Source organism: Oryctolagus cuniculus, chromosome 2 (assembly GCF_051225735.1).
Source record: "Oryctolagus cuniculus isolate XC-2025 breed Fujian yellow rabbit chromosome 2, ASM5122573v1, whole genome shotgun sequence".
NCBI classification, from domain to species: domain Eukaryota; kingdom Metazoa; phylum Chordata; class Mammalia; order Lagomorpha; family Leporidae; genus Oryctolagus; species Oryctolagus cuniculus.
In genome coordinates, this window is record NC_142868.1 from 3,630,001 (window position 1) to 4,677,500 (window position 1,047,500).

Here is a 1,047,500-nt window from a genome sequence, read left to right on the forward strand (position 1 = left end):
GTGTGGAAGCCGCCGGAAGCAGCCGGCCCTGGGCCAGGGAGGCTGACTTGGAGTGGGCCCCAGCAGCACTGCCCTTGGGGGTCCAGGGCCCCAGGGCTGAGTCCCAGCACCCTGCTGGGAGGGAAAAGGTGCCACTGGGAGGGCAGGACCCCTCGGGGCCACAGCCACACCCTGAACCCAAGTCACCCAGGGGGGGCTTGTGTGCAAATCTGGGGGCAGGGTGCAGGGACCACCTCTGTTCCCAGAAGCAGCACTGCCCCCCCCCCCCCCGCTCCTCCTTTCTCTTGGTTCCCCTGCTCCCTGAGGCATAGGATGCCAGAGGCTCCCCCTCCCCTGGGGTCTGAAGCTGTTGGGACGCATGGGGGGGGGCGCTGCGCACAGACGTGCAAACACACGTCAGCAGCCACGCGGGTGCCTGGGGCCAAGTGCACTTCCTGACCCAGAACCCCAGGCCTGGTGTGGACAGATGGGGCAGAGGGAGGCCGGGGGTGCTCCCAGGGACACAGGTTGGGGATGCAGCAGGAGTCTGGAAGAAACTAACACCCCTCCCCCACCTCCACCATTACTGGTCCTCGTGGTGGGAGCCAGTCTTCTGAGGCACAGGGGTCCGCGCTGGGCCAGGCACTGCCCCTGCACCCGCACAGCCCTGGGCTGGAGGAGTGCTCCACCCATCTCTCCATGGGTGCAGAGGGCCAGGTCCCAGCCCTCTGGGGAGACTGGGTGCTGTTGGCCAGCGCCAGGTCAGCGGCGGTGCCTGCGGCTCTCTGACCCTCCCAAGCCGGTGCTTTGTGTTCTCTCTCAGGCAGAGTACAAAGCTGCACCTGAACCCAGACCCGGAGCTGCGGGAGGCTGGGCCGCGCATGGTGGGAGCTGGGTCGGGCCCCCGGCTGGCCGGCTGCTCTCACCCCAGAGCTGCTGCGAATGCAAGTCTTGTGTGCGTTTCCAGTGCGATTCTCTCCGTGCCGTGAGCAGAGCGTTCCTGGGCTCGGGCCTTTTCCCGGGGGCGCAGAGGAAGGCAGGGAGAGCCCGCCTCCCACTGAGTGACAGGCACGTGCCGGGAGGAGGGGGCCTGCAGGCAGCGCCGTGTTTCTGTGAATACACGCTCTTCTTCCCAGGTGTGCGCGCGCGCACACACACACACGTTGATCTGATTGTGGCCACGGACAAGCAGTGTGGCCTCGGGCACCGCCTGGTGACTGTCCCGGTTCTGACTGTGGAGCAGGGGCTCTGGGCGATGGTGGTGGGTGTGGAAGCCCACCCATCAGGGAGCTGGCCGCCCCGGCAGCTGTGTGGGCTCTGCCCAGCCCCCCCATCCCACCAGGGCCACAGCAGCTCCCACCTGCCAACCGAGGGGTTGTTGGGAGTGCAGCCCACCCCTGGCCTGCCGTGTGCGTGTGACCTGGCTTTTGCTGTGATGATGAGCAGAGCACGGCGGTTTTCCTGCGTGGGGGCGGGAGATGGCTGGACCTCCCCCGTGGGGCCGGTACTTGCTCTGATGACCGCGCTGGGGCAACCATCTGGCCTCCAGACCTGCGCTGGGGTTTCCAGCTGTGCTTTCTGGGGGTGGGGTGGGGGTAAAGCCGGATTACAGCCTCTGGAGTCCATGGCTTAGCCCCAGGGTCGCTGCCACCTGTGTGTGAGCGTGTGCATGTGTGCGTGGGTGCGTGCGTGTGTCATACGCAGGCGTGAGACTGTGTGTGTGTGTGTGCGTGGGTGCGTGGGTGTGTCATACGCAGGCATGAGACTGTGTATGTATGTGTGCATCTGTGCGTGGGTGTGTCACATGCAGGCGTGAGACTGTGTGTGTGCATGTGTGCGTGGGTGTGTCATACGCAGGCGTGAGACTGTGTGTGTATGGGTGTGTGGGTGTGTGGGTGTGTCATATGCAGGCATGAGACTGTGTATGTGTGCATCTGTGTGTGGGTGTGTCACATGCAGGCGTGAGACTGTGTGTGTGTGCATGGGTGCGTGGGTGTGTCATAGGCAGGTGTGAGACTGTGTGTGTGCATGCGTGGGTGTGTGGGTGTGTCATGCAGGCGTGAGACTGTGTGTGTATGTGTGCATCTGTGTGTGGGTGTGTCACATGCAGGCGTGAGACTGTGTGTGTGTGCATGTGTGCGTGGGTGTGTCACATGCAGGCGTGAGACTGTGTGTGTGTGTGCATGGGTGTGTGGGTGTGTCATATGCAGGCGTGAGACTGTGTGTGTGTGCATGTGTGCGTGGGTGTGTCATATGCAGGCGTGAGACTGTGTGCATGTGTGCATGGGTGTGTGGGTGTGTCACATGCAGGCTTGAGACTGTGTGTATGGGTGTGTGGGTGTGTCATATGCAGGCGTGAGACTGTGTGTGTGCATGTGTGCGTGGGTGTGTCATATGCAGGCGTGAGACTGTGTGCATGTGTGCATGGGTGTGTGGGTGTGTCACATGCAGGCTTGAGACTGTGTGTATGGGTGTGTGGGTGTGTCATATGCAGGCGTGAGACTGTGTGTGTGTGCATGTGTGCGTGGGTGTGTCATATGCAGGCGTGAGACTGTGTGCATGTGTGCATGGGTGTGTGGGTGTGTCACATGCAGGCTTGAGACTGTGTGTATGGGTGTGTGGGTGTGTCATATGCAGGCGTGAGACTGTGTGTGTGTGCATGTGTGCGTGGGTGTGTCATATGCAGGCGTGAGACTGTGTGTGTGTGTGCATCTGTGCGTGGGTGTGTCATGCAGGCGTGAGACTGTGTGTGTATGTGTGTGTGGGTGTGTGGGTGTGTGGGTGTGTCATAGGCAGGCGTGAGACTGTGTGTGTGTGTGCATGGGTGTGTGGGTGTGTCACATGCAGGCATGAGACTGTGTGTGTGTTCTCTGTTCTCCGGGGAAGTAGCAGGTCTGGCGGGCAGGGGACCGTGTTGCTGGTAGAAGCACCTCCACTACGTGTCTCAGTGCAGCTGGGCGCTCCCTCCAAGACAAATACCAAGGACTGGGTGGTTTCTGGGCGACAGACGTTGCTTCTCCAGGTTCTGGCTGAGGTCTGGGGCCAAGGTGCCTGCAGGCCGCGTGTCTGCTGAGGACCGCTCTGGGGTGCAGAGGGCAGCTTCCCCCCGACCCAGACGCCTCCGGAGGCCCCCCCACACTGTCCGTGGAGTCGGGGGCACACTCGTCCTGCAGCAGGAGACCCTCTGTAGACTCCAGCTCTGGCTCTCTGGGGTGGGGTGCGCACCCCAACACGCCCTTCAGCCGCGGTGCAGCCTGGGCCTGTCAAACACACAGCCGGCATCTGGGGCGCACCTCCTGTGTGCTGCGACAGGGGGGTGATGCCCCTACCCGAGTGGCCACGCAGCCCTCCACGCAGGCCCTGCTGGGTTCTGAGTGTGGACACGTGTGGCTCCGCCCCCTTGCCCCCTCGGTTGGGGTGTCGCCTTCCAAAGCCACCAGGAGAACGGACATCTGTGCTGATGTCACCCAGAGAGGGGTCACCAGGACCCTGTGGGCTGGGGGCGGGGAGGTCCTGGAACCTGTGCTGAGTGGGGCTTGGCTCCCAGAACCTCAGGGCCAGGACAGAGCCGGTGCCTGACAGACTGCCCATTTCCTGCCAGGGCACCTACACCTTTGCACACCTCCCGTGACGGGGGGCTCACTACCTCTCCACGCTGTGCCTTTGGCTTGCATACCTGGTTTGTCCACAAACTGAGCTGTGCCCATCACTCTGAGCCCCCCCCCCCCCCGCTCTGGCGTGGCCGTGGGTGGGGGGCACACAGACCACATCCGCTGCTCCTGACCGCATCAGCCCCCTGCAGGCCTCAGACAGCTGGCTGCACCTTCCCGGGGCCTTGTCTGCTAACTGAACACCACACATTTGCTCAAGGGCACTTTAGGGAGTGGGCTTTGGGGACCCAAGTGCCCACTCAGTGCCTCGTGTCCTCCCAAATGTCACACAGCAGGAACCGACCCAGCTCCGGGCACAGAGCAGCCCAGGCCACTGTTGCGTGGTCCCAGTGGCACAGTCTCCCACGTTCTCCCCGCCGAAGCGTTGGGCTCTGCCTCGGTTTCCTCATCTGTAAGGTGGGGTGTAAAGGACACTGCCTTCACAGGGCACTGTGGGGACCGAAGGCGGCGCAGCGGCTGGTGGCTGCCCCGATCACTGCCCAGGGAGCTCCGGCCGGAGCCAGACTGACATATGCAGCCCACGTCCAGCAGAGCCCCTCGCCAAGTCCTCCGTCCCGCTCCTCTGGGGGTCAGGGAGACGGAGGGAGTCGGGTTCAGCATCTAGGGTGCTTCCTGTCTGTGGGGCGTGGGTCTAAGCAGTTGCTGCCAGCCGCCTCATTCAGTCCTCGGACAGTCCCTGGAAGCATTATCTTCCCCATCTCCCAGGTGGAGAAACTGAGGCAAGGCCCAAGAGGGAGGCTGGTGTAGGGGGCGGAGCAGAGCAGGAAGGGAGGCGGGCTGGGCTGGGCTGGGCGGGAGGAGGCGTGGCCCCAGGCTCCTCCTTGCTGCCCACTGCACACCTGCACCCTGGGTGGCCTCTCCCTCCTCCTCGTGCCCGAGCCCGGCCCCTGCTCTGCTTCCCCGCAGCACGACTGCAGGCCCGTGCTCTCCCTCTCTGGCCCTCAGCCTCCTCGTCATTAACAAGGCCGTGAGGGCCAAGTGCCATCAGGTGGGGACACTGCACGGACGCTTCCAAGGAAGGGCAGCTGGGATGGGTGTGTGGCCTGGTGGTCAGGTGCCCGCACCCCACGGCAAAGCACGGGGGTCAAGCTCCAGCTGCAACTCCTGGCTCCAGCTTCCTGCTAGTGCAGACCCCGGGGGGCAGCAGGGGCCGCTCAAGTGCTACAGGTCACCTGGACGGAGCTCCTGGCTCCAGGCTTGGCCCGGCCCAGCCCTGGACGGAGCTCCTGGCTCAGCCCGGCCCAGCCCTGGCCACTGCAGACACTTGGGCAGTGAAGCAGTGAATCGCTCAGATCTCTGTTTCTCTCTCTGTCTCCCTCCCTCTCTGCCTTTTGAATAGTTTTTTAAAAGATTTATTTATTTATTTGAAAGAGTTACACAGAGAGAGGAGAGGCAGAGAGAGAGAGAGGTCTTCCATCCAATGGTTCACTCCCCAATTGGCCACAATGGCCGGAGCTGTGCCGATCCAAAGCCAGGAACCAGGAGCTTCTTCTGGGTCTCCCACGTGGGTGCAGGGGCTCCAGGACTTGGGCCATCTTCCACTGCTCTTCCAGGCCACAGCAGAGAGCTGGATCAGAATTGGAGCAGCTGGGACTCGAACCGGCATCCACATGGGATGCTGGCACTGCAGGCGGCGGCTTCACCCGCTATGCCACAGCGCAGGCCCCGTGCCTCTTGAATAATTTAAAGAAATAAATGGGCCGCGCAGCTTGCTGGAGCTCCCTGCAGAGCGGGTTTCCGCGGGGCCACCCTGCCCGCTGCTGGCAGGCGCCCCTATGGCACCCGTGCATGCGCCAGGACAGCCTGTTCGCAGCCCCAGAGTCCCTCCTGCCGCCCCCACCCCCAGCCGGGCCACTCTGCCCCTCTCCCAGCCCTCTCAGGTTTTACCTCCCGTCTGAATCCGGACTCAGACCCCCGGCGCCCTCGCTGTCCGGCGCGAAGCCCCAGGTCTGGCAACGCGCACCTGCGCTCCCACAACCACTCATGCACAGCGCGAGATCTGGGTGTCTCCTCCACAGACGCTGGGCGCCCGAGGGGTGGGGCAGGGGGAGGGCGTACCTGGAGCCCGGGGCTGAGCGGATCCCACGCGGGCTCCGTAGAACACGCGACGCCTCATTAGCCCGGGAGTGAGCTCTCTCAGCCGCCCGCGCCTGCTCCCCAGCGGCCCCCACTGCTGTAATTACAGCGCGCGGCCTCATTAGCTCGGCGAGGCGCCGGGAGGGCTCTGCCTGCGGGCGCCAGGGCCTGCTGCTGGGTGGGCTCCTGTTTGGTTCGAGGGTTCCGGGGCCCCATGGAGGAGATGGTAGCGCCAGCATCCCATATCGGCACCTGTTCAAGTCCCAGCTGCTCCACTTCCGATCCAGCTCTCTGCCGTGATCTGGGGAAAGCAGTGGAAGACGGCCCAAGTCCTGGAGCCCCTGCACCCACGTGGGAGACCCGGAAGAAGCTCCTGGCTTCTGATTCTTGGTTTCTGGCTTCATATTAGCCCAGCTCCAGCGGTTGTGGCCATCTGGGGAGTGAACCAGCAGATGGAAGACTCTCTGTAACTCTACCTTTCAAATAAATTTTAAAAATCAATTTATATATCCAAAATATTTTCAACAAATCAATATAAAAACCTTTCTTTAAAAAAAAGATTTATTTAGTTGAAAGGCAGAGTGGCACAAGAGACAGGAGAGAGAGATGTTTCAACTTCTGGTTCATCCCCTAAATGAATGCAACAGCCAGGGCTGGGCCAGGCTGAAGGCAGAAGCCAGGAGCTCCCAGCAGGTCTCCCATAAGGGTGGTGAAAACCCAAGCGCTTGGGCCCTCGTCTGTTGTCCCCTGGGTGCAGTAGTTGGAAGCGTGGAGTAGCCGGGCCGCACGCCAGCACTCTGATATGGAGGTGCCAGGTGGGGGCTTGCCCCGCGGTGCCACGCTGCCCCCCAGCGAAAGCGCCACTGACTGTGTTACGTCTCTGAAAGCTGCCGTGTGTTTTACGCTTAGAGTGCGCCCCAGCTGGGACTAGCCGCGTCTCAAGGACTCCACCGTCCTGGACAGCTCAGCTCCAAATGATGACCCGTTTGACAGCCCTGGGGCAGGTCTGAGTCTCTCACCCACTTTAGGTAGAGAAGTGGGAGTCCCCTTGTCACAGGGTATGGGAGGCAGAGTGCCGGGTGTCCCGCGGTGATCGCCAGCAAACCTGCTGGGGCCATGAGGATGAGGCGCACACCCTGGCTGCCTGGGTCCTGCTTTAGAGGTCGCTGTTGGCCCCGCCCCACGTCCCCTCCAGGCAGGTGCCCGCATCCACGTTGAGCTCTGATTGGTGAAGGCGTTGGTTTCCTGGGGCGGCCGTGACACCTGCACTTGCTGAGTTAAAACAGCCTGACTTTATTTTCAAGGTGATGGGGGCCCTGCTCCCTCCACGCCCCCGGAGCAGACGCCTCCCCTGCCCGAGGCCCCCACCTTCCTGCCGTTTCTTTTTTAAAGATTTGTTTATTTATTTGAAAGGCAGAGTGACAGAGGGAGGGCGTGACGGAGACCTATCTTCCACCTGCGGCTTCACTGGCCACAGCAGCCAGTTCTGGGCCAGGCCTGAAGCCGGGAGCCAGGAGCCAGGAGCCAGGAACTCCATCCGGGTCTCCCACGTGGGAGGCAGGGGCCCAAGCTTGTGGGTCACCATCTGCTGGTTTCGCAGGCCACAGCAGAGAGCTGGGTGGGAAGAGGAGCAGCCGGGACAGGAGCTGGCGCCCACTGCAGGTGGAGGCTTAGCCCACTGTACCAGAGCGCTGCCCCCCTCAGGATCCTTAATTGCATCTGCAAAGAGCCTTTGCCCACCCAGGCGCACACAGGTCCCAAGGTAGGAGCAGGGCCACGTGGCGTGTGCAGCCCCCTGCAGTGACTTGGCTGTGCCTGGACAGCAGAAGCAGGCAGGGTGGGCGTCTCACTTCCCAGGCTGTGACACGCATGGAATGGCCGTGTGCACCCAGACGCCGGCTTCCCTGCGGGACGCGCTGGGCCACCCTGGCTGGGCCCGCACCTGTTTGCTGGGGACAGCTGGGTGGGAGTCAGGCTGGTGGCAAGAGTGTCTCCGATTGTTAGAAATAAATCCGTTCGCACTTCTGACGTGCGCAGAGTACAGCCGCCCTTAGCGCGGTGGCGTCGGTCACGGGCGTGGTGACGGCCTTGGTGCTCGTGTCCATTTCAGGTGCCCCTATTACCGATGGAGTGACAGTGGATAAGCTGAGGGGAACAGAGGCCCTGGCCAGGACACAGATCACAGAGCTGAGCCGGCAGTGGGTTTCTGGGGACCAGCGCCTTCCTGAGCCTTCCCGGCTCCCTGGCAGTGCCGGCCCCTCCCTCCCCTGCCCCCACCCTGCATGCCCCTCCTCCTTTTATATGAGCACTCAATTGGGTTTGCAAATGAGGTTTTTGTGATATTGTCAGCATCTGGATTCAAGACTGACTCCTTCCCAGATGCCTCCCCCCTTCGGGAGTGGAGCTGGCCCCGCCTCGCCCCTGATCCCGTCACTCCCAGGAGCCTGGGGGAGGGGGGCAGAGGGCAGTGGTCCTGTCACTGTGCTGGGGCTGCCTGGGGTCCTTCCCCAGCTTGGACGGGAGGTTGAACGTCCCTGCGGCCTCCCATCCCCCCCTCTGTTTTCCGTCCGTGCGTTTGGTTACCCAGCCACGGGTGTTGTCTCAGGGCCAGGCTCGAGCCTGCCCAGCGGGCAGAGTCGGGAGGCGCCGGCTCTACGGGGGGGGGGAGCAGGCAAGGGCTGTGGGGCTGCCCCCTCTGTGACCTTGAGAAACGCCCCCAGCGCCTCTCCCATCATCTCATCTGTGGGGCGGGAAGACTTCTCACGCGGGGCCGCAGGAGTGCGAGGGGGTGACGCGCCAGTGCTGGCGGAAGCCGGTCCGCATCTGGACCTGGAGAAGGCTTGGCACCCCCGGGATGCCTGGCTCACCAGGGGGAGGCCGGAACCCCTGCACCCCCTGCACCCCCTGCACCTGCTGGCATGGCGCAGGCACTGCAGGGACTTCTGCCAGGGAAGGGGTGGTGAGGGCGGCCGGGCCTGCCGGTGCCTCCTGCTGGCCAGGACAGAGCAGTCTGCTCGGGTGGGGCCTTTCTTTGCGAGGCTTGGGGGACAGGTGCCCCTCGGAGAGGGGCAGGGAGGGTGCTGGAGCCCTACGCTGCCTCCCCTCCAGCTCTGCCCACACTAGGGCAGCTGTGGGAAGCGAGGCCACTGCAGGACCTGGGCCGCCTGGGCCCCTCACCCTGCCCCGTGGCTGGCAGACCCACAGGGCACTGAGAACAGCACTGGGAGGGGGCATTGTTAGCCACGTGTGCCTCTGGCCTGGCCGGTTCACAGCCGAGAAGGGGGGGGAGGGGAGAGAGGAGCTGAGCCCCCCGGGGGCCTGGCATCGCTGCAGGGTTGCCCAGGGTTGGGGGTCCTGCCAACCATGGCGTGGTTTCCCCAGAGCCATCCTGCGCCTGGGTGGGGCGCTGGTGCCCCTATGGGCAGAGTTGGGCCTTAGAGGTTGAACATGGGGATTTAGGGCCAGACCTGGGGCCTCTGCAGGTGGATGTGGGGGGCTCCCTTTGTTGGAGGCTCCAGCGCTGCTCGTGCCAGCCGAGGGAGCCGGCAATGAGGTTTGGGGGACCTTTCTGTGTAGCTGCCGGTGGCTTGGAATCAGTCTAGGGGAGGGGTTGCCTTGCAGAGCCCGCAGCATGGAAAATCCAGGCCCTGTTCCCGCCGCCTCCCATCCACAGCCCACCGCTGCCTCTGGCACCGCTTTCCCTGTGGGTTGGGGCAGGCAATGCCTGTCCCTACGGCTGCTGCCACACTGCTTAATGTTACAGGTGAGAAACGCCTGTGAGTGCTTTGAGCACGAGACTGCGTATGAGGGCAGCCGTGGTGCCGGCCATCACCACTGTCATCCACAGAGTCGGGGAGGGGAGCCTGGAACCCCGGCGGTGACTGGGACGGGAAGGGCCAGCCTCCCCACCCGCCAGTCCCCTCCAGCACTGTCTGAGTGCATCTTTCTTTTAAAAGGCTTATTTATTTGAAAGTCAGAGTTACACAGGGAGAGAAGGACAGGCGGGGGTGGGGGTCTTCCATCTGTTGGTTCACTCCCCAGTTGGCCTCAGTGGCTGGAGCTGGGCCGATCCAAAGCCAGCAGCCAGGAGCTTCCTCCAGGTCTCCCACGCGGGTGCAGGGGCCCAAGCACTTGGGCCGTCTTCCACTGCTTTCCCAGACCACAGCAGAGAGCTGGACAGGAAGAGGAGCAGCCGGGACTCAAACCGGTCGGTGCCCGTATGGGCGGCTTTACCCGCTGCCCACAGCACCGGCCCCCTGAGTGCACTTTGCTTTGCCCACTTTGCAATGGGTGCAGTGACCCCTGGGTGGGTTGGTGTGGCCAGAGGGGTGTGCCTGGAAGTACCAGGAGCCCACAGCCCCGTGGTGGGAGGACCTGGGCTGTCTTGGCACGCGTCGCAGTGTCAAGAGCACAGACCCTGCAGTGCCCAGGGTGGAGGTGCTGCCTGCTCCCCCCTCCAGGGCAGCTTCAACCTCGGGAGCCGGGCTTCCTCCACCCTGGAAAATGGCAGCGTACCGCGCCGGCTGCTAGTGAGGGCTCTCACACACTGACCCGTGTTCCGCTTGCTGTCCAGGAGCCCAAGTGGGCATCGGAGTGTTTGTGCCCAAGCAAGGGCAGCTCCAGGAGAGGCGGGCTTGTTGCCGCCAGGGAGCGAGGCAGGGGGCCTGGGTGCCACCACCATGCTCCATGTGTGTCACAGACAGGGTCTGGGGAGACCAGGGCCTCCACAGCAAGGGGCCCTGCCCAGACACAGATGGGAGACCGAGCCCCTGGAGGCCGAGCTGCCAGCGGTCACAGCGCCGGGACGGAGCCAGAGTGGAGCCCTCCCGTGCGGCGGCCACGCCCACACCCTCACCCCTCGGTACATGGCAGGTGCCCCACTGCCCACCATAGCAGGAGTGACATGTGTTGGACACTGGGACGCAGGAGAGGGGACAGAGACCACGAGCCGTTCTGTGCTTAGCTCTGCGCTGGTCAGACGGCCTGGGAGGGCCTGGCCAGAGCCAGGGTTCCCGGGTATGTGTGCCCGCCTGGCAGATGGGACGTTGTTGGAAGGGCAGTGGGGGGCACAGAAGGTTCTGGACACCCGGTGACAATGGCTGGGCCAGGCAGAGGCAGGAGAGGGGCCCGGAGCAGGTGGGCGGCCCTGCAGCCAGCACCCAGCTCCGAGATGTCTGGCCAGAGGCCCAGCAGCCCCGAGCCTGGCCACCCGCCCTGGAGTAGACAGGCCTGGGCTGGCGGTTGGCGGACACGCTGATGTGATGGGACCCCCTCCCCCACCTGCGAATTGGGGTCTGGAAAGCTGGCTGCGGCCAGAGCAGGGCAGCAGGGCCTGGGGGAGCCCAGGTGGCGGCCCATGGCAGCTGGCCGGCCCCGACCGGAGCCGTCACTGTGAGTCAGTGTCACGCGTCCACGGCTGGGGGACCGCACGTTACGGCCTGCGGGGGCTCCCAGAATGCGCGGCTCTTGGGTCACTGTTTCTCGACCTGGGAGAACAGAGACTCGGGGGTGACTAGATTTGCCTAATCACAGAAGTGGGAGCACAACCCCCAGCAAATCGGCCGTACCTCAAACTCTGTCTCCATTGGCCATTTGTCCATCTTTCCTCCAGCGTCCGGATGGTTCAGCGACTTGGTTTGTGCAGCCAATGTCTTTTGGAAGTTTCTTGGTGCCGGGCACTGCTGTCTTTTGTTAGCTCCTTTGATCTCCCAAGCCAAGCCGAGTGGGCACCCATTTTAGAGACCGGGAGACTGAGGCTCAGGTTGTATGTAACATGGCCCGCTGAGGCGTGGCTCGCGCTCCCACGCCCAGCACACGACCTGCGTATTCCAGCCCCACGATTCTGGTTAGGGCTCGGGGAGTCTCCATCTTTCCCAGAGAACCCGGGTGCGTGGGGGCAGGGGGCTTCCTGGAGCCTGGGCTGCAAGAAAGCAGGCGGGGGCAGGTGGGCTTCCCGGCTCCCCTCGAGCAGGCTGCCGGCCATCTTGAAGGCCCCCAGGGCTCTGACCGAAAGGCAGCATCCAGAGTGGGTCTGGGCCTCGCGTCTGCTCGGAGCCCTGTCCAGCTCGGCCTAGACTCAAAGCCACGGCTGGGCACGGTCCCGCTGACTGCAGAGGGACCCACGGCTGCCCCCCCAAACCCCCTGCTCCTGGCCCACCCGGCCTGGCCGGGAGGAGCTGGCAGCCCCAGCACCCTGGAAGGTGGGTGTTGTTCCAGGGCCAGGCACCCAGGGGCCCACGCGTCCCTCGGGCTGTCTGCTGGGCTGCCTTGGTGCCCAGCGGACTAGGACTGCAGAGGGAAACACGCTAGGCCCCCGCCCTCGGCCCTGGGCACCTGTGGGGCCAATGCCTCCGAGGATGGTGTTAGCACTGCACACGCGCAGACTTCGGCTCGGTCCTGCCCGGACGACGGCAGTGAGGGCTGATTGTGTGGCGTTGACGTGATAACCAGAGGTGCTCGGAAGCCCCTGGGACAGCTGCCCGGATCTCTGCAGACCCCGCGTCATCGTATGCAAGGGGTTGGAGCAGCCTCGGCCCCCAGTCAGCGGAGGGCCTGGACCCCAAGACTGGCGGCAGCAGTATCGATAGGCGGGGCCTTTGGAAATGTGTGTTCTGCAAACCATGAAGTAGAATCTTCCCATTCATTGTGAAGGGCCAGCCAGGCGCCCCAGGCTGCCGGCCCGGCAGGATTCTGCTGGCTGAGGTCCAGAGGAGGCGGGGGGGGGTACGGGGGGGGCGTCCCAGAGAGGGGTCCAGTCAGTGACCCCGAAGCAGTGAGCTCTGCCCGCAGTGTGGACGCCGGTCCCAGACGACAGGGGCCGCGGGGCACACGTCTCTGCGTGGGGATGTGCAGCCGAGCTCTCCCCACTTCCCCCCTGCTCTGCCGACAGCCCCCCGGGCTCCCCCCAGCCTGCGGCTCACCTGGGTCCCAGCAAGCTCGCGCTCGCGGGGGCCAGCAGCCAAGGACCTCGGGGCTGGCTTTTCGGGGGACATGGCTCACCTCACAGCACTGCCTTTGGCTGCTCGTCTCTGGCTGTGGCAGGCAGGGACCCGTCCCCTGGCCGGCCACTCGCGACACCACCTCTGTCTTCTCCCGGCACCCCTGCTGCCGCGTTGGATGAGGCCTCCTGGCCACGGTCCCTTACGGCTCCAGGCTGCCTCTTCCGGCTCTGCCCTGCGGCTCCCGAGGCAGAGGACGGCCTGGTTTTCCTTGGGCTTTTTCCACAGCAGAAACGCCAAGCACCTGCCAGTCCTGGGTGGGCATGGCAGAGCGCCCCCTGGTGGGGCTGGGACCCTGAGCCCGGGACTTCAGCCAGGGGCTGCCTGGGGCCACAGGGCCTCCTCTGTGGCTTCGGGCAGGCGGGGCCTCTGTCGCCTGATGTCCCAGCTCTGGGACTAGAACCCAGGACGCGGCCCAGGGCCGGGCAGAGCCGCAGGGGGCACCTTTGTTTGCCCGTTCTCGAGGAGTGCTTCCGCGGGGTCGGAATTTGGAGTGCACACACTTGGAGAGCATGTGCTGGCGCCGGCTCTCTGCTGAGCCCTCACGCCTGTGCGGCCGCGGCTGCACGCTGGGCCTTCTCTCCATCTCAGTTTTCAGCGGCGCGACCGCTGCTCGAGTTAGGAAAGTTTCCTGAGTTTGTAAGTCGGTGCTGCTGGCGATCTGGACGATGGTGTCGCCGCGTCTCTGTTCTGTCCTCCGTGTCTGCACCTGCGCGTGTCGCCCACGGCCCCAGGGCCTGTCTTCCTCTCGTTTTCCCTCCGTCTGTCATTCAGATGGGGCAGTGCTATTGATCCTGATGAGCGCTAATGCTCTGTCTTCGCAGTTTCTCCAAGCAGCCGCCGATTCCTCTGCTTCGGACATTGTTGTTTGCGGGTGTGGGATTTCCGCTTCCTTCTGATCACGCGCTTACAAAGTGGCTTTAAGATCCGCTGCTTGCGAGAGTCCGAGTCGCGAGGGCGCTCCCAGGGCCCACATCCATTGGCACTGAGTTCGCTGTCTCTGGGGTGTCTTCGTATGATTTGGGGTCGTGTCTTGGGTGCTGGGACACTGTGCCTGGGACTCGCGACTTGACTTGTGCTGCTTTGTCCCCGGGAGCAGCCCCCAGCCCGTGGCCAGCACCGTTCTGCTCCGCGCTTCTGCAGGTTCAGTGGATTTCGGAGTCCACATGGGTGAGATCAGACACTCTTTGTCTCTCTCCCTCTGGCTTATTCAGCTTAACATAGCGGCTCCAGGTTCACCTGTGTTGTAGTGACAGGACTCCCTTTATTGACACGTTTTGGAAAGATTTATTTATTTATTTGAAAGGCAAAGTTACAGAGAGAGAGAGAGAGAGAGAGGTCTTCTGTCTGCTGGCTCACTCCCCAGATTGTCAGAATAGCCAGCAATGGGCCAGGCTGAATCCAGGAGCCAGGAGCTTCCTCTGGGTCTCCCATATGGGTGCAGGGACCCAAGCACTTGGGCCATCCTCTACTGCTTTCCCAGGTGCATTAGCAGGGAGCTGGATCGGAAGTGGAGCAGCCAGGATTTGAACCAGCGCCCATATGGGGTGTTGGCATTGCAGGCAGTGGCTTTACCTGCTATGCCACATACAACACTGGCCCTGTAACTCTGACTTTCAAAATAAATGGGGGGCAGTGGCGCTGCTCCACTCCCAATCCAGCTCCCTGCTGTGGCCTGGGAAAGCAGTGGAAGATGACCCAAGTCCTTGGGCCCCTGCACCCACGTGGGAGACCTGGAGGAAGCTCCTAGTTCTTGCCTTTGGATTGGCTCAGCTTCGACCATTGAGGCCATTTGGGGAGTGAACCAGTGGATGGAAGACCTCTCTCTCTCTCTCTCTCTCTGCCTCTGCCTTTCAAATAAATAAATTTTTTACATAAATAAAGTTTATAAAAGAAAGAGAAAGGGGCCCCTGTGGTCTGGGAGCTGCCCCCATCAGCTATGCAGCAGGGACAGTAGGGGCTGGCGGCTGGGACCGTGGCCTGAGCCGGGCCCCCGTCAGCTGTGCAGCAGGGACAGTGGGGCTGGCAGCCGGGACTGTGGCCTGAGCCGGGCCCCCGTCAGCTGTGCAGCAGGGACAGTGGGGCTGGCGGCCGGGACCGTGGCCTGAGCCGGGCCCCCGTCAGCTGTGCAGCAGGGACAGTGGGGCTGGCGGCCGGGACCGTGGCCTGAGCCGGGCCCCAGGTCCATCTCGCACACTGCTGAGCCACTCACTGCATTCCCCAGAGGCCAGCAGCAAAGCGGGCAGCGCTCAGCTTCTGCCCCGGTAAGTTTCCATGACTCGTTCCCCGGAGTCCTGTCCCTCCCTCCGCAGCCCTCGCCTCCACGGTCTCCCTGCAGCCTCTCCCCCCAGGAAGGCCACAGGTGACGGCCCAGGCTCAGAGAAGCCGTGGGATTGCCCAGGGCCGCACAGCAGACGCTGGAGCCGAGACTCGGGCTTGGCTGGGTTGTCGCCCATGGAGGGAGCCTGCACCTGCTCAGCTCCCAGAGGGCCATATTAGTGATGTCCCCGACAGGGGCCGGCGTGAGGGCCGAAGGGTGGCTGATGAGTTACGCTGCACGTCGCCCGCAGACGCCGGCATCTGTTACTATGGTAACCGCGGCCTCCTGGACCACTTTCCCTCTAGATGGCAGCCGTCACGCCGGCATTTTAATTTAATGGCGTTGTTATTTTCCCGTCATAAAAGCAGCGTTATGCATATGCCCAGGCTTGTGGAGAGGTGGTATACATTGAGTCGTGCAGTTTTTGCATATCGATCGTACTCCAGTAAAGCTACCAGAAATAGTTTACCTTGTTACAGAAAACACAGAAAAATAGGAGAAATCATTTTATCTCCCCGGCCTCCAGCTTCCTCCGCTGACATCTCGGAAAAGCTTCTCCCGGCTTCGTCTTCCCCCTCTGCGTGGTTGATTTGCTGTTTAACAGGGCTGTGATCGCTGGGCTATATAATTTAAAACATTTTATGTCCACTTTTATTTGCTGTCCTTTTCCTCTGAGGAGGTCGTAATATGAACTAGCTGGAGCCAGTGCCACGTCGGGGAGCCCGGCACAGCTGGGTGTGGCTGCGGCTTCACTGCGGAGCCCCCGAGGGAGCTGAACGCGAGTTCCAGGTCCGCGTCCCGTGGCGCGTGCGTGTTCCCACGGAGCTGCCTGCCTCGTCTTTTATTGCTTTTTAAGCTTATTAACTTACTTGTATTTATCTGAAAGACAGAATAACAGAGTCTTCCATCTGCTGGCTCTCTCCCCAAATGTCCACAACAGTTGGAGCCCAGAGCTCCATCCGGGCCTCCCAGTGGGTGGCGGGGGCCGTCACTCTGCCTCCCAGGGTGCGCGTTAGCAGGGAGCCGGGACTCCCTGAGGGATGTGGGCACCCGAGCTCAGCCCCTGCGCCCAGCACCTGCTCCCTGCCTGCCATGTCCTTCTACGTCTGATGCAATCTGCCTGTGTCTTCCCCGGCGAGTGAGGCCTGCCCGCCAGCGCTGTTGGGACTGAGGGGGGTCTCTGGAATTAAGGGGCTTACTCGGCGGGTCCAGACGCCAGCCAGGAAGGACGCAGGTCCTGGGACGAGGCAGCGGCTGGGAAGGTGTCTGCTGGCCCTGCAGTGAGAGCACCTGTAGAGAAAGGCTGGTGTGCGGGCTGAGCCGGGGGCGTGGTCAGGCCAGGGACTGCCCACTGGACACGCCCCATGTGCCTGAGGGGCGTGGTCAGGCAGGGGCTGCCCACTAGATGCGCCCCATATGCCTGAGGGGTGTGGTCAGGTGAGGGCTGCCCACTGGACATGCCCCATGTGCCTGAGGGGCGTGGTCAGGCAGGGGCTGCCCACTAGACGCGCCCCATATGCCTGAGGGGTGTGGTCAGGCCAAGGGCCGCCCACTAGACGCTCCGTGCTCTGGCTTGGCGGGGCTGCAGGGGTTGGTGATGGCACTGAACCCCAGCAGGGCTCTGGGCTGTTTGCCCTCGCGTTTCTCCGCCCCTCCATCCCGGGACTTCTCTTTAAGTTCAGGACATCTCGGGATTTTTCTCAGCACCACTGCCCTCTCTGTTCCGACACTGACCGTGGCTCAGGCCGGTGCAGGCCAGGAGCTGCCAAGGAGACGTTCGGTGAGCAGACATCTACAGCCCTTGCTCGGGGAGAGCAAGGCCCTAGCGGATGAATCCGAGGAGACCCGGGAGGTCAGCAGGGCCGGGCCGTGGACAGCGGACAGGGCCCCTTGAGGAGGCCGCAGCTCAGGGGCGTTGCAAGGGCGGGGAGCGAGCTGTGCCGTGAGCCGGGCGACAGCCCGAGAGTGCGTGCTGGTGCTCTGCAGGGAGGTCGAGAGCCCCAGCCTGGAGTGGGCGTGAGCCGGGCAGGGACGAGGCTGCGGAGCGCGCGGGGACGCTTGCCGTGTACTGAGATGACAGCGTGGAACCCCGGGAGACAGCCATCGGGTGTGTGTCTCGCGTCTGCAGAGCCTGTGATGAGCTGGGCTGGGCCTGCTGGACAGCTCCCTCTTGGGCAGAGGTTCAGGGTTCAGGGGGCTCATCGTGTGTCTGCTGAGGTCCCCCAGGCGCAACAAATTCCAAGGACCAGCCCAGAGGCAGGGGGCAGGCAGATTTCCCAGCCCGGCGTGGGAGGCCCTGCCCAGTCCCACAGAGACGGCTGCAGGGCAGGGTGAAGGCGTGGCCCCTGCACCTGAGGTTCTGGTTTTGCCCCGAGTAGGAAGTGGGGAGCGCTGGAGGGCTGTGAGCAGGAGGGTGACGAGGGCGGCACAGGTGTGCACGGGCTGTCGCGGGGAGGGAGGCAGTGGGGAGACCCTTGGCAGGTGTGCAGCCTCCAGGCGGGGGCAGGGAAGTGGCTGGGCTGGGTGAGAGAGGGCGGAGCCAGCCAGCAGGGAGCAGGAGGCTGGGCGGCTCCGAGTTCCGCTGTGGGGGCCTTGGGGGGTTCTAAGCAGAGAACCCCGTGACCCTAGGGCATAGCTGCTGCCCCGCTGGCTGTCGGGAACGGAGTGTGGGGCCGGCGGCCAGCAGGGCTGTCCGGCTCCAGGCTCATTTGGAAGTGGATGGTTCTGCAAAAGCTGGGGTCAGCGGCTTGGATGCTGGCTTTGTCCAGGCTGGGCATGGGAAGGACCACAGAGGCTAGTCGCGGGCGTGGGTCCTGCCTGCTCCCGTCAACCACTGCGGCATGTGGGGGTGGTATTCTAGAATGTTCTGTGGTTCAAGACACCCTGAGTCTGTACAGGAAATCTCCCACTTTTCAAATACTGGGGATGAATTCAAAGTATTCATGTCGGGGCCCAGCACAGCTTGGGGCTGGCGAGCTGTGGTCTAGGGCCGTCTCAGTGCCCAGAAGGGTGGGTGTCCTGCCGGGCCGGTGCTGTCCCCTGGAGTGTTGGGGGCCTGCCGTCTCTGTGACCTGTAGAACCCTGGAATGTTGGTGCGGGGGGGGGGACCCTGGCTCCCGCATGGCGAGGTGCGGTTCCACATGGGGCTGTCAGTCTTCTCTAGACACAAGCAGATCAAGCCCTGGGAGGCAAAGGGTCCCGGTATGAGGGCGACCCCACGGGGAGGGCTCTTGTCAGAGGAAGTGTGCGGAGGGGCAGGTGCGGGGAGCTGGCACCGCTGAGGCAGCCTCTGAAGGCCCGGACTGGGGAGACCCCGGAGGCCTGCCTGGAGGTGGGGGCCCTTAGCTGCACTCCGAAGGAGCATGGGGCGTTCACCTCCAGCCTTAGGTGGGCAGGGCCCTCTGTTGGCAGGACGCTGGTCTGTCCACAGAGGTGCTGGCAGGGGCTTCAAGACAGGCAGGTGAGGCCATGTCCAGGCAGCCTCAGATGCTACCCTCAGTCTCCAAGGAGCGTCCCCGGCCACTGGGCTTCCCCGGGCCTGCCTCCTCCTCTCCCGGTGATGGCCTGAGGGTGGGGCTTGGGTCCAGGCCCTGGAGACTCTGCACAGGGAACCCTGCTCTGGCGGCGGGCTGTGAGCTGTGGGCAGGAGGGGTCGGGGGAGGCAGGTTTGCATGGAGGCAGCTGCCAGCAGGGGTGGGGGCCCGGGCGCGGGGTTCAGGGGCGCGCCGAGCTCCGTCCGCCTCTGGTGAACCCGGTGCTAACAAGCACCCCCTCCCTTCTCTCTTCCTCCCAGCCGATATCATCTCCACGGTCGAGTTCAACCACACCGGGGAGCTGCTGGCCACGGGCGACAAGGGCGGCCGGGTCGTCATCTTCCAGCGGGAGCCAGAGGTGCGAGGCGGGGGAAGCGGGGCCTGGAAGGGAGGGGCTGGTGGGCGGGGCCACGTGGGAGCAGGTGCGGTGGGGACTGCACGGCCAGGCAGGTCTCTAACCCAGCAGGACTTCATCCTGAACCCCGGCCTGGCTCCCTGGCGGAGGAAGAGGGGTGCAGGAGGAGATGGGCAGGCCAGCGCTGGGAGTTCAGGGGTCCACTCTTGAGGCCATGCCCTGACTCCCCCACTCGGGAGATGTTGCTGACCGCTCACTGGCGCCGCTCTGTCCAGCCCCAGAGAAACCTGCTGCCCAATGCAAGCCTCCAGTTAAGCCTTGTCCTGCCCGGGTGACCGGGCATTGTCCTGGCTAGAGGGGACAGGGAGGGGGCGGTCCAGGTGTCTGTGGCCACACTGGGCTTGACAGCCCCTGACCCCCACCCTGCACCGTCAGTCCCCAGGGGACTTCAGAGCAGTGCCCAGGGGAGCGATTCTGAAACAAAGACCCTCCTGATAAACATCTCCGTGCAGACACCGTGCCAAGTGCAGGAGGCAGGGGTGAGGCCAGGGAGGAGGAGGGAGGAGCTGGGGTGGAAGCCCTGCCCCCTTCCGCCTCTCCCAAGCAAGGCAGCTCCCAAGGCTGCTCCTTGCTTGCCCTTGGCCTTGGCTGGGCACGCCCAGGTGCTGTCGCTAGCCTGGCTCCGCGGCTGAGGAGTACAGAGCACAGAGGTACCGGTCGCTTGCCAAGGACACACACGCACACAGTCAGGGGCCAGTTTGGCACAGGCAACACTGTGGCTGGCACATGCGCTCCACCAGGATCGTCACGGCAGGGAGCCTACCGGGTGGGGCCTGCGCAGGAAGGCCGGCCGCAGCTTTTGTCTCCCAGCCCTAACTTCCACCCCAGGTCAAATCCGCTCCAAACCGTGGTCCCTGCCTCAGGGCAGGGCAGGTGGACGCGAGGAGGAAGGCAGGGCCCGAGCCCGAGGGTGGTCAGTGCCTCACTGCCGTGAGACGGACCTCGGGGAGCGAGTGCTGGTACTCGGCGGACACACAGCCCGGGAGACCACTCCCGGCCAAGCTCTACCTGCCGTGTGGAAAGCAGGGGCAGCCCTGGTCCTCCGTCCCCGCAGCAAAGGAGGCCGCGCCGGGAGGAGACGCGATGTGTGGCACACGGCAGGTGCTCTGAGGCTCTGGGGGCGTGAGCCGGCCCTGGTGGGGTTAAGTGGATAAGGCTTGGCTATGGTAGAGAATGTGTGTGTGGGGGGGCGTTTGGCCTGGGGGTTAAGACACCAGTTCAGATGGCCTGGCCCATATGGGGGTGCCTGGGTCACACTCCCAGCTCTGGGCCCTGGTTTCGGCTTCCTGGGAGGCAGAGGAGCTGGGTCCCTGCCAGCTGCGTGGGGGACGCGGGTTTGGCTCCTGGCTCCTGGCTTCATCGCGCCCCGCGCTGGCTGCTGTGGGGAGTGGCCCGGCAGATGGAAGCCCTGTCCGTCTGTCCGTCTGTCCGTCTCTCTGCCTCTTCTAATCAGGGCAGAGTCCCCTCTGTCGTGTGGCGGGCTCAGGGGCACTCGCCGGCTCCCGGGTGCCGTGGCTGTGTCGGGTCTCAGGTGTTCATGGTCCCAGCCGCTTCCCGCATGCACCCCCGCCAGGAGCCCGCCCCGGAGCTCAGCCCTTGTCCCGGGTTTCCTTGCAGAGTAAGAATGCGCCCCACAGCCAGGGCGAGTACGACGTCTACAGCACCTTCCAGAGCCACGAGCCCGAGTTCGACTATCTCAAGAGCCTGGAGATAGAGGAGAAGATCAACAAGATCAAGTGGCTGCCGCAGCAGAACGCTGCCCACTCGCTCCTGTCCACCAACGGTGAGCGCCGCGCCGGCTGTGCGCATCGCCTGCGTTTCCCGTCCGTTTCCTAAAAGATGATATTATGAGCAGCTGGTGACGGTGCCGGAGCTTCCCCCTGGGAGCCATTCCCACTATGGTGGAATGTTCTGGAACACCCCTAAGGGGTGTGGAGAGGCCGGGTCAGCAAGCCCAGTGACCACTGTTCATCGCAGCCCTGAGCCGCCCCGTGGGGGCTGTCACCTGGTGTAGGCTGAGCTGGGGGCCCTGCGCTGTTCTAGGACCATGGTGCCCAGGGCGAGGACACGCCCACTGGGCCACGCCTGCTGCCCACATCTGCTCCCCCTGCTCAGCCCCTTCACCTCCAGCCCTGCGGGTCAGAGGTGTGGCCCTGTGGCCCTGGGGGGCATGGCCTGGAACAGGCCGCCAGGCTCTCCCGAGTAGGATCTGTGTTCTGTAAGAGCTGCCCGGCACGGCGGCCACGCCCAGCAAACCTCGGCCAGGAGCAGAGGCGGCCGGGGGTCCCCCCAGCGACAGCCCCCACAGTGGCAGGAGCGTCTGGCGATGCCCGGGCACCTCGCGCGAGGCTCCTCCTGTTCCTCTCTAGTTTGGGGGGGACACGCCCCTCCTGCCCCCTCCTGGGTGGAAGGTCATCCTGGGGCTCCCCTCCCCACTCCCCGGTAGGACCCCAGCTCCGCCCCTTCTCGCGAACGGCCTTGGGTGCCTGTTAATGGCTGCGTTGCGATCCATTTTCTTCCCAGTCCCATTCATTGAGGTGCAGGTGAGAGAGAGAGAGAGAGAGAGAGAGACTTGGAGAGGCCCAGGCTCACGGGACAGGCAGAGGCCCGTGCAGTGCCGGCCGCCGCAGGGCTCAGCGAGGGCAGTGTCTGGGCCTCGCTGCTTGGTGAGGCCCGCGCGCGGGAGGCCCGCCCGCCCCACCGATGCACGTTTTAGTGCCATCTGGGAGTCCTTGACGGCAACACCCTGGACGTGTTTGCCCAAAGGAAGCATCTGGGGGCCGTGGGGACGCCAGCGTGATGCCAGCACCCCCCCCCCCGCTGCGGCTCCCCTGAGTCCTCACGGGCCTGCAGGGCGGGGGGCCCGCAGAGCCCGGGTCTGGGGAGGGGCTCTGCGTCTTCTGTCTGTCCCCGAGGGGCTTAGGGAAGTAGGCGGCTCACGGGGGTGGCGTCCCTGGACCAGCGTCTCAGCCGTGGCCTAGCAGCCTCCCCTCGGGGTCAGGGGTCAGGGAAGACAAGCGCCGAAAGGTGTCAGCCCGGGAGGAGACACAAACTTCACGGCACATGAGGCTGAGTGTATTTTGGTGCAAATCCACAGGTTTTTTCCATAATGCACATCTCCTTGCACTTGGTGAAGGCCCCTTGTGCATCACAGGCGAAATAAGAGAGCAGCGGGGTGTCCAGTCCGGGACTGGGGTGGGGCGGGGGCGGGGGCGGGGTCGCTGGTGCGTGCGCAGTGAGTGGCTGAGTGGACGCTCTGTCCCCTGCTTGTGTGCCCGGTTCTGTTCCCAAAGACAAAACCATCAAGCTATGGAAGATCACCGAGCGAGACAAGAGGCCCGAGGGCTACAACCTGAAGGACGAAGAAGGGAAGCTCAAGGACCTGTCCACGGTGACGTCACTGCAGGTGAGCGGCCGGCCGGCAGGGGGCGCGCTTGTGTGCTTTGTGGGACCTTTGGAGCCAGGGTCAGGCTGGCCTGCTGGCTGGCCGGGGGCAGCTCCCTGCTCCGTGCCTCAGTCTCCTCACCAGCAGAATGGACACGGTTACCTGTGCCCGGGGCATCTGTGAGCACCAGGTGCTTTGCACCTGCTGCCGGGGGTGGACAGCACGTCGGGTGGTCCCTGGTTCTGTGAAGGGGCTGCGCCTCGCTCAGAGCGGCTCAGCTGAGCCTCAGGCCGGAGACGCTGCCAGCTGAGCTGCGAGTGGAGCCGGGGGAGCGTGGCGCCCGCAGCATCAGCAGAGGGCCCGTTTGCAAAATCGCGCTGAGCTGCAGAATGGGGGCAGAGTGAGCGCCCATTCCTTCGCACAACTGAAGGGCAGAAGGATCCATTTCTCCCGACACAGAGTCTGTGAGATGGGGACGAGAGAGGGGAGACACAGGACCCGGCCTCAAATCCTGACGGTGTGACCGCGGCCAAGGCCCTGAGCTCGGGAGCCTGGGGCCCCTGCTGGGACAGGCACAGCTCTTCAGCCGTGGGCAGGCGTCTTCCGCACGGTCTCACCACGGCCGTTCCTTTAAGCCTTGCCAGATCCCCTAGTTGCCACCTCCGTGTCACAGAACAGGGAACAGAGCCTGGACCAAGTCCACGAGTCGCTCCGAGGCCGGCGTCCCCGTCTCGCCCATGAAGTGGGAGCCGGGTCCTCCTCGCGGGTGGTTCGTGGCATCTCGCGACGTGACCTGTGTGACAGCCAGAGGCTCCTTGTCCAGCGGAGCAGGCGCCGCCTTGGCCCCCGCCGGCTGCCGGGCCTGTGCCCGGCGCTCAGTGGGCGCCTTCCGCAAACACACGCCAGGCAATGCCGGCGCCCGGCTGGTCCCGGCTGCACACTCAGCTGAAGCTTCCCGGGCCCCTGCTGTGTTGCCCGCTCTGCTGCAGGCCTGGGGGGAGGGGGTGCACTGTGAGCACAGGTGTCCGGTTAGCCGGCTCCCCAGTGCTGGAACCACAGCCCCCAGGCGGGCGGCCCACGGTTCTGGCTGCCGAGAGTCCACACGGCACAGCGCGGGCCCTACGAGGACCCCAGCGTGGGTGGCGAGCACCTGCAGAGGGCAAGGTCGCATCCCGACACAGGAAGCTGGAGAGAGGCAGGGCGGGGTCCTGTCCTGTCCACGCTCTTAGGAGAAACCACACACGTCCCCCCGAGGAGGGCCTCCAACACTTTCCAGGCCACTTCTGTCGCTCACCTAAGCCCCACCTCTTAAAGGCCCAGCACCCCATCACCTCCCTGGGGACCAAGCACCCATCACATGAGGCTTTAGGGGGACAACCCACAGCCAAGCCACAGCAGTGTCCCCAGCACCCGGGCTGAGTCGGTGCAGAGGAGGTGACCCCAGAGGGCTGGAGAGGAGCGAGGGCGAGCACTGGCCGGTGACCCAGCCCCACGAGTGCCAGGCGCACATCACGTGAGCTCCCCGCCACCCTGGGCCCTTCTCTTAGCCACCGGGGTGCTGCCCCCACCCAGGAGTGCTGGGCACCCACACCTCTGCGGCAAATCCAGGCACGGCCGCTCCGTGGCCACAGGCGTTTCTCTGCTCTATGCCACGCCCCGGAGGGATTTAGCAGGTGTGCACTGGCTAAGCTTCCAGCGAGCTGTCACAGGCATCAGGCGGTAACCAGGGTGTTCCTGGGAAGGAGAAACACATGTTTAAAGAGCAGCTGCGACGTGACTGGTGAATGGCTCGTAGCAGCCCTGGGGAAGCCGGGAGGCCGCTTAGCCTCGATGCCGAGTAATGGGGGTGAGGGCGCCCCCACCCCACCTCCAGCTCCAAGAGTTTACGAGGGTCTCGTCCAGTGGGAGGGGTGCGGCTTTCACGTCCTGGTGGCCTGCACGGGAGGCCACAGCCCAGGGGAAGCCCCGAGTTGATTTCTCTCCCAGATCTGGAGGGAAATGACAGGAAGACGTGTGCGTGCGCCGCAAGTACCCCAAGACACAGCCGCGAGCGAGGCACGGGGGGAGCTGGGGGGGCACCTGGTGTCCCAGCCTTTCCTTGTGACACCCTCCCTCCTCCCCCTCTCACCGAGGCCCCTCCTCTCTCACCAGGGCCCCTACCCCCTCACCAGGGCCCCCTCCCCCCCTCTCACCAGGGCCCCCTCTCCCCTCTCACCGGCCCCCTCCCCCTCTCACTGGGGCCCCTCCCCCCTCTCACAGGCCCCCTCCCCCTCTCACTGGCCCCCTCCCCCTCTCACCAGGGCCCCCTCTCCCATCTCACCGGGCCCCCTTCCCCTACTCACCGGGGCCCCCTCCCCCTCTCACCAGGGCCCCTTCCCCCTCTCACCGGGGCCCCCTCCCCCTTTCACCGGTCCCCCCCAGCCCATGCAGCTCTGAGCACGGTCAGGGCAGCTCATGCTGGAGGCAGCCGTTGTTCACTGCAAGGCTGCTCGGCGCTGGGCTGGGTGCCGGGCCCCTGGGGTCCCTGACGTGAGCGAGACCAGGCCGTCCCAGCCCCCCGAGGAAGCAGACCTGGAACCATCGCTCGGTGCCCAGTGCTGTGACGGGAGCCCTGCGTTACCTGCTTGGTGAACTCCTGTTTGTCCATCACTGGTTCACTCCCCAAGTGGCTGCAACAGCCAGGGGTGAGCCAGGCTGAAGCCAGGAGCCGGGGGCTTCTTCCAGGTCTCCCACGCGGGTGCAGGGGCCCAGGCCCTGTGCCCCGCCCCCAGCCCTAACCACGCCCTCCCTGCAGGTGCCCGTGCTGAAGCCCATGGACCTGATGGTGGAGGTGAGCCCACGGAGGATCTTTGCCAACGGCCACACCTACCACATCAACTCCATCTCCGTGAACAGCGACTGCGAGACGTACATGTCGGCCGATGACCTGCGCATCAACCTCTGGCACCTGGCCGTCACCGACAGGAGCTTCAGTATCCTTGGCCGTGGGCCGGTGCCTGGGCGGCGTGGGTGGCGTTGGCTGCGATCGGGCCCCTGGGCTTCACTTCTGAAATGAGGAAGCCGCTGGTGCACACAGGAACTGAGGCCTGGGAGGGCGTCAGCCCCAAGTCTGCTTCAGAAAACTTGAAAATGACAGTGCCCAGGGCTGCCTGGGCCTCTTCCCGGCATCCTGGGGCCTCAGCAGGAACCGGGATGTAGGACAGGGCCCAGGGCCATCTGCCCTGAGGAGGGTGAGTGACAACCTGGGTGTCAGAAGCCAGCTGCACTGGGCTCCCGGGGCCCCTGCTCAGTGGTCCCTGTGTCTGTAACCAAGGGGTCCAGGGGCAGTAGCATTGCCGCCCCTAGGCAACCGGTGAGGACCTGTGGGCATCCCCGGGGCAGGGCACGGCGCAGCCACCAAGGCCTGTGCTGGACGGTAGCGACCGGGGCTCAGTGTCCGGGACCAGCAGTAATGGTCATAGTAATTAATAGAAGGCTCCACTTACATCAGTGTGTTCATGCACAGCTCACTTTCTCCTGTAAGCTAGGGCCTTCGCAGAGGGGAAACTGAGGCATGGAGTGCCCAAGTTAGCCTGCTCATGGCGGCCAGTGTCAAGGCCACGATTCAGACCCAGGCCCTGTGACCCCAGCCTCAAGGGGGAGGAGCCCTGTGGCAGCAGGTGTTCAGCTCAGCCCCTGAGCTGGGCCAGCTCCCAGCAGCTTGGGACACAGGTGATGTCTCATGGATGGGTCCCTGGTCAGCAGAGGCCATGTCCTTCTGAGCAGAAGTCAGGACTGGCCGGGAGGCAGTGGGGAAGCAGGCGGGGGCAGGCTGGGAGTTTGAAGGCTTTGGGGTGGGGAGCGAGAGCCTGGCAGGAGGGTGGTCCCACGGTCTGTGATGCCGGGCCTTGGCGTCTGGCTCCCTCCCTCCTGGGACGTGGTGAGCCCTGTGCTTCGCTGCACCGCTCTGAGCGGGTGATGGGCGCAGCAGCCTCTGCCTCCTTCTCTCTGCCCTCCCAAGTGGGTGCCTGGAGCCCGCGGGTGGACGTGGACTGGCTCCAGGAGGAACGGAGACGGGGCTGCTCTGAGGCCGAGAGCTCGGGTTTGGCTGGATGGAGGAGGCCAGGCCGGGCCTCTCGATGGGCGTCTGCCGTCAGGCTGGCCGCCTGGTGGCCCCCCAGCCCCAGTGCGCAGAGCGTCTGCTGAGCCGCCTGAGGCAGCTGCAGGCACAGGTGGATCCGGGCTTCCCCTGCCTGTCCCTCGGTCTCTGCTCCGGCGTCCGGTTCCTGCTCCAAGTCGTGCCAGGAGCTGGTTGGTGCCCAGGAGCTGGTGGTCATGCAGACCTGAGCCGGGGGGGATGGGCACGGGGAGGGGTGTCAGAGGCTTGGGGGTCCCCACGGGCCTGGAGATCCCGCCAGGTAGGGCTGGCTCAGACCTGTGGGTGGCCTCCATTTTTGTGAAAATGAGCTGTTGATGAAAACATAACATGTCCTGGCTGTTAGCAGCAGAGGAGTGTGTGTGTGTGTGTGTGTGTGTGTGTGTGAGTGCATGAACAGGTGAGGGTGTGATGTGTGTGTGTGACCTGTGTGTGTGTGCATGAGCAGGTGAGGGTGAGTGTGTGTGTGAGTGTAAGTCTGAGTGTGTGAGTGTGTGTAAGTGTGTGAGGGTGTGCACTTGAGAGTGTGTGGTTGTGTGAGCATGTGTGTGTGAGCACGAGTGTGTATGCACGTGTGAGAGAATTGTGAGTGCATGTGTGTATATGTGAGTGACCGTGTATGTCCATGTGTGTGTGCGCGTGCGTGTGTGTGCATGTGAGTGTGTGACCATGTATGTCTGTGTGTGTGCGCATGTGTGTGTGTGTCCATCTGTGCGCAGTGCAGAAGATCAGGGGCACGGAGGGGTCCCTGGCATGCAGAACCGAGGCATTTGCAAGGAGCGGCGTGGTGGCCCCAGGGTGTGTGGAGGTCATGGACACCTTGCTCCCTGCCCTCTGCATGGCCACAGGGGCGATGCGACACGCGGACCCAGAGCAGAGAGGCAGGCGTGCCACCCTTGGTCAGGACTGTGAGCGGCAGGTGCAGTGCCGGGTCTGCAGGCAGCGGGGCCGGGAGAAGCGTGCGGGAGGCGGAGGCAGCTGTGACTCCTTGCTGGGCCGGGAACCACGCTGGATTTCTGCGACACCCAGGTCCCACTGGGGCCTCTGGAGGCAAGGCCGGGGCCTGCAGGCCTGCGTCCAGGCAGAGTGGCGGACGTGGGGTGTGCGTCCTCGTGACTCCTGCCCTCCGGCGTCTTGGGCTCCTCTGACCACTCCCTCCCCGGCCCTTGGCCACTATCTGTCTGCACAGGTCTTCTGTCAGTATAACCTCTGCCCCATTTCTGGTGGAAGCCTTGAGGTTGGGAAGCCAGGGCAGGGCCCCTCCGTATCCCTGCACCCCACACACAGCAGGTGCCTCGCGGTGGGTACAGACGGAGCGAGCCGGTGACCCCTAAGGAGGAAGTCCTCTGCTTGCACATGGGCTTAGGAGGCAGGCACTTCTCGCCCACCTGGGCTCCGGGTGGCCCAGACATCCCAGGCCTGGAAGATCCAGAGAAAGTGCCTGGACACTGGCTGTGGCTGCTGGGGACAGACCTGGCTCACCCACCCTCCTGGGCTGTCGCCGTCCACGACTGGAAGGGCAGGGCATCCTCGTAGGGAATCCAGGAGCCATGGAGCCGCGTGGGGCCGGCAACTGTGCTGTTTTCTGTCCTAAGCGACAGTTGCTACAGTGTCACAGGTCGGCTCCCGTAAGATCGCCGCCTCTCTGGTCGTTCCAGCGCCCTCTCCCCCAGACCTGCCTCAGCGTCTGTGTAACCTCTCTCCTCTCTCATCCTCTGCTACCACGCCTCGTGGCCCCGTGCAGCATTGGGCGAGCTGTCTTCTGCGTTCGATGCATCTTAGAAGTGACAGATTGTACGGGAGGCTGGGCTGACAGACCCCCGATTCCCTTTTGGCGCCCAGAGAATGTTAAAGATGGTTCGATTGATTTTCCTGCCCCCTGAGCGATTTCTCATGCTGGAAGCTGGCATCGCACCAAGCCTCAGTCTGCAACAAATTTCCAGCTCCCATATATGGAGTGGGCCCTGCAGCCAGGCGGGCTGGAGGCTGGGCTGGCTCTGAGCAGCTGCAGAGGGGGCTGGGACCTCAGTCAGTGCCCGCCTGCTGCAGAACTCGGCTTGTTCTCTGTGCCTGGAACAACGGAGGAACCGGCCAGGTGTCGCTCCCCCTCTTCGTGGAGGAACGACACAGGACCCTGCGCTGTTCTTTTGTCTGCTCGGCCCTCCCCGGGTTTGCTGCTGGTTCTTCCCGGGTTGGCTACCGACCCTTCCACCTCCGTGGAAGGGCGGTTCCCCCTGCCACTTTCCCCACTTCCGCGGGGGAGCGGCACACCGCCGGCCGGCTGTCTCAGGGGCGGCTCAGGTGTTCCTCAGGTGTTCCTGGTGCATGTTGTCTCTCTCCTCCTTTATAGTCCTCTTCCACCAATCCCAACTCTGCTACCCACACGCCGAGTACGCTGCTCTCCTCCAATCAGCAGGATCAGCTCCTGCAGGTCATCACTCAAGTTGGCGAGAGGCAGCTGTGTAGAAGTTGTTACTCCCTTCTCAGCGCCATATTGTGGGAGAGCAGATGCATAGAATAAGTCTTAATTCCAGTAACAGTCTAGTCTGAGTTGCTCCCTACAGCCAGGCCCCCTCCACCTGCCAGGCTCTGCGCCAAGTCCATGGTCCCAGAGCCTGGAGCCCAGCCCTGTCTCTCCACCCAGGCCCCAAGCAAGCCCGGGCAGCCGTGCAGCCTGTCTGAGCCTCAGGGGGCCAGGCTGTAAGCACAGGGCCTGATGTGATGTGGACTCGCCTCCCTCACCCACCCAGGACCGCTGCCGAAGGCCCAGGGGCAGTCATGCAGGTTGTTTACTGCACACAGGGGATGGTGAGCAGGGAGAGGCACTGGGAAGGAGGACTTCTTCCTCCGTGCTTCCCAGAGGACGTAACCTTCCGTAACTTGGACCAAGGCATCTCCTGAGTGAGTGGGGCTCCCGAGTCCTGCCCCTGTGGGGTTCACCATGGGCAGGGAGAGACCCTCCCCAAACCGAGCCCATTGAGCCTGGCCCCAGCTGCCTCTGCCGCCCACACATGTCCAGGCCCTCGCCCTGACCATGGCAGTGACCTCAACAGCGTCTGCTTTGAGATCTAGGAACCCAGACTGCTGGGGTTCAAACGTGGACCCCACGGCGTGGTGACAGGGGCCTTTGCTTGGACTTTGTGCCCGTATTCTGCACCTGTGAAGTGAGAAGAAGCCCCTCCTTGTGCCCTAGGCCACCCTGAGGGCCAGGTGCTGGAGACCCCTGCGCAGCCCATCTCAGCCTGCTGTCCCCTCAACATCAGTGAGCCAGGTTGCATTGCCCCCCCCCCCCCGCCCCCCGCGTAGAACCCTCCAGAAACTCCTGCCAGCGTGGAGTAGATCCCTGCCCCTTTCCTGGGCTTCTGAGGCCCTGCAGGTGCTGTTCCCGTGGGCTCAGCCTGCCAGCTGCCTGCTACTGCAGGGCCATTTTTGGACGCCTGTCCCCTCTGCCTGGGCAGTTTCTCCAGCCTCTGCCCAGGGGACGCCACCCTGGGGAACCCTCCCCTGCCACCTGTCCCTGAAGGAGTCCCTCCCTCCTGACCCCCTTGAGCCCTCTCTCCTGTTTACAAGTAAGTGTCCGTACCTTGCCTCCTGTTTGCCTCCAGCCTCTCCCCCTGGACTGGCAGCTTCATGAGAGCAGGGACCTGTGTGTCCCAGCTGGCCCCACACACAACAAACCCAGCTCCTCCCTGTCCTGGGTTTGGACCTCAGAGGCTACAGTGAGGGCCAGGAAGCAGTGCTGTACCAGCAGAGATGGACAGACCACCGAGGGACGCAGGGCGTGGAGGGGCCTTGGACAAGGGGGTGCCCCTCTGAGAGCCCAGCTCTACATCTCCAATGGGGGGGCACCAGTTGTCTGGAGAGCTCATCACCACCCAGGGCCTGCAACTGCAGGTGGGCAGGCAGCAGTGCTGTCTTGGGGCTGCTGTTTCGTGATGAGAGATGCAGTGTGACAGGTATGTGCACAGGTTCTGCATCCAAATGGCCCCTGTTGAAACCCCTGCCCTGCCATGTCCCAGCTGTGCGTAGTGTCCTAACGTTCCTGTGGCTCTGTTTCCTCACTGTCACAGGAGGGTGTGACAGTGCCTACTGGGTAGTGGTATTGAAAGCCAACAGGTGCAGTGTGGGGCGGTGCCCAACAGGGTCAGCACCTTGGACAGCGGCGTCGGCTGCTGGAAGCCCAGGGCCATTGAAGACGGCTGACCGCCTGACTGCCCTGGCCAAGGCCCCAAGGCAGTGGTGCACAGGAGTCTGAACAATGGCCTCCCTGGGCGGGGGATGGCCCCGTGGTGTTTGTAGACTCTGTGGTAGAAATAACAGCGCGTGGCCAGGTTCAAGGCTCCAGAGCTGTGTCCATGAACAGGGAGCTGGGAAGAGGTGTGTACGTTGGCTCTTGTCCACTCTTACCAGCTGCTGGTGTGACGTGTGGTCGCAGGGGCCAGGCCATGGAGGCCTGGTGAGGCCAGCGCACCCACATGGGCTGGGAGACAGCTGCAGGCACCTGTCCAGCCACAGCCTGCCTGTGGTAAGGGGGAAACGGGGCGCCCTGCCCGGGAAGGAAGCTGCCAGGGCTCCAGGTGGCAGAGCCGGGACAGGACCCCCAGCAGCAAGGCTTCAGGGCAGGGAGCTCTCTCAGGAGGCTGGGGTTGTCCCTGCTGCTGCCCGACACCCCCACCCTGTCACAGCTGTCCTCACTGAAGGATGTGGTCAGTGCCTGCACTTGGGCAGCTGTCTGATGTTCTAGTACTTTCTCTAGATGGCGGGATGAGAGCATGTGACTCTGTCCCTTCCCAACAGGCCCCCGTGGCGTTCCTGTGACACACACCAGATTTAACCCCTGGCCCAAGGCTGGGCCCCCACTCTTCCTCTGCTCTCCCCTCCTCCATTGGTCCTGTTAGCCCCACCCCCATACCCCACACCTCACCACCCTTGCCCAGCCTCCACCTCACCTGGCCACCTTCTCTTAACCCTCCACTTCTCTGCTTCCAGAGAGAGAGAGAGAGAGAGAGAGAGAGAGAGAGACACGCCCTCCTCAGAGCCTTCCCACAGCTGCCAGTCCCCACCCCCACTTGGCTGCACCTGACTCTGCCTGGATAAGCCCTGCCCACCTTGGGCCTCTATGTCAGAGACCTGCCCAGGCTCTCGGCCAGCTCAGCCTCAGTGTGAATCACCCCCAGCCCCCGTGTCCCCCTGGAGCAGTGGTGGCCGTGCTGTGTCGGACTTCCCGACTGGGCTGGGGCCCCAGAGTTCTGCTGGGGGTGCAACCCAGCTCTGCCAGCCCTGGGGTTCCCCTCCCAGCCCTTGGACGCCAGGACAGGCCAGGGGCCTCCTGGGGCTGTTGACTCAGCACCCTCAGCAGCCTGCTTGGTTTCACGCTTTTCTTCGGAGGGGGAGACAGACTGATTCCTCGTCCTGATTTGACTCACGTCCATCTTGTTGTCCTTGAACCGTGTGTCATCTCCCAAGGTCTTCGCCCAGGCCACGGAGCAGGAGGGCAGGGGCAGGTGCAGGAGGGCTGATGATGCGTCCCACGTCGGTCTGCTTGGCTCCTTTCCAAGTGTTTTGGGAGCTGTACGCTAGCCCGTGGCAGAGCTAAAGAGATCACTGTCCACGCAGACTTCTGGGACTTGAGCTGTGAGGGTGTGTGCAGCTGGCCCCCGACCAGTGGCCCTGACTCTGGCTTCCGCTTCCCCGTGTGGTCAGGAGGAGCCTTGCTACAGCTGTGAGCCCAGGACCTTGGAATGCGATGTAGCCGACACGGAGCCTGTAGAGGTGACCAGGTTAAAACAAGGCCCCCTAATCCAGTGTGGCTGAATTGGTCCCCCAGAGGGGACCAGGACACGGGGTGAGGGGGGACGTGGGAGCCCACGAGGTGTCGGCAGCCACCGGCAAGGCAAGAGGGCAGGCCGTGCTCACCTCGAACCTCTGACCTGCAGAGCTGTGCGTGGGACGTGTCTGTGGGTGAAGCCGTCTGGTCTGTGGCGTTTCGCTCGGCCTCCTGCACAGAGCTGTGAGTGTCATCGCTCTTGTCCGTAGCCAGGTTGTGAGTGTACTGGAAAAGCAGTTCCTCTAAACAGCTCCGTGTGCAGGGTCCCACGTCCCTGGTGAGCCCTCGTGGGACTCCTTTCCCAGCGTGGCTGCTCCGGGGTTGCCATGGTAACGGCCTCCCATCCCGACAGCGCTCTCCTGCTGCTGCGTCCCGATGACCCACGCTGCTCAGTTCAATCAGCGGTGACCAAGGCTGCCGGTGCCCCTGTCTCTGCCTGATCCCCTGTGTGCACTCAGCATCTGCCTTTCTGGGGTCAGGGGCCGCCCAGCGAGCCCCAGCCCAGCGCCCTTGGGGGCTGCCCCGCAGGGGGAGCTGTGGGTTGTGTGGAATGCGTTTGTTCCTCAACCGTTGGCGGCACCCGGGCTGGGAGTCTGAGAGCTGGGGTTCCAGGTCTCGCTCTGGCTCCACGTGCGGTCCCGGCCTGGTCCCTTCCTGCCCCCGGCCCCCCTCTCCGCCTGCACTGGAGCGTGGTTGTCCTTTCCCGTGTGCCCGGCCTGTGCTGGGCGCAGCTCTGTGCTTACTGCCCGGTCTCCAAGCTTGCTTGGTTGCTGTGTCTTTTTTTTTTTTTTTTTTAAATTTTTGACAGGCAGAGTGAACAGGGAGAGAGAGAGACAGAGAGAAAGATCTTCCTTTGCCGTTGGTACACACTCCAATGGCCGCTGTGGCCAGCGCGCTGCGGCCGGCACACCGCGCTGATCCGAAGGCAGGAGCCAGGTGCTTCTCCTGGTCTCCCATGGGGTGCAGGGCCCAAGCACTTGGGCCATCCTCCACTGCACTCCCTGGCCACAGCAGAGAGCTGGCCTGGAAGAGGGGCAACCGGGACAGAATCCGGCGCCCCGACCGGGACTAGAACCTGGTGTGCCGGCGCCGCAAGGTGGAGGATTAGCCTAGTGAGCCACAGCGCCGGCTGGTTGCTGTGTCTTTAGAGAGGAGCTCACACAGGTCTCCACTTGAGTCCTCGGGGTGTGAGTCAGAACCCTGCACTGTTTCGGCTCTCAGGGAGCACTTGGTCTCACTTGAGCTCCTTGCTGGGATGTGCGCGCCTGATTCTGTTAGCAGCCTGCAGAGACTCGCCCTGGAGGGGAGCGTGGCCCTTGGTTCTGCGCCCGCTGTGCCGGTGCGGAGGTCCTGATGCTGAGCTCGGAGGATCTCGGGGAGGGGGCAGAATAGGGAGCAGGCCCAGCCAGGAGCAGCAGCAGAGCGGGGCTGTTGTGGGGAGGCAGGGTTGCAGGCCTCCTGGTTGGATTGCTCGTGGTCTGTGGCTGCTTGGACTCCACACGAGCCGTGCGAGGCAGTGGCAGCCGCGCTGGAGCCCTTACGGCCGGCGAGGCCTGTGGCACGGACTCTACAGAGAGCAGTGGCCACCTGGGGGCTGGAGGGTTGCACCTGGGAAAGCTCATGCTGGCCCCTGCAGGGAAGAGCGTTGGTTGTGAGGCCGGGGGAGCAGAGGCCGCGTGGCTCTGGCCACTCCAGTGGGGATTACTGCAGAGTCTGTGTCACACCTCCGTGCTCAGCGCCATGCCTTCTCGTTCGGCTCTAGGAGGGGGTCCTTGGTCCTCTGTCCTGGCCCCGGTGGCCATCGGCTCGGGCGTGTTTGCCTCCAGGGGCTGTGGCTGTCATAGAACCACACATGTGACCTAAGTCCTGAGCCCCAGCCAGGGGAAGGCCGGGAAGGCGGGGCCGTGTGCAGTGACAGCGACCATCCGAGGCTTGGGACAGCCCGAATGTCCCCTCAGGGGCTGCAGGTGTGTCCACTGCAGAGCTGCGATTCCAACCCCAGCCTTGCGTGCCGGTGAAGAGGTGGCCATGTGTGTCAGGGGAGACTGGAGGCCTAGGATGCTGCTGTCAGAGGGGGCAGAGCCGCCGGAGTGAGGCCAGGGTGTGCCGGGCCTGGAAGGCTATACCATGGGGTTCCGACGCCCTGCTGGGGCCACCGGGACTGGGCAGGTCGAGGGCAGGCCTTGGAGCCAGGGAGGGGTGAGGCTGCTCGGCCCTGAAGGTGCCAGGCTCCCAGGCGGGGCTACCTCCTTGGGCAGCAGCAGGTGGAAGCCCCCCATCTACACCGCTCAGCCCATCCTGGCATTCCCAGGACTCTGTACGAGTAGGGGGTTGGCGGTGGCAGGGGAGGGGGGCTGCAATGGGGGGGACGTTCACCCTGGGAGGTGCCGGGGCACCCTGCACGGCTGCTTCCTTGACCTCGCTGCCCACAGACATCGTGGACATCAAGCCGGCCAACATGGAGGACCTCACCGAGGTGATCACGGCGTCCGAGTTCCACCCACACCACTGCAACCTGTTTGTGTACAGCAGCAGCAAGGGCTCCCTGCGGCTCTGCGACATGCGGGCGGCCGCCCTGTGCGACAAGCACTCCAAGCGTAAGTGCCCACGCGAGGCGGGGAGCTGGCGCGCAGGGGTCAGTGGGCGGGCCCTGTGCTGCTTCACTGCTGGGCTGTCACCCACTGCCCCTCTGCGTCTCAGACACTGCCCTGCCCCCGGGGCCAGGCAGCTGGGATGAGGGCCAGGGCATCTGGAGGCTAAGGGGGCACCAAGTTCATGTGTGCCCTCCTCCAGGGAGCTCTCCCTGCCCCCCAAAGCATCCCACTGATCCCACTGTCACAGCACTGGCCACACCCTGGGAGCTCTGAGTCTGTCCCTTGTCACTAACCCTAGAGCCACCATGGGGCTGTGCATGAGGTCTGGGGCTGAGCCACCCCCGCCACCACAGCCCCGGCCACACCAAGCTCCCTGTGCTCGGTCTCCCCAAGCTCACCGAGCTCCGAGGGGCCCACTGCACAGAAGACGAAATCGAGCCCTGGGTGAAGAGCGCCAGGCCTGGGCTGCTTGCTTCTGGGTTGTGGTGCTGGCCACGCAGGCGGTCCCCACGTGGTGCCCCTTCCAGATGACCCAGCGGGGAGAGCGGGGTCCGTGTGGTGCCCCTCCCAGATGACCCAGCGGGGAGAGCGGGGTCCGTGTGGTGCCCCTCCCAGATGACCCAGCGGGGAGAGCGGGGTCCGTGTGGTGCCCCTCCCTGATGACCCAGCGGGGAGAGCGGGGTCCGTGTGGTGCCCCTCCCAGATGACCCAGCGGGGAGAGCGTGGTCCGTGTGGTGCCCCTCCCTGATGACCCAGCGGGGAGAGCGGGGCCCGTGTGGTGCCCCTTCCAGATGACCCAGCGGGGAGAACGGGGTCCGTGTGGTTTGTCTCTCCCTGGTGCCCACCCCCTTGCCTGGGAATAAGGCCATGGTGAGTGAGTGAGTGACGCCAGCCAGGCCTGCAGGAAGCAGGCGGCAGAGGGCCAGATGGACGTGACAGGGTCACTCTCTGCCCCTTGGGAGTCTGATTTCGTGGGCATTCGGGGCTGGAGGTTCCACGCCAGCCCCAGGGTCTCAGGCTTGGGGTCCTCAAAGCCTCCCGTCCCCTCCTCCTTTCTTGCCAAGTTCTGTCCTCATGTCCCTGCCCACTGCTCACCTAGGGTTTGCTCATTCCCTGAACATTCAACAGACACCTATTCCTGGCATGGGGTGCAGCAGAGGCCCCATGGGCAGACCCCCCCCCGGCGCTGGTGTCCAGTTCAACGTGCACCTGACTGGGACATGGTGTCGGGGTGTGGCCAGTGGTGTCAGCGACACCCAGGGAGGCTGGGGGCGGGACTTAGGGTTCAGACAGCTGGGGGTGTGTATGCAGCTCTCCTGGGGAAGGTGGGGGTCGTGTGACTGGTTGTAGTGACCACGGGGGGGGTGGGGGTGGAGCTGGAGTGGGGAGGGCCACCCGGGCCACAGCCGTGGGTCACGGGGAGGAGCCGCCTCTCATCCCGAGACTGGCACGTGGTGGAGGGAGAGGGTGAGGACGGAGGCAGGTCTCGGCAAGGAGGGGACGCAGCCGGCAACAGCGGGACTGTGCAGGCTCCCACAGAGGAGAGACACCCGGGCCGGGCTGGGGCTGGGGGAGGGCCGCCTCTGCTGCCCACTCCCGCTGCTCCCCGAGGGCAGGAGAAGCCGGGGACGCTCCCTGGGACAGCGGGGCGTAGTGGGGAGGGGCCGGCAGGTGCAGGCCAGCAGCCTGACACTGGGGTCCAGAGCCCAGGGAGGAGTCCCAGGTGGAGACACAGGTGAGGGAGTTGCGGGCGTCTGGATGGGGTGGGAGGGGCCCTGAGACCCTGGAGGGGCCCTGAGATGCCCCGGGTGCTCCCGGTGAGTGGACAGCGCCGGCCCCAAGCCACAGCCCAGCGGCCGCGTCCATTTCCCATGACCGCCACAACATGACGCAGAGTGGCTACAGTGTAAATCTGTCCTCCCCCAGGCTGAGGTCAGGGGTCCACCTGGGCCTTGTTGGCCACAGTCCAGGCGGTGACAGGGCTCTGGGGAGAAGCCCCCTCCCCTGCTCAGGGCCCCTCCTTCCCTCTTCCACGTGCAAGGACCCTGGGCCAGCGCCCTCTCCCCATGGTAACACACCATAACCAATGGGCTGTGGACTGTCCCACGGACATGGGGCCATTATTCTGCCCACCACAGGGCCTTGGCCCAGCCACCTCATGTCCGTGGCCTGATGATGTGGGCCACATGTCCACCAAGCTTAGCCCGCTTTCAGCTCAGAGTCAAGTGGCGCAGAAGAGAGACCTGCCCCTGGGCCCAGCCCTGACCCCGTCGGAACCTCATGGGAAGAGAATTGAGGCTCCATGGCAAATCCAACTGTATAGGAGCGATCAGAACAGTGCACGTGCTGAGTCAGCAGAGCATGTGATGAGTCAGCATTCTACATGATGAGTCGGCAGAGCACTTGATGAGTCAGCATTCTGTGTGATGAGTCAGCAATGCATGTGATGAGTCAGCAGTGCATGTGATGGTAAGTCGGCAGCAGTGGCACCCAGAGAGTGAAACGCTGTCCAGCCTCTTCATGTGTTGGTTTAGAAGGTGATTTAATGACACGAGAAAATGATTGTGTTCAAACCAGCCAATGACTACCCCAGAAAGCAGCCGCAGGGGAAACGCTGGAGAAGAATCTATTGAGACACTGCCCCCTAGTGGCGGGCTGTGGGAACGCGATTCACCTTGTCTTGATGGCACTCTGTGTGTTTGTGCTTTAAGGACGGATTGAGACTGAATCAGAACACGCGTGTGTGCGGAGGGCAGCAGTATCCGGGGATCACGGAGACCCTAGTGCAGGAGACACAGTCCCGTGTCCCCCACACTGAGCGAGGGTCCCTCGTGTGCTGCAGCCACTTGTCAGGGCCCCCTCCCCAGGTGTGACAGAGCCGCCCCCAGGGCAGCCGGCGCCAGCGCCTTGCACACTTCCTGGGCAAGGCACCTCGGGTCACGTGACTGCCTCATGACTGTCATGTGAGCCCATGGAAGGCAGCCCCCAGACCCTGGCGTGGGAGAGAACAGCCTAGTTCTCAACAGCTCAGCTCCTTCCTGGCCCCCAGCCCCCAGCTGCAGTGAGCGGTAACCACAGGGCACTGGTGGACTCGGCCTCTCCTGGATGGCACTGCGGTTCTGGAAGGTTCCTTGCAGGGCACAGTGTCCAGGGAGGAGCCTTGGGTCTGCGGGGCCACCGCGGGGTGGATGGTGTCTGGGCGACTGTGCGCCGGCTCCGTTGCACAGTAGACTCCGTTCCAGGGGCCTGCTGGCCACTGCCCAGTGGCTCACCTGGGGACAGTCCGTTGTTTCTAGAATTTTCTTTCCCTCTCGAATTCCGGGTCCTGCAGACACTTCCTCTCACGCCAGGCTTCCCGTAGGCTGACGACTTCCGTCTCCCACACCTTGTGTCGTTGAGTTTGCCATGGAGAGGCCATGAGTGGGTGCGCTGTGCGCCCTGTGTCCCCGCTGTGCTGGGTCTGAGTCAGGCTGGGAGCTGGGGGGAGACCCAGAGATGGCGCGGGGAGTGGCGGGGAGCGACACCCGGGCACCAGGGCTGCCTGCGTGGTTTCCCCACAAGGGAAAACTGTGCTTTTCCGTCCCCTGAATGCAGAGCTCCTGCCGCCCCCAGGAAATGGGGAGGGGGCTGGGGGCTGGGAGGCACGTGCGCGGGCAGGGCAGGGGGTCACGGGCCACGCTGTCCCTGTCCGCAGTCTTTCTCCAGAGTACCAGACATCCGGTCTTTTGTCTGCTCGGCAGTGTGATGGTAACCATGGAAACACAGCGCAGCCCTCCTCAGAACCCGGAGTTATTTCTGCTCTTGACAGCACAGAACATGCCGGAAGGAAGGGCTGTCGGGCTCGGAGCACAAGGTTTCTTAGAGAGGGGGTGATGGCAGCCGAGACCCTTCGCGGGGTCCCGAGTGTGTGCCTGGGCCAGTCCTGGGGAACGCAGTGAGCGCAGCCGGCACTGGCCGGGCACGTGGCCCCCCTGTCGTGGGACCCCCCAGAGCCGCGCTGTGGGGGGAGCCGTGGGCCCCACCTCACAGATTGCTCCGTCTGCAGCCACAGACGGCCGCGAGCCCCTGGTTCAAAGCCGGAGGTGTAACATCGGGGGTCGCAGGGTGGTGCTTGTCTAACCTTCCAGGGCACCTGTTTCCTGCCTTCGCCAGCTCCTGGAGGGGCCCGCGGTGGGGCAGGGATTCCTAGGGAGGCGTAGACTTGGGGCAAGGTCTGTTGTACCGGTCAGCTCGTGGAAACGTGGAAGAAAGACGTCCAGGTACTTTCTTATGCAGCCCGGTCTTTGCCCTTCAAACCCGTCAGAAATGCCCGGGACAGCTGGGCTCGCCGCTGGACCGGCGAGCGCACGTGGCGTCCCGTGGAGCGCGTGGTGTCCCGTGGAGCACGTGGCGTCCCGTGGAGCGCGTGGTGTCCCGTGGAGCACGTGGGCCTCTCGCCCGCCCTTGGCCTCTGCGTTCTCTCCTCCTGCCCGCTGGGGCGGGGGCGGGGAGGACAGACCCCGCCCACCGCCCTGTGCCGTGGAGCTTGGAGGCGGAGCCCCCTAAGATGCAGGTCTCCACCCACCCAGCCTTGCTGGGAACCTGGAGCCAGCCGCGTGGTTTAGGAGGGCACCGAGCAGACCAGGGCACACAGTCGGGGAGGTAGCCCCGGCCGCATCCCCAGAACCCAGCGCCTGGTCTGACCTGAGCGGCAGCCCCACCACTCACCCGGCCGAGCACCTGGCTGGGGCACGGGGCGGGGGTGGGGTCCGGGGGCGGGGGAGGGTCCTCTGGCCTCCCTCTCCTCTTGAACCCTCTGCCCCGTTCCTCCTATTAGGTCTATACCCCTGCTCATTTGAAAAAAAATATTTTTTTTAGATTTATTTGGTTTATTTGAAAGGTGTGGGCACAGAGAGGCGGAGATCTGCCCGCAGAGACAGGTGGGACAGAGGTCTTGTCTCCGTGTGACACGGAGCAGTGGGCGGCAGGGTGGCGAGGCGCGTGGGGCGGGGCGTGCGTCAGCGCGTGAGGCCTCTCCGGGGAGGAGGTGAGAGCGCCCAGCCTTCCCGATGGGGAAAGCAAGGTTAGGGAGCTCAGCGGGGAATACCGCCCTTCAGGCCAGGCGGCCGGCTCAGGAAAGGACTGGGAGGCGGTCTCTAGGCTAACAAGGGAATGGGAACCAGGTCTGGGGTTTGCTGGGTGTGACGCAGGTGCCACCCCCCCCACCCCCGCCGGGGTTTCGGTACCCAGTGTTAGCCTGGGCAGAGGAGTCCCTGGGGGCCTTCCTGGGGGGGCGGGGCTGGGGCCACCTGCAGGGGGCCCAAGTGATTGAGCCAGCACCTGCCGCCCCCCAGGGTGCGCATGAGCAGGGGGCTGGAACCCGGGGGGCGCGCGTTGTGCCAGACGCCGCCCCCTCACAGTGTGGGCGCCGCTGCTTTCAAGCTGAGCCTCGGCCCCCCGCGTTCTTTCCGTCTTTACTCCTGGCGTTTGAGAGGAGAGGAGATGCCACGGAGCCTTCTCTGCCCGAACCACGAAAAGTGCCCGAAGCTGCCGGTCTCATCTTCGTGGTCGGCGCAGAAGGGCGTCCCGTGCGACACCAACCCCCCTGCAGAGGCCTCCAGGCCCCATGCTGGCTGCTGGCCAGCCACCCGCGGGAGGGCAGCCCTGGAGAAGCCCACGTCTGGCCCCACCCCCGCCTGCGCCCAGTCCCCAGAGGACAGGGCCTGGTCCTGGCCCGGCAGAGTAGCGGTGCAGAGAGGGAATCAGGAAGGGAACACACAGGCGCCGACAGGGGTCTGTGCGCCTCCACAGCAGGTGCCCGCCGGCCCGCAGCCCCGCCTCTCCCCCAGGCTGCTCAGGGAGCGAGAGGCTTTGGGGGCCGGGGTCCCCCAGCTGGGGCTTGCAGCATCCGGGGCCTACAGCCTCCCCCGCCCCCAGCTCCCTGCCTTCCTGCTCTGAGTTGTGGGCACACAGAGGCCCGAAGTCAGTCGATGTGGGAGCCGCCTCCAGCGCTGCCCCTCCTTCCTCCCATCCGCCCACCCGGCGGGGTGGGGCCGCCTCCCGGAGCCGGAACCCTCCTTCCCGGAGGGAGAGGGGACCCCAGGCTCCTACCCCGCTCCGGACCCCTGGTCTAGGTCGCAGCCTTGCTCTCCCGACCCTCAGGGCTCCCAGCTCTTGACGGCGGCTGTCCCGGGCCTCCTGCCAGCACTGGCCCTCAGCTCGCCCTGCCCAGGGCCTTTCGTGAGCTGGCCTCGCCGGCCTCGCCCTCCCAGGTGTCTCCACGGCCCCCTGCCTCGGGTCTGTGCTCGGACGTCCCCTCCCGCAGAGGCCCTGTCCGTCCCAATGACCAGGCCCCCGCTCTGTCTCCCTGCACTTTCTTCCAGCATTCGCGGCTGCCTGCTGGCCTAGTGTGGCGTTCACTTAAAAAAAAAAAGTATTTATTTATTTGAAAGTCAGAGTTACAGAGATGCGGGTGTGTGTGTGTGTGTGTGTCTTCCATCCGCTGGTTCACTCCCCAGATGCCCACAACGGCCACAGCTGATCCGAAGCCAGGAGCCAGGAGCTTCTTCCGGGTCTCCCACACGGGTACAGGGGCCCAAGGACTTGGGCCGTCCTCCACTGCACTCCCGGGCCACAGCAGGAGCTGGATCGGAAGTGGAGCAGCCGGGACTCAAACCAGTGCCCATATGGGGTGCCGGCGCTGCAGGCGGTGGCTTTACCTACCGTGTGCAATGCCGGCCCCCACCCCAGGGTCTTGGATGGGCCTGGCACACAGTAGGTTCACAGTGCGGCCTGGCTGACTGCGTGTGAGTGTGTGAGAGCGTCCGCGATGCAGGAGCCAGACAACAGACGCATTTCTGGGAAAAGCAGAGGCAGTGACCGCCCCACCCAGGCTGGGAGGGAGAAGGGCTCCTCTACACCGAGGAGGGGCCAGCGGCTGGGGCGGACCCGGGGACCCGGGGAGCCGCACGCACAGGACACTGCAGCCGGGAGCCGCACGCACAGGACACTGCAGCCCGGAGTGGCCGGCAGGCGGGGCTGGTGCTCAGCCGGTTTCCATGGGGACGGCAAGGCAGGCAGCCCCTCCCATCCTGCCACGAAGAGCCCGAGGACCCCAGGCCTGGGCCCCAGCTGCCCCAGCCCCACGGCCCCACAGGCTCTGGTCGGCCACCAGTGCCTGAGGTTCCACGAAGGGAATATGGCAGGGTCGCAGGGCCACCGGCATTGCCCAGCCTGGCGAGGACACGGCCCAGTGCGTGCGAGAAGGCAGGACGGCCGTGCGAGCTGGCGTCCCCCCTACGGGTCGGAGGCAGGCAGTGCAGCACAGCGAGTCTGGAGTTGGGGGCGAATTCACTGCACGTTTATGGGGAGGTTGGCTGAGGTCCTGGGCACGGAATCGGACTCAGATGCTCAGCAAGGGGCCGGCCCCTCCCTCTCTGCACGTCACCCTGGGCCTGCACCTGCAGGTGTCTAGTGGCAGGGTTGATGAGTGACTGAGTGACTGCAGGCAGCGACCTCATGAGCCAGGGTAGAAGCAGGGAGGTCGGTCCTGCCGGGAGCAGCTCAGTGACTCCCTCTCTCTCTCTCTCTCTCTTCCTCCCTCTCTCTCTCCCTCCCTCCTCCCCCCCCCCCCAGTCTTTGAGGAGCCCGAGGACCCCAGCAACCGCTCCTTCTTCTCAGAAATCATCTCGTCTGTGTCGGACGTGAAGTTCAGCCACAGTGGCCGGTACATGCTCACGCGGGACTACCTCACGGTCAAGGTGTGGGACCTGAACATGGAGGCGAGGCCCATTGAGACCTACCAGGTGGGCCCCTCTTCCGGGTGGGGCGCCGCCAGGCCTCCCTGCCCTGCGCTCGGGCAGCCAGGGAGCTGGCCGGGGGCGGGAGTGCCTGCGGGTTCCTGAGCGGGACCTTGGTTTCTGGACGAGGGACGCAGGAGGAAAGAGGCGCCCCGGGCTGAGCCCGAATCTGGGGTGCAGAGGCAGCACCGCCCCCCCTGGGCCGGGAGCCAGCATCCGCAGCATCCCCGAGGGGGTGGGCACCGGCCCTCTCCCCGGGAGCGCGGGCCCCCCGCTAAGTCAGGTGTGCCGGCAAGGACGCTGTGCCCCCCGCTAAGTCAGGTGTGCCGGCAAGGACGCTGTGCCCCCCGCTAAGTCAGGTGTGTGCCGGCAAGGACGCTGTGCCTGCCTGCAAGGGAGACTGGAAGTGGAATTAAAATACGTGTTTATTTTGGTGCAAAAAGGAAAAAAAGTTGAAATCCAAGCATTTGGAGGGTCTACAACATGCATATTATGAAAACTCTGTGTGGCTTTCAGCTCTTTCCTGGGATCCAGCCAGATGTGGGAAGGGGCACAAACTGAAATTCGCGAGGCGTTAAACAGGGTTGAGAGAAGGGGCTGTTTCGCAGCTGATTCCAGCCGCGTCTCTGGTTGGGGTGATGCGGGAGGCTTCTTGGAGGAGGTGGCGCTTGGGCTGGCCCTTGAAGGATGGGCAGGATTTGTGCGTGCAGATGCGGGTGTTACATCCCGGTGTCCCCGGGTGTAAGAGGGAGGCACAGGCTGACAGCCGTCACCACTCACCCCTGCCTGTCTCCTCCAGGTCCACGATTACCTGCGGAGCAAGCTGTGCTCCCTGTATGAGAACGACTGCATTTTCGACAAGTTTGAGTGTGCCTGGAATGGGAGTGACAGGTAACCCTCACACACACACACACACACACACACACACACCCGGCGCAGCGGGCCTGGGCTGGCGACTGGGTGAGATGCATCCCGGGGACTGGTGGTTAATCGGATCTGATGGCTCCGGTGTGGGAACGGGCCCGCCCTCTCTGAGCAGGTACAGTCGCCAACATCCGCCTGGATCCTTGGGTGTGAGAACCGGGTGTGAATTTCCACCAGCCGCCACCTGCTGCATGTGCTTTCGCGCATTGCCACCAGGGGGCGCCCGTGCGCAGGCGCCAGTGCCAAGCCCTGGCTTCCCCTGCCCCTCCGCGCTGCCCCCTGGAGACCTGCCCTAGAGCTCACCCGCCTGCCCCCAGGAGATCTGGGCAATGGCTGCCGAGCCTTCTAGAAGGCGTGGGCTGTGCCACCTCCTCCTCCCGAGCACGACGTGAGGCTCCCGTTGCTGTCTCTGCCTCTCTGTGCCCCTCCCCCAACTCCAGCAGCCCCCTGTTCACCCTGTCCCCATCCCCCACCCACCCCGTTCACCCTGTCCCCATCCCCCACCTGCCGCCCTCCCGCTGTGAGTCTCTCCAGCCTTCCTGGCGTTGGGAGGGTGGGCCTCGTGGATGCCAGGGGGCAAGGTCGTGGGTCTGTGCTGGCCGCGGGGGCTCCGCCGAGCCTGTCTGCCGTCTCCCCCGCCTCTGTGACGCGCTCGCTGGCCCGTGGTGTGGGAGCAGGTCATTCGTGGTGTGTTTGCAGCCCCCTCCTCCTGGACGACCACCCCAGGTGGGCCCCCTGCCAGGGTCCAGTCGAAGCCTCATGGAAGGATCCGACTGGCCTTCTGTGAGTCACACGCCCACCGTTGGAGGCAGCGTGGACGCAGCTTGCATGCCCAGGCCAGGGGCAGGAGAGTGCTCCATGGGCCGGGGGGCCCGGAGGGGACAGGAGGCTGGGGACAGAGCAGCCAGCATCCTGCTGTTCACCTGCAGAGGCGGAGTGGGGGCTGGGAGAGGGCTGCCCTGTGTCCCGCTGAGAGAGGGGCAGACAGCAGTGCTGGGTGGGGTCTGGTCTCCCCCAGAGCTCGGGGCTGGGGGCTGCTGCTGGGCCAGGGAGACGTGGGGGCGCAGCTGTGCGGGCTGCCCGTGACTGTGCCGACTTGCACTCGGCGTTCCAGAGCACAGCCGGCATGGCGCGGGCTCCAGCAGCTCCCCGGAGAGCAAGGGAGGGGCTGCCTGCCCCTGCTGGCGGGGGAGAGGGGTGGTCTCCTCCAGCCCCGTGCCCCGGGCGCCCTTCCTCCTTCTGCTGTCCCCTTCCGCTTCCCTTGGCTAAGCGGGCGCTGCCCTGTGGCACCGAGACCAGAAGCAGGAGTGGCCGTTGGCATTCCCAGATGCCGGCAGGGCGGTGACCTGAGCCCGGCCCTGCTCTGAGCGCTCAGCGTGCGGGATCTGATTCACACACCCCCGGGGGCCGGCTCCCTCCCAGTCCCGTGTCAGGGGTGGGACACCCCCCCCCCCCCCCCGGGGCCGGAGCAGGGCGGAGGGTGGCCGGCAGAGCATGCAGCCGGAGTGCCTGACCGCGCCACCTGAGGGCAGCAGAGAGCAAGCCGCTGCCCAGCATTCGGGAAATTCTAGCCCCGCGGCGCCCTGCGCTCAGCAGAGGTGGGAGTGGCCACCCGTGCACCGCGTCCTGCGGGAGCCTGGCCGCTGCCCCCCGCTGGCCCCAGACCAGCATGGGCAAGGAGCGGGGCGTCCAGGGGCCCCGGGCAGCTCCTCTGCCTCGGCGCCTGCTGGCCAGGCAGGCACGCTGGGGTCGGGCCCTGAGCCGGGGTCAGCCGGCGCTCCCTCCCAGGGCGTGGCCGCCAGCCGGCACGCGTGGGCCTTGGTTTGCAGGCAGCAGGCATGCGAGGCGGGGGGGCGGGGCTGAGTCAGCGGGATGCCCTGGGCAGGGGGCTTGGAGGGGCTGGGGGGCTGGGGGGCCTGGACGCCCTCTGACGAGGCAGCGTTTGGATCTGGACATGGATTTGGACGCGGCGGGTGGGAGGGCATTTGGGCAGCGGGGGCAGCGTGTTCCAGGGGAGAAAGTGGGTGTTGAGGGCGGAGCTGAGGGTCAGGGCGCCCGGGAGCCCAGGCAGGGGTCGTGAGAGAGCCGGGCAGGGATGCCCTTGGCCCGGGGCTGCCAGAGGGGGGAGGCCTCCAGGGGTGGCAGGGAGGGCAGGAGGAAGGTCTGCGCTCCGTCCCCGCCCGCCCTGACCTTTAACCTCAGAGGAAGCAAGAAACACACTTGTTGCTGCAAGTGAGATGGATGCCGCGTAGACGTCCCCTACACGCTCCAGGCTGTGTAGACGGATGCTGTGTAGACATCCCCTGACACACTCCAGGCTGTGTAGACGGATGCTGTGTAGACGTCCCCTGACACGCTTCAGACTGTGTAGATGAATGCCGTGTAGACGTCCCCTTCACACTCCAGGCTGTGTGGACAGATGCTGTGTAGACATCCCCTACACGCTCCAGGCTGTGTAGATGGATACTGTGTAGACGTCCCCTGACACGCTCCAGGCTGTGTAGGTGGATGCCGTGTAGACGTCCCCTGACACACTCCAGGCTGTGTAGACGGATGCTGTGTAGACGTCCCCTGACACACTCCAGGCTGTGTAGACGTCCCCTGACACACTCCAGGCTGTGTAGACGGATGCTGTGTAGACATTCCCTACACGCTCCAGGCTGTGTAGATGGATGCCGTGTAGACGTCCCCTACATGCTCCAGGCTGTGTGGACAGATGCTGTGTAGACGTCCCCTACATGCTCCAGGCTGTGTAGATGGATGCTGTGTAGACGTCCCCTACACGCTCCAGGCTGTGTGGACAGATGCTGTGTTGATGGTCCCCTATACGCTCCAGGCTGTGTAGACGGATGCTGTGTAGACAGCCCCCCACCATGGCTCAGGACGGCCCTCTGCTGCCCCGTGGGCCGGCGGGCGCTGAGCTGGGCGTGGCGAGTGCGCGAAGGCCCCACCCCCGGCCATCCTGGCACGCACCGGTGTCCCTGCGCCCAGAGCAGCCTCCCGCGGCCGTGGGCTCTGCTACTGGGGTCCTCACAGGGTCCTGGGCCCCCCACACCGAGGCCCAGCCAGGCAGGACAGGCCCTGCCCACCCCGCGGCAGCTCCCTCGGGCCCCCCACCCGGGGCTGCACCCGCAGCCCTCTGCCCTCGGGGAGGGGTCAGCCAGTGGAGGAAGCAGAGGACGCCCGAGGGCGGGCGGCGCAGAGGCCACGTGTGTGTCCCCTCAGTCCGTTGTCCCCATGCCCCCCCCACGCAGAGTTCCCACCAGCTCCCTCCTTCTCTCTCCCCCTCCGTCTCTCCCATCTGCCCCCACCAACTCTCCTTCTCCCTCCTCCTTCTCTCTCCCCCTCCGTCTCTCCCCCATCTGCCCCCACCAACTCTCCTTCTCCCTCCTCCTCCTCTGGCCCCTCCCTCCCCCCCTCAGGCTTGGCTGGTGCCTTAGAACCTTCCAGAACCTTTCTGAGTTGCCCCTAATGTGGAGCTCTTCCCCAGTGGCCCAGCCGGCCCCCGGGTGCTTCTGCCCCTGCGGGGGCCCTGGCTGGATGTCCAGGAGCAGAGCCACTGTGTGTGTGTTGGGGGGGGGGGGCGTTCTCATTCCCTCCACCAGACGAAGCCGGTTCATGGCAAGGGGAGGTGACAGCCAAGGCAGCGCTGCACGCCGTGGGCTCCACCAAGGCTCATGGCACGGGCGGGCAGCTCGCGGGCTGACATGGAGCCTCACGTCCCCCAGCGGGCATCCTCGGCCAAAACTTCCCCAGCCCCTTCTGTGAGGGGGCAGGGCCGGACCTTGGGGGTCCCCTCCCATCCGGCGTAGGAGGGCGGGGCCCGGCCCGGTCAATAGCCACCGTGAGCCCGGCTGGCCCAGGGCCCGCCTCCCCTGGTGCCCACTAGGAGCTGGGGCCTCGGGTACCGCACTTGCCTGATGGTGTCTCTGTTCCCACCACCGTCAGCCCGGGACACAGGGCTGCCTGGGGCCTCTGAGCCTCACGGGAGCCCCGTCCCTGGCTGGCCTGGCCTGCACGGGGCCTGCACACTCCTGCCTCTTCTGCACCATGCTGCTCCAGGGTCACCTGTGGTCACTCTTGTCTGGGGGCAGCCCCTGTGAGCCCACATGGTCCCATGCCATCCAGGGCCGCCCTCAGGGGCACCGTCCAGCATCTGGACAGGAAGGGGGCATCCTGGTTGGCTCGCGCCTCCATGGAGAACTGAGCCAGGGCCCCCTGCCCCGTTCCCCAGGGACCCCTTCCTCCTCTCCCCACTACAAGGCCCCCTGCAGCTGCAGAGCGCCAGGCCCTGTCTCCAGCAGGGAGAGAACCGAGAGCTCTGCCTGGGGAAGTGGGCACGCTGCAGCCAGGCAGCCCACCGGGGTTGCCTCCCCTGCAGGCGGGGGTGCGGGGCTGGGGAGGGATCTGGTGACCCAGGGGACCAGCCAGTGTCTGTGCTGCTGTCTCTGGGCTGGCACAGTCGTTGAAGTCCAGGGGTTAAGGGGAGTATTTTGGTTGTGCTTGGGGCGGAGCTCCTGGCCCCACGGTGTGTGCAGTGAGGTCACCTGACGGGCGGGGCAGGGCGCTCTGGCCGTCCTCCCCCGCCCTGACGCCTGCCCATCCCCCCCCCCACCCCGCAGCGTCATCATGACCGGGGCTTACAACAACTTCTTCCGCATGTTCGACCGCAACACCAAGCGAGACGTGACCCTGGAGGCCTCGCGGGAGAGCAGCAAGCCCAGGGCCGTGCTGAAGCCCCGGCGCGTGTGCGTGGGCGGCAAGCGGCGGCGGGACGACATCAGCGTGGACAGCCTGGACTTCACCAAGAAGATCCTGCACACGGCCTGGCACCCGGCCGAGAACATCATCGCCATCGCCGCCACCAACAACCTGTACATCTTCCAGGACAAAGTCAACTCCGACGTGCACTAGGGCCCCGGGACGGCCCGGGGGTCGCCCCGCCGCGGTCGGTCGGCGGTCGCTGTCTGGATTTCGTTTTCTAAGGAAGGATTCATAGCCACAGATCTTAAATGGACGGGAGTCAGGGGCAGGGCGCCCCCGTCGCGGTCAGCGGTCTTTCCCACATCGTTAGTTCATTCCTCACTCCCACAGGGTCCCCCGGCCAGGGAAGCTGGGGCTGGGCCCAGCTCGGGCTCTGGGGACGCCAGTGAAGCGCAGACGAGCCAGCCAGGTCCCTCACGTTGTCCATGGTGCGGCTGGCCCCGGCTCCCGGCTCCCGGCTCCCGGCTCCCGGCTGGCCGTCCCACATCTGGTTTGGGATGGTGAATTCACGCAGAGAACTTGGAGGTGCAGGCTCATTTTTTTTTTTTTTTTGGTTTTTAGCGACCTTTGAGGAACCTAGGACCCAGGGGCAGCGCTGTGTCCTGGAGGGGGGTCTCACCCCACTGAGCGAACAGCCCAGGCCTGGTGCTCCGCCCCCTCTAGCCCCGCCCCCCCACCGCTGCCAGGCTGCTTTGCCCCCCCAGCCGCTCGCTCTGCAGCGTTCCTGTCCCCACCAGCATTCACTGGGCACCTCCTGGAAACAGACGCCGCCCCCACCTCCCACACACCCGCCCCCTGCCAGCCCCTCCCCCCTCTGCTCCGGCCAGCCATGAAAGGTGACCGAGGCTCCGCGCTGCCCGAGGTGGAATCCCGTTCAGGCCCTGGCGTGGGCTCAGCGTCCCACGAAAGTTCTGGAAGGCACACGGCCCACCGTCTCGGGAGCTGGGCCGGGGCCGGTGTGACGGTGGCCGGGGCCAGCCAAGAGGCAGGATGGGAGGTGGGGAGGTCCTCGCTCTGTCTGGTGGCGTCCGGAGTTGGCCCCCAGCTCGGGCCGCGTTGCTCTGCCACAGATGCACCTGCAGCTCCTCTCCAAGTGCCATGGATGGCTTCCCAGAGGACCTGGTGCCGGGACCACTCAAGGACACTTCCGGAAGGCCCGCGTGCAGTCCTGGGGGCCGCTGCCACAGAGAACGTGGGGAGAGGGTCCCCCCCCAGGCAGACGCCAGCCCACGCCCTGCTGCCTTTGCTCTGGGGCCCAGCAGAACCCTCGGCGAGCAGAGCACAGCCGGGCCGCCTCCGTCTGTTCCGTTTGTGTCTTTCCGTAACCATGTGCAACACGGCCCCAAGGCCGGCCGGGCCCCACTGAGCCCCTGCCTGCCGGGCGGCGGCGTACTTCCCCGTGTGTAGGAGCACAGATCGCGTGTGCGCTGGCTGCCGGCCGGGGCGTCCCCGCGCAGCAATGGCTCCATTGGTGTTTTTTTCTTTTGCAATCAACATGAATGAAGAATGTTTGTTTCTCTCTCACTGGACGGCCCAGGTGGCCTGGGCAGTGTTCCGTGCACACACCTGCTCTGATTCAACGTCACAATCCAAGCTTCTTTGACGGCTTGTCCCCCTTGTAAGAGGTTCCCCGGGGTGGGGTCTGCTGTGTCGAAAGCTGGGGAAGCCAAATCCAGCTGTGAGGGCCCCACGTGACTGCCTGGCTGTGTGGTGCGGCCGTCTCGAGTGCTGTCAAACAGACCGACCAAACCCAGGTCTTACAGCTCTGCAAAGGAGGGCTTTTCCGTCTGCAAACTTGGGTAGCAAGCCGAAAAAAAAAAAAAAAGAAACACAGTACAGAGCTCTTCCCCGGAGAAACGTGTATCTCTGGGTCTCTGGAAAGATCCAGATATGCAAAGCAGATGGTGCATCCTACAACATGGATCGGAGGGGGAGGGGCGACCCCGGAAGCCGGGGGAGGTGGCGCGCGCTCGTGGTCGTGCGCGCTGGTGCCGTGCAGGGTTCACTCGGTCCCCACGAAGCCGGCGGGGCCTCTGGCGGTGGAGATCGACCGTTCTGGACTCTCCTAGGTGCAGTCTGTCTTTGGTGTCTCACAAATTATCCAACTGTTGAATAAGATTATAAATATGTGAATACCAGCTTTTTCCAATAAAATAACAAATGTTCCATGGACAGCGGGGCTCCCGGGGCTGTCTGTGTTTTCAAGGCCTGCCCCGGGCACGGGGAGGCTGGTGGCATGTACCAGGCACGCACCGGGCTCTCCTGGCTGCCTGGCTCCGCGCGGCTCGGCTGCTCCAGCACCTGCGGTGACTCTAACCTCTCCTTCTTCATTGGAAAAAAAAAGTCTGTTTGAAAGGCAGAGTACCTGGGGGACACAGAGCTGCCACCCGCTGGTTCTCGCACCAAAAAGCTGCAACAGCCGGGGCTGGGCCAGGCCAAATCCAGGAGCCTGGAACTCCATCCGGTCTCCCACGTGGATGCCGGGGCCCAAGCCCTTGGGCCGTCTTCTGCTGCTTTCCCAGGCGCATTAGCAGGGAGCTGGATGGGAAGCGGAGCAGCCGGGGCTGGGACCAGGCAGCTGGAGCAGCTGGGCCTCGACGCCAGCCCCAGCTTGTGAGCTCTGAGCAGTGGCGCTGCTGAGAGGGCAGACGAGTTCCCAGGGGCCCGAGAGGGGCTTGCATGGCCCCCGTGAAGCCTGTGCCTGGCCGGTGAGCGCTCAGTAAGGGACAGGTGCCCTGTTCTGATCCGTGCTGACGCAGGCGTGCCTGGCTCACTGGGATTTCCAAACAGCCACTCCCCGAGGAGGGACCGAGGGCCGGAGAGGCTGAACACTCAGCCGGAGGCCTCATGGCTGGCACGTGTTGGCACCGCGTTTCCATGGCTGCCCAGGCAGCCCCACTGTGCCTGTGCCTCCCAGATTCACACAGAAACCAGAGAGGCCCGGCCCCGGGCTGCCGTGGCTGAGGTGTGCGCGGGTGCTGGTTCACCTGTGGGTTTCCCTGCACCCTTTGCTCCCCCGAGCCTCCCGAGCGGGAGCCGGCGCCTCACCTGGCCCTGCCCCCCGCTCCCTGCTGCCCCCAGCTCTGCTTACTCAGCCGATGTGACTGACGTCAGGGGGCCTTTGGCTCCCTGCTGTGTCCCCAGAATGCAGCATGGGCCTGGGGCCGCTGGCTGAGCAGGGCCTTGTGGGTAAGTGTTGGCACCTGGGCAGGGGCCGGCGACCTGTGCATGGCACCGACTTAGTACCCTCGCTTGCAAGGAGAGCGAGGGGTCCAACATGGGAACCCAGCAAGGCGCAGCGGACATGGGTGAAGGCCCCGAGGCTTTTGGGAGCCAGGAAGCTCACGGTGAGTGGGAAACGGGTCAGAGGCTGCAAAGCTGGAGCCTTAGCCGGCAGCGGGGGCGTCCGGAGGAAGCTGGCTGGCACAGAACCCCACAAAGGCACCGGGGCGGATGGGGAGCAGGCCCAGCCCCTCCCTGTGCTCTTGGAAGTAGGGTGGGGTCACACCAGATTCCGGGGGTGTGGGAAGAGCTGGAGGGGGCCGCCAACTGAGAGCCAGGACCACCCGCCCCACCCTGCCGGGCCTCCTCCCCGAGGAGCCATGTTCTTGGTGGTTAGTCGCGGCCCTTGCTCAGCCAAAGCATCCCGCCAGGCCGCTGGCTGGGCGCCCCTCCCCTGTATGGGCACACGGAGCTCCTGGCAGCTTCAGATTTGCACGAGATACAAGCCACAGCCAAGGTGCAGGTGCAGTCCCCTGGGGGCAGCCAGCAGCCGCAAGGCCCAGCGAAACTCCCCGGGGACTCCCTGGGCCTGAGTGGACAGGCACTGTGTGCACTGCACAGGAACCCAGGGGCCTCTGGGCTGCCTGCAGGAAGGTGACGGATCTGGCAGCTGGAGGGGCGGAGGGCAGTGCGTGTGGGCACTTGATGCTGTCACTCCCGGGAAGGAGGAAGAGGGCCCGAGCCTTCCTCCCTGCCTTGGTTTCTCCGAACTGCTCCTTGGAGGTGCGAGGCGGGAGTCCCGCCACTAAGGGGCGACCCCAGCCCCCAAGGGGAGGTTTCCTGGTCACCGTGAAGCTCCCAGAACTCCCAGAAATAAGGGAGTCACTGCAAACCTTCGCAGAAGCAAAGTGCCAGCGTCTGCACCTGCTGCTGCTAGAATTGTGCCCAGAGGCCACGTGGGGGGCAGGACCGGAGGTGGCCGCAGGAGGGAGCAGTGGGGGAGGGTGTGGGAGCGGTGACCATGTCCACCTAACACGTCGGCAGGGGAGCAGGTGGACGGGGCCGGGGTCGCAGCTGAGGTGTGCAGATCTGGCCAGCTGTGCATTGAGCGGCCGTGAGACTGCGTTGGGACCGGCTTCGAACCGCCCCCACCATGCTGTGATGCTCTGGGGCTGTCCCCTCCCCCTTGGGGCCTCGCTTCCTCCTGCTTGATGTGAACAGCAGGGCTGGCCCCCCGGGCAGCCACTCCACACCCCCTCCCCACATTGCCGCCAAGCCTGAGCGCGAGTGTGCTTACCACTGTGGCCGCTGGGCCCGGCCAGCCCTAGGAGCGCCGCGGGAATGCAGCAGCCAAGGGTGGGCCGGGGTCTACGCACTTCCCCCCGCCCCGCCACTGCCGGGGGAGGGGCCCTGCCAGCCTCCCTGCTGTTCCTGAGGCAGTAGCCACGCTCCCCCCCCCGGGGGGGGCTCCCTGGTGCCTGGAGGAGGACCCTGGGCTGGCCCCGCCTGTGGACACCCAAACACCAGAAAACGCCCGGCAGGTGCGGTGCTGCCCCCGGCCAGGCCAGGCCGCCTTGCCCAGGCCTTTCTGACTCATTGCTCCTGGTCCCTGGGGTTTGTCACTGTCCTGGCAGCCACGGAAGAGGGTCCTTGTGGGGCGTGGCCTGGAAGTGCCCGTCTCCCTCCCAGCTGCCTCATGGGTCGGGACTTGGTCCCTGGCCGCAGGGGGCTGCAGGGGAGGCTGGGCCACGGGGCGGCTAGAAACCAGGGCTGCTGCTCCCGGGGAAGGAGGGGCTGAGGGCCCCGCTGTGACTGTGTACACGGCGTGCCCTGCGCCCGCACTCCTGGTGCAGCCTGCGCTTGTCCCTCCCAGCGGGCAGTCCCCACGCCTCCCACAGGACTCTGCTCTCCCAGCCGGGCAGGGGCGGCTTCTGTGGTCTGCGCCCAGCAGTCCAGCGGGACAGAGAGGGCTGTGCCCACTCTGTCGACTGCCGTGGCCCAGGGCTGCGCCTGGCATGGTGCCAGCAAGCAACTGATGATCAGTGGGACAGGTGCGCTTGGACACCGGGCAGTGGGCAGGAGCAGGCCACCAGCTCCAGCTCTGGGGGTGCCTGGGGACCTGCGGCACCCACCCCCACTTCCTGGCGGGGCTCCTCAGAGGCGGGCCCTTCCCTGGAGGTGGGGAGTGGCCAGCTGGGGTAGAACCCTCTTCCAAGGACAACCAGCAGAGTCACACAAGGCGGGGCTGGGCTGTGGGGGCCCTGTCACTCTGGCCTGGAGGGAGGGTCCCCACCAGGGCCTGTGTTCCTCAGAGCAACAGGCAGAGGAGGGAATCCCCTGGGATGCGCGGGGCATGGAGAGGGAGAGCAGAGACTGCCCGGGCGCCGGGTCAGGGAGAAGCCGCGAGCAGGACCTGGTCCTAGGCCTGAGAGCTGAGTCACGTTCCCCAGGCTCCCCTCCCTGCGGTCTGACTGCACTGGTGCTGGGCGGTGACCAGGCCGGGCTGGGGCACTGCTGTGGGGTGTGGGGAGGCTGGGTGGGAGAGCAGGCGGATGATAGCGGGCTCCGGAGTCTGCAGCCGGCTGACGGGAGCCTTCCCGACCCTGAAGCGCCGAGGCCGATGAGTGAGGGCAGGTGGACCCCTGGTCTCCAGGTGTGCAGGCGGGACAATGCACCTGTCCGTGTGCGATGCCCGGGGCCAGGTGGGGAGGAGGGCAGGGCAGGTGCCTCTCGCCACAGGAACCCCCAGGGAGGGAGTGCAGCCTTGGGGAGCGGGAACGCCCCCTTCCTGTGCAGCACCTGTGTTACTCCTGGCTGCACACCCTACCCAGTCCCCGTGTGTCCCAGGGAACCCAGGGCAAGCTTTGGTCCAGTCTGGAGGCAGAGCACTAGCAGGGAGAGAAGTTCACTGACCACGACTGGCCAAGGAGGACAGTGGGAGTGGACACGGGCACGGAGCCACCTGGAGAGCCCACCCGCGGAGTCTTAGCCTGGGTCTTCCTTGAGGGAAGGCGGCTTTTTAAGCTTTGGGTGTTGGTATACCAAGAGGTAAAGGTGGCTGGGTGCTTCTCTTCCCTGCTTGTTTCCATGACAAATGTGATTCGCAGTCGACGGGGCCGGCATTGGGGTGCAGCGGGCTAAGCTGCTGCTTTTGATGCGGGCATCCCATACTGGGGCTCAGGCTGGAGTCCCGGCTGCTCCGCCTCCCATCCAGCTCCCCGCTAATGCACCTGGGAAGGCGGCGGAGGACGGCCCAAGTGCTTGGGGCCCTGCACCCATGTGGGAGACCTGGACAGAGTTCTAGGCTCCTGGCTTTGGCCTGGCTCAGTCGTGGCTGTTGATGAAGGTACCTCCTCCCTCCCTCTCTCTGCTGCTTTCAAATAAATCTATTTTTAAAGTCTGTGTCGTCTACAACACCCACATCCTCACGTGTTCTTTCAGTCCCTTCCTGGGTTTCCCGTGGTTTCCCACCGAGCTCACACTGACATCTCCCGCCTCCCTGATGGTGTTGGCCCTTTAAGACATGGTTAAGCTGGGGGCGGGGCAGCCCCAGTCCCGGACCTGCCAGATCCGTGAGCCCCAGTAAACCATCCGGGCGCGGATCTGTGTTGTAGCGACAGGGCCCCCTCGCCCCCATCGGCACTGCTGTGGGTCTGTGAGTGTGCACTCCTGCTCCATTGGCCCTGTACCTGGGGCCGGGGGCCACTGCGGGGCCCGGTGGGCAGGGAGGGCTGAGTCCCGACTCCGCCGAGGTGGAGGTGTGAGCCGGGGGCCGACACCTCACGCTGGCTCCCCTCGTCCCGGTTTGCTGTGGCGGCGGCCACCTCCCGCAAACACAGCAGCTGCAAACAGCGCACTTTGTCCTGGAGGCCAGGCGTCCACTGTGGCTCTCGCTGGGCGAGGGTCAAGGCGCCGGGCAGGCCTGGTCCTCCGGGAAGCCCCGTTTCCCGGCCTCTCGCAGCCCCTAGATGTCGCCCGCGTCCTCAGAGCTGGCAGCGTAGCCTCTTCCCAGCTCCGCCTCCCTCCTACAGGGGCACCTGAGCCGGCCCTGAGCCCAGCTGGACTGGACAGCCCACAGTGGTCCCCCCACGTGAAGATCCTTGGCTTGAGCCCCTCTGCCCCATACTCACAGGCTTAGGGGACCAGAACGTGGGCATCTGTGGGGGCTTGATTCTGGGGACCACAGTCTTTGATGTGGAACCGGCTGCCGTGGTGTCCAGCTGCGAAGGTGCACGCTTGGCGCCCGGCATGCAGGGGGCGCTGCGCTGATGTTGGCAAACCTGGCTCGTTCCCCACCTGCCGGGGTTACGATCCGTGCGTGGGTGGACGGGCGCACTCTTCCCCAGGAAACATCACCCCCACCCGACAGGAGCTCTGCTCCACCTACTGCTGCATCAGGGGCCTCGGTCCTCACCGGGGGCCGGAGAGAGGCGGCTGTGGAACTGGAACTGGACAGGTGAGCCTCGGGGAATTGAGAAAAGGATCCGAGCGTGGGAGGCAGCTGGCGTTTCCGCAGTGGTTTAACCAATGCCCCAGAACAGAGGGCGCAGGTGCCACCAGATGCCCCCTGGGGAGCCGGGGCAAGGGCGCCCTCCTGGGGTCTGGACACTGAGCCCCAGGCCCCTCCCAGAGCTCATGGCAGACCCTCCTGTGCTGCTCAGAGGCCGCTGCTAGTTCTTGGAAGCCTTGTGAGACCCCCACCTGCCAGACCCTCCCTGGGGGTCCCAAAGCCCTGAGGGGGAAAGGCCCAGCCCACAGCAGGCAGCCTCATGTTGTACTTTCAAAAAAGTATTTATTTATTTATTTATTTAAAGCCAGAGTTAGAGAGGGGAGATGATGCCAGGCCATCGCTCACCTCAGGAGCCCCCCAACCTCGCGGTCTAAGATGTGGGGGGGCAGTTGTGTAACCCGGATGCCAGCCCCTGCCCTCCCAGCAAGCCTGAGTCCACAAAGCCCACCAGGCCCGGCGATCGGTCCAGCGAGGCCAGTGGCACCCGATCCTGGCTCTGCACGGCTGCACCGAGCAGTCCCCAGGGGCCGCCCAGAACCAACAGCCACGGCAGCACCAGCCAGGCTTCTCGGGAGGGAGGTCCTCTCCCCGGTGCCCCTCCCGGGCCTCACTCCGGCTGTCCGCAGCCACCTCCCACCCTCCCCTGGGCTGCCTCCTCCCAGTCTCTCCTGGACCCCTCCCAGGCCAGCCCCGCCCCCTCCTGGGAGTCCTCCTGGCCTTCTCTCTCCCAGGGGCTGGAAGGAAGCCCCTCCCTTTCTCCTCCAGGCTCTCCCCGTCCTGACCAGGGGCCACTGGCCCACTCCCAAGGTTGTGCCGGTCTGAAGCTGTGCCCTGGTCTGATGCACGGGACAGGGACAAGCGACTGCTCCGCATCACAAGGCAGCAAATATCTGTTCAAGGGAAGCGTGAGGCATGCGGGGATCAGCAGGGTGAGCAAGGCAGGCTTGGGAGCCTCACAGCAGGGGCCTGTGTGTGTGGGGGGCCCTGGGGCTGAGAACAGAGGTCTCTGCTTGGATTCGGCTCCAGCCCCGCCCCTGCTGGCTCTGCTCACGGGCCTGTTTCTCTCCCGGGGGCGGGGCCTCTCAGCGCCTCCTCCAGGTGTGGGGAGGCCCACAGGCGGTCACTTTTGCTAGCTCAGAAAGCGCCAGGCGGCTCCCCCTGCTGGACAATCGGTGGTGAGTCTGGGGCAGCGTGGGCCGGGGCCTGCACTTGTGGCCTCGGGGGAACAGGGAGAGGGGACTGGGTGACCGGGAACCCCACCTCACTGCCCACGAGAGCGCGTTCCTCCCAGCTCTCCTGCACGTGCGCCCCAAGGCAGGAGACGGGATGAGTGACCGTGCAGGGATGCCCTCGCCAGCCAGGTGGCCAGGCCACGGAAGAATCCGTGGCCGGGGGCCGGGGTCGTGGCACAGCAGGTTGAGCTGCCTTGTGATGCTGGGACCACACATCAGAGCTTCCGCTCCAGCTCCCTGCTAATGCCCCCGGGAAGGCAGAGGGGACGACCCAGGCCGGGACCCCACCACCCGCGTGGGAGACCAGGATGGACGTCCCGGCTCCTGGCTCTGGCCCGGCCCAGGCCCGTGGCCACCTGTGGAGGGGACCAGTGCATGGAAGATTCTGTTCACTCACCTTCGAATAAATAACCCGAGGGGGGGGGCTTCTCACCGCACGTGAAGGCGCACAGGACGGGGTCCCACAGGCACCCGTCCTGACTCGTATCTTTCCCACCTCCACAGCAACTTGAATTTCTTTTCTTTTTTTTTCTTTTTTGACAGGCAGAGTGGACAGTGAGAGAGAGAGACAGAGAGAAAGGTCTTCCTTTGCCGTTGGTTCACCCTCCAATGGCCGCCGCAGCTGGTGCGCTGTGGCCGGCGCACTGCGCTGATCCGATGGCAGGAGCCAGGAGCCAGGTTCTTCTCCTGGTCTCCCATGGGGTGCAGGGCCCAAGCACTTGGGCCATCCTCCACTGCACTCCCTGGCCACAGCAGAGAGCTGGCCTGGAAGAGGGGCAACCGGGACAGAATCCGGCGCCCCGACCAGGACTAGAACCCGGTGTGCCGGCGCCGCAAGGCGGAGGATTAGCCTAGTGAGCCACGGCGCCGGCCCAGCAACTTGAATTTCTAAGACGGCGTGACTATCGGCTTCCAAAACAATACCCAAGGCAGAGAAGAGGAAGGGACAGCCATGCGGGCAGCGCCCACCGCCGGGCCACGCCCCAGACACCCCCCAGCCAGGGCCCCCCCCCCAGCCAGTGCCACCCACCCCAGCCAGGGCCATGCCCCAGACACCCCCCCAGCCAGGGCCACCCACCCCAGCCAGGGCCACGCCCCAGACCCCCACCCCAGCCAGGGCCACGCCCCAGACCCCCACCCCAGCCATGGCCATGCCCCAGACACCCCCCCAGCCAGGGCCACGCCCAAGACTCCCACCCCAGCCAGGGCCACGCCCCAGACACCCCCCCAGCCAGGGCCACGCCCCAGACCTCCACCCCAGCCAGGGCCACGCCCCAAACCCCCACCCCATCCAGGGCCACACCCCAGACCCCCACCCCAGCCAGGGCCATGCCCCAGACACCCCCCCAGCCAGGGTCATGCCCCAGACCCCCACCCCAGCCAGGGCCATGCCCCAGACACCCCCCAGCCAGGGCCACGCCCCAGATACCCCCCAGCCAGGGTGTGGCTGGGCTGGGCACAAGCAGAGCCAGGGACCTGCTGAGGTCCAGGATGCACTCTGTGAGTGCAGGCAGCAGGCAGCCCTGGCAGCTGGCCGCCAGAGGTTTCCCAGGAGCCCTCGGCGCCCCTCACGCCCGCGCTGGGCTGGTGAGGGGCTCTGCCCGCCGGCAGGGGCGTCGGTTCTGGAGCTCAGCCGAGCCGAGGGCAGAGCCCTGCACCTGCGGGAAAGGGGAGGGCTGCAGGCTTCACCACAGGATTTTATTCTGCCCGTTTCAGGACCCTGCCTTTCTGCTCCAGGGCAGAGCCCGGGGGGCTCAGGCCAGGCCCCCAGGCCCACCCCCCACCCACGGGACAGCAGGGCCGCGGCAGGCCTTGGTCAGGTGACCGGGCTCAGGCAGCGGGCACAGCCCAGGACGGGCTCACGGCCTCGCACGGGCGTGGACGCGGTTCTTTAAGAAACACACTCCCCACGGAGGCTGAGGCGCAGGAGGGGCCCCGCAGACCGCGCCCGCAACGCCCCGGGGGGGGGGGGCCGCAGCGCACGCGCACGGGGGCGCCCTCAGGCCGCCGACAGGAAGGGGTAGAAGAAGAAGTCGAAGGCGAACTTGAGGGCGCCGTGCACGACGCTGCGCCAGTCGCGCTCGACCTTCACGTGGCGCTGGGCCGGCGTCAGCTGCGCCATGCAGTTGAGGCAGCTGATGGCCTTGAGCTCGAACACGGGCCACTTGCTGCCCAGGCGGCCCTCGAGAATGGTGCTGAACTCCACCAGGCTGCCCTGGCGCAGGCCGAGCAGCACGGCGCGGAACTCGCTGCTGGCGCGCAGCACGATGTCCTTGGTGACGTCGTCCTCCTCGTGGCCGCCCAGCGGCATGCCCACGGTGATCTCGAACTTGTAGCGGTCGAACCGCTTGATGTGGCAGGGGTGCTTGGCCAGCTGCTTGAGGCGGCACAGCTCCTCCTCGGCCGTGGCCGTGGCGCCGGGGCTGCAGGCCGGGTAGGCCTCGCCGTACAGGCAGCGCAGCCAGTCGCCCACGACGAAGGGCAGCATGTTGATGGCCGACTCGGCGCTGTTGTCGATCTCCGTCACCCGCACGTACTTGAAGCGGCCGGTCCACGTGACGCGGTGGCCCTCCAGGTGGCTGCACAGGATCTGCGTGCGGGCCATGTTGGTCTCCTTCCAGGCCCGCGGGCCACACAGGGCGCTGTACTGCGGCCAGGTCAGCGTGGAGTTGTACACCTTCATGCCCTCCGAGCGGTACACGTAGAACCAGCAGAAGAGGACGATGGCCGTGAGCCACACCAGGATGAGCTTGACCACGGAGCTGCGCGTCAGCGACTTGACCACGCCCACCACGGAGAAGCTGGCCCGGGTCCACCAGCGCAGGAGCAGGGGGACGCTGCACAGCGCCAGGGTCACGGCCACCTTGGTGAGCTCCAGCGACACGAACCAGCGGGCGAACTGCACCAGGCCCATGAGGGCGAGGCCGGCCGCCAGCACGGGCAGCGCGAACAAGAAGAGCAGGTAGCCGAGGGAGGCGCGCACCAGCCCCAGGCCCGTGGACTGCAGCAGGAGGACCACGCAGAGCTCGCACCACATGAAGCACACCAGGTAGGGCACCAGGTAGCAGTAGGTGCCTTTGAAGTCCCGCAGCTGGGCCATGCGGAAGAACAGGTAGAAGAGGTACAGGTAGAGCAGGCAGGGGAGGCTCACGTTGAGGACCACCAGGTGGCCCAGGGGCACGGTGCAGAAGGCCTGGCCCAGCGCCCTCAGGCAGCGGCTGTCCCCGGGCAGCGCGGGCAGCAGGGACAGCAGCCCGGCGGCCAGCTCGGTGAGCAGCGCCCGCCGCGTGTAGGGCTCGGCCGAGCTGCTCAGGCTCATGTAGCTGGTGGCGGTGAAGAAGGCGGCCACCACGGCCAGCTCGGAGCAGGGGATCCAGTCCTTGCTGGCCACGGGGAAGGAGAAGATGACGAAGACGACGGAGAGCAGGAAGTGGGCGTAGGGCTCCAGGTGGTTCCAGCCGAAGTTCACCTCGGCCTGCTCCACGTCCAGGTTGGGCTCGAAGCGCAGCAGCAGGTCGGTGAGCGTGCGGAAGTTCTCCCAGGCCTTGCTGTCCTGGAAGACCTTGAGGGTGCAGATGACCATGGACACGAAGGACAGGTAGAAGACCACCAGCGGGATGGCGAAGGCGAAGAAGTCCACGGTGAGGTTGCTGATGATGAAGAAGAAGAGCAGGGCGTTGACGTGGTGCGTGGGGACGATGGTGGACAGCCAGTGCATGCCCGCCTTGGAGGCCACGTCGATCAGATACTCCTTCACCTCCATGATGGCGTGCAGTGGGTACTTCACCACCTGGGGGAGGGGAGGGCGCGTGGGGGACCGGGCTGGCGTGAGCGCCCCTCGCCTCCCCACTCCGCAGTCTGCACCCGACTCCAGGCCCCGAGGGGAGGGAGCGTGGGGGGCCGGGCTGGCATGAGCGCCCCTCGCCTCCCCACTCCGCAGTCTGCACCCCCCTCCAGGCCCCGAGGGGAGGGCGCGTGGGGGACCGGGCTGGCGTGAGCGCCCCTCGCCTCCCCACTCCGCAGTCTGCACCCCCCTCCAGGCCCCGAGGGGAGGGCGTGTGGGGGGCCGGGCTGGCGTGAGCGCCCCTCGCCTCCCCACTCCGCAGTCTGCACCCCCCTCCAGGCCCCGAGGGGAGGGCGTGTGGGGGGCCGGGCTGGCGTGAGCGCCCCTCGCCTCCCCACTCTGCAGTCTGCACCCCCCTCCAGGCCCCGAGGGGAGGGCGCGTGGGGGGCCAGGCTGGCACGAGAGCCCCTCGCCTCCCCACTCCGCAGTCTGCACCCCCCTCCAGGCCCCGAGGGGAGGGCGCGTGGGGGGCCAGGCTGGCGTGAGCGCCCCTCGCCTCCCCACTCCGCAGTCTGCACCCCCCTCCAGGCCCCGAGGGGAGGGCGCGTGGGGGGCCGGGCTGGCGCGAGAGCCCCTCGCCTCCCCACTCCGCAGTCTGCACCCCCCTCCAGGACCCGAGGGGAGGGCGCGTGGGGGGCCGGGCTGGCGTGAGCGCCCCTCGCCTCCCCACTCCGCAGTCTGCACCCCCCCTCCAGGCCCCGGGTGCAGCCCCCACCTCCTGCAGGGGGAGGGGCGGGCCTCACGCGCTCCGATCTCCCCTGAGACCTGGAGCACCTCGGGGAGACCACCCGGCTCCCACTTCCCTCCCCAGGAAGCTCCCCGCTGGGCTGCCCAGAGCTCATGTCGCTGGGTCTCTCTCTGCACTGAGTGGGGACCTCACCCCCGGCCCCCAGCTCCACTTCCTCATCTGTTGTTGGGGGGGTGGCTGGGCTCTAAGGAGGGAGGCCGTGAGCACTCCCAGCGTGGAGAAGGAGTCCAGGGCCACCACACACCGTAAGGGTGCAGCCCGTCTCTCCTGCTCTCACATGCACACGCATGTGCACATCCACCCCAGACTCAGTGCACGCCCACGCTACACCACTATATACACGCACACGTGTGCACCCATCACTACACACGCACACACATACTCCATACTGCTCACGTGACACGAACCCCACACAGGCACGTGCCAGGGCAGCCCTCGCTCCCCGCCCCGCGTCCACTCCCAGGGCAAAGGTCAGAAGCAACTCCTGGCGCCACCACAAGCGAAGACGGACACAGGACAGAGGGTGGTGGGCCGGAAGGAGGGAGGCGGGGGCGATCCTGCGGTCCGGGGGACCCCACACCCTGGCTGTCTGTGCAGGGGTGGAGACAGTGGGCACACTGCCTGTCCTGCAGGGACCAAGGCCGAGGCCACCACCAGGGAGAAGCCTGGCTGTGCGCCCAGAGCACGCAGCGGACAGGAAGTAGTGGCCGGACACCCAACAGCGCCAGGCCAGGTGGGCAGTGCCAGCCTGTTCCACACCCTTGGGCAGCCTGTCCCCGGGTGGCCCCCTGGGGGGCCACGGAGGAACTGGCGCAAGCGCCCGGGTGACAGTGCTGGGATGCGCCCTGTCCTTGGAGGCGCAGGCTGTCGCTCGGGATGGTCAGAACCCCTGGAAGCCGCTGGCACAGCAGGTGCAAGACGTGGTGTCTGTGCACACACAGATGCACGCGTGAACAGCTTCACTTCCTGTCTGTGACAGTCTACTGGGTTTTTAAATATTTTTTTCTTGCTCTTTTTAAAAGTGTTCATTTTTATTTTATTTTCATGTACTTGAAAGACAAAGCAACACAGAGACACCAGGGGCCGGTGCTATGGCGTAGCATGTAAAGCCGCCGCCTGCAGTGCCGGCATCCCATAAGGGTACTGGTTTGAGACCTGGCTGCTCCACTTCCGATCCAGCTCTCTGCTATGAACTGGGAAAGCAGCAGAAGATGGCCCAGGTGCTTGGGCCCCTGCACCTGCATGGGAGACCCAGAGGAAGCTCCCGGCTTTGTATTAGTACAGCTGTGGCTGTTGTGGCCATTTGAGGAGTGAACTAGCCTCTCTCTGCCTCTGCCTCTCTGTAACTCTGCCTTTCAAATAAATAAATAAATCTGAGAGAGCGAGCAAGAGAGAGCGTGCGAGAGAGAGAGAGACCTTCCATGTGTTGGGTCACTTCCCAAATCCCTACAACAGCCAGGACTGGGCCAGGCTGAAATCAGGAGCCCAAACTCGCTCTGGGTCTCCCCTGTGGTCTTGAGCCGTCAGCAGGTGCACTGGCGGGGAGCTGGACCAGAGGCAGAGGAGCCGGGACCCAGGCTGGCACCGCAGTAAGGGATGTGGGGTCCCAACCACAGCTTGGTCCTCCGGGCTCCGACGCCCAGTCCTGCCTCTGCTTTAGCCCAAGTACATAAGCGAGGAAACTACTCAGCAAGCTGGCGGCCCCCCAGCCCCCTCTGTGCCACCCACGCCACGAGCTGCACACCACACAAGGCCTTGTGTGCCCCTGACACCTGCCAGGGAGCAGCCGGCCCTTGTGGGGAGGGGCCCCCGCCTGGGAGCCGGGCAGGAGAGCTCGGTCCACCCCTGGGCGAGCCCTTGCCGCCGGCAGCACAGCCCCAGGTGCTACAGGTGCTCCCAGGCTGGGCCCTGAGACGTGTGGCCGGGCACGGCTGGGCCCTGAGAAGCCACCGCACGCCCGCACAGCCTCATCTCCCCTTTTGCCCCTGGGGTGGGGTCTCCTTTCCCAGGCCCCAGCACTATCCCCATCCATACGCTGTTTGTTTCTTGGGGCCCTGGAAACGGGAGACTAAAAATCTTTCAGTTTACGAAATGTCAAGACCAGCGAAAACAAACTCTGCTTCGAGCAGAGACTCCTGCGGTGGGCACCCAGGGGCTCCCTCTCACCCACCCCCGCCCCCGCAGGCCTGGATCTGGAACATTCTCGGTGGGAGCAGCGGGAGCCCGGGGCATCTGTCGTCTTCCTCCTCTCTCCGTTCTCTCCAAGGCCATTCAGAGTGGGAGCGGCTCCCGTGGGCAGAGAGGCCAATGACTCATTTTTCCCTTTTGCAAGACTGCGTGAGACGGACTGGAGCGGAGTCCCGGCGTCAGCACACAGCCCTGCTCGCCTCTCCCCAGACGCCTCAAATCTCTCCCCCAAGAGGACCTGCAGGCCTGGCACAGCACCGAACCCATCACCTGTAAGCCGGTGACAAGTGCACCAGGCTGGGGCCGGCACTGTGGCGTAGCAGGTAAAGCCATGGCCTGCAGTGTAGACACTGGTACCTGTCCCGGCTGCCCCACTTCCGACCCAGCTCTCTGCTGTGGTCTGGGAAAGCAGTGGAAGATGGCCCAAGGGCTTGGGCCCTGCACCCATGTGGGAGACCTGGAGGAAGCTCCTGGCTCCTGGCTTCGGCCTGGCCAGCTGTGGCCATTGCGGTCATTCAGGGAGTGGACCAGCAGATGAAAGATACCCCTCTCCCTCTCCCTCTCCCTCTGCCTCTTTGTAACTCTTTCAAATAAATAAAGAATTCTTTAAAAAAGAAACGACCCTGGTGTGGACGGAGGCACTATTAGGGTTTTGGCCAGGACACTGGGGAGGTGTAAACGGGGAGGCCCGGCTTCCCGGCCCCAGGGCTTCTCCACTTCACCCTCGCACCCCTGCCCAGCCCCACGCCCAGCGGCCCAGCTGCCAGCTGCCTGCTGCCCGGGCCCGCGCTCCTTCCCTTCCGGTTCTTGGCCAGCCTGGCCCCGCGTCTCAGGACGGCACAGGGTGCTCTCCCTGTCCTCGGCACAGCCGGCAGAAGACCGAGCTCCTACGCTGTGCCCCGGGGGCCTCGCACTGGGACAGGGTCCGGCCCCCAGGCCCTGCAGCGTGGCCATCCACTGCTGTGCTCTCCCGCGCAAGGCCCCGCTGGCCCCCCTCCCGCTCTGACCCTCTCCACGCTCCACGCTTTCGGCTGAGCCGCCTCCCGGCCCCCAGGCCTGACCCGCTCGCCCGCTGCTACCCACTGGCGGGAGCCCATCTCCCATGATTAGCCATGAAGACAGACACAAGGCAGCCTCAGAGAACCGCTGGCCATGGCTATGTGACAGTGCCCCTGCTTGGAGGCCCAGTCCTGCCGCCCACGGCTGCCCCTGCTCAGAGGCCCCCCCCCCAGCCACAGCTGCCCCTGTGGGTTCCTTCAGCCGCCTAGGGAGGATCTCTGCAGACAGAGGTACAGGCCCGAGTGACCCCGAGTGCCCAGCTGGGGGTGATCCTGGGAGGGCTGTGTGGCCACACCCTCTGTCCCCCAAGTCCCAACCACACAGCCAAGGAAGCAGAAGCCGTGCAGTCAGCAGGGCTGCGTTCCTGGGCCTTCTGCTGCTGGCCACTCCTGCTGCCCGCACCGCTCACGCCCCCCGTGTGCCTGTCCCCCTGCCAGGTGCCAGCGCGGCCTCCCTGAGCCAGGGTCAGCAGGCATCCCGGTCCCTGGCCTGATAGAGGTCAGCACTCCACGGTGAAGGCACGCTCCCCTCTGTGACAAAGTCTACATGACAGCTCGCTCCCACCCTGCACCTGCTGTCCACACAGCGCCCGCGGACAAAGACGAGACTGTGGGTGCTCGTCACCCCCTTCCCGAGGTCCCCGCGCAGGGACAGGCGCCCCGGGCCCTCTCCGGGACAGCGGCGGGGCCGGGCCGGGCTCACCCTGAGGCGCAGGGGCAGGTCCTCGGGGCTCTTGCCCGCCAGCTCATCGTCCTCGTCGTCATCCTGCAGGAAGAGGTTGGTGGGGATGATGCCCTTGGCGTACTTCTTGGTGATTTCCACGAAGTCGTCCAGCGCGATGTAGCTCTTGGCTGAAGCAGGAGAGAAGACGGCATGGCGCGCGCCCAACCGCCAGCCGCCGTGACCCTGCGGGGACGGCGGCCCGGGGCCCGGCTGCGACGGGCGCTGGGTGGGGAGTGGCAGGTCTGCCCGGCCTGGGTGACATGCAGAAGTGTCCCTGCTGCCGGCTCCTGACGCCTGCAGGAGCCCGTGCCTTTCTGCCGGCTCCACGGTGAGGCCTGCGACCCCCGAGTCTCCCGCACCCTCGACACCCCATCCCTGGAGCCTCGGCAGGGCTTCTCACAGTGCTGGGAATACCTGCCCTAAAGTCCAACCACTCGCTACCAACTGAGGGCCTACTATGCACCCACTAATCCCCCACGACCCACCAAGGGCCCACTATGCGCCCACCAACCCCTCCACCCACCATGACCCACTGAGGACCTACTGTGCAGAACTATTAGCCCCCCATCCAGTGTGACCCACACAGGCCTACTACGTGCCTAAAAACCCCTCTACGCAGCACGTTTGCAAAGGCCGGCAATGTGCTGGGTGCTGGCTAACACCGGGAAATACTGAGAGCCGGCGAACGCGAGGCAGCGGGTTCCCAATGCCAGGCTCCCCGGCTGGCAGGGGCACGGGCGCAGGACAAGGTGGGGAGTCCCCAGAGCTGCACCCACACGGACAGGATGTGCTCCTCAGGGGGCCCGGAAACAGCACACGCCACGGCTGGGACCCGTGGAGCCGGCCTCACCCAGCTCTCCCGCCACCCCGCCTGTCTGTGCCATGGAGCCCTGGGTCCCCAGACCACAGTGCACCTGCGTGGATGGGGCGATAGGCTGGACAGCCGGATGTGGAGGACGGGGAAGCCCAACTCCTTGACCCCAGGTGTCTGAAGGGCACTCCCCCAGTCTCCATCACCTCCCCCAACTCCACAGGCCCGCGCTGGGAGAGCCCCCACCCCCCCATAGGGGCCCCTGGGCCCACAGTGCTCTCTCCCTGCCAAGTCTGGACCTCGCTCAGGCCCGACACCATCCCTGCCTGTCTCAGCCCAGCCCTGCTGCTGGCCTGTCCGCCTGTGGGCACACTCGTGCCCTGCAGTGGGCGGGGTCCAGGTCCCAGTGGCCACAGCCCTGACACCAACACAGCCTCGCTCGGGGCGTCCATTCAGGCCAAGATCCCGGCGGGGGGGGGGGGTGTCCAGGCCCGGGGGACCTGCAGGGAGGAGTGGGCCCTGTGCCTGGGTGGTGGCTGGGAGAAGGCCCGAAGGCTCTGGCAGGTGCCGGGCCGGCTGGTGCCGGACAGACGGCCATACTCACACTCGCTGCTGACCAAGCGCTCCAGCATCCGCCGCTGCTTCTGCCGAGACTTGGGGACGGGGCCTGGCTGCGCCCCTCCATCTGCAGGGCGAGCAGCGCTGCGTCAGGGCCGGCTGACTGTCCCCTGCGCAGCGCCGTGCCCTCGGCCCGGCCCCGTCCAACCCAGGGCTGTGCACCCCCCCGCCCCCCCGGGGCCCGCTCTGCACCGTGCCCTCGGCCCAGCCCCGTCCACCCCAGGGCCGTGCACCCCCCCGCCCCCCGGGGCCCACTCTGCACCGTGCCCTCGGCCCGGCCCCGTCCACCCCAGGGCCGTGCACCCCCCCGCACCCCAGGGCTCGCTCCGCACCGTGCCCTCGGCCCGGCCCCGTCCACCCCAGGGCTGTGCACCGTCCCCGCCCCCTGGGGCCTGCTCCGCACCGTGCCCGTCCACCCCGCCTCCGTCCACCCCAGGGCCGTGCACCATCCCTGCCCCCCGGGGCCCGCTCCGCACCGTGCCCGTCCACCCCGCCTCCGTCCACCCCAGGGCCGTGCACCATCCCTGCCCCCCGGGGCCCGCTCCGCACCGTGCTCGTCCACCCCGCCTCCGTCCACCCCAGGGCACCACCCCCCCGCCCCCGGGGCCCGCTCTGCACCGTGCCCGCCCACCCCGCCTCCGTCCACCCCAGGGCCGTGCACCGTCCCCGCCCCCCGGGGCCTGCTCCGCACCGTGCCCTCGGCCCGGCCCCGTCCACCCCAGGGCCATGCACTGTCCCCACACCCCAGGGCCCGCTCCACACCACGCCCGTCCACCCCAGGGCACCGCTCCCCCACCCCCGGGGCCTGCTCCACACCGCGCCCGTCCACCCCGCCTCCATCCACCCCAGGGCACCACCACCCCGCCCCCGGGGCCTGCTCCGCACCGTACCCGTCTACCCCGCCTCTGTCCACCCCAGGGCTGTGCACCGTCCCCACCCCCCGGGGCCCGCTCCGCACCGTGCTCGTCCACCCCGCCTCCGTCCACCCCAGGGCACCCCCACCCCGCCCCCGGGGCCTGCTCCGCACCGTACCCGTCCACCCCGCCTCCGTCCACCCCAGGGCTGTGCACCGTCCCCACCCCCCGGGGCCTGCTCCACACTGTGCCCGCCCACCCCGCCTCCGTCCACCCCAGGGCCGTGCACCACCCTGCCCCCGCGGCCCGCTCCGCACTGTGCCCGTCCACCCCGCCTCCGTCCACCCCAGGGCCGTGCACCACCCTGCCCCCGCGGCCCGCTCCACACTGTGCCCGCCCACCCCGCCTCCGTCCACCCCAGGGCCGTGCACCACCCCGTCCCCCGGGGCCCGCTCCGCACCGTGCCCGTCCACCCCGCCTCTGTCCACCCCAGGGCCGTGCACCGTCCCCGCCCCCAGGGCCCGCTCCGCACCGTGCTCGTCCACCTGGCCGACGTTCTCCAGCAGCTCGGCCACGGCCACCTGCTTCTTCTTCTTGGGGTTGAGCCTCCAGTACATGACCAGCGCGGCCTTGCGCACGGCCCTCTCCAGCTCCGTCTCGGAGGCCAGCTGCTTCACCGCCTGCTCGTTCTCGGACGTGATGCCTGCGACACGGGGGCGGCTGAGGCCTCCCCCCACCCCCGCAGCCGTCGGGGCGCTGAGCGGGCTGGGGCAGGCGACGCAGGGCACGGGTGCGGGCGCCCTTGCTCACTGGGCAGCACGGACTCGGGGCCGAAAGGGCATCTGGGCACAGCTCCCTTGGGCGGCCACGGCTGACAGGGGCGGGGTGGGGGGTGCAGCTGATGGCTGCACCGGGCTGGCCTTTCCTGCCTCACTCCCTCCCCACAATGCCCGCCAGACTCTCTGGAGCAGAAACGGAGGCCCAGAGCTGGGAATGGCCTTGTCCAAGGCCAGGGGCAGGGAGCCGGTGCTGTCTCCCCTGGGCCGGTGTCACTGCAGGGTCACCAGCCTGGGCGCAAGGGCAGGGTGCCCCCACCCCCGACGCTGCACTGTTTCCTGGGCGCAGCCCCTCCATGGTCTCCCACAGACCTGGCCTTCCCCCCCCCCAAAAAAAGAGCCTCGGCCCTCGTAGAGCAGCGAGTAGGACCCCAGGCCCCTTCCCGCCCTCATCCCCGGCTGCCTAGAACATCGGCAGGCCTCTCGCAACAGGGCGGTGAGACGCAGGCCGGACGCCTGGACGACCCTCTCCTTTGAAAGCCTTCCCAAACTGCTCTCCTGAGCACAGGGATTTCTGGTCGGGAAGCACTTGTCTGACAACGGGGGCTGCGTGGGGCTGCGTGGGGCTGCGTGGGGCTGGGGGCCTGGCCCTGCCTCCCCCTCCCCCCTGTTGCCGCCAGTGCGGTCTCCATGTTGCTCCCTCGCAGCTGGGCACAGGGGCCACGCTGCCCGCCCCAGCCAGCCCCGGGGCTCCGCACCTGCTGCGCGATGGGGAGGCTGGGCGGCTGAGAAACCCGGGCCGCTGGGCCCGGCACTGGGGTGCAGCAGGCCAAGCCTCCGTCTGCCGCAATTCTTAAAATATCATGATACAAAACCAGAAGGAAATGCGCCAAATACGGAGAGCTGCGCCAAGCCTCGGCGCTTGCGGGTAATTCGTATCACCAGGTATTCTGCACATTCCAAGTTTTTTGGCGATACACATAAATATTTTTATAATCTAAAAACATGCATGTACCATTGACAATTCTGTGTTTGAAAGGTAGAGAGACAGACAGCTCCCTCCTGCAGGTTCACTCCCCAAAGCCCTGCCACAGCCAGGGCTGGGGAAGCCAAGGCGAAGCCAGGAGCCGGTCTCTCGAGCCCGGTCTGGCGAGTGGCCGGGCGCCTACACGGCTGCCTCCCCGGGCAGCGACAGCAGGAAGCTGCAGGCAGGAGCTGAGCCGGACTCAAGCCCGGCGCTCTGCCATGGGCCGTGGGCACCCAAGCAGCACCTGAGCTGCCGTGCCGACGCCTGCCCCATGCTTCTCTGGAACACAGCTTTGCGGGGCTGGTGCTGTGGCACAGCGGGCCAAGCCGCAGCCTGTGAGACCAGCATCCCACATGGGGGCTGGTTCCTGTCCTGGCTGCCCCTCTTCCGATCCAGCTCCCTGCTAATGGCCTGGGAAAGCAGCTGAGGACGGCCCGAGTGTCTGGGGCCCTGCACCCATGTGGGAGACCCGGATGGAGCTCCTGGCTCCGGCCCGGCCCGGCCCTGGCTACTGTGACCATCTGGGGAGTGAACCAGCGGATGGAAGATCTCTCTCTCCCTCTCCTTCCACCTCTCTCTGTACCTCTGCCTTTCAAATAAATGAGTCTTTAAAAATAAATTAATTAATTAATTAAATTTTTTTTTGAAAAAAAAAAAAAAAAAGTTCTGTGACATACACGTTGCTCTTCCCCTGAGCCCTGGAGCTTCCAGGAGCACAGGCCCCAGACCCCGGGGTGAGCCAGGCCTTGTGGGCGGGCCGGTGTCACAACTGGGCGCACGTGGCTGGGGCCGCCTGCCCCTCGTCCCACGCCCTGTCCTGAGGGCAGTGGCCTCCGCCCGCGGTGGGCAGAGCTGTGCAGGGCTTCGTGAGCCTGTAGCCCCAGCTGCTGCCCAGGTGGATGGACAGACTGCCAGCTCAGGGGAGGCCCCCCACAACCTGCTCACCCCAGCCCCGCGCACCCCCCACAACCTGCTCGCCCAGCCCTGCACACCCCTACAACCTGTTCGTCCAGCCCCTGTGCACCCCTACAACCTGCTCGCCCAGCCCCTGTGCACCCCTACAACCTGCTCACCCAGCCCCTGTGCACCCCCCCACAACCCACTCGCCCAGCCCCTGTGCACCCCTACAACTTGCTCGCCCAGCCCCGTGTACCCCCCACAACCTGCTCGCCCAGCCCCACGCACCTCCACAACCTGATCGCCCAGCCCCTGCGCACCCCCACAACCCGCTCACCTAACCCCTGTGCACCCCCACAACCTGCTCACCCAGCCCCGTGCACCCCTACAACCTGCTCACCCAGTCCCATGCACCCCTACAACCCACTCGCCCAGCCCCTGTGCACCCCCACAACCCGCTCGCCCAGCCCCTGTGCACCCCTACAACCCGCTCACCCAGCCCCGCGCACCCCTACCTCTCCTGTCGGCCAGGCAGCGGCGGAGCAGCTTCACGGCCTCGCGCCGGCCCTGCTTGGCGGCCAGGATGAGCCAGTCCACGGCCGTGCAGTTGTTCAGCTCCTCGTCCTCGGCCTGGGCCAGGCGCAGGTAGTGCCTGCCCACCTGCAACCGACAGCCTCAGCCCCAGCCAAGAGCCAGGGCGCAGGGCGGGGCCCCGGGACCCCGGGCATGTGCGGCCGCCCCTCTGGGAGCAGGAAACCCTATGCTTGGCCTCCCTGCCACCCAAGGCTCCCGAGCGACTCGGGACCACGGCGGGCGGCTTCCCGCTTGTCAGTCAGTGGGGGCCGGGACAGCGCAGTGCTGACCAATCACCGCCCAGGCCTCCAGGAGGAGGGGCGGGCATCTCCCCCAGGGCTGGCCAGGCTGGCACAGCAGGCGGCTGTCGGGGGCCCCTGTCTTTCCTCCTGCTGGGGTCTTGGGCTCCCCATGACAAGGAGCCGTGCAGCCAGCAGCACAGGGGGACAGGCTGTAACTGCAGCTCCACCCCCCAGGGCCGCGGGTGCCCGGCCAAGGCGTCCCCCGCCGCGGGACCTCCGCACCGAGCCCTCTGCCCCGCGCCGCCCCAGCTGTGCAGTTCAGCCCGGCCCTGGCAGCCGCTGGAGTGGGCAGTGGGGGTGCCGAGGCCGAGGGTGCCCCCCACTGAACCAGGCCCACAGGGCCAGGGGACTGCGCGCTCAGGAGACGACAGGAACAGGGCACCGGGAAGCTGTGAGGGAGAGCGGGCAGGAGGCAGGGAGGGAGCCCTGGGGCAGGTGTGCAGCCCCGGGAAAACCTCACAGCGAATACGAAAACCAACACGGAGCCGGGCACGGGGCCAGGTGCAGTCCCGCCGGCCTGGCCCCTGCTCCGCAGCGGGCGGCAGAGGCACAGCCAGGTCTGAACTCACCTCGGCCTGCGCCTTCGCGTCCCCAGCCTTGGCCTTCTCCAGGACTTCCTCAAAGGGAATCTCTGCGTCTCCGGTCGCAGGCCCTGTACCGGGGAAGGGAGAGGGCGGGACGGGGGTCACAAAGCGGGCCCGCGGCTCCTGGCAGAGTGGACAGATGCGGCCAGAGCTGGACCTGTGCAGCGCCCTGTGTCCCCAGGCCCGTGCCCAGCCCCCGGGATGAGACACACACAGAGCTTCTGAAAAAACTGCCACTGAAGGGCCAGCCCCCATCCACCCCGGCCCTGTTCCCCCCCACCCCCCTGGCAGGCATCGAGGCGCGGGGCCGCCCCATACTCTGCAGGTCCTCGTCAGGGGCTTGCCCTCTCCTGCTGTTTCCAGAAAGGGGGTGGGGTGCAGGGACTCGGAGCCTGGTCCCGCCAGGGGCAGCCCACGGGGCCCAGCCTCCCCGATCTGACCGGGGGCAGGCCCGTGGTCAGGGAGGGAGGAACCGGAAGGCTCAGCCCCCAGACAGGAGGGCACCGCCGCCTGCCCCTGTCAGCCCTGGGGACTCCGCTCCAAGGCGGCTGCAGGGCCCCATGCTTCCTGCGACCCTCGCTCCCGCCCTAGCCCAGCCCTGCCACAGGGCGCTTGCACAGGGGCACGCGGCACCCGCACGCTCCCGGCCCAGGCCCTCCTGGCGGGGCACAGCAGCGACCTGTGCACAGCTGGACAAACTCTGACCCTGTGTCACTGGGTGACCACGCGCGAGCCACGTCACCTCGGAGGCAGTTTCAGTTCCACGGCTGATGTCAGTCCCATGGGACGGCTGATACGCAAATCCACTGCTTCCATCCAGCTCCGGTGCGGGGCTGGCACCCACGCACGTGGCCCTCTTCCCTCCTCCCAGGTCCCCATCGCCCCTGCTGACCCCAGGGCCTTTGCTCCTCACTGACTCTACTCCCAGACACAATGGCAGGCCTCCACTCCCTCCAGCTCAAAACCCTTTTCTTGACTGAAGTCCCAGGTCCTCACTCCCCCTCCCCTTCAATCAGCACACGGGAGATGCGGGCGTGTATATCGGCCACGAGCCGCGTCTGTGCCATGATGAATTTTCACAGGTGCCATCCATGGCCTGACACTTCCCGGCGTGTCCCCGACACGCAGGACGGCTTTGAAGCAAGCCCAGCACCTTCTCCGTGGTCCCGGCCTCGGAGCAGCCCTGGGAGAAGCGTCCACACAGCCCCTGGGCGCTGGGCTCCGGCGGCACGGCAGGCGAGGGACCCGCTGTCTCCACGCCGGGAGCCTTCGCACAGCGGACGGCAGAACTCAGGGCGCCTACTGCTCAGTGCCAAGCACCCCTCCTGAAGCCGGCGGAGCTGCTGTGCCCGCCACGGGCCATGCGCGTGCATGCCCCCACCCCGACGCCCCTCCTCGGGAAGCCCCCAGCCCTGCCCCAGGCACAGCAGTGGGAAGTGGCCAAGCTGGCCCCGGCCCGGCCCCAGGCAGGCTCAGCGCTGGAGCCACGCTCTGCACATGCCGGCCACAGGGGCCCCAGCCTCGTTTCCCACGCACCCCTGCACCAGGCCGGCTACCCTGTGCAGCCCCAGGCCCTGCAGGGGCCCTCGGTGGGGCGGAGCCAGCTCCCCCACCCCCACCATCAGCTGCCAGCGCCCTGGGGGCCAGGAGTCTGACCCAGCCCTTCAGTCCCGGCACTGCACAGACAGGTTCTGGGCTGGGGACGAGGACCGCGGGCTGGCGACGGGCTGAGTGTGGTGGCACAGGCAGACCTGTGAGTGTGTGTGTGAGTGTGTGAGTGTGTGTGTGTGTGTGTTGGAAGAGCCACAGCATTCTCCTGCTGGGTGGAACAGGACCCCCCCAGAGCCAAAGACAGCACCGCGGTCGACACTCATGGGGACATCCCGCACCCGTGAGGAAGGGCCCCCGCGCCTGTGGCCCTGGCTGGGCAGGGGCAGGCCCTGGCCACTGACACGGGGCTCTGGAAGGGCGGCCTGCACAGCAGTGAGAATCGAGCCCCCAGCAGGAGGCGCCACACTCCAGCCCAGAGCCCCACGACTCCTTGGGTTCTTGGAATCTATTGGCGTCCCCACTTTCTCTCCCTGTCTGGCCCCTGGGGACCCCAGCCTCCCAGGGCTGACCCAGCGTTTCCCACGTGGCGGGCGACCTGCCCGGGCCACAGAGCAGCAGCAGCAACACCTCAGGGTTCTCACTCAGAGACAGCCAGAGGAAGGGAACCCCAGGCAGCTCTGGTCTCAGAGGGCGCCTCCTCCAGGCAGCCCTCCAGGCAACCCTGCTGCTGCTCCCGTGAGTGACTAGGCCCTTCCGTCGCATCCCAGGAAACAGACACTTCTTTACCACGTTCCTCTTCCTAGAAGACCCTGGGGGACAGCCCTGCGCCTTTGCCCCTCAGTCACTAGGGCCTGGGGGACCCCACGAGGCCAGGCCCCTCGCCTGCAGCACCAGGCTCCCTGGGTCACCGAGTGCATCTCCGTTCTTATCTGAAGAACAGGGCAGCAGCGGTGCCCGACGCCAGCACTGTCGGGCCACGTGGGCTGCTCCGGTAGGAGGCCTGCAAGGCTCCGGCAGGGGTGGGCAGGGAGGGAGCAGGGAGGGGACAGGGAGGGGGGCCAGCGCCCCTGCAATATTCACGCTTGCCCTGCCCCCCACCGGCGCTGCACTGACATCCACCGCGCCTTCGGTGGCCAGGAGAGTCCATTCAGGAACCCACCCAGCCGGCTGCTCCCGGCGGATGCTCTGGGCGCCCCTGGCACCTGCAGGTGGGGCCTGCTTGTCCCCCAGTCGGGCACCGGTGCCCAGCAACCAGGAGCCACGACACACAGAGCCCCGGCTGCACGGCCAACAGGCCCGGCTCGCTCTCCACCCGCTCTGCTCGGGCAGAAGCCAAACCGAGACCACATCTGCTTCCTGCCCCCGCTTATCGCAGTGTGGTCCTCCGCGGGCCGGTTTGCTTGACGCAGATTGAAGCTGGGCCCTGCGAGCCCTGGTCCTGGGTCCCACGGTCGCTGTGGCCAGGCCCGTGTCCCGGGGGCCGGGCCCTTGCTGGCCCAGAGGCCCTGGAGGCCAAGCAAAGGAACAAGGTGGTCTTTCAAGACGCCAAGCCCAGTGCGAGGGTAAATCGGGCTCAGGCAGCACGCACTGACCGTGGGTGGGGGTGCGGTAGGGGCAGGGATGTAGGGATGGGGGGGCTCGACGCCCCTTGCCCAGAGCTCAGAAGCCCCGCTCTGCAGTGCCTGGCTCCCCAGACAAATCCTGGGGCTCTGTGCCTTGGGGTCCGTGCACCCCAGGCTCGCACGGGCAGGAGGGCCACGCTGCGCTGGGCTGGCCGCCTTAGGCAGCCGCGGTGGGAGGGTGGGCACCGGAGATGCCAGCTGGAGCGAGCTGGACAGAGGTGGCTCAGGCTGGCTTTCCCGCTTCGCCCATCCCCCAACACCTGGGCACAAAGGAAGCCACGCGTCACACCGTGAGCAATTGAGGGGGGAGGGGCCTGCACCCCGTGAGCAATGGGGGCGGGACAGGGGGAGGAAGCCCCAGGCCACACAAAGCTCCTTCGCGGAGAAAAGGAACGCAAACCACGCTTCAGTCCTGCAACACGGCCTTCTTGGTGCCCAGCCACGCGGTCGGGCACAGGGAGCCGACGCCCACCCGCCACGTGAGCGGAGCCCGGGCTCCAGCAGAGCCTGCACACCCAGGGCCGGGAAACACCGCACCAACCCGAGGAGGGAAGGGGCTCCCAGTCCAGCCCACTCGGGCCGCACAACGCCTCTTCCTCTTCCCAGGGCCCAAGGGGACGAGCCAGGGCCCACACCCGCAATCAACGTCCCCACTAACAGGCTCCTCGCCCACCCACCACGCACCTGCTCTCAGCCCCCAGCCTTTGCCAAGGCTGCTCCAGCACCAGACCCCCTCAGCCTCCCCCGTGCTGCGTGCTCACTGCCCCCTGCCTGTGTCTGGTACACAGACAGCGTGGCGGCTACACGGCAGCGGGATCCCCCGTGGAAACTGCCACAGCCCTACAGCGGTCGCAGGGGGGCAGGGTACCAGCAGCTGGTGAGCCTGGGTCTGGCCACTGCCCACCACCGCCCCGGCTCAGATCAGGGACTAGAGATGCACCAAGTGAGTGTGTGCACACGTGTGTGCAAGCAAGCGCACGCGTATACACGTGTGTGCTAGCGTGTGCACAGTGCATGTGTGAACAAGTGTGTGCATCACATGTGTGTGACTGCATGTGTATATGTGTGTGCATGTGTGAACATGTGTGTTAGCATGTGCCAGCCCGCAACGAACACGTCTCCCTGGTGTGGGTCGAGGTTGGAAAGCGTAGGAGGCAGGAGGGCCTTATGGGTGGCAGGGTTCCAGCAGGCGGAGATGGGGAGGTGGGGGATGGGCACTGCATGGTTTGGGAAGAAGCTGCCAGGTGGGCCAAGAGCAGGGGAGGCGCGGCAGAGCCGGAGGAGGCGGGAAGGCTGGGACGGGGCACTCGACAGACGCCCCCAGGGCTCCCCCGCAGCCTCTCCTGGCCGTGCCACCCCACCTGCGAGGGCCGGGACGTGGAGCCGAGTGCAGTGACATCCGGGCTCAGAGCGGGGGCGGCAGGCCCTGCGGTGCCCAGCAGGAGGCTCCTCCCGGGGCCCGGGGCCAGGCGCCCCCCCTGCTTTCACAACACAGCCCTGGCCTGGCTGAGGCCAGGGGGCTTCCGGGCCCCGCCCCCTTACCTGTCCCCGCCGTTCCTTCTCTGCTCCTGGTGCCTGAGTCCCGGGGCTCGGCCGGGGCAGCTGCATCTCCAACACCTGGTCCAGGGCCAACCTGGGTGCCAGGGGCTGGGGGCACCTCGCTCCTCTCCTGCTCCACGGAGGCAGCGGCGTTGAGCTGAGAGCGGGCCGGGGGCTCTGGGAGGGAGGGGCTCAGAGGAGAGGCGCCGGAGTCCATCCTGCCTGCAAGAAAAGTCGTGGTCAGATGCGTAGCAGGCTCCGAAGCCGGTCGGCTCCGGTTCCCAGCCGGGGAAGTCTGGGGGCAGCAGAGGGTACAGGTGGGTGCTGCCTGCTCTCCGGTGTGGCCTCACCCCTCCCACGGCCCCCAAGGCCTGTCTGCCGCACAGATGGTCACTCAAGGTCAAGTGGCCACGACAGCTGCGAGCCCGGCCTCAAGTGCTCGCCGCGCCGGGGGAGCCAAGGGACAGGCCCCAGAGATGGCACCCAGACGTCAGCAGGGCCGGACGACGGGCTCCTGAGCGCCGCCTCCCCAGAGTCCGTGAAAGGCGCCGGGTGTGGAGGCCGGCAGCTTCACAGGTGCAATGCAGTTCAAGATCTTGAATGCGAGGTCCACCTGGAGTGGCCCTCACGCCAGTGCCCAGTGTCCTTATGAGAAGAGAGACAGAGAGGAGGCAGCTGTGTGGCCATGGGGGCGGGGACAGGGCTGACGCGGCTTTGAGCTCAGGGATGCCGGGGCTGGGCGGCGACCCCAGGCTGGAGGGGCAGGAGAAGCCCCCAGAAGGGACCGGCCCCGCCTGCACCCCGACCTCAGACTCGTCTCCGGGGCTGACAGAGCACATCTGAGGTTGCAATGACGCATCTGGCGATTCTGCCCAGGTCCACGCCAGGCCTGCACACAGGACAAAATCACACGATCCGAACCCCTGGACACGAACACCTTAAAGAGCAAGCAGATGTGTGCAGCAGGTGGCGCGAGGCCGGGCTGCTGGGACAAACTGCACAGAGATCCAGGGACGCGCGTCGCGACAAGGAAAGGGCCCCGGGCTCAGCAAAGCGGCCTCCCTCGCTACCTGGAAACCAGACAAACACTGAGCAGGACGGGCAGCCAGAGCCACAGACGGCGGAGCCCAGAGCTCGTGAGGGTCCTGGCCCCGCGGGGGCTTCCAGGGATCCCAGACCTGAGACTTGGGGCCTCCTGCACCCCGCATGGGGTCTGGGGAGGTTCCCACAAGGCCACGCATGCAGGCCCACATGAGTGCATGGCCAGCTGCAGTGGGCGCAACAGGTCCCGCGCGGCCTCCACACGGCCAGGGGCCAGCAGGCCCAGCTCCCCCGGCCACGCCACGCCTCACCGCTGCCGCCCTGCCAGCCAAGTGCCACCTGCCGCCCGGGGCACCTGTCCTGAGTGAAGCCGTCCTGCTGGCGGCACCTCCCCGGCTCCGAGTGTCCGCTCACCTTCACAGGCCGGGAAACGCACGCCCGGCGGCTCAGCCAGACTCCGCTCACACCTGCCCAGCTCCAAACCTCCCCAAGCACCTTCCAGAAAATTCGGCCTTTCACACTGTGCCCCTCCCCCATCCCGCTCCCCCCAAACCACGGAGCCGCTCCCAGCACCAACCCTGGACTGCTCTGGGCCACACTCCTGCTCTGGTGGCGCCCTCTCCCCCGCTCCAAATCCGGACCCCTCCCGGTCACAGCAGGCGCCTCCCTCACCTCGCTTAGGTAGACCCCCAGCAGAGGCGTGGCAGGGACAGGACGGTCCCAGCCGCCAGAGCACGGTTTCACAGCCGAGAGCCGCAGGGAGTGGACGGCCCCTACCTGCGGCTGCCTGGCCCCGCGGTGACGTGCGGGTGACGCCTGTCCCACGGGGGCTGCAGGGATCGAGGGCCTGAGGGAGGAGAAAGCATCTTAGGGACGGGCCCTAAGCTGCCCCCAGGCGCTACACAAAGGCTCAGGTGGAAAACACCCTACGAAACTGCAGGAACACGCAGGCCACGGCTGGCACGCCAAGCACCGCGCACGTCACGTCACATCACGTCACAACAGGGCTGTCTGCGGTACAAGCCATGGCCCGGAAGGCCGCACCAACACATGAGGACCCGTGGTCCCCGCTGTGGTGGAATTCAGGGACCACGCAGATCAGGAAAGATCCCGGGTGGCTGACCGTGTGGGGGAGGGGCAGCCTGGCTGGGGAGGGTCCCTCTGTTGCTCTGAGACCCGACCCAGCCCTCAGCACCTTCATCATCCCCACGCTGCTCCTGGCCCCAAGACCCTGGACCCCGGGCCCATCCACACGGGCGGGAGGGGGGGCAGCACACCCGCCGGCCGGAGCCCAAAGTTGGAGCCCTCACTGGGTGAGAGCCAGGAGAACGGGCGCGCATTCTTCCCCCGTGAGCACAAGGCTTATTTTTATCCCCTTAAGAGACAAACACAAACGCCAGCACCCGGAGCTCAGCCGTGGGGCCGCCACCCCGGGAAGGACCCAGTGGCCTTCTGCCCAGAGCGCTCTGGCCCTGGCTGGCACGCGTCCTGCTCTGCCCAAGGGCAGGAAGCTCCCTGACCTGCACCTGCACCTCCAGGGGCCCGGCTGGGGCGGCGTCACCGGGGTATCCGCCACGGCGGCACTCCTGGGCACCGTCCAGAGGGGGACCAGCGGGAAAATGCACAGCCCTCCCGTGACCTCCCGCATAAATATTTAAAGACAACAGAATGCGCAGCACGATGACGCAGTGTCCACTGCTCTCGCGCGTCTGTTTAGGGTGGGGAAACCCTCGGCAGGACAGACGCCGCAGGCGGTTTCGTATTGTTGTTAAAAAATGTTTTCCTGGTTTCCTATAGCAAGTGTGTAATATCTTTGGAATTAAGGCAAAAGGTTATTTTAAATTCCATCTGCGACCGAGCCCTAAGCAAGCAGGCCCAGTAGGTCCCAGGCCTGGGGCGTCCACTCTTGGTCTGACCTGACCGTGGCCCAAGGCTGAGCCTCAAGACAAGGGCACGGAGCCCTTGGGGCCTCCCAGGTACCTATTTTTGCCCAGAGCATTAAGGGCCAAACCAAGGAACATTCCAGCTCCACCCACTGTGGCAAGTCCACAGAGATGGGCGGGGAGGACTCAGAAGGGCCCAGGCTGCGAGCAACAGCCAAGACCCCTACCCACCTGACACCTGCCCTGGGCCAGGCCCCGCGGGTCAGCGGGTCTGCACTGGGCTGTCTATCCCCCACACAGGGTGCACCCGGGCCAGGCTTCCCGCAGCTCAGCCTGGCTGATGCTAAAGACACAGCAGCACTGGATCTGCAGAGCAGAGGGGGCCCCACCCACCCTGGACAGGGAGCTGCAGGGGGGCTCCAGGGTAGGGCACGATGGGGTCTGGGCATCCCAGCAGAGGGTCGGCCGGCTGTGATGTGGGGGGATGTGACCCCGGGGAGAGAAGAGAGAGGAAGGGGGCAGTTTAGGATCCTCTGGGAGGGAGGGGGGGCGCTGCGGTGCCGTGGGCTGGGCCATGGCCTGAGACACCCGTGTGCCATGGAAGAATGCCAGTCCCGTCCCAGCTACTCTGGTCCAGCTTCCTGCTGGTGCATCCTGGGAGGATGTGCCCCAGTACCGGCACAGATGGGCTGTCCTGTGACCAGCCCTAAGGGACCGTGCAGCCCTGGCCTGAGTCGGGAGCCCCTCCGTGCTCTTCCTCCTGGGGAGAAGGCGGGAGGGGGTCTCCGGGCCTGGCCTGGGTCGGGAGCCCCTCTGTGCTCCTCCTCCTGGGGGAGAAGGCGGGAGGGGGGTCTCCTGGCCTCGCCTGAGGCGGGAGCCCCTCTGTGCTCCTCCTCCTGGGGAGAAGGCGGGAGGGGTCTCCGGGCCTGGCCTTGGTCGGGAGCCCCTCCACGCCATTCCTCTTGGGGGAAAAGGGGAGACCAGGACCCACTCTTCTTGCTTTGGGGGAGGGCGAGGAAGAAAGACCTGGAACATAAATCCGGGGAGGGTCACAAAACGGCTCCCAAGAGCATCAGGCGCCTCGGACAGGTGCACACAGGTGGGCGGGGGCAGCCGGCACGCGGGTACCCAGGGCACAGCTCCGTGAGTCTGAGGATGGATCCCCGCACAGGGAGAGCCCTTTGCAAACTGTAAATGCCTGGGCCAAATGCCAGGGGTCATTGTCCAAGGAGACGGGAGGCAGGGCCGCACTGGCTGGGACGGAGGTCTCACCCCAGGCGCTGCCCGCAGCTGCCCGCGGTGGGCACCTCCCACCCCAGGCCCTCGGGGGAGTGGCAGGGCTGTTCCAAAGAACGGCAGCGCCGGTGCCCTGCAGCTTCCCAGCGGCTACAAGACGCGCTGAGGACGAGCCCCCTCACGCCCAAGCGCTGCCACCCGTCAATCAGACGGGGGGTGTCCCGCCGGCGGGGTCCCCGTCCCGGAGGAGGGTCCCGGGGCCAGGGCGCTGCCGCTCGGCTCCTTAGCAGGCTAGGGGCAGGGTCGGCCTGAGCCCAGGCACTGCACCCCGACCCCCACCGCCGCCGGGGGCCCCTCGGGCCAGGGGGCGCCGCGTGTCCGTCCGCATCCAACTTTTGCGGAGAGGCTCGCGCAGGCGCGGAGGCGCCCAGCGGCGCGATGCGTGGGACCCCCGGGCCAGAGCGGGCCAAGCCCCCGGGACCCTGCGTTTTCCAACTTCCGGGGCACCAGCGGGGGCCTTTGCGCCCAGGCATCCATCAGCTCCGAGAGGGGGACGGAGGCTCTCGGCGGGCGGCCCCCCGCGCGCTGCCCACGGCCACCGTGCCCGGGTCCACCTACTCACCGCCCGAAAGTGGGCCGCGCGCGGCGTCCCGGGCCTCCGAGCCACCGCAGAACTGCCCGGGAGCAGGGAGAGCGCCGCGGCCGGCGAAGGAGCAGCCGGAGCGGAGCGGGCGGCGCAGGCTGCGGCGGGAGCCGGGGCGCGCGGCCGCCGGGGCCGGGGGGGCGGGGCGGTGGGCGGGGCGGTGGGCGGGCTCCCATCCGCTCTCCACTCCCGGCGCGGCCTCCAGAAGGCGGCCCTCGGAGCGGTCGGAGTGCCCGCCAATCACTGCAGGCCTCCGCCAATCACGGCGCGCCTCGCCGGGCTACGCTCGACTTGCCCCCTGCGCGGCCGAGGGCGCCTCGGGGGCGGGTCCGACCGACTGGAGGCGAAAGTTTCCGAGCGGACTCGGCCGCGCCCCGCCCCGCCCCAGCGCGCCCGGGGACTGAACCCGGCCACTTCCCAGCCGGCCGGCGGGAGACCCGCGGCGATTCCGGCCACGTCCCAGCCGGCTGGGCGCCGCACGCCTTCACCCTGGCCCAGCTGCGGCTGCAGCGACGGAGAAAGCCCGTTTAAGTGAGTGAGTGCGAGAGAGCGCGGCTTCGGATGCACGGAACCCGCGCGCACCGCAGCTCTCCCGCAGGAGAGCGCGGGATTCCTTTGCGGTGTGTCCAAGGGAGTTTGCGAGGCGGCCCGGTCCCGTCCAGGGGTCCGAGAGGCGTGGCTGGCAGGTTAGGGCTGGTTCAGGCCCTGCTGTAGCTGTGGACCCCACGGCCAACGTGGGGCACCTGCGCTGGCTTCTCCAGCGGCCCCGGGACTGCCAGACACAGCTCCGCCCAGTGCCGGCGGCAGGTCGCTGGATGTGGAGGGGCTCTGTCCATGCCCGCGCTACCTGGGGGACTTTGGTCCCAGCCGCGCAGTTCATCGGCTGCCTGGTTCCCCTCTCCGGCTGCCTCCACGGCTCTCGCCTTTCCAGCTGCCCCACAGAGAGGCCCATTCCTGCCGTCCGCAGCCACCCGCGGACCAGCTCTCTGTCGTCCCTTCTAACAAACACGTGCAAAAAATCGGAGGAAATACAGAAAGTAGAAAAGAATAAGATCACCCAAAAGCCCTGTTTGCCTTCTGCAGTGTGCACACTGTTCAGAAAGGGCTTCACAAAGCATGGTGGAGGCAGTGCTGCGGCTTAGTGGGCAAAGCTGCCATCCCATACGGGTGCCGGTTCGAGTCCCGGCTGCTCCACTTCCCATCCACCTACCCGCTCATGTCCTGGGAAAGCAGCAGAGGATACCCAGGTGCTTGGGCCCCGCCTCCACGTGGGAGCAGCTCCTGGCTCCTGGCTTCTGATTGGCGAGCTCCAGCCTTTGTGGCTATTTGGGGGAGTGAACCAGCAGATGGAAGACCTCTCTCTCTCTCTCTCACTGTAACTCTGCCTTTCAAATAAATCTTAAAAAAAAAAAAAAACGCATCATGGACACACGGTATATGAAGATGAAGAATGGAGGTATTTTAAAAGCTCGTGGGAAATGCATATGGAAACAAATGCCTGGGGCTGGCGCTGGCATAATGGGCTAAGCCTCCAACTGCAGCACCAGCATCCCAGGTGGGCACCGGTTCTAGTCCCAGTTGCTCCTCTTCTGATTCAGCTCTCTGCTCTGGCCTGGGAAAGCAGTGGAGGATGGCCCAAGTGCTTGGGCCCTGCACCCACGTGGGAGACCAGGAAGAAGCTCCTGGCTCCTGGCTTCAGATCAGCGCAGCTCCAGCCGTTGCAACCATTTGGGGAGTGAACCAGCGGATGGAAGACCTCTCTCTCTGTCTCTCCCTCTCTCTGTAACTTTACCTCTCAAATAAATAAATAAAAAAAATTTAAAAAGATTTATTTTATTTATTTGAAAGAGTTACAGAGAGAGGTAGAGACAGAGAGAGAGGTCTTCCATCCACTGGCTCACTCCCCAATTGGCTGTAACGGCCAGAGCTGCATGGATCTGAAGCCAGGAGCTTCTTCCAGGTCTCCCACGTGGGTGCAGGGGCCCAAGCACTTAGGCCATCTTCTACTGCTTTCCATGGATTTCACCGTTTTTGGTGCAAATTCATCTTTTAATTCCATTTCCCCACGCACTTCCGGAGGCGCCCTTCTGGTGCACGGCTGTTTCCCTAGACAGGGTCTGGGAAGCGGGAGCTCCAGGTACTGACTGCTCTTCCAGCTCCACGGATACATTTTATCCAAATGAGTTCCTGAAAGTTGCTGCCAGGGGCCAGCATCAGAGCGGAGGGTGAAGCAGCTGCCTGCCATGCCCAGCGTCCTTACGGGCACTGATCCGAGTCCCAGCCGCCCACTTCTGATCCAGCTCCCTGCTGACGCACCGGGGAGAACAGCAGAAGTGGCCCAAGTGTGTGGGATCCTGGCACCCACGTGGGAGACCCAGATGAAGCTCCTGACCAGGCGCTGGCCATGGCAGCTGTCTGGGAAGTGAACCAGTGGATGGAAGATTTATTTATTTATTTATTTGAAAGTCAGAGTTACAGAGAGAGGGAGATCTTCATGGCTGGTTTACTCCCTAGATGGCTACCACAGCCAGCCTGGGCCCAGGTCGAAGCCGGGTGCCAGGAATTCCGTCTGGGTGTCCCACGTGGGTGCAGGGGCCCAAGCACTTGGGCCATCTTCCACTGTTTCTCCCAGACCATGAACAGGGAGCTGGCTCACAAGTGGAACAGCGGACACACAAAATGCCACCCGTGTGGGGGTGCCAGTGTTACAGGTGTCGCTTTACCTGCTTTGCCACAGTGTGGGCCCCAAATAAACCTTAAAACAAAGTTGTTTCCACTTTATCTCTGAGAAAGGAATTACCTCTTTTTTTTTTTTTTTAAGATTGATTGATTTATTAGAAAGGCAGAGTTAGAGAGAGAGAGAGAGAGAGAGGAGAGAGAGATCTTGCATCTGCTGGTTCACTCCCCAGATGGCTGCTACAGCTGGAGCTGCGCTGATCCGAAGCCAGGAGCTTCTTCCAGGTCTCCCACGTGGGTGCAGGGACCCAAGCACTTGGGCCATCCTCTACTACTTTCCCAGGCCACAGCAGGGAGCAGGATCGGAAGTGCAGCAGCTGGTCTCCAACCATGGGATGCCGGCACTGCAGGCAGCAGCCTTACCCGCCACGCCACAGCGCGGGCCCCAAGGAATTACCTTTTTAAAAACATTTTCCCAGGATGGAAAATGAAATGGCCTCGCGATTGTCACTTGCATTCCGGTGCTCACTGCGGTTCTGCGTGTCGTGTGTCTGAACCCCAGAGGCCTCTGCTGCTCATTCCCCTCTGGGCTCTGGGGGGCTCTTTATGTTCAGCCCACCCATCTCCCCCGCCCCATCCTGCCCTCACCCGTGAGGCCACACACACGCTGTTGTGTGCAGGAGCGCAGGTGCCCGGTCAGCCGCCTCCGCCCAGAAGACCGCCGCGGCCTGGCCCTGCGGGCACTGAAGCCTCACACCCTGGCCAACCCTCCGGGGGGCTCAGCCAGCAGGAGGAAGAGGCAGACAGTGCAGTTCCTCTGGAGTTCTAAAGAGAGAGCGGACTTTGAATAAAACCGCCCAAAGCCGCATGACAGAGCACAGGGCCATCTCAGGGCTCCCGCAGCCGAAAAAGCAACAAGGTAACAGGCAGCTTCCAACAGCCCAGCAAGGGCACATTGGCAGACGATCAGTAAATATCCCATAAACGTGCCTGGAAAGGGTGGACGTCGTCAGGAGCCTCGAACGGCAGTTCCAGGGCGGGTCTCATCCAGGCAGAGGGAGCTGGGGGGACACGATGGTTGCAGGAGTGCTGACCGTGTCCCTGCGGCTGAGACCACTGAGACCCCAGGATAAAGAGAAAGCCCCGCAGGACGCCAGAGAGGACAGAGGCGCATCCAGAGGAAGGACGGTCGGAGCGGAACCGAGACGCCTGGAGGGAGGGTCGATGCCAAGGATACCCATAAGGTCCTCTCCCCGGCCATCGGCCATCGGCCATCGGCCATCGGGGGATTCTCCCACTAGGGCAGAGAGGCCCCGGGCTGTGTCCCTTCTCGGTGGAAAATGCCCATGACAGCTCCGTCTCCATGGAGATAGGACATGGCAGACGTGCAGAACAGGAAGTGGTGGGCAGCAGTGACCCTTGTGTGTAGACGGTTTCATCCAGGTGTGCCCTGTAATTGCCAAGTTTGGGTCCTGGAAACAAACCCGGCGCCGTGAGGGAAAACTGAATTAGGCTGGAACTGAAGCCCTGGAATCTGACTCAGCAAAGTGTGACTGGAACTGAAGCCCTGGAATCTGACTCAGCAAAGTGTGACTGGAACTGAAGCCCTGGAATCTGACTCAGCAAAGTGCAGGTGTTGAGAAGCCAGGGCGCGGCAGCGGCGGCAGAGCCGGAACATTCTGGCATCACACCTGGTGGGAGGGAGGGAGAGGCCGTGAAAGGGTCTGATATGGTGGGCAGTGGGCAGGGAGAGAGCGGGGAGGGAGTTTGCTTTGAGTGCGTTAGCAGGGAGCCCGTGGCCTGATGCCAACCATTAGGAATTGGAAACACGCAGCCAGTGGAAAGGCAGAACAGAATTTCTGAGTTAATGGGATGGAGCTGGGGGAGGGGAGAAGTCGGGAAGCAAAATCAAGGCAGGCGGGGAGGGGCAGGGCGGGGTGGGCTGTCGGGTTGAAACGGCAGTAGCAGCACCGCTTATCAAAAGCACAGACAATGTGCAGTCAGGCAGTGGAGGACACCAGGGCCTGAGCTTTCAGATGGGGCGGACTTCCCCATCCCGAGCCTGCAGGTGGGGGCCGGGCCCTGGGGGCAAAGCCCGAAGCCTTGTTAGCACTGCCTCTAAGACAAGCACCGGAACTGTGGGCGGGCGGGGTTCAAAGTGGACCTGTGCAAACTGACACGCCAAATCACCACCGGAGCAGCAGATGATGGTTGGATTGGAAGGGATGCCCGGCCGGGAGCATTTGCGGGAACAGAAAGCATCCCGGAACAGGGCGAGGTGCAGTCCACAAAGATCGTTCGTCGCAAACTTGGACGTGCCAGGAAACCTAGCAGCAAAGCCAGCGCCACCCGGAGGGCTCCTGCAGCTTCCCTGGTCGCATTGCTGGGCGTCTCTTCTGGAGCCATGCCGGCCCTTGGCAGCAGCAGCCCCACCTTGGGCTGGGAGCCTGCAGCCTCCGGCTCCAGCCCGCCCCAGATCCCAGGGCGCTGGTTGCCGTGCACAAGCCGACTGGGGAGGCGGACGGCTCCAGGGCCTCTAACGTGCCCGCCGGGCGCCCGACAGCCCAGTGCAGCTACTGCGCTGTGAACTGCTCAACCAGCCTTGCCCTGGCAGGGCTCAGACGTCCGGTGTAGCAGAGGATCCCCACCCAGCCCCTCTCACAGTGCAGATTCCTGGGCCTGCCCCCACCCTGGGAGGATTGCAGAGAACGTGGGGGTAGGGCAGGGGCACTTTTGATGTTTGTGGGGGCAATCTGAGCAGTTTGGCCACAGAGACGCTGTTTTCTGACAACCTGGAGAGATGCAAACCACCCAGGGAGCTCACAGAGGCCGTTTCAGGACGATGGAAGCGGCAGAGGCTGGGTGCTGCCCACTCTGCAGAAAGAGAGAGGAGTAGCCCTGGCCCTGCCTCGGGGGTGCCGCTGGGGGGCACGAAACACCCGCTTGAACTGGCTGACGGAAGTGCACAGCGCGCTGCCCAAACATCAGGGAAAATGTGTAGCAGGTAGCACCTGTGTGGATTCCGCCCCCAGTTTTTTACACCAGATAAACTTAATTAGTTACACTGTCCACAAGCGTAAAAGTTCCTTTTTCTGGCAGTGCTGTGGGGTAGTGGGCTAAGCCTTCCGGGCAGTGCCCGCATCCCATGTGGGTACCAGTTCACGTCCCGGCTGCTCCCCTTCCGATCCAGCTCTCTGCTGTGGCCTGGGAAAGCAGTAGAAGATGGCCCAAGTGCTTGGGCCCCTGCACCCGCGTGGGAGACCCGGAAGAAGCTCCTGGCTCCTGGCTTCAGCCTGGCCCAGCTCTGGCTGTTGTGGCCATTTGGGGCGTGAACCAGTGGATGGAAGACTTCTCTCTCTTCCCCACCCCCTGTCTTTCCTCCTCTCTCTCTAAGTGCCTTTGAAATAGATTTTTAAAAAATCTTAAAAAATTCTTTCATTTTATTTGAAAGCAGAGAGAGAGAGAGAGAGAAAGACAGGGAGGGAGAGAGCCCTCCTGTCTACTGGTTCACTCCCGAAATGTTCAGGAGCCTGGGACTCCATCCGGGTCTCCCACGCGGGTGGCAGGGACCCAAGCACTCGAGTCAGTCACCTGCTGCCCCCCGGCGGTGGCCTTGAGCAGGGCGCTGGGATGGGAAGTGGAGCTGGGGCTGGAATCCAGACGCCCCGATGTGGGACGTGGGCATCTCGAGTGACATCCAACACTCGTGCCCCAGAGTGCTGGCCACTGCTGGCCACCTGCTTGCCTCTGTCCGCCCGATACAGCGACCACCCGCTGCCATCCCCAGAGGACCTCCAGGAGCAAGAGGGGACCTGTGGCCTGGCCTCAGCGTGGAGAGCCGGGGGGCAGCTGCATGGTTATTTTCAGAATGGGATGCGGGGGTGACGAGCAGGTGGCAGCTACACCAGGGACTGTGGCGTCCAGCGGTGGCCTGGGGAAGGGGTCGCCATGAGCCAGGTGGGAGGGGACAGTGACGGAGTGGGTGCTGGGGGTGGCCTCATTCTGTGGCAGGGAGGACAGAGCTGTGGACAGAGCTGTCCAAAGCCATACGGGTGGAAGGAGGTGCAGGCAAGAGTCGGACCACCGGGCCCGACGCGGCTGAGCCTCAGAAAGGTGAGGACGCTTGCTGAGGTCAGTCAGGGGTCAGATCCGGTCCCCCCCACTGGGGGAGGGGCTGTGCGCTCTCCCCTGGCGGCTCAGGCCCCACCTCCCGCCCCCACCCCTGTCCCCCTGGTGGCTGCGCTGCAGGGATGGGGTGGGGTGGGGTGGGGGAATGTTTCTTGGCTGTGCACCTGGGCCCCTCCCGGGGAGCCTGGGAGGGGTCATCTTACACGACTGGCTGACCGGGTGGAATTGGACCTCCCTGGGCGAGACAGGATCCAGCTGCACATCCGGGGCTGGTGGACAGCAGAAGGCTTTGCCAAGTCCAGGAAGCTGCTGGGGGTGGGGCACAGTGAGGTGGGCGGGGCTGGGGCCAGCTGAGCCTGGAAGGTCATTATCAGGAATGGATCACGGAGGGAAGAAGCCGCTGCGGGGTGGGGCAGGACTGCAGGATCCTGGCGTCCAGCCTGGAGGAGAGCCGCCCCCCCCGCCCCCTCATGCCCACTGGGGGGCCATCCTGGGGTGAGGTCCCTGAGCCCGGCTGTCCCAGGCCGTGAGCTCACTGCCGGTTCTTTCCACGCCAGTGCGCGCTGGTTGGCCTCATTAGGTGATGCATGGATGCCTCCGAGCCTGGGGAGCCGACGGAGCCCAGGCCAGTGGCGCGCTCTCGCCTGGGAATTCTGCAAAGACACCGACTCCTGCCCCGGCCCCTCGTCTACTGCTGGTTACACACAGCACAGACAGGGGGCGCTGCTGAGAAAGGGGCTTCTCTTGGTCCAGGGCCAGGGACTGCCTCTGTGGACACCTTCTTGCTGGCAGAGGCCTGGGGCACGTGGGGCGCGACCAGACAGCGGGCAGGCCAGAGAGGTAGCCCAGCCGGCCACAGAGCAGACCCCCTAATGACAGGAACGGATTAATCCACTCAGGAGGGCCCTTGTCCCGCCTCTCAGTGTCTCCTGGTGGGGATTCAATGTCCACAAGAGTGTTGGGGACCCGACCCAGCCCACAGCCCGCCACCCCTCGCTGTGCCCTCGCGGTGGTCCTGCCCTGCTCGGAGCTCTAAGTTTCTTTCCTTCTGTTTGCTTGCTCTCTGCAGGTGAGTCTTTTTCCTGATTAACCTGCAAACAGCCAGAGAGGAGCAGCCAGGCAGCTCGCTCGTCCCTGAGCCGCTGTCCAGGGCCCCAGCGCCACAGACAGGGACCTGTTCTCTCGGGCCACTGGGGAACACGTGCCAGCAGGGCGGCCCCGACCCGGCTCTGGTGGCTCCTGGTCATCCTCCGTGCTCCTCGGCTGTGGCCGTGGCCCTCCAGCCCCTGTCCCGCCGTCCCCGGGGGGCCCCCTGTGCCTCTCCGTCTTCGCGGCCCTCTTCTGCTAGGGACACCAGGCCGACAGGGTCTGGCTGCACCCGACGACCTCAGCCTCACTTACTGATGTCACCGGAGACTCAGCTTCCAAATGGAGACCGGGCCTGCAGGGCCCAGCTGTCCACGGATGGAGCCCAGCCTCGCCTTGCGCGGGCGGGGGTACGGGCGCTCTGGGCGGCTCCCCAGGGCGGGACACCGAGCAGGCCGCGGCGGCCCAGAGGGGCGGCACCCGACAGGGCCTCGTTTCACAAACCAGGGCCTTCCCCATCAGCCTGCACCCAGACCCCGGGCAGCTGCCTTGGCGTGGGGCGACCCCGGGCCCCAGGCACGCTGGGCCTCGAGTCCAGCACGGGCTGGACACCCACTCCACCAGGGGTTCTCAGGCCCCAGGCAGAGGGGTGGAGCCAAGAGCCCCTCCCACTCAGGGCCGAGCTGTTCTCCCGACGCAGCCGAGCCCCAGGCTGGTGTGCGCATGCCCGTCCCAGGCCTGGGAGTCTGGCGGCTGGGGTGGGGGCAGCACCGGCTTCGGCTCCTGCAGTGGACTGCGCAGGCGCAGGCACCAAGGGGACGCGTGAAAAGTAAGGCGTACACAGCGCTGGGGGCTGAGGCTTTGGAGGCTTGGGGCCTCCCCCAGTCCCAGCCACTGCAGCAGCGGCAGGAGGGGCTCTGGGGACGGGGACACCACAGGCCGGCGAAGCCCAGGTCCCTGGGTGTCCATGGGGAAGGGGCTGCCCACCAACCCCAGCCGCAGGGACCACAGAGAGCGGAGTCCAGCTTCCGCTGCTGCGGCTACAGAAGCTGGGGTTGGTGCCAGGGCTGGCCTTGTCCTAACCAACACACGCGCACACACCGGCACACATGCGCACACACGTGCACACACTCACATGCGTGCACACACATGCACACGCGCACACACGCACACACGTCCTGCGTGCAGCCCAGCCTTTCCCGTTGCCAGGCCTACAGCCCTGAGCCAGCACCCGCCCTCCTCCCAGCCTCAGGCTCCCCGGCCGCCCGCCAGGGTTGCTGGGAGGGGCATAGGCGGTCACGTGCACAGGAGCTAGCACCTGGCGAGATGCACTGCGCCTCGGAGACAGACCAACCGGAAGGCTCCGGTGGTTCCGGCAGGGGCGTGGCACCCAGAGTTCTGGAGGAGGGGTCTCCCCTCTTCCCGCCAGGGCAGCCGCAGCCATCGCTCCCGGAGAAAACCCTCCGCGGCTCCCCTCCCGCTCGCTGTGAAAGCCCAGGGCCTGCCGGTGGCCCCGCCGTCCTGCGTGGCCTGGCTGTGGGGCCCTTGGCCTGTCCCCTTGTCCCTTGGGTTTGCTCCCTGGCCTCTCCTGCCGCAGGGCCCTTGCATCTGCTGTTCCTTGGCCTGCACGCTGTTCCAAAGCCGCTCCATCCTTCGTGTCACCGACTCACGTGCCACCTCCTCAATGAGGCCCTCCCTGACCACCCTCTGCCTGGCCCCCACTGGGTGGGTTTTCCCTGGGTGCTCGCTGCTGCCCCCCAGTGCCTGGAGCAGGTGAGACGCCCAGCTCGTGGGGGAGCAGGCCTGACTCAAGTCTGCAGGACATGGGACACTGGGCAGCGGAGGTGTCGCCTGCTCCCCAACTGGGCAGCAGGCAGGTGGGGCTGGCTCCTCAGAGCCATGCTCTGGGATGACCGAGCCCATCGCTGGCCCAGCAGGCCACCGGGTCTCCAGTTAGCGTCTGGAGTCAGGCGGAGGCTGGGTGAAGGCCCAGCTGTGTGTCGGGGGGCCCTGCCTTCACACTCCTGGCAGAAACCTCTAGAACATGAGGGCCAGGCCTCGTCCTGCTCTGCTGGCCAAGGCCCAGCTCTGCTCTGGGCATCAGGCCCTGTGGACATCAGCAGATGCCAACTCCCCCACGCACCCTGGGCAGTGAGAACCATCGACCTCCAGGGCCGCAGAGCCCTTGGAAGGAGTCAGCACTCAGCACCCGACACTTGGCACTCAGTACTCAGCACTCGGCACTCAGCACTCAGCACTCGGTACTCAGCAGTCATCACTCAGTACTCAGCACTCAGTACTCGGCACTCGGTACTCAGTGCTCAGTACTCAGCAGTCATCACTCAGTACTCGGCACTCAGTACTCAGCCCTCAGCATTCAGGATGCTGCCCACGGCTCTCGGATGCCTGAGTCCCGGCCCCGGCTCCATCAATGACTCTGGGCTGTGGGGCCTTGGGGTACAGACACATCCCTCCTGGACCTGGTCAGCACCCCAGCCCCACCCCTGCCCTCTCACACTGGAACACGGGCGCCGCACACAGACAGCCAGAGGCGTCTCTGGGATGCTGGGCACCTGAGACCTCCACGCCCGCTGACTGCCCCGCCCCCTCCCCCAGATCCTGGTCCCTCGCAGCCTTGAAGGAAGGAGTGGGGGCCGTCCTATGAGTGCGGAGCAGCCTGGAGCCGGCTTCCGTTCCCTTGGCCTGTTCTGGGGCTCAGGACGAGGCTGGGACAGGCAGCCCCAGCCCCGGCCCTGGCCCCGGCCCCGAGCGCAGGCTCTGGGTGGAGAGGGCCTGGTTGTCTCGCCGTCCTCCGGCCCGCACTTTATGGGTGGGGGCGCTCGGGTGGAGCCGAGTGACCTTCCGGACACCACCCAGCGGCACTGGTCCTGGGCCCCACCTCCCAGCAGGCTGTCAGTGTGCACGTCGGCGAGCGGCCCTTGGCAAATGCGGATTCGCCGTGACAGTGCCTCTGGTGGGGCGGCAGGAGGCTCCTGTGCTGGGGGTCGGGGGTGGGGTGGGTGCCTGGTTTCTGATTCTGTTTTCTCAATCTCCTCTTGGCAAATCGAGTAACTAATCCCTTGTCTCTGGTGCCCCCACGTGGCCATGTTTGGAATAGCACCCTTTCGGACGGTATGTACCTGGCTAGGACGGACCTGCAGACGTGGCGGGTTTGCGCTAAAAAGCGGGCGCTGTGTCGGGCGTCTGGGGCGAGCTCGGGGTCCTGCTTCTGGAACAAGCTCCAGGTGCTGCTGCTGCCGCTGACTGCGCTGAGGGAGCAGGTGTCACGCGGGTGCGTTGTGACGATAGCACGTTACCGTCTGTGATTCCCACCTGCATGGTCGCCGCCAGCTTTGCAGTTGGAGGGGCCCAGTGCAAAGTGAAAACACAGGCTCCTTGCTCAGAGAGCCGGGGAAAGCGCAGGCCGAGGGTGACAGTGAAGCTGTCCCGGTGCCCGTCCTCCGCACATCCAGTGTAGCAAGGACCATTGTGCCCTATGCACACGGCGCTACGGGGACTCACCGCTGCCCACGGAGGCTGCGGCAAAGCATGCTGATGTACCAAGGCGGCAGCTGGGCCCCGCGCGCCTCCTGTATCACGCGTGTGTGGAGTCATTCATTAGGTCACCAAAGCCTACACTTTAGTAATTCACTTTTTTAAAAGATTTTTATTTATTTATTTGAAAGGGCACAGTTAGCGAGAGAGGAAGAGGCAGCTCCCATCCGTTGGTTCACGCACTCCCCAGTGGCTGCAACAGCCAGGGGCCGGCCCAGGCTGCAGCCAGGAGCCAGGAGCTTCCTCCTGGTCTCCGTGTACAGACACAGGATCTCGGGATCGCCCCAGCAAGGCTGAATGCCCACCCACCCTGAGGCTTTTAAACTGTGGCCCACAATGACCAGTGCAGAAGTCCTGAAATCAATCAATGCACAGTCAGCTGTGCCGGTCACTTTAAAACCTGACCCGGGGGAGGTGACGATGTGCCAGGTGCAGCCCTGCACGAGGTGGCTTCTCCTGAGCTGAGCGTCACGTACAGGCCGCAGCTCCCCGTGCTGGGGGGCACGCACCCAGCCCACGCAGAGCGCAGCCGCCAGGGGAGCCACCCTTTGTCCACGGGCACCCTGGCTCCGTTCTGTGCCCGTCACTCAAGTTCTGGGCTACTTGCAATGCGCCTGAGAAGCAGTTCCGCGGCTCGGGCCCGGCTGGGACCCCGATTTCACACTGAAGGCACCCAGCCTCGCCCACCAGGGTCCTGGCTCGGCTGCTGCCTCCTCCTCGCCCCCTTTCCCCCAGGACGGCGGGCCAGGGTCCTGTGAAGATGGGAAACCCAAGGCCCACTGTCAGCAGCACGGTCCAGCCCAGGAGGCCACACGGGACAGCCAGCCCCTGCGCGGCCCGGCAGGCAGCCCGGGGTGGTGTCATGGTCACCATTGTCGCTGCACATCCCAGGACTGTCCTGGTAGGGCGGCTGTCAATCACAACATGCGTAGCCACGCCCAGAGGCCCCGCAGCGTGCAGGCACTGCACAGGCGCTTTGCAGACGCTTCGGCTCCGCCCGTGCCGTGGTCCCGTGGGTTCCCAGATCAGAAAGCTGGGCTCAGTGCCCCTCCTGAGCCAAGTGGGGACAGCGTTGGGTCTGGGGCTAGGTGCGTCTTTTATTTTTATTTTTTAGAATTATTCACAAGGCAGACAGAGATTTCTCATCAGCTGGGTCACTCCCCAAATGCCCACCACAGCCGGGGCTGGGCCAGGCTGAACCAGGAGCCTGGGATTCCATCCAGGTCTCCCACGTGGGTGGGTGGTGGGAACCCCACTGCTCCGGCCATGCCTGCTGCCTCCCGGGGTGCACATTATCAGGAAGCTGGAATCGGCAGGGGAGCTTGGGCTCAGACCCAGGCTGTCTGCCGGGGGCTCAGTGTCTGAACAGCCTGCAGGCCACATTGGGCATTCGGCAGGAAGCAGCAGAGCCCAGGCAGCTGACTCCCTTGTACAGTGGGGGAGTGAAGGCGAGGGGGTGGCCTGGAGGTCCCCCAGGCTCTGAGGCCAGAATCAACACCGGCCGCCAGCCCCAGGTACATCTTAACACCTGCTGCCCGAGGCACCCGTCCCCCCATCCCACCCCCACTGCCCGGAACCTGCTCGTCCTCACTTCCTCTGCTCCTTTAACTCTCCGTGTTGTTTGCAGCAAAGTCCCAGGTGCCTCGGAGGCACTGCTGCCGATTTGCTGTGTGTCCTGGAAAAATCCTTCCCCTCTCTGGGCTGCGCTGGATGAGCCACAGCGCCTCGGGGACACCGAGGAAACACGGACACAGAGGAGCCTGTGGCTCAGGCACACATGGGGTCTGCTGTTCTTGGCGCCCCTCTGCCAGGCCCCACGGCCTCCGTCCCTGCTCCACCGAGAGACGCCTCCGTGGAAGCCAACCTCAGGGTGCCGGGGCGGTGTGGGAGGACCGGGCAGTACTAGAGAGAGCGAGTTCACCGCCACCACCCAGCGGACGGACCAAGGCTTGTTCTGACCGGGCGCACACAAGCCACACGTGCACACGCGTTACCCGTGCTCATCCCAAACACCCCTGCCAACGGCTATGCACTGGCCTCGGACGAGCAGTCAGGCTGGGGGGGGGGAGGGAGGCCCCGCCGGGTGCCCCCACCGCACGCCCGGCCGGCTCGACGCGTCATGTGGCACCCCCACCAGGACACGCGCTCTGCGAGGTTGCAACAAGGCTGCTGCAGGCTCTGACTTTGCAGCACCTGGCCCGGCTTGGCGCCCAGTGGGCACCCAGGAGAGGCCTTTCTGATGGAGTGATGGAACGGGCTGGAGAGGGCCCTGCAGGGAGCAGGCAGGGCTGGAGCCGAGCAGCTGAGCCGGCCACACTGCCCTCTGCACCGCCCCCGGCTCCGGGCACCATTATAACCTGGGGCCGACTACGGTGAGTGATTCCTGAAAGCCACAATGCTTTCCCGGCGCTTGGCCAGGTGCGAGCCCGATACCAGACAACTGGTCTCCCAGGGAAGGACGCCCACCGACCCCCCTTGGCGTCCTCCACCTGCGGCCCACGCCATCGGAGGCTCACAGAGAGAGAACGGGCGGCCGGGTCCGAGGACCCTCGCGAGCGCTCCCACCTGCCCAGCACTGGAAGCTCCGGGGTCTGCCCATCCTCGCCTTCCTCAATCTGGCTTACTCTGCGTCTGAAAAGGAAGGCGGAGGGCAGGGCGGGGAGGCAGCACCCCCCACACACCTCTCACAGCCTGAGCCTTGGCCTTGAACCTGGCTGCCGGGGTGAGGAGTGCTCCCGGCTCGGCCCAGACACCAGGTGCTCCGGGGGTCATCGTGGGACGGTGTTGTCCCCGTCCTGTGTCCCTCACCTGGGGACGGTGCTGGGCCTGCGGTCAAAGTGTGGGGCACAGGAGGACAGACAGGGAAGGGGTCCACGTCCTGCACGGGACAGCGCCAGGAAGGGCGCGCACAGAGCTGCCTGCGAGACAGCAGCCGCCAGCCGCCGGGGCCCGGCTGTTCCTCCTCTCCGCGGCGCTGAGGGCTGGGCAGCCACCATAAGGTCGGAAAGCAGTGAGTTCTACCAGACAGCTTGGGACACATCCACGGCCTGGCCCAGCAGTGGCCAGGCCTGAGAAGTGCCCCGAGGACAAGGCCAGCCGGCGGCAGGCTGAGAAGTTCCTGTTTCTGAAGTTCTGTGGGCTGGTGCCGCGGCTCACTAGGCTAATCCTCTGCCTTGCGGCGCCGGCACACCGGGTTCTAGTCTCGGTCGGGGCGCCGGATTCTGTCCCGGTTGCCCCTCTTCCAGGCCAGCTCTCTGCTGTGGCCCGGGAGTGCAGTGGAGGATGGCCCAAGTGCTTGGGCCCTGCACCCCAAGGGAGACCAGGAGAAGCACCTGGCTCCTGGCTTCGGATCAGCGCGGTGCGCCGGCAGTGGCGGCCATTGGAGGGTGAACCAACAGCAAAAAGGAAGACCTTTCTCTCCGTCTCTCTCACTGTCCACTCTGCTTGTCAAAAAAAAAAAAAAAAAACAAACCCACAGATCTGTGATGCGATGGCCTCCATCGGTGAGTGCCCCTCCCCCTGCCCCGGGAGGAAGGAGGTGCGGGGACCGGTCACATCTCTGAGTCCCGGGAATCGTGCTGAGTCGCAGGGATGTGTTGCAGCGGAATGGGGTTCCAGACTTTCCTGCGAAGACAAGGCATCCCGCCAGCCTGCGTGAGGACGCGCCGTGCACCTGCCGTGTGCCCGTCACCCTGCGCCTCCTTTGCAGCCCTGGGCTGCGGCCCTGTGCTGCTTACACGGCAGTTCCGGAGCGTTCTCCCAGCCTCCGCTCGGCCCTCCCACGAGCCTGCCCCTCCCCCACCAGGCCCTGCCTGCCCACAGCACCTCGTCCACCCTGGCGCATGGTGCCCCGGGGAAATCTCTCCCCGACTCTGACGGGGGCTCTTGCACCCCTGTGTCCCCCAGCCTGGTGCTCAGCTCGGCGCCTGGCACTGCCCACGTCCATCTCCACACCGCAGCTCCCAGCATGAGCCAGGGTGCGCTGCCCACGCAGGAATGGGAGCTGAGGGGGGAAAGAGTGAAGTCACACATGGACAGGTGCAGGGACAGACAGGAGTCTCCCAGGGCCTTGGTCTCAGGGGCCAGTGAGGACCGGGAGGGGTGTGTGTGTGTGTGTGTGTGCGCGCGTGTTAGCGTGTTATATGTGGCAGCAGAGAGGAGCAGGGGGCGGGGCGGCTGCCCTGGCTGTCCGGCCACCCTGTGGGTCTTGGGGCCAAGTCTGATTCTGAGAGGGACACCAGGTGCTGGCCCCAGCTGGGCACAAGACACACGACATAAACAACAGGTCAGCAAAAACCCAAATAGGGACAAGTCAGTGGGAAAGCAAAATAAATAAGTGAATAAGTAAGTAAATGAATACTATGTCAGGAAATGGAAAGTGAATGAGGGGCGGGCGCTGTGGCGTAGTGGGTAAAGCCACCACTTGCAGTGCCGGCATCCCATATGGGTGCCAGTTCGAGTCCTGGCTGCTCCACTTCCGATCCAGCTCTCTGCTGTGGCCTGGGAAAGCAGTGGGCCCCTGCACCCTTGAGGGAGACCCGGAAGAGGCTCCTGGCTCCTGGCTTCAGATTGGCACAGCTCTGGCCGTTGCTGCCAACTGGGGAGTGAACCAGCGGATGGAAGACCTCTCTCTCTCTCTCTCTCTCTCTCTCTCCCTCTCTCCCTCTCTCCCTCTCTCTGTGTAACTCTGACTTTCAAATAAATAAATCTTTTTTTTTTAAGAAAATAAATGATTAGGGGTCGGCCTTGCGGCACAACGGGTTAAGCTGCCACCTGTGATACCAGCACCCCAGTCGAAGCACCAGCTCAGGTCCCAGCTGCTCTGCTTCCAATCGAACTGCCTGCTAACGTGCCTGGGAAAGCAGAGGGAGGTGGCCCATGGCTTCCAGAGGGCCGGCGCCTCCCGATGGTGACCCAGGGCCCTGTGGAACCCAGGGGGACGAGGACCAGGCCGCTCTGCTCAGATCAGCACGCCACCTCTTCCCTCCTGCTCAGATCCTCTGCTGTGCGGCACGCAGACGTGTCTAATTGGAGGGAACATTTGAATACGTTTTATTCTTGCTCAACACATTCTGCTAATGCATGTAAAAAAAAAAAAAACCAGAACAAATGGGCTTGTTATTTTCTGGCCACCCTCGGCCCTTGGCTCCCATTTCTTTATGAAAAGAAAACCCCCCTGCATGTTTTCTCAGTTTGCAAAGAAACCATAGTGACAGACAAAAGGGCTTGGGAAGGCGGCAGTGACATTTTCTCTGCAGGTTTTTGCTCTTGTCAAATTTCTCATGCAGGATTTATACCAAATTGCCTGTGCCTGCATTAGAGGCACGCAGACAGCGAGCTCACCATGGGCACAGCGCCGTCCCATGTGGAGAGCGTGGCCCACACACTGGAGACCGAGCAGAGCTGCGGGGCACGGCGGAGCGAGGCAAGAACGAGGGTTTAAAAAGTGAGGCCGCAACCCAGCAGAAAAGTCAACTGCTTGGAAAAATTCCAGGCGAAACACTGTTCTGCCTGTAGTCTCAACCAGTGCAAGCCTTTTATACTCCAAGCGCAACAGACGGAGAATTCTCCATATTCAGCTTCATAAATAGAATTTTGTTGCACAAAGAAAGCTTCCCTCGGGAGCCAGCAGGGTGCAGCAGAGAGCACCAGGCTTGAGTGACAGCGCTGGGCTGCCACGTGACGCCGCGCGCCCTTTACCTCCGTGGCTCCCGACTGCAGATCGACAAAAGGCAGCCCGGGCTGCAGGAGCTGCGGTTTGTCCAGGGCCCAAGCGGCAGCTCGAAGCTCGCCTTTCCCCTGTCTCCACCGGGAAGGAAAAGCTTCCAGTGCCGATCAGTGCACAGGGCTGAGGTCGCTGGGCAAAGCCCAGAGAGAGGGAGCGTCGTTTGTGCGACTCATCACGGCAGGGAGACAGCGCGCGGCTCTGTGGGTCTCAGCAGCACCTTTCCCGGCAAGCTCTGGGTACTGGCTATTTCCACGACACGGCCAAGGGCACACAGCGCTCCCGCTATGGGAACAGGGAGGCTTTTTAACAAGCCTGCCGTCCATCACCGTGAGAAGTGGCAGCTGACAAAAGCTGGGTCTCTGCCTTCGGGTGTCACGGCCTGGACTTAAATTAGGATTCCAGCTCCTTGATTTCCGAAGGTGCTCAGGACCCGACCGAGTCCTGCCAGCTTCCCCGGGCAGAGCCTCACGCCCAGCACGACCGCGTCTGCAGGCGGCGCCTTAGGAACCAGAGGTTCAGGGTCAGGGCTTTCTGAGACGGGAGGAGAGGGCGCAGCCTCCGCTGTGGGAGGGCAGAGCAGGAAGGCGGCCCCTGCCAGCACCCTCAGGGTGGGCTTCCAGACCCCAGAGCCGCGAGAGTGTCAGCCCTGGCCCCTGGCATTTTGTCGTGGGAGCCCCGGCCACAACATGGCAAGAGAAGTGCTTAGTGGTCTTGTGGCGGTGGGAGTCTATTAGACACCCGCGGACCCCTCTGCTTGGTTTCTCGGCTCAGCTATAGTGGGCAGAATTTCCAGGCGGAGTGGCGGTGGAGGGTGGTGGTCAGTGCGTGGGTCCTGGAGGCACACGGTCTGGATTCAAGTCCACCGTCTCAGGTGCGGGCTGTGACGCCCTGAGCACATACCCCGATGGGCGCCAGGACTGGGGCTGGGGTACAGAGCGCCCTCTGGTGGCTCTTGCTGTTACTGCATGCAGCCCCACATTCGGATCCTGCACAGGAACCCGCCCATTCCCCTGGCCTGGCCTTGGTCTGTATCCCTCGGGCCAAGCTTCGTCGTCCAGATCTCATAGCCCCTTGCACAGCCATGGAATTTTTGTTTTGCATCATACTCATGACTTGGAGCTCCAGGGGTACCCAGGGGTGACAGTAGAAGGAAGAGCTGGCAGACGGCATTGTGGTGTAGCAAGTAAAGCCACCGCCTGCGGCACCAGCATCCCATGTGGGCACCGGTTTGTGTCCTGGCTGCTCCACTTCTGATCCACCTCCCTGCTAACGGCCTGGGAAAAGCAGCAGCAGATGCCCCAAGTGTTTGGGTCCCTGCTACCCACGTGGGAGACCCAGAGGAAGCTCCTGGCTCCTGGCTTCAGCCTGGGCCAGCACTGGCTGCTGTGGACCCCTGGGGAGTGAACCAGAGGATGGAGGAGCCCTTTCTCTGTCTCTCCTTCTCTCTCTGCAACTCTGACTCTCACAATAAATACACAAGTCTTAAAAAGTAAAGGCAAAGCTGGCCCCGTCGTGTTCCTGGGAGGCGACCACTCTTGGGAGTTCAGCCAGGTGTTTCCAAGCACCCATGTTCTTCCACGCTGGCGCCCGAGCCACGCTGCACCTTGCTTGCGCCCTTGGCTGTGGCCTCTCTCAGAGCCCTCTCTGCACCCGCGCACTGGGATGCAGCGCACTTGGCGTAGAAGGCTGCACCACATCCCACGGGGTGGGAGGACCAAGTATGCACCCAGCCCCCACGCTGGCTGCAGGGTGACTCCACGCACCTGGGGGCTGCCTGGGAGTAGGGCTGCTGGACTCACACAGACCCTGCTGGCACGCCGCCTCCCCCTCAGCCAACATCCAAGATGGGGTCTCCAAGGACCCCCCTGGTTACCAGGGTGTCGGCGGTAACTAGGAGCTGCTGTCACTCCAACCCCAGGGTCTGCACAGGAACCCGAGACAGCTCTGGGGGTTGAACTTGGTGGCCACTTGCCGGCCGATGACAGCAACGCCTTAGCCGGGAGTAAATCACACGGTTTTCACTTCATTATCCTACAAGGTCAGAAAGCAGGGCTTCCGGCAACACGGGAAGTTCTGGGCAGAAAACGTCCATTTCAACGTCTGCAGGGCGAAGCTCCGACGCCGCCCACTGGGGCCAGGCTTACTCACGCCACCAGCAACCCCAGGGGACGCCTGGCGCTTCTCGCTGGCGATGGGACAGGTGAGTGCAGGGCCGCCCGGGAGGCGGCCGCGCCCGCAACCGCGCTGAGCTCCGTTCAGCACCGGCGGCCGTGGACAGCGCCCGAGCCGCGCTCACCGCGGGGCGGGCGGAGGAGGAGGACTCGGGGCGGGCGCGGCGCGGCCGTGGCACCTGCTCCCAGGACGCGTGGCGAGCCCACGCGGCCGGGGCCTGGGAACTGTCTCCGCGCACGCCCCGCCCCTGCCGGGAGACCACCCCCCAACCCTGGGGCGCGGGGCAAGTGCAGCAAGCAACCCACCCGCCAGACCTGACCGCTGGCCGCTGTCCTGCTGCGTGGCGCCAGCCCGCCTGCGCGAGCTACTGCCCAGCTTCCCGTGGGCGGGGCCCCAGAGGGGCCGGACGGACCTCTGCGCGGCTGTGGGCTCGGGCTACGGCTCTCGCTGCTCGGGACCGGGTCGCGGGCGCGGGGTGAGGTCCGTGTCACGAGATGCGAGATGCGCTCCGGGGTTCCGGGCTGTAAGAGCAGCCAGGGCTGGGCGGGCCCGGAGGCGGGTCCGAGCCGAGTAGCTCTGCCCGGTCCCCACCAGCCCCTCAGTAAGAGCTCGCACCTCCCCCCTCCCCAAGCCGCATGTGGACTTTTAAAGGGCCTGTGCGTGTTTTAATGCCTTCTGCTTGCACAACAATGCATGACAGAAGTCACCATGGGGAAGAGAGAAGGTCTGGAGTGGGCCTGCACTTGTCAGCCATCAGGGCCCGTCCTCTCCAAGGAGCAAATTCAAAATGGAACTTGAGACCCGTGTGTGCCTTTGCGGACAGCGCGACGCCTCGTTCCAGGCGCAACGCTTCCCTGTTTGCCTGCTGCCAGGTGACCCGGAGGCAAGCTGGCCGCGCCCCTTTTCGTGGGGGAAGTTCTGAGGGTCTCCGTGCCACAGTCGGGACCCTGGGGCCTGACGGCGGGCGTTCCTCTCTGCCAGGGGAGGGGGTTGTGCGGCCGTGAGTGGGTTCCCCTAGGACATGGGGGCACGTGGAGTAAGGTCTGCGCTGCGCGGCTTCCAGGCAGCAGGCTCCGATCCCGTCATCGGGGACTTGGCCGGCTCATGCCCCCGACGGCCCTGCTCCATTCGCTCCTCACCCCGTTTTCAAACCAACCAGAGCCTTCAGCACATAGGTCACTGGTGCTCGCTGCCCTTGGCCTCTTTCTCACTGGGAAGGAGACCCCACTACCACGATGGCCTCTTCCGGGGATGCTGTGGGGAGTGAGGGTGGGGAGGGGCCCAGGAGCGGCCCCGCCGTGGGGACTCGGCTGCTGCCCTCACCAGGTGCCGAGCCCTGAGGCCTGGCCACCAAGCCCTCTGACAGGGGGAGATGATTCGGGGGGGGGGGTGCGTTTTGCAGGTGTCACTGCCTCTACCATGCAGCCCAGTGGAGAGCGGCAAATGCGTGCTGGGATCCACCTCCTTGCAAAAATGAGTCAAAAACACTGCTCTGAAAATGCACCCTTGAGAGAGGCTCAGAAAATTACAAACTGTGAAACACACAAGGGAGACGCCTGTCCCAGCCGTCCGCAGCGCCCTGGGAACCCAGTCAGTGTGGCACTGACACGGAAACGGACAAACATGAGTGGGACAGAAAATGGAACCAGAATTAAATCCACAACCTCCCTTGATTATGGCAACTGCATTAGTTCAAGTCAGAATGACTTGATACTCACTCATTCAGAATTATTAATAAAAACACTGCTGACCACTGGCTAGCCATCCGAGAAGGGGAACATGGACTCCGATTTTATTCCAAATACAAAAGCAAGTTCTAGATTAAAATCTAAATGGATTAAAGTAGAGAATGATAACCTTGTGAGAAGGCTTTGGGGTTCCAACAGCTCAGCTGATAAACCTCCCGGGTCACAGCGGGGGCCGGGGGGCGTGTGTGGCCCGGTGGTGCAGGCTCTGGTTAGGGTGCCACATCCCACACTGGAGGGCCTGGGTTTGATTCCCGGCTCTGGCTCCTGACTCCAGCTGCCTGTCCATGGCAGCTGTGGTGGCTCAAGTCACCGGGCCCTGGTCACCCACCTGGGAGACCCAGACAGAGCTCCTGGCTCCTGGTTTCAGAATGGCCCAGCCCCAGGTGGTGTAGGCATTTGGGGGGTGAACCACTAGATGGGATCTCTCTCTCTCTCTCTCTCTGCTTCCCAAATGAATAAAAATTTTGAAAGCCCCAGGGCTGAGGAATTTTGTGAGCTGTATATCAGACAAAGCAGACGTTATGTAACAGGGAACATCGCTGGCCAGGAGAACAGGGAAAACCACAACACTGGTGAGTGGATGTGACTTGCTGAGTTGCAGGCTTCACGTCGCCCTTCCTGTAATTGACACGGTAGGTGAGCGATCACTGGGTCTGTAAGGACAGCTGGACGGCGCTTTCCAGCTAACTGACCCCCCAGCACTCACAGAGCCTCCCACCCAATAGCAAAGCCACATCTCCCCAGGTGTGTGTGGAACGTTCACCAAGATGGGGCAGGTGCCGGGCCGTGAACACGTCTCTACAGAAAAGACCAAAGTCATACCAAATATGTTCTCTGGTGGCAGTGGTATTAACTCAGGGCTGAGTGACAATAGACGTCCACAAAAGCCCCCAAATATGCAAGTAAAACAACATACTTTTCATTTTTTTTTTGACAGGCAGAGTGGACAGTGAGAGAGAGAGACAGAAAGGTCTTCCTTTGCCGTTGGTTCACCCTCCAGTGGCTGCCGCGGCCGGCGCACCGCGCTGATCCGAAGGCAGGAGCCAGGTGCTTCTCCTGGTCTCCCATGGGGTGCAGGGCCCAAGCACTTGGGCCATCCTCCACTGCACTCCCTGGCCACAGCAGAGAGCTGGCCTGGAAGGGGGCAGCCGGGACAGAATCCGGCGCCCCAACCGGGACTAGAACCTGGTGTGCTGGCGCCGCAAGGCGGAGGATTAGCCTAGTGAGCCGCGGCGGCGGCCATAAAACAACATGCTTTTAAATAATTCATGGGTAAAAGAAATCAAAGGAATGTCTGAAAACAGGAAATATTTAAAACTGAAAGATCATGCATACTGTGCAAAGTTAGTGTCCTGGGGGAGGGCGCTCGGCTGTGGTTAAGTTGCCCGTGGCCTAGGGAGGGCGCTCGGCTGTGGTTAAGTTGCCCATGGCCTAGGGGAGGGTGCTCGGCTGTGGTTAAGTTGCCCATGGCCTAGGGGAGGGCGCTCGGCTGTGGTTAAGTTGCCCGTGGCCTAGGGGAGGGCGCTCGGCTGTGGTTAAGTTGCCCGTGGCCTAGGGGAGGGCGCTCGGCTGTGGTTAAGTTGCTCGTGGCCTGGGGAGGGTGCTTGGCTGTGGTTAAGTTGCCCATGGCCTAGGGGAGGGCGCTCGGCTGTGGTTAAGTTGCCCGTGGCCTAGGGGAGGGCGCTCGGCTGTGGTTAAGTTGCCCGTGGCCTAGGGAGGGTGCTCGGCTGTGGTTAAGTTGCTCGTGGCCTAGGGAGGGTGCTCGGCTGTGGTTAAGTTGCCCGTGGCCTAGGGGAGGGCGCTCGGCTGTGGTTAAGTTGCTCGTGGCCTGGGGAGGGTGCTTGGCTGTGGTTAAGTTGCCCATGGCCTAGGGGAGGGCGCTTGGCCGTAGTTAAGTTGCCTGTGTCCTACATTGGAGAACCTGGGTTTAGTTCCTGGCTCTGACTCCTGAATCCAGCTTTTTCTGGTGCAGACGCTGGGCTGCGGCAGTGACGGCTCGGATGGCTGGGTCCCTGCCACTCACGGGGGAGACCTGGGCTGAGTTTCTGGCTCTTGGCTTTGGCTCTGTGGGCATTTGCAGCATGAAGCAGCAGACAAGAGCCTCTCTGTTTCTCCCTCTCAAATAGAAATAACTAAATAAAATCAGCAATCTGCTTTGTAGAGTAAAACTATGGAAACTAGAACTAAAATACCAATAGCAATCATGCAGTGGGGCCGGCGTTGTGGGGTAGCGGGTTAAGCCGCCACCTGGGATGCCGGCATCCCATGTGGACGCTGGCTCAAGTCCCAGCTGCCCCACTTCTGATCCAGCTCCCTGCTGATGGCCTGGGAAAGCAGTAGAAGGTGGCCCAAGTAGTTGGGCCCCTGCACCCATGTGGGAGACCTGGATGGAGTTCCAGGCTTCTGGCTTTGGCCTGGCCCAGCCCTGGCCATTGTGACCATCTTGGGGGTGAACCATTCGGTGGAAGACCTCTCTATGACTGTCCCCATCTCTCTTTGTATCTCTCTTTCTTTCTTTCTTTCTTTCTTTCTTTCTTTCTTTCTTTCACAGGCAGAGTTAGTGAGAGAGAGAGAGAGAGAGAGAGAGACAGACAGACAGAAAGGTCTTCCTTCCGTTGGTTCATCCCCCAAATGGCTGCTACGGCTGGTGCTGTGCCGATCCGAAGCCAGGAGCCGGGTGCTTCCTCCTGGTCTCCCATGTGGGTGCAGGGCCCAAGGACTTGGGCCATCCTACACTGCACTCCCAGGCCACAGCAGAGAGATGGCCTGGAAGAGGAGCAACCGGGACAGAATCCAGTGCCGCGACCAGGAATAGAACCCAGGGTGCCAGCACCACAGGCGGAGGATTAGCTTAGTGAGCCGCAGCGCCGGCCTGTATCTCTGACTTTCAAACTTGTAAAATAAATCTTTTTAAAAAAATCATGTAACCTTGGTGAGAAATGATTGAGGTCAAAGCATTTGTTGTTTGAGATGATGACTGAGATTTTAAAATTGTTTATTTTTATTTAAGAGGGAGAGAGAGAGAGAGAGAGAGAGAACGCCCTTCCATCTGTTGGTTTACTCTCCAAATGCTTATAGCAGACAGGACTGGGCTGGGCCGAAGCTGGGATCCAGGAGCTCAACCCATGTCTCTCCACATGGGTGGCAGGATCCAAGACTTTAGCTGTCACCTGCTCCCTCCCAGCATGCTCATTACCGGCTGACGTCGGAACTGGTGCTGGCTTTCCCACCGGCTGACGTCGGAACTGGTGCTGGCTTTCCCACCGGCTGACGTCGGAACTGGTGCTGGCTTTCTGACCAGACATCCCAGTAGGGATGCGGACGTCCGGCGCTTGTCAGGCACTAGGACAGCCAGCAGCCAGGGACCCGTGAGTGAGACTGTGATTACACTAGGCTCGGCCGAAGAGAGCTGGCAAAGCCAGTGCCTCCATCGCTGAAAAGATGCGGATGAACCATTTCACTTCGAGACAACAGAGGACACGCGGTAAGAACGAAACCTCAAGTGGGGAGGAGGGGAGAACCACGTGGAGAGAGAGGTGGGACGTTAGAAAGTCCAACACTAGAAGGGTAGAAGTAGCCCAGGGCGTCCACGGTCGCGGTCTGGGATCCAGATGGCTGGGTACGTCGGACAGCGCCAGCCTGGCTGGAAGCCAGCACCCAGGTGTGGGCTCTCAGGGGCTGCGCCTGGGGCGTGCGGAGCACACAGGGAGCGTGGAGCCAGAGGCCGGGGCAGGGCGGGCCGTAAGACAAAGCTGCAGTGGCTTTTGGTGTGGGAGGAGAGGAATGTCAGGGTCAGTCACCGTCAGCACGCAGAGCCTCACGCCCAAATGACAAACGTGCCAGCAGCAGGTGCCTCCTCCTCAGAGCTGCGAGTCCGGACACTACAGACAGAGAGGAGTCGGCAGAAGTGACAAAGCTGCCACCTCACCGCGGAGTTGTAACGCGTTTCTATCTTTCTTTCTTTCTTTTTCTTTTTCTTTTTTTTTTTTTGACAGGCAGAGTGGATAGTGAGAGAGAGAGACAGAGAGAAAGGTCTTCCTTTGCTGTTGGTTCACCCTCCAATGGCCGCCGCGGCTGGTGCGCTGTGGCTGGCGCACCGCGCTGATCTGAAGGCAGGAGCCAGGTGCTTCTCCTGGTCTCCCATGGGGTGCAGGGCCCAAGCACTTGGGCCACCTACACTGCACTCCTGGACCACAGCAGAGAGCTGGCCTGGAAGAGGGGCAACCGGGACAGAATCCGGCGCCCCAACCGGGACTAGAACCCCCAGAACCCGGTGTGCCGGCGCCGCAAGGCGGAGGATTAGCCTAGTGAGCCTTGGCGCCAGCCTGTAACACGTTTCTAAAACCTCCTATTGCAGTGTAAAATCCACACGACACAAAAGCCATCTTTTCCCCATTTTGAGTGAACAGCCCAGTGGCATTCAGCCTGTTCCCACTGAGCAGCCATCACCGCCATCCCTCTCCAGGGACTGCCATCCTCTGAAACCCCACCCCCGCAGCCCCCGCAGCCCCCATAGCCCCCACAGGCCCTGCAGCCCCCGCAGCCGCCTCTGCAGTCTCTCTCCATGAAGCTGAGTACTCGGGGGACCTCACACAGTGGGACTAGGAGATGCATGTCCTTGGATGGGTTTATCTCACGTAGCACAAGGTCGTCGGTGCTGGAGCAGGTGTAGACGTCCTTGCTCGTCCAGGGTGGGGAGTGTTCGGGACGTGCAGACCTCAGGTGTTCCTCCATCTTTGTGCCGATGGCCACTCGGGTTGCTGCCGCCTCGCGGCCGCTGTGGCTGGTACAGCTGTGTGCAGGCTCGTGTGGATCTGAGTCCCTGTTTTCACAGGGAGAGAAATGGCTGGGTCCGATGTTAATTCCGAGTTTGATTTTTGTAAGGACTTTGCATACCGCTTTCCACAGTGGCTGTACCATTTTATATCTCTACCAATGGGGCACAAAACTTCCAATTTCCCCATGTCCTCACCAACACTTGCTATTTTCTGCTTTGGCTTTTTTTTAAGGTTTATTTTTATTTGTCTGAAAGATAGAATGATGCAGAGATAGTTAGCTAGCTAGAGGTGTCCATCTTCCACGCACCAGTTCACCCCCAGATGTCTGCAGTAGCAGGGGCTTGGTGTCAAGCTGAAGCCCAGAGCCAGGAACTCCACTGGGGTCTCCCGCGTTGTGGCAGGGACCCCAGTGTGTGAGCCACCGCCTGTGGCCCCTGGGTGTGCATCATCAGGAGGCTGGAGTGGAAGCAGAGGAGGGACTGGTGCCAGGCACTCAGGTTCAAGATGCAGGTGTCCCGCGCGGCAGCTTCACCCCCGCACCACCCCTGGCCTGTGTTCTGCTTTTTGATGACAACTGCTGTCATAGTCCGTCTGGGTTTCTGTAACAGAAATGCCATAGGCTGAGTTTATAAATCATAGAAATGTTTCGTTCCTAGTTCTGAACGCTGAGAATTCTGGGAGCAAGGTGCCAGCAGGCTGAGTGTCAGGCGAGGAGGGCTCTTGGCGTCTGAGATGGCCCCTTCTTGCTGTCCCCCCACATGTCCTGTGGGGCAGACATGTTCCCTTGGGTCTCCTATAAGGGAACTGATGTCCTAGTGAGGGCTCCGTGAGCCCCGTTCTGCTCTCAGTCACTCCAGGACTCGGTTCCGACACGTGAATTTTGGGAGGGCACAAGCATGCCGGCCATGGCAGCCACCCTCATGGGCGTGCACCCCAGCGGGCAGCCGAGCAGATGTGTGCCACAACAGAGTGCCCCGGCTTCATTTCACGAGCACGGGCAGAAGCCTCCTCCGACATCACCAACACGGTTACCCGACTTACAGCAGCCAAACCGTTTACCGGAAAATAGACCGATTGCCAGACACAAGACCTTCTCACAGCAAGGACTCCCCCACTGAATGACCCTGAAGGAGGCTGAATAAACAGACTCACAAAGAGGGAGAGCGGGCTCGTGTGGTAGGCTTGAGGTGATTCTGGTCTACACACAACAGGGGTCTTTGCAACAGTGGTTAGCCTAATACTAATTATTATTATTATTATTTTTTGGACAGGCAGAGTGGACAGTGAGAGAGAGAGACAGAGAGAAAGGTCTTCCTTTGCCATTGGTTCACCCTCCAATGGCCGCCACGGCCGGCGCACCGCGCTGATCCAATGGCAGGAGCCAGGTGCTTCTCCTGGTCTCCCATGGGGTGCAGGGCCCAAGTACTTGGGCCATCCTCCACTGCACTCCCTGGCCACAGCAGAGAGCTGGCCTGGAAGAGGGGCAACCGGGACAGAATCCAGCGCCCCGACCGGGACTAGAACCTGGTGTGCCGGCGCCGCTAGGCTGAGGATTAGCCTAGTGAGCCACGGCGCTGGCTTTAATTTTTTTTTAAAGATGTATTTTTTTATTTGAAAGTCAAAGTTATACAGAGGGAGAAGCAGAGGCAGAGAGAGAGAGAGAGAAAGAGACAGAGAGGTCTTCCATTCACTGGGTCACTCCCTAACTGGCCACAATGGCCAGAGCTGGGCCAATCCGAAGCCAGGAGCTTCTTCCAGGTCTCCCCATGTGGGTGCAGGGGTCCAAGTCCTTGGACCATCCTCCACTGCTTTCCCAGGCCACAGCAGAGAGCTGGATCGGAAGAGGAGCAGCCGGGACTCGAACCAGCACCCATATGGGATGCCAGCGCTGCAGGCAGCGGCTTTACCCACTGTGCCACAGCGGCAGCTCCTAATTCTAAATTTTTTTCTGGAAGGGAAAAGAGCTAAGAATAGCTTAGGTGCTCTGAAGAAGATGAACCAGTCGGGGGACCCTGCTGTGACAGACGTCAAGGCTTCCTGGAAAGCTCAGGTAGGGCGGTGTGCTGTTGGTGCAGAGACAAATAGAAGAGTGGAACCAGGGGCCGGTGCTGTGGTGTAGCGGGTAAAGCTGCTGCCTGCAGTGCCAGAATCCCATATGGGCACCAGTTCAAGTCACGGCTGCTCCACTTCTGATCCAGCTCTTTGCTGTGGCCTGGGAAAGCAGTGGAGGATGCCCCAAGCAAGTCCTTGGGCCCCTGCACCCACATGGGAGACCCGGAGGAAGCTCCTGGCTTTGGATTGGCCCAGCTCCGGCCATTGCGACCAATTGGGGAGTGAATCAGTGGATGGAAGACCTCTCTCTCTCTCTCTCTCTCTCTCTCTCTCTCTCTCTGCCTCTCCTTCTCTCTCTGTGTGTAACTCTGACTTTCAAAATAAATAAATAAATCTTAAAAAAAAAAAGAAAAGGAAAGGGAAGCGGAACGAGATACGCAGCCCAGGCACGCGCAGCCCAGGCACGCGGACGCTTGCTCCATGTCACCAGCTGGTCTGCAGCTCCTGGGGAGGAAGGATGGTGTTTCCATGAGTGATGCAGACAGCACGAGCGAAAGAAACGAAGCAGAGTCTCTTGTCCCCATGGCACCCAAAGGGCCATGAACTCTCAAAATCAAAAAGTAAAACTGTAAGCCATTAAAATGGGAATATGCGATGATAGCTTTTCTTCCTCAAGTTAGGAATTAGTTTCTTCAACCAATCTCTAAGAACACAAATGACAAAGGGAAGTTGAGAATATTGACTAGATTAAAATGGACATTTCTCTTCACCCGAGGAAACCAGAGCAAGAAGTGACTAGTCCTTCACTGAAAGAAGATATGCCCAAGACACGTGTCCACCAGGACTTAACATTCAGGGGGCCGGGGCCGTGGCGTGGCGGGTAAAACCTCCGCCTGCAGTGCCAGCATCCCATATGGGCACTGGTTCGAGTCCTGGCTGCTCCTCTTCCAATCCAGCTCCCTGCTGATGGCCTGGGAAAGCAGCCCAAGATGGCCCAAGTGCTTGGGCCCCTGCACTTGGGTGGGAGGCCTGGAGGAAGCTCCGGGTTCCTGGCTTTGGCCTGAGGCAGCTGTGGCCATTTGGGAAGTGAACCAGCAGATGGAAGTGAACCAGCAGATGAAAGATCTCTCTCCCTCTGTCTCTTCATCTGTCTCTTTCTCTGTAACTCTACCTCTCAAATAAAAAATTCAGGCCGGCGCCGTGGCTCACTTGGCTAATCCTCTGCCTGCGGCGCCAGCACCCCAGGTTCTAGTCCCGGTTGGGGCGCTGGATTCTGTCCCGGTTGCCCCGCTTCCAGGCCAGCTCTCTGCTGTGGCCCAGGAGGGCAGTGGAGGATGGCCCAAGTGCTTGGGCCCTGCACCCCATGGGAGACCAGGAGAAGCACCTGGCTCCTGGCTTCAGGTCGGTGCTGCGCGCCGGCCATAGCGGCCATTTGGGGGGTGAACCAACAGAAGGAAGAGCTTTCTCCCTGTCTCTCTCTCTCACTGTCTATAACTCTCTCTCTCTTTCATTGTCTGCCTGGCAAACAAAAAAAATATAAAGGATTCCTTAAAATCAGTATGAAAAAGGCAGCGCAAGGGGCAAAACAGCAAGACAGGTGGCAAAGCACGCTCATGGGAGAGACAGTGTGGACAGCCAAGGGCACGCAGAGAGCCCTCGGCTCGGCCACAGTGGGGGAAATTCACGCACGATGGAGTGGCCCTGAGATTCCACTGTGCTCTCTGCGGAGTGTAACCTTCAGCCGGAACTGCACATGCTGGCAAAGATGGGAGAACCTGGGCTACTTGTGGATGGTCGGTTGGCTTCATGGCTCAGGCTGCTATAAGAAATAACCCGGACCTGGCGGGCTGAACAACAGCAGTTTGTTCCTCACAATTCCGGAGGCTGGGAGCTCGAGATCCTGTCGCTTTGGGGGTGAGGGCTTCCACGTGGGACACACACATACACTCCAGAGACACTGGGTCACATGCCACCACACTCGGCTTCCACGTGGGACACACGCACACTCCGGAGACGCTGGGTCACACGCCGCCACACTCGGCTTCCACGTGGGACACACACACACTCCGGAGACGCTGGGTCACACGCCGCCACACTCGGCTTCCACGTGGGACACACACACACTCCGGAGACGCTGGGTCACACGCCGCCACACTCGGCTTCCACGTGGGACACACACATACAATCCGGAGATGCTGGGTCACACGCCGCCACACTCATCTTGGGAAACAGTTTGCTGGCATCCTGCAAAGCTGCAGATGCCCGTGGCCCAGCAGTTCCACGTCTGTGGTACAGACTGCACAGCACTGGTCCTCGGCCAGGGCCCGCCCGGGGACATCTGGTACCGTCCAGAGGCATTCTGGGTGTTGTATCTCAGAGGCGTGTGCTGCCGGCACCTGCTGCATGGAGGCCGGGGAAGCTGCAATGCACTGTGAACGGGAAGACCACTGCCCCTGACCCAGAAGCGTCCTGCCGGAACCGCCAGGCTCTGCTGTGGAGTCGCCCTGCTCTGGACATCTCCGTGTGGGCCCAGAAGACACGTGCAGGGGCCGGTGTTGTGGCACAGCGGGTTAAGCAGCCCCTGGAGATGCCAGCATCTCCTATCAGGTGCCTGGTTCAAGTCCTGGCTCTGTTCTCCATCCCAGCTTCTGGCTCATGGGCGCCCTGGGAGGTACTGATGGTGACTCAAGTTCTTGGGTCTTTGCTACCGGCGTGGGAGACCCGGGTTCAGTTCTAGGCTCCTGGTTTCAGCCTGGCCCAGCCCTGGCTGTTGCAGGCATTTGGGGAGTGAGCCAGCAGAGAGATCTTTGTCTCTCTCTCTAATCTTCACATAAACAAATTTAAAATAAAAAAAGAAGATACAAAAGTAGATGACTATTGTAGCACTGGTTAAACAGAAAAATGAGAAGGTGCGCTCACAGCTCAGCCCCAGATACTGAAATGGACAAACTTTTAAAAAAACTGATATTAAATAAAAAGGAACAGGTGGAGGAAGACGTCTAGGTGTGATGCTATGCATATGAACTTAGGGAAAGGATACAGACACACCCGAGAGTCACAGCTACGTCAGGGACAGGCCCGTGCGACTCGGCTCGCGCTGCAGTTCTTAGCTGGAATGCTAGTCTGTTATCATCATCAGAGTTCTGAGTTATTCCTCGGGTACAGCAACCTCTGGAAGTGATGTGCCCTGGGGACACCCAGTCCCTGCTCACTAAGTAGAGGGCGGAGCCTGTGCCTCACCAGCCCCTGCTCTCAGGAAGGGTGACCAACGATTCCTGTCCAGGGGGCTTCCCGGTCGGGGCAGGGCCTCTGACACAATGTAATCTCGCTGTCTTTGGTGTCTGGCACAACGTAATCTCGCTGTCTTTGGTGGGACGCCTTTTCTTTTTTAAGGCAGTACAGGAGTAGCTGATGTTCTGAGAAGCCCTCTCATTGAGCTTTCAAAAAGGTACACGCTACAAATAAAACCTACACTATCTCCTACAAAAAGTATTGGCAGGCGACGGAAGACTGCTACCTACAGGCATTCTGTGGCCTCACGTGTGTGATCAGATCATCTGAAACAGCTTTACACCATCAATAAGGACTGCATAAAAAGCGGTCAAATAAAACCAAGCTTTCTTATACCACCCAGAAAGTCTAGAGGGTGCACGGGCAATCTCCCTGTCTGGGAGACCAAGGGAAGAGGTGTGAGTGTGTGGCCCAGAGAACTGGTGCTTGTGTGGGAGAAGGTGCTACAAAGTATAGAGATGAAGCTCCACCTGGAACAAGTGCGTGGAGGTGGAGCTCAGACACAGCTCTGAAAATGGGCAAAGCAAAAATCCGCAACTAGAAATGGGCAGAGGCTAGGGAGAGACAAGGACCAAAAGCGCACTGGAAGGCATATTCAAGATACAATCTACAGGTGTGTACCCGGATACGAGACTGTAGGACCCCAAAAGCGGTGTCCTCTTGTGACGACCCCAGAAACACAGACTCCAGACCAGACGATGCAATAGAGCAGGAGGTAATTTTATTTCATTTGCGCAAATGGGCCCCCTGCTGCTGCAAGCAGCAAGCAAGCGAGAGGAGCCCCGAGCAGCTATCTCACACAGCTTTTAAAGGGCAAAACCACAAAATTAACATATTATAGGCTGGCGTAAGTTCATTGGATAATTTTCAGTAGCGGGCCTTGTATGGCAGTCTAAAAGTGGTAATGTCGGTGGAAAAGTACTAGGTCAAAGGGATACATTAGGGGAGGGGGTTTCTAGGAGAGAGGAATAGGTTGCTACGTGCCTTGCAGCTTTCTTTGTTAACCTTGAGCAAGCGTAGGGAAGGGGCTTATCTACAAGGCAGGTGTTCTGTGTATCTCTGGTTAGTAGCTGACTGCTTTCTCTGTGAACCGGTTTACTCCCCATTTCCCAAGGCCGTCTCTGGAACGGTTTGTCTCAGGAGCCCCATTTTTTTTTATGGTGGCTCTTGGCTCCTTTCAGAGACGGGACAGGTATACGCCTGGATATGGGAGGGACAATCTGTTATTAAGGAAATGCAGACTGGAACAGCAAGGGTGCAGCCCCTTCCAGCAGTCAGCGAGACAGCATTCACACCTTCCGCAGCGTGGGTTCACGGTGGGAAGGTGGGAGACACGCAGCGAGGCAGAGGGTGCCGTGGCCAGAGTCCGGGGCAGGCAGTCTGTGCACAAACCCAGGAGCTGGTCCTCAAACGTTGAAGTTCAAGCCAGCAGTTGCCGTCCAGGGACCCCTGTCCTCGGAGACAGGCCTGCGTCCCTGAGCACCTGTTCTAGGCTGGCGCCGACAGCCTGGACGTCTGGTGAGCTGTGCCTGCCGCAGAGTGGCCTCCTCGCAGGAGGGATGAGACCCCGGCCGGCATGGGGGGGTGTTTTCGGGGGGTGTTGGTGAGTGTGGACAGCGAGGAGCAGCACAGTGCACTGAGGGTGGGTTCATTCTGTAAATCAGTGACTCTGAAGCCCCCATGTGTATTTGCCTGTTACACACTCCCGTTTAGGGAGAAATCAACCCAAATGAGCTCGGCTCTGAGGATGAGGATGGTGGGCGACGTGACGCTGGAGTCAGAAGGGGTAGCGTCGGGATAAAGGTGTCACTCAGAAAATGAGCTCTTTGGGGCTGGCGCTGTGGCGTAGCAGGTGAAGCCGCTGTCTGCAATGCCGGCACTCCCTATGGGTATGGGCTCGAGACCCGGCTGCTCCACTTCCGATCCAGCCCCCTGCTAATGGCCTGGGAAAGCAGCAGAGGATGGCCCAAGTGCTTGGGCCTCTTCACCCGCATGGGAGACTCAGAAGAGGTTCTTGGCTCCTGGCTTTGGGCTGGCCCAGCCCCGGCTATTTTGGCCATTTGGGGAGTGGGCCAGTGGATGGATGGCCAGAGATTCTCTCTTTCTCTCTCTCTGTAGATCTGCCTTTCAAATACATAAACAAAAATCTTGAAAAAGTGCTCCTTCTTGGAGTCCTGGGGGCCTTGCTTTGTCCCTTTCTACCTCCCGCTGGCGGGGTGGAGCAGCCGAGACTTGAACTGGCACCTGATACGGATGCTGGTGCTGCAGGTGGCAGCTTCACCCCTGCGCCACGACGCCAGTCCCTCCGTGCGGATTCTTACAGCACGTGGTTCTAAGAAATCCCCACATACCCTTCCCTTGGCACCCTCCAACAGTGACATTTTGCAAAACTACCGTGCAGTAGTCCTGTGGATATAATCCAGCCACCTGACTCGGATTTCCCCTGCGTGACATGAACCAGGTCTGTGTTCTATGCCCTTCGTCCCATGTGCAGGTTTTGGTCCCCTGTGCTAAGATCCAGAACAGCCCAACCAAGGGTGCCCTGGCCTTCTTCCTCCTGTCTGCCCCAGCTCCTGGCGACCCCGGATCTGTTCTCCATCCCTCTAATTTGCCGCTCACTAGAGCTGTATAAACAGAATCGTACAGTCTTCTCCACTGCACAGAAGCCCCGCCTTGTTGGATTTGAAGATGAGTGGATGGAGAACAAACGGGGGTCGTTTCTGGATCCTGTGAGTCTGGGTGAACGTGGCCCAGTGGCCCACCGTGGCCAAGCCTCCATCGTCTCTTCCAGAAAATGGGAGTGACACTGTGTCTGCCGCAGGGGGTGAAGAAGGCAGCGTCCCTATCTTGGAGCCTGGCAGCGTTCAACCAAGTCTGTGCTCAGCCGAGCCCTTCTGTGGCCCAGGCAGCCCGTGGTGTCCTGACCTTCCCACTGTTCAGAGGAAGATGCGGAAGCTGCAGACACCGGGAGCAGGTGCTTGAAACAGAATCCCAGCCCCAGACTGGCAGGGACAGGGCATGGCCGAGTGGCGAGGGGGTCTGTCCCAGGGACACGTGCCACTCAATCGCAGCTGAGCCAGTGACAGAGCCGGCGCTCCCCGGTCCTGGCCCAGCACTGGCGTTTCTGGGTCCCTCTGCCCCTGGGCGCCTGTGGCTTCCCCTTTGCTCCTTCCCAAGGGCACGGAAGCGGGTTCCGGCCGCACAGGAGGCGCCAAGGCGGCAGAGCGCAGTGCCCTGGCGACCTCGGGCCGGTTCCCGAGCCTTGTGCTTGTCAGTTTCGAGGATAAGGTGGGGTTGCAGTGAGTTACTGTACCGGAAGCTCTGCCCAGCCTTGGCACACACAGGCGCTCAACAAACGCCCTCGTTGTTCAGGACGTGCTGGTCCACCCTGGAGCCGGGCAGTGGCCCTGGGCAGGGTTTACCTGGCCGTGGTGAGGGTCCGTTCAGCCACTTCTTGTGGGTGCCCCTCTGGGCGCCTGCTGGCAGTTACTGTACTGCTCCTGCCCCAGGCACAGCCCGCTGCCCCGCCCCCTCTTCTGCGGCCGCGCCTCCAACTGCCCAGTTCCTGCCTTCAGCTTCCTCGTCTCCTCCATTTCTGTCTGTCTGTGTCAATTTGTGTATTTGAAAAGCAGAATGACCGAGAGAGATCTTCCATCTGCTGTTCCAGTCCCCAAATGGCCAGGCTGAAGCCAGGAGCTGGGAACTCCATCCCGGTCTCCCATGTGGGAGCAGGGGCCCAGCACTCGGGCCATCTTCCTCCGCCTTCCCAGGTGCATTAGCGGGAGCTGGATGTGAAGTGAAGTAGAGATTCAAACTGGCGCTCTGATACGCGATGTTCGGTGTCGCAAGCGGTAGCTTCGCCCCTGGCACCACCACGCCGGCCCCGTCTTGTCGGGTTCCACAGCCCCCCATCTCCAGGTTGCCACCCAGCCTCTGTGCGATGCCAGTGTGGTGCCTTGCACTGTCCAAGCTCCACTCCCTGCAGTGTGACTGGGCCCCGCCCGGCTCCTCAGCCTGCCCTGACCGCAAGGGGCCGCAGGTAGAAACCCCCAGACCTGCCAGGCTGCCCGCGATGCCTGCTTCCTCCTTCCTTAGCCCATCTGGCTCAAGTGCGTCCTCCTCCAGGAAGCCTGTCTGGACTCCCCCAGCTGTCTCGGGACCTCCTTCCTCCGCACTTCCAGGACTCCTTCCTATGCTCTCGTCTCTCTCCTGCTGGCCTCTGAGCCCTGGTGGGCAGAAGCAGCTGTATCCATGTGGGTTCCGGTGCTGAGACAGCCGCGGCACACAGTGCATGCCTGCCGTGTTGGCATAATCACACGTACTCACGGGATCTCTAATCCCACGGCTCACGCCCTTCCTCCAGCTCCCTCGCAGTGGGAAGGCCAATCTAAGCTCAGGGTGTGCACGCCACTGTTCTCTCTCCCTGGGACTTTCTCGCTCTTTCCCTTTCTCACACCTTCTCCTCTTAGCTACGAAAGGCTAGCTGCCCCGAGGGAGACCCCTTGTGCCCAGAGCTGGCCCCGTTCCATGCTCCGTGGTGACTAAGGTACCCCACGTGGGAGCCTGCGCCGTGGGGGGGGGGTCTTTGCAAAAACAGCCTCCGAGGATGCCAGAGTCCACGCTCTTGGGAGGGGCTCATCCGGGACTCTGGGGAACTCCCAGCCCTGTGTCAAGTGTCTCTGCCAAGGATGGCGGGGGCAGAGGAGGCCCTGGGAGGGCAGCGATGTGGCTCCCAGCCAAGGAGAGATTGGGGCCGGCAAGGGTCCATCCCCCAGACCCTCCGGAGCGGCTGCCTGATTTCAGACTCCCCCCTGCAGAACTGTGTGGTTTTAATCTGCTGCATTGTGCCAGTTTATTCCAGCAGCCTGGAAAACACATGCAAGATTGCTAGCTCTGGAAACCAAATCTGCATATTGACCAGCTCGATGACCGCCCCAGCCCAGGGGGTTTCTCCGTTGTAAGCTCCCTTTTACAGGAGAGGAAATTACAGCTCAGTAATGTCAAGGGCCACGCCCGAGCCAGGCAGAGCCCGCCTCGATCAGGCGGCCTGGCCCACCCTCCACTGTGTCCCGTTCACCGCAGGAACCGGACTCTGATGAGCGTGCCCTCGCAGCTACCTGGCAGGGGCACCTGCTCTGTGTTGAGTGGGAGCACAGCTCCCTGGGGCTTGCAGGCCTGGGAACACAGGTCAGGCACGCGGGGTCAGGGGGAGCAGCTTGGGACACAGACGGACCCTGGCTCCCTCACAAGCCCATACCTTACTCCCGGGGCCCCAGCTCTAAGGGTCCGGCGGCACCTGCCTCGCAGGGCAGTTCCCTACCGAGGGCGCTGTCATAGGCTTAGAGGCAGCAGAGATGGAGCCGTGGGAAGCGGAAGCTGCAGTCCCTTCTGAGGCCTGAGGGCGCGGACTTGGAGCCCCGGTGGCTGTGCATCTGGGAGCACTTTGCTAAAGCCAGCTCTTTCCTCTGCGGGTGGCTGGACCAGCCATGGGGGCCGCCAGCACACGGTCGGGGCAGTGGTGGTGCTGTCTCGCCACCCGGAGGGCTGGGGATCCGAGGTCAAGGTGTGGGCAGGGCTGGCTCCTCCCGAGGCCTCTCTCTCCGGCTTGTGACAACGCCTTCTCCCTGGGACACACACCCACCCGTGACCTCTTTAACCCGCATTAGCCCACTGAAAGCCCCGCCTCCAAGCACAGTCACATCTGGGGGGCTGGGGTCAGGACTTCAGCACGTGGGTGGGGGGGCACAGTGATGTCACTGGGGGAGCCGAGGCCTGGCCAAGGGCACTTGGGGAAGTCGACTGGGGCGGTCTCGGTTTGGGATCGGGGGGTATGGCAGCCTGGCTCTGAGCCAGCCCGTGAAGGTCGACACTGCTCGCCGAGCAGGCGCCGTGGCCTCCAGGACAGCCGGCCCCTCCAATGTGCCCCGCCCTGGGCAGCAGGCCGGGAAAGTGTGTCCGGGTGTCTGGTACGTGTGGGCAGAGGAAGAGACGTGGGGGCTAACACGTGATTCTCCCCACTTGCAGACCTGCCGAGCAATTCAGCACCCTGGAGCTGTCCAACCCGGCACGTCCCTGGACTTGGACAGGCGTCGGGATCACAGGAGGCACTCGGTAAAATGCCGATTCCTGGGCCTTAATCCCGGGGAGGCAGAAGAGGAGGCCCTGTCGTCGGCAGCTTTCTCCAAAAATTTTTTTAATAATTTATTTGAAAGACAGAAAGGCAGAGAGAGAGAGAGAGAGAGAGAGAGAGAGAAGTGCCTATTTGTTGGTTCACACCCCAGTGCCTACAGCAGACAGGGCTGGGGCAGGTGGAAGCCAGGAGACAGGAAGTGAACTCAGGTCTCCCACGTGGGTGTCCAGGACCCAAGTCCTTGAGCCCTCAGCTGCTGCCTCCTCCCAGGGTGCTTGTTAGCAGGGGCTGGAGTGGACAGGCGAGCTGGGACTGGAACCCAGGCGCTCTGATACAGGTCGGCAGCACCCTGAGCGGTCACTTCACCCGATGCCACCCCATCTGCGTTTCTCGTGTGCTTCCCCGGGGCCGGGATGGCACCGAGGTCTAGGAAGCGCTGGTCCAGTCACCTCCGCTGGAAACAGTCCAGTCTCCGTTCACCACGACAACGAGCAAAATCACAGGAGAACACTGCATCTTCCTGGACTTGGCAATGCTTGTGAGGTTTGTCAGCCCGAACCATCGCAAATGCGTCCTGTCTCGGTGATCGTACGCGTTCCCTCTTGCAGCAGATTTTGTATTCGCCATTTTTTATTCTGAAGGAGGTCCCTCCACTGTGGAAGCTTCAGGTCCTACGAGCCCTGGGCCATGGTCGCCGTCTGTCCCCGGTCCCCTCTTCCTCTTTTCTGCATGAATGGACCTCGTTTTATTTCAGGCACCAATGTGTACTCTCTGAGTGGCTTTTTTTTTTTTTTTTCTTTTAAATTTGCTGCCTCCTCCTAAGCCAGGGCTGGCCTGTGACACTGTTCTGGCCAATGAGACAAGGGCGGCTGGAGACTTTCCAGGTAGCAGTCAGAGGACGCTCACTCAGCCGGGGAGTGTCTTTTGCCCTTTCCCCTCCTTGACTGGAACAGTGATGGGATACAGGGGCAGAGGCAGCTGTACTGTTACCATGAGGACAGCAGGAAGAAGTTAATCACAGGCTGAGGAGGATGGATAAAGTGAGGGGCGGCCTGCGAGTGGGTTTCTGGTTAGGTGAGAAAAAAAATTTAAAGCATTTAAGCTGCTGTATAGCGATCAGGATTACTGTAGTCAAACACAATCCTTCAACGATACACCTGTATGGAAACACACAGGCGGAGTGCTTTAAGCAACAGCCAGCCGCTGTTTCGGCTCTGTCAGCTAGAGGCCAGGGACACCAGCAGGTGCTGGGATGGACGAGCCCCAGCGCTGGCTGCTGCTGGCCATCCCAGGCCCCTCCCAGGTTAGCCGCCGCCCTCAGGGCTGCAGGTGTCTGTGTCCAGCTTCCCCCGGGGACAAGGACGCCCGTCAGAGACTGGCCTGGGGCCCGACCCACTGCACCAGGGCTCATCTGATGAATGACATCTGCGGGCACTGAGAACCCTTGCGGGGGGGGGGCTCTCACACACACCGGTGCTCGGGAGGTCGCAACTCAGCCCCTGCCACCTGGCTGCGTCCCCGATGCCGCCTTCTCGCCCAAGCCCGAGCCATGAGCAAGGCCCCCCAGCTGCACCCCCTGGGCCTCCCGGTCCCCCTCTTCCCCTCTCACCAGAGTGGGCCCTCCGCTCCCCCAGCTCCCTCAGCCCATCCCCCACGGCAGCCGGGGCATCCTTACCCAGCGTCTCGGTCAGCGCGCGCGCGCGCGGGGGGGGGGCTGCCTGTCCCCTCCCGTCTGACGAGCTGCAGCCGAGGACAGGGGCCGGGCTCTCAGGGTGGACGCTTTAGACGCCACGGGGGCAGGCGTTTGGTCTGGCAACGGGACCCCCACATCCCATCCCAGGGTGCCGATTCCAGCTTCCTGCTCATGCGCACCCTGGCGGGGGGGGGGGGCAGGTGACGTCCAAGTCCTTGGGTCCCTGCCACCCACACGGGAGACCTGGATGGGGTTCCTGGCAGTTGGGGGTATCTGGGGAGTGACCCAGTGAACAGGAGGTCTCTCTCTCTTTTAAATGGAATGAATGAATGGATGAATGGATACACGCACCCTCCACACTGCTGGCCGGACCGTGGGCGCTCAGCCCGCAGCCCCGGTTCCTGACGGACAGCTCTGCGCGTGCGGGGAGGCCCGGGTGTGACTGTCACCGCCCCCGCACACACCGCGAATCCCAGCTGGCACCCTGAGCCCGCGCCGGGCCCTGGACCACCGCCCAGGCCGTGCGTCCCTCGTGTCAACGCCAGCCTCGGGATTCCCACGGCCCAGGGGGCCTGCCCGCCCCCGCCCCGCTCTTTCTCAAGGTCTCAAACGCGCCCCCTCCCCGCATTCAAACTGCGTCCTGCACGCCGTTCCCTCCCGCTTCCTCGCCAGAGGGCAAGAGCCGCGCGGGCCGCGGCCGGGCCGGAGCCCTGGGGCGCTGCAGGTGCTCACGGGGACCTGCCGGCCGCCCCGGCCACACGCACGCGCGCCCGGCCAGGCCCACCTCCTCCCGCAGCCTCCGCGGTTCTCGGCCCGTGGCCAGCCCCGGGATGCAGACGCCCGGCGCAGGCGTGGACTCCGCCACCCGCCTCACCTCCGCCACCTTTAACCTCTGACCTTCAGACTGCTCCTCGGCACAGAGGGGGAACCGGCACCGCGGTCGCCGGCCTCCCCGCTCCCCCGGCACACGCGCGGGCGCCCTGCGGGCAGGGACAGCTCCCGACACGGCCAGCCCAGACCCCAGCCTGCAAGGCCCTCCCCTCCCCATCACCGGGGGCTGCTCGCCGGCGGACGCGGGCGGACTGGGGGCCGCGGGCGCAGTGCGCACGCTCGGGCCGCCCGCGCCCCCTTCTCGCAGGCAGAGCCGCTCCCGGCGCCGGCCTCGGGCGGGGCGGGGCGGCCCTCCCTGACTGGCGGGAGGCCGGGCCAATCGGAGGGGCGCCCCGGGGGTGGGGCGGGGCCTGCCTGGAGCCGGGCGCCGGGGCCGCGGGAGCTGCAGCCGCGAGCGTGCGGCACGCGCCGGGCGCCCGCGCCGAGCTCGGTCCCGGGGCCGCGGCGCTCGACCCCCGTCCCGCCGAGCCCGGCCCCCTCCGTTGCTTTCCCACGGTTTTCCGCATCCATTCATTCATTTCTGCTCCGTCTCGTCCCTCCTAAGGGGGCGGCGGCGTGAGCTCGGGGCGGGGAGGGGGCGGCCGGAGGATGCGGCGCGGGACTGCGCCCGCCACGCCCGCTGCTGCCGCCCGGCTCGGGCCCGAGCGCCGAGCAGGTGGGTACAGGTGCGCCGGGGGGCGGGGGGCGCGCCCGGGCCGGAGAGGACCGCAGAGCGGGGGTGGCGAGGGGGCCGCGGCGACCCCGGCCGCCCCCGCCCCCTTCGTGTCTGACAGCCGTCGCGTCCCCTCTGATCCACCCATCCCGGTGTCCGCCTCCCCTTCCCATCCCCCACCCCCGCGCGTCGTCGACGCCCCCTCCCTTCCCGCCCCCAGCCCCCTCCTCACCCCGCCCAGCCTCCACTCTGCTCCCCGTTGCCCCCCCCCCCCGGGCCCCGCGGCGGCAGGGGACCCCGCCCGTGGCTCCCGGGAGTGGCGCGGGGGTGTGGCCGGCCGGCCGGGCGCGCCGAGTCCCGGGACCCCGCCGCGGTGGCCCCCAGGGCGGAGGCCAGCGCTGCGCGGTGCCGGCGGGGGTCGGCAGGGCGAGGCTGCGGGCGGTCCCCCGCACCTCCCCGCGCTGCTCCGCCCACGTGCGCGCCGGGGCGGAGGCCGGCGCGGCGCGAAGAAAGGCGGGTGCCCACCTCCCTGCGGCGCCTTGCCGTGCGCCCCGCGTTCGGGCCCGCGGCCTCCCCGCCAGCCATCACCGCTTCCTCCCTGCTGTGTCACCCAGGTAGACGCCCCTCGCCAGGCTGGGGCCTTCCGCGCTGGGAGGACCCCCTTCCCGGTGCGCCGCGGAGCGCCGGGCCGGCCTCGGCCCTGGGCCAGCCTGCGCACTCTCGGCGCGCTGTCCTTGGCCTTTGGTTGCGCCGTTCCCTCTCAGGAACAACCTTTATCTGGGCAGCTCCTCTAGCCCAAGGTCAAGGGGAGCCCTGGCCCTGAGCTTCCCTGTCCGGCAGAGCTGGGTGCGCTGCGTGCTTACCTTGGCAAGGCCTTTGCCTCCGGACCAGAAGAGCAAGCGCGGGGGGTCCTAGCCCTGCATCAGAGGGACCCGCGGAGGTGGGGTGCGGCTGGCCCTGCTCCCTGGGCTGTGGGTTTGCTGAGATGGGCTGAAGGAGGGGTGGTCGGGAGCCCCCCCGTCCCGGCAGGGTCCTGGCCTGGCAGGGTGCAGGGCTCTGGGAAGCCCCATGGTGCACCTCGCACTCCCACTCCCATGCTTTGTCGCGCAGGCTCTTGCACCTGCTTGGCTCAGGGCTGCGGTGACAGTCACCGGGAGAGGGTGACACGGTCCTCCCTCTCACCCCACGGTGGCGCCTACTGCCCCCACACCTCGATGCTGGCTTCCTGCCCCTCCCCCGCCCGCCCCGGCCCGCACCTGTCTCAGCCACAGGTGGTGCCTGTGTCCCCTAGGCCGCATCTACACCCCCCCCCCCCCCCGTGTGAACTCCTGTTCTCCCGTGGGGCCCGTTCTCCATGTCTTCTCTGCTGGCCGGCTGTCTCTCTGCACCCTCAGAACCTTGCACATAAACACAGCACACTGCGCGCTGTTCCCTTAAGCAGGTCTTGCCCACCCAGACAGGGCCACCTTAAGCAGGTCTTGCCCACCCAGACAGGGCCACCGTGAGGTCTGAGAAACGGCCCCACGTGGCTGGGGCTCTGTCTTCCTGGGGAAGTGGTCACGCCGGCCCCACCACTGCCGGAGGCTCCCCTCGGCCTGCCCAGGGGAGGTGGCGGGCTCGAGCCCTGCTCTCTGGGTGTGCAGGGGCGTTGTGGCGCTGGGGGCGCGTGGTGGAGACACCATTTCCAAGGCTAACTGGCCAGCAGCCCCTGGCTGCTCTGCAGGCTCTGAGCCACCCTACCTGGGCTCCTGTGTGGACCCTGACCCTCCACCCTCACTGGGCAGGTGCCGCCACCTGGGCTTTCCCACTAATGTGGGCGCCCCGTGGGAGAGATTGGGGGTCACTGGGCACACCCCAGTTCTCCGGGGACCCAGCCCGCTGGGCTTCTGAAGCCGTACTCCCTGGGTCCTGTCCCTTCCGTCTGTGTTGTCGTGGTTAGGAGGGTTGGCCTCTCAGCCTCCACTTCCTGTGGGCGTGGGGGCCGTGGTGTCTCTGGCCGGGCCGCCTGCGTGGCGGTCACAGGTGAGGTCCCTGAGCTGTGAGAAGCTGAGCTTTAGCCTTGTCTTAGATGGATGCCCGGGTCGGAGGCCTTTTTTGTCCTTTCTGGTTCACAGTGGGGCAGTCACCATCGTTGATGTCACAGGCAGGGTGACTGAGCAGTGTGGGGCCGGGTGGGCTGGAGGCGCTGGCTCTGTGACCCTGGGCGAGTCCCTTGGCCTCTCTGCTCAGCTCCTGCTGTCTGCACACTGGGGATGGGTCACAGGAGAGTGGCTGTTGTTGCTGGCCTCCCACGCCTGCTGTGGATGGCACCTGGCAAGGGGGGGTGCTGTCGGAGTGGGGGGTGGCACACCCTGCACGTGCTGCCCCCTGAGGCTCGCCGACCCTTGCCGTGGAGCAGTGAGCTTCCTGCAGGACCCCTGTGAGGAAGTCCCCAGGGGCCCCCGGTGCTCTCCGCGGAAGCCCGGGACGGGCACAGCTGTCATCGAGGCTCAGAGCAGGGCCCCGGCGCTGGCCAGCGGTGGGGCCTTGGGGCCCGGGCTCTTACCCTGCGAGCCTTCAGAAAGTGTTTCTTTTGTTGTGCTTTTCCAAGGCCAAGTGCACAAGTGCAGGGACTGGGATAGCAGGGTGGGGCTGCCGTGGGAGGAGATGCGAAGGGGCAGATTCCAGGGACCCAGTCAGTAGGAGAGGGCAGGTGGTAACCCGCTCCCCGCGGCTGGGAGGAGGAGCCGGGCAGGGTAGGGTGGGGGTCCGGCAAGGTGGGGTGGGGCCTCTGCTCTTGCCTCAGCCTTGGTGTTTGCTTCACTGTCTTATATGTCTGTAGAAGGAAAGCGACGTAAGTGCACTCTCTTGGTTGTAACGGTTGGCGTTTTGTGAAGCACTTACCAAGTGCCAGGGGGTTTTATAAATAAAGTTTTATTGGAACACAGCCGTGCCTGTTTGGGTGCTGTGGTCTGTGGCAGGATCAGGCGTCGTGGCAGACACCTGCCGAGCCAAACCCTCTGTCCCCTCTGTCCCCTCTGTCATGAGCTCATTGAGTCCCGGAGGAGGTGCACCTGCACTTCCTGTTTATGGGTGGGCACAGGGAGGCTGTGAAGCCTGCCTGGGGCCACACAGCCTGGAATTTCCAGAGCGGGAATCGAAGCCAAGAAGTTCACTTTTATTTCCCTGGGAGGTTTATATTTTTATTAGCATCTGATTGAATTTTACTGTGTTCATAGGATGTGGTGTGTATATCTGTTGTCAAAAATTGTTGACAAGTCCTTCACCACCTAGCACTGGCAATGAGATGTTTTATTTAAGATGTATACAGTGGATTTTTAACGGTGGCTCAGATATCGACTCTAAGTGTCCCGTTCAAGGGCATTAGTATCTTCATATTGTCGGGCAAGCGGCCCCAGCCCTGCCTCTGGAACTTCTCCACCGTCCCAAACCAGAGGCCGTGTCCTCAGCTCAGCACCCCATGCCGTCTGGTGGGCGTTTCCTAGAGCAGACGCCAGCGACCGTGCGGTTTGGCGGGGCAGCTTGGACGTCAGCCTTGGCTCTGAATGTCGTCTCTGCTGGTCGCCACCTGATCTCGTCCCAGAACCCTGCGTGCCTCAGTTTCCTTGTTTGTGGTGTGAGGTTGACCCCGAGCCCCGTCCCTGGAACTCACTTGGCTGTGAGGATGTGGGAGCACAGGGGGCAGCGGCTACCATCGTGCAGTGGGCAGTCCCTCGGGCAGCCACACGCAGTCTGCTGCCGGTCAGCTGGCTCCGCTCCGTGTGGCCCAAGGAAGCGTCCTTGGGACCCTTGGCGCCCTGCAGCTGCTGGCCTGGCTGTGGAGGCTCTGGACACTGTGCCGGTGTGGGCAGCCTGCTCTTCTCGCTCCTGGGGCCTGATGTGGCTCGAGGGCCACTTCCGGGCATGAAAGGGTCCTGTGTGCCCCTCATGGGTACGGCCGGGGGAGCTCGCTGTGGCAGTAATGCTCAGGCCTGTGCCAGGCCGGGGGGACGCCTGGCCAGGCTCGCTGGTCTCAGGGATACTCTCTGCATTTTGGATGTGAAGGTTGGGCCTGGCCCCAGTCCCTTCCTCAGGGCTGGAGGGGGTGTCCCACTTCCTGTGAGGACTACGAGTCCTGACGTGGAGGTGAGGAGTGGCAGGGCATAGCTTTCCACTTCTTGGAGCCTGAAACCTCTCTTCCCGTTCTGTCACTTTTTTTATAAGATTTATTTATTTATTTGAAAGGCAGAATTACACACAGAGAGAAGGAGAGGCAGAAAGAAAGAGAGAGAGAGAGAGAGAGGTCTTCCATCCGCTTGTTCACTCCCCAAGTGGCTGCAACAGCCGGAGCTGTGCTGATCTGAGGCTAGGAGCCAGGAGCTTCTTCTGGGTCTCCCACGGGGGTGCAGGGCCCCGAGGACTTGGACCATCTTCCACTGCTTTCCCAGGCGCATTATCAGGAAGCAGGATTGGAAGTGGAGCAGCCAGGACTGGAGCTGGTACCCATGTGGGATGCTGGCGCTGCAGGTGGTGGCTTTACCTGCTGTGCCACAAAGCCAGCCCTATACCTGCCTTTCAAATGAATGAAATAAAATAAGTTTTTTTTTTTTTTTTTAAACAGGACAGTATTCACATAGCATAAACTTAGCGATTGTGAAGTACCAGTGCAGTAGCATTCAGTCCGTTCTGTGTTAGGTGACCCTTCTCTCTGTCTTGTTCTGAAACGTCTTCATTACTCCCAGAGGAGACCATGTGGCTGTGAGCCCCTCCTCGCCCCTCCTCGCCCCTCCTCGCCCCTCCTCGCCCCTCCTCAGCCCCAGCCCGCTCACCTGTGCCGCCTGTGGGTGCCTGCTCTGGCTGCCTCGTCTGAGCAGGGCCATACAGTACGTGGCTCTTTGTGGCTGGCGCCCTGCCCTTGGCCTCGCGTCCCAGGGTTCGTCATGTGTGAGGACTGCATTGCTTTTCATGGCTGGAGAGTGTCCCACGGCCTGTGTGTGCCTATTCCCGTGCTGACTGGGATCTGGTCACTCACACCTTTTCGCGGGGTGACTGGTGTTTGAAACAACATGGAGAGGACTGACCTTCCCTTCTGCCCCGCCCCCTGCGTACCCGTGCATCCGTGCACCGGCCTGTCAGACAGCAGTGAGCGCGTCCTGGTTGGCCCCGCACTGGGCGCTTCCAGCCTTGACTTGCTCTTGGAAACCAGCAGACTGGTTTTGTGGCTCCTCGTTCTCCCCGCAAGAGCACGGGGGTGCGCCCAGGCGGGAGAGGTGGCGCGGGGGCCGAGCCCACAGCCGAGGGAGGCGTTGGCACCGTGCAGGGGGCCCTGGCTGCCCTTTGCCCCTTCCTGGAGCGCGCGGGACTCTCCCCTCCTCGGAGCGTTGTGTTTGCCGTCCTGAGTGTTCCTCCCCACCCCCGTCTGGCTGGCTTTTCTCCATCCTTCGGGCCTCTGCTTAAATGTCCCCTTCTGGGGAGATCCCTGACCAGCCCAGGGAGCTCAGAAGAGAATCAGCAGATCGGAAGTGACTTTGATCCTGTGTGATGAGGGCACGAGGCGTCACCTTCTGGGCTTCCGGCCGTTGCTCTGCCCTTCTGTGACAGAGCACATCCCTGCCTTGGGACTGGTGTCTGTGACGTAAGACGCGTGCACACAGCCCAGTGCGCTGACGGAGCGCGGCAGGTGTCTGTCGCCCGGGGCTGCTGCTGGTGTTGGTTGTAGGAATCACGGTCATCGTGCCTGTGTGTGACTTCCCTACTGTTGGGCGACTCTCACGCTGCCCCGAGGTAGCCGGGCACCGCCTGGAGCTCAGGTGTTCAGTTGTGGGGGCCACCGCCAGGGGGGCTTTGAGCACTGAAACGTGGCTGACTGCTGAGACGGGCTGAGGAGAAAATGCACCCTGCAGTGCTGGTGTCCTGTTTGGGTGCCGGTTCGAGTCCTGGCTGCTCCACTTCCCATCCAGCTCCCTGCTAATGCGCCTGGGAAAGCAGCAGAGGATGGCCCCTTCAGTGCTTGGGCCCTGGCACCCACGTGGGAGACCCGGATGAAACTCCTGGCTCCTGGCTTCAGCCTGGCCCAGCCCTGGCCATTGTGGCCATCTGGGGAGTGAACCAGTAGATGGAAGGTCTCTCCTCCCTTTCTCTCTCTCTTTCTGTAACTTTCAAAATAAATAAATGTTTTAGAAAAAAGAAAGTGCACCCTGGATTTCAAAGACTTTCTATGAAGAATGTATGTAAATGATCTCAGTAATCATTTTTTTAAAGATTTATTTATTTTATTCGAAACACAGTGAGAGAGAGACATCGAGAGGTTGATCTTCATTTGCTGGTTCACTCCCCAAGTGGCTGGGCCAGGCTGAAGCCCGGAGCCAGAAACTCCACCTGCGTCTCTCTTGTGAATGCCAGGGACCCCAGGATCTGAGCCATCACTGCTGCCTCCCAGGTGTGCGTTAGCAGAGCAGAGGCGGGACTTGGCTGCAGGCGGCTAACACGGGATGCCGTTGTCCCTAGTGGCCGCCTAACCTGCCACTCCACAGTGCCCGCCCCTGCTCTCAGCAGTAGTTTTAACGGTGATTACATGTTGGCTACGTACACGTCGGCCTAAATGAAGAAAACTCACTTGTTCTTTCTGCTTTTGCTTTTTTTTTTTTTTTGACAGGCAGAGTGGACAGTGAGAGAGAGAGACAGAGAGAAAGGTCTTCCTTTGCCGTTGGTTCACCCTCCAATGGCTGCTGCGGCTGGCGTGGTGCAGCTGGCGCACCGCGCTGATCCGGTGGCAGGAGCCAGGTGCTTCTCCTGGTCTCCGATGGGGTGCAGGGCCCAAGCACTTGGGCCATCCTCCACTGCACTCCCTGGCCACAGCAGAGAGCTGGCCTGGAAGAGGGGCAACCGGGACAGAATCTGGCACCCCGACCAGGACTAGAACCCGGTGTGCCGGCGCCGCAAGGCGGAGGATTAGCCTAGTGAGCTGCGGCGCTGGCCCTCTGCTTTTGCTTTTGATATGGCTCCTGGAAAATTCGGACGACACAGGGGTCCAGATTGCGTTCCTGTGGCCAGTGCTGCCGTGGGCTGGGGGCTCAGACTGTGGGGGCACCTGGGGCTCCCCCGCCCCCAGCTCTGCTGCTGGGACACCTGTGACCCCTGGCAAGGCAGCCAGGTTGTCCATGCTTCAGTTTCTCCTCTGTAAACAGTTGACAGACCCCCAAGTTCATGGGTGCATCTTGTGGGGGGCTAGGAAAAGAAGTGGCAGGGTCTCCGTCCACGGCAGCTTACGATCCACGCGCACAGTCTAAGGTCCAAGAGCAAGCCAGGCTCCAAAGCCTGGTTCTCTGTGTCCCCAGGGGGCTGCTGCGCAGGCACACCAGGGACCTCCCAGAGCCCACCTGTTCAACTGTGGAGCACCAGTGGCGGGCACAGCTGGCCACCATGCGGTCACTTGGCTCGGCCTGGGAGTCTTGAGACTGCACTTGGACTTGCTTCCACTCAGTGGCTCCAGCCTTCCGTTCTCTCCCCAGGATTTGAGAGTTTGACCTGGAGGGTCATTCTCCCTGGCTCTGCGTCCAGGAGGTCCCTCCCAGCACCAGGTCTGGCTGCTGTTGGTCCCTGGCTGCTGGTTCTCGGCGTGGCCAGGAGAGCCCCTTACCCCTGTGCTCCGCCCTGTGCTTGGGACCCCCCACCGGCCCCGGCCCCGGCCCCGGCCCCGGCCCCAGGCCACTGCTTTCCCCTTGGCCCAGGAGGGGCCTGTGCTGGAGTTTGTAGTCCAGCCGTGATGGAGAGAGACCACTTTTACTCCGGGAGCTCTGGTGTCCTGGGGTTACCCCTGGCTGCCACGGGGTGCGAGCGTGCCGTGCGTGCAGGTGCACCAGAAGGGCTTTGTCCCGGGTTTTGCGGGGGTCAGTGAGCCCTGCCGTCCCGTGGTGCTGCCTGCAGGGCTGTGGGCCAGGAGGCGGGCTCTGCTCACAGGTGGAAGCCAGGGTGGCGGGACTTCCTCTCCAGTCTATGGCCCTGGACCGCCCGCCCCCTGCATGGCTGTGAGAGGTCACACGGGTGGCAGTGGCAGTGGTGGGGCTCATTGCAGCTCTGGCTGTCCGGGGGGGGGGTGGGATGTCGAGGTCAGAGGTCGCCTGTGCAACAGAACTGGAGGATTGCGGTTCATGGACGTGTAGCACAGGACGGGTTTTTGTTCAGTGAGTACATGTTTGCTGCTCTTGTCACGAAAAGTGACATGATCCGTTCATTTGCTTCCCTCTGGTGACCGGTTCACTCTGTGCGTCTGTTTCCACCCCATGGATTGTACCCTGTGCCCCTCGCCGGAGCACTGTCCCCTCGGCCTGGCCCTTGCCTGCCATCTCCCCCACCGCAGTCCAGGCCTGCCTTGATGCCACGTCTGCCGCGTACCCTGGGCCCGAGGACAGACCCTTGCTTACTCTACAATTGCGGGTGGTGTGGATGAAGTCACTGGGGCGTGGCACGTGCCCCTCCTGCCTGCCGCCCGTCTGGCCATTGCCTGCCGCGGGGCCTGTGTCCAGCGCCACCCTCCCCCGGCTCTTCGTGACCCGGCCAGGCCGTGTGAGCGTGGCTGCCTCTGACGGATCTGTCTGTTGCCTTTCCTTGGCCCATGCACCTGGCAAACGTCCTCCATCACGAACCTTGTCCAGAAAACCATCCCCGACGGCACCCCTCCCTCCCCAGGCTGGGCCAGGGGTGTCCCCAGGGTGCCCACTGCCCCATGCATCCGTGACGCTGTGGATGCGTGTACTGAGCTGCCAGTGGCTTGTCTAACTGCCCCCGGACAGAGTGTTGTATGCAGGCCAGGATGCCCAGGGCCGGGCTTGGCAGGTGGTCAGCAGAGTTGCCATTAGCCTCGCGTCTCCATGGTGCTGGCCAGTGCCGAGGGGAGCCTCTCCAGGGCACGGGTGTTCTCTGTTGCTAGCATTGGCTCCACCCGGCCCTCCATCAGCGTCGCCCTTCTGTGCAGCAGCCACGGCCAGTGACGGGCGGCTGTCTGAGCCTCAGACCCCAGTGCCGCGGTCGGACGCCCCCGGCTCTGCTGGGCACGACGTTTCTGAAGCCCGTGGAGCAGGCTCCCTGTCTTTCCGCACACGGGGATGCCCCTCCTTAGAACACAGCCGCAGAGAGGGCCTTCAGAACGCAGGCCGTATTCCACCCACGGAAGGGCTTTTTCTTTTTCCTGCCCCGTGTTCGATCGTCCTGGCTTCTCTCTCTCTCCCAGCTGCACCCTGGGAATGTGCTTTGGACGACAGACCTTCTCCTGGGGAGTTGGCAGGGCTGTGTTGCTGGGCCGGGGCAGCTGGCTGTGCGAGCTCATTAGGCCCGGTGGTAATTGGGTTTCTGTGGCACGTCCCGGGGCCTTCCTGGCTCCCTGGCCCGGGGCTCCACTAGCTTCTTTTTGCCAAGCAGACAAAGGGCTTGGCTGCCCCCACGTTGTGCCTAATCTGCTGAAAGCATTGGGCCACTAGCACTGTACTGGCATGAAGTCCCTCCCTCCCTCTCCTCTCCTCTCCGTCTCTCTCTCCTCCTTTCTGTCCTTGGAAACATCACGGTTGCCTAGGACACGCCAAGCCTGGGAGGGCGCGGGTGATCTGGAGCCCTGAGTTCTCTACAGCGGTGGCTAAACACCAGCGTGCTTCAGACTGAAGGCAGAAGGTGGGGGAGGGGCGTCTCAAGCCTCAGGGGCCCTAAACTCACAGCATCACTCGTAAATTTGGGATTTTAGTCTCGACAGGCTGCTGGGTTGTAGCGTCCCTTTTTGGGATCAAGTGGCAAGGAGCCTTGGCCAGGGCAGGGGTGGGGTGGTGTTGACTTGCTCTCAGGCAGGGACGTGGGCTGAACCCCTGGGGACGGCGTCTGCTCTGTTCCTGACGGCAGGTGCATGGAGGACGCGTGCTGGTCACAGCTTCCTCAGCACCCGTGCCAGGTGTCTGGAGAGCAGTGCCCTGGCGTTTTGCTGTGGTACCCGCCCATCCTTCTCCAGATTGGTCCAAAGCACCAAGCTGTCACCACGTGTCATGAGAGGGAGCCCCCAGCTATCCTGGCCCTGTCCCGCCTCCCTGTGGGGAGGGCAAGTTGTGGACCTCAGCTCCTCCAGCCTAGGAAGCTGGCCATGGGCATTTTCGAAGATGATGTCTTGTGACTACTGAATGAATAATTGATTTGCTACTGCTTATTGGAACCAGAGAGAAAAGGAAATCAGGATTGATCTGAGAATGAGCCGTTTAAGGAAGTCAAAATGATCCGAGAGGTCATTTTGCTGTCTAAATAAAAAAGTGGCCTTCTGAAGTCACCATGCCAAAGTGTGCCCGATCCGCTCAGTGCACAGCAACAGAGGAGGAAGAGGGCACGGAAGAGATAGACGCGTGGAAAGTCACGTGTGACGTGCAGATGTCAGCCCAACTTTGTCAGCAGCAACGCTCAGCGTGAACGGATTACGTCATCCGGACGAAAGGCAGATACCGACAGGTGGATAAGATCGATGGGCTGACAGTGTTGTCTTAGCGTGAGCTGCTGTGAAAAATACCTCAGCCGCCAGCTTCCAGACCACAGCAGTTCCCTGCTCACAGTTCTGGGGGGCTGGGGAGCCCAGGAGCAAGGCCCCAGCTGACGCAGCCCGCCTCCTCACAGAGGGCACCTGCTGTGTCCTCACGCAGCCGCGGGGGGCAGGGTGGCCCTCCAGGGGCTCTTACAAAGGGTATCTATCAGGCCCCTTCCTCAGGGCTCTGCCCTCGTGACCTAATCACCCCAAAGGCCCCAGCTCTGAATGCCATGGCTTTGGTGACTTGGTTTTGGCACATGAACTTGGGAGGAGGGCACGTTAACATTCAGACCAGAGGACTGTCTTTGGGAGACACTTTAGATTCAAAGAGGGAAATCGATGGACTGTAAAAGGGGGGGACAAGACATAGCATGCAAACAGCAACCATTAGAAAGCCGGAGTATACTGGTACTAAAGATGGACTTTCCAACAAATGTTATTAAGAGAAGCAGCAACATGGTGGTAAAAGGGTCAACCCTCAGTAATATATCACAGTCACAGAATACGTGCACCTGATGACACGGCGCCAACAGTGACAGAGTGAAGGGAGCGGGGCTGGCGTTGTGGGTTAAGCAGGTTAGGCCGCCGCCTGCGGTGCCAGCATCCCGTGTCAGAGCACTGGTTCAAGTCCCGGCTGCTCCATAGCCGATGCAGTTCCCTGCTAAGGCTCCTGGGAAAGCAGTGGAAGATGACCCCGGAACCTGCGTCCCTGCCAGCAATGTGGGAGGCCTGCCTGGAGCTCTAGGCTCTGCCTTCCACTTGGCCCAGCCCAGGCCATTGCCACTGTTTGGGGAGTGAACCAGCAGATGGAAGATGTGCGCTCTCTCTCTCTCTCTCTCTCTCTCTCTCTCTCAAAGAAATCAAATCTTTAAAAAAGTGGGAGCGGTAGATAATTCAAAGACGTGTGTCCACATGGGTAGGATAACTAGAGGAGTTGAACAGGAAGTAGGACACTTGGCCAGCACCGTGCACCAGGCAGACCTCGCAGGCTTCTGTGGGACACTCCACCACCACCGTCAGGGTTCACGTTCATCTCGGGTGCACCTGAGTCTCCGGGACAGACCACGTGTGGTCAGTCAAATGCAAAGCAGGGGCCAGAGACAGCGCGCACTCTCTGATCACAGGGCAGTGAAATTAGGGGTCAGCAGGGGCAGCCTGATGCCTGCCGTGGAGCCACCCAGCTGCCTTCTCGCCCAGCACGTCTGCGGCCCACGCCTTCTCCTTCCCTCTCACCCTGCGTCTCTCCTCACCCCTCGGACTCCTCCTCACCGCGGTGGTGTTGGCGGCTCCCAAGCGTCTGCCCGTGCTGCCCGTCCTCTGCCTCGCCCTGCCTCGCCCTCTCTCTCTGCATCCTGCCCGTCTGGGCTGTCTTTGCCCCGAGAGCTCCAGGGGTCTGCCCAGCTGCCCCTCCCCTCCCCTCCCCTCAGCCCGACGACCTTCACGACCTTGGGACCTGGGCAGTCCTGACCATAGCTTCTGCCTTCTGCTTCCCGTAGCCCTAACCAGGGCGGTGGTCTTGTCCACCGCACCTTCACCGTGGCCAGGACAGCTCTGAAGGCGGGGTCTGGGCCTCATTCCTCCTCTCCTCTCTCTTTATTGGGTAGCAGTTTAACTCGGCCGCCCCTCGAGGCAAAGGGGAGGCTGCCCCGTGTACTGTGGAGTTGTTGTCTGTAGCTATTTGTCAATATAGTGTTGATCAGTAGGGGACTTAGGGACGCTGTGTGTGGGCCACCGGGGAGTGTCTAGAACATGGGCGTGTCATGGACAGGTCACAGACGGTGGCCTCGGAGCACCACCCAGAGTCACTTTGGAACTGCCACCTGGTCTGGATCAGAGACCCCATACCCCATGCCCCAGGGCAGGCTGGGAGGCCGTATTGACCTTACAGCCTTAGTGTGATCTTTCTAGAACCTGGTCGGCTCCCTTCCACAGGCAGGAGTCACCTCTGCTGTTTTGCTGAGTTTACAGGTGCACGTGGGGGCGGGGGGCACCTGACTGCTCAGGGGAGGGGTGTGCATGGCTTCCCTATTGTCTTGTGGAAGGAGGAGGGCACCGCTGTCTCCCCACGTTCTCTGCTTTCCGGCTTGTGATGGGGGAGGGGCTGCCTTGCTTCTGGAAAGCAGGAAGGGGGGCACCCGCTGTTAACAGCTGTGCTGCCTCATGGGGTCCTGCCCACCCAGGGCATTTGGGGGGTGCCTGCTGTGTGACAGGTGCCTGGCTGCTGCCCACTGGGCGGGGACGGGACCCACAGAACAGTTTTGGGTCTGTTCCCCCCTCTGCAAAGTGAAGTGTTTTCAAAATCAACAAACCATTTTTTTACCCATGAAGCCACCCTGCGGGCGGCCGTATGGAGACCAAGACGGCGACGGATGTGACAGTCAGCCAGTGAGAGCCCAGCGCTGCTTCACGACATTAACTTAGAAAACCTGGGGGTTCCCCGCAGGCTGCACAGCCGCCGCCTCCTGCGCTGGCCGCCTTGTTGTGGGGGCGTTGTTAGGCGGCGCGAGCCCCGTGTGCACCTGTGGCATGTCCATGAGCCGCTTGCCTGGTGGTCTCAGGACCCCTTCCGCTGGGGAGGACGGGAGAGGCTGTGTCTGCTCTCTGTTGCGAGAGCCAAACCCCGAGACTGTGGCTGGCAGAGAACAGAGGTGTTCTTGTATCCGAGCGCCGGGGCCTAGGACTTCGAAGAGTGCGGGGCTGGCATCGGTGAGGGCCGCGTGCTGCATGGGACGCCGCGGGAGGGCGGGCGGCGGGCCAGCACCGCGCTCTCCTCTCTGCGTAGAGCCGGGGTGCCGTGCTGGGGCCTCGCCCTCATGACCTCTGGGCACCATCAACACATGGATTGGGGCATTCAGTTTCTAATACCTGAGTTTTTGGGGTCGCATTCACACTGACGTTGGCTGTACCCCAGGGCCTGCACGAAGCCCAGCGTTCCCCTGGCAGCCCGGGTCCCTGCGGAGGCAACCCGGAGAGGTATCGTGGTGTGCAGCTTGCCTGAGTTGGTTCAGTGTCTGCAGTTCAAAACTACTATGTCTGGGACAACAAGATAAACATTTGTGGCTCCAGAGCCTGGACCGCCACCCCACGTGTCTTCAAGGGGTACCAGGGCTCCACGGGTGCGGTCTGAAAGCCAGGCCCCAGCCCCCGAGTGCCACATCTGGCTCCCTGTTCTGTCTCATCCCCCAGGTGTCCTCTCGCTGAGACGTTGGAGCCTCCAGGGCCGTCGCCGGCTGAGCCGAGGGCTGCGGTCGAGCTGCGGTTGCAGCCGGGGCACGTCTTGCTCTGATTCTGGGGAGCAGACTTTGCAGTCTTGGGGCCCGTGCAGGAGCGCCCGGAGGCCCCGTCTGCTCTCTCGGGCTGTTCTGAGGAGGGCACAGTCATACCAGGGCAGGTGCAGCTTTCTAGAGCTCACGGCTGGCCGTGTCACTCCACTCTGGGCTCTGTGCGCAGGATGAAGCACAAGCCCTTTGTCCTCCACTGTCCGCGCCAGCTTTGGCTGCTACAACAGGCCCAGAGCCCAGGGGCGTGGACAACAGGACTTCACTCCCTGTGCCTCTGAGGCGGGCGTTTGAGGTCGGGGCTCCTGATGAGGGCTCCCTTCCGGGTTACAGGTGGCCGCCTTCTTGCTGCGTCCCTGTGCGGTGGCGGGAGAGTGGGAGGGGGCTCTGGCGTGTGTCTTCCTCTTGGGTCACGAATCCTATTGGGAGGCTGTCACTCCTCGGCCTGGTTCTCCACGGCCTTCATGCTGTGGGGTAGGGTCCTCCCTGTGAGTGGGGGAAACAGACACTCAGCTGGAGACAAGGACTATGTCCCAGCGCTTGCCAGGCCCTTCCTCACCGCCTCCAGCCGTGGCTCAGGCTCACCTCCCACCTCCCACCCTGCCCCCACCCCCAGGCAGGGCAGGTGCCTCCTGCATCTGCCCGTCACTCTCTGGTGTGGCTCCTTCCTCCCTGCTGGCTGGGGCTCTGCGTGAGACCGAGATCTGAGGCCCCTGTGCCCAGCACGGGGCAGGCACCAGGGTGCTGCTGGGCCCTGAGTGAGTGAGTGCAGCCTCTCTGCTCAAGGCCACTCTGCCTTGGCCCTGTTCCTCTGTCTGTGTGTCCTGACTTCACCATTGCCAGGGCTCCCTTGAGACGTCCCCTCCCTCACCACGCTGGCCTCCGCAGCTCCTGGCCTCCCAGTTGTCACCTGGGCTTGTGGCAGCGTTTTTCTGATTCCACTGGGAGCCCCTTGAGGGTGTGGGGAGCCATCAGCACACCCAGCCCTGGGCAGTCCGCATCTGCTACGTCCATCCTTGACCTTCTCCCTACCCTACCGAGCCCACGGGAACCCGACAGGCACCTGGGGTGAGCAGCCAGGTAGTGACCGGGCAGTAGGCGCACCCACCCCTGAGCGCCCGTCTGTAATGTTCCCCTTGGGGCCCCTGGTCTCCCCCTGCCCCCTTTCTGGGGCTGCCTTCCTGAGAGAAGGTGCGGCACGCGTGGACTCTGCATCCCCTCCACCCACCACTCTGTTCGCACAGAGCTCCGTGGGCAAGGGAGCTGCCTGGGAGCCGCCAGCCTAGGGAGGCTGCCACAGGCCAGATGTGGCGAGCACAGGAAGTCGCCGGCTGCTTGTTTTTGGCAGTGTGGTTTCGTGGCACCCTGGTGACACGTCTCGGCAGAGGCACAAAGGGGTTGCGTTCCAATGGGGACACTTCAGCGAGTCCTTTCCCACTTGACGCTGAGCTGTCTTCCTGTACAATAACTCACTTCTCCAGGAACTTGTGAGCACCGGGGTCTTTCACCACGGGGAAGGAGCGGTCATCTCCCCGACCCCTCCAAACGTGGCGTGGCCAGGGCTTAGCTCCTTACCTGACGCGCCGGCCACCCTCAGGCAGGGCTGGCGCCTAGAGCAGGCAAGGACACGGACACTAAGGCTGGACTCGCCGGCTAACTGGGTTCTCACGCCCAAGCTGCTTCACTGCTTCCCGCCTTGGGCGCTAAATGGGGCGACCAGAACGCACGCATCACAGGGCTCCAGAAAATCCGCGAATTTGGAGGGCTTAGGGCGGTCCCTGGCCGACAGCGAGACAGACGAGCCGTGACTGTCGCTGGGATTTGGTGTGCAGTGGTGGACTTGTACTGCATTCTGAGGTGTGCACGCTGTCACGGTGCGTCATCCCCACAGCACAGGGACCGGCCCCTGTCGCCAGAGCTTCCGTCTGCTCAGCGCCTGTGCACACGCACGGTGTCCCAGGGCAGCGTCGGCGCGTCCTCCTGGACCTGGTAACTCCCGCCTCCCTTGGGTGAGGATGGTGTGTGGGTTCCGCCTGTGTTGCAGTAGCAGCTGTGTCAGGAGTTGTTGGTGTTTGCAGGGGAACCAGTTTTACGGGAGCGTTGGGGCTGATCCCGTGGCATTTGCCTTCCTATCCGTGTGCTTTGTTCTCACAGGCGTGGTGTGCTGGAAGGAGCCCCTGTCCAGCCCGAGAGTGTTCTCCGGTGCCTTCTAAGAACGTGCTGGGCGTGGCGTGGTCCTGGGGGTGGAACACAGAGCAGGCGTGGCTCTCTGAGCGGCTAGCAATTGGCCTTAGCATCAGACAGACCTGGGTTCAAGTCCTGGCTCACCCACTTAGCTGCCGCAGCTCCTGGGCAAGCGACCTCACCATTGGGAACCTGTTGGCTTGTACGTCAACCGGAAGTAATACTGCTGACCTCTTCTCCCAGGGAAGCCTTGAGGCGGGGCTGAGATGAGCTGAGCCCCGCCTGCTGCTGGGCGTAGCGGAGGCCCGGAGAAGGGGCAGCTCATCCTTCAGGCTGCTTTGGGGCCTGGGGGCCCGAGTGACGCCCCAAGAGACCCTCCCCCACCCCACTGGGCTACTGTGGCTTTCCCCTGTTCTCTGGCCGGCACAAGGGCAGGGTCCCCCCTTGCAGCAGAGCTGGGTGTGTGTGTAGGGGCGAGCGGCCTGGGTTCGTGCGGCCTTGCTGGTAGCACCCGTGCAGGTTGCAGGCTGTCGGTGCCTTCCTGCCCTGGCCGTGCGGTCGGCCTCAGCGGTTTGCCCAGCCCCCGGGGCGCCTCCTCTCCAAGCCCCTGCAGGCGAGAAGGAAGAAGGAAGCCAAGAGCAGGCTTCAGCCGTCCTCGGAGAGTGTCTCGGGCGCTGGGTGAGGGAAAGTGGCACCGGGAGCGAGGCCCGGGCAGGGTCCAGCCTGCTGGGCGCTGCAGCACGAGACTTCCCTAGACGGCGGAGGAAGCGCTGGACAAGCACCGTGGGGCCCCGAACGCAGCCGGGAAGGCGTCGTGGACTCCGCAGTCTCCGACTGCCGGCCCTGAGCATGGCCCCGGTGCGGGGCGGCCATGGGTCACGAAGCCGCGAGCCGGTGCGCCCTGGGCCGAGGGGTGCAAGCTCTGTGGGCCGCAGATGGGGGTGCGGCCAGCATGGGCCTCTCTGGGGAAGCGACCAGACACGAGGCTGGGATAACGGCCAGGGGAAGCTGCAGAGGGGCGGGAGTGAATGCCCACGGGGCTTCTGCCTGTGCGCGCGCCATCTCCCCACCTCACCGTCGAGGCCCTGGATGGCTGTGGGGGCGTGGCTAGGCAGCACAGGAAGCGGAAGGGGAGGAGTCAGGCTGGCTACCAGGCGGCAGCCGGAAGTGGGGCCGGCGCTCCCGGAAGTGGGGGGTGGGATTAGGAGCGTTGGCTTTGGTGCTGAGGAGACTTGTCAGGGGTGGGGCCGGGCCCAGGTCTGGTGTCGGGGCTGCTGTGCCTGGCGCCCACGGGGTGCCCGCGCTCAGCACAGCCTCGGGCGCACGCGGGTCGGGACTCGGTGAGGGTCTCGCGGAGGTGGCGCTGGGATTGGGGCGGGGGTCTGGCTCGGCGGTGAGGGGCGGGCCGGTGGGGATGGTTCTCCGAGGCCCACCCAGGACGAGGGGAGAGCGGGGTGGGGACTGGGCCGGGCTCTGCCCCCACGTCCCGTGTGTCCCTCTCGGGCCTCTGCACTGTCTGCAGATGCCTTCCCCTTTGGGCAGACTGCCCGCCGGGCCCTCTGCCCCACCCTGAGCTGCCCTAGTGGGGGGGCCCAGGCGGGGGTCACCGTCCGGACAGCCAGGCCGCCAGCGCTGCGGGGCGGGGGTGCCATGAAGGGAGCCCTGCTGCCCCACAGCTCCGAGGTCAGCGGCGCCTGGGACGCATCGCCCGGCGCCGCCTGCCTCAGTTTCCCCGCTTGTGTCTCTGAGTGACGGGGGTAGCGCTGCCTCCTGTGCCCCGTGGTGGGAACAGTAAGCTCGTGGTGAAGAGGTGGACCTCAGGGCTGAACCTGAGCCTTGGGAACGCTGCCTCGTCCCCTCTGGTCGGCCGTGGCTCAACTCAGTTCTCGCATCCCCTGCCGGACAGGACACGGCCCGCGCCGTCTCTGTGGCTCCAGGACGCCCCCTCCAGGCAGCCCTCCATGATGGCCCTGGAGCAGCAGGTCCGCGCCGGTCTCTGTCCTCTTCCTTGTCAGCGAAGCCTGTCCACGCTCCCTCCTGTGCCCAGAGCCGAGGTCAGGGCTTCCCCCGTCGCACCCCGCGCTGTCTTGTCCATCTCTGAGCCGTCAGTGCGGAGTCGCACCGGAAGTGTAGCAGGTTCTCAGTGGTCGTGGTGCTGGTGACCGTCACCCGGCAGCCTCAGCGAGCGGTGCCCTCTGAAGGGAGGGTGTACGGGGGAGTGTGCAGGGGCTGGCGTCTGGCATCCGGTGCTGTGCCGACCGTAGGTGCTGGGGAGCCGAGGCAAGGGGAGAGGTACCTGCGGACTGATCTAGAATAGGTGCTCTGGCACAGGGCTTGGCGCGGGCCAGGTTCTTCCTAGGAACGACCCTGAGCGCCAAGGGCCGGCTGTTGCTGGAACCTCAGGCAGCCGTGGCCTTCACCGGGAAAACACGATGGAGGCCTGAAGCCCCAGTCCCGCCCAGGTGCAGAGAGCCCGGGGTCGGCAGGCCTGCTGTGGCTGCGGGCGGGCCGGTGCAGCTCTGGAACCGGGAGCCGGCCTCGCTGGGCGGAGTCCTTGGCTGGGGTCGGGTCCCGGCTTCGTCACCGTGCAGAGTGTGTTAGGGAGAATGGCAGGCTCGAGGCTTGGGGGACTCGTGGCCACTTAGGAACTGCTGACTCGACGCGATTGCCACTGTGGACATTTAAACTTGCACTTGTTTGAAAGGGAGAGAGAGAGAGAGAGAGAGAGAGGGAGGGAGGGAGAGGGAGAGGGAGAGGGAGAGGGAGAGGGAGAGGGAGAGGAGGGAGAGGAGGGAGAGGGAGAGGAGGGAGAGGGAGAGGAGGGAGAGGGAGAGGGGGGAGAGGGAGAGGGAGAGCTCATTCACTCCCTTAATGTCCTCAACAGCTGGAGCTGGCCAGGCCGGAGCCAGGAGCCGGGGGCTCCGTCTGGTCTCCTCCCCGGGTGGCAGGGACCCAGGGACCTGACCGTCACCTGCTGCCCCCAGGATGTGCACCAGCAGGAGGCTGGCATCGGAGCAGAGCTGGGACTCGAACCCAGTGGCGTTGATGTGGGCTGTGGGCATTGCCAGCGGCAGCCTAGCCGCTGTGCTGAACTCCAGCCCGGCGGCTGGGGACACCTGGAGCTCTTCACCAAAGTGAGGGAAGTGTGCAGGAAGCAAAAGGGGACGTCCGGCCCCAGGCTTTGTGCCACCGCTGTGGCGCCCGCCCTCTCAGGCTGTGTCCAGGAGCAGCGCTTGGGTGGAGACGGTCGGTGTTGACTACACATTTGACTTGTTCACGCCAGAGGAAGGCGCGTTTGGGCTCACTTAGCTGTGTCGTGGAGCTGTCACACATGAATGTGTGACTTTGGGCAGGTTCTGCTCAGCGGTCCCCCAGAGAGAGCCCCCCACTCCCCGCCCCGTCACTGTTGCTGTTCCCTAACGTTGGTCACTCTGGCAGGGGAGGGGACCTTGGACTGGAAGGTGGGGCCGGCTGAGGAGGGGCCAGGAGTTTGGGTTTTACCCTTGAGGCGGTAGGAGAGCCGGCGTGGTCTGTGCATAGGTTTTACTGTCTTGATTCTCAGAAGGGCAGTGGGCACGGCCATGATGTAGGGACACAGGCTCAGAGCTCTGCGTGGATCCGGGTGGCGCGGTGGAAGGGGAGGTGGGGCTGCGTGGATAGGGCAGAGGCTGAGGAAGTGGGTGGTGGCAGAACAGAGTAGGGGGACAGAGGAAGCTGGGTGCTGCTGGTCCTGTTCCGGGGGTGGAGCTTCCTGCTCCTGGGAGTACTTGCAGGGGTGGGGGGTAACCCGGGAGCAGGCTTTGCTGCTCCGGAACATTCGGGGCAGAGCTGGGGCCCTGGCCAGGAGAAGGCCCATCAGCAGTGGCCCAGTAGCTTGACAGGTGCACGGCCGGGTCCCCTGCTCTCTGCACCTTGGGCAGCTCCCGAGGGCAGAGGGGCCGTCAGGCCCAGGGCGTGTGGCTTCCCATTTCCTACACACGGAACCCAAACCAGCCTTGCCTTCAGCCGGGGGGTTTAACCCCATCCCTGCGCCCAGGCTCCCGCCTCGCTACTCGTCACGGGTTGTTCTTTGCCGGACACCTTTTACTCTTCCACGTCACGGTGTCCGGGAAGTTCGGGGTTCAGAGCATCTCCGGGAGGCCTCCATGACGCCTGTGGAAAGTGTGTCCTAAAAATCCACGCGTGGCTTTCCAGCTTCTTGTGCCCAAACAAACTCATCGTGGCCTTTTCCATGAACTTTCTGAAGTCCCCGTGTGCACACTCGCACTCTAAGAAGTGCTCTGAGGCCCGCGTCAAGAAGAGTGAGGTTTTGGTATTTTTAGGCCCTCATCGTGACAGTCGGTGACATTTGAATGATGAGCCACAGCAGCGGTCAGATTTCTGGTTCCGATCGTCGACAGGATTTTGCGGTGCCGTTGGTCTAGGAGATAAAAGCCACAGTGTGTAGGGTCAGGTGTAGTGATGCCTGCAAGTTACCTTCAAACGTTCGTGAAAATAGACGGCTATTTATAGGAACACGGCTCTGTAGAGAGAGGACAGCGCCAGCCGCTGGTGGAGCCAGGTGGAGGTGGCCCGGAGTTCACTGTACTCACTGGTCTTGCAAGTTCTCTGTGGGTTTTGAGCCCCTGCAAAATGAGAAGTTTTTGAAGACGGGCTCCTGGTGGCGGCGGCGTCTCGGGGCGTTGCTGCCGTGTGCCCCTCTCCCTCCCTCTGGTGCCGTCGCCTTGAGGTGGAGACAGTTGCTCACCCCCTGGTTCCATTCTGGGCGGCCTCTGGGGAGCCAGTTTGGAAACAAAGGCATTCGGCAGAGGTACTCCTCCCTCCATGCAGGGGTGGGACGCTTTCTTCTGCCGAGGGCCGTTTGGAGGTTTCTGGCATCGTTCGCGGGCCACGCAGGAGCGTCAGCTTGAAGTGTAGCCTCCTGTGGATTTGTTGAGTGCCGCTGCATCTTCAGGGTCTGTGGCCTCGCCCAGTTTTCCTCCGGAAGTCATTGTTCCCCTCCTACATTTTTCCTAAAGTTTGATCGCCTTTGAAGTCACTGGAGTTGTATTTGTTATTGTGACTGTTCGAACACAGAAGAGAATAAAGAAATTGGTAGATGTCACCCCCTCTCCCAGGCTCCACCCTCCTCCCCGGGGTATAGCCAGAGACGGGTGGATATCCCAGAGGGCTGGCTTTTTCTTCATTTCATTGTTTAGCCTCCTGGAGGGCTCAGCTGGGGGATCACCTCCTCCAGGAAGCCCCCAGGGTCTGAGTGCTGACCTTACCTGGTGCCATCTTGTTAGCCCCCTCCGCTGCAGCTCTTGAGTGACAGGGTGGCGGCTGTTCCCGCGTCCCCGTCTGCACTCCTGAGGCACCCAGGAGATGCACAGCCCGCGTGGGCGCGTCCTGGGTGAGGAGGCCACAGGAGCAGATTCCGGCAGGTAAGAGAAACCTTCTTGTTCTTGTAATGAGTCTTCCAGTCCCTGGGAGCGGAGTCCTAGGGCCCTGTGCGTCTGGGGACTGAGGGTCACCGAGGCAGACGTGGTCACTGCTGCCCCCGGGTCCTGTGGCCTGGCTGGTTGTACCCTGGCATGTGTGCCGTGCTGGCTGGGCTGACGGGCCGCTGTATGGATGGAGTCGGAGCTGGCTTCTCCTTCCCACCCAGGGCCCAGAAGATGCCAGCCTGGCGGGGGGTCTTGGAGGCACAAAGGCCGGGGCTGCAGACGAGAGCCTGGCTCAGGTCGCTCGTCAGTAGGGCGCTTGTTTCCTGCAGCTCAGATTGGCTAGTGTCGTGTGCGGGTTGTCTGGTCAGTCCGTGGGGCAGGTCACCGTTCAGCAGATGGACAGCTGTGGGGCTGGCTCTTGGCCAGAGCTCGCAGGTAGTGGGAGGAGCAGGCTTCACTCGGAGCCGCGTCCCCGAGCTCTCCTGCCCTGTCGGAGGGGCCCGGTCGGTGTGATGGCCGCGTGCTGGCCGTGGGAAGTGTGACACTGATGTTTTGGAGGTGTGACCTGCGGGACGAGAGTGGGGCTGGGCGTTCCTGCGAGGCGTGAAGAGCCATCGGCGTCTTCCGGGGAGCCTGGGGAGGGAAGTGGGGGACCGTTTTTCTGTCTGTTGTTGCTTGTTAACGGTAAGTATCGGTAGTGCTTGGCTGCTGCGTGTCTGTGTGGCTTCGTGAGAATGCGCACATGGCCAGATAGGGAGCAAGCCTCATCCCCACTCAGCACAGCCGCGAGCTCGGTGTGGAAGTGACCCAGCTGGCCACCTAGCTGGCTCCGGGCGAGGCCCTGGCCGCACAGGTAGAGCTCTGTGCGCAGTCCTGCCCTCAGGGCCTCCTGGTCCAGGTCGGCCTTTTTTTTTTTTTTTTTTCTGACAGGCAGAGTGGACAGTGACAGAGAGAGACAGAGAGAAAGGTCTTCCTTTTTGCCATTGGTTCAGCCTCCAATGGCCGCCGCGGCCGGCGCATTGCGCTGATCCGAAGGCAGGAGCCAGGTGCTTCTCCTGGTCTCCCATGGGGTGCAGGGCCCAAGCACTTGGGCCATCCTCCACTGCACTCCCTGGCCACAGCAGAGAGCTGGCCTGGAAGAGGGGCAACCGGGACAGAATCTGGTGCCCTGACTGGGACTAGAACCCGGTGTGCTGGTGCCACTAGGTGGAGGATTAGCCTAGTGAGCCGCGGCGCTGGCTCCAGGTTGTCTTTGAGGTTGAGTCGGCAGTATCCGTGACAAAGGGAGTCTGTCTCCACTGCGCAGGGCCGTGTTCCAGCGGCTCCGGAGCGTCTTCCGTTTCTCCTTGCCTTTCTTTATCCAGGCTGATGTGGTGTGATGGTGGTGGTGGGAAGGAGGGTGGCGGTCAGGTGAGGAGGGTGATGCGGTTGGTGGTGGTGATGGTGAGGGTGGTGAGAATGGGAGGAAGGGGTGCTGGTGGTGGTGGAGGGTGGGGGAGGGGATGGTGATGGTGGTGATGGTGGCAGCAGTGAGACTTAGAATTAAAACGCTCCAGGGTGTGTCTGTGCACCTGTTGTGCCAGCCCTGTAATCCGGGTGAGGCTCGAGCGGCAGGGGCCACACTGTGCCTGCTGGGGTTGTGGTTCAGCCCTGACGCCCATGTTGCGTCTGCAAGCTTGCCAGGTGGTCCGAGAATCACACCCTGTACCACCTCACGTCCTATTCCCCATTCCCCTTGGGCCCTGCGGGACTCTCGGAGCCAGGCACATGTGGCCCCGGCCTTGCCCTTGGAGTGGCTGTGAGCAGCGCGCATCGTCTTTAGTAGGACTCTGGTCTTGTCCCTGCTGTGATTGGCGGTGACTCAGGGGGTCCGGGTGAGCCTGAGCCCTGCTTCGTCCCGGGTGCCGGGGCGCTGGGCTGCTGGGCTGCACGCCCACTTTGAGTGGCCGGCCTGCAGACGCGCCGTTCTCACAGTGAACCTGTGTCCGGTCACCACCGACCGCTGGGCCGCCCTGGGTTCAGGTTCAGTGAGTCTGGGTTGGGCTGGAAGTCCTGTATTTCTTTTTTTTTTTTTTTTTTTTTTTTTTTTTTTTTGACAGGCAGAGTGGACAGTGAGAGAGAGAGACAGAGAGAAAGGTCTTCCTTTGCCGTTGGTTCACCCTCCAATGGCCGCTGCGGCCGGCGCGCTGCGGCCGGCGCACCGCGCTGATCCGATGGCAGGAGCCAGGAGCCAGGTGCTTTTCCTGGTCTCCCATGGGGTGCAGGGCCCAAGCACCTGGGCCATCCTCCACTGCACTCCCTGGCCACAGCAGAGGGCTGGCCTGGAAGAGGGGCAACCGGGACAGAATCCGGCGCCCCGACCGGGACTAGAACCTGGTGTGCCGGCGCCGCTAGGCGGAGGATTAGCCTACTGAGCCGCGGCGCCGGCTGGAAGTCCTGTATTTCTGACCAGCTTCCACGTGATGCCACACCTGGAATGGAGGTGCCCAGAATGGAGGGCCACAGCGTTGGCGGTCCGTTGGGGTCAGCTGTGGGGCTTAAACAATGCCAGGCCTGCCTCCCACCTGAGCCCCAGTTACTGGGATGGGTGGAGCCTGCAGGGAGAATTTTCGGTTTCTAGATGATTCTCATTGCAGCCGCTCTGGAGCGGTTCTTCCCGCCCCTCACTCCTAGCCTCCCTTTGTAGTCAGGGAGACTGGAAGGCCACCCACCCGTGCTTCCTGCAGGGCCGCGGGGCCGCTGGTCCCTGGGGCAGCTTCTCCGGGCTCCTTCTTCCTCTGTGAAGCGGGGCAGGGAAGCCATAGCCCTGCCTTGCTGGACGCGCTGATGGGTGATTTTGTTACGGGGCCCCCATCGGAGAGCACACAGAGCTTACATGAGCTGCCCCGCCCCCAAGGCTGCGCTCTGAGGCCGTGGCTGAATGTCTGTGTCCCTGAATGGCCACGCTGCCCATGGCGGGCTCGGGCGAGGACTTGGCTCCTGTCAGCCTCGAGGCTTTGTGTGTGGCTGATTCTCCTGACAGGTGAGAGTCGGTGTGAAAGCGAGTCATAGACATGTGTGCACACACGCGCACACGCACACGTTGGGTGTGCTGAGGCCGCTGAGACCACGTGCTGCAGGCCAGGTGGCTGCCGGCAGCAGCGTGCTTCTCCAGCCCCGGAGCCCCGCAGTCAGGCCTGGGTGCTGGCTGGGCCGTGCGCCCTCCGAGGGCTCGGGGCAGTCCTCTTCCCCTCTCTTCCAGCGGCTGGTGGTGGTTGGTGGTCCAGGGTTCCTCGGCCTGTGGGGTGTCACGCCAACCTCTGCCTCCGTGGGCACGTGGCCCGCCGCCCTCTGTGTGTCTCTGTCCCCTCTTAGAAGGACACAGGTCTGCCCTGTCCCAGCGTGGCCTCATCTGCAGAAACTGTTTCCAAGTAATGGCGCGGTTGGAGCAGCCGGGAAGGGCGTGGTTTTGGGGAGCGCTGTCCACCCTAGTACATATGTGTCTGTCTGTAGAAACAGCTTCAGTAAGCAGTTCACCGTGAGACCAGCCGTGGGCCCGCCCTCCACCCGTGCCGGTGCACCTGTGTGCATTCTCTGCGTGCCCCCACTGCTGTCTAATCCCAACCCTCACCGACTAGCAGCCACCCCCTCTTCCTTCTCCTGAAAACCTCACTCACTTTCTGTCCCCCTGGCTTTCCCTACCCCAGACGGTTAACACAAATGGATCATTTCACGCGTCAGCTTTGGTAACTGGCTTTCTTCATGTGGCTAAATGCGATCAGAGTTCACCCACATTGTAGTGTAGATCAGGACTTTGTTCTTTTTGATGGCTGTATGATATTCCACAAAATACACATTCATCATCCCACGCCTTGCTTCTTTGCTGTGGCCGATGAACACTTGGGTGGTTTCCGTTTTTCGGCTGCCGTGAGCACCCGTGTTCCTGTGTCAGTGTGACAGTCCTCGCGTCCCGGGCTCAGCAGAGGAGTGACAGGATCACAGGCCGCTCCGGGAAGTGGCTGTGGAATTTCTCGTCCCCACCGGCCGTGCGTGAGGGGCCCAGCTTCTGGGCGTCGTCTCCGACACTCGCGATGGCAGGGGCCCTTCTGTCCAGCCCTCCTGCCGGGGGGCAGGGGGAGGTCCTACCCCAGCGGGCTGTGGCTTGCACGTCCCTCTTGACTGCAGGTCTCATCTGCTGGCTGTGTGTCTGTGGAGGCTGCCAGGGCTGATGTGGACGGTCGGCTTCTTTTCACGGGCGCAGCGCCACCCTCTCTGGGAGACGAAGGCGCTGGGTGCCAGGGGCCCAGCTGGGTCTGAGCTCTCGCCGCTGCAGGCTCCGAGCCAGGACAGTCACTCGTCTCCTGGTTCTCAGGGGAGGCGCTCGCAAGGACATGTGAGACACCCCCAGAGGTGTGGGTAGCCCCGCGCCCTGGGGCAGGCCACACATGTGCAATGAGGCTGGCGACACCCTCCCGGCGAGGCGCGAGTGAGAGGGCGCGGGCGCCGCCGCAGCGCAGGGCCTGCCCCACGAGCCCGTGGAGGCCTGTGGCGCTCAGGACCGACGGCACGGTTTTTAAGGCTCCCTGTTCCGAGCAGGGTACGCGTTTCCAGACGGTGACAGAAGAGCGCTCAGCGGCGTGGCCCCTCCAAGCTCAGGGCTGTGGTGACTGCGCAGGTCGTGTGCCCGTGGCGTCAGCCCCGGCTGCTGTCCCTCACCCGCTCCAGGGTCCTGTTGCCGTGTAAGAAGGTGCGTGTCGCAGGGTGGGCGAGGAGACATTGGGGGCCCAGCGGCGAGTAGGGAGGTGGCTGGAGATTCTGGGCTTGGGGCTGGCTGGCTGCAGGATGGAAGGGATTGTGTGGGGGAAGCACAGCATTGGGCCTGGGTGCCTGGATGGAAGACAGGGCCTGCCGAGGAGCAGCCTGTGTGTGTGTGTGTGTGTGCGTGTGTGTAAGAGACAGGGCCCCAAGGATTCTGAGGACAGCAGCCAATGTGCCCCTCCCCCCCGCACGCCAGCTGTGGCTCCAAGGGCTTGACCCGGGATATGGAATACCGTGTGCAATGCTTGCCGAGCCCTGGGGTGGGGACTGTTGTTACAGACGAAGAAGCTGAGGCACAGAGAGAGTCAGGCGCTCGCCCAAGCCCACACAGCTCACCTGGAGGGCCTGCAGCCATCGGATGGGAGTGTGCAGCGCCCCCTGCAGGTGCTGTGTGCGGACCCTGCCTGTTGGTTGATTTCCAGTGGGTGGTCCTCCAAAAGACAGGTCCACACTCTGGTTGTGGAGCGTGTGGATGTTCCTTTATGTGATGGGAGTGTGCCGGGGAGTTTTGAGGGTTGGCGCTTGCTCCGGCTGTCCAGAGTGAGGCCGAGGGCAATCCAGCGGGCACCCAGGACGAGGTGGCATGGAAACAGAGGGGAGAGCGGTGCGCCCACAGCCCAGGGATGCCAGCAGCCACCTGCAGCTGGGTGTGGTGAGGGAGGAGTCTCCCCTGGGGCCGCCCGCAGGGGCAAGGGCCCAGAAGCACCTTGACTTTGGCAGACGTGTGAGCGTTCTGACTTCTGGCCTGAGAACCATGAGAGAAGCCCTGTGTGCTGTTTGTAGCCCCGTGTCTGTGGTCGTTTGTTCCTGCAGCCCCAGGAGGCTGGCGCTGTGCTCCTCCTGGGAGCCCAGTGGTCTGAGCACTGCAGAACCCCGGCCAAGGGCTCCGGGGGCACGGCTGCTTCTTCCTGTCGAAAGTCATGCCAGGCCGGGAGCTGGATTTGAGGAGACAGCAGAGCCAAGAGTCCCCGGCATCTTGTGTGTGGGAGGCTGTGGTGAGGCATTGCCTGGCTGCTGGGCTGGCCCGGGGTGGGAGGGCGCAGTGGCGATGGCTTTGTAGGCAGGAAGCTGCCAGGTCGCTTTTACGTGCGCTCCCAGCCGCCCCGGCCCCCTGCAGCCCTGGATGCCCTCACTGGGCTCTGTCTGCACTGGGTGTGGCCAGCCTGCTCCCGGCCTGTCAGGCCGTGATGAGTGGCAGGTGGCTCTTGCTGGTCAGGGTCTTTGGGGACCTCCTCATCCAGGTGACTTGGCCCTCCCCCACCCTGGGCCAGGCCCCGTCCTTTCAGAGCCCGCTCCTGGGGTCTGCTCAGTGGAGGGCTGTCTGCTACGTCTGGCCCTCCCACCCTTTGGGCGTAGCTCGGGGCCCTGGCTTCCTGGCACTGCAGGCCTGGCGTGCAGGAAGCAGCTGGTAAGCATCCCAGCTGGACGCCTGGAAAGACACGCATTTCCTCTGCGTGCTCGGAACCGGTCTCCGACGAGAGCTGGCTCTCCCCCAGGCCCGTGCCCCCGCCGGCTGGCTCCTGTGGTTCACGCACAGCCCTGGGCCGCCTTCCCCAGGAGCCCCTCCTGGGGCCCCAGCCCTGGTGACCCCGTGGGCACTCTCAGAGCTCCAGGGTCCTGTCTCCCTCTGGGCTCTTCCCCGTTGGATGGATGCCTTCACCAAGACAGGGCCCCTGCCTGGAGTTCGCCTGCAGGGCCTGCTCTGAGCAGACGCTCTGGCTGTGCAGGACCCCCCTGGCACCGGGCGCTTCCTGTGTGCTGGGCCCAGGGCTGGCTCTGGGTGTCAGCCTGGCTGGCTGACGGAGAAGCTGGCGAGCCAGGAGGGCGTTAGTCTGGGGTGTTTGTGAGGGGGAGTCGCTGGGCTGAGTGGGGACGATGTGCCTGGGTGTGCAGGCAGCACCCCACCAGCTGCGCCCAAACAGCCGAAAAAGGGCAGCAAAGTGTCCCTCCCCCCTCCTCCTGCCCTTGGACATCAGGGCTCCCGGCTCTCTGACCTTGGACCAGGATGCACACCGCTGCCCTGTCCCCCACCACGCCCTCCATACCCTCGGGCCTTTGGCCTGGGACGGGAGTTACACCATTGGCTTCCCTGCTTCCGAGGCCTTGGGTCTTGACTGAGCCACGTTCTTGGCATCCTGGGGTCTCCAAGCTGCAGGTAGCCTCCTGCATGACCCAGCTCTCCTGGTAAGTGCCCCTCATGCATCTCCATCTCTGTGTCTCCTGTTGGTCCTGGAGGACCTGGCCCCTGCCCTCGGGGAGCTCCAGGGGCGTACACGTCCAGCCAGCGTGTGGTGCCGAGTTCCAGAGGAAGTGTCACTCTGGCTGGGTTTGACTGGAAGCCTGAAGGAAGTGGGGGGGGGGGGCAAGTTCCAGGAGGTGCTAGTGGCTTGTGCAGAGGCCCTGTGGCAGGAGTGTTGGTTGGCTTGAGGGGTCGCAGGAGTGTGGCTGGGAGGAGCGGTCAAGAGCAGGACGACATGTGGTCTGAGGCAGAGGGGTGTAGATCTCAGAGGACCTTGCAGGTGTTTGCTGGCAATGACGCTGTCTCACCAGACCCCTCCCCTGTGCCCCTCAGCCTGCCCACTGGGGGTGGCATCCTCTGGCCTGGGCAGCGCGACAGCCCTTCCTGCTTCCACCTTTCCCCCCTGGTGACCAGCCCACCTGGTGGCCAGGGGGAACCTTTATTTATTTATTTATTTTTTAAAAGATTTTTGTTGTTGTTGTTGTTTATTTGAGAGGTAGAGTTACAGACAGAGACAGAGACAGAGAGAAAGGTCTTCTATCTGCCAGTTCACTCCCTAGATGGCTGCAACAGTTGGAGCTGGGTCGATCCGAAGCCAGGAGCCAGGAGCTTCTTCCAGGTCTCCCATGTAGGTGCAGGGACCCAAGGAGCTGGGCCGTCTTCCACTGCTTTCCCAGGCTGTAGCAGAGAGCTGGATTGGAAGAGGAGCAGCCAGGACACAAACTGGGGTGCTGGTGCTGGAGGCAGAAGCCCAGTATGTTGTGGCCTACTACGCCACCACGCTGGCCCCCAGAGGGAGCTTTTTAAAAAACGATTTGAGGGGCAGAGAGAGAGAGAGACAGACAGATTCCCATACGCTAGTTCCCTCCACAGATGCCTGCTGCAGCCAGGGCTGGCCTGGGGCTGAAGTGGGAGTCAGGAATGCAGCCCAGGTCTCCCAAGTGATTGGCGGGGACACAGTCACTGGGCCGGCGCTCCTGCCTCTCAGGGGCTGTGTTAGCAGGACGCTGGGCTCCTGGGCCAGGGCCGAGGATTGGAGCCGGGCTCTCCGTGGGTGTCTTATGTCAGACGCCTGCCCCCAGGGGAGTCCTTCTGAATGGAGGCTGACAGCGCCATTGCACCGCGGAGCCTCCCCGCCTTGCACCCAGCAGTCGTGGAGCTGATACTGGGCCCTGTGAGGGCGCGATGCTCGGTCAGGTGGGTCCCCGCTTGCCAAGGCCGCGTCTGCCTCTGCTGGGGACTCTGATGGTCCCTGGGTACTTCCGTTGGCAGACACCCCGCCCGCCGCACGCAGGGCCACTGCACTGGGAAGAGCGTGGGTGCTGGGTTAGCCATGCCTAGGTGGTGTACGTGCCTTGATCCCTTAGTTTCTTGGGCATCTGTTTGTACAAAGAATGAGGGCAAAGTCGCTGTCTCCCCAGTCAGTGGCTGAATGAGATGTTGGGGCTGGCGTGCTCCAGCACGGGGCCTGCACGTGGGGAGGCCTGTGGATTCGGTGTGGCGGTAGCCAGCAGGGGTGCAAAGAGGCAGCCCCAACTCTCCCACGGCAGGAGGAGGCAGCCTGGAAGCACTGGGCGGGGGGCTGAGGGCCGCAGGGTGGGGGCAGAGGGAAGTCTTCTGGTTGTAGTGACTGAGGGATGTTGACAGGGGGCGCTGCAGGGGCCGGGATGCAGGAGGGAGGTGTGGGGAGAGTGGGAACGAGGTCCCAGGGCTGGGGGGTGGGGCACAGGTGCAGAGAGAAGGGGGGCCTGGGCTCGGGGCAGCGCCGTGTGGCTGTCGCTTCAGTTTCTTCTGTTTCCTTCACAAAGAAGTTCCATTGTCTTCTCTCTCCTGAACATTCCGTGCAGTTTGTTCCTGGCTCCTTTTGACCTGCCTGTAAGTGGGATCACCTTTCAGAGTTCCCCGCTAATTGGAGGTTGCTAGCGTACAGGAAAGCAAGCCATTGCTTTTGGCAGTGCCCCTATCCAGCGGCTCCAGGGGACTCTAGAACCCCGTTGCTTGTAGCTCATCATGGCTTTGACCTCCCGGGGCCGTTGCTCCCTCTGACCCAGTTTCTCGGTGCTCTTGGCCGGCCCCCGCCCTCCCCCACTCCGCTCCCGTTGCTCTTTCTTCCCTGCTCTCTGATGAGTGTCTGCCTCCCTTCTGAGGACCCTCAAGCCGTCCCCTTTCTCTGCCGCCACACGGGTGTCACTCTCTTTGTTTCCTACTGATAGGGCTGCGCTGTCGCTGGGTGTCTCGTGTGGATCTTTCCCCCTGAGAAAGGGGGTGCCCCTGTCTGCCGTCCACTTTTCAAACAGCAGGTGTGATGAGTGGCGTCCTTGGCCTCCACACTTCCCATTCACCATTTACGTACCCAGTCCCTCGCCGCCCGCCTTTGTGCGTCCTCTTTGGATGGATCCTAGGAGGGAACCTACCGAGAAAACCCAGTCCGACCTCACGGCTTTCAGAGACTGCCAAGCAGCTCCCCAGGAAGCCTGTGCCGTCTGCATCCACCCCGGACACGGGGCCAGCTCTTCCCAGGACGTCGCCGACCATGCGTATTTAACTCTGCCCGCGGAGCACCCTCAGCCCAGGCCTCAGGTTTCTGGTCCCCATGAGACTGGGACATGCTGCTGTCTGCACAGGGCCGTCTGCAGTTCTTTGGAAAACTTCCTTCCTTACTGTTACTCATTTTTCTGCTGGCGTGGTGCTTGCACTGGATCCATGAGGGCGGCTGGCCCGGGCCACGCTGGGGTGACGTGCGTGTGGCCTGGCGTTCTCTCTCCCACGCTTCTGCTGGGCAGAGGTCCATGCTTTCTGTGTCACGCGCGTGCTCGGACCTGTCTCCTCCCTGCGGGTTTCCGGTGTTTGATTTTAGTTGATTTGTGGTTTTCTGGTCTTATTTACGTCTGTGATGCACCTGTTTTGCTGTGGGGATCTGGGTGGGTGTCTGGCTTGATCTGTCTGTGGGTCAGCTGTTGCCTGTCCAGCTTGTGCCTCTGACGTAGCTGTGGACGTCCTCGCATCCGCCCGTGGACTTCCTCTTCTGACTCCTGGCCCTGGAGCAGCCCTGGCTTCCACCTCCACAGAGAGAGGGACAGACGTCCAGTTTGAAGTTTTTAAACCATATTTTCTTTTCCAAGCCCAAAAGATGGACTTCCTGCCGGGGGGTGATGGCCGCTGTCTGAAGGGTCCCAGATGGCTTAACGGGGGTGACCAGTCCACCCGCTTCAACCCCTCATCCTTTCTGTCTGCCTCAGCATGGCCGCACTGTGGCTCCAATCCCAATCCCACACCCTCTGCTTGGGTTCCAACGTTGGCTCACCACTGTGTCTGGCCACGCCCTGCACTGGGCACCAGCTGAGTGGCAGGTCGTCTGCCTCTCCAAACCCTCGACCCCCAAAGGCCTTTGTGCATCCACCAGAAAGCCTCCTGGGCCTGTGTTCACCCAGCTGAAGCAGGCAGACACCCCCACCCCGCTCCTGTCCCTGCGAATGGAAGGTTCTTGGCCTTCAGGTGCTTATGACCATTGGTAGGAGTCGGGCATGTCCACAGGGCGGAGCCAGGATGTGTGCGTGCAGTTTGTGTGATGTTGCTGACCTGTCCTCCACTCTGGGAGGGTTCACCTCACCCTCCTCACTGTCCAGGTAGGGGAGGGAGGCGGAGAGAAGCGGGGTCACGTGACCAGGGCCGCCCACATGGACGGGGTGACACCTGCCGTGTCTCACAGCTCGCTTCTGTAGCTGCAGCCCTGGAGGCGTGGCCCAGATAGTTCTGAGCTGCAGAGGCGTTGCTGGCTTGCCGCTCGGGGGAATAGAATGAGCGTAGAAAGCTCACGCAGTGGCGGGGGCCTGGCGCCCCTTGCTCGGACCCTGCTGGTGTGGTGCTCTGGGCTGGTGCCTCCGGAAAGGCGGGTGGCACCCACAGGGAATGTGAACCCGCACAGGGAATGTGAACCCGCACTTGGCCCCGGCTCACACGCAGGCGGCCGAGGCTGCTGGGGGAGGCGGCCGAGCTGGAATTCTGGCCTCCATACCCCGGCTCCTAATCGCTGCGGTGGTCTACACCACTGGCTCATGAAAAGATTGGGAAAATGTTCGACTTCAGTCAAAAAAGGTAAATTCTGAAAAGTGCGTGCAGAGGTTTTGCTTGAAACCTTGAGCATTCCTACGTGGGTGCCTTTGTGGCTTCCTGCATATCAGGAGTTGCCTGGATTTGTGCAGCCACTGCCACGTTTCCGAGCATTTTGAGGTTCCTCTTGGTGCCTTGAACAGCCACACGTGGTGGGCCAGAGGGATCCAGCCCGGGTGGGGCCTGCGCTGACCCTTCCTGTCCGCCCGCTGCGGCCCAGGCGCAGACAGGTGCACGCCTTCCGTTTGCATCTCGGCAGCTGAGCCCGAGGCTGAAGGCTCACCACTAATGGCCCTGGCTTTCCCCCCCTTGCGGATCCTAAGAACAAGAGTACCCGACAATATGTTAGCTGCGGCGACGTCTGATTTAGGTCTTTAAATCAGAAATGTGGACTCTGGTAGGTGCTGTGTTTTGTGACATCCAAGACGCCACCTCTTGGGAGATGCAGCGAAAGGTGGAGGACGCTGCCAGTTAGACGAGGGCAGGACACTGGGTGTGAGATGCGTCCTGGTCGCAGAGCGCACATCCCAGGACCCGTGCGGCGCAGCGATTCTTTCATTCTTCGGTTGGTGGGCGGCTGCCGAGGGCGGGCTCTGTGCTGCCGCGTGGCCCTGTGCCGGGCGCAGCAGGGGGAGGGGGTGCCCCGGTGTTCCCAAGCACACTGGGACGAGTCGGCTGCTTACAGACACCCGCCGGTCACTGCGGAGTGCTTCCTGGACTGGTCTGTTCAGTCAGCAGACGTTTCGTGTCGAGGGTGGGCGCGGGGACCCCTTCGTGGGGCAAAGTGCTCAGGAGCCGACTCGTTCTGTGGCAGTGGGTATCCATCCCCACCGCGCTTCCCAGCGTGAGTGTGTGGGGGCATTCCGTGCCGGGCTCCGCCCCCAGGTGTTGCCAGGCCTTAGGTCGAAGGCGGGGCCTGGGAAGTGCATTTTACCAAGCCCAGTCGGCGCAGGGATGCCTGTCGCTCCCCGTCTTCGTGGGGGAACGACACAGGACCCTGCGCTGTTCTTTTGTCTGCTTGGCCCTCCCCGGGTTTGCTGCTGGTTTTTCCCGGGTTGGCTACCGTCCCTTCCACCTCCGTGGAAGGGCGGTTCCCCCTGCCACATTCCCCACTTCCGCAGGGGAGCGGCACACCGCCGGCCGGCTCTCTCGGGGGCTGCACAGGTGTTCCTTCAGATAGATGTTCCTGGTGCATGCCGTCTCTCTCCTCCTTTATAGTCCTCCTCCGCCAATCCTAACTCGGCTGCCCACACGCCGAGTACGCTGCTCTCCTCCAATCAGGAGCAGGTCCTGCAGCTTGTCAAGTTGGTGAGAGGCAGCTGGGTAGAAGCTGTTGCCTCCTCTCCCAGCGCCATATTGTGGGAGAGCAGATGCATAGAATAAGTCTTAATTCCAGTAACTCAGTCCAGTCCGGGTTGCTCCCCACAGATGCCGACTTGGACCAGGATGGGAGCTGGCCGAGCTCCAGCTGGAGTGGCGTGATGACCCGTTGCACGAGTGTTCCGTGGTACTTTGGGTTGCTGGCTGTTTAGCAGAATTTTGTTGGTTTCTTCCCCCCCCCCCCCCCCCGCCCCGGGGGCCAGCACGTGGGTGAGCTCCCTGTCACCGAGTGCTCCCTGGTCTGCAGGGTGAATTGGGTGGTTTTCAGTGTGAGGTGGGGGGTGCTGTAGTTCCTGCAGCCCCCACAGCTGGCCCCGGTGCCAGGCCGCCTGGATTTGAACACCACTGAGGGTTGTGAGCTTTGGAGCAAGCTCCTTGACCTTCCCTTAATTTTTTTTTCATCTCTGAAATGGGATGGTAGTGGTTGGAGCCAACTTCCCAGGGCTGGCATGAGGGTGTAGTGTAAGGTGCTTCCAACAGAGCTGCCGTGGGCAGGGCCCGGCCCTGGGAGCTGCGGTGGTTGGTTGCAGGCCTCCTGGGTCCCTGGAGGGGAATCGTGGGTGTAATCTGCAAGCGGTCATTGGCCTTTGATGCCACAGAATTGGCTTTGTTGTCCCAGATCCAGGTTCACTGCGCGCTGCACAGTGTCCCCACACATCCCTTCCTGCTGCCCTGGTCTGGGGGTCTGTCTCTGCTCCCACCACCTGCGAGGGGCTGGGCTGCCAGTTCCTTTCCACACAGATCAGGAGGGAGGCCCCTTAGAACCTGGTTGCACCCCGGCTCGGCCCAGTCCCTGTGTGCTCTGTGCTGGGAGACTTCCCCGGGAGGGGATGGGCCTTTGAGGAGTGAGCAGGAGTTTTCCAGGGGGAAGGCAGGAAGGGCTGTCTGGCTGACATGTGGGCAGAGGCGACGGGCGTGGCTAGGTGTGGTCGGCAGGGGCAGAGGTTTGTATGGCTGGGAGGGTTGTCTGGAGGGGCTAGATGATAGCTGTTGGTAACGGGGTGTCCTGGGATGGGGTGCAGTGGCCCCTGCATGCAGTGCAGGGACTGGAAGTTGTCCCAGAAGTCTGCGTCGGCCTCTTCAGCGGTGTCTCCTTCTAGCATCATCCCACAGATGCCGTGGCTGACTGGGGCCCAGGAGGTTCTGTGCTTTCACTGCTTGGAAGGGACTGGGCTCTTCTCACTGTTTGGGGCAAGTCCTTTGTGGGCGTGCAGAGTCGACATCCGAGAGCGCTTTTTTTTTTTTTTTTTTTTTTTTTGCAGTGGTTTTGATGTGAAAATGACGGATTTATTAAAACAACATAATAGACCACGTGTGGACAGCAGACTGAGGACTGGGGGCAGCTTTCCCAGATGCCACTCTTGGGACTTCTGTGGATTTCTGTCTCTGCTGCCTGCCCTGCTCCCTCCCATGTGGGCTCTGCTGCAGACCCGAGTCTCCCACCTGCCTGTCAACTCTGCACAAACTCTCACTGCGGCTGGCAGCACTTGGCCAGGCAGAGACGGCCTAGGGGGCTACAGAGATGGGCTTTGAGCTCTCCCGCTGGCTGGCAGCCAGTGTTGGAGAAGCACCGGCTGTGTGCAAGGCTTTGTCATCCAGAAGGTGGTGACCCGGGCTGTTGGGGCTGTACGGGGCTTCACACGGCGCTCAGCTCCTCTGCTGTGTGTGTGAGGCCCCTCCCAGCACAGCACAGGGAAGGAGGAATAGGACACCATGTGGGTTCCAGCTTTTAGAAGAGACTTATGGGCCAGCGCCGCGGCTCAATAGGCTAATCCTCCACCTTGCGGTGCCGGCACCCCAAGTTCTAGTCCCGGTCGGGGCGCCGAATTCTGTCCCAGTTGCTCCTCTTCCAGGCCAGCTCTGCTGTGGCCCGGGAGTGCAGTGGAGGATGGCCCAAGTGCTTGGGCCCTGCACCCGCATGGGAGACCAGGGGAAGCACCTGGCTCCTGGCTTCGGATCAGTGCGGTGCGCTGGCTGCAGCGGCCATTGTGCGGTGAACCAACAGAAAAGGAAGACCTTTCTCTCTGTCTCTTTCACTGTCCACTCTGCCTGTCAAAAAAATAAATAAATAAAAATAAAAAGAAGAGACTTATTTATTGGAAAGGCAGAGTGACGGGGAGGTGGGGTGGGGGAGAGGTGTTCTGCTGGTCCACTCCCCAGAGCCCCCAACAGCTGGGGTTGGCCTAGGCCATAATCAGGAGCCAGGAGCTCCATCGGGCTCTTCCACATGGGTGGCAAGAGCCCAAGTACCTGAGCATAGCCTGCTGCTTCCCAGGGCCATTGGCAGAGGTGGGGCAGCAGTGCAGGGCGACTGGGACTTGCAGCAGCTCTCTGATGTGCGATGGGGGCACTGCGCCCAGGTGGCAGCCTGCTCACCACAGTGCTCACCTGCAAAATTGCTTTTACACCAAAATATACAGATTTATTTATTTGAAAGTCAGAGTTACAGAGAGAGAGGGAGAGACACAAAGGGAGAGATTGTTGATTCGCTGTTCACTTCCCAGATGGCCACAACAGCCAGGGCTGGGCCAGTCCAGGGTCAGGAGCCAGGAGCCAGGAGCGTCTTCCTGGTCTCCCGCGTGGATACCAGGGCCCAAGCACTTGAGCCATCTTCTGCTTTTCCCAGGCCAGTAGCAGGGAGCTGGATCAGAAGTGGAGCAGCCGGGACTGGAACTGGTGCCTGTCCGGGATGCCAGCATTGCAGGCAGCGGCTTTCCCTGCTTGGCCACAGCGCTGGCCCCAGTAAAGTTATATTCTAATTCAGGCTTCCTACCCACTCGAGACAAGAATGCGTGTCTCTCGATACAGAGGATTTTAGATGGTGTGCGTACAAGTATGCTTTCTTTTAGTAATGTGTTAGCATGTGTTGGGGAAACTGTGGCTAGCAATTAGGGTTTTGTGGATACCTTTGTTTAGAGTAAGGCTGAAGTGGTATGTGCTTTTTTAGAAGCAATTTTAAAGACAAATATCAGACAAATAAAGGAAGTTGCAAAGGGGCCTACAGGAACTTTGCGGTGTTCTCAGAAACACTCCGTGTCTACTGCTGAAACTGCAATCCGCACACTCCCGTGGGCCTGCGCCCCAGTAAAGCTGATGTTGGAAGCAGCTGCATGTTGTACGCGTTTTGCACAGAAATCTCAGCAGTGACTGGGGGCCTGTGGCTTGGGAACACCGTCCTGGGCAAATCCCTGTCTTTCAGAGACTGAGACTGAGCCTAGGGAGGGCCAGGGCCTCTCAGGGAGCTGAGAGAACGGGCTTCCCGCAAGCCCAGACTCCAGCCTGCCCTCGGTCTGCCCTGGGACCAAGCCCGGGTCATCGGGAGACCTCTGCAGCCGAGGCCGGCTGGGCGGGGATGGCGGGCTCTCTGGGCAGGAATCGGGGTGCTTTGGAGTGGGGAGCAGGTGCCAGGAGACTCTAGGAGGAGCTGGGTTTGCAGGCGGTGGCCTGTGCAGTGGACAGGCAGGTGGGGCTTGTTACAGGAAAGACTGGCCTCAGGTCAGTAGGTGGGCGGTTAGGCGTGGGTCTGTGTGAACTTGCTAGGGATGCTCACTTCTATCAAAACACTTTGAAGACCTCCTGGTGCAGGAGTGAAGTTGTGTACAGATCCAGATCCACGAAGCAGAGTTGAAATGCCAAGGTTCAAAGGTCACGGCAGCCTTCCTAGGCTCAGGGTCAGGGGCGCTTCTCATGTCCTGCCCCGGGCCCTCCCATGCCCGGCCCCATCTTCCTGCTCCCAGTGTACAGAGCTGCAAGGCCGTTCTTCTGCAGGGCAGGGCTGAGGCTGGGCACTGGGAGCCGGGGCCCCAGGCGTAGAGAACGCGGCTTCCCCCGGAGAGGAAGAGAGTAGGTGTGAGCGACTTAGGGCGGGTTGTACGTGCCCATTTCCTGGACGCACTGCTGAGTGTGCTTGAACTCTGCAGACAGTGCTGAGGACTTGACTGAGGGCTGTCAGCGTGGGGCCGGCACAGGGAAGGCCAAGGTGGGATGAGAGGGTTGGGCTTTCAGCTCCTCCCCCGCACCTTTTACGCCTGGGAAGGGGAGGGGGCCGAAGGTGGTTGGTCAGCAGTGCCTACCTGATGAGGCCTCTATGAAACCCAAGAAGACAGTTTCGGGAGCCGCCGGGGAGCTGAACCTGGGGGAGGCCCCTGGACGGTGGTACCTGGACAGGCACGGAGGCTCCGTGCCTTCGCCTGCTGCACGTCTTGGGCTGAGTCTCTGTGGGATCCTTCAACATCAGCGAGGCTCTCCTGCCTTCTCTGTGCTGAGCTGGTCGTGCCTGAGGGTCGTAGCGGAGCTGTGAGAAGCACACACAGGTCTCGGGAACCGAGCTCTCAACCTGTGGGAGCTGGTGTTGTCTCCAGGTGGGCAGCGTCAGGACCGAATTCAATTTGAGGACGCCAAGCTGGGGTCCGCCGTGCGCTTCTTGCTTGGGGTGTGGGGGAAACCCGCCCACGCCTGGTGTCAGAGCAGGCAGTGGGAGAAACCGTTCATTCCGGTGTTCCAGACCGCCTCGCTCACCTGTTCCAGGCGTCCTGGAGAGTCCTGCCAGGGTTGTCAAGTCACAGCAATCATGGTGACGGCGGCAGGGGTGTCACGCCCAGCGCTGTGTTGCTTTGCCGTCCACTCTCCCACTTAGCTCTTTTTTTTTTTTTTTGACAGGCAGAGTGGACAGTGAGAGAGAGACAGAGAGAAAGGTCTTCCTTTGCCGTTGGTTCACCCTCCAATGGCCGCCGCGGCCAGCGCACTGCGGCCGGTGCACCGCGCTGATCTGATGGCAGGAGCCAGGTGCTTCTCCTGGTCCCCCATGGGGTGCAGGGCCCAAGCACTTGGGCCATCCTCCACTGCACTCCCTGGCCACAGCAGAGAGCTGGCCTGGAAGAGGGGCAACCGGGACAGAATCCGGCGCCCTGACCGGGACTAGAACCCGGTGTGCCGGCGCCGCAAGGTGGAGGATTAGCCTAGTGAGCCGCGGCGCCGGCCCCACTTAGCTCTTGACAGCACCGTGAGCTGGATGTGGTTATTCAGTGAGGCACCTTTAAGGCGGAGGCGCCGAGGTCTGGCCTCCAGAGGACTCAGGATGGGACGGGATGGGATGGCAGACAGGACAGATGACTGTACCCAGAAGCACTGAGGGCCAGGCACAGATGTGACAGGCACGGCACTGCGAGGATGACTCAGCCAGATGGGAGGTCCTGGTGACACTGAGGGGTGGTGGGGTGCCGGGCACTGGGGCTCTGCAGGCGGTATTCCGAGTCAGAACTCGCTGGGCGTCGGGTCGCTGGTCTCAGCTCTGCTCCTGCGAGGCTAAAGGTCTTGAGAAAGGTCCACAAACTCTGAGCTTCAGTCTTCCCGCACGTGGAATGGGAAGAATAGCAGCACTTGCTTCCTAGGTTGTTCTGGAGGTTAAATGAGATACTGCATGGGCTGTGTACATGTGGCCATTGCTTTCACTTTTGGTGTGACCATGTCACAGTTGGACATAGGGCAGAGGACAAGGTCGGGGCCAAATGGTGGAAGGCCTTGTGTGCCAGGCCAAAGTACTCAGGCCAAGGTCTGGAGACAGTGGATGGGACTGGATGAGGTCAAATAAAGTCAGTGCTCAGAGTGGCTGTCCCCAAACAGGCTCCCCCAGCTCGTCACCCCTGGTGGATGGGAGACACCACAGGGCTGTGAGTGTGTCACCTGAGCACAGGGAAGGGCAGCCTGCTTCAGGGTGGAGCCAGGAGTCTTCCCACTGGAGAGGTTGTTGGTGTGTTGCTCAGGGAAGGAGCGGGGGCCTGGGGTGTGGCCGAATTGCGTCTGTTGTCTTCTTTCTGCCATGGTCAAGGCCTGCACTTTTAAAAGTGCTTTTTAAAGACCTTGCTTCCCATGCGTACGCGGCGTCAGGACGGTTTTCTGCAGCCCAGGGTGGGGGCGTCTGTGTTGCAGGGAGGAAGGCAGATGCTGACGCAGGCACTGGCGGTGCGGGGTCCGTGTGTCAGCCTGAGTCGGCAGAGCGGGGATCGAAGCAGGTGTCTATTCCTGGATGCAGAAACCGCTGTGTTCAGCACACGGGGCTGGGCCCTGGGGACCTGGAGGCTGACGGCCTCAGCTGCTGCCCTTGAGAAGTTCAGTGCCCCCGCAGACGCTGGGGCGCACGACAACTCGCAGCCTTGACCTTGGGGGCTTGCTTGGTTTTCCCAGGGACAGTTTTTCTTTCTCTCTAGTGGGGGTGGGGCGGGGAGCATGAGGGCTCTGTTTCCAGGAATCTTGGAGCCGACGAGCTGCCGCACAGAGAGCAGGCAGCCCAGGGCCTGCCCTTGGCAGCTGCCTGCCCCACAGCCACTCTGGACAGCCGCTTGGTGTTTCTTTGTGACTTACCGATGGTGGCTTAGAAGAAAGAAGCCTAGGTGGGCTATTCAGGGATGGATTTTTTGTCTTTTTTAAAACATTTGCGCCGTTGCTTTAATGAGGTGGGGAAGTGTCTGGTGTCTCGTGTGGGAAGGATGAAGACTGGCACCCTCAACCCAGGTTCAAATCCTGCTCCGCTACTTACTTGCTCTGTGACCTGGCGAGAGCCTGCTTCACCTCTCTGAGGGTCACTGCTGTCACCTGTTAGAGTCCGGAGGCCAAGTTTCCCTGCTCGCCGAACATGACGGCGCCGCCCCATGGCACCAAGGCCAGAGTTCTCCACCTTCGTGATGCCTTCCTGGCTGAGGGCAGCCCGGGGCAAGACGACCCAGTAAGCGCTCCTGTGTTCGATTCCCAGTTCTGCTGTGTATGGGCTGTGTGACTTCTGATAAGTTTCTTAACTTCTCTGCGTCTCACATCCAAGTGTCAGCTTGTTAGCCCGTGAGCTGGGGAGAGCAGTAATTCCATCGCGCTGTGAGGAGGCCGCGGCCAAGGACTGAACTGCGGTGCTGCGAGTCCTGGTCTCGCGACCTCAGCCTGGCCTGCAAGGAGCTGCGTGTATGTGTGTGTGTATGTGTGTGTGTGTGTGTGTGTGTGAGAGAGAGAGAGAGAGAGAGGGAGGGAGAGAGAGAGAGGAAGGGAGATTTGTTGATTTGTTTATTTGAAAGGCAGAGGGATAGAGAAAAGGCGGGGGAGGGAGAGAGAGAGATATCTTTCACCCACTGGTAGGGGCCCCAGCACTTGGGCCGTCCTCCACTGCGTTCCCAGGCCACAGCAGGACCTTGTCCTCTGCCCTGCATCCAACTGTGACATGGTCACGCCAAAAGTGAAAGCAATGGCCACATGTACACAGCCCATGCAGTGTCTCATTTAACCTCCAGAACAACCTAGGAAGCAGGTGCTATTATTCTTCCCATTCCACGTGCGGGAAGACTGAAGCTCAGAGAGTTTGTGGACCTTCTCAAGACCTTTAGCCTCGCAGGAGCAGAGCTGATATGTGACAAGACACCCAGCGTTTTCTGACTCGGAATACCGCCCACAGAGCCCCAGTGCACGGCACCCCACCACCCCTCAGTGTCAGCCCAGCAGGGAGCTGGCTGGAAGCGGAGCAGCCGGGCCTCGAGCCGCTCGTGCCGGCCTCACCGGTGGTGCTTCGCCTTGGCACAGTCCCTAGTACTTGGCTCTGAGGCCGCCTGTTTAACAGAGTGGAGTGACCTGAGGTTCAACTCTGCTGCAGCGTTTGTCAGAATTTTCATCCTTTTAAAACCTGAGTAATAGTCCATTGAATATATGAGAATACTTTGCAAATTCATGGAAAATAGAATTAAAGGAGAAGTATATTTTGCTGCAAAAATGTTTGAAATCCATGCATATGAAGAATCTTCAAAAAGGTCATGGGAAACTTGTATTTTGAAAAACTTGTAAAAATATTTATTTATTCAGAAGGCAGAGAGATGACAGATCTCCCATGCGCTGGCTCACTCCCTAGACGTCTGCAGCAGTCAGGACTGGGCCTGGAACCCAGTCTGGGTCTCCCACGTGGGTGCCAGGGGCCCAGATACCTGAGCCGTCGCCTGCTGCCTCCCAGGGATGCATTAGCAGGGAGCTGGAGTTGGGAGCAGAGCCGAGATGCAGGCCAGACACTGTGATATGGGACGTGGGTGTCCCAGGTGGTGGAGAACCGCAGTGCCAAACGCCGGCTCCACCGTTGAATGGTCCTGCGGTCGAGTGCCGAGTGAGCAGTGTCTGCGAGCAGACATCCTTGTCGCCCTGGCCTTCGGGGGAAAGTGTTCGGGCTCTCACCACTGGGCGCGATGTTGGCTGTGGGTGTCTCGTAGAAGCCCCTCATGAGGTTGGGAGCGGTTTCTTCCTCTCTCTCCTAGTTGGTTGAGTGTTTTCACCATGGAGTGCTGTTGGATCCCGTCACGTCTTCTCCGTCTCTGGCGATGTCTCTTTATTAATATGGCGCAGTAATGTGGATTGATTTTTTGGATCCAGAATCAACTTTTTTTTTTTTTATTTGAAAGGTAGAATTACAGGGGGAGAGAGAGGGAGAGACAGAGAGAGGTCTTCCATCTGCTGGCTCACTCCCCAATTGGCTGCAATGGCCAGAGCTAGGCCAAACCAAAGCCAGGAGCGAGGTGCTTCCTCCAGGTCACCCATGTGGGTGCAGATGCCCAAGTACTTGGCCGTCTTTCAGTGCCTTCTCAGGCACATTAGCAGGGAGCTGGATTGGAAGTGGCACAGCCAGGACTCAGACTGGTGCCCATATGGGATGCTGGTGCTGCTGGTGGCGGCTTAACCCACTCTGCCACAACACAGGCCCCAGAACCAACTTTGCACTCCTTGGATAAGCCCTCCTTGCCCATGGAATGCAGCTGTCTGTCTGCTGTGGGTTTGGTGTTCTGGCATTTTGTTGGGGGTTTGGCGTCTGTATCTGTGCAGTCTCTCGTGATGCCGTTGCCTGGCTCTGGCTCCAGGGTGCTGTGAGTTGGGAAGTGTTCTTTCACGGCTACTCTTCGGGAGGGTTTGGTGTTGATTCCTCTTTCAATGTTTGGTGCATTCACCTTGAAGCCACTGTGGCTTCCTGGGCAGGTGTCAAGTGTGTGTCACTGGCATGCAGTGCAGTTCGCCTGCATTGGAAAGGGGCCAGCTGACAGAGCCAAGGATTTTAAGGGACTCGTTTGTGTCAGATTTGCAACTCACAATACCCAGGATGTGTGGGCCAGGAAGGGCCAGCGTTTTGTCTAGAGCAGACCTGTGCCTGTATGGTGCTGTGGCCCCTCCCCCGCTGGGCTGGGAGCTGTGCCCGGGCAGCCTCTCCCTTGACTGTCGAGGTGCACCTGTGAGGTGGTGCTGTGGCCCCCGCTGCAGATGAGGCGGCTGCGGAGGGAGGGCGCTGGCCAGAGCCATTGGCCCCGAGTCCCGCCTCAGCAGGCCCTGTTGGTTCCTGCAAGCCCCTGGTCCGCTCTGAGGACCACACCCTGAGAGCTGCTGTGCTGGGGGAGGTGCCCCAGTTCGCCCTAACACTGAAGAATTCGCCAGGCTTGTGGCTAAAACCACAAGAGGCTCCCTGGGCCTAGGCTGCATTGGGCAGCCCTGCCTCTTGCCCCACCTTGGAATGGGAGGTGGCACTTAGGGCTCTGGAGGGGGCCCCCGAGAGGAGGTTGAGGCCTCCTTTGCTGTCTCACTTCCAGGTCTCAGGCTTGGTTGAGGTTCAGACAGGAAGCCGTGGAGCGCCCGAGTTTGTTCATAGAGCCTTGGGATGGGCGTGTCCATGGGAAAATCAAAGCAGAAGCCTTAGGATACGTGTTCTGCAAACTGCCAGGCATCAGCGCCGTGCAGAGGGCTTGCGTGGCCCCCCTTCTCTGTGCTCACACGCGAGAACTCTGACTGGTTCTCCTTTGCAGGTGGGCAGTGGGCACACAGAGGGCACGTAGCTGGCTGAAAGCCACACAGCCGGGCTGAGCGCAGTGTGTCTTAGCTTTCCAGACTCCGGAGGGAGTTTTTCTTAGTGTAATCAGAGAAGAGAGGAGACACACCCACACACCCAGCTGGACCAGCTCTGCCGTTATTAGCTTTGTCACTTAACCTTTCCACCTTCGGATTCCTCATCTGTATTGGAAAATGATCTCTGAGGTCATGGAAAAATCCGTTGACATCATTTATGTGCCTGGGTGAATCAATCAAAAAATAAGCTCCGGCCCTGTGGCCTGAGGGCTGGCTGTGGCCAGGCCCCGCGCCGAGAACGCGCCCATCGCCATCTTCTGGAATCCTGCGTCAGCTGCAGCGAGGGGCACGCACACGCGTGGCCCCGTGCTTGACCCCAGGCTCAGATCCTCGGAGTCTCAGAACAGTGACTGCAGATAGATCTGAAGGGTTCGGGATTGGAATTTGGAGAGCAGGAGTGTGATATGTTATCCTAAAAGTACTTGTGCCGTGAAACCAGAGTGAAACGCGTAGCTTTGCTGTGTCGCTGGGTCTCCTCACCGCACAGCTGTGGCTGAAGGTGCAAAGTGAGTCACTTGAGAGGCACTGGACGGTGGGAAAGGCGGAATGTGAGGACCTGCCGTCATTACAACACGGAACTCTCAGGTTGGCTCCCCGAGACCCGCACGTGCAGGTGCACACGGACAGGAACCCCTGTGACACCGTGGTGCTTGACCAGCTCCCGGAAGGGAATCTCCTTGGGGAGAAATTGTGAATGTGTGTAAATCATCAGAAGTCGCCAGAGTAGCCCCAAATCAGGGAGTGAGTGAGTTAGGTGGCACTCAGCGCTCTTGAGAGCGTCTCGCGAAATGCTTACTTTATGATGTAAAGTAGAAAAGACACAGTAGAAAACCACCGGTGGATAAGGAAATAATGAAAATGCTAACAGTGCTGGGGCGGGGGGGGGGGGTGAGGGACACTCTCTGTGTTCTCTCAAGTTTCTTTCATGGCCTACACTTAATTTTCAAGAATTGTTTGTTTACTTGAAAGAGTGAGAGAAAGAGACAGAGCGATCGTCCGTGTGCTGGTTCACTCCCTGCAGCAGCGGGGGCTGGGCCAGGCTGGAGCCTGGAGCTGCATCGGGGTTGCCTGCAGGCGTGGCGGGGGCCCAACACTTGGGCCATCTTCCACGCTTTTCCCAGGCCACCAGCAGGGAGCTGGATTGGAAGTGGACCAGCTGGGACACAAACTGGTGCCCACGTGGGGTTCTGGCATTGCAGGCTGTGGCTTTACCTGCTGCGCACAACAGCGGCCCCTGCACTTGACTTTTTAAATGGCCAACACTTTTTAAATGGCCAACACTCTGATGAAGCATAAACCCCTCTCTGTGCTCTTGGGCCCTGGATGTTCCCTCTGGGAGCCCCAGTGGCTTCCTCGAGTACACTTGCTCGCTCCCCTGCTTGGTGGCCAGTAAGGTGGCAGCAGGGGCCCATGGTCACTAGGGCCATTCTTTAGCATCACTGTCCTGGGGGGGTTTCCCTTTGGAGCGGAAGTAGCCCTTGGATGTCTCCACTGAGTTCTGTGTCCGTGCCCTGGAAACTGCCCGCAGGATCAGTGCATGCAGGGGTGGGTGAGAAGGGGCATCCGTGGCCAGGTCCCCTGGGAGGCGGGTGCTGCCACCCTCATCCTACTGGAGGACTTGGGGAGCGTGGCCGGTGTTGGTTTTGTTCAGCAGTGACCCAGGGGAGGCTTAGGACAGCGCACGCGATGTTGGTAGCTGCTTCTCACTGTAGGTGATGGGGTCAGGATGGAGGTGACTGGGACAGGTGTGCAGTGTGTGCTGAACCTGCGGGCCCCACACACCTGGCTGTGCCGCCGCTTAGCTCTGGGGTCCTGGGCAAGAGCTTTGCTGTCTGTGGTGCTCAGTTTCTGATTCTGTGAAGGGCAGGGAAGGGAGGTAGTGTGTCTGCCCAGAGCCAGGTGCTGCACCAAGGACCCACTTTGCAGTGTTAGTTACCTATATCGCAATTGTTTTTTTGGCTGTTTCCTAAAGATTTATTTACTTGAAAGGCAGAGTTACAGAGGTTGTCTTTCTGCTCATTCACTCCCCAAATGGTCACATGGGCCGGGCTGGAGCCAGGAGTCTGGAACTCCATCCAGGTCTCCCATGTGGGTGCAGGGGCCCAAGCACTTGAGCCATCCTCCACTGCTTTCCCAGGCCGTAGGGAGCAGGATTGGGTGTGGAGCAGCCTGGCCTCAAGTGGCACTCGTGTGGGATGCTGGTACTGCAGGCAGTGGCTTAACCTGCTGCATCACAGCACTGGCTACAGTTACATCTTTTTTTTTTTTTTTTTTTTTTAAAGAATTATTTTATTTACTTGAAAGACAGAGTTACAGAGAAAGGTACAGCAGAGAGAGAGAAGACTTCTAGTCCACTGGCCCACTCCCGAAATGACTGCCAACAGCCAGAGCTAAGCCGATCTGAAGCCAGGAGCTTCCTCCAGGCCCCCAACGCGGGCACAGGAGCCCACGGACTTGGGCCATCCTCCACTGTTCTCCCAGGCCACAGCAGAGAGCTAGACCAGAAGAAGAGCAGCTGGGACTAGAACTGGGGATACTAGCGCTGCAAGCTGGGCCCTTAACCTGCTGTGCCACAGTGCTGGCCCCCGTTATGTCTTTCTTGCTCCTCAAAGAGGAGAGGATCCTTCTTCTACCAAGTTGTCTGTTTTTTTTTTTTTTTTTTTTTTTTTTTTTTTTTGACAGGCAGAATTAGAGACAGAGAGAAAGGTCTTCCTTCCGTTGGTTCACCCCCCCAAGTGGCTGCTACGGCTGGCATGCTGCGCCGATCCGAAGCCAGGAGCCAGGTGCTTCTCCTGGTCTCCCATGTGGGTGCAGGGCCCAAGCACTTGGGCCATCCTCCACTGCACTCCCTGGCCACAGCAGAGAGCTGGCCTGGAAGAGGAGCAACCGGGACAGAATCCAGCGCCCCGACCGGGACTAGAACCCGGTGTGCTGGTGCCACTGGCAGAAGATTAGCCTAGTGAGCCACGGCACCGGCCCGTGTCTGGGCGTTTTCATTGTGGAGACCTCTGCGAGAGGACAGATAATATGGAGATTAGAAATCATTTCTCTCCGCCTGTCCAGCAGTCACAGCCCCGCAGAGGGGTCCTCACGTCGGGTTCCACAGTTTCCCCAGCCGGTGGGCTCATCTCTGTTCCTCAGAAAGACTCACCTACACCCTGGGGCGGAGACACCAGTGGACCGCGGAGGTGAGAGGAGGAATCTGCTCCCTGGAGTCGACAGTAGAGCCCTCGGTGCGTGCCCCAGCCCTCAGGGTGCCTTGGCCACTTGTCCCTTAGCCTCACCAGCAGGATGGCCTGGCACCGGCTGCTCCACTCGGGGACATTTGTGGTGAGGAAGCCATCAGGCACGCACCACGATGTGTGGTGATGTGTCTCATGCCAGTGGTGGTCTCTCCCCTCAAAGAAAGAAAGAAAGGGAGAAGACTGGGGCTGGCGCTGTGGTAGTAGGTAAAAGCGCCGCCTGCAATGCCGGCATCCCATATGGGCACCGGTTCAAGTCCCAGCTGTTCCACTTCTGATCTGGCTTTCTGCTATGGCCTGGGAAAGCAGTGGAGGATGGCCCAAGTCCTTGGGCCCCTGCACCCACATGGGAGACCCGGAAGAAGCTCCTGGCTCCTGGCTCCTGGCTCCTGGCTTCGGATTGGCACAGCCCCAACCATTGCGGCCAATTGGGGAGTGAACCAGCGGATGGAAGACCTCGCTCTCTCTGCCTCTCCTCCTCTCTCTGTGAACTCTTTCATGGCAAAATAAATAAATCTTAAAAAAAAAAAAAAAAAAAAAAGGAAAGGAAAGAAAGGGAGAGGAACAGGCGGCCCTGATGTCCCATTGCTGAGTCAGTATAACGCCTGTGTCTTCCTGCCTGTTAATGTCTGTGCCACTTCATCCAGCCTTTTATCTCCGAGTCTGTCTGCCTCTCTGCCTTCCAAATAATTACATAAATAAAACCTTGTAGTGGGCCTTCCAACCACCAGGCAGGATTTTGTAGCTGTTCTTATTACTCGGTGAGCGGATGAGCTTCTGGGCCTGGGGGGCCTTGCTGTGTCACAGGGCTTCTGTGGGCAGGAACTCAGGCTGTTCTTGCAGCCGCCTTCTGAGGCCAGTATTACTGTTTTCCTCAGTTTTCCAGGTGGGGGGAAGCTGAAGCCCACAGGGCTGGTCACCTGCCTTGTGACACATGGTGGGATGGCAGGCAGTGCAGTCACCGTGGGTGGCTCTGAGCCGAGCCAGCCCTCGAGGGCGCTCCCGGCATGGTCAGGCTGCGGTTCTGGGATGGGAAGTTGTGCCGGTGGAGTGTAGGTGTGCGTGGGATCTATTTGTAGTGAGCATGAGCAAAATATGTGATTTTCTACTGCTTTGTTTGAAATTGTTTTGTGTGTCCCTTGTTAATTTTAGCTCAGTTTCTGGGGCACCCTAGTTTCCATCTGTGTTCAGGTGCAGATGATGGAAGCCGCTGTTTTGAGCCGCTTTACATTTTTATTTATTTGCGAGCCAGGCAGACACGCACACACACACACACACCCCTCCCATCCACTGCCTCCAGTGCCTGCCATGGCTGGGGCCAAGTCCAGGTCTCCTGTGTGGGTGCAGGAACCCAATGACGTGAGCTGTCACTGCTGCCTCCCAGGGTCTGCATTAGTAGGAAGCTGGAGTCAGGAGCTGGAGCTGGGAGTTGAACTTGATCTTGATAGATCTCTCTCTCTCTCTATCTCTGAATTTATTTACTTGAGAGGTAGAGTTACAGAGAGAGAGAGAGGGAGAGACAGAGAGAAAGGTCTTTCATCTGTGGGCTCCCCAAATTGAGCTGAGCCAATCCAAGGTCAGGAGCCAGGAGCATCTTCGGGTCTCCCACGTGGGTGCAGGGTCCCAAGTGCTTGGGCCATCTTTCACTGCTTTCCAAGGCCTTGAGTAGAGTGCTAGATCAGAAGAGGAGCAGCCAGGACATGAACCAGCACCCATATGGGATGCCAGTGCTGCCGGCGGAGGCTTAGCCCACTACGCCACCGCACCAGCCCAACATGATCTCTTAACTGCTAGGCTAAAGTCTACCCCAAGTTGAACTGCTTAAAACAGGGCTGTACCCCAGGGCAGCAGGTGCTGACAGTGTGGTTGGAAGGTAGGGCCTTCGGTTGGTCCAACCCCCGAGCTGCCACTTTTACCACCCAGGGGTCATGAGGCCCACACCTCAAATGGGACCCTTGTCCCACTGCCTAGCTCCTATTGTCTTGGATCAAGCCTTGTATCAATGAGTGAATGAATGATGTGCGGACCCCGAGCCCCAGGGGAGCCTGGGAAGTATAGTTTCTAGCCTTTAGCTACTGAGGTTCTGGGCCATGCGTCTGGCTCCTGTTCTGGCTGTCTGCTGAGGGGATGAGAGAGTGGTGGAGAGGGGCTGTCTTTCCGGTGCTGTCACCCTGCAGGGGTGAGCGGGTCACAGCTCCCGATCCCTCGGAGCACTGTTCAGGACCTGTGTCAGGTACCCAGGCCACAGCCTTCCCGAAGCCCAGGGAAGACACAAGGAGCAGTGCTGATCTGGCCGCAGTCTGCATGGAGGGGAGCCCAGCCGCGTGCATGGCGCAGGACGGGCTCTGAGGGACGGGCCCTGTAGGTGGAGGCCGCACTCCAGGCTCTGAGTGGAGAGGGCCACAGCAAGGGGACAGGCAGCTCCTTTGCATGAAAGCAGGCAAGGGGCTCGTCCCACCATGGGGCTGGGGTGTGTGTGTGAGATCACAGAGCAGAGGAGAACTGGACGGGCAGGCTGCAGAGCCCAGGGGCTGCTCCACCTCCTCGAGCCTTGGTTTCCTCATCTGTGAAATGGGACAGTCATTTGCATTTCACGGGCTTGCTGTTGAGAGCGAGGTGACGAGCAGCTCCGCCTGTGTGCGATGGCTGCTGTTTTGGCTTCTGCAGGGCGTCTGAGGTCACCGACTGGACGGGCGTGGAGAGGCTGGCTCATATTTGCTGATGTTTTCTGAGTAGGCCATTTCCCGGCAATCCAGATTGTTTACCGTGGCGTAGCTCTTGGCTACCGCACATTCCCATCAAGCCATCAAAAATCAGACAGGCAAGCAAGACAGGACGACCGAGCGAGGGGACGGCTGGGTGAGGGAGCCGCTCCGTATTCCAGCGTCCCACGTGCAAACCATGGATGGCTTGTGCTCAGTGACAAGCCGTTGCCGACTCAGACCCCAGCTCTGGCTTCCCCGCCTCCTTCCTGCTCCCTGGGGGACACATAAACCTGGTCGTGGTTACCGGGGTTTGAGCAGGCTGGAATCTGCATTCCTAGGGGGCTTCAGCTTGTCCGGGGGCTGCTGGGGGTGTGTGTGCAGGAGCTGGCCACCCACTCCTCATCCCAGCGCCCCCACTTCTCATTCCCAAGCTGCCGGTCTCTGCCAGGTGTTAGGTGACACTTGTGGGTGTGAGCAGGAGCTTCCTGAGAGCTGTGGCCCCTGGGGCGGTGGCGCTGGGGAGCAGCTGGTGGGATGGGCTTTGGGGGCTTGGGTTTGCATCCAGGTCAGCTGCGGCTCTTAGAACCTCTGCTTTCCCACCCATAAAATGGGCTGGTGAGCAAGGGAGGGTTGTGATGGTTGATGCAGTGGCAGGCGGGGGACTAGGGGATCTTAGTCTGCAAGGTGCTGTGTCCGTGAGGGCTTTTGCATTTTAGTTTTAGTTTTTTGAAGATTTGTTTATTTGAAGGGCAGAGTTGGAGAGGGAGGGAGGGAGGGAGGGAGGGGAAGAGAGAGAGAGTGAGTGAGACTCTACCCGCTGGTTCACTTTCCAAATGGCTGCAAAGGCCAGGGCTGGGTCAAGCTGAAGCCAGGAGCCTAGAATTCTGTCCGAGTCTCCTGTGTGGGTGCAGGGGCCCAAAGATGTGGGCCATCCTCCACTGCCTTCCCAGGCACATCAGCAGGGAGCTGGATTGGAAGTGGAGCAGCCGGGACACGAACTGGCGTCATGTGGGATACAGGCGTTGCAGGCGGCTGCTTAACCCTCTGCACCACAGTGCCGGGTTCCGTACACATGGGCCCTCCCTCTGCCAGCTCCAGCAGCCTGGCGCCTGTGCTGCAGCACGGTCTTCTTCCCCGCCCGCAGCTGGAAGGTTGTTCTCTGCTCCTGGCTTCATCCCCTTCCCGTGCGCGGCTGTGGCTGTGTCAGTTCACTGAGCTGGACTTGAGGCTGTGCTGACAGATGGGCGGGGCCTCATCTGAGCTGACTCATCTCGGTCCCTGGGCCTGGTGTGGTGTTTGTGGGCGTGGAGAGAGACATTGTGGACAGGTGTGGACAGGTGTAAATCCATTTCCTAGGAGGTTCCCAGCTGCCTGGACTCTGGGGCAGGCACCAAGGCAGGCTCGGGAGGTTGAGGCCAGCATAGGCCTGGCTGCCATGGTGTGCCCAGTTCTGGAGAGGGATGCAGGTGAGTCCAGCACCGTGATCAGGGCTGAGAGGAGGGGGAGCTTAGGGGGCTGTGGTGTGTGGAGCCTGGACAGCGTCCCGGCCAGGGCGATGCCCGTGCTGCGTTGTGAGGATAGACTGGTGGGAAAGGGGGCACGCTGCAGAAGATAAGACCAGCTGGTTGGCCGGCGCCGTGGCTCACTAGGCTAATCCTCCGCCTTGCGGCACTGGCACACCGGGTTCTAGTCCCGGTCAGGGCGCTGGATTCTGTCCCTGTTGCCCCTCTTCCAGGCCAGCTCTCTGCTATGGCCCGGGAGTGCAGTGGAGGATGGCCCAAGTGCTTGGGCCCTGCACCCCATGGGAGACCAGGAGAAACACCTGGCTCCTGGCTTTGGATCAGCGTGATGTGCCGGCCACAGCGGCCATTGGAGGGTGAACCAACGGCAAAGGAAGACCTTTCTCTCTGTCTCTCTCACTATCCACTCTGCCTGTCAAAAACAAAACAAAACAAAACAAAACAACCAGCCCGCATGGCAGGGCCGAGCTGCGGTGCCATGCGAGCAGGTCCCCTGGGGCTGTCCTCCTGCTGGGCCCGGGGACCCAGCCTTCTCCATCGGGCCATGCCGCCATCTCAGTGTGTGGCTTCTAAGGTCTCTGAAGCTCGGAAGGAGAGGAGAGGAGTCCCATGGTCTTCTATTCTGATTAATTTTAGTTTATTAATTTATTGCCAAGTCAGAGGTATTCCATTGCTGGTTTGTTGCTGTGGATTCATTTCTGAGAGGAGGAGCGTGGTGGGGGCAAGAGGTGCAGAGTCACCACACAGACCCCAGGAGTTGGGTGAAAGCGGGCTAGAGGCGAGCAGCCTGCAGACTCATTTATTTCAGTTGGTACAGCAGCTTATATAGTCAAGACAGCCAATCTGGTCAAGGGGCGGTCTGTGCCCTAACCAATCACAGCCTGTTGCCAGGAAGAATCTGAAGCCATCCAATCACAGCTGTTGCCAGGCGGGCTCCATTGCCATGTGGTTTCCAAAGCCATCCAATCACAGCCTGTTGCCAGGTAGGCTCCGTTGCCAGGTGGGTTTTGAAGCCATTCCTGAGAAACTGACGCTCGCTTGCCAGCAGCCATCTTGGCATGGCCTTCTCATTCCACCGCACTGGTTTACTCCCCAGATGCTTGCAACAGCCAGGCTGGGTCAGGCTGGAGCCAGGAGCCAGGACTTCAGTCAGGGTTTCCCACATGGGTGGTAGGGACCAGATCCTTGTGCCAGGGAGTGTTAGCAGGAAGCTGGGTTGGAAGCAGAGCTGGGACTTGAACCCCAGGAGTCAGATACAGAATGTGGGCCTGCCAGGCCAAGTCTTAACCACTGCACGCCACATCTGCCCCTACATGGGCACAGGTCACTGCTGCTCACATTTCATTGGCCAGCTCTGGTCACATGACCCCCACCTGCAAGGGCCTCTGGGAAACATAGGGAGCCATGTGGAGGAATTGCTGAGCACATCGTAGAAACCACCTGCAGAGGCGTGGGGGCTGAGGACACAGTGCTGGTGGGCAGTCGGGACCGCTCTGAGAGAGCTGATACAGCAGTGCCCCCACCCCCGCCCTGCCCCCACCGCTATTGGGCCTTAAACATCATGGCTGGACCTCGGTCCCCGGGGAGGAGAGAGCTTCAGAGGAGAGCGAATCCACTTGTGTGGTGCTGGGAAGGACTGTTCGTCTGCTTCTAAGGGAGTGAGTGGAACATTGGCTCCGCCTTGCTCGCTCTCCCGGCTGTCAGAGTATGAATAATGGAGTAGGTGGTACGGGATTCTTCCTGTGGAAGTGAGGTGTCTGTGTGAGCTCCGCGGAGTCCTGACCGCATCGCGGGGAGCTGCTGGGGGCCGAGAGGAGCTCCCGCCAGGCCGGCTTCCCAGTCCCCACCTACGCCTGCGCGGCGCGGCCCGGCTGCATTGCTGTGGCTGCTCTGTTCTGTCGGCCTGCACACAGCTCATCGTGTGCTGGTTGAGTGTCATTTTATGATGCGGTTTTCCATGCTTGGCTACGGCAGGGGAGTTTTCAAGATTTAATTCAAAAGGGGTAGATTTGGACTTTTCTGTTGTCGACCTAGAGAGCTGCAGAGGCCGGGGACTAATGTGGCCGCTCACTTTCGTCATGGACCCTGAACGCGCAGAATCTGCTGCCTTTGTGAGTCCGTGTCTTGCGGTTCAGGGCTTCCTTGTAGATGACAAAATGGTCACCTTGTAACCCAGTTCTCTGTATTTCCCAAAGTTCCCTGCGGCAGACGGGGGTCACGTGACCAGACCTGGCCAATGATGTGCGTGTGAGCAGCAGTGACCCACTCTGCGCATTTGCTCTGTTGATGTCTTTAGTCCGTTGACGGTTAAAGTGCTTGCTGGTACTGTTGGATTCACAGCTCTGACTTGTTATCACTTCCTGTTTGTTGCTGTTGTTGCTGGTTTCAGTTTTTGTCTTCCTTTTTTTTTTAAATTTATTTATTCGAAAGTCAGAGAGGGGAGAGAGAGGAGGGTGGAGATATCGAGATCTTCCATTTGTTGGTCACTCCTCAGATGGCTGCAATGGCCAGGGCTGGACCAGGCCGGAGCCAGGAGCTTCATCTTAGTCTCCCATGTGGGTGCAGGGGCCCAAGCACTCGGGCCATCTTCCACTGCTCTTCCCAGGCCACTGTCAGGGAGCTGGATCAGAAGTGGAGTAGTCGGGACTAGAACCAGCACCCATAATGGGATGCCAGCGCTGCCGGCGGAGGCCTTGCCGCTAAGCCACAACCACCCCCTTCCCCTTGTCTTCCATTCTTTTCCTTCTGCGGTTTTAATGTTTCCATTTTCTTTTCTTTCAGGATGTAGCACTTGCACTCCTTTTTTTTTTTTTTTTTTTTTTTTTTTTTTAAGACTTATTTACTTAATTGAAAGAGTTGCACAGAGAGAGGAAAGGCAGAGAGAGAGAGAGAGAGAGAGATTGACAGGTCTTCCATCCAATGGTTCACTCCCCAGTTGGCCGCAATGGCCAGAGCTGTGCCGATCTGAAGCCAGGAGCCAGAAGCTTCTTCGAGGTCTCCCACGTAGGTGCAGGGGTCCAAGGGCTTGGGCCATCTTCTACTATTTTCCCAGGCCATAGCAAAAAGCTGGATCAGAAGTGGAACAGCTTGGTCTCGAACCGGTGCACATACGGGATGCTGATGCTTCAGGCCAGGGCTTTAACCCACTGTGCCACAGCACCGGCCCCGACTTTAAATTTTTTTTTTTTTGTCTGAGTTGTTACATGTCTTTCTTTCTCACTTTTGGAGGCTAATTTCAATACAGGATTCTAGGATGGAAGGTATAATTTTTTTTCTCTAAAACCCTCAAATATTTTTCCCTTTCTTGCGTATTTTCTAAGAGAAGCCAAATATAATTCTTCTCTTGCTTTTCTGTAGGGAAGGAGTTTGTCTGCCTCGAACTTATTTCTGGATTTTCTCTATCTCTGGTTTTCTAAGATTTGAATATGATTTGCCTACGTGCAGCTTGGTGGTTTTTTTTTTTTTTTTTTTTTTTTTTTGCATATGTCCTGCCTGACACTTTCTGAGCTATGTGCATGTGTGCCTGACTCCCCCGAGCTTTTCCCTGTGGACGGTTTCATTGACATCTTCAAGCTCGCCGACCCTGCCCAGCTGTGACCACTCAGTCAACAAGCCCAGCAAAGACTGTCCCGTCTCTTAGTCTTTTTGATTTCTAGCATTTCTTTTTTTTTTCTTTTTCCTTTCCTAGAATTTCTATTTCTGCCGTACCCATCTGTCCCTGCGTGTTGTCTGCTTTTTCCATCGGAGCCCTCAGCATATTAATCATAGTTATTTTAAAGCTGCAGTGTGGCAGTTCCAACATCTCCGCCGTATCTGAGTCTGGCTTTGATGTTTAGATTCTGTCTCTTCAGGCCAGGTTTCCTGCCCGTTAGGGTGCTGCCGGGTAACTTTGTCGGTGGCGGTGATAACAGCCAAACGTGATGTACTTGGTCAGAGGAACCTGCCTTGGTTGCCAGGGAGGTTTCTTCCCTGGTGAGTTGGCATTCTCTCTTCCTGCCTGCCTCCCTCTCTAAATCTGGGGGCATTGATTTTTCCTAGGATCTCAGTTCTCTGATGGAGCTAAGAAAAATGGTCCATTTTTGTTCTGTTGAACTTAACTTTGTGTGATGGGGAGACGCGACTTCATGTTCCTCACACTGGGCCAGAAACAGTAAGTTGGATTCCGTCGCCTGCGTCCCCACCTCCTTCCCTCTCTCCCTCCCTCCTCTGCAGGGTCCCCTCCTCCCTGGTGGGCAGGGCTTTGGGGCAGGTGGCTACACAGTGCTGCCCTGACGGGAAGTTCCCCCGGTGTCTTGATTGGGAGTGGGTGGGGGTGTGGACCGGGCTGGGGGCCCCTGGTGGTGAGGCTGGTGTTGCGGAGTCTGCCAGCTCCAGAGAGGCCTCTGCTCCTGGGGTTGGATGTGCTTTTCTTCTTCGGGACCCTGAGAGGAAGGTTGTTTTAGGACTCCAGGGCCCTCTCCTTGCTGGGTCTGACTGCTGCTGTGTCACCTGTAGCCCTGCACGTGGTTCTGAGCTTCTGAGATAAGCCTGCTGTCCTGTGGCTGGAGGTGGTGACAGGTGATGCTGGCAGCCAAGGGAGGCATTTGACCTCATGCTGCTTTTCTAGGGACGGAAGTGGCGGCCCATGGGGAAGCCTCATTATAACCTGGGGGGTTGGGTTCGTGACACGGACACGTTTCCTCCCCTCGGGTGTCTGGAGACGCTGAGCGGAGGCTGGGCTGTAGGAACCTTGGGCAAGAGAGAGGCCTGCCTCATGAGGGCAGGCGTGCTAGGTCTCGCTCAGCCCCAGCAAAGCGCCTGGCCTGGTGCAGAGTGGGGGTCATTTTGCCCGGGGCTCCGGGCCCGTGTGTCCCTCCGTCCCCTGTGTGCTGCTGCCTGAACTCTGTGCGTGTGAGACGTGACCTGGGGCTCCGGGGGACGTGGAGCTGGGTGGTCCTACGGCTCAGCTGACGCCTCGGAGAGCTGATGGGACTGAGCCTCTGCTGCAGGTCTGGTGCGTTGCTTGGCCCCTGAGCTGCGAGTCGCCAAGGAGGGACAGAAGGAGCTGGGTGCAGGTGGACCAGGCGGGGGGGGGGGGGCGCGTTTCCTGGGGTCTTTTCTGATGCACTAGGACGCTGGCTGCTTGTTCGTTATTGTTGTTTTCAATGATTATTATGTTCTTTCTTTAAAGAACTGTTTATTTTCATTTATTTCAAAGGCAGAGGGAGAGAGACTGAGAGGGGGCTTCCATCTGCTGGGTCACTCCCCAAATGCCCACACAGCCAGGCTGGGCCAGGCTGGAGTCGGGAGCCCAGAACTCAGTCCGGGTCTCACATGTGGGTGGCGGGAACCCAAATACTGCTGCCTCCCAGGGTGCAGATTAGCAGGCAGCTGGATTGGAAGCTGAGGAGCCGGGTCTCAAACTCAGGTCCTCGGATATGGGATGTGGGTGCTACAGGGGCGACTTGCCCTCTGCCCCCAGTGCCCACCCCCTGTGAGTGACGTTTCCTTTACATGCTGGGGTATGACGGCAGACTTGGATCGAGAGGTGCCTTCTGTGGCCATGGGCGGGTGGCTGGGAGGAGGAGGGGCAGAGAGGCTGGGCGGGGCTGCAGGCGGCAAGGCTGGGGGTGGCAGGGCCGTGAGGGCATCCATCAGGCAGCTTCCAGGTGGGGCCTGGGGAGGAGCGAGTGCTGGCGTGAACCGAGGGGGCCGCTGGCCCCTGTCTGCCCACCCGCGGCAGGCTTTCATCCAGGAGACGGTAAGTACATCCTTCGCTTTCCTCTCCACTTGGAGGACAGCTGGTGTCCTGTATGGGGACCGATTCCCAGGCCACGAGATTGGGCCCGATGTCCGTGAAGACGCCGGAGGCGGCTGCTTGACATTCACACCCTGGGGAAAACTCCCACAGGCCACTTAGTGGGGAGGGGTAGGTTCTCCTCTCTCTGCTGCGCCACCACCTCCGCTGTGACCCCAGGCAGGTGCCTGACCTGCGTGGGCCTCCATTTGCCCATCCCCTGTGGCCATCCTGAATGCTGGCCTCGCCCACCCGGAGATGGTCAGGCAGTGGCGGCTCCAGATCCTTCCCTGGGAGCCTGGGCCTCGGGAGAGGACTCCTGGGGGAGGCGTGGCCTCGCCTGAGTGTGGAGACCGTAGGGAGGTGGCCCTGCGAGACCAGGGGAGGCACAGGCAGACATGGCCTCTGAGAGACGTGTCCCCTCCAGGGCCACCGAGTGCAGAGTGCGTCCTCCGCGTGTGTTTTTCCTGCGAGCTGGGTCCATTCATTTTCCGGGGCTCCCATGAAGAGCGACCAGACCTGTGTGCTAACCAGGAGCGGACCCTTCTGGAGACCAGAAATCCCCCCTGAGTGGCTGTGGGGGGATCCTCCTGGCCTCCCCCAGCCTCTGGTGGCCGTCGCAGTCCTTGGTTTCCATGGTTTGTGGCTGCACCCCTCCCTGTCTTCTCTGTCTACGTGGCCCATATCTTTTTTTTTTTTTAAGATTTTTTTTTTCTTCTTGAAAGAGTTACAGAGAGGCAGAGGCGAAGAGAGAGAGAGAAGTCTTCTATCCACTGGTTCACTCCCCAGGTGGCTGCAACAGCCGGGCTGGGCCAATCTGAAACCAAGAGCCAGGAGCTTCCTCCGGGTCTCCCCCGTGGGTGCAGGGGCCCAAGCACTTGGGCCATCCTCCACTGCCCTCCCGGACCACAGCAGAGAGCTGGACTGGAAGTGGAGCAGCTGGGACTTGAACTGGCACTCATATGGGATGCCAGCACTGCAGGCAGCGGCTTTACCCGCTGTGCCACAGCACCGGCCCCTCTCCCCATGTCTTTTGTAGGGCCGCTCCTCTTTGGATTTAGGCACGCCCTAATGCAAGACTGTCTCACTTCAAGATTCTTCTTATATCTGCAAGGATTGCTTTCCCAGTAAGGGCGTGCTCACGGGTCTGGGGGGTGGGCATGAACGTGGAGTTTGGGTGCTACTGTTAAACTCACTGCAGTCACCATCACCAAGAGCCAACACGCGTGTTTCTGGACATGCCACCCCACCCGAACTCTGGCTCTGCACTCCCTGGGCCTGGATCCGGCGTCCCGATCCTTCTGTTGCTTCCAGAACCTGTCACTGAGAAGCCTTTGGCAGTGAGCCTGAGACGGCCAGGTGAGGCCCTGGCACCCAGTGGGCCCCTGTGGAAGGTTCTGGAATCAGGTAGGAGTGGACTGGGTCAAGTGAAGGGCCTGGCACATACCTGAAGCTTGGCTGATAGCACCTCCTGGGTACAGCTTCTCTCAAAACCCCCGTCTCTAGATGTCACCCCGCCACACCCTGGTCCGGCCACGCTCCCCTGCGTGGTCTGTGCGCCAGCAGGCCACCTGCTCTGTGAACAGCGCGGTGAGAGGAGCAAGGCTGGGCCGTGCCGCCTGTGTGCCAGGCAGGGACGGTTTCTGCATCACCGTGCACCCTTGGCGTCTGGCCGTCAGCACTCGAGTTTCAGAGCTGTGTGCATCCACATCTGGGCCTGCAAGGCATCCCCGAGCGAGCGGCACGTAAGCTGCGCCCAGGACTGATGGTGGGTGCACAGCCTGTGTGGTAGCACTGGGCCTCCACTCAGAGGGCCTTTCTCTTGCTGCAGTGCTGTGCCGTCGCCTGCACTCGTGTTCCATCAGGGAGCTGCACCGAGCGGCAGGTTGTGTGGCCGGCGTCGGCTCAGTGCACAGTCTGCATTCCCTAGGAGGTCTGGCCCATTGCTCGTCTTCCCCCGGCCCACCCTGCCCCCACCAACCTGCGACTTTGGTGACAGAGGCTGAGTAGCCCTTATCTAAAATGCTGGTGCCAGCAGGATTTTGGATTTTGAAATGTTGGCATAGACCCAAATGTTGGCATAGACCTAATGAGGTATGTTGGGGATGGAACCTAAGTCTACACATGAAATTCACTTATGTTTCCTCTGCCTGAGAGTAACGTGAAACAGTATCTTCAGTGTACCTGTGCTTGGACTAGCCCTTGCCTCGTGAGGTCAGACGTGGCACTGTCCATCTGTGGCGCCATCTCGGTGCTCAGAAAGCTTTGGATTTGGAGCATTTTGGATTTCGGGTTTTCAGGTGGGGCGCTCAGCTTGTGTGTGGTAGAGGAGCCTTCAGGCCCTGCCTCCTCTGTCCTTGAACGTCGCCAAGCCACAGTTCATGTCCACGGTCGTGTCTCTGCCTGGGAGGTTCTGTGACACCTGGAGCCTTGTGGGGTCCTCCACTGCATCCCGGAGCTGCTGGCGACCGGGTGTCCTTCGTGACTTCCCGAGTGACCGTTCTCTACTCTGATCGCTCTCTCGCGTGGCGTGGAACTGTCTCATCTGCCAGGAAAGCTCCAGCAGACTGACCACCAGCTCACCTCAGGCAGGAGGGTGGTCTGCTGGTGCTCTCGTGGCTGTGGGGGCTGATTCCGGGGATGCAGGGGCCCCGTGAGCCTCGGGCCGGGATGGCCATGGTTTGTCTGTGGCCGAGCCCACTGCGAGCCCCGAGGTGGACTTGGCTGGAAACAGTGGGCCCAGTCCCCTCCAGTGTCCTGTTCATCCCAGTCCTGACGGAGGTCTCATGCTGCCAGGTGCTGAGGCTGGGTGTTGAGAGCTGGGGCGTTAGGATTGTATTTGGATTTTAGCCACAGTTCCTCGTCACAGAAATTCTTGTGTGCCCCCCCTTTGCTGGCCACCGGGACATCCTCTGACCAGCCTCGGAGGATGGCCAGAGGACCCTCCTCATTCCAGAGGAGCCCCGTCCCATGCTCCGTGGGCGGGGATGCCACACAGGGACGCCAGGAGGATGCGGGACACAGGCCTGCAGGGTCCCCAGTGTGTTAGCAATGCGAAGATGTCGCCGTAAAAACCCCAAGAGGACAGGGTTCAGGGAGCTTCTGGAGTGCAAATAGTGGGGTTCTTGGAGGGGGCAGGGCTTGTCCTACGTGGGCAGCTCTGCCTGTCTCCTCTGTAGCATCCTGGACAAGGAGCCGCAAACACAAGCAGTTTCCTCTAGTTCCATGAGCAGCTTGAGTGTGTCAGATCTGAGGGAGGGATTGTGGGGGCGCTGATGTGCGGCTCGGAGCTCGGGGGCACAGCCTGGGGTTGCCGTCGGAAGCTGGGGGCCGTCTGGGGCCTGAGTCCTCACTGCGGGGTATGATGCTGTCTCCAAGTAGGGAGGTCAGACTGGAATCGGGGGACGCCTGGTGGGGGTCCGCTGCTGAGCCCAGTGCTTGCTGGTGGGCAGCAGCCCCCCTCCCGCCTGGGGGGGTCACTAAGTCTTGCATGTGGGCTGTGGGGCAGGAGCAGAGGAAGAGATGGTTTCTCAGAGCGCGAGGCCTTGCGTCGGCTCGGTGGGAGGCACTCATCCTGGACACACTGAGCTTGGGCCCTGGGCTGGGCTCAGGGGAGGGCACAGAGTCGTGCCAGGGCTGATGGAGGAGCCAACGCCCCCGGCAGTCCTGGGCCCGCAGCTGTGTGAGCTGCAGGAGGCAGCCCTGGGAGCCCGGTGGCCTGAGGCTGCCCCGGCCCCTGCAGGCCATCAGCTGGGCCATTCGGAGCCCAGGCCTATTCGCTGTTTCTGTAGCTTTTTGCTTGGATCCTTCCCAGCCAAATGCAGGCATTCTCCCGCAGCTTGCCTGGCTGCCTCTAACTTGCAGCATTTTCCCTCAAAACCAGCCCTGGAAATAGAAAGCCGGATTGATCTGCGAGGGTGTAAAGAAGCAAACGAATGCCACTTGTGGTTGGGATGCCCAGATCATCACGGTCCCCGCTGGGAGGTGTGGCTGCCTGCACCGCCAGGGGACGGCCTGGCGCCCCGCAGGGCCTCAGCAGACGCTTGTGACGAGTGAGGAGCAGGGGTCTTGAAAAACTCCATGGAAAATGCTCATGACAAAGCTCGGCATGGGTTTCTATGTTTTCTGCACAAGCATAAGCTTTTTTTTTTTTTTTTTTTTTTTTTTTTTTTTTTTGACAGGCAGAGTTAGAGAGAGAGAGAGACAAAGACAAAGGTCTTCCTTCTGTTGGTTCACCCCCCAAATGGCCTCTGTGGCCGGCGCGCTGTGCCAGTCTGAAGCCAGGAGCCAGGTGCTTCCTCCTGGTCTCCCATGCAGGTGCAGGCGTCCAAGCACTTGGGCCATCCTCCACTACACTCCCTGGCCACAGCAGAGAGCTGGCCTGGAAGAGGGGCAACCGGGACAGAATCTGGTGCCCCGACCGGGACTAGAACCTGGTGTGCTGGCACCGCAAGGTGGAGGATTAGCCTAGTGAGCTGCGGTGCCGGCCCAGCATAAGCTTTTAATTCCATTTTCCACAGCCTTTTGGAAACATGCTTGTATCTGTGTCTCCGTCTCTGTCTCTGTCTCTGTCTCTGTCTCTCTCTCTCTCACACACACACACATTACAGTCACAGTGGTATTTGCCTTTTTATTCTGCTTTTTAGCCTTCCCCACGTGATGTTTGCAGGCAGGGCTTTGATGTAGTTTACCTAATCCGTCCCTTCCGATGGGCACGGACATGGCTGGAACACAGGTCCTCGTCCTCCCATTGGGAAAGAATTCCGACGTGAACAGAGAGGTGGTAAGCAGTGGCAGGGTGGAGCGGGGCAGCGCATCAGTCAGGGTGGGTGGGCACTCCGTAGATGGACTCTCAGGGAGGGTGCCCAGTCCACATTCAGACTGGGCACTCCGTAGATGGACTCTCAGGGAGGGTGCCCGGTCCACATTCAGACTGGGCACTCCGTAGATGGACTCTCAAGGAGGGTGCCCGGTCCACATTCAGACTGGGCACTCCGTAGATGGACTCTCAGGGAGGGTGCCCGGTCCACATTCAGACTGGGCACTCTGTAGATGGACTCTCAGGGAGGGTGCCCGGTCCACATTCAGACTGGGGCTTCGAAGGGTGCGGGGTCTGGTCTTCCTGCCACCCTCTTCTCCCAAAGGTTTGCTGGGTGTGAAACATGCTGCTCCCAAGGGTGCATTACCCAGCGTGGTCGGACTGGGTAGCCTCCCGATGCTTGGCAGAGAGAATTCTGGGGTGCTTTCCTTGAGGGGAAGACGGGGACCACCTGTGAAGCTGTTGGGGCACGGGCAGGACTCTCCTGTGCCATCCTGGGCTGCTTCCAAGGCGAGCTCGGAGGCTGCGCACCCCTCTCTGCAGGGGCTTTGTGTTCCTTAGGCCCCTCCCCCGACGCGGGCTGAGCCCTGTCCCCCTGCCTAATACTGGGATGGATGTGCCGGTGTCCCTGAGAGGCTGTGTCTCTTGCTGGCTTCCGGAAGTGGCCCGGGGTGGAATCCGGAGGAGCACGCTCCCTGTGCACGTGGGGTTGGGAGAGCTCCTGGCCCGCAGGGCCAGGCCAGGATGCACCTTAGCCCTGCAGGCCGATTTCTGAGAGCGCTGTGGTTGTAAAGACAGACAGGAGGGAGCTGGGGGATGAAGTATGGATGGAGTCCTGATAAGTCAGATCTAAACCAGTGCCGCTCCTGCTCAGCTGGGACGGAGCGGACCTTTGTGGAACGCCGAGCGCCCCGGCACGGTCCTTCCTGGATCGCTGAGCAGCGCCGATGTCTCCAGCCTCCCTCCGCGCTGCCGTCCAGGCTGGGAGTGTGGAAGGGCATCCACGGAGCGTCTGCAGCTGCTGGTGGTAGCGAGACCCTTCTTGGTCCTTCTCTGGGTCACCGTCTCCTCTCCTGCCTGAGGCCGCCCCACCCCACCACAGCTGGGGTTTCGCCCACTCCATGGCTGCATCCAACGTCCAGTGTCCAGTCCTCATCTTGACCTCTTAGGCACCGCCCTCTCTTTGACCCTTCCTTCCGGAAGCACCTTTTTCTCTTAGCCGCTGGCTCCGAAACTTCCTCCTCTGTCTGCAGGCTTCTTGGTGCTGGTCTCCTGCCCCGGGCCACACTCTTCCTGCTGGGGTGCTGCCTGTTTCACTCTGCCCTCTTCCTCTGGGCGAGGTAATCCGGCACCACCACTCACCGGCTGTGTGGCCTTCACTCACTCACTTAGCCTCTCTGTGCCTCCACCTCCCGCCTCCTCACCTCCGAGGACGATGCGGGGGTGGGACTCCTGGCTCCTGTCCCAGGACGTGGCACATTGAGGTGCCTCGGATGATTTTCTATTCTTTTTTTTTTTTTTAAAGACTTATTGATTTATTTGAAAGGCAGAGTTACAGAGAGGCAGAGAGAGAGAGAGAGAGAGAGAGAGGCAGAGAGGCAGAGAGAGAGGTCTTCTGTCCACTGGTTCACTCCCAAGGTGGCCAAAACAGCCAGTGCAGGGCCGATCCGAAGCCAGGAGCCAGGAGCTTCTTCCAGGTCTCCCACGCAGGTGCAGGGGCCCAAGCACTTGGCAATCTTCCACTGCTTTCCCAGGCCATAGCAGGGAGCTGGATGGGAAGTGGAGCAGCCGAGACTTGAACTGGCATCCACATGGGATGCTGGCACTGCAGGCGGGAGCTTAACCTGCTTCATGCTTTGGGGAGAGCCCAGGGACTCGGTTTTCTTTCTCTCTTTTTTTTTTTCCAAAAAACTATTTATTTATTTATTTGATGGAGGCGGGGGTAAGAACCAAGGTGAGCCCTCATCTGCTGGCTCACTGCCCAAATGCTCACGATGGCAGGGGCTGAGCCAGGCCAAAGCCAGGAAGCAGGAACTCCATCCGGGTCTCCCACAGGGGTATCAGGGACCCAAGCACTTGAGGCGTCACCTGCTGCCTCCCAGGGTGCACATGGGCAGGAATCCGGAGTGGAGCTGGGACTTGAACCCAGGCACTCTGATCAGGTGCAGGATCATCATCACTCCCGCCCTGGCTATTGAGGGTATCTGGGGGGTGGGCCACTGGATGGAGACCTCTCGCGCTCTCTCCTTTTCAAGTAGATGAAAGTAAGTAAACATCCAGGAAGGGGAATCGACCCCAGGTGACTTAGGCCGTGGGGGTTTGCAGACCGGGGTCTGTCGGTGCTGAGGGTCGTCTCCTGACGAAGGCGGGACTGGACTGAAGCCGCCCAAGTTGCTTGCTGTAACTTCCAAGGGAGTCTGGTGCTGCCCACCGTGGGAAGCTAGCCAGTCAGTCCTGTGATTGGCAGGTGCTGGGCCCAGAGGTGCCCCTGGTCAGGGGAATGCCAGGCCCACCTTCCTGCTCTGCTAACCTGGTTTCCCTCCTGCCCCCAGGATCCCAAGTGATGGTGGTTTACGTGGAGGACCAAGCGAGCCCTGCGCGCCTGGTTAGCACAGAGACGCGGGTGGCCACGCCTTCTGGTGGGCGGGCGTGAACCTCAGGCTCTCTCCGTTGGGACCCCCCGGAGGAAGCATGTCCAAGAAAGGACGGAACAAGGGCGAGAAGCCCGAGATGGAGACAGACGCCGTGCAGATGGCCAACGAGGAGCTGCGGGCCAAGCTGACCAGCATCCAGATCGAGTTCCAGCAGGAGAAAAGCAAGGTGGGCGGTGCAGGGCTCTGATGTGAAGAGGGTGGGCTGGGGGTGGTCCAGACGGCATCGCCCAGGAGAGGGCGGCGTGCCACCTGCCGGCCGCAGCTTGCCCTTCTTTCAAATGGGTACAGTATCAGAGGTAGTGCAGAGACTGCTGGCTGTGAATCTGCCCCCACATGCTGGCTGTGGCTTTGGTCAAGCTGCTCACTCCCCATGTACTAATCCCCCTAACGTTCAGGGTGGGGGGTCCTAGCAGTCCTTCCTGATGGGGCTGGGGTCAGGATGTTGTACAGGGTGCCTGGGACAGGTCTGGCACATGTCCTGAGTTTGATTCTCAGAGCTGTTCAGGAGAGTGCCCTGTTGGGTGCCAGCTTGCTGTTGGGAGTGCATTTAAAGCCAGCCCCCTGCACAGCCTGGCACAGGGAGGCGTCCAGGCCTTGGACTCGCAGGGCCCTGGCTTCAGCACTCAGCTCGGCCCCAGCTGGCCTCACGGTCTTGGGCGAATGACTTAAAGCCGCCGAGCCTCCGTGTTCTCCTTCTGCACTGGGCGCCCTCACAGCTGTCAGAGACCCCAGGTGATGGGCGCAGGGAAGGCCTCGCTCGAGTCTAGTGCCCTGGCACTGCCACAGGCCTTGCTGCAGGCCGGCTCTGGCTTGGGTGGCTTTGAGGGCAGGGCCGGCCGGGGCTGCGTGAGCCCCGAGAGGAGCCTCCCTCCGTGCTGAGCACAGAAATGGAGGGGGGGTTGGGGCTTTCGTGGGGGCATCTGAGCAGGCAGGGGTCTGGCCTGGTCCAGGAGGCCCCGGCTGCTGCACCAGGAGCATGGGAGGAGACTGTGAGGCGTTGCACAAGTGCCCCTGTCGTGAGAGCCGGGGCACAGGGTGGGCAGTGGGCTGGGCCCTGGGTAGGACCCTGACTCAGGATGGCCGCACCCTGACCTGGGAGCAAGGCAGTGAAGCCTGGGAATCTGCAGGTGCCCCCCTCCCCAGCATCCCGAACTTCAGGCCTGGTACAAGGCCCCTGTTACAGCCCCGGCTTCTGGTGTGCACACTCGCCCACGCCCTGCCCTGCTCGGGCGGGGGGGGGTCCCCTTGCTGGGGGTCCTTTGGGAGGGGCTGACGGCTGGGAGACGGGGGTGCAGGGGCTGGCAGGGCCCATCTGCAAGTAGCAGCGGCGGCTCAGTTGCAGAGGAAGCTGCACACCCAAGCCAGACGGCAGGCGCCATTCCACCGCCACCACCTAACAAGCCAGGGAGCCACCTGCTGGGCTGTCCATCTGGTAAACCGGGGACTCCTGCTGCCCCTGCCTCCTGGGGCTGTTTGAGGAGTGAGAGTCACAGCCACGGCATGGCTGCTGCCTGTCCCGTGCACTCCCTCTGGGCAGGGTGACATTTCTGTGTCTGTGGTGCAGTCACCACCAGGGGGTGGTGTTGGAGGGGGTCCTGACCTTGCATGACCGCTTTCCAGGTGAGCAGACGGAGCGTGGGTGAGGACAGGTGCCCCATGCGGGAGTCTGAGTGAGCTGTTGGCTGTGCTGATGCAGCACCCCAGGTGGGGGCATGATTTCCAGAACTCTCCTCTGTCAGTCCTGCAGGCTGGCGCTCAGAGTCGAGGTGGCAGCAGGGCTGGTTCTGCCGAGGCCTCGGTCCTTGACTTGTCTCCTCCCTGTGTCGTCCGTGGTCTCCCCGCTGTGCAAGGCTGTGTCCCCGTCTCCTCCTCTTATAGGGACACAGGTGGGGAGCATTGGGGCCCCCCATGGCCTCATTTGACCGTAATCACAGCTCCACGCAGTCACATCCTGAGGCCCTGGAGGCTGGGATGCCTGCACGTGAACTTCAGGCCAGCACAACTGTGGCCTGTGGGACCCCTCCTGTCCCCCAGCCTGCCCCTTCCTCGGGACACAAGGACATTGCCACGTGGACGTGCCCTAGCCGCCCGTTCTCTCAGTGCTGCCACCTTCGCGACCTCCTGCCGTCGCGAGGATTTCTGTTCCCAGGGGATTCTGCAGCGTGTTGATGGGCTGGTGCGAGATTGTCTGCGGCAGCACTTGTGCCACTTGTACGGGGTCTTACAATAACCACGAATGCCCCACGGACGGAGTTACTGCAGCACGGGATCCCTGGAGGTCGTCCGTGTGTGTGCTCGTTCATTCATTCACACGTTCGTCCAGTGAGTGCCCTGCATGCCTGGGTGACAGGGGCTTGGAGGTGACTGGAAACTGCCCCTTTCCTTGTGCAGGCTGGGGCAGAGGTGTGTGTGGGGAGCAACCCGGACTGGACTGAGTTACTGGAATTAAGACTTATTCTATGCATCTGCTTTCCCACAATATGGCGCTGAGAAGGGAAACAGCTTCTACACAGCTGCCTCCAGTTCAACCAATAAACTGTGGGACCTGCTCCTGATTGGAGGAGAGCAGCGTACTCGGCGTGTGGGTAGCAGAGTTGGGATTGGTGGAAGAGGACTATAAAGGAGGAGAGAGACGGCATGCACCAGGAACATCTAAGAGGAACATCTGAAGGAACACCTGTGCAGCCCCCGAGAGAGCCGGCCGGCGGTGTGCCGCTCCCCCGCGGAAGTGGGGAATGTGGCAGGGGGAACCGCCCTTCCACGGAGGTGGAAGGGTCGGTAGCCAACCCGGGAAGAACCAGCAGTAAACCCGGGGAGGGCCGAGCAGACAAAAGAACAGCGCAGGGTCCTGTGTCGTTCCTCCATGAAGAGGGGGAGCGACATAATGGTGCCGTGACTCGGATATGAAGCCTAGGCAGGACTTAGTGTCGTTCCTCCGCGAAGACGGGGAGTGACATAATGGTGCCGTGACTCGGATAGGAAACCTAGGAGGGAAGAAGTGGAAAATACCGGAGAGAGAGACTAGAAGAGCCTAGGGGAAAGCCGGACGGAAAAGGTGTTGGAAGAAGCTATTGAAAGCCTAGGCATAGACTCGGATACGGACTGTGGGAAAGAAGTTAGGATTTAAAGTGAAAGCAAGAAGAAACTTAGATACGGACTGCAGGTTGAAAGTGAAAGTGAAACCTATAAGAAACTTAGACTTGGATACGGACTGTGGGGAGAGGCCAGGAGAAATGAGGGAGGAATATTGTTGGAAGAAAACTTAGGGAAACATACCGGGTAGAGAAAAATGTTAGGGAGGATGAAGCCGCGAGTGCAGGCCAAGGCGGAAACGGAAGCCATCTTGGAATCCTTCAAGTCAGCCCAGGGAGCAAGAGGCGAAGATCTGGAACCAGAGGCAGAGATGTGGGCCCCCAGGTTGGAATTCGCCAGGTTAGTCCGGGGAACTTGGACTGAATGCCGGTGGTGGTGGAAACGTGAGCTGGGGCTGTGTGACTCGTGGAAGCCGCCGTGTGCAGAGAGAGCACAGGGCGTGAATAGATAGGGAATGTGGGGCTGGCGCGAGGCAGTGGTACGGATGCGAAGGGCGTGGAGACCGCGGAGCGCGCGAAGCCAAGCCGCGCAGAGCTGGGAAGCCGCGCAGGTGAGAGAGGCGCGGGCTGAAGCGGCTCAGAGCCGGGAAGCCGCCGAGAAGCAGCCTCGGGGCGGGCGCCGGGAAGCCGCAGGGATAAGAGAAACAGAAGTTTAGAAGTAAAATGAGAGAAATAGGAATGCTGGAAGATAGAAGCAAAATGGGAGAAATAGGAATGCCCAGAGATAGAGAAATAGAGAAATAGAAAGGCCTCCCCACAACATGGCAATGAGAGAGCTTGGATTCGGTCTGCCTGATTAGTGAGGCGATGAGCACCTGCGGGCGGCTAGCAGCTTATGCGCCGCAGGTCACCGAAGACAGGCACGTTATCAACACCAATAAGTCACCCCACAACATGGCAATGAGAGAGCTTGGATTCGGTCTGCCTGATTAGGGCGATAAGCACCAGCAGGCAGCTCGACCAGAGTATGAGCTGCAGGTCACCGAAGATAGGCACGAATCAACACCAATAAGCCTCCCCACAATATGGCAATGAGAAGGCTTGGATTCGGTTTGCCTGATAGGGCTTGTAAGCACCTGCAGGCAGAGCAGAGCATGCGCTGCAGGGCACCGAACACAGGCACGCATCAGCGCCTAAAAACCTCCTCACAACATGGCGAAGAGAGGACCCGGATTCGGTTTGCCTGATTGATAGGACTTGTAAGCACCTGTGGGCAACTCTAGCAAGCAGAGCAGAGTGTGTGCCGCGGGACACCGAAGACAGGCGCGTATCAACGCCAAAAAAATAAAAAGAAAGGGGGATCTGTGGGGAGCAACCCGGACTGGACTGAGTTACTGGAATTAAGACTTATTCTATGCATCTGCTTTCCCACAATATGGCGCTGAGAAGGGAAACAGCTTCTACACAGCTGCCTCCAGTTCAACCAATAAACTGTGGGACCTGCTCCTGATTGGAGGAGAGCAGCGTACTCGGCGTGTGGGTAGCAGAGTTGGGATTGGTGGAAGAGGACTATAAAGGAGGAGAGAGACGGCATGCACCAGGAACATCTAAGAGGAACATCTGAAGGAACACCTGTGCAGCCCCCGAGAGAGCCGGCCGGCGGTGTGCCGCTCCCCCGCGGAAGTGGGGAATGTGGCAGGGGGAACCGCCCTTCCACGGAGGTGGAAGGGTCGGTAGCCAACCCGGGAAGAACCAGCAGTAAACCCGGGGAGGGCCGAGCAGACAAAAGAACAGCGCAGGGTCCTGTGTCGTTCCTCCATGAAGAGGGGGAGCGACATAATGGTGCCGTGACTCGGATATGAAGCCTAGGCAGGACTTAGTGCCGCTCCTCCGCGAAGAGGGGGAGCGACAGTGTGCAGGGAGCTGGTGGTGCGGTGGCACGTTGCATCGTGGTGCGAGGCCGCAGGGACCCCGAAGGCTGCGCAGAGGCCGTCTGGGAGCTGCCTGCTGAGCGTCCTGCTAGTGGGACAGGAAGTGCTCGAGGCGGGCAGGTCGCAGGCCTGGCCAGGGAGACCCAGCGTGATGGAGGGAGAGCGGCCGAGCCCGGCGTCCCTCCCCGAGTGGCCGTGCGGTGGTGCTGCTCCAAGTCCCTGCCCCACGCCAGCTCCTCCCGCCTCAGGCAGGCCCCCAGCAGACTCCTCACTTGGGAGTCGCTTGGAGGCTGGGGTGACTTGGGCAGAGCTGCTCAGCCTCCCGGAGGGTGCGGGCGCTCTCTGCACGCCGCTGTAATAGCTGCACAGGGGTCAGGACCCTGGTGGAACCCGGCCTGTCCTGTCAGGGTCTGCCATTCACACCTGTGCCACCTGGGCCATCTCAGCTGCCCCCTCTGCCCCTCCCAGGGAGCAGTCCCCAGACCTCTCCCAGACCAGCCCACCCCCCAGCTCTACTCGCCTTCCCCTCATCCCCTTTCCTCCTGTGCTTCACGCTGGGGTCTGCGCACCTGAGATGAGGGCCCTGGACCACAGCAGCAGACTCCCCGTCCATGTCCCACAGCCGTCCATGTCCGTGGTTCACAGCACAGGGAATTGAGGCTCTGGGGAGTTGTAATCAGGGTTCTCCCGAGAAATGGAACACACCCACTGTGCACACCCACACTCACACATGCACACCCACTGTGCACACACACGCGCACATGCACACCCACTGTACACACACACTCACATGTACACCCACTGTGCACACACATGCACACCCACTGTGCACACACACACGTGCACACATATACTCACGTGTGTGCACACCCACATGTGCACACATATACTCACACATGCACACACTCACATGTGCACACCCATACTCACACATGCACACCCACTGTGCACACACTCACATGCACACCCACTGTACACACACACATGCACACCCACACTCACACATGCACACCCACTGTGCACACCCACGCACACATGCACACCCACTGTGCACACTCACATGCACACCCACTGTACACACACATGCACACCCACTGTACACCCACACTCACATGCACACCCACTGTGCACACACACACGTGCACACATATACTCACGTGTGCGCACACCCACATGTGCACACATATACTCACACATGCACACCCACTGTACACCCGCACTCACACATGCACACCCACTGTGCACACCCACACGTGCACACATATACCCACATGTGTACACATACACCCCCACATGTACACACCCACATGAGGCCGCATACACCCCCATGTGCACACACACCCACACGTGTGCACACACCCACACTTGTACGCACCCACACATGAACATACCTACACGTGCACATACACGTGTACTCATATACCAACACATGCACACACCCACATGTGCCCACATAAACGTGTACACACACAGGTTCTATTACAGATAATGCATAAGTGCAGATATTAGACAGTAAGTACATGTCTATAAATACATGTGTATGTATATAGAGAGTAGGTTTATTCTTTATTTAAAATTTTTTTAAAGATTTGTATTTATTTGAAATGCAGACTTACTCAGAGGCAGAGAGAGAGAGAGAGAGGTCTTTTATATGTTCTTTCACTCCCCAAATTGCTGCGACGGCCAGAGCTGGGCCAATCTGAAGCCAGGAGCCAGGAGTTTCCTCTGGGTCTCCCATGTGGTTGCAGGGGCCCAAGGACTTGGGCCATCCTCCACTGCTTTCCAAGCCATAGCAGAGAGCTGGATCGGAAGTGGGGCGGCCGGGACTTGAACTGGCGCCCATAAGGGAGCTGGCACTGCAGCAGCAGCTGTACCCACTGTGCCACAGCGCCTGCCCCAGAGAGGTTTTTTTCCTTCGATAAAGGAACTGTCTTTTGCGGCTGTGGGAGCTGGTGAATGCCAGGTGTGCAGGTCCCCGTCAGCATCGGCCACACGGGTTAGGGCAGCCTCCGAAGCCTGTGTCCCTGGCCAGGGCTGACTTGTTCGGTAGTTACACTGAAGCCGTGAGGGAGCGTCTCCAGTCCCAGCCCTCGGGGGAGGCTGCCTCCTCTGGCTCCGTGGCCGGGCTAGATGTGAGGAGACGTTGATCCTGTGTTTAGTTAGCTTCTTCCCCATTGTGAGGAGGGTGTATCAGTACCCAGGTGCCCCGCTTTGTCCTGTCCGTGTGTCACAAAGAGCGTGGCCTGGGGAAAGCCGCCCGGCGCTCCGGAGCCTGGTGCCCCTGGGAGGGGTCTGGTGCAGCCAGTGGGTGTTGGGAAGGCTGAGGAAAGCCTTCGGCGCTCCCCTGGTGCGTTTGACGAGGTTGTTTGATAATTAAATGGATGGACTCAGGCGGGGCTGGCGGCCGGGCACCTGCAGAGCAAGGCTCTGGGGTCAGGCGTCTCTGGGTGAGGCGTGGCCCCCTTGGGAGCCCTGGTCTCAGGCAGGTCCCTAGAACCATCTCAGAGTTTCTGCCATAAAACGGAGAGGAGATCCTTCCCAGGACCTGGCGACGTTCGTGTGGGTAGCGTCGCCCAGCAAGATGGCGCCTCCTCCCTCCAACTCCATGGACATGTGTTGCTGGTTTAAAGGGTTCAGCCCTCGTGGGAGATGGTTTTGCCCGGTGGGTTGCACAGCTGTTAGGGTGGCCTTGCCCACGCATCTCCACGTTGAAGGAACAGCAAGGCTCGGCCCTCCAACCTGTCCAGGGGAAACTCAGGGCCGTTCCACAGTGGGGAGGGTCCAAGGGGGGCCGTGGAGGAGGGTCAGGATGGTCGGAGTGGACGGTGGGAGTGGCCCGGCCCTGCCCCTGACCCCGCCGCCTCTCCCGCTCTGGCTGCAGGTGGGCTGGCCCTGGGAAGGGCCCCCAGCCCGGCCCTGCCCCTGACCCCGCCGCCTCTCCCGCTCTGGCTGCAGGTGGGCAAGCTGCGCGAGCGGCTGCAGGAGGCCAGGCTGGAGCGGGAGCAGGAGCAGCGGCGGCACACGGCCTACGTCTCGGAGCTCAAGGCCAAGCTGCACGAGGAGAAGACCAAGGAGCTGCAGGCGCTGCGCGAGGTGCTCATCCGGCAGCACGAGCAGGAGGCGGCGCGCACCGCCAAGATCAAGGAGGGCGAGCTGCAGCGGCTGCAGGCCACGCTGAACGTGCTGCGCGACGGCGCGGCCGACAAGGTCAAGACCGCGCTGCTGGCCGAGGCGCGCGACGAGGCGCGCAGGGCCTTCGACGGCGAGCGCCTGCGGCTGCAGCAGGAAATCCTGGAGCTCAAGGCGGCGCGCAAGCAGGCCGAGGAGGCGCTGAGCAACTGCGTGCAGGCCGACAAGGCCAAGGCGGCCGACCTGCGCGCCGCCTACCAGGCGCACCAGGACGAGGTGCACCGCATCAAGCGCGAGTGCGAGCGCGACATCCGCCGGCTGGTACGTGCCCCGCGCCTCGTCCGCCCCGCGCGCGGTGCCCCTCCTTCCCGCCGCGCGGCAGGTAGTACCGCGGCGTCCCGCCAGGGCCCCGCCGGGCCGGCGCGGGGCGCTGGTGCTGCTCTGTGCGCTGGGCTGCGGGGAAAGCTGCCGGTAGGTACGAGGGTTGCTGCGGGAAAGGACTGTGGGCAGCAAAACGCCAGGCGCTCATTGGTTGGCTTATGTAACTACTGTGGGCGGAGCTCCGCCTCCAGGTAAGCGGTGGGCGCTGTGCCTCCACCACTAGGGCGAAGCTGTGGACGCTGTGAGCGCCACGCGCCCCACATCCCGAAGGGAGGGGAGGGAGGCCTCGCGGCCGACCTGTGGCTGCCCGCTCCCGCTCCGCCCTGGGGGCCCCCCGCTGCTTCCGGGCGGAGCTGGCCTACAGGAGTGGAAGCCAGAGGAGTCCCTGACGGGGACGGTGCTCCACAGGCCGTCCACGGAGCGCTGGGGTGATGTCAGAGCAGGCAGCCCCGTGCAAGGGCAGAGGGAATCCTCCCACTGCCTCGCGAGCCCCGGCAGCCTGCGGCACAGGCTCAGCCAGTCGGTTCTCCGGCCCCTGTCGGAAGACCCAGATGGAGCTCTTCGCTCCTGGCATTGGCCTGGCCCAGTCCTGGTCATTGCTTCTGTTTGGAGGGTGAACCACCAGATGGTGGTTCTCATTCTTCTCTTCAAATAAATAAATAAATTAATCTGAAAAACCCTACAAGGATCAATGGAGACAGTTACAATTGTGATTGAGGATGAACTCACCTCCATCTGCACGTGATGGAAACATGCAGACAAAAAAACTGAATAGGGGCTGTGCTGTGGCATAGAAGGTAAAGCCGTTGCCTGCAGCGCCGGCATCCCATATGGACCCCGGTTTAATTCCTGGCTGCTCCACTTCTGACCCAGCTCCCTGCTAATGTGCCTGGGAGAAGCAGCGGAGAATTGCCCAAGTGCACCATGTAGGGGACCCGGAGGAAGCTCCTGGCTCCTGCTTCCGTCTGGCCCAGCTCCAGCCGTCGTAGCCATTTGGGGAGTTACCCGGCGGATGGAAGATCTCTCTGTCCCTCTCTCTCTCTGTAACTCTGCCATTCAAATAAAAATATCTTAAAAATGATGAACAACAGTAGAGCAGGTTCCAACAGGGCAGTCCAGCAGCCTGAGCGGAGTGATGGAGGCCACCTCCTGGCGGCCGGAGTGCTGCTCTGTTCAGGGGCTCGTCTGCTTTTATCCGGTGGACGCTATTTCAGATCTGTGGTTTTCCTTCAGCCAGTCCTCAGAGCAAAACCTATCTTAGACAAAAAGAAGAAATGCTGAAAATCAAACATAACAGCACCCATCTTAAGCAGAAATAAAAAAAAAAAACCCAAAATATCAAACTCTAAGCAGTTAGAATGAAGGACATCACAAACAGTAAGAATCACTGGAATTAAAAATCAACAAATTCAAAAGTTAGTCAACGTCGGTAGGTTGACTGATAACCGGCAGCGCTGACAAAGGGGAAAAGAGGCCGCGGGTCAGCAACACCAGACACGAGAGCGGGGCGGGGCCCTGCTCCTGCAGGCCTTGGCAGGTCGGGCCTGGCGAGAACCTGGGACGGAGGCGGCACAGCCCTGGTGCCTGGCGAGAACCTGGGGCGGAGGCGGCACAGCCCTGGTGCCTGGCGAGAACCTGGGACGGAGGCGGCACAGCCCTGGTGCCTGGCGAGAACCTGGGGCGGAGGCGGCACAGCCCTGGTGCCTGGCGAGAACCTGGGGCGGAGGCGGCACAGCCCTGGTGCCTGACGAGAACCTGGGACGGAGGCGGCACAGCCCTGGTGCCTGACGAGAACCTGGGACGGAGGCGGCACAGCCCTGGTGCCTGGCGAGAACCTGGGGCGGAGGCGGCACAGCCCTGGTGCCTGATGAGAACCTGGGACGGAGGCGGCAAAGCCCTGGTGCCAGCACAGCTCGCCAAGCTCGCTCAGGTGGGCATCTGAGCGAGCCCCGGCTGTTACACAAACGGCCTGTAATTCATTATCCCACAAAGGACGGCCAGAGCCACAGGGCTTCACAGGTGCAGTCTCCCACGTGCTTAAGGGAGAAATGAGACCGAGCCTCGCCAAACTCTCCCAGGGAGCACAGAAGTAGGGCGTGTTCCGGCTCGTGGACGAAGCCAGTGTAGCCCTCCAACCCTGGTTCCAGAATCCACCTATTGTAAGAGGACACTCGAGGGTGTCGCTCACGGATGTGGACACGAGAGCACTGATAGGATACTAGCAAGTCAAGTCCAGCACTGTCTGGGAAGCCTGATAAGTCATGACCAAGTGGGTTCATTCTAGGAATGACAACATTGGCATAGTCTATGCTCAGTGAGTCAGACTCAACATGGTAATACAATACAGGAAGAAGGCGCCAATGTGGGCATCTTACGGTGCGGAAACAGCGTCAGCTGAACTCCATGATGTAAACTCAGCAAACCAGGAACAGAAGGGAGTTTCTCGAGCTGCTAAACTGTCCCTTCAGGAACCTGCTGCTGGGGTGGGCCTTGGGGGCAGGGCGAGGATGCCCTCTGGTCCACCTGCATCCTGGGTTCAAGTCCTGGGAGGCAGCAGCTGAAGACCCGGGCACCTGGGCTGAATTCCTGCGTCCTGACTTCGGCCTTTCTCGGCTCCCGCTGTTGTGTGCATCTGGGGAATGAACCAGCAAGTGGCTGATTTCTGTCCATCTGTCTGCCTGTCAAATAAATGTGTGTGTTTTTTTTTTAAAGTCTACTTGGGTGAGCATTTGGTTCAGCAGTTAAAGACATTGCTTGGGATAACCACATCTCATATCAGGGCACCTGGTTCAAGTCCTGGCTGCTGCACTTCTGATCCAGCTTCCTGCCAGTGTGCACCCTGGGAGGCAGCAGCAGGTGACTCAAGTTCTTGGGCCCCTGCCACCCACATAGGAGACTGAGATTGAATTGCAGGCTCCTGGCTTCAGCCTGGCCCAGCTCTGGCTGTTGTGGGCATCTGGGGCGTGAACCAGTGGATGGAAGATCTCGAGCTTTCAAATAAACTAACAGTGTTCATAGTGATGAAATACTGACTATATCCACGTAAGTTCAAGGACAAAACAAAATGACTGCTGTCGCCACTTCTGCTCAGCACTGCACTAGCTGGGATGTCAGATACAAAAGGCAATCAAAGAGATAAAAATCGTACAGCCTGGAAGGAAAGGTAAGCTCACTGCTTTGAGCTGTATGCTTGTGGTGTAGAAAACCCAAGAGACCCGTCTCAGTCCATTCCTGATAACAAGATGTCAGAGCCTGGCCATTGCTAAACAACAGAAATTTATTTCAGTTGTGGATGCTAAGATGTCTGAGATGAAGGTACCAGTGGGCTCAGTGTCTCCTGAGGGCCTCGTCTCTGCTTCCAGGATGGAGGATGGTGCCCTGAGTGCTGAATCCTTATGAGGGGAAGGGAGGGATGGCAAGAGGGGCGGCAGCTCCCCTCGTAGGGCCACTGACTGTTCACGAGGGCTCACCTCTCGATGAAGGAGCCTGCCAAGGACCCACCTCGTAACACTGTCGCGTTGGCTGCTGGGTGGGGGGAGGCACACTCAGACCATGACAAGATACTACAGATTATTAAAATTATGAATTTTAATGCAGTTATTATTTGTATATACAAATTATTTGTATAATGCAAAATACATGAATTTTTCAGAGTCTCTAGGTATGCAGTAGATACACAGACATAGTGTTTCTGTATATTAGCAATGAGCAACTGGAAAATTAAAATTTTATGAATGCTGTTTACAGTAGAGTACCAGAAAATTCAAATGCCTAGAAGTAAACCCAATGAAAGTTATGCAAGACTTCTACCCTGAACACCACAAAGCTCTGCTAGGATAATTAAAAGAGGGGGCAGGTGTTTGGCATGGTGGTTAAGACGCTGGTTGGGATGCCTGCACCCTGTGTTGATGTGCCTGGCTTGCAGTCCTGCTCCTCTCCCAATTTAGCTTCCTCCCAGTGTGTCCCCGGGGACACAGGTGCTTGGGTCCCTGCCACCCATGTGGGAGACCTGGATTAGTTTCCTGGCTCCCAGATCTGGCTTGGCTCAGCCTTAGCCATGGCGGGTGTTTGGGGAGTAGGCCAGAATATCAGATATTCTCATTCATATTCTCTCTCTCTCTCTCTCTCTGCCTTTCAAATAAATAAAAATGAAGAGACCTGAATAAATGGAGAGAGGTTATTTTCATAGATGAGGAGACTTAGTTTAAGTATCAGTTCCTCCATAATTGAGCTATAGCTAGGACCAGTGCAGTCCCTACCAGAATCCCAGCAGACTTCTTGTGGTGGACCTTGGTGAGCAGATCCCATATTTGATACAAAATTGAAAGAATCTGGAGTTACAGTCTTGTTTTAGAAGATTTATTTATTTATTTGAAAGAGTTACACAGGAGAGGAGGGGGAGGGGGAGGGGGGTCTTCCATCCGTTGGTTCCCTCCCCAGTTGACCTCAATGGCTGGAGCTGCGCCGATCCGAAGCCAGGATCCAGGAGCTTCTTCTGGGTCTTCCACGAGGATGCAGGGGCCCAAGCACTTGGGCCATCTTCTGCTGCTTTCCCAGGCCATAGCAGAGAGCTGAATCGGAAGTGGAGCGGTTGGGTCTCGAACCGGCGCCCGTATGGGATGCTGGCGCTTCAGGCCAGGGCGTTAACCCGCTGTGCCAGAGCACCGGCCCCTGGAGTCACAATCTTGAAGAAAAGAATTGGCGATCTCATAGAACCTGTCCCAGTGTTACTCCAGAGCTACAGTGAGGCTGAGGGCAGGTGGTCAGGGGTCGGGGGGCGCAGACGCAGACGGGGGTGCATGCGGCCACTTGGCTCAGGAGGGGCCTTTGTAAGGAAAAACAGGGCAAAGTAGGACTCTTGGCTCCTCTGTCAGAACAGCCACTGAGTGTAATCCAAAGTGGGTGGTAGACCTGCATGTCAGAAGCAAGATGAGGGGCCGGCGCCGCAGCTCACTAGGCTAATCCTCCACCTTGCGGCGCCAGCACACTGGGTTCTAGTCCCGGTCGGGGCGCCAGGTTCTGTCCCGGTTGCCCCTCTTCCAGGCCAGCTCTCTGCTGTGGACAGGGAGTGCAGTGGAGGATGGCCCAAGTGCTTGGGCCCTGCACCCCATGGGAGACCAGGAGAAGCACCTGGCTCCTGCCATTGGATCAGCACGGTGCGCCGGCCGCAGTGCGCCAGCCGCGGCGGCCATTGGAGGGTGAACCAACGGCAAAGGAAGACCTTTCTCTCTGTCTCTCTCTCTCTCACTGTGCCTGTCAAAAAAAAAAAAAAAAAAAAAAAAAAAAAAAAAAAAAAAAAACCAAAAACAAGACGAGAAAGCTGCTAGCAGAAAGCTGTGGATACGACCCTGATCTGAAGGTCACAACGGCACCGTTTGCGTAAATGCACTGTTCAGACGAGGTGTGGGGCGGGCATCGTGTTGGGAGGGTTAAGCCACGGCTGGCGGTGCCTGGACTCCTGCCTTCACCTCTGCTGCTGGCGCCTGGGGGGACTCGATACTTGGTTCCCTGCCACCCATGTCTCTGACACACGTGGAATTCCTGGCTCCTGGCTTTGGCATGGCCCGGCCCCAGCTGTGGCTGGCATTTGGAGAGTGAACCACCAGGTGAAAGATCCTTGTCTGTCACCCTCTGCTTCTCTGTCTTCTAAATAAATGACAACAAACAAACACTTAAAGAAGCCTTTGTACATTGGACGTTAAAGAACTTCTGTTCACTGAGAGATACCAACAGGAGTGCAGAGGGCCAGCGGCAGAGTGAGAAGACGTTTTCGTGGATGGACCGCACGCAGGCGGCTGTAGCAGTGAGGAGAGTGACTCAGGCAGGAAGCAGCTGACGGGTGTGAAAGGTGCCCGACCCCCTTCATCACCACCACCCCCCCGGGGAGCACAGATCGAAGTCACAACCTGGCGGCATCTCGGGTTCTCCAATGTGACTGTGGTTTTTGAAAAACCAGACAGTTGCAAGTGTTGGCTAGGATGCAGAGCACTGGGAACCCTTATCCATTGCTGCTGGGACTGTCGGATGGTGTGGCCACTCTGGACAAACGGTTCGGCAGTATCTTACAAAGGTAAACGTGAATTTACGTCCCGACTCAGCAGTCCCACTCCAGCTGTCTCTAGGAGAAGTGCGGATGCGTGTCTGTGTGCAGACCTATGCACGAGTGAGCGTGGCAGCGGGAGTCACGCAGGTGTCCATCAGCCGGTGCGTGGGTGCAACGCGGTGTTGTCCACAGGAGGGAATGTGGCCGCGTGGAAGAGCTTTAAAACCGTCACGCTGAAGGACAGAAGCCGGGCACACACAGCCTGCACGGGGAGTCCACTTGCGTGGCAGCAGTCCAGTCTGTGGACACAGGTTAGGAAGATCAGTGTCTTTCCTGGTGTTGAACGGGGATCAGCTACAGATGGGACTGATTGCATCACCCGGCAGAGAATTGGTAGACTTCATGATAGAGCAAGTATACCTAAAAGCGCTGAAAGTAATGGAAATTGGAAGTTTACGAAATGTTGATAGAAGCATTGATAGAAGCTTAATTGTGGATCTTTATTTACGTTAAAAAGTAACCTGTATACTGGTACAAAAACGGATGGATAGACCAGTGGAACAGAATAGAAACACAAGAAATCAATCCAAACCTCTACAACCAACGTGTATTTGATCAAGGAGCTAAAACCAATCCCTGGAGCAAGGACAGGCTTTTCAACAAATGGTGCTGGGAAACTGGATCTCCACGTGCAGAAGTGTGAAACAAGACCCCTGCCTTACACCTGACACAAAAATCCACTCAACATGGAGTAAAGATCTAAATCTACGACCTGACACCATCAAATTATTAGAGATCATCAGAGAAACCCTGCAAGATACAGGCACGGGCGAAGACTTCTTGAAAAAGACCCCAGAGGCACAGGCGGCCAAAGCCAAAATTAACAATTGGGATCATATCAAGCTGAGAAGCTTCTATATGGCAAAAGAAACAGGAAAGTGAAGAGGCAACCAACAGAATGGGAGAAAATATTTGCATATTATGCAATGGATAAAGGATTAATAACCAGAATCTACAAAGAGATCAAGAAACTCCACAACAACAAAACAACCCACTTAAGAGATGGGCCAAGGACTTAAAGAGACATTTTTCAAAAGAGGGAATCCAAATGGCCAACAGACACATGAAAAAATGCTAAAGATCACTAGCAATCAGGGAAATGCAAATCAAAACCACAACGAGGTTTCACCTCACCCAAGTTAGAAGGGCTCACATACAGAAATCAACAATAGATGATGGTGAGGATGTGGGGAAAAAAGTACCCTAATCTACTGTTGGGGGGGAATGCAAACTGGTAAAGCCACTATGGAAGATGGTTTGGAGATTTCTCAGAAATCTAAATATAGTCCTAACATACGACCCAGCCATCCCACTCTTCAGAATTTACCCAAGGAAAATGAAATTGACAAATAAAAGAGCTGTCTGCATCTTCATGTTTATTGTAGCTCAATTCACAATAGCTAAGATATGGAATCAACCTAAATGCCCATCAAAGGAAGACTAGATAAAAAAATTATGGGATATGTACTCTATGGAATACTACACAGCAGTAAAAAGAAAACACTGAAATCCAGTCATTTGCAACAAAATGGATAAATCTGGAAAACATCATGTGAGTGAAATAAGCCAGTTCCAAAGGGACAAATATCATATGTTCTCCCTGATCAGTGCCAACTGAGCACTTAAAGGAAACCTGTTGAAGTGAAACTGACACTATGAGAAACAGTGACTTAATGAGCCCTTGTCCTGACTGTCGAGGAACAACTTACTGTTTTATTCTTCTTAGCATTTTCTTTTTTCTACTTAATACCATTGGTTCAACTCTTTACTTAACACAGAATTATTCATAGGTGTTTAAATCCAATTGAAAATTGGTCCCTGTAAAAAAAATAAGAGTGGGAATAAGAGAGGGAGGAGATGTACAGTTCGGCACAAATTCCCACAGACTTACACCTAAGAGTAAAGCTAAAAACTTGCCATGGGACTCCAAATCCCATTAAGTTAGCAGGTACCAATGCCATGTTACATGTTAAGTGTGTAACTGATCATATAGATAAGATTTGTGTCAAAAGGATCAAATAAAGAAGATCAAGGGTCTGCTAATACTGATAGAATTAAAAAGGAGAGAAAGACCCAACATGGGAAGCGGGATACACAGCAGACTCATAGAATGACAGATGCCCTAAACAGCACTCTGGCCTCAGAATCAGCCCTTAAGGCATTTGGATCTGGCTGAAAAGCCGATGAAAGCGTCTCAGGCATGGAAAGCCAAGACACTGTGGCAAAAAATGTCCTACATGAAAGATCTCTGCGAGTGAGATCCCAGCGGAAAGAAGGGGCCATCAAGGAAGGAGGTACCTTTCTCTGAAGGGAGGAGAGAATTTCCACTTTGAGCTTGTCTAAATAAGGTCAGAGTTTGTGAACTCAGGAGGCTTCCATAGCCTTGGCAGCTCATGACAAGAGCCTAGGGTGATTACTGACATCATAAATAAGAGTGTCAATTGTTAAATCAACAACAGGAGTCACTGTGCAGTTGCTCCCCATGTAGGACCTCTGTCCTGAGTGAGTTGTGCAATGAGAATTAACTGTAAAACTAGTATTCAAACAGTACTTTATACTTTGGGTGCAAACTGTTAAAATATTTGCACAGTATAGAGTTGGTCTTCTGTATATAAAGATAATCAAAAATGAATCTTAAGGAAGAATGGGATGGGAGAGGGAGTAGGAGGTGGGACAGAAGTGGCGGTGGGAGGGCGGGTATGGGGGAAAGAACTGCTATATTCCTAAAGCTGTACCTATGAAATTTATATTTATTAAATACAATCTTTCTTTAAAATAGTAGCTTATGCAGACATAAGAGGAAAACTGGCACACGACAATATACTTTCCCACTGCCACCAGTGTCCCACGAAGAAGGCTAGCGTGGTAAGGAACGACAAGGGCGTGACGCCCCTGGGACTCTCCTCTGTTATCCCATTCATAAAGCGCCACAAAACAAAACAGAAGACCCTGTCAACTCAGAGTCCCACATCCGGCCAGAGAACTCTCTGAAAAATAAGGGTGAAATAAAAAGATTTTCAGAAAAACTGAAGCTAAGCCAGTTTGTCGTGAGAGCCCGTGGTTTCAGAAATTCCAGAGGAAGCTCCTGAGATGAAGGACCAGGCAGACAAAAAACGGGCTGGACAACACGAGAGATGGTGAACAGATGGGGCTGCCCTGTTATTTATCTAAAACACAAGTGACAGGGCCGGCGCTGGGGCGGAGCGGGTAAGACCACCACCTGCAGTGCTGGCATCCCATATGGGTGCCGGTTCTAGCCCCAGCTGCTCCACTTCCGATCCAGCTCTCTGCTATGGCCTGGGAAAGCAGTAGAAGCTGGTCCAAGCCCTGGGGCCCCTGAACCCATGTGAGTAACCTGGAAGAAGCGCCTGGCTCCTGGCTTCTGATCAGCACAATTCCAGCCATTGTGGCCAGTTGGGGAGTGAACCATCGGATGGAAGACCTCTCTCTCTCTGCCTCTCCATCTCTCCCTATGTAACTCTGACTTTCAAATAAATAAATTAATCTTTAAAAAAAAACACAAGTGACTATTAAAAATAATAACACTATTATTGGATTTATATCATCTGCAGAAGTAAAATGTAAAACAAAAAACAGCACCAAGGACAGAGCTGAGGGTGTGTCTGTAGGTGGAACTATGGGACTCCTCACCTTGGAGCTGGTGTGGTGCCTTGAGGCTAATTCCAGGAGACTGTGAGAAATCAAAGATGGAAAAATAGCCAAGAAGCACAGCCTAAAAGCTTGTGGAGGAAATAAAATTTCATGCCAAAAATCACATGTGCATGCAGAGAAGGTAGGCAAGCAGTCAGAGGGAGGAGACCAGAGGAGACGCATAGAAAAAGGTGGCTGGAACAGCCGAACGCGACGCAGCCTTGCGGTAGCTGCGTTAAACGTAAATGGGCTAAGCGATGAAAAGACGTGTCGTCAGCGGATTCAGGTGTGAGGACAGGCGGGTGTGGCCAGGGAGCATGAGCCTGGGATGGATGCTGTGTGTCCAGTGGACTCTCAGAGCCGTGAGAACAGCTGGATTTGTGCTGCACATGAGAACACAGGTCATCCCAGGGACTGGACGCCGGAGCGAGGCCCGGGGAGGTGGGCAGAGCACCCACCTGCAGTATGGCTCCATTGCCACGGCTCTAAGACGGGCAGAGCTCATCCGTGGTGCTGGGAGTAAGGAGACAGATGGCCTCTTGGGAGCAGGCGCCGGGAGCCCTCTTAGCACTGGGGACGGGTCACGAGTGGACCCTGGCGGTGGCTGTGTCCGGTGTGCACGCGACAGGCGGACCCTGAGATACAGCCAGGCAAGCTGTGTCTGCTGAGCTTGTTCCCATGGCAACCGAGGTCACATCACGCCAGACCCCTGCGGCGAGGGAGCGTGGCTGTGACGCAGTGGTCCCTGCAGAGTGGACGGCCCGGATACGCCAGAATTCACCGCGTTCTCCGCTGGAGCCATGCGTGCCCCTGTCTCTACGTCGGCAGAAACGTCCAAAGTGAAAAGGAAAATAACCTCCTGGCAGTACGGGGATTTCCAAGGGGCCCTTGGAAGCACCTGTTGTCTCGCACGTTGGTTCAGGAGCGGGCAGGGCAGGAGGAAGAGTCAGGAGAGGAAGAGGCGCACGGCCGCCTTTGGAAGCCCTGAAGGCTAGGTTAGGAAGCAGCACGTTTCGTAGGAGCCAGAGGACGTTCTGACTTCTTGTGCTCCGCCTACACTCGGCGGCAGTGCCTGGGAGGGGACGCCTGACCCTCGAGCAGGTGCTCGCACTGTCCCAGGCGGAGGAGGAGGAGAGGAGGCCGAGTCCTCCGCCCTCGCCATGTGGGTGGCTCAGCTCCAGGAACGGGAGCTGCTGGAGAGGCTGGGTGGGACAGGCCAGGCGCGGGCAGGGGCCTCCTCGGGGGACCCTGGCGGGGCACGGGCAGACCCTCTTCTGCAGCCCTTTGGGTTGCAATGGACAGACACCCAGTGCAATGAAGTTAAACAAGGACTGAAAACCACGGGGCTCTGGTCTGGCGGCTCCAGGAGGTCTGGGGCCTGAGTGTCCCCTTCTCCCTGTCTCAGCCTGCCCCCCTCTGAGCTGCATTACTGCCGGGCCAGCAAGTAAGCAAGCTGGCTGCAATGAGTGTCACTTTGTCACTTTCTGCAGCCCTGGGAGATGGTGAGGGTGGCAGAGGCCCCCTCACGGGAGGTTTCCATCTCCATTTCTGCCCTTAGTTTTGTTGTTCATTTCCCCCTGACTGTGTATCCTTTTTGTAACAAGGAGTAAAGCTAGTTTTTATTTTTTATTTATTTTTATTTATTTATTTTTTGACAGAGTGGACAGAGAGAGAGAGAGAGAAAGGTCTTCCTTTGCTGTTGGTTCACCCTCCAGTGGCCACTGTGGCCGGTGTGCTGTGGCCGGCGCACCGTGCTGATCTGATGGCAGGAGCCGGGTGCTTCTCCTGGTCTCCCATGGGGTGCAGGGCCCAAGCACTTGGGCCATCCTCCACTGCACTCCCTGGCCACAGCAGAGAGCTGGCCTGGAAGAGGGGCAACCGGGACAGAATCCGGTGCCCCGACCGGAACTAGAACCTGGTGTGCCGGCGCCGCAAAGCGGAGGATTAGCCTAGTGAGCCACGGCGCCGGCCGTAAAGCTAGTTTTTAAACAGCACAGCTGTGGGAGACAAAGAGGAAGAAATCACGGTGCAGGAGACATCAGGCCCTGGGAGCTCAAGGACCTGGTGGAAGAGGGGCCAGGGGTTGTCACCCGCTAGGCCCAGCGTCAGGGCTCCTCGCCCAGGGCCTCCCGCTGTCTGTCTCTGCACTCGCTACACTGGCTGCTGAGTCCTCCCGGTGGGGTTGAGCTATTTTCTCAGCCTGGTTCCTGCTGTCAGTAGTAACTGTTCATTTTTTATACTTAAAATTTTCATTTGCTTATTTAAGTATTTATTTATTTGAAAGGCTGAGTGACAGCAGGGAGAGAGCTTTCATCTGCTGGTTGACTCACAGGGTCAAGGCTGGGCTCCATTCTCATCTCCACGTGGGTGGAAGAGTCCCAGTGACTCAGCCCATCGTTTGCTGATTTCCTTGGCATGTTACCTGGAAGCTGGATCAGAAGTGCAGTAGCTGGGACTGGAACCAGCAGCCCAATATGGCATGCTGGTGTCATGCCACAACACTGGCCCTGAAGTTTCTTTTTATTTCTTTTAAAGATTTATTTATTTATTTGAAAGTCAGAGTTACACAGAGAGAGGAGAGGCAGAGAGAGAGGGAGAGAGACAGGTCTTCCATCCGCTGGTTCACTCCCCAATTGGCTGCAATGGCCAGAGCTGTGCTGATCCGAAGCCGGGAGCCAGGAGCTTCTTCTGGGTCTCCCACATGGGTGCAGGGGCCCAAGCACTTGGGCCAACTTCTACTGCTTTCCCAGGCCATAGCAGAGAGCTGGATCTGAAGTGGAGCAGCCAGGACTTGAACCGGTGCCCATATGGGATGCCAGTGCTCCAGTGCAGAGCGCTAACCCACTGCGCCACAGCGCCGGCCCCCTGAAGTTTATTTTACTTGAAAGAGACAGAGATCTCCTATCTGCTGGTTCATTCCCTAGATGCCTGCAAATACCAGGGCTGGGCTAGTCCGGGACCAGGAGTTGGAAACCTTCCAGGTCTCTCACAGGGTGACAGAGACCCAAGCACTTGCGCCGCACCTGCTGCCCCCAGGATGCACCTCAGCAGAAGCTGGGATAGGAGTGGAACCAGAACTGGAGCCCAGGCAGTAGGATGTAGCTGTCCCAGTGGTGCCGTCACCTCTGTGCTGAACACCCACCCGCAGTGTCCTTTAGGAGTCCCTGTCCGGGGGTCTAGCTCTGGACCGGATCACCCTGTCAGTGGCAGACACAGCACAGAGAAGCCAGACCAAGGATGGCAGGAGAGACGCGTTGCATGGAGGGTTTTCATTTCTAGCCGGTCTGGATGTTCACCAACATGGAGTTCTGGGAAGTGTTCTCCACCTGCCCTGTTCTTAGCGTGGGAGCATGGGTCTGTCTGTGTATGTATGTGCACATGCGTGTGGGTGCGCCTGTGTTCGGGGGACGTTATCACATAATGGATTTTTTTAAAAAGATTTATTTCATTTATTTGAAAGAGTTACAGAGAGAGGTAGAGGCAGAGAGAGAGAGGTCTTCCATCCACTGGTTCACTCCCCAATTGGCCGCAACAGCCGGAGCTTTGCCAATCTGAAGCCAGGAGCCAGGAGCTTCTTCCGGGTCTCCCACGTGGGTGCAGGGGCCCAAGCACTTGGGCCGTCTTCTGCTTTCCCAGGCCACAGCATAGAGCTGGATCAGAAGTGGAGCAGCTGGGACTAGAACCGGCACCCATATGGGATGCTGGCGCTTCAGGCCAGGGTGGTAACCTGCTGTGCCACAGAGTCGGCCCCCACATAATGGATTTGATTCTGGACTCCCTGCCTGTGTGCTCTGTGGCTCTGGACAAGTTGTTCACTGTCTCTGAGCCTCTGAGTAGCCACGCCCCCAACAGCAGTGTGCAGTTTCTGTGATGGGACACTTGTAGAATGTGTTCCTCTCTAGCAGGAAAAATTTCAGAGAGATACAACGGGGGAAGCCGCCTCCCACCCCCACCCTGTGCCTCTATGCAGGAGAGTGCTTGGGCTTAATTGAAAATGTAGCCAGGTGGCGGGGAGGGGGCGAGCAGATGTTGAGCCGGGTGATTAAAGATGCCAGTTAAGATACCCGCATCCCACATGAGAGTACACAGGTCTGAGTCCCAGCTCTGGCTGCTCATTCTGCTTCCTGCTGGTGTAGAACTGGGGGGCAGTGGGTGGTGCCTCCCACAGGGGAGGCCTGGATGGAGTTCCCAGCTCCTGGCTTCGGCGTGGTCCAGCCCTGGCCATTGCAAGCACGGGGAGAGGGGGGTGAATAAGCCAGCACACAGAAGCTGTTTCTGTCTGTCTGCCCTTCTCTTTCTCTGCCTCGCTGCCTGTCAAAGAAATAAGTAAAATGTGCCAAGCATCCGGCATCGCGGTGACTGTGCCCATCCACTGCCCGCAGTCTCGGGTGTGCTGTGTCCTCAGGCGGCCCACTCGGGGGAAGGGCTGGGAGGAACAAAGGCCCGTTTCCCCATCGTCACCTGTTTGGCCTGAGTCATTCCTAGGGCAGAGCTGGGAGGTGGCCACCTGTTTCCTGTCCTGGCTGCTGGCTTGCATTAAAAAGCAAGCAGACGGTGAGGCTTCTGCAGCTGCGGCATGCGCCTCGCGGGCTGGTCAGAGAGCACAGGCGGTTACGGCCGGCACGGGGCAGCGGGACCCACGTTTCTGGGCTCATTCCTTAGCTGGGTGAGGATTTGGCCTGAAGATACCCCAAATCCACAGGCGCCAGGGGGCAGCCGGGGCCCAGGAGGGTGTCCTGGGAGGCAGGCACAGAGCACCCGTGTCTTCCAGAGGCTGGCGACCCCAGGAGCTTGTCTGAAGCGTCGCGCTGGGGCTGCCGGTCCCCGTGCCGAGCCTCAGCTGTGCGCTCTCCGTGTTCAGTGCTCTGCCTTTTACACGCGCAGGCGAGTGTTTGCCAGGAGCCGAGCGAGATGAATCGGCAGCTGGCACAAACGCACTGCTTGCGTGGCAGCAGGCACCGTGCTGCGCCCTTTCCAGGTGCGGCTGACGCGCCCCAGCACCCCGATGAGGAGGCTCTGAGGCCTTGTCGGCGTCCCCACTTGACAGGGATGGCGGCCGAGTGTGGGAGGTGGCCAGCCAGGCCACCGTCACTCAGCAGCTGGGGGCGTCTGCCCAGCCCACCGTCACTCAGCAGCTGGGGGCGTCTGCCCGCCCCCAGAGCAGGGCTCCTCGCTGGCCTGCTGTGCTGTGGCGGAACATCTGGATGCAGGCTCGGGGACGTAGGGCTAAGAGCAGCAGGCGGTGGGGGACTGGGGCCCACAGTGTGAACGGCAGCCGTGTCCTGTGGCTGCCTCAGCAAGGAACCAGTTTATTCCCTTGTGGTTGTGGAGGCCAACAGTCCTGTCAAGGTGGCAGCCCGACTGCAGGTGGGGGCCCCTGCAGCCCGGTTCCGCCTGCTCCTGACTGCAGGTGGGGGCCCCTGCAGCCCGGTTCCGCCTGCTCCTGACTGCAGGTGGGGGCCCCTGCAGCCCGGTTCCGCCTGCTCCTGACTGCAGGTGGGGGCCCCTGCAGCCCGGTTCCGCCTGCTCCTGACTGCAGGTGGGGGCCCCTGCAGCCCGGTTCCACCTGCTCCCGAGGCTGTGGGTGGGGGTCCCTGCAGCCCGGTTCCGCCTGCTCCCGAGGCTGTGGGTGGGGGTCCCTGCAGCCCGGTTCCGCCTGCTCCCGAGGCTGTGGGTGGGGGTCCCTGCAGCCCGGTTCCACCTGCTCCCGAGGCTGTGGGTGGGGGTCCCTGCAGCCCGGTTCTGCTGCTCCTGAGGCTCGGTGGGGGGGGGGTCCCTGCAGCCTCTCCCAGCTCCTGGGGTCTCCACGCATTCCTTGGCTTGTGGCTGCATCGCTGGAGTCTCTATCTTCACACGGCCGCCTCCCCGTGTGTCTTCATGTGTCTGTCCTTTGCTGTCTCTATAAAGACGTTTGTCACTAGGTTTAGGGCCCGACTGGTTAACCCAAAGATGATCTCATCTCAAAATCCTCAACTTGCTTATGTCAGCGAGGGTTCTTCCCAGATGAGGATCAACGGCACTGTGGTTAGAAAGTGCACAGTGGGGCCAGCGCCATGGTGTAGTGGGTAAAGCCGCTGCCTGCAGTGCCGGCATCCCATATGGGCGCTGGCTCTAGTCCCGGCTGCTCCACTTCCGATCCAGTTCTTTGCTATGGCCTGGGAAAGCAGTGGAAGATGGCCCAAATGCTTGGGTCCCTGCACCCCCGTGGGAGACCCGGAAGAAGCTCCTGGCTCCTGGCTCTGGATTGGCACAGCTCCGGCCGTTGCAGCCATGTGGGGAGTGAACCAGTGGATGGAAGACTTCTCTCTCTGTCTCTGTCTCTCTCTCCCTCCCTCCCTGTCTCTCCTTCTGTCTCTGTGTAGCTCTGACTTTCAAATAAATAAATAAAATATTAAAAAAAAAATAAAGCGCACAACGTTCTGTGGGCCGTGGCTGGGACCAGCACACCGTTCATCTCATTGACTCAGCATCTGATACCTCACTCCGACGCAAGTCCAGGGGGAATAGGAACTATTTAATGAGACCTACTGTGTGTCACACGGCAAATATTGGTGTCTTTACTGAATACCTACTGTGTGCCAGGCAGTGCATTTAATCCGCACAGCAGTTCTGTGCGTTATGTGCTTGTCCCCAATTCACAGCTGGGAAAACTGAGGCCTGGGAAGAACTAAGATTGCATGACCAGAGTTCTGGAGCCAGTCAGTGGCAGAGTCAAGGGCAGAAGCCAGGCAGGCAGGGCTCAGTGGCTGCACCCCTGGCCAGTGTGTGTGTCCTCTCCCCGTCAGTCCCACAGCCCACTTTGGGTGGACGTTCCTTTCTGACACACGAGGAGAAGCAACCTGACCTGGGGGCTCGGTCTTGAGCCCCCACCCAGGCCTGGCGCTCCTCCCTCTGCAACGCCCTGGTGTGCGTCACGTGGCTGTCACTCTCACCAAGTGGGTGAGACCATGCCTGTTTTACTGCCATCCCCGCTGGCACGCTGGTGACGTCCCCTCACAGAGCTGCCTGGGGAACAGGCCCCGGACTGTGCCCACCGGGCGTTTGGCCGACACCTGCTTCCTGAGGCCTGAGCGCTGTGCGTCGAACTTCTCTGTGCCCCTCACCCCAAGCAGAACCTGCCCCTAAATCCTGCAGTGGCAGAGCTGTGACTGTGGCTGAGGGTGCTGTGAGCCGTGCCAGTCAATGAAACTCTAGGTCCGGGAGGATTTCCCCTTTCGATGCCTCGCTTGTCTGTCGGTGTCTTACTCGGCCACTGCCACCCAGGTGGCCTCAAGACAGCGGAGCGTGTGCACTCCAGTTCTGTGGGTGGGGCCTGGACATCGAGGACTTGGCTGGCACGGTCCAGTGCCTCTGTCGGCCTGGGGCTTCCCTTCTTGGAAGGATGCCAGTCATCAGGCCCACCCTTCCCCCGCCCGGCCTTCCCTTAGCTAATTGTATCTGTGATGGCCCAGTTTCCCATTAGCTGTGGACTAGTGGGGGCATCGCTCAGCCTAGAGCAGCCCCCTAACCATTGCCTTTGTGTCCAGAAGTTGGAGGGGTGGCTTAGGGCTGTAGCCTGCCCTCTCAGCCTCTCAGCTGGTTTCCCTGCTGTGTGTCACCTGGTTCTCTTGGTTCTGTCTGGCACACTCTTCAGGGAACTCTGGGTAAGAAGAGGGCGGGCAGGTGGAGGCAGATCCACCCACAGGTCTTGGAGATCTGGCCAGAGAGGTCGAGCTTCCCATTGGTTCTGTGATTTTGGAGCTCTGGGAGAAGTGAGGCCTGGGAGCAAGTCAGCTGCGTGTGGGGGTGCCCGTGCTGTGGGGCCGTGGCCACCAGGGGGAGGGACACAGGGCGAAGAGGCCCAGGCCTTGGGAGCTCCAGGTTTCATCAGTAGCCAGAGCAAGACATGTGTGCAACGGTGTCTCAGTGCCACTGTGTGGGGTTGGGAGAAGTTCACGACACGAGGAGTGGAAGACGGTGTCACACCAGGGACAGGTCAGGGCGGGAGGACAGCCGGTCGTCCGGCCGGTGTGGGCTCAGGAGGTGGGCGACCCGAGCCAGGGCTGTGTGGTGGTGAGCAAGAGGAGGGCGGGGCCTGGCGGCGCGGGAGCAGCCAGCACTGCAGAGAAGGCTGGCTGCGAGGGCACAGGGCCGGGCCGGGGGGGGGGGGCCGGCATCCTGGACTTCACTGGGGGAGAGGGGCGCAGGCGTGCTGCGAGGGCACAGGGCAGGGCTGGGGCCGGGGGCCAGCATCCTAGACATCACTGGGGGAGTCCCAGTGGTACGAGTCGGGTTGGCTCCGCCGGTCTTGTGTCCTCTGGGAGCAGGGAGCAGCACTTCCTCCCGGGCTGCGCGCCCAACTGCCCTGCGTCCCAGTGCCGGGACTGCCTTTCCCGTTCCCGGGCCCACGGCCCCAGGTGCGGGAGCCCCCCGCTGCCTGCTGTCTCTGTCTCCTGCAGATGGACGAGATCAAGGGGAAGGACCGCGTGATCCTGGCCCTGGAGAAGGAGCTCGGCGTGCAGGCCGGCCAGACCCAGAGGCTGCTGCTGCAGAAGGAGGCCCTGGACGAGCAGCTGGTGCAGGTCAAGGAGGCCGAGCGGCACCACAGCAGCCCCAAGAGGGAGCTCCCACCCGGCATCGGGGACATGGCGGAGCTCATGGGCGGCCAGGTGAGCGCGGCTGACTGCCACCGCCCTTCTCCACCCCCTGGTTGCGCTGGTCCAGTCTGCCTGCCTTTCCCCTCCCCCTTCCACCCGTCAGTCTGTCCTGTCCCCCTCCTGTATCCTCTCCCTCCCCAGCTGACGGGCACTCCCTGTGAGCCAGGCCTGTGCTGGGCTTGGGCAGGCAGGGGTGAGGTGCTGGCCACCTCTGCCTCCTGTGGCCTTGGCGCTCGACAAAGAAGGGCACGGCGGGACCGGGAGTGAGTTCCAATCAGAGCCTGGCCAGGGGCAAAAGCAAGGGCAAGGCCAAGGGGCCGCAGCTGGCCACTGACGGGCACGGCGAGGCCGAAGCAGCCCTCGTTCACGCACGCACTCATTGCCAATGCCGTGTGCCGGCCCTGTACGGGGCAGCAGTGTTTCCGTGTCAGTGTGAGCCTGGCAGGGGCGGAGGAGTGGGGGGTGGGGTGGGGGGTGGGGGTGGGAGGAGCCTCTGGAGGAGGTGCCTGGGCGAGCAGGGCTGGGTCCTGAGGTCCCGGGAGTTTGAAGTCTCGGGCACCTGGAGACGACACCTTCCAGCAGCGTCCTGCGGGAAGGGGTGGCGGCCCCGGGGTTTATCCGTCTTTGAATAAGGACCTCGCCTGCTGTGTCGTGCTGCGAATTTCCCAGGGCGGCTCCGTGGAGTGCTTGGAGTCACTGAAGCTTCTTGAAAGCATTTTGTGTCTTGAATTTCTTTTAGGACCAACACATGGATGAGCGAGATGTGAGGCGGTTTCAGCTAAAAATTGCTGAACTGAACTCAGTGATTCGGAAGCTGGAAGACAGAAATACCCTCCTCGCAGACGAGAGGAATGAGCTGGTAAGCAGCCCGTGAGAGACCGATGGCATGGGGTGGGGCCAGATACAGGGGGCTGGGCACAGGGGGCCGGGCACAGAGAGCCGGGCGCAGGGGGCCGGGCGCAGGGGGCCGGGCTCAGGGGGCCGGGCACAGGGAGCCAGGCACAGAGAGCTGGGCGCAGGGGCCTGGACGCAGGGGGCTGGGCACAAGGAGCCGGTGCACAGGGGGCCGGGCACAGGGAGCTGGGCACAGGGGGCCGGGCGCACGGGGCCAGGCACAGGGAGCCGGTGCACAGGGAGCCGGGCACAAGGAGCCGGTGCACAAGGAGCCGGGTGCAGGGGGCTGGGCACAAGGGGCCGGGCGCAGGGAGCCGGGCACAGGGAGCCGGGCGCAGGGGCCCGGGCGCAGGGGGCCGGGCACAGGGAGCCGGTGCACAGGGAGCCGGGCACAGGGGGCCGGGCACAAGGGGCCGGGCACAAGGAGCTGGGCACAGGGAGCTGGGAGCAGGGGGCTGGGCACAAGGGGCCGGGCACAGGGAGCCAGTGCACAGGGAGCCGGGCACAGGGGGCCGGGCACAAGGGGCCGGGCACAAGGAGCCGGGCACAGGGAGCTGGGTGCAGGGGGCTGGGCACAGGGAGCCGGTGCACAGGGGGCCGGGTGCAGGGGGCTGGGCACAAGGGGCCGGGCACAAGGAGCCGGGCACAGAGAGCTGGGCGCAGGGGGCCGGGCACAAGGGGCCGGGCACAGGGAGCCGGTGCACAGGGGGCCGGGCACAAGGGGCCGGGCACAGGGAGCCAGGCACAGGGAGCCGGGCACAGGGAGCCGGGCGCAGGGAGCCGGGCGCAGGGGGCCGGTGCACAGGGGGCCGGGTGCAGGGGGCTGGGCACAGGGAGCCGGGCACAGGGGCCCGGGCGCAGGGGGCCGGGCACAGGGAGCCGGTGCACAGGGAGCCGGGCACAGGGGGCCGGGCACAAGGGGCCGGGCACAAGGAGCTGGGCACAGGGAGCTGGGAGCAGGGGGCTGGGCACAAGGGGCCGGGCACAGGGAGCCAGTGCACAGGGAGCCGGGCACAGGGGGCCGGGCACAAGGGGCCGGGCACAAGGAGCCGGGCACAGGGAGCTGGGTGCAGGGGGCTGGGCACAGGGAGCCGGTGCACAGGGGGCCGGGTGCAGGGGGCTGGGCACAAGGGGCCGGGCACAAGGAGCCGGGCACAGAGAGCTGGGCGCAGGGGGCCGGGCACAAGGGGCCGGGCACAGGGAGCCGGGCACAGGGAGCCGGGCGCAGGGGGCCGGGCGCAGGGAGGCGGGCGCAGGGAGCTGGGTGCAGGGGGCCGGGCACAAGGGGCCGGGCACAGGGAGCCAGGCACAGGGAGCCGGGCACAGGGAGCCGGGCGCAGGGGGCCGGGCGCAGGGGGCCGGGCACAGGGAGCCGGGCACAGAGGGCCGGACGCAGGGGGCCGGGCGCAGGGGGCCAGGCGCAGGGAGCCGGGCACAGAGAGCCGGGCGCAGGGGGCCGGGCGCAGGGATCCGGGCACAGGGAGCTGGGCACAGGGAGCCGGGCACAGGGGGCCGGGCGCAGGGGGCTGGGCACAAGGGGCCGGGCGCAGGGGCCCGGGCGCAGGGGCTGGGCACAAGGGGCCGGGCGCAGGGGCCCGGGCGCAGGGGGCTGGGCACAAGGAGCCGGTGCACAAGGAGCCGGGTGCAGGGGGCTGGGCACAAGGGGCCAGGCGCAGGGAGCCGGGCACAGGGAGCCGGGCGCAGGGAGCCGGGCACAGGGGGCCGGTGCACAGGGGGTCGGGTGCAGGGGGCTGGGCACAAGGGGCCGGGCGCAGGGAGCCGGGCACAGGGAGCCGGGCGCAGGGAGCCGGGCACAGGGGGCCGGTGCACAGGGGGCCGGGTGCAGGGGGCTGGGCACAAGGGGCCGGGCACAAGGAGCCGGGCACAGAGAGCTGGGCGCAGGGGGCCGGGCACAAGGGGCCGGGCACAGGGAGCCGGGCACAGGGAGCCAGGCGCAGGGGGCCAGGCGCAGGGAGCCGGGCGCAGGGAGCTGGGTGCAGGGGGCTGGGCACAAGGGGCCGGGCACAGGGAGCCGGGCACAGGGAGCCGGGCACAGAGAGCCGGGCGCAGGGGGCCGGGCGCAGGGAGCCGGGCACAGGGAGCTGGGCACAGGGAGCTGGGCACAAGGGGGCTGGGCGCAGGGGGCCGGGCACAGGGAGCCGGGCACAGAGAGCCGGGCGCAGGGGGCCGGGCGCAGGGAGCCGGGCACAGGGAGCTGGGCACAGGGAGCTGGGCACAGGGGGCCGGGCGCAAGGGGCTGGGAACAGGCCTCTGCCGGCCCCTCCTCTCTCGTGTCCCTTTCATTAAAACTCTCATGCACACCCATTGAGGAAGTCTGTCCCTGCCCTCTGTTCCTGAGGGAGTTTATCCTTAGCAGACGTCGGAGAAGCTGAGTGAGAAGTGTGGAGGCGTCCACACTTGTTTATTACAGACACCAAAACCAAAGCCCCCAGTTGTTAGACACCACGGCGTCGGCTGTGGAGCACTGATACGACGGAGTCTATGCAGTCCTCGGAATTGGTGATGCAGAACATGTTCAAGTGCCATGGAAATGTGTTCACAGGAAATTAAGAGAGAAACGCAGTTTATAGAACAGAAGCACATTGTTGTCATTCTGCATAGTGAAGGCTGTTATTTTAGGTGGTAAAGGTTATGAATAACTTTTATTTGTTGATTTGCTTAATTGGAAAGGCAGAGAGAGAGAGGGGGTGGGGGAGGGAGAGGTCTTCCATCTGCTGGTTCACTCCCCAGATGGCCGCAATGGCTGGGCTGAGGCCAGGAGCCAGGATTCATCCAGGTCTCCCACGTGGGTGCAGGGCCCTGAGCACGTGGGCCGCCTTCTGCTGCTTCCCCAGGCCGTTAGCAGGGAGCTAGGGTGGGAAGTGGAGCAGCTGGGACACAAACCGGTGCCCACATACGATGCCAGCGCCGCAGGTGGCGGCTTTACGCACTCCGCCACAACTCCGGTCCCCAGTCTGTCTGCCCTTTGAGCGCTGCAGCCCGCTGTGCTCTGGTCTGCCCACGGCCGTGTGGAGGCGCCGGGGCCTGGGCTGGTGCAGCCGCTCCCCAGTGGTGGCGGTTGAGGCCTCTCCTAGCTGGACATTCACTTCTGTGGGTACTAGACCTCTGGAACGCCGGTCACGTGGTGTGTTCTGTGCTTCAATGGACACCATGGGGGTATTTTACTGTTGCTGCCACAGCCTGGCCGCTGAGGGTGGGGCCTGTGACCCGAGCACCTCACCTCTGTGTGCTCAGGTTGTTGTCAAGTCGGGGTGGGGTGGCACCCCAGGGTTGTGCGTGGGGCGGGGTTACCGCTGTTTCAGGGTCACGGTGACTGCCCGGTCCCGTGGCTGTCACAGCAGGATGCGTGCTGAAGTTGTTTTACGTTTTTGTCCATCACAAGAACCCTGGAAAGACTGCACTGTACACACTTCTCACCACCAGCCTGTGAGGGCGGCGGGGCTGCCATGGTCATCTGATAGATGCCCGTGACCTTGCAGCTGGAAGTCAGCGAGGCCCAGGGACCCTGTGCTCAGAGGAAACCAGCAGCCCCCGCCCCCGGCCTGCTCTCCCTGTCCCTGGTGCTGGCCTTTCCTCCCCAGGACTCTCCCGTGGCTCCCGCACTTGCCCGGTGCTGTGGCCTCTGCTGTGTGCCCACCCTTCCTGTCTGTCTGGATGGGCGGCCCCCACACGAATCCCCTCTGACCCAGCGCGGGCCTGGGCCCAGCAGGGGTGTGTCACCCGAGGGTGTCGAGGGGCCCGCTGGGTTTCCCTGGGGAGGAACGGCAGCCAGGAGGATGTAGGTGGCCGTGTGTGAGCCCCCGCCTCTGGGGGTCAAGTCCAGGGGGACGGTGGACACGCTGGCTGCCCACCCGGCAGGCAGCGGGGGCTGCTGCAGCCTCCCGGGCCCCCGAGGCTCTGTGTGGGGCCTGCAGCACCCAGGAAGTGTCCCAACAGGGAAGCCGGGGCTGAGGCGCCCCAGGGCAGGCCTCTGCGGGCCTCCGCCCACGCCGCTGCCCTGTGCGCCCCGCAGCTGAAGCGCTCGCGGGAGACGGAGGTGCAGCTGAAGCCGCTGGTGGAGAAGAACAAGCGCATGAACAAGAAGAACGAGGACCTGCTGCAGAGCATCCAGAGGATGGAGCAGAAGATCAAGGCGCTGAGCCGGGAGAACGCGGAGGTGGTGAGTGCCTGGAGGTGGTGAGTGCGCGTGCGAGTGCGCGCGCCGCCCCGGGACACGGCTCCCTCCCGCGGCCTCTCCACCCGCCCCGCCCCGCCCTGGGACCCTGCTCCCTCCCGCCCAGGGACACAGCTCCCTCCCCGGCCTCTCCACCCGCCACAGCAGCCGTGGGGAGGCTGGGCCGCGGCCTCCTGCCAGGTTGGCTGGTCCTCGGCTGCAGTGGGCGTCTGGTAGCTGATGGTTTATGGAGTGCTCTCCAGTCCGCTGTTGGCGGGAGTCACCCCCATTTTACAGCCGAGAAGACGAGGCCCCGAGGGCGCGCGCCCTCCTTTCTGTCCAGAGCAGGTGCAGGTGTGAGCTGTGTGGGCTCCTGCCTGCCTCCCCGGCCAGGTGTCCAGTGTCCACCCACCCAGCCTTCGGAGGCCTTGCAGTAGGCGCCGCAGGACACACCTCGGGCTGGTTGCGGGCGGGGGCCGGCGCCATCGGGGTGACCCGCCGCTCTCCGCCCCCCTCTGCAGAAGGAGAAGCTGTCCGCGCAGGTGTCGCTGAAGCGGCACACGTCCCTGACGGACCTGAGCCTGACGAGGGACGAGCAGGAGATGGAGTTCCTGAGGATGCAGGTGCTGGAGCAGCAGCAGGTCATCGAGGACCTCTCCCTGGTACGGCCGGCCGAGCTCCCCCGCGCCTGCGCGGTCCCCGGGCTTCCTGGGCGCAGGGAGCGCTGTCGGTGGCCACCTGGCTCTCAGGCCTCCCCGCGCAGTGTCAGTTCCAGGAGGGAGTGTCCAGCCTTCGCGGAGGGACGTGGCCTGTCCCAGAAAGGCCTGTGTGGCGGGGGCGTGGTCCCAGAGAGGCCTGTGTGGCGGGGGCGTGGTCCCAGAAAGGCCTGTGCGGTGGGGCGTGGTCCCAGAGAGGCCTGTGTGGCGGGGGCGTGGTCTGTACAGAGAGGCCTGTGCGGCGGGGGCGTGGTCTGTACAGAGAGGCCCTTGCAGAGGGGGAGTCTGTCCCAGAGCCAGTCCAGCCTGCCCTGGAGAGAACTTTGCAGAAAGAGGGGGCGCGGGCTGTGGCCCGAGCTTTGTGAACAGACCGGAGTTTGGAGAGCTTGCTGAGGACGAGGCCCTGTGGTTCCCGCGTCCCTGTAGCTCTGTGGGAGGCGGCCGCGCTGCAGTGGTCAGCGGGCCTGAGGAAGGCCGAGTGCGGTGCCGGGGACGTCCCGGCTGCGGCAGGGAAGGCGGCTGCAAAGAGCCTGTGGGCAGTGTGCGTGAGTGTCCTGGGGCAGTGTGTGTGAGTGTCCTGGGGCAGTGTCCTGGGGCAGTGTGTGTGAGTGTCCTGGGGCAGTGTGCATGAGTGTCCTGGGCAGTGTGTGTGAGTGCCCTGGGGCAGTGTGTGTGAGTGTCCTGGGGCAGTGTCCTGGGGCAGTGTGTGAGTGTCCTGGGGCAGTGTGTGTGAGTGTCCTGGGGCAGTGTGTGTGAGTGTCCTGGGGCAGTGTGTGTGATTGTCCTGGGGCAGTGTGTGTGAGTGTCCTGGGGCAGTGTCCTGGGGCAGTGTGTGTGAGTGTCCTGGGGCAGTGTGTGTGATTGTCCTGGGGCAGTGTGTGTGAGTGTCCTGGGGCAGTGTGTGTGAGTGTCCTGGGGCAGTGTCCTGGGGCAGTGTGTGTGAGTGTCCTGGGGCAGTGTCCTGGGGCAGTGTGTGAGTGTCCTGGGGCAGTGTGTGTGAGTGTCCTGGGGCAGTGTGTGTGAGTGTCCTGGGGCAGTGTGTGTGATTGTCCTGGGGCAGTGTGTGTGAGTGTCCTGGGGCAGTGTGTGAGTGTCCTGGGGCAGTGTGTGTGAGTGTCCTGGGGCAGTGTGTGTGAGTGTCCTGGGGCAGTGTGTGTGATTGTCCTGGGGCAGTGTGTGTGAGTGTCCTGGGGCAGTGTGTGAGTGTCCTGGGGCAGTGTGTGTGAGTGTCCTGGGCAGTGTGTGTGAGTGTCCTGGGGCTGTGTGTGAGTGTCCTGGGGCAGTGTGTGTGAGTGTCCTGGGGCAGTGTGTGTGAGTGTCCTGGGGCAGTGTCCTGGGGCAGTGTGTGAGTGTCCTGGGGCAGTGTGTGTGAGTGTCCTGGGGCAGTGTGTGTGAGTGTCCTGGGCAGTGTGTGTGATTGTCCTGGGGCAGTGTGTGTGAGTGTCCTGGGGCAGTGTGTGAGTGTCCTGGGGCAGTGTGTGTGAGTGTCCTGGGGCAGTGTGTGTGAGTGTCCTGGGGCAGTGTGTGTGATTGTCCTGGGGCAGTGTGTGTGAGTGTCCTGGGGCAGTGTGTGAGTGTCCTGGGGCAGTGTGTGTGAGTGTCCTGGGCAGTGTGTGTGAGTGTCCTGGGGCTGTGTGTGAGTGTCCTGGGGCAGTGTGTGTGAGTGTCCTGGGGCAGTGTGTGTGAGTGTCCTGGGGCAGTGTGTGTGATTGTCCTGGGGCAGTGTGTGTGAGTGTCCTGGGGCAGTGTCCTGGGGCAGTGTGTGTGAGTGTCCTGGGGCAGTGTCCTGGGCAGTGTGTGTGAGTGTCCTGGGGCAGTGTCCTGGGGCAGTGTGTGTGAGTGTCCTGGGCAGTGTGTGTGAGTGTCCTGGGGCAGTGTGTGTGAGTGTCCTGGGCAGTGTGTGTGAGTGTCCTAGGGCAGTGTGTGTGAGTGTCCTGGGGCAGTGTCCTGGGCAGTGTGTGTGAGTGTCCTGGGGCAGTGTCCTGGGGCAGTGTGTGTGAGTGTCCTGGGGCAGTGTGTGTGAGTGTCCTGGAAGTGTGTGTGAGTGTCCTGGGGCAGTGTGTGAGTGTCCTGGGGCAGTGTGTGTGAGTGTCCTGGGCAGTGTGTGTGAGTGTCCTGGGGCAGTGTGTGTGAGTGTCCTGGGCAGTGTGTGTGAGTGTCCTGGGGCAGTGTGTGTGAGTGTCCTGGGGCAGTGTCCTGGGGCAGTGTGTGTGAGTGTCCTGGGGCAGTGTCCTGGGGCAGTGTGTGTGAGTGTCCTGGGGCAGTGTGTGTGAGTGTCCTGGGCAGTGTGTGTGAGTGTCCTGGGGCAGTGTGTGTGAGTGTCCTGGGCAGTGTGTGTGAGTGTCCTGGGGCAGTGTGTGTGAGTGTCCTGGGGCAGTGTCCTGGGGCAGTGTGTGTGAGTGTCCTGGAAGTGTGTGTGAGTGTCCTGGGGCAGTGTGTGAGTGTCCTGGGGCAGTGTGTGTGAGTGTCCTGGAAGTGTGTGTGAGTGTCCTGGGGCAGTGTGTGAGTGTCCTGGGGCAGTGTGTGTGAGTGTCCTGGGGCAGTGTGTGTGAGTGTCCTGGGCAGTGTGTGTGAGTGTCCTGGGGCAGTGTCCTGGGCAGTGTGTGTGAGTGTCCTGGGGCAGTGTGTGAGTGTCCTGGGGCAGTGTGTGTGAGTGTCCTGGGGCAGTGTGTGTGAGTGCCCTGGGGCAGTGTGTGTGAGTGTCCTGGGGCAGTGTGTGTGAGTGTCCTGGGGCAGTGTCCTGGGGCAGTGTGTGTGAGTGTCCTGGGCAGTGTGTGTGAGTGTCCTGGGGCTCTGTGTGAGTGTCCTGGGGCAGTGTGTGTGATTGTCCTGGGGCAGTGTGTGTGAGTGTCCTGGGGCAGTGTGTGAGTGTCCTGGGGCAGTGTGTGTGAGTGTCCTGGGCAGTGTGTGTGAGTGTCCTGGGGCTGTGTGTGAGTGTCCTGGGGCAGTGTGTGTGAGTGTCCTGGGGCAGTGTGTGTGAGTGTCCTGGGGCAGTGTGTGTGATTGTCCTGGGGCAGTGTGTGTGAGTGTCCTGGGGCAGTGTCCTGGGGCAGTGTGTGTGAGTGTCCTGGGGCAGTGTCCTGGGCAGTGTGTGTGAGTGTCCTGGGGCAGTGTCCTGGGGCAGTGTGTGTGAGTGTCCTGGGCAGTGTGTGTGAGTGTCCTGGGGCAGTGTGTGTGAGTGTCCTGGGCAGTGTGTGTGAGTGTCCTAGGGCAGTGTGTGTGAGTGTCCTGGGGCAGTGTCCTGGGCAGTGTGTGTGAGTGTCCTGGGGCAGTGTCCTGGGGCAGTGTGTGTGAGTGTCCTGGGGCAGTGTGTGTGAGTGTCCTGGAAGTGTGTGTGAGTGTCCTGGGGCAGTGTGTGAGTGTCCTGGGGCAGTGTGTGTGAGTGTCCTGGGCAGTGTGTGTGAGTGTCCTGGGGCAGTGTGTGTGAGTGTCCTGGGCAGTGTGTGTGAGTGTCCTGGGGCAGTGTGTGTGAGTGTCCTGGGGCAGTGTCCTGGGGCAGTGTGTGTGAGTGTCCTGGGGCAGTGTCCTGGGGCAGTGTGTGTGAGTGTCCTGGGGCAGTGTGTGTGAGTGTCCTGGGCAGTGTGTGTGAGTGTCCTGGGGCAGTGTGTGTGAGTGTCCTGGGCAGTGTGTGTGAGTGTCCTGGGGCAGTGTGTGTGAGTGTCCTGGGGCAGTGTCCTGGGGCAGTGTGTGTGAGTGTCCTGGGGCAGTGTGTGTGAGTGTCCTGGAAGTGTGTGTGAGTGTCCTGGGGCAGTGTGTGAGTGTCCTGGGGCAGTGTGTGTGAGTGTCCTGGAAGTGTGTGTGAGTGTCCTGGGGCAGTGTGTGAGTGTCCTGGGGCAGTGTGTATGAGTGTCCTGGGGCAGTGTGTGTGAGTGTCCTGGGCAGTGTGTGTGAGTGTCCTGGGGCAGTGTGTGTGAGTGTCCTGGGCAGTGTGTGTGAGTGTCCTGGGGCAGTGTGTGTGAGTGTCCTGGGGCAGTGTCCTGGGGCAGTGTGTGTGAGTGTCCTGGGGCAGTGTCCTGGGGCAGTGTGTGTGAGTGTCCTGGGGCAGTGTGTGTGAGTGTCCTGGGCAGTGTGTGTGAGTGTCCTGGGGCAGTGTGTGTGAGTGTCCTGGGCAGTGTGTGTGAGTGTCCTGGGGCAGTGTGTGTGAGTGTCCTGGGGCAGTGTCCTGGGGCAGTGTGTGTGAGTGTCCTGGGGCAGTGTGTGTGAGTGTCCTGGGGCAGTGTCCTGGGGCAGTGTGTGTGAGTGTCCTGGGGCAGTGTCCTGGGGCAGTGTGTGTGAGTGTCCTGGGGCAGTGTGTGTGAGTGTCCTGGGCAGTGTGTGTGAGTGTCCTGGGGCAGTGTGTGTGAGTGTCCTGGGCAGTGTGTGTGAGTGTCCTGGGGCAGTGTGTGTGAGTGTCCTGGGGCAGTGTCCTGGGGCAGTGTGTGTGAGTGTCCTGGGGCAGTGTCCTGGGGCAGTGTGTGTGAGTGTCCTGGGGCAGTGTGTGAGTGTCCTGGGGCAGTGTGTGTGAGTGTCCTGGGGCAGTGTGTGTGAGTGTCCTGGGCAGTGTGTGTGAGTGTCCTGGGGCAGTGTCCTGGGCAGTGTGTGTGAGTGTCCTGGGGCAGTGTGTGAGTGTCCTGGGGCAGTGTGTGTGAGTGTCCTGGGGCAGTGTGTGTGAGTGCCCTGGGGCAGTGTGTGTGAGTGTCCTGGGGCAGTGTGTGTGAGTGTCCTGGGGCAGTGTCCTGGGGCAGTGTGTGTGAGTGTCCTGGGCAGTGTGTGTGAGTGTCCTGGGGCTCTGTGTGTGTGTCCTGGGGCAGTGTGTGTGAGTGTCCTGGGGCAGTGTCCTGGGGCCATGTGTGTGAGTGTCCTGGGCAGTGTGTGTGAGTGTCCTGGGGCAGTGTGTGTGAGTGTCCTGGGGCAGTGTGTGTGAGTGTCCTGGGCAGTGTGTGTGAGTGTCCTGGGCAGTGTGTGTGAGTGTCCTGGGGCAGTGTGTGTGAGTGTCCTGGGGCAGTGTCCTGGGGCAGTGTGTGTGAGTGTCCTGGGCAGTGTGTGTGAGTGTCCTGGGGCAGTGTGTGTGAGTGTCCTGGGCAGTGTGTGTGAGTGTCCTGGGGCAGTGTGTGTGAGTGTCCTGGGGCAGTGTCCTGGGGCAGTGTGTGTGAGTGTCCTGGGGCAGTGTGTGTGAGTGTCCTGGAAGTGTGTGTGAGTGTCCTGGGGCAGTGTGTGTGTGTGTCCTGGGGCAGTGTGTGTGAGTGTCCTGGGGCAGTGTGTGTGAGTGTCCTGGGCAGTGTGTGTGAGTGTCCTGGGGCAGTGTCCTGGGCAGTGTGTGTGAGTGTCCTGGGGCAGTGTGTGAGTGTCCTGGGGCAGTGTGTGTGAGTGTCCTGGGCAGTGTGTGTGAGTGCCCTGGGGCAGTGTGTGTGAGTGTCCTGGGGCAGTGTGTGTGAGTGTCCTGGGGCAGTGTCCTGGGGCAGTGTGTGTGAGTGTCCTGGGCAGTGTGTGTGAGTGTCCTGGGGCTGTGTGTGTGTGTCCTGGGGCAGTGTGTGTGAGTGTCCTGGGGCAGTGTCCTGGGGCCATGTGTGTGAGTGTCCTGGGCAGTGTGTGTGAGTGTCCTGGGGCAGTGTCCTGGGGCAGTGTGTGTGAGTGTCCTGGGGCAGTGTGTGTGAGTGTCCTGGGGCAGTGTCCTGGGGCAGTGTGTGTGAGTGTCCTGGGGCAGTGTGTGTGAGTGTCCTGGGGCAGTGTCCTGGGCAGTGTGTGTGAGTGTCCTGGGCAGTGTGTGTGAGTGTCCTGGGGCTGTGTGTGTGAGTGTCCTGGGGCAGTGTCCTGGGCAGTGTGTGTGAGTGTCCTGGGGCAGTGTGTGTGAGTGTCCTGGGGCAGTGTCCTGGGCAGTGTGTGTGAGTGTCCTGGGGCAGTGTCCTGGGCAGTGTGTGTGAGTGTCCTGGGGCTGTGTGTGTGAGTGTCCTGGGGCAGTGTGTGAGTGTCCTGGGCAGTGTGTGAGTGTCCTGGGGCAGTGTGTGTGAGTGTCCTGGGGCTGTGTGTGTGAGTGTCCTGGGGCTGTGTGTGTGAGTGTCCTGGGGCAGTGTGTGAGTGTCCTGGGCAGTGTGTGTGAGTGTCCTGGGGCAGTGTGTGTGAGTGTCCTGGGGCAGTGTCCTGGGGCAGTGTGTGTGAGTGTCCTGGGGCAGTGTCCTGGGGCAGTGTGTGTGTGTGTCCTGGGGCAGTGTGTGTGAGTGTCCTGGGGCAGTGTGTGTGTGTGTCCTGGGGCAGTGTGTGTGAGTGTCCTGGGGCAGTGTGTGTGTCCTGGGCAGTGTGTGAGTGTCCTGGGGCAGTGTCCTGGGGCAGTGTGTATGAGTGTCCTGGGGCAGTGTCCTGGGGCCATGTGTGTGAGTGTCCTGGGGCAGTGTGTGTGAGTGTCCTGGGACAGTGTCGTGGGGCAGTGTCGTGGGGCAGTGTGTGTGATGAGGCACTCACTCTGCCTTTCTGTGTCTCTAATTTCTTTCCCTCCCTCCCTCCCTTTCGTCCGTCTTTGCCTCATCACAGAGAGCACTCAGTGTAGCTTGGGATGAAAAACAAACATTCAGTAAAGATGATCAGAAAGTCGGAAGAGCACTGTCGGTAGAGCCAGTGGAGAGCAGGCGCGTCCGGCGCGGAGTGAGGCGGGGCAGGGTGGACCTCGGGGCTGTGGCTGAGCCCTGGCGTGGCCTCTGTGGTCGAGGAGAGGAAGACGTGGTTGGGAGAGAGGCAGCACCCTGGTTCCCTGTGCCCGCTGCTGTTCCCGCAGGGCATCTGTGCCGACAGGAGCCACATGGCGTGCGTTTGCTCAGGGCCACCGTGCAGGGCATGTTGTAGCCTGGTAGCAGAGGAAGGAACTGGGAACCTGAGAAATTACGCCGGTTGCCGGGAGGAGCTGCAGCTGGGACTCGGCCCGGCTGTGTCTGCGTTGAACATCGCAGGTGTTCCGGAGCCTCCGGGGCTGGCAGAGCCGTGTGCGGGCAGCCCTGGCCAGGGTGTATGACGCCTTCCGGCCCCGAGACAGACCGGCTGAAGTCTTGTGGGACCCGCAGATCTTGGCGTTTGTTCTGGGAAGGTCCGAGTCCAGTGCAGGGTCTGATAACGGTGCGGCTCTGTTAGTGCCGGGTCTGAGAAGCCGCACCCCTGGGACACTTGGAGCTGGGCCAGCGCGTGCTGGTTTGGACAAGTGGCGTGGCGGAGCACTGGGTGTGCGCGAGGCTGTCAGGAAATGCCGACGGTTGTGCTTCCTTCCAGGAGAGAGAACGGCTGTTGCGCTCCAAGAGGCATCGAGGGAAGAGCCTGAAGCCGCCCAAGGTGAGCCCGGGCGGGGCGGAGGGGGGACCTGTGGGGCAGTGGGGCGCGTGGTGGGGGAGGGCAGGCTGTGGGCAGACACGCCCCTCTGCGCGGCTGCTGGTGGAAAAGCTGTTGCCACCGTCTTGCAAGGCAGCGAAAGTGACAGCCGCACAGCTGACCCAGTTCTGTAATGTATTCATGGAGGCCTCGCTGCCGGCTTCTGTGTCTCAGCCTCAGGGCTTACTCATCCCAAATGAAAAACCCAAAACACAAATCCTTAGGTTGGTTTTGGAAGGATTTAAAGGGCACTGCTGTGCAGAGCGGGGAGCTGTGTGCTTTCAGAACCGCGTTCTTTGGGGGAAGTCGTCTCGGGTGTCTGGGAGGCGGGCAGAGAGCCTGGCATCGGAACCTGGCTGCCTCCCGGGCCACGCTGGGAGAGAGGAGAGGACCTGGGGTGGGCGCCCGCAGCGGAGGGGGTTTCTGTAAACCCGGGAACCTGCTGTCCACTCCCGGGACACGAGCCTCCTCCTGCCCTGCCAGGGGTTCCCCTCTAACCAGCGAAAGCAGCCGTTCAGCTGTGATGGCCCATGGCCAAGGACCTTGGGGTCAGGGGCTGTGGCAGGCCGGGCCCCACGTACTGGGCTGTAAGGTGTCCGGTCCTCCACGAGAAGCTCGGCTGTTAGGCCTGAGTGTCTCCAGACTGACGGCTGGCCACGCGCAGTGGGCGTTCCCGGAGGTCAGAGGTCAGAGGTCAGAGGTCCGAGATCCAAGTGTCAGCAGGGTGCGCTCTCACTCCGAGACCTGTTGGGGGAGCCACCTGCCTCACTCTGGCTTCTCGTGGCTTCCCGGCCGTCCTTGGTCATGACCTTTATCATCTGCCTGCCTCTCTGGTCCTCCTGGCCATCCTCTGATAAGGATGTCGCTGCTCCGCTGTGACCTCGTGTCCGTGTGACCGGTTACGTCTGCACTGAGCCTGTCCCTGGCCTGGGTCCCGTTCTGAGGACTTCCCTGCGGCACACAATTCACTCCCTGACACCAGACATTGCAGAAATGCTAAGCACTGAAAAAGTAAATTTGTTTACTTATTTGAAAGGCAGAGAGGAAGAGGGAGATTCCCTCCATCTGCTGGCTCACTCCCCAGACACCCGCCACAGCCAGGGTTGCCATCCAGATCTCCCGGGAGGGTGGCAGGGACCCGCGTCCTGAGCCGACACTGCTGCCTCCCAGGGCGCACGCTGGCAGACGCGGGACTTGGAGCGCAGAGCCGGCCCGGCACCCAGCACTCCGATGTGGCCGGGGCTGTGTGCTCCTGATGTGTCAGGGTGTCCAACGCTGGTGCACCCGCGGGCGGGACGTGCGCCTCAGGCAGCCTGCTGGTCCTGGCTGGCATCTGCATTGGTGGCATCCGTGGACAGGCCCCTCGTGGTCCTCACAGCCGCGCCGCGAGGTGGGGGCGTTCTCCCTGTTCCTCAGTTCCAGAGAGCTTATGGACTAGATATAAACTGCAGAAACAGCTCAGAGACACAGGCTGAGGCTGACTGACCTCTGGGGCCCCTGGGCGCAGCCACTGCCCGGGCAGTCGGGCTCGGCGAGGGGCACTTGACAGAAGTGGTGTGGGCGGAGCCTGTGTGCGCCTGAACACGTGTCTCTGCTGTGGAAGTCCTGCGGCCACGCCTGGAACACCTGGGCGTGGGCCGTGCTATGTCACCAGCAGCATCTCCCACTGCCCCGCTTCCTGCGTTTCCCTTAACACCGTAGTCTATGCACTTGTGCCGGTGTGTGCTGTCGGCCACATAACCCTCCGAGGAGACGCGCTGTAAATTTGCTCACCGTTTTGCCACTGCCGGGCGCGTTTGCTTGCAGCTTGTCACGGTGATGGACGATGCTGCGGTAAACGCGTTTCTGCCCGCGCGGGCGGCTCTCGCCGGGCCGCTTGTGTTTGATTACGGTTGCCGAGCATTGCAGAAAGTGCTTGTGCCGTCTCTCAGTTGCACCTTATAAACGTCGCTCTGTTTCTGCAGAAAGCCGCCCCCCCACCCCCCCTTTGGACTGATCAGAGGCCAGGAGGCGTTGGCCGGGCGCGTGCGCCCCCTGCTGGTCGGCAGGAGAGGTGCAGTGGTTAGGACACAGGCCTGTCCTGCGTGTGTGGGTGGGGGGGGTTGCCATCTTCACATGGATGGGCTTTTAGAAGGTGCACATCCGGAGGGCGCGGAGTTGACCCATTGACTGGACGTCCCATTGCTGTGGCGGTGGACACCCCATGGAGCTTCCAGGAGGAGAGCAGGCGAACCCCATTGGTGAACCTGGTTTCTTCCAGCCTCTCGCAGAAGTCCTGGGACCAAAAAGGTTTTTTTCTTCTCTCCTGATTTATGAATGTGTCCATGGGAAGAGACCTCTGCAGAGGGCCGGGTGTGCATCACGACTGGGCGCTCTTGCCTGTCAGTGGCCATGGGGGCAGGGGACACCCAGACAGTTGTGGGCCGAGGCTGTGCCCTGCCCCGCTGCACCCTGAACGTCCCAGAACAGGGCGACGCCGTCTCCTGCAGCAAAAGGCTCTGTGCTGTTCACAGGCCAAGCCAGGAGAGCGCCCAGACGTCCCCGAGCAGGGGCTGGTCTCTGCACCCCTGACAAGCACTTCTCTCTTCCCAAGGCTCGGGGCAGGCGCCCCCCCCCCCCCACCGTCGGGCAGGTGCGCGGGCTGAGCAGGTTGCCGTCCCGGCCTGAGCGCTGAGCGGCTTCCCCTCCCTCTCCCACGGGCATTCGGCAGCTTCCTCCCCATTCAGTGCCCCCACCACCGTGCGTCCCTCACGCCTCCAGTGCTTTGACATCCAGCAAGTGGCGAGTGGCTCATAGGTTCCAGAGTTTTCTAGAAGTCTGGCAGCTGTGCCCGCCCTCTGACCCTGGTGAACCTCCCCAGACTCCTCACCGTGCATGCCCCAGGCCGGCTTGTGGCAGATGGGGTGGGGGCCGCGCCGGGCGCCGGCCCTGGTTGGGGACTCTCCTGTCACAGAGGTTGAGGGCCCCGACCCCTTGGGCCTGCCCTGGTGGCCCCTGGATTTCCCCTCCCCTGGGAAGTAGCTGGCTGAGCCAGGGTTCACGTCACCTGTGGAGAGGACTGAGGCGGGGTCCTGAGTGATTCCTTGGCCAGCCGCACAGTTGGGGGTCTTGCTTGGCAGGAGGTCTGGCTGGAGCCCCTTTCTCAGGCCGGCAGAACACGCACAGGCCAGCCGAGCCTGCCTACACGTGTAGCAGGTGCGGAGGCTGTGTCTGAGCGGAGTCCCGCGCGCGCGGGCAGCGTGGCTGCAACGCAGGAAAGTGGCTCCCACACCCGGCCTGAGCAGCGCGGGGGGTCACACGCAGCTGCAGCCAGGGTGGCATCAGCGAGGCCCAGGAGCCTCGGGGGCTCCGCCTCCTGCATCTCCCAACTTGCGCCACATACGTGAGGTCAAAGGGCGTCGCCCTCCTCCACCTGGCGCACAGGAGGCGGTCAGCGGATGCTGGGGGACCGCTCCTCAGATCTGCAGCCCCCCCCCCCCCCATTCACACCATGCTTCCTGAGAGCTGGTCTCAGGTGACAGTGTGGCAGACTGGGACCTTTGGCGGTCATGTCCCGTGAGGGGAGGCTGGGAGACCTACTGGGAAGGGTAGGAACAGACGTGGGCCCCACACACTCGGTCCCCCCCCCCGTCTCCTGTGGAAACGCAGGTTGCTAGGCAACAAGAGGACCCTGGACTGGCCCTGGGGCAGCAGACCTGGCCGCACCTCGTCCGGAGGAGGCGGGCCCAGGGGCACATCCAGACCCCCTCTGAAGACTTTGGATAGACAGGAAGGTCCAGAGAGTCGGGATCGTTCCTCCAAGCAGGACAGGAAGCCGCGGCTGCAGGGGGAGCGTGGCAGTGAGCCTTGGCCGGGTCCTGTGGAGGAGGCGCTGTGGGCGGCATCCGGGGGCTCCTGCTGCCCGCTTCCAGGGTCTTCACTCAGACCCTCTCCTCTCTCGGTGCCATCATTGCCGTAGCTCCCTGGCCGCTCTCCCTGCTTCTGGCACCTCCTCTCCCCTGCAAAGCTCGTTGAGGCACTGCTCTGAGCCTGACTCCTCCCTGCAGGCTCCCAGTTTCCGTGGCGAGGACCCCCAGGGCTTGTCGAGCTGGCCCCGCCCACTTTGTGCCCTCCTGCACATCTGGGCTGCAGGTCCCAGGCCTCACCTCGCTGTCTCCCGCTCCTTCAAGGAGGCCTGCGTGGCTCAGCCCGCGGGCACAGCCCCGCCTCTGGGCTTCCTCGGCCCCTGCCTCCTTCTGTCCTGGCACGGGGCGCTGCGTCTGTCCCTCCCCATTTCCGTGTCTGCTTCCTCGGGGGTGTGCTCAGAGACGCTCGTGGTCAAAAGCAGGAGTGAGGGGCTGGGGCAGAATGGCCCCGGGGGCCCACACCGTGTGTCCGGGAGCCCCACACTGGTAGTGACGCCTGGGCGCTCCAGTCTGGCTCCTGGGCCGCGTGCAAGGAAAGAAGCAGAGCTCATGGGCCCCAGACACCTGGCTCGTCCACGCTGGCTGGGCCTGAGGCTGCCCCTGCCCTCAGCCTGTCCTGTCCCCAGCCCTGTGGCCCTTGTCTCAGCACTGTCTGCCTTGGGCATGGCAGAATGCTGGTGAGGGGAGCAGGCTTGCGGCAGAGGTGGAAACGGAGCAGAACCCGGAGCCGGCCTGCTTGGATGTGTCTCACGGTTTCTGCAGAGCCAGGGCACGCCGAGGCCCAGGCGGCTGCTGCTGGGGGCACTTGCCTAGTGGTTTCTCCCGAGAGTCCCCAGGCTTGTCCCAGGACTCAACAGTTTGCAGCTGGCTTGGTTTCCAGGCTCTGCCCCTCCCCCTCCCCCATTAACCAGGTTTTCTTTTTTTCTTCTTCTTTTTCTTTTCTTTTCTTTTTTTTTTTTTAAGATTTATTTATTTGAGAGGCAGAGTTACAGGGAGAAGGAGAGACACACAGAGAGAGAGGTCTTCCATCCTCTGATTCACTCCCCAGATGGCCACAATGGGCCGATCTGAAGCCAGGAGCCAGGAGCTCCATCCGGGTCTCCCACGTGGGTGCAGGGGCCCCAGCACTTGGACCATCTTCCGCTGCTCTCCCAGGCCATTAGCAGAGAGCTGGGTTGCAAGATGAGCAGCCGGGACTTGTACTGGCGCCTGTAGGGAATGCCAGTGCCATAGGCAGAGGATTAACCCACTACGCCACAGCGCCGGCCGCCGTATTTTCTGTTCCTCATGTTGGGAGCACAGGTCCAGGGAAGGCATTTATGTAACTGAGACATCAGTGGTTGCTGGCTCCAGGCACAGCTGGATCTCGGTGTTCACCTGTTGTCGGCTGGGCCTGTGTCCTCCTGTCTCGGTGCTGCCTTCCCATGGGCTGGCTCCCTCTCCAGCGGGCTCCATCCCTGCAGTGACCCAGCTGGCTGTGGCAGCTTCAGGCCGGTGTCACTCGGCTGGTCACAGGCCGGGTGGCGCCTCATCAAGAGGAGTGACTTAAAGTGCCCGTGAGCACCAAGTGACAAGCGTGGTCAGGCTCCATGCTTGCCGGAGTGGGGCCTGAGGAGGAGCGGACAGCGGCGGTCTGCCTTGTTGGAGGTGAAGGAGCTGCGGGGACACAGCTGTCGCTCTCTCTCCTTTCGTGAATGGCCCAGTTTTTGTTTTTCTGTTTCTTTAGTATGAAAGACAGAGTGACATAGAGAGGGCGAGACCGGGAGAGATCTCCAACCCTCTGGTTCGCAACAGTCAGTGGTGGGCCAGGCTGAAGCCAGGATCCCAGAATCCCATCCAGGTCTCCCTCGTGGGGGACAGGATCCCGAGTACTTAGACCATCACCTGCTGCCTCCCAGGCACATGGCAGGGAAGCCGGGTCAGAGCAGAGGAGCCGGGATGTGGACCAGGCGCAGCGACACGGGTGCAGGCATCGCACGCAGGGTCTTAGCTGGCTGCTCTGTAACGCCCACCCCATCCAGCGTCTTGTAACATGGTTTACAGTCTGTGAAAAGCAGAAGTTTACTTTTCTATGGCAAACTCTGTCCATTTTTCCAAATGGGAGCTTTTGCTTTTTTTTTTTTTTAAAGATTTATTTATTTGAAAAGCAGAGTTAGATCTTCCATCCGCCTTGGTTCACTCCTCAAATGGTTGTAACAGCCAGGGCTGGGCCAGGCCAAAGCCGGGAGCCAGGAGCTTCTTCCAGGTCTTCCATGTGGGTGCAAGGGCCCCAGCACTTGGGCCGCCTTCCACTGCTTTCCCAGGCCACAGCAGGGAGCAGGATCGGAAGTGGAGCAGCCGGGACTTGAACCTGTGTGCATGTTGGGTGCTGGTGTGGCGGGCGCAGGCCCCGGGCCTTTGCTTTCGGCGTTCTGCTTAGTGAGAGTGCCTGGAGAAATGGACGACTCTCAGACACGGCTCTGTGTGGGATCCGGCTATTTTATTTATTTATATTTTTTTGACAGCAGAGTTAGACAGTGAGAGAGAGAGACAAAGAGGAAGGTCTTCCTTCCGTTGGTTCACTCCCCAAATGGCCGCCACGGCCGGCACTGCGCCGATCCGAAGCCAGGAGCCAGGTGCTTCTCCTGGTCTCCCATGGGGTGCAGGGCCCAAGCACCTGGGCCATCCTCCACTGCACTCCCGGGCCACAGCAGAGAGCTGGCCTGGAAGAGGGGCAACCGGGACAGAATCCGGCGCCCCGACCGGGACTAGAACCCGGTGTGCCAGCACTGCAGGCGGAGGATTAGCCTAGTGAGCCGCAGTGCCGACCGGGATCCAGTTAGAAAACCACAGCCTTCTGTCTGACAGCAGGTAACGGCGAAACAAACGCTGGCGAGAGGACCGCGGGGAAAACATGGAGCTCACCTGGTCCGGAGCACACGTCGGAGGGAAACCTCCTGGGTGCCGAGGCGGGGCCTGCTGGTCCTGAGCTGTGGCCCCAGGGCAGCCAGTGCTGTTCCTGGGGCCTGCGGTTGTCCGGGGAGCCGGCACCGTGCACCTGGCTCTCAGCTCAGGGACAATGGCTCCTGGGAGGAAAGTCCCCAGAGAACTACAGGGCTTGGAGCCCCCCCCCCCCCCCCCCCGCCCTGTGACGCACGCTGCACCGGTCCAGGCCCGGAGCCACTCCCCTCAGCCCGCATGGCACAGCCCTGGGGCCGGCTGGCGTCCCCGTTCTCTGGTTGCCTTGGAGGGAGCGGGCCTGCTGTGTGTGGCGAGGACGGGTGCTTTCCCGTAGGGCTGTAGAGGGCGCGGCGGGGCGCAGCCGCACAGGCAGGCAGGGGCCCTGCGCCCTGCTCTCGCCGCCATGGAGTACGTCCTCTTTGTCCTCTACTTCTCCTTCTTCCTCTGCCTCTGTGCTCTGGTCTGCCTCTACTTCTCTGGCTGCCAGGAGATGACCTACAGACATGAAGGTAGGTGGCGTCCAGAGGTGGGGGCGTCCCCTCTCCACCTCCTGGCCCGTCTGACCTCTAACTTGCAGAGAGCGAACAGCTCCGCGTGCTGACCCCGCACCCGGAAGAAACACTGGCTTGCCGGTCGTTTCTGCCCAAACTCCAGGGAAAAGCCAGCAAAGAGTTTGTAAAACAGGCGGCCAGGCCTGGCTTCGGCTGGAATGGAAGCAGACGCCTGGAGAAGTGAGCTGCTTCCTGTAGCAGATGGGCCCTGGGCAAGCAGGTGACGGACAGGCGTGCCCCCAGTGTGTCCTTGCTTTGGAAGCGTCTGGGGAATTTCGGAATAATTGAGACATCGCAGCCTGGTCTTGTTTAAAGCCCAGCCGGTGCCACGCCTTCGAGGAGGAAGGGGGTCTACCCGGCACTTCTCTGCCCCCCCCCCCCCCAGGGCGGCCTGTGCTGGGCCATTTCCTGTGCGTCTGGAGCATGTAGTGGGGAACAAATGGCCCCGTCTTCAAGGCAGCCTCAGAGTTGTCACTGTAGACTGTATTCTTTCCTGTTTTACTTTGTATCGATAAAGGCCCAGGTAGGGAATACGTGTGGGCGCCCCAGGTAACAATGCTATTTAAAGCTAACCTTTCCAGGCCGGCACAGCCATGGGCCTGGTGCTGTAACTGCTGGGGCTTGGATCCCAGCCAGCTCGCTGGTGCTGAGTGTGTCGTGTGGGCGGGGCCGACGTCCACTGTCGGGGTTGCTGCCTGCCCCTCCGAGCTGGGTCTCTGCCCTCCACGCTGCTTCCTCTTTCTCTGAACCCAGGGTTCTCGGGAGCCTCCAGGCTGCCTTACGCCTCAGGTTGTTGACAAAGCCAGCTGCACCTTCAACTCATGGGCACCTGCCAGTCCCTGCCTGCTCCCAGCGAGCTTCCAACAGGTGGCCGTCCTGGGTCATTCTGCATGCCTCAGGAGCCCAGCCCAGCATCAGGGCCCAGCGGTGTGTTGACCTGGGATACCATCCGTGGGCGTTGCTGCCGCAGGTTGCACCCGCCCCCAGAGGCCTCACAGTTAGCCGTGTTTACAGGAAAGGAGCCGGCCCGGCAGCCCCCTGGGGAACGTGGGAGCTGGGAGGGGAGGTGCGTGTGCAGGGGAGCTGCCGCCGCTGCTGCGCGTCTCCCTCGGGTGTCCCGGCCTCTGCTCTGGGGAGCCTGGGAGAGTGACTGACAGCAGGCCTCTCCCGGAGGGGAGATTTGAGGATGGGGCCGTCGCCGACCCCTCCCAGGAGAGAGATGCCGGCCGAGGTTTGTGGAGCCCGCTTGGGCACCGCATCCGCCTCCACATGCTCCCCTGGGGTTCGTGAGCAGGCACGAGGGGGCAGGGCGCTGTGTGCAAAGCCAGAGCCGCTTGTGGATAAGCGTTCGAGGCTGGGTTGAGTTCATGGAGAGAGACGTGTCTCTGACTTCTTACATAGCAGCCAGTGTGTCTTAGGTGGGGGGTGGACCACCGTGCGGAGCCTCGGGGCCCTGGGTGGGGGTGGACCACTGTGAGGAGCCTCGGGGCCCTGGGTGGGGGTGGACCACGGTGAGGAGCCTCGGGGCCCTGGGTGGGGGTGGACCACAGTGCGGAGCTTTGGGGCCCTGGGTGGGGGGTGGACCACCGTGCGGAGCCTCGGGGCCCTGGGTGGGGGGTGGACCACCGTGCGGAGCCTCGGGGCCCTGGGTGGGGTGGACCACCGTGCGGAGCCTCGGGGCCCTGGGTGGGGGTGGACCACAGTGAGGAGCCTCGGGGCCCTGGGTGGGGTGGACCACCGTGCGGAGCCTCGGGGCCCTGGGTGGGGGTGGACCACAGTGAGGAGCTTTGGGGCCAGGTTCCTGCCTTTATGGAGCTTCCGTCTAGAGGCCTCACAGGAAATAAACGTCTAAGTGAAGTGACCTTGTGGCTTGGCCTGGCGGTGGTCAGAAATGAAAGACGGGGCGGGGGTGGGCTGGTCATGGAAGCCTCTCTGTACAGTTGCATTTGTGCAGAGACCGGAGGGCAGGGAGAGAGAGAGAGAGCCGTGTGAATGCTAGGGACAGGTGGCCCAGCAGTGCAAAGGCCCTGTGGCAGGTGTGTGTAAGGCTCATGCTTGGCACTGGGCCTGCAGCAGGGTGATGAAGGAGAGGAAGTGTGTGTGGCGTTGGCAGGGTGTTAGTGCAGGTGTGATGGGGCAGCCAGCAGGGCTCCTGAGCCCAGGACCGGCGCCGCACAACTCTTGTTTTCAGATGGTCACAGTGGACGCCATGGGGAGGGGTGGAGCAGGAGCCGGGAGCCCAGCGGGGTCTGGCTTTCAGGATTTCGGAGGGGTGGTGGTGTGGACCAGACGGAGGTGCCGGCTGCGGGAGGGCAGGAAACAGGCTTTCTCTGAGAGGGGACGGGCATGAGGGGCCGACAAGGATCAGGGAGGCCCTGGGTTTGGGGCTGAGCCCCTTAGAGGCTGGTGCTGCTGCTGTGCGTGGCAGGTGTAGGGGCTAGGGCTGCTGTCCAGGAGGCCCCGAGAGCTGCTGGGGACCCAGCTGGCATGCGTCTGGGGCTGGGAGAGGGGCCTGCCCCTCGGATGCGCTGGGGACAGACAGACCCCAGACGCAAAGGCACTCTGGGCGTGGATGCCTCCTGCAAAGCCCCTGAGTTCTGTGTGGGGACAAGGAAGTCACCTGTCTCCCTGCCTGCCCCGAGGCTGAGCTCCTCCCCAATCCCGTCGGGAACCGCGGTGCGGTCCTTCCTTCCCAGGCTTGCACACTGGCTGGGGGCGGGAGGGGCCCGGAGCAGCTGCCTTCTCAGGAGCCCGCGAGGGTCTGGGGCTCGGCTCTGGGACTTAGTGGCGGCTTCTTCTCCGTGGTGCGGAGCATCCCTCGATTGCAAGGCGAGCAGAGTCCTAGTTCCTGAAACGAGGGCCTTGATCTCTCTGTGGCTGTTTGCGGGCCGAAGGCTGTGGCACGGAGCGGCCCGGAGCCCCCAAGGGCAGCGCCCCCGCTGCCGCCTCCCCTCAGTCCTGTGTCTGGCCCTGGAAGGAGGCCGGTGTTTGTTGAATGAGTGAATGAATGAACCAGCGGAGCTCCCGCTCCTATCTCAGCAGCGACAGAAGGCACTGAGTAACTCAGGGGCCGGTGGGCGGAGCTTGAAAAATGCCCCTGCGTCTGAGTGACAGGTGCGCCAGGGGCCTTGTGCTGTCCCTGACTTCGTAAGTGTTGCAGGTTTCTGTGACAGTTACGGTCTGGTGGGGACATGGGCTGGTCAGAGTGTGCAGGGTCAGTGTTTGGACTTCACCTCTCGAAGCCTTGCCCCATCCCTGGCGTATTCTTCCCGACGCTTCTCCCTGGGGCTCCATACGCAGCCAGCCCGGCCTCCTGCTGCGCTGCCTGGGCATAGCGACCCCCATGGTGCTCAGGACCAGGCAGGCTTCTGTGCCCTCGCTGGGCTCTGGGAGGGGCTCAGGGACTCAGCCTGGCCGGCTCGCTCTGGCCGCAGCCCCCGCTCCTGCCCGCGCGGCCAGTCCCCCAGCCCACCGGCTACGCCTCGGGATGCACCAGCGTCACGGACCGTGTGCGTCTGCACGGTGGCGACAGCGACGGGCTGGGGGTGTGGGCGGTGCCCGTCCGTTTCTGCGTGTGCGTCTGCACGCTGGCGACAGCGACGGGCCGGGGGTGCGGGCGGCGCCCGTCCGTTCCTGCGTGTGCGTCTGCACGGTGGCGACAGCGACGGGCCGGGGGTGCGGGCGGTGCCCGTCCGTTCCTGACGCCGACCGCCTTCTGCAGAAGCATGTTGTGGAGACATTTTTTGGATTTGACGAGGAGTCCGTGGACTCAGAAACGTTGTCAGAGACATCCTACAACACAGACCGCACGGACAGGACGCCGGCCACACCCGAGGAGGACCTGGACGATGTAAGCCAGCCTGCGGGGGCGCACGGCCCCTTTTGGGTGCTTCCCACCTTTGACCCTTGCAAGTGCTGCCTCACCTGGCGGCGTGGGCCCCAGACCGCCCATCCCTCCCAGTGCATCTAGCGGTCCTGGGGAGGGGGCAGGCACGTGTGTGGCGCCACGGTCGAGCTAAGCCATTGGCACGGGCCGTCTTGGTGTGCCTGCCTTTTGCACTTACACTTGCTGCATGATGGTCTGTCCGGCACCCCCACGCACACGTGCACGCCTGCGCACACACATGCATGATGCACGCACACCCCCACCTGGCGCCCGTGAACGTGAAGTTTTACTGTCAGAGCCCTGGCCCGGCAGTCCAGAAATGCATGGAGGGAAGCGGGAGCCCCGGACGTCCCCTCACCCCAGGTCTCCCGCTGACCTTGCCTGACCACTGCACGCACCCAGGGGCACAGCCGTGCCGTGGAGCGCACTACGTTCTTGAGAGTACGCCTGCGGCTTCTTGGCTGAGCCCCTGCCCCGAGGCTCAGGTGGTCCCTGTGGGGCCTGGGCTCCCCAGGCTGACCCAGACTGCAGGGCAAGTTCCTCCCTCCTCCCCGTGGGACCTGGGGCCGGCCCAGTGCCCCCCCTCGCAGCTGTTTCTCTGGGCCCCGTGGGAGCCCCGCAAGCCCGCCCAGCCCTGGACAGGAAGGCTGAGCTGGGATGTGCTGGGGCAGGGAGGTGCCGCTGCCCCCACCCCCACCCCCAGCCCCGGCTTTCACAAGCTCCCACTCCGGGCCTGCTCCCTGCAGCCTCCTGCGGGACCGTGGGCAGCGCGTCCCCTGGGAGCCCGACTCCCAGGACTTGGCCATCCACCTCCCACAGATTCCCACGTGGGCCCTTTCCCCCGTCCTGGTGGTCTTTTCTGTGGAGTCCCTTCTAGAGTGACTCCCACGCTGGCCTCCCCTGGGGCCGTGTGGCTGTGGACCCTGGCACTCCGTACCCCAGACAGCCCTCCCCTTTGCTGCCTAGCGCCCGAACTCCAGGGGGCGCACTCCCCCTCTCTACGTGGCTGGTGGTCCCTTGGCAGCCCCTCCTGTGGCGGGGGGGAACGCCAGCAGCCCAGGCCTCGCGCAAGCTGGAGACTCCTGGGTCCTCCGCAGCCCTGCACCGGGCCCTGTGGCCTTTCGGGCACCTCTGCCCGCCACGGCCTCTGCCCCGATGCTGAGTGGCTCCCGTGACTCCCGGGTTACCCACATTGCTATGTGGCCACTTCCTAGGAAGCCCCAGAGGACGACGCTCTGCACTGAGGCTGGCCGCCTGGGGCCCCTCCTCTCTCTCCCTAAGCAGCGACTGCCGGGCCCGGGCCTCCTAGAAAGGGCACGGACTCGGCTCCCCGGCCCGGCGCTCCCCGATGGGGGCCTGCTTGTCCGGCTGAGGCCGGCAGCGGTTGTGCCGTGTCCGCTGTGGCATGCACCGCCGCGTGTGTCACTGTGCATCTTTTCTCCCTTCTGTTAAGACCACGACCCGCGAGGAGGCCGACCTGAGGTTCTGCCAGCTGACCAGGGAGTACCAGGCCCTGCAGCGAGCCTACGCCCTGCTCCAGGAGCAGGTGGGCGGGACGCTGGATGCGGAGCGGGAGGCCCGGGTAAGTGCGCTGGCTCTGTCACCACCCCTGCCCGGGGCACGCGGAGGGGATTCTGAGAGGTGCGGGGCGCTCCCGGCAAAGTCTCCACCGTGGTGATGTTGTGGAAGGCGCTCTGCGTGCCCACTATGCTGGCCGGAGCTGTGGCGCGCTGGGTTGACAGCGAGAGGCTGCTCCCGTGTGATGTGCTGTCCGGTGGTCTGCAGGCCGTGTAGACCAGGGGGTTCATCTCCCTCCAGGGCGTAGGGCCCCGGGACACCCCTGTGGATCCTTGGAAGGCAGCCTGGGGTGCTCTCCAGCCCACAAGACACTGAGGACTGTGCTGGGCTGAGCTCTGCCTTCCAGAAACTTCTGACTTCAGGAGCTGCATAGACCAGGGTCTGTGGGTGGCTCCCAGGAGCACCGCTAGTGCCAGCGCTTTCTCGTGCCCCTGTTTCGTTCCCACACTGGCCCCTTGGGGAATCAGCCCCAGGTTCCGAAAAAGGAAAGCGAGGCTTAAAAAAAAAAACGCCTGGGAGGAGCAGACAGAGCTGGGGTGGCAGCCGGTCCCTCTGACACCGCCCGTGCTCCCCCGGGCAGCTCGCGTGGTCTCCAGGGCTGGGCTGGAGTGCCGGTTGCCAGGAGGGCCTTGCTCGGGTGGTACAGGCGGAGTGGCCCCGCCACGCCACGGTGTGGGAGGGGCTGGAGCAGAGCCTGGGTCAGAGCCGGAGAGTGGCGAGGCGTTGTCTGAGCGGCACTGTTTGTGTTCTTAATGTCAGTGACTAGCGATGTTCAAACGTCAAGAGCTGACAGAGGGAAGTCCACATTTCTGACTTGAGGGGTCAAAGGTCAGAGTGTCCAGCAGCACCAGGCCTCTGCTCCCACCTGGCCGTGTTTCCCTGGGGCGGGTGTGGGGGAGCACCTGGGCCTGGCATTAGCCGTAGCCCCCACCACTCCCTCCCAGCCCGTGCTCATTGGCATCCCCTCGTTACATTTCCTGCCTGCACCCAGAGACACTCGATACCTTGCTGTAGGTGACAGAGGGCCCAAGCAGGAGCCTGAGCGAGTGGGAAAGCGCTCAGTAGCCTGGCGACTGCCGAGGGAGCACACGCTGACCGTGGTCGGGAAGCCGGGGCTGTGCCCTGGCCACGTCTGGCTTCTGCCTCACTGCCGCTCTGAAGACAGGGGTCCCTTCCCCGGGCTCCTGTCCCGTGCCCACTACCTGCCCCCAAGAGCAGGCCCCCGGGAGGGTCCCCAGGGCCCATGAGGTCGGCTCCGCGGCTGTGCCCGTCACTCACCTGCGTGCGTGACCCGCTCACTCGCTCCATTCCTTCCAGACCCGGGAGCAGCTGCAGGCTGACCTGCTGCGCTGTCAGGCCAAGATCGAGGACCTGGAGAAACTGCTGGCGGAGAAGGGGCAGGTGAGGAGCGCTGGCCGCGGGCCTGCCCGTCGGCGCCTTCCCGTGTGCCTGCTGTGTGCCTGGGCTCGCCTGGGTGCGGTGAGCCGAGCCAAGAGCGAGGAGCGGCTCCCCAGCGCGCCGTGCGCCATGTTGGGAACAGCTGGAGCCCGGCCTGAGCGTCTCGCGCAGCCTTCTCTGTGTGCCACGTGCAGGAAAATAGGAGGAAATCCCAAGAGTAAGGCGGCCAGAGCGTCTCTGACGTGAAGCCGAGGGGCTCGGCTGTGGAAGCGGACAGGAGTCTGTGACGGTCCGAGCTGTCGCTCAGGTCTCACCGCGGGGCCCCACGCCGGGATTGTGAGCGAGAGAGCCTGGGCGCCTGCACGTCTCAGTCACCTCTGGGTGTCCATCTCTGAATTTTTGTAGGCCAGGCCAGGTGGGCAGCGGGACACAGGGAAAGGCAGAGCCAGGGCGCCGACCTGTTCCTGAGGATGGGGTCCCTGAGGGGCTCAGGGTGGAGGCCTGGCCGTTCCAGTGGCGTCCGAGGGCAATAGCAGTAGGCCCAAGGGTCCATGCAGTGCAGGAGAGCGCGGGCCTCTCCACCCCCAGGTGCAGCTCCTCCTGCCCTCTGGTCCCTCTCGTGGGCTGCACGCGGTTCCCCAGGGGCCCAGTAGGGAGCCACCGCATCTGGCAGCTGCTGAATCCGGAACACACCACTGCTCGGCTGGGGAGGGAGAGGCTCTCCTGCCTCGGCATCAGTTGTGGGCCGGCACCGGCCACGTGGCCGCACCTCATCACGGGAGTGCTGGAACGTGTGTGTGGGCAGACATGGCTGACGGCTCCCCTGCCTCCACCCCCAGTGCAGGCCACAGCCTGCTGCCCGGGGCTGGGCAGGGCTGGCCAGGTGCCCGCGGGGCCTGATAGGACCCTGGGAGTGGCGCAGTGTGTTGGGGGGTGGCCGTGAGCTGTCCAGGCGGGTAGCAGGAAGGGAGGGCCCCACCAGCTGAGAACCAGCTCCTGCGATGGCCAGTTAGTGGGAGCGGGGCTCAGGGCTGTGGCCGAGATCGGAATTCAGGCGAAGGGCCTGTAACGAGGCCGCCACTGGAAGGGAAAGACGGGGAAGTGGAGTGGCCGTGGGCGTTGTGGCCCCGCCTTCTCGTGGGGTGGGGGAGGGGTGTGGAGCACACACCGGAGCAGCCGGACACCTGCTTACGTCTGACCTTGGACGGTTGTGTGATTTCTTTGTGTCTCCATGTCCTCCTCTTTAGAATGGGGCTACCACTGCTGGGGGCAGAGGCAGGGGCTCGGAAGTGGCCAGGGCAGATGCCCAGGTGGGAGGTGTTGAGGCTCTGTCCAGCTCCTGTCCTACCCTGCCGCTGGCCTCGGTTTCCCCTCCCAGGCTGAGCTCGCGTGCCTCAAAACTTGCCTGGCCGCGCACTCCAATGCTGCCTCCTGGCTGGGGGTGCTGAGGCCAGGGCTCGGCCTCACTGCCTGTTTGAGGGACCGGCCGTCAGGCAGCAGGCATTCCCGGGGCGCTGGCCTGGGCACGGGTAGCGCTGCAGGCAGTGGTCGCCAGGCAGCCCACCGCCCCGGAACTAGCAGTGGCGTCTGCTCACCGCTCTGCGGGTTGGCGGCCCGGGCCGGCCCGGCACTGGCTTTCTGCTCTCCGCTCAGTTCACTTGGCCTGGGGCCAGTCAGCTGGATCGCAGGGGCTCCCTGCCCCGCCTGGGCCCTGGTGCCAGCTGTGGCTTCTCCTCTGCACGGGGACTGGTCTGGCCTCTCTCCTCGGGTGGTCTGAGGGCAGGAGAAAAGAGCGGGCTCCAGGCTTCCGAGAGCCTTGGCTCGAGGCGCATCTGCGATGTCTCAGTAGCTGACCCGGCATAGCCAAGCCCTGCCCGCCTCCTGCTGGGAGAGCCACGAGCCCCATGGCACTTGGTCCTCCAGGACAGAGGGTGAGTGGGGCCTCCCAGCCTCGGGGGTCCCACTCGGGGTCAGCACAGCCACGGGGCAGGGTGGGGAATGCTAGGCAGAAGGAAGCCCAGAGGTGGCCAGGGCCTTTCCCGGCCCCGACGCGGCGCCCTGGCTCTGCAGCATGATGGAGGCCAGGGCTGGACCTGCCTGGCCTTGCCACCTGGGGAGGGGCTCGGCCCAGCCCTGGCTCTGCCCTTGGCTGGTGGCAGGAGGGAAGCGGGGAGGGAGGAGACCTGCATTCCGCCTAGCCGCCTCCTGCTCCCGTGTCTGCTGGGCGCGGGCTGTGTGCAGGCTACATGAACTCACATAAGAGAGTGGGGAGGGGGTCACAGGCAGAGGGCACGGAATGACAGGTGGGTGTCAGGGTGGCCGTGATGGGTACCTGGGGTGCAGGTGTGAGCCCGGCCACCTTAGCACCGTGCCGTAAGGGGGAGAGTGAGAACAGTGCGGGCACAAGGAGGCAGAGGAGCGGTGCTGCGCATGCGCGGCTGTAGAGGGTCCGAGAGCCGCTGTCCTGGCTATGACCTGCCTCACGCTGTCTGCCGGCCCTGGGCCCACGGCGTCCGGAGCGTGAACACACCCAGTGCTTTCCCGCAGGACTCCAAGTGGGTGGAGGAGAAGCAACTTCTCATCAGGACGAACCAGGACCTGCTGGAAAAGGTATGGACGCCCAGGCCGGCCAGGCCCGCCCAGCCCGCTCCCACTGCCTGGGGCCCACCCGGCCCGCTCCCACCACCTGGGGCCAGCCCGGCCTGCCCGGCCCGCTCCCAGTGCCTGGGGCCTGTCCGGCCCGCCCGGCCTGCTCCCACCGCCTGGGGCCAGCCCGGCCTGCCCGGCCCACTCCCAGTGCCTGGGTCTCACCTCACCCGCATCGGGACTCGCATCTTGGCTCTGTCCTCTGGAGGGGCCCGCGGGTGTAGACCACTGTCCTGGGTGCCCTGTGGGGCTGGCCGGGGCTGGCCTGTCCTTCCGAAACGGGCCTTCCTGCTGCCCTGCCGTGCTTTGCATTTCCAGAACCTTCTCTGCCCTTGGCCCTCAGGCCCCCTCAGCCCAGTGGCCTTCCCCGTGTGCGCGTGGGGCTTCCCGGAGTGCGCCGAGGGCTTGTGAGGTCTGAGCGTGTGGTGCTGCGACCACAGCGTCACTCCTCCTCCATTTACCGCCACTCAGCGCCACTCGGCCTGACTCCTGCACAGAGCCGTGCAGCCAGCACCACGATGCAGTTCCACCTGCGAAAAGACCCCGCCCATGGGCAGCACTGCCTGCGCCCACCCCTCTGTCCCCCGGCAGCCTCCAGGCTGCTTCCTGTCTCCACGGACCTGCCCGTGCGTGGGGCTGACCTAGGCTAGGCTTCGCTTCTAAGCACCCAGGACTGCACAGGCTGGCCTCCCTGCTGTGGAGGAGGCCTCGGCCGGTCCTGCTTTGCTGCTGGCCAGCTGCGGCCATGGCTGGTTCTCAGTGGCATCTGGGACACTGTGGCGGGGGGTCCCAGCCTCTGTGGTGCGAGGGGCCCTGTGGGTGGGAGTGGTGGCCCCCTCGGCCTTGTCGCAGAGAACTCTTGCACCCTCATACATTCCCACAAGTCCCTGGGGTGGGAGCACCCCGGCAGCGAGCCCCACTCCGGTCGTGCCTCTGGCAGGGGGAGGCAGTGGGGAGGACATGGTGACCAGGAGAGTGCCCCGAGGACGTAGCCGAGGTCTTCCCTTCTGCGTCGTCTCTGCCACCGTCCCTGCCACCGGCTGCGTTGCTGTGGCCTCGTGGTGGCCAGGCAGGCTAGGCTCCCTCCCCGGACTGCTCTGTGCCCTGGGGAAGCTGCTGCCCTCTGGCTTCCTGGAGAAGTGCTGTGGGGACTTAGGGGGAGCCAGCACCCCTGCATTTCCCGGCTGGGGCTCTGTCCCCTGGCTGATGGGGACTTAGGGGGAGCCAGCACCCCCGCACTGCCCGGCTGGGACTCTGTCCCCTGGCTGGTGGGGACTTAGGAGGACCTGGCGCACCTGCGCTGCCCAGCTGGGGCTCTGTCCCGGGCTGATCGGGCAGTCGGGTGGAACAGTCCCGGGCAGGCCTGGGATCAGAAGCGGCAGTGCTGCACTCCTGCTCTGTGCACTTTGGCCCTGGGGGAGGGACTTCCTAGCCGCAGGCTCCGTTCCCCCCTCACTCGTTCTTGTAGCAAATACGGAAGGAGCTTCCGTCCCCTGGACTGGGCCTGGGGCTCCGGGCATGAACCTGGCCCTGCCTGCGCCCTCCTCATTGCCACCCTCCACCCTCCTCAGCCAGGTGGCCTGTAGTGCCTGCCCCGCACTCTGGCCCCCAATCGGCCCCTTGCCTGCCCGCCCCGCCGCCGGCGGCCTCCTGGCGAGAGACGGGCCCTCCTGCCCGCTGCTAATGCGCAGGTGTCTCCGCCCTAGATCTACCGACTGGAACTGGAAGAGAACCAGCTGAAGAATGAAATGCAGGACGCCAAGGATCAGAACGAGCTGTTAGAGTTCAGAGTGCTAGAGCTGGAAGTAAGAGATTCTATCTGTTGTAAACTCTCCCACGGAGCAGACTTCCTATTTGAGCCCAAACTGAAATTCGTGTGAAGCCCCGCTGTCCTCGCGCATGTGGAGAGGGGCGTGTTCTAGCTGCTTCCTTTCTCTTTTCTTTTTTTCAATCTGTATGTTCAGAATGATTTCACTGCCTTAATGTGTTCTGGAGGGAGCGCTCACCGGTCTGTGGACATGTACCAGAGCTGCCGGAGTGATTGCCCACGGCTTGTTTTGCACTTAATAAAATAATTTGTTTTTGCAATATTTTGCCTTTTTTATTTGTGTCCCACTTCCATAACTACTCTCCTGCATGCATGGCCCCCGGTGTGCGTCCCGCAGCCCGGGCGGAGGCACTGGTGCAGGCAGTCACACACCTTTTTAAGTGATCTTGCATGCGGCAGCTCTCACCTTTTGAAGTAGCAAGGTCTCACCTGGCCAGCGAGGGCCTGTGCTCTGTTTCGTGGCGCTCTGGGCCCGTTTTCCCACATCCAGGTAAGTGGAGTCAGGGTGGAGGATGCATTTGCGTAGGCATTTGAGGCAGCTCCCGGCCTCGCGCAGCCGCTCTGACCCAGGCATCCCAGCGGTGCCGAGCTACGGAAGTGTTGTGCTTGTCACTCACCTGCACCTGGAACTCCTGCAGGGCGATGGGGAGCTGTCCCCGTCCCAGGCGTGTCCCCCAGGGCGCTGAGTGGGATGCGTGAGCGAGGCCCACGGCCCCCTTGCTTCTGGCTGGGACCTCGCCCCTGTGTGTGGCCGCATTGCCTTGCTCTCACGGGCCCTCAGGACCCTTTTTTTGTTTCTGGTTCAAAGCCGTCGGCCTCTCCGACAACACTCGCGTCCGTGATGTGTCCGTAACGGCTCACCCGCACCCCGCCCCAGCTGAGCTGTGGCATGTGTGGCACCCCGGTCAAAGCCAGCACCTGCGCTGTGTCTGTGGCTTCTCTGGTTTCCGTTGCTCCTCCTGGCTTGAGCTGGTTGTGTCGGCAGGGCCCGGGCCCGAGTCTTTCCGCCAGCAGGTGCTCCTGTGTCACTCAATGCTTGCTTGCCTGTGACCTAAGCATTGCATCCGTGCCACAGAGACGGACGTCTGTGAGGTCGCTGTCGGGCTTCAGCCGCCGCTAGGAGCCCGTCCCCAGGCCTCTGTCTCTGGAGAACCCACGGGTGCCACTCGCTTCACTAGAGTTTCCGTTGCGTCTGCACTGTCCCTCGGAGCCCTGGGAAGCCAGTGTTCTGCCTCCATCCCTTTCCTGTGCACGTGTTCCCGCTAGGAAAGCGTCTCTGGACGGAACTGTGGCACACTCCGTTCTCGCTGGAGAAGGGAAATGAGGTTTTTCTCCCTGGGCCGTTTCCAGCTGACGTTCGCCGGTCGGGGCTCCGTGGGAATTAATGAAACCCGCAGCTCCCCCCGCCCCGCCCCGCTCTTTTCTCAGATTTTCCCAGGAGCAGCTTAAGACCTGCCCGCCTGCCTGCCACACTCCTCTGGGTTGCATTTCTCCTTTAAAGATTTCTTTCTTTAGTTTTGAAGGCAGAGTTGAGAGAGAGAGAGAGAGAGAGAGACCCTCCATCCACTGGTTCACTCCCAAAATGGCCTCAATGGCTGGGGCTGGTCAGGCTGGAGCCAGGAGCTTGGCACTCCATCTGGGTCTCCCCTGTGGGTGGCAGGGCCGCCAGGTGGACGGGCCACCTCCAGGGAGCTCCCTCCATTAGCAGGGAGCTGGATCGGAAGTAGGGCAACCAGGTCTCAAACCAGCGCTCATGTAGGTTGACAGTGTCTCGGGGTGGCCTCACCCACGGTGCCATGGCACCGGCCCCTCGGTGGGGTTTCCTAGTTGTGTTGTGAAAGAAGCCCCTGGGTTCTGAAGCTAGATTCTGCTGGGGTGGCTGGCCCAGTGCACGTGGTTTTTATCGTACTGGAATTCCAACAAGAGGTTTTATCAAAAGGCATGGTTTGGAAAAGCCTGCTCTGCTCACGCGCCCCGACTCATGTGGGCGGAGCTAGCGGGTTCCAGTCGGCTCTGGGAAGCAAACACGTTTGAGACCCACCAGGGCACTGCTCTGCCGCCGTGCTGTCCCCGGCCTGTCTACAACTCGCCATTTAAGCCTCGTTACCAGGCGCCCCTTCTGTAACTACTCCTGCTTGGTCCTCCCTCGCCGTTGAGATCTGACTGTGGGGTCTGCTAGGGAGAGGGTCCTGTTAGCGTGGTTCCCAAAAGTGCTGGTGGAGTCCCGGCAGGCAGATTATTCCAGAAAGGGGAGGGGCCAGGGCTGGGGTCTTGGCCCCGCCTTGCCCCTCTGCGTACAGAACCGAGCCAATGGGAGGGTGGCGTTGGGGCAGGGACGTGCCTGGCACCGAATAACGTGCCACGGTCAGCGGCCTCCATCCCTGTTGAAATTCAGTGCGATTGTTTTTATTGTGGTCTTGGTCTTGCCCCAGGTAACCTCGCGACACCTGTTAACCGTTTCTCCCTAGCCTAGCAGGTGGCCAGTGGACTCGGAGGAGAGCTGCTGCCACGGAGCGGCGTGGAAGCCTCCTACTCCCCCCCCCCCCAAGGATCTTGTGTGCGCTCGCTAGTCACGGCCTGGCCGGCGCTGGCTGGCGCCGAGTGACGTGGGAGATGGCGAGTGGTAGAGAACCCGGTCAAGTCCCGTTCTTAAGCTGCATCTTTTCCCCAGGAGCGAGAGCGGAGGTCGCCAGCCTTTAACCTCCAAATCGCCACCTTCCCCGAGAACAGCAGCAGCGCCCTCCAGCTCTTCTGTCACCAGGAAGGAGTGAAGGTAGCGTGCGGGGCGGGGGCGGGGGGGGGCTCCCATGAAGAGGGGGATTGGCGTCCCGGTGACCGGGATGCAGTTGACGGGATTGCTCATTTTCACGGAACCCCTGTCACCAAAGATCCCCTCTGTTCATAGCCACGTTCAAAGGGCAGACCACTGAGTGCAAACCCCAGCCCCTCCTCCCCCCGCCCCCACCCAGCTACCCAAGCCCTGGCTATGAGAGCGCAGTGGCCCCACCCACACCACGAAGCCAGTGCGACAGTGGAATTAGACAGTGAACGGACTTACGGTGCTTGTTGCCATGCCTGGCTAGAGCTAGTTCTGTGCAGTGGCCACTGTGGGGGTGATGGCGGCCGGCGGGGCCCCTGCCCTCCTGATGCACCTGCTTCCACGGGCCTGTGTAGAAAGCAGAGTCTGTGCTGTGGTGACGCCCTCTGTCCCTGGGGGCGGGGCTGGGGGGCGGAGGAGCGGCTGGGGGAAGCCGGCCCCATCCTAGGCCCCATCCTAGGCACCCCTGGGAGAGCATGGGGCGTGGCGCTCGGAACAGGTGCGGTGGGTCTTTGTGGCTCGCCCAGAATGAACGTTGGAATCTTTTGCAGGATGTGAATATTTCTGAACTTATGAAGAAATTAGATCTCCTTGGTGATAATGGGGTAACTATGGCGGCCGGTTTCTGGTTTCCTGTCCTTGTTTGGATCCCGGTGTACCTGTGTGACTTTTGTTCTGTTTTGAGTTTCTCTCTAATTTCAGAGACCCGATAAGTACAATGTAAGGCTTTTGTATGGCCGTGTTCCTGGCGGGTGGGGGCGGGGTCTGCATTGTCAGGAGGGGGTTCCTTGGAGCTGTGAGTGACAGGGCAGGAGACGCCCCAGAACAGGTGGAGTCAGGCAAGACTGGGCCACTGTGCCTTCCCATAAGATTGGCTCGAGGGGGGCTCCCAGGGGCCGTGTCCCTGTTAGCCGGGGGGACGCCCTCTGAGAGGAGCCACTAGAATTGCCTGGAGCCGCGTGGTTTGGGACCCGTGTCAAATGCACTTGCCCGTTTTTGTGTTTTAGAATTTGAGGAATGAAGAACAGGTTGCAATAATCCAAGCGGGAACGGTGCTTGCCCTGTGTGAAAAGGTAGAGCTCAGTGGCACTGCTGGCCCCTCGTCCCGGCGCCCAGCACCATACAAGAAACTGTACATTGTGTCTCGCCCGCTGGGGAGCATGCGTCCGCACGTGCACCTGCATGCGATCGCGTCCCGAGGGGAAGCCACGCGTGTGCGCCGTGCAGGGGGTCACAGGTCGCAGCAGGAGTTGAAGCCCGCTACAGACTCCACCTGCCGCAGGGCTGTTTCCTTCCGGGGTTCCCCCACACCCATTTTTAAAAGTTTAGCTGAAATCATAATTGCCATTCATTTTAAATTTTTTTTACCCTGTTTGCTAAGCATCCCAAAGCCCTTTAAGATGGCTGACGGACACCTGCTGCCCCGCCCACAGCCTTCTGTCTGGTGCCACACGGCAGGACATGGAACCCCGACAGGCCGCAGGGGCACTGCACGATCACTCACTGGGAGCGTCCTTCTGCCTGGCTTCTGTCCCCAGGCCAGGTTCTAGAGCTGGGGAGAGCGGTCTCGGGGCCTCCCCAGGAGGGGCACACCTGTCACCCTCTGCACTGGTAGCGTGGCGATGCCTGCAGCCTCCACGGGCGCTTTGCCGGCCTGGTGGGGGACGAAGCGATGTGGTTGTTTCATGGTCATTAGTTTGGGTGTTGGCAACCCTGGGGACTTTTGTGTGTGCTGTGTTCTTCCTCCTGGTGGACTGCATTGCTTTTCCATTGAGTGTCTATTCCTTCCTTCATCCAACAGACACATCTTGTGGCTTCTGTGTTTCCCACGGCTTCCCTGGGCACTTTGCATGGTGCAGATCTGGCTTTCCGGCCCTCTCGTGAGGCACACGTTCCTGATCGGCCTTGGGCGCTGGTCTGGGATGCGGTCCTAAGTACAGCTGTGCTCCTTTCACGGCGCCCGAGTCAGGCTCTCAGATGCTGTTTTCCTAGTGGCCCTCATCAGGTCCCTTCCAGCCTGGCACCACCTGTCCCCCCAGGCAGGCAGAGGCACTGAAGGTTGTAACAGACTGATGGCTGGTCCTGCTTGGAGTCACACAGCAGTGGAGCTCAGCTGTCTGCTGCCCCCGTCCATCTGGCCGGGCTTACTTCCACAGGTGCACAGTGGGGTGAGGGGCTCAATCCTGGCTGGGGGCCGTCAGGAGCAGTGCACAGCGAGGTGAGGGGCTCACAGCTGGCTGGGGGCCGTCAGGAGCAGTGCACAGTGGGGTGAGGGGCTCACAGCTGGCTGGGGGCCGTCAGGAGCAGTGCACAGCGAGGTGAGGGGCTCACAGCTGGCTGGGGGCTGTCAGGAGCAGTGCACAGTGGGGTGAGGGGCTCACAGCTGGCTGGGGGCCGTCAGATACAGGTACAGGTACACAGTGAGGTGAGGGGCTCACAGCTGGCTGGGGGCCGTCAGGCGTGGGTACCTCGTGTGATGTTGGGCACGTGCACACATTTAGTACGTGTTACTTTCATTGTAAAACCAACATGGTTGCCCATGTAGTGTGATGGGAAGAGTGTTTTTTCAATGTGCACCCCGACATTCACTGAGAAACAGCCCTGGTGTGGAGCACTGAGCCTGGCCCCACAGGCCGTGGAGGTGCAGAGCGGCCAGGGCTCCGGCCCCAGCATCAGGGAGGCCACTCCTGGCTTGGCTTTCGGCCCCACCCCTCGCTAACTGCAGGGCATCAGCGAGTTGGTCCCCAGGTCTGCGGGAGCCACACCGCAGAGAGCCTGGTGCCTGGGCCCGGTCACGGCCTGCTTAGATGGAGCACAATGGCTACCTGGTGCGGTCAGGCTCCTGGGGCCACTGGGCGCTGTTTGTGGAGCAGGCAGAGTGCCTGCGACCCCACCCCTGGAATTCCCTGGGGGCCAGGGCCACGGCTGGCAGCAGGTTCAGGGCCTTGCAGGGTGCAGCCCCTGCACGCTGCTGGGGTCTCTGTGCTAAGCCCTTCTGCACGGGCTCCCCCTGCCCACAACGAGCAGGCGTCCCAGCTCCGCCCCCCAGCTCTCTCCTCTCCTGTTCTCAGCAGCTCCCTGTGTGGTCAGCTGTGTCTGGAGTGAGGCCCCCACTTGCCTTTTTTATTTTTATTTTTTTTGACAGAGTGGACAGTGAGAGAGAGAGAGACAGAGAGAAAGGTCTTCCTTTTGCCGTTGGTTCACCCTCCAATGGTTACTGCGGCCGGCGCACTGCGGCCAGTGCACCGTGCTGATCCAATGGCAGGAGCCAGGTGCTTCTCCTGGTCTCCCATGGGGTGCAGAGCCCAAGCACTTGGGCCATCCTCCACTGCACTCCCTGGCCACAGCAGAGAGCTGGCCTGGAAGAGGGGTAACCGGGACAGAATCCGGCGCCCCAACCGGGACTAGAACACGGTGTGCCGGCGCCACAAGGCGGAGGATTAGCCTAGTGAGCCGCAGCGCTGGCCCCCACTTGCTTTTGACCCTTGCCACCCCCACCTCCTGCCGGCTGGCCCCTCCTCCCTTCTCCCACCTCCTGCCGGCTGCTGCCCACCAGAACCTCCACAGGTGGCACCAGAGGAGTGCTGGCTGTCCAGGGGCGGGGCCTGGGGCTGAGTGCAGTGCAGGTGCCCGGCTCCCCCATTCAGGACAGTCCTTAGGGACTGGCTTGGGCTCCCTGCCCTCTGCCCAGGACTCGAGGTCTGGCCAGTTGGGGAGTTACTGTGGACATTGCAGCTGCTTGGGGGAGGGGGGAGTGTTGGTGCTGGGAGTGCCTCAGAAAGTGGGGGCTGCTGGGCTGGGGGACAGAGCTGGGGTCCCCAGAATTCTGGCGGGACAGCTGGGGGGACCAGCGGTCACTCTGCCCGGGCCCAAGGGAGCTCCTGGGATGTGGTGCAGGGGCCTGAGCACTCGGGCCGTGTTCCGCTGCTCTGCCAGATGCATCAGCGCGGGGAGACGCCAGGTGGCCAGCTGCCCCGTGGAGCCCTGGGAGCGAGGGTGTGGAGAGCTGGCGTCTGGGCTGTGACTGGCCCCGAGGCCCCTGCCTGGCAGCTGCCGCTCAGAGAGGGCGCTCAGCGTCCCCTCCCCCATCCCAGGACCGCTCCCTCCTGGGCGGGGAGCAGAACCGGGAACATCGGGTTTCTCCCGGGCTCGGGTGCCTGCTGGACTCTGCGGGTGGACGCAGGACTTGGCTCTGGCACGCAGACCATGGCGTGTTCGGCCCTCGCGTCCCTCTCCTGGCTGCTGGGGAGGAGCCGGCTAGCTTTCCCTCCCTGTGTGTGGCACGCACACCTCCCTGCCTCCACGGCCAAAGCTCTCGGCTCTCCTGATTGGCCAAGTTCCCTCCCACTTGAATCGTGGTCATTGCGCCGACCGCATCAGCGTCTTCAACATGGAAAGCGTTTGCCCTCCCATCAGAGAGAAGCAGGCTTAGCTGCTCCAAGGAGCCGCACACTCTCTCGGCTACGCGGAAGGAGGTGCCGCTGGCGCCTGCAGCCGCTGGCTCAGGGGCCGCTCTGGGGCGAGCCTGGGGGCCACAGCTCTACCAGTTCTTGTTCTCTGCGGAGAGCTCCCCACGCCCATGCCACACCCCTGTGCTCTCACACCCCCTTCATGCCACAGATGTGTGCCAGCCCCTGTGCTGGGCTAGAGGCGGCAGGTGCACGGGGGTGGGGTGGAAGTGGGGATCAGGGCCAGAGAGCAGGGAAGGGAGGGACCTCCCTGGGAGACAGAACAAGAGGGACAGGCCCAGGCTGTGGGCCAGGCAGGGGCCAGGAGCTGGGGGAATGGGGTCGGAGCCCAGGCCCAGACAGTGGGGCCATCAGCAGGGTCCAGGAGCTGGGGGATGGGTGGTCGGAGCCCAGAGCCAGGCTGTGGGGCCATCGGCAGGGGCCAGGAGCTGGGGGGATGGGGTCGGAGCCCAGGCCCAGGCAGTGGGGCCATCAGCAGGGTCCAGGAGCTGGGGGGATGGGGTCGGAGCCCAGGGCCAGGCTGTGGGGCTGTCAGCAGGGTCCAGGAGCTGGGGGATGGGTGGTCAGAGCCCAGGCCCAGGCAGTGGGGCCATCGGCAGGGGCCAGGGAGCTGGGGGGATGGGATCAGAGCCCAGGGCTAGGCTGTGGGGCCTTTGCCAGGGGCCAGGGAGCTGGGGGGATGGGTCGGAGCCCAGGGCCCAGCTGTGGGGCCTTTGGCAGGGGCCAGGGAGCTGGGGGGATGGGTTGGAGCCCAGGCCCAGGCTGTGGGGCCATCGGCAGGGTCCAGGAGCTGGGGGGATGGGATCAGAACCCAGGGCTAGGCTGTGGGGCCTTTGGCAGGGGCCAGGAAGCTGGGGGGATGGGGTCGGAGCCCAGGGCCAGGCAGTGGGGCCATCGGCAGGGGCCAGGAGCTGGGGGGATGGGGTCGGAGCCCAGGGCCAGGCAGTGGGGCCATCGGCAGGGGCCAGGAGCTGGGGGGATGGGGTCAGAGCCCAGGGCCAGGCTGTGGGGCCTTCAGCAGGGGCCAGGGAGCTGGGGGAATGGGTGGTCAGAGCCCAGGCCCAGGCAGTGGGGCCATTGGCAGGGGCCAGGAATTGGGGGGATGGGATCAGAGCCCAGGGCCAGGCTGTGCTGTTTACAGTTAGGTGAGGGCAGCCCCTCTTTGTGCCATCACCACACGGCCCCGCTGGGGGCCCCTCCCACAGCCGGGGTCTGAGACGTAGATCTCCTCCCCCGTCTGGCAGAAGTGCTGCTCATAGACAGCCAGTGCCTGCACCAGCCTCAGCACCTGCCCAGAAGGAGGCGACCACTCCCGGCCCTCACCTGCCAGCCAGGTGCCCAGCCCCACCACGGGCCTGAGCCTCACCTGCTTCCACGCCCATGCACAGCCCCGCCCCTTGCGTGCTACACCCTCTGGCCTCTCATTGGCCTGCACACCTCGCTCGCCTGGGCCACTCACGTGCACCTGTGCTGGCTGGGTGCAGGTTGCGCCTGTGCAGTCCTACGGGCTGGGTTTCCCGCCCTCGTGACCTTGGACAGGGAACTCGGCTCAGCCTCCATGGGCTTACCTGCAGCCTGCTCCATGGGGGGTCCGAGAAGGAGGCGTGGGTGACACCTTCAACACCAGGAGGTCCCCGATGCTGTCAGCTCCTAACACGCACACTCACAGCCTCCCACGCTCCCAGGCCACGTGTGTGCGTGCCCTGGGCACACAGGCCTGACCCGCACACACACAACCACAGCCACCTGCGTGTGTCTATCTGTGACTCCATGCCTTGCTGAGCCAGCGCCTGCCGTTGACGAAGCTGCGACGTGTGTTCGGCTGTGAAGTCCCGGTGCCCCACGGGGACCGCCGCTCACTCTGCCCTGGCCCCGCCCCCTGTTTTCTAGTGGCTGAAGCAAATCGAGGGAACCGAGGCGGCCCTGACCCAGAAGATGCTGGACCTGGAGAAGGAAAAGGTAACAGGTGCAGGCTCCTGGGGGCGGGCGGGAAGAGCTGGGCGAGGCTCTCAGGGGAGGCCTGCCTTTTCCTGCTTCTTCTCCGTGTTTGTCTCCGTTCACTATTCACTTGACGCGATCTGCTGGGTTCCAGGCTCACAGCGCACGCCAGCGCAGGCCGAGCAGGTCTGGACAGCCGGCCGGCCGCAGGGCAGCTTGGTCACAGGGCATGGGGCCCAGTGGCTAAGGAGGCAGCAGGCAGGAGGGCTGGATTCTGCAGGCCCAGGAGCCTGATTTTGTCCTCAGTGCCCTGGGCCTGGTTGGGCTGCAGGGAGAGGTGCCAGGTCCATGGCCGCGGTCTCCCTAACCAGCAACAGAGCGGTGGCCAGGAGGAAGGGCCGGGAGCGCATGGCCGCAGGCAGGAAGTGTGGGCCAATCTAAGCAGGTGGAGGCAGGAAGAAGTGTTTCAAGGTGGGGGAGAAGGATGCTCGGCTGATCGATTTGGGAGTAGTGTTTCTGGGCTGCCCGGGGCGATGACAAGGGTGGCGCCAGCCCTGGCTCGAGCAGGAGGCTGCCAGGCAGGTGTCCTGGCTGCACCTGTGTGTGATGCTGTGGTGGCCTCTGTGGGCATCTCTTGCTGTCGGGTGCGCCTGCCTGAGATCCCTCCCACATAACATCCCTGCTTTATCCATCTGGTTTTGGTTAAGACTTCAAAAAGTGACTCCACGTTGATGCCAGCCACTTCCACCCTGGTTTCTCCCAGGCTTGGCACCTCGGGTGCCTGGTGGTGGTTATTCCCCAGGGGGCTCCGGGCATGGAGGGGTTTTGTGGGACCCAGCAGGAGCGGGGTGAGGTAGGTTGGCAGGAGGAACACATTGGGAGCCACTGAGACAGCGTCAGGGCCACCGGGGGGGCCTGGCAACCTGGGAAGACCCCTGAAGTTTAGGCTTAAGACCCAGGTCTCGCTTTGGCGTGGTCGGGCACCCCACAGCACCAGAGAGCCGTGACCAAGGTGACCAAGGTGGGGCACGCTGGGAGGACCATGGCCACGGCCCGCGAGCATCTCTGATTCTGCGAGAGGGATGAGTGGGGGCGGCCTCGGGGGCTCCCCCACCTGACCCCGCCCCGGTCCTGCCCCGCCTCTTTCAGGACCTCTTCAGCAGGCAGAAGGGCTACCTGGAGGAGGAACTCGACTACAGGAAGCAAGCCCTTGACCAGGCTTACCTGGTAGGACCAGAAGTGGGTTTGATTGACACTTTGGCTCTTTAGGGTCCACATTAGCAACTGGTTTTCCCGTGGGGGCTGGGACCGCGTGTCGAGGGCCCACCTACCGGCCTGGGAGCAGCCCACATGTGTGCATGGCCCTGTTGCCTCTGGAACGGCCATGCGTGTGGCCACTTGGTCCACGTCAACCGTGGTTTTCCAAATTGGTCAGAGCCACCATGATGGCCTCTTTGAACTTGCTCATTAAATCAGCTGTCACTGGGGGTGAACAAGAAGAATCTCACGCGTCTCCGGATGCGGATTTATTGGTCCTTTAAAACCCCAAGGTGGGATTCCCTCCATAGGATAAAGAGCTGACACAAGCAAAGGGAAGGTTGGAGTCACCAGCTGGGCTCTGGGCTTCCTGGTGGGGCCAAATGGGATGACATTCAGGGCCAATGGGCCTCACCCTCAATGCCCAGTGCTCCAGGCACCCAGGGGCGGGGGGCAGAGTTGGGTGGAGAGGATTGAGTGCCACGCCACTCCCTGGAGGCAGAGCTGGGCAGGCCTCTGCCCTGGGCACCGGTAGTTAAGAACCATTGCCCGAGAGCAGGCGTTTGGGGGCGTGGTTCGGTTGCCCGCTGGGACGCCGGCGCCTCGTCTTGGAGTTGCCCGGTTTGTACCCCAGCTTCCTGCTCGTGTGCACCCTGGAACGCAGCAGGTGACGGCTCCAGCACCTGGGCCCTTGCCACCCCCACAAGAGAGCTGGATTGAGTTCCGGGCTCGTGGCTTCAGCCTGGCCCAGCCCCCAGGTGTTGTGAGCAGCTGGGGAGTGAACCGGCAGATGGAAGATCTCTGTCTCTCTGCCTTTCAAATGAGATGTGGGTAAATCTTAAAAAAGAAAGAAAGAAAACACATTGGCTTTGCACCTAAAAAGAGGCTCTTAGGCGCATTGTCTCTCAGCCTGGGTTACAGCTGCAGTCAGAAACGAGGTGTTGGAGAATGACCTGGAAGGCAAAGGTCAAGCAAGCTGCCCACCTCTGACCTCTCTGAGCCGCTCTTGCAGGGAAGGTGACGCCTCCTTGCCTGTTGTGGTCGAAGGAAGCAAAGCAGGTTCTCAGTGGTGTGTGCTGGGTCCCCGCCCACTTCCTGTGGTGCTGGGCGCCCCGCCCGGCCCCCCCCCCCCCCGCGCACACCCCACTCCCCGCCGCAGCCTCGCCTCCTCACGACCCCGGGCCCCCGGGGTGACCTCAGCTGTCTGTGTCATTTGGGCCGCGCAGAAAATCCAGGACCTGGAGGCCACGCTGTACACGGCGCTGCAGCAGGAGCCGGGGCGCAGGGCCAGCGAGGCGCTGAGCCCGGGCCAGCGGGAGGACCTGCAGGCGGCCGTGGAGAAGGTGCGCCGGCAGATCCTGCGGCAGAGCCGCGAGTTCGACAGCCAGATCCTGCGGGAGCGCATGGAGCTGCTGCAGCAGGCCCAGCAGGTGAGGCGGGCGCGCACGGTGCCCCCTCGGAGCGGCGTCTCGGCGTGCTGGGCGTGCTGGGCGCGCGCGCGCGGGACAGCTGGCCGGCCTGGCGGGGATGCCATCGCAACCCGGCAGGGGCGATGGGCGTGGTGCGTGGCCGGCCTCGGCTCTGCACTGCGCTCCCTGGCCCGCTCTCTAGCGCCCCCTCCTGTTGCATGGCCGGGAGGCGCTGGGGGAGCCCTTGATCTGCGCATGGGGCCTGGATGCTGGGCCCGGCGTGCCTCCGAAAGCCCCCGTGAACTCCACGATCCGAGGGCTCCCGTGGGTTTCATGTGCCGCCGGGCGCAGAGGGAGCCGGATCCAAGGCTCTGGACCACAGAGGAGAAGGCGGACAGCGGCTGCTTTATCTCATGCGGCCTGTGTGGGGTGGGCAATAGGGTGGCCGTTTTCTGGATGAGAAGACTGAGGCTCGGAGCGTTCACTCAACATCGTAGGGCAGGGGTGGGGGATGTGGGCCTGCAGGGCACACAAGGCCCACAGACTTGTCTTCCGGCCCTGCAGGCAGGACTCGGAAGTCTTCGGTCTGTAGCAGGCCGATGTTTAGCTTCTGATTAACGCCTCGGGGTGATGTCTCCCGGCGTGATGAGTTACAGCTCATGGGTGATGTTAGAAACACCCAGGTGGGCTTCGTGGCCCCTGCACGCCCCATTCCCTCTGCCTGGAACACCCTTCCCATCCTGTGCGTCTGGCAAACTACAACAGGCCCTGGCGCGGGTCGGTGCCTCCCCGGGGAGGAGTGGCCGCTGAGCCCGCTGAGCAGGGCCGACGTGCCGAGGGCAGTGACCGGCTGTCCCCAGCAGGCGGGCTGGAGGCCATCCTGGTGCCTGGTGCTAAGTGGGACTGTGGCACAGGGGTGGGGGTGGCGTGGGTGCTGGAGGCGTGGCTGTCACCCCGCCCTCCCCTCCCGCCTGCAGCGCTCAGGCTCCAGGTAGTTAACGGGATAAAGCGTGCGACCGGACTCACGTGGCACCGGGTCTTTAACCAGACTGCGCGGTGTGCCTGGTGTTTCGTCAGTCTGCACGATAGCGTTTCCTAAGGTTTCCTCTTCAGAGTGAGCATTTCGTGACTCTAGTTCCAAGAACGTCAGGGACAGGCAAGGCCCGCCTTGGTGAGGGAAGCGGAACAGGAGCCTCTGGGGGAGTGGTGACCTGGGGCAGGGCCTCGACGGGCCGGGCCCTCAGGATGGGGGCCCGGCGGCGTCCCCGCCTTGGCTGAAGTGCGACTCGCTGTGTTTCAGAGAATCCGAGAGCTGGAGGACAAACTCGAGCTGCAGAAGCGGCACCTGAAGGAACTGGAGGAAAAGGTAGCTGGGTGCTGGTGTTGGGTGCTAGTGCTGGGTGCTGGTGCTGGGTGCTGGTGCTGGGTGCTGGTGCTGGTGCTAGTGCTGGGTGCTGGTGCTGGGTGCTGAGTACTGGGTGCTGGATGCTGGTGCTGGGTGCTGGTGCTGGGTGCTGAGTACTGGTTCTGGGTTCCGGGTGCCAGGTGCTGGTGCTGGGTGCTGGTGCTGGGTGCTGGGTGCTGGCCAGGTGCTAGGTGCCGGGTGCTGGTTCTGGGTGCTGAGTACTGGGTGCCGGGTGCTGATTAAAGCTGGGGCTGTCTGGGTTCTGTCCATGAGACGTTAGTGTGGGTCTCTCCCTGCCCGTTCCATGATGTCCAGAAAAGAGACCCCGTCGCCAGCCCTCCCTCCACTCCCCCTCCCCAGACACAAAACCTCCCTCAATACCTCTGATATGGATGCTGCTTCTCCATGGCTCTGCACTGCAGGCGTGAGTGTGTGCGTGTGCGTGAGACGGCACCTGACAGCATGTGTGACGTGTGTGAAATATGTGTGCACATGTGAGCCTTGTGGGAGACGCGTGTTCATGTGTGTGTGACATGCATGTGCAAGCATGCGTGTGAGGGTGGGTGCACGCGAGATGCATGTGCACATGTGAGCATGTGTGTTCCTGTGAGAGTGTGTGTGAGATGCGTGTGGACATGTGTGCACACGTGTGTGTATGAGACTTGCCCCTATGAGCATCTGTGCATATGTGTGCTGAGAGACTGCACATGTGAGTGCGGAGACGTGTGCACATGTGTTCATGTGAGATGTGTGTGAGTATGAGGTGTGTGCACACCTGTGCGTGTGTCTTTCCACAAAAGCCCCCTGACCCCAGCACTCCACCTCACTAGGAAGCACGAGGCACCCTTTCTGAAGACAGATGAGGTACAGGAGGCCCCCCCAAGCAGGGCACCCCGGCCCCGGCGCTCGGGGGTTCCTCCTGGGCCGCCTGCGGGCTTGTATGTGCTCCTTCCCGGCCCACGGAGCTCTCAGGGCCACGGGAGGCGAGGAGGCCCCGGCTGAGGCGGGGCAGGACGTGTGTCCCTGTCCCACGGCTGGGAAGGGACAGCCGGGACTCCATGGGTGTGCTCAGGGCCTGCCATGCAGAGCGCTTTGCCGTGGTGCTGGTGCGTCCTGTGCCACGGCTGACCGTGAGTCCCCGAGCACGGGACCGAGTTGTGTTCCTGTCCTCATCCAAGATGGAGCAGGGCTGCGTGGGCCGTCTGCGCAGGACACAATCGGAGAGAGGGCAGGGCAGCGCCGTGATGGTGTCCCTGGGCAGAGGGAGGTGGTGATGGCGTGTCCCTGGGCAGAGGGAGGTGGTGATGGCGTGTCCCAGGGCAGAGGAAGGCGGTGATGGCGTGTCCATGGGCAGAGGGAGGTGGTGATGGTGTGTCCCGGGGCAGAGGGAGGCGGTGATGGCGTGTCCCCAGGCAGAGGGAGGTGGTGATGGCGTGTCCCCAGGCAGAGGGAGGTGGTGATGGTGTGTCCCTGGGCAGAGGGAGGTGGTGATGGTGTGTCCCTGGGCAGAGGAAGGCGGTGATGGTGTGTCCCGGGGCAGAGGGAGGTGGTGATGGTGTGTCCCTGGGCAGAGGGAGGCGGTGATGGCGTGTCCCTGGGCAGAGGGAGGTGGTGATGGTGTGTCCCGGGGCAGAGGAAGGCGGTGATGGCGTGTCCCTGGGCAGAGGGAGGTGGTGATGGTGTGTCCCGGGGCAGAGGAAGGCGGTGATGGCGTGTCCCTGGGCAGAGGGAGGTGGTGATGGTGTGTCCCGGGGCAGAGGAAGGCGGTGATGGCGTGTCCCTGGGCAGAGGGAGGTGGTGATGGTGTGTCCCAGGGCAGAGGAAGGCGGTGATGGCGTGTCCCGGGGCAGAGGGAGGTGGTGATGGTGTGTCCCTGGGCAGAGGGAGGCGGTGATGGCGTGTCCCTGGGCAGAGGGAGGTGGTGATGGTGTGTCCCGGGGCAGAGGAAGGCGGTGATGGCGTGTCCCTGGGCAGAGGGAGGTGGTGATGGTGTGTCCCGGGGCAGAGGAAGGCGGTGATGGCGTGTCCCTGGGCAGAGGGAGGTGGTGATGGTGTGTCCCGGGGCAGAGGAAGGCGGTGATGGCGTGTCCCTGGGCAGAGGGAGGTGGTGATGGTGTGTCCCAGGGCAGAGGAAGGCGGTGATGGCGTGTCCCTGGGCAGAGGGAGGTGGTGATGGTGTGTCCCGGGGCAGAGGAAGGCGGTGATGGCGTGTCCCTGGGCAGAGGGAGGTGGTGATGGTGTGTCCCAGGGCAGAGGAAGGCGGTGATGGCGTGTCCCTGGGCAGAGGGAGGTGGTGATGGCGTGTCCCTGGGCAGAGGGAGGTGGTGATGGTGTGTCCCGGGGCAGAGGAAGGCGGTGATGGCGTGTCCCTGGGCAGAGGGAGGTGGTGATGGTGTGTCCCAGGGCAGAGGAAGGCGGTGATGGCGTGTCCCAGGGCAGAGGAAGGCGGTGATGGCGTGTCCCAGGGCAGAGGAAGGCGGTGATGGCGTGTCCCAGGGCAGAGGGAGGCGGTGATGGCGTGTCCCCGGTGCAGAGGGAGGCAATGATGGTGTGTCCCTGGGCAGAGGGAGGCCCGTGTGGGCTCAGGGGTGGCCTCTCTGCCCCATCTGGGGTGTGACCAGCACAGCAAGGAGTTGGCCCCACTGAGATCTCAGGGAACAACGTGGAGTCAGCCCCTGGGGCGTCGGGACACTGCTGGGTTCTGAGCCCGGGCTGCTCTTGTGGGACAGGAGGCTGCCTGGGCTGAGCCACTGGAAGTCACATCCCAGGGCTGTGCAGAAATGGGTGACGGCCCTTGCTGTCCTGGAGGGGGTCAACACAGGAGAGAGAGAGAGAGAGAGAGAGAGAGAGAGAGAGAGAGAGAGACAGAGAGAACAGACAGGGAGAGGTCGGGGGGACAGAGCCACAGGCGGCCCCCAGGGCTGCCCCAGGGCTGGTGGTGGATCCTCTGCTCCGAGTTGGCCACACCCTCCACTCACTGCTGCCTGCAGCTTCAGGGCCTCCCTGCCCCAGACAACATGGGTGCCCTTGGGGGCAGCTGGGGGCACGGCTGGGGGCCAGGGGTCAGGGCTGGGTCTCTCACCCTCCCTGGGTGCACCTGTAGAGTCTCCGTCTGCCGGAGGCCCCTCCCCACAGCCTCCCAGGGCTACAGGGACCACAAGGCTGATTGGCTTTGCAAACTGCTCTGCAGGCCGACCCACTGTGGCCTGGCCACGGGGTTGGGGTGAACCCTGGGGTTCAGGTCTTGGCTTCCCACCAGGGGCTGGGCTGCTACCGCCTACTTCCTGGGGTGGTTGTAAGGATGGCGTTAGGTGGAGGCTGCCTTGGGAGTTCTCGGCCCAGGCACAGAGAGGGTGTGCGGCCCCGGGGTTCTGCCCAGGATGGCTCCCAAGGTAGTGTTGTGAGCAGACGTGAGACGGGCTCACCCACGGCCACCGCTGTTCTTGTGGACCGAAAGGTTAAATATCAGTGGGGTAGGCACACGCAGAAGCCAACACAAGCTGCGTCCTGGTGGGGTGTGGACCCCTGCTGACCCTTGGTGCCTCTCCTGGCTCCATGAACTCTTCCCACAGCAAGTGTCTGTCTCTTCCCGCTGTCCTCCAAGGGGGCTCCGGAGGCAGGAGCATTGGCCAGGGTGTAGGACCGGGAGCCTCCCACGACACTGCCTGTCACCTGCATGGTCTCGTGGGTGCCGCGGGCCTGCGATGGAGGGGCGGGGTTGCAGCCGCCACGGTCAGTGGCCCGCTGGTCTCTTGCTTGGTGGCCACTCTGCCCTGCCACAGCCCCCTGGGCGGCCCTGGCAAGTCCTCTCCGCAAGCCTCAGTTTCCCCCTGTGGGCCCCTTCAGCCATTATTCCCAGTGCACCTGCAGCTGTGGTTTGTTGGTCAGTGACACAGGGAGCTGTTGCCCTGTCTGGGTGAGCATCATCCCCAAAGCCCAGGCCGTGTTCAGACATCTGTCAGCAAACGTCGCACGCGCCGGCGTGAGCAGGGCCAGTCGTGGTCAAGCCCCCTGTCTGGGTGACCTGTACGATTTGCCCCTTCCTTACGGTCAACCTTTCCTGCTTTCTTTCATTTTAAGTAGACGAATGAAGTGGTGCAGGAGATTTTAAAGATTTAGTTTTTTTCATCTTATCTGAAAGGAAGAGTTAGAGAGAGAGAGAGGGAGAGATTGATTGATTGATCTTCCATCTGCTGGTTCACTCCCCAAATGGCCACAACAGCCAGGGCAGGGCCGGGCCGAAGCCAGGAGCCTGGGACTCCCTCCGGGTCTCCCACGCAGGTGCAGGGGTCCGGGCACTTGGGCCACCTTCTGCTGCTTTCCCAGGTGCATTAGCAGGGAGCTGGGTCAGAAGTAGCGCAGCCGGGACTTGAACCGGTGCCCATATGGGATGCTGGCTCTGCAGGCGGTGGCTTTACCTCTGCCACAGTGGCAGCCCCAGCACAGCAGGTTTTCAGCACGTGCGGCCCCTGTCCCTTTAGGGGTTCTGCCAAGTGCAGGTGGAGCATCCTGGGAGACCCCCGGGTCTGAGGGCGTCCAGCCTCGCTCCTTCCTGTCCTGCGCGCTGAACCCCAGGGCAGCAGCCGTGCACGTAGCAGGCCTGTCCTGGGTTGGGTGAGGACACAGTGCCATCTGATGGAAGGGACTTGGATGTTTGGATTTTGGTGTCGGAGGGGCTCCTAGGGGCACCAGTTCCCCGTGGGCACCAAGGAAGCAAAGCCCTGCAGGGAGTGGGGAGGAGGCTCCTTGAGTGGCAGCTGCCCCAATCCTTGCTGGTGGGAGCCGCTGGCCGTGACCATGGCCGCCCTCCTGCTGTGTCCGCGTCTCACCCAGAGAGTCCTGGCCCAGGATGTCCATCTCGCAGAGGGCCTGGCGAGGGCCTCCTGGGGGAACCTGCGCCTGAAGCCCCGCCCCGCCCCGCCCCGCCCCCGCCCGGCCCCGCAGTCGCGTAGCTGAGTTCCATGCTCCACGCCTTACACGTGTCTTCTTTTTTCTCTTTCTTCTCCTCGTTTTCTTTTGGTCTTATTTTATAGTTTCTGTTCCTGTTTCTGTTTTTCTCGCTAGCATTCATTCTGTGGCCTTGACGACGCCAGCGAGCTGGGGATGCAGGTTGGTATCCGTTCCTTGTCCGGGAGAGAGAGGAGGGGCAGAGGGTCTGTTCCCGCCCGCTCCGGCCCCGGCCACTCCCTGAGGGTTGTGAGGCTCCCGGGGCGGCAGCTTCCTGGCGAACATCAGGCAGGGTCCTGGCCGCCCACCCGCTTCCCCCCACCAGGGGCCTGGCCGCCCACCCGCTTCCCCCCCCACGGGCTTCCGGGGTGCCCCGCAGGTTCCCTCCAGATTGGTGTCAGCTGCTGGTGCCCTCTGTGGCCTGTGCCCAGGGCGCCCTTTGCAGGATCCTGAGCAGCGGGCTCCCCGGGGGCCAGGGTCTGCAGAGCCTGGAGGGGGCTGGGCGAGGGGCTCACGAGGCCAGACGTGACGTGGGTGCAGAACGCACAGGGAGCCCGTGTGCAAAGCCGCCCGGCCCTGGCCCTGTCCTTGGCCCGCAGGCCTGCTTTCAGTGACCATGCTCAGAAGCTTCCAGTTTGAAGGCATCCAGAGAGCTGATCCCGCCGTGACTGTGGGGCCCTTGTGTCCCCGGCACCCACTGTCACCTGAGTCCCTGCTCGGAGCCCCAGACTCGAGGCTTCCGCTCCCCGAATCCAGCCAGCTGCCTGGATGCCCGGGGCTGAGTGCCGAGGCCGGGCCCCTGCCCGGTGTCCTCCTGGGCATCCCTGAGGCTGGTGACATGAGGGCTTTGTTCTAGAACCTTCTGTACTGCAGTGTTGGGATGGGGGGTGTTTGTGGAATGGGTTCTGGGATGCCTCGGGTCTCAGAGCACAAGCTACACCAGGTCCCCTGTGCTCAGAGGTGGGGGCCCCTGGGGCCCGGGCGACAGGTGACAGGATCGCCTGGGAGGGTCCCTCAGGAGTCAGCTGTGGGATCAGGACAGTCCCCGGCGTGGGCGGGGACGGGTGAGCCGGGGCTGCTCCAGCCACTGGAACCCTTGTCTTGTGTGGCATCTCAAGTTAGCTTTTTCATCTTACAGGACAGAAAAAGAATTTATGGAATGCACTGAGCCCTTTTGGCCACCCCAACCCCCCTGAAACCAAAATCCAACAGCAACTCGAGCTCCTCAATCAAGGTCCAGAAATTGCAAAGAGAATTCACGCATATTTGATGACAGCCTTAGGGGGAAGCCCGCCGGGTGCTCGGCTGGGTTCAGCTGGCCCAAGCCGTGAGCGCGTGGCAGGGACCCGCGGGGGGGTTGTGTCCCAGCAGTGGTCCCTTCCGGAGCCTGAGCGGGGCCAGAGAACCGAGCGCCAGGAAACTTAAGTGCAATTACCAGAAACCAAGGATCACAGAGCCGCCACCGTGACCGGGGCCGGGCCCGTGTCCCTGTCCCTGTCCCCCGCACCGCGTGCCTCGCCGGCCGTGGTGCGTGTCCCGCTGAGCACAGACGCACTCTGCCCTGTGTACATAAATCCCCACGAGCCGTGCCCTGTCCACCCAGGAACGGCTGCAGAGCGACTCGCACATGTCCCTGTGATCCGAACCCTGGTCCCAGCCCCATCAGCCCGGCCAGGGAGCCCGTGTGCAGCTGGGCTCGGCAGCAGCTGGTGGCCAGAGCGAGAGCTGGAGCCCTCCCACCCCAGGGACTCGGGAGACGCGAGGGCTCCATCAGTCTTGTGGTAGGACCCAGCGAGAGGCCCAGAGCATGGCTGTCCCTGGGGCCAGGTGGACCGAGGATTCAGACAGCAACGCAGCCACCGTCCAGGCCCCGCGTGCGTCTTGGTTGTCACCTCCAAGAGACGCTGAAGGTGACGTGGGCCCATGCTGTCCCGGGAGCCGGCCCTGAGTGAGTTGGGAGCCGTGTTGGGCACCGGGTGCAGCATGGAGGGCCGGACTCAGCTGGCCGAATTCCAGTCCAGGAGGAGACCCGGAGGAGACGAGCTGCCGTGGGTGGAAGGCTGTCACTGTGGCAGGCGGCTCCTGCTGTCACCGTGACAGTCCAGGAACCCGAGCAGACAGAGAATCAGAGACTGACCCCGAGCAGGAGGAAGACAGCGGCGTCCACGCGGCAGGGCCGCCGCGGGCAGCGGGCAGCGCCTTGCTCTGTGTTTCCGGCGTGGAAGGAGCAATCCGGCGCTTTCCGATGAGTAGAACCTTGGGAGACGACCAAGGTGACAGAAATCCAAGCCACCGAGGGAAGCTGTGGGGCAGGCAGGGGCCCCACAAGAGGCCAGATCCCAGCGGGAGAAGGGACCGCCGCCCGGTGGGAGGCCCAGAGGCCAGCGCACAGCAGAGCCACCGCGAGGAAGCTCTCGTTCTTGTTGGAATCCAAGCCCCACGCCCCGCCACCCCGGCCCCCGGGACCCGCCAACACCTGGCGATGACCAAGTATCAATGAACTGAAGTCTTTGGCTAAAAAACCACACAAGACACTGGTGGGGAGTGAGGACCACGCGGCCGGCGAGGGCTGCGGAGGCCCGGCTGTGCTGACTCCCGCCAGCAGGACCCCTACCCCCACCCCATCTCCTCCTGCAGTGGCGGGTGCCCTGTGGGGGCCTGCAGCACTATGGGCCTCCTGCCCCCCTCCACAGGAGAAGGGCGGAGTCTGCCCGCTCCGCTCCCACTCGGACGGCAGGGGTGGGAGTGGCCTTGGCCCTGAAGCCCTGTGCGGCCACTCCTGCTGTGACATCGGGATGTGCCGGCAGCTGTGGGGGAGCAGGAGTGACAGTTCCTGGGCCACACCTCATGAGAAGTCGTCCGTGGGCGCCGTGGCAGGACCCCTACAAGCCTTGGTGCCCAAGGCTGCCGGGGGAGACGCAGCACTGACTTCCTGTGGGTGGGAGCCGTCTTTGGGGCCAGGGTCATTCTCCTTGGTCCCCCCCAGTGGACAGCACAGGTGTGGGGGGATGAAGCCCCCCGGACAAGCCCAGACAAGCACAGGAGTGACCCTGCTGGTGTCCCTGGCAGGACCAGCACTTCCTGCAACAGCCCCGGGCTGCCAGCGCCCTGCCAGGAGCCAGCCTGGTTGCAACCGCTGTCCCCAGGGAGCCCCAGTGCCGTGGCGGCCACAGCACTCCTGCACCGCCACGCTGCATCCGCAGCCCTCTGTGCCCAGGTGAGCAGCGACCCCCAGAGCTTTGGTGGTTGCCTCCCAGCGACGCGCCTGTGGCTACCCGGGGAGCAGGTCACATAGTGGAAGTGGCCCATGGTCACCTGCGGTCACGTCCTCACCAGCGGTCACTTCCTCACTCGGAAAGAAGGGCGGGGAGGCCTCACCGCTCCCCACCCACTGTCTCCCAGGAGACCCTGGAAAGTCGCTGGCCCCGCCAGCCCTCAGTGCAGCCGGCAGACGTGGGGTACACTCTCCCCCTTGCACCTCTGTCCCCTGTGGGTCGGGGGCACCAGTGCTGTGACTGTGCCGTTCTGTGCCGGGCGAGGGGGCCAGGGGCCAGGTGACTGCGTGCAGGGGTGGGGGCGCTCTGCCCAGGCCTTTGAGGCTTTCAGGTTCAAGACTGGGAAAGTCTCGGGCACAACGGGACGAGTCAGTCCTCCTGTGGCTGCCAGGGCTGCCCCACGGGGGCCCCCCACGCCGGGCCTCCCACTGGCCGTGGGTGTGTTTGCTGTGGTGCCCGTGTGACGCTGGAGCCTGGGAAAGGCAGGGGCTGGGGCTGCGCTGGGGCTGCCGCCTTCAGGGCAGGGGCGGGGGAACTGCTGCCCTGGCCCCGCCCAGACCTGAAATTGGGTCACTCCCAGCAGGCTGCAGTTCCAGCTCATCCTTTTGTGTGGCCCACGAATGCCATCGACAGCCAACGGCCCCTGGCAGAAAAAAAGTCCCCAGCTCTGCTTTGGAGTCAGCCTACGCTGGGCTCCTGGTCCTGCTGAGTGTGCCCCCGCCCTGGCCGGGCCTGGGGGAGGGCTGGGGGGCCCTGGGTGGGGCAGCTGCCTGCTCCGGTGGGAGCTGGATGGGAAGTGGAGCCGCTGGGACGTGAACCAGCGGCCATAGGGTAAGGCAGTGCCGCAGGGGGTAGCTTAACCTGACATTCCACAATGCCCCCTCCATTTCCTTGGTTACCTGTCCTAGGAGAGCCTGATGACACTTGGCCAGGCTTGGGGCCTATAGCCTGGGCTGCCTGCTTACCTGACAGGGGAGGGGCAGGACGCACCTCCCCTCGGGGCTGCTCCCCCAGAAACGGCTCCTGGGCAGCCCCGCTGACCTCTTAGCAATGCTGTTCAGCCGTCAGTCTTCCTGCTGTAGGGCGGCCCTTGCAGACCGTGTTCCAGGGGCTCGAGGTCCCCGGGGACCCCATACACAGCCTGGGGTGGGGTGGAGGCGGGCTGCTACCCATCTCTGCTGATCAGTGAGTCACTTGCCCAGGGTCACGGGGCAAGCACGTGGCGAAAGGCGCCAGCCCCAGCAGCCAAAGGCACCGTCTTCACCACCCCCCACCCCATCCCCAAATCGGTGTGTGTGTGGCTTTGCATAGGTCGGCTTGTTGATTGCTCCCCACCCCCCTTCCATGAGAAGTTGAAGAATGTGTGCCCCTGAGAGGCGACGGAGACTGGATTCTAACCCAGGCAGCCTGGGACAGAGGGGCTCGCTCCTCTATCCTGGTGTCCCCACTGTTTAGCTCCTAAAGAAGTCATGCATGGTGAGCCCTCCACACCCCCAGGCTCCCCCACTGCCCCCTCCATGTGGAGTCAGCCCGCTGCAGATAGGGAATATGTGGTGGTGGGGTGTGGGTCTGAGTTGAGCAGGCACAGACTTTAAACAAGTTTATTTTCATTTGTTTGAAAGGCAGAGAGATGCCGGTGCCATGGCTCACTAGGCTAATCCTCCGCCTTGCGGCGCCGGCACACCGGGTTCTAGTCCCGGTCGGGGCGCTGGATTCTGTCCCGGTTGCCCCTCTTCCAGGCCAGCTCTCTGCTGTGGCCAGGGAGTGCAGTGGAGGATGGCCCAAGTACTTGGGCCCTGCACCCCTTGGGAGACCAGGATAAGTACCTGGCTCCTGCCATCGGATCAGCGCGGTGCGCTGGCCACGGTGGCCATTGGAGGGTGAACCAACGGCAAAAGAAGACCTTTCTCTCTGTCTGTCTCTCTCACTGTCCACTCTGCCTGTCAAAAAAAAAAAAAAAAAAAAAAGGCAGAGAGCTTTCATGCACTGGTTCACTCCCCAAGTGTGCCAGGCTGAAGGAGCCCAGAGCTCCCTCCATCCGGGCTTCCCAGGTGGGTGGTAGAGACCCAAGTACATGAGCTGTCTCCTGCTGTCTCCCAGGGCGTGTATTTGCAGGGAGGTGGCGGGGAGCGGAGGCGGGACTGGAAACCAGGCGTGCTGAGATGGGAAGCCGGCGTTGCAACAGCGGCTTAACCGCTGCCCGTGCGCCACCCCCCCCCCCCCCCGCTTGTTTCTTGATGTGGTTTCCTGAGCCGCACAGTACGTGCGTGTGCGTAGCCTGTGCCTGCTGCCAGGCATCAGGCACCACCTGGAGAGGATCTGGCGTCTGCGGGAGGGTCTGTGGGGGCTGCGTGCAAACTCCCCACTTTACAGAGAAGAGAGCCCCCAGGCTGCCTGCCCAGGGTGTCCTGGATGCTGGGGGCGGAGTGTGGTTCAGGGATGAAGAAAGAACTGCAACTTCCCCACAGCTAATGCTCCAGGGGAGAGGCGGGGCCGTCTCCTCTTGAGCAGGGGCAGTGGAGCTGCTTATTTCCGGTTTGTGCCCTGGCCTGCTCCTGCACCGGCCGCCCTGCAGCGGCTCACTGTCCCGGCTCAGAGTGACGTGTCACCAGGCACCTCCCGGCTCTGACTACCCCGGGGACTCCCCAGTGTCCGTGGACGGACACCAAAGCCCTTGAGAGCCTGCGTGGACGTGGCCCACACCGTCTTGTGTCCTGGGCCCCACGTTCCCTTCCGTGTGCCCATGGGGCCAGCCGACCTGGCCCCTCCGTCCCTCTCACCTGTCCTGCCTCTGACAAGGGCCTGTGGCCTGGGGGTCCCGCCCCTGGTGGGTCTCTGCCCACCGCTGCTGCGACTCCTCGTTTCTCCTGGGGTCTCAGCCTTGAGCTCCCCCCACACACCCTGCTCTGGGCCCCTGACAGCTCTCCCCTGCCCTGCGGTCTTTATGTCCCACACCTGTGCTGGGACACACGCTCTCTGGTGTTGGAGTCACACCTGGATACGAATCTGGACTGTGCCACTTACCGCCTCGTCTGTGGGGACTGGCCAGGCTCTGCGCCTTCCAGAATGCCCACTTTGCCACCTGTACAATGGTCACGTGAACACTCACTGTCAGGGTCATGGGGAGAATTGGACCAGACAAGGCGTGGGAGGACCCCCGAGGCAGAGTTCACTTCCCAATTCCTTTGTCTAACCCTAGTGAACTCTGGGTCCTCCATACATATGTGCTGGGCTCGGGGTGCGGGGTGCTGGGCTTGGGGTTGGGGTGGGACTTGGAGTGAGGGTGCTGGGCTCGGGGTGGGGAGTGGGACTCGATGTGCTGGGTACTGGGCTCGGGGTGGGGGGTGCTGGGCTCGGGGTAGGGGTTGGGATTCAGGGTGTAGGGTGCTGGTCTCGGGGTAGGGGGTGGGACTCAGTATGCTGGGTGCTGGGCTCAGGGTGGGGGGTGCTGGGCTCAGGGTTGAGGGTGCTGGGCTGGGGGTGGGGGGTGCTGGGCTCAGGGTGGGGGTGGGACTCAGTATGCTGGGTGCTGGGCTCGGGGTGGGGGGTGCTGGGCTCAGGGTGGGGAGGTGGGACCCAGGGTGGGGAGTGCTGGGCTTGGGGTAGGGGATGGGACTCGGTACGCTGGGTACTGGGCTTGGGTGGGGGAAGTGGGACTCGGCTCCCTGTGGGGTGGACCCGAGCGCCATTTGCCACTGAGAATCAGAAGGTTCTGGGTGCCCAACCCAGAAGTCTTGGTGTTCCTCCTCATCTGCCTTATTGAGCATTGAATCCCAAGTGCTTTCTCTGAGGCTGCTTCCTGCCCCGGGGCGGGGGCGGGGGGTGGGCTGTAAACCGAGAGGCCCTTGGCCACATTGCACGGGGCTGGTGCGAGGGAACCCGAGTCGCTGCTCATGAATAATCCACCGGTGCCGCTCTCCTCCAAGGCCACCTCCACGTCCCCGGTCCGCCTGCGAATCCACCGCCACCTCCACGTCCCCGGTCTGTCTGCGAATCCACCGCATCAGCCCGCGGGATGGAGCCCGTGGCTGACGGGGGAGGTGAGAAGAGCTTCAGCTACGTGCTCAGAGCGCCCAGCGGCGATGGGTTTGATGCGGTCAGCGTGCAGATCCACACGTGTTGGGTGTTCCAAGACGAGGAGGACAGCGGCCAGGAGCGGGGCCGCCTGCCGGAAGGAGCCCTGCCGGGGAAGCAGCCGCAGCCCTCGGAGCAGAAGCCCCGGGCAGCCGCGGGCGGGGACGTGGAGTGCCGGCTGAGGAGCAGGTACGGGCTGAGCTCTTCCGTGCACCTGACCTTCCTGGGGCGCCGCGGGACACAGGCCGGGCGGAGGTCCCTGTGCCTGCCGCTTCCACCTGGGTCCAGCCCACGGGAGCCCCCACAGGGAGGGAGGAAGGGGGAAGCAGGACACTGGGCACCTGCTGGTGGCCTGGCCCTGCTCTCGTCAGCTCCTCTGGGTGCGTCGCCCCAGGCCCCTGGGGCAGAAGTGGCCGCTGCTGTGACCGCTGTCTGGCCTTGCAGCTCTGCCGTCACCGCTGGGGCGGGTCCCACGTTCGCTCCTGTCCGCGGAGCTCCCTGGTGCCGGGGCTGGCGTGGTCCCGGGGTTGGGTGTGGAATCCGGATCGTTCTGCAGAACCTGCTCCCTTCCCTCGTGACTTCTCAGTGCCCCGGCTGGCGGGATGGGGCGAGACCTCGCGTGGACGGAGGGGGCTCAGGAAGGTCAAGGAGAAATGGGGGGAAATGCACAGTTATTTCAGTGTGAACGCGCCCTGAAGTCTGTGCACGGTTTTTGATACTAGGGGTATCTTGTGGATTATTTTTTTTTTTGTATGGCTTGGATGTCAAGATCCTGGTGGCTCACTAGTGTCCCAGCAGCCAAGAGCCTTGCATCTCCCGAGACTTCTCATTTCCCGTCCCTGCTGTTGCTTTAATCGCGGCGTTCAGCCTGCGTCTACAGGGGTTTCCCTTCTGCCCTCCTGATAAAACTTCTCATGGGGAGAAATGCACACATCTGAGCAGTCCTCTTGTTGCCCTGTGTGCCGCCCACCTGCTCCTCCCTCCCGTCTGAACCCTGCACCTGCCCCCCACCCCGGGAGTCGTGTCACTCACCAGGGCCACCGTGGCCCCTCAAGGCCCAGAGCCCAGGAGCCGCAGCCCGGGGGTGAGCAGGGCTGGTTTCCGCTGAGCGCCCCCTCTCTGGTTCATAGCCGCCGGGTGCTGTCTGTGTCTCCACGTAGACACAGCCCCTTCTCATAAGGATGCGGTGCAACTCCTGTCTCCTCCCAGGACAGCCACAGCCTGAGGTCCTGTTTGGGGGATGACGAAGGCTCAGAGCTGGGAGAACTCAGCTCTTCCTCTGGAGACTGGCGATGACAGCCAGCTCAGCTGGCCCCTGGGAGCAGGCTGGGACACTGCCCCCTGCTGGGGACCCAGCGCAGTGGAGGATGGGTCTCCGCTGGGCCTGGGAGAGGCCATCCCACCCCCTACCCGCCGAGGGCACCCCAACTGTCTTGTGCAGGAATGTGAATGGCGTGTGTTCTCTGTGTTTGCTGATGGGAGCCCCAGCCTGCAGGAGAGGGGTGTGGGGGAGGGTGCTGGATGGGTGGCAGGGTTGAAGGAGAACGGGAGCTGGCACGGTGCAGGGCCCTCCCATGCCGGCCCCATCCCGTGAGCTCTCTGCTGCATGGGCTCGCATCAGCTCCACTCACTGATGGGGGAAACTGAGGCTGAGACAATGGAGCTGTGATCCAGGGCCACGTGGAACCAAAGCCAGGCTCTGCTCGCACAGTTCTGACTTCCCAGTGGGTCTGGGCAAGCCAGGGGAGGGTAAGAGGGTGCGGTGGGCTCCGTCCTGTCAACGTGGCACCTGCGTTGTCAGAGACTTAGGAGAGAAGAGCCCACCCGCATCTTCACCGCAGGGTGGTGTTGCCATGGTCATTTGCAGCACGAATCCAGTGGAATTAGGGAGCATGTGCTTGGCAGGGTCCCGCCCCCCGCCCCGCTCCACGGGGCGGCCATCACGGGCAGGTGCACCTGCTGCCCTGCGGGAGCCTGCTCAATGCCGGGCACTCATCACACCCCCGCAGGCGGCGTCCTTGGAACCTGTCGCCAGTCGGGGAAGCGTGGGCCTGCACGGCCCATTTAGTGTTTGTGTGTGTGCATTTCCTGTGGCTGCAGCAATAGACTGGCACCAACCCGATGCTCGGGACCACGTGAGTGGATGGTCTTACGGCTCTGGAAGCTGGAGTCAGAGGGAATGTGTCACTGGGATGTGTCACTGGGATGTGTCACTGGGCTGATGTCACCCACGGAGTGTGTCACAGTGTGGCTGGGCCCCGGCTCTGTCCAGAGGCTGCTGGGAAATCCGCATCCTTGGGCCCCGGCCCGCCCTGCGTCTCGGGAGCCAGCGGCACAGGTCCTCCCTGTCTCACGGGGACACCAGGGGACGGGCCCCATCTCCAGACCCTACACTTCCTCTCCTCTGCATTTGAGGGCTGCAGCCACAGGGCCCAGGGCTTGGGGCCTGGGAATCTTGGGGGGCCGTGATGAGCCCTTCTCGGCTTCGTGTAGGTCTGGCCAGGCGGGCAGAATCAGATGCGGCCTCCCACTTCCTGTTGCGGGTTCGTCTCAGAAATGAAGAAGCGAGGTTCTCTCTGCTTCCGGACAGGGAAGGCTTCTAGAACACGTTAGTAACCTCCGGCTGTGGGGCCACAGCCCGCCCACCGACGGCTCCCGGGGCTGCCCTCTGGTCCTCTGGAGACTGGCGATGACAGACAGCGGGACAGCCACTCCCGAGACCCCGCCCCAGGCCCGAGGACCGACACAGCAGAGGGGACCCTGGGCGTTTCGGTCAGCCAGAGTGCGTTTATTTCATCGTTCCAGCCGCCCTCTGAGCCAGGGCCCTGGGGGGGGGGGGCGAACAGCAGGGTCTGGGGCGGAGTCCTGGCTTCAGTGCGGGAGCACGGCGTGTCCGGGACGGGCGGGTCTAGAAAAACCTTCTAGAAGTGTGTCTCAGGGTTTCAGGCATTTCCTTAGACTGGCAAGGATGTAGCTGTGATGGGAGGCAGTGGAGCCTGGCTTAGACGTGTGAGTGTGCATGATGCTGTGTGACCTTCGGCAAGTGGCCTGACCTCTCTGGCCCTCCGTGTGATTGGGGTAGCAGTCACCTGCAGGCTGGTAGCGTGGCGAGGATGAGTTGGGACAGTGCAGGTCGAGGCTTCACTCGGTGGCCAGGCTGAGTCGCTCTGAGCTGCCGTTAGCAGAAGTGGGGATCGCTGGTTTGGGGGTGGGAACATCGGTGCAAATCTGACTTCTGATACTGCTTGATTCAGCGGTGGCTTGGAGGCCGAGTGGTTTGCAGAACGTCACGTTGTCACACTCCAGGGTTGTCCCCTCCCGGCCGCCTGCGTCTGTGGCCCCGGGGCTGTGTCCCTGCCCTGAGCCGCCGCCTCCCTGCTTCCCACGCTGCAGGATCCGGGAGCTGGAGCTGTCGGAGAGGAGGCTCCGCGGGGAGCTGGAGCGGCTCGGCGGCCGCGTGGCCCGGGAGAGAAGCGCCGCGCTGCGCGCCCAGGAGGAGCTGGCAGCCCGGGTACGGAGTCCTCTCTTCTCCCAGGGCCGGGGGTGCGGGGGTGGGGGACGCGGTGCTGGCGGGTGAGTGCGGGGCGGGCCTGGGGCGCGAGCAGTGGCCTCGGCTTCCCCGTCTGTAGCACGGTGCCCTGTCGGGGTGAGTCCCGGGGGCGGGGCGCCTGTGGGGGGCTCTCTACTCAGTGGTCTTTGTGCCTGCAGCCCCCTGGCCTCTGGGAGCTCTCCTGCAGGTGCAGGAGGCAGACGGGGCAGGCAGCTGTGACGCTGCATGCCGTGCGGGGGCCGGGGGCCGGGGGCTGGGCCTGCTGTGGGGGCACTGGCCGGGGGCTGAGGGGAGGGAGCTGCTGAGGATGGGTGCAGGGGTCTTGAGGCCCGGGCAGCAGCGTGGGGAAAAGCACAGCGCATGGGTGAACCTCCCGGCAGTGCGGGGAGAGGGGTCGGCAGGACGGAAGGAGGGGCCGGCCGGCCAGGGCCTCATGGAACCCCCTCTGAAGGCGGCAGGCAGTGGCAGGAAGATGGAGGGGGTAGGGACGGGTCAGATGGAGGGGGCAGGGAGGAGTCAGATGGAGGAGGCAGGGCTGGGTCAGATGTAAGAGGCAGGGCTGGGTCAGATGGAGGAGGCAGGGACAAGTCGGATAGAGGCAAAGGCAAGTCAGATGGAGGAGGCAGGAATGGGTCAGATGGAGGAGGAAGAGACGAGTCAGATGGAGGAGGAAGAGACGAGTCAGATGGAGGGGGCAAGGAGGAGTCAGGTGGAGGAGGCAGGGCTGGCTCAGAGGGCTCCCCAGTGTGGTTGAGGGGTGGGAGCCAAACCCCAGCTCTGACACTCACTGGCTGGGTGACCTCGGGTGTCCGTTGAGTCATCTGCCGGTAGGAGCGGCACAGGGCCAACCCCCTGGGCCCGCTGCACGGCTTGATCCTGTGAAACACACAGCCATGGGCGTGCACCTGCATTTGTTGGCTGTTACCGAGAGAGCCGCCACGGAGGCCGCCGCCAGGCTCCAGGACGGCTGCCTGCCGAGCCCAGAGATCGCCCGTGGCTCCTGCTGCAGCCAAGGGTTGTGCAGAGCAGGGCCCGGGGTGTCAAGCTGCAGGCTGCACCCGTCGGTCAGCGGGGTGGGAACAACGTGGTGGGGGGGAGGGCACGCAGCTCGGAATAGACCAGGAGGGCGGAGGTGTGGGTGCTGTGGGTGCTGTGACGCGGGGGCGCATGGACGAGCCCGGGTGTCTCTCCCCTGGAAAAGCTGGACGGGCCCTGGGAGAGCCCTGAGCTGAGAGAAGTGGAGGGGAGGGGAAGCGGCCCAGGTAAAGGGAAGGTAGTCTCGGGGGCACCAGCTGGACTCCCCCTCCCCAGGGGCAGGAACCCCCGCTGGTTGGGAGCAGCCCGTTGGGCGGTGCCGAGGGCCGCTTCTCGTGCGAGGTGGCGCAGTGCGGCGTGGGTATCCCCGGGCAATGGCGGGCAGTCCCTGGGGAAAGTGCTGGAAGTCTGTGGGCCGCGCCCTGCACCCGAAGGACACCAAGTTCATGGACCTGGAATCAAAAATCAACTCTGTTTTGGTGTAAGAAACCCTGAAATCCATGCACGGCGGGGTGCCTGCGGAGTTCAGATTTTTTGGGCACCGAAGTCATCTTACTTTGTCACTCCATTTTCCGGGCACTGCCTGGAGCGCCCCATGCCTGCACCATGTCCAGGGTGGCTGAGACACGGCTCTGCCATCGAGTGACACCAGGGCCAGCAAGCCACGAGAGCCAGGTGCACGCGGGAGAGGAGGCGCGGGGACTGGCGGTGCCTGCAGGACCAGGAGCCCTGGGCCCCGTGCCGTCCCGTTTGTTGCCGTCCCCTGTGGCGTGTGTGCTGGCACAGGCCTGTCGCAAAGCCCCGTTGCCAGAGTAGGGGCAGAGCTCAGAGTGGCACGGGGGCTTCCCAGGGCCCCCACCTGCCACTTGGCCCAGCTCTGACCCTAAGTCCTCACCGGGGACATTCGTGTTTTTAAAGAAGTTTCTTTGGCCGGCGCCGCGGCTCACTAGGCTAATCCTCCACCTTGCGGCGCCGGCACACCGGGTTCTAGTCCCGGTCGGGGCGCCGGATTCTGTCCCGGTTGCCCCTCTTCCAGGCCAGCTCTCTGCTGTGGCCCAGGAAGGCAGTGGAGGATGGCCCAAGTGCTTGGGCCCTGCACCCCATGGGAGACCAGGAGAAGCACCTGGCTCCTGGCTTCGGATCAGCGCAGTGCGCCGGCCGCGGCAGCCATTGGAGGGTCAACCAACGGCAAAGGAAGACCTTTCTCTCTGTCTCTCTCACTGTCCACTCTGCCTGTCAAAAAATAAAAAAAAGTTTCTTGTGCTCTCTGGGCCTGGCCAACGCCGCTCGACAGTGGTGCCGCTGTCCAGGGTCCCAGGAGGCGTTTGCATATGACGCCGTCTCCTTGCAGCTGGCCGCGCTCGGGGCCTGGGGAGCCAGGAGGGTTTTGCTCCGGGGAGCTGGACCCCAGGGTTCAACCTGCTTGCCCAGCCCCCAGGACAGGCCTGCCTGAGCTCTCCCTAGATCTCCCCTCCCTCCCGTGTGCTTTGCGTGTTCCCTTGGGTGTCTTCCTGCTTCCGGTACAGCAGCGACCGCAGGTGCCTATGCGGCTGAACCTGCTGGTGCGCATTAATCCTGACAGTGAGAAGCTGTGCCGTGGGGGCGCACCCCGGTGGGGAGGAGGTGTGAGACCAGGGACAGGCCAGGATTGGGGTCAGAAGCCAGGGGCTGCCGTCCTGGCTGCTGGGACACTCTGAGTCACTGCTGAGGGTCCCTGCAGGGGAAGAGCCACAGCTGCTGTGGCCCCCGGGGAGTCCTGACTCAGCAGCCAGGCCAGGCATTGACCCTTGGTGCCGGGACGTGGCGAGCATGGGTGTGTCCGGGTGGACGTGGGGACGCCTGGGGCTCTGGCAGTGGCTGTTGGCACTGGAAAGCCGGCGCCCTCTCGCTGGTGCCTGTCCTGAGACTGCACTTCCCTTCTGGGGGCTTGTGGGTGTGCAGGGCCAGGAGGAGGGTGCGATATGGACCCTCAGACCTGCAGGATCAAAGGGGACGCCCCACAACCCTTCAGTAATCCAGATAAGTAATATATTGTGGTGCAAAAAAGTTCCAGTAAAAATGCACCATGCAAAACATGGAGGTGTTAGGCCAGGGTGAGAGCGAGCCGCGGTGCCCCCCCCCCGCCCCGCTTCCTGACCCCTCCTCACCGCAACCTGCAGGTCCAGGAGCGGGAGCGCGCGGCCAGGCGGCTGCGGGAGCGGCTGCGGCGCAAGGAGGAGCTGCTGGGGCAGCAGGCGGCGGCCCTGGAGCGCTGCCGGTGGACGCAGCGGCGCCAGCTGGGCCTGGTGCGCCAGCAGGAGCGCGTCCTGCGGGCGCAGGTGCAGCAGCTGGAGCGCGACGTGCGGCGCCTGTGCCGCGCTGCGGGCCTGCTGCTGGCCCAGCTGGACAGCGCGGCCCCGGCGCCCTCCCTTGGCAGCCCCCAGGCCCTGGTGCCGGTGCACCCCACGGAAACCCCGGCGGCGGCGGCGGCGGCTGCGGCGGAGGTGCGCCCCCTGCGGGCAAGGGCCGAGCGCGGCGAGCGAGAGCGGGAGGAGGCGGTGCGCCGGCTGCGGGAACAGCGCGCCATGGAGCGCCGGCTCCGTGCGCAGCTGGAGGAGCTGCGCTGTTGCGTGTTCGGGCTGCAGCTGTCAGAGATTGACCTGCAGGGCCGCGTGGAGGACCTCGCCCAGCAAAACCGGACCCTGCGCCAGCAGCTCAGCGCCCGGGCGCCCACTGCCCATCGCGGTAGCCTGGTGAGTGGCCAGAGCCCGGGGCAGGGGTGATGCTGGCTTTTATCAGGAGCTCTCGCCCAGCCAGGTTGTCACCTCCTCACAGGCTCCGCCCCCACCTCCACTCCTCCACCCACACAGCCTCACCCACCCACCAGGGTTTACCTTCACCTCCCTACCCATCCCTGCACCCACCTGCGCGCCTGCCCAGTCTCCCTCCACTTCCCATCCCTGCACCTCTGCACCTGCACACCCATCCGCCCACCTGCCCACCACGTCCCCAGCAAACCACTTGTGTGCCTGTCACCCTAGTGCGTCCAGGCTGCCCCAGCAGAGCACCAGGCACCGGGCACAGAGGTCTCCTGCTCTCTGGGTCCCTTCTGTGGACACCAGTTCTGTCTGTCCAAAGGCTCCACCCACATGGCCCATTTGCACCCCTGTTCACAGCATCTCAGTGGGGATTCCACTGCAGCCCCTGCATCTTGGGAGCGGGGGGCACTCACCCGTCTGCACTGTGGCCTGTCCCTTGTCCTCTCGCTTGCCCCGCCCTCTGCCAGCCCATCTGCCCCTCCTCCAGCCAGGCAGCCCCCCTGCCATTCCCCCACTGCTGGTCCCTCTGCCCATCCGACGAAAGAGGCCCCGCGTGCAGGCCCTGACACAGGCGGCACTCCCGTAGGCTGTGAGCTCCGCCTGGCAGGGTCTGTACTGTCCCCCCCGACAGCCCCTGGAGGCACCTGCCATCGGGCCCCCGCCTGGCTCTTGGCGTGGCGGCTGGTGACCTGGCAGGCGCCTTCACTTGTGTTTCATATCGTCCTCCCACGCGCTGGCCACCTTCCTGGGTGTCTTTACATACGTCGTCTTGTTTCACACACGTGACGGCCGTGAGCCAGGCACAGCAGCGCCCCCTGTGTGTGCACGAGGTAGCGGCTTTCCCGGCTGCTCAGGGACAGGACTGGAATTTGGCTGAAATGAGAAGTGGGTCTGAGTGCGCCCCCTTGTGGAGGGAGCCTCAGCGCAGCCCCTCGGGGCCATCCAGGCCCACCCCTCTCTCCCTTGTGGGGCAGTAGGCACTGCAGGAAGTGTTGCTCCTTGCAGGAAAGGGGGTCAAACATCCCCAGGCCGGGGTCGTCCGCTTCAGAGTCACTGGACGCCTCGATGCCGTGCGTTTTCTCAGGGGGAGGGTGGGTGTCTGTCCGGGTCCCTTTGCGCGCGGCTTTGGCGTCGCTGTTCTGCGCTCGCGGCGCCACGCTATGCATTTCCTGTCTACTCCTCTTGTTAGGCTCATGGGATAAAAGGAAAGCGTGCGTTTGGTATCAGCACCTCGTAATTGTTTCGAGTTGAGAGAGAGTGGGGGAGGGAGAGAAATACAGAGAGCTTCCGTCTGCTGGCTCGCTCCCCCAATGCCAGGAGCAGCCAGGGCTGCGCCAGGCCAAGCCAGGAGCCTGGGACGCAGAGCGGGTCTGCGGGGTGGGGGTGGGGGTCCGTGCCTGAGACCCTACCTGGTGCCTCCAGGGATGCACCTCAGCGGGATGCTGGATCCGGATTGAATGCAGGCCCTCGGCCGTGGGCGCCGGGCGTCCGGTGCAGAGGCCTCACCACCGTGCCGCAACGGCCACACTGGCCCCTTGGCATTTTGATCAATAAACTGCGTAGCTACAGCTGTCTTTCAGAAGCCTGTCTGTGATTTTCCGGAACATCAGGCCCTAGGCTCTGGGCTTCTCCCGAGCTCTCCCTCCATACGCTGCTACGCGTGCTTCTGTGAGGTTACCCTTCCATGGCATCCCCCCTCCCCAACTACTGGACACTTTGCAGCTGGGTGCCCGACAGTGTTGCAGAGCGCCCCCTGGTGGCAGGGACGGGAATCGCTGCATCGCTCCGCTTGCTTCTGCGCAAGCGGCGCTCCAAGGCGGTGTAAAAAGCCACGGGCAAACCCACGAGCGTGCGAATCACGGGAAAGGAAGTGCGGCGGCCAGGGGTCTCCTGGGAAAGTCAGGTCCACTAGGTATAAAATGTGCATTGGTATTGGTGTATTGGTCTGATACAGGAAGATCCTGCTGGCGGGGAAGGCGTGAGCCCCTGGGAGTGTGGCGGCTCCCAGGCAGGGGGTGGGGGGAGGGGAGCAGCTTAACCACGGCTGCCCCTGCCTCGGCCCCTGACTTCCATGAGCGCGTGCCGAGGGCTGGGATGAGCTCAGGGACGTGCCGCTGGCACTGTTGACAGTTGGTGCTGCTGGGGAGGGCCCGAGTGTCCGCTGGGGGGCCCAGCCTGGAGACTGAAGTCCAGGCGTCCGCGGGACGCGGCCGGGCAGAAGCCCTGTGCAGGAACGATCCTTCCGTTACGTGCACTGCAGCGTGCACAGAGCAGAAACGCAACCTCGTGCAGACAGACGCAGGCTGCGTTCCAACACATGAGCGACTGTGTCTGCGCTTCCCTGTTACATTTTGAAAAAAAGAGATTTTATGTATTTATTTGAGAGGTAAAGTTACAGACAGTGAGAGGGAAAGAGAGAAAGGTCTTCCATCTGCTGGTTCACTCGGCTGCAATGGCCAGAGCTGCGCCGATCCGAAGCCAGGAGCCAGGAGCTTCTTCCGGGTCTCCCATGTGCGTGCAGGGGCCCAAGCACTTGGGCCATCCTCCACTGCCTTCCCGGGCCACAGCAGAGAGCTGGATCGGAAGTGGGGCAGCCGCGACTAGAACCAGCGCCCATGCGGGATGCCGGCACCACAGGCAGAGGCTTAACTTGCTTTGCCACAGCACCAGCCCCTCAAAATCTCCCATTAACGCCGAAGCAGGCCGTGTTACAGACAGGCGTTCCCTTGAGAGTTGAGAAGCAGGGAGAATCGACAGTCAGAGTGCGTTGTGGGAAAGGACGGAGAGCTCTCCCACTGGCTTGCTGTGTGGCCTTGGGCAAGTGACTGTCCCTCTCTGAACACATCTGAAGTGAAGGGGTGGACGGAGGGGTGGGGTGGATGGAGACCTCAGAGGCCACCCCGCCCCGTGTCACCTCTGCGAGACCGGGACCCAGCCCTGTCCACACCAGCGTCCCCAGCCCCAGGCCTGGCCATGGAGTCCACGCTCAGCCAGCCTGCCTTGAATCGCCCCGTGGCTGGCCTGCGTGCTGTCACAACTCCAAGTAGGATCCGCTGTGAAGGGAGTTTGCCCGTGTGGGCGTGGACGTGGGCGTGGCCCCGATGCTGCCCCCGCCCACTCCTGCGCCTCCCATTGGTGGTTTCTTCCCTTCGGTCTCCCCAGCGTTGTCCTTTGAACTTGCATCTCTGCCTCCCTCCACCCCCGCCTCCCCCCCCCCCATCTTTCCCTCTTCTGTCTTTGGCTTCCTGTTCTCCGCCTTGCTCCCACGGTGCCTTTAAGCTGCTGACAAGCGTGCTTAGCTCTGGCCACGTGGGAACCGGGTGGGTGGAAGCAAGGGGCCGTGGGCTCGGGACAGCTGCGGGCGGGCGCCCGTCAGGACCGGGTGCTGGTGCCCAGGCCCTTTGGCTTTGCTTGGTTTAGGTCCCAGCTGGTGCTGTTGGAAGCCCCTTGACGACCATGGTGTGGACAGGACTGAGGGTCCTGGTCTGTGAGCAGAAATAGCTGTGGCGCAACCATCGCCCAGGTTAATAGGAGGCCGCACACTGAGGAGGAGCTGCCTTGGGGGTTCACCTGGGGGAGTGTTCAGCAAGGCCAACGATGGCCTTGTTCAGACTGTGGCCTTTCAACTGAGCCCGGGGTCGGGGGGTTAGCAGGGCTCGGAGTGGGGGTGGGGGTGGGAAGAGAGGTCCAGGCAGCAGGTGCTGTGTGTGCAAAGGCCCTGAGGCAGGTGGGAGGTTTGTTCCAGGAGCCCACACAGGGACGTGGGAGGCCCAGCAAGGTTTCAGCTTGCAGGGCAGAGGGACGCTCCAGGGCTGGGTGCAGACAGGTGGCCTGCTGCATGGACGTTAGAGAAAGCAGGCAAGGGAGGGGCCCAGAGCTGGGTGCTGGCAGCAGGTGATGGACGATGGACAGCACCCTTGTACCCAGAGTGTGCCAGCCAGGCCCAAAGAGCATGCATTGTAGGGGCACAGGGGCAGGGGAGGGGGCAGCCAAGCCAGGGCCGCTGACAGCGGCAGCCAGGGTGACAGCTTCAGGGGTGTGAACCACCAAGGTGCCCGGCCGGGCCAGCCCATGGGTGGCCTCTGGGCCCTCGTGTCTGCATCCGGGCTGCTCCCGGCATCTGAGGGCCCCGAGAGAGGCCTGGCAGGTGGGAGGGTGCATGGCAGGGGGTCTCGCTGGCAGCCGAGAGAACGCCAGGGAAGCAGGAGGACCAGCCAGGAGCCCGGTGCGGGTGTGTGCCGGGGGCAGGTGGGGGCCTGTGGAGAGGTGAGGGGGGGACAGGCCATGCACCTGCTCAGGGGCCGAATCACTCCCCGAGCACGCCTCAAAGCTCTGCGCTCCATCCCCATCCCCTGCCGGACGCTGTGTGCCCAGCTGGGTGGGGGCGCCCCATCTGCCCAGGGAGGGAGGGCGGGCGCTGTCCAAAGTACCCGGCCACAGCCGTCAGCCACCTCCCTAGGGGCCACAGAGGAAATTCCGCATGGGAAGGAGAGGGGCGTCCCCCGGGGGAGCCGGGGTGCAGCATGGTGGACAGACAGACTCCCCCGAGGTCAGAATGTGGCTCCTGTCGTGTGCTGCCCGGGGCGGGGAGCCGAGAGCTCAGCACCAGGCTGCGTGGCCAGGCCCGGTGCCCTCTGTGGCCTGAGCCTTGGTTTTCTCGCCCGTGAGGGCGTCTGGCCCCTGCTGGGAAGGCATAGTGAGGACGGCGGGAGTCTCCACCTCCCCGGGTGCTCACGGCTCTCCTGACATCCCGGGCTTCGTCCAGGACACTTTGCTGCCCCTGCCCAGGGAGGAGGTGCCGGGCCCTGCAGCAGCCAAGGCCAGCGCCACGGCTTGCCTGGACAACGGGCCTCAGCAGGTGCAGGAGTGCAGTGGTGTGTGCGGTGTGGGGACGCCACCTGCTGGCCACAGGTGGGCCTGCATGATCCTCCCGGTGTCCTGGTGATGGAGGGGAGGGCTGGTCTCCCCCTCAGTGAGGGAGGGTCACTTGCTGGGTGTCACACAGCTGGTCAAGGCCCAGGAGGGGTCTGGCCTAGGCCTAGCCAGACACGGAGACTGCCACCCCCGACCTCGGGACAGGGCACGGGGGCAGGGCGGCAGCAGGGGTCCTGTCTTCTTGGGAGCCCCTGTGCTGACCGGGAGCTGCTCTGCACCGCCCCCACACACCCTGGCTGACAGCGTGTCCTCAAAGGGCAGGGGCCACTGGAGCTGGAGTGCTGTGTCCCCGGCTTGTTCAGATGTGAGCCTTATCTCTCAGGGCTCGGGCCTCCGGGCCAGGCTTCCGGCGGGGCGTCTGTGGCTGGCCAAGGGCCCTCCCTGCCGGGGGTGCCGTGCCTTTCCGGAGGAGCAGGGTGGCTGAGTTGAGGCCCCCTCCCCTCTAGCCCACTGCTGGGGCGGGCAGCTGCCAGGTCAGCCGGTCCAGTTGGCCCCAGCTGGAACAGTGTGTCATTTGGATCATCATCCCACCTGTGCGGGGCTGGGCGCGTGGGGAGAGTATACCCCGTCCGCTGGGTGGGGGCCCGCTGCCTCTGCTCCCCGCGTCATGGTCGTGCCGCGTCTCTGAGCCTTGGCCTCAGCAGCTTTTCATGACCCTGAGTACTGTGCCCGAGAGCGGCTCCTTAGGACGGAAGGAGGGTGCTGTCGGTGCACAGGGTGGAGGCGCACGGGCCAGGGTGGGGGGCCTCAGCCTGCCGTCTGATGAGCAGGTGGGTGCGGAACCTGGTGGAGGAACGCCGCACGGTGCACCAGGGCGCAGAGAGGAAGTAGAGACAGGAGGCAGACAGGAAGCAGGAGACAGACAGGAAGCAGACAGGAAACAGACAAGAAGCAGACAGGAAGTAGAGATAGGAAGTAAAGACAGGAACAGACAGGAAGCAGGCAGGAAACAGACAGGAAGCAGACAGGAAGCAGACAGGAAGTAGAGACAGGAAGCAGACAGGAAGTAGAGATAGGAAGTAAAGACAGGAAGCAGACAGGAAGCAGGCAGGAAACAGGAAGAAGACAGGAAGCAGACAGGAAGTAGAGACAGGAAGCAGATAGGAAGCCGACAGGAAGAAGACAGGAAGCAGAAACAGGAAATAGACAGGAAACAGGAAGCAGACAGGAAGTAGACAGGAAGTAGATAGGAAACAGAAGGAAGTAGAGACAGGAAGCAGACAGGAAGCAGACAGGAAGTAGAGACAGGAAACAGGAAGCAGACAGGAAGTAGAGACAGGAAGTAGACAGGAAGCAGACAGGAAGTAGACCAGAAGTACAGGACAGAAAGTAGAGACAGGAAGCAGACAGGAAGTAGAAGAAGCAGACAGGAAACAGAAGGAAGTAGAGACAGGAAGTAGACAGGAAGCAGACAGGAAGTAGACAAGAAGTACAGGACAGAAAGTAGAGACAGGAAGTAGAGACAGGAAGTAGACAGGAAACAGGAAGTAGACAGGAAGCAGACAGGAAACAGGAAGTAGACAGGAAACAGACAGGAAGCAGACAGGAAACAGAAGGAAGTAGAGACAGGAAGCAGACAGGAAGCAGAGAGGAAGCAGACAGGAAGCAGAGACAGGAAGCAGAGAGACAGGAAGTAGACAGGAAGTGTGCTTTTCCTTCACGCCCATGTCCGTCCTGGCAAAGCCACCCCTGTTCGATCGTGGGGATTTGCCCCAGCAAATCCCTTCCCAAAGGCCTTGTCTTCAGACGCCCAGACAGGACCGAGGCTCCGCCCTCATCCCGCGAGCGCTGAGACGCAGTTCTAGCGTTCAGCGTGTGCGGGAGACGTGGGATGGAGAGCCCGCCTGAGCCGTGACCGCGCAGCAGCCCCCTTCAGCAAGCGAGGGTCTCGGCCCCCGGGGCCATGCTGCTTCCCAGGCCAGCCCTCGGGGGGGGGGGGCCCGCGCTGGGGGCTGCGTCGGGCTGCCGAGACCCCTCTGTTAGCACGCCAGGCCCGGTGACTGGGCGAGCCCCTGGGAGCCCCTGTGGGGTCTGTGAGCAGGAGAGGCCAGAGGCCTCTGCACGGGCAGGGTCCAGCCGGGGCCGTCGGCCCTACTGTGTGCACTCACGGGGTGGGAGAGGGGCCGCGAAGCGGCAGAGTCCAGGCTGAGGCTGAGGGAGGCCTGAGGGCGTGGGGCGCAACGACCGAGACCTGGCTGGGAGGGGAGGAGGGGCCCCGCCTGTGGCCGGGCTTCCAAGAAGCAGACGGAATCTCTAGACCCCTGACCACGCAGGCGGGGCTCGGTCCCAGACAGGAGGACGGGACTCCCCATGGGCCCCGAGCTCCAGCCTGAAGCCCACCCTGCCCCGTGCAGGCCCAGGAGCACCGCCCCACCTCCCTGCCGTGGCTGGCTGAGGCCCTGGCGAGGCCTAGCCCCTCTCAGCTTCCACTTTCCTGTCGCCGCGGAGGCCGGAGCCTGCCGGGACCGGAGCCGAAGCCTTGAGCCCGGCCTGGGTCTGCGGTTCTAAGCCGAGAGGGGCCTCCCCCTCTCTTCGCTCATTCATTCGGGCTCTGGGCTCACTCTGGGTTCATTCATTCGGGCTCTGGGCTCAGTCTGGTTTCATTCATTCGGGCTCTGGGCCCCATGGGGTGAGTCACAGGGAGGAGCACCCTGGGCGGGGTGGGGGGCGGGGAGGGGCAGTTGCTGAGAGCTGGCCAGGCTGCTGGGCCCTGGACGAGCTGAGCCCCACAGGTGGAGACAGACAGACAGATGGACGGACTCCTACACCACTCTGCAGGTGTGCGCCTGAGACCCAGGGCAGCTATGGGGCTCGCCGCAGCCACAGAGCCCACAAGAGGGGGCGCCAGGGAGCTCTCCCTCAGCTTCGACCTCTGCGGGCCCTGTGCCTGCCCAACCACCTGTCCAGGCCCGGCTCCCTGAGGTCCTGCTGGGAAACCGGCCACCGTGACCTGGCCACTAGGGGGCACTCTTTCTCCCCTGCCTGCCTTTCCGGGGGCTCAGCCCTGCTGTGACTTAGGACTTGTCTCGGTTCCTGTTGTGCGGCCTCGGCTGCCTGGGCCCTCACCGCCCCCTTCTCCCGAGCCCAGGCACCTGTCCGAGGACTTCGAGGGGCCCCGTGTTACGGATGGGGCTCCGAAGGGAGCCCTCCCTCTCTCCCTCCCGGGTCTTGCACCTGCCCAGCCTCTCCCTGCTGGGGCTCCACCAGGAACCTGCCTGCAGGCGCAGGGAACCTGAAACAGCCGTGAGAGCTCGCAGTGGGCCGGGCTCCCGTGCCCTCTCCCCACTCCCTCTCGCCGGGGGGTCCAGGCCCCAGCCCACTCTGCTGGAGTGCCTGGGAAACACCTGCTGTGTGCCTGGCGCTTCGGCCGACCCCGTCCCTGCCGCTGTCCCTGCCCCAGGCAGTGGCGTGTCCAGCAGACCCTCCTCGGCTCTGCATTGGGCACGAGAGAGCGGCCACCAGCCCCAGCGGCCACTGAGCCCTTGCACTGTAGCCGGCACCCCCCCCCCCCGGCCTGGGTGCCACCCTCTGCTGCATCGCACGAAGTATAAATCTGCCCCTGTGCCGGGGCGTCTGCACGGGGCGGCAGAGAACCCGACGTGGCCACGCGAGGGTGCTGAGGGGTCAGGCGGTGCCGCAGGAGCAGGGAGAGAGCCTGCACGGTAGGGAGCCGAGGAGGTGCCCGGGGAGGCCTGTGTGAGGAAGTGACGCTGGGGTTGAGATGTGAGTGAAGCCAGGGAGTGGGCCAGGAGGGTTCTCCGGGAGGCAGCTTCTGGGCAGAGGGAGGAGCCCGTGCAAAGGCCCTGGGGCGGCAGGAGACTTGTCCTGAGGTCAGCAAGCAGAAGGGCAGCAGGTGATGAGGTCCCAGGGTGGGAGGGGCCGTTTCGCACCTGACCGTGTCCTTCCGCCCACAGCCTCCTGCGGCCGAGCCCGGCTTGGACGAACAGATCCTTGTCCTCGTGTGCGGCTGCCCCTCAGCGCAGGGCCTGGATGGGTCCCTCCACCCTATGGACTTGACCTGGATTTCAGAGCATCTCCCAGCCGCCCCAGCCCCGCAACCCTCGGTCCTGGTGCCGACGGCCACGCTGCCTCCCTGGGGGTCAGCCGAGGACCCTGCCCCCCTGCCGCCACCGCTGCTCCTGAGACCTCCCAGAGAAGAGGTGCTGGCCGCCGGGCTCCCACCTGCTGCCGAAGCCGCCAGACAGCCCGGCCGGGACTGCCCCCGGGCGAGGAGCCGTGACAGCCCCCTGTGCCAGGAGTCCCCACACGCCTCCGATCACCCGCTCCCCACGAAAGCGCCCAGAGACCCCAGAGATGCTTGGCACGAAGAAGACGGGGCCAGGAAGACCGTGGGCAGGGAGGAGGCAGCCCTGGGCAGCAAGTGCTGGCCGGGTCAGGAGAGCCGAGAGACCGTGACCTTGGGCAGCGGGCTTTGGGCCCCGGAGGGCATGCAGGGCAAGAGCGAGGCTGCCGTGTCCCAGCCTCAGCCGGAGTGTCCACTGCCTCTTCTGCAGGGAGAGGTCCCTGTGTCCCTGGAGGGTCCCGAATCCCTGGGTGGGAAGGGAGGGGAGGATGGAGGTGGTGGGGGTCTCCAAGGTGGGCTGTCGCTGGAGGAAGCAGCGCCCCTGCCCACCTGCACCGGGGCTCACAGGCCAGCGGGGAGGGACAGAGTGGCCAGGAGCAGTGGTCAGCACGAGGAGCCGCTGACGCTTGGGGACGCTCTGCTTCGGCAGGAAGAACGCCCTGGGCGGGAGGAAGAAGAGAAGGAGCAGACGGTATCGCATCAGGAAGTGTGGGGTTCGGCTGACAGGGGTGTCCCCCAGCAGGCTGACTCAGAGGGCTATGAGGGCACGGTGACGCCGGCTGTGGGAGAACCGGGGTCGCCGCTGTGTCCCGGGTCGGCTGTGTCCACTGATGGGGGCCACGCGTGGGCTCCCAGTCGGGGCGACAGGTTCTCTGTTGACATAGATGAGCTTGAACAGGCGATGGAGGAGTGTCTCCAGCAGCTGTTCCTCCTGAGGCCTGATGGGGGCGCTCGGGGACGGGGAACGCCCCCGTCTTCCAGGGGGAACCGCAGGGTGGCTGGGCAGGGTGCTGATTTGCCGCAGGTTTTCGGGAACCAACGTTGGGAAGTTTGTTCTGCAGAGGCAACAGAGCCCCAGGCAGGCGGTGAAGATGTTCAACAGGGACAGGCCAAGGTCCCGGGTCCCCGGCCGGTGCCTGGCTGGGAGGAAGCAAGCCCTGGCCCCCCAGAAGGGCCCTCAGGGTTGGGGGAGCTCCGGCCGTCCCCGCCCTGGAGAGCCCTGGAGAGGCTGAGGCTTCGGCTGCACCAGCTCCTCTGTGGACTGGAGAGAGACGGGAGCCAGGTTGTCCGTGGCAACGCCAAGCTTCAGGGGGAGCAAGACAGGTGCCACGAAAAAGTGCGCGCCCTGGAAAGAGCGCGAGCGAGAGAGGCGGCGGAGGCGGCCAGGCTCGCACGGGCTAACCGCGCCCTGCTGGGAGACGCCGAGCGCTGGAAGCGGGAGCTGGACCAGTGCCTGCAGGTCATCTCCGAGCTGGAAGACGGCAACGAGAGGAGCTACGGCAAGATCTTGGAGCTCGAAGAGGAAAACGCGCAGCTCAAGGGGAGTCTGGGCGTGATGCAGCGAGCCGCCCTGGAGAACCGGGAGCTCAAGGCGCTGGTGGCGGAGCTCGGGGCCGGCTACAAGGAGCTGACAGAGGAGCTGGCGCTGGGATTCGAGCGCGTGACCCAGGCCTTGCGGAGCGAGCACGCGCACCTTCTACGCAGGGTCTGCGTCCTGGAGACGGACGTGGCCTCGCAGAGGAACCCAGATCGGCGGCGTTCGATGGGAGGAGGGGAGCCCCTCCCGGGGGAACCCCAGATGGCGGAGGGCTGGGTGTGTGCTGTGGACAAGGAGGTTCAGGCGACTCCACCCTCGGGACAGCCGGTGATGGGCGTCCTCGGGCCACCCGCGGAGGAGGAAGTGGACCCAGTTGCAGGGCCGGCGGGGTCGTCCTCAGACGTGGAGAATTCCAGAAGCGCCGTTGGTTGCACCGCTGGGATTCCGTCCTGTGGCCCACAAGGCAGCCCCGATGCAGCCGGGGACGAAGGCGTCCAAGAGGAGACGAGGGCAGTGTGTTCTGTAGACCCGGGACAAGCTCCGCGGTGGCCGAGCCATGGCCTTCAGGTAGGTGGACTGCACTGCTGTGCCATCCCGCTTGCCTCCCTCCCCGGGGCTGGCTGTGCTCCGGCGTCCACCTGCTAACTCAGGTGGTCAGAGGAAGGAAGTGACTCTCCTGGGGTCACAGGGTCCGCAAGGGGCATAGGTGGGCCTCGCTCCTTGACATCTGGGCTCCAGAAAGTTCAAGGTTACCCCTAAGCAGGTGCTTCAGGTTGGTATCCAGTGCTATGACTTTGAAACCAGATTTTGTATTTGGGGGTCAGGAGTTTCTCCGCAGGCGTGGACCCGTGACTGTGAGTACAGCTGTGGGCTCCTCTGAGTCCCTCCCCTCCTCCGTGGACAGCACTGGGCTCTCAGAGGCCCCAGGAAGAAATGCTCAGGTGTCTGTCAGTGACTTAATGTCCACAAGGTGGCGTTGTTAAGCCCTTTGTATTCAGTCCCAGCCATTCTCTTTTTAAAGGTTTAAAAATATATTTGAAAGGCAGAGAAAGAGAGGGAGTGAGCTTCCACCTGCTGGTTCACTCCCCAAACGGACACAAGAGCCAAGGCTGGGCCCAGCCAAAGCCGGGAGCTGGGAATTCCACCGAGTTCTCATACGTGGGTGCAGGGGCCCAAGTACCTGGGTCACTTTCTACTGCTTTCCCAGTGCACTAGCAGGGAGCTGGATCAGAAGTGGAGCAGCCAGGATGTGAAACAGTGCCCACAGGGGATGCCATTGCCACAGGCGGCGGCTTAACCCACTACACCACAACACCAGCCCGACCCTAGAAACTTCAGGATGTAGTTGTTAATTATTTTAGTATATTTAAACCAGCATTTTAGCACGTTCCAAATAGTGCCCAGATGGAATGCTGGACGCCATCTGCTCCCTTTCCTTTCACTGTGTTTGCCACGTGTGTGATTTCTGGTACCGTAAGCCTCCCGGGTCGATGTGCCGTTGCTTGAAGCAGCCACTTAATGTGTTCTTGCGCTGTTCACTCTTCCTCCCACCCCCGTGGATCTGCTGCCTCCTGCCTTCAGGAAGCGTTTGGCGTTCCCTGTCACAGCGAGGGTGTGCTGGGGCTGATTCTCGCCTGCTTCCATTTGTCTCACCCTCACTGAAGTTTTTCTCCGTCGAATGCAGGAGCTGAGGTGGGCGGGTCTCCCCGCTAAGCATTTCTCCCAGGTCGGTGCCATCGCCTCCTGCCTCCCATGGCCTCACACAGAAGTCAGCTGTCGGTGCCATTTCTCTTCTGCTTTACGATTTCCTTTCGTCCGCTGGGTCCTGGTGGTTCGGCTGTGGTGGGCCTGGGAGCAGTTCCTTGGCTTTTATCCCGCTTGCTTCTCCGAGCTTCTTGAAATGGTGCATTCGTGACGTCTGTCGGACTCAGCAGCGCCTGGTCATTGTGTGCTCAGACGTTTCCTCCTGTCTCGTTTTCTCACTCTGTTTCTATTTTTAAAAAGGTTTATTTAATAGCAGAGCATGAAAACGGAAGACGGATAGACAGGGAGAGCAGGCGCGATCCTCCTTCTGCTGGCTCACTCCCCAAATGGCCACAACAGCCAGGACTGGGCCAGGCTGACCGCTGGAGCCTGGAGCTCTGTCTGGGTCTCCCGTGTGGGTGGTGGGGCACAAGCATTGGGGCCACCTTTCCAGGGATGCTAGCAGGGAGCTGGACTGGAGGACAGCAGCTGGGACTGGGCCTGGCCCCGTGACACGGGTGCTGGTGCTGTAGGTGGTGGCTTTGCTTGCTGGACACAGCACCTCCCCCTCCTCTCCTTCAGGGACACAGGGTTTTTTTTCCCTCTGTTCTCCCGTTTGGAAAGCTCTGTCCTGTTTTCCCCTTGTGCTTAGGTTTGGGTTTTCTGTGGACCCCATTCAGTTTGCTGGCACACGTTCTGCTGTGTCCGTCTTCTGCTAAATCCATCTGGTGAGTTCCTAATTGCACGTCTCTTTGTATTTCTCAGTTCTAAAATTTCCATTTTCTTATTCTTAAAGGAGATTCTGATTCTCTATTGAAAAACTTCATCAGTTCATCCATTCTGTTTATATCTTCCTATGTTTTTATTTTTATTAAAATTGTGAGAGAGAGAGAGGGAGAGAGAGAGCGAGCGCGCTTCTATTCACTAGTTTGCTCCCCAAATACTCACAATGGCTGGGGTTGGGCAAGGCTGAAGCCAGGAGCTGGGAATGTAGTCGATGTCCCCACATGGAAATCAGGGACCTGAATGCTTGGGCATCACCTGCTGCTTCCCCAGGGAGCCGGGATCTGAGCCGAGGGCTCTGACACGGCCGTGGGGATCCCAAGCGGCACTTTGCGCTTTAACTGCTGCCAGCTCTTTCCCACGCTTTTCAAAGCACACCCGCCAGAGGTATTGGAGACCTTGTCTGCACTCCACGCACCTCTGAGCCCATTTTATTTCCCGGTGAGCACTCACACTCCTGCTTCTTGCACGCCAGGGACGTACGGTGGACAGGACCTCTCTCACCATCATCTTCCTCCAGGGAAAGGCGAGTGAGTTTTGTTGCCGTGCAGGTCTGTTTTGGTTTGGGCCGGAGTCCCAGAGCCGTGACTCCTCAGTGTGGTCCCCGCTGTGCCGTGTGGCTTCTCTGGGGTGTCGGCTGTGTCCCCGGGGCTGTCCAGCCTTGGAGTTCCTTCTGTGCCGGACAGCCTTTGCCTCGGCCAGGAGCACCAGGGGCAGCTGCGGGACGGCGCTCGGGTTTCTCCTCTGTCCCTCGAGCTCCTGCTGTCCTGGGTCCCCTGAGCCCCTCCCTCATTCCCTGACCTGGCAGGACCCCTGCTCTTCCTGAAAGGATGCAGAGCGCAGTCCCGGGAAAGCCCGCCTTCGCCTCGCCAGGTTTCCCTTTGCTCACGTCCCACCCAGTGCCCCCGGGAATCAGTCTCATGCATTCCTTTTTTTTTTTTAAGAAAGCTCTTATTTGGCTGGCGCCGTGGCTCAATAGGCTAATCCTCCACCTGCGGTGCCAGCATCCCAGGTTCTAGTCCCGTTTGGGGCGCCAGTTCTGTCCCGGTTGCCCCTCTTCCAGTCCAGCTCTCTGCTGTGGCCCGGGAGTGCAGTGGAGGATGGCCCAAGTGCTTGGGCCCTGCACCCCATGGGAGACCAGGAGGAAGCTCCTGGCTCCTGGCTTCGGAATGGCACAGCACCCGCCATAGCAGCCATTTGGGGGGGTGAACCAATGGAAAAGGAAGACCTTGATCTCTGTCTCTCTCTCTCTCTCTGTCTAACTCTGCCTGTCAAAAAAAAAAAAAAACCTCTTATTTAATGAATACAAACTTCATAGGTACAGCTTTAGGAATACAGCGGTTCTTCCCCCGATACCCTCCCTCCCACCCCCACCCCGTCCCCTCTCCTGTTCCCTCTCTCATCCCGTTCTTCACTAAGATGCATTTTTAATTCTTCTGTACAGAAGATCAAAGCTATGCTAAGTAAAGACTTCAACAGTTTGCACTCACCCAGACACACAAAGTACAAAGTACTGTTTGAGTGCTAGTTTTCCTGTTAATTCTCATAGTACAACTCATTAAGAATAGAGATCCTACATGAGGAGTAAGTGCACAGTGACTCCTGTTGTTGATTTAACAATTGACACTCTTGTTAATGGCGTCAGTAATCTCCCTAGGCTCTTGTCATGAGTTGCCAAGGCTATGGAAGCCTCTTGAGTTTGCCAACTCTGATCTTATTTAGACAAGGCCATGGTCAAAGTGGAGGTTCTCTCCTCCCTTCAGAGAAAGGTACCTCCTTCTTTGATGGCTCGTTCTTTCCACTGGGATCTCACTCGCAGAGATCCTTCATGGAGGTCATTTACTGCCACAGAGTCTTGGCTTTCCAAGTCTCATATATTCTTTCCAGGTTGCGTGCTTGTCCAGTGCCAGCCACTCTGACCTGGATGGAACTGGCAGTCCCGAGAGGTGCAGGTCCAGCTGATGCCGCCAGGTTGGACAGGAGCAGTGGGGACAGCACTGTAGGCAGGGGGAGAGTGAGCGGCCGGGCTCTGGGGCAGGAGGGGCCCTGCCTGTGCTCAGAGCGGCTGGACAGTGGGCAGGGCAGGCTGTGGTAGGGGTGGAGCTGGAGAAGTGGCCACGAGACAGGTGCAGCAGGCTCAGCAGCCCTGGGGGGGGGTTTGAGTAGGGGACGCCATGGTGCCATGTGCGCTGCAGGGGTCCCTGTCTGAGGTGGACGTGGGAGGACAGGCGGCCGCCCCTGTCCGATGCCGGAATCCATGGAATCTAGGGACAGCCAGGAACACGGGGTGAACGGTGCCTCCCTTCCCAGTCATCCCAGCCACGCACCAGACCCTGTCACTCACTGGTCTAAACCCGCCTCCCCCTCCATGGCTTCCTGTGACGGCGGGCGTGACAGCCAGATTCCCTGTGGTGAACAGTGACACCACCCTCCTCACTCTGAGTCTCCACAGGCCCCGCCCGCCCCTGCCTGCACCCCACTTCCGCCTCGGAGCCGCGATGCCTCCCCTACCCTCACACTGGGCAGCAGCGTGGCAGGCAGGGCTCAGTACAGAGAGGCCCTGGGGCTGACCGCCCCCAGCCCTGTGCCCAGTGACGTTACCATGACGGTTTGCTGTTGACGGGGTGGGGCGCGGGCTGCAGGGGGCCTTGGGGTACAGGTGCAGGCCCAGCATGGACGGTGCCTCTGGACGGGCGGCTCCCTCGGCCATGCTGTGCTGTCCCCCCGCTTCTGTGTCCTCCTCCCCACACAGAGCCCCTGGGGGCAGGGTCAGTGCTGTGCCCCAGCCCAAGTGCAGAGAGTGGTCCCCAGGGAGCAGGTGGCCCTCGGGGCAGCCCCACCCCCGCTGTCCGTCTCTCTGGAACATGCTGTGGACTGTGTCTTAGGGCCCAGGGATAAAGGCCTTGTCCACGTCCCTGGCGACAGTGGCGCCAAACTCCCCGAAAGGCCAAGTTGTTTTGAAGACTGGGAGCTGCATCTCGTGGCACCGCTCGGAGCCCATCTGTTCCCGCCGGGGCCCAGCCTGTGCATCGCGGCCCACGCGGTGGGAATTTGTATTAATCAGGAAAAAAATATCGTATTCTGCTTGGTTTCCCATGGTTTTTTTTTTAAGATTTATTTATTTATTTATTTGAAAAGCAGAGTTACAGAGAAGCAGAGGCAGAGAGAGAGAGAGAGAGGGAGAGGTCTTTCATATGCTGGTTCACTCCCCAAACGGCTGTAATTGCTGGAGCTGTGCTGATCCGAAGCCAGGAGCCAGGAGCTTTTCCCAGGTCTCCCATGCGGGTGCAGGGGCCCAAGGACTTGGGCATCTTCCACTGCTTTCTCAGGTCATTAGCAGAGAGCTGGATGGGAAGTGGAACAGCCAGGACTTGAACCAGCGCGCATATGGGGGCTCTGTCCCCTGCCAGTTCCCTCTGGCATCCACGTGACACCTGCTTGCCTGGCATTAGGTCCAGGGAGAGTGAGGGGCAGCTTTGCAGAGACCTGAGCCGAGAGCCCGGGAGCACACGGGATCTGCCGTGTTCCATACAAGCGGGCGGCTGCGCTGTCGTGTGCGTCTCCTCGTTTGGCTTGGCCGTCCCGTTTCCTCGTCCTGCCGCATGTCGGGGGGACGGTGGTTGACATCCCTGCCGAGCCCCTGGGACGCCGTTCCGCTGTGCGTGTTTCTAAGAGAGGATCCTAGGGCGCTGGGCCAGGGCGCCAAGCCTGAGCCCCACACGCTCACGCCTGCACACGCGTGGGGGCGCAGGGGCTTTGCAGGAAGTGCACAGGGCTCGTGCCGGAAAAGGAGACGACGGCGATTCCTCCTTTCTGCGTTTTGTTTTTGCTGTGGGAAACACATCACAGACTCAACAAGCAGGAGCCTGACTCGAGTCTGTGCCTTCCACAGCCCCAGCACTCGGAGGCCCAGGCGTCCCGGGAAGACCCCAGGCTGTGCGTCCGTCGACTCCGGCACCAGGTGCTGACCCTGCAGTGCCAGCTCAGAGACCAGGCGTCCGCAGGCCGCGAGCTGCAGCTGGCACGGGACGAGGCCGTCCGGCTCCAGGAGCAGCTCCGGAGCCAGGTAGGCTCAGCCGGCGCCCCCTCTCCTGCCCGCATCAGATGTGCCCGTCTCGGCAAGGTCTCCGCACCAGCCCCAGCAGCTGGTTGTATCTGTTAGGTTTTTAACGTATGAACAGTGTAAGGGAGAGAAGCAAAGGGCCTGTGGTCTCTCCACGAGTCAGCCTTGGCTAAGTACGTGTGTGTCCGTGAAAGGGCTTCAAAAAGCTCTGGGAAAAGTCGCTTTATGTTTATGTATTGGAAAGGCAGAGTGACAGAGAAAGAAGGAGGGAGGGAGGGAGTGGGGGAGGGTGGGAGGGAGAGAGAGAGAGAGAGAGAATGAGAGAGAGATCCTCTATCTGCTGGTTGACACCTCCAAATGGCTCCAGCAACCAGGGCTGGGCCAGACTGGAGCCAGGAACTCCAACCAGGTCTCCCACACGTGTGCAGGTGCCCAAGCACTTGGGCCATCTTCCGTTGCTTCCCCAGGCCATTAGCAGGGAGCTGGATTGGAAGTGGAGCAGCCGGGACTGGAACTGGTGGCACCCAGATGGGATGCTGGCATCGCAGGCAGTGGCTTAACCACACTACACTACAAAATGGCCCCTCATTCTTTTATTTTTTGATTTATTGAGTTGAAAGAGAGGCAGCTTCATCCAGTGGTCCATTCACCATGTGTGGGGCCGGGCGAGGCCGAAGCTGATAGCCAGGAACCCATCCAGGGCTCCCACGTGGTTGGCAGGGACCCAAGTCCTTGAGCCGTCACCGCTGCCTCCCAGGGCCAGCACTAGCAGGAAGCCGGAGAAGGAAGCAAAGCAGGGACTCGAACCCAGGCCCTCCAAAATTGGGTGCCGGCATCCCCAGCGGTGTCTCAGCCACTGCGACCGGATGTCTGTCCCGCCTCATTCTTTAAAGGCCTTGTGTGTTCTTCCATCACGAGGCCAAGCCATCACCCACTGACCGATTCTCTGTGGACGCTCACACGGTTCTGTTTGGCTTCTGTGGGCATTCCCGTCTCTGTCGTGCTGTGTTCCCACTGCCCACGTCCAGGGCAAATCCTAGCGGAAGAATCAGAGGATCAGAGGGTGCAAAACCATGAACCGAGACAGCTGACAGCCAGGATGCCCGCGTGGCCTGTGCTCGCGCCCACAGCTGCTCGCCCTGAAGGCCGCCAGTCTCAACCCTTTCACAAGCTGACAGGTGCAGAGTGCATCAGCGCTTGGGGGTGTGGCTGGCTGTTGGTGTCGGCCTTGTACGGTTGCCCACACCGTGCACAGAGCCCGCGTGCCCTGTGCCTGCTGCGTCCCAGCCTTTGTGTGCTTGTGTTTTGATGTGCAGGGAGCTGTTGGGTGGGCGGCGTTCTGTCTCTGTGCCCCTGCTGTGGGGTCGGTCATAACTGCCATTCATTCATAAGTACCTGTTTGTAATGATGGCACAGAGAACTGGGGTCGTGGGTCCCCAGGGTGGGAGTGCCGCTGTCCAGGGGGTGGCCCCTGTCCAAAGCCTCCAGCATCCACGAGGGGCCCTCTTGCCTGGGTCCTCAGCCAGCGTGGGACGTGGTGTCCCTGTTCTGCCTCGTCCATCACTGGTGGGCGAGACATGACCTCCGGCATCTCACAGGGCTGACAGCTTCGACCGTACCCCCGGGTCTTAGGTCTGCCTCATTTCCACCCTCTTCTCTCCCTACACCTTAGGTGTCTCTCTGTCTGTCTGCCAGTTAAATCTCTCTTCAGAGGAGCGGCTCTGCTGTCGGGCTCATCACTGTCGTTTCTCTGTGCTGGGATTCCCACTCGAGTCTTCCTTCGTAGCTCCCGCTGCCCGATGGAATCTTGTGATGCGGTTCTTGGGCGCCGGCATCACAGGCCCCCGGGCTCCCCGGCCTTGCGACCTCGGCTGTGTGTCTCTGGGCCACAGCGTCCCCTGCATGCGGGGGCTGTGGCTCCGGACGGTCTCCTCCCGAGCACTGGTCACGCCGAGCACTCTCACACGCTCACTGCCGTCGGTGTCCTCTCCCTCCCCTTCTCCTGCTCTGTGGTCGTTGGCTTCGCAGGGTTTCTCACGTGACCCCCACGCCAACCCCGCGGTAGATCTGTCACCCCCAAATCTTGTCTCTGATCCTGCTGTTAACCTCCTACTTCCTTCTCACTCACTTAAAAAAAAAGATTTATTTATTCATATATTTGAAAGGCAGGGTTACAGAGAGACAGAGGCAGAGAGAGAGAGGGAGGGAGGGAGGGAGGGAGGGAGGGAGAGAGGGAGGGAGGGAGGGAGGGGTCTTCCATCAGAACGAGAAGGAGCTCAGGTGGAAGCAGCTTCCTCCAGGCCTGGGATGATGCCAGTGTCGCTGTGCCGTCTTCTGGGGCATCGGGGGGCCAGCCCAGGCTCGGGGGGAGGGGCCATTGCCACACCTCCTGGGGCATCAGGGGCCAGCCCAGGCTCGGGGGGAGGGGCCATTGCCACACCTCCTGGGGCATCAGGGACCAGCCCAGGCTCTGGGGGGGCATTGCCACACCTCCTGGGGCATCAGGGACCAGCCCAGGCTGGGGGGGGGGGGCATTGCCATACCTCCTGGGGCATTGAGGGGCCAGCCCAGACTCTGGGGAGAGGGGCCATTGCCACACCTCCTGGGGCATCAGGAACCAGCCCACGCTCGGGGGGAGGGGACATTGCCACACCTCCATGACAAGTATCCAGCTTTCATCTGCCCCCAAGTCGTAGCGACAGCGTGCATGTATTGAGCACTGGCTGGATGCCAGGCTGGTTCTCAGCACGGTGCATGAATCGGTGCGCTGGTTCCTCCCCGTGGTCCTCATCCCTGGGTGGACGCTGGGCGTCACCCACTCCACGGACAAGGAAAGGGGGGCAGAGAGGGCGGGTGACGTGCACGGGGTCACAGTTCTTGGCGGTGGCTGCTGGGAGTCAGCCCCAGGGGCTCAGGACCCCGTGTGCATTTGAGCATCACTGGGAAGCCGCTTCCCGGTGGGGGGTCGGGGACGGCGTACTTCCCGACAGAGGAGGCACCGCCTCTGTCCCCCGGACCCGCTGGGCGGTGACGGGAAAGGCCCTGCCCCCAGCACCAGGTCCCCTGCTGTTCAGAGCCGACCCATGTGAGCCGGCACCGGCCGAGACCGCAGGGCAGTGCCGGGGGGCAGCCGTGTCAGCGCCTGGCTTTCATTTCAGCTCGTGGAGCTTCAGAGAGAGCGACGCGAGGTGGACCTGGCCGTGCCCCCTCTGAAGGTAACGTGCGCGTCAAGTCCACGGCAGTGTCGCCTGCAGCGAGGGGCAGGGACGCCGGTTCCCGCCCTGAACCCGTCTGCGGTCCAGTGCCCGGGACTCGGCTCCCGAGCGCCCGTGTGCACGGGCTTTGCTTCCAGCACATTCCCCCGCATTGCATCTGAGGTCCTGTGGTCCCCACGTGCTGTGCCCTGCGTCCGCCCTCGGTGGCCCTGCCCTCTGAGGCTGTCCCTCACGCTGGAGCCACCCACGGGATGCCCCAGCCAGGTCCCCAGCTCGTCCCTGCTGCAGTGCCCGCGGTGGTCACCGCACAGCCGCCCCCTCCTGCACGGTGGTGCTGGGTGTGATGAGCCCGTGGTCACCGCACAGCCGCCCCCTCCTGCACGGTGGTGCTGGGTGTGATGAGCCCGGGGTCAGCTAAGGACATCACTTATCAGAGCGGCCTCGGGTGCACCTGACCTGCTGCAAACAGTGCAGGGGCCCCGGAGCCCCTGCCCGTGCCCACGGCGCTGCCTCACCACGCAGCGCTGGCCCGGCGGGAAGTGGCAGGGTCACAGGCTGGGGGCCATCTGTGTGGATGTGGGGGTGCCCTTTTGTCTCAGCAGAGCTTCCCCCATGTACAGAAGCATTGGAGTCTGGGACGGCGTCCTGGATGTGGCCCTAAGTGGCCATGGGGTGTGGCGTGTTCTTGGCCAGTGGGACTTGGGATTCGCTGAGGGTGGCACTCTCAGTCCACATTCAGGGTGGGCCCGGGTCGGGATCAGGTGGGCGGGTCCGCCCTTGCTCTCCATTCTCCGGGCAGGGTGGACAGGGAGGGCCCTGGACAGGACAGCAGCAGAACCTGGGGACCCTGGGACCCCCAGCTCCGTGCCGAGCCCCCTCCCCCCGGGGGCGTGTGCTCACCGCTGCCTCCCTTTCAGGCCAAGCTGGCGTCCCTGGTGCGCAAGTGCCGGGAGAGGAACCGGGTGATCGCGCACCTGCTGCGGGAGCTGCACGCACGCGGGCCCGAGGACCGAGCTCTGTCCCAGCTGGCACAGAGCGTGCAGGATGACGCAGCGCTGGCCCAGTACTCGGCCGCCTTCCTGGCCCCGGGCTCCCCCGAGGTGGGTTCCCACGCACGCCCCCGGCCCTGTTTCCCTCGGTGCTGTGGGCGGGTCCAGCCCCGTCCACCTGCCTGGCCTGAGCTGCCCTCTCTTTGCTGGGAGCGGAGCTGCTCTGCGGCCATCTGTGGCTCCCCAGTGCCGGGCGGGGGGTGGGGGTGGGGGGAGGTTGCTCACGGGTGTTTGTTGAGTGAATGCAGCAATAATTAAACGAATCCTGGCTTCTCTCCTAATGACTAGTAGAAAAGGAAGCCGAGGCCACAGTGTCAGGAGACTCACTCGAGGTGGTACTGGGGGGAGCAGCAGGACCCTGGGCACCCACGTGCACTCAGCCACGCCTCCCCGCCCCCCTCCCCGCCCCCCGTTCCAGGGCTGCACCAGCAACGCCCCTGCCCGCCGTGCTCAGCTTCTCACTGTGCGAGGGTGAGATGCAGCTCCTGGGGTCAACACAGCCAGGGCTGTTCGCCCAGCGCTGCACTCAGGGCGCCCAAACACCGTGTGAAGCAGCAGCCGTGAGCACGGGGCAGAGGCGGGCTGGTCACGGAATATGCTTCCTGGAGGAGGAAGCGCTCAAACAAGGAGGGCTTCAGTGGCTGGGAGGACGGAGGGTGGGGCTCGGGGCCGAGCCAGGTGCGTGTGCAAAGGCTGGGCCGTGTGCAAAGGCTGGGCCATGTGTGTGCAAGTCCGTGCTGCTCAGAGACCTAGCGGTGCTCCTGGCGGGTGTGAGTGAATTACAGCACCCCCTGGCCTTCGACGGGGTCACACATCATCAGTTAAGAATACCCCAGGTTGGGGCCAGCACTGTGCACAGTGGGCTAAGCCGCCGCCTGCCGCTGCATCCCGTGTGAGCGCAGAGTCGAGTCCCGGCTGCTCCACTTCCTATCCAGCTCCCTGCTAATGCACCCGGGAGGGCAGTGGAAGATGGCCCGAGTGCTTGGGCCCCTGCGCCCACGTGGGAGACCCAGAGGAAGCTCCTGGCTCCTGGCTTCAGCCGGGCCCAGCCCCTACCACTGCAGCCATTTAGAGAGAAAACCAGCAGATGGATGATCTCTCTCTCTCTCTCTCTCTCTCTCTCTCTCTCTAACTTCTGTCTCTGTCACTGTGCCTTTCAAATAAATAAAATACATCTTCAAGATATTGTGAGTCGAAACTGCCCGTGGTACTCTGGGCCTCCTGAGCCGTGCAGCTAGGGGCTGGCCCGCTGCAGGTGTCGGCCGGTTGCACCCACGGCCTCGGGGCTCCTGGGAGCTGCGATTGTGTTCAGGTCCCGAGCTTGGCCTCTGCCGAATGCGGCCGCATTGAGAAGTCCCAGAATCCCTCGTCAGACCGCTGCAGGCTGGGGACTGCCTGGACTCGGAGCACAGAGTGGGAGCAGGCAGTGCGCCTCCCTGGCAGGTGCCCGCAGGAGTGTGTGCCTGGGTGGAGCCGTCCTTCGTGTCCCCGGGGACGAGTCTGTGCACTGGCATCTGAGGGGCCTGCCACAGAGCCCCGTTGCCACGCGGCTGGGGCTACGTAAGATGCAGGTGGCTGGACTCTGCCCGCTGTAGTCAGGGACGACTTCCCGGGGGAGGGGGCATTTGGATTAGGCTCAAGTTCTTTTTTTAATTTTTTTTTTTGACAGAGTGGACAGTGAGAGAGAGAGAGACAGAAAGAAAGGTCTTCCTTTTGCTGTTGGTTCACCCTCTAAAGGCCGCTGCGGCCGGCGCACCGCGCTGATCTGAAGCCAGGAGCCAGGTGCTTCTCCTGGTCTCCCATGCGGGTGCAGGGCCCAAGCACTTGGGCCATCCTCCACTGCACTCCCAGGCCACAGCAGAGAGCTGGCCTGGAAGAGGGGCAACCGGGACAGAACCCGGCGCCCTGACTGGGACTAGAACCCAGTGTGCTGGCGCCGCAAGGTGGAGGATTAGCCTAGTGAGCTACGGCGCCAGCCAGGCTCAAGTTCTACACAGCCATTCACCAGGCAATGTGGGAGAGTGAAGGCCTTCAGGCACGGGAGAGGCCTGTGCAAATACCCAGGGGGTGCAAGGGCCAGGGTGCTGGGGTGCAGGTGGGAACGGGGTACCGCAGCCCCACCAGCCGTGCCACGAGGAAGTGGGCTCTGGGCTGCTCTGGCATCAGCCTGCTTTGAACACGGCCAGCTAAGGACCGGCAGGTGCCGCCCCCCTGGGCTCTGTGGGGTGGACTTGTCTGTGTGGGGGTGCGGGGGGGCATTCAGCACCTCCTGGCTGCATCCGGGGCCCCAGCAGAGACGTCCTCACTTTTGCCCAAAAGTCTTCCTAGCAGCTTCTGAAACGCAATGTCCCGTCCACGTTCGGAGACTTGATCCGAGTAAAGGGAACAGAGTCGCCTCGTGTGGCCTGGGAGGAGGGAGTCCCCAGAGTGGGTGGGCTGGAGGCCGGCTTCCCGTGCAGGGGGCGGGGCCTGCCGAGACCCCGGGTCACGATCTCGTGTCTTCTCTTCCAGACCAGCCACCGCCTGGACGTCCCGTCTGCAGAGACGGCTGCCGGGAGAGGTCAGTGCCATTCTCAGGGAGGAAGGGGCTGTGTGGGCCGGCGAGGGAGATGCCCGTTCTGCTTGCAGTGCCCAGGGCAGCGCCACCCCCGCCCCCTGCCCTCCCCCTGCCGGCTCCACCCGCTCATGTCACAGAAGGTAGAAAACCGCAAGGAGGGGCCGGCACCTCGGCTCACTAGGCTAATCCTCCACCTGCGGTGCCGGCACCCAGGTTCTGGTCCCGGTTGGGGCACTGGATTCTGTCCCGGTTGCTCCTCTTCCAGTCCAGCTCTCTGCTGTGGCCCGGGAGTACAGTGGAGGATGGCCCAAGTGCTTGGGCCCTGCACCCACATGGGAGACCAGGAGGAAGCGCCTGGCTCCTGGCTTTGGATCGGCACAGTGCGCCAGCCTTGGCGGCCATTTGAGGGGTGAACCAACGGAAGGAAGACCTTTCTCTCTCTCTCTCTCTCTCTCTCTCTCTCTCTCTCTCTTTCTCTCTCTCTCTCACTGCCTAACTCTGCCTGTCAAAGAACAAAAAAAACAAAACAAAACAAAACAAAACGCATGGAGGTTCGGACTCCTGGGCCCTGAGCTTCGGTCCTGGGCTTCGCCCTAAGTGAGGGTGTGGGTGTGGGGAAGCCCGGGGCAGGGGATCTTGTCGTGAACAGTTGCCTGGGGACGTCGGCGTCATGAAGCAGCCTGCGTACTCAGTGAACTGTCACAGGCACCAACGGGGCCGCCCGCCCAAGATGCACCTCAGAGGGGCGCGGGAATCGCGATGTTCTACTAAATGAGGGGAAGCTATGGACGCCGGGTCTCCCAGGGCTGAGTCACAGCCAGCCAGGCTGGACTTCCAACAGGGCTTACTTACAGTGACGGTGACATCACCCGGTGACGTGGCCTGGGGACGCGGCCTGGCCGGATGGAATTCCCCAGGCCTTGTTCCCGTCCTCTCAGCACGGGGAGGGTGGGGCTCCTCAGTGTTTAGGGCTGAGCTCTTATCAGGCGCCCAAAACACGCAGAGGAAATGTACCCAGCGTTGCTGTGAGGCTGAGAATCTCATAGATTAGATGGTTTTTAAAAAAATATTCATTTATTTAATTGAGAGGCAGAGTTACAGAGAGAGAGAGGTCCTCCATCACTGGTTCACTCCCCAAGTGGCCACAACAGCTGCAGCTGGGCGGATCTGAGGCCAAGAGATAGGAGCTTCTTCCAGGACTCCCATGTGGGTAGCAGGGGCCCAAGGACCTGGGCCATCTTCTACTGCTTTCCCAGGCCACAGCAGGGAGCTGGATGGGAAGAGGAGCAGCCGGGTCTCGAACCAGCACCCGTATGGGATGTTGGCCCTGCAGGCAGTGGCTTTACCCGCTATGCCACAGCGCCAGCCCCTCGATGATTCTTATCACTAGATACACTTCCTGTTGTGTGGTCTCAGGAGAGCTAATTCACCCCTCTGAGCCACACACTCTTTGTTTTAAGATTTGCGTATTTGAAAGAGAAAGAAGAGAGAGACAGAGAGAGGGAGAGAGAGAGAGAGAGGTAGGTCTTCCATCCACTGGTTCACTCCCCAAATGGCCACAACAGCTGGGGCTGGGCCGGGCTGAACCAGGAGCCGGCAGCTCCGTCTTGGTACCTCCTGGGTGGCAGGGACTCGAGTCCTTGGACCACTGTCAGCTGCTTCCCAGGTGCATCAGCAGGGGCTGCATCAGAAGCAGAGCAGCAGGGCTGCAGCTGGTGCCCCAGCCTGGAAGCAGGTGTCTGAGCGGCGGCTGAACCTGCTGCCCCACAGCCCTGCCCAGCCCAGCCCAGCCCCGCCCAGCCCAGCCCAGCCCAGCCCCAGCCCCGCCCAGCCCAGCCCAGCCCAGCCCCAGCCCAGCCCCAGCCCAGCCCAGCCCAGCCCCAGCCCAGCCCCAGCCCAGCCCCAGCCCCGCCCAGCCCAGCCCAGCCCAGCCCCAGCCCCGCCCAGCCCAGCCCCAGCCCAGCCCCAGCCCAGGACAGCCCAGCCCAGCCCAGCCCAGCCCCAGCCCCACCCAGCCCAGCCCCAGCCCAGCCCAGCCCAGCCCAGCCCAGCCCAGCCCCAGCCCCAGCCCAGCCCCAGCCCAGGACAGCCCAGCCCAGCCCCAGCCCAGGACAGCCCAGCCCAGCCCAGCCCAGCCCAGCCCCAGCCCAGCCCCAGCACAGCCCAGCCCCCGCCCCAGCCCAGCTGGGGGTTCTCCAAGATCTGACGGCACCATGGGAGGGCTGGGGCCCTTGGAGAGACCAGGGCACCGAGAGGGCCTCTCTCGTGCTGCCTGGGGGCCTGGGGGTGGCCCAGGGAACCAGAGAATGCACAGGATGACTGCAAGGCTCGGGGCTTGGTGACTTTTTCCCGAGGGATCCCTGGGTTGAGGTTGGACTGTTTCCTCTTCCAGCTCAGAAAGCCCTCTGGACTCCTGACGTGGACGGCGCCCTCCCGAGTCCGTCGTGTTCCGGGGCCTGGCCTGTTCCTGAGGCTCAGGGGCCAGCACCCGCGGCCCCACCGGATTCCCCGCAGGTGAGGGGGCCCTGCTCACGCGGCGGCTTGCGCACGTTTTCACTGAGCGCCTGGGACACCTGCGCACTGGGGACATCACCCCGGAGCCACCGCCAGCTCGGGAGACAGAGTGCGGTGGCCGGGGGCAGGGTGGGGGCAGGTCCCCGCCCCCTTCAAGCTCCGCCCTGGGGCTCAGTGTGGAAAAAGGGGCTCCTGGCGCCCGAATGGGCAGGAGCAGCGCTGGACCTGTAGCAGAGCTTCGCGGGGGTGGGGGGGCAGGAACCAGGTGACAGGAGAGCCGGCAGGTGCATCCCGGTTCCCCGGGGGGCTCCACGGGCCTCGGATGTTCTAGAACTTTCTGTAGGGTTCTCTGCACAAGCGCGGGAAACCTCGCCTTCCGGTCTGCAGGGGACTTGGCCATTGTGGTGTCACCATGGCAGCTGGTGAAGGAGATGCTGCCGCCCCCTCCCCCTGCCCAGGGCCTGACCCACAGGGGACCTCCAGCCGTATCCGCAGGGGCCCTCCTTGGGGCTGGCTCTTGGTGGTGGCGCCCCTCGTCCCAGGTCCCAGGGCTGCGTTTTCGCCGCAGTCCCGGGCTCTGTTTGGCCGACACAGGCATCTGGGGCCGGCGCTCCCCGCCCTGGGCGAAAGCAGATTCGGGCTGAGTGTCTGGGCTGGCCCTGGGCTGAGGGCTTCCCGTGGGGCAGGGAGCTTGCCATGTCACAATGCCGGGGAGGGCGGGGGACACGTGGCCAGTGAGGTCACGGGGTTTGAAGGGCGGCAGGACGCTTGTCTCGGGCCACAATGACGTCGTTTTGCGGTTGAGCTGAGTTGGGGAAAGGAAGGAAGAGGAGCCCAAGAATTCATAAAAATAAACCAAAAACGCTGGAGAGGCTTCCATGCCGAGGGCACTGTGCTGCCCTGCGCAGCACGAGCCCGGCCCTGTCCCTCCGTCACTGAGGGCCACGCGGCCTGGCTGTGAGTCGGGACTCAGCTCCCTTAGCCACCTGGCCTCGGGGAAGCCCCTTCACTTCTCCGGGCATCTTTTTCCTTCCCTCCTGGACTTTCTGGTGAGGATTCGGCAAGGCAGCAGGTGTCACGTCCAATGTCCGGGCTATGGTGCTGGCTCTGCGTGTCCAGTGCCACCCGCTGGGCCGCGGGGCATGGCCAGCCTCGGGCCCCTCCTTCCCCTACAGAAACAGGACTGGTATGCGGGTGGCCCTCAGTCTGTGGCATGCAGCAGAGCCCCACTGGGGCGAGTCAGCCTGTCCTTGTCTGACACAGTCCCCAGGGCAGCCCGAGCATATAAAGAGCTTCATACAGCTCTGCAGGCTCAGGGCCGTGGTGCTGTGATGGGTGCGCCCCGGACACCGCCCCCCGGCTGCTGCCTCTCAGGGTCCGAAGCCTGTGTAGGAGCAAGGGTGACGTCACCAGCAGCCGCCCTCCCTGAGCTCAGACCCTCCCACCAGACCCCTCTCTTAAAGGGGCCATCAGCTCCAGGGCACCACACGGGAACAAGCTCCCAGCACGGGCCTCTGGGACTCTGCTCCTCCCCATGGTCAGTGGTCAGTGCAGATGCTGCCTTCTCCTGGAGGCCTTCCCGGCTTCCCTCCTGGCTGTTGCTCCAGCACCTGTGGTTCTCTCTCAGCTCAACCCTGGCGTGTCGCTCCCCCTCTTCGTGGAGGAGCGACACAGGACCCTGCGCTGTTCTTTCGTCTGCTCGGCCCTCCCCGGGTTTGCTGCTGGTTCTTCCCGGGTTGGCTACTATCCCTTCCACCTCCGTGGAAGGGCAGTTCCCCCTGGCCACATTCCCCACTTCCGCAGGGGAGCGGCACACCGCCGGCCGGTTCTCTCGGGGGCTGCACGGGTTCCCTTAGATGTTCCCCATAGATGTTCCTGGTGCATGCCGTCTCTCTCCTCCTTTATAGTCCTCCTCCGCCAATCCTAACTCGGCTGCCCACACGCCAAGTATGCTGCTCTCCAATCAGGAGCAAGTCCTACAGTTTATTGGCTGAACTGGAGGCAGCTGCGTAGAAGCTGTTTTCTCCTCTCCCAGCGCCATATTGTGGGAGAGCAGATGCATAGAATAAGTCTTAATTCCAGTAACTTAGTCTAGTCCGAATTGCTCCCCACACTGGCGTAGCTGTGTGTGTGCACCCGCTGTCCTATTAGGGGCAATGGAGGCACTGGAGAGCAGGGCCAGGGCCGGCGTGGCCCACAGGGCATTCTCAGGGATTGATTCCTGCCCGCTGCTGCCGGTCCCTGTGGCTGCCGCGCCTGGCTCCTGCTCGCCTCCTGCAGATGGCGCGGGCTCGGGCTGAACCCTGAGCCAGCCCTCTGGAGCCACAGACAGAACTTGGGGTCTTCCAGCTGTGAGCTGTTTGTCTGTCTGGCCAGTGGGCCTTAGGCTAGCTTGCCGGGGGAATCTCCCGGCACACCTGGGAGAGCACCCGGAGACACCCGCCGGCACGAGGTTGGCAGCCAGGAGACGGTGACTGCCCCTCGATGGGGTGAGCTCGTCACTGGGAGGGAGAACATTGCTGGGGTCTTCTACACACTTGCATGGGGGGCACTCAGCAAAGGGGGTGCCGTCATGGCCCCATGCGCTTCCCCAGGGACCACGCATGCGCCTCGGGCGGCCGGCATGGAAGGAGGGAGCCGCGGCACACAGGGTGTTTGGTGCCGGCAGTGATGTCCGATGCCCCTGTCACCCCTCCCTCGGGCCAGTGTGCTCTGCGGCGCTTGGATGAGCAGGGAAGTGAAAGCCCTTTCACTGTGCTCTCGCCTCCAGCCCCCCGTGCCCACGAGACCCCCGCCCGATCCCAGAATGAGCCTGGCGGCCGTGGCTGTGGACCCGACGTTCCCTGCACAGCATCTGCAAGAGAGGGGCGGGCTGCCGGGTCCTGGCCTCCCCCCGGCCTCGGAGCTCCTGAGCCCCGCCAGGATCCTGGCTTTCCACCGAGCGCTGGGACAAAGCATATGCCGCCGAGCCTGGGTCGACTCGTCGCCGCTGGAGGTATAAATTTCACAGCTCACTCTCGGGCGGCGCATGGACTCCTTCGTGCTTAAGGCAGAGCCTCCGCAGAGCGCTTTGAGAGACTGGCAGCAGGGACTCGAGTTCGGGACAAAGGCTGGGCTGCACCTGGCCTGGCCTGAGGGGCGTGGCTGTGGCAGGTGTGCCGGCAGCAAAGGGCTGGTTTTCTGAACCTGCGCCTAGGGAGGGAGTCGGGGGGGCTCCCAGCCGGGCACCATTTCAACCCCACGGCAAGATTTGCTACGGTGCAGACATTTTTGGTTGTTATGTCCCAACTAGGCTGCCGCTGGCCTCGCGTGGGCAGAGCGATCTCGTTTGGATCCGTGTGACGTATGGCTTCCCGCGTGCGCTCTCCCAGCTGGCCCTGCGGTTAACCGCTCAGCCGGCCGACCGGGGTCCAGCCGGAAGCCAGTGGGCTTTTCCTTGAGGAGCCCGGGGCAGCCACAGCTGATCCCTCTAAGTTAGCCGTGGGGTCTCATGACAGGAATCGGATCCACTCACTCGGAAGCATCTATGGTGACGGCTCTGAGCGCTGGGGAGGGGAGTGGTCCAGGCCTGCACGGAAGCTTCTGGAAACATTGGGCCCCGTTCCCACCCCTCGTGGGGTCCCCAGAGTGGAAGCCACTGCGGCGACGGCGTCTTCATCGCGGGCACCTCAGAGTCCCCTCATCTCCCGAGCGTCCCAGGGACCTGACGCAGCGCCCCCCCCGCCGGCTCCTCCCCCCGCCCCTCTGAAACGGGACGGAGACCCAAGCTTGGAGCCCGGGAGCCCGCCAAGGGGGACAGAGGCGCAGGCAGCGGGTGCGCGTGGCCCTCGTTGGTCTCCAGGACGCTGCCATGGGACGTGGCAGGTGGGCGTCCCGTGGCTTCCTGGGACGGAGACGCAGCCTGAGAAAGCCCAGCTTGGAAGCCCAGTGGCTTCACCTGAGGCCTCCCCAAAAGACGCATTCCCGATGGAAACCACAGCTGACCCCGCAGGCTCTGCTCTGTGCTCGGCTTGCCAGCCTGGGCTGTGGACCCCAGCCCCCCGGGAGGACGTGTGCTGCCCCCCGCACCCGCCCATCACCCCCTCGGCGGGCTGCATGTGTGAGGTACCGCGTGGCCAGTGACAGACCCTGCTGGGGTAGCCGAGCGTGGTCAGCAGAAAGTGGCCGCGGGAGCTGCCGTTGGCGCCCCCGTGCCGGGACACTCATGAATGACCCGAGGCCTCTGGACGCCGGCCAGGTGCGCCCGCCTGCTGGCCGCAGTGGAACACAATTTATCAGAGCGGCTGTCAGCTCCGGAGCCCGCCACGGCAGCCAGCGAGGTGAGTGCGCCCCTCCCCCACTGCCCCAGGAGGCCCCCCCCGGGGGCTTTTAAGCAAATCAGAGGATTGCTGCCTTGGCCCAGGGCCAAGCAGTAGCCGTCTGGGGGTGGGGGGGTGGGGCTTTCCTCTACCGTACGGCTGGCGCAGGGCTGGGGATGGGGTCGCTGTGGGGGTCTCACTGCAGGTCCCTGGGCTCCCAGCTCCTGGACGCGTGGATGTGTGGACAGGGAGGACAGAGTGTGACTGGCGGCCGGGGCCGGGAGAGCATAGGGCTGCAGGGCCACAGAGCCAGCAAACGGGGTCAATGAGGGCTCGGGAGGGCTTCCTGGAGGAGGTGCCGACTGACCTGGGGGTCAGCCAGGGAGGGGCAGCCTTGAAGGTCGGGACAAGTGCACGGCAAAAACCTAGGGGTGAGGGTCGGGGTAGGAGGTGGGGGTGGGTGCGTGTCGTGTGATCCTGCATGGAAGGTGCCAGCAGGGGGTGCTCTTTTGCAGTTGCATTGTGACCGTCTTGCTGCATGTGAAATGAGAGTGTACTTTCCCAGTTCTGAAGGTGGGGAAGCCTGTGTCCAGGCAGATCCAGGGGCTGGAAGTTGTTCATGGAAAGTGGGTGTCATGGGAAAGCATTCTTGGCACCAAACTGAACATTTTTTTTTTTGTTTTAAGATGTATTTATTTATTTACTTGAACGGTGACAGAGATCTTCCATCCGCTTGTTCACTTCCCACATGGCCGCAGTGCAGGCCAAAGCTAGGAGCTTGGATCTCTGTCTGGGACCACCCCCCCCCCCCCATGGGTGCAGGGGACGTGGGCTCGGGCCGTCACCTGCTGCCTTCCCAGGAGCGTTAGCAGCCGCTGGATCAGAAGCAGAGCAGCCGGGACTCGAACCGGCGCTCGGATGTGCGGGATGCTGGCGTCTGTTGGCTTAGCCAGCTGCACCACCACGCCAGCCCTCCAGATAAACGGCTCTCAGTTCCACGTCTCCGTGAATGTTTGGAAGTCCCTCGTGTGCGTCTCTGTGTCTGGCCCAGTGGTAGCCCCTGGCGCCCTGCGTGTCGCCCTTTGCTGCTGTCACTGCACCTGTCTCGTGACCCCTCCGCATCGGCGCGTGGCTCTTGTCAGTTTTAGGGCGGTTGCGTTGTTTCCCACTGGTGGACCTACGCCGTCCCCTCGTAGTGGATGTCAGAGTTGCTTCTTGTCTTCTGTGATGGAACCGGAACTGTCCGGAAAATTCCTGTGTCCATGGCTCGTCACACACGTGACCTCATCTGCAGAAATGCTGGCCTCTGTGGCTGTGCTGGCCGTGGCCGACCCCCTGGCCCCCACCTTGAAGATGTGGCTGCTTTTGCTGCCACGTGCAGAGCCTGGGGGTGCCCCGGGCCCCCCAGCTCCCACCGGTGCTGTTGCATCCACGCAGGTCACGTGGCCCCATCCTCCTCGCTAGATGCGCCCCCCGAGCCCAACCTGGGGCTGTCCCGCCTGGGCCTGGGAGGCCGGGGGGCGGGGCAGGTGTGGCCTCATCTGGGACAGCTGAGAAATCCGAGCGGGCAGAGAGGGCGGCCTTGAGTCCGAGGCGCCTGTCGCAGGAGCGCAGGCTATGCACGGAGGTGAGGTCGGGAGGGGCGCTGTGCTGGGTGGGAGACGCCCCAGCTCCTGTATCGCTGGCCTTGGCTGTGGCTGAGGCCTGGGCAGCCTGGATGTGGTGTGGACTCTGGGGACAGAGTTCCACCTGCACATCCCAGTCCACCATCCACCGGCTGGGCCAAGGCCAAGGCCTCCTAAGGGTGGCTTCTGCCTGGAAAGGTGGAAGTTACCCCGGCACCTCCCCTGCACACAGCAGAGCCCCTCCCCCACAGATCTCAGCCATGGGCTCACTACCAGGCGGCAGCTTTGCTAGTGGCTGAGTCTCGGGGCATCAGGGACAGGTGGGAGGCCGAGGGTCAGGGGGACCGGTTGGGGGACCGTGGGGCTTCCCCAGCCCCAGCACTGGGGTGCCCCCTGCCCCAGAGACTCCGCGCCCTCCCTGCCTGGCCTCTGCCGAGCGCCGCTCTGCTCTGCCGCTCTGCCGCCGGCTTTGTCAGATGCCCACCTGGCGGCGTCACCCAGCACCTGCGCCTGCCATGCCTGGTGAGTTCTTGTGTGCTGTTGGGAAGGCTGCCTGCAGGTCCCCCTCCCTCTCGTCTCGAATTTCTGGTGACATTGCATTGAAGAAGCCGGGTGCCATCTCCTGGCTGTCCGTGCCGGGTCTCGCGGCTTGGCGTGTTTTATGATCAGACCCTGGCGTTGGCCGCTGGCTGTAGATGTTCGGGGCAGGCCAAGTTCAGTGGTGACCCTCAAGGCTCTACGGAGGGGGATTGCGTCGCTGTCTCTGTGTGACGTTGGCACCTGCTGATGGTTCCCCACCTGCACTCTAGGGTGCTGCTTCCGCCCCCAGTTCCCGCTTCACCCAGCGGCTGGAGATGTCCACAGAGAGCCACACCCCCTCGCTTTCTCCGTAGTGACTCGGCTCATGTAATCTCGTGTACCACAGAAGCTCGGGGGGGGGCAGCCCTGGGGTCAGGCGTGCCCAGCGACTGCGGCTGTCCAGATGGTGACAAGATCCCGTCACACGCAGAGGAGCTGCGCCTGAGGCAAACGCAAGAAAGTGCCTGGAACTGGTGCTTAAACAGGACATCGGGGTGCACGAGTGCCCGTGGCGGTGCCCACGTGTTGAGGGCCGGTGGCTGGCAGCCGCCCTCTCAGAGCCGCCGTCCTGACCTTCCTGGAGTCGGCTCCCTCATGGGGACTCGGACCGGTTAGAGCCAGGATCGGGCCGCCTGCACGGCTTTGGCAGGGGAGGGAGGTGCTGTGGACGGGGGCTGCCCTGGGGGGCTCTGTGTCCCGTCTGTCACTTGGGCACAAGACCATCCTGTCCCCGGCTCAGCCCCTGGCTTCTTCCACCGGGCGTCAGTTTCCATGGTTACTTCTGGTCACCTTCTGTCACCCCGGGCCCGCCACATCATGGTGACTGGGCGCCAGCCTCACAGTGGCCGGGGTCGTTCTCTCCAGGGAGCCACTCCTCGGACCCCAAACCTGGACCTCTGCAGGAGCTGGGCAGGCAGACGCGGGGCTGGGATCCGCAGGGAAGGGGTCGCTGGGGAGGGGGGGTCGCTGGTGAAGGCTCTCTGACTCCTCTTCCTCATCTTACGAATCAGATCCTGGCAGGAAAGAGGCGACGCCCTGGGCGGGGGGTGACTGGTGAGGGGCCCTTGCTGGTGCAGAACAGGACACAGGCGAGCCCGGGAGACAGGAGCAGGAAGCCGCGGCTGCCCCAGGATTGGAGGCCAAGGAGGGGGCACTGCCTCCGAGAGACTTGGCCACTGCCAGACCTCCTCCTGCAGGGACAGAGACTCAGCCAGGGAACCTTCTCCCCCCACCACGACCTCGGCTCCTGCTTGTGCCTCCTGCTGGCTCAAATGGGAAGCCAGAGGCCAAGGGAGCCCTGGTAATGCCGACATCAGGGCCAGACCGTGGGGTCAACCTTCTGGGGCCATTTAGGGGTTGTCCACCTGGGCCCAAAGAGCATAGAACCACAGACGGGAGACGCAGCTGGCACGGGGCCAGCAGACAGTGAGCTACGAGTCCCTTCCGGGCTTAACCTAAGCAGCAGAGATGGCGAGAGAAAGGCCGCGTGTGTGGGGAGGCAAGGTGGCCGGCAAGTCCGAGCTGAGTTTTTCTGGACCCCTCCCCGCCCGGGATTCCTGGGGTCCCTGGCCGCTGTCTCTGTGAGTCTCAGGACGTGCACGCTCACGTTCCCAGAGCGTGCTCGGCGTTCCCTCCCTGGGAGATTGATGGTGATGAGGATGATGGTGGTGGTGGTGTCACCCACTGCCTGCCGGGCTCCTGCACAGGCTGCTTATGCAGGGAAGGCCACGCTCGTGGCGTCAGCCCGTGGCGTCAGCTCGTGGTGTCAGCTCATGGCGTCGGCCTGTGGCGTCAGCCCGTGGCGTCGGCCTGTGGCGTCGGCTCGTGGCGTCAGCCCGTGGCGTCAGCTCGTGGTGTGCCGTGGGCCCGGGGGCTCTGGGGACCCAGGCGTCCACTCCTGCTTCCCAGAGCGCTTGCCAGTGTACACTCAGCGTTGGGGTAGTGGGTCTCCCTTCCAGACTCGTCTTAGAAACCCAGGCAGGCCAGACTCACAGGCGATGGCGGGGGCGGGGTGTGGGGCAGGGGGCTTCCAGACACACCACACCACTGATCGGCTAGGGGGTCTTGAGCGTGGGTCTCAGTTTCCCTCCCTGTACATCAGACCTTTGTAAGGAGCGGGCTCGGGCAGCGTGCCTGGCCCGGATCCCCTCCCCTCTGAGCCTGGGCCCCTCGGCCTCCCCCTGCTCCACGAGGACTCCCCCACTTCTGTCTCCCAGGCACCCACGGGCCCTTGTCCCAGCAGCCTTGCTGTCGGTGCCCCTGCCGCCCACCTACAGCCCCTGCAGGCCGTGTGCGCCTCCTGTGTGAGCGTCCCTTCTGAGTTGGGCTGGAAGTGCTCCAGGCTGTGCCTGGAAAACCAGGATAATCCCTGCCCGTTCCGGTGCACCAGGGCCTCCACAGGCCTGGCCCAGCCCGACGGTAAGAAGCATTCTAAGTAACTTTTTTTTTCTGCTGACTAAAATTAATATGTATGTATGTATGTGTACATATCGATTTGAGTAAATTTTGGAAAATGTAAAAGGCGAAGCAGCCAAGCTGAGAAACGCTGACATTCAGCATTTGGCCGTTTATCCTGGCGTAGCCAGACGGGAGCACGGGGGCCGGTGCTGTGGGGAACCGCGTCCGACAGGCTTTGCGAGCCTCCGTGCCCCCTGCAGGTGGCGTGGGGTGGAGGTAACGGACCCTGCAGCCGCTTCCCAGCCACGGGCGCGTTTCTTAGTCCCTCTGTGCCCCCGTTTCGCCCCGCATACACGGGGGGTGACAGCAACGCCACCCGCAGAGCTTGGGTGAGTGAACCCGGGGGTGTGAGCTCTTAGCGCAAGGGCTGGCATCGAGCAAGTGTTCGCTGAATACTGGCTGCTTGTTTGGCAAACACGGTTTCAGCGCCGCCAGCTCCCTGCGTCGGGCTTGGCCTTCTCCATGACCTTCTCACACGTGCTGCTGCCTTTCGTGTCTAAAGGACCCCAGGAAGGCAGTGCCGACCCCCGTTTCACAGCCGAGGACCCCGAGACCCACAGCAGAGAAGTCACTGGCCGAGTCGCGTCGTCATTAGCCCAGCCGTGATTCTGGCCCTGTTGGGTCCAGTCTGATCCCCCTCGCCCCTGGCCGCTCCGCCCGAGACCGCCGGGCTCATACCCCGGTTCTTAGCAAGCCATAGAGGCTGCAGTTGATTTGTCTGGCATTGATTGTGGCTGCTTCCTGGGGCCGTGTGTGCGGAGGAGGTGGCCCTCTCCGTGAACCGGCGACTCACCCCGTGCCCTCAATTAGCTCACAGCAGCTGCCACCTCTCGCCGAAGCTCCCATCGGCCGCGGGACCGAGATCCCCACCGGGAGCCGGCCCCTCCCCCGGTGCCTGGCATTCCATACATGTGCATGCAATTAGCCGAAAGCCACTCGGGGGTTCTTGGGACAGAGACCCACAGCCGCAAAGCACAAAGAAAGAAAAGGCGGGGAGGGGTCTGTAGTTTGGAGGAGACCTGAGGCCCTCACCCCAGGGAGTGGAGGTGGGAGTGGGGTGGGAGCCCCACAGTGAACTGGGGAAAGCCCAGGTCTGGGCTCAGAGCAGCCTTGGTGCCAGCGCCAGTGTGACCTGGAGACCCCGGCCTCACCTGTGAAGTGGGGTGTGCTGCCTCCCAGCACGGCTGCGGTGAGGCCAGCAGGGACCGCGCCCCTAGCACCTCTTAGTACACGCCGCACACATGTTTACACCCTAAACACAGAGGCCTCGTCCGCTGTGTCCTTAATTTCTAGTATTGGGCAGGCAGCCGGCGTGCAGGAACGCGGCTGAGTGAGTGCCCCTCTCCCTGCTTTCTCCTCCATGGCCCAGAGGGAGTTATGGGGACGTGGCGTGAGGGTGTGGCACAGAGCAGGTCTCGGAACAAGGGGAGCCGTGCCACGCTGGCAGTGCGCGGGAGCCCGAGCCGTCGGCGAGCTCTGCACTCTTGGCCGATCACTGTGTCTGTTGGGGAATCTTGATTTCTTCACTAGCAAATGGGGACAGTAATGGCACTGGACGCACAGGACCTCTGTGACGATGACAAGAGCCTGAAACTTGCGCGGCGCTCAGCCCAGAGCCTGGCACAGAGGGGGCTCCTGGTTAACATGAATCGCCGTCCTCACCGCCGCCCACAGAGCGTCTTCTCGTTGGAAGGAGGCGTCAGTCAGGTCTTGTTGGGTAGTGAACCCCCGCTGAAGCCAGCACAGTTTCACTTATCTACACAGGCTGGCCACGTGGCTTGGCTCTGCAGAGTGGTTTTCTGCTAGTCTCACTTGGGTCGTTCATCAGACGACTCACCTGGTGCTGGGTGGTCTAGAAGGCCTCGTGTCTGGTGGTTGGGGCTGACCACCCATTGACCAGTGAGCTAGGAGACTTGTCTCTGCTCCCTGGGGCCTCTCAGCCTCCAGGAGGGGCGCTCAGTCCAGAGGTAGCCTTCCAAGACAGAGCTTCAAGACCTCCTGAGATGCAGGCTCAGGAATCACCCCCTTGTCACTTCTGCCCCGGCTGTTGCCTGCGGCAAGGCCAGCCCAAGGCATGGGGGACCAAGCTCCACCTCTTGCCAGGAGCTGCAGGGGAGTCGCACACCAAGGTGGGAGGGGCTCTGCAGGAGGGGACGAACGCTGCTGGGGCTGTCGGACTTGCACAGACCTTCCTCACCCAGTGAAAGGAGAAACCAGGGCAGCGAGGACTTTGCCGTGTCTCTAAGAGAACTTAAGCCACGTCTGCAAAGCCCCAGTAACAGCTGCAGTCCTGGGATTCGGGCTGCAGACCAGGGGCTGTGGGAGGGGCGCTGGGTTCTTTTTGTCATCCAGGATCTTGGGCCCTAGCAAAACCCCCAATGGTAGACTGGACTATGGATCAACACTGGGGTCTCCATGGAGCAGTGGGATTGCAAGCGATGTCCGTGGATGAGAACCTGCCCGTCGGCTGCATGATTTATGGGGGATGGGGCTTCCATGACGGGGGAAGACAGAAGGATCTCGAGACAGCCTGTGTCTGGGGAGGGGCTTGGGGAGGTCACTTGTCTGCTCTATCTGCACGCTCGTTCTGCCGCTGAACTGTTGAAGCCTGCAGGGACTTGGTTTAAAACAGAGCCGCTGCTCCAGGTCAGCTGGGGCCATTAAGAGCAGCAAACCGTGCAGCCAGGAACAGGGAAAGAGAGGCCGTGGCACACAGAGAGCAGAAGCGTCCACTTCACTCCTCGTGTGGTGGCAGAAGCCGTGAGGACCAAAGGAGCCAAACTCGGCTGTGGGGCACCCGTTGCCGCTGGCCTGGGGCCTCTGGCAGTCTGGGGACAGGGGCCCAAGCTGAGTCCATGTGGGTGTCGCAGGTCCTGGGCTCGTGGTCCCCACGCAGCCCAAGGCGCTGATCGCGTGCGATGATTTGGGAAGAGGTTCCAGCATGGAGGAGGGGCTGAGTGGTGATGGATTTGTTCCGTTTCTCTCGTAAATCCGAGGGGCAGAGCCACGCGAGGAGACGGAGGACAGCGCGGCTGATAAAGAAGCCATCTGTCTCCGCAGCCGACGCCGGGGTGAGGGTGACGCAGACGCAGGGAGGAGGCATCATCTGTCTTAGATGATAAAAAAAAAAAAGGAAAACTGACATTATATTATGAAAGGGGTTTGACAGGTTTTCGCAACGAGAGAATTTGTCTTGATCACTGTGATATTAAGCGGAATTGAAACTCGGGATGGATTCAAATTAAGTGAAAAAAAAAAAAAAAAGAAATCCGACAGTAATCTGCGACGTGGGGTGAGGCCGGCTGGCAGCCTCTCTGGAGGGAATGGCTCCTTCTAGCCGATAGGCATAGGCGGTAGCTAGGTTAGGGCCCCAGCGGAAGCCACACCCTCAGCCCCGCCCCACCTCATCACCCGCCTACTTGTCCATCAAACCGCCCCCTTCCCAGGCAGTGTCTCCCTTCCCCTGGGACCTGGGAGGCGGGGTACCACATAACCATCCCCGTTCTGGGCACATGGCAGGAGCGCTTGTCTCCGCAGAGACCAGCTCTGGAGAAGGGACTGGGCGTGGTGTGTGTCCACTTCCCTTCCCCCAGCCCTGTTCCCCTGGGGGCCCACTGCACGCCTCAGCCACGCCCACCCGTGTGTGTGTGTGTGTGTGAGTGTGTGTGATTGCATGTGAGTGTGTGTGAGTGTGAGTGTGTCTGTGTGTGTGAGTGTGTGTGTATGTGCTTTCTCACCTTATAAATCAACTTCACCGCTTTGTGCCCCCTCTCTGTGCCTTACTGAAGCATGTTGCTCTTAGAACACAGAGACCTGGCATAGAAATTAGACTCCCCCTCGCCCCCGTCAAAGGGACCCCATAAGCCGGTTACAAAGCCGCCCTAACAGGCTTTGCTGTTAGTGCTGGGAAGCCCTGTCCTCCCCGACCCCGGCCGCCTGTGGCGCTCCCAGGCATCGTCACCTGTCGTCACGCAGGGGCACACAGCACATTGGTCACCTGCTGGCAGGGTCACTGGACAGAGCTCCCAGGTGGCGAAGACTGGGCTCCCTGGTCCCCATCACGCTCTCTCTGATCATGACGTAAGCCGGTTTTTCAGATGCTTAATGAGTGGGTCTCTCTGTAGTGTGTTCTTATTACTTATGTTTTTAAAAAGGATTTGCTGATTGACTTGAAAGGCGGCGTGACGCACAGACAAGGAGAGACAAAGACCTTCCATCCGCTCCTTCACTCCCTGAATGTCCGCCATGGCCAGGGCTGGGCCAGGCTGAAGCCAGGAGCCTGGATCGCCATCTGGGTCTCCCATGTGGATGCAGGGTCTCAAGCACTCGGGCCATCTTCCGCTGCTTTCCCAGATGCATTAGCAGGGAGCTGGATGGGAAGTCGGGCAGCCGGGACAGGAACCGGCTGGCCTTAGCAGGTAGTGGCTTTACCCGCTTTGCCAAGGCACCGGCCTCTACAACATTTCAATTGCAAAACGGTTAGAGAAGGTGGTCTGTAGGACTGCAGTCTGTTACTTGCAGCACTTCCTCTGTTTCCCAGATTCTGAGTGCTTTCTGTGAATGCCCACGTGTTGGAAACAGCAGCTACTTGGTTACCATTGTCGCCAGCCCGTGTGCACGTCGGCTCCGCCCTCAGGCGCCCCCAGTCTTCCCTGGGGACTGTTGTGTATGTGGCTGGCCAGGTTCTGAGCATGATCCAGACCTCCACGCCTGTGATGACGCATGATCCAGACCTCCACGCCTGTGATGACGGGTTGAGTGATTCCTCTAATTTTTCAACTTCTCTCCTCTTACAAATGTTGCTTTGCGTATTTTGAGATTGTAGCAGTCAGCGTGTGCCAGTATTTGTTGGTGTCGTGGTGTAGCGGGTGAAGCCGCCGCCTCCTTTTTTTCCCTTAGCGTTTCGTGACCTCTCTTTGCATTTTCTCAAACTCCATGTCCCTAGGCTGTATTTCACGTAACCTTCACCTTGATCTTCAAGGTCACTGTTTTTGCGGCATGGAAGCGCAGTAGCCAGGTTGTTGGGGTTCGAATGCAAGTCCTGTGATCTTTCTGTGCCTTGATTTCATCCTCTTTAAAGTGGACATTGCAGTAACACCCCCCACCTAAAATGACCTGGAGGTGAAGTGAGACGGCTCAGAGGGCTGTGTGCAGAGTTCCTGGTCCCCTGCGACACTTGTGGGAGTTGCACGAGGCTCCAACCACCCTAAGCGTCTGCTCCGTGGTCTCCATCCAGCAGTTCCGCTACTGTACGTTCTTGGGGAGCCCACCCCTGCCGATGGGCTTGTCTGGTGGCTCCCCGCGTGAAGGGTTGTTCTGGGTCCCGGGTCATCTCGGCTCATGGGGCTTTACCTACGGGATCCTGCGTGTCCCAGCTTCAGCCTGAGGACATCAGGGGTGCTGTTGGACCAGGGGTACAGGCAGTGCCACTGGCCCTGTCTTGTCAGGAGCACCGGGGTCCCTGCGTGTTCAGACATCGCCTGGCGGGTTCTGGGCCATTTGGTGGTGGTGTGAGTTCAACCCCAAACGGCCTGCGGCTCGGTATTCTTGAGGGCAGCTTTGAACTTGAGCAAACCTTGCTTTCTGGTTATCTCCTTCCGCACCCTGCACTGAGGGCCCTGGCTCGGCACAGCCCACGACTCGCTCTGCAGCGGTAAATCCCATTCCCTGATGTGCAGAGACCAGCGCAGCCTCCTGGCGGCAGAAAGGGCCCTGGGGGCTCCACCCGCCCATGGGAGAGCCCCGCCTTCCTCAGTCTGGGCACGGAGACCTCGTGCTGCAGGAATGTGTGTCAAATGCACAGGCCGGCCGGCCGGCTGGAGGCTGCTGAGCCCAGCTGGGAGCCTGGCCCAGCCCTGGGGCCCCATGTGCTTGGAAGTCTTGCTCACAGGATGCCGGCAGGAATTGGGGGTGCCATATCCCCAACAGTCAGTGGGCGCCCCGCCCCTGCAGGGCACAGCCGTGAATGAGGCAGCCGTGGCCCTGCCCCTGGAGCTCACCGGGCAGTGCGTACCTGCCCCGGGCAGTGCTGCTCAGAGGTGACGCTGCCTACGCGTCCCCGGGGACCTCTCAAAGGACAGTGGGCGTGCCCTGCGGTCCCGCAGTTCCACGACTCCCAGGGACCACGCACTGATGCAGGGGCAGCGCCAGGGCAGTGCCGCAGGCGGGCTTCGGGCTGAGCAGCCCGGCCCTGACCCTGGGGCGCCTGTCCCCGTGGAGCCCTGGGCGAGTCTCACCCTCCGAGCCTTGGCCGCTTCGTCTGGAACATGCTTTCCTCGTGGAGCCCACGTGAGAGAAAGCTGCACAAGCTCAGGCACAGCCGCCCCTCATCCTGGGCGTCCCGTGTGCAGAAGGCACCAGCGTCTCCAGCTGGGGAAGCCAAGGCCCAGGGCAGTTCAGAACTCGCCAGACGGCGGGGTGGGGGCTGCAGTGTGAACACGGACAGGGGAGGCCCCAGCTGCACTCCGGGGCACACACTGTGCTGCTCTGAGGCTGTGGAGGACGCGGCGTGGTGTCGGGCTCATCAGTGCCAGGACCCAGCAGTAGCCGACAGTTACTGTTATCAGTGCCATTGCTGTTGATTACAGGTACACCCTGGTCCTGGGCTTCAGGCACCCAGGACCCAGGATGCAAGGTGCCAGGGGAGGGAGGCGTGGAGCCCCCGGCTGGGGGAGGGAGGCGTGGAGCCCCCGGCTGGGGGAGGGAGGCGTGGAGCCCCCGGCTGGGGGAGGGAGACGTGGAGCCCCCGGCTGGGGGAGGGAGGCGTGGAGCCCCCGGCTGGGGGAGGGGGGAGGCTGCAGCTCCCAGCTCGGGGAGGGAGGCGTGGAGCCCCTGGCTGGGGGAGGGAGGCGTGGAGCCCCTGGCTGGGGGAGGGAGGCGTGGAGCCCCCGGCTGGGGGAGGGAGGCGTGGAGCCCCTGGCTGGGGGAGGGGGAGGGGGAGGAGGACAGAGGAGGACAGAGCCGCTCACCAGGGCCAGGTGTTTGTAGTTGAGGAAATGCTGGGGCAGAGGCTGTGCCAGGGACAGCGTGGCAGCGGGCAGAGTTCACGGAGGAGCAGGCGGACGGATGGGGCTGCTACCAGAGGCCACTGCGGCGAGCCTGGGCGTCCTGGCGCGTGGTGTGGGCTCTGAGCTCTTCGGTAGAGGGGTGGACATTGTTTTCTGATATGGCTAAACGCAGCCGGATTCTCCCATAAAAGGATGCCCGCGGGGAGATTGGTTGCTGCCAGTGACTGTGCAGTGTAGACCATGGCGCTCCGCGAGGGGCTGAGGGTCGCTGGTGTCACGGCTGACACTGCGTGTGGCCAGCGCTACCCATGCTCCCTCTGCGTGATGCAGTCACGCAGTCATCACAGCTGGCGGCATATGGGGAAACTGAGGCAGGGGTGGCAGGGGAAGCCGCCCAGGGGCTCGGGAAGTGGCACATGCTCAACCTGCCTTCGTGGGCACTCCAGCCGTGGAGGCCAGGGCAGGAGGTGGCTCTCTCCCCCCGCTTCCTCCTCTCTGCCCCTCTCCTGACCCCTCCCCACCCACTCCCCCTGCCTCCAGGCTCCTGGCCAGGACCTGAGTGTTTGGAGGCTGGGTCAGTCCTGAAGGGGCTTTCGCCTACCCCAGGCTCACTGCCATGTGCCGCCCTCCACCCCGAGCAGGCTGCATGGATGGCAGACTTGAGAATGGCGTCCTCCCTGTGTGTCCAGGCCAGAGGGGACGTGGCTGCTGCCTGGCCAGTTCCCATGGGAGCCTCAGCCCTGCTGGGGGAGGCACCATCTGCCCAGCCTGGCTCAGCTCACCCCCGTACCAGATACTATAGAGGCAGGGCTTCTGCGGGGCCCTGGGACAGCCGCCCTCAGTGGCTGCAGCTGTACAGGCAGTGCCCGGGGCGGGGGGGTCGTGCCGGTGGGGGTGCCCAGGGCAGGGCTCGGGGGACGGCAGTGTGTGGGCGTGTTGGGGGGGCAGGCAGACGGCGTCAGGAGAGTTCATACCACAGTCCTCGCTCTGAGGTAGGCTCGGGGCCTTGGCACTTCTCCAAGGCTCCGCAGGGAGTCACCCTCCCCCCCCCCCCCCAGCCCCGGGAGGGGAGCGACAAGCATGCCTGTGTCCAGGCTGGTGCTGAGCAGCGCGTTTTCCCAGCATGCACCCCGTTCTCCACCCTCAGCGCCGGTGAGAGCCCCACTGTGCAATGGGAAAACCGGGTGTAGGGAGGTGGGGTACTGGCCAGGGGGCTGGGAGCCCAGGGCTGCTCACGCCTGGCCCTGGGGGTCATGTAGGAAAACAACAGAGCAGAGATCGGAAAGATGACACTCAAATAGTGATGAGACTCTGACACTGTTTTCAAGGTTTATTTATTTATTTATTCGAAAGGTACAGTTACAGAGACAGAGAGGCAGAGGGGCAGGGGGGCGGGGGGAGGTCTTCCATCTGCTAGTTCACTCCCCGATTGGCTGCAACGGCTGGAGCTGCGCTGATCCGAAGCCAGGAGCCAGGAGCTTCTTCCAGGTCTGCCATGCGGGTGCAGGGGCCCAAGCACTTGGGCCATCTTCTACTGCTTTCCCAGGGCATAGCAGAGAGCGGGATCGGAAGTGGAGTAGCTGGGACCTGAACCAGTGCCCACATGGGATGCCAGCACTGCAGGCAGTGGCTTTACCTGCTATGCCACAGCGCCAGCCTCCTGCCACTTACTAAGTACCTGCCGTATGCCAGCGGCTGTGCTACAAGTCGTAAAAGCATCATCTCATTAAACTCTAAGAACTTGAGACTGGTAGGGGCTGGCATTGTGGTGCAGTGGGTTAAGCCACCACTTGCAATCCCGGCACCCTGTACTGGAGGGCAGGTCTGAGTGTCAACTGCTCTGCCTTCGATCCAGCTCCCCGCTGATGCTCCTGGGGAGGCGGCGGAGGACGGCCCACGTGCCTGGGGCCCTACACCCACATGAGCGACCAGCATGGAGCTCCGCACTCCTGGCTTTGACCTGGCCCAGCCCTGGCTGTTGTGGCCATTTGGGGAGTGAGCCAGCAGACGGGAGATGTATCTCTGTCTCTCCCTCTCTCTGTTGCTCTGCCTTGCATACATACACAAAGCCTGTAGTGCTCTCCTGTGTGGAGAAACAGGCTTGCTACAGAGCTGGGACTGAAGTCCAGCTCTCTGGACTTCAAACATTGGGCCCCCTCCCCACAGCAGTCTGGTGCCCACCTTCAGGCAGGTCACCTGGGGCCCCTCGGGTCTGGTGGTTGGGAGCCCTGGGCAGCTTCTGGGAGCTGTCCCTTCACCCCCCCCCCATCCCAGCCGCCTCCCTCTCCCTGCCCTGCCTCCCCCCTTGCTGTCTGGATCCGATAAGGGAACCCAGCCTGGCAGAATGAGCTGGAGTGGAAAGGCCGCCCTCTTCTGCTGTCTGGGGCATTCAGCCATGAACTGAAGACACAGTTCATCTGTCTGTGAAGACGGGTGGCCACGTGTGAATCCCTGGAGGGCCAGCACGTTGCACCTGCTGTGCTGGGCTCAGAGGACAGGCATGGGAGGCAGCATGGGGGAGGGGTGTTGGAATGAGCTGTGCCCTTGGAGTCGTGGGCAATTCTCTCCAAGTAGGCAGCAGGTGCATCTCTGCCCGGCGTCTCACCTGGTTCTGTGTGGGCGAGCACAGTTCCCTCGCCTCCCCCTTCTGTAGGTGTTCCTGAGTGAGTGAAGAGAGGGCGGAGGTGCCACGGCAGGAGGCAGTGACAGTGCGGGCAGGCGGTTCCTTGTGACACTCGACCACTCTGGATCCACGGAGAGGGAAGCATCTGAGAAGGCTTCCTGGAAGAGGCAGGGCCAGACAAGAGGGAGCCCCTGTCCAGAGTGGGCAGACGTCCTGGTGCCCCCCCCGTCGAGGGCGGGCAGACGTCCTGGTGCTCCCCCCACCCCGTCGAGAGTGGGCAGACGTCCTGGTGCCCCCCCCCGTTGAGAGCGGGCAGACGTCCTGGTGCTCCCCCCGCCACGTCGAGAGCGGGCAGACATCCTGGTGCCCCCCCCCATCGAGAGCAGGCAGATGTCCTGGTGCTCCCCCCCCCCCCCGTTGAGAGCGGGCAGACATCCTGGTGCTCCCCCCCCTGTCGAGAGTGGGCAGACGTCCTGGTGCTCCCCCCCCTGTCGAGAGTGGGCAGACGTCCTGGTGCTCCCCCCCCATCGAGAGCGGGCAGACGTCCTGGTGCTCCCCCCCCCCGTCGAGGGCGGGCAGATGTCCTGGTGCCCCCCCGTCGAGGGCGGGCAGACGTCCTGGTGCTCCCCCCACCGTTGAGAGCGGGCAGACGTCCTGGTGCCCCCCCCCCCGTCGAGAGTGGGCAGACGTCCTGGTGCCCCCCCCCGTCGAGAGCAGGCAGAAATCCTGGTGCTCCCCCACCGTCAAGGGCGGGCAGACGTCCTGGTGCTCCCCCCACCCCATCAAGAGCGGGCAGACGTCCTGGTGCTCCCCCCGCCCCATCAAGAGCGGGCAGACGTCCTGGTGCTCCCCCCTCCATCGAGAGCGGGCAGACGTCCTGGTGCTCCCCCCACCCCATCAAGAGCGGGCAGACGTCCTGGTGCTCCCCCCGCCCCATCAAGAGCGGGCAGACGTCCTGGTGCTCCCCCCCATCAAGAGCGGGCAGACGTCCTGGTGCTTCCCCCCCCCCCCCCGTCGAGGGCGGGCAGACGTCCTGGTGCTCCCCCGCCCCATCAAGAGCGGGCAGACGTCCTGGTGCTCCCCCCCCATCGAGAGCGGGCAGACGTCCTGGTGCTCCCCCCACCCCGTCGAGAGTGGGCAGATGTCCTGGTGCTCCCCCCCGCCACGTCAAGAGTGGGCAGACGTCCTGGTGCTCGTGAGAGGACGGCCAGGCACGGCGTTTGCAGAGTGGAAACCTGGGCTTCAGACGCGGAGGGCAGCTCTTCGGGTCCGTGCAGCCTCTTGGAGCTGCCCGATGTCGGGGAAAAGCGCTCCTGCTTCCAGGCCCCCGCTCCTCTTCCGAGAAATGAGAACACTGACGCCGCTCGACCCACGCCGCGTCTCCGTGACGCGAGATGAGCCGAGAGGCTGTCGGGTTCTCACCCCCTTGCCCTGGACACAAACCTCCAGCTTGTGGGAACACACCAGCCATGCAGCCTGCACTGAGAGTCCGGCGGCCCGTGCCGGGGGCGTTTCCAGCCCAGGCACAGCCGTGGGACTTCCTTTCTGGCTGGGCCTGACACGCGTGGCTCGGGACCTGCAGGAGCTGGGGCGTGGCGCTGCCACTCTGTGACCAGAGCCAGGCCCCCCACTCCCACTGTGGCTCTGCCAGTCGGGCCCGAATGGTTCGCATCCTGACGCATAAGACACTGACGTGTGCCTGGCCAGGGCTGTCCCTCCCGTCTTTTAAAATTGTTTAAATTTATTTATGGCATTTATTTGGAAGACGGAGAAACAGACAGGGGGCTTCCATCTGCCGGTCACTCTCCAGATACCCACCACAGCCGGGGCTGGGTCAGGCCAAAGCCGGGAGCTGGAACTCCATCTGGTCTCCCACATGAGTGGCAGGGGCCCCAGGACTTGAACCCTCACTGCTGCCTCCCAGGGTGGGAGAAGCTGGAACTGAGAATGGAGCCGGGGCTTACCCCGGGCTCTGTCGTGTGAGATGCAGGCATTCCAAGCAGTGTCTTAACCGCCAGGCGCAATGCCCACCCCTTCCCTGCCGGCTTTGTCCCCTTCTCTCTCCTCTCCCTCCCACTCTCTTCTCCCACTGATGTTTTCCTGGGGCACTTCCCAGGCCCATGCCAGGCATCCCGGATCGCAGCGATGAGACCGCACTTGGTTCCTGACCTAAAGGGGCTCACGCGGTCGCGCGGGGAGACAGATGCTGGAACAGCTGCGAATCCACAACGTAGACACTTGTGCCATATGCTAGCAGGGAGCAGCCCAGGTCTGGAGGGAGCCCAAGGGCGCCAACGGGACCGGTGCCTGGTGGGTCCAGATGTCCCTGGCCTCGTGTCCCCCATGTGCAACGCTGTGACTCCGCAGGGGAGCTGCTCAGACACACGTTGACTGAGGCAAGCACTGTCCAGTGCTTCAAGGTGCACAGAGCACAGAGCCTGGACCTGAGACTGCACCAGCTCTGGGAGAGGTCAGCTGAAGAGAAAGGGTGCAGGGGACGTAGTGACTGACACAGCACGCGGCACAGAGAAGCCCCCTGCGGTGCCGGCTCCTGCTGTTGGCCTCTGACAAAGGTATGGGAGGTGCCCAGACACCTTGAGATCAGACGTCCTGCCGAGTCGGGGAGGACTCTGGGGCCCAGAGAGAGCCGGTGCCTTGAGCCAGGTCCGTGGCACAGCGGTCACGGGACCCCCAGCCCTGGCCCCCTCTGTTGGGGGCCCGGCACTTCCCTATCAACCCATGTCATCGTGCCTTGAAGTACCACCTGGGTGTGACAGAGACAGGAACAAAACATCTCAAGGCTGCAAACATTCAGGAGGTTATAACGCCAGCGTGAAGACGCCGTCAGCGATGCCCCATCCCGGGGCTGGGGCTTAGCGTGGGTGGCCCCCGTCACACGCTGGTTATTGTCACAGCAGCTCCCAGCGCCCTAGTGCCTTACATGCTTGATGAATTACAAAGAACGTAGCTGATTGGCTCGAGCTCTTGAGCCTTCAGCTGGCTCCCATGGGTGTGGTGGGACATGCAGAGAATGTCCCCAGTGCCTTGTAGTGCTGGCTCCCACGGAGCGTGGGCTCAGCGTGTGCTGAGTTTGTAGAAGCTCCGCCTCCCCAGGCCTCTCCCCTTGTTTTCTTGCCTGGGAGAAGTGGACTGTACGTTTCCCGTTCCTCTGCCCGTTGGCGTCCAGCACGAGTCTGTCATTAAAGCACAATTCACTTTGGAGCCGATTCTCTGGGTTCCTGAAAAGTACATATTTCACGCGGGCATAAACGTCGAGGGAACGAACGGTTATTCCCCAAGGAAGCTCTCTGCTGGCTTTGGCCAAACAGAATTGAAACCCTGCCTACGTCGGTTGTTGGGCTTGGGAACAAGGAGTATTTATGTTAACTTGCAGGGTTTAAAATCCTGCCGATAATTGGCTTGAAAACAATGTCCACTGGCAGACAACCCAGCCTGGAAACCGTCCACCCCCTGTGACTCGGGACGGCCCCTCTGGGGCCTCCTCCTTGGCCGCCGAGGCGCCCCTAAGAGCACGGCGCAGTCCCACGCAGGTGACTTACGGCCGCAGGTGACTAGGAAGTCCTTAGGTAAATGATGATCCGTCCGCTCGGTGAAATACGGGCCCTTCACCCTGCCCCCACGCATGCTGCTCCGGCGGGCACCAAGGACAGCGCCAGGAGGCGGGCGCTCGGTGATGGATGGGCAGATTATGCGACGGTTAACAAAGGCTGCTGGAAAGACGACCCTTTGGGGAAATCTTACAAGGCTAAGTGCAAAGGGGAAAGAAAAAAAAGCCCCGTGAAATTTTATGATTTCAATTCTGTTCAAAACACGTGCACACACAGTTCTGGGAAGGGCGGCTTATTTTATTTTATTTTATTTTTGGTCTTTATTTCCCCAAATGTCTTGCAGGGGCACATCACACTGCTATAGGGGAAACACAGTTTGAGAAGGGCTCCTGGGCATCGTGGCTGTGTGTCAGGTGCATGGCGCCGATGCTGGCCTCGCGGGACGGTGGGGGCAGGGCTGCTGGCTTATCACGGGGCAGTGGGAGGATGTGCTGGCTTCAGCCCATGCTGGCGCCCCCAGCTCCCTGTGGTCCCCACCCCTCAGGGGGACCTCCCTGCTCCGTGACCCTCAGTGGACAGGCGCTGGCTGCCCCAGAGCAAACAAAGGCGCTTCATCATCCTGGCGCGCGGGGACTTGGGGACTCGCGTTGCTGCCGCTGTCCAAGGTAGCTGTGGGCCGGGGTGTGTGTCCATGAGAGACGGAGGCCGCGAGCCGGCCAGAGGCTTTGTCTGCTGCTTCACCTTTGACCTTGTGTGATGGATGCCTTGCAGTTGGTAGTCCAGGACCCTGCACGTGACAGACGCCCAGTGAAAATAAAACAAATGTTGTTTTGGAATAATTTGGGAAAAGGTTTTTATTTTTATTTTTGATTTAATGGGCTCAGTCTGAATTAAATTATCAGGTGTATCATGAACATTTACCGCTTATAGAAGACTGTAAACGTTATGTTTCTTAATACTGCAGCTTTCGGGCATTTATTTGATGTCGCCAGATTTGCAGATGCCTCCGAGGAACTGTGACGGGGCTCAGGGAGGAGAGAGGCAGGTGTCCTGCCCTGGAGAAATAGGGACGGAGAGCGGGAGTCGCACCGTGGTGACATCCCACAATGGGTGCCCAGGGTGGCACCTGGCCCCGGCAGGTGCTGGGGAGAAGGTGGGCCGTGTAGGCGAGGAAGGCTTCCTGGAGGAAGCCACGTCTACACTGAAGTGTGAAGTTGGGGTTGGAGTTACCGGGCAAAGGGCAGGGTTAGCAAGCAATAGAGAATGTTCCAGACAGAAGGAGCACAATGGGCGAGGGCCAGAGGCAGGAAGCCCTGGAGGGGCTGAGTGTGGTCGTTTTGGAGAGAGGTCAGTGGGGGGCAAGATCTGGAGGACGCTGGGCCTTGGACCCACGTGGCCGTCACGCCCGTTTTGAGCCCTGATGATGCAGAGGTCTCCTTGACCGGTCCCCTGCCTCCATGCACAGCTGGCTGGGGGAGACTGTGCCAGGCACTGGCTCTCTGCCCCGCTTGCTGGTCATTCACTGCACCCTGAGACATGCACCTGCTCGCCGCCACCGCCGCCTCCCACCATGTGGTCGCTGGCAAGGAGCGGGGGCCTCTGTGCCTTTCCCCAGCGGCACAGGCACGGAGAAGGCACTCACGTCTGCTGAGGGGGGAGACTGGCTGAGCGCGGGCAGAGGGGATGTCGTGGGATGTTCTTTGTAGAAACTGTTTATTCGGCTCTTTCTCTGGCTCAGAAATGTGGTCTCCAGGCCACAGGCTCCAGGCGCTCCGTGGACCCAACCAAGCTTTGTAACACATTGAGGCCGGGGCCAGAGTTGTGGCACAGTGGGTGAAACCAGCGCCTGTGACAGTGGCTTCCCTTATGGGCACCAGTTCAAGTCTACGCTGCTCCACTTCCGAGCCAGCTCCCTGTTAACGCACCTGGGAAAGGCAGCAGAAGGTGGACCTTGTACGTGGGCCCCTGTACCCGCGTGGGAGACCCAGATGAAGCTCCTGGCTCCAGCCTGGTCTGGCCCTGGCTGTTGGAGTAAATGAAACGCCGTGTCAAATGCACCGTGTGAACGGTTTTAGAGCGCACAGCTCAGTGGCTTCAGCAACCCCACGACGCCGTCTACCTGTCACCACTGATTTCCGGGCACTGTCATCACCCTAGGGAGGGACTCCGCCCCCTCCCCGCCCACCCACCCCGGGACGCCCGGCAGCTTCTCTGCCGGTTCTGTCTCCGTGGATTTGCCTGTTTGGTCTCACACAGGACGGGTGTTTAGTCTGTTTCACTCCCCATCATCTCATTCCTCTCTTCAGAGTTATTATTTATTTGCAAGGCAGAGCGGCAGAGCGCGAGAGAGGTTTTGCACCCACTGGTTCACTCCCACATGGCCTCAACAGCCGGGGCTGGGTCTCCCAACATGGGTGCAGGGGCCACGCACTTGGGCCGCCTTCCGCTGCTTCCCCAGGCTGTTAGCAGGGCGCTGGCCGCTGCCTGGTGTTGGCGGCTTCATCTCCTCGTGGCGGGTGGCAGTCTGCCCTGCCCTCCGGTCTGGGGGGACCGCATTGGAGCAGCATTTCTGTTCTGCCCTTTGGGGGCCGCTATGACTGTTTCAGAATCCAAATGATTATAAACACTCAGACCTTACAGAGAGACACGCTCGGGGACAGGAAGTTCCACTTCGTGAGGTCGTCACCTTCCTCCTGTGGGTGGTTCTGCCTCCCCGGCCTCTGGACCCAGCTGCAGCTGGGGACCCTCCCCTGTGTGTCTGACTCTCCCCCCACGGTGCTGCATCCCTGCCCAGCCCCCTTCGCCTCCCCTACGCCAGCTCTCCTAGCTCCTGAGGAGCCCTAGGCCTGTCTCAGGCCTCCCCTAGCCTGCCCCCACCCCGGTCTCCTGCACAGACCGGGACCCCCAGGCCAGGAGCCCTAGGCCTGTCACAGGCCTCCCCCACCCCTGCCCCCACCCTGGTCCCCTGCACAGACCGGGACCCCTAGGCCAGGACCACACCCCGTCATCTCTGGGTCACAGGACCCTGCTCAGCTGGGGTTCAGTAGGTGCCATGGAAACCACTTTTATGATGTAATGGACAGGCGGGGTGTAGGGTGCTTCTCCCAATAGCCCGGCCATGGGCTGCCTGTGAGCTCAGCCCCACAGAGCCTCCCTCCTGCCCAGGTGCTGACCTGCCCTGGGGTGACTTCCCACGGGAGCCAGGGCTCCCCAAGCCTCTGCCAGGAACAGTGAGGAAAATGGGGCCCCAGGCCTGGCGCCCCACCCCTCCCCCTCACTGCTCCCCTGTGCCTGTCCCCATGGGGCTCCGCTCTCCTTGCCCACTCGGCCTCTGCCTCCCTCTGAGAATGTCCTCCGTCACTGGGACGCCCTCTGCCCTCTCCTTAGCCCCCAGGATTTGGTCAGCACGAGGTGAGCTCCCAAGGCCCCGCCTCTGAGCCCCAGAGTCTGATTCCGTCTCTGCCCTGGCAGCAGCTGGCAGTGAGGACGCAGCTGTGCCACTGGAAGCTTCAGGCGGCGCTCAAACCACGCTCGGAACCCATGCTCGGAGTGAGCCTGGCGTGGTCGCCGCAGCTCCGCCAGACTCAGAGCCAGGCAGAGCCAGGTGCGAATCCCAGCCCCGCCTTGCCGTGCGACGCTGGGGCAGCTCGCTCACTACGCGGAACCCAGCGCTTGTCCGCACACCGGGAACCGTCCTGGCTTCCGTGTGTGGCTGCTGAGAGAGACGCCACGCTGCGAGACCCAGAGCCGTCGTGGCGTGTGTGAGATGCCCAGCAGGGGGGCCCGCGCGAGCCCAGGCCCACCCAGGACTCCCGGCGAGAGCACGTGTACAGCGATGCCCACGTGTGGGGGATAAGTGTCACAGTGCAGGCCAGAGACACAGAGCGCGGTCTGCCTCCAGGGCTCTCGGAGAGACACGGGCCGTGAGTTAGCTGTTGCTTGGACCAAAGGACTGGAGCCTGGCAGACTCCCCGAGTCCTCCTCCGCCCGGGACCCCCTGTGAATCCCAGCCCATTGGGTGGGCATGCCCCGAGCGGCCACTCTGTGCTGGGCTCCGCCGTGGGTGCTGGAGCCAGAGGGGTTCTGTCCTCAGAGCGCCCACAGCCTGAGGGTGAGACAGACAGGAAACATGGCCCCAAAGGCTGCCTGTACGGAGCCGCCCATCTCACATGGGGCCAGCCCCTGTCCGTGGCTCATTCCCCCGCGACCACAGGCCCCTTGGAGCCAAGGACTCTGCCTTACGTCACCTAACACGGGCCCTGGCGCCTAGAAGGTGTTCGGGAAATGAGTCGCACTGGTCTCCCTCAAAGCTGAGTTCTGGGCACTAAGGGGCCAGGTGTGTCTTACCTGGCCCACAGGTGTGTTCCTCTGGGCTTTGTGGAAGCGGGGAGTTTTGTTTGCACTGTTCCGGCAGCGTCCCCGGAAGACACGGTGCTGGACAACAGGAGCGGACAGCCTGGTCCTCGCTGGCGTCTGGTCTGTGCGGCCCACACTGCTCTGCGCAAACACGTTCACTGCACCTGCTCCGACGTCCTGGGCTCTGCCAGCGCCCCTCCCCGCGGGTGCCCTGCCCACAGCCCTCTCTCCTTCCCAGCCCCCCTGGGGTCTTCCAGGTCTGCCCATCCCTGGGTCGCCATCCCTTCCTGCTGCCCCGAAGTGCTGGCTGCATTGCTGCGAGTTGTTGGTTCTGGCGGGGGCTGGGACCTGGTGGATGCTTGGTTGCCTTGTGTCTGATGGAGGGGCGGAGCCTCCTCTGCCGTCCATGACAGCCCTCGTCTGCACCTTGGAGCAGCTCTCTTGTCCCTGTCTTCTCGCCTCCCAGCTCGAGTCGTCAAACTTGTCTTTCTTTAGATGGGTGACACTTTTTTGTCACTCCTGTGTGCAAAAATACTCCTTGTATCTGCCCCCCTGCTACCTGCAGGGCACAGCTGAACTCCTTCCCTGGCGCCAGAGCTTTGCCACGGCTCCCGTGTCCCCTCCTCCTCTCTCCCCAGCCCCACAGCCACATCCCAGCCCCAGGTATTCCCCAGACAGAGCAGCAGTCCCCGGCCCTGCCTTTCTCATGGCTCCCCCCATGTGCAACCCCTCCTGCCCTTTGAGGCTCGCGGGACCCGTCGCCTGGAAGCAAAATGCCCTTGTACTTTGTCCCTCTGCACCACCTGCAGCACTCACCCCTTCCCCAGACAGACTCACAGACACGCAAGGTCATGGGCAGATCCCGGAGGCCGCTTGTCCCAGGGCCTCAGGTCTTCCCCCAACCCACCACAGGCTGAGCACAGCTCATGATGTGCCCTGGGGTTGCTGGAGAAACCGTCCGGCACAGGAAGTGCTGAGCAGCGTGGGCTGCTCCTGACGTGACTGTAGGGGAGCGGGAGGGAGGGCACGGGGCTGGCCGGCAGCAGGTGCCTCTGTGGGAGACGGGTGGGAAAGCCATACCCTGCAGCAGGTGCAGTGTAGGGGATGGGAGAGATATCCCTGCTAAACATTTGTGACCTCCTGGAATCTTTATTTTTTTTAAGATTTATTTGTTTGTTTGAAAGGCAGAGTGACAGAAAGGCAGAGAGAGACATCCTCTATCTGCTGGTTCGCTCCCCAGATGGCTGCAATGGCCGGAGCTGCGCCGATCCGAAGCCAGGAGCCAGGAGCTTCTTCCTGGTCTCCCACATGGGTGCAGGGGTCCAAGGACTTGGGCCATCTTCTGCTGCTTTCCCAGGTACATCAGCAGGGAGCTGGATCAGAAGTGGAGCAGCTGGGACTGGAACCGGTGCCCATGTGGGATGCCAGCGCTGCAGGTGGCAGCTTTACCCGCTATGCCACAGCGCCGGCCCCAGCTCCTGGAATCTTACATCATGGTGCCAGGACCCTGCCATGGATGGGGAGCCGGCGCTGGCTCTTCCTGGTCACCCGTCCCAGCTCCTTGGTCTGCAGGTCTCCAGTCCCCTAGAAGGGCAGAACACGTCCCACAGAAGTCCTGGCCGTGGCCAAGCGTGATGGCTTCTCTGCCCCCACCCACACCTGCCTCTGTGCACGGCTGATGGGGCGTGGGTGGAAGGCGTGTGTGCCAGCCTGCTTTGCGTTGCTGGAACGGAGCAACGGAGGCAGGCTGGCCTCATAACAAAGAGGTATATTTCACTCACCGTTGACAAGGCCACGGCACAGGCAATGGCTGGGGGTGGGGCTTGGCCTCGCTTGCAATGATGTGGGGGGGGAGCACATCTCAAAACAGGAAGCCAGAGAGGCCGGGGTCCCACATGAGAACCCTCTGGGGGCAGCACTCCCTCCCCACTGTTCCTCTGGTCACCTCCCACACGGATGCCACCCCTCCCAGTTCTGCCGTGTTGGGGACCAGGCTCCCAACACAGTCACCTGGGACAAGGAACACATCCCAGGTTAGTCCATCCCGACCTCCTGAAGCTCCTTGAGCTGGGCTGTCCATGGTCTGTTTCCCCGTGCGTGTCCGCGTGTGCTGGGGGCGGGGGTTGGGCTGTGGGCGAGAACAGTGATTGGCCACCCCGGCTGCACATCCCAGTCACCGACCGGGCTTTGAAGACGGTCGGGCCTGGGCTCCCTGCCTGGGGGCTCCTTTCATCTGGCCTGGACGGGACCTGGGAGTGGCACTGCTGAAAGCTAACTTGGGGTGGCCTGGACCTGCCATGTGACCTCTGTCGGGGGAGCACCCCGCCCATTGGAAGCTCCAGGGGCCATCGCTAACGGCAGAAGGGCGGGAGAGGCACCAGCTTCCTCTGTGTGCCTTTGGCACGGGGAAGCAGTGAGGTCGGTGTGCATGCACCGGCTCACACAGGACAAGCTCGCTCCTGCCCCACGGCCCGGAGCTCCGCTGCTCTCGGTGGCGCCAGCCCACTGCGGCCGGACCTGGGTCAGGAGCCACGTTCAGGACAGATGAGTGGGAGCTGCTGAAAGCATTGGGGTTGGGTTGTTGCACAGGCCCGGGGCGCACACTGCCCTCATCTGCATTCCAGCAATGCCACTGTCTACACCCGCAGCCTGGGGCAGGGCCCTCGGCAGCCCCAGACTGCACTTGCGCATCTCTGAAGTGGGAGGAGAGGGCTGTGCTGCATCGGGGACCCCTCCCCCCTTTCGTATCTGGTCTCCCGTTCCTGGTCCTCGTGACAGCAGAGCGACCGCGTGCTCATTTCAGAATGAGATCCGTTCTTTACACACCTCGCCCCTGGCCCCGAGATCATCTGTCTTAGTCATCGTTTGCGTCAGGCCAGCCGCATCTCGCTGCACCGTTCGCTGACGGCGCCGCCGCCTCTCACGGGGGCCTCTGCGTGGCCTGCCATGATTTATGGAGAACCAAAGCCTGGCTGAGTCGCCGACCTGTGCAGAGCAAGAGCCGGGCTGGGCACGGCTGAACCGCGGGAGCGCTCCACCACCAGATCACTCCTGGGCTTGGCTGTGTGTATTTGGACACAAGGATGGAACGTGCGGGGGCCAGCACCATGGCACAGCGGCTAAACTTCTGCTTGTGGCACTTGCATCCCATGTGGGCGCCGGTTCAAGTCCCAGCTACTCCTCTTCCCATCCAGCTCTCTGCTGTGGCCTGGGAAAGCAGTGGAAGATGGCCCAAGTCCTTGGGCCCTGCACCCGCGTGGGAGACCCGGAAGAAGAGGGACTTCCTAGGGGTCCGCTGTGTGGGTGGGTGACGCAGCTGCGACCTTTTATTTGTGGTGATAAATACACGTGCTTGTCACGTCTCTACGTCTGTGTCTTCATAGACAGGACACAGACTCAGGAGTGGAACCGCCATCTCACAGGAAGAGAGGTTTCCACAGCCGCTGATGCCTATGGCTGTTGCCGGGATTTAAATTGGCAATAAAAGTTAAAGACAGGTGACGCCGTGAGACAGCCGGGCTTCCGATTTCCCCAGGGCAGGCAGCTTGCAGGTCTGGCCGTCGTGTGTGTGCACGATTTATTGCCATATTTCCACGTAGGATCAATATGCCAGGAGCCCGGCTCCCGAGCAGATCCATCAATTAGACCAGAGTGGTAAGAACAGGAGAGGTAATGGCCCCAATGAATCTCGATATTGAGATACAGATTAGAGCATTTGGCGAAAAACGCATTTTATCTTTGTGTTTTCTGCACCCCATATGACGAGGGCGTTCGTGGCAGCACAGGGAGGGTGGTGTGTTGTCTGGTCCATGCTGTTTCTCCCCTGCGCCCACCCCCACCCCCCACTGCGCAGACTCAACATTCACGCAGGGTTAGCAGGTGCGTGGCTGCCAGGCCCCGCGGACAAGGCCGCTGCCCCGGGAAGCTGACCCCTGGCCCCTCCACGAACGCCCAGGCCCAGCTCTGCCCTTCCCCGGGACCCCTGAGTGCCGTCGTTAGCCCCTGAGGGGGGGAACTGTTGCCTCAAGCATGGCCCAAGGTCACACAGGTCGCTTAGTCTTGGTTTTGATTGTCCACATTGTCCAGAGCTTTGCTGTCTGGGGTCCTTGCTGGCTGGAGAGAGAGATGGCTGCTGACAGCACCAGCTCATCCCTGCAGCCAGCGAGTGAGGCCCTGGGGAGCCCCCACTCCTGTGCACACCAGTTCAGGGCCTACACCTCAAGCACCCCCTGTATCGCACGGTCACACCCCACACAGGCCCCCAGGTCCCAGGATCGGATAACTCGAGACTGCTCCTGGGCCCAGGGCCTGAGTGACAGCTCCAGGCCACGCCCTCCCCTCGCTCCTCTGCTGCCTGACAGGCCCCTGTGGCTGTCCCCTCCTCCTGGAACCCCGAGGAAGAAGCCCCTCCTGCAGAGGCAGGTGCTGTGCGCGCGTGTCACCTTACGGCACTGATGCGGACGGCAGGTGCCTCAGAACCCCGCACCTCCGCCACGGTGCCTCGCCTGGGAGCAGACGTGTTTCCTTGGAAGTAATTTGGAGGCGCTGCCGCAGTACTCTGTACGGTGACTCAGCTTCTCTCCGTCATGACACTGTCGTTTCCAACATCTACTGCAGTGACCGAAATATCTGGCCCTCGCCTGTGGTTGTTTGCAGAACTGATAACTCTCTCATTCATTCATTCATTCATTCATTATCTTGCACGTACACTCAGCCCAGCCACGCACACACTGCAGGGCTGGGGCTGGCTCCCGAGAGCCAGATGTGTGCATTTCCCACCAGCACCTCAGGGACGCCGCAGCAGCGGCGGCCGGGGGACCGGCCACGGCGGGAGCGAGCACGCCACAGACGCTGGCGGATGCTGCACGCGGGCGGCCGTTGGCTGAGGTGGGACGCGCACCAGCTCACCGCACCTGCCCAGGACCCGAGAGCAGCAAGGTGGTCTTCTGCCTGGTCTGCACCTTGTGGCGGAGGGAAACGGGTGCCCCCTGGGGCGGGCTCCCATCCTCAGGGCCCTGTGGCAGCCGGGAGGCCCTGGAGCAGATCCCCGTGGCAGATCCCCGACGGCAGGCCCCCTGGGGCGTCCGAGCCACTGCTCCCGTCAAGTCTCCCTTCAGCTCCGTTCTCGGGTGACCTCCCCACAGCCAGAGCCGTCCTGGGACGGGTTTCCCTGGCACGGAGGGCGGATCCAAAGGACTGAGCGAGCAGCCGTCCCACATGCCCCAGCGGAGGTTTGAGGGGTGCACCGAAGCATTGGGAGAGTGAGCAGCTCGGGGTCCTGGGACCCCAAGGCGGAACAGCAAGAAGAGATCTCTGAGGGCCAGCAGGAGGCGAGGGGCAGAGGGCGGCACGGCCTGGAGAGCCAAGCTGCCCCCTGGTCAGCCACGATACTGCCAGTGACCGCCCTGTGTCCCGTTCTTTCCTCCACTGCCGCCGCCGGGACATGTTCTAGAAAGTTCCCTGGGAACAGCGTGTGTGCTAATTTAAACACCGCCATCACACCAGACCTGTTTCCAGCCTACTGTGGGTCATTAGCGCAGGCTTCACTTAAAATATAAAAATGAGTGAGCAGATGGGGCAGACGGAGTGACTCGCAAATTGCAGAGGCTTTTGTCGGGGGCGGGGCGGGGGAGCGTGGGTCTAACACTGGATTCCTCGTACCTGCAGGGAATGCTGACTCCTCCCTAAGGAAATCTGTTGGAACTGGGTTGCATTCAGCAGGAGTCACATTCGATGGATGAACACTTAATCTGTCCGTGCTCAGCACCCGCCCCATCCACGGCTGCGCCTGAAAACCACTTCCTGTCTGCTTGGGCCTGTGCCGTGGCTTTCTCCGCGACTCGCTTAGAAGCCTGCGCCCTGGAGCCTGGCAGTCTTGGCTGCAGTCCCGGGGCTGGAAACCGCCCAGGACACTTGGCATCTCCATGCCGGGGTTGCTGACTCCTGACTCTGCTGTTTTATTTTGTTTTGTTTTTTAGGTTTGTTTATTTATTTGAGAGGTAGAGTTACAGACAGAGGGAGAGGCAGAGAGAAAGGTCTTCCATCTTGCTGATTCAATAATTAAATGACTGCAACGGCCGGAGCTGTGTGGATCCAAAGCTAGGAGCTTTGGGACCCAAGCATTGGCCATCTTCCACTGCCTTCCCAGGCCATAAGCAGAGAGCTGGATGGGAAGAGGAGCAGCCGGGACATGAACCGCTGTCAGCCCACCAACTCTGCTCTTGATCCAGCTCCTGCTAAGGTGCGCCCTGAGAGGTCCCAGGGGATGGCTTAAGTGCTTGAGGTCCCTGACACCCCACACCCATACGGAGACCGGGATGGAGTTCTGGGTCAGGCTCCTGGCTCCAGCCAGCACAGCACTGGCTGTTACAGGCATCTGAGGCTTGATCCAGTGGATGGAAGATTTAAAAAAAAAATAACCACAACTCTCCACCACCCACTGGCTGTGGAACCCATGGGAGGTGTCGTCCAAGTCTGGATGCCCCTGTCTGAGTGCAGACTGGTAACTGTGCCTCCCAGGGAGCGGGGAGGGTCCTGGTCACTCTTGGGTCATCATGGCACGTCCCTGTGCTCTACCCGAGCCCTGGACTGACTCCCGCGCACCATGTCCCCCAGGGCACGTGCCTCCTTGGTGTTCTTTCTGCCCCTGATGGGAGTGTGGGTGGAAGTGGCCCCCACCTCCACCCCCGACCCTCTGGGCAGAGAATGAAGATTCCTGGGCTTGTCCAGTGGGGCCACTTGCATCCACCTCCACCTGGTTCACTCCCTGCAGGGACCCGACGCTGCGTGGTGGCCATGGCTGGAGGGTGCAGTCTGCAGGCGGGCGCTGTGTACTGTGGGAAGGTTTGGGATTCAGAGGCAGCTTAGCAAAGCTGGAGGTGACAGAGCCTACCCTAAGTCCTGCCACAGTGGCCTGAGGCCAGCCGTGAGGCCATCAGCCGTGGAGGAAGGGTGCCTGCTGTGGTTGGGGGAGGCCTGGAAGCAGGTGCGAGATGGTGGGGGGCTGGGCACCCAGCAGTGCAGGAGAGGCCCTGGGTCTGTACTCCCAGGCACAGTGCGGGCCGGGTGGGCTGTGCCTTGAGCTACAGAGCAGGGAGAGAGGGGACGGGAGGCGACACAGGGTCCTCACGGCAGGCTGCACGGCGTGGGTTTAGCGCACGGTGTCACGGGCCGCCAGTGGGCGTGGGCGCTGTCGTCAACACTGTGTGCTGTCACTACGGAGCTCTCTTCTCCACAAAGGTCTGGAAGTAAGTAGGGCATGGGCTGGCGTCCCCATTTTTGCCCTCATTCTCCGATACCCCAGGGCTTCTCCCCGCCCCCGCCCCCGCCTCACCGTGCGGTGCCTCCCTGCCTGGGATCTTCTCCGTGATCCACTTTCGCTTTGGCTCCTTCCGGGGACTGAGGCTGCAGCCTGGTCCCCGCCCCCGCCGGCGCCGTGTGCCGCGGACACTCGGGGCAGGGACTGCAGGTGCCTTAGAGTTGGCTGCTCCAGGTTCCCTCCCGGGGCAGGAATCCTCCCAGAGATCCCCACGTCAACAGCACCGTGAGCTCACCGCCTCCTCCAGGAAGTCCATCCTGATGTCGCCCATGAAGTGGCTTTCTCTGACCCTCCCCAGCCCGCTGTTGACTTCCATTCAGCCGGCGTCTTGTTATGCCTGGCGTTCTCATCCACTCGCCCTGCGAGGCTCCTGGGGACAAAGGTGTGTGGGTAGTGTGTGTCCCAGTATCCCCCAAAGCCTTGAACTCAGTTCCTGACGCGTGAGTGAGTGGACTGGCAGCTCCACGTCTGCCCCCCGCCGAAGTGGCCCGCTGGCGGCCTCTGAGCTGAAGTCTGCCCCTAGACTCCGCCCAGAACACCCTCCGCTTCCCCTTGCGCCTGCTCCTGTGGGGGCAGGGCCTCCCTCTGTCCCTCAGAGGCCGCCTCCTCTGAAGGGCCCACCCCCAGCCCTAGAACTCTGATTTCCTCGGGTCTGTCTTTAATTCACTAAATCTCTCTTCGGCTGCGTCTGGTCCATGATTTAACTTCCCTGTAGACACCACCTGCTGGTTTATTCTTTCTTTTGAATGTTTGTTTTAGTTTCTTGAAAGGCAGGGAGACAGAGTCTCCAGTGTGCTGGCTGGCTCCCTGGATGCTCCCTAGTTGCAGCTGGGTCAGGCCAAAGCTGGGAGCCTGCAGCTGCAGCTGGTCTCCCACATGGGCGGCAGGCACCCAGGTATTTAAGCCGTCACCTGCTGCCTCCCAGGGTGTGTGTTAGCAGGAAGCTGGAGCTGGGAGTGGAGCAGGGATTTGAACCCAGGCACCCTGAGATGGCACCTGGGCATCCCAAGTGCTGTTTCACTACTGCGCCAAAGCCCACCTCTGTTTGTTTGTTAAAGATTTTATTTATTTATTTCAGAGGTAGAGTGAGAGAGAGAGAGAGAGAGAGAGGGGTCTTCCATCTGCTGGCTCACTCCCCAAATGGCCACAATGGCTGGAGCTGGGCTGATCCAAAGCCAGGAGCCAGGAGCTTCTTCTGGGTCTCCCACGCAGGTGCAGGGGCCCAAGGACTTGGGCCATATTCTGCTGCTTTCCCAGGCCACAGCAGAGAGCTGGATTGGAAGTGGAGCAGCTGGGACCTGAACTGGTGCCCATATGGGATGCTAGCACTGCAGGCGGAGGATTAACCCACTGCGCCACAGCACGGGCGCCCCTACCGCTGTTTTAAATTCATAGCACATCTAGGTGAAAACAGTGCGCGTCCTTAATGCATGCTCTTCTGGAATTCCGGTCAGATGTGACCCCCACGTGGTTTGGGTTGCTCAGGAGCTGGCGTCTGTGAGCGTCCCGCGTGGGTGTGGGAGGTGACCACGTCATGTTCATCAGTTCTGGGACAGCGGCTGCAATCATGTCTCCGTGTCTGCCAGAGCCACGCGTGGACCGGCGTCGGCCACAGGTGCACCGCGGGCGAGGAGCGAGGCTTGCTTGCCCCTGCCACACAGCCTGTCACAGTGTGACGCGGACGGCGCTGTCCTGCTCGGTCCTCGCCTGGGGCGTGCACACAGGGGCCCCCGTGTGATGCACGGCAGGGAAGCCGGTGGAAATGCGGGTGCCGGGCTCCGCCACGCAGCCTGTGCCTCCACACGCCCGGGGCGGGGACCCGGATGACCAGTGAGGCTTGCGTGCGGCGTGCGCCCCCAGCCCTGAGGCTCTGAGTCGGTTTATTTTTATCTTGCTCATTCCCTCCCCCAAGACAGTGTACAGTGAGATATAAATACATTCTGCAAGCAGACTAAAGCCGCCTACGCAGCCCACAACCTGCGCCAGTGGGATCTGCCTCGGCTCAGCTCTGGGCACTGGGGTGACACTGCCGGGCGGCGGCCTCACTGACGGCCTTGTGAGCCCCCGCTGCTGGGCACCGGAGACCTCAGCGTTGTGGCTGAGCCGGGCTCAGGGAGATCCGTCGTAGGGAGATCCGTCGTGGGGACACCCTGGGCCTCCACAGGGACACTGCGCTCTGTGAGGGCTTTCAGGCGCACGGGGTCCCCTAGCAAGCTGCCGCGTTGTCCAGAACAGTGATTCCTCCATAGCTTCCAAAGGCTCTCCAGGCTGCCCTGTGACCCCCACACTGCTCGGCTCCTCCCAGCCTGCACCCTCCTACCCCCCCAGCCTGTATCACCCCCCAGCCTGTATCACCCCCCAGCCTGCACCCTCTCCCCCACAGCCTGCATCCTCTCCCCCAGCCTGCACCCTCTCCCCCCCAGCCTGCACCCTCTCCCCCCAGCCTGCACCCTCTCACCCCAGCCTGCACCCTTCCCCCCAGCCTGCACCCTCTCCCCCCCAGCCTGCACCCTCTCCCCCCAGCCTGCACCCTCTCCCCCCAGCCTGCACCCTCCCCCCCAGCCTGCACCCTCTCCCCCCCAGCCTGCACCCTCTCCCCCCAGCCTGCACCCTCCCCCCCAGCCTGCACCCTCTCCCCCCACAGCCTGCACCCTCTCCCCCCAGCCTGCACCCTCTCACCCCAGCCTGCACCCTCCCCCCCAGCCTGCACCCTTCCCCCCAGCCTGCACCCTCTCCCCCCCAGCCTGCACCCTCTCCCCCCAGCCTGCACCCTCTCCCCCCAGCCTGCACCCTCCCCCCCAGCCTGCACCCTCTCCCCCCCAGCCTGCACCCTCTCCCCCCAGCCTGCACCCTCCCCCCCAGCCTGCACCCTCTCCCCCCACAGCCTGCACCCTCTCCCCCCAGCCTGCACCCTCTCCCCCGAGCCTGCACCCTCCCCCCCAGCCTGCATCCTCTCCCCCAGCCTGCACCCTCTCCCCCCACAGCCTGCACCCTCTCACCCCAGCCTGCACCCTCTCCCCCCACAGCCTGCACCCTCTCCCCCCAGCCTGCACCCTCTCCCCCCCCAGCCTGCACCCTCTCACCCCAGCCTGCACCCTCTCCCGCCACAGCCCGCACCCTCTCACCCCCCAGCCTGCACCCTCTCCCCCAGCCTGCACCCTCTCCCCCCAGCCTGCACCCTCTCCCCCAGCCTGCACCCTCTCCCCCCAGCCTGCACCCTCTCACCCCCAGCCTGCACCCTCTCCCCCCAGCCTGCACCCTCTCCCACCAGCCTACACCACCCTCTCCCCCAGCCTGCACCCTCTCACCCCAGCCTACACCACCCTCTCCCCCAGCCTACACCACCCTCTCCCCCAGCCTGCACCCTCCCCCCCCCAGCCTGCACCCTCTCCCCCCAGCCTACACCACCCTCTCCCCCAGCCTGCACCCTCCCCCCCCAGCCTGCACCCTCTCCCCCCAGCCTACACCACCCTCTCCCCCAGCCTACACCACCCTCTCCCCCAGCCTGCACCCTCTCCCCCCAGCCTACACCACCCTCTCCCCCAGCCTACACCACCCTCTCCCCCAGCCTGCACCCTCCCCCCCCAGCCTGCACCCTCTCCCCCCAGCCTACACCACCCTCTCCCCCAGCCTACACCACCCTCTCCCCCAGCCTGCACCCTCTCACCCCAGCCTGCACCCTCTCCCCCCAGCCTGCACCCTCTCCCCCCAGCCTGCACCCTCTCCCCCCCCAGCCTGCACCCTCTCCCCCCAGCCTGCACCCTCCCCCCCAGCCTGCACCCTCTCCCCCAGCCTGCACCCTCTCCCCCCACAGCCTGCACCCTCTCCCCCCAGCCTGCACCCTCTCCCCCCCCAGCCTGCACCCTCTCCCCCCAGCCTACACCCTCTCCCCCCAGCCTGCACCCTCTCCCCCCAGCCTACACCCTCTCCCCCCAGCCTGCACCCTCTCCCCCCAGCCTACACCCTCTCCCCCCAGCCTGCACCCTCTCCCCCCGAGCCTACACCCTCTCCCCCCAGCCTGCACCCTCTCCCCCCAGCCTACACCCTCTCCCCCCCCAGCCTGCACCCTCTCCCCCCAGCCTACACCCTCTCCCCCAGCCTACACCCTCTCCCCCGAGCCTGCACCCTCTCCCCCAGCCTGCACCCTCTCCCCCCAGCCTGCACCCTCTCCCCCAGCCTGCACCCTCTCCCCCCCAGCCTGCACCCTCTCCCCCCGAGCCTACACCCTCTCCCCGCCCCAGCCTGCACCCTCTCCCCCAGCCTGCACCCTCTCACCCCCCAGCCTGCACCCTCTCCCCCCAGCCTGCACCCTCTCCCCCAGCCTGCACCCTCTCCCCCAGCCTGCACCCTCTCCCCCCCAGCCTGCACCCTCTCCCCCCGAGCCTACACCCTCTCCCCGCCCCAGCCTGCACCCTCTCCCCCAGCCTGCACCCTCTCACCCCCCAGCCTGCACCCTCTCCCCCCAGCCTGCACCCTCTCCCCCAGCCTGCACCCTCTCCCCCAGCCTGCACCCTCTCCCCCCCAGCCTGCACCCTCTCCCCCCGAGCCTACACCCTCTCCCCGCCCCAGGCCTGCACCCTCTCCCCCCAGCCTGCACCCTCTCCTAGCACTTGGCTTCTGCCCAAGCCATCTCCTCTGCCCAGAAAACTTCTGTTCGAAGCTCCCCGTCTCCAGTCTTCCTCCCACCCTTCATCTCCTTTTGTCCTTCCAAAGGCGTTTTTGGACTCTTTCCAGGCCCAGTGCTGCATGGAGCCCCCCGCCCCAGCCTGTGTCCTCTCTGTCCACAGCTGGCTTCTCCCGCGCCCGTCCTCGGCCTCTGCAGGGCCTTTGCACAGGCTGCCGGAAAAGCTGTCTGACGCACTCTCCTGCTCCCCCTCCCCCTCCTTCCTTCTGGCCCTGCTGTGGTCATCTTGCTCTCCCCTGCACCACACAGTGGCCCCCAGAGGGCGAGCACCATAACCCCAGCACCCAGCACCGAGCCTGCCCTGTAGCGGGGCCTCCGTCAACTTCGGGCACATGATTGAAGCTGTCCGTGACAACCTCCATTTCTGTTTTCCTTTGGGTCCGTTCCCTTGCCCAGTGGCCTCTCTGGAGGCCAGACCCCCTCTCTGTCCTAGTGTGCACAGGCGCAGTCACTTGTAAGTCCACGTCAGTCATGGAGTCACACACAGACCAAAGAGGACCCTGCCTGTGGGTCCAGGTAGCCCAGGAGAGCAGCCCGGCGCCCAGACTAAAGTGGCCCGCAACGTAAGGGCTCGTGCGGTCGGCAGCTTCCCGGGGTCTGCCTCCTGCTACCCACCGCTGTGCTTTTCTTGTTACAGAGAGAAGCGAGCACATGGAGTGGGAACGCGTTCCAGCCCTGCCCGCCTGCGAGGAGCGAAGCCGACCCGGGATGGAGGCTGCCTTGGGGGGCCAAGTTCCCAGCTGAGTGCCCTTGCTCTGGCTCGAGTCCTTCCCGGAGACGTCTCTTCACTGCATGATGCCGCCCGAGCGACCCGAGATGACTGTGGGCTGTAAGAAGCCTGCGTTGGCTGGCATGGGCCTGGGGCAGGGGGTGGCGGGAACCTGGGCGCCGAAGTCCCAAGGACCTGGCCGGCCCTACCACGCCTACGCTCTGCCACCTTGCACGGGCTCCGTACCTCCTCTGGACGTCCCGAAATCTGCTCGACAGTTTTGCTCTGGCGACTGAATGAGCTGTCATCTGGGAAGTGCCTGGCACGCTGCAAGAGGCTTCCCCCGGATCCGAGGTCATGCGTGCACCATGCAGCTCCTCGTCCCTCCGCCACGGCCACACGCAAGCACGCTCTGCCCTCAGTGTTCCAGCTCTGTCCACTTCCCACCCAACATGGGTGGTGGGGCCTGGCCGGACGACCTCTGGGGGCCCATGGGTGTTACAGAGCTCCTACAAGAGATGCGGGCGAGGGTGGGGGTCCTCGCCTTGCACACCCTGGGCAGCGGGCTCGGGGGTGCCATCGGACTCGCAAAGGAGCCTGGGCCCCCAGGTGGCCGGGAGTCCTTGTTGGGGGCTGGGCTCTGAGCTTCACTGTGGCTGGTCGTCATGTCGTCTGGGAGGGTGCTTAGATCCCCCGTGTCCGGAGAGCCACCTGTGACCTCAGCTTGCTGGCAACGTGGAGGCTGCTCTCTGGCTGCCCTGTCTTCCCGTCTGCGACCCCACGCCTTGCAGGCCCTGCCAGCTCTGACCCCTGATGAGGCTGTAGCCTCCCCGTGTTCTCTGTTGGCTGTGTTCCTGCCAAGTCCCAAGCCCCGCCTCCCCGCTTCCAGATTGAGAGCTTACCCGGTGTCACTCAGGCATCTGGGGTCCATGAACTGATCCCCAAGGACCACGGTGCCCTGAGTGCTCCGAGCCCGCGGCCCCAGCTCAGCTCCTTCCACAGGACCCGGCGGCTGTGCTTGGGCCGAAGACTTTCTCCTCTGCCGGGTTCCCTGTGAACGGCAGGACGGTGAGGCCACCCCTCGGGCAGCCAGGGGCTAACGGCGGGCGCACCTGACGTCCACGCACGCACAGGAAGAGCTGATGCGAAGCCGCGGTTCGCCCCGCTCCTGTGCTGTGAGACCAAGGTTGGTGGGAGGGGGCTGCTGGGGACGTGGGGGCAGCTGGGAACAGACTGGGGGCAGCGCAGGGTGAGCTGCAGATGCGCCCCACCACCCCGGCTCAGCCCTCAGAGCGTCTCCAGTCCTAGGCGGGCGCTCAGGCCACCCTTGGCCACATCCAGCCCACAAGTGCACCTTGTTGGCTCATGGTTTTTTAACCGGTGACGGCTTTGAGCGCCCAGCTCAGGGGCGCGGAGCACTCGCTCACTGTGGTCAGCATCACCACCACCATCTTCCCCGATGGAAACCCTGTGCCTGCTCCCCGTCCCCCTGCCCCAGCACCTGCCTGCCCCTTCCCAGGCCACTCCAGGACCTCAGAAGCGGCACCGTCATGCAGGGCTTGTCCCGCAGCTGGTTGGCTCCTGTCACCTGTCTCCGAGGTGGGCTCGAGGTGCGGCAGGTGTCAGGACACCGGTCTCGGGCGCACGTTGCCCATCCGTGCAGGCTGCTGGCACTGACCCCGCTGTGGACATGGGTGTACGAGCACCTATGTTGTTTTTCTTTCTTGACACTTTAAAACCAGGCGGGTCTTAATGCTCGTCTGGATTTCTGGCTCTTCTTGGCAAATCAGCACTGGGCCTCTGTTTTCCCGGCTGCTGCCAGCTCCCTCCCCCACCAGCAGGCACCCCCAGCCCGGTGGGCCTCAGACCCCCACTCCCTACCCGCTTTTGCTCAGTGACGCTCTGTGGGCCAGAGACGGCTGGCAGCCTGGGCCGGGGCCTCACGGGCGGGAAAACGCTGAGCAGCTGTCGGGCAGCCGGGCTGGGCTCCTCCGTCCTGACCTAAGGTCCCGTTTTGGAGGCAAACGGAGACCTGGTGCCTTGCCTGGCAGGCTTGTGGGAGTGTTGTGAAGGGGGGAGGGCGTTGACTGGCAGGACAAGCCTAGCGCTTGGGGTCCACTTCCTGGCTGAGACTTGGGAAATGGGGCCCTGCCTCCTGCCGAGGGTTGCGCCAGGATCAGCCGAGACGGGCAGACAAGGAGGGCTGCAGAGGGCTGGGGGCTTCCTTTCCCATCACTGTGTCCGGGAGCCCTGGCCCCCGCCCTGCAGAGGCGAGGGCCTCAGGGCCGAGCCTGAGTTCAGAGCCCCCTCGGCGGGCCAGCCCCCTCTCCTCTGTGAGCGCCCGGTGGGTAAGCTGGGGAGCTAGCACCGTCCTTGGGGGCTGGGCACACAGCAGCTGCCCAGCGAGGCTGAGCTCCTGTCTTGCCCTCCCAAGTGGAAAGGTGCCCCCGGGTTTCCCAGAGGTGTCCTCGCTCCCCACCACCCCACCCCCGCCTCGCCGAGGGAAGGGGTCCCGCGTTCCTGGGGGTGCGGCTGCTGCTCCTCAGGCTCCGTTCCCGCATTAACCGACAAGCACCGAGTGCCAGGCGCCGCAGCCGGCCCTGGGGGTCCAGGGGCAGCAAAGCCTCTCCCTCCTCTGGGGGTGGGGTGGGGTGGAGGGCTTTCCTGGGGACCGATGGCTCAGGCAGCTGACCGAAACCGCAGCAAGTTCCCCTGGCAGCCCCTGGCCTGACGGCTCCTCTGTGGCTGGAGGGGCTTCTCCAGGCCACCCCCCCCCACCCAGGTCCCAGTGGCTGTGACTGGTGTTGCCTCCCTGCTCCTGGGTCCCCGGACATCGGCTGCCCCGGGTCTTCCTGCCACCCAGTTGTCACCTCTGTCCTGTCCAGGGTCCCAGGGGGAGTCTCTGAGACCCGCCAGGGCCGGCGAGGCTTTTCTGGGGAAAGTGGTCCATCCTACAGCACTTGGTAGACCCTTGGAGGCCAGGCTGGACCTCGGCTGACCCCTGCCTCTTAGATGTGTGTGGGTGGGGCTGCTGGAGGTGATGACAGAGCGCCTGGCGGGGGAGATGAAGATGAGGGCTGATAACCGGGCAGCCAGGCTCCGGTCCGCGTCCCACACCTTGTAGCTCCAAGAGCAGAAGTGACATCCCTCCCTCAGTCTTCTCACCTGGCAAATGGGTTCAATGAAACTCCTACCTCTGCACCCGCGCCTGCGTGGGTGGGAAAGCACCCTGCAGACACACGTGCTGTGCACGCATGTCGTGCATGTCACCAAGTCAACTCCTATTTATTATGCACCCACTGTGTGCAGTTATGACCCGAGTGATCTGTTTCGTGACAACGTGGAAGAAGTCCCAGGCTGAGGAGAGACTGGCTGGTCAGATGGTTGTAGGGCGCGTTCATAGACTGTGATTGGCAACAGCCCGCGGGTTGGCATGGCAACGTTTCTCCATAGGCTGCTCGGCTGCATCCTAAAATAGGTACGTTGGAGGTGTGGCGGCAGAGACACGCGGAGGCAGCGTGGCCTGGCCGCTCTGCGGGCCGAGGGGGGCCGCGTGCTCAGGGGGCCGTGCCCTGCCCTGCCTGGGTGGGCCAGCCGTGCGGGGCTCCAAAAAGCAGACCTGGAGTAGCCACTGCAGGGGGGGGCGCCTCATCTGGTGTGAGCACCCTTGTCGCCCCCCACTCCACAGGCGGGGAGCGTGAGGTCCAGCGAGGCTGCCCGACAGACCCCACCCCGCCCTGGTCAGGTGGCACAGCAGGTGGTCCCCGAGGGTTCTCGACCCGCACCCCAGTGCAGGCTCCTGCAATTCCGAAATGATTCCCAGTCACTTGGAAACGCGAATTAGTCTAAGGCATCCTTGCCTTTGCTGTAGAGTTCGCGTCTGACGCCCGGGAGGAGTCGGGAGCCGTAGAAGCTGACTTCGTGGCCGGGCCTGAGTGCCGGGCGTTTAAGTCCACCGCGTCCACAGCCCCCTCCCTGCCTGGTCTCAGCGTGAACTCCGAGTGGCAAAGCCGATTAAAGCTGTGCGAGTCACTTGGCGCCGGGATTACTGTCCGGGATCTGTCTGCCTTCCTTGGGCGTGGGGGTGAGCCCCTGCCTGTCTGTCTGACTCAGCAGTTTAGTGAGCCAACTTTATAGGCCAGGGGGGGCGGGGGGGGGCTTCTTCACCTCCGGCTGCTGCTCACAGCCTCCGTGGGCTTCCGGGCGGAATTCCAGGGGGGGAAGGGGAAGCTTTCTGAGAACAGAGCGCGATACCTCTCCTACCGCACCTGCCCCACCGCTGCTTCTCCACGCAGCTGGTGCGGGGCCCAGGAAGGGCTCCTGGCTGGAGCTGGGGCCGGGCGGCGGGAGGAGGAGGTGTCCCGAGCTGTGCCATCGCCTTCCCAGGCCGCCTGTAGGACATGGGGGTTGCACCCTGTAGTTCTGGGCTTCACCCACTCACCTGCAGGCTTTTGGAAAGCTGGGGCCCAGGCCTCTGAAGTCAGGGCGTCCTGGGTGGGGCCCGAGCAGGGGTCCTTTAGCCCAGCTCCTGGGGAGTCTGGTGGGCAGCAGGGTCAGGAGGGAACCACAGGGCCCCTTCCCGTGCGCCCGTGCCCTGAACCGATTAAATTCGAGGTGCGCCCGGGGTTCCTGTGTTACGTCCACATTGATTTTTTTTGCTCGTGTGCTCAGAGGCGACGAGGGGAAGCTGCTGGCCTCGGGTGGTTTTTGCCCGTGAGTCCGTTAACCTCACCAGTAGTGGGCCTTTTAAGCAGGGAGGAGCCTCACGCCAGTGACACGCGTGGGGTGATGCGGCATCCGGCTCCACCACGGCAGGGCTGGAACGCGGGGCAGGTGGTGGTTGCCACCGCACGTCCACGTGGAAATCCAGACAATGCCGTAGCCAGGTTCAGCGAATCTCCTGGCACAGTCGCCTACATGCTAGACTCCGCCGGAAATGGTACCCACCACGGCCAAGGGCACCACGAGGCAGCGTGCCGCTGGGCACTGCACCCGTGGCCGCCGCCATTCCTCCCGGGGTTGGGAGTAAAGGCTCTGACAGCGTCTGGTGCCTTTGGGAGGCAGAGAACAAACTCCGCCCCCTGGGTCTGTTGATGTGTTCGGTCCTCTGCTGTCTTACGAGCATTTCTGGGAAAAGATCACCTGTGCCTTGGCCCTAAAGCACGTGCAGGAAGCCAGTGGATTCAGCAGTGAGGGGCTGGGTTTTCCTGATCCCCCTTGGTCGTTTCTAACTCCTGCTCCGGTTCCCCCGTGTGAATGCCCGCAGAGCTGTGGGATGACTGCGGGGGAGCTGAGGCAGGAAGACAAGGGTTTGCTCCAGCACCGTTGTTTTTTCTCGGTCTCTGAAAATTCACTGTTGGCCGTGCCAAAGGGTACCCGGATGATGGCTCATGGGCTGGTGGCACAGGGCGGGGCGGGGGAGACAAATGAAGGCGTTGTTAAACCCGTCTGGAACCTTGGCAACAGCTCTGTGGACACCTCCCAAAGTGACACGATGCGGCACTTGCGGAGATGGGGAACGGGCGTCTAGGCAGTGGGATTGGACGTGGTTTCCCTGGGACGAGGAGGACAGATGCCCTAATGGGGGGAACCTGAGCTATGGGCCTGGCGCTCTCGTCCCCTGCTGTGTGCCCACCCCAGCCCCAAAGCCCTCCGCAGAAGCAGCGGGGGCAGGGCTTCAAAGCACCAAGCACACAGCACTGGGCATCGGAGATGTTTCCCCAGCCCTGTGACAGTGGGCTCTGTGGGGCTGCTGGGGCGGCGGCCACCAGCTTGGGCTGGGGACAGAGGTGAACTTTCCGGCCAGCGTTTGCTGCTCAGGGCGGGGCGTGGGGCCCTCCCCTGGAATAGGCCGTGAGCGAGATTTGTGCGTGAGTTCATTTTTGGCAAAATCCCAGGGGCCTGCTCACTCCAGGGAGAGTTACTGAGCACAGACATTGGTTTGCAAGTCCTGTAGGTTCCATGGCCGCAAATGCACACTTACCCTACCCCTGCGGCTGCACTTGTCCGCGGGGCTCCTGTGCGCCTGTGTGGATGAACCAGGGTGAGAATTCTGGTAGCCAGGCCCTGTGCCTCCCCTCCTGGGTCTGGGGGCAGTGGGCCGTCGCCACCCCCTGCCTGCAGCGAGCAGGACAGAGCCCCCCGCCGCGCAGGTGCCGCCCCGCCTGTTCTGCGTCTGACTCAGCTCCCCGTTCCCCCCGTTTTCAGGATTGGTGTGATGTTTGCTCTGTGTCGTGTTAAAAGGGGCCGGCATTTTCTCTTGTTACCAAGATGTATTTTTCTATGTTAGTTAAATGTATAATTTGTGTAATTTTGTACATTAAAATGTATGCTTTTCCACAATTAGACGTTCTTTTTTTTCCTCCCCCGTTGAATGCGTAATTTCTTGTGGGTTCATTACGAAGCATTGGAAACCCTGACGGAACACAAAAAGGCAGCGAATCCGGGACTCCCTTGATTTTGGGCGCGGAATAAACTGTTTTCTCAGTCACACCCACATTCCGCACAAACGATGCAGCCTATGCCCGAGTTAATTTCCTGATGGTCTCCCAGTGTACCGCCCAATGGCTAAGAGCAGCGTGTTCTTCTCTGTGGGTTCTCCAGGTCACATTCCTCGATGGGTCTCCCTGGGCCAAGGTCAGGGTGTGGAAGCTCCGGGGGAGAACCTGCTTCCTCGCCTCTGCAGCCCCCGGAGGCTGCCCGTGCTCCTTGGCTCACACCCCAAGCCCCGTTTCTGAGGCCAGAGCAGGGCATCTTCAAGTCTCCGTGCTGTCACCGCCTCTCTCTGGCTCTGACCCTTCTGCCTCTCTCTCTCCTGCGAAGCACTCTGTGGTGGCACCGGCTCGGCCCGGATAATCCCGGATGAGCTCCCGGTTCAAGGTCAGTGACTTGAGCATGCCTGCAACTTCCCGTTTGCCACGTGGAGTAACAGGACGCAGCTTCCGCAGACTGGGAGGTTAGGAGGCGGGCGCCTTTGAGGGCCACTGCTCTGCCTGCCGCTGCCTCCTGTGTACGTTTTCGGAGACGGCAGAGAAAGTGGCTGTTTTAGGATCAACTTGTCAGGCAGATCACTTGGGGCAGATCCCTCGGCTGCTCTGAGCCTCTTGTATCTCAGGTGAGCTCAGCGACCTGTGGCTTGCCTTGCAGGTTTGCCTAGAGTGTGATGCACTTGACAGCAAGTAGGATCCCCCCCGCCTCCATTTACGAACACATTCTTTATACAACTTAGGGCTCTTTAAGCCAGATGTGCACTGGGTGGGGCTGAGCCGGCCTTGCTTCTCCTCTGTCTGCGGCCAGCTGACACCGCTCCCTCTGCCGTCAGCCTCGTGGACGCACTCAAGGTCGGACCTTCTGCAAATGTCACCCTGAAATTCACTTACGACAGCTCCTTCCCCCAAGGACTGGGGGCAGCTGGGAGACAAGAGGGGGCGGCCACAGCCGTCCTCAGAGGGGAGTTGGCTCAGGCTCGCTGGGCGTCCTCTGCGGGTCTCTGCCAGACCGTGCCCCCATGGCCCCCCACTCTTCCTCACCCACACCCCGCTGTGCTCTGAGATGCGGAAGTGCACTGGGCAAGGGCTCAGACTCAGTGCCCAGTCACGGCCTGGCGGTTTGTCACCTTGAGCAGGGAACTGAAGGTGGAGGTGGCAGTGTCTTCTGCACAGGGCACCCGAAAGGCGCAGCCGTGGGGAGAGTGTGGTGAGGGAGAGCGTATGTGGAGACCTCCCGGAGGCAGGCACCGCACAAGCGATGCAGAGGAAGGGGTGTGGCGAGGGTGGCCGTCTCCGACACACAGCTGGGGCCATGCGGTGTGCCTTGGATGCGTGTCACACGTGGTTAGTTGCCCACGCCAGCACAGGGGACAGGATTCCAAAAGGGCAGGTCTGCTTCTTTCTCTCTCCTCTCCCAACAGCACTGCCTGAGTCAGGATTCCTGGGGAGGGGTGCAGGCTGTGCCAGCAGACTTGTAGTCTCGCCGGGCAGCTGCGACCCTAGGCGAGGTCCTTATCTCCTGGAGCCCAGCCGCCACTGTGTCGCCTGCAAAATGAGGCATAGAGGAGGTCGTATCCGCAAGGCGCCTGCTGTGCCCCCTGGCACAGGATGACTCCGTACCCGGGAGCCTCTGCTCTCCTTTCCGCTCCTGCAGGAAAACAGTTCTTTCCCCACTCCCTCCTGGCCCCGCTCCCTCCGAAGCCCTTCTTCACAAGACGAGAGGGTTCGTAAAGAGGCAGGGAGTGCTCTGCCAGCATCGGCAGAGCCCGCAAGGCTGTCTCTCCAAATGTCGAGAGTAAACTCATGCAGGAAGTGGGAGGATCGGCCTCAGAAGTTCTGTGCAACTCAGGCCCTTGGATTCCCTGCTGTTTCTCTGGGTTTTGTCACTGTGAGTGTTTCGGGGCCTTAGAAGACGTTTCTGTGAGGTCTTCACCAGGAAGGTGCCCTGCCTGGCTTGTGCTGGGACAGACAGGTTTCCTTTGAGACGCCGAAGACACTCGTGGTGCAGCCTGGAGTCCCCGGACCTCAAGAGGAGCATCTGGGCCAGGACTCTGCACAGGACGTAAAGGGCTGGGGTGCGGGCGGGGTGGGAGGACACGGGGTTGGGGGCGTGATGCCTTCTGTTCTCACCTGTGTCACAGCACAAGGCCTGGCCACCTGCCCACTGGGTGGATGAGCCTGAGCACCGCACACTGCACTTGCCCCTCCTCCTTCCTCCTCTGCCCAGTGGGGGGTAAGGGCCCCTACCAGCTTCTCCTGATTTAGAGTGCATACAGGGAGGTGCCGCAGATCCAAGGTCCCCAGAGCCCTCAGTTTATGAGATCCAACAGCACAGGAGCGGGAAGGGGCCTCCCCTGACTGTCTGGGGCTCTCCCAGGCCACGCCGCGCTCCTGCAGGGCCAGGTGCTGATAGGACAGCTCCCAGCTCAGGGAGGGGAAGGGATGCTTCCCCGTAGGGACCCCACGACCCCCGCGCGGCCTCCCTGGGCGTCTGGACTCTGCGCAGAGGGGTAGGCAGCTGGCCGTTCCTTCAAACACAGAGCACAGCTGGGACTTCGGGTCCTGGGGGACTCCTGGACACTTTGCCTGGAATTCATGGAGGACAGAGGGCCGGTGGCTGGCCTCGGAGCAGGAGGAGGGAGGGAGCTGCAGCAAGGCAACCCGGGGAGCCCACCGCGCCCACTGCCTGGCCCCAGTCCAGGGCCCTAAGCTGCAAGCTGCAGGCATGGGGGATGGGGGAGGCCCCTGGATGGGATGCTTGGGAGCCTGCCAGGGCTCTTTGTGCGCCCTTCCCCACAGTGCTTCTGCTTCAGCTCCGCTTCCCTCATTTCTGGCCGGGGTTTGTGTGCGAGCTTCCTGCCCAGAGCACACTTGGGTGGAGTCGCCTGGGACTTTGCCTTTGGGGCTAGCTCTTTGTCCCTGGAGTGTGCCTGGTGTCCGTGTCCGGGCCTCTGTTCATGTGTGTCTTGTGTGTCTGTGAAGCGTGTCCCTGCACGTCCCTCTTGACCAGAGATGTGGTCAGTCTGGCCTCAGCACTGCTGGGGGGTCTCCGTCTCTCCCCAGAAGGGCAGCCCCCCAAGGCAGGGGCCTGCTCTACTTTGCCCATAGCCCTGGAGGTAGTGCCTGTGCCAGCGCCAGGCACCAGCAGGAACTCAATGAGATGCTGGTGAGTGCCCTGTCCAATGTGCACCTCCGATTGCGCAATCAATTTTGTGACAAATGAGAATTTCTGTGTGTGGCGCACAGAATGTGTACCAGCATGTGTGTGTGTGTGTGTGCAAAATTGTCTATGGTGTGCGTGAGTGAAGGAGCCCGCGTGTGTCGGCAGTGCGTGTGTGATTGACTGGTGTGTGCCAGCATGCTGGTGCACCTAGCACGCGTTTGCTCTAATTGCCCGGTGTGCGGGCACGAACCTGTGTGTGTGTGTGCATGCGGCCGCCGGCGCCCACCCCTCGCTCCCTCGCGCCCTGCGCCCCGTCTGGGGGCGGGGAGTGAGGGTGCGTCCGGGGCACTGCGGTGCGGCCGCCCGCCCTCCGCGCTGCGGCTCCGGAACGTCAGCATCCCCGCCCCAGCCGCCGTTCCCGCCTCCCGGTCCTTTGTAGCCGGCCGCCGCGCTCGCCCGCAGCCGCCCGGAGGCCCCGCCCCGGGCCCGCCCCGGGCCCCGCCCCGCCGCGCGCCCCGCCCCGCGCCTCCCGTTCCCGGCCGCAGTCGCGCCTGGGCCGCCGCGGGCCCGCACCGAGGCGCGGAGCGCGGCGCACGGCGGCGGCCAGGGCCGCGGGCGGGCGGGCGCGGGCGGGCATGGCGGAGCGGCGGCGCGCGTGGAACACGGAGGACGACCTGCCCGTGTACCTGGCGCGGCCGGGCAGCGCGGCGCAGACCCCGCGCCAGAAGTACGGCGGCATGTTTGCCGCGGTGGAGGGCGCCTACGAGAACAAGACCATCGACTTCGACGCGTACAGCGTGGGCCGCCGCGGCTCGGCGCGCACGCCGCGCAGTGCGGGCCGGCCCGACGCGGTCGGCCTGCCGGGGCCCGGCGGCAGCGAGGACACCGCCAGCGACGTGAGCGAGCCCTCGGGCTCGGCAGTCAGCTCCCCCGGCGAGCGCGACGAGCGACCGCCTGCGCTGCACCTCCGCTGCCCCGCGCCCCGCGACCTGCCACTCGGCCGGGACAATGGCCAGGTACCCTCGGGGCGCGCGTGGACCGCGGTGGGGGGCGGGGCCCTCGGGATCCCAGGGTGCAGGCGCCCGGAGGACGGTGCCCCTGCCCGAGTACCAAGGCCATGGCCACCGGGCTTGGGAGAGCTACAGCACGACCCCTCCCCCACCTCGTCCTGGGAGGTCCGGAGTGGGTGTGCGGTTCGGCCGGGTCAGGGTTGGCCGGCAGAGTCCGAGAGACCCGAAGGGACCGCCGAGGTGCGGTGGCGGCTCCGCGCCTGCAGAGCCGGGTTCCGGGAGGGGAAGTAAGTTGGCCAGAGATGCCGCACGGACCCCCAAGAGGCGAGGGGACCTCTGGAATAGTCCCACCCCGGGCGCCGGTTCCCGATCCCTCGGTCACTAATTACAGAGCGCCTGCGGCGGACCCGCACCCGGCGGGGTTCAGCCGCGGTCACACAGCTTCCGGCCACGAGGAGCCTCTCGCGGGCGCCCTCCACCCATCTGGGAAGGACTTGGGTACTGACTTAGATCGCTGGACACCCCTCCCGCGAGCGCCGCCGCCCCCGAGGGCTCCTCGGGCACAGCCACTGCCCACTGCCCAGAGCAGGCTGGACGTGGAGCTGGGGTCGCGGAACCTGGGCCTCAGGCCTCCCGACTCCGGACTCGGAGGGCGCTTCCCGGTGGGAGCGGCAGGGAGGAGGGCACTCACCAGGCCTGGGGTCCCGCAGGGCCTCCCCTTTGATGCCGGGAGTAGAGGAGCCAACGGGTGAGAGCCAGGGCCGGCCCGAGAGTGGGCAGCCGCGTGCTCCCCAGAACCCAGTCCCCGAGTGCTGCTGCGAGAGGCACGCAGGGTGCTTGGCTCCCCGGCCAGACCCCACCCTGTGGAAGTTGCCGGGGTTGGATGAGTGACAGACGTTGTGAGAATTAAATCTGTGCGGAGGTAGTGAGCGCTCAGGAATTGTTCTCTGTTGAGTTTTATGATCGCTTTAATGAACCCTGCTCCCCGCTCAGTGGCCATGCGAGGCATTAAGCGCACCAGTGGCAGGCAATGCTTGACCTGGGCAGAAATCTGGGAGGGCTTCCTGGAGGAGCCGGAGGCCGCCGGCCGGCGCCCGGTGGGGCTGCAGCAGTCACCTCGGGCCTCGGCTCGCAGCTCCTGCGTGGCTCGGGAGCTCTCCGTGGTGCTGAACTCGCGGGAGCGAGTGGGGTGTGCAGTGGGGGTGTGGGTGCGGGGGCTGGGACTCCTCTTCCTCCTTCCCCCTCGCCTCCCCCGCCCGCCCCCTTCCCTGCTGGCCCGACCTCGCTTGGGATCCCGAGCCGAGAGGCCGCCGGGACCAGCACCGGCGCAGCAGCCACCGGGGAGGCCTCAGCTTCCCCACGGCGAGATGGGGGTGCGGTCTTCTCCCAGTCCTGTCCAGGCGTGCTGGTTTCAGGAGGCGAGCGCTTTGTGCGCGGCCCGGAGCTGTCCCGAGGCGCGTCCCTGCTGGAGCGGCGGCCGATGTCACCGTGGCCTCCAGCCTGGCCCTCGCTCTGCTGAGTCCGCGCGCAGCCGCGCCGCACAGCGCATGGAGACACCGGTCGCCTCGCCTCTCCCGCTCCGGCCCCCTCTGCCCTTCCTCCACCGGACCAGACACAAAAGGCGGCGCCTCTGGCGCGCGGAGGCCCCGAGGCACCCGAGGGTCGGCCTGTGGAGCGGAGGGGCCCGCGGTTCCCCCGCACGGAGCGTGTTACTTTATGCGGCCCCGGTGACCGCGGGGCTCGAGGTGCGGCGGGCTTGGGTTCCGGGGCGGGCCTCGCCGCTCCTGCGCTTGGCAGTCGGCGCCCAGGCTTCCCCCCTCCCCGCGCCCCCTTTCCTGGGCGGGAGGAGGGGGTTCTGCGGCGCAGGCGCTTTGTAACCGTGAAGTCGGCTTGGGAGCTGCGGTCTGGTTGGCCGACCGCGGGCAGGGGCTCCTCCCCCTGAGGCACACGTGGTCCTGTCCGCCTCTCCGGAGCTTCCATGCGCAGATCTCCAGACGGACCGCAGGGAACGCCCAGCTGCGTGGAACCTGGATTGAGGGCCCAAAAGGGAACGCAGAAGCCGGGGGCGAGGCGGGTGGGGCGGGAGGGTGTGGGTGGGAGGGCGTTTCTCCCGGCCGGAGGGCTCAGGCCCGAACCCGGAGCCGGCACACAGGGAACCTGGCTTCCAGACGCTGCTCTGCTGCTTTGCGCTGGGGTGCGTCGGTTCCCCTCTGCCAGCCTCAGTTTGTCATCAGTAAAATGGGAAAGTTATGGCCTTAGACTCTTGGAGTCCTCGGCAGCCTCTCCTCTGGGCGCTCTCAGCCCACTCCTGTTTGGAGTGCCACGCCTCGGAGGCCACCTTGCTGGTGGAGGGCAGGGACCCCGGCTCTGTCCAGCAGCTGAGGGGCTGCCCTCCCTCTGTGTGGCCCCTCGAGATTAGAGAAGATGGATTAAAAAAAAAAAAAAAGGACCCACGGGTGTGGGTTTTGCAGGCAGCAAAGAGCAGAGAATCCTGTTTGGTGCTGGGGGGCCCCATCCAGCGCTGTGGGGGCTTGTGGGGGCTCTCCCGTCCATTTCTTCTTGGGATCAGACTGTGCCCTGACCTCTGCCCGCCCTCGCCCGCGGCCAGCGAATCCTGGCAGAGGGTGGGAGCGTCCTGTCCCTCTCCAGTACCCTGGCCTGCTCCTGGGCTGTGGGACGGCCTTGCTCTGCAAGCATGCTAGGTCTGGCAGGAAGCCCGTGGGTGACCCGGTGGCCTCCACGCCAGGCGGCTGTGTGCTGACAGCTGCTGCAGCCAGTGGGCCGGCCGGCCGTGAATTAGGGCCTTGTCCAGAAGCAGGCCCTCTGCCTGGGAGGGGCGCTCCCTCGGGGAAGGCTGGCTCCAGGCTGGGGTGGTGGATGGCATTCTGGAGAGGAAGGCCCTAGAGATGATTGTGGGAGCATGGTGTCCTTTTGTCTAGGGTGGGAGAGGGTGCGGCGGGAATAAAGACTTGGAACTGGCAATGGAAAACGCGTGATCCATTCAGGGAGCCGCGCGGCGGGTGGGCAGACGGGGCCGCAGGGCGCGGGCGTGGGGCGCGATCCGGGAAGGAGCGCCCAGCACTCGGGGCGGGTCCCTGGCTCTTGGCCCGCTCCCCTCCCCGGCGCAGGTGTGGCGGAGATCCCTGGTGCGGGCGCCACGCACCTGTGGCGCTGCCCGCGGGCTCCGCCTGCGCACCCCAGGGCCGGCTCTTGCGGTTAAAAGGAATCTGGAAACCAGACCCTTCCAACCGCAGGAAGAGCGAGGCCCCGGCCCTGCCCAGGGCGTGAGCACCGCGCGGGAGGGCGGGGGCGGGGGCGGAGAGGGGGGATCGGAAGGCGAGCGCTTCCTGGTTCGAGCCGAGAGGGGCGAATCGGGCTCTGCTCCGCGCCGCCGGGAGGAGCTGTCTGTCTGCAGCCCCCTCCTCCCGCCCTCGCCTCTCCCTCCTCCTCCCGCCCTCCTCGCCGAGCCGGGCGGTGCAGGCAGCCGAGCGGCGGCGGCGGCGCGCGGGCCGAGCAGCCGGGCAGCCACGCGCGAGGAGCCTGCGCGCCTCTCCGCGTCCCTCCGGGCCGTCCGGGCTGCGGGGCCGAGAACGGGGCCGACAGGGCGCACCAGCCGCGTACGTGCCGGCCGGGCCGAGGGCGCCAGAGGGGGCCATGTCTTACCAGGGCAAAAAGAGCATCCCGCATATTACGGTAAGCGGGCCCTGCCGCCGTCCCCCGTGGGGTGGGTGGGGGTGGGGGTGTCGCTGCCCGGGCCCGGGTCCGTGGGGGGCCGGCAAGGGCGGCACCCGAAGCTTGCCGCGTCGCCGCGGGTGGGGCGGGGCCGGTCTCGGCCTGGCGGCCCCCTCCCCCAGTCTCTGGGGACAATGAGGGGGGAGTCCCGCACGGCGGGGCGGGGCCGGCGCCTCCGGCCCCTCTCCCCGCGGGCTTGCCGCCCCCTCCCCCCACGGGATGCGCCGGAGGACCGTGCGGCCGGAGAGGATGCGGAGCCGAACAAAAGAGGGAGGGGCGCGGGGATCCCGGCCCCCGCGCGGGGATGGGGAGGAGGACCTGGGCCTCCTGCGCCAGGCCCTCGCTGCTCCTCGCCGCCGGGCGCCGTCCCCTCCCGAGGACGGGGGAAGGTGGACGCACGGCCCCTGCACGGGAGGACCGAAGTCGGGACCCAGAGACAGCGCCATGATGGGAGCGCCTCCCACCCCTCACCGCCGCTAAAAATAACCCCGCGGCGCGCGCTGGCCGCCCCGGCCCCGGAAGGGTTAAGGCCACTGGGACTGGGCCGCGGGAGGGTGGGGATGACCGCGGAGGGGCTCAGCCGCGGGGCTGTGGCCCTGGGTGTGGCCGGAAACAAAGGCGCCCTGGCCTTTATGCTTTGTTTCGGTGGGGCGCCCAGGGCTCTGTGGGCCGCAGCCGGCGCCCCCGCCCTGCCTGGCATCCGATTGGAGCACAGGGCTGCCCAGCGCTGCGGGCCACAAGCTGTGAGCCTTGGGTGGGGCTGCAGGCGCAGCCAGGTGCCCGCGAGGCTGCTCTGGGGCAGGGTGGAAACCTGCAGGTGACTCCTGGGGTTTGAGGGCTGCAGGTGCAGAGGCCAGAAGCACCTGCAAGGGGTCAGCCTGGACTTGGGGAGCGTGAGGGACGTTTTCCTCGCACCTGCCGGATGTGTGCAATGCTTTCTGACTCCTGCAGCAGCCCTTGGAAGGAGGCTTTGTCCACGCTAAATTCCCAGAGGCCAGCACATGGGCTGGGGGTGCAGCCCCCTGAGAGGGAGGTGGGTGGGTAACCTGGATCCCCCCGCCCCTGCATGGCCCCGTGTCCCCTGACTCTGGGCTGAGTCAGGAGTCTGGCCAACAGTCCTTGGCCCGCACAGAGGTGTGACTGCTCACAGTAGAGCTCACCTCCCTTCCATCCGTGGGCTCTGCCCTCTGAGACACGGAGGACTGAATGGCCGTTTGCACACATGTGTTGTTGGCAGAGAATCAGTGGGAACAATGTGTTCAGTCCAGGTGGATGATGGGAAGAAAGCAGGCGTGCTGTTGTGTGAACAGGTCCCTGCCTCCCCGGGACCCGTGGAGGAGACCCGTGGGTCAGGAGAGGACCCACCACTGGCCTCTGGCCCTGCAGGCTGCAGTTTCCAGAATGAACGTTTAACAGGCTGCTCTCCTCACCCAGGTGTCCTGGGGTGTATGGGAGTGCCGCCCCATCTGCTCAGCCCCGGGGGGACCCCGCCTCCGGCTGTGACCCTCTGGGGTGCTGGGTCGGGGAAGGGTGTGTGTGTGCCCTGCTCGCATGCCCCTCTGGACCGACCTCTGTGCTCAGATAGCCAAAGTGGGTGGGCGGGGCAGGGGGTGTGGCTTCAGAAGGGGTTTCGGCAGCTTCTGAATGAATGGCCGGAAGCGTGCTGGCCCTCAGCCCTGACCAGGCCTCTGTGTGTGTGTGTGGGGTGGCACACAGCCTGCCCCAGCCGGAAGGACTCATGGCACAGACCACAGAGGACAAGCGCGGGGCGGGCGCTGTGGGGCACAGGTTCCCGCACACCCGGGGCAGGAGCAGCTCTTCCGCATGCCGCTCGGTGGAGGGTGGCATTGTGTGTGCACCTGTTCCGTAGCAGACGTTTGCTCTGTCAGTAAGACTGGGTGCCAGGGAAACTGGGAGGGAGATGCCTCCCTGCCCCTCCCCCCAAGCTAAGCAGACTGAGTTCAGCAGGAGATGGTGAGGAAGGTGACAAAGGTGACAGGTGTCTGGGTGTTGTGAGGGCGAGTACAGGACTGGAGGAGGCCCCAGCAGGGACCCTCAGCCTGGTCCCCGGTGTAGGGGGCAGAGAGAAGAGCAGGTGCCTTCCTGGGGCATGTGGGGGCCGAGAGGCAAAGGAGGTGGCCATTGGAGAAGCTGAGAGAAGTCAGTGTCAGGGGGCCCCAGATGGAAGCCGTGGTGTGAGTGTGGCCTCTGGAGGGACCTGGGGCCTGGGAAGGAGCTCCGGAAGGGTGGGGGAGGAGCAGCCGAAGGCGCAGCCCCAGGTGCCCACCCGCTGGATACTCGGTCACTGTGTGCCCCTCCCAGGCTCAGCTCTGCCATCTGAACCCTGGGGGACAAAGACCCCAGTGTCACTAGGGACTTCAGAAGTGCTAGGGCTGGGGGAGGGAGGGGTGTGCCAGGCAGGGGCACAGCGTGGATGGAGGCGGAGAGATGGGCTGTTAGGTGACGATTATAGTGGCTGACGGTGGCCATGGGGTCTGTCCCCCCCCACACACACAAGCTGCTCTCGGAGGTCAGAGCCCCGCCTGCCTGATAGTTCTGCTCCTGAGGAATGTTTAAAATATTTATACAGCTCCCTCTCCTGGGTGGCTTTTCCCTTAATGAATGGCCCAGCCGGGATTAACGCAGCCGCAGTAGCCAGAGCGGTTTCCCAGGGCCCACGGTGCGGTCTAGAGTAGAACACCCTGGGCGTGGCTCCGAGCAAACAAAGGCACATGGCTGCAGGGCCTGCTGGGGCTGGGGCTCTGTCCCCGAGCCCCCCGAGGGGGAGCCTGCTCCACGGGGAGTGGGGGCGGGGTGTCCAGAGTGTCCCCTGCCGTGGTCGCAAGGCTTCATGGTGATTAAAAGCAAGATCTCATGGTCACGTGTGTGCTTTTGCTTTGCCCAAGCCTTCACCACCATTTCCAGGATCTCTGACTTGGTTTTCAGAACAGGGCGGGGAGGGAGGCAGCCCGGATAGCTCTCTTTTTTTATTTTTATTTTTTTTTTAAGCTGAGATTCAAGAGCTTGCAGAAGGATCCATGTTCAAGGAGGGAGAGATGGGCTGGGTTTGCTGCTCAGAGGATCTGTGTTGTGTGTGTGTGTGTGTGTGTGTGTGTGTGTGTTCCGTCTGGCGGAGAAGAAAGGTCACGTAGCCATGACAGTGAGTGTCAAGTGCAAATATGCAAAAAAGCTTGAGGCCTGTGTGCTGCTTCCCGGAGGTGAGATTCCACCACGGCCGCCCAGTCAGTCCCTGCCTTTCTGCACAGAACATGTAAGAAGCCCGCAGACACCTTTCCGTGCGCAGGGTGAGAGCGGATGTTGGAACGGCGGTCTCAGAAGACAAGAACAAACACGCCCCTGACTAGGACCACTGGAGGGGCCGCCCTGAGTCTGCCCTCCGGGGAGGAGAAGCAGACACCTTGGTCATGCCAAGTTCATGATGCGAGGGAGGAGAGGAGGACCTTGTGCTAACGGAGAAACATTTCGTTTAAGATTCGTGAAGTGTCTCTGAGTGGACATGAAAGAGACACTGGCCTGTGGTGTCTGCCGTGGCGTGGCTGTGCCACCTTTGCCCTGCAGACTGGTTTCTTGCAATGAACTTGGGCAGGGAATGAACTACATGGACCACACCCAGTACACTAGAGAGGGGTGCACCTGGCACCCAGCGGGTGACTTCTGTGTCTTAGTTCTTTTCTGCGAGCCCAGGCTTCTCTATTTGAGGAAGTGGGAAGTCACAGTGGCAGCCCAGCCCAGCAGCGAGTGTTAACCACACACCTGCTCTTGCTCCTGGGACTGTGCCCCTAAAAATATCTACTTCGAAGACTCTGACCTTGATGAGGCTGTCAGCCAGGTGGCAGAGTGCGTGCACACAAAATAGCTTAACGCGGCTGCAGGGCGGCCCGTGGAGCAGAGAAGAGAGGGCTGGGCATGGGCAGAAGCAGCAGGAGGTGGCTCCTTGGGGCTTGGAGGGGGCGGAGCCAGGTGTTGAAGGATTTGATGGGAGGGGAGAAGGGAAGAGCAGGCACAGCAGGTGGAACCGCGTGCAGAAGACCTGCTCAGAGGAGCGCATGTGGCCCAGGGGGAGTGAGGAGCCCTGGGGGTGGGAGTGGGTCTGGGGGATCGTCCCAGGCTTTGGGTCAGGCAGGATGCACCCCGAGTGCTGGCAATAGCGCGAGGCTTCCAGGTCTGCCGCAGATGCGCGTGGACTGTGTGATCTTGGGCAAGGCACTTCCTCTTCCTGGGCCGCAGGTTCCTTTTCAGTGCAGTGAGAGGCTCTGTGCTGCAGGTCCAGGTCCAGCACCTCTGGTTTTCTTCTGCTGGTTATCAGAAGCTGCTGGCAGCTTTTTTTTTCTTTATTTTATTTTATTTTTTTTTTTTTGACAGGCAGAGTGGACAGTGAGAGAGACAGAGAGAAAGGTCTTCCTTTGCCGTTGGTTCACCCTCCAATGGCCGCCGTGGCCAGCGCGCTGCGGCCAGCGTACCGCGCTGATCCGATGGCAGGAGCCAGGTATTTATCCTGTCTCCCATGGGGTGCAGGGCCCAAGGACTTGGGCCATCCTCCACTGCACTCCCGGGCCACAGCAGAGAGCTGGCCTGGAAGAGGGGCAACCGGGACAGAATCCGGCGCCCCGACCGGGACTAGAACCTGGTGTGCCGGCACTGCAAGGCGGAGGATTAGCCTAGTGAGCCGCGGCGCTGGCTGGATGCTGGCAGCTCTTGAGCTGGGAGGTGGGATGATGAGGGCGACACGGAAGGACGCGGAGTCCAGGGCAGGTGACAGTGCAGCGGACACCACATCCGTGCCAGAGAGCCTGGGCTGGGTCCCAGCTCTGCTCGTGATTCTTGCTTCCTGCTGGTGCACGCCCAGGAGGTAGCAGGTGCTGTCTCAAGTGGTTGAGTCCCTACCACCCAGGGGGAGACCTGGTTCCTGACTGGTCTCTGTCACAGGCATGTGGGGAATGAACCAGCAAATAGAAAATCCCCGTGGGCAATTAGAAATGCTGATTAGAGTGGCAGTGAGAGGCAAGAGCCAGAGATAGGGATTGGAGGGCCATGTGCAAGAGGCACTGGTGGGAGATGGGAAAAGCAAGACCCCTCAGCAGTCGGTGGTCCTCAGTCCATGTGCAGTGAACATGGTAGGGCACTGGAAAAACCCTCTGCAGAGGGACTGCTGAGTTGTGGCCAGCTTTTAAAAAAAAATATTCATTTATTTATTTGAAAGTCAAAGATGCAGACAGAGTGAGAGAGAGAGAGGCAGATCCTCCATTTGCTGGTTCACTCTCCAGGTGGCCACAGTGGCCAGGACTGAGCCAGGAGCTTCTTCCAGGCCTCCCACATGGGTAGCAGCGGCCCAAGCACTTGGGCCATCCTCGGCTGCTTTCCCCAGACCATCAGTAGGAACTGGATTGGACGTGGAGCAGTTGGCACAAGAACCTGCACCCATACGGGAAGTTGGCATCGCAGGAGACGGCTTTACCTGTTGTGCACAATGCAGTTTAAGTTTTTGCTTGCTCCAAAGCAGGTCTCTGCAGTGTTCTGGCAGCATCCGTCTGGTGGAGCCCTGAGCACTCACAGGCACAGTGATGTTAACAGAGTCTAATTTGCTGTGGGTCCCACGGGAAGGGGCCACCAGACGACTGCCACGCAAGCCTGTGAGACAGCAGGCCCAGGCAGTGGACAGCGCCATGGTGCTGAAGGGCTCACAGGTGCACTGCGGAGCTGTCGAAGGCTCTGTGAGACAGACACAGTCACCCTGTGGCGGGATTGCGTGGCAGCAGCTGCTGACCTGATGTTTCAGGTCTCTAAGCCCTTTGCAATCCTGCACAGTTTTACGCTGTTTGAAGGTACGCCGTGAGCACAGTGGGGTTCGGGACCTCTGTCTTAGGGAGATACAATGACCAAGTCAGAAATGTATTCTGAAAGAGAACAACTCTGCATGGATGCTGGTTTGAGGAGATGAGGGGGTCTCGGTGCTTCCTGGAGATGCCGGGCTGCAAGCAGCAGGTGAGGGGAGCAGCAGGACTCAGGTGGGCCTGTGAGGCTGCGGCTCGCCATGCCCTCGGGGGGCCTGTGCCCCGGGGCACCTAGGTCATCCTCCCACACTGTCTGGGAGACAAAGCCCTCTGCTATGCATCCACCATACTCCTTCACCCTGGAGCAGCCTTCTTCCCGGGGCTGCAAACTGTACGCTCCCCTGCTGGAGCAGCATGGGTCAGCCTCTCAGAGCATTCTACCTGCACTTGACCATGAACTTTAGGGACGTGGACAATGGCTCTTGTCCTCCTCACCTCCCCGGGGGCCCTGCTGTGCACTGGTGACCCATAGCCATGTGCTGCTTAGCTGGATGAGGTGTTAGGCGCACCTGTCGCTGGCCTCCTTAACAAGCGCCCGTCTGAGGATCCGGCATTGAGGCGGATCCAGAAAGAGGCCATCCAGAAAGAGAGGGGGGTGGCCTGAAGGGCATCTGGGCTCAAAGGAAAGAGAAGGGAGAGAGGGAGAGGGGCTTCTACGCTGTCAATCCGAGCAGTGAGGGGGGAGGGGGAAGATGTGGTTCGCTAAGGGGCTTCAGTGCATTTCACACCAAAAAGCAAATGCTGGCGGCAGAGACCTTGCTCGTGGGAGCCGGACCACCATGGAGCAGGTCCTCGCCCCTCCCGGTCTGTGCCAGCGCAGACTCAGTGGATTTGATGCCGAACGGCAGAGAGCAAGCAGGCGGCTGTTGAGGAAATAGTGTGCCTGCTCCCAAGTGATGTTGCCTGTGTGCTTTCTACCACATCCTACCCGTGGACCCTGGGGGTGCGGTCCCGCTGAGCGCTCAGCCAACACTGGATTCCTGTGTCCTCAGAGTTGAAAGGAGCCTTTTAAATAAAGATGCAATGTTGTTCTTTCTGCTTGTGCGGTTTCTGGGGAGGAAAGAGCATCTGCCTGTTACTTCTCCCTGCCCCCGCCCTCTCCTGACATGCTTCTGAGGACAGGAGACCACTGCTTCCACAGACGTGGGCTTCGCTCGTGGGTGCTCCCTGTGTGCAGGGCGAGTCTGCCCGCCTCTTGCTGTGCTCCACTTTCCCCCTGGGAAACGGATGCACAGAAAGCAGCCGTTGCCCACACGGCAGGGTTAGGAGGTGTGGAGCCCAGTCAGAACCCCGTGGTCCGGCCCCTGCGCCTGTCCTTAGCCGGCGAGCCACAATGCCTGTTTGCAAAGGGAGCACTCAACAAGGCCACAGTGTGGAAGCCCTTGGCTTGCAGGAGGCACAGTCAGTGTTTGTCAGGCGAGGCGGTCTCCTGTTTGCTGTCTTAGCCCTGGAGAGCCCTTTCAAGTGCTCAGAGCCCCTCCAGGCCCTTTGCTTTGCTCACTGCTGTTCCCGGAGGCGCTGGAAGACACTTAGCCCTGAGGACCTTCTCCTGTGAGAAGCAGCGGGGACTTTTTCCGGCTTCCTCAAAGGCAGGAACACGGAGCGTTGGTGTGGAACGTGGGGCTTCGAGCAGCCAGGCTTTCACGCGCTGCGGGCTTTGAGCAGCTCCAGGCTTCGAGGAAACTGTAGCCTGGAGAGGATCAGGATCTTACTCCTCATCCTCTCGTCCCCCAGCTAGGAAGCTGCCCGGGAATAAGCTGTTGTGTCTGGCAGCAAGTCAAGGGCCTCCAAGGCTCACGGGGGAAATAGGACACGTCCAGGTGATTGGAAGATGAGGCACCAGGAACAAACGCCAATGGAGCTGCACGCCTCATGTGTGGGAGCTCCAAGGAGTGCCCTCGCGGCCGTGGAGTCAGGACACCATGCAGGCCGAGGGGCCAGGGGGAAGGCAGGTCTGGCAGGAGGTTTGCGTGGCGAGAAGGCTGTAGAAGGAGGCGCAGTGTGGTGAGGGAGCCGGCGTGTGGGAGGAGAGGCTGGGACGTGGCTGAGAGAGGACCTGGCGGGCACGGGGGAGTCTTGGGGGTACACTGTGACCTGTGGGGGAGGAGAAGCCTGCGGAGGGTCTGGAGGGCAGGTGTGTGTTTCAGATTGGCACCTGTCACATGGAGGGGACGAGGTGGCCAGAAGGGAGCCAGGTGGTAGCAGGTGCAGTGAGAGACGGGAATCGGCAGATGGCTCCAGGACATTTGCAGGGTGGGTGGAGCTACTGGTGTGGGGTGCGAGAGGGTAGGGAGAACTGAGTGTTTCAATGAGGTCCATCTCCCCATGTTGCAAGGACTTTAAGGGAAATCGGGACTTGTCCCGAAGGCTATCTGTGTGTTAATTCACGTAATTTTCAAAGTGTCCCTCTGTGCTGCAGATGGGAGATGCTCATCAGAGCACACGCCCATTGGGCAGGGTTAGGAGGTGGGGCCTGGCCGGTACCCCTGGTGGTGTGGCCTCCGCTCCTGTCCTTAGCCAGGGAGCCACACGTGGCCTTGGGAAGTGGGCGCCCCACGAGGCAGTAGTGTGAGTGCACCTGACTCACAGGAGGCACTTTCGGCATGTCCCTGGTATCGTCAGGAGGGCAGGCGGGTGCAGGGATGGACTGTGCACTTGACCAATAGCTGGGGGTGTGGATGGCCAGTCCCTGCTCATGCCCATTTCAGAGAGGGGGCAACTGAGGATCGAGCCCAGTGCCTGAGTAGAGTGAGGAGAACATCACCCTGGGCTAACTGACCGGACCCTCGCTGGACAGCCACGTGGTCCAAGGGTCCGGTTCTGGCCCTGCCGTCACTTGACTGTGATGAGGAGCAGGTTACTTGACTCCTCCAACTTCCTTCACTGGTAGCCTTGCTGTGCGGGTCATGGGAGGGACCCGGTCCCCTGGATTAGCAGGGCCTCTAAGGGGTGGGGCACTGGGGTGGGGTGGGGGGATGATTAAGGCACTGGGGCACCATGGAATTAATGAGGTTTTTATGGGACACCATTAGTTCCCAGGAGAGTGACTTGTGGCCAGGAGAGCGAGCCTGGCCCCTGCATCTCCCTGGCTCCCTCCTCCTGATGTGATCCCTGCTCTTGCACATGGCCACCTACTTTCCCCTCCTCCCTCACTGCGGGCTCAGCCCCTGGGCTGTCTCATCTCAGCTGTGAGATCCACAAACTTCTTTTCTTTCTGTTTTCATTCCTCAGATTTATTTATTTGAAAGAATGAGAGAGAGGAGAGAGAGAGAAAGAGAGAGAGGAGAGAGACAATGAGAGAGAGGAGAGAGAGAAAGAAGAGAGGGAGAGAGAGAAAAAGTCCTCCATCTGCAGGTTTGCTCCCCAAATGGCCACAATACCTGGGCCGGTCTTGGCTGAAGCCAGGAGGCAGGAACTCCATCCAGCTCTCCCACGTGGGCACAGGGGTCCAAGCACTTGGGCATCTTCTGCTGCGTATCCAGGCACATTGGCAGGGAGCTGGGTTGCAAGCGAGACAGCCAGGACTCGACTCAGCACTGTGATATAGGATTCCAGCACTTGGGCGGGGGCTTTACCCACTGTGCCACAAACTGTTTCCTTATACAGTGCCCAGCCTCAGGTATCTTGTTACAGCAACACAAGTAAACCGATACAAAACTGGATGGGGCTGGCTCTGTGGCATAGCTGGCAGCATCCCACATGGGTGCTGGTTCGAGTCCCCGTGGCCCACTTCCTATCCAGCTCCCTGCTAATGTGCCTGGGAAAGCAGAAGAAGATGGCCCAAGTACTTGGACCCTCGCACCCACATGGGAGACCTGGATGGAGTTCCTGGCTCCTGGCTTTGGACCAGCCCAGCTCCAGCCATTGCAGTCGTTTGGCAAGTGAACCGGTGGTTGGAAGATCTCTCTCTCTCTTTCTCTCTCTCTCTCTGTAACTCTGCCTTTCAAATAAAGAAAAAAAAAAGAATAAAAACTGAAAACCCGGATAGTGCAGAACTGACACTTAGTATGAGTTCAAGGAATGAGATTTTCTTAAAGGCAAAGGGTTTCTCTCCAGGTTTCTCATTGTCCGGGAAGAAGCAGAGACAAGGAAGCAGACGTGGGTGAAGGCGCGGATGCTCGCATCATCCTGCAGCGGCACAAAGGCTCATGATAGAATTGTGTCATTTTCAAATCAGCCGGACAAGCCCTCGGGTGTGGTGGGGCTGGGGACGCAGGTTGTCATGGAAACGTGGGAGCGCGCTGAGGAGCCCTGCGGTCCGTAGGGACTGCCTGCATTTCCGATCCACCATGGGGGCAGGGAGGAGGCGTGTGTGTTCGTTAGGTTCGGCTCCCGCTGCTTGCTGCTTCCTGGGCTGGTTTTCTGGAGAGTGAGGCCCAGGGCCTGCGGCTGGTCAGCTGTCCCCTGAGGCGAAGTCAAAGGCGGATGGGCTGGTTTCTAGGAATTAGCGTGGGTGTGGGTGTGCAGCTGGGCCGGATAGCATCGCATACAGATCTGGGGGTGCAGAGCCGGGAGGGGGGACCGAGTGGGGAAGTATGAAATCTCTGAGCTACAAAACCTCAGAGGCAGCAGTGTCGAAGCCCCCCGGCACAGAGGTCGGAAGCTTACTGGTTTGCTACGATGTGATAGCGCTACATAGCAGACATCCAACTCTGGGCTTAGAGCAGCCAGTGTTTGTATCGCACTGGGGTCTGGTGGCAGAGGCATATCCAGCTCAGCTAGGTTTGTCTTCAGGCTTCTGTGGGGGTCCTGTCTCCTCACATCTCGTCTTGGGGCAGCCATTCCTTGGCCACATGGTCTTCATGGGGGCGGAGGGCTCTCAGGAAGGAGAGCTGGACCCGCTGCCTCCTGCCGCTGGTGCCGGGCTGCTGCGTGCATGGCCTGTCTTGTTCTCATGGACAGAGCGAGTCATGTGGGAAGGTGCTGCGCTGTACCCACACATGGCGGGCATGGGAGGGCAGGAAGAGTTGGGAACAGGTACACACCACGGAGAGCCTGCATCACGCAGTCTAGGGCTGTGGTGAACACTGCAAGTCCTGGCCCTCGTCTGGGTCTGCTCCATGAAAGCCTGCATGACGGCATGCAGACTGGGGTTTGTGACGGGCAACTCCAGGGCGTGTTGAGGGTCTGCAAGGCCTGGTACTGTGCCTCCGGTTGGGTGTGAGTGGAGCGTGCGTCTCTGTCCTGTTGGGTTTTGAGTGAGCCTGGCTGTCCCTGGCTTGTGGGCTTTGAAGGGTTTGTGACCTTCCAGATGCACTTGGACATTTCGTTGGTCTGAAGAGAAGGGGGTTCCACCGGCACTCACCGCAGGGACAGGCACATTTCTGGCAAAGCAGGGCTCCCCTGACTACTGAGGCTCATTTCCATGCGTGAGGGGAGATCATCATTGTTCCAGGAATGAGTGGCCAGCCAGTGCCCTGAGCGCTCCACCCTCCCCATGGCCGATGTGTGGGCCACCTCACCCCGATCTGCGTGGACACTCGCCCACTCTCTGACCCCAGGTTCTGATCGGTGCACTCGGGAGCATCGTAGGGGAGGACATCGGGGCTGCCTGCCCTCACCCGACTTCTGGGGTGGGAGAATGGAGGTGTTGGTGGGTGACACTAAGACCTCCAAACACCTGAAACCGGCTACATACTGTGTGCTACATCAGGTGTGATTGCTTCGGTTCTCTGGGGACATAGAAATGAAAAATTTGCCACCACGCCAAGAAATGAAGGCAGAGTGGAACTAACTGCAGGGCTCGGTGAGGGGAGGAGGAGGGGTCACCAGCACCCAGGGTTCAGAGAACGCTGCACCCATCCCCGAGGCCCAGCGTGTCAGCACCACGGACAGCGCCCACCTGGGCTCCGGGAGCCCATGACTGTTTACTTTGTGGGCTGGTGCCCCCAGAGCCCAGCCTGCGTGTCCGGCTGTGACGACGTTGTTGCTTCTGTCCCTGTAATCACGGCTTTGCTTCTCTGCCATTTTCCAGGTAGCCGGGGCTGCTAAACCAGTGATTTTGGATAAGTGCTGGTTCCGTAAGAATAGCGCCTCTGATGTTCTCCGGCCCGCAGTGGATCTGTCCACTCTGACAGCCACTTTGTGATGGGAGGGCAGCTTTAATTCCCACCGTGACCGGGGAAGCTCCCTGTTTCCCTCACCCAGGGAGGACAGGGTGGGGCACGGTCCCCAGGGAGTGTGGCTGCTTGTTTTGCTTTTGGAGGGGAACAAATGGCCGAGGCTCGCATGGCTCCTGCGGTCTCCTCCCCCTCGGGGCTGGACGGGGGAGAATTGCAGGTTTGGAGAAGCCTTCCCCTCTTCTGCCCGGCCTCCAGCTCATGCAACGTTGGGCCTTGGAGACTTGGTTGCTGCCCGTCCCAGGGCTCAGGGGATCCCTCAGGGGGAGGCCTCTTGGCCCATCCCAGTAGTGCAGGCTCTGCCCCTGCCTAGGGTCCAACCAACCGTGGGGGCCAGGCATTCAGGGAGTCCAAACAGCAGACAGCAGAGGTGTTGGGTCTGTGAGTCGGCCGTCCACCTCCTGGGAGCCTGTCTCCCTCCTCTCCTCCATCTCCCCTCCCCTCCTCGCCATCCTGCTCTCACCCTCCCCTCCTCTCCCGCCCCTCCTCTTCCTCCCCTTCCCTCCCTCCCTCCCCTCCCCTCCTCTTCCTCCCCTCCTCTTCCTCTCCTCCCCTCCCCTCCTCCCCTCCCCTCCTCTCCTCTTCCTCCTCTCCCCTGCATTTCCCTCCCCTCCTCTTCCTCCTCTCCCCTCCATCTCCCTCCCCTCCCCTCCTCTCCCTCCCCTCTCTCCCCTCCCCTCCTCTCCCTCCTCTCCTCTTCCTCCCCTCCCCTCCCCTCCTGGCACAGTGACTGGCACTGGGGATTTGGGTACCCAGAGTCTCCACTTGGGGGGTCAGTTACTCTTAGAGCCACTTTCCTGGGGGTTAGGAGTAGATGCTTTTGTATTTTGCTTTTCCCTAATGTCCCACTTGTCCCTGGAACTCCTTAGAAAGTCATCGCGTAGCTGAGTGGTCATATGAGTAGTGTGCTTGTGCTGCTGTAATTGGTTCTGGATCGCGTCTTTGTGTGTAGTTCCGTGACCCCGTGCAGGACGCTATCCTGTGGACAAATTGAAGGGCAGAGGGCATGGACAGTGGTAAGGCCCTCGGCGCAGTTTGCCAACCTGGCGGCCACTCCAAGGTCAGATGAAACCGCGTCCCCTTGAAGGGCTGAAGTCGAGGCCGGGCAGTCCCCTCCCCTCCTGTCAGCCTCCAAAGGCCTGGCCTTGGTGACCTGAGTTGATTTGATTTTTGTGCCGCCTCTTACATGCTTATGCCGGGCAGTGCCTGCTGGGCTCGCTGGCAGCGCTTGAACAACGCCCTCCGGAGGCCACCTGCCAGGTCTCTGCTCCACTCACCCCCATCACACTCCCACAGCAGCTCTGAGGCACAGCGACAGTCACCCCATTTTATAGATGAGAAAACTGAGGCCTGGAGGAGTTAGCAGTCACGTGGATCGTTGGCGGGGTCCGGGTTGGAACCTCCCTCCGTCTGCCTTTGGTGCCTTGTTCTTGCCTGCTCCTGCTGCAGGGCTGTGAGCCAGGCGGGGCCGGCCTCCCTGCAGCCTCCTGCCGTCACGTTGGAACGCGTGGGCTGTCTCTGGCACAGCCTGGCCATTACACTCCAGCTGTGAAATCGTTGTTGAATTTTTCATTAGGTGTTTTGATTTTTTTCAAAGTTTACAAACAGCAAACTTCCACGCGGAGTTTGCTACAGTCGCGTCTGCTAACTGCTCAGTCATCATGGGGATCCTGAGAGAGCGGCGGGAGCCCCGGGGCTCTTTTCGCTTGCAGGTGTGTGGATCTCATGTTAAGGCGATTTGAAATGTGCGTCTATATATAGCATCATATGTGTAGTGAAATTCACTCAAGTTCTGTGAGTTTTTTTTTAAATGCATAGTACAGGCAGAAAGACAAAAAGAGACACACACATAACAGGGAAAGAGGGAGAGAGAACAAGAGAGGGAAGGAGGGAGGGAGGGAGGGAGAGAGAGAGAGAGAGAGAGAGAGAGAGATTGAGATCTCCCATCCATTGGTTCATCCCCCAATAGCCTGAATGGCATTGGGCCAAAGTCAGGGGCTGGGAGCTCCAGTCTGGGTCCCTGTGGGTGACAGGAGCCCCGCCCTTGAGCCATCAGCTCTGCCTCCTAGGGTCTGCATCAGCAGGGCTCGGACGGGAACCCAGCACTCCGCAGGGGCCTCGGTGCCTCACCTGCCGCGTCACGTGCCTACACCCCCTGTGAGCTTTCACACTCACATTTAGTGCACGGAGAAGGGAACTCAGCTCCAGGACCTGGGCTCACAGCCTTGGGGTGTTGCTCAGTCCCCTCTGCTTGTGGGCGGGGGTGTCGCAGGGTCGAGAACAAGTGTGGTTCTGTGTCCCACACGCTGCACAGGGTGTGAGCCCATCTTGGGTCCCACCTGCACCCTTGTTGGTCGTGTGAGCCTGGGGGGGCCACACCTGTCTCTGAACCTCATTTCTGATCACCCCTAATGCTCCTTAGGAACCATTCAGCACAAACTGTCACCGAGTGTGACTCTCATGCACTTCCCAGGGGGTCTCCTGTGTCTCTCCGATGACTTCCCACATTGGGGAGACTCGGGGGGGCGTGGACTCCGCTCCTGCCTTCAGGGTTCACGGCTTACATGCTGGGTAATCATCGCCTCTGCTATTGGTCAGTACAGACTTGTTGTTAAAAAAAGATTTATTTTATTTATCTGAAAGACTTACAGTGAGAGAAAGAGAGAGAGGAAGAGAGAGAGAGAGATCTTCCACCCACTAGTTTACTCCCGAAATGGTCTCATTGGCTGGGTCTGTGCCAGGCTGAAGCCAGGAGCCGGGAGCTTCCTCCAGGTCTCCCACATGGGTGCAGGGGCCCAAGGACTCGGGCTGTCCATTGCTGCTTCCCTGGGTGGATTAGCAGGGAGCTGGATCGAAAGTGGAGCAGCCGGGACTTGAACTGGTGCTCGTATGGGATTCCGGTGTTGTAGGTGGTGGCCTAACCCACTGAGCCACCCTGCTGGTCCCTGATAGAGAATTTTCTAAACTCGCTACACCTGGGCAATTCTTTTCTTATTTTTAATTTTTTGTTAAAGATTCATTTTATTTATTTGAAAGAGTTATATATATATATATATATAGAGAGAGAGAGAGAGAGAGAGAGAGGTCTTCCATCTGCTGGTTTACTCCCTAATTGGCCACAATGGTCAGAGCTGAGCCAATCCAAAGCCAAGAGCCAGGAGCTTCTTCTGGGTCTCCCATGTGGGTGCAGGGGCCCAAGGACTTGGACCATCTTCCACTGCTTTCCCAGATGCATCAGCACGGAGCTAGATTGGAAGTGGAGCAGCCGGGACTCGAACCTGTGGCCATATCGGATGCCAGCGCTGCAGGCCAGGGCTTTAACTCACTGTGCCACAGCATACCTGGGCACTTCTTTCTTGGACAATACTCACCAGACACCCTCTGAGCTCTGAAGTACATGGCTTTGAGAGCCGACAAAAAGGCACAGGGACTCTTCCAGGCTTAGTTTGAGAAACACCCTGGCACTGCAGCGCCCCCATGTGGACGCTGCACACAAGGGCGCCCATGGGGAGGCGTGGGTCTGAACAGTGTCTGACTCCCGGAAGCAGAGCTGCACCGATCCGAAGCCAGGAGCCAGGAGCTTCTTCCGGGTCTCCCACGTGGGTGCAGGGGCCCAAGGACCTGGGCCATCTTCCACGGCTTTCCCAGGCCACAGCAGAGAGCTGGATCGGAAGTGGAGCAGCCAGGATTCAAACTGGCGCCCATATGGGATACTGGCACTGTATTCAGTGGCTTTACCTGCTACACCACAGCGTCAGCCCCTAGATTTATTTTATGTATTAGAGAGATTGATTGATTGACTTTCCAACCGCTAGTTCATTCCCCAAATAGCTGCAAAGCCCAGATCTGGGCCAGCCTGAAGCTGGGAGCCAGGAGCTCCCTCGGAGCGGAAGCGGAACCTGCACGGAAGATGTCTTTGGTGGTTTCCTGTCTTCTGAAGGGTTTCCAGATGAGTCATTAGCATGTTCAATAATGAGTGAAGGAATTCCTGCTCCACAAATGCCCCAGTTTCTTCAACCAACGAATGACTTCAAAGGGAGGAGGAGCTGGGTGGGTTCTGACGGAGAACTCGAGCAGGTGCACGGTGCGGGACTGGCGTGGATGCCCATTCAGACCCAGCAGTCGTGGCAACGCGGCTTTGCAGCCATCGAGTCGAAGGGAGCAGATTACCGGCTGATGGGAAGGCATGGCTGCTCCTGGGGGTGGTTGGGATCATGGGTGCTGGGTACGTTTATCTGAGGAGTCCTCACTGGTCAGAGACACACGGAAGAATCTAGCTGGAACTATTCGATGTTTGGGATTTGTTTTAAAATAGCTCAGCGAAAACGAAATCAAGAGTTTGAGGGTAAAATGAGAACGGCAGAGTATTGAACAGCCAGACGCTGCAGTTGCGTGATGGGATTTTTTGATCACTTCTCTTTATTTATTTTAATTAAAACATTATTTTGAAAGGCAGAGCTGCAGAGGAAAACGTTGAAAGAAGACAAAAGAGAGGCTGCTGGTCACATCCACGCTTCAAAGGCAGCCACTGTTAATTGTTGTTTTCTGCATATTTGAGATTTTTTTAAAAGATTTGTTTATTTGAAAGGCAGAGTTACAGATATCCAGCGCCGCGGCTCACTAGGCTAATCCTCCGCCTGTGGCGCCGGCACACCGGGTTCTAGTCCCAGTTGGGGCACCGGATTCTGTCCTGGTTGCCCCTCTTCCAGGCCAGCTCTCTGCTGTGGCCCGGGAGTGCAGTGGAGGATGGCCCAAGTGCTTGGGCCCTGCACCCCATGGGAGACCAGGAGGAAGTACCCGGTTCCTGGCTTCGGATCAGCGCAGCACACCAGCCTCAGCGGCCATTAGGGGGTGAACCAACGGAAAAGGAAGACCTTTCTCTCTGTCTCTCTCTCTCTCACTGTCCACTCTGCCTGTCAAAAAAAAAAAAAAAAAAGGCAGAGTTACAGAGAGGAGAGATGGAGAGAGAGATCTTCCACCTGCTGGTTCACTCCCCAAATGGCTGCAACAGCCAAGGCTGGGCCAGGCCGAAGCCAGGAGCCTGAAGCTTCTTCCGGGTCTCCAATGCAGGTGCAGGGGCCCAAGCACTCGGGCCATCTCCCACTGCTTTCCCAGGCGCATTAGCGGGGAGCTGATTCGGAAGTGGAGCAGCCGGGACATGAACCGGTACCCATATGGGATGCTGGCACTGCAAGCAGCGGCTTAACTGGCTGCACCACAACGCCGGTCCCTTGGTCACTGTTTTACGTTTAAAATATTAGGGAATTTTTGTGTAAGAAGTGAACGAACCGGAACACTGACACCCGTGCTCTGCTTTGCGTTTCAGAGCGACCGGCTGCTCATCAAAGGCGGGCGCGTCGTCAACGATGACCAGTCCTTCTACGCTGACGTCTACCTGGAGGACGGAGTGATCAAGTGGGTGGACCCGGGCGAGCCGGCCTCCGCGGGGTGCGGGTGGGGGTTCTGCCCACGGAGGTCTGGGCAGGCACGGGTGTGCGCCCCGCGTCCCGCATGCTGGGCTCTCTGCTACGTATGGACGGGCCCCTGTCACCCGGCGCTCTCCCGCAGTGGGGGGTACAGCCCTGTTGTGGCGGGCGAGGCTGCCGGGTGCTGCTCCACGCTGCAGGCTGTGAGCGGCCTGGGTTCCCTCTCGGACTCTGCCTCCATTCTCTGCTGTTTCTTCACCTGCTCACACCTCCGCACCTGAGGGAGGGGAGGGGGGAGGGGAGGGAGGGGAGGGGAGGGAGGGGAGGGGACGGGAGGGGGGCGCCCTGGCTCTGCACCTGGGGGAGGGGAGAGGAGGGGAGGGGAGGGGGGCGCCCTGGCTCTGCACCTGGGGGAGGGGAGGGGAGGGGAGGGGGCCCTGGCTCTGCACCTGGGGGAGGGGAGGGGAGGGGAGGGGGCCCTGGCTCTGCACCTGGGGGAGGGGAATGTGCCCTGGCTGGCCCTTGGGAGCAGTCCGGGGTTTCCCTCTCCTGCATCCTGCTGGCTCCTTCTTAGCCATGCTTGTGACGGCCCAGGGGTCCGCTGTGGTGGCCAAAGCAACATTGGCCTCTCCCTGTTCTGGGCGCGGGAAGGCTTGGGTCCAGGTGCCTTCGGGGCCGGTTCCTCCCGAGGCCTCTCTCCACCCCTGGAGCTCTCTCTCTCTCTCTCTGACAAGGACGGGCCGTGTTGGGGGCAGGTCCCACTCCTGTGAACTCATTTAACCATAACTGCCTCCTCAAAGGCCCTAGCTCCAACTCCAGCCCCACGGGGGGAGGGGGACTCTGGGGACGCTGGGGACGCTGGGGACGCTGCTTCCCCAGCTGCTGCCTCGCACCAGGCCTTGGTTTTCCTGTGGCCTCCCGCTCTTTGGCTGTGCCGGGCGGCTGCGGTTCTCTTGCCCTGAGGCGAGAAGGACCTGGGTGCACTGGCTCCCCAGCCTCTTCCCCTGGGATCAGGACTAGAGGAGGAGACCCTCCCCGGGCCAGCTGGGGCTTAGCTCAGGTAGGGAAGGCACGGGCAGTCTGAGCGAGGTGAGGGTCAGACAGGGCCACCTGCACGACAGTGAGGAGGAGGAGGAGGAGTGCGGAGGGGAGGGCGAGAGGAAGCCGTGGGCTGTTGGGAGCACTCAAGAGACGCGTCCTTGAAGTGCCCCATGAAGAGCAGGTGCACAGGGCACAGGGACCGTCCCTTCCTCTGTCTGTCCACCCCGACTCCAGCTCCACGCTCTGATCATTTCAAGCCGGCTCGGGCCTCCCCACCGCTCACTCCCTCTCCCAGCCATGATGAAACTCGCCATGCAGCCCCTGCTCAATCTGCAGCTGGAGCCGTCTGCTAGAGTGCCCTGTCCCCCGTCCCCCAGGGCACCCCCTGTCCCCCAGGGCACTTCCTGTCCCCCAGGGCACCCTCTATCCCCCAGGGCACCCTCTGTCCTCCATGCCACCCCCTGTCTCTCCAGGGTACCCCCTGTCCCCCAGGGCACCCCTGTCCTCCAGGGCACCCTGTGTCCCCCATGGCACCCCCTGTCCTCCAGGGCACCCTCTGTCCCCCATGGCACCCCCTGTCCCCCAGGGCACCCCCTGTCCTCCAGGGCACCCCCTGTCCTCCAGAGCACCCCCGTCCCCCATGGCACCCTTTGTCCCCCAGGATACCCCCTACCCCCTAGGGCACTGGTCTCTGGCTCCTCTTTGCCCTTCTGGGCCAGTCCAGGTAATTCCTCCTCCAGGAAGCCTGCCCTGATGCTGACCTGGTGCAGGTGCATCCCCGTGTCCCTCCAGCCCGTGGGCAGCTGACCGTCGCTGCCTTCCTCTTGTGGGCTGTGCGGAGGACAGCCCTAGTGTTGGTGGAGGGCGGTGCCAGTCATCCGGACCTGTGAGACCACGAGGACGTTGCTCTCGGCAACGTGGGACCACCTGGACCCGGAAGGGGCAAGAGGCAAACTGGGGGTCTCTCACCCACCGCTTCTTAGACAGAAAGCAGCTCTGGGGGCAGTACCCCTTTGAGTGGGGGCCCCAGCGCTTCGGGGGCATGGGAGGGTAAAATAGTGCTGAGAGCTGTTTCCCCGGCCCCTGGCCCTGGGAGCTGCCCGTTGCTTTAAGTTTGACCTGGCCGCCTCCAGCCCACCCTCCCTCGGCCGAGCAGCCCCGTGAAATCATCAGGCCTGGCTCTGCCAATGCAGCCGTGGGCAGGACTCGAAATCCAGTGGCTTTGTTGAGTTCACACAGCCTGCAAAGGATGCCTTGAGATCCAAACCCCCCCTCCCCCCAGGGAAAAGGTCCCCCAGCCCTGCAGATCCCAGTGTGTATACAGATGGAGCACGTGGTTGCCAGTTGCGCTGCATTAAGCGCTTGCTGTATGCACGGACACCTGGAGCAGTAAGACCTGGGTTAGCTAGACTGTTGTGGAAATCGGCAGCTTCCCCGGCATTTAAACCCCGGTGCTGCTTGCCTTGGAGCGCCGGCATTGCTTTCCCGCCTGGCAGCGACCGACCGCGGCCTGGCCCAGCCCCGGGAGCTGTGGGTCTCCCGCGTCCTCGCGCCCTCCCGCCCTCGCACGCCGCTCCTGCGCGCCCTTTGTCCTGTTTCCCTCTGAGTCCTGGGCTCCCCTCCAGGTTTGCCCCAGGCCAGGGAGGGTGACTGCGCCTGTGTGCTGGAGGCAGAGAGGCAGCCAGGCCTGCTGGACAGAGCCCTGGCACCAGACTTGGGAAGGCAGGCCCAGCGCCAGCCTGCTGTGTGGCCTTGGGTACGGCCCCAGCCCTCTCCGGGCCCCGTGTGGTCCTCCCTCACCGGGAGATGGGAGGAGGTCGGCCAGAGACAGGAACGGCTGCCAGCGAGGGGACTTGGGTGGTGACGGTCGCCTGCTCCGGTGGGCTGGGCCATGACTCTAGGCGAGCTCCCTGCCTGGCTGTGCCGAAGGGGGCAGCCAGAGCCCCAGCGCCCCCAGAGCCCCGTCGGCTGGGACTGTGCCCCACCCTTGCCAGGGGCTCGTATTTGGGCTGTGACCCCATCTTTAACCGCTGTTGTGAGCACTGAGCGAGACGCCCATGAGCGCTCTGAAGCCCGGCCCAGCCGGTGACGCTGCCTGCGCGGCGTGCGAGGGCTGGCGTGGCTTCCAGGGGCTCTCTGCCCTTGGCTCCTGGAGAAAGAAGGTGGCAGGACTGGGCCAAACAGGGCTTCTGTGAATCAAGTCAGAGGTGACGGAGGGGCAGGCTGCTGACCGGGCCTGAGGGTGGGCGGTCACACTGCCCCCTGCAGGCCTGGGAAGGGAGAGTCCCACCACAGCCTGGCCCAGGAGGCTGCACCGTTGCCCTGCGGGGGTGGCTGCTGTGGGGGCCCTGACAGGCTTGGGAAAATCAGGGTGCTGCTGATCCCACGAATGCAGAGCGCGATTATTGCCATTATTATTATTCTTCACATAAAGTCACCTCTGTCAGATCTCGAGGGCTCAGCCAGGCATTGACCTTGGCAGCTGCCGAGTCCCTGTCCTGGTTCTGGTTGAACACCTTGACATCACCCCTGAGAAAAACCCACAGCCATCGCCTGTCGCCATGAGTGCCCGTGTGGGCCCCGGGGGCCGGGCTGCTGAGTGCTTGGCTCCCCCCTCCCTGTTTGGAGTTTTCCCTCCTGCTGAGGGGTCTCCAGCACCTGTTACCCAGGGAGCAGACGTGATGGACAGCTGTGCTGACGCTCCCGCCCCGGCTGCCCCCCCTCCCCCGGCTCAGCAGATCTCGCACGCCCAGAGAGCGTCTGTCGCCTTGTTTGGCCGTGCTCCTGCGTGAACCCAGGTTGCCCGAATGGCTCAGCTGCTCGGGCTGCTATGACCATGAGTGCTGTCCCCCGGTCTGGAGGCGGCAGTGCCAGGCCAGGGCGCTGGCAGGGCTGGCGCCTCCTGAGGCCGCTCTCCTTGGCTTGTCCCCCCACCCCGTGTGTCCTGATGTCGCCCTGTAAGAGCAGCCTGCGTCCGACAGGGGGACCCGTTCTTGCTGACCTACAGACACAGGCACTTTCGGGGGTCGCGGGAGGACCCCGTTCGGCACCAGTGCCGCCCACGGCAGGAGCTGTCAGACAGAGCTTGGGGATTGTCACCGCCTCAGTGCCGCAATGGCTTCCGTCTCTCTGTCCCCAATAGCATGGTCCACAGTGTGCACGGTGCCCAGGAGCAGCAACCTGGAGCCTCCTCCCACCAGCGTCTCTCCCATGGCGGAGTCAGCTCTGCTCCCTCTGCCCCCAGTGGGGCTCCCTGATGACAGGCGGAGGGAGGCGGCCTGCCTCGGGCTCCCCGGCCCCCTGTGCTGTGCTGGCTTCTTCCTGGCCCCCTGAACCCCGCTGAGTGACCAGTACTCCTGGGGCTCCGTGGCGCGTTTGCCCCTTTCATTTTGCTTTTGAGAACTGAAGGTTGGTCTGTTGTTTGTTGCCAGACAAATCGGAGACAACTTGATTGTCCCTGGGGGAGTGAAGACCATCGAGGCCAATGGACGGATGGTCATTCCTGGCGGCATCGACGTCAACACGTACCTGCAGAAGCCCTCGCAAGGCATGACGGCGGCCGACGACTTCTTCCAAGGGACCAAGGCGGCTCTGGCGGGCGGGACCACGATGATCAGTGAGTTGCAGCGCCCCCTGCCTTAGGGATGCGGGCTGGGAGTTCTCATCAGCTCCCAGTGGGCCCTGTGCCCAGGGGATGAAGATGATGATGGTGGTGATGATGGTGGTGATGACGATGGAGATGATGATGGCGATGATGGTGGTGATGATGGTGATGATGATGGTGATGATGATGGTGGTGATGATGGTGATGATGATGGTGATGATGGAGGTGATAATGGTGGTGATAATGGAGATGATGATGGTGGTGATGACGATGGAGATGATGGTGGTGATGATGATGATGGTGATGATGGTGATGGTGATGATGGTGATGATGATGGTGGTGATGGTGGTGATGATGGTGATGACGATGGAGATGATGGTGGTGATGACGATGGTGATGATGGTGATGATGATGGTGGTGATGACGATGGAGGTGATGATGGTGATGATGGTGATGATGATGGAGATGATGGTGATGATGGTGATGATGGTGGTGACGATGGAGGTGATAATGGAGGTGATGATGGAGATGATGATGGTGATGATGATGGTGGTGATGATGATGGTGATGATGGTGATGACGATGGAGATGATGGTGGTGATGATGGTGATGACGATGGTGATGATGGTGATGACGATGGAGATGATGGTGGTGATGATGATGGTGGTGATGATGGTGATGACGATGGAGATGATGGTGGTGATGATGATGATGGTGGTGATGGTGGTGATGATGATGATGGTGGTGATGATGGTGGTGATGATGGTGGTGATGATGATGATGGTGGTGATGACGATGGAGATGACGATGGTGATGATGGTGATGACGATGGAGATGATGGTGGTGATGATGATGATGATGGTGGTGATGGTGATGATGATGATGGTGGTGATGATGATGGTGGTGGTGATGATGGTGGTGATGATGATGGTGGTGATGATGGTGGTGATGATGATGGTGGTGATGATGGTGGTGGTGATGATGGTGGTGATGATGGTGGTGGTGATGATGGTGGTGATGATGGTGGTGATGATGATGGTGGTGATGATGGTGGTGATGATGATGGTGGTGATGATGGTGGTGGTGATGATGGTGATGATGATGGTGGTGGTGATGATGATGGTGATGATGATGGTGGTGATGACGACGGAGATGATGGTTCAATGCCGTTCTCGCTGTAGTGCTTCTGACACAGGTCCGTGTCTCACAGAGTGTGTTAGTGCTGTGGGGGGGACACAGGATGATGTCATGCCCACATGGGTGTCACAGCTTTTTAAAAATGGCCTTCATGTGTATGGGAAGACAACAGCTCGTGCACCCTGGATTTTACTGCCTAGGAAGGGGTTGAAGTTAGCATGTTGGTTTTAGATGCTGGTTTAAAGACAGAGGGGGCGTGGCTGTGAGTGGACGGGGTCCCAGCAGTTGGTGATGGAGGATGGGACTTATGGGGGGAGGAAGAGTGATGGTTTCGTGGCTTCTGCTGGCTCTGCTACCCCATGCTGGGGTGGAGGTGGGGAGAGGGGTTTGCCCGTGACCTGGGAGAGGGGCGGTGTTGCAGGAGTTCCAAGCCTGCTGGTTTTCGGGAGCTTTTGAGGTCTCCCCGTGGGAAGGTCAAGTGCATGACCAGGGTCAGGGTTCCATAGCTCAGAGGAACTGGTGCATATTTTTAAAAATTTTATTTATTTGAAAGGTAGAGAGAGAGAGAGAGAGAGAGAGAGAGACTTCCATCTGCTGGGTCACTACCCTGCAACAGCTGGGGCTGGGCCAGGCTGAAGCCAGGAGCCAGAAGCTCCATCCAGGTCTCCCACGTGGGTGCAGGGGCCCAAGCACTTGGACCATCCTCTGCTGCTTTCCCAGGTGCATTAGCGGGGAGCTGGAATGGAAGTGGTGCAGCTGGCACTCGAGCTAGTGCGCGCTTGGGATACCCGCTGTGCCACATGGCAGCCCCGAGGTGCTACCTGTTAATGAGCAAGCACACAAACTGACACCTTCTAGAACCAGGCCTGACCACGTAACGGACGAGCAGAGCAGGAAGCGCCAGCAGGGAGACTGAGAAGAAGCAGCCAAAGAAACAGGACAAGAAAGAGGCCCAGAAAAAGCCATTCGGTGTGTTGCCATGGCAACCGGGGGACCGAGTTTCTAGAAAGGGGAATGAGTGTGCCGTGAGGGGCCCTGCGGAGGGAGGGTGGGGGGTCTCCTGGAGATGTGCAGAGGCCGGTGCTGCCCAGGGGTGGGGCGCCAAGTAGGGACTGCACCGTGGGACACCCCGCCAGAGGCAGTGGCTAGCTGGGGATGTAGGGTCAGGCCAGTGTGAAGCAGGAGGGCCCCTTCTGGGTCCACCTTACACTACGTGATCTGAAAGTGGTGGTGACCTTAGGATTTGAGTGTCGTCCAAGGGGGCAGTGTGGCGTCACGTGGAGGTTCAGGCTCCTGGCTTGCCCCTGGGAGCGTTGCCTCCCCTCCTCTTACTCGTGTGTGACCTCAGACACACTACTGACCCTGAGGTCTGTGAGACGTGGCTGTCGGGGTTCACATGTGATGTGAACCATGTGGTGTGTCGGGGTTCACGTGCGATGGGTGTGAGAGTGAGGTAATTCATGTAAAACCCTCGAGGCACTGCCTGACACATAGAAAGCAACTGACAGGCAGCTGGGATGATGGTGATGGAGACAGCAGACGCTGGTGATGATGGCACTGCTGTGCTCATGGTGATGGTGGTGACAGTGACGGGCCATGCTGATGGTGGTGATGACGATGGAGGTGATGGTGGTGATGGTGGTGATGACGATGGAGGTGATGGTGGTGATGACGATGGAGATGGTGGTGATGATGATGATGGTGATGATGGTGGTAATGATGATGGTGATGATGGTGGTGATGACGATGGAGGTGATGGTGGTGATGATGATGGTGATGATGGTGGTGATGATGATGATGGAGATGGTGGTGCTGATGTGATGATGATGGTGATGATGGTGGTGATGATGGTGATGGTGATGGTGGTGATGATGGTGATGATGATGGTGGTACTGATGGGGTGATGATGGTGGAGATGGTGGTGGTGATGATGGTGATGATGATGGAGATGATGATGGTGATGATGGTGATAATGATGGTGGTGATGATGGTGGTGATGACGATGGAGATGGTAGTGGGGATGGGGTGATGATGATGGAGGTGATGATGGTGCCAGGCAGTGGTGATGGTGGTGCTGATATGGCCACCACTGGAACAGCTTGGGTCCTAAGCATCATGCTGCATGTTGCTCTGCCCTAGTTGACCACGTCGTTCCTGAACCTGGGTCCAGCCTGCTGGCCTCCTTTGAGAAGTGGCATGAAGCGGCCGACACCAAGTCCTGCTGTGACTACTCCCTGCACGTGGACGTCACCAGCTGGCATGACGGGGTCCGGGAGGAGCTGGAGGTGCTGGTGCAGGACAAAGGTCAGTTGGCCCTGGAGGGGGACTTCGGGGTCTCTGGTTTAGGGTAGATCCCAAGATTAGGTGGAGATACAGATCCCTTTATTTGCATTGGCTGAACCCAGTGAAAATCCAGACTTCCCTTCCCCTGCCCACCCCGACCCCCACCGGCCCCAGGAGTCTGCGGAGACCCTGGGAGTGTCCCGGGTTCCACTGCCAGGCGTGCGGGTCCCTCGCTGGCCCAGCCTCCCTTTCCTGTCTGCACCGGAACCCAGCCCAGCTACTGTTGTCCTGGCTGTCGCCTTCTAGACCCAGCTCAGCCAGCACCGTCTGCCGTGGCCCCGGTCAGGGCTGCTCTGTTCCCGGAAGGCCCAGCGCTGCGTCCTTGGGCCTCTCCGGGGCATCTGTTCCTGTTGGGCTGGGACTAAGGGACATGGGTCACGCGTGTGGCTCCTGCGTTCCATCCTGAGCCCCACAAGGGAGGGGGGACTGATTTCAACCACTCTCCCCACCCCGACTCACCTCCGGGTGCACAGCAGGAGTCCCTCCCAGTACAGATGCTTCACATCACATGGAGGGGAGTCGAACCCCAGACCCCGGGGAGCAGAGCAGAGCAGGCTGAGGCAGGGCAGGACCGCGGTCTAGGCTGGGGCGCAGGGGCACCCCGAGAACTGTTGGCCTCCCTCGGGGGACTTCACGGAGCCTGCGTGTGTTTCCAACTGGAATACACCTGCTGTGTTTTCTCATTATGAAACGATTATTGCTTCCAACACAACAGCAAAAAAAGCCAGGAAATTGAGAGTGGGAAAAAGACTTCCCGCCCCCGCCCCCGGCTCTGCCCCCAGCCGCAGCTGCCCGCTAACGTGCGGTGTCCTTGGCGTCCATTCCCGTCCGCCGAGACGGCGTCTTTCCTTGGGCGGTCGTACGGTTGCTGTTATTTGGAAGTTGCATTTTTTTTCCCACTTAACGTTTTATGAGTAATTTTATCAGGAACTTTTTAATGGCTCGTGAGAGTCCATGTAATGGTTAATTTGCTCAATGTCATGGTTAACTTGCTGAGCTAATTTCCTTTTATTGGGTACTTGGGTTTTCCATTTATTTTATTGTACAACGTGTTGCGGTGAATGTCTTTGGGCGTAAGCACTTGTTTGCATTTCTAATTACTTCCTTAGGCTCACAGGGATGGAGTCCCAAAGTCAAAGGGTTTCACATTTTTCAGGAGCTTGGTGCTTCCTGCCCGATCGGTGTCCGGCATGCGGCACGGCCCGGTGCGCCCACGCCGGTCTCCGGTCCCCTGCTGCTTGCACCGCTGGGCGTCGCTGCCTCCGAGAGCCTTGGTGGTTTGATGGGTGAACGGTTCTGTGCCTTTACTGCTTTCCTTGGAGGTGCTTGAGCTCCGGCTCCGCTGAACGCCCTGCGTGGGTGTCTCCTCTCGTGCCTATCGGGTGTATTTGCCTGCTGTCAGTTTGCATGTTTCATGCCTGTTATACCCGATTGCGTCCGTTGTGGCTGCTGGGAGTCCGGTCAGCAGTCGGGGACTGACCGCTGTGTGTCTTGCTTTCCTTGCCTAATTAAGTCCTGAGCCGTCCCCCTCCGACCCCACTGCGTGGGGTTTAACAGCTTCGCCATGGACGCCATCAGGAGGGCGTGGCCAGGGGTTGGGGTGGAATGCTGGGGTCTCATCATGGTCGAGGGAGACCACCAGGCTCTGGCTGCAGGCGGGACATTTGTCGGGGTCCTCACATCCAGGACATTTCCCTCGGAGAGAGAGGAGAAACAGCAGTGGCCAGGAAAAGCGTCACTCAAGTTCCAGACGCACTCGTGGGTCTGCGGGCGGCCGACCCGTGTCGGCCATGCTGGTATTGATCGATGTTCCAGGGTTAGAACACGTGGGTGCCGTCCCGGGTGAACGGGACAACCTAGCGTGGGACTGCGCAGAGCGTTTTCCGGTGTACATGTGCCGACATACATGTGTCTTCCATGCATGCACGCACTCACATATATGTACGTGTGCACATGAAACTTCTAGATAAATGGAGCCTTTTGTTAATGTGCATGGAATTCTGCAGTATGTTTTTCACTCTGTAACGTGGGAAACCAGGCCACCCCTCCCCCACTCACTGTCAGTGTTCCCTGGGGCCCACCACTCCCCCCTCCGTGTCCCTTTCTCCCCTTGGAGAGACCATGGAGGTCATTTAAAGGTTGGGAGATGTGTGCCAAGTGCTCAGGGCGGTGCTGGCTGCAGTCGGGACTGTGTGCTCTTAGCGATTATCTGTGCGCGTGTGTGCGCACTCCCCCCCCTGCCCCCAGGCCCCCCCCCCACCCCACCTTCTCATGGGACGTCGGAGTATTCCATTGCTGATCTGGTGAACTTTACATGCTCCGTGTTGTCAGCGGAGACCGAGAGATGGGCCTGCAGGCAGGGAGCCTGTGTGGTTTGCTGCTGTAACAAAGTAACAAAACCAGGCCGGCTTTGTGGTTTACCCCAGCAAACTGGTGAGCCTGGGAGTCTCCTGGGGGAGGATTTCTGCAGGGGGCGCAGCTGGAGGTGGAGCCGGGGCTCAGTGCTGCTTCCCTGTGGAGGGGGGGAAAGATGCTAGGTGGGGGTGACGTGGGGGGGGGCACTCTTTGGAGACGCAGACTGGGTTGGGAGGAGCCTCTGCTGCCTGCTGGCTCTAACAGGGTTCTGTCTGTTATACCTTCTCTCTCCCTCTCTCTCGCTCTCTCTCTCTGGGGCTGTGCCAGGTGGGTCAGGCAGGAGACACTACGCCCACTGCAGGGCAGGCTGGGCTGTGCGGCTCAGGCTGGGTTTCAGTCCAGCTGCCGCCCATCGCCTGACCTCTCTCCTGCCCTGGGCTCTTCACGTTGCGTCGGGGCTGGGGAAAGGTCGGGTCCTCAGTGCCTCTCTCTGGAGCTGGGCACACACGTGCCGGCATCCCAGCGCAGCCCCTGAGAGCAGCCGTCACACCAGCCCCGATGCACGGCGTGGGGAGAAGCCTCCATCTCTTAATAGCAGGAACTAAAGGGACATTGTGGCTGCGAGCGTTTACCGCGGAGCCTCGTTCTGTCTAACGTTATCCGTGGTCCTCCTTGTGCCAGTGTCTCTCTCTCCTCCCCAGCGACCCCTATGCTCTCAGCCGGTCACAGCATAAAGCTGTGGTCTCAGGCCCAGTAGCTGTCATGGTCTCCACACAGAGGGCAGATGAAGCTCTGTGGGCGTGGCTTCTCTTGATCCGGGGACCTGTGCCCTGAGCGGGTCTGTAATGTTCACACCCCACTTGCAATCAGCACAGTATGGGGACAGGATGGGAATAACCACAACCCACACTCCTGCCTAAAACCAGGAGAAGTGGTGGCACCTCGCCCTGGGGGTGGGGAGCGTTCCCTCGCAGAGCCCAGGCCCCTTCCCTGAGAGCAAGGTCAAGGTAGGACAGCCTAGCGCCTTTGCATGGGCCAGAGCTGGCCTGTGGCCTGTGTCCCTGTTGCTCTTGGTTTTTCACATTCTTCGAGGTTTGAAAGAGCAGAACAAAGACGACATTGGCCAGATGTGTGTGCGATCAGTGGCCCGGCCGAGATTCCGACTGGGGTTTGGTCGCAGCTCGCCCTCTGCGCTGTCACCGCTCCCCTCCCCCAGCCCCCAATGGCTCAGCTTTTTCCTACCTGTAGGAGGTCAGCAGCCCAGGAGACCCCTGCTGTTTTGAAGTCCATCAGGGTCTCTTTCAACCCAAGAGAATGCAGCTTCCTTAAACACACCGTGGGTTTCCCATGTATCAGAGCCTGGTCCACCCCATTCGGCAAATCTTGTTTGAGGTCAACCTGCTTAGCACAAGGCATTGTGCCGTGTGTGCCAGAGCCTTGAAGTCTCAGGAGCGCCTCTGTCCAGCCGGGCAAGGTGACCGGACCCCGCCCGGGAGGCGTCTGAGGTCTTAGCGGAGTTGTGGCTGTCCAGCGGCGGTTTCTCATCCAGATCTGTTTGTGCGCTGATGACAGCCGAGACGAGGAGCTGCTCTGTGCAGTCCGGCCAATCCGGGCCTCTCCTTATCCAAAGAGAGTTGAAGAGTTCATTTAGATGCAAACATTTTTAAAAATAGACTCTGCTTCTTGATGGCAGTTCTGCAAGATTTTGTCCATTTTTAGAGTGCGCCAGCCTACTTCATGTTTCCCCAGCACCTGTCTCTGCCTGAAACCAGCTCCCTTGTTTGCTTGCTGCTAATTACCCCCACTAGAACAGCGACAGGGCCCCTGCCACAGCTGTGTCCTGCATTCACAGCCAGCTCTCAGCCAACCGCTGCTCCTGCAGGAGAGACAGCCGCCAGGGCGTCTCCCACACACTCACCTCTGCTCCCTCTTTGAGCCGTCTCTCGCCCCCCCCGCACTGCCCTGGCCCCCGTGGGGGAGGCGCCAGCCTGCCCCGTGCGCAGGTGCATAGCTGTGCTGCAGAGGCCAGCAGGTGTGCTCTGGGACCCTTGGACTCAGTCCCTCACTGGGGCTCCGCCGAGCCTCCACCAGGCGTCGAGCCCTGGACCGTGGTCTGGAGTCACGTTGCATGAGCGTGGCTGTTTCCATGGCTACCGAGAGGCCAGGAGTAAAAGAGGGAGCAAGCGAGAAAGTTCCTGAGCGTTCCCAGGGCCTCGCCGCCCAGCAGGTGTCCCCTACCGGCGCCTCCTTGCGAGGAGCCTGGGAAAGCTCTGGTGGGGGCCAGGAGAAGCAGGCCACAGGGAGGGGCTTCTGGGGGCAGGAATGGTGTTTCCGCTCCACTGCTTTTCTTTTAATCTCAGGACAAAATGCCATACGAGTCCAGTGTGTGGCCTGGTGATTTAGGAAGGGGTCTCCCCCCGCCAGGCAGGGGCCAGGGCGTTGCCAGCTGCCCCCCCCCAAGACCCTTCTCTGGCCCCGTGGTAATCACAGCTCCCGCCCCTCCCCTACGTAACCACTGCCTGAGGTTTTCTAAGTAGGGTTTGCACAGAAACGCTGCTGGTGTCGAGTGTGTTTGCCTTGTTGGATGCTTGCTTCTATTCTAAGTTCAGAGCCCACTCTCGTGGTTTCTAACCTGAGCTTGCCCTGCCGGCCACCCCACTGTCCCTGGGGACTGGTGCCAGGGCGCAGCTATTAATTCTGCCACGTGTTTTCCAGTTCATTATTCCTTCTGTCTGTGTGGTTTACTTTCTACATCTGTGGGTTTTCATTCTGTCCTTGTAGCATTCCTTGTTGTGAAAGCTTACTTGCTTTATGACTTCTTCCTCTCTCCTTAAAAAAAATGCAACATGGAAAGCTATGAATTTACCTCTGGCTGCGGTCTTGCCTGTTTACTCATTGGTCTTTCTTCCACGTCTGTAGGTTGTTTTCTATTTTGCATTTCAAAATGTTGTATCTTCACAAGGCACATGGGATCATGTAAGCCCTCTTGACTAGAGGCTCAAACTTGTAGGTTAGTCTCTGAAGACAGCTTAAAATTTCTTTCCTGATCTTTCTGGAAAAAAAGATTTTTAAAAAAGACTTATTTGAAAGACCGAGAAAGAGCGGGACAGAGACAGAGAGACAGAAATATCTTCCATCCACTGGCTCACTCTCCAGATGGCTGCAACAGCTGTGGCTGAGCCAAGCCAAGCCAGGGGCCCAGAACTCCATCCAGATCTCCCACGTGGGTGGCAGGGACCCAAGCACTTGGACCATCATGCACTGCTTTCCCGGGCGCATGAGCAGGAAGCCGGATGGGAGGCAGGGCAGCTGGGACTTGAACTGGTGCTGTAGCATGGGCTGCTGATGTTGCTAGCGGCAGCTTAACCGGCCACACCACGGCTTTTGGCTTGTTTTTATTATTTCTCAGGGTGAGAGCCATTTCCATCTCATTTAAACTTTTGTCTCAAATTCTTCTTGTTCCAGTCCAAATGTTTGCTAATTCCATTACAAGTGTAGTGTGCAAAGCACGTTACAGATGTGCACGACAGAATGATAGATAAGACCTGGGCCTCCGTCCTCAAACGACTCGCAGGTGGACCAGGGAGAAGTCCCTCCTGCCCGTCCCCTGCTCCCCGGCCTGCCACACGCCGTGGCCGAGTCCCGTCCCTTCCGCCTGTGTGACTGCTCACCTGTGCGGCTCCTGCCCCGGCTCCCGGCCCCTGCACACCTGCCCTCATGCCACCAGCGTCTTCCTCCTCCTCTTTCTGCACACCCACCCTCCACGCGGCTTCCAGAACAGTCCTTCTGCCCCCAGAAGTCTCTGGTCAGGCCCCTGCCTTGCTGGATAGAGTGAGGGTCAGCCAGCGTGGTCAACATGTCACCCAGCTGTCGGGTTTAAACCGGCTGTGACGGCCAGTTGCATTTAGGTATTTGTACTGCAGTGACGACAAGTTAGACCAGAAAGCACCAGCTCCCCTGGCCGCAGCTCCAGGACTCCTGCTGGGAGCCACCACCGTGTCCTTTCGGCTCCGTGGAGTCCGAGCCCTCTCCCTCCTGCTCCCCACTCCCTCGCTCTCCTCTGCCTTCAGCTTCGGCTTAGCTGCGACCTCCAGGGAGCCTCCGGGGCCCAGGCCACGGCCCCAGGGTGATGCTGGTGGCCCTTCTGGGAGTTCTGGTGCCCCTCCCCTCCTGGTGGTGGCTGCTGCGCCCTGGGACGGACGTGCTGTCTGCCCTGACCACACTGTTGTCCCTGGGACGGACGTGCTGTCTTCCCTGACCACACTGTTGTCCCTGGACGGACGTGCTGTCTGCCCTGACCACACTGTTGTCTGTCTGTTTTGACACAGGGGTCAATTCCTTCCAGGTGTACATGGCCTACAAAGACCTCTACCAGATGTCCGACAGCCAGGTAGGCCCCTCCCTGGGCCCAGCCCCGCCCCTGCTGGCTGGGCTGTCAGTCAGTGCAGTAGCTGACAAGGGTGGGGGGCTGTGAGGACTCGGGGGGAGAGCTCTGGGTTCAGGTGCTGGCTGTGGCATGTGTCACTCATGGCCTCTCCTGGGCCCTCGTTCCGTTTGCCCTACGACAGCCAGGTGGGGTGGGCGGCCTGGCCCCGGCTCATCCACTGCCACCCACAGAGTCTCAGAGTGCGTTCCCCGCTCTGGTGGCTTGGGCACAGGAACCGGCACCTCCCAAGGGCTCCAGGGTTGGTTCTGGGGCTCAGGCAGGGCCAGGAAATCGCGTACCCCAGAACGCTCCTCAGAAAAGGGCACTGGGGAGGCTGAACACAGGTTCAGTGTCCCGGGAAGAGTCCCGCGCGGTGCAGGGGCGTGGGTGTGATTCCACCTGCTGGTCTGGGTGTCTGCTCCACCAGGCAGCCTCTGGCTGTGAGTCTTGGGGGGGGGGGGTGCTCTGCCTCCAGGTGGCCTCCTGCACCTGCCGTCTCCATGGAAACACACCTTGGGGGCGTGGTCCTGGGTGGCTTGGGTCCTCAGCGTAGGTGAGAGACGTCAGGCGTGGGCAGGGCTGGCCTGGCTGTGTGCCGGGCTGCCAGCTGTGTGCTTGTCCTCGGTGCTGAAGCTGGCGGAGAGCTTGCCCTGCCCACCGTGGTCTGTAAGCTCAGAGGCGCCGAGCCTTGGGAAGGTGGGCTTGTCTCCCGGGCGGACCTGGTGACACCAGCTGAAGTGACGGCTCAGCTCGGCTGTCACACCGACAGCCACAGCTGTTGCCAAGGAGCCGAGGCAGGAAGAAAGTGGGAGGCCCCGGGACTGCTGATCGGTTCTGTCCCCCCACCTCCTGCTTCCGGACCTGGACGGTGTCTGGGGGAGGGAAGAGCTTCCCAGGGTCTGACTCGTGGAGTGAGGTGTGCCAGGCCTGTGCGGGAGCACCCGCTGCGCCTGCCGCGGCCAGCAGGTGCGTGAGCGTGGGTGCCGAGAGGAGCTGGCTCTGTCTCCGGCTCACACCCATCCCTGTTCCTCCGACCGCAGCTCTATGAAGCCTTCACCTTCCTGAAGGGGCTGGGAGCCGTGATCTTGGTCCACGCGGAAAACGGAGACTTGATAGCTCAGGTGAGTGCTGTGCGGGTCTGCTCCGCCTCGCTTCCCTCTCCTTGCTTGCTTTAAGGACCCCCTGCCCCGCGTCCCATCAGCCCGTGGGGCTGTGTCCTTCGCTGAGCGCTGACCAGAGGGGCCCTGGTCCCTTGCCACGTGGGCAGTGCAGTGTGGCAGCTGGCGCCCATCCGGAGCGGTGCTCAAGGGCGGTGGGCAGGGATGAGCACCCCACGTAGGGATTGGCTTCTTCCAGAAACACCTGCCGGGCAGCCTTGTGAGCATTAAGTGATGTCACGCGTGGGAGACTCATCAGCTAGGGCCAGGCCAGGGGTGGGGTGGAGATGGGGACAACAGTGGAGGCAGAGGGACAGCCAGGTCGGCCTCCAGCCGTTCTCGTGAGTCGTGAAGTGGGGGCAGGGTGCCGGGTGTGGAGCACGGTGAGCAGGCCCTGCTGATGGCTGCGTGGGGTGGGGGTCCCTGGCCTGGGTCCCTGGCGTGCAGTGGCCAGTGATTGCAATGCCACAGTCGGGGTCAGCAGAGAGGGGAAGGTTAACGCCAGGTGAGGGAGGTGTAGTCGCCCCTACTTGGCAGCTGGGGAAACTGAGGCATGGGGCAGCAGGGTCAGTACCAGCCTGTCTGTGTGGTCCCCACGCCCCGTGGTGGTGCCGCACCAGGTTCAGGTCAGGACATCTGAAACACCACCGATCGGGCTCAGCGGTCGGCTCTCTGGTTTCCCGGATGATGGAAACCCTTTCAGTTTCAAAGCCGAGAACAAGCCGTACCTGGTTCTGTGCCATGATGGGGACAGAGACGGCCCAGGAGCAAGAAGTGAGGGCCTTGGGGGCCGGACCTGATGCTGCCCCAGGCTGCCTCCTGTCCCCCAGGACCGACATCCTGCCGCACACAAAGGTCCCCCTCCCAGGAGTCCCTTCAGTCCCTTCTCCCGTCAGTATCAGCGCAGCACCGGAGCCTCACCTGTTCGGGGCTCCGCGGTGGTGTCTCGTGCAGTGCGTGGCTCGGGAAGCGGCAGCGGCACAGGACACGCGGTGGTGCAGCGGGGCGGGCTGCCCGTCGGGAAGGGGAGTCGTGGGATCCAGCCGGGCAAATGTTGGCCAGTCACTGTCAAGTCATTCTCCGCGGCCCTGGGCCCCAGGTCACCCACCCTTCGTACAAGAGGGAGCGCTCCCTGCGGCTTCCTGCCCAGCAGCGTCTGGGGGTGCAGCCGCCTCTGTGTGGGTTCTTGGCCTTTGTCCCTTGCAGCCTGAGCTCCCAGCGTTTGCAAAGTGACTCCCCCAGACCTCTGTGGGCCTCCACTGAGCCTCACTGGGGTCAGCGCCATTAGACAAAGGTCATTCCCAGAGTTCTTCCCGGTGACCCCACCTCCACCCCGGGAGGAGCCGGGGGTCGCATCCTAGGCTCACTAGGCTAATCCTCTGCCTTGCGGCGCCAGCACACCGGGTTCTAGTCCCTGTCGGGGCGCCGGATTCTGTCCTGGTTGCCCTTCTTCCAGGCCAGCTCTCTGCTATGGCCAGGGAGTGCAGTGGAGGATGGCCCAAGTGTTGGGCCCTGCACCCCATGGGAGACCAGGAGAAGCACCTGGCTCCTGCCTTCGGATCAGCGCGGTGCGCCAGCTGCAGTGCGCCGGCCGCAGCAGCCATTGGAGGGTGAACGAACGGCAAAGAAAGACCTTTCTCTCTGTCTCTCTCTCTCACTGTCCACTCTGCCTGTCAAAAAAAAAAAAAAAAAAAAAAAAAAAAAAAAAAAAAAGTAAAGCAGGTGCCGAACCCAGCCCCCACTCAGAGGGAGGGGACCCGGAGGTGGGGGCACTGGGAGCGTCTCGGAAGCTCCCGCCACAGCCTGATCTTAAAGTTCATTCCCGCGGGCCCGCTCGGCATCCACCCGCTGACATTCTGCTTCCGCTCACTTCCGGCTGAGTTCAGCCCCGTGGTTCAGCCCGTGGCAGGAGCTTGTCACCTTCTTCATCGCTGTGTAGAATTCCACTGCCCGACTGTCCAGAGCTGGACCTTGGGGTGGTTTCAGATCTCAGACCGTTCTGTACGGACGTCCCGTGCCCCCTCGTGTCCAGTCTTCTGTGAGCTCGGGCTGACCGTTCTGCAGTGAGCGGTGGGAGCGGCTGCTAGGTCGTGGCTGGCGGTGTGCCTGTTCGGCTTCAGCAGTCACCGCTGAGAACCCAGGGGCTTCGAGCTCCTCTCGCTGCCGGCGGGGACTCGGCTTCCTCATATCCTGTGCACCTGCTGCCCCACATCCTGTCCGTCCCCTCCGCGGGGATGCAAAAGGCAGTGTAGACAAAGTGTGTCCCCGAAAACCAAGTCCCCTTTACCTCCCCGTCACCCCCCTCTGTTTCTCCGCCCTCCCCTTCTCCAGACGGGAATAGTAAGTGACGTGAACAATTTAGCGTAGGAATTTCTCCGTGTCACAAACGTCTTTCTGTAAACAGTTTCCAGAAGTGCTTTCTAAACACCGCCTTCCGCTGCTGAAGTGACCCCATTGCATACGGGATCCAGCGCAGCTGCGGGGCCCTGAGGCTGTTCCCGGCCTCGGTTTCATGTGTGTTATAAGCTCTCACCCTACAGGCACAGCTGAAATTGTTTTTTTTTTTTCTTTTGAACCCATGGTCGGGGGGCGTCTAAGAATGATGACAACGAGGCTGCAGAAGCTAAAATTAGCAGCCGCACAGCTGGCATCTGGGCCATGTAGAAACTTTTTTTTTTCCCCCAAGAATTCCCAGGACAAGGAAACCTGGGAATGAATGGTTTGAATCTGGGCCACGGGCTTCAAGGTTCTGTGGAAACGTCGGGGTCGTGGCGTCCTGCCACTCAGACAGACGCGTGGCAGAGACGGGAGAGCCGCCGGCCCTGGCGCCCTTGCTGTGCCCGGGCGTGGGCTTGGCGTTGGCAGGGGCTGTCTCCCGCACGCACCTGTCTCCGAGCACCTGTGCTAGGAGCGCTGATCTGGGGCTCCGAGAGCTTGGCCCACTTGTCCAGAGCCGCAGCTGTGGTCGGTGCTGGGCTGGTCTCCGAGGCGACGGCTGTTTGATTCCAACATCCACGTGGTCCCCAACACCAGGCTCTTCCCTAAGGAGACGACGCAGAGACACGGGGAGACTGGAGGCCCGGCGGGCGGTCTTCGAAGCTCGCTTCTTACAACGCTGCTTCTCTCATTGGCCAGGAAAATAAGCCCGGTGTGGGTGCTGCGTGAGGAATTGCAGAGGGGAAGGTGGCGAGATGGAGGGGGTGTGGGGGCAGGAGCCTCTGTTCGCAGCCCTGGCTGCTGTTGGAGCTGGTGCCCCGCCCACCTCACTGGGTCGGGGCAGCGACTTCTCGCGGCTCTGGCGCTCGGTAACCACGGGCCCACTCTCTGTCGTCCCGCAGGAACAAAAGCGCATCTTAGAGATGGGCATCACGGGTCCCGAGGGCCACGCTCTGAGCAGACCTGAGGAGGTAAAGTGCCCCCCGCTGGCCGTGACCCTGGCAGCCCTGAGCACCCCCACCCCCCTGCCCTCGCTGGAACGGCCCAGCCAGCGTCCCTCTGCCGGGCATCCCAGCCCACCCTGCGGCCTGAGGGTCCATCAGAGAGGCCGGGGGAGGTTCAGCATCTCTCAGGGTCGCGGAAGGTCACGCCAAGGCCCCAAGACTCTTGAGCGTGTCAGCCGAGTGTCCTGGGTGACAGGAGAGTGGAGCCACGGCTCCCAAGCCCAGCATGCACCTGCCAGTCTGTTCCCAGGACCTGGGGTCTGGGGCTGGAAGTGTGTGTGTGTGCACACGTATGTGCATTTGGGTGTGCAGGCACACATGCATTGCATGTGCCCGTGTGCACGCATGTGTGCGCTCATGAAGTGCAGGTGAAAGGCAAGCAGATCGGGCATGGGACAGACTGAGCTAAATAAAGGTTTCCTGACGTGCGTGCTCATCAAATCATTAACGAGTTAACCGGGCCCTGTGCTGGACACTGGGGACCCACACGAGCAGTGGTCAGGCCCCTGACCTAGCTCGGTGCCTCTCGAGCCCCAGGACCCCGTGTTGGGCCCTGGTTTGTTCCTGGCCCGTGGTGAGACCAGCACAGAACTGGGGACAGTGCTGAAGAGCTCCCGTGGCCCTTGGCTGCTGCTGCTGTGCCCAACACGTGGCCAGTAGCCTCCTTGTGGAGGGCAGGGTGGGGCCCTTCTGGGTGACACACTCGCCCAGCTGTGGCTGCAGCACAGGGAATTAAAATCACGACAGAATCGAAACAACCAGCCCTTTTGTGTGGACAGCGCCGGGTGAGAGAGGCGGCGACCAGAGCACCCAACAGCAGTTTCCCTGTCTGTCCGTGGACGCACAGGGGACGCTTCTCAGACAGGTGCACTTACCTGCGGCCGGCGTTTGTTCAGTTGAGGGCCATGTGTCCCCATCTTCCGATGCCCTTCTGATGCCCGCCTCTCTGGGCTGGGGCCCTTGGCCACGCCGGGCGCTTCCAGACAGAGCCACTAAGGCAGTTCTACCTCCCAGCCCCCAACCAGATGCTTCTTGTTTACAACACAGCCTTTTCCTCCTCTGCCAGCACAGGCTTCCCTCTGACCTCGTTAATTACGGGAAAGCAAATGCCAGGCAGAGCCCTGGGGACCTGGGGTAGGAGGGGGCCTGCCTCCCGCCCTGCCCCCGCCCTCCATGACCCCCTGTGCTTGCTGTGCCCGCAGCTGGAAGCCGAGGCTGTGTTCCGGGCCATCACCATCGCGGGCCGGATCAACTGCCCGGTGTACATAACCAAGGTCATGAGCAAGAGCGCGGCTGACATCATTGCCCTGGCCAGGAAGAAAGGTACGCGGCCGGCCCGGGGCTCCTGTGACCGCGGCTCGGGTGCCTGGGGCCCGCAGGAGGGATGGGGGCGTCTCCTGGGAGACTCAGGAATCCTACAGGCGTCCTCAGGGGAGGGCTGCAGTGGCCAGCAGACGCTGGACCTCAGAGGCAGAGCGATGCCCACGGCGGCTTCCTTCCAGACAGACAGACGGAGCGAGGACAGGAGGCGCCTCCTGCTGCAGGGATGGGGTCCTGGAGGCCCCTCCTGGGCGGGGTCAGCCGCATTCACTCAGCGGAGTAAGGGTGGGGGTCAGCATTGGTGGCCCAGTGGGCACCACGCACAGCCACACCCACCACTCACCGAGTGTCACCCGGCTCCGCGTGCACCACGCTTGCAGGAATCCGAGTGGGAAATAAAACCTGCGCCACGTGCTGTGTTTAACTGCACGTTTTCCTAGCGGTGTGTTGATGTGTATTCAATATAAAATCCGTCACGCACTGGATCAAATTATCGCACCATGCCCCACCCACAAGAATGTGCAGGTGTCATGACCATCTACAGTACTGCAACAGGAGAAAAAAAACGAGGAAGGGCGGGAGTGAGGAGACGTTTGCGAAGGTTTTCTGTGGCGCCCGGCGGCGCAGTGTGTGGAGCACGGCACGACTCAGCCAGTCCAGCCAGTCCAGCCCAGCCGCGGCAGGGCCAGGCGCTTCTCGGCCGCCTCCTAGACAAGCAGCTCCGAGCCCCACTCTTGGTGACAGACAGGCTGGGCTCCCACAGCTTGCCTGGGGGTTGGCTCCATTTTACAGAGGGGGAGACTGAGGCCAGGAGGGGTTCCAGGCCCCTGGGAACGGCCGCAGCGTGGGGTGAACCGCGCAGGTGCCCGAGCAGTGCCGGCTGCGCTGGAGGGCACACGTGGCCGTGGCCGTGTGTCCATCTGGAACGTTCCCACCCTGGCAGACAGTGCGACCAGACAGCGTGCCCTTGACCTGCTGTTGGCCCCTTGCGCTGGGCAGCAGGATGGCCCCTGTCCGGGGCGGCGGGAGTGGTCGGCCCATGTCCTCATGGCACCTGTGTGTGCGTGCAAAGATCCCTGGGCCGCGCCTGGCACTGACAGAGCCCGCGTGGACCCCGTGGAAGTCCAGCTGGGGCTTCTGGGAGGTTGATGCCTCCAGTAGCCGCAGGGGGCTCCCCACTCCTGGGGGCACCAGGGGCCGTACATCTCCTCTTCCTGGCTTGTTCCCTGCCCCGGTGTCACTCCCCCAGTGCCCAGCTCGTGTGGCCTGGGATCGCCTCCCAGGTAGATGCTGGACGCAGAGCCCTTGCTTGAGGCCTGCCCTGGAAGAGCCCACACTACGGTAGCCCGGCCACGCCGTGGTCGCTCTGCCGGTGTGCACGAGGCGGCGATGCCGTCCGCCTGCCAGAGACACTTGTGGAGCAGGCAGCTGCCCTTGTCCCCAGGAAGCGCTCAGCAGGTGCACAGGGCCTGGCCGCTCAGGTCCCTGCTGCGAGACCGGGCTGGCGTGTTGGTTCCCGGCCAGTCTCGTGCCTCGGGCCGCTGTCCTTGGTGCTGTCTGCAGCTCCATGGCCACCATTGGCTTCTGACCGCGCTGGCTTGTGTTTGCCCCTCCCAAGGTCCCCTGGTTTTCGGCGAGCCCATCGCCGCCAGCTTGGGCACCGACGGCACCCACTACTGGAGCAAGAACTGGGCCAAGGCGGCGGCGTTCGTCACCTCCCCTCCGCTGAGCCCAGACCCCACCACGCCCGACTACCTGACCTCTCTGCTGGCCTGGTGAGCGCCGGGAGTGCGGGGCACGGGCAGGCGGGAGCGTGGGCTGGTTGGATGCGGGTGTCAGGGAGGCCTGGGGCTCAGTGGCTGGAGCCCAAGGCCCTGTCCTGTCCACCACAGCCTTTTGAGGCCCTGAGGGTCTGATTCCTTTACTGACTGCTCCCTTCACGTTGCTGGCTGTCTGCGGCCCACTCAACAGTGTCCCCACCCCCGTGTGGCACCAGGCACTGTGGCATCTGGGGGAGCACCAGGATTAGGGCCGAGAGACCGGGATGCTCAGATCCCGGCTCAGCCCCGAGTGGCCGAGTCACCCGTGCTGTCTCAGTGGGCAGACGTGCACCTGCTGCGTAGAACTGCCGCTGGGCCAGCACGGGAGGAGGCCTGGGACTGAGGGCTCTGGAGCTGCCAGCCTGCTTGCGTTGTACCTGCTGTGCCTTAGCCCCGCCCTTCTTTTAGCTGGCCTGAGGGACACAGAGTTGGCGACAGCAGGGTCTCGTGATGAGGCCGCGTGGCCAGGGGCGTGGGCTGCCCTGGAGACCCTCGCTCAGGAGCTGTCTGGGGACTTGCCGGAGGCTTGGCCGGGGTGGGACTTTCAGGGTTGGAGCTGGGCTGAGGAAGAGACAGAGAGAGGCCGGGGGGCAGGGTGTCCCCACTGTGGAACTCTGTGCCCCCAAGTAGGGCAGAAACCGTGGATTTGCACACGTAAGGGCTTCCTAGACCTGGTGCCTGTGTCCTGTGTCTTCCCTTGCACCTGCCGCCACCCACCTCATCCATCTCAGGACCTCAGGGTCTGCTCAAGTCCCGCCTCCCCTACTGCAGCCTTGCCAGCCGCAACTCCCACGTCTGTGTCCCTAACAGGCCTTGGGCTGCCGTGCACGCCCCTGTCTCAACAAAAACCCCAGACCTAAGTCAGAGCCAGCCACCTCCTGCCCAGAGCCCCCAAGGACCCTGACCTTGCCCTCAGTCCCATGTGGAGGCCCACATCCGGGGGCCTTCTCCCAGCTCAGCCTGGAGCCGGCGCTAATGTAGTCTCACACCTGCTGATGCCCAGCACAGGCCATGGTCCAGGTTTCAACGAGGCACCCCAGGCCATGGGGCCTTCCAGGGTCACTCGGGGGCAGCAGAGCCCTCTTCCTAAGCCCCCTGGGGCTGCAGGAGCCACAGCCTGTGTCACGTGCCTGGAGGTGGGGTTTGCCGTTCAGAGCGAACTCAGGTCTGAACCCTACCTTGCCCTCTTCTGCAGCGGGGACCTGCAGGTCACAGGCAGCGGCCACTGTCCCTACAGCACTGCCCAGAAGGCGGTGGGCAAGGACAACTTCACCCTGATCCCAGAGGGGGTCAACGGGATAGAAGAGCGCATGACCGTCGTGTGGGACAAGGCAGTGGTAAGCCCCGCCCCACGCTGGAATATTCCGGAAGCCCGTTATGCACTGTGTGCCCTCGAAGCTTCCTTCCTCGCTGGGAGGCAGGAGCAGGTGCACCGAGCGTCACAGCCTGAGTCCCAGGGAGTCCTGTGCACTTACAATGTCACCATTACCCTCCACATGTTGGGAGCGGGAGCCATGTGTGAGCGTCTGTGCACATGTGCCTGCTTGGAGCCGGGGGGGGGGGGTGCTGCGTGGCTGGGGAGGATTCGTGTGTACAAGGAGGCCCCAAGGCGCACTGTGACCCCTGAGCCAGGTCACAGGGTTTATTTCCTGTGGAGCTCGGGTCCTGTGACACACAAGGTGACGGGCGGTGGCTCCTGCACAGACCCTGGGGCTGTGAAATCTTCACCCGGCAGAGCCCGGGCCCTGGACCCCTGTGAGGGCCATCAGCTGGGAGGCTGGAGGACTCCCAGCCCTTGCAGGGCCCGTGGGTGGCAGCGCCGGCTGGTGCCCCACGGCCCTGCCCGGGGATACCCTACTCTTTGTTGCTTTCAGGCTGCGGGCAAAATGGACGAGACCCAGTTTGTGGCCGTGACCAGCACCAACGCGGCCAAGATCTTTAACCTGTACCCGCGGAAAGGGCGGGTGGCCGTGGGCTCCGATGCCGACGTGGTCATCTGGGACCCCGACAAGGTCAAGACCATAACGGCCAAAAGCCACAAGTCGGTGAGTGCCCGCCCCGCCCCCCTCGCCCCTGCTTTGCATAAACAATTCGTGCTTGGCCACCAGTTTGGAGCCCTCTGATGAGCAGGGGTTGCTAATGGTTGCCGCTGGGCTGTGGTCGGTAGCCAGTGTGACGCGGTCATTCAGGTTGCTTCTCTAGTGGGCAGAGTGGGGAGAAGGGACTGAGCTAAGCGTCCGCACCCCTAGCTGGGTTCCGGCTCACAGGTGAGGCATTCCCCCGCCCTGCTGCCAAGCTGGGCTGGTGCAGCAGCTGTGGCCGCTGGCCCGAGCCTCAGAACGCTGGAGCCCGGCTCCCACCTGGCACGGCCCGTGCCTCTGGTTGGGTCTTCCGTGCCCATACAGCAAACCGACTCAGGGTGCAGAGATGCCTCTGCCTGCTCCTCCCAGGGCCCCACCACCCCCACTCTGCGTGACCAGCAGTGGCCTTGGGGTCAGGTGAGCATTCGCACTCCCAGACCCCAGGGGCCGCAGCCGCCCTGGCTCCCTGCAGTGAGCTGAGGGGCACAGGCTGGGTGCAGGGCGCACGGGGCACACAGTATTGGACCCACAGTGGGAGCCCTCACAGCCCCCTGCTCACTCGCTGGCCAGGGACAAGCCGCCAGGCAGGGGGACAGGACACGGGGGCTGAGGAAGCCTCGTAAGGAAGTGCCAGGCACCCCCCGACCCCGGCAGCAGCTTGAGGCCCCTAGGACCCCACTCGGCTGCAGGAGATGCGGTCTGGGGCAGCGGTCACAGTGCCCCCCAACCCCGACCTCGTGTGAGTCTCTGGTCTGGGTTCATTCTCACCGGAAACTGTGCACCCAGCACTCTCGGCGTTGCTGGGCAGAGGCGGTGACCGCCAGCGTCTGCTCAGAGCGGGGAATCTGCTCGCTCTCCCGCTCCTGCGGCCACGCTCTGTGCCTGCTGTGTGCCTGGCGCCCTCAGGAGACCCCGGCAAGGTAAACCGTCCCGATGTGAGTGCAGCACGCGGTCTCACAGTGGCGGCTACAGCAGCCGAGGGGCCTTCCTTTGTGGTCTCGGACATGAGGTCGAGGTGCTGGGCTGTACGCCCTCCCGCCCCTCAGGCTGTGGAAAGACCCTGGCCCGTCCCCGCCCGGCTGCTGCCCTCGGCTGTGTCTGTGTCGCTGCTGTAACCCCTGCTTCCGTCACCTCCTGCTGTTCTGAGTGTCTGACCTTTTTTTTTTTTTTTTACATTGATTTATTTATTTGAAAAGCAGAGTTAGAGAGAGGCAGAGGCAGAGAGAGAGAGAGAGGTCTTCCTTCCACTGGTTCACACCCCAAATGGTTGCAACGGCTGGAGCTGCACTGATCTGAAGCCAGGAGCCAGGAGCTTCTTCCCGGTCTCCCACACAGGTGCAGGGGCCCAAGCACTTGGGCCATCTGCTGCTGCTTTCCCAGGCCATAGCAGAGAGCTGGATCGGAAGTGGAGCAGCCGGGAACCAGCACCCATAGGGATGCCGGCACTGCCGGCCAGGGCGTTAACGCACTGTGCCACAGCGCCGGCCCCTGGCCATCTTCTTGGGAGGCCCCTGGCTGTGGGCATCAGACCTTCTGTTCTCTGTTGCAACCTCATCTTAACTAATGAACATCTGCAGTGCCCCTAGGGCTCCCACACAGGGCCCTGCCTGAGGTCACCGCCTGGGGGCTGCTGGCTTCCAGGCTGGGTAGACTTGGGGCCACGACCCCTCTGGGGGCCAGGCCAGATCTGGATCCTTGCCGTAGCAGCACGCATACCGTGTGGCTGCCGGGATCAGGAAGACGCCAACATAAGCAGGATGTGTGCAGAATGACGAGGGCCGGCACCCCAGGGCGAGTGCAGGGTTGGGCGCTGAGCTCTGTGCCCCCTGTGAGGATGCTGTGTCCCGAATCTCAGGGCCTGGTGGCGCCGGCTCCCACTCCAGCTCCCCACTAACGGGCCCACGGGTCCCTGCCGCCTGCAGGGGACGCTGGGGCTGAGTTCCTGGCTCCTGGCTCCTGGCTCCTTGGTGGTTCCCACGAGTGCCCGGCTGTAGGCATTTGGGGGGTGAACCTGCACTTGGAAGACTTCTCTCTCTCTAATAAAGAAACAAAAATGGAAGAAGAATTGAACAAAGGTTTGTTGGCTTCAAATGAGGCCCAGTTTCCTCTACGAACAAACCGAGATCAGAGGCAGGTGGGATTTCCCTGGGGGCTGGGCGGCCAGCGCGTGGGCTCCATTAGCAGCCGTGGCCGGATGCGGGGCTTGCGCGGGGCAGGAACCGGTGTCGCCTTTCCCGGGCGCACAGCTGTCAATGCTGACGACGCGCTGACCTGTCTGGGAGCGTGTGCGCCCGTGCAGGCAGCGGCTTTAGCAGCAGCCTGGAAGCGGCCCAGTCCTTCGTCCCCGGGCATCGGGCGAATCACACGCTTGCGCATCCGAGACGGAACGTGGCATCGCAGCGTCTAGAGCAGGGTTAGGGCTTCGTGCCCGCAGGAGACCGTCTCTGGGGTGAGGCGCACGCTTCGGTGGAAGCCCCCTGTGCCGCGTGCCCGACTGGAGAGAGGAACAGCCAGGCGCGCACAGCCCCGGGGGGAAGCTGTTCTCGTGTATGGATTAGGCTGGATTAGGCTGGGTTAGGATGGTAGCGACATGATGCTTGTTCACTGCCCCACCGTGGGGGGTTGGTCCTACCCCGTGCCGAGTGCACAGTGGGATAGTACACAGCCCCGAACAGTGTTTCCAAGCGGGAGCAAAAGCCACTGGCAAAGCCTCCCCTGCGAATGGCATGGTTCGTGCAGGGGGCTGGGGGCTGTGGCCACAGCGGAGCTGTCTGTGTGTTTGGGGTGTGCAGGCGGCGGAGTACAACATCTTCGAGGGCATGGAGTGCCACGGCTCCCCGCTGGTGGTCATCAGCCAGGGCAAGGTGGTCTTCGAAGACGGGAACCTTAACGTGAGCAAGGGCGCCGGCCGCTTCATCCCGCGCAAGCCCTTCCCCGAGCACCTGTACCAGCGCGTCAAGATCAGGAGCAAGGTGAGCGATGCGGGGCTCCGGGGGGGGCCTCCTGTGCGGCCAGCACCGCCCCCCCCGGCCACCCGCTGCGTGTCTCGGGACACCAGTGCCCCCCAGGGAGCTGCGGAGCTGCGCTGGGAGTGATCGGGTGCTCGGCCCCGCACTGCCCCGCCCCCGTCCTCCCCTGGCCTCACCCTGAGCTCGGGGAGGGGGTGGGAGGGTCCCAGCAAAGGCACGGAACCCTGCTGTGTTCCAGGAGGGGACTTCTCACCGCTGAGTGCCGCACCCCGTCACCATGGCAACCCGTGCCCAACCAGACGGCCCTGTGTGTGTGTGCATGTGTGTGCTGTGTATATGTTCATGTGTGTGCATGTGTGTGTATCTTCATGTATGTGCACGTGTGTGCAGACTACCTGTTGCAATGCACACACATGTTGGAGCATGCCCACGTACCTTTGTGCATATGTGTGTGCGTGCACATGTGTTGGGTGTGTGCTTGCGTGTCTGTGTGTATGTGTACACGTGTGCTGTGGCTGTGCCTGCATCCGTGTATAGATCGCATGCTCCCACTCTCCTTGCTCACCAGTGGCACCACCAGTTGAGAGGGAGGAGTCCAGGCCCCTGCAAGACCCAGAACCACGTGGTGCCCTGTCCACTTCCTGTCCACTTGGGCCCCCTCTCCTCCCGCTAAGGTATAGCACCAGGTCCATGACCCCAGATGGACCGGTGTCCTGTGTCAGACAGGCAGACGGTGACTGGGAGAGGTGGCAGGTGGCCAGGGCTGGCGGGGGCTGAGTGACCACAGGAGGCCCTCGGAGGACAGGGGGCTGGGGCAGTCCCTGGGTGGGACGCCGCATGGGGCAGACCACCCCCCGCCCCCCTTCCTTCCCCTAAGCAGCTCTGAACCTGAGGCCCGTGCTCCGGGCTGTTGGAGACAAAAGGACAGCACACCTAGCACCCGGATCTTAATCCGCTTTTCATCACGGGTCTTGAATATCCGGGAACTGCGGGGCTGCCCTGTGGTCAGGCAGCGCCTGCGGGCGGCTCGGCGTAGCTCAGACTGCGCCTTCCCTGAGCTGGGCCTGAAGTGCGGGCTGGCGGAGCCTGCTATTGGCGCGACTCGACGTCAGTCTCAGAGGCCACTCCTAGGTCAGGCCTGCGATTGGCCCTGGGCCACACTGGGGGGCGGACTGAGCTTTTTAGAGCAGGCACGGCCGCAGGTGCTGGGCCCCTGTGCTGGCGGCCTCCTCGCAGGTGGGGGGCGGGGGAGCCCTGTTCCAGACCTGCCTGTGGCCACCCGGGCTGCAATGGGAACGGAGGTCTGGTCCAGGAAGCAGGAGGCAGAGCAGTGGGCACATGGGGTGGGGCCTGCGTGGCCAGGGCGCAGGGCTGTGGACGAGGTGCAGGTGCTGGGTCCCTTCCCTTCCTGCTGGAGAGGAGCCCACCTGCCCAGGGGGCGGAGCCTGCGGTCAGGGCGCCATCACCTGCTCGGAGGGGGCGGAGCCTGGGGTCAGGGCACCATCACCTGCTCAGGGGGCGGAGCCTGGGGTCAGGGCACCATCACCTGCTCAGGGGGCGGAGCCTGTGTTAGGGTGCCATCACCTGCTCAGGGGGCGGAGCCTGGGGTCAGGGCACCATCACCTGCTCAGGGGGCGGAGCCTGGGGTCAGGGCACCATCACCTGCTCAGGGGGCGGAGCCTGTGTTAGGGTGCCATCACCTGCTCAGGGGGCGGAGCCTGGGGTCAGGGCACCATCACCTGCTCAGGGGGCGGAGCCTGGGGTCAGGGCACCATCACCTGCTCAGGGGGCGGAGCCTGTGTCAGGGCACCATCACCTGCTCAGGGGGCGGAGCCTGTGTCAGGGCACCATCACCTGCTCAGGGGGCGGAGCCTGGGGTCAGGGCACCATCACCTGCTTGGAGGGGGCGGAGCCTGGGGTCAGGGCACCATCACCTGCTTGGAGGGGGCGGAGCCTGGGGTCAGGGCACCATCACCTGCTCAGGGGGCGGGGCCTGGGGTCAGGGCACCATCCTCTTCTCAGAGGGGGGTGGAGCCTGTGTTAGGGTGCCATCACCTGCTCAGGGGGCGGGGCCTAGGGTCAAGGCACCGTCCCCTGCTGTGCAGTAGGAAGCCGCTGGGGTGTGGCAGAAGATGCCCAGGTCTGGGTTAGGGAACTGTCACCAACCCATGGCGGGCACTGGGCATCCCCAGACACTTGGGTTCTCCATGGCCTGAAGGAGACGCTTCCCCTGCCCCCACTGTCTCTGAGGTCTCCCGGGCAGCCTCGGGGGGTTTCCTGTAGGCTGGGGATCCGTGCCCCCCCCAGTACCGACACCTGCCCGGTCACTGCCATCACCACTCACCTCCTCACTCCCTCCTGCCCTCTGGAGTGGCCTCCTAAGCCAGGTCCCCGCCCCCAGCCTTTGTCTCGCTGTCACCTCCCACGAGGACAAGGAGGGAGCAGGCCCCTGGGTGCGGCCAGCCTGGGACTTAAGGGTCCTTGTCGGGGTGGGGGGAGTCAGGGGTGTGCCAGGGAGGTGATTTGGGGCTCCTCTGCGTGAAGCTGAGTGCATGCGTGTATATGCCCGTGTGTGCATTCACATGGATGTGTGGGGTGCCTGTGTACATGCAGCTGAGTGTGGCAGGTGTGCACATGTGCCCCGTGTGTGGATACAGTGTCCCAGGTGAGGCAGGGATCGGTCACACGCTTCCTCACCTGTGCAGGTTTTTGGGTTGCAAGGGGTCTCGCGGGGCATGTACGACGGCCCGGTGTACGAGGTGCCGGCCACACCCAAATATGCAACCCCCGCGCCTTCAGCCAAATCCTCGCCTTCCAAGCACCAGCCGCCACCCATCCGGAACCTGCACCAGTCCAACTTCAGCTTGTCAGGTAGGACTGTGCCGGCAGCCCTTCCCGCTGCTCCCCTGCGTGTGGACACGCGCGGGAGGCGGGCAGGGGTGGGATGGCGCTCCTCGTCCTCCGGGGATGGGGCCGCCCAGGGAGAGGGGTCCTTGTGGGGTGGCCCCAGGACCCCGACCGCGGTGCCCAAGGATGCATGCTCTGAGTGGCGCCTGTGTGGTCCTCTGCCGTTTATGAAGCCCCGTGATTATTCCTAATACTTGGGAGAGGACTCTGAGGCCCCACCCACTCATTGTCAAAGTGCGGGGGGGGGGGGGCTTGCTTCTCTCCACGTGGTCAGTCCTCCACCTCCAGAGCATGTGCCTGCAATTGCACAAGACGGCCACACGAGGGCAGGCGTGCGCACGCTGGGAACAGGACTTGACCCTAAGTTTGTAAAAGGATTTAAAACCCCGGGGAGGGTTCTGGGAGCCTGGAGATGGGTGGGGTGTGGCTGGAGGGGCCCTCGGCCCAGCCTGGGAGTCAGCCGACATTTTCCTAAGGGGGCTAAACGGTAAATGGTTTAGGCTCTGTGAGTCCAGGGGCGGACTCTGCTGTTTTATTCAATAGCCATTTGAATACAAACGTGAACGCTTCTCAGTGCGGGGCTGTGCACAGACAGGATCAGTGGGCCCTGGTTTGCAGCTCCTGCTCAGAACAGCTGGCGTGTCTCGCAGAAGGGGCAGAGAGAGAGGGAGAAGGAGAGGGAGAGGGAGAGGGAGAGGGAGAGGGAGAGGGAGAGGGAGAGGGAGAGGGAGGGAGAGGGAGAGGGAGAGAGAGGATGAGATGTGGGTTTCGACTGTGGGGGGGTAGGACCACCGTTGGCGCAGGGGAGTGCGAATCGGGTCTCCCAGGCACCTCACTTTGCAGGGGCCTTTCCTGGGGGAGCGTCTCGCTCGCTCCTCCACGGGTGCGAGTGCCCGCGTTTAAAGGTAACTCCCTTGCCCAAAAGGGACCCTAAGCACCGCTCAGGCTCCTCTCCGGGTCCGGGTCTGCAGCCCGGTCTCCAGCTGTGTGGTTAAACTCCACCGCTGCCCCCCAGAAACGGGGTAACAGTGAAAGCAGAGGCCGGGGTGGGGGCAGTGCCCCGTGCTCCCCCAGCCGAGGTCACGGCCCCCTCTGCAGCCCAAGGCGGCTGCGCCGGCCTCGCAGTGGCTCCCCAGGCCGACAGCACCGAGGGCTCCCAGCACCGACTTGTCTGCCCGTGAAGCGACAAGAGGGTGGAGTCAGGACCCCAGAACAGATCCTTCCAGGTCCCCCCACCGCCAGGGGAGCGGCTTCCCCGTGTGTGGCTTGGATGTGCAGGAAAAGGTGGCGAGGTTGGGGACGGGGAGGCGCCTCCCCCCACACCGAGAGCACCCAGGCCCGAGGCAGTTTGTGCTGGAACCTTGGCTCCCCCGCGGGCCCTGGCAATGCTGCCTCCTCTCACTGTGTGGCTGCTGCCCCAGGGCTGGGAGAAGTCTAGGTCTGTGTTTAACATCAGGATGCCTCGGATTCAAATGGATGGTTGGCTCTGCGGGTCGGACACAGGAAGTTCTGCCCCTCCCCCTCCACGAGCTGCACATTGCATGTGATGGGGTCTGAGATCACACATGTGCATGCATGTGCACACATGTAACACGAATAGGCCATGCATGTGCCATCAAATACATACATGCATGTGCACATGTGTACGATGCACACATATAATCACACGTGTGCACGCACGTGTAACATGAACGTACAATGAGCAAATACATGCGCACATGTGCACACGATGCATGACCAAATACACATTCACACATGCACACGACATGCACACACAGGCACCAACATGAACATTTGCACACACGTCCACGCACATACGTGCACACTGCACAACCGAGGGCACACACCCACCCACCCAGGCGCACACACATGCGTGCAAGTGCACACAGCCCCGCATGCACACACATACATGCAACCCCTTTGTGTCGGGTTTGGGCTTGAATCCCGGCTCCCCCCCCCCCCATCCCCGGGCCCCACGAGATGCACACCGGGACCCTCAGTGTGGTGGGCACACAGCACACGTGTGTGACACTGCAGAGACACGGGACGCCCCCGGCCTGTGCCTGGCAAACAGTAAGCACTCAGCAAATGCACACCTGTGTCAGGATCATCAGATCCTCCTGGGGAAGCAGGGTGAGGAGACCGCAGGCGGCTGGGCTGAGGGGCATAGGAGGGAGGGTGGGGAACGCGGGGTTTGGCAGCCCCCGGAGGGCTGTGGAGCTCCGGGCTAGAGCAGTGAGCGCTTCAGGATGGCCCGCTAAGAAGGCGGGCGCGGCCTGCGGGAACGGCAGGGCACGCCGAGTGACGTCACGCGGGAGTGACGTCATGGGGGAGTGAGGTCGCGCGGGGGTGATGTCTCGCGGGAGTGACGTCGCGCCGGAGTGACGGGCGCTGTGTGTCTCTTCCAGGGGCCCAGATCGACGACAACAATCCCAGGCGCACCGGCCACCGCATCGTGGCGCCCCCTGGTGGCCGCTCCAACATCACCAGCCTCGGGTGACCGCGGAGGCGCGCGAGCCAAGGGTTTCGGGAACCCCGCCCGTTCCTTTCCCTGTCTGTGTTTGAACCCCACGGTGTTAGTTGGTCCCGAGGCGGGGGGAGCCTCCGTCTTTAGGAAGACGTGGTGCTAGTGTGCTGTGTTTGCGTGGAGGGCCCTTGCCCACCCACTCGCGCGTCCGCACGGGCGCGCCTGGAGCATGCGGAGTCGTGTCCCCTCCCCAGTGAGCCACAGGTGTCAGGTCGTCTCGTTCTGTCCCGCGCACCCCTCCCCCGGCGGCCCCGCCCCCCGTAGTCGTTCTAGGGTAGTTGCTGCATGTCGCTAGGTCGTGTGTGTAAGTCTGTGCGTGTGCCCGGCCGGCGGCGCCCGGGCTCACGGGGACGCCAGCAGGAGAGAAGCCCCTCCCTCCCCCACCCAGCCCCTCGAGGTGCCTGAGGCCTGGAGTGGCAGGGACAGCATCCACGCGCTGTCAGGAGCCCGCACTCGGAAAGGGGCCTCCCCCAGCCAGGGCCGCCAGCCGCCCCAGCCCGCCCGGGCCCGGTCGATGGGGCCATCAGATTTTTTAAAGTTTTGTACAAAGTTCTCCTTTGTAATCACCCCCGTTTTTACTCAACGACGGACTGTGTGGCTCTGGTTTCTGAGTTCAAAGCTTGTGAGAAAAATAAAGAAAATAAACTGCCCACTGAGCCGGCTGCTGTGTGTTCATCCGGGTTGGGGGCCGAGGCTTGGTCCCAGTGGGTGTAAGCCCGGGCGGAGGCCCGCTCCTGGGCCGTCCCGGGGAGTGGGAGAGCCAGCTCACGGCTTCCAGGAGGGGGAGAGAGGCAGGATGGCCAGCGGGCGGTGTGCAGAATGGGTGGGCGCCAGTGTCTGAGTCCAGCCCCCACCCCCACCCCCACCCCCACCCCCGCCATCAGCCTCTTTGGCTCACGCTCAGTGTGCTGCACGGCGCGGACCAGAAGCTGTGATCTCCACTTCACGTGCCTGCGAGCCACACACCTGTTCACCGGAGCAGGAGCTCATCAGAGGGCTTGTGCTGGTGCAGGTGGTGGTGGTGGTGTGGTGGTGGTGGTGATGATGGTGGTGGTGGTGGTGATGGTGGTGATGGTGATGGTGGTGATGTGGTGGTGGTGATGGTGGTGATGGTGGAGGTGACGATGATGGTGATGGTGGTGATAGTGATGTGGTGGTGGTGGTGATGGTGGTAGCATTGGTGGTGGTGGTGGTGGTGATGGTGATGGTGATGTGGTGGTGATGGTGGTGGTGGTGATGATGGTGGTGATGGTGATGTGGTGATGTGATGGTGGTGATGTGGTGGTGGTGATGTGGTGGTGATGGTGGTGATGGTGATGTGATGGTGATGATGATGGTGTTGGTGCTGGTGGTGGTGGTGATGATGGTGATGGTGGTCTGTCCATCTGCACCCACAGCGTATGCTTACCTCTTAGAAGTCAGAGGGCAGAACAGAGCAGGGCCGTGGCTGGGAAGCCCAGGCTATGTCCCAGAGCTGCCCGCACTGCCTGACGTGTCTTGTGGCCTCTCGAAGGTGAGGTGGTTCTGCCGACCTGCTGCCCGGGCAGGTGCACGTGGCCCTCACGCTGCTGTCAAGGGCCATGAGTGCGCAATGGCACTTGCTCTCAGGCCGAGTCCATTTACGGAGTGAGAGGGCACGAAGAGTGGGTCCCCACACCGAAGGCCCCAGCAGCTTCGTGCTTCCGCTCAGCTCGGTGCTGGGAGAGCTGCAGACGCCTACCTGGCTGCAGGGCCATGGCCCCGCTCCCGCTGCCCCTGCTCCCTGGAGGAGGGACATCACAGCACGGGCGTGTTCTCAGAGACCCACCCAGTCTGGGCATCGTCCCTCGAGCCTGGCTCTGGGCTGTCGGGTGGTGCTCAGAGCCCACGTGGGACGCCAGCTCGCGGTGCACAGGAGCACCCGTGCTGGAGCAGGAGGCCCGCTAACCCCCGCCTTTCCTCTCCCGGGCGTTGCGTTTGGAAGCCCTGAGCTCTTGGCGCACAGGCGAGCTCCTCGCAGCACCTCCTCCCTGCTCAGAGCGGTGCTCCCACAGTGCAGCCCGGGGGGTGCAGCAGCATGGGCGTCCTGTGGCCTTTGGGCCGGACCTTGGCCTCCTGCATCCCCTCTGTGACCCGCCCTGCACCTGCTCCCTAAACAAGGAGGGAGTTGGCTGAGTAGTTCCAGAGCCCGAGAGGGACAGGCAGGGGCTGTTGTCTGGCAGTGCCTGGGCCTGGAGTCCCAGGAGATGGGAGGGCGGCCGAGCCTCAGCTGCCCAGCGCCAGAGCCAAGGACAGGAAGATGGCACTGGACATGGGCAAGACACTTACGGGGGTGGGTGCATCCTGCAAGGGGAGCTGGGAGGGCAATGGAGAGGCCCGAGAGCTGGGGTTGTAACATGGCTTGTGACCCCTGCCATGCCACCTCCACCTCCGCCCCCAGCCCCGAGCAGCCCTCAGCCCATGGCAAGAACTGGGACAGGCCCCAGTGTGGGCCAGGGTGTCTGACATGGCCTGGGGCCTTGTGCCACCTCTCCTTCTTTCCAGCCCACACGGCTCAGCCTGTCAGGCCCTACGTCCCTCGGTTGTTGGCGCCTGTGCCCAGGGACACGGCCGAGCAGCCCGTCTGTCTTCCTGTAACCAGGGAGCCAGTGCCCTGGTGGAAGCCACTGGGGTGCTCAGGCTCAGAGCTGTGAGCACCCAGTTGCAAGGGACACACAGAGGCCGGCATCTTTACCCAGTCCCATGCCCCGCCCCCCACCCACAGCAGCTGGAGCAGGCCTGGGAGCGAATGCCCTTGGGGTGTGGCCCTGGGGGACCCCTCCTTTCCTGGGGCAGAGGGGGCTCCGGGTAGGAAGCAAAGGGTGCCCACGTGGCGGCCTGGTGCCACCTGCGGGATGCGGGAGCCGGGGTGGGCCGTAGGGAGATTTCTTAGACCAGCTGCTTTTGGGTTGGACCTGGTGGTCTCCAGGGAGCCAGCCTCAGGGTAACCCGTCACAGCACTGGTTCAAGTCCTGCTGTGCCACTTCCCATCCAGCTCCCTACTGATGCGCCTGGGGAAGCAGTGGAGAACGGCCCCAGTACCGAGCCCCTGCACCCACGGGAGACCCCGATGGAGCTCTGGGCTCCTGGCTACGGCCTGGCTCAGCCTTGAATGTGGCAGCCATCTGGGAAGTGAACCAGCAGATGGATGGAGGAGCCTTCTCCCTCTCTCTCTGACACTCGGCCTTTTAAATAAGTAAATATTTTTATTTATTTATTTATTTATTGACAGGCAGAGTGGACAGTGAGAGAGAGAGACAGAGAGAAAGGTCTTCCTTTTGCCGTTGGTTCACCCTCCAATGGCCGCCGCGGCCGGCGTGCTGCGGCCGGCGCACCGTGCTGATCTGATAGCAGGAGCCAGGAGCCAGGTGCTTTTCCTGGTCTCCCATGGGGTGCAGGGCCCAAGCACCTGGGCCATCCTCCACTGCACTCCCTGGCCACAGCAGAGGGCTGGCCTGGAAGAGGGGCAACCGGGACAGAATCCGGCGCCCCGACCGGGACTAGAACCCAGTGTGCCGGCGCCGCAAGGCGGAGGATTAGCCTAGTGAGCCGCGGCGCCGGCCATAAATATTTTTTTTAAAAAAAGATTTATTTATTTGAAAGGCAGAGTTAGAGAGAGGCAGAGGCAGAGAGAGGTCTTCCATCCATCTGCTGGTTCACTCCCCAGATGGCCACAGTGGTGGACCAGGGCTGACGTGAAGCCAGGAGCCGGGAGCTTCTTCCAGGTCTCCCACGTGGGTGCAGGGGCCCAAGGACTTGGGCCATCTTCCACTGCTTTCCCAGGCCATGGCAGAGAGCTGGATTGGAAGTGGAGCAGCTGGGACTTGAACCGGCGCCCCTATAGGATGCCAGCACTGCAGGCAGTGGCTTTACCCACTCACTACGTACACCACGGCACTGGCACTGTAAAAATAAATTAAAAAAAAAAAAAAGATGTCCATCCATACAAAAGGGTCTTAATGAAGGTCATGGATATGCATATTATAAAACACAATGTGTGGCTGTCCAAGCTTTTTTGCACCAAACTCAATTTCAATGCATTTTCCCAGGGATGCCGGAGCACCCGCTGCAGGCACCGATAGCAGCCGAGACCGCAGCTCTGAAAACAAGCAGGTTTATTCAGGGAAGAGCAGGGCGCCGACCCAGGACACGGGTGCGGGCAGGGCGGGGCCCAGGAGACACTGCGGGGCAAGTTCGCGGGTCCTGGAGGCTGGCTGCTCGCTGCTGGCACCGCTGGCTGTGGGAGCTGTGCCCACAGGCGCGACTGAGTGGCAGCTTCCTGCAGACGTCATCACGCGCACACCGCGCCCGGCGGCCTCGGCACCGGCTCCCGTGCCCCCCCACCCCGGTGGCTCCGTCTTGGGTTGGGCTTGACGTAGGCAACCTCATCTTGGCCCTGCAGCTTCCGCACCTTGAAGAATGATCTTACCCCGGATGCCCCGGGCGCTGGGGACAACGGCAGCTTTGTCTGCAGATGGAAAAGGCCCCCTCCTGGCAGTGGCTTGCATGGGGCTGGTCTGGAAGTCTCCGGTCATGTCCACCCCAGGGGCCCGGGGTGCCCAGGAAGGCCCCGCCCCCGCCCCAGGTGAGGCTGGAAGGCTGGGCGAGTGCCACCGAGCAGCTGTGACTGTGGGTCCCCAGGGCAGCCAGGGACCAGGGACTCCAGAGTCTGCGTTGGGGTCCTTGAGCCCCCCGACTCAGATCCCCACGGGGTGATCTGGCAAGAGCCAGGGATGGGAAGGGACCAGAGCCGGGGAGGGTCCGGATGGGAACACCGGCGGCCGTGGCCAGCGTGCAGGCGACGGAGGCAGCAGGGAGATGGTGGTGACAGAGACAAGGACCAGCAGCAAGCTTGGTGCCGGAAACCCTGCGGAGCAGGGGTCCCCAAGGCTGGGAAGGGTCTCAAGGGAGGAGGAGACGCAGAGGACCCAGGCCAGGGCTGGACACCAAGCGCAGTCAGTGACTTCCAGGAAAGCGCAGGCAGAGCCTCCGCACACTTCCGGTCCTGGACACAGGGCGCCGGGACGCAGCCCCCCTCGGCTGTGCAGCTTGCGGGGCCGTGTGGAGATCAGTCTGCCCTGGCAACTCCCCCTTCCGCGTGCGGGCTGGGCGGGGGCTGCAGGCTCGGTCCCCCGCCGGGGGGGGGGGGTCCAGGCTACAAGCGGCTTCTCCTCTTCAGCATCTTCTTGTCGCTCTCACCGTCGTCAGCGTCGCCCTCCTGCTGACCCAGCCTTTTGCCGCTTAGAACACGGAGGAGACGCAGTGCGTTAGGGCTGTGGGCCCACACGCGTGTCCCCAGGCTGTGCCTCGTCCGCCGGGCGGAGGGAGCAGGCAGCGGCCGGGGACCCCGACGCGTTGTTAAGAGGCAAGCATAGCCCCAGCTCCCACGGGGAGGCACCCGGCGGACCCACGTCACCGCACACCCCTGTGATGCGCTGGCACCTGGCCCTGCAGAGCGCGGAGCCGGCGCAGGGGGCCCTGGCCCCCAGGTGTCCAGCCGCCACAGTCACGGCGACGCCAGCACTTCCGGTCATCACCGCCACCACCGCCCCTGTGCTGTCTGGACCTTGGCACTCAGGCCTCTGGGGGATGGCGGTTTCCCTGCCTGGGATCTGGGTCCTCAGCAAAGCATCATGGGAATGAGCCGGGGGGCTGTACCTGTGCGCAGCGGGCGGCTGCTCCCCCGAGGCAGGCTCCTCGTCCGGGGGCACACCTGGGGGCCCTCTCTCCCGGGGCAGGGCCTTCTTCCTTTTGGTCCTGAGGGGCTTCTCTGTAGACGACACGTGAGCCCGGCATGGCTCCCCGGCTGCCGTCAACTGCCCACCCAGCCCGACATTTCGTGAGCACCTTCTGCAGGCCAGTGCCATACTTGGAACTATTGTACCCATTGAACAGAGGGGGAAGGCGAGGCCCAGGGGGACAAAGTGCTTCCCCAGGCCCACATGGCTTCCAGCTGTGGGTGTGAGGCCCCCCACCCTCCTCCTCTACCCACAGGCGGCAGTAAGGGACAGGGCAGTGACGTCCCCGGCCGAGGAGGAGGGCTTCTTGTCCCACGTCACAGATGGGACAACGGAGTTGGAGCTGGTCAGCGGCCTACCCAGGAGCTGGAATGGTCTGGGGGTGGAGGGGTGGGCGAGGCTCACAGACAGGACACGGAAGTCCAGAGAGGGGAGCATGTCGCCACGGGCCACACAGCGGGTCCCCAGGGATGGGGTGGGTAAGGCTCACAGACAGGACACGGAAGTCCAGAGAGGGGAGCATGTCGCCGCAGGCCACACAGCGGGTCCCCAGGGATGGGGTGGGTAAGGCTCACAGACAGGACACGGAAGTCCAGAGAGGGGAGCATGTCGCCGCGGGCCACACAGCAGGTCCCCGGGGATTCGGGGGCGGCCAGCGTCTCAGCGATGCCCCCCCACTCACCTGGCAGCTCGCGCTTGGTGCTGTCAGGGAGCGGCACGCGGGCCAGGGCGGCCAGCTCCGACAGGAAGTCCTGCTCGGCTTCCTGGGTGCAGACAAGAGGGTGTCAGCGGGGCCTCCTGCTGTGCCCTCCCCCGCCCCGCTCTCACTCAGGGGGGCGGCTGATGGGCGCCGGTCTGCGGCCAGTGGGGAGGCAGACCCGCCCCGGGCAGCTCCTGCCAGACGCCTGTCCGTCCCCACTCCACCGCCCACACCTTACAGATGGTGCAGCGAGGGATGAGGGGCTCAGGGCCAGCAGTAGGGCCGACCCCACCCGCTTGTGCCCAGCTGCGCCCCCTGCCAGCTGCGTGGAGGGCACGGGCATCAGCCCTGACCCCAGCACAGGTCCCTGTCACAGCCACGCAGGGGTCACCGCAGGCCCTGCCCGTCCCCCCAGGAGCTCACGCTCACGTGGGGAGCCCGAGGCGGCCTCAGCCAGGGACGCAGTGGGGCGGCCCCAGAGGGAGGCACGGGAGCCGATTCGGCTCCGCCCAGCGCCGTGTCCGTGCCCGTACCTGCAGCTCGGTCTCCAGCTGGGCTTCTAGGTGGTCCCTGGCCCTGGCCTTCTGCTTCCAGGCGTCCAGGCGGGTCTGCTGGTGTGCGGAGAACTGGGCCAGGAACCGCGTTTGCTGTGACAGCATCCTGGGGGGAGGGGCCGTCCGTCACGGATCCGCCCGTCCGTGCACCCAGCCACCCACTGGTTCAGGCGGGAGAGCGTGTCCCACCTGCCGGGCTCCGCGCTGGGTTGTGAGACAGAGGTGTGAGAGGCTCAGTCCCTGGTGCCGTGGAGCCCTACTTTGGGGAAGAGAAACTAACTCACGCGGCACAGCCCAGGGCCGCGCTCTGCAGGATGGTACAGCACCCCTCCCTGCCATGCTCAAGGAGCCAAGTCCAGAGACTGCAGCAGGCAGAGAAGGTGGTGAGCAGAGGGCCCGTGGCCCGAGCCAGTCAGGGGCCCACGGCGCCACGCCATCCAGCTCGGAGCAGGCAGCTGCTGAGGTCCCTCTTTGCCAGCCCCTGGGCCTGGAGAAGCCCTTGGATCACGGCCACCAGCATCCCTTGGGTGGGGGTGGGGCAAACACGGCCCCTGCTCCCCTCGGACGTGCAGAGCCGGAGTGTCGAGGCTGGGGTGCAGATCTGCATCCAGCAGGAAAGCCACGTGATGCCTCTGCACCCCCCAGTCTGAGGCGCGAAAGCCAGGGCGAGCCCGGTCCTCACAGCCCAGGAGCAGGGCCCCTGCTGCCCGCTGCTAGTGCCCACGCGGAGGGTTTCTGGTGTTGCGGCGGCCTCGTCCGACTCAGCGGGGCCCAGGGGCACTGCTGTTCTTGCTTCCTAAGCCGGGAGTCAGCCCTGGCACTGGCCGGACTCCAGGACTGCTGTCCCCCAGCGCAGCCCTGCGTCAGTGCATTGCTAACTGGCTGAGAGCTCCCGGACGGACCGCAGAAGTGGCCCCAGCGCCCCGTTCAAGGCCAACCAAACAGCAGGTGGCCTGCAGGGGCCACACTGCCGGTGCACCCACGCTCCCGCGCCTGTGCGTCAGGGCAAGCTTTCTGCGTGTGCCTGGTGTCTGAGTAGCCGCTGCCGGTTTTTTGGGGGCCTCCCAGCCAGCTGGGCCTGCTCAGGGCTGGCCAGAAGGGCTGGGGAGCGGACCCCCACAGCGCAGCACTGCCGCCTTCCACCTTCCTGCAGGCGTAACTACAAGTGTGCCCTGCACACCTCTCAGTGAGGCTCGGGGACGCCGGATCCACACCCGCTTCCCTGAGCGTCTCTCCACCCACAGAGACCTGAACCCTGCCCCCGGGGCTGTTCCGTGGCCCCAGGCCTCGGCAGCCGGCAGCGGCAGCCATCAGCCCAGGCTGGCTGCGTTATGAGAGCCCTCATGGCAGGTGAACCTCCTGGGTTGTGGTCCCAGGGGCAGCAGCTGGCACCAAAAGAAGTCCCAAGGGGGCCGGTGTTGTGGCACGGAGGGTTAAGTCACCACTTGTGACGAAGGATCCCACATGAGTGCCGGTTCGAGTCCCGGCTGGTCCACTTCCGATCCAGCTCTCTGCTATGGCCTGGGAAAGCAGAAGATGGCCCACCTGCCTGGGCCCCTGCACCCATGTGGGAGACCTGGATAAAACTCCTGGCTCCTGGCTTTGGCCTGCCGCAGCTCTGGCTATTGTAGCCATCTGTGGAGTGAACCAGTGGATGGAAGACACCCCCCCACCGGCTCCCCCTCTGCCTTTCAAATAAATACATAAATTGTTTAAAAAATAATTCCCAAGCATGAGCAGAGGTGGACACAGCTGAGGTCCCGAGGGGCGGGGTCACGTGCAGCCACGTGCAGGGACACGAGCAAGGCCCTGGGTGGTGAGGGCGGCCATGTGACAGCCAGCAAGCAAACGGCGACCTCGGCTCTGCAGCAAGCTGAACACGCGTGGACACACGGATCTTCCCAGACCCTCCCGAGCACAGCCCTGCCACTGACGCCTTGACCCAGAGCCAGGAGGGGCCACGGCCACGGCCAGCGCTGCCAGGTAACACACCTGTGTGGCTGGGGCCACGGCGATGGCCGTGGTTACAGAAAACGCTTGTCTCGGTCCCACGTCCCTGCTCTCCTCCTGGGCTGCCTACTGGGTACCCAGCCTGCACCCACATCCTCCCCCCCTCTGGGCCTGCTGTGGGAGAGCCTGAACAAGAGTGGAGGAGCCCGGTCAGGGCTAGGAACGCCACTTCAGCCTGGATAAATAGTCACCGTCCAGCTGGACGTGCCCCCGGATGCGTGCCAGGCGCTGTCCCAGGTGCTGGCATAGAGCAGGAAGCAGGACGAAGGCCGGAGGCCCCCTCGCTGCGGGAGGCAGCCAGCAGGCGCAGGCAGGGTCCCCGACCGAGGGCGCAGCAGGGGGCCTCACCTGTGGTGCACGGCCTGGGAGGCGCCGAGGGCTGCACCCGCCATCCGGCTTCCTGTCGGAGGGTCGCCGGCCTCTTCCGTCTTCCGCAGCTTGAAATTTTCCACTCGCTCACCTGCACCCGTTGGGCACACGGCAGTCAGGTGCATGCTGGGAGGGTTGGCCGGGGCGGGTGCTGGGGGCGCAGGGGGGAGTGTGACGCACCTGCTCCCACGGATGGCAGCATCAGCCCTAGCGCTGGGACCGGGCTCTCGGCCCGCCTGCCCCTCCCTGGGGCCCAAGTGGCCGAAGGGGAGACCAATAGGGCACAATAGGGCAGCTTCCACACTCAAGGACCTCACCGAGCAGAGGGCGGCGTGGGGCACCTGGCACAGCGGGGGCTGCCCTCGGAGCCCTGCCGGGAGCTGCCCCTGAAGGCACGGCCCGCTCCCCGGAGCTCTCTGGAGTCCACGGCCCGGCGACTCACAGGACTCCTGGGTTTTAAAAGGAGAGCAGCCAGGGACCCTGGGTTGCCTGGGATGAGCCCCGTGAGGGAAGACGACCCACGCCTGGTTCCAGAATGTTCTGCAGTGGGGCGCAGTCGTGCTTGGCTCCTGCTAAGCCCTCCCTGGAAACCACGATGGAGATCTGCAGCCGTCTGGCTGATTTCTGGCTGCGAGTTCTCGGGACAAGGGGAAACAGAGGTGGCTGCTGCTCCCAGCTGCGAGAAATGCATGTGGGGAGCCCGGCCCGGGACCCCCTGCCCCGGGACCCCCGCCCACCCTCTCTCCCGAGGATGGTTTCCACGTCCAGGTCTTGGGCCAGCCGGACAAGGCCTGCTAGAGAGCATGGACTCCCCCGGTGCCACCTCCCACAGCCCAGGGGAGACGTCCTCGCTCCTCAGACACCTGGGCATCGCTGGCCTTCCGTCCCCACGGCCACCTGGGCGGCGCTAGTCCATTTCCGTCTCCCTGACCACCAGACTCAGAGACAGGATCACTCCACCCTGAGGCGGCACCGTGGGCCCGGTCCCGGATCATCACCCCGCCCCGTTCCTGTCCTGGCTTAGCCACTTATGCATGTATGTGTGTGCACGTGTGTAGGTGTCTGTGTGTGCACAGGTACACATGCATGTGTGTATTGTGCATGTGTTGACACGTGCATTTATGCATGCACACACGCATGGACACGTGTTTTGTGCAAGCGTGTATGTGTGCTATATGTGCATGCATGCATTTACATGTATATGTGCATGCACGTGTATGTGTCCATGTATGCATGATGCACATATGTGTATGTCATGTATGTGCACACACGTGCACGTTGTCTGCATACATGCACATGTGTGCATTTACGTGTGCGTTGTGCACATGCATGTATCTGCATGCATGTATGTATGTGCGTGCATGGTGATTGTGTGTATCTTTTTAAAAACTCCTTGGGGATGAAGTAGGGGATAAACATTAAGCAAAAATATGAAAAAATTAACTCCAAATAAAATTTTAAGCACTCTCTGTGCCATTCCTGCAAACTGAAAGCACGGGAGTGCTGGGGGAGCCGGGGAGCGGGGGAAACAGGTGAGCTGGGGGTGTTGGGAGGCGGGGGATCTGGGATGTTGGGGGATCTGGGGGTGCTGCGGAGCCAGGGAGTTGGGGTATCCAGGGAGCCGGGGAGCTAAGGGTGTCAGGGAGCCGGGGAGCAGGGGATTGGGGGACCTGGGGAGTGGGGGAGCTGGGGAGCGGGGATCTGGGGGTGTCAGGGAGCGGGGGAGCCAGGGAGCAGGAAGCTGGGGAGCCAGGGAGCGGGGTATCCAAGGGAGTGGGGAGCAGGGGAGCCAGGATCTGGGGGTGTTGGGGGCGCCGGGGAGTGGGGATCTGGGAGTGTCAGGGAGCCAGGATCTGGGGGTGTTGGGGGAGCCGGGGAGCGGGGAAGTGGGGATCTGGGGGCGTCAGGGAGCCAGGGAGCGAGGGATCCGAGGGAGTGGGGGAATCAGGGAGCCGGGGATCTGGGGGAGCCGGGGAGCGGGGGATTCGGGGAGTGGGGGAGCCTGGGAGTGGGGGAGCCGTACCCTGCAGGCTGCGCAGCTGCTGCAGCCTCCTCGCCCCGTGCTCCTGCAGGATGCGCCCCACCTGCTGGTAGTAGGCCTGCACCAGGTGGCCGACCCCGGCACTGGTCACGTACACGCTCTCCATGGCCGCCTCCAGCAGTGTCCTCTGTGGGAGGGGACAGCAGGCAAGGCATCGTGGAGCCACCTGTGGCTGATGCCACCCCGCCTGCCCCGGCTCATCTCTCCCACCTGGAGAGGTCTGGGAGGGCTGGTTTAAACCAGTCACAACCAGAGATGGTTGGTTTAAACCAGTCCCAGCCACCTTCCCTTCCTTGGCCGGGCAGGGCCGGAGGCTGGAGTTGCGGCTCCTCCTGGCTATCGGGATGTAGCCGTGGGGAAACCTGCAGGGAGCCCTTCCCTTCCTGAACATCAAGCAGCTGTGGGTGAAAAACTTGGCCACTTCCTTCATCCTGTCTGGAATGCAGATCTGATGACCGGAGAGGCGGTGGCTATTTTGAGAGCATGAGGCAAAGGCATTCAGAGCTGCCATGGTGGACTGGAAAGAAAGTGCCACTGTGCCAGCCTTGCCCCCCTCCCTCCACACTCTCAGCTCCGGGGCTGTCACTTCTGGTGATCTGGGCCACCCCAGCAGGGCGGGGTGCGGCACTCCTTAACCACATACCCCGCCCCTGGGGACATGTCCGCCCAGCTCTGACAAAGTCACTGTCCTTCCCGTCACAAGACGAGGGGCAAAGGGCCGAGAACGCCGACTCCAGGGCGCCCATGTCGCCCAGGGCGCTGCCAGGCTTTGTGACTCTGTCACTGCCGATGGGTGTGGTCTGCACCGTGTGAGAAACGCACCGGAGCCTGCGCAGGGGGGCAGCGGCACAGCCAGGGCACCTGGCTCTCTCCTCCCCGCCCAACCTCTGCACCCGACTCCACCCTCCAGAGACTCCGGGCTCTGGCCCTGCACTTGCTCCCGGGGGCCCCTGCAGGGAGCTGCTGGCCTTCTCGTCCTCTTGAAGCCACCTGGCCCCCACACACCCCCCAGCCCGGCCACAGTGAGGGCTGACCACGCCCCTGCCCCGCCCCCCCGCCCCCTGCCTCTGCCGCCAAGGCCTCTACGCTTGCCCACGGCCTCCCCCCTGGGCAGCTCCTCCTCCCCCAGCAGACCTACTGCTCCGGCTTTCTGAGTTTCCAACCCACCATCTTCTCAGGACTGCGGCATCTCTGCTCCCTGGCTCCGCCCACCTGGGGACCCGGCTCCTGTCCCATCCCTAGCAGCCCCCGTGAGCTTCGTGAGCAGGTGCACTAAGCGACCCCCCTCCTAGCCCTGAGCGCGGTGCTGCCCCTGGGGTGCGGGGCTGGGGGGAGGGGGGCTCTCATCTGCTCAGGGTCCCCGGGAGGCTGAGGACGAAGCGCAGCCTCGCGCCACACCCCACGCCCTCACAGCGAGCACCTGCTGAGGGGTACGAGTTGGAGAACTTCAGGGAGGGAGGCAGACCTTCCCGACGGCACCAGAACACGGCCCTGACGTGCGCATGACCCGAGGCACACGCGTGTTCAGGGCAAGGTGAGGGTCACAGGAACACAGGCCCAGTGCCGGCTGGGCAGGGGAGCAAGGGCCTTGGGTCGAGCAAGGCCCACGGAACCATTCGCCCTGGCTCTGCTAAGGCAGCCACAGGCGGGCCACCGACAGTAGCTGATGATTCTGCATGGCCCAGAATGACGACGTAACTGTTCACGTGGCCTTGGACAGGAAAGGACACACCCAAGCCGCCCGTGGGGCCCGGGGTCATGGCCACAGGAGGCCGCCCTGGGGTGTGCCGGGAGCGAGGGTCTCACCGCTCCTCCTGGCTGGAGGGGAGGCAGCCAGGCAGACACAGGCGGCGCACGGTCACAGCAGAGAAGACCTGCTCCGGACCCCAGCGGCTGCTCGTGAACTAGGAGGCTTGGGACGTATCCTTTGCCCAGCGCTAAGCCTCAGTCTTCCCATCTGTGCAATGGCAGGATCAAGGGCTGGGGGAGCCCCGAGGGGCAGGCACAAGCACACAGATTTCAGTGCAAGGCCAGCGGACCTCTGACCGGGGTCACCTGCATCGCTCTGGTTTGTCACCGCCTCCCCCAGGAGATGGATTTCAGTGGCACCGCTGGGCCGCCAGGGTCCCTCTGCGGAGCCTCTGTGTCCTAGCAGAGACGCCCAGCACCAGGGGACACAGCACGGCCAGCAGCAGGCGGGAGCCTGGGACCCCCGCCCACCCTGCCCACGCAGGGAAGCGAGCCCAGCTCACCGGTGAGGACGGTAAACTCTGCCAGGCCAGGCCCTGCCGTCCCGACCCCTCCCACCCACCCGCGGCTGCCCAGGGACGGGGGTGGAGGGGCCGCGTGTACCTTGACGCCGTCGCGGTCCTTGGCCCGGCTCCTGGACGCCGCGTTGCGCGCGTGCCCCAGCAGCGCCTGCGCGATGGCTCGCTCCGCGTGCTGCCCCAGCAGCTGCCCCACCTCCCGGGCCTCGGCCAGGAGCTGCTGCCGCAGCTGCAGCCGCGTCTGCTGCGCCTCCGCCTCCAGCCGGCCGGCCTCCTCCAGGACGCGCGCCTCCTGCAAGGCAAGCGCCCAGCCGCTGCCCAGGGCGGTGGAGAAGGGGCGGGGCGCGCGCTGGTCCCCTCCGCGCAGGCATTCGTTAGCCACCGACTGTATGCCGGGGCCGGTTGTGGGCCCCTACAAGGAGGGGACCTCGCTCCAGGCCCGATGAGCCCACAGAAGCTCAGAGGTCGACCAAGTTTCTGACCGTCAACAGCAGAGCAGGGCTTCGAAGCAGCGGAGGGCACGCGGGGCCTGGGGGACTGCCTGTCCTCGGGAAGCCGAGAGAAGAAAGCAGGGTGACGCAGAGCCAGGGCAGTGTCCTGCCCACGTCCCCCGGTTCCCCGGACAGAGCTGGGGAGACTGGGACGTGCTTGTGGGTCGGAACCCGTCCGCTGTTCCCAGGCCTCCGGGCACCCTGGCTACGCCTGGACTCAGCCTGTCTGGCATGACCCTCAGCTCGGAGACCCGCACAGTCTTCCCTTCACTGGGCAGAGGCCTCAGGAGAGATGGCAGAGGCCCTGTCCCTCCCCGACCTGAGGGCCGCGGCCTCCCCGATTCCATACGGATTTTCCCGTGTAATTCTCCCTGTCGCCTACACCGGAACCTGGGACCCTGCAGGTCAGCCTACATTGTTCTCGCCTGTGGGTGCTGGATTAACTCACCCTACACCCTAGCTACAACTCCTAACCCTAACCAATAGCCTAACATGAACCCCAGCCCCTACACCTAACCCCCTACTGTAACCCTAAACCCTAATCCTAACCCTAAACCCCAACACTATCTATAACCCTAACCCCTAACCCTAAAACCAAACCCTAACCCTAAACTCCAACCCTAAACCTCGATACTAGCCCTAACCCTAAACCCCAACACTATCTATAACCCTAATCCCTAACCCTAACCCTAACCCTAAACCCCAACACTAACCTCTAACCCTAAACCCTAACTCTAACCCAAATCTTAAACATTAATCCAACCCTAACTCTGACCCTAACCCTAACACTGACCCTGACCCTAACCACTAACGCTAACATCCCGAGTTCCTGTGCCAAAATGCTAATGCTAGACCCTCAGAGCCTCATCGTTGTGTGAGCTGGAGAAGAGGCATGTGGTGGAGACCAATGCAGGACACGAGGGGTTAGGGCACCTGCCGGTGAGCCTGCACCCCACATCCGAGTGGCTTCCTCAAGTCCCGGCTGCTCTACTTCTGGTCCAGCTTCCTGCTAATGTGCTCAAGGACTTGGGTCTGCCATCCACGTGGGAGAGCCAGGTTGACTGCTGGCTCCTGGGCTTGGCCTGGCCCAGTCCTGGCTGCTGCGTGCAGATGGGGCGTGACCCAGTGCAGGGAGACCTCTCTATCTCTCCATCTCTCTGCATAAATACATAAGAATTAAAGACGAGATCAGGACATGGACGCACAGCGGGGAGCCTGCGTGAGGACACGGGGAAGGCGTGGTTTGCAGGCGGCCAGGGGCGGCGGGGCGCATGCGCCGGTCTTACCAGGGCCTTGAGCAGCTGCCACTGGTGCTCGTCCAGGCACTGGGAGGAGGCCTGCTCCAGCGCGTGCTGCTCACGCAGCTCCTGCAGGAGACTCCTCTTCCCGCACAGCCGCATCTGCGTCAGCGTGGCGACGGCGCCGGCGCGGAGAGCCAGCCTCCGGAGGGCCGAGCACAGGAGGAGGTCGTGGCCCTGCAGGACGCCCCGCGCGGCTCTTTGGGGAAAGCGGCGGGGGTGCTGGGTCAGTGCTCCTGGCTTCACCGGGCTGCCAAGAGCCTCCCCAGGGCAGGTGCTCAGACATGGCGCTCAGCCACCTGTTCCCCTTCATCTCCACACTCAGAGCCCGCCTGGGCTGCCGGTGCGCCGTGCAGGCCCACGGTCACATCCACGTGCATGGGCCACGGAGAGCTATCTCATGACTCGAATGAAAATCCTGGGTCTGCCAGCGAGGCCCCACCTTTGGCTTTATAACTTGAGGCGCCTGTTGCACGGGGCTTTATGAAGTGAAGCAGAGCCCTGGCAAAGGAGCCAGGCGTTCAGCTGGAAACCCCAGCAAGGAGGAATCAGCCTCATTTTGAATCAGCTGAATTCCCAACTGGGTGCAGTTAAGCTGCCACTATCTGAAATTCCTTCTGGAAGTAAAAGAAATCCTCTCTCTGGGGCTGGCCCTGTGGCTCAGCGGGTTAAAGCCTTGGCCTGAAGCACCGGCATCCCTTATGGCTGCCAGTTCTAGTCCTGGCTGCTCCTCTTCCGATCCAGCACTCTCTATGGCCTGGGAAAGCAGTGGAAGATGGCCCAAGTGCTTGGGCCCCTGCACCCATGTGGGAGACTCAGAAGAAGCTCCTGGCTCCTGGATTCAGATCGGCACAGCTCTGGCCGTTGCAGCCATCTGGGGAGTGAACCAGTGGATGGAAGACCTCTCTCTCTGCCTCTACCTCTCTAACTCTTTTAAATAAATAAAATAAATCTTTTTCAAAGAAGAATTAAAAGAAAGCCTCTCTGGAGAAAGCTCCTATCATTCAAAACCTTAACGTATTCTCGCTACAATTTTTATGCAGAATACCCAGCATCCAATAATAACCAGACGTGCAAACAGATGAAATGTAAGCAAAAGGGGAAAGAACAGGCCATGGAAAAGTAGCCGCAGGCTATCAGAGCCTGTAATAACCACACTTTGTGGCAGGTGTTTGTGTGTCCAATGGATGGAGGAATTCAGCGGGTAACTGGAGACTATGAGGGGAATGAAACGGGAGCCCCAGAGCACAGGGGGCGCCATGAACTCAAGGGAACAGATACGAGCAGCCAGAACTCAACTGCAGGGGGAGGGAACTGGAAGGCAGCTCAACACAAAACACGCAGACACACTGCAGAGTGCAACGGCACAGGAGAACACGGAACAGCGGCAAAGAGACATGCGGGGCACCGTGAAGGACTCCCTCCACGCCCCGAGAGGGGGAAAGAGCAGGAGGAATATTTAAGAGGTAATGGATGCAAATCTCAAAATCTGCTGAGAGAAGATCACAGACTGCAGCAGCACGTCACACTGGGGCCGGCGCTGTGGCGCAGCGGGTTAAAGCCCCAGCCGGCATCCCGTGTGGGCACCGGTTCAAGTCCCGGCTGCTCCACTTCCAATCCAGCTCTCTGCTGTGGCCTGGGAAAGCAGTGGAGGACGGCCCAGGTGCTTAGGCACCCGCGTGGGAGACCCTGAAGAAGCTCCTGGCTCCTGGTCAGCACAGCTCAGGCCATTGCAGCCATCTGGGGAATGAACCAGCAGATAGAAGATCTCCCCCCCACCCCGTGTGTGTGTGTATTTACCTCTCTCTGTAACTGTTTTTCAAGTAAATATTTTTTAAAAAAGAAGCATTTCACGCACACACACACACACAGCACAACACACACACACACAAATGAAAAACACACAGAAAACCCACACACGTTTAGTCATAAGAAAGCAGATGCAAACCAAAGAATAAAAGAAAATGCAGAAGTTCCCAGAGGTGGCTGAACTCAGAGAACGCGGATGATCTCTGCTGGGGCTGGGGGGAGGCTGCTCCCCGCTGAGGGCTGTCAGGGCCCTGATGACACCACTCACGGCCATGAAAAATTAGCAACTTCAGAAGAGCCAGCCTGCGGTACACGGACTGAACTCCAGGTCCCAGCCACGGTCGCCTCAGCAAGGTCAGAACAAACTCTTCTATGGGCCTGATGGGGCCCAGGGACCCGGTGCTCCCCAGCCCTGGTTCAAAGCATTGAATGAAAATAACCAAACTGAGTTCGGCACATGCCGTGGGCTGCAGGCGGCTTACTGCCCCACTTCACAGTGGAACCTAATCCCCACCACAGTGGTAGTGAGAGACGGGGCCTCTGGGGAAGCGACCAGTTCACGTGAGCTCCACCCTCATGAATGGATCAGAAAAGGGACTTTGGACAGAGCTGGCCCCGCTCACATCCTCCCGCCTCCCACAGCAGCCGGGGTCCGTCTTGAAGGCCCTGACCAGGCTCCGAAGCTGCCAGCCCCTTGGTCCTGCCCTTCCTGTCCCAGGCCCGAGAGAGCTGTTCCTATTGCTTATAACTGATCCAGTCTCATGCATTCTGTTACAGCAGCAGAAATGGACTCAGGCAATACACAATGAAAACATTCTGCAAAGATGGAAGGGAGATACAGCATCTCCAGACAACAGCGAAGTCGGTGTGTCGCCAGCAGATCTGAAACGAAGAATCCTCCGGGCAAAGCTGACCCAGACGGAAGCTCGGAGGAAACAGAGGAAGGATGAAGAACCACAGGACGCAGAACCGTGAGGAAATCTGGGTGAATGGACTGCGTAAAGCCACAATAATGGTGTATCCTGGGGTTGGAAACACTGAGAGGACGGAAATTCACAGTGGCAGAAGCAGACTTGTGAGACAGGAATGAACAGGTTAAGAGGTTCTCACTGCCCAGAAGAATAGGAACCTTGTATGTTACATGCTAAGTGAAGTATGCAGTGTGAAATCCCTGAACCACTAAAAGCACAGGAAAAAAACCAAACAAATGAACAAGCCAGAAGAGAGGCCAAAAAGAATAAAAGTAAAAAAAAAAAAATCCAAAAGACGACAAGCAACAAAAGAAAATGTAACACAGAGCAAGACAAGTACATCAGCATGGAGATGTACACTAAACGTAAATGGACTAAATATTGATACAATGAAAAGACACCTTGTTTCAGGCCAGACAAATCCCCCATCACTGCTCCCAGCTCGCTCAGTGTCCCGTGGGGCTCTATGTGTTTCTCCAACCTCTCATCCTGTGTCCTCTCTATCACCCAGTTCCACAGTCACTCACTTGATCCTGATGTCTACACGAATCAGGTGTCTGGAAAAGGCTGAGCAACCAGACAAGAGTGGCATCAAATAAATGATGCTTTCCAGCAAGCAGAAGAAAAGCTATGCAGCACTAAGAGTCACAGCTAAAGTACCAACAATGAATACAAACATTGATTAGTAGGTGGGGAGTGACCGCAGATGGACACACAGGTCTTTCTGGGGTGAAGAGGTCCCAAGTTTGGATTGCAGTAATGGGTGTAGGCCTCTGCATATTTGCTGAAAATCATAGAATTCTGCTCTCAAAATGAACACAGATAGATGATGCCTCACAAAGCCTGTTCAGAAAAGTTCCTGAGAAGGAGGCAACATTAGCCCATATCACAGATGAGATCACTGGGGCTACAGAGGTGCGAAGTGCCTGCCTAGAGTAATTCTTTTTTTGTTTGTTTTTGTTTTTGTTTTTGAGAGGCAGAGTGGACAGTGAGAGAGAGAGAGAGAGAAAGGTCTTCCTTTTTTTTGCCATTGGTTCACCCTCCAATGGCTGCCGCGGCCGGTGCGCTACGGCTGGCGCACCGTGCTGATCCGATGGCAGGAGCCAGGTACTTATCCTGGTCTTCCATGGGGTGCAGGGCCCAAGTGCTTGGGCCATCCTCCACTGCACTCCCGGGCCACAGCAGAGAGCTGGCCTGGAAGGGGGCAACCGGGACAGAATCCAGCACCCCGACCGGGACTAGAACCTGGTGTGCTGGCGTTGCAAGGCGGAGGATTAGCCTAGTGAGCCGTGGCGCCAGCTGCCTAGATTAATTCTAACTCCAAGGTTTGACCCAGGGTACTCTACTGTCACCCTTGTCCATGTTTATGTCTAGAATTTGTTCAGTCTTCAACCACCCCAGCTGGAAGTATAAGGCAGGCAGGACATTGTGTCCAGATTACACCTCAGAATACCGAGGTTAGCACAGAGGGACACCAAGACCAGCGCCCAGATTCCACCCCCCCCCCCCCACTGCGAGGCTGTACTCACTCCTCGGTGAGGCCGCCGAGTCTGCCCAAGGCTCCGAGGACGGTGCTCTCATGGGCTTCCCGCAGCTGTGTCTGCAGCACCGTGGACAGCGCCCACTCCTCCATCCACACCTACACCCGGGGGAGGGACACAGTGAGGGCGTGGGCTCGGCCAGGGCCCGCGTCTTCAGTCTTGCTTCCCTGGATCCCGCCCTTTGCTTCTTGTTTTGAAGTCCCATTCTCCCTCGGCTTCATTCACATCTGTCCCTGCTCGCATGTGGTCTCAGAGCATCTCAACTGCGCCTTCTGAGGAGTAAACGGCCTGCTTGTCTCTGGACAGACGGTCATCAACTGTCCCAGCTCCATTCGTGAAACGGTAACGGATCTTTTCCTAACTTTTCTGAGTGCCATGTTGTCCTCTCGTAGATTTCCACAGACACACGCGTCTCGTCCGGGCTTTGTTCTGTTCGGGGCATCTGCCTGCTCACTTCTGCAGCAATGCCAGCGCTTGAATTGCTGGTGCTTGCAGCAGTTAAATTTCATGGCAGCTGGGACGAGCCCTGCCTCATTCTCCTACACAAAGCCGTCTTCATGACTCTTGATTTTCCTCCTTTCATGTGAGTTTGAGGTTAGATTTGGGACAAAGTGAACTTTTCTGTATTTGAAGAAAATCGACATGTTTCCAAGTGAGGTTCCCCACCAGTCACGTGGCATTTCTCAAGTCGTCTTACGCCTTCATCAATGTCTCGCAAACTTCTCCACGGAGCCTCCTATCTGCCTGGGTCAGGGGGTCCTAGGCAGCTCCCGCTTCCCTGCTGACGCCTGTCTTCGGGTTATCCCTGGCTGCTGCAGCTTTGCAGGAAACCCAGGGGTTTGGGGTTCTGACTGTGTGTTTGGCAAATGCGCTGAGCGCCCTTCACAGCTGTGAGGGCTTGCAGAGTGCTCTGGCTTCTCAGTGGCGATATTCACAGGGTCTGCAAACACGCAGGAGCACCACTCGGCCCTAGTGCGCTGCTTAGATCTTCTGTTCGAGGTTGGACTCGTGGGCTGGCCAGCCTGTCCTCTTCTGCGAGACGGAGAGCTAAAATCGTCCCTTGCAATCTGAATTTGTTCACTCCCTTCAGTCCTGACTTTTGCTTTCGTTGTCTGTATTTCAGGGCTACGTCTGTACCTCCTGGAGGAATTGTTTTACAGATGTGCATCTTAGAGATGAGGGCCAGATGGTCTTCTGAAGTAGCACTCTGGCTGGGAGGTACGGACAGGAGGAGGCCGCTGGTCCAGCTACACAGGGAGGGCGGCTCTGCCCAGGGCTCCGAGGGTGCAGGTGACGGGGGTCCCTTCGGGGTTAGGCTGAAGGTGGGGCCATGGAGCCCTGTGGATCCGACACAGGTTGTGGAGTCAAGGGTAAATACGATTTTGCTTCATGCACATGGAAGCAGGGAGGAGGGCTGTGTGGGGAGTCGGTTGGAGGGGAGCCAGGGCCCTGCTTGGGACAGCCTAAGTGACACGTGCACTGGCCATCAGAACAGAGGCCCCGCCCAGAGCGCCAAGTGCAGGGACAGACTTGCCGCTGCAGAGAGAAGTCTGGGAGTCACTGGCCCCAGTGGGATGACGCCTAAGGGATTGAATCCTCCAGGAACCACGGAGGCAGACTTGGAAGTCGGACCTGCAGATGAGGGCCCAGCCCCAGCCAACCTCGGCTGCTCAGCGGTACCTGGATCCCCGACCCACCGCGATGGGAGCTCACACACAGGTTTGTAAGCTGCTGTTCTGGGGCCGATTTGTCGTGCGGCGTCTGAAAGCTAACGCAGGCGGTGTATGCCTGGGTGAGACCTCCCGACAGCGCGTGCAGATGGCACCTGGGGCCACCGGTGTCCAGAAGTCAGGGAGGCCGGGAGGAGCCAGCGAAGACCGGGAAGGCACAGCCAGCGAGGCGGGAGGAGACGCAGGAGACCCAGGCCAGGCGGCCAGGAGTGAGGGGACCAACTTGGCAGTAAGACGAGGCCCACTCGCCCGGCTCGGCAGAGGCTGGGTTTGGTGGGGAGCGGACAGGAACCTGCCTGGGCTGGGGTCGGGGGAGTGGAGGCGAGCAGGCGGTGGAGCCAGGATGAAAGCCCTGGTGGCCGACTCAGTGCTGGTGGTGAACGGCGCGCCTCCTGCCGCGTTCCCTGCGGAGACAGCAGGTGCTCCGGCCGCTCCCTGTGGCTGCGGCGACTGCCCAGCCTCGGCAGCCTAAAGCAACCCAGACTCACGTCCTGTGCTTCCAAAGCGAAGTCCAAACAGGCGCAAAGGAGCTCAAGCCCGCCCAGCCAGCCACAGGCCTGCCGTGCTCCTCCGCGGCTTAGGCCCCACGGTCTCGGCTCTTCCCCGTCCGGAGGGCGCCTGCGCCTCTGCCTCACAGCCCCTTCCTCCGACGTCTACACCCCACCTGCTTCCCACAAGTGGTCTGGGCAGAGCCAGAAGCCTGCCTCAGTGTGGGCAGCGGTCTGAGGAGTGTCCTTGGACCACCTGTCCTGCGCCACCCACAGATCCCATCATTTCTAGCAACTTCTCTGAGCATCGGGATACAAAGCGACCTGGGCTTTTGGGGATGGGAACAGCGGGGGAAAGACATTCACCCTCTGGGGCTGCTCCTCGCCCTCCGTGGCTTTTGCTTCCCAAGACTGATGCTTACTGAAAGCACTAAAGTTCACTCCTCACGTTGTTCATCGGCGGGGAGGGGAGAGACGGAGACGGCAGTGGGAGAGAAGGTGGCCTCTGGGGGTAACTCGGGCAGTCAGACGCGTCCCGACACCTGTTCAACCAGCTGACGAGGTCACCACCACCGCTGGCCTTCGGAATGCGAAGCTGCACAATCGTCCGCTCCCACAGCGAGTCCAGGGCCAGCAAACCCGAGCCACGCCCAGAGTGCTGCTGCCCGAGCGACCTCAGACTCCCAGCGCAGAGTTCTCGGCCAGTGCTGGCTCTTGCATCGGAAATGAACCTCTGGATTTGGTCGGCCCCAGGAATGAGAAAGCGGACGGTGCGGAAAAGGCACAAACCGGCAGCCTCCCGCAGGGGCTGCTGGGAGTGTCCGGAGCCTGAGTCTTCACACGGAAGCTGGGGTTTGGAGACCAGGACGAAGCCGTGGAAATCACAGAACCGTGGGAGTCGGCTCCCAGCTGAAGTCACCCAGCCACTCGTGCAGCTCAAACCTACATCCCACAGAGCTCCCGGGGACCCTCGGGAGCCCGTGTCAGAGGCATAGGACGTCACCTGCAGAGCTGCCCAGGACCCCAGCCAGCTTCCCCCTCCCCCTAAGCTATGGATTCACTGGGCTGGGGCCAGGACTCAGTATGAATCGGATGGACTGGGTTTCATGCAGATTCCTGGGACAAATACCAGGCCCAGGCCGCTGCCCTGTGATGATTTCCGAAGCCGCATCCTCCCGAGCCCTCCCTGTACCGCAGCCACCGGGTCTCGAACACGGGGCCGGGAGTAGGAAGATCAGGGTTGTCGCCAAGTGCAGGGGCTCACACGTGGCCTGCGGCACGGCAGTGTGGTGCAGCCGGCAGGACGGCCCGAGTCAGGGTCTGCTCACTCCGTAGCCGCCCTGTGGCTGCACTTGCCTAACGCGGTCCTATTTTCTTCCACAGCTCTGCGGAATCGCTTCACGGACCTCGGCTAGTGGTCTCTGCGACGTGGGTGGGCGGCCCAGGCCTGGGAGACGGCCCCTGGGGACTCGGGCTGTGCCCACCGCCTCTGCCCCAGCAGGCAACCTCTGTTCTCATGCAGGTGCACTTCCCGGAAGTCACGGGCGGGACTTGGGAGCACGGGCAAGGAAGGTGCCTCTCCCAAGAACTGGCTGTGGTATTGGAACAAGCAGCCGTCTGCAGGGAGCAGCCTGTCACCGGCCAGCACGGCGTCTTCCAGGCACCAGGGGACTCCGGTTACCGCACACGCTGCGTTTTAGCCCCCTGGGTGCATGCAGAAGGCTGAGAAAGGAAAACGTGCGTGCTCTGTTGTCTGCTGCACGGGCAGGGTCCTTCTCTCTCATTGCTGTCCATGTCTCAGAACGTCAAGTTGCTGCACATGGCACGAAGCTGCCCCAAGTCCTCGCCGCAGGCTCTGTGGCTTGAAACAACTCCGATTTTCCCGCAGTACCAGAGGCCGGAAGCCCGCTGACAGTGGGTGTGGGCGGGGATCCCTACGACCCCCCGCTTCTGGAAGCCCCGGGTGTCCTGGCCCCAGGCTGTGCCGCTGCAGCCTCTGCTTCTGTCACTGCCTCTCCTTCCGGCCCCACCGCCTCCATGAAAGGCCCCATGATGACATCGGGCTAACACCCCCAGCTCAGGACCCTCCCCTGAGTCACATGGCCCAGTCCCTTGTGTCACGTACAGCTGCACACGTACAGGCTCTGGGGGTTAAGGGACGGACACCCTTGGGGGCCCTCATTGGACCTGTGGCTTTACTACCAGGTTCTAATCTCCAAATGCACTCTCCCAGACAGATTCGGGAGCGCGTGCAGCCCCGCCCGCCGAGGCCACGCCCCCGCGCCGCCGCAGCCCCGCCCCCGAGATCCCCGCACCTGTTCGTCCTGCTCCAGCAGCTCCTGGAAGAGGCGCCACTGCTGCTTCCGGAAGCGGTCGGACTTTCCCAGCTGCCGCGCCGCGCTGGCCTGCACCTCCTGCCGCAAGCTCTCGCACTCGGCGCCCGGCAGCCCCGCCTGCCGGGGCAGCGTCTGCAGGAACAGCGCGTCCGCCAGCTGCTGGAAGGTGCGCACCGTGCGGCGGAACAGCTCCTGCGGCCGAGAGCCACCGGTCAGGCCCGCGTCCGCCCCGCGGCCCTTCCCGCTTCTCCCGCGCTCGCCGCCCGCAGGGCACCGTGGATCCGGAGGCGGAACACACACAACACACATGTGCGCACACACACACCCCGAGGCACGCACCCACACACAGAAACACATCTGCACACATACACACGTGTAGGCACTCACACGCACACACCTCAATGGCACCCACGTGTGCACACACAAACATGCACCGATACAGACACACCCATGTGTAACACACAAGCACTAGCCTCAGACACACCCATGTGCATACACAGCACACGTGCATGCATCCACTGACACACATGCACACAGAGACACAGATACACCTACACGCACACACACGTGCGTACACGCATGACACACACATATGCAATCACAGCACACGTGCACACAGACACATATACACCTACATGCACATACACACATGCGCACACACATGACACACGCATATGCAATCACAGCACACGTGCACCCAGAGACACTTATACACCTACATGCACATACACACACGTGCGCACATGCATGACACACGCATATGCAATCACAGCACACGTGCACACAGAGACACATACACACCTACATGCACACACACGTGCGCACATGCATGACACACGCATATGCAATCACAGCACACATGCACCCAGAGACACTTGTACACCTACATGCACACACACGTGTGCACACGCATGACACACGCACATGCAATCACAGCACACGTGCACACAGAGACACATACACACCTACATGCACATACACACACGCACACACGCATGACACACATATGCAATCACAGCACACGTGCAGAGACACATATACACCTACATGCACATACACACACGCGCACACGCACGACACACACATACATGCACACACAGTTTCAGGGTACGCCAGCTGCCTTGGAGCCCTCTGAGACCCCACCCCCGGGCAAGCTCCTGACCCGCCTGCTGCCCTGGCTCCCTGGGTCCTGATTCTTCCCCTGGTCTCTCTTCTCCCCCATCACACACACCTGCCATGCTTGGGTGAGTTCTCTCGCATGTCTGAGCTCTCTTCAATCCCAGCCCCAGCCACCTGGAGGACCCTCCTTCCCTGCCCGGCTGCTACAAACCCACCCATGGGCCCTGCCCTCAGCACTCTGCGGCTCCGCCCCAGACGTTTTTTTAAAGTTGCATTTCTCTAAGTCACGCCCAGCACCTGACCAGTAGCTAATGACAAGTTAAACACCTGTGCAGCACCTCGCCCGCTCTCTGGCAGCCCAGGAGGGCGCGGGCAGTGACCACACATCCTGAGCGCCCCCCACGCACCCGAGACTTCTCTGTGGTCTACACGGATGAACTCACTTAAGAGCCGTCTTAGAAAGTCTGCACTCTGCCTTCACGGAGCAGGAGCCTGGGAGCTGACCCTCCAAAGGGACCCCACTCCCGGTGCTTCCTCCCAGCGCCCAAGAGTGCCAGCCTCCTCCACGCCCCCACGCTCACTTTCCAGGGACAGTGCGACGTCCCCGCCAGGCCTGGGCTTCCTCCTCGGCCCCTGAAGTCTGTTCAGTGCACCCCGACCTAGGGATCCTCGCACAACACAACACACGCACTGCCCAGCCCTGAATGCAACATTGTAGGCAGGCTGCTCGGGACCACATCCCCTGCCCTCCGCCCCTCCCACCGTCCCCTCCCTGGCTTCCACAGATGGGGAGCCTGCAGCTGGGAGTGGCTCAGGCTGTGGTCCGAGGACGCCCAGCCAGGCAGGCACAGCCAGCACAGCCATCGGCAGCATAGCATCCTGACCCTGACCTTGGAGAAGCCGAGTTTGCAACAGCCAGAGGCAAGGATTGCTCAGTGCAGGCAAACCGCATTGCCTGGACCCTCGGATCTGAGACGGCACCTGCGGGCCACTTCTGGCGAGCCGCCCCAGGGCCTGGACCACGTCCCTGAAGTCACACAGGGCAGGCATCTGGCCCGGCAGTTAAGACGCCCCCGACCCATCTCAGAGAAGCCAGACCCCCAGCTCCCGCTCTCCACTGCACTTCCTCTTAACGCAGGTCCTAGGGGGCCGCGGTGACGGTTCGTGTGCTTGGGCCCCTGCCACCCATGTGGGAGTCCTGGATGGAGCTCCTGGCTCTCAGCTTCAGCCTTGCCCAGCCCCGGCCCGGCCACTGCGGGCATTTGGGGACTAGAATAGCAGATGGGAGCTCTGCTGGCTGTCTCTCTGCCTCTTAGAAAAATCCAAAGCGCCACGTGCAGGTGCACAGAAGTGCATGGCCCCTCCGCTGTGCCCCTGACCCCAGCATCGCCACATCCTCCCTCCAGCGACAGAGACACCAGCAGGTCCCACTCCCCACTCCCCCCCACGGACCCTCCTGACAGGGGGCACAGGAGCCGCCTTTGCGTTCTCTGCCGATCAGAACCTGACCAGGCCAGCCCTCGGCTCGGCCTTCTGGCCCCAGAACCAGGAAAATGGCGCCTGTTGTTTGGGGCCCTGGTTGTCTGTTTGCCATGGCAGCCCGCTGATGCCAGTGAATGGGGACACGGCCCAAGCCTCGCGGTGCCCGTCCCGAGGACCTCCTCACCCCCTGCCTGTGCCTGGGACTCCCTGTCCACCTGCCCCCCCCCCCCCCCCCCGCACGCTGCGCCGGTCCCGGCCGAGGCCACGCACCTGGCAGAGGAGGGCCACGGCCTCGGCGGCTCTCACCTCCTCCTCCTCCTCCAGCTCGCTGCGCGCCAGCCTCTGCCTCTGCAGGACCTCGTGGAAAGCCTGCGAGAACACACAGCTGAGGGAGCAGAAAAACCCACTTCCTCCCAGGAGCCCCTCCCCGCCGACTCCTGCCTCCCAACGGGAAATCGTCCAGCCCTGACATACAGAGAAACCGAGGCACGGGTGCCACGTGGCTTCCACAGCTTGCAAACCATGGCCGAGGCCGGGACCATGGCACCCAAGTCCCAGGAAAACCCGGGCCAGGCCACTGTACCCCCAGTCCTGGCCACTGGGCGCCGCCCTCTGACTTGCGCTGCTGGAGGCCATGGCCCAGGACTGGCCAAGCCACCCCCGAGTGTGGCAGGGGCCGTGCAGATGGGGGCCAATGACCAGCGGCCCCCGCCCTGCCCACAGGCCTGGGCCCCGGCCTGAGCGGCCAGCAGAGGCAGAAAGGAAGGTTTCCTGGCTGGGGTGCGTGTCCCAGCCGCGTCGTGAAGATTGGGGATTTCTGGGGGTGGGGGAGACAGGGAGCACCAGGCAGCTCCAGCAGCACAGACAGACGGGCAGGGACCCAGCAGCCTCTGGGGCAGCACAGGCGGAGGTGGGAGGGCACAGAAGTGCGGGGCCAGGGGCCGGCAGGAGTTCGGGTTCATTCACTTGTTCCTGCACTGTCATTCATTCATTCACTTGCTCATTCATTCAACCTCTCCTGCCTTAGTCCTGTTTCCCCTGGACACCTGCTGAGGGCCTCCCAGGGGCGTGGCGGATTCCCTTTCCCTCCAGAAGGTGGCGCCACTTCCCACCCCTCCCCCTCCCCTGCCTCTGTGAGTTGCTTGCCCTGGTCCCAGGCAAGACCAAGGGCATTTGCTAGGCTGGCCACCTCCCTGTTCCTGCCCCACTCTTCCTGGACTGGCGCCCAGGAAGTGAATGTGCCACACACGTGGGACATGCTCGCCCCCTGGACACACCTGGCACTTCTGCATGCATCGGCCACGCCCTCTGTCCAGACCCTCCCCCGCCCCCTCTGCAGCCTGGCCAGGCAGTGCAGCTCCCATCAGCGGTTCACAGACAAGGACTGGGGACCCGGGTTGGGGGGAGCCAGGAGCCAGCCTTGTGTCTGGCAGGTGCCGAAGCTTCCCGTGCATGGTTAACGGGGACCGGCGCCCACTCAGCTCGGCCTGCATGTGCCCCGGTCTGGGCTGTGGGGGTCACCTTGAGGAAGTCCTCCGGGCTGGTGGTCGGCTGGGCCTCGGCCAGGAAGCCTCTGCGCTCCTCCTCCTGACCCAGCGTGAGCCGTGCCATCCTCTCTGCCTGCTGAGCCAGAGACGCCTTGGCCAGGTCTTTGCCTTGCTGGACGAACTCTGTGATGGAGAAAAGCCACAGGACAGCAGGTGACCCCCGGCAGGGCCCTCCTGGGGCCAGCCCATGTCTCCTGCCCAGGGGGCGAGGCAGCTGCTGCCGGCTGCACAGGAACACGCCGGGGCCTCTAACTTCTTCTGGGGTCTGACACCCTCTGTCTTCAGCACTACCCTGCCCACTCCCAGGAAACAGCAGAGCTCCGTCTCTGGGGCTGGCCTCTCCGCAGGTGGACCCTGAGCTGCCCCGCTCACCACGCAGCTGAGCAGAGCCCCGTGTCTCTCGCGCAGGACCACGGGGTGCAGCCGAGCGCTGTGGCTTGCCTCTGAGAGTTTCTGGCTCATTCCTGACGTGAGACCCACCCCCACCCCTCCCAGCCCCGCCTGCTGCAAGACGCTGGTCCGTCAGCCTGCATCACAGCGGCCTGCGTGGAGCAGGCGACCTTGGCCTCCCCTCAGCTCTGCGTAGAGAAGGCCGGTGAATGACTGCCCCTCCTCCCGACACTGGTTGGGGCGGCCCCCAGCTCACGCCTGCTGAAGCTCTCTGCCTCCTCCCAGAAGGCCTTGTGCTGCTGGGTCAGCAGCTCCTCCCTCTGGCGTGCGGACAGCTTCCCCTCGGCGCTCAGCAGCTCCAGGCCGTGGGAGATGGCAGCCAGGCGGCACCTGGTCTCTTCCCGCACCTGCAGCCGCAGGGCCTCCACAGCTTTGGCCAGGTGCGCCCGTCCCATGGTCCTCTCCACGGCGTCCTGGGAGGAGAGACACAGGGGCGCTGGCCTCTGGAGGAGGCGAGAGCTCAGACAGCACCCGTGTGGCGCTTGGCCCCCGGGGAGTGCTCCCTGGAGGAGGGGCCCCTCCCATGGGAAGGAACCCCACGTAGCACGGGATGGAGGAGAGCCCGCCCCCTCCAATCAAAGCAGCCCCCGGGAATACCCAGGTCCTCAGGGAATGCTGGCACCCTCCCTCCGCCCCGCCCCAGGCTCCTCCCTGCCCATGTGGTCACTTCAGGGACAGACTGCCCAGGACGTGTGGGCCAGAGGCAGGCGCGGGTCCCGTGCGTCTCAGAGCAGCAAAGGGCCTAGCGTCAGCAGGGCCGCCGGCGCCCCCCCCCCCCAGTCTGAACCTGACCTTGCCTGGGGCCCACAGCTGCCCAAGCTCAGCTCGGGGTCCCCTCCGTCCCAGGCCACAACCACAGCCGTCCCTGCTCTCCCCACCTTCCACGGCTCCCCCGCATCGCAGGCCAGAGGCCCTTTCTGGGACATGGACTTGGCCCCAGGCCTTCCACTGTTGCCTGCAGATCCAGCCCGAGCTCCTGAGCCCCCCCAGCAGCCTGCTCCTGGCTGCACCAGGCCTGTGCTGACGGTGCCTCCGGCTGGTTCACCCTGCCTGGCCAGGGCTTGCTCAAGTGCCCAGGCTCTGTGGTCCCCTGATCTTCCGCACCCCAGGGCCCCACCCCTAAGCTTGTTTCAAGGGATCTGCCCAGGCTGGACAGAGCCCCTGAAGACGGGGCCAGGCCGAGTCGCCGGGTCTCCCTGTCTACTGTGCTGTGCTTGTCTGTGTCCTAGCAAACGTGACCGGGCAAGGAGGACCGTCCCCCAAGACGAGAACGCCAGGGTCCATTCTGCACGCTGGCCCCTTGCTCTCCTGTCCTCCAATTCAACGAGGCGGCAGTGGTCAGCAGCCTCGGACCGCTAGAGGGCGCAAGCGGATAAGCAGAGGCGCAGGCCAAGTGCTGGTGGGGGAAGGGCACAGGCCAAGGGCCTGGGGAGGCGGCCCCCTAAGGTGTGGGTGTTTAGATTCCAGGGCGAGCCCCCGGCTCCGCGGTGACAACACAGGCGGCCCGTTATGTTCCAAGAGCGACAGGGTCGGACCCAGGAGCACGGGCAGACGGATGGGGGAGGGGCGGCTGCTTGCAGAGAGCCCAGGAGTCCCCTAGTAGAACCTGGGCAGGCACAAATGTGGCTCCACCCTCACCCGGCCCCAGCCACACACGTGAGGGCTGAAAGGGGAAGCTTTGAGAACAGCCAGGGTAGCCTGTGCGCCATCGACGTCCAGGTCTTCCCGCCGTCCAGGCCAGCCCCACCTCCCTGAGCGCCCCTTCCTCCCCCTTGTCTCTAGACTGAATGTGATGGTGGCTGGGTCCCTCATAGGGCTCCTCCGGGAGGCTACGTGACGCCCTCCAGGTCCGGCTGCTCGTGGTTTTTCTGTCACTCCTTTTTGCCAACCAGACACAGGCAGGGCCAATCCCCCCCCGCCCCCCACCGGCATTGCAGTGACTGGTTCATGTCCGCTCTCTACGCCATGGGATCATGGGCGCTATGGGGTCCCCATTTCCCAGATGATGAAACCGAGCCCCAGAGAGGTTAAGAAATGTGCCCAGTAAGATGTGGGAGCCCAGGTTTCCTCCATGAGGGGCATGGAGGGGGGGCAGTGCAGGTGCTGGGGGGCTCGGCGCCCCCAAGTGTCTGAGCTGAGGGCAGGTGGGGCCGCTGCAGAGTTCTGGGGTGTGGCACCACCTGGGCTGGCACACAGGTCAGGAATGGACCTCACCGGGCTCAGAGGATGGGGCAATGGGGCAGTGTGCCGTCGGAGGCACACTTCCTGGGCCTGGGCCAGTGGCTGTGCACGCACAGGCTGAGCCCGCAGCCTCACGGAGAAACCACACGGGACCAGGACACCACGGGTCACTCTGCACCTGCACGTGGCCTGTCTGTGGCAGCTCCGAGGCCCCCTGCTGTATAAATTGGGTGACAGCAGCTCAGAGGGGTTAAGCAACACGTTGAAGATCACCCAGCTCCCAGCGGCCAAGCCCAGGTCTGAGGCTGGGTTTGCAGAGTTCTCCAGCCCAGGTTGGCAGCCCCAGCCTCACAGAATCAGAATCATGTGAGGATTGTGAAAGCCTGCGCTGCCAGGGCCTCTGCTCCACACCAGTCGGGGGGGAGCCTCTGGGGGGGGGGGGTGAGGCCTGGACTCAGGGCACACAGGTGAGCAGACCGATGCTCTACCTACACTGCCGGGCAGCACCCCGGCAGCTCAGGCCATCGTCGGGAGCCCTGCAAACCCCAGCGCCTGGAGCTCTCCGGCCTGACTCAGCCAGGATGTCTGCAGTAGGGAGCGCCTGGGACCCGAGCATCGGCCCCTGCCAGACCGTCGCTGTGTGACGTCGGATTTGAGAACCAGCGCTGTGCTGCACAGACCCATGCACTGCACCACCTGCACTTAACGGAGGGATGGATGGGTGGTGGAGAAAGGGACAGATGGGTGGGATATGGGTGGGTGGATGAGTGGGTGGAGGGATGGGTGGGTGGATGGGTGGGTGGGTAGATAGAGGGGTGGATGGGTGGAGAGTTGGATGGGTGGATAGAGGGATGGATGGGTGGGTGGGTAGATTGATGGATAGTTGGATGGGTGGAGAGGTGGGTGGATGGATGGATGGATGGGTGGATGGAGGGATGGGAGGGTGGATGAGTGGGTGGGTGGATGGGTGGGTGGATGAGTGGATGGAGGGATGGTAGGGTGGATGGGTGGATAGTTGGATGGGTGGGTGGATGAGTAGGTGGAGGGATGGGAGGGTGGATGGGTGGGTGGAGGGATGGGAGGGTGGATGGGTGGGTGGATGGGTGGGTGGAGGGATGGGAGGGTGGATGGGTGGGTGGATGGGTGGGTGGAGGGATGGGAGGGTGGATGGGTGGGTGGATGGGTGGGTGGAGGGATGGGTGGGTGGATGGGTGGGTGGATGGGTGGGTGGATGGGTGGGTGGAGGGAGGATGGGTGGGTGGATAGTTGGATGGGTGGAGAGGTGGATAGTTGGATGGGTGGAGAGGTGGATGGACGGATGGATGGATAGCTGGATGAAAGGATGTGTGGGTGGATGGAGGGATGAGTGGATGGAGGGATGATGTGTGGGTGGATAGAGGGTGGGTAGTTGGAAGGGTGAGTGGGTGGGTGGGTGGTGGACAGCTGGAAGGGTGAGTGGGTGGGTGGGTGGATAGAGGGTGGACAGCTGGAAGGGTGAGTGGGTGGGTGGGTGGTGGATGGGTGGAGGGATGGGTGGGTGGAGGGATGGGAGGGTGGATGGGTGGGTGGATGGGAGGGTGGATGGGTGGAGGGAAGGGTGGAAGGGTGAGTGGGTGGGTGGGTGGTGGACAGCTGGAAGGGTGGATGGCTGCTCTTCTTCAGGGGCTCTAACCTCATCTACAGCACCGATGGACGACCCCTCAGGTGCCGCAGGCCTCGGGAAGCCACTTCTGCAGCCCCCACATCGCCACGCCCCCGCCCCCGCCCCCGCCCCCGGCACTACCAGGGCCTGCCAGTCCTGGGACTGGCGCAGCAGCGCCTCAGCCTCAGCCATTCTTCCCGTGAGAGTCGCCACGAGCTGCCGGGCTCTGGAGCTGGAGCACTTGAACTGGTCCACGAGGGTGTGCTGGATGTTCTCCACCTGCTTCCAGAAAGCTTCCATCTGTGGGCGAGCGCGAGAAACGACAGGGGAGCCGCGTGATTCCAGAAGGCCACGCGCTGCGAGCCGGGAGCTACAGTTCCCTCCTGATGGCAGACAGAGGAGCGGAGCGGGCGCGTGGTCCCAGCCGCTTTATCTCAGCCAGGATCGCCATCCGCGGGGAGCTTCCTCCTCGGGCCTCGAGATGCCGAGCCAGCCTAGGACGGCTTCTCAGCAGGTGTGCGGCAGCAGTGGGCTCCCCCCCACCGGCTTAAAGACCCTTAAACGGGTTGTGATGGCAACGCGGGTGCTCATGGGAGGCAGCCGGGAGCTCCTGGTGGCAACAAAAGCTCGAACTGAACTAGCCGCTGTTGTCTTAAAAGAGCAAGACGGCAGAAGGATGCCGACCACGTCAGAAGTTCGCTGGAATTCTTTTCCCTCCCCCTAGGGTGTCAGAAGCAGAACTGGGAATCCCCGGGGGGCTCAGGCATCTGGGGCGCTCGTTTGAGACATCAGAGCCCCGCAGAGCTCCGCCAAGGATGCCAGGAACCCTAAGGTCCAGCCTGCCTTGCACCTAAGTGCGTCCTTAACATTCTATTTTTATACCAAGTGCACACGTATTTGGGTTCAGGCCCCTCCCTTAGGATCGTCTCAATGCTGGAATGATCTCTTCTTGTGGGACGGGGTGTGGAGGGGCAGGGGTTGGGTGCTCCAGGAGCCCAGGCTGACGCCGCTGCTGTGACATGTCACACGCTGTCGGGACACATGGAGCTCTTTCCCCGTCAAGCCCACCAGAAAGCCGCCCCCCCCGTGGCAGCTGGGCCTCCCGTCCCAGGGGTCTCACGGCAGAGGCCCCCACCCCACCTGGCCCGAGGGATCTGCAGTCTCCCCAGCACATGACCTTGACCTTCAGCCAGCACACGGCCGACCTCCAACTTCCCCAAGAGAACGCAGGTGGCCAGCCACGGCCCCGCACGCCCAGACACGCGGTTCTGTGTCCAGCCAGCCCTGCCTTTTCTCTTCCAGTCCCAGGGAGCCAGGGCACCCACTCGTGCTCCGCAAACACTCCTGACTGCCTGGCACCTCTCTCCTCCGGCCCCTCAGAGACCCGCACAGTTCCTCTCTGCTTCCTTGCCCTGAGTCGACAGCTCATCCCCAAAGCTTGGCGCCAGCCTGCTCCTCTCTCCACCCTCCGTACAAGCCCAGGCCACGGCCATGCCCCTGGGGAGGGCACCAGTACCAGGCAGAATGTATGACCGCTATGAGCCCTCTCCCGGAAGACCACAGCCCCCTGGAGAAGATGGGGTGCCTTCCCAAAGCAACGTCTCTAACACCTGTGACTCTCAAGTGTGGCTGAGCCTAAATGCATTCTACAATCCCCAGGGCCTAGCGCAACGCCTGGCAGAGAGCGAGTGCCGAGGGAATGTGTGTTTAACACCTAAGACGCCACAACACGAAGAAGGCAAGAGAGCCGCCACTCCCGAGAAGCCAACGGCGCTGGAGTTCAAAGCCGGGCTTTTGGGAGTGACACCCAGGGTCGGAGGAGCTGGTAGCAGCTGCTGCAGCCCACGGGACAGCAGCGACACTGAGCGGGAGAGCGAGCTCGGCCTTGCCTGGACAGAACGCATCTCCAGTTGAAACGAGGGGAATGCACACTGGAAAGCACAACCTTCCTTTGCGAGCCTCGACTCCCTGATTGCGCTTTCTCTGCAGCTCAGCCTCAGAAGCTGCTCCCTGCCTGCAGGCAGCCCCCCGGGAGCTGGGGGAGCCACGGGGTCAGCACGCTCCCGGGGTCATCTCTTCCTCCCAACCCCAGCGCCCCCAGGACGGCCCCTCACGCACGTGCTGCACCAGCTGCTCCGAGAATTCCCGCTCCTTCTTCTCCACCTCTGCCAGGGCGACGTAGTCGGAGTCACCCGCACCCAGCGCCTCCGTGCTGGACAGTCTGGCCTGCAGCTCCCTTTCCAGTTCCTCCAAGTCCTGGAGGGAGGGGGGAAGCAGAGACCTCTACTGTATCTCTGATGTCGTCTTTTTTTTTTTTTTTTTGACAGGCAGAGTGGACAGTGAGAGAGAGAGAGACAGAGAGAAAGGTCTTCCTTTGCCATTGGTTCACCCTCCAATGGCCGCCGCGGCCGGTGCACTGCGCTGATCCAATGGCAGGAGCCAGGTGCTTCTCCTGGTTTCCCATGGGGTGCAGGGCCCAAGGACCTGGGCCATCCTCCACTGCACTCACAGGCCACAGCAGAGAGCTGGCCTGGAAGAGGGGCAACCGGGACAGAATCCGGTGCCCCGACCGGGACTAGAACCCGGGGTGCCAGCGCCACAGGCGGAGGATTAGCCTAGAGAGCCGCAGCACCGACCTGATGTCTTAAATTCTAGAAACATCAGTGTGCTCGTTTTCTACCACAGTATCACAAAACACTCCCTGGCTGCGATGAAGTGCTGCTGTGTTGCCCTCTGTAAGGTGCCACGACAGAAACCCACTTTTCTCCTAAACTCAGAGCTTTAGCAATAATGCCCTCTTCTGTATTCCCCTGTAAAGAAAGCACTTAACAACGATGACTACGTCACAGGGCAGGCCTGAGGCCCGAGGGGCTGGGAGGAACGCTTCTGCCGCCCCCTCTGGTTCCACCGGGAGGGATTACTCGTTACACCCGTGGGAGGGAGTGGTATGATGTCACTGTGGGTTCCAGAGCAGGAAGTGGACACAGCCGCTTCCTGTTCGGGACGCACCATTCCGAGGTGGCCATTCCTCTGGGGCGGCTTCAGCCCGGAGGACCTGGGCAGGGAAAGCTTGCGGTGGCCCAGCTCTGTGGGTGGCGGGAGAGGCCACGGAGCGAATCCTGGGCGGGCGTGTTAGGAAGCCATGACTGCTGCGTGTCTGTGCCCCTCCTCCAAGCTGGCCGGCGTCAGCGACACGCGACAGTTCCACACCTCCTCTCCGCTGTCTTCCGGTTGACTCTGTGGGCGTCTCCCCACCCTCTAGTCGCATGCACCATACTGTTTCCTTCCAAAAAGCAGCTGCCGGCCGGCGCCGCAGCTCACTAGGCTAATCCTCCGCCTAGCAGCGCCGGCACACCGGGTTCTAGTCCCGGTAGGGGCGCCGGATTCTGTCCCGGTTGCCCCTCTTCCAGGCCAGCTCTCTGCTGTGGCCCGGGAGTGCAGTGGAGGATGGCCCAGGTGCTTGGGCCCTGCACCCCATGGGAGACCAGGAAAAGCACCTGGCTCCTGGCTCCTGCCATCGGATCAGCGCGGTGCGCCGTCCGCAGCGCGCCGGCCGCGGCGGCCATTGGAGGGTGAACCAACGGCAAAGGAAGACCTTTCTCTCTGTCTCTCTCTCTCACTGTCCACTCTGCCTGTCAAAAAAAAAAAAAAAAAAAAAAAAAAAAAAAAAAAAAAAGCAGCTGCCGCTTCTGAGTGCTTCCTGTACCCTTCCGGAAGCCTTGAGGTTGCTGGGAGCATTAAGTGAAATCGCGCGTGGGACACTTGGCTGGACCGTCTCAGTGAACCGGAGCCGCTGGGCCACTCAGCACCTGGTCCGCAGCCACAGAGCTGCGCGGGGCAGAGCTGGGGGCTGATGGGGGTAGGGTGGTGGCCGCGGTGGTGAGGGTGTCAATGAGACGATGACGAAGATGATGACGATGATGCCAACGATGGCAGCGGGGCGGGAAGGAGGCTGAGGGGGAGGACGGTGAGGGTGGGGAGGACTTGTGGGAAGGGGGTGGCAGCTGTGATGAGGACCACGATGCGGGCAGTGACGTGATGTGACGACGGGGATGGCGGCAGCGATGACGGCCGTGACAGCGACGGCTGTGCAGACGAGGGGACGGCAGCTCTCTCAGTCAGTCCATCGCCCTGCTGGGGCTTCACCCACGTATCTCTCACCCTTTCTGCACTCCCACGGGACGGGAACTCCCGCAGTGCACCGAGAAGCCAGGCTGGGGAGACAGACAAGAGCCCAACCTCCACCTGTCTGAGTTCGAGCCCCAACGCTTTCTTACTGCAGGGGAAAGAAAGGAGCTTCCTACGAGACTGACAGGAGTGGAATACAAAGAAGTACAAGGCTCTGCAACCAATACTCAAATTATCTCCTTAAAAATACCCAAATACGCAGAAAATAACACTGCTGTTAACTGTGACCAACAGCCTTCTTATTTGTGTTATCAGCATTTTTCTAAATTTTCACAATGCGCACTGTTGTCTTTGTATCTGCACACACTCTCATGCGTCATCGCATTGTGTTTGAGAGTCTATTCTGTGATAAACCATTTTCACGCCTGAAACCAACAATGCTTTCATATCCTAATAGTTAATCTCGAAGTGAGCTTGGAATGCGGGCTGAAGCAATACTTACGTTTTCTTGTTTTGAAAGAATCCGCTGGTACAGCTCATCCTCAGACTTCTTTTTTGGAAGGAAGTCAAGGAGACACATTTTAAAAATCTGCATAAACATCTGGGGCCAGAGGAGGAAAGATGGGAAGAGAAAGGTTCAGCAGTGGTGTCCCCTCCCCACTTCCCTCCCGTGTGCCCCCCCCCCACATCAGAGGGTTCTTTTTTTTTTTTTTTTTAAAGATTTATTTATTTGAAAGTCAGAGTTCCACAGAGAGAGGAGAGGCAGAGAGAGGTCTTTCATCCGATGGTTCACACCGCAATTGGCCACAAAGGCCAGGGCTGCACTGATCTGAAGCCAGGAGCCAGGAGCTTCCTCCAGGTCTCCCACGTGGGTGCAGGGGCCCAAGCACTTGGACCAACTTCCACTGCCTTCCCAGGCCACAGCAGGGAGCTGGATCGGAAGTGGAACAGCCGGGTCTCAAACCGGTGGCTATGGGATGCTGGCGCTTCAGGCCAGGGCGTTAACCTGCTGTGCCACAGCGAGGCCCCAACATTAGAGGGTTCTTTGAAAAGTTCACGGAGGGACTGGTACTGTGGTATAGTGGGTAAAGGCACCACGTATGGTGCCAGCATCTCATATGGGCACTGGTTCAAGTCCCAGCTGCGGCTGTTCCACTTCCCATCCAACAGCATGGTAATGCATCCGGGAAAGTAGTAGAAGATTGCCCAACTACTCGGGCGCCTGAACCCATGTGGGAGATTGGGAAGAAGCTCCTGGCTTCAGACCAGCCCAGCTCCGGCCATTGCGGCCATTTGGGGAGTGAACCAGAGGATGGAAGACCTCTCTTTCTCTCTCTCTGTAACTCTGCCTTTCAAACAATTTTTTTTAAAAAAGATCTATTTTTAAATGTTCACGGTAAATGCATATAATGGAAAAAACTAGACATAGATTAAAAGGCTTTTACATCAAAACAAACGGATCTTTAATTCCATTTTCCTACGAACTTGTCGGAGCACCTGTAGCTCTTGGTCAAGGGAATGACCTTGGACTTGTCAATCACGGGAGGGGCCTGTCACAGACTGCACTCCATGATGCTTCTGAACAATGTTCCATTTCTGCTTCATTCACTTACTCATATTTGTTTTTTTATTTTTATTTTTTTATTTTTATTTATTTTTTATTTTTTTGACAGGCAGAGTGGACAGAGAGACAGAGAGAAAGGTCTTCCTTTTGCTGTTGGTTCACCCTCCAATGGCCACCGCGGCCGGTGCAACGTGCTGATCCGATGGCAGGAGCCAGGTGCTTCTCCTGGTCTCCCATGGGGTGCAGGGCCCAAGCACCTGGGCCATCCTCCACTGCACTCCCGGGCCACAGCAGAGAGCTGGCCTGGAAGAGGGGCAACCAGGACAGGATCCGGCGCCCCGACCGGGACTAGATCCTGGGGTGCCAGAGCCAGAAGGCGGAGGATTAGCCGAGTGAGCCGCGGCGCCGCCTACTCAACTCATATTTGTGAGGTGCCCCTCGGTGCGGGGATCCCCAAGTCCCCAAAAATGCAAGGTGGAGCTGCTTCCTCGTGGACTCAGAGGGACAGAGGTAAGCCAGGCCACCTAGCACAGCTCCAGCTGCACAGATGAGACACCGTTCGGGTCAAGAAGGGCCCTCTCCTGCCGGGACTGTCTCCACAACCCGCGTACCCCGCTCCCACGGTGACAGCTGCGTCGTTCCTGGGTCGGGTGATCAGGCATCAGGCCTCGGCTGCAGGGCCAGCTCCTCTGGGCTTCCCGTGGCTCCAGCCAGGGCTGAACCACCAGGGAGCAGGTGCACCTGCGGGCAGGAACCTTGCTGCGTAACGTCCCTGCTGGGGTTCCTCCTTGCCCAAAGCGGGGAGCAGTGGCCCGAGGGAAGCACTGAACTTCCTCTCCCAGCTCCATGTCTGCAGCCCTGTGACTCTGGGCACGGCCCTCCCGTGTGCCTTGCGGTCCTCATCTGTGGGGCGGGGTTAACTGTGCACCAGATCCCTGGGTCGGGGCAAGCCCCAAGGGACTCCCCATGTACGGCTCCCAGACAGATGGCACACCTCCATGAAGAGAGTGCTTCTGCACCCCGCCAGCACGATGGCCAACCCTTTAGAATACGTCCCCCTTAAATCTCTTCTCTCGGCCGGCGCCGTGGCTCACCCGGCTAATCCTCTGCCTGCGGTGCCGGCACACCGGGTTCTAGTCCTGGTCGGGGTGCCGGATTCTGTCCCGGTTGCTCCTCTTCCAGTCCAGCTCTCTGCTGTGGCCCGTGAGTGCAGTGGAGGATGGCCCAGGTCCTTGGGCCCTGCACCCGCATGGGAGACCAGGAGGAAGCACCTGGCTCCTGGCTTTGGATCGGCGCAGTGCGCCGGCCACAGCGCCCATTTATGGGATGAAGCAACGGAAGGAAGACCTTTCTCTCTCTCTCTCTCTAACTCTGCCTATCAAAAAAAAATCTCTTCTCTCCCCATCTCCCCTAGGAGAGGAGGCTGGGAGCTGCTTCAGCCCCCACTCCCGTTCTCACTGATGTCAGGTTCTCGAGGGCGTGGGACTCGGCGGACACACAGCCCCGTCCCCCAGTGGCCGTGCTCACGGGAGGACGGCGGCAGCACACCCCACCTACCATGCGTGCCTCCTGTCGCAGAGCCGCGTCCACACACAGCAGCGTCTGGAGGTGAAGTCTGTACACACACAGGTCGACGTCCACACTGAGAAGCCGAGAGGAAGAGAAGTTGTTCAGGATATTTGCAGTGGGGGCTGAGGGGGGGGTCACGGGTGGAGCCACCGGAACTTCAAAGTGCTCCCAAACTAAAGCTTTGGGAGGGCAAAGCTGTTGCCACAAGTGGAAAATTCCACACCACGCAACCTCATTGCTCCACAAAGTTTAATTAAAGGCATCGGATGATGTCATCTCCCGGCTCTGTGCATTCGAAGCCTAAGTGAATTTTGCGTTTAGACTTGGATCCCATCCCCAAAATATTTTAAATAATAACACGTAAAAATTCCAAGATTCAAAAAAATCTGAAATCCCAAATGCTTCTGGCTCCAAGCATCTCAGGTCTGGGATGCGGCATCCCTGCTCCACAACGCCCAGAGCACCCGGGCTGGAGATGCCAGCCCTGACGCAGGCCGAGGCCCCCGACGCCCACCTAGCGGCCTCAAGAAGGGAGTCAGTGAGCTGTCTGAAACCCAGTGATGACCAGAAGGGGGCAGATGGCTTCAAAGACCCCGCAGCCTGGGACGGAAGGCGAGAGAAACGGAGGTCCTTTCTCCTCCTCTGACCCGGGTCACGTCTACCGCCTCAGTAATCCCTCGTCATTGCTGCAAGGGAGACAGCCACGTGCCCATTTCTCAGATGAAGAAACTGACTTGGGAAAGACAGGCTCGGAGAAATCAAGTGGAGGTTATGCAGGTAGACAAGTGGCAGGGCATGAGCAAAGTCTTCGGTATGAGCCGTAAATGACCACACTCCCATCCAAACTGACAAATGCTCTAAGTTGAAATGTGAGAAACTGCCAGAGCTGGCCCAGCCTAGCAGAGCCCCCACCTCCCAACCTTCAGGGTTTATGGATTTCTGAACAATCCAATATTCCCTCGTCAGACAACAGGGGGCAGCAGTGAGCAACAGGGACTTGGTCCTGGTGTTCAGGATCTCATTAACCCTTGCAGGGGGCTTTGCCTCTGCCCCCACTACTCAGGTAGTGCTGGCAGCTCCCATGCAAGGCCCAGGGCTCCCCCGTCACTCTGCGCGGGCCCCTTGTCCCATCTCTCTAGATCAGCCCAAACTCTCCCTGCAATGCCAGCTGACACGGCGGTGACAAACACATCTGGGATCCCGCACTAGGCTGCCATGTGTCCGCGGTTGAATCTCTAACCCTCCCTGGGCCTCTCGGAGAGAACCGGCCGCCCCCTCACCTCTCGCAGGCCAGCAGCTCGGGGAAGCTGTCCACGCGGAGGAAGGTGCGGCTGAGCAGCCTGTCGTCACTGGCGGCCGAGTGGACGCTGGACGAGGAGCTCCCGTCGTCCTTCTCGGCCTGGCTCAGGCTGGCCAGGCTGCTGGAAGGGGAGGCCTCCAGGGGCTGGTGCGGCAGAACCACGTGCTTCAAGTTCTCGTGCAGAGACGGGTTGGAGGAGCCGTCGGCCAGGGGCTGCGGCAGGAGGGACGTCACTGTTAGTGCCTGCAGTGGTCCGGGGCTGTTGGGCAAGTCGACCTGAGACCCAGGGGGCTCCCGGGGAGGCTTGGCCTGGCTGGAGCAGATGGTCAGGCCTCTGAGTGTGCACTACAGGGCTTCTGCCCCGGGGTCACGGCCACGGCCACATCCCAGGACCCAATCACAGCTCAGCTGTCCCCGTGAGGGCAGCCTCTCCGCTCCAGGCTCCCACCCAGAGGCTCCTGACCTGGCTCTGTTCCTCAAGCACCCACGTGCGCCCCTCACTCGGCCTCCAACTCTGCCCTGGCCGTTGCAGCCCGCCCCCCCCCCCCCCCATCCCCAGGCAGGTCTATCCACTAAAGCGCCTGCTCTGACGCCCAAGTCCTGCCCAGGCCTTCGCCTCGGCTCCACACCGCCTCCCGCAGGCTCCCAGCTCCTAATCAAGGAACCGGTCCCCAGGGACCCCACCATGGCCGCCTGCATCCTAGCCTAGCACACGGCACAGCCAGAGAGCTCATCGCGTGTCAGCTCCCTGCAGCTCCAGGCACTCACCCAGCTGCACCGGGCTGGCTCTGGCTGAGGGCCTCCTCTTACTCTGGGGCCCACCAGATCCCGGTTCCCCATCCGAGACACCGCATCTGCTGTCCGCTGGGCTACACCGTCCGCTGGGCTACACTGTCCGCTGGGCTACACCGTCCCTGTCTCCAGCCGCGGAGCCCAGAGCCCGAGTCCCTAGGAGCTCTCCCTTGCCTGGTCTGTCCCAGGCGGTCCTGCAAGCTCACGTGTAGACCCGCCCAGGCCAGGGCGCCTCCTGCGAGGGGCTGATGCTCCTGACTGTGCATGAGCCCAGGACCCCCACGGGACCCACCCACTGGGCTGCTCAGCAGTGGGTGACGAGGTTCCCAGAGTGGGCGCCGGGGAGCAGTTGCAGGAGCTACAGTCAGTCAGCACTGCTCCCACGAGGGTGCCCTGGGGAAGCTCTGCACCTTGGGACAGGCTGCATTAACCCAGAAGGGACATCTGTTTGGTGCAGGAATTCTCAGAGCCTTCCATATGTGTGGCTCTCTTCAAAAGTAACTCTGGAGACCATTACGCCCATTTCCCATATGAACAAACTGAGGCACAGAGGAGCCAGGAGACAGCCACAGAGGAGATGGCTGCGAAGGGAGTTAGGATGAAGTCAGCGCCTCCAGAGTGCATCCTCCTGACCACCAGGGGGCGGGCAGTGTTTTCCTGACATCCTTATCCCAGGGCACCTCATAGGCCGCGACTCTCTGGAGCCCCGGGGAACAGCTCCCTGCAAAACTCCCAGCCTGGAGGCGACCCCTGGCTGCAGGTGTGGCATGCACAACCAGTGGCCTGGCCAGATCTTTACCCTCTTCCTTCTGTGTAGCGCAGAGCCAACACCATTTACCCCACAGGGACACCTCAAGGCTGCAAAGCCCGGCGCGGGCAGCCCCACTCGAGGGCGCAGCGTGCGCTGGCTGCTGGCGTCCACACAGGGCTCCGAGAACACAGACGTCCGTGACGTCGCCATCAGTGTCCTCATTCGTGTGGGAAGGGCAGGGTGGAAGCTGCCCTACCTAGAGAGGCAGCTGTGGGAAGTCCTAACCTGGGTATACCAGGGCAGGCCCCGTCCCTGCAAACACTGTCAGAAAACGGATTGGCCCAAGCGTTTGCTACAATGCAAAGCTGCAAAGTGGTCCCCGTTAAAATGACCTGCCATAGCCCTAAGACCCTTGGACAGGACCAGAATTGCACCCTCAATCCCCCGCTCGCACCCCGACCCCCGCTGCGTGACTGAATTCATTGTGTCTCCACTTCGGGGCCCAGAATTCTCACCCGGAACTTCTGGTTGATGGGGTAGACGACTCTGGCCTTCAGCGCAAAGGCTGTGACGTTGCTGTTGAGAGATGGCTCGCACTCCTGGGAAGGAGAGAGAACCAACGGCCTGAGACGCTTTCCATGAAGTGAGAGGTCGTGTGCAAGAGTCCCCAAAATGTCCCCGCCATTGGTCACCCCGGCTCAGGAAGGGACCACAGGGGAACAGGGAGTCCAGGTAAGGGCTCACTCGGTAGAAGCATGGATGGATGGGTAGCTGGCTGGGTGGATGGAGGGATGATGGACAGATAGACAGATGGATGAATGCATAGATAGATGGGTGGATGGATGGATGATGGACGGATAGACAGGTGGATGGATGGGTAGGTGGGTGGATGGAGGGATGGGTGGGTAGCTGGATGGATGATGGAGAGATAGACAGGTGGATGGATGGGTAGGTGGCTGGGTGGATGGATGATGGACAGATAGACAGATGGATGAATGCATAGATAGATGGGTGGGTGGATGGATGATGGATGGATAGACAGGTGGATGTAGGGAGCAACTGAGACTAGACTAAGTTACTGGAATTAAGACTTATTCTATGCATCTGCTCTCCCACAATATGGTGCTGAGAGAGAGACCAAACAACCTCCACGCAGCTGCCTCATCAGACTGATAAGCTGCAGGAGCTGATCCTGCTCCTGATTGGAGGAGAGCAGCGTACTCGGTGTGTGGGTAGCAGAGTTGGGATTGGTGGAAGAGCACTATAAAGGAGGAGAGAGACAACATGCACCAGGAACACCTGAGGAACATCTGAGCAGCCCCCGAGAGAGCCGGCCGGCGGTGTGCTGCTCCTCCGCGGAAGCGGGGAAAGCGGAGATGGAGGGGTCGGCAGCCAACCTGGGAAGGACCAGCAGCAAACCCGGGAAGTGCTGAGCAGACAAAAGAACAGCGCAGGGTCTAGTGTCGTTCCTCCGCGAGATGGGGGAGCGACAGGTGGATGGATGGGTAGCTGGGTGGATGGATGGATGATGGACGGATAGACAGGTGGATGGATGGGTAGCTGCTTGGTGGATGGAGGGATGGGTGGGTAGCTGGATGGATGATGGAGAGATAGACAGGTGGATGGATGGATGGATGGATAATGGACGGATGGTGGGTGGATGGGTGGGTGGGTGGATGGTTGGATGGATAGTTGGGCTGTTAATTGATAGCTAGACAAATGCTATTAAAAGAGAATGGTGCATTCTACATTGAATTCTCTCTTCAGCTTTGGAAGAAAGAAGGCTTTGACAGCATGAACACAATTACCAGTCTCCGGAGAGAGTTATGAGGTCTCTAAGTGGCAAAACAAACAGGAAATCATTGAAGACAGGAGGAATTAGTCCTAGCGTGGGGCAGCTTGGGGCAGCTGCAGCCACCACACCTTATCACTTACGTCACAAGAACTAGAAGAGATGACCGACGCTTGCAGAGTTGGGATTGCCGATCACCCCGATTTGATCACTGTACACAGCTACTGGTTATCACACCGGACCCCAGAGACACGCACAAATCTTCTGGGCCAGTCAATTTTTTAAAATGTAATTAAAAAACCAAACCAGCTTTGGCATCGCCACGGTGTACACGCATGCAGCCACATTCACACGCGATTCTGGTCTAGAGCCTCAGGCCAAATGGAGTGGCTGGGCAAACCTAGCTGCCCCCCCCCAGGGGCCAGCAGAGCACCCACTGAGAGCTGGGACAGAGGGGAGGCCGAGGGATCGGTGCCTACTCAGAGAGGCAATGATGGGCCTCTGGGAAACCCGGCTCGGCGTCACCTCCCCGAGGAGCCCTCCCTGACTGTAGCCGGATGGACGCACGCGCAGCCTGCCCCACTGTCCCCCCGCACCTGGCACAGCCCATGCTGAACAAAGAGACAGCCGGCAGGTGGTGGGAGGTGAGCGGGCAGGGAAGGCGGGAGCCAGGCACGGCACAGGTGGAGGCAGGAACGCAGCATCCATGTCTATTTCAAGGTCTTCAACTGCATCTTGAAGATGACTGAGTTCCCACTGCTAAGTGCACCTCGAGCAAGACACCCTGGCGTGGGGTGCACGGAGATTAGGGTTTGCTTGTCATCTGGGGAGTTGGACCAGCACCGGACTGAGCCACACGGGGCCAATGCACTTCTGCAGTGTCACAGCGAGGCCCTCGCGAGCAGGCCCGGAGGGAGCTGTGGGGTGAGGCCCGGGGTCTTGCCCCACCCATACTCACAGAGGCAGCGTGGCAGGTAAGAATGGGGAGAAGGCCTCCTCCACGCGCCACAGGCTGCTGTCTCTGCTCCCAACGGGGAGTCGGTGCCAGGGTCACATGGCCATCAGCCACCAGATCCTGGCTCCGGGTCCACGGCCTGTAGCTGATGCCATGCCGGCTCCTTCAACCTGACACCACTAACAAGACTAAGAGTGGTGCAGGTCAAAGGGAGCTCAGCAGAGACGGCCCCTGGGCTTGGCCTCCTGGTGCTCAGGGCCTCAAGTGACACAGAAGGCCTTCGTACCTCCCCAAGCACACCCTCCTAAATCTCTCGGATGCAGAGCCCCGGCCTTGGGTGTTCCCTGTACAGAGCCCTGCTCGTGCGGGTGAGCCACTTGAAGATTTGCTCCCGTGATCATCATGGGGCGGGACTCTCATCACCACACCCACTTTAGGGAGGGAAAGTAAGGCTCTGATGCTAACACCTGCTTTTTTTTTTTTTTTTTTAATACTTATTTGAGAAGCAGAGCTACAGAGGGAGAGACAGAGGGAGAGAGGTCTTCCACCCATTGGTTCACTCCCTAAACAGTTGCAATAGCCGGAGCTGGGCCTATCCAAAGCCAGGAGCTTCTTCCGGGTCTCCCATGCAGGTGCAGGGCCCCAAGCACTTGGGCATCTCCTACTGCTTTCCCAGGCCACAGCAGAGAGCCGGATTGGAAGTGGAGCAGTCGGGACTAGAACCAGTGCCCATATGGGATGCTGGCACCACAGGCGGAGGCTTTACCTGCCACGCCACAGCTCCAGGCCCCAGTGTAACACCCGCAAATTCATTCTCCACACAGGTCTCTCTGTGCCCTGAGGGGACCGAGGGAAACTGCTGCTCAGGGCCCACGACCCAAGCTACCCTCTGCCCAAGACGTTTTTGAAGCGACACAAAAGCAAAGAACGGTGTAAGGCTCAAGGCAGGACTGGCATCATTCGTGGGGCCCAGCGCAAAATGGAAATGGGGTTCTAGGGAAAAAACGGTTAGAATTCTGTGTCCTGGGAGGCAGCAGTGACGGCTCAAGTTCCTGCCACCCGCGTGGGAGACACAGATTGAACCCTCAGCTCCCAGCTCCCAGCTCCGGCCTGGCCACGCCCAGCTGTTACAGGCATTTGGGGAGTGGACAAGTGGATGGGAGATCTCTGTCTCTCTGCCTTGCAAATAAATAAATTTAAACACAGGGGATTTTGCCGGCACTGCGTATCACTAGGCTAATCCTCCGCCTGGGGCGCCAGCATCCCATATGGGCACCGGATTCTGCCCCGGTTTCTCCTCTTCCAGTCCAGCTCTCTGCTGTGGCCCGGGAGTGCAGTGGAGGATGGCCCAAGTCCTTGGGCCCTGCACCCCATGGGAGACCAGAAGAAGCACCTGGCTCCTGCCTTCGGATCAGCGCAGGGCCGGCCGTGGCGGTCATCTGGGGAGTGAACCAACGGAAGGAAGACCTTTCTCTCTGTCTCTCTCTCTCTCACTATCTAACAGACTAACTCTATCTGTCAAAAATAAAATAAAATAAAACAGGGGATTTCAAGGGATGGGCATTGTGGCACAGTGGGTTAAGCCACTGCCTGAGACGCCCGCATCCCACGTCAGAATATTGGTAGCTTCAGGACGGGGACCTTCCGGGCTCAGGCTCTGAGATGGCATGGGCTATGGGCCCAGGACACCGGGCTGGCTAATTTTCCGCGGGAGATACAGTCCCCGGCCCAGGGACAAGATGTGAAAACAGAAAAGGCCATTTAACATCCTCAGAAACAGAGGTGACAAGAAAGGCCAGAAAGAAGGGGGTGAGAAATCAGAGGAGGCACGGCCCCCGCCCTCCTGGAGCTCCCGTCCCAGGGAGCACCCACTCGGGTGGAAGCGTCATGATGACAAGACGAGGGTTTCACTGCAGGGTCTACGTGAGCCCTGTGGGGGCGGCTCGTGGAGCAGGCGGCCTGGGCAGGTGCACTGGGCACAGAGCCGGCCGGCGGGGGCTCCACGCTCCACCTGTGTGCCAACGTCTTCCGTCCCGTCCACCTGCAGAAGGCAAAGCCCAGGAGGGCAGGCCCAGAGCCCGGTCATGGCCCGGGCCAGGCCTGAGAGGCTTGGGGACACTTGGCACACGGCATCGAGGGGTGAGCGAGCTCTGCTGCCCGGACAGGACCCACCGCTTCTCGTTTTCTGAAATGCTCCTTATTTTTTATTTATTTAAAGATCTCGCACTATTGTCGCTCCCCCATTCGCGGAGGAACGACACTAAACCCTGCGCTGTTCTTTTGTCTGCTCGGCCCTTCCCGGGTTTGCTGCTGGTCCTTCACGGGTTGGCTGCCGACCCCTCCACCTCCATGGAGGGGCGGTTCCCCCTGCCACTTTCCCCACTTCCGCGGGGGAGCGGCACACCGCCGGCCGGCTCTCTCGGGGGCTGCTCAGGTGTTCCTTCAGATGTTTTCCCTGGTGCATGTTGTCTCTCTCCTCCTTTATAGTCCTCTTCCACCAATCCCAACTCTGCTGCCCACACGCCGAGCACGCTGCTCTCCTCCAATCAGGAGCAGGATCAGCTCCTGCAGCTTGTCAAACTGATGAGGCAGCTGCGTAGAGGTTGTTTGGTCTCTTTCTCTCAGCGCCATATTGTGGGAGAGCAGATGCATAGAATAAGTCTTAATTCCAGTAACCTAGTCTAGTCCGAGTTGCTCCCCACACACTATGCCCAATCTTTTTGGTTTTTTTTTTTTTTTTTTTGACAGGTAGAGTTATAGACAGTGAGAGAGAGAGACAGAGAGAAAGGTCCTCCTTCCATTGGCTCACCCCCGAAATGGTCACTACAGCCGGTGCGCTGCGCCGATCCGAAGCCAGGAGCCAAGTGCTTCTCCTGGTCTCCCATGTGGGTGCAGGGCCCAAGCACTTGGGCCATCCTCCACTGTCTTCCCGGGCCACAGCAGAGAGCTGGACTGGAAGAGGAGCAACCGGGACCAGAACCTGTCGCGCATATGGGATGTCGGCACCGCAGGTAGAGGATTAACCAAATGAGCCACAGCGCCGGCCCCTGAAATGCTCCTTATTGATCAAGGTCGGGGTCCCTCCAGGGTCTGCTGGTCCCCCGCCACGCCCAGGCTGGGCAACGCCACTGTGCAGAAACCAGCAGGGAGCACACATCCATAGGGTGAAGCTGCTCCCACTGACAAAATGCAGTTCTTCAGAAAATTGGTTAAAGCAGAGTGCCGGCCTCGCCAGCACAGCTCAAGTCCTCCCGGCAACGGCAAACACATCCTGGAGGGCCTTTCCCCTGCCTGGGACCGGGAGGGAGACCGCGGCGGCACAGGAGCACGCCTGGGGCCTTCTGGAATTCGGCTTGGCGCTGGCTGACTTAGTTATTAAACAGAGGTCACGCAAGAGCCTGGGTCCTCCACGCACCACAGTCCTGCCCACACACCCTGATGAGCTCAGGCTGCAGAAGTGTGTGGAACAGCCCTGTCTCTAACTTAACTGCTGGCAATGATTAGCCTGGTCATGGGCACCCAAGCTGAACCCTTAACAGGGACAACATGACCAGGCAGGAAAAAATGAGCTATGCTTCTGGGAGGTTGCAAGATGTGCCCCCCCCCCCAACACAGGCATTCACGCCCAGCCTGGGGGTGGGGCGCCTCAGACAGGTTCTGGAAGCCACAGCCAGGACTGTTGTCATCACGCTCAGAGCCTCACACATGGTGGCTTTTTCTCTTCCTACCAGCTTTCTTGAGATGCAATTCGGACCCTGAAAAAGGCCCCGGGAGAGTTGCCGGGCTCTGCACTGATGCGTGCACAGAGCAGTGCTGTACCCTCGGGTCCTCAGCCCAGGCGCTGGCACTGACAGATCCGTCCGTCTGTACCGAGTTCCCTGTTTGGGACGTCATGCGGCTGGAGTCCTGCCTCTGTGGCCGCCTGTGACTGCCTTCTCTCGCTGTCCGGCCCAGTCCTGTCGCCACAGGCGTCCATCCCTCGTTCCTTCCCGTGGCCACCGCAGGGACAGCACACGCTGTGCTCATCACCCACGGGGCAGCAGCTGGACACGGGTGTTGTCCGCCCAGCTCAGCTACCGTGACGGTGCAGCCACGCAGGCCTGTGGCTGCGCTTTCGCGTGGACACCTGTTTTCCCTCCTGTGAGCGCGGTTCTGATAGCCACAGTGAACTTTCCTACACCCCAAACCCGAGACCTAAAATGTCCCCGAATCCAAAACTTTCTGAGCACCAACACAGCACGTGGGAAGATCCAACAGCTGACCTCACGTGCTGGGCTGCAGTCCACACACGGGTGCACCAAGGAGACTATGAGATGGCGGCCAGGCTCTGTGCACCAGGCGCGCACGCCCCCCGGACGCGGGTCCTGTTCAGAGGCTCCCCGCCCCAGGCGGTCTCAGGATGCAGCCGCAAATATTCCGCAGTCTGAAACCCCAGACACTGCTGATTCCGGATATTTTGCATAAACGATATTCAACTTGCTCAGAGGGGCAATGGGGCAAAGTAGCAGAGACGGGGTTGGGGGGAGGGGAAGACAGGCAGAGTCGGGGGACCCTGAGTATCCCAGACTCACAGAGACACACAGACTCCCACGGAGATGCTGTGGAACGAGACGGAACACAGGCCACATAGATGCCCATCGGAACGAGACGGAACACAGGCCACACAGATGCCCGTGGAACGAGACGGAACACAGGCCACACAGATGCCTGTGGAACGAGACGGAACACAGGCCACACAGATGCCCACTGGAACGAGACGGAACACAGGCCACGCAGAGAGAAGCACTGACACAGACGGACACAAACAGGGACAGACAGCAGGAGCCAGGGACACAGCACCCACGGGCAGGTGCACCCCACCCCCACAAGCCCCTCTCCTGGGACTGCAGGCTCTCCCCGCCCCTACAGACCTGGGGTCAGCCCACTGGGCAGCGCTCCCTCCACAGGGTCCTGCCAACAGGGCAGGGACAGCCCTGCGGTCAGAATCTTCGGGAAGCGAGGGTAAGGGTGACTCGGAAGCTCACTCCTGCTGACTCCAAAGTTCCGTGAAATTCACTTAAGTCCACCAGCCCCCCCACCCCCCGTCAGCTGAGGCTGTGAACAGGCCTGGAAGAGGCACAGGGTGTGGGGGAAAGCGGCAGAGCTCCCAGGGCAGGGCCAGGCAGACCCAGGGACAAACCTCAGCGTGGCCACTCGTCGGCTGTGTGATCTGACCCCCCGAGCCTCGGCTTCCTCACCTGGAAAGTGAGGAGGGAAACAAGACCAGCCCGAAGGCGGCTGCCGGGAGAACTGCATGGGTCGGACGCCGTGACGCTGGCAGGACACAGAGCAGGCCAGCAGGTGCACAGCAAGCTGGCTCCTCTCCCCCTCCCCCGGGCATCTGTCGCTATATCCTGTATCATCCACCTCTCCGCCTGTCTTCCTTTATTTCCCGCCCTCCTTCCCGCCTCCTTTCCTTTCTAAGTTTCTGCTTTTCACTTGGCACTCGCTCTTGAAGACCCAGATGCTGGGAATGTCGCACCCTCTGGGCCCACAGAGCTCACTCAGGCTGGGTGGCATGGAGGGAGGTGCTGGTGAGGAGGGAACAAGGCACCCACCTTCTCACATCTCTGCCAAGGCCAGCACGCCCACCCCTAGGTATTGTCTTAAAAGCAGACAATGAAATGGAAACAGACTTACACTCAAATGCCGATGGCAGCCTTGATCTCAGGAGCCAGACCCTGAAAACAGCCCCGTGCACCTGGCAGCCGGCCCTCTGTGGAGCACGGGCAGCTTGGACAGTCCCCACGGCGGCCACCTCGGAGCTTTAAACAGGGACAAGTCGTGGACACTCAGGGCCCAACACACACATCTCAGAGCTAGGAGGCCCAGGGCTCCGTGTGCACAGAACAGCAAACTCCACGCAGGGTGACGACATCACAGCCATGGCTGCCTCTGGAGGTGCCTGTGTGCATGTGTGTGTGTCCATGCACGCATGTGTCTGTATGTGTGCATGTGTGTCTGCAAGCATGCGTGTCCATGCACACGTGTGTGCATACATGTGTCTGCATGTATGTGTGACCGCATGTGTGCATGTGTGTGCGTGCATGTGTGTGCAGCTGCGAGGGGGGAGAGGCCGCTGATGTGCACAATGGGGCCCTGGAGAACTTTCTGAGCTGATGACGATGTTGACTACAAGGCTGTGTGCATTCTTCACGCCTCATCACACCGCGCACTTCCCACCTGTGTATTTCACTGTGCACACATGAGCCCTGAACGCAGGAGCCTGGTGGGAATCCAGACCCGCCAGAGGCTCGGGTGCAGCACACTGGGCCGCCGGGCGGGGCACGGGCACCCACCGCGCCTCGCAAGTCGACACGCAGGCGTCACTCACAGTGAGAGCCTCCTCGTCCCGGGGCGCCGCCTGGGCTTCCCTCCTTCTCCTCCGCGACGGGGAGCCGGATTCCGAGGGCGTCCGTGTGTCGCACTCCAAACTCCTGAGCAGACTCTGAGCGTCGTCTTTCTAAAGCCCAAAGGTGGAGAAGAAGCGGAGAAGTGGATTCAAGCAGCCGCGCCCGGCCCATCGGGCTGTCCACTCCCACTCCCAGCAGCCACTTCTGCTCGCCTGTGGCACCGCCCACCTCCTCCACCCCATCCCTTTCCCCCTGGGGTCCACGCACATCCTTCCAGACCACCCAGTCCCTGGGCCCCAGCTCAGCATGCCCCAAGGCCTGGAGCCACGATCGCCCCATTTTCTTTTCGGGTCACTTTGGGCGTGAGCGGCTCGGGGCTCACAGCTTTTCCCAGAGGTGTGTGGACTGACTTCCCCGTGGACTGACCACGAGGACTGACTTCCCCGTGAACTGACCACAAGGACTGACTTCTCTGTGGCTGTCAACAACGGCCCTGGATGATTCTTAAGGAAATTGCTTAGCCTTCAAACCCCAAAGCGACTTCTCTTGGGAGCCTAAATTGATGAGCATGCGTGGGTTCTATGTTTCCCAAAATACCTCCGTGCTGAAGCCAGTCCCGGCCAAGATCCAGACTCGGGCGCTGCCACGGTCCTTCGTGGACCCATGCAGCGCAGGAAGTCCGAGCTGCCCGACACGCACGCCCTCGGCCGAGGCTGAAGCAGCAGGGCCCTCCCGCCCTGCCTCGGCTCCCGAGCCGTGAATGGGTGCCCTGGGCCTCGGGACTCTGCGGTGGAGCTGGCGTGCTGTGTGGCATCCCCAGCACAGGCGCCTGGGATACCTTTTATTTTATTTTATTTGCCTTACAGAGCGAATGTGTGTCTGAGAAGCTCAGCCAGGCGTGAGCTCTGGTGCTGTCGTCTGTGAGCTCTGTGGCAGTCTCTGCTACACACGGTGTTTCGGGACAGAAACAAACAACGTTCCTGACAATCGGCTACAAAAACACCGCGGCTCTGGGTGCCACGGTGTCCTCAGTGGGTCAGACGAAGGAGGACCGTGTGCATTTAGCAGTGGGCTGTGTCGGAGACACCATCAGCTCCCGCTCTGGCCACCAGTGGCTCCCCGACAGAATCTGCAGAAATGCCAGTTGGCAGCTGTCGCTGAGCACCTGCTATGCGCCAAGCCTTGCCCTGGGCACTGGGAGCAGAGCAAGGCACACAACGCCCAAGGCTGCTGCCTGCAGAGTTCATGTTCCAGCGAGAGACGGAAACAAATGCACACACAGGCAGCGGGGAGGACAGGGGGCGGCCTGTGGACGAGCTGCTGTTTGAGAAGCAAGCTGCCGAGATGGCTCAGGAAGAGTGGTCCAGGGAGAGCGAACAGCGAGGGTGAAGACCCGAGGCAGACACAGCCCGCAGAGGTTCCAGTGGCTGCAGCTGGGGCGCAACTCGGGCAGAGAGAGGAGATGATGCGGCCAGGGGTTGGGGGGGCAGCAACTGTAGCTGACCCTAAAGATGGACCAGTGAGATCCCCCACAGCCCCCAGGAGGGACCCACTCACCCTCCAGGGGAACACTAGTGTGTGAGGGACAGACTCCGATATGAAGGGCAGAGCCCAAGACAAACAAGCGGTGGAGGCAGACAGGACGAGCAACTACGCTACCCTAAGAGGGATGAGATGTTCCACTCACAAACGTGCGGACAGGACGGTAGAGACGCTCCTGGAGACTAAAATTATCAAAAACCCAATACAAGCATAATGTTGCGAAGTCTCGCAGAAAGCAGTGTGAAAAAGACAAAGAGACGGGAAACTGGAGGGAGAAGAAGACAATTAGAGACCCAACCTGACCCTAACCATAGTATCCAGCACCTTGGATGACACCAAGTCCCGCCCTGGGGCAGTTGCTTACGCCGGGAGCAAAGACAAGAGCCTTCCAGAATCCACAGCAGAAAAACGAAGACGAGATTCACGTACAGCATCGGGGAGCGGGATGGAACCAGATTTCTCAGCGAAGTTGGAAGACGGCGGAAAACGCCTGCATAACTTTAGAGGAAAATGACTTCCAGTCCAGAATTCTCTCACTAATGAATCCACCGCATCAAGCTTAAAGACAGGGGATGGATGCTTTCACACAGAGGAGCTCAAGAGTTCGTCCATCCCTTTCTCGGAAGGCTACTGGAGGAGGTGCTCCGGCTTCACCAGGAAGGAGGCAAAGAAAGACAGGTGCTGGGGTCCCCAGACAGGGTCCTGCCAGGAGAGAGGTAAGTCCCAGCAGGACGCCCCTCCCCTCAAGGCTCCTGGTGACAGGGAAAGCCCAGAGCAGGTGACTCCCAGGCCAAGAACAAAGGTTTGCTTGAGGGCTGTGGGGCTCCATCCCAGGCCTCCTGGCTCAGTGAGCCTGGGGTAGGAGTCAGGAACCTGCATTCCATCAGGCTCCAGGGGCTGCTGCTGCTGACCTGGTGCAAACTATACAGTGGTCCAGAGAACAACCAGCTCAAACCGGAGCAGGGAGAGACGTTTTGCTCAAGAAGATACAAAGGGTCTAACATCGACTGCGTCCAAATCATACGCAGAAGTCTTGAGATGCACAGAAGGAGGGGAGAGTTTGGTGAGAAGTGAGTGCTGAGTACACAGAATCCAGGCAAACTCAAACAAAACAAAAAACAAAACAAAACAAAAACGAGTGCTGATTTCAGGGGAAAACAGAACATTGTGCAAGAAAGGAAAACGCTTCTAATCTTCACCGTGTGGATGTAAGAGCGGACGATGTTTCCAGAGCGATCACCGTGGGAACACGACCGCGATTCATTGCTAATTATTCTGTACCCACAGCGGTGCCGGGAGGCTGCACCTGCAAGGAACGGGGAGATGAGGCCTCCTCCCTTTCCCTGGGGGCAGGCAGCGGCTGTCGCCCAGAGCCGTAAGCTGCGGCAACACTAGTTCCTTAGTGAGGGGACACACATCAGCCAGGTGACAGCTGGAGGCGTGACCAAGGTGGCTTCCACGTGGGTGTGTGCAGCAGTGTGGCTGCTGTACCCAAACACTTTCAGGGACAAGTGTGGGCAATCTGGGTGCAGATAGAAATGTTTTAAGGATGAGATAAATACAACGAAGAACCCACACACACACCAGGGAAGTGGTGCAAGATAAAATCTTGGAGTAGTAGGATAGAAAGTGTCCAAGAAGCACCAAGGCGCGGTGCCTGGGGTCCCTGGGGACGCTTCCCCAGTCGTCCCAGCTCACCCCAGGCTGAGCAGGGCCAGCGGGGAGCAAGGTCACGCAGGCAGAGAGGACAGAAGCGCAGGAGCGCAGGAGCCGTGTCTGGGGAGCAGGGAGAGGGCTCCTGCGGCTGCCGAGCAGGCTGGGGGCCTGTGGGGCAGCTGGGCTGGGCTGCGGGCTGCAGGGAAGGGAAGCCGCGGTCCTCCCATTGCACCCTACGCTTTGCTGGGGGAGCCAAGGGGGGTGCTTTCTGGAGAAGCATGCTGTCAGATGTCAGAAACAGAGGCCAGGACGAGGGGAGATGGCCCACTGGACAGGAAGTTCTTGGAGGTCCCATCACATCCTAGGAAAATCCCTTCAGCCCTGCCCTGGCGCCAGATCCCCCTCTGTGGCCACCACCACGTTCTCAGCCATGGTCACCCTCAACTGCCAGCTATGTGATGCCAGCAGCTTGGTCAACCTGGGAGCCTCAGCTGATTCAGCGACCAAATGGGGTGCTAACCACCAGCTCACCAAAAGCAGATGATGAAGGCTCTGGCTTTGGGGCTCAGAAACCCAGTCCCACTGCTGACAGCCCATGACCCTGGACAAAGTAACAACTGCTTCTCCAGAAAGCGGAGCTAACTCCTACTCAGAGGCTTGGACTGAGGCTAAGGACCAAACGGCCTGGGGCTCAGCCAGCTAAGTCCCCGCTTGGAACACTCACACCCCATCTCCAGTTAGGATCCAGCTTCCTGCTGACGTGCGTCCTAGGAGGCAGCTGGGGAAACCTAGGTACCCGGGTCCCTGTCACACACACAGGAGACCCGGATGGAGCTCCTGCCTCCTGGCTCTGGCCTGGCCCAGCCCAGCCATTGTAGGAATTTGGGGGAATTACCTTGGATGGAAGTTCTCCCTTTCTTACAAATAAATATATATATATATATATATATATATATATATATATACATATACATATATAAAAAATAGAAGCAAATGCCCACAAGTGCTCTGCCAGTGCCTGGCACCAGGCAAAGGCTCTGGGGGTTACTACTCCCCTTCTACTCCTCCCAGGGGAAGTCACTGTCCCAAACCCCAGCGGGATCTGTGCACCCGAAGGCACCCACGCTGCACCACGTTAGCTGCAGCCCTTCCCAACAAAGCACTCCCCCGGCACGCACAACCCTGCCCAGGAGAGCGCCTGGGTTTCCTTCGGCTCTGCCCCAAAACAACTCATCCCCGACCCAGCTCTATCCCTCAGAGAGGCAGACGGTGTGAGGGGCGGCGCTAGCGGTCACCGCGCTACTGGACGACACCAGCGACACCAGTGGCAGGGGGACAGCTCTCCTGGACACGTCCACCAGCGACACTGCCACCTAACCTCTCTCTCTCTCTCCGGTGCCTGCTTCGGCACATGCAACACGGTGAGGTGCACCGGCACCCACTCAGAGCTCTGGATTAGTGAGAGACTCAGGCAGGGGCCTGGCACACAGCCTGCCCTGGATCAATGTTGGCCCTGTCATTTCTCGCATGCCCGGCTGTGCAATCATCAAACGCTGTCACCTGTTCGCGCTGGCTTTGAAGGCCCTGGGCCAGTGACCCCCAGGTGTTCCGGTGAACTGAGTGCAGGTTTGGAGTGAACGGATGATGGAGCAGGCAGAGGGAGGCGTGGACACCCACTCCTACCCACTGCTCTGAGCTGAGCGCCCTGTCTGCCTCCTGCCCAAACCCCGGTGCCACGGCGAGGCTAGGGTCCCTCGGGGTGGGTGCTGCTGTCTGAGATCACACAGCCTAGTAGGCAGGCGCAGGGGACTCCACCCGGTGCCTTTTAAGTCGCTCCGCCGACTCCCTCCCAAATCACTGCCTGGGACTCCGGCCTGGAGCAGAAGGGGACCCGACGCGGGACCCGAGCGCACGAGGCCCGCGCGATTCCGCCTAAGGGACCCCGAGGAGGAGGAGGACCGCGCCCCGGCCCGCTGGCCCACCCACCTGGTGCCGCAGGCGCAGGCGGCCGGCGCGGCGGCCAAGCCAGAGGCCGAGGCCCACTCCGAGCGCGGCGCCCAGCAGCACGGCCGGGGCCAAAAGCGCGGGCGCCGGGCGCAGCGCGTTCCGGCTCAGCAGCAGCCGCGCGTCGCTTGCGCACGCCGCCGCCCCGCCGCCGGCCATCGGGGGTACTCAGGCAGCGCGCGCCCCGCATCCCGCCCGCCGCCGTGCGCTGCCCGAGCCCGCCAGCGCGGCGACGCGGGCCCAGGAGCCGGCTGGGCCAGGGCGCGGCGCGCTGGACGCCTTCCCGGCCGGGACCGCCGCTCCTCGGTGCGCTCTCCCGCCTCTAGGCTCCGCGGAGGCGGAGGGAGGAGCCTGGGCCGTCAGCCCAAAACTTGGAGCCGCCCCCGGCCCAGCCCTGCCGGCGCACTGGGCATGCCCGAGAGGCGCCCGTCCCTTCCGGAGGAGACTCCGGGGAGAGGGGGGCGTCCAATGGCCGAGAAGGCGCGGCTCCCGTAAGTGGATCGAGCCATTTAGGTCTGCTAAGCATTTAACCCGAGATTTTATGAACTTTCTCAACCTCCTTCTGTGATGAATGCTGTCACCAGCCCGTCCCCATGACCAGGGCCCCTGCGCGTCCAAAGACAGCTCTGACTCCAGCCCAAGCCCCTAACCTCTCCCGCAGACCGACCTTGGCCACACAGCCGCCACCGCCTGTGCGCCCGCCCGCTCTAATCCCTGGACGGTCCGTGCCCTTCTCTGTAGGTAGACCTCACGGGGGTCCCCACTAGAGCGTGGCCCTCCCACCCCGCGTTGTAGGGAGACTGCAGCGCCCACAGGGACCTGGCCGGCCGCAAGCAGGACAAAGGCCCAGGAACCCGCACCCTGGCCCCCGCAACACGCACCCAGGCTTTGTAGGCGGAGAAATAATTACCTGAGTTCATCTCTTCTCTCCTGGAGGAAAGATTCGCGGAGCAGCTGCCGGATGCCGCCCTTGGCCTGGGCGCAGGGGTGCATCCGGGAACACAGGCACGCGTGCACACACATGCACAAGACACACAACACACATGCACGCGTGCACACGCACACACATGCACTTGCACACCCACACTCAGGCACTTGCACACACATGAACATACATGCACACGTACACACGTGCACAATGCACACAAGGGACTGTACACACATGCACAAGCCATGGGTGCATTCATACACACACGCATGCGTGCAAACAATGCCCCCACACACAGGCTCATGTGTTCACTCCTCGGAACTTCACTCCCTGCGAGGGCAGGGCTCCACGGGACGAGCTGCAGCAGGGAAGTGCACCTGTGGGCTCAGCTCCAGCCTCCAGGTCATCTCACTCTCTCCTCACCCACCCTTGCAGGCGGGGCAAGACAGCAACTGGGTTCCTAAGCCTTCCTTCTCCCTGGAGACTGGAGGGACCAGGGATCTGACTCCTTCCCCCTGGAGTAGACAGCAACAGACGGAGAGGGAGGAGGGGCTCGCTCCCCTGGGGGGGCGTGTTCCCACCTGTGTGGGTCCCTGCCACCCGAGCACCTCCATGGCCCTGGGACACGTGCAGGGTCGCCACACCTCCGGCTTTCCCGGGCTATTTCTTTGAGTTTTCAGACTTGAAACGCTCGCGAGTCTTTGCATTTCGCATTTCACTTGGTCGTAAAGTTGTTTATTTGAATTTCTCCTGTCACACAGCGGGGAAGGCAGCAAGAGCCCGCACCCACCTCCTCCTGTCTCTTCTTCCTGGCACGGCCGGGGCGGGGGCACCCCGAGCGCCACAACCGCCCAGTGCTCATCCCCATCGCCCGCTCCCGGTCAAGTCCGGACAGGCTGCCCCTAGAAGGGGCTGCTGCCCGGTGCCAGCCCCCGCGGAGGGCTCCAGCGACCGCACGCGTGGCCGCCGGGCGCCTGCGACCCGCGCCAGCCCCCTTCCCTCCCTCCCTTCCCGCCTCCCGCCCAGCGCCGCCAGCCCGGTTCCAGATGCGCCTGTTTGTTCCAAAAAAACTTTCCTTGGCGGCTCGCACTGAGCATGCTCGGCGGCGGGGCGGGCCTGGGGTCCGGAAGCTGGGACGAGTCTCTGGCGCCCGCCGCTTGGGGGTCGCGGGCCCTGATGGGCAATGGGCGCTCGGGGGTTTTGGCCGGGGGCCTCTTGGCCGCGGCCCTGGCGCTGGGGGTCCAGGGCGGGCTCCCCGCCAGCCCGTGTGACCTCGGCTCCCCCTGGGGCGCGCAGCCTCCCCCGGGTGATCTCCGGGCTCCGGGAACTCGGCCGGAGCGGAAGGCGCAGGTAAGTAGGTCCCGCGCCCCGCCCCGGGGTTCACGGGGGCGGCCCGGCTTGGTCTGCACCCTCGCCTGGGAGGGCCCTGTGTGTGGGCCGGAATTCGAGGCTGGGAGGCACGGAACTCGTAGGATGGCCTGGGGTTGCGTAGATGCGTCCCGCGTGTACCTGGAAAACCCAGGAGGCTTCGACCAGGCTCTGTTTGGACAATCTTTCGTCTCTAAAGGAGGCTAAGCAAGCTGGGTGGAAGCTTGGAGGATCAGAAGTCCAGAGAGGCTGAGAGGCTGTGCCAGGGACACACAGCGAGTCCATGCTGCCAGCCAGAGCCCCGCTCTCCTGGCCCGGTCTATGTAAACTCGCAGGATTGGGGGGATTCGAGGCTTGAGGCTTTCCCGCTGTGATTCACGCCCAGGCCTGCCTGGCTCAGAAATGGCAGCTGCTTGGTGCCGGCTCCCTGGAAGACGGCTGCGAGTGTGCCCAGCTGACCCTGGGCCCGGAGGCCGTGTTGGGCGTGAGGTGCAGGTCCTCCCGGTGTGAGTCCTCTGAAAGCTGGAATCCCCCAGTAGTCATGGGCGATGGGTTCCTGGACGCCCCGCGGATGCCCACGCCCCTTGCCTGACATGATGTGGAATTTGGCTGTGCGCCGTGCACATCCTCCTGTGCGCTTTAAATCATCCCCAGGTGACTTGGAGCATTTAGCCCAACGTGAGTGCTGGGGGAAAAAGCGAGGAACAAGGGGACCGAGTCCGTACCCGTTCAGCAGACACACTTCTGTCTCGTAGCATTTTCAGTCCACCACTGGGCACGTCGGGGGTCGTGGGGCCGTGGACGTGGGCGCTGCTGCTTTCGTCTGCTTCTGACCCACGTGTTCTTCCGTGAATGACTGCGTCTTTCGCCTCTTTTAGGACTTGTGCCGCGCGGTTTGGCCCGGAGAGGGAAGCTCTCCCTCGAAGACTGCAGGTGCGTTTTTCTTCTGGTTGACTTTTCGTTGTTCTGACCACAAATGGAACACCAGGGCCCCCTGACACCCTGCCTGCCGGTCCTCGCAGTGTCTCCCTGCCTGGGGCAGGTGGGTCCATCCCTGGCTCCCCGAGCAGCCCCGGCCGGAGCTTTCCAGCACACTGCGGAGAGGGTCTGACGTGTGCGGGTCCGCCGGGCACCCCTGCCTGTGGCTGCTCTAACGAGTCGTCACCAGCTTGGTGGCTTCAAGCAGCATGCATTCATCTGTCCCAGCTCTGGGGGCCGGAAGCCCCAGCTCAGGCTCCCCCTCCCGGGGCCAGCGTCCGGGTCCAGTGGGGCTGCACTCCCTGGGGAGACTCCGGGGGAGGAGCTCGCTCGCCGTGCCGTGGCAGCTCCTGCAGCCCTGTTCCTTGCATTCCTGTTCATGGCGCCTGCCTGCCCTGCCTTCAGAGCCAGCAGGGTCACATCGCGTCTTGGGGCAGTGCCAGGGCGCCGTCTTCCCTGCCAAGGTCAGTCAAGTCTGTCTCGCTCACAAGGACCCCCATGAGTCTGTTCAGGCCCCCGCTGCCTCACCCCAGTGACCGTCCCGACTCCGGACCCTGGCTCAATCACACCTGCTCTGGCCCTATTGCCGCGGAGTAACGCACACAGGTCATGGGGTTAGGGCCCGAGTGTCTCTGGGGGCCTTTATCCCGTCAACCACACAGAGCGGAGTTCCACTGCCACTGACTTAGCACAAGGCTGCCGATTGGCTCGAGGGTCTGAGCCAGCAGCACCGGGTCCTGGCAGCTCCGCCTCTCCCCTCCCGTCATGGCCTCTCTCTCCTCTGCCCGGCTTCCCCCTCAGGTGCCTTTTCCCCGTGTGGTAGCAGTGGTGTTGCTGGGGCAGTGGTCCCCCGGGGCACAGGAGCCCCACAGCCCACCTTGCAGGTGGAAGCGACTTTTCCCAGGAGCTCGGCTGGGCCCCCTGGCTGTCTCTGTGCTGTCACGGGGGCTGGGGGATGCAGTAGTTTTCTGGGCTCTGTGCCTGCTTTCAGAATCCCAGGGTCCAGGAAGGGCTGGGGTCCTGGTGGGCCCCTTTCTCTGTAGTGTAGGCGACAGGAGGGGCCTTCCCTGGAGGGAGGGAGCCCCTTCGAGGCTTCCATGGGGCCAGGGGTCCAGGAGGCGCCCGGGGAGGGGCAGCAGCAGGTGCACAGAGCTGAAGGTGGCTGTCACATTTTGTGTCCAGAGAGCCTGCTGACAGGCACCTGTCCGGCAGCCCAAGGGGCCAGGGTGATGTCGCTTCTCGGCAGCACCCATGCAGTGCGTGTCCTCGGACCCTGGTGACTCTGACCCGGTACGGTGTCCCCTGTGTCCCGGCAGGGCTGTGGCTTTCCTGTGTGCATGGTTTACCATGGAGACCGTGACCCCCATCCCAGCTCTGTGAGCGGCACCTCCCAGGGGAGCCATTCAGGGGAAAAAAAGACTAATTTTACCTGGGACCCAGTTCTGCCTTGTTGTTTCTCCAGTATTTATTGTTTTCCTACATGTAGATTTTTCAAGCACTTTGAAAAGCTTGCTCTCAATAGACTAGGGAACAGACTTTTAAAACTACATTCGTTGTGAACTATAATTTGCATTTAAACATTTTTAAAGATTTATTTGCTTATTTGAATAAGTCAGAGTTAGTGAGAGAGTAAGAGAAAGAGAGAGAGAGAGAGAGAGAGAGAGGTCTTCCATCTGCTGGTTCACTCCCCAAATGGTTGTAACAGCTGGAGCTGGGCCGATCCAAAGCCAGGAGCCAGGAGCTTCATCTAGGGTCTCCCACACAGGTGCAGGGGCCTGAACACTTGGGCCATCCTCCACTGCTCTTTCAGGTACATGAACAGGGAGCCGGGTCAGAAATGGAGCGGCCGGGACTTGAACTGGTGCTCAAGTGGGATGCCAGCATTGCAGGTGGCCATCTTACCTTGTACGCCACAATGCTGGCCCCAGCATTTAAGTTTGTCTGAAAGGCAGAGAGAGACAGACTGGCTCACCCCAGGTGCCGTGCTATGCGCCTGCCCCAGCAGTCGGTGTGTGAGTGGAAGACACGTGGTAAGGAAGGCTCAGGTGTGTGATCTCTCTCGGTCACCCAGTGGGTACAGCTGCCTTACCTTCAGCATCTGACACCCCTAAGTCAGTCCTTCCACGTACCCGTGTCATTTAGATGGCTCCTCTGACCTCCCTGCCTGGCTGGTTGGCGTTTTAAGCACAGGGTACCCAGCTGCGCTGTCCAGGGTCCCCCAGCTCACCAGCCACGCACAGCACCCACTCAGCAGGACGCCTGAGACACCTGAGAGCAGGCCATACCTTTTCCGCCTTTTTATTTTTAGATTGATTTACTGATGTGAAAGGCGGGGTTACAGAGAGAGAGGGAGAGATTTTCCATCCACTGGTCCACTCCCCAAATGGCTACAAGGGCCAGTGCTGGCACAGGAGCCAGGAGCTCTCCCACATGGGTGGCAGAGACCCAAGCAGTGGGACCATCCTCTGCTGCTTTCCCAGACGCATTAGGTGGATTGGAAGTGGAGGGGCCAGGACTCGAGCTGCACTCATACGGGATGCTGGTGTCGCAGGCACCACTGTGCTACGGATACAGCTGCTGCCCAGGGTCTTCTCAGGGACGCGTCTGAGCTGTCCACGTGCTGCTGGGAATTTGCCGAATGTGTTGGCAGAGGGCACATTGTCCTGGGAGCTGTCGCGTGGGAAGGCCTGGTGGGGGTGGGGGTGGCGGCGTTTGTGCTTGGCGGGTCTGTGGCCCCCCTGTGACAGCCGTCAGCCTCCCCACAGCGTCAGGTGCTCAGAGGCATCCCCTGAAACAAGACATCCTCCTTCCTCTTCAGCCGTCTGACGTCATCTGCTTTGTGTTACTGTAACAGTGCCGGGCTGGTACTCCACAAAGCAAAGAGGTTTGTTCCGCTGCAGGTGGAGGCCCCTCCCCTGAGTGACCACAGCTCTGCCGCTGGGCTCAGGTGGCAGGAGCGAGCTACTGTGTCGAGTACCCTCACTGCGTATCATGGTGCACTTCTGTGGGAGCTGCTGCACTCCCACACAAGCCCAGCACTCGCCCCTCAGGAGGGTGGTCCCCCGCGCCCCCGCCACCTCCCCCCAGGGTCCTGCTGCAGAGCCCCCAGCACCCAAACCTTTGGGTGAACGGCTATGCCCAAACCACGGTAGTTATGGAGATCGAGGTGCAGAGAGGTTAGGTGCCTCGGCCAAGGGCTCCTAGCGGGTGAACGGCACAGCCAGGCTTTGAATCCAGGGCTGTTGGAGTCCGTGTGTAGAAGACTCGCCCATTAGCCACCTTGCCAGTGCTTCTGGGTCCCAGCTGGGGCACACAGGGGGATGTGCACATTAGCACTTGACCTAGACCGAGAGACCTCACTTTGAGAAGTGCTCGTCCTAAGCTTTGAGTTTCCTGTATGCAGCGTGCCTCATTTTCCTGGCAAAGTTGAGAGGGTGTTGTCCATCTGTCCATGCATCCACCCACCCATCTGTCCATCCCCTCATTAACTTACTGAGCACACACTTCCCAGCGCCTTTTGTACACCGCGTAGTCCTCCCGGGTTCAGTCGCCGCGTCTTACCCGTCTGCAGCCCTGATGCGGATGCGTTGCTGTTCTGTAGCAGAAGCACCTGTCGGCGTGAGAGTCACCGAGCAAGCGGAGGTCTTCAACCTGCTCCCGACTTCGGCAGCCTCCCCTGGACCCTGGGCTCATTCCTTACTGGCTTTCTTGCCTTCCTGGCCTAGGAAGACCTTCTTGAAAACAGAGTCCCCCGTAGCACACCGCCTGGTAAGTGACAAGTCGACAGTTGACTGTGTTTAGCAGAAGTTGGAGAGAAGCGCATTTTGAGCCAACTGTGTACAAAAATGTCACAGGCGTGTTCTTCAAGAAGGCCGGCTCCTTCTCTCTCGGTAAATGCAGGGCTGTTTTACGGATGCACAGGGTTTAGGAGAACAGGAGGCTGGGATCTGAGCGGGAGGCAGCTGCTGCCGAGACCTGGCCTGGTGTGTGCCTGGCCCAGCGTGGTTCACTCCCGGCTGGTACTGCTGGCCCCTTGGCAGGGAGCACGCACACATGCCGACCACACGTCCCTGTGTGTGTGCAGAATCTCACTCAAGCCGTATTGCAAGTGTCCTGAACAAGTAGTATTCTGACTCTCATCTCACAGATGGGAAGTCCAAGGGGAGACTCAGAAACTACTTCTGGGACCCACAGGTAAAAAGGAGGGCCGGAGCTGTGGCCTAGTAGGCTAAGCATCCAGCTCTGGTGCTGGCATCCCAGTGGGTGCCAGTTCTAGTCCTGGCTGCTCCACTTCCCATCCAGCTCTCTGTTATGGCCTAGGAAAGCAGTGGAAGACGGCCTAAGCCCTCGGGTCCCTGCACCCACATGGGAAACCTGGAAGAAGCTCCTGGCTCCTGGCTTTGGATCTGCACAGCTCCAGCCATTGCAGTCACCTGGGGAGTGAACCAGCAGATGGAAGACCTCTCTCTGTCTCTCTCTCTCTCTGCCTCTCTGTAACTCTGCCTTTCAAATAAATAAATAAATCTTAAAAAAAGAGAAAGGTAGACGTGACAGAGCCAAGTCTACTCCATGCTTTTGCTGGGTTTTAAGACGGATTTTCGATTTCTCTATTTATTTGCAAGGCAGAGTGACACAGGGCGAGAGAGGAAGACAGAAAGAGAGGTAAAGAGAGAGCAGTCTCTCATCCGTTGATTCACTACCCCAGTGCACACAACGGCTGGGCTGGGCCGGGCCAAGCCTAGAGCTTTGAGCTGCATCCTGGTCTCCCGTGGGGGTGGCCGGGCTCCCCGCGCCTCGGCCATCACGTGCTGCCCTTCCAGGTGCCTTGGCTAGGAGCTGGCCTGGAGCAGGGGAGCTGGGACTGAGCCAGCGCTCCGTGGTGGGGTGCGGGTGTTCCGAGCGGTGGCTGAGCCTCCGCACTGCGACACCGCCCTGCTGCTGGTTGATATGCCGTCGCACGCGTCGGCTCCACAAGTGACCATCTTTCCACGTAAGGTTTCATTATCTTTTAATTTTTAACTTTTTATGTGGTTGTTTTTACTTGAAAGGCAGACAGACACACAGAAACCTAAAGGCAGGGAGAGAGCTGCCATCTGCTGCCCCCCCCCCCCGACATGCCCACCCAGGCTGCCCCAGGAACGGGGACTTGATCCCGATCCCCCGTGAGCGACAGGTCTCCACATTCTTGTGCCATCGTGGGCGGCTTCCCAGCGTGCATTAGCAGGATCGGAGGCAGAGCCAGCCCTGGAGCCCAGGCGCTCGGATGCGGGATGCTGGTATCCCACACGATGTCTCAACCATTAGGCCCAATGCCTGCCGCTGTTTAATAATTTCCAGGGGTACGAGAGCCACTGAGCTCAGCCACGAGCAGTCAGCGCAGACTGGGAGGCCGAGACCAGTGGAAACGCCTTCTGTCTGTGTTCTGGAGGCCGGGGGCCACCATCACGGTCCTTCCAGCGCGTGGCGGCCCCTGCGTTCCTTGGCTGCGCCCTGCAGCTTCTGCCTCCATCTTCACACGGCCTCCTCCGTGTCTGTCCCCTCCTCTCCACCCTTCATGGCAGTGCTTGTCACTGGCTTTGGGGCCACCTTCAGGGCCCACGGGGATCCAATCTTGAGACCCTTTGCATCTTCTAAGACCCCTTTTCCAAACAAGGTCACGTTCACAGGTTCTGGGAGGCAGGGTGTGAACATAGCTTCCGGGGCCAGCGCCCCACCCCCTGGTGGTCATCGCTGCTCTTTCAGCCCTTCTGGGCAGCAGGTGGCAGTGCCCCCAAGCCCCCAGTGCCCCTGCCTGCCGTGACTTGTGCAGCGAGCCGTGTTTATCACGGATGTAATAGGGTGGGGAGAACAGAAGCCGGTATTCTGCGAGGGCCCTGGCAGTTCAGAGAGGCAGCAGGGTGTGGTGGGCGAGAAGCTGGCCACAGCCAGGGGTCTGCATCGGGCTTGTCCTGCACGCTGTGGCTCTGTTCCCTCTTCACATCGTCGTCCGTGTCCTGCAGGATGAGCGGGAGGTACCCTGGAGAGGGGATGCGTATGGGGGGAGGGGTGTAGGATTTGGAGTCACGTTTGCCTGGGAGGAGTCCCTTGGGCAGTTGGGTCAACCTTGTTGAGCCCTAGTGTCCACGCCTGTGCGAGAGGATGGCCAGAACTCACACGTGCAAGGAGGGGACAGTGCCTGGAGCTGGGTGGATGATGGCCGCCGCTGTGGTGAATGGCACGGAGCACAGCTCAGCCCCCTGCAGGTGACAGGTGCACAAGGCGGAGAGCAGGAGGGGTGTGGCCGTTCCTGCAGAGAGAGCCAAGCGCAACGCCCTCCTCGGGGCCAGTCTGGTTTCTGGCGTGTGTCTCTCCACCTTGGGGGTCGGGGTTGCAGGGGTGCCGTGAGCAGAGCCCGGTGGCAGCGAGTGGCTTGTGTTTGCTGCGTGAGCCCGGGCTTCCCTTCCGTACCTTCTCACGGAGCCACGCAGGGTTCTGTTTGCAGAGGGTGGACCCTGTCCACAGGCTGCCCGGCACTGCGTCAGCTCACGCCGGAAATCACGCCCCAGGCTACGTGTTCCCTGTCGTCACATGGCAGGACCGTGCTTCACAGTCCGTGTCAGCCCTCGTGACGCGGTCTTCCTGGGGTCCTGCTCAGGTTGCTGGGCTGGTGCTGGCCATGGGGAGCCGAGTCCCCAGGGCAGCAGACGCCCCCCTGTGCAGTCTCGCGTCCGCGCTCTTTCTGCGCAGGTTTGAATTTCTGACACTGTAACGCTCTCTAAGAAAAACCCTCCCAGGTGCCCGAGAGCGGAGCAGCCATCCGTCCGCCCTGTGTCACGGAGGCCCTCGTCTGGTCTCTTTATTTTTTTATTTTATTTTATTTTTTTTTTAATTTTTTTGACAGGCAGAGTGGACAGACGAAGAGAGACAGAGAGAAAGGTCTTCCTTTTGCCATTGGTTCACTCTCCAATGGCCGCCGCGGCCGGCGCACCGCGCTGACCCAATGGCAGGAGCCAGGTACTTATCCTGGTCTCCCATGGGGTGCAGGGCCCAAGCACTTGGGCCATCCTCCACGGCACTCCCGGGCCACAGCAGAGAGCTGGCCTGGAAGAGGGGCCACTGGGACAGAATCCGGTGCCCCTACCAGGACTAGAACCCGGTGTGCTGGCGCTGCAGGTGGAGGATTAGCCTAGTGAGCCGCGGCGCCGGCTGGTCTCTTTATTAAATGTGTGTGGCACGGACTGTTTCCCACCTCCTGACGCCCTGTGTGTTGTCTTGCAGTCCGGGGACGTTCCAAGAGAAGCTCCTGGGGCTTCGCACGGCGGAGTCGTGTTTCGGAAGTGCGCCCTGGTGAGTGCAGAAGGCGCTGGTACTTGGAGAGACACTGATTTTGTCCAGGTCGTGTGGAGAGGAGCAGGTGTGTGAGGGCTGGCAAATCGGGGCTTCTCTGCCCGTGTCCCACCTGCGAGTGACGGAGGCCGTGGCGTGGGGTCTGCTGCCTTCTCTGGAATGATTAGGACTGAGGTTTTCCTTCTGTCGTCATTAAATCGTTAGTAGTGAGAATCCATGGTGACCGTGCAGAGTGGCAAGGAAGCGCTGACCACTTTTAAGCATTGCTAGGACACCTGTAAGTTCTTAAAGATTAATTTTATTTATTTGAAAGAGTTATGGGGCAGGAGGGGAGAGAGACACAGAGAGAGAGATCTTCCATCCACTGGTTTACTTCCCAAATAGCTGAAATGGCCGAGCCTGGGCCAGGTCTAAGCCAGGAGCCAGGAGCTTCATCCGGGTCTCCCACGTGGGTGGCAGGGACCAAGCACTCTGGCCATCCTTTGCTGCTCTCCTAGGGAGCTGGATCAGAAGTGGAGCAGCCGGGACTTGAACCAGTGCCCACACGGGAGGCTGGCACTGCAGGTGGCGGCTTTACCTGCTGCCCCACAGTGCTGGCCCCCGATGAAGTCTCAGCACCTCTGTGTGACCCAGATGTCCTCCCTGCTCCTTCCTTCGCCTCCTGTCCTAGGTGTCCGGGCAGAGTGACCAGCAGACCGTGCAGGTGCGGCTGCTGGTGGACAACACCAAGACGCCCTCGTCGGCCAACCTCTCAGACCTGCTCCTGCTGGACAACATCACCGGCCTCACCATCAGGGAGTCGGCCGGGAACAAGACCTCGGACGGGTTCCAGGCTTTCCGGAAGAAGTTTCTAGAAGGTTCGAGCAGAGCGTCAGCGTGTTGGGGCTGGAGGTGACGGGTGCTGTGGGCGGGCAGGGTCTAAGTGTGCACATCCATGTGGTCAGTCCCCACGGTGGGCCTCGCCGTCGCTGTCACCGTCGCTCAGCCACATGAGGAGTGTGTTGGCGTTGGGATGGACAGAAGGCAGATGGCCAGGCGTGCACAGGTGTGCCCAGTGGGGTGGCTGTGTGCCCGTGGGGCGCCACCCCTGTGCTCAGCTGTGCTTGGCTGATGAAGCAGCACTGGGGCCCAGGAGTTGCTGTGGCGTCCCTGGTGGGATGCAGACCTGTTGTCTTCCTCTGGGTCCCTCATTACAGAGGGAGAAACGGACTGACGGCCTGGAGAGACAGACTGACGGGCTGGAGAGACTTGGCCAAGGCTGTAGGCTGAGCCTCACAGCGCCCAGGCTGGCCCCATCTGCCTCAGCGCCTCTCCCCCCGGAGCCCCTCCTGCCCTGTGCTCACGGCCCCTTAGCTCCTCTTCCTCCTCTGTCCCTCTGAGCCCAGTCGCCTCAGAGCCCTTCTTAACACGATCCGATGGACAGGAGCCACCAGTGGAGCCGAACCTCACGTGGTAACCTTGCTGGCTCCGGTTTGAGAGGTGCCTGAAATACACCGTGCTGTGTCCCAGCAGGAAGCACGGGCCTTGCCTCCCTCCCACCGCAGTTCTGAAGCCATGTGCAGAGAGCGGCGCACGGGGTTCCAGGCAGCTCACAGAGTCGGGCTCAGGTGGACCTGGGATGACACCTGGCCCGGATGCTTACCAGCTGGTGGTCCCCAAGAGGTCCCCGGGTCCCCGTGACCTTGACCTGCCCAGCAGTGCTTGGCGTGGAGGTGGCATTGAGACCACAGTGCCTGCCTCCCTCATCCGGGTCGCCCAGGGGTTTGTATTCTGCCTGATGCCGCCAGGCCTGCCCGGCCCCTGGCTCCCTGCTCCCTGCACCTGCTCCTGCTCCTGTTTCAGCATTCCCCTCCCCTCGGAATGCTCAAATCTTCTCACATCTTTGGGGCCCAGCCCTGGCACCCCCTTTTCCATGAAGCCCTGCCTCAACCCGGCCCCCGCCCGCCCCCGTAGTCACCACATGTGTGGAAAGTGCTGACGGCAGAGGGAATGGCCCCAAAGTCACACGCCTCCCTCCCACCCCCTGCAGAGACACACCTGCCCCTGCCCATACTTAGTGCCTCCCATGCATGGTCACCCCAGATTCTGCTGGGGTGCCTCTGAACCTCGGCTCCTCATCCCTGCGCTGAGCGTGGGGTTCAGGGTGACCCCGTGGAGCCACGGAGAGAGTAGGGATGTCAGCCATGATGGGCGTGAACGCCATGAATGCCTGTGGGACACGCCCCTGGCGCGAGTCATATTTAGTTGTCGTCCTTCTGCTGTCGCCACCTTCTTCTATTTGTGCCCACACCTTAGCTCTGCTGTGAAATGAATCACGTTTACCTGTGACCTCCGTCTGTGACAAGGAGTGTGACATTGATTTGCAACTTCAGGGCGGCTGACTTTGGCCCCCCAAAGAGGGAGCAGGTAGAAACCATCAGACCCCAGTTCACTCACACCCTGGCCGCCGCCTCCTCGTGACTATGTCCCTGCCTTAGAGCCGATGTCATGTAGGCAACAGGTGGCAGGATAGGAAGGTGAGGGGGCTACCGCCTTGTGCTCTTGGTGACGCCAAGCACGTCAAATCCCCCATCTCAGCCGCTGCCCCTGCAGGAAGCACCGTGTTGTCCCCTCCTCAGCCCTGTCTGGGCCCCCGCTGGGTTAAGGCAGGGGGAGGGCCTGGGCAGAGGTGAAGCCGCTGCCCCAGGGAGCCGGGACTGCGCCTTTCTCCCCTCGCCTGCGTCATCTGCGTCGTCGTGTCTGGGGAAGGCTGGGGGTTTTCAAAACAGAAAAACATGCAGTTCCCGGGACCCTCACTGCTTCCTGCTTTCGTCCTTACAAAGTTGCAGTCTGCACACGGAGAAGTGCAGTGCACGGTGGTGGTGTGGTAGGGCATGTGCAGCCCTGTGGGAGGGCAAGGCAAGGCTGGGGGACAGGCTTCGTGGAGAGCAGTGCCCGGCACAGCCAGGTGGGCTGTGTCACCTGTCCCCCCGGGCGGAGGAGCCCTGTGGTCCTGCTTCCTGGGCAGGCAGGAAGGGCCAGTCAGAGCGGTGGCTCCTTGGGCTGGGGGCGGCCTGCCCTGTTTGGGGAGGGGACCAGCTCACAAGGGGGCCATAGCAGGAGCAGGGAGGGAGGGGGGAGCAGGTGTGCCCCACTGTTTGATCGTCCCCAGGCAGGTGAGATCCCAAGGCAGGAGCTGAGCCTGAGCTGGGGCACAGCTGTTGGGGGCGGGGCTGCGCAGGGCATGGGCAGGGCATGGCCAGCTCCTCCCTCACACCGTCACCTCTCTCTGGACAGTTGGAGACTCCTACTGGGTCAGCTACACGGCCTCGATGGACGCCAGAGCCCTGGGGACTGGAAACAGCCTGACGCTTCCTGCCCAGCTCACCTTTCGGAGCTGGTCGCTGGTACTTCTTTTCTCTCTGTTGTGGTTGTTTTAAAGATGTGTTGATTTATTGCCCACTGGAAAGGCAGAGCAGCCGAGAAGGATGGGGAGACAGGGAGTCCTTCCCCTACTGCTCCACTCCCCCAGTGGCCAAACAGCCACGACTGGGCCAAGCTCCCTGGGCTCCCGGCCCCAAGTCCCAAGGCCAGGTCATGTACGGTGATAACCTGGGGGTGAGCATCCCTAATCGGAAACCGGAAATGCTCCAGCGTGAGCCTGCAGGTGGACAGTTCCACGCGTGACCTCACGCGCTGGCTGCGGTGAAAACACAGGTGTGCCCACGCTGCTGCAGGAAGTTCCTCTCCTCAGGGTGTGTGCACACGGGGTTCGTGAAGATAATCAGGTCTGGGTTCCGTGTCCAGGTATCCCATCAGTCCGTGCAGCCATTCTAAAAATCTGGACGAATTTGAAACCCAAAACGTTTGGGATCCCAGGCGTTCTGGACAAGGGACCCCCGCCCCGCCTTCCTGCTGGTCCGGGGACTGCCCCCATGACTGCTGAGGGCACTGGGCATTTCCCACACTCCCTGTGAGCCGGGCAGGCCACTGGGTTCTGGGTCAACCCACTTAATCCCCACAGCAGCCCTACAAGTTGAATAGGATGCCTGAGGCACAGGAGGTCACTCCCATGGCCAAGGTCAGGCCGCCGGGTGATCCCAGAAGTCTGGCTCTGCTCGCTGTCCTGTCCTGTGAGGTGCTTGGCCTCTAGGCCAGGAGGAAGCATGGCCTACGTGGGCCGCCTCAGACGCCACACGTGGACAGTCAGATAGCCCTCAGCCCTCAGCCTTCCCATTCCCACGGGCCGTGGCTCCTGGGCAGGGGAGTGGCAGAAGGGGCGGTGTTGGCAGCAGGCCTGTTAGGAGATGGGGCTCAGCAGTGGAGTGTGTTAGAGGGAGGGGTGGACGTGGTCCCCACCTGGCAGGCAGTGGGTGCTCAGAGCTCAGGGGTGACCGTTCCGGGTCACTCGGCACAGGGTGGCCCCGCTGTGGGTGAGCCTGCGACCCCGGGCCCGCCTCTCCCCGCTGCTGGCATTGCACCACGGAGGCCGGTGCTTGGGTTTCCCGCTGGAGGACTTTGAGCCCCGGCACACCGAGCCCACCTGGCTGCCAGGAGCCGGCGGTGACGTCAGGTGTTGGGATGGGGCAGCCGGCATTCCCCCACGGGTCAGGCCCCACAGCCACTCACCATGGTGCTCTCTCTCTTCCTTTTCTAGAACAGCTCACAGCTCAAAGCCCACTTCACCATCACGGTAGAAGAACAGGTCACGGTAAGAAGGAACCCGGGACCGAGCACCCTCCCCCGCCTGTGCGTCGCCTGGGTTGTGTCGGGCTCGTGCCCGAGCTCACAGCCAGATGTGTGCTGATGCTGGGGACTCTGTGGTCCCACCCGTCCTCCCCGTGTGGCCCCAGCTGTTTGGCCACTTCCCCCCACGACCCTCAGTCTGAGCAGGCTGGTTGGTCACTGCCGGGCCAGGCCGAGGCTCCTCCTGGCCATCTGCGTGGGTGGCCACCGTGTCCTTGCCTGTCCCCCCGTGTCCAGCGGCTGGGGATGTTTTGCTGTCGCGTGCACGCGTGTTCGAGCGCTCGCTCCCTGCGTGTTTGGGTCGGGGCTCTCCGCAGAGGTGCAGGCTGTTTGGATCTGTGCGGACGCTTCCTAAAGGACGTGGGAAACGCAGTGGAGTTGTAGGTTTCTTTCGGTGGAGACGTTCCTGGAAGCCAGGCGTGGCTTTTTTCCCGACACCCATAGCCATGAACTTGTTCCTCTGAGAGAGGAGCTCTCGGGAGAATTGGCTCTCGTGATGAGACCGGCTGGGAAGTCCCCCGGTCGCCGTCTGCAGACCGGTGCCAGGCTCCATCCGACTCCGAAGCCTCAGGATTGGGGAAGCTGACAACGTAGCTCTCAGTCCACGGCTGACGGCCCGAGAACCCCAAGTGTGGTCCTCGTGCCGGCCCTGGAGCCCAAGGTCAGAGCCTGGGCGTCTGATGTCCAGGAGGAGGAAGTGGAGGGCGTCCCTGCTCCAGGCTTTTGCTCTGTGTCTCTTCTGCCCAGTCCCCAACCTGCTGCCTGCCCACCTGGAAGATGGAGCCCCCTCCTCAGCCCTCTGGGACGAGCCCGCTAGCCACCTCCCAGGCCCGTGCCCCTGAACGTAAACCGTCACCCTGTGGGATGCTTCAGGCTTTCAGCACCTGCCGAGTGCCAGCTGAGCAGCACCCAATCCTGTCTTTCCCCCGCAATCTTGTGTCCTAAATCTCTCCCATTTCACGGACAGGGAAGTCGAGGTATGCAGAGGTCGATTAGTGCACCCCAGGTCCCATGGCTAGAATGTCAGAGTCCCTTGGGGCAACTCTAAGCACTTACAAGAGGCTGGGGTCCTGGCCATGACTCCCGGCAGCAAAAGGACACAAGACAGCAAAGAGAAGAGGCACAGGGGTGACGTCTGGAACAGAGCAGCCACGTGGCCTCCCAGCAGGTGCACCCCATGCTCCAGCCGGGGGCTGTGACAGCTCACGCCCCGTGTTGCCTGCCAGGACAGCTCCTTAGGACCCAGTGCCAGGGTTTTTATTGGGGCACCCCCCTGCCTGGCACATCCCAAGGCCCCAGACTCCCAGAAGGAGCACAGAGGTGGAGCACAGAGCACACTGCCTACGCAAACTGCAGAGGCCTGCAGAGCCCTCTCCTCTGTGGGGGATGGGCGTTTTCCCACATCCATGCACTCGGGGACAGGCCCGCCCGAGGCTGGTGGTGTCCCACGCCTGGCGTCCAGGTGGCTGGTGGGTGACGGAGCTGGCGTTTGAGCCCAGAGGTTTGGCTGCGAAGCCCTGCCAGTCCCACAGCATCTCCCGGCGAGCCAGGCTCCTGCACGAGAGAGGCTGGCCCTTACTGAGCACGGTTTAGTGAGGCAGTCGGGGACCTGGGAGAGCAGGTCCCCATGTGGGCCCGGGAGCTCACAGCAGGTGGGGCCGTGTCTGGCACAGCCTGTGTCCCCCACCGAGCCTGGCCCTGCAGGTGGCGCTCAGCGGGTGCCGTCCTGTGATTGAGTCGATGGTCATCAGTGAGGACGATGGCCACTTGGGAGGAGGTGACTGGCGCTGCCCGATTGAGGTGTGTGGGCTCCGTGCGAGCCCCTCCCCCATGCCGTGCAGCGGGACGGGCCTTGCCCAGCACGTGGGGCTGTCTCTCTCCCACATGTCCCCCTCAGGAGATAAGGAAGCGGTTCCCTGCAGGATGCAGACCCCCGGTGCGAGGCTTGGCAGTGGGGCTGGGCCTGGTGCTCTCAGGCTGTGGCCCGTGTTCCAGGGCCTCTGTGGAGTGGAGGGATGAGGGGCGTGCACTGGGGCAGCCCCCAGTGTCCTGGGCAGCGCACATAGGAAGCCTGGCTTTGACTTCCCGTCCCTGTGCTGACTGTGTGTGGCTCAGGCCCGGTCCCCTTCTGGACTGGGAATCCTGGGGGGTCCACTTCCTGGGGTGAGCTGCTGCACGGAGACCACTCGGCACAGTGCCTGGCTCCTCAGGGCTCCGTCTGTCCTCACCACATGTCCACCCGCTCATGGAAATAGCTGGGCCAGCTGTTCTGACATGATCGGGCGTGGACCATCTGCAGCAGGGTCTTGCTGAATGCTGTGGGTGCGGGGGTGCTACAAGAATGTGTCAGGACCAGTACAGGACCCCAGGGAGCAGTGGTGTCGGCAGGCCTGGGGTCCCAGATCTCCCCTTACCCCAGCATCCTCTGCCTCACATTGAGGCATTGAGAGAGAGAGCGCGAGCGCAGATAGTGTGCAGCCATAGCCGTGACCTGAACTGTGGATTGTGTGCACTGTGGATCCTGATAGGAGAGAGAGCTTGCAGGGGCTAGGGGGGCTGGCAGAGTTCCTGGAGGAGGGAGAGTTCAGTTGGGCTTTAAAGATAAGAATTAAAAGTAGGGGAGGGGTATCCTAAAATAGGCAGCTGATGACCCGACTTCAGTGCTGGGCCAGGGTGGACTCAGTCTGCGGGTGCTCTGCTGGGGCTGACGCGTGCATCTGCAGTGGTGACGCAACCAAGCCGGCCAAGTGCGATGGTGAAAAACAGGACGGGCTGGCCAGGGAGGGAGCAGCTCCCGACATTGCCGTCAAGCAGTTAACAGATGCAGAGCAAAGCCGTCATATAAACTGGGAACCGGCCATGCTTGGCCATGCCTGGCCACAGCCCCACCGGCTCCCTGGTTTCCTGCTACTTTCTGGGTGGGAAATGGACACACATCGGCCACAGAGAATGAACCCCAAGAAACTGCTTCCCGTTGCGTCTCAAGAAGTCTTTTTCTTTCTGACTCCCCAGTGAGTGAGGTCTCTAAGAGGAACGGTACCCCGGGTGCCCATCTCGGGCTGTGCCAGGCCTCACGTGCTCCCTCTTGTGGTGCCCAGGAGGGGCTGGGGGCAGGGCACAGTGCCTGGCGCAGGGGGAGTAGGGTGCTGGGGGCTGAGACGTTCGGGCCGATTACTGTGATTGCCAAGTTCATTTAGAGCCCTGGTCCCAGAGTGATTCCCATGGGGCCGCACACTTACAAAAATGCACACTTACGAAACTAAGATTTGGGGATGAGGAGTAACGTGGGGAGATTTGCCCTGGTGGATGAGGCAGATAGCAAAGCGGTGTTTTTATTGAAGGGAGAAGAATGCATCACGCGTGGACTTAGCTGCTGCTGACTGGGTCGTTTGGAAGAAAAGCACAGAGAAGCTGCCTGATGGACATTGACATTCACAGGTTGTTGCAGTGACACGGGCCACTGTTATACGACCTCAAACAAACAAACAAACACACACGGACCTGAGCAGACAGATAGTTGGAAGCCTAACGATTCAAAGCAGCCGCAGGAGAGCGACGTGAGAAACCGGAAGTATTTGTAACGTGCAGGAAAGACAGACGATTGATGTCTTTACCACGAACAGAGCGTTCATCATCAGTGACAGAAAGAACACTCTAATAGCTGACTGTTTGCAAGCCGAGGCTTCCCCCATGACAGGTCTGTGGGCAGTGCCTTGGAGCAGGTGCAGGGAGTGTGTGACCTCGCTGACAAAGTCCTGTGGCTTTGAGCTGCATTCAGCGGCTGGGGGCAAACAGGCCGTCGAGTGTGGTCACTCCCGCCTTCCCTCTGCCACACTGTTTCCGAGCCCCACTGTGGTGCCTGTCATCTCTTGTCTGGATGACGGCCCAGCCTCCCCTCTGCCCTCCCTGCCTCCAGCCCTACTCCTTGCCAGCCCAGCGTTTCCTGGACACACACGCCAGGCTGTGCTGTGTTCTCCATGGGCTCACCACTTCCTGTGCTACTCAGTCCCTGGGTTTTCTGCATCACTTTGGTTATGCACCTGCTGTTCTTTCCTTACCTGTCCTTGGGGCAACATCCACAGACCCTGGCCCCCTCCCCACCTTTGTGATCCCCTGGCTCTCCTGGGCAGTTGGCTGCACCTTTTGCTGGGCTCCTGAACCATTGGGGTGCCTGTCACACCTGTCACCGTGTGTCCCTGAGATTGGCACATAACAGGAGGGTCTTCAGAAGGGAATGTGGATGCATGGATATCAGTTGATTTCACCCAAGTAAATTTATCTTTTAATTATATTTCCCTTGGTCGGCGCCGCGGCTCACTAGGCTAATCCTCCGCCTTGCGGCGCCAGCACACCGGGTTCTAGTCCTGGTTGGGGCGCCAGATTCTGTCCCGGTTGCCCCTCTTCCAGGCCAGCTCTCTGCTGTGCCCAGGGAGTGCAGTGGAGGATGGCCCAAGTGCTTGGGCCCTGCACCCCATGGGAGACCAGGATAAGTACCTGGCTCCTGCCATCGGATCAGCACTGCGCGCTGGCCGTGGCAGCCATTGGAGGGTGAACCAATGGCAAAAGGAAGACCTTTCTGTCTCTCTCTCTCACTGTCCACTCTGCCTGTCAAAAAAAATTATATTTCCCTTGAATTTTTTGAAATCTCTTTTTCATCTTCATAGAATTTTTTCCCTGGAGGTGACCCCACAGAGGGTCTGTTCTGGTCTGTTTTAGAGAAGATGTAGAGGTGGCGTGGCCCCAGGAGCTGGCCGTGGTCCTGAAGCCCAGTGCCGCCCCCCCCCCCCCCCTTGCGGGTGGGAGTCCCGTGGAGCAGCTGTTCCCTAATGCAGATGTCACTCATGGTTGGTGGCTGGGCACAGTGATGTGGTTGGGTGTGATGTGCCCATCTGTGCCTCGCTCTCACCAGGACTGTCACTGGGAGGCCTAGGGTCTGCCTTCAGGACTGCCCCTCGAGCTCTGTGGGACGAGGGACAAGCCACTGGCCCCTTCTGCTTCTTGGATGTTTTGCTCAAAGTGAGAGATTTAGAGGTTTAACTTCTTTCCGGGAAGTCATTTTGTATGACCCCCCCATTTTCTTCAAGCCTTTTCCGTAGGTGGGGGGGGGTTCGTTATGAGGAAACAGCCCTCCTGCCCCTCCCATTCCACACCCAGAAAGTCTGGAAGAATAGGATTATAACTCCTCACAGCCCCATCACCAGAGAGAACAGCACGTGAGCTCCTGCCTTCCGTGGTCTCAGTGCGCTTGTGATGTAAGTGAAGTGAGACTCGCTAAACGGGTCTTCATCGTGGCTCTGTAGCTCGGTGTTGGGTTCCAGGCATCCGAGGCCTTTTTGTCTGCATAGCGCTAGAATGCCCCCGAGGCTCCCCGTCGTGGGGGACTGACGGGTGCGAGGCACCAGTGAGTCCTGAGAGACAAGGAGCGCTAGCACGGGAGCCAGAGTGACCACCTCTTCCTTGTTCATACACAATGACATTTAAGGTGGCTGCCGTCTTACGAGGATTGTCCATGGGACCACGCTGGGATACTTTTAGGACAGTCTCAGAGTGCGGGTAACTTGGGGCTGTTCTGCGGCTGGAAGTGGCTTTGATCTGGGCACTTGTCACTGCAGGGGCGGGTCCCAGCAAGCGCTGCTGGTCCCCGCTCTTTGCACCCTGCGATCCATTGCTTCACAGTCACTGTGCCCCGTGGACTCCGTCTCCTCAGCACCCTTCTCTGCTCAGCCCTCCCCGCGGCTCGGATTGGCTGCGTGCTCCGCTGTGGGGGGCGGGCTCTGTGCTCCGCGTGTGAGGTGAAGGGCACATCCCTGGGGGTTTCCTGTTGCTGGCATCTCACGCTCTCACCACGCTGTGCACCCACTACCACCATCCAGTCCAGAACACCTCATTGCCCAGAGGGAAACACCGCCCAGCTGCCGTCACTCCCCACTGCCCTCCCGCAGCGCCTGGTCACCACTCGTCTGTCCCTGTCCCTGTGGACTTGCCCACTGGTCACTTCGCATCAGTGGAGGCACCTAATGTGTGAGCCACAGCCCTGGCTTCCTGCGGGCAGGAGGTATGCAACAGCCCGCACGCTCTCTCTCATGAACTGACCTGGCTGAGTTTCTTCCCTGCTTAGGACCCTGTGCCGATCCCCCGAAGCCCCCACAGTGATGTTGCACGTCCCCCACCTGCTCTCCAGGCCGTGGGGTCCTGGGCTCCTTCTGCCACCTGCAGGCTGGCTCAGGCTGCTTCCCCTGCATGGCTGCCTCCCTTCTGCCTATCGGAGTCAGCTCTGGGACAGCCCCTACGTTGGTCCTCTGATGTCAGAGGGAGGCTGCCCCTCTGGTTCTTTCTGATGCCTCCCGGTCTCCACCCAGGCCCACCGCCGTCCTCCGTGGCTGCTTGTCTGTCAGGTGGTCAGCTCCTTGGAGCAGGAGCTGGGTCTGCTTCTCCTCCCCCTACAGTGCCCTGCACAGTGCTCATTGGTCAGTGCATTAACTGGATGTCGGGAATGTTTGCCGCTGTAACCAAACACAGGGCCAAACCTGGCTGCTCGCTGTGCTGTAGCCACCTGGTAGAGGGTTTGGGGCCAACAGGATTACTGCAAGGTTCGGTTTGTGTACATGTGAAGTGGTCATAGCAATTCTGAATGTAAAATGTTCTTTGAAACTTACAGAGTGAATCCGGTGTAGCCCGTGACCCTTTCCCTCACCCACCCCCTCGCCCATAATCAGCGTGGGAATCGAAACACAACAGTGGTGCCAGCCACTGGCAACCCAGCCCAGGGCTCCCGAGAGAAAGCCGGGGTGTAGCCTGAACCCCAGAGTGCCAGCCGTGGGGTGGCGGCTGATAGCCCAGACTGCTGGTGTGAACTTGGAACCACCGCTTCCCACCTCTGCGACCCCAGGCCGTTTATTTAACTTGTTTGTTCTTTGGTGTTATCATTTCTTTTTAAAAATATTTTATTTACTTATTTGAGAGGCAGAATTACAGACAGTGAGAGGAAGAGACAGGAAGGTCTTCCATCTGCCGGTTCACTCCCCAGCTGGCCACAGCAGTCGGAACTGGGCTGATCTGAAGCCACGAGGCAGGAGCTTCCTGGGGGTCACCTATGCAGGCACAGGGACCAAGCACTTGGGCCGTCTTCTTCTGCTTTCCCAGGCCATAGCAGAGAGCTGGATGGGAAGTAGGACAGCCGGGACTCGAACTGGTGCCCATTTGGGATGCCAGCACTACAGGTGGTGGCTTTACCCACTACGCCACAGCGCCGGCCCCTGGTGTTATCATTTCTAAAACAGGGATTAGAATAGATTCCCATCTCACAGTGTTGGTGCAGTGATTAAATGGATTAATTGAATCTGAAGCACTTGGCACCAGTCTTGGTGCTCAGTATCTGCTCAGTTCAGTGATGGTGTGGTGATGGAGATGGCGAGGATGATGTGATGATGGTGGTGACGCTGTGAGTGAAGTGGTGATGATAGAGATGCTGACGGTGGTGGTGATGATGATGGTGGATATGGTGCTGGTGCTGGTGCTGGTGTTGATGGTTGGGATGATGGTGATCATGGTGATAGTGATGATGGAGATATTGGAGATGGGGGTGATGGGGGTGATGATGATGGTGTTGGTGGTGATGCCAACGATGGTGATGGTGACTGATTAGGAGGATCCTCCCCCTTCCCAGAATGCTACATCTTGAGACCTGTTCTCCTTTGGCCATGTTAATGGAGGAATAAAGTCGGGTAGTACAAGCACTGTGGCTGGGGCAGGCGAGCAGGGAGGGCCTTTCATAATGTGCCATGCAGATAAAGTAGGGGTAGTGAGCTCGCTGGCCCCCGGAGGCCCGCCCCACCAGCGTGTCAGCCAGTGGGACTTGCAGGAGAGAAGGGTGACCGATGGTGGCCTCCGGAGGGCTGATCCTGGGCTGCCCCCTTCGTAGCACAGGCGTGCTCTCCTCAGCTGTGTGGCTCAGGAAGCCAGCTCCTGCTCCCTCCTCTGAGCCGCCTGCGATGCCTCAGCCCTTGGCCGTGCACCTGCCAAAGGAGGGGAGGATCCCAGGTGTGGGTTCAGAGGAGGTGGGGGCGGGGGAAGAAGAGCAATGAGGCGCCCTGGCTCAGCTGTTCGGTTCTGCTTCATGAAGAATGAGGAAGAGGAGGGGAGGAGGGGAAAGAGGGAGAGGAGGGGAGGAGGGAGAGGAGGGGAGGAGGGGAGAGAGGGAGGGAGAGAGGGAAAGAGGGAGGGAGAGAGAGGGGGAGAGAGAGAGCGTGAATGTGAACCTGCAGAGAGCTCTGTTACGGTACAGTGACCCTGCCCACGGGCGAGTCGGTCCCAGTCTGGGGGCTCCACTGATCCTCAGCCTTCCGTGGCTGGTGGCTGTGTCCTACCAGTCTCTGCCTCCCCCTTCACATCTCCCTTTGCTTGTAAGGACACAAGCACTAGATTCGGGACCTGCCTAACCCAGTGCAGCCTGCGCGTGACTAAGTCTACAGAGTCCTTGTTTCCAGATAAGGTCGGCTTCCTGGGTACTGCCCCTGCACGGACACAGTTCAGCTCCCTCCATGGGCCCGACAGAGCCCAGAGACTGGCAGGGGATCAAATCGTTCATCCCTTTACCTCCTCAGTCCTCCTGGAGCTGTGAACACGGCTCTGTGTCCTGCCGCCTTTGCCAGGACGAACCTTGATGACCGATCGCTGCTACCTGCCTCCTTTGTGCCCATTGGAGGGAGGCTTTCTTGTTGATATTTTAACGTGACCCCAATGCGACACATGTGTTCATGTGGTTACTGATTCAGTAGGTGCACAATCAGAGGCTTGGGGGATGATGCCAGCACAGGTGGAGAACTTGGCTGTCATTTGGCACTCATCGAACTGGAGATTCAGAGTGATCAGAGTGTGAAAACAGAATTGGGTCCCGACTGAACAGCCCCTGCAGACCCGCGTCTGCACTGGAGCTCCTGTTTGGAACCCGGCTTCGCTTCGACAGTCTGGAAGGTTGGGTTGGCCAGCAAAGCTCAGCCGTGACCACCACTGCCTGTGGCTGCAGGAGTGAGGATCAGGCCAGCTCCTGTCTGTGCTGCTGGTCTGAATTAAACTTGTCACGGCCGGTGTCTCTGGACGCAGATGCTGGGACAGAATCTGGTGAGGAACGTGCTCACCAGCGTGCACAAGTTAGCAGCCTGCCGCTCAGCACCAGGCTGGCATCCGAGAGCGTGGATTTCAGGGGCCCCCACCCTGCCCCACCCTGCTCCGAGTGGCTTCCCGGGAGAAAAGGGTTTTAATCTGTACGCCTGCTTTCCTTCTGGGAGTCTGCAGGTCTGGTGCCTGCAGGCAGAGGGCCTGAGCGACAGCCCTGGGCATGATTAAGCCTCCGCGAATCTCCCGGGCCAACCACGCTTCACGAGTGTTGTTGCTCCTCGCTGCTGGGGGAGCCCAGCTGTCACAGCCTCCCCTGGGAGGGGCCTTGTAGAAGCCCAAGCCTGGTCTTCCTCCGACTTGGCCCATGCATCTCTCTCTGTTGTGATTTTCCCTTGCAGCTTTGTGTTGCTGTGGTAAATCACGGCCAAGTGTAGGGCTAAGTGCTGCGTCCACAAACCTGGGGGTGGTACTGGGGAACCCCTGGCATAGTCAGTGCCCCCTGAGACAGGGAGGGAGGAGGTGGAGGAGGTGGAGGAAGAAGTCGCTTGGGCTCCATCTAGCGGCCTCAGCCAGCCTCGTGGGGGAGCTTGGGAGCAGGTGCTGCCTGTCGGAGGGCCCCTCTCCATGGGAAGTGGCTGGCCGCCGCGCCCTGCCACGCTGTGCCACCGTCAGAGCCGTTCCGGGGAGGGTGCGACCTCACGTGGGGAAGCTCTCTGCAACAGGTTCTGACCCTGACGCTGAACGCTGAGTTCTGCCATCACTGCCCCAAGTTGGCCCCAAGCCCCTCCTTGAAGGGGGATCTGGGTGGTCCATCACTCTGTCTGCCAATCTTGGCTGAAAAATTTATCAACTTTTTTTTTCCCTATACAAGTAATACATGCCCGTAAGAAAGATGAAAAGCCTCACACTCCACATGGTTCTGGAGTGTTTTCTTCATGCTATACACCTGTGCACTAGGCGCCCGCATCATTTTTACTTTAGTGAAATTGGGATTCTATCATGTACACAGTTTTGTATCTTCCTTACAAATGTTACTTTAGGATATGAGCATTTTTTATATCATTAAAAATCCAAAAATCTTTTAGATGATTGAGTATTCAGCATGCCAGGAGAAATAGGAAAAATTTAAAGCACTCAGAAAGCAAAACCAGATCTTTCTGAAAGGTCAAAGGCATAGTTATGTCCCAAGACAGTGTAGTGGCCACCAGCATTCTGGGGGAAATGATTTTGACCTTGGAGTTATATACCCAGGCAAGCCATCAATCAAAACCAAGGGGAAGTGGCAACATTTTCAGACATGGGAGAAAAGAACGTTGTTTCTAAATAAATTTACTTGAGAATAAATACAGTGTTGCACTCCATCAGGATAAAGTATCCAAGAGGAAAGAAGAAAGGAAAGTAGTGCGGTTTCTAAGTGAGGAAAAAGCTCAGTGTGACAGCTTTGCAGCTGGGCTAAAAAGTAACCAGTCTGACGTGGGTCAGAAAGTCAGAGACTCTGGGAATACGAGTTTTAAGAAAAAGTTCATTCCCTGTAGAGATAGCAGCATAAAGAAAATGAGCAGGTACCAGGAAGAAAAAGGCAATAGGAAACTCCAGGAAAAACAAAAGTTTCACGAAGAGGTGTTGGTCCAGATTGCATTAGAAATATACTCCTATCCACGGCAGACAGGAGCAGTTAGTGGCCTAAGATTACTCAAAGTGACTGGCATCACAGTGAATTGTCTGGATTGTGGTTGCAGGACAGAATACATTCGCTGAAAACCTGAAGGTTGCAGAAGTGGGGAAGGAGACGGACAGGTGTGGGCACCCAGCGAGATTTATTCCCTGGACTTAGCATCATAAAGATCGAGGCTTAAGTTTTTAATTTCAAGTTTAAGGTGGTGGCTGATTGACAATTAAAAACAATAGCAGAATTGGGAAAGGGAATGTAGAGACAGATCTGTTGGGTAACAAAGCCTATAAATGCATGGGGTTAAAAATGGGGCCTAAATCCATATCTGTCATAGCAGGAATTCAGGATATAAACCCTTATCTGTCGCAGCAGGAATTCAGGAAATGCTATGTAACACTGACAGGTCGAGAAGCAGAGAGGCATGCACACTTCTTAGAGTACTGAAGGTGACTGATCGGGCCGGTTAACTAACCCACCAAACTCCAAGGAGCCAGTGGGAACGAAGTGGGACTGGGGAGTTGGGTGGGGGGAGGGAATGCAGGGGAAGCCTCTCTTGCATGGGTGTGGTACTCTACTCTTTAATACGAGGATTTTCAAAGAATTCATGGGAAGAGGAATTTTAAAATAAACTTATTTTTGTGCCAACATTTTTTGAAATCCATGCGTGTAAGGGGCTTCAAACGCTCATGGAAAAATGCATGTGATGAAAAACAGTGCACAGATCTCCATTTCCTTTTGCACCGAAATAAGCTTGTTTTTTTTAAAAAAATTTTTATTTATTTATTTGAAAGTGTTACACAGAGAAAGGAGAGGCAGAGAGAGAGAGGTCTTCCATCCGCTGGTTCACTCCCCAAATGGCCACAACGGCTGGAGCTGTGCTGATCCGAAGCCAGGAGCCAAGAGTTTCTTCCGGGTCTCCCACACGGGTGCAGGGGCCCAAGGACTTGGCCATCTTCTATTGCTTTTCCAGGCCATAACAGAGAGCTGGACCAGAAGTGGTGCAGCTGGGACTCGAACCAGCGCCCATGTGGGATGCCGGCACTGAAGGCTGTGGCTTTACCCGCTGCACCACAGCGCAGGCTCCAGCTTATTTATAAATTGTTTCCCACGAGCGTTTTGAAGTGGCTGCAGGATTGCACTTCACGCAGGTGGAATAATCTGTGGAAACACACAGCTCTCACCCTGCTCCGGGCAGTGCAGCGTTCAGGGTGCTGAGCTCTGGGTGTCCACTGAGTCACCCGGGTCGCACCCTGAGCCCCGGCCTGGCACACACATAAGTCTTTCGCATATTCTGATCCACCCACCCTTACAGTTAAGCTTTCCTGCGTGTTTCTTGGGGGAGAATTCGGTGAGCTGATCCTCGGGTCTGCGGCCACCCTGGGGAGCTGGTTGGGAACCCCATCTCAGGCCTGGTGGGGGCGCAGTGGGTCGGGCCGGGGGACCTGTGTCTCCACTCTGAGGCTGGGCAGCTCTGAGAGCACAGCTTGGCCAATGCTTAGCAGGATGCCAGCCTCCGAGGTTGCTCCGATTGGTTCAGGTGCTGAGGAGGAGGAGGGAGGGTGGACGGGGAGCACCTGGAACGCACCTGCTCTTCCCAGATGTTGCCTGGCATGGGCTGTGAGTGGACCCCGCCCCCAGTGCCAGCTGTGGCTGGCCCGATCTCAGAGGAGGCCATTGCCCAGGGGTGCCTGCTGCCCAGCCCGACCCGGTCCAGCGTCCCCTCTGGCCTCCGCACCTGTCCCTGTGCCCCTGTGGGTTTGGCCTCACCAGGGGGCGCCTCTGGCAGAGCCGGCTGGACCCTGGGACCTTCTTCCCAACTGAGACCCCCCGGGCGCGCCCTGCCTGGGAGACGGCAGGTGGGCCGCAGGTGAATCCGCTCTGCCTCTGTCCCCACAGGTTCTGCCCAACCATGGACTCCACGCTGCCGCGTTTTTTGGCGCCTTCGTCGTGTCATTTGTGCTGAGCTGGGCGGTGCTGTTCTGGGCGGCGAGATGCTGGTGTCTGAAGGGAGGCGCGTGCACCAGAACTGGGGTGAGTGTGCGGCAGGGCGCCGGGCGTGGCCGGGGCGTGGTGGGCGTGGCCGGGGTGTGGTGGGCGTGGATGGCCAGTGCTGGCGTGGGGGGTGTGGCCGTGCATGGGCTGCTGGGGGACCTGCTGGATGTGGGTGTGGGGGCATGGCCGGCTAGTACAGGCGTGGTCATGCATGGGCTGGTGGATGGTGCAGTGCCTGAGGATGTGGGGCGTGGCCATTCATGGGCTGCGGGGGGGGCGTGGTGGATTTGGGAGTATGGCCGGCCAGTGCAGGCATAGGGGGCATGGCTGTGCATGGGCTGGTGGGGGGGCGTGGTGGATGTGGGGGCGTGGCCGGCCAGTGCAGGCGTAGGGGGCGTGGTGGGTGTGAGGTGTTGGTCATCCTGACTTTTCCTCACCTCTGCCACTTTCTGCTCACACCCCAGCTTCCCGTCTCCTTGTTCCCCCGTGTGCCTGCTACTGCTCTCTCCCCTCCTCCATTCCCATGATCCTCCCCTGGAAGTCAGTGCAGTGGGCACTCCCGCTGGGCCAGGGCCCACTCTCCGGGCTCCCCAGCAGCTTTCCACGCCACATCTGTCATAATCCGCCGGCCCTGACTGTGCACTCCTGCCTCTCTGTCTGGGTTCCCGCAGAAGCATGCGCTGAGACCAGGATTCAGGTTCACGGAGTTTCTCTGGGAAGCAACACCTGGAAAGATGGTGGAGGGTGGGGAAGGGAAGCAGGGAGGTCGCCAACGCCACAGGGCGCCGGGAGCACCGTCCGACCAGGACCCCTGGAGGCCGTGCAGAGCCGGCCTTGAGTCAGGGCAGGGTATTTATCCCCCATCTGTACTTGTCTGAGGACAGGGCTGGCGGCCAGGAAGAAGGTGGCACTGTATCACCAACTTGGGATGGGAGGGCCATTAGGATCCTTCCAGAAGGAAGGTAGCTGTTGGCTGATGGACCTCTGGCTGCCGGCCATAGCCGGGAGGGGATGCGGCGAGGACCGGTGGTGGGAGCTGCATCCCCGAGGCTAGGAGGGCGCCTATCCTGCGTGGATGAAGCGTGGGCGTCTGGCCCAGCCGTGGGCAGTGGAGGAAGACGAGCCGGGCAGCACCCTGGAGCTGTAGTCGCTGGGCGTTTCCCAGGGCGCCCCTGGCAGGCTGCCTTGTTCCTGCAGGGCCACTGAAGACTGTGCTGGGACAGGGTTGTCACTTGGGGCCCAGGCCAGGGCAGGAACACACCCTCCTCCCCCCTCACGTGGATAAGCTGAGGTTGACCGACTTGCTGGAGTGTCCGAGCGTGGGCTGGGGCCTGGAGACCCCTCTCCCTGGATGCTGGGGCAGTGGAGGACATGTTCATCCTGTGCCTGCTTCCCAGAGGAGGCGGCCATCTTCGCCCACAGGCTCCTTGGCAGGTGGAAGTGAGGAGCAGGTCAAGAGCCCACGTCGTACTGGGATCTGGGCTTGTTCTCCCCGGGGGCCACCATGTGGGAGAGGCAGAGGCCGGCACCTGCGGAGGAAGCAGCGAGTTTGACTTCCGGTCTCAGGGCCCAGGCAGTATTTTTGCCCTTTCCCTCACAGAGTGAAGTCTTTGCACATTTTCCTTTGTATTTTTGCCAGCAAGGCGGGGACCGGTGAGACAGGGGCAGCCTTGGGCGCTGCAGCAGCTTGGGGCCAGCGCTGCCCTGGCTCTCCTGGAGCCCGGAGGCCTTCCGTGGCGCGATGCCCCTCACCGGGCCTCAGTTTCCTTATTTGTCAAGCGGGGAGCTCTGATGCTTTGTGGCTGTGACGGTTTCATGATGCGGAAGCGTTGCAGAAGGTTGGTGGAACAGTGGAAGGAGGAGATGAGTTTATTTCCATGCAAAAGTGTTTCTGAACTCCAGGCATCATTTTTGTTCATCAGACGTATTTTCCATCCGCTTCTTGAAAACTCTGGTGCGCACATGCAAAGCTCCAAGTGACACTGGCACGGGATGGTGTCAGGAATAAAGCAGAAAGCGCGTCTGTGCAGCCAGGGGGTTGGGCGGCCTCTGCGTGCTGTCACCTCGTCCCCATCTCACACTGCGATCTGAAGGCAGGCAGATCCGAGCCTACTGTGGTTTTCCTCTGCCTGATGGTGGTGGGAGCGCCCGGGAGGTGTTTTCTGTGAGTCGGCACAGTCTGAACACAGCTTTCTGATGCTGCTCGGTCTAGCCACACGGCAAAGCCTGTGCTATTGGAATTGCGATCCCATTTCTTTGATGGGAAGATGGAGGCTCTCAAGGGGGCGGGCCAGCCTTCCCTCCTGGCCCGCTCATTGGCTGTTTCTGTGATTTGCCGGCAGGTGCAGCGCCACGGGAGCAAGCTGGAGCCCCCGCTCTTCTCCTCGGCCAGCGGGGTGAGCGAGGACCTGGCCCTGAGTGACCAGCTGGTGGACATCCTGGCTTCTGAGGACCCCGGGGGGATGCTTCAAGCCTTGGAAGAGTAAGAACTCCAGGTCCCCTGTGTGGCCACCCTGGTGGATGCTTGAAGCCATCGTGGTGTGCACGCTCGCCCCGGGTGTGTTTGTGTCGTTCGTTCGGTTTCTCGTTTACCCATCCCCGAGCGGTTACAGTCACATAGCGGCTGTGCGCCAAACCCCGTGCCTGGCCCATGGGGACGCAGAGGCATACGATGGCGCTCTGCTTCCGAGGCAGGTGGACCTGGCCAGGTGGACAGAGCCACAGACGGAAGTGACCTTGAAGTCGATGAGCGCCACACTCCTGGGAAGCTGAGGGCCTGCTAAGCCTGGAGAGGGAGTACTAACCCTCCAGAGGGGCACGTTCCAACCGGTTCTTGAAGCTTCCCAAGTGGACCGAGCAGGACAAGACTGCCCAGGCAGAGGGAGGAAGGGGCAGACGCAAGGATGGGAGCTGAGTGCGAGGTGTGTGTGTGTGTATGTATGTGTGAGTGTGTGTGCATGTGTGTGTGTGCGTGTGTGTGTGTGTGTGTGTGTGTGTGAAGTGTTGGCTGCTCAGTGGGACTGCGTGTGCGTGGGGGTGTTGAGGATGGACAACAAAAAGGCAGCTGCGGAGAGGCCAGGCCGGGCTGCGTGCTTGTTTGCTGGGCTGGATTTAGTGCTTTCTGTTTATTGGTGAAGACTGACCGGGGTCAACGACTTCTCTGGGCAGCTCCTGCAATCCTCCTCACAGCCTGTGGGTGGCATTGCCGTTCCTCCCGCTTACAGACGGGGGCCTGGTGGTGAAGCGCCTCCCCAGGGGCACAGGGCGCTGAGCAGCAGGCCGGCTCTCAGAGCCAGTGCCCTGGCCGGAGCGTGGCCGTGCCCGCGCTTCTCCCGCCGGCTGGCCGCCCTCAGTAAGGACCTTCTTTCCTTCTGGCCGGCATTGACAGGTGACTTCTTTTATGTTCCTTCTTTTAAAGATTTGTTTATCTGAAAGGCAGAGCTACAGTGAGAAAAGGAGACAGAGAGAGAGAGAGAGAGAGAGAGAGAGAGGTCTTCTCTCTGCCGGTTCACTCCCCAAATGGCTGCAACAGCCAGGGCTGGGCCAGGCTGAAGCCAGGAGCCAGGAGCTTCCTCCGGGTCTCGCACACAGGTGCAGGGGCCATCTTCCACTGCTCTCTCAGGCCACAGCAGAGAGCTGGATCGGAAGTGGAGCAGCCATCCCTTTATGTTTCTTTTATTTTTAACTTTATTTATTTTTTACCATTTCCAGTTGTCTGTCAAAATCCTCCAGCTTATCTTTCATTCCCTCAAACATTTTTAGTTGTTAATTTGTTGGTCGTGTTTATTTGAAAGGCAAAGGAACCGCAGCGAGGGACCTTCCATCCGTTGGTTCACTCCCCAGATGGCTGGGGCAGCCAGGGCTGGGCCAGGCCCAGCAGGAGCCAGGAGCTCCACGCAGTCTCCCTTGTGCCTGACAGGGACTCGGCCCTTGAGCCTTTGCCGGCCGCATCCTGGGTGCCTTGGCAGGAAGCTGGATTGGAAGCAGAGGCAAAGGCGGGGCTGGATCCCAGTACCGCAGTGCAGGACGGGGCATCCTAGCAGCGGCTAACCCCCCCGCCCGGTGCTTCCCTTCTTAGGTGCCTGTTGTCTGTCGCTCTTTGGTTTGATCAAGCTTTCTTTCCTCCCTGCACAGGTGTGCCAGACATTGTGAATGAGCAGCCAGAAGGCAGATGGGCACTGGGCAGCCAGGGGTGCAGCTGTCCTGGGTCCCCTATATCCAGGCCGGGGCTGGGATCTTTCCAAGCTGGCTTCGTTTGCCGCCGACCGGAGTCTCACTTGGTCATAACTGATGGTTTTTTACTGTGACTTCCTTTGCTTCCTTGTGGGACTGCTCGTAATTCACAGCGGGGCCACGTGGGAGCACTCACGTGGATTCCATTTCCCAGAAACCTTTCTGATTCGTTTTATCTGCGCAGCTCCCAGTGGGGTGGAGTCGGCATGATGCTGATAGACTGCAGTGCCCTGTTCCCGTGTTACGTAATGTTACATGTTGATGCCACATTTCAAAAGCACTCTGCCTCGCAGGGCTTCCGTTTGGTTCTCATTGCAATGCCCCTGGGCTGGGCTTCCTGTTTTCAGCATTGGCCGGTGAAGAATCAGGGGCTGAGCCAGCTGAGGGGGTTTGACTGTAGTGAGTGCAGAGCAGCCGTGGGCACACTTGATTTTACAGAATTCTCTAAGCCTCAGTTTTCCACATCTCTCAAATGGGCACGCCATAACCTACCCCCTTGGGCTGCCGTGACATTGAACTGAAAGATGCTCAATGTGTAAACATCATTGCAGCTTCTGTGGCCTCCAGCCTGGGTCAGCCACTCGCAGGTCCCAGAAGCCTTTGCGACGGTCAGTGCTGCCTTGGTCCTGTCGCGAGAGCCCTGGGAAGCCCACTGAGGGTGGGAGAGCTTGGGAGCGAGATGGAGCCGCTGCCCAATCCCGTGTTCCCGGATGCTGGAAGCGTGCTGTGTGGTCTCCGGAGAGACGGACTCAGGATGGGCCCAGCGCGGGCCCTGCTGCTTGCCTTGGCGCAGTGACGAGTCGCTGTGCCTGACAGCGGGCACTCTGAGTGCTGACGGGTGTTCCCGGGAGAGAGGGACCCATCCCGCTGAAGAGGGGCTCCTTCCTAGGGAGGAATCTTTGTGAAGGCCAGGCCCAGAGCCCCCCCGGGGACACGGCTGTGGCTGCCCCCCAGGGGCACGGCTATGGCTGTGACCTTGCACCAAGGTCGGAATCCAGGCGTCTTAATCCGTTCCTGGGCGCCGAGGTTGCGTGGTTTGGCGAGTTAAGTTTGTGTGCCATTCAGATGTGATGCGTCATTTTAGCCTAGGGTGAAGCTTGCCAGCTGGGTAAGGGGGCAGCCTGGGAGTGTGCGGGCAGGCAGCAGGGAGGAGCTGCTGGCCGATTGCTGGGTGTCACTCACGTTGAGTGTCTCCAGCAGAAGGTCAGTCGTTTTCTGGAATGAGAAAATGCAGAGTGAAGTGACTTGGTGTGGGATCAGTTCCTGGAGATTTAATTTGCACAGGCAGCCTTCGTCCCCGGGCTGCATCCTGAAGAATGGCCTGCTGAGTAACTTCAGCACTGTGCACGGAGGTGGTGACACAGCGCTGGGCGCAGTCGACTTACGGGAGCACCGACACATCCGGGGACTGTCGGGTGGAGCACCATTGTACCCTGCACTCTGCAACTGTCTGAGCCGAGGAAGCAGCCCTCGGCTACCACGGGAAGGGGCTCACCCTGCTGCTTCTGTTTTGGGTTCAAAAAAGCCCCAGAGTCCCAGAAGCCAGGTCTTCCTGGGCGGTCCCACTGTGTGAAGTTGCAGCCAGCCCCAGGGTAGCTGGTCCTGATGTCTCCCCGCCCAGGAGTGGAAGGGGACCCCTGACTGCGCTTCTGGCAGCTGGGGGACCATCTGTTTCTCCTCGGAGCTGGTCTGATGTCGTGCAGCAGGGACTTAAGGCTGATGCTCAGAAGGCCCGAGAACCCCTTCCTCTCCAGCTCCGCTCTCGGCTCCCTGGCCCAACATTCAATACTTATTGAACACTGATTCTTTTTCAGACACCACGTGGCTGGAGACTCGCTTTAGGGACCTGTTTTTTTAATCATCGCATTGTCGATTGATTGCGTTTAATCGTTCCATCTTGATGTCCTGAGGCTTAAAAGCTCTCCGAAAGAAAATGTCACTCAGACCGTCAGGGCTTATGTGCCTGCAAATCCATGACTGGCTCCCCACTAAAACTAGCCGCTTTTCCTCCAGCGAATCATTGATCCTGTTGGTGACCCTGCGGTGCGGTTGAGCTCGGGTTCTCAACGTGCTGTCAGGTGGCGGCATTGCTGCCTCGCATCTGAGCCCCTCAGAGCCACGCGGTGTCCTTTCTTGCTCATGTATCTTGGGCAAAGAGCACTTCCCCGGTTTGCTTGGCTGCGCCTTCTCCATCTTGTACTCAAAGGCTGCCTCTTACAGAGATGTGGGGGGAGGGGACATGCCCTTCGATTGTTTTCAGCATCCTGACTACTGTTGTAGCGGAAGGGGGCTCAGCCCCTGCACCTGCTGGGCCCTGGCGGGAGGAGGCGCTGTGCAGGGCAGGCCGCCGAAGCTTCTTGAGGCGCGGGGCGCTTCAGCCCTGCCCTGCTCGCAGCCTCGCACTGCTGCACCCCGCAGGCCTGCGGTCTCACTGCCTGCAGCAGGGGGAGGTCCTGGGCTCGCGGCAGTGTATGTGCTGAAGGTCACACAGGGGAGTGGACTTGGGCCCAGGCCTGGGGGCTTCAGGTCCACGGTTCTGTTGCAGGGAACAGAGCTTAGGTTTTGCAGAGACAAAGGAAGTCGGGGAGAAAGTCCCGTGCTTGTTTCTGCTGTCACGGGGGGCCCACCGCTCTGTGTCCACAGCTGTGATGGGGGGGCTCACCGCTCTGTGTCCACGGCTGTGATGGGGGGGCTCACTGCTCTGTGTCCACGGCTGTGACGGGGGGCTCACCGCTCTGTGACCACGGCTGTGATGGGGGGGCTCACCGCTCTGTGTCCACGGCTGTGACGGGGGGCTCACCGCTCTGTGTCCACGGCTGTGATGGGGGGGCTCACCGCTTGTGTCCACGGCTGTGATGGGGGGGCTCACCGCTCTGTGTCCACGGCTGTGATGGGGGGGCTCACCGCTCTGTGTCCACGGCTGTCACTGGGGGCTCACCGCTCTGTGTCCACGGCTGTGATGGGGGGGCTCACCGCTCTGTGTCCACGGCTGTGACGGGGGGCTCACTGCTCTGTGTCCACGGCTGTGACGGGGGGCTCACTGCTCTGTGTCCACGGCTGTGATGGGGGGGCTCACCGCTCTGTGTCCACGGCTGTCACTGGGGGCTCACCGCTCTGTGTCCACGGCTGTCACTGGGGGCTCACCGCTCTGTGTCCATGCTGCAGCATTGCCCCCGCGCTGTCTTGTGTGGAGTGAGTGGGTGTGGCACTGGGGCTTTCCAGTGTGTGAGTCGTGTTTCTGCGTGCCAGCCACGTGGAGGATTTCACAGCTCCCGTCCGCGTGCTGCCTGCAGACCCTCCGCAGGGGAGCGATTGTGTTGTTCATCTGTGGGACCCGGAATTGAAGGGAAGTGACTCGCCAGGCGCTCTTCAGCTCGGTCGCTCTTTGGGCTGCTCGATTATATGTGGCGCGTTTTAGAAAGTGACCGACCGATCGATCAATTATTTTTTTTTAAGTTTTTTTTATTTTTATTTTTTGACAGGCAGAGTGGACAGCGAGAGAGAGAGAAAGGTCCTCCTTTGCCGTTGGTTCACCTTCCAATGGCCACTGCGGCCGGCACACCGCGCTGATCCGATGGCAGGAGCCAGGTGCTTCTCCTGGTCTCCCATGGGGTGCAGGGCCCAAGCACCTGGGCCATCCTCCACTGCACTCCCTGGCCACAGCAGAGAGCTGGCCTGGAAGAGGGGCAACCGGGACAGAATCCGGCGCCCCAACCGGGACTAGAACCCGGTGTGCTGGCGCCGCTAGGCAGAGGACTAGCCTAGTGAGCCCCGGCGCCAGCCGATCAATTATGTTTTAGAAAGTGACTGACTGATTGATTGATCGATTATGTTTTAGAAAGTGACCGACTGATCGATCGATCAATTATATTTTGGAAAGTGACTGATCGATTGATCGATTGCATTTTAGAAAGTGACCGACTGATCAATCCATCGATTATGTTTTAGAAAGTGACTGACTGATTGATCGATTATGTTTTAGAAAGTGACTGATCGATCTATTCTATCAGCAGACCTTTGCTGAGGATGGCGTGTGTGCCGAGCACTGCGGTAGGGCCTGGCTGGGGACTGCAGGCAGAAGGCTGGGTGTTTGTCTTCACATGACCCCTACACGCATGCACACGACATGCACACGTGTGCTCCATCCATGTCGGGAGTGCACATGACATACACACGCATGCTCCATCCCTGTCGGTGTGCACACGACATGTACACATGTGCCCATCCCTGTCAAGCGTGCACAAGCAATGTACAGATACAGGCCCCGGGGTGGACCTTTGGGCTCACAGTTGAGACCCATTCCCCGTTCAGAGCGCTGCTGAATTTTGACGCTTGGCTCTGGCTCCTGACCCCAGCTTCCTGCTAATGCAGACCCTGCGCGGCAGCAGGGATGGCTCGTGTCACTGGGTCCCTGCCACCCACATGGGAGACCTGGGTGATGTCCTGACTCCCAGTTTTGGCCCTGGCCATCCTGGGCGTTTGAGGAGTGACCGAGAGGACGAGCATTTCTATCTATATATCCATATCCATATCCATATCCATATGCTTATCCGTATCCGTATCTGTATCTATATCTATATATCTCTATCTGTATCTATATATCTATATCTGTATCTGTATATCTAATCTATGTCTGTATCATTATATATCTCTATCTGTATCTGTATATCTAATCTATGTATCATTATATATCTGTGTCTGTATATCTAATCTATGTCTATATCATTATCTATATCTATATCTGTACCTATATATCTAATCTACGTCTGTATCATTATCTATATCTAATCTATCTGTTAAGTAAATAAACGAAGGCTAACTCCCCCTCCAGCAAGAGCAGGACAGCCAGCTGCGTGCAGGGGTAGCCGTGGAAGTCCAGCCGTGGGAGGCCAGCTGAGGTGAGAGTGTGGAGGCACAGGTGCTCTGCTCACCACAGCCGTGGGGTTGCCTTCGTCTGGGGTCCTCCATGGGGGAGGTCGCGAAGCCAAGAGGTGGGGTGAGCACTTCAGGGGTGGGGCGTGCGCTGGCAGCAGTAAGGGGCGTGCGCAGCGCAGGGTCAGAAGTGCAGGCCTGGGTGGCAGGCACTTGGGGCAGGGCAAAGCCGCCGAGGGCCTCCGCGAAGGCAGAGCTGCCGCCGGTCTGTATCCCCACACTCTCGGTCTCTGCCCTACACGCAGGGCTGCTGGCGTGCCTGTTCTTGTTGTATTCTGTCTTACCCACCTAGACTGAGAGTTCTGTTTGGGCAAGGACTGTCTGTGCTGCTCACTGCTTGAGCCCACGCCTGGCTCTTGGGAGCCCCCTGGCTGCTAGACTACTTGGTGGACCCTGGCTCTGGATTACCCAAGGGACCAGGGTGCCCCGCCAGGTTGGGAGGGGCTCTTCTCTGGCTACGTAGGAGCCACCTGCATCCTTCCTCTTCCCTCGGGGCCGAGCAGGACAGAAGCGGGGCCGTGCATGGGGCAGGTGCTCGTGGGATCCTTAGGAACTGACGGCTTCTCTCTGTGACGCGTGCTGGGTGTCCCACGGTTCTTGTGGGGCGACAGTGAGTTTTAGGAGCCCACAAATCTTGCCATGGGAGTCGCAAAGTATAGGGAGGCTTCGGGGGCAGGGAACATGGTGGTGGCGGGCAGACGCCCCTCATAGGCCCTGGAGTGTCTTCTCACCCCCACCCCACGATTTAGCCCCCTCCATGTGTGGGCCTTTCCCACCTTTCTAGAAGGATCCATGACTGGTGGCTTCTGGGTAGCTCCCCCGAGTCAGCCTGTCCCCACCCCTGCTCCTTGCCCGGGGTTTCCCGGGAGGCAGTGGCTCCCACCCCTCACTGGCAAGCTGAAGCAGGATTTACATGGGGGACATAGTGGGGACCCCTGAAGGGCAGAGCAAGGCAAGGTGACCCCCCTCTGGTTGCCATGGCAACCTTCCAGCCAGCTTCCCGGCGGGGTGGGGCTCTCTGGGTCTGGTAGAGGCCGTCTCTCTTGGAGAGTGTTTCCTGAGTGCCCCCAGCACCAGGAGCCTGGAGAAACCCCGCTCTGTAGGAAGAAGCAGTCGGCACACACACGACCAGGGCAGTAATCGGGGCCCCGGTGGCGGGACAAGCGCTGTCACAGCAGGGCGCCGCGCAGGTGTGGGGCGTTCACGGCCCGGCCACTCAGCCTTTGCAGCATGTGGTGTGACATCCTTCCCGCTGAGCCCTCCCCACTGCACCATGCCTGCCCCACACCTGCCGCACATCTGCCCTAAACCTGCCCCAAACCTTTTCCCACCACCCTCTCAGCTGTGAGGCTCTGGAGAACAAGAACTCCCGGTGAGCAGGTGTGGGGCTGCTCCCCCAAGTGCTCTCGGTGCTGGGTCAGGTCCGTGCACGGATGGAACGGGAGCAGAGGCACACGGCCCCTCCTCCCAGCAGCCACTTAGTGGCAAACAGGATGCCCGTGCCTGCTGGCAGGAGTCACTCCAGGCAGGCTTGGGGGCCCGCCCTGGGCTGCTGTGTGTGGCATTGACGCGACAGTGTCTGGCACCAGCCCACAGAGAGCGCCGAGAGGTTGCCACGGCAACCCACTGCCTCACGCTCCCGTGGGAAGGGACCCGAGTTTTGCCTGCCTGCCTGATGACACTACCGTGTTCTTTTCTGCTTCCATCTCTTTAAGTGACCTGGTTGACCTCTCTGAGTTGTACCCAGGGGAGACCCAGGTGGTGCCCCCAGCGGCACCCTGGTGCCAGTGGCTGGCACCCTGTGGCCGTGTGCATCCTTAAACGTCTCTGTATCCTTGCATGAACAGTGATCACTTCTTTGGGTTCTGTTTTGCTGCTCTTTCCCCATGTTGCAACGATCTTGGAGATCTCAGGACACCAGGGCCACAGGGCCCCCTCGCCCTCTACGTGGCTGCGTAGTATCCCGGGAACAGCAGCGATTGTGAGGGCTGTGCGGACTTAATCCATGCGAGACACTGCTCTGAGTTTGCACGTCTGTTCACGCGTGTGCTCCTCGGAGCCACCTCTGAGCTGAGGGCTCCTCCAGATGAAGAAACTCGGGGTTTAAGTCTCATGCCCCGGTCACGGAGCAAGCTGGCCACGCAGGGCATGCAGAGCCCCACTCTACATGGGCTGCACAGCTCCAGGGGTCGGAGGGACATGGGAGCAGCCGTCCCTGTCCCCCCACGTGGCTTCTGTGTTGGCTCCTCTGATTGCCATCTCGGCTGATGCGGCAACAGACATTTGTACACTTAGGTCTTCACACACCTGCGCGTTAGGGGGTATTTTCTGGTGGGTGTTGTCATAGCGGCCACGGCAACCGACAGTCCCCAGAGAGTGGTGGTCCCACTGTCGCACGCCCTTCTCCGCGTTCCTCTGGTGGGGAACAGTGCCGTCTCTGGGCACCTTTCTCTTACATGGTGTCTATCAGAGGGGCGTGTGGGCCCGGGCTGGCCTGGGCGCTGTGTTGCCATCCCGCATTGCCCACTCCTGGCTCTGCCTGTGCTTGCTGACAGCGGGAGGGCATCCCCTAACCTGCCTGTGCCTCCCTGGTGGCAGCTGCCCCGTGGCAGCCACAGCCGCAGAGAGCTGAGCTCACGGGTGCTGGTTCCACTGCGAGTGACTCGCCTGTTTGCCGGCACCGTAGTTCTTGGCCCCAATCTCCCCGCTGAACTCTGTGGCTCACCTTGGTGGATTTGCAGAAATGGACGGCTGTCGCTCAGTGACCCGTGCTTCCTGGTCAGCCAGCGCTCGGCCGAGCACACCATGGGGTTATTCAGCCCTCGGCAGGCAGCAGAAGCTCCCTGAGCCCAGACAGGCGGAGTCCTGGCCCTGCGAACCTTTGGGTCAAGTGAGACAGGCAGCGAACCAGAGAACTGCCGGGGAAAATGCGTAATGACCTCGAAGGCGGAAGCTGCCAGCCGCCAACCCCTTGTATCTTGCAGTCTATCTGAGTTTCTGCCAATCTGAAAACTTGATGGCTTATCCTAAATTTTGCTGAGGTTTCAGTTCGATGCGCTGTTTTTATTCTGATTTAGCTTCCGATGATAACTTGGAAGGGAAGCTACTCAGAAGATATTTCCCCCTCCCCAGATGTGTCAGTGTCCAGGCCCTCAGATTGGCAGGACTTAAACAAGATTTATGGCTCCGGCGAGAAATCTTGCAGTTCTGTCTGTGCGTGGGAATCGGCTTCTGATGGGGGCAGTAGCAGATGTGCTGACAGAGTTGGTTCCTGCGGGTCCGTTACGCTACGTCAGCGAAGTGGAGATTGCCGGGTTTACCCTGTAGAGCAGTGGCCCTGGCGTCTTCCAGTCCCCTGTGCGTGACGCAGCGGATCCCTTGCCAGGTTCAGGAGGGCATGTACTGCCCGGTGTGGCCATTCTAGCCGCATTCTGTCCTGGCACCTTGCTCACTCTTTGGTGGGAACCAGATCGGTGTTTTTGTGGACTAAATCACAAAAAAGACCCGGACACCACCCATCTTTTTGATCGCTGCTGGCTCATGACAGTGCCGACGAGGGAGGCTGCCCGTGGATGATAGTGGCCGGGGCAGGGGCTTCCTGTGTGCTGGACGCGGTCCGGGCTCTGCTGCACGGAGGGTCACTGGCAAGGGGATGCGCCTGCACCTGCACTGGCCCGAGCCGACGCGTCCATCTTCGGAGCGCAAGTGAGGACGTGCTGGTGACCCTCCAGCAGGAGTTCTCTGGAGGGTGTGAGTCCTGCCGGCTTAGCCAGGTGGCTGAAGCAGTGAAGAAGTTGCAAAGTCACAGCCCAGCATGTGGGACTGATCTCACGGTGTCCGCGTGCCTCGTGGAGTCACTGGGGACCTGGCCAGGGATGGACAAATATGTGCATTTCATTGGTGTCTGAATAGTTTAAAACATCATGGCGGGGGGGGGGGCATGGAAATTTGCCTCCTCCCCCATAGACTGAATGCATCCGGTATGTAAATGATGCTTTTTTATTATTTGAAAGTCAGAATTACATGGAGAGAGGAGAGGCAAAGAGAGGGAGAGAGAGGTCTTCCACCTGCTGGTTCACTCCCCAGTTGACTGCAGCGGCCGGAGCTGCATGGATCTGAAGCCAGGAGCCAGGAGCTTCTTCCGAGTCTCCTACGCGGGTGCAGGCAGGCGGCAGGCCCAAGGACTTGAGCCATCTTCCACTGCTTTCCCAAGCCATAGCAGAGAGCTGGATTGGAAGAGGAGCAGCCGGGTCACAAACCAGTGCCCATATGGGATGCCAGTGCTTCAGGCCAGGGCATTAACCTGCTGAGCCATAGTGCCAGCCCACATTGTTTATTTTTTTAATATTTATTATTATTTATTTGAAAGACAGAGTTACAGTGAGAGGTAGAGACAGAGAGAGAGGTCTTCCATCCACTGGTTCACTTCCTAGATGGCTGCAACGGCCGGAGCTGTGCCAATCCGAAGCCAGGAGCCAGGAGCTTCTTCCAGGTCTCCCATGTAGGTGCAAGGGCTCAAGGACCTGGGCCATCTTCTACTGCTTTCCCAGGTCAGAGCAGAGAGCTGGATAGGAAGTGGAGCAGCTGGGACTCGAACCAGCGCCCATATGGGATGCCGGCGCTTCAGGCCAGGGCTTTAGCCCACTGCGCCACAGCGCCTGCCCAGTGATGCGTTCTCAGTGTGTGTTCGTATGTGCTATGGCTGTTGGAGGAATTCACAGAAGAGTTCGCTTCAGGAGCAGTGTGGTGCTTTAATCCATTTAGAGGGACGTTTTTCTTGCTGTTGTACCTCGGGAACGGACAGTTCCTTTGCTGCCGCTCTGACGGTGATCTGGTGACCATGGCAATCAGCATGCAAGCTGTCAGGGCCGACGGCGCTGGGCGGCTGCCTTCTCCACTGTCACACCACTGGCTAGGACGCCGAGGAGCGAAGAACAAGGAAACCACTCCTATCGAGGACCCACAAGCTGCCAGGCTCCGTGCCAGGCATCCTGCCTTTCTCACCTCTTCTGACCTGACTACCCACCTGGGAGTGTGGCCCCTTTATGCTGGGGGCGGGGGGACCCCGGCCCTTTTCCGGGTCTCACAGCAAACCTCCGGGAAAGCCCCCAGTCCAGAATCTGAAATTGTCTGTTCCCAAGCATTTTGTTTTGTTGTTGAAAGCCAGAAGGGTTTCTTTGACACGGCCAAGAGCCGGCAGCTCCACAGAGGGGGTCCAGGGAGTCATGGCTTGTGTGGGGGCGGGGTCCTCCTAGCGTCACCTGCACATCTGACTCCCAAAGCTCCCGGAGGCTGTGCTGGCCCTAGCGACTCAGCAGGTGAGCGACTGGAGCACAGCTCGCGGCGAGCGTGGAGTTAGGCTTCCTGCCGTGGGGTCCGCACAGCTCGCGGCGAGCGTGGCGTTAGGCTTCCTGCCGTGGGGTCCGCACAGCTGCCGGCGCAGGCGCGAGGAGATGCAGTTCACACCAGGCAGGTGCAGGCTCCTGCTGCCTGGGCCCCACAGCGCCCGTTTCCCAGCACTGTTCACGGCTACGAGGGGCGGGGCCCGTTCCTGGTGTCGCCGCCCCCAGGGCAGTTCCGTGCGTGGCACCCCATTAGGTGTTTCCATGGCGGGGGGGGGGGTGGTTGGAATGTGGAAATACAGAGCAGTGAACTGAGTGGTCCCACAGCACGTGGTAAGATATTCTGCAAGTATTAGGAAGTTTTCCAGTTTTTAGGTCTCCTAGAAGATGCCCATTAAAGTACTAGTGGAAAAAGAGATAAGATTGTACTTAGATCTATGCGAATGTCTACATTTACGGGAAAACTGACGTAGAAGACAGCGGCGGGGCGGGGAACAAAACACAGTGCCCCCTTTGACCGTGACCGAAGGAGGGGCCGAGCCGTGGTGAGCGAGCCCTTTTCCTGTTTGTCTTCCTGGTCAATCAGGCGTTCTTACTGTGGACATAAACTTGTTTTTTCCTGCACGCCGCCCCCAGCTTTGTAGACTTGGAACCGCCATCCCACAGGTCCCCCGTTTCTAGCAGTGCGGTCTGACCTGCTCCTCTGAGTGTGTACGCTATTGCAGCGGCCAGCAGCCAGTTCTGGAACCCTGGCCCCTGTGAAGTAGCTCCTACACACTTCTTTCTTTCTAAATGATACCTTCTGCTTTGTGAAGATTTTATTTTTACTTATTTTGAAAATCAGAGTTACAGAGCGAGCGAGCAAGAGAGAGAGATCTTCCATCTGCTGGTTCACTCCCCACATGTCCACTATGGCCAGGCTCCTAAAGCCAGGAGCCAGGAGCTTCTTCCGGGTCTCCCACATGGGTGCAGGGGCTCAAACACTTGGGCCATCTTCCACTGCTATCCTAGGCCATCGGCAGGGAGCTGGACCAGAAGTGGAGCAGCAGGGACACGAACCAACACCCATATGGGATGTTGGCGCTGCAGGTGGCGGCTTTACCTGCTGCACCACAATGCTGGCCCCTTTGATAAATGCTTTTCGAGCAGACTTTGTTATTATTGTCTAAAAATTTATATTTGCAAGGCGGGGGGAGGGGGAGAGGGAGAGGTGGAGGGAGGGAGGGAGGGAGGGAGGGAGAGAGAACTCTCTCTTCTGCTGACTCACTCCCCAGTGGCTGGGGCTGGGCTCGAAGGCAGGAGCTGGGAAGCCAGTCCAGGTCTCCATATTGGTGGCAGGAACCCAGCCACTTGCGCTGTCAGCACTGCTTCCCAGGGTCTGCATTAGCAGGAAGCTGGAGTCAGGAGCGGGCGCCCCAGCGTGGCACACAGGCGTCCTAACTGCCAGGCTCAGCGCCCTGACCCTAGGCTTTATTTTTAGGACACATTCAGATTTACAGAACAGTGGAAGACAAGGCAGAGAGTTCTCGTACCTCCAGTTCTTACCGGATAGCCTTGAGCCATTCGTTGCGGGTAACACACCGGTGCTGAGGCTTTGTTACTAACTAAAGCCCACACTTTAGATTTTCCTGGATTTTAGCCTAATGCTCATGTCCAGAACATGCCTTGCATTCAGTTACGTCCATAAATTAATTTTTAATTGGAAAAGTAAAATAAACTTTTCAAAAAAGATTTATTTATTTGTAAGTCAGAATTAGAGAGAGAGGAGGAGAGAGATCTTCCATCCACAGGTTCACTCCCTAAATGACTACAACAGACAGGGCTGGGCCAGGCCAGCTTCCTCCAGGTCTCCCACGTGGATGCAGGGGCCCAAGCACTTGGGCCGTCCTCCACTGCCCTCCCAGGCGCATTAGTGGGCAGCTGGATTGGAAGCGGAGCAGCTGAGACTCAAGCCGGTGCCCAAATGGGATGCCAGCACTGCAGACGGTGGTGTAACCCACTGCACCACAGCGCCGGCCCCTCAGCTTTATTCTTAAAGCCCCCAAATATGGCAGCTGCCCCTCTTCCTCTTGGTCTCGTTGTCGCGGCTTGTTGCTTGCTGACAAAGACCACGTCTCCGGTAGTTACACTCCTGGGTGCTCCTCCAGGTGCCTTGTACCTCTGCCAAGCCAGAACCATGACAGGCGGGGGAGCAGAGGGGAGGGAGGAAAGGAGGAGAGAGAGGCCTGCAGGGCACCTGCCACCCACTGACTGCCAATTCTCCCGACCTCTGTGCCTCCCAGGCTGGAGATCGCCACCCTGAACCGGGCGGATGCAGACCTGGAGGCGTGCCGGACCCAGATCAGCCAGGACGTCATCGCCTTGCTGCTCAAGAGTCTCACCAGCAGGGGGCGCCTTTCCCCTCAAGCGGAGAGGCGCATGGGCGCTGCTTTCAGAAAGCAGTGGCTGCTGCTGGAACAGGAGATCCAGGAGGAGCGCGAGCGGAAGATGCTGGCGCTGGCGGCAGAGTGCGACCTGGAGGCCAGGAAGAAGGCGGAGGGCCAGCGCCAGAGGGAGGTGGCGGCCGCGGAGGAGGCGGAGGAGGTGCTGAGGCGCGGCAGTGAGAGGGTGAGGGTCTGCTGCCCTCCCCCTCCTCCTCAGGGCGGCATCACCTGCCCGCCCGTCCATCTGTCACCTGTCCACCCAGCTGCCTGCCCATCAATCCATCTGTCACCTGTCCATCCACCTGTCACCTGTCCACCCACCTGTCACCTGTCTGTCCGTCCACCTGTCATCTGTCCACCCACCCGCCTGCTGGCCGTCCACCCACCTGCCTGCCCATCTGTCCACCTGTCATCTTTCTACCCACTGGCCTGTCTGTCTGTCCACCTGTCACCTGTCCACCCACAGGCCTGCCCATCCATCCGTCACCTGTCCATCCACCTGTCACCTATCCACCCACCCGCCTGCCCGCCTGTCCACCTGTCACCTGTCCATCCGTCCACCTGTCACCTGTCCACCCACTGGCCTGTCTGTCCACCTGCCATTCGTCCACCCACCTGCCTGCCCGCCCATCCACCTGTCACCTGTCCACCTAGCTGCCTGCCCGCACGTCCATCTGTCACCTGTCCACCCACCTGTCACCTGTCCATCCGTCCACCTGTCACCTGTCCACCCACCGGCCTGCCCATCCATCACCTGTCCATCCATCTGTCACCTGTGCACCTACCGGCCTGCCCATCCATCCATCACCTGTCCATCCATCTGTCACCTGTGCACCTACCGGCCTGCCCGCCCGTCCACCCACCTGCCTGCCCGCCTGTCCACCTGTCATCTTTCCACCCACTGGCCTGTCTGTCTGTCCACCTGTCACCTGTCCACCCACCTGCCTGACCGCCTGTCCACCTGTCATCTTTCCACCCACCGGCCTGTCCGTCCACCTGTCACCTGTCCACCCACTTGCCTGCCCACCCGTCCATCTGTCACCTGTCGACCCTCCAGCCTGCCCATCCATCCACCTGTCACCTGCCCGTCCGTCCACCTGCCATCTGTCCACCCACCTGCCTGCCCGCCCATCCACCTGTCATCTTTCCACCCACTGGCCTGTCTGTCCGTCTACCTGCCATCTGTCCACCCACCTGCCTGCCCGCCCGTCCACCTGTCACCTGTCCACCCACCCACCAGCCCCCCCATCCATCCATTCATCCACCCATCCATCATCCATCCAACCAGCCAGCCGTCTATCCCTCCACCCATCACTTTATCCATCCATCCACTCAACACATGTATCCATTTATCCATCCACCAACCCCCGTCTGTTCATCCATCCACCCCCCCACCATCTGCCCACCCACCATCTGCCCACCCAACCAGTAATCCACCCACCCATCCATTCATCCATTCATTCACCCATCATCCATTCAGCCAGCCATCCTCCCTCTATCCATTGATCTCTTTATCCATCTGCTCACTCATGTACCATTTATCCATCCACCCAGCCCTATCTACGTGTCTGTCCACCCACCCCCATCAATCCATCCACCCACCCCACCACCCATCGATCCGTTCCACCCCCCAATCCATCCACCCACCCCACCCACCCACCCACCCATGTGTCTGGTTATCCATCCATCCGCCATCCAGAGCCAACTTGGCAAGCACGTATTGGTCACTTTGTCTGTCAGTCACTGGGCGAGGCCATGAAGGCAGGGAGAACAGCGACGTGGCTGTTAGCTTGAGGAGGTTCAGTCTGCTTAACGAAGCTGACACATTCAGCCAGGTAGGGTAGGGGCGTCCACAGTGCCCTGGGAGGTCACAGGGAGAGTGGAAGGCGTCGTTCAGTGTGGTGTCCAGAAGGGTGCCATGTTGGTGCGCGTGTCCCGCTCTGGGCTGCAGGCTCCCGGGTTCTCGGTCAGCACGGGCATCAGATTCTCGACTCCTAGTCCAGCACATCTGAGCCTGTAGCCCTTGCTTGGCCTCCCTGCGGCGATGTCGGCGAGGAGAGGCAGCCACGCAGGGCCTAGGCTGGGGGAGGCTCTGCTGCCTGGTGCGCAGTGCTGAGAACTGTGGTCACTCCGTCTCTCCTGGCCTGGCCAGCGCTGGCCAGAGGTCAACTCTCAGCTTTCTCAACAGTGTGTCGGTGGCTGCCTTGAAAGAACCCATCTTCCAAGTGTCCAGAGCAAGCCCGATTCCTGTCTTGCTCCAGAAGGGAGGTGCCTTGTTCCATCCATGGGATGTGAGCTTGCCCAGTCTGCTCTGATGGTCTGTGACCCTAGGGAGGCCAAGCAGCCCTTAGGAGCAAGCTCTGAGCTCCACTTCCATTCCCTGGGCCGTCGGCCACACATGAAACTCCCCGTGCCTGAAGGGGAAGGGAGGTGGACGGCTCGGGGACCACAGGAGGCCGTCTGTGGTCAGTGCTGAGCTAGGCAGTAAAGAACAGTGGCCAGATCTGCCGTCGCCCCCACCCACTCCCTCGCCTCCGGGGTCCCCTGTGCCTTAGCACCGTCTCGTGGGGGGTGGCTTGTGTGGTTTGGTTCCTGGATTAGTTTCCCGTGGCTGCCTGAACCAGTCACCCTAAGTTTGGTGGCTTGAAACAACAGAAATTTATGGTTTCACAGTTCCGGAAGCCTGAAGTCCAAAGTCGGGGTGTGGGCAGGGCAGCACCCACTCTGCTCTCCTGGGGGCCAGCGCGGTCGGGGGGGACTTCCTTGTTGGGCCAGCTCCCGGCAGCTCCAGGCACGCCCACAGCTGTGGCTGCAACGCCTTGATCTCTGCTCCGTCTTCACTTGGTCGTCTCTGCTGGAACCCTGCAGCTCCCCTTCTGTCTCTTTTTATTATTATTATTATTTTTGTTTGTTTTTTTGACAGGCAGAGTGGACAGTGAGAGAGAGAGACAGAGAGAAAGGTCTTCCTTTGCCGTTGGTTCACCCTCCAATGGCGGCCGGCGCACCGCGCTGATCCAATGGCAGGAGCCAGGTACTTATCCTGGTCTCCCATGGGGTGCAGGGCCCAAGCACCTGGGCCATCCTCCACTGCACTCCCGGGTCACAGCAGAGAGCTGGCCTGGAAGAGGGGCAACTGGGACAGAATCCGGCGTCCCGACCGGGACTAGAACCCGGTGTGCTGGCGCCGCAAGGCGGAGGATTAGCCTAGTGAGCCGCGGCGCCGGCCCCCTTCTGTCTCTGTCACTGGACTTGGGGCCCACGGAGACGACCCAGGATGAAGCTGTAGCAGCCCGCGTTCTGGTAACGTCTGCCAGGACCCCTGCTCTGAACCAGTGCACGGTCACAGGTTCGGGGGCTGGGCCTGGGACATTCTGGTAGGAGGGAACCACTCAGCTCCCTGCAGCCTCCCAGGGCTGGTGCTGACCCCAGATGTCCCACGCGTGACCGTGCTGTGCCCACGGGGTCTCCCTGAGGCCAGACTCAGGAGGAAAGTGGCGCGTACCCTGTTCCCTGACCCAGTCCTGAGCCATCTCGCTGCCTCTCCTTTTCTCCTCTTCTCAAAGTTTGTTATTTTTCACCTGTAAAAACAATCCATGCTCCACAGTGTGGCTTGGAAGGAGGCAAACGGCCGTGAATGGACAAGTGCCTGTGCTTTTCAACAGTTGCAGCAAACACCCAAAACCAAAGAAGCAGAAGTGACAGGGCCCGCACTGTGGCCTAGAAAGCCTAGACTATTTATCTGGCCCTCTGCAAAGCAGCCCCCCAGGCGAAAAAGGAACCCCCCCAAAACCAGTGAAAGCCATCTTGCCTCTCAGCAGAGGCTTGTGACTGGGCCTGTCTGTCGAGCGCCTACTGTGTGCCAGGCCCAGGGACGCCGTGAGGGCTCCCACGGCCTCCACTGCCGCCCCCAGATTCCGGCGTCCGTGGCGGCCTTTGGCTGCAGGCACATCTTCGTTGCTGCACAGTAAGGTTTCTGCAGCGCACAGAATTCTGTCGAGCTTGATCTCACGGCCCAGCGCGTTCCTGATGCTGTGAAATACCCTGCAAAACTGGCGTTGCACAGTAACCGCTGCCCCGGCCGCTTTCCCAGGTTTCCCTGCCGTGTGCCAGGTGCCGTCCCAAGCACAGCACGTGGGTGGAATCACCATGGCATCACCTCCGCCAGGGAGGGGCTGGTACAGGTGTGCGGAAGCTCACCTGCCTGAGGACATGCAGGTGGCACTGAGACCCACCCCCAGGCAGCACACCCTAACCACTGCACCATGCTGCCACCCTCGGCAGTGGCTGTGACAGCCCCTTCCGCGAGCACCCGGAAAACCTGTCCAGTGGGCAGCTGCCCTTCCAACACTCATTCTCCAGAGAGAGCCTGGGACCATGCATTTGTGTGCCTAAAAGCCCATTTTAATTTGGAAAGTTCAACAGTTAGGTGGAGACCGGTGGACATTGTTCGACTGTTCTTTTAGAAACGCACAGTTGCTGACAACGTTTCAGATCTCAAACTCTGCATTAAACCATGCAGAGTGCAGCTTCTCTCAAAGTGTGGGAAGACTGGGGCCGGCGTTACGGCGCAGTGGGCTAAGCCGCTGCCTGCAGTGCCAGCTCCTTTATCAGAGCGCCAGTTCAAGGCCCGGCTGTCTGCTTCTGATCCAGCTCTGCTAATGCTCCTGGGAAGGCAGCAAGAGGTGGCCCAGGCACCTGGACCCCTGCCACCCATGTGGGAGGCCCTGGAGTTCCAGGCTCCCGGCTCCGCCTGGCTCAGCCGTGGTCACTGTGGCCCTTTGGGGAGGGAACCAGCCGATGTAAGATCTGTCTGTGTCACTCTGCCTTCTGCCCTGGAGCTGGGGGTCCTGGCCCAGGCTTGCACAGGCCTGTGGTGGCCATTCACCTCCTCATGGGGGAGGGACTGCAGGCTGCTCCACGAGGTCAGCGGCTCAGTGACTCCGCCTGGTGCAGTCAGACACTCGGATGAACCGGACGTCCACTGCGCGGGGCCCTCACCTTGGCCGTTCGCAGCAGCCACTGCCCTGTTGTACCCAGTTGGCGCTGTCACTCAGAGAGAGGGAATTTATGTGACTTGTAGCCGGGGGCCGTCCTTGGGTCCTGCCCGTGCCTGTGGAGCTGGGGTCAGCCCCCTCCCGGGACGTGTGTCAGCGCTCATGGCGGCGTCTCCGCCCTGTCCCCGGACCACGTCAGGGGTAGGCACCCACGTAGCCATTTCGTAACCTCCTTTTGTGTCTCTCTTTGTACCGCGGTAGACTCTCCGCTAGGGCTGATGGCTGGCACTTTTCTCCCCAGCTCCATCGAGGGTGAGCACTGGTTGCAGTCCTGCTGTGCGCCCCGTGCACAGCCCATTGGTGGTCCAGGTTTTCCATGCTTTGCAGGCGATGTCCAGGCAGTTTGCTTTGTCATTTCCATCTCTGAATTTTCTGCTTTGCAGCGGTTCTGGAAATCTTTCGTGGGAGGACAGGTGGGAGCCGCGTCTTCCAGGGCTCAGAGTCATGGTCAGCTTGTACCTCAGTGCGTGTGCGGGGGTGTGTGCATGTGTGGTGTACATTATGTGTTGCCATGTGCGTACACACCAGTACCTATGTGTGTATGCTTGTGTGTTCACACACGAGTGTGTACCCATTGCACATGCCTGTGCATATGCACACTTGTACATGCACACCATGGAGTGTGTGTGTTTGCACGCACGTGTGCATTACTCGCACACGTGCACCGTTGTGTACGGGTTGGGTGCGGGTGGGCGTGCACGTGCGTGCTCCGCGTGCCGGTCTCACTGCCGCCTCTTCTCCCCGCAGGCCGCTGCGGAGTGCGCCGGCCTCCTGCGGAGCCTGCACGGGCTGGAGCAGGAGCACTTGCAGGCGTCTCTGGCCCTGCAGCGGGAGGAGGACTTCGCCGAGGCGCACCGGCAGCTGGCTGTCCTGCGGAGGAATGAACTGCACAGCGTCTTTTTCAGCCAGATACGAAGCGCCGTCTGCGAAGGGGACCTGAAGCCCGAGGCAGCCAAGGAGCTGCTGCAGGATTATTCTAAAGTACAGGTGATGCCTGCCGCCTGCTCCCTCGAGCTCCAAGCAGTGAGAGGACTCTCGTGATGGGTGCGGGTGTTTCCAGCGTGCGGGGCTCACGCTGGCTTTGGAAAGTTGGTGCAAGGCGCAGGGAGTGTTTACTATACACGGAGGTCAAAAGATACGTGCGTGTGTGTGTGTGTGCGTCCCCACGCGTCTGCCGAGGGGTTAGGGGCTGGGGGTAGTTACGTGGCTGAGTTGTGTCGTCGTGCACTGAGTGTAGGTGTGAATGCTGCCATCCAAGCAGTCGTTTCTTCGATGACAGTGACAGTTGTTGACCCACGACTGTCGGCCCTGCTGTGGGCTCGTCCCGGGCTCTACACGTGCACGCACACACACGCGCACACAGGCACAGAGTGACGTCACTGGCATTGGCCACGCCTCGTTGGCCACAGCACCCTCAGTGGTTCTGCTGGCTCTAGGTGGCGGCTGTGGTGACTACGAACAAACTCTTGTTTTCACTGATGGGATTTTCTGTTTGGACGAAGCGCAGAGTATCCGAGGGATGCAGATGGCGCTCCGGGAGAGGCAGCTCTTCAGGGCCAGTCTCTGCCCAGAGAACAGCAGGCACCTCGCGTGCTCCTGGGGCCTGGGGTGGCGTCTGGCACTCTGAAGCCGGCAGGCCCCCGTGCGAGTGGCTGCCCCGGGCTGCCGTCTTTGATGCTGAATGAGGAGCTGTGAACCTGTTGGGTGGAAGACCCCGCTCCCTGTCTCTCCCTCTCCCTCTCCCTGTCGCTCTGCCTTTCTCTTTAAAAAACAAAGAACTTCCCTACCTGTGTTAGAGGTGCCGGTGTCCCTGCAGAGCGAATCAAGGCTCCTGCCCAGCCTCTGTTGCTGCCAGAGCAGGGGTGGGAAACACAGTGGAGCAAGCAGAGGGGACGTGGGCAGGGGTTCCACGCCTGCGTGTGAGCGGAGCCCAGAGACGGAGGCTGGAGCTGCCAGTCCCTTAGGGCTGTGGCCGCGACACAGGCCAAGTGAGTGGGGACTGAGCCGGGCATCTGGGAAGAACTGGCCGTCGCCGTGAGCCTCATGGGAAGAAGGCAGCTTTCAGAGAGGGTCCAGGAAGTAGAGAGGACGCTCCAGCCTCCCCGTGTTGACCTAGGGCTGGAAGACCCCGCTCTCTGTCCCCTGCCCCCCGCCCCCGTCACTCTACTGTGCTGTCCTAGGTTTGCCCTAGCGCGACGTCACCAAGACGACGCTGTCCCCTTCTCGAGGGTAGGCAGGCAGACTCGGGGCCATTTGCAGACAGGAGCAGATTGTGCGGTCAGTTGCTGGTCCTTCAGTGGCAGGAGTAGCTCGCGCGGGGAGCACAGTGGCGGAACACACACTGACGTGGCGGCTCTCCGCGTGTCCCAGGGTGAATCGCCCCCGTGCTGGGCACAGGTCAGCCACCACGTGGAGCTCCAGCCCTGAGGAGGATGGGAATGTTGCCGCCGTGTTCCTGCCCTGGGGATCTGGTGCCGGGAACTCCCCTGGGAAGTGCCAGCGCTCAGCACACCCGGCTGACCCCGCCGACCCTCGCAGCGGGCTGGGAGCAGGGGACATCAGGGCTCTGATATAAGCAGGTCCTCATGGCCAGCCGCTGCGTGGGCTTGTCCCACGGACAGGAAGCAGAGTGGAGCCACTCCCTGAGGTCATGCTTCTGCTGCCACCGGTCCTGGCACTGCGCTGCGGGCTAAGGCTGGGTTTCCCGAGGCAGCCGATCAGGACGAGAGAGCACCGGCCCTGGAGTTGGGTTGCCGACTGCAAAATCCCTGCCCGGCTGTTTCCCAGCTGTCTGGTGTGGACCCAGTTCCTGAGCTGTAAAGTGGGAATTCTTTGTCCCTCCCTCCCTCCCTCTCTCCGTCTCTCTGTCTCTGTCTCTGTCTGTCTCTCTCTCTCCCGCTCCTGCTCTGTCTCTGTCTGTCTGTCTCTCTCTCTCCTGCTCCCGCTCTGTCTCTGTCTCTGTCTCTCTCAGTTAGGTTACACAAGGCATGGCTTGCCAGGCCCGGAGAAGACACCCAGCCTCGGCGAGGCTGTTCTCATTCTCTCGGGTTGGGTTGAGTTCCGTTTTGAGATTCCTGCTGCTCCGGGGCTGCCCCTGCCTGCCGGGTCTCCTCTGTGAGTGTGGGCGCTCCCGGGGGTCGGGCTGTGGCTGATGTGCTGCCCTGGTGCTCAGTGCTTGTGGGCGCTCGGCAGGTGCGAGGCGCGGGAGCGCGGATGCGCCGGGAGCGGCTGGAGCCCAGCTGCTGTTCCTTGGGGGGGGCGGGCGGCTCCCCTGCCCTGTGCCAGCTTGTCCTGGATTTCAGTTTGCAGAGCCCTCTCCTTGTTCGAGTGTAATTATCTTCGTCCTTATTTTGTTAGCTGTTTATTTACTTGAAGGGCAGAGTTATAGAGAGGGCAGGAGAAGGGGAAAGAGGGAGAATGTCTATTTGCTGGCTCACTTCCCAGAGGGCCACCATGGCCAGGGCTAGGCCAAGCCCAAGCTGGGAGCTTCCTCCAAGTCTCCCACGTGGGCGCAGGGGCGCAAGCACTTGGGGCGTCTTCCGCTGCTTTCCCAGGTGCATTAGCAGGGCCCTGGATTGGAAGTGGAGCAGCGTGGACTCGAAGCAGCACTCCTATGGGATGCCGGCATCACAGCCTGCGACTTAATCTGCTGTGCCACAATACTGGGCCCCAATGTAACTTCTTCTAAGCCTTTGTGGTGGGCAGGGGAGTTAAATGCATGGATGCCAGTATTCCCGCGTGGTCTCTCCTAAAAATTGTGTTCTAAATGTCTGGATTTTTCTGTGCATTTTAATTAGGCATATTGTCTTTTTTTTTTTTTTAAACAGGAGAATGTAGAAGAGTTAATGGACTTTTTCCAGGCCAGCAAGAGGTATCATCTAAGCAAAAGATTCGGCCACAGGGAGTACCTGGTCCAGAACCTACAGTCCACCGAGACCCGCGTGCAAGGCCTGCTGAGTGCGGCCGCAGCCCAGCTGACCCACCTCATCCAGAAACATGAGAGGTAAAAACCCACACCTGTGACGGTGCCGGCCCACCGCTGCCTGCCACTCGCCACCCTGCGTCTGCCCAGAGCGCTGGCTGCACCGACTATAGCTTAGGAGGGGTCCCCAACGTAGAAAAATCCTGTGCGTTGAGCACATCGAATCAGGCGTGGCCGACTGAATGACGGCCCCTGGGTGTCCCTCCTTGCCATCCGTAGACCTGGATTCGTGACCTGTCTGGCTGGAGCCACACGTCCCCACCCGGGATTATCTGGAAGCAAATCCCCCAGCCGGGGTGGAGGCCGGCCTCGGCTGTTTGAGGCAAGCGCCCCCTTCGCGTCGGCCTCTTGCGTGTCACAGGCGCCTGGGGCATTGAGCGCATGTTCAGGCCGCCCTGTCTTGGAGAGCCGATGTTCTCCCAGCAGCACCTGGTACCCTGCAGCCAGGTAGCCGGAGGGAGGGCGGAGCCCGCCTCGGCGCAGTCCCCGGCGGCCGCGGACAATGAAGTGCACTCTAAAGGAAACAGGGGCTTTGCTGCCCCGTGGTTTGGGGAATTGGTTCCGTAGGAAATTTTCTTAAGGCTCTGCGGCTCTCCCAGCTCCGGGCCAGGAGCACTGGATGAGACGCAGGTGATGCCAGCCCCGCCCCCGCCCACCTCAAGATGCTGACCAATGCATCTCTGCCCTCCGTTTGCACCCCTGAGTAACCTCACCCAGGTGCAGGAAGCAGCCCAGCCCGGGCAGCTGTTCCATTGTGGTGAGCCGACTCCAAGGAAGGGCGCTCACCTCTTCCTGTGAAATTCTGTATGAAAAAGACTGGCACAGGCTGAGCGCCCTGAACCCCGCGGTTGGCACGGACCTGTTCATTCCCTCAAGCAGCCCCTGCGGAGCCTGCACCCCGTGCTGAGGCCGTCCCGGCACGCACGCTGGGGGTGCTGGGGACGCTGGCAGCGGAGGGGCCGTGTCAGGGTTCCAACGAAGCAGCACACGGCACACAGAGAGGGGGTTCGGTTTAGGAACCTGCTCGGGCGGGGCTGGAGGTGGAAAGTCCCAGCCGGAGAGCCGGGAAAGCAGCTGGTGGGGCTAAAGACCCACCCTGCGGGGCCGAGAGGGCTGGAGCCTGGGACTGCCTGGCTGAAGGGGCGGCCTCTGGCGTGTGTCGCGTGGACACCTGGCATGTGTCGCGTGGACACCTGGCAGGTGGCACCAGTGGCGAGAGCAGCGAGGGAGGGAGGAAAGGCGCCGAGTCCCGCCTTCGGCCAGCAGCCTGCGCGTGCGGGGACGACCTGGGCCCACGCAGGCAGGCAGGCAGGCAGAGCCCTGTGAGCGCCGCCGCCCTGGGGCCCTCGGCTGCACCGCCGTCTCAGTGACCGTTCGGGAGGGGCCGTGGGAACTCCAGGCTGGTGTCCTCCGGGGGCGTCGCTGTGTCTGCTGTGGGCCAGTTCAGCTGACACCCATGATGCACCACCACAGGGAGCCCCCCGCATCTGCGCTGCTCCAGACATCAGGGCTCCTAACGCAGCCCCCCTTCTGGAAAGTTCTCTGATGCCTGGCGTGCTGCTTTGTCCCGGGACTCTTGCCAACTCCTGCCCACACCTATTCCCGTCCCAGCAGGGCTGTCTCTGCCGTCACCAGTGACACTGCCCCGGTGTCTCGGGGCTGATGTCTGCTCAGATTCAGCCCCGACTGCGAGGGGGCCAAGCGCTCCCCCGCAGCAGCCGCCCGCTCAGGCAGGGCTGTGCAGACCGACGTCCCGTCTCCCCCAGAGCCGGGTACTTGGAGGAAGATCAGACGGAGCTGCTGCTGGAGCGGGCGCACACGGAGGTCTTCGCCGTGCAGCAGAGGTTGGACCACGACTTGAAGCAGGAGAAGAAGAGGCTGCGGCAGAAACTGCTCACCAAGAGGAGGCGGGAGCTGCTGCAGAAGGTACGCGTGGAGCTACCGTCTCGGGATGCCCGCCAAGGGACCGCTCCCACGCCCGGCCTTGCCATCGGCAAGCCAGGGTGGGCAGGGCGTGCGGGCCAGCGGGACGTGTCATCTGCAGTTGATTTGTTATGCCTTTTCAGAATGGCACGGCAGAGGGTCGTGGTAGATTAATAATGTCTGCAGGAGCAAGGGAGTAGGGATGAGGGTTGGAGTGGGTGGTCATGATGATGAGAGGTGCTACTTGTGCTGAGAAACAGAATTCTGTCGTAGGCACAGTGCCAAGGGCACTGCCACACACTGCTGGACACTTGCAGAGTGAAAGAACAAAAGGAGGCCGGCGCCGCGGCTCACTAGAATCCTCCACCTTGCGGTGCCGGCACACCGGGTTCTAGTCCCGGTCGGGGCTCCGGATTCTGTCCCAGTTGTCCCTCTTCCAGGCCAGCTCTCTGCTGTGGCCAGGGAGTGCAGTGGAGGATGGCCCAAGTGCTTGGGCCCTGCACCCCATGGGAGGCCAGGATAAGTACCTGGCTCCTGCCATCGGATCAGCGCGGTGCTCCGGCCGCAGTGCACCGGCCGCGGCGGCCATTGGAGGGTGAACCCGTCCCCTGCCTCACTAGGTAGAACCGAGGCTGCCGTGACCCCTGTGACAAACGGCTCTATGGTTGGGTTTTCTCTACCCCAGGGCCTTTGCACCTGCTGGGAGTGTTCCCTCCCCACGGCTTCACCCGAGTCACATAAGCCCTCATCTCTCAGGTCCCTCTGGCCTCCTCTTCTCCCATGGCACTGTTTTCCCCACGGTCTCACGCGTTAAAGAGCACAGGTGTGGGGTGCTGTGGCTTTGCTAGGAGCTGCACACGTCTTAAGCACCTCCCACCATCCTGATGAGGACTCTGTGAGGTAGGTCCCATTATCCCCATTTTATAGATGCAAAAGAGAGGCACAGAGAGGGTAAGACACTGGCTCTGGCTCACAGAGCTGGCGCATGGAGGAGCCAGGACTGGAAACCAGGGGTCTGCCTCCTGGGCTTTATCTGCTCCGTACACCCAAGAGGTCCTCACAATGTCCTAGCAATGTCCTAGCAGTGTCTGTGCCTCCCGCCGAGCCCCGCCCCCACGCACCTCCCTCCCTCCTCTTCCCGCCAGCACAAGGAGCAGCGGAAGCAGCAGCTGTGCGTGGCCGAGGCCGCCCGCGCCGCGGAGGACGCCGCCCGCTACCTGCAGCAGTGGCGGGGCCTGGTGGCCGAGCAGAGCGCCGCCCTGGAGGAGCTGCAGGAGCGGCTGGACCAGGCCGCCCTGGACGAGCTGCGGGCGCTGACGCTGGCCCTGTCCGAGAAGGCCGCCGAGGAGCTGCGGCGCCTGCAGAGCGCGGCCGCGGCCCAGGAGCCACTCAAGTGCAGCGTGCCCTGGCTGTTCCTGCAGCAGATCTTGGAGGAGCAGGGCCGGGAGCTGGCGGCGCGGGCCGAGCAGCTGGAGGCGGAGGACAGGGCCCGGGGCCAGGACGGCGTCCGCAGCGTGAGGCAGCGGCTGAGGGACGACTCTCTGGAGGCCGCCACGGAGGAGCAGGCGGAGCTGAGGCGCTGGGAGCACTTGGTCTTCACGTGAGTGTCCCCGTGAGGCCACCCCCCACCCAGGGGAGAGGGAGGGGGCCCCAGCCCGTGACTCGGCGCTGGCTGAGCACGCACCCCCCTCCATGCCGGGCCAGGACGCCCTCGGCGTTGTTGGGCACAGCCTCGCGGGGCCAGCCAGGGCTGCGGGTGGTGCCCCTGGCTTGCACGGGAGCTCGCGGCTGGCTCGTTTGAATAACTCCGTGGCTGGTGGAGAACTGAAGCGGGCGGCTCAGGGCCAGGCACAGGGCGCACCTGCTGCCCGTGATAAGAAGCGCCATTGGCACGTGGGGGGGGGCATCCGTCAAGGCAGTGCGTGGCCCCAGGCCCTTGGGCGTCCTCCACCACCTCCCACCAGGACCTGGCCTTCCGGGGTTAGTGAGTGGGCTACTTATGCCTGTGGTTTTAGTTTACAATTTATTTATTTACTTGAAAGACAGAGTTAGAAGTCTACCATATGCTGGTTCACTCCCCAAATGGCCACAATGGCCGGAGCTGGGCCAATCCGAAGCCAGGAGCCAGGAGCTTCTTCTAGGTCTCCCATCCAGTTGCAGGGGCCCAAGGACTTGGGCCATCTTCTAATGCTTTCCTAGGCCACAGCAGAGAGCTGGATTGGAAGTGGAGCAGCCGGGACTTGAACCAGTGCCCACATGGGATGTCGGCACTGCTGGCAGCGGCTGAACCTGCTATGCCACAGTGCAGCCCCACAAATGGCATCTCCTACAGACGTGGGGAAGCGGAGGAGCAGCTGGAGTCGGATCCCGGGGCCCAGCGTCCCACAGCCCTCCCCTGCCCTGCGGGCTTTGTGCCGACCGAGGCCAGCTCGGCCGGGAAGGGAGCCTCCGGGTGGAACGGAGGGCAGCAGAGATCCTGGTGTCTGCCTGGGGTTGGCACAGCAGGGCGCAGCCAGCGTGCGAGGAGATGTGGCCAGAATGGCCTGGGGTTCTGTCCGAGCACCACCGTCTGCTTGGGGACAAGTTGTGGACCCTCGCTGGGCGCCATCTTGCTTGCACGTGCAGTGGGGATGCTGATACGGGATCATCCCGGGAGCTGTGGGCGTCGGTGGGATGTGGTGCTGCCAGGCAGATGTCATTCATGTGAGAGGCGGGCTCCTCCTGGAACCTTTGGCGGTGCTGGACAGAGGACAGCCTTTTCTTTTCTTTTTTTAAAGATTTATTTATTTATTTGAAAGAGTTAGAGGAGAGGCAGAGAGAGAGAGAGAGAGAGACAGAGATAGAGGTCTTCTGTCCACTGGTTCACTCCCCAAATGGCCACAAAGGCTGGAGCTGCACTGATCCAAAGCCAGGAGCCAGGAGCTTCTTCCGGGTCTCCCACACAGGTGCAGGGGCCCAAGGACTTGGGCCATCTTCCGCTGCTTTCCCAGGCCATAGTAGAGAGCTGGATCGGAAGTGGAGCAGCCGGGACTCAATCCCGCACCCATATGGGATGCCGGCGCTGCAGGCGGCAGCTTTACCCGCTATGCCACAGCGCTGGCCCCTGGACAGCTTCTCAGTGCCTGGCCTCATTTGCAGAAACGGCGCCCAGGGACCCGGCTGGGCGCCAAGATTCCGGGCTCGTTGTGGTCACGCTCTCCCCCCAGGGAGCAACCTTGCTTCCCAAGGCCAGGCGTCTGGGTGCAGCAGAGTGATGCTGTCTGGGTGCATGCTCTTCGTTGGCCTGTGCTTTCTTAACCTGGAAAACAGAGCCTTGTGCTCGCCAAGCCCCTACACATCAGGCCTTTAAATGGCCTTCTATGCTCAGTGGTTCTTGGCAGCATTCATTCAGCTCAGTCTACATCGCATGCATTTCAGGCCAGCTCTGGGCTGTGCGTGGCTGAGGAATCAGGTTGGGCGTTCCTGGGAGCGGACGGCCACATCCTTCACCCTCGTTGGGATCCGTTTTGCAGCAGTGTTGCCGAAGCCGCCGCGGATGTAGCCGTTCGACAGGAGAAGAGAGGTCTCTCCTGACCGCGGGAAAACGGCTTAGGATTTTTCTTGGGGCTCAGCAGGGTCAATTCTCCCCGCACGCGAGGTTCGTCTGCTTCTGTGCGCTGCTTATTTAAGATTCTAAAGGGTGTGGCTTCTGCTCGAGGCATTATGTGAGAATGGCTGTGCACAGGAGCTTGGAAACACATTTTACAGGCTTCCCAATTTCCAGCAAAACAAGGCTGCTATACACCTGGCTGGCTAAAGTAACAATTAATAAAGGGGCATTTGGGGGCCGGCACTGTGGCCTAATGAGTTGGACCACCGCCTGCAGTGCCGGCATCCCATGTGTGTGCCGGTTCTAGTCCCAGCTGCTCCAGTTCCTAGCCAGCTCTCTGCTGTGGCCTGGGAAAGCAGTAGAAGGTGGCCCAAGTCTTCTACGTGGGAGACTTGGAAGAAGCTCCTGGCTCCTGGCTTCAGATCAGCGCAGCTCCGGCCATTGCAGCCATCTGGGGAGTGAACCAGCGGATGGAAGACCTCTCTCTGCCTCTGTTCTCTGTAACTCTGCCTTTCAAACAAATAAATCAGTCTTCAAAAAAGAAAAAGATAGCAGCCATACTTACACGCATCGGGGGTGACACAGTGCAGCCCATGATAGGAACTCCTGGTTTGCAGGTGGTGACGAAATGGCAGCTGTCAGTCATCCTATGAGACGCCCTTTCCCACATGCAGAGGTGGGCGTCTCCCCTGTGTCCCAGGCTGCTGCTCACTGGGCAGTGCCTGGGCTCCGTGTCCGTCTCTGAAGCGAGGCCAGGCTCTGGTCCAGGGTGTATGTGCTGGAATACCTCTGGCCTCCTAGAAGTGGCCGTCGTGGGCCCGTCTCTCTCGGCTCCGACTTCTCGGCTCTAACACATCGGGGCTGTGCAGGGAGCATGCAACCAAGGAGCTGCGCTCTGCCCTGCTCGCGGGGGCTTAGCCAGCCGTGACCTTCAGAGCGGTGCCTTCCCCGGGCGACCCCCGCCGGTGTCCTGACGCAGACGCCGCCGTCTCCTCCCCAGGCAGCTCTGCTCCTTGGCCTTCTCCCTGTCTGAAGAGGAGCTGCTCCAGATGCGACAGGACGTCCACGGCTGCTTCGCACAGATGGACCGCAGCCTGGCCCTCCCCAAGATCCGGGCCCGGGGCCTGCTACAGAGGCTGCAGGCCGCCTGGCGAGAAGCGGAGTTCCTGAAGCTGGACCAGACCCTGGCTGCCCCCGAGCTGCAGGTAGGCAGGACACAGAGCAAGGGAGGGAGAGAGAGAGAGAGAAGGATCTTTGCTAGTTCACTCCCTAAATAGCCACAGTGGTCCAGGCTGAAAACAAGAGCCCAGAGCCCGGAGCCCAGATCCTGGAGCTGGGAGCCTGGAGCCCGCGGGGCCCTGCGGCTGCTCACCTCCCGGCCTCCCCGCCTCCGCCTCTCCCTAGCACCCGCACAAGGCCAGGAAGCCGCGCTCCAAGAGCAGGAGCCCCGCAGACCTTTACAAGAAGCGCCTCGAAGACAGAATTCACCTGCTGGAGGCACAAGTGCCCGGAGACCTGGCGGAGAAGGTCAGTGCAGACGCGCCTCCTTGGTCCTCTGGGTGGATCCGGCCTGGCGGAGCCTGGAGCCCGGCCTGGTGGAGCCCGGAGCCTCGAGCCCGGAGCTACTCCCACCCCGGCACCACGGGCATTTTTAGCAAGCTTGTATACTCTTTCATTTTATTCTTTTAAATAATCATGTAGTTCTGTAAGCCCCTGCCATCCAGCCTCCCAGGCCCTCACTTCCAGCCCCTCATTTTCAGTTCCTCTGAGTTAATTTAAAATTTTCAGGTTGATCATCTGTTGCTTGGCTCCACATCTCTGAGTAGCATGCTTCTAGCTGTTTGTAGTTATTTCTTGATGACTGTACTTTGGGGTTATCTTGTTGCTTTTTTATGCAGAGGATGATGATTTACTCTCTATTCTCACCCTACACAGGATGTGAGCCCCGCCCACTTCCCCCAGCATAGCCACATCAGACTCTGATTAATTAAATGTCACTCACAGCTGATTCATGCAGTAAGCTGGAATCCTGCTTCATTCTTGGACAACCATTTGCTTTTCCTGGCGTTAATAGTTGCCTTTAGTTTCTTTTGATTACTTGTTATGTCTTTAACACCAACTCAGCTGGGCTCACAGGCAGTGGCTTAACTCGCTGCCCCACAGCACTGGCCCACCTTTAGACGCTAGCCCACCCCTAGGTGTGTCTTAATTGTGCTTGCTGAGACTTGGGAAGTGTAGCACAGGTTCGTTCTCTGTTCATTCTGGGTAGCTTAGACGTCAGCTCTCCGGGAGCTGCTGAGTCTTCAGCACTCAGTCTTGTGTTTTCTGGCTTTGGAAACATTTCCTCTGCTGCTTGATCTCTCATCTTCCCTCTCTCTGCTGTCTGCCTGAGAACAGTTAGAACATCTGGCACAGCCAGGACATGGACCAGCGCGATGTGGGATGCTGTCGTCGTAGGCGGCAGCTTTGCCCGCTGCGCCCCAGCGCTGGCCCCCAGATCCACTCTCTTTCCCAGACATCTCCACTGTGATGTTTTTTCTACATCATGCATATATGTATTTTATAATTTGAAAGAAGCTTTCTTAAAGAGTGAGAAAATACCTCAATAGTGCAGACTTTTTCAATGTGTTTCATGCAACTCAAGAGACCCTTGTTAACTAATAAAAATGATAATAAAATGATAACAGGATGGGATCAGTAATGGCAGTTGGCCAGGTGCTCACAGGTGGGTGACTCTGCACCCGGCTCCTCTTGCTGTGTTATGTCCTCACAATCAAGACAGGTTCAGAGAGGCGCGGTAATGTGCCTGGGTCACACCACAGCTGTCACGTGGTGCACGTGGCTTCATGGAAAGGTTAATACAGAGTTCGTCCAGGGCAGAATATGAGTGACCCTGGCCACGGAGACACAAGCCCAGTGCTCCAGTGCCAGTCAGAGTGTGCATTCCACGGCGGTAAATCTGTATTTATCGCTCCGCGCGATCATGCTGGGCTTTGGGTCAGCAGGGGTGCACCTCTCACAGGCTGGAGCTCACGTTGGTTACAGAGACCGGCAGAGACCGGGGCTGCCGAGAGGAAGGCTGAGGTTCTGCTGAGAGGGGCGGTCCTGGGACCAGACAAGGAGGGCACGGCCCTGAACCAGGGGCCATCCGAGGTTGCTCCGATGGCTGCCCCGCAGACCCTGAGGGTGCAGCACCAGTCCCGTGGGCCTGTGGACAAGACAGACGGACGGCTCTGCACAGCTGTCGGGTGGGGGCCGCCTGGGAGAGACCGTGCTGAGTGGTGTAAGGCCGTGCCCCTCCTGGGACTGGGACATTTGCACTTTGTGGGTGATGGAGACAGGGGAGGGGCAGCAATTTCTGTTGTGGGGGGAGAGAGTGAGAACACCCCCCCCCATGCTAGTCTTGTTCTTAGGTTCTGGTCTCCACCCATGAAATAATCAGAGAAGGAGGGAGACACACACTCAGCTGGGAGTAGGAGGAAGTGAGCGCTAGCGGTTGGCAAGATTCCAGGTCTTGCCCCTGGAGGATAGGGCTGGTTCTGGGAGCAGGGCCTAATTAAATATTTAAAAGAGGCGGAGTTTGGGGTGGGGCTACAGGAGTTTCATGGTGTTGGGTGCAAGTGCGGCTGCAGGAATCTAGGAAGTGTCACCGAGTCTGTTGCATGATGGGAGGTGAGGCTCGGCGAGTCTAGTGCATGATGGGAGGTGAGGCTCGGCGAGTCTGGTGCATGATGGGAGGTGAGGCTCAGGTGCCTGCTTGCCCAGCGCACAGAAAGCCAATCACTGACATCGCCGGCAGGGGGCTCCACTCCTGGGGGCTTACAGGTGGCTGGGAGGAGGTGTGTGCTGAGCTCGCAGCCATGTTGCTCCTGGCTGCAATGCCCTGCCCATGACTGTCCTGTGATTGGTGTTGCCGTATCTTTTAGGGGATGTCTGAGCGGGCTGCGGCGGGCGGCAGGCAGGTGGTGGTCATGTCTGCTCCGGCCCTGGCATTGGCCATGGAGAAAGCCCTCTAGACCATGCCAGCCGTGAAGGCGTTACCTGTTGGTGCAGGGGTGGCCTGCAGAGCCCGGGGATTGGAGCCCGTGGGGCTGCCTGCCCCATTCCCGCAGCTCGGCGGCTTAGTGTTAACAGGCACAGCACTGGGGCTTGATTTCAGATCCAAGGGAGGCCTGTGAATTTGGACACACCTGCGCCGTCCTCTCCACTCTGCTTTCATCAACCTTGAAGCTGACACTTGGTGTCTCGGTGTCTGTCCAACTAACTCTCACACCCGGCTGTGTTTCCAAACCTGGACAAGAAGTGGGGGTGGTTTAAGGACTCCTTGTGTCCTGGTGGCTGGTTGCTCCTTACCGGGGCCTAATTGTCTCCTGCCATGGGAGGACACCACAGGATGCAGAAGCAGCAGCACCGTCCCAGTCCACCTGCTGTCTGGGAGAACCAGGAAGGAAGTTACATAAACGTCCCATTTAGAAGAAGAGTGAGTGGCATATTGTCTTGCAAATGAATTTTTATTCTTTTGGGTGGCCTGGATGTTTTCCAAAGCCCATCATTAATACTGCATAGAAATGCAAGTCTGTCTTCTCTCCCAGGAGCCCAGGCGCCTTCTCTAGGCACAGCCTCAGGTGCTGGGATTAAGAAGAAAACAAGATCTTCTTAAAGCCCCAGCCCTGTCCCCCACGCTTCGGGCTTGCATTTGCAGAATGAAGCTTGTGCCTCACTCTGGCCTGCCTCTCCCTGGGGACTGGGGTTTTCGGGACACGCGGACAGGAGGAAGGAGACCTGTCTGGGCTCCTGGCAGGTGCAGGCAGAGGGGGCCTGTGGCTCCCGGTCCCCCTTTCCCCTTCAGCTTGGATTTAAATCACCCTCCGCCCCATCCCCACCGGGACTGCTCTCGGGTGCACCTCTTCTTCCCGAACGCCTGGATGCTCCGACATCCAGTTCGCCGCCAGCGTCTTCGGTCCTTCCCTGGTCCCTGCACCTCCTTCCGCCATGCCTCCATCACACGTGCCTGGGCCTCCCCACAGTGATGTTATTAACAGCAGCAGACCAGCAAAGACATCAACCTCTCATACGTAACCCAGTAGCGCGTCAAGCAGTTCTAAGCACTTAGAGGCTTTCTGTTCATTTCATCAGACCACCGGGCGAGGCACTGCGGCTTCTTGCCGTGCTGGAATGAGAAGGATCAGAGTCACCCCTCGCCTACAGCAAAGCAAAGCAAAACACGAGAGCAAGGTGTGTGAGGCTGAGGACCTGGACCTCAGGCCAAGGGGTCCCTGAGACATGGCGGCAGCTGAGCCCAGCCCTGCAGGTGGCCCAGGGGCTGCCCTGGAAGGGTGTCCTGCTGAGGTCCAGCAAGAAGGAACCAGGCGGGGACAGAGCCGAGGCTCTGGGAACCCCAGGCAGCTCAGTTTCGCGGGATGGGAAACCGGCGAGGAATGAGCTGCATGGAGGGAGAACTAGGAGAGAGCCCTGGATCCCCTTCCTACACCTGATACCTGCTCAGCGCCTGTATGGGAGGAAAACACGACCCCACCCCAGAGGGTTAGGGAGAAGAGCACTCAGCACCATGCAGGGCCCCCACAGCCAACTGGGAGACCCCCTCACAGTGGGCACAGCGGAGAGGACTCAGGTCTTGCCCAGTGGCGGTGGTCATCTCCACACTGAAGTCTACGCTGATGTCACTAAATGTCCTAAAGCGTGACCAGCAAAGACCAGTCCGCTTCCAGGGATCTCAGCCGCACCCCTGACCAAAGCTCCGGGTGACCAGGGCCTTCGGAAGATGCAAGGACAATGCATATTGTGAAAAGGCTGCGCGCAGGCCTAACACGTGTTGTGTTGTGCCAAAAGAAGCTTTTTAACTCTGTTTCTCCATGAGTGTTTTTGAAGTACCCTCCAAAAATATCCAGGATAAACTCACAATGGAAAATTACCATTCATGACACGAACAGGACAGGCGTGACTGCTGACGTGGGGAAGAATCCGTCCAGGGAAGCAGCCCAGAACTGCCGGACTGGTAGAAGGACCAGAGAGTTACGTTAAGAGTGCAGCCGTGGCTCACTAGGCTAATCTTCTGCCTTGTGGCGCCAGCACACCGGGTTCTAGTCCCGGTTGGGGCGCCGGATTCTGTCCCGGTTGCCCCTCTTCCAGGCCAGCTCTCTGCTGTGGCCCGGGAGTGCAGTGGAGGATGGCCCAAGTGCTTGGGCCCTGCACCCCATGGGAGACCAGGAGAAGCACCTGACTCCTACCTTCGGATCAGCGTGGTGTGCCGGCCGCGGCAGCCATTGGAGGGTGAACCAACAGCAAAGGAAGACCTTTCTCTCTGTCTCTCTCTCTCACTGTCCACTCTGCCTGTCAAAAAAAAAAAAAAAAAAAAATGCAGCTGTGTCCCATGCATTTCCCAGAGGTCAAGTAGAACGTGGAGGCTATCAGAGGACCCGAGGAGTCTGCACCTGAGGTGTCTTCCCTGTATCGGCATCAAGAGCAGACTGCAGAATAGCAGGTTAGTGAACTGGGAAGCCTAGACCCGTCAACGATTGAGAACAAAAGCAGGAGGAGACGAGCAGAGCCGCTGAGCTGTGGAACAACTTCGTCTGACCAAACCCAGAGGAAATGGATTTCCCAAGTGTAGGGGGCAGGAAATATTATAAGATACAGAGGCTGAAAATCTCCCGCGTTTGATAAAAGCTCTAAACCTACAGGATTCAGGAGATTCAGCAAATCCCAAGCATGAGAGACAGGAGAATTACTCCACGGACCTCGTGGTCAGATGGCTCCAAGCCAGTGACAAAGAAAACTGTAAAAGCAACAAGAGAACAGATAGATTGCAGACATTACCGAATGAGGATCGGATGGACGGATGTCTCATTGCAAACCGTAGAAGCAAGATAACGGATGGCTGTCCTCCAAGACACTGTCGGACTCAAATTCTACATCGAAGGTAGGTCCTACAGTAACGGAAGTGAACAGACGTTTCCAGACGTGGTTCCTGAAACATTTCATCACCGGGAGTCCCATGGAGCAGAAACCGTGCAGGGAATCCTTTAGACAGAAAGGTGCGCGTAGATGGAGCCTGGACTCGCACGAAGACGTGAGCCTCAGCCACGCCACGGCGATGGCGCGAGCAAACGCACAGACTGTGCTTAACAGTCGGCCGACTGCGTGGCCGGTGTTCTTGAGAGATAAAGAGAATGGGGCAGGATCTGTGTGCATGGAGATGAGCCTCGACAATGCTACGCCAAGGAGAAGCCAGACACATTGCTCACGCATTGCATCGTCCCGTTTACGTGCAGCATCCACCATCAGTAAAGCCGCAGAAGCAGGGCGGGGCTGGTGGCTGCCGGGGACCGGGCGCGGGGACGTCCGGGGCGTCACTGCCTGCCTGGTGCGGCGTTTTCTTCTGCATGATGAAGCATTTCGGAACAAGATGGGTGGGCTGGGCGCACAGCACTAAGTCCTCATTAATCGTTGACTTTAAATGTCTGTCTTCTGAATTTCTTCTCAATTCACATTTCCCAAGAATTCATTGGTTCAACCGAAACCGCCAGGGAGAGGTGGATCAGGCATGTGGAACTGCACTGTATGGGGGGAGAAATGGAGGTGAACTGGTGTAGAGTTGCAGCCCTCCGTGTGGAACGGGTGTTGTCACCTGGAGGCAGCCTGTGGGCAGCGCAAGCTGGGAGCTGCTGAAATGACAAAACAGACTTGTAACCAAGAGACCAACAAGGAGACAGCATAGAAACACAAGTCCTGGGGGCTGGCGCTGTGGCATAGTGGGTAGAGCGGCCACCTGCAGTGTCTGCATCCCATAAGGGCGCTGGTTCAAGTCCCGGCTGCTCCACTCCTGGTCCAGCTGTCTGCTGTGGCCTGGGAAAGCAGTAGAAGATAGCCCAAGTCCTGGAGTCCCTGCACTCACGTGGGAGACCTGGAAGAAGCTCCTGGCTCCAGTTCGGCGCAGCTCTGTCAATTGTGGCCATCGGGAGAGTGAACCAGCGGGTGGAAGACCTCTCTCTCTCTTTCTCTCTCTCTCTCCCTCTCCCTCCCTGCCTTCCTCTCTCCCTCCTTCCCTCCCTTCCTCTCTGTAACTCTGCCTTTCAAATAAATAAATAAATAAATAAATCTTAAAAAAAAAAAAAGAAACACAAGTCCCAGCTGTTCTACTTCCCATCCAGCTCCCTGCTAATGCGCCTGGGAAAGCAGTAGAGGATGCCCCAAGTGCTTGGGCCCCTGCACCCATGTGGGAGACCCAGAGGAAGCTCCTGGCTCCTGGCTTCAGATCAGCACAGCTCCAGCCTTTGCGGTCATCTGGGGAGTGAACCAGTGGATGGAAGACCTCTCTCTGTCTCTCCTTCCCTCTGTAGCTCTACCTCTCAAACAAACAAATAAAATCTTAAAAAAAAAAAAAAAGAAGGAACCTAAGAATCCAAAAGCAGATGATAGACGATGACCCACACGGTAATTATGCTGATCGAAAACAGACAAAACACCGGACGCCCCGCATGTTTCCTTTATAAAATCTACAGAAAATTCTAATGAATTTCTGGTGACAGAAAGCAGGTCAGCGTTACCCATGGGGTGGGGGTCTTCTGGGGGACCAGGTGTTAACCTGGTTACGGTGATGGTTGCTTAGATGTAGAGACATTTCAAAATGCATCATGTTGTGTATGTTAAAAATGTGCCCTTATGTGGCGTTTCAGCTCCTTGCCACTGTTCAGTGCTATGAGTTGGGGGGCATTATTATTCCCGCTTTGTGGATGGAGACCTATAGGCTTGGAGAGAGCTTAATGACCTGCCCGAGGTCGCCAGTCGGCAAGTGGAAGAGTTGGCATTCATCGCCCACGCGGGTGGCTCAGAGCCGGGGACCGGCAGTGCCGCGCCTGCGCCCCTCGTCGGTCAGGAGCTCCTGTGGGCTTAGATCCACACCCGCTTCTGCTGCGTCCCCTCTGTGCTCCCTGGGTGCCCCGCCCATCCCTTTGCATGTGGTTCTGTGCTCATTCACGAGTTTGTGGATTAATGAGCAAAGGAGAACTCAAAGTGCGGAAGTTGCTGTGGGGGGAGGCTGCTGCTGCCGCCTGTAGGGCACCTTGGGGGCTTGCCGGCGTCCCCACGGGGAAGTGGCATCCCGTTCTGTCCTGGAAGGACGCTGGGCCACCCACGGGCTCCATGCCCATTATCTGCAGTTACCATGGAGACCGGTGGCTGTCACCTGACTCCAAACCAGGGCTAGACTGAGGCCAGGCAGCAACCTTTGAGAGTGGGACATTGGTCCTTTTTTTTTTTTAATTCATTATTTATTTGAAAGTCAGAGTTACACAGAGAGAGAGGAGAGGCAAAGAGAAAGAGAGAGAGAGAGAGAGAGAGGGAGAGGGAGAGGTCTTCCATCTGATGGTTCATCCCCAATTGGCTGCAACAGCTGGAGCTGCGCTGATCTGAAGCCAGGAGTCAGGAGCTTCTTCCAGGTCTCCCACGTGGGTGCAGGGGCCCAAGGACTTGGGCCATCTTCCGCTGCTTTCCCAGGCCACAGCAGAGAGCTGGATCAGAAGTGGAACAGCTGGGAACCAGCACCCATAGGGATGCCGGCACTGCCGGCCAGGGCGTTAACCCACTGTGCCACAGCGCCAGTCCCTGGTCCCTTTTGAGCAGGGAAGGACAGCGCCAGTCTTTGTCCCAGGGGAGTTGTGCTGTTAGCCATGAGTCTGTGCTTTGCCTGCGGCCCCTGGCATGTGGGCTCCTCTGTAAACCGTGTACAAAGGCACCACAGCGGTCAGCTCAGGACCATGTTCCATGCCTCGCTGCTGTCAGGCGCAGGCTCTGCGAAGCCATGGCACGAGCCTCCAGGACAGATTGTTCGCCCCTGGCCCGCAGCCTCCCGCCCTCTAGAGCGCTCCTTCCCTCTCCCCAGGGGCCAGTCACAGGGAGGAGGCCTGAGCTTGTCAGGCCAGCGCTCGCCTTCATCTGAGGGACGCGTGGGAGGACCCGGGGCGGGTGTGTGTGTGTGTGTGTGTGTGTGCTGTGCAGCCGCGGACGAGCAGCCTCTGTCTCCCGTCCGTATTCTTCCTGACGCATCTCCATAGAGACATGGGCGTTTCAGAAGATTGTGAAACAAAACTCATCACACTGTTGTCCAGGGTGTAATTGCACTGTAAAGCGCGGCCCAGACACTGTGCCATGTTCACCCCATTCTCGGGCGTGGTTTGGGGCAGTAGGCACGTTGGTGGTGTTGTGCACCGTCCGCCTCTGGCACTTGCCGTCTTTCCAAAGTGAAACCCTCTCCCCATTAAACAGCTGCCCGTTGCTCTGCCCGCCGCCCCCCGGCAGCCAGCGTTCACTGTGGATGTAGCTGCTTTGGGGACCTCACGTGACGAGAGACTCGGGGGCTCTGTGTGCTTGTGTTGGGCTTACAGCACCTGGCTCGCATCATGTCCCCATCTGTTCACTCCCAAAATGGCCACGGTGGCTGGAGCTGGGCTGATCTGAAGCCAGGAGCCAGGAGCTTCTTCCAGGTCTCCCACGTGGGTGCAGGGGCCCAGGGACTTGGGCCATCTTCTACTGCTTTCCCAGGCCATAGCAGGGAGCTGGATCAGAAGTGGAGCAGCCAGGACTCAAACCAGCACCCATATGGGACACTGGCACCATAGGTGGAGGCTTAGCCTAGCATGCCACGGTGCCTGCCCCTTCAGCTTTTCTGTGTTACACTGGCCCGGGGGCTGAGCTGGTGACACTGGGAACCGTCAGGCATCATGTGTCTGCAGCAGTGGCTCTGTGGACAGGCTGAGGGTGGCTGGTAGAGCTGTTCAGTGGAGCGAAGGGAAGGAGAGAGCGGGCTTGCCTCTAGGACTCCCCGGGGCACCGGGGGCTGCGTTCCCGTGAGTGACAGGTGGGCGAGCCGGGAATGGCGGCAGGGCAGAACACTTCTGGGGACATGTTGGCAGCCAGAGGCCCCAAGGACAGACAGCAGGGCTTCAGGGTAGTGGGCGTGGGAGGGCATTGCGGCCATGGCCGAGAGCCGGGCCGGACATGGAGAGCATGGGTGGGGCTCGGTGGGCTATCAAAAGAGACAGGCCCGGGTGTGGGTGTGGGTGCGGGAAAGGAGCAGACGGGTGGGCTCCGAGCCTAGTGTGAGCTTCACCCTCTGGGAGCTGGGGACCCTGCAGGGTCTTGGGTAGGGCAGCAATGCGGCTCCGCTTCCCTCGGCATCGAGCGGGAGGGACGTGGAGTGAGGGACAGCACGCGGGGCCGTCGGAGGCAGCCGTCGGAGGCCGTCGGAGGTAGCGGTAGGCTCCCACCCAGGGCTGCCTCAGCTGCTCTACCCCTCTCCTCCCAGGCTCGGGGGGAACTGCTGCGGGAGAGAGTGCGGCGGCTGGAGGCCCAGGAGGGCCGCTTCGTGGAGTCGCTGGTGGCGCTGCAGTCCCAGAAGGCGGCGCGGGTGACCGAGACCCTGTCCACCTACGGCGCCCTGCTCAGCCTCCAGGACCTGCTGCTGGAGGAGCTGCGCGACACCGAGACCCTGACCAAGGCAGCCTGCACCCAGATCCTGGAGTCGCACGGCCCGGTGAGTGCAGGCGCCGCGGGGCAGGGGTGGGCTGGGGCCTCTGTCCCTGCCACCCTGGACTGGGCTAGGTCGCCTTGCAGTGGGGACTGAGCGGTGACGTGGCGGCACATGGCACCCTCGCAGCATTCCTACCTCTGGGGCATCCCTTTGCGTTTTCACCTCTCCGGAAGCATGAGCTCCAGCCGGCGGCACACGTCATCGCCGTGCAGGTGTTGGGTTTTCTTGTAGTCACGACAAGGTATCTTTTTTTTTTTTTTTGACAGGCAGAGTGGACAGTGAGAGAGAGACAGAGAGAAAGGTCTTCCTTTGCTGTTGGTTCACCCTCCAATGGCTGCTGCGGGCGGTGCACCGCGCTGATCCGAAGGCAGGAGCCAGGTGCTTCTCCTGGTCTCCCATGGGGTGCAGGGCCCAAGCGCTTGGGCTATCCTCCACTGCACTCCCTGGCCACAGCAGAGAGCTGGCCTGGAAGAGGGGCAACCGGGACAGAATCCGGTGCCCCGACCGGGACTAGAACCCGGTGTGCCGGCGCCGCAAGGTGGAGGATTAGCCTAGTGAGCCGCGGCGCCGGCCGGCAAGGTATCTTAATGAATGACGACCTCAGCACTGCGGAGGGATTATTACTTTGCTGTCTGATTGTTGCTGTTACTCCTATAAGCTACGTTCTTTCAAAGTGTGTGAGATAGAGCCGATAATCAAAAGCCATGGCAATGACTGTTTTGCAGACAAATTTCAGGTCCTTTCTGTGCACATTCTAGAATGTCACATTACTGTTATTATAGTAATTAGTTACACCGAGGACAAAGGACCACGTTTGTTGAGTGCTTGGGGCAGGCGAGCGTGAACTGTGAGTGGACATGATTGCATTTTAGCATTAAATCTTTACGTAATTATACTTCTTGGAGTTATCAGTTGGCAGTTAATACTAAGTTGCAAGGTTGTGGAGCTATGCTTTGACAGTGAATAGGAAGTGGCAGTGTTGTGGAGTTATCAGTTGGCGGTTGATACTAAGTTGCGATGTCATGGAGTTGTCTGACCTTCATGCTGTGTTGCAGTACAGTTCTGTTCTGCCTCACGCATTATGTTAACTGGTCACTGGGCCATGCCCTGGAGCAGGGCCTGTGGTTTTGCTCAGTTCTCTGGTCAAGGCATTGAGGTTGGGGCAGTTGCGTGGCAGGGCAAGTTCTCTTTCAAATTGTTTTTAAGATTTTTATTTATTTTATTTGAAAGTCAAAGTTATACAGAGGGAGAGGGGGACAGAGAGACAGAGATCTTCCATCTGCTGGCTTACCCCAGATGGCCACAATGGCCAGGGCTGGGCCAGGCCAAAGTGAGGAGCCAGGAGCTTCATCCGAGTCTCCCACGTGGGTGCAGGGGCCCAAGCACTTGGGCCATCTTCTGCTGCTTTCTCAGACCATAGCAGAGAGCTGGATCACAAGTGAGCAGCCGGGACATGAACTGATGCCCATTTGGGATGCTGGTGCCGCAGACAGTGGGCTAACCTGCTGCACCACAGCACTGGCCCTCAGTCAAGCTCTCTGAAGACCCCATGGCTGAGAAATGAGAGGCGCCATGAGTTGAGTGTGTCGCTGACGGAGACCTGCTGTGTTGTGTGCACGGATCACCCAGCTGAGCTGGCCAGGGGAGCCCAGGGGGGAAGGAACAAGTAGCCCAGGACCCGGATCCCTCAGGGGCAGTGGCTGTGCAGCACAGAGCACCGGCTGCTGGGCAGGTGGGGGCAGGCGCACTTCTTGGTGCTTTGAGGGCTCACGGAGAGTACGGAGCTACCCCAAGGGCCGAGGCAGTCCTGGGTGACGGGATCTCACGGAGAAGGCTGAAGGCAAATGGAGTGCATTCTCCAGGGGCGACGGCTGGCCCAGGACCAGAGACCTGGCGATGAACTTGGGGAAACAGCAGACAAGGCCTTGGGGTGGGAAAGGCAGTCAGGGTGGCAGGAGAGAGCCCCCGGCACAGCGTGCGCGTCTCCTGCCTGCTGCAGGTGTGGGTGACGCTTCCGGTGCCTTTTCAGTCCTGGAATTCCCTTGCCTGGGGGAGACTCAAGACGCGCGGCAGCCGCTTGGTCAGGGACCTCCAGGGCGGCCGGTGAGGCTGAGACGGCTCCAGGTCAGCTACTGGCCTGGTGCAGAGCCAGGGCCTGGCCAGAGGGCGATCTCCGTGGGCACTGCAGGATGTCCGCGGTCCCCCAGGAAGGACAGTGGGACAGGGGCACTGAGCAGAGAGAGAAGCCGGGCCAGGTCACCTGTGCTCAGGAGACACTGGGCAGGTAGCAGGCGAGGATCGCGGAAGACGTCCCCTCCCCGCACGATCAGAGAATGAGCTCTTGATGGATGAAATCGGGAGACGTTGAAGATCGGGTGACAAGATTTAAGGTTCTCTCCGCCTGGACTACGCAGCAGTTCCACGTTTGCATCATGCCTAGCGAGACTCGAAATCGCAGAAAGGAGAGTGGACAGAACCTGGCGGAGCGGACGAGCCCATCGTCCCACGGGGACATCGCAGCACACGTCTTCCAGTGTCATCGAGGGGTCCCATGAATCACGGGGAGAGGACTCGGTCCCTGCCCGGCACGCGGAGCGAGCTGCTTATGGAGCACGTACAGGGGTGCACGGCCAGCACCCAGCCAGGGCCTCACAGCCAAGTTCAACAGCATTGACTGCACGATGTCATTTCACCCACCTTGTGACAAGGGACAAGTAAGGGTAAAAACGTCTGTAAAAGATAATTATAGGGCCGGCACCGCAGCTCACTAGGCTAATCCTCCGCCTTGCGGCGCCAGCACACTGGGTTCTAGTCCCTGTCGGGGCGCCGGATTCTGTCCCGGTTGCCCTCTTCCAGGCCAGCTCTCTGCTGTGGCCCGGGAGTGCAGTGGAGGATGGCCCAAGTGCTTGGGCCCCTGGACCACGTGGGAGACCAGAGGAAGCCCCTGGCTCCTGGCTTTAGCCTGGCCCAGCCTTGGCTGTTGCAGCCATTTGGGGAGTGAACCAGTGGATGGAAGATTGATCTCCCTCCCACCCTGTAACTCTGACTTTCAAATAAATAAATAAATAGGTTGAATATTTTTCAAGATCTCTCTCTTCAGGGACCTGGATCCTTGTGTGATCCAGCTCTGGCGTCCTTGTGTGATGTCAGGGTTGCAGCTGGTGACCTAACCCACTGTGCCACGACACTGGCCCCGATAGATAAGTCTTCAAAAAATATATAAAAGAGACCTATGCATAGTTCATGGACATGTAACAGTACCCAGAGCGGGACAGTAATGGCCCCCTGCTCCCGCGATGACGCTAGGCTGACTCGAAGCCGGACGGGAAAGGTGTGAGAACAGGTGCAGTCCGTCTGTGAAGACAGATGGGCAACTTGTAAGGGACAACGGCGTTAGCACAGCCCAGCCCTCTCTGAAACGGGCTGCCTGGTGGCCGGTGTCTAAGTTTGCTTCGGCACAGAGCAGCCATTCACCCAGGTCCCCGGGTCAGTAAAGGGGGAGAACGGACGTGGCCACCCAGTGTGTGCAGAGTAATCTCCGCCTTGCGTTTAACACGGATGCAAGGGCGAACTCCACGCCGCTGCCTGCCCAGGCCCGCGCATCTCCTGCGTGGGGCGGTGAGCGTGCCCTGGACGCTGCCCAGCATTCCACGTGGGCAGACTGAGAGGGAAGTCAGGGCCAAGGTCATTTAATGAGTTGGGGGCGAGTGAGACATGGTGGCCTCTGAGCTTTGATTCACGTGTTAGTCTATTCCTTAGGAACACCCTCAGCCCAGGGCTGGGATTACCGGCAGCAGGTGAGCCTCGGCCTGCAACGCCGGCGACCCATTCCAGTCCCAGCTGCTCTGCTTCCGATCCAGCTCCCTGCTAGTGCCCCGGGAAAGCAGTGGAATACAGCCCGAGTGCTCGGGCCCCCGTACCCACGAGGGAGACCCAGCTGGAGTTCCAGACCCCTGGCTTTGGCTGTTGTGGGCATTTGAGGGAGTGAACCCGAGGGAGGAAGATTCTCTCTCTCCCTTTCTCTCTCTCAGTTCCTAGAGAGAAGTAAGAGAGCGTGTGTCCTCCAAAGGGGTTGGTGCAGGTTGACTCTGCCTGTCAAAAAAAAAAAAAAAGGAAAATGCATTGAATGTACCTAATCCATGGCACGTCCTGGCTCAGCAGCCCAGCACTGCTGGAGCCCCAGCCATGTCCTCTGATGACCATGACCGTGACCGTGGCTGACCGTGAGCTGTGCTCGCTGCTGGCCTCAGCATCCCCAGAGGTGGTGGATGGACCTCACCGTGCTAGCCTGGATTTTCCGAGGAGGGTGGGGTGAAATCCAAGTTCAAAATGCCAAGTGGGCGGTGCGGTGTCTGCTGGACACAGAGCACTTTGCAGCAACCCGAATTAGAAAACTCCCAGGCGAATACGAAAACTCCTTTGGAAGCCAGCACCAGTCTGTTTATGTCATGCACTGAGGGCGGCACGGGGCACGCTGTTAGCACTCTTGATTTTAGCCACGGCCTCTGCGACCCAGCACGGCTTGTGTGTGTGGTGGATGCCCGCACATCGCCCGCAGCTGTGGTGACAGTGGCAGCAGGTGGCAGTCGGGGGGAAGGGAGGTTTCAGACGATTGTTGGGGTTCAGCGTGTGTGCACAGGGGCATCCGTGCCTCCCAGGCGACTCGGCGACTTCCATCCAGGACGCTGCTCTTAAGCTGAGGCCTGGAAGAAGATTGGGAGCTGGGCGGGCAGACAGGAAAAGGCGCGGCAGGTGCAGAGCCTGGAGCTGGGAGGTCATGGCGCGGTCCCTCGGGGCGGCCCTGGCCGGCCCTCGCCGCTCACTCAGCGCCCGTCTCTCCTCGTGCAGGAGCTGCAGGAGCTGCAGAGGAAGCTGGAGGACCGGCTGGCGCAGCAGGAAGCCGCCCAGCAACAGCAGGCCCTGGAGAGCTGGCAGCGCTGGGCGGCCGACGGGCCCGGGCTGCTGAGCGAGCCTGGGGAGGAGGACCCTGCGGGGCGGATGTCCGCTGCCCTGCAGCAAGCCCTGGGCAAAAGCCAGGAGCTCCTGGAGCAGCAGCAGCAGAGGTAGGCTGGGCGTCCGGGCCTGGGTGGTGGCCTCTCCCGCTCTGGCCTCTCCAGCTCGGCCGGCCGCGCCCGCCTGGCCCCTGAGGCTCCGCCTGGGCGCTGGCTTGGAGCAGCTGACTCTTCCTGATGTCCCTCTCTCCTTTATGACTTTCCTTTTGACACCACTGAAGTTTGCTTAGGCTAAAATTTTGTAACTATCTGAATAATTGTAGGCACAGACACCTGGCTTCGTGGTTAGGATGCCCACAGCCCACATCAGAGGGCACGGGTTCGAGTGCCGGCTCCGCCCCTGCTCCAGCGTCCCCGAAGGCAGTGGTGATGGCTCCGGAGCGTGGGTTCCTGGTCCTGGCCTCCAGTGGTTGCTGGCCTTTGGGCAGTGGAGCAGACGCTGGGAGCACTCCCAGCTAATAAACTAAACAGTAAGACGCTTTTCTTTAAAAGCCCGTGTAGCTTCACAAGGAGTTGCAGAAACAGCATGGAGGAGCCCCGTGCTCGTCCCCAGCTCCCCCCGTGGCGGGCGTCCTGCAGGCTCACCACACACCCTCAGAACCGGGGGCTGACGGAGGCACAAGGCCTGAACCGGCTCCGAGCCATCCAGGCGGCACCATACATGCTGCGTTTTGTAAAATCACGAATCCCATACGATGTTCTTCTGCTCTTTGGGCGCTTTTTCAGTCGTCGCTGGCCCTTGCCTTGCCTCAGCACAAAGACCCTTGGGAAAACTTCCCGTTTTGTAGCTCTAATTTTCCTCTCTGAGTGTGGTATTGGCATGAAAAGGACAGGTGCAAGCCCCACTCCTCTCCCTGCAATCCCTGGCCTGAGTCTTCAGTTTCTACCCCCTTGGGGAGAAGTTGCAACTTTGTTTCTTGTCATTGCTCCCTGCACAGCACAGGACAGCAGTTAGCTCACGTAGCCCGGATGTGGGTACGCCCAGAAAATTCATGGGGAATGCATCTTATGAGAAAAGCTATGTGTGGATTTCAGAGCGTGTGCAGGGGCTGTAACCTTTTAATTCCATTCTCCCATGGACGTTGTAAAGCCCCCTAGTGCCGAGCCTGAGTATTACAGGTGATGGAGCGATGACACGCAGGAGAGGGTGTGTGTGTTCCATGCAAATACTGGGCAGATCTGTGCAGGGTGGCATCCACGGGGTCCCGCAGCCAGCCAGCCCTCGGGGGACCCAGACGTGCTTGCCCCGGACGCGGGGTGAGTCGTTTCTGAAAAAGCATGCAAGTTCATTGGCAGGAAGTAGACCAGATGCCATGGGTGATGAGGTTACAGGAGTTTACTTGATTCAATTGTGGTTTTCTGCCTGAACACAACATCCAAGCGCAGTTCTGTCCCCCCGAGGTTGTTGTGTGGCGGCCTCTGAGTCTGCGCTCAGAGGGAAGTGAGTGTAAATGCTGGCTCTGGGTGGGCTGGGAGGCGCGGGGGTGTGGCCCCCGTGTGCTCCTGCCTGTGGCCAGCCAGGGCCTGCACAAGGATTGAGCCAGGAGCCCAGAACTCCATCGGGGTCTCGGGGAGGGGGCGGGGAGCCAAGTGTTTGAGCCCTCAGTGCTGCCTCCCAGAGTGCGCACGAGCAGGAAGCTGGGGGGGGGGGGGCGGGGCTGGGACTTGAACTCAGCCACTGCAGTACGGGATGCAGGCGTCCCACGTGGCGGCTCCCCTGAAGCCCCGGACGCCTGCCCCGAGATGCCAACTGTAGTTGGCTCACAATGGTACCAAGAACCTGGGAAGAGGCACCGGCCAGCCTTGTGGCTGTGCTTGGAAAATGGCGCTGGGCCCGCCTTACAGTGGGCGTGGACCCCCGATCTCCGTCTTCTTGGTCACGGCCTTGGACTGCTGGGCTTTTCACGGTGGGGTCCCAGGGCTCCCTGCAGAGTCAGAGAGAAGTCCCCTGGCTGTGCCTGTGAACTGCCCCCTCCAAGGAGACTGTCCCTGGCGAGCCCTCGTTGATCCAGCGTTTGCTTCTCTCTCTCTTTAAAGATTTATTTTATTTATTTGAAAGGCAGAGTTACAGAAAAGCAGAGGGAGAGAGGGAGAGAGAGGTCTTCCATCCACTGGTTCACTCCCCAGATGACTGCAACAGCCGGAGCTGGGCCGATCCGAAGCCAGGAGCCAGGAGCTTCTTCCAGGTCTCCCACACAGATGCAGGGCCCAAGGACTTGGGCATCTCCCACTGCTTTCCCAGGCCACAGCAAAGAGCTGGATCAGAAGTGGGGCAGCTGGACGCAAACCAGCGCCCATGTGGGATGCCGGCGCTGCAGACTGGGGCTTTGCCCTCTGCGCCACGCCGGCCCCTGCTCTCCCAGCTCCTCACGAGGTTTTACTTCACTGCAGTTGCAGAGAGGAGCAGCAGAGCGGGGCCGTCCTGGAGGATCTGCTGGAGAAGATGGAGGCCGACACCGTCGGGGCGCTGTGCAGCCAGGTGGGCGGGGCTGGCTGGTGGGCGGCTCCTCCCCGGAGGGCGGGGCTGTGCAGCCAGGTGGGCGGGGCTGGCTGGTGGGCGGCTCCTCCCCGGAGGGCGGGGCTGTGCAGCCAGCTGGGCGGGGCTGGTGGGCGGGCGGCTCCTCCCCGGGGGCGGGGCTGAGGAAGCTGGCCTGGGGGACCACAGCCATTCCACTGCCTTTGGCCCCATGCGTCCAAGGCTTCCACCTAAGTCTCGTTGCTGTCCCCTCGACAACACAATGCTCGGCATGGCTTTTGCCTGTGTGGGGCAGGAGGATGTGTGGCCGTGCGAACGCGCTCAGCAAAACCACACCAGGCTGCATCAGAGACCTGAGCATCATCCGATTCTGCTACCCACGGGGTCCTGCCAACCACTGAGCCGCGGAGAGCAGGGAACCCCTGCGATCGGTATTCCCGGTGGGTTTCTTCGTGTGGTCTGGCAGGTCCCCAGGCCTTCCCCCTTTGCCTCAGTTCCACCGGGAGCAAAGCTGGGAAGAGTCGGGCCTGAGAAAGAGCCGAGTGAGGTTGCAGCCACGTTTTAGCTGCCTCGGGTGAGACTGGCCGACCCTTCTCTTCCTTGGCCAAGTGGCAGGTGCACCGCCCTTCCTCCCGGGGACAGAGCCCCTGGGTGCTGTGTCCAGGGTGACCTGCCGAGCTGCTCACCTGGCAGCCTGCTACGGGATGTGCTTTATCTGCGTCCTGAGGGGCACTTCCTGTATGTCCCCATTTCTGGGGGTCATGGGGAGCATGGCTGAGGGCCCGGGCTCCGCGCTCGGCACCGCATCAGCCGTGGGTGCTGGCTGGCTTTGCTGCAGGATGCCGTGATGGGGACCCCGCCCTGCGACCGTCTCACGGCCCAGTGCAGGTGCCCTGCCTCCCCTCGGTCGTCAAGGAAACAAGGGCCCCCAAGCCCTGCAGCACCCCCAGGAGGGGCCCGTGAGCCCTCAGGCAGCAGAGGGGGAAGGGGCTGGGAACCCTTGGGTGTCCAGCCCCCATCGTTGGCCATAGCTGTCACAATCACACCCAGCTCCAAAGGGACTCCTTTCCTGTGGCTGCCGTAACAAAGGCCACAGCAGTGGACACTCTGTGGGTCACGTGTCCAACTCAGGCGCTCCAGGCTAGAATCCAGGTGTCGGCCTGTTGGTGGTGATGGGGTGGGGGTGGGGGTGGCTCTCCTCACTCACGTCACAGGATGGATTCGGTTCTCACACTCTGAGACCAGCCCCGTTTCCTTGCTGGCGGCCAGCCGGGGCCGCTCCCAGCGTCCGGGGCTCCTGTGTTCCTCGTCTCAAGGCCGCTTCCTTCATTTTCAAAGCCAGCAGTGTCTGCTCACTGGGAAGTCCCCTTTGCCGTGGACTGGGACCAGGCATCTCTGGGTGGCTGGGGTGCCCGGATTCTGCCCTGGGGGCATCGGCGCCATGGTCAACCCGAGGAGCTCCATCCTCTGCCACGTGGCTGACCTGGGCGCCGCTGCTCCGCCCGCCTCCACCGCCACCGAGCCTGGTGCGGGACGCCTTTCCCCTGCTGCCTCGCTTGCTACCGGTGGCCGGTTCTTCCGCCCAAGGAAATCTTCCAAAAAATGAGTTCGGTTCTTCCGGGACTTGCCGTCCCGCTGCAGATGTCAGCCACAGCACAGGGGCCCTTTGTGATCCGACACCCCTTTTCCCTGGGCCCTCACCACCCCTGCCCCTGCCTCACCCTAGGGCCTTTGCTCTTGCTGTCCCTCGCTGCATGTGTCCTGCTCCATGCTCCACTTCCCGCAGGTCTCTGCTCGGATGTCACCTTCCCCGGCCGCCGTCTTCAATGTGTCCCTTCATCCTGCCCGAGTTTTCACACTCAGGCTTACCCCCCTCTGCCGGCCAGAGCTTGGTCTAGGGAGGTTTGCACACTGCCCGAGCGAGCTGAGAGAAGTGGGTGGACAGAACCTTGAGAAGCTGACCAGCTAGAATTTTCTGACAGCTCTGTGGATGTGGGAAACTGTTTTCCAAACAGAGCTGCTAAAACATTCGTTACCGCGGGGGTGAACGTCCCGGGCGTGTGCTAAATTAAAAGCGGTGGGGGTTTGAGCCGCCTCCGCTGCCTCCCGCAGGAGCTGAGGCTGGTGTGCTACCTCTGCAAGATGACCCTGGTGCCCGGGGCCACGCTGCGCCGGCTGCTGAGCTTGGTGCTGCCCACCGCCTCGCAGCCCCAGCTGCTGGCCCTGCTGGACGCGGCCAGCGAGAAGCATTCGGACCACGCGGCGGAGAACGAGGGCGGCGGGGACCCGGCAGAGCTGGCCAGGAGGCGGTGAGTGCGCGCCGGGGCTGCCTGTGGCCGCAGGAGCCGGGCTGTGCAGGGGCGTCCTGGGGAGGGGAGCAGCCCCCTGCCTGGCCCTCTGTGTCAGAGTCCCTCCAAGTCATCCGTCCGTGCTTTCTGTTTTGCCCCCAGTGTGCTTTTGGATAGGATGTTGGGCAAACGCGCCTACCCTGGCCATGCAAAGGTCATCGGAGCCCGTTGGAAAAAATAAAGCTGACAAATGCATACAAGGAAAAATACTCACGGCTTTACCACCCGCACAGAAGGGACTTGACCCCAGGGCCAGCACAGAGCCCCCTCCTCCCCTCATCCCTCACGTCACCCCATATGCACACCCAGCACGCAGCCTCACCCTGCCTCGCCCACCTCCCAGGCCTGCTTCACGCTTCTGAGCCCCGGGATGGGCGGGGCAGAAGTGATGCAGACCTGCCAACCAGAGTGCATGGCACTCAGAATCCACGGCACCCAGAGTCCACAGCACCCAGAGTGGATGGCCACCCAGAGTGCATGGCCACCCACAGTGCACGGCACCCAGAGTGCATGACCACCCAGAGTGCACGGCACCCAGAGTACATGGCCACCCAGAGTCCATGGCACCCAGAGTGCACGGCACCCAGAGTCCATGGCACCCAGAGTGCATGGCCACCCAGAGTCCACGGCACCCAGAGTACATGACCACCCAGAGTCCATGGCACCCACAGCGCACAGCCCGTGGCAGGGGCCACGCCCAGGGCAGTTCACGGAGTCCTCAGGGATGCTCCCTGCAGCTCCCTTCTCAAATGCCCCGCCTCTAGGCTGCCTTCCTGTCGCCATCTGTGATCCTGTAAGGGCGGAGCGAGCACTGTGACCAGGCCCCTGGAGACCCTGGTCACCGTGTGTTGGGTGAAACGAGATACCACAGGGAAAACGGCCTTTCTGGTGTTGCCGGAGGCCCGGATCTCTCACTGCCAGAAGGTTCCAGGGCTTTGGAAGCAAACGACTCTCCCTTCCCCTGCCAGGAAGCACCGGGGCTGGTGGCAAGCCTTGGAGCGCAGACTGCGAGAAGACCTGAGCAGCAGGGGGTTTGAAAAGAGGCTGTGGTTTCGCGAGAGGAAAGAGAGGTAACGGCGCGCCTGCCGGGCCGGGGGGCTGCTGCGTGCGGGGGTGGCCGCGGGCGGAAGCCAAGAAGCCGCTACAGATGGCCCAGGTCTCTTCCCTGAGGACCACGGCTCTCTGTTCCGTGGGCTGTTTGCGAGCCACTGGGGGCAGAATGTTCTAGCATGTGTGAGCGTTTTAATGGCTGCATTTGCTGCATTTGCTGGCTATTTTAATAGGAGATCATTAAAAGCTGAAAATAATGAGAATTCCCGATGGCAGCTCCCAGAGCTTTTTTGCTGCTGGCTACATTGCACCTTCCAGAGAGTGCGGCTCAGACGCAGAGGCTGGGAGTGGGGTCGGGTGCAGAGGCCCCAGCATGCGGCCGTGGGGCTTGAGGCCATCTGACTCGATCCCTTTAATTCCCAAAACGTCCAGGCGTGTGCTGCCTCCACCCACGCCTGTGCTTTTTGGCTGGAGGCACCACGCACCTGCAGAGAGGCTGTGTCACACGGCAGACCCTGCTCCGCTCACTGTTCGCAAGGCAGCGGGAGGGGCTCACGCTCGCCGGCGGCTTACAGCTGGCGCATGCCCGGTGACGGCGGCTCTGTCCTGCCCTGTGGCTTTAGGTTGTGTAGGTCTCTCACGGGTAGTCAGAGGCACTGTCACGTCCAGCCAGGGACTCGGGATGGACGGCTATGGACAGACTCCCAGTAATCCTTTTAGGGGGGCTGCTCCTGAAGTGTGCTGCCCCGTTCCATCTCAGCACCCCTCGCCTAATTCTGCACATTGCTTTGTAACCCTGTTCCATGGGCCTGCTTGTGGGGGAGACCCACACAGTCTTCAGCCACTGGAGAGAGAGCCAGGGAGCCCTGGTTTGCAGCATTGCTGATTTCCATGGCATAAACGTGCCCTCCAACTTCACCCTGGCGGCGGTGGGCTTGTAGAATTCCAAATGCGAGGCTGTCACAGCCAGGAGGGGTTGACGGCAGCCTGCCGCGGGCACAGGGCCACCCAGCAAGTACAGGACCAGTCCTTTCTATAGTGTGGACATGGGGCCGGGGACGGCGGGGACACAGAAGGGGACCCTCCTGTCCCGTCGGAACCCTCGGCTAGGGAGGACGTGCAGCGTGACCCTCTGTTCTGTCTCCAGCATATTGAAGAAGGCGTGTCCGCCGCTCAGAGAGAGGACGATGTTCTCTGCGAAAGGCAGCTGGCCACAGCTGTCCCTGGAGCCCGTCGGCGAGCCGGCGGCCGTGCCCGTGGTCGGGCTGGAAACCATCGAGGTGTTCAACGCCGGGGAAAAGCTCTTCATTTTCCGAAATCCGCAGGAGCCGGAGATCTCGCCGCGCGTTCCGCCCAGGAGGAAGAGGAGGAACTTCCTGAACGCCAAAAAGGCCACTCGGGCCGCGGCCGTGGACCGGCAAGAGGGGGAGGCCCACGGCGGCCTCTGAGCTGGCTCTTCATCTTCTGCCCACCGTGCGCGTGGCCCGTGCACGGCGGCAAGTTCAGGCTGTGCCAGTGGAGGACCCAGACCCTCCGGCTTCCAGGGACGCAGTGTAATCTGTGGATTTCCCGACGGCACTGGCTGCCGCATCATAAGGACTCGAGCTGCCGTCCTTTCCGTCCCCTCACCAGGGGTCTGGGGGAGACCTGCACCCCCCAGTTCTCACGCCCCGCCCGACTGCCTGCCACGGACTCCGTCCACGTCCACGGCAAGGCTCTGCGCTCTTCTTTCTGCATTTGTTACATATTCTGCTTTTTTAAAAATTTTTAATTTTTTGACAGGCAGAGTGGACAGTGAGAGAGACAGAGAGAGAAAGGTCTTCCTTTGCCGTTGGTTCACCCTCCAATGGCCGCCGCGGATGGTGCACCGCGCTGATCTGATGGCAGGAGCCAGGTACTTACCCTGGTCTCCCATGGGGTGCAGGGCCCAAGCATTTGGGCCATCCACCACTGCACTCCCTGGCCACAGCAGAGAGCTGGCCTGGAAGAGGGGCAACCGGGACAGAATCTGGTGCCCTGACCGGGACTAGAACCCGGTGTGCTGGCGCCGCAGGCGGAGGATTAGCCTCGTGAGCCGCGGCGCCAGCCTACATATTCTGCTTTTATACAAGAAACTTTAAAAAATATTTTTACACACGGTTCTTCATAAAGGACTGACCTGTTTGTAAACGCTTGGTGTGTCTTGGCTCCCGTCGTGGCACCAATGCTGGTTAGCACTGGGCCCAGACTGCTCGGTGCTGGCCCGTTCAGCAGGGTGGGTGCGAGGGAGCAGTTATTCCAGAAGCCGGACGCCGGGCAGGGGAAGACAGAGCTCGCTGCTTCCAAATCTGCAGCTCTGCAGGAGGACTTGTGACGGGGGGAGGGGAGTCGGGGGCGCTGAGGGCAGCTCCCTGGGTTTCCAGGGTCGCTTTCTTGGGGGGTCTTTGATACAGGACAGCTGTTGGGGGCTGGTGGTCGGAAAAACTTCCTTACAGGGTCTGCTGTTCCCGCCCCCTCCCTGCAGTCACCCCGGAAATGCTCGTGCACCCGCCGAGCAGACATTACACTCGCATCAGTGGGCGTTGGCTGTTGGGATTCCACGAGCAGAGGCAGAGGCAGTTTGCTTCCAGCTGCAAACCCGTGGCGAGCCCAGGGTTAGGATGCGGAGAGGAGAGGAATTCTCGTGTCCCAGGAGAGATCAGCTGCTGAACAGGGACTTTGCAGAAGGTCCCGGGGGCGGGGGGGCTGCCTGCAGTCCTAACGAGCCGCCATTGGCCGTGTCCCCCAGCGCTGGTGGATAGGCACAAGCAGAGAGAAGAGCTGACGAGGCCAGTTTTCCCATCTAGGAGATCTAGGTGGTCACACGCGGGGTGGGGGAGTGGAAGGTGTACCCAGCTGACCTGAGTTCCAATCCTGGGCGCTCCCTTTGGGCCGTGGGCTCCTGGGCGAGTTGCTGGCCTTTCTGAGTGTCTTTTTCCTTCCCGGCAGAATGGTGAGAACGCCCTAGTCAGGATCAGAGGCAGCTGTCGGTGGTGACCGTGTTCCTGTCGGCTAGCTCGCTGCTTTTGCAGGGCCTCTGCTGGAGTTACGCACAGTTGAAAGGAGATTGCACGGAAGGATTAAAAAAAAAATAGCTCCAACATATAGACTGGGCAGTGATTGAAGAGGCCATTAGCAGCCAAAGGAGGTGCCCCAGCAGGTCAGAGCCCAGCATCGGAACCTGGTAACAGCGCCCTCTGTCGGTGGACAGGAGAGCCCAGCCTCGGATTCGCCCCAGGATGTGCTGGGCAGCCAGGTGGATGGGGTTGGAGCTATGGGAGTGTGCAAGCAGAGGCAAATCCCTTCCTTTCTCTTCGCCCCACAAGTGTCCACTGAGTGCTGTCTGCTTGCACCCTGATGGCTCACTCAGTAAATCTGTATGGAGAAGGAGGCTTCAAAAATTGCATGGGGAAAAATATGCATATTATGAAAAATCTAGGCATGGACTTTAAAACTTTTTTGCAGAAAAACTGCCTTTAAAATTGTTTTAAGTTGGTTTATTTGAAAGGTGGAGAGAGAGAGAGAGTGTCCCATCCACTGGGTCACTCCCCAAATGCCTACAACAGCCGGGGTTAGGCCAAGCTGAAGCCAGGACCCAGCAACTCACTCTGGGTCTCCTGCGTGGGTGGCAGGGACCCAAGGACTTGAGCCATCACCTGCTGCCTCCCAGGGTGTGGCTCAGCAGGGAGCTGGAGCAGAAGAGCAGAAGCAGAGGTGGGGCTCGAACCCAGGGACTCCAATGGTGAAACAGGTGCCCCAGGCAGCATCGTAACTGCTGCATCAAATGTAGGTTTAGATTCCTACTCCGGGGACTATTGCATTCTTACACAGCAGTCTTCTTAGTACATCGGGACTAAAATCCAGCTATCGAAAAAGGTCAGAGGCAGGCGGAAATGCTAACATTAAAACTGAACACTCAACTAGCGAGGTGAGTATGCCGTGATGGGGAGCACGCATCTGCGCTGAGACGCTGAGAGAACTCCTCCGACCCTCAGCATCTGACGTCCCTTTTTAAAACCATATCGGGACCGAATTACTATCTAATGGATGCACAGATTTTTTTTTTTTTTTTTTTTTTACAGGCAGAGTGGACAGTGAGAGAGAGAGAGAGAGAGAGAGACAGAGAGAAAGGTCTTCCTTTTGCCGTTGGTTCACCCTCCAATGGCCGCCACGGCTGGCGTGCTGCAGCCAGCGCACCGTGCCTATTCGAAGGCAGGAGGCAGGAGCCAGGTGCTTCTCCTGGTCTCCCATGCGGGTGCAGGGCCCAAGCACTTGGGCCATCCTCCACTGCACTCCCTGGCCACAGAAGAGAGCTGGCCTGGAAGAGGGGCAACCGGGACAGAATCCGGTGCCCTGACCGGGACTAGAACCCGGTGTGCCGGCGCCGCTAGGTGGAGGATTAGCCTAGTGAGCTGCGGCACCGGCTGGATGCACAGATTTAAGATGTGTGATCGAATGTGCTCTGGCCGTGATCAAGAAAACGAACGTTTCCCCCTCCCCTCCTGTCTCCGGGGCCCTTGTAACCCCTCCCTGCAGGTGCACGCCCCCGCCCCACCCCCTACACCAGTCTGCGGTTCCTGCGTAAGGAACGGAGCAGCCTTGCCCTGAGACAATCATTCTACGCGTCATCCAATCCACATGGCTGGGCTTCTGCATGGCGATAGTCCGTTCTTGTTCAGGGTAGCGTGGGCTGACTGCGCGTGCATTTCCTGCTGGGGGCAGTTGGGATGGTTTGGGTTGTGGCCCTGACAAGCAGAGCTGCTGGGAACATTTCTGGACGAGTCTTCGGGTGGATGCATGCTTTGCCGTGTTTGGATCAATGTCGAGGTGACGCGTGGCTGGGTCATGTGACAGGTGTGTGTTAAACGCACGTTGTGCTGCTGTCCAGAGTGGTCACCACTTCACAGTCCCGCCTGCGGTGCGTGTGCCCCTCAGCCTTTCCAGCCTCAGTCTTAATCACTGACCACTGAGTTCTCATTGCATTTGGTTTTTTTTTTTTTTTTTTTTTTGCTGGCCAACCATAGACTAGCATTTTCTTTGGAGAAACATCTGATTAAATCTTTTGCCTACTTTTCATTGGGCTGTTTTATTGTATTAAAATTTTGAGAGTTCATTATATATTCTGGATACAAATCCTTTATCAAGTATGTGGTTGGTTTGTATTTTCTCTTATTCTGCAACTTGTCCGTTCATTCTTTTTATTATTATTTATTTATTTGAGAGTTAGAGTTTCAGACAGTGAGAGGGAGACAGAGATAGGTCTTCCATCTTCTGACTCACTCCCCAAATGGCCACAGCAGTTGGAGCTTAGCCAGGAGCCAGGAGCCTCTTCCGGGTCTCCCACATGGATGCAGGGGCCCAAGGACTTGGCCATCTTCTGCTTTCCCAGGCCACAGCAGGGAGCTGGACTGGAAGAGGAGCAGCCGGGACTTGAACCAGCACCCATATGGGATGCTGGCGCTGCAGGCAGAGGCTTAGCCCACCACGCCACAGTGCTGGCCCCCATTCATTCTTTTAATGGTGTCTTTTGAAGAACAGAAGGTCTTAACTTCGATTCAGTCCAATTTGCCAATATTTTCTTTTATGGATTTTGCCTTTGGTGTCCATCTAACAAATCTTTGCCCAAACCAAGGTCACAAAGAATTTTTACTATGTTTTCTTCTAGAAGCTTTATAGTTTCAAGCTTTATGTAATCCATTTTTTATTTATTTTAGTGTATGGTACAAGCTGTGGTCAATTTCCTTTTTTTTTTTTCATATTCTGTTGTATGGCATCATTTAAAAAGATTGATGTATTTGAAAGAGTGGCAGACGGAGACAGAGATCCTTCAGCAGCTGGCCTAATTCCCAAAAGCCCAAGCCAGGTGGAAGCCAGGAGCCCGGAACTCCATCCAGGGCTCCCATGTAGGTGCCGACGCCCCAAGTCCGTGAGCCCTCACCTGCTGCCCCCCAGGGTGCGCATTAGCAGGAGTCCAGGCTGGGAGTGGAGAAGGAACTGTATCTTGGGCGGTGTGATATGGAATGCAGCCAGCCTGTGTCTCCCTCCCTCCCTCCCATCTTCATCAGTCCATTCGCTCCTGGACCAGCCTGGCCAGAGGGTCATCCGTTTGCATGGTCTGTTGCTGGAACCAGCCCTTGGTGTCACTGCTTCTCTCTGCTGTATTCCCTTGAGTCGTATTCCCTTGAGTCTGCCCGCCCCGTCCCTGCCTCCTGTGCGACTCACTGCAGGTTTACCTGGCTCTTCTGCCTTCTTAAGGGGGAACCTGAAGTCGGAGACCTGAGAGACCTCTCTCGCCCCGCGGAGGCATTTAGTGCCGTAAACCTTGCCTCTGGGGTGTGAGTGTGAGTGTGTGTGTGAATGTGTGTGTGAGTGTGTGTGTGTGTGTGTGTGGTGACACCTGTGCGTGTTGCGATAGTGCCAGGTGTGGGCTGAGTTAGATGGATTTCCGTCCTCATTCCGCATTGCCTTTCCCGCTTCCTTGCGCAGGTGCTGTTCCTGCACTGGCTGCTGATCACCTTCAAGGCTGAGCGCCGGGATTGTCGCTTTTCTGCGAAGATGCCCGAGCTCTGTTGCAGGACGCGGTTGAGAACCAGGAAACGCTTTGATCCTTTGGCGTCTGTTTTCAGGCCTGACCTGCCAGGATGGCAGCGGTCTGGTGAGCTCTGCCATGCAAGCTCTCTCCGAGCCCTCGGCCAAACGGCCCCTCAGTGACGAGCCTTCCACGACTGGTGGCAGAAAGCAGCCCTGTGCCCGGGGGGCCTTTGGGCGGCTCTGTTCCCGCCCTCAGCGGCCTCTCCCACACAGGTGCAGACAGAACTCTGCCGGGTAGTTGCAGGAGCCCCTGGACAGCACTCTGGAGTTCCGGCTTTCTGGGACTGTCTTCTCTCCGGTCCTCCTCCCACAGCCTCAGACTCCCCTGGGCTCCGCCGGAGCCCCCTTCCCCAGCAGGGTCTGCAAAGTCTCCCAAGACAGACAGGGTGACTGAAGGTTCCCCCCACTCGTCCCCATTTCTCAGGGTCACTCTGCTTGGTGAGTCTAATGCCCAGTGCCTGGAAGCCCACTGTCATGTACCTTGTCTGTAAAAAAAAATTCCCAACGGGGCGCTGAATTGGCTTCTCGTTACTACCTCTGAGCCTGAAGCCTTAGCATTCATTTTCTCTTCTCATAGCATCTTTTTTTTATACGATTTTATTTATTTATTTGAGAGGCAGAGTGACAGAGAGAGGGAGAGACAGAGAGAGAGGTCTTCCATCTGCTGGTTCACTCTCCAAATGGCTGCAATGGCTGGAGCTGCACTGATCCGAAGCCAGGAGCCAGGAGCTTCTTCTGGGTCTCCCACGCAGGTGCAGGGGCCCAAACACTTGGGCCATCTTTCACTGCTTTCCTAGGCCACAGCAGAGAGCTGGATTGGAAGAGGAGCAACCGGGACTAGAACCAGCACCCCTGTGGGCGCAGGCGGAGGATTAATCCAACGTGCCACAGCGCCAGCCCCTCTCAGAGCATCTTGTCCACATTTCTGGCTCTTTCCCCGTGACTGTCTTTTCATTTCTTAGCTCACGCTTCTCTGGGGCTTTCCTGCCTCCACTGAGATTTCCATATTAGGGATAATCACTCGGTGCTCTGAACTAAATTCCAAGTATTCCCCCCAGTGTGATGTTTGTCATCTTAGTTTATGCTTTTCATCATGCAAATGTGTTTCATCTGTGCAAAAATATTTTGCCTGATTGCTTCTAAATTATTAAATGTATTTCATAAAAGGCAAACAACGCAATTCAACACATTAGGTGGAAACCAAGTAATAGAGATAAACCCCTACTAAGCTTTGGTCGTGACTTTGACAGCCAATGCCCATGTGTGCTACAGAGAATAATGTCCAAGACGTATGCTTGCGTTGACGAATTGCATGCTCCCAGAGGGGACCCTTGCATTTGAACTCACAGGTTGTCCCTTGCTCTGCGTGTAGGGAAAGGGTCCGTGGGAAGAAATCCCAAGCTCAGGACCCCTGGGCAGTCAGATCACTCTTTATTTATTTAAAAATTATTTATTTGTTTGAGAGAGTTACAGGCAGAGAGAGGCAGTGACAGAGAAAGGTCTTCCATCCACTGGTTCACTCCCCAAACACCCCCAATGTCCAGAGCTGAGCCAATCCAAAGCCAGGAGCTTCTTCTGGGTCTCCCACGTGAGTGCAGGGGCCCAAGGACTTGGGCCATCTTCTGCTGCTTTCCCAGGCCACAGCAGGGAGCTGGATTGGAAGTGGAACAGTTGGGCTTCAAACTGGCGTCCATATGGGATGCCAGCACCTCAGGCCGGGGCTTTAACCCACTGCGCCACAGCACTGGCCCCCAAATATTCTGACTGATTGTTTTCAGTGATTTCTGACTCGAATTTCTCATCGTGCATCGCCTTCCTCGTTTCTTTGGGTTTCCTATCTGCAGTCTGTTGCATCTCATGGAGTTCCCTTAGTATCAGCATTTTGTATTCTTTGCCAGGCATTTTGTAGATTTCCTTCTACAAGGATGAATCTATAGAGAACTACAGTGTTCCTTTGGAGGTGTCATGGGTCCCTGCTCCTAAATGTTTCCTGTGTTGCGTTTAGTGTAATCGTTGTCTGTTCTTTGTGAATAGCTTTCGTTGGAGAAGACTTTTTATTAGACAGGAGGTGGGTGTCAGTTGAGTGGCTGCTTTGGCGCCAGAAGTGTGGCTTTGAGCCCAGAAGTGTGGCTTCCGTGGGAGCACAAGGGTGGAGCCAGGGCTGAGACCCCGAGCCACAGAGCCGCTGCCGGCCCCCACGGCCAACACCGAAGCGCTGGCCACAGCAATGCACAGGCCTCCAACAACACAGTCACACCCACCTAACCAGAGAGCCCAGACGGGCCACAGCCCGCCCCCGCCCTGTCACCCACCCATCCGCTGCGGACCAGCCCGAGGCCCACCCAGGAGCTGAGCCCGCACTGCTTGTCCCCTCTCCTTCAACAGGTGCGAATCCCTGGGAGGCTGGGACCTGCACCGTGGCTGCCTGACCCCTTGCTCCGTGCGTTGCCCGCCAGGGTCAGTCCTCGCCTTGCTGTGTGCTGGGTGACTGGGTCCAGTGTGGGGCTTCCATGGCAATCCCTCCAGCCACTTCTGGGGTGTTCTCTGGACAGGAGACAGGCTGCGGTTCCTGCTGGCACACAGGAGGGGACTCGGCAGTCACACCTGGGTGGCCGGCGTCCCTCCTCATCCTCAGTCTCTCTTCCTGTGACTTTGCCTACGGCCAGCCGTGCTCCAAAAATACTGAATGTAGAATCCCAGAAGTCAACAATGCATAGGTTTCAAATGACACGTATGACAGAACGCTTGGAACTGTTCTCTTGTTAATCACTTCCTGCAGCTGATTAATCAATTAACCTGTATCCTCTTAGGTGACTTCTTGGGGCGGGGGAGGGGGAGGCATGTAGGATAAAACAAGGCAAGTGGCGTGATGGCCCGTGGGAGAGGCTGCATCTGGCTGGGGTTGGAGCCAGCAGCCCCGGTGGGCATCACGGAGGAGGAGGAGGTGGGAGTGGAGCGGCACCCCAGCAGGGCCGGCAATCAGGAAGTCCCTCCCACGTTCCAAAGGGAAAGGCCGGCTCCTCTGCACCTGTGGGGGGGGGGGGGGGGCTCGGGAAGGCTCCGGGAAATGGGATTAAGAGATGTTTATCTCCCATGCAAAAGCCTCTGAAATCCAGCAGGAGCTGTCTTTGCATATTTTGACAAAAAGGCATGATTGCAATACTTGTCACGCCAAAACAGACTTTTAATTCCACTTTCCAGAAACTGTTTGGAGTGCCCTAGTGTGAGTGTGGCGCACAAGGCTGGAAACACTGGTGTTTCTCTCTCGGTGGAGAGCTTTCTGTCTTTCCCGGTGAACGGACTGCACCTCCGCACGGTAACAAGCCGCTGCCATCAAGCTGGGCGGCGCCTTCACCTGCTGAGCTCACTGGGGTCTGATCCCAGGGCAGAATCGGCAGCCACGCCCCCGCCTCACCTAACTCTGTCTCTGAGCCCCTTCAACAGGAGCCCGGCCCCGCCCACCCAGCCCTGAAGTAAGGACAAATCGGTGAGAAGGAATTTCCAAGAAATAGTTTATTCTGAACAAGGAACGCGGACTGACAGAGCCAGGAAGTGCGGTGCCTCCAGGGCCACTTCGCTCCCGCTCCCCCGGGGACGCAGCCTGGGGCCGTAGGAACGAGCCTGGCAGTTCCTGGCCGGGACAGCACAGAGCTGTGCAGACACATGCAGACCAACGCGCGGGTGACACAATCCACAAACAGCGGGGGCTTGACGGACGGGAACTACGACTGATTCTTTTTTTTAAAAAACAAAAATATAAAATGTCACAGAACATAGAAAGGTCTCGTAAGAAATCTCAGAGACAAAATTTATATTCATTAAATAAAAGTTAAAAAAAAAAAAAGAAAAGAAATCTCAGACAACACGGACAGCCCCGAGGATGTACTGAGCGGAAAACGGAAGGAGGGTGGAGCAAACGGAAGCACACTGAACTCTAGCAGGACTCACACACATGTCAGAGACTCTGGGAAGGGGCGTCTGGCGGAACGGTGAGTCCCGCCGTCCCCCAGTGCAGTGCCTGGGCTCAGTGCCAGCTCCGGCTCCCAACACCAGCTTCCTGCTAATGCACACCTGACGGGCTGGGTCCCTGCCACCCATGTGGGAGACCTGCACTGAGTTTTTGGCTCCCGACTTCGGCCTTGGCCATTGAAGGCCAAGTTTGGAAAGGAAGCCAGTGAATGGGAGATCTTTCTGTTTGTCTGCTTCTGACAAAATAAATAAGTACAAAAGCCTTAAGAGAGAAAACTTAAGGGCCCTAAACACGAGTCTCACCCCACGAGAAAGTGACGATGGTGACACAACGGCCACCAGCGGGGTCAGCCAAGGAGCCAGGCATGCGACAGGCAGGACTGTCACTGAACTGCCCCCCGGAAGGTGAGGGTGAGGAGGCCACCCTCGGCGTGACCATGTGACCTGCCCAAGGTCCCTGGGCTGCAGATGTTAGGCGTGGGTTCTGCCCACAAGCCCGACACCAAGGCTAGAACCCACCTGCTGCTCCAGGCAAGCCGTTCCCTGAACAGGTGGTTTGCCTCCAACCCTTGTGTTGGAGGAGGGACTGGCCAGGATCATGCCCTTCCCCCACCTCCCCGGCCCGGGGGAGCCCCTGGAGGCCAGGGTCCTGCTGCAGGGCGGGGCTGGGGCAGGGGAGGGGGCTCAGCTGGTGTCTGTGGGGTAACCAGCAGTCAGCAGCCGACCCTCTGCTGAACGGGCACTTCTGTGCCATCCAGCACTGGTGGGATGGGTAGACCCCTGGGATGAAGGGTGGGGAGGGGTCTGGGAATGAAAGGGGAGTGTTTGCAGCTCTGAGACTCAGGGAGCCAGGCTGGTCTGCAGGCTGAGTCTCCCAGGACGATCAGAAAGCGAAGGGCGCACACACCTCAGGTTCGCGCGGGATCTAGAAGGATTTCTGCAGGAGGCGCAAACACCTGAGACCTCTCTTTGGCCCCGGGGGCTGCATTTTTGGAAAGTGCCATCTAGTAAGCTAGGGCGGGCGGAGCTGCAGCTGTGATGGTCTGATACCAGGGTTGTGATTTGCAGCTGCAAACGATCTTAGAAACGCCAAGGTTTTGCCAGTCTGCCACCCAGGGTCTGCAAAGTCTCCCAAGTACAAGTCCCCACAAGAACCAAGTGGGGCGGAGAGCTGCCCAGCCCCTCGGCAGAAGACAACTGAGGCTCGGAGAGGGCGTGGCTTGTCCCGGCTCACACCGCAAATCGGCAGAGAGCTGCAACCAGAACCCAGGCTTCCCAGCTCCGACTCCGGGGTCTTTCTGCATCTGGTGCTTCCAGGGGCGAGGCAGGGGCCGTCAGGGCACAGAGAGGGGCTCTGGGGGTCAGGGCGGAGACGGTGCCATCCCGCGGGGCAGCTGCAGCCGGGGCTTAGCTGCTGCAGCTGCGGGGACAGGCGTGAGCCAGGATGTGGTTGTTGCAAGCGTCTGGGAGCTTGCCCTGGGCCTGGCTGCCCGTCCGGCCTTCTGTGTCCAGGAGCTGGCCGCCCTGCCCTTGCTGCCTCCTGAGCCTGCAGACAAAAGCACAGAGCAGACCCGTTAGTGCCGCGGTGCAGGGCTGTGGCGACAGGTGCCTGCAGCCCAAAGCTCCCGTTGCCAGGGCAGCCCGACCCCCGAAGGGTCCAGGGCCCTGTGCCTGGAGCCCAAGCCGGCTTGGGTGCACCTGGGTGAGTTACCTGACCACAGAGCCCCATCTGTAAAGTGGCCTATGACAGGAGATCGTATAGGTAACCTGTCCAAGTTCGTGCAGTCAGGAAAGTTGGTGAGCCCACGCATCATCCACCAGTGCGTAGCTCATCTTTCATTCAAGAATATGCGCATGGCTTCATTCATTCTAGGGGTCCTGCATCGTTCATTCAGTCTGTACTGCATCATTCATTCCGTCTGTGGGTACTGCCAGCCCCCACCCCTGGCAGCACGGATCCTCTGGGACCTAAGCGGTTGTACTCTTTGCCCTCACGGAGCTCACGGTCCGAAGGGGGGAGGGGCACTAGTAAAGTAATCCCACAATACGCATCAAAGCCAAACCCTCCACCCCATTCCAGACTGGGGTAGAGGAGGGTTCTGAGGCCCCGCCCCTTCACGGCTGCACTGCCACGTGCATCATGGGAGCGCTGGTCTGGGTCCTGCTGCTCTCCCATCCGGCTCCCTGCGAGTGCACCTGAGGAGAGCACATGACAGCGCAAGTGCTGGGCGCCTGCTGCCCGTGTAGGGAATCGGATGGAGCTCCAGGCTTCTGGCTTCAGCCTGGCCCTGTCCTGGCTGTCTGCTGTGGCCACGTGAGGAGTGAACGCGTGGGTGGAAGGTCTCCCTTTCTCTCTGTAGCTCTGCCTTTCAAATAAATAAATCTTAAAGAAAAGCCCCTTGGCTGTCAGTGCTTCCTCCTGTCGTCCTGTTGGTCACATTGCTCATCTTCTGTGCCCCCGGTTTCCTCCTGGACACCACAAAGCCCACAAAGGCAGACATTCCAATTCTCAGCCAAGTTATCAAGTTCATTGTCAGCTTTGTGGCCAGATATCCGAGGGACGGCAGCCTCCCGCACTCCACCAGGAGGCGTCAGGAGGAAGCGCACTTCAACAGGGAACCTCAACCCCCCAGAACGAAACGTGCCCTGAAATCGCTAAGGAGTCTGTCATCAATGCTGGAGGCATTTGGCAGGGCGAAGCACCACCTAGGCCAGCAGTCCAGCCGATTCCCGGGGAAGCCGTTCGGCTTACCAGCGGGCGCACCTGCAGCAGCCTCTCCCGGGCGAGGTGCCCTGTGGATTCAGGACAGGAGTTCCGGCAGAGTGAGATCAGCATTGCCGCCTGGGGGCACTCCCTCCCCTTCCTTACGTCTCTGCCTCCTTAAAGGGAAAGACGAACAGCTTGGGGGCTGGCCTGCCAGTCGTGCAAGGGCCCTTAGGAAGAGCAGCCGCTCTGTGGTATGGGCTTGTGCCCATTGTACAGATGGGCACACCGACAGTGAGGCTCAGCCTCCTGCCGTGGCTCTAACGAACATCTCCTGCTGAGGAGCCCCCCTCCTCCAGCTGTTTCTGCTGGCCCCTCCTGGGGGCTCAGGGCAGAAGGCTGCAGGGGTCCGGATGAATCCACACGGAGTGTCTGAGTCAGGACTCAGAGCGGCTCAAACAGAACCAATCAGCCGCAGGACACATGGGGAGGTCAGAGGGGGGTGCAACCAGGGGAGACCAGGGCGTCGTCTTGCAACCATGGAGCAGGCAAGGGAACCCCTCCTCCCACCCTGGGCAAGGGCCACCACCAGCCAGAGCCAGGTGGCGCCACAGCCGCCAGCACAGTGCTCGGCCTTGGGGGTGCGGGGAGGTGCACAGTCACTGTGTGTGGCCAAGCAAGGGACTGCACGGCCCAGCCTGTCCGCACCCTTGTTAGCAGGCGTATGCACAGGTGGGCAGGGTCCATCGCAACATCCCGAGGGAGAGAGGAAGGCAGCCGTTATTAGATGGATAGAGGGCAGCACGGCGGGACAAGAATCGGGCTGCCATTTGCAGAATCGGTGGGCTGGCGCACACAGGGAGCGTTTGCTCTTGCAGCCAAAGGAGTGGGGGCAGCTTCTTTTTTATTTCACATGCGCGTGTTAGGAAAATGAAGACAAAATAAGGTGTGAGGTAGCACTGAGGGGCGTGGCGCTCTGTGGGCTGCTGGCCTTGTCCGTAACGGACACCACAGCAAACAACGCCTGCGACACCACAGGGGCTGCCAGCGCTCAGCTGTGCCAACTCATTTGTCCTTCTTAAAATTTTTTTGAAAGACAGAGTTACAGAGAGAGAGAGAGAGAGAGAGAGAGAGAGGGAGAGAGAGGGAGAGAGAGGGAGAGACAGAATCTACCTGCTGGTTCACTCCCCAAATGGCCATAACCGCGGGGGCTGGGCCAGGCTGGAGCCAGGAGCCAGGAGCTTCCTCCGGGTCTCCCAGGTGGGTGCAGGGACCCAAGGACTTGGGCCATCTCCTGCTGCTTTCCCAGGCCACAGCAGAGAGCTGGATCGGAAGTGGAGCAGCTGGGATTTGAATTGGTGCCACATGGGATGTTGGCATTGCCGACGTAACCTGCGATACCACAGCGCCAGCGCCAATTCACTGTCTTTACAACCATTCCATGAACTTGGTTTGCTATCCCATTTTACAGATGAGAAGGCTGAGGCCCCGAATGCGGCCTAAGGCGGCAAAGCTGCTAAGATCAGGACTCAGAGCCAGGCCGCTTCCTGAATCCGTGCTTGGCCATTACGTATACAGGTGGAGCATACTTATCGCCAGATCCAAAATCCAAAGTGCTCTGAAATTCAAAACATTGAGAGCCACCCTGGTGCCACGTGGGAAATCCACACTAAGTGCTTCACCCATGACTATGAAAAGCATCGCACAGAATCACCTCCAGGTGGCGTGTGTGAGGGCACTCCCAGAGTCTGTGGGGAGCGGATCAAAACAGTTTATTTTGGGGACTGGCACTGTGGCACAGCGGGTTAAAGCCCAGGCCTGCGGCGCTGGCATCCCATGTGGGTGCTGGTTTGAGACCCAGCTACTCCTCTTCCGGTCCAGCTCTCTGCTGTGGCCTGGGAAAGCAGTGGAAGATGCCCCAAGTCCTTGGGCCCCTGCGCCCGTGTGGGAGACCCGGAAGAAGCTTATGGCTTTGGATCAGCGCAGCTCCGGCCGTCGCGGCCATCTGGGCAGTGAACCAGCAGGTGAAAGCTCTCTCTCTCCCCCTCTCTGTCTCTAGCCCTGTCTGTAACTCTGTCTTTCAAACAAATAAAATAAATCTTTAACAAAAAGTTTACAAAGTTTATTTTGGTGTGAAACATTTTGAAATCACACACAGCTCTTTCCCAACATGCATTTCCCACGACATTTTGGATGGCTCCTGTATAAAATGCAAATGAGTTTTGTGTTTAGACTTGGAGCTCATCCCCAAGATATCTTATTATGTGTATGCAAATATGAAAATATCTGAAATCCGAGGCACTTGTGGCCCCAAGCATTTTGGTTAGGGGATACTGCACTTGTTCTGCTTCTCTGTGGTTCAAAGCCAAAACTTAGAAAAAAAGAGAGTGAGAGATGGGATTCCTGGCCCGTTTTGGAAGGTCACTATGACTGATAGTCTGGCTGCGAATGAGAGTGGGCGTGGAAGGGAAGACGGCAGAGGTCGTCCTGTCTCAGTGCTGCCCCTCCCCCAGGGTCCAAACCCTGCTCCCCGCCCCCACGCCCCAGCCCACTCCTGCGCAGGCGCAGCTCCGGTCCTGAGCTACTGCTCCTCCACACAGAACTGAAACTCAGAAACCTGGGGACAGAGTGGTCTCTTTGCGCCGCCCCCCTGGCCTTCCGTCTCCTTCTTGCAGTTATTCAGACAATCCTGGGTCCTCGCTCCCGGGATACCCCTCCAGCCCTGGGGTGCTCCTCTTCCCGCTTCCCCGGCCCACTCTGCTGCACCTCCCTCTGCCCTCCGCCCTGCCTTCTCCAAGGGGCCGAAGTCCCTGGGCTGCCAGCTGGGTGCGGACAACGGGGAGCCTTGGCAGAGATCAGAAGGAGCAAGGGGCGCCCAGCGTGGGTGGCAGTGGATCCCGTGGCTTTCTCCGCGGGGTGTGGGCTAGGCAGGGAGTCCAAGAGCAAACACAGGAGCTGAGAGGCTCCCAGCAGCCTCTGGGCCTCAGCCCCGCAGGGCTAAAATCTCCACCCCTCCCACACCCACGCGGCACACCCACTTTGCCAGGACGCATCGTGCGGAAGATGCAGCACACGGCCTGCATGGAGACGCCTCCCTGAGGTCACCACCCACAGGCACCGAACCCCGCCCGAACGCACCCAGCGTGAACCCCGCGTGCGCCACCTCTGATCTCTGTACGGAAACCCTGCTCCCGCCTGAATCCAGCTCTTACATGGAGACAGGGACTTGGAATAAATCAGCTGGGCACCCCCACGTACCCCCAACTCTCACCCTGCACCTCGTCCTGGGCTGCTGGGAACACTACAAGGGCACTGCTCCAGGCCAGGCCGCCCCTCTGCAGGATCAGCCACGGCTGAGCTCCAAGTGGGGACACCCTGGCTTCAGGAAGCCGCAGTGGGCCCCAGAGTCTCTGCGTGCCCTGCACCCCTCCCCCCTCCCCCCACGTTAATTCAGTCAATTCTTTTGTGCCACCCCTCCCCCACCCCCAGCTCTCTGATCTGGGCCCTTTCCATCTCCCGGAGAGTTCTCTTCCTTAAGTCAACATCAATCTAACCCCGCTGCTCGGCTTCCTAAGCCCAGCACTGGCAGGAAGATGAACTCCAACCTCCCAAACTCACCAACAGACTCTGTTTCCCCTGCTGTCTCCTACCCGAAGCAAAACCAATCCCAGGGAGGCTGGCATGGGGGGTGGAGTCAGGCAAAGCCGGGCTGTGGTCAGCTCACCGTTCCCGCCCCTTCCCCCTCCTCTTTGCCAAGGACAGGAGCTCTGGCAAAACTGAAGGGAAGGCGGTGGTGGCTGCTCAGTAGGGGGCTGGCATTTGTTGAGTGCGTCCCCTGCGCCCACCCCTCAGTAGCACCCAAGATATTGCAGAAAACCCAGAACAGGGCAACTGTGGAGCTGGCCTTGCAAGCCAGGCACCGCCTGCTCTTTTTGTAACCTTAAGCAATTCTGTGATCTGTAACCGCTGACAAAATTGCTCTTGGGTCTCAAGTCAGGGGATGTGTTCGCCTTGCTGATACAATGTAACTTCTCCCCCTTCCCTGACCTAAATCTGCCCATCAACACTCATCCTGGTGAGCACCCCCTCCCCTGGCCTTAGGCGCCGACCCTCCCAAGTGTCTGAACCAATGAGGAACTGGGGGAAGGGATCCCCGTGGGATAGAAATGAAAGGAGCTGGATTTCTGAAGGCGGCGCCTGCTTCCACCTGCAGCCACTTGATGTCACATGTCTTCCCAAATGTTTAAGAGTAAGAACTCCGCAGGTATTTGCTGACAAACAAGAAGTCTTATGTCTTTGGGATCCTTTGTACGAATGCCCTTCACACTGATTCCCGCCATCTAAGGTCAGCTGGGTCAGCTGGTCAGGCGGATGTTTTTGGCAGGTGCGGAGTGCTGAGGGCATCAGAGGTGGCCACTGTGATCTGGAGTCCTGGCCTTGATTTCAAGATGCCGTGCCGTCCTGAGTCTCAGACTCCAGTCTGTAAAAGGTGGGCCATGATCCCGCCTTGCCCACCAGGGCCACAGTGAGCGAGCAGCAAGAGCAGGACCCGACTCACCCAGCCCCCAAGCCTGACGTACGTTTCACCGCTCGGACCTCGCTGGCTTGTTTCTGGTGGCTGCAGCCCACACTGGAGGGTTCCAGTCACATTACAAGGTCCTCCAGGGAAGTCACCTGGGCAGGTAACCGTCAAACTTTAAATACACACACATATATTAAAATATATATTTATATATTTATTTATTTATTTATTTTTGACAGGCAGAGTGGACAGTGAGAGAGAGAGACAGAGAGAAAGGTCTTCCTTTGCCGTTGGTTCACCCTCCAATGGCCGCCGCGGCCGGCGCGCTGCGGCCGGCGCACCGCGCTGATCCGGTGGCAGGAGCCAGGAGCCAGGTGCTTTTCCTGGTCTCCCATGGGGTGCAGGGCCCAAGCACCTGGGCCATCCTCCACTGCACTCCCTGGCCACAGCAGAGAGCTGGCCTGGAAGAGGGGCAATCGGGACAGAATCCGGCGCCCCGACCAGGACTAGAACCTGGTGTGCCGGCGCCGCTAGGCGGAGGATTAGCCTAGTGAGCCGCGGCGCCGGCCTATATATTTATTTAAAAGGCAGAGATACGTAGAGAGAAAGAGAGAGGTCTTCCATCCACTGGTTCACTCCCCAAATGGCTGCAATGGCCAGGGCTGGGCCAGGCTGAAGCCAGGAGCTTCCTCCGGGTCTCCCATGTGGGTGCAGGGCCCCAAGCACTTGGGCCGTCTTCTGCTGCTTTTCCCAGGCCATCAGCAGGAAGCTGGATGGGAAGCGGAGCCGCTGGGACTTGAAATGCTTAAAACCCCTATAGAATGCTGGCGGTGCAGGCTGTGGCTTTCCCTGCAACGCCACAATGCCGGCCCCTAAATATGTCTGGGGTGTTCAGCCTGCTGTGCCCTCTGTCTGCACTGCCCATCCCCCGCTGAGCATGGCTGTGGTTTGCTGCTGCGAGTCGTCCGAGCTCACGGGGTGCACCTTGGAGAAATACGGTCCAGTAAGGATGAAAGCAGGGGTTCCCAGCTGGGGGCGACTCCATCTGCCCGGAACACTGCGGGGTGGCCGGAGACATTCATGGTGTGCCTGGTGCCCGGTGCGTAGAGGCCAGGATCCCGCTAAACAGGCCGCCTTTGCCAGGAAGCCTTCACAACCAGGAATCGGAGAAGGCACAGGGAGCAAATGTCAATCATGCCAGGCTAGGGAGATCTGGGTTGAAGAACACAGCCTGCGGCCGTAACACCACACACACACGTTGGGTTTGATCACAAGTGATGCTGTTAGCAGGGTGGATGGTTCCCGCAGTTTACACTTCTAGGATCTGATAGTTTAGAGCCAAACGCACCTTGGATGTGACTTAGCCTCTTTAAGAGGCGGCAAGGAGAGGAACTCAGCTCCTCACTCTCGTTCCGCACCTCTGACGACTGCTACTGGAAACACCTCTTGGAAAAGTCATCCCTGCACAGAGCTTTGGCCAAAGACAGGAGGCTCAGCCCCACGGCACTTTTCTCAGACCGGAGGAGGCCTCGGCCGCCCAGGACTTCAGAGCCCAGCACAGCCCCTGGCCGCAGACGGCCCTCCTGGCCCCCAGGCTCTCGCCAGCCGAGAGCGCAAGCCGACAGCGAGCTGCATTCCCAGGACGCCAGGCGGTGCTGATTCTAGAGACCAAGCCCAGAGGGCTTAGATCCAGGGCACCCAGGTGTCCCACAGGGGCCTGTGCAGGGCTGCATCCCAGCAGGCTTTGCGCTGCCTCGTTCTTGTCCCCGTGGGAGGCCCGGTCCAGGACGGTGACGTTATCCGTCCGGGGGCTGAGGCAGCGCTTGTGCACGCCCCCTGACTCTTTCTGCTCATGCTTCTTCTGCCTGCTCTCTGTGTGGCAATGTGAGTCTGGCCCATGCAAGGGAGCTGTGCCGGGGAGGCGGGGCCCTCAGGGGTGCCCGTCAGCCACAAAGATGACGACCCTGGGGTGAGGCACAGAGCTGGGCGGACTGCAGTCCCGACGGGGAGTCCTTGTGACTCCACTCAGAACCAACGGCCAGGAGGCACCACGGGGACACACTGGTCCCCAGCAGACGGCATCTGGGACCACATGTCAGTCGTGCCAGGGCTGGATGGCATCACTGGAGGAGCAGGTGCGAGGCAGGCACGTCCGAGGCTGGCCCTGACAGAGCTCTCCCACCGAGCGACTTAAAGCAGCGCCCGCGATGCTCTCCGCTCTAGAGGTTGCAGTCCAAGGTCAGGACGTCGGCAGGGACCTGAGGGCTCTCCCGGCTTCTGGTGGGCTGCACGCTGTGGCTCACAGGTGCACTGCTCGGCCTCTGCTCCGTCTTCACAAGCTCCCCCCACCCCCACTGTGCTCGAGTCAATTCTCTGCTTAGCACACCAGTCCTGTTGAATTAAGGGCCAGCTCACTCCAGTGCGAGCCCATCTTTTTTTTTTTTTTTTTTTTTTTTTTTTTTTTGACAGGCAGAGTAGACAGTGAGAGAGAGAGAGACAGAGAGAAAGGTCTTCCTTTGCCGTTGGTTCACCCTCCAATGGCTGCCGCGGCCGGCACACCACGCTGATCCAAAGGCAGGAGCCAGGGGCTTCTCCTGGTCTCCCATGGGGTGCAGGGCCCAAGCACTTGGGCCATCCTCCACTGCACTCCCTGGCCACAGCAGAGAGCTGGCCTGGAAGAGGGGCAACCGGGACAGAATCCGGTGCCCTGACCGGGACTAGAATCCGGTGTGCCGGCACCGCGCTGATCTGATGGCAGGAGCCAGGAGCCAGGTGCTTTTCCTGGTCTCCCATGGGGTGCAGGGCCCAAGCACCTGGGCCATCCTCCACTGCACTCCCTGGCCACAGCAGAGAGCTGGCCTGGAAGAGGGGAAACTGGGACAGAATCCAGCGCCCCAATCGGGACTAGAACCTGGTGTGCCGGCGCCACAGGCGGAGGATTAGCCTAGTGAGCCGCGGCGCCGGCCGCGAGCCCATCTGAAGGGGGAGCAGAGGCGGGGAGCAGGAGCAGGCTTCAGAGCCCCCAGCACCACCTCCTGCCTCCCCGGAGCGAGGTGCATTGTGAACCCCAACCTCCGCTGCTCTCTACACTTTGCCAAATCCTGTACACTGTGCCAGGCTCACTTCAGATCCACGAACACGGACTTCACAGGGGGCCTCGCTTGGCCGGTGCTCCCTGTGCACATCCTAAGTGAGGGAGAGGCCGTCCGAGCAGCTGGGTCTCTGCTCACACAAGCCCTGAGTGACAGAAGGAGGGCCAGCGCCGTCTCGGGTTCCCTGACGAGGGAACCGCGTGGCGTTTCTGAGCCCCTCCCGGGGCACAGCAGAACTCGCAGTGGGAGGCCGCCTGCCCGCTCCGCATGGCTCACGGCGGCCAGCGGGCGTGCCTGCAGGTGCTCAGCGGTGCTAAGGGGGTGAGGGCCAGGGGGCCGGGCCTGCTGAGCCCCAGGCACTGCTGCTCTCTGAGAAGTTCCTGGGTCTGCGGGGCTGCAGGACAACGGCCAAGAGCTGGAACCACCAGGACCCCAGACTCGCCTTGCCCAGCGGTGACTCGTTATGCTCCCACAGCCTTCCTGTGCTGTGGCCAGGGCAGGGGGACCGAGGACGCCCGGGGCCCTGCAGCGAGGCTGCTGCCTGAGCCCCGGGCGAGTGCCTGGACTGACCTCAGAGCCGCAATCTCCCAGGTAAATGACCGGTTGTGGTCTCCATGGGCTCTGTGCCTCTGGCCCTCCCCCACCACGCCCCTCCTTCGTGCTCTGGGCATCGCATCATGGCTGCCACACTGGGCCCCTTCTCTGTGCCGGATTGCTGTGCCGTCCCCCCACTTAGCCAGGCATGGTGCTTCTGGGAGCCCTGAGCACCCGGCTGAGCCAGGAGCCCACCCTCAGACCCCCAGCCTGGGGCTGCCTTTTCCTATAGCTCCCTGCCCCATGCCTTGTCCCCTACAGGTGCTCATGGAAGGGCCAGCTGGCCACTGACCTCCTGCAGGGCAGCGGGCCTCTCTGCTGGGCCAACGCCTCACTCTGCATCCGTCACGTGGGGCTGCCCCTTTGACGCCCACTCTGACAAATCAACCACAGCAGATACACCCCCAGATACGAACCGAAGCTGGGACCGTGCCGGAGTCTCTCGCTTCCTTTGCTCCTGGATGGGCAGCCCCCGTGGGCCCCTTCAAGACGCTGCTTCCACCCAGCCTGTGCCGCCGAGGCTCCAGCCCCCCCAGCCCCCCACCCGTGTCACTGACACCATGGGAGCCATCTTCACGGGCTGCCCAGCCCCGCCGGCACGGTCAGCGGCCCTGCCACTCATAGTAAGGAGGTGCTTTCCATCTCCAGTGTTGCCCAGAGGCTCGCTGAGGTCAAGTTCCTGCCTTAGGGCACTCCGGAAGTGGCAGAGTCTCATTCCAGGGCCATCCCCTCCCCTACAGGAGCACCTGGAGACCCAGGGGGTGGACTGGTGTCTGACCACATGGCAGAGACAGGGTTAAAACCCAGATCTAACTCCCAGCTACGCCAGAGCCCTGGCTCTCCGTGCACGGACCCTCCCCTCCAGCCTTGGGGCCGGCTCCAGCTGGGGGCCAGGGACAGCGATTCCCCCAGGGAGACCTTGGGCACCGTGCAGGGGCTCTGCCGGGGTGCAAGGGGCGGGCTTACTTCTCTCTGTTGAAGATGATGAATTCCTTCCGCACCGTCTCCAAGCACTGCTGCAGGTGCCCGTTCTGCGAAAGGACACAGAGAGGAACTGAACGAGGCAGCACAGCCCAGGGCCTCGGGGCGAGGGGGCCACGCGGGGGAGCGGCAGCTTGATCTCCACGGGAAACGGACTGCACGCGAGGCTGCACGTGTGGGGAGCCGGGCAGCCAAACGCTGGTCTCAGCGTTCACCAGGCCAGAGTGGTGAGCAGTTGAAGAACAGCCTGGGAGGGGCTCATTCTCACTCTCTCTAGGAACAGGTGCAAGGACCCCTGGTACCACGATGCTCGCGACATTCGTCCTGGGGGGGCCCACGCACCCCACGTGGATGGCACGCCTGTGTTGGAGCACACCACCCCCACCCCTGTGTTCCCCATAAGCACATAGGGGCGTCCAGCTGGCTTCTGCAGTAGCCACAGCTGGCTTCGAGTCTCGGGCCACGGGACTTTTAGAAGCCATGAGGATGTTTTAATTCCTCTTAAAATGAACTTCAGCGTCAAAGGTCCGTGTCATTTCACAGTGATGTGGCTGCAGAAGGAAGACATTTAATGTATTTCTTTATCGAGAAGGGACCATTACGGGCTGACTTGCAACCTTCTGAATTATGCTGCCGTCCGGTGCCGTCGCATGGGCAGATGTGACCTTGCGTGGGAACAGGACCTCTGTGTGCCATCAAGGTAAGACGAGACCGTGGAGGACTAGGGTAGGCCCAACTCCACTGACTGCTGTCGGAGGAGGCCCCACGTGGAGATGGAGGCAGAGACTGGAGGATGCGGCTACAAGGTGAGGCACGCCAAGACTCTCCGCACCCACCAAAGGCTGGCAGAGGCAGGAGCACCCTCTGTGGATGCCTGGGCTCATGCCGTGGCCTCCAGAACTGTTGGGGAATAAATCCCGGTTGTTCCAAGCCGCTCAGTTTGGGATCCCTCACACGCAGCCTGGGAATGAACACAGAGGCTCGCGAAGGCAAAAGCATCCCAAGCCCAGGAGAGTCCCGGGCAGCCCCGGGGGCCTCGGGGCGCAGCCAGCCTGCACCGGAAACTGCTGGACTTCTGCAGTGGCCGCTTCCCTGTGGCTTAGAGCTGCCCCGCGCTCACGGAGATGGGGGTGTGAACGTCTACACAGCCCTCACAACTCTGGACCAGCGCCCATGGGCAGGGGCAGTGCTAGGAGGTCCCGCCAAGGGTCACGTGCAGTGCCCCCTTGTGTCTACACCGCTGCCTCACTCCGTCAGAGCCGGCTCACCAGGGGACAGCCGTCCTTCGTGCCGTCTTTGGACCTGTGCTTGGCCAGCCTCTTCTTCTTCTTGTGGAGCGGCTTTGACTCCAGGATCATTTCCTCAAGTTCAAACGTGGGGTCGCAGTTCAGCCTCCCTTTCTGCGGGGGAGCGGAGAAGAGCACTCGTGTGTCTATGTCCCCCCACCCCCACCGCCACCTCTCCCCTCCCTCCCTCGGTCCAGCCAGTAACCGTGACCCCCGCGGCACACGCCGGTCACACTTCCCTGCATCCTCACTGGGGACCCCTCGCTTTAGCCCCGCCCCCGGGGCAGCCCCTTCCCTAACATTCCCCTTGGAGGTTCAGTTTTGCTCCTTTTCGTTCACCAGTGAACTGTAAATCCCATTCGTCATCACTGCATTGTAAAATGCCCGTTGCATTGTGGGCTGGAGCCTCTGGCCCCATTCAGACACGGGGGTCGGTGGATTCCGTGGCCACCGCCCACTCACAGCACCACGGCCACAGGGCAGTTTTAATCCACTGTTCATAGGTGAGCCACGTAAACTCCCGGCCAGCAGCTTTCAAGGTCACAGAGCTTGGAGGTGGCCAAGAGTCACCCAGGATTCCTGTGGGGTCCAGGGGTCCCCAGGGGCCCTGTGCAAACCCCTCCAGGTCAAGGGCAGTGGCTCAGCCACAGGTGCCTGGGAAGGCGTCCATGCTGGTCTGGGTGCCAGCGTCTCTCTCCCGGAGGACTGCGTCCCTGCCCCTGCACGTCCCCCTCCAGCTCCAGCCCGAGCCCGTGACAACATGAGGCCGCTACTTCCACTTCCACACCCCAGCTGGCTGTAACCATGACCGTGGCTGTGAGCAGGCTTCCTGGCGTAGCGTGCACCTGCTCTGGGCCTCGCTTCTTGGGACTCCCCTCGGATTTATCTGGCAGCCATACGGCCTCTGCCCTGACCTTGAGGCCCAGGTGCTCTGATGCCCCCACACGTGTGACCTTGGTGTCCCCTGGGCCTGCCAGGTTCCCTCCCTGCCCCAGGGCCCACCCCCTCACCATCCCTCGCCCCTCCCTCTTCCGAGCAGGGGTGCCTGGAGTATCTCACGTGCTCTCTACCTGGGTAGCACCCATCTCCCTCACCCACAGCCAGCTCTGGGAAGGGCTCTACTGCCTGACCCATGTAGCTCGGGACAGGAAGGAGACTCAGCAGCCCCAGAACCCACCACCAGAACAGATCCACACAGCTGCAGAACCGGGTCAAGTTCGGCCCGAATCTCAGGAAGAAGTGAACCCTCTGAGGTTCACGTGGCCACGGGCAGGAGAGGGGTTGCGAGCCAGCTGCGGGGGTCATGCCTGGCACCCAGGGACGAGGCTCACTCACGTTGGGCACAAAGCCGGGCATCAGCGCCTTTTCGAACACGGCGTCCCAGTTCACGTCGGCCAGGTAGGGGGCGCTCTGGATGGCACTGAGGCTGGAGAGGCGGCTCTCGGGGTCCCTGGTCAGGAGCTGTGGTTAGAGGGCACATGTGCTCCTGTTGGCCACGCAGCCCACAGAGGTCAGTGGGGAGTGGGATGGTGGGGGCCTCCCTGGGGACAGGGACCTGCCCTCCGGTTAAGCCCCGTCCATGTCCTGCCCCCTCTGTGTCAGTACTGTCTACACTCACCCCTGTACAGCTGGGAGGGTCGGAGGCCAGGCCGCCTTTGCCAGGCCACCCAGCAAGGCACTGCTGGGACACCGACCATGCTCTGCAAAGACTTCCGGTTAAAACCAGAAAGAATCAGCTGCCTTGGCCTTGGCCTTCCAGCCTGGTCCTAGGAGAATCAGATCCGCTCCCTGTGACCGGTCTCTGTGACCTCAAGGAGGTGCCTTCGGTGCGTTTCATGTTTGCATTTGGAAGGGGCCTGCGGCAGGGTGGACAGGCCGGGGGCCTGCTGGGACAGCCCCCTCCCCGTTCTCTGTGAGCTGCATCCCCCACCCCCGCCTCCAGGGAGGGCCCACAGCCCGCAGGGGAGCCTGGCTGACATCCCCACTCCCCCTGCCTGCAGCTGCAGGTGTCCTGTCTCCATCACCGAGTGCCCTGGCGGCCGGGGGCTGCCCTCACCTTCTTCAGCAGGGCCACCATCCCCTTGCACCACGTGGACGAGTAGTGGACGCGTTCCACCTTGAACATGTGCAGAATCTCATCGATGGGCGTGGCCGAGTGGATCTCAAAGGGCCGCTGCAGGGGGAGCACGGGCGGGGTCAGAGGGAGGGGGCATGGGGCCGGCACCGCCCACGCCACGTAGAGCTGGGTGACTACTACCTCAGGCTCCTCTTCCCTTCCCCAGAGCAGGTGTCCAGAACCCAGGTGACAGACAGGCACCAGGCACAGGGACCCTTTGGGCGGGTGCCGCTGCTGTGGCCACAGCAGGTGAGGTGACGCTCAGGTCACACAGCCCCTGAGTGTGGCAGCCGTGCCCGCTCTGCGACATCAACTTTCACTGTCTACTGGGCCCCCAGGGACACCTCCAGTCACAGATGCACCTGTCGGAGGGCCTCAGCCGCCATCTTCCCTGTCCTGGCTGAGCCGGCACCAGGAGCAGGCAGGGCTGACATGACCAATATCGGGTCTGGCTGGCGAGGGATGGGAGGCGCCGGGACCCTGTCACCTGCCTCCTCCATCCACAGCGAGGATGGCTGGGCTTCCTGACGGATTTCTCAGCATTGCCGCTGGAGGTCCCAGCTCCTCAGCGCTTCTCGAAGCTCAGGAAGGCCGACCATGAGAGCCTGAGCCCACCAACCCCACCGGCTGCACACTCAGCCACTCTTAGCGCTGCACTCTGGCCTCTAGGGGGAGCTCCAGAACCCTCCAGCTTCTCCGTCTACCCAGCCAGGGCAGGCAAAGAGGAAAAGACCACACAGCAGCGTAGGGTGGGTTTTCAGGGCCTGGGCCTGTCCAGGTGGAGGGCCCCCACCCCGCGCATGGCCCCACATTTGGGGTCTCTTGTGGTCCTCTGCCTTACTCCATGGCAGCCACTCAGCTGGGGATCTGTCCCCAGGTGACTTCTGGTCGTCCTAACGAGGTGGGGAGCTTCCTGCCTGGGCTCAGGGAGAAGCTGGGTGCAGGCCCCGCCCAGTCCTCCAGGGTTCCCTCAGGACAAAGCCTGCAAGGTCGTTATCATCCCTGTAGTGAGAACAGGGACGCCAGGGTCCCGAGAGGGAGGGGGCCTCAGCTTCCGAGGATACCGATGCCAGGAAAACACCCGCCGAGGTCAGCGTCCGCACAGCCTCTTCTGCGAGTTACTGGCCACCAGGGCTCCAGCAGCCACTTCCAGCTGCCGACTGTCAACGAAAGAAGCAGGAAGCTCCCGAACGCACCATGGTTAGAGGTCACTGAGCTCTGTATCTGGCGAGAATACAGGAGGAGGCATGGCCAAGCCGGGACTCAGGCGCAGGTGTGCTGCCAGGAGTGTCCTCAGAGGACAGCGCTGGCAACCACCTCTGCACATCCCACCAGGAGAGGGAGGGGGTTGGGCTTTCTGATGCTTGGGGCCCTCGGGGGCAGCCACAGGCCATTGGCACTGAAACCCCTGGTCCCAGCCACCAGCCTTGCCGACTCCTCCGGCCTGGCACTGCTTGAGCCATGACTCCGTGGCCCCTCACATCCCCCCATGCCTTACCCAGCCCCGCAGCAGCTCGTAGGCTGTGACGCCCAGGGACCACCAGTCGACCGGGTACGAGTACCCAGGGCCTCCGTCCACGTACACCTGGAAAACCTCCGGGGCTGCCAGAGACAGGACAAAGAACATCAGTGGTGGCACAGTCCACGCTCACCACCCAGCTCTTAGGGACCGCAGAGCCCGTGCCACGGGTGCCACCATGCCACGAGGTCCTGCCCCCAGCAGGCACCGCAGGACACAGCCCTGTGACACTGGGGCAGGGCCCTAAGTGTGCAGTGCAGGGGGTGTCTCCTCCATGGGATCGGGACAGGAGCCCGGTGGGGCTGGGTGTGATGGAGCAGGAGTCACGGCTGGTGGGTGGGGACCAGGAGGGAGCCGAGCTGCAGCTGGTGAGAACCGGGGTGTCAGTCCCTCTGCTTCCGGTACCACGTCAGGGCCAGGCATCCAACAACCAGGGTGCATGGAGCTTCCTGTGCCTGAGCCCATCGCAGGGAGGGTTTCACGCCACACGGGCGGGACCTAATCTGACGTACCCAGCGCAGACAAATCTACAGAGGCAGGAGACAGACAGGAGGGAGGGGGGCGGGGAGTGGCGGCTGCTTCAGGAACACGGGGTTCCTTTAGCGGCAAAACGACGGCGATTTGGAACTAGAAAGAGGTGGGGAACTGCACACGTTGCAAACGCGCTGAACGCTATCGGACAGGCTGGATCTCTGTCATGTGAATTTCAATTCATTGAGAGAAAAAGCAGCCAAGGGCAGAGACCCCTGGGTGGCGCACTGCCCCTCTCCAAGGGGATGGGCGGGGCCTCAGGCCGCCTCCCTGGGCCAGGAGGGCACTGGTTTCCAGCAACATTTTGTGAAATGTTGGTTACTTTTAGCAGATTGCCTTACAGGACTAAACCCCATTTTACAGCTGTCAGAGCAGCCCCAATCTGTCCAGGAAGCCCCGACACCTCGGGTGGAACACCATCTCCCACAGATTCCAGGACGGGGCAGGTGGTAGGAGGCGGGCAGGGAGCGTGGGCGGAGCCGCTCGCCCAGGGGCTGCTGGGCTGGCAGCTCACCGCGGTCTCACTCACCGGTGGCCAGACCGCAGCTGCTCCCGCTGCACCCTCAGATCCTGCCTGCCCCTTCAGAGCACCCGCCGGGGACAGAGGAGGTTCAGAGAGGGCCAGTGGCTGCAGAGCCACACGGCAGGAGGCACACAGCTTCTGAGATGTGCCTTTCCCGCCGGTGGAATCCCTGTCGGTACTGACGTCCCTTTTGGCACAAAAGCACACTCTGTGGCACGCTGGGGCACGGGGCCATCAGGAGTGTGAGCGACTGTCCCCTCAGGCTGCTCGTCCCACGCATGGCAAGCTGGGAAGCAGAGGGGCTGTCGGCGTGGCTGGGGCAGAGGTTAGCAAGTTACTATTTCCATCTCATAAGGTGCCAGCGGGGATGACGGTGTACTCGTTGGCTTGTCCTGAGGATTAAGACAATAGTGCCACAGACTTGGCAGGATGCTGGCCCCTGCTGAGTGTGCCACACACAGCAGGCGTGGACGGGAGCCTGGTTGTCCCTCCCACCGCCTCCTCGTCCCCCATCCTACTCAGTCCCCGCCACGTCCACCTAAGTCCAGAAACGTGCGGGCCACTGAACTCTTCTGCCTCAGCCGCACGGACTCAGAGGCCAAGGCCTGCGGGTTTATATTTTCAGCATCTCTCCCTTTGCTCCTTCCTCTCCGCCCAGCATTCTATGCTGGTTCTCCTCGCAGGAGCTGGGCACTGAGCCCGCAGCTGAGCTGGGACCTGTAAGGCCCTGAGGTCCTCATTTCCTGTCCCACAGTCCCAGTGCTTGCCCCTCCCTCCTGTGACCTGGGCGTTCCCAAAGAGGCCACCTCCTGCCCCCGCGCATCCCCAGGCCTGGAGGGGGCCACAAGGCTCCCTCGGCACCAGATGCACCCGTGACAGCAGCGATGGCTGTGGGGCCGAGGCACTCCCCACATATCCCTGTCGTACCCGGACACCCCAGGTGTCGCAATCCTGATGTCACTGGGCTATGCGACTGCTTTGTGGGCCCAGAGTCATGCTCTCCCGGGTTAGAGCTGGGACAGGCACGAGCCACGCACCTGACAGCACCCCCACGTCCGGGCGGAAGAGCAGCGGCAGCCCTGAGCTACAGAGCGGTACTAGGGATTCTACGCACACCGGCCCTTCCATCCTCCCGGCCGCCGGTGACAGAAGGGCTGCGAGGACCTCCACGTTTCAGCGAGGACACTCGAGTGTGACGGCTGTGACGGGCCGGATGCTGGCCGCAGACGGAGCCGAGGTCACACCTGTGTTTGCAAAGGGGCTCCATGCGGCTGTCGTTAAGGATGGCAAGACAAAATCATCTTGGATTCAGGACAGGTCCTAGACCCCAGTACCGATGTCTTCACCAGAGAAAGCCCAGGGATCCGGGGTGCGGGCAGAGGCTAGGGCACCCGCAGCTGCCAGGAGCTGGCCGAGGCAGCGAGGACCCCGCCCGGCGGAATTCCTAGAAGCGCCATCCTGCTGATAGCGGGTCAGGGCTGCTGGGGGAGATGCGTTTCCTCTGTCTGAAGGGGCCTGGTTTCGGTCACTTGTTCCTCAGCCGCCAGAAACGAATCCAAGGTAAGGGACTCGTAAGGGGCACCCAGCTGGTGTGGCAGAGCTGGCACGGGCGTCTCTCAGTTTTAGGGTGTTGGAGCCTGCCCCCCCACACTGGGCACTGGCCAGGAGGGACCCTGCTGCCCGGGGCTCTGCAATCCAATATGCCCTCCTCCCCTCCCCTCCCAGGGGCAGTTTTCCAGCCCCAGGGAAATTACCCCGATCTGTTATTGAATGAACAATGAAAGGCTACCTAAGTGAGAGCTCAGTTCATTCAGGCACCAGCGCACCTGTTCCCCAGATGACCCAGGAGCTCTGTCGGAAGTCTTTGCATTACAGGTGCCGAGAAGCCGTGGGGAAGCAGAGATAAGCAGCAGGCCCTGCCTGTCTCTGGACCCTTGAGGGTAATTTATAGCTCTTTGGCACTTAGCAAGCCAGATGCACTTGGTATCACACGCTTACATATTAACTGGAGATAACGCGAAGCCCTTGCCTCAGTCTGATAATTCCTCTCTTTTGGGGGACGCCAATAGCATTCATAGCAAAGAAAACTGGTTTCATTAAGTGTAGAAGAAACTGCTCAACCATTGGCCATCAAACTTCTGCCACGGAGAGGCAGGAGGGGAAGCGTGATTGGCTGATGAGTAGATCGGGGCAAGAAGAAACAATGAGCCAGTACTGGAAAACGCGTTTACGTTAAATGCATCAGATGCAACTAGGACATTCAAGAGAAGAGGCCTGTGGAAGTTCTCGTGGAGCACGATGCCCTCACGGGGAGAGAGAGACAGAACCGGTGCATTCTGCAGTACGCCAGTGAGCGAACCTGGGGATGAGCGCCTATGACCAAGCCTCTGTGCTGATGGAAAAGGGAGTTCAGGGGTGGCCGCTGTGGCGCTATGGGTCAGGCCTCCACCTGCAGCATCAGCAACCCATATGTTCGAGTCCCGGCTGCTCCTCTTCCCATCCAGCTCCCTGCTAATGCGCCCGGGGAAGCAGCGGGAGACGGCGCAGCTCAGGACCCCTGCACCCACGTGGGAGACCCGGAAGAAGCTCCCGGCTCCCGGCTTCAGCTTGATCCAGCCCTGGCCATTGTGGCCATTTGTGGAGGCAACAAATAAATGGAAATTCTCTCTCTCTGTTTCTCCCTCTCTCTCGCTCTCTGAAACTCTGCCTTTCAAATAAGTGAATGAATCTATTAAGAAAAAGTGAGTTTGTACTCACAGGTTGAGTAGCTTTTGTCCAAAATGCTTGGACAAGTACTGAAGTATTTTGGATTTTTCCATTCTTTGGAATATTTCCAGGCACATAATGAGGTATCTTGTTAATAAGGTATCTTGTTGACAAGATGACCTGAGTCTAATCATGAAAGTAATTTATGTTTCATATATGCCCAATGCACACAGCCTGAAGGTATTTTTTTAAAGATTTATTTATTTATTTGAAAGGCAGAGTTACAGAAAGGCAGAGGGAGAGAAAGACAGACAAACAGACAGACACACACACACACGCACACAGAGTGAGAGAGGTCTTCCATCCACTGGTTCACTCCCCAAATGGCCACCATGGCCAGAGCTGAGAGGATCCAAAACCAGGAGCCAGGAGCTTCTTCCAGGTCTCCCACACGGGTGCAGGGGCCCAAGCACTTGGGCCATCTTCCACTGCTTTCCCAGGCCATAGCAGAGAGCTGGATCAGAAGTGGAGCAGCCAGGACTCGAACCGGCGCCCGTATGGGATGCCAGCACTGCAGGTGGCGGCTTTACCTGCTACACCACAGCACCAGCCCCAGGAGTATATTCTTGTAAGATTCTTGTATTATATTTATGTCAAGGTAGATCCTAACTAGTTGATTACAAATATCATAAATCTAGGGCAATCTGTAAACTTGATTTTTCAAGAGAGGTGCGTACACTCAGCTCACAGAGAACTCAGAGTGGAATTGTAACTAAAGATCAACTAATCAAAATGAGGCAGAAAAGGGGAGAGAGATCCAGTGAAATAAATATTAAAAAGAAGATGAAGGATCGAATCCTATCAACAGCTACATTAAATGTAAATGGTCTAAATATCAAAGTACAGACTGTTGTCCTAGATGAACAAAGACTGGAAAAGAAACGTGCTTTAAGTATAAAGACACAGAAACAGAATAAAAGGTAAGGATGGCAAATCCGCTAGCAGGGGCCTCAGACGGCCTCACAGAGCAAGTGGCCGGCATCTCTCGGCTCGGTCTCATCACGGTCACCTCCCACCAGCCCTGTGGGCGTGCCTAGGTCATGAAGGGCGGGAAAATCCTCCAATAGGGATGTTGTTCTGCCTTGCTCCTTGTGGAACATCTGCCAACACATCCCTGATGCTCCAGGCAGACAGCAGCCAGAGGAAGGCTGCGGCGTTGGGCGTGACGTCAGACAAGGCAGACAAGCAGGGAACGAGGACAGGATGTAACCGTAAATGGGAGAGTTTACCGCTCCTACGTGTAAACACACCTTACAGCACAGAATCACAAGAGACAAGCCTGAAGCTCAAGGGCCGGCACTGTGGCATAGTGGGTAAAGCTACTGCCTGTGATGTGGGCATCCCTTATGGGCACCGGTTCGAGTCCCGGCTGCTCCACTTCTGATCCAGCTCTCTGCTAGCGGCCTGGGAAAAGCAGCAGAAGATGGCCCAAGTGTTCAGGCCCCTGCACTGGCATGGGAGGCCTGGATGAAGCTCTTGGCTCCTAGCTTTGACCTCGTTCAGCTCTGGCTGTTGCAGTCATCTGGGGAGCGAATCAGCAGATGAAAGAGCTCTCTCTCTCTCTCTCTCAGCTCTCACTTACAAATAAGTAAATAAAAATTTAAAAACAGTAGTGCAAGGAAAAATAGACAAACACAGCATTACAACTGGGCATTTCCCCACTCAGTAATGGCTGGAAGAAGTAGGAAGGACATCAGCGAGGACTTATAAAGGACCAAGGAATAGGAACACACACCGTAGCCTAACATGACCAGACAAGAACACACACACGCTTTGCCAGTGTGCCCAGGACACTCACCAAGACCGGTCACAGGCCACAGAGGAAAACTTCACCATTGAAAAAAGGAGAAGTAATAGAAGGTTTTTTTTTTTTTTCTGATCACCTCTGAAAGATACATGGAGAATCTCTACATATTGTTGGAAGTGTTTGTAACTAAATGGAAACGATAACATAATAGACAAAAACTGCGTGGGAACAGCTGAAGCTGGACTGGGAGCTCACAGCATGGAAGGGCTGCACCGGAAAAGAGGACAGGCCTCCAGCTGGTCATCTAAACCTCCGTGTAAGAACAAATTAGACCCCGGATAAGCAGAAAGGAGTCAACGTGATGGACGATAGAGGGACAACAGAGAAAAGGAAGAAAGCGAAAAATCGGTTCTTTCCAAAGATCCATGTATTTGATAAGCCTCTGGCCAGGATGAGCAAGGACATCAGCGAGACAGTGCAAGGTGCCGGTTCCGGAACGAGAGGGCAGACAGGGCCGCAGAAGCTGCACCCCTCCAAGGCACCCTGTCACAAGCAGCTGTGTGCCCAAGTATTTGAAAATTCCCGGAGCGACACAAACCGCAAACCTTGCTTCAGATGCGTTTATTTCGAGAAAGTGCACTCCTAGCTCAACCGGTTCCTGCAAAGAAGACTCCAGACCCAAGTAGCTGTGCCGGGCGATTCTGACAAATATGTGCAGCAATGATACCAAAGCCGCACACGTTTTCCCAGAAGAGACGGGGAGGGAACACTCCTCAATGTGTTATGTTGGCGAATTTACTCGGACGTCCAGACAACGCAGAGTCGCTTCGAGAAAGAACGAGACCACAGGCCGATATTCCTCACGAGCCTTCTGACAAAGCGATCCCGGCACCCCTCAGGGACCATGACTAAGCGGGGCTCGGGCTGACGCAGCAGAAATGGATCTGTTTCCACGAGGACAGAAGCGCAGCCGTGCGGTGATGTCGGCAGGGTCAGCAAAGCTGTTTGACAGAGCTCCACGCGCGCTCGTGGTTAAACAGAACTCAGCAAGGCGGAAACGGAAGGGAAAACCCCCCCACGACTGGCGGAGGACAAATAGAAAACCTCACAGCGGACGACACACTGAATAGCAAAACACTGAATTTCCAACTAAGATCAGCATCAAGACAGCTTACCACGTGCTCCAGCGAGGGCTCTAAGGTTATAAAACAAGGACATGCCCAGTGGAAGGAACAAAACTGTCTATTCAAAACAGTTACCTTTTCAGAAATTACAAAGATTTTGCTGAAAATGTTATTAGAATTCATAACTGAGCTTACTAACGTTGCAGAACACCAAGTTAAAATAGAAAAATCAATTCTATTTCTCTAAGTCAGCAATGGCTGATTCCTAACAATGACTTTTAAAGCAGCCCTTGGAATAGCACCAGAAATCCCTTAAATATTTAAGTGCAAGTTAGTGGGGAAAGTTAGTGGAAAAACTCAGTTAGGGGGCCGGTGCTGTGGTGCAGTGGGTTAAAGCCCTGGTCTGAGGCGCTGGCATCCCTTATGGGTGCCGGTTTGAGTCCCGGCTGCTCCACTTCTGATCCAGCTCCTGCTGTGGCCTGGGAAAGCAGTAGAAGATGGCCCAAGTGCTTGGGTCCCTGCACCCACGTGGGAGACCCGGAAGAAGCTCCTGGCTTCGGATTGGCCCACTCTGGCTGTTGCAGTCATCTGGGGAGTGAACCAGTGGATGGAAGACCTCTCTCTCTCTCTCTGTAACTTTCAAAAAAAAAAAACTTATTAAAAAAAAAAAACTCAATCCATATACCATGTTTTCATAATATAGATTTCCATGTACTTTTTGAGGGCCCTACATATGCATGGATTTCAACGTTTTTGCACCAGAATAAACTCATCTTTTAATTTCACTTCCCAGGAATGATCGTGGGCATCCTCATGTATGTGTAACAGAATAGGTGCCAACAACGGGTGCTGAAACCAGAAAGGGGGGAGGAAGACCCTGAGACGTGTTGAGTGTGTGGAAAGGTAGCCGTGTTGCTAAGCCGCTGCTCTTTCAACTCCTGTAAACCCTCAAGGCAATGCTAACAAAATCCCAGTGGGCTTTTTCTTTGGTGGAAATCAACAAATAAAATCTAAAACGTCCAAGGAAAGGCAGGGGACTTAGCAGAGCCAAATTACTCTGGAGTAGAAGAGAGTTGACGGCCTCTCATTACCTGGTTTCAAGCAGTATTCTAAAGCTACAGGGAAAAAATGCGAGATTGGCCAAAGCACAAACAAAGAGACGGATGGGAGAGGAGAGAATCCAGAAATGGATCCACACATTTGTGGTCCGTTGCATTTTGCCCAAGCTGCCGAGTTTCAGTAGCGAAAGACGGACCTGAGGACAAAAGAGGCCCGGTGCAAATAAAAGCAGCTTGATCCACGCCTCAAACCAGGAGCCAAAGTGAGCTCCGGGGGACCCAAGCTTTGCCCCCGATGTAAAACCTTCCCAGGAACGCGAGCCAGGAAGCCCCTGCCACCTCGTATTAGGACAGTGTATCTGTTAGCATGACTGATGGGGCAAATGATTCGGACAGAGACTTCGCACAGAAGACGTGGAAGGCAGGGAGGCGATGACAAGACGCTCACAGTTACCCACTCCTGAGCTGCAAACAAGGCCATGACCTGCCCGATAGGAAGACCCCCAGCCGCAGGACAACAGCGAGCGCTGGCGAGGAGCCCCCGGGCCAGGGCCGTGTGCTGGGGGAATGCAGGATGCGCCCGTCTTCCTGGGGTCAGCGCTGTGGCGCAGCGGGTTAAGCCACAGCCTGTGGAGGACACCCCGGGAGTCCATCTCCCCTTTCTGTGCCAGGGCCTGCTCCCCGGCCATGCCCCGGCCGTGACCTGCGTGCGTCCAACGCGTCCACCACGCCATCTGCTCCACTGAGCTTGTGAGAGTGGGAGCCCATGATGCATCCCCGCACCCCAGGCCGGACTCGGAGCCCTGCACCTGCCGGACACGCAGTCCCTGTCTGCGGAGGGAACAGCAGCTCTTTGTCCACAGCCCCAGAAGCCCCGGGCTGTGGCTGCGGCGAGTCTGACTTTGTTTCCCCGCCGAGTTTGCGCTCCCTCTGCTCGTGGAACGAGGGAAGATTCAGCGCGTGTCCAACCTCTCTTCTGGCTCACCCTCGTGAGACACCTTTGGAGCCACCTCACCCGTCTGTTCTCCGAATCCTGGCAGAGAACATTCTGGTAACTGGTTCCTGGGCCTCTGAACGGAAATCAACAAAGCTGCCCTCCGGCCTCAGGCGCCTGCACCCCTGGGGAGCGTGGGACTCAGCTCTACTGCAAGAGCTCTCCCCTGGCCGTCCCCACTCCCAAGGCCTCCCCCCCACCTGGCGCAGTTACCCCACAGCCTGTGAGAGCGCCCCCATTCGGAACGTCGGCTGCGCCCCCCGCAGGCCGGCAGAAACCTCTCCTGTGCCGCCAGTCATTCAGGATGGCACAATGATCTTATCGCTGAGAAACGCGGCTTTCAGATGGGGGCCCCAGGGTCAAAAAGGCACCGTGGGTGGCTCAGTGGGCGATGCGTGGACTTCGGGTCCAGCCGGGCCTGGCCACAACTTGTGGCTCCCTCACGCACCAGCTGTGTGTGCCCGGTGAGCAGCTGCCCACGTGGAGGTCCCCCCAGCACCTCACAGTCAGGCTCGCCACTGCCAGCACCCCGCCAGCCCCCTCCAGAGGGGCTGTGACCGTCACCCACGCTGCCGCCCAGCCCAGAAACGTGGGCCGCAGCCTGGGCAGCTCCTTCGGCCCCACTCTCCGTCCGGCTGCCCCCTGGGACTGCCCCGCTGCTCTCTCCTGAGGGCTCAGGCCGTGAGGACGCTCGGTCAGATCTGCCCCAGCTCAGGGTCGTCCAGGGAGCAGATTCCAAAGGCGTCCAACCAGGGCTTAACTGATGGGAGCCAACATTCCGTGTCCCGGGGGACGAGCTTTGGGTGAGCAGATTCACTCACATCCATGTTTTCTAAGATGGCATCCCTGCCATGGGCACTTCAGAGCTTGGTGTTTGAGTCACAAGGTCCTGGGCCTTTCTCCCAGGCCACCCAACCTCCCTGTGTCCACGGTTCTCATCGCTACGTTGGGAAGAAACAACTGTGTCTACTCCTTGTCGGTGGGCAGTAAATGAAATCGCCGATGGAAAGCACTTAGCCCAGTGCTTATGTGCAGAGGATACTTGAAAGCAAGCTGCCTATTATTGTAACCACTTTTCATGACCAAACTTCACTTGTTTAATTTACTTAAGAAGTTAAAGATTGGGGGCTGGTGCTGTGGCGTAGTAGGCTAAGCTTCCACCTGCCATGCCAGCATCCCATATGGGTGCCAGTTCAAGTCCCAGCTACTCCACTTCTGATCCAGCTCCCTGCTATGGCCCGGGAAGCAGTAGAAGATGGCCCAAGTGCTTGGGCTCCAGCACCCGTGTAAGAGACCTGGAAGAAGCTCCTGGCTCCTGGCTTCTGATCAGCACAGCTCTCGCCACTGCATCCAACTGGGGAGTGAACCAACGGATGGAAGACCTCTCTCTCTGTCTCTCTTTCCCTCTCTCTGTGTAACTGTGCCTTTCAGATAAATAAAATAAATCTTTAAAAGGAGTGGGTGAGGGTAACAGAGCCAGGAAATCCCAGAGAGCAAAGCTGCCTTCATTTCTGACACTTTACAAAGACGACGGAAGACCCAGGTCTCTTACATTCGGAAAGCTGATCTGAGCCATGCCATCTCCTAAGAGTTCAGAAAATGAGTTCTGCATAAAAATGAGCCACAGAACAGTGTCAAAGTCAAATTCCATAGAAAGTTAATGTACAAAAAGGGAGATTAAAGAGCAGAGTAAGACTCTTGCCAGGAAGGCACAGCCGAAGGCTAAGCCAGCAGAACAGGTCAACACTGCGCCTCTCTCCCACCAGGGGAAGTGGCTTGCTGAACCAGGCCTTTCACCGGCCACACCCATGCCGTGTGTGGTCCCCCTCCCCCACGGCTGGCCACGTGACTTGCTTTGGCCTACCAGACATCAGGAAACCTGATGCAAGCAGAGTCGTGATGCCCACGCACAGACCACGGGGTGCCAGTCCCATTTTCCCAGGCGCCCCGGCCAAGCCCTGCCCCGGCTGCCCCACCAGCTGAAACCAGTGAGGTAGTGGAGTTGTGGAAGGTGACACCTTGCTATGGCTCTGAGCTGCTCCGTCTTGACGTGGGTTCTTATAGCACGGCCGATAACTCAGACATTCAGAGCAACTGAGGAAAACAGCATTGGCTATCAGCATCGCAATACGATAATTAATGAGAAAATTGGACAAGACACGGAAGAACAACACGAATCAGACAGGAAGCCCTCAAGAATGAGGCAGAGAACTCAGGGGTGAAAAAGGTTGAGAGGAAGTGACGAGCCTAGAGACCGACAAAGAGGATCCAACACCTACATAACAGACACCCAAACGGAGAGGAAATAGAATGCGTCCAAAAATGACACTTTCGTGAGAAAGTCCCAAAACAGAACCAGGTTGAAAGGGCACCATGAGCCTTGGCGGTGAGGCCAGAGTGGCCAGCGCCAGTGGGGTTCGGGCACACCACGGGGCTTCCCGCATCCCCTTGGCAGGCAGAGGAAGCCCCCCTCCCCCAGTGTAACCTACTGCAGACAGAAAGACGTGGAACTGGAAATGCAAGTGGCTGGTGAAACACTGCACAGTGACCCGTAATAACACACACGCGTTACAAGTAAGTAAAGGAGGAACGAGAAACCTTAAAGAGTGAAAAACCAAGGTGTCAGTGTTTTTCTCCTCCACTGGCCCAAGCCCAAGCCAAGGCCCTCTGGCCGCCTGGGACGTCTGCAGAGGACCCTGGATGGGAGGTTCTGCCGGGGGGGCCGAGAGCTTGGGCAAGGCGCCAGCTGGGAGGGGGCACAGCGCATGCTGGGACTGGGTGCAGCCTGGTGGGACAGGGTACGCGTGTGCATGCATTTGTGTGCACGCATGTGTGTGCACACACGTGTGCATGTGTGTGTGTGTGTCTGGGGGGGTGGCTGATGGATCTGGGAGCAACACCGAGGCCCCCAGCACCGGGCTGATGACATCACAAGGCGGGACTCACACTCACCCATGTAGGGCTTGGTGCCGGCCATGGAGGAAGCCTTCTCCGCCCCTTTGACGACCGTGGCGATGTTGAAGTCGGTGATGTGAACGTGACCTGCGCACACAGACAGGAACCGGGTTAGCGAGGGCTCCTGCGGCAGCGGGGCCATCTCCCCGTGAAGCCCGCAAGGTGCGTGCGGGCAGAGGAGACGAGACGGCCGGGGGACAAGAGCGTCTTCTCCAAGGCCGCCACGACACCTGCTCTGTGTGTCTCAGAACGCACGCGGTGCTGCACACACGTCATCTGAGACCTGGGAGCAGGAAACAACACGGTGGCATACAGAGGCTGCAGGCCACAGCCCCTCCAGCAGGAGGCCTGCGGTTGGTCTGCTGGGGCCGGGGGGTCCCAGTGTGCCTGGTGGACTCAGTGGGGAAGTGTGGGGGTTAAGGGCACCTTGCAGCCAGTGTGGAGTGATGGCGGCTGCCGGAGCCTTGGGCAGGCAGCTGCACCTACCAGGTGGGCACTCTGGAGCTTGTAGAGGAAGGGGAGAGAGAGAGACAGAGAAGGAGGAAGGAGCCAGGGGCTGAGAGGGGCGGGGATGAAGAGGAGAAGGGAGGACAGGAGGGGGACAGGGAGGGAGGGAGGAGAAGCTGGGGTGGCCAGCATTCACTCTCTAGGGAACGAGGCACGGGCAGCCTTGGATGAAGGACACAAATGCAGTGACGCGCGCTCTCTCTCTCCTTGCGTCTGTCATCCCATCCCCGGGCAAACAGCTGGCGGCATTCCCATCAAGCCTGAGAGCTGTGCCTGGGATGTGGCACTTGCACACGGAGCTGGGTGGCTTTGTCCAGGGAAGGGCTGGAGGGCAACTCCAGGAGGTGGGAAGGCACCTCCTGGAGCAGGTGCCAAAGGAGATGGCTGCCTACGAGAGCGGCGTGCCCGCTGACTGTCCATGGTGGGCAGAGAAGGCACCTGCGGGCTCCCCTCGACTCTGACGTGCAAGTGAGCTGCTGGCCGGGCCCTCTGTCCAGTGTCCCCAGGAGAGGCAGCCGCAGGGTACTCAGTGACGATCCGGAACACTCTCACAGGACTTGTGGATGAAGCTGGGATGCACAGGGTCCCCCACCTCGTCGTGTCCCAAGATCAAGCCCAGCCCACTCCAGCCTTCTGGCTGCCTCGGCCCTCTCCTGGCTGGAGACAGTGCCCTGTTCAGCCGGGCACGCTCCCGGCTGCAGAGGCCGTGTGCAGCAGCCACGGGCTACACAGACTCGCTGCCTCGGGCTGGGGCCTGAGTCTGGCTGGGACTAGCTGCAGGGCCGTGGGCAAGCAGCTTGCTCCTCCTGGGACTATGTCCTGCTCTGTAGTAACGGCATGCCCATCGCAGAGGTCTGTTGTGGGAGCCAGGGATTTGAGGCACTGCCGACACAGAGGAGGCGGGAGAGCCACCCCCCTACCTCCTCCCCCCAGCGTTTGCTCGTGCTCAGAACCATCCTCTTCACCCCCTGCCCTCATTTCCAACACCAGTGACACCCGCGTCCCTGCCGTGCACCGGGAGGTGGCCTTCGCCGTAACCCCCCTCCCCTCCCCATCCGGTTCCAGGCACAGCAGCTCACACTTCATTGCAGGAAGGTTCTGGGCCTCCCGACAGCACTTTTTAAAACAAGATTTATTATTTATTTGAAAGGCAGAGTTACAGAGAGGCACAGAGAGAGAGAGAGAGAGAGAGAGAGAGACAGAGAGGGAGAGAGAGAGAGAGAGAGAGAGAGAGGTCTCCCAACTGCTGGTTCACTTCCCAGATGGCCACAATGGCCGGAACTGCATCAATCCGGAGCCAGGAGCGTCTTCCAGGTCTCCCGCGTGGGTGCAGGGGTCCAAGGACTTTGACATCTTCCACTGCTTTCCCAGGCCATCAGCAGGGAGCTGGATCAGAAGCGGAGCAGCCGGGACTTGAACCGGTGCCATATGGGATGCTGGTGTTGCAGCCAGCGGCTTAACCTGTTGCGCCACAGCGACAGCGCCCAAAGGATGCTTCTGAGTTGCCTTTCGCCCCTCTCTCTGCCTCCCCCACCCCATGTAATCGCCCAGTTCTGCTGGTTCCTCTTTTATTTCTCCCTGGCTTCCACAAACAATTCGCCACAAGGCTGGGACTGCAGCTGGTTGTTGCAATAGCGAGGTCGTGCCCACTGGCCGTTCTCACCGCTCTAGGGGCTGGAGTCCGACACCCGGTGCTCCCTCTGCATGGTCTCTGGTGAGGGCCCCCGTGGCTGCATCACACACGGGGCACGGCGTCCCCACGGGACTGCTCATGACAGCGAGAGGCCACGAGGCAAGCTGGGGCAGAGAGAGCTTCAGGGGCCAGGCACGCTCTTTCCCAGCCACTCGGTCTTGTGAGAAGGAACTCAGGCCACGAGCCCGCCACGGATCCTTGCTGTGGCTGATGTGTCACCAGCGCCTCCCTCTGAGGCCCCATCTGCTACTCACACCAGCACATTGGCGATCACGCCTCCAGCACACGAACCCTCGCGAGATCAACCAGGTCCACACCTCAGCTCCCTCGGGTCTAAACCCACCTGACTTCTCTGTGTAGTTTTATTTATTTGATGTAAAATGACTAGTCATCTCTCACTACAGAAACAGTAACGCATTTGACTACAAAGTATAACATTGACTGCAAACCCCTACGGCAGTGTTATCTGTTATATACATTCGACACACACTGTTTTATGTTTTTAGGGTATATAGGATTTAATATAAAGATGTTCTTAAATCTGAAAAATTCTGAATTATGAAAATATACTGCCCTCCCAAACTGCAAAGCAGCCCCATAGTATGGTTGTGTTGTATTTAGTTCAACAGTTCCAGGTGGCTTCCAACTTGGTCGGCTTGATTTATCTTGGTAGGACAGGATATACAGCACTCAGGATTCTGGAGCGTATCCTCACATACTGGTTTTTCCACTTCCACCAGATAAATCCCCGGGAGTGGGCTTGCCGAGCCCATGGCTCTGAGGAAGTCAGAGCTTGTGGGCGTGGGTTGCCTGCTTCTCTGTTGTTAGCTGCACCCGGTGCTGACAGTGACTTCAGGCTGCTTAGATCAGGCGGGGAGAGGCGGCGTCTCCCGCTGTCAGCTCCCCTGTCTGGGCTGGACCCGCCTCCCGTGCACTGCCTCGGCTGACTCTTGTTGCCGGAGCCGCAAGGCGAAGGATCAGCCTACTGAGCCGCAGCGCCGGCCTCTGCTGACTCTTAGTTGGAGCCCCGTGTCTTTCCATTCTCTGCTGAGGATATGAAATACCTTTCCCTCGCCCACTGCCTGTCTTTTGATTTGGTTTAAATGCCTTTGCCATGCACAAGTTTCCAAATGCAAACAGCATGTTAGTCTCATAGTTTCTAGTATTTTCCTTACGACGTCCCAGGCTCCAGAAGCCTACTCCACTAATTGCTCCCACATTTTTAATCATATTTATAATACTTCTAATTTACCTTCTCATTCAGATCTTAAAACCATCTGGAATATATTTTTGTATATGGTGTGAGACAGCATTCTGAGTTTTTTTTAAAGATTTATTCATTTATTTATTTGAAAGGCAGAGAGAGAGAGAGAGGGAGAGAGAGAGAGAGATCTTCCATCTGCTGGTTCACTCCCCAAATGACTACAATGGCCAGAGCTGGGCCAGGCCAAAGCCAGGAGCAGGAGCTTCATCCCAGTATCCTACATGGGTGCAGGGGCCCAAGCACTCAGCCGTCCTCCGCTGCTCTCCCAGGTGCATTAGCAGGGAGCTGGATAGGAAGTGGAGCAGCCAGGACTCAAACCAGTGCCCATATGGGATGCCGGCGGCTCAGGCAGCAGCTTTACCTGCTACGTCACAACACCGGCCCCAGCATTTTGATTCTTTGAAATAGAAACTTATTTATTTATCTGAGAGACAGAAAGGCAGAGAGAGAAAGAGAGAGACAGAGAGAGACAGAGAAAGAGAGAATGAGCTTCTAACCACTGGCTCACTCCCCAAATGCCGACTATGGCTAGGGCTGGCTCAGCCTGAAGTCAGTAGCCAGAAACTCAATCCAGGTCTCCCAAGTGGGCGGCAGGGCCCCGAGTCCTTGAGCCATCATCACTGTCGGTCAGGGTGTGCACTGGCCAGGACCTGGAGACAGGAGCAGGGGCAGCATCCAACTTGGGCACTCTGATGTGGGCATCTTAACGCAGGTCTTAACCACTGTGCCAATGCCTGCCCCACATTCTGACTTATTCCTTCCAGATAGATAGCCAGCTGTCTCAGCAAGGCTTATTGAAAAAAAAAAAAAAAGAGCAGCTGTCCCCAATAATTTGTAAAGCAGTCGTTTTATGACAGGTCTTCATTCACGTGGAATCTGCTTACGGTGTCTCTTTGGTCCCACCAACCTACTGCTCATCGCTGAGCCAGCAGTATGGCGGGTTCACAACAGCAGGTGCGCAGGCTCTTGTAAATCTGACAGAGGTGGCGCCCCTCACTGCTCTTTCTTCTCAGTGTATTCCTAGTGACTCCCAGACATTCGCTCTTCTGAATGAACCTGAGACGAATTCTGTCCAGTTTTGGAAAATACTCCCGTTAAAGACTTTGATAGGAATTGCCTTAACATACAGGTCCACATGAGAGATGTGGCCTTTTTTAACCCGGGGTCATGCTCTTGCACTCACCTCCTGCTTTATTCCTTCTGTATTTGTGCAGAGCTATCCTGATTGGCGCTTTATACTTTCTGGGTCAATTGATTCCTACACATTACATAGTTTTGAGCAGTATTTTGAATGGGAATGTTTTCCATTTATTCTTCTACCTAACTGTTGCTGGGGCAATAGAGAAGAGCCTGCATTTTGTACGTTCAGCTCCCCTTGGGCCATGCACGCTGTCCTGGCTGCCCGGCTCCCCCAGGAAGTCCTGGGGAAGCAGACCAGGGCTAGGATGCAAGGGAGCTGAGAGGAGCGCCTGGAGACTCTCCCCAGGGTGCCCGGCTTGTTTTCCTTTCTCCACGCCTGTCCCCAGCCCGGGTCACAAGAGCCACATCATGCCCGTGTCGGAGGTCAGAGAGGTCAGAGGTCAGGGAGCTGCTGCTGAACCAAAGCGGCCAGAGCACAAGTGGGAGGAGAGCCAGAGCCGTGGCAGGGCTCCCTGCACCCGCAGCTGCCAAGGGCGGCCCTCGGGGGCGGCTGCTGATCCTCCCCGCAGCTCAGGCCGCCCGCGACCCTCTCACGAGCACCCCCCCCCGCTATCTTCTGGGGAGCACGGTGAACCCATGGCACGGCGGCGGCAGCAGCAAACGGAAGAGGAAACCCAATCCCATCCCACGACAAGGCCAGCCCAAGCTTCCTGCGGCTTCCAGCGGGAGGGAGGCGGAGTTCGCCCAGGTGATGGCTTTGTCCCCTTTGATTCCGCTTCCTCCTGTGCCCTGGCCACGAGGTGGGGACGCAGGGCCTTGGAAAGCAATCCGTCCGGCCCGGGTCAGAAGCTCCTGTCCCGTGTCCCCAGCAGGGGCCAGCTCCTGGCGCCAGCTCCCTGCTGAGTCAGCAAGTGATGGCTGAAGTGGCTGGGCCTCTCGCAGCCACGTGGGAGACCTGGGCTGGCTCCCAGCTCCTGGCTTTAGCCTGGCTTAGCTCCAGCCATTGCAGGCATCTGGGGACATGAACCAGTGCTTGTGAGCTCGCTCTCTCTCTCTTAAACAAATCAACAAATAATCAGGAAGCCCCAGGCATCCACGCGCTTCAGGCCACCCTGTGTCAGACCGGTTAGAACCGGCACTCCTGGGGTGGACTGAGCTGCTTGGCTGCGATGCAACAGGAACAATGTCCCCTGCCTGGTTCTGTGCCCCCCGCCCCCGCCCCTGCCTCAGGTGTGTTTGTGGCAACAGACAGCAGGGGGCAGCGGGGAGGCACACTCAGGTGACAGCGCCCAGCCTTGCTGGGGACGCCTGGAAGACTGCAGAGGCGCTGTAGGCAGAGCCGGGCCCCGGCCTGCGGGGGTGGGCAGAGGAGGCGACAGCCACCCTCCAGTGCCTGGCAGACAGCTCCCCTCTGTCCGCGCAGCCCGCTGCCCTGGAGGCCTTGAGTACCTGTAAAAGTCCAGTGAGAGTCACTCACCAGGCCGCCACGCCGTCCACCATGGCCAGCCAGTCGGCAGGTCTGCTGAGTGTTGTCAGGCTGTGCCCAGCGTTCTAGAACGTAGCTCAGCATCCCACCACAGCACAGGGACAGAGCACAGAGGCTGAGGCCAGGCACACGACGCCTTGCCACCCAACACGTGGGCGCAGGCCACCAGTGTCGGCCTCACCTGGACACCATTGAGGACGCCAAAGCTCACACCTACTGTTGAAGATGCCTGGCGACCCCCATGCTCTGGCAAGAGTAAGAGAGGGCAGGCTCAGAGGGTTGGCAATGACTGAGCTCTGGCCTGCCAGGCTGGTCACCTCATGGTGTCCCCAGGACTGCCCTGGAAGGTGTGTGCCACTTCCCCCATTTTGCAGAAGGCAACACTGAGGCTCACAGAGATGAGCGGCTGCTAAAGCCACGGGTTCGTGGCCAGGACGCCCACACATCCCCACTGGGCTCTGTCTCCGTCACCGCGTGAACAGCAGGGAATTCGGAGGCGAAACCCCAAGCAAGGCCAACCCCACCTGCCATGCAGGGCCTGCACCAGGACTACCCCTTGTTCGTCCACCAGGATGGAACCAAGGTTTGCCAGTCACCTGGCCTCCAGGCCCTCCCGCTCCCGCAGTCTCCCAGGGCCTCCGCTGTCCCCGGCCCGAGTCCCCGTGCAAACCCGGGGCAGGCTTACCACGCTCGTCCAGCAGGATGTTGTCTGGCTTGATGTCCCTGCAGAAGAAAAGAAAGAGGCTGGCACCGGGACCCGGCCTGTGAGTGCCCGCCCGGCCCGAGGCTCGCCCAGAGGCTGCTGCCCCTCCTGGGCCCTGCAGTGGGACAGGGACTACGGGGGCCACCACAGCGCCAGGCCTCTCACTTCCTCCTCTGTGTGCCCACTGCAAGGAGACGACTCCAGGGCTTGTTCCCGAATATTCTTCACCCGGGGGCTCTCAGCTCCAACCTGAACGGCCGCGGGGTGGCTGGGCGCTGGCGGGCTGGTGGCCCACACTGCTCGCCCCACCCTGAGCTCATCCAGCCCCCTCCCCAGCGCCACTTGGCAGACCTGACTCTGGAGCAGAGCCTGGCCTGGGCCAGGGAAGAGAACGGCGGGTGCAGCTCCAGGGCTGGTCCCCCCATCTGAAGCTCTGCTTCAGCCTTGTCTCCCAGCTAAGAGTCCCCGACACCATTAAAGGCTGTTAAAACTAAACCAAGCAGCACGTGCACACGTGTGCAAACCTGTGCGTGCATGGACACAGCTGTGTGCACAATGCACACGTGTGCGGGGGCACACATGCGACCACATACACACATGCGTGTACACAGCTACACACACGCACATCAGCATACAGCAGTCTGATGGGCCCTCAAAGCCCACGCAGATCCAACCACCCGCAGATGGAAAAACTGGTGACAAGGTGTGTGCGCTGGCACAGAGGTGTCCCCTGTCACCGTGCCCTGGACAAGCCAGTAGCACCGTCTGTATACCCCGACAGCGCGCTGGGTACTGGAGCCATGGAGACGGGATCTGAGGTCCGTGGGAGGGCGTGCAGCGGTTTTGTGCCCACAGCTGCCCTTGTATGCGCCGGAGCCTCTGTGGGTTTTGTTAGTCACGGGAGCCCTGGAACCGGGGCCCCCGACACCGGGCAGTGATTGTGTTTATTACCTAAAGGTCACCAGCTGCCCACGCCGGGGACCACACAGCACCATCGGGGCTGGGGAGATCTGCAAGTTCCGCTCCACACTCTCCACTCCAAGTGGCACGTCTTAAAGTGATATGGCTCAGGCAGGCAGCTGGCGAGGGCTGGCGAGCTGGGGGTACCTGCAAGCCACCAGCCCCTGCCCCACGCGTAATCCTGTCCTCCTAGTTGTCAATCAAAACGCTCCCTTTCCCAGGGCGCATCTGCTTCTCCCGGGGCCCGGGGGGAAGACACCTAGAAAACACGGATACTGAGCTCCCCGTGGAAGCCTGGAGGGGCCGCGTGATTCCCAGGCTGCCTCACGCCTGTAGGGGCACCGCCCCCACCTCGTAAAAGGGGCCAGCACTGGATGCGGCTCTCGCTCACTCTCCCCCAGGGACACCAAGACTGCAGGAGGCCCTGGGGTGCTCTCTCCCTGCCTCCCCTCCCCCACCCGTCTCCTTGTGGGTCCACTGCCCACTCCCGGCACTTTCTGTGTGTGGGGCCACCCGTGCTCGCATGTCTGTGTGTGCTCATTTTCTGACCTTTGGAATAAAATCCACTGTATTTGCGTCAGCACTGGGAATGCTGCCCTTTGTGCCTGGCAGGAGCCCGGGATAAAAACAAACGGCCCCTCACCCCAGGGAGAGGCAGGGGCTTGCATTCTGCACCTGTGCACCCCTGCACCTTGCACCTATGGAGCCCCAGTGGGTGCTGGGATGGGGGAGTGAGCGTGAGACACGCAGAGCCTCAGCCAGCGTGCGCCCCGCTGAGGCGCACACACTCACTGACGCCCGGTATTAGAACCCTGGATTTGGGGAACGCACGCCCTGCCCACTCGTTCATAATCCATGTCAAATCTCCGGAGTCTAATGATAGCTTTCTTTGAAATAAAGAGCACCTGCTCCTGAGTTGATCAAATATTAATTCTAGCTGAAGAAGCATTGTGGCGATTTGTAATGAAGTGATTACCAGGTGTTCTCGGGGATGAAAGGGACTCTGCATCTATATATTTAAATTTTCATTTTCATCGTGCCTGCTGGAGCCCGTGCGTGCTGGCACAGGTTAAGCCAACGGGCCCCTGCCGCCAGGTCTCACAGAGCTTGTTCCCGGAGGCGCGGGCGGCACCCATGGGAAGGGTGAACCGGAGAAGGCACGAGATGAACACAAAAGGCAGGAGACGCAGTCAAGTGTTGGTGGACCAAGCCGGGAAGCGCGCGGCCCTTGCCTGGGGAGGCCCCCAGCAGGATTTCTCACGGGAAGGTGGGAAAAGCAAATGAGTGCGCAGAGTGGCAACACAGCACCAAATGGTACAGCGCGTCCCTCAGGGGGTTGCCAGGACTGGGGTGACCTTGACCGTGGTGTGGGGATCAGGTCACGGGAGCCACAGAACACCTGGCGGGCCCCGGCCCTGAGGCAGAGTTGGTGTTCGGACAAAGGTGGGCAGGGGTGAGTAGTGTCCCCCCGAATCCATGTGTCCCCGGAGCCTCAGCTCGGGGCCTTATTGGAAGACGGAGGCTTTGGGGTGTAAGTAGCTCAGGCTCTCAGGACGGAGCCAGCCTAGACTGATGGTGGCCCCAGATCCAATGAGGGCTGGAACCCACAGACACACAGAGGAGGGAGCAATGCGGCTGGAAGCCAGGGAGCACCTGCTGCCGTCGGAAGCTGCAGGAGACCTGGGCAGATCCCTCCCGCCCCCAGAGCCCACTTAGGGAGCATGGCTCCGACTGCATCCTGATTGTGGACTTCCAGCCAGACCTGACAGAAGGAGTTCCCACCGTCGGAAGCACCGATTCTGTGCCCCTCTACTGTGGCAGCTCAGCCCCACTGGCATTATGGAAGGGGAGTGGGTGGCGGAAGAGGGACTCTGTCCGGTGGCAGGCGGGGTCCCCAGTGGTCCGGGCGAGAGCTGGGAGCCCCAGGAAAGGCCTTGCTCACCGCGTCGCCCCGGTGAGAATGGAGCAGGACAGAGATGGGAAGCAGGCTGTCCCATCCTGGAGAGTCCAGCTCGGGACTGGGCTGCCCGAGCTCCGGCCCCAGCCCTGGGTCCAGCGACCTCTGCTGTGTGACAGCTCCCGTTCTGATGCATCCCGCAGCTCCCTTCCACGTCAGCTCTCAGCCCAGAGCACGGTCTTGAGCACTTGGAGGGCTCCAAGTGCTGTGGTCACCAGGGACACACAGAGGCCCAGACACTGCTGATTGGCGCTTGTGTCCGAGATGGGCAGACAGGCCAGGGAGCACGGGAACAAATGAGCCGGTCACTAACTTGAAGAAAACACGCCAGGGTCCTGAAAGAGACTTTCCTTCAACGGGTAGTCAGGGAGGGCCTCTCAGAGGAGGTGACACTAGATTGACCGGCAGGGAAGAGTCAGCCGTGCACCATCCGGGAGCAAGCTCTCTCGTGGCAGAGGAAGCAGAGGCCGAGGGGAGACATGACGAGGCTGTGTGCGCTCCTGGCCCACGGGCACGGCGAAGGCATGGGGGTCGTGCCCTCCACTGGCTGCTACGTGCCAAGGTGACGGGATGCCGTTCCGTGCAAGACTCGGTTTCAGCAGACGGAGGCAGTGACACGCAGGTGCAAGACACCGGGACCTTGGACTCAGCCACAAGAGCCGAATTCCGCCCGCAGCCACAGGCGCTGGCCAGAGGACTCAGTTCCAGAAAGCGGGCGCCCGGGGGCAGTCTTGTGAGATGCAGAGATCCGGGCAATCCTGACCCACGGACACGGGAGGCACAGACCTGAGTCGTGTGAGCTGCTGAGCTGGGGGCCGTCAGCTCTGTGGCAACCAGAGGCCAATGCATGAACTATAGGATATTGAGCCTCACTGTTCCCATCTGGGAAAGGGGAAGACAGCACCCCTGCGATGTGGCTGCTGTGAGCAGACTGATGGATGGCCAGCCCAGCCCCCAGGACACAGGCCGGGCCGAAACCCGCATTGGCGCGGGACCGTCGCTGCCCTGTGCAGGGAGCCGGGGAGAACTCTGGGCGGATCCTTGAGCTTTCCACGACGTGACTTTGGCCGGATTCACAGGGGCCTCAGCGGGCAGACTCGAGACACGGGGCTGCGGGCCACTGGGCACGTCACGGGCACAGCTGTGCTTGGCGCTTCGGTGTGCAGTGTGCTCGCGAGGCCGAGACCTGGGTCTGCTCACGGCCGAGTCCTCGCCTCCACGCAAGGCAGAGCCGCCAGTGCCCAGTGGCCTGGGGCGTGCAGGAGGGCCGTGAGGGCGGCTCCACCGGGTCCCACGCACCCCGGGGGCTTCCCAGCGCTCTGTGCTGGCGTCTCGCGCAGGAGCGGACAGATGAGAAAGAAAGAAGTGCAGGAAGAGCCGGGCCAGGGACGTGAAAACCTGTTTCACCACCAGCGAAGGAAGCACTGGCGATACGCAGATATGCATGCCGGGAAATTCAGGCAGGAGAGATGCCGGTTCCAGTCCTGGATCTGCCTCTTGCTGCTGCGTCATAATACCTGCTCCACGCGAGAATTTTTCAGTCTTATTTACTTATCAAAAGGCAGAGCCGCAGAGCAAGCCAGCTCGCTTCCATTCACTGGTTGATTCCCCGCAAATGGCCAGGACAGCCGAGGTTGGGCCAGGATGCAGCCAGGAGCCAGCAGCTACATCCTGGTCTCCCACACGGACAGCAGGAGCCAGAGCACCTGGGCCATCACCGGCTGCCCCCAGGCTCACTAGCAGGAGCAGCTGTGGGATGCGGGCACCGGACCACGCCCTGCGGTGAGGGTGTGAGACGCTTCTTATGACAGCAACCAGCACAGGGCCAGGTGCACCGGAGGCTGACGGTCACTGTTACACAGAGCGGAGCAAAGACATCTCACGGCCGGGGTTGAGGCGACAGGACGGGCTTTGAGGCAGCATGGTCAGAGGCACCTGCTGGCCATCACTCAGCGACTGGACGGATTCACCGCGACCACTGACCATGTGCCAGGCACAGTTCGAGGCCCGCTTTGCAGATGCAGCGGTGTGCAGTGTGGCCACTCGGCCTCAGGCACAGCCGAGGCGTTCCAGATGTCACTTCTATCCCCATTCAACTCCTGCAGGCAGGTGGCGCTGTTCCTGTCGTACTGATGAAGAGCACCAGGGTCTGCGAGGTGCCGGGACCCCTTGGGACTTGTCAAAGGTCAAGCAGGAATGAGACGCATGCTGGGGCCAGCACAGTGGAGCAGCAGGTTTGGGCTGCGTTCTGTAATGCCCACATCCCTGTGGGCAGCTGGTTCAAGTCCCGGCTGCTCTACTTCTGATCCAGCTCCCTGCTAATGCTCCTGGGAAAGCAGCGGAAGATGGCTCAAGTGTTCTGGTCCCTGCCACCCATGTGGGAGACCTGGATGGAGTTCCCACCTCCTGGATTCAGCCTGGATCAGCCCATCCATTGTGGCCATTTGCAGAACAAAACAGATAGAAGAACACTCTCTCTCTCTCTCTCTCTCTCTCTTTCTGTCTCTCTGCAAGAGTCTTTCAAATAAATAGATAAATCTGTTTCTTTTTTAGGACCCATCTCAAGTTGGTCCCTGTCTCTGTGCGCCCAGGTGTATTGGGCAAAGATTACAAGCATTCGAGTTCTCAGAAGCTAAAGCAAGCCGTGATAATGCAATAGGCGTTATTTTTTTTGACAGGCAGAATGGACAGTGAGAGAGAGAGACAGAGAGAAAGGTCTTCCTTTGCCATTGGTTTACCTCCCAATGGCTGCTGTGGCCAGCGCGCTGCGGCCGGCACACCGCGCTGATCCGAAGCCAGGAGCCAGGTGCTTCTCCTGGTCTCCCATGGGGTGCAGGGCCCAAGTACTTGGGCCATCCTCCACTGTACTCCCGGGCACCAGTAGAGCTGGCCTGGAAGAGAAGCAACCAGGACAGAATCTGGCACCCCGACCAGGACTAGAACCCGGTGTGCTGGTGCCGCAGGTGGAGGATTAGCCTGTTGAGCTGCGGCGCTGGCCGCAATAGGCATTCTTAAAATAAATGACTGACTTGGGCAGGACAGTTTCACTGTTTAACCGTGATCCAGACAGCTTTGCAGAGCGTGAACCTGGCCTGGCCCCTCCCACGCAACGGCCTCCAGGGCTCTCTGGCGCCCAGCTGTGCGGCTCCCGGTGCCAGCTTCGTCCTGGGAGCAGAAAGCGGAGCCTGAGACGCGGTGTCGACTTTGAACTCTGTCAGCCACGGGTGCTGAGGACGATCACCACGCACGTAAAGAACCCACAAAAGGACCAGGCAGGCCGCATTAGAGACGCTCAGTGGCTGTTCATGTGTGCACCTGGGGCCAGGGATGTGGTGTGGCGGGAAAGCCGCCACCTCCAGTGCCAGCATCCCATACAGACACCATTCGAGTCCCGGCTGCTCCTTTTCTGATCCAGCTCTCTGCTAGTGCATCTGGGAAAGCAGTGGAAGACGGCCCAAGTGCTTGGGCCCCTGCACCCACGTGGGAGACCTGGATGAAGCTCCTGGCGGCTCCTGGCTTGGGTCTGGCCAAGCCCTGGCCATTGTGACCATCTGGGGAGTGAACCAGTGGATGAGATATTGTGTGTGTGTGTGTGTGTGTGTGTTCCTATCTTGTTGTAACTTTGCCTTTCAAATAAATAAATCTTTAAAAAAAAAAGTGCACTCAGGCTAATGAGGCAGTTCTGCCTTCACCTAACATCATCCCCTGCTGCGTCTCAGGCCGTGTCCCTCTCCTCTGACCCACCAGAATAAACATGAACATGAACAGGAACAGGAACAGGAACCTGGTCAAGCCACGTGGGGGTTGTTTGTGCGTTAACCCTGCAGAGAACAAACACCAGTTCGAAAGCTGTGCCCCTCCAGGGGTCCTGCGTGTCGGGCTTGGTTACTAAGGCAGTTGCATCACCTAACTGTCCCGGAGTACATCTCCCGGAGATGCGCAGCTCCCAGGATTCACAAGCATGTCCCAGGAAGCGCTCCTTCAATTAAGTCCTCCGTGGACGGACCCGGGCACGACGGGGAGGCAGGCGGGCAGCTCAGACTCCAAGAAGCCCTCACAGGCACCCTGCCCCCACCTCGCTTTGATTTCTTTCTGGTTGCTCTTAGAACCCTCAATGCAACGGTCTGCCCTGAGCCGGCCAATCGCCCAAGGCAGGGGCTGGCTCGGTGTCAGGTGGAAAACCAGAAAACCTGTGCATGGCAAGGACATTGCCTACATTCCTGCACGGCCTGCACCCGTCTGGGGTGGCGGCTCAGCTCCTGAAGTCCCTCCACACGAGCAGTAGTTCAAAGCTGCCCTGTGTTACCGTGTGGCTCTCAGTTTTCCTCATCAATGAAATGGGGATAAGATGGAAAGTCCATGAAGGACCTAGCCGGTTCCGAGCATACCGGAGATGCTCAGAGAGCGGGGATTCTTCTCCCCACTCCCTGGGAGAAGGGGCGGGCACTGCCGGACCGGAAGTCAGAGGAGCTGATGCCCAAATGGTTAGGATCACCTCTCACATTTGCGCAGTTTCTCAGTCCACAGAGCCCCTTCCCAGGCGGTCACTCATTCACCCCCCAACCAGCAGCCCTTGAGAACCAGCCATTCCCTCTTCCTTTAGAGCGAGGAATCTGGGGTACACAGAAGTGGAGGGACCGCCCCATGGTCTTGGGGTACGAGTGCCGGAAGCAGGACTGGGACACAGCTCCACGATGCCCCCTTGTGTCCTGCCTGCCCCTCCTCCAGGGGCCCCAGGCCGAGCCTGCCATGAGCACTGCCTGGAGCTGGGTCTGTGCAAGCCACTCCTTGCGCCTCCCGTTCTGTTCCCTGCCCCAGCCTGCACCTGTCAACCCCTCTGCGTCCACAAGCTTCGGCGTGGGGTCACGGGCGGACGGGGTCACTGTCCGTGTCTTCTGACCTTGCTCCTTCCTCCTCCCCCTCCTTTCTAGATTTACTTATTTGTAAAAGCAGAGTTAGAGAGAGAAAGAGAGAGAGAGAATCTTCTTCCATCTGCTGGTTCACTCCCAAATGGTTGCAAAGGCCAGGGCTGGGCCAGGCTGGAGCCAGGAGCCAGGAGCTTCAACCAGGTCTCCCCCGTGGGTGCAGGAGCCCAAGCACTTGGGCCGTCCTCCACTGCTTTCCCTGCTTGTGGGCAGGAGTCACCTTGCTCACAGCAGGAGGCCCCAAGCCCCTGGCTCACACCCAGCTGACACCTGCTGCGTCCACACGGTCAGCACTGTCCACACCCGGCCAACACCTGCTGCCCGCACGTGGTCGGCACTGTTCACACCCTTTCACTTGCACGATTGCACTGGATTCCCACAGCAGTCCTGTGTGGTATAGACTCCATCAAACCCACTTTATAGCTCATGAATCATAGCCCAGAGGGCCTGAGCGACTTCCCCATAGTCCCCCAGTATTAGGGTCAATTTTATGTGTCAAATTGGCAGGGCCGCAGTGCCCAGATATTTGGTCAAATGCTATCCTGGATGTTTCAGTGGGGACGCTCTGGGTGGGTCAAACATTTATCGGTGGACACTGAGTGCTACGGGCCACCCTTCATGCGAGTGGACCTCGTCCAGGTAGTTGGAGGCTTTAAGAGAACAAAACTGACCATCCGCACAGAGGGGCGGCTGTGCCAGAAGACGGCCGATGGACTTGAGCAGTGACATCAGCCCTTCCTTGCTCTGGCTTCTTCCGGAGTTGTGTGAACCAGTTCCTTCAGGGAAATCAATCTATCCATCCGTCCATCCATCCGTCCATCCATCCATCTTTCCACCACATCCAACTAGTAAGTGGAGGAGTCAGGATTAAAAACCCAGACACCTGCTTCCAGACCCCATGTCTGTAGCCATTCTAACAGTGTCCCAGAAGACAGCTGGGCCAAGTAGCTTTTAGGAACAGAATTTGTGACAAATCTAATCCATGTGCTATTTCCTGAAATCCACACCACCAGGCAGAGCTACACAGGTACACAGTCTCATGTTGGATGGTGGGTGTGGTGCAGCCATACCCAACTGGACACTGCACACGGTGACCTCATGCAGTCCAAACCCCAGGAGGGGCACGGGGCCCGGTACTGTGTGCACGCCAGCGGCGAGAGAAGGCTGAGGATACCACGGTCAGCTGCTCCCTCAGCAGCATCAGAGAGACTGGGGGTGCTGAGGCGGGCTCAGTAATGGGGTGTAGGGCTCCAGCTCTCTAAGCCTTAATTTCTTCATCCATCAGACGTGGACAAGTTCTTCCTGGAGAGGGCCACGCGTGCTCCAGGTGCCGGGGATGTGTGGGTGGGGCATCGGGCCGCGGGGGCTTCCATAATGAAGCACTCAGACTGACGGGCTGAAGCAGCAGGAATTTGTCTCCCAGCCCTTGAGGTTCAAGGTCGGAGACCACGGGGTCGACAGAGTTGATTTTCCTGGCTTGCAGGTCACTGCTTTCTCCCTGAGTCCGCACCTCCACTTCTTACCTGGAAACAGCCACTCTGGCTCAGAGTCTACCCCATGGCCTCATTTTCCCTCCATCATCTTCTCAAAGACTCTATCCCTGAACACCTAGTCCACGCTGAGGGTTAGGCTGTCAACCTACAGAATTTAGGACACGATGCAGCCTGTCACACCAACGCACAGGGCTCTGGACCTTGGGTACTGAACTGGGGGGTGGGGGGCAGGTTCTCTGAATTCCAAGAGGAGGCTCATGGTGCAGGATTCAAACGCCTGGATTTGATCTGCCTCTGGCAGTGACCTCAAGGACGTCAGCAGGGGCTGCACAGATGGCTGTTACCAAGCTCATCAGCACTGACAGTCAGGAAAGAGGGGGAGAAAGAAGCCCGGGGCATTGCTAACTTTTAGGATTTTTCCCCCTTGGTGCTCCCTTCTCTACAACCTTGGCAATGACCCCTTAAATCTCTTTGAACATTCACTGGCAGCACAGTCCAGAGCTGCGTCTCTACACAGACTGCCATGAGCCATCCTTGGGGCTCACAACGGCCTGGAGACATCATGGTCCGTGGAGCAGATGAGACATCTGATGCTTGGAGCAGGCAACACATCAGGGCACATCCCGGGCACTGGAGAGCTGGGAGGGATGAGTGGATGGGGGTGGGGGGGTGAGGGGGTGGATGGATGAGTGGGGGGGACAAGTGGGTGGGTGGATGGATGGATGAGTGGGGGGGCAGGTGGGTGGGTGGATGGATGGATGAGTGGGGGGGGCAGGTGGGTGGGTGGATGGATGGATGAATGAGTGGATTAATTAATGGGTAGATGAATGGTGGATGGCTGGGTGGGTGGCTGGATGATGAACGAGTGGGTGGATGGGCAGGTGGGTGGGTGGATGGATGGATGAGTGGGTGAATGAGTGGATTATTTAATGAGTAGATGAATGGTGGATGGGGTGATGGGTGAGTGGGTGGATGGTGGGTGGATGGGTCGCTGGGTGGGTGGCTGGATGAGCCAGTGGATACATGAGTGAATACATAATTTATGAGTGGATGGATGGGCAGGTTGGGGGGTGGATGGATGGATGAGTGGGAGAATGAATGGATTAATTAATGAGTAGATGAACTAGTGTGTGGGGTGATGGGTGGATGGTGGATGGTGGGTGGGTGGGTGGGTGGCTGGATGATGAACAGGAGGGTGGGTGAGTGAGTGAATGAATTAATGACTGGATGTATGAGTGAATGGGTGGATGGATGAATGGATGGACTGATGGACGAGTGGATGTTCAAATGGACAAAGAGGTGGGTGCATGAATGAATGAGTGGAAGAAATGCACCAAACAGGACATGGTGGAGAGACACAGCAGGCCTCTCCCGTGAGGACGTGGAGCTGAACCAACAAGCCAACAGCCAGGACAGCACTCCAGGTAACCGCAGGGGTTCTGGAATCTGGGTCCCAGGCGATAGTCTCAGCTCTTCTCCTGTCTACCTGGGAGACGTGGGGGAACTTCGGATCTATTAAAGGCTTGTTAGGTGCCCGTGTGCCACGCGTGCTGTCTCATCTGATGCGCAGAACAGCTTTGTAGGGCCACCAGTGGCATCACCCCGGGAGAAGCAGTGCAAGTTCACCCTGCCGTGTCTGTCTGAAGGAAGCAACTCCTTCCTTGGTCTCTAGAGCCACGCTGGCCACTTCATTCCTGTCCCAGTCCTCCCGGACACTTCCAGGCCTCCATCCCCAATGCCATGAACTTTTTTGAGGTACCCCTTACACACACCAGTTAGAGTCTGCTTCTCTGGAGAAGCCTGATTGACACAGGGCGACACGGAGGGACTGGCGTGTGTCTGCACGTGGGGGCTCTGCGACAGCTGGTGCGCTGGAAACTTGCGCACGTGGCTCGGCCACTTGGCGCGGTCCAGCCGTCTTCCTGAAGCTCCCTCTGCCGTGGGTGTCCTGTGTGTGCCTGCCCCTCCCATGGCTGCCGGCCCCCCTCCCTCCTGCTGCCCCCCGTGTTTGATTCCAAGCAAGGAAGGCAGGTGCAGGCTCAGCCCTGACCCTCTGTTTCCTTGAATGTCCTCTCCACCACTCGGAATCTGGGGCAGACTCCTTGCGCTGAGTTTTAAACCTCCTGAATTGAACTCTGGCCAGCTGAGGCGCCCCGAGCGGGTCTCAGGCAGACAGCCCCTTTCTCTCACCTAGGATGTGAGAACTTTGTGGGACAGAGAAGCGTGGGAACCACAGCTCACCATAACGGGAGTATGAATTTCAAAACAGGGAGGAGAGGGTTTTGAACAGGCTCACGTGGTACCTATCTGAGGTAAAATGGATAGTCCCATTCCATCATTCTACAATGTATACATATGTATCAAAACAGCCCACCGAGCCCTGGATGTACATAATTATTATTTGTCAGTCAAAAAATATAATAAAGTTGGAGGCCAAAACATCGCCTTCATTGCTCGGAGAAGTGAAGGTGGGTGACGCTTTGCAGGAGACTTGTGACCTGTGCACTCCAGTGCGGCTCGGTCTGGACTGGCAAAAGCTCCCTCTGCGTGGGGAGGGGTGGCTCAGTCAGCTGGACGATGGCACTTAGAAACATTCATGGAAAGTGGAATTCAAAGAGAAGTTCATTTTGGTGCAAAAGTCTGTGGAAACTGTATGTACAAGGAGCCTTCAAAGGTGCATGGAAAATGACTGGTGACACACACTGCGTGGATTTCAGAGTTCATCCCGCCTGGCTTCCTTCAGACTGGGACTTCCGCTCATCTCCTGCCTTTGGAGTGTAAAGGAAGCGTCCATTCTTCCTGGCTCTTGCAGCTGCTGGCTCACGCTATAAATCTGGGGACGCCCTGGCCTCCGACATCTTGTGATGGCTTCAGCAAGTCTTCCTCTCCACGCGCACACCCGCTGACTGCCCCACTGGGGAGCCCTGGCTAACACGGACGGGCAGGCTGTGCCCCTGGGGTTTCCACTTGTTTTCCGAGTGCCCATGGCTGAGTCACAGATTCAAAGCTTATCCTGGCCCCGCAGGCTGACTGCACGGCCGTTCCAATCACATCCCCCAGCTCGATTTACAGTCAGTATTCTGGCGACTCTGACCACAGATGAATGAAATGGTTTTCCAGCTGAGTCACGTCTCCTGCCTCCAATGGGCTCAACTCCGATGAACCCAATCTTGAACTTTATTGGGTCTATGGAAGGACACTCAGCTTTCACGTGCCGCAGCATGAAATCAATCCCTTGCAAAAACCCAGCGTGAACAGAGGCAGGAAGCACAGGTGTGTGGGAGAGAGTGCGAGCTGGGGTAGTAGCCCAAGACCATCGCCTTTCTGCTGAGCCTCTGAGCACACAGGGTGTGGGTGCAGTCACGACTGGAATGAGGAAGCTCAACTCTTGCTAAACAGTCCGTAGACGCAGAAAAGACGGGAGCAGAGCCGACATCTCTCAAACACTCTGAGGTGCCTGGTCTAGTGCAGGGTGGAAGATTACGTCACTGAGACTTTCCTGGGTAGGGAAACAGGTAAGGAACGTGGTAATCAGGACGTCACACATGGGAATGGGGAGGGACACCAGGAGCCCCGGGCGGCCTGGGCCAGCACCCTGGTGATGCTCTTGGCAGAGGTAACCAGGTCCACTCTCAGGCCAGGGGACGGAGGTGGCAGGGACCAGGGGGTCAGGCCCTCAGCAGTGTGCCCCTGGCCCTCGGCTTCCACAGCGCCCGTTCCCTTGTTGGCAGTCCTTCTTCCCCGTGTGCAGCTCTGCTCTGGGGGGGATGGGTCGACTGCTGGCTGATTCAGTGTCACAGTCGGCCCCAGTGCCACCTGCCATAGCCACGCTTCTGCCCGCAGGGGCGGGTGGTACTCACACAGCCCACACACTTGCCCGTTTCCTGGGTCGGAGGGCAGTGTCTTGCTCCCTGCGGGGACATCTCAGGGTCACCCATGTCTATTCGGCACGGAGGTGCTCTCCCCTGCAACCGGGGACACCTCCCCTCCCTGTCTGCTGGCTCCCTGTTCCCCAAACCAGACTCTTGTCAGAGTCGCACGAGGTAGGAAGTCTGGGAAAATGTGTCTGTTTTATCCCAAAGGCCTGCAGGGTGGCCCGCTCCACACATCCCTCACCGCTGGGGAAGTGGAACGAGCAGCAGAGGCGTGGGGCACACAGGATGCGCGTCCTCTGGAAACTGCTCCAGCGTGCACGGGCAAGACTCCCGCTCTGGACAGAAGCCGGGCACCGTGTTCCGGGCTCCCATCTCTTGGTTGTAAATAAGGCTTTATCGGAACGCACTCGTGGCTGCCTTGTTTGTGACAGCCACTGTCACGCCACAAGGACATGGCCGAGACCCTGTGCCTGCCAGCCCAGTGTGCTCACTGTCGGGTCCCGTCTGTCCGCCTCGCTGAGCCCAGCCTCCCCGTGCCCTCGCGGCTGGGTTGCCCTGGTGTCGTGCGCACAGCCACCTCATGACAAGAGTCAGGCTGAAGGCTGGCAAGACGTTGGTCAGGCTCATTCAGCCGAGCCCTCTTTCCAGCGAGGCCTCCAGCTTGGGCCTCGTCTACCTCGACTGGCCATAGCAAGAAGCCTGCTAAGTCAGCCCTGCGAGAATCCCGCCTCCTCCCCCTATTTCAGATCACCTTCCACTTCGGAACAGATCCTCATCCGCCTTGTCATCGGTCTGCCTCCCTGACGAGCTGGTTCGGCAAGAATCGCCCTGCACTCGGTGGCTCCTCTTAGTCACTTGCTACCTGCTGACTGCCGCACCCTGCTCATTGGCTAAACGTCTCCCACTTGCCCAATCTCTCTCTTCCCCTCCTATGTGGGTGCAGGTTCTTTTTGAACAGGCCCATGGTTTGCTAGCTCATGCCTATCCCCAATGCAATGCTTTGCTGTTCCTGTAGAAACACCACTGTCTCATAATCTCTGATTGTTGTCATTTAGGCTGACAAGGGGCACGTCTGCTGCTGTCTCTTTCCCGAGGCATCTACACGAAGACAGCCCCTGTGACCAGTCGATCGGCAGCACAGGACTACCATGGGGTTACACAAAGGCCTTTCCATTGCTCCTTGGACCCAATGCATCAGAGAAGCACAAAACCCCAAAGGGGAGGAGTTGGGGGTGACCCTGCCCCCCACAAGCACATTCTGAGGTGAGGGAGAGCTGGAGAGAGGTGACCACGGGTGAGTCCCCTCCCCATCTCAGCAGCCTCAGGCCGCACTGGGGGGTGACGGGGGAAGGGCAGGCTGAGTCTTACGGGGCCCAGGCTGGACTTGTAATTCTCAACGCTGCCTGCGCTGGGATGTACTCTGTACCCATCCCATCAGGACGGGATCTGCTACTCAATCGGGAGAGCACTTTGCCTGGGTACCAACGGGCAAGGATTAGAGAACAATCAAAATGGTTTGATGTAAACGGCCCGGCCCCAGCCATCACGAGACACGGTTGCTGCGCACATTTCTCCCGGAGAGTTGACGGGTGCTCAGCCGAGTTTAGCAGGCTGTGGGTGGCCCAGCTGTGCAGCTCTCCACAAACCAGGGGAGTCCCCGTGCCCTCCAGCCCCTTGCGTGCCCCTGTGTCGTCCTCTCTCCAGCGCCCCCTGTGTGTCCCAGGCTCCATGGAAAGGAGGCAGTGACTAACTCCGCAAGGCTCTTGGCCACCGTGCTGGACAGCTCCAAGTTCTTCTACGCGGGACACAGAATCCAAGCAGCCTCTCTGTACGGCCCCCCTGTGGGACCACACAATTGAAGCTCCCTCCCTCTTCCAGTGGGCAGATCAAAAGGTGTAAAGAGCTATCCCAAAGCTTCCCTGCGGCCCTTCTGAATCACCGGGTGAACAGCTTTCTGCTGGCCGCTGCCACAGGCATTTTCACTGTCTGATAAAAGCGCATGTGCAATACTTCTATTTTAGCTTAGCTCCAGGGGGAGAAGTGAGTTCTCTCCAGGAGATAAGGATGTTTTTCTTCTTTTCCTCTGATATTAAAATATAAGTGTGGAGAGACGGGGACATGCAGACTAGCAGAGGGGGAGATGTCTGTTTAAACTCCATCCACCACTTAGCACCCTTAAAGTCTTCCACACGTTATTTAACCTCCCTGGTTCCAATGCTCCCAGCTGTAGGATGGGAGGGGATTGGCTGGCAGTGTCCACAGGCTGGGTGGCTGTCAGGATTACAGGAGATGGTGCACTACTTGCACCTAATGAGCACACTCTGCAATGCCTAAGGCAGCCAAAAATGGAAGCTACAATCAGGCCACTACTGACATCAACTACTCAGCTTTGCTTTTCCAACTTAGAAGGCAAGACATTCAGCATCTGCTTCAACCGCAACAAGGTCAGGCCTCGGATCCCAGCACACGTGAAATGCCAAGTACTTCTACTCATTGCAAAATGCTATGACGAGACACCAAGAAGGCAGGTGCACCCGCGCCAGGTGCCTGGGCCGCTCACGCCTCCTGGCCCTTCGTGGGACTGCTACATGCACGTTTCTCACGCGTGCTACTCTGCTCCCCCTGGGCACCTCGCATCTTCTCAAAGGTCATCTCATCTTGTCTGCACCTTCAGCCAAGTGCGATACATACTCGTCCCATTTCAAAGATGAAGAAATTGAGGGTCCTGGAGATGAATAAGATTGTTCCTGCGATGCAGAAGCCAAGCAGCAGAGCCAGGCTGTAAGCCCAGCCCACTCTGTTTCAATTCATCCTCCTTGTAGAACCCTCTGGGGAGGTTGAGGGAAGCAACAGATGGACCAAGCTGTGACATCACTCAGGCGCTCTCTCTCTCTTTAACCCACATCCTTGGAGGTGCTGACCACACTCTCTTTTTAGGAAAGAGAACTGGATTAGGGCTCAGAGAACACAGAACATTCAGGGATTCAGCTGGACCCCTCCTCGTCGACTTCCACTTCTCTCTTCTCATCTACAACAGCCCAGGTACTCTTGGTGCAGGGTGTACAAAGATCTTACAGAGATAAACACGGGTATATCCAGAACCTGCACAACTGTGTAAACTCTGCCTCACGTCTGTGGGCAGCAATGATCGTGCAGTGCCGAGTCACACGTCCCAGTCAAGCCCTGTCTAGGCTACCCTGCACAAGTGCACGCCCCCAACAGACCAGTCCGGTCCCTGGGAACCGTCCCTTCTCACGCACATCCATGTTCGAGCTGACTTCCCCTCCCCTCACGACTCACTCCTCAGTCCCTTTTGAAAAGTGAGTAGTATCGACATGCAGGACAAGCTTCCCAATGCTGCACAGGAAGCAATGCACCTGCCGCCACCCTCGGTAGCAGTCCTACGTCTCTGCTCGCGGCTGGCAAGGCTGACTGTTCCCAAGCATGGACGTGTCTTCCCCAGCTCAGCATCCAGCTGCATTGCTATGCAAGAGAAGTTGTTTTTCTTTCTTTCTTTCTTTCTTTCTTTCTTTCTTTCTTTCTTTCTTTCTTTCTTTCTTTCTTTTGGCAGGCAGAGTTAGACAGTGAGAGAGAGAGAGACAGAGAAAAAGGTCTTCCTTCCATTGGTTCACTCCCCAAGTGTCTGCTACGGCCAGCACGCTGCGCTGATCCAAAGTCAGGAGCCAGGTGCTTCCTCCTGGTCTCCCATGGGGTGCAGGGCCCAAGCACTTGGGCCATCCTCCACTGCACTCCCGGGCCACAGCAGAGAGCTGGCCTGGAAGAGGGGCAACCGGGACAGAATCCAGAGCCCCGACTGGGACTAGAACCTGGGGTGCCGGCGCCGCAGGTGGAGGATTAGCCAAGTGAGCCACGGTGCTGGCCAAGAGTTTTTCTTGATATGCGGCTTTCAAAGAATGTTGGTGAATAGGACGAGTGGTGACAATTTAAGGAATTTTAAGATAAGAATGAACACAGGTTAGGGTTTCATACAGAAAAGTTTTAGAAGTTCATCCTGCTCAGTTCTGGAAGCCTCTAGGACCTACTATGTTGAAGGTGCTATGTTGAACACTGAAGACAGCAAGACGCAGGAAGCTGTTCCGATGAGTCAGTCAGGGTCTGCTGGAGGAGGCAGCCGTGCGTTTCTACCACAGAAGCTGGCAAAAGCTTGGAGGAAACACAGAAGGGAGTCGCTCCATTGTTTAGAATTTGGCAAAGCCCCCTTCTTTGATGGAAGTGGAACCTCTAATGCAGAGGATGCGCCAGAACACTGAACACACGAAGGCACACAGGTGTAGGTGTGGTGGTGGTGGACAGGACTGCACTGTCCTCTTGCTTGCCATGGTTTCCTGCCTCCTTCTGGTTCCCTTGGGGAATCTTTCCCCACTGGACACGGTCCTAGAGAGGGGCTGTCCAGAGGGCCCAGCCCACCTCAGGGGTAGACATAGGGTTCAAGGTGCCTGAACTAGAGTATTTCATTTCTCTAGCTACCAGAGATAGTCATGTGATACAGGCAGACCCAATCAGAAGCTTCTGGGCCAGTCATGTGATACAGGCAGACCCAATCAAAGGTTTCTTCGGGATGGTCTTGTGATTCAGAAGGACCAATCAGAGGCTTGTCTGGGTTCATATATGAATCTGGCACTTGAAGACTTCCTTCCATTGTGGTGGTCCAGCTGGGCACAGGGAAGTGTGAGTTTGCCGGTTGTTGGTCTGCTAGAAGAGGATCTGTTCATCAAACGAAGTGGGCAGAGACCTCCAAGGCAAATTCAATCTCTCTTCCTCCCACCCTCCCTCCACAAGGCTCAACAATATCAAACATGCTGAACTCAAAGTTTTTGGGTAAAATTTTCCTTTTTTTTCTTGGCAGTGAGTCTTTATTTTTCAGACAGGGTGCCATTGCAGGTAACCATCAGAGAACACACTATTTTCAAATACACAGAACTGAACCAAAGCATTTCAGCAGGCTGCCACCTCCCTGTACAAACACTGGTACATCGTCAGACACGGGCTAGGCAGTGAAACGGGTTTGTGCCAGCTGCTGATGCCATTGTGGCTATGAGTCACTCGGCAGTGTTACTATAGTCTGTCTTTACTCCGGCAGCCTCTGGACAATTCTACGAGGCAGGTCTAGTGAAGGGTGCAAGCAAGCAAGCAGGGGACCGGATGCTATGTGCTGTCTGGCAGGGAAACTGACTGGGAACCTGGCTCTGTACTCTTCGCCCCAGAGCTGATACAGCCAACTAAGTTGTTTGATACATATCCATATATATTTATATCTATGTATTGCCTTTACCATGTATAACTGGCAATCTGCATAAGCGAACGTTCGTGACACAGCTTAGTGTCGAAAAGCAGGACACTGTCCGTACAACAGAACTGCTGCCTCACAACTTCTGCCCAGTTCTCGCTCTACAGAGACCCTTCGTCTGATGAGTTTCAGTGGAAGCCTCTAGGCGCTAACAGACTTTTCTCAACCCAGCTCTAGATGCCAAGTATCAGAAACAAGTGCCTGTGAAGTGGGTGTGTCCAGTGCTACTGGAGGCAAGTGTCAAGCTTCTTCTTGATGTTGTCAAAGGAATCTGCTCCCACGTCATCAGCCTGGCCCTGTTCCCACCGCTCTTTCCGTTCTGAGGACACACATGGTCGTGTGGTGGCCGGGGTCTCCCCAAGGGACAAGTATGATACGGCTCGTGAGACATCTTCCACATGCTGGTATGAGTGGTGCCTTTGGCAAGGCCAAATTGTTGGAGCAGAGGTGCAACACTGGTGGTGAAGACGTCCCGCCACACGTTGAGAAACTGTGGATGAGTCATGGTGACACTTTTTGTTTTGGTGTCATAATATAATTCCATGGTCTGGTTTGCCCCAGGAAATGCACAACTTTGGCACTTGGACCGACCGCTTTGCATGCTGGGAGGCAGGAGTATACAGAAATGCTGCTTAGATTATAAATAAATGGCAGGTGTTTCTGATATCTGATGTTGCCCAGCAGTAAGCCCTGGTCCCCACCATCAAAGCTGCCTCGCTCGGAAGCAACATGCAACAGCTGATTATAGGTTTCCACCGAAGGCTGATAAACAAAGACCCCAGGGTTGAGGCGGTCAGGCCAGCCTGGGTCTGGCGCAGCCGACAGTTCTCTCTCAAAAAGAGCATCAATATTTGCCAGAACCAGAGTATCTGCACCCACGAACACACATTTTGAATACTGGGTAAGGGGCCAGCAGTGCAGTTTGGTCAGTGCGACGCCCAACTCGGGCCTCTTCATTAAGGTGAGATGCGCAGAGTCGCCACTGTCCAAGATGTCCACTGTGGTGACTTCATCAAAGACTATGTCTAAAGGCTTTCTCATGGTGTCTGAGACGTGTGGGGCGGTGAGCACGGCCAGGCTTTGGGAGGTCCTGTGCTGTGTCAGAGATGAGCCCAGCACCAGGGCACCCTTGGTGTAGGCATCGTTTGTGGTCAGTGTCACAAAAGCCTGATCTGTCATGGTGCTGCCAGGGTGTGGACGGCTGCTGCAGCCGCAGGTTAGTGGCTTGGAGAAGCCGGGTGTGGGGAGGGGAGCACAGCCCGGGAGGAGGCATGGCGGGAGCCCCTTTTTCTTAAATTGGTTTGATAAGCGTTTCCATCACTCCAAACTCATCCAAACAATTATGCCAAGTTGATGTACCACAGTAGATTAAAGGGGTCAGCGGGCACAGTGAGAATTAAGGGGCCAAATCAGGAAATCATACTGAGCTTTGAGTGACAGGGCTAAGACAGAGTTTGTCCTGCAGGCAATGGGGAGTCAGCGAATGCTTTTATAGAGCTTTGATTCAGACAGCTATCTGATCAGGGATATGGATCGGCCTCTCTTTCACTTGTTAGTTCAGGGGAATCGAGCCAGGCTGAACTTCTTAGTGTGGGTGGGGCGAGAAGCAAGCATGCTTTGAAACTACTAATTTCATGCGAATATGCCAGGAGGCAGTCTTCCTCCTTAGTGACTAAGATTATTTAATTAGCAATGAAAATCAATTCTTCTATGTGAAGTAGCAGGGTGAACACTTCAAAGGGGCATCTCTTTATGCAGGTAACAGGACACATAGTGCAATTAGCAAGCACATCCATAATCAGGAAACAAAGGGACAGTCGCAACAGAGAGGCTCATAAACGCGTTCTCCTCCCTGATTCCTTGTCTGGTTGGAGCAGCTCTGCTCTGGCTGATTTCATTCTTCACAGCCTTGTCCTAGAGGTCATTCCATCTCGACCTAAAAGCCCCAGTCGTTGTGAATCCTTATAATTTCTAAAGAACCATCACCAGGCTTGGAGACTGAGCAGGAGCACAGACTCAGAGTCAAGGCTGGAGTTTGCCTTTGTTGTGCAAAATGTGCCTAGAAACCCCAGGAGATTCGTCACCAAGGCCCTGGATTCTTGGTCATGCCCCAGGGGCAGCACCTGGCTAACGCTGTGGCCTTGACAAGTTGTATTCTCTGGTCTATGGGACATAAGCGGAATCATGAAAGACAGCCCAAACTAAAGAGCAGCTGCACGAATTAAATGGCATGATGCAAGACTCTCAAGCTGTCAACACATTTATATAAAAGATGTATTGGCAGAAAAGACTGCTCTTTTTTTTTTTTAAAGGCATTCCATCTCATTTTACATACATTCCTGACAATCAGGCCCAGTGTTAGGGACTCAGGACCTATTGGTGATGAGAAAGAGGTTCCAAGCTTTAGGGACAGAAACCTAGCAGGAGACATGCAGTAACAGCAGACTGTGGGGCTGTGGTCACTGTGGTCACTGTGGTCTGCATGAGCTGCTTTGGAAGCAGAGGGGTAACTCTGAGACACCCCCCCCCCCACAGTGTGCTTCCCCTTGAAGCCATGGCAGCTGTCACAGAGGGCCAACACTTGAGTTGGGAGTTCGGAGTGGCACCATAACAACATTGTAGTAGACTCCAGACAGTGTGATGGCTGGAGCTATGGGAGCCCAAAGGATAACCAGGGACACAAGGAGGCTGTGCTGGCCACATGCCTGTGAGCGATCAGACCTAGTTCTTGCTCTTTTCTCCACCACTGAAAACAGCATTATATAGACTTTCGTCTTCTGGCCTGCAGGTGGGTTTGCCCTGTGGGGGGCACAGGTGGAAGACTAGAGCACGGATGGGAGAGAGGCCAGGGTTTCTCCTTTGTTTGCTGGTAGTGCCCTTGGCAGAGCTGCATCTTCCCTACCGTGTCGTTCCAGCTGCGCCGGCCTCTGGCACAGCCCAGCTCTCACTGGATCCTCTAAGGGTCCAGCCCCACCTCAGGGGCCTGACTCCATGGCTCCAGGACCTGCCCTCCAAGCTCCCCTGTGGCCTTCCCCGCTTGGGGCTTGCAGCACACTCCTACAGCTTCTGATCTCTGGGCTGCCTCATCACCCTGTCTGTCCTCCACGTACACCTGAAGAAAACACACACATCACTAATTCCTTCTGCTAAGATCCTTCTTTTTGACTCAGCGTGGTTTCCAGTTTCTGCCTGCAGCCTGACTCACACAGAGGCCCATGAACTGTCCTAAGTGAGATATGATGATGGGTGGCGGCAGAGGACAAAACTCGAAGATTTTAAAATTTGACGAATGAAAGAGAGGAAGACTTGGGAGTGTGAAAGAGTTAAAATGCATTCGTTCACTGATTCATCGTTGCCTTCCTATCTGCAGCTCCAATCTCTAGTCACGGGACGCGAGTGTCATGTCTACTTTCAGCACCAAGGAGAGCTCTCCCTGCCCTCTACAGTTCTTACTGCTTAAAGAAATAGCTCTCTCTTGATGTCAGAACCCTTCAGACATCAATACAGCTCGTTTACTACTGAAGACGGAAACGTTTAGAATTTGCAAGTTCCTCTCACAGTGATGGAAAGGAAGCGATCTCAATTAGTATGAGTGATGTTGATTTGACCTTTCATTTTACACAGGTCTCACGACATTAAGGTTTGCAGCCACTTCCACACTGGCTTCCCTGACGTACACCTCTCCCCTTTAAAATATCTGCTTAGTGTACCTTCCCAAGGACACTTGTTATCTCCCCGTTAGCCAAAACAAACACGTCTGAATTCTTTAGTCCAGAAGTTGAAGCTCCTCTAGTCAACATGGTTCTTCAAAAAAGAAATAATAGAATTAACTAAGGGCCGGCACTGTGGTGTAGTGGTTAAAGCCACTGCCTGCAGTGCCTGCATCCCATATGGGTACTGGTTTGAGTCCTGGGTGCTCCGCTTCCAATCCAGCTCCCTGCTGTGGCCCGGGAAGGCAGTGGAAGGTGGCCAAGTGCTTGGGCCCTGCACCCGTGGGAGACCTGGAAGAAGCTCCTGGCTCCTGGCTTTGGATCAACTCAGCTCCAGCAGCTGCAGCCAACTGGGGAGTGAACCAGCAGATGGAAGACCTCTCGCTCGCTCTCTCTTTCACTCTCTGTCTCTCCTTCTCTCTCTGTGTAACTCAAATAAATAAATCTTAACAAGAAGAATCACTGCATGATCCAGCAATTCCACTCCTGAGGATATTCCCAATATAACTCAGAGCAAAGTCCCAAAACTGTACATAATAGCATTATTCCTACAGCTGAAAGGTACAAACAACCTAAATATCTACCAAAATATGAATATATAAGCAACATGTGGAAAGTACCCATAAAGAAGTATTATTCCATCTTGAAAAGGAAGAAGGCCAGCGCCGCAGCTCATTAGGCTAATCCTCCGCCTGTGGCGCCAGCATCCCAGGTTCTAGTCCTGGTCAGGGTGCCGGATTCTGTCCCGGTTGCCCCTCTTCCAGGCCAGCTCTCTGCTGTGGCCAGGGAGTGCAGTGGAGGATGGCCCAAGTGCTTGGGTCCCTGCACCCACATGGGAGACCAGGAGAAGCACCTGGCTCCTGGCTTCGGATCAGCGCAGCACCAGCTGCAACAGCCATTGTGGGGTGAACCAATGGCAAAAGGAAGACCTTTCTCTCTGTCTCTCTCTCTCTGTCCACTCTGCCTGTCAAGAAAGGAAGGAAGGAAGGAAGGAAGGAAGGAAGGAAGGAAGGAAGGAAGGAAGGAAAGAAGGAAGGAAGGAAGGAAGGAAGAAAAAAGAAAAGGAAGAGAATCCTGACACTTGCCACACCTGAATTTGTCAAGTGAAGTGAGTCCAGCGGGGAGAAGTCTGAAGTCTGCCTGCCTGGCTCCCCTTGTGTGCAGGCCCCGCACACTCAGATCCACGGAGGCAGAAGGAAGAATGGCGGCTGCCACCACTGGGGGACCGGGAATGCAGGGTCGTGCGAGATGAAGAGTCCCAAAGCCTGGTCGCACAGCGTTGTGAATGCCAACCACCGTGCACTCAAGAATAACTAAGGTGGCAGACTCAGTGTTCAGTGCGTTTTACCAAAGAAACTCGCTAGCTCGCTTTCCAGTTACATGCTTTACCCAACTATGAAGCCGTCTAATCGACACCTCCCAAACATACCCGAGTCTCCTGCATCAGTACCTCCCCCACCCCAACTCACAGCATCTCCAGCGATCAGAAACCAAGCAGGGTCTCCAAGCACGGCACACACACCCCCTACTCCACGGAGGGCTGTCTCCTAGCACCTGCACACCCCACCTAAGCTGCTCCACAGTGACTCTCCCTGCCTTAGGGATTTCTCTCTCAAAGCACGTGACATTCTCCTCCTTTTATTTTAGTCTGTGAGCCTTTTCTAACTGCGGAGCACTCTGAGGGCTGTTGACATGGTTTTGCGCCAGTTCTGTCGCCCTAGAATGTAGCACTGGAAATGGCAGTTCATAGTAAAACTATAAATGCACAACAAGTATTCCTTGAGTCTTCATATTTTCAGTTAATGGAACTGCGGCTGGCTTGGTCAAAGGAGACGGTGGGACAGGTTATCCGAGCTGCTGTTGGAATGCTCCTGCGATCTGCACCAGGATCCGTTGCCTCCTTTCAGTCTATAGGGAAGGGAGGCTGCTCCCCTCCCTACAGTCCAACATCCTTACGGCAGGCAGAATCGTCCTGTGTGAAGCTGCAGCCTGCAGCACAGATCACATCATGTCACGCCTCCACTGAAACCCCAGCAGCATCTCTCCCCTCTGTCGGGACAAAGTCGAGCTGATGAGTCTGCTACCCTCTGTCTCATGTTCTGCCCCTGGCCCGGGCTCCTACCGCTCTGCCATTGTCCACGCTACTCTAGTCACGGTGGCATGCTCACTCTCATCTTGCAACCTCGACTCCTCTGCCTAGAAACGGTGACTTTAGATCCCCACATCTCGCCCTCATGTTCTGCAGCTCTTGGCTCACATGTTCCTGTATCAGATGGTCCATCTCTGACTCTTCCACGTGAAAGAACAGCCCTCACGTCTCACAGCACCGACTCATGCACGTTGTCTGTTGGCTGCCTCCCTCCACCGGAATGACGCTCGAGGAGGGCAGACCGGATCAGTGTTCACTGTCGCATTCTTATCCTGGTGCGACACGGGTACCCAGTGAGTCACCACTGGAGGGAGGAGGGGGTAGATGGGTGAACGGGTGTAGGATCAGCCGATGGACGGTGTGTGGATGAAAGGAGAGATGATGGGTGGAAGGATGAATGTGTGGATGAATGAACACCACAGCTTCTCCAAGACTGCAAGGCACAAGGGAGAAGAGCCAAGTGAAATAACAGGACACCAGCCTGCAAATACAGAAATTTATACCACTTTCCTCTTTTCTTTCCTCACTTGGATTCCCATTTTCCTTTAAGGAACTACTTCAGCAATGTTTGTGGCAGTTGTTACCAGATGAAGCCCACATTTACTAACCTCGCCCTCAAGTTCCTGCACAGGAAGACTTGAAGTAAGCCCCAGTACAGCACTTGTGGGTGGCTGAATCTGCCGACCCTTCCTTGGCAGCTCCTCGGCCTGGAAAGCTGTTCTTCATCATTCGCACCTGTCAAAACACTCATCAGGCTTCCAATCCCAGCTCCTCCACGAGCCCAGGCAACGCCTAACGCACACGGGCTATCTCAGTCCTCGGAACTCTGAGGACTCAGCCCCTACACATCCTTTCTAGCACCGTATTTTCCTCCCTTTCAACATAGGGGTGGGGCAGAGGCGCTGGGTCACAATATGATATATCCTGTGTATCTTGAGTGTGAGTGTGTGTGTGTGTGTGCGTGTGTTGTGTGTCCTAGCGTCTGCGGTAAGAGCCCAAATATGGTAATTAGTCCTGTCAATAACCAGTGGATCCTTCCATGACAGAGGCATCCTAGGGTCGAGGGTTTTCGGTCTTCTTGTCTCTCTCTGATACCAAGCCTTGATGTCTCCTGTATCGGGGACTGCAAGACCGGATGGGTGAGTGCAGGACCCTACTTGGGAAGGGGTTGGGGCAGCACTGGGATAAAGCTCAGAGCCCTTGGTGCTCTCACTGCGAGCAGCCATTTCCAAACCGGCGGCCCCGACTTCCCGACACCGATCCGGCCTCTTGCTTCCGAACAGCCCCCGTACAGCAGCCTCTAACTTACTGGCGCCTTCGGAGCCGTGTTTCCAGCTTTCATACTCTGCTTCGGATTTCACTCCAGTTTCTCCGATGCTACGCTGAGACTCAGTACTCCATTTTCAAAATTTATTATCTAACATAAACACTCTCTACCCAACCGCGGTGCACTCTGTACACAGGAGACGGAACAGTCCCTTCAAGGAATAAATTGGATTCTCCTGTATCTCACGCTTCCATCATCACAAAACCATAAATCCTCAACACGCTCCCCTGAAAGAGAGCAAAGCAAAGCTCTGTGCCTAGGAGTGACGAGCTTCCTCCCGAGCCTGCACTGGGGTTTCCATTCCAACGACAGTGTGCACGTCTTCAGGTTTCTCTCCACGTGGATGTTTATTTCTGCAGATATGGCGCCGGGACCACAGGGTCGTGGAGGAGGACGGCTGGGGTGGCTTCCCCTCCACCTCACGGGAACTGTAGCTTAGTTTTTGTACAACAAAGACGGAAGGCGTCTGGGGACAGATAGATTAATAGTGGTGGGAAGGGTAGGGACAGAGAGGGAGTTTGGATTAAATAGAGGAAGCTGGGTGTAGGCCATCGACTTTGATAAATAAATCACACGAGAACGAGATATAAATAATAGGGGAGGTGGGGTGGGGAATTTGGAAACTCTTTGTGCTACTTCCCAATTTTTGTTTTGCAGCTTTAAAACTCTTCTGAAACAAAGAACAAAGCTAAAAACAAAAGGTTGTGTCAGTTATTTAGTGCCAACCTTGTTGAGGGCTTAGTATGGACAAGGCAAAGCTGTGCTTGATTCTCTGTGGATCATCTCATTCCATTGCCCTAAAGCCCATTTTAAAGAGGCCAAGACTACGGCAGGATGAGATGAACTTTTTTGCGGGTGATTTCTCTGCTGGCTTACTGGATGGTCCAGGATTCTAACCAGGTAGTGCAATCTTACCTCGTGCTTTGCAAGCACCGTCCCTTTAGAGAGAGTTAATTGTGCTTTGATTTTCTCATTAAAGGGGTGACATGCTGATTAAAGGCAATTTTAAAATAGAAAAAAGATAAAAAGTGAAATTATAGTGAGCCTCCCTTCAACCTAATGCATTGGGAAACCGATTTTTACTCTTTTTTGTTTAATAAGCAGACATCTTGTTACAGTCGTGCAAATTTATAAGGTATAGTTTTCTCTAAAGAGTGTCAAAACAGCCCCTTCCACCCAGTGCAGGGTCTCCATAGTAAGTACAATATTCGAAAGTGTTACAGTCTCCTAGCATCTTAATGGTTTCCTAAGCCAATTCCTTTCCTTTAGATTCTTTCAAATGCACTGGTCATCACACACGGTGCTGCCCTAAATGCTCTCAGACTTAAGGCAGAGAGGCGAAGACTCTAGGTTACATTCCAAGAAGTGACACTCACCAAAGTGTGTGAGTTCAAAAGGAGTCTGATTCCTGTGGCCACGTGTCTTCCCCAAAGGGCTGTCGATTTCCACCACCACCAGCAAACGTTCAGGCAGCCCCAGGACCTTTCATTTGTCTTTTCCCCAAATGGCCCAATCCAGGTGTCATCCTGGCGTGGAAGCCTGGCTAATTCTTGAGGCCAAATTTCACCCTCACAGCACAGCCAGGGTGCCATGACTCAGCACTTCCCCAGCGTGCTGAGCCGGTGGTCGCACACCTGTCTCCTGGGGCCGACTGTGGGCCTAGTGGCAGGCACGGCAGGTGCCCCACGCATGCTTATGGAGTGGGTAATGCATCATGGCTCCCATTTTCCTGTCTGGCACACAGTGGGTGCTAATTACATACTGGCTATCTATATCTGAGATTTGATGTCCTTCAGAGCCTCCCGGGGCAGAAGGAACTCACAACCTGAGTAAACCCTGTCAGTTTCTCGGGCCTCAATCATTCGTTCAAGGCACACACATTTATTTAACGCCTCCTGTGTGCTGGGACTTGTAGTAGGTATCCGGGAAATAGAGATAAACCTGAATGTGTGATATGGAGGCGATGGTTTTAGAGGCCTCTCTGGGGAAGCATGGAGGGAGGGGCCTCGTGACAGGTGCCTGGAGCGGGAGTTTGTTTCAAATCAGCTCCTCTGTACTCCGTGGGCAGACGCAGGGCACCAGCACCCGCCCGCCGGCCCCGCAGCCTCCCGCAGCCTCCACATGCGCCTTCTTTATCTCCTGATGGACAGAAGTCTCCAGGCCACTTCCTGTTGCTGAAACAAAGAACCCGAGGCTGCACACTGCGTACAGAAAGAAGAGCTCGACCCACCCAGGGTTCTGGAGGCTGCAAGTCTGGGGCCTCTGGTGAGGGCCCGCTGGCTGTGTCACCAGCAGAGAGACAGCCATGTGCAGATGAGGGGGAGGGCGTCACCCCGGGAGATGGGAGGCCAAGCGGCTGGGGGCAGGCTTGCCGTTCTGACAACAACCCACTCTTGCAGGAACTAACGAGGGGGTCCCGCCACTCCCGCCCCAGCACCACCCTGGGGACCAAGCTCCCAGCACATGGCCCTCGGGCGAGCGGACGATCCACACCCAAACCACAGCGAGGGGTTTAAGCCACGACCTCACGTGTCACAAGGTTCACGACCCTATAATGGAGCGCATGCGGAACGTGGCAGGAATGTAACACCAGGGATCCAACCTCAAAGGGGCTTCCCTCCCCTCTTCTTCCTTCCCTGACTCAGGAGTGGTTAAGCAGCCCCTGCCCTGGGCCATGCACTCTGACAGTGTGGAAGACAGGCAGGTGAATGGGGCGGGGAACGTGCCAGCCCCGGGGGGAGTACGGGGGAGGCAGGTCTGTTCTGTGGCCTCTGAGAAGCAGTAATGAACACCTGGTCATTAGCAACTGGGGTGAGAAAGAAGCCAGCCAGGAAGCAGACAGGGTGCGGGAGAGGACGGGGCTGGGGGCCGGCCTGGGGTCCCAGCTTAGGGAAAGGGCGGCCAGCCAGGGTGCCCTCTGCAGGGGGCTCTTGTCCCTGCTCCGGCTCTGTCTGGGGACCAGCTGGATGTGACATGGACAGGGTGCAGCCTCCGTGATCCTTCTGCGTCTGGGGAGGTGGCAGGGGGTGGAGCGGGAGAGAGCCTTTGGCTGCGGTCAGACGCCAGCTGTGACCCCGGGCCGCTGCTCACTACAGTGCCCCCGACTCAGGCAAGGAAACCTCGGCTGCCTCACCTGGACCGCAGGCTGGTGCCCTCCCCGGGGGTGGTGGCGAGGGGCCGATGAGATGCAAACCTGCTCATGTGCGTGTTCATACACGCGTTCTCACTCACTCAGGCACGTTGGGAAGAGCTCCGTACACCCCGAACCAGAAGAGTCCTAGAGTTCAGTGGTCACCACCTGGGGTCTGAGGCCAGAGTAGGCCAGCTGGGCGTCCCGGGCAATCACCCAGCCCCTCGGCACAGTGGGGGTCACCAGAGTCCCTCGTTCATTTTATTACTGTGAGGATTACATGAGATAACGCTTATATATGTGTGTATCGACAAACAATACCCTTATATATATATATATATATAGTATATATAGTATATATATATATATACTAACACCTGACATCTGCATGGGTACACCCACAGGTGCATATACACACATATGTCACACACACACACATGAATGCAAATACACACGCACATGCATACACATGCACACTCCATCTCCTATCCATCTGCGTAAAGGAACGCCGAGAACGTCTGACTCGTGGTGGTTGCGGCTGTTCATTTGATTTTGTCTGACCTGTTCCTTGTGTACACCCGGTCCAGGAATCCTGCCCTGGTGACGGTGACGAACCTTCGGGGCTTCCAAAACCATCAGTCTTTCTGACAAACTGGACCACACCACTGCCAGACTCCAACGCCTCAACACGCCGAAACCAACAGTGTCCTCCTGGACGTACAGCCGCCGCCTCGGCCCACACAGGGACCCCCCCCCGCCCCCCCCCCCCATTCAGGCTCCTCTGCCCAGCGCCTGCCTTCGCTTCTCTGATATTCCCTGATTGTCCCGCAAATCCCAGACCAAGGCGGCACAGGAAGCCTTCCCTGCCCGCTCCGAGCCCCGCCCCCCTCCCCACCCCAGGCTGGGTCCGGCTCCCTCCTCAGAGCTCCTACAGGCTGCTGTGTGGCATTCTGTCACCGTCCCCGCCCTGGGTGGCAGCCATTTGGTCCCTGGAACAGGTGCCTCCTGGACCTGGGACGCTGCTCAGGCACAGGGCAGTCTCACCCGTTCCCTCCTAGGGGCTGGCACGCTGCTTGGCTACTGAAAACACAAAAGCCCAGTTCAAATGCCATGAAAAGCCGTTCTCAGTGCTTTGAGCAATAATGTACGTGGAACCTATGGCAGCACTTTTCTGCTCGGTTACTATCACACACACCAGCTATGCCCTGAGATGCATTTTATTTAATTAATTAATTAATTAATTTATTTATTTTTGACAGGCAGAGTGGATAGTGAGAGAGAGAGAGACAGAGAGAAAGGTCTTCCTTTGCCGTTGGTTCACCCTCCAATGGCCGCCACAGCTGGCGCGCTGTGGCCGGCGCACCGTGCTGATCCAAAGCCAGGAGCCAGGTGCTTCTCTGGTCTCCCATGGAGTGCAGGGCCCAAGCACTTGGGCCATCCTCCACTGTACTCCCTGGCCACAGCAGAGAACTGGCCTGGAAGAGTGGCAACCGGGACAGAATCCGGCGCCCCGACCAGGACTAGAACCCACCCAGGTGACGACTCCGCTCGGGCAGCAGCAGTGCCTTCTCCCTTCCTCTGCCTTTTTGTTCCGTCCGTGCCCAGGAAGGCTTGATGATCACCACCCACCTGCCTCCTTCAGTTCCCCTCTCCAAATGCTGATCTCTCTGCAAAACACCTGCACAGACACCCCGGAAAGGAGGTCTCCCCACGCCGCGGGCGTTCCTTTGCGGGGCCAAGCTGACGCATCAAGTTAGCCCTCCTCAGTGAGTCAGAGGATCAGAGCCACTTGAAGGCATCTGCTGGAATTCGGTGCACGGCTCCAGCCAGCTGTGCGGTAACGGCGACCGCGCCCTTTTCTGCCCATCCTATCCCTCGCGCTGCCCCAGGACAGTTGACATCTATTCACCAGCATCCTGGTGACTCAGCGTCGGAGGGACATGGGCCATTTATCACGCACCAGGGTGAGAAGGCTTTTGCTAATTCATGAATGACACACACATGACTCATCAGTGAAGAACTCTCCCTCCCAGCACCTCCTCCGAGGTGCCACGCGCTGCCCTTCTGGTCCACACAGCCCGGGGCTGCAGCCACAGCGCCCAGGGCCACAAGCCTGCATCCCCGAGTGGCTGAGCCGCTGGGACCCCCGCACAGTCCCTACCGTATTTTTCGTCTCCTTGTCCTTCCTTGTGTTGTGATGTAGGTCAAAGCTACGCACGCAAATATAGCTCATGGGCCCCAGCTGGATGACCCCAACAACGTCTGGCTCATTCCTGCCCACCGGTTCGTCCCCATTCCTTCGGCCCCTCCAGGGTGGACTCCCGCCGTCCGACTCCGTACCTGTTCACGGTGTGTGGTTTCCTTTGCTGTTTCATTCCAGGCTTCTCACTACCCAGAGGAGGACTGAGAAGTCTTTGCTCTTCTGATTCCCCAGCGGAGCGCTGCTCGCCGGTCCGTGGACTCCCAGGATTTAGGGGATTACGACAGAGCCGGTCCGCTCAGTAAGACGCGCTCTCCAGAGATGACGTCTTGCACAACGTTTTCATTCCCTGCAACTAATACCTGGCTTTTTTTTTTTTTTTTTTTTTTTTATGATTGAGCTTTTTTGTGATTTTCTCACTAATGCGACTTTGGATTCTTTACGAGCTCATCGGTCTCCTCCTAAGAAAGCCAGCTGCATCAGGAGTTCTGTTGGTCCACTTATTCTACAGGAGTCCCTTCCAGGGTCTCGCAACGCACCCCGATTGGAACCGGAACCAGCACCAGCAATGGGCTACACCACCGGGCAGAGCTCGCGCCCGTCCGGCATCCGCGGGAGCCCAGCTTTCCCGCCCCCCTCCTTGACTCACACCTTCGTGTCAGACCCACCCCATTGTCCCACGGCTCGAGAAGAGGTGGCTGTGAGGTCCGCTCCTGAGACACGCGCCGCGGGAGAGGCACAGCTCGTGCGTGTTGGCGGCCACGTCTGCCCTGCCTGCCAGCATCCGAGAAACCCACAAGCCCTCTAGGTTTTCAGCCTGCCTGACCTGCTGCTCTTCTGGGGACGCCCACCGCGCCAGGAGTGTGGGGGTCTGTTTCCAGCCTTCTCACGGCGCCCTGGCACGTTCTTGCAGTTCGGAAACCCATGCATTGCAGGTTGTTTGAGGATCTTTTTCCTCTATGCTTTTGCTGTTCTGTCTGGTGTGGAGGTTTCTGGGCTGGTAGGCTAATTTTCTTATCTTTTCTCTCACATTTTCTTCTTATCTTTTTGCTCCACTTTATAGGAAAGTACAAAGACCAACCTTCCAATGCGTCTTGAGAGCTTTGCACTTTCCATCTTTAATTTCTAAAGGCCTGACGCTGTTCTCGGAATTAAAGGTGGACGTCTTGTTTTACACTGGCACAAAGCCTTCCCGTCCCTCCGCAAAAACTGACCCAAGTGAGTGTGATGTCTCCAGAGCCTTTGCTTACCTCGAGTTTTGCTTTTCCCCTTTGATGCTTGTGGCCGATTTCCCGGGTGTCTGACCGCCCGTGGTTGTCGCTGACCCGGCTGGGAGCTGCTAACCCCTGAGTGGAGCTTGCGGACCACGAGCTGCGTTCCGAGCTGCCACGGGCGACCTCCGATGTCACAATCGCTGGGTCCCAGCCCCTCGGCCGTCGCCGGAATCTCCTGACGATGGCAGGGAGGCACCGTTCTCTGGTCCCTTTTAGATCACCTTGTTGGTTTCAGTCCAATATCCCAACCCGGGGGGGGGCTTGGGTTTAGCTGTATTCAGCGGCCGACCTTTCCATGACCACTTGGGGCAGGGAGGGACCGCCGTCCAGTTGGGTAGGGCGTGTAGAATGGCCGGAGTCCTTCGTATTTCCTAAGAGGCTTGCCGCCAGTTCATCCTCCTTCACCCTCCACTGCCCCCTCACGGACGGCAGGTGCTGCGCAGTCCTGAGCCGTTGGGGGATGCTCCAGTCTCTGTTCTCGGCGCTCCCCATGACAAAATTCATGGCTGGGATCCCAAGTGACTTACACTCTACCTCGTCCTCCCAATGCCCCCTAATGCCCAGCTATGGTCTCTGCTTGGTTTTCCTCATTCTTATGGATTTGTCATGTTTCAAATATTCCTGATTGTCATTTGAGGAGAGCTTTGGGAGGGAGAAAGCGTAACTGCAAACGCGTGTGCTTCATCCCTCTCAGCACACACGCTCCAGCCCCTGTCTTCTGCAAGTCTTCCACAGACCGTGTAAGGCAGAGGCAGCTCAGCGGGGACCAGCACAAGGCCACAGGGCACGGCGTTCGGGCCCCCGTGCAGGTGTCCGCTCTGTGGCTGGCAAGAGGACCTCGTGCAGGAAACCGGCAGACAGCAGCGCTACGCCCGTGGTCAGGAGGCCACTGTGACCCCTCTGACCCGAGACACCAGGGACAGAACGTCCCAGTCTCCCCAAGAGCAGAGTGGGGTGGGTGCAGGCAGGAAGGGGGGCCACCCTGACTCGGCGACAAGCCAGGAGAATGCCAGTCCCGTCATGAACTTATCCTGACCTTCACCACCTCCGCGCGCTGCCTCTTCCAGACGACTTCAGGGACGAGGACCCTCCCCCCGCCGGAACAGCGCTCCCCGCACCCTCTCCTGCCGGCCGCCGCGCCCGTGCCCCCCACGCCCCCCGCCGGGTACCTGTGGATGATGCGGTAGCGCTGCAGATACTCCAGGGCCAGGGCCAGCTCGCAGATGTACAGCTTGACCGCCGCCTCTGTGAAATGGACGCTCTGCTGCAGGTGGTAGCGCAGGTCGCCCCCCAGCAGCAGGTCCACCACCATGAACATGTCCTCCTCATCCTGGAAGGAGTACCTGGGGGCAAGGAGGGACGCAGAGGGTCAGGGGCGGGGAGAACCAGCCACATCCTCGACATCACTGCCCCCATTCTACGGAAGCGCAAACTGAGGCCCAGAGCACAGCACTCACGCTGCCCGAGACCTGGTGCCACGGGAGAGGAGTGGAAGGCTTCCCTCTGTGTCGTCGGGGCCAGCGCATTCCCTATATAGCAAAGGAGGACTGAGCGTGGGTCAGTACTCAGAAAGACACGTTCAAATAGCAGCACTGGACACGAGCGGAAGCTTTAGTCTGATGTCCTCAGGATCCGCAGAGGCCAGCCTGCAGCGATGCACCTCTGCCCCCCGCGGCGCCCGTGCCCCACGCGAGCACTGGGCTGTGGGACTGCACACTGCTGGTCGTGGCTGGAACGCACACACAGGCTGTAACTCGGGTGTGCAGCTCCAGAGATGGCCTGGTGCAGGCGGATGCCACAGGAGAGGGGTTCCTAACCTACACGAGGGAGCCCCAGTGTTGGAAGGGGCCTACACGCCCCCTGCTGCACAGACGGGGGTCCAGGAGACCGGAAGTGGCTGGCCAGTGGTCACATCGCAGTCATCATTTGCAGTTGTTCAAATCAGGGCAAGGAAGAGGGTAGGCGTTTTCTGAGCTCTCGAATCACGAATGTTCCAGTCGTTTCTGGAACGGCCACCTTGGGCAGCAGCTGGGCTGTGCGCTGGGGACACTGGGACCAAGAAACTCAGGGCACAGGTGTGCACAGCTGCCCACAAGGCAGGGGCTGGTGGTCGGGGGCCTTTCTGGGGAGCAGGCAGCTGGTTCTCTTGCAGCTGGGGCTGGGGCACAGCACCTGGGGGAACCTTTGCCAGTGAGGGCCATTCCAGGCCAGGGTCACACAGCGGGGCCCGGCACGAACCCAGGCTGGGAGGTGCATTCGTAGCCCGTTAGCCCTAAGCTGACCCCGCAGTGTGGGAGTCAGCGCCGACAGGGGCGGGCATGAGTGACAGTGCTGGTCTTTGTGGGCGAGGCAGACACAAGGGCAGGACGGCACGCAGGGTGCTCTGAGGGCAGCAAAGGCCCAGGACTACCCCCGAGCCTGCCCAGAGACCCCCAGTACTTCTGGTTTGGGGACAAAGGACCCCATTTCTGAAAGTTTCAAGGCAAACCATTGTTTGCCCAGAAAACTTTATTTTTAAAATTTTAGCCCACTTTTATTATATTTTACCAACCAAGAGTTTTTAAAAAACACACAGAAAAGTCTATTGTAACCTAATGTCTGTTCTATTTCAGCGATCTGTTGGCTTGTCACCATGCCAACATCAGATACTCAATCAACGAACACTTCGTGAGCACCTCCATGTGCCAGGTGGGCAGCGGGCGAGGTCTCAGAGCAACAGGCTGGGGAGAAAGCAGGATCAGTTAGCCAAGGAACACATTCAGAGAGTGACGGGGCCAGGAAGCAAGGGGGTCATGGAAAAGGGGCGGGGCTAATTTAGAAGGGGGTCTGGGAGGCCCGCTGAGACCCCCTGAGCTGGCACAGCCACAGGTAGAGACAGCTGTCTGGGGCATGAGGGCTCCCGGGCAGGACCAAGCTGGGAGCATCTGGTGGTCACCAGGAGGGGTGTGGCCAGCGGCTGGCTGGGAGACAGTAGGGCCCGGGGCGGGGTGGGGTGGGCCCGAGGAAGGCTCTGGATCCCGGCTCCGGGGAAACAGAGAAGTCAGCCGTGAGTTCAAGCTGAGGAGTGGCCTGTGCTTCTTCCTCTTCCACAAAGCAATGGGTGGGGGAAGCGGAGCAAAGCCAGTGGACACTCGCTGAGGGCCTCCCCTGGCGCTGCTGGCCTGGGAGAACCTCTGTCCACCCAGCAGGGTCAGGCTGTGTCCCCCTGAAGCTCCCAGATTCCTATGTCCACGGTCACTGGAGGTGGAACCTTCAGGAACAACTTAGAGCTGGGTGAGGACATGGCGGGTGGGGCCGCCAGGGTGGCGCTGGTGGCTTCGTACAAGGAAGAGGGAGCGGGGCTGCACACGTGTCCTCCCCCTGGGTGAAGGCCCAGCCGGGGGGCCTCGCCAGGGGCTGGCGCCACGCCCTCATGCTCCCCACATCCTGGGGCGTGAGCCCAAGAAACCGCTATTGCAGACAAGTTACCCGGCCTGTTGTTGTTTCATTGTCCTGATCCAGTTCTGGATGCCGTCAGCTGTGCCTGCCTGTCCCCAACTCAGGGGCCGCGTACAGAAAACTCGGCCGGTGCCCTGCGTGCGACTCCTGTGAGATCCTCCTTCCCCGCTCAGGGGTTCCTGGTGCTGTTAGGGGCTTCATGCTCCTCTTCCTCCATAGCAAGCGTCCGGCATGAGCAGGAGGCCCCGCGCCCTGGCCACCAGCGGCGGGCCAGGCGCGGCCGCGTGTTCCACTGGATGCTCGGGTGCTCCCTGGGGCTATGCAGATGCGAAAGAAAAGTCCCCTCTCCAGGGTCAACGGGCCAAGTGGCTGCCCAGGACCCTGTTACCCAAACGCGTGGATCAGACCGACCTGCAGAGCCACGCAGGGCAGAGAGCTGTCCTGAGAGAGGGGGGCCAGTGGAGGTGCTGGCTCCAGCCTGGCCAGCACAAAGACCACCCACGAATGTCGTATTTCCATGGGCTGTGAGAACGGTTTTTTTTTTTTAAGATTTATTTATTTATTTGAAAGTCAGAGTTACAGAGAGGCAGAGGCAGCGAGAGAGAGAGAGAGAGAGAAAGAGAGAGAGAGAGAGAGGTCTTCCATCTGCTGGTTCACTCCCCGAGATGGCCACAATGGTGGGAGCTGCGCCGATCCTAAGCCAGGAGCCAGGAGCTTCTTCCAGGTCTCCCACGTGGGTGCAGGGGCCCAAGGACTTGGGTCATCCTCCATTGCTTTCCCAGGCCACAGCAGAGAGCTGGATTGGAAGTGGAGCAGCCGAGACTTGAACCGGCGCCCACATGGGATGCTGGCACTGCAGGCGGCAGCTTTACTTGCTGCCACAGCGCCGGCCCCGAGTGGGTTGTTTTTTTCACTTAAGCTACTTTACCTTGTGCTTCTGAGTTCACTGTTTTCTGTTGCTATAGTGCAGTGCCTGGTGCTGGGTCATTTATTAAAAAAAAAAAAAAAAAAAAAGCTGTCTATTTGGCTCAGGGTTCGGCGGGGGGCGGGGAGAGCTCGGAGAGCACAGGGCGGGCACTTGGCAAGCATCTCGCGTGGCCTCCTGACAGGGCCGAAGCCTCACACGGCGAGACGGAGCGAGCCCACCAGCTCGGGGCTCTCCTCTTCCTAACAGGCGGGGGCGGGGAACGCCCAACCTGTGGGGCACGCAGAATCACCTGGGACCCCAAATTGCACCCATCTGCAGCAGGCTGACGGCTCAGCCGATAGATTCATGGGGCCTGTAAGTGAGGGTAAAAATGTCCAAGTGGCCCTTGGCAGAAAAAAGGTTCCCCAACCCTGGTATGAAGCCCCCAGCCCCCTCCCGGGAGCCCCAGCCTCATCACCTCATTCAACCCTGATGCCCCCGAAAGGCCTCGCATCTGACACCGCTAACTCAGGACCCTGAGGATTAACTTTGCAACACGCGCACTTCGGGGGGTGCGCTCACACCCCAGGTGAACTGAAACAGTAACCTGAGACCACGTTCCGTGTACCTGCGTTCCGCGTATCCGCTCCTGCAGAGCTGCCCAAAGCAAAACCACAGGACTCAAGGACCACACGCCTCCTGCAGCTGCTGTTTGTATTCCAATGGATGCTGGACTATTGCAACATTATGTTCATAACCGCTGCATTCTGCTGTCTTCAGCTCACAGCTACACTGTCGTCTCATTCAGCATTCCATCCGAACTCACGGGAGGAGCAAAATGAATTATCGGGGGAAACTTGTGGACTGCGATGAATTCTAAAGCGGAAGCCCCAGATGCAAAGAACAATGATGGAAGCGGTAGTTCTGGAATTCGGGTTGGGCTGTTTTTGGCTACACATCCATACCTTGCCCTGTGCTACTGACTTGCACTCCCTAGGAAACCTGATGTGAGCTGGAGAGGAGAGGACGGCCTTTTATTTGTCTCTCTGTAGCTGTCTGCTGTCCACGGCTCTGTGCATTGTCCACCGTGCTGCTGCTTGTAATTATGTTCTCACAATAGGGCTGCACGCTGCCCCAGGACCCGGCAGAGCCCGAATGGGAAAGCTGCGTTCCCTCACAGTAACCCCGACCCAGGGAGGGGTCTGGAGAATTGGGCGAGCAGGTGGTGGGTTCTGAAGACACAAATCACAGCCCGGGCATTGCCATAGAACAGCACGAAGACAGACATTTCTGCATTGACTTTTAAAAAAATTAGTAATTTCGTACTTTTCTCCAAAAAGGATTCAAGTGACTTGCAAAATCCATACGCCATCTTGCAATTTAAAATAAGCCAAAGATTAAACTGAGGAATAAAATGGAAAAGGAAGCAGGAAAAAAATGCCTGATTTATGGGCGAAGATGCCGTGTGCTTGCCCTGGCTACGAACGGGCTCCGGTCTTCCCCTGCAGCCCGAGCGAAGGCAGCAACAGGATCGCTTCCACGGTTCAGGGTTATCGTGGAAGAGAAACTGTTTCGGAAACACATGATCTCTTCCCGGCCCTGGAAGCACCAGGAACCGTCTTCCACTGGCTCCTGCCAACGATGGCACGCTGTCAGCGTGAACAGTCTACCTCCACGATGGAACTCCAGCAGAGCAGCAGGCAGAGCGGGACTGCTCTCCAATGCCCCTCGAGTTGGCTGACGGCATGAAAAGTCCGGTCTCACAAAAGCAGAGCTGCACAGGGCCACGCAGGTGGGGTCTTGTGCGTCACGTCCCTGAGGGGGTCTGGATGCTGGTGCCACGTCCAGGCAAAGTCCCCAGATGTTCCACCCCAGCTCCCCACGTGACACGCTCCTCACTCCGGGGGGGCACCCCCTGCTCCTGCCCTCACTCCCTCCGCAGCTGACAGCAAGGTTACCACCTGCGAGCACTTCTGGTCCCCGGGGACACTGGACAGTTTTGGTGGCCTCCCGTGGCCAGGGATGCTGGCAAATGCCCTACAGCGCCCAGCACAGCTCTGCCACCAGGAAGGCGCTGACCCCGGATGTCCACGGTGCCGAAGCCGACGAGCCCAGCTTTAGACCGACGCCCCCTTCTTGAAGCAGCACGCCCTCATCCTCAAAGACGGAGGTGCAGGTGGTGGCTCCTCACTGCGTGCCAGGCACCACCCAGCGCTGCGTTGCAGAAACTCATCTCACGCCCCCAACCACCCACTGAGCTGGCAGTACCGTGAACTGTCGGATGACTGAGGCTGGCGGAAGTTCCACAAGGCCCAGCGTGACGCAGCCACGGGGCGGCAGAGCTTGGGGGTGACCCGGGTCTGCAGGGTCCGGAACCCGAGTCTGAGGTTCAATCTTTGTCTCCCGGCACTGGCCTTGTCACTGCTTCTCTGGTCTCTTCTTCCCACCGGCCAGTGAGTGAACTCTGCACACAGGGACTCGGCGGCTCAGCCCTGGCCTGCATTTACCACGTGGCCGAGAACGTCACATACTCAAGAATGAGTGGGTGGCCCGCACCCAGAGCACTGTCTTCTGTGTGGGGTGGGAAGCCTCCGTGCTGGGTAGCCGGGGAGCTGTTTACATCAATGGCGACAGGAACTTCCTTGCTCTCTGAACTCAAGCCACAGATCAGCCTGCATGGTTCCAGAGCCTTCCCCCTCCCACCCGGGGAGCAGAGTGACCACGCCACGCGCTGGGCAGATCTGGAAGGGGGCGTGGCTGTGCTCCGGGCAGCCCTGTCCGGCTCCCTCCCTGCCTCCGGACTTCCCTGCCTGGGGCTGCATCTTGTCTATTCCCTGCTGTGGCAAGGACCTGGCCAGCCAAGTGGGGGGCCTGCAGGTGACCCCAATTCCTGGGCCCAGGCGGTGACCCCGGTCTGGAGCTGAGGAGTGAGCAAAGCCTCTGCCGATGCAGATCTGAGCTGACTTCTGCCATCATCCGAGTCAGCCACGGCCTGGATGCTCCCGCTGACCACCCTCAACCCATGTGACACCACTGTCACCCTGCATTCCCTCACGGGGAGACCAAGGCCAAGGAGGTGGATGGGTCTGAGGCTCCGAGGTAGGTTTCTTTCTGGACAGCGCGTCGTGTCCTTGGTCGCCAGCCTGGGAGGCTTACAGATCAAGGCCAGCCATGCTGACCACTCATGACAGCACACGTGAGCACGCCCATAACAACACGCGTGAACACGCTCGAACAGGGCGGCACAGTTGGAGCCAGGCCGCCGCAGGCCAGCTCCCGCTGCCTCGTCAGGGAGGCGTCCTCATCCTCTCCACGAGCCCTGTGCCCCCTCGCAGGAAGCCCCCTCGCCTTGAGTGGCGCTGGGACCCTCGAACCCTCCATGTCTTGGCCCAGTTGTTCTTCCTGGGGCAGAGTCCTGGAGGGGCAGAGGCAACCCCGGCGGGACAGCCCCTCCGGAGGCCTGGCAGCCCAGCCCAGCCCCGCCCCGCGGCTCCAGCTCCTCCCCTGGGTCTCACTGTAGGGCCCTTGCAGGGTTGCGGGCTGAGTATCTCCTTGGGCAGCATCACGCCCACTCCTGGCGCCTAGGGGGTGCACACAGAGCGGGGCTCGCCTGCTCCATCCCCTCCCGGCCAGTCTCAGAGATTTAACACTCGGCCAGCGAGGAGCTAAAAATAGCCCTGTGCGCTCCTGCGATGCAATGGCTGGGTGCTGGGCTTTCTACCAGCTCAGATCGTACAAGCAAAAAGGAGTTATCAGACCCGAATTGTGCCTGATACATATAAGCCCTTACTCATATTTTTAATAGCAGTCACAATAAAAAGCTTTTTTAAAAAAATCTCAATTTGACTTGAGCCGCAAGAGCCCTCAAGCCACTCAGATGTGACGGCTCTCATTCTTTGGAGCAGACGGGCTCTCGCCCCCTCCCGTCCTGGCCAGCAGACCCAGAGATGGGCCACCTGCCACGTGCCACGGCGGGCACAGTGGTGCCACCCGACTCCTCAGCCGCGGCGGCTTCCCTGTGAGGAGGCAGAGGCGAGCTGCCAGTCCCACCCGCTCACAGAGGGGCTCTGGGGGCTGCCTTGCACACGAGGGACTGTTCTCATGGCTCAATGATTTTATTCTTCTTAATCTGCATCCTGCAGGCTTTGAAAGCGTTCGCAGTGGCTGCAGAAGAGTAAGAACGCCTGAGAGAGGGGGGAGAGAGAGAAGAGAGCAAGGGAGCAGCCGACGTGCTCACAAACAGACCCTGCAGGGACCCGCGGCTCCCACCTCTGGCAGTGCAGAGAAAACCAAGGCCCAGCAGATGGACAGCGTGGCGCCCCCTGCCGGCCGGCGTCGAGCCACTCCCCCAGGGCTGCATGCCAAAAGAAATCTGGAACTTCTCCTTTTAGTCCGTTTTCCGCTGTTTTAGCAAAAAATACCTGTGTCTGGGTCGTTTATAAAGAGCAGAAGTTTGTTTGGCTTGCAGTTCCGGAGGCTGGGGAGTCCAAGAGCATGGCAGGGCACCGGTGGTGGTGTAGGCAGGCAGACAGGAGAAAACTGATCAGGTTTGGGCTGGAAGCCACGCCTTCACCACGCCCCCTGTGTGACCGCATCCCCCTACCTGGCCCCACCTGTGTGCCCACCTGCCAATCAGGCTAATTAACCACTCCCATGTGGAAGTGGATTAAAGGCCTGGGACATGGTGGGCCTGTTAGGCAGGAAAGTCAGAAATTGAGCCTATGTGTGTGTGAGACAGGCCTGAAGACCAGCACCTACTGCGGAAGCCCCAGAAGCCCAGCATCTGGCACTTCCAAGTCCTGCCCAGACCCTGAGAACCTCCCAGGTGGCCCCAGCCCTTTCCCCAAGAGAATCCTCTCTCCTCAGGACCAAATGGGTTACCTGATAACGTGGGGCAATAAAACCCTCTCAGACGCCCTAAGGGAAGCCCCCCTACTCTGCCCTGCACCAGCCAATCTGGGGAGGAATCCGCTAATTTTCACCCAACAAGCCCTTCTTCCAGGACTCGCCATCTTTTGTCCTGGAGGAGAGGGGGAGGCGGGTAAACAGACTCCCTTAAACACCTAGGGAGTCCAAACTGCTCTCTCGGCCCTCTGCCTCTGCTGAGCCGCCCGCCTGGCCTGCCCAGGTGTGTTCTCTCCATTCAACCTTGTAACCTCGCTCCCCCCTAGTCCCAGTGACTGGGCACCCGCTCTCCTGTCCTTTCCATTCTGATGGGTGCCCTACCCCCCCAATAAAACTTTATCACTTCGCTCCCTGTCTCACGCCTGAATTCTTTCTTGCGTGAAGACAAGAATCCCCCGGCTTTCACGGCCTTTGCTCCAGTGACCCCATCACAGAACCCCGCCCTCACGACCTCATCTCATCCCAGCCACCTCCCTCGGCCCCACCCCCAAGTGCAGTCAAACCAGAGCACTTGAGGACCCGTGTCTGGTGCAGGCTCCCCGTGCAGGACCCTGTGCCTTCTCAGCATCACTCCCCAGGCCGTGGGCTCCGGGTGAGCCCTCACTTGGGAGACCTCATGTTAGCGGGTGGCATTTTGGTGTAGGTTTTTTAAAAAAGAGACCGGTCTCCATGTTGGGACAGGGGAGGGGAGGGAGGCTCAGGGAAGCCTTGCGCCTCGCCCGGGTCACACAGCTGCTGCACGACCTCCTTTCCCTAAAATCCATCTCCCAGTGGCATCTTCAGAGCCCCACCCCCCGCCTCCCTCCACAGACACACGTCTGTGTCCCGCTGAGCCCAGGGGTCTGCACTTGCATTCATTTAGGAGCTGGCATCTCCCATCTCACAGCAGCAACCTGCTCCGAAAAGCAGCAGCTCTGTGCAAAAGCCAGGGACGGATTTCCCAGATTTTCAATGGGAAGAATCACAGTGCAATACCCAGCAAGCCACATTCCCCAACCAAGGTCTTAAACTACAGGTAAACACAATCAGCCGGCCGGCAAGAGGTCCGTATGGCAACATGTAAACTACTTTTTAACATTCTGTCCCCGTGTCAAACGCTACATGCAGTGAATGACACTGGCTTTGTTGTTTGCAGCACCACGTCTCACTCTCAGCAGCAGCTAAGACCCGCGTCCCCTCTGGCGATACTTACTATGATTTTCCAAGCTGAACATACCTGGCTGTGACATCGCACTAGTTGCAGAGTTGCCTGGAATCACCTCGGTAAAACTGTGACATGGCATGTTAGGGTTCTGAATCATTCTGCCCTTAGGAACAACAGAACAAGGGTGGACAGATGCACACAGGGTTGGGCCAAGCGCCATTTCCACCATTCACCCAAAGAAATGCGAGTGACGGGCTGGTGCTACGCCACAGAGGGGAAAGCTGCCGCCTGCAGTGCCGGCATCCCATATAGGTGCCGGTTCAAGTCCTGGCTGCTGCACTTCTGATCCAATTGTCTGCTATGGCCTGGGAAAGCAATAGAAGATGGCCCAAGTCTTTGGGCCCCTGCACCCATGTGGGAGACCTGGGAGCTGCTCCTGGCTTCGGATTAGCCCAGCTCTGGCTATTGTGGTCATCTGGGGAGTGAACCAGTGGATGGAAGACCCCTCTCCCTCTGTCTCTCCTTTTTTCTTCCTCTCTCTCTCTCCCTCTCCCTATCTCCCTATCTCCCTCCCTTCCTCCCTCTCCTCTCGCTCTGACTCTCTCTGTAACTCTGCCTTTCAAATAAATAAAAAGTAAATCTTTTTTAAGAAAAGGAATATGAGTGATAATTTCATACAGCTCAGCTTCATACGGTCCAGGAAATCTTGGTGACACAATTCAAGAGGTATGGGACCAGGAAGATGCTGGCTGGGGAAGCAGTGTGTGGGTGAGGACGCCTGCAGTGTGGTCCACACCCACGATATGCCTGCCCCCTGAACCACGCATTAATCAGATGTGGCCCCTCCACTGCAGGTGCTCCCAGCACTGAGACAGGAGGAGGAGGGGAGTGCAGAGGCACTGACGAGGACCTCCAGAAGCAGAGGGGTGGGGGGTGCTGAACACCCGGCAGGGTGGGGCGGACACATGAGCTGCCTCGCTGGGAGTCTGTTCCACCCCCTGCTGCGGCACCTACCGTGATGGTGACGAGTTCAGTTCCAGGCTCCCTTGCAGCTCCAGGTGAGGGTGATATACTTCCCTGAGACCCGTTAGTTGGGAAAACCGGCAAATTTGAGGTCTTGTTCTGGGAGGCTCCCTTCCCACTGCAGCAGGTGCGGCCAGGCCCTGTGCCAGCCAAAGTCTGTGACTTCGGGAAGTGGCCACAAAAGTTTAGTCAAGAATGTGTGCTTCAGCCCTCCAGGGATTCTGGGAAGACATTTAATTCCCTCTAGAAAATCCCTCTCCTCTCAACTAACCAGCATACATTCTCTTCCCCGAAGCTGAGCCCTGGCTAACACGCCAAGAGAAAGAGAGAAGGGAGAACATTCCAGAAATCAGCAGCAGCACAAAGGGGTGCCATGGGCTGGAGCTCAGTGTGGCGGCAGTGCGTGTGGGGGCGGAGGTCAGGGGAGGCCAGAGAAGGCCCCTAGCAAGGAGGACTCTGTGAGCCATGGTGAGGAGCCTGGACTTTAGTCCTAGATGTGGGGAGCTACTGAAGAGCTTCAAACAGAAAACGGGCCAGGTCAGCGTTGAGTTTTGGAGCAACTACTCTTGCAGCTGATTGATCAGACGGGCTTTACTCCTTGCAGTGCGGAAGTTGGGGGTTACTGAAGTCATTGATGAGCCCCAACCATCAGGGTGCACGCAGCCCTGGTGGAGGGTCCAGGAGCCAGGGGCAGATGCTTTGGTTCTGTGCACCTGCACCCTCACTGGTCACGCAGGGATTTTAGTGGTGTTGAAGTCCCAAGATGCTAGGATTTTTTTTTTTGACAGGCAGAGTGGACAGTGAGAGAGAGAGACAGAGAGAAAGGTCTTCCTTTTGCCGTTGGTTCATCCTCCAATGGCCTCCATGGCCGGCGCACCGCGCTGATCCGATGGCAGGAGCCAGGTGCTTCTCCTGGTCTCCCATGGGGTGCAGGGCCCAAGCACTTGGGCCATTCTCCACTGCACTCCCTGGCCACAGCAGAGAGCTGGACTGGAAGAGGGGCAACTGGGACAGAATCCGGCGCCCCAACCGGGACTAGAACCCGGGGTGCCAGTGCTGCTAGGCGGAGGATTAGCCTAGTGAGCCGCGGCACCAGCCAAGATGCTAGGATTTTATGAGTTATTAGGAGCAGGGGCTCAGGACACTGCCTGAAACACACAGAGCAGGTGCTCGAGGATACCTGCCTCTCACGTCAGCCTTCCCAGACTCCCGCCCTCAGCCCTCTGCAGAATGGGCTCTGCGCTGGGCGTCCCCAGGGACCTGGAGTTTGTCAGCTGTGTTCTGTCTCCCGCCTTGACCCTTCCTCCTGCGACTCCTTTGTCTCGAGCTCCCTGCCTTGTGATTCTGGGCCAGCTCGCCATTCGCATCACTCCAGTGACTTGCCAGTGCATTTGGCATTCACTCGGCATCCCTGTCTGGCCCGCGGGCCTGTCCGATCTCACTTTACCCTGCTCCCGACTCGGTCTGCTTCCTTCATCTACTCTGGCTGTCGTGTTTCTGTCTGGCTGGCTAGGATCTTCCTCGTCCGACATCCTCAGCCTCCTTCACTCTCCCATTGCTGCTCCTCATCGCACCCTCGGCTCACAGGACGGCTCAGCAGACAAGCTTCCTTCCCTGCCCGACTCTGGGAGCCCTGCTCCTTTTTGGCACCCTCAATTTCTCTAAGCCGTTTTTCTTTTTAATATTTATCCTTATCTTTTTTAAAAGATTCATTTATTTATTTGAAAGGCAGAGTTACAAAGAGAGGCAGAGGCAGAGAGAGTCTTCTATCTGCTGGTTAACTCCCTAAGTGGCTGCAATGGCTGGAGCTGGGCCAATCTGAAGCCAGGAGCCAGGAGCCAGGTCTCCCACATGGGTGCAGGGGCCCAAAGACTTGGGCCATCTTCCACTGCTTTTCCCAGGCCATTAGTAGGGAGCTGGATTGGAAGTGGAGCAGCCAGGACTCGAACTGGCGCCCATATGGGATGCCGGCACTGTAGGAGGTGGCTTTACCTGCTACCCCACAGTGCGGGCCCTTCATTATCATAAACAATCCAATTTACTCCTCGGTTCCTGTGGTCTCTCTCCCTGCCAGCACCACACACACATGCACACATGCACACATACCACACATGTATGCACACACCACATGCACACATGCATACACACACGCATGCACACACACCATACACGCATGCACATGCATCAGATGCATGCACATACCACACACCAAACATACATACACACGTATACCACACACGCATGCACACACACCACACACACGTAAGCGTCAGTGGTTCTTAAACTACAGCATGAATCAGAAGTGTCTGGGGCTGGCGCCACAGCTCACTAGGCTAATCCTCCACCTTGCGGCGCCGGCACACCGCGTTCTAGTCCCAGTCGGGGCGCCGGATTCTGTTCTGGTTGCTCCTCTTCCAGTCCAGCTCTCTGCTGTGGCCAGGGAGTGCAGTGGAGGATGGCCCAAGTGCTTGGGTCCTGCACCCGCATGGGAGACCAGGAGAAGCACCTGGCTCCTGGCCTCGAATTGGCACAGGGCACCAGCTGCAACGCACCTGTTATAGCGGCCACTTGGCAGGTGAACCAACGGCAAAGGAAGACCTTTCTCTCTGTCTCTCTCTGTCTAACTTTGCCTGTCAAAAGAAAAAAAAAAAAGAAGTGTCTGGAAGGCTTGGAAAATCTCCGGGCCCATCCCAGAGAGTCTGACTCAGTAGGGCTGGGATGAGACCAGCCTACTGTGTGGGGCCCACACATTAAGAAACACTGGTTGGGGCTGGTGCTGTGGCACAGCAGGTGAAATTACCACCTGCGGCACTGGCATCCCATATGGGTGCTGGTTCCAGTCCCGGCTGCTCCTCTTCTGATCCAGCTCTCTGCTATGGCCTGGGAAAGCAGTAGAGGATGGGCCAAGTCCTTGGGCCCCTTGGACCTATGTAGGGGACCCAGAAGAAGCTCCTGGCTCCTGGCTTTGGATCGGCTCAGCCCTGGCCATTGTGGCCATTTGGGAAGTAAACCAGTGGATGGAAGACCTCTCTCTCTCTCTCTCTCTCTCTCTCTCTCTCTCTTTCTCTACCTCTCTGGAGCTCTGCCTTCCAAATAAATAATCTTTTTTTTTTTTTTAAATGAAACCCTGGTCTGCGTTCTTCATAGTCTTATTCGGAACACTCAGCAGGTCTTCAAGTGATGTGCAAACCAATGAAGTCCTAATTTTTGTGTCATCCTTTAGGACCCCAAATCCAGCGTCCCAGGCTCCAGGAGGCCTTTCCGACAGCAGCAGGGGCTCTGTGCGGACGGCCCAGCTCTGGTTGCTGCAGCCATTAGGGGAGTGACCCAGCAGATGAAGGACCCCCCCACCCCGTAACGCTGCCTCTCAAATAAATAAATCTAAAAACAAAACCCTCTGTCCCTGCAAGTGTCACACACTGGAGAAGAGAGAAAGCCTAGATTTTAAGGGCTCCCATCCATCCGAGCAGCACAAAGACCCCACGGGGATGAGCTGCAGAGACATAAATTGCATTATCTTTTAAATCTTCCTTCTTGAGTAAAACGCTATTATTATTTTTTACATCACAGCCGGGCTGGAGGTGTGAGGAGACGTGGATCCACGTGTCACAGATGGAGACGGCACGCGGCACACTCTCCCGAGCAAGCAGCGTCAGGCACTCCAGCTTAGCTTCTCCCCATTGCTTTCAGCTGGGCATCGGGAACCCCCGACAATGGCTACTGTCTCCTTGTAATGTCCCACATTCCCCAAGGCAGTTTACGAAGAGGGAATTGGCTGGGTTCAAAAAAAAAAAATTACTCCAAACAGCTTTCTTCTTGGTTCTGAAGCTGACCCGCTTTCTGATCATTCATTCGCTGCCCTTTATTGAAAGTGAAAAGCGAGAGAGGCCCTGGCAGGGACAATGATCCCAATGAAGTGGCTTCCTGCAGCGGATCCCTGGCCAGGCACCGACGCGCCCCGGGCTGTCTACACACTCTCCCTGAGGCTCCGTCTGTGAAAGAAACCACAGCGGATGCACTCGCTGGCTCCCCGAGCTCCCACGTCCATCAGAAGGACCTGGAGAGCGAGAGGACCAGTCCCTGCCCGCGCGAGGCTGGCGCCCACACGCGGGGGATGGAAGTTCCCCGCGCATCTACCGGCCCCGCCTGTGTTGAGTCCTGTGGGCTTCTTGGATGGACGAGCTCCTACGTGACACATAACAACCCTTCCCCCGGAGGTTCCTCTGAGGTTTGGTTTGACAGGTGCGGTCAGCCGTGAGACGTCTGGGATGCTACCTGGGCAGGACAAGGATGGAGGGTCAGGGAGAGGGACCCGTAGCTGACCTCCCTGAACAAGGAGGCACCTTCACAGACGCACCTGATTTCTCAAGATTTCTTTCGGCATTTTGGATTAGCGCACCTTTGTGAGGGAACCGGGCAGCTCTGCACCGCACGCACGCACGTACGCACGCACGCGGCTGCGGGGGACCACAGCAGGCGCCAGCCTTGCCCACGCGCCTGGGGCCCCCAGCTCCTGTGCTCCGGCTCTGGGTGCAGAGGGTTTCACAGCACTGTGGGCCACGGTGACCCCGCCGTGCTGCCCAACGGGCGCCGGGGGCGTTCCCCGCTGTGTCCTTCTGCTCCCCTCATCCAGCCTCCCCCAGCGCCCGCTCCCCTGCCGACGTGAATCTGGGTGGCACAGGTTCATCCCTGTCACTGCTCGTCTCGTCTTTGAGCGAGAACACGCGGAGTTCATCTGTCTGTGTCTGGCTTATTTTACTCAAGCAGCTCCGCTGGCGTGCGTTTGCTGTCAGTGTCAGGACGGCATTGCTCCCTGGGGGCAGAACGCGGCCCGCTGTGTACACATTCCGTTCTCTTTATCCTTCTTGCTCCTGTGGACACCTGGGCTGGCGGCAGGATCACAGCACTGCTGCCATCGCTTTCCTTGCCGATTTCATTTCCTGCACATGCGTTCCCAGAGTAGGGCAGCTGGGTCAGACGGTAGGGCTATTTTTAGTTAGTGTTTTTTTTTTTTTTTAAGATTTATTTGAAGGTCAGAGTTACACAGAGGAAGATACACACACACACACACACACACACACACAGAGAGAGAGAGAGAGAGAGAGAGAGGGAATTTTCTACTACTGGTTCATTTCCCCGATGGCTGCAACAGCCAGGGCTGGGCTAGGCTGAGCCCCGGAGGCAGGAGCTCCATCTGGGTCTCCCACGTGGGTGCAGGGCCCAAGCACTCGGACACCTTCTGTGCTGGCCGGGAGCTGGATCAGAAGCGCAGCCGCAGTGCCAGCCCCTACTTTCCGCGTCCCCAGGACACCCCGTCCTGTCCTGTCTCGCAGATCTGCCTCCCTGCAGCAGCCATGGCAGCCTTTCCTCCTCTCCGCAGCCTCACCGGCATCTGTGAGTTTTCGTCTTTGGGATGACAGCCATTCCGCCTGGACTGGGGGGCACCTCCTTGTGGTTCTGATTCACACCCCCCCGGGGCCAGTCACACTGAGAGCGTTTCGTGTTTCTCTGGGCGTTCCCACTTCTTCCGAGAAATGTGCTCAGAGCCTTGACCCACTTCTTGACCCGACTGCCTGCTACTTTGTTGCAGAGTCCCCTGAGCTCCTTCTGTATCTTGGATATTAACCTCTGGTCAGATGATAGTTCCCAAACACTTTCTCCCACTCTGTGGATTGCCCCCTCACTCCTTTTATCATGTCCTTTGCTGTGTAGCTTTGTAGCTTGATTTAACGCCATTTGTCTATTGTTGCTTTTGTGGCCTGTGCCACAACCCTTTTCAAACTATTCCAAAAAAGTTGCAAGGGAGAAGCTCATTCCACAAGGCCAACCTTATCCTGTTTCCAAAGCCATACAAGAATTCAGCAAAAGAAGAAAACGCGGCCTGATATCCCTGATGAGCAACATTCTCAGCACGACACCAGCAAATCAAGTCCAACGACACTTCAGAAATAAAGCCCTGATCCTGACCACGTGGGACTGGTCCCTGGGATGCAGGATGGCTAAACGTAAACAAGCCAATGAAAGTCACATAACACATCACCCAGAGAAGCAAGGACAAGAACCACATGAGTGACTCAATGGCTGCAGAAAAATTATCTGATAAAATTCAACAGTGGCCGGTGCCGTGGCTCACTAGGCTGTCGCTCCCCGTCTTCGTGGAGGAACGACACAGGACCCTGCGCTGTTCTTTCGTCTGCTCGGCCCTCCCCGGGTTTGCTGCTGGTTCTTCCCGGGTTGGCTACTATCCCTTCCACCTCCGTGGAAGGGCAGTTCCCCCTGGCCACATTCCCCACTTCCGCAGGGGAGCGGCATACCGCCGGCCGGTTCTCTGGGGGGCTGCACAGGTGTTCCTTCAGCTAGATGTTCCCCATAGATGTTCCTCCGTGCATGCCGTCTCTCTCCTCCTTTATAGTCCTCCTCCGCCAATCCTAACTCGGCTGCCCACACGCCGAGTACGCTGCTCTCCAATCAGGAGCAAGTCCTACAGTTTATTAGTTGAACTGGAGGCAGCTGTGCGGAAGCTGTTTACTTCTCTCCCAGCGCCATATTGTGGGAGAGCAGATGCATAGAATAAGTCTTAATTCCAGTAACTCAGTCTAGTCCGGTTTGCTCCCCACACTAGGCTAATCCTCCACCTGCAGCGCTGGCACCCCAGGTTCTAGTCCCGGTTGGGGCGCCAGATTCTGTCCCAGTTGCTCCTCTTCCAGTCCAGCTCTCTGCTGTGGCCCGGGAAGGCACTGGAAGATGGCCCAAGTGCTTGGGCCCTGCACCCACATGGGAGACTAGGAGAAGCACCTGGCTCCTGGCTTCGGATCGGCGCAGTGTGCTGGCCACAACGGCCATTGGAGGGTGAACCAATGGAAAAAGGAATACTTTTCTCTGTCTCTCTCACTGTCCACTCTGCCTGTCAAAAAAAAAAAAAAATTCAACACCCACTCATGACAATAATCTTAAATAAATAATAAGCCTATAAGCTCAGATATGTTGCGCTACATTACAACATAATAAAAACAACACACGACAAACCTGTAGCCAACACTACATTGAAAGGGGAGCAGCTGGATGCATTTCTTGGACAACCTGGAACCAGGCCCAGTCTCACCGCTTACTCAACGTGGCTCTGCAAGTTCTGGCCAGCGTTACTGGGCAAGAGAAAGCAATGAAAGGCACATGAATAGGAAAAAAAATTGAATTATCCCCATAAGCAGTGGCATGATTCTACATACAGAGAAACTGAAAGACTACCAAGAGATTATTAGACTGATTAAAGTTGTAGGCTACGAAATCCAATGCTGACAAACCAGTACCACGAGACACCAAAAATGAACTCACTGAGGATTACAAGAGGAATCTCACTCACAATAGCCAAAACAGTACCTTGGAATAAATTTAGCCAAGAATGTAAGACTTTTACACTGAAAACTACAAAATATTAATGAAAAACTGAGCAGGATATACAAAAGTGAGAGACCTCCCAAGTACATGGATTGGAAGGACTGATAGTGTTACAATGTCCATATTATTTAAAACAGAGTCAGATTCAAGACCATCCTCATCAAAGTACGCATGACATTCTCTGCAGAAAGAGGAAAAAATCCTAAAACTCACATGGAAACACAAAAGACCTCTTACAGCCAAAGCAACCGTGAACAACAGTAGCAAAAGGGGAGGCATCATAATACCGGGTTTCAAGACATGCTACAGGGTCCTTGTAACCAGAACAGTATGGTACTGGCATAAAAATAGACACTCAGGCCAGTTGAATGGAACAGAAATCCAGAAATCAGCCCACACAGTCAACTTCTCCTTGACAAAGGAGCTAAAAAGCACACCCTGGAGAAGAGACGGCCTCGTTAATAAACGCCCCTGGGAAATCCACACGTCACACATCCAGGGGCAGAAGACTGACCTTCAACACCCTCTGACCTCTCGCCCTGTACAAGACTCTGTATAATTTTTAGAAAGTATAGGAACTTGCTAAAAATAGTAAGCTGTCTTGGATCGGCACAGATTTGGCTGTTGCGGCCAACTGGGGAGTGAAACCATGAATGGAAGACTTCTCTCTCTCTCTCTCTCTCACTCTCTCTCTTTGCCTCTCCTTCTATCTCTGTGTAACTCTTTCAAATAAAATAAGTAAATCTTAAAAAAAACAAAAACAAAAAAAGTAAGCTGTCTTTATACTGGGGCGATGTTCTGTTCTTCTGTGAAGATGCTTCAGGGAAACAGGTCCTGTGTCCAAGGCTGAACGTCTTCCACGAGACTATCCGGGCTGCTAGTGCTCCTCCTCCTCGCCAGTGAGCTGGGTCTTAGCCATGCTCAGCGAACCGTCCTCACAGCCATTCTGCTCTCAGGGGACCCGCCCAGACCTTCTCCAACCCAGCCTGCAGCCACTTCACTCCCCCACGAAGCCCTCCAACACTGCTACCCACCCGATGCTGCAGGCGCTCATGGGATGCAGTGATGGCAGCCGCAGAGACACGGAAGCTGGGATGTGGAGCAGGAAACTGAGGCAGCAGCCAGAGGATCAACAGGGCCTTGGTGGGTGAGGAGGCGACAGTCCTGGCAGAATGTCTCCTCCTGTCACAGCCACATTGCGCTGCTGTAACAGAACACCTGCAGAATTTACAGGAGCTTACCTGACTCACGGCTCTGGGGGCTGGGAAGTCTGAGAGCATGCGGGTACACCTGCTGCCGCCTCCATGCTGTGCCATTCCACAGAGGAAGGCCAAAGGGGGCGAGGAGGGGAGGTGAGAGCAAGACAGGGCTGAGCTTGGTTTTCTAAGAACCCACTTCTACCCTAACACTGTCAAGCCCCTGCCGAGGGCACGATCCTCATGGCCTCGTCACCTCTTTCCAAGTCCCACCGGGCAACACGGCTGCATGGGCGGTGAAGTCCAACACGTGCACTTGGGGGGACGCCTGCTTTCCAACCACTGCACCTGCCCTGAGCGGCCTTACTGTCACTCTCCTCCTCGGGCTGGGCGGACAGGGCCCAGGCGTGAACCACACTGAGAAGACATTACAGCAGAACTGATCCGGGTGGCTTGGGGCAGGACACACACAGGAGGATCTCGAAATCACGGCTGGCAAACAATGACCTGTCCCAAGATGTGATGTGGCGAGTGGAATCCGAGTCGACCCACTCTCTCCTCTGACAACGGAAGAACAAAGGGCCAGACACAGGGAGACTTGGAGGAACCCACATCAGCGCTGGACGTCTCCCTGAATATTTTGTCTGCTCTGCCTTCCCTCGGCTTCAGAGGGCCACCTACGTGAGCGCAGGGGCCACGCCAAAAATCAGTTGCCATTTGTGGGTCTAATTGTGGACTCCGTTCTGTCCCACGGCCCTATTTGTCTATCGCAATGCCAGTATCACAGTCCCGGTTCCTCTATATTTATAATGTGTTGAAACTCGGTGGTAGTAGCTTTATTACTAGATTCGTAGCTTTTAAAGCTGTTTTGGCTGCTCTAGGTCTTCCGCATTTCAAATTAATTTTAGAATCCCTTGGGCAATTCGGGGAGAATGGACAGGTCAGCAACACTGGGTTTTAAGACCCATGAAGAAGGATTTAGCTCCATCTGTGTCTGTCTCCCGTCCCTCTCTTAGCGATATTTCACAGCAGTCAGTGCAGGGGTCTTTTAGTTGTTTACCCGGCTCCATCCAACACCTCCTGACTCCTGAGGCTTTGCAGTGTGGCTCGTGGGTGCAGGCCCCCACCTCAGCCCTGTGTGTGTTTCCTCCTCCCTCCCCCGAGTACTTGCAAACAGTCCCTTCCCTGGCCACGCGCACCCACTGGCCAGGACTCACCTCCTCCGAACAGCCCTGGCTTTCTCTGTGGGTGCAGCGCCCACCCTGCTGCACTGTTCTATGGACTCCCACTTCTGACTCGCAGCTCTGTCTCCCCTACGCTTCCTTGGTTCCCCGCCCAGGGTCGCAGCCTGGAGACTCCCTTAGGTCGGTGATGTCACTGCCTAGGTCGGTGATGTCACTTCCTAGCTCAGTGATGTCACTTCCTAGGTCCGTGATGTCACTTCCTAGCTCGGTGATGTCACTTTTTAGGTCAGTGATGTCACTTCCAAGGTCGGTGATGTCACTTCCTAGCTCGGTGATGTCACTTCCTAGCTCAGTGATGTCACTTCTTAGGTCAGTGATGTCACTTCCTAGGTTGGTGATGTCACTTCTTAGGTCAGTGATGTCACTTCCTAGGTCAGCGATGTCACTTCCTAGGTTGGTGATGTCACTTCCTAGCTCAGTGATGTCACTTCTTAGGTCAGTGATGTCACTTCCTAGGTTGGTGATGTCACTTCCTAGCTCGGTGATGTCACTTCCTAGGTCCGTGATATCACTGCTTAGGTCAGTGATGTCACTTCCTAGGTCGGTGATGTCACTTCCTAGGTCCGTGATGTCACTTCCTAGCTCAGTGATGTCACTTCTTAGGTCAGTGATGTCACTTCCTAGGTCGGCGATGTCACTTCCTAGGTCCATGATGTCACTTCCTAGGTCGGTGATGTCACTTCCTAGGTTGTGATGTCACTTCTTAGGTCCGTGATGTCACTTCCTAGGTCTGCGATGTCACTTCCTAGCTCAGTGATGTCACTTCCTAGGTCCGTGATATCACTTCCTAGGTCAGTGATGTCACTTCCTAGGTCCGTGATATCACTTCCTAGGTCAGTGATGTCACTTCCTAGCTCGGTGATGTCACTTTTTAGGTCAGTGATGTCACTTCCTAGGTCCGTGATGTCACTTCCTAGGTTGGTGATGTCACTTCCTAGGTCGGCGATGTCACTTCCTAGGTCCGTGATGTCACTTCCTAGCTTGATGATGTCACTTTTTAGGTCAGTGATGTCACTTCCTAGGTCAGTGATGTCACTTCCTAGCTCGGTGATGTCACTTCCTAGGTTGGTGATGTCACTTCCTAGGTCGGCGATGTCACTTCCTAGATCCGTGATGTCACTTCCTAGCTCGGTGATGTCACTTCCTAGGTTGGTGATGTCACTTCCTAGGTCGGCGATGTCACTTCCTAGATCCGTGATGTCACTTCCTAGCTCGGTGATGTCACTTCTTAGGTCAGCGATGTCACTTCTTAGGTCGGTGATGTCACTTCCTAGGTCCGTGATGTCACTTCCTAGCTCAGTGATGTCACTTCTTAGGTCAGTGATGTCACTTCCTAGGTCAGTGATGTCACTTCCTAGGTTGGTGATGTCACTTCTTAGGTCGGTGATGTCACTTCCTAGGTTGGTGATGTCACTTCCTAGGTCCGTGATGTCACTTCCTAGGTCGGTGATGTCACTTCCTAGGTCCGTGATGTCACTTCCCATCCTCAGGGCTCAGGGTCCTGCACACCTGGGTCCAGTGTTTCTAAGCCACCGTTTCATCTGCTTCTCCTGTAAGTCTTGTCCTTGTTCTGTTTTGATGCGCAGAAGCCCTGGACTGTTTTCTGAATCACAGGGATCTTTTCCAAAGGAAAGGTTTCTAGAAGGAGTGACCGCAGCAGGTGCAGGTGTGCAAATGCATAGTGACCAGGACAGAAGGGCCCCTGTGTTCACGAAGCTGTCTAGGCAGGAAACTCACATCACACACGTGCTAAGGACGTCTGGGCCGACAAGGACAGCAGGGGACCCATAGGTTACCACGGAGCTAAAGAGCCCTATCACCTAGCGATGTCGTAGTCAGCCTAACGTCAGAGCTGCACATCAACTGTGTGTGAGCGTGACGCTCGTGAAAGCCACCTGCTGCAGGCCAGCCGTAAAAACACAGCAATGCAACTACACGTCGTATGTGACACTACGACGACACTAGGACAATGCCACTGGCTCATGCATTCGCCGTACTGCTGCTATTTGAGAGCGCGCTTCACCTGCTTGTAGTGGGGCTGTGAGACGGTGCGCCACGCCGTACCAGCAGCAGCCGCACACACCCAGCTTTGCCACCTCGCTCGATGGCCTCCACCACCTGGGTGTGTGCTACACACACTCTGTGACCATCACACAATGAAACTCTCAGACAGTGTCCCTGGTGTCAAGTGGCACGTGACGATGTGTCCACGTCAGGGTGACATCACGGGGACCGGAGCCGAGGGAAGCAGCCTGCCCGCACCGGGCAAGGTAGGGGTCTCTGCAGGGGAGGGATTGGACCCAGATGAACCGCAGGGGCTTGTGGAGGAGCAGAGTGAACAGACAGACACGCAGACTGTCCAGTCAAGGACAGAGTGAGCCTGGCACTTCTGCAGCACAGGGTGAGGCCGGAGCGGCCAGCAGGAGGGACACAGGGCAGCACGAGTCGGATCATGCCGACCTCCCGGCAGGGAGAAGCGGGCGGCGCAGTGTGGCAGAACCGTGCTCAGACGCAGGGGTAAACGCCAGGGTGACGCTTGCTTCACATTCCTCCGTCTCGCCCACAGCAAACAGCAGAGAATCTGGCTTCCCCTTCCCGGAGACTGCAGAGCAGTGAGCAGCCCCCAGGCCACTGGCCAGTGAGAAGGGAGGGTCCTGACCCTGCTGCGGGCCGGTCAGCACTGCTGGGGACGTGTACACCCAGGGGGTAGCCATCACACTCACGCTCCACCCCCAGAAGGGAAGCTGCAAAGTCTCAGGCAGCTGTTAACTTCCTTCCAGGGAGGAGGGAGCTGAGTCCGGACCATGAATCCAAATTTCCCTCTCTCGTTAGCACATGTGGGTCCACTGGGCCCTTTGTGAGCGGGTGGCTGTCTACAACACAAATGGACCCCTTTCCAGGTCCCCCCCCAAACTCTGGCGTGATTCTTCCTGTCTCTACACTTCAGCTGCATGACCGGATGAGGCGTCAGCAGGGCTGCGTAACCAGAAGATAGGAAAAATTGATTTTCGTCCCAGCTGTGTGGCTTATTCACTGCGTGACCTTGGATGAGTCACTTAATTCTCCACAGGCTCAGCTTCCTTTCCTGGGCGAGGAGGAAGCTCCCATCGTCCCACGTGTCATCGGGGGAGCCACTGCTAACCACGCAGATGCCACGGGAGTCCTTCCACACCCAGGAAGGATGCTTAGGCAAACACAAGCCTCCCCTGGCAAGAATTTAGCACTGAGCTGAGCAGCCAAAGGGGTGCTGAGCAGGCGTAGAGGAAGGAATCACCCCCCTCCACTGTAATAAACACTGTTGCTTTTGTTTAATTTTAAATATCCAAAGACTGAGCTAAATTTAAGAGTGTATCAATGGTGCCACACCCATCTGGACTCACGGATACTACGCAGCTGTCTCCCATTCGCCACCCCTCACTCACAGAATCAGTAAAACGACTGGAAACGGGTTCTGCCCTTTTGCAAACAGTACACATTTTTGGTGCAAAGCCCTCTGTCCAAGCATTCCGTGACACCCTGGTTTCCTGGCTCAGGAACCCGCCTCCCGGGTCCCATTGTGATCAACAGACTCAGAAAGGTTTGGTGTTTGAGATGGGGGTCCCTTGGCCTTTATTCAACTTGGTTTGAGGGGGGCAAACATACTGTAGAAGTCTACGAGCAAGAGACTAAAAAGCTAGGACAAGAGCGATGGCCACACACCTCACACGCTTGCTCTCAGCTCACTTGCACAGTCTGACCGCTATCCCTGGTACAAAGGCAGGAATCTGATCTTCAGGGGAAGTCCTGGGGAATCGCTAATCACTAGGACGGAGGGGAGGACCCACAGCCAGACTCCATCACGCACTCTGTGCCCACCTGAGCAAGCTGCTCCGGGGGAGCCCCACGACCGAGGTCAAACAGCGCATCCCTTTCAGACCAGATGGCTCGGCCGCAAAGCCTGCAGGTCCCCGGGCTTCCACTCCCGGTCCTGGGCGGCTCCAGCACAGCTCTGTGTGGGGAGCAATTCGGACTATACTGTTACTGGAATTAAGATTTATTCTATGCATCTGCTCTCCCACAATATGGCGCTGGGAGAGAAGTAAACAGCTTCTACCCAGCTGCCTCTCACCAACTTGACAAGCTGCAGGAGCTGCTCCTGATTGGAGGAGAGCGGCGTGCTCGGCGTGTGGGCAGCCGAGTTGGGATTGGTGGAGAGGACTATATAGGAGGAGAGAGACGGCATGGTGGTGTGGGTTGGTTGGAGAGTGCGTTGGAGAGTTCGCGGGGAAGTTCGTTACTTCGTTCTTTCTCATTTCTCTCTACTCATTCTTGCTTTGGGAGTTTGCTGTTTACTTATTCTTACGTTACTATAGAAAGGACTTGTAAAAAAGGGGAACAACAAGCGCCCGGTCCGGTGCGGCTCCTCCGCGTGCGGAGGAGCAGCAAGTGGTGCCGTGACTCGGATAGGAAACCTAGGAGGGAAAGACCGGGAAGAAGTGGGAAATTACTGGAGAGAGAGACTAGCAAAGAGCCTAGGGGAAGGCCGGACGGAAAGAGTGCCGGTGAAAAGCTAGTCAGAACCTAGGAAAAAAGCCGCGGGGGAAGAAAATTAGAAGCTAGGAAGGAGGTATTAACTGGGAACGTCTGGGAGACTCAGTCTTCCATTACGCTCACTGCTCCAACATGTCACAGACGGTACAGACAATGGAGTTCTTTGGCTACTCTTTGCCCACTGGCTACCTCTTCCTCCTCCTGGGCACCATCCTCTGCTTCTCCCTAAAGATCATCTATGGGCTAAATATGGTTTCTCTCTCTCTCTCTTCCTACTCCCCACCTCGTCGCAGCTTTTCCTCTAAGCAAGGGAAACGAGGGGGGAGGAAAATTCATGCATTCGTAAGAGCAATCGTAGAGACGTCCCCCTGGTTTCCACAGCAGTGGAGGCAGGTGGGACGGAAAATGCGCGAGGCTGGGGAACCGATAGAAGTGCTGAAGCTGTGGCAACTCGTTGATCAGGTGCTTCAGAACCCCACGGAAGGGATCGAGTTGTTGCTTAATGAGGGGAGTGAAATGCAGGAAGAATTATGGCAGGGCAGCCAGGCGAGCAACTATTGTAACGAACAAGTGAGAAGAAAATCAAAGAAGGATTTAGAGAGCCAGGAAGCTTATGGGGGGGAGAAGGAAGCTGAGGAGGGAACCTCGCCCCCGAGAGAGATGCCTGGCCATACAAGGCTGGCAAATTCAACCATAAAGGATGAATCACCACCCCGGTATCGCCCATTGGTACTACCAAAGTTTCCTCCTGTAAAGAAAAGCCCCTTTTTTCCCCATGAGATTGAAGAAGAGTGGGAGGAAGAAGGAGTGATGGAGGGAGTAGGTATGCAGGAGGAGCTAGAAAGGCCAAGAACCGAAAACAAGCAAAGGGGAGCTGTTTATAGAAAACCTGCTTGGGAGCAGTACCAGGAACCAGGCCAGGTGTTTCCTGTAATTCAGGATCCACAGGGAAACAGGGGATGGACGCCTCTTGACCATAAATTACTTAAAGAGTTGCAGCAATCAGTACAATTGTATGGGCCCCATGCAAGTTACACTCAGGCAATCCTTGATAACATCGGGCAGCAAGGCCTAATACCTGAGGATTGGAGAAACTTAGTAAAGGCGGTATTAGGCGGGGGTGACTTCCTCTTGTGGCTAGCTGCCTATAAAGAATTTGCGCGAGAATATTCAAAGCAGAACTATCAAACAGGGAATCAAGCATGGGATGAGGAAATGTTAAATGGAGAAGGGCGATTTGCCTGTCCCGATGAGCAGGCTCGATTACCAACAGCTGTCCTCTTACAGGTGAGAGAGATAGCAAGAAGAGCCTGGAAGGTGATACCCAGAAAAGGAGAAGTAAGACACAGCCTAACTAAGATAGTACAGGGCCCTACCGAACCTTACGCTGATTTCGTGAACCGATTAATGGAAGCAGCAGGAAACATTTTCGAAACCGTGGAAGAAGCAATGCCCTTAGTCAAAAGATTGGCATATGAACAGGCCAATAAAACATGTCGGGAAGCTCTTAGACCATGGCAGCATAAGGACATCCCTACCTTTTTGAAAATCTGTAGGGATGTCATGGATGATGTAGTTTCTGGATCACATGCTGCAGTAGCAGTAACCCGACAATTTAGACAGAACATGAGGGGATGTATATGCTTTAGATGTGGTCGAGAAGGGCATCTAATGAGGGAATGTAGGGCCAGATTTCCAGCCCGAGATCGGCAGGGCGTAGAGAACTCGAGAAGACCAGGCCTCTGCCCACGCTGTAGAAGAGGAAATCATTGGGTCAGTGAATGTTACTTTAAAATAAACAGCGCAGGCAATCCCCAGAGGATGCCAAATGAGCCGGGCCCCATAAGAAGATCAGGTGTATATGGTCAACAGCAAAAAAACGGAATGTGGGCCCCTGCACCCCGGGGCCAAAACAATCGGTGGGTGCCACGGTCCCAAAACCAAATATTTACCGCGCAGAGTTACGAGCCACCGAATATTCGGTACTGACACCTCAAATGGGGCCACAAGCCATAGAGGTGAGGGCAGAAACAATTTCAGCGGAGCATAACGGACTTGGAATAATCGTAGGAAAAGAAACAAATGCTTTGAGAGGCCTAATGGTCATCACCGGAGTCATTCAATTACCTTTTGATAAGCTAAAAGTGCTAATACAATCTACAAAGGGTATTATTCAAATCAAACCAGAAGAACCTGTGGCTCAAATACTGATCATGATTGGAGCGCAGGATGTTAATGGACCCCAAGGGGAGAAATTTGCAGCCTTGTCCCTATCTCTAGCAGATCGACCTCTGTGGACCTTAACCATTAGAGGAAAGTCAATTCAGGGCCTGCTAGACACAGGTGCGGATGTAAGTATAATTTCGGAAAATGATTGGCCGAAGTCATGGCCCCTTCAGCCAGGAGATAATACTTTAGTAGGCCTAGGTGCGGCCATGACACCATCAAGGAGTGCTCAGGTGCTTCATTGGCAGGATCAAGAAGGGAACAAGGGAAATGTGCAACCTTATGTTAGTGCACTCCCCATCACATTATGGGGAAGAGACATTTTAGAACAATTGGGACTGACGTTAACAAATGAGGATCAATTGGAGAGTTCTACAGGACGGCGTATTATGTATAAAAAGGGATATCAGGAGAGAGGATTAGGCTCCAGAGAAGGCAGAAGGGACCTAGCCCAGCCCATAGGCGATTTTAAAAGACAGGACACGGGTTTTTCGTGGGGGCCACTGAGATGCAGCCGCTGCCATTGTCATGGCTGGACAACAAGCCAAAGTGGATACCACAGTGGCCCCTTACCCAGGAAAAGTTGGCTGCGGTAAATGATATAGTATCACAACAATTAGAGGCAGGCCATTTGCAACCATCAACCTCCCCATGGAATACGCCAATATTCGTGATAAAGAAAAAATCAGGGAAATACCGGTTGTTGCATGATTTACGGGCTGTTAATCAGCAGATGCAACCCATGGGGGCATTGCAACCCGGACTCCCGGTTCCTACTATGATCCCAAAGCATTGGCCACTAATAGTACTCGATCTGAAGGACTGCTTTTTTAGCATACCTCTACATGAACAAGACACTCAGAGGTTTGCTTTCACCGTACCTTCCATTAATCATCAAGGTCCCGACAAAAGATATGAATGGAAGGTGCTTCCCCAAGGAATGACTAACAGTCCTGCCATATGCCAGCTATATGTTGACCAGGCAGTAGAGCCGGTTCGACAACAGTGCCCAAAAGTACAAATTTTACACTACATGGATGACTTGTTAATAACGGCTGAAAGTGAAAGTCACCTAATGGAAGCATATAAGCTGCTGCTATTATATTTGGAAAAAGTTGGGTTACAAGTAGCGCCAGAGAAGATACAAAAAGGGGAAGTAGTACAGTACTTAGGACTTAAAGTAACTTCTGAAAAGGTAACCCCATTAGAATTTGAAATTGCAATAGATGGGTTACAGACCCTTAATGACTTCCAAAAATTATGTGGCAATTTAAATTGGTTGAGGCCCTATTGTAAATTAACTACCGAAGATATGATGCCATTATTCAATATTTTAGAAGGAGATGCCCAGCTTGATTCCCCTCGTAGATTGACAATAGAAGCCCGCTTGGCGTTACAGAAAATTGAAAAACAAATTAAAGCAATGCAGATGGAAAGATGTGATCCACAACAAGCCCTAGAAATATTAATTTTTATGGAACAGCTGTATCCCTTCGCAGTCATTTGGCAAGGAGGACCCTTGTTGTTTGTATACCCACATTCACATGCACCGCGTGTACTATACACCCAAGGCATTGCGGTGGCCGATTTAATATTAACAGCAATAAAAAAGGCGACAGAAATGGCAGGGAAGACTCCAAAGCGATGTGTAGTTCCCTTTGCTCAAGAGGCAGTAGAAGCCTTTACAAGGGAATGCTGGCAATGGGCATACATAGTTCTCATTCTACAAATAGAGATTGACAATCACTACCCTCGCCATCCATTTGTTAACTTCTGCACACAGGTTTCAATCAAACGGGTGCAGAAGGTGCGAAGGGATCCAATTCAAGGAGCAGTTACCGTATTTACGGATGGAGCTAAAGGCGGAACAGGAGCAGCTATATTTAACAATCAACGATATTTCGTTTTAACAGCATCCCCTTCTCCACAACATGCAGAATTAGCTATTATCGCAACAGTATTACGCAGAGAGAGTGCACCCATGAATATTTTGTCTGATAGTGCATATGTGGTGAATGCAGTTCAGATGCTCGCTACACAGTGCCTTATTCTTAAATCCTCCTCAGTCTATTCTTATCTAAGTGAAATTCAGGGGTTATTAAATCAAAGAGAGCATGCTATTTACATAGGCCACATAAGAGCTCATTCTAATTTACCTGGCCCACTTACTCGAGGAAACATGATGGCAGATCACTATTCAAGATTCTTGCTTGCATGCACCGCTTTGGAACAAGCTAAAGAATATCACTCTAAATGGCATGTTAACACCCACACTTTAAGTTTTAAATTTAATATTCCCCGCAAGCAAGCAGAAGATATCATTAGATCCTGTGAAAAGTGCGTTGTTACCATAGTTCCAAAGATTCCTGCGGGAGCCAATCCCCGTGGCCTTAAACCAGGACATATCTGGCAGATGGACGTTACACATATCCCCTCTTTTGGGCGACAAAGCTGTGTTCACGTCACTGTAGATACATACTCAGGTGTAATTATGGCCACAGCCATGAATAAAGAAGGAGTACAACAAGTAATCCAACACTGCTTGCAGGCTTTTGCAGCCTGGGGAGTTCCTCATGTGATCAAAACGGATAACGGCCCAGCATATACATCAAAGCGTTTTGCTGCATTTTTGAAAGAATTCGGAATCTCCCATATTACCGGTATTCCATACAATCCACAAGGGCAAGCTGTGGTAGAACGCGCTCACTTATATTTAAAAAATTTAATAATTAAACAAAAAGGGGGAATAGGGGAAATGGCCACATCCAACAAGGATGTCTTGGCCCTAGCTCTTTATACAATTAATTTTTTGAACAAGAAAAAGAACGGTAAAACACCTGCAGAAATGCATACTCAATCAGTTGATAAGGAATCAATACAGTGGGTAATGTGGAAGGATTTACAGGACAACCAATGGAAAGGCCCGTTCCCCTTACTCAGAAGAGTACGAGGCGCCGTTTGTTTTTTTCCACAGGGTGCGGCACAACCAATATGGACCCCTGAGAGAAGAATTCGGTTGATAAACCTGCCAGCAGAAGATCTAGAAGAAGAAAACTCCATTTGAGGAAGAAAACAATGAATAACCAATCCCTGGGATCTTTGGAATACGGGACATTTTTCAACAAACTCTGAAGTAGCACGACAAACAAGAGTCAATAGCATGAAGATCACACTGAACTTTACACAGGCGCGTATCAACGCCAAAAAATAAAAAGAAAGGGGGATCTGTGGGGAGCAATTCGGACTATACTGTTACTGGAATTAAGATTTATTCTATGCATCTGCTCTCCCACAATATGGCGCTGGGAGAGAAGTAAACAGCTTCTACCCAGCTGCCTCTCACCAACTTGACAAGCTGCAGGAGCTGCTCCTGATTGGAGGAGAGCGGCGTGCTCGGCGTGTGGGCAGCCGAGTTGGGATTGGTGGAGAGGACTATATAGGAGGAGAGAGACGGCATGGTGGTGTGGGTTGGTTGGAGAGTGCGTTGGAGAGTTCGCGGGGAAGTTCGTTACTTCGTTCTTTCTCATTTCTCTCTACTCATTCTTGCTTTGGGAGTTTGCTGTTTACTTATTCTTACGTTACTATAGAAAGGACTTGTAAAAAAGGGGAACAACAAGCGCCCGGTCCGGTGCGGCTCCTCCGCGTGCGGAGGAGCAGCAGCTCTGGGTCTAATTTCTTCACCTTTTTCTCAGAGTTCACACCACCTCTCCTGCAGGCCCATCTGCGAATTTAATTTAATTAAGATCTTTGAAGCCAGACCTAACCCCTGTGCCCTCGGCCATGCCCTGGAGGTTCCCGTCAGCTCCGAAAAGGACTGCTTCTAACCCCGCGTTACATGCTCGGGCGGCAAACTGGATGTCGGAACTCTTCTGTCTCCAAAAAATCACTTTCTCCAGAGACACGCTACGCGCCAGCTCTGAATCTGGTTTGTTAAAATCCAAACACGAGAGATTTCTCCCAATGCTGTTAACACTGTTGCTGTTATTACTAGTAGGTAATTAGAAAAAAAAAAGTTGGTAGAATTTGCTGTGGCATCTTGGGTTTGCATCCTAATTCTGCCAAAGTATTTGACTAGTAGGGCAATACCTGTGTATCAAGGAGACCACAAGTCCCCACGTACTTATCATTCTAATGACAAAATGCTATTGTAGAGAGCCAAATTTAAATAAGGGAAAATGTAGCCGGATGCTCTCCGTTTTATTAATGCTAGATGTTTCTGATCCCACTACCCATCACTCTGGCGTGTCCACAGCGTGGAATTTGCCACTGCCACGAAAGCTAACAGTGTGGCGAAACAAGGGGAACACCCAGCATGTGTCTGGTGGAAAACCAAGGCCAAGAAAATCTCAGGGCTACAACACACACAATGCATCAAAGCGGGTCTACAAAGCCTGACCACGACCAGGCGAAAAATGGAACCACAAGAGAGGTTCATTTGCAGGGCTAATTTTAAGTTAATACAGATGCAGCACAGAAAGGCGAGACGGCTGTAACTCAACACTGCAGAGACTTCCGGCGCTGGAGGTGTGGCTCCCGACGCCTGCGCCAGCGCCTCTCCACGGTCAAGGCGGCAGTGCCTGCGCCCCAGCCCCGCGTCCCGATTCGCATTTCCATGCCCAAGAACGTTTATCTGAACCCATAGAAGGCCACGCACGGGCAGGGTGGAAGAAGCAAAGGGTGAACCCTCCCCTAGGAGTGGTCTTCAGCCAGCGTCAGGAGCTGCGGAAGCGCCCACGCTTTCCCACCCGCAGGAGGTGGAATTCCGAGGCAGGCGACCTGTGCCGTTCCCCTGATTACCACAAAGGACCAACTGCATCCTCTGGAAACCCTTAAGGTTTTCTAACCTTTGAGGACCAGAACAACCGATTATCTACAAGACATCAAAGAAACCTCAATGACTCCCTCACACCGCAAACAAAAGCTAATGGGAAACAGACACCAGCTCCATGAGCTAAAGGTATTTTCTAGAAGATCTGCGGGAGTTAAACATTCTTAGACAAGGCATAGAAAGCAGTGGACCTAAAAATGGGAAGTCTATGAATGGCAGTATGTTCAAGTCAAAATCTTGCTCATGATGACACCATTAAACACGAAATCAAAGCGTACACGGGAATCTAACAGTCACAAGATAGAGACCTCACAAAGAACTTTGATCAAGGGTATCCACAGGACTTTCTTTATAACTCAACAATTTAAAGAACAATTCTAAAAAGCGGCAAAAGACTTGGGCAGACACTTCCTGAAGGAAAATGTATAAACACAAGTAAGTAGATGCAGATGGCCAGCACCAGGAGTCATCAGGAAAAAGGAAATTAAAACTACAACAAAATACCGATACACCGCTGTGCGGAACGGCTCAGATAAAGACAATCCCAAACGTGGATGGGGGCGGGGCAAGCCAGCCCTGGTGGACTGACGGCAGGAGTGTCAGATCCTGTGACAGCTTTTGAAAACTCTACGGCGGTTTCGTACAGAATTAAACACACGCCTGTCCTCTAATCCAGCAACTCCACCCCCACGTGGCTGCCCGGAGAAACGAACGCTTGATAACGGCCCAAATCGGAGACCACCGAAATGTCCACTGAGAAGAGGAGGGGCTGTTAACTGACTGTATTTTCATTCAGGAAAATGCTACACAGGAACAGAAAGAAATGAAGCACTTTAGCACTTTCACAGTCAGTGATACAGCCAAACGCCAAAACCACTACGCTGCAAGAAAGAACCGGGCACGATTTTTCCATTCAGGTGAGATTCTGGAATAGGCAAAGCTCGTCTGTGACAACCGAAGCAAGTGCAGGGGTTCCCTGGAAGGCGGAGATGGGAACTGACAAAGAAAGCAGATCAAACAACTGAAAGTGATGGAGACGGTCTGCAGGCGGTGGAGAGTGTGCTAACCCCAGCAGGGCCGGTCAGCGTGTCAAAACCGGTCAAACTAACACACGTGTCAGAATGGAACAGCACACTAAGGAGTCCGCCGGTCAGCGTAAGTGAAATTCACTTAGGGGAAAGGAGGGAAACGCAAGGTGAGCTACCTAAAACAAAGACCGCGCTCCGGGCGGCTCTTAGCCGGCACACGACTCAGCCAGGGCCAGTGATTTCACACAGGGGGGCCTGGAGGGGTCTGTGGCCGCTGCGGCCCGAGGAGGAGACGCACATCAGCCCTGCCCCCACACCCAACAGGCTGCTGTCACTCACACGCTGGGCAGGCAGAGGCTGACGGGGGCATGGCACGGGAGACGGAACCCCAGCGGTGGCCCTGGGATGCTGAGTGAACAGGACCTGACCAGAGAAGTCAAACCCAAGTCCCAGCCACTCCTGACGAGGAGGACGGAACGTAGGAGCCTGCGCTGATCCACACAGGCCCTCCCAGGCGAGAGGCCCCTCCGGGCTGCCTGAAAACCAGTGCACGCAGCTGCTGGCACGCAGCTCCCCGCTTGGGGGAGAGAGATCCATAAATACGCTTAACAAAGGGCCAAACTGGAGGTCTGGGCAAGAGGGGTGGTCAGGGCAGCTCAGCGCGGAGCTGCCACTGGGGCTTCCTCCTCAGGAAGGTGCGTTCTGATCACCACGAGCCCTGCAATCCTCATTATGGCTTTCCAGCCGCACCTCCCCGTGCACAGCACTTTCCATTATCACAAACACGGCACCGTTTTCTATACGCTGTGTCACAGGCTTGAAGACGTACTTAGCCGTACATTGGCCCTGTCCATAGTAATCCACATCGCTATCATCAGGCTGGCGCCGCGGCTCACTTGGCTAATCCTCTGACTGCGGCGCCGGCACACCGGGTTCTAGTCCCGGTCGGGGCGCCGGATTCTGTCCTGGTTGCCCCTCTTCCAGGCCAGCTCTCTGCTGTGGCCCAGGAGTGCAGTGGAGGATGGCCCAGGTGCTTGGGCCCTGCACCCCATGGGAGACCAGGAGAAGCACCTGGCTCCTGGCTTCGGATCGGTGCAGCACCAGCTGTGGTGGTCATTTGGGGGCTGAACCAACAGAAGGAAAACCTTTCTCTTTGTCTCTCTCTCTCACTAACTCTGCCTGTCAAAAAAAAAAAAAAAAAAAATCCACATCGCTATCATCAATGGTTGTGTGGAGTGGCACGCCAGGTCCTTATTTAACCAAAGTCCTCCAGGGTCATTTGAAATTGTTTTAAATGATTGACTGATTGACAGCGGTTCACGACTGTCACAGTGTCTAACTTGGCCTTGGAGGAAAGGCACTCCGTGGAGATGTGCAGGAAGCAGGAGGGGGCCAGAGACGGGAGGCCGGGAGAAAGCGCCCAGCGTGGGAAACGCAAGTCATTCTGTGAGGCCAGGGCACGGGCGCATGGGGAGAGAAGGGGCCAAGGAGGACAAGCGAGTGAGATCGAAGCACGCGGGGCCGTGACGATCAGCCTGGGGATTTACCTTGGACCTGAGAGCCACGGGGCACACATCACAGCTTTGGGACATTGGAGGGACAGCAGCGGGCGGCGCTTTAGAAAGGTCTCTCCTTGCCTCCTGTGCAATCGGTCGTCTCCTGAATGCCTGTTCCTATCAGCTCAGGAAACACCTCCCACCCCAGACCGCAGGGGTTGGCTCCAAGCCGGCAGCGCTGAGAACTCCCCTCGTTGAGCTGTGTTGCCTGCGGACACCCTGGCGTCCTTTGAGGTCTGGCTCAGGTTTGACGGTCCGTGAGCGCTCGGCTGCTGCACGGATTGCCTGGCTCGGGGTCGCGCTGTGGGTTTAGACAGGGACGCTCTGGGGTGGGAGGCACACTGATCGCTGGCATAGGTGGGTAGGATGAGAGTCTCAGCGGACTGGGGGCGGGGCATGAGAGTGACTATTCTCCCACCCCAAGGACATAGACATTTACAATAAAACAATCCAATAAGCTGCCCAGGCTCAGGAATACGTTAAAGAAAGCAAGTGCCGGAAACCAAGTGGGGGCTCGCCAGAGAAGGGAGTTGGGGACAGAGCGAAAGGCCCAGAGTCCTGTGCGGTCGTACCTGAACCGGGGAGGAGCCTGGGTGGGGGCTGTGGACAGGGAGGAGGAGAGGCCAGAGCTCCGTGAAGCCGGGAGCCTGAACGGCTGCGCAGGGCACGGAAGACGCCCTTGACACCCACCCCCATACACCCCGGGAACAGGGGCAGAAGTCCTCTGCCTCCGATCAAAACTGCAAGTCTGCATCAAACTCGCCCCACCCACCTTGTAGGGGTTCACCGAGAGCAGCGCCTGCATCACTGAAAACTCCTGCGGCCAGCGGCAGGAAAGGGGAGGGGCTTCCACACCCAGCGCAGCAGACGGAACCCCCACCACTGCCGGCCGCGCTCAACACCGTTAATTCTCCCGATCCGTTAGGGCTCAACGTCTCTCCGTGTGCCTGGGTCTTCTTCCACTTCTCCCATCAACGTCCCGTAGTTTTCAGTCTATAAGCTATTTCATCTCCTTGGCTCATTGATCCTGAGTGTTTTGATTTTAATGCTACTTGAAATGTGATGGTTTTCTTAATTCCTTTTCTGCACAGCTCACTGTTAGTGTACAGAAATGTAACCCATCTTGGTGTGTTAGTCTTGTATCCTGCAATGCTACTGAGGTTGCGTCTTGGTTCCAACAGTTTTGTTTTTATTTTGATGGGGTCTTTAGGGTGTTTTATAGTCGAGCATCACTTAAAGCCGGATATGATCTGAGAAATGCACCACTGATTTTGTCACTGTGAGATCACAGAGTGCGCCTGCACAAACCAAGTGGCTGTGACACCACTAGGTGACATGACCTCATGGGGCCGCTGTCATATATGGGGTCCACTGCTGACTGAAACGTCATTATGCAGTGGATGACCCTGCAAACTTCTCCCCTCCCTCCTTCTTTCCTTCCCTCCTCTCCTCCTCCTCTCCTTCCCCTCCTCTCCTCTCCCCCTCCTCCCTCTCTCCCTTCTTCTCCTCCCCCTCCCCCTCTTCTCCTCTTCCCCCTCCCCTCCTCACCCCCTCCTCCCTCTCTCCCCTCTCCTCCTCTCTCATCTCCCCCTCCTCTCCTCTCCCCTCTCCTCTCCTCCTCCCCCATCTCTCCTCTCCTCCCCCCTCCCTCTCTCCCCTCCCCTCCTCTCTCCTCTCCCCTCTCCCCCTCCTCTCCTCTCCTCCTCCTCTCCTCCTCCCCCATCTCTCCTCTCCTCCCCCCTCCCCCTCCTCTCCTCCCCTCTCCTCTCCTCTCCCCCATCTCCCCTCTCCTCCCCCTCCTCTCCTCCCCTCTCCCCCCTCCCCTCCCCTCCTCTCTCCTCTCCTCCCCTCTCCCCCCTCCCCTCCTCTCTCCTCTCCTCCCCTCTCCTCCTCCTCTCCTCCCCTCCTCTCTCCTCCCCTCCCCTCTCCTCCTCCTCTCCTCCCCTCTCTCCTCTCCTCCCCTCTCCTCCCCTGCCCTCTCCTCCCCTCCCCTCTCCTCCTCCTCTCCTCCCCTCTCTCCTCTCCTCCCCTCTCCTCCCCTGCCCTCTCCTCCCCTGCCCTCTCCTCCCCTGCCCTCTCCTCCCCTGCCCTCTCCTCCCCTGCCCTCTCCTCCCCTCCCCTCTCCTCCCCCCTCCTCCCCTCCCTCTCCTCTCCTCTCCTCTCCTCCCCTCCCCTCTCCTCTCCTCCTCTCCTCTCCTCCCCTCTCCTCCCCTCTCCTCTCCCCTTCCTCTCCTCTTCCCTCCTCTCCTCTCCTCTCCCTTCCCCCCTCCCCCCGCCTCCATTTCTCTCTTTTCTTGCATGGCTGCTCCGGTCAGGACCTCCAGCACCATGTAGAACAGCAGCAGTGAGGGCAAGTGCCTGCCTTGGTCCTCATGTTGAAGGAGATGCTTGCCACATCCCTAAGTGGAGGTGCATCCTTGCACACCTAATTTGTTGAGTTTGTTTTCTTCAATCATAACAGGATTCCGAGTTTTGTCAAAGGTTCTTCCTGTGGCTAATGAGAAGACCTCATGACTTTTGGGCTTCCTTCTGTTAGCGTGGTGACCGCATTGACTGATTTGCTTGTGCCGGACAAACCTGACGCCCCAGGGCTGAGCCCCCCGTGATGGCGGTGGAAGTCCTCTCGGGGCGCTGCCCGGCTTGGCCGGGATCAGGGTGTTGCCGAGCTTTGCCGGGATTGGTGACAGCACAGATTGGCGCAGAAAGAGGAACACTGCATTAATCTCATTCCTAGGTGGAATCCACAAAAGCCAAATTCATACGAGGGAAGCTGCTGGTGGCTGGAAGTGGCTGGAAGACAGGGAGATGCTGCCCAAACAGTCCAAGCTGTCCGTCCCATGATGCACAGGGTCTGGGGATCTCAGACCTCATCCTGCAGCAGGGAGGATGATGGGTGTGTCAACACACCTGACGGTAGGGATCATCACAAACCATCTGAAGGAACTTCAGAATGTTCATGGAAAATGTGCAGTATCTTTAAACATTCTTATGTGATTGAGAAAGAGAGAGAGAGAGAGAGAGAGAGAGAGAGAGATATTTTCCGTTTGCTGGTTCGCTCTCCAGGCCAAAGCCAGGAGCCAGGAGCCCCATCCAGGTCTCCCATGTGGGTGGCAGGGATCCCAGAACGGGAGCCGTCTCTGCTCCTCTCCGCATGTGCACTAGCAGAGAGCCGATGGGGAGCCGAGGTGGGGCTTGACGCCAGGACTCCAGCAAGGGATGTGGGCGACTCAAGGGGCGGTTTAACTGCTGTGCCACAGTGCTCACTCTGAGTTACCTTTTTTTAAAAAGATTTATTTATTTATTCATCTGAAAAGCAAAGTTTACAGAGGGCGAGGGAAGAGGCAGAGAGAGGGAGGTTGTCCATCCGCTGGTTCACTCCCCAAATGGCCGCAACGGCTGGAGCTGCGCCAGTCTGAAGCCGGGAGCCAGGAGCTTCCTCCGGGTCTCCCACAGGGGTGCAGGGGCCCAAACACTTGGGCCATCTTCCACTGCTTTCCCAGGCCAGAACAGAGAGCTGGATCAGAAGTGGAGCAGCCGGGACTCAAACCAGCACCCACATGGGATGCCAGCACTGCAGGTGGCGGCTTTACCCACTACGCCACAGCACCAGCCCCAATAAATAAATTTTTTGTTAAAAAGGAAAATACAAAATTGTCCCAACTGTGCTGGTGACCCTCTGGACGGTGACATCTGGGCAGGGAGCCCACGTCCAGCAGGAGACTATGTTTCATCAAGCATCTAAAATTATTCTTACGGTGACCAACGTCCCCTCTGTGCCAAGGCCAGCAACACTTGTGCCAAGGCCAGCAACACTTGTTCCAAGGACGCATACAACTAAGGAAGCAGCCTGTGGGCAGATCACGGGAAGACGAGGCCAGGACGTGGGGCAACACGGGTGCGAGCTGGGCGGCTGTTGAGTAGACACGAAAGAGGAGTGCTTGCTCCATCATGGTCCGAGCTCACGGCAGTGCTGAGACACAGCCACGCTTTCTTAGTGAAGCTCCCCAGACCACACCTGTGCCCCTCCCGGGTCCAGAAGGCTGCTCTGTCTACCCACACTCAGAGTCTGCGCCAGAGAATGCAGCGCCCGTCAACCGTGAACCTCAGCAATTTTAACAGAAACTGGTACTGAACTGACTCTAGGTTGACATGAAGTTCTGAGGACGAGCAAAGAGCCCACGGCCCTTCACCCAGCTTCACATTAACATTTGCAAAACTACAGCAGAATCCACATTGGCACAACCCATCCACCTCATTCCTATGTCGCAGCTTTACTTGTGCAGTGGGTCCCATGCAACTTTCTCCCACGTGTGGGCTCCCGGGCCCACCACCTCCCACGTGTGGGCTCACCACCTCTCACGTGCGGGCTCTGGGCCCACCTCCTCCCACGTGTGGGCTCGGGTGCACCACCTCCCACGTGCGGGCTCCTGGGCCCACCACCTCCCACGTGTGGGCTCCCGGGCCCACCACCTCCCACGTGTGGGCTCCCGGGCCCACCACCTCCCACGTGCGGGCTCCCGGGCCCACCACCTCCCACGTGCGGGCTCCCGGGCTCACCACCTCCCACGTGCGGGCTCCTGGGCCCACCACCTCCCACATGTGGGCTCCTGGGCTCACCACCTCCCACGTGCGGGCTCCCGGGCTCACCACCTCCCACGTGTGGACTCGGGCCCACCACCTCCCACGTGTGGGCTCCTGGGCTCACCACCTCCCACGTGTGGGCTCCTGGGCTCACCACCTCCCACGTGCGGGCTCCTGGGCCCACCACCTCCCACGTGCGGGCTCCTGGGCCCACCACCTCCCACGTGTGGGCTCGGGTCCACCACCTCCCACGTGTGGGCTCCTGGGCCCACCACCTCCCACGTGTGGGCTCCTGGGTCCACCACCTCCCACGTGTGGGCTCCCGGGCCCACCACCTCCCACGTGCGGGCTCCCGGGCCCACCACCTCCCACGTGTGGGCTCGGGCTCACCACCTCCCACGTGCGGGCTCCTGGGCCCATCACCTCCCACATGTGGGCTCCTGGGCTCACCACCTCCCACGTGCGGGCTCCCGGGCTCACCACCTCCCACGTGTGGACTCGGGCCCACCACCTCCCACGTGTGGGCTCCTGGGCTCACCACCTCCCACGTGCGGGCTCCTGGGCTCACCACCTCCCACGTGTGGGCTCCCGGGCCCACCACCTCCCACGTGCGGGCTCCTGGGCCCACCACCTCCCACGTGTGGGCTCGGGTCCACCACCTCCCACGTGCGGGCTCCTGGGCTCACCACCTCCCACGTGTGGGCTCCTGGGCCCACCACCTCCCACGTGTGGACTCCTGGGTCCACCACCTCCCACGTGCGGGCTCCCGGGCCCACCACCTCCCACGTGTGGGCTCCTGGGCTCACCACCTCCCACGTGTGGGCTCCTGGGCCCACCACCTCCCACGTGTGGACTCACCACCTCCCACGTGTGGACTCCTGGGTCCACCACCTCCCATGTGTGGGCTCCTGGGCCCACCACCTCCCACGTGTGGGCTCCTGGGCTCACCACCTCCCACGTGTGGGCTCACCACCTCCCACGTGTGGGCTCCCGGGCCCACCACCTCCCACGTGTGGGCTCCTGGGCTCACCACCTCCCACGTGTGGGCTCGGGCCCACCACCTCCCACGTGTGGGCTCCCGGGCCCACCACCTCCCACGTGTGGGCTCCTGGGCCCACCACCTCCCACGTGTGGGCTCGGGCTCACCACCTCCCACGTGTGGACTCCTGGGCCCACCACCTCCCATGTGTGGGCTCGGGTCCACCACCTCCCACGTGCGGGCTCCCGGGCCCACCACCTCCCACGTGTGGGCTCCTGGGCCCACCACCTCCCACGTGTGGGCTCCTGGGCCCACCACCTCCCACGTGTGGGCTCCCGGGCCCACCACCTCCCACGTGTGGGCTCCTGGGCTCACCACCTCCCACGTGTGGGCTCCTGGGCTCACCACCTCCCACGTGTGGGCTCCTGGGTCCACCACCTCCCACGTGTGGGCTCCTGGGCTCACCACCTCCCACGTGTGGGCTCACCACCTCCCACGTGTGGGCTCCTGGGCTCACCACCTCCCACGTGTGGGCTCCTGGGCTCACCACCTCCCACGTGTGGGCTCCTGGGTCCACCACCTCCCACGTGTGGGCTCTGGGCTCACCACCTCCCACGTGTGGGCTCCCAGGCTCACCACCTCCCACGTGTGGGCTCCCGGGCCCACCACCTCCCACGTGTGGGCTCGGGTCCACCACCTCCCACGTGTGGGCTCCTGCGCCCACCATCTCAGCTGGATATTGAACCAGTCCACAGGAGGACCCCTGCTGTTGTCTCTCTGTGACCACACCCATTGGCAGCCAGCCCACCCCATGGTCCCTCCCTGGCCCAAGCCAACCTCCAGTCTCCTATGCTAGATATTTTAAAAAGTGCTAGATAAATGGAATCACATATACTTTTGGGGCCACCATTTTTCACTCAACATAACTCTTGGGCAATTTATCCAAGTTGTTTTGTGCACATCGTTTATTACTTATGACTGTTGAGTGATATCCCACAGCATGAACAAGGGGCTTTCAACTAATTTATGGAAAATGGGTCATTATGAAAAAGGAGTTCATGAATTTCACATTTTTGCCAGCACACTACACTTCTCTCTTAGTGACATTTTCCACGAACTTTTGAGAAAACCTCAGGAGTGTGCCACCCACCCGTGCACCAGCTGGCCGTCAGCAATAAGGCAGGCAGAAACCTCATGTACAGGCTTTTAATAAGAACGTGACTTTTCATTTGGTAGCTGCAGGTTTAGTGTGAGAAGAAAACGAATGCTTCCCCTGCTTTTATATTTTTCTTTATCTGCTCTGCATACCTGTCCTTTGTTAACTGTGTTAAAACGCTTTCTCCTGCTCTGCAGCTTGTCTTTTTGTCTTCTTCTTTTACATAATAAAAGCTTCAAATCTCAGTGAGGTCCACCTTAGCCTTTGTCCACTTGATGAGGCCCCGTGAATGGTGAATGTTTTTAGGGAAAGCTGTGCCATTCCACGTTCCCAGCAGCAATGTATGGGTCATCTGAACTCACCAGTTTGGTGTTGCCACAGTTTTATTTTAGCCATTCTGACCGACGCAGGCTGACTTAGCATTCTGACATAGGGTGACTTAGCATTCTCACATAGGGTGACTAAGCATTCTCACATAGGGTGACTTAGCATTCTGACATAGGCTGACTTAGCATTCTGACATAGGCTGACTTAGCATTCTGACATAGGCTGACTTAGCATTGTGATTTTAATTTGCATTTCCCTCACGGCTCACGTGCTGAAGATCTTTTCATGCACTTACTTCTATCTGTGTATCCTCTTCAGTGAAGTGACTGTTCATGTCTTTTTCCCATTTCCTAATAGGATTGTGTGTGTGTGTGTGTGTGTGTGTGTGTGTTTGAATTTACTGCCTTTTGTTATTGTTCTTATCTATTCTGGATACTTGTTCTTTTGTGAGGAGTCAGATGGGTTAAAGGCAGTCAGGTTGGTACCAGTGGAAACTGGGGTTGCAAAATGCTTCCCCCAAAAGTTAGCAAGGTCAAAGGTGCCTGCCCCACGCTTGGGAGCGTCCAGTCTTTCCATCAGAATAGCCAGGGAATGGAATCCCGTTCTCCTGAGCTCAGTTTATGGTTGCCTTTCCCTGTCTTTGATGGCATTTTTTGGCAAATAAGATTACAGATCAGGTCTTTTGATGGATTTTGTCCCTGCCTTCTTACTGATTTTCAAGTTTTTTTTTTCTTCTCCAAAATGGTGTGGCCCCTCTGGGCTTTGCCTCTCTCAGAGCCCCCTTCCAGGCCACAGTGCCAAGAGGTTCCCAACTTAAATAAATCTTGGCTTTTCTCTCTGCTTGTCCGCTTGCAAATGTGAGACAAAGAACCGAGGTAATCTTTTCTCTGCCGCCTTTTCACCCGTAACACTGTCAAATGCTTGCTTTGCGAATATTTTTTCCTGCTCCGTAGCTGGTCTCTTCACTCTCTTTACAGATTTTGCGAAACAGCCTCTTACAGCTTTAATGACATCCTTTTTGCCACATCATAGCCATGCTTTCATTGCCAAGTCCAGTAACTCCTCCCCAATCCTAAAGCCTTTGTTTTGTTTTTTCCTTTTTGTATGTTGAAGTTTATGATCCATTTTGAGTTAGCGTTTGTGTGAGATGTGAGGTTTAGCTTCTTACTGTTTCGTCTTTGCCTATGGATGTTCAATTGCTCCAGCTGCCCTTCTCCCACTGAAAGGCATTTGTACCTCTGTCAAGAATCGATTGAAGGCCGGCGCCGCAGCTCACTAGGCTAATCCTCCGCCTTGCGGTGCCGGCACACCAGGTTCTAGTCCCGGTCGGGGCCAGATTCTGTCCCAGTTGCCCCTCTTCCAGGCCAGCTCTCTGCTGTGGCCCGGGAGTGCAGTGGAGGATGGCCCAAGTCCTTGGGCCCTGCACCCGCATGGGAGACCAGGAGAAGCACCTGGCTCCTGGCTTCGGATCAGCGCGGTGCGCCGGCTGCAGCGTGCCGGCCGTGGCGGCCATTGGAGGATGAACCAACGGCAAAGGAAGACCTTTCTCTCTGTCTCTCTCACTGTCCACTCTGCCTGTCAAGAATAAAAAAAAAGAAAAGAAAGAATCGATTGAGCAATTTTGTGGGTCTATTTGGGGGCTGGGAGGGGGTGTTCCTTCTATTTCGTTGACCTCTGTTTCTCTGCTTGTGCCAATCCCACACTGTCTTGGTCACTGTGTCTACCGAGCAGATCTGATTATTCTCCAACGTATTCCTTCTGCATCGATTATCTTTGCGGGGCTGGCACTGTGGTGCAGGAAGTTAAGCCACCATCTGCAGCGTCGGGATTCCATACAGGCACCAGCTGCTCCTCTTCTGATCCAGCTCCCTGCTGTGGCCTGGGAAAGCAGTGGAAGACGGCCTGAGTCCTGCAGCCCTTGCACCCACGTGGGAGACCTGGAAGAAGCCCCTGGCTCCTGGCTCTGGCCGGTCCAGCCCTGGATTTTGAGTCATCTTGGGAATGAACAAGCAGATAGAAGATCTCCCGTTTCTCTGTCTTGCCCCCTCTTTTTTTAAAAAAGGATGACTTTTGCTAATTAGGGACTGTGTCTTTCCACAGTCTTAGAATAGATCTGTCTGTTAACTAAAAGCCTTGCTGAAGTTATATTATGTTCTGATTGATTTTGATCAGGTGACATACCTGCTAGGCTGAATGGACCAGTGCATAAGGATGGAGTGTGTCTTCTCTCTTCTAGTTAGATTTTCTCTGATCTATTTCATAAGCACTTGAAATTCTGGGCACACAGTGGCTTTAAGCATTTTGTTTGTACTTAAGTGTTCATTATTTTTGGAGGGACAGCAAATGATACTATGTTTTTGATTTCTGTTTCCACCCATTTGTGGCTAATATTTCAAAATGAAATTGACGATCTGGGGGTTGATCATGTATCCCACAACGTTGCTGAACTCGTTCATGGTTGCAGGAATCTTTGGGTAAATTATTTTAGGTTTTCCATGCAGGGAGCCTTGCTGTTTGCAAATAGGACAGTTTTCTTTCTGGTATGTGTGCCTTGTTTGTCTTGTTCTGTCTTAGCACACTGATGAGAATTCGGGGCAAAGTGAATGACAATTGGAGGTCTTTGCTCTCAGTCTTAGGGGAAAAGCACCCAGTCCCCGGTCAGTGAGTGTGGTTCTGGCTGGTGGGTTTTGCAGGTGCACCTCCCTGGAGGAGTGTGCTCCTTTCCTCACTTGTTCACAGTCACGTATTTTTGTCGTTTGTCTTTTTTTTTTTTTTTCTTGCATGAATGGGTATGAGATTTTATCCAGTGCTTCCTCTGCATCAGATACTGTGATCACATCATTTTTCTTTTTCAGATCATCGTATGGCACGTTGTATTGATTGATTTTAATGTATAACAATTTATCTTTTTTTCTTAAATACAACTTCAGGAATATAGTGATTCTTATCACTGTAACCGCCCTCCCTCACTCCCACCCCTCTTCTTCTTCCCTCTCCTATTCCCATTCTTATTTTTCTTTTATTTATTTGACAGGTAGAGCTATAGACAGTGAGAGAGAGACAGAGAGAAGTCTTCCCCCTGCTGTTTCACTCCCCAAATGGCTGCCACGGCCAGCACTGTGCCCATCCAAAGCCAGGAGCCAGGTGCTTCCTCCTGGTCTCCCATGCGGGTGCAGGGCCCAAGGACTTGGGCCATCCTCCACTGCCTTCCAGGGCCACAGCACAGAGCTGGACTGGAAGAGGAGCAACTGGGACTAGAACCAGTGCTCAAGTAGGATGCCAGCACCACAAGGCGGAGGATTAACCAAGTGAGCCACGGTACCGGCCCCAGCCCCCCACCCCCCCCAGCCATTCTTATTTTTTACTAAGATCTATTTTCTTTTTTAAAAAATTTATTTATTTGAAAGAGTTACACAGAGAAAGGAGAGGCAGAGAGAGAGAGAGACAGAGAGATAGAGAGGTCTTCCATCCACTGGTTCACTCCCCAATTGGCCGCAATGGCTGGAGCTGTGCCGATCTGAAGCCAGGAGCCAGGAGCCAGGAGCTTCTTCCGGGTCTCCCACTTGGGTGCAGGGACCCAGGAACTTGGGTCATCTTCCACTGCTTTCCCAGGCCACAGCAGAGAGCTGGATCAGAAGAGGGGAGCTGAGACTAGAACTAGCGCCCATATGGGATGCCGGCGCTTCAGGCCAGGGCGTTAACCCACTGTGCCACAGCGCCAGCCCCACTAAGATCTATTTTCAATTAACTTTGTACACATACAATTAACTCTATACTAAGTAAAGAGTTCAACAAATAGTATGAACAACAACAACAAAAAAAACTGTTCCTCAACAGTTGAGACAAGGGCTGTTCAAAGCCATTGCATCTCAAAGTGTCAATTTCACGTCCACAAATTACCTTTTAGGTGCTCTATTACTTATCACAGATCAGGGCAAACATAACGGTATTTGTCCTTTTGGGATGGCTTATTTCACTAAGTATGATGTTTTCCAATTTCATCCATTTTGTTGCAAACGATAGGATTTCATTTTTTTTTTACTGCTGTGTAGAATTCCATGGTGTACATATCCCATAATTTCTTTATCCACTCTTCAGTTGATGGGCATCTGGGTTGACTCCATGTCCTAGCTGTTGTGAACTGAGCTGCAGTAAACTTGGGGTGTGGATAGCTCTTCCCTATGCTGATTTAATTCCCATGGGTAATTTCCCAGGAGTGGGACGGCTGGGTCACATGGTAGGTTCGCATGCAGATTTCTGAGCTGTCTCCATACCGTCTTCCACAGTGGCCGCACAGTCTGCATCCCGCTGTTGGCAGGAATGACCAGTTCCTGAAATCGGACACACGTGCCGTGGAAACGTCTTACTTGGCCGTGGTATCTGATTCTTTTTATACATGGCTGGATTCAGTTTGCTACCATTTTGCTCAGAACTTCTGGGCTTATGTTATGACAGATGTTGCGCTGTAGGTATATTTTTGGCACTGTCTTTTTCTGATTTGGGTTCCTGGGTGATGCTGGACTCACAATCCAAGTTGGAGGGTGTTTGTCCTTTTATCTTCTGGAAGGATTGTGTAATTCCTCTTTAGGATGTGGGCGACTTTCCAGTAGGGGGCTCTCTGGCTCTAGGGATTTCTTTTTAAAGAAATTTTAAATTAAAATTAAATTTCTTTAACGGTTACTAGACTATTCAGATGATTTACATCATCTTAGTTGAATTTTGCTACTTTGCGGTTTCCATGTCTGCCACCATGCTGAATTCACAAACGCGAGACTGTTCCTGGTACCACCCCCCCCCCCCCCACGCTCTTCATGGCTGCAAGACCTGGGGCGGGGGCAGCCCCTGACGCCGGTGGTCAGTGGCTTCTTTTCATCGTGGTCAGATTGTTGGAGGATTCTCAATTTTATTGATTATTTCAAAGAACAGGCTTTTTGTTTCACGGATTTTTCACTATACCATTTTCCTATGTTTCAATATCACCAATTTCTGCTCCCCTAGCACCTGCTTCCTAACGTTTGATTTGGGCTCAGTTTGCTTTCTTTGTTTAATGTTCTGAGGGAGGAATGTAGATGATCGATCTGAGATGGTTTCTCATCTCCAGCGTAAGCACTGAATGCTACAAATTTACCTCTTAAACCAGCTTTGGTTCCTTCCCACATATTTTGATCTATTTTAATTTCTATTCAGCCAGATTTATTTTTCTCCTGAGATTTCTTAACTGTTCTATCAGCTAGATAGTTTTTTGCTTAATTTCCAAGTATTTGAGATTTTGCATTATCTTTATTGCTGATTTCTGGCTTGAGTCCATGAATGGTCAGGAAACATGATCTCACCTGCATCTGTTCAGGATTGCTTTCTTGTCCCGGGTGTAGTCTCCGCGGGTGGTTTCATGGCCTGTGTTGGTGGGTGGGCTGTTACGTCAGTTTGATTCCGTCAGCGGATCATGCTGCTTGGATCTCCTGTGAAGACCCTGGAGAGAGGGGTGGTGACGTCTGCGACTGTAATTACGGATCTCTCCGTCTCTCTGCTCGGCTCCGCCAGCTCTGCTGCAGGCGTCTGGAGGCCACGTGGGTCAGTGCGTTCCCACTGGAGGTCACGGGCATTCCTGCGGGACTGATGCCCTCACACTCAGGGAGTCTCCCCCAGCACTGGGACTCTCACTGCTCTGAAGTTGACTGTCAAATGCTAATGAGGCCATTAAAGTAATATTTCCATGCACTGTACAACCTATAAAAAGATTCTTGAACATGAACTGGGTTTCTTATTAACAGTGTTGGGCTGTTTTTATACACGCTGTCCTTTTTTTAAACTTTTGATTGAATTGACTTTTATATTTAAATTGATTCCTTATATATTAGTACTTAACTCTACATTTTTATTATTTTCTAAACATTTGTTTATTTGAGACACAGAGTGAGAGAGAGAGACAGGGAGAGAAATAGAGAGAGACATATTCACCCACTGGCTCACTTCCCAAATGGCCACAACCCTGGGGGCTGGAAGCCAGGAGCTCCGCCTGGCTCTCCCGATGGTGGCAGAGGCCCAGGTGCCTGGGCCATCTTTCTGTGCTTCTCCTGGTCACATGGGCAGGGGGCTGAGTTGGAAGTGGAGCAGCCGGGACTTGAACTGGTGCACAAATGGGATGTGGCATCGAGAGAGCGTCTTCTGCTGTGCCACAGTGCCTGCTCCCTGCTGTTGGATGTTTGCTTCCTTTGGTTCTTGTTCCTCCCTCTGCATTTTTTTTTTTTTTTTTTTTTTTTTTTTGGCGTATCTGTGAGCCTGTGGAACATTTTCAGCATTCCTTCTTGGTTTATATTTCAGAGTCTGTGAGTTTATCACTTGATACAGCTGTTGGTGTTTGCTCTGAGCAGTGCAATACACATACCCGATACACGGTTCACAATCTACCAATACCGTAACTGTCCCACTTCGAGTGAGGGGTGGAAGCCGTCCCCTTTCTTCTGGGAGTCTCTACCTGCCTCACTTGAAATGTGACCTTGTGTAGCAGGTGGGGTTGACCAAACACAACTTATAAAACACTTCAGGAGGAGGACAGTCTGTTCTATGTGCCTGCATCCCTGCTCTTTCCCTAATCCTTCCTTCCTCAAAGACGCTCGTATTATTTGCTTTTTGGAGAAAATCAGTTCTTAAACTAATTCCTTTTTAATAAACTTCAGAAGAGTTTTAAAACAAACATTGTGAAGCAGTACAAGGAGCTCACGTGCGCACCCCTCCCCCCCAGCTGCCGCTACGGTCAACAGCTCACGTCAGTGACACATCTGCCACAGTTAGTGAACCACAAAGGGAACACTTGCTAATGAACACATCCTTCTGCTTTTCTCTCAGCCGAGAACATCTGTATCTCCCCCTCTCTCCTGAAGAAGGCCTGCTCTGCACACAGAACTCTTGGCCGACAGCTCCGTCTTCTCAGATGTTGGTAACTGGGTTGCTTTTCCCCGCCCCCTGATTCCCGGCGGCAGGTCTGCCAACATCCTGGGCGTGGTCCTGGGCACACGGCACCTGTCATCTCTCACTACTTTCAGGGTTGATTTTTGTCATCTGTAGTTGTCAGAAGTGTGATTGCAGTGCGTCCTGGCACAGCTCCTGTTGGGTTTATTCCATCTGGGGTTTTCTGAGACTCCTGAACCATAGGTTTAGGTCTCCCACCAAACTTGGGGAAAATCCAGCCATTATCTCTTCAAACACTCTTGCAGTCTCCCCCCTTTCTTCTCTCCTTGTATAGCCCAGTAACACAAACGTTCCCAAAGTTTTTTTCTTTTGTCTCCTTTCTCTGTGTGGCTCAGGCTGGCTGCATTCTATTGATTTGTCCATCCTGTCATTTGTACCCTACTATTGAGTTCCCCCAGTGGCTATAATTTGTATTATTGTATTTTTCAGTTCTATAATTTCCCTTTGTAACATCTATTTCTTAGCTGAGACTTGCCGTCTTTTTTCGTTTGTTTCAGGAGAATCTGCAATTGACTGTTCAAGCGCTTTTACGGCGGCAGCCTTCACACCCCCTGCACGTGATGCGACATCCGATCCAGCCCCCCTTGCTCCCAGCTGATTGTGTCTTGTGAATGCGGTAATTTTCCTGGCTCTTGGTGTGACAGGTGATTTTCTATTGTGTGCTGGAGGTTTCGTCGTCTACACTGGGAGCCTGGGGTCCTGTCTGGCAGAGAGCATCTTCCTCTGCAGGCGGGGGAACAGGGGAGGCTGCCTGGACCCTCACAGTGCTACCTGGGTCTGCTTGGTTTATCTGATGTCGGGGCTCCCCCCAATGCTTCCAGTGCTGGCCAAGGGGGCAGAGGGGTTTTCCAGGTCAGACGCTGGGGTCTTGTGGTCGGGGGCTGGAATCTCAGGCACATGGGGTCACAGAGGCTGCCCGGCCCTACTGCTCTGAGCAGCCCTGCTGATGCTTCTGCCTGAGGTCTCCCATCTCCCGGTGCAGGGAGGAGCCCGGTGGAGGGCAGGGGTCCCCCTCTCCTGATGCTGGCAGGACCAGGCTACTGCTTGCCCGGGGGGACAGGCAGTGAGCCCTCAGTTGCACCACTTGCACAGTGCGGAGCCCAGTCTTCCCTCTGTCTCTGGGTGGGGACGGGGATCTCAGGCCTCCAGGACCTGGACCACATGTGTGGTCTCTCCCACCAGCGCCTGCGGCCACCTCGTCTCCCCTCAAGCCCTGCAGGGGAGGACGGCTCCGCCCTCGCTCGCTTTCTGTCCATGGAGGTGGTGACTGATGGCCCCCCCCCCGCTGTCCCCCACAGCTCAGTGGAGACCCCCTGGTACTTTCTGCAAGGCTCAACTCAGCCTGGGAGAGGAAAGGGTGACCCTGGGTGCCTTCTGCCTCCAGGCTGGGCTCAGGGCCGGGCTCCCCCGTTCTGTGGCTGGGAGGTGTGGGGTATTCTGCCGCCACATTGCTCCTGTGGTTCCAGCCCCCGGAAAGGGTTCCCTCCTTCCTCCCAGCTTGCAGGGCTGCCCTCGGCCGCCGCTTGCACTGTTCTGAAGGGTTACACTTGTACTTGGCTGGGGGGTAGCGGAGAAGGAGAAATGTCTACTCCATCCCACCCAGGATGGACTTTCACACTTGTCAGTGCGTTTATCTTCCTTACGTATTTATGCTCACAGAAAGGCACGGACCAGAACACTCACAGAAGCACCACTTATAGCCCCAGCCTGCAAAGTGCTGAAATCATCTGGTGGGGTAACCGTGGCGTGTGCGTACTGCAGAACTCTTCAGAGCAACGGGAACGCAGCAACTACAACTGATGCAGCAACGCAACTCACTCTTCCCAGCGTCATCACGGGCACAGGCAGCCTGGGACACTGGAGAACACACGGTGTGAACACGGAGTGACCCGTGCCGAGAGGGGGCGCTGACGGGGACGGGGGTGAGAGAGGCTGCCACGGACTGGTAGCATTGTTTCTGTGACCTCAGTAAAAACACTGCACACCTGTGACTGTGTACTGCTCTGTGTGTATTTTATACTTTGCCAATGAGTAACTGTGTCAACTTGACTGAGCTAGGGGGTAACCTGGGATCTGGTTGGACACTATGGTGGGCGTGTCTTCAAGGGTGCTTTTGGGAGAGATTAACAATTCGAGCAATGGTCTGAGTATCACAGACGGCCCTCCCTAGCATGGATGGGCCTCACCCAGTCAATCAGTTGATGGCTTGAATGGACCTAAACGGTGGACCTTCCCCTGAGTGAGAGAGAGCGCGTCCCGCCCGCCTGCTTGCTTTTGAGCTGAGACACTGGTTTAGTTCTTGCCTTTGGACTTGAGACATCAGCCCTTCCTGGGTTCCCAGACGGCTGGGCACCTAGGACACCCCATGGGCTCTCCTGCAACGCCAGCTCACAACGCGCCTTGCGGCTCCGGGAACTCACGGGTTCTGCGTCTCTGGAGAACCCCGACTTCTACAACTTCCAGAGAAACATTTCTGCACACGACGCTCTCTGCTGGGTCCCACAGCCCGCACGGACCTTGCAGCAGGCAGCCCGGAGCTGGGGAAGCAGCTCTGACGTTCGGATCAGCTCCCGGGAGCACCGTGGACCCTGTTCAGCTCCGTGGGGCTCAGTTTACTCAATCTGCACTTCCTGAGGCTGTGCTGTGTGCCGGGCGCTGTGCTGGGGGCAGGATGTGGGAAGACAGGGCCCTCACTCCTCACAGCAGTTTGTTCTACAGAAATCATCACAAACGCTGAATCCGGAAAGACGGGGCCGCTGCTCCTACTGGAAATAAGGCCCAGGGCCTGCGACCCTCCGGTCACGTTTCCATGCACCCAGCAGCACACGCTCTGGCTTGATGCCTGCTCTACTCAGACACCTCGCCTGAGGCGTACGGTTAATTTGCTAACACGGCCACTGACCACGTGGGTGGGGAAGGGGCAGAGTCCTCGTGCTCTGTCCAAGCCTTCCCTGACTGGCTGTGGCCCACCTGTGTGTGTCTCTGTTGATCCAAGTGCTGACCTCACCCCCAAAGCACCCTCACAGCCAACTCATAGCACTTTGGCTGGTGGCACCGGGACCATGCGTGCACCGCTCCCTGCCCAGTTTCCCTCTGCGGGGCAGCCGTGGCCTCCTCACGCTTAGGAACACGGGATAACACGACAGCTCCATGCATGGGGCTACTGTCAGCAGTGACATCATCAGCAAGGAGGCGACAAGGAAGCTTGTTCAGGTATGCAAGCTGAAACCAGAAGGCAGCGTGTCCCCGTGTTCAGACTCCGGTGGGAACGGGTTGGGTCTGGGGTCCCCAAATGTCCTCCACTCCATGTTCACCTGAAAAATGACTGCCAAGCTGCCCCTAGTGCTGGCTCAGGGGTTACAAATAAACCGCAGTGAGCAAGTAAACTCACAGACACAGGATCCGCAGTGTGTGTCAACCACAGTCCTACCCACCCGACAGGGACGGAGACTGACGCTCAACCGGCGGCTCGGCGGCAGGGACCGTCGCTCTACCACGCTAGCTCAGTTCACCACCTCCCTCGGCTCCCCCCCTCCTGAGCTCGGCAGCCCAGGCGCAGAGGCTCAGCCCTTCCTTCCCAGGCTTCCAACAGCAGCAGGAAGGATGGCAGCCACAGGGAGCACTTCCTGTGTGCAGAGCACGGTGCTGCGTGCTTGGTGGTACGACTCACTGAGGCTCCATAGCCACAGCTGTGAGTCGTTCTGCTCATGCCATCACAGAGGCCATGCAGACAGTGGGCGAGTGCTGTGGCCACTGCCACCCGGCTTGTTAGAGGGAGGGTCCAGGAACCATTTGCCAACAGCCTATGCCTTTGGCAGGTGCACTGCATGTGCACCTTAGCCGTGACCCTGACCTCTGAGCACAACACAGCTGCCGTGTGAGAATTATCGGACCTCTCTCATCCCTCCTCCAAAAGACTGGGTTCGCTAGGCATGGAAGCCTGGCCCACTCAGCCCAGATGCTCACATGCAGCAGGCGATCTGGGACTAATTTGCATACACATAAGTAAGCCAGTGCACAGCTGTCTTCCTGGGGCCCAGCACAGGCCTTCTTGCTCGAGAAGGCACTCGGCGTTTTCCACGAGCAGAGCCAGTTTCTCAGCTAGACAGAGAGGACGCTACGCTCTCCGACTGCTCCTGCCAGCCCCCGGCAGGCTGGGGGGGCCTGCTTCTCCCCTAGCTGTCACTGGATGCATCCTGGCTCCAAGAGAGAGTGCAGTTAATTAGACTCGTGTCTGCCAACACACAGTGGACAAACACGGGAGGAAGTTGTTAGCAGCAAAGGGGAGGGGAGGGAGGGAGAGGGAGGGCGGCAATCAGCAATTCATTAGAGGCACTGGAATGGAGAGTGTGCTGCCTCCTGCTAGATTACCATATGTGCTAATTGTGTATGCACCAGTAATTGTTGGCTGCTGCTCACTACATCGGATTATTGTATTCACAGCGTTTAATTGCATTTGAATATTTCTGCCACCGATACCATCCAGACGATCATTAGCTGTCAGAGCTTCCTTTGCTAACGCAACGCAGATCTGCTGCCAGGGCCTCCACTCAATCGGGTAACAACGGCAACAGTTGTTAGGACAGCAGTGATGAGGACTGTGTCTCGGGAGCTGTCCTAGGTGCTGATTCATACAAGAGTGCAAAACTTCACGTGTGGTAGAATTGGGGTTTGTTCCCGGCTCAGCTCTTTACCACTGTGTGGTGTTAGGCTAGTTGCTAAACCTCTCTGAACTTTAATATCTTTGTGTGTGAAAATAAAGCATACATTGCAGAACTGTTAACAACAATGGGTCTGATGTGTGGCAAGGTATTAATAAATGATGCCTGTTCGGGCTGGTGCTCTGGTGTAGCCGGTAAAGCTGCTGCCTGCAGTGCCGCCATCCCATATGGGCACCGGTTCGAGACCTGGCTGCTCCACTTCTGATTCAGCTCCCTGCTATGGCCTGGGAAAGCAGTGAAAGATGGCCCAAGCCCTTGGATCCCTGCACCCGTGTGGGAGACCCGGAAGAAGCTCCTGGCTCCTGGCTCTGGATCGGCGCAGCTCCGGCCGTTGCAGCCAGTTGGGGAGTGAACCAGTGGATGGAAGACCTCTCTCTCTCTGCCTCTTGTCTCTCTGTGTAACTCTGACTTTAAAGTAAATAAATAAATCTTTTTAAAAAAGCGATGCCTGCTATGACTCTCATTTACCTGGAAATCCTTTACATCACAGTCCCCATTGCCACGCTCTGCTAAAATCCTCTCCCCCGCTCACAACAATGAGACAGCAACGCCTCAACCAGTCCCAGGACCCCCTCTGTCTCTGATGCACGGTCAGTCTTCCTAACGTACAGACCTGGATGTGTCCTTTTCATGGTCACAGACTTTTCAGGGCTCTGCAGCCTGCAGGACACGTGCCAAGCCTGACTGCTCTGGCACAGAGCTTTTGTGAGCAGGCTGGAGTGGTAGACGGTGCAAGGTACTAGCCAGAGCCCCTTGCAGGCCTGAAGACCCATGCCCTAGTCACGTCTGGGCCTCAGCCGGGCCTAGAACTGCCTCCGTTAAAGCTGCCTCGGCCAACATATCCCCCTTTCTGGGGCAGCCCCCAGCCCCTGGCCAGTCAACCTCAGTGCACAGAAGTCTTTCACCGAATGCAGGGGCATCTGAAGCGCTGTCCAGCACTGGGGTCATCTGAGGCTTTGCTCTGAATGCCCCAGAGCCGATCACTTACTCTGCTCAGCCCTTTCTCCTCCCACCTACTCCCTTGCACAGGTGTGGAGCCTGGGACACCCTCCCTGTAGACCACCTGCTCACTGATCTCCATGTAGAGTCTGGTGCCCAGGAAACCACCCTGCAACACAGTTGTTCGTCTCCCATGCCTCCTGTCCAGCACATGCCAACGTCTTTCCTCCCCAAAGGCACCATTCACTGCCCAGCTCCCTCCTTTGGCCTGCTTGTCTCCCCTTCCGGAAGGCCCTTTCAAACCAGACAGCTCCTGCTCCTTCAGCAAGGTTCAGATCCAGGGCACCTCCTCCGAGAAGCCTCCCTGATCACCGCAGGCAGGCGGATGCAGGCTGATCCTCTGGCCCCGGCAGGTCTCTGTGTCTGTGCAATGCAGCTCTCACTGCACCGTGATGAGCTCAGCTGCCTGCGTCCCACAGCGGCTTTGCCCCTTCTGCTCACAGCTCAAGCATCCCAGCACCCAGCCGGGGTCTTGCATAGGACAGAAGCTTAACAGAATTCTGTTACGTGCACCAAAATCTCCCCAGGCATTTCCTGGGCACGTGGTAAGGGCTGTGCTCATCTGCACTGTTGGGAAAGTTCGGAGGTTCTTGGGAAGTTTCCTCCTTATTAACGCAGACTTGCAGGAAACCTCAGGAAGCTGCAAACTTGGCGCGTGTGGCTGAGTATGCACACACGTGTGTATGTGTGTGCTTGTGGCTGGTGTCTTCCTTTGGGGGTACGAATCCTGGGCAGCAGGTGCATCTGACCTTGCTCTCCAGCTGTGCCTCCCTGCGTGGTAACCCGGGCTTCTCTGTGTCTCCCCGGCACTCCCAGGGCTGGCTTTGATGCCAGCGTCTCCAGCAGCCATTCCTGACCTCCAGCAATGTGGGCTGAGGATCCCCTGATTCTGCCCCCTACTGGCGATGTGTCCCCTCTGCTGGAATGTGATTTCCTGAGGGGAGAGTCCATGCCTTGCGCCCCTCTTCCCAGCACGTGGGGCACCGCTCCATGTCCTGAACATTGTGGGAAAGAGGAGGGAGCGAGGCCCAGGAAATCACCATGAAGGCAGCACGCGCTGAGCGCTCGTGTGCCTGGCGATGCCGGACAGCCCCACGGGTGGCAGCCGCTCAGTCAGTGCTCACACAGCTCTGTCGTTCTCTGCTTTCTCGGGGGTGGGGGGAAAGAGAAAACCGAGACCCAGAGATCTTAGGTGTCTTGACCAAGAGGCACGGTTATGAGATGGCTGGACCAGGACCCAGATTCCAGAAGTTGGATGCCCAGGCCCGGGCTCTACACCACGAAGCTTCCCGGCCTCTGCCATGCTCACGGACATCCGCTCAGGATCCACAGGAGAATGGAGCTGCCTCCCTGGAGAGTGCGCATCCCCCCCAACCCCCCCCCGAGAGCACTTCACGAAGGAGAGTGAGAGAGGAGACGGCAGAGGCTGTGGGAGAGAATGCAAAACTGTCACCGAAGGCCGGGGGCCAGTGTTGGGCACTGCTCAAATTGTAGTCACGCTTCCCACTGCACAATTCTCTCAAAACCTATGATGCAGGAGTTATCAAAACCCCAGGCCGGCGCCGCGGCTCACTAGGCTAATCCTCCGCCTAGCGGCGCCGGCACACCGGGTTCTAGTCCCAGTTGGGGCGCCGGATTCTGTCCCGGTTGCCCCTCTTCCAGGCCAGCTCTCTGCTGTGGCCAGGGAGTGCAGTGGAGGATGGCCCAGGTGCTTGGGCCCTGCACCCCATGGGAGACCAGGAGAAGCACCTGGCTCCTGGCTCCTGCCATCGGATCAGCGCGGTGTGCTGGCCGCGGCGGCCATTGGAGGGTGAACCAACGGCAAAGGAAGACCTTTCTCTCTGTCTCTCTCTCTCACTGTCCACTCTGCCTGTCAAAAAAAAAAAAAAAAAAAAAAAAAAAAAAAAAAAAAAAACCAGTGTACTGGGAGGAAGCCCACAGTTGGGAGAATTCCAACATCTGCTCAAGGTCACGTGGCTCCTAGCTGACAGGGCCAGGACTCGAGCCCAGCTCCCACTTTCAGCCCTGATGCTCAGTCACTCCTGACTTGATCCTCCCAGCACTAATAAGTAACAGTTTGCTCAATGTTGCTCTAAACGGGCGAAGTGCATCAGCAGGCAGAGAGAGACACGGAACAGAGCAAAGCCACAGAGACAGCCACTCGGGGAGTCCACGGCCTACACTCCTCCCACTGCCGGATCCTGAGTGAAAAGTGGCAGATGACATGTGGTCCCCCCGGAGGCCGTGTCGAGGAGGGACAGCAGGAGCCTGGGGTGGAGGCCAGCGGACCCACAGGGCTGATGACGGTGGCTGCAGGGCAGTGGTTACAGTGCTGTGTGCAGAACACGGTACTCCGCGGTCATTCACTTCTTCCCTGTGCGTCTGCCCCATGCGAGGTGCCAACGGTCCAGTGAGGTCATGGCAGGGCCAATTTCTACCCTCATGGAGAAAGGGGACAAGAAACAGAGGGTCACATGGTGCGTGTGCAGAATTCCAGGAAGCCTATGTAAGAGGAGGGGCCTACTCTATGGCGTCAGCTAGCCCAGGACCGCAAGAGGACAAACGGGGGGCAGGGGAGGCCTTCCTGGGGGCAGGGTGTCAGACCCAGACCTCACAGTGAAGAAGCATTCAGAAGCAGCCGACACTTAAACTCTGTGCTGTGCTCTGAGCAGAGCAAGGCTGTCAGACTGAAGCCAAGGGCACAGATGAGGGACACAGCAGGGAGGTGGCTGGGGCCCGGGAGGAGGTCTGGAGGATGTGGGCTGGAGCCTCCTCTTCCCTGTGGCAACCTCCTCCCAGCTCCGTGGCCCCCGTGGCCCACCTCCGCCCAGGGAACCCGAGGGCCAGGCCTGGACACCCTGACAGCACCTACTTTTCAGTCTGTGGCAGAGCTGTCCCAGCTGAACTTCACGCATGTCCACCAAAGGCAGCCTCTGGCTTCAAAGACTACGTTGTGAGACGTGACACCTGCAAAGTCCGTGTGTGCATCAGAGGCAGCTGGCCACTGGGTGGCCCCAGGAGGTTAACATCCCGTCCTGGGGCCTGCTGTCTGCACGCCTGGCATGGAAGGAGAGGCCTGATGCGGTCAAACCTCACGTCCAGGGTCTCCTTCTTTAACCAAGGTGACCACTGACGTGCAACAAAGCGCGCTGGGGCTCCCAATGTCCTCGTGCATGACATGTGCTCAAACAGAAGGCAACTCAGTGTCACTAACACTGGCACGATTAAGGGAATCGCAGCACAGCCACGCAGCAGCTAGTTCTTGGAAACCACTAATAATCAAATGGATAAAAGCCTGGTAATACTGATGAAGAAAACAGGAAAAAGATACAAGTGACATCAGAAGTGAAAAAAAGAGGCACCACTACAGATCCTACAGACATTCAATGTATGATAAAGAGAACTGATTTGAAATTTCAGATGAAGTAAAAAATTCTAGCCAAACACAGCTTTACCAAGACTAACATATGAAGAAACAGAACATCCGAGTAGTGCTATTTATTTGGAAGAAATTACAAACATTTCCCTAGGCTCTGGTGATTTCAGATGAAAACAGTCGCCATTGCCTGCCCAAGAGAAACCGTGAAATCTTGGAAATGCATTTAAGTCGAGGACAAGGTGTGGTTTCCTGTGGGTTTCTTTCAGGGAACAACACATGCTCCACCCAGACAGCCAGAGCAGGTGGACGAGCCCTGTGCTCCCAGAGGGCTTCCAGGAGGCAGTGTTGAGGCCAGAGCAGGTGGACAAGCCCTGTGCTCCCAGAGGGCTTGCAGGAGGCAGTGTTGAGGCCAGATTTTACAGATCCTGACAAGGTAATATGAAGTCTTCAGTCATTTTGGTGGATACATCTAGGGGCCAATGAGTAGAGCAAGGAGAAGCCCTTGGGAAAACTAAAGTGGTCGTGGCTGCAGAAAGATCAGAAGGGGCAAACGAGGGTGGAGGTTCTGTGGTCATTCAGTTCCAACAGCAACGGTGCGATGGGAGGAAGGCAGCTCACATACACTCAAGCCCTCCTAAAGCCACGTAACAACATGGCGGGCGCTTCGTTAGTCTCTGCATAGAATGCTCATGCCGATACTATATCAACACCTCTGCTTTGCACATGCAGAGACCAAAGCATAGGCTAGAAGATGGGTTCAGATCATACAGGTTAGAGGCCGGCACTGTGGCGCAGCGGGTAAAGCTGCTGCTTGCAACCCTGGCATCTCTTATGGGCACCGGTTCAGGTCCTGGCTGTTCCACTTCTAATCCAGCTCCCTGCTGTGGCCTGGGACAGCAGCAGATGACCCAAGTGCTTGAGCCCTTGCCACCCACGTAGGAGACCTGAAGAAGCTCCTGGCTCCTGGCTCTGGCCTTGTCTAGCCCTGGCTGTTGCAGCCACCTGGGACGTGATCCAGCAGATGGAAGAGCTCTCCCTCTGTCTCCTTGTCTGTCTCTCTCTCGCGCTGTAGCTTTCCTCCTGTGACAGCAGTATGATCTGGCACAGGGGATTTGCGGACTGAATTAAACGTGCTGCCGTACAGGAAAGCACCTGTCTTCACAGCGATGCTTAGAGAGGGCCAGCACCCAGGCAGAGGCTTGTCCAGCGCTTGTCCCTTTACACCACTGCCACAGGTGTGGGCTGATTCAAACAATGGACCCCAGCTTGTCCTGCACCTGCTGGCCACACTGCTCTCAGCACAGCCACGCGATGGTGCGGGCGGAGGGATCCTGGCAAAAACGGAGCCTTTACACTCTCGTACCGTGCCTGTGTCCAGGCTTATTCTCCTGCGGCTCTCAGAACTGACCGTGCCTGGGCTGGCCTGCTGGATGACAGGAGGGGCCGCCCATGCCTCCCAGCCAGCAGCCAGACCACTCCAGAAGCAGAACTGCCGAGCTGAGGGGTGGCCGACTGCATGCGCCTGGGAGAGTTCGCCTGAAACCGGCACTGTTCCCAGCTCCAAATTCCGACCCAGAGAACCAAAGCAATATAACTGGGAGCTATTTTTTTTAAAGGTTTATATTTTATTTACTTTAAAGACAGAGTTAGAGAGAGAGAGAGAGAGAATCATCCATCCACTAGTTCACTCCACAAATGGCCGCAATGGCCAGGGCTGGGCCGGGCCAAAGCCAGGAGCCAGGAACCTCTCCTGGGTCTCCCACATGGGTGCAGGGGCCCAAGCTCGTGGGCCATCCTCCACTGCCTTCCCAGTGCATTAGCAGGGAGTTGGATCGGAAGTGGAGCAACCCGGGGCCCATATGGAATGCCAGCATTGCAGGCAGCGGCTTTACCTGCTACACCACAGTGCCGGCCCCACGGGAGCTGTTTTGAGTCCAGCATGTTGGAGTTTATTTTGTGGCAAAAGTTAACTGACGGCCACCCGGTTATTGCTGGATCTCAGCTGGCTGAGTTCTCTGAATTGCCAAAAATATGGATTTTGGGTCAAAGCGCACACACACACACACACACACACACACACCCCGTGTGACATTCTGGATGGAATTTTACTGTAGAGGGGATTTCTAGGCAGTGTTTTGCAAAACCGCCTGCTGGCCTGACCAGACAGGAGCGAGCTCTTTCCCACTCATCTGAGAGAAGTCCGCGCTCCCGGCTGTGGGGCTCGGCCTGCAGCAACGATGCTGGTGGCTGTGGCTCTCAGAAGGCCCCAGAGCCCTCTGGGTCAGAGCTGCCATGAGGGTGGGCTTCGGGTCTCCTGCCCAGAGAGCCGCCTCCATTGTTAATTCTCATCACAAGTGATTTGATTCGGCTTCCTGAGACACAGCGATGGTGGACCAAGGCCCTGAACTCCATGGGCTGTGCTGTCATCCCTGCCTCGTCCACAGGCCAGGACACAGCAGGTGCCCACTGAGTGTGGACTGTCAGAAACCAGTCTGCTGGCCACGCCTCAGGTCTCTTGCATGGAACAGATGATAACAAGCCCAACAGCAGCAACCTGCCACCCTGGAAAGCTTCAGAAGGTTGGTGCTGAAGCGTAGTGGGCTAAGTCTCTGCCTGCAGTGCCAGCACCCCACACGGGCAGCATTACAGAGAGGCAGAGGCAGAGAGAGAGAGAGAGAGAGAGAGGTTCACTCCTTAAAAGGCACCAACAGCTGGAGCTGGGCCGATCCAAAGCCAGGAGCCAGGAGCTTCTTCCGGGTCTCCCACGCGGGTGCAGGGACCCAAACATCTGGGCCATCTTCCACTGCTTTCCCAGGCCGCAGCAGAGAGCTGGACTGGAAGTGGAGCAGCTAAGACTCGAACTGGCGCCCAAATGGGATGCCAGTACCACAGGTGGCGGCTTTACCAGCTACACCACGGTGTCACCCCCAAGCTATTTTACTTTTTACAAAATAAAAAGCTAAGAACAGTATCTGGCCTGACAGTTTACTCTGCAGATGCTTATAGAATCAAGAAAGGAAGAAAACAGGGAAGAGAGGAGGAGGGGCTGAGAGAGGGGAGGAGGGGGAGTGGGAGGGGCCGGGAAGGCAGGCAGGCACACACCAGGTCTCTTCCCGTCGTTAATTCACTAATCCATGTATTTCTACAAAATCTCTGAGGCTCAGCTTTGACCCTCATTAGCTATGCGACCTTGATAAGATGAATCTGCTTCTCTGGGCTCCAGTCTATACATTTGCTACGGGGTTCCTTGGAAAGCTAAGATAACGAAGGGAGAAGTCGTCTGTAACCAGACGATTCAGCAAGATCACTGTGGCCGCGGCAGCTGCAGCTGCGGGAGGGAGCGCGCAGGAGGCCGCACCCTGCCACGGCACTGGGTGGGAACAGGTGGTGTTTCTGTCCTCTTATTTGGAAAATCTCTAAAATAGTCATTGAGGCAGTCACACGCATTGCATACAATGAGAAGTGTCTCCCAAATATCCAATCTAGCGGAGCAAAGAAACTGACCAGCCTAGTTTTGCAAAGGTGTCCTATATCCTGAAAGTAAAAAGCCAGGCTGGTGTTGCCACGTAATGAGTTACGCCACCACCTGCAATGCTGGCATCCCACGTACAGACACCAGTTTGTGTCCTGGGTGCTCTATTTCCCTCACCGCTCCCTGCTAATGGCCTTGGAAAATGGCAGAGGATGGCCCAGGTGCTTGGGCCTCCACCACCCATGTGGGAGACCCACAGGAAGTGCTGGGTTTCCAGCTTCAGCCTGGCCCAGCCCCAGCTGTTGCAGCCACTCGGGGCGTGAACCAGTGGATGGAAGATCTCTCTCTCTCTCTCTCTCTCTCTCCTCCCCCTCCTCTTCCTCTCTCTGTAATTCTGTTAGAGAGAGAGAGAAAGAGAGAGAGAGAGAGAGCAAAAGGAAAAATGCCAGAGAGCCCGGATCCAGCAGACACGGTCGTCTCAGTCCGAGTTCCGGCTCCTCTGCCCCCAGCGGTGCTACCCTGAACGGGGGACTTCGTCACACATGGAGCCTCATTTTCTCATCTTAACGGAGACCACCAGGATCTGAATTCTAAGCAACACGATGGGTTGCGCAGCCTGAAAACACCCCTGACTACTCTAGCCCAGCTGCACGAAGGGAACACGTTCACACCCGAGGTTGCCAACAATGATGGGAAAGTTGAAAACACGAGAGGTGCGGCAGGCAACAGGCACAAGGTTAAAACGCTGTTGGGAGGCCTGAATCCCTGGTTCAAATCCTGGCTCTGCTTCCAACCCAGCTTCCTGCTGCTGCACACCTTGGGAGGCAGTAGGTGAGGGCTGAAGTAGCTGGGTCCCCGCAGACCATGCAGGAGCCCCAGACCGGGTCCCCGGGCTCCCGGCTTTGGCTTGGTCCAGCCCCGGCTGTTGCAGGCATTTGGGGAGTTGGCAGTTGGCAGATGAACGCTCTCTCGCGCTCTCTCCTTTTAAATCAAATGAAATTAATCAAGTTAAAACATTTCAAAAAGGAAAGGAAACAAGAAAGCCTAGCTGAGGTTAACCCATGGCGCCCTAACTCGTTTGCCTGTCACGTACTGGTCAGAACCAAGGCAAAATGCCTTTTGGAGGGACAAATGTTAGGACAACTATGTTGTAATGTGAGTATGTTTTGTAGGAGAAAATAATGGGATGTGGAGGAACAACCCACAAATTTTTTTACGAAAAGCCCAGAGAAAGTCTCATTTGTAAGCACAGGTAACGGTAATCCCTGACTTGGAAGTAAAAAACAGCAGTACATAGAAAAATTACACATCAGGACTACACTGGGGCTGCCTAGGTATGCAGGTGCAATTCAGGAGGATTCACCAATACAGCATGCTAGGCTAGCAGAACACGAGAGAAACTACGTTACAGTTTTATTGAGCGCAGGAAACAACAGCATTCAACACTCAGTCACAAGAACCAGCACTAAGACCTCACCTGGTAAAGGATGCGTCCAGAGACTCAAGGAAACACAACAGACTGGAACCCTTTCTCGATGATCAGGACCAAGACACGCACAGAAGATGCCAGCCCAGGTAGGAGGGTGAGGACATTGAAAGCTCCGACACAGTTAAACCATTTCTGAATGCAAGACCCATAAGAAAAAAACAAAAACAAAAACAAAAACAAAAAAACAGAGCTTTCCAGCCACCAGCATCCATCGCAATATGCCATGTTTAAAAGATGCGGAAGTGTAATGTATCGGGACTCAATTCCACAGTGGAGGCGTGACCGTTTATGGATTATGGGAGGGGTGATAAAAGACCTGGAGAAATGCCTTGTCTGTGGATTTCGTAACAAAAAACACCAGCTCTGCACAAGCTGGTCTAGAAATTCAGTGTGCCTCCTGTCACAGCCCCACAGCCTCACTGGAACTTGACGAGTTGGACTGAAGCGTATCCCGCAGAACTGAGAGTAAAGATACCCAAGATGAACGCTGGAGAGGAACAGGCTGCAAAGACTTAACTCACTGGGAGGGAACAGGCAGTGCGAGGCTCTAATTAGCAAGAGGGTGGGAGGCTGAGAGGGGGCAGAGGGCCCAGACACAGCCCGGAGCAAGCACAGGAGCATGAAACGACGAAGCAGCCTCTGCAGACCCGTGGAGAAAGACGCACACATGCACGCTCATCCGAAAGGATACTGATAAATCCGACTGAACTAAAACTGAAACTCCCAGGTGTCAACATGTACCAGGTAAGCGTGAAGAGCCGTGGACTGGAAGGACGTGTTTACACTGTGTCTAACAGATCTGATGTCTGCAACCCATCTAAAGGCCTGCAAGGTATCGGACATACTGCAATGTCTCTGATGTGTTTGCAAGGTATCGGACATATCTGAAATGCATCTAAGTACTGGAATGTCGCTTTGTGCAGGTTGTGTAAAGAACCCCATGTGTTCACGCTTTAAAAAGCCAGCATAAAGAAAAACACTGAAAAGATACAACGAGTGAGTCACAAAGGAGCGAACCTAAATGGCAACTAAAGACGGAAACAATTGAGGCAGCTTCCTCTGCAGGCGGAAAGGGCCTCTCTCAACCCAGAGATCAAAACCAACCTGGAAACACTGTGACATCACCGTATATCTTGTCCCATCCGTGAGAGCTGCGGTATAGAGAAACATGAATTAAAGCCCAGAAAGGGAAGGGCCAGCCGTGGGGGAGGCCACAGAACAGCAGCAGGAGGATGCCAGCGTGGACTGGCACAGGGAGACAGCAGTCAAAGCTTTAGTGAACGGACACAGCAGACCGGGGCTGGGAGAACAGGTCAGCGTCCGGAGGGGCACCAGCCACAGAGCAGGGCAGCAGCCGCCCCCCAGTCCTCTCCCAGGGGTCCGTGGCAGAGGCTCAGGGAAGGGCAAATGATGAGAGCTGAGACATATCGCCTCCTTGAGCTACAGGGCTTTCCCCAAGTCTGTCACAGCCGCTCTCTGAAAGCACAGATCTGGAGAGAGAACCCCCAGGAACGTCCCCTGTGAGCTGCCAGGAGCTGGGAGCCAGGGAGGAGAATGAGGAGCAGTCACTGCTGGGTATTCGGGGCGGAGCGAGGCCTCTCAGGCAGAGAAGGCGCAGGGAAGCAAGCGGAAGAGCAGAGAGAACCCCCGGCGATGCAAAGGAGATGCGAGAAGCCAGGCTGCAGGCGGAGATGTCTCCCAGGAGGCGAGTGGCAGAGCCGCGAAGCAGGAGGAGTTTCCAGAATGGCACTGGCGCTCGGTCTCCAGGCACAGCAGAAGGGAAAACCCTCATCCACACTGAAACCATCTGAAGCCAGGAGTGAACTGAGCCAAAGCTAAGGCCCAGCTCAGCTGGAAACCGGACGGATCGGGGGCCTGTCCCAGCGGCCAGACCCCAGAAGGGGCATGCCTTTGCTTAGACATGAATATTGCTTAGCCCAGTACCTATTGCTTTTTACATAAAATCTCCAGTATGCAAAGGAAATTATAAAATGGGAAAGATAAAAGTATTCATTGCTGAGGGAATATTCTACAGCGGCACACACATGGCATAGAATGGAAGCTGGACATGTCAGAGAGGCCCTTGAACATAACGACAGGACAGTACTGTACCAGTGCCCCAGTATAACACAGAGCTTGCCTGTGTGGGGCCAGGAGGACTCTCCACAGAGGTGTGCAGCATCCAAAGACAAAAAAATGGAGCTTTGGGTATGAATGATCCAGTATCAGAAATAAAAAAAAATTTTCATATGGGCTTAAGAGCCGACTGGACCAGGTAGAGGAAAGAATCAATTAATTTTAAGATGAGGCAATAGGAAGCATTCAAATTCACACACACACACACACACACACACACACACACTTGTGAAAATAAGCTAGCAAAGTCTTCAAGATGAGAGGGCTCTCTATTTCTTGCCTAACTGCTCTGGCTAAAACTTCTAGAACTATCCGGGATAGTCATGGTGAGAGTGGGCATCCTCGTCCGGCTCCAGATCTTAGTGAAAATGTTTCCAGGTTTTTCCCATTCAATACGATGTTGGCGGTGTGTTTGTCATATATTGCCTTGGTTGTGTTTCGAATGTTCTTTCTATACCCAATTTGCTGAAGGATTTTTTTTTTATCATGAAAGGATGTTGTATTTTATAAAAAGCTTTCTCTTGAGCTATTCATACAATTTTATTATTTACTTTGTTAATATGACTCATCACATTTATTTATTTGTGTATGCTGAGCCATCCCTGCATCCCTGGGACAAATCCCAGTTGGTCAGGGTGAATGGCCTTTCTGATGTGTTATTGGATTTGAATAGTTAGTACACAAATTGTAAAGGAGGAAGTCAAATTATTCCTGTTTGCAGATGACATGATCCTATACCTAGTGGAACCAGATGACACCATGAAGAGATTATGGAATTCTTATGAGAGAATTTGGCAAAGTTTCAGGACAAAATCAGCACACAAAACTCAAGAGCATCTGCATACACAAACAATGCCATGGCTGAGAAAGAACGTGTAAGATCAGACCCATTCACAAGAGCTACTAAAAAATCTAAATACCTTGGGATAAATTTAACCAAGGACAGGAAAGCTTTCTACAGTGAAAATTATAGAGCACTAAGGAAATAAATAGAATGCACAAAAAATGTAAAACCCTTCCACGCTTATAGATTAGAATAATTAATATCATCAAAAGGTTCATACTACCCAAAGCAATTTACAGATCCACTGGGATCCCAATCAAAATACCAAGGCCATTCTTCTCAGATCTAGAAAACGATGATCTTAAAATTCATATGGAAACAAAAGGGACCCCAAGTAGCTAAAGCAATCTTAAACAACAAAAACAAATTAGGAGGCATTGTAATACCAGATTTCAAGACATACTACAGGGAATTATGGTGAAAACAGCCCAGTACTGGCACAAATATAGTCATGTGGACCAATGGAACAGATTAGCAACCCCAGAAATTAATCTACACATCTACAACCAACTGACCTTTGACAAAGGAGCTAAAATCAATCCCTGGAAAAAGGACAGATTCTTCAACAAACAATGTTGAGAAAATTGGATTGCCACGTGCAGAAGTGTGAAACTAGATCCCTACCTTATACCTTATAAAAATCAACTATAAGTGGATCAAGGATCTAAATATATGACTTGATACCATCAAATTACTAGAGAAGGGCCGGCGCCGTGGCTCACTTGGTTAATCCTCCACCTGTAGCACCGCCATCCCATGTGGGCGCTGGGTTCTAGTCTCAGTTGTTCCTCTTGCAGTCCAACTCTCTGCTGTGGCCTGGGAAGGCAGTGGAGGATGGCCCAAGTGCTTGGGCATCTGCACCCCATGGAAGACCAGGAGAAGCACCTGGCTCCTGGCTTTGGATCAGTGCAGTATCGGCCATAGAGGCCATTTGGGGGGTGAACCAACGGAAGGAAGACCTTTCTCTCTGTCTTTCTCTCTCACTGTCTAACTCTATCTGTCAAATTAAAAAAAAAAATTACTAGAGGAGAACATTGGGGAAACTGCAAGACATTGGTATAGTCAAAGCTTCTTGGAAAAGACCCCAGAAGCCCAGCAATCAAAACAAAAATAGACAAATGTGAATACATCAAGCTGAGAAGCTTCTACACCGTAAAGGAAACACTCCACTAACTGAAGAGGCAACTGACAGAATAGGAGAAACTATATGCAAACTATGCAACTGATAAAGGATTAATATCCAGAATTTATAAAGAGCTCAAGAAATGCAACAATAGAACAAGCACTCCAATTAAGAGATGGGCAAAGGACATGAACAGGCATTTTTCGAGAGGAAATCCTAAAGGCCAACAGGCACATGAAAAAATGCTCAGGATCACTAGTCATCAGAGAAATGCAAATCAAAATACAATGAAGTTTCATCTCATCCCTGTTAGAATGGCTCTCATACAGAAATAAAAAAAAATAACAAATGCTGGCAAGGATGTGGAAAAAAAGGTCTCCAAATACACTGTTGGTGGGAATGTAAACTGTTACATCCATTGTGGAAGACAGTAAGAAGATTTCTCAAAGATCTGAAAATATATCTACCGTATGGCCCAGCCATCACTCTCCTGGGAATTTACCCAAACAAAATGATATCAGTATATGAAAGATTTATTTGTATAGCCATGTTTATAGCAACTCAATTCACAGTAGATAAGATATGGAATCAACCCAGATGTCCATCAACTGATGACAAGATAAAGAAATTATGGTATATAAAGACAATGGAATTGGAATACTACTCAGTCATAAAAATAATGAAATCCTGTCTTTTGCAACAAAATGGATGTACTTAGGCCACCATGCTTAGTGAAATAAGCCAGTCCCAAAAGACAAATGTCATATGCTTTCCCCTCATTTGTGGTAATAATATAAAGAGCACAAAAAGGGAATATATATGCATGAAACTGTCATATTAACATTTGACTATTGTTTATAGTCCTTCTCTATATCCTGAGAAACAGTGGTCTTTCTACTTGTTGAATTATTTATTTAGTGGAAGATTAAGCTTGTGATTGTAAAATAAATTGAAAGTATGTTATCCCAGAAAATAAAATAAGAAAAACAGGAATGAGGGTGAGAAGTTATGTTCTTAAAATTATATATGGGGGTTGGCACTGTGGCATAGCAGGTAAAGAAGCCTCCTGCAGTGCCAGCATCCATATGGGTACTGGTTCGAATCCTGAGTGCTCCACTTCCGATCCAGCTCTCTTCTTCGGCCTTGGAAAGCAGTAGAAGATGACCCATGTGTTTGGGTCCCTGCACCCGCTTGGGAGACCTAGAGGGAGCTCCTGGCTTCTGGCTTTGGATCGGCGCAGCTCCAGTTGTTATGGTCATCTGGGGAGTGAACCAGCAGATGGAAGACTCTCTCTCTCTCTCTCTCTCTCTGCCTCTCTGTAACTCTGCCTTTCAAATAACCAAATAAATCTTAAAAAAAGAAGATATAGTTGAATTCTAAATCACATCTGAATGACTATGAAAAGCAGGCAAAGAAAAAAAGATAATGCAGAAACGGGACACAAAATTAAACAAATACCAAAGTGGGAGAGTTAAACCCAATCACACAAATAACTATATTAAATATTAATGGATTAAATATTCCAATTAAAAGGCAGAGTTTGTCAAAATGAATAACAAAACCCAACTTGTGTGTTAATTACAATAAACTTATTTTAAGCCAAGAAAATCTTAAAGTAAAAGGGTAGGAAACTATATACCATTAAAACCTAACCTTTAAAAATATGGGTTAGCTACAATAATAGCAGACAAAGAAGACTTTAAAAGAAAGAATATTACCTGGAGTAAGGGGAGTTTCAGAATGATACAAGACTCAATTCTGCGAGAAACAAAGTAATAAATTGATATGTATAAGCTCCTATACACACACAATTTGATGACTATGGCCTTGTCTAAATAAGATCAGAGTTGGCGAATTCCAGAGGCTTCCATGGCCTTGGCAACTCATGACAAGAGCCTCGGGTGATTTCTGATGTCATAAACAAGAGTGTCAATCGTTAAATCAACAACAGGAGTCACTGTGCACTTACTCCTCATGTAGGACCGCTGTCCTTAATGTGTTGTACTATGTGAATTAATGGCATAACTAATATTCAAACAGTACTTTATACTTTGTGTTTCTGTGTGGGTGCAAACTGTTGAAATCTTTACTTAGTATATACTAAAGTGATCTTCTGTATATAAATATAATTGGAAATGCATCTTGATGTGAATGGGATGGGAGAGGGAGTGGGAGATGGGAAGGTTGCGGGTGGGAGGGAGGTTATGGGGGGAAAAAGCCACTATAATCCAAAAGTTATACTTTGGAAATTTATATTTATTAAATAAAAGTTAAAAAAAAAAAAAGAAAAACCTTATGGAGGTTAGAGATTCCTTTTCACTGATTTTTAAAGAGGTATTTATTTAGGAGATGAGACAGAGAGAGGAGAGAGGGAGAGAGAGAGAGCCAGCCGATCTGCTGGTTAGTAGCCCTTGGTGTCCACAGTGGGCAGGGCTGGTGCGCAGCTGGAACTGGGAACTCAGTCCAGGTCTCCCGGGCGGGGGCATCACTGCTGCCTCTTAGGGTCTGCATCAGCAGGAGGCTGGAGTCAGATATCAAACCCAGGCTCTCCAGTGTGGGACGTGGGCACACACCAACTGCTGGCTAAACACCTGCTCCTTCATTAACTTAGAACAAGCAGGCCAAAGAATCACCACGTTTCGAGAAGTCTTGAATGAAAATCAACCTCTATAGTTTGGATGTGGTTTGTTCCCATCAAAATCTATGTTGAAATTTAATTGCCGGCCGGCACCGTGGCTCACTAGGCTAATCCTCCGCCTTGCGGCGCCGGCCACACCGGGTTCTAGTCCCTCTCAGGGCACCGGATTCTGTCCCAGTTGCCCCTCTTCCAGGCCAGCTCTCTGCTGTGGCCAGGGAGTGCAGTGGAGGATGGCCCAAGTGCTTGGGCCCTGCACCCCATGGGAGACCAGGAGAAGCACCTGGCTCCTGCCTTTGGATCAGCGCAGTGCGGCCATTGGAGGGTGAACCAACAGCAAAGGAAGACCTTTCTCTCTGTCTCTCTCTCTCACTGTCCACTCTGCCTGTCAAAAAAAAAAAAATTTAATTGCCAATGCGAAAAGATCAAAAGTTTGTGGGACCAGGGTGCTGGCACTGTGACACCGTGGGTTAAGCTGCCGCCTTTGACACTGACAGCCCTTGTGAGGGCCGGCTTTGAGTCCTGGTTGCTCCACTTCTGGTCCAGCTCTCTGCTAATCTGCCTGGGAAAGCAACAGAAGACTGTCCAAATGCTTGGACCCTTGCCATCGACGCAGGAGACCCTGATGGAGCTCCTGGCTCCTGGCTTCAGTCTGGCCCAGCCCAGCCATTGCGGTCATGTGAGGAGTGAACCAGCAGATGGAAGACCTCTCTCTATGTGTGTCTCTATCCCTCTCTCTGTAACTCTTGCAAATCAATCTTCAAAAGAAGAAGTCTGTTACACCTTTAAGACATGCTTGGTCACAGGGGCCACCCTCATGAAGGGAGTAACACAGCTCTCACCAGAGTTCACGGTCACTGAGACGGTGGCTTGCGAGGAAGTGTCCCCTCTTCCCTTCCACACATGCCCACTTGCACCTCTGCAAAGGATTCTGTGTGCTGTAGTTTGCTGAGATCCGTATGCAGAAAATTACAGTTGGGAGGGTCAGTGTTCACAGGTGAGTGTGTATGCTTCCATTATTTCATTTTATTTATTTATTTATTTGACAGGTAGAGTTATAGACAGTGAGAGAGAGACAGAGAGAAAGGTCTTCCTTCCGTTGGTTCACCCTCCAAATGGCTGCTACGGCCGGTGCTGCGCCGATCCGAAGCCAGGAGCCAGGTGCTTCCTCCTGGTCTCCCATGCAGGTGCAGGGCCTAAGCACTTGGGCCACAGCAGAGAGCCGGATTGGAAGAGGAGCAACCGGGACTAGAACCTGGCACCCATATGGGATGCTGGCGCTGCAGGCAGAGGATTAACCAAGTGAGCCGCGGCGCCGGCGGCTCTCCATTATTTCTTAAGGAGGGTCATGAGCACACTTATAAGGGCTTTGGGAATCTGAACTGGAATATCCATCAGAGCCCAGGCCAAAGCCAGCAGCCGGCAACTCCCTCTGGGCCTCTCAGGGGAGTGGTAGGAGCCCGAGTACTTCGGGCCAGCATCTGGTGGGCCAGGTACATTAGATGGACGCCACATCAGAAGCAGAGCCTTCGTCCCCTGCACTCTGAGACGGGAGGTGAGCACCCCAAGGGAGCTTCACTTGCCAAGCCACCAGTCACTCTCGGAGATGCATTCAAGCAAAGGCTTCTGGAAGCACCAAGGCCTATCCACCATCAACTTTTTTTTAGAGATTTATTTTATTTATTTGAAAGACCGAGTGACAGAGAGAGGTAGAGACAGAGAGAGAGATGTCTTCCATCCACTGGTTCACTCCCCAGATGGCCACAGCTGTGCCAATCCGAAGCCAGGAGCTGGGAGCTTCTTCTGGGTCTCCCACGTGGGTGCAGGGGCCCAAGGACTTGGACCATCTTCCACTGTTTTTCCAGGCCACAGCAGAGAGCTGGTTCAGAAGAGGAGCCACTGGGACTAGAACTGGCACCCACATGGGATGCCGGAGCCTCAGGCCAGGGCATTAACCCGCTACGCCACAGCGCTGGCCCCCATGAACTTTTAGCAAGTGAAGGAGGGGCATTTCCAAGCTTATTTTATGTGGCAAGTGTAACTCCAACCCTAGATCTTGTAAAGACACAGCCTAGAAAGAATCACAGATAATGCTCCCATGAAAACAGATGGGAAAATATTTCATTCCTTTCTAGCAAAAAAAAAAAAAAAAGGTAGACTTCAGATTAATTGTGGTTTTCCTAGGAATACAAGCCTGATTTACCATTCAAATACTAATCAATGCCATTCAACATATTAATAAATTCAAACACAAAAGCCAGATGATCATTTTAATAAATGCAGAAAGAACATCAAAATCCAGTGCTCCGTGAAGACCTCAGCACACCGGGAGCAGGAGAGGCCGCCCTCAGCCTGATAAAGGGCATCCATGGAAACCCGCAGCTTCTGTCCCTGCAGGGGCACACAGAGTCCTTCCGCTATGACAGCAGCAGGGCGGAGACCCCTGCTCTGGGCATCGCTCTGGGTGATGCTTGAAAACATCAACCGCCCCTACCGACGGCAGCAACGCAGCCCGAAAACCAAAGGCACGCACAGTGGGGAGGAATCCGCAGATTGTCCTTCGCCTCAGATGGCGTGATTGTCTCCACGGAAAACCCTACAGAAGTCACCAAAATGCTAGAACGTAGGAAGTTAGCAAGTTTGAAAGACGCAAGACCAGTATTCAGTGTTTCGATACTTGAACATCAAAGAGTTGAAACAAAGCAGACAACGTACAATACCAATAAAAACGGGACATACAGGGCTCAGTCCACAAAAGTCTGCAAGACCTCTTCCCACAAGACTGAGCAAAATGGAAGAAAACCTAAATAAATGCTGAGGTGCATTAGCCGTATGGGCTGGAAAAGCTGCGTATTCTGCACAAGTTTAATGTCTGGATTCTATGCAAACCCTAATTGCCAGGACGCTGGGGCATGGGTGTGAAGCCACTGCTTGGGAGTGCTGGTGACAGCCCTGGCGCTTCTGTTTCTGATACAGTTTCCTAATAACGCATCCAGGGGTCAGGGGATGATGGTCCAAGTACCTGGGCCCCTGCTACCCACATGAGAGACAGGGATGGAGGGCCTGGCCCAGCCCTCACGGTTGCAAGCGTTTGGGGAGTGAACCAGCATATGAAAGAGATTCATATTCATTCATTCATATTCTCTCTTACTCTGCCTTTCAACTAGAGGAAACAAACACTTCTATAATGCCAGCACGCTTGTTTAAACAAGTCCATAAGCTGATTGTACAATTAGTATAGAAATGCAAAGGGATCTGAAAACTAGTTAAAGTACTCAAAATAATCTTAAAAACTAAAAGAAAAAATTGTTGTATTTATATCGTCCAATCCTCAGAGCTACTGAAAAGCTAGTGTACTAGGGGTAAACGTGAATAAGTGTGTTCGCGTTGAGTCCAGAAATAGAGCCACACGTGCCGATTTCACTGAAGGCCCGGAGAGAGGCCATGGAACAGGAAAAGGGGCGTGTTGGTAACAGTGGTGGGACATCTGGCGGCCACTAGGCATCAGGACTTCCGGGGTCACTCCCTGTGCGACCCAGGAAGTCAGAGACGGAGACTGTAGAACTCGTAGGAATTCCTTCCCGAGGATTTAGGAAGAGATTTTTAGACAGGACATAAAAAGCAATAGCCCAATTTTTTTATTTAAGATTTTATTTACTTATGTGAGTGGCAGAGTTACAGACAGTGAGAGGGAGAGAGAGAGAAAGGTCTTCCATCCGCTGGTTCACTCTCCAATTAGCCACAACGGCCGGGGCTAAGCTGATCTGAAGCCAGGGGCCAGGAGCCTCCTCCAGGTCTCCCATGTGGGTGCGGAGGCCCAAGCGCCTGGGCCGTCCTCCACTGCTTTCCCAGGCCGCAGCAGAGAGCTGGCTCAGACGTGGGGCAGCTGGGACTCAAACCAGCGCCCAGATGGGATGTCGGCGCTGCAGGCAGAGGATTAACCTACTCGCCACAGTGCTGGCCCCAGCAATAGCCCAATTTTAAAAATGTACAAAAGGGGTTAAGTAAAAAATAAAAATAAATTCTAAGAAGTAAAATAAGCAAAAGGGGGAAAGAGCAATAGCCAAAAGGAAAAAAAAAATGATAAACTGCACTTTATCAAAGTTATAAATGTGTTCCCATCAAGAAACTAGACAAGGAACAAAACACCCCAAGACCAGAGAGGAAACATTCACAGCAAATATCTCAGAAAGAATCCACACAACGAACTCCTACAACTCAACAACAAAATACAAGTGATGGCAGGGTGCAGTGTCAAGCAACAGGAAGAGTATTTCACTCCCATCAGACGGGGAATCGTTTAAACTGCGCCATAGGCAGGCATCGGCGTGGCGTGGGCACCAGGAAGGACAGGCATTCTTGAGAGGGTCTCAGCTGGCAGAAGCGCGGTGGGGTGCAGCGACCGGCGTGAACGTGACAATGCTCAAGACCACGCTGCTGGAACAACAGTGTCACGGTCCACGGCACCGACACGAGGAACACACACACACACACACACACACGCAGCAGCGCGTGCGCGCGAGTAAACCGGAAGCAGCCCCAGTCACCCCCAGCAGCGGCCCCGGTGAGTTATGCCGGGATGCATCTGCACAATGAGACCCTCATTGCATTCATAACGGATGTGCTGAGCCAAAGGCACCAGCACAGAGAAGCCTCCAGCTCCGAAGCGCTCCGAGCAGCTTTCACACGCACACCACCGCTCACGTCCCATTTAAAACACGCAGAGGGCACCGTAGGCTGTGGCTTCCTGCGAGCCACGTGCAGGCAGGGCCCGCAAACATCACGGCTGGGGAGGGTCAGTGTCAGGTGGGACTCGATCTGCTGCCAGTCATTTCTTTTTTTTTTTTTCTTTTTTGACAGGCAGAGTGGACAGTGAGAGAGAGAGAGACAGAGAGAAAGGTCTTCCTTTGCCGTTGGTTCACTCTCCAATGGCCACCGCAGCCGGCGCACCGCGCTGATCCAATGGAAGGAGCCAGGTGCTTCTCCTGGTCTCCCATGGGGTGCAGGGCCCAAGCACTTGGGCCATCCTCCACTGCACTCCCAGGCCACAGCAGAGAGCTGGCCTGGAAGAGGGGCAACCGGGACAGAATCCGGCGCCCCGACTGGGACTAGAACCTGGTGTGCCGGCACCGCTAGGCGGAGGATTAGCCTAGTGAGCCGCGGCGCCGGCCTTGCCAGTCATTTCTTAAGGAAGCTCACGAGCTCGCCAGCCAATCTCCCGCTAAGTCTGAATAGCAACAGGGACACATTCCTGGCAAGAACCGGGTTTTCCCTTGAAGGGAGACTCTGCATGAAGACATACATGACACAGGGAAGTACTGGCTAAAGACGTGTTGCCTTGGGTAATGGGGTTTTTAGAAGTAGCTACAAATTCAGACTTTCTGGGTAAAAAAAAAAAAACTCTGTAATTTCTCCTTTAATAAAGTATTAAAATCTATAATATTAAGACTACTGGTGCCTTGCAAGAGACAGCAGCGTGACTCATGGATGGATTGGGTTATTTGGGTCAGGAGAGGTCTCACAGCTAAGCAGAATGTCCCCACTTCATTTGCCTGTGCGTCTCGCTGGATGCTGCCACAGATGGACTTTTCTTGATCTCATTTATAAACCTCAATAGAGTGTCCAACCGCGGGCAGCTCTAGGCTTGACCTGCTTTACAAATGAGTAGCATAAAAGAATTTACAGCTGAAAGGCAATTAGGGTTAAGACACAGCCTGCAGCGCCGACATCACATCTGGGCGCTGGTTCGTGTCCTGACAGTTCCACTTCTGATGCAGCTCCCTGCTACTGTGCCTGGGAAAACAGCCGAGGACTGCCTACCTACTCGGGTCCCTGCAGCCACATGGAGTTCTGGGCTCCTGGCTTCGACCTGGCCCAGCCCTGGCTGCTGGGGACATTTGGGGTATGAGCCAGCAGGTGGAAGATCTCTTTGTCTCTGTCTCTCTCTGTAACTCTGCCTTCTAAATAAATAATCCTTAGGAAAAATTAAAAGTCAATGAGACACTTGGCCAAGCAGCCTCTCCTTCAAGGCAGACTGAGCTTGGCAGTCTGAGCCATGCCACCTGGGGCCGCCCACTCCTCCCCCGGGGAGATGCACCCCTGGCAAGATTCTCTTTAATACAAGGAGACACCTGCTTGCAGCCACGCCCCTCAGTGTATCCAGTGAACCATACCTGCCCTGCCTCTCAGGTACCCAGCGCCTATCCTGGAATCATGGCTGCAGCCACAGAAGACAGTCTCAACACCGGGACGCAGCTTCTAGTCTGGTGGGGTGCAGGGCAGGAGCCACTGCCGAGCCCAGCGGCTCTGTGCCGGGGTGGACAGGAACACAGCACCAACGAGGCAGCTAGGGCAGCTGGGACACCAGGCAGAGCGAGCTTCAGAGGAAGCTGAGATTGGCGAGGGGCTGACCTCCTGGGGCAGAGGGAGCAATGGGTGGAGGCACGGAGGTGTGCAAACATTGGGTGCATTTGAACAAAGCAAGGAGCTCAAACTGCCAGGACCCAGAGGCACAGCTGGGGGATGGAGCTGGCGATCTAAGACCAGATTCCAACCTTCAATCATTGTGAGAATAAAAACAAAGCTGCCTTTCTTTGTCACAGGTGTGGAAACAACTCCAGCTGTGGCCCAATTTGCCTTGGTGGCTCTGTCCACAGCACGCTCACCCTCTAGGCTTCCCGAGAGCGAGCGCCACCTGCAGGCTCAGCCCGGCCCAGCACCACAGCTGGAGGGATGCTGGGCGCATGCTCAGCGCCGCCCCCTGAGCGGCCTCTGCCGCCCTACCGTCCCCAGCATGCTCCGCGGCGACCATGGCCGCACTGTAGTCTCTCTGTGGGGCTGCTTCTGTGACTCGAAGCGACCGCCATCCTCCGGCCACACCTGGTTCTGAGGGTCGAGGTCAAGTCACAGGGAAGGTGGGGCGCTGCCCCGTTAGAGGCCGCCCCGGGGAAAGCAAGCTCTGGCCAGGGCGCCCGGGAGAAGTCTCCCCAAGATGGAGTAGGATCTGGGTTTCCATCGCGCGGACAACCCCGTCCCCACCTCCACAGCGTCCCCCAACAGCGCTCAGTTCGTCACGCGGCCATTATTTAGTCACCCACGGTTCCCACAGGGCCTGTGGGTTGCAAGATTGAGTTATCTGAAAGGCGGATTGAGAGAGATCCTCCACCCGCTGGTTCATTCCGCAGACGGCCTGGATGCCATCCGGGCCTCCCACATGGGTGGCAGGGAAGTGGCGCAGCCGGGACTCGGACCGGCGCCCACGTGGGAGGCGCAGGTGCGCAGGCATCGGCTCTCCCCCAGTGGGGCTTCAGCCCCTTGGGTGGGGTTGCCAGCAATACAGTGCGTGTGACTGAATGAATGAATGAATGCGATGATAAGGGGTTGTGCACTTAGGAGGACCGGGCTAGGGCAGGCTGGCCGGAACCAGCGCCTGCGGAGGCTCAGAGATATACGCTCCTGGCTCCCCCTCCAGTCGCCATGCCGCGGCTCGCCCAACACTCAAGTCTCCAGGTTACTTGATGTCCCCATCCCCAGTGATGCCCCCTCCTCCACTCCCACCGTCCGCCGCCTGTGACCAGACCTCAGCTCCCAGTGTCTTACCTCCCGCACACCCAGCCATCCCCTGCACTGGAGCTTTGACCTTGCTGAGACTGCCAGTGGTCCCTAGTCCAGCTCAGAGTCACAGTGCTGTCCACACACCCCTACGGCTGCGACTCCAAACGTCCACACATCTCCATGAGCCCCCAGGCTGCTTATTCAAGGACACAGCAGGTTGACAGGTCACATGGGCAGCCCAAGGTCACTCAGGTGAAAGGACATCTACTATAGGCAATGCAGTACCTGGGGCCCAGGCTGCAGGCTCTGCTCTCGCCTCCCTCCCTCCAAAGCCTGCAGGTGCACCTCACTGGCTCAAACAGAAGGAGGGTGAGTGGAACCCACTGGTGTGGGAGCAGACACGGAGGGCGGGCAGGGAGGGACACTGTCCAGTGCACAAGCTGGCCCTGCCATCAACCCCCAGCAAACAGCTTCGTCTCCTGCCTCTCAGAGAAACCAACCGAATCCCATAGGGATGCGCCTCCTCACTACTCTCCCACGTCTGACTGTCACACCCACGTCCGTCTTCTGTTGCCAGTCCAGGCCCTCAAACAGGAGCACCACACCTGTACCCCAGCAGGGGGTCGTCACCTGCAGTCCTTGAACAGCGGTACTGGCTAGAATTTAGGGAGTCCCTCAGAAATTAGTGAACACAGGGGCCGGTGCTGTGGTATAGTGGGCTACGCCTCCACCTGTGGTGCTGGCATCCCATATGGGCTCCAGTTCATGTCCCAGCTGCTCCTCTTCTGATCCAGCACTCTGCTGTGGCCTGGGAAAGCAGTAGAAGATGCCCAAGTGCTTGGGCCCCTGCACCCACATGGGAGACTCGGAAGAAGCTGCTGGCTCCTGGCTTCAGATCAGCCCAGCTCCAGCCATTGCAGCCATTTGGGGAGTGAACCAGCATGGAAGGACTCCCTCTCTCTCTCTCTCTCTCTCTCTCTCTGTAACTCTACCTCTCACATAAATAAAAACTTCAAAAAAAAATAGTGAAAATAGAGATGGTTTTGTCACATCCAAGTGACTGGAACACACCCTTCCACCATGAGCCCCCGCCCCCGCGCCCCGGCCCCGGCAGCCCCCTGTGGCCGCCGCCGGCAGCCAGAGCGGCTCTGTCCACGCATCGCACTGCTTCCACAGCACCACTCTGCCAGTCCTTAGCGCTTCACGGGGCACACGTTCACACAGCAGCCGGATACCACTGAGCACTGAGCGACAGGTCTGTTTCAGAAATACGTCAACAACGTGATGCCCACAGCACGTGCTCCCCGCTTAACTGGTGTATCCCAGCACAGGTGATGACAAGTGAGATTCTGAGGGCTCGCGAGACCACCAGAAAGGCCCAGGGCACACCTGTCCAGCCGGGGCAAGTGTGCTGAGGCTGCTGCTGGTGACGCCCATATCCCACGTCGGAGCCCGTGTCAGTCCTGGAACCTCCGATTCTGACCCACACACACTTCCTGCTCCCGCACACACGGCAGCAGATGATGGCTCTTGTCGGTTGCGAACTGTTCTTTCTTTCTTCTTGCAAAAGATTTATTCATTTATTTGAGAGGCAGAGCTATAGACAGAGAGAGGGAGAGACAGAGAGGGAGAGAGAGAGAGAGAGAGAGAGAGAGAGAGGTCTTCTATCTGCTTTGTCACTCCCCAAATGGCCTCAGCGGTCAGAACTGGGATGATCCGAAGCCAAGAGCCAGGAGCTTCTTCCAGGTCTCTCACGTAGGTGCAGGGGCCCAAGGACTCAGGCCATCTTCCACTGCACTCCTGGGCCACAGCAGAGAGCTGGATCAGAAGTGGAGCAGCCGGGACTTGAACTGGCGCCCATATGGGATGCTGGCACTGCAGGTGGTAGTCTTAACTGCTCCGCCACAGCACTGGCCCCCAGATAAATAAATCTTTAAAAAATAAAATAAACACACAACATAGATTTCTCATACTTATGATTAAGTCACCAACTTTAGAAAATCTACAATACTCAATCCCTCAGCCTATAGTTGACCTATTACAAGGGGTCTTCAGAAAGTTCATGGAAAATGCATATTATGAAAAAACTATGCATGGAATTCAAAATGTTTTTGCACTAAAACAGCACTAAAACAGATACATCTTTCTTTCCAAGGTATCTTTCAATTCCATTTCCCCACAGCCTTTTCAAAGTCCCCTCCTATGTCTCAAGATACTAGAAAAGATGAAATCAACAGAGGAGAGAATTCTGACTACGGAGTAGAGGGAGCTACTCCAGGGAAACTGGACCAGAGAACAAAACACAGCTGCCATGAGCAGCACAACACTGCTTCCTCCCTTCAGCTTCACAGATACGGAACATTTACTCACTGTGTTTTACGAAACAGAACATTTCAGAATGACACTGTGGTACTAGTTAAATCGTGGCATCGTTTTGAGACCAATCCTTCATAAGTTAAAGAGAACTAAATGGGTTAAACACAGACAAAAACAAGATCCTTAGAGGTTATAGTTGACTTCTGAAACCATGCCAGCATCAGCCACTGATGGATGGTGGGGGTACCAGGTGGATAGTGGGAGTATCAGATGGATGGTGGGAGGTATCAGGTGGATGGTGGGGGTATCAGATGGATGGTGAGAGGTATCAGGTGGATGGTGGGGGTATCAGGTGGATGGTGGGGTATCAGATGGATGGTGGGAGATATCAGGTGGATAGTGGGGTATCAGGAGGATGGTGGGGTATCAGGAGGATGGTGGGGTATCAGGAGGATGGTGGGGGTATCAGGTGGATGGTGGGGGGTATCAGGTGGATGGTGGGGTATCAGGTGGGTTGTGGGGGTATCAGATGGATGGTGAGAGGTATCAGGTGGATGGTGGGGGTATCAGGTGGATGGTGGGGTATCAGATGGATGGTGGGAGATATCAGGTGGATAGTGGGGTATCAGGAGGATGGTGGGGTATCAGGAGGATGGTGGGGTATCAGGAGGATGGTGGAGTATTAGGAGGATGGTGGAGTATTAGGAGGATGGTGGGGTATCAGATGGATGGTGGGAGATATCAGGTGGATGGTGGGAGGTATCAGGTGGATGGTGGGAGTATCAGATGGATGGTGGGAGGTATCAGGTGGATGGTGGGGGTATCAGGTGGATGGTGGGAGGTATCAGGTGGATGGTGGGAGTATCAGATGGATGGTGGGAGGTATCAGGTGGATGGTGGGAGGTATCAGGTAGATGGTGGGGTATCAGATGGATGGTGGGATATCAGGAGGATGGTGGAGTATTAGGAGGATGGTGGGGTATCGGATGGTGGGAGATATCAGGTGGATGGTGGGAGATATCAGGTGAATGGTGGGAGATATCGGGTGGATAGTGGGGGTATCAGATGGATGGTGGGAGATATCAGGTGAATGGTGGCGGTATCAGATGGATGGTGGGAGATATCGGGTGGATAGTGGGGGTATCAGGTGGATGGTGGGGTATCAGGAGGATGGTGGGGGTATCAGGTGGATGGTGGGGTATCAGGTGGATAGTGGGGGTATCAGGAGGATGGTGGGGTATCAGGAGGATGGTGAGGTATCAGGTGGATGGTGGGGTATCAGATGGATGGTGGGAGATATCAGGTGGATGGTGGCGGTATCAGATGGATGGTGGGAGATATCAGGTGGATAGTGGGGGTATCAGGTGGATGGTGGGGTATCAGGAGGATGGTGGGGGTATCAGGTGGATGGTGGGGGGTATCAGGTGGATGGTGGGGTATCAGGAGGATGGTGGGGGTATCAGGTGGATGGTGGGGTATCAGGTGGATAGTGGGGGTATCAGGAGGATGGTGAGGTATCAGGAGGATGGTGGGGTATCAGGAGGATGGTGAGGTATCAGGTGGATGGTGGGGTATCACGTGGATGGTGGGGTATCAGGTGGATGGTGGGGTATCAGGAGGATGGTGGGGGGTATCAGGTGGATGGTGGGGTATCAGGTGGATAGTGGGGGTATCAGGAGGATGGTGGGGTATCAGGAGGATGGTGAGGTATCAGGAGGATGGTGAGGTATCAGGAGGATGGTGGGGTATCAGGAGGATGGTGAGGTATCAGGTGGATGGTGGGGTATCACGTGGATGGTGGGGTATCAGGTGGATGGTGGGGTATCAGGAGGATGGTGGGGGTATCAGGTGGATGGTGGGGGGTATCAGGTGGATGGTGGGGTATCAGGTGGGTTGTGGGGGGTATCAGGTAGATGCTGGGGTATCAGGTAGATGGTGGGGTATCACGTGGATGGTGGGGTATCAGGAGGATGGTGGGGTATCAGGAGGATGGTGGAGTACTGGATGATGGATGGTGGAGGATATCAGATGAATGGTGGAGTATCAGATGGATGATAGGAGGTATCACTCCCATGGCTTGGGTGGGAAGTGCACACAGGACGGCTCAGGTGACCCTGCAGATGAAATGTCAGCAGAACTCACAGAATTGCCAATTCCCGACAGGACAGTAACCTTTGGAATTAAAGTGTGACTGAAAACAGGAGGACTGAGTCAACCAGCCAACTGTCTTAGCAGTGCGTGGATTTCGAGACCTGGCTGCAGCCGCGGTTCTGCCTGTGTTTGTCTGCTCGTGGCACCAGTCGGCCACCAGAGAACTCACTCAGGCACAGCCTGCCACAAACAGTGCTGCTGGGGCGGTCTGAGTGCTGAACGACATGTGAGTCCTGGAATTCACGGGACCTGCTGCTCCACAGTGTCTGCTCAACCAGGACATGGATGACTGTGGGAACCTCAACTACGCATTTCTGCACGCTCTCCCCTCGGGCAGGCATTTGGCAGTTGAGACGCTGGTAGGACACCCATGTCCCATACAGAAGTGCCTGGACTTGACTCCCAGCCCCAACCCTGATTCCAGTTCCTGCTAACGCACACCCTGGGAGGCAGCACTGGATGGCTCAAGTCCTTGGTTCCCTATCACCCACTGGAAAACCCGGTTGAGCTCCAGGCTCCTGGCTTCAGCATGGCCCAGTCCTGGCTATTGTGGGCTTTGGGGGAGTGCACCAGCAATTGGGAGATATCGTCCTTTCTTGCTACAGCTATCAAATAGGTAAGAATTATTTTTTTTTAATTCTCAGAAAAACTAGCAAACAGTCCTTGAATGCTTACTGTGTACCAGGCATTACCATACCGGGCTTGATCAGCCTTGCTGTATTAATGCCTCACTATGCCAGGATATCACTATTGCTAATTATCAGTCCCAATCTTTGGATTCCCCAGAAGCACCCCTGAGACTTGACTGACTGCTCTTAGTAGAACGAGATCCCAGGAAAACCAGCAGGGAATGCACAGTGGGAGCACCAAGAGAAAGAGCAGAAACAAAGACGTGACGACAAGCTAAGTCCCGAAGCAAGGTGCAGCGCGGAGTTCGGCAGACAGAGTGCCTTCTCGGAGCAACCCTGATTGGGCCTCGAGGGGCTGGAGGGTGCACATCTGAGCCCAAAAGGACATAAATTCCCAGGTGATTCCACTTCTTTATGCATCAGGCAAAGAAGGCTCCGGTAGGCTGACAGTAGCCCTCCAAAACATCTGCTAAGTGCTGGCAAGCCAGGGAAAGTGCCAGACATAGAAGGAACCGTGGTCCACTTGTGTCACTAGAGCACTGCCCGCAGCTGGGTAGTTTATGAAGGGCAGAAGTGCACTTCCCCCAGTTCTGGAGGTGGGGCATTCAGACCAAGGGCTGGCAGGTCTGTTGTCTGCTGAGGGCTGCTCTCCGGTCCCAGGTCATGGCCTGGTCACTGCCTCCTCCGTCAGGAGGGCAGGCTGGCCAAATGCTGCACGATGACTTTCTTTTAACAAGGGCCTTCTCCCTATCCATGAGGGAGGAGCTCTTGTCAGCTCATCACCACTTAGAGGCCAGACCATAGGAAGCATAGTCAAGAAATCACGGCCATGGGAATGGAGCACTAACAGCATCTGTCACATCCCATTTCACAGCTGCGCCAGTCACCTCCCTCCCGACAGATTCTCTTTGTTACCCATCTCGGTAAACAACACCATCCTTGCAGGCCTGAAGACTAGGAATGAGTTAGATGCCATCTCTTCTTCATTACCTGCAGGAATTTTGTCACCAGCTCCTGAGAGTGTTTCTTCCTTGACATCTCAGGAATGCTTGCCCACGACAGTGACTGTGTGTATTTTATTGCTCTAGGTTGGGATAAAAGGATGCATCTTTTTTTACTGATGCCACCTGCAACCTCCCTCCAATAGCCGATGTTGGAACTTACACATGAAAAGCTGATTCTTGATCCATCAGCCTGCGACAGGACAGGGAGCATCAGAGAGGAAGACGTCAACTGCTCCCAGAAGGACAGCTCCAAAGAACACAGAAGCCCAGCACCCACACAGGGACCGTCTACCCTCAGTGTGAGGTCTTTCTGATAGGCAAAGGGGTCCAGCACTGAGAACTGCAACGAGGCTGAGGGAGGTGGGACGAGCTAGGAGCAACTCTTCCCCTACAAGTTCCTTGAAGGATGGCATTCCCGGTAGAGACTGCTATCTGGGAAGCTCACTGACAAAGAGGAGGAGGAGGGAGTGGTTTTCCACCTCAGTTGATGACTGCCACAGAGACCTCACTGGCTTCCCTGCCTCTGCTCAGCTGCACACTCCCATGGAGATCTGGCTAAGGCACAAGGTCATTCCATTCCCCCTCCACCACTTAACAGCCTTGTGCCTCCTCGTTGTCACCAGGACAAAGTCTAAGATCCCAAGTGCCACACACACGTCTTGGCGATCTGCCTTTCCAGTCTCAACTCCACTCATCCGATGTTCTGCATGTTACACTGTGGTCGCTGCAAGACGTTTAGGTGTGCAATACCTTCTCCCCACATCCTCCTCACCTGGGAGGGGAGACTCATCACTCCCTCTTCCCCACTGAGCTCAAAGACCCTCTTCCCCAGAAAGCCTTCTCTGACGCCTTCAGGTTGACTCAGGGTCCCCTTTCTGTGCGCTCTCTCGGCACTCGTCACACTGTCCTTGGACTTCTTGTCAATCACCACAAAATAACTGAGAGCTGGGACTGCGTCCTGTTGTTTGTTTCTAGTGTGCATCACCGTGCCTGGCCCAGAGACAGCGACTGCTGGACGGACAGAGGGCTGGAAACAGAGGATTGCTTCAGGACCCTGGACAGTTCCCGGGAGCGGTTCAGCTCTGATGGTTTTTCAGACTTTGCTGAGTGAAGTATACTCGGGCAATGCTCTCTTTTTCCTTTGGACTCCCAACTGTTGAGATTCCCTTTATACTGGCCTTGTAGTTTTTACCTTCCAACCCCAGTCTATTAGCTTATTCATTACCCAAATTACACCCCAAATTCATCTACTTCATTTGATAGAAGCCTCATCAAGGACACCATTATCTTTCCTGGGCCACCACAAAGTCCTGCTCTCTCCCCTGTCGGTCTTCCATATGACAGCCAGAGACAGATCAGACTGGCAGATTCAAGGTAGATAGCAAGCGCTCTGTGGCTACCCCCATGGAGGGGTGGAATCTGCCCCCTCCCTCTGGGTCTGCCTGGCCCTGCAGCCTAAAGAGTGGCAGGTGCCTCCCCAGCTTACAAAGCCCTGAAGGTGGGCTGATGGGCCCCTGGCCCAGGGAGATATCACATGGGAAAGCACAGCTGGGCTGGCGCCGCGGCTCACTAGGCTAATCCTCCGCCTGCGGCGCCAGCATCCCGGGTTCTAGTCCCGGTTGGGGCGCCGGATTCTGTCCCGGTTGCCCCTCTTCCAGGCCAGCTCTCTGCTGTGGCCTGGGAGTGCAGTGGAGGATGGCCCAAGTGCTTGGGCCCTGCACCCCATGGGAGACCAGGAGAAGCACCTGGCTCCTGCCTTCGGATCAGCGCGGTGCACCGGTTGCAGCGGCCATTGGAGAGTGAACCAACGGCAAAGGAAGACCTTTCTCTCTGTCTCTCTCTCTCTCTCACTGTCCACTCTGCCTGTCAAAAAAAAAAAAAGCACAGAAGTAACAATAATAGTAACAACAGTTTTTTAGGATGATAACTGCGGGGCCAATGTTGTGGTGCGCTGGGTTAAGCCAGCATCCCCTCTCGGAGCACCATTCTGTGTCCTGGCTGCTCTGCTTCCAACTCAGATTCCTGCTAACGCACCCAGGAAAGCAGCAGAAGGCAGGCCAAGTGCTTGGGTCCCTGAACCCATGTGGGAGACCGGATGGAGCTCTAGGCTCCTGGCTTCTGCCTAGCCTAGCTCCAGTCTTGATGGTCATTTGAGGCATGAACCAGAGGACAGAAGATCTCTCTCCCTCTGTCTCTCCCTCAGTCTGTCACTCTGCCTTTCAAATAAATAAAATAAATGTTTTTAGAAGAAAACCCACAAAACATTTTAAAAAGAAGAATTAGAATACCTGAGACCCCTGGACCAGGAGAGCTGAGCGCAGCAAGCTGAGCCCAGCCGAGCTCAGCCCCTGGTAGTCCAGGGCCTGCCCACTTCCTGCCCCAGCCTCCCAGGAGAGCTGAGAGCTTTGGGGGAACACTGTGCTGTTCATTTGTATTTGACCCCCTGGGTTTTTTTGTGCCTAACTTCTGAGATTTCCGATCGAAAAAAAAACACCTGAGACCTTAGCCGTATAAATTTCACTCTATCTCAAAGTCCCATGAGGTTGGCAGTGCAATCCGGGTTTTTCATATGAGAAGATTGTGACTCAAAAGACAAGAGCAAGATCTTCTGTATATTAAGATAATCGAAAATGAATCTTGATGTGAATGGAAGGGGAGAGGGAGTGGGAAAGGGGAGGGTTGTGGGTGGGAGGGACGGTATGGGGGGGGGAATAACTAATCTAATAATGACTTATTTTTGTTGGCCTGTTTGTAAACAAACAAATATTATAATACCTTATTAAAATATTTTACCGTAAAAAAAAAAAAAAAAAAAAGACAAGAGCAAGCTCTTTCCACCTCCTGCCCCAAAGCAAAACCCTCAGCCCCTCCCGCCCCCACCTTCCAGTTTGGGAACCACTGCAAATGCTCTTCCACAAGTCCAGACCTTAGACATAAAAGACAAGTCCAACTGTGGACAAGACCTTATTTTCTCCAAATTATTAAAACCATCAATCAGATGGCTCCTGGATGCCATATTCGATGACTACGATATTTGTCCTGTCCTAAGAGATTCCCCCATGTACAAGGGCCAAACCCTGTAATTGAAGCCATATGTTATCGACGCTCTGAATCCATGTGCACTTTCCCTACTTCCAAATCGCATCGCTCATCAAAACACGCCAATGAGCTACAAGGCACCGGCACCCCCCCCCCCATCACATCTACAGCGGCAAATCCTTGGTCACTGTCACTTTTCTAAATGCTTCCTCCCCGTCCCCCTTCACCTTCCGCGCTCCCCAGCCCTCCTCTCTCACAAGCACACGGAGAACAGAAAACGTCGCAGTTCTGTGGGTCAGCGGGGCTTTGGTGAAGCTTCGGGGATGGCTGTCAATCGCAACCTCGCCTCCAAGTCTGCGAGAATGCAGACCCGTGCTGCCCATGTCCTAGGTCTCCCAGACCCACCACCCACTTCCCTGCTTGGAGGGCCTGGGGGTGAGGGGGTGGGCAGCAAAGCATCGAGTTGGCTTGGAAGAAAACAGCATCAGCTGATGAATAAATGCAACAAAAGCCAACACCACCGCTCAGCCCTCCCCAGGAGAGGCCGGGCACGAAGGACTTCATAAACGACACTAAATAAAAGACCCAATGACAGCCACACAGGAAGCTGTCCTGCAGGACCAAGATGCCCCCGGTCGCCAGGAGACGCCAGGAGGAAGCTGCTCCTCTGGGAAAGGGGCGGTGCCTTCACCTGGGCTCCTGGCTGCAGCTGATCAGACAATGGTTTGGAGGGAAAAGGACCGCGGAACAATCAGAGAAAGGCAGGAAGTCCCGCCCAAGCAGGAAGTGGCTCAGATCTTTTTAAGGACTCCTGGGGCGAGGCCCCCTTTCAGATATAGTTCCACTGGGGCATGAACCCAGGACCTTGTGTGCATAAAGCAGGCCTGATAATTACCCCATGGGACCCTCCCGACAGCAGCCAACAAGAGAACTCCCAGCTCAGACAGTGCCATTCACAGCGCACAGGCAGGTCCCCTGTGACTTACAGCCCAGTGACAGCCCTGTGTCCTCGGGCTCCTGACCCCTGCAGGAAGGAGACGCCCCAAGCTGCTGTGTCACTGCTTGCTCCTGAATTACGATGGCCCCTCCCATCAGAACTCGACAAGTGACACTTCGTCTTTAACGCATCTGTCGACCCCAGCTGTCTTTGTGTCAGGTTTCTAAACAGATGAGCCAGCACTTTCCACATATCACTCAGCACTTCCGCCAGCAGGAGGGGACCTGTGTAACTAAGAATCTTCTCTGACTCTCCCAAGGCCAAAAGGCTTTCTTGCTTTCTCTTGAGACTGTAAATGGTGGTGATGACAATGATGATGGTGGGAGGGAGGGAGGAAGAGGAGGAATAAGAATGAGAAGCTGGGGTCCAGCACTGTGGTGGCAGGTACTGCCCCAGGCCAGGAGAGCCAGGACCCGGTCTCGGCTGTGGTGGGGCCACAGTCCTGCTCTGTTTCCTGTTAACTCTGCCACTTTGGGCGAGGGCAGCAAGTTCTGCCCTGTTTCTTCACGCGTGGGTCCTGCACATGCTTCCCAGGCCGGGAGTCGGCGTCACCAGGGGAGACAAGGTGGACGAGGGGCCCAGCTCAGAAGCTAGCGCAGCAGGTGCGCGACAGACTGCAGGTGCTGCACCCGTCCTCACGTCACCGCAGGCAACTCAGCCCGCGTCCGAGGAACCCACCGAGCTGCGGGTCACAGAGCTGGTCCCCTTAAAACGTCATGGACACGAGCCACAAGGAGAAGGCAAGGCTGCCATGGCGTCCAGGCAATCTGGTGATGTCACTCCTCCACACACTGTGCCTCGGAATTCCGGGCACTTGGTCTCTCCTACTTACACACAGCTCCCCAACCCTGCTCTCCCTCCGTCCACCCCGTCATGAACACCCGAGGCCAGACTCACACCCTCCCTCCCTGAATCTCTGCGCTCACGGAAGCACCGAGGGGCGGCAGCTGCATGGGGAGACGGACGCAGGGCATTGGGCCAGGAGGATCTTGAAAATAACATGGAGAGGCTGGCGCCACGGCTCACTAGGCTAATCCTCCACCTGTAGCGCCAGCACCCCGGGTTCTAGCCCCGGTTGGGGTGCTGGATTCTGTCCCAGTTGCTCCTCTTCTCCTCTTCCAGGCCAGCTCTCTGCTGTGGCTCGGGAAGGCAGTGGAGGATGGCCCAGGTCCTTGGGCCCCGCACCCGCATGGGAGACCAGGAGGAAGCACCTGGCTCCTGGCTTCCACAATGTACCGACCGTAGCGGCCACTTGGGAGGTGAACCAACGGACAAAGGAATACTTTTCTCTCTGTCTCTCTCACTGTCTAACTCCACCTGTAAAAAAAAAAAAAAAAAAAAAAAAAAAAAGCCGGGAACAAGACAAGCGATGTGAAGCCCCCAATCCCTGACCTCCCAGCCCAGGCAGTAAAGGCTGCCCTCAGCCCCTCCCCTCCCCTCCCCCTCACAGGCAGCCTCAGCCCCTCTCTCTAAACAGCGCTCTGGGCAGCCCCTACCTGCCAGTTTCCATTGTGAGCTTCCCTGGGGTCTCCCACGTGGGTGCAGGGGCCCAAGGACTTGCCCCATCCTCCGCTGCTTCCCCAGGCCACGGCAGGGAGCTGGATCGGAAGCGGAGCAGGTACCCATAGGGGATGCCGGCACTGCAGGCCACGGCTTTACCCTGCTGCGCCACAGCGCTGGCCCCTCGGAAGCCAAGTGTTTCTTGATCTGCCGCCAGTTGCCTGGGCTGGGGCCGGCTGGCAGCACAGCTGGGTCACAGGGCTGGTGCAAATCAAGAGATGGGGCCCCCCAGGAGAGTGGAGACGGATGAGGATCCAGAGCGGTGGACGGCAGTGGGGGAGCCAGGAGCCATGCCGCCCCCATCGGGGCTGCCTCCCTCCGCCGCTGGGTCAAACGCAGCCGGACACGATGCACAAGTGGTGAGTGTGGCTCCGTTCCACAGCCCCTGACGCTCAGAGGCAGGGGCGCGAGCCTGAACTTGCCAGCACCGCTGAGACTCCGAGAACCCGGACACGTGCGAGGCCGTTCCCCGGCAAGTGGGCCCACGGGACTTGGAGTCTGCACCGGCACTTTGAAAGCCAACAGAGCAGACGAGGAGGCAGCGGACGGAAGCTCCAGGCGCGACCCCAGCCTCGCTCCCTTGCAGGCCCCAGGCTGCTGGTGGGGTGGGAGGCTCCCGGCGCAGGCAGCCTCACTTCACCAGCTACGGACACTCCGCAGACGGGCTGCTCCTCTCCTGGCACAGCTGCTCCCGTGCGGCTACTGTGCGACGTTCAGTTACCCAGCCCTGCCAGCTGCCACGGCTCTCCCCCCGCCAGGCCATCGGCCACCACTGGCAGGGGTGACGGCTGCTGTCAGGGTGACAGGAGAGCTGCTGGGACCTCCCCGAGCCAAGCCACCATCAGCCTCCGGCCCCACGGTTGTTTCCAAGCAGTACGGTGGCGTGGGGGAGGGGCAGCCAGGAGCAAGGCGTGCCCACATCATGCGGTGGGCATATTCCCGCAACACCCACCGGCGTGGGAAGTGGGAAGTCACTGCCTGCCCTGTCGCCTCTATGGAAGAAGCAGCACTCTGCAGCAGTGCGGGGGTGGCTCTGTTTTCTCCCCTCGCTGGGTGCAGTGACGCAGGAGGGTGTCACTGTGATGTCACTGTGACCCGCAAGCATCCCTTTATCATTGTCACAGACTCAGGAGGATTGTGGAGCTCAGGAGCACTGCCCAACCCCAGCCGTCCCAGGGCAAGCCGCCCCCCCCCCCAGACACAGTCTCCCCCGTCATTGTGGCCACGACACTGCCAGCCTGCACGCCCGGCTCTGGGAACGCAGTTCAGCCAACCTGACGCACACTTGAGCCCAGGGGGGCTCCGAAGGCTCGAACCCACAGCACAGTCCAAAGACGTCCTCCCCAGCGTCTCCCTGGGCCCTGCCCTGGCCTCGTCTTTAGAGAGAAGGAGGAAGTGGCCGGCGCCACGGCTCACTAGGCTAATCCTCCGCCTGGCGGCGCCGGCACACCGGGTTCTAGTCCCGGTCGGGGCGCCGGATTCTTCCCGGTTGCCCCTCTTCCAGGCCAGCTCTCTGCTGTGGCCAGGGAGTGCAGTGGAGGATGGCCCAAGTGCTTGGGCCCTGCACCCCATGGGAGACCAGGAGAAGCACCTGGCTCCTGGCTCCTGCCATCGGATCAGCGCGGTGCGCTGGCCGCAGCGCGCCAGCCGCGGCGGCCATTGGAGGGTGAACCAACGGCAAAGGAAGACCTTTCTCTCTCTGTCTCTCTCTCTCACTGTCCACTCTGCTTGTCAAAAAAATAAATAAATTAAAAAAAAAATAGAGAGAAGGAGGAAGGAGAGGGGAGAAATGGAACGAGCAGGAGACACAGCCACACATGGCTCCCAAGCCAACAGGGCCAGGAAACCAACCCCACCCCTGCCACCCACAGGCTGCAGGTGCGTGATCCAGCCTGAGGCCAAAGGCTGCAGAGCCATGGGGAACCGAGGGTGAATTCATTCTTCCTCCTCCTCTGAGCACCCCCGCAGGCCCCCCCGGGACTGCATGGTGAGGGCAGCTCTTTGTGGCTCAGGCCACTGATTCCAACGCTAACCCTTGCAGAACCGCCCTGGCCAGCACCCCCAGCAGTCACATTTACCTGCTGCCTGGGCACCCCTTAAGCCCCCAGGGTGCCACATACGATTAGCCATCACCAGAAGCAAAGGAGGAGGAGCCATGAGACCCCGCCCCCACCTGCAGCCCAGCACAGACCCCACGCATGATCCAAAGTCCCTGCAGGGAACCGGGGCGGGGGGGGGGGTCTCACTAGCGAACACGCAGCACTCACCCAGCCCAGACTTCTATACTTCCATCCTTGCCCAGACTTCAAGAGGGGGGTACAATCAGCGGGAGTGGGGAGGCCAGGTGGCAGCCCCATCCCTGGCACCCAAAGGAGCATTCCCTAAAGCTGCGCCACACTCAGGCAGTCCCACCCCTCCTGCTGCCAGGGCCCCCAGGAACACGGGGCTGGGGTCCCCCGGGGCCAGGGGCTCACTGCAGCCTCAGAAACAGGGGCAGCAGGCACAGGGACACAGGAGGAAGCTCCGCCCACCCCAGCCCACAGTGTTGCTGAGAGAGTTCTGACAGAAGCCCCCACCCACTCACTCTCCTCGCCCTCAAAGGCGGGGAGAGACCTGGCCAGCAGATCAGGGCCGGACTCCACTCGGGCTGTGCCGGACCGACGGCGCGGGGCATCGGCTCCACGCTGCAAAGCACGGAGCGCTCTCCCCTGCAGGCTCCTCCCTCCCACGCAGGGTCCCACGTCCGAGAGCGGCACACAGCTGTGAGGGGCTCAGCACCCCTCTGGCTGCACCGGCGTCACCAGGGACTGTCTGGGTGGGGACACTCGGGGTCCCCACGGCTGCAGCTGTGTCTGAGGCCACGGACCCCTGCGACTATATGGCGCTGGAGAAGTTTTCCTCTGGAGTTTGAGCACAGCATTCCCGAACTCCTTTGGGGGAACCGTGTGAAGAGACGTGGGGTTTTGTCAACACATTAACAAAGCAGCGGCTCCGCACGTGCCAGGGGGTCCCTGTGGACCTACCCCACTGCCGTTCCCTGCAGGAAGACAGCAGCCTCGGGGAGGCAGCGGGGCCGAGACCCCCGCAAACCACAGTGCAGGCTGCAAATAACAGAATCGCTTATTCCAGCATGTCACAGCCAGCCCCACGAACCGCTTCCGGTGGCTCGTGACGTGGAAAATAAAATGATGACAGAATCAGAAACGGGCATTGCAGACGGAGGAATCGGAAAGTCAGACAGAGAGAACGCAGACCCAGAGCAGCGCGTGCCCGAGGTCCTCCCCCGCGGCGAGGGCTCCCGGCAGTCATTTCAGGGTTCCGGATCCCCGATCTGGAGGGGCTGTGGCTGAGATGCAATCGATGGAAGCTGAGGGGCAAAGTCAGCCCTGCCTGCCTGTCAGGTCTCTGCCTGTGGCACCAGGCGGCCTCTTTAAGGCAGCTTAGCTCCGAGCTTCCTTTCAGCCACAGGGAAGAGGGTAACACAGCCAGACGTACTCTTCATTAAAAGAAACAGGGAAGTGTCTGGTTCTCCAGAAAAAGAAAAAAAATTGTTTTTCTTTCTACCAAGCATTGATTTAAAAAAGAAAAAAGGCATCTCTCAGGTGGAATTCTGGGAGCCTTCAAAGAGGAGAAGTAGGTGGGGTTTTGTGGTATGAATAGGAGCTCAACAGGGGAGGCAGTTCCAGAGAACGGGATGGCACATACAAGATCTAGACGGGGGCAGGATACCACCTGGTGCTTCCAGGAGGCAGTGCTGGGGGAGCAGGATGCGAGTGCACTAATTCAACAACGTCTCCAAGCTCGGGGGAGCAGCACAAGCAGAGAGAAGAGAACAAGGAAACTCAAAGAGGCAGGATGGAATCCTATTACAAGGCGCTCCACTGCTGCGGAAGACGAATCCGGAGAGGCGGGAGCGAGGATTCACAGAGCTGCTGGGGGCGTGGGGGCGTGGGGGGACGGGCACCGGTTCCAAACCACACAAGATGCCGATGGGTTTCCAAACGTTACAGTCACGCAGCAACAAAGCTATGCCAACACAGCACGGAATGTGTTCACTACAATCCGTCCCCGGGGCACCTCTCCCGGCTCCGCCTCATTAGTCTTCCTACCAGACCCGCCCCGCCTGGGTTACCTCCGTACAGGTAACTGGCTTGCAGACTTAATGAAAACGACACTCATTTCACCCACCTGCCTGGAGCCAGACCTGTGGCCGAGGCAGCCCAAGCCCCCGTCCCCTGGGCCGGGGCTCCCTTGGGGAGACCACGCACACGTGGGAGCCGCGCCTGGCTCCGGGCTCCCCGATGTCTCATTTCTCCCAGCACAGACCTCAGGGGGCGCAGGCAAGGCAGATTGTCAGGGTGGCTGAGGCTGGGTTTCCCTTTCACTGCACTGCATGCAAACGAGCGTAATTAGGAGGAAAGACGGGCTCTGCTACGTCCGTATAGACACCGTGGACAGCAGGAGCTTCCGGCCAGCCCCACGCCGCTGAGATCTGCCGCCCCCGTGTCTCCCAAAACAACCGAGGCCTCCTACATGCGCAGTGAGGACGCGGGGTCTGGACACTGCGTGGCAGTCCAGCAACCCGGCTTGGTCCACACCCCTCCCTCCGCCGGGGCCTCCTTCCTCCTCTTCTGCCTCTCTCTCCTGGGCAGGGGGTGACGTCAACGCCCCTGGAGAGGCCAGGATGAGAAGTGGACAGATCCTGTCCCCCCGCCCGCCCCGTCCTGCAGGACGTCAACCAAAGCACGTAGTGAACCCGCGGCCAAAAGCCTTTGAAAGAAACTCTCTCAGTTACTGGGAGCCACAGACGTGCGTGTTCCAACAACTCCATGCTGCCGTCTCCCCGCCCCCACCACCGAATCCACAAACTGGCTGGGGAGAAGGTAGCGGGAGACGCGTCCTCCACCTGTGGCTTGTTAAGAGGCACCCGCCCTGAGATGCAACGTCACAGCTTCAAAGAAGTGTCGGATCCGGCGCGTGGCTGACGCCCAGGGATGCCGAGACTGGCAGCTTTCAGACTGGGCCATCACGGGGCATCCGGCTTCATCTTCCACAGATTCTAGAAGTTCCCACCTCTGGGACACAGGAGGCTGACAGATGGGGCAGCCTGGATGATGCCAGACGGCACCCGGCAGGCAAGCGGGAAGGAGACAGACACGCAGGAACACGCGACCTCAGACGTTATCACGATTGTTCACGTCATCTGCTCAGCCTCAACCAGGAAGCCAGCGCCTGTTCCACCAGGGAACACGACGAAGCGGGACTTACTCCAGGCAGACGGTGCACCGTTCAACTGTCCTACACACTAGTTAACCACAGTTTAAGATCGAGGAAACCAGGGGCCGGCATTGTGTTGCGGCGGGTTAAGCCTCCGCCCGCGACGCCGGTACCCACCATGAGCACCAGTTCAAGTCCCGCCTGCTCCACTTGCGATGCAGCTCCCTGCTCACGTGCCTGGGAAGACACCAGATGATGGCCCAAGTGCTCGCGTCCCTGCCCCCTCGCACAAACCCTTCAACCGCTGGGCCTCGGCCTCTCCACTGCAAACCACGGGCAAGGACACCCGCGTGGAAGGACAGTGCTGAGATCAGCCGAGACAAAGGATGACACGAGTGGCACGCTGCAGGTGGTTGACAAACCGCAGTGCTGACGCTGCTACTTCCGGACAGGGGTGGGGCAAGGAGGGTTCCAGTAACAGAGCAAGCACTCAGAGCAACGGGCATGTGTTTTGGCAAAGGGTGGGGAACACAGTGCACCGAGGCTCTCGGCACCACTGGGAGTCCCGGCTCTTCCACACAACGTTTGGCAAATCCCAGGGCCTCCGCGGTGGACCGCTGGCCTCCCCGCCTCCCCCAGGGACTGCCTGGCACCCCAGGGTCAAGGCCCAGGTCCAGGGCTGCCCTGCCTAAGCCCTGTGTCTCACTGCTCACTGCCACACAGGTTTTCCGGTGGCACGGGGCTGTGTTAGAGTCAGGGTGCAGCCTGGACCCACACTCCCAGCCTCCAGCTCTGCCCCATCGTCAGTGGCAAATCCACACTACCCACAGGGGCAGTTCTGGAAATCTGGCCTCTTCAAAGCCCACGCTGAAGTCACCAGTGGCGCCAGGCATGCCGGCCGTGAACAGCAACAGACACCTGTCCCCTCGTGTCTGTTTTTGCTAAGGACCTTCCCGCGGGGACGAGAGTGTCCCAGGAGACTGTAGAGGTTACTGACTGCAGCGGGGGGACCTCACGAGGTGCAGCGTGGTCTCTGGGAGTGCAGGCTGGACAAGGCGGTGGCCCGACCCTGGCCACGGCAGGTGTCTGAAGTCTCGGGACATGGCGGGAGAAAGAGATGAGAGCAGGAGACTGCCCGCTGTCGGCGTCCACTCCTCTCCTTTAAGAGCAGCTCGAGGGCCACCGTCCACCATCCATCTACTCCTCTTCAGCTGTCAATCACCCATCATTTACCTGTCACCTATGTTTCTATCACTTCATCACCCATCTGCTGTCAGACACATATGAGGGGACTTCAAAAAGTTCATGGAAAATGCTGTTAGGAGCTAAGTTTATTTTGGTGCAAAAACATTGGAAATCCATCCATAGTTCTTTCACAGCATGCATTTTCCAGGACCTTTTTGAAGTAGCCTTGTACACGTATGATACACACACACACACACACACACACACACGAACATATAACCTCTCACAGTTACGGAAAGCATACGTCCGTATCTTTGCTTCTCACTTAACTCTCGAAACAGCGCGAGCACCCAACACGGCAATGTCGTGTCCACGAGCACTCGGGGACGCTGGGCCCAGGCAGCGACTGCCCCTCCCGTGCTCGCGAGCGCCTCACGGTGCTGCCTCCTGTGGTCGCTTTCCCAGCACTTCCGTGTGAACCGCGTGTGTCTGCCACTGCTCCGCTGGCTCTCAAAGACCACGAGCAGAGCCTGAGGAGGGGCTGCTCTGACGGGAACCCCCAACAGAGCCTTAACACGCACCACACACGGCACTGACACACATCACACACCAGCAACACATAACACAGCCTTAACAGAAGCCACACAGTGCACTGACACACATCACACACCAGCAACATGTCACACACACCACTGACATGCGTCACACACAGCAACACATAACACAGCCTTAACACAAGCCACACAGTGCACTGACACACATCACACACCAGCTACACATCACACACACCACTGACACGCATCACACACCCGCAACATGTCACACACACCACTGACATGCGTCACACACAGCAACACATAACACAGCCTTAACACAAGCCACACAGTGCACTGACACACATCACACACCAGCAACACGTCACACACACCACTGACACGCATCACACACAGCAACACATAACATAGCCTTAACACAAGCCACAACATTGACATACATCACACAGCCTTAACACCACACACTGCAGTGACACACATCACACACCAATAACACGTCACACACAACTGACACGCATCACAACATATCACACACCATTAGCACACATCACACACCCTGCAATGCATAACACAGCCTTAACACAAACCACTCAGCATTGACATGCATCACGCAGCCTTTACAAACACCACACACTGCAGTGACACACATCACACACCAGTAACACGTCACATACCACTGACATGCATCATAACACACATCGACACACATCACACAACATTGACATGCATCACAGCCTTAACACGTGCCACACACACTGCACTGGCATGCATGACACATGACACATGACTACCACACATTTCATACCAGCCACATATAACACAGCCTTAACACACACCACAGACTGCATTGACATGCATCACACAGCATTAACACACACCATACTCTATACTGACACACATCACACAACCTTAACATGTGTGACACATTGCACTGACATGCAACACACAACCTTAATATGCACCACACATTGCACTGACACACATCACACAGCCTTAACATGCATCACACACCAGCACCCCTTAACAGCATTGACACGTATATCACACAGCACTGACACACGTCACACAGCACTGACACATCACACAAACTCAGTTATGCATCCAATCCTCCGGCCGATTCAACAGAGGGAGCGCAGGCCCAGAGACAGAGACACTGTTCTCAGTGCTGTGCACATTGGCAGGGTCCCCCCCCTACGGCCCTAGGCAGCCAGCACGGAACACAGGTGAGATGGCTGAATGTCCTTCCCAAGAGGGGCATGGGACGAGCCACACGCGTGACCCACAAAGGCTGTGGCGCCCCCACCTGCCATCATCTGAGAAGCACGACACAGCAGGGCCACGTGTGGATTGTCCACCAGTGCCACGTGTGGCCGTATGTGGCCGACAGCAGAAGTACGACAAGGGAACACAGAGTGGGTTATGGGCAGGCATCATCCGGCGTGCTGGGACCTGGATGGCTGCTGCTGCCCAGTGTGCATTCTGCCACGAGTATGTTGCTTGTGTCAGGAGAAATTTACCTTCAAAGATCCCCCTGTCCCCTAACTGGAACAGGAGCGCACTTGGAGCATCATGGAGACACAGGGACACCCCTGTCCCTCTGACTCCGAGGCCAGGACCTGCTGGCTGCTCCCGGGGCAGGACCTGCGTCAGTGACAGGTGCCACGCCCACCTGACCTTCCCAGACGGGGCCGCCTGTGCCCCTCCCTGGCCCTGATCCCCCCCTGGAGCTGCCTCTGAGTCGGGAAGCAGTGGTGGAGGGAGGGAAGCTGGTGGGGCCAGGCTTCCCCACCCGGGCTGCCCTCGCTGCTCCTGGGGCCACCAGGCCACCAAGGAGACAGGACTTGCTCCCCAGAGCCCCCTGTCCTGCCCCAGATCCAGCTTACGAAGCATTTGGTGGGCGCCTCCAACAGCCGGGGATTGGCTTGGCCCTCAGACCCACAGCACCGAGAAACGGCCCTTGATTCTGGCTGGTTCTTGGTGGAGCAGGCAGCTCAGCCAACAACATGGGTTGTGTCTGGGAGAGGCTGGGGCAGTCGGGTCAAGTGGAGACGATGCAGGGCGCTCGCCCAGCCTGTGGGTCAGCGGCAGCCCCTGACCCAGGGGCTTCCCAGGCCCACGCGGGAATGTGCTGGAACCCAGGAGACACCAGAGGGGCCAGGATAGGAGTGCTTTTGGAAGACAGGACGGCACGTGCCAGGCCCAGAGGTGGGGAACAAGCAGCCCTGGAGGCTGGGCTTTCAGATGCAAATTGAAAGTGGAGCACGTGCAGAAGTGCGATGGAGAGAAAGTTCCAGAATGCGGACCAGGGCCGGCCGCACGGGCTGTTTTGGCAGAACCTGGCATGGAGTACATGTATACCACCCAGCCATCCTGCGCGGTGAGAAACCTCGGGGCCCGGTGGTCCTCCCTGCCTCCAGCACTTCCCCGGGCAGACCCCGCTGGCGTTCCCACGGCATCCCATACACCCACTCAAGTGTTCCAAAAAGAGGCTTTTAGAATCCACTTTCAGCTCTTATTCACCAGGTAAGAGAACGGGGTTAAAATTCAAACGGAGCCCGAAAACGGAGCCGACAGAGTATTACGGACATCTGGACCCGGAGAGGAAACGCCATTGCTTTCTCCTTAAACAGCACCGGCTGCGCGGGGCGGCGCCCGTGAAGCCCTGGGCCCGGCTGGGCTCACTCACCACAGGTTGACCAGGAAAGGGTGCTCGAGCCCCTGCAGGATCTGCAGCTCCCGGAAGACGTTGCGAACCTCGTCCCGCTCGATGCACTGCTGCTTGTTCATGTACTTCATGGCGTACATCTTCTTCGTGTCCCGCTTCTGCACGATGCACACCTGCAACAGCCACAGGGGACAGCGTTGAGGCCGGGGGGCCGGGCGAGGAGAGCCAGCCCCTCCCTGTGTGCCTGCTCCATCCAGGGTCCGAGTCTCAGCTCTGGCTAAGCCACGCCCGCTGTGCACTGGTGAAAGGGAGGAGCTCTCCGATTCCCTCCCAGCATGCACCTGCCCGCCTGCCACCTGCCCACCTGCCACCTGCCCGCCTGCCACCCGCCCACCTGCGTCTCTTGGCCTGAGGACTCCCTCTTGCTGTTGCTAGGACAGCCCCTTAGGCTTCTCGTGCTACAGACCAGCAGAGCCAGGGGACAGATGCCCATGGAAGCAACACTCAACATGCGGCAGGTGGGGACGGGGGTATCCATACCCCAGCTCCCTCGCACAGCAGGCGGCCCCCACGGCTGTGAGTCTGCCCGGCCCTGGGAGTCCTGCCCTCTGCTGAGCGACAGAGTCATCGCCCATCTCCAGGCTGCAGTGAACACACAGCCGAGTCCACAAAGGAGCTGAATCGCACACACAGCAGGGCTTGCCACAGCCCGCACGGCCACGTGGGGGAGCTGCCCTCGCGCCTCTGGGCTTACCATGCAGCGGGGGAGGCTCGGTCCCCCCCTGCCCCCCAGCCCGAGTCCCATGACCACCTTGTGACTGAGGAACTACAGAGGCCAGCAGGGCCCGCACAGGAGTGCTGGAGGGAGGTCTGGCACCTGTCCCCGACAGCCCACGCTGCCCAGGCCAGGGAACCTGCAGCGCCAAAACAGAAGAAGGCGTCTCGGATGCCCCAGGGCCCAGCACCCTTCCACCCCCGCCCCCGAAGTCACGGTTAATGAGGTGAGACGCAGCGACTGGCCAGAGCCACCCAAGCCGCTAAAGGCCGGCACCCACTTAACATTCTGTGCTTGTCTAATTCAATCAGGACTGATGTGATTACAAGGTATTGGGACAAATAAATACACGTTAGCCAGCGAGCATCCCAGCCGGCCCAGTACAGCGGCAGCAGAGGCGAGGGGATGGGTGCCAGCAGCAGAGGCGAGGCCCAGGGACGCAGAGAGCCTGTTGGTGTGGGCTGCGCACGTCCTGGCTTCACTGTGCACTTGGGTCCCGCAGCTCGCACAGGGACCCTGCTACCCACGTGGGAGACCTGGAGGTCTCGCCTGGCTCCTGGCTGTGGCCTGGCCCAGCCCTGACCATCGTGGCTATCTGGGGAGTGAACCAGCAAATGGAAGATTTTCTTTCAAGGAAATAAGTCAATCTTGAAAAAATTTCTTACAAAAAATTAAAAAGGCAGATCCTGGGGTGGGCTCTGGCCGAGTGGTCAAGATGTCGCTTATGGAACCCATGTCCCAACTTGGAGCCCCTGGGCTCAATCCCCAGCCCTGCTCCCATCTCCAGCTGCCTGCCAATGCCTAGCCAGACAGGCGGTGGGGGGTGGCGCCAGTGGCCAGGCCCCCGCCGCGCACGCGGGAGACCTGGGCTGAGTCCCAGCTCCCAGCTTTGATTCCAGCCAGTTCTGGCTGTCGCAGGCATCGGGGAGTGAACCGGCCATGGTAGCTGGTGCTCTCTGCCTCTCAAATTAAAAAATACCAAGAGAAGAGACCCTAGCACACAGCTGTGAGGGAATGAACCAAACAAGGAAGAAGGCACCAACACGCAGGCTTTGGCTCGTGGGGGAGCTCCTCCCGACAGCAGGGGGAGGAGTCGGCAGCACCCCAAGAGGTGCGGGGGGCAGGGGAGGGGTGTTCTTAGAGCTAAGCTGAGGCCACTGCTCTCAGCCCGCACTGATGGGTCTTTGGAGTCATCGGAGGAACCACAGCATCAGAAACAGAAATGCCAGCAGGGACACGGCCCCAGGACCAGCCCTGGTGGCTCTTACATACCCTAGGGCTGAAGGGGAGGGAAGCTCTCGTCTGCCGGGCGCAGGGAGCTCTCGGCCGCTCGTCTGCTGGGCGCAGGGAGCCGACATTCAGAATAGGTGCCGAGCCGTGCGCTGAGCCGTGCACACGAGCAGTGGCGGCTGTGGAAGCAGGCAGGACTCCGCCCCATGCTCTGTCTGGGGCTTGCGAGCCATCAGCCATGGCCTGCATTCCCCGTCATCTTTTTTTTTTTTTTTTTTTAATTATCTGAAAGGCAGAGTTACAGAGGGAGAGAGGCAGAGACAGAGACAGAGAGATCTTCTACGTGCTGGTTCACTCCCCAGATGGCCGCAGTGGCAAGAGCTGGGCCAGGCCGAAGCCGGAGCCAGGAGCTTCATCCGGTCTCCCGTGTAGCTGGCAGGGGCCCAAGCACCGGGGCTGACTGCTGCTGCCTTCCCGGGGACATTAGCAGGAAGCGGATCCGAAGAGGAGCAGCTGGGACTTGAACCGGTGCCTGTGTGGGCTGCTGATGTCACAGGCGGCCCCTCCTCGTGGTCCCTAGCTTTGAATAAAACAACCCCAGGGGCCAGCAAATCCTGCCCAGTGCGCCTCACGCCCAACACGACCTTACTAACGAGAAATGAATAAACATCTCGTTAAAAAGAAATGGAGTCCACCCTTCCTGAAGAGGTCCTGTGAACAGTTAAGCCTTCGGTGAAAGCGTCGTCCCGGAGAATTCTAAAAACGGTTGTCACAGAGGAAGAGGAGTGAGCGCCAGGCTCGGGGAAGTCGGGCTGCTTGCCAAAGGCGCATCGTCAGCCAGACTGCAGCCGGAGCTCATTCGCTAACGAATCCACGCCATCCCCTCAAAGGGGCAACCACAGGTTCCGTGTCCTGCTTGGCAGCAGACGTTGGCTGCCGTGGGCCCCGTTGCCAGCGCCATCCCTGCCCCAGGACCCTTGCACCGGCTGCTCCTTGTCTCTGTGAGGTTCTCCCCGAGGATCTCCCCCTGCCCTGTTTCCCTCTCAGCAGTTGGGTGTTTGCTCCGACGTTTCTTCCAGAGAGAGGGCACCCTCGCCTCCTTGAACTAGGGGTCCCCCTCCAAGGTCGCGGGACAGCAACGTTTCTGCAGAGCCCCCGGAAATCACCATGCCCCCACCAACCACCAGCTGTGTGACATCTGGCTGCCAGTCAGGGACCAAGGACAGGACGGCTGCCCCTAGGCAGTGACCTCAAAACCCTGCAGTGCACCCCGCCATCCGCCACTCCCTCGGTGGCTCGTAATTCCAACGATCAAAAAGATTCTATAAGAATACATTTTTAAAGGGGAAAAAAACCCTGCTAAGTGAACCGTTTTTGAACTTCGAGTCATTATCTGTCAAATTGAATCCCTGCTTAATTCCCAAATGGATCTGAGGCAGTCTGGGGACTGTATGAGTTAGTCTGCATTAACCAAATATTTCTTTTTTCACACAGTGCATTTGCAGGCAGCTGTACAGGCCTGGAGACGGCGAGCAACATGACTGGGTAGGGGCTGAGCCCGGCCGCATAACCAGGCGCCGGCGGCTTTGGATCGATTTTATCCAGAATCTTCCTCTGAGGGACATAAAGAGCTATGACCCCATAACTCGGGCCTCTCTGTGACTTGATGTGCAGACGGCCTCCGGCTAGTCCATGAATTTTAATTAACTCCGTGTTTGTTTCCTCTGAGCCTTCATCTCCAGGCACCCGGGGCCCGCTTGCCGATCCAAGGCAGGCACTTGCAGAGCCGGCTCCTCCGAGAGTGCTCCCAGGGGCGCTCCTCCTTCCCCGGGGTGAACTCACGGTGGAGCCCTTCACCCTGGCACAGCAGTCTGTGCAGGGCGGAGAGGGAGGGAGGGAACGGGGGCGGTGGTGAGAATTGGGGGTGTCGGCAGTGCAGGGAGGCGGAGGCATTCACTTCTGGGCCCTAATCCTCAATTAATAAAAACCACGCAAGTAAATCTGACCCGTTTACAGTTAAACTGTCAAGTTCTTCATTCATAGCTGGTGCTATGGTGTAGCGGGCAAAGCCGCCAACCTGCGATACCAGAATCCTACACAGGCAGCGGTTCGTGTCCCGGCTGCTCCACTTCCAATCCAGCTCCCAGCTAATGCACCTGGGAAAGCAGCAGATGAGGCCCGAGTGCTTGGGGCCCTGCACCCGCGTGGAGACCAGCAAGAATCTTCTGCCTCCTGGCTTTGGCCTGGCCCAGCCCTGGCAGTGGTGGCCATTTGGGGAGTGAACCAGCAGGTGGAAGCTCTCTGTCTCTCCCTCTCTCTGCTACTCCGCCTTCCAAATAAATAAAATAATTATTGAACAGAAAGTTCTTCATCCATCCACATATACTCCTTGCTATAAGAGCTATTCACTTACATCATGTGTGCATATTATATATGAAGCTGGCCCGTACGTATCACAGACATTTGTGCTTGTGTGTGTGTATGTATGTATATGTATGTGTCTATAGACTGTATGTTTTGTCTGGGATATGTATGTGTGCATGTGTCCCTATAAATACTATTTAGTGAGTTGTTTATGTTACATGTGGATGGATATGTATACACATGTGTGTATACTGCTTAGTAGACAGGTGTCTGTGTGTGTGTATGTATTAAGGTACTTCAACACAATTAAAAGATGCCCATTTGGGTGTAGGCAACATTGAAATCCTTCCGTAGTGTTTCCGCACAGACCTTCCCCAACCTTCATGAAGACGCTCATGAGCCAAGACTTTTGCAGCAAAATAATTTATCATTCAAGTCCATTTTCCCATGAGTGCTCTCACGTGTGTGCATCTGTATCTGCCAATGTCTACACTGCCTGCTGCATCTGTGTAGACTGACCGCATCTCTGTCTACACTGCCCGCTGCATCTGTATAGACTGACCGCATCTATGTCTACACTGCCCGCTGCGCCTGCATAGACTGACAGCATCTCTGTCTACACTGCCTGCTGCGTCTGCGTAGACTGACCGCATCTATGTCTACACTGCCCGCTGCATCTGTGTAGACTGACCGCATCTCTGTCTACACTGCCTGCTGCATCTGCATAGACTGACCACGTCTATGTCTACACTGCCCGCTGCGCCTGTGTAGACTGACCGCATCTATGTCTACACTGCCCGCTGCGTCTTCATAGACTGACTGCATCTATGTCTACACTGCCTGGGGAATGCTCACATGTAGACTGCAAGCCTCTTCCATGACACAGATAACTGTGGTGTCCCCCACAGCCCCAAGTGTTAAGGGCTGGATGCCCAGAGCGTGAGGTTAACGGGTTAAGGATGGAACTTCACCCGTGGTGATGTCTGAAGTGGAGCCTTGGAAAGTGGGGAGACTGGCTTGGCTTGCTGGGGTAGGGCCCCCAAGACTGGACCACGGCGGCTTTACCAGGAGAGGCCGCCTGGATGAGCGCGCTCCTACCTGGCTCGCCATGAGCCCCCCACTCCACACGTGCTCTGCCACCCACTGCCTTCATCAGACCAAGGGGACCGTCACCTTGGAAACGTGACCCCGCGACACCATAAACCTCCCCTCGTGCATTTTTCCTATGGGAGGAAAGCTGGGGCACACACAGGCATCCTGCTCGGGGTGCATGACGAGGGCTCGGGGCTGCTCCCAGGGCCATGTCCTGAGACAAGGGACCCAGGACCAAGAAGACAAGTGAAGGAGCTCACCAGCGCCCCAGGCTGGCGGTGGCGCTAGAAGACACAGGGACGTGAGATGGAAAGGGGATGCGGCCGGCTCGGAGTGGAGCTGAGGGTGTGGACATCGGCGGGGCGGCTGAGCGGAGCCCCACGCGGTGTGAGGGGGCCTGCAGAGCCCGGGGCAGGGCTCACCGAGGGGACGGCGCAGTGAGCACCAACGTTGAGTTAGAAGTTTCAGCTCGGCCACGAGATGAGCAGGCTGGAGTGGAAGGAGCAGCAAGACCCGGGGAGGGACGCGAGGTTGGAAAAGCAGGCACAGCCGATGCCACGACCTTGTAGGCTGCCGTACAGACAGGGGTGCCCACGGGACAAGACGGAAGCCACTGGATACCGGAAGGACCACGTGACCCGACCGGCACATCCCTGGCCGCTGCCAGCCTGAGGCCTCCTCGCTCCCTGCCCCGTCCAGCTCCCCGTCCTCCCCTTCCCTCATCCACTCCCTAGGCCAGCACCTGCTGAGCCTTTCTCGCCTGCCAGCGCTGACCCCCGGGCTGACGGGACCTGGCCGTGAACTTGACCCAGTCCAGCCTCTCAGGAACCTGGGTCTGCCAGTGGAGCCAAGCAAGCAAGCAGCCTGGAAACTGCGCCTGGCCCAGATGTGTGCGGGAGGCGGTGGAGACAACACTGAGTGGGTGAGGGGCGGGAGGCTCTCAGGCTGCAGGGGAGGGAAGACACACAGGACACAGCGCGTGGCAGCAGGGGCCGCCCATCTGTGAAATGGGCAGAACCACGCCCGGCACACTGGGCTCCCAGGGCGAGCGGATCGGGAGTGCCCAGGGCCAGGACGGAGCGGCCGGCTTCTGAGGAGTCACGACTCCCTGAGTTGCACGTGCAGGAAGCCCAACGAGACCTCACGGGACCAGGAATGGCTGTCAGCTCCTGCAGCCGGTGGGGACGGCGGCCGGTTCCCGGAACGGGAAGAATGGGAAGGTGGCTGAGCCGATGTGCACCCCTGCCGGGGCCCTGTGTCCCCTCTTATTCAGCTCCCCAGGCCAGTGCTCATGGGGACACCCAGATGCCCTGCACGGGACACGCCAGAGGCGATGCTGTGTGTGACGGGCGGGGCGGGGCGGTCTCTGCTCTGAAGGCTCTTCGCAGCCTCCCAGCTGCCCCCACACCCTCACTGGCTACCTGCCCTTCTCTGCCTCACCCTGTATCTCCTTCCAACAGGTGCTTCCTGGGCGCACCTCCTAACAAGCTGCTCGAACTTGACTTTGGAGGAACCCCAGTTAGGAGCCGGGATCTGGGAGAAGCCGACAACGCGCCTAGGCTGCGGGTGAAGTCCAAGGCTGCGGGTGAAGTCCAAGGCTGCGGGTGCATACGGGATCTCTCCCTCTCCCTCCCACCTCTCCTGATTCCTCGCTGAGAGCCCCACTCTTTTCCCTCTATGGACAAAGCTGCCCCTTCACCCCTTGCTGAGGGAACTGTGGGCCGGGGTTTTTGCAGGAAATGAGGCACGCACACAGAGGCCAGAACTCTCCCCTCCAGGCCCCTGGAAGGCTGCTGGATGGCTGGGCTTGTGTCACAAGGCCACTCCCTGGACCAGGCACCTCGCCTGCCCAGCTCAGCAGGTGAGTGGGGGCCCCAGGGACTGACAGTTACCCTGAGCCCTCAGGGAGTACACGCAGGTGTTTCTTGGTAAGAGGAAAGCCCAAAGTGCATGTGGGACAGTCAAACCCGGAGCCACCTCAGCCTGCTGAGTGCTGACTGCACTTTGCCAGGCGCCCACCGCTGACACAGAGTAGACTCAGGCTAACCCCCAAACGGGACTGTTTCCACTGGACCGAAAGAAACGAGCCTAAGTGAACCTCTGTGCCTCCGCCGGCTTGGGACTCAGCCAGAAACGTCCACACACGCTGGGAGGCGCCTGCTGACGTCACGGGGTCTCCCGCAGCTGCGGACCCTGCTGCTGCACCTGCGAGGCACGACTGCTCCCGGCAGGAAGGGAAATTAGATTTCACAGGTGCTCTTCCTGATAGTCAAGCCCCTTGTCACCGCTTCGCCTGCACACTCTTAATAAACGCTATCGAGCTGCCGCCAGAGGCAGAGAGCCAAACCGAAAAACGCATTCAGTATTACTAGGGGGATCTTCCTCTTCCTACAGGAGCACACCTCCACTTTAGAACAGCCGCAGAGTCCCCGCTGCGTGCATCGTGGAAGGCAGTGATTACCTGGAATTTGAGCAGAACAAAGCTCTAGTCTACTCCTGAAAGCAGGCTCACCTCATCCTAAATACTGGCTGTTTCTGCACGTTTTACTATAAGTTTGCACATCAACAAGATAGGTTATCATTCAAGAGCAACGGAAAAGAGACCCACTGAGGGCGGGCGCAGTGGCGAAGCAGGTTAAGCCACTGCCTGCAGGGCCAGCATCCCATATGGGCTCCGTTTTGAGCCCAGGCTGTTCCACTTCCAATCCAGCTCCCCGCTAATGCACCTGGGAAAGCAGCAGAAGATGGCCCGAGTGCTTGGGTCCCTGCACCCCCACGGGAGACCTGGAAGAAGCTCCAGCCTGGCCCAGCCCTGGTCATTGTGGCCATTTGGGGAATGAACCAACAGATGGAAGACTTCTCTAACTCTGCCTTCCAAGTAAATAAAATAAATCCCTCCAAAATAAATAAAATTCACTAACAAATAGCCAAGGTTATTTTAAGAGAGAGAGAGCAACCCTCTGGGAAGCTCAGGTTTTCAGGATATCTTTGGAAATCACGGTTCTGAGACCCGTGCTCCCGACTCAGGCTCTGAGAGGGAAGCCCAGCAGCCAGGGCCACAGTGCGTGCAGACAAGACGGGCAAACGACGACAGGCCAGAGCCCAGGGAAGGAAGGCGCGGCCATGAGCCACGGGTTGGGTTCTATGCCCTGGGGCCGGGGCTGTGTCCGATACCGCAGTGCTGTACGGACGGTGCTGAGACTGATTTAAAAGTGAGGATTGTTGGGCCTGTGTGTTGGAGGCCGAGAGTCTACCCTTGACTGTGCAGGATCTGGTGAGGGCCCAGCTGGCTGCTTCCCCTCGCAGCAGACGCCGATGGAAGTGGTGCACATGAGAGGACACATCCCATCAACGAACACGACGTCAGAGACAGGGCGGGTCCTACAACCCCTCAACTGACCACAGGACATCCATTGGCGGCCCACGTCGTGCTGAAGTCCTAGCCCATCTCTCAACACTGCCGTCCCGGGGAGCAAGCCTCCCACACAGGAAACTTGGGGGACAGACCACATCTGGACCACATCCGGGCACAGAGGGTTCAGGACCCAAACCTGAGAGCAAAGCAACGTGCTTCTGTCTGGCGCCAGCTCTGCTGTGGCAAGGACACAGGTCCACCTCCTGAGCCACGAGAGCAAGCTCAGGCTGGGACGAGAGAAACAGACTGTCCAGTGGAAGTTCACGTTTCTGCCGTGCCGTCGCTGGATGAGAGCCACCTCCCGTGAGATGTCGGGCGAGACCCCCAAACTCACCCGGCCACAAGCCCTCTTCTGAGAGGTCCGCAGGGAAGCCTCCAATGGGCCTCGCTCTGCCCACATCTCTTCCGACCCTGATAGATCACGCGCACGGGGCACACTGAAACAGATCCAGCTAAGACAGAAACGAAGTGGACCGAGACGTGTGTGTCTGTGTGCCTGCCGGGAGGCAGAGAATGCAGTGCTTCCAAGCCAAGCTAACTGCTTCTTAAAGCCGTATTTCCAAAGAAACACAACAGACTGCAACGTAACAGCACAAGGTCCAAGCAGGGGAAGAAACGGAAGTCGCGACTATTCCCAACAGAAGATACACACAGCGGAGGGGACTCTGAAGATGACCCCGATGCTGGGATAGCACAGAGGACATTAAAGCAGCTATCGTGACGATGCCATCTGGTCCACAGGACAATATGGTTGAAAGAGTGAAAAGACAGGGAACCTAAGTAAGGAGAGGAAAAAAACCTGTTTCTCAAGCAATGATGTCCACACGGGTGTATCACAATTAAACTCCTAAAAGTCAATGGTGGAGGGGGCTGGTGCCGTGGCTCACTTGGTTAATCCTCCGCCTTCAGCGCCAGCATCCCATGTGGGTGCCGGGTTCTAGTCCCAGTTGCCCCTCTCCCAGTCCAGCTCTCTGCTGTGGCCCGGGAAGGCAGGGGAGGATGGCCCAGGTGCTTGGGCCCTGCACCCTGTGGGAGACCAGCACATGGCTCCTGGCTTCAGATTGGCATAGCGCCAGTGTAGTGGCCACTGGGGGAGTGAACCAATGGAAGGAAGACCTTTCTCTCTGTCTCTCTCTTTCACTGTCTATAACTCTGCCCGTCAAATAAATTTTAAAAAAGTCAATGGTGGAAAAAAAATTTTTAAAGAAAAGAAACGATATTGACACACTGCAGACTGGGTGGCAAGGATACAGATCTTGATGACTTCTTGTCAAAAATTATGGAGAGGCTGGCGCTGTGGCACAGCGGGTAAAGCACCACCTGCAGTGCCGGCATCCCATATGGGCGCCGGTTTAAGTCCCGACTGCTCTACTTCCGATCCAACTCTCTGCTATGACCTGCGAAAGCAGTGCAAAATGGCCCAAGTGCTTGGGCCCCTGCACCCATGTGGGAGACCAGAAGAAGCTCCTGGCTCCTGGCTTTGGATCTGCCCAGCTCCAGCCGTGCAGCCATTTGGGGAGTGAACCAGTGGATGGAAGACCTCTCTTTGGCTCTTTGTCTCTGCCTCTCTGTAACTCTGCCTCTCAAATAAATAATAAATCTTTGAAAAAAAGAATTAATATGGTCTTGCACCATACAAAACAGAAAAGAAAATTCTTCAGGTTGAATTGAAATGATACCAAACAGAAACTTAGGGCTTCAAAAAAGATGTAGGCAAATATTAGGGACAAATTTCCTCCTAATTCTTAAAGGCAATATATATTTTATATAATATAAATAATATATTAAATAGCATAATGTATATTTCAAAAAGTTCATGGGAAAATGGAATTATAATATACTGTGAATTTCCCACTAACTTTTTGAAGTATCTTCATGCATATATATTTTTTTCAGATATATTTTTCAGTCAAAACATTATATTGGAGATTTATAATTTAAGAAGGTAAAATACATTTGGTAACTACTGTATAAATATTCACAGGCTGTGGAAATGGACCTCTCTGTGTTCAGGGTTTTGTACTTTAAGTGTAGAATATTAACTCTTAGAAGACTGTTCAATAATTTAACAATGTGTATTATAATCCCTAAAACAACAATTTAAAGACATAAAATGGGAAATCATGGTTCTAAAACCAACAGGCAAATTAAAAGGGGATTACAAAGATTCAATCAATCCAAACCAACGTAGGAAAAGACAAAGAGAAGAACAAAAGGCAAGGGGTAAGGAGAGTGGATAAAGCCACGATAGACTTAAATCCAACAATGTTAGCAATTTTATTAACTGTGAAAGTATTAAACACACGTGCATTTTTCAAAAGAAGATGCAATTAACTGTATGTGATTTTCAAGAGACTTATGTAAGTATAAAACCACAGAATGAAAGGAAATGTATGGAAAAATATGGAAACAGTGAGCCTAAGTAGGTTAGAATGGCTACCTTTTTTTAAAAAAAAGATTTTATTTGTTTATTTGAGAAATAGAATTAGAGAGAGAGAGAGAGAGAGAGGTCTTCCATCCACTGGTTCACTCCCCAGATGTCATAACGATGACAGGGTCGATCCATTGTGAGAACTAAGCACTCATGTGTCTAACAGCAGACCTCACTGCCTAAGAGGCAAACACGACGGACTCACAGGGACAGGCCCATCTCAGAAACATGGCAATGACTAGACTTAAAAATCAGAAAAGACACAGAGGAGCTGAATAACATCATTAACTCCCTGGACTTCAGTAATAGTTGTGGGATGTTATGCCTATGAACTATGAAATAGACATTCCTGTAGTGTTGGTGTAGAATGTTCACTAATACAAACCCTCACCAGGGCATGAAATGACCCTCAATAACTGTAAATGGACTGAAATTATAGAGCATGCTCATGGACCACAATGGGCTCAATTATAATCAATAAAAAGTAGTAGTTTAGGAGAAAACACAGTATTTGGAAATTAAACAACACTTGCCTAAATAATTCATGGAACACAGAAGAAATTACAAAAAATTAGGAAACATATGAACTAAATAACAACAAAAATAAGAGCTAAAGTAGTTCTTAGAGGGAAATTCAGAGCTTAAAATGTGTATGTAAGCAAAAAGAAATGTCTAAAATCAATGCTCTAAGGTTGCGCCTTCAAAAGTTAAGAACGTACACTGGTCAGATCTGGCACTGTGGCACAGTGGGTAAAAGCCACTGCTTGCAGCACGGACATCCCATGTGGTCACCTGTTCAAGTCCTGGTTGCTCTACTTCCCATCCAGCTCCCTACTAATGGCCTGGGAAAGCAGTGGAAGGTGGCCCAAGTGCATGGATCGTGGGAGATCTGGAAGAAGCTCCTGGCTTCTGGCTTCAGCCTGGCTTAGCCCTGGTCATTGCAGCCATTTGGGGAGTGAACCAGTGGATAGAAGATCACTCTCTCTTTTTTTGCAACTTTACCTTTTAAATAAATAAAATAAATCTAAAAAAAGAGAAAAATGTAAATTGATCAAGAAAATAAGAACAACAAAGCACTAATATCAGGAAAGTTATCACTACAAATGCTACAGGTTATCAAATAATCAAATGAAGATATTATGAATTATTTTATGCCAACAAATTTGCCAACCTACAGAAAATTAATTTCCTTGAAAAATATTTTACTAAAATTCATGTAAGAAAATAAGTCAGAAAATACAAATGATTTTATATCAGCTTTTTCCCCAAAGAAATCTTTTATTTAATGAGTACAAATTTCCTAGGTACAACTTCAGGAAAGTGATTCTTCTCACCATACTTCCTCCTCCCTCTCCCATTTTCCACTATGATTCATTTTCAATTCACTTTATACACAGAAGATCAACTCTATACTAAGTAAAGATTTCAACATTTTGCATACACACAAACACACAAAAACTGTTTGAGAACAAGTTTTACAGCTAACGCTCATAATACAACTCATTGAGGACAGAGGTCCTTCATGGGGAGTTAGTGCACGGTGACTCCTGTTGTTGATTTAAAAATTAACACTCTATGTATGATGTCAGTGATCACTCGAGGCTCTTAACATGAGCCACCAAGGCTATGAAAACCTTTTCAATCCACAAATTCCATCGGTATTTAGACAAGACTGTAAACAAAATGGAAGTTCTCTCCTCCCTTCAGAGAAAAGTACATCCTTCTTTGATGGCCACTTCTTTCCACTGGCATCTCTCTCACAGAAATCTTCCATGTAGGACACTTTTTTGCAACAATGTCTTGGCTTTCCATGCGTGAATTGCTCTCCTGGACTTTTCAGCCAAACCAGAATGCCTTAAGGGCTGATTCTGAGGTCAGAGTGCTATTTAAAGTGATTGTCATTCTATGAGTCTGGTGTGTGGACTACTTCCCATGTTGGAACATAATCTCCTTTTTAATTCTATCTGTTATTATTACCATGCACTTGATCTTATTTATATGATCCCTTTAACACTTATCCTATCTATATGATCAATGACACACTTAATATGATCACTTTTACACTTAATACGATCAGTTTAACACTTCAGATGGCTTTTTCATCATCCAGCTTAATGGGATTTGGGGTCCCATGGCAAGTTTTTAAACTGTACCCTCAGAAGTAAGTCATAGGAATGTATGCAAACTTCCTTCTCCCTCTTGTATTCCCACTGTTATTTTTCACTGAGATCTATTTTCAATTGACTTTATACACATATGATTAACTCTATGCTAAGTAAGGAGTTCAACAAATAGTATAGAGAAAAAAAAACTTCTTTGACAGTCAAGACAAAGGCTGTTCAAATCATTGCTTCTCAAAGTGTCAATTACTCTTCTACATGTTTCCTTTCAGGTGCTCTACTAGTTATCACAAATCAGGGAGAACATATATTTGTCCCTTTGGGACTCGCTTATTTTACTGAGTATGATGTTTTACAGATTCATCCATTTTTTTTGCAAATTCCTAATTTCATTTTTTTTACCACTGTGTAGTATTCCATGGAGTACATATCTCATAATTTCTTTATCCAGTCTTCAGTTGATGGGCATTTAGGTTGATTCCACATCTAAGCTATTGTGAATTAAGCTGCAATAAACATGAGAGTGCAGATAACTCTTTTATTTGCTGATTTCATTCCCCTTGGGTAAATTCCGAGGAGTGGGATTACTGGGTCATATGGTAGGTCTAGATTCAGATTTCTGAGATATCCCCATACTGTCTTCCAGAGTGGCTTTACCTGTTTACATTCCCATCAACAGTGGTTTAGGTTACATTTTCCCCCACACACTCGTGAGCATTTGTTGTCTGTTGATTTCTGTATGAAAGCCATTCTAACACGGGTGAGGGGAAACCTCACTGTAGTTTTGATTTGCATTTCCCTGACAGCTAGTGATCCTGCTGGCCATTTGGATTTCCTCTTTTGAAAAATATATGTGTAAGTTTCTTAACTGGGTTGTTTCTTTTGTTGTTGTAGAGTTTCTTGAGCTCTTCATAGATTCTGGTTGTTAATCCTTTATCAGTTGCATAATTTACAAATAATTTCTCCCATTCTGTCAGTTACTTCTTCACTTTCCTGAGTGTGTTTCTTTTGCAGTACAGAAACTTCTCAATTTGATGTAATCCCATGTTAATTTTGGCTTTGACTGCCTGTGCCTCTGGGGTCTTTTACAATAACTCTTTTTTTAAGACTTATTTATTTATTTGAAAGTTGGAATTACACAGAGAGAGAAGGAGAGGCAGAGAGAGATACAGAGAGAGGGCTTCCATCTGCTGGTTCACTCTCCAATTGGTTACAACAGCCAGAGTTGTGGTGATCCGAACCCAGGAGCCAGGAGATTCTTCCGGGTCTCCCACATAGGTTCAGGGGCCCAAGGACATCTTCTACTACTGTCCCAGGCCATAGAGAGAGATGGATCAGAAGTGGAGCTGCTGGGACTCGAACTGGCACCCATATGGGATGCTGGCACTGCAGGTGGCGGCTTTACCAGCTATACCACAGCACTGAACCCCCAAGAACTCTTTACCTATGCCAATCTCTTGAAGAGTTTCACCAATTTTCTCTAATAATTTGATGGTGTTGGGTTGTAGATTTAGATCTTTAATCCATGTTGAGTGGATTTTTGAGTAGGGTATAAGGTAGAGGTCTTGCTTCATACTTCTGCACGTGGAAATCCAATTTTCCCAGCACCATTCGTTGAAGAGACTGTCCTTGCTCCAGGGGTTGGTTTTAGTTTCTTGGTCAAATATAAGTTGGTTGCAGATGTGGACTGATTTTTGGTGTTTCTATTCTGTTCCACTGGTCTATGCATCTATTTTTGTACTAAGCTGTTTTGATTATAACTGCATTATAGTATGTCTTGAAATCTGGTATTGTGATGTCTCGGGTTTTGTTTTTGCTGTATAAGATTGCTTTAGCTATTCAGGGTCTCCTGTGTTTCCATATGAATATCAGCATCATTGTTTCTAGATCTGAGAAGAAGGTCTTCGGTATTTTGGTTGGTGTCGCACTGAATCTGCAAACTGCTTTTGGAAGAATGGACATTTTAATGACATTGATTCTTCCAATCCATGAACATGGAAGATTTTTCCATTTTTTGTATCTTCTTCTACTTCTTTCTTTAATGTTTTGAAATTCTCATCATAGAGATCTTTGACATCCTTGGTTAAGCTTTTTCCAAGGTATCTGATTTATTTTGTAGCTGTTATGAATGGGATAGACCTTAGAAGCTCTTTCTCAACTGTAACACTGTCTGTATATACAAAGGCGTTGATTTTTGTGAATGGATTTTATATGCTATGAAAATACCAAACTCTTCTATGAGTTCCAGTAGTCTCTTAGTGGAGTCTTTTGGATCCCCTATATATAGAATCATGTCATATGCAAATAGGGATAGTTTGACTTCGTCTTTCCCAGTGTGTATCCCTTTGATTTCTTTTTCTTGCCTGATGGCTCTGGCTAAAACTTCCTGGACTATACTGAACAGCAGTGGTGACAGTGGGCATCCCTGTCTGGTACCAGATCTTAGTGGGAATGCTTCCAATTTTTTCCCCATTCAATAGGATGCTGGCCGTGGGTTGTCATAAATTGCTTTGATTATATTGAGGAATGTTCCTTCTATACCCAATTTGCTTAGAGTTGTCATCATGAAAGGGTGCTGTATTTTATCAAATACTTTCTCTGCATCTATTGAGATAATCAGGTGGTTTATGTTATTCAGTTTGTTAATGTGATGTATCACACTGATTGATTTGTGAATGTTGAACCATCCCTGCATACCAGGGATAAATTCCACTTAGTCTGGATGAATGAGCTTTCTGATGTGTTGTTGGATTAGATTTGCTAGAATTTTGTTGAGGATTTTTCTGTCTATGTTCATCAGGAAAATTGATCTGTAGTTCTCTATCTCTGTTGCATTTTTTCCAGGTCTAGAAATTAAGGTTATGCTGGATTCATAGAAAGAATTTGGGAGGATTCCATCCCTTTCAATTATTTTGAATAACTTAAGAACTGGAGTTAGTTCTTCTTTAAATGTCTGGTAGAGCTCAGCAGTGAAGCCATCTGGTTCTGACCTTTTCTTTGTTGGGAGGGTCCTGAGTTGTGGGTGCCCATGCTCTCCACATAGGTCCACTGTGTTCCTCCTCGTGTAGCGTTTCCTCTGCGGTTCTCTCCCTAACTCTTCCCTGGGACTGCACTCTCTCCACTTTTTCTAGGCTATCTCCTCCTAGACCAGAGCATCAGGCTCCCTCCCGACTCCACCATCTTAATCCAAACCCTCATATCAGTTTAAAGAGTTGATTTTAGAATCAAATGCTGCCAGAAAGAAAACTCCACACCCAGATTACTTTATTTGTAAATCATATCAAACATTTAAAGAAGTCATACCAACCTACAAAAACTCATTAAGAAAACATGGATGAAAGGGGATGGCACTGCAGCACAACATGTTAAGCCACTGCTTGCGACACTGGCATCCCACACCGGAGTGCCAGTTCGATTCCTGGTTGCTCGGCTTTGGATCCATCATCCTGCTAACGTGGCTAGAAGGGAGCAGGTGATGCCCTGGGCCGCTGCCACCACATGGGAGACCCAGATAAAGCTCCTGGCTCCTGGCTTTGGCCTGGCCCAGCCCCGACTGCTGGGGCAATGGCAACTGGGGAGTGAACCAGGGGCTGGAAGATCTGTGTGAGTGTGTGTGTGTGTCTGTCTCTCTCTCTCGCTTCTGTCACTCTTTCAAATAAATAAATAAAACTTTAAAAAAGAGAAGGAAAATGTTCCAATACATTTTGTGTATACCTAAAAACAAACTTTGACATAATTTAAAACGGAACTAAAATAATTCCATTATAATAGTGTAAAAACACCCTCATCAACTAAGAAAAAATTAATATAAAGAATGGCAAAGACTTTGTCCTAAAAATGAGAAAACATTACTAAAATAAAAATTTTAAATACTTAGCAAATAATAGATACAAATAGAAAGAATTACCATCCTCATAGATCAGAATATGCAATACTGTTAAAATGTGGATTGTTGGGGCTGGCATTGTGGCGAAGCCAGTAAAGCCACTGCCTGCATTGCCAGCATCCCATGTGGGCACCAAGTCCTGGCTGTTCCACTTCCTATCCAGCTCACTGCTAATGGTCTGGAAAAAGCAGCAGAAGATGACCCAAGTGTTTGGGCTCCTGCCACCCACATGGGAGACCTGGATGAAGTTCCTGACTCCTGGCTTTGGCCTGGTCCAGCCCTGGCCACTGTGGTCTTCTAAGGAATGAACCAGTGGATTGAAGGTAGGTCTCTCTCTCTCTCTCTCTCTCTCTCTCTCTCTCTCTATCTCTATCTCTCTCTCCCTGTCTAACTCTGACTTTCAGATAAACAAAATAAGTTATTTTAAAATTTATATAGAGATTTAGTGCAGCCTCCATTATAATGCCCCCAGGTCTTTGTAGAAGTTGACAAGCAATTCCACAATTTCTATGAAAATCCAATGGCCTAGAATGTCCTGAAACCTTTGGAATGAATAAATTCAGAAGGCTTACAGTATCTGGTGTCAGGACCTACCAAGACAGTCTGATACCTACATAGGGATTGACAGGTGGGTCAAAGAACAGATCAGAGAGCCCAGAGCAGGACACCGCCCCCCCAACCCTTGCAAGACATCTGCGTTTCCACACAGACCCCAAAGCAATCCACTAAGAAAGGAAACTCTCCCGGGGAGTGGTATCCACATAGAAAATGAACGTTGACCCTATCTGACCTTACACAGGAAAATTAGTCCAAGTGAATCACAGAACTAAGCCTAAAGCTAGAGCAACAGAACTTCTGGGAAGAAAACCAGGAAAAGTCTCTGAGAACTGAGCATGTTTTTCTACGCCAAGCTTTCTATGCAAGTCACATAAAGCAACAACCCCCACGGGAGGCACTCAACAAACTAGACTTTGTCCACATTTGAATCTGTGCATCAGAAACACACCGTTAATAAAATTAATAGAGAAGTCAATCCAGTGGAAAATAATCTTACATGTGACAGGAAATGTGTGTGTGTGTGTGTGTGTGTGTATCCCACAATTCAATAATAAAAGGGGAAGCCAGCCATTTTTTTTAAATGGCTTGAACAGACCCCCTCACAGAGGAAGATATATGACTAACCATGAAAACCATGAAACAAACGCTCACCATCATCAGTCATGAGGAAAGTGCAAGTAAAAACCACATCAGACTCTGCACAAGTCATCAGGCTGGTGGGATTCTAAATATCCACAGCACCATACACTGGCAAGGATGTGAAACAAATGGAATTTAGGTGGAGGATCAAGGGACACACCCAGGTGGGAAACCTCCTGGCAGGTTTGTATAAAACTAAATCTCCCTCCTCTACGAACCAGCAATTCCAATTCCGGATAGCTACCCAAAACAAATGAATCAGAGGGACACACACTCACACACTCACAAACACACTCAGATACACACTCACACATACAGACATACACATTCAGACATACACTCACACACACAGACACATACACTCACAGACACACTCACAAAGACACACACACACACACATAAAGACTCACACACACACACTCACACACACACTCAGATACACACTCACACATACAGACATACACATTCATACACTCACACACACAGACACATACACTCACAGACACACTCACGCACACTCACAAAGACACACACACTCACACACAGAAAGACACACACACACTCAGATACACACTCACACATACAGACATACACAGACACACACACAGACACACTCACAGACACACTCACGCACACTCACAAAGACACACACACTCACACACACAGATACACACTCACACATAGACATACACAGACACACACACAGAGACACATACACTCACAGACACACTCACACACACTCACACACTCAGATACACACTCACACATACAGACATACACATTCAGACATACACTCACACACACAGACACATACACTCACAGACACACTCATGCACACTCACAAAGACACACACACACTCACACACACACACAGATACACACTCACACATAGACATACACAAACACACACACAGAGACACATACACTCACAGACACACTCACACTCACAAAGACACACACTCACACACACAGACACATGCACATGCAGACACACGCACTTAGACACATACTCACACACACTCACACACACACACACACACAGGTTTTCAGAACAGTCACAGCAAAAAGCAGCCTGAGGTCTCTCACCAGGCGGAGAGATGCAGAGTAGGACCTACGGAGGGAACGGACACTATTCCTCCCTGAGAACCAGGACAGCCCGAGACGGGCACCAGAAGCATCGCGCTGTGAAAACATCCAGCCGCTGAGAACCAGCGTGCAGCGTGCCCCAGAAGCGCACTTCTCCCACTGACTCCAGTCCAGAGTGCGTTTCAGAGCAGGCGGACGGCATCGACAAGCCGCGTCCTACCTGGCAAGGGTCAAGAGGAAGCATTCGCTGTCTGGGAAGGGTTCAGGTCACCCAGGGGTATGCACTTCTCATAGTTCAGCAACCGTCAACCGAAAATCTCCGCGTTGTGTCCTGTTTCCATTGGGCAGCAGACAGAGGCTGCAGGTAAGTCTCCATGCAGAGATATTTAGGTGAAATTTTCCAAAAACTCTACAGACACAAAATTTACCATGAAACACATCAAAACAAAGAAGACAGATTTATCAGTAGGCAGAAGGACAGAGATTCACAAAAGAAGTCTGGGGAAATGTTAATTATAGAATGTAGGTGGTGGATGGGGTGTTGGCCATGTAATTCTTTTTTTTTTTTTTTTTTTTTTTTGACAGGCAGAGTGGACAGTGAGAGAGAGAGACAGAGAGAAAGGTCTTCCTTTGCCATTGGTTCACCCTCTAATGGCCGCTGCGGCCGGCGTGCTGCAGCCGGCGCACCGCGCTGATCCGATGGCAGGAGCCAGGAGCCAGGTGCTTTTCCTGGTCTCCCATGGGGTGCAGGGCCCAAGCACCCGGGCCATCCTCCACTGCACTCCCTGGCCACAGCAGAGAGCTGGCCTGGAAGAGGGGCAACCGGGACAGAATCCAGCGCCCCAACCGGGACTAGAACCCGGTGTGCCGGCGCCGCAAGGCGGAGGATTAGCCTAGTGAGCCGCGGCGCCGGCAGCCAGCAAGGGCGTCCCAGCCCCCAGCCCCAGACGTCTGAGCGAGGCAGCACCTGCCATGCCCCTGCGCCCAGTCCTCCGCAGATCTCCTGGGCCACTCTGCTGCTCAGACGGGATTGCGATCCTCTGTTTATTTCTCTGCCGCCTGCGTGTATGCATATCCGAGAGATCTTGAAAAGCAGCCAACATATCTGGTTCATTTTCTTTTCTCTTTTTAAAGATGTATTTATTTTGAAAGTCAGAGTTACACAGAGAGAGAAGGAGAGGCAGAGAGAGAGAGAGAGACAGAGAGAGAGGGAGGTCTTCCATCTGCTGGTTCACCCCCCAGATGGCCACAACAGCTGGACCTGCGCCAATCGAAAGCCAGGAGCCAGGAACTTCTTCCAGGTCTCCCACGCAGGTGCAGGGGCCCAAGCACTTGGGCCATCTTCTACTGCTTTCCCAGGCCACAACAGTGAGCTGGATCAGAAGTGGAGCAGTCAGGACTCAAACTGACGCCTGTATGGGATGCTGGTGCTGCAGGCAGAGGCTTAGCCCATTACACCACAGCGCCAGCCTCTCTGGTTCATCTTCTAACCTCAGAACCTAGTATAGGGCCCAGAGCAAATTAATCCTCTGCTGAGCTGCTGGATGGATGACGGATGGATGAGTGGATGACGGATGGATGGGTGGATGGGTGATAGATGGACAGTGGATGGATGGGGGGCGATGGATGGGGGGGTGATGAATGGACAATGGGTGGATGGATGGATGGGCGGGTGATGGATGGATGGATGGGTGATGGATGGATGAGTGGATGACGGATTGATGGGTGGGTGGGTGACAGATGGACAATGGATGGATGGGTGGAGAATGGATGGGTGGGTGGATGGGTGGATGGATGGGTGATGAATGGACAATGGATGGATGGGTGGAGGATGGATGGGTGATGGCTGGATGGGTGGAGGATGGATGGGTGGAGGATGGATGGATGGGTGGGTGACGATGGGTGGGTGACGGATGGACAGATGAACGGATGGATGAGTCAATGAGTGGATAAAGAAGGCATCAATGAATCGGCACTGGCTGGCTTTCTCTGAGCTGCACAGAAGCAAGGACAGGACAAGATGCAGACGTGGAGACGGCGTGGCGGCAGGGCTGCTGCCAGCCCAGAGCGAGGCAGTGTCCAAGCAGCATGAGTGCCATGCCTGACCACGAGCCTTCCAAGCTCGCCCTGTCACCCACCCACAGCGACCGGTGCCACACGGCGAGATGCTCTCGGAATTAACTGCACACAACAGCTCTGCCCGGGCCGGCACCACACCATGTCCCGACGAACTGCTCCTGCAGGCCAGAGCTCGCCACACCCCCTTCAGAAAAGCGCATTCAGTTCCCAGTCTGCCCCGCCTCACCCCCTGCTGCCCAGGGGAAGCAGCCATGAGCGATGAGAGAGTCAGCATTGGCTGAACACGGCTTTGGATTCCGCACCAGGCACCCTGCGAGCCCATGTCACTCACTGCTGACAACAGCCGATGTGGAAGACGGGACTCACCTCCAAGCTCGGCCCACCTGGGGCAGCATGGCAGCCTCGCTCCCTGTGCCCTGCTCTGGGCATGCTCACCGGCACTGGCTGCAGGCAGCCTCGCAGGTCAGCACCACCTCAAGGGAAACCTTTGTTGACCCAGACCGTGGAAGGACAAGGAGAGTGGAGGGGAGCAGCCGAGAACGGCCCTAAGACCTGCGCATCAGCCTGCAGGGACTCTGTGGCTCCCCTCCTCCCAGGGTGGAGAGTGGGTCCTCCTCCCTCCTGCAGGCCTGCCTAGAGGGGGTGAGCCAGAGAAGTGGGGGGCTGGGCCGTGGGGGGCTCCGGGATGAAAGCAGCTTGGAGGGTTTCCAAAGTGGCGACAGCCACTGCTGTGGCACTGGTTCTGGAGGATGGCGTGCAGAGAGCCAGCTTGCGTTCCTGGGGCTCCAAGCAGACAAGAATTCCCGGGAATCCAGGCAGACAAGAGCAGGTTTGGCTGCAACCATTCCCGGAGCACGTAGCTGTGGGGAGCAACTCGGACTAGACTAAGTTACTGGAATTAAGACTTATTCTGTGCATCTGCTCTCCCACAATATGGCGCTGGGAGAGGAGGAAACAGCTTCTACGCAGCTGCCTCTCGCCAACTTGAGTGATGACCTGCAGGAGCTGATCCTGCTCCTGATTGGAGGAGAACAGCGTACTCGGCATGTGGGTAGAAGAGTTGGGATTGGTGGAAGAGGACTATAAAGGAGGAGAGAGACAACATGCACCAGGAACATCTAAGGGGAACACCTGAGGAACATCTGAGCAGCCCCCGAGAGAGCCGGCCAGCGGTGTGCCGCTCCCCCGTGGAAGTGGGGAAAGTGGCAGGGGGCCCGCCCCTCCACGGAGGTGGAAGGGTCGGTAGCCAACCCGGGAAGAACCAGCAGCAAACCTGGGAAGGGCCGAGCAGACAAAAGAACAGCGCAGGGTCCTGTGTCGTTCCTCCGCGAAGAGGGGGAGCGACACGTAGCCTCGTTGCTCCTAGGCTCTTTCTAGTAATTTCTTCCCGGACCCTCCCTTCACCTCCCAACCTGGAGCCTGCACCTGCTCTTGTTCTCTCACAACCGCCCCCAGGTTATCCAGGGCTCTCCAGAGAGTGGCACCAGCAGGGCGCACATGGGTGTGCAGGCGGGCAGACACAAGCACACACACACACACACACACACACACACGCACAGATGTTTTTAGACACTGCCCACACCAGGTAGGGGCTGGCACTGGGACTTCCACAGGACAAGCCAGAAGGAAGCAGCGGCACCTGGAGGCAGAACTTCTCCTTCCCTAGGGCGCCTGGGTCATTACTTAAGGTCTTCACCTGCTTGGACAAGGCCCACCCACACAACGAAAGTCACGTGCCCGACTCAGAGTCTACAGACCTACACGCCGATCAATCCACAGAACAGCTCCACAGTGACATCTAGCTCGTGACAGATGGGCCGGCCAAGTTGACACAAAAAGCTACCCAACATGCACCATGTTGCCATTTACCATTTTCACGCCTATTTTTTAAACAGGATTTCTGCTTCCAGGAAGTCCCCCTCCCATCAAGAAGCTGGTGTGTACCACAGCGCACGGCTCTGCTCAGTGGCCACCGGATGTCCACTAAATGACCAAGTGGCCCAATCACCTGACTATGTACATGGCCAACCTTTTTCAACAAGCACATCGAAGGTCTCAGGAAGAAGATTCTAGAAAAGGCAGGCAGCTCTGTGCTGCCCCGCGTGCCTGCCGTCACGTCTGAACTGTGTGGGGAAGAATGACGCAGGGAAGCAGCAGAACTCAGCATCAACCAACAACCCCGGGCTAAGTGAATCAGCCCATCGCAAGACCTGGGGAGCAGAAGAGAAGCAGAGAGCATTCCCTGGAGAGAAGGGGATTTTCCCCAGGAACACGGCTGTCCACACAACCGTCTAGCCACCCCACCAGACCAGGAGCTCCCGGGAGGTGAGGCCTCCCATGCAGCAGGTGCAGCGCCGGCCAGCCTGCTGGACGTACCCACCCAGGCTCTTCGCCTGCCCCTCTCTCCTGGAAGAACACCCATGTTCCCCACATCCTCTGCAGCCAGGGGCAGTCACGTGGCCGCTCAGGACCACTGACACAGGAGGAGGAGCTGGCGGGGGCGGGGGATTCTGGGAGGGGTCTTCTTCGATCAAGCGATGGAAGCGAGTGCCAGCTGGGTGGACATCCGACGCACAGAGCCCGGCTGACAGCGGGGACGAAGCCTGGTGAGTGCGTCATGCCCGTGAAGCAGGGACGGGGGCAGAGTGTCCCCACCTGCAATGACTTCCCTGAGCTGCTGAGCTCCACAGGGACCCCCACCACGCACAGCAGGACTGGGTGAGACCTTGAACACACACGGGAACCCGCTCCTCCTCACCCCTGCAGCCCCTCCCACCCGCCAAGCACACGCCCTGCCGCCGGCCCTGCACGCGCCGGCCCTCCGCCTGCTGTCCCTGTCCTCCTCGTGCTGGCCCTCCGCCTGCTGTCCCTGTCCTCCTCCTTCCCCACCCGTGGGTCATATGATCACTGAGACACCCTGGCCAGCGGCACCATGTACAGGGACGGAACTGGTGCCATCTGAGCCACTGGACACAGGCCACGTGTGGCAACGGTGCACCTGTGAGGTGGCCGCTGTGCCTGCAATATTAGGCCATTGTGTAATATTAACTCGTGTGAATTTCAATACCCGCATTTGGTGATGCCACTGACCCCATGGTGCTACGAAGCAGTGGTTTTCTCTCTGCCACGGCCCACACTGCAGTCCACACCCCCTTCCCTTAGCGCGAGATTAGACGAGTTCAGGGCGGTGCGGCCGTAGACCCTTACTACGTTCTAATGCACTTCCCACTCCCCAACAGGCCGTGAAGTACAAACCTATCAGTGCTACGTCTCTTCTTTCTAAGCAAGCTTCATTTAAACAGACGCTCAGAGCCCACAGCTGCGCCTGGCACAGCGTGCATTCAACTGATAGCCAGGATTGGATGCACGAGGAAGGAAATGAAAGAGGGGCCCACCCCGTCTCTAGGTCAAACGTCTCTGACCTGCTCTGTAAGTTTCCCGAAGTCACACCAACAGCGGGGGTGCCTGATCGGCCAACAGCCTCGGACCCAAACCCCGCATTCACGCTTCTGTCTGTGACCACGGGTGTGTGGGCCAGATTTCTGCGTTACCCAGTCTACAGAAATGGAAAGACGTCTTGAAAACAGAAGGGCGTAGCTTGTATTCAGTAGGTACTCAAAGCAAGGATTGCCAAAGGAAATTTCCGAGTAGGCGGGATCAGATGGGGGCGTGGTGAGGGGGACCCCTGCTTTTCCAAAATCCCTGGCCGCCTTCTGCCACTTTCCGCTTTCCCCACCAACAATGCAGGGTCCGGAGTCGGAACATTCCAGACAACAAGTGCTCATGTGGCTGGGAGAGCTGCTGTCCTGCACACTGTATGGGGTGGGCTTTTCCACTCTGCTTGTTTAGATTCTCCAGCAAGAAACGGCATTAGCAATCTTGAGATAATTACCACTGTAATTCACCTGACCTGGGACCGCTGTGCTAATTCAATTTTCAGGATAAAATTATACCAGATCCGAAGGAAACTCGGACTTCCTGCACGCTTCCAGTTTGTCCACCCGAATTCCTTCTGTGAAACAGGAGAGTCCCCGGACCCCAGCCCCACTGCACAAACACCCATCCGCTTAAGCCGGGGGCCAGGGCGCTGTCTCTCACTGGTGCGGTTTTAAAGTGCCATCCTTACCTTCCCAAAACTGCCTTTGCCAATGGCGCGCAGAATCTGAAAGTGGTCAAAATTGACTGCAAGAGAAAAACAAGAAGGACGTCAGATCTTCCAAACCTCGTGTCGCTCCCGCAACGTCCTTACCCCCGGCCCCGCCCACTGTGTCCTCACGTCAGCCTGGCAGCGACTCCACCAGGGCCAAGAGGGACGGGCCAGCACCCCCACCTTAGCCCCACACACGCCCCGCTCCACCCGCGCCTCCCCACCTCCATCCCTACACCACCAGGGACCAACCCCAGGCAGCCCTCCACTAAGGCCTGTGAACACCTGTCCATCCACCCCTGCCACGTGCCCCCTCCCTTACCCCTGCAGCCCCCCTGCTCCCCAGCCCATCCTGCACCTGCGACTTTCCTCTTCTCGGGGCTCCCAAGGCTCCCGCCGCACCTGCCCTGTGTGGTGTTGCCAGCCTCGGCCACAGCCATGGGCAGCTCACACCTCCTCGCCTCCAAAGCCACGTTGAACTCATCGGGTTGGAATCAGAGCCCTGGGTGAGTGGTGTCAAGGCCCAGGACTCAGCCTCCACACCCTTCTCGCCCACGCCACACCCAGTCCTACACAGCTTAGTCCACTTCGCCATCTCCCACCTCTGTCCACCGCGGGGTACCCCTCCCGTCTGACCCCAGCTCCCACCACCTGCACTGCCCTGGGGGGCATGAGTGACACACAGGGGGACCTCCTCCTCCCTCACCCCCTCCACTGCTCCCAGCGGAAACAGCCGACTCCTCCCCAGGCTGAGAAGCCCCTGCCACACCTCCCACCATGCTGTCCTGCACGCACAGAGCTGAGTCATGTTCGGTTTCTCCCTGAGCCCAGAGCAGCCCTTCCCCGGGCCCCACGCCGGCTGCCCAGAGAAGGTGCGGGTGGCATCACACACCCTCCTTGCCCAGAGGGACACCTCTGCTATAACACATTGCTGGGTGCCACTGCCTACACCCTTGGACGTGGTCAAAGATCGCATCTCCCTGCAGGGCTCCCAGCTCCCTGGGGCCAAGGGCCTTGCTGGTGTTCGGGGATGACACCCCCAGCACCCAGCACACAGTCAGTATTCGATCAACAAACACCCACAGAAGGGAAGGAAGACTGGATGAATGGATCACTGTGGGGTGCTGGAGGTGACTGGTTTTCCCTGGTCAGTGCTCACAGCCCCTCGGGGACCACCTGCGCCTGCAGTACATCTTCCCCATCCTTGGTTCCTCTGGGACGAGACACAGGTCTCATCCACGCTCATATCCCGAGCTGAGAGAGTCCACCCCTCATTGGTGTCCATTCCTGAGGGCCTGGGCCAGTGCTGGGCCAAGTGTTCAGTGGTCAGTTCCCCTACGCTCTGCCTGGCACAGAGCAGGCAACCGGCATTTGCCACCCGGAGCTACAATCCCTTCTCTTAGCCTCATTGTAAACCATTTCGTTTTCTGGTTGATGAATACGCTTCGTACAGCTCCCCGGCCTCTTCCTTGCCCGACTCACTCTGCACTCTTATCAGCAAAAACACTCGGTCCGCACGCATCCAGGAGACCCCACAAATGTACTACACAGCCGTCACTTCGGGTTAGGAGCCGATTTGGCTGCCGGAGGAAATGTGGAATCCAGGATAAGAAACCATCAAAGACGGTTCCAGCAGGAGGATAAGAGCTGGCTCTCAGTTCCTCGAAAGCAAAGACTGTCGGAGACCTAAGACGCCCCCAGGGCCTCCCAGCACAGCCGGAACAGCAGCACCCACTGGGTGGCTCCGACAACAGAAACTCATCGCCTCAGGGCTCTGGAGGCGGCCAGTCCAAAGTCAAGGTGGCTGCGGGCTCTGTTCCCACTGAGGGCTCTCGGCAAGGGCCCCTCTTGTGACATCGAGACCCTGGTAGCTGCACGTGGTCCTGGGCGCTGTGTCACTCCAGCCTCTGCCTGCCCTCCCCAGTGTGTCCGCTCTGTTCCAGTGAACACCGGGAAGACCCTTCAACTGACCACATCACTGTAAGAGGCCCCCTTGCGGTCCTGGGGATGCAGTATTTCCCCACCCAGTGATTCCCCATTCAGCAGCCGCACGCGACCTGACTCAACCAAGCTGACACTGGACTAAGCACGTGTGGATGTCTGCGTCTCTCTCTGTGTCCATCTCTGCCACAGGAAACTGCTCAAGCGACACCAGACAACTGCACCCAGCACAGGGCTCTCAGCCCGGGGGTCCCCCTGAAGCCTTCCCCTGCCATCTGGCAACCAGCCAATCCCCAGGTGCACGAGAGCGCCTGGCCCAGAGCGGCAGGGCCAACCTGAAGAGCCGAAGGGTGCCGGAGCTTGCTGGGGCGAGCCGCCGAGCTTGGCAAGGCTTTGGTGTTGTGGACGGTGGGCTGGAGGGGGAGAGAGGGGGCTAGTTCCTAGCTCAGAGCCACACAGCTAGTTGCCTCAGTTGCATAACAAATGATCACAATTTTAGGAGCTTAAAGCCACACCCATGTATTAGCTCCTTGTTCCATAGGTCAAAAATCTGGGTAGATCGCGTGGGTTCAAGGTGCTGCCCGGGCTGCTCTTACTGGACATCCTGGGAAGGGTCTGCTTTCCCACCCTTACAGCTCTTGGCAGAATTCAACTCCAGGTCTGTAGGACCGAGGTCTCCGCACCGGCCGTGGGCTGTGTATCTCGGCATCTGGAGGTGTCCCTGGAGTGGTGCGCCTCTCCTCCTGTTCCAGCCTCGCTCTCTCCTCTCCTGCTGTCAGCTGGAGAAAGTGCCCTGCTTTTCCAGGGTTTGTGTCCACCTGCAGAACCTCCTCTTTGCGATGCAATGTCACATGAGCAGAGGAGTGATTCGGGGGTGAGGACCATGGGCCTTGGTGACATCCTGCCTCCTCCAGGGCTCCCTACAGGATGAGTTTGTTGTTAGGAGCTCCAAAGAGCAGGAGTGTGCTTGAAAACTCACACACACACACATGCACACACACACGTATACACACATGCACACACACACACTTGTTCCCTTATAAGCCTAACACAAACCACAATGGTGAGACAAGACTCATTGCAAAACCCTTATCTATGGCCTCTGTAGCCCTTTAGGGTCAAAAGGGCTTCTCTTTATTTTATATCTATTTCTGATTTCTCATGGGTTGGCAGGGGTGCCTCTATCCCAGCCCTAGACCAGAAGCCAACCAAACCTGGCTCCAGGAGTGCAGGCTGTGTCTGCTTGGTGGGTGCACGAAAGCAGGATGCTCAGGAGGCCTTGGGCTGGCAGAGAAGGGAAGGGCGCCCTCCTTCCGCACAGAGCCGGGGCTGCAGGGCTGCAGAGCCGCACGGGGCGCACGGCTCTCACTGAGCACAGAGAATTCTGTCTGCTCAGGCGTCTGGTGATCTTAGGACAGTCACAGGTTGGGGATCAGAGGCATTTCGCTGTGAGACAGTGCAAGTGTGTCACTTAGGGAAGTCGGCTTGATTTTCCACGCTGCGCTGTGTAACAGCTCCTCTGGCCTCCAAGCTGTGCCAGGCATTTTGGCAGAACCAGGACACGAGAGAGCCCCTCCTTGAGTAACGGAGTGGGGTTACCCCACCTCCCCCTTCTCCCTCCCTGTAAAGTACAGCTCACAGGGCGCTGTTAACATCCAAGGAGACCACACATGGGAACAGCCCACCATGGACCAAGAGAGCAGTCACAGGAAGTCAGGGGTGGGGCTGATGGTGACGCAGACAAAGGTGAAAGGCTGGTGGTGGTGAGGAGGCTGAGAAGGAGGATGGTGGTGATGATGGCTGCTGTGCAGATGATGGTGATGGTGGTGGTTGCTCTATGGATGATGGTGATGACAACAGTTGTTATATGGACAATGGTGATGACAACAGTTGTTATATGGACAATGGTGATGACAACAGTTATATGGATGATGGTGATGGTGATGGTGATGATGATGGTTGCTCTATGGATGATGGTGATGATGATGGTTGTTATATGGATGATGGTGATGGGGATGATGGTGATGGTGATGGTTGCTATATGGATGGTGGTGATGGTGATGGTGATGGTGACGGTGATGGTTGCTCTATGGATGATGGTGATGGTGATGGTTGCTACATGGATGATGGTGATGACAACAGTTGCCCTATGGATGATGGTGATGACGATGGTTGCTACATGGATGATGGTGATGACGATGGTTGCTATATGGATGATGGTGATGGGATGATGATGGCTGCTATCAGAACAGTGGTGATGATCTTGCTATGAGGATGATGTTGGGGTTGCTACGAGCACTATGGTGGTGATGACGGGTGCTATGCAGATGATAGGAATGATGACAGCTTCTATGGATTGAACTGTGTCCCCTCAAAGTTCTGTGTGGATCCTAACTCCTAGTACCTGAGAATGAGACTGAATTTGGAGACAGGGTGTTAAGGAGGTGACTGAAGAGCAACATCTCATTAGGATGGGGCTCTTGGTGCTCTTCTAAGAGATGAGGACACAGAGGGGTGACCATGTGAGGACACAAGAAGACAGCTGCCCACAAGCCAAGCACAGGACTCACAGGGGGAATTGCTTCTGCCAACAGCGAAAAGTCTGGGTGTGGCCAGGGAGGAAAAGAGGCAAGGGCCAATGGGCTCCGGTCCCCAGCGTGAGAGCTGGAGAGACATCACAGGGAAGGCCCCGCGGGGGCAGAGCTCACAGGAGAAGGAGGCCGATCTCCCTCCAGGGACAATGGTGAGTCTGGTCCATGGTCCGCTGAACGTAAGCTACCTATGGGGATACAGGAGAGAAGGGGCCAGGCTTTGGGCCCAGCAGCCAGCAGTGGGGGAAACAGACAAGCTGGTCCAGGCAGGGGTAAGGACAGCCCTGAGAGGACACCAGCAGCTGGGGGTGGACAACAGGGAAGTCAGGAGGAGGAGGTGCGCTCAGAGAAGTGGGAGAGCATCAAGGGACACCATAGTACCCAAGGGAGAAACGTGTGGCAGGGGAGGGGTCCACGGAGCCCCAGGCATAGGCAGCACAGCCTCCCTAGTGGGAGCCAGGACCTGCGTGCAGTAGACTCCCCAGGCACTAGTAAATGGATGGATCAATGAATGGGTAGACCGATGAATGGCTGGATTAATGAATGGCCGGATTGATGAATGGCTGGGTTGATGTAAGGGTGGGTCAATGATCGGGTGGGTGGGCATGGTGGACACACAGCCACTCACCCACAGTTCTCACTTCTCGGCTACCCTCTCCCACTGGGCAGGGTGAGACCTGCATGGCCGGCCTGGGCCGGGTGCCCCTCACCACTTGTGGCCCTCAGTGCTGGCTGACCACCACGCAAAGCCCAGGGCGCATCCCCTGAGTAGGACGCCTGTGCCTTGCCTGTCTCAGGGGGCAGTGGTCTCTTTGGCTCTCACGGCAGGACCAAGCGCCCACTTCAGTGCCAGGTTGGCTCCACTCCAGCCACTGTAACCCAAGGCTTGCTGTCCATGTCTGAGAAACAGGAGCCGTAAGGTCACTTCCCTTCCAAAGTCACTGGAAGAACTAGAGGGGCTCCACTACAAACGCCGGGCTTGCGCTGGCAGATCAAACCAGCTCAGTGACCTGGGCCCGCACTGTGCCGCGTGCCGGTGTCGCTGCTGCCACAGCTGCTGTGGACCGCTGGCTGGTTCCCTTCCAGGGACAGGATCGCACTCGTGGAGTCTGAAGCCTGCTTTTCCCCTCCGAGTTTTCTGCCTGGCTTCCTTGTTTTGTAATGGAAATCAAAACAGCAGCCACACACTAGCGTTGTCTGGGACCAAACTCTTCGATGTGCAAGCAGGCAAAGTGCTTAAAACACAGCCTGGCACCAGACCCGCAACCAGCCGGCACCTGTTTAGAGGGGGTTAGGTCACTAACACACGGGAAATGGCAAACTTGCCGCGACCTCACGCGTCATCTCCAAACCTGGCATTCTTCCTCCAACAGTGTCGATTTGAGTCCTGGACGTCTGTGTGGGGCTTCCACCATGATCGGATACTGGAGTAAGGGCATGTGGCGGAGAAAATGACTATGACAGCGTTAAGGAAATCTGGAATCTGCCAGATCACAGCGACTTCTGTAGCTCTGGTTACCACACGAGCTTCGGAAAGTAACAACGTGCCCTGTGCGATCTGCTTCCCTCTTTGTCACAACGCCCCTTGCCCGTGCTCTCAGCCCAGTGTGTCCCTACAGTGCTTAACTGACTTTAAAACAAGAGATTTCCTGACAGAAGCCTCCAGACACAACACAGACTGCTGAGCGTATGCAAGGAGAAGAGAAGACTGAAAAACTGGCAGGTGTGGGAGAGAGAAACAATGACCAGGGGAACAGGCATGCAGCTTAGCAGTTAGGAACCCCCTCCCACAGTGGAGTGCTGGGTTCGAGTCCTGGCTCCTAAGCAATACCTGTGCTGAGAGACCTGGACAGAGTTCCCAGCCCAGGCCAGCCATCGCAGTAATCTGCGGAGTGGATAGGCGTGTTTTCTCTCTCCTTCCCTCCCGTCTGACTTCAGTCTCTCCAATAAATAAAGAGTAATTAATTTATTGAATGAAGTGACAGCTCTCTGGAGTTCTCCCGCCCTCTCCCCACCCCCCCTCAGGAAGTACTCGTCTGCAAACACTCACCAGTGCCCACACTTTCCCTTTTCCCCACGTGGAGGTGACAGATGCTCTGTCCTGGTACTGAAGTGCTCCCAACACCCAGCAGTCAGACATGCTGCTGCTGCTTTCTTGAACCTGCACGGAATTCCAGAAACAACGCCAAGCTCCCAGCGTGCCCAGGCCCAGAGCCTGTCAACCATCAGGGCGCCAACAGAGCGCCTTCCCAACACAGATGCGGACATTGGCTCTGGAGAGCAAAACAACCATGCTCGCTTCTGTGCGAGGCACAAAAAGCACAGATCGCATAGAGGGATGTGCAGTTACCCACGGTACCAGGATTTCCAGGTAGCAGGGGCAGGTGAGAAAATCAAGAAAACAAACCATCTGCAAAGGCTGCTGAGGTTGGAGTTGGGGAACTGAAACACTGAGAAGCAATAATCCATGGGCCAAGGCCAGCGGGAAGGAAGAAATCACAACACACAGTTACTGGAACGATTTGTGCACCAGTTCCTTCTATGATAAGGAGCCTGCCTGTGTGAGACACAGGGTAGGTGCTCAGGAAGGGGAAGCGGCCGGAGTAGACCAGGTCCTTGGTCCCCCGTGGAACTCGCCTTCTAACCAGGAAGATGGAGAGGGAGTGGACCAGTGAGGAGGGCAGGTGTAAGTGGTCAGGCTTGGCCTGCAGGCAGAGGGGGAGCCAGGGCATCCGGGGCAGGTGACTCCCACAGGTGGCCAGGGAGGCCTCCCGGGGCGTGGAGCTCCTGAACCAGGACCTAGAGGGAGAGAAGCCGCCAGCCCCGGCTGGATGACAGGTGTGGGGGACAGCACATGCAAAGGCCTGGGGCAGCGGTGAGTCTGGCATTTTCCAGTATCTGGCAGACTGGGTGTCCACGTTCTAAGTGGTGCCACAGAAATACTCACGACCCTAAGAGATGCTGTGAGTAATTACACACCAAGAAACTGGATGACCTATGAGACACAGAGAAATTTCTAGAAGCACACAAGAGATTGAGTCATTAAAAACCTCCCAAGAAAGAAAAGGGCAGGGGTAGACAGCTTCACTGGTGAATTCCACAAATTTCAAAACGAACACAAATTCTTCTAAAACACTTCCAGAAAAAGACTGAAGAGGAGGGAATACTTCCAAACTCACTATAGAAGGCCAGGATTACCCTGGTACCAAAGCCAGGGAAGGCTACTACAAGGAAAAATACAGGACAATAAACCCGAGGAAAACAGAGCCTCAACCCAATACTCACAAACCAGATCCAACAATCAACAGGACCACATGCCACAACCAGTGGGATTTATCCCAGGACCACACGCCACAACCAGTGGGATTTATCCCAGGACCACACGCCACAACCAGTGGGATTTATCCCAGGACCACATGCCACAACCAGTGGGATTTATCCCAGGACCACATGCCACAACCAGTGGGATTTATCCCAGGACCACACGCCACACCAAGGGGATTCATCCCAGGATCACACACCACAACCAATGGGATTTATCCCAGGATCACACGCCACAACCAGTGGGATTTATCCCAGGATCACACGCCACAACCAGTGGGATTTATCCCAGGACCACATGCCACACCAGTGGGATTTATCCCAGGATCACACGCCACAACCAGTGGGATTTATCCCAGGACCACACGCCACAACCAATGGGATTTATCCCAGGACCACATGCCACACCAAGAAGATTTATCCCAGGGAGTCAGATATGGTTCAACCTAGGAAACCAGGCCAAAGATAAAAACTAAAATATCATTTCAGTAGACAGAGGAACAGTACTTCATGAATTCAACATCCTTCCATTATAAACACACTACTAACCAGGTGTAGGAGGAACGCACCTCAACAAAGCAAAGCCCATGGCTGATAAGCCCACTGCGAACTTCAAACTCGACAGAGAACAGCTGAGCAGGGCCCAGGACAAGGGCTCCCATTCAACCTCTACTGGACGTCTTCATCTGAGCCATTAGGTAGGAAAAAGAAATACAATGCATCCAAACTGAAAAGAAAGGAGTTGAACTTTCTCTGTTTGGAGATGAGATGTTCTTATACAGAGATTCTGTAAACCTTAAAGACTCCAGAAAAAAAAAAAAAACCTGCTAAGAACAATAAATTAATAGGTTACAGGAGCCAGCACTGTGGCAATGTGGGTAAAGCTGCTGCCTGCAGTGCCGGCATCCCATATGGGTGCCGGTTCGAGTTCTGGGTTGCTCCACTTCCGATCCAGGTCTCTGCTATGGCCTGTGAAAGCAGTAGAAGATGGCCCAAGTCCTTGGGTCCCTGCACCCACATGGAAGACCTGGAAGAAGCTCCTGGCTCCTGGCTTCAGATCAGCGCAGCTCTGGCCATTGCGGCCAATTGAGGAGTGAACCAGCAGATAGAAGATAACTCTCCCTCTTTCTCTCTCTGCTTCTGCCTCTCTGTATCTCTGCCTTTCAAATAAATAAATAAACCTTTAAAAATAAGATACAAAACAAATAAATAAACTGCAGTTGCATTTCTATATACTAACAATGAACCATCCAGAAAAAGGAAATTAACAGAATGTTGTTCACAATAGCATCCAAAATAACAAAACATTTATAAATAGAATTAACCAAGGTAATGAAAGATGTACACACTGAAAATTATAGATCATTGATAAAAAAGGAACTTAAAAAAAAAAACACAAATAAATGGAAAGATATTCCATGTTCATGGATTGGTAGTATCAGGATTGTTAAAATGTCTAAAACATTCAGAGTAATCTACAGATTCAATGCAATTCTTATTAAAATACCAATGGAATTTTTCACAGAAATAGGATAAACAATCCTAAAATTCCTATGGAGCCACAAAAGACCTCAAAGACCCAAAGCAATTTCGAACAAAAAGAACAAAGCTAGAGGCATCACACTTCTTGATTTCAAAATATGCTATGAAGCTACAGTGATGGAAACAGCATTATAATACAATATAAACAGAAAGATGAATGGAATGGAATAGAAAGTACAGAAATGAGTGCACGTTTACATCAACCTTCAACAGAGGAGAAAAGACTGCACACAAAGAGGAAAGAGCAGCGTCTTCAATAAACAGTGTTGGGGAGCCCAGATACCCACACACATCTGCGTAGAACTGGACTCTATGTAGAAAAAGTAATTAGAAATACATTAAAGACTTAAGAATCTGAGACCTAGAAGGAGACTCCTGGGGGAAAACTCCTTGCCTTGGTCTTGGCAATGACACCAAAAGCACAGGTAACAAGAGCAAAAGCAGACAAATGGAATTACATCGAACTAAGAAGTTTCTGATCAACAACAGAAGCAATCAACAGTGAAGAGACAACCTACAGGACGGGAGGAAGTGACTGTAAACCTCACATCTAATACGGTTAACATCCACCTACAGGACGGGAGGAAATGACTGTAAACCTCACATCTAATACGGTTAACATCCACAACCTGCAAAGAGCTCAGACAACTCAACAGCACCCCTACCCCCAAATTCATATGAGTGAATTGAGTGCCTGGGTTGGAGTCCTGGATCCACTCCCAATTCCAGCTTCCTGCTAACGGCCAGGCTGCAAGCAGGTGAGATGATTTAAATACTTGGGTTCCTACCACCCATATGGGAGACCTGGACGGAGTTCCAGCCCCTGGCTTTGGCCTGACCCAGTCTCAGCTGCAGCTATGGCAAGAATTTGGAGAATAAACAACCAGATAGGAAATCTCTCTCTCTCTCTCTCTCTCTTTCTCTCTCTCTCTCTGCCTTTGTTTAAAGCCAGCTAAACTGGAAACTGATATTCAAGTTGTAATTTTTTTTAAGATTTTTATTTATTTATTTGAGAAGTAGAGTTACAGACAGAGACAGGGAGAGACAGAAAGAAAGGTCTTCCATCCACTGGTTCACTCCCCAAATGACCACAATAGCTGGAGCTAGACCGTTCTGAAGCCAGGAGCCAGAAGCTTCTTCCCAGTCTTCCACGCAGGTACAGGGGCCCAAGCACTTGGGCCATCTTCCACTGCTTTCTCAGGCCATAGCAGAGAGCTGGATCAGAAAGAGGAGCAGCTGGGACTCGAACCAGTCAGCACCGTGGATGGAGGCTTAACCCACTAGGCCACAGCGCTGACCCCTGTATTTTTTTTAATGTTTATCTATTTTTATTTGGAAGGCGGAGAGGGCAGGGCCACGGGGAGGAAGAGGGAGAAAGAGAGAAACAGAGAGAGGGATGGGCCATATACTGGTTCACTCCCCAGATGTGCACAACAGCCAGGAGCCAGGAGCTCCATCGGGTCTCCACACGAGCCATCATCCGCAGTCCCAAAGATGCATTAGCAGGAAGCAGAAGTGGAAGCAAGAGGAGCCAGGGCTCAAATCAGCACACTGACGCGGGATACAGGCATCCAAGAAGCGGCTTGACCCCACTGTGCCACAACGCCCAGCCTTTCAAATCATAAAATAAAGTGAAAAATGTTCTTAAAAGATACAAAGAAAATGGCTAACGGATAAATGAAAAAATGATCAGCGTCACTAAGCAAAGAAATGCAAATTAAAATCACAATGAGCTATCTCCTTATACCTGTTAGGATGACTGTTCTCAAAGAGGCGGAAAATAATAAGTGTTGGCAAGCAGGTGGAGAAAAAGGACCACTGTGCACTGTGGGAGGCGACGGACATTAGGTCAGATAGTGGAGAACCACGTGAAGGCGCCTCAAAAAACCAAAACTAGAGCTACCCTCTGCTCCAGCAACGCCACCACCAAGCATAAACCCAGAGGAAATGCAATCGGTACGCTGAGGCGGCACCTGCACCTCCATGTTCCTGCAGCCAAGACACGGAATCAACGCATGTGTCCACAGACGAAGGCAGGGGTAAAGAAAACTGATCTATCTACACAATGGATACCATTCGCTTTCAAAAAAGGAAAGACGTCCTATCATTTGCAACAACATGCATGAACCTTGGAGACGCTTCTTAACTGAACTAAGCCAGAAAGACACATACTGCGTGACCTTGTTTCCCTGGAGGTCATGGAACCTAAAAAGTTATACTCAGAGAAGCAGAGGGTAGAGTGGGGGTCCCCAGGGGTGGAGGTGGGGAGCAAATGGGGAGGTGTTGGTCAGAGACACAAAGTGTCAAACAGGAGGAAGACATCTATTATACGCCGTGGTAATTGTGGTCGGTGACTGTGTACTCCTTAAACACTGCTGAGAATAAACATAAGGTGTTCTAACCACAAAATCATAAATAAATGAGGTGATGAATATATTAATACACACTCATATCAAAATATGCTGTTCACCATCAATACAGATTTTGTGAATTAAAAATAAAATACTGAGGCCAGCGCAATAGCATAGTGGGTTAAGCCACCCCTACAGTGCCAGCATCCCATATGGATGCCGGTTTGAGTCCTGGCTGCTCCTCTTCCAATCCAGGCCCCTGCTATTGCACCAGGGAAAGCAGCAGAAGATGGTCCAAGTGCTTGGGCCCCTGGACCATGTGGGAGACCCAGATGAAGCTCCTGGCTCCTGGCCTCAGCCTGGCCCAGCCCCAGCCATTGTGACCATTTGGGGAATGAACCAGCAGATAGAAGGTCTCCCCGCCCCATGCAACTCTCAAAAAATATAGTGTAATAAACAAAAAGATTATTTAAAATTTCAAGATGGTGATAGAGTACTAAACCAAGCAGAGAGCCCTCGAGTGTGCAGCCTGTGCGACTGCCCAGGTCATACACCCACGAAGCTGCCCTGAAAGCAATGTCTGTGTGTGTGTGTGTGTGTGTGTGTGTATGCATTTATCCACACATGCACACGCGTGTGCATATCAAACATCTGGGCAAGCTCATAGAGGAAGCAGACGACATGCGTGCAGTGTTCCATGGAGTTACTCAATGTCCAAATCAGATGCCATTTTACTGTAATTTGGACCCACCTGCTCTCTCCTTCCTGCTGAATGAAAGAGAGAACCAGACAGCGAGGGAGTTAGGAGAGCAGGAGCCCCGCCACGTCTCAGACGGGATTTACGTTCTCACAACAACCCAGGGAGGTTGTCACCATGCCCGATTTTCCAACTGTGAGGACGGAAGCCAGCTGATCCATCATTACCATCATCAGCTTCTTAGACAATAGGGCACGTGCCTGCGCAGTTCTTTCCGGTTCACCTTTCTTGAACTTTCATGCCAGCCCTGGGAGGGCAGCGGAGCAGACACTTGCCACGGATCGGATGAGAAGTCCAGTGACTTGACCAAGTTCCTATGACCCGCAAAGCCACGGGCCAGCTGCACTGATGACCTGGCCAGTAACTGTCCCGCTCTCTGGGCTCAGGCCGGGCCAGGAGTCGTGGTGCTGCTCCTCTGCACCCGTCTGGCTTCTCTGCACCTCCAGATCTGAGAAACCAACACCCTCCAGGGTGTGCTTCTCCCCTGGGCTGTGAGGAAGCTCCCATAGGGAGAATTACAGAGAGAGGAGGGGAGCAAGAGAGAGAATCTTCCATACACTGGTTCACTCCCCAAATGGCTGCAATAGCTGGAGCTGGGACAGACTGAAGCTGGGAGCCAGGAGCTTCTTCCAGGTCTCCCACATGGGGCAGGGACCCAAGCACTTGGGCCATCTTCTGCTGCTTTCCCAAGCACATTAGCAGGGGGGTGCATCAGAAGTGGACCAGGCGGGTCTTGAACTGGGACCCATATGGGATGCCAGCATCACAGGCACAGGCCTAACCTGCTACACCACAACACCAGCCCCTGAGTGAGGGCTTTGAAGGCACACAGGTCCAGTTTGCTCTGCCACCATTTCCGCCCTTGCTTTCCCTCATACTGGCTCGCCTGTTCACTTGTGCCATCCGCTGCACTGCAACTGCCTATCAAGCCAACTCAAAGCTCTCCCGGACTAGGGCAAGGAAGCAAGCTTTCAAGTTTACACGTTTGTTCCATCTGCATGAACTCTGACCCTCTGTAGGGCAGGCCCTTCTGGGAAGCACAGCGATGCAGGGAGTGGAAGTGGGCTTGGGGCCGACTATCTGTGCATATCACCACGTGAGGCTCTGGGGTGCTGGAAGAATCCCAGGAAGGGCAGGTGGGCTCTCTCCCACCCACAAGGTCACAATCATGTTTGCACAGTAAACACCCACAGCCAAGTCAGCCAAAAATGCAGGACAGCTTGCGATGCAACACCCACGGGGAGCTGCCCAAATCCCCCGGCTTCCCACCAAACGAAACCATCATCGCACAATTGCCTTGGCGAATAGACGACAGACACAGGGGTGTCTCCGCACCTCTCTGCCATGCAGAGCAGGCTTCTTGCAGCCAGAGCCGTGCTAAGCTGTTGGAACAGTCATTCCGTCCCTGGCTTGTTCATTACGTGGAGTCAGAGGTGCAGAGAGGCTGAGGCTGCCAAGTGATCACGAACAAATGACAGCACACTGCCCCGAGCCGCGCTGCTCCCAGTTAGAGCGCTCCCCAAGCTGCGGCCGCAGGCACCGCAGGAGATGCGTTTCTTGGAGGCAGTATCCCTCCGTCACTGGAGGATGAGAGGGAGCTGTTAGAAAAGATCTGAGCTGAACAGAAGCGACTTCTGTGTCTACTCGAGACTCCTTTTAAAAGAAAAGCTGGCATTTAATAAGAGCACTTCAGAGGAACTGTGACAGAAAAACCCATTTGTTCACTCGACACATATTTACCGGGGGCCTCTTGTTTGTCTTAGCCAATGCTGTGCACCACAGACAACAGAAGAAACGAGACAGACAGCAGCCCTGGCTTTGGGATCCCAACAGCTACGGGGAAGCCTGACACTAGACAGGCTCGCATCTGTCACTCACAGCAGAGGGGCTGAGGGCTCCGAGAAGATGTAGCATGGGACAGGACACATCTGGGGCCGGGAAGGCTGCGGTGACAAAGTGAACTTTAACAGAAACCAGAAGATCAAGCAATGTCAGAGGGAAGGCAGGAGGGGAGGGCCAGGGGGAGCAGGGGAGACAGCAGAAGGAACAGGAAATGCAGACACTGCAGTGGGGAGTGACTGGTAGCTTCAAGGGATGCTGGTCCCTGCAGAGTAGGGGCAGGTCAGACCATGCTGGGCCTGGAGGCCTTAATAAAGAGGTTATGTCTTACTGGGGGCAGCGGGGAGCCCTGCAGGGTTTGAGCAGATAGAAGGGAGTACTGTGCATGCACCTCTGTGTGCATGTGTGTGTACATGTGTGTCTGTGTGTATATGTTAAAGGGATGGAGTGAAAGGACTGGTTTTGCCATTTAACAAGACAGCTCATCAATCAGTGTAGCTGGATTATGCTGTGTAACAAATAACCCCCAAACCTTACTGGCCGATATGAGAACTGCTTATTTTTCACTCACAGAAACTCGCAGGAGAGCCTACTGCACTTATTCTGTCTTCCTCCATCTGAGCTGCAGTGACAAAATGTGTGGCCTGAGGATAAGGAACAACAGACATGCATTTCTCACTTCTGGAGGCTGGCAAGTCCAAGGTCAAGTCCAAGGTCAAGGCCCAGGCAGATTTGGTGTTAGGTGAGGGCCCACTCCCTGGGTCACAGGCGGCCATCTTCCCCACTTCCTGGGTCACAAGCGGCCATCTTCTCCACTTCCTGGATCACAGGCGGCCATCTTCTCCACTTCCTGGATCACAGGCGGCCATCTTCCCCACTTCCTGGGTCACAGGCGGCCATCTTCTCCACTTCCTGGATCACAGGCGGCTATCTTCCCCACTTCCTGGTTCACAGGCGGCCATCTTCTCCACTTCCTGGATCACAGGCGGCCATCTTCCCCACTTCCTGGGTCACAGGCGGCCATCTTCCCCACTTCCTGGTTCACAAGCGGCCATCTTCTCCACTTCCTGGATCACAGGCGGCCATCTTCTCCACTTCCTGGATCACAGGCGGCTATCTCCCCACTTCCTGGATCACAGGCGGCCATCTTCTTCACTTCCTGGTTCATAGACAACCATCTTATCCACTTCCTGGATCACAGGCGGCCATCTTCCTCACTTCCTGGATCACAGGCGGCCATCTTCTCCACTTCCTGGTTCACAAGCGGCCATCTTCTCCACTTCCTGGATCACAGGCGGCCATCTTCTCCACTTCCTGGGTCACAGGCGGCCATCTTCTCCACTTCCTGGATCACAGGCAGCCATCTTCCCCACTTCCTGGGTCACAGACGGCCATCTTCTCCACTTCTTGGGTCACAGACGGCCATCTTCTCCACTTCCTGGTTCATAGGCGGCCATCTTCTCTACTTCCTGATTCACAGGCAGCTGTTTCTCACAGTGTCCCCATACCGCAAAGGGCCACTAGGTCTCTCTGGGACATCCTTCATATAGACAATAATCCATTCATGACTCTCACGGCCTCATCACCTCCCACAGGCCCCACCCCCTTGGTGCTCACATGCTAATTCAGCACATGGATCTTGGGGCGACACAAACATTAAGGCCTTAGCTCTCAGGGACCCAAGCTGTGCCTTGTTCACTCCCTTACCTCTAACGCCTGGCACAGTGCTGGCACCCAGGACATCTGGGGACAAACGATCCTGCTGACTCTGGTCAGTCACACTCAGCAAACCCAGCCCACTCCTAGATCCTGCCTCTGCAGCTCTGCCAGTCTCGGCTTGTGTTCTTCCTCCAAAAAGATGCTTTCTCAGCCCACATTTGTGATGGTTCAGTCTAGGTGTTGTGGGGTATCCAGATGTTTGGTCACACATCATTGTGAGGAGTCTGCAAGAGTGTCCCGGGATGAGGGTCACATCTGATTGGTGGGCTGAGTAAAGTCGAGGGTCTTCCCTAAGGCAGGTGGGCCTTAACCAATCAGTTGAATACCCAAATGGAGCAAAAGGCTGCCCCCCACATTTAAGAGGGAGCTCCGTTGTCTGCCCCAGCTGGACCATGGCTTTGGACTCAACTCAGCTCCTCTTGGGCCTGGAGCCTGCTTGCTGTCAGGCTGGTCCCACACTGACCCTCCTGGGTCTCCATCTGACTGCAGATGAGGACTTCTTAGCTTCCATAAATGGGTGCGTCAGTCCCTTTCAATAAATCTGTTTCTATGTTTACATCCTTGTTCTATTTCTCTGAAGAACCCTGGCTAACACAGTCTTGTTAGCACCCCCACCCATCTCCCCTTGGTCTTACCGCTTTAATCCACACTCTGCAGGCCCTGTGTCTCTGCCATAGGGTTTTCTCTGATGGTGGGCATCTGTTCTGCCCCACATGGCAGCGGGGAACAGTTTGGAATGGAAGGAACCCAGGGAGCAGCTCTCCCCGGTGACTGATGGGCACGGATGGATCAACACCCCAAGCCCCTCAGACCTGAGTGAAGAGGCATGCTCGCCACTGCCTCCTAGAGCCCACAGGCTGGCCTCTGTATGACCTGCAAGGTCACACACCTTTAATGGGCTGCTTTCTCTCCCCTGCCTCATGTGCCCTTCTGCCCGATGCTTCTTGGGACCACATCCTAAACAAGCTACTTGTACGTAGATCCTTGTCTCAGGATCCACTCACAGGGAAACTCAAACTGAGACAACACAACCATCAAAGTGGACCGTGCGTTTTCTACCACAGAACCTTGTGTATTTCCTTCCAAGCACACAACACGTCCTCTAACTTAATGTATTGATTAACTCATTGTCTATCTACAACAAGGGCACGTGCCTATCTTTGTGTCCTTCATTGTTTAATAAACATCTGTTAAGTAAATGGATGGATGGATGGATGGGTGGGTGGGTGGGTGGATGCATGGATAGCTAACCCCAAAAATTCCCCTTCTCCTTCCCAGACGTCAGCTTCCTCATTAAGAAAATGAATGCATGCGCACAGCACCGGAGGGCTCCTCCGGCTTTGACATTCTGAGATTCTGACAGGTCAGAGCTGGCGGGATGAAAGCACACGGCTTGTCGCCGGACAAGGCTCTGGATAAGAACACGGCTTCCATCTGCATTAATTGGACAAGGAAGCTGGAAAAGGCGCGGCAATTAGGAGGGGAAAAAGGCAAAGGAAAATCCTCCCCGCTGGTGGTCTTTGGTGGCTCATAACGGATGCAGCCTGGTGCACCGCCAGCCTTACGAGTGTCTGCATATAAATTGCCTTTTAAGGTTTCCATTCTTCGAGACTAACGAGTGCTTCAGACTTAAATATAACTATTCTTTCCTAATTATTGTTTTGGTTGGTCTTCTGCATTTTTTACCCTGGTTTCTACCTGTGGCTCTAGCGAGGAGAAAACGAGCCTGCTTGATGCATTGAACAGGCCCACAACATCGCCAAGAGCTTAGGTTTGCAGGTGATCCCAAAGCACAAGATGTATAAAGATGTGGAATGCCACAAGAACTTGAACTTGAATCTGGAGTTGAAATCACTTGTCATGCCACACGAACCTGAACTGCCCTCTCTGCAAGTCTCTTGACCGCTTGGCAGACCAAAGAATAAGCAGAAAATATGACCAGCCCTGTGTCTACCAGGAAATGGAATCTATAATGACCTGTTCCATCATATGTAAGTCTGAATGGCCTCAATGGTGAACTCCGCCATTGAAGAATGAAAAAACACCAAAACTACGCAAACTCTTCTAGAGAACAGAAAAGGGGAACGCTTCCCAAAGTGCTTCCGATATCAGCATAATCTTGATACCAAAACACGAGCTTTGGGAAACTACTTGATAGTGCCAGCCAAGGCTGAAAATTCACTATGACTTGGCCATTGCCCTCCAAAGTACACAAACAAACAACAGCAGGTACATAAAAAACATGCATAAGACAAAGCAACATTCATACTGGAAACGACTCCAGTCCCATCAACAGCAGCGTGAGAAGCTATGGCCTAATTCAAACTCTGGACCACAAGGCAGCAGCAACAGTAACCAATCCACAGCTGCATGAAACAGGACAGGTGATCCCTCAGAAACCCAACGCTGAACAGAAGTCACGCATGAATGAGACACCATGGGATGCATTTATATGAAGTTCCAGACCAGGAGTAAGCTCAATGGTGAGGAGGTGGGCAGGGCAGTGCTTACTCCTGGGAGCAGGTGCATCTAAGGCAACAGGAAGACGAGCCTGGGTCTGGCACCGTTGTCCTTACTGCTCCCGGCAACTGCCATCCAGATGTGCCCGCCTCGTGAAGGCTGCTCTGAGCTCTCTAGTAATGATTCATGAAATCATCTGCAGGTTCATTATGCTTCAAGTAAAATTTATATAAAAATAAGCCTGTAATTTCTTAAAATACATGGAACCTACCAAAAACAATGAATTCACAATGAGCCTCAATCTTAAAAAAATAAGAGAAATAAATTCCCTGGATAGCGCTGGAATTGGTAAAGGCTCCAACTCCTCTGAAATCAGATGCATAAAGGGTGAGAAGTGAGGATTTACTCTGCCACGCTACAGTGAATTCTGCTTTAACGTAACCAAATAGCAGAGGCGAGACAGGGACCTGTCACTTACTGAGCACGGAAGGATTGGTGGAAATAAACTTCTCCATCACATAGTTCCTCAGTTCATCTCAAATGCTGGCAGTGGTCGCTGGTGGACAGCAAAATCACCAGGTGGAAGACAGATGAGGGTTTTACGAGGAAGGGATCGGACTGTCACTACCTAACGCACTGCTAACATCGGATCACTAAAGCGACAAAGCCCAGTGTTCATGACCATGCGTAGCCTGGCCAGCCAAAAACACGGTGAGAACTATCCTCTGCATCAGATCCACACGCTCTAAGGACAAGCAAGGACCAGGGCAACAAATTAAAGAACTGCAGAAGGAGTCACTAATAAACCAACTAATAAACGACCCTTCACAGCAAAACATCACAGAAAAGCAATTCTTAAAGACAGACAGCTAGCCTGCGCCGTGGCTCACTAGGCTAATCTTCCGCGTGCGGCACAGACACCCCGGGTTCTAGTCCCGGTTGCTCCTCTTCCAGTCCAGCTCTCTGCTGTGGCCCGGGAGGACAGTGGAGGATGGCCCAGGTCCTTGGGCCCTGCACCCGCATGGGAGACCAGGAGGAAGCACCGGCTCCTGGCTTGGGATCAGTGCAGCGCCGGCCGTGGCGGCCATTAGGGGAGTGAACCAATGGAAGGAAGACCTTTCTCTCTGTCTCTCTCTCACTGTCAATAACTCTACCTGTCAAATAAAAATATATATATATATAATAAAAAACAAAAAGACAGACAGCTAGTGTAGATTAAAGGAGACAATGAAAACTAAGAGACAGAACATGTAAGAAACAAAGAACAGACGGACTTTTACTTAGGACTGGTTTCAATAAATAATGTATAAAAGCCACGTTTTAGACAATGGAAGAAATTTGAGTACGGGCTGAACAATATTAAGGAACTACTGCTAATCCGATCAAGCATGATGAAGACATCTGTTGTACACTCCATGCATTCCAAGAAGGTTGGAGACCGGAGGAGGAGCAGTGAGGCCATCAGTTTTCCAGAGGAAAACCATAAATAAAATAAACTTCCACAATGTGGTAATAGTTGACAATCAGAAACCCGGAACAAACATCATTTCCTTTTTAAAATGTTTATGTGCTGGTCTGAGGGCTAGAGAAACACACGGGCAGGGAGAGGCGCTCCGATCTGCTGGGTCACCTCCTAACCGCCCGCAATGGCCATGGCTGCAGCCAAGAGCCAGAAACACAACCCAGGCCCCCACAGGAGCGGCAGGAGGCCAGTTACCTGAGCCGCCAGCGCTGCCTCCCTGCGTGTGCACCGGCACGGAGCTGGGAACCGAACCTGGCTACCCTGGCGTGGGGTGTGGGCGTCTAACCTGCCAGGCTAAATGCCGCTCCGGCAAACGTCCTTTCTAATGGTAACGTTTTACAAGCAGCGCCGACAAAATCAGCAACAAGGCAACAATGCCTCCTTCTGCTGATGTTACTCAACGATCCAGCCTACTGGACAAAATGGGAAAAGGATACGGAAGAGCGAGACTTTGGCCTTTGGGGGATATTGTCATAATCTCCAAGCAGCGAAGCGAGCACAGAGGAAAGACTAGTACATTACAGATTACGCTGAAGAACTCCCGTCCATCGACAGAGCACCTCAGCACGCGCGGGAGGAACTGCTATCCTAGATCCTCTGTGCCAAAGGACACAAAGGACTCCCAAGAGTCACCAGGCGAGAGACAAACCACGGGGAAACCGCTAAAGAGACGTGAACAGGCGTTTCACAGAAATCCACTTGCGTGAAAATCATCATATTACAAGGTGTTCACCACGGTTCACGATGGAAGATGTAAATCAAGGCTGCAACCGAGGGCCACGGCAACGCCTATCAGCAAAGCCAGCACTAAAGCCCCAGCGAAGAACCACTGCCCGTGAAGATGTGGAGCGGACGGCACGGGTGGAACTGCAAACCGTGCAGCCGCGCCACAAGACAGAGACGGGGGCGGGGGAAGGGGTAGGCAGCACTGTGGTGTAGCGGGTAAAGCCGCTGCCTGCAGTGCCGGCATCCCATATGGCGCCAGTTCTAGTCCCGGCTGCTCCTCTTCCGATCCAGCTCTCTGCTGTGGCCTGGGAAAGCAGTAGAAGATGGCCCAGGTGCTTGGGCCTCTGCACTCACATGGGAGACCTGGAAGAAGCACCTGGCTCCTGGCTTTGGATGAGCCCAGCTCTGGCCATTGTGGCCATTTGGGGAGTGAACCAATGGATAGAAGACCTCTCTCTGTCTGTCTTTCTGTTTCTCTTTCTCTCTCTGCCTCTCCTTCTCTTTCCATGTAATTCTGACTTTCAAGGAAATAAATAAATCTTTAAGAAAAAAAAGGAGAGACAGGCACAGCTACGGCCCAGAAAGCTCTCTCTTAGACACGCACCCACACAGCGAGCGCTGTCCTGTTCTCACCTGCGTGTAGGGATCAGAGGAGAAAATGCAGTGCGGCTCGGTCCAGCAGTGGAGCCCAACAATGCAAGTCCACGGCCTGAAGCCGCAGGCAGCCGCGGACCTCGCTGGGGTAGTGAAGCGTGGCGCGGTGCATAGCACACCATCTCTCTTCTACCGAGCCGAGACTGGAAAACTGGCAACAGGGCAGGACAGCCTCTGGGGGCGGATGGAGGGTGCACGTGGAGCCGCTAACGCTGTTGTGGATGGTGGCTGGCCTCGGGCCAGGGGTCCACTTCTTCAAGCTTTATACCTGAGCCTCGTGCACTCCGGTGTTTGGGATTGATCCATCCAAAAGTTAAAATTAGGACCCGTTCAGAGCGCTTTACTGTGGCTGTGCTGTCTCCAGCATCCGCACCAGCCAGGAGTTCTGGTGGCAGCGTATTCACGGCACAGTCTGTGGTTCAGCCCAGAGGGCAGAAATGCAAATTAAAGAAATGCTTTGAATTTTTTCAAAAAAGAAACAGAAAACCTCTTTCAGAAGCGAAAGTCGGTATTAACTGTAATTGGGGAACAAGACGGAGACGGTCTCTGCTGTGTCAGAGACAGCGATTAAGGAATAATTTCTATCACTCCATTCTTGAATAAACCACCGAGGTCTGACGAACTTTCAGATCAATGAGAACCTTAATTACCCGTCGTCCTCTTTGTGTGAGCACAATGTCTTTCTTTTGGCCTCGACAAAAGGCGCAATTTTAGTTCTTCCCTTCTCTGCCTCTTCCCTCCCTTCCTCCTGGCTTGAGGGCAGCCCCTCCCAGGCAGTGCCGGTGCACCCCAAATCTCCCTGCAACGCTGCACCCCAAGGCTGAGTGGGACCCTGACCCTTGCACCAGTGCTCCGATGCCACCTCTCTGGCCAGCGGCCACCTTCTCAGTGTCACCGTCTCCCGGCCTGATGCTCACCGTGGCAGAGTCACTTGCACCATGGCAACCGAGAGCCCTGGCTGCCGGCTACGCAGCATCGCTACATGGGCTTGGCGAGGGCTCACCATGCCTCACACCACAGGTTATGGACAGAGAGCCTCTGATTTCTATCTGGATCAGAGGTGGGCATTGGGCCCAGAGCTTGAGACACCGCTTGGCAGGTCCACAGCCTGGGTTCAAGTCCCCACTCTGCTTCCAACACAGCTCCCTGCTAACGCTTACCCTAAGAGGCAATGGTGATGGCTCAAGTGCTTGGGCCCCTGCCACCCGCGTGGGAGGCCCAGATGGAACTGCTGGCTCCTGGTTGTGGCCTGGCCCAGCCCTGGCTGTTGCAGGCATTTCGGGAATGAACTAGCAGGTGAAAGATTTGTGTGTGTGTGTGTGTGTGTGTGTCCTTCTCTCTGCCTTTCAAATGAAAATAAATCATTTATTTAAAGGAACTGAATTAGACATTGTGTTATCAGATTTTGTAACTCCAATGGAATATGGAGATTTGCTCAGGTCCTTTGAGGAGATTCAACTCCAGGACTGGGTGGCCCCGTGGCCTGGCCTCTGGCCAGGACTAAGTGTGTGGAAGAAGGATCTTGGGTAAGCCAGGAAGCAGAGGGGAGGCTGGGCCCAGCCCGGCTTCTAGAACCAAGGCTCTGATGAAAACCACCCTCCCACGGGCCACCTCCTGGACACCATGGATGGATTAAAACGCCAGCCCCACTGGCGCAGCGGCTCACTAGGCTAATCCTCCGCCTTGCGGTGCCGGCACACCGGGTTCTAGTCCCGGTCGGGGTGCCGGATTCTGTCCCGGTTGCCCCTGTTCCAGGCCAGCTCTCTGCTGTGGCCCGGGAGTGCAGTGGAGGATGGCCCAAGTGCTTGGGCCCTGCACCCCATGGGAGACCAGGATAAGTACCTGACTCCTGCCATCGGATCAGCGCGGTGGCGGCCATTGGAGGGTGAACCAACGGTAAAGGAAGACCTTTCTCTCTGTCTCTCTCTCTCTCACTGTCCACTCTGCCTGTCAAAAAAAAAAAAAAAAAAAAAAAAAACACGCCAGCCCCACAGGTCCACCATGAACTCAGGAGCCAAACCACAGTCAAACCTTGGCGGACTTAAACTTTCAAAACCTGAAATTCCACATCAGGACCCACACGTCTGCCTTCTCAGAACACCAGCCATCTGTCCGCCCCCAGCACGGGCGCTCACTGGACCGAGGCAGTGGCTGCCCACCCTGGCTGCATCAGGCCCCTCCTGGCAACAGAGGAGCTCGGGAGAGGACAGGGCCCCCTCCCGTCCCTCTGCTGTCCCCAGCGGCAGCTGGGCTGGCGACCACCACACACACATTTCTTACACAGTGCTCATCCTGTGGGTAGAACAGAACATTTAGAATGTTCTCCCAGCCAACTTTACTCTGAAATCCCAGCCATTGTTTGACGTCAAATTCACAGACTACCTCCACCACTAAGCCTTTTTTAAAGATTTATTTTATTTATTTGAAAGACAGTTACAGAGAGAGGTAGAGACAGAGAGAGAGGTCTTCCATCTGCTGGCTCACTCCCCAGATGGCCGCAATGACCGGAGCTGGGCTGATCCAAAGCCAGGAGCCAGGAGCCAGGAGCTTCCCCTGGGTCTCCCACGTGAGTGCAGGGGCCCAAGGACTTGGGCCACCTTCTACTGCTTTCCCAGGCCATAGCAGAGAGCTGGATCAGAGTGGGGCAGCCGGGACTAGAACCGGTGCCTATAAGGGATGCCGGCATTGCAGGCCAGGGCTTTAACCCGCTGAGCCACAGCACCAGCCCCCACCACTAAGCCTTTCTCTACCTCCCCCTCGCCTACCTCTATGTCTCAGCCAAGACCCTGCCCCGGCACTTCCCATGACCAGCCTGTGTGGCTGCGAACACATGAACGTTCACACACATACAGTCACACACTGGGGCCACACAACTGCAGGCCTGGTGAGAAACCAGTCAGAGGCAGAACAGGGCCCAAGGTGTGGCTTCCGGGGGCGGGGGTTAGACTCCTGGCCCATCTCCTAGTCGCTAAGGAGACCTTGAGCAATTCATGTCTCAGGTGGTCTCAGTCTCCTCACCTGTAAAATGGGGCTAGCAGGGCTGCCTCACAGAACGACTGTGAGAAGGAACAGGTGCACTTCATGGCGATGGCCATGAGAGTCACTTGAGACGCTCAGCACACACACACCGCACACTCGTGCTAAACCCCCCAGACGGCATGTCCGCCCCTCTCTGTGGCTGACAGGGTTTGTAACCGGGGAATCAGCTCTGGTTTTCAACCGAGAGACACTGGGATGGTGAGGAGCCCCTGGGTATACTCGGGGTCTTCCTGTGCCATGAATAATTCATGAAGCTCCTCTCTCACTTCCTGTTACCTCCCCTGCGCCACTGTGCACAGAGCTCTGCTCCAGCCCACCGGCTCCAACACCCACTTCTTCACTGCTTTCCAGCCCACATTCTTCACCAGGCCACGTTTCAGATCTGCCCATAAAGACGGAGTCTCGTCTGCACTCCATGGCTCTGGGCTGGTGTGGAGACTTGACTGGGGCAGTAGAGTGTGGCAGGACTGGTGCCACGGCAGGTGCTAGCCAAGGCCTCAAGACAGCGTGCACACTTGTGCCTAAGCGCCTGCCAGCCAGCTGGTGGATGGGAGCTCACGTGGGGCAGAGGCAACTCATGCTGGCCACGGCCACCCTGCACCTGCCAGTCCCCTCCTGATGTCCAGCCTGCAGGCACATCTGGACTGCACATCGAGATGACCGATGAGTGAGCGACCGGGGTCTCATTTGGAGAGCTCCCCTTCAAAAGCCTTCAGAAACCATCAAAATGACTCCTCTGAAAGCAGACGGGTTGGAGTCACCCAAGTTAGCACCACAACTCGCATGTCACTTCACAAAAAGAGCCCGGGCTCCCGACTTCCTCCTCTTGGCTGAACTGCAGAGTGCAGAAGCCCAGGCATTCAGAACAGCTGGCGGGGCGGGGGGGAGTGGGGATGCGTGGCGAGACCCCAGCCGTCTGCCAAGGGGCAAGCAGAGGGTCCTCCTTGGTGGGTGTGCCGACAAGCCTGCTGATGGAGCCCTGTGGCCTCCGGAGCCATTCCCACGGGAACAAGCCCACGCTGCTACAAGGGCATGGACCCGTCCATCAGTGTGGAGCCTTGGGACCCCATCACCTCTTCACACCACTGCAATGGCCAGGGCCTTTCAACACGGGCTCCGGAGGGGACATTGCAACCACGGCAGAGCGTGCTCACGGCCAAGTAAGGCAGGAATCCAACAGCAAACGGCAGATCTCACGTTCCCCTTCCCATCCACAGGACAAACGCCACGGGCAGGAAAGCCATTGCGAGCACACGAGATTACAGATCCCTGATGCAACAGTCAGATGAGAAGCCCAAAGCCGGCTGTCAGAATTGGACCCAGCGGGGCTGGAATCCCAGCTCGGGCACTCGGGAGCTGGCTAAGTCCCTCCTGTTTCCAGCTTTAATGTCCCCCCTGTAGACTGGGAATAAAACACCTCCCTCCAGGGGTCTCATGCTGGCTGAAGGCGCTCCCACGTGGGAAGCGTCTGTATTTTCCAGTAGCTCCCTAAGCGTCTGTCCACTCTCCGCCCGCACACAGCCAACGCCATGGAAATCCGGTTCGCTCGCTAGTGCTAGCACTCGCCCCTGTCCTTCCTCCCCTTGGCAGCCATCAGACCCATGCGGCAGCACGGAGCTGCCATCTCCCACAGGGGCTGGGGTCTCTGAACCTGGGCTGACCAAGGAGGACGCCACCCTCCCCCTTCCCACAGCTCGGGTGAGCTGCCGCGTGTCCCCACGGGCTCCAGCAGGTGCCGAGGACAACAAGTTTGGAAAAATGACCCAACAGACTAAACGCCATCACAAAGGCTGAGCACCTGATCAACGCTACTCTGCAAACTCCAAAGACAAGACAGTCCCTCGGGCACCTCCACACAGAGGGAGGGCGCCCACCCGCGTGGGAGGGGTGCTGGGCCTGTGCCAAGGTTTTCTCTGCAGACCAAACGCGCTCTGGAGTGAGGGACACCTGGAGATCGACTCCCTCGGGTTATGTGGTCACGCTTGCTCCACAGCGGTGATGCAGAAGCGCAGCCGCTGGCCTGCTGGCTCCTCCAGCACCACGAACAGCGACCAGGCGGGGAAGCAGAGGATGCGCTCAATCCTCTCCACAGGAAATCCACAGCGCCCAGAAGTCACCCTGCCTACCTCCCCGCAGCTGTGTGAAATCCTCCAGGGCCACCTCCGAGACCCAAACCTCAGCGTTCCCAGGAGAATGATGTTTTAACCAGTGCTTCCCGGGTGTCACAGCACATGATCGTCACGGAAAACAGGACCCAGGCATTCTCAGTCTCGTGTTTCCTGGCACGGCACCTGCTTGTTGTAGAAGATTCTTCTCAAACAGAAAGCACAGGAAAGCAACTGCTGAAATCACTCACCCCCCACCACTATGAAATCCCTGGAAGAACGCCCAGCCCTGATTTTTTTTCTTCACTTCATTGGCAACCTGTCTGCCCGCTAAGTCGTAATCACCATCAAAATTATCAACAAACATGACTTGGAGTGATTGAGAACACGTCATCACAGCATGTCCCCGATGACGTAACCGCAATGTAGACACTGCATACGGAAATATACCCTACCCGGGGCTCCTCATCCAGCGTCTGCCAGACTTCTGTGTGCGGCCGGGGCAACCGGTGGGGATGTCCCTCACTTCCCATCACCCTTGTCAACGTCCACAGCAAATTCCCAGGAGACACAGGATGGCCACAACGCAAGTGTATGCAATTGTCTACACACAGGTAGAAAAGGGAGCTGGCATGCAGCAAGCAGGCCAAGTCTCCACCTGCAGTGCCTTCATCCCATATGGACACTGGTTCATGTCCCAGCTGCTCCTCTTCTGATCCAGCTCCCTGTTGTGGCCTGGGAAAGCAGCAGAAGATGGCCCAAGTCTTTGGACCCTGCATCCATGTGAGAGACCTGGAAGGAGCTCCTGGCTCCTGGCTTCAGATGGGTCCAGTTCCAGCCATGGCATACATTTGGGAAGCAAACCAGTAGATGGAAGACCTCTCTCTGTCTCTCCCCCTCTCTGTCTGTAACTCTGCCTCTCAAGTAAATAAATAAATGTGTGTGTGTATGTGTGTGTAGAAAAAGAAGGCTCACAAGCACGGAACACACGTGTGCTGTCTCTCCTCTCCCCTCTGCAGCTTCTCCTACTGCTGTCCTCGGGCAGGCCGCAGGCAGGGGCACTGTGCTGACACTCACTCCTGAACGACTCTCTTCATCAGCATTGGGTGCACAGCAGAAAACTCCTGCGTTGCGTTTATCTTCTTTTGCCTGGATTTTGTTCGATGTTTGCTTTGATTTATTTGAAAGGAAGGAGCGAGGTGTGGGAGTGGAATCCTCCACGCTCTGGTTCACACCCCAGCCCTAATGAGGGGCACAGGAACTCCATCCAGGTCTCCCACCTGAGCCGTCATCTGCCTCCCTCAGGGGCCTGCACCAGCAGGAAGCTGGATCCGAATCCGAGTGGGGACTCAGCCCCGGGCTCTCTGAAACGGGCCGAGGGTCCCCCGAGCACCGACTGCACGCACTGCGCCCCGACGCCTGCCCCGCCTGGATTCGGAAGGATGGTTTTTCCAAATACACAGGTTTTTTGTTTACTGTCAGTTTTCTCACTCAGCACTCTGAACACGAGCTCTGGCAGCCAGCAGGGCTCCCAGAATCTGCTGAGAAAGCAGCCACTCCCCCCGCTGTACCCGATGATCTCAGAATTCTCCGTCCTTGCCTTTCAGCGGCTTGATTAGCCCAAGCGGGGTCTCTGGACCTCACCAGGAATTCCCTGACTGCTCGGACGTGCGGGCTCGAGGTCTTCATCCGGTGTGGGCCACTTCTGACCGCTAGTACCTGCGTACGGTCCCTCCCTCTCTTGCTGGGACGCCCACTGTACCTCGTGGGCCATTTCTGACCACTACTACCTGCATACGGTCCCTCCCCCTCTTGCTGGGACACCCACTGTGCCTCGTGGGCCACTTCTGACCGCTACTACCTTCATACAGTCCCTCCCCCTCTTGCTGGGACGCCCACGGTGCCTCGTGGGCCATTTCTGACTGCTACTACCTGCATATGGTCCCTCCCCCTCTTGCTGGGACGCCCACTGTGCCTCGTGGGCCCGGAGGCTGGATCCCAAGGAACCAACAAGATCCTCACGCCTCCTGATTCTTTTCTGCGGCTGCTCAGATCTGCGAGGGAGCTCCTCCGAGGAACCCTTCATCTCCACCCCCGCGCTGCTCAACTCCAAAACGCTTGTGTGGCTTCTTCCTAAAAAGTCCGTGGGAAATGCATGCCTGCACTCAGTTCCTCTTGGTAATGCCTTCAGGACAGAAATGGCATCGGGAATGTTCTACGCCTTGTCTTTCCTTGCTGATATTCTCTATTGAGATGTAGTTCTCATACTGTCCTGTCCATTGGATGTGGTTTTCTTAAGCTTTTTCAACACTTTTGAAATTTCCAGTTTAAAGTCACTTCCTAGTAGTGACTTTTCTGAACTAGTTGGGTAAACCATATTCCTTATCATGTGTGGTCGCTGAAAGGGCTCTGTGTGCATGTGTGCGTGCATGTATGTGTGTGTGCACATGTACACATGTGTGTGTGCATGTATGTGTGTGTGTGCACATGTGTGTTGGAACACAAGATATTTGGTCCTAGAGCTCTGCCTTAGCTTTCACTTCCTGCTGGCACCAGACCCCCAGGTCAGCCAGGGGTGGGCTCTCACAGCCTCCTCTGGTATTCCTGGAGCCTGTGCATGGCCCTGGGCAAGCCCTGCAGGAACCAGTGGGGGCTTTTCCAGAGGCATTTGGTTCTCCAGCCTTTCTCCCAAAGCTTTCAGTCTCTTGTTTGAGCCAAATGTTACGGATCATCTCCTGAGATGAAAACAGGAGCCCATAAATGCTGGTGACAATTCCTCTCCCTCCCCCCAGGTAGCAGGGGGCAAACCCTGAGTCAGGTGTGATACAGATGAGCCCTTCCAGCCGGTCTCCCCAGCAGATGCACCCAAAGGCTTCCGTTCTTCATGAACAAGGTCTGCTCTGTGCCCTCCAGCCCAAGAATGTGTGCTGCTTCCTCAAGGCTACTGCTGAGCCACTGAAAGGAACGAGACGAGGGTAAACGGAAATACCAAACCCTGATTGCTGCTTTGCCTGAATAAACTTCCCCTAGGGTTAGCTTCTAGAGCTTCAAAAACGTTGTTTCTGACACACTGTGTCACTTCTCACTGTTTTATGGCAGAAGCCAAAGTTCCTAACTCAGCCGCTTTCACGAAGGTCCTGTTGGAGTTTCTGGTGAACATGGTGGGGGGTGGGGTGGGGGTGCACTTGGTGGGGTGGGGGGTGCACTTGAGTTTTGCAGTAAAATTCCTCAGAACCAAGCACAGCCATGTCACCGGTATGTGTTTGTCAAGTCCCTGGCTCAATGACAAGACAACAGGTGCGGCACCTGTCATGGAACAAAGTTTGTAACGTGCGGCTAAACAAAGTTCACCGTGGCTCCTTCCTGGGGGACCTCAGCATCCTCCATGGGCTATGAGGTTGATCCTGTGCAACATCAAGAGGAGAGGAGAGTATAAAAGTAACTCCAGCACGGACGTGTGGCCAGGGATCATGCTGGACGTCTCTCCATCGATGACTTCACTCGACATTCACACCGCCGTACGATGTGCTTAGACACCAGGACACAGAGGCGTGGGAACCTCCAGTAAAGGCCCCCAGCGCGTAGTTGTGAGAGCCGGGAGCTTCGTCGGAGCTCTTTCCAGACTGTGACCTGAGCAGGGAACCACGCTGCAGGCTTCCCCTGCCTGGCTCTCTTTTTTTCAAAGATTTATTCATTCATTTATTTGAAAGTCAAAGTTACAGAGAGAGAAGGAGAGTCAAAGAGAGAGGTCTTCCTCCTCTGGTTCACTCCCCAATTAGCCGTAACGGCCGGAGCTGCACTGATCCGAAGCCAGGAGCCAGGAGCTTCTTCCAGGTCTCCCATGCGCCATGTGGGTGCAGGGGCCCAAGGACTTGGGCCTTCTTCCACAGCTTTCCCAGGCCACAGCAGAGAGTTGGATCAGAAGCAGAGCAGCTAGGACTTGAACCAGCGCCCATATGGGATGCCGGCACTGCAGGTGGCAGCCTTATCCGCTACACCACAGCCCCAGCCCCCCTTGCCTGGCTCTCACCTCGGAAGCGTTTGTTCACAGGAACCTGGAGGAGCAGTGTCTCTCAGGCACACCCTGGGAAATGCTGAGCTAAAGCACAGTTAACAACCCAGGAGCTGATGGGTGCTCTTCTCGACACCTTGGCCGCCCTTGCTACCACAGTAAATACTGATTGAAGAACGGCACGTGGAGTCCTTTGGCCCAGAGATTGCTGATACCTCGGACCCCCTGTATTCCGGGGTCTCCTCCGGCAGAGCCATAAGAGGTTGTCTTTAGAAAAGAAGATTCTTCCGGGAGGCAGGAGGAACAATGTACCCGTAACTCATGAAGCCACAGGGCCACGTCCACGTAACTCATGAAGCCGCAGGGCCACGTCCATGTAACTCATGAAGCCGCAGGGCCACGTCCATGTAACTCATGAAGCCACAGGGCCATGTCCATGCTACAGACTTGATTTCCTCAGTGTTGTGCAAGTGATTTTTTTTCCAAAAAGGAAACTAATTCACTGTCAGCATAGACGAATTTTAAAAGAAAACGCAGACATCACAGGGAACAGAGAATAAAATCCCAAAGCCCTTCCATCCAGAGCTCATTTCTGCCCACACACCCCTCGCCCACATTTTGAGTACCCCATGATCTTTCCATTCTTGGCATCTTGCCACGAATACAATTCATTTTATTTTATTTTAATTAATTTATTTGAAAGACAGAGTTACAGAGAGGCAGAGACACACAGAGAGAGAGGTCTTTCATCTGCTGGTTCACTCCCCAAGTGACCACAACACCAGAGCTGGGCTGATCCGAAGCCAGGAGCCAGGAGCTCCCTCCAGGTCTCCCACGTGAGTGCAGAGGCCCAAGCACTTGGGCCATCTTCCACTGCTTTCCCAGGCCACAGCAGAGAGCTGGATGGAAGAGGAGCAGCCGGGACTCAAACTGGCAATCATATTGGGATGTCAGCACCGTGGATGGAGGCTTAGCCCACTAGGCCACAGGTGGCGGCTTTACCCGCTACGCCACAGCGCCAGCCCCACGAATGTGATTTTTATTGTGACTATTTTTTCATGGCATTAAAAACTGTTCAAATCTTTTTAAAAAAATTCTTCATGTACATCGTCCTTCCTGCCTCCAAAATATTCCAGTCATCGGGGAGGATCGGAATTTGCTGACACCGTCTGGGCTGCTGTCCATCCCTCACCACCGCTCACCAGCTGAGATCAACATCTCCGGGTGACCCACACGGCACTAGCGTCTGTTTGCAGGGCGGGGTCGGCCCGGCAGCCGGTGCTCAGTGAAACCCACAGGCGGCCACGGCCAGGGCCACGTGCAGCAGCCTCTGCCCTCGTACAGACAAGCGGACCAAAACACAGAAACTCGTTCTAGGAGAGATGCGGCCAAACACGGAAGGAAGCCATCGAATCACCAAAGCAACCTGCATGCGAGACACAGGACACCTCACAGAGCCAGGGGGCCGAGTGCAGGGCCGCAGAGGGCGCCGGGAGCCAGGAGCCGGGAGCCGGAGCAGGCGGCAAACGGGTGCTTCTGAAATGTACAGGCATCCGCGCCGGGCTGCGTACTGTTTCCTGGGTGACGTTCAGTCCTCAGTAGCTTAAAACAGCAGTGATGCGCGTGTCCACTTAGCCCTTAACACCAAGTGGACGTAATGACAGGATGCTGACAAACGCAGCCAGTGAGGCACCTGCCACAGTCCCTTGGCAACAAGTGCCCGCGCCAGAGCTGGAAACACAGCCCAGCCCAGAGCCTGCCTTCTCCCCGCATCCAGCCGCCTCTCCCCGGCTCACGCCACAAACCAAGAACCAAACGTCTCACTCGACACTGGAAGCAAGGGAGTGCTGACGTCTAGAGACGGCCAGGGAGGGAAGCGGCAACTGAACCGGCTCTTACCCACCTCGAGGCTTCTCCAAGGAGAGCTGACAAAATCCGAGAGCTCCGAACCCACTCACGAACCTTTTTACTCTAGAAAACCTGCTCAAGGAAGTGACCTAAAAGACAGAGACTGTGACAAGTGCAGGGTGCTGGTCACGGGGCCGCTCATGGTTGCACATAAAGTGGCAGTGACACAGAGTCCAATAAAAATAAACTAAGTAAAACAAGTAAATTCATTTAACCTAACATTTGGAAATCATCAAAAATATTCTGTACAAGTTGCCAGCACTGCATGACAAATACGTACCAATCACAAGGGAAAAGTTAAAAGTTGTAAAATGATTCTGCAAAATGAACACATTTTAAAAAATGCTCACGCAAGGGGAAAAAAGAAACCCTCTCAGGAAATACAGCAAGATTTAACATCGCTTTCCACCCAAAGTAAGGACCATGGTAGTGACTTTGGGGAGTTTTCTAATTTTTACTGTGAAAGGTGTTATTTTTATGACAGACACAAAATGTACCGGGTCTCCCAAATGAACAAATGCAAAGAGATCTGGGGCTACAATGTGCCAGAAAGGAAATAAGGTGGCTCTTCAGAAAGTTCCTGGAAGACAGAACTAAAGGAAAAGTTTCTTTAGGTAGACACACACACACACACACACACACACTGTGTGGTCTGTCATGACCCACACTGCCCAGGAACCTTCTGAAGCCCTCGTATCCAGGGACTGAGCCAGCAGGCAGCAGAGGCTGAGGGAATGGAGGTGAAACATACAGGACCCCCCCCCCCCGCTACCCCCTCACCCTACACCTCGCCACCCCACCCCCCCACTCCTCGCAACACCACACGCGATCTGGTATGTAGAAACTCCTGAAGCCTCCACCAACTGCTGGCACTAACAAGTGAATGCAATAAACTCCCCGGGCACCCAATCAACAAAACAAGTCAGTTACATTTCGATACACTAACCGAACAAAGGGAAATTCAGACGACAGTCCCATTTACAATCGCATCAAAAAGAATAAAATAGAAGAAGTGTAACCAAGGGAGGGGAAACCTACACACGGAACCAGGAGGCACTGATCAGAGCAACTGGATGGGAAGATGTGCCATATTCAGGGACTGGAAGAACCAACGGTGCTAAAATGTCACTACAACTCAAAGCAGCCTATAGATTCAACCGCGTTCAAATTTCAGTGGCATTTCTCACAGCAATGGAAAAAAGGCAAGCCTGAAATCAGGAGGGAACCACGAAAGATCCGGAGCAGCCCAAGCCGTCTGGACCCAGAGGAAGCACGGTAGGGAGGCTGGCCGCACCTCTGGCAAGGGCACCAGGAGCGCACAGCGAGGCCAGCGCGGCCTCTTCCACACACGGCGATGGTGCAGGTGGGGGAGGCGGCTTGGAGCTGCAGAAGAACGGAATGAGACAGACGGCACCTTCAACATGGACTTGGAGTCAAAAAATGGCAGAAAATGCTCCCTGTGGGTCCTGGCTTCACAGGGCACCAAACGCACAAGAGAGAGAAGCAAAAGCAAACAAGTGGGGGTACTTCAGAGGAGGCATCTGTGCAGCAGAGGGGGAGACGGGAGGGACCACGAAAACGCATTTGCAAACCAGACCTCGGCTAAGAGGGAGCATCCAAAACACGTGAGGGGCTCACTCAAACCAAGTGAAGACTAAAAAACTGAATAAAACAGGCTAAACGCCTGAATGGATATTTGATCCAAGGAAGGCATACAAATGGCCAATAGGTACATGAATAACGTTCATCCTCACTAATCTTCCAGGAAATACAAATTTAAATCACATGATCCATCACCTGTTGAATGGCTGTTATGGTTGAATACAGATTAGGACAGGCATTATGGAAACAGAATGGCGGCTTCTCAGAAAACTCAACACAAAAATACCACATGACCCAGTCATTCTACTTCTGGGCACACAGCAAAGGAAATCAAATCAGCAGGCTGAAGAAACAGCAGGACTCCCACACAGACTGCAGTGATACAACAGCTGAGATTCAGGATCCATCGGGCGTCTATTGACAGATGAGTGGACAACGAAACGTGGCCTGCGTGTCTACTATTCGGCCTTAAATACCACAGCCTAAATAAAAAGAAGGACATCCTACCTTCTGCTACCATAGGGATGACTCCGGAGGACACTGTGTTGTGAGCTAGGTTCCGAAAGACAAATACCAAATCGTCTCACTTCCACGTGGGATCTAAAACAAAACGAACTCAGAGAAACTGACAATGAACAGACAGCCATCAGGGCTGCAGATGGGTAAGATGCTGGTGAAAAGGTGCAAAGTGTCAGACAACACACGAAGGGGTTCTGGAGATCCAGTGCTACAGCTGGTCACAAGCTGACTGAGAGCCACCGTAGACCCCACGTCAGGCAGGAGCCTGGCTTGCCGGCGTGCTCACCGCCTGTGCAGGAGAGCTGAGGGTGCTGACGGGCTTGGCTGGGCTCCTCCTCGTGCAGGCGTAGGAAACATCACTTACACCTCAACTGCAGAGGCTGATCCTCTGGCTTCCCCACTGAGAGCAAGGGGGAGTCCCAGAGTGACAGCGCGGGAGCAACAGCCGGCAGGATGACCCTGCTGCCGGGGGCAGGGCAAACCCCTTCTGGCGTGAGCCTCTGGATGGATGGGCGTCCCACTAACCACAGGCAGGGGCTGTTCGGGGTAAAGACCGACAGTCCTGTTCTAGGGCCCGGCGCTGGGGTACAGTGGCTTAAGCTGCCACTCGCAACACCAACATCCCATGTGACATTCAGCCTCTTCAAGACTTGGCTGCTCGGCTTCTGATGCAGCTCCCTGCGAATGCGCCTGTGAAGCAGTGGACGATGGCCCAAGTGCTGCGGTCCCTGCACCCATGTGGGGGACCGGATGGAGGTCCAGTTCCTGGCTTTGGCCTGACCCCGAACTGGCCATCACAGCCATGTGGGAACTAAACCAGAAGATGGAGATATTCTCTCTCTCTCTCTCTCATCCCCTAACCTCTCTGTCACCTTGCCTTTCAAATAATCTTTTTACAAACAGTTCAATTCCGGTCTCATAGTAACAACCACGTATGAAAATATCCCAACTCACTAAGCAACAACAGTCCCAATTAAAACAATGAGACTAAATTTTTGCCTTTTCAATTAGCAACACTTTTAAATATTAGAGCTCTGCTGGTTAAGATGTTTATATGTACCACGCTGGCATACAGTTTATGAAAGTAAAATAATTCTGCCTGCTCAACAGCCTCTCTGCTAAGGACTGCATGGAACCGGAGTGGAGACTTGCACGGGGAAGAGGTAAGAGGTGTTTCGAGCACCTAACCTCGAGTAGAAGGAACAAGAGGTCTTAGAAGGGGGCTGGGCAGGTGCGCCCACAGGAAGGCCACACTGGGGGCAGCCCGGGGAGGTTTTATCTCCCGTGCACGCGCTGTTCCAGGGCTGTCGGTCAAGTCTGCGCTCACGGGGCGGGCAGCCCAGGCACGCGGCTGGGAAACACTGAGCAGGCCCAGGGCGTCTCTGCAGACGATGAGACCTGCACAGACAGCATCCCTTCTCTCCTCTGCTTGGCCTTTGTGCCCCAGGGACTCAGCCCTCCCAGAACAACCCGATGAAGGAAAAGCCGCTGTCTGGTGGAATTTCACCCCGAGGGAATAGCTCTCCCCTCAGCTCCCACAAGGCTTCGGGACTCCTGCGACAGCCATAGCGCCTCCCGCACCTGAGGCCACAACTGTTACACTGGAACATTCCCCACTATTGCTTCCACGTCATCACTCCCCACAGCTGTGCCATCATCCACACGATGTCACGGTCACGCGGTCAGCGTCTCCTCCCCGTGCCCGGGGCGGAGGGGGATGGGATGGGTCTGTTGGTCATGTGACATTCAGCCGGTGGCCTGATAACAGGTATGACACAGTGCAAGTGTGAACTGGGCGTGTCACCTAGGACTTGTTATGGCCAGGAGAAGGACGCACCCCCCTGTTTCTCCCGCAGCTCCAGCCTTGCGCCCCATCCCACGGACGCGCGAGCAAGAGGTAGATGCCCACGGCTGTATGTCACCAAGTGCTGTGCTGCCGCGTCACACAGCGGAAGCCAGCTGACACTGTCGGGCAAACGTGTGGCTACACGGACACCCGCACTACGCCAGGTAGAGACTTGATAACAATCAGAGAATGGGAGAATAGTTTTGTGACATTGTGATGTGAAAAAATGAGATTAAAAATGTTTTTTCAGTGTTAAGGGGGAAAAAAGCACTGGGCACAAACAAAGAACCCTAAGAAATCCATCAAGATGAGGGTCACCAGCAACTTTTTCAAATTTGCTAAATATTTCTATAATGGGTCCAGCGCGGTGGTGTAGTAGGCTAAGCCTCTGCCTGTGGTGCCTGCATCCCATGTGAGCACCGGTTCTAGTCCCGGCTGCTGCTCTTCCGATCCAGCTCTGTGCTATGGGCTGGGAAAGCAGTAGAAGATGGCCAAGTTCCTGGGCCCCTGCACCCGCATGGGAGACCCAGAAGAAGCTCCTGGCTCCGGGCTTCAGATCGGCAATGCTCTGGCCATTGCGGCCATTTGGGGAGTGAACCAGTGGATGGAAGACCTCTCTCTCTCTGTCTCTCCTTCTCTTTCTGTGTAATTCTACCTCTCAAATAAGTAAATAAAATATTTTTTTAATTTTTATAATGAACATGTATTAACAGTATAAAGAATTAAAATACTGTACCAGAACTTAATTTGGTTAAAATTCTATTTATCCAAACCGAAACTAAACTTTAAAGGAGAAGAAAACAATTTCAGGCACAAAAGTTAATAGCAGAAATGAATTAAGAGACGACTTAGATATATTTTGTAAAAATCAAAAACACTATCAAAAAATGGGCAGGCAGCACACACCCAAAAAAGCAAGTAAAAATGACACTGTCTAGGAACCTGTGTCATGGACATTAATGAAATGCCCAATTTCCATTTCAAATCTGTTAAATTAATAAAAGCAAATTCAACAGTGCCAAAGCTTTTCTGAAGAGAATTATCGCACGGTGCTGGTGGTGACAAAACATTCAGGGGAGGATTTTGGGAAGCCAACGTCATGAGTTATAAAGACATTCACACACCCACGCTGTTGGGAATTCACACTAAACAAATACTAGAATCCAAGAATTAATTCCAGGGTGGTGGTGGCCGAGTCTGCCACGGGATGCCCTTCCCATCCAGCTGTGCCTGGTTCAAGTGCTGGCTGCTCTGCCTCTGACCCAGCTCTCTGCTAAGGTGCACCCTGGGGGGCAGCAGGGAGGCTCTGCTCCCACCGACACAGGGGACTGCACTGCACCCAGGCTCTGGATCCTGCTGCCTCAGCCCTGGCTCTTGCATGCATCTGGGGAGTAAACCAGCAGATGGACGCTTGCTCGCTCTCTCTCTCTCTCTCTCTCTCTCTCTCCCCACCTGCCTTTCAAATAAAATAAAAATACGTAACTAAATTTTGTCTAAAACATTAATTTTAAGGCCTCAAAGTGTGTGTGCGAACTCCCTTCAGATCTCTGGATGACGCTAAGAGCAGGAGTGGGAGGTCAGACTCCAAGGAGCCAGGGAAATCCCAGGTGCAAACCTCAAGGAGCTGAGCAGAGATTTCAGCAGCTGCCCAGGATTGGAGACGCAGAGGCTGGAGTTCAGATGAAGCCTGGTAATGGTAAGGACCAAATCCCAAAAGCTACACAGTAGAGTGACAAGCAAGCCCAAGAAAGGACCATCCTAACAAAGCCTGAAGCCAAAAATCTACAGATCCAAAAGAATTCTAGAATTAGTCTTCCTGCTGGAGAAAAAAAAAAACACTATTCAGAGGCAGATAACCGAGTGGGAATCCTTTAACTGAGAAATACAGCATTTGAATAAGATGGTGTAGAGCTCATTGAACCAGTGTAACACACCAATGCTGGCTGGCATTGCTGGTGCCAGGCGTGAGTGTGGTTCTTTATGTCAGCCACCCCTCACAATGTCTAGCATCTAACGAAAGCTACCAGGTACATAAAATGAGGGGAAGGATGTGTCCCAAAGTGAAGAGAACAGCACCCACAGAAACAGAGCCACACTTAGCAAAGGTGCTGAAATTAGGGGTCAGCACTGTGTCGCAGTGGGTTAAAGCCCTGGCCTGCAGGGCCGGCATCTCATATAGGCGCTGGTTCTAGTCTTGGCTGCTCCTTTTCCAATCCAGCTCTCTGCTGTGGCCTGGGAAAGCAGTGGAAGATGGCCCAAGTCCCTGGGCCCCTGCACCCACATGGGAGACCTGGAAGAAGCTCCTGGCTCCTGGCTTCTGGCTCCTGATTGGCGCAGCTCCGGCTGTTGTGACTATCTGAGGAGTGAACCAGTGGATGGAAGATCTTTCTCTCTGTCTCTACCTCTCTCTGTAACTCTGCCTTTCAAATAAATAAAGATAAATCTTTTTTAAAAATTAGTGGAATTATTGAAGACTATATAGGGAAAACTTAATATAGTAGATGAAGACATGAGGAAATTTTGGAAAAAAAAGAAAGCAAATGAAAAGGTTAGAACTGTAAAACATCATCTTGAATTTTAAAAATTGTTGAATAGAGAGAGAATTTCTATATGCTGATAGCAAACTTGTCTGAAAAATAAATCAAGAGAATAATCCATTTTATAATAGCCACCAGGTGGGGTGGGGGAACAACCTGAAGAACAAATTTACCCAAGGAAGTGAAAAATCTCTATAATAAAACCTATAAAACATTGACAAGGGAACTGAATAGGTCTCAAATAAATGGGAAGATGTCCATGTTCATGGAGTGGGAGAATTAATACTCTTAAAACATCTGTTTATCCAAAGTGATCTACAGATTCAAAAGTCCAATGTCATTCATCACAGAATAGAATAAACCATTCTAAAGTTCATATAATGTTGCTGTGGATTCGTTCTGAGAGGAGGAGCGCGGTGAGGGCAAGAGGCGTGGAGTCACCACACAGACCCCGGGGAGCCGGGTGAAAGTGGGCCAGAGGGGAGCAGCCAGCAGACTCATTTATTTCAGTTGGTACAGCAGCTTATATAGCCAAAACAGCCAATCTGGTCAAGGGGCGGTCTATGCCCCAACCAATCCCAGTCTGTTGCCAGGTAGGCTCTGTTGCCAGGTGGGTTCTGAAGCCATTCCTGAGTAACTGAGGCTGGCTTGCCAGCGGCCATCTTGACATGGCCTTCTCATTCCACCACAGTATGAAACCACAAAAGACCTGAACAGACAAAGCAAACTGAGCACAAAGAACCAAACTGGAGATGCAATATAACCTGACTTCAAAAGTACAAAGCTACAGTAAAAGGTAAGGTGTTGGCATAACAGCGGACACACGGGCCGATGGAAACAGCTCAGGAATAAACCCATGCAGATGCTCACAGCCAACTGATTTTTGACAAAAATACTAGGAGTACACACTGGGAAAGGACGGTCCCACTAATGAATGGTTCCAGGAGACTGGATATACACGCACAGAGGGATGAAACCAGACACCTCATCTCACCACACAAAAAAAATCAACTCAGAGTGGACTAAAGACGTGAATGTAACGCCTGGAATGATGAACTGACAGGAGAAACCATGGAGGAAATGGGTCAGGACATTAGCCTGGGTAAAGAATTGTTGGCTATAATCCCAAAAGCACAGGCAACAGAAGCCAAAAACTGACCAATGGATCACATCAAACTAAAAAGCGTCCACGCAGCAAGGGCTCAGCAGGGCTAAGAGACGACCTCCAGAATGGGAGAAAATATCTGTAGACGACACATCTGACTAGGGGTTAATACCCAGAATCCGTAACTTAAACAACTCAAGAGCAATCACACACGAGCCAACTTGAACATCAGCTGCAGACGGGCAGAGGGGCAGAGGGGCGGGCCAGTGAAGTGGCACTCGCATGCCTCCATCTCCTACCAGACTGCTGGCTTCAGTCCGGCCGTTCCACTTCCAACCAGCACCCTGGGAGGCAGCGACAGCAGCTTGCATACTTGGGTCCCCGCCACCTACATGGGAGACCTGGATTGAGCTCCAGGCTCTCGCCTTCAACCCGGCCCAGCCCTGGCTGTTGCAGGCGTTTGGGGAGTGAGCCAGTGGATAGAAGCACACTGTGTGCCTGTCTGTCTGTCTACCTTTCAAATAAAATGAAATGAACTCTTTAAAACTGGCTAAAGTCCTGAGCAGACATCTCTCCACAGAAAACACAAATGGTCAACAGACGTATGAAGAAAGCTCCCCACCACTAAGCATCAGAAAATGCAAGTCAAAGCCACGGCGAGACATCAGTCAGAACGGCTCTTACCAAAAAGAGAAAGAATAACAAACGCTGGGGCAGACGTGGAGAAATGGGGACTTCTACATGCAATCGCTGGGCATGTAAATGAGTGCAGCTGTGATGGAAAATGGGGGTTCCTTACACGACTACAAAGAGAACTCCCCGACGTGCGGCAGTCCCACCACTGCACACGCACCCAACGGAACGGAGATGGGGAGGTTGAAGAGACACCTGCATGCCTATGTTTCCAGCAGCGTATTCACGACGGCCAGCACACGGAATCCGCCTAAACGGACACAGTCGACATGACAGCAGATTCAGGCCTGGAAAGGGTGGACGCCTCCCATTTGCCACAGCAGGGGTGGACCTGGAAGGCGTCGTGCGAAGTGAGAGAAGCCAGACACAGGACAGGTGCTCCATGATCTCGCTTGCGGGTGAAACCTGAACACGCTGATTTCACAGAAGTGGAGAGCGGACGAATGGTGGCCAGAGTGTGGGGAGAGCAGGAGGGCGGGGGAGGGGAGACACGGGCCAGCGGGCACTGTGCTGCCCACCAGACCACTGCACTGCCCTGGGCTACAGGGACAAGCCCCGGTGTTCTGTGCACAACAGAGTGAACGCGGTTAACCATCACTCACTGTGAGAGGGGAGAATTCTGAATGTCCTCGCCAGACACAAATGCTAAAACACCACATCGAACCCCAGTTACGGCATCAGAAATAGACTGGAAAGAAGTTTTCTTGATGAAATTAAAGGAGGAGCAGACTAGCTGATACAGAGGAGAGCTGTGAACCCGATGGCAGATTAACAGAAAATTGTCAACTGGAACAGAATGAGACAACCAACTTCATACACAGAGCACCCCAGAACCTGCGAACGCTAGTCCTGGGCCTGACACGTGTGTTACTGCAGTGCTGGGAGACGGAGGGAGGGAGAGGGAGGAGGGAGGAGAAACGGGGAAAATGTGCCGGAGAAAAGGGGAAAATATTGGTCAAATACAAGTCAAGTAGCACCGCAAACTGTACGCAGAACGCAAACCACACTTGGCCCATCACAGGCAAACTGAGAAACGCCAGAGACACAGAAAGCCCTAAGCAGCCAGGACAAAGAGACGCAGCCCATCCGGAGGAGCCCCGACTGGAAGGGTGGCTGCCCCCGCCCCCGTCAGGTGCCTCACAAGATAACGCGGTGACCCTCGCATTCCCACCCTTCGAAGCAAGAGTGGAATCCAATGTCCTCGCCAACTAAAAGCTGCCATGGCCGCTCGCTAGCCGGTCCGCGTAACCGGGGCAGGTAAAGGCGCTCCTTCAGGCCGAAGGGACGTGGTGGAAAACTCCAACTCTACAGAGATGACTGACAGCACTGGAAATATCATACGTGTGGATAAATAAATATAAACCACTTTTTAGATAAAAATAATGATCACATACCATGGGTTTTATATCACGTGTAGAAATAAAAATCTATGACAACACAGAACTAAAAGTGCCGTGGAATGGTACTACTGCAAGTTTCTTTCATCACAAACGTAATAGTCACAACGTAATAGTCCAATATATGCTGTTTAAATCAACAAATGAGAAACTGAGTGTGACTCTATAAATAGTAGTCACGTAGAATTCAGAACAAGTATCATATCCAGGGATAAAGAAGACTTCATAATTACAAAAGGGTCGGTTCACCAAGAAGACACAAATTAGACAAATTAGACAACGATAGGTAAAGGACACACATCGTAATCTCTGTCATCACCGCTTTAGAAATACGGAGATTTACTCAAAAAGCCATTAGTCAAGACAGTCTCAAAAAATACCAAGAAAGAAAAAAGAAGAGCAAAGAACAGAAGGAACAGAAAACAAACAGAATTAAGCCCAACCACATATAGTAATTGTATTAGATATCAATGAGCTAAACATTCCAATTAAATGACAGTTTTTCAGGAAAAGGAAAACTCAAATATATGCTGTTTATTTATTTATTTATTTATTTGACAGGCAGAGTGGACAGTGAGAGAGAGAGAGACAGAGAGAAAGGTCTTCCTTTTGCCGTTGGTACACCCTCCAATGGCCGCCGCCTGCGCGCTGGGGCCGGCACACTGCGCTGATCCGATGGCAGGAGCCAGGTGCTTCTCCTGGTCTCCCATGGGGTGCAGGGCCCAAGCACTTGGGCCATCCTCCACTGCACTCTTGGGCCACAGCAGAGAGCTGGCCTGGAAGAGGGGCAACCGGGACAGAATCCGGCGCCCCGATCGGGACTAGAACCCAGTGTGCCAGCACTGCAAGGCGGAGGATTAGCCTAGTGAGCCACGGCGCCGGCCTCAAATATATGCTGTTTAAATCAACAAATGAGAAACTGAGTGTGACTCTATAAATAGTAGTCACGTAGAATTCAGAACAAGTATCACATCCAGGGATAAAGAAGACTTCGTAATTACAAAAGGGTCGGTTCACCAAGAAGACACAGCAATCCCGACGTGCATCTATTAACATAATTCAGAGATGCATAAGCAACACCACGTTGCAGAGAAAAACGCACGAGTGTCTATGGACACGTTAACATTCCTTTCAGTACTTCGCCTTCTAAATGGCAGAAAAATTAGCAAGCATAAAGGCCGCCCGAACAAACCCTACAAGACATGTAGTGAACCCTGCACCAGCAGCTCTAGAATGTTCCCTTCCGGCGTGCACGGCTTGCTGCCCGGGCGGAGCACACTGTGTGCATCCCAGTGCATTCCAGAAGGCTGAAGATACACAGAGCCGGGAGAGGAAGCCTGAGACAGAGGAGAGGTGGGTGCAGTCCAGGCGCACTCCTGTTCCAGTCCCTCAGAGGCGTGGCATCGAGATGGTAGGGGGAGGTTTGAGCACAGGGACACACACGGGAGGAGGAAGGGAAGGGGAGGTGGGCAACGTGAAGTCGGGGATGGCTCTCAGGGGTTCGCCTGTGGGAGTGGGCGCTGGCGCAGCGGTGAAGACGCCCACTTCCCAACCGAAGTGCCCGGACTCCCGACCCAGCTCTGCCTTTCACTCCAGCCTCCTGCCTCCTGCTTGTGCACACCTGGAAACAGCAGGTGATGGCTCAAGTGGTGGAGTCGCTGCCCCACCCCCACAGGAGGCCTGCCGCGTCCTCTGCTCCCAGCTCCAGCCCTGGCCAGCCCTGGCTGTGACGGGCATTTGGGGAGTGAACCAGCACATAAAGGCTTTCTCTCTCTCTCTCTCTCTCCCTCTCTCTCTCTCTCTGTGTGTGTGTGTGTGTGTGTGCATCTATACCTCTCAGATAATCTTTAAAAGAAGTTTATAAAAAAAAAACGATGAGCTGGAGCAAGTATGGTTATAAATCTTTCAGAACTTGTGGGTTTGAAACAGATGCTACTTTCAAGTCATCTCAAAGCAGCCTACTGTCAGGAAGCGCTCCTCTACAGACTGTAGGCATAAATGTGTAGCAGAATCCAACGCAACATCTGCATTAATTACAAACAGACGAATGCATCCAGAAAGATGGAAAACGGGGGCATCGCCCAGAGGGTAACCCAGAGGCCCAAGCCTGGAGCAGACCAAATCTGGGTCCAGAGCCTGACCGAGCGTCTTGTTTCCTGGCTAAGGAAGCCAGGTCATCACTGTGGTGTTGCCTCTTTCCCTACCCATCACATCACGAAAACTAAAAGGATCTGTAAGATACAAGCTCTGAACGAGCCATCAGCCTGGTTCAAGACCACGAAGCCTCTGAGTGATCCGAAACATCTGTCGTTTTCTGGACCAAACAGCGCCAGCGCAAATCACTTTCAAATGCAAATCCAAAGCCAGCCCCACTCCGGTTCACACAGGAGAGGAGTGTTCCACTAAGCTCCTCGGATTCCTCCCCAGGACAGATGCAGTAATTCCACGCTGGGGAGGCGGGGCAAGACCCTGCGTTGGAACTTACTAAACACGACACGTGGTGACTTTCCTATTGTGTTTGAAAAGTGTGTTTCCAACAATCTCAGGGGACCAAGGGAACAACCAAGAGTTGTCTGGCACGGTTTTGTTGGGAACTGCCTAGCACTGGGAACTTACAGGCATTTCCCATGGGGTCGAGGGACTAGAAGATCGGCACAGCACCTGTGGGTGCATCTGTGTTGATACGGACGTCAGTGCACAGTGACAAAGAGAAGGCGTGCATACGTACAAGCACACCCGACAGGATGTGGGTTTTTACAGGTCTTCCCGACCACCCAGCTGCAGCCTGCATCATTCCAAAGGCAAAACCTGGCTACATCACCCCCACAAGGCTTCCTTCTTATTGTCTCCTGCTCTCCCAACACAGCCAGCTCCACGTGTGTGCAACCTACGCAGCCCAGCAGAGCTGGGCGCCCCTCAGTCCCGCGCTAAGTCTCCAGCTGGGCCCCTGCTAAGTCTGCACTCTGCTGTTGCTGCTGTCTTTCCGCTTTGAGATTCTGCTTGGCAAGGGGGCTACCACAGAGCATGCGCACCAGCCAGGCACCTGCGCGAGCAGAGGTTCCTGTCCGCCACTCGTCCTTCAGCTGGAGGGAAGCCAGAGTCTGTGGAACCATGACCTGCAGGAGCTCAGCAGGACCCAAAGAGAGCTCAGGGTGTGTCCACACCGAGTGAGGGGAGACGCCCGGGAGCTCGGGGTGTGTCCACACTGAGTGAGGGGGGACGCCCGGGAGCTCGGGGTGAGTCCACACTGAGTGAGGGGGGATGCCCGGGAGCTCGGGGTGCGTCCACACTGAGGGGGGAAGCACTGGGGGCAGAGGCCCTTGCTCGGCGGCTTCCTAGGAGAACGGAGATGAGGATGCGTCTCCTGCCGCAGGGGCTGGAAGCGAGCCCGAGGACGTGGGAGCACCTTCCTCTTCTGATGGACAGGCAGCGCCCCCCACCCGACCTCGCTCAGCAGGTGTGTGCCACCAGGTGCAGAGCAGGCCTCCTCTGTGGCACTGGACAGCTGCTCCCTCCCCTGCTCGCTCATCGACCATGCCAGTGTGTCCCCATTCTCCAGAGCAAGAAACTGAGGCTCAGGGGCGTGAAGCGGTTGGCCCAAGGTATCACAGCCAACACACAGAAAAAGCAGCATTTGAACCCGCACCTGTGAAACCCCAACGCCTGTGCCTTTAACCTCTATGCCGTGATCTTCACTCGTGAAATTTAATAAGCCTTTTCAGTAACCGCTATGCCAGACTATGGAAGTGTCTTACATCTATTGATTCATTTATCCCTCTCAACAAGTTCTGCAGTGAATGACACTTAACTGTAGATAAGGAGACCGAGGCTCAGAGGAGTGGAGAAATCTACACGGGATCACCCAGCTTCTAAGTGGCTGAGCTGGTTAGCATTGGACCAGGCTGTCTGGCTCAGGCTCTGTGCCCTTCACCCCTGTGCTATGCAGGGGCACGCCCACTGCAAGAACCCACCTGGGTCTGGACAGGAGCCCCAGGGCATCCCAGATACGCAGCCATGGCCTGGCTCGAGGCTGGAGGTGGAGGGCGGTGGAGAGAGAAAGAGCGACAGCAAAAACACCCAGAGCTGCAGCTCAGGGGTTGGGAAGAGAGCGTGGTGCTCATGAGCCAGGCACCTGCTGCTACAAAGCCAGGCACACGCTACACAGATGGCCTCGTGACCCCACCTGCAGCCCTACCGATGGCTCGGTCACTTTCAGCCCCTCTCGGGACACATCCATGGAGCAAGTCACAAACTGAGAGTCTCCAAAAGGCCAGCGATATCACTGGTGGCCGTGGTGAAGAATAGAGCACTGTGTACTTGGATCTGCGCACACACACACGGGAATTAAGTGATGGATCTGTCAGCCAGCAAAAACCTTTATGCACTAAGTACTGTTTTTCTGCACCCATTTGCCTTTATTTCATCTCCCTATTTATAGACGTCTCGATCCATTTACAACTGAACACAGAAATAAAAAGTTCCCTTGTGCACAGTTCTATTAAACTCACAGCAGTCAAGTTAGAGAAAAGTATTACACAGAAGTCCAGGTGGCACCTGGCGTGGTGAAAATAACTCTGCCAGCACCGGCACTGAGGTGCAGCAGGTAAAGCCGCCACCTGTGGTGCTGGCATCCCTAGGGCGCCGGTTCGAGTCCTGGCTGTTCCACTTCTGATCCAGCTCTCTGCTGTGGTCTGGGAAAGCAGTGGAAGATGGCCCAAGTCCTTGGGTCCCTACACCCACGTGGGAGACCTGGAAGAAGCTCCTGGCTCCTGGATCCTGATCGGTGCAGCTCCGGCCATCGCAGCCATTTGGGGAGTGAACCAGCAGATGGAAGACCTCTCTCTCTCTCTCTCTCTGTCTCTGTCTCTGTCTCTGTCTCTTTGAAACTCTGCCTTTCAAATAAATAACTAAATCTTTTTTTTTTTTTTTTTTGACAGGCAGAGTGGACAGTGAGAGAGAGAGACAGAGAGAAAGGTCTTCCTTTGCCGTTGGTTCACCCTCCAATGGCCGCCGCGGCCGGCGCGCTGCGGCCGGCGCACCGCGCTGATCCGATGGCAGGAGCCAGGAGCCAGGTGCTTTTCCTGGTCTCCCATGGGGTGCAGGGCCCAAGCACCTGGGCCATCCTCCACTGCACTCCCTGGCCACAGCAGAGGGCTGGCCTGGAAGAGGGGCAACCGGGACAGAATCCGGCGCCCCGACCGGGACTAGAACCCGGTGTGCCGGCGCCGCAAGGCGGAGGATTAGCCTAGTGAGCCGCGGCGCCGGCCATAAATAACTAAATCTTAAAAAAGAATAATTCTGCGGGTGGAGGCAATGACTGGGGTTCTACTCTACAGAAAGGAACGGGCCCAAGCTCCAGAGCTTTCCCCCCGAGACAACTCAGTTAACCCCCTGGGGACCCGGGAGCCCCAGCCGTCAGGGCAGCAAGGGAGCCACCGCTCCTCCCCGACACGCGTTCTGAAGATCGTTATGACAGCACGGAAAATGCCTGGCCCATCACCGGTGTGGGAACACTCACCCCACCGCCAGGTCCCCCTGACACTGCGCATCCTGTGCCCTGGGCTGGCCCCTCCCTCCCACCAGAGTGAATGCTGCAAGCAGAGTTGGAGGGGAAGCTGTGGGGAGCCTAACGCAGCTGTGGCTTGTAGACCCCAGGAGCATGGCCGGCGGCTGTGACCATGACCCCGCTGTGCTTGCACTGTGCACACCGGGTTACCCACCACCCAGCCACCATTGGTCCCTCCTGGAAGGAAAGTCAGACTTTCTTTGGACTTGGCGAATGCTATTTGGGAGCCCCCTTGGACTTCGGGTTCCCACAGTAGGTGCTCATTAATAATAGCCTTGTTTGTCCTCTCCCCAGACTATCGCCTCGGGCACTGGGAAGGACCCTGTCGCTTCTCCACGGCTACACGGCTACTGTTCTTGGTTCTTCTCTGACAAGCACTCAGGGACAGCAGCTGCAATGACAGACTCCTTATAAAGCAAGAGGATGCCCCCTAGAGCCCGCAGGAGCCACCCACCTGCTGCTATGGCTGGGCTAGGGGTTGGGGTGTCCCCCGAAGGCTCCTGTGTGGAAGGTTTAATCTCCAAAGACTTGTTACTGTGTTACTTGTTACTGTGTTATTATTGTGTGTTACTATGTTACATATTACTGTGTTACTATTCTGAAATAAAAGATTAAAACTAAACAGGCAAATTTCCTGAGCTGTGAAAAAGCTCAGGGCTTATAAACGTGTCCCTCCAAAGGGGTCTACCTATTAGCTCAAAGCCAAAGAGCAGTTCCTCCTCATGTGCAACAACACACTTGTAGGATTATTTGATGAAATGCATTGCCTTCCAAGGATACTGAAAACACATACGCACACACACACGTGCACACACAAATGCACACACATGCACACACACAAGCATGACACACGCACGCACACACATACACAGACTTCTGCAGTGATATGCAGGGCAGAAATGTGGGGGCCTTTGGAAGGGGGTGAGACTGGTTTTGGGAGGGGCCCACGACCAAGCCACAGACATGCCCCTCTCGCCACGTGCTGCCCCTGTGTCACCTCGGGACTCCGCCATGGCGAATGCCTACACTGGGGGCTGGCAGTGTGGTGAGAGGTTAAGACGCAGGTTCAAGTCCCAGCTCCTCTGCTTTCTACCCAGTTTCTTGCCAATTCACACGAGAAGGCAGCAGGGTTGGCAAGGTGCTGGGGCCCCTGCCACCCACGTGGGAGACCCGGATGGAGTTCCTAGTCCCTGGCTTTTGCCTGGCCCAGCCCTGGCTGTTAAAGCCACTTAGGACATGAACCAGCAGATGGAGGATCTCTCTCTCTCTCTCTCTCTCTCTCTCTCTCTCTCTCTCATTTCTGCATCTCACTGTCACTCTGCCCTTTAAATAAATAAGTCTGAAAAGACAAGACTTTCTGCAGAAGCTGAGCCAGCGGGCTTGCTTGGCCCTGGACTGTGAGCATCAAGCACCACGAGCCAACACAAGCCCCCTCCTTGCTCCCTTCACAGCGGCTGTCTGGGGCGCTGTGTTGCTGGGACGAAAGCTGACAAGCAGGCCTGTCCTCACGGAGCCCACAGACTTGGGAATGCAGTGCCTGTCTCGGGAAGTACCTGCAGGAGTGAACATGGAATAACAAAGGAGCAAAGTGCCAGCGAGCAGTCTTCCATAAAGTCCTGGGGTGGGGGTGGGGGACTTTGAAGAGACTGGAGCCAGGCCAGCGATCAGCTGGAAAAGGACGAGTGGGAGACGACCACGCCAAGCAGACAGGACAGAAAGGACATCTCAGGGAGAGAGGACAGCATATGGTAAGGCCCTGGGGCAGGAGTGTGCATGGAACTTTCCAGAAACCAAAGACTGACCACGTGGCTTAAGAATATAAACAGAGGCCGGCACTGGCACAGCGGGTAATGCCACAGCCTGTAACACCAGCATCCCACATGGCTCCTGGTTCCTGTCCTGGTTGCTCCTCTTCCGATCGGCTCCCTGCTATGGCCTGGGAAAGCAGTGGAAGATGGCCCAAGTCCTTGGGCCCCTGCACCTGCATGGGAGACCGGGAAGAAGCTCCTGGCTCCTGGCTTCGGATTGGCTCAGCTCCAGCCATTGGGCCACTTGGGGAGTGAACCAGCAGATGGGGAGATCCCTCCCTCCCTCCCTCTCTCTCTCTCTCTCTCTCTCTGCCTCTCTGTAACCCAGACTTTCAAATAAATAAACAAATCTTTAAAAAAATAGAAAATGTGTGAGCTTATCCTTTCCCTGCTGGTACCATGGTAGGCGTAGCCAGAACAGAGCGCAGGAGAAACACCGCAAGACCAGAGTGGGAGGAAGGGACCCTCCCGCTTCCAGCGTGCTGTTTTCCACCTGGCTCCCATAAGCATGCAGGGGACACACGGGCCAGCTGCAGCCAGCAGCCTCCAGTGGGTTTCTCTGGCACCCAGGGGGCTGCCTGCTCCTAAGGCAACCGTCCCTTCCCCAAAGAGATCCACGCGATGGCCTTGGTGGACAAGGGGCCGTCTCCCCTCTCCCTCCACCCTCGCAGTAGCTGATTGGCTGGAGGGGCTGCTTCTCTGCCTCCCAGAGTCCTTCTCGCCTCCACTGAGCAGTTCACCTCCTTCCTGGTTGGCAGTTCTGTGAGATACGTTGTGTCTGTCTGAAGCCTGCGCTGGCTTCTGGCTCCCTGACCAAGACAGAGCGAACACGCAGAGGCGACAAGATCAGCCAGGGAGGTGGGAACCGCTTTGGAGGAAGCCAGGAGAGGGTAATGCTTCAGAAGCCAAGGAAGAAATGACAAATCGCGAACAAGGTGGAGGTAGTTTCCCTAAACACAGATGCATAAACCACGAGGCAAGCATCATAAGTACGCCTGCGTGAAAGCAGGGACTCTTATAAAGGCCACAGCCACGGAAGACTTGAGAGAAACCACGGGACAGGAGACAACACCAGCCACACACACCTGACAGAGAAACACCAGAAACGCGCGAAGAACCTCAGCTAAGAGGGATGTGGACAAATCTCTCACGAGTGATTTTGAAACTGAGTGCATATTGCCACGATAAGATCTGGGATACATCTGAATAAATAAAACACATCACAAAAATTAAGTTCACCAGGGTGGGTACTGGGCACAGTGCATCCCGTATCAGAGTGCCATGGTGTGAGAGTCCTGGTTCCACTCCCGACTCCAGCTTCCTGCCAAGGCGCACCCTGGGAGGCAGCAGGTGGGAACTCAAGTACCAGGTCCCTGCCACCCATGTGGGAGACCCAGCTGCAGTTCTGGGATCCTGGCGTCAGTCTGGCCCAGCCCTGAACTACTGGATTGCACTGGTCAGTCTAGCGCTCACTCGCTCGCTCTCTCTTTCAAATAGTACATATGTGTATAATGTCCACATACATAGCGAATGTGGCAGAATGTTAAAATTTGTTATATTTTAATACAAAAAAAACAATAAACAAAAAAGTGAGACAGCACGGTGGGGGGGGGGGGGGCGGGGCAGGGGCCCGTCCAGGGAGCACCCCCGGGGCTGGACACGCTGTTTCTCCAGCAGGGCGGGGAGTTCACGGATGCGTTCAAGTTTTTGTGTCCAAGAAAGAAATGCCTCAGAGGTCATCTGTGGCTTTCAAGAAGAAAGAGGTCCCGACAACCCTCTCGGAGCGCTCCCGCTGGAAGGCGGGGTCCCTACCTGGCGCCGGAGGACAGCGAGGAGCCGAGTGAGCACCGTTCTCCCGTGAGGGCGGCTGCACAGGCGAGGGGCGATGGGCAGGAGACCCGAGGTGGCCCAGGGATCCGCGGCCGTGGGAGGAGCGGGCCTGGGCCCCGTGGCCGCTCTTGCTGCTGGGGGGATTATGGAGCTCCCGGGGAAGGGGACCTGGCAGGGAGGAGGAGGAGGGGCCCGGAGAGGCAGCCTGGCTGTCCCTGAGGACACCAAGAGGCGACAGCCCAACAAGGCTGAAATCGATTCAGGACAGCCGGCGCCACACCGCAAACCATCCCAGCCTCCGGGAGCACCAAGACGAGAGGCGACTCCGGGCACCTGTCGCTTAACTGCCAAAGAGCAGAGGGAGACCTGCAGGGGGAAGAGCCCCCACCTGCCACCTGGCATCCCATAGGGGCACTGGTTCGAGTCCCGGCTGCTCCACTTCCCAGCCAGCTCCCTGAGGGTGCACCAGGGAAAGCAGCAGAAGATGGCCCAAGGGCCTGGGCCCCTGCATCCACACGGGAGACCTGGAAGAAGCTCCTGGCTCCTGGCTTCAGTCCAGCCCAGCCCTGGCCTATGTAGTCATTTGGGGAATGAACTAGTGGATCTAAGATTCTCTCTCTCTCTCTCTCCCTGCCTCCCTGTCCCCCTCCCTCTTTGTGTGTGTGTGTGTGTGTGTGTGTCTAATTCTGCCTTTCAAATAAATAAATCTTTAAAAAAAACTGAGGAAATGCAGTATCATTCAATGCCCCCACTTACCTCTATCCTACTTCCTGTATAATGTCCAGCACATAATAAAAACAACAAGGAAAGTAAGAAGACAACAACAGATAATAGAAATGGACCCACAGGGCTTCCAAATGCTGCAGTAACAAACGTGTCTCCTAAATGAATTTGATTCCCATGTCTAAGAAACTAAAAGGCAGGTTTTAATAATTTCATCAGGGGTTGAAAGCCATCAAGGAAAACCAAATGGTAATTCTAGCACTAAAAATACAATGAGTACACGCCAGAGCACAGTCGAGGTACATAACAGAAAAAGACCAGAAGGGATCGACAAAGGAAAAGATCAGAGGAAATATTCAGTCTGAAAACCAAGAATGTCAAAGGGGCAAAAACATGCAGCAATACTGCCAGCGTCTCTCGGGCAACTTCAGCGCAGCAGGAAGAGAAAAACATCACAGCAACTTGGAAAAACAAAATAAAAGTCCCCCAAACCAAGCAAAGCCACTGAGCTGCAGTCACACGAAATGGCCCTGACATCACACACACCCTGGGACATCACGGTTAAGATCCTCAGAATTAAGTGTGACGTCTTAAAAACAACAGGGCACAAAGAGCATGCAAGTTTAAAAGGAGTAGGAACAGTACTGACAGCTGTCTTCCCATCAGAAATGTTGGAAGCCAAAAGACAAAATGTTGAAGGAAAAACTCCTGACCCAGAACTTGATAACCATCAAGACAGCCATTCACAGTCTAAAGAGATACACAGTCAGAAAGACAGAAAGTGAGAAAGTTTGTCACCAGAAGAAATGGTAAATGAAGCATTTTGGACAAAGGAAAATAAATCCAGTGGAAACCTGTAAGTGAAATAAGGAAGAAATAAGTGAGTAAAAGTGATCAACAATCTAGACTATTTCAAAATCAAGGAAAGGAACAGTACATTAAACCAAAAGATATACATGTCAAAGAAAGAATAAAAATGAGAGCACTAATCAGTGAATCAAAAGGAAAACAAAGAAAGCTTAAATCCAAAGCTATTTTTAAATTTTAAAAAACAGGGGCAGTCACGGTGGTATAGTGGGTAAAGCCACCGCCTGCAGTGCTGGCATCCGCTGTGGGCACCAGTTCAAGTCCTGGCTGCTCCACTTCCGATCCAGCTCTCTGCTATGTCCTGGGAAAGCAGTAGAAGACGGCCCAAGTCCTTGGGCCCCTGCACCCATGTGGGAGTCCTGAAAGAAGCTCCTGGCTCCAGATGGGCGCAGCTCCAGCCATTGTAGCCAATTGGTGAGTGAACCAGGGGATGGAAGACCTCTCTCTCTCTCTCTCTCTCTCTCTCTCTCTCTCTACCTCACCTTCACCTGTGTAACTCTGACTTCCAAGTAAATAAAGAAATCTTTAAAAATAAAATAAAATTTTAAAAAACGATAAGGCAAGCAGGACTCATCAAGAAAAATAAGTGAGAAAGAAAGTATGAATTACCAAAACCAGAATTCAAAAAGGAGCTACCACTACAGACCCTACAGACACTGGGCAGGAGACAGGATAATAGGATACCATTATACCAAACACTTGAAACTTAGTAACAGTCCCTCACAGATGGTTACCAGAGAGCAGCAGAAAGTCAGTCAATTCTGTTAGTAATGTTGATGAGTCCTTGGAACGAAAACCTCATGCAACCTTTTAAAATGAACCCTTTGTCCCTGTTCTCTGGCCAGTGTGTACAGGACTGGGGTTCTTCCTGAGACTTGGAAGAAGTCACCCAGGAAGACATCGGACATGGACCTTTCTGCACAGGAACATTTTACTACAGTTTCAACAGTTACAGAACTAGGAGAAGGCATCTGAAAACGTGGTTAAGATTCCACCTGGGACACCCACATCCCATATCACAGTGCCTGGGTTTGAATCATAGATCCACTCCCCACTCCGGCTTCCCACTAATGCACACAGTGGGAGGCAGCAGGTGATGGTTCAAGTGGTTGGTCCCTGCCACCCATGTGGGAGACTTGGATTGCATTCCTAGCTCCCAGCCTTGACTTGGTGCAATTCTCGCTGTTGCAGGCATTTGGGGAGTGAAGCAGCAGATTCTCTCTCTCTCTCTCTCTCTCTCTCTCTCTCTCTCCCCCTTTCCCTCCCTTTCAAATTACATAAGTAAGCAATTTTACATGATATTTATAGAATCATTCTGATATTTAAATTCTCCTTGTATTATTTTTGGTAAGTTGTAATTTTACAGAAGAGTTATCTGTTTCCAATATACTGGCACAATGTTCATAATATCTTATGAAAAATTTATAAACATAATATTAGCAAATCCCAAGAGTGAAAAGTTGTTTTAACATTTAAAAATAAATCAATGTGATTTTTTCACCTGATCAGAAAAAGGAGAAAAACTGCATATCATCTCAACAAACGCAGAAAAACCATTTGCTTAAATTCAATCCCCACTGATAATAAAAACTCCCAGCTAATCAAGACGGACGGGACATCTCCAACGTGACAGCAAATGGAATACTTCATTATAAAACACTGGATGCTCTTGCTTGAGGCAGGGCTGGTGTCAGTGGGTACATCATCAGGACAGACTGGATCTCGCTATGCTAACGAATGATCCCACATCTCAGGGTTTGGCTTAAAATGGCAGAGTCCATCCACCTCACCCATGCCACACACCCCCTGCCAGGCTGGCTGCTGGTGACTATGGATCCTGATCCGTGTTGTTCTCCCTCAAGGAACCAGGATGAAATAGTTTTCACCTTCTGGATTACTGTGGTTGTCCTGAGACACAGACAGGAAGTGACAGCCACCAGCTCTTAAGTCCTTCCCACAACATGCAACACTCGTCACCTCTCCCCACGTTGACCAGAGCTAGTCACATGGATGGCCCCACATAACTCCAAAGGGACAGGCAAGCATGGAGTGTTTCAAAAACCTTGTGGAGGGGAGGGCATTTGGCATGGCAGTGAAGACACCACTGGGGACGCCCACAGCCCGTAGCAGATTGATTGGGTTTGAGTCCTAGCTCCTACTCCAGCTTCCCGCTAATGTGCACCCTGGGAGGCAGGAGGTGACGCCTCCAGCAGTTGGGTTCCTGCCACCCACGTGGAAGACCTGGATTAATTTCCAGGCTCTTGGCTTCAGTCTGGCCCAGCCCCAGCTAGGGCATGCATTCGGGGAGTGAACCAACAGGCGGAAGATCTCTCTCTCGTTCTATTTCCCTTTCAAATAAATAAAAATAAATATAATTTTTAGAACGCGTAGGAAATGGAGTTAAACAATAAGTTTTGGTGTAGAAATCCAAGCACAGTTACTTCCTACTACTCATTTTCCATGAACTTTTTGAAGTACCTTCTTATAATTTTTTTAAGATGTATTTATTTATTTGAAAGGCAGAGTTACACAGAGAGAGAAGGAGAGGCAGAGAGAGAGAAAGGTCTTCCATCCGCTGGTTCACTCATCAATTGCCCATAATGGCCGGAGCTGCGCCGATCTGAAGCCAGGAGCTTCCTCTGGGTCTTCCCATGTGGGTGCAGTGACCCAAGGACTTGGGCCATCTTCTACTGCTTTCCCAGGCCACAGAGAGAGCTGGATTGGAAGTGGGGCAGCTGGGTCTTGAACCAACGACCATGTGGGATGCTGGCACCACAGGCGGCAGTTTAACCCGCTACACCACAGCGTTGACCCCCCTATAATTTTTTTATGAGCAGAAAGGGGAACAGGATTACATCAGTGGACAGCAGCAATGTCCCACAGGGAGAGACTGAGACATTTAAACAAAGGTATTTCAGAAAGTTCACAGAAAGATGAATTTATCTTGGTACCAAAAAATTAAGGGGATGGCATTTAACTCTGCTTGAGACACTCACACCCCACATCAGAGTGCTGGCTCAAGTCCCGGCTCTGCTCCTGATGCCAGCTTCCTGCTAACGCATACCCTGGGAGGCACTGGGCTAGGGCTCAAGTGTCCTGGCCCCTGCCACCCACTCAGGGGATGCAGACCAAGTGCTGGACACCTGGCTTCTGTGGCAGGCATTTGGGGAGTGAATCAGTGGATACAGGGTGGTGTTCTCTCCCTCTCTCTCTCTCTCTCTCTGCCTTTTCAATAAAATGAAAATAAGTAAAATGTTCTGAAAGCTGAAACCCATGCAGAGTTTTTTCACTCTGTGTATTTTCCATAAACTTCATCGATACCTCCCCTCCTATCACAGCACCACAGATGGGAGTACTTCCTGCTGACGACCACGGGCCCCAGGCATTGAATGAAGACACCACCAGGTCCCCAGCACCAACAACTGAGAGGAGAGACAGCGGCAACAGCACTGGCCTGCGTGTTTCCTGGGCCGGCTCTGGCTAAGAGACCGACCTGGGCCTGACCTGGGCTTCTCTCCCTGGGGAGTTCGGCGCACTGGGTCTCCTCTGGGACAGCCGTCTGTGCTCACTAGTGCTGGACCAGTGCGCTGGGATCCTCAACACCCTTTGCAGAAGCCTCTCCCCATCCCTGTCTGCGACTGCTCCACACCCTGAAACTTACAGAAATGTGTATCTGTTCCTTCCAATTCTCCAAGGAAAATGCCTAAGCTCGCTGCTAGCTTATGCTGTTTGATCTCCTAAAATACTGATCCTTTTTGTCTCTCAAGGCATTTAAACCCTTCCTTTGAGACTCACCATAAATCCTGCCTCCATCCCACCACCCTCCCCACCGCTCTGCTGTCCCACACGGCAGGAATTTGTCTTATGCAGAGAGCACTGCTTTCTCTCTCAATGAGAAGATAACTGACACCCCAGTACTGATAGGCAAGAGTCCGACAGATGTCAATCATCACACGGCACCACTCACGAGTCCCCACCTCTTAGTGGGAGAGGGGTTCTCCTTCTGACCCAGTGCTGGGTCTGTGCTGCAGACCCACTGTCTACCCCAGCAAGAGTCAGGGTCAAGGTCAGGGTCAGGGTCAAAGTCATTGTGATCTCAAATCCAAGGCGGTGGCAATAAATCCGAATCTTTTACTTCTCTGGTAATAAATCCAAAAATCTCTGGGGCCGGCGCCGTGGCACAGTGAGGTGAGCTGCCACCTCTGACGTGAGCATCCCATGGGCGCCACTTCTGACCCAGCTCCAAGCTGCACCTGGGAAGGCAGCAGAGGATGGCCCAAGTGCTTGGGTCCTGCACCCAAGATGGAGTTCAGGGATCCTGGTTCAGCCTGGACCAACCCCGGCCACTGCAGCTGCTGGAAGATCTCTCTCTCTCTCTCTCTCTCTCTCTCTCTCTGGTTTTCAAGTAAATAAATCTTTTCTTTAAAAAAAAAGGTGAAATATTTTCTCCGCAGCTTCAGAACCCAAGGGAAAGCAAGCAATCGGCCCGTGTAACTGAGAGCTTTCGTCTTCAAGAAACAGCTGCCAGATGTCCTTGTGTGCACTGCTCCAGGCCTTGCCGATACCAAGGTGGACAAGAATTCACTGCTGCCCACGAGGAGGCCACTGCCCAGTGCGGAAGAGGCACGTGGACCCGCACGCCGCAGGGCGATGAGCCCCATCCCAGAGCACGCTCCCCGCGGCCACGACGGGACGACGGGAGCTGGAGTGGGCGGCTTCTGTTGCTGCCTGCCCAGCGCCCACCTGCCCTTCTTCCGTCAGCCTGCGATACTCCTTGAGAAAAGTCCTCACGTCCACGCTGGGTCCTAACGCCTCCAATGGCACTAACACGGCTGCCTGCCTCCGGGACCGGCCGTGTAGGAGCCTCCTGTCTCCCCGGCCACAGTCACCGGTTCCAGAACAGCCCGAGGCCACGTCAGAACCAACGCTGCAACAGACGTGGACAGGACCAGCTTGCTTCCATCCTGGGACCCGTGCCGCGGTGAGCCTGCGAGCGCGACAGGCCCGAGGTCACCGCCTGCCTGAGACAAAGGCAGAGAGGAAGCAGAGATCCCTGATGGCCCAGAAACCCGAGGCGGACTCACTCATTCATTCACTCATTCATTCGTTCCCTCTGCAAAAATCCACGGGCCATCCATTGTGTTCCAAGTGTCACTTTAGGCCCTGGGATACAGCAGTGCACCAGTCACACAAAGCCCCTACTTTGCAGGTGCCTGCAACTGAGCGGACGGAGCTAGACAACAGTGCAGGAAACAGGCACCGTAGCACAAGGGGGGTGAGGGCTACCATAGAGGAACATGGAGCAAGCAGGGCAGCTGAGCGTGCGGCTTCACGCAGGGTGGACAGGAAGCTGGACAGACCTGGGGCCGTGGGGCTGGGGCCGTGGGCCAGGCCCTCAGGCAGGAGGTGCAGGTGGCAGGGCTGAGGTGTGAGGGTGCTGGGAGTGCCTGGGGAACAGCAGGGAGGCAGGTGCACTGGGAGTGAAGGAGAGATGACAGGCATCTCTAAGGACTTGGCTCGCTCTCTCTCTCTCTCTCTCTCTCTGGCACAGGGTCAGGCAGAGAGAGTGGGAGGGTGTGGGGGACCCCTCGGCCTGCTGTGCTTTTGGACAGGGTCACTCTGGCTGTCGCGTGGAGGTGATGCTGTAGGGAATAAGGGCCAATGCAGGGCGAGCAGCCAAGGAGGCGGCTGTCGTAATAACCTGAGCAAGAGTTGTGACCGCAGCCTGCAGCAGCACCGTGGGGGTGGAGGCGGCGAGAAGTGGCCAGAGCCAGTGAATTCCCTCAGCAGCGCTGCAGCTGGGCCAGGCGAGGCTAAGGGGCCAGCCACAGCCCAACACTGCCGTCGGACACACCAGGAAGGCGGAGGACGGTGCCAGCTGATTGCCCTCACTTACCTCCTGTTCCTGCGAGCAGCTGTGGCCATGTGCACCTGATAAGTTAAACGTCCACGGTGAGACCGGAGGCGGCCACGGCACAGTTATGCCATGGCCAACTGTCAGCTGTGGTTTCGCATCCCCGTGCTGAAAATCCACCCTTGTCCCAGATAGGTGAGGGTCTACATCTATGCCCACCTGACAGCTGTGGCACAGGAGAGCGTGTGTGTCCATGACACCAGGGCACTCCCCTGTCACCGACAACCTTTAGAGCAAGCCCATACGTCACTGGGCCCTTTGAGGCTGGCCTGGCATTCCAGGGCCATCTCCTGTGCCTTCCAGCTCCCCATGCCCCCCTCGTGTGCCAAAACAAGCCAGGCTCACTCCCACCATCTGCCCTGGCGTACGCCATCCCCCCCTTGTCCTGGAGAACGCCGGCCATTTCTGCCAGACTCGGGTCTTAAGACAGTGTGTGCTCGCCACTCCCCCCCTCTTGGAGTTAGGGCCCCTCCACTGGCCCAAGTACAAGGATGCACAGAGAAAGGATGCCAGGAAACGTTGGAGCTAAATGAGTGGCTGCATGGTTTTACTTGCACAGACAAACGGGTGAGAAAAACGCTGGCAAAATTTACCAGGTTAATGTTTCACGGGGCTGGAGAGCCCAGCCTCGCGTTTGCACGCACACTGAAACAGGTCGTTAACCTCAGCGCGAGCTGCCCTCGGGAGAAGGCGTCACGACAGGAATGCCAACGCTGGCCACGCCGCAGCTCACGAGTTTGCCAACAAAGAACTCTAAAGTGCGTTTTCTGGGAGAAAGGATAAAGACCATTCTCCACAGGATACTCGTAAATTTCCTCTGCAAATCAGAGAAGGAAAGGGGGGAACAAAGGGGGAGAGAGAGAGAGAGAGAGAGAGAGAGAGCAAGAGCAAGAGAGAGAAACATGATGACCTGTGACCCCGGCTAGAACCCCACCGCTCCTGGTGGTGGTGGGCGGTGCCCAACTCCTAGGGGAACACCCAAGGGCCTTGGCTACCCCACGGCCCACCTCTCCTGCCCCCAGCTCGGGCTCCCCACCTGTGAGTGCTAAGGACCAAAAGGAGCTGAGCCCTCGACCCAAATCCTGGCGCTGTCCCCTCACAGCCTCGTACACCAAGTCATCCAGGGCCACCGGATTTGGACTTCGTGCAGGAAACGGCGGTGTTGGCCAGACCCCCCACGTACTCACTCACCGGCTGCACTCATGACCCCTCGAAGGGGGCATCCCCATAGCATCCACCGTCCTGGGGGCTCTGGAACCCGGTATCTGCACGCAAGCCTGTGCCCAACCCGCAGTGACAGCACAGCCGGCAAAGCTCACCATCCAGTCTCTCACCGCTCTGCCTCTGAGAAGCTGGGCCCAGGGCAGGTCCTCACCTTCCAAGTGTGGAATGGGGACACAGCAGCACCCACCCCATGGGTGTCCGGAGGGCGGGGTGAACGCTCCTGGGACGGCGCCTGGCGCAGACGGAGGCTCAGGGCGTCTCGGCTCTACTTGGGGCGCAGCAGGAAGCCGGGTTTGGGGAGAGGGCTGGTAACAGGCAGCCCACACCATGCCCACAGCTCGGGGCGCTTGGGGCTACCAGGTACTGCCCATGCGGCTTAGCAGCGGTTAAACCACAAGCAGCCCTGGAGGCTGTGCGGGGAGGAAACCGCTTTCAGAGAGGTGAAGGGGCACACAGCGCTGGGGATGGAGTCCCGCTGGGGGCGGCGAGACCTCCCGCTCCGGAGCCCATGCGCGGCTGGGCAGCCTCATCCACCCCCGCATCCACGTCGCCTGGGCAAAACGCCCTCCTCGGACTTGGCCAACTTTCCCGAGGCCGTCCCGGGACAGCCACAAGCGCGGCGCGCACCCAGCCCGTGCACAACCGCGACCGCGCGGAGGGCCCTCGCGCGCGCACACGCGGCGCCCTGGGCGCACCCCGCCCACCCCGGCCGGCTCCGGCACCCCCTGCCCCGGCGCCTCAGGCCCCCCTCGCCCGCCGCGTCAGCTCCCGCCCTGGCCACACCTGCGGGCAGGCTTCGGGGGCCGCCGCCCCGGGGCACCCGAGACGCCGAGTTGCCCGGGAGCAGCCGGCAGGGGATGGCGCCGGGCTTGCGGGGCCGACGCCCGCGAGGGCCGGGCAGTGGCGGGCTCCGGGCGCGCTCTTACCTTCCTCATTCTCGTCAAACACCGGGGGCCTGTGGGAGTGGTTCCCGCCCATATTCCGCCGCCGCTGCCGCCGCTACATGCCCGGCCGCGGGCTGCGCGGTGCGCGGTGCGTGGCGAGCGCCCAGCCCAGCTCGTGCAGCCGCGAGCCGAGCCCGTGGGGGCCGAGCGCCGCGCCCCCTCCTCCCGGCTGCCGCCGCCGCCGCGCCTCGTGCTCGTGCCCGCCCGGGAGAGAGCCCCGCGCTCCCCGTGCCGGGACTACCGCGCCGCGCTCCTCGCTGGCTGCAGCTGGCGGGAGACGGGAGGCGGCGCGGGCGGAGGAGGAGGAGGCGGCGCGGGCGGAGGAGGAGGAGGAGGAGGAGGAGGAGGAGGAGGAGGAGGAGGAGGAGGAGGAGGAGGAGGAGGAGCGAACCGAGCTAGCGCGGCCCAGGGGGGGCGGCCTGGAGGAGGGGGCGTGGGCCGCCGCCCAGCCGAGAGCACCGAGCCGAGCGCGGGGCCGGCCCCGGGGAGGAGCCACCCAGGCGTCGGCCGGCCGGCCGGCACCATCCCTCGGGGCGGTGGGCGGCTGGGTGCCTGGCCGGCCAGGCGCGGTTCAGGCGCCACCCCACGCCCCTCTCCATAGCCCAGCCGGCGGAAGCCATTGTCCTCCGTTGTACAGGGGGGCCGGGAAAGGAGAGCCCGGGCCAGCCGCCGGCTAGCCGGGCTGTGTAGGGGACCCCGGGCGCCCCGGTGGACCCGACTCGCCTTTTCGGGTGGGGGTGGGGCAGGGAAGGGGTCCTTGGGTCCTCTAGACGCGCTTGGCATTTTTCTTGGTGTTTGATGAAGGAAAATGCGGGCTAAACCCTGGGGGCCGCCTCCGACCCCTTCTCGGCGCCCGGGGAAACGCGGCGCTTCTCCCTGGGATTCCCCTTGTGGGTCCCAGGGCCCCGCGGCGGGAGCCGGGCATCCGGAGCAGGGGCGGGACGGCCCCGGGGGCCAGCAGGTGCCGCGCGCTGCGGCCGCCCCGCATCTTTGGCCGCATCCTGCCCTCTGCCGGGCGCCGGGAGCCACTGTGCGCGCCGCGCGGGACGCCGCGGTGCTCCCCGGCTCTCCCCGAGTCCCGGGTGTGTGTGTGTGTGTGTGTGTGTGTGTGTGTCCTCGCCCGCGTGACCCGGGCAAGGCGGGAGTCCCTGCCTAACGCAGCCGGCCAGCCCCGGTAGCGGAGCTGGAGTTGAGCGGGAGATGGAGCTGCCCGGCTCCTGGCGATGTCGTGATACCAAGGCGAGGGCAGTGCCCGCCCGCCGTGGCCACGCCCCCGTGGGCTCCTTCCCGCCTGGCCGCTGCCGGCGTGCTAACTCCTCTGGCCTCGCTCTTCCCTCTGTGAAATGGGACGGCCCCTTTCCCGGCCCTGTGGGGCTGCCGTGGTGTTGTCGCTTCTGCGCGAGGCCGGCAGCGCCGGCTCCATCTCTCCCCATCCACCTGGAGAGGGGCCTGGGACCCCTCTGGTTGAGGAAGGAGAGGCCCAGGCGTGAGCCCCTGGGCTGCTGGCAGCTGCGACTCATGGGCTGCGGAAACCCACAGCGCTCCGACCCCGGACTCGCTCATGGGAGACCTGGATGGAGCTCCTGGCTCCCGGATTCAGCCTGGCCCAGACGTGTCTGTCGCAACCATTTGGGAAGTAAACCAGCAGGTGGAAGAGCTTCCTCTGTCTCTGTCTCTCCCTCTCTTTCTGTCGCTCTACCTTTCAAATAAATTAATTAATAAATCAGACAGAGAGAAAGAGACAGAGAGAAAGGTCTTCCTTCCGTTGGTTCATCCTCCAAATGGCCGCTACAGCCGGCGCACTGCGCCGACCCAAAGCCAGGAGCCAGGTGCTTCCTCCTGGTCTCCCATGTGAGTACAGGGCCCAAGGACTTGGGCCATCCTCCACTGCCCTCCCGGGCCACAGCAGAGAACTGGATTGGAAGAAGAGCAACCGGGACAGAATCCAGTGCCCCAACCGGGACTAGAACCCAGGGTGCCAAAACCACAGGCGGAGGATTAGCCTAGTGAGCTGGGGCGCCAGCCCAATTAATAAATCTTTAAAACAAACCAACAAAAGCCATGTATCAAATATCAAAAAAAGGACATAGATGATAATTCAGGATGGAGTACTGGCTATTTCTGGAGTTGCAGAATTCAGATTTTTAAATTTGGGGCATGCTTTTATATTATTTTTGTGTGTTGCTTTAACAACCATTAAAATAATGATAAATACTTTCATTTTTTAAAGAGTCATTTATTTGGAAGTCAGAGAGAGAAAAAAAGTCTTGGGAACGCCGACCTCCACCTGACTTTGTCACGTCTGTGTCACAGCTGTCTCTGTCCAACTTCACAGATGGAGAAAGGGAGGCAGGACAGCCAGATGGGTGTTCCCAAAAGCCACAGCTATTCATTAAGGCAAGATGGCAGCAAGGCAGGGTCGCTGCCACACTGCCCAGTCCTCGCCTGGGGGCCATGGAAGTGCAGTCTGCTGCCGTCCCACACTGCCATCTCCTGACCATCTCCCACGGCCATCTCCTGTTTTAGTGGATTGGGGATCCCCCTCCCCCCACCCCGGATAGTCCAGGATGAACAGGGGTGTTGCAGCTCCTTCCTATGAGAATGGACCCAGGCAAGTCAGGGCTACCAGCAATCCTGCTGACTTTGAGTTACTGAGATAATCCTGATGCTGGTGCCGCCCCCAGAGGGCGCTGGGTAGCGGTAGGAAGCAGTCGTGTCCTGCGCGGATTTCCGAGGTGGAGCTTAGAGAATGGTGGGGTGGATTCGTTGAAGGACTCAAACAGCAGAAGATGCCTCATAGAGACTGTGGGTGATCAGAAGCCCCACCGGGATTTGGTGGGAAAGAAATGTACCCTGGGGGGCAAATATGAGATGGTGCTTAAGGCTCTGAGGCCAGAAGAGACCATGTTGGGGTGCAAGCGCTAAACCCAGGGCCTCCAGCAGAAAGAGGCTGGGGGGTGGAGGAGGAGCCAGGGCAGGAGAGGAAGCCGGCCAGCCAGCTGCAGGGGCACCGGGGGAAGGGCTCAGCACAGGCGGCAGGACGGGGGCGGCCGTGAGAGCCGAACGTGGCCATCAACGCCCAGAGAACAGCCCTGGTGTACTGCAGCCCATGGACGCCTGCCTGCCGTTGGCCAGGGCGAAGGCCCACGAGGAAGACCTGCTGATGACCTGCAGGTGTGTCCAGGCTGCTGCTGGCAACCTGCAGGCGTGTCCAGGCTGCTGCTGGCGAAACCTCCTCCCTGTCGTCTCCTCCCATAGCTCGCACACCCTGAGCCGGGGCAGCAGGAGCAGGTGAGGAACCACACGCACCAGGAGCAATCCTCTGTGGCAAGACCCTGCAGGAAACGAGCGCTGTCAGTGAAACTCTGCATGATTAAGAGCAAGACACACAAGGGCACTCTGGCAGGCGTGTGGAGAGGGGAATTAAAAGATAAATGTGTTTTTGTGCAAAAACACATTCAGAAACCCATGCATAATTTTTTCACGGTGCACCTTTTCCACATACCTTCATGTGCATGGATTTCAAATGTTTTGCTCCAAAACTAATCCCATTTTCTGCAGATTTTTTGAAGCACCTTTGTAGTAACCACGGGCGAAAACCAAATGCATGTATGTGTGTGTGTGTTCATTCCAAATAGAAGGTTCACTTCTTAACTCTGCCTACTTAGAGCTCTAAAACACGCCACAGATGGAAATCCAGGCATTCTTGGGGAACACTGGGACGGGGAGGTCTTGGGCATTTGGAGTTCCAAAGCTCTGGCCCAAGGAAGGCGGGCGAGAGCCCCACCTCCCCGTACTGGTGCACGGCCAGCCATGCTGGGCTGTCCTTTCCTACCAGGTGGTCCCAGGTGGGAGGGGTGAATGACAACCTCGCCCACCTCTGTCCCAGCAGAGGGGTGGGGTGGAACCTTCTGGAAGCCCAACGGTGCCCCTTCGTGGCTGAAGGCGATGATGGTGTGATGCTGACCCTGTCTGGATGACCTGTGGCAAAGTATGCACGTTCTTCTCCCACGTCCTGCACAGCACCAGCTGCCACCAGTCTCCCTCAGGGACAACGGCTGAACTTGGGTCCAGCGGTTTTCCTGATTCAGCTGGCGCCAGGCCTGGCCCTTCTGCCTGGTTCAGATGCTGATAAAGTTTTGTCTTCCAACTCTGCGTAAAATCGTAAAATACACTTGCCCTTCCACGTCTTCGGGCTCTGCATCCGTAGATTTCACCCACTGCAGTTAGAAAACATTGTGGAAAAAGCTGCATTGTGTACAGGGTTTTGTTCTTGTTGTTATTCCCTGAACATTACAGTCTAACAACATCTTACATAGCATTTGCACTGTATTATAAATTATTTATATAAATATTTACATATTTACAAACATGTTTTGCGTATTTACGTATTATATAAATATTTACTGTGCTGTAAATAATCCAGAGATGATTTAAAGTCTACAGGAGGATGTGGGTAGGGCAGGTTCTTCACAGTTACTGCAGTTTCACATCAGGGTTTGCAGCATCCGGGATTTCAGCATCCGAGGTGGCCCCTGGGCCGGGGCTCTGCGGGTTCTGAGGAACAACTGTGGGAAGGTTGACTGTGGGGAGGTCACGAGGGCTGGGGTTCAGGGCTCTGCCTTTGAATCTGACAAAGGATTGGACCCAAGATGGTTCTGTGTTGCTTTTCAAATCCCTAACGTGGGCACGGAAATAAGAAGCAGGGCTGTGAAATTTACATGAGCAGAGTCCTGCGGCTGCCATTGCAACCTCTGAGAACGCAACCAGGCGTGCCAGGCGTGCATTTGGAGCTGTAAACACCAACGGCTGTAACGTGCAATTATATGTAAGACGATCGTGCCAGGGAGGCTAATCCGATTCCCGCGAGCAGGGCATCTTTCCGTGCCAAGCCATGATTTAGAGTCCGCCAGATCAGATTTGTTATCGTTTATGGTAAGCCCGTTTGATTTAAAACTCGGGTCGGGTTTGCTGAGACACAGCACCGGCTGCCTGCACCCCTGCTCAGTACGTTCTGGTTGGCAGCATCGTGCATGATAGAGAAGAGGAGATATGGCCGGCAGTTGGGTGGCTGACCGAGATAAGGAGCCATTTGCACATCCAGTTCTCCCGTTGAAAGTCATCTCATGCAGGGAGCAAGTTATTCCCGATGATTAAAGAAGAATTTTAAGAGCAACCTTCTTTTTGTTTGGAGTCTCCCCAGGAGCCAGCTCTTAGAAAGCAGGGGCCCATAAATTGCTACTAATGGGTTGTGTCTGCAGTGCCTGGCTGGGAAACTCCCCTAGAGGCATATTCGTAGTTTGCAACTTGGTAGCCCAGCAGTTCTGAGCCTCCGGTTGTTACAGTGAAACAATCTGCATAGTGGCTCCATGGTGACCTCAAATTGAGTGATTGTGGAGAATTCGAGCTGTAATGGGAACCAGGCTGGGTTAGAAAGAAGGCTGTGGAGCTGCCAAGCTCAGCAGACATGGAGGCTTTTACACGGAGCCTGCCTGGCTCTCAGGGATTCTTAGGGGCTTAAGGGAGTCCTCAGGACACGGGGACACTGTGCTTGAACTGAGTGTGTGTGCATGCACACATGCACACTTGCATATTTTTATGGGGGCAGGGGAGTGAAAGCCTTGCACATTTCCTTAAAGGGCTCTGTGAGTCATCTCCTTCCCCTGAAGGAAGGAGCCAGGGCCACTGAGTAGGGCAGGGAGATGAGTTGAGAAAGCAGGATCATCGTGACTCCCTAAAGGTCACCACATCTCCAGGTGGGAGGCAGGAGACAGGCCTCAAAGGTCCCCACTGCCACTGCGCGTCGTGTACCCCGGGCCTCGCCGAGGCAGTGACGGAGCCCAGCTGCACGGCATCCGCCTGCCCCTTCCTTCTCTTTACAAACCCCCAGGTACAGCGCACAGACGGCCATGCGCTACCTGGCTAGGGACAGCACTTCCCAGAGTCCTTTGCAGGTAGGCAGTGATGTGGCAAGGACTGCTCCCTCCTCCCCTCCTGTGCGGTGAGCCAGCCCCATCCAGGCCGGCAGGACCAGGGCAGCCAGATGCAAGGAGCCGTGGCTGGTTCTCCTGCTGGCGCAGAAGGCCCCGCCCACCTCCGGACAGCGAGGAGGAGGGTGCTGTCGGGGCTGCATAACTGTATGTGACGATCTCGGGTCCAGGCCATCATGTGGATGTCCTCCTCCTCCCCCACCTCTGGAACCACATGGACACGGATCAGACAAAGGGGGAGAAGGCTCAAGCTAATGAGCCTGAGAGGTTTGGGTGGGCCTGGGGAGGTACGGCTGAGGTCGGGTCTGAGTGAACACAAGGCCCAAAGTCTCCCATCCTGTTCCTTATGGGAGGACCACCTGCAAACACAGCAATGACTGGCATCCTCTCAGTCAAGGTCTTCCAAAGGAAGGACAGAGGTGGGCGTCCTCTGAGAGAAAGGACAGAGGTGTAGTGCGCACACACATGCTTGTCCACGATGCATGCACATGCATGCACGCACACATGCATACACATGTGTCACACGCACACACGTGAGCACGTGCCCACATGCATGTACGTGCACACATACATGTGTGCGTGGATACACATGCACATGTATGTGCACACATAACATGCACATGCATACACATGCATATATGCACACATGTGCACATACTCACATGCACACACAGTACACATATGCACGCATACCCACACATGTGCACATATATACACACATGTGTGCATATGCATGTGCATGGACACACGTGTGTGCATATGTATACATATACACATGCATACACATACGCACACGCACACACATGCATACATGTGTGCGCATGCACATGCATGCATACACATACACTGCATAGGTGCACATATATGTGCACCCCATATGCATGCACATGTGCACACATGCACACCATGCCCACACGCATGCACATACATGTGTGCACATACGTGTGCAGGGGAACACATGCACATATACATACACACATGCACACAAGCTTTATTCAACAAACAGTGCCTGTTACACACCAGGCACCAGCAGTATGGACATGGACCAGTCCCCGTCCCACCCTCACAACCACCCGAGCGAGCCTGCAATGGGAACTGAATGCAGCGTCAGGGCTGAGCAGAAGCCGAAGCCTTCGCCTGTCAGAGGCTCCTCGGGGCAGGTGCCCAGGAGAGAGCCCCAGCCGGCAGGTCCCCGGGAGAGAGCCCCGGCCGGCAGGTGCCCAGGAGAGAGCCCCGGCCGGCAGGTGCCCGGGAGAGAGCCCCGGCTGGCAGGTGCCCGGGAGAGAGCCACAGCTCTCTCCGCAGACATTTACACAGCCAGGAGCGCTCCGGCCGCCCGGGGGAATTCATCACCAGAGCCGTCCCTCCAGTCCCCCCGCCAGCCCAGTCTGCCCCACTTCCCGAGTCCGAAGAGCGCTGGGCTCTTAGTAGCAGTGCCCCAGGCCCTCTGGGGCCCCAGGGCTCTGGCCTGGGCATCGGAAGAGCCGGTGGGACCAAGGCCGGCGCTTGCTGTTGCTGTCATTCAGCACCACAGCTCACCTCCATTGGTAACGCGGGGATGATTTTCCCTACTGCATGGCATCACGGTGAGCTTCAAACCAAAGCAAGTCCACACAGATGCAAAATATCGCTCTAGCCTGGTTGTGCTCAAAGGGGGTGACCCAGCCCAGGGGATATACAGCAATGTCTGGCACATTTTTGACTGTCAGGGGGCGGGCGAGGGGGGAACAGTGCTACAGGTGTCTCCAGGAAAGAGCCAGGATGCTGCTGCTCGGCGGCCAGCACCACACAGGGCAGCCCCCAGCAGCGAAGCCGCATCTCTCCCAAAATATCCAGGCAGGTGGGCGGGGTGGGGGTGCCGTGTGGGACCCAGCTCCTGCAGCTGCCACTCGGAACACCCGCATCCCATCCTGGAGTGCCTGGAACGGAGCCCTGCCTCCACCTCTGCCTTCTGTCCAAGTCCTTGCCCGTGTGCACCCTGGGAGCCAGTGGAAGATGGCTCCTGTACTTGGGCCCTTGCCACCCACATGGGAGGCCAGGGTGAAGTTTCGATCTCCCAGCTTCAGACTGGCCCAGGCCCTGCTGTTGTGGACATCTGGGGCGTGAACCAGCAGCTGGGAGATTTCTGTCTCCGTCTCTCTGAGTCACTGCTTTTCAAATAAATAAACTTTTTTCAAAAAAATGTCAGTAGCGTCAGCACAGAGAAATCTTGTCGGAGCCCATCAAAAACAGCGATTCCGGTTCCAGGGGAGCATTCGGACTCCCCGGAAGACAGTCTGTGTGCAGCTGCAAATGCTACCTGCCTTCCTGCTTGTTGTGCAACAGTGTTTCCGTGCCCGTCAGCTGGAATTTGCAAGCCCCTGCCCCACAGTCCCAGCCGCCCAGCTCTGGGGCTTCCTCCCCGGCGGAGTGGCCTGCTGCTGGCGGCACGCGGTCCTGGATTCCCAGGTGCACCTGGTGACTCACCAGGAAGCGTGCCTACTTTCTGGCCTGGGCGTTAGTTTCCGTTGCAGGGGCACCTAGACCCAATTTGCATCATCCGCTCGCAAAGGGGCCTGCGTGCCCAGGAGGCGTGGGCTGCTGACGGCGATTTCCAGGGAGTGCTGACGAGGGTGGCACTTTGTCCAGCCCCTCTCAGTGAGCGCCTCCCGCGCGCCCGGGCTGTGCCTGGAGCTGGGTGCTGAGAGAGGAGGAAGACCAATGCCGTCTCTGTGCCAACTGCACCTGGAGGCCCGCAGGCGGCTTTGGCGGCTCCTCCTAAACCCTTGACCCAGACACAGGAGACGGGCAGGGACGCTGGAAAACACGGGTGATAAACCGTCGTTAGGCGCTTTTTACAATTACGCTCACTCGAACCCTGTAGGCTTGAGTACCCAAGGTTTAACAAATCCCGTGGGCCCCCAGCGGGAGTCTCGAGTCTCCGCTGAGAGGTCCTTTGCCCCTTCCCTGCTGGGGGGACCGCACCCCACCCCCAAGGCCCAGCTGGGCCATGTCCTCATCTGTGACCTGCCACCTTCCTGCGCCCACAGCACTTGGGGCATCCCACGGTCGGGAAAGAGGGCCCCTGAGGTGGTGTCAGAGGCAAAGAGTGGACTTTGGGAAAATTCCAGAAAATTCTACCCCTCCGGGGACATATGCTTACATCTCCCACGCCCCTGGCAAGGGGCGGTGGCTAGGGGACACCCCACGCCTCACAGAGCTCCGGTCTCGGGACCCCAAGTGCCCGCTGGGTGGTGACCAGCAGCGGGACGTGGGCACGTCTTGTCTCCACTTCCAGCCACGGGACTTCAGGTGCCGCCTGGGGTTAGCAGTCCTCCCTCAGGGTAGCAGTCAAGGGAAAGTTCTGGAAGTCACAGCCCTGGGCCCTGTCCTTGTCCCCTGCTTACCCTCTGCCAGAAACAAGGCCCCTGTCAGAACACATGTCCTCCTCACCCAGGAAAACAAGCAGCCACTCACAGGGAGCCCGAGCCCGGTGCCAGCGTGGAGGGCCCGGCCGGCTGCTGAGACAGGCTGGGAAGGGGCCCAAGTGCTTTCTGTCCAGGGTGTGAGTCACTCTCGCCCACTTCCTGCCCTGGGTGTGCCCTGGCAGTGGGGCTTCCTGCGAGAACACAGGCCCACACACTCCCAACGCCCCCAGGGAGGCAGCCGCCCGCTCACCGAGGTCAGAACCTGGAAGCAGAGCGGGGTGTCTGAGCGCCAGGCCCTGGCTGGGTGGGTGGGGAACACTGGGTCACCACGGTTCGGTTGCAGCTGTGGGCTCCAGATCCCGACAAGGGCAGGCAACAAAGGGCGCCATTCATCCACCCAGCCGCAGCCCTGGCCGAGCCCCCGCTGGGGACTGGGTGTGAGGGGCTGGGAGTTACCCAAACAGGAACAGGAACCCACAGTGCCCACCCTCCACCAGGCACTGTGTACCTTGGCCACGTAACCCTCTCCCAGGGGGTTGAGTGGACATGCCTGCGACCCTGCTTCGGTCGTTGCGTGCCACAGGACCCCAGAGACGTGTGCACCGGTTGTGTGCCAGTCATCAAGAAGACGCTGGGTTAGAAGCGTTAGCCATGCTCTCTTGGCCCTGTGTGGGAGGCACTGCTCTTGTCTCCGCCGAGGAAGCCGAGAGCGGCAGGCATTTTGTGCAAACCCCCTCATCCCCTATCGAGGTGCTGGGTCCTAGTCCCGGCTCCACCCCTGATCCCAGCTTTGTGTCAGTGTGCGCGGAGGGGGCAGGGAGCAGACGGTGATGTCTCAAGTACTTGGGTCTTTGCCACACACGTGGGAAACCTGTTGAGTTCCAGGCTCTTTTGGACGACCCTGGCTGTTGCACGCATCTGGGGAGTGGACCAGTGGATGGGAGATCCTTCTTTCCCTCTGGCTCCCTTTCAAATAAATAAAATAAAATGTTAAGCACCGTGTGTAAAGAAACAGAGTCACAGAGCGCGAAAGTGACAGAGCTGGTTGGTCTGTGCGCACAGACAGGTGGACGCTCTGGTGTGAGTTCCAGCTGCAAAGTCACACTAGGCCTCCAACAGCCCCGCAAGTCGAGTGGGGGCTTCTAGGGCTCCGGAGGGGGACTGGGAAGCCCGAGGTTCATGGGGCGGAGTCTCGGCTGGGGAGGCGGAGGTGGAGGGTTCCCACGACGGCGAATGTCCTTGGTGAGGAAGGGTGATACCTCCTACGTGATGCCTGCGTTGAATCCATAAATGGTTGTATGTGCAGAGCACCGCAGCTGTGGCCCTCTCTGTTCCCGTAAGCCCAGGTTATCAACTTGTTGGGAAGAATCGGTTAAGTGAATCACTCAGCATGCTACAAACAAAACAAAGGATGAAAACAAACGTGGTCGTTTAAAATCCAACCTGTAACGCACGATTGGCAGCTGGGGAATCTCCTAAGCGTCTGGAGACCGGGGCAGGCCTGGAGTGAGTGTGCAGCCCCCATCTGTTTGAACCAGGCCCCCCACTCAACCCTCACAGCCACAGCTTGGCAAGGGGCTGAAGGAGGAGGCGGGGCCCCCACTCCAGCGCCTTCTGGACTGAGCAGGTCCGTGGAGCGAGCACCAGGCGGGAGCCTGCTCTGCCCACCAGCCCCACTCTGGCCACAGCAGGCTGCAGCCTCAGCCTCCCCCACCCCGGGCAGACACGACTTGGCCACGGCGCCCAGACACCAGACACGTGGCCGCTGTGTGAGTCGGTCTCATGCTGCCCCAACAGCAACGCTGAGACTGGTCACTGTATTCCTGGCGGTTCTGCAAGCTGCGAGGTCCACATTCAGGCATCCCTGGAAGGCCTCCGTGCCGTGCCATCCCTCGTGGGAGACACCAGGGCAAGAGAGGGGGACAGAGAGGACGACAGGGCCACACTGGCTTTTTTAGCCGCCCAAGCCCAAGAACAGCCACGGGCACTGGCGAGGGCGAGCCCCGGAGGCCCAGCCGCCTCCCAGCAGGCCCCCCTCCCTAGCTCTGCTGCGCTGGGGGTTAGGTTTCCCGTGGAACCACGGCGGACGCATGCGCGATGTTCCGTGGAGGTGCTCTTCAGCTGAGAGCGGCGTTGACATCAACAGACTCGGGGGAAAGCAGACGGCCGCAGCGCGCGCCGGGCCTCACCGATCGGCTGAAGGTCCGGACGGAGCCGGAGGCAGACGCCCCTCCAGACCCTGTCAGATCCTGCCAGATCCTGCCAGACCCCCGCGGGCTTGAGCTGCGGCACGCGCTCTTCCCCGGCTCTTCTGCCCGGCCGCCCTGCAGACTTCGGTGTTCCGGAGCTTCCACAATCACGTGATGTATTTCTTTAAAACCCATGTGTCTTTCTAAATGTGTGCGGGCTTCAAAAAGCTCATGGAAAATGGGATGAATGATGGATTTGTTTTCGTGCAGAAAGACTTTGGAATCCACGTGTGTTTTTCGTGATACACATTTCCATGGACATCTTGAAGACTCCCTGTAGGCGTGGCTTTTGAAATGTCTGCCCCAAAATAAACCAGTACGGGGAGGTTTTAGCCCAGCGGTTAAGATTCTGCTTTGGCGCCCACATCCCGTGCCCGAGGGCCTGGTCAGCATTCCGGTTCCGTTCCTAGTTCAGCCTCCTGCTTTGTGCACCGTGGAAGGCAGCAGGTGGTGGCTCAGGTCCCTGCCTTCTACCCGGGAGACAGGAATTGAATTTCCAGATCCTGGCTCCTACCCCTAACCCAGCCCAGCTGTGGAGCACACCTGGGGAGCGAACCAGTGGACAGGACTACTTATCTGTCTATGTATCTGCCTCTCAAATAAATTCAAGAACTAAATAAAGATGTAAATAAACAAACTCATCCTTTAATTCCATCCTCCACAAAGTTTCTGAGGCTCCTTCACACGTTAAACACACAACACACACACACATACACACGCACACACGTACACACACATGCACAAACACATACATGCACACACATACACGCATGCACACACATGCACACACGCATGCACACACACAAACACACACGCGCTTCCATGGGATCCTTTTCTCTGAGAACCCTCGTGCACACAGCCGGCCAGCGTCTATCTGTACTATTTTGTTTTTGCCTTTGCTCCACTCTTAAATGAACAGACGTTGAGTCCCGCACTTTAAGCAACAGGGTAGTGAGTGGTTAGGGACATGTGTTCAGCCAGGACATCAGGGTAGTGAGTGGTTAGGGACACGCGTTCAGCCAGGACATCAGGGTAGTGAGTGGTTAGGGACGCGGGTTCAGCCTGGACATCAGGGTAGTGAGTGGTTAGGAACTTGCATTCAGCCTGGACGTCTGGGTAGTGAGTGGTTAGGGACGCGGGTTCAGCCTGGACGTCTGGGTAGTGAGTGGTTAGGGACGCGCGTTCAGCCTGGACGTCAGGGTAGTGAGTGGTTAGGGACGCGGGTTCAGCCTGGACGTCTGGGTAGTGAGTGGTTAGGGACGCGGGTTCAGCCTGGACGTCTGGGTAGTGAGTGGTTAGGGATGCGCGTTCAGCCTGGACGTCAGGGTAGTGAGTGGTTAGGGACGCGGGTTCAGCCTGGACGTCAGGGTAGTGAGTGGTTAGGGACGCGGGTTCAGCCTGGACGTCAGGGTAGTGAGTGGTTAGGGACGCGGGTTCAGCCTGGACGTCAGGGTAGTGAGTGGTTAGGGACACGCGTTCAGCCTGGACGTCAGGGTAGTGAGTGGTTAGGGACATGCACTCAGCCTGGATGCCTGGGTAGTGAGTGGTTAGGGACATGCACTCAGCCTGGACGTCTGAGTCTGAATCCAGGCTCCTGCCTTCTGCCCTCTCCCTGCTGGAGTGGGGCTGGGATATTACCAACCCCCACCAACCGTGACCTCGTAGGGATTTCAGGAGAATCACCTTGGCTGCGGTTCCTGACACTCCCCCCAGCTCACACAACAATCTGCCCCCTCATTCCACCCAGCTGTGGACGGAGCCGGGGCTCAGGGTTGTAGGTGCGAGGTTCCCACTGCTTGTCGGCCCGGCCATCAGCGGTGGCCACCTGCCCTCCTTCTCCTGTGCGCTCCTGCCTGGGAGCCAGCAGCACAGGCTGACCCTGCCTCAAGCCCAGACTCTCTGCCCCTGACCTGCTGCCCCCGGCCAGGAGTCTCTGCTTTCCAAGGGCTGAGTGATTGGGGTCAGGACCCTCTGGGTAATCTCTCAATTCACTTGAAGTCAGTGCATTAGAAATTTCATTGCGACACTTGGTCCCTTTGCAAGTACCCAAGCTGGCCGAGGGAGGGCTGCCTGGCCTCAGGCACAGGCAGGGCCCCGTGGTGTTCTGCCTCCTTGGCCAGGACAGGCTGGGTGCCACTGCAGTAACAGAAAGCCCCAGGTCGCTGGGCCATGGGGCAGCATGAGGCTGAGACAGCAGCCGCCAGCTGTGACCACGAGAGGGAGAGACTGGTAGAGCACGCGCAGGAAGTCAAGTCCACCATTTCAGGACACCTGATGCCCCCCACAGCTGTGGGTCAGAGACGTTCAGTCTCCACTTGGGGCCAGTGGAGAGCAGGTGGGCCACGTTTGAAGACCAGCACAGCAGAGTGGCCCGGCCGGGAAGCAGAAAGAGATGTAACTGCTGGGTGCACCAGCTCCCTCTGCTGGTCAGACGCCATCATTTGCCAGGAAGAAACCTCGCTGAACCCAAAGAACTCTGAATTCACTCCAAGCGAGAAAGGACCCCAGAGCAGGCTGCCACGCCCCCGGAGGGCTGCAGGACTGGCCTCTGGGGCTGGAGCCGGGGCTGCAGCTCCCCCAGTCCATCTCTCAGCTCTGCTCCTGCAGAGAGGCGGCTCCGGACTGGGGCAGAGACAGCGGCCGGCAGCCACAGCAGTGGGTAATGAGGGAAGAGGACTCTGGCCCTCCTGGGCCATGCGCTCATGGCGATGTCCACACCAGGGAGGTGGGAACTGACCCGCGACGGGGGTTAAGGCACAGGAGCTCCCTGAAGGAACAAGGTGGGGGAGGGAGACAGAGCCCGGGCTCCCCACAGTCCTCGGCTGCTTCGTGTTTCTCTCCTCTTCAGTAAGTCCACAGCGAGTGGGAGCGCAGGGCGGGGGGCAGGCGGTGCCGGCTCCCTCCCAGTGCCGGGGAGGGTGTTGGGGTTTCCCACTGAGGCCTGAAGGCACCCGGGGGCTCCGGGGGACGCCTTGCACAATCCTGGCCCCGGAGCCAAGCCCAGCCTTGGGGTTTGGCTTCCTTCCTTCGCTTCGCTCCACACTGCGGGCGCCAACTTTCCGATCAGCTTTGCCAGGAGGGAAAGCAGCAAGCTCAAAAACACGGCCAGCAAACAGGACGCGTGTTCTGCTCCCAACCGAGGGAGCACGGACGTCAGCAGGGGGCTGCTCGGGCTGCTCCCCACGCCCCAAGGCCCTGTGGTCACGCAGCAGGCACGGCACTGGCTCCTCCTGGCTTCCAACTTCAAGTGCAGGGCAGAAGGCGGGCGAGCCAGCGATGGCCTCTCTGCTAGCAAGGTGGCCTCCGGTGCGGGGCCAGACTCTGCACGTGACTTCGCCCCGTGTTGGCTGTGGCCCGGAAGCTGCCAAATCGCTCTTCTAACCTCTGGGAAAGACAGCCGTGGGCTGGAGGCCGCCTGTTCCACCGGCCCCGGACAGGAGCACCAGGAGAAGCCGGGAAAGCGCCCTCCTGTGGTTCAGCCGTGTTAGAGAAAGGAGCCAGGGCCAAGGGCAGGTTCCCACTTCTGCTCTGCTTGGGAGTCCCTCTGACCCTGGGGGGGGGGGGGAGGACACGGAGCGTCTCCCGGGCCACCTGTGTCCCTCAGTGGAAGCTGCCAGTGTGTGCAGCTGGTGGGACAGGCCAATGGCCGCCCCTGCAGGGCTGCTGACAAGGAGCACCAGACCCTAGGAACGCGATGCCACGGGCGGCAAACAGAAGGAAAGGATTTGGTCCACTTCGTGCTGCTGTTAGCAGGACAGCCCGGGAGGCACAACGCGACAGCAGACGTGCAGCGCCAAGGGCCAAGGAGACTTGAGCAGGACTCGGCAAGGTCTGCTACCCGCACGCAGCTCAGCACCTCCCGCTGCCCACGGGGAGATGCCGCCTCGTCCTGGCGGCCGCTTGGTGACCCCACGGGGACCCAGCTTCAGAAGGGAGCAGCTCGCGACTTCTGTGCCCACCAGGGCTGACCATATGAGGAAGCAGTGGCAGAGACGAGTCCAGAGACTGACTTGGGTTGCATGGGGTGGGAGCTGGCCAAGAAGCTACAGACTCGGGGCGGCTGCGACCCCCGGGCCAGGCAGAGCTGCGCCACATGGCCTTGCTCAGCCCCCGGGGGAGCCTCAACTGTGCCTTGCTGGTCCTCGGTGTTGGCATCAGGCCCAGGCCACTCGCCACTCTGAGAGGCGCCTGGGAGAGGACCCCCAACCGCATCACAAACGCTGCCTTCCGGGGAACATCGGGACTCCTGTTCGACTGACAGCTGGGGACTGTCGCTCCGTGGTGTGTGTGTTAATTCTGGGGTCCTCAAAAGCCCGAGTGTTAAAGGCTTGGGCCCCAAGGTCGGGTGTTCGTGATTCACGGATGAGGAGTGGAAATTTAGTGCAGTTGCTGTGGCTGGAGGCGAGGCCTTTGGGAGGGACTGGAGTGGGTTAAGTTGTTGGGGCGGACGCCCCAGGATGAGACCCTGGTGGCTTTCGTGGAGAGACCACGTGGACATGGACCAGCACGCTCTCTCTCCCTCTCCGCCACTGCCAGACAGATGCCCCACTAATGGAGTCGCCCCATCTTGGACTGTCATCTCCTAAACTGGGAAATCAGTTTAAATCAAAATCAACCTCCCTCCCGCAGAAGAGCCTTCTCCCGGGTGTTTGTCAAGTAGCAGGCACTGACGGACACAGCAGCCAGTCACAGTGACACACCCAGAGGTCGTGGGTGGAGGGACAGGAGAGACAGTTTCTTGGTGACTTCGTGGAGTTCCTAGATCAAAGCGTTCCTGAGCTCCACTCTCACTCAGCACTTTCCAGGGGCACCTGCCAGATGACCCAGTTACGCTCAGTTTCCTGTAACCTGCGATGCACAGACCTAACGGATGCAGGAGGAGCCCAAACAGGAAGCGGGCAGCTTTGCTCCGACCAGACCTCCCGTGGAGGACTGTGTTCCAGTCTGGGATGCCCAGCAGGGTGCACGCAAGGGCAGTGACTTCCGCGCAGTAGAAGACGGATGCTGAGTCCCTGCGCGTGCTGGGCCGGGCCCTGAGCTGCAGATGCAAACGCTTCCTTCCTCTGCCTGTGCCGGGCAGGCGGCAGAGACCACGGCCGGAATGGACGCTCCCAGGCAGAGCGGAGACAGCGCAAGGCCCAGGGCCCACGGGAGCAGCGCGGTGTGACGCAGCCTCCTGGATGGAGTGCCGCTGGAGCTCGGCCTGGGAGGGTGGGAAGGCGGGTGAGGGAAAGACGACCCAAGAAGAGGGAGTGGCCTGGGAGAAGGTCAAAGGCCATGTGAATGACACCGGCTAGTGCTCGGGGCCGCTGATGCGGTGTGGTTTGAAACAAGTCACCGAACCTCTCTGTGTCCCAAAATGATAATTACAGCAAGTGAGTAACAGAGTAGTAAACAGACACTAGACAAATGCTTCCAAAGGTCTCAGAGCAGGGCAGCTCTTGGGGTGAGCTATGGTGCCACTGCCATCACCACCATCACCACCACCGTCACCGTTACCACCACCGTCACCATCACCACCACCACCACCATCACCACCATCACCACCACCACCACCACCACGATCACCATCATCACCATCATCACCATCACCACCACCACCTCCATCACCATCATCACCACCATCACCACCACCACCACCACCACCGTCACCACCACCATCACCATCAGTATCACCACCATCACCACCACCACCATCACTGTCACCACCACCTCCATCACTACCACCATCATCACCATCACCGTCACCACCACTTCCATCACCATCATCACCATCACCACCATCACCGTCACAACCACCATCACCACCATCACCATCATCACCATCACCACCACCATCACCACCATCACCACCACCATCACCATCATCACCATCACCACCACCATCACCACCATCACCACCACCATCACCATCATCACCATCACCACCACCATCACCGTCACCATCACCATCAGTATCACCATCATCACCATCATCACCACCACCACCACCGTCACCACCACTGTCACCACCACCATCACCACCACCATCACCATCACTACCACCTTCATCACCACCACCACCACCATCACCATCACCACCATCACCACCACCACCACCATCATCACCATCACCATCCCCATCACCACCATCACCACCACCATCACCACCATCACCACCACCATCACCATCATCACCACCATCACCATCATCACCATCACCACCACTGTCACCGTCACCACCACCATCACCGTCACCATCACCATCAGTATCACCATCATCACCATCATCACCGTCACCACCACCGTCACCACCACCATCACCATCACTACCACCTTCATCACCACCATCACCATCACCACCATCACCACCACCACCACCACCACCATCACCAGCATCACCATCACCACCACCTCCATCACCATCATCACCATCACCATCATCACCACCATCACCATCACCATCACCACCGTCACCACCACCATCACCATCACCACCACCACCGTCACCATCACCACCATCACCATCATCACCATCACCACCATCACCATCATCACCACCTCCATCACCACCACCACCATCATCACCACCATCACCATCATCACCACCATCACCGTCACGACCACCATCACCATCACCACCATCACCACCACCATCATCACCATCATCACCACTGTCACCACCATCATCACCATCACCATCACCACCATCACCATCATCCCCGTTACCATCATCACCGTCACCACCACCATCACCATCACCATCATCAATGCCCATCACCACTACCCGAGGGCAGGTGCAGGCAAGGCCCGGCAGACTTGGGACTGGCGGCTTTACCTTCCAGGCCCGGGAAAGCCGGTGCCCAGCTGGGGATGGGCTTTCTGCTCCAGGGACAGCTCCTGGGAGGAGGAGGATGCTGGCAGAGAGAAGTGCATTGTGGGGCTGCCGTAGGATTGAGGCCACTTCCCGTTGAAGGAGGTTCTGGGGGTTGGGACGTTTACTCTGAAGACAGCAGTGAGTGCAGGCGGAGACAGAGGCTCGGGCGTGCTCCCCGGCAGCCAGGACTGCTGGGAGCCTGGGCCCAGGACGGCGGCACCGGGAGCCGTGGCATGGCACCTCCACCTTGGGAAGAGTCCACACTCCTCGGAGTTACACAGAGCCTGCCGGGCAGCCTTGGGGCAGGGAGCTCTGGTGGAGGGGGAGGCGTGCGAGCAGCCGGGTCAGCTCCTGACTGCAGGCTGCGAGGCCCCTCGGGCACGCAGCAGGTTGGCCTAGTTCACCTCCACACTCCCCTCAGCCTCGGCGTCTGCTCTCCTGAGCCCCAGAGATGGCGAGTTTCCTTCCTACCTAGCACCACTGTACAACACCAGCTAGCGGCTTAAAGCAAGCCTGAAGGGGCCGGCGCTGGGGCGCAGTAGCCTGTCGTCGCCTGCAATGCCGCCAGCCCGTGGGAGCATCAAAGTTCAAGTCTCGGCCGCTCCCCTTCCCATCCAGCTCCCTGGGAAAGCAGTAGAAGGTGGCCCAAGTGCCTGTGTGGGAGACCCCGAGCAAGCTCCTGGCTCCTGCTTTGACCTGGCCCAGCCCTGGCAGTTGTGGCCATGTGGGGAGTGAACCAGCAGGTGGAAGGTCTCTCTCTCTCTCTCTCTGTAACTTTGCCTTTCAAATACATACGTAAATCTTTGCAAACAGCAACAACACAGACGCAGGATCTTGCAGCCCTGGAGGCCGGAAGCCCCACACGGTTCCTTCCTGGCCAGGAAGGGGCCACGAGGGCAGTGGTCAGGCAGACATCTCAAGGAGAACACATGTGCTGGTCTCTGCTGGCCGCCGCCCCCCCCCACCGCAGCACCCAGCATGGGGGTGGGGGTGGGGGTGGGGGCGGGAGGCGGAGCTGAGCGAGGAAGCTGCCCTGGGATGGACCCCGTGGCTTTCCTGACCGGCTACAGTGTCTCAGCTTCTGAGAGCAGTGCCAAGTCAGCTGGGCGCCTCACCGAGCGTCGGCACCGCCCCGCTGGGCGCCCGGAGCCGGTCAGCCCTGGTCCTGGAGGACGGTGCGCTCGGGGAAGGAGGCAGGCGGTGCACCGTCCAGGCAGGGTCTCGCTCAGGATGCAGGGGCGGCCGCGGGCAACGGCACAGCTGGATTCCCACGCCCCACGCCTGCCCCTCTTCATCTCCCCCCCTCCACCGCCCGAGGAATCGGCCCGAGGCTCCCTCCCGTCTGGGGAACTTCCTGGTCTCCCCAGTTAGATGCCAGGGTTCCCCTGGGCCTGGCCCAGTGCACGGCTGTCTGACTCTGGACTTGACTCCTTGGGGGCCGACATCCACTGCGTCTGTCAGCACCAAGGCCGCTCACTCTCAAGCATTCAGCAGGAGCGCTGGAGGCCCCCCGAGCTCTGTGCTCATCCGCCCGGAAGCCCAGGGACGTCCCGAGGTGGCCGGGTGGGACAAGGTCAGAGCCCCCAGCCACGCACTCCTCTCCACGTCCAGCCCGCACACAGCACCTGTTCCCCAGCCCAGCATTGCCTCCTGGATCTAAACGGTGCAGGGACTTGTTGAATGCTTGGGCTTGTTTTTCCTCCCGGCCCTAAGCCTTGGAACATTGCAAAGCCGTCAGGGAGTCCCTGGCTGGGGCCAGCGAGGGCCACGCCCCCGGCACCACACTGCTGAGGTTTTGTTGACCGTGGATGCAGCCGTCTCCGAGGGCACACAGGCTGCCTGGCGCCCGGGCCCGGGCCACCTTGGCAGGAGGTCTTTCGAGAACTCACTGCGGACAAAACAGGAAGGCGCCTCTCAGATCCCTGCCCAGGACTCCCGAAAGCAGACAAACAAAACAGCGGGAGCAGCCGGCGCCCGGGGGGTGGGGGTGGGGGTGGGATGGGGGGGTGGGGTGGTGGTGCGAGTTCCCTGTTTACGTACAGAGAAGGGACCAAGGCGGGGAGAGGCGGGAGCAGGCCCACAGTCCTGCCCGTGGCAGGCCCCCACGCTCTGCGTCCCTCGCCCGTGGTCTCCGTGGTCCCCGTGGTCTCGGCCGTCCTGCTCTGTGCACGCTCAGCTCACCCGGTCCCCTCTGCCTTCCCAGCTCCACCGCCCCCTCCCCAGTGCCTATGCCCCGAGACCTCGAGTTTCCTCGCCTGCTGGCTCTCTGGGCAGGCTCGTGGCATCTGCGACGGCCGCTAGTGTGCAAGCAAGACTCGCCGTCCCGGGAGACTCCTCCTGCTGCCTCCCGGCTTGCTCCCTGATCATGCCAGCCCGAGGACCCAGTCTGGTCTCGTGGCAGGAGAGCGTAAGCGGCACGGCTCCCTCCCCAACCTCCCTGCCTGTTGTGGGGGTGGTTGGTGGGCGCTGACAGCTGGGGTGCCTGACCCCATGGCCACAGCACTGTTCCATCCTGGCTGCCTCGGCTTTGGTCATTTCCAATCCCTGTCCCTCCTGCAACAAATCAGCTAGTTTTTCTCTTATTTAAAAATGGTTAAAAAAAAAAAAGAAAAAGATTCATTTATTTGAAAGGCAGAATGATAGAGATAGGCAGAGGGGGGGAGAGAGAGAAAAAGAGAGAGAGAGAGAGAGAGAGAGAATGTCTTCCATCTACTGATTCTACTGGTTCACTCCCCAAATGGTCACAACAGGGCTGGCCAGGCCAAAGCCAGGAGCCAGAAGCTTCTTCCAGGTCTCCCACGTGGGTGCAGGGACCCAAGCACTTGGGCATCTTCCACTGCTTTCCCGGGCGCTTTAGCAGGGAGCTGGATCGGAAGCGGAGCAGCTGGGACTCTGATACGGGATGCCGGTTTCGCGGGCAGTGGCTTAACCTACTAGCCACGTGCTACGACACGGGTGCCATGGTTCTTTTTTACCGGCCGCATACGGTGCATGCTTGTAGCACGCACACCGTAACGTGTGGAATCCAGGTGATCAGCACGCCAGTCCACTGCCCTGTGCTGGGACCCTCAGCTGCCTCCACACTGGCTCCTCTTGCAATGCTCCATAAACCACAAAACTGTAACCCCCACTACCCAAGACCCGGGGTCAACCCAGGTGTCCCCCCCCCCATCAGGGGCGGGGCAGAGCCCTGGCACCGCCCCAGGAGCCCGGCTCCCAGCCCAGCCTTGGCCCTGCAGCGTGGTCTGGGGAGGTCCCAGCCAGAGGAAGCTCTTCCTGCTGCCTCTGCCGGCCCCTCCTCTCCATCCCCCACTCCCCCTACCGCCTTGCTGGCCCTGGGCCCTGGCTGGGCCCCACAGGAAGTGGGGGCGTGGCGCCGGCCTGAACACCTCCTTAAAGGCGCGGGCGGCCGCAGGGCCGGGGAGGCGCTGGCACCATGACGCGCTGGCCGCTGCCCCTGCTGCTGCTGCTGCTGGCCGGGCCGCCGCCCGCCGCGCCCGCGCCGCCCACCTGCTACTCGCGCCTGCGGGCGCTCAGCCGCGAGCTCACCCGCGACTTCCAGAGCCTGCAGGCCGAGGAGCCCTCGGTGAGTCCCTGCCCAGCTCCCCCCGGGGCTCTGGCCATTCCTGGACCGAGGACCACAGATCGGGTGTTTGTGCGTTTCCCTCCTATTAAATATTGCTCCAGTGTGTGGAGGGTGCTTACTGAGCCCCATTTTTGCTTGTAACTTGCTAGAACTATCAGAGAAAAAGACGAGAGGGAGGGAGGAGGGAGAGAGAGGGAGGAAGGGGACGGAGCCAGGTCCCTGTAGGACCCGGAGCTTCCAAGTTCTTCAGCTTCCAGGACCAGCGCCGCCCCTCACCTGGGCAGATGGCTCAGCCTCGTGCCTCAGTTTCCCTCCCTGTAACGTGGGTGACAGTGAGAGCAGCCTCGGGCCACCCTGAGGACTCTGGGAGTTAAAACAGGCACCGTGAGGTCAGCGGCTGCTCACTGCTTTCAGGAGAGGGGCGTCCCCGGGGGCTGCTGGGGAGCAGGCAGACCTCTGACTTCCGGTCCCGGACAGGAGCAAGAGGCGTTTCTGGGAAGGTTCCCAAGTGGCTCTTTGTCGCTTGTCCATGCTCAGACGCTGGCTTTGCGCCACCTCTGCACTTGCTGCTTGAAAGTTAGCTAACACGTCGCTTTTTTCTCATTGTAAAAGTGATGCACTCACTAGGGTGGTCGGAGACTGCGCAAACAAAGCAGAAAGTAACCATCTCTTGTAATCCTAGCATCTCGAGGTGACTCCGACATTCCACTGACAGAATTTCCGCACTCCGTGTGTGTGCGTGTGCTCTCGCGTGGGCTCACATGTGTGCTTGTGTGTGCATGGGTGGGGGCAGATTGGATCAGCCTGCTTGGGCGTGATACCAGCAGAATGCGTTCTGACTCCTTTATAGCAACCTGCTGTTGTATAATTGCACCGTGATTAATGCAAAAGCCCGCTTAGCAGGTGTTCAGAGCACCATCTTTTAGAGGAATTCTGACTTTAAAAGGTTAAAAAAAAAAAAAAGGCAGGCTCAGAGCTGGGACGCTGCAAGAGAGCAGAAATGTTTATTGGGGTGGGCGCTGGGTGCAGTAGGTAAGCTGCCACGTGGGACGCCCGCACCGGCATCCGAGTGCCTGGGTCAAGTCCTCGCAGCTGCTGCTGCAGACTTTGGGAGGCGACAGATGACGGTTCAGGCAGTCGGAACCCTGTCACCCCCACCTGGGAGGCGCGGATGGAGCTGTGGTCTCCCGGGCTCAGCCTGGCCCAGTGGGGCTGCCGTGGGTGCACTCGGGAGCTGCTGGTTCGGGCTGCCCAGCTGCCTGTGTGCTGTTGTGCCTAGCGATGTTCCTGGAACCCTAGGCAGGCTTGGAACTGTCGTGGAACAACGGGTTACAAAACTGCTTTACATCGGGGTACTCGCCCAGCACCGTACCGCAACTGACGCCTTCTGCGCTGCTCTTAGAGACAGTTTGGAGATATTTATGCATGTCTCCATGTGTGTATGTAGTAAAAAGTTCCCTCATACACAGCAAGTGGTGGGGCCGGCGCTGTGGCATAGCAGGTAAAGCCACCGCCTGCAGTGCCGACATCCCATATGGGTGCCAATTTGAGACCCGGCTGCTCCACTTCCAATCCAGCTCCCTGCTAATGCACCTGGGAGAGCAGCACTAGGTGGCCTGAGTGCTTGGGCCCCTGCACCCTCGTGGGAGTCCCGGAAGAAGTTTGGGTTCCTGGCTTTGGATCGCCCCAGTTCTGGCTATTGCAACCATTTGGGGAGTGGACCAGTGGATGGAAGACTCTTCTCTCTCTCTCTCTCTCTCTCTCTCTCTCTCTCTGTAATTCTGTCTTTCAAATGAATAAATAGATCTTAAAAAAAGAAGAAGAAGCAGAAGAAGCTGTGCTCTGAACATCCGGTTGCAGCAAAGCAGTTGCTCATTCCGGCGGGAAAGTGACACAGATGCAGGGATGCTGTGTGTCCTAGCACCAGGACTGGCCTGCAGGCGGGAGGGCTGGCCGGGGGCCGGGGAGTGTGTGTCCAGCCGCGGTGTCCCCGCTGGACACACAGCCATCTGCATTCGTTCCCAGGAGCCGTGTGTGAAGTACTTGCCTGCGCTGTACCTGGACATCCACGTAAGAGGGTGCTGCCCGCCCCCGGGGGAGGCAGGGTGGGGCTGAGCCTGTGCTCCCGCCCCGAGGCTCAGAGGTGGGGAGAGGCAACGTGGGGCTGTCCTCCCTCTGGCTTCTCCAACACCCCCTGCGCACCCCCAGAATTATGCGTGCTGGCCAAGCTGCGGGACTTCGTGGCCTCACCCCAGTGCTGGCACGTGGCCCGGGTGGACGCCCTGAAGGACCAAGTGCGGAAGCTGTACACCCTCATGAACTCATTCTGCAGGAGGGTACGTGGGTGCCCCACACGTGGGGAGGAGCAGGATGATTTGGGAGTTGCTTCCGGTCCTCCAGACTCTTCCCCACCCACGGTCACCCTTGTGAAGGGAAGGGGATTCGGGACAAGGCGCGGGGTGGGGGGCAGTGGCTCAGGACCCCCAAGACAGACCCTGAAGGCGGCTGAGGGGGGTAGGTGGGAGGCATTGCTCCGGCACTGGGCCCCTCAGGTGCGCTGTGGGATGGGAGGGCCCTTGTGGGAGCCGGGCAGGGACTGAAGACCAGCGCCGTGGTGGCGGGGGTGGCCGTCCTGTGGTCCCTGGGCACCGACTGTAGCACCACACAGCCCTGAGCTGTGCCTGCCTCTTCCTGCCCCCACCCCGGCTCTTCCCACCGGCGGGGGTGACCGCACACCTGCGAGGGGCAGCTCTTCCACTCGTGGACATGGGACATGCTAGTGCCCAGCTCCTGAGATCATGGGAAAGGTGACGGGAGTGAGTCCCTCCCGAGGGCCGGGCACTGCAGGACTCCCTGGCCCTGAGAGGCTGGTGGGGAGGCTGCGCCGTGCCTGGCTCTGTCAGTGATTAGCCCGGAAGTCTTCCTGTCCTGGGCACGCATCCCCTCCTCGTGCCCTCTGCCCCCGGGCGGGGCTGGGGACAGCCAGGAAGATGTCATTGGCGTTCTGTCTGGTCCGGACACAGTTGTCTGAAGGTGGAGCTGGCGCTGCCCTGCCCACCCTCCGCAGAGCCGCTGCTTGGTCATGGGCACATTCATTCACTCATTTGCTCATCCATTCATTCTCTCCCTCTCCCTCTCATTGGCCATTCCTCTGGCCAACCAGTGGGTGAGGGATTTCCCTGAGGACTGCTCCTAGTGGAACGTCAGATCTCATGGGAACTGTGGGGGAGGGGTTCACACCAAGGGGAACAGCTGCAGGGGACTGAGAGTCCCCCACTTGCTCCTGGGCCCTGCAGGCCCCTTCTGGAATGTTCTGGCACATACCATGTCTGTTGCAGGATTTGGTGTTCCTGTCGGATGACTGCAGTGCCTTGGAGTACCCCAGCCCCGGGACCACAGACCTGCCGGGGCTTCACGCCAGAGAATGACCCCAAGGGGACTGAGCCACAGCAGCGGCCACTCCGGTCCCTGCCCTGTGCATCCAAGCTGGCAGGCGGAACCCCTCGAGCCCAGCGAGAGCTGAGCCTGGGGTGTCCTGCCAGGAGGGTGAGGTCCCCAGGAACACGGATTTGGGCCACTGGGAGAGATGGGTTCCCAGCAGCCCTTGCATGAACAGCAGCTCGTGCTGCGTGCCGGAAACCTGCTGACTGCTCACCAACCAGCCTCCTGCCTCCCGCCTTCTGCCATGCGCTCGCCTCCCGCCTGCCTGCCAGCCGTGTGTAAAGAAGTTGTTAATTGGCTTCTTGGCTGTATTTGCAAGGGTCTTCGGTAGTGCTGGCAGGAAGCGCTCTTCCCCGGGAAGGTGATGACAACCGAATAAAGAATAAGGTCAGAGCAGCCAGCTCGAGCCTGCCAGCGTCTGTGCTGAGTGGCTGTCACACCGCCCCTGAATCCTCACGCTCTTAGCGTGGGGCGTGCTTCTCTTTCCATTGCGCTCAGGTGGCTCTCGGGCGTCTGCCTCACTCCACCTGGGTGAAGACTGCTCTTGGGACATTGGGAGATGCCCCGATTGGCCCTGGGGACGGATTGTACCCTTGGGGTGTAGGTGTGGGGCACAGGTTGCACTGGGTCCACAGACAGGGCAGTGCCCTGCAGGTGCCACAGCATCGGCTCAGCGCACCTGCAGTCGGGAGAATTGGGATGCTGAGGCTCCGGTGGGCTGAGCTTGCCCAAGCTCACGGCTGGTCATCGGGGGCGGGGCCCAAGGCTGTGAGACCCCAGTGCTCGGGCTCTTCCCAGCATCCCTGTGGGTGCCCTGCAGGGGAAACCTGCTGGTTGAAGTTATTGATGAACCCAGCATAATGTCTTGGCTACTGACTGCAGAAGATGGCGCACTGGGAACTTGTTCAGTCCAACACATTGCCGGGGGCCCCCTGTGTCTGACTCCCTCCTGCTCACCTGGGCGAGGCGTGTCCCCCTGTGTCGCTCCCCGTCTTCGTGGAGGAACGACACAGGACCCTGCGCTGTTCTTTTGTCTGCTCGGCCCTCCCCGGGTTTGCTGCTGGTTCTTCCCGGGTTGGCTACCGTTCCTTCCACCTCCATGGAAGGGCGGTTCCCCCTGCCACTTTCCCCACTTCCGCGGGGGAGCCGCACACCGCCGGCCGGCTCTCTCGGGGGCTGCTCAGGTGTTCCTTCAGATAGATGTTCCTGGTGCATGTTGTCTCTCTCCTCCTTTATAGTCCTCTTCCACCAATCCCAACTCTGCTACCCACACGCCGAGTACGCTGCTCTCCTCCAATCAGGAACAGGTCCTGCTGTTTATTGGTTGAACTGGAGGCAGCTGTGTAGAAGCTGTTACTCCCTTCTCAGCGCCATATTGTGGGAGAGCAGATGCATAGAATAAGTCTTAATTCCAGTAACTTAGTCTAGTCCGAGTTGCTCCCAGTTGCTCCCCACACCCCTGGGTGTCCACAGGTGAGGTGTGTCCCCCTGGGTGTCCCATGGGTGAGCCGTGTCCCGCTGGTTGTCCCTGAGTGAGCCAGGTCCCCCTGGGTATCCCTGGGTGAGGCGTGTCCCACTGGGTATCCCACAGGCCGTGTGTGTCCCCCTGGGTGTCCACAGGTGAGGCATGTCCCCCTGGGTGTCCCTGAGTGAGCCAGGTCCCCCTGGGTATCCCTGGGTGAGGCGTGTCCCACTGGGTGTCCCACAGGCCGTGTGTGTCCCTGTCCCCCTGGGTGTCCACAGGTGAGGCATGTCCCCCTGGTTGTCCACAGGTGAGCCGTGTCCTGCTGGTTGTCCCTGAGTGAGCCAGGTCTCCCTGGGTATCCCTGGGTGAGGCGTGTCCCACTAGGTGTCCACAGGTGAGGCGTGTCCCCCTGGGTGTCCACAGGTGAGCCGTGTCCTGCTGGTTGTCCCTGAGTGAGCCAGGTCCCCCTGGGTATCCCTGGGTGAGGCGTGTCCCGCTGGGTGTCCCACAGGCCGTGTGTGTCCCCCTGGGTGTCCTTGGGTGAGGCGTGTCCCCCTGGGTGTCCACAGGTGAGCCGTGTCCCCCTGGTTGTCCCTGAGTGAGCTGGGTCCCCTTGAAGTCCCACAGGTTAGGCGTGTCCCCCTGGGTGTCCACAGGTGAGCCGTGTCCCCCTGGGTGTCCCACAGGCCATGTGTGTCCCCCTGGTGTCCAGGCCTCGGATGTCTCAGGAGCCTCCCCACAGTGACTCCCTAGGCCTCTGCCCTCTGCCTGGGAGCCCAGGTGCACAGGGTCGCTGATCTGTCCCCGAGAGCTGCCGTAACCTAGCACCACGAGCTGGCCGCCGTGAAGGAGAAAGAGGCGTGCAGTTGCGGTTCTGAGGTCGGGGCAGGACTCCTCCTGGGCCCTTCCTTGGCTTCCCTGGGCATTTCCACACACGGCTTCCATCCTTGTCCCCACCAAGCACGGGGTGCTCCTGGTGTCCCCGTCCCAAAGGAAAGGCAGAGCTACAGAGAAACAGGAGAGACAGACCTTCCATCTGCTGGTTCACTCCCAAAGTGGCCACAATGGCCAGGGCTGGGCAAGGCTGAAGCCAGGAGCCAGGAGCTGCTTCTAGGTCTCCCACATGGATGCAGGGGCCCAAGCACTTGGACCATCTTCCGCTGCTTTCTCAGGCGCATTAGCAGGGAGCTGGATCGGAAGTGGAGCAGCCGGGACGCGAACTGGCGCCCATGTGGGATGCTGGTGTTGCAGGTGGTGGCTTTTCCCATGTGCCTCAGCGCCAGGTCCCCAAATGCCCTCTTCCAAGGGCACCGGGTACTGGACTGGGGCCCATGGGCTGCCCCATCTGAACTCCGTAGCCTCCGCATAGACCCCAATTTCAGATCAGGTTGCAGACACAGCTACAGGGGGTTAGGACACCCACGTCTCTGTGGGAGACACCATCAACCAAGAACGACCCTTCAAGAAATAACCCTCCTCGAGGGAAAACTCAGCCAGGGACTCTCCTGCGCGCCCTCACCAGTACCTCTGCCAGGGGCACCACCGTGCCCCTCCGGACTGCGAGGCCAACCCTGACTTCTGGGAAACAGATACACGGGCAGCTGACTCCCCGGAGGGCCCGGGAGCAACAGCAGAGGGTTCCAGGCTCCGGCACGGGTCTCCGTCTGGTGGCTCAGCCGGCCCTGGCTGCTTCCATGTGGCCAGAGCAAAGCGGAGGCCAGCTTGATGCATTTCAGGCCTTTGTTCACTTCTTCCGTGTTCACTGGGTGCTTACAATGAACCCCGCAAGCAGAGGTGAAAAGTACAGAATCCCTCCTCTTGGCTCCCTAAAGATCTAGGCAGCAGAGGGAGATGCAGAAAAACAGTCGGAGCAGAAAGGACCCTTGGAGGACATGGCCTTCGGACAAGGACGCGTGACCTGATTGGGGGCGGGGCAGGGGCAGGGCAGCCGACGGGACAGCCCCGCTGGTGGGGACCCACGTGCTGGGGCGGGCGTGAGCCCGTCAGGTGTCGGCGACAGCGGGGTCAGAGGTAAGAGGTGTTGATTGTGGCAGGGTCTCTGCAGCAGAGCAGCCCTCTGCTGTGCCCGCGATGTGGCCGCGTTCACATAAAAGAGAATCCATTTCCAGACGGGAAGACGGGGACCTGGAGGCTGGAGGCTGGAGGCTGTTGGTTGGGCAAAACTGGAATAAAAAGAAAAATCACGGAGTAAGGCAGTGCCTCTCCCTGTGTGCACCAGCCGGGCTCCACTTGCGATCCAGCTCCCTGCTAGTGCACCTGGGAGGGCAAGCAAAGATGGCCGAGTGCTTGGGCCCCGGCCATCCATGGGGGAGACTTGGATGAAGTTCCAGGCCGGCCCAGCCCAGGGCCCTGACAGAGGAGCAGCTCTTCCCCTGGACGTTCCGCCTGTGTCCATCATCACCAGCAGTGGCAGCCCCGTAGCCCTGGTGGCCGCTTCCTGCTGCTGGAGCCCTGCCCTCTCGTGGCGTCCAGGGCCCCTCCCTGCTCACCAGGGCCCTTGCCGGCCCCTCCCTTCCTGCACCCCCACCTCACCCCCTCTGGAGCCCTCGGTCCCCCGCTGTCCTCTGCCTGCAGTAGCTGCCTTGGCCGGGACCCCAGGGGTCTCCTAGCTTTGGAGACCCTCTTTAGGCATGGGGTCCCCCTCGTCTCCCTGTTTCTTATATAACCCACGGCCAGCGAGCCGGGAAATCCTGCCCCCTCTGACCCCGAGTGTGACTGCGTCTCCTCGTCCCCTCCCTGCCGCTGCCCAGCTGTCCAAGGTCGCCCGGGGTTGTTTCCCGGGTGGCTGTAGCAGCGTCCTACAGGGCTCCCGGCAGCACCCCTGCCCTGCTCCCGCTCGGTCCCACCGACTCAGCTCGAGTCTGCCCTCTGCTGGGAGCTCTTTGTGGCCTGCTTTTCATTTGGAGCAAAGCCCAAGTCCTGTGGTCATCACACCACCCGCCCCACCCCGGCCCGTGTCCTCTCCAGCCGGCTGTGTGACCCTGGCCCAATGACGTGCTGTCCCCTCACTTGCCCTCTGCCGAGTCCTGTAAATCCCCCAGCACCCTTGCCCCGGGACTTGCACCTGCGTCCTTTTGTGGCTGACTCTCGTGGGTGTTGGGTGTGGATCCCAACTGTGGAGCCGCAGCTGTGGCCTGTCCCCTCCCCACCATGCTGTGTGACCCGGGTGCAGGCCCACTCTCACCGTGGCGTGTGGGGCGGGGCCTCTGGGAGGTGTTCAGGCTTAGCTGAGGTCACCAGGATGAGCCCCCAAAAGTGACTGAACAGCAGTGGCTGTGTAAGGAGAGAGCCCAGAGGGGGTGCAGACCCACGCTCCCATCTCACACTGTGGAAGCCCGTGCCGGCTCGAGATCCTGCCGGCAAGGAGGCCGTGGCAAGGTGCGGCTTCCCAACCTTGGACTGCACCACCGTGAGCCCAGATGCACCTCTTTTCTTTCTAAATTTGCCCAGCCTCGGTGTGTCGTTACAGACCTCACACAGCACCGCTCATTTCAAACCTCGGTGCCTCTGGATCTCCCTGACTCCGTGTTTATTTCTCTCCGCAAAGGCAGGAACTGTGTCTATTTGTTTCCTGGTCTTGTCCGCAGTACCCAGCAGCACACCTGATGTGTTGCATGGTGCTTCCTCCATGGCCATTCACACACACACACACACACACACACACACACACGGGCTCTGAGCTCTTCCACGAAGCCAGCAGCCGAGACCCGAGCAGCCCTCGTCTGCTGGTCCCCAGCGCATCCAATCGCTCACCTGCCAGCGCGGCCTCTCATGGATCCCAGACTGCTGAAGTCAGCATGGTACCCTCACCCCCAGGGGCAAGTTCAAGCCCCCTGAGAAGCGGGAGGCACAAGCCCCCCTGGTTTAAGCCCAGCTGATTTGCAAAAGTGCTACGGATGCAAACTTGCCTTCTGTGTTGGCCGCCATCCACCAGCCGGGCACCGCCGGGGTAGGAGAGGAAAGGGATGGAGCATAGGGAGGAAAGGGAAAAACCAGCAGCCCGGAGGGCAGCTACGCAGAATGCGGTCGCCTCCGCCGTCCCAGCTTAGCTGCGTGCTGCCTCGCGCTGCGGCACCCCAGCCATCGCCTGGAGCGTTGGCAGTCAACTGCCTGAGATACAGCTCCACTTGTTTCCAGAACCTTCTGTCTGCCAGACAGGGACTAGGAAGCTTGCCCGGGAGTCACTACATCTCCATCCCAGGATTACGGCACCGGCCCTGCCCGAGAGGATCCCAAGTCGGACGGAACACGGCCCGGGCTGGCGTCACTGCCTGAGTCCCGGGTACCACCTGTGGCCAGGGCAGCGCGACAGAGACGGCGCCCGGAAATCGCTCACCCTGAGCAGGAAGCGTGGAAGCGGCTCAGCCCCTCTCTGCTTGTCCCTGAGGGTCGCGTCACCCGGGTGTGGAGAATTCGCCACCAGTACGATATTTTCGTGTCTATTTTTCTTTTCGCTGACTTTTTTCTGAACGCGGACATTGGAGAATGGTGGAGTCAGACAGTTTATTTCTAGATGTGAAAATGCTATGATTAAATACTCTTTTATACCTACATGTTTTAATTTTTTTGGTTTTATTTGTTTGAAAGGCAGAGCAAGGGGGAGAGAGAGAGAGAGGGGGAGAGAGAGGGAGGGAGAAGGAGTGGGAGAGAGAGAGAGGGAGAAGGAGAGAGAGAGGGAAGGAGAGGGAGAGGGAGAGGGGGAGAGAGAGGGAGAAGGAGAGACAGAGGGAGAAGGAGAGAGAGAGGGAGAAGGAGAGGGAGAGGGAGGGAGAGGGGGAGAGAAAGGGAGAGGGAAGAGAGAGAGAGAGAGAGAGAGAGAGAGAGACCGACCTTCTATCCACCAGCTCAATCCCCAAATACACACAACAGCCAGGCCTGGACCAGGCCAAAGCCAGGAGCCAGGAAATCCATCCGGGCCTGCCAGGCGGGTGGGAGGGACTCAGATAGGTGCGCCATCATCTGCCTCCCCAGCACCTTAGCAAGGAGCGGACAGGGAGCGGGGCTGGGACTCAATCCCAGGCCCTCTGAGAGGGGGCGCAGGTGACCCAATGCCCACCCCCACGGTAGCTTTAAACTCTGGCAGTGCACCCAGCACACAGACACAGCAGGGGCCTTTGACAAGCTCGTGGAAAGTGAATTGGCAAAATAACTTTATTCTGGTGCAAGAGAAATAATTGACACCCGGGCACATGATGGTCACGACACACGTGTATTATGAGAAAACGATACGTGACTTTGAAAACCTTTGTTCACCCAGGTAAACCTACCTTTTCATGCCAGTCTCCACAAACGTTTTGGAGTCCCCTCGTGTTGCTGGTGGTACGGTGGCACCTCGTGGATTTGGAAGTGCAGATCCTATCCATGAGTCGGCAAATTTTAGCCCCAAAGTTGCGCCCTACAGAAATTCTAGGTCCCTGTGTGTCAGGGTGCTCGTGGCAGGATGTGTCCGACAGCCAGTGACCACAAGCCACCCAAGTGCTCACCGATGGTGCCGCCAATTCTCTGTGCTAGGCGAACACGGCTGCAGGGCGTGGCTGGGACGGAAGCGGCGAACAGCAGAGAAGGTTCTTGCTCAGAATGCGTCCATGCGGGTGCAGGGCATGACGTGTGCGTTTCGGGGATAGGAGCATATGAGATGCAACCTTAACGAGGTTTAGGAAGGTGGCTAAACAAAATGCTGGGAGGTGAGAGGTGAGAGGAGGGACCCAGTGCCTGGCTGCTTTGCTGCGCATTTGATTTAGCTGACATTTAGTCAGAGAAAGTGAACGGCATTCACTTACAACTTCAAGCACCAATTAGAAAGTTACATTTAAGGGGCCGGCGCTGTGGCATAGACAGTAAAGCCACTGCCTGCCGTGCTGGCATCCCATATGGGCGCCGGTTCAAGTCCCAGCTGCTCCACTTCTGATCCAGCTCTCTGCTATGGTCTGGGAAAGCAGCAGAAGATGACCAAGTGCTTGGGCCCCTGCACCTGCGTCGGAGACCCGGAGGAAGCTCCTGGCTCCTGGCTTGGCCCAGGCCTGACTGTTGGAGCCATTTGGAGAGTGAACCAGCGGGATGGAAGACCTCTGTCTCTGTCTCTCTCTCTCTAACTTGGCCTTTAAAATAAATAAAATAAAATAATTAAATTAGAAATACATGAAAAGGCATCAAGGCCTGCAACCAACCACAGAGAGTTAATTAAAACGTGGCAGGAGAAAGTGGGGGGACGCCCTGTGACCCCGACTGCTGAGGAGAGACGGGGCCGCCCACGGCTCCCTGACAGCATCCTGCTCGCTCCCTGGTTGGCAGAGACGCCTGCCACACGCTTCTGTCGTGCTCCGTGGTGTTGAGAGATGGGCGTGCTTCGCGCACTCGCCCCTGGAGCTAACCGACACATCCATCGCGTCCCAGGCTGGCTGCTGGTGAAAACACGCCACGTCTGCTCTCAGCCAGTGCCGAGCACACAGTGTGTGGTGACTAACCCCCGTCACCCTGGTGCCCGCGGGTCCTGGGGGCTGAGCCCTCTTGTCTGAAGGAAACTCTGCATCGTGACCAACAGGATTTTTCATAATGGCCACGCTGATTGCACCAACAGTGGGCGAGGGTCCCCTTGTCCCCACAGCCTCACGACACCTGCTGTCTTCCGTCTTTCGGACAGAAGCTGTGATATTTTGGACAAAAAGTGAGCGGTGACGACTCTCTGCTTTGCACTCCCCTGATGACCGCTGGTGTTCAGCATCTTATCAGACACCTGTTGGCTACTTGGATACCTCCTTTAAAAAATTATTTATTTATTTGAGAAGTGGAGTTAAAGAGAAAGAGAGAGACAGAGAGAGAGGTCTTCCATCTGCTGGTTCACTCCCCAGATGGTGGCACTGGCTGGAGCCAGGCCGATCCAAAGCCAGGAGCCAGGAGCTTCTTCCAGTTCTCCCACATGGGTAGAGGGGCCCAAGCACTTGGGCCATCTTCCAGGCCATAGAGGAAGCTGGATTGGAAGAGGAGCAGTTGGGACTTGAACCAGTGCCCATTTGGGATGCTTAGCTTTTTTTGTTTTGTTTTTGACAGGCAGAGTTAGACAGTGAGAGAGAGAGACAGAGAGAAAGGTCTTCCTTCCGTTGGTTCACCCCCCAAATGGCCGCCACGGCCAGCGCTGCACCAATCTGAAGCCAGGAGCCAGGTGCTTCTTCCTGGTCTCCCATGCGGGTGCAGGGCCCAAGGACCTGGGCCATCCTCCACTGCCTTCCAGGGCCACAGTAGAGAGCTGGACTGGAAGAGGAGCAACTCGGACAGAACCAGTGCCCCAACCGGGACTAGAACCCCGGGGTACCGGCACCACAGGTGGAGGATTAGCCTAGTGAGCCGTGGCGCCAGCTGGGATGCTTAGCTTACTCTGCCACAGCACCAGCCCCTGGATGTGTCCTTTGGAGAATGTCCATTGAAGTCCACGGCCCATTTTGTGACCAGGCTGTCCGTTGTGTGCTGTTCCGAGTTCCTTGTACATTATCAGCTGCTCGGCTCCCCCAATTCCCGCCCCTCCTGCTGCTGTCTCTGCTCAGCCCACGACTGTCTCCTTGGACGCAGAAGCTTCGCGTCTGATGCAGTCCCATTTGTCTGTCTTGGCTTTTGCTGCCTGGGCTGTCGGCGTCGAATCCAGAAAAAGCGTCGCCCCGCCCAACGTCACAGGGCTTTCTCCTGAGGTTTTCTTCTGGAAGCTTCAGTTTCCAGTCTTGACGTGAAGGGAGCGAAGTCACAGCATTTGGGGAGGCGTTGTCGTCTCTGGGGGTGCTTTTTAAGCAAAGTCTCACAAGGAGAGGGAACGAGGCATTCACCCTGGTGTCGGCTGGGGTGGGGGAGGGGAAGTCAAACCCACGAGTGGGTCCCAGCAGGGCGGAAATCCTGTTTGGCTCCCCTGTGAGATATCACACGGAGGTTTCAGTCAACGACTCCAATGCCCGAGATCAACGCGCGCTCTTGTTAGCCAATAAGAAAACTGGTTGCAAAAGTGAAGTCTCCCTTGTGATTCCTGCATATTTTAAGACTTCTTAGACACTTTTTTTTTAAGGTTTTATTTCTTTTTATTTGAAAGGCAGGGTTACAGAGAGACAGAGAGGAGAGACAGAGAGAGAATCTTCCATGCCCTGGTTCACTCCGAAGCCGAAGCCAGGAGCCAGGAGCTTCTTCCGGTGGGTGCAGAGACCCAAGCACTTGGGCTGCTTTGCCAGGTGCATTAGCAGGGAGCTGGAACGGAAGTGGAGCAGCCGGGACTTGAACCCACGCTCCTATTGGATGCTGGCTTTGCAGGCAATGGCTTAACCCACTGAGCTACAACGCCGGCCCCAAGCTTTTACAACATCAAGCCTATGTGACAAAATACTGACAATCACTGGATCCGAGTAGCAGCAGGTGCATGGGACTTGTTTCCCCTTCTCTGTCTTATTTCAATGAACTTCAAGTGTTCTGGAATTTAAAATGTTAAAACAGTAATTCCTTTCATTGGAACAAGCGAAATCAACTTATAGCCACGGTTGTGCTGTAATTATTCAACGCATCCTCTTTGATTGGCTCCACTTCGCTGACACAAAGCACCACCTTTGTGTCAATGACCTTGAACGTCATTGCAGATGAAGCCAGAGACACTCGGAGAGGCTCAGGGGGTCCGCTGTGGCTGCCCAGCGTGCCGGGCTGGGGCTGGCACTCCACACTTCAGCAGCCGCTGCTGCTCCCACGTGTGGCAGGCCAAGTAGACTCTCAGGACCGCCCAGAGCTCGCTAGGTGCCCGTGGGAGTTCAAGGGCAAGGGAGGGAGCTGGACAGCTGCTCAAGAGGCTGCCCCTGCCCACCCCTGACCCACCACCCCAGCCTTGCTCACCAGGGTGGGCTGCGCTGGGCTGTGCAGCGACCCCTGCTGGCCAGCCCTGGGGCAGGTCTCAGCCTCTCTCCTGGCAGGACCACAGCAGGGGTCGGGGGGTGCTGACAGCGGGGTGGGAGCCCCCGCTGGCCTCTCGAGAGAGGAATGTGCAGTCCTCTGTGTGCCTCATCGTCCACGGCCGCGCATCCCCACCTGCTCTCTGCGAAAAGGGAAGAAACGGGATGAGAGGATCTCGGGCCAGCAATGCCTGCTGATGGGAGTGTGGGGGCGGTGAATGCGGAACAGCACCCGGGGGCGGGGACAACTCCACCCCCCCACCCCCATCAAGCGGAACTCCTGAGGTCGCTGATAAGGCTCCTGCAGCTGTAGCCTGGCCTAGGGGCGGAGCCTTGGGCTGTAAAGCCTCAGATGGTGTCTGGGAGGATGGAGCCCCTGGGTGTCTCTGGCCACAGGCGGAGCTCCCCGTGCAGCCCCGCCCTGGAGCGGGAAGAGAGACCGGCCCGTCTCTCCCTGGATCAGCACCACCCGTGCTCGCTGCTCTGGTGGAGAGAAGCACACAGGACGAGCCCACGGATGCCGCACTGGTACCGTGCAGGGTCACCACGCCGGCCGGACCTCTAGTTTTTCTGGAACATTCTCCAGTGTGTGGGGTGCAGGAGGACACGTGGCCCCTTGTTGCACTTGGTGCTTGAAAAGCAACCCTGAGATGCAGTCAGCGTGAAGCGGATTTCTCCCACCTTCAAGGGGAAGACACGGAGCCTCTGGACCGTGCCTGGCTCACCTGGCGGCACAGGCGGGCTCAGCGTCCGCTCGCACCTGCGCCCCAGCTTGGCGGCCCCTGGACCCGTGGCTGTGGAATAACCCTCCGCCCCCTGCCTGCGTGTTTCCAATTGCCAGTTCCCAGAGGGTGCCTGGGGCCCTGTATTTGGGGGGAGCACAGGGATCAAAGGTCACCTCTCCTGGGTTGGGGGTGGGGAGGCCGAAGGCGGGGTTGCTTTATGGGCTTCCACAGGCTGCCGGGGCTCTGCACACAGTGGGATCTGTTTACGCGTTGGCACCAGCCTAACCCGACGCTCGCTCACCTGGGCAAGAGAAGCAGGTAGGAGAAACCCATCGCCTGGGCACCGGCATCACCAGGGCACACGTCAGGCCCTGCAGGGGCACAGGGAAGCCCGCGTGTGGGAGTGAGCAGAGGGCGTGGTGACAGCAGCCTCTGTGTCTGGGGCAGAAACGGGGGTGCAGGGGAGGAAGACTTCCTGGAGGAGAGGGTCTCAGCACACTCCAGGAGCCTCCAGACACAGGAGGGACAGGAAGGGCATCCCAGGGTGGGGGACGCAGCTGGAGCAGAGCCCTCCTGGCCTGACCCACCCCGGGCACCGGCACGCTGCCTGGCGGCTCAGGGCAAGACCCGGAAGAACACCTGGGGTAGGAACACACACTCCTCAGCCGTGGGGTCTGGGTTCAAATCCTACCAGCATCTCTTGACCTCCACCTCTGCATCTGTGAAATGGGTCAGCAGCAGCAGCTACTGAGTCCGTTGGTGTGGATGAGTTACCACGTGGCGGACACAAGGCAAAGAGCCTGGCTCTTGTCATTTAACTACCGGCAGGTGAAGGATATCTCCCCTCCCCCCACACCTTTCAAGAAAAATAAATAAGTAATGAAAAACAAACAGAGCAGGACCTGGCCCGCGAGCTGTCCACCTGGCCTCCCCCAGCGACAGGTGGGCTCCTGGAGAGGCACTTTCTGGACACGCGTCCCCCCCGGCCCCGGACCTCTCACTCCACGACCTCCCGGCTCTGGCTGTGCCGCCGGAGGCCCTGGGTCACGGGGAGCCAGCTGGGAGGAGGGTCCCCACGTGGCCTTGGCAGACCCTTCCTCTCCCGGCCTGGCTTCCTGGGGGCGCAAGTCGGGGGTCGGGGAGGGGCTGGTGCTGCAGATGTCGATGGCCCTGTGGGCAGGGGGTTGGAGTAGGGTGCCCAGACGTTGGGTCCCTGGCTCCTAACTCCCTGGGTCCCCTGGAACCTAAGGGAGCTGACTCCGCAGTGAGCACAAACTCCGCCCAGAGCGAAAAGCACCACTGCCCTCTAGTGGCCACTGTCTGGAATGACCCCTGGCCGAGCCCAGTGCCACGGGGTGAAATCCATTTAGGGCGCTGCGTCCCTGCTGTGTGTCTGGACCCAGGCCTGCCCTGCACCCGGGGAAAACTCGTTCCTGGAGGGGGACGCGAGTGGGCTCTATGAGAGTCTCAGTAATTCCTTTTAGCTGTGTGGCCTCGGACAGAATTCTAAACCTTTCTTCGTCTCCACTGCTTCATCATTAAAACTGGGCTAAAAGTGAACTGGAGGGCTTGGGTGGAGTCCCAAACTCAGGAAGGCTCCCTGGAGGAGGCGACACAGAAACCCGGGTTTGAAATGCACAGGAATTTGCCCCGGTGCAGTGGGAGGCAGCAAGGGTAGAAGTCACAGAAAGTCAAGGACCCAGTGCCCGGGGGCAGCAGGTGGCCGGGGTGCCGGAGCCGGTGCAGGAGGAGGAGCAAGGCGCCCGGCAAAGGCTCTGAGCACCGCCCGCCAGACTCGGGCCCACGCTGAAGTTTGAGCGAGGGGTGAGGAGGGGGCCTCTTGGGGTCTGGGAAGACGGCTCTGGCTGCTCCCCAGCCTAGGGACCGTTAAGAACAGACAAGACAGGGCAGGCTGTGGGGCGCGAGGGTTAAGCCGCCCCTTGGGGTGCTCACCTTCCCTACTGGAGCGCCCTGCTGATGCACCTGCAAGGCCACAGGGGAGACCCGGAGGCTGCAGGCTCCTGGCTTCTGCCTGGCTCAGCCCTGGCTGTGACAGACACTTAGGGAATGAACCAGCCAGGCCTGGCCGGCGCTCCAGCTCGCCTAGACCTGACCAGCCGCCTGCCAATTCTCACCTTGAGTGTGCCGTGCCTGGCGCAACCCAGCCCTCTCCTTACAGGGAGGAAGACACTTCAGCCCAGAGAGGTTAGGCCGCCAGCTTGGAGCCACACAGCGGCTTCCCATGCCTGGTCCCATCACCACACACAGAGCCCAGATGGAGCCAGCCCCAGCCAGGAGGCCGAAGTTTTGCGGATCCGCAGAAGTGAAGACAGCGGCAGGGCCTCCCGGGCGGGGGCTGGTGGGCGACGGGAGGCGTGAACACTGCCCGCCATGCCCACCGGGTCCTAAAAGGAAGAGCCCCCGTCGTTGGCGGCCACGGTCAGGGTCATTTCCCCCAATAAAAAAGAGCAATTTTCGTTTACAGGGATCCCAGGCGATTTTCCGTCTGATTTGCTGTTTTACAGCGTCTGCCCGGCACACAGCCGGAGCACGCTGTATTTTCAAAATGTCAGGGTTATTGGTTCATCAGGAGCGGGAGGAAACGCGCCCCTGGGAGGAGGGACAGCCGAGGAGGGGGCGGTGAGAGAGGCCCCCAGCCCCGGCCGAGCCCAGGTCATAAAACGGGAGAAGTCACTGCCAGGGTCAGTGTGCGTGTGGGGACCTGAGGCCCTGCCACGAGCACGCGGCCCCAGCTTGGCTTCCAGGGCAGGGCTCAGGGTGGGGGGGCACGGGCGGGGAAGGGGGCCCAGTCTTCACCCTCAGTGCACACAGATGGGGTCCCTGGAGACTTGAGACAGACCGCAGGGGACAGCGCATCAGCAAGGCCTCGGTTTCCCTTTCTGTAAAATGGGTGTGGAGCCACCAATTGCACTGGGAGATTCTGAACCTTACGTGAGACGGTACCACTGGGGCATGCTCTCAGGAGACCCGGCCTGTGCTGGGGTCGCAACAAGAGGAGGGGGGGCCCCTTCCTACCCGGGGAGTGAGATGGAGGAGGGGCGAGAGACAGACATGCGAGAAGGGGCCAAAGAAGACAGAGAAGACACGTGACCGTGACTGGGCTTTTATTGAGCACCTGCTGTATGCCGGGCCCCAGGCTGGCTGCCACGTGTGCAGGAACAGACGGAAACTACAGCTCCTCTTCAGCAGAGCGGCCGCGCTGTTCCCAGCTCCACCCGGGCCTGGAAGGCGGCTGAGAGCCCGGCTCCCGGGCAGTCCCAGGACCATCCCATGTGGTTCTCTCTTACACAGCACCTGTTCTTACAGAAGTCGAGAGCGCCACAGGTGGGCTCCACGGCAGCTGGAGTCACCGAATCCCAGCCCCACGAGAGGACTGAGTGCGTTTGCTGGCGCGTATCTGGACGGGGTCATCATGCGTGTTTAACCCCTGTCTCTGCATGGATGTTGCGTGTGCGGGGGCAGCACGTGTCCGGCTGTGCAGAGCGGACGCTGCTCTGACCTTTGACCTCTTCCTGCCCTTGGCCCTGAGGTCTCTCCCCTTACTCCATGTGGTGGTGCACACCGGGTGAGGAGGTTGTGCCACCATCAGTGTCAGGAGGCCTGTGTGTGAGGCAGGGGGCCAGGCGGAACCTCGGCCTTGGCCACCTGTGCTGGATCAAGGCCAGGACGCCGTGCATGCCAGCCGCTCTGGCCGCAGAGTCGCGGCTCCCCGTCCTGGCAGTGGAGTTGTCCACCCTGCTGCCTTCAGCCTGTGGTGCGTGGTTAGGTGCGGGGACCGCCCGTGCCAGGATTGCTCCCCGGGGCTCCCGGGAGAAAACCCAACCACCAGGAGGGCCACCAACCCCCAGACCTCGAGGCCGAGGAACAGAGATGAGAGAGACAGCCAATGCCTTGGGCCAAGAAAGGAACACCAGGGGGGTGTGGGGCAGAGGGCCTGACCTCGGTGCCACCTGAATGTCTGCCCCTTAAATCAAGACAGCAGGGCCCAGGCATTGTGGCACAGCAGGCAAAGCCGCCACCTCTGATGCCGGCATCCCGTGTGGGCGCTGGTTCATGTCCCGGCTGCTTCACTTCCCATCCAGCTCCCTGCCAATGCACCTGGGAAAGCAGAAGGTGGCCCAAGTGTTTGGGCACCTGTACCCACCATGAAGAAGGGGAGGAAGCTCCTGGTTCCTGGCTCCTGGCTCCTGGCTTCAGCCCGGCCCGGCCCTGGCCATTGTGGCCATCTGGGGAGTGAGTGCCTGGGGGAAGGAGTGATTGAGCTCACAGGGGAATGAATGATTGAGCTTGGGGGGAAATGAGTGAGTGAGGGGCTAGGAGGGTGGGATTCAGACAGGCTCCATAGGGTGAGGTCAGACTTGAGGACATGGGGTGTGGGTGTTTCTGGGGCACCCATGAGCCGGGGGTTCAGGAGACAGCAAAGGACATGGTTCCCACGCTGGGCCGGGGCGGGGGTGGGGGTCCAGGCCCCAGCTGTAGCAGGGCTGCGGGATGGGCCAAGCTGAGGCCTCTGTTCGCTCACCTGTGGCCGGGGGACTCTTGGCACGCTGAGTCGCTGTGACGGCCAACCGCAGGGACATTCCACGGGGCCAGCGGGATGCCTGCCTGCGGCGTGGACCGGCAGAGGCATCGTAAAGTGGAAATCCACCTCCTGTTAGCACGGGCGCCACTTGTGACCTCCGGCGGAGCAGGCAACAGGGTGCTGGATCCCCGGAGTGCCCGGAGTGGAGACCGAACCCCGCTGCCTGCTGGGGTGACCCCTCGCCTGCCAGCTGGAGAGACCTGAAGCTGCAAATCCCGGCAGCATCGATCCCGAAACAGAGCGAGGTGCTACGTGCAAGCTCTCCCCCAGGATGAGGGCTCATTCAGACCCTTTAATACGTCTCCCAAGATGCTGTCTGGCCCAAAAAACCACCTTTAATAAGTGCACGCAATAAACCTCTGGTTTGGAGCAAAGAGAAGCATGCGAAGTTCATTAAGGAAACCAAATTCCACCCATGCATTCTGCAAATATTTACAGAGACTCTGCGGGGGGGGGGGGGCGCCCGCCAGTCACCCCACCACCGCGGCTGCCACTCCGGCACGTCCTCGACCTGATACTGGGCATAGATGGAAAATCTACGGCTAATATCCTAGTAGTGGTGAAAGGTTCAATCATTTTCTTTTTCAAAAAAGAGAGAGAGAGGTTTTCCATCCACTGTTTCACACCCCAGATGTCTGCAACAGACACGGCTGGAAGGGGCAGAAGCCAGGAGCCAGGAGCTTTATCCGGGTCTCCCTCATGGGTGGCAGGGGCCCAAGGACTTGGGCCATTTTCCACTGCTTTCCCAGGCCAGGAGCAGGGAGCTGGATCGGAAATGGAGCAGCCGGGACTCGAACTGATGCCCACATGGGATGCTGGCGTCGCAGGCGGTGTCTTCTCCAGCTACTCCACAGCGCCGGCCCCTCAATATTTTCTTCTAAGGTCAATACCACGAGCTTAGTGTGGTTTTATTTCCTCTCTGCAACACGGCACTGGAGGCTGTAAGCACCGTGGTGAGGCAGGAAAGGGAGCTGACACCCCCGCGCGGGAAAGCCGGAAGTCACAGATGACACAGATGACACAGTCCTCCATGGAGAAAAGCCGATGCAATCCACTGGAAAAGCTTCCGACTCCAGCTTCCTGCTGCGGCAGACCCTGGAGACAGCGGTGAGCGCTTACGTAACCAAGTCCCTGCCACTCGCGTGGAGGGCCTGCGTGGAGTTCCTAGCTTTTGGCTTCAGCCCAGCCCAGCCCTGGCCATTGCAGGTATTTGGCTCCCCAAATGGGAGGTTTCTCTCTAACTCACAAATTAACTAACTACTGTAAAAACTTCAATGGGCAACGTATCTGACAGACGCCTCCGCCCAGATGATACATTTCAAATGAGCCTGTTACCGGAGAAATTGCAGGGTTCTTGTCTTCGCGCAAGAAAGAATTCAGGCGTGAGACAGAGAGTAGTGGGAGGTAAAATAGCAAGATTTATTAGGGAAGGGACATCCGTAAGGATGGATGGGCACCTTTCCAGACAGAGCCTGAGAGACTGGGGGGCGGGGGGTGGGGGGTGGAGGTTACGTGGTTGAGTGGAGAGATTACACCTGACCAGACCAGGCGGGCGGCTCAGCAGAGAGGCAGAGGGCTGAGCGCGCAGTCCGGTTGAGACCGGGGGTTTTTTAAGGAGATGGGTCTTTGTCTTTACACATTTCCTCCTGAAACAAAGGATTTAATGGCTGTAGATACTAAGAAGCTCCTATCTGAGTTTTCCCTTGAAGGTATCAGACAGGAGGAAGCCTAGCTGGCGCCATCCTGGGTTCAGAGGAAGGGTGAGCAGGACCCCCTGGAGAATGGGGATCGGGAGCAGGGTGTTTGACATGCAGATACTGGGCTGCGTCTGGGAGGTTGTGGAAGGTTTGTCAGGCAGAAGGGGCGGGGACCCCACCTGGCAGGTTGTCAGGTAGGAGGGGGCAGGGCAGGATGCGAATACCGGGCTGCCCCTGAAACACCACCAGGATGACTTTGAGATGCAGCATGTGCTGGACAGAGATGTCTTCTCTCTAGGCCTTCATGTCACACACACATACGCTCATAACTGACTTCCTACCTAACAAGCCCATGAAGAGACAGCACTATGACAAGTGACTCCACCAGATGTCACACTGCCACTACGTCGGTACCAGAGTGCCTGGAATGAACAGCATCGGCGGCGCCAAGTTTGGGTGCGTGTGGGGCACACCTGGAGCTCGCAATCTCAGCGGCTGGGAACGGGGAATGGTGTGGCTCCTTTCAAACACAGCTGATGGCATTTTTCAAAAGTCAAGCAGGTGGCCACCATGTGACACAGCCCTCCCGCTGCGAGGTGTTTACCTGTGACAAGTGAAAACACGCACCTGTGTGAACATTTGCACACGTATTTAAGGAGCTGTATTTTTTTTTTTAAACTTATTGATTTGAGAGTCAGAGAGAGAGAGGAGAGAGAGAGAGAGAGAGAGAGAGAGGTCTTCCATCTGTTGGTTCACAATTCACTCCCTGAACGGCCACAATGACCGCAGCTGAGCCGACCCGAAGCCAGGAGCCAGGAGCTTCCTCCAGGTCTCCCACGCAGGTGCAGGGGCCCAAGGACTTGGGCCATCTTCTTCTGCTTTCCCAGGCCATAGCAGAGAGCTGATTTGGAAGTGGAGCAGCTGGGACTCGAACTGATGCCTGTATGGGATGCTGGTGCCGCAGGCAGAGGTTCAGCACCGGCCCTGGGGAGCTGTCTTTTTAATCATAGAATAACGGAGCAATCCCAGTACCGGTCAACAGGTCGATGAAGCAGCTGCGGTCCCTCCACACAGCGGGACGGGACGCACTCAGCAGCAGGAAGGAAGGGGGCGGTGACAAACCAGCAGAGACCACCGCAGAGGAGCACAGTGCGCCTTCCCTTTGTGCAATGTTGTAGAAGCTGCCAGGCAACCTGCGGGGACAGAAAGTAGGTCAGTGGTGGCCTGGGGCTGGGAGGGAGAGGCGAGGAGACAGAGGAGGGAGGGGCAAGCTTGGGAAGAGGGTGAGGACACTGGGGACAGTGATGGGGGGGGGGACGCTTTCACAAACACTTATCAGAGCGCTCAGCTCATACAGTCTCCCACGTGCTAACTGTGCCGTCAGCACCCTGTGCCGGTGGGTTCTGTATCCGTGGATTCCACCAGCTGTTCCCAAAAGATGTTGAAAAAAAAATGGCATCTGCACTCAGCATGGAGAGATCGTTACAAAACCATGACTCCCTAAACAGACAGCGCACCAGCTACTGACGAAGCCTTTACCTTGCGTTAGGTGTGACGGGCGACCCAGAGTTGATTTACAGGCTACCAGGGGGCGTGTAGCTTCTACTGTGCCATTTTATATAAGAGACTTGCGGGGGGGGGGGGGGTTGATATCTACAGGGGGTCCTCGGCCCCACCCCATGGATGTTGAGGGATGACTGTATTCAATTAAGCTATTGTAAAAACCATGCCTCGGCCGGGGTTGTTTGGGGGGGGGCTTCCTCTCCTCCCCCCGCAACGTGAGTTCTCGAGGCCCCCCGGATTTGAGTCTCCTCCATCGGTGACCTGCACTGGGCCAAGAAAGGCTCTCTCCTCGCTGGGAAATGGCTCCGTCAGCCAGTCTGGGGCCCCAGGAGGGCGGGCACCAGGACCTCAGAGACCAGAGAGCTCCAGGGCACCCGGTGGGCACAGGAGGCCATCCCTGGAGGCGGAGCAGGGGAGCAGACCTCTGGACTCTGCACCATACCCCCTCTCCACCCCGCCAGTGGCTGCTACAAAGTTACTGCCTGCCCCAGCCTGGATGTCTTTCTCCCTGCAGCTTGTTGGAGGAGCTGAGCTGGGGGGATTGTGGGGGTGGGGAGGAGAATGAGGGAGCAGGAGTGAAGCCGCCCAAACCTAACAGACTCCAGGGGCCGACTTGGGGTTTCCCGGAGCCAAGAAATCAGGCTGGAGGCACCCCTGCGGGGACTCAAGTGCTGGGAGCTACCAAAGACGTGGACGGGACACTGGGAGAGGCCACGAGACTCCAGGCCACACCGGAACCTGCAGGGCTCCTGCCCACCGCCTCACTGCTGCTCCTCCCGGCAGCTCTGTGCCCAAGCGAGAGGGAACCCCTCCTGCTCTCTGCGCGGGGCTAGATCGCAAAGCCTGCAGAGGGGAAGGAGAGGACCGTGGCGAGCTCCTCCTCCGCCCCATTAGCTGCAGAGAGGAGAGGAGCAGGCAGTGGCTGGGGCCGGGTGAGTGCCCTGGCCCCGACAGCCGCCTGGAATCTTGGGGCGAGGGCTCCAGAGTTAGGGAGCAGCCCCCTCCCTGGGTGGCAACTGAAGGAGTCTGGAGGAGAACCGGCCAAATAATCAGAGCATCCACTTGAGGGGCTTTGTTTGCTGTCTCAGTGCAAATTAGCAATTAGGAGGGCTGGCGCCGGGCCACCGCCCCTTGCAAGGCCAACTGGCTGCACGCGTCGCTTTGTTCTTGGCCGGGATGTACAGACTGGGTGGCAGTGAGCAGGCAGTGTGGAGGCCCGGACGAGAAGAAGGGGCTCCTGCCCCGTGGCACTGTGCCCGGGGACCCCCCCTCCCCCGCCCCGCCCAGGGCAGCCAAGAGGGACGGGGACAGAGCAGGATGGGACTCTGAGCAGAGGGAGGGGGACCAGGAGAGCTCCTGCCTCCGGATTCAGGGCGTATCCCTACACCAGGACTTTCCAAGGCTGAGCCGCAGGGACTGGCAGGAATGCGGAGTGCTGGGCCCACGCCCATTCCAACTCATTTGCATTTCCAACGGCCTCCAGTTGCTGATGCTGGTGGTCCTGGACCACACTTTAAGAGCCGCTTTCCAAAGCATCCAGACTCAGAAGCGTGGCAGGGCCTGAGCAAAGACGGGCTGGGACCTCAGGGGCCCGGGGGGGGGGGGTGGGCGTCGGAGAGCAAGAGGGAGGGGGAGGTTGGAGGGAGAACGAGATGATCTTGGGCGGGAGGCCCGTGCAGACGCCGGAGAAACCGAGATGGGCGCCAAATGGGCTCTGGGGGACATTGCAAAGGACCCAGACTTCCAGGAGACAGGGAGGTGGTCTTGAAGCCCAGACAGAGTGGCCGCCCCCTCCCCCACGGGGCTGCTGGAGCTCAGTGCGTGGAAGGCAGAAGGCTTTCCCACGCCCTCCCCCAGCCCCAGCCCCACAGAACAGCACAGGGGAGCCCCAAGCCTTGAGCTTTGTTGGTCTCTGTCCCCCAGACCCAAAGTCGCCAGATCTAGTGAATAAAACATCAGAGGCTCAGTTACATTTCAGATAAAAATGATCACCTGTTCCCAGAACATCCCGACCGTGGCACGGATCCCATTCGGACTAAAATCCTACCCGTGGCAACCCTCCCCAGCCCTGCTGCCACCCGGCCCTGCCTGTGGGCACCTGGCCCGTGCTCCAGGGCAGGCTGCTGGGTGCTGGGCATATGGATCGCCCCAGGGGCTTAGAGGGCGGTGCCCAGGGGCTCCCAGCCCTCCTGTCTCCTGCATGTGTGAATGTCATCCCGTTTGTGGTCCCCGGTCCCTGGCAAGGCTGCTGTAAGCCGTTTTACAGACAAGGAAAGCGCAGCTCACGACCAGCAAGGGGTTGGAGGTGGATGGAAGCCATGCCTTTCCCTCCAGCTGCCAGCATCCTGCACAGCTCCCCAGTGAGCTGAGAAATGTGGCCCCGACCCCACGGCTCGGCACAGGCGTCCCCGGCCCCTGAGTGGAAGCCGCCTTGGCCTGGACCCATTCGACGTCTGGGATCCGGATTTTTGTGTAGGAGGAACAGCTCAGAGACCCTGCAGCTATTACAGCGGAAAGACTGTGCCCGGGCTTCTGTCCCGGGCACCCGCCGGCCACGCCCCTGGGGCAGGTGGCCTCACCTCTCCGAGTCTCCGTTTGCCAATCTGAAAAATGGGGCTAATGATGGCTACGAGGCCTGCTTCTCTGGGCTGCTGGGAGACCGGATGGAATAATGGCTGACAGATCGCTTTGCAGATGGCCAAAGGCTGGGGCGGGAACCTCAGGATTTCTGATGAGTCGGGGGTGGGGGCAGCTTGAGCTGAGGTCCCTGAGGCCGCCTGGAGGCGCCAGCTGGTGTCCCCATAGCCCTGCCTGAAGCGTTTCGGGGGGACTCGTGCCGGCTGTCACTGGTTTTGATATATGGGAATGGCTCATGTCGTCCAAGATGCTCCTTTACCCAGGCCACTGTCCAGGCGGGCTTGCCCAGGGCCGGGGGGCTTCCTGGAACCCCGGACTCTCAGCTTGGTAACCAGGACAATCCCAGAAGGGGAGCGATGAGGGCACCCTTGGTTATCATTTTTTTAATTATTTTTTGACAGGCAGAGTGGACAGTGAGAGAGAGAGACAGAGAGAAAGGTCTTCCTTTTCCGTTGGTTCACCCCCCAATGGCTGCTGCAGCCGGTGCACGGGGCTGATCCGAAGCCAGGAGCCAGGTGCTTCTCCTGGTCTCCCATGGGGTGCAGGGCCCAAGCACTTGGGCCATCCTCCACTGCACTCCTGGGCCACAGCAGAGAGCTGGCCTGGAAGAGGGGCAACCGGGACAGAATCCGGCACCCCGACAGGGACTAGAACCCGGTGTGCTGGTGCTGCAGGCAGAGGATTAGCCTAGTGAGCTGTGGTGCCAGCCAACCCCTGGTTGTCATTGTTCTTCCCTTCCCTATTAACCACGTGGATTGAGGGTCTGACCCCTCCGTGTCTTTTCCTCCACAGGGGCTCCACGCCGTCACTTCCCCGCCAGCGGTGGGAACGGCTGAGCGCTCTGGGAGTCCACCACGGCTTCCAGCCAGCCTGTGTCCCCATCCCTGTCCCTGTGTCGGTTCTGGGGGAGTTCTGGGGACCCTCCCCACCCCCATCCTCCGTCCTCCCTGCTCCTGGAAGCAGTCACATCCCCAAGATGTCCCTAAACACTGAGCATCCAGTCCCATGAGCGAATGGCAACCAGAGACAGAGGCAAAGTGGGGGGCGTAGAACCTGCGGCACCTCCCCTCCCGGCACGGGGACTTGGTGCGCGAGCGGCTGCGACCTCCAGGCCTCGGCTGGCAGTGCCCAAGGCCTGGCTCACCTGCCTGCAGCTGCAGGAGCAGTCCGGTGTCCAGCCCGTGGGCAGAGCCTACCGCAACGTGGCCAAGTATCAAACGCACGAGGGCGCCTCACTCGCCACCGCCACCCACAGCACCAGTGAAATGCGTGGCTTTGTTGCTTTGTTTGGCTCATTAATTCAATCCAGACGCTGGGTTTTGGAGGAATTATAATGTTCCCAGCGCTCCGAGAGGGACCACAGAGGCTCTGGGAATGGGACCCTTCAGAAAGGACCCCAGAGAAGGGCCAGGACCGCGGTGGCATCGGGCTCTGCCCTCACCCAGCTGTGCGTTAGGCTGGGCTCCAGCCTGCTCCGGGGAAGGGACTCTCAGGAAACCTGACACGGCGAGGAGCCAAAGGGCGGGAGTGCGGATTGGAGTAACAGCAGGGAGAGCCTCAGCACCGCACTGAGAGTCTGCGAGCAAAAGACGCAACCCGACCTCCTCTTGTTTAAGGCAGAGTTACACAGAGAGGGAGACATCTTCCACCCTCTGGCTCACTCCCCCAATAGCCAGGAGCCCGGAACCCCATCCCAGCCTCCCTCAGGGGTGCGGGGGCCCAAGCACTGGGGCCATCCTCCGCTGCCTTCCGGGCGCGTTATCAGGGAGCCGCACCAGAATGGAGCAGCCGGGTCTCTGCCGGCATCGCAAGCATCAGCTTAACCCACCAAGCCACAGCGCCAGCCCTAAACCCAGCTTGTTAAGCCTGCTTCTGTGACGGGCGCTTAAGGGATGTTTAAATCCTTTTAGTAGATAATTCTCTTCATTTGGACCCACAGGAACATTCAAGAATGTCACGGGCAAATAAGAGCAGCAGTGACAGGAACCTGAGCTGGTGGGACACTCAGGACGGCCGGATGCACGCACCGACACCTCGCTGAACCCCCCAGTGAGGACGAGGACACGTCAGACACCCTTGCTTTTCAATTGATTAATTTTCATTTTATTTGAAAGAGAGACGGAGATCTTCCATCCACTAGTCCATTCCCCAAATGCCCAGAACAGCAGAGACTGGGCCAGGCTGAAGCCAGGAGCCCAGAATTCCATCTGAGTCTCCCGTGAGGTGGCAGGATCTCAGGGACTTACGCCAGCCTCAACTGCCTCAAGGAGTTCACATTGTTGGCAGGAAGCTGGATGGGAATTGGAATAGCTGGGACTCGAACCGAGCGCTGCCTGGGTACACGGGAGCGGTGACTTAAGCCACTGCACCAAACACCAGGCTCAGGCGGTGGGCGGTGTTACTGCGCCTGTGCGGGGATCAAGCCCTAGGGAAGCTGGACACCTGGACTGAGGTGGCGCTGGTGAGGGTGGGGCTCGGCTGAGGCAACCTACCCCATGGCCCCCTTTCTGGGGTGCTGGGCTCCCGGCCTGGAGGTGCTGCTGCCCGCTGTGTGCCCTCTGCAATGTCCGGAGGAACTAACACCGGTGCACCAGGAGCGTCTACATTCCTGAGCTAAGAAGCCTCACAGAGTCCTTAGTCTGCGGCACTCACACGCAGAATGTCACCGTCACAGCCTGCAAGCAGCCGCTCTGCTCTCCCCAACGCGGTCGCCAGCCTCCCCTGGCTATGCAGGGTCTCCAGGGGGCGTCCGGAGACACAGGGCAGGTCGCTAGGAGACGGTTCTGGCTCCAAGAGGAAAGCCAGAGGCCTCATCAGGAAGAGGCCTGGGGTGGGGAATTCGGCAAGCGGACCCGGGCTCGTGTCCTGGCTCCGCCCCTGCCAGCAGGTTCCCTGCCCTGCCTGTCTTAGGCAGCGGGGGGGGGGGGGGGGGGGAGTGGTGGGGGGCTGAGTAACATGTCCCAGGACCTGGGGCTTCGGCATCAGACCTCCGTTCTCTCACAGTCGTGGGGCTGGTTCCTTCCAGGGTCCCAGCCCCTCTGTGAGATTGTTCTATTCATTCCTCCTTCCCTCTACCCTGTGGAAAACCCCTTTAGATGCCCCCCCAAGCCTTCCTGACTTCCTTCTGTCAACCCAACCCTGCGCATCTGCTGTCACCCACCAGAGCTTGCGCCAGGCTGGCCAGAACGGGGTGAGCCCCTGCAGTGCAGAGGGGAACGGAAGCTAAGAGCAGGTGCTCGGCGGGAAGAAGGTTCCAGACGGGGTGAGGTGCCAAGGGACCACCCTCGTGAGGGACCAAGGTGTTCTCAGAGGAGGGCTTCTCTCCAGCGGGGTCTGAGACACTGACTGGGGGCTCACCCACGTGGGGCAGAGTGGAGGTGCACCAGCTGGGCGTGGTCCAGGCAGGGGCACCTGCTGGGCTCACCAGAACACTGAGAATCCACCCCTCCATCAGCTGTGCCCAAGCGGGACGTCCAACCTCCCCCTGCCTGCTTGCCCCGCCCCAGCAGCTCACAGCGCCGCCCCCTCCTTGTCCCTACCAGGCTCGGAGAACAGGAGCTTACAGACCAAAGAGGGGGTCTCTGTAATGAGCCATGGAGCCCCCTTCCCTGACATGGGGGTGAAGATGCAGCCATGCCCAGTTGCACACGTGTGTAAGCATGTGTGTGTGTATGTGTGTGTGTGTGTGTGTGTAATCCGGCTCTCTGCGATGTCCCCTCTGAATCTCATCTTGAAAGGTGGCAGCCATCAAGGTGGTGCTGGGAGGCGGGGCTTCCAGGAGGTGATGAGGTCATCAGGAGAGAATGCCTGGCCCAGAGAGCAGCGTGGTACCGTGGCAGTGAGCTGTCCTCGGCAGGCCGGGCCCTCTCGCCTGGGTCCCCTGCACACACTCGCTTCCCCTCTGCTTTTTGCCCTAGCCGCCGCCCAGTGGCGGGAGGCCCTCCTGGGAAGCCCAGCAGGTGCCGGCACCGCCCACGCTCCTGGCCTTCCACCTGCAGATCTGTGAGCCCAAACAAAGCCCGGCTCTTTACATGCTGCCCCGGGCTCAGTGTCCGCTTACGGCCACAGGACACGGGGCTAAGAAGCTGTCCGAGGTCTTGGCTGCCTGGGCATCAGCAGCCCGGTCTGTGCGTCATCACCTGTGTGAGCGTCAGGTTCCCCATCTGCAGGACTCAGGGGAACTGGAAGTGAAAAGTGGATTAACCTGGTGAGCCCTGAGCCTGGGTAACACAGGCACGGGTTTAGCAAGAGCACCCTGGAGACTCAACCTGCATCCATTGGCTAATTTTTAAAATTAATTAATTTATTTGAAAGGCAGAGTTAGAGAGAGGCAGAGAGAGACAGAGAGAGAGGTCTTCCATCTGCTGGTTCACTTCCAAATGGCTGCAATGGCCAGAGCTAAGCCGATCCGAAGCCAGGATCCAGGAGTTTCTTCCAGGTTTCCCACAGGCGTGCAGGGGTCCAAACACTTGGGCCATCCCCCACTGCTTTCCCAGGCCACAGCAGAGAGCTGGATCGGAAGTGGAGCAGCCGGGACTCGAACCGGCGCCCATATGGGATGCTGGCCCTGCAGGTGGCGGCTTTACCCGCTACGCCACAGCGCCATCCCCCATTGCTACTTTTACGAGGAGTGTGATTATGAGATGCTGTGTGCCAGGGCCCAGCAAACGCCAGGCAAACCACAGGAGGCCGGTGAGTGACAGATGCTAATTTTAGAAAGAGTAGAGACAGTTGGATCCGAAACAGCTGGGGTGATGTCCTGGCCATAGCTCTCTTCCTCTGGCCGCAGAGTCTGAAGGTCAGGGGTGAGAACATCAGCCAGCACTCGCTGAGCGCCTTCTGTTTGCATTGTTCAGCACTCGAAGCCACTTCATTTCATCCTTACCACGTGAGTCATTTAGCTGTGAGTTGAGAAGTGGACTCCACTCTCCGCCAACACAAGCGGATGAGTTATTTGTGCATCGAATTTAATTTCCTCGGCTCTCGTCCTCATTGTAGAGGCGGGAGCTGAGACACAGAGAGGCCGGGTGATTGGGCCGAGGTCACACAGCGGCTGCGCGAGGGGGCTCTCTCTTAGGAAGCAGCGCCGGTGGTCAGGCGGGACCGGTCCATCCAGGTGCTGATTCTGGGAGGCGAAGGCCACGTGAGCCCTGCGCTGTTTCAGGACTCTGTCCTGCTCAGAGCCCATCACAGACATGGCCCCTTTGGCCTTAAAAAAAAAAAAAAAAAAAAAAAAAAAAAAAAAAAAAAAAGAGGGTCTTTTTTAAAGATTTGTTTGTTATTTATTTGAAACGCAGTGTTACGGGAGGGAGGGGGTGAGAGAGGTCTTCCACTCTGCAAATGGCTACAATGGCCAGGGCTGGGCCAATCCGGAGCCAGGAGCCAGGAGCTCCATCCGGGTCTCCCAGGGCCCAACACCAGCTTCCAAGACACTGAGGCCGTGAGGATTCAGGAGAGCTGAGCTGAGCCTCCCGGGGCCTGGCGGGAGCCACCTCACTTGAGCTCTTGAGGTCTCCCCTAAGTTTCCACGTCTGGACAGCGACCCAGAGACTCAAGGGCGTGTTTGGTCCACACACCCCGGGACCCTGGAAGCACGGTGGCAAACCCAGTTCCACACCTGCGGCTCCCAGGGGAGCACGCATCTTGGCGACTTCCTGTTCGCCTGTCCGCCCGTGCAGCTGCTGAGCTGGGGCTGGCATCTGTGCACTGGGTCAAGGTCCAGCTTTGCAGAGGCTGTGCGGATGCACGGCGGAAGAGCTTGGACTTCAGAGCCGGCCGGCCGAGGGCTCACGTCCCAAGAGTTGCGCTCCTGTCTGTGACATTGGGCAAACCACTAAGACTCAACTACCCCATCTGTAAAGTGGACAGAATGTGTGTGAGTGTATCTGGTGGGATCTTTAAGAATTCTCTTACGTAGGGCATTTTTTAATTGACAGTTCCTGACATCAGTTATCCCCAGACATACCGAGATCCAAGACAGCCGCTCTGCAAGGGGGCAGCGCAGCCTCCAGGGTCCTTAGAGCCCCCATCGGCGCCGCTGGGTCCAGGAGATGCAGTTCAGGTGTGAGCTTGGGAGACAGATAATGGAAGGGGACGAAAGAGCAAACAGAAGCTCCATATACATTCGCAAAACTGAAGGAGACCCAGGTCCCGCCCCTGCCCCCTGCTCCCATCACCGCACAGTGGTCCCCTGCCCAGACCCCCCCTCACCGCCACGCCATCGTCACCACATCCCGTGGTCTCCATGTCTTGGCTCACCATACACACGGCGAGTGCCCGGTCTGCCTGCCTTGGTGGCTGGCGAGGGAAGCAAATTGGGAGGTGCCTGCCTTCGCGGAAGAACAGAGACCCTGAGCACAATACGCGGAGTGGACTTTTCACTTCATTTTGCAGTCACGGCTCTGGCAGCTCACGTGGGCGGGGGGAGGCGAGGAGCGGAGAAGCCCCTCTGAGAAAGGAGTTGTGACTGGCAGGATGGGCAGCAGCTGGTCTGGCCAAAACACAAGAAGAGCTTTGAGGGCGGGGAAGCAGCATATGCCAAGGCCCTGGGGTAGAAGGATTTCTGTGAGTGGGGGCGGATTACAGGAAGCAACATGACAGCACAGTAGCAGCTGGCATCCACGGGGCAGACCACGTGCCAGGCTCTCAGCTGCGGCTTCCCGGTTACTGACCCAGCCAGTGCCCCCAGCAGCCCTGCGACAGGAGTCTTGTTTTTTTTTTTTTTTTTTTTTTTTGACAGGCAGAGCGGACAGTGAGAGAGAGAGACAGAGAGAAAGGTCTTCCTTTGCCGTTGGTTCACCCTCCAATGGCCACCGCGGCCGGCGCGCTGCGGCCGGCGCACCGCGCTGATCTGATGGCAGGCAGGAGCCAGGTACTTCTCCTGGTCTCCCATGGGGTGCAGGGCCCAAGCACCTGGGCCATCCTCCACTGCACTCCCTGGCCACAGCAGAGAGCTGGCCTGGAAGAGGGGCAACTGGGACAGAATCCGGCGCCCCGACCGGGACTAGAACCCGGTGTGCCGGCGCCGCAAGGCGGAGGATTAGCCTAGTGAGCCGCGGCGCCGGCCTAGGAGTCTTGTTTTTTTAATTGTCATCAGTTTTACTGAGAGAGAAGCAGAGAGGCAGCGAACTTAAGTTCTAGCCCAGGACGGCGGAGAGAAGCTGCCACTGGGCCTGGATTCCACAAGTGGGGGCTGCAGTGGCAGGCAGGAGTCCCTCGAGGCCGTGCCAGGGTGGGGGTGCCAGTGGGGGTGGGGTTGTGTTTTTCTCCCACCTTTCCTCCTGCGATGTGGGTCCTCACCCTTCAACTTGCAGAGTGGGGGTCTTAGACCAGCGGCTCCCCTGTTTCGCTCCGCAGCTGGTTATCCTGAGCTGGGCTCAGGGTTGGGGGTGGGGAAGCAGTGAGCTGGCACAGCTGTGCACCTGCCATGGAGGCGACCCCAGTGGCCCCAAGGGGCAGGTGCCACGTGTCACTCTGACAGCCAGCTGGAGACCAGGGCTTCGCGCAGCCCTGGGGAGGGAGGGAGGGAGAGATCGGTCAGGTCCAGTGCACAAAGCCCTAGAAGTCGGAGACTCTGTAAGGACCCGGTGCTATTCTGTGTGATGCTGCACCCATCTCCCTCCCCTGATCCCCCCCCATCAGCTGCGGCAGAAAGCCCACCTGTTGTGCCGTATAGTGAGTCGCCCAGCAGAGGGCCTGGGGGAGGCGTTTATTTCCCCTCTCGTAGGCGCCCCTGGAGCCAGGGGCCCGGGCCTCTCCCAGCTGGTGGCTCTCTGTCTCTGAGAGTTGCGTTACAGGCTGGCTCGGGTGGGCTCGGGGTCTGATGACTTTGCGGGTCTGTGTCTATTGCCCATTATTTCTGCCCTGAGTCCTGGTGGTCCTACCCCCTTGCCTGCCTGGCTGGGTTAGTGAACCGGAAAAACAAATGCCCCCAGAGCCCCCCAACAACACGTCTGTACCCCAAACACTGGGCAGGCCGTCCCCTGGGGGACACAGCTCAGAGTTTAAGTTGCACTAGAACCCTTGTCCCCAGACTGGCTCAGCTAGACGCTGCTGGCTGCAAAAAGAGTTGCGGGATGCAGTCTTTGCGGTGGGGGGGGGGGGGGGTGTGTGATGGCTGGTTACCATGGACACCCAGGAGGGCGCCAATGGGAATACACTTGCGGCTGCACACCCTCCCATCCAGGCTGTATCCTAGCAACAGGGGAGGAGGCAGGGGCCTGGGACCAGGGAGGGCAGGGCAGGCAGAGAAGCCGATCTTGGGATAATTAGGACAAGCAGCAAGTGTGACGGCCGGTGCCAGCAGCAGGGAAAGGCCAGTTTTCCACTGCAGTTACCCACAAATTCGAAACAGCCCCCGGGGAGGAGAGACAGCCTCCAAAGCTGCTGTGAACAGCGAGAGAGAGAGAGAGAGAGAGAGAGACAGAGGCACACACAGAGAAACCCAGAGGGAGGGGAGAGAGACGTCAGCTCGGCCGGGCCCGCGAAGTCCGTCCGAGTCAGAGTCTGTCCCGTAACGAGGGACAGCTGTTGACTCTCCTGGGAAAAGTCGCCACGCTGTTCCTAACACGATCATGGTGCTTTTCAAACTGCTCCTGTCTTCCCGTCTCTACTTCTGGCTGCCAGTGAGCGTGTGGGCTGCAACTGTATGAAGCCAGCCAAGGGGGTGGCTCCCAGCGTTTACTCTGCGAAGCTGTAGCGAGTGCCCGCTGCCCCCACCCCGCCCCAGGCCTCGCAGGGGCCCGGGCTCGCCTGAGAGCTGTGTGGCCACCCCTGGAGAGGTGCTGACGTGACGCCGGCCTCTCCCCTCCCGACAGGGCCAGGGGGCTAACGGCCCTGCTGGAACCTTCTACCCTGTGTGTGGGCTGTCAGGTGCTCCTGCGGAGGGAAGCAGACGGCGGACAGAGGGAGCCCCGGGTTCGAACTCTTGCTCCCGGCGTGGCCTAGGGTGAAGGGAGGCATGGCTGATGTCACGTGCAGGTGAGACTCGGGGTGCCCTTGGGCGTGGCTTTATTCTCAACTCGGGGGTCCCCGGCTGTTCTGATTTGCCCAGAACTGGAGCCAAAGACAGCCCACAGGGCCGGCCGTCCAGCCCGCCTCCAGGCCCTGGGCAAGGCGCTCAGCTTCCTGGAAGGCGGCGGGCATGGCCCCTTGCAGGGAGGCTGTAGGGAGGGGAAAAAGGGCCTTGTGCGGAGTTGTGGTTGTCAGTATTATTATTACTTATTGATTAAGTTATTGATTATAGTTATTAACTTATTGATATAATGGATATCAATATTTTTTAAAGCTTTGTTTATTTTATTTGAAAGACAGAGTTATAGAGAGGCAGAGAGAGACAGAGAGAGAGGTCTTCCATCTGTTGGTTCACTCCCCAGATGGCCGCAACAGCCAGAGCAATGCCGATCCAAAACCAGGAGCCAAGAGCTTCCTCCAGGTCTCCCACATGAGTGCAGGGGCCCGAGGACTTGGACCAACTTCCACTGCTTTCCCAGGCCATAGCAGAGAGCTGAATTGGAAGAGGAGCAGCTGGGACTCGAACCAGCGCCCATATGGGATGCCGGCGCCGCAGGTGGCGGCTTTACCCGCTACGCCACAGCACGGGCCCATGGATAATATCGATATGATTAACTTCTTCCACCTCGCTCTCTGTACCCCTGTCTTGCAGCTGCCAGCACCCCAGCATTTCCAGGGGGTCCCCACAGCTGCGCCAGACCACAGGGGAGCAGCCACAACCGGGCCTTTCTCCTCACTGCGGAATCTCCATAGGGAGGGGTCAGGACATCTCCCAGCCCTCAGGGTCCCCCGCATGTCCAGGCCCGCATGGCCCCTCCATGGCCCGGGGCCTGTGGCCTTGTTTGTTGCGACTGCCGCTTGGCCCACGTCCAGCCCCGTGCGGCCTCACCGTCCCTGCATCCCACAGCCCTTCCTGAAGGCAGTCGCTGAGAAAAGCGAGGAAGGGCCGGACACGCGCTGGTGTTGCGTGTGGAAAGACAGAGATCCAGGGTCGTTTCCAGGTGGAGTTGCTTCACGGCGGTGACCTCATCCCTGGTCTCCTGGAGGCGCTGAGGCCGAGGTGTGAATTTTCGAGAATGCGCAAGCTTTGTCCAAGCTTGGGAGGGGGAGGGGGTTCACGGATGGCTGACTTCTCCTCGAGCGGGCCCAGACGCTGGAACGGGAGACACGCAACGCACGGTGACTGCAAAGTCGAGACAGAGGGGCTGTGCTAAAGCTGCACGCTGGGACATCCGTGTTTTGTTTTGTGTTCCCCGTAAGGAGACACGTGGAGAGGGAGGGCGTGCAGCTCACTGGCGCTGACCCTGTCTTTGCGGATGAGCCGTCAGACCGGGGCGCCCTCTGTCTTCGCGGAGGAGCCGTCAGACTGGGGCGCCCTCTGTCTTCGCGGATGAGCCATCAGACCGGGGCGCCCTTCTGTCTTCGCGGAGGAGCCGTCAGACTGGGGCTCCCTTCCAGAAGCTTCCAGGGCGTTGGACGCAGAGGCAGGAGCGACTGGAGGCACAGGAAGGGGAGGCGCCTTCCCTGAGGCCGCCTTCCCGGCCCCCTCTCGCACTCACGGGCCAGAAAGCTGTCCCACGTCCACACCCAGCAGACGAGGGCGAGAGGCCAGGAGCCCCGTGATGGACGGAACATCAGCCGCGACCCCAGGGAGGAAACTCAAGGCTCGCCTGGGATGGATGCTGGGGCACAGAGGACGATCAGACAGCCCCCCGTGCCTGCCCACTGCCAGGCCCCGCTGGGAGCCCTGACATTGCCGCTGCCACCCACACGGCAGCCCAGCAGGTGGCGGGTGACAGAGCAGTCGTGGTCAGCACGCAGCCCACACACCCCAGCCTGCCCCAGTTCCCAGGCGCAAGCTCCGGGACATCAGCGCCCCAAAAGCAATGGCAGCGGGTGGAGGGACACCCCCAGTTCCTTGTCCCCAGGTGGGACCGCTATGCGGTGTGCGCCCCGTCTCGGAGGCCCTGGGGTCACACCACGGCTGCCCGCAGCAGCAGCTTCTCATCCCCCCGCCCCCGCCCCATCGAGTCTCTTCTCTTCCTCTCTCACCTCCCCCTCCCCCTGTGCCCAGGGTCGTCCCCACGTCAGCGACCACTGAATCTCCGTGGCAGGGTCTGCTTCGGGGAATGCCAAGCCATTCATTGGCACCCACTGTGTGCCTGCCCTGTGGGTGGGTTTGGGGTCTCCCTGGCTTGCAGAGGCTACCAGCGGCGATGGAGCAGGACGCCAGGTGTGGCCCCAGCCTGCGCCTTTCCCGCTGCACCTGCTCTCCCCCACAGATGTGAACTCACAGTGTTTCATTCCCCTTGCCAAGTGACCGCGGCCCGAGACAGCACCCCCTGCCCAGGCCAGCAAGCCCTCCAGGCCAGCAAGCCCTCCAGGACGCAAAGCGCCCTCCCGCCATCACCTCCTCCGAACCCCGCACACCTGCAAGATGGGGGGGGGGCAGGGAATGCTTTCCCACTGTTCTGGCCAGGGGGACACAGGGACCTGGGTGCTGAGAGCATGCCCAAGGCTGTGCTGCTGGGAGGTGGCAGACGCAGGCAGGGATGAGGACCCCGGGGTCTCTGAGGCTCTGGCCCGCAGCTCACGGAGGGGCCCTGGGTGTCAGAGCCCTCGAAGGAACTGGACCCCGGATGCGGAGCCCCACCCAGGAGGACTCAGCCTCGGGGAATGGCTCTCGCCAACATGAGTCAGTGTGGGAGAGGGGCCTCCTGCCGCTGGCCAAGTCAGCAGGACACGGCCCAGCCGCCGGGGAAGCCAGGGCTGGCGGGCTTGTACCGGGAGGCACTGCCTCTGGGTGGGCCCTGGGGCCATGTAGCATCCCCCGGCCCCATGCATGCGGGAGACTCTTGCACGGAATCCGATGGAAGCCCCCAGCCCTGGGAGAGAGCCGTGCAGTCAGGAGGAAGTGGGACGAGCAGCCTCCCGGAAGTCCGGGGCTGGCCGTGCCCTTGGGCTGGGCGCTGATCAGCAAACAGGGCCCCCGGAGCCAAGGGAGTCGCTGCAGGACCCTGAGAGCTCAGCTCCGATACCTGCTGCGTCTTCTCGTCCCACTATTTTGCGTTTAGTAGGAAAATCGCCAACTCCTGGGCTTGGCCCTGTTTCCCTCCGGAGTCCCTGTGGGGATGGCAGAGGGAGAAACCTGTGGCCTGCGGACGATTGGCTCACCCCGGTTGGCCAGTGCCTCAGAGCCAGACAGGAAGTAGAGGAGGGTGGGGGTGCGGGGCCCCAAAGCAGCCCCCTAACAGCTTCCCAGGGACCCCATGTCCATCCACATGTGGATTAGGGGGTGAAGATTTCGAGATGAGACATTGGAGGACATGTTCAAAGCAGAGCAAAGAACTTAAACAAATGTCATCCGGAAGAATCTCAGAGGACGTTCACAGCCCAGAGCCCCTGCCCTGCCCCTCCCCACTCCCCCACCCCCACCCCATGCACACAGGGCTCGGCACCCAGCAGCACCCACCGCTGCCCGTCTCCATCCTCGCCTCCCGCCGCCGCGATGATCTACCTAATAAACCAGACCAGGCGGCTGTGGCCGGGGTCCTGTCGGCCCAAGGTCTTCAGCAGGTGCCCGAGCAGGGCTTGATTCGGGTAAGTCACACGTAAAGGGAGAGCCGACACGGTGTGGGGGAAAGATTGCAGGGGTGGGGGTGGAAGCTGTGCCTCCCACCTGCCAGGCCGGCCGTCAGCCCTGCAGCCCTCCGAGCGGGGCCCGAGGGCGCCCCCTACAGGCTGTCCTGGGATTTCCTGCTGTGAGGAGGCTCACAGCCAGGGGAGAGGGGAGGTGAGCCCTGGGCAGGAGGGGTCAGCATGGGCTGTGCATGTCAGCGTCTCCACGGGGCACGGCAGCTTCCCAGGGAGGTGACGTGAGCTGTGGAAAGTCGCTCGCGGAGAACAGACCACAGACCACGATTTCTTCCATAAATCTTGGGTCACAAGAGGCAGAGAGGGGCAGCCAGGTGCCCAGGGAAGGAATATGCGGAGGGGCTCAGAATATTCTAGAATGGAGTGTCCCAGGGCTCCAGAGCCTAGAATGTTGGGGAAGGCTTGGTGAGAGAGGAGTTGCAGATGGTGCAGGGACCAGGCGGGCCCCATGAGAACCCGGATGTCCTCAAACTGTGCCCGGCAGAGAAGGGGGATGGACGAAGGGGAGGCCATGGCGTGCCGGGCAGCTTGTGTGTGCTGGGCTGTTCTGGGCAGCCCCACACAGTCCTCCTAGGGGGCCCGTACGGTGGGTCTCCCAGTGTCCCCCTGTCCTGGGTGGAGACCCTGGGTCTACAAGAAGTCTACGGATGCTCCTCGGAGCTGGCGGCCCAGATCCTACCCCCTGGAGAAGGAGCCGCGGCCTGGGGCTCTCACCTCGGGCCGACCCTGCCCTCAGCCCCGTTTCAAGCTGGCCCAGAACGAGCACATTCCACGCCCGCTTCCCAAGCTCGCATCAGCATCTGACAACAGCCCCGGCGAGAGCAAGGCCCGGAGGAGCTGATGCACGCGGCGAGGGATGCCAAGTCCTTAATGCTACCCAGCTGTGCAGAGAGCGGGGCCGGGGACCTGGCCCGGGCAACCAGCGGCGCCGTGATGCAGATGGGCTGGCTGGGAGCAGTGAGTCATGGCCGCTGGCGGCCCAGCAGGCCGTTTGACCGTGAGCTCCACGCGACACGGGGTGGGCCTGCAGCGGGCGCCGGGCTCCGGGTGCCTCCGCTGTGACGCCCCCTTACCCCGAGCACCCGGCCTCTCTGCCTCGGGAGAGCGTCCCCTCCCAGGTGTTCTCAGCGGCACTGGCGGGCCTGACTTTGTCCCGATTCTCAGGGTTGCTTTGACAAGCGGCCTGGGGAAGTTGGATCGTCAAGGTCACCCATTTCCTGGGAGCTCAGGGACCCCAGGGCCAGGCTAGGGAAGCCTGGCTCTGTACTAGGCCGGCTCTGGGGATGCACCCTTGTGATCAGGCAGGGGCGGGGTGGGGGGTGGTGCTTCGCAGCCCTCCCCCCAGTGCACCTGCGCGCCTCCCTTCCGCCCAGGCCTGCAGGGTGTCCTGCACAGCACTTAGACCAGGGCCCAAGTCAGTGCCTTTCCCCGGCTTTCCCCTCTAGAGAGCAGCAGGGATGAACCAGGGGACAGAAGGGAAAAATAAGCCCAGGCCACTCCCTGGACCCGGGATGGCCCCTGCGGCCCCACAGATGCGTGCTCCAGGGCACGGATCTGAGAAGGCCCAGCGCTGAGCCCCTGAGGGTGCCTGGGACCGGGAGCAGTGAGGCAGGGCTCAGCCTCAGCAGGAGGGGCTGCATCGCCAGCCACGGGGGGTGGGAGGGGTGGGAGAGGTGGGCAGGGTCCTCACCTGTGGTGCCTGATGGCCGGGACGATCATGGGAGACCCTGCCAGAGCCCTCGTCTCCCCACTTTCCGCACGGCAAGACCCCCCCCCCACGAAACTTTGTCCTCTTGCTGTGGTTCGTCAGGCTGATGGCATTTATTCACTACCCCATGCTTTGTGGCCCACAGGGACCCTACCCCCCAAGGAGCCAGGTGTCAGGGGCTTGGGAAGGGGCGGCAGTGACCACCGTTGGGGCGTGGCAGCAGCAGGTAAGTGGGGACGGCACCTGCGGGGACAGCTGAGGACAGGACAGGTGCGGGACAGGCACCTGTCTCCTAGCAGGGAGCGCACAGTGTACGGACACGCACTCCTCCGTTTCACAAACATTTCTTGAGCACCTGCTATGCATTGGGCACGTTGAGGTAGTACAAAGGAGCTGGGAGACCTGGCTGAACAGGGCAGGCCTGGTCCCCGTGCCTGGGAGCAGAAGGAGAGACAGACCAATGAAGCTGCGCAGGAGGCGGGATTTAGGGGCTGGCAGACCCTGTCAATCAGTGTTCTGTGGCCTCTCCAGGGATCCCAGGCCCTCTGCCCTGCCCTGGGCCCACAGGGGCATGTCCCTCCTCCTCCTGGAAAGAGGGGTGTTTCTGGAGCTCCGCGAGGTACCCGGAGCCTGGAACCAGCGGGGCAGGGAGGAGACCCCGGAGTGAGGTGAGGCTGGGGCAGACCCTGCCTGTCGGGAGCTAAGGTAATGAGGTAAGGTTGAGGGTGTGGGCTGAGGGCGCCTGGGGCAGGGGCAGGCAGGGGTGTAGTGGCTTCAGGAGGCACCGAGACGGGCACCCAGCTTCTGAGAGGTTCAGGAACCTGTGCACTGCGGGGGGGGGGGGGGAGGGAGACACGCAGCCAACCTTGGCTGTGGGGTCCTTTGAGGTGGGGGGCACAAGAGCGGCAGTCACCACCTCTGAACCCGCAGGGAGTATGCCAGCGGACGCAGCTTCAAATAAACAAACCTTTTATTTAAAAAAAAAAAAAAAGAATCTTGCCCAGAGGATGCAGGAGGGAGGCAGTCGCATAATTTATCTGTGCCTCGGCTTCCCCACCTGTAAGCTCAGAGGGCCAGGACAGGATGAGCTGTGACAAGGTCGCAAGTGCCCAGCCAGGGAGGTCTGGCGAACTGGCTGGCTTTGAAGCCTATAGTTAAACAGCAGCAGGCTTTGCAAAACAAAGGCGTTTTCTGGAGCCCAGGGGGTCTGCGATCTTGGGGACCGGACGGGGTCCCTGGCGTCCCTTGCCCCGAGACCCTGCCCCCTTGAGAGGCAAGGGTCTGGTTCTTACCCAGCTTGCACCCCCAACGCCCGGCCCCGTGTGATCAGGGCAGGTGCCTCTCCCTTCAAGGAAGCCCCAGAGCCTCTGTGGTTTCTAGAAGCTTCCCCATGCTGGGGGTCCGGGGCGAGTCTTTCCCCCACAGAGCAAGTGGCTGCTTTTCTGCACTTGCTCCGCGACACTTTATCTTAATTAAGCATAAAAACTAGGAAATTCCAACCTTAGCTTTCCTGAATTGTGTGGGTAGAAGAAGTGTTTAAATCTCTTTTCTTGGCTGAGCGTTTGCGCGGCAAGCGATTCCAAATGTTTGGCCCAGGCCCTCGGCTCAGCCTCCCCCTCATCGCCTGTCCTCAGGAGGAGGGCTCTGCAGATAAGGGGGTGGGGGGGCGGGCCCGGGCCAATCAGGGGGCTGCTCAGCTGTCCGCAGATGACCCACTGGCTGGGCCTCCCAACACCTGGATGACTGGCTGTTCTAGACCTCCTCTGCGCCAGCTGTGGTTGGCAAAGGCCTCCAGTCCATCAAGGGGCTTGGGTTTGGAAAACTCAAGGGTTGCAAACAAAGGCAGGGGTGAGAAGGGCGAGGCCTGCTTAGAAATTGTCGAGATCCACGCTGGTAGCCTTCCAGGCCAAAGGACAGGCTGGGCCAAGTTCCCAGGGTCGGAGCGAGAACCAGGCCCCGAGCGCCAAGTGCAAGCCGCCATTTTGGAGAATTGGGACAGTCTGTCGGTCCCCCCAGGGCGCAGCGTCCGAGCTACAGGAAAAGACTGCGGCACGGATCCGGGGGGGCGACCTGGGACCCCGTCTTGCTGGTTGGACCACTGGGGGCAGCCACGCGATCGCCTGGGCCCCCCCAGAGAGTAGAGACAAGAACTCTTGCCTCGCGGTGTTGGCTTGAGGATGGCAACAGGCGGATAAGATGGGCTGGTGGGTCTTCGTTGTCAACATAAAATGGGACTCCTGGGACCCCCACACGGTGGTACCAGCAGAGGCAGAGTGTGCCCCGAGGGGCTCCTGGGGGCTCCGTGTCCAGCTGTTCTCCAGCCTCTACCTTGTACCCACCCAACACCCCAAAAAGTGCTCTGAGTTCTCCTCCCATGGCGAGGGTTGCTGGGGGCATCGCCCACTGACCTGCAGTGCCAGCCCTCAGAAGTCGGGGGGCTGGGGTGAGGGCAGGGCAGGGCAGGGCAGGGCCACAGCAGGTCAGGCTGCCCCCTGCGACGCTGACATCCCGTGTCAGCACGCTGGTTCAAGTCCTGGCTGCTCTGCTTGTGATCTGCCTGGGCGAATCTGCGCGGGGGGCAGCAGATGACAGCTCAAGTGCTTGAGCCCCTGCCACCCGCGTGGGAGACTCAGACGGCGTTCCTGGCTCCCGGCGTAGGCCTGGCCCAGACCCAGCTGCTGTGGCCATCTGGGGAATGAACCAGCAGACGGAGGGTCTCTCGCTCTCTCTCTCTCTCTCTCGCTCTCTTCCTCTATTACTCTGCCTTGCAAACCAATCAATTCTGGCTTCTTAAAATGACTGGGGAGAAGGACCAGAATGAGCTGTGATGCTCTTAGCCTAGCACGGCCTCTGAGCACCTGGCTTGGCCTCTCTGCACAGGCCCCCGGCATCAGGGCAGAGCACAGGCCCTCGGCACTGACTGCCGCAGAGGGCAGAGCGGGACCCGGGACCCGGCGCTGCCTCATCTCCCGACGCCGCTGTGCAAACTCCAGGGGCCAATGTCACTGGTGCTTGCCTTCGATTTTCCCCGCCCCTCGGTCCTCTCTGAGCTCATCTGTTTGCCTCAGCCTGGTTTTTGACCAGCTCGGGTTTGAAGCATCTGTGAATCTCTTGCGATCCCCTGAAGACAAGTTGGAGGCGGGCTCTTAGACCATAGACCCCTCCTCCCTGGGAGGGCTGCGGCGCCCTGTGGGTGGTGCCCGTGTGGGTCCCTTCTGTGCTATTCCAGGCCACTGTCACGAAGCAGAGACGGATACTGCTCACAGTCCTAGAAGCTGGGAGTCCCGGATGCGGGCTCCAGCATGGGCAGGTTCTGGTGAACGCCCCCTTCTGGGCTGCAGATGGCTGACACCCAGCTTCAGCCTCAGCGGGCAGACTGCTGTCTGGCTTCGGCACTCATCCCCTCCTGAGCTCATCACCTGCTCAGAACCCGCCCCCGAATGCCAGCCCCTGGGGGTTAGAGCTTCAGCGTGAGTTTGAGGAGGGCAGGAAGTATTCGGTCCCCTTCCCCTGTGGGATGCAAGCCACACTAACAGACGAGGTCGACCAGTAATTTTTCATCCATCGAACAAGAACCAGGCTTGCAGGGAGGGATGTCCTGGGCTGTGAGTCCCTGAATTCACCCCGTGTCATCCCAATCGTGGTAGAAGTCATGTCAGCTCTGAGGCTGTCTCGCCTGCACGCTACTGCCTTTAGAGGTCCCTCTGTCTGTCATGGGGCATCCACAAGTGTCCCCCTGGATGACCACCTGCTCCATGTCTGGCTTTTCTCTCTGCACAGAGTGGTGGCGAGTGGGGGGCTCCCGGGAGCAGGGAACTGTCTGCAGCCAGCAAGAGGCAGCACGTGACAGAGCTGCGAAACCTCACTGCCCAGGAGCCGGCTGCACAACGCTGGGTGACTCACGTCCCCACCTGTCTGCTCGTCTCCCAGTGGGGGTGGGGGGATGGAAGGGGTGCCATCAGGAAGCCTGTACTGAGCACCTTCTGTATGCCAGGAGCCTGAGGCTTCAGCAGCGAGAGAGACAGCCCCGGTTCCTGCCCTCAAGTTGGGGGAGACACGTGTGAGAAAAGCGATGGACAGGAGACCGTTGAGATAACGGCTGAGCTGATGCTCACAGCCCCAAGTGGCCGCCTCCAAGAAGGGGAGGCCCAGAGGGTGAGATGAGGTCCCAGCTGGGCGCGAGGGAGGCAGGATCGCTGGCCTGGGTGTTGCAGTCTGCAGCTTCCTATCATCTGGAAGTGGAGAAAAAAAAAAAAAACAAAACGCAGCCCTGGCGCGGTTTGCAGGGTGGGAAATGTCAATGACATACTGTAGTGATTTGCAGCTGCACAGAGTGTGGCGGCCGTGAGACAGCTTCTTGGCCCGGCCGCCTCGCCCCGCTCCAGCCTGGGACTGTGCAAAACCTGCCCACTGTGCGCGAAGCCCAGCGTCCCGCCTCTGCTGCCAGGCAGCCGTCAGCTGGCGAGAGAGCCGCATGTTTCCACGAGTGGAAAGCACCCAGCCGCTTCTGCAGACGCCGCTGCGAGCCAGGAAGCGTGGACAGATAGGGAGGCCGATGAGCAGGTGGCAGCGGGCCCACCTGGACGCCGCGTGCAGAAACAGCTCAGGCTGCGTGGATGCATTCGCATCTGCAGCTCCGAAAGATTAGGGCGCCCTGTGCCCAGCAGGCTGGCGTTTGCCGCGGGTGAAGGAGAAGACGCATTTAAGAGCAAGTGGCAGGACCTCAACGAGTGTACAGAGGTCCCCCGCGCGAGCTCACTCTGATGCAAGGGGCCAGGGCCTGGCTTCTCTCTGACACTGCCATTGTTTAGGGAGCAGGGAGACTCCCTCTACTGCCTGCACACACACACACACACATGAACACACATGCACACGCATGCACACACGTATGCACACATACAACACACACGCATGTGCACACGTGCACGCACACACGGCTGCATTGTGGGTCATCCTAGTTGAAGAGACTCCAGAGCACCTTGTAAAGCCCCCAGGGTTTTTAGGGGACAGCCAGAAACAGCTTTGGTGTCAATGCATTCCCACGGCCAAACTCGGCTCCTCTGAGCTTTGTGGTCACCGTGTGGCCAGCTCCTCTTCTTTTTGGGATTCTGGGCAGAAACGAGGAGTGAGTGAAGATGCCGGCTTCAAGAACGCAGAGGAGCTGGTAGCCCTTGTCCGGAGACGAGTGGCAGTGGGCACTGGTGGTGCCCGGCCGGGGGCCCCTCTGGCCAGGGCCGGCCCCCAGCCCCCACCCTCTGCTGCCGGGGATGGTCGGGAGAGCTGCACTTGGCCTGTTGGAATTCACTGGAGGGGCTACACCCTGTCCCAGAGCAGGCTGGAGTCTGCCTGCGGCCAATTTCTGACTAACTCGTCTCCGCGACGTTCCGTCCACCTTGCCTCCAAGTGACACAAGCCAGAGCTCCTCTGGGGAGGCAGCCAAGGCCAGACTCGGGGTCCCCCTCCCCCCACCCCCAGCCCCGTCCTGCTCCTCCCGCTGTAGTCCCCACTTCACAGCTCACTTGCCCCCAGGTCCCTAGCTCGGGCTCGCATCTCAGGGAGCCCAGCCCAGCACGCGTGGTAGCAGGAGCGGCCCCAGGAGACAGAGCCTCTCACCACAGCAGGGGTAGCCGAGCGCTGCACCTGCCTCCGTGGGCCTGCGCACAGGGGACAGCCGACGCACTCACCTGCACAGGGGCTGTGGTCTCTGTGGGCAGCTCCAGGTTCACTCGCGGAGTCCTGATCCCAAGCACACCGGGGGGGGGGGGGGGGGGGGTACTTCGGCTTCCACGAGGTCACGAGGGTGTGGCTTCATGATGACATTAGTGCTTTCTTTCAAAAACCAACAGCTTGGGAGATAATCCTTCTCTGTCCTTGAGGACACAGCCGGAGGCACAAACCAGGAAGAGTGCCCTCGGCAGGCTGGGCTCTGTGGCTGGGGCCGGCGCTGTGGCGTAGAAGCCTAAGCCTCTGCCTGCAGTGCCGACATCCCACGTGGGCGCCAGATCGAGTCCCGGCTGCTCCACCCCCAATCCAGCTCCCTGCTAATGGGCCTGAGAAAGCGGTGGAGGACGGCCCAAGTGCTTGGGCCCTTGCACCTCTGTGGGAGACCCGGAGGAAGCTCCTGGCTCCTGGCTCAGTCTTGGCCGTTGTGGCAATGTGGGGAGTGAACCAGCAGATGGAAGACCTCTCTCCTTCTCTCCATATCTCTGCATTTCAAATGCATGAATAAACTTCAAACAAAAAAAAGCCCTGTGGTTTGAGGCCCCCGCTGATGGAATTTTGCCCAGAGCAGCCTGAGCTAAGACAGAGTTTTAGGCGGCGCAATGGTCATGAGATCTGTGGGATGGGGCGGCCCTGCCATTCACCCCGGGAGAAAAGCCCAGGCTCAGCTGGCCGAATCTCTGGTGAGAACTGAGTGCAAACAGCAGGACCCCACAGTAGGCAGCGGAGGGGTCCTGCTGCAACTGGAGGTCAGACAGAGCCCAAGACCAGGCCCGAGACGCAACAGGAGGCGGCAGAACCTCAGGGAACGGTGACTCCCCCGCCTGAGTTTCCTAAAGACAGGGCAACGGCAAGGCCAGGGCAGGGTCTGGAGAGTCGGACCGGAAACGTCTGGGTCGCTGTGACTGAGGGCCGTCAGCTCCCCGGGGCCCTCGGACCCTGCCATGGGGCGCCCCCTGGTGGAAGGTGGTGGTAGTGGTGGTGGGGGGTCATTGAAGACATCAGGCCCAGGTGAGACACCTGTCCTCAGCACCTCCCAGCGACCAGACCAACAGTTGGGCCCACTCTCAGCTCGACCTCACTGGAGAGAGAGGGGTGAGAGGGCCCTACAAGGTGAGTCTGCCAGCAGGACGGGGACGGGGCTGGGGGAGGCTCCTTGGGAGGGGACCCTGGAGGCAGTGAGGAAGCTGAGAGTGGAGACTGTGTGCACACGGGGGTTCCCGTTTGATAGGACTTTGTGTCTCGACAAGGGGCTCTAATATGCATAGAAATAATAATGAACACAACTGTATGCAGTGGGGGTGCTGGAACTGTGATGGAAGATTATGGAAGGGAGCAAATGACTAAGAGACGTGCACACGCCGTAGGGCTCTGTGTGGCTTGGCCTTGTCCCCCAGGAAGACTTGGAGGACCCTGCTAAGAGGGCGGAGGCAACCCTGAGAGGCTCCACCCTGCGGCTGGGCTCTGGGGCTGGAGAGAGGAGACGTCAGTGTGAATGGGGCTGCTTGGTACGGACGGCGTGGAGCGCGTTAGGGTTGGGAACCAGCACAGCCCACACATGGAAATCCTGCTTGATCTACTTAATAGGCATAAAAGCAGGCGAGAGAGAGGTGGTGACTTTAAAAAAAAAAAAGATGTCATTTATGTATTTGAAAGAGCTACAAAGAGAGAGACAGAGAAAGAGAGAGATCTTCCATCCACTGGTTCACTCCTCAAATGACCACTATATCCAGAGCTGGGCCAGGCTGGAGCCGGGAGCCGGGAGCTTCTTCCAGGTCTCCCACGTGGGTAGCAGGGTCCAAACACTTGGGGTCACCTTCTAGTGTTTTCCCAGGTGCATTAGCAGAGAGCTGAACCGGAAGTGGGGCAGCCGAGACACAAACTGGTGCCCGTATGGGATGCTGGCGTCATAGGCTGCCGCTTAACCCACTACACCGAGATGGTGGCTCTTAACTGTCAAAAGAAAAAAAAAGTGTGGTAGTTGCCCTAAAAAGGTGAGCTGGCATCTGTAACTCACAAATATCCATGGGGTTATTGACTAAAGCGTGGAATTTCTGCCTTAGATAGCCAGGAAGCCCAGAAAGGGGCTGAGTTAACACAGAATCTCAAGACAGGAAAGATGAGTGAGCGCCCAAAACTGCTGAGGACTGTTGTGTGCTGGTCCGAGCTGACGCTGCAAACTGGGGTAGACCCTCAGGGCCCCCCACTCTGAGGCTGGTGTGATTAATGTGCGATCCAGTGAGCCACTGAGCCTGGGCTCAGCTCCATCCCACAGCACGTCCACTGGGTCATCTCCTCAGTTCCCGCTTTGTAATCAGAGTTGTCAGAGCACTGGCCCTTGACCTGTGGTGGGAGAACTGTGGGAGGAGGAAGACCACGAGGCAACCGCCACAGTGGAAAAGGCTTTGAGACAGCACCTGTCCCTGGCCAAGACGGGAGATCACAAGTTCACATACAAGGAGGGAAGTACCACCCTCAGCGGCTTCAGGAACAAACCGAGGGGCATCGGAGCAGCCAAGTCACCAGCACTGTGTTTTGGCGACACTGGGCGACCACCAAGCTAACCAGTTGCTGTGCCAGGCATTGAGTCTCTCCGACAGCAGACCTGGAAGCTTCTGACATATGGGGCCAGGCTGTTACCGTGCATGTCCATTAGGACAAGGGTTCAGAGGAGACTCATCCCCACGGGCTGGGAAACAATACAATATAGAGCCGTACTTTTTTCTCCAGTGCTAAATTATTCCTCTCACTTGATGCCAACACACGTTGGAGGCATCCAGACCCCTGGGGCATAGTTCGGCACCTCCTGCGCCCTCTTATCAATGGCATCAAAGTCCAGTAGGCCTGACTCATCAAGCCCCATGGACCAGCTCCTAAGGCTGCAAATGACCACACGGGTGAAGATTTGAGAGGCTCCGTGCTCTGGGCCACACTTGTTACCCCTTCAAAGCAGAGGACAAGTTATAACGCTTTATATCTCCTACCACTGAGACAGAAGCCCAAGTCTCGCAGGGCCACTTTGCATTTGGGAATCAACGCCTTCCACATTGGGAGATAACAGCTGGAGCCACCCACCAGGCAGCGCAAAGGGCTGAAGTGTGTGTGGGCTCCGTATTGAGGAGCCGGCAGCAGCCCCGGGCTACAGGGCAAGCAGCCCCCAGCCGGCAGGTGCAGAGCCCTAGGGATTGAAAATAAGCCTGTGCCATCTGCAGGACACAGAGGCCATTTGGGATGGGGGTGCTCGCACGCTGACCAACCCTGAGGGAGTGCCTGGCATCAGGATGCCAAGTGAGCAGACAGCAGATGCGCCTGCCACATGCTGCCGGCTGTCCAATGCGCCAGAACCTGTGGTCACACTGCCCAGCACCGACCCAGCCTAACAAGGTAGGGGCACTTCTGAGAGTGATCTCAAGCCAGGCACATGTAGGAACACATAGACTGGACAAGTAGGTGCATAGCCAGCCACATCACCGCCACCACTGAGCCACATCTCACCCTCTGCTCACCCCTGCTACTCGGGCATCCCTGAGACCGGTGAGGCCAGTTCAAGAAGTCGATGGCAAGCAAAAATGCCGCACTGCTGCACCACAGCGCCACTCAGGGGTGGCCCAGGGGGCAGAGCTGACCCAGCATCTCCCAGTTGGCTGGGCACCATCTGGTCTACCTCGCAAAGAGTGGTGGGCATAGGTGAGTGTAGCCAAGTAGCCACAGAGGCACAGGCGGTGGCAACAGCTGGTCTGATGGGCCAGTGTGTAAGAGGGGAGAGCAATGCTTTTAGTTTGTGGCTGTGGTTTTTGTCTTTATTGCTCTAAATCGGGAAGTGCCCGGGTGGGTTTTGTGAGGCGTGGATGTGGGAGGGCTGAAGGTTGGCCTCCAAGGGACGTCCACTCAGAACCTGAGGGTGTGACCTGACCAGGAACAGCAGCGAGTCCAGGAAAGGAGCTGAGATCACCCTGGATCAGGGTGGGTGTCCTGCCAAGTCCCCTCGAGGGACAGAAAAGGAGAAGACGCGTGGACAGGAGGTGCCGTGGACAGGTGAGGGGCAGGTTGGGGTGATGCAGCTTCCAGCCAGTTTGGGCTCCCACCTCTGGCCTCTCATGAATCCCAAGTTCCCTGCTGTGCCCCGGCGCCGACCCTCTTGGCTTCCCCCGGCTCTGATCCCAGCAGTGGCCCGGGCCACACAGCTCTGCCCAGCAGCCTGAGAGCATCAGATTGTGAGTTTCCTGCAGCGCCGGGCTCAGGATGCTGCCCGCAGGTGCACTGCCCAGAAATGCCTGGGACTGGCCCCCCGTGGGTTAACCTTGGCTAGACGCACGTTCCTATGGGCAGGGGCCAGGTGGCAGCAGGTGCCGTAGTACAGCCGAGGCATCTGCTCCCCTGCCCACCTGCTGTCCCCCACACCTGCTGGCTTTGGTCCTGGCTCTGCTTCTGGGACCCGGGCTCAGTCGGGGTTTGTTTTTCTCTTCGTCAGTGGACCATCCGGGGCTGGGGAGGAGGTAGGAAGCAGGGTGCCCGTGTCTGGGTCTCTTCCATCCCCGGAACTGGGGTCAAAGCTTGCTCCGTCACCCTCTAGCAGGCAGAACAGGGAGGGGGCCTGGGGCTGCTCTCAGCGCTTCTGTTCACACCCTGTCAGCCATACATTTTTCAGCCCTGTGCTCATTCTTGCTGCAAGGAGGGTTGAAGAAAAAATGGCTTCAGCTGGAGGCTCGTGTCCCCAGCCCCACCTGGGGGACTGCACCATCACAGGGGAGCCGCAGGATGGACGCCGGGAGACCAGAGCGTCTGCAGCTGCACGTCACTGCCCGTCAGGCCGCCCCTTGCAGCACCCTCCTCCCCAAGCAGGGTGTTGGGTTCGAGACCTGGCTTCTTCACACTTCAATGCAGCATCCTGCTAATGGGCCTGGGAGGCGGTGCGTGATGGCCCAAGTGCTGGGACTCCTGCCACCCACGTTCCATCCGTTCTAGAGGACGGACGCTCGCTCGCTCTCTCTCACCATGTCAGCCTGTCTGTTAAGTAAATGGGTGCATCTGTCAAGGCAGCAACAGCAACACAAGCTGTGCCGGCCTGATGGCTCAGGGCTGGATGAGATGCCGGCACCCACGTCGGCGTGCCCGGCTTCGATACCTCACTCCAGCCTCCCGCCGACGCAGGCCCTGGGAAGCAGCAGTGACGGTGTGGGACACCTGGCTTGAGTTCCTTGCTCCCAACTTTGGCCTGGTCAAGCCCTAGGCATTGTGGGCATTTGGAGAGTGAACCAGTGGATGGGAGATTTTTTTTTCTCTCTCTCTCTCTCTGCTTGCAAAAAAATCAATCATTTTAGGAAAAAATCCACAAATTTGTTCTCCCATGGTTCTAGGGGTCAGAATTCCAAAATCAGTCTCCAGGGGTTCAAGCCAATGTGCAGGCGGGGCTGGCTGTGGCGCAGGCTCCAGGCAAGTGGTGTTTCCCCAGCTTCCCACCTCCTGGAGGCTGCCTGCCCGCCCCCTGGCATCCCATATGGGCGCTGGTTCTAGTCCCGGCTGCTCCTCTTCCGATCCAGCTCTCTGCTATGGCCTGGGAAAGCAGTAGAAGATGGCTCAAGTCCTTGGGCCTCTGCACCCCTGTGGGAGACCCGGAGGAAGCTCCTGGCTCCTGGCTTTGGATCAGTGTAGCTCCGGCCATTGTGGCCATCTGGGGGAGTGAACCAGCAGATGGAAGACCTCTCTCTCTCTCTCTGTCTCTACCTCTCTCTGTAACTCTGTCTTTCAAATAAATAAAATAAAACTTTAAAAAAGAAAAGTGATGTGTTTGCTTATGTGAAAGAGTTACAGAGAGGGAGAGACACAGCGAGAGATCTTCCATCTGCTGGTTCACTGCCCAAATGTCTACAATGGCCAGGGTTGGGCCAGGCTGAAGCCAGGAGCCCAGAGCTCCATCCAGGTCTCCCACACAGGTGCAGGGGCCCAAGTACTTGGCCATCTTCTGCTGCTTTCCCAGGCCATAGCAGGGAGCTGGATCGGAATTGGAGCACCTGAGACTCAAACTGGCACTTGACTATGGAATGCTAGAGTCAGAGTCAGGGGCTTAACCCCTGCACCATAGCACCTGCCCCACCTCTCTGTTTCTCATCCCTCTTGTAAGGACCCCAGCAATGACATTGGGCCAGCCTGGGTAGGCCAGGCTGCTGACAGTGGGTTCTTCAAGGTGCTACATTGTGACTGTTGATCTGTCAGTCTGAGCCAGAGCCCTCCAGAGAAGCCGAACCAAGAAGGTGTGTGGAGAAGTATCAGGGGGATCTCTTAGGGGATTGGATCTCCCAGTGATGGACGCCAGGAAGCCCCCCACAATGTGGTCTGCAAGCAGGAGACGCAGCAACGCAGTGGTGTGGTTCTGTTGGAGGGCGAAGGCCTGGGTGCCCAGGCAGCCAGCGGTACAGGGTCCAGGCCTGGGTTTGCAGATGTGCGTCCTACAGTCCCGAAGCTGCAAAATCAGGAGCTCCCCAGTGGCCGGGCAGGTGAAGGTGGAGGGCCCAGCTCAGGTCGAGAGAGTGGATCCGCCCTTCCTCCACCTCATTCCATCCGGGCCTCTGCGGACTGCAGGAAGCCCCCCACACTGGTGAGGGCCGCCTCTGCAACTAGTCCACTGCCGCAGGGGTGCTGGTTCAAGTCCCTGCTGCTCTGTTTCTGACCCAGCTCTCTGCTATGGCCTGGGAAAGCAGTGGAAGATGGCCCAAGTCCTTGGGCCCCTGCACCTGTGTGGGAGACTGGGAAGAAGCTCCTGGCTTCAGATCAGCCCAGCTCCAGCCATTGCAGCCATCTGGGGAGTGAACCAGCGTGTGGAAGATCTCTCTCTCTCACTCTCTGTCCCTGCCTCTGCCTTTGTAACCCCACCTTTCAAATAAACAAATGAGTCTTTTTTGTTTGTTTGTTTGTTTTTTGGACAAGCAGAGTGGACAATGAGAGAGAGACACACAGAGAAAGGTCCTCCTTTTCTGTTGGTTCATCCCCCAATGGCCGCCACGGCCGGCGCACCGCGCTGATCCGAAGGCAGGATCCAGGTGCTTCTCCTGGTCTCCCATGCGGGTGCAAGGCCCAAGCACTTGGGCCATCCTCCACTGCACTCCTGGGCCACAGCAGAGAGCTGGCCTGGAAGAGGGGCAACCGGGACAGAATCCAGCACCCCAACTGGGACTAGAACCCGGTGTGCCGGCGCCACAAGGCAGAGGATTAGCCTAGTGAGCCGCGGCGCCAGCCAACAAATGAGTCTTAAAAAGAAGACACAGCGGAAACAGTTCAGCAGCTAGGGGCCACCCCCTACTGCGGCGGCCACCACACCTCCTCAAGGCCCTCAGCATAATCGCAGTGTCTGGAAGGGGACAGGCACACGTTCCAGGACCTGGGACGTACACCTGTGGGGCCTGTATTCTGCCCGCCCCACCTGCACACACCGGCCACTCAGTCTTGTCTACCAAGACTTCCAAGTGGACGACAGGGTCAGGGGTCCCCGCCAGAGCACCAGGTGTGTGCTCCGCGTGGTTCTCGTCGTTTTGCAAACACGATGGCGATTCCTGCTCCCTGGGCAGTGAGAGAAGAGTCATCTCACAGTGGCAAAGGGGAGGTCGGCATTTTCTTCATCCTTGACCTGTCATCTTGGCTCTCCACTGTCCCCAGCACAGGGCTGCGGGGCGGGCTCCACTCACTGCACCTTGCACTGTGCAGTCCAGCAAGTTGGGGCCAGAGCGGAACTGTCCGACAGCCCGCAGGTGCAGGGGCCGCCAGCAGGGGTCCTCCCTCCGCACCTCCCAGCAGGAAGAGGAAGTGAACCGCGGATGGAACAGCTCCTCGACCCCCCCCCCCACGCTTCACCGTTGTTGCCCACTCTGTCCTCTCACGCCTGTCCCTCGGCTGAGACCTGGCCAAAGACTTCGATCAGAACTTCCCCCAAGGCCGAGGGCTTCCAAGAGGGCTGCAGATGCAGAGTAACAGGAAACCATGTCGATGCTGCGGGCCTCCCCAGCCTGGCCTCGGCCCCTCCTCTGGGCCCATCCTGCCAGTACACCTGCCTCGGCGAATGCTAACCTGCAGCAGGCAGGCAGGCTCCGCCCCTTCAGCCAGGGCCCGCCCTCCAAGGCTGAGCTTCCTAGTTGAGGACCCAGCTTGTCATCTGATTCACACCCGCGGGGCCTGCTAGAGGCAGGCGCTTCTCGAAACCTCCGCAGAGAAACACTGTCTCCACCACGCCCCTCGTTCACAAAATGCACACACACGCTACCCACGTGTGCACACACTCATACCCACATACACTGGGCATCCTCACACGCACACATGGGCATGCACGCAAACCCACACATACATATGTGAACACATGCACACTCAAGCATGCAGTGCACACATGCGTACCTACATGCACAATGCATACTGAGGTACATGCATGCATGTCGACATATATGATGCATTCCCATGTACAGGCACACACGTGCACACACGTGCACGCCCACATATACAATGCATTCTCACACACACATGTGCACACACACGCATACCCATGTATACAATGCATCCTCGTGTACACATGTGCACGGCTGCATCCCCACATGCACTATGGACTCACATGCACAGGAACACCACACAGGCACACCTGTGCCCCAGCCCTCGCGGATCAGAGGGAGGGCGAGTGTGGACATCACGGCTGCTCCTGGTGACGCTCTGGGCGCTGAGTGCCCTGGGGTCCTGGAGAGCAGGAGGCTGGGGCTCGGACACATCCACGCACACAGTGAGGCCTGCGGAGCCAGGCGCCTCCCTCCAATCACAGGAGACTCGGGTGCACACGACGGTGGGGGCCCACTGCCCGCACCCTTCCCCGTCACCACGTGACATGCAACTGTGGACTGCACGCAGCACAGCCGAAGCCCAGGGCTTTTCCTGAGCAGGCCTCGGAGTGGACGTCTCAGCTACGGCCCCGAGAATGGAAAAAGCCTCCAAATTGAGACTGGCAGGGGAGCGGGGCCCACGCTGCCTGGTTTTCTTCTCTCCTTTCCTGGCACCGAGAGGCTCAGCCTGCGCCAACGGAAAATTCCCAAGTGCGAGCCGCGCTCACATGATCTGCAGGCAGCAAAGCTTCTCACCCACGGCGCTGGGGTGGGGGCGGGGCTCCAGCCGCCGCCAGAATTCCTTCAGGTCCCCGCCGGCGTCTTCCCGTGCATCCAGGCGTGTGCACGCATCTGCCCGGCACGGCTGCAGCGGATCCCTGGGACGAGCACAGGTCACACCAGGGCCTGCACTTGGGGCTCGAGGCTGGGCCCAGAAATGTCCATGGGAAAAAGTGGGTGCTGCCTGCGAGGACCGGAAGGAAGGGTGTGTGGGTGCTGCCTGAGGCATTTAGCCCGTGTTCAGGAAGCTCCCACGAGCCTGGCATTGTCGGAATCCCAGAATCCAACAGTCGGCAGACCAGCAGGCAGCGTCTGTCCCGATAGTGGACATGAGCACTGGACTAAGGATGGAGTCCCTTCAGTGCCTGGGACAGGGGGCCTGGACGTGTACCTGGTGCTGTTTGTGCAGGGCGTGGACCAGCGTGCAGGGTGCACAGTGCGCCTGTGCAGTAGCTCGGAGTCAGCCCACGAGCAGGGACCGGCTCAGAGGAGGAAGGGGAGGAATGCCATTCTCTATGGAAGCAGGTTCGCGATCCCCAGGTCTAGGGACATGAGCTTTTACCAGGAAAAGGCAGCAAGCTTACCTGCCCAGCCTCAGCTGGCCGGTGGCCTGAGTGCGCGTTGTGCCTCCTGGTGAGGAAAGCCAGCGGCCCTGGGAACGGGGTGGATTCTTGCTTAACTGTTGGTTGTTGGTTTGTTCGAATGCTTGTTCCTCTTCTTCTGGAGGTTTTTCCGGGTTTCTGTTTCTGCAAGCACTTCTCAGAGCGTCTGCTGGAGCCCATTCACCTGAATGCTGGAGGCTGTCCATCGCTGTGTGACCCCCCCACCCCGGCTCCAGAATTCCCTGCGAATATGGAGGGCACGCCCACCTCGCGGGGCTGGGGGCTGGTGATGTGAATATTAAGCTAAGGCACACCGCAGGCTAAGCTGTGGCTCGAGTCTCAGCTACTCTGCTTCAAATCCAGCTTCCTGCTAACGTGCTGGGGAGGAGGCAGCGGGTGGTGGCTCAGGTAGCTGAGTTCCTGCCACCCACCTGGGAGACCTGGGTGGGGCTCCAGGCTCCTGGCTTTGGCCTGGCTCAGCCCCAGCCCTTGTGGGCACTCTGGGGAGGGAGCCAGCACATGGAGACTCTCTCTCTCTCTCTCTCTCTCTCTCTCTCTCTCTCTCCCCCTCCCCCTCTCCCTCTCCCTCTCTCCCTCTCTCTCTCTCTTTCCCTCTCCCCCCCGTCTCTCCCCCTGTCTCTCCCCCCTCTCTCTCCCTCTCTCCCTCTCTCTCTCCCCTCTCCTGCATTTCAAATAAATAAATCTTTAACAGAATAAAATGAAGCAACAGGCATGAAGAACCCATTAGGTGCAAACTTCCTCCCAACCAGGGCACAGGCAGCCCCCTTATCCGAGCAGAATCCGCTGGGCTACCTGCCCTTGGGCACCGTCAGCAACCCCGGTCCCAGGGACATCACTGGCTGAGCAGGGCTGGGAAAACTCCCCCCGGAGCGCGCGGTGTCCTGGCTGGGCTCTGGCCCGGGGTTAGCAGTAAATCCGGGTCCAAGTCCCAGTATCTCAAGGCTCAAGCTCAGCCAAGTCATGAAAACGAGAAAGCTCAGCCAGTCGCAATGCGTGACGTGACCAGACTGCATCGCTGCTCCAGGAATCCCAGCGCCTGGCTCCCGTCCTAGGCTGTCCCTCACTGTGCAACCTTGGGCGAACCCTCCCAGCCTCTCTGGCCAGGGGCCGTGTGGGGCGTGGGCGCACAGGAGGCGGAGCCGTTGGCGGACGTGGCCACGCATCTCCCCTCCCCGCGCCTCTGTGCCCTCCTGGCTCTTGTTGGGTTGGGGGTGAGAGGACAGCAAATAGCAGAAGCCTCCAGGCTCCTGGCTCTGGTGTCCCAAGAGCCTGATCGCAGTGATGGTTTTTGGCACAACTGCAAGTTCACGGGCCTCCGTTCACTGGATCTCTTAACAATCCCGCGAGGCAGGGAGTATCAGAACTCCCACTGCATAGATACAAAGACGGATAGTGTGAGTCCTCGGGGGACGGTGCTGGCCTTCCACCGCTGCTCCAGAAAGCCTGCCGCCCCGAGTCCATTCTGTCCTTGGCTGTCAAGGTGTCCTCCACCTGCTCTGGACAGGCAAATGCTGGAAGGAGCAGGACTAGCAGGTCCACATGGAAACGAGGCCACCGGCTCCTCCTGCGCTGCGTCCCCAAATCCAGGTTCCGGGGGCTGCCAGGGCCAGCTGGGGGGAGGCTGCTGACCCCTCAGTGGCCACCTCCTTGCCTCCCGGCATCTCCCCAGGGAGACGGACGCAGGCAGGACAGGACGGAGAACTGGGCTCAGCACCCAGTGTGGACCTGGTTGCCGCCCAGTGGCCCCACCAGGAGCCACAGCAGAAAACAGATGGAGAAGCGCAGCCGGCCCAGAGAACACCCAGTGCAAAGGCCCTGCGGCAGGGAGGGGGGGTGCTGTGCTCCAGAGAGAGAGGAGGCCAGGGAGTTACAATGGCAGCAGCGTGATTGGAAAAGGGGGTTGGGGGGGCCAGATCCGGTAGGGACTGGACGTGTAATGGTGAGTGCGATGGGAGCTGTGACCGGGGAGCGAAATCCTCTGGTGCACGTTTGTAAAAGCCCCTCCCACAGCTGCCATGGAGAGCTGAGCAGGGCTGGCCGCCCAGCCAGGGAAGGGAGGAAGAAGCCAGAAGCCAGCGGGGAGGGGAAGAGGCTTCGGCAGAAAAAAGGCTGGGCTGGGGGAGGCAGCAGAACACAGCTCCCAGCCGGAGCCCCCACGCTGAGCAGCCCCGTGACACCACAGGGCCCCTGGCCCCGCGTCTCTGCCTCCTCCTCCTCAGAGGAGAGGGGCGGGGATGCAGGGGCGGCCTCACGTTCAAGGTGATGCCCTCAGCTCAGCCTCACTGATCAAAATGATAAATTTAGGAGTATTTCTGTCATCTTTGTTTTGACGACATTTCATGTATTTGAAAGGCAGAGTGACACAGAGAGAGAAACCCCACCCCCCACTCACTGTGCCCTCCCCAAGTGGCTGCAACACAGCCAGGGCTGGGCCAGGCCAAAGCCAGGAACCTGGAGCTCCACCCGGGTCTCCCACAGGGGTGCAGGGGTCCGAGCACCTGGGCTGTCCTCTGCTGCCTTCCCAGGTGCATTAGCAGGGGCTGGATGGGAAGTGGAGCCGCCTGGAGACTGCCCCGACGTGGGTGCTGGGTCAGAGGGGCAGCAGCAGCCGCACCATCACCCTGGCCCTGTGTCGTCTGTAACGTCCGTCTCCTCCTGAGCTCCCCAAGTGCACAGATCCTGGCTCTTCTCTTCCCCAGTCCCCGGGACATCACTGACGCCCTTTATGGAGACAGGATGGATGCTAAGTGAGTGACTGCACAGATGGGTGGATGGGTGGACGCACGGGCGGATGGACGAGGGCCTCGTGACTGGCATGTACATTGGAGCATGGGTGCAGAGGTTGGCTTCATTCAGTCAGTCAGTCAATCAATCAATCAACAAGCGTTGCTTGCTGCCCACAGCGTACCCCACGTTCCCACGGACCAAAACCAATCAGGAAACAAACAGCTGAGTGTTAGGACAAGGGATGGCAGGTGGGGAGACTCAGAGGGTCCATGTGGTCTCAGAAGAGGTACCTGAGGCTCTTCAAACCCCCCCCGGGGAGGGGATTCAAGCCACCCCCTTCCAGGTCCTCCCAGTGGGAGGCGCTCTGCTCCCCCCTGATGGTTCCAGAAGAAACTAGCAATGGGGTTGGGCTGGGAAAGGGGAGGGGATTGCCCAGGCTGGACTTGGGCCAGACCGCCTGAGGTCCCTACTGGTCTGTCCTGCCCCGGCACCCGTGACGTTGGGGCTGTCCCCGACTCTCTGAGCCTGTTTCCTCCTGGGGTCACCAGGATGCACACTCACTGCTGTCCCCCCAGGCTCAACCTGGGACTCCCCTGACAGCTGCGAGGGGCCCCCTTGTGCAGTGGCAGGCACCAAGGACCAGGCGTCCTCTCTCCCCTCGATGACATGCGTATGAGCTCACAGCTTGCTCCTGCCCACACCCAGACCTCTGCTGGCTCAGCCCTGCTGACCAGCCTGGGGCGCTGCGCCTCCGGGAAGAAATGCCCACAGGCCCCTGGGCGAACAGGGGCCAGGGCCAGGTATGTCAGCAGTGAGTCCAGTGCCAAAAGGAAGTGCAGGGTCCCCCGTTTAGAAAGAGGGGGGGCGGGTGCTAAGTGAGTGCTCATCTAAGGCTGTGTTCTTTCACTCTGCTCTCACCCTGACCTCTGCAACGGGTTTTCTCGGGTCTTCAGTGCCAGCCAGGGGTGAGGATGGGGCTGGCAGGTGTCCCTCCATTTCCTTTACCCATGGGCCCCTGCCCAACCCATGGCAGACAGGCAGCCCAAGGGCATTGCAATCTCTGTGCCAAGGTAAGGGGGGTGGTCCCTAGATCAGCAAGAAGCTCACTCTCACCAAGTTCCCTGCTGGACATGTGTCACTGCCAGCCCCAGCGAGGACAGCCACCACCCGCCACGCCCCACCCAGAGAGCCCCACCCAGAGAGCGCCAGCCTGGACTTCTCTCTGCATGGCACCCGAGCGCCACCAGGTTGAAAGCCCAGCAGTCCCTGGATGGGGTCGGGCCACAGTGCTCCGTTTCCAAGCACAAGTTCAAAGATAAAATTACGAAGCCTTCAGGACGGGGCTCTGGCGGGCTGGGCACAGGTCCCAGGCAGGAAGCCAGCCCGGCAAAGGGCAGGAGGATGGAGGAACGGCCCAGCTGCTCCCCGGGCAGGGGCTGGTACCCCCTTCAGTGAAGCCGTCTCCGACACACTCCCGACGGCACCAACCACAGCAAGGGGCTTTGGAATCCTGCCTGGGGAGCCAGATGCTGCACAGGAACCCGAGGCCCCCCGAGACGCATGAGTGCCCCCAAATCAAGGCTTCCTGGCCTCCCAGGAGCCCCCTCCCCGAAGGCTGTGCTGCATCTCTGTCTCTCCACGCCCTGGGACACTCCTTGTGGCCCTGTCCCGGCTTACATGGATGCAGGCAGGGTTTCAAGTCCTCTCTTGAAAATGGTTCATTTGGAGGCAGCCGGTGTAGCAGGGTGACCGGGGCCTGCCTTCTCGCCCCAGATCCACCCTCCCGTGCACTGTAACCACAGGCAGGCCACGAGGCTCCAGTGACCTCATCTGTGAAGTGGGCACAGTGAGGGCTACCCCTGCTGCTCGCCGGGTGATGATGGGACGAGACAAGGTCTGTGAATTTGGCTTAAAAGCAGAGCCGCCAGAGCCGGCGCCATGGCACAGCGAGTCAAGCCGCCGCCCGCGACACCAGCATCCCACGTGTGCCAGCGTGAGTCCCGGCTGCTCCACGTCTGCTCCAGCTCCCTGCTAACGAGCCTGGGGAAACAAGAGAAGACAGCCCAAGTGCTTGGCTTCTTGCACCCACATGGGAGACCAGGATGGAGTTCCTGGCTCGTGGCTTCAGTCTGGCCCAGCCCCAGCCAATAAATAAATATTAAAAAAAAAAAAAAAAAAAAAAAAGATGATCTGAGACCTGGCTCTACCCGGGTCCTCAACTGGGTGGGGGCTGTGCACTTGCTGCCCCCTGGCCTGGACTTCCTCTATTCTCCTCAGAGTCCCCTCCTCGTGGAGACCCCCTCCCCCCTTTGGGGTTACACCCCTAGGTGTTACGTTCCTGGCTGGTAGCGTCACTCCCTGTGCCCAGGGCCAGGGACGGGTCTCTGCCTCCACACCGCCTTGTCCACATTGCCTCACACCAATGCCTCACAGTGAAGGCCACTTTGGTGGCCAGTGTCCCAGGGACTGTGCAGGCCCCTCTACCTTTTAACATAAGGCACTGAGAATCTCGTTACAAGTAGAGAAAACTAAGGGACAAGAAATCTGAGAAGGGGTGCAAGAAGGGGCTCTCTCTCAGGAGTCCCCTTGTCCTCCCCCGGCTCCCCTATCAAGGGATCCAATTCTGGATCCGATTCTGGACATCGGGACCACAGCACAGGGGCTGCGCTGTAGACCGCGACCCATGGGGTGCACCTGCTCCAACTCCCCACCCCCAAAACTGGTGCAGTTTCTCGGCCAGGTGGTCTGCTCGCCTGGCGGGCAGGAGCTGGGCACTGCTGGGCAGAGGCACTCAGGACAAAGCAGGGGTCACATCTGGGGTGCTGGGGATGGGCCAGTGGCAGCGGGATGGGGTGCTGATCATAGGAGCAGGGAAGAAACTGAGCCCCCAGCAACGTCCGTTCAGTGGACCCACAATGACACAAAGGAAAGAGAATTGAGTTATCCGGCAGCCGCAGCCGGGGCGGGGCAGGGGAGGGGGCTGCCTGTCTGGCTCGCTCCCCTCCCAGCGCCCACCCTGCACTCACACCAGCTACACAGTGAGCACCACCCCAGGTTTTGCTCCCTAGGGAACTCCTGGCTACCTGAGTTGGAATCTGCTCTAGTTGGGACCCTACCTCTCCCGACCCTACCTTTCTTAGCTGACTCTCGTGGGGCTGGGGGCTGGGTGGCACTGTGTGTGTGCAGCTGTTGGCACAAGGTCTGGCATCCCAGCTGCCCCAGCCGCTTGGGAAAAGTCTCTCTCTTCTCTGTGGTCAAGCCCGTGTCCCAGGCTCAGCTCTCAGAACACTGGCTGCCTGTGGAGCCTGCACAGCTGGCGCACAGCTGGGGCGGAGGGAGCCAAGCAGGGTGTCAGAGGGAGGGGCAGGCGCGCGGAGTCGGGAGCTGCGGTAGACCAGGGGGTGTCGGGGCAGACCCCCCCTCCCCGCACAGCTGACACCCAGCTGGCCCCCTCCACAGGTGCAGTTTCCAGGACCCCACGCTGGGGTCTGGGGATCTGGGACTTTAATTTGGTGAAGGCAGAGGGAGGAAGAGCAGGCAAAGTTCCTGGGCCCCGGAAGTCTCTCCGGGAATCTTTGGGTGGGGGCAGGGTAAGGAGGGAGGGAGCTGCGGAAGGCACCTATCACTCCCCCTCTACCCCAGGCCTCCACCACCGCTCCCCTGCATTCCTACAGTGGCCCCTGTGGCACCAGTCCCTCTCCTGGGGGTCTTCTGGCCCTCATCACCCTCAGAGATCTGCTCCTAATCGGCCTGATTGGCCCCTGTGGAGAGTGGGCCCCGAGGCTGCACCAGGCGGCCTGTGTGTCTCCTCACCGCCCTGATTGCGTTGATGAGACACTGGACTACAGTCTGGGACCTTGGCCGAACCCCAGGCCCCCTGGGAGCCTGTGTCTTATCTGTAAAAGAGGACGGTGACCCCACGGGCAGCAGGGCGCATCTCTCACGGCTTCTCCATGCAGTGTCTCTACAGCGAGGCAACTCAGGTCACCTGCCCAGGACCCGGCTGGCGCCCGGACACCGCCTGCCCCGGGCCCGGTCGGCGCGGTCCCGCAGAAGCCCGCGCGGCACACGGACGGGGGCTTAGCCGCCGGGGAAGCTACTTTCCTCTGCATTCCGCGGCTGCTGCACGGGGCGGGGGGTCGGGGAGAGACCAAGAACTGTCTGATTCGGTCCGCAGTGGCGCACAAATCACGGCCTCCCCTCCTTGCGGATGTGGCCCAGGGGCTAAAAAGGCCTTCCCCACGCCCTAGCCCTTGGAGGATGGGAGAATTAGGGGCTTCCAGTGCGCGGCTGCCGGAAAGGACGCGGCCAGAGAGGGGCGCGCGAGCGCAGCCGCCATCCCACCCGGTGCCGCTGGACTCCGCGCTCTCCTACTCTCCCCGCGCGTTCCAGGGACCCGCAGCTTCCTCCGCCCGCAGCCTGGACGTGACTCCATTCCGCAGGCCAGGAAACTGAGGTTTAGGGAGGCGAAGTGATCACGCTCAGCCGAGGGCAGCTGTTTGCCTGCGTCCCTGGTTGCGCCATGGCCCCGGTTTCCACAGCCACGCACTGGGGATCGCAAGGGCGTGCAAACACCTGGTGATGGGGATCTGTAGGAAGGACGGGACGCCCGCAAGTGTTAGCTGAGTGACACCGGGAGGGACAGCTGTGACGTCCCCACCGCCGCTGCCAAACCCGGAACCAGGTGCTGGGACAGCCCGGGGAGAGCCCTTTCTGTCCCACTCTCTCCAGCTGTGCCAGGGGTCACTGCTGAACCCATTTGACAGACAGAACCTGAGTCTCACTCCGCCGCTGGCCCCGGGGTCTCCCGGGAGGAGGAGCCTTCTCGGCCTGGCTTCTGGGAGGTGTTGGCCTCACTCGCCCCGCCCAGGCGCCACGGGGGAGAGCCCGGCGGTCGAGGCAGGGGGACACCCCCCCCCCCGCCAAGGGCCAGCTTTGGGGCCTCGCGGGTCGCCCTCCCTGTCGCCAACACCGCAAACTGCGCTCGCAGCGCCAAGAGCGCGCGCGGACACGCTCGCAGCCGAGCGTCGGTCAAAACCTTGCTGGCGGGGGGAGGAGGCGGGCCCTCCTCCTAGGGCTTCAGATGCCCACTCAGCCTCAGTCTCTTCGCCCCGTGAAATGCGCAGCAAAGGCCGCCTAGGGGGCCTCCCTTCGATCTATCCCAACGGGACTCCGACTTGGGGCAGGCTCCTGAATCCGCTTTACAAAGTATATTATTTATATTTGCAAGGCAGATGACAGAGGAAGATCTTCCATCCCCTGAGGCAACACTCAGGTTGGTGGAGGCAGAAGCTTGGGGCCAGGAACTCCATCGCGGTCTCCCACACGGGTTGCAGGGGCCATTTCACGGCTTCCCAGGTGCATCCGCGTGGATCTGGGAGCAGCAGGGACCCAGTGGGCACTTGGGTAGGGGATGCGGGGATCCCGCCCTTTGCGCCAGGACGCCCTTCCTCTTTTAACCCCGCCCCCCGCAGGTCTGTATACCCCCTCCCCCGCAGGCAGGTCTGTGTCCCCACCCCAGCCAGGCCCCGCCCATCTCCCCTGCTCCCCGCAGCAGGGTCAGCTCCCAGGGCCTCTGGAGGCGAGGACAGACAGCCCTTCCACCTTTGACACTTCTCTGTTAAGCACTCATAATCAACATGTATTTTATTATTTTTTAAAAAGGGATTTATTTGAAAGTGAGAGTGGGGGTGTCAGATCTTCCATCCACCAGTTCACTCCCCAGATAGCCCCAACTGCCAGCCCTAGGCCTGGAGTCAAGAGCCAGGAGCTTTTGCCCGTTCTCAAACGTGGGTGCAGGGGCCCCAGGACTTGAGCCATCTCCCATGGCTTTTCCCAGGCCACAGTAGGGAGGCGGATCGGAAACGGACCGGCCAGGACAGGAACCGGCAGCTCCGCAGCCGCAAGCGGAGGCTTTGCCGGCTCCCATAACCAACATTTACTGCTACCAGCGCCAAGCATCTTGGAGTACTGCATCTCATCCCCTAACAGGAAGAAATCGCGCCAGTTCCACACTCTGTCAATGGGAAAGCGAGGTTCAGAGATCCGGAGTACCTCGCCCACGGTCTCACAGCTGTGAGTACCAAACCCAGCACTCTGCACCTGCCTGCAGGCGGGAGACCGCCGCCGCCCCCGCCTCCGGTCCCTTGGCTGCTTCCCAAGCCCTGCCTTCTCGGACCCAGCCTGAGGCGCGCTGGGTGGACACGCCCGACCTTGAGCTTGGGTTCGGCCGGGCTTACGCAGAGGGTCGGGTCTGATCCCTGTGGAGCATGGCACTCCAGACCCTCCCCGCGGGCCAAGGAGGAGCGAGGAGCCCCGCAGTGCCCGCGCCCTTCTTGGAAGAAGGCTCCCAGCGGTCCCGCACCCGCCTCCCAAAGCTTCGCGGTAAAACTCCGCCTTCCTGGAGATCCCCCACGCACGCCCGGGCCGGGCAGCCAGATCCCCGCACATACACCCCTGACGCCCTGCACCCGCACCGGGCGACCTCCCACGCCAGCCGGCTGCGCTGCCTCTCTGGGGCCCAGACCGGGGCCCGGGGTCGCTTCGCCCGCCTCTCCCCAGACGCTGCGTGTGGCGTTCTAAATACGTTGCATCTGGGGGTCCCTCTTTCCCTGCTCGCGTCTCTCCCGGGGTCACCGGATGCTGGGTCTCAGAATTGCAAGGACCCGCGAGGGTGGCCTGTGCGTCGGGCCGTGCGTCTCGGTGGTGAGCGTTGGTGGTACAGCTCTCGTGGGCTGCGTGTGGCTGGCGATGCGCGCTGGTTCAGTCTGTGCGCGCAGGCGTTGTTGGTTGCGGTGTACGCTGGTGTGTTGCCTCGATGGTGTGCGTGTGCACTCCCTCTGTTGCGGAGGGAGCCGCGTCCAGCTTCGGGCACTGCGGCGTCGGGCGTGGACCCGCGGGCCGCGGGAGGGCGCTGTGGAGGTGGCCGGCCAGGGGGAACAGGAGGCTGGGGTGCGCCCGGGAGCGAGCGCTGTCGGGGGAGGCGGAAGGAATCCCGCCGGTCTGGGCGGGGCCGTCGGGGTGCCCTGGAGAGTGGGCACTGGCGTGGGGTCAGGTGCTCCGCGGGCGCCCGCAGCCGCGGAGACAGGGTCGGGGACTGTCCTAGATTTGCGGCGGTGCGAGCGGCTGGGAGGGCGGGACGGAGCCAGGGAGGCCGCGCGGCCCCGGGGGCCCGGCCAGGCCGGCGCCAGCCGCGGAGTTGAAAGGCGGCCGCGGCCTCTCCTCGCCGCTCCCCACTGCGCCCCCCGAGGGCTCCCGGCGGGCGCGGGCCTGGGCGGGGCTGCGCTCACCTTGGGGTTTTGGGTCACTAAGGGGGTGGAGAGCGCCACCAAAGGATTCGCTGACGCAGCTCCTGCCTCGCGGGGGACCCTCGCGCAGTCTGGGTCTTCGGCACCACCGGACTCTGCGAACCGAGGGACGAATGCTAAGGCGGTCGTGCGCAGCTCTGCAGCCTCACGCCGGCCTCGCTGGCCCCAGCCCACAGATCGCCGCCTCCGCCCTGAGAAAAGACCCTCGCCAGCAGGGTGCGCGCGGGGACAGCGACGGACCCCTCTCCGGAGCGAGACTTCGGGTGAAGTTCAGCTAGGGACAGCTAGGCAGAGCAAGCGGGGAAGGCGTGGATCCCCGGGGGGAATCCGTGTTCGAGTCCCGCTCTGCCCTGTAGGAACTGTTGTGACCTTGGGAAGGCCGTGTCCCCTCCGCCATGTCTCCAAGGTTCACCCAGAAGCGCATCTGAGGCGGCGCAAGCGGCCCCGTGCCAAGTGCGGGCTCCTGCTGGGTCCCAACCTCGCCACGTAGGAGGCGGCGACTCCGTGGAAAGATTGATCCGCCAAGGGCCTGGCAGGAACCCCCTGCGCCCCGACCTCGCGGGATAAATCCAGGGAGTGGATTCGGAGGATTGGAGCAGGCGGGAAGCGACCGGTCCTAAGACCGCACCGGCGCGCGGCTCCGGCCCAACAATTATTGAGCGCCTTCTGTGTGCACACGCTGTTGGGAGAAGGAACTCAGAAACAAAAGGGGGCAATGAAAGGACTAGACAAAAAAAAAAAAAAATCCTGGGAAAACGAAGGAGGCCCTAAGTGAAGGAAACCGCCACCCAAGGCCCGAAGCCAGAGGCAGAGGCGCGCGTGGGCGGGGGTCCCGGGCGGCAGGCCCCTGTCTCCGCGGCTGCGGCGCGGAGAGCAGGAGGGGGCAGGGAGCGCGCCTACCTCGCCTGCAGCTACCGCCTCGCTGGAGCCGCGGCGCGTCTGCGGAGCGCGAGCCGTTGCTCATTACGGCAATTATGTTGCTCTAAATTTGCCTCGACCCCAAATTGCCAAATTCGGAGGAGCCAGGAGGCCCCAGAGCCTGGGCCAGAGAGACACCCGATCCCGCCCCGCCATCCCCCTCTCCAGAAGACGCGGGAAGGGCTCCCAACCCCGGGGAGCGCTGGGGGGAGGCTGAGCATCACAGAACCCCGCCGAGCTTCCACTGCTGGCTCCGCCAAACGCCGGGGAGGTGGGCGGGGCGGATCCCCGGGCCCATTTCACAGGTGGTTAGTCTGAGGGCCAGGGTCGGGCAGGCAGGCAGTCGGACTCAATGCTATGTCCGCAGGGGTGTCCCGGAAAGGAACCCAGATTTGTGCTGGGGGCCCTGGGTCTCGGCACCCTGCCTGGGACTCGACACCCCGCCATCCATCCCTGGGTTACTTATTGTATGAGGAAGGAAAAAGAAAAACAAAAGCCTTTTTGCTCCTCGCGGTGCCCCTGACCTGCAGCCCAGCCTGACACGCCCCAAGAGTGGGGACCTACACCCCAAGTCCAGGCTGTGCATCTGGAACCCGGACACCAAAAGCCACCCCCAGGAGTTCACCCAGACGCCTGGGTTCCACGGCGAACCCCCCTCCACCTCCTAGGGAGGGGCTGGCTGTGACAAGTTCAGACTCAGTCTGGGGAGATGGAACCTTTGCCAGGGAGCTTGCGGGAGTCTCGGCCTGGGGACCCCAGAACTTGCCCAGATTATGAGCACCCAAACCGGCTTTCTGGACCGCCTGGAGCTGCACACCCCTCACCGCACTCCAGTGTTCCCCTCTCCCCAAGTCCAAAGTCAGATTCCGGGGTGCTAACAACCCTTGGTGCACTGGCTTCCCCCTTCCTGGGCCCGCATGTGGAGTGTGGAGGCGCAGGCCACGTAGAAACCAGCCACAGCCCCCAAAGGGAAACCGACAGGGCGGCCGGTACCTGGGGCCGGGAACTTTACTCACTAGGGGGTATTCCCCTGCCTTCCACAGCCTTGCATGGCTTCCAGAAAGTTCTTCAAGTCAGTGCTCCTGGAAGCCCGAGGCTTGGGATGCAGGGCCCAGGAAGGGCTGGCAAGGCAGGAGTGCACGGTGGGCGGCGCCACCCTGGGCTGTGGCTTTCACAATTTGGGGGGGAGGGCAGTCTGAAGGCACTGCGCTCGGATTCGGGTGAACAAACCGTGTCTGTGCCACAGGCAGAAGCGCACTGCCGCCGAGAAGCGAGCCGTCGGCACGCACCCCCCCCCCCCACCTGGCCTCCGGTGGGAAAACAGGTTTTGGGGACCGGGACGCCTCTCGAGCTGTCTACAGCCATCAGCCCTTGTGGGCCGACCGCTTTGTTTTCATAGACAGGTTAAAAGGGGAGGAAGAAAAGAAAGAGCCGGTTCTGGGTCGCCTGAGCGAGTGTCGATTTCAGCTTAGAGTGAATTGGAAAATTGAGCCTAATTATCCTCGGTAATTGCTTCAATTCTCCACTTGACTTTGCTCACGCCAATCCGTCCCGTGTGTTCCAAAGGACACCCCCCTCCGTGCCCACATATCCTGTTGTCGCCTCTCAAAGTCCTGTCGAACTGACAGGCAGCTGTGCCGGGGAGGAGGCGAGGAGCGGCATTAAAACAAAACACTCAATCAGTCAACAGGTGGCTTCTTGTAGCTTAAAATTAATTTATTTAACAAATATAGCTATAATATAAATGATAATAAAATTTCAAATATACAGTATATTACATAGTACACACAAATCCCTTCCAAAGGGGTGCTTGAACGTCACACAAATGTACTGTTAAATAGAAACGGGATTTTTTTTTTTTTTAAATTTTACAACTGTTTTCTGGAACGGTAAGAGAGGTCCCTTCAACCTACCTTTGCGATGCATCTGTGTGTCCCTAACCCAAAGCCACTGCTTTCCAGCGGAAGGAACCGGGGTGCCCTCATCACCCTGCAGGCTCTCAACCTGTTCCATTCCAAAATCCTCAAGCGCTGTCCCTCTGCCCCCAGCGCAGGGAAGCGCCGGGCAGGAGCAGAGCCCTCCAGTCCGATCGACCACTCATTCTGCTGGGGACCTCGGCTTGGCTCTCTTAACTTCCCTGGCCTCGGCTGCCCCATCAAGGTGTAGCTCTGTGGCGGGGGAGGGGGGTTAGACAGAGGGGGCGCGGTGCGGACGGAGCAGGGGTGCGTTGGGGTGCGCTCTTGCTGCTGGCAGAAGACGTGGCTGGCAGCGCAGGTGGGCGGCCCGGGGCCCTCTATGTCAGGTGGTACATGCTGTAGCCTACGTGTGCCGTGTAGAGTCCCACGGGCGCCACGGGCAGCGCGGCCCGCTGGAAGGGGCCCGAGGCGCTGTAGAGCGAGGCGCCGGCGGCGGCCGCTACGGCTGCGGGGCCGCCAAGAGGGAAAGACAGGCCGAAGGCGGCCGGCGGCAGCATGGGCTTGGCGGTCATCTTCAGCTTCTCCAGCTCCGCCTCCTGCAGTCTCTTGGCCTTGGCGCGGCGGTTCTGGAACCAGATCTTCACCTGCGTCTCGGTGAGGCTGAGCGAGCTGGAGAACTCAGCGCGCTCCGCGATGGACAAGTACTGCTTCTGACGAAACTTGCGTTCCAGCGCCAGCAGCTGCGCCGTGGTGAAAGGCGTCCGCGGCTTGCGGTTGGTCTTGTGCTTGCGCAGGGTGCAGGCCGGGGGGCTCAGCCGCCCTAAGGGGGACAAAAGGCAGCAGGTTAAGAGGGAGCGGCGTCCGCGCCCCCCAAGGCAGGAGCGGCCACACCGACGCCGCCCGCTGCTGCTGTTTACCTAGAGCCTTGGTGGGCAGCCCCAGGAAAATATTCTCAAAATCCCACCGCAGCCCCGCCAGCCAGCGGTTTGGGTCTACTTTTTGCAAACCGAAAGTGTCAGGTGGGCAGAACTAGACCCGCGTCCTAGGCCCCACCTCGGCTGGGGCTGGTGGCGCTGCCCCTCAGGTAGGCCCTGCCTGGCCGGCCTGCCCCACGAGCCCGCGCGCAGGGAGTTCACCGCGGTGGCGCGAGCCCAAGGCCATGTTCAGCGTTCAGCTCTTCCTTGCTGGCCAAAGGGTTCTCTGTGCGCGCCCCCGCGCGCTCAGCCGCTCAGAGACTGCCGATGTCCAAGCCCCAGCTCATTTCCCAGGATCAGGGGTCTGGGGCAGTCCCAGGAGTGGAGCAGGAAGGTGGCCATCACCGGAGCCCCCGTTGTGGTCAGCCCTCCCAAACAGTGTCATCGGGAGGGGAGACGGGGCTCTTGCCGCTCCCACCGCCAGCGCCTGGCCTCGGGCTTCAGCCACCCGCCATCCGTCGTGGGCTGGGGTGGGCCATGGCTTCGGCTGGACCTGTGGCTCAGTGCACAGAGAGCAGCGGTGTCCAACTGTCTTTTTCTTTTGGCTTCAAAACAACCCTCAAGGATGGACAGAGTGAGCACCCGGCTGGAGGCCTAGCCGCAGGCCAGGGGCTGGATCGGCTCAGCGGGGCTGCTGGACACGAGTGGACCAAATCACTCCTGGGACAAGGTGGACGGGCGACCCTGGGGGCCTGAGGCCCTCACTGAATCCCAAGGCCGCTTTGCCTCGGCCACAGATTTTCTCTAGAAAAGTGAATTCGGACTCGGGCTGTTTCACCATGCGGGTTTTGAATTTAACATTGTTTTTAGCATCACAACACAGAACAAATAAGATGATGATCCTTCGGCCTCCTGGGCACACCAGGATGTGGGTAAAACGAAATCTCGAGTTCAAACACCCTCGCCTCCCGGCACTGGGGGACTGGGACTCGCCTGGACCCGCTCCCCGCGCAGCCGCCCTCGGGGAGCAGTGCTGTCCAGGGCAAACTACAGCCGCGGTCTCCGGCCATGAGGCTCGGGGAGGGGCCAGCCTTTCAAAGACACGCAGTCCCCAGACAGAAATCGTTCTCAGCGCCGCGCCATTCAATCCGGGCCGCTATTATGCGGCGCCAAATAATCGGAGGAAGCGAGGAAAACTCGGGCATTTTCCGGACTCCTGAAATATCTCGGCGCGAGTCTGCGGGGCCCTGGAAGCGGCCCCCGCACGCGGCTGCAGCCCGTTCGGACACCCAGTCCCAGACGCCCGGGAACCTCGGGGAAGAGCGGAGGGGGCGCTTTCCCCGCCCCGCCCCCTGCCCTGAAAGCGGAGCGCCCCCTCCCCCTAAGTCAGCCCCTGCACCCAAAGAACCGCGGGCCCCGCTTCGGCCTTGGCGGGAGTTTGAGAAGAGCCAGGAGCCCCTAGGCGAGGGTCCTTTACACTAGGGGCCAGGGGCCAGGACTCTGGGAGAAAGTGAAACTTGGCGCCCGGAAAAGATGCCCGCGCCCCTCCGATGCAGGTCAGGCGGGGGGGGCTTAGAAGGGGCAGCAAGAGGGGCTGTCCGCGCCCCGGGGTCCGGCAAGGGACCTCCCCCCTCGCGGCATCGCGGGGCCGAGACGAGGGGCCCGCCGAAATGGACGGCGAGCTGCGTCTCCGCCAGGCCGCGCGCGCTCTTCCAGGGTGGGGGCGCAGAGAGGCGCAAACCCCAGCCTGCCCTCTCCGGGGCCCCGCGGCACTGGCTCCAGGTACCGGCGGCAGGTATGAGACGCCGGAGACGAGCAGGCGCCGGCGCGCGGCCTGGCGCCCTCGGGTCCTGCACCCCCGCTGGGCCCCTCCCCCACCCCCACCCCCGCAGCCGCCCGGGCGCTGGCTACTCACTGGCCGGGGGCGGGGAGAAGCGGGCGCTCTGCATCCACGGGGTCCTCTCGGGCTTTTCGGGGCTCTCGGCTTTGACGAGCGCATCTTCTGGCAGCTTCAGGAGTCCCCCCACCGAGAAATGGCCCAGCGGCCGCGGCGAGGAGGGGGCGTCCGGCGCGCCGAGCCCCCCGGGCCGGGCGCCCAGCGGTTGCGCCGAGCCTCCCGCCGCCGGCGCGCCCTCGGAGGCCGCCAGGACGCTCTCCTTGGCCCCGGGCTTCCTGTGGTCGGCCATGAGCGCCTCCACGCTGAAGGGCAGCAGCGAAGGGGACACTTTGGGCTTGGCCCCCTCCTCGTCCGCGCCCATGGCGGCCGCCGTGGCCGCAGCGGCGCTGGGGGCCTGGCCCGCGCCTGCTCCCGCCGGCTTGCCGAAGGCTGAGTCCTCCACTTTGACACCGAGTGGCAAAGAAGTCATGTCAGCAGCCGGGGCCATGCAGAGCCGGGCCCCCCCTCCAGCCGCAGCACGGGCCAGCCGCCGGGCATGGGCTTCGGGCGAGCTGGAGCGCGGCCGGCCTCTGCGAGCGCCCGGGGCCCTGGCCGGGCGAGCCCTCCCGCGCGCGCGTCCCGCCCCTCCCCAGAAGGCCAGCCCCGGCGAGCTGGGCCTGGCTGCCCGCCGCCTCCGCCGCCGCGCAGGGCGAGTTCCCGGGCGCACCCGCCGAGGCCGGCTCCGGCCGCCGCTCCCCAGAGAACTTGCTAATAAGGCGAGGCCGGCGCCGCCGCGGCCAATCAGCGCGCGAGGGGCGGGCCCGGGGCGATCCATTGGGCCGCGCTCCTAGGACTCGCCCCGCAGCGCGCGGGGCCGGGGGGCGCGCAGGGAAGGGCCGGGCCGGGGGAGGGGTGCCGGGAAGCTTCGGTCGGCGGGAGCCCGGGCGGCCTCTGCGCGCCTGCCCCCCCACATCCCGGGCCTCGCACTCCGCGTTCCCGGGGGACTGCTCGGCCCCTCTGCGCTCCCCTCCCAGCGCCTCTTCCCACCCCTCCCCGTTCCCACCCCCTTCCTGCTCTGCCACTACGTCCTTCTCTCCAGAATGGCAGCTTCCCTGGCCCCCTCTCCACGGCACTAATTAGAGTTGAGGTCATCTTTTTTTTTAAACATAGTCCCCCTCTCTCTTTTCTTTAAAGGCAGGGGTATTTATCCCAGGGGAAAAAAAAAAGACACGCTGATTTCTTATCTAAAAAGACCCTTATTCTCTCCCCCCTTTCAATCTTGGAAACTTTGCCTCCTGGTCCGGGAACCTGGGCCTCGGTCTCTCCTTGGAGCTGGGCTCAAGTTTGCCAGCAAACAGCCCCGTTCCTGGGGTTCTGTGACTGCAGGGAGCCGCGTGTCACTGGGCGGTTTGCACCCACGAGGGCCATTCTCCCCCAACTCTGAACCTCTCCTCTCCGGGGGCCGGTGGGCAAAGAAACCGCCAGGTCTTTTTTGGTGTAGAACGTGTGTGAATGAAACCAACAGAAACGTCCGCACAACACTCATCGGGCCCCAAGGTGACCGCCAGCAGCGCGTGTGCGGGAGCCGCGCGCCCGGGTGTCTGGGTCTCGGGTGGCGCGAGGCAGAAGCGCCTTTCGGGGAGGGGGCCGCGGGAGCCGGGACGGTTTTCCTGGCCGTGGCTCCTCGGCGCCTGTCTTGAACACTTGATGCTGCCAATTTCGAAGGAAACGTGATTTCATTTTTGCTTTTAAAAAAGAGGGGGCGAGGGGAAGAAGTCGGATGGCGTGGAAAGACCTCCAAGGCCCGGCGGCTTCCTGCGCGCCCGCGGAGCTGCGGGGGCAAGGGGGCCATCGGTCGCTCGCGGCGCTGGCCCTCGGTGAGTTGGAGTTCTAATCTCCAGGAAACACCAGGGGCTGCCGTGGTCGTTTAGGAGTAATTATCCGGGCGCGGAGGGACGGCGAATTCGCTCGCCTTTTAACCGGGAGCAATAAAAGCTGCAGATTAGGGGGCGTCCAGATTAAGGAAAATGAATGGCTACAGAGGGAACTTTATTACCCGGACGGCGTCCGCGGGCCGGCGGGCGGGGTCGGGCTGGCGGTCTCCCATCTGCTCGCAGGCCCCCACCCCCCGAGGTGCGTGAGCTGCGGTCCCTCGCCTCCGTAAAATTTATGTCGCCCCTTCCAGGGTGCTCCAGGGCCTGAGGCTGCAGCCCAGGCACTGCCCCCGGGACTCGGGGCCTCCGACGAGGTCGGGCCCGGCTGGGCGCACGGAGCGTAGGCCGTGAGACCCCACTTTAAAGCTGAGCGAACTGAGGCTCCGCACGGCTGGCGGGACACTCTGCGGCCACGCTGCCATATTTCGGACCGGGCTTGGCGCGGCTGCGCTCCCCTCTCGCGTCTCGCAAAGCCTGGCTCCCAGGTCACCCTAAGAAGCCGACTTAGCTAACAAGTTTCTCGCTGGAAGACGCGCGCCAGCCAAAGCACGTTGCGCGCAACTGCGCCGACTACTTCGGCTTCAAGGAGCCTCCTTCTTCTTCAGGGCGCGGCGCGGGCTCGCACCCCGCGAGCGGGCCCACGCGTGGCGAGGCCTGCGCGCAGGCCCGGGCCCCGCCCTGGCCGGAGCGGGGCCGCATCGTTAATTGCGGGGATGAACAATCTGTCACGATCCCTCCGCGCGCCTCCTAGGCAGACGAGGATGTTGTTTTTAGGCGCCAGCGGCGGCCCGATCAAAGGCTGCAGCCGCCGCAGGGGCCCTTGAAGTCGCGCCCCCGCCTCCAGGGAGCCAACCGCTTCGCGCCCGCAGCCCCGGGTCCAGCAGCCCGCCCCTCGGCTTCCCCAGCCGGGCCGAACCCCGCCGAATCTTGTCTCCAGGTTCAGTTTGGGCTCGTGCGTGCTCCCTGGGCAGACAAATCGTTGCAACGCGAGGAGAGCGCATCAGCACCGGGGCAGGGTCCCGACTCGATGCGCTGTGCGAACAGCGCGGGGCTTTCCCGGGCTCTGCCACTGGGCTGCCGGGGAGGGGTGCCCCGGCGGCTCCAAGGAGAGAAGTAACGCAGTCTGTCCGCAGGCACGTGCTGCTCGATCCCGCGGGCGAGGAGGCGCGTTTGGGGAGAGCGAGGCGCCCCTCGGGCCTGTATCCGGACCCGGGCCGGCGTCTCGGCGCGGGCGCTCAGCTCGGCCGCCGGCCGGGGGGCTGCGCCGTTATCTCGCAGCCAGCTCTAGAGGCGCGTACCCAGGCGCTTCTCAGCTGCAGCCCGGGGCTGTAATTCATGCCTGGCAAGGGCAGGGCTGGCCCGCGGCAGATAAAGCTCCGAGACCGGCGCTACGCATCCACGCAGGCCGTCTCCTCCCCTCCCCCCACCCTGCCCAGCTCCCACTGCGCTCCCTGCCCCCCAACCCCGCGCCTCTGCCTTCGAGTGTCCCGCGTCCACTTTCTGGGCGCACAAACAAACGGGTGGTGGGATTGGCTTTTTTTTTTTTTTTTGGTTGTTTGTTGTTAAGACCCCAAGCATCCCTTTCGCTTGGGGTGTTTGTTGCGGGGGGGGGGGGGGTATGGGCGGTGGGTCGCCCACGGGCAAAGCTCTATTTTTGGAGGGACTCCCATGTTGCCGCGGCTGCCGCTCTCTGACACGGCCACCACCCCACCGCCGGGCGAGGAGGAGGCTGCTCGCGGGCCGCGCTGGCCCCTGTCGCCTCGGCCTTCGCTGTCGCCTCGTCGGGTTTTGTTTACGCCCCTCCCCTCCCCCACCTTTCCAATGCGTTTTGTGGCCCGGGCCCAGGAATCCCGCGTGCATTTTTTAAAATGCGCAGCTCAGTGGGATCCCCGGGCAATTAGCGAGCCCCAAACAGTCCTCTTTAATAGAATGAATGTGGTATGAAAACCGATTACCCGGAACGGTTTATTTTGGTGGGAATTCACCAATCGCCCGGAGGGCGGCGGAGGGGGCGAGGGAGGAGGCATTTTGTCCCGGGGTGGGGGCGGGGGCCGAGGAGCAGACAGAAAGCATCGCCACGGGGTCTCCCAACCTGCGGGGGCCTCCGGACCCGCCGCCTCCAGGCCTTGGAGGCGAGGGGCTGCGACTCGGCTTGGGAAACTCCAGGAGCCGCTCGCGCCGGGCGGAGCCGAGAGCCGCGGCGGACCCTGGGGCTCCGGGCTTTGGATCTTCAGCGCGCAGACCGCGAGCGAAAGGCGCCCTGCTTTCCTGGACCCGGGCAGAACGAGTGCATGTGAAGCATTTCGGTTCTTTCGCGTGCAGGGACACCAAGAGCCATTTGTAAACGTGGTTTCTCCTTCCTGCTGATTCCGGCGCAGGCGGGCCCAGCCCGTGCGGGACAGTTTGCTGACGCCAGGGGGACATCGATGCGCCCCGCCGCGCCCTCCCCCCACCCGCCTCTCGGGGCCTCGCTGGGGCCGGGGCTTGCCTGGGTCGTTGAATTCGGAAGGAGGCGAGCAGGGCCGGGATCTGCAGGGAGAGACCCCCGCCCGTGCCTCCCCCTCAAATGGCCCAAATTAATGTGATCAAGACATGAGGGTGCACTTGGAAGGATGAAAGCGGGGGCCGGCCGGCTCCTCCTAGAGCTCTATAATTATAGATAATATATCCCATTTCAAAGCAATTAGACCAATCAGGCGTAACGAACCATTTTGCTGCCGACGGATAACAAAGACGCACGGTTATTTAAGCCAGGAGACGGCAAGCAGACCCCGAGGCTCCAGGCCCCCGACCCGACGTTTTGAGTCCCGGCTCGGCCCACCCGAGGCCCGGGAAGGCCAGCCTGGGCTCAACCCGCTGGGGGCCCCCCAGCTGAGTTCCGGCCCGGTGCTCGGAGGGGCAGGGGCTCGGAGGGAGTGGTCAGGAGAGAAGTGACCCCTCCTGCGCTAGGCGCTGCGCCTTCGTCGGAGCTCTCGCTAAAATTGCGTGCTCTGGGAGGGAGGCCCCCTGCCCCGCAAGACGAAAGGACAGAATCAGACAGGTCGCACGCGTTGCCCGGGCGCCCAGCTAGAACGCAGGTGGGTCTGAGCCCCAGAAATCCGCTCCCCTCTCCCGGGAGCGGCGCCTTCAAAAGACGAAACGCACTGAAACTCCGGGGCGCTCGCGGGGCTGCGTGGACCCGCCCCCAACCCACGAAAAGGGTCGCGAGCCGGACCCTTACTCTCCGCCTGTCCACGGCTCCCTGTCCTCGGGAGTCCTGAACACGGTCGAGAATGTTCCGTGAATCAATCCAACGTCAGGACCTCAGTCCCGGAAGGAACAGGCTCCAGGCTGCCGCCCGCCTACCCGGGGCCAGTTGTCTGAGCCTCGGTTTGTGGGCTTTACGATGGGCGGCGACGGGCAGGGGCCGTGATGGAGACGCGCGCCAGGCCCCGAAGCCCGGAGCTCGCAGAGGTGGGCGAGGCCGTGCCCTGGAGGAGGCACCCAAGAGCTAAAGCGGGGGGCTGGCTGGGGATGCCAGGAGAGGCCGGGGCTGAGGCTGGAGGGAGCCCAGGGAGGTCCCTCGGAAACGCGGCCGCTCTCCCCGGAGTCGGGGAGCAGCTCGGGGGACCGTGCGGGGCGGACAGTCCGACCGGGGCGAGGGCTGGCGGGTGGGTGGCCCCTCGCTGCCCACTCCGCGACTCCGGCCCTGCTCTTTTCGAGGTGGCCGTCCCTGCTGCCGCGTTCCCGCCCGCCTGCCGAATCCTTGTCTCGGTGCGTGGCTGCCGCAGCCTCTGTCCCTCACCCTCCACGGCCCCACGCACGCGCGCTCAGTGCGCTGTCTCCATTGCCTCGCAGGTCGGCTCCCTCCGAGGCTCTGTGGCCTTGCTCGCGCCCCTGCCCGGTGATTCACTCTGATTCAAGCTGCAGGCGCTCAGGAGCAGGCGAGCGAAGGCGACGGGGCACCTTGGGGAGCGGCAGGAAGTGCCCCTCCCGGCCCGGCCCTCCGCTCCCGCCAGGTCTCATTTATCCACCAGCCTCCTTCCCGCGTGGGGACGGTGACCTGCACCTGTTCTTAAAGTCCCTCTTATTTATTTGTTTTATTTGAAACGCACAGTCTCGAGAGAGAGACCTTCCATTCGGAGTTCATTCCCCTAAGCCAGGAGCCAGGAGCTTCATCTAGGTCTACCACATGGGTGCAGGGGCCCAAGTACTTGGGCCACCTGTCCGCCAGCTGCTTTCCCCAGCGCATTAGCAGGCAGCTGGATCGGAAGTGGCGCAGCCAGGACTCCAAGCAGTGCTCATGCAGGATGCCTGGGAGGCTGGCACTGCAGGTGGCGGCTTTACCCGCTGCAGCACAGCGCTGGCCCCTAGAGTCCCCCTGAAGACCGGAGAGTGGACAAGGTCGCAGTGAGACTGAGGTCCCAACTGAGTCCTTCACCCACGCTGTTCCAGAACCCCACAGGGGGTGAGGGTGACCAGGGAACCCTCTGGAGAGGCCACGGGACACCCAGGCCCAGGCCCCTGCCAGTTCCCTTAGGGCTGCTCACTGCCCCTTTCATCGGCTCCTCTGCCCCTCCGGGCCTGGGCAGGCACCCAAAAGGCAGCCTCCTTCCCTTCCCCTCTGGGCTCTCCTCACCCTGAGCCTGGCTCCTGGCAGCCCTGAGTGACAAGGAGGGCTGCTCACCATATGGCGCTGCCTTCCCGGGTGGACCAGGGCGGAGACGGTGGCAGTAAGCGCCCGATCAGTGCCCGCAGAGAGTGAGCGGAAGAAGGGGTAGCCCCCAAAGTTGGCCCTGCGGTCGGGAAGCTCAATGGTGAATTCCACGCAGGAAAGCCGGAAGCTGAAGGAGCCCGGTGACATCACTGAGATCCTAGACAGGTCGGGTTCCTTCAGGTGCCTCCCTTCCGGCCGTGGCCTCTGACTGGCCACAGCTCTGCCTTCCGCCTGGGGGGTGGGGGTGCCCGTGGCCAGGGTCTCTGCGGCCCCTGCTTGTCCCCGCACTTTGCTCGCTCAGTCTGCAACCACACACAGTTGCAGGGATGGGCGGGCGGGCGGAGGCAATGCTAGGGCTGCATTGGCCGCGGGCTTCCCCCCAGGCCCAGAAAAATGCCCCCTAAGCTGCAAGAAACTACAGCTTTGGGGCGACAGGCAAGCTCCAGGCTCTGGACAGTGAGGCCTGGCAGGGGGCCTGTCCCCAGGTCTCTGAGGCAGAAACTGGCGCTAAAATGCAGGTGTTCGGATCCACAGCCCAGCGCTCACCCTTCTCTGAGCCAGAAAGGACTGAAAACCGTAGGCCTCTCTCGCCCTAAGCTCCTGCCACCTGCGCCCAGAGGCCTGCACCGTCACAGAGAGCTGAGGGTGGTGGCCATGCACAAAGACTGTAGGGAGCAAGCGGTGCATCCCAGCACCCTTGTGCGTTCTCCCTCAGCGCCCTGGGTGCGCACCGCACTTCCCAGAGAGACCCCAGGCTAGGAGCCTGGAAGGAGTGAGTTCTGCGCTGTGCAGGGGGTGTGCAGACCCCAGGACTGGACCAGTCAGCGCCATCACACTCTTTCAACGACACCACACGCATGGGGGCGGGCGGGCCTGGGGGTTGACCAGACCATAGGCCTCTCTCAGTTCTGTTTTCCCCACCAGGTGAGCACCCCAGGGGTCCCCAGTGCGCGCGGACTGGGTGAGGCTGCAACTCCCTGCAGAGCCCCGCTTCTCAGGGCTTGGGGAGTCCCCGGCCCCATCCCTGACCTCCTGAGTGTGGATTGGGGATCTGAGTTCCAGGAGACTGGGAAAGCATAGGACAACCAGAAGGAGAGTGGGGGTAGAGGGTGTGTGGGGGGGGCAGCCGTTCTGGTTGCCCACGGTTACCGTGTCCTGCGCACCCCTGCCTGGCTTCGCACTGAGCGCTCACCGCGTCTTAATTCACTGAGTCTCCCAGCGACTCTATTTCTGTCCCCAGTTTTTTGGGGAAACTGGAGGTCATGGACTTGAGCAAAAGCAAAACGGAGGTGTTGCAAGATGCTCTGGGCGTGCTGGGGATTTTGAGGCACTCCCCTGCACGAATGGCCCCGCTTTGGAGACCCCTGCGGTGCAATCCCTGGGGGACAGGCAGAGGGAGCTTGGCTCACCTGCTGCAGGCAGCCCAGCCCTGCTGGCTCCCAGACTGGGTGCCTGCCTGAAAACAGGGCAGAGCCTGGCAAGAAGGGGCCCCGCCGGGCGGTGAATGGCTGGCTGGCAGGCCACATCCAACCCTCAGAGCAGCCCCCCAGGGCCAGCTGCTCGGCTGTGGGGCTTAGACCACCTGAGGGCACAGCTTAGGGACACAGTGTCTTCATGTTCATCAGAATCTGCTGAAATGGCATTTTTAGAAGATTTATTTTATTTATTTGAAAGGCCAAGTTATAGAGAGAAGAAGAAACAGAGAGAGAGAGAGAGAGGTCTTCCATCCGCTGGGGCACTCTCCAAATGGTTGCAACAGCCAGGGCTGAGCCAAGCTGAAGCCAGGAGCCAGGAGCTTCTTCTGGGTCTCCCACGTGGGTGCAGGGCCCAAGCACTCAGGCCATCTTCCACTGCTCTCCCAGGTGCATTAGCAGGGAGTTGGATGGGAAGTGGAGCAGCTGGGTCTCAAACTGGTGCCCATGTGGGATACCGGCATTGCAGGTGACAGCTTAATCCACTAGGCCACAGCGCCGGGCCCCTGGCATGGCATTTCCACAAGGAAGCCGGAACCACCCCTCCTGTGTTGCCTTTAACTCTCTTGAACTTGAAGATGGGTTCCAGCCACCCCTTTCTCAACAGACCAGGAAGCTGAGGCCCGGACAGGTCAGGCCAGGTACTCAGTGCCACTCAAAAGGGTCTGTGTGGAGTCTGAGGCCGGTGCCCTCCTGGCTGCTCAGTTCCCTGCTGCCCAGGGACCACCACGGTGGGTGTGGTGGAAGAAGGGCTGAGAAAGCCGGGGCTGTGATCACAGGCTCCTCCCCTTCTGGGAAGGCAGAGGGGGAGCAGCCCCTCTCCCCAGCTTGAGGGACAAGCAGGAGGGAGCAGTCTCCCAGGCCCCTCCCCAGCATGCCCCCCCAACCCCCCGCGCCGCGTCTTCTCCTGCCCACAGAGGGCACCTGGAGGGGACCCGCTATCTGGTCCAATGGTGGGCTGTTGGCTGCCGTCCAACTGAGTGAAGCGATCTGACCTTATCAGGTTCAGGCCGCTGCAGTCCCCGGGGTGGTCCTGGAGGCAGCCCCTGAGGGTCCCTGTCTGTTTGATTTTCCTGCTCAGACACTCTTGTTTAAACAGAACCCCAGGGCCTTCAGTAACTTGAGCCAGCCTGGAGCTGGCGGGGACTACCAGGTAAGGGGAGGCTGCTGGTTGGTCCCTAAGGGGAGGCTGCTGGTTGGTGCTGATGTGGGGCAGTGGTGACAGGGCGGGGGGGGGGGGGTGCCAGGAGCAGAGGGGGGAAAGCGGATGCCACCTTTGGAACACAGCAGGAGTTGGGGTCCTGGCTGCACTCCCACCAGCTGAGCAGTCACCGACAGTGCCGCCACTCTCTGCGGGTCTCGGCTGTTCCTTACGGGGAGGGCTCAATGACCACGGGAGCCCTGGCGAGTCGGCGGAGCTGTGCTGGCCCTGGCCGACGCTCAGTGACCTGGCCATCCACGTGGCCAGTGAGTCACTTCTGCCATCACCATCCCCCTGGGAGGTGGCAGCTACCGTGCCCCCTTCAGGGGCCAGTACAGCAGCCCAGCCCCGTGGCCCCAAAGCCAGCATGGCTGCCACCCTGTGGGTGGGTCCCAGCTCAGGGTCAGAGTCAGCAGCCAGCCCCGGCCCCTGTTTGGAGGCACAGGCCACGGAGGGCTCACGCGGTCTCAAGGTCCTGACCATGTGGTCTGCGTGCGTCCCTGCTCCTCCGGCTCCCAGCACTGTCTCACACGCCACTCCCTCCTCCACCCACGTGCACTCCTGCTCGGAGCCCCGTCCTGTCTCTCACCGCCTTCAGGGTTTCTGCTCCTCCCTCTGTTCGGCTGTTCTCCCCAGAGTGTGCCCGGCTACCCCTGTGGGAACTTCAGACCTCTGAGGGCTCGGCACTGGCCCCAGCGCTCAGCTCAGGGCCCTGCTCCGAGGACGCCTGCGAGGCCTGACCGGGAGAGGTTGGCGGTCTTTCCAGAAGATTCCTGCTGTTGGCTGGCGTGATGCCATAGAGCAACCTTTGCTCAGGTGCTTGTAGGACACCCTGGAAAACAGAGCCACTGCCCGCGAGGCCTCTCACGGGAGCCCTGTGTGACCCCGAGCTGACCAGGCTGCAAGTCTTTCTACAGGTGGGAGGGCGAGGCCCTGGGGAGCAGGACCGGTCCCTGGAGGTCAGACAGCTGGTACCTTCTTTCACACACCCGGATCTCCTCCCCGGGACCTGCTGGCCTGTGGGCCTTGGCCCGGGGAGGCCTGTGGGAGGGCAGCTCCTGCCCAGGGACCATGGCCAGGCAAGTTCCCACGTGAGGTCACTGGGTGGCTTGGGGGGTGTGGCCATGGTGGGTGCAGGGGCAGGGCAGGGTGGCAGGAAGGGGCAGGTGCAGGGGGAGGCCCAGAGTGAGGCCAGGGCTGCAGATGCTGAGTTTGCGTGGGGCCTCTGCAGACCCTACTGCACCTGTGTGACGGTCATTCCAGCCACTGTGGGAGTGGCGTGAGCAGCCCTTCCGCGAAGACACTGCCAGCCCGCACTGTGCCGTGCCCGCACCCCAGGCAGGAGGAAAACGCTCCCCGGCTCTCCGGGATCCTGGCCGGATGTCTCCAGGCCTGGGGGTGCCTGCTGGGGAGTCTCCACCTTGCAAGGCAAGTTTGGAAGAAGGCTTTGGGCTGACATTTGGTCTCTGACCTCACAACCCAAACAGAGGCAGCGAGGAGAGACAGGCAGCATTGCTGGCTCTGGCCGAGGCTCTCGGATGATGGTGGAGGGTGCCAGCTCCCCTCCTTGCCAGAGACGATGAACCCATGCAACAGGTGAGGAAATAGAGGCACGGCGAGGCTTCTGACACAGGAGGCATTCAGAGAAATGAATGGTGTGCTAATCGCCATCAGGAAACTCACCAGAGCGGCCGGCGCCGCGGCTCACTAGGCTAATCCTCTGCCTTGCGGCGCCGGCACACCGGGTTCTAGTCCCGGTCGGGGCGCCGGATTCTGTCCCGGTTGCCCCTCTTCCAGGCCAGCTCTCTGCTGTGGCCTGGGAGTGCAGTGGAGGATGGCCCAGGTGCTTGGGCCCTGCACCCCATGGGAGACCAGGAGAAGTACCTGGCTCCTGCCATCGGATCAGCGAGGTGCGCCGGCCGCAGTGCGCCGGCCGCGGCGGCCTTTGGAGGGTGAACCAACAGCAAAGGAAGACCTTTCTCTCTGTCTCTCACTGTCCACTCTGCCTGTCAAAAAAAAAAAAAAAAAAAACTCACCAGATAGCTGCTCCGTGTGTGCGCGTGTGTGTGTGTGTATGCGTGTGGGGGGGGGGCTACTCGCCCACTGAGTTCAACCCTCACATCCCCTGGGGCTTGTGCTATGGTCCTCAAGTGAACACCAGAGGCCATGATGGAAGTGGCCAGTAACTTGCCCAAGGTCATTTTGCCAGTGAAGGGCGGGGAGCATTGTGGCCTGGCAGAGTCTCCTCCAAGAGGAAGCAGGCGGGGGGGGGGGGGGGGACTGTGGTGTGGTGCAGCAGGTGCCGCTTTGAGCCCCGGCTGCTCCACTTCCAAGCCAGCTCCCTGCTAATGCACCTGGGAAAGCAGTGGAAGACGCCCCAAGTGCATGGGAGCCCTGGATGGAGTCCCTGGCTCCTGGCTTCAGTCTGGCCGGGATCTGGCTGTTGCAGCCGCAGCAGTGCTGGGTTTCTGCTGGGGTGGGGGTGGGGGCAGTGCCCACACGAATGGGGAGGAGGTGAGCAGGGAGAAGAGGAAGTGAGGCTGTGTCGCGGGGACCTTTCTCCTGGCCCTGGCGTTAGTGGTGCCCGCAGCTCTCAGCGGGACCTTGAGAGAGGAGCTCCCGAGGAAGGCGTCCCGAGACCCCGCTCAGGGCTTCCCCACCAGAACGCAGAGACGGCTTGTTAAAGTCCACACGTGTAGTGAACGCTGTGGGGTAAGTAAGCCGGTCAGCCTCCGCAGGACCTCAAGACGGGCACGCTTGCGCCCCCCACCCCTGCTGCAGGTGGGCACGTGGTCTGCAGAGTCCGAGAGCCTGACTGGGCGGCAGCTGCAGGCCATTCAGCGACGCGCCTCCCCTCGCTGTCTGGGGGGTCTGCGTCTTTTGGGGTGAAGCCCTTTAGCTCCGCCCACAGAACTTCGGGTTCTGCTCGTCCTGTGGGCGGCGTAGTCTTCCGCTGACTGCGGCCCTGCGGAGTCCTCGGTGTGCCCGGCTCCCGGCTGCGTCCCGCCGGCCTCTGCCTCTGTCTCACGCGCCCTTATCCTGAGTGTCTTATCGCGATCACCCCGCTGGGTGTGTCTCAGACTCTAAGATCTCATCAGGACACCACTCGTAGCAGCGCAAGGTCAGCCTCGCTTACTTCTGCGAAGACCCCGTTTCGATCGCCGTTGCTGGGACTTGGGTGTGGGGCCTCAACGTAGCTTTTCGGGGACACAGTTCAACCCCTGATGGACCCGAGTCTTCTCTTCTGCTCACGGAGGGCTCTGTGGTGCTGCTGGCACACGGATGCATGCGTGTGCACTGTGCCACCCACGTAGGAGACTCGGATGGGGTTCCAGGTCTGGGCTTCGTCTTGGCCCAGCCTCTGGCTGTTGCCATCATTTGGGGAGTGAATCAGCAGATAGGAAATCTGTCTCTCACTCTCTCTATACCCCCACCCCCCATCGCTCTGCCTTTCAAATAAATAAATCTTTAAAAAAGAAAGAAAGAAAGAAAGAAAGAAAGAAAGAAAGAAAGAAAGAAAGAAAGAAAGAAAAATAACAAAGGTCCAGTAGCAAATCTTTGGTCTGAAATGGTTTCTGTCCAACTCCAAAACAACCGACCTCCCCACCCCCACCGCAGAGATGGGGCGGGCAGGCAAGGGTTAAGGCAGAGGCAGGGCAAATGGGCCCAGTCCAGGCCCTGCTGACTCCCAGGCACTGGTGTTGCCTGGGAGCTGATTAAGATGTCACAGAAGATTACGATGTCAGGTGCAAGAATCACACTCCGGGAGGGGTGACTGCTGGGAAAGAGGTAACCGTAGCAACGGAGGGGGCTGTCCATGCAGAGCGGCAGCACGGCCTGGTGGGAAGAAAGTGGGTTCAGGGTCACCTGTCCTGGGTACAAATCCAGTCCCTTGGCTCCACAGGCGGGTGCCTTTGGGTAAACGTCCCACCTTTCTGGGCAGATCTGATGGGACAGCCGAAAAAGTCTCCAGCAAGGCCAAAGAGGCTGTCTCCAGGGAGCCTGGGCGGGCATCAGCTCTAGGGCCGGCACTCCGGCAAGGGCAGGCCTGCCTGGAGGAGGCAACAACGCGGTGCCAAGGCTCCTTGCCGCCGAGAGCTGAGGCCACTGAGAGCGCAGGGTCCCCTGGCCAGGAAGCGCCCCGTGAGCAGCCGTCTGCGTCCACTGCGGGTCAGTCAGCGGCTCTTCCCCCTAAACTTTCTGCTTGAACAGCGCTGAGTCCAGCAGAGTCACTCCGTGTTCACTGAGCCTTCCCTGCGCAGCCAGGAACCTGCTGCGTGGACGCCGAGGCCCTGGCGCACTGCCCAGCATCTGCCGACGGGAAAGTCACAGGACGGTGCCCTCTGGGCTTCCCTCTACTCCCCGGGACATGAAGCCTTTCCTCTCCTCTGCAGAGCTGCCTCTCTGGGCCCCAATTCCGATCTTATTGTTGTCTTTCTTTCATCCTTGTAGCCATTCAGCTGTCGGCATAGCCACCTGTTCACCCGCCCATCTACCGCCCACATGCCCGTCTATGCACCCATCCTACTGTCTATACATTCGTCCACTTGTCACTGTATCCATCCACTCATCTGCCCTCCCAATCACCCATCCACTCATACATACATTCATACATCAGCCCATTCACTCATATACTTGTCTACCCAACCATCCATCCACTCATCTGCTTGTCCACCCTTCCATCCATATATCCATCCATCCATATATCTATCCATCCATCCACTCATCCATCCACCCACTCATCCATCCATCCAGCCGTCCGCCCACTCATCTATTTGTCCAGCCATCCACCCACGCACCCACCCATCCACACATCCAATCATACATCCATATGTTACTTTATCCTCCCACCCTTCCACCCACCTACCCATCCATCCACCGATCCTACCATAGATGCTGTCATTAATTTGCCATTTTATCCATCTGCTCAGCCAGTCATCTATCCATTCATCAGTCTATGCTACTATCCATCCATCACGTTATCAGTCCACTCACCTACATCCCACTACCCTGCCTGCCACACACCTGCCTGCTCACCCAGCCAGCCACCCAACAAGGCAGGAGAGAGTGGCTGAGTATCTGTCTCTGAGCCATGTCCTGTGCGAGGCCTGTGCCACTTCCAGGTGTGCATGGAGGTCCAAGTATTCTGAGAGCTGTGCGAGAACCCGAACCCAAGCGTGCGTGGCACCAGGAGAGTGTGCAGGCTGCCGCCGGGCGGGCGGGCAGGAGGCCTCAGGGGAAGGAGAGAGCGGAGGATGCGTCTGGGCATCAGGGAAGACTCCTGGGGGAGCAGGTGCAGGCATTTCTCGGAGGAAGAGAGTTTGCACACAAGCGGCCCCTGGGAAGCACCCAGTCTTTTTTTTTTTTTTTGACAGGCAGAGTTAGTGAGAGAGAGAGACAAAGAGAAAGGTCTTCCTTTTCCATTGGTTCACCCCCAAAATGGCTGCCACGGCTGGTGCTCTGCGCCGATCCGAAGCCAGGAGCCAGGTACTTCTCCTGATCTCCCATGCGGGTGCAGGGCCCAAGGGCCTGGGCCATCTTCCACTGCCCTCCCAGGCCACAACAGAGAGCTGGACTGAAAGAGGAGCAACCGGGACAGAATCCGGAGCCCCAACCAGGACTAGAACCCGGTGTGCTGGCGCCACAGGCGGAGGATTAGCCTAGTGAGCCGTGGCGCTGACCACTCCCAGTCTTCCACAGCTCCCATGGGAAGCTGATGTTGCTTCCCCTCCGTGGAGCCTGCACGCAGAGGTTATCACCTAACTCACAACTGGTAGAGCTGATGTGAGAAGTTCAAATGTCGGCCCCTCAGAAAGGCCCCCTGGACCACCCAGGGCTGCCCCTGTCCTGTTTGCGACATTGTCCCCCCCAGCGCAAGGCCAGCTCCATGGGCAGGCAGGGCCCCTGCCTCGCCCCTGGTCTCTCCCCAGCACCTGGAGCATAGAAGACACTTGCAACGTCTTTGCTAAGCCTCCGTGGGAGCACCAATCCATCAGCCTTGCCTGGTCCCCTCCTCCCCCTTCCTACTCTTTCCTGCCCCCCTCCCCGCTCAGCTGCCTTCCGACTGTGGGCAGCGCGGTGTCCGAGCCACCCAGGCTGGTTGGTTGCTGGCGTCCCAGCCGCTAGCCACTGCTCACCTTGGGGCCTCGTGCCGCGCAAGCAGATAATGGGCGAGATTAGCACGCGATGGAACCGGAGGAGGGTGATTTACTGTGCGTCAACCCCTCTTCAGGGTTTCTATTAGAAATTGAAGAATGGCTTCTCCACTGGGCAGTGAGGCCCGCAGCAGCGCGCCGGGGGCGGGACAAAGTCACCGCGCCCCAGGGCCACCCCAGCACTGCGGCAGCTGCCGCTTCCCCGGCACCTGCCCTCCCCGCTTTGTTCTGGGGCTGAGCCAGGCTCTAGGTTAGTGGAGTTTGAATCACTGTCCCCCCAACATTCTCACATGGGATCCACGTGCTGAGGGTGTTTGGAGGAGGGGTCAGCGTGGTCCCCCAGGTCGTCCTGTGCCCCCTTAGGCGGCTGTGCTCAGCTGTGCGCCCATGCCTCCTCTGCCCCAGGTGTTTTCTTGCAGCCACAGAAACAGGGCTGAGACAGCCGGGAGGGGCTTGCCCGAGAGCGGGGCTCTGCTCCTTCCTCAGCTCCACCTCGCACCCCTGGGTGCAGGTCTCAAGTCCTCCTCCCGAGCAGGACCTCGCCTTGGTCTTGCTCTTCGGACCCTTCCCCGTGTTTCCGGGACTCCGCTGTGCCACCTGGCACTGCAGTCACTGCTCCGTGGTCTCTGGAGGTGGGTGTGGCGTGTGGCAGGGAGGATGACAGGCACTTAGGTAGGGGGCAGGTAGTGCGTTGGGGCTTGTGGGCCAACAGGAAGATCAGCTGAGGCCTGGCAGTAATCCAGGTGAGGCTACGGCGTAGCTGAGGACACCTACATTGTGCTGTGTGGCTTTGGGTAAATGTCTTTACATCTCTGAGCCCTTCCATACCTCCCTTCCACTCTGGTGACAACAGAACCCGCCAATCGGCGAGAGCAGCTGTGCAACCTGCCAATCCCAGACCCTGCCCTTGACCCGCTGCTGAGACTTAAGACACCACAGGTGCATGGCTGCCAGCGGGGGGCACACAGGGCTTCCAGCGCCCTTCTGGGCTGGGATGACCCAAGCGCTCAGCACGGGGCCTTGGGTGGGGAGGTGCTGGCCGCCAGGAAGGGGCTGTGCAGCCACAGGGCTGGGCCAGCGTTGCCGGGTGCTGGTGGCCGGGCGGAGAGCTCTCTTCCCTTGCTCAGGTTCCCTGCTCAAGCAGGAGAGGCCGCCCCCCAGGTGGCTGCTGGGCGGGTGCTGGAGTCTGCAGGCGTGAGCCACGAGGACGGGGAGGGGGGCAAACAGGCTCAGGATCACGCAGCTTCCAGGGGGTCCCCAGGACTCCAAGCCGGATAGTTCTGCATCTGAACAGTGAGTGTTCTGTGGGCGGGGAGGGGGTTGAGGTCATGGCCGCCTGCTTTCTCTCGGGGCCCCGTCTCCAGCTGAATGGAGTGGCCGCAGCCCCTGGCCGAGAGCCCCTCTGGCCACCCCGTCTCTCGGAGGGCAGTGAGGGCCTAGGGCCAGGGAAGCCGCTCCGCCCTCGCTGGGTGGACTCTGCCGCTGCTCAGCCGTGTGACCGCGCTGAGCCATGTGTCCATGCTGAGCCGTGTGACCACGCTGAGCCACGTGTCCACGCTGAGCCACGTGTCCACGCTGAGCCGTGTGACCACACTGAGCTGCGTGACCACGCTGAGCCGTGTGACCACGCTGATCCATGTGTCCACACTGAGCCACGTGTCCACACTGAGCCATGTGTCCACACTGAGCCACGTGTCCATGCTGAGCTCCATGACCGCACTGAGCCGCGTGACCGCGCTGAGCCGTGTGACCACGCTGAGCCATGTGTCCACACTGAACCACGTGACCATGCTGAGCCGCGTGTCCACGCTGAGCCCCGTGACCACGCTGAGCCACGTGTCCACACTGAACCACGTGACCATGCTGAGCTGCGTGACCGCGCTGAGTCATGTGTCCACACTGAGCCGCGTGACTGCGCTGAGCCGTGTGACCACGCTGAACCAGTGTCCACACTGAGCCACGTGTCCACACTGAGCCACGTGTCCACACTGAGCCACCTGTCCACGCTGAGCCACGTGACCGCGCTGAGCCACCTGTCCACACTGAGCCACATGTCCACGCTGAGCCACATGTCCACGTGGGTGGGCAGCTGAACCAGGCTTCTTCATGAGGCTGAGGACAGCACTCGGGGGGCTGGTTCAGGTGACAGCTGGCTGCCCCAGGTGGAGTTCTCAGGGGGGTGGGATGCCCTCAGCCCCTCCCCCATCATCATCATTGTCCCCCACTGCACAGAGCTGCCCCTCCCTACTTCCAGCTGAGCCCCAAGGTGGGTGCAAAGCCGTGGGCAGCGTCACCTCCTTCTGGCCCCATCTCACTCTCGTGCCACGGGCTCTCCGGCCTCTCTTTGCTCTGCCCCTCCCCCTCTTGTCTGTTTAGGCCTCCTCGGCCTCCCTGTCCCTTCCTGTCCCCTTCCCTGGGCACAGAATGTGGACCCTGCCCCAGCACCATCAGTCTGAGCTAGGAGGCTGCACAGGGCAGGTGCAGGTGGCACGCGCAGGTGTTCAGGTGGACACAGCCTGGCCATTCCCTTGCTCCAGCCCTTGTCTCTTCTCCTCTCGTCCCATCTCTCCTTTCCCGGTCTCCTTCTCTGGCCAATCCTCTGCCTCCTTCCTCGCTATGGAAGCAGGTCTTAAATCTGACCTCATCCAGATTATTTCAAATGGGAGGAGAAAACCCATAGGTTGGCTGGTGCCGTGGCTCACTAGGCTAATCTTCTGCCTAGCGGCGCCGGTACCCCGGGTTCTAGTCCCCGTCGGGGCACCGGATTCTGTCCCGGTTGCTCCTCTTCCAGTCCAATTCTCTGCTGTGGCCAGGGAGTGCAGTGGAGGATGGCCCAAGTGCTTGGGCCCTGCACCCACATGGGAGACCAGGAGGAAGCACCTGGCTCCTGGCTTTGGATTGGCGCACCGTGCTGGCCTTAGCGGCCATTTGGGGGATGAACCAACAGAAGGAAGACCTTTCTCTCTCTCTCTCTCTCTCTCTCTCTCTCTCTCTCACTGTCTAACTCTGCCTGTCAAAAAAAAGAAAAGAAAGGAAGAAAACCCATAGGTCTGGAATCCAGGCAAGGCGGCACAGCCCTGCCCGTGAGAAGCTGGGTTCCCTGCTCCGGGGTGGGGCAGCATCGGATGCCCCCTCTCACTCGGCGCCCAGGCTCGGGTGGAGGAGGGAGGAAGGGACTGCCCTGCCCGACTTCGTGGCTGAACTTCCTGTGCTCGGCAGCCGTGGGTTTTCCAGGGTCGCTGCCCTGAGGACTGCAGAGCCCAGCTCAGCACCCCCACCCCGCCCCCGCCTGATGCCTGCCCTGGAGCCACAGTGGGCTGAGGGGCTGGGCTAACCCCAGCCTCTTTCCTCACCTGGGCTCCTCTGTGACCCCCTCCTCCCCTCCCCGGGGTCAGAGCCGCTCTGCTCTCGGTGCCTGGAGAGGAGACGCCGCCTGCCCCCTTCCTCGTTCAGGCCTGAGGTTTAGCGGGTCAGGCTCAGGCTCAGGAGCCGGGGAAGCATGCCCTGGTGGAAAGCTTGGACCGCAGAGCCAGGGGAAGGAGCTACGCTGGCTCGTGCCTGCTCTTAACAATGAGTCAGTCAGCGCCGACCCTGGTGTTGCCTGTCTTCCTAAAACACACACACTTGCACACAGAACATGTGTACACTCACCCTGTGCACACACACAACACATACACACACAGACCACATGCACACACAGAGAACATGTACACACTTGCACACACCTCACACTGTGCACACGCACAACACATACGCACAGATCATGGAAGATGTACACACTCACACACACCTCACACTACACACACAGAACACACACACTTACACACTAACGCACACACGAAACGCACTTGCACACGTCACACTGTCTATGCACATGGGCTTTGAAACATGCACACACATCACTTGCATGCCCACACGAGACATGCTCACACACACTCAGGTGTAGTCTCACACTCACATGCACACACACGCACAGATCCCCAGCTCTCACTGAGCGCTCCGTAGACGTGCAGGATTGTTGATCCTACAAGGGAGCTGCAGAGGCCCCACGGTCCCCCACGGCCGGGACTCACTGTGGCCTCCGTGGCCTGGGTCTACCCACTGCTGACTTGTTAAGAGCATGAAGACCTGGGTTTTATTAGAAATATCCCAGTCAAAACTCTCTAGAGGTGAGCGTTCAGCGTAGTGGCTGACGTCCCACTGGGGACGTCCACCTGCCGTCCCAAGCCTGGGCTCCAGTTTCCTGCTGATGTGTGCCCCGGGGGCCGCACTGATGGCTCCCGGAGCCGTGTCTCTGTGACTCACGTGGGAGCCCGGATTGAGGCCCTGGCTGCTGGCTTTGACCTGGGCCAGGCCTGGGTGCTGCAGGCCAGCGGGTAGAAGATCTGGCCCTCTGCCTTTCAAATACAATGAAAAAGGAAAAAAAAAAACTGACCAGGTAGGGGGCTCTCAGCCCTTCCTGTGTCTCAATTTAGAATGTCCATCCCTTACTGAACACCGGATCCGTGGTGCCTCTTCATTCGGGGCGGCAGCAAGCACTGGCCCTCAGGGCAAGTGGGGAAGCCGAGGTCGGGCAGGACCCGCGGGGGGCCCTGTCCTCTGCCACTGGTGCCCCCCCCCCCCAGGCCGCCAGCAGTGCTCGGCCCCCACCTCCCGGATGGCCCTTCCTCGCGCCCCGGGTGAGTGCACCTGTGCCACCGTGGGCAGAGTCACTCGTGGCGAAGGCTGCACTGTGCTGCTGACGGCGCCTTCAGCCGGCCCGGGGGTCACCAGGGCCAGTTTGGGGCCTGAGTGGTGCGCAGAGGCCCCTGAGCAATGGAACACCTGGCCCCGTTGAGGCCGGCAGATGGACAGGTTGCTTGTTACAGGAGCGTGGCCGGCCCTGTCCTGACCCAGGCGCTTTTTACGTGTGAAAGGCAGCATTTTTAGAGATTTTGGTTCATGGAAGGTTCATGGGTTCCCTCTAAGCCTGCTTCTCCACCCGGGACCACCACCCTCCGGATTGGCCCGTTTGGTTACCGCTATGGACCTACCGCGACTCGTCACCAGGGGGCGCGAGAGCGCGCCCCGGGGTTGTGCGCTCCGTGGGCCCCGGGGAGTGATGGGCTCGGGACCACGCGGACCCGCCATCGCAGTCGCTCGTGGACAGCCCGCTGCACCCCGCCGCTCCACCCGCAGCCCTGAGCCATGCAGCCCGGGACGGTGTGCGCAGGGTTGCCGTTTGCCCGGGCCGCAGGCTTGGAGCCACGCGGGAGGCAACCTTTCCCGTGGCTGCTTCGTGGAGTGAGGGGCCTTGGAACTCCCTCCGGGTCTGCGCCCGCTCCGTGGCTCGTTTCCGAGCAGCTCTCCGCCGCCCGGGCGCGGCAGCTAAGGACGTCTTGGTTGCTGCCGAGTGTTGCCGATTCCGAGTGCAGCTTTTCAGGACACACGGATGAGCACACATCTGTGTGCGGATGGCTGTGTGGGTATTCATTTTTCAGCTCCTTTGAGTGAGCACCAGGGACGAGTGTGTTGTCTTGTGAGGCTCTCCCACGTCCCAGGCCTGGGCGACAAGTGTGCGTTCCTGCTGCTCCCACCCTAGCTAGCACGCGGTGCTGTCGGCATCTGGATTTGGCTGCTCTCCTGGATGACTGATGGACTCTCATTGCTGTTTTAGTTCTGGGCTCTCTCTGCTGTTGCACTGACCTAGTTGTCCTTTTTTAAAATATAGCGTCTTTCATTTAAAAGTGTTTTTTTTTTTATATTTATTTATTTGAAAGGGGAGAAAGAGAACGAGAGAGAGAGAATTTCCATCTTCTGGTTCACTCTTTTTTTTTTTTTTTTTTTTGGAGGGGGGGTATCATCGACTGCTTTCCTAGGCCACAACAGAGCTGGATCGGAAGTGGAGCAGCCAGGTCTTGAACCAGCGCCCATATGGGATGCCGGCACTTCAGGCCAGGGCATTAACCCGCTGTGCCACAGCACCGGCCTCCTGGTTCACTCTCTGACTGCCTGGAACAACCAGGGCTGAGCCAGGCCGAAGCCAGGAGCCCTTACCTGGGTCGGCTCGGTGGACAGCAGGGCCCCAGCCCTGGAGCCATCCTGAACCGGAAGCTGGACTGGAAGCCCAGGCGTTGCTTCACGGGCATGAAAGGACGGGCGCCCATTCAGCAGAGGTCACGAGGGCGCCCACGAATCGCGGGGAGGACAGACGTGGGCGCTGGCTCCGGGTGCAGCAGGCTGAGCTGCTCCTCGCAACACCAGCCCACGCTGCAGCGCCTGTTCGAGTCCCGGCTGCTCCACTTCCCATCCAGCTCCCTGATGCTGCACCTGGGAAAGCAGTGGACGATGGCCAAGGGCTTGGGCCCCGGCACCGGCGTGGGAGACCGGGATGGAGCCCTTGGCTCCTGGCTGTTGTGGCCGGCTGGGGAGTGAACCAGCAGATGGGAGATCTCTCTCTCTCTCGCTCTCTCTCTCGCTCTCGCTCTCTCTGTAACTCTGCCTCTGAAGCCAGGGAAGAGGAGGCGGGGGGGAAGGGGAGAGAGGAGGTGAAGTGGGGGTGACGGGGGAGGGGCGGGGCTGGGAGGGCAGGAGCTGGTTTCCTCACTAGGAGGTGGGCCCCGGGCTCTCCCTGGCGCCCTTGGGTGACCTGCCCCGCCGTCAGAGGCCCTGCGGGGCGTAATTGGGGCCTGCAGCGTGCAGACTGCCCATTACGATCCATTACCAGGATGAGTTTATTTTGAAGTCCAAGACAGGCACGGCTGTGTCTCGACCGGCTCTGTTTACACCTCCGGGCTTGCGATGCAGAAATAAACACTTGGTCGCCGCCTCGGATGGACGCAGCCCAGGCCTGCAAGCAACCACGCAAGGCCCCGGGTCACGGGCACTGGGGGTGGGGGTGGCGGGACCGCTCCTGAGACCCTGCGCTGGGGAGAGGCGGACACTGCACGGGACCCAGGGGGGGCGTCCCACCAGGCGACGGCTGCAGAGCGTGGAGGGTGGGTTCACTTCCTAAGGCTCCAAGACAGGCACCCGACACAGGAGGGGCAGGGCCAACGGTGTGGGTGGGGCCACACTCCCGCTGGAGGATCTGGGGACACCCAGCTCCCCGACTCTGCGGCTTCCAGGCTTGGCCTGTGCCGCTTCCCTCTGGTCTTCGGCCATTAGTCTCTTCCTAGGAGGACATCAGTGACATTGGATAGGGCCTGTCTGGACTTCATCCCACCTCACCTCGATAGCACCTGCACAAACCCTGTTTCCAAAGAAGGCCACCTCACAGGTCCCAGGTGGCCAGGAAGGGTTTTTTGGGGGGGCAATGTAGCTCAATATTTAAAAACAATTTAAAAATTTATTTATTCATTTGAAAGCCAGAGAGTCTCTCTCTCTCTCTCTCTCTCTCTCTCTCTCACACACACACACACACACACACGGGGTGGGGGGAGACAGAGAGTGAGGTCTTCCATCATCTGGTACACTTCCCAGATGGCTACAACAGCTGGGGCTGGGCCAGGCTGAAGCCAGGAGCCAGGAGTTTCTTCTGGGTCTCCCACGTGGGTGCAGGGGCCCAAGCACTTGGGGCACCTTCCACTGCTTTCCCCAACACATCAGCAGGGAGCTGGACCAGAACTGGAGCAGCTGGGACTAGAACTGGCGCCCATGTGGGTGCCGGCACTGCATGCCAGGCTCAGCGAGACTTGGGGAGGGGCACTGGCCGTGGTGAGCTGGCAGGGGCGGGGCCTGGCTAGCCATGCCAGCTCTGTTGGCCTCCGATGACTTCCCACATTCACAAGCAAGCATCCCTTTGCCCTGGAAAACGGGGCTGTGCCTCCACGGGGGGAACCTGTGCGGAACACGCAAATGGGGCACTAGATGCCGCGTCTCTGGTGTCAGCCATGGCCTGGCTCCGTGTCTGTAGGCCCCTGACACCCCGCGGGCAGCTTCCTGGCAGAGCGATGCGGCTGCGGCCAGACTAGAGGCGGCCCCTCTGCTGGTGTCTGCGGAAGGTGGTGAGGCCCCCACTCCTGCCCCAGGAAGACCCTGCCTTTGTCACCCATGCTTCATTCCCACAGCTGCCTCTCCTTTGGGGGCTGCCTGCGCAGGGGGGACACAGGTGGTCGTTGTAGTGACCGGGGGAGGCCTGGGCGCTGATCTCTCACCTCCTACGGGCCAACCACCGTGCTCAGTGCCTACGATCGGCTTTTGGTTGGAGGCCGCCGCCCCCTGCACGCTGTGGGCTCTGCTCACTTCACAGTGGCCCAGGACTCCCACACGGCCACGAGCGGGGTGCAGGTCAACTGTATGCGTCCCCTGCGGCGGGCTGACAGCAGCAGCCTGGATGCTGCCGTGACGGGACCTGGTAGGCGAGAAGAACGTGGCAGTCGGCCGGCTTTGTGGAGAGTATGCGACTCTCCATCCTGCGGCTGGACCAGCAGAAGGGCTCCAGGGAAAGCAGATTCCCAGGGCGGGCTCCCTACGGGCCCGCACCCTAGAAGCCTGCCTGGGTCCCCAGCCTGCAGACCCGGGACCCAGGACAGCGCAGCGGCCCGTCCCCGAGTCCCAGCCTGCTGTCTGCTCTCCAGAGGCACGCTCCCAGCCCCCACCAGCTCGTGAGCCCGGTTCTTACCATATCGCCTGCACGTTCTGACAAATAGCGAGGGAGACAGACAGACAGATCCGCGGACAGACGGATAGAGCAGTCGATAATCCAGACGGCTGGGAAGGTGGCACAGACATACACAGGTGCTCAGGTGGACAGGTAGGCACGCAGGCAGACAGGTCGACATAGATAGGCAGGCAGGCAGGTAGACAGACGATAGATAGCTATAGATGGATTTGGTAGATGGAGCCATACATATGTACATAGATGGATAGGCCCCTGGAGAAGCAAGATAGAGATAGACACACACACACACTCAGATGGTCGGATGGACAGGTAGGTGTGTAGGTGGATGACGGGTAGATATGGATTTGGTAGACGGATGGGTGGAAACGTGACAGGTGAGTAGACACAGGCTCGCATATAATCATAGATGGACAGATTGATTCTCCGCACAGCCCTGAGCTTCTCTGGCCACCCTCTGACAGCGCGTGAGACCAGCCGGGCACACGGGGGCCGGCTCTGCCTGTGGCCGTGCTCAGTGCGCCCAGGCAGGGCAGCACTTCTGGGTCACAGGGTCCGGCCGGTCAGATGTGCAGAGCCTCCTGCTGGTCAGTAGGGGCAGTGTCCCCTGCCCTGGCGGGGGGGCAGCCCCTGACTCTCCCAGCTGCCCTGCTCTGTCGCGCACCCAGGAGGCACTGGACAAATGTCCGCGGGCTCAGCCGAGCGGCGCCCGGGCCCCAGGGTTCAGCATCCGCCCTTCCGTGTTTGCTGAGAGGGCTTGGTCTTCAACTGTGGTGAAAGATGTGGACACCCCATTCCCGCCCCTAGGCCGACGTTCAGGGGCTGGACTACACCCACGTGCCCGCCCAGCCCTCACTGCTCCGTCCCACCATCTCCAGAGGGCATCTCTGGAAAGAGGCTTGTTCTGAAACCCCGGCCCCACTGCACACGAACCGCAGCCCGCCACCCCTCCCCAGCCCCTGGCCCTCCCCGCCCTGGCCCTCCCCAGCCCCTGGCCCTGATTTCCTGAGGCATCGTGTCCCCGAGGTTAACCCACGCCGGGGCATGGGGCAGTCTCCTTTCCAAGGCTGCATCACACTCAAGTGTGTGTGAGTGTGCATGAGTGTGTGTATGTGTGTAGACACGTGTGAGTGTGCATGAGTGTGTGAGTGTGAGTGTGTATGGGTGTGTGAGTGTGTAGGTATGTGTAAACATGTGTGAGTGTGTATGAGTGTGTGTAGGTATGTGTATACACGTGTGAGTGTGCATAAGTGTGTGTCAGAGTATGTGAGTGTGTGTAGGTACGTGTATACACATGTGAGTGTGTGTGAGTGTGTATGTGTGTGAGTGTGTAGGTATGTGTATGTGTATACACGTGTGAGTGAATGTGTGAGTGTGTGTATGAATGTGTCTGAGTGTGTGTAGGTATGTGTATGCACGTGTGAGTGTGTATGAGTGTGTGAGTGTGTATGTGTGTGAGTGTGTAGGTATGTGTGTATACACGTGTGAGTGTGCGTGAATGTGTGAGTGTGTGTGAATGTGTGTATGAATGTGTGTGAAGGTATGTGTATACACACGTGAGTGTGTGTGTGCATAAGTATATGTGCGTGTGTACAAGTTGTGTATTTGTGTGTATACATATGTGTATGTGTGTGAGTGTGTAGGTGTGTGTGTGTTTAGGTGTATGTATACACATGTGAATGTGTATGGACATATTGTGCGTGTATGTGTGAGTGTATACACATGTGTATGAATATATGCATATGAGTGTGAGCATGTGTATGGGTATGTGAATGTATGTGAGTGTGTACGTGAGTGTATGTATATGAGTGTGTGTACATGTATGTATGCATGTTCATGAATGAGTGTGTGTACATGCATACATATGTGTGTGCATGAGTGTGAGCATGTGTATGGGTATGTGAACGTGAGTGTGTACATGTGTGTGAGTGTATGTATATGAGTGTGTGCATATGTGTATGCATGTTCATGAATGAGTGTGTGTACATGCATACATGTGTGTGCATGAGTGTGAGCATGTGTATGGGTATGTGAACGTGAGTGTGTACATGTGTGTGAGTGTATGTATATGAGTGTGTACATGTGTGTATGCATGTTCACGAATGAGTGTGTATGCACGTGAGTGTATGAGTGTGTACATGTATACATATATGAGTGTGTGTCTGTGAGCATGTGTATGGGTATGTGAACATGAGTGTGTACATGTGTGTGAGTGTATGTATATGAGTGTGTGTACATGTGTGTATACATGTTCATGAGTGTGTATGCACGTGAGTGTATGAGTGTGTACATGTATACATATGTGAGTGTGTGAGTGTGTCTGTGAGCGTGTGTATGTGAATGTGAGTGTGTACATGTGTGTATGCATGTTCGTGAGTGTGTATGCACGTGAGTGTATGAGTGTGTACATGTATACATGTATGAGTGTGTGAGTGTGTCTGTGAGCGTGTGTATGTGAATGTGAGTGTGTATGTGTGTGTGTGTATGAGTGTGTGTACATGTGTGTATGCATGTTCATGAGTGTGTATGCACGTGAGTGTATGAGTGTGTACATGTATACATGTATGAGTGTGTGAGTGTGTCTGTGAGCGTGTGTATGGGTATGTGAATGTGAGTGAGTGTTCATGTGTGTGTATGAGTGTATGTATAAGAGTGTGTGCATGTCCATGAGTATGTGTATACACGTGAGTGTGTGAGTGTGTATATACGTGTGAGCGGGCGCCCTTGCGCAGTGCCTGGCGGGGGCTCTGCAGCTGCAGACCAGGGGAGCAGCCGCGGTTCCCCGCCACCCTGGCCGTCCGGAGCCGCTGCCGGGCCAGCCCGAGCCGGTCCCGCTCGTCGGCAGAGCTCGGGGAGAGGCTCTGATTGCAAGCGACTTCCTTTCCCTCCGTGTTGTAATCTCTTCCCCGGGGCATGCGTGACATCCCTGGCAGTTCCTGATGCGCGGCGGGGTGTGTGCCTGTGCCCGGGTGTGAGATGTGTGTTTATGAGTGTGGCTACGATTGCAGGGCGGGCTGGCCCCAGGACGGGGCACCCTGGCCCTGCAGGGGTCCCATTGCTCGTGTGTAGACCAGGAGCCCTGGTCCCTCCTCGTCTGAGTTCCGAGGGCACTGAATGACAGCAAGCAAGTGCCGATCAATGCTTCACCGTATTGACTCATTTGGACTGGGGGCTGTGAGTCCATTTTGCAGATGGGTCACAGGAGTCACATGGCTGGTGACAGGCGGAGCGGGGTTTGAGCCCTGTGGGGTGCCTGCGGCAGCAGCGTCTAGCACTTCCTGCAAACCTACAAGGTGGCAGCCACAATGAAGCCCACAGCCAACGCCAACACGGGGGCGGGGCAATGCCGCTCCAGGTCACACAGGCGCACGGGGACTTGACACAGGTTGTGCCATTCGAGGTCCAAGGTCTCAGCCCCGTGCAGGGCCCGCGGTGGTGAACGAGAGTCCGGGGCCCCCTTGGGAGGGAACATCACCCACTTTGCTCTCCCAGCGTCTTTCCGAGGGGGCTGCCCGGCGTCCAGGCGGCTCTCGGAGGAGACTCCACCCACACCGGGGCCCGGTGGCTGGGGGGTAGGGGGGAGCGGGAGCGAGCTAAGGTGCTCACTGGGCAGAGAGCCCTCTGCTCGTGGCGGCCTGGGCTGGGATTATCCGCCTCTGGCCAGCTTGCCTGGAGCCCGTCCCCTCCGGCCGACAGGGGCCCTCCCTCTCTGGGCAAGTTGTCACAGCAACCACATGGGCATCTCGAAGGCGTCTCCTTGAATAATCTGCTCCTCTGATCTCCGGCCGGCCTGTTATGAAGGGACAGTTTGTTAGCGCTGACATCCACCTCGGGGAAGCCCAGCCGCCTAATTCATGTCGCTGAAGGAGTCGGCCCAGCCGGCCGACAGCCGAGCAAACTGCGAAGATATTTATTTGTTCTGCTTCCTATGGTGAAAACCAATGTTTATGAGGCCAGGGCTTTTTGTAGTCATTGATTTCCTTCTCTTTTTTTGGAAGGACAGAACAATACTGGAGAGCGCAATCAAGTGCATTTTATTTTCTTCCTTTGCCGGAGCCGTGGCGCGGGCAGGCGGGCGGCCGCCGCTGTCTGCTAATGCTCACAACACTGCCGAGCCCCCCGACGGTCTGGTTTGCTTCAGCAGGGCGTGGGGTCTCGTCCCCACGGGCACACAGAGCGGCCCGGCGACACAGGCAAGGTCACGCCGACAACAAGCTGGGCAGCCAGGATTTGAACCCCAGCCAGGCTCTCCCTGAACGCTCTGAAGTTCTCTCTACTGCCTCGCTCCAGGGGTCCAAGGAGCCAGGGTGGGAGACCCCAAATCTGTGGCAGGGAGGGGATTATTATTTTTTTTTTTGACAGGCAGAGTGGACAGTGAGAGAGAGAGAGAGAGAGAGAGAGAGAAAGGTCTTCCTTTGCCGTTGGTTCACCCTCCAATGGCCGCCGCGGCCGGTGCGCTGTGGCCAGCGCACCGCGCTGATCCGATGGCAGGAGCCAGGTGCTTCTCCTGGTCTCCCATGGGGTGCAGGGCCCAAGCACTTGGGCCATCCTCCACTGCACTCCCTGGCCACAGCAGAGAGCTGGCCTGGAAGAGGGGCAACTGGGACAGAATCCGGCGCCCCGACCGGGACTAGAACCCAGTGTGCTGGCGCCGCAAGGTGGAGGATTAGCCTAGTGAGTAGCGGCGCCGGCCAGGGAGGGGATTATTTTTAAAGATTTATTTTTATCTATTTGAAAGGCAGAGTCACAGAGGGAGGGAGGGAGGGAGGGAGGGAGGGGAGAGAGAGAGAGAGAGAGAGAGAGAGAGAGAGAGAGAGAGAGAGAGAGAAAGAGGTATCGGTCTTACTACCATTCATTCCCCAAATGGCTGGAACGGCGGGGGCTGGGCCAGGCTGACGCCAGGAGCCAGGAGCTTCTTCCAGTCTCTCACGTGGGCGCAGGGGCCTAAGCACTTGAACCACGTTCCGCTGCTTTCCCAGGCGCATTAGCAGGGAGCAGGATCGGAAGCGGAGCAGCCGGGACTCAGACGGGTGCCCATACAGGGTGCAGGTGTGGCAGGCGGAGGCTTAGCCCACTGCCCCACAGCGCCGGCCCCATGGGAAGGAACTCTACCAAGAGCAGCCACAAACACGAAGCGGACAGAGCTGCTGCTGGCTTCATGGTTCTCCTTAGCCAGGAGGCCCCTGTGGCCGGGCCCTGGGGCAGGGGAGGCAGCAGTGAGAATGTTCCAGACTCCCGGAGCACAGCAGGGCTCCTCAACATCAACACTGCGTCTTTCGGGCATCCGCCCCGCTGCAGGTGTCTGCGCGCGCGCCCAGCTCGCAGAAGGGGAAAGTGGAGGCTGGGCCGGGCGAGGCAACGCAGCCGGGGCCCCTCGCGTGGCCAGTGGGGAGCTGGGACTGGTCGGATCGCTCCCACCGGCTGGCTCCTGCCTCCAGAGCCCGCGGTTCCTCACTTCCTGCTCCCGCCCCTCCCCTGCACCCCCAGAGTAGATGCCCCGAGACACGGACTTCCCAGCACCCCATCGCTCACGGAGCCTCTCCCTGCGGGAGGGGGCCCGGTCCGCAAGTGTCTCCCGGGGTCAGATCCATCACACGGCGGCGCTCTCCATCAGGCGCGCTCGGCCTGAGGGTCAAGTGTCCCGCCGCCGGCCGCCGCCGCGCGCCCATCCCCGCCATATTTAATTTAATTAAGGCTGTCAGCACTATTGATTTTGGCAGTTTCAATTACTAGCCTGTTATGGTTTCTGGATCAACTGATCTGTGATGGCTCCTATCAGCAAAGGCACACATTGAGGGAGCCCCTTCATCTCCCGGAGAGGCCGACACGGGCTGCCACGGGCGGTAAGTTATTGCTTTTATCCGGCCCGGCTCCCCTTCCCATGCCCATAATTAATTTCTCATTAGACAGCTCTTTATTGTTTAATTTGTGCAGTTTATAATCAAATTGGGCACATTAATTGTCGCTGGATTTAAGGCTAATGAAAAATAAAGGTTTTCCATAACTTACTCTTCCATTACTCCCGACAAGATAAAATAAAGAGTGGCGAGAGGTGTCAGCTTCTTAAATTATAAATTAGGGTTTTTAAAGATCATGGGCATTTAAGGAGCAGTTATCACACATTTAGTAATTATAAATCCTATGCTGCAAAACAGTTATTAAGATGCAATTATGCTGCGCTTCTCTCGGCCGCCCCAGCCTGGAGAGAGGCTTCCTCCCTCTGGGGCCCAGGGGCTCTCCTGGGCCTGGCTGGGGAGGGGGTGAGGGCGAGGGGCGTGTCCCTACCTCCTGCAGAGCTGCTCTGCCCTGGCAGCACCCCCCCCCCGCCCCCCCACTGGCCTGTGTGTCTTTGAGAGGCCGTCAGACAGACACATGGCCACGCGGGTCAGAGTCCCCACGGGATGGGCAGGTCCTCCTGGGGGTGTCCAGACTTACCTGTGAGGCGATCAGATCCATCCATGGGGAGGTCGGATCCACCGTGGCCGCTCAGGTGCGCCTGTGGCTGCAGGCTTCGGCGATGGGAGGGAGAGCCCTGCTGGCTCCGGTGTGCGCACGGCCGGGCACGGTCAACGAGGCTGCTCCCGCGCCGGCCAGGGCAGGGGTCGGTGCGGTAGGGGGAGGGCTTGGCGCTGTGAGGATCATGGAGGGACGGAGGCTGGGGGTGGGGAGACACGGGCACCGTGTTCAACAACCAGACATGCGCTGAGTCTGCCGAGCTCTGTCCTGTGTGGTCCTGGATATCCACCCACACTCACACTCTGGAGAGATGTGTTCCCATTCTGCAGAGGAAGCAAAACGAGGCCCGTGGATGACAATTCCAGGTGGGAACCTAGGCCTCCCTCGCCCTGTGCCTTTCTGCACCTGCTCCCCGAGCACCTACTGTGTGCAGGAAACGGTGCCAGGGATGTGGGAAGGACAAAGCCATGCAACGTGGCCCAGCTCGTAGACCAGTGTGCGCAAGAGTGGGGACCGTCCGTGGGAATCCACGAGAACGGACATCGAGCCAGGAGCAACACTTTCAGGGTAGGCTACACGTGGCACTGGCCCAACTCCGCCCCAGGTTTGCAGTGAGCACTCAGTGGTCAGCGCTGGGCCAGGCCTGCAGGGGCAGCCCAGGCATGGAGGCCGAGTCGCAGGCCAAGCAGATCTCCATGGGGAAACTTCTAGAAAGTGGGGGGGGGCTCCGTAGGAAAACAGGCTCCTCGGGCCCAGGGCAAAGTCCCCTGGGAGACGTCAGGGTGGCCTGAGAAGTGGCCCCTGTGACAGCAGGGGCAGAAGGCACTCAGTGAGAAACCACAGCAGGGTCCCAGGTCACGGTGAGGGCCCTGGCAAGTCCACAGTACTCAGCCACCCAGCTGGCCTCAGGCAAGCTTCTCACCTTCTTTGGGCCTTGGTTTGCTTCTTTGTTTTAAAGATGATTTATTTATTTGCAAGGCAGAGCAACAGGGAGAGAGGAAGAGACAGAGAGAGAAAGAGATGGGAGACCTTCCATCTGCTGGTTCACTCCCCAAATGCTTGCAACAGCCGGGGCTGGGCCAGGCCAGAACCAGGAGCCTGGAGCTCCACCCGGGCCTCCCGCACAGGTGGTGGGGGCCCAAGGACTTGGGGCAGCGTCTGCTGTCTCCCAGGTGTTTAGCAGGAAGCTGGATTGGAAGCAGCGCAGCCGGGACTGGAACCTGTGCTCTGATATGGGATGCCGGTGCAGCCAACACAGGCGTGGCCTGCTGTGGCACCGCACTGGCCCCTGCGCCTCGGTTTCTCACGTGCAGAGCTGACAGTGTCTGCTGCTCTGATCTGATGGGGCCTGAGCAGTCCCCGGGGTCTTTAAGTGTCTGCCAAGACCCCCAGGTTGAAGGGTGGAGAATTGCTTTAAAAATGGTTGCCCAGGGGCCAGTGCTGTGGCTTGGCAGATAAAGCCGCAGCCTGCAATGCCAGCATCCTGTATAGATACCAGTTCATGTCCCGGCGGCTACTCCACTTCCAGTCTGGCTCCCCACTAAAGGCCTGGGAAAGCAGCAGAAGATGGTCCACGTGCTTGGTCCCCTGCACCCACGTGGGAGACCCGGATGGAGCACCAGGCTTCAGGTTGGACACCTGGGGAATAAACTAATGGATAAAAGATCTCTCTATCTCTCTCTCTCTCTCTCAGTCTCCTCTCCTCTCTCTGTAACTCTCTCAAACAAAAAAATCTTAAAAAAAAAAAAAAAAGAAAGAAAGAAAGACAATTTTTTCCCACTGGTTCCCAAGCCACCACCCAAGGTCCTGGTGATCTTTGCCTCAGAGATACCCGAGTGTCCCACGTGCCGGGCTCCTCCTGCCCTCCTGGGGCCCCTGCAGGCAGAGGTAGACAAGCTGCCCCTCCCCGTGGTCAGCAGAGGCCTCTTGCCTGGTGACTGCTGTTTGCAAGCAAGAAGTAGTGGGCAGCGGGGTGGGGGTCTGAGCAACGTTGGTGGGCTCTGGATCTGCACCAGTGGGACAGACAGACAGACAGATGGGGCAGCGGTGCCAACCCCACAAGTAGGCTTGGAGGTGGGGCTTCTTGCTCCCATTTCACAGGCAGGGAAGCTGAGGCCGGGGGCTGGAGGGTCTGGGAAGGCAGCCCCATGCAGCTTGTCCCGGCCACACTGTGTGACTTGCAGCCCAGCAAAGAGGTCGTGGGGGAATCCGCTGTGGGCCCGAGCCGCAGCCGCTGCCTGGGGTAATGGCTTGCTTCTGAGAGCCACGCGTCCCACACCCCCACCCACGGCACAGAAGCCCCCTCCCTGGGCCGGGGGAAGCTCTGTGTCTGCCCGCCCCCTACACTCGGGGGGCGGGGTGTAAGCCTCCTGGACACGTGATCCCGCCACAGCTCTCAGGCACACCGGAATCATTTATTATAGCTTGGGATGGTTTTCTTTTGCTTTTTGTTCTTAAAGGTTAATGAGTTGTTTTATTGTCTCGAGTATGTAGATCCTGAAGGCCTTTGTAGGAGTCACTTTTTTTCGCCGGCTGGGACGGTTGCGATCACTGCTTCATTGTCCGTTCCAAACCCCACGCGGCTTCTCTGCCGAGTAACCAAGCACGGCCACGTCTGACGTGTGGACGTGTAGACAAGGGCTTCTCTGTTGGGAGATGGAGACTCTTGCCTTCCACGGGTCCCGCTTCCCACCGTGAGCCCCGCGTGCTCGCCGTGTGCCCCATGTCATTGGAGCGACAGTGCCTCCTGATCGGCTCTGCAGAAGTGGCCGCCTGCGCCACCAGCATCCCGTATCTGGGCGCTGGTTCGAGTCCCGGCTGCTCCACTTCCGATCCAGCTCCCTGCTGATGCACCTGGGAAAGCAGCAGAGGACGGCCCACACACTTAGGCCCCTGCCACGCATGAGGGAAACTCAGATGGAGTTCCGGGCTCCTGGCTTCCGCCTGGCCCAGCCCTAGCCATTGTGACCATGTAGGGAGCCAACCAGCGGATAGAAGTTTTCTCTCTCTGTGTGTGTGCCTCTCCCTCTTTCTCTGTAACTCTTTCAAATAAATAAATCTTAAGAAAAAAAAATAACCATTGTAACAGATGCTGAAACCCAGTTTGACTCTGCCACCTGCTTTTTGGCATCTATGTGTGCAGAAACTCATTGCGTTTTGTGGAGTGAAATGTTTGCCCTGGATAAAGAACTGTGGAGAGCAAACGAGGAATGTTTCCAGGTGAAAACAAGCCTTTGGCCTGCTCCTGAGCAAACCCTCCCGGTGGTGGCCACTCTGCCGCGATGGCCAGTGAGTCTCGCTCACGGTGTTCATCGGCCCCGCTCCGAAACACGGTCCCCGGCTCAGGCCCGGCCAGTGCGGACACACCAGGCGGCGCCCGAGTTTTAGGGCTGTTTGCGTAGATGACGTCCTGAGTCCAAGCAAAGTGCCCCGGACTCGGAGTCGCGGGAGCAGGCTGCTAACTACTCTGCTTTAGCCAGAAAGCGACGGGACCCCAGGCGCGGCACACGCGTCTCCGGGGCCTTAGCCTCCCTGGGCTGCGACAGACAGAGCGCTGAGAGCCTGGGGAGGGGATTTCTGGGGCCCACTCGCGTCTTAGGGACATTTTCAGTCCTTTCTTCCCTCCCTTCCCACTCCCTTCCTCTCCCCCCCCACCCCCATTGGATCTGCCTCCTTAGCATCCTCCTTGCCAAATCTCCCATCTCCCCCTCGCCCGCGCCTCCAAGCAAGGACCAGGAGGAAAAGCCCAGGGAGTCCCCCCACGCGGCGTGGAGCTGACCTCTCCCTGGGTGGCGGACTCTTCAGCCAGCTGCAGACCTGCACGGGCACCACGTGGCTCGCCAGCCACTCCTGGCTGAGCACAAACCAGGCTCAAGGAGCGCACCTTACAGCACCAGCCGTGTGCCGGGACCATGGCAGTCAGAGCCAAGGCCCCAGTCTCTGGGGATTGGGGGACAGAGGGGCAGGCGGCCACAGGCACACAGGGAGGACACGGTCGGACAGTGACCAGCAGCGAGCAGGGGACAGTTGTGAGAGGAGATGAGCGCCTGGGGAGGCAGGAGGCTGGAGAGGGGAGGGCTCCTTGGAGCCAGCCATGCAGCCCCACGCCAGGACTTAACCTCACTACCCTGTTTCCTCACTGGGGGCGCGAGGGCGGCCATGGTGCCTGCTGTCGGGGACACCTTTCATGGGGTGGCGCCTGAGCTCTCTGGGGCCGGTGTGGAAGCAGAGAGGTCACCTCAGTGGTCCAGGCGGAGGCCGACGTGGCCGCGACCAGCCGAGAACTGGGGCTGGAGGTGCGGCGAGCAGGGGAGGAAGCTCTGGCTGGACGCCCCTGAGCTGTGGGTCTGGGCACACAGTGCCCCGGCGGGGAACAGGGTGAGGAGGAGCTGCCCGGGGCCTGGCCTGTTGGGGAGCAGGTGCCTGGGAGACGTCCTGGGACACGCCCAGTCCAGAGTACAGGAGCCCGCACTGGGGACAGAGGGCAGGGAAGGGCAGTGAAGGGAACAGAATGGAAGGGAGGGGGACCGGGGCTGTGCTCCAGGGCACTCTGGCGCGTGCACTTGGCAGGTTCAGCCAAGTTCAAAGGCAGGACCTGAGCACTGACTGAAGGGAGCTGAAGGCTCAGGGAGCCGCCCGTGGAGCCTGGCATTTAACCTTTTGTTCTGGGATTAGGAGGAGGCCTGGGGATTCCTGGCCAAGGGTCCCTAGAGACCGGGAGCTCCTGGGTGTGAGGAGCGATTTGCCAGGGTTGGGAATGAGCCCCTGTCAGCAGACAGCCAGAGCCCAGAGCCCTGGTGCCAGTGTGCCCTGAGCGTCCCCGCCACTTCAAGACCCCTTGGCCGGGGCCACCCAAGCTCCCCCAGGTTCCTCGCACCCCCATCCCAGCTGGGACGCTGCCCTGGCTGCCAAGTGGTCACTGCCTCCAGCTCCCAGAGTTTCATTAAAATCCTGGGCATATCCCAGGGCTGCAAGGCGTCCCTTTAATTACAGAGAAATGTTGGCTCTCCCCCCGGAAGTCTGCGGCCCGAGCCTGGCTCTGTCCCCTATGATTTTATTAAAATCCACCTTGCCAAGCCCGGCTCCGAGATTTATGGCCGCTGCTAATAGGCTGCCTCCCCAGGAGGCATAAATCGCGCCGGCCCAGGGAGCCGCTCGCTGCTAAGAGGCCGGTTAATCGCCCCACAGTGGAATGTGCAATTAGGCCTCTCAGCAAATCTGCAGCATTAAATAAGGGCAACAGGACTGGGCGCCATTATTCTCGGAGGGAGAAGAGCCCTGGCCAGGCTGCAGCCCTGGGCCTCCCTCTGTCCCTCCCGGGGGAGGAAGGGTAAGAAGAGTCAGGAGCTGGGGGCTTAGCGGACAGCTCCGCCCAGGACCAGGCCAGGCTGCATCAGGCCTGCAGGGGGGTCCTTTGGGTGAGCCCAGAACCTCTGAAGCAGCTCCCACGGGGCGGGGCAGGGCGGGGCGGGGCGGGGTCGGCGGATGCACCTGCCTCGAAGCCCCGCTCAAGGGTCAAACGTGTGCATTCTTTTGTTCTTTCAACCGCTGAAGGACCCCATAGACTGGATGGCCCAAGCTAAGAGATGGGTTTCTCCCAGTTCTGGCGGCTGGGAAGCCCACAGTCCCGGCTCGCTCTTGCTGGGAGCTCAACTGGTGGAAGAGAGAGGGGGTGCTGGGGTCTCTGGTGTATGGGCGCTGGTGCCTCCCACAGGGGAGCTGAGCCCTAAAACCTCCCCGGGGCCCTCAACTGCAAACACTGGGGGTGAGGAATGGCACGGGCATCTGAGTGAGTGTCCCCGGTCTACAGCATCGCCTACGAGCGAGGAATGAGGCAGGTCTGGGGCTTTAGGGCTGAGACAAAGTCTCCAAGAATTCACAGTTCAGGGGACGGGGAGCAAACAGAGGAACCCTGGAGAGACGGACCCCTGCGTGCCTTGACAGAGGCACAGGGGAGGCCAAAGGAGATGCCCAGAGCCACCGAAGGGTGGCATCAGTCACGGCGGACTTCCTGGAGGAAGTGATAGGAATTGTTTGGTCAGGTCTGTGCCTGGCTAAGCCCCATGGCATCACCCCAGCATGCCCGCTCTTTTTAAAATATTTATTTCCTTTTTTGAAATGCAAAGTGACAGGGAAGGGGGGTGGGAGAGAGAATCTTCCATCTGCTGGTTCACCCCTTGCTTTGACAAATCCATCACTGTGGATTGGGACCCCAGTGGCCCAGGCCACCCAGCTAGCAGCGGTGGAGCGGACGGGATGACAGTCGGACAGCTGTGACACGGGAGACGCGGTCAGATCAGGGCCTCTGGGAGTGCCTGGCAGGGGCAGAGGGTGCGCCCGTCCAGACCCCACCCGCTGCTGGGCCCACCTGCGGGAGATCCCTCCTCGTCCCCTAGCTCCTGGCAAGCCCCTCCCTTGCTGCACACCCCGCCATGGAGCACAGCTGCCCGTCAGCCCGTGACCTTGGCCTGACCTCCCAGACCACACAGCCCTGGTCACTTCCCCACTGGGCGAGCGCGCAGGTGCCCTGGTCTCTCTCCTCGGGGGCGGCTGGAGCTGAGGCTGGGCTTGGGCCCACCCTCTGCACCTGCCCCCCTCACTGTTCTGGCACGCCCACACCTGAGGCCAGCTGCCCTCTCTCCACAGGCCCTGCCTGGCCGGAGGAGGGCTCCGAGGTGTGCGCCGGGACGATGCCCACGCCACTTCCAACCCTCTCGGGCCAGTCCGCGCACACCTAGTCCGGACCAGATGTTTCATGTTTTTCCCAGTCTCACCTGCTGCGTGGATGAGAACATGAGACCCCGCGAACTCACTCACAAGATCCAAGGCCTGGCTGCTCCTGCTGCTTCTTTTAAAGATTCCTTTATTTATTTTGAAGAGAGAGAGAGAGAGAGAGAGAGAGAGAGAGAGAGAGAGAGAGAGAGCTTCCATCCTGCAATTCACTCCCCACAAGGTCCAGGGCTGGGCTGATCTGAAGCCAGGGGCCAGGAGCTTCATCCGGGTCTCTCACATGGACGCAGGGGCCCAAGCACTTGGGGCATCTTCTGCTGCTTTCCCAGGTGCATTAGCAGGGAGCTGGATCGCAAGTGGTGCAGCCAGGACTCAAACTGGTGCCCAAACGGGATGCCGGCGTCACAGGCGGCAGTGGCTTTACCTAGTGTACCGTGATGCCGGCCCCAGGGCCTGGCGTCTTAGCCCAGACATGTCTCAGAGTGAGAAGACGCATGGTGTGGCGCCAAGCACACGCAGGCTGAGCCCTGGTGACCTCGCGTCCCTCGCTTTGGCCCCCCCATGCCTCAGTTTCCCCACCTGACATCAGGGCCACAGCAGCCTGCCTCCCAAGAGTGCTGTGACGCTCCCTGGTGAGAGGCGGCTGGAAATCACCTTGCAAGCTGGGGAGTGCCACGGGGACTGCGGGGATTATTACAGCGCTTCGCATTTTTATTTTTAACCTGCGTGAAATCCTGGAATCGTTGGCTGCCAAGAAACGCTAAGCCCTAGTTTATGTTCCGTGGGGAAAGTGGGCTATTTTAAGTGGAAGTTGCATGGTGCACATCACATCCATTTGAGAAACAGGGCCGGATCCAAGGCAGCCCAGCCACCGGATCTGGCCTTGGCACGGCCCGCTGGTGCGCACCACAGTCCGTCCGTTCGTTCTTAGGGCACCTTCCAGAACCTGCAAACAGACCGTGGTTTCCTCCACCTCCCTCACCTCTCAGGGCCAGGCAGCTGGACTGTGCACGGCCTGCCCTGGCCAAGGCTCCCCTACACATACAACAGCATTTGACGCCGGAGTGCTTCGGACTGCGGGGCCTGTTCGCGCTGGGAAAGAGTGATGGCCAATTCAGGCAGGAGGCCTGCAGCTCCCAGCTGTGCAAGCCCAGGCCGGAGGGAGGAGAGCCCCTCCCAGCCTGGGAGACCCAAGGGGCCACTCAGCCCTGTTCCCCTTCTCCCTCGAGCTCCCCACTAAAGCCTCAGGTGCCTGAATCAGAGCCCGTTTCCCAGGGAACCCGACCTGTGACAAACCCTGCAAATAGCTGGCCCCATTTCGCAGACAGGAAAACCGAGGCACAGAAAGCCAAGAAACTCACCCAAGGCCCTGCAGCTGGCAGTGGCCGGGCTGGCTTTGAACAGAGGCCACTGGTCCCCTGGGGAGCTGTGCTCACCAACACTGCCACCCTGGGTGCCAAGCACTCCCTGTAGCGAGCCTGGGGTGTGCCCTGTGTGCAGGAAAGTGGGCGAGAAAGGGGGGAGGCGTGGATATGTGTGCTGCACGCGGGTCAGAAGTTCTTCAGGCACAATGTACGTGGCAGGTGACATCTCGGTTCTAAAGGGCCGGGCCGGGTGCTTGGCCTTGCGGGCTAACCATCGTGGGATGCCCACATCCCACACCGAGTGCCTGGATGAAACCCGGCTTCTCTCCGTCCACCCCAGCTCCGGTTAACATCGTCCCTGGAGGAGCAGGTGACGGCTCGAGTGGCTGGGTCCCTGTCTCCCACTGGGGGAGACCCAGATGCATTTCCTGGCTGCTGCAGGCTTCCGAAAGATGGAAGACCTCCCTGTCTGTCTGTCTGTCTGTCTCTCTCTCTGGCGCTCTCTGTTGCTCTTTCAAATAAATAAACATCAAAAAAATTATAATAAGCAGAGCCTCAGCTGCAATTGAGGATCAGGGAGCTGAAATCTCCCCGGTGCTGCCACTGACAGGCTCTCGACCTCCACCACGGGGAGAGCGGACCGGGGTGAGGGCCTGGCTCCCGCCCTCCAGACCCCGCAGGAGCCCTGCTCCACGCACAGCAGCAACGCAGCTGCCCGCAGGAAGTGGCCCGGAGCAGTGGAAGGAGGGCCCAGCCAGGCTCCCACGGCAGGAACTTGGTGGAACCTAATTGGTCTGGGACCCAGAGCTGCAAGGAAGCCTGGGAAATGTAGTTCTCGTCTTTCCCACCTTGTAGTTCAGGAAGGCCCTGCAGCAGGGGTGGAGCAGGCTGCGCAGACAGAGGTCAACCGCCCTCACCTGCCTGGGGCTTTCTCCACAGCTCTTAGAAAAAGTACTTATTTTACTTATTTGAAAGGAAGGGAGAGGGGGAGGGGGCGGGGGAGGGGGAGGGGGAGAGACAGAGAGAGAGAGGTCTTCCATTTGCTGGTTCACCCCCTAAATGCCCACAAGCGTTGGGGCTGTAACCGGAACTCCACCCGGGCCTCCCACTAGGTGGCCAGGACTCAGGTCCCTGAGCCGTCCGCCTGCACATCAGCAGGAAGCAGAGTGGCTGGGACTGGCACCCCCACACTCTGAGAGGGAACCATGTGGGCGTCTCGAGGGGAGCGTCACCCCCACACCACACCGGCCGCCCCTCTGCAGCTCCGGCTCCCCGGCTCCTCCGCGCCCGTGTCGTTGCTGTCTTCTGCCCACCTGAGTGGGGCGCAGCTGCTCCTCCCGCAGAGTCCGCCCGGCCCGAGCACCTGAGTGGGTGAAGGGCGTCTTGCTCCCAGCGCTGCCTCCCTGCCCCCACCTGTCACCATCTGACCCCTCCCCCAGGCAGGGCCGAGCATAAGGCTGCCCTGCCTCACAAGCCCCCCCCCCCCCCCCCCCCCCCCCCGCTCCCAGGAGCAGAGGAGGCTCAGTGCAGACTCTCCTCCCAGCCTAGGGACCCCCGTCTGCTTGGGTTCTCCTGAGCCCAGCCCCAGGCCCCCTCCCCAGCGGGTTGTGGCTCTCTGCTCACCTGTTGCCTGACTCTGCCGACAGCCGGCTCCTGGACGCCTGTGACTCTCAGTGTCTGGGCCACCTCTGCAGCCTGAGAACCGTGCCTGGGCGGCAGGAGCTGCAGAGGGCTGGCGGCTGGGTGACGACGCCCGGCGAGCGGTCCCGGCAGCCAGCGCTCAGGACTCCAGGTGCCCGCCCGGCAGCATTTGCACGCCCACCTCCAGACCTAAAGTTCACCTTCAGCGCTGTGGGCTGCGTCCGGGGGAGGTGGCTTTTCACTCCCATTTCTCAGGAGAAGAAACTGAGGCCGGGAAAGGCTTGGAACACACGGGAGCAAGAGGCAGAACCGAGGCCGGACGCACTACCCCAGGCTGAGCTCAGCTCGCCCCAGGACACCCAGGAGCGCCACAATTAAGACTTCACCAAGAGGGGCCTCTGGATCCAAATTATACAGCCAGCCGTGTTCTCCCGAGCAATTAACGTGGAGCCACCTGGTGCGGCCCGCGTGGGCGCCAGGAGACATCAGCATGTGGTGCCACGTTGCCGCTCCGCCCTGCCCCGACAGGGGTCGGGTCGGAGCCCCGCACCACTTGGGTGGGGGGAGGTCTCCAAGAGGCCTCGCCCACTGTGGGCTGCAGAGCCCAGCCTGTAGGTGGCAGAGGAAGCTTCCCCAGACCGTCCGGCTCCTGTCCTCACCCCCTCGAGGGCTGGTCTTGCAGAGAGACCCCTCTGGCCGCCCTCTGCCCCCTGCCCACCCCCAGTCCCCGGTGCCTGCTTGTTTTGTGTGGAGCCCGGCTTGTAACAGACATGCAAGGGGCGTCTGTGGAACGGAAGCGTGTATGCCTACGGGCACAAAGATGGGGCACGTGAGTGACTAGTGGTGGGGCTCTGAGCCAGCCCCTTGCCCCTTTCTAGGCCTCCAGTGCCCCCTGTGGAACCAGGAGAGGCCTCCCAACCTTACCCCCCGCCCCCCGTCAGGCCCCAGGAGGTCCCAGCGGGGGAAGCACTTGGCAGCAGGACCTGGCACTAAGTTTTATTCTTGTCTTATTTTTTAAAATTTTTTAAAGATTTATTTATTTGAAAGAGTTGCAGAGAGAGATGGAGAGACAGGGAGGAATCTTCCATCTACTGGTTCACTCCCCAGCTAGCTGCAATGGCCAGTGCTGGGCCAGGTCCAAGCCAGGAGCTTCTTCCAGGCCTCCCATGGTGAGTGGCAGGAGCCCAAGCGCTTGGGCCATCGTCCGGTGCTTTTCCCAGGCCGTTAGCAGGGAGCTGGGTTGGAACCGGCGCCCATATGGGATGTGAACATTGCAGGCCCAGTGCAGGTCCCCTTCTTGCTCTCCTGATCCAGAGCTACCCTGGGTTCCTGCACGGCACCTGCCAGTCATTTCCCGTGCCTCACATATCGGAGTGGATGGCTGTCAGCAGTGTAGGGCGCCGGGCTCCAGGTGCCAAGTGCTGCACAAGGGCCCTGGGTCGAGTGGCTCAAAGCATTTCCTTCTGTGCCGGGCTGTGGGGGTGGAGGGTCGGGCCGCTCAGGCTGATGCTCAGGTTCTGCATGGGTGGTGGGCGCTTCGTGGTATCCAGAAGTGGCCGGGCTGCAGAGTGTGTGCAGACCAAGAAGCGCAAGTGCCAAGTGGTCTTTCCGGTTTGTTTTTAGATTTGTTCCAAAGACAGAGTTAGAGGGAGAGATCTTCCACCCACTGGTTCTGTCCCCACATGGCTGCAACAGCAGGGGCTGGGCCAGGCGCAAGCCAGGACTCAGAACTCCATCTGTGTTTCCCACAGGAGTGGCAGGGGCCCAAGGGCCAGGGGCATCGTCTGCTGTCTTCCCGGGTACATTAGCAGGGAGCTGGTTTGGAAGGGGAGCGTCCTGGACTCCCACCGGTGCTCTTACAAGATGCTGGTGGTGCAGGGAGGGACTTACCCTGCTGGGCAGTCCCTTGGCGTGAAAACTCATTGTCCGAGTGCAGGCAGGTGTAGGGAGGCAGAAGGAAACAAAGGTCTTCTTAATAGGACGAGACTTAAGGATGAAGGCAAATGGGTCCCTGGTGGAATGAGAAGGCCATGCCAAGATGGCCACTGGCAAGCAAGCATCAGTTACTCAGGAATGGCTTTGAAACCCACCTGGCAACGGAGCCTGCCTGGCAACAGGCTGTGATTGGATGGCTTTGGAAACTGCCTGGCAACAGGCTGTGATTGGTTGGGGCATAGACCGCCCCTTGACCGGATTGGCCGGTCTTGACTATATAAGCTGCTGTACCAACTGAAATAAATGAGTCTGCGGGCTGCTCGCCTCAGGCCTGGTTTCACCCGACTCCGGGGTCTGTGTGGTGACTCCGCGCCTCTTGCCCCCACCACGCTCCTTCTCTCAGAACAAATCCACTGCAACATTGTTGAGAAATCAACAGCAACAGGTCCCTAGGCCGCCAACCCAGCCGGGGTGCTCCCAGATGCACTACAGCAAGTCCCTGGCTAAAACCCCAACCCCCATCTCGCTGCTGAGTCGCACAGGCCCTGAGGCCGCTGGCTTTCCCCCGCCCCACCCCACTGCAGGCTTTGGAGGGATTGCCCAAGAAATCAGCCCTGGGCGTGGATTTGCATGCAGGAAGTTCACTGGGGGAGTGGTCCTGGAGGCCACGCCCCGGGAGCAGCCCAGGCAGAGAAGCTGTACCCACTGCACACGGGGAGCTCGGGAGCTGGGAAGCGACTGTGGGATGCTCTGAATCAAGGCCAGGCTGTGTCCCCGCCCCGCGCTGACCTGTCTCCCTGCAGGCTGGGCTCCCGGGGCCTGGGCAGGAGGACAAGGAGGGTGGGGCCAAGCACCCCCTGCACACCCAGCTTCCACACACTACAGGGTTTGCAAAGATGCGTGATGTCCTCACAGTGGCTATTGGTGTTGGCTTCCTGTGGCTGCCGTGGCAAATTCCCACGAAAACCCAGGGACGTCAGCCACACCAGGCTGTCACCTTCCGGTTCTGGAGGTCAGAAATCTGCAGCAGGTGCCGCCGCGGCTGATGGGGCGTCAGGACCGCCCCCCCACTCCAGTTCCCTCCGGCAGCTCTGGGGGAGACTCCATGGCCCAGCCTTGCCCAGCCATCCTCGCTCTCGGTCATCTCGTCCACAGGGGGCATCCTTCCAGCCCCAGGCTCCTCCGTCAGTCTGCTTTGTTCTAACTCCAATCCAAGAATGTCTCCCAGCTTAGCTTCATCCCACCTGCCGAGTCCCTGCATCCAGGGAGGGTGGCGCCATGGTGAGGGCGTGGCCATTATCCTACCCACCGTGTTTTTCCAGGGCTTGTTCTGTCCCAGGCAAAACAGGGTGAATGCGCGTTTGGTGCAATGAAAGCTGAAGCATTAGCTAAAGAGTGAACCACTGCTGTAAGACATGCGCAGCCGTGCCAGGGAAGGGGCTGAGCGTCCACACTGGGACGGGGGCGCCTGGTCGTCGATGGGGTCCTTGGACGTTGTGAGATTTGATGCCCTTGGCAGGTGGTTGGCACCATGAGGGGCTAAGCCGCTGCCTGGGGGGCCGGCAGCCCTTATCCGGGTGCCTGGGTTCAAGTCTCCCATCAGCTCTCCATAGGAGCTAATGAGCACCCTGAGAGGCAGCAGGGATGGCTCAAGTCCTGGGGTCCCTGCCACCCAGGCGGGGCACCAGAGTTGAGTCCTCGGCTCATGGCTTGGCCTTAGCCCAGGCTGCTGTTGTGGGGACATTTGGGGGAGTGAACCAGCAAATGGATCTCGCTATCTCTCCGCCTGTCATATAAAATAATAATAATGGTGGTGGTGATGATGATGATGGCCGGCACTGGGTCTGTGGCTTGGCATCCTACGGCTTGCCAGGGTGACCAGAAGCTGCCCCCTCTCATCTCAGCCTGGCAAAGCCCAGGAACCCGTCATGGTTTTGATAGGCTCACTGTGAAGATACACAGTATTCCATAATTTTTAGCTTCATTTACAATGAGATAAATCTCAGCTCGCCTCTCCTGACCTGCCTTATTTCCCGATGCCTTTCCCAGGAATCCTGCGCCCTCCAGAGCCAGGCTCGCCTACTTGGAAACAGTGGCTGGGCCCAGAGTCCCCGTGAGGCCCAGGACGGGAGCAGAGAGAGAGGGGCCGGTTCACTCGGGGCACAGCTGTCTGAGACTTCACAGATGTGCTGCACCCGAGGTGCCCCAGCTTCCCTTGACCCTGCTTCTCAGGTTGGTGGGGGTCACACGAGCATAGGCAGGGGGTCATAAAGCCACCCGAAGGTTCTGGAACTCTGCAATGTTCCAAGGGAGTGCAGCAGTCGTGGGGTGAGGCTGGGAAGGAGAAGGCGGGACAGCGTGACACAGCCCATGGCGGGCGGGCAAGACCCAGAGCTGCCCCCAGAGGCCCATTCTGCGACATCAGAACCGCTGAGTGCACTCCGGCAGTGAGCGGCAGGGGAGGCCGTGGGGCCGGCACCGGAGCCCAGGTGTTCCCAGGCTCGACCACTTTCTAGCCGGTTTTCTGGGCAAGTTACTCCGCCTCTCTGCGCCTGCTTCCTCTGGGACGGAGCAGGGACAACTCGATCCCTCCGGCAGTGGCCCTGCAGGCTCCAGGTCAGCTCGTGCAGACCAGCAGGCCAGGGCCAGCACAGGGAAGCAGTTAGCCCGCTAGCCTTATCGGTCGCTTCCAAAGGACCTCTCTTCGCTTGTGGAATGTTTCCTACCGGGCACAACGATGTTTGAAGATTTAGTCACTGATTGATTGACTTGAAACGCACAGTGACAGAAGCAGAGAGAAAGAGATCTTGCCACCCACTGCTTCACTCCCCCCAGTGCTGGACCAGCCGGAAGCCAGGAGCCCCGAACTCCATCCGGGTCCACCACGTGGACCTTGGGGGTCCAAGTACCTGGGCCATCAGGTGGGCTTCCCGTCTGCTGGGCACTGGCTCAGAAGCACGGAGTAGCTGGGACTGACCCCCGGGCACTCTAAACCAGGACGTGGGCAGCTTGTTGTTCCAGGACACCTGTGCCAAGAACCCCGTGTCTGGAAGTTGTAACTCACGGCACGGCCTTTCCACGCGTCACTTCTGTCTCTCTCCTTTTCAAGAAGAGGAGCGGCTTTACAGAGATGGAACTGGGCCGCAATAACCTGCGTAGATTTCAAGGACACAGTCAGCGTTTGTAAGTGACCTCGAATCTGCTGTCACAACCAAGACGGTTACTCGTTTCCTTTATTTCCTGAATGTCCTCCTGTTGCTGGTGGCTGACTCAATTCCATCACACGATGTAAGGCGTCGCCCCACTGAGCTCCCTCTGTGCGTCTCTGTCACCCCAGGCTCCCACTGGCTGCTCCTGAAGATTTTCTAGAACTGTATGTGCATGGCTCCACGCAGTAGGAACACTTCTGCATCTGTGGGGTGAACTTGAGATTCATAAGCTCCATCAAGTCCAAGACACTTTTGCAAGAAGGGCATGAGTCACGGAGTGAGTGTCCTGGGACGGTAACCACGAGGATGTGGTCTTCTGTACGATGGTAAGGAAAAGGGGTGCTCTTCAAAGCCTCCGGAAATTAGGAAGCGAGAAGGAGCCAAGGTCCGCAGGTGTCTGCGAGGTGAGTCCCCCTCAAAGCCCTGCCCAGGAGCGCCTTTGTTTGCGGCGACAAAGGGACAGGAGCATTGCCATGGTGGAGAGGGAGCTTCCGTCTGCTGGTTCGTTCTCTCAGATGTCTGCAACAGCCAGGGCTGGCCCAGGACGAAGCCAGGAGCCAGAGGTCCCGTCTGGGTCTTGCACGATTGGGCAGGGATCATCTGCTACCTCCCTGGGTTTGCAATAGCAGGAAGCTGAAATTTGAAAGAGAGCGGACCTCATCATAATTTCTAATTTCTCTTTTGATTTCTTCTTTGACCCATTGGTTATTTATTTCATTTATTTTCTAAGCTTCCTCCTGTTGTTGGCTGCTAACTTATTTCCACTGTGATTAGAAAATGCACTTTATATAACCTGAATCCTTCTAAACTTGTTGAGACTGGCTTTATGACCAAGATATGATCTATTTTGATAAATATTTTATATTTCTTTTTTTATTTGACAGAGTTAGACAGTGAGAGAGATAGAGAGACAGACAGAGAGAAAGGTCTTCCTTTTTCCATTGGTTCACCCCCCAAATGGCCGCTTCGACTGGAACTATGCTGATCCGAAGCCAGGAGCCAGGTGCTTCCTCCTGGTCTCCCATGCGGGTGCAGGGCCCAAGCACTTGGGCCATCCTCCACTACCCTCCCGGGCCACAGCAGAGAGCTGGACTGGAAGAGGAGCAACCGGGACTAGAACCGGCACCCATATGGGATGCCAGCGCTGCAAGCAGAGGATTAACCAAGTGAGCCATGGCGACGACCCCAAATATTTTATATTTCTTGGAAAAATGCGTAAGCTGATCTGTTGCTGTGGATTCATTCTGAGAGGAGGAGCGTGGTGGGGGCAAGAGGTGCAGAGTCACCACACAGACCCCAGGAGTCTGGTGAAAGCACGCTAGAGAGGAGCAGCCCGCAGACTCATTTATTTCAGTTGGTGTAGCTGCTTATATAGCCAAGGCAGCCAATCTAGTCAAGGGGTGGTTTATGCTCTAACCAATCACAGCCTGTTGCCAGGCAGTTTCCGAAGCCATCCGATCACAGCCTGTTGCCAGGCAGGCTCTGTTGCCAGCGACCATCTGGGCATGGCCTTCTCATTCCACCCTGATCTTGTTGGATAGGGAATTCTAGGACTACCAACTGAGCCAGCTTAGATGAAGAGTTGGTCAGATTTCTATGTCCTCAGTGATCTTGGCTGTGCTTGTTCAATCAGTTGAGTCAGCGTTCAAATCTGCAGCTAATCTTATGCAGTTGTCTATTTCTCCTTTCAATTCTGTTGGTGTTTAGTTCATAGATGATAAAGCCCTCTTAATGGAAGGATAAACACTTAGGATTCTTATGTCCTCTGGATGAATGGCCCTTTAGTATTTTCCAAGTGTATTTGAAAGACAAAGAGATGGAGAGAGAGAGAGAGAGAGAGAGAGAGAGAGAGAGAGAGGCTTCCGTCTACTGGTTCACTTCCCAGATGCAGCCGTAACTCCCTGAGTCTGAAGCTAGGAGCTGGGCATTCAGTTCAGGTCTCCCGGGTGAGTGGCAGGAACCTGGAGGCGGGTCTTCACCACTGCCTCCCAGGATCTGTGTTATCAGCGGGCTGAGCTGGGAAGCAAAGCCAGGCATTCTGAGATGCGATATGCATTTCTTAACCACCAGGAGGGAGCCACCCACACTCCCCCTTCCCTTACTCTTCATTCCTGGTCACAGGCTCTGCTCTGAAATCTCCCTCATCTCCTGATTGATTAGCTTCTTTTTTGATTGGTGTTATCGTGGCTTTTTTTCCAAATCATTTTGTATATTTATGGTTATGGTGGATTTCAGGTAGACACCATAGAGTTGGAGTTTGCTTTTGATCCAAACAACCTCTGCCTTTTAATTGATGTGTTTAGACCGTTTACTGTTAATGTAATTATTCACCTGTTGCGTTTGATTCTTTCATCCTACTACTTGTTTCTTGTTCATGGTCTCTTTTGTTCTTTGAACTCTCTTTGTCTTTCTGTGTTTTCTTTGTTTTTTTTTTTTTTTTTTTTAATGATTGTATTGCAGTTTGCTCATTGGTTTATTATTATAACTCCTGGCTTTGTTTCTCTAGTGGTGCTTTATGGTATAAATTTTGAATTTACCACAATTTACCTTCAAGGAATATTATCCCCCCTCACGTGGGAGAACCAGCCTGGTCCAGCCCTTGTGTTGCATGGCCACACCTTCAGCCTGTGCACCTGCTGTGAGTCACACAGTGTCTGCTTGCTTGGGGCTTTAGGCTGTGGATTAGGATTTAAAGAGACAGGAAATAAGAGCAGACGCCTCCTGCATCAACCACTGCCCGTGGTGCTCTTGTTCGCCCAGCGCACAGCTGGGTTCTCATCCAGATTCATTTTCCTCCTGCTGAATAACTCCTTTACCTCTTCTAGGACTGCTCTGCTCACTTAAGGCTTGGGTGTTCTTTTTCACTGGGCCTAAAGTCCTTGTTGGCTGTTTTTTTTTTTCTTTGTGTATCATAAAGACTCCACTCATTCCTGGTCTGCATTGTTTCCAATGAGAAATGCGCTGTTGCTGTTATCATAGCTCCTCTGGACGTAATGTGTCTTCTTTTTTAACAGACTGTGTTTAAGTTTCTCTCTCTCTCTCTTTTTGTTTTTTAAAAAGACATTTATTTATTTGAAGGGAAGAGTTACAGAGAGAGGGAAAGAAAGAGAGAAAGAGCTTCTACCCACCGGTTTACTACCCAGGAGGCCTCCACGGCCAGCACCAGGCTGAAGCCAGGAGCCTGAGCTCCATCCAGGGACCCAAGCCCTTGGGCCACCCTCCACTGCTTTCATGGCACATTAGCAGGGAGCTGGATCAGAAGTGGAGCAGCCGGGACTCAAACCGGCAATCACGTGGGATACTGGGGTTCCAGGCAGCCTAACCCACTGTGCCTCGACACTGGCCCCCTTTATCACTGGTTCCAACAATTTGATTAGGATATATCTTGATGACGTTTTCTTTATGTTTCTTGTATTTGGAGTTCGTTGAGCACTCTGACCCTGTGGATTGAAGTTTTCACCAAATTCGGAAATGGTTTAGGTGCTAAATCTTCTGACACCAGACACTAGAATGCTATATGTATTTGGTAATATTTGACAACACCTAAGCGGAGACCTTAAAGAGTTTGTGGGAAATGGACATAAAAGATCAGTTTATCTTAGTGCAAAACCTTTTGCCACCCTTGCCTGTGAGGCATCTTTGAGCCTTCATGGAAAACGTGTATTAAAAAAACGTGACCTGGGGCCCAGCAGGCTACGACACTGCTTGTGACACTGGCATCCATTTTAGAGTGCTGGTTTGATTCTTGGCTGTTACACTTCCAGTCCAGCTGCTTCCGGCCAATGTGCCTGTGGAGCCAGCAGAAGATGGCTCAAGGACTCGGGGCCCCTGCCACCCACGTGGGAGACACCAGGACGGAGCTCCTGGCTCCTGGCTTCGGCCTGGCCCAGCCCTGGCTGTTGTAGTCATTTGGGGGAGTGAATCAGTGGATGGAAGATCTCCTCTCTCTCTCTCTCTCTCTCTTTCCTTCTGTCCTTCTCTCTCATTCTGCCTTTCAAATAAACAAATACATTGTTATAAAAGAAATGGAGAAACTTGCCATGGCCTTCAAAAGTTACTTTGCAGCAGAATGAGCGTGTCTTGCGCCACACTCTTGTGTGGACACCGTAAGTCCCCTTACGTTTGCGGACCGGAAGTTGGGCCACAACCCACCGAGCTCTCCTTGTTTTTGTCCAGTTTTTTTTCTTCCCTGTGCTCCAGTTGGGAATGGTTTCTACCACTGTCTCCAGATTGGTTATTTTGTTTTCTTCTGCACTTTCTAACTTTTGTAAATCTCAAAAGGTGCTTTATTTTGTTGTTCTTAAAATCTCCAACATGGGGGGCAGTGGTGTGGCATAGCGGGTAGAGTTGCTACCTTCGAGGCTGGCATCCCAAATGAGCGCCAGTTCGTGTCCCAGCTGCTCCATTTCCAATCCGGTTCCCTGTTGGTGGCCTCGGAAAAGCAGTAGGCGATGGCCCAAGTCCTTGGGGCCCTGCCCCGGCGTGGGGGACCCAGAAGAAGCTCCTGGCTTCAGCCTGGCCCTGCCCCAGCTTTGTGACCATCTAGGGAGTGAGCCAGAGGATGGAAGATCTCTCTCTCTCTCTCTCTCTCTCTCTTGCTCACTCACTCCCTCTCCCTCTCCATCACTCTTTCAAATAAATAAATCTTTAAAAAGATAAAATCTCAGACGTTGCGGTTTTCATTTCTAGAAGCTCGATTTAGATTCTTTGGATGTCTTCCATGTCTCAGCATCGGAAATGCGGTTTCCACTTCCTTAGACAAAGTTGCAGTAATTGTTTTAGGGTCTGGGTCTCTCACGGTTACCATCTGTGTCCCTTTTTGCTCTGTTTCTGCTGATTGGCTTTCTCACCATGGATTTTACCTTAGTGCTTCTTTCATACTTAGTATTTTCCATGCCCGATCTTGGGAGTTTTATTTTCCCAAGGTTTTTTTTTGTTTGTTTGTTTGTTTGTTTTTGTTTTTGCAACACAGTTGAGTACTTGGAAACCATTTGTTCTTCTGTGGCTTGGTTCCCATCTTTGCTACAATGTATCAAGGCAGCCTTTGTCGGCTAATTTTAGCAGCTCCTCAGGCTGTAGATGGCCTGAGCTCACCCATCTGCTGACCTGAGGGGCAGAGCCACTCCTCCTGCTGCCCCTGCTGCCCCAGCCCAGACCAGTGCTCCGTGGCTCCCTCTCATTCTCGGAGGGGGGGGGGGCAGTTTCCTTACAGGCAGGTCCAGTAGGCAGGTGGAGACCCACAGGGACGCTGTGCCCATCTCCTAGGTGGCTGGCGCCTTCCTGGTCCTCTGTGTGCTCCCTGGACGCCCAGCCGGCATCCTCAGCTCGAGGCGACTGACGAGTCCTGCCTGGGTCACACCTCCCTGCCCGTCCTGGGAGATGGTGTCAAGGGCAGGAGCTGGGCTGCAGAGCACGGCCGCCTCGCCGGTGCTTTCTCAGAGCCGCTGTCCTGCGCTGCCTGGTCCCGGGTTCCAGGCTTCGTCCTCAGCTGTCGCAGGGGAGGCTGGCTCTGGTCCGTCACCACTTTGCGTGAAACATCCTCCTATGTGCTTCGAGAGACATTGCTTTTCTTCCCCTTTAACCGACTGAGAAACCGAGGCTCAGAGGGTTTTGGAGTTTCCAACGGCCCCCTGCCCCTGGATGTGGGGGTCTGCCAGCCCGACCCCTGCCTCGGAGCCTTGCGCTGGGTCCCTGCTGCCCCCCAGGCTGATAACCTGGGTTATCCAGTGAGAAGCAGACCGCGTGTGCGCGAGGACCTGAGGCGCTGCAGTTCTGAGAATTGCTGTGACACGGGTCTCCCCTTGGACCCGAGGGGCGTCCCTGAAGTCTAAGGGCTGTCTTGACGCTGTCCCTGCTTCTTCGACCCCACTGTGGCCGAGACACAGCAGCTGTCCCTTCAGTCCCCACTTCCCTGCCGTCCCTGCCAAGAACTCTCGGGTTGTGGGCGGCAGCCATGCACCAAGGCCAATTCCAGCGCCACCTCCCAGGCTCCTGCCGTCGCATGGGCCGGCGGAACACTCAGGGCCGATACTTCCAGCAAAGATCTTCAACAAGAATCAGTCAGCTGGCAGGCGCCCAGGTGCCCCCCTTGCTCAGAGAGGCATCGTGAGGGTGGGCGTGGAGGGGGCCTGGTGAGCCCCGAGTCCTGGACCGGCTGCTCCCAGAAGTCTGGGAGAGTCCGAGAATGCCACGTCCTCTTTGTTACGCTCTGGTGTGACAGCCACATCTCCCTGAAGCCCTCCGGGAGCCAACGCCTTGGTCTCCTTCATGGGTTGACCCCTGTACTGCTTGGTAACTTTCCTGGGGAGGGTTTTGTGAATGCAGACGACAGATGATGGCAACGGGTGTGATACAACGTGGTCACTGCTGGCACTAAAACGTGGGGGAACACAGGTCAGCCCTGGCAGAGGGCCAGGCTTCCAGGGCCCCGGGCTGGCTCAGAGATTGGCCGTGACACCATGCAGAGAGCAGGGGCTGGGTCCAGGTCCTGCCCCGTAGCTCCGCGGATTCACCAGCCTTCCTCTGGGTCCCTGTTTCTGGCCAAATATAGGGACTCAGCTCCTTTTCGACCTTGACTTTGTCCTTGTCTTTGAGATGATGGCTCCGATGGCCTTGGGACTGACTGACCCTCTCCCTGCAAAGCCACATAGAAGCTGTCAGGCGTCCCCTCCACCTGACCTGAGGCTCAGCCGCCTCTGCCCACGCTGATCAAGGCCCATTCCCTGCGCGGGGTCGAGCTGGCAGGGAGAAGCTGGAGTCCGGGGAGTGGGGAGCTGGGCTTGGAAGCGCCGCACCCTTCTCATTTGAAAGGGGACGTGGAGCCCCAGCAGCTGACCCACGCTCACCCGGGAGTCCACAACAGAGCAGGAGGCAGAACCAGGGACCTGGCCCCTAAGCCAGCGCCCTTGCCCCTGGCACCTGCTTGCACCAGGAGGTTGGTGAGCACTGCACACCCTTGCCAGGCCCTGCCGGGACGACAGCCCTCACACGTCTCCTCTTCCGAGTGCTGCCGCCGCTTCCACCACCAGTCGAGTGTCACGGCTGCTCCCGGAGCCTCTGCAGGTGCCTGGGAGGGAAAACCCAGAACTGAAGGGAGGAGAGAAGACAGAGCAGGCGCCGCTATCTGGGAGGCTCGGGCACGGGTTCAGAAGCTGGAGCTGGGGCGCATGACGGGAGCGCCCGCAGCGAGGACCGCACTGGGGACGCACCCCGTGCATCTCCCGAGCTTGTCTGGGTCTGCAGAGGCTCTGGGGGGCCGTCTGGGCAGGCCTGGGGCGGCCTCTCGGGCTGCGCCTCCAGTGTTCCCATGAGCCGAGCGCTGGGCGTTCTCCGTGAATTTCCGTGGAGTGGCTGTGTGACCCTGGCTGAATCCGCACGGAAACATGGGGCGCAGGCGGCCCGCAGGTGCGTCTCCCGCTGGCTTCTGACCTGGGCAGGCGGCAGAAGCCACAGAGGCGTTTCCCTGCCACTCCCCTGCTCCCACCCCGACGGCAGCTCCGCACAGGGCCCGGCAGCTGGCGGCCAGGACGTCCCCGTGTCTCCCCTGCATCACGGATCCACCCCCACCCCCTCGCCACGGCGCCTCGGCCGCCCCTGGCTGCTCTCCAAGTCATTAATGAAGCGGGGCCGTGCAGAGCCGCCGTGTCGGCACGTCGCGGTGCCGCCTGTTGAGGTGGCGTCCTCTTCCCAGGCTGCAGCACAGAGCCGTGCACCCCTGAGCCTGCTGTTCTGGGACAACGCGCCGAGCTCTGCAAGCCAGCCCCACCGACACCGGGTCCCCAGGGGCTCAGCACGGGCCCGGTGCTGCCGCGCACAGTGGGGATGGCCGGGGAGGGCCAGGGCGGGCGGGGAGGCAGCCGGGCAGCCCCACACAGCCCCCGGCGCACGGGCATCTGCCCACGTCTGGCCTGCTCCCCACCAGCCCAGCCCCACCCTGGACTCCGGGCCTGGGAGTGGAGGGCTGGTGAGCGCCCCCCGTCCCCCTGCCCGGTCTGCCGAGTGGCCCTGGAGCCCCGTGTCTGCTTCCCCAGCCCGGCCGGGTGGAATCCAGCTTGCGCCCAAGGACTCCACTCCTGACCGCTGCACCCCAGGGAAACCCACCCGAGCTGAGGGCCGAGCTGAGGGCCGTGCGTCCCTGGCCCCTGGCCTGCACCGCCACTCAGCTCGCCATGAGACACATCCCGGCAGGGCGGGACGTCGCCTTTCTACTGCAGACCCCTCAGGGCCAGGGAGGAGCCTGGTGCATGCTGGGGGCGGTCGACGTTTGTTGAGTGAATGACTGATGACAAGCCTGCCCTGCGAGACGATGACGACGCTGACAGAAGCTGACGCTCCCGGAGCACTTTGCTGGTCTGAGCCGGCCCGCGCGTCGGAGGCACTGAGTGGGAGCAGGGATTCAGTGGGCACTCACAATGCGGGTCTTCTGAACAAAGGTTTATTAGGCGCCTACTGTGTGCCCGGCACTGCACTTGGCACTGTGTCCAAGTCCCTGGGTCTGCTTTTCAGAAGCCTGGCCCAGCCTGTGGCGGTTCCCTGGGGCGTGCGTGTCCTGAACCCGACTGGGTGACACGTCCGCACCCCGGGCAGTGCCCTGCCTCCTGTCAGGCCTGTGCCATTTCCACCCCTCTGGTCAGCACTGGGCCCCGGGGGCCCCCCAGCTGTAGGAGAGCCCCTGATGCCGTGAGCTTCCTGGAATAGACTTCCTGCCCTGCTTTCTGTCTACACTGAGTTTCTGTAGCTTGTCCTGACCAATGGATTGGAAACGTGAGCTAAAGAAGAATGTATCTTTCCCTTTCCTCTCCTCCTTCCTGCTGTCTGGAATGTGGGCATGACGGCTGGAGCTGCAGCAGCCAGCTTAGACCATGAGGTCATGTTGAGACTGGCCTGTGCGGCAATGGTCTTGATCTTGTTGCATGCAGGATCTTGATTTTCACCAAAAGAGAAAAAAACTTTCTTTTGGATGCCACTGTTTTTTGTTATTTTTTTCCTTTGCAGTGAAAACTATTCCCAGTACAATGGGCTAGAAATATTTTTGGACATGCATTGAGCTAACCTTGAAAGCCTTAGCACGCGTACCCCTGAGGTCACACTGTGGCTCCCGTGGAACACTGCCGTGGGAGACCTTGGCGTCAGGTGCCCTAATCTGTTCTAAGGCAGGACAAAGTCCCCTGGACCGGAGGCTAAAGCAACAGCTGCAGGCTGGAAGTCACGGTCAGGGCACGGCAGACGTGGAGACTGACCGGGGTGCGCGTCCTGATTGGCCAGCTGTCTCCAGGAGCCCCCAGGGAGCCGCGAGAGGGCTTCTGAGTCCCCTCCCCTTATCATAAGAGCAGACGCCATCACGGGCAGCCGACCTGTGCGACCCGCTCTGATCCTAACCTGCACGGGCCCCTCTGACCTTAACCTTCACGACCTCTGACCTTGACCTCCATGACTTGCTCTGACCTTCACATCCACGACCTCCCCTGACCTTAACCCACATGACCTCCTCTGACCCTGACCTCCATGACCTCTGACCTTGACCTCCATGACCTCAACCTGCATAACCTTCTGTGATCTTGACCTCCACGACCTGCTCTGACCTTGACCTCTATGACCTCCCCTGACCTTAACTACCACCTGGGGCCTTCACATTGGAAATTAGGGTCTGGGGGGCACAAACCTGCTGCCCACAGCGGCACACAGGTGACCGAGCTTGCACTGGGACCGCAGCCGCAGGTCTCGGGCCCCCTCCTCCCTGAGCCCTGGGCCCTGCCTGGCCTTCGGAGCTGCGACACGCTGGGTCCTGTCTCCCTGCTGCTGGGCCCTGAAGCTGCACGGCCCCTCCGCGCCCTTGCAGCGCCGACAGCTCTGACCCCCAGGTCCAGGCGTGGGCATAGCCTCAGCGTCGCCGCCGAAAGTCGCCCCTAAGGGCTGACAGCCCAAAGCCAAGGGCCACGGCTCTGCTGCTGCTCCCCTGAATGGCCTTGGCCAAGGTCGGCCGACACTGGAATCAAAGCACTCACCTCCTCTCCTCGAGGGTCCACTGGCCACTCCGCCTGTGCTCGGTGCCCAGCTCCATGTCCTCGAGGGGGCGGGGGCCGGCTGGGGACGGCAGCCCTGAGAAAGACCCGGGGAGGGACTGGAACAGAGACCTGCGCTCAGGCAGGTTCTTCCTTCGGGTTCCCCGGGACCAGGGTCTCTGAGCCGGCAGTCGCTCGGCGGAGGTCGGAGAAGCACCTGCCTTGGCCGTTGGTGGCTCGGTTCTGTGTCCTGTGCGGTCGGCACGATGCCCGGATGCTGTCTGTTCTGTAGTCCCGGCGTGCACAGCCGGCAGCCGGCTCCCCGCCCCCCCACCCGGCACTCCTAGATCAGGTTCAGAACGTCACGCACACAAGACCGCGCCCGGCAGCAGGCACTTCCTGTGCGGCCAGCAGTGACCGTGGCCGTGAGGGGGCACGGGGGGCCCAGGCCTGTGGCCTGAGGACCTGGATAAATCCCTTCCCCTTCTCTGAAAGTCGGGACTTCCGCAGGCCCAAGGCAAAGCCTCAGGGCAGGACGGCCCTGTTCCTGGGCACGGACAGACAGCTGCCCTGCTGTCCACCAGCCTCGGCGACTGCTCTATGTGAGGACATTTCCAGGCACACGGTGGCTTCGTGCCGCCGCCCTCACCAACGGTGTCCCTCCACTCTGCAGCCCTGTGGCCCCCAGCGGCTCACTTGACCCCTCTCTGCCTCAGCCACCTCATCTGTACAATGGGACTATGTCAGCACCAGGGACATTCAAAGAGACGCAGCTGGAGGCCGGGGGGCCACAGGCCCCCGCACAGCCCCCCGCGCCTCTGCCTCCCGCACGCACTCAGCTGCCTCGCCTGGGACCGCCGCTCTAGCCCCTTCCTGGCTGCCGGCCCCAGAGCCCTTCTGCCCCCGGTCCCCGCGGGAGCCTCAGCCGCCGTGGGGGGGCTGGGGCGATCGCACTTTCTCTGCTCTCCGCAGAGGGCTCAGCCCTGGGGGCCTTTGAGAGGCTGCGATTACATCTTCATTTGCGGTAATGGGATTAGCCGGGCCTGGCCGGCCTCCACGGGCAGCCGTGGGGATTGGCAGGCGCACTCGCACTCGGGAGGGTCGGGGACAGCTCTGGGCGGCGGGGAGGGGCCCCGGCTCTGGCTGCAGGCCCCGGGGAATGGAATCAGTCCCTGCCCGGTGCCCACCGAGCCTGGGTCCTTAGCTGGTCCCGAGCCTCTCTCTGGGAAGAGTGAGAACAAGATCAAGGCCATGTGTCCACGTGTGTGTCTGTGTGTCCGTGTGTGTGTATCTGCCTGTGTCTCTGTGTGTACTTGTGTGTGCCTGTGTGTCTCTGTGTGTGCCTGTGTCTGTGTCTTGTGTGTGTCCATGTGTGCATGCATGTGTGTGTATCTACATCTCTGTGTGTGTATCTGCCTGTGTGTGTCTAGGTGTGTCTCTGTGTGTGCCTGTTTGTGTCTGCGTGCTTCCATGTGTGTGCATGCATGTGTGTATCTGTGTGTTTGTGTGTATCTGTGTATGTGTCTGTGTGTCCACGTGTGCTCATGCATGTCTGTGTCTCTGTGTGTCCGTGTATGTCCATGTGTGTCTGTGTGTCTACATGTGCAGTGTGTGTCTGTGTGTCCGTGTGTGCCTGTGTGTCCATGTGTGTGCACGTGTGTCCGTGTGTCTCTGTGTGTCCATGTGTACATGCATGTGTGTATCTGTGTGTATGTGCCTGTGTGTCTGTGTCCGTGTGTGTATGTGTGTGTGTCCGTGTGTCTCTCTGTGTCTGTGTATCCATGTGTGCATATATGTGTATCTGTGCGTATCTGCCTGTGTGTCCATATGTGTGTATGCATGTGTGTGTATCTGTGTATATGTGTGTTCATGTGTGTCTCTGTGTGTCTCCTTGTCCATGTGTGTACATGCATGTCTGTCTGTGTATCTGCCTGTGTGTGTCCATGTGTGTCCGTGTGTGTCCATGTGTGTCTGTGTGTGTCTGTGTGTGTCCGTGTGTGTCTGTGTGTGTCTCTGTGTGTGTGGTGGGGAGGGGCTGTTTCGTGCCATTCAGCAGGGACCCGAGTGAGGTCCCAGGTGTGGTGTGCGGCTCTCAGGCTGGACGGTGCCTCTGGGGGCGCACACTGCGGGAGCTGCCGCGTCCTGTCTTCTGCGTGGGCCTCGCGCAAGGACTCTGGGCGCTGTGTCCCGTGCTTCTCCTGCGCCCCGGGCCGTGCCCACGCTCCCCGCTCCCCGCTCCCCGCTCCCCGCTCTGGCAGAGGAGGGGGCTGGGCCCGGGCTGACCGGCTCAGCAGCGCCTTCCACACTGGCAGCTGGTTCCACCAAGTCTGTCGCGTGCCTGGGGCCACAGTAGGCATTTGCCAGATCATTGTCGCGAAATTTCATCTCAGAAAAGCTGGAAGCTGCTGTGTTTTCAACTTTTCCCCTGGGACGCGTTTCGAGCCTGCTTACAGGTGCGTGGCTCCCGTGGGTCAGGGCTGGGCAGTGCTGAGCTTGGTGTGCTGCTCTCCCCTCCCCCCACCCCTGCTGTCTCTGTGTGCACACCAGGTGTGCAGGGTGTGTGTACTTATATATGCGTGCATGGCATGTAAGTGCACACTCCTGGAAGACGAGGTGAAAGGGCAGGCAGCTGGCTCAGCAGCTAAGACTCCGCTTAGGACGGCCGTGTCCCACATAGCGGTCCCCGGGTTTGAGTGGCGCACAGCCAGGAGGAGGCAGCAGGGGCTGGGGCCAGGACCTGGGCCATCTTCCACCGCTTTCCCAGGCCATAGCAGAGAGTTGGATCCGAAGTGGAGCAGCTGGGACTTGAACCAGCATCCACATGGGATGCAGGCACTGCAGGCAGCGACTTTACCTGCTACGCACAGCGCCAGCCCCTTGTCATTTGTTTTATATTTGCTTCCTTTGGTGCTTTCCCCTCTATTTCTATTTCCTAGTTATCTGCCTCCCTTTCAGTCATCTGTGGTGTGAAAACAGTAGATAACAACACCCAGAAATACCAATCCCTAATGGCCCGCTCGCCACCCTGAGCCACCCCTGGGTCCAGCATATCCACCCTGTGTGTGCTACCCTCCTGGGGGTCCCTCAGCACTTGTGCTCAGGCCGGGACAGCGCACGGCCGTGCTGTCTTCACCTCCCTTCTCCCATCACGCCGGCCTTGTGTCAGTCCTCCCTCGTCACCACCGGCCGGAGAAGGCTGAGCACAGGACAAGATGGTCCGAGAGGGACTTCAGAACACGTTAGCACCAAGGCCGCTTTTGGTGGCACTTCCCACGGGCTGTCTGAACTGCCCTCGCAGAGAGGGTCTGACACTCGCCAGGGTTCCAGCCGTCTGCTGGGGGTCTCGGACATGCGCTGAGCCCCTCTGACCTGGGGGACCCCCCTCCGGGCCCCGCTCAGCCCTCCGTCCCCATTCCCCCAGGGCCGCTGCTCTTCGGCCCTGCCCCCAGCTGGTGGCTTCATCAACAGCATGTCTGGCACCACTGCCGGGCAGCCTTCGGCCTTCTTCGTCATCACAACAGCCCCGTGGGGGTGTGCCCCATTTCCCTGCCGCCGGGCTCACGGGGAAGCGGAGGTGCGAGCGGTGTCAGCCCCGGGCTGGGGTGCAGGCGAACCGCACACCGTCGGCGGCTGTGCTCTGCGGCTGTGACAGAGCACCAGGTACTGGGCCGTTTATTCAACACCTGGTTCTGCAGGTGCGAGGGCCGGGGGCCACGGCAGGTGCGGGCTGAACGGCTGGGCCCCCTCCTCACTTCCTGATGCTGCAGCCCTGCTGGCTTGGGGCCCCACCCTCGTGGCCTTGTTTAGTTTTCGTTTCTGGTTGCTGGCAAGCCAGGGACGGCCGATGAGCTGGGTGTCATCCATGGTCTCTGCCAATGTCACGGCGCCTCCTCGGAGCGCTGGGATGGTGTGGTCGGGTGCCACGGGCGAGGCCCGGGACGGGAGCCAGGGCCCCAGTTTGCACGCTTGTGGGGAGCAGACCGGGAGGCCCATCCGTGTGCAGGGAGTTTCTTGGGGGTTTCTGGGGCTCACACCTGTGCAGTGGGCGGGGCGGGAACAGGCGCACGTCGGGGAGGCAGCTGGGGCGACTCTGTGAGTCGGGGTGACAGCCCATGGGCGGGGCCTGGATGGAGGCTGACCCTGGGAAAGTAGTGAGCCTCGGATGACTCTGTCCAGCCCAAGTCCTGGTTCCATTTTCTTCCACCAAACAAATCCCCAAGAGGACAAAGGCTGAGGTCTGTCCTCGGCGGCGGGGGCCCGGGCCTGCCTGTCACCAGCAGTCCCCTGGGCCACGCCCCAGCCCGGGCCCCTCCGCTGCTGCACAGCGGCCCAGGGAGCGCTTCTCAGACGCTGTGGTCTTGGGACCCCCTTGCGTCCCAAAAACAGTGAGGGCCCCAAAGTGCTATTTTAAGATTTATTTTGTTTATTTGAAAGACAGAGTTATACGCAGAGGCAGAGCCTGAGAAAGAGAGAGAGGTCTTCCATCCTCTGGTTCACTCCCCAAATGGCTGCAATGGATAGAGCTAAGCCGATCCAAAGCCAGGAGCCAGGAGCTTCCTCTGGGTCTCCCACGTGGGTGCAGGAGCCCAAGGACTTGGGCCATCCTCTACTGCTTTCCAGGCCATAGCAGAGAGCTGGATCGGAAGTAGAGCAGCTGGGACTTGAACCTGCACCCATATGGGATGCCGGCGCTTCAGGCTGGGGCTTTAACCCACTGCGCCACAGCGCCGGTCCCCCCAAAGTGCTTTTATGCTCTAAATCTATCTCTATCTAGAAATTAAACCTGAAACTATTAAGTTTTGTATTAACCTATTTAAAAATAATAACAGAACTCTTACATGCTAATGCAAATAACATTTTTATTCTTCTTTTTAGAAAGATTTAGTATTTGAAAGGTTGAGTTACAAGAAGAGCAGGAGAGGGAGAGGTCTTCCACCTGCTGGTTCACTTCTCGAAGGGCCACAAAGGCCGGGGCTGGGCCAGGACAAAGCCAGGAGCCAGGAGCTTCCTCTGGGTCTCCCACGCGGGTGCAGGGGCCCAACGACCCAGGCCATCTCCCGCTGCTTTCCCAGGTGCATCAGCAGAGAGCTGGATTGGAAGTGGAGCAGCCGGAATACGCACTGAGGCCCATAGGGGATGTCAAGTGTCACAGGCAGCGGCTTAACCCGCTGCAACACGGCACAAGCCCCTGTTTTTATTTTCGGAGCAGAAGGGCTCAGTGAGAAGAGCGGCATTGGCTCATATCTCCACAGTCCCTTTACTCCTGGTTTAACTGAAGACCCGGACTTTCTCCCCGCTCCTGGGCTCCGTGGAGCCGGTGGTTCGGCCGCAGGTGCGCACACCTTGGGCAGCGGCATCACCGGAGGCGTTTCTGAGAATTTCTTGCCACTACTCAGACTTGGCAAGTGGAGACGTTTGGACAGGTGCAGCGTGGAGTCCCGAGCCTTCTGTCCTTGGGGACAGGAACGCCGTCCGCTTGTCTGGCACCGTGAGTGCCCGTTTTCTCCTGTTTGGTTTTGCAGCCCTACGCGCCACTCGGTGCAGGACATTGACGGACAGCCTCTTCCAGACACGGACACGCGCAATCTCACAACATTGAAGAATAAATCACAGGCATCTGTATCACCACCGCAGATACCCCTAAGTATTGGGGGCGTCAGCTCGCGCGGCGGACACGAGGTTGGCAGTTTCGTCAAAAGCTTGGTTCTCTTTGGCAACCAATGCTGCGAGCTGTTCGTCTTGAAACAACAGGCTGACTTGGTTCGTTTTCAGAAACCCGTCTGCCAGAAACTAAGTCTGAGCAGCCGTGGTTAGCCTGTCGACCATTCTCTCCACGATAATGGGGCTCTGTGAGAAGGCGGCCAGCTCATCCGGCTGACAACCCCAGCAACTGCACAGGTGCAGCCAAGGTGCTTCACACTGACCTCCCGTCTCGTTCTGCAGAATGTGCAGAGGGCGTGTCCTTGCCAAGGGCTGAGACTGAACGCGAGCGAGCTGTGTCGTTTCACGGTGAATGCGTGGTGACGCACACGCTGCGAGCCCTGCTTCCGGCTGAGTGTCCACAGCTTTGCCCGTGGTCATCGACCACGTGTAACACGGCCTGGTGGTGCTGTTAGTGCAGGAACACTGATGACAGGTGCAATACTGGTCTTACTACGGACACGGGTCTTCACTGTCCCCATCCCTAGCAACCTACGGACATGGGTCTTCACCGCCTCCATCCCCAGCCACCCCCAGGGCTACACGGCCCATTCTTTCAGAACCGTTGATACTTTGACAAAATATATTTTGCTTGTTTCTTTCTTTCTTTATTTGAAATGCGGGGGAAGGAAGGGAATCTTCCCTCTGTCGCTTTGTTTCCCATCTTCCCTTATGTCCCTGAAAGCCAGGGCTGGGTCAGGCTGAAGCCAAGAGCCACAAACTCCATCCAGGTCTCCCAGGTGGGTGACAGGGCCCTCGTCTCGAGCCATCACCTGCTGCCTGCCAGGGTGTGCATGAGCAGGAAGCTGGGATTGGGGGCAGCGCCAGGCAGGACTCCAGTGCAGGTGCTCGGACATGAGGTGCAGCTGTCCCCAGGGACGCCCTAGCCACGGGGCCACACACTGCCCCTCAGATGCGGTTCCCGCCTCGGAGCCATCCTGACAGTGAAAGGGCCTGGTGCGATGCCCGCACACGGCAGGGGCTGCGGGAAGGCGCCCTCCCCCCCGGGGGGGGGGGCTGTCACCCCAAATCCACACGCTCCAGCCCCAGCCTCCAGTGTGACCGTGTTTGACGGCAGGACCTTCGTGGAGGCTACGACATCAGAGGAGACCATAAGGTGGGGCTCTCGTCCAGCAGAACCGCGTCCTGGGAAGAGGAAAAGACACCAGCTCGCTCTCTCGCTCTCTCTCGCTCTCGCTCTCTCCATGAGGTCACACAGGGCACAGCGAGCAGACAGCCATCTTCGAGACAGGAAAAGAGCCCACACCAGAAGCCAAACCCCCTGGCCCGTCCATGCTGGGCTCACAGCCTGCAGAGCTGCGAGGAGACAGACCCTGGCGCTCATGTGGCCCAGCCTGGGCGCTTTGCCGTTCAGCCCGAGCAGGCGAACGCGCCTCGCCCTCCCCTTCTCCTCCCCAGCCCCTCCTCCTGTCAGTCCGCCTGCTTCCCAAGGCCTCTGTTGGCTGGGAAGAGCTGGGCACGCTCAGAGGGCGGCCGGGCTGAAACGGTGGCCGGCCTGTGGGACGGGCTCCAGCGCCAAGGACCAGCCCTCAAGGCAGTTTCGATGGGAACATTCCAAGATGCCAGTGGAAAATCCCGACGCGGGCTAGCCAAGAGCCATATTGGGAAGAAAGCAGTTTTCTAGCTGATTTTCTAAAACAATAAACAGTGGAAAGAATGCCAGGGTAGTAGCTTCATCGCCACAAGCCGGAGAAAACCAGTTTCGAGTCCCAGAGAGCCTTCACCGAGGCAGATCTGCCACAGGAGACGTCAGCTGCTCAGGCGGGGGCGACGGTGTGGTGGTGGCCGTGACAATGACACCAACACGGACGGTGATGATGGTGGTGGTGATGATGGTGATGGTGATGATGGTGGTGGTGATGCCGACAATGCCGAGAGTGATGCGGGTGACAATGACACCAACATGGATGGTGATGATGGTGGTGGTGATGATGGTGGTGGTGATGAGGATGGTGGTGGTTAGGAAGGTGGTGTTGGTGATGCTGGCGCTGATGAGTATGGTAATGGAGACGCTGGTTCTGGTGTTGCTCACGGCGCAAGTGGAAGTCACTGTGGAGATGGTGATGGCCGTAGCGATTTAGGACGCTGGCGGCAACAGCACAGCTCTTCTCTCTGCTGTCACACGCAGGGAGCTCGGCCGAGTGCTGCGGGGTGTGTGCTGTCGCCCTTGGTGACGGCGGTGCCTTAGAGGCAGGCAGATGACGCCACTTCACAGGTGAGGAAGCGGCTGCCCGTCGTCTCACAACCAGAGGACAGGGGCCGGGGTTGGCCTGGGCCCAGGGCGCCCACCCTGCTCCAGGTGCTTTCCCACCCTCCGAGCTGCCTCTCTCGGAGCGGGCGAGGCCGGGAGGCGGGGAGGAAGCCTGCACCCCCAAGCGTCATGTATGCAGGTGAATGGGCCCCAGACAGACCATGCAGTGCCCGCCAGGCCTGAGTCCAGGCTCTGGAACTGGGGAACGGAGGTTACAGGAACCAATGGATGTTTGGGGGTCAGAGAGGTGAGATGAGGGGCCAAGGTCTCACAGCCGCAGAGGGGTCCCGGGGCAAGCGTCTAGGGAGACCGTCCTGTGCCAGCAGCAGTCAACCCAGCTCTCCCGGGAACCCTATAAGAGGGGCGGTCAACAGAGCTCGGGGGAGCACCAGGGAGTGCTCCCTCCGGGGTCCAGGCCCTCTCTCCTGACTTGCCTGTGCCTTCTTCCATCAGTCCCGTGATGAGGCTCTAGGTCCCTCTGGCCCCAGCTTCTCATCTCCCATAACGCATGCCCCTCCGCCGTGCGCCCCCTCCCGTGCACACTCACGGTGCACCTGTGGGCGCCACGGTCTCATTCTCACTCCATGACTTGCCTTATCCCTTCAACACCGCATTGCCTTCACGTGCATTGAGCCCTGCACCCATTTGCCTGATAAGAACATCAAGGTGGAGAAGACGGGACTAACTCATCCCCACTTGCCCAGGACTCTCCTGGTTCCAATGGCCCCGGGGTGCTCTTGTTCCCGGGGACATGAAATGGTTAGCATCCGGTTCCCCAGTGTGGCAGTGAGGCCTGGGTCGGCCCCCGGGCCCCCAGTCTCCTCCCGCATCATTGTCACCGCCGACTTTGCCGGCTGCGGTTCTTTCCGTCTTCTAGGCAGGGGAGCCGGGGCTCAGAGAGGGGCTGCCCCTGCCCGGAGGCGGAAGTGATGAAGCCGGCGTTTGAGCCCAGGTCCGAGGGCTGGGTGCCCCCCGACCTGAGATTCTCCCAGGTCCCTCCCCTTAGAAATGAACTCGATCGGCAGCAGCGGATGTGGTCAACCCCCCATCCCCACCTCCATCCCCAGGTTTCCGCTTATAAACCCACTGCGGGCTCTGGCCTCTCTGTCCACCTCCGGCCCCGTGCTCTGTTGCAATTCCTGGAGGAACCCCAACCCGGCAGGGCCGGGGGTGGCTCAGGGTCGTGCTGTGAACAGGCAGTGAGTCAACTTCTCGCCGTGTCTTCATTAGGCGTGGGTGCCCGGGGAGCCCTCGGGATGGGCGAGAGAGCTCCCAAAATGTCATCTCAAGGCAGCGAGCAATGCAGGAAGGGCAGGACTGGCCCTGCAGAGCCCTTCAGGGATCCGTGTGTTCCTGGCCCCAAACGTGTGCCAGTCACCGCTACCACTCAACGGCAGGACGCTGGGGTGCGGGCCCTGGGTGCAGCAGGTCAAGCTGCCACCTGGGACACCCACACCCATATCAGAGTGCCGGGCGGGGTCCCGGCTCCTCTGCCCCCATCCGGCTCCCTGCTGCTCCACCTGGGGGGCCATTGAGGGGATTTGGAGAGTGAACCAGGGAAAGCCATTGGAAAAAGAGAAAGAACACAGAGAGGAGGGGCGGAGGCGTTTGGCCGCTGACAAGGAAGCGTTCAGGCCCCAGGATGGGGAAGACAAGGCAGCACCCGGGCTGGCCCCCATCTGGGGGCGGGATCTGACACCAGCTGACCCCTACTTGCCACGGCCCCACTTGGGATTCTCCAGGTCTCCGACACTGTGAAAGCGACACACATGCCACCGGGTCGAAACCGGCTGTACCTGGGGTTTGCACTTGGCTGTGTCCCCAGGCAAGCGACGTGCCTGTGGCACGCTGGGCTGTGGCAGCAAGTGCAGCTCCCAGGCAGCCACACCATCACGAGACAGATGTGCTGGGCCGCTGAGCCAGGTGTTGTGTAGGTGGGGGCATCACCTGCGTTTACACTGGCAGCTGCGACCCACGAAGGGCTTGCTGGGACACGGCCCACGGTAAAGCCGCTGTGGGCAGTGGTAAGGGAGCCGCTCGGCCGCTGGGGCCGTTGTGTCCATGTCTTCACACCTCAGGCTCCTGCAGCCCAGCCTCCCCGCCCCACGAGGGCCTCAGAGACCCCAGGGAGCAGCTGCCGACGCCCATGCCTTTGCTCACACACCTCTGCCCGGAACACCATCCCCTCCAGCTCCTCCACTCGGCATCGCCTCCTCCAGGAAGCCTTCTGGGATGCCCCCTTGGTCACGGCATTCCACACTGCTTTCAGCACTTTTGATTTTCTGCAAACATTTATTTTATTTATCTGAAGGCCCAGAGTGACGCCCAGCCGGGGGGTGGAAGGGCAGTCCCAGTCGAGGGCCCTGCCCAGGAGGCAAGGTGCTGCTGGCACCCTGGAGGGAGGGCAGACTGGAGCCGTGATGGAGAGCCCAGCCCCGGCCCAGCCCCAGGCACGCCCCGAGCACCTGCCACCTCGCCCCCCGGGTGCTGGTTGCTCCTCCGAGTCCAGGAGCTTGGTCCCGCGTCTCCGGAAGGTGTGTTTCCATGGTGACCTCCCCTCCCCTTGGCCTCCTATCCTTTTGTTCACAGAGGCCGAAGACACAACAGAGAGAAGTGGCCGGAGCCACACAGCAGCTGTCGATGGGTGATGCCTCCCTCCAGGCGCTGAGCACTCGGGGTGCAGGACAGTACCCCAGAGCCAGCCACCGAGAACTCAAGGGTTCGATTCTGCCCACAGCACGCTGCCCCGGAGAGAGTGGACGCACTGCCATGGCCATCGGCGATCTCTGCCTCCAGCCGCTCCAGACGTGGGCTCCTGATGGATTCCAGGCTCAGAGGTACACATTAACTCACAAAGCAGGGGCCGGCACTGTGGCGCGGCAGGTGAAGCTGCTGCCTGCGACACCAGTGACCTGTAGGGGCACCCCGGTTCGAGTCCTGGCTGCTCTACTTCCGATCAGCTCCCTACTAATGCACCTGGCAAAGCAGCAGAAGGTGGCCTAAGGGCTTGGAACCCTGCACCCACGTAGGAGACCGGGTGGAAGCTCCTGGCTCCTGGCTTCAGCCTGGCCTAACTCTGTGTGTTGTGGTCATTTGGCAAGTGAGCCAGTGGATGGAAGGTCTCTCTTTCTCTCTGTCTCTCCCTCTCTCTGTCACTCTGCCTTTCAAATATATAAACAAATCTTTAAAAAAATACTAAACCCAATCGGAGAAAGCCTCAGAAGAGACCTCAATGCCCAGAGAAGGGTGAACCTGCTCCAAAAGATCCTACACCCAAGACCCACGGGGGAGGCGTCGGTGACTGCGCCAGAGCGCAGGTGTCCCGCGCACCTGTTACCAGAACACCAAGCACCAAGGCCCAGGCTGAAGGCACTGTCCTCGGTGTTGCGAAGCCTGACACATGGCCATGGCTAAGGACTGCTGTAGGCAGGCAGACAGGATAAAATTGATCAGGTTTGTGAGCTGGAGGACCACGCCTTCACCACGCCCCTGTGTGACCGCCTGCCAATCAGGGTAATTAACCACGCCCCCTTGGAGGTGGATTAAAGGCCTGGAACACGGTGGGCCCAGCCCTTCTTCCTTTTGCCCTGGACCCGCTTGCTGCCCCCGCACCTTCGGGCCACCCACCCATGCCCCCTGCCCGTGTGCTCCTCCCACGGCTGGCTCCTGGCGCTCGGTGGGAATCCAGACTTCCCTCTCTCTCTTGGACAGGGCCCTCCCTCTCCTGTGCATTTCTCTCACTGAACAAACAGCCTAAAATGTATCATGCTGCCTCGTTCATTTATGTTCTAATCTATTACTCAAGAACCCACAAGGCCATTAACATTGTATGTAATATTGTATGTATTAATATGTATTAATAAGCACCCGGTAACATAGAGGGCACCCCAATACTCCGGTATTAGGATGAACCAGGGGCTCTTCCCAGACGGCGAGAGAAAGGGGATCCGACAGGAGGGTCGTCACGGGTGTGAAAGGGCAGGAGAGAGGTGTAGACGGCGAGCGGGAGTCGCAGGAGCTGTTCGAAGTCAAGTTCACCTGTGGAAGGAGGCGTGGCGCTCATTAGAGGCAGGAGTCGCTTTAAGACTTACGGTGAGAAAGGCACTGTGATGTCAAGGATGACATTCCTTGGCCGGAATGTCGCGGAGGGGCCGACAGTCTTTCTGGGGGGCTGCGGGCCAGCACGGAGGGAGGTGAGGCTGAGGCTCCCCTGTCACAGGGGTCCCCAGAGGGGCGGGGCACTGGTCATAGGGACAGGTTGCTGGGGACGTCATGGCGCCCACCCCTGGCAGGACAGCAGCAGCAGTCAAGGGGGGCGACTCCAGGTGCAGCAGGAGGTGAGGAACAGGGACGCCCTGCCCACAGGAAGTGCTCCGAAGCCACTGGACCTCAGCCTGAGCACATGTGATCCCAGGGGAGAGGCCAGGCTTGCGCCCCCAGGGAGCCACTCGGCCTCTCCTCCGTGGGCACCCAGCGCCCCACCCCCGCCGGCAGTCACTTCCAGGCTCCTTCCTGGGGGGTGAGAAGCTGCACCTAGCCCCGCCCCCCAGCACAGGAAATGCCACAGGGCTGAGCCTGAGGTCAGCGGGCTGTTCCTTCCGCCCAGCCCCCTGCGGAGGGGGCCGTGATTAGCCTGGGTATTGGATGACCCCTGCGCTTCTCCCCCCACCCTGCAAGGGTTAATCAGCCTTCCTGCGGGGCGGCCTGCCGGCAGGCGGCTGGCTTGCATTACTTTGATGGGATACATGTGCCGGCCTTATCTCCGGCCCTTTCTCCCTCATTCGGGCGCTTGAATGTCTCAGCTGTCGGCGGAGCTGCAGACAATTGCTCGGGGTAATACTATCCGGAAAAAGCTGATAAAACGCAGATGTGACGAGGCCTCTGAAATTTGTGGTTTGCTAAGTGGTGTGCTGCGCTGCCTGCCCGTGGCCGGGGTGCTTCCCTGCCAGGGGATGGGCGGGAGTGGCATTTTTTTTTTAAGTGAAAGGTTGAGTAGAGGAAGTGACTGTAGAATTGTTTTCCCCCTGAAGATCAGCAAACAGGGTTGGGAGAGTATCTCCCCGGACTGGCATTCCTGACCCACCCATGCAGAGCCAGCCCCACAGGGGTCTCCACAGGGATGCAACTTGGAAGGGGCGTGGCCTGGGGGTCCCGCTCCCGGGCTGTGTGGCCTTGGGCAAGTTGCTAAGCCTCTCTGTGGCTCAGCCGACAGCTGACAGTGAGAAGCGCTGGGCTCAGCACACAGTAGGCGCTTAGGGTCCCCAGCGAGGCGGCAGAGTTAAAGTGATCCTTCAGGGCCCCTTGGGTGCTGGGCAAGGGGCCGGGCTCTTCTTCCCGAAGCTGGAGACTCCCCAGACCAAGTCATGGCGGGCCCCCTGGAGGAAGCAGCAGCCCCACGGTCAGCCTGGGCCCACGTGGGCTCTGGCCCAGCTCCTCCGGCCGTCACGGGGAGCCGTGTGGAAGTGCAGGCTCCCGCTGAGACGCCACGAGGCAGCCTGGGACTTGCTGATGCTTCGGGGGTGGGTGGCACGGCTGGGAGTGGTCAGCCTGTCCCGGCCAGAGCCAGGCTGCAAGGGGGGGACCTCCTCTCCCCACAGGGCCCTGGGATGCCCCCCAGGCCCGGGCAGACCCCCGGGACAGCATCGGGCAGCAGCACGTGTCACTGAGGCTGCGCCATATTGCTTCCGTGATGAAGGGAAAAACTCAGGCTGGACACCGCCTCGTGTGCCTGGAGGCCACTCACAGGCTTCTCAAAGAGCGCCAGGTGGGACTCCCAGCAGCCAACGCTGCAGGCTCACGCCCAGATCCAGTCTCACACAGCTCCCTGGAGAGCAAGAACCCTGCGAGGAGGGCTCCCCAGGCAGCATGGCCGCATCTCTGGGATGCTTTGAGCTCTCCTGTAGGCGTGCTAAGTCCGCATGGCCAGGGTCCAGCGTCCTTCCCCTGGGATCCTGACCTCTCGTCCCAACGGAGCTGATAGCGCCCATTTTCAGGCAAGAGAAACCGAGGCCTCAGAAGATTAAGTTGCTTGCTTGGCGTCTCCTGCTGGTAGGATCAGAGCTGGGTTTCAAAGCCAAGAGTGTTTGCCCTCCCCCCATCCATGAGTTTGTCCTATCCTGTGCAGTGAGGGTCCCTTGCAGTTCCCACCTTTCACAGAAAGGGGGCGCCCCTGCCCCTGCTGGGAGTGGGCAGAGCTGGTAGCAATTTTCCCACAATGTGTAAATTAGTGAATCCGCACGTCTGTAAAGGCGGCCTTTGAAGCCGTCTTAATGAAGCAGTCCATTAGGGCTTAATGACTGCCTTTTGATGTCTTGAGGCTAGGGCTTGGAGGCTGGACTTATCTAACTGCCCGGGCAGGCTTTAAAAAAAAAAAAAGCCAAAAAGCCCCCTTAGAGAAGTTGAAAAATTTTTAATGAAAAAAGTGAGTCCTGGCCTGAGTGATGTTGGCACTTCAAAGGCAGGGCAGGCTAAATTGCTGTGGACTGCTTAATTCAAGAGAGCTTGCTGGCTGGCGGGTGACAGCCCAATGGTGACAAAATTCGACTGGCAACAGGAGCCGGGGAGATCAAAGGGTGGCCATTGTAATAGTTTTGTTCCATGAAGAATTGCTTATTGTCAGGAGGTTTTAAGCCCTTTTTTTCAGGCGCTCTCTCTCTCTCCCTCCCTCCCTCGCTCTCTCTCTCTTTTCTCTCTCTCTCCCTCTCTTTGGCTCCAATGCCAGCCCACGATTCTCCGGTTGGGAATCCGTGAACATAAATATTTGTAATTACATCCTTCTGATGGGACATAGCCGGCTGCCCGGCCGATTGTAAAACCCGCTGCTGTGTGTGCATAGACAAGACCCCGCGCGGCCCCCGTGGGAGCTGGGAGCTGGCCCCGGCCTGGCGACGGGTCCCAGGTTTGCTCCAGCGCAGGTCTCGGGCTCCTGGCTCCCTCGCACCCACATCTCATTGCTCCCAGCCTCAGTTCCCCCACCCCGGCCCAGGGGTGCGTTGAGCCTCCCTGTGGCTGTGTAGGAGAAAGGGAACAGAAAGCTGGGGTCTGGAAGTGCAGCCTCCACGCTGCCTGTCTGCAGGGCGGCCTCGGGGGCTTCTGAGGCCACTGTCGCTGGGGGGTGGGCAGAGGCACAAAGAGACACCTGGGTGAGCCCTTCAGAAACTTCCGGCCGGCTTTTCCCGACTGCACAGGCGGCTGCCACTAGCGAAGCCGGCCAGTGCGCCACAGCCAGCCAGGACGGGCAGGCCAGCTTCGGAACTAGCTGGGGACGCCCGGGGCCTTCCGAGCTGGGTCCAGGGCGGAGCAGAGAGGACTCTGGGGTAGCGAGGCCCCAGCACGCCACGCCATGAAACACGGACGGGTCTTGAATTCATTAGGTGCTAGTTTCCAGGGATGGGGACACCCCGTCTTGCCTCCCCTGCCTCCTCCCCCCCAGCAGATTTGCTGTCTCCCATCCTCTATCTGATTATGATCTGTGGGTGCGGGGGGCGGGGCCAGCGGCCGGTCCGGGGAGGGGCCTCCATCTCCTCCCTCCCTCAGCATCCTGCCAGCCCACTTCTGCCAGCCCCGCCTCCACGCCCGTTTCTGTCTGTCCTTTGTTTTGAAGTTCCTTCCAAGCCAACACCCTCGGGTGACCCTTCCGAGAGCCCACATTCTGGGGGTCCCTCCGTCCACAGGCCAGCAGAGGCCGGCGGCGACTCTGCCACCTGCCCGCTCATCGGGGACGGGGCGCAGGAGTGGCCTCGGCCCCGCCCACCGGCCCGCCAGAATCACACACGAGTATGCATGAAGCCGGCTGAGCAATTATGAATAATTAAATCAATTAGAGATAGTCTAACACCAGGGATTAGGGGCTCGGGTGTGGGCCTGCGTCACACTTTAACAGTAAACGTGGAGCGCCAGGGGCCGGCGGGGAGCGAGCCGGGAACAAAAGCGCGTGCGGATGCCGAGCCATGTTGCTGGGTGACCCTCGGCGGCGGCACCGGCCGCCGTCCAAGGCAAACAATGCTCATGAAATGCCAGGGAAATATTTGGGGGGCAGGCGTGCAAGCTTCAAAATGAGTTCATTAAAAACGGATAAAAACCCCGAGTCGGCGAAAGGCCGCAGGGCAGAAGCAGAGCCCGCAATGGGATGGGAGGTTTGCAGCGTGAGGCAGGGCTCCAGAGGGGCAGAGCTGGGCCCCCGGGGCGCTTTCCTCTGCAACCTGGACCCTGGGCAACCCCCGGGCGGTTTGCGACCTGTGGGGTGGCGGGGGGGAGGGGGGAGGCCTAAGGCACCTGCTCAGCACAGCATCGGTGCCTGGGGGGCCCCCCTGAGTGACGGCCCCGGGGAGTCAGCGCCGCCGTGACTCAGTTCCCTGGAAAGGACCCACGCGGCCTGGATGCACCAGGGGGCCTTGGACAGATGGCCACGTCCTTGCCTTTCTCCCTGCAGGGCTGGGCTAGCCTTGGCAGCCCAGGCCCCGGCTTGAGGGCACCTCAAGGCTCCTACCTTCCCAGGGGCCTGAAAGCTGGGAGCTCCCTGGCAAACGGGGGCCTGCGGGGGATATGACGAATCGGATGGAAGGAACAGGATCGGGGCCGATTTTCTGTTGGCTCAGTGTCTGAGCCGAAGGCATAGCCCTGGCTGCTCTGGCCCAGCGGGGAGGCCAAACCAGGCCCTCCCATGCAGGTGTGCCTTTTGAGGGGCGGCTTGCCCAGCCTCGCTGACCAGGCCACAGGAGTCACGTGAGCAAAGAGCGGCGAGGCCACGTTTGTCCTTCCGCGTGTGAGGTGCAGCCTCGCCTCCTGCTGCCCGCTCTGCTCTTGCCAGGGGCCGCTGAGCGTTTCGCGTCAGTTTGCTTTCTCCGTGCTGAGTCTGCGTCCTGCGTCGGACATGAGGCTACAGGCACTCAGAGAGGCCGGGAGACTTGCTGGGGCCCCACAGTAGCAGGCCAGGGTTTGGTCCCGGGCTTCTGCGTCCCTGGCCGCTGCCTGGCACGGCTCCTCAGGGTGGGCGTGATGAGGACCACGCTAAGTGCCCTGGGCCTGAGGACGCCCGGCAAGGGGCTCCACACACACAGGGGCTCCACGTCTGTGACCTTGTAGGGTCATCATGAGGATTCATAATCAAACCCCAATGCAGACAGGATTTTCCCCCAAGTCTCTCGCCTGCACACGGGCAGAGTAACCATTCCCCAAGTCGTGATGCCGTGGGGGGAGGGGACTCACAGCCTGGTTATCCCTCTGTTTCTTGAGCTCCCCACCCCAGCCCCACTCGGACACCCCCTGGAAGGACCCTCCAGCACCGCGAGAGCCAGCAGGGATGGCTCAGGGTCAATCCTCTGCCCCAGGAGCTGCACCTGCTGGGCGTCCCTGCGTCCACAGGTGGTCTTTGCTGATCCTCCGAGCTTGCAGGTACCATGGCCGAGCGTGCCCCGTGGTGAAGCTCCCGCTCTGGGTTACACGCACAAGGGACCCGGTGGGGGTGGGAGAGTGTCCATCAGCGCTGCACGCCACCTCCGCCCATGCCTGGGCAGGACAGCCCTGGCTGGGATTAACCTCGCCATCAACAAGACGCTCTTGTACCGTGTGAAGAGAAGAGGGGTGTGAGTGGTGCGGACCGAGCAGGATCGGCACCTGTCCAGGTGATGAGCCAGATCCAAGCACCCTTGGGGTCTGACAGTAGAAGAGGGTCGCTGTGCGCATGCGGCTCGGCAGATCCTTGCTAAGGTCCCGGCAGGAGGCAGCCCAAGCGCACAGCAGCACTCAGGAGGCCTGACACCCGCAGGGGTCCTGGAACTGCCGCCCACTCCTTCCACACCCAGCTGGCAAGCAGAGACCTGCACGGGGCCGGAAGACAACTCGGACCGGTCAGCGTTTGCAGGTGGACACGGCTCACCCGGCAGACAACTCAGGAGTGGGGCTGGGCTGGCTGGGCGGGGAGGAGGGGAGGGGCCTGACACCTAATCTTCGCTACTTGCAGTCCTGACCCTACGTCCCGTCCACCGGTGCCTTGGGCCTCTGTGAGCTGCTGCTGCCCTTAACTGAGGCCAGCCCAGGCGACGGCACAGCCAGCTGTGGCCCTGGCCAATTGCATCACCATTCGAGCCTCAGCTGCCCCCTCCAGGAAATGGGGCCTGGGTCTCTCACAGGCAGTGAGCATGCAGAGTGTCCCCTGGAGGCGCCAGGAGCTCATCAGAAAGGCGGGGCAGCCAGAGACCTGGGGCCAAGGAGGAAGCAGCGTTCTCCTCTACATTTTTCCAAATACGATGTTGTCAGCTGTGCTTCCAGGAGCGGGCGGGGCCCAGGGCACCCCTCGGGGTCACCCACGAGAGCCACAGCACGGGCGTCCGGCTGGCGACCTGGCACCCATATACAGCTCGGGGCAGGCAGGACAGGCGGAGCTGGGGCGGAGGGGTCAGCAGACGAGGAAGCCAGACTCCTCGCTCACTAAGAGACCCACAGAGCTCAGGGACCTCCCAACACCCCCAGCAGCGCGACGGCACCAGGAGCAGAGTTCTGCAGGCGTGGGACCAGCTCAGACCCCTCCCCGCACTCGGGGCTTCTGCCTGCAGCCTTGCTCCTGGCTGGCGATGTCCCCCCGGCCCCCCAGCCTGGTTCCTTCCCTTCTCACAGTCTCCATGTCCCCACCTTCACCATAATGGCACCCCATGAGCTCTGCCAGCCCAGTCTCCAAGTGGCCACGGCAGTTTCCCTGGCCGGCCCCCGCCCCCTGCTCCCAGGCCCCTGTCCCCGTCTCTGCGCCCTGCCTGGGTCTCCAGGGGGCTCCCAGCAACCCCCAACGGCAGCCAGAGCCCCAGCGAACCCAAACTTCTCCTCCGCGGCCAGGTCCCCAGCAAGGCAAGGCCACCTCCGAAAGCAGCAGCCGCGCGGACAGAAAGCAACGATGTTTTAATTTACTCGATTAACTCGCCATGTGGACGGAGGCTCACGCAGGAATCTGTTCCGCAGAACTTTTCGTTTAATGGAATTAGTTGAAACCAGATCAGCCGAGCCCCCGTTCCTGCAGGCCATCTGCCCAGACAGGGAAGCGGCTTCCCTAAGTAGAACCCCATGCTGCTGGGAGCCGGCCCCTGCACCGGCCCGTCTGTCCCCGAGGGTTCACGGTCCTGGCCGTTCTGAGCCACCTTCCGCTGCAATCAGGCTCCCATTCAGCTCCACCCACAGGGGACCGGGCCACCCCGGGGACGCCGGAAGGAGACGCGGCGGAGAGTCTTTTGAATTCAGACGAGGCTGTCCCGTCCCTTGCCTGGACTCTTTCAGAAAATTAGCTAAACTAACATTTACTCAGCATTTCAGAGTCTCCCGAGGAGTTTCCCACGTGCTTGATTGGATCCTTGTGACAGTTCTGCCATGAGGAGGAAGGCAGAGGAAGCTCAGAGAGGTTCGGTCACTTGTCCAAGGCCACACAGCTAGGAGTGGGGACCCCGGTGAGCCTGAGTGAGCAGGAATAGCACAGGTGGAGTGTGCTGAGGCCAATCAAGGGGTCGCTGCAGTGCCCTGGGAGGGCAGGCGACCCCCTCTTACCTGCCCTTCTGCTGTGCCGGCAGTCCAGAGCTGCTGGTTCAAATCCTACCGATGTTCTCACTAGACTTTGGGGAACACGCGTCACCTTGCTGGGTCTGTCTCCTCGTCTGTGGGATGGGACGAGGGAGGAACCCCGGTCTCCTGGAGTCGAATGAGACGGTGTACGGGAGACTGCTGGGCACCAGACTGGGGCTCAGCACCCGACCTGAATCCCCCGGGCCGGCCCCCTTCCACTTGGAGAGCAGGTTGCCAGAGGCACAGTTGCTCTGGGGCGGGGGGCATGCACCCTTAGGAGCAGGGGCCAGCAACCCTGCCGGGCCCACCTGTATTTGCAAATAAAGTTTTATTGGGGCACGTCCACTCGTGGCCTGTGGCCCACACCTGTTTTCACCCTACAACATCAGAGTCAGGAGTTGTGACAAAAACGTCATGGCCCAAGAAGCCTAGAATATTTGCACCCGGCCCTTTTAGAAGAAGCTGTCCAACTCTGATTTCGCGTAAGGGGGTCCGACAGCGGCTCCCCGAGCCCCAAGAGGAAAGGCAGGGGTGGTGGGCACAAGCTACTTGGGGAGCATTTCACCCCACTTGTTAATGAGTTTGTTCAACTTCTCCTCCACTGAGCTCCCGGCGGCAGGAGACTTAGGGGCTGCCCCGGGGGTTTCAGGTGTTTCAATGTGGCCATTTGAAACGAAATGATTGACATGATTGATGTGTCCTGATGAGTCTGTCCCGCGGGAGCTTAGCCCCGGGCGGTGGCGCGGGACAGCTTGCCACGTCCACGTCCACGGCGGCGAGGGGCTGCTATGTGGAATCCATACGCCGGCAGACGTATAGCGTCAGGTTTCAGGGGCCTGCGGATCCTCGCGGTGTATTACCACACCCTCAGTACAAGTCCGTGCTGCTAAGCCAACGGAGCTCATCCCTTAGCGCGTGCCTGCCTTCCAGGAAACGGTGCACATGAGACAGGGCCTTTGGGAATCAGTCCTGTCCTGGCTTCTTCTGCACAAGTGACACTGGCTGTTTTCCCTCTCCTTCATCCACAAATGGAATAGCGGTGGGGGGGGGGGCGGCTGCTATGGAGTTGGTGCACCCCGAACGAGCCCGTGGGGATGGCCTGACACCCTCAAGATGACTCGGCGCAGACGGAGCAGCCCTGGGTGGGCCCGGGCTGGGAGCCTAGCGCAGAGCTGGCCCGTGGACACCTTCAGCCTGGCTGCTCCTGTCTGGCGGAGGCTGTGTGGATGGGGAGGGGGAGGGCAGCTTCAGCCAGCTTGGGTGTCTGTGGGCCTCTGTCACCCCTGCTCCGGGATCCTGAAGGCTGGCACTGGAACCAGGCTCTGGGCCCACTCTGGGGAGCAAACCCGAGGGTGGCTCGTGGCCACTCTGGCCGGAGCAGGGGACAGGGAGGGCTGCGGGCGTCACGCCCTTAGCCAGAGTGATGCATGATGGCCAGTCTTTCTCTGACCCAGGTCAGGACGCTCCTGGTCCAAATCTTCTTGTGTACCGTCTTTTCCATTAATGACCTGATCTGTGCAAACTCCAACACACAGGTAAACCCACACACACACACACACACACACCCAGTTCTGAAGCCAAGGCTGCTGTGGACACAGCTGGGGATCGGGTCACACACACACACACACACACCCGCAGCGGCTCCGTGGCTGCAGGCACACGGCGGCACCTCCCTCTGGGCCTCGGCTGTGTCTTCTTTCTGGAAGCAATTTCCCCCACCCACGCTCCGAGTCTTAGCTATGACTCAGGAACTCCTGTCCCGCAGAAATCGGCAGCTCTGTGGCTGCGCGGCCTGAGAACACTGGGAAGAGCACGAATGCCAAGCAGAGGGGCCTGGCTAAGACCGCGCGGGGCCATCGGATGCATGGGACGCCGAGGCCACACCCTATTTAGCTTTGTAACGAGCTGGTGTTGACAGGAGAAGAACGTGCTAGAATGCAAAACAGCACGAGGAGGCAGGACGGGAGGGCGCCCCAGCCCTGGCCCCAGGGGAGTCAGGGCGCGGAGCTAAAGGCAGTCGCCCTGAGGCCCAGCTTCTGAGATCACCTCCCCCCCGCCCCTCCCCCCGCACAGCGGGGACAGCTGTGCCCAGTCTCGCCCCAGGCGGGCGAGGCTGTCAGTCTGAGGATGAGAACAGGACCTGGAGCCCACCGTGGACACGAGGTGTCCCGGCCGGCTTGAGGAAGTGCCGGGTCAAACCAGATGCCAAGGAACAAGCCACGTGGTTTGCTTTGGTGCTGCGCCCGGCATGGCCGCCTCCATGGTGCCCGTCGCCATGGCACCCTCACGGATGCCGGCAGAAAGCATTCCTGCCCGGAGTCTTGGGAGACACAAGGATTCTCCTGCGCACAAAGGCGGCTGAGCGGGGAGTGGCATGGGGGCCAGCCGGGGAATCGGAGAGCTGGTCCCTCGGCCCTGTCCTGGCGGAGGTACAAACCCGCAGCAGGAGGACCGCCCGAGTCACTGTGTACAGCCGGGGTCGGACGCTCGGAGGCGGAGGCGGGCACCCTGCTCCCTTTGGGAACTGCTGCCTCCGAGGGGGGCGGGCTTGGCCGCTGCTGGCCAGCAGGACCCCTGGGAGAGGAGCGGGGCTTGCGGTGCCCAGCAGCGGGACACGAGGCCCATGCACACCTCGGCTTCTGCTGCCACGTCAGGCTTCTTCGATTGATTGATTGATTTGAAAGGCAGAGTTACAGAGGGGCAGAAAGACAGAGCGAGAGCGAGAGAGAGAGAGATCTTCCATCTTCCATCTGCTGGTTCATTCCCCAAATGGCCGCAATGGCCGGAGCTGAGCTGATCCAAAGCCAGGACTCTGGAGCTTCCTCCAGGTCTCCCATGTGGGTGCAGGGCCCAAGCACTTGGGCCATCCTCCACTGCTTTCCCAGGCACATTAGCAGGGAGCTGGATTGGAAGTGGAGCAGCCAGGACTCGAACCAGTGCCCATATGGGATGCTGGTGCTGCAGGCCGGGGCTCTAACTCATCGTGCTACAGCACCGGTCCCCAAGTCTGACTTCTGAGAGCAATGCCTCTGCTTCCCCTTGTCTTCAAGCCTCCCTCAGGCGTCCCTCTTGGGAGACCTCCAGCCGTACCATACGGGGGAGGGGATTCTGGGAAGCACGGTTCCCATGCACCAACTGACAGACCGCACTCAGCATGGCTGACCTTCCACAGCGGAGATGGCTGGTGCACAGAGAGGGTGTGCAGGCCCCTCCAGGTCGCCCAGCAAGGCCCGGGGCCTGTTCACAGTGGAGTCTCCCTGTGCTGAGCTCCACCAGGGGCGCTGAGCACACAACCACCCTTGGGCTCCCTCCCAGCCCACCGCGCGGGAGACACGCAGAGGCTGGGCCAAGTGGACTTTGGGACCCGGGGTGCTTGACCCTCGCTGATTTAGGCGGCGGTCAGCCACCAGCCCACTCCCGAGGGGAGGAAATGCTTGCTTGCCTCAAGCCGCGGTTGCTTGGGGAGGCTCACTGCCCAGGACAACCGGCTCCCCCCACAGGTCGCGGTGAAACCTAGGAAAACTTCAGCCTGCGACTTCAACGGCTTTGTAGGAATTTTTCTGATGTTTGTCTGATATGTTTTTTAAAAATATTTATTTGTTTATTCGAAAGAGTTACAGAGAGAAGGAAAGAGAGAGAGAGAGAGGGAGAGAGAGAGAGAGAGGGAGAGAGAAAGAGAGGGGGAGAGAGGTCTTCCATCCGCTGGTTCACTCCCCAAATGGCCACAACAGCCAGAGCTTGGCTGATCTGAAGCCAGGAGTCAGGAGCTTCTTCCCGGTCTCCCACTGGGTGCAGGGCCCAAGGACTTGGGCCATCTTCTACTGCTTTCCCAGGCCACAGCAGGGAGCTGGATCGGAAGTGGAACAGCCGGGACTCGAACTGGTGCCCATAGGAGATGCCAGCACTGCAGGTGGTGGCTTCACCCGCTATGCCACAGCGTCGGCTCCCATGTCCGAGATATTTTAATACAATTGTTTATGCATAAAGAAACAGAAAAAAAATAGCAGCTACTGAAGTGGATGGAGACCACTGGAGACCACCAGCATACACCTGTTATAACCCAGAATTCCAGCTTCACTAGACCTTGTGGAGACCCAAGCAACGAAAAGCAGAAAGCTCTGTTGCCGCCTGTTGAGCTAAGTAATTGCTACAGCGGCGGCAGACGGCGAGTCGAGTCTGAAGTTGAACCTGCTGTTGCAGGCATCTGGGGGCTGAACTGGCACAGCCTCCGCGCCTGTCTCTGTCTGCCTCTGGAATAAACAACTTTTTCAAACTTAAAAACAAAACAAAGCAAAGTTTCCTTTCAGACGACAAGCAGTCCTTGCGATTTGTTGTCACTATCGGCTGTAACTCCTCGCCCATTTCACAGGTGAGAAAATTGAGAACCAGAAAGGCAAAGTGACTTCCCTGTGATGGCAGGGCCTGGCCCCTGGCGGCTGAGCCCTCCCCCACCTCCGCGGGTGCCCCTGTCTGTCCAGCACCCGTCACACGGCTCCCGCTGTGCAGCGTTCCAGACCCAGGCCCCCGAGCTGGACGCTGCTCGGATCTGTTTTGCATTTAGCGCTGCCGCGTAGGTCAAGTGCGCCAACCGGAGCCACTTAAAATTCCTCGGAGCCACGGGACAGTGCTTGGGAAAGCGCTTCCTCTGCCGTCCCCTCCCCTGCTGTGGTCGCTCAAGAGTGCGCCCAGGGCGGGGGGGGGTTGGGGTTGGGGGCGGATGCTGCAGAGAAGGACCCCTCCCCGCCCTTTCGCTTTGATCCTCCACTTCCTGAAGGCCTCTGGGAAGTCGGTCCACAACACGACCTCTGGTCTTGGTCCTGAGAAGCCCTATCTGCAGCCCAGCACGAGGGCCCCCGCCACGGGAGGCCCTTCACCCAGCTCTGCGCCCTGGGTCTCCCCAGCAGGGTTTGCCCTCCCAGCAGGCACCAAGGCCGGTGCTGGGCAGGTGCATCCTGTGGCCATGAGTTAGGAATGCTAGGGAGTTACAGCCTGAGGGCACACAGGGGCAGGGACCCTTAGTGAGCCAAGAGGGCTGGGTGGGAGGCATTAGGGAGTGCTGGGGACTGGGGCCGAGGAGCCAGCGGGGACCCTTGGGGAGTTTCCCTTCCTCCCCTTCTCCCCTCGTCCACGCCCACCCCTCCCTGATGTTACCCCCTCTCGAGGATGTCCCAGCGCAGGGACTCCTATCTCCAGGCCTTTCATCTCCCTGCATGTGTGTGAAGTCATCTCCGATCTAACCTGGCCCTCACCCAGGCACGGAGGCTCCCTGTCCCCACAAACGATTCCCATCGTCTTCTCCATCTCCGTAAAGGCCACGGCTGCCTGAGGCCGCCGGGCTGACCTCCAGCGCGCCCCCACCCCCACCCCGGCAGGTGCGCGGCTGTTACTGGGGTGCCCGGCACGCGGCTCGGGGAGCAGCTTCGGTGTTCTCTGCAGCAGCCCCCGTCTCGCCACAGTTTGAACTCCGCAGGGCACGTCCTGTTCATCACAGGGCACAAAACGGGGCGGGGCTTGAGCCGTACTGGGGATGAGCTCCCGGTGCTGTGGGCCCGCGAGGCCTCTTTCTGGGCCCACGAAAGGCACCGCCCTCTGTTGACGTGCACATCTGTGATTCTGACAGTCTGTGCATTTTATCTGGAATGGAATCAGACTTTCCCCACTCATCCTTTTATTTAGAAAAGAATGTTATGTTAAGTAATTTGGACATAAATACACTTTTTTTTTGTGCTTAGATAAACACTGGCCAAGAAAAAATGAAGTACCCTGAGAGGCAGAAAGTCCATAAAATTCAGGCATTAAAAGCTGAGAGGCACCTTCCGGGTGCAGCAGCCGGAGTGCTGATCCGGGGAGGGACGTGGGCCTGGGTGATCCGGACAGCAGTGATCACAGGGCGTCGTGGACTAGCAGAAAAGAAGCAAAACCTTCCGTGCGCATGCAGAGGTGGGCACTGCTGTGGCTTGGCGGGGTTTGTTCCCAGGAGTCTGCGTGTTGGGAGCTTGGTCCTTAGTATAGATATTGGGTGGTGGCGTGGACCTTTAAGAGGTGGGGCCTAATGGGAGGTCATGAGGCCATTCTGGGCGTGGCCTTTGGATGGGATTACAGCCCACAGCTTCCAACCTGCCCATGCGATCTTTCCCTCTGCTGCTCACTGCCCCCAGCCCCCACTCCACCTGTGAGGCATCCACCACGAGGGCCGCGCCCCGGCAGTGCCTGCCCTCGGACCCCGACACGTGAACCCAGTGCAGCTCTTTCCTGGGTGAAACTGCCTGCCGCAGGTTACCTCACTGTAGCAGTGAAAAGTGGACCAACGCAAGCATCCCCGATTCAGACGTGACGTGGGGACCTGCTGCTCCAAGACTGGACGCACATGAGTGTGCACAGACGCACGCGTGCACACACAGCACCTCACAGGTGTGAGCACAGACACAGGCATGCACACACAGCACCTCACAGGTGTGAGCACAGACACACGCGTGCACACACAGCAGCTCACAGGTGTGAGCACAGACACACACGTGCCCATACAGCACCTCACAGGTGTGTGCACAGACACACGCGTGCACACACAGCACCTCACAGGTGTGAGCACAGACACACACGTGCCCATACAGCACCTCACAGGTGTGTGCACAGACACATGCGTGCACACACAGCACCTCACACAGGTGTGAGCACAGACACACACGTGCACCCACAGCAGCTCACACAGGTGTGTGCACAGACACACACGTGCACCCACAGCAGCTCGCACAGGTGTGTGCACAGACACACACGTGCACCCACAGCAGCTCGCACAGGTGTGTGCACAGACACACACGTGCACCCACAGCAGCTCGCACAGGTGTGTGCAGACACACGCGTGCACACACAGCAGCTCACACAGGTGTGTGCACAGACACACACGTGCACCCACAGCAGCTCACACAGGTGTGTGCACAGACACACACGTGCACCCACAGCAGCTCACACAGGTGTGTGCACAGACACACACGTGCACCCACAGCAGCTCGCACAGGTGTGTGCAGACACACGCGTGCACACACAGCAGCTCACACAGGTGTGTGCACAGACACACACGTGCACCCACAGCAGCTCACACAGGTGTGTGCACAGACACACACGTGCACCCACAGCAGCTCGCACAGGTGTGTGCACAGACACACGCGTGCACACACAGCAGCTCGCACAGGTGTATGCACAGACACACGCGTGCCCATACAGCACCTCACAGGTGTGAGCACAGACACACGCGTGCACACACAGCAGCTCACAGGTGTGAGCACAGACACACACGTGCCCATACAGCACCTCACAGGTGTGTGCACAGACAGACACGTGCACCCACAGCAGCTCACACAGGTGTGTGCACAGACACACACGTGCACACACAGCAGCTCACACAGGTGTGTGCACAGACACACGCGTGCCCATACAGCAGCTCGCACAGGTGTGAGCACAGACACACGCGTGCCCATACAGCAGCTCTTCTGCTGAAACTCCCAGCTGGGGCTGCAGGGCAGAGCAGGTCATACCGAGTACATCCCTCCAAGGCACCTGGTGCGGCCACATCAGTTAGACCTGTGCTGGGCTCCGTGCAGCAGAGCCTCTGAGCACCCTGCCAGCTGCTTCCCTGAGCTTCAGACGGGGCTGTCTCCAGGCCCCCGGGGAGGAGGAGTGCGGCCCTCCCACCCCCCAAACATCGCGCCATCCTTTTACTGTGACGGGCATGCAGTAAGCCACATACATGTCAGCTGGACTGCTGGATGCGTTTGTGAAATCCTCACCACGGTCAAGAGCAGGCCAAGGGGCCAGCTCTCCCTGTGTCTGCCCGGCCCCTCGCCTTCCTGTCCCCTGCCCCCATCTCAGGCAGTCACTGACCTGCATTTGCTGACCTGTGTGTGCAGTCACAGTCATGTATTCTTGGTCGCCCGGTGTGTTGTACTCAGCATCACCCATGGTGTTCTGTGTCTTCAGATTCCACTGTACGGATGTGCCACCGCTCGTGCCATCTGTGGTTGATGGACAGATGACAGAGTTCTCCAGCTTCTGCCGATTTCAAGGAAAGCTGCAGTGAACACCCTTTTTTGTTTGTTTGTTTTTTGTTTTTTTGACAGGCAGAGTGGACAGTGAGAGAGAGAGACAGAGAGAAAGGTCTTCCTTTTGCCGTTGGTTCATCCTCCAATGGCCGCCGCGGCTGGCGGGCTACGGCCGGTGCACCGCGCTGATCCGATGGCAGGAGCCAGGTGCTTATCCTGGTCTCCCATGGGGTGCAGGGCCCAAGCACTTGGGCCATCCTCTACTGCACTCCCTGGCCACAGCAGAGAGCTGGCCTGGAAGAGGGGCAACCGGGACAGAATCTGGCGCCCCGACTGGGACTAGAACCCAGTGTACCGGCGCCGCAAGGAGGAGGATTAGCCTATTGAGCTGTGGCGCCGGCCACAGTGAACACTCTTAGCCAAGTCTCGGCGTGGACTCGGGCTGGTGTCCTCCTGGGTGTGCCAGGCAGAGAGTGAGTGAGGAAGACCGCGGGTGTAGGTAGAACCTTTGCAACAACTGGCCTTCCAGAGTGGTTCTGCCCGTCCATGGGTCTACCAGCAGTGGAAGACAGCACCAGTGTTTTCATAACCTCACCAGTATTTGCTGTGCTCCTACTCTTTACCTTTTATTTTATTATTTTAGATTTATTTATTTATTTCAAAGGCAGAGTTACACAGAGGCAGAGAGAGAGAGAGGTCTTCCATCCGCTGGTTCACTCCCCAAATGGCCACAACGGCTGGAGCTGGGCCCATCTGAAGCCAGGAGCCAGGAGCTTCCTCCAGGTCTCCCATGCGGGTGCAGGCCCAAGGACTTGGGCCATCTTCCACTGCTTTCCCAGGCCATGGCAGACAATTGGATCAGAAGTAAAGCAGCCAGGACTTGAACCGGCACCCATATGGGATGCCAGCACTGCATGTGGCAGCCTTACCTGCTACACCACAGCATTGGCCCCTTCTTATTATATTTTAATAGTAATTCCTGATATCAAGGAATGTTGTACATTCCCCCACTTTCATTTAAGTTTTGGCTAGTCTAGATCTTTCACAATTCCATGTGAATTTTATGATTAGCCTGACACCTTCTACAAAATTGCTGGCTAGGGGGCCAGCGCTGTAGCGCAGTAGGTTAATCCTCTGCCTGCGGTGCTGGCATCCCATATGGGCGCCAGTTCTAGTCCCGGCTGCTCCTCTTCCAGTCCAGCTCTCTGCTGTGGCCTGGGAAAGCAGTAGAAGATGGTCCAAATGCCTGGGCCCCCGCACTCACATGGGAGACCAGGAAGAAGCTCCTGGCTTCAGATGGGACCAGCTCTGGCCATAGCAGCCATTTGGGGAGTGAACCAACGGAGGGAAGACCTTTCTCTCTGTCTCTCCCTCTCGCTGTCTCTAACTCTGCCTCTCAAATAAATAAATAAAATCTTTTTAAAAAATTGCTGGCTAGAATTTTTGACTAGGACCACAGTGAATCTACAGATGACCTTGGGGGAGAACTGACACCATCACAATTCTGAGCCTTCAATCCATGAACATTGTATATCTCTCTTTTTGTCTTCTGTCATTTTCCACAGCAGGGATGGAGCAACTGTTAAGACACCAATAGGGACATCCATATTCCATATCGAAGGGCCTTGGTTTGGGTCCCTGGCAGACAGCAGGTGAGGGCCCAAGTACTTGGGTTCCTGCCACTTCTGTAGGAGACCTGGATTGAGTTCCAAGTACTTGGCTTCAGCCTGGTCCAGTCGTGGCTGTTGTAGGCATCTAGCGGAAAGAACCAAGGATGGAAGATTTCTCTCTGTGTCAGCCTCTATCTCTCTCTCTCTCTGCCATCTGAATAAAAATAAATAAATAATCCTGACTAACAATGTTTTTTTCTCTTTTTTGGTCAAATGTATTCCTAAAAATCTGTATTTGTTTGCTGTTGTAAATGGCAAAGTTCAATTGGCCAAACTGGGCCCAGTGCTTATTTCTATAAGGATTTTTTTCTTAGAACACAGACACACCCCCATTCACATATAATCCCTGGCTGCTTCTGTCCTGGCAGAGCTGAGCAGCCGTGATTCCACGCGTAGGCCACGAGCACATGCATTGCCGGCCCTTCCAGAAAGGGTCTGCCGAGTCGCAAGCTCCGTTCCCGGCTGCTCACTGCTAGTGCACAGAAACGCCATGGATTGGAGCACGCGCGTCTTTACTGTGAACTTGCCAACACCCTTCCTAGTTCTAGCAGCTTTTGTGTGTAGAGCGCATGGAACCTTCTACACAGATGCCCACGTTCTCTGAGAACAGACAGCCTTGGTCCCTCCTTTCTGCATGCTTTTCGTGCGTTTTTCTGACTTCACTGTAGCAGCAAAGTCTGTAGCACAAAGCCAAACAGAAGCAGTGAGAGCAGACGCTCACGCCCTCCTCCAGCGTGGACGCGGTGACGTCAGCTGCGGGGTTCTGTGGCAACGTTTTCTCAAGTTGAGGCTGCTCCCACTTCTTCCTATTTTTAAAAATGATTTTTTATTTTAAAAATTTTTTAAAAGATTTATTTATTTTAAAGGTAGAGTTATAAGATTTTATTTATTTATTTGAGAGGCAGAGTGACAGAGAGAGGGAGAGACAGAGAGAGAGGGGTCTTCCATCTGCTGGTTCACTCCCCAGATGGCTGCAATGGCTGGGCTGGGCCAGGCTGAAGCAGGAGCCTCTTCCAGGGCTCGCACGGGGGAGCAGGGCCTGGCACTTGGCCATCCTCCACCGCTTCCCCAGTTCTCGCCCCGTCTCGTTGGGCAGCCCTGTTGCATGAATGCATGAATAGATGAATGTGTATCTGTGTGTTTGTGTGTTCTAGCAGGGAAACCACCCATCTGGAAGCGCTATCAGGTCTGAATCCAAGGCGAGTTGCAATCACTTTGAGTGAGACACTCAACCTTCCAGACTCAGTTTCTACATCTGTAAAATGGAGAGAATCACACAAGCGCAGTTCAAAAAGTTATGGACAAAGGGAATTAAAAAAATAAGCTGCTTTTGGTGTCAAAAACAATTGGCGTCCACGCACGGTTTTTTCGCCTCACCCTGTTTAGCTCTCAAGGCTCCAGAGGGCCCGGGCGGCAGCTGTGAGCGCTGTAGGAAGCGCCCGATGCGCGGAGCCAGGACGCCTAATCGCTCCGTGGCAATGCCACGCCCACGGACAGGGGCTCCGGGCCCAAACCCCGGAAGAGTGGGGCGTAGACCTGAGCGAGAGAATGCCTGCTTGCTTGCGGGTTCCCGTTCCATGTTAGCTCCGGGCGCGCCGAGGACGAAGGGCCAGGGCGGAGGGAGCCCACAGCACTGCTGCAGCCACGTCAGTGCCCTGAACACCCTGCATGGGGCCCCTCTCCGGGGCGCACCCTCCAACCCGGGGGCCAGGGAGAGGCTGGGAACCCCTCTGCTAGGGCCGGTTCTGGGGGCCGATGCCCCGGCAGCCCCGCGTCCCAAGCGACAGCACCACCAGGCCGAGTCAGGTCAATGCAGGAAGGCAACATGGCAGCCATGGAAGGTTGCGGCCGCCCTGCAGCCAGCAGCCAGCGCCTGGGCCCGGGACCCAGCGAGGAGACAGCCTCCCCTGCTCACCCCCGCCGGGCCAGCCGGGAAGCACGGCCCCGCGGGCCTCTGTAAAAGGAGACCACAGGAAACCATGACCGAGCGCAGTTCAAGACACCCTGGTGACGGCCGCTGATTGGCTGGGTTTGGTCACGGGACACCCACGGGCCAATGAACAACTGGAGGGGCGGAGTCACAGGGAACACGGCTGCCTCTGGAAGTCACGTGTTGAGCGTGGAAAAAACCATTTCCGGAAGTAGGGGGTTGCTGCTGCCAGATCAAAAACCGCCCGGCCAGGATTCCAGCCCCACACCTGCGCGGTTACATCTCTGCCTGTGTTTCATTTTGTTGTTTTAAAGATTTGAGAGGCAGAGTTATAAACAGAGGGAGAGACAAAGAGAAAGGTCTTCCTTCCGTTGGTTCACCCCCAAAATGGCCTCTACTGCCGGTGTGCTGTGCTGTTCGGAAGCCAGGAGCCAGGTACTTATCCTGGTCTCCCATGGGGTGCAGGGCCCAACACTTGGGCCATCTTCTGCTGCTTTCCCAGGCCATTAGAGAGTCGTGGATCGGAAGAGGAGCAGCTGGGACATGAACCAGTGCCCACTTGGGATGCTGGCATCGCAGGCTAAGGCTTAGCCCACTGTGCCACAGTGCCAGCCCCTGTCTACACTTTTTAATTTTTTTTTTTTTTGACAGGCAGAGTGGACAGTGAGAAAGAGAGACAGAGAGAAAGGTCTTCCTTCCGTTGGTTCACCCCCCAAATGGCTGCCATGGCCGGTGTGCTGTGGCCAGCACGCTGCGCTGATCCGAAGGCAGGAGCCAGGTACTTATCCTGGTCTCCCCTGGGGTGCAGGGCCCAAGCACTTGGGCCATCCTCCACTGCCCTCCCTGGCCACAGCAGAGAGCTGGCCTGGAAGAGGGGCAACCGGGACAGAATCCGGCGCCCCGACCGGGACTAGAACCCGGTGTGCCGGCGCCGCAAGGCAGAGGATTAGCCTAGTGAGCCGCGGCGCCGGCTGTCTACACTTCTGATCTGCTTCCGGCTCCTTTCATGTTAACAGTGGGGAGACCAGGACTTGGGGTGACCCGGACGTGAACAGCCCTCAGGCCGGCTCCAGGGCGCCTTGCTGGGAAAGGCTTTGAAAGAACTGTCTCCCTCTTTCACCGTGTGTGGATTCGCCGTTTCATGACGTCCCATGTGTTTAAGAATTTCACATTGTCCACTGTGCGCGGGCATCTGGTCCGTCCTGCTAGTGAGTGATGCCAGCTGGCAGTGCACATGTAGGAGCGTGGGACTTGTGGGTGAAGTCCCGGGAGTGACACGTCCGGAGCCGGCGTCTCAGGCACGCATGTGCACTTCATTCTCACCAGAACAGGCGCAAAGCGAACTCAGCTGTTTCTGTTCCCCTTCTCGATACGCATGCGCTCTGCACGCCGCGCTCTGCCTCCAGCTCGGCGGGCAGCCGGGAGCACTCCTGGGAGGAAGGAAAGGCCGCCACGGCCCGCGGCCTCCTTTTCCTTTCCTCGTCGGCATCTTCAGCGCCAGCGGCAGGCAGGTACCAGGAAGCGGAGACGCCTCTGTCTCCTCCAGGAGCCTCGTGGGGCTGTGGCGCCCCCTCCTCCAGGCCCCTCTACTCAGGAGGGGATGTAATGAGCTTACCTTGAACCCCATCCGAGTCTGGCTGAATTCCTATCAGAACGCCCACTGCAGTTCCCTTTGGAATTCTGTGCCCCTGGAGCCTCCGGGATGCTATATGCAAATAGGACCACAAGGGACATCGGGAACAGCGGGTGGCGCGTGCCTCTGTTGGTGCCTGTGTCCTGTTGTGCCCTTAGACTTCACGTGCAAAACACGGGTTCTCAGTAAAGCCAGGGCCCTCGTCACCCAGGATTCGTGACAACTCTGTGGAGGTCCCCTCCTCGCTCCCCCTGCCCCCAAGTCCACCGCCTCAACCTCGCCAGAGTCCACTCAGGTCCCAAACACACACTGGGTGGAGTCCCCAGACTGCTATCCTGTCCCTTCTCCGAGTGAGAACACCCTCTCATCTCCAATGCCTCCTCCGGGGAGCCTTCTCTGACTTCAAGTCGAGCTGTTCTCCTCCCCAAAGTCTGCCTCCCATTCTCTCAGAGAGGCAGCTCTGTGCCGTGATGAGGGCTGGTTCTGGAATTCCAAGAGGGGCGGGGGTGCCGGCCTCCCACTTACTAGGGGATTTGGGTCAGTGACAGCTCCCCTCCCCTACTCAACGTCCACATCTCTAGGGTGAGACCCACGCTGGTACTGCCTTGTGGTGTGGAGCTAACGAGGGGGCGGCACCTCCCCAGCCCTGCGCCCTGAACCCATGCGTTCCGTGAGCCATCTGCACCCGGTCCCTGGAAGCCGGGTTCCTTACAGGCCTTCCGGGGCTCAGCGGGGTCCCTGGGTGTGGAGCGCCAGCCCTCTGTCTCCTCTAGGGCAGGGGCAGGACTGCCCGTGCACCCTGGGCTCTCCCGCCCTCCTGGGGTCCAAGTGCCCGCAGGGCTCAAAGGACTAAAAGCGGATTCTGATTCCTCTCTTCCGGCTTCCAGCGGCCCCGGGCAGAATTCCCTCCCGGGCGGCCCCACCACCGGCCCTGTGAGTCTGTCCTGGGCTCCCTGTTTCTCTGTTTAGACCCCCAGCCCCACCCCCCGCCGGCCCCCGATGCCCCCAGACCTGCAGGCTGCCCGACCCTCACTCCCACTCCCTCTCTGGCCCCCACTGGCCCAGCCCCTCAGCAAGCTCCAGTTTACTTTCACAAACCCTACAAGGCGGGAGGGGGGAGAGAGGGTGGCCACAAACGCCAGAACTTTCCATGCAGGCCAGACAGCAGCCACCCAGGGGATGCTCTGTGCCGCAGCCCGGCCCTGCCCCGTCTCTGGTTTCAACCGTGATGAGAGGACACAACGTGTCAGCCTGGGGGACTGCTCAGTGTACGTTCCCAATTCCTTGCAGCCCGCAGACGAGACAGAGGAGGCTGCGATGGCGTCCCGTCTCTGTTCTGTCCTCAGCCTCCACTTTCTCATCTGTGGAATGGGTGCAAATGTGGGGATCAAAGAAGAACGCGATGATGTAAGAGAAATGAAGGGCGGGAACCGAGCACGCAGGAACTGGCTGCAGGCTCACCGTCTCCACCACCGAGGGCGCAGCATTTGACAAGGAAAAGAAACGAGAAACGAGCGAGGATCCACAAGCAGCCAGGCAGCGCCCACACCGCCCGTGGCCTGGGCCGATCGTGGCAGGCGGGAGCCGAGCCGCTGCCCGAGGGTCCGCGGGGTGAGGTGGAGCCGGCTCCTGAGGACCCCAGGAGCTCGAAGGGGAAAAAATAAATTAAATAAATGGTCTCTCTAACACGGGGCCATCTGGCGATTTGATAAAAGTATTGGGTTTCTCAAGGCACTCGGCGAGTGCTCCCTGGGCGCCACCGTTTATGGCTTAAATATGACTCGCATGTGGAACCGGCATTACAAATAAGAACCAGCAGCTCGGTAGCTTGTTCCCTAATGGGGGCTTTCATCACCCAGTTACCCTAAAGCTCCTCCCTTCCTACTGTAATTGGCCCTAAATGAAAAGCATTAGTCCCGTCAATAAAAACTAATGGTTCCACTTACTCAAGAGGAGGGGGTGGGCGCGAGAAGAGGGGTCTCTTGAAAAAGGCAGGAAGGGACTGGCATCGCCTCCCCTCCGGCGCTGTGGGGCTGGATGTTGGGGTGCAGGGGGCTATGCTGGGGAAGGTGTCCCTGCCTGCCGGGGTCCCCGTGCGGTTTCGCTCTTGCTGTGTGACACTCGGTGGGTAGCTCTCCCTCTCTGGGCTGCCTCAATCTTTATTAAAATGGATACAGTGAAGCCACTCTGGCCTGCTCACTCCAGGCTGCTTTCACGGATCAAAGGAGAGGCTGGACGTAAAAGAGCTTTGAAAACTGACGACAGCCCCGGGATGCGTCCTGGCCGGTTGTGGCGTGCAGAGGAAACCTGCTAGGGGTCCCTGGACGTCCACGCGGCCGGGGGCGGCCGGCCCACAAAGGAAGGGGCTGTTTGAAATTAAACTGGGAGGGAAGCCTTCTCCACCCCGGGGCGGGGGGAAGTAGCTATTTATTTGTTTGCTTAAGACTTGGCAGGAATGGCTTAATCCTCTCTTGGCCACCAGCCACTCCGGCTAAGGGCCTTGCTCGGTGCACCCAGTGGGCCAAGTACGCTGCCCTCGCTACCCCCTGTGCCGCTACAAGAGCTTAGGGATGGGCAAGGCGGGAGCCATCCGCGTTTGAAACAGCCCTGCTTCCTGCTTCTGCTTATAGCAACCGGCGCTTAAGGAGAAGAGGGCCAGGGCAGATCTGCCGAGAGGGGCCGCCTGGCTGCGGAGGTCAGCAGCTGGGCTCTGAGAAACTCAGGCCAGAACGCTGGCTGGGGGCGGGGCAGCCATCCGTGGTGTGACCTGCTGCCCCTCCCCCAGGTGAGGGACCTGGGGCCCATCCCGGTACAGTGACCCGGCAGGCTCAGGAGCAGGTGCACGGTACTTCAAAGTAGCTCTCTGAGGTCATGGGGACCAGGAAGCTGCCCCAGCCGGGCTGCGGGGCAGGCGTCCTGGGAGTTGGACCTATGTCTCCTGGCCCTCGTCACTCTGAGCACCGCACGCTGCCCCTCGCCCAGGGCCAGCCCTGCGTTCCTGCTGGCCGCTTCTGTGGCCACCACCGTGGTGCAGTGGGTCCCCCTTCCTCAGTGGGCTGGGGGAGCCCAGGTCTAAATGCCCGCACTCCCTCCCCCTGCCTGTCCCCAGGGCTCCCAGCACCGCCTGCCTGCCTTCCCTGCCTCGTCCCCCGCCCCTCCAGTCCGGGTGACAGGTTCTGCTTCTGGGAGAATCCACCCTGAGACGGGCAGCACGGGACTGGGGGGACAGCTGGGGCATCCACGCCAGGCCACTGGGAGCCCAGAGCAGCGTGAAGACGGGCCAGGCACTCTGCCGGCTCTGGGGCTTCCGGAGGCAGTCCGTTGGATGGGGCGCCCATCTGTAAGCAATCAGCCAAGCGCGGACGGCACAGTGCATGCGGAAATGACAGGAGGGGACGTTAAAGAGGGGGCTCGGGTGGGGAGGACCCGGCCCCACAGAGAAAGAGCATTCCCTGGGAGGCGTGGCCCTCAGGCAGGCGTCGGGGTCGCAGCCACGGGGCAGTGGGCTCACTGGGCGTGGCGTGCGTGGCGAGCAGACGCGACTGCAATGCGGGGTCCAGCGCAGCCGGCTTTGCTCTTGGTGTCTTCTCGGTGGTTCCCTGGGTGGACTGGTCCTAAATGGCCGCTCCCCTTGCAGCTGGGGAGTCCTGCCCCACGCGCCCAGACCCCAGCAAAAGCCTGGAGCCAAGCCCGTGTCGGGGCTCGGCTCATGGCCTCCCCCAGGCCTAGGGGACGGTGGGGCCCGTGGGAGATGGATGCTTGTGTTGGAAAAGGGGGAATGATGGACAGGAAGTGAAGGAGCACCTGCCGGGACCCCCACACCACCCGGGGGGCGGCTCCAGCCGGAGGCGTCCAGGGGCTCTCCCCAGGCTGGGGCGGACTAGAAGGGGAAGCCCTTTGGCCCCCTGTCCGCTGGCTCCCGGGAAAACTCACTGAGCTGCCCTCTGATCCGCTGGTGCTGCACACACGCAGGCTGTGCCTGGTGCGAGATTTTTAATGAACTGCTTTAGAGCTCCCTGGACGTCCCCTCCCGGCCCTTGTTCCCGCGGCCCTCGGTCTGCTCACGCCTCCCCATCACAGCCTGCCTCCGTCCGCTCCCTCGCTGCTTTGAGTCCTAAATCAAGATGTTTCTCTGTCTGCCAATTCTACCAATTGGCCTTAATATACAAATCAGTCTCATAAATAAAAACAAAAGTTTTCCAGCCGGCCCAGCTCCGGGTTTCTGTCTGCACGAATTGTCGCCTTCGCCTGTGTGTCTCAGACGCCGGCTGCCAAGAGCAGGCCTCCGATTGCGCACTGCGATTCCCCACAATCTGCCTCGCAGCCGCAAGCAGAGACGCTGGGGCAGACCCCACTGGAAGTGACGTTTAATTCCAGCCCCAGAGGGCTGGGGCGGGAACAGCCCGTGGGGCTTGCCGAGCCCACCCCGTGAAGCCACAGAAGGAGCCTCGTCCTCACTCCGCGTGTCGTGGACCTACCACAGGCTGGACACACGCAATTTCCAGCCCACGGGGCACAGGGCTTGGTAGTCGCCGCCTGGGGTCTGGCCCGGCCTCCGGGATTGCCCGCGCGGCTCCTGTAACCCGGGCACGCAGAGTGCACCTCCACCCCTCCAGACTACCAGCTCCATAGTCCAGCTCCATAGTCAGGCAGTGCTTGTCCTGTGACTGAACAGGAGCGGCCCGAGAGAGGCCTCGGGACAGCTGGGTGCAGGGCGTGGGGGAGGGGAGGGTGGAGGACTGGCCGGCTGCTGAGCCGGAGGAGCCACTCCCCAGGAGCAAGCCCAGAGGAGGAAGAGCAGGCGAGGGTTTGGCAAGTGCCTGCTGCCGCCTGCGAACCAGCACAGTCAGAGAGAGAGACCCTGGGCCTGATGGTAGGCTCAGAGCAATGGCCGCCTTCCCCCGCGTGCTCCTGGTGAGCATGGGGGACCCGTGTTTCCAAAACCCACCCAGGCGCGGGCTCTCCAGGACCCCAGCATCCATCCCCGAGAGACACAGGGTCACAGGCAGAGAGGCCGGGCAGAAGCTCAGACCTACAGGTGCATGCTCAGAGTCGCTGTGCAGCTGGGCCCATGGTGGGCGGAGCAGGGAAGCGCCTAGTCCACGCCCCACCGAAACTGAGCACAGAGGGGAGACCCCACTAGGGAAGAGGGTGGGCGTTCCCACTGGGGCACTTGGAGAAGGAGCTGCATCGGGGCCGAGCAGGGCTGGGGATGCCCCTCCTAGGAAGGGAACGCCCCTGGGACACGGCCCCAAGAGCTGTGCACAAGCCTGGGTACACTGGGGGCCGGGGAGCAAGGAAAGGTGGACTTCCATGGAGACTTGTCACAGGGACAAGAGGACAGTGGCAGGAGGGGCAGAGTGACCACAGCAGCCGTGGGATGCGCACCTCCAGCTCACTCGAAGGCCCTGTGACGGGTAGTCCACCCCTGCTGCTGCTGAGCGGCTGAGCAGGGAACAGCCAGCCGGCCCAGGTGGGCTCCGAAGCCTCCGCACCCACAGCCTCGTCCCCACCCCAGCCCTGCCAACGCGGAGCCCGGGGCAGCACGCAGGGCCGGCCAGTGTGCGCCGGTGGGACCTGATCGCTGTCCTCACAGGGTTGCCCGCACCTGCCCCACTGGAGTTTGTGATCGGCTCAACAGCTCCCAAAGAGGGAAACCCGTCTGTAGACCTGTGCATTGCACCTGAGAAAATGATCGGGGTTCACATTGCCATCTGCACAGTGCCTGGTACCGCAGGGACGCTGACCCCGCTCAGGGCTGGAGGACTGCCCCACGTTGTCAGGCTTTTATCTCACGAACATCCAAGCCCAACGCCTACACAGGAAAACACTAGCTGAGGGGCCGGGGCTGTGGTGCAGCGGGCAAAGCCACCACCTACGATACTAGCATCCTATATGGGTGCCGGTTCAAGTCCCGGCTGCTCCACTTCTGGTCCAGCTCCCTGCTAATGCTCCTGGGAAAGCAGTGGAAGATGACCTGAGTGCATGGGCCCCTGCACCCACGAGGGAGACCTGGATGGAGTTTCAGGCTCCGGGCTTTGGTTTGATCCAGCTCTAGCTGTTGCGGCCATCTAGGGAGTGAACCAGCAGATGGAAAATCGCTCTCTCTCTCTCTAATTGTGTTGTATTTATTTATTTAAAAGAGTTATGAGAGGCAAAGGCAGAGAGAGAGGTCTCTCAGCTGGTTCATTCCTCAAGTGGCCTCAACGGCTGGGCTGCTCTGAAACCAGGAGCCAGGAGCTTCTTCCGGGTTTCCCATTGTGGGTGCAGGGGCCCGAGGACTTGGGCCATTGTCTACTGCTTTCCCAGGCCACAGCAGGGAGAGGATCGGAAGTGGCATAGCTGAGACTTGAACCGGCACCCATATGGGAAGCCAGCCCTGCAGGCAGTGGCTTTATCCACTACGCCACAGCGCCGGCCCCTCCACACATTTCCTTGTCTGCTGAAAGACCCTGCTTGTCCGAGAGGTGGGTGTTCTCATTTGCATCGAGAACGCCAAGTCAGCGCTCCGAGGTCACTCGGGCAGCCAGCGCAAAGCTAACATGGCCCCATAGTTCACAGCGACGCTTTAATAAAAGTGTTGGTTTTAAAGAGAAAAGTGAAATTGGATTTGTGCCTTAATCTTCCGCCTCTTTCGGCTGTCTTGGAGCCAGACTACGCTCCAAGCTTTTAAAGCCATTTTTGGATGGATCGGCCAAGAGCAAAATAACTTCTGGGGAGTGCGCCTGGCCATGCCAAGTCGTTAACTCCCGCAGAAGCGGCCCAAGCCCGGAGTGGAAGCTTGCTGATCTCTAGTATTTATCATATTGTTCCCCCATCGTCCCCTTATGAAAAGTGGACGGAGGCCCAGAAATCCCAATTGCCATGCTTCTTCCAGATGGGAAAAATAATCGTTTTCTCTGCTCGGCCTTTCACGTATTCAAATAAAGTTTATAGGGAACTTGGAGTTTGTTCCGTCTGGTCATTCCGGGAAGCAGAAGGCTCTGACCCTGTCCCGCGCCTGTGGGTCGCGTCTGCCTTGAGCTAGACTGATGGCAGAGGCAGAGGCAGGATAGGCAGCCCTGAGCTCCCCGCTGCGTCTGATGGTCCCTTGACCTCGGGGTCTGCTCCGAACCCTGCAGAGTCCGGCCGGGGGCAGATGGGCTGCTCTGGGGAGACGGGGCCCCCAGGTGCAATGCTGGTAACACCTTCGCGGGCAGAGCCTGTGCTGGCCGCGAGGCCGTTGGCTACGAGATCTTGGACAACTCGTTTACTCTCTTGGCATTTCCTTATCTGCGTTTTCCACATTGGGAAGGTAGAGATGATAAGGCCGGGCCAAGGCCCACCATAAAAATGTGAAACAGCCTCTCTTAAGACGTTCTGAAGCTGCAGGGTAGAGCAGCGCCTCCCTTAGAAGCGAGGTTGGCCTGCCTCCCCCACCCCAGCCCTCCATCGCCGCCATTTTCCGTGCAAGCCTGTCTTCCCAGTGTGCCAGCTCCGGCTGCTGGGCCCCCCCACGGAGGATCTTCTGCCACCTGGGAGCTGCACCAGCCTCTGTGTCACTGGTCCAAGAGGAGGTTGGCTCTGCTGTCCCTGGCCAAGCTCAGTGTGCGTCTCACAGAACTGCAGTTCTCCAGGGTCACGAGGAGTTAGTGTCCAGTGCACCTGGGGAGGCCTGATCTGGCAAAGAGTCCTAAGATTCCTCTTACATTTATTCACATTTTATTCAAAAGACAGACACACAAACACAGACACACACACAGAGATCTTCCGTTCACTGGTTCAATCCCCGAGTGCCTGCGTCAGCCCAGGCTCGGCCAGGACGAGACCAGAACGCGATCCAGATCTTGCACGTGGGTGCAGGGACCACGCAGTTGACTATCACCTGCGGCCTCCCCGGATATGCATCAACAGGAAGCTGGGTCAGACGCAGAGGCAGGACCTGGACGCAGACACAGGTACAGGAGGCAGGCGTTCCAAGCCGCGTCTTAACCATGATGGCACCAAATGCCGTTTGCTAGATCCATGTGCATCCGTCCAGGCACACTCCCAGCCTGTAGCACGGGGTCCAGCACGCTGTGTCCAGGAGGACACGGGCATGGTCTTCCAGAGGGAGGGTCCCGCAGCACGGGGGCGCTCACCTGTCAGCAGCGGGTCCTCCCTGACCCCCAGAGGTCAGACCTTGTGGGGAGGGTGGGACAACGGGCTGGAATATTCATCCACAGACTCACCTGTTTTCCTGCCACCTCCCAGCTCTGGCCAAGGTAAGCACGCGCCAGCCAGGGGCTCCCAGGTGCCACAAGGACGCCTGTACTCGACCTGGGTGCTCACACACACGCAGCAGCACAGGGGAAATCAAGTGCTCTTACTGCCGCTCCGTGAGCTGCGTGCCAGGGAGAATTCAAGCAGAGAGTGAAAGAAGGGGATCCAAGCGCAGACGCAGCCGGGACCCCCATGACTTCCGGTTCCTGGCTTGCACACCTGCTGGGCAGTGGTGTCGTCCTGGGGAGCCCTGGAGGAGGGCAGTGGGCCGGGGACAGGGGAGGAAGCACCGCGTTCAGCGTCAGATGTTTTCAGTCTAGCCTTGCACACCCGGCCGGCGGTTTCTCAATCGCTCCACACTTTCCGGGCGTGATATATGGGCCTATCATGGAAGCTTCAGCTGCTGAGCAATGCCGGATGATCCAGTGGCAACCCAAGCCCAGGACCATGTCACCCCGGGGCAGGAAGGCGACGCAGATCCAAGGGTGATGGAGTACTGGCCTCAAAGAGGCTGTGCGGCTTTTTATTTATTTATTTATTTATTTATTTATTTATTTTAAGATTTATTTGAGAGGCAGAATTACAGACAGGCAGAAGCAGAGAGAGAGAGAGAGAGAGGGAGAGAGAGAGAGGTCTTCCATCTGCTGGTTCACTCCCCAGATGGCTACAATGGCTGGAGCTGGGCTGATCCAAAGCCAGGAGTCAGGAGCTTCTTCCAAGTCTCCCACAAGGGTGCAGGGGCCCAACGACTTGGACATCTTCCAGTGTTTTTCCAGGCTTAGCAGAGAGCTGGATTGGAACTGGAGCAGCCAGGACTTGAACCAGCACCTATATAGGATGCCGATGCTATAGGTGGTGGATTTACCCGCTACGCCACAGCGCTGGTCCCTTTTGCTTGTTGAGACTGAGAGACAGAGACTGGCCCAGGGCCTAAGCCAGGAGCCTAGAGCTCCAGCCACGTCTCCCACACAAGTGGCAGGGACCCGATTACGTCAGCATCCAGTTTAGCCCATCTGTTAAGAGTGCAGAGTGCCTGGGCTCAGTCCCAGCTCCGCCTCCTGACTGCAGCTTCCTGCAAACGCAAACGCTAGGAGGCAGTGGTCATGACTCAGGCGGTTGGGTCCCCGCTAGCCATGGAGAGGCAGCCTCAGTTCCTGGCTCCTGGCTTCAGCAGGCATTTGGGGGCGTGAACCAGTGGATGGGAGCGCCCTATTTGCTTCTCTTTCTGCATCTCCCTGCCTTTCAAAATAAAGAAATTAATAAATTTTCAGAAAATGACAGAGACAAAAATAAAATGGTCAGTGCTCTCTGGGAGCTGGGGATGGGGGGGGTGATGAGTAATGACAGTGGCACCCGTGAGTCATCACACTGCAGCACCCGGCCCAGGATGTTAAGAATAAGGAACATTGGGGCCGGCGCCACGGCTCACTAGGCTAATCCTCCGCCTGCGGCGCCGGCACCCCGGGTTCTAGTCCCGGTTGGGGTGCCAGATTCTGTCCTGGTTGCCCCTCTTCCAGGCCAGCTCTCTGCTGTGGCCAGGGAGTGCAGTGGAGGATGGCCCAAATGCTTGGGCCCTGCACCCCATGGGAGACCAGGATAAGTACCTGGCTCCTGCCATCGGCAGCACGGTGCGCTGGCCGCGGCGGCCATTGGAGGGTGAACCAACAGCAAAAGGAAGATCTTTCTCTCTGTCTCTCTCTCATGGTCCACTCTGCCTGTAAAAAAAAAAAAAAAAAAAAAAAGAATAAGGGACATTGGGGCCAGTGCTGTGGCGTAGCAGGTAAAGCCAACACCTGCAGTGCTGGCATCCCATATGGGCACCGGTTCGAGTCCCAGCTGCTCCGCTTCTGATCCAGCTCTCTGCTATGGCCTGGGATAGCAGTGGAAGATGGCCCAAGTCCTTGGGCCCCTGCACCCACAATGGGAGACCCGGAAGAAGCTCCTGGCTCCTGGCTTTGGATGGGTGCAGCTCTGGCCATTGCAGCCACTTGGGGAGTGAACCAGCAGATGGAAGACCTCTCTCTGTGTCTCCACCTCTCCTCTGTAGCTCTGACTTTTAAATAAATAAATACATCTTTAAAAAAATGAAACTACCTAGGTATTGGTTGTGTGCCCTGTAAGCTTTGCGCTGGGCAGGTAGAGGGGAATGGACTTGGGCGGGGACGGGCAGACACAAGCCGTGCCCCTCTTGGCTGCCTTTTGATCTGCCCATGCCACGCCCGTGACGACAGGTGGATTGGCTGTGGGGAGCTGGCACTACTGTGAGAGCAGACAACATCCCCCAAACGCCGGAGAAAGCGAAGCCCCATGTGCCAGTCGGTGTTGGTGAAGTGCACACAGCACCGGCCCGGGCACTGTCCAGCACCCTCCCCCCACCCCCCAACACACGCTCCCTGCACTGGCTTTACTGCTGTCCTGACTTTAACTGAGTTTTGGACAAGGGACCCATATTTTAATTTTGCCCCAGTCCCTGCCAATTAGGAGCCAGTCTTGGCCCCAGAAGCTGGGAGAAATGACAGGGGAACAGGGGAACTGGGAGCCTGCGATGTGGACAGTCAGGGCAGGCCTCCGGGGGAAGGCGGGAAGGGGTGTACCAACATCTGGGCACTGCCCACCAATGAGGACACTCAGAACTCCAAAAACAGATTCCCAGTGTCCGGGAGGCGGGGAGGAGGGGGACCGGGCCCTCCCCGCTCTGCGGGCTGCCTCCTTCCCCCGTGCCTCTGTGTCCCTGACTCCTCCCATGGTCTCCACACAAGGACTCCATCCCCACGCAGAGTGACCGCGTCCTGATTTGGTCACATCCCCAAGGACCCCGGTGTCCAGTTTGAGGCCACCTGCATGGGTACCAGGGGCGGGACTGCACCATGGGGTGAGCCTGGGGAGGCCAGGGAAGGGTGTTCTGGGCAGAGGGCACAGACAGTACAAAAGCCCTGCAGAGGAGAGGCTGCACGGGGCAACGGGCACAGTGGAGGAGGCTGGAGCAGGGAGTTCCTGGGCGCAGTGGCTATTCCGGGGCTCAGAGCAGTAGACTGCAGAAGGGTCACACCCAGCTGGGCACCCAGAGGACCTGCAGGGGGACAGAGAGATCGTCTGAGCAGTTGGCTCACGAGGCCCAGGGCCCTGCCCCCAAGTGGAAATCCCCAGCCCTAGCTCTTGCTGCCCCTGGTGGGCCTGTGAGCAGCTGCTGGGCCCTTGATGTCCCCAGAGATAAGACCACAGCCCACTGCACCTGCTGGTGTAGTGCATGATGGGGGAGGGAAGAGCCCCAGGGTGGGGGTGGGGGTGCTCTGAGAGCGGCTCTCCACCCCAACCTTGCTAGGGGGCGCACTGCGCAGACACAGAGCAGGGCTGGGACAGTGGCTTGGCGGCCCTGGAAGCAGCTTGGTGAGACGGGATTTGGGAGCAGACAGTGAGCTTTGGAAGCATGGAGGGAAGCTGGCTGAGGGAGGAGGGGCGGGGGAGGAAGGCCCAGCCATTGCGAACACTGAGGAGTGAACCAGCAGGTGGGAGATCTCTCTCATTTTGTCTCTGTGTCTCTCTATCTCTTTGTAACTCTATCTTTCAAATAAATAAAATAAATATTAAAAAAAAAAAAGTCTGGGTCAAGTACCAGAAAACTGAATTTGCGTTTTTAAAGTGTATTTGTTTATCTTATAATTCCAGACCATTTAAACACACCATCAGGGCGTGGGTATTTAGCCTAATAGTTCAGATGCCACCCGGGATGCCTGGGTTCGATTCCCGGCTCTGGCCCCTGCTCACAGCTTTCTACCCACTCAGACCTTGGAGTTAGTGGTGATGGCTCAATACGGTGGGTTCCTGCCACCCATGAGGGAGACCCGGACCGAGTTCCCGGCTCGGCTCGAAGTCTCAGCGTTCCTAGCCTGGGGCCGTTGTGGCGGTTGGGGAGTACGCCAGCTCGTGGGTGCTTTCTCATTGTCCCTCTCCGTCTGAAATAAACAGATGCATCATCAGTTACACAGATCAATGTCATGCCGATCTGCGCTCCACCCCCACATTTGGCAAACCTTACCATCCTGCATATCTGAGGCTGATTCCTCATCATGTTCTTGTATGTCTTTTCCTATTTATAAGACGTGTCAACACTCCCGGGTAGGCACTTGTGTGGGTTTTTCTTTTTCTCTTGGTGCGTCAGACGAGAACATTATCAAGCTTCTCAACCTGCTCTAATCCCAGTTAGCTTGGTTGCTTCTCTTGCACGTCTCTTCTCTGTGTCAGCCATCAAGACGCTCGCTCTGTTCTTAGCTTGCGCGTGCGGGGCTGGACTGCGCCGTCCGCCCTTTCTTCTTGCTGCTGTGGTCCGAAGGCTTGTACCCTAAAACATCACCTCGGAGGGGGCTTGGGGAGGTGACTGGTGCATGCGGATGGTGTCCCTCTAATCGGGTTCTGTGCTGTTGTTTCATAAAAGGCTCCAGGGCGCTCCCTTGCCACTTCTTCCATGTGCGGGCGCAGCCAGGGGCGGGCCCCCACCAGGCAGGACTTCCTGTCCCTCACCCACGGGCTCCCAGGCTCCAGGACTCCAAGCAGGAGGTCCATGTCGTGTACCAGCCACTCAGCCCCAGACCAGGACGCTAACCGACCTGGCCGGGCTTCCTCCAAATCCACAGAGACTTTCACGCGTGGGAAGTGCCGCAGGCGCAGTCCCCCAGCCGAGGGGAGAGCGCAGGGCTGGCGGCAGCGGGAGGAGTTGACTCCCAAGGCAATGCCAACACCTGTGCCGGGGCGCCAGCCGGGACGAGGCGTGCTCTCTGCTTGCTTAGCATCTGCATTTGTTCACTTGGCTTCCGCCAGCCGTGGACCAAACTGATCTCTCCTGCAAGCCCAAGCCCCAGTGGCTTCCTCACTGTGTAACTCACACTCCAGCCAGTGTTTCCCTGTGCGCACAACTGGAGGCAGCCCTGTGCCCGAGGCTGCTGGAGTGACCCAGACCCGCAGGCCCAGGCTGTCTCCCCACAGTGACCCCAGTAACAGCTGCTGGCTTGGCCTTGTCCTCGCTCTGCTACTCCCCCTGGCCCTGCGTGGTGTGGCGTGGCTCCTGCTCAGCAGAAATATAGAGTAGTAGTGACCGGTGTTGTGGCATAGCCGGTAAAGCGGTCGCATGTGACACCAGCATTCTGTGTGGGAGCCAATTTGAGTCTCGGCTGCTCCACTTCCGGTCCAGCTCCCTGCTGATGTGCCTGGGAAAGCAGTAGAGGACGGCCTGGAACCCTACGCCCACATGGGAGACCTGGAAGGAACCCTGGCTCCTGGCTTCAGTCTGGTCCAGCTCGGGCAGTTGCAGCCATCTGGGGAGTAAACCAACAAGTGGAAGATCTCTCTCTCTCTCTCTCTCTCTCTCTCTCTGCCTCACAAATAAATAAAATAAATCTTCTTTTAAAAAAACAAAGAAATACAAATTAGTAGAAATCCCTTGGTGGCATGTGTCCGTCGGTCACCTCCATAAATTAAAATCCTGCAGGTACAGCTGTGACGGGGCCAGACTTTTAGTCACCCAGCGCTTGCTGTTGGATCTGGGCTGTCCCCGAGGAGAGAATGTCGTCTGGACAGGCGGTGGTCATCAGCCAAGGGCATTTCCCCTTGGGGTCTCCCTGGAGAGCTGCCAGCCCCCGACGTGACCAACAGCTGAGGCAGTGGGGCCCTCGGTCCCACGGAGGATACTTGGCAAGCAGTCATCCAGCACCCAACACAAGCGATCAGATTCCCAACCTTCTCCCTCTCCAACACAGGCCTGTCAGGCTAAGAATCTCCCTCAAAGTACACCTTTAGCTGCATCTCACGTGCTTTGATGTCCCTTTGGGTTATTATTTGGATTTTCAAAGTCTAATTGCTTGTTTCCCTGAAATTTGTGAATTCTGAGTTATCTTCTTTTCATCTTATTGTTGCTATTCCCTTGTTTGCTCTCCCAGCTGCACTGGGAATGGGGCTTTGCTGTCTAACCAGAGATGAGATGAGTCAACGTGTTTCTTCCAGAATGTTCTGGATCATCAGCCCGTCAGTGCTCCACAGAGGAACATGAACTGTGGAGCCCGCAGGTGGCTCAGGCTAAATCCTACCATTCCTTTCTTGCCACCGTGGACCAGCCACACGGCCTTGGGAAAATTCTGGAATAGTTCAAGGTCCCAAATGCCCATGAGTCAAACAGAGCAACAAATGCCACGCACCGGAGCAGGAGTTCGGAGCCGATTGTCTCCCAAGGACCAGTGCAAACTGAACACATCGTGTGAGTCAGGCCGGACCAACAGCCGGGATGTACCAACTCCAGCCTCCCGGGAGCACCCTGGGGACAGTGCTGTGATTGTCCCAACTGTCAGACCAGGGAAGCAGGATGAAGAGGAGTAACTTGCCCAAGGCCGGCAGACCGGAGCCACCACAGCTGGGGTTGGAACCTAAGAGATCCGTCCTCGGAACCCCATTCCTTGCCGTCTTGGCTCCGTTCCCTCCGGACAGGCTGACAATGTTGCAACTTCGTGTTTGTATTCCTGGAGAAATTCATATAACAGCTCAAAAATATTACTTTCTTTTTCATCCTGTTTCCCATGGAGTTTGCTCCAAAGCTGAGCTCCCTCCAGACCCGTTTAATTTGGCATCAGCATTTTATTGGTCAAATATCCATTTTATTAACATTTCATCATATGAGAGTTCAGTGTAATTGCACTGGCCACATTTTCTCCCAAAATTATTTTCACAGGGAAAAAAAAAGCGACAGAGCAGAACCGCTGTGTTGGATGGGAGGAAGCGAAAGTCAAAATACGTGAGGCCCTGGGGAAGCCGGCCTTGGAGAGTCCCCACGAGCGTCCTCGCTGCAGATCCATGCAGGGGACATAAAGGGGATCCGTTGCCATTTCTGGCCTCTGAGGCCACGGAAACCATGAAATCAGAAGTGAGTAGGCTTAATCTACAGAGCGTCAGAGCTGGTTAGCAGTGCTCAGCCTAGAAGGACCTGGGGCTCCGCAGAGCTGTGCTTTGTGCAATGCCATCCAGCCAGTTAGCGTCCGACCCGAACTGGGCCCTCTGGGTTCTTTGCACAGGCAGTTCTCCCACTGGTCCGGTCCAGGGGAAAAGAAATGGGAACCTAAACTAAAGCAGGGTTTGGGCTTGAATGTCTCTTCAACAAAGTGGTGGGATCGAGTCTTTAAAAGTCGCAGTTAGCCAAGCCCATAAAATAAAAGACTAAGACGTCAAGGGCGCTGGTGAGCTTCCAGAAGCCGTGCGGTCCCGGCACGGAGGACTTGCGGTACTTAGTGCAGCCTGCCCGTCCGTGTTGGCAAGTCCATAAACACTTCAAAAAAGAGTGTGGCCGTTCATTAAGAAGGTCTAGGCGGCCTGTAATCCTAGCTCAAAGGAAATTAGCGTTCTCTTAAACAGTTCCAGGTTTCCCGGGCCAAGGCAGAGAGCTGCAATGCTTGCTGGGACCTTGCTGCTTTGTTAAAGGTTATACGGAAAGAAGGCGGGAGGCCAAGCCTATTGTCCTCGAACACTGGCTGCGGCTCAGCCCGGGCCTTGCACAGGCGGGCGTGGGTGGCACGGTGTGGGCAGTAGGTTCCGGGGGGCACAGGGAGGAGCTGCCCTCACAGATCCGGCAGCGCCACTGCCCAGAGGTGGCCTTAGAGAAGCCCCGTGGCCTAGTGACTCACTTCCATGAACCGGTGAACGCCGCGATGGGCAGAGCACAGGACCCACACCCGACCCACTGCCCGCTTTGCCGTTTGCCACCTTCAGTCGGCCACTGACACCGAGTGAGCCACCACGGTCCCCAGATGAGCCTGATGACGTGCGCGTCACAGAGCTGGTGAGGGATGAGTTGTACACAGTCTCTTTCAGCATTGATGACCACTGATATTACCTGTTCTCCAACTGTAACCACACGGGAGTATCCACATTCCAAGGCCAGAGGTGTGGGGCGGGCCAGGGTGAGATTGTTACAAAGGGCAACATTGTGGTTTGAAGAAGAGGCGGGGCAGGAGGGTTAGGGATGCAAGGCACACTCTAAGAACAAATAGAAACAATTCAGAAAAAAGTAACCTGGAGAAAATAGACCGTGAAAGATGCGAAATAAGAACAGGCTACTATAGAAAAGGAACAGTGAGACACTCCCTCCCAGCAAAAGGGTTTTTTTTTTTTTTTTGGAATTTGAAAAATATAATAGCAAAAATGATAAAAAGTAAAGATTTTGGAGACAAATCTGAGGAAATATCCCATAAAGTAGAGAAAAATGGCGAAGAAAAAAAAAGAAGAAAGCAGAGAAAAGATAATAAAAGTAGATCCGTGCCCAGGAAGATCCATATGTGAAGACTAGAAATTACCAACCAGGAGACAAATCAAGTGCGTAAGGAAAAACCACCAAGAGCGTTTTCTTTCTTTTTTTTTTTTTTTTTTTTTTTGACAGGCAGAGTGGACAGTGAGAGAGAAAGACAGAGACAGAGAGAAAGGTCTTCCTTTTGCCGTTGGTTCACCCTCCAATGGCCGCCACGGCCGACACGCTGCGGCCGGTGCACCGTGCTGATCCGATGGCAGGAGCCAGGTACTTATCGTGGTCTCCCATGGGGTGCAGGGCCCAAGGACTTGGGCCATCCTCCACTGCACTCCCTGGCCACAGCAGAGAGCTGGCCTGGAAGATGGGCAACCGGGACAGAATCCGGCGCCCGACCGGGACTAGAACCCGGTGTGCCGGCGCCACAGGCGGAGGATTAGCCTAGTGAGCCGTGGCGCCGGCTAAGAATGTTTTCTAGAACTAAAGGCTCGAGTTTGCAGACTGCAGTTTCCCATGGAGTGGCCAGTAAAGCAGGAACCCACTCCGAGGTCTAGCATCATGAAATTCCAGAACACTGGAGACACAGAGAAGATTCTAGAATCTTTCAGAGAGATAACACAGATTGCGTGTGAAGGACCAAGAGTCTTTTTAGTACCAGGGCTCTCCATGCACCTGACAAGAGCACAGCGCCTCTGACTATGAAGAAAGCAATTTTCTCCCATAGTTCTGTACCCAGCCAAGTCTCCCAGGGCCGGAGCTGACTTCGCCGGAGGCACGTGGTGCTGGGGTCACGTGCGTCCATGCCGCTCGGCAGCAGGGACCCCCGCGGGTGCCCAAGCCCCCTCGCCACGCAGAGCCAGCGTCCCTTGCACTGCGGCCGGCTCACAAGACTCTTGGAAACCCAGACACTCTCACTCTGGGGAGTAGAAAGAGGCCGGGGGATTCTTTGTGACAAATGCAAACAGAACGCCGTGCCTTGGCTGCGGGTTCTTTATTGGGAATCACTACGTTTTAAGAGCGTCGGCAAGCATAAGTGCCTGTGGTCTTCGGCAGCCCCTCTAAGAATGTATAGTGCCGCCAATCACAGCACCGCTCTGGGAAGGAGGCTATTGAAGGTGAACAGAGAGGCCAGGAATCCGTTTGCAAGCCGGGGACCAGAGGAGCCTCCAGCTTGTTGTAAAGTGTGAACCCAGACATTCTCGGGGAGAAAGGACTCCTCGTGCCTGTGCTAGTCTTCCAGGAGCACAGGGTGGGATCGGCCACCATCCCCGAATCCGTCCCCCAGCCCCGCCATGCAAGCCAATGACCTGCGAGGGAGCTGCCACAGCCCGAGTTTGATATTCAGGGGATGTGATTCAAGTGCAGCCAGCTGGACAGCATCCCGGCTAATCAGAAGAATAACAGCTCAGCTCCTTGTTTCCCTTGTAGGACATAAAGCCGCTTCTCTGTTGGGGGCAGTGTGGAAGGGGTGTGGGGTGCGGACAAGGCGCGAGACCAGCCTCTCCCCAGCCCGGCTGCGTTGGAATCACGGTGCCCAGGCCACACCTCCAGGCCTCTGGGTCTCAGCCCCGAAGCCGTGCTTACTGTCTTACCGGCTTCAAGGAAGCTCTTCTGAGTGGCCTGCTCGGCCCCTGTGCACTTGCCAGTCCTGGAGAACCGGGGCTCAGCCAGGCCCTTGGGGTCGGGGTCACTGGGGTGATCACCGAACAAGGCAGAGCCCATCCGTGGAGCCGGAGGAGGAGCTCTGGCGCGCTCTCTAGCTGACGTCCCGTCAGGCTGTGGGAGGTGGCAGCGTTCTCTGACTCCGGCGGGGGTGGACGTGGCCCTCCCTGGTGGCGAGGGCGCTTTGAAGAAGAGCCACGGACAGAGGGTTTATGCTCGGGGGAGCTTTCCATCTGCTGTCCCTCATCCAAGTCAAATACACCAGAAACAAAACAGGAGCAAGCGGCGATTACCCCGTCTTTGTTCAAGAGCTGCACCCCCCAGGATGCCGTACGGTGCCCCACAGGAAATTCATTCCAGACTACCTGCAGCTCCCCAAACGCTCCCGAATGTTCTCACATTCCCCCGCCTCCCCTCCCCCACCACCTACCCACTGCCACCACGGCTCACCCAAGCCCATGTGCCCAGGCTTGGCCGACTCACCCTACTAGGGAGCCTCTGCACCAAGCATGAATGACCGCCTGCCACTCCTCCCACTGTCCCTCAAGCTGTCTCCCCGATGGGGCCAATGGGTGTGCCACCCCATGGGGGAGGAGCCCCACGGGATCCCCTACCTCTGCCATGCTCTCTGTGCCCAGCAGGTCTGCCCCAGACTTCCAGTTGGGTTCAGCCAACAGGACGCTCAGCCAGACCTGGGCGGGTGGGACCATGAGAACGGACCACGTAGCTTTGGGGAGGGATGCACCCTGGCACCTCTCCACCAGGGCCCTCAGATCGCTTCTCCCACCAGTCTGAGAACTTCCCCAGTAGTAGGTCGTTGGGAGAAACTCTTCATGAGTGCCTGGGCAGTGTTGCTTTGTCCCATCATCTTGTCAGTGACCTTGGTAGCAGCGCCAGCAGCCTGAGGAGGTCGTGTCTTCTTCCAGAACCACGGGCGGGTTTGCTCACAGTTCAGGAAGATGGAGAGAATGGTTCCTTCCAGAGCAAAGAGAAGGCGAGTTTACTGCGCACTAGACACTACTTGGTTTCCCTAAGCCGGAGGTTCCTCTCCGGGGATGCAGCCTACTGTGTGCACAGCTGTCCCCTGCCACTCAGCCCCCCTGGAGCTCGGGGCTCGGGAGCCACACAGCAGAGGGGTGAGGCTCTGGCTGCTGCATTCGCCGACGACAGCACGATGCCTTTGCCTCTGGTCCCAGGGTCTTGGGCCTTCTACCAGCACCCCCAGAACTGCTGTAGCTTGCACCAGGGCAAAGCCTCCACCTCCACGGTTCTTGAACCCACCGCGGTGGCCAAAGGGGAAAGGCGTCAACGTCAAGGTCTCCACCCCTCCTCCCATCAAGTCCAAGAGCAGAGACGTTTCTGTGTGTGTCTGCAGTGCCCTCAGCTGACTCTCCAGCGGTCAGTAAAACTCATACCCCCTCCTGCTTTCGCCTGGCCTCTCCGTCCAAGGACTGTGACGAGGGTGACGTGGATTAAATTATGCAGCAGGTGTATATCTTGTGCACTAAAGCGTCACTCTGCTTTAGTGGAGGGAACCATAGGTTCTGGGATTTGAGGGGCCACTACCTCTGTTCCATCAACTGCTCAGGGTCTGTCTCCCAACTACTTCCTTCCTTCCTTTCTTTCTTTCTTTCTTTCTTTCTTTCTTTCTTTCTTTCCTTCCTTCCTTCCTTCCTTCCTTCCTTCCTTCCTTCCTTCCTTCCTTCCTTCCTTCCTTCCTTTTTTAAGATTTATTTATTTGAGAGGTTGAGTAAAAGACAGTGAGAGGGAGAGACCGAGAGATAGAGAGGTCTTCCACCCTCTGATTCACTACTCAATTGGCCACAATGGCCGGAGCTGTGCCAATCTGAAGCCAGGAGCTTCTTCTGGGTCTCTCACGTGGGTGCAGGGGCCCAAGGACTTAGGTCATTTTCCACTGCTCTCCCAGGCCACAGCAGAGAGCTGGACGGGAAGTGGAGCAGCCAGGACTAGAACTGGTGCCCATATGGGGGCCTGAGGTTCCCAGACACCGGTACCAGCAGACAGGGCCTTCTTCCTCTGTCGCACGACATTCCAGTGAGAAGCTGACCACAGTGGGATCTCAGCCCCACAAGGTCAGTCAGAGGCCCGGGCTCCGTCCTGCCTGTTGCTCAGCACCCACAGGCGGAAGTTGATCGTCCACAGTTGTTCAGGGCCACAGCCCAGCCGGCAACCTGGGCACAGACAGAGGACCTGGCGCGGAAGCACCTCCCCCTGCACCCCTTGGTGAGAACTGCTCACAGCAAGGGAAGCTGGGAATGTCCTTTCTGGTGGGAAAACCAGGCAGGTGTTTCTGTTCCTGAAAGAGGGAGAGCGTATTCTAGAGACTGGGTAGCCGAGTCTGCGCCAGTGTGTCGGGACACAGAGGAAGCCAAGCACAGGTCCCAGCACTGCCATTGCCACGTGGCTTTGAGGGCTCCCATGGGCTGTAGCATGGGAATGCCATGGTGCTGCTGTGGCCCGGTCCCACAGATGGGGGGAGTTTCAGCAGCACAGTCGTATGGTCCCACAGTTCTGGGGCCGGAAGCCAGCGTGTCGGAGGGCTGGGAGGGAGAAGGCTCCACCAGCTCCTGGAACGCACCACGGCTTGCCAACAGCTGCCTCCCCCCACCCCCCGCCCCGCATCGCTCTGCTCCTGCCTCTCTGTCTCTCCTCTTTTAAAATAAGGGCGCCAGGCACTGGCTCGAGGGTCCACCCTCCTCCAGCACGCCCTCGTTTCAGCAACAGCTCTAGATCCACATTCTGAGTCCGGGAGGTTAGGACTGCAGCACAGGCATTTTTGACGGACGCACCCAGCGGGGACCTCACGTGTGGGCGGTGAAATCCCCGCACCTTCCCTGGGGGCACAGGAAGTGAGGTCTGCAGGCACCGGGCAGCCGCGAGGGCTCCCAGGCTTCTCTCATTAACAAGTCAGCTGCAGAGGAAGACGGGGCTTCGGGCGCCAGCCCGGCATCTCTTCCGGGAGCGCGCTCTTTTTCGCATTAAGTCTGGGGGAGGATTCTCCACACTCCTGCAGTCAGAAGGGGCCTCTTAAGGAGAAACTCAACCACGACCACGGGCAAAATACCTTCAGTTCCCTTCAAGGAGGGGGGGGGGAGCCCTTTTGGTGCACAGATGGGTAACTGTATTCACTATTTCCAAATGTCAAAATGCCAGCCCGGGCCAGCTTTCTGCTGAGATCAAACGGGCTCCCCGGGCTACAGGGAGCCTACTGATGTGGATGTGCCTTTAGCCACGGTGGAAGGGGCTCAGCCTGCGCCGTGCACAGAGCACAGCAGAGACGGGGCTGCGGCCTCCCTGCTCAGCCCACGCCAAGGACTCGTGCCCATAGTCAGGGAAACCCTTCCAGCAACCCAGATCATCCAGCCGGTGCCTGCAATGGCTGAACATAGCACGCAAGCGAGGTTGTCCCCTCGACATTCTGCATCCTGAGCTCAAAGACCAGACTGGCCTGCTGTGAGTTGATAGCTGCTGGTGGTTTTAGAAATTAAGTTAGCACGGGCCGGCGGCTGTGGCACAGTGGGTTGAGGCCCTGGCCTGCAGAGCCAGCATCCCACTTGGGCACTGGTTTGAGTCCTGGCTGCTCTACTTCTGATCCAGCTCTCTGCTGGTGCACCTGAGAAGGCAGTGGAGGATGGCCCAAGTGCTTGGGCCCCTGCACCCACGTGGGAGACATCCCATCAGGGTCTCCCACATGAGTGGCAGGAGCTCAGGTACCTGAACACTGGCAGGAGGCTGGCTGGAAATGGAGGGGCGGGGACTGTGACTTGGGCTTCAGGCACCACAATCGACAGCCCACCCCGCCGTGCCACGACACCCAGCTTGACGTGGGTTTTTGACAGCCCAGTGAAAGGCAGCCTGAAGACGGCCTCACTGTGTGTTCAAGAAGGAAATGCAAGACTTAACTAAACATCACACTAAGCTCAGAAAGTCAAATCAAGAAGTGTCCGGAGCACAGATTAAGACGTGGAAACAGCGGCAGAGCCGTGGGCCTGGGGCTGCCCTCTTTGGGGTGGGGGTGGGGGCAGAGAGCAAAGCTTTGGTGATGAGGCCCTGGGGTGTTCATGGGAGAACTTGGGAGAGCAGGTGAGGCCGTAGGCTTCGCAGCACAAGGCAGGCGTCCGCAGAGAGGCTGAAGTGCGGCTGGCCCGGGAGAGCCTGTGGGCTGCTTTCCCTCCACCGGAGGCATCCACAGCCCTGGCTTAGCAGCTGCCTCAGTGTGCGCTTTTACACTTGAAGAACCTTGAAGCAGGTGCAGGTGCCGTGACTCATGGGTCAAGCGGCCACCCGCGACCCAGCTTCTCACACCGGAGCACCTGCTTGCGTGCCGGCAGCTCTGTTTCTGATGAAGCATCCTGCTAAGGCACTGGGAAGGCGGCAGAAGACAGTCTGGGTGCTTGAACCCCTGCCACCCAGGTGGGAGACCAGGGCTTCAGCCTGGCCCAACAGCCCTGGCTGTTGTGACCATCTGGGGAGTGAATCAGCAGATGGACGATCTTTCTCTCTGTCTCTCCCTCTCTCTCTCTGCGTAACTCTGTCTTCCAAATAAACAACTCTCTAAAAAAAAAAAAAAAAAAAAAAAAAAACTTAAGCAGAGACATTAAAGTAAAAGCCCAGGCTATTATCATGAACCGGGATTTGTTGGCTGTTTCAGAAATCAAATTAGCAGGCAGGTGAGGACGGGGCTCTCCTGGGAAAGGCACCTCTCAAAACAGCTGCAAATGAGCTCCCACTCCCCAAATGCAAAGCAAGGGGAGGGACCCAGCAGGCACAACCAGCTGGGGGTGTGTTCCCTTACTCCCCCATTCCTGATCCCATCTAAGCTGCCCCCCTAGGACGACCGCTCACCGCTCACCGCAGTGCCTGGGCCGCATGCTGGTCCTGTCTCCGCTCTCTGCAGGGGCTTCCCCGTCTCACGCAGAATAACAGGCAGCGGGCTGCACATCGCCCAGGCCCTCACCGCCTTTTAGACCCCACCTTTTATGCGCTGTCCCTCACTCCAGGCCCGAGCACATCCTGCGTGCCCCAAGCACCCAGGCTTTCGACCGGAATGTCCCGTGCCTCTTGTGTTCCTTTGTCCCCGGGGGCACCTAGCACACACTCAACAAATGCTGAGTGAATGAGTGAGCGAATGAGTGAATCGGGACACCAGGAGTCACTGCAGAGTCTCCACAGACGCATGACCCAGTCACACCGACGTTGCAGAAACTCCCTCTTCACATGGCGGGCGTGTGTGCGGGTGGCACCGCCACGGCTGCAGTTTGCAACCCAGCTCTGCAGACGAGCAACCAAACCTCTGGAGATTCAACAGCGTGTTTGGCTTCCCACAGCTGGGCCCCCAAGCGGAGAAGATGCCGCTCTCTGCCTCCTGCTTTTGCACCTGCCAGCCTTCCCCAAGTTCAAGTTCCACTGTGATGCGGTGCTTGACACGCAAGGGCCTCAGACCTCCAAACGCACACTCAAGGGCTCCGTGAGTCGTGGCTCCTGGCAGGACCAACCTGCGCGGAAGTCCTCCAGGCAGGGCAGGAAGGGCAAGGCCGCTCCCAGGGGGCTGTGTCCACGCGGTCCGGTCAGTGCAGAGCTCCAGGGGCTCCAGCGCAGCCCCCCGGCGGCCAGCAGATCCCAGCCCACCCGACAAAGCACAAGAAAGCAGCGGAAGCTCAGACCACGGGCGCAAGGTCCCTGCCAGCCCCACAGGTCCCTGAGGAGTTGATGGGTGAGCTTCAGAGAGCGACGTGCCAGCCCGCTTTCTCTGCCACCCCATGGACCTCTGTGCAAACTCAGCCCAAACACACCGCTGAGTCTCCCAGTGGCCCCTGGAACCCAAGGCCCAGTGTCCGGGGAGAACCGAAATGACCGCTGTTTTTCACTGCGTCTGGGACGCAGCGCCGTGGGAGACCTGGGTTCCCGTCCTGGCCCCATCTCTCAGGAGCTGGGTGACCTTCAGCGAGTGACGTCACTTCCATCCCAGTTCCTCCTCTGCAAACCCAAGATACCAGGAGGACTTCCCAGGTCAGCCACACGGAGCGGGGGGGCCCGCTGGAAGCAGCTTCTCTCCACAGAGGGGCGTGGGCAGGCCCCTGGGAGACGGGGAGAGCCCCATCGGCTCCAGCTTAGCCGCCAGCGCACACAGCGTCCCAGGATCACCGTGCGGCTTGTGCTGCTGGTTTAACACCAACGTGCAGGGAAAGGAAAGGACAGTTTAGAGACAAGCACACGCAGAGGCCCAGGGAACACTGCCAGCCACGCACTCCTTCAGAACGAACAGGGATGGATGGGACCCGGGCGCGCGGGGACACCCAGCGCAGGTCTGCGCGGCGCTCAGCGTTTCCGCGGTTCGCTCGGCCACGTTAAGGAGTCGGGGCTTCACTCGGCGTGGGCCGGCCCAGCAACAAAGCTGGAGAGGCCGAGAGCGCAGAAGCGCCTGGACAGCTGGGCCCTGCGGGCTGACAAGGCTTAGGGAGCTGCGCAAGCGCAGAGACCGGAGTTGGGGGGGTCGCCCCGCCGTCCGTGCCAGCACAAAGGCATCCCGGGAGGCCGGCTGCAGGGAAAACAAGATTACACAAATCCTCGGCTCACAGGCTCATCCGGGTAATGAGGCTTGATGCCTGTGCTCCCGGGGGGGAAGGAAATTAATTGTGGCCCCAGTGCTGGCTTCCCGTCGCAGGTTCGTGGACCAGCTCCCAGCGCACCGGCCCTGGCCGTGGCCTGAAGGGGGCGCCCTTCCCCTTTCTGCCATCGTCCGACACTCCTGCCGCAGCCGTTTAAAATCTCCCTGCTACCTGCATGGCGTTGACAGGTGCAGGCAACAGGTGTAACAACAATAAAGACTAATGTCTGAGAGTGTTCGCCACGCGCCACTCATGTGCGCTGTACCGCATGACGCCAGCCATTATTGTTATCCCACTGCACAGATGAGCAAGTGGAGATTTGGGGAGGGAAGTGCCTTTCCCCAGACGCAGAGGCGGGAGAGACGCACAGGAGGGCTGGGGCCAGGACGGACGTCACCACGCGGGACCTGCCTGTCAGAGCCTCAGTCCCGTGCCTACAGGAAGCCCTGCCTCACAAGAGCGCCACGAGCATTCGAAGTGGAGACGCACATGGAAGGGACCCCAGCTCCGACAGAGGGACGCACAAGAACGGCTTGAACTCAGCGCCCTCAGGGTCTGACAGCTTGCAGAAGCAGGGAGGGCCCAGGGCCGAACCTGACTCACCAGGGCACCAGTGCAAGCTCCCCAACAGAGAGGCCCTGGCGGTTTCTGACGCAAAGCCCAGGCCCCAGGACGTAGGATGGGTGGCCGAGTGTGGACAGGTGGGTGGGCGATGGGCAGATGGATGGTGGATGGCGGATGATGGATGGATGGATGCATGGTGGATATGGATGGAGGGATGCATGGATGGGTGGGTGGATAAGTGGATAGCTGGGGGGTGGATTGATGGACAGGAAGAAAAATGATGGATGGATGGATGGGTGCAAGGATGCATGGTGGAAGATATGTGGATGGATGGATGGATGGGTGGGTGGATGGATGGGTGGGTGGGTGGATGGGTGGGTGGATGGATGGGTGGGTGGGTGGATGGATGGTGGATGGATGAATGGTGGATGGATGGATGTGTGGATGGGTGGATGGGTGGGTGGATGGATGGATGGGTGGGTGGGTGGATGGATGGATGGGTGGGTGGATGGATGGGTGGATGGATGGGTGGGTGGGTGGATGGGTGGGTGGATGGATGGGTGGGTGGATGGGTGGGTGGGTGGATGGGTGGGTGGGTGGATGGGTGGGTGGATGGATGGGTGGGTGGGTGTGTGGATGGATGGGTGGGTGGGTGGATGGATGGATGATGGGTGGGTGGATGGGTGGATGGGTGGGTGGGTGGATGGATGGATGGGTGGGTGGGTGTGTGGATGGATGGGTGGGTGGATGGGTGGATGGGTGGGTGGGTGTATGGATGGGTGGGTGGATGGATGGATGAAATTTTTTAAAGATTTATTTATTTATTTGACAGTCAGAGTTATAAAAAGAGAAGGAGAGGCAGAGAGAGAGAGAGAGAGAGAGAGAGAGGTTTTCCATCCGCTGGTTCACTCCCCAAATGGCTGCATCTGCCAGAACTGAGCCGATCCAAAGCCAGGAGCCAGGAGCTTCTTCTGAGTCTCCCATGCAGGTGCAGGGGACCAAGGACTTGGGCCATCTTCTACTGCTTTTCCAGGCCATAGCAGAGAGCTGGACCAGAAGTGGAGCAGCCGGTCTCAAACCGGTGCCGATATGGCATGCCAGCACTGCAGGCAGGTGGCGCCTTTACCTGCTATGCCACAGCACCGGCCCCAAGGGTGAAATTTTAGAATTCTGAGGAACTTGATCATCCCACTCTACCCCTTCCTTTCAAGTGCCCAGAGAGACCTAAAAAGTGGGGAATGACCTGCTCAAGACACATCGGTCATTAGGCCCCAGACTAAGGGTTCCTGGCCTCTAAGTTCCCTGTGATGTCATTTTAGGCAGAGGATCTAGATTGTGCCACCTATGGCCCCTGCCCAGGTTTGGGGTCCAGGTGTGGGGAGGGAGGACCACCCCCCCACACCCCCCACCCGTGTGGCCCGAGCAGCCTTCATGTCATGAACCCTCACGAAGGTGGGAAGGTGGGAAGGTGGGAAGGTGGGTCCAGGTGGGTCTAAGTCGGTCCAAGTGGGTCCAGGTGAGTCCAAGTGGGTCCAGGTGGGTCCAGGTGAGTTCTGGTGGGTCCAGGTGTGTCCAGGTGTCCAGGTGTGTCCAGGTGTGTCCAGGTGTCCGGGTGGGTCTGGGTGGGTGCAGGTGAGTTCAGATGGGTGCAGGTGAGTCCAGGTGGGTCCAAGTGGGTCCAGGTGGGTCTAAGTGGGTCCAAGTGGATCCAGGAGGGTGCAGGTGGGTCCAGGTGGGTCCAAGTGGGTCCAAGTGGGTCCAGATGGGTCCAGGTGGGTCCAGGTGTCCAGGTGGGTCCACATTGTCCGGTGTGTCCAGGTGTCCCGGTGGGTCTGGGTGGGTGCAGGTGGGTGCAGGTGAGTTCAGATGGGTCCAGGTGAGTCCAGGTGGGTCCAAGTGGGTCCAGGTGGGTCCAAGTGGATTCAGGTGAGTCCAGGTGGGTCCAGGTGGGTCCAGGTGGGTCCAGGTGAGTTCAGGTGAGTCTAGGTAGGTCCACATGGGTCCAGGTGAGTCCTGGCCTCACTGGATCCTAAAACTCTCATCAGTGTACAACCCAGATGCTGGAACGCATGAAGTCAGTCAGATGGAGAACTCGTCCCAATTCGGCCACTACCTGGTTCTACAGCTTAAAGCCACTCGTGTTGGCTGAGCCCCCAAACAGCACCGAGGTCTACGGCCGCCGGACAGACGGCAAATGGCTGGGCAGAGGCTTTGCAAAGCCATCCTTGGGCTCGCGTGCCTTGACCCTGAAGAGCAGAGGACAGCAAGGCACGGGAATGCTGCTCACCTCAGGGAGGGTGCGGGCCATCCGGGTGCCCAGCGGAAGTTCTGCCCCCCCAAAGCTGCCAGCAGGGCCACACGGAGCTGCACAAGCAGCCTGGGACCGAGGCTCGTCAGGCCGCCCGGGCTCCGGAGAGGACCAAGGCAGGGACGCAGGCCACCACGGCCCTATTAAAACAGGACAAGAGCTTGTCTACAAGGCCACCGAGGCCTCCTGCGGGCTTGTCGTTGGGCGTGCAGAGGAAAGAGAGCCACAAAGCCTCGCGGCGGCCAGTGCACCCTCTCGACCCTGGTGACGCTGGCGTGTCCGCCGCTGCGGTGACTCCCGCAGCCTGGGCGGGGTCGGCTTTCCACCCTCGAAGGGCTGCTCTGCACTGAGCCACAGAAGGAAGGGTTGGAGCGGAGCGTGAGAGGGGCTGGGACTGAGGGGCACCCCCAGGCCAAGGTCTGGGCTGGCAGGGAGCAGCCTCTGGGTCGGCGGAATTCACCACTGCTCCGGGGGGCACGAGGGGGACCCATTGTCATCCTCCCCAGCGGTCAGCACGGCGGGGGCCACCATTTCCGTTCCTGGCGCAGGGGAGGCTCAGGGGTCAGGGATGGCGCGGTCACACGGCTGTGGACAGGTGACGGCTGAATTTCCATCCGGTCTGGGGGCTCCAAGCCCTGGTCTGCACCCTTCCTGCTGCCCCACAGCCATGCAAGGACCCCAGAGACAAGACCATGCCCCTTCCTCTTCGCCAGGCAGGCCCACAGGAGACATTCCTCAGGCCAGCCTTGCAGGAACCGAGCCAGTGTTGCCCGTGCCTCACCCAAGAGTCACCCTGCCTGCCCCGGAGGTCACTGCAGAGAGTTCTGGAACAGGCCAGCAGGCTCCGTGGTGGGCTTGGCACACAGTGCGATTCGGAAGTGCCCAGAAGTGAACAATGCCTGGAGGAGTGCTCCAGTCTCCCCAGCCCTCTACTCTGAGCTCCATCCCTCTCTTGGGGTCACAGGATGAGCACCCCAGTCTCCCCAGCCCTCCAGGGTCTACTCTGAGCTCCATCCCTCTCTTGGGGTCACAGGAGGAGCGCCCCAGACTCCCCACCCCTCAATGGGTCTAGTCTGAGCTGCATCCCACTCTTGGGGTCACAGGATGAGCACCCCAGTCTCCCCAGCCCTCCAGGGTCTATTCTAGTTCCAGCCCACTCTTGAGGTCACACCTCAGACTCCCACAGCAGGATCTGCTCACCTGTCCCTGTCGCACCTCCTCTCCCTCCCCACGCACCCAGGGTCATCACCTCCTGATCTCCAGATCCACAACACATAGACGCCACCCCATAATGCAAAGCGGGAGCCCCAGACCCACAGGCGCTGCAGGCTCGATTCTGAATCCTGCTCTGCGCAGCTCTGGCTGTTGGAGCCCCCGTCACACGTCTGTGAGTGAGTTCCACGCCGTCCTCACCCTGCGTGGGAGTTCATTTTCCCTGTCGGTTGCACTGGTTCCGGGGGTGCCCAGGTGTTTGGGAAGACTCTGCTTTTGCTGTGCCTGACTCGGCAGCTGGGCCTCCCCGGTGTTTTTGGCAGCATTGGATCTGTGGAAGGAACGAGGCGGGGGAGACAGACGCGGTCCCTTTACTCTCTCGCGATTGCCCTGGGACACCCACACTCACCTGCCCGCCCAGGGGGACTTGCACCGTCCACCTCCACTTTAGACACGGCCTGAGCGACATCCCCAGTGCCCCTGAGTCTCCAGGTTGCAGACACAGCTTCTGGGATTTACTGGTCTCTGCAACTGTGTGCATGACTGCATGCATGTGCCTGTGTGCATGTCTGTGTATGCGTGTGTCCCTGGGTCTGTGTGTGCATTTTGTGTATGTGTGTGCATGTGTGCATTCTGTGCATGCATGCCTGGGTGTGCATATGTGTGTGTGCATGTCTGTGTGTGTCCTTGTATCTGTGTGTGCATGTCTGTATGTGCATGCATGTCTGGGTGTGCATTCTGTGCGTGTGTCCTTGTGTCTGTGTGTGCATGTCTGTGCATGCATGTGTCTCTGTGTCTGTGTGTGCTTGTCTGTGCATGCGTGTCTGTGTGCATTCTGTGCATGTATGTCTGTGTGTGCATTCTGTGCGTGCATGCCTGGGTGTGCATGTGTGTGCATGTATGTATGTACATGCATGTCTGTGTGTGCGTGCCTGGGTGTGCATGTGTGGACGTATGTGTGTGTGTTCCATGGATTCTATGTTCTCTCACGAGGCTTCATTTTTCCATGAACTACCTGCAAGCCTCCTGCCCCATGTGCCTGACTGTCACTGACCCCTATGAGTGTCTGCAGCTCATGAAGGTGGCAGGACAAGGAGGAGGAGTCGGTGAGGAGCCCGGGGTGGGGAGTGATGACAGGTCAGAGGAGGCCAGGTTTGGGGAAGGAGCGGTGTTGTGTTTGAATGACAATGGGACAGCCCAGTGGAGACAGCTGGTGGGTGGCTGGAGCTGTGGAGCCTGGCTACCTTCACAGAGCTCGTGGGCTGAGCTATGGGGCAGGGGGAGGGCAGTGAGAGCTTCTCCACAGGCAGGGCCTGAGCCAGCTGTTAAGCTTGTATAATTTGCCAGAGTGCTGATTAAGAAAAAGATCTGGCCGGCGCCATGGCTCAATAGGCTAATCCTCTGCTTGCAGCGCCGGCACACCAGGTTATAGTCCCGGTCGGGGCACCGGATTCTGTCCCGGTTGCCCCTCTTCCAGGTCAGCTCTCTGCTGTGGCCAGGGAGTGCAGTGGAGGATGGCCCAGATCCTTGGGCCATTGGAGGGTGAACCAACGGTAAAGGAAGACCTTTCTCCCTGTCTCTCTCTCTCTCACTGTCCACTCTGCCTGTCAAAAAAAAAAAAAAAAAAGAGAGAGAAGAAGAAGAAGAAGAAGAAGAAGAAGAAGAAGAAGAAGAAGAAGAAGAAACAAAAAGACCCACAAAACAATGAGAACAAACTTGTAAGTCCTTTCGTGGGGGCTCGGAAGGGGCCCAGGCAGGTGAGTACATGAGCTGTAAGCTGCATGAGCTTCACATGAGCTGGGGACTAATTGACAAGTGTGTGACGGTAGAATTACTTCCTGCCTTCCCATCTCCATCCCCAGGGTGTGACTGTCCTGAGGTCTGGAACTGTCAGACTCACTGGCGGCCCCAGAGCCTTCTGCAGTGGCGGGCTGCATCAGCAGCGGTCAGTGCAGGAAACAGAGGTGTCTAGATATTTTCGGCAGTCAGGTATTCATCAGCAAAGAGGGTGCTGCAAATAGAGCTGGAGGAGAGGAAGCTCTGGGGCTTCCCGTGGGCTTCTGACTTCAAGGTCAACTCACTGCTTCTTCTATTTTGAACTCAGGAGACCACAGAGAAGGCCTGAAGATGCTCCAGCAGCCCTTGCCAGGAACTGATAAGTAGACACCGGACATGGAGGGTGGCCACTGCCGAAGTCCAAGTCGGCCAGAGCCTGCCCTCCAGCTGCCACTGAAACAGAGCAAATTCTGCTTTCCAAATATTGCACCAGTGTGCAGTCCTCACTGGCAGGACTCAGTAGGAAATGTGGCTTTTACCACATTCTTCCATCTCCTGTGAAGTAGCAAAGTGGGGGAGGTCAGGGAAGGGTGCCCATAGGACCCCTAGGGTGGGTGCTGTCCAAGTTAGTACTCACCGTGTAACAAGTTACCCCAAAACTTGGCAGCCTGCAACCACAGTGCTCCCTGTGCCATGGTTTCTAAGGGCCAGGAACCCAGGCAGGGCTTGGCTGTATGCATGGCTTCATTGTCTCCAACTGGACACCATCGGAGTCAGCCAGGGGCCGTGTTCTCATCTGAAGACTCTGGTGGAGACGGATCTGCCCTCGTGATTCTCAGTAGCATTTGGGTCCCTGTAGCCGCGGGCTGAGCCCTCCGCTCCCCCTTGGCTGTTGGCCGGAGGCTACTACCTTCAGTGCCTGCCACGTGGGCCTCTCCCATGGGCCAGCTGGCTTCACCACAGAGTGGCCACCACAAAGTCAATAAAAGGACTCTCTGGCGAAATGGAAGTCATGGTCTCCGAGAACCTAACCACAGAAGTGACACCCATCATTTGTGTCCGGGTCTGTGGTTAGAGCTGACTCACTGGGTCCAGCCCACATTCCAGGCGAGGAGTTGAGAGACACGGGGGCCATCTTTGGGAGCTATCTGTCTGCTGCTGCACCTGCTGAATGGACATTTGCTGAGCCCCTGAGTGCCCCTGAGGGAGGCCAGCCGGCTGCCCACATACGGCTTCCTGCGGCCATGGTGTCCCAGTTGCCAGCGTTAGCTGGCTCGGAGCTGCCCCAGTCAGCAGGCTGGGTGTGGCTGGGCCACCTCACTGGAACCCACGCCTGTGCCTGGGTGGATCAACCACATGCCCAGTGTCCTCTCATTGTGAGCGAGCCAAGTGCCACGTGGGCCCCAACTTGGAATCAGCTGGATGCCCTGGTGGACGTGGTACTATCTCTCTCTCTCTCTCTCTCTCTCTTTTTTTTTTTTTTTTTTTGACAGGCTGAGTGGACAGTGTGAGAGAGAGACAGAGAGAAAGGTCTTCCTTTTGCCGTTGGTTCACCCTCCAATGGCCGCCATGGCCGGCGCACTGCACTGATCCTATGGCAGGAGCCAGGTGCTTCTCCTGGTCTCCCATGGGGTGCAGGGCCCAAGCACTTGGGCCATCCTCCACTGCACTCCCAGGCCACAGCAGAGAGCTGGCCTGGAAGAGGGGCAACCGGGACAGAATCCGGTGCCCCGACCGGGACTAGAACCTGGTGTGCTGGTGCCGCAAGGCGGAGGATTAGCCTGTTGAGCCACGACACCAGCGGTACTATCTCAATTGGACTTAAGTTTTACTCTCTCCTCTAAAAGTTTCTGTCTCTTTTTCCATTGTACGGCACCCAAATCCACATAGCAGACAGGTCTCACAGGGGTGTACACGGATACATACGATGTCCCAGGCACGTGCCAGGCGGCGGGAAGACAGAGACAAGCGAGACGCAGTCTCAGTGAGCCAAGTCTTTGCAGACCGGGGCCCATGGACAGGGACAGCCAGGGCCAGAGGCAGGCCCAGGGCAGCTTGCAGAGGCACAGAGGGGCCCGCAGGAAGTGACACTGCGTGCCCGAGGTGGAGCGGGAAGTGGGGGAAGGGCATTGCAGGCAGAGGAGCAGGCGTGGCAGGGAGAGAGAGACGTGGACACAGACCCAGGAGATGGGGAAGGAAGGGGTGGCTCTGCAGGGGTCCCCTGGCCTGTCCTCGCAGTGTTGGGAGGTGCGCTCTCTCAGCCCTGGCTGAGACTGAACACAAAGCAGCTGTTACTCTTGATGACACTTAGTAGACAGGGCCACCGGCCAGCCAGCAAGTGACCGTCGGCTCCTCCTGCTCGCCATGGTGGGGACCGGCATCCACCTTAGAGAGGCAACCGGCCCCGGGCCGCAGGCCCCGCCTGTGGATGGAGCTGACTGCATGTGGTGCCCGCTCACTGCGTGGGACCCCAGGGACCCAGGGAGACTCAGGGTCACAGAGCTGCTGCGAGGGCAGGCAAGCAGAACAGGACGCAGAGGGGCGTGCCTGGCGTCCACCGCCACCCCGAAGCCTGCGTGTGCATGCAGAGCCAGGACGGGCAGAGACTCCCCTGGAAGAACCTCCAGGGTGTGGGAGCACAGAGCCTCTAAAGCTGATGTTTTAGATTTGCCAGGTTTTCTGCAGAGGGCATGGGTTACGCTTTGAAATCAGAGCAGAGAGACGTTCAGCAGTTAAAGAAAGTGGCATAGGAAGGGGACTGGAGAAAAGCAATGGAAGCCATAAAATCCAGTCTTCTTCCTCCAACATCCCCCCCGGCCCCCAGCGGGAGCAGAACCACACAGGACCACGCCCTCCAGGGAGCTTCTGTCTGGGCAGCGGCCGACCAGGAGTGGAATGTCCTAGTACCTATGACTTGTGCTGCAGCCCACAAGGTACAGGGGACCCTGGGGGAATGCACATGACTGCTCAGTCTAGGAAAACCCAAGAAGGCTTCCTGTAGGAGGTGCCACTCACGTCTCAAGAGCTTTGTAAGAAGCCCTGCGCACTGCCGCAGGTGAATTCTCTTATACCTGCCTGATGCTGACATCCGGCAGTCGCCTGGTTATCCATGAAGATGCTCAAAGCAGGGAGGACAGGGTCCAAGAACCCTGGGGCCGGGAGCAGACCCCCACCCCTAAGCCACGCCTGGGGGGGGTCACAGAGGTCAATTGATGGGTCCCAGCCCAATAAGACTGGCATCCTTTGGAGCAGAGAAAGAGAGCAGAGCAGCCAGGGACGTGCACACCCCGAGGAGGGACCGTGTGAGGGTGCAGGGAGAGGCCTAGGGAGGAACCCGGCCTGCCGGCACCTCGGACCTGGGCTCCAGCCCCCGGAACTGTGGGGCGTCCACTTCCATTTTTTTTTTTGACAAGCAGAGTGGACAGTGAGAGAAAGAGACAGAGAAAGGTCCTCCTTTGCCGTTGGTTCACTCTCCAATGGCCGCCACGGCCAGCGCGCTGCGGCCGGCGCACCGCGCTGATCTGAAGGCAGGAGCCAGGTACTTATCCTGGTCTCCCATGGGGTGCAGGGCCCAAGCACCTGGGCCATCCTCCACTGCACTCCCTGGGCCACAGCAGAGAGCTGGCCTGGAAGAGGGGCAACTGGGACAGAATCCGGTGCCCCGACCAGGACTAGAACCCGGTGTTCCGGCGCCGCAAGGTGGAGGATTAGCCTAGTGAGCCGCGGCGCCGGCCATCCACTTCCATTTGTCAAGCCCCCAGGGTCATAGCGGCCCTGCTAAACCATTCTTTTTTTTTTTTTTTTTTGACAGGCAGAGTGGACAGTGAGAGAGAGAGACAGAGAGAAAGGTCTTCCTTTTGCCGTTGGTTCACCCTCCAATGGCCGCCGCGGCTGGCGCACCGCGCTGATCCGATGGCAGGAGCCAGGAGCCAGGTGCTTTTCCTGGTCTCCCATGGGGTGCAGGGCCCAAGCACCTGGGCCATCCTCCACTGCACTCCCTGGCCACAGCAGAGGGCTGGCCTGGAAGAGGGGCAACCGGGACAGAATCCGGCGCCCCGACCGGGACTAGAACCTGGTGTGCCGGCGCCGCTAGGCGGAGGATTAGCCTAGTGAGCCGCGGCGCCGGCCAACCATTCATTTTATCTTCACCAGCAGCCCATGGGTGGACGCACCATTCCACGGATGTGCCGGCCGAGGTGGAGTTACGTGCCGCGGACTCACAGTCAGCGAAACTAACTTGTAGGGAGGCCACCGACAGAAAGGAAAAGAGAGGCACAGAGGGACCTGCAGGAAGGAAACAGGTGGAAGCCAGGGCAGCCGCGGAGTCAAGGTCAGCATCCTCCCAGACCCAGGCCAAGGTCAGGACCACAGAGCCCGCGCCCTGTGGTGCTGCGCGCAGTCCCCTGCACGCTAGCCGCTCAGCCAGCCAGACACCCTCACTCCCAGCAGTTTGTCAGACACACAGGGACACATCAATGGTTACAACGTCCTGCAGACTTGCAGCACGGGCAGCCCCGGCAGCCCCTGGCTGTGTCGTCTTGAGCGAGTCATTAGCCGCCTCCAGCCAGAGCCTCCTGCTGCCCTGTGTGCTCTGCTCGCTCTTCTGCTACCGTCTGAGTCCCCACTGTTCCTTCAAGGGGTACTGGAGACTGAGTACACGGGGGCGGAGCTAAGCCAGCCCTGCTCAGCAGGACCTGGCTTGCGGCAGAACCACCCGGCAGAGCCCAGCCTGCACACGCTGGCCCCGGGGAGCCACAGCCCCCTGGATGGCTGAGTGCTCCCCGAGTCTGCGGTTGGCTTGGTGCACAGCAGCAGGGGCCCCAGGGTGGCCGTGTGTCCACCCACAGGGCCAGCTAGGAAGTGCTGGTGTTGAGGGGGTCCCGGCAGAGCTTAAGGGGTCCGCAGGGCCCTTTGCCTTGCAAGTAACAACAAAGGCAGCGCCATGGAGCAGCAGGGTCTCAGGGCTGAGAGCATTACCCTCGGTTGTCTCTCCGTTCTGCAATTACTCCTGGGGTGGTGATCACACGGGAGCCACAGCACGGTGAGGTTGAAGGGAGTCCTGGGATGCATCCCCGGGGCCTTGCACACACCAGGCATTCAGTAAACACAGCTGAGCGCCTTAGTGAGAAGTGACTGCTCCAAAGTCCCTGTGGGATGAGACGTGAACTTGAACGCACGTCGACGCAACGGGAAGACCCTTGTCCATATCACTATGCCAGCGTCGCTTCATCCGCTCGGGGTCTGCCCGCTACACATACAGCTGGCGCCTCCTTAATCCTCGACGGCACTGGGTAGGCATGGGGCGATTGACTCCCGCCTCCGTGGGAATTAATTCCCCGCATTGTTTTTTTCATCCTGACTTCACTCAGCTCTTCCTCTGAACTAACTCATGCCCATGGGTGGCGCGGTTCAAGGTCGCAGTGAGACACGGATGGAGACCAGAAGGGGGCAGGGGTCCTGCTGGGACCTTCTGAAACGGGATGGTTTCCGCAGGACAGTCTGAACACGTCCAGCTTCTGCCCATAGCGGACTCTGGCTGGCACAATGACACAGCCCACGCTGTTTCTTAGGAGCTGTCAAGCGTGAAAGCTGAGTTTACAAGGAAAACAAGGGATCCACACGGATATGATTTTCCCTTCTCGACTGTGGCTGGGAGTAATTCTGCCAGGAGTGAGCAGAATCCCACCCAGAACCTCGCAACCCTGGTGCTGTGGGGTACCAGAGCGCCCTCTTGTGTAGAACCTGGGAACTGCATGCCCCAGAGTCTCCCACAGCTTGCAGTGGGGAAGGAACACAGGTTGTGTTGTCAGCCAGGAGCGTATCAAGTTCAAGGTGGCTGCAAGAGATGGCCTCACCGACAGTGAGAAAAGATGGCTAGGAACGAATGGTGGGCTGACACCACGTCCCCTGCCCGAGGTCAGGCTGATATTTTGATCATCACTTTTGTCAGCCTGAGTCGCACAGGGAAAGATGGGGGAGAATCGCCCCCTCCCCCAGGGAAGAAACGGCTGGAAGACTGCACCGAGGGCTTCTCGCTGTTTGTTCCCTGTCTCTGAGCTGGTCTCTCTTCCGGCATCTCATTTATAGAGAATCCTAGGGAACTGGTGGAACCGCTCATCTCAGGTTGTTTTCCCATAGAGTGTGCCCATCCCATACACTATGCCCATCGTCACGCCTAGGGACACACACACACACACACACAGGTAAGAGGATCAGTGCGGAATGGCAGTCGCCTGGAAGGCCTGACCCTGTCACCACGTGGGTGGGCCCAGAAGACGTTATGCGAAGTGAAATGAACCAGACACAAGAGGAGCCCACGCAAATGCACCCTGAGAGGAGTGGAACTCAGAGAGACGTGGTAGAATGGGGGTGGCTGAGGGTGGGGGGAGGGGAGGACGGTGTTCAGTGGATGCAGAGTGTCGGTTTTGCCGGCTGGAAGCAGTTCTGGGGAAGGCTGGAGGTGCTGGTGGCACGGCAGCGTGTGTCTACACCCGCTGTAAATCAGAAAGAGGGGCAGATACGGTGGTGCCGCTGGTGCCTGGGACGGAGTCCGCCCCTGCCTCTGCCTCTGCTCCGGTGCGCTGCTCTCGGCACCCTGGTAGGTAGCAGGCGGCGGCTTCGGTACTGGGCCCTCTACCCCCTGGGAGGCCTTGATGAAGTTCCTAACCCCTGGCTCCTACCTGGCCCTGCCCCCGCTATTGTGGGCATTTGGAGAGTGAACCAGCGGATAGAAGAGCTGTCTCCTCTCCTCTCCTCTCCTCTCCTCTCCTCTCCTCTCCTCTCCCTCTCTCTCTCTCCTCTCCTCTCTCTTTCTCAAACAAACAAACAAAAATGAATAAATGTTTTAAAACGGTAGAATGGTAACTCTCAAGTTGCACATAATTTACCACAATGAAAAGTGGGTGTTCTCAGAGACTCAGATCTGTGTAAATACAAGGAAGTGTATGCAGTTCTGTTAATCACTCATGCTAGCGAGAAGCGACCTAACCACCCAAGAAGCGCCGGTTCATCCACACTGAATCATCAGTCATTAAAAACGTTTAGAAAGCTGTCATGAACAAATGGGTGCTATGTGAGACTGTTTTTAAGATTTATTTATTTATTTGAAAGTCAGAGTTACACAGAGAGAGGAGAGGCAGAGAGAGAGAGAGAGAGAGAGAGAGAGAGAGAGGTCTTCCATCCGCTGGTTCACTCCCCAAATGGCTGCAACGGCCGGAGCTGCGCCGATCCGAAGCCAGGAGCTGGGAGCTTCTTCTGAGCCTCCCACACGGGTGCAGGGGCCCAAGGATTTGGACATCTTCTACTGCTTTCCCAGGCCATAGCAGAGAGCTGGATCGGAAGTGCAGCAGCTGGGCCTCGAACCAGCGCCCATATGGGATGCCAGCGCTTCAGGCCCAGGTGTCCATCCATTGAGCCACAGCGCCAGCCTCCAATAAGATGGTTTTAAATCATGAAAACAGGACACCAAACCGGCCGGACAGCAGCTTCTGGCCTCGTGTCTGTGCCTGCGGCGAGCTGGGGGCTCAGAAATCAGACGTGAGGAAGCAGCAGGAGGAGCCGGCGGCTCCCAGAGCGAACTCATTCTCCAGTGCTCGGGGTGGCGAGGGGACTGGACCGGGGCTGACAACCGGGTGCCGAGGGCGGGGTTGGGGGGGGAGCTGCGGGGGAAGGAAGCCGGCTGCAGCCCTTAGCGCGAGGTGGGTGTGGCACCGACAGAGGTGGGCGTGGCCCGAAGTGGGCGGGGCTGACCCTACAAAAGGATTGGCAGGTGGGTGTGGATGTGATGGTGGATGGGCGTGGCCAATGCGGGGCTACTGACCCTGGCTTTAGCCTGTTGTCTCAAGCACTGGTCAGGGTCAGAGCAAGAACGCGTGTACCCATTCGCTTGTCCTGCGGTGAACAGGGGAGGCCGAGGTGTCAGGAAGATCAGAGAGGAGTCAGGTGGGTTCAGAGCTTTTCAGAACTAAATTCGCTGTTTTCTTTTCATGTTGATTTATTCCCATTTTTATTAAAAAGGCAGAAAGAGAGAGAGGGCCCATTCACTGGTTCACTCCCCAAACGGCCACTGCATTCAGGGCTGGGCCAGGCCCAGGCCAGGAGCTCAGAACTCACCCCAGCCTGGCTGGTGGGCGGCAGGAACCCACGTACCTGGGGCATCCTTGCACCTCCCAGGCCCCTTGCTAGCAGGAAGCTGGGTGGGAGGCAGGGCAGGGGACAGGAACCAGGGGCTCCTGATGCAACGTGGGTGTCCCACGTGGCAGCTTAGCCACTATGCCAAACGCCCCCCTCCCAAAATGTGATTGCAAAGACTAACGGGGCGGCTGTTCATTTTGTTCAGTTTTGCAGATGGGAATGGGGTGAGGCAGCTGTTCGGGAGGGCCAGGACCTGTCATGAGGGTGCCTGTGGATCCTAGAACCTTACCCACTGAGACCACAGGTGTGAAGTGCACACTGCCCCTGCCTCGGGGGACATCTGTGTGAACAGACGGAAACCCCTGCCTGCACGGAGCTCGTGGGCACAAGCGTGGCGTGGACAGGTGCAAAGGGAGTGGGCCTGGCGCTGCGGAGTGGGGAAGTGGGTGTCTGCTCAGACGGCTCCACGCTGGTCAATAGCAACCTCCCTGGACAAATGACAAGGAGCGAGCCCAGTGCTTCGAGTGCTGCCCGGAGCCCAGCCCAGGGTCCGACACCGGCAGACACACAGCGTACCTGCGGAATGCACCCAGCATTGAACACACAGTGATAGCGCACTCAGCCAAGGACCACATGCCCTTGGCAGGCAGAATGAGAATGCCACGGGGCTGGCGTCCTGACATGGAGGGTTGGGCCACCGCCTGCAGTGCCAGCATCCAATATGGGCACCGGTTCAAGTCCCGGCTGCTCCACTTCCCATCCAGCTCCCTGCTAATGCGCCTGGGAGAGCAGCAGAAGGTGGCCCAAGTCCTCGGGCCCCTGCCCCCCCTGTGGGAGACCTGGAGGAAGCCCCCGGCTCCTGGCTTTGGTCTGGCCCAGCCCTGACTGTTTTGGCCATTTGGGCAGTGAATCATCGGATGGAAGATCTCTGTGTGTCTCTCCCTCTCTCTTTCTGTAACACTGCCTTTCAAATAAGTAAATACATTAAAAAAAAAAAAAACGCAAAGCTGTACAGGAACGAGGGGCCCCGCTCTGTGCCAGGCACTCCCTGTCCATGTAAGACACACACACACACACACACACACACCCCTGGGTGCCAGGAGACACAGAAGGGTCCAGGCTCGCACCCTCAGGGAGCCAGAGCCTGAGCCCCTCCCCCACCGGCTTCCCCAGGAGTGGCCGTGAACGCAGCCCCTCCATGCCAGGTCCTCCCTTTGCTCCCAGCAGCAGCCTGGACCCCACCCCGGGATCCCTGGGCTCGCGCGGCCGTGGCGGCTGCCTTCAGTGTGTGGAGCTGGCCCGCGTGCGTCCACATCTCCTAAGTCAGACACGGCCCCTCTCGCGGGGCTTGCTCATGGGGGCGGCCCCCGGTCCTACACATTGCCGGGAACAAATTCAGGTCCTGGGGACTGACGCCGTTTAAATCCCAGCAGACCCCTCCGTCACCCCCAGCCCCGCACCCAGGAGGAGGCTGGCCCCGTCCCGGCCGGGCTGACAGCGGTGTTTATGCCCTGAGAGCTGAATGATGACCCCCGTGGCTGAGGTGCTGTTCGGGGGAGGCCATAAAGGGAGCCTGGGATTTCAGGATAAACACTTTCAGGATTTATTCCTGCAGCCCCTCCCACGAACGCTGACGTCAGAGGCCTGGGGCGGCCCACATGCGATGGGGATGCACTTTTTCCTGGAGTCGGTGTGCGGGCAGCAGCCCCGGTGCCCCTCCGCAGAGCGGACAGAGGCCGCCGCGGCCCAGGATTCATTGCGCCGGCTCCTGCTTCAGGCCTCGGTGCAGGCGGCGCCCAGGGCAGCACCGAGCGCTTGGGTTTTGGACGCCAGAGGCGTCCCCTGCGGAACTGGGACGCTTCTCTCTCCTCTCTCTGAGCCCCAAGCTCTTCTCTTGCAAGATGACGGCTCTACAAATGGGGCATCCTCGCACGCACGTTGGCCTGCGGCTGCCACAGCAAAGCACCAAGGACCTGGGGCTTAAACAAGAGGCACGTGCCGTCCCGCAGTCCTGGGGGCTGCAAGTCTCAGATGGAGGCAGCAGCAGGGCCGGTGCCTTCGGGGGCCTCCTCCTCCCTACCCCCACTCTGTGCACTCCCATGGCCGCCCCTCTGTGTGCGCCTGTGTCGGCCCCTCCTCTTCCTACCAGGACAGTGCCTAGTGGCCTCACTTTACCTCTGCGACCTTCTCTGAGGTCCTGCACCCCTGGATCTGGGAGGAACCCCGTCCAGCTCCCACCAGCGCCCCAGCTGCTCTGCCTGAGCACCGCACCCCCCACCCCGCACGCTCGCAGAGACCGGTTTCCCAGCACAGGACAAGACCGTGTTTCCTGAGCACCTACTGTGCGCTGGGCGCTGTGCCTTCTGCCCTGTGTGCGTCTCCCGAGCTGAGGTGTAACCCGGCTGCCCCTGCGGGGTGGACTTCAAAGCCCCCTCCGCTGATGCCCGGCAGACAGAGGCGCCCCTTTGAACTCCCTTGCTCTCAGGAGTGGTGGGCAGGCAGCCGCTAACCCACAGAGCTCCTCCAGCGACAAGGCCCCGCGGGATCCTAGACGATCGATGACTTAACATCCGACAGCAGGCGCTGATGCGAAACACAAGAGGCTCCTGGCCAAGGCTTCCACGCACGGCAGATAAGGACCAGGGCTCAGAAGAGACACAGCAGCCCTCCTGGTGGCTGCTCGCACAGCCCCAGGCACGAGCCGGAGAGCTGAGGGAAAGTGGGGGACTGAGCATAAGCCCACAGCACCGGCCGATGTTCCAGGTCTGGACGCCAGCACCCAGACACGCACGTTCTGGGCACGGTGATCCGGTCAGCAGCCACAGAGCCCGCTGCGGGGCTCAGATGCCATTATAACAGCCTCTGCGCTTCCGTTCCCAGCCGTGGCGGGCTGAACTGTGTCCCCCACAAATTCCTACGTAGGAAAACATCTCACCGACTCACTTCTACGCCAGTCTGTGCGCAGAAGCGGGGGGCGGATGTACCCCCTCTGAACCTCAGCTGTCTCGCGTGTGCAGTGGGCTGGTGACTGCCGCCACGCACTGGAGGGCAAAGCCTCCCTCTGTGATCTCAGCTCATTCTGACCCAGGAGGCTGCTCCTTCCCCGACCGTTCAGGGAGCCCGAGGAGAGAGGGTCCTGGGACAGAGTGCAAGGCCAGTGTGTCCCGGGGAAGCAGGTGCAGGACCCAGCACCCGCTCCTGGAGAGCGAAGGCCTCCAGCCCTCTCCAAGAAGACGGTCCCTCTGGCTAGGCGGGACCCGCCCCAGGCTCAGCCTGAAGCCGGGATAAGCTGTGCTCCAGCTGACTCCCTGGAGTCCCCTGGGCTGTCCCTGCTGGGTCACACCCCTTCGCCTTCACCCACTCGCATCAATTCATCATGCACTCGCAGGACTGAACTGCCGTGTAGCCAGCCAGGTCGCCGGGCACAGCAAGTTTGAGCAACCTGGCCACGGTCACACACGGTGGGACAGAGTCAGGATTCGAACCCAGGCCCCCTGGTTCTGGTATCTGCGCCTGTGGGCGGGGCTTGCGGGGCTGTCTTCTGGTTCATCAGCCTGGGGACCCACTGGGCTCCAGGTCAGCTCTCAGCAGCACTCCCTGGCCACGTTCTAGCCCTGGCAAAAAGCGCACCTCTCTCTCTCTCTGTCGCCTCTGTATCCCCACGCACTGAGTGTCTACCACGTGACGGGCACTTTACCAAGCTCACGGCTGCCCATGCCCAACAGGACAAGGGAACACTTACCGTCCTCTCTTGTGGACGGGAGCCGGAGGCTCAGCACGCTACCACAACTTCACCAAGCCTGTAACGCCAGGCAGAGACAGGGCCAGGATCTGAATTCAGATCTTCCTGACTCCAAAGCTCTGGGTTTTTAAAAAGATCTATTTAGTTCTTCATCTGTTTATGTGTGTATGTGTTTATTTTAAAGGCAGAGTGACAGAGAAAGAGAAAGAGGAAGAGAGAGAGAGAGAGATTCCCTCCACTGGTTCACTTTCCAAATGCCCTCAACATCCAGAGCTGGGCCAGGGTGAAGCCAGGAGCCCAGACCTCCCTCTGGTCTCCCATGTATGTAGCAGGGACCCAAGCACGTGGGCCACCACCTTCTGCCTTCCCAGGCACAGTAGCAGGAGGCTGGGTTGGAAGTGGAAGAGTCAGGCCTCGAACCAGCACTCCAGTGTGGCTGCACCTGCTGCACCACAGTGCCTGCCCCCGAGGCCTGGATCCAATCTGGACCGGTATACACTGCCTGCCTCCCACTGAGATGCAGTTCTGCCTCCTAAGGGTGCCTGCCCGAGAGGGGTCCTGCCTGTCCCATTGCCAGTGCTGGGAGCCAGCTGCGGATCTGCAAGCAGCCAGCCTCAGATGTGGGTGACAGGTGCACCTGGGGCAAGAGCGCCAACTGGGAAGCTGCGGGGTGTCGTGCGCCCGGCCCAGCTTCACTCCTCACTCGGCTCATCGGCTCCGTCAGCCAGGGTGCACTGCCTGCAGACCAAGGGCCAGGAGCCAGGCGCTGGGAGCTCAGTGCAGAGCGAGGCAGGCCTGAGGTCCCCGGGGCAGGCAGACAACAAACAGAGGGGACTGCTGTCCACTGCAGGGGGTTCTGGGAAGGAAAAGGAACAGGGCAAGTGCCAGGCACGGGGCAGGGTGCCTGCTCCCTGTAAGGGAAGCCAAGACTTACAGGAAGCGAGAAATACAGGGGTTGGGGACACCCCGGCTGGAGGACGGCAGCTGGCCGGGGACAGGTGACTAGAGCCCAGCGCCAGGCCCCGCCATACTCTAGACAGAGTTAAGTCTAGAAACCGCCAAGCGTGCGGAGTGAGGCAGGTTTCTCCTCCCAAGGCTCTTTTGGGCTTTGCTGGGCTAGCGGAAGCTCCCGGAACAGGGCAGAGCACACGGCGCTCCCAGCACAGCTGACCCAGGGCCTTGGGGGAGGCACATCAGGATATGCCTTCCTCGGAAAAGTCCTGGAAGCTCCAACAAGATGGCACGTCTGCCATCGTCCAGGGGGAGTTGAGGCCTGCTGCCTGCAGGGTGGTCCTGGAAGACAGGCAGGCCCTCGCTGAACACACCTGGGCTTTCCCGGGCTCTGGCCTGCAGGCAATGACCCTGTCCAGGCGCGGCTCAGATCCTGCAGGGCTGTGTTTCCGTGAGGAGTAAGTGACTCAGCTCAGAGACAGCGGTCAGGTAACCTGCGCCACGCAGAACAAACGCCAGGACCCCACCCCCGCCCACACACATGCACTCCTAAAAGACTGATTTCTTTGAGAGGCAGAGTTACAGACAAAGAAAGGTCTTTCATCTGCTGGTTCCCTCCCCAAATGGCCGCCCCGGCCGGAGGTGGGCTGATCCGAGTCCAGGAGCTTCCCCCGGGTCTCCCACGCGGCCGCAGGGGCCCAAGCCCTTGGGCCATCCTCAGCGGCTTTTCCAGGTGCAATAGCAGGGAGCTGGATTGGAAGTGGAGAAACTGGGACTTGAACCGGCGCCCGCGACGGCTTCAGATATTCCCTTTCCCACAGACATTTCAGCCTGGCCTTGTGGGAAGGCCAGGCTTAGATTAGTGACGTTAAAGACGAAGATACTTAAGGGACTAGAGGCACTCACAGGCACCCAACAGGGGCCAGCGCTGCTGTGGCGCAGCAGCGGGTTAAGCCTCCGCCTTAGACACCAGCATCCCACATGGGCTCAGCTGGAGTCCTGGCTGCTCCTCTTCCGATCCAGCTCCCTGCTAATGTGCCTAACAGCAGCAGCACATGGCCCAAGAGCTTGGGCCCCTGCACCCATGTGGGAGATCCAGATGGATTTCCAACCAGCAGATGGAAGATTCTCTCTCTCTCTCTCTCTCTCTCTCTCTCCCTCTCTCGTAGACCAAAAGAACTAAAGGCCCAGGTGTAAGGAGATGGAAATGTGAGTTACCTGACATCATCATTATGTGCACGCATCCAATTACCCCACTCTGCTTCATAACCATGCACAACTAAACAACAACGTTTAAAAGTTAAAATATTCAAAAGACAAAAGTGTTGACCCTGAGGCCAATAATAAAGTTTCATATTGAAAATATCGAGGATGGGGCCAGCGCAGTGGCGTAGCAGGTAAAGCCACTGCCTGCAGTGCCGACATCCCATATGGGTGCTGGTTGAGTCCGGCTACTCCACTTCCGGTCCAGCTCTCTGCTGTGGCCTGGGAAAGCAGTGGAGGATGGTCCAAGTGCTTGGGCCCCTGCACCCGCGTGGGAGACCTGGAAGAAGCCCCTGGCTCCTGGCTTCAGATTGGCACAGCTCTGGCCATTTGGGGAGTGAACCAGTGGATGGAAGATCTCTCTCTCTCTGTCCTCTCCACCTCTCTATAAGTCTTTCAAATAAATAAAATAAATATTTTTTAAAAAAAGGAAAAAATAGCAAGGACAACAGGACCTGCCCACTCACCTGCATACACTCTCAGGGGAGCTGTGTGCTGTGCCCCCCGGGGGAGCTGATGGTGGCCACAGAGAGGTCACACAACCACTCCAGGGCACACAGCAGGCACGGGCCATGGGGAAGATGCGCCTTCGTTTAGGAAGTTGCCTGCTGACCGCGTCCCCTGCCCTGTGTTCTGAGGCTTCGGAAGCGCGAAGCGCGGGCGCCAGTGTCCACAACCTGCAGACAGGTGGCTGAGTGAGATGGAGAGAGTGTGGCTGCAGGGATGCAAAAGGCCAGGGAGAGGAAGGCTGCCTGGAGGAGGTGGTGCGGGCGCTGACTGAGCGTCGGGGTCGGGAACAGCTGGAACAAACGCACCCCTCCGAGAACCCGCCCCTGGGTGCTTTGAATGACACACGCTAGCTGCCCTCAACCAGACTTGGACAGCCGGGAAGCCCGCGGCAAATGGGTCCACTGCTCCTCACAGCCTTGCCTCTGGCTGTGCAGAAAGCCCTGGACCCTGGACCCCGGGCCCCGGCCCTCCTCCCAGGGTCCCACATTCTGGGTGGAGCCGGCGGCGTGTGGTCCCCCACCTACAGCCAGAGCTGCCTGGCTGCAGGGTTCGGCCCGGAATCGCAAGCCCCACCCACCCGGACCTGGCGGAACCGAATTTGCATTTCACAGAGGGCCCCGAGGGCGGCCCTCACATTAACATTTGCAAAGTGCAGCCCAGGAGGGGCTGGGTAGCTCCGGGATTCTGAGTGACACCTCTTCGCAGCTGTAAAACCCTATGGGGGCCTCTTGGGAAAATCACCCAGCCTTTTATTTCTCTCTCCGCACAAACTCCCAGGCGGGAGGGCAGCCCCTGGGGCTCGGTTAGGGCTGGGAGCGCCTTTGATCCACCGCAATCTGGGTTGGGGCTGGGGGGCGCTGGGGGCGGCTGGCTCCCCACCAGGGGTGAGTGCTTGGCCGCTCTGGGAGGGGTGGGGGCTGGAATCCCGGCCGGCCGCTCCCCAGCCCGCCCGCCGAGGAATGGCCCCCTTGGCGGAGCCTCTGGAATTGGGCAGAAATTCCTCGCGAATTCCACGGCCAACGCCAGCCCGTGCGAAAACGCCCGAGCGGCCCAGTGTGGTGTGGGGCCGGGCGGCTCCAAACGAGTTCAAAACAATTACCAGGCGACATGTGTTTCCTATGAGCGGTGCAAGTGTTAAAGTGGATTGAATTTTCTTCTGTAAATAAAGAGGCCCGCCCCGGCCGGCCTGTTTATCTCCCTGGCAGAGATGAAAGTGTTCCCTCCGCCGGTAGCCTCTGCCCAGCGCGGGGGTGGGGGCGGCTCTCCGGACCCCATGTGTCCCCTGCGCGGTCATCCCCAGTGTGGAACTGTGCCGCGGGCAGGCGGGCTCTCCGGGCTATCGCAGACGGGGCTCCCTTTTCCTTAAACGTATTAGTGATTCATAAACAGCCAAATTACTCCGCTAGGGGCTAGTGCAGGCATTCATCCTGGTGGCGCCTGCTTTCCTGGGGTAGGAGTTAAAATAAATCATCGCTGTCACAATGGAATCCAGCCCGAAAAAAATCACCTGTAGGAATCCCCAACCGCCACTGCCCGCCCCCCAATCTCTCCTCGGCCCCCAGAGCATCCACATCAAAGCTGTCTTCCTCACTCCAGCTGAGGGAGGAGGAGGAGGAGGAGGAGGAGGAGGAGGAGGAGGAGGAGGAAGGCGGGCGGGGGGGGGGGGGACCCAGAAGTTCCACTCCATCAGGAAATTAATGTCTCCCTTCTATTGTTGAAGCGGCAGGCACCAAAGCCGGGCTGGTGGGTATTAGTGTCCCTTAAGTGAAGTGATTAACCAGTTCATCATGTTACACTGTGTTTCCACTTAACCTCTCCGCGCCGGCATCCAGAACTCGCTGTTTTTGTTTGATTTTGTTTTATTTTTCAACTGCAAATTTAATAAATGCCAAACAGGCTCCAGCTTCCTGCCGCCCACTCGTCCGCCTCGGCCAGCTCTGGAAACTTCCACGGCGGGCCCCGGCCCTCGCGCAGTCTGCGCGCCTACTTCGCGGCGCTCGCCCTAATCCGGGATCAGGCGAATAAGCTTTCATCTTCGGGGCACTTAAGTTAATCACACCGAGGCCCTCCCGAAGCCGCTCAGCATCGGATCCAGATGCGGACCCTTGGCAACTTAAGCCCAACAAATTTCCTTTGTCAAGAAATGCAAACAGCCAAACAGCGTGGCGCGGGCAGCCTCGGCGAGTGGGGGCCCCGCTCGGCCCCACCCCCAGCAGGCCTGGCGCCGTCAGAACTCGAGCGGTTTCCAGGAGGCAAACCCATCACCGCGCGTGGGAGCCTCCCCTGGCGGAGCCCAGACCCTGCGAGGACTTGAAGGGGATTTGTTGGGGAGAAGGAGTGGGGGGAGACGGCAGGGGCTGTGCCCGCCCAGCTCGCCTCCCCCTGCAGACCTCCTGCCCCCTCCCGATCTGCCCCTCTTCTGTGTCCCTGCTGTATCCACCGGGACACGTGTCCTTGCTCTCCGAACGCCCAGCCCCGTTTCCCGACGGCGCCTTCCCGGTCCTCTCCCTGCTCTCCTGCACGGGCAGGGCACAGCCTCGACAAGGCTGACCCTAGGACTGTCCCCTCCCCGGCTCTGGTGGATTCGGGTGGGTGGCCCGTGCTTGCTTAGCTCTGCAGGCGGGCTGAATTGCGTGCCCAGAAAGATCGGTTCAAGCGCAGGCCCGCGGCGCCCAGGAGGGGAACGGTGCTTGGAGCAAGGGCCTTTGCTGATAACGCCAGATGGGGGGGTCAGGCCCTAGGCCAGTGACGTCAGAGTCTAAGAGATGTGGAGCCCGCCGCAGAGATGCACCGGGAAGGGCGGGAAGGGCGGATCCCTGCAGACGGAGGCGGAGGCCCCCAGCTGCTTGGAGGCATCGCTGTAGAACCCCCAAACGGGGCCCGCTCGCCCGACGCGGTCTGACCTCGGGGTGGATTTATTGCAAAGTGCTGAGCAAGGAGCCGGGCAGCTGTGGCTTAATTCCCAGTTCCCCGAGGAGTGCTGGGCGAAGGCTCTTACAGATTGAAATCGGGGCTGAGAGGTGCATGCTCAGCTCACGTCCAAGTTCCTGGTTGGTCAGTGGAGCTCGAGACCTTCCTCTGATTGGTCAGCGATGCCAGCTGTTTAGGGAATGTATGGTGGCCAAGGTGGGCTCCAGTTGGTCTGGGGGTTAGGTGAAGGCGGCAGTCCCATTCTGCCCAGACCTGGAATCCACCCCCCCACACACACCCCAGGCCAACACTGGCCATCAAGGTTCTTACCTATGGAGAAGCAAATGACTCCCTGAGAGCAGAGATCAGAGCCCTGGAAGGCAGCTGGGCCACTCCCTTTGATAAAGGGCAGGCAAGGACACCTTGGGGGAAGGGGGAGCCAAGGGGCTGGGTCCCGCTTCTCCCTTATGGGGTCCGGTTTCAGGAGGAAGTAGCTCCAAGCCCAGGTGTGCCGGGACTGGGCACGGTGCCTTGTTTCGGAGCAGCCCGCCTGGACAGCTCTGCCTGTCCTGTCACTGGCACACAGCCAGACGGAAGCCAGATGAGCTCTGCTGGGGGAGGCACCTGCCACGCGCACCTGCTGGCCACGGCCTCAGGGCACTTCTGGGGGGTCCTGGGACCCCAGGGACACCTGTGCTCTCTAGCAGCACCCCCTGTGGGCGGCCACCCACCTCTGGGCACCCTGCTCTCCAGTGGCTCACAAGGCTCCAGATGTGTGTGGAGTGAGTATGTTTCAGGAAGCACACGAGTGGATCTCAGCGCCCTCCCCAAACTCACGAGGCGCCTGGAAGGCCACTTCCCCTCCAAGTGCACAGTCCCCTGTAGCACCAGTAGCAAGTTGGGGGAAGCCCAGCAGACCGGCTGTCCACCCACCCTCCACAAGAGCCAACATGGACAGAGGGAAACCCCCGTGAAGGGCCCCAGTGGGGCTCCGTGTGCGCCCAGAGCAGTGGGTGCATCCTTGTGGGGCATTTCCCAAACTGGCCGACGCCCACGCTCCGGGCCGTGGCCTTTCTCCCGGGCCAGTGTCCTCGCTGGCAGAGCCATGAGAAGATGACACCTCCCAGACCCAGAGCGACCCTCTGGACTCACAGCTCGGACGCTGGCACTGGACTGCCCATGTGGGCTGGTGCTTAGTTTACAGGGGGGGGGGGCTACCTCCGAAGTCTCAATATTCCCCACAGGGCACAGCATTCATGTGAGAAGAGGAGGTGGGAGCCGGCTGTGTTCCCCGGCCATGCAGGCTCTCGCCCAGCCCCAAATGGGCTGCTCCCCGGCGTCCCCTCTGCCCCAGACCCCATTCCCTGCATTCCCAGGCCACAGTGCTACGCCCTCTGCAGGCCTCTGGTGAAATGGCACCCTGAAGGGGGCGTAAGCCCCAGCCCAGCCCCCAGCATCACAGAACGGTGGTCCGTGGTGGTCTCCCCACAGCCCCTGCATATGGGCAGAGAGGCAGAAACCAACAGTCAGCTCTGCCAGGCACCCAGAGTGACAGGGGCTTAACAAGGCAGACCCCTGTCTCTCCCCTCATCTTCCTCTTGTCCTGCTTTTCCGGGAAACTTCTACCTCGTGGCCCAAGATGGCTCCTCCTGCTCTCGCCCTCATATCCACGCTCCAGCCGGTGAGAAAAATTGAGCAGAGGAAGGACGTTGCCTGGACACTGCACACAACACTTCCACTTACAGCTCATTGGCCAGAACTTGATCACATGGCCACCCCTGGCTGCAAGGGAGTCTGGGAAAGTTGTCAACCGCTATGCATCACATGCCGGGCCAAGAACTCTCTTCACTCCAGAGGAAGGACAGAATGGATTTTAGGGGACTCGGGCCAGCCCTGCCACCCCCAGCCGTCACCCTGGGGAGGCTCATGGACTGTCTTCATGAGGTCCCCGTCCCCAATTTCCACCATTCGCGTGTGCTCCACTCTGCCTCTGGTCTCTCCCCTGCCAGGCAGGGACTCGGGCCAGGCCCCCGTCTGCCCTCAGCTGTGACACTTGGAGTCTCCTGCCTGCGGTCCGGCGCCCTCGCCCCTGTCTGTCTGCCATGTACGACCCAGGGCGGGCGAGGTGGGACGGGACCGGAGCACACCCCCACAGGGCCTCTGACCTGACGGCGCCACAGCTGGGAAATCGCCCTGCCGCAGAAGACTTCACGGTGCTCGTGGAAACGTGGGAGAACGACAGACTTGTTCCGGTGCTGACCTGTTTGAAGTTCACGCAGGGTGAACAATCTCCAGAACCTTCCAGAAGCCCCCCCCCCCCGGGTCCCCAGGCACAAGCCACGCTGTTGCGCACTGGGGAGCAGTGCTGTCCCGTGCAGGCCCGCGGGTGACGGGGAACAGCTGGAGACTACCCGTGCCCACCCACGGGGGACGGTGCACGAGCCCTGGGACACCTGGCCACCGAGATCCTGGCCGCTACTTTATTATTTTTTTTAAGATTTATTTATTTATTTGAAAGTCAGAGTTACACAGAGAGAGAGAGAGAGAGAGAGGTCTTCCATCCGCTGGTTCACTCCCCAGTTGTCTGCAACGGCCGGAGCTGTGCCGACCTGAAACCAGGAGCCAGGAGCTCCTGGGCTGCTCCAGCTGTCAACCTTGGCCATGATCAACGACGTCTGGTGGCTCCCTGTCTTACAGATGGGGACACCAAGGCTCAGAGAGAGGAAATGATTCACCCATGTCGCCCAGGTACCTGTCCCACAGGGCGGGCAGAGTTGAGCGGGGTGGCTGCCGGGTTGGGTTAAGCAACTGGGTGGATCTTGATGTTTCAAAATCTTCGTTTTATGTGGTTCTGACCCTTTTTCCCAAACCCAGCGCCCCCAGGGGCTGAGCCCTCCCCCGCCCCCCCATGGAAAGCCGGGCCTGGCTCTGTGCAAACCGTGGTGAAGGCCTGGAGCTCCCGGAAGCACAGCAAGACCCGCCTGCGCTGGCTAAGTAATTGCTTTTCGGCTCTAAACGTCATTAGGAAATGGACCGATATCCCGAGGAGTAATGCAATTAAATCCACCGGCTTGGAAAATCGTTTGCGAGGAATGCACCCAGCGCAAGAGCGCGCCCGGGCAGTGAGGGGGCCGGGGTTCTCTGGGGTCTCCCGGAGCAGCCAGGTGTCCAGCCAGCTGGGCCCCCCCAGGACAGAACCCGTGGGCGCCACCCGCAAGGGGCTGGGCTGAGGGAGGGAGCCCAGCGCCGGTGCGGAAGCCTGACCCCCGGGGTGGGGGAGGTAGAGGCAGCGACACAGGGGCCCCAGGGATGCAGCCGGACCACAGGCAGCAGCAGGCCAAGGGGAAGTCGGGCAGGGCCGAGGAAGGGATCGGAGGGACGGCGGGGATCGGGGGCTCCACTGTGGATGGCCTGGGCCGCCTGAGTCACCTGGAGGGACACTGGACAGACGGCCCGCCCACGCTTATCCCTGAGACAGGCAGACAGCCTCCCTGGTTGACCGCCTCCAGCAGGTTCCCCAGCCTCTCAGAACCCCTGTAGTCTGTGTCTTGAGACAGTCACAGCTCCTGACAGGTGCGCTGTGGGGAGAGCGTGGGCCGGGTGTGCCTTTTCCCCAGGGAAGACCCACCCCGGGCGGCCCGGAGCAGAGCTGGGAAGGCGCCACCAGGGGCTCCACTCGCAGTGCAGCTTCCCGCTAACAGGGACCCCAGCAGGCAGCAGGCGGTGGCTCCCGAGCTAGGGCCCCCGCCACCTGCATGGGAGACCCGGAGGAAGCTCCTGGCTCCTGGCTTCAGCCTGGCCCAGCCCCAGCTGTTGGGGCCATCCGGGGAGCGAACCAGCGGATGGAAGACCTGTGTGTGTGTGTGTGTGTGTGTGTGTGTGTGTGTCTCCCAAGCCGCGGCAGGTGTTACGCCCCGTCTTGTACATCATGATTTCGGAGACCACCAGATCCCCGGCGGCCTCAGGGCAGGGCTGTTTGAGCCGCTCCTGTCACACAGACGGCCGGGAGCGCTGGTCTCCGCGGCTCCCGCCCAAGCCCTCCGCGCCGGCCCAGGCCGAGCTCCGCCTGCACAGCTCCACAAAGGCGAGGTCCGGTCCCCCTCACGCACCTTCCGTGGCCCCCCAGGGCTGAGCAGTGGCCACGGCTGCTTCTTCCGTTACGAGGTGTTGCTGCCACGCTGTGGAGCCCTCAGGCCTCCGTGCCACACGTGAACACCTCCCCTCTCTGGCTGTCCCGGCAGCCGTGAGTGTCAGGAACCCGCCCAGCCCCTGGACCCCAGCCCCCCGCCCTAGGTCTCTGTCCTGCCCACCATTCAAAACCCGACCCAGGTTCCTTCTCCTCCTCAAGTCCTCTCCGCTGCCCTCCTGTGCCTCCTGGGACGAGACTCGGCTGGGACGAAGCAAGCGGCCCACACCAGCTGGAAGCCCACTCTGCTCGGAAGCTGACCGGAAGTGGTCACCCAGGCCCCTCTGGCTCTCCTCTCTGCCACTCCTGGTGTGTGTGCTCAGCCTCACAGTCTAAATGGTTGCTGGAGCTCCAGACATCACATCCACACTCCTGATGGATGTTTTTGAGAGAGATCATGCGTTCTCTCTCTCTCTCTCTCTCAGGAGGCTTCTGGGAAGAACTATGCAAGAGCTCGCTTCACGGCTCGAGCCAGAACTGGTTCACTCGTTCAGCTAGCTGCCAGAGGGGCTCGGAGCACAGTCACGTGTCGGTGTGTGAGAAGGGAGTGTGGGTGGATGCTGGGAGACAACCCAGCCGGCCAGGACTGGAAACAGGAGCTCCTTCCTCCCCGCTCACAGCCCCCACCAGACCAGACCCCTGTGCCCGGGGCAGCATGGGCTTCGCAGACAGACAGACAAGGGCTTGGATCCTGGCTCCAGAACTTTCCAGATGGATGGTTTAGGAAAGGGACCAAACACTTTGAGCCTCCGGGTATTTTTTTTTTGAAGGGCAGACAGAGAGCTAAAGAGACAGAGACATCTACTAGTTGGCTGCCCACATGCCTACGACAGCCCGTGGCTGGGTCCCCCCAACGCCGGGAGCTCGAGGCTCCATCTGGGGGTCTCCTATGGGTGGCAGAGACCCAAGTCCTGGAGCTGCCGCCGGCTGCCTCCCGGGGTCTGCATTGGCACGCAGCTGAAGAGGAAGCGGAGCTGCGACTGGATCCCAGGCACCCGTGTAGGATGCAGGAGTGTCCCCGGCCACAGTCTCTGTGTGCCAAAAAGGAGGGCGGGGAGCCACGGAGGAGGCGGCAGGAGGACGTGGGGCGCGTGCTGGGTGCAAAGTCACCGCGCCCTCGTCCGGTCCCTGCACCGCTGGGACGGGCTGCACCTCCCCATGAGGTGCCTTCAGCTGAAGCCAGTCGGCCTGACCCTTCTCCTGGGTGCAGCCTGCTTCCGCCTGGCAGTGGACTTGTGGCTCAGTCTCTCCAGGGCTGCAAAGCGCTGGACCAGGTCCTGAACACGGCATGAGCACGTAGCCAGCGCAACTGCACAGTGACCTCGGCCACCGCCACAGTCAGGACTATGTGGGCCAGGCGCTGCGGGCAGGCTCTGCCTCTGCTCCCCACAGAGCTTTCTCGGGGGCGGAGCCAGCCCCAGGTGTGGCCGTGCGTGGGCGGGGCTCACGGATCACAGCTACAGAGATCCAGGGGCTGCATCCCACCCAGCCACTCGTTCAGCCCCATGAGGCCTGGGTCCAGGAGTCAGGGTCGGGTGCCCCCAGCCTGCCCAGGTCATCTGCAGCTTCCTG

General features: G+C 59.7%; 11 protein-coding genes, 2 long non-coding RNA genes and 2 pseudogenes across 39 annotated transcripts in view; 8 read left to right on the top strand and 7 right to left on the bottom strand.

Annotated features, from left to right (window-relative positions):
* Window positions 1-50,571, top strand: part of PPP2R2C (protein phosphatase 2 regulatory subunit Bgamma) — an 83,666-nt gene extending 33,095 nt beyond the window's left edge. Inside the window, 8 exon segments of one of the 2 annotated variants that reach the window (NM_001171076.1) lie at window positions 18,838-18,935; window positions 20,610-20,775; window positions 22,286-22,398; window positions 25,172-25,349; window positions 34,772-34,936; window positions 42,548-42,717; window positions 43,511-43,602; window positions 48,258-48,600. In NM_001171076.1, the coding sequence (NP_001164547.1) occupies window positions 18,838-18,935; window positions 20,610-20,775; window positions 22,286-22,398; window positions 25,172-25,349; window positions 34,772-34,936; window positions 42,548-42,717; window positions 43,511-43,602; window positions 48,258-48,549 (1,274 nt within the window). In that variant the 3' untranslated portion in view covers window positions 48,550-48,600. 2 annotated transcript variants of the gene reach the window in all.
* An 8,476-nt stretch (window positions 50,572-59,047) lies between these two features.
* Window positions 59,048-82,020, bottom strand: WFS1 (wolframin ER transmembrane glycoprotein). 3 transcript variants are annotated; one of them, XM_051830499.3, is made up of 9 exons: window positions 81,861-82,020; window positions 78,897-78,966; window positions 77,082-77,300; window positions 72,352-72,434; window positions 71,423-71,567; window positions 68,740-68,910; window positions 67,340-67,420; window positions 65,904-66,052; window positions 59,048-61,153 (listed from the first exon to the last, which is right to left on the bottom strand). In XM_051830499.3, the coding sequence occupies exons 3-9, from the start codon at window positions 77,293-77,295 to the stop codon at window positions 59,363-59,365; spliced, it is 2,634 nt and encodes an 877-aa protein (XP_051686459.3). In that variant the 5' UTR covers window positions 77,296-77,300; window positions 78,897-78,966; window positions 81,861-82,020; the 3' UTR covers window positions 59,048-59,362. The 3 variants fall into 3 exon arrangements, with proteins under 3 accessions (XP_051686459.3, XP_069924121.2, XP_069924120.2); XM_070068020.2 differs by lacking the exon at window positions 78,897-78,966 and having other exon boundaries at window positions 77,082-77,296; XM_070068019.2 differs by lacking the exon at window positions 78,897-78,966.
* A 37,261-nt stretch (window positions 82,021-119,281) lies between these two features.
* LOC138848429 (uncharacterized) lies at window positions 119,282-122,083 on the bottom strand. 4 transcript variants are annotated; one of them, XR_016229725.1, is made up of 3 exons: window positions 121,793-122,083; window positions 120,901-121,098; window positions 119,282-120,382 (listed from the first exon to the last, which is right to left on the bottom strand). It is a non-coding gene; the product is annotated as an uncharacterized LOC138848429 (long non-coding RNA). The 4 variants fall into 4 exon arrangements; XR_016229724.1 differs by having other exon boundaries at window positions 119,284-120,291; window positions 121,703-122,078; XR_016229726.1 differs by having other exon boundaries at window positions 119,284-120,291; window positions 121,816-122,075.
* Window positions 122,084-122,206: 123 nt separating this feature from the next.
* JAKMIP1 (janus kinase and microtubule interacting protein 1) lies at window positions 122,207-265,237 on the top strand. Of its 3 annotated transcripts, none has more exons than XM_089326920.1 (22): window positions 122,207-122,464; window positions 186,918-187,185; window positions 194,938-195,432; window positions 213,685-213,894; window positions 214,622-214,741; window positions 218,810-218,956; window positions 219,472-219,612; window positions 226,897-226,956; window positions 238,110-238,238; window positions 239,728-239,856; window positions 241,170-241,253; window positions 243,798-243,860; window positions 245,603-245,701; window positions 248,396-248,497; window positions 249,094-249,147; window positions 249,550-249,615; window positions 254,902-254,970; window positions 256,099-256,176; window positions 257,433-257,636; window positions 258,916-258,981; window positions 264,054-264,129; window positions 265,106-265,237. In XM_089326920.1, the coding sequence occupies exons 2-21, from the start codon at window positions 187,057-187,059 to the stop codon at window positions 264,102-264,104; spliced, it is 2,496 nt and encodes an 831-aa protein (XP_089183046.1). In that variant the 5' UTR covers window positions 122,207-122,464; window positions 186,918-187,056; the 3' UTR covers window positions 264,105-264,129; window positions 265,106-265,237. The 3 variants fall into 3 exon arrangements, with proteins under 3 accessions (XP_089183046.1, XP_089183044.1, XP_089183045.1); XM_089326918.1 differs by having other exon boundaries at window positions 264,085-264,129; XM_089326919.1 differs by lacking the exon at window positions 122,207-122,464 and adding an exon at window positions 122,923-123,075 and having other exon boundaries at window positions 264,085-264,129.
* Window positions 234,139-238,238, top strand: LOC149127670 (uncharacterized). Its single transcript, XM_089326921.1, has 2 exons — window positions 234,139-234,346; window positions 238,110-238,238. Exons 1-2 carry the CDS (start codon window positions 234,241-234,243, stop codon window positions 238,139-238,141), a joined length of 138 nt encoding a protein of 45 aa, XP_089183047.1. The 5' UTR covers window positions 234,139-234,240; the 3' UTR covers window positions 238,142-238,238.
* Window positions 265,238-267,053: 1,816 nt separating the features above from the next.
* C2H4orf50 (chromosome 2 C4orf50 homolog) lies at window positions 267,054-348,541 on the top strand. Of its 3 annotated transcripts, XM_089326915.1 has the most exons (12): window positions 267,054-267,184; window positions 271,169-271,505; window positions 274,710-274,827; window positions 278,061-278,633; window positions 287,549-289,822; window positions 295,674-295,847; window positions 299,003-299,059; window positions 299,977-300,159; window positions 302,620-302,668; window positions 305,058-305,179; window positions 307,950-309,498; window positions 344,333-348,541. In XM_089326915.1, the coding sequence occupies exons 2-11, from the start codon at window positions 271,258-271,260 to the stop codon at window positions 308,178-308,180; spliced, it is 4,029 nt and encodes a 1,342-aa protein (XP_089183041.1). In that variant the 5' UTR covers window positions 267,054-267,184; window positions 271,169-271,257; the 3' UTR covers window positions 308,181-309,498; window positions 344,333-348,541. The 3 variants fall into 3 exon arrangements, with proteins under 3 accessions (XP_089183041.1, XP_089183043.1, XP_089183042.1); XM_089326917.1 differs by lacking the exon at window positions 278,061-278,633; XM_089326916.1 differs by lacking the exons at window positions 307,950-309,498; window positions 344,333-348,541 and adding an exon at window positions 291,651-291,726 and having other exon boundaries at window positions 305,058-305,144.
* Window positions 348,542-354,595: 6,054 nt separating this feature from the next.
* Window positions 354,596-409,977, top strand: CRMP1 (collapsin response mediator protein 1). Of its 2 annotated transcripts, none has more exons than XM_070069563.2 (14): window positions 354,596-355,071; window positions 376,095-376,183; window positions 380,667-380,851; window positions 384,116-384,280; window positions 391,003-391,064; window positions 392,141-392,221; window positions 395,596-395,664; window positions 396,900-397,020; window positions 398,636-398,792; window positions 400,033-400,174; window positions 400,712-400,882; window positions 403,711-403,890; window positions 406,593-406,758; window positions 409,203-409,977. In XM_070069563.2, exons 1-14 carry the CDS (start codon window positions 354,691-354,693, stop codon window positions 409,292-409,294), a joined length of 2,061 nt encoding a protein of 686 aa, XP_069925664.1. In that variant the 5' UTR covers window positions 354,596-354,690; the 3' UTR covers window positions 409,295-409,977. The 2 variants fall into 2 exon arrangements, with proteins under 2 accessions (XP_069925664.1, XP_089183048.1); XM_089326922.1 differs by lacking the exon at window positions 354,596-355,071 and adding an exon at window positions 358,581-358,758.
* A 3,460-nt stretch (window positions 409,978-413,437) lies between these two features.
* EVC (EvC ciliary complex subunit 1) lies at window positions 413,438-466,886 on the bottom strand. Of its 3 annotated transcripts, XM_070068037.2 has the most exons (21): window positions 466,531-466,886; window positions 461,328-461,456; window positions 452,723-452,806; window positions 450,645-450,877; window positions 449,353-449,437; window positions 446,734-446,832; window positions 444,222-444,359; window positions 442,245-442,403; window positions 438,477-438,693; window positions 437,805-437,953; window positions 436,554-436,652; window positions 433,662-433,874; window positions 429,117-429,226; window positions 424,796-425,006; window positions 423,104-423,310; window positions 420,734-420,878; window positions 418,690-418,801; window positions 416,311-416,437; window positions 415,760-415,841; window positions 414,998-415,109; window positions 413,438-414,579 (listed from the first exon to the last, which is right to left on the bottom strand). In XM_070068037.2, exons 1-21 carry the CDS (start codon window positions 466,705-466,707, stop codon window positions 414,495-414,497), a joined length of 2,973 nt encoding a protein of 990 aa, XP_069924138.2. In that variant the 5' UTR covers window positions 466,708-466,886; the 3' UTR covers window positions 413,438-414,494. The 3 variants fall into 3 exon arrangements, with proteins under 3 accessions (XP_069924138.2, XP_089183051.1, XP_089183052.1); XM_089326925.1 differs by lacking the exons at window positions 449,353-449,437; window positions 450,645-450,877; window positions 452,723-452,806; window positions 461,328-461,456; window positions 466,531-466,886 and adding an exon at window positions 448,407-448,531; XM_089326926.1 differs by lacking the exons at window positions 449,353-449,437; window positions 450,645-450,877; window positions 452,723-452,806; window positions 461,328-461,456; window positions 466,531-466,886 and adding an exon at window positions 448,407-448,531 and having other exon boundaries at window positions 414,998-415,155.
* Window positions 466,887-468,562: 1,676 nt separating this feature from the next.
* On the top strand, window positions 468,563-553,660 carry EVC2 (EvC ciliary complex subunit 2). 4 transcript variants are annotated; one of them, XM_089326923.1, is made up of 23 exons: window positions 468,564-468,826; window positions 469,723-469,777; window positions 473,424-473,590; window positions 477,080-477,148; window positions 477,819-478,005; window positions 480,425-480,534; window positions 481,785-481,838; window positions 494,559-494,693; window positions 496,997-497,136; window positions 511,444-511,768; window positions 517,386-517,625; window positions 520,466-520,641; window positions 522,387-522,546; window positions 523,689-524,143; window positions 527,133-527,337; window positions 527,537-527,659; window positions 537,456-537,683; window positions 542,529-542,743; window positions 545,084-545,171; window positions 545,464-545,608; window positions 547,281-547,477; window positions 548,485-548,586; window positions 549,714-553,660. In XM_089326923.1, the coding sequence occupies exons 1-22, from the start codon at window positions 468,572-468,574 to the stop codon at window positions 548,551-548,553; spliced, it is 3,798 nt and encodes a 1,265-aa protein (XP_089183049.1). In that variant the 5' UTR covers window positions 468,564-468,571; the 3' UTR covers window positions 548,554-548,586; window positions 549,714-553,660. The 4 variants fall into 4 exon arrangements, with proteins under 4 accessions (XP_089183050.1, XP_089183049.1, XP_069924146.2 ...); XM_070068045.2 differs by lacking the exon at window positions 545,464-545,608 and having other exon boundaries at window positions 473,427-473,590; XM_070068044.2 differs by lacking the exon at window positions 545,464-545,608 and having other exon boundaries at window positions 468,565-468,826.
* A 2,089-nt stretch (window positions 553,661-555,749) lies between these two features.
* Window positions 555,750-813,024, bottom strand: STK32B (serine/threonine kinase 32B). Its single transcript, XM_051829718.3, has 12 exons — window positions 812,725-813,024; window positions 751,660-751,715; window positions 725,880-726,031; window positions 627,927-628,100; window positions 594,432-594,469; window positions 587,654-587,743; window positions 575,938-576,041; window positions 574,380-574,496; window positions 573,659-573,784; window positions 572,306-572,437; window positions 571,023-571,087; window positions 555,750-560,690 (listed from the first exon to the last, which is right to left on the bottom strand). Exons 1-12 carry the CDS (start codon window positions 812,774-812,776, stop codon window positions 560,552-560,554), a joined length of 1,245 nt encoding a protein of 414 aa, XP_051685678.3. The 5' UTR covers window positions 812,777-813,024; the 3' UTR covers window positions 555,750-560,551.
* LOC149127671 (glycogenin-1 pseudogene) lies at window positions 613,168-614,388 on the bottom strand (annotated as a pseudogene).
* LOC149127672 (uncharacterized) lies at window positions 652,215-678,178 on the top strand. Of its 11 annotated transcripts, none has more exons than XR_016229734.1 (6): window positions 654,223-658,268; window positions 673,507-673,685; window positions 674,658-674,791; window positions 676,067-676,153; window positions 676,687-676,833; window positions 677,849-678,178. It is a non-coding gene; the product is annotated as an uncharacterized LOC149127672 (long non-coding RNA). The 11 variants fall into 11 exon arrangements; XR_016229729.1 differs by having other exon boundaries at window positions 654,233-658,268; window positions 676,067-676,157; XR_016229735.1 differs by lacking the exon at window positions 674,658-674,791 and having other exon boundaries at window positions 654,239-658,268.
* Window positions 813,025-834,638: 21,614 nt separating the features above from the next.
* Window positions 834,639-838,671, top strand: CYTL1 (cytokine like 1). The gene is made up of 5 exons (XM_089326927.1): window positions 834,639-834,830; window positions 836,856-836,900; window position 836,935; window positions 837,039-837,166; window positions 838,169-838,671. The coding sequence occupies exons 1-5, from the start codon at window positions 834,681-834,683 to the stop codon at window positions 838,256-838,258; spliced, it is 414 nt and encodes a 137-aa protein (XP_089183053.1). The 5' UTR covers window positions 834,639-834,680; the 3' UTR covers window positions 838,259-838,671.
* A 63,706-nt stretch (window positions 838,672-902,377) lies between these two features.
* Window positions 902,378-906,126, bottom strand: MSX1 (msh homeobox 1). Its single transcript, XM_051829735.3, has 2 exons — window positions 905,432-906,126; window positions 902,378-903,422 (listed from the first exon to the last, which is right to left on the bottom strand). The coding sequence occupies exons 1-2, from the start codon at window positions 905,898-905,900 to the stop codon at window positions 902,980-902,982; spliced, it is 912 nt and encodes a 303-aa protein (XP_051685695.3). The 5' UTR covers window positions 905,901-906,126; the 3' UTR covers window positions 902,378-902,979.
* A 22,749-nt stretch (window positions 906,127-928,875) lies between these two features.
* On the bottom strand, window positions 928,876-932,011 carry LOC149127673 (uncharacterized; annotated as a pseudogene).
* Window positions 932,012-1,047,500: the final 115,489 nt, after the last annotated feature.

Excerpts from the sequence above, each read along its gene's own strand:
- WFS1 (XM_070068020.2), bottom strand. The coding sequence starts at position 77,295 with ATGGACTCCGGCGCCTCTCCTCTGAGCCCCTCCCTCCCAGAGCCCCCG. Across the intron at positions 66,053-67,339 it reads GCGCTTGGTCAGCAGCGAGT|CCAAGAGCTACATCGCGCTG; the intron begins GTGAGTATGGCC and ends CTCCTGCTTCAG. Across the intron at positions 61,154-65,903 it reads ACCTGCCCCTGCGCCTCAGG|GTGGTGAAGTACCCACTGCA; the intron begins GTGAGCCCGGCC and ends CCCCTCCCCCAG.
- JAKMIP1 (XM_089326918.1), top strand. The coding sequence starts at position 187,057 with ATGTCCAAGAAAGGACGGAACAAGGGCGAGAAGCCCGAGATGGAGACA. Across the intron at positions 214,742-218,809 it reads CAGACGAGAGGAATGAGCTG|CTGAAGCGCTCGCGGGAGAC; the intron begins GTAAGCAGCCCG and ends TGCGCCCCGCAG. Across the intron at positions 243,861-245,602 it reads ACCAGGACCTGCTGGAAAAG|ATCTACCGACTGGAACTGGA; the intron begins GTATGGACGCCC and ends TCTCCGCCCTAG.
- LOC149127670 (XM_089326921.1), top strand. The coding sequence starts at position 234,241 with ATGGAGTACGTCCTCTTTGTCCTCTACTTCTCCTTCTTCCTCTGCCTC. Across the intron at positions 234,347-238,109 it reads GATGACCTACAGACATGAAG|AAGCATGTTGTGGAGACATT; the intron begins GTAGGTGGCGTC and ends CGCCTTCTGCAG.
- C2H4orf50 (XM_089326915.1), top strand. The coding sequence starts at position 271,258 with ATGGAGCCCGTGGCTGACGGGGGAGGTGAGAAGAGCTTCAGCTACGTG. Across the intron at positions 271,506-274,709 it reads GAGTGCCGGCTGAGGAGCAG|GATCCGGGAGCTGGAGCTGT; the intron begins GTACGGGCTGAG and ends CCCACGCTGCAG. Across the intron at positions 302,669-305,057 it reads AGAGACGGCTGCCGGGAGAG|CTCAGAAAGCCCTCTGGACT; the intron begins GTCAGTGCCATT and ends TTCCTCTTCCAG.
- CRMP1 (XM_070069563.2), top strand. The coding sequence starts at position 354,691 with ATGGCGGAGCGGCGGCGCGCGTGGAACACGGAGGACGACCTGCCCGTG. Across the intron at positions 392,222-395,595 it reads ACGGAGACTTGATAGCTCAG|GAACAAAAGCGCATCTTAGA; the intron begins GTGAGTGCTGTG and ends GTCGTCCCGCAG. Across the intron at positions 400,883-403,710 it reads CGGCCAAAAGCCACAAGTCG|GCGGCGGAGTACAACATCTT; the intron begins GTGAGTGCCCGC and ends TGGGGTGTGCAG.
- EVC (XM_070068037.2), bottom strand. The coding sequence starts at position 466,707 with ATGGCCGGCGGCGGGGCGGCGGCGTGCGCAAGCGACGCGCGGCTGCTG. Across the intron at positions 438,694-442,244 it reads CCCAGGACTGGCAGGCCCTG|GACGCCGTGGAGAGGACCAT; the intron begins GTAGTGCCGGGG and ends CTCTCCTCCCAG. Across the intron at positions 418,802-420,733 it reads GCAGCTGCGCAGCCTGCAGG|GTGAGCGAGTGGAAAATTTC; the intron begins GTACGGCTCCCC and ends CAACGGGTGCAG.
- EVC2 (XM_070068044.2), top strand. The coding sequence starts at position 468,572 with ATGCTCGGCGGCGGGGCGGGCCTGGGGTCCGGAAGCTGGGACGAGTCT. Across the intron at positions 478,006-480,424 it reads CCGGAAGAAGTTTCTAGAAG|TTGGAGACTCCTACTGGGTC; the intron begins GTTCGAGCAGAG and ends CTCTCTGGACAG. Across the intron at positions 542,744-545,083 it reads CTGGAGCAGCAGCAGCAGAG|TTGCAGAGAGGAGCAGCAGA; the intron begins GTAGGCTGGGCG and ends ACTTCACTGCAG.
- STK32B (XM_051829718.3), bottom strand. The coding sequence starts at position 812,776 with ATGGGCGGGAACCACTCCCACAGGCCCCCGGTGTTTGACGAGAATGAG. Across the intron at positions 628,101-725,879 it reads CCTTTCCTGGTCAACCTGTG|GTACTCCTTCCAGGATGAGG; the intron begins GTGAGTGAGCCC and ends CCTTGCCCCCAG. Across the intron at positions 573,785-574,379 it reads TGGTGGCCCTGCTGAAGAAG|CTCCTGACCAGGGACCCCGA; the intron begins GTGAGGGCAGCC and ends CTCTAACCACAG.
- CYTL1 (XM_089326927.1), top strand. The coding sequence starts at position 834,681 with ATGACGCGCTGGCCGCTGCCCCTGCTGCTGCTGCTGCTGGCCGGGCCG. Across the intron at positions 834,831-836,855 it reads TGCAGGCCGAGGAGCCCTCG|GAGCCGTGTGTGAAGTACTT; the intron begins GTGAGTCCCTGC and ends ATTCGTTCCCAG. Across the intron at positions 837,167-838,168 it reads TGAACTCATTCTGCAGGAGG|GATTTGGTGTTCCTGTCGGA; the intron begins GTACGTGGGTGC and ends TGTCTGTTGCAG.
- MSX1 (XM_051829735.3), bottom strand. The coding sequence starts at position 905,900 with ATGGCCCCGGCTGCTGACATGACTTCTTTGCCACTCGGTGTCAAAGTG. Across the intron at positions 903,423-905,431 it reads CTTCTCCCCGCCCCCGGCCA|GGCGGCTGAGCCCCCCGGCC; the intron begins GTGAGTAGCCAG and ends TGTCCCCCTTAG.